Source organism: Penicillium psychrofluorescens, assembly GCF_964197705.1.
Source record: "Penicillium psychrofluorescens genome assembly, chromosome: 6".
In the NCBI taxonomy this organism is placed as follows: Eukaryota; Fungi; Ascomycota; class Eurotiomycetes; order Eurotiales; family Aspergillaceae; genus Penicillium; species Penicillium psychrofluorescens.
In genome coordinates, this window is record NC_133444.1 from 742,905 (window position 1) to 1,810,833 (window position 1,067,929).

At 52.5% G+C, this 1,067,929-nt stretch overlaps 371 protein-coding genes and 6 non-coding genes across 377 annotated transcripts in view; 169 read left to right on the plus strand and 208 right to left on the minus strand.

The window, feature by feature from the left end:
• Positions 1–431: 431 nt before the first annotated feature.
• On the minus strand, positions 432–2,679 carry PFLUO_LOCUS8794 (Putative flavin carrier protein 3; the record flags this gene model as incomplete). Its single annotated transcript, XM_073786559.1, has 2 exons — positions 432–2,245; positions 2,307–2,679. 2 exons carry the CDS (start codon positions 2,677–2,679, stop codon positions 432–434), a joined length of 2,187 nt encoding a protein of 728 aa, XP_073642802.1.
• A 2,971-nt stretch (positions 2,680–5,650) lies between these two features.
• PFLUO_LOCUS8795 (ATP-dependent RNA helicase) lies at positions 5,651–7,571 on the plus strand (the record flags this gene model as incomplete). The annotated part of the gene is made up of 3 exons (XM_073786560.1): positions 5,651–6,946; positions 7,005–7,265; positions 7,320–7,571. The coding sequence occupies 3 exons, from the start codon at positions 5,651–5,653 to the stop codon at positions 7,569–7,571; spliced, it is 1,809 nt and encodes a 602-aa protein (XP_073642803.1).
• A 1,005-nt stretch (positions 7,572–8,576) lies between these two features.
• On the plus strand, positions 8,577–13,549 carry PFLUO_LOCUS8796 (uncharacterized protein; the record flags this gene model as incomplete). The annotated part of the gene is made up of 3 exons (XM_073786561.1): positions 8,577–11,837; positions 11,894–13,315; positions 13,388–13,549. The coding sequence occupies 3 exons, from the start codon at positions 8,577–8,579 to the stop codon at positions 13,547–13,549; spliced, it is 4,845 nt and encodes a 1,614-aa protein (XP_073642804.1).
• A 590-nt stretch (positions 13,550–14,139) lies between these two features.
• PFLUO_LOCUS8797 (uncharacterized protein) lies at positions 14,140–15,117 on the minus strand (the record flags this gene model as incomplete). Its single annotated transcript, XM_073786562.1, has 1 exon — positions 14,140–15,117. One exon carries the CDS (start codon positions 15,115–15,117, stop codon positions 14,140–14,142), a length of 978 nt encoding a protein of 325 aa, XP_073642805.1.
• A 576-nt stretch (positions 15,118–15,693) lies between these two features.
• PFLUO_LOCUS8798 (uncharacterized protein) lies at positions 15,694–16,550 on the plus strand (the record flags this gene model as incomplete). The annotated part of the gene is made up of 4 exons (XM_073786563.1): positions 15,694–15,710; positions 15,804–16,013; positions 16,073–16,235; positions 16,320–16,550. The coding sequence occupies 4 exons, from the start codon at positions 15,694–15,696 to the stop codon at positions 16,548–16,550; spliced, it is 621 nt and encodes a 206-aa protein (XP_073642806.1).
• Positions 16,551–17,497: 947 nt separating this feature from the next.
• Positions 17,498–18,493, minus strand: PFLUO_LOCUS8799 (uncharacterized protein; the record flags this gene model as incomplete). Its single annotated transcript, XM_073786564.1, has 1 exon — positions 17,498–18,493. One exon carries the CDS (start codon positions 18,491–18,493, stop codon positions 17,498–17,500), a length of 996 nt encoding a protein of 331 aa, XP_073642807.1.
• A 651-nt stretch (positions 18,494–19,144) lies between these two features.
• On the plus strand, positions 19,145–19,843 carry PFLUO_LOCUS8800 (sphingolipid homeostasis protein orm1; the record flags this gene model as incomplete). The annotated part of the gene is made up of 3 exons (XM_073786565.1): positions 19,145–19,277; positions 19,374–19,732; positions 19,793–19,843. 3 exons carry the CDS (start codon positions 19,145–19,147, stop codon positions 19,841–19,843), a joined length of 543 nt encoding a protein of 180 aa, XP_073642808.1.
• A 1,658-nt stretch (positions 19,844–21,501) lies between these two features.
• PFLUO_LOCUS8801 (uncharacterized protein) lies at positions 21,502–22,671 on the minus strand (the record flags this gene model as incomplete). The annotated part of the gene is made up of 5 exons (XM_073786567.1): positions 21,502–21,672; positions 21,720–22,031; positions 22,084–22,134; positions 22,184–22,541; positions 22,586–22,671. The coding sequence occupies 5 exons, from the start codon at positions 22,669–22,671 to the stop codon at positions 21,502–21,504; spliced, it is 978 nt and encodes a 325-aa protein (XP_073642809.1).
• A 369-nt stretch (positions 22,672–23,040) lies between these two features.
• On the plus strand, positions 23,041–24,878 carry PFLUO_LOCUS8802 (uncharacterized protein; the record flags this gene model as incomplete). Its single annotated transcript, XM_073786568.1, has 2 exons — positions 23,041–23,134; positions 23,407–24,878. The coding sequence occupies 2 exons, from the start codon at positions 23,041–23,043 to the stop codon at positions 24,876–24,878; spliced, it is 1,566 nt and encodes a 521-aa protein (XP_073642810.1).
• A 140-nt stretch (positions 24,879–25,018) lies between these two features.
• PFLUO_LOCUS8803 (uncharacterized protein) lies at positions 25,019–27,481 on the minus strand (the record flags this gene model as incomplete). Its single annotated transcript, XM_073786569.1, has 1 exon — positions 25,019–27,481. The coding sequence occupies one exon, from the start codon at positions 27,479–27,481 to the stop codon at positions 25,019–25,021; it is 2,463 nt and encodes an 820-aa protein (XP_073642811.1).
• A 685-nt stretch (positions 27,482–28,166) lies between these two features.
• Positions 28,167–28,880, minus strand: PFLUO_LOCUS8804 (uncharacterized protein; the record flags this gene model as incomplete). The annotated part of the gene is made up of 3 exons (XM_073786570.1): positions 28,167–28,448; positions 28,514–28,633; positions 28,701–28,880. 3 exons carry the CDS (start codon positions 28,878–28,880, stop codon positions 28,167–28,169), a joined length of 582 nt encoding a protein of 193 aa, XP_073642812.1.
• A 1,130-nt stretch (positions 28,881–30,010) lies between these two features.
• On the plus strand, positions 30,011–30,313 carry PFLUO_LOCUS8805 (uncharacterized protein; the record flags this gene model as incomplete). The annotated part of the gene is made up of 1 exon (XM_073786571.1): positions 30,011–30,313. One exon carries the CDS (start codon positions 30,011–30,013, stop codon positions 30,311–30,313), a length of 303 nt encoding a protein of 100 aa, XP_073642813.1.
• Positions 30,314–33,127: 2,814 nt separating this feature from the next.
• PFLUO_LOCUS8806 (uncharacterized protein) lies at positions 33,128–33,751 on the plus strand (the record flags this gene model as incomplete). The annotated part of the gene is made up of 2 exons (XM_073786572.1): positions 33,128–33,293; positions 33,357–33,751. 2 exons carry the CDS (start codon positions 33,128–33,130, stop codon positions 33,749–33,751), a joined length of 561 nt encoding a protein of 186 aa, XP_073642814.1.
• A 369-nt stretch (positions 33,752–34,120) lies between these two features.
• Positions 34,121–36,156, minus strand: PFLUO_LOCUS8807 (calponin; the record flags this gene model as incomplete). The annotated part of the gene is made up of 2 exons (XM_073786573.1): positions 34,121–35,921; positions 35,990–36,156. The coding sequence occupies 2 exons, from the start codon at positions 36,154–36,156 to the stop codon at positions 34,121–34,123; spliced, it is 1,968 nt and encodes a 655-aa protein (XP_073642815.1).
• Positions 36,157–36,506: 350 nt separating this feature from the next.
• PFLUO_LOCUS8808 (uncharacterized protein) lies at positions 36,507–37,234 on the plus strand (the record flags this gene model as incomplete). Its single annotated transcript, XM_073786574.1, has 3 exons — positions 36,507–36,573; positions 36,633–36,749; positions 36,807–37,234. 3 exons carry the CDS (start codon positions 36,507–36,509, stop codon positions 37,232–37,234), a joined length of 612 nt encoding a protein of 203 aa, XP_073642816.1.
• Positions 37,235–37,912: 678 nt separating this feature from the next.
• Positions 37,913–40,847, minus strand: PFLUO_LOCUS8809 (uncharacterized protein; the record flags this gene model as incomplete). Its single annotated transcript, XM_073786575.1, has 3 exons — positions 37,913–39,612; positions 39,671–40,713; positions 40,768–40,847. The coding sequence occupies 3 exons, from the start codon at positions 40,845–40,847 to the stop codon at positions 37,913–37,915; spliced, it is 2,823 nt and encodes a 940-aa protein (XP_073642817.1).
• Positions 40,848–43,493: 2,646 nt separating this feature from the next.
• Positions 43,494–45,071, minus strand: PFLUO_LOCUS8810 (uncharacterized protein; the record flags this gene model as incomplete). The annotated part of the gene is made up of 1 exon (XM_073786576.1): positions 43,494–45,071. One exon carries the CDS (start codon positions 45,069–45,071, stop codon positions 43,494–43,496), a length of 1,578 nt encoding a protein of 525 aa, XP_073642818.1.
• A 2,262-nt stretch (positions 45,072–47,333) lies between these two features.
• On the plus strand, positions 47,334–48,428 carry PFLUO_LOCUS8811 (uncharacterized protein; the record flags this gene model as incomplete). Its single annotated transcript, XM_073786578.1, has 1 exon — positions 47,334–48,428. The coding sequence occupies one exon, from the start codon at positions 47,334–47,336 to the stop codon at positions 48,426–48,428; it is 1,095 nt and encodes a 364-aa protein (XP_073642819.1).
• A 547-nt stretch (positions 48,429–48,975) lies between these two features.
• Positions 48,976–50,230, minus strand: PFLUO_LOCUS8812 (GDP-mannose transporter into the lumen of the Golgi; the record flags this gene model as incomplete). Its single annotated transcript, XM_073786579.1, has 4 exons — positions 48,976–49,334; positions 49,394–49,780; positions 49,848–49,938; positions 49,994–50,230. The coding sequence occupies 4 exons, from the start codon at positions 50,228–50,230 to the stop codon at positions 48,976–48,978; spliced, it is 1,074 nt and encodes a 357-aa protein (XP_073642820.1).
• A 5,675-nt stretch (positions 50,231–55,905) lies between these two features.
• On the plus strand, positions 55,906–59,574 carry PFLUO_LOCUS8813 (uncharacterized protein; the record flags this gene model as incomplete). Its single annotated transcript, XM_073786580.1, has 1 exon — positions 55,906–59,574. The coding sequence occupies one exon, from the start codon at positions 55,906–55,908 to the stop codon at positions 59,572–59,574; it is 3,669 nt and encodes a 1,222-aa protein (XP_073642821.1).
• Positions 59,575–60,296: 722 nt separating this feature from the next.
• On the plus strand, positions 60,297–61,215 carry PFLUO_LOCUS8814 (vesicle coat component; the record flags this gene model as incomplete). The annotated part of the gene is made up of 4 exons (XM_073786581.1): positions 60,297–60,512; positions 60,633–60,759; positions 60,819–61,119; positions 61,197–61,215. The coding sequence occupies 4 exons, from the start codon at positions 60,297–60,299 to the stop codon at positions 61,213–61,215; spliced, it is 663 nt and encodes a 220-aa protein (XP_073642822.1).
• Positions 61,216–61,694: 479 nt separating this feature from the next.
• PFLUO_LOCUS8815 (Succinate dehydrogenase assembly factor 2 mitochondrial) lies at positions 61,695–62,695 on the plus strand (the record flags this gene model as incomplete). Its single annotated transcript, XM_073786582.1, has 2 exons — positions 61,695–62,154; positions 62,244–62,695. 2 exons carry the CDS (start codon positions 61,695–61,697, stop codon positions 62,693–62,695), a joined length of 912 nt encoding a protein of 303 aa, XP_073642823.1.
• Positions 62,696–62,935: 240 nt separating this feature from the next.
• PFLUO_LOCUS8816 (cross-pathway control WD-repeat protein cpc2) lies at positions 62,936–64,270 on the plus strand (the record flags this gene model as incomplete). Its single annotated transcript, XM_073786583.1, has 4 exons — positions 62,936–63,015; positions 63,075–63,201; positions 63,300–63,617; positions 63,845–64,270. The coding sequence occupies 4 exons, from the start codon at positions 62,936–62,938 to the stop codon at positions 64,268–64,270; spliced, it is 951 nt and encodes a 316-aa protein (XP_073642824.1).
• A 472-nt stretch (positions 64,271–64,742) lies between these two features.
• PFLUO_LOCUS8817 (uncharacterized protein) lies at positions 64,743–66,206 on the minus strand (the record flags this gene model as incomplete). Its single annotated transcript, XM_073786584.1, has 1 exon — positions 64,743–66,206. The coding sequence occupies one exon, from the start codon at positions 66,204–66,206 to the stop codon at positions 64,743–64,745; it is 1,464 nt and encodes a 487-aa protein (XP_073642825.1).
• A 166-nt stretch (positions 66,207–66,372) lies between these two features.
• PFLUO_LOCUS8818 (uncharacterized protein) lies at positions 66,373–67,603 on the plus strand (the record flags this gene model as incomplete). The annotated part of the gene is made up of 3 exons (XM_073786585.1): positions 66,373–66,399; positions 66,453–66,957; positions 67,014–67,603. 3 exons carry the CDS (start codon positions 66,373–66,375, stop codon positions 67,601–67,603), a joined length of 1,122 nt encoding a protein of 373 aa, XP_073642826.1.
• Positions 67,604–67,690: 87 nt separating this feature from the next.
• Positions 67,691–68,586, minus strand: PFLUO_LOCUS8819 (uncharacterized protein; the record flags this gene model as incomplete). The annotated part of the gene is made up of 5 exons (XM_073786586.1): positions 67,691–67,757; positions 67,807–67,837; positions 67,886–67,965; positions 68,018–68,430; positions 68,491–68,586. The coding sequence occupies 5 exons, from the start codon at positions 68,584–68,586 to the stop codon at positions 67,691–67,693; spliced, it is 687 nt and encodes a 228-aa protein (XP_073642827.1).
• A 363-nt stretch (positions 68,587–68,949) lies between these two features.
• Positions 68,950–71,242, plus strand: PFLUO_LOCUS8820 (uncharacterized protein; the record flags this gene model as incomplete). Its single annotated transcript, XM_073786587.1, has 2 exons — positions 68,950–70,548; positions 70,601–71,242. The coding sequence occupies 2 exons, from the start codon at positions 68,950–68,952 to the stop codon at positions 71,240–71,242; spliced, it is 2,241 nt and encodes a 746-aa protein (XP_073642828.1).
• Positions 71,243–71,458: 216 nt separating this feature from the next.
• On the minus strand, positions 71,459–71,730 carry PFLUO_LOCUS8821 (uncharacterized protein; the record flags this gene model as incomplete). The annotated part of the gene is made up of 2 exons (XM_073786589.1): positions 71,459–71,651; positions 71,717–71,730. 2 exons carry the CDS (start codon positions 71,728–71,730, stop codon positions 71,459–71,461), a joined length of 207 nt encoding a protein of 68 aa, XP_073642829.1.
• A 6,074-nt stretch (positions 71,731–77,804) lies between these two features.
• On the plus strand, positions 77,805–79,220 carry PFLUO_LOCUS8822 (glutamate--ammonia ligase; the record flags this gene model as incomplete). The annotated part of the gene is made up of 5 exons (XM_073786590.1): positions 77,805–77,807; positions 77,900–77,935; positions 78,028–78,120; positions 78,223–78,727; positions 78,781–79,220. The coding sequence occupies 5 exons, from the start codon at positions 77,805–77,807 to the stop codon at positions 79,218–79,220; spliced, it is 1,077 nt and encodes a 358-aa protein (XP_073642830.1).
• Positions 79,221–79,614: 394 nt separating this feature from the next.
• On the minus strand, positions 79,615–81,417 carry PFLUO_LOCUS8823 (uncharacterized protein; the record flags this gene model as incomplete). The annotated part of the gene is made up of 4 exons (XM_073786591.1): positions 79,615–80,172; positions 80,236–80,830; positions 80,880–81,191; positions 81,260–81,417. 4 exons carry the CDS (start codon positions 81,415–81,417, stop codon positions 79,615–79,617), a joined length of 1,623 nt encoding a protein of 540 aa, XP_073642831.1.
• A 1,607-nt stretch (positions 81,418–83,024) lies between these two features.
• PFLUO_LOCUS8824 (uncharacterized protein) lies at positions 83,025–84,970 on the minus strand (the record flags this gene model as incomplete). The annotated part of the gene is made up of 6 exons (XM_073786592.1): positions 83,025–83,337; positions 83,397–84,298; positions 84,358–84,587; positions 84,637–84,761; positions 84,815–84,832; positions 84,897–84,970. The coding sequence occupies 6 exons, from the start codon at positions 84,968–84,970 to the stop codon at positions 83,025–83,027; spliced, it is 1,662 nt and encodes a 553-aa protein (XP_073642832.1).
• A 2,885-nt stretch (positions 84,971–87,855) lies between these two features.
• On the minus strand, positions 87,856–90,212 carry PFLUO_LOCUS8825 (uncharacterized protein; the record flags this gene model as incomplete). The annotated part of the gene is made up of 15 exons (XM_073786593.1): positions 87,856–87,995; positions 88,050–88,121; positions 88,183–88,259; positions 88,309–88,366; positions 88,422–88,489; positions 88,541–88,688; positions 88,742–88,949; positions 89,007–89,105; positions 89,164–89,294; positions 89,358–89,488; positions 89,542–89,607; positions 89,662–89,727; positions 89,784–89,855; positions 89,922–90,048; positions 90,104–90,212. 15 exons carry the CDS (start codon positions 90,210–90,212, stop codon positions 87,856–87,858), a joined length of 1,572 nt encoding a protein of 523 aa, XP_073642833.1.
• A 787-nt stretch (positions 90,213–90,999) lies between these two features.
• Positions 91,000–91,729, minus strand: PFLUO_LOCUS8826 (Golgi apparatus membrane protein tvp23; the record flags this gene model as incomplete). The annotated part of the gene is made up of 4 exons (XM_073786594.1): positions 91,000–91,148; positions 91,205–91,491; positions 91,549–91,594; positions 91,645–91,729. The coding sequence occupies 4 exons, from the start codon at positions 91,727–91,729 to the stop codon at positions 91,000–91,002; spliced, it is 567 nt and encodes a 188-aa protein (XP_073642834.1).
• A 2,782-nt stretch (positions 91,730–94,511) lies between these two features.
• Positions 94,512–95,440, plus strand: PFLUO_LOCUS8827 (uncharacterized protein; the record flags this gene model as incomplete). Its single annotated transcript, XM_073786595.1, has 3 exons — positions 94,512–94,900; positions 94,956–95,200; positions 95,253–95,440. The coding sequence occupies 3 exons, from the start codon at positions 94,512–94,514 to the stop codon at positions 95,438–95,440; spliced, it is 822 nt and encodes a 273-aa protein (XP_073642835.1).
• Positions 95,441–96,124: 684 nt separating this feature from the next.
• Positions 96,125–97,061, plus strand: PFLUO_LOCUS8828 (uncharacterized protein; the record flags this gene model as incomplete). The annotated part of the gene is made up of 2 exons (XM_073786596.1): positions 96,125–96,188; positions 96,238–97,061. 2 exons carry the CDS (start codon positions 96,125–96,127, stop codon positions 97,059–97,061), a joined length of 888 nt encoding a protein of 295 aa, XP_073642836.1.
• Positions 97,062–97,458: 397 nt separating this feature from the next.
• On the plus strand, positions 97,459–98,073 carry PFLUO_LOCUS8829 (uncharacterized protein; the record flags this gene model as incomplete). The annotated part of the gene is made up of 1 exon (XM_073786597.1): positions 97,459–98,073. The coding sequence occupies one exon, from the start codon at positions 97,459–97,461 to the stop codon at positions 98,071–98,073; it is 615 nt and encodes a 204-aa protein (XP_073642837.1).
• Positions 98,074–102,312: 4,239 nt separating this feature from the next.
• On the plus strand, positions 102,313–104,561 carry PFLUO_LOCUS8830 (uncharacterized protein; the record flags this gene model as incomplete). Its single annotated transcript, XM_073786598.1, has 4 exons — positions 102,313–103,026; positions 103,075–103,155; positions 103,209–103,777; positions 103,832–104,561. The coding sequence occupies 4 exons, from the start codon at positions 102,313–102,315 to the stop codon at positions 104,559–104,561; spliced, it is 2,094 nt and encodes a 697-aa protein (XP_073642838.1).
• Positions 104,562–104,656: 95 nt separating this feature from the next.
• On the minus strand, positions 104,657–106,104 carry PFLUO_LOCUS8831 (L-galactonate dehydratase; the record flags this gene model as incomplete). The annotated part of the gene is made up of 2 exons (XM_073786600.1): positions 104,657–105,957; positions 106,008–106,104. The coding sequence occupies 2 exons, from the start codon at positions 106,102–106,104 to the stop codon at positions 104,657–104,659; spliced, it is 1,398 nt and encodes a 465-aa protein (XP_073642839.1).
• Positions 106,105–106,539: 435 nt separating this feature from the next.
• On the plus strand, positions 106,540–108,810 carry PFLUO_LOCUS8832 (high affinity glucose transporter; the record flags this gene model as incomplete). The annotated part of the gene is made up of 12 exons (XM_073786601.1): positions 106,540–106,551; positions 106,606–106,659; positions 106,718–106,733; positions 106,792–107,069; positions 107,123–107,157; positions 107,208–107,343; positions 107,402–107,659; positions 107,711–107,742; positions 107,791–108,008; positions 108,078–108,289; positions 108,345–108,391; positions 108,459–108,810. The coding sequence occupies 12 exons, from the start codon at positions 106,540–106,542 to the stop codon at positions 108,808–108,810; spliced, it is 1,650 nt and encodes a 549-aa protein (XP_073642840.1).
• A 1,296-nt stretch (positions 108,811–110,106) lies between these two features.
• On the plus strand, positions 110,107–111,429 carry PFLUO_LOCUS8833 (uncharacterized protein; the record flags this gene model as incomplete). The annotated part of the gene is made up of 5 exons (XM_073786602.1): positions 110,107–110,291; positions 110,342–110,657; positions 110,712–111,142; positions 111,196–111,331; positions 111,385–111,429. 5 exons carry the CDS (start codon positions 110,107–110,109, stop codon positions 111,427–111,429), a joined length of 1,113 nt encoding a protein of 370 aa, XP_073642841.1.
• A 228-nt stretch (positions 111,430–111,657) lies between these two features.
• On the plus strand, positions 111,658–112,783 carry PFLUO_LOCUS8834 (uncharacterized protein; the record flags this gene model as incomplete). The annotated part of the gene is made up of 3 exons (XM_073786603.1): positions 111,658–111,697; positions 111,796–112,016; positions 112,076–112,783. The coding sequence occupies 3 exons, from the start codon at positions 111,658–111,660 to the stop codon at positions 112,781–112,783; spliced, it is 969 nt and encodes a 322-aa protein (XP_073642842.1).
• Positions 112,784–113,018: 235 nt separating this feature from the next.
• On the minus strand, positions 113,019–115,349 carry PFLUO_LOCUS8835 (uncharacterized protein; the record flags this gene model as incomplete). The annotated part of the gene is made up of 3 exons (XM_073786604.1): positions 113,019–113,574; positions 113,631–114,365; positions 114,421–115,349. 3 exons carry the CDS (start codon positions 115,347–115,349, stop codon positions 113,019–113,021), a joined length of 2,220 nt encoding a protein of 739 aa, XP_073642843.1.
• A 1,006-nt stretch (positions 115,350–116,355) lies between these two features.
• Positions 116,356–117,676, plus strand: PFLUO_LOCUS8836 (Tlg2-vesicle protein; the record flags this gene model as incomplete). Its single annotated transcript, XM_073786605.1, has 3 exons — positions 116,356–116,795; positions 116,849–117,250; positions 117,325–117,676. 3 exons carry the CDS (start codon positions 116,356–116,358, stop codon positions 117,674–117,676), a joined length of 1,194 nt encoding a protein of 397 aa, XP_073642844.1.
• Positions 117,677–118,339: 663 nt separating this feature from the next.
• On the plus strand, positions 118,340–121,540 carry PFLUO_LOCUS8837 (uncharacterized protein; the record flags this gene model as incomplete). The annotated part of the gene is made up of 1 exon (XM_073786606.1): positions 118,340–121,540. The coding sequence occupies one exon, from the start codon at positions 118,340–118,342 to the stop codon at positions 121,538–121,540; it is 3,201 nt and encodes a 1,066-aa protein (XP_073642845.1).
• Positions 121,541–124,702: 3,162 nt separating this feature from the next.
• On the plus strand, positions 124,703–126,742 carry PFLUO_LOCUS8838 (uncharacterized protein; the record flags this gene model as incomplete). Its single annotated transcript, XM_073786607.1, has 8 exons — positions 124,703–124,790; positions 124,856–125,485; positions 125,546–125,800; positions 125,863–126,008; positions 126,074–126,213; positions 126,272–126,402; positions 126,469–126,623; positions 126,689–126,742. 8 exons carry the CDS (start codon positions 124,703–124,705, stop codon positions 126,740–126,742), a joined length of 1,599 nt encoding a protein of 532 aa, XP_073642846.1.
• A 3,619-nt stretch (positions 126,743–130,361) lies between these two features.
• On the minus strand, positions 130,362–131,584 carry PFLUO_LOCUS8839 (thioredoxin-disulfide reductase; the record flags this gene model as incomplete). Its single annotated transcript, XM_073786608.1, has 3 exons — positions 130,362–130,549; positions 130,606–131,505; positions 131,563–131,584. The coding sequence occupies 3 exons, from the start codon at positions 131,582–131,584 to the stop codon at positions 130,362–130,364; spliced, it is 1,110 nt and encodes a 369-aa protein (XP_073642847.1).
• An 822-nt stretch (positions 131,585–132,406) lies between these two features.
• On the minus strand, positions 132,407–136,368 carry PFLUO_LOCUS8840 (uncharacterized protein; the record flags this gene model as incomplete). Its single annotated transcript, XM_073786609.1, has 5 exons — positions 132,407–133,361; positions 133,416–133,618; positions 133,670–133,795; positions 133,848–135,124; positions 135,177–136,368. 5 exons carry the CDS (start codon positions 136,366–136,368, stop codon positions 132,407–132,409), a joined length of 3,753 nt encoding a protein of 1,250 aa, XP_073642848.1.
• Positions 136,369–137,283: 915 nt separating this feature from the next.
• Positions 137,284–138,867, minus strand: PFLUO_LOCUS8841 (Putative ubiquinone biosynthesis monooxygenase; the record flags this gene model as incomplete). The annotated part of the gene is made up of 2 exons (XM_073786611.1): positions 137,284–138,644; positions 138,672–138,867. The coding sequence occupies 2 exons, from the start codon at positions 138,865–138,867 to the stop codon at positions 137,284–137,286; spliced, it is 1,557 nt and encodes a 518-aa protein (XP_073642849.1).
• Positions 138,868–139,226: 359 nt separating this feature from the next.
• On the minus strand, positions 139,227–140,929 carry PFLUO_LOCUS8842 (uncharacterized protein; the record flags this gene model as incomplete). The annotated part of the gene is made up of 4 exons (XM_073786612.1): positions 139,227–139,776; positions 139,840–140,209; positions 140,275–140,781; positions 140,848–140,929. The coding sequence occupies 4 exons, from the start codon at positions 140,927–140,929 to the stop codon at positions 139,227–139,229; spliced, it is 1,509 nt and encodes a 502-aa protein (XP_073642850.1).
• A 408-nt stretch (positions 140,930–141,337) lies between these two features.
• On the minus strand, positions 141,338–142,884 carry PFLUO_LOCUS8843 (intercellular trafficking and secretion; the record flags this gene model as incomplete). Its single annotated transcript, XM_073786613.1, has 2 exons — positions 141,338–142,513; positions 142,618–142,884. 2 exons carry the CDS (start codon positions 142,882–142,884, stop codon positions 141,338–141,340), a joined length of 1,443 nt encoding a protein of 480 aa, XP_073642851.1.
• A 435-nt stretch (positions 142,885–143,319) lies between these two features.
• PFLUO_LOCUS8844 (pheromone processing endoprotease) lies at positions 143,320–145,886 on the minus strand (the record flags this gene model as incomplete). The annotated part of the gene is made up of 2 exons (XM_073786614.1): positions 143,320–144,091; positions 144,142–145,886. 2 exons carry the CDS (start codon positions 145,884–145,886, stop codon positions 143,320–143,322), a joined length of 2,517 nt encoding a protein of 838 aa, XP_073642852.1.
• Positions 145,887–147,049: 1,163 nt separating this feature from the next.
• On the minus strand, positions 147,050–147,373 carry PFLUO_LOCUS8845 (uncharacterized protein; the record flags this gene model as incomplete). The annotated part of the gene is made up of 1 exon (XM_073786615.1): positions 147,050–147,373. The coding sequence occupies one exon, from the start codon at positions 147,371–147,373 to the stop codon at positions 147,050–147,052; it is 324 nt and encodes a 107-aa protein (XP_073642853.1).
• A 561-nt stretch (positions 147,374–147,934) lies between these two features.
• PFLUO_LOCUS8846 (Cytoplasmic and mitochondrial histidine tRNA synthetase) lies at positions 147,935–149,584 on the minus strand (the record flags this gene model as incomplete). The annotated part of the gene is made up of 2 exons (XM_073786616.1): positions 147,935–148,246; positions 148,304–149,584. The coding sequence occupies 2 exons, from the start codon at positions 149,582–149,584 to the stop codon at positions 147,935–147,937; spliced, it is 1,593 nt and encodes a 530-aa protein (XP_073642854.1).
• A 1,846-nt stretch (positions 149,585–151,430) lies between these two features.
• PFLUO_LOCUS8847 (uncharacterized protein) lies at positions 151,431–153,899 on the plus strand (the record flags this gene model as incomplete). The annotated part of the gene is made up of 3 exons (XM_073786617.1): positions 151,431–151,463; positions 151,593–151,733; positions 151,791–153,899. 3 exons carry the CDS (start codon positions 151,431–151,433, stop codon positions 153,897–153,899), a joined length of 2,283 nt encoding a protein of 760 aa, XP_073642855.1.
• Positions 153,900–155,255: 1,356 nt separating this feature from the next.
• Positions 155,256–155,831, minus strand: PFLUO_LOCUS8848 (uncharacterized protein; the record flags this gene model as incomplete). Its single annotated transcript, XM_073786618.1, has 4 exons — positions 155,256–155,311; positions 155,467–155,580; positions 155,689–155,748; positions 155,798–155,831. The coding sequence occupies 4 exons, from the start codon at positions 155,829–155,831 to the stop codon at positions 155,256–155,258; spliced, it is 264 nt and encodes an 87-aa protein (XP_073642856.1).
• Positions 155,832–155,950: 119 nt separating this feature from the next.
• PFLUO_LOCUS8849 (6- mannosyltransferase) lies at positions 155,951–157,749 on the plus strand (the record flags this gene model as incomplete). The annotated part of the gene is made up of 3 exons (XM_073786619.1): positions 155,951–155,960; positions 156,023–156,319; positions 156,374–157,749. 3 exons carry the CDS (start codon positions 155,951–155,953, stop codon positions 157,747–157,749), a joined length of 1,683 nt encoding a protein of 560 aa, XP_073642857.1.
• A 1,464-nt stretch (positions 157,750–159,213) lies between these two features.
• Positions 159,214–160,848, minus strand: PFLUO_LOCUS8850 (uncharacterized protein; the record flags this gene model as incomplete). Its single annotated transcript, XM_073786620.1, has 3 exons — positions 159,214–160,626; positions 160,683–160,748; positions 160,810–160,848. The coding sequence occupies 3 exons, from the start codon at positions 160,846–160,848 to the stop codon at positions 159,214–159,216; spliced, it is 1,518 nt and encodes a 505-aa protein (XP_073642858.1).
• Positions 160,849–161,169: 321 nt separating this feature from the next.
• PFLUO_LOCUS8851 (uncharacterized protein) lies at positions 161,170–162,004 on the plus strand (the record flags this gene model as incomplete). The annotated part of the gene is made up of 3 exons (XM_073786622.1): positions 161,170–161,223; positions 161,274–161,315; positions 161,372–162,004. The coding sequence occupies 3 exons, from the start codon at positions 161,170–161,172 to the stop codon at positions 162,002–162,004; spliced, it is 729 nt and encodes a 242-aa protein (XP_073642859.1).
• Positions 162,005–162,287: 283 nt separating this feature from the next.
• On the minus strand, positions 162,288–164,112 carry PFLUO_LOCUS8852 (aldehyde dehydrogenase (NADP(+)) ald6; the record flags this gene model as incomplete). Its single annotated transcript, XM_073786623.1, has 2 exons — positions 162,288–163,342; positions 163,401–164,112. 2 exons carry the CDS (start codon positions 164,110–164,112, stop codon positions 162,288–162,290), a joined length of 1,767 nt encoding a protein of 588 aa, XP_073642860.1.
• A 611-nt stretch (positions 164,113–164,723) lies between these two features.
• Positions 164,724–166,537, minus strand: PFLUO_LOCUS8853 (uncharacterized protein; the record flags this gene model as incomplete). The annotated part of the gene is made up of 3 exons (XM_073786624.1): positions 164,724–165,997; positions 166,065–166,347; positions 166,412–166,537. The coding sequence occupies 3 exons, from the start codon at positions 166,535–166,537 to the stop codon at positions 164,724–164,726; spliced, it is 1,683 nt and encodes a 560-aa protein (XP_073642861.1).
• Positions 166,538–166,980: 443 nt separating this feature from the next.
• Positions 166,981–167,828, plus strand: PFLUO_LOCUS8854 (Methylthioribulose-1-phosphate dehydratase; the record flags this gene model as incomplete). Its single annotated transcript, XM_073786625.1, has 3 exons — positions 166,981–167,106; positions 167,187–167,662; positions 167,717–167,828. 3 exons carry the CDS (start codon positions 166,981–166,983, stop codon positions 167,826–167,828), a joined length of 714 nt encoding a protein of 237 aa, XP_073642862.1.
• Positions 167,829–168,316: 488 nt separating this feature from the next.
• PFLUO_LOCUS8855 (Vacuolar protein sorting-associated protein vps5) lies at positions 168,317–170,323 on the plus strand (the record flags this gene model as incomplete). Its single annotated transcript, XM_073786626.1, has 6 exons — positions 168,317–168,350; positions 168,403–168,462; positions 168,532–169,013; positions 169,075–169,455; positions 169,505–170,107; positions 170,162–170,323. 6 exons carry the CDS (start codon positions 168,317–168,319, stop codon positions 170,321–170,323), a joined length of 1,722 nt encoding a protein of 573 aa, XP_073642863.1.
• Positions 170,324–170,647: 324 nt separating this feature from the next.
• Positions 170,648–171,238, minus strand: PFLUO_LOCUS8856 (uncharacterized protein; the record flags this gene model as incomplete). Its single annotated transcript, XM_073786627.1, has 1 exon — positions 170,648–171,238. One exon carries the CDS (start codon positions 171,236–171,238, stop codon positions 170,648–170,650), a length of 591 nt encoding a protein of 196 aa, XP_073642864.1.
• Positions 171,239–171,568: 330 nt separating this feature from the next.
• Positions 171,569–172,493, plus strand: PFLUO_LOCUS8857 (uncharacterized protein; the record flags this gene model as incomplete). Its single annotated transcript, XM_073786628.1, has 2 exons — positions 171,569–171,602; positions 171,658–172,493. 2 exons carry the CDS (start codon positions 171,569–171,571, stop codon positions 172,491–172,493), a joined length of 870 nt encoding a protein of 289 aa, XP_073642865.1.
• Positions 172,494–172,659: 166 nt separating this feature from the next.
• On the plus strand, positions 172,660–173,908 carry PFLUO_LOCUS8858 (uncharacterized protein; the record flags this gene model as incomplete). Its single annotated transcript, XM_073786629.1, has 4 exons — positions 172,660–172,906; positions 172,960–173,234; positions 173,293–173,860; positions 173,886–173,908. 4 exons carry the CDS (start codon positions 172,660–172,662, stop codon positions 173,906–173,908), a joined length of 1,113 nt encoding a protein of 370 aa, XP_073642866.1.
• A 232-nt stretch (positions 173,909–174,140) lies between these two features.
• PFLUO_LOCUS8859 (uncharacterized protein) lies at positions 174,141–175,067 on the minus strand (the record flags this gene model as incomplete). The annotated part of the gene is made up of 2 exons (XM_073786630.1): positions 174,141–174,628; positions 174,770–175,067. The coding sequence occupies 2 exons, from the start codon at positions 175,065–175,067 to the stop codon at positions 174,141–174,143; spliced, it is 786 nt and encodes a 261-aa protein (XP_073642867.1).
• An 878-nt stretch (positions 175,068–175,945) lies between these two features.
• On the minus strand, positions 175,946–179,004 carry PFLUO_LOCUS8860 (uncharacterized protein; the record flags this gene model as incomplete). The annotated part of the gene is made up of 2 exons (XM_073786631.1): positions 175,946–177,237; positions 177,294–179,004. The coding sequence occupies 2 exons, from the start codon at positions 179,002–179,004 to the stop codon at positions 175,946–175,948; spliced, it is 3,003 nt and encodes a 1,000-aa protein (XP_073642868.1).
• Positions 179,005–181,697: 2,693 nt separating this feature from the next.
• On the minus strand, positions 181,698–182,837 carry PFLUO_LOCUS8861 (uncharacterized protein; the record flags this gene model as incomplete). The annotated part of the gene is made up of 5 exons (XM_073786633.1): positions 181,698–182,192; positions 182,262–182,495; positions 182,578–182,635; positions 182,695–182,705; positions 182,769–182,837. 5 exons carry the CDS (start codon positions 182,835–182,837, stop codon positions 181,698–181,700), a joined length of 867 nt encoding a protein of 288 aa, XP_073642869.1.
• Positions 182,838–184,376: 1,539 nt separating this feature from the next.
• PFLUO_LOCUS8862 (uncharacterized protein) lies at positions 184,377–185,018 on the minus strand (the record flags this gene model as incomplete). Its single annotated transcript, XM_073786634.1, has 1 exon — positions 184,377–185,018. The coding sequence occupies one exon, from the start codon at positions 185,016–185,018 to the stop codon at positions 184,377–184,379; it is 642 nt and encodes a 213-aa protein (XP_073642870.1).
• Positions 185,019–185,258: 240 nt separating this feature from the next.
• PFLUO_LOCUS8863 (uncharacterized protein) lies at positions 185,259–186,410 on the minus strand (the record flags this gene model as incomplete). The annotated part of the gene is made up of 5 exons (XM_073786635.1): positions 185,259–185,615; positions 185,672–185,841; positions 185,896–185,905; positions 185,957–185,965; positions 186,051–186,410. The coding sequence occupies 5 exons, from the start codon at positions 186,408–186,410 to the stop codon at positions 185,259–185,261; spliced, it is 906 nt and encodes a 301-aa protein (XP_073642871.1).
• Positions 186,411–187,634: 1,224 nt separating this feature from the next.
• PFLUO_LOCUS8864 (uncharacterized protein) lies at positions 187,635–188,840 on the minus strand (the record flags this gene model as incomplete). Its single annotated transcript, XM_073786636.1, has 1 exon — positions 187,635–188,840. The coding sequence occupies one exon, from the start codon at positions 188,838–188,840 to the stop codon at positions 187,635–187,637; it is 1,206 nt and encodes a 401-aa protein (XP_073642872.1).
• A 1,081-nt stretch (positions 188,841–189,921) lies between these two features.
• On the minus strand, positions 189,922–190,911 carry PFLUO_LOCUS8865 (uncharacterized protein; the record flags this gene model as incomplete). Its single annotated transcript, XM_073786637.1, has 1 exon — positions 189,922–190,911. One exon carries the CDS (start codon positions 190,909–190,911, stop codon positions 189,922–189,924), a length of 990 nt encoding a protein of 329 aa, XP_073642873.1.
• A 1,441-nt stretch (positions 190,912–192,352) lies between these two features.
• On the minus strand, positions 192,353–194,644 carry PFLUO_LOCUS8866 (Glucose-repressible alcohol dehydrogenase transcriptional effector; the record flags this gene model as incomplete). Its single annotated transcript, XM_073786638.1, has 2 exons — positions 192,353–193,539; positions 193,597–194,644. The coding sequence occupies 2 exons, from the start codon at positions 194,642–194,644 to the stop codon at positions 192,353–192,355; spliced, it is 2,235 nt and encodes a 744-aa protein (XP_073642874.1).
• Positions 194,645–195,373: 729 nt separating this feature from the next.
• PFLUO_LOCUS8867 (uncharacterized protein) lies at positions 195,374–196,772 on the minus strand (the record flags this gene model as incomplete). The annotated part of the gene is made up of 3 exons (XM_073786639.1): positions 195,374–196,360; positions 196,414–196,484; positions 196,532–196,772. The coding sequence occupies 3 exons, from the start codon at positions 196,770–196,772 to the stop codon at positions 195,374–195,376; spliced, it is 1,299 nt and encodes a 432-aa protein (XP_073642875.1).
• A 205-nt stretch (positions 196,773–196,977) lies between these two features.
• On the plus strand, positions 196,978–197,972 carry PFLUO_LOCUS8868 (uncharacterized protein; the record flags this gene model as incomplete). Its single annotated transcript, XM_073786640.1, has 5 exons — positions 196,978–197,065; positions 197,115–197,128; positions 197,187–197,263; positions 197,326–197,777; positions 197,833–197,972. 5 exons carry the CDS (start codon positions 196,978–196,980, stop codon positions 197,970–197,972), a joined length of 771 nt encoding a protein of 256 aa, XP_073642876.1.
• A 422-nt stretch (positions 197,973–198,394) lies between these two features.
• Positions 198,395–200,196, plus strand: PFLUO_LOCUS8869 (Phosphatase dcr2; the record flags this gene model as incomplete). The annotated part of the gene is made up of 3 exons (XM_073786641.1): positions 198,395–198,409; positions 198,466–199,841; positions 199,902–200,196. 3 exons carry the CDS (start codon positions 198,395–198,397, stop codon positions 200,194–200,196), a joined length of 1,686 nt encoding a protein of 561 aa, XP_073642877.1.
• A 628-nt stretch (positions 200,197–200,824) lies between these two features.
• On the plus strand, positions 200,825–200,918 carry PFLUO_LOCUS8870. Its single transcript has one exon. It is a non-coding gene; the product is annotated as a tRNA-Thr (tRNA).
• Positions 200,919–201,068: 150 nt separating this feature from the next.
• Positions 201,069–202,073, minus strand: PFLUO_LOCUS8871 (uncharacterized protein; the record flags this gene model as incomplete). Its single annotated transcript, XM_073786642.1, has 1 exon — positions 201,069–202,073. The coding sequence occupies one exon, from the start codon at positions 202,071–202,073 to the stop codon at positions 201,069–201,071; it is 1,005 nt and encodes a 334-aa protein (XP_073642878.1).
• Positions 202,074–202,557: 484 nt separating this feature from the next.
• PFLUO_LOCUS8872 (uncharacterized protein) lies at positions 202,558–203,815 on the minus strand (the record flags this gene model as incomplete). Its single annotated transcript, XM_073786644.1, has 3 exons — positions 202,558–203,447; positions 203,498–203,653; positions 203,707–203,815. The coding sequence occupies 3 exons, from the start codon at positions 203,813–203,815 to the stop codon at positions 202,558–202,560; spliced, it is 1,155 nt and encodes a 384-aa protein (XP_073642879.1).
• Positions 203,816–204,478: 663 nt separating this feature from the next.
• Positions 204,479–206,531, minus strand: PFLUO_LOCUS8873 (uncharacterized protein; the record flags this gene model as incomplete). The annotated part of the gene is made up of 7 exons (XM_073786645.1): positions 204,479–205,060; positions 205,142–205,527; positions 205,590–205,611; positions 205,675–205,749; positions 205,912–206,250; positions 206,360–206,444; positions 206,527–206,531. 7 exons carry the CDS (start codon positions 206,529–206,531, stop codon positions 204,479–204,481), a joined length of 1,494 nt encoding a protein of 497 aa, XP_073642880.1.
• Positions 206,532–207,987: 1,456 nt separating this feature from the next.
• On the minus strand, positions 207,988–208,698 carry PFLUO_LOCUS8874 (uncharacterized protein; the record flags this gene model as incomplete). The annotated part of the gene is made up of 2 exons (XM_073786646.1): positions 207,988–208,371; positions 208,498–208,698. The coding sequence occupies 2 exons, from the start codon at positions 208,696–208,698 to the stop codon at positions 207,988–207,990; spliced, it is 585 nt and encodes a 194-aa protein (XP_073642881.1).
• A 627-nt stretch (positions 208,699–209,325) lies between these two features.
• On the plus strand, positions 209,326–210,477 carry PFLUO_LOCUS8875 (uncharacterized protein; the record flags this gene model as incomplete). Its single annotated transcript, XM_073786647.1, has 3 exons — positions 209,326–209,564; positions 209,618–209,917; positions 209,994–210,477. 3 exons carry the CDS (start codon positions 209,326–209,328, stop codon positions 210,475–210,477), a joined length of 1,023 nt encoding a protein of 340 aa, XP_073642882.1.
• A 628-nt stretch (positions 210,478–211,105) lies between these two features.
• On the minus strand, positions 211,106–212,303 carry PFLUO_LOCUS8876 (white collar 2 type of transcription factor; the record flags this gene model as incomplete). The annotated part of the gene is made up of 2 exons (XM_073786648.1): positions 211,106–211,149; positions 211,211–212,303. 2 exons carry the CDS (start codon positions 212,301–212,303, stop codon positions 211,106–211,108), a joined length of 1,137 nt encoding a protein of 378 aa, XP_073642883.1.
• A 282-nt stretch (positions 212,304–212,585) lies between these two features.
• PFLUO_LOCUS8877 (DNA repair protein rad50) lies at positions 212,586–216,865 on the plus strand (the record flags this gene model as incomplete). The annotated part of the gene is made up of 5 exons (XM_073786649.1): positions 212,586–212,685; positions 212,744–212,828; positions 212,890–212,980; positions 213,036–216,809; positions 216,857–216,865. 5 exons carry the CDS (start codon positions 212,586–212,588, stop codon positions 216,863–216,865), a joined length of 4,059 nt encoding a protein of 1,352 aa, XP_073642884.1.
• Positions 216,866–217,106: 241 nt separating this feature from the next.
• Positions 217,107–218,309, minus strand: PFLUO_LOCUS8878 (checkpoint clamp complex protein Rad1; the record flags this gene model as incomplete). The annotated part of the gene is made up of 1 exon (XM_073786650.1): positions 217,107–218,309. One exon carries the CDS (start codon positions 218,307–218,309, stop codon positions 217,107–217,109), a length of 1,203 nt encoding a protein of 400 aa, XP_073642885.1.
• A 761-nt stretch (positions 218,310–219,070) lies between these two features.
• On the plus strand, positions 219,071–220,618 carry PFLUO_LOCUS8879 (histone acetyltransferase; the record flags this gene model as incomplete). Its single annotated transcript, XM_073786651.1, has 7 exons — positions 219,071–219,092; positions 219,157–219,248; positions 219,301–219,354; positions 219,404–219,612; positions 219,694–219,781; positions 219,838–220,545; positions 220,598–220,618. The coding sequence occupies 7 exons, from the start codon at positions 219,071–219,073 to the stop codon at positions 220,616–220,618; spliced, it is 1,194 nt and encodes a 397-aa protein (XP_073642886.1).
• A 671-nt stretch (positions 220,619–221,289) lies between these two features.
• PFLUO_LOCUS8880 (Revert to axial protein 1) lies at positions 221,290–222,520 on the plus strand (the record flags this gene model as incomplete). The annotated part of the gene is made up of 3 exons (XM_073786652.1): positions 221,290–221,444; positions 221,494–222,229; positions 222,284–222,520. The coding sequence occupies 3 exons, from the start codon at positions 221,290–221,292 to the stop codon at positions 222,518–222,520; spliced, it is 1,128 nt and encodes a 375-aa protein (XP_073642887.1).
• Positions 222,521–223,175: 655 nt separating this feature from the next.
• PFLUO_LOCUS8881 (uncharacterized protein) lies at positions 223,176–224,182 on the minus strand (the record flags this gene model as incomplete). The annotated part of the gene is made up of 2 exons (XM_073786653.1): positions 223,176–223,858; positions 223,924–224,182. The coding sequence occupies 2 exons, from the start codon at positions 224,180–224,182 to the stop codon at positions 223,176–223,178; spliced, it is 942 nt and encodes a 313-aa protein (XP_073642888.1).
• Positions 224,183–224,648: 466 nt separating this feature from the next.
• Positions 224,649–225,359, minus strand: PFLUO_LOCUS8882 (uncharacterized protein; the record flags this gene model as incomplete). The annotated part of the gene is made up of 1 exon (XM_073786655.1): positions 224,649–225,359. One exon carries the CDS (start codon positions 225,357–225,359, stop codon positions 224,649–224,651), a length of 711 nt encoding a protein of 236 aa, XP_073642889.1.
• Positions 225,360–227,565: 2,206 nt separating this feature from the next.
• Positions 227,566–231,165, plus strand: PFLUO_LOCUS8883 (Cu(2+)-transporting P-type ATPase; the record flags this gene model as incomplete). Its single annotated transcript, XM_073786656.1, has 1 exon — positions 227,566–231,165. One exon carries the CDS (start codon positions 227,566–227,568, stop codon positions 231,163–231,165), a length of 3,600 nt encoding a protein of 1,199 aa, XP_073642890.1.
• A 434-nt stretch (positions 231,166–231,599) lies between these two features.
• PFLUO_LOCUS8884 (uncharacterized protein) lies at positions 231,600–232,421 on the minus strand (the record flags this gene model as incomplete). Its single annotated transcript, XM_073786657.1, has 2 exons — positions 231,600–232,030; positions 232,121–232,421. 2 exons carry the CDS (start codon positions 232,419–232,421, stop codon positions 231,600–231,602), a joined length of 732 nt encoding a protein of 243 aa, XP_073642891.1.
• An 835-nt stretch (positions 232,422–233,256) lies between these two features.
• PFLUO_LOCUS8885 (uncharacterized protein) lies at positions 233,257–235,143 on the plus strand (the record flags this gene model as incomplete). The annotated part of the gene is made up of 4 exons (XM_073786658.1): positions 233,257–233,722; positions 233,779–233,876; positions 233,928–234,885; positions 234,947–235,143. 4 exons carry the CDS (start codon positions 233,257–233,259, stop codon positions 235,141–235,143), a joined length of 1,719 nt encoding a protein of 572 aa, XP_073642892.1.
• A 1,372-nt stretch (positions 235,144–236,515) lies between these two features.
• PFLUO_LOCUS8886 (uncharacterized protein) lies at positions 236,516–238,013 on the minus strand (the record flags this gene model as incomplete). Its single annotated transcript, XM_073786659.1, has 3 exons — positions 236,516–236,599; positions 236,656–237,302; positions 237,410–238,013. The coding sequence occupies 3 exons, from the start codon at positions 238,011–238,013 to the stop codon at positions 236,516–236,518; spliced, it is 1,335 nt and encodes a 444-aa protein (XP_073642893.1).
• A 643-nt stretch (positions 238,014–238,656) lies between these two features.
• On the minus strand, positions 238,657–241,235 carry PFLUO_LOCUS8887 (uncharacterized protein; the record flags this gene model as incomplete). Its single annotated transcript, XM_073786660.1, has 3 exons — positions 238,657–239,731; positions 239,794–241,130; positions 241,206–241,235. The coding sequence occupies 3 exons, from the start codon at positions 241,233–241,235 to the stop codon at positions 238,657–238,659; spliced, it is 2,442 nt and encodes an 813-aa protein (XP_073642894.1).
• A 1,049-nt stretch (positions 241,236–242,284) lies between these two features.
• On the plus strand, positions 242,285–244,277 carry PFLUO_LOCUS8888 (uncharacterized protein; the record flags this gene model as incomplete). Its single annotated transcript, XM_073786661.1, has 3 exons — positions 242,285–242,691; positions 242,749–243,357; positions 243,410–244,277. 3 exons carry the CDS (start codon positions 242,285–242,287, stop codon positions 244,275–244,277), a joined length of 1,884 nt encoding a protein of 627 aa, XP_073642895.1.
• Positions 244,278–246,914: 2,637 nt separating this feature from the next.
• PFLUO_LOCUS8889 (uncharacterized protein) lies at positions 246,915–247,904 on the plus strand (the record flags this gene model as incomplete). The annotated part of the gene is made up of 1 exon (XM_073786662.1): positions 246,915–247,904. The coding sequence occupies one exon, from the start codon at positions 246,915–246,917 to the stop codon at positions 247,902–247,904; it is 990 nt and encodes a 329-aa protein (XP_073642896.1).
• Positions 247,905–248,613: 709 nt separating this feature from the next.
• On the plus strand, positions 248,614–249,600 carry PFLUO_LOCUS8890 (uncharacterized protein; the record flags this gene model as incomplete). The annotated part of the gene is made up of 1 exon (XM_073786663.1): positions 248,614–249,600. One exon carries the CDS (start codon positions 248,614–248,616, stop codon positions 249,598–249,600), a length of 987 nt encoding a protein of 328 aa, XP_073642897.1.
• A 1,583-nt stretch (positions 249,601–251,183) lies between these two features.
• Positions 251,184–254,156, plus strand: PFLUO_LOCUS8891 (uncharacterized protein; the record flags this gene model as incomplete). The annotated part of the gene is made up of 8 exons (XM_073786664.1): positions 251,184–251,234; positions 251,306–251,345; positions 251,403–251,428; positions 251,492–251,816; positions 251,866–252,050; positions 252,122–252,454; positions 252,517–252,647; positions 252,698–254,156. The coding sequence occupies 8 exons, from the start codon at positions 251,184–251,186 to the stop codon at positions 254,154–254,156; spliced, it is 2,550 nt and encodes an 849-aa protein (XP_073642898.1).
• Positions 254,157–254,482: 326 nt separating this feature from the next.
• Positions 254,483–256,233, minus strand: PFLUO_LOCUS8892 (uncharacterized protein; the record flags this gene model as incomplete). The annotated part of the gene is made up of 2 exons (XM_073786667.1): positions 254,483–256,033; positions 256,108–256,233. 2 exons carry the CDS (start codon positions 256,231–256,233, stop codon positions 254,483–254,485), a joined length of 1,677 nt encoding a protein of 558 aa, XP_073642899.1.
• Positions 256,234–257,707: 1,474 nt separating this feature from the next.
• On the plus strand, positions 257,708–258,301 carry PFLUO_LOCUS8893 (uncharacterized protein; the record flags this gene model as incomplete). The annotated part of the gene is made up of 1 exon (XM_073786668.1): positions 257,708–258,301. One exon carries the CDS (start codon positions 257,708–257,710, stop codon positions 258,299–258,301), a length of 594 nt encoding a protein of 197 aa, XP_073642900.1.
• A 178-nt stretch (positions 258,302–258,479) lies between these two features.
• Positions 258,480–259,518, minus strand: PFLUO_LOCUS8894 (Protein ccc1; the record flags this gene model as incomplete). The annotated part of the gene is made up of 3 exons (XM_073786669.1): positions 258,480–258,990; positions 259,052–259,397; positions 259,458–259,518. 3 exons carry the CDS (start codon positions 259,516–259,518, stop codon positions 258,480–258,482), a joined length of 918 nt encoding a protein of 305 aa, XP_073642901.1.
• A 610-nt stretch (positions 259,519–260,128) lies between these two features.
• Positions 260,129–260,635, minus strand: PFLUO_LOCUS8895 (uncharacterized protein; the record flags this gene model as incomplete). The annotated part of the gene is made up of 1 exon (XM_073786670.1): positions 260,129–260,635. The coding sequence occupies one exon, from the start codon at positions 260,633–260,635 to the stop codon at positions 260,129–260,131; it is 507 nt and encodes a 168-aa protein (XP_073642902.1).
• An 816-nt stretch (positions 260,636–261,451) lies between these two features.
• On the minus strand, positions 261,452–262,102 carry PFLUO_LOCUS8896 (uncharacterized protein; the record flags this gene model as incomplete). The annotated part of the gene is made up of 1 exon (XM_073786671.1): positions 261,452–262,102. The coding sequence occupies one exon, from the start codon at positions 262,100–262,102 to the stop codon at positions 261,452–261,454; it is 651 nt and encodes a 216-aa protein (XP_073642903.1).
• An 800-nt stretch (positions 262,103–262,902) lies between these two features.
• On the minus strand, positions 262,903–265,224 carry PFLUO_LOCUS8897 (uncharacterized protein; the record flags this gene model as incomplete). Its single annotated transcript, XM_073786672.1, has 1 exon — positions 262,903–265,224. The coding sequence occupies one exon, from the start codon at positions 265,222–265,224 to the stop codon at positions 262,903–262,905; it is 2,322 nt and encodes a 773-aa protein (XP_073642904.1).
• A 233-nt stretch (positions 265,225–265,457) lies between these two features.
• On the plus strand, positions 265,458–266,315 carry PFLUO_LOCUS8898 (mitochondrial; the record flags this gene model as incomplete). The annotated part of the gene is made up of 4 exons (XM_073786673.1): positions 265,458–265,584; positions 265,651–266,057; positions 266,110–266,177; positions 266,228–266,315. 4 exons carry the CDS (start codon positions 265,458–265,460, stop codon positions 266,313–266,315), a joined length of 690 nt encoding a protein of 229 aa, XP_073642905.1.
• Positions 266,316–266,522: 207 nt separating this feature from the next.
• On the minus strand, positions 266,523–267,871 carry PFLUO_LOCUS8899 (uncharacterized protein; the record flags this gene model as incomplete). The annotated part of the gene is made up of 5 exons (XM_073786674.1): positions 266,523–266,631; positions 266,687–266,949; positions 267,000–267,028; positions 267,101–267,637; positions 267,733–267,871. The coding sequence occupies 5 exons, from the start codon at positions 267,869–267,871 to the stop codon at positions 266,523–266,525; spliced, it is 1,077 nt and encodes a 358-aa protein (XP_073642906.1).
• Positions 267,872–269,021: 1,150 nt separating this feature from the next.
• On the plus strand, positions 269,022–270,211 carry PFLUO_LOCUS8900 (uncharacterized protein; the record flags this gene model as incomplete). Its single annotated transcript, XM_073786675.1, has 3 exons — positions 269,022–269,174; positions 269,228–269,371; positions 269,420–270,211. 3 exons carry the CDS (start codon positions 269,022–269,024, stop codon positions 270,209–270,211), a joined length of 1,089 nt encoding a protein of 362 aa, XP_073642907.1.
• Positions 270,212–270,379: 168 nt separating this feature from the next.
• PFLUO_LOCUS8901 (uncharacterized protein) lies at positions 270,380–271,834 on the plus strand (the record flags this gene model as incomplete). The annotated part of the gene is made up of 1 exon (XM_073786676.1): positions 270,380–271,834. The coding sequence occupies one exon, from the start codon at positions 270,380–270,382 to the stop codon at positions 271,832–271,834; it is 1,455 nt and encodes a 484-aa protein (XP_073642908.1).
• A 412-nt stretch (positions 271,835–272,246) lies between these two features.
• On the minus strand, positions 272,247–274,522 carry PFLUO_LOCUS8902 (mitochondrial precursor; the record flags this gene model as incomplete). Its single annotated transcript, XM_073786678.1, has 9 exons — positions 272,247–272,378; positions 272,435–272,619; positions 272,675–272,800; positions 272,859–273,144; positions 273,209–273,269; positions 273,320–273,935; positions 273,991–274,034; positions 274,092–274,345; positions 274,400–274,522. 9 exons carry the CDS (start codon positions 274,520–274,522, stop codon positions 272,247–272,249), a joined length of 1,827 nt encoding a protein of 608 aa, XP_073642909.1.
• Positions 274,523–276,929: 2,407 nt separating this feature from the next.
• On the minus strand, positions 276,930–279,769 carry PFLUO_LOCUS8903 (uncharacterized protein; the record flags this gene model as incomplete). The annotated part of the gene is made up of 3 exons (XM_073786679.1): positions 276,930–279,314; positions 279,365–279,621; positions 279,679–279,769. 3 exons carry the CDS (start codon positions 279,767–279,769, stop codon positions 276,930–276,932), a joined length of 2,733 nt encoding a protein of 910 aa, XP_073642910.1.
• Positions 279,770–280,751: 982 nt separating this feature from the next.
• On the minus strand, positions 280,752–281,552 carry PFLUO_LOCUS8904 (DNA replication protein; the record flags this gene model as incomplete). The annotated part of the gene is made up of 6 exons (XM_073786680.1): positions 280,752–280,819; positions 280,877–280,985; positions 281,042–281,231; positions 281,287–281,345; positions 281,390–281,458; positions 281,511–281,552. 6 exons carry the CDS (start codon positions 281,550–281,552, stop codon positions 280,752–280,754), a joined length of 537 nt encoding a protein of 178 aa, XP_073642911.1.
• A 202-nt stretch (positions 281,553–281,754) lies between these two features.
• On the plus strand, positions 281,755–283,416 carry PFLUO_LOCUS8905 (uncharacterized protein; the record flags this gene model as incomplete). Its single annotated transcript, XM_073786681.1, has 1 exon — positions 281,755–283,416. The coding sequence occupies one exon, from the start codon at positions 281,755–281,757 to the stop codon at positions 283,414–283,416; it is 1,662 nt and encodes a 553-aa protein (XP_073642912.1).
• Positions 283,417–283,910: 494 nt separating this feature from the next.
• On the plus strand, positions 283,911–286,469 carry PFLUO_LOCUS8906 (uncharacterized protein; the record flags this gene model as incomplete). The annotated part of the gene is made up of 1 exon (XM_073786682.1): positions 283,911–286,469. One exon carries the CDS (start codon positions 283,911–283,913, stop codon positions 286,467–286,469), a length of 2,559 nt encoding a protein of 852 aa, XP_073642913.1.
• Positions 286,470–286,739: 270 nt separating this feature from the next.
• Positions 286,740–288,336, plus strand: PFLUO_LOCUS8907 (uncharacterized protein; the record flags this gene model as incomplete). Its single annotated transcript, XM_073786683.1, has 2 exons — positions 286,740–287,414; positions 287,470–288,336. 2 exons carry the CDS (start codon positions 286,740–286,742, stop codon positions 288,334–288,336), a joined length of 1,542 nt encoding a protein of 513 aa, XP_073642914.1.
• Positions 288,337–288,836: 500 nt separating this feature from the next.
• On the plus strand, positions 288,837–291,848 carry PFLUO_LOCUS8908 (uncharacterized protein; the record flags this gene model as incomplete). The annotated part of the gene is made up of 1 exon (XM_073786684.1): positions 288,837–291,848. One exon carries the CDS (start codon positions 288,837–288,839, stop codon positions 291,846–291,848), a length of 3,012 nt encoding a protein of 1,003 aa, XP_073642915.1.
• Positions 291,849–292,746: 898 nt separating this feature from the next.
• Positions 292,747–296,075, plus strand: PFLUO_LOCUS8909 (2-oxoglutarate dehydrogenase E1 component; the record flags this gene model as incomplete). The annotated part of the gene is made up of 3 exons (XM_073786685.1): positions 292,747–292,968; positions 293,068–295,480; positions 295,537–296,075. 3 exons carry the CDS (start codon positions 292,747–292,749, stop codon positions 296,073–296,075), a joined length of 3,174 nt encoding a protein of 1,057 aa, XP_073642916.1.
• Positions 296,076–300,062: 3,987 nt separating this feature from the next.
• PFLUO_LOCUS8910 (uncharacterized protein) lies at positions 300,063–301,181 on the minus strand (the record flags this gene model as incomplete). The annotated part of the gene is made up of 1 exon (XM_073786686.1): positions 300,063–301,181. The coding sequence occupies one exon, from the start codon at positions 301,179–301,181 to the stop codon at positions 300,063–300,065; it is 1,119 nt and encodes a 372-aa protein (XP_073642917.1).
• A 442-nt stretch (positions 301,182–301,623) lies between these two features.
• On the minus strand, positions 301,624–303,591 carry PFLUO_LOCUS8911 (RNA polymerase II transcription factor B subunit 1; the record flags this gene model as incomplete). The annotated part of the gene is made up of 1 exon (XM_073786687.1): positions 301,624–303,591. The coding sequence occupies one exon, from the start codon at positions 303,589–303,591 to the stop codon at positions 301,624–301,626; it is 1,968 nt and encodes a 655-aa protein (XP_073642918.1).
• Positions 303,592–304,215: 624 nt separating this feature from the next.
• Positions 304,216–306,261, minus strand: PFLUO_LOCUS8912 (uncharacterized protein; the record flags this gene model as incomplete). Its single annotated transcript, XM_073786689.1, has 3 exons — positions 304,216–305,609; positions 305,665–306,003; positions 306,069–306,261. 3 exons carry the CDS (start codon positions 306,259–306,261, stop codon positions 304,216–304,218), a joined length of 1,926 nt encoding a protein of 641 aa, XP_073642919.1.
• Positions 306,262–308,831: 2,570 nt separating this feature from the next.
• Positions 308,832–310,289, minus strand: PFLUO_LOCUS8913 (uncharacterized protein; the record flags this gene model as incomplete). The annotated part of the gene is made up of 1 exon (XM_073786690.1): positions 308,832–310,289. One exon carries the CDS (start codon positions 310,287–310,289, stop codon positions 308,832–308,834), a length of 1,458 nt encoding a protein of 485 aa, XP_073642920.1.
• A 1,073-nt stretch (positions 310,290–311,362) lies between these two features.
• Positions 311,363–312,391, plus strand: PFLUO_LOCUS8914 (Glycerol 2-dehydrogenase (NADP(+)); the record flags this gene model as incomplete). Its single annotated transcript, XM_073786691.1, has 2 exons — positions 311,363–311,770; positions 311,822–312,391. The coding sequence occupies 2 exons, from the start codon at positions 311,363–311,365 to the stop codon at positions 312,389–312,391; spliced, it is 978 nt and encodes a 325-aa protein (XP_073642921.1).
• Positions 312,392–314,876: 2,485 nt separating this feature from the next.
• On the minus strand, positions 314,877–315,890 carry PFLUO_LOCUS8915 (uncharacterized protein; the record flags this gene model as incomplete). The annotated part of the gene is made up of 2 exons (XM_073786692.1): positions 314,877–315,681; positions 315,732–315,890. Coding segments are annotated over 2 exons (964 nt in total), but the record flags the coding sequence as incomplete, so codon positions are not given.
• Positions 315,891–318,799: 2,909 nt separating this feature from the next.
• Positions 318,800–321,133, minus strand: PFLUO_LOCUS8916 (uncharacterized protein; the record flags this gene model as incomplete). The annotated part of the gene is made up of 3 exons (XM_073786693.1): positions 318,800–320,463; positions 320,533–320,879; positions 321,102–321,133. The coding sequence occupies 3 exons, from the start codon at positions 321,131–321,133 to the stop codon at positions 318,800–318,802; spliced, it is 2,043 nt and encodes a 680-aa protein (XP_073642923.1).
• A 630-nt stretch (positions 321,134–321,763) lies between these two features.
• Positions 321,764–322,424, minus strand: PFLUO_LOCUS8917 (uncharacterized protein; the record flags this gene model as incomplete). The annotated part of the gene is made up of 3 exons (XM_073786694.1): positions 321,764–321,816; positions 321,918–322,259; positions 322,415–322,424. The coding sequence occupies 3 exons, from the start codon at positions 322,422–322,424 to the stop codon at positions 321,764–321,766; spliced, it is 405 nt and encodes a 134-aa protein (XP_073642924.1).
• A 256-nt stretch (positions 322,425–322,680) lies between these two features.
• On the plus strand, positions 322,681–323,725 carry PFLUO_LOCUS8918 (uncharacterized protein; the record flags this gene model as incomplete). Its single annotated transcript, XM_073786695.1, has 3 exons — positions 322,681–322,743; positions 322,813–322,925; positions 323,026–323,725. The coding sequence occupies 3 exons, from the start codon at positions 322,681–322,683 to the stop codon at positions 323,723–323,725; spliced, it is 876 nt and encodes a 291-aa protein (XP_073642925.1).
• Positions 323,726–323,797: 72 nt separating this feature from the next.
• PFLUO_LOCUS8919 (uncharacterized protein) lies at positions 323,798–326,042 on the minus strand (the record flags this gene model as incomplete). Its single annotated transcript, XM_073786696.1, has 7 exons — positions 323,798–323,859; positions 323,913–324,258; positions 324,314–324,394; positions 324,447–324,624; positions 324,677–324,816; positions 324,907–325,459; positions 325,522–326,042. The coding sequence occupies 7 exons, from the start codon at positions 326,040–326,042 to the stop codon at positions 323,798–323,800; spliced, it is 1,881 nt and encodes a 626-aa protein (XP_073642926.1).
• Positions 326,043–326,185: 143 nt separating this feature from the next.
• On the minus strand, positions 326,186–326,822 carry PFLUO_LOCUS8920 (uncharacterized protein; the record flags this gene model as incomplete). Its single annotated transcript, XM_073786697.1, has 3 exons — positions 326,186–326,595; positions 326,652–326,769; positions 326,817–326,822. The coding sequence occupies 3 exons, from the start codon at positions 326,820–326,822 to the stop codon at positions 326,186–326,188; spliced, it is 534 nt and encodes a 177-aa protein (XP_073642927.1).
• Positions 326,823–327,152: 330 nt separating this feature from the next.
• On the minus strand, positions 327,153–328,418 carry PFLUO_LOCUS8921 (uncharacterized protein; the record flags this gene model as incomplete). Its single annotated transcript, XM_073786698.1, has 2 exons — positions 327,153–328,318; positions 328,376–328,418. 2 exons carry the CDS (start codon positions 328,416–328,418, stop codon positions 327,153–327,155), a joined length of 1,209 nt encoding a protein of 402 aa, XP_073642928.1.
• A 150-nt stretch (positions 328,419–328,568) lies between these two features.
• On the plus strand, positions 328,569–332,558 carry PFLUO_LOCUS8922 (Pre-mRNA-splicing factor cwf19; the record flags this gene model as incomplete). The annotated part of the gene is made up of 6 exons (XM_073786700.1): positions 328,569–329,840; positions 329,891–330,708; positions 331,370–331,402; positions 331,463–331,677; positions 331,752–332,161; positions 332,220–332,558. The coding sequence occupies 6 exons, from the start codon at positions 328,569–328,571 to the stop codon at positions 332,556–332,558; spliced, it is 3,087 nt and encodes a 1,028-aa protein (XP_073642929.1).
• Positions 332,559–332,712: 154 nt separating this feature from the next.
• On the plus strand, positions 332,713–333,613 carry PFLUO_LOCUS8923 (uncharacterized protein; the record flags this gene model as incomplete). Its single annotated transcript, XM_073786701.1, has 2 exons — positions 332,713–332,736; positions 332,792–333,613. The coding sequence occupies 2 exons, from the start codon at positions 332,713–332,715 to the stop codon at positions 333,611–333,613; spliced, it is 846 nt and encodes a 281-aa protein (XP_073642930.1).
• Positions 333,614–334,892: 1,279 nt separating this feature from the next.
• Positions 334,893–337,222, plus strand: PFLUO_LOCUS8924 (uncharacterized protein; the record flags this gene model as incomplete). The annotated part of the gene is made up of 3 exons (XM_073786702.1): positions 334,893–335,768; positions 335,891–336,278; positions 336,360–337,222. The coding sequence occupies 3 exons, from the start codon at positions 334,893–334,895 to the stop codon at positions 337,220–337,222; spliced, it is 2,127 nt and encodes a 708-aa protein (XP_073642931.1).
• Positions 337,223–337,762: 540 nt separating this feature from the next.
• Positions 337,763–339,824, minus strand: PFLUO_LOCUS8925 (uncharacterized protein; the record flags this gene model as incomplete). The annotated part of the gene is made up of 4 exons (XM_073786703.1): positions 337,763–338,941; positions 338,993–339,083; positions 339,139–339,601; positions 339,665–339,824. 4 exons carry the CDS (start codon positions 339,822–339,824, stop codon positions 337,763–337,765), a joined length of 1,893 nt encoding a protein of 630 aa, XP_073642932.1.
• A 145-nt stretch (positions 339,825–339,969) lies between these two features.
• PFLUO_LOCUS8926 (CWF complex protein sap62) lies at positions 339,970–340,745 on the plus strand (the record flags this gene model as incomplete). The annotated part of the gene is made up of 2 exons (XM_073786704.1): positions 339,970–339,981; positions 340,050–340,745. The coding sequence occupies 2 exons, from the start codon at positions 339,970–339,972 to the stop codon at positions 340,743–340,745; spliced, it is 708 nt and encodes a 235-aa protein (XP_073642933.1).
• A 498-nt stretch (positions 340,746–341,243) lies between these two features.
• Positions 341,244–343,352, minus strand: PFLUO_LOCUS8927 (Serine/threonine-protein kinase; the record flags this gene model as incomplete). The annotated part of the gene is made up of 4 exons (XM_073786705.1): positions 341,244–341,556; positions 341,609–342,085; positions 342,135–342,638; positions 342,697–343,352. The coding sequence occupies 4 exons, from the start codon at positions 343,350–343,352 to the stop codon at positions 341,244–341,246; spliced, it is 1,950 nt and encodes a 649-aa protein (XP_073642934.1).
• Positions 343,353–344,072: 720 nt separating this feature from the next.
• PFLUO_LOCUS8928 (mitochondrial import inner membrane translocase subunit tim54) lies at positions 344,073–345,594 on the plus strand (the record flags this gene model as incomplete). The annotated part of the gene is made up of 2 exons (XM_073786706.1): positions 344,073–344,157; positions 344,222–345,594. 2 exons carry the CDS (start codon positions 344,073–344,075, stop codon positions 345,592–345,594), a joined length of 1,458 nt encoding a protein of 485 aa, XP_073642935.1.
• A 542-nt stretch (positions 345,595–346,136) lies between these two features.
• PFLUO_LOCUS8929 (uncharacterized protein) lies at positions 346,137–348,761 on the minus strand (the record flags this gene model as incomplete). Its single annotated transcript, XM_073786707.1, has 3 exons — positions 346,137–346,591; positions 346,644–348,614; positions 348,680–348,761. 3 exons carry the CDS (start codon positions 348,759–348,761, stop codon positions 346,137–346,139), a joined length of 2,508 nt encoding a protein of 835 aa, XP_073642936.1.
• A 535-nt stretch (positions 348,762–349,296) lies between these two features.
• PFLUO_LOCUS8930 (uncharacterized protein) lies at positions 349,297–350,280 on the minus strand (the record flags this gene model as incomplete). The annotated part of the gene is made up of 1 exon (XM_073786708.1): positions 349,297–350,280. The coding sequence occupies one exon, from the start codon at positions 350,278–350,280 to the stop codon at positions 349,297–349,299; it is 984 nt and encodes a 327-aa protein (XP_073642937.1).
• A 605-nt stretch (positions 350,281–350,885) lies between these two features.
• Positions 350,886–352,055, minus strand: PFLUO_LOCUS8931 (uncharacterized protein; the record flags this gene model as incomplete). Its single annotated transcript, XM_073786709.1, has 5 exons — positions 350,886–351,226; positions 351,289–351,435; positions 351,485–351,586; positions 351,640–351,702; positions 351,767–352,055. The coding sequence occupies 5 exons, from the start codon at positions 352,053–352,055 to the stop codon at positions 350,886–350,888; spliced, it is 942 nt and encodes a 313-aa protein (XP_073642938.1).
• Positions 352,056–352,671: 616 nt separating this feature from the next.
• On the plus strand, positions 352,672–353,942 carry PFLUO_LOCUS8932 (uncharacterized protein; the record flags this gene model as incomplete). Its single annotated transcript, XM_073786711.1, has 3 exons — positions 352,672–352,787; positions 352,870–353,182; positions 353,265–353,942. 3 exons carry the CDS (start codon positions 352,672–352,674, stop codon positions 353,940–353,942), a joined length of 1,107 nt encoding a protein of 368 aa, XP_073642939.1.
• An 822-nt stretch (positions 353,943–354,764) lies between these two features.
• On the minus strand, positions 354,765–357,685 carry PFLUO_LOCUS8933 (uncharacterized protein; the record flags this gene model as incomplete). The annotated part of the gene is made up of 6 exons (XM_073786712.1): positions 354,765–355,508; positions 355,569–355,820; positions 355,876–356,367; positions 356,430–356,949; positions 357,004–357,307; positions 357,373–357,685. 6 exons carry the CDS (start codon positions 357,683–357,685, stop codon positions 354,765–354,767), a joined length of 2,625 nt encoding a protein of 874 aa, XP_073642940.1.
• Positions 357,686–358,249: 564 nt separating this feature from the next.
• Positions 358,250–359,508, minus strand: PFLUO_LOCUS8934 (mitochondrial 54S ribosomal protein rml2; the record flags this gene model as incomplete). The annotated part of the gene is made up of 2 exons (XM_073786713.1): positions 358,250–358,351; positions 358,405–359,508. 2 exons carry the CDS (start codon positions 359,506–359,508, stop codon positions 358,250–358,252), a joined length of 1,206 nt encoding a protein of 401 aa, XP_073642941.1.
• A 975-nt stretch (positions 359,509–360,483) lies between these two features.
• PFLUO_LOCUS8935 (G2/mitotic-specific cyclin) lies at positions 360,484–362,091 on the plus strand (the record flags this gene model as incomplete). The annotated part of the gene is made up of 3 exons (XM_073786714.1): positions 360,484–360,492; positions 360,621–361,941; positions 361,991–362,091. 3 exons carry the CDS (start codon positions 360,484–360,486, stop codon positions 362,089–362,091), a joined length of 1,431 nt encoding a protein of 476 aa, XP_073642942.1.
• Positions 362,092–363,203: 1,112 nt separating this feature from the next.
• Positions 363,204–363,933, plus strand: PFLUO_LOCUS8936 (uncharacterized protein; the record flags this gene model as incomplete). Its single annotated transcript, XM_073786715.1, has 3 exons — positions 363,204–363,290; positions 363,422–363,515; positions 363,677–363,933. 3 exons carry the CDS (start codon positions 363,204–363,206, stop codon positions 363,931–363,933), a joined length of 438 nt encoding a protein of 145 aa, XP_073642943.1.
• A 258-nt stretch (positions 363,934–364,191) lies between these two features.
• On the minus strand, positions 364,192–365,775 carry PFLUO_LOCUS8937 (uncharacterized protein; the record flags this gene model as incomplete). Its single annotated transcript, XM_073786716.1, has 4 exons — positions 364,192–364,328; positions 364,383–364,588; positions 364,656–365,530; positions 365,662–365,775. 4 exons carry the CDS (start codon positions 365,773–365,775, stop codon positions 364,192–364,194), a joined length of 1,332 nt encoding a protein of 443 aa, XP_073642944.1.
• A 513-nt stretch (positions 365,776–366,288) lies between these two features.
• PFLUO_LOCUS8938 (NAD-dependent histone deacetylase sir2) lies at positions 366,289–367,945 on the minus strand (the record flags this gene model as incomplete). The annotated part of the gene is made up of 4 exons (XM_073786717.1): positions 366,289–366,471; positions 366,527–366,706; positions 366,768–367,630; positions 367,723–367,945. The coding sequence occupies 4 exons, from the start codon at positions 367,943–367,945 to the stop codon at positions 366,289–366,291; spliced, it is 1,449 nt and encodes a 482-aa protein (XP_073642945.1).
• A 207-nt stretch (positions 367,946–368,152) lies between these two features.
• On the minus strand, positions 368,153–369,404 carry PFLUO_LOCUS8939 (uncharacterized protein; the record flags this gene model as incomplete). The annotated part of the gene is made up of 2 exons (XM_073786718.1): positions 368,153–368,786; positions 368,842–369,404. The coding sequence occupies 2 exons, from the start codon at positions 369,402–369,404 to the stop codon at positions 368,153–368,155; spliced, it is 1,197 nt and encodes a 398-aa protein (XP_073642946.1).
• A 209-nt stretch (positions 369,405–369,613) lies between these two features.
• On the plus strand, positions 369,614–370,379 carry PFLUO_LOCUS8940 (Protein gir2; the record flags this gene model as incomplete). The annotated part of the gene is made up of 2 exons (XM_073786719.1): positions 369,614–369,680; positions 369,745–370,379. The coding sequence occupies 2 exons, from the start codon at positions 369,614–369,616 to the stop codon at positions 370,377–370,379; spliced, it is 702 nt and encodes a 233-aa protein (XP_073642947.1).
• A 716-nt stretch (positions 370,380–371,095) lies between these two features.
• On the minus strand, positions 371,096–372,085 carry PFLUO_LOCUS8941 (uncharacterized protein; the record flags this gene model as incomplete). The annotated part of the gene is made up of 3 exons (XM_073786720.1): positions 371,096–371,725; positions 371,781–371,941; positions 372,001–372,085. 3 exons carry the CDS (start codon positions 372,083–372,085, stop codon positions 371,096–371,098), a joined length of 876 nt encoding a protein of 291 aa, XP_073642948.1.
• Positions 372,086–372,385: 300 nt separating this feature from the next.
• On the minus strand, positions 372,386–373,038 carry PFLUO_LOCUS8942 (E2 ubiquitin-conjugating protein mms2; the record flags this gene model as incomplete). The annotated part of the gene is made up of 5 exons (XM_073786722.1): positions 372,386–372,446; positions 372,497–372,576; positions 372,637–372,762; positions 372,824–372,903; positions 372,966–373,038. 5 exons carry the CDS (start codon positions 373,036–373,038, stop codon positions 372,386–372,388), a joined length of 420 nt encoding a protein of 139 aa, XP_073642949.1.
• A 182-nt stretch (positions 373,039–373,220) lies between these two features.
• PFLUO_LOCUS8943 (Endocytosis and vacuole integrity protein) lies at positions 373,221–378,561 on the plus strand (the record flags this gene model as incomplete). Its single annotated transcript, XM_073786723.1, has 4 exons — positions 373,221–373,298; positions 373,355–373,421; positions 373,475–373,648; positions 373,703–378,561. 4 exons carry the CDS (start codon positions 373,221–373,223, stop codon positions 378,559–378,561), a joined length of 5,178 nt encoding a protein of 1,725 aa, XP_073642950.1.
• Positions 378,562–378,955: 394 nt separating this feature from the next.
• Positions 378,956–380,285, minus strand: PFLUO_LOCUS8944 (Vacuolar protein sorting-associated protein 26; the record flags this gene model as incomplete). The annotated part of the gene is made up of 4 exons (XM_073786724.1): positions 378,956–379,197; positions 379,266–379,382; positions 379,445–379,469; positions 379,533–380,285. 4 exons carry the CDS (start codon positions 380,283–380,285, stop codon positions 378,956–378,958), a joined length of 1,137 nt encoding a protein of 378 aa, XP_073642951.1.
• Positions 380,286–380,412: 127 nt separating this feature from the next.
• PFLUO_LOCUS8945 lies at positions 380,413–380,499 on the plus strand. Its single transcript has one exon. It is a non-coding gene; the product is annotated as a tRNA-Tyr (tRNA).
• Positions 380,500–381,053: 554 nt separating this feature from the next.
• On the plus strand, positions 381,054–381,140 carry PFLUO_LOCUS8946. The gene has a single exon. It is a non-coding gene; the product is annotated as a tRNA-Tyr (tRNA).
• A 470-nt stretch (positions 381,141–381,610) lies between these two features.
• PFLUO_LOCUS8947 (uncharacterized protein) lies at positions 381,611–382,658 on the plus strand (the record flags this gene model as incomplete). The annotated part of the gene is made up of 2 exons (XM_073786725.1): positions 381,611–381,784; positions 381,837–382,658. The coding sequence occupies 2 exons, from the start codon at positions 381,611–381,613 to the stop codon at positions 382,656–382,658; spliced, it is 996 nt and encodes a 331-aa protein (XP_073642952.1).
• A 265-nt stretch (positions 382,659–382,923) lies between these two features.
• On the plus strand, positions 382,924–384,363 carry PFLUO_LOCUS8948 (uncharacterized protein; the record flags this gene model as incomplete). Its single annotated transcript, XM_073786726.1, has 1 exon — positions 382,924–384,363. The coding sequence occupies one exon, from the start codon at positions 382,924–382,926 to the stop codon at positions 384,361–384,363; it is 1,440 nt and encodes a 479-aa protein (XP_073642953.1).
• A 153-nt stretch (positions 384,364–384,516) lies between these two features.
• PFLUO_LOCUS8949 (uncharacterized protein) lies at positions 384,517–385,584 on the minus strand (the record flags this gene model as incomplete). Its single annotated transcript, XM_073786727.1, has 1 exon — positions 384,517–385,584. One exon carries the CDS (start codon positions 385,582–385,584, stop codon positions 384,517–384,519), a length of 1,068 nt encoding a protein of 355 aa, XP_073642954.1.
• A 212-nt stretch (positions 385,585–385,796) lies between these two features.
• Positions 385,797–387,145, plus strand: PFLUO_LOCUS8950 (anthranilate phosphoribosyltransferase; the record flags this gene model as incomplete). Its single annotated transcript, XM_073786728.1, has 2 exons — positions 385,797–386,123; positions 386,177–387,145. The coding sequence occupies 2 exons, from the start codon at positions 385,797–385,799 to the stop codon at positions 387,143–387,145; spliced, it is 1,296 nt and encodes a 431-aa protein (XP_073642955.1).
• Positions 387,146–387,622: 477 nt separating this feature from the next.
• PFLUO_LOCUS8951 (DNA-directed RNA polymerase core subunit rpc10) lies at positions 387,623–387,929 on the minus strand (the record flags this gene model as incomplete). The annotated part of the gene is made up of 2 exons (XM_073786729.1): positions 387,623–387,647; positions 387,715–387,929. 2 exons carry the CDS (start codon positions 387,927–387,929, stop codon positions 387,623–387,625), a joined length of 240 nt encoding a protein of 79 aa, XP_073642956.1.
• Positions 387,930–388,319: 390 nt separating this feature from the next.
• On the minus strand, positions 388,320–390,114 carry PFLUO_LOCUS8952 (Cytosolic Fe-S cluster assembly factor nar1; the record flags this gene model as incomplete). The annotated part of the gene is made up of 2 exons (XM_073786730.1): positions 388,320–389,954; positions 390,007–390,114. 2 exons carry the CDS (start codon positions 390,112–390,114, stop codon positions 388,320–388,322), a joined length of 1,743 nt encoding a protein of 580 aa, XP_073642957.1.
• A 433-nt stretch (positions 390,115–390,547) lies between these two features.
• PFLUO_LOCUS8953 (uncharacterized protein) lies at positions 390,548–391,507 on the plus strand (the record flags this gene model as incomplete). Its single annotated transcript, XM_073786731.1, has 1 exon — positions 390,548–391,507. One exon carries the CDS (start codon positions 390,548–390,550, stop codon positions 391,505–391,507), a length of 960 nt encoding a protein of 319 aa, XP_073642958.1.
• Positions 391,508–391,659: 152 nt separating this feature from the next.
• PFLUO_LOCUS8954 (uncharacterized protein) lies at positions 391,660–392,827 on the minus strand (the record flags this gene model as incomplete). Its single annotated transcript, XM_073786733.1, has 2 exons — positions 391,660–392,182; positions 392,235–392,827. The coding sequence occupies 2 exons, from the start codon at positions 392,825–392,827 to the stop codon at positions 391,660–391,662; spliced, it is 1,116 nt and encodes a 371-aa protein (XP_073642959.1).
• Positions 392,828–394,214: 1,387 nt separating this feature from the next.
• PFLUO_LOCUS8955 (DNA replication endonuclease-helicase Dna2) lies at positions 394,215–399,440 on the minus strand (the record flags this gene model as incomplete). Its single annotated transcript, XM_073786734.1, has 5 exons — positions 394,215–396,733; positions 396,786–397,047; positions 397,099–397,593; positions 397,651–397,746; positions 397,803–399,440. 5 exons carry the CDS (start codon positions 399,438–399,440, stop codon positions 394,215–394,217), a joined length of 5,010 nt encoding a protein of 1,669 aa, XP_073642960.1.
• Positions 399,441–400,009: 569 nt separating this feature from the next.
• On the plus strand, positions 400,010–400,450 carry PFLUO_LOCUS8956 (uncharacterized protein; the record flags this gene model as incomplete). The annotated part of the gene is made up of 2 exons (XM_073786735.1): positions 400,010–400,269; positions 400,366–400,450. The coding sequence occupies 2 exons, from the start codon at positions 400,010–400,012 to the stop codon at positions 400,448–400,450; spliced, it is 345 nt and encodes a 114-aa protein (XP_073642961.1).
• Positions 400,451–400,756: 306 nt separating this feature from the next.
• On the minus strand, positions 400,757–401,704 carry PFLUO_LOCUS8957 (Carbon-nitrogen hydrolase; the record flags this gene model as incomplete). The annotated part of the gene is made up of 4 exons (XM_073786736.1): positions 400,757–401,113; positions 401,173–401,251; positions 401,309–401,592; positions 401,642–401,704. 4 exons carry the CDS (start codon positions 401,702–401,704, stop codon positions 400,757–400,759), a joined length of 783 nt encoding a protein of 260 aa, XP_073642962.1.
• A 286-nt stretch (positions 401,705–401,990) lies between these two features.
• PFLUO_LOCUS8958 (exosome catalytic subunit dis3) lies at positions 401,991–405,141 on the plus strand (the record flags this gene model as incomplete). The annotated part of the gene is made up of 2 exons (XM_073786737.1): positions 401,991–402,186; positions 402,239–405,141. 2 exons carry the CDS (start codon positions 401,991–401,993, stop codon positions 405,139–405,141), a joined length of 3,099 nt encoding a protein of 1,032 aa, XP_073642963.1.
• Positions 405,142–405,412: 271 nt separating this feature from the next.
• On the minus strand, positions 405,413–405,484 carry PFLUO_LOCUS8959. The gene has a single exon. It is a non-coding gene; the product is annotated as a tRNA-Gln (tRNA).
• Positions 405,485–406,771: 1,287 nt separating this feature from the next.
• PFLUO_LOCUS8960 (uncharacterized protein) lies at positions 406,772–408,025 on the plus strand (the record flags this gene model as incomplete). The annotated part of the gene is made up of 1 exon (XM_073786738.1): positions 406,772–408,025. One exon carries the CDS (start codon positions 406,772–406,774, stop codon positions 408,023–408,025), a length of 1,254 nt encoding a protein of 417 aa, XP_073642964.1.
• A 458-nt stretch (positions 408,026–408,483) lies between these two features.
• On the minus strand, positions 408,484–408,555 carry PFLUO_LOCUS8961. Its single transcript has one exon. It is a non-coding gene; the product is annotated as a tRNA-Gln (tRNA).
• Positions 408,556–408,850: 295 nt separating this feature from the next.
• PFLUO_LOCUS8962 (uncharacterized protein) lies at positions 408,851–410,450 on the minus strand (the record flags this gene model as incomplete). Its single annotated transcript, XM_073786739.1, has 2 exons — positions 408,851–410,152; positions 410,217–410,450. 2 exons carry the CDS (start codon positions 410,448–410,450, stop codon positions 408,851–408,853), a joined length of 1,536 nt encoding a protein of 511 aa, XP_073642965.1.
• A 1,778-nt stretch (positions 410,451–412,228) lies between these two features.
• PFLUO_LOCUS8963 (uncharacterized protein) lies at positions 412,229–414,340 on the plus strand (the record flags this gene model as incomplete). Its single annotated transcript, XM_073786740.1, has 1 exon — positions 412,229–414,340. One exon carries the CDS (start codon positions 412,229–412,231, stop codon positions 414,338–414,340), a length of 2,112 nt encoding a protein of 703 aa, XP_073642966.1.
• A 216-nt stretch (positions 414,341–414,556) lies between these two features.
• PFLUO_LOCUS8964 (tRNA (guanine-N(7)-)-methyltransferase (tRNA(m7G46)-methyltransferase)) lies at positions 414,557–415,690 on the minus strand (the record flags this gene model as incomplete). Its single annotated transcript, XM_073786741.1, has 3 exons — positions 414,557–415,206; positions 415,276–415,463; positions 415,530–415,690. The coding sequence occupies 3 exons, from the start codon at positions 415,688–415,690 to the stop codon at positions 414,557–414,559; spliced, it is 999 nt and encodes a 332-aa protein (XP_073642967.1).
• A 170-nt stretch (positions 415,691–415,860) lies between these two features.
• PFLUO_LOCUS8965 (uncharacterized protein) lies at positions 415,861–416,506 on the plus strand (the record flags this gene model as incomplete). The annotated part of the gene is made up of 2 exons (XM_073786742.1): positions 415,861–416,323; positions 416,394–416,506. The coding sequence occupies 2 exons, from the start codon at positions 415,861–415,863 to the stop codon at positions 416,504–416,506; spliced, it is 576 nt and encodes a 191-aa protein (XP_073642968.1).
• Positions 416,507–416,688: 182 nt separating this feature from the next.
• Positions 416,689–419,424, minus strand: PFLUO_LOCUS8966 (regulator of Ty1 Transposition; the record flags this gene model as incomplete). The annotated part of the gene is made up of 4 exons (XM_073786744.1): positions 416,689–417,366; positions 417,421–418,780; positions 418,836–419,272; positions 419,332–419,424. 4 exons carry the CDS (start codon positions 419,422–419,424, stop codon positions 416,689–416,691), a joined length of 2,568 nt encoding a protein of 855 aa, XP_073642969.1.
• Positions 419,425–419,984: 560 nt separating this feature from the next.
• On the plus strand, positions 419,985–421,495 carry PFLUO_LOCUS8967 (uncharacterized protein; the record flags this gene model as incomplete). Its single annotated transcript, XM_073786745.1, has 4 exons — positions 419,985–420,173; positions 420,230–420,368; positions 420,424–420,532; positions 420,595–421,495. 4 exons carry the CDS (start codon positions 419,985–419,987, stop codon positions 421,493–421,495), a joined length of 1,338 nt encoding a protein of 445 aa, XP_073642970.1.
• A 477-nt stretch (positions 421,496–421,972) lies between these two features.
• Positions 421,973–423,119, minus strand: PFLUO_LOCUS8968 (alkaline ceramidase ydc1; the record flags this gene model as incomplete). The annotated part of the gene is made up of 3 exons (XM_073786746.1): positions 421,973–422,159; positions 422,218–422,734; positions 422,795–423,119. The coding sequence occupies 3 exons, from the start codon at positions 423,117–423,119 to the stop codon at positions 421,973–421,975; spliced, it is 1,029 nt and encodes a 342-aa protein (XP_073642971.1).
• Positions 423,120–423,702: 583 nt separating this feature from the next.
• Positions 423,703–424,793, plus strand: PFLUO_LOCUS8969 (uncharacterized protein; the record flags this gene model as incomplete). Its single annotated transcript, XM_073786747.1, has 2 exons — positions 423,703–423,757; positions 423,829–424,793. The coding sequence occupies 2 exons, from the start codon at positions 423,703–423,705 to the stop codon at positions 424,791–424,793; spliced, it is 1,020 nt and encodes a 339-aa protein (XP_073642972.1).
• A 366-nt stretch (positions 424,794–425,159) lies between these two features.
• On the minus strand, positions 425,160–426,583 carry PFLUO_LOCUS8970 (uncharacterized protein; the record flags this gene model as incomplete). Its single annotated transcript, XM_073786748.1, has 3 exons — positions 425,160–425,369; positions 425,422–425,487; positions 425,543–426,583. The coding sequence occupies 3 exons, from the start codon at positions 426,581–426,583 to the stop codon at positions 425,160–425,162; spliced, it is 1,317 nt and encodes a 438-aa protein (XP_073642973.1).
• A 507-nt stretch (positions 426,584–427,090) lies between these two features.
• On the minus strand, positions 427,091–428,527 carry PFLUO_LOCUS8971 (Beta-mannosyltransferase 1; the record flags this gene model as incomplete). The annotated part of the gene is made up of 1 exon (XM_073786749.1): positions 427,091–428,527. The coding sequence occupies one exon, from the start codon at positions 428,525–428,527 to the stop codon at positions 427,091–427,093; it is 1,437 nt and encodes a 478-aa protein (XP_073642974.1).
• An 854-nt stretch (positions 428,528–429,381) lies between these two features.
• PFLUO_LOCUS8972 (uncharacterized protein) lies at positions 429,382–429,952 on the minus strand (the record flags this gene model as incomplete). Its single annotated transcript, XM_073786750.1, has 3 exons — positions 429,382–429,550; positions 429,642–429,808; positions 429,923–429,952. 3 exons carry the CDS (start codon positions 429,950–429,952, stop codon positions 429,382–429,384), a joined length of 366 nt encoding a protein of 121 aa, XP_073642975.1.
• A 910-nt stretch (positions 429,953–430,862) lies between these two features.
• PFLUO_LOCUS8973 (uncharacterized protein) lies at positions 430,863–432,564 on the minus strand (the record flags this gene model as incomplete). Its single annotated transcript, XM_073786751.1, has 3 exons — positions 430,863–432,209; positions 432,261–432,329; positions 432,385–432,564. 3 exons carry the CDS (start codon positions 432,562–432,564, stop codon positions 430,863–430,865), a joined length of 1,596 nt encoding a protein of 531 aa, XP_073642976.1.
• Positions 432,565–439,726: 7,162 nt separating this feature from the next.
• PFLUO_LOCUS8974 (uncharacterized protein) lies at positions 439,727–442,511 on the minus strand (the record flags this gene model as incomplete). The annotated part of the gene is made up of 4 exons (XM_073786752.1): positions 439,727–441,790; positions 441,849–442,068; positions 442,134–442,231; positions 442,329–442,511. 4 exons carry the CDS (start codon positions 442,509–442,511, stop codon positions 439,727–439,729), a joined length of 2,565 nt encoding a protein of 854 aa, XP_073642977.1.
• Positions 442,512–443,574: 1,063 nt separating this feature from the next.
• PFLUO_LOCUS8975 (CCR4-NOT complex subunit Rcd1) lies at positions 443,575–444,926 on the minus strand (the record flags this gene model as incomplete). The annotated part of the gene is made up of 4 exons (XM_073786753.1): positions 443,575–443,749; positions 443,802–444,177; positions 444,245–444,400; positions 444,464–444,926. 4 exons carry the CDS (start codon positions 444,924–444,926, stop codon positions 443,575–443,577), a joined length of 1,170 nt encoding a protein of 389 aa, XP_073642978.1.
• A 621-nt stretch (positions 444,927–445,547) lies between these two features.
• On the minus strand, positions 445,548–446,743 carry PFLUO_LOCUS8976 (uncharacterized protein; the record flags this gene model as incomplete). Its single annotated transcript, XM_073786755.1, has 2 exons — positions 445,548–445,630; positions 445,696–446,743. 2 exons carry the CDS (start codon positions 446,741–446,743, stop codon positions 445,548–445,550), a joined length of 1,131 nt encoding a protein of 376 aa, XP_073642979.1.
• A 2,114-nt stretch (positions 446,744–448,857) lies between these two features.
• Positions 448,858–449,764, plus strand: PFLUO_LOCUS8977 (uncharacterized protein; the record flags this gene model as incomplete). Its single annotated transcript, XM_073786756.1, has 5 exons — positions 448,858–449,155; positions 449,217–449,231; positions 449,284–449,408; positions 449,468–449,585; positions 449,634–449,764. 5 exons carry the CDS (start codon positions 448,858–448,860, stop codon positions 449,762–449,764), a joined length of 687 nt encoding a protein of 228 aa, XP_073642980.1.
• A 1,776-nt stretch (positions 449,765–451,540) lies between these two features.
• Positions 451,541–452,335, minus strand: PFLUO_LOCUS8978 (uncharacterized protein; the record flags this gene model as incomplete). The annotated part of the gene is made up of 1 exon (XM_073786757.1): positions 451,541–452,335. One exon carries the CDS (start codon positions 452,333–452,335, stop codon positions 451,541–451,543), a length of 795 nt encoding a protein of 264 aa, XP_073642981.1.
• A 368-nt stretch (positions 452,336–452,703) lies between these two features.
• PFLUO_LOCUS8979 (uncharacterized protein) lies at positions 452,704–453,874 on the plus strand (the record flags this gene model as incomplete). The annotated part of the gene is made up of 3 exons (XM_073786758.1): positions 452,704–453,045; positions 453,154–453,592; positions 453,693–453,874. The coding sequence occupies 3 exons, from the start codon at positions 452,704–452,706 to the stop codon at positions 453,872–453,874; spliced, it is 963 nt and encodes a 320-aa protein (XP_073642982.1).
• A 161-nt stretch (positions 453,875–454,035) lies between these two features.
• PFLUO_LOCUS8980 (DNA replication protein psf1) lies at positions 454,036–454,790 on the plus strand (the record flags this gene model as incomplete). The annotated part of the gene is made up of 3 exons (XM_073786759.1): positions 454,036–454,062; positions 454,114–454,643; positions 454,697–454,790. 3 exons carry the CDS (start codon positions 454,036–454,038, stop codon positions 454,788–454,790), a joined length of 651 nt encoding a protein of 216 aa, XP_073642983.1.
• A 279-nt stretch (positions 454,791–455,069) lies between these two features.
• Positions 455,070–456,961, minus strand: PFLUO_LOCUS8981 (uncharacterized protein; the record flags this gene model as incomplete). Its single annotated transcript, XM_073786760.1, has 4 exons — positions 455,070–455,213; positions 455,277–456,107; positions 456,221–456,583; positions 456,650–456,961. The coding sequence occupies 4 exons, from the start codon at positions 456,959–456,961 to the stop codon at positions 455,070–455,072; spliced, it is 1,650 nt and encodes a 549-aa protein (XP_073642984.1).
• Positions 456,962–457,996: 1,035 nt separating this feature from the next.
• PFLUO_LOCUS8982 (uncharacterized protein) lies at positions 457,997–458,626 on the minus strand (the record flags this gene model as incomplete). The annotated part of the gene is made up of 2 exons (XM_073786761.1): positions 457,997–458,468; positions 458,520–458,626. 2 exons carry the CDS (start codon positions 458,624–458,626, stop codon positions 457,997–457,999), a joined length of 579 nt encoding a protein of 192 aa, XP_073642985.1.
• Positions 458,627–459,623: 997 nt separating this feature from the next.
• On the plus strand, positions 459,624–463,171 carry PFLUO_LOCUS8983 (uncharacterized protein; the record flags this gene model as incomplete). The annotated part of the gene is made up of 6 exons (XM_073786762.1): positions 459,624–459,867; positions 459,943–461,286; positions 461,337–461,536; positions 461,583–461,816; positions 461,869–463,079; positions 463,147–463,171. 6 exons carry the CDS (start codon positions 459,624–459,626, stop codon positions 463,169–463,171), a joined length of 3,258 nt encoding a protein of 1,085 aa, XP_073642986.1.
• A 1,376-nt stretch (positions 463,172–464,547) lies between these two features.
• PFLUO_LOCUS8984 (uncharacterized protein) lies at positions 464,548–465,216 on the plus strand (the record flags this gene model as incomplete). The annotated part of the gene is made up of 1 exon (XM_073786763.1): positions 464,548–465,216. The coding sequence occupies one exon, from the start codon at positions 464,548–464,550 to the stop codon at positions 465,214–465,216; it is 669 nt and encodes a 222-aa protein (XP_073642987.1).
• A 384-nt stretch (positions 465,217–465,600) lies between these two features.
• PFLUO_LOCUS8985 (uncharacterized protein) lies at positions 465,601–466,616 on the plus strand (the record flags this gene model as incomplete). The annotated part of the gene is made up of 2 exons (XM_073786764.1): positions 465,601–465,675; positions 465,723–466,616. 2 exons carry the CDS (start codon positions 465,601–465,603, stop codon positions 466,614–466,616), a joined length of 969 nt encoding a protein of 322 aa, XP_073642988.1.
• Positions 466,617–472,746: 6,130 nt separating this feature from the next.
• PFLUO_LOCUS8986 (uncharacterized protein) lies at positions 472,747–473,679 on the minus strand (the record flags this gene model as incomplete). The annotated part of the gene is made up of 4 exons (XM_073786766.1): positions 472,747–473,131; positions 473,198–473,337; positions 473,402–473,426; positions 473,477–473,679. 4 exons carry the CDS (start codon positions 473,677–473,679, stop codon positions 472,747–472,749), a joined length of 753 nt encoding a protein of 250 aa, XP_073642989.1.
• Positions 473,680–475,203: 1,524 nt separating this feature from the next.
• Positions 475,204–475,911, plus strand: PFLUO_LOCUS8987 (uncharacterized protein; the record flags this gene model as incomplete). Its single annotated transcript, XM_073786767.1, has 1 exon — positions 475,204–475,911. One exon carries the CDS (start codon positions 475,204–475,206, stop codon positions 475,909–475,911), a length of 708 nt encoding a protein of 235 aa, XP_073642990.1.
• Positions 475,912–477,704: 1,793 nt separating this feature from the next.
• PFLUO_LOCUS8988 (uncharacterized protein) lies at positions 477,705–478,712 on the minus strand (the record flags this gene model as incomplete). The annotated part of the gene is made up of 1 exon (XM_073786768.1): positions 477,705–478,712. One exon carries the CDS (start codon positions 478,710–478,712, stop codon positions 477,705–477,707), a length of 1,008 nt encoding a protein of 335 aa, XP_073642991.1.
• A 1,285-nt stretch (positions 478,713–479,997) lies between these two features.
• PFLUO_LOCUS8989 (uncharacterized protein) lies at positions 479,998–481,026 on the plus strand (the record flags this gene model as incomplete). The annotated part of the gene is made up of 3 exons (XM_073786769.1): positions 479,998–480,354; positions 480,408–480,633; positions 480,692–481,026. 3 exons carry the CDS (start codon positions 479,998–480,000, stop codon positions 481,024–481,026), a joined length of 918 nt encoding a protein of 305 aa, XP_073642992.1.
• Positions 481,027–483,849: 2,823 nt separating this feature from the next.
• On the plus strand, positions 483,850–484,905 carry PFLUO_LOCUS8990 (uncharacterized protein; the record flags this gene model as incomplete). The annotated part of the gene is made up of 2 exons (XM_073786770.1): positions 483,850–483,925; positions 483,983–484,905. 2 exons carry the CDS (start codon positions 483,850–483,852, stop codon positions 484,903–484,905), a joined length of 999 nt encoding a protein of 332 aa, XP_073642993.1.
• A 1,007-nt stretch (positions 484,906–485,912) lies between these two features.
• On the minus strand, positions 485,913–487,716 carry PFLUO_LOCUS8991 (uncharacterized protein; the record flags this gene model as incomplete). Its single annotated transcript, XM_073786771.1, has 5 exons — positions 485,913–486,107; positions 486,179–486,272; positions 486,541–487,280; positions 487,344–487,429; positions 487,488–487,716. The coding sequence occupies 5 exons, from the start codon at positions 487,714–487,716 to the stop codon at positions 485,913–485,915; spliced, it is 1,344 nt and encodes a 447-aa protein (XP_073642994.1).
• A 4,735-nt stretch (positions 487,717–492,451) lies between these two features.
• Positions 492,452–493,794, plus strand: PFLUO_LOCUS8992 (uncharacterized protein; the record flags this gene model as incomplete). The annotated part of the gene is made up of 2 exons (XM_073786772.1): positions 492,452–493,037; positions 493,196–493,794. The coding sequence occupies 2 exons, from the start codon at positions 492,452–492,454 to the stop codon at positions 493,792–493,794; spliced, it is 1,185 nt and encodes a 394-aa protein (XP_073642995.1).
• A 5,787-nt stretch (positions 493,795–499,581) lies between these two features.
• Positions 499,582–500,598, plus strand: PFLUO_LOCUS8993 (uncharacterized protein; the record flags this gene model as incomplete). The annotated part of the gene is made up of 3 exons (XM_073786773.1): positions 499,582–499,816; positions 499,871–500,217; positions 500,275–500,598. 3 exons carry the CDS (start codon positions 499,582–499,584, stop codon positions 500,596–500,598), a joined length of 906 nt encoding a protein of 301 aa, XP_073642996.1.
• Positions 500,599–501,364: 766 nt separating this feature from the next.
• PFLUO_LOCUS8994 (uncharacterized protein) lies at positions 501,365–503,876 on the minus strand (the record flags this gene model as incomplete). The annotated part of the gene is made up of 4 exons (XM_073786774.1): positions 501,365–501,410; positions 501,468–502,150; positions 502,205–502,458; positions 502,511–503,876. The coding sequence occupies 4 exons, from the start codon at positions 503,874–503,876 to the stop codon at positions 501,365–501,367; spliced, it is 2,349 nt and encodes a 782-aa protein (XP_073642997.1).
• Positions 503,877–504,164: 288 nt separating this feature from the next.
• PFLUO_LOCUS8995 (uncharacterized protein) lies at positions 504,165–506,009 on the plus strand (the record flags this gene model as incomplete). Its single annotated transcript, XM_073786775.1, has 2 exons — positions 504,165–504,851; positions 504,903–506,009. 2 exons carry the CDS (start codon positions 504,165–504,167, stop codon positions 506,007–506,009), a joined length of 1,794 nt encoding a protein of 597 aa, XP_073642998.1.
• A 1,292-nt stretch (positions 506,010–507,301) lies between these two features.
• PFLUO_LOCUS8996 (uncharacterized protein) lies at positions 507,302–508,245 on the plus strand (the record flags this gene model as incomplete). The annotated part of the gene is made up of 2 exons (XM_073786778.1): positions 507,302–507,310; positions 507,361–508,245. The coding sequence occupies 2 exons, from the start codon at positions 507,302–507,304 to the stop codon at positions 508,243–508,245; spliced, it is 894 nt and encodes a 297-aa protein (XP_073642999.1).
• A 744-nt stretch (positions 508,246–508,989) lies between these two features.
• PFLUO_LOCUS8997 (General control protein) lies at positions 508,990–510,618 on the minus strand (the record flags this gene model as incomplete). Its single annotated transcript, XM_073786779.1, has 2 exons — positions 508,990–510,380; positions 510,612–510,618. 2 exons carry the CDS (start codon positions 510,616–510,618, stop codon positions 508,990–508,992), a joined length of 1,398 nt encoding a protein of 465 aa, XP_073643000.1.
• A 5,674-nt stretch (positions 510,619–516,292) lies between these two features.
• Positions 516,293–517,382, minus strand: PFLUO_LOCUS8998 (uncharacterized protein; the record flags this gene model as incomplete). Its single annotated transcript, XM_073786780.1, has 5 exons — positions 516,293–516,353; positions 516,443–516,751; positions 516,797–516,856; positions 516,922–517,293; positions 517,363–517,382. The coding sequence occupies 5 exons, from the start codon at positions 517,380–517,382 to the stop codon at positions 516,293–516,295; spliced, it is 822 nt and encodes a 273-aa protein (XP_073643001.1).
• A 3,202-nt stretch (positions 517,383–520,584) lies between these two features.
• PFLUO_LOCUS8999 (uncharacterized protein) lies at positions 520,585–522,458 on the minus strand (the record flags this gene model as incomplete). Its single annotated transcript, XM_073786781.1, has 4 exons — positions 520,585–521,264; positions 521,321–521,882; positions 521,938–522,136; positions 522,211–522,458. 4 exons carry the CDS (start codon positions 522,456–522,458, stop codon positions 520,585–520,587), a joined length of 1,689 nt encoding a protein of 562 aa, XP_073643002.1.
• Positions 522,459–525,581: 3,123 nt separating this feature from the next.
• PFLUO_LOCUS9000 (uncharacterized protein) lies at positions 525,582–525,869 on the plus strand (the record flags this gene model as incomplete). The annotated part of the gene is made up of 1 exon (XM_073786782.1): positions 525,582–525,869. One exon carries the CDS (start codon positions 525,582–525,584, stop codon positions 525,867–525,869), a length of 288 nt encoding a protein of 95 aa, XP_073643003.1.
• Positions 525,870–526,438: 569 nt separating this feature from the next.
• Positions 526,439–527,159, plus strand: PFLUO_LOCUS9001 (uncharacterized protein; the record flags this gene model as incomplete). Its single annotated transcript, XM_073786783.1, has 2 exons — positions 526,439–526,590; positions 526,676–527,159. 2 exons carry the CDS (start codon positions 526,439–526,441, stop codon positions 527,157–527,159), a joined length of 636 nt encoding a protein of 211 aa, XP_073643004.1.
• Positions 527,160–527,428: 269 nt separating this feature from the next.
• On the plus strand, positions 527,429–528,922 carry PFLUO_LOCUS9002 (uncharacterized protein; the record flags this gene model as incomplete). Its single annotated transcript, XM_073786784.1, has 1 exon — positions 527,429–528,922. One exon carries the CDS (start codon positions 527,429–527,431, stop codon positions 528,920–528,922), a length of 1,494 nt encoding a protein of 497 aa, XP_073643005.1.
• An 812-nt stretch (positions 528,923–529,734) lies between these two features.
• PFLUO_LOCUS9003 (uncharacterized protein) lies at positions 529,735–533,088 on the plus strand (the record flags this gene model as incomplete). Its single annotated transcript, XM_073786785.1, has 1 exon — positions 529,735–533,088. One exon carries the CDS (start codon positions 529,735–529,737, stop codon positions 533,086–533,088), a length of 3,354 nt encoding a protein of 1,117 aa, XP_073643006.1.
• Positions 533,089–533,552: 464 nt separating this feature from the next.
• Positions 533,553–534,854, minus strand: PFLUO_LOCUS9004 (uncharacterized protein; the record flags this gene model as incomplete). Its single annotated transcript, XM_073786786.1, has 1 exon — positions 533,553–534,854. One exon carries the CDS (start codon positions 534,852–534,854, stop codon positions 533,553–533,555), a length of 1,302 nt encoding a protein of 433 aa, XP_073643007.1.
• Positions 534,855–536,736: 1,882 nt separating this feature from the next.
• Positions 536,737–539,483, plus strand: PFLUO_LOCUS9005 (H(+)-transporting V0 sector ATPase subunit a; the record flags this gene model as incomplete). Its single annotated transcript, XM_073786787.1, has 4 exons — positions 536,737–536,862; positions 536,935–537,013; positions 537,070–538,532; positions 538,590–539,483. 4 exons carry the CDS (start codon positions 536,737–536,739, stop codon positions 539,481–539,483), a joined length of 2,562 nt encoding a protein of 853 aa, XP_073643008.1.
• Positions 539,484–539,936: 453 nt separating this feature from the next.
• PFLUO_LOCUS9006 (6-bisphosphatase) lies at positions 539,937–541,064 on the minus strand (the record flags this gene model as incomplete). The annotated part of the gene is made up of 2 exons (XM_073786789.1): positions 539,937–540,879; positions 540,940–541,064. 2 exons carry the CDS (start codon positions 541,062–541,064, stop codon positions 539,937–539,939), a joined length of 1,068 nt encoding a protein of 355 aa, XP_073643009.1.
• Positions 541,065–545,203: 4,139 nt separating this feature from the next.
• On the plus strand, positions 545,204–547,996 carry PFLUO_LOCUS9007 (uncharacterized protein; the record flags this gene model as incomplete). Its single annotated transcript, XM_073786790.1, has 1 exon — positions 545,204–547,996. The coding sequence occupies one exon, from the start codon at positions 545,204–545,206 to the stop codon at positions 547,994–547,996; it is 2,793 nt and encodes a 930-aa protein (XP_073643010.1).
• A 910-nt stretch (positions 547,997–548,906) lies between these two features.
• On the plus strand, positions 548,907–550,166 carry PFLUO_LOCUS9008 (Co-chaperone; the record flags this gene model as incomplete). The annotated part of the gene is made up of 4 exons (XM_073786791.1): positions 548,907–549,129; positions 549,208–549,290; positions 549,346–550,004; positions 550,148–550,166. The coding sequence occupies 4 exons, from the start codon at positions 548,907–548,909 to the stop codon at positions 550,164–550,166; spliced, it is 984 nt and encodes a 327-aa protein (XP_073643011.1).
• Positions 550,167–550,725: 559 nt separating this feature from the next.
• Positions 550,726–552,133, minus strand: PFLUO_LOCUS9009 (the record flags this gene model as incomplete). Its single annotated transcript, XM_073786792.1, has 2 exons — positions 550,726–552,026; positions 552,085–552,133. 2 exons carry the CDS (start codon positions 552,131–552,133, stop codon positions 550,726–550,728), a joined length of 1,350 nt encoding a protein of 449 aa, XP_073643012.1.
• Positions 552,134–552,418: 285 nt separating this feature from the next.
• Positions 552,419–553,745, minus strand: PFLUO_LOCUS9010 (cis-prenyltransferase; the record flags this gene model as incomplete). The annotated part of the gene is made up of 2 exons (XM_073786793.1): positions 552,419–553,441; positions 553,521–553,745. The coding sequence occupies 2 exons, from the start codon at positions 553,743–553,745 to the stop codon at positions 552,419–552,421; spliced, it is 1,248 nt and encodes a 415-aa protein (XP_073643013.1).
• Positions 553,746–554,347: 602 nt separating this feature from the next.
• On the minus strand, positions 554,348–556,729 carry PFLUO_LOCUS9011 (Glycerol-3-phosphate/dihydroxyacetone phosphate acyltransferase; the record flags this gene model as incomplete). Its single annotated transcript, XM_073786794.1, has 4 exons — positions 554,348–555,532; positions 555,581–555,849; positions 555,905–556,502; positions 556,556–556,729. 4 exons carry the CDS (start codon positions 556,727–556,729, stop codon positions 554,348–554,350), a joined length of 2,226 nt encoding a protein of 741 aa, XP_073643014.1.
• A 600-nt stretch (positions 556,730–557,329) lies between these two features.
• On the plus strand, positions 557,330–558,160 carry PFLUO_LOCUS9012 (uncharacterized protein; the record flags this gene model as incomplete). The annotated part of the gene is made up of 3 exons (XM_073786795.1): positions 557,330–557,340; positions 557,399–557,570; positions 557,627–558,160. 3 exons carry the CDS (start codon positions 557,330–557,332, stop codon positions 558,158–558,160), a joined length of 717 nt encoding a protein of 238 aa, XP_073643015.1.
• Positions 558,161–558,567: 407 nt separating this feature from the next.
• Positions 558,568–559,362, plus strand: PFLUO_LOCUS9013 (ubiquinol--cytochrome-c reductase subunit 6; the record flags this gene model as incomplete). The annotated part of the gene is made up of 3 exons (XM_073786796.1): positions 558,568–558,886; positions 559,102–559,224; positions 559,298–559,362. 3 exons carry the CDS (start codon positions 558,568–558,570, stop codon positions 559,360–559,362), a joined length of 507 nt encoding a protein of 168 aa, XP_073643016.1.
• Positions 559,363–560,147: 785 nt separating this feature from the next.
• PFLUO_LOCUS9014 (uncharacterized protein) lies at positions 560,148–561,828 on the minus strand (the record flags this gene model as incomplete). The annotated part of the gene is made up of 4 exons (XM_073786797.1): positions 560,148–561,005; positions 561,067–561,415; positions 561,542–561,654; positions 561,706–561,828. 4 exons carry the CDS (start codon positions 561,826–561,828, stop codon positions 560,148–560,150), a joined length of 1,443 nt encoding a protein of 480 aa, XP_073643017.1.
• A 784-nt stretch (positions 561,829–562,612) lies between these two features.
• Positions 562,613–563,952, minus strand: PFLUO_LOCUS9015 (3-keto-steroid reductase; the record flags this gene model as incomplete). The annotated part of the gene is made up of 2 exons (XM_073786798.1): positions 562,613–563,849; positions 563,900–563,952. 2 exons carry the CDS (start codon positions 563,950–563,952, stop codon positions 562,613–562,615), a joined length of 1,290 nt encoding a protein of 429 aa, XP_073643018.1.
• A 4,196-nt stretch (positions 563,953–568,148) lies between these two features.
• On the plus strand, positions 568,149–569,302 carry PFLUO_LOCUS9016 (uncharacterized protein; the record flags this gene model as incomplete). Its single annotated transcript, XM_073786800.1, has 4 exons — positions 568,149–568,202; positions 568,276–568,467; positions 568,522–568,601; positions 568,660–569,302. The coding sequence occupies 4 exons, from the start codon at positions 568,149–568,151 to the stop codon at positions 569,300–569,302; spliced, it is 969 nt and encodes a 322-aa protein (XP_073643019.1).
• Positions 569,303–573,319: 4,017 nt separating this feature from the next.
• PFLUO_LOCUS9017 (uncharacterized protein) lies at positions 573,320–574,427 on the minus strand (the record flags this gene model as incomplete). The annotated part of the gene is made up of 2 exons (XM_073786801.1): positions 573,320–573,979; positions 574,038–574,427. 2 exons carry the CDS (start codon positions 574,425–574,427, stop codon positions 573,320–573,322), a joined length of 1,050 nt encoding a protein of 349 aa, XP_073643020.1.
• Positions 574,428–574,647: 220 nt separating this feature from the next.
• On the minus strand, positions 574,648–575,892 carry PFLUO_LOCUS9018 (uncharacterized protein; the record flags this gene model as incomplete). The annotated part of the gene is made up of 1 exon (XM_073786802.1): positions 574,648–575,892. The coding sequence occupies one exon, from the start codon at positions 575,890–575,892 to the stop codon at positions 574,648–574,650; it is 1,245 nt and encodes a 414-aa protein (XP_073643021.1).
• A 190-nt stretch (positions 575,893–576,082) lies between these two features.
• On the minus strand, positions 576,083–577,018 carry PFLUO_LOCUS9019 (uncharacterized protein; the record flags this gene model as incomplete). The annotated part of the gene is made up of 1 exon (XM_073786803.1): positions 576,083–577,018. One exon carries the CDS (start codon positions 577,016–577,018, stop codon positions 576,083–576,085), a length of 936 nt encoding a protein of 311 aa, XP_073643022.1.
• Positions 577,019–577,085: 67 nt separating this feature from the next.
• Positions 577,086–577,745, minus strand: PFLUO_LOCUS9020 (uncharacterized protein; the record flags this gene model as incomplete). Its single annotated transcript, XM_073786804.1, has 2 exons — positions 577,086–577,576; positions 577,661–577,745. The coding sequence occupies 2 exons, from the start codon at positions 577,743–577,745 to the stop codon at positions 577,086–577,088; spliced, it is 576 nt and encodes a 191-aa protein (XP_073643023.1).
• A 486-nt stretch (positions 577,746–578,231) lies between these two features.
• PFLUO_LOCUS9021 (Guanine nucleotide exchange factor for Cdc42p) lies at positions 578,232–581,103 on the minus strand (the record flags this gene model as incomplete). The annotated part of the gene is made up of 3 exons (XM_073786805.1): positions 578,232–579,758; positions 579,809–580,057; positions 580,126–581,103. The coding sequence occupies 3 exons, from the start codon at positions 581,101–581,103 to the stop codon at positions 578,232–578,234; spliced, it is 2,754 nt and encodes a 917-aa protein (XP_073643024.1).
• Positions 581,104–582,298: 1,195 nt separating this feature from the next.
• On the plus strand, positions 582,299–584,949 carry PFLUO_LOCUS9022 (uncharacterized protein; the record flags this gene model as incomplete). The annotated part of the gene is made up of 2 exons (XM_073786806.1): positions 582,299–582,500; positions 582,626–584,949. The coding sequence occupies 2 exons, from the start codon at positions 582,299–582,301 to the stop codon at positions 584,947–584,949; spliced, it is 2,526 nt and encodes an 841-aa protein (XP_073643025.1).
• Positions 584,950–585,581: 632 nt separating this feature from the next.
• On the minus strand, positions 585,582–587,189 carry PFLUO_LOCUS9023 (uncharacterized protein; the record flags this gene model as incomplete). Its single annotated transcript, XM_073786807.1, has 1 exon — positions 585,582–587,189. One exon carries the CDS (start codon positions 587,187–587,189, stop codon positions 585,582–585,584), a length of 1,608 nt encoding a protein of 535 aa, XP_073643026.1.
• A 185-nt stretch (positions 587,190–587,374) lies between these two features.
• PFLUO_LOCUS9024 (uncharacterized protein) lies at positions 587,375–589,737 on the minus strand (the record flags this gene model as incomplete). The annotated part of the gene is made up of 3 exons (XM_073786808.1): positions 587,375–587,482; positions 587,541–589,508; positions 589,570–589,737. 3 exons carry the CDS (start codon positions 589,735–589,737, stop codon positions 587,375–587,377), a joined length of 2,244 nt encoding a protein of 747 aa, XP_073643027.1.
• A 3,935-nt stretch (positions 589,738–593,672) lies between these two features.
• Positions 593,673–594,479, plus strand: PFLUO_LOCUS9025 (uncharacterized protein; the record flags this gene model as incomplete). The annotated part of the gene is made up of 2 exons (XM_073786809.1): positions 593,673–594,026; positions 594,087–594,479. The coding sequence occupies 2 exons, from the start codon at positions 593,673–593,675 to the stop codon at positions 594,477–594,479; spliced, it is 747 nt and encodes a 248-aa protein (XP_073643028.1).
• Positions 594,480–595,846: 1,367 nt separating this feature from the next.
• Positions 595,847–599,075, plus strand: PFLUO_LOCUS9026 (uncharacterized protein; the record flags this gene model as incomplete). The annotated part of the gene is made up of 10 exons (XM_073786811.1): positions 595,847–595,937; positions 596,001–596,422; positions 596,473–596,565; positions 596,624–596,819; positions 596,876–596,959; positions 597,013–597,416; positions 597,475–597,921; positions 597,978–598,188; positions 598,248–598,479; positions 598,610–599,075. The coding sequence occupies 10 exons, from the start codon at positions 595,847–595,849 to the stop codon at positions 599,073–599,075; spliced, it is 2,646 nt and encodes an 881-aa protein (XP_073643029.1).
• A 1,108-nt stretch (positions 599,076–600,183) lies between these two features.
• PFLUO_LOCUS9027 (mannose-1-phosphate guanyltransferase) lies at positions 600,184–601,443 on the minus strand (the record flags this gene model as incomplete). Its single annotated transcript, XM_073786812.1, has 4 exons — positions 600,184–600,203; positions 600,259–601,282; positions 601,344–601,387; positions 601,437–601,443. 4 exons carry the CDS (start codon positions 601,441–601,443, stop codon positions 600,184–600,186), a joined length of 1,095 nt encoding a protein of 364 aa, XP_073643030.1.
• Positions 601,444–601,797: 354 nt separating this feature from the next.
• On the minus strand, positions 601,798–602,850 carry PFLUO_LOCUS9028 (uncharacterized protein; the record flags this gene model as incomplete). Its single annotated transcript, XM_073786813.1, has 1 exon — positions 601,798–602,850. One exon carries the CDS (start codon positions 602,848–602,850, stop codon positions 601,798–601,800), a length of 1,053 nt encoding a protein of 350 aa, XP_073643031.1.
• A 755-nt stretch (positions 602,851–603,605) lies between these two features.
• On the plus strand, positions 603,606–606,132 carry PFLUO_LOCUS9029 (i-AAA protease yme1; the record flags this gene model as incomplete). Its single annotated transcript, XM_073786814.1, has 4 exons — positions 603,606–603,734; positions 603,786–603,897; positions 603,960–605,677; positions 605,734–606,132. The coding sequence occupies 4 exons, from the start codon at positions 603,606–603,608 to the stop codon at positions 606,130–606,132; spliced, it is 2,358 nt and encodes a 785-aa protein (XP_073643032.1).
• Positions 606,133–609,492: 3,360 nt separating this feature from the next.
• PFLUO_LOCUS9030 (uncharacterized protein) lies at positions 609,493–612,039 on the plus strand (the record flags this gene model as incomplete). Its single annotated transcript, XM_073786815.1, has 7 exons — positions 609,493–609,565; positions 609,637–610,007; positions 610,075–610,450; positions 610,531–610,687; positions 610,754–610,887; positions 611,173–611,283; positions 611,354–612,039. 7 exons carry the CDS (start codon positions 609,493–609,495, stop codon positions 612,037–612,039), a joined length of 1,908 nt encoding a protein of 635 aa, XP_073643033.1.
• A 2,720-nt stretch (positions 612,040–614,759) lies between these two features.
• On the minus strand, positions 614,760–616,658 carry PFLUO_LOCUS9031 (Glycerol kinase; the record flags this gene model as incomplete). Its single annotated transcript, XM_073786816.1, has 4 exons — positions 614,760–615,038; positions 615,103–615,269; positions 615,330–616,324; positions 616,390–616,658. 4 exons carry the CDS (start codon positions 616,656–616,658, stop codon positions 614,760–614,762), a joined length of 1,710 nt encoding a protein of 569 aa, XP_073643034.1.
• A 909-nt stretch (positions 616,659–617,567) lies between these two features.
• PFLUO_LOCUS9032 (uncharacterized protein) lies at positions 617,568–618,680 on the minus strand (the record flags this gene model as incomplete). Its single annotated transcript, XM_073786817.1, has 4 exons — positions 617,568–617,999; positions 618,061–618,285; positions 618,359–618,403; positions 618,468–618,680. The coding sequence occupies 4 exons, from the start codon at positions 618,678–618,680 to the stop codon at positions 617,568–617,570; spliced, it is 915 nt and encodes a 304-aa protein (XP_073643035.1).
• A 1,009-nt stretch (positions 618,681–619,689) lies between these two features.
• PFLUO_LOCUS9033 (Vacuolar protein sorting-associated protein 13) lies at positions 619,690–629,361 on the plus strand (the record flags this gene model as incomplete). The annotated part of the gene is made up of 4 exons (XM_073786818.1): positions 619,690–627,078; positions 627,140–628,766; positions 628,831–629,247; positions 629,318–629,361. 4 exons carry the CDS (start codon positions 619,690–619,692, stop codon positions 629,359–629,361), a joined length of 9,477 nt encoding a protein of 3,158 aa, XP_073643036.1.
• Positions 629,362–630,343: 982 nt separating this feature from the next.
• Positions 630,344–636,365, minus strand: PFLUO_LOCUS9034 (Proteasome activator BLM10; the record flags this gene model as incomplete). Its single annotated transcript, XM_073786819.1, has 3 exons — positions 630,344–630,406; positions 630,475–635,881; positions 635,935–636,365. The coding sequence occupies 3 exons, from the start codon at positions 636,363–636,365 to the stop codon at positions 630,344–630,346; spliced, it is 5,901 nt and encodes a 1,966-aa protein (XP_073643037.1).
• A 681-nt stretch (positions 636,366–637,046) lies between these two features.
• On the minus strand, positions 637,047–638,503 carry PFLUO_LOCUS9035 (ER membrane glycoprotein subunit of the GPI transamidase complex-like protein; the record flags this gene model as incomplete). The annotated part of the gene is made up of 3 exons (XM_073786820.1): positions 637,047–637,440; positions 637,492–638,116; positions 638,170–638,503. The coding sequence occupies 3 exons, from the start codon at positions 638,501–638,503 to the stop codon at positions 637,047–637,049; spliced, it is 1,353 nt and encodes a 450-aa protein (XP_073643038.1).
• Positions 638,504–639,368: 865 nt separating this feature from the next.
• Positions 639,369–641,114, plus strand: PFLUO_LOCUS9036 (uncharacterized protein; the record flags this gene model as incomplete). The annotated part of the gene is made up of 1 exon (XM_073786822.1): positions 639,369–641,114. One exon carries the CDS (start codon positions 639,369–639,371, stop codon positions 641,112–641,114), a length of 1,746 nt encoding a protein of 581 aa, XP_073643039.1.
• A 913-nt stretch (positions 641,115–642,027) lies between these two features.
• Positions 642,028–644,138, minus strand: PFLUO_LOCUS9037 (uncharacterized protein; the record flags this gene model as incomplete). Its single annotated transcript, XM_073786823.1, has 4 exons — positions 642,028–642,680; positions 642,735–643,033; positions 643,132–643,965; positions 644,026–644,138. The coding sequence occupies 4 exons, from the start codon at positions 644,136–644,138 to the stop codon at positions 642,028–642,030; spliced, it is 1,899 nt and encodes a 632-aa protein (XP_073643040.1).
• A 274-nt stretch (positions 644,139–644,412) lies between these two features.
• PFLUO_LOCUS9038 (uncharacterized protein) lies at positions 644,413–645,451 on the minus strand (the record flags this gene model as incomplete). Its single annotated transcript, XM_073786824.1, has 2 exons — positions 644,413–645,047; positions 645,097–645,451. 2 exons carry the CDS (start codon positions 645,449–645,451, stop codon positions 644,413–644,415), a joined length of 990 nt encoding a protein of 329 aa, XP_073643041.1.
• Positions 645,452–645,728: 277 nt separating this feature from the next.
• Positions 645,729–646,976, minus strand: PFLUO_LOCUS9039 (CSG1/SUR1-like protein; the record flags this gene model as incomplete). The annotated part of the gene is made up of 4 exons (XM_073786825.1): positions 645,729–646,229; positions 646,310–646,666; positions 646,726–646,876; positions 646,948–646,976. 4 exons carry the CDS (start codon positions 646,974–646,976, stop codon positions 645,729–645,731), a joined length of 1,038 nt encoding a protein of 345 aa, XP_073643042.1.
• Positions 646,977–650,992: 4,016 nt separating this feature from the next.
• On the minus strand, positions 650,993–652,823 carry PFLUO_LOCUS9040 (uncharacterized protein; the record flags this gene model as incomplete). The annotated part of the gene is made up of 5 exons (XM_073786826.1): positions 650,993–651,696; positions 651,748–651,928; positions 651,979–652,314; positions 652,368–652,649; positions 652,725–652,823. The coding sequence occupies 5 exons, from the start codon at positions 652,821–652,823 to the stop codon at positions 650,993–650,995; spliced, it is 1,602 nt and encodes a 533-aa protein (XP_073643043.1).
• Positions 652,824–654,014: 1,191 nt separating this feature from the next.
• Positions 654,015–655,444, plus strand: PFLUO_LOCUS9041 (uncharacterized protein; the record flags this gene model as incomplete). Its single annotated transcript, XM_073786827.1, has 3 exons — positions 654,015–654,020; positions 654,069–655,206; positions 655,260–655,444. The coding sequence occupies 3 exons, from the start codon at positions 654,015–654,017 to the stop codon at positions 655,442–655,444; spliced, it is 1,329 nt and encodes a 442-aa protein (XP_073643044.1).
• Positions 655,445–655,842: 398 nt separating this feature from the next.
• PFLUO_LOCUS9042 (uncharacterized protein) lies at positions 655,843–656,839 on the minus strand (the record flags this gene model as incomplete). Its single annotated transcript, XM_073786828.1, has 3 exons — positions 655,843–655,877; positions 655,934–656,047; positions 656,158–656,839. 3 exons carry the CDS (start codon positions 656,837–656,839, stop codon positions 655,843–655,845), a joined length of 831 nt encoding a protein of 276 aa, XP_073643045.1.
• Positions 656,840–658,437: 1,598 nt separating this feature from the next.
• On the minus strand, positions 658,438–660,052 carry PFLUO_LOCUS9043 (uncharacterized protein; the record flags this gene model as incomplete). Its single annotated transcript, XM_073786829.1, has 2 exons — positions 658,438–659,874; positions 659,927–660,052. The coding sequence occupies 2 exons, from the start codon at positions 660,050–660,052 to the stop codon at positions 658,438–658,440; spliced, it is 1,563 nt and encodes a 520-aa protein (XP_073643046.1).
• Positions 660,053–660,575: 523 nt separating this feature from the next.
• On the minus strand, positions 660,576–662,090 carry PFLUO_LOCUS9044 (uncharacterized protein; the record flags this gene model as incomplete). Its single annotated transcript, XM_073786830.1, has 2 exons — positions 660,576–661,780; positions 661,832–662,090. The coding sequence occupies 2 exons, from the start codon at positions 662,088–662,090 to the stop codon at positions 660,576–660,578; spliced, it is 1,464 nt and encodes a 487-aa protein (XP_073643047.1).
• Positions 662,091–667,383: 5,293 nt separating this feature from the next.
• PFLUO_LOCUS9045 (uncharacterized protein) lies at positions 667,384–667,795 on the plus strand (the record flags this gene model as incomplete). The annotated part of the gene is made up of 1 exon (XM_073786831.1): positions 667,384–667,795. A coding segment is annotated over one exon (412 nt), but the record flags the coding sequence as incomplete, so codon positions are not given.
• Positions 667,796–668,413: 618 nt separating this feature from the next.
• PFLUO_LOCUS9046 (uncharacterized protein) lies at positions 668,414–669,354 on the plus strand (the record flags this gene model as incomplete). The annotated part of the gene is made up of 3 exons (XM_073786833.1): positions 668,414–668,571; positions 668,909–669,060; positions 669,128–669,354. The coding sequence occupies 3 exons, from the start codon at positions 668,414–668,416 to the stop codon at positions 669,352–669,354; spliced, it is 537 nt and encodes a 178-aa protein (XP_073643049.1).
• Positions 669,355–669,627: 273 nt separating this feature from the next.
• PFLUO_LOCUS9047 (putative secondary metabolism biosynthetic enzyme) lies at positions 669,628–670,671 on the minus strand (the record flags this gene model as incomplete). Its single annotated transcript, XM_073786834.1, has 1 exon — positions 669,628–670,671. One exon carries the CDS (start codon positions 670,669–670,671, stop codon positions 669,628–669,630), a length of 1,044 nt encoding a protein of 347 aa, XP_073643050.1.
• A 910-nt stretch (positions 670,672–671,581) lies between these two features.
• On the minus strand, positions 671,582–672,430 carry PFLUO_LOCUS9048 (uncharacterized protein; the record flags this gene model as incomplete). Its single annotated transcript, XM_073786835.1, has 1 exon — positions 671,582–672,430. One exon carries the CDS (start codon positions 672,428–672,430, stop codon positions 671,582–671,584), a length of 849 nt encoding a protein of 282 aa, XP_073643051.1.
• Positions 672,431–672,984: 554 nt separating this feature from the next.
• PFLUO_LOCUS9049 (putative NRPS-like protein biosynthetic cluster) lies at positions 672,985–677,412 on the minus strand (the record flags this gene model as incomplete). The annotated part of the gene is made up of 4 exons (XM_073786836.1): positions 672,985–673,282; positions 673,336–675,447; positions 675,523–676,991; positions 677,044–677,412. 4 exons carry the CDS (start codon positions 677,410–677,412, stop codon positions 672,985–672,987), a joined length of 4,248 nt encoding a protein of 1,415 aa, XP_073643052.1.
• A 417-nt stretch (positions 677,413–677,829) lies between these two features.
• Positions 677,830–679,700, plus strand: PFLUO_LOCUS9050 (uncharacterized protein; the record flags this gene model as incomplete). Its single annotated transcript, XM_073786837.1, has 2 exons — positions 677,830–679,583; positions 679,640–679,700. 2 exons carry the CDS (start codon positions 677,830–677,832, stop codon positions 679,698–679,700), a joined length of 1,815 nt encoding a protein of 604 aa, XP_073643053.1.
• Positions 679,701–680,065: 365 nt separating this feature from the next.
• On the plus strand, positions 680,066–681,647 carry PFLUO_LOCUS9051 (uncharacterized protein; the record flags this gene model as incomplete). The annotated part of the gene is made up of 3 exons (XM_073786838.1): positions 680,066–680,299; positions 680,367–680,570; positions 680,640–681,647. The coding sequence occupies 3 exons, from the start codon at positions 680,066–680,068 to the stop codon at positions 681,645–681,647; spliced, it is 1,446 nt and encodes a 481-aa protein (XP_073643054.1).
• A 16-nt stretch (positions 681,648–681,663) lies between these two features.
• On the plus strand, positions 681,664–684,326 carry PFLUO_LOCUS9052 (uncharacterized protein; the record flags this gene model as incomplete). Its single annotated transcript, XM_073786839.1, has 2 exons — positions 681,664–682,589; positions 682,643–684,326. The coding sequence occupies 2 exons, from the start codon at positions 681,664–681,666 to the stop codon at positions 684,324–684,326; spliced, it is 2,610 nt and encodes an 869-aa protein (XP_073643055.1).
• Positions 684,327–684,722: 396 nt separating this feature from the next.
• Positions 684,723–686,354, minus strand: PFLUO_LOCUS9053 (uncharacterized protein; the record flags this gene model as incomplete). The annotated part of the gene is made up of 5 exons (XM_073786840.1): positions 684,723–684,821; positions 684,889–685,081; positions 685,137–685,328; positions 685,429–685,624; positions 685,679–686,354. 5 exons carry the CDS (start codon positions 686,352–686,354, stop codon positions 684,723–684,725), a joined length of 1,356 nt encoding a protein of 451 aa, XP_073643056.1.
• Positions 686,355–688,530: 2,176 nt separating this feature from the next.
• PFLUO_LOCUS9054 (uncharacterized protein) lies at positions 688,531–689,145 on the minus strand (the record flags this gene model as incomplete). The annotated part of the gene is made up of 1 exon (XM_073786841.1): positions 688,531–689,145. One exon carries the CDS (start codon positions 689,143–689,145, stop codon positions 688,531–688,533), a length of 615 nt encoding a protein of 204 aa, XP_073643057.1.
• A 5,720-nt stretch (positions 689,146–694,865) lies between these two features.
• PFLUO_LOCUS9055 (uncharacterized protein) lies at positions 694,866–696,741 on the minus strand (the record flags this gene model as incomplete). Its single annotated transcript, XM_073786842.1, has 2 exons — positions 694,866–695,624; positions 696,316–696,741. The coding sequence occupies 2 exons, from the start codon at positions 696,739–696,741 to the stop codon at positions 694,866–694,868; spliced, it is 1,185 nt and encodes a 394-aa protein (XP_073643058.1).
• A 395-nt stretch (positions 696,742–697,136) lies between these two features.
• On the minus strand, positions 697,137–699,326 carry PFLUO_LOCUS9056 (plasma membrane fusion protein prm1; the record flags this gene model as incomplete). The annotated part of the gene is made up of 1 exon (XM_073786844.1): positions 697,137–699,326. One exon carries the CDS (start codon positions 699,324–699,326, stop codon positions 697,137–697,139), a length of 2,190 nt encoding a protein of 729 aa, XP_073643059.1.
• A 2,153-nt stretch (positions 699,327–701,479) lies between these two features.
• PFLUO_LOCUS9057 (uncharacterized protein) lies at positions 701,480–704,761 on the plus strand (the record flags this gene model as incomplete). The annotated part of the gene is made up of 3 exons (XM_073786845.1): positions 701,480–702,097; positions 702,163–702,712; positions 702,774–704,761. 3 exons carry the CDS (start codon positions 701,480–701,482, stop codon positions 704,759–704,761), a joined length of 3,156 nt encoding a protein of 1,051 aa, XP_073643060.1.
• Positions 704,762–705,114: 353 nt separating this feature from the next.
• Positions 705,115–706,839, minus strand: PFLUO_LOCUS9058 (putative secondary metabolism biosynthetic enzyme; the record flags this gene model as incomplete). The annotated part of the gene is made up of 9 exons (XM_073786846.1): positions 705,115–705,402; positions 705,456–705,879; positions 705,930–705,943; positions 705,995–706,148; positions 706,200–706,272; positions 706,331–706,436; positions 706,492–706,576; positions 706,637–706,705; positions 706,766–706,839. The coding sequence occupies 9 exons, from the start codon at positions 706,837–706,839 to the stop codon at positions 705,115–705,117; spliced, it is 1,287 nt and encodes a 428-aa protein (XP_073643061.1).
• Positions 706,840–707,302: 463 nt separating this feature from the next.
• On the plus strand, positions 707,303–708,904 carry PFLUO_LOCUS9059 (DNA-dependent ATPase mgs1; the record flags this gene model as incomplete). The annotated part of the gene is made up of 1 exon (XM_073786847.1): positions 707,303–708,904. One exon carries the CDS (start codon positions 707,303–707,305, stop codon positions 708,902–708,904), a length of 1,602 nt encoding a protein of 533 aa, XP_073643062.1.
• Positions 708,905–709,520: 616 nt separating this feature from the next.
• Positions 709,521–711,642, plus strand: PFLUO_LOCUS9060 (uncharacterized protein; the record flags this gene model as incomplete). The annotated part of the gene is made up of 4 exons (XM_073786848.1): positions 709,521–709,628; positions 709,717–709,914; positions 709,983–710,066; positions 710,128–711,642. The coding sequence occupies 4 exons, from the start codon at positions 709,521–709,523 to the stop codon at positions 711,640–711,642; spliced, it is 1,905 nt and encodes a 634-aa protein (XP_073643063.1).
• Positions 711,643–712,069: 427 nt separating this feature from the next.
• PFLUO_LOCUS9061 (Calcium-binding component of the spindle pole body (SPB) half-bridge) lies at positions 712,070–713,041 on the plus strand (the record flags this gene model as incomplete). Its single annotated transcript, XM_073786849.1, has 2 exons — positions 712,070–712,396; positions 712,511–713,041. 2 exons carry the CDS (start codon positions 712,070–712,072, stop codon positions 713,039–713,041), a joined length of 858 nt encoding a protein of 285 aa, XP_073643064.1.
• Positions 713,042–713,647: 606 nt separating this feature from the next.
• On the minus strand, positions 713,648–716,144 carry PFLUO_LOCUS9062 (uncharacterized protein; the record flags this gene model as incomplete). Its single annotated transcript, XM_073786850.1, has 2 exons — positions 713,648–716,019; positions 716,078–716,144. 2 exons carry the CDS (start codon positions 716,142–716,144, stop codon positions 713,648–713,650), a joined length of 2,439 nt encoding a protein of 812 aa, XP_073643065.1.
• Positions 716,145–716,524: 380 nt separating this feature from the next.
• Positions 716,525–718,332, minus strand: PFLUO_LOCUS9063 (uncharacterized protein; the record flags this gene model as incomplete). The annotated part of the gene is made up of 3 exons (XM_073786851.1): positions 716,525–717,865; positions 717,948–718,235; positions 718,285–718,332. 3 exons carry the CDS (start codon positions 718,330–718,332, stop codon positions 716,525–716,527), a joined length of 1,677 nt encoding a protein of 558 aa, XP_073643066.1.
• A 991-nt stretch (positions 718,333–719,323) lies between these two features.
• PFLUO_LOCUS9064 (uncharacterized protein) lies at positions 719,324–720,436 on the plus strand (the record flags this gene model as incomplete). Its single annotated transcript, XM_073786852.1, has 1 exon — positions 719,324–720,436. The coding sequence occupies one exon, from the start codon at positions 719,324–719,326 to the stop codon at positions 720,434–720,436; it is 1,113 nt and encodes a 370-aa protein (XP_073643067.1).
• A 392-nt stretch (positions 720,437–720,828) lies between these two features.
• On the plus strand, positions 720,829–720,914 carry PFLUO_LOCUS9065. Its single transcript has one exon. It is a non-coding gene; the product is annotated as a tRNA-Pro (tRNA).
• A 307-nt stretch (positions 720,915–721,221) lies between these two features.
• Positions 721,222–725,063, minus strand: PFLUO_LOCUS9066 (uncharacterized protein; the record flags this gene model as incomplete). The annotated part of the gene is made up of 3 exons (XM_073786853.1): positions 721,222–722,700; positions 722,761–724,248; positions 724,299–725,063. 3 exons carry the CDS (start codon positions 725,061–725,063, stop codon positions 721,222–721,224), a joined length of 3,732 nt encoding a protein of 1,243 aa, XP_073643068.1.
• An 828-nt stretch (positions 725,064–725,891) lies between these two features.
• Positions 725,892–726,865, plus strand: PFLUO_LOCUS9067 (uncharacterized protein; the record flags this gene model as incomplete). The annotated part of the gene is made up of 2 exons (XM_073786855.1): positions 725,892–726,024; positions 726,123–726,865. 2 exons carry the CDS (start codon positions 725,892–725,894, stop codon positions 726,863–726,865), a joined length of 876 nt encoding a protein of 291 aa, XP_073643069.1.
• Positions 726,866–726,981: 116 nt separating this feature from the next.
• Positions 726,982–728,804, minus strand: PFLUO_LOCUS9068 (uncharacterized protein; the record flags this gene model as incomplete). The annotated part of the gene is made up of 3 exons (XM_073786856.1): positions 726,982–728,220; positions 728,274–728,365; positions 728,702–728,804. The coding sequence occupies 3 exons, from the start codon at positions 728,802–728,804 to the stop codon at positions 726,982–726,984; spliced, it is 1,434 nt and encodes a 477-aa protein (XP_073643070.1).
• A 596-nt stretch (positions 728,805–729,400) lies between these two features.
• On the minus strand, positions 729,401–731,299 carry PFLUO_LOCUS9069 (uncharacterized protein; the record flags this gene model as incomplete). Its single annotated transcript, XM_073786857.1, has 1 exon — positions 729,401–731,299. One exon carries the CDS (start codon positions 731,297–731,299, stop codon positions 729,401–729,403), a length of 1,899 nt encoding a protein of 632 aa, XP_073643071.1.
• A 705-nt stretch (positions 731,300–732,004) lies between these two features.
• PFLUO_LOCUS9070 (uncharacterized protein) lies at positions 732,005–733,492 on the plus strand (the record flags this gene model as incomplete). The annotated part of the gene is made up of 1 exon (XM_073786858.1): positions 732,005–733,492. The coding sequence occupies one exon, from the start codon at positions 732,005–732,007 to the stop codon at positions 733,490–733,492; it is 1,488 nt and encodes a 495-aa protein (XP_073643072.1).
• A 79-nt stretch (positions 733,493–733,571) lies between these two features.
• On the minus strand, positions 733,572–734,453 carry PFLUO_LOCUS9071 (uncharacterized protein; the record flags this gene model as incomplete). Its single annotated transcript, XM_073786859.1, has 1 exon — positions 733,572–734,453. The coding sequence occupies one exon, from the start codon at positions 734,451–734,453 to the stop codon at positions 733,572–733,574; it is 882 nt and encodes a 293-aa protein (XP_073643073.1).
• A 1,015-nt stretch (positions 734,454–735,468) lies between these two features.
• PFLUO_LOCUS9072 (uncharacterized protein) lies at positions 735,469–736,801 on the minus strand (the record flags this gene model as incomplete). Its single annotated transcript, XM_073786860.1, has 4 exons — positions 735,469–736,216; positions 736,282–736,352; positions 736,404–736,547; positions 736,613–736,801. The coding sequence occupies 4 exons, from the start codon at positions 736,799–736,801 to the stop codon at positions 735,469–735,471; spliced, it is 1,152 nt and encodes a 383-aa protein (XP_073643074.1).
• Positions 736,802–737,805: 1,004 nt separating this feature from the next.
• Positions 737,806–738,969, plus strand: PFLUO_LOCUS9073 (uncharacterized protein; the record flags this gene model as incomplete). The annotated part of the gene is made up of 1 exon (XM_073786861.1): positions 737,806–738,969. The coding sequence occupies one exon, from the start codon at positions 737,806–737,808 to the stop codon at positions 738,967–738,969; it is 1,164 nt and encodes a 387-aa protein (XP_073643075.1).
• A 785-nt stretch (positions 738,970–739,754) lies between these two features.
• PFLUO_LOCUS9074 (uncharacterized protein) lies at positions 739,755–740,623 on the plus strand (the record flags this gene model as incomplete). The annotated part of the gene is made up of 2 exons (XM_073786862.1): positions 739,755–739,987; positions 740,041–740,623. The coding sequence occupies 2 exons, from the start codon at positions 739,755–739,757 to the stop codon at positions 740,621–740,623; spliced, it is 816 nt and encodes a 271-aa protein (XP_073643076.1).
• A 1,970-nt stretch (positions 740,624–742,593) lies between these two features.
• PFLUO_LOCUS9075 (uncharacterized protein) lies at positions 742,594–742,971 on the plus strand (the record flags this gene model as incomplete). Its single annotated transcript, XM_073786863.1, has 1 exon — positions 742,594–742,971. The coding sequence occupies one exon, from the start codon at positions 742,594–742,596 to the stop codon at positions 742,969–742,971; it is 378 nt and encodes a 125-aa protein (XP_073643077.1).
• Positions 742,972–743,781: 810 nt separating this feature from the next.
• On the plus strand, positions 743,782–744,701 carry PFLUO_LOCUS9076 (uncharacterized protein; the record flags this gene model as incomplete). Its single annotated transcript, XM_073786864.1, has 4 exons — positions 743,782–743,889; positions 743,966–744,296; positions 744,408–744,469; positions 744,585–744,701. 4 exons carry the CDS (start codon positions 743,782–743,784, stop codon positions 744,699–744,701), a joined length of 618 nt encoding a protein of 205 aa, XP_073643078.1.
• Positions 744,702–745,313: 612 nt separating this feature from the next.
• PFLUO_LOCUS9077 (uncharacterized protein) lies at positions 745,314–747,975 on the minus strand (the record flags this gene model as incomplete). Its single annotated transcript, XM_073786866.1, has 3 exons — positions 745,314–746,286; positions 746,342–746,919; positions 746,977–747,975. The coding sequence occupies 3 exons, from the start codon at positions 747,973–747,975 to the stop codon at positions 745,314–745,316; spliced, it is 2,550 nt and encodes an 849-aa protein (XP_073643079.1).
• A 1,280-nt stretch (positions 747,976–749,255) lies between these two features.
• PFLUO_LOCUS9078 (NRAMP-like transporter smf-3) lies at positions 749,256–751,107 on the plus strand (the record flags this gene model as incomplete). Its single annotated transcript, XM_073786867.1, has 3 exons — positions 749,256–749,906; positions 749,965–750,236; positions 750,291–751,107. 3 exons carry the CDS (start codon positions 749,256–749,258, stop codon positions 751,105–751,107), a joined length of 1,740 nt encoding a protein of 579 aa, XP_073643080.1.
• Positions 751,108–751,289: 182 nt separating this feature from the next.
• On the minus strand, positions 751,290–752,001 carry PFLUO_LOCUS9079 (Vacuolar protein-sorting-associated protein 60; the record flags this gene model as incomplete). The annotated part of the gene is made up of 2 exons (XM_073786868.1): positions 751,290–751,874; positions 751,936–752,001. 2 exons carry the CDS (start codon positions 751,999–752,001, stop codon positions 751,290–751,292), a joined length of 651 nt encoding a protein of 216 aa, XP_073643081.1.
• Positions 752,002–753,222: 1,221 nt separating this feature from the next.
• On the plus strand, positions 753,223–757,021 carry PFLUO_LOCUS9080 (sporulation-induced protein; the record flags this gene model as incomplete). The annotated part of the gene is made up of 3 exons (XM_073786869.1): positions 753,223–755,238; positions 755,297–755,974; positions 756,326–757,021. The coding sequence occupies 3 exons, from the start codon at positions 753,223–753,225 to the stop codon at positions 757,019–757,021; spliced, it is 3,390 nt and encodes a 1,129-aa protein (XP_073643082.1).
• A 991-nt stretch (positions 757,022–758,012) lies between these two features.
• On the plus strand, positions 758,013–760,215 carry PFLUO_LOCUS9081 (uncharacterized protein; the record flags this gene model as incomplete). The annotated part of the gene is made up of 4 exons (XM_073786870.1): positions 758,013–758,035; positions 758,091–758,651; positions 758,711–758,973; positions 759,023–760,215. 4 exons carry the CDS (start codon positions 758,013–758,015, stop codon positions 760,213–760,215), a joined length of 2,040 nt encoding a protein of 679 aa, XP_073643083.1.
• A 203-nt stretch (positions 760,216–760,418) lies between these two features.
• On the plus strand, positions 760,419–762,058 carry PFLUO_LOCUS9082 (mitochondrial; the record flags this gene model as incomplete). The annotated part of the gene is made up of 3 exons (XM_073786871.1): positions 760,419–760,676; positions 760,755–760,826; positions 760,901–762,058. The coding sequence occupies 3 exons, from the start codon at positions 760,419–760,421 to the stop codon at positions 762,056–762,058; spliced, it is 1,488 nt and encodes a 495-aa protein (XP_073643084.1).
• Positions 762,059–762,430: 372 nt separating this feature from the next.
• On the minus strand, positions 762,431–764,248 carry PFLUO_LOCUS9083 (uncharacterized protein; the record flags this gene model as incomplete). The annotated part of the gene is made up of 2 exons (XM_073786872.1): positions 762,431–763,004; positions 763,068–764,248. The coding sequence occupies 2 exons, from the start codon at positions 764,246–764,248 to the stop codon at positions 762,431–762,433; spliced, it is 1,755 nt and encodes a 584-aa protein (XP_073643085.1).
• A 4,180-nt stretch (positions 764,249–768,428) lies between these two features.
• Positions 768,429–770,349, plus strand: PFLUO_LOCUS9084 (uncharacterized protein; the record flags this gene model as incomplete). The annotated part of the gene is made up of 3 exons (XM_073786873.1): positions 768,429–768,907; positions 768,964–769,799; positions 769,859–770,349. 3 exons carry the CDS (start codon positions 768,429–768,431, stop codon positions 770,347–770,349), a joined length of 1,806 nt encoding a protein of 601 aa, XP_073643086.1.
• A 1,280-nt stretch (positions 770,350–771,629) lies between these two features.
• On the plus strand, positions 771,630–772,676 carry PFLUO_LOCUS9085 (uncharacterized protein; the record flags this gene model as incomplete). The annotated part of the gene is made up of 1 exon (XM_073786874.1): positions 771,630–772,676. One exon carries the CDS (start codon positions 771,630–771,632, stop codon positions 772,674–772,676), a length of 1,047 nt encoding a protein of 348 aa, XP_073643087.1.
• A 462-nt stretch (positions 772,677–773,138) lies between these two features.
• On the minus strand, positions 773,139–774,320 carry PFLUO_LOCUS9086 (uncharacterized protein; the record flags this gene model as incomplete). The annotated part of the gene is made up of 1 exon (XM_073786875.1): positions 773,139–774,320. One exon carries the CDS (start codon positions 774,318–774,320, stop codon positions 773,139–773,141), a length of 1,182 nt encoding a protein of 393 aa, XP_073643088.1.
• An 834-nt stretch (positions 774,321–775,154) lies between these two features.
• On the minus strand, positions 775,155–782,129 carry PFLUO_LOCUS9087 (uncharacterized protein; the record flags this gene model as incomplete). The annotated part of the gene is made up of 5 exons (XM_073786877.1): positions 775,155–776,936; positions 777,002–777,238; positions 777,441–781,255; positions 781,564–781,653; positions 782,024–782,129. The coding sequence occupies 5 exons, from the start codon at positions 782,127–782,129 to the stop codon at positions 775,155–775,157; spliced, it is 6,030 nt and encodes a 2,009-aa protein (XP_073643089.1).
• Positions 782,130–782,668: 539 nt separating this feature from the next.
• PFLUO_LOCUS9088 (acetyl-coenzyme A synthetase 2) lies at positions 782,669–784,851 on the minus strand (the record flags this gene model as incomplete). The annotated part of the gene is made up of 3 exons (XM_073786878.1): positions 782,669–782,734; positions 782,790–783,455; positions 783,514–784,851. The coding sequence occupies 3 exons, from the start codon at positions 784,849–784,851 to the stop codon at positions 782,669–782,671; spliced, it is 2,070 nt and encodes a 689-aa protein (XP_073643090.1).
• Positions 784,852–786,933: 2,082 nt separating this feature from the next.
• PFLUO_LOCUS9089 (uncharacterized protein) lies at positions 786,934–788,505 on the minus strand (the record flags this gene model as incomplete). The annotated part of the gene is made up of 4 exons (XM_073786879.1): positions 786,934–787,018; positions 787,089–787,916; positions 787,973–788,290; positions 788,342–788,505. 4 exons carry the CDS (start codon positions 788,503–788,505, stop codon positions 786,934–786,936), a joined length of 1,395 nt encoding a protein of 464 aa, XP_073643091.1.
• Positions 788,506–791,686: 3,181 nt separating this feature from the next.
• PFLUO_LOCUS9090 (uncharacterized protein) lies at positions 791,687–793,457 on the minus strand (the record flags this gene model as incomplete). Its single annotated transcript, XM_073786880.1, has 4 exons — positions 791,687–791,722; positions 791,795–793,043; positions 793,101–793,251; positions 793,301–793,457. 4 exons carry the CDS (start codon positions 793,455–793,457, stop codon positions 791,687–791,689), a joined length of 1,593 nt encoding a protein of 530 aa, XP_073643092.1.
• A 4,543-nt stretch (positions 793,458–798,000) lies between these two features.
• PFLUO_LOCUS9091 (uncharacterized protein) lies at positions 798,001–799,529 on the minus strand (the record flags this gene model as incomplete). The annotated part of the gene is made up of 3 exons (XM_073786881.1): positions 798,001–799,255; positions 799,305–799,464; positions 799,520–799,529. The coding sequence occupies 3 exons, from the start codon at positions 799,527–799,529 to the stop codon at positions 798,001–798,003; spliced, it is 1,425 nt and encodes a 474-aa protein (XP_073643093.1).
• A 3,714-nt stretch (positions 799,530–803,243) lies between these two features.
• PFLUO_LOCUS9092 (uncharacterized protein) lies at positions 803,244–805,146 on the minus strand (the record flags this gene model as incomplete). Its single annotated transcript, XM_073786882.1, has 2 exons — positions 803,244–803,389; positions 803,454–805,146. The coding sequence occupies 2 exons, from the start codon at positions 805,144–805,146 to the stop codon at positions 803,244–803,246; spliced, it is 1,839 nt and encodes a 612-aa protein (XP_073643094.1).
• A 1,863-nt stretch (positions 805,147–807,009) lies between these two features.
• PFLUO_LOCUS9093 (uncharacterized protein) lies at positions 807,010–807,508 on the plus strand (the record flags this gene model as incomplete). Its single annotated transcript, XM_073786883.1, has 2 exons — positions 807,010–807,205; positions 807,264–807,508. 2 exons carry the CDS (start codon positions 807,010–807,012, stop codon positions 807,506–807,508), a joined length of 441 nt encoding a protein of 146 aa, XP_073643095.1.
• A 1,396-nt stretch (positions 807,509–808,904) lies between these two features.
• PFLUO_LOCUS9094 (pre-mRNA cleavage and polyadenylation factor (CPF) complex subunit) lies at positions 808,905–810,879 on the minus strand (the record flags this gene model as incomplete). Its single annotated transcript, XM_073786884.1, has 4 exons — positions 808,905–810,311; positions 810,364–810,564; positions 810,619–810,734; positions 810,792–810,879. The coding sequence occupies 4 exons, from the start codon at positions 810,877–810,879 to the stop codon at positions 808,905–808,907; spliced, it is 1,812 nt and encodes a 603-aa protein (XP_073643096.1).
• A 341-nt stretch (positions 810,880–811,220) lies between these two features.
• Positions 811,221–812,846, plus strand: PFLUO_LOCUS9095 (uncharacterized protein; the record flags this gene model as incomplete). Its single annotated transcript, XM_073786885.1, has 4 exons — positions 811,221–811,446; positions 811,494–811,534; positions 811,583–812,579; positions 812,641–812,846. 4 exons carry the CDS (start codon positions 811,221–811,223, stop codon positions 812,844–812,846), a joined length of 1,470 nt encoding a protein of 489 aa, XP_073643097.1.
• A 364-nt stretch (positions 812,847–813,210) lies between these two features.
• PFLUO_LOCUS9096 (uncharacterized protein) lies at positions 813,211–813,766 on the plus strand (the record flags this gene model as incomplete). Its single annotated transcript, XM_073786886.1, has 3 exons — positions 813,211–813,242; positions 813,293–813,428; positions 813,485–813,766. The coding sequence occupies 3 exons, from the start codon at positions 813,211–813,213 to the stop codon at positions 813,764–813,766; spliced, it is 450 nt and encodes a 149-aa protein (XP_073643098.1).
• A 179-nt stretch (positions 813,767–813,945) lies between these two features.
• On the plus strand, positions 813,946–814,843 carry PFLUO_LOCUS9097 (orotidine 5'-phosphate decarboxylase; the record flags this gene model as incomplete). Its single annotated transcript, XM_073786890.1, has 2 exons — positions 813,946–814,102; positions 814,173–814,843. The coding sequence occupies 2 exons, from the start codon at positions 813,946–813,948 to the stop codon at positions 814,841–814,843; spliced, it is 828 nt and encodes a 275-aa protein (XP_073643099.1).
• Positions 814,844–815,213: 370 nt separating this feature from the next.
• PFLUO_LOCUS9098 (Allantoate permease) lies at positions 815,214–817,194 on the plus strand (the record flags this gene model as incomplete). The annotated part of the gene is made up of 6 exons (XM_073786891.1): positions 815,214–815,445; positions 815,671–815,876; positions 815,942–816,361; positions 816,417–816,765; positions 816,907–817,087; positions 817,143–817,194. 6 exons carry the CDS (start codon positions 815,214–815,216, stop codon positions 817,192–817,194), a joined length of 1,440 nt encoding a protein of 479 aa, XP_073643100.1.
• Positions 817,195–817,632: 438 nt separating this feature from the next.
• Positions 817,633–818,766, plus strand: PFLUO_LOCUS9099 (uncharacterized protein; the record flags this gene model as incomplete). Its single annotated transcript, XM_073786892.1, has 1 exon — positions 817,633–818,766. The coding sequence occupies one exon, from the start codon at positions 817,633–817,635 to the stop codon at positions 818,764–818,766; it is 1,134 nt and encodes a 377-aa protein (XP_073643101.1).
• An 816-nt stretch (positions 818,767–819,582) lies between these two features.
• Positions 819,583–820,362, minus strand: PFLUO_LOCUS9100 (U3 small nucleolar ribonucleoprotein imp3; the record flags this gene model as incomplete). The annotated part of the gene is made up of 3 exons (XM_073786893.1): positions 819,583–819,756; positions 819,854–820,214; positions 820,331–820,362. 3 exons carry the CDS (start codon positions 820,360–820,362, stop codon positions 819,583–819,585), a joined length of 567 nt encoding a protein of 188 aa, XP_073643102.1.
• A 413-nt stretch (positions 820,363–820,775) lies between these two features.
• PFLUO_LOCUS9101 (DnaJ- protein scj1) lies at positions 820,776–822,113 on the plus strand (the record flags this gene model as incomplete). The annotated part of the gene is made up of 2 exons (XM_073786894.1): positions 820,776–820,945; positions 821,015–822,113. The coding sequence occupies 2 exons, from the start codon at positions 820,776–820,778 to the stop codon at positions 822,111–822,113; spliced, it is 1,269 nt and encodes a 422-aa protein (XP_073643103.1).
• Positions 822,114–824,651: 2,538 nt separating this feature from the next.
• PFLUO_LOCUS9102 (Type I Iterative PKS) lies at positions 824,652–832,764 on the plus strand (the record flags this gene model as incomplete). Its single annotated transcript, XM_073786895.1, has 6 exons — positions 824,652–824,837; positions 824,890–825,303; positions 825,364–826,708; positions 826,761–827,905; positions 827,955–831,833; positions 831,898–832,764. The coding sequence occupies 6 exons, from the start codon at positions 824,652–824,654 to the stop codon at positions 832,762–832,764; spliced, it is 7,836 nt and encodes a 2,611-aa protein (XP_073643104.1).
• Positions 832,765–833,066: 302 nt separating this feature from the next.
• Positions 833,067–835,339, minus strand: PFLUO_LOCUS9103 (uncharacterized protein; the record flags this gene model as incomplete). The annotated part of the gene is made up of 2 exons (XM_073786896.1): positions 833,067–834,883; positions 834,946–835,339. The coding sequence occupies 2 exons, from the start codon at positions 835,337–835,339 to the stop codon at positions 833,067–833,069; spliced, it is 2,211 nt and encodes a 736-aa protein (XP_073643105.1).
• A 2,153-nt stretch (positions 835,340–837,492) lies between these two features.
• PFLUO_LOCUS9104 (uncharacterized protein) lies at positions 837,493–839,557 on the plus strand (the record flags this gene model as incomplete). The annotated part of the gene is made up of 5 exons (XM_073786897.1): positions 837,493–837,569; positions 837,649–837,871; positions 837,933–838,011; positions 838,071–838,419; positions 838,486–839,557. The coding sequence occupies 5 exons, from the start codon at positions 837,493–837,495 to the stop codon at positions 839,555–839,557; spliced, it is 1,800 nt and encodes a 599-aa protein (XP_073643106.1).
• Positions 839,558–840,480: 923 nt separating this feature from the next.
• Positions 840,481–842,126, plus strand: PFLUO_LOCUS9105 (uncharacterized protein; the record flags this gene model as incomplete). The annotated part of the gene is made up of 8 exons (XM_073786898.1): positions 840,481–840,549; positions 840,601–840,703; positions 840,754–841,167; positions 841,223–841,242; positions 841,297–841,533; positions 841,581–841,934; positions 841,989–842,031; positions 842,119–842,126. 8 exons carry the CDS (start codon positions 840,481–840,483, stop codon positions 842,124–842,126), a joined length of 1,248 nt encoding a protein of 415 aa, XP_073643107.1.
• A 196-nt stretch (positions 842,127–842,322) lies between these two features.
• Positions 842,323–844,615, plus strand: PFLUO_LOCUS9106 (uncharacterized protein; the record flags this gene model as incomplete). Its single annotated transcript, XM_073786899.1, has 4 exons — positions 842,323–842,442; positions 842,491–842,588; positions 842,637–843,288; positions 843,338–844,615. The coding sequence occupies 4 exons, from the start codon at positions 842,323–842,325 to the stop codon at positions 844,613–844,615; spliced, it is 2,148 nt and encodes a 715-aa protein (XP_073643108.1).
• A 144-nt stretch (positions 844,616–844,759) lies between these two features.
• On the minus strand, positions 844,760–846,636 carry PFLUO_LOCUS9107 (uncharacterized protein; the record flags this gene model as incomplete). Its single annotated transcript, XM_073786901.1, has 3 exons — positions 844,760–845,438; positions 845,500–845,755; positions 845,808–846,636. 3 exons carry the CDS (start codon positions 846,634–846,636, stop codon positions 844,760–844,762), a joined length of 1,764 nt encoding a protein of 587 aa, XP_073643109.1.
• Positions 846,637–847,259: 623 nt separating this feature from the next.
• PFLUO_LOCUS9108 (uncharacterized protein) lies at positions 847,260–848,468 on the minus strand (the record flags this gene model as incomplete). Its single annotated transcript, XM_073786902.1, has 4 exons — positions 847,260–847,396; positions 847,463–847,597; positions 847,662–848,321; positions 848,381–848,468. The coding sequence occupies 4 exons, from the start codon at positions 848,466–848,468 to the stop codon at positions 847,260–847,262; spliced, it is 1,020 nt and encodes a 339-aa protein (XP_073643110.1).
• A 529-nt stretch (positions 848,469–848,997) lies between these two features.
• On the plus strand, positions 848,998–850,535 carry PFLUO_LOCUS9109 (uncharacterized protein; the record flags this gene model as incomplete). The annotated part of the gene is made up of 6 exons (XM_073786903.1): positions 848,998–849,070; positions 849,117–849,191; positions 849,251–849,597; positions 849,648–849,760; positions 849,810–849,960; positions 850,014–850,535. The coding sequence occupies 6 exons, from the start codon at positions 848,998–849,000 to the stop codon at positions 850,533–850,535; spliced, it is 1,281 nt and encodes a 426-aa protein (XP_073643111.1).
• Positions 850,536–850,787: 252 nt separating this feature from the next.
• On the minus strand, positions 850,788–852,187 carry PFLUO_LOCUS9110 (uncharacterized protein; the record flags this gene model as incomplete). The annotated part of the gene is made up of 6 exons (XM_073786904.1): positions 850,788–850,955; positions 851,008–851,116; positions 851,178–851,233; positions 851,291–851,395; positions 851,448–851,716; positions 851,773–852,187. 6 exons carry the CDS (start codon positions 852,185–852,187, stop codon positions 850,788–850,790), a joined length of 1,122 nt encoding a protein of 373 aa, XP_073643112.1.
• Positions 852,188–853,564: 1,377 nt separating this feature from the next.
• On the minus strand, positions 853,565–854,752 carry PFLUO_LOCUS9111 (uncharacterized protein; the record flags this gene model as incomplete). Its single annotated transcript, XM_073786905.1, has 1 exon — positions 853,565–854,752. The coding sequence occupies one exon, from the start codon at positions 854,750–854,752 to the stop codon at positions 853,565–853,567; it is 1,188 nt and encodes a 395-aa protein (XP_073643113.1).
• Positions 854,753–855,090: 338 nt separating this feature from the next.
• On the plus strand, positions 855,091–856,165 carry PFLUO_LOCUS9112 (uncharacterized protein; the record flags this gene model as incomplete). The annotated part of the gene is made up of 2 exons (XM_073786906.1): positions 855,091–855,127; positions 855,189–856,165. 2 exons carry the CDS (start codon positions 855,091–855,093, stop codon positions 856,163–856,165), a joined length of 1,014 nt encoding a protein of 337 aa, XP_073643114.1.
• A 90-nt stretch (positions 856,166–856,255) lies between these two features.
• PFLUO_LOCUS9113 (uncharacterized protein) lies at positions 856,256–856,755 on the minus strand (the record flags this gene model as incomplete). The annotated part of the gene is made up of 3 exons (XM_073786907.1): positions 856,256–856,357; positions 856,421–856,507; positions 856,588–856,755. 3 exons carry the CDS (start codon positions 856,753–856,755, stop codon positions 856,256–856,258), a joined length of 357 nt encoding a protein of 118 aa, XP_073643115.1.
• A 562-nt stretch (positions 856,756–857,317) lies between these two features.
• Positions 857,318–858,585, plus strand: PFLUO_LOCUS9114 (uncharacterized protein; the record flags this gene model as incomplete). Its single annotated transcript, XM_073786908.1, has 3 exons — positions 857,318–857,375; positions 857,436–857,512; positions 857,593–858,585. 3 exons carry the CDS (start codon positions 857,318–857,320, stop codon positions 858,583–858,585), a joined length of 1,128 nt encoding a protein of 375 aa, XP_073643116.1.
• Positions 858,586–860,260: 1,675 nt separating this feature from the next.
• On the plus strand, positions 860,261–861,246 carry PFLUO_LOCUS9115 (uncharacterized protein; the record flags this gene model as incomplete). Its single annotated transcript, XM_073786909.1, has 3 exons — positions 860,261–860,323; positions 860,372–860,618; positions 860,669–861,246. 3 exons carry the CDS (start codon positions 860,261–860,263, stop codon positions 861,244–861,246), a joined length of 888 nt encoding a protein of 295 aa, XP_073643117.1.
• Positions 861,247–861,702: 456 nt separating this feature from the next.
• Positions 861,703–862,390, plus strand: PFLUO_LOCUS9116 (40s ribosomal protein L44e; the record flags this gene model as incomplete). The annotated part of the gene is made up of 4 exons (XM_073786910.1): positions 861,703–861,708; positions 861,946–862,038; positions 862,106–862,290; positions 862,351–862,390. The coding sequence occupies 4 exons, from the start codon at positions 861,703–861,705 to the stop codon at positions 862,388–862,390; spliced, it is 324 nt and encodes a 107-aa protein (XP_073643118.1).
• Positions 862,391–863,099: 709 nt separating this feature from the next.
• PFLUO_LOCUS9117 (uncharacterized protein) lies at positions 863,100–865,214 on the plus strand (the record flags this gene model as incomplete). Its single annotated transcript, XM_073786912.1, has 12 exons — positions 863,100–863,159; positions 863,230–863,257; positions 863,310–863,371; positions 863,420–863,610; positions 863,664–864,092; positions 864,152–864,203; positions 864,255–864,264; positions 864,318–864,447; positions 864,515–864,654; positions 864,714–864,827; positions 864,895–865,000; positions 865,064–865,214. 12 exons carry the CDS (start codon positions 863,100–863,102, stop codon positions 865,212–865,214), a joined length of 1,473 nt encoding a protein of 490 aa, XP_073643119.1.
• Positions 865,215–867,264: 2,050 nt separating this feature from the next.
• Positions 867,265–869,571, plus strand: PFLUO_LOCUS9118 (uncharacterized protein; the record flags this gene model as incomplete). Its single annotated transcript, XM_073786913.1, has 3 exons — positions 867,265–867,906; positions 867,956–869,151; positions 869,202–869,571. 3 exons carry the CDS (start codon positions 867,265–867,267, stop codon positions 869,569–869,571), a joined length of 2,208 nt encoding a protein of 735 aa, XP_073643120.1.
• A 597-nt stretch (positions 869,572–870,168) lies between these two features.
• Positions 870,169–872,002, plus strand: PFLUO_LOCUS9119 (uncharacterized protein; the record flags this gene model as incomplete). Its single annotated transcript, XM_073786914.1, has 3 exons — positions 870,169–870,320; positions 870,376–871,126; positions 871,178–872,002. The coding sequence occupies 3 exons, from the start codon at positions 870,169–870,171 to the stop codon at positions 872,000–872,002; spliced, it is 1,728 nt and encodes a 575-aa protein (XP_073643121.1).
• Positions 872,003–872,797: 795 nt separating this feature from the next.
• Positions 872,798–875,488, plus strand: PFLUO_LOCUS9120 (uncharacterized protein; the record flags this gene model as incomplete). Its single annotated transcript, XM_073786915.1, has 4 exons — positions 872,798–874,535; positions 874,590–874,952; positions 875,007–875,153; positions 875,355–875,488. 4 exons carry the CDS (start codon positions 872,798–872,800, stop codon positions 875,486–875,488), a joined length of 2,382 nt encoding a protein of 793 aa, XP_073643122.1.
• Positions 875,489–876,353: 865 nt separating this feature from the next.
• On the plus strand, positions 876,354–878,122 carry PFLUO_LOCUS9121 (uncharacterized protein; the record flags this gene model as incomplete). The annotated part of the gene is made up of 5 exons (XM_073786916.1): positions 876,354–876,432; positions 876,503–877,079; positions 877,154–877,415; positions 877,552–877,856; positions 877,924–878,122. The coding sequence occupies 5 exons, from the start codon at positions 876,354–876,356 to the stop codon at positions 878,120–878,122; spliced, it is 1,422 nt and encodes a 473-aa protein (XP_073643123.1).
• A 213-nt stretch (positions 878,123–878,335) lies between these two features.
• Positions 878,336–878,827, minus strand: PFLUO_LOCUS9122 (uncharacterized protein; the record flags this gene model as incomplete). Its single annotated transcript, XM_073786917.1, has 1 exon — positions 878,336–878,827. The coding sequence occupies one exon, from the start codon at positions 878,825–878,827 to the stop codon at positions 878,336–878,338; it is 492 nt and encodes a 163-aa protein (XP_073643124.1).
• Positions 878,828–879,483: 656 nt separating this feature from the next.
• Positions 879,484–880,399, minus strand: PFLUO_LOCUS9123 (uncharacterized protein; the record flags this gene model as incomplete). Its single annotated transcript, XM_073786918.1, has 4 exons — positions 879,484–879,802; positions 879,865–880,007; positions 880,061–880,177; positions 880,241–880,399. 4 exons carry the CDS (start codon positions 880,397–880,399, stop codon positions 879,484–879,486), a joined length of 738 nt encoding a protein of 245 aa, XP_073643125.1.
• A 1,528-nt stretch (positions 880,400–881,927) lies between these two features.
• PFLUO_LOCUS9124 (uncharacterized protein) lies at positions 881,928–882,994 on the plus strand (the record flags this gene model as incomplete). Its single annotated transcript, XM_073786919.1, has 3 exons — positions 881,928–882,106; positions 882,187–882,781; positions 882,836–882,994. The coding sequence occupies 3 exons, from the start codon at positions 881,928–881,930 to the stop codon at positions 882,992–882,994; spliced, it is 933 nt and encodes a 310-aa protein (XP_073643126.1).
• A 9,447-nt stretch (positions 882,995–892,441) lies between these two features.
• Positions 892,442–894,166, minus strand: PFLUO_LOCUS9125 (uncharacterized protein; the record flags this gene model as incomplete). The annotated part of the gene is made up of 3 exons (XM_073786920.1): positions 892,442–893,163; positions 893,225–893,809; positions 894,160–894,166. 3 exons carry the CDS (start codon positions 894,164–894,166, stop codon positions 892,442–892,444), a joined length of 1,314 nt encoding a protein of 437 aa, XP_073643127.1.
• A 2,200-nt stretch (positions 894,167–896,366) lies between these two features.
• PFLUO_LOCUS9126 (uncharacterized protein) lies at positions 896,367–897,847 on the minus strand (the record flags this gene model as incomplete). The annotated part of the gene is made up of 2 exons (XM_073786921.1): positions 896,367–897,401; positions 897,479–897,847. The coding sequence occupies 2 exons, from the start codon at positions 897,845–897,847 to the stop codon at positions 896,367–896,369; spliced, it is 1,404 nt and encodes a 467-aa protein (XP_073643128.1).
• Positions 897,848–898,263: 416 nt separating this feature from the next.
• PFLUO_LOCUS9127 (uncharacterized protein) lies at positions 898,264–899,426 on the plus strand (the record flags this gene model as incomplete). Its single annotated transcript, XM_073786923.1, has 2 exons — positions 898,264–898,736; positions 898,805–899,426. 2 exons carry the CDS (start codon positions 898,264–898,266, stop codon positions 899,424–899,426), a joined length of 1,095 nt encoding a protein of 364 aa, XP_073643129.1.
• Positions 899,427–904,532: 5,106 nt separating this feature from the next.
• PFLUO_LOCUS9128 (uncharacterized protein) lies at positions 904,533–905,504 on the plus strand (the record flags this gene model as incomplete). The annotated part of the gene is made up of 2 exons (XM_073786924.1): positions 904,533–904,560; positions 904,615–905,504. The coding sequence occupies 2 exons, from the start codon at positions 904,533–904,535 to the stop codon at positions 905,502–905,504; spliced, it is 918 nt and encodes a 305-aa protein (XP_073643130.1).
• A 175-nt stretch (positions 905,505–905,679) lies between these two features.
• PFLUO_LOCUS9129 (uncharacterized protein) lies at positions 905,680–908,094 on the minus strand (the record flags this gene model as incomplete). Its single annotated transcript, XM_073786925.1, has 1 exon — positions 905,680–908,094. The coding sequence occupies one exon, from the start codon at positions 908,092–908,094 to the stop codon at positions 905,680–905,682; it is 2,415 nt and encodes an 804-aa protein (XP_073643131.1).
• A 630-nt stretch (positions 908,095–908,724) lies between these two features.
• PFLUO_LOCUS9130 (uncharacterized protein) lies at positions 908,725–910,541 on the plus strand (the record flags this gene model as incomplete). The annotated part of the gene is made up of 4 exons (XM_073786926.1): positions 908,725–908,935; positions 908,994–909,401; positions 909,456–910,298; positions 910,357–910,541. The coding sequence occupies 4 exons, from the start codon at positions 908,725–908,727 to the stop codon at positions 910,539–910,541; spliced, it is 1,647 nt and encodes a 548-aa protein (XP_073643132.1).
• Positions 910,542–910,690: 149 nt separating this feature from the next.
• On the minus strand, positions 910,691–911,308 carry PFLUO_LOCUS9131 (uncharacterized protein; the record flags this gene model as incomplete). Its single annotated transcript, XM_073786927.1, has 1 exon — positions 910,691–911,308. The coding sequence occupies one exon, from the start codon at positions 911,306–911,308 to the stop codon at positions 910,691–910,693; it is 618 nt and encodes a 205-aa protein (XP_073643133.1).
• A 1,149-nt stretch (positions 911,309–912,457) lies between these two features.
• On the minus strand, positions 912,458–915,163 carry PFLUO_LOCUS9132 (Vacuolar inheritance and morphology protein; the record flags this gene model as incomplete). Its single annotated transcript, XM_073786928.1, has 1 exon — positions 912,458–915,163. One exon carries the CDS (start codon positions 915,161–915,163, stop codon positions 912,458–912,460), a length of 2,706 nt encoding a protein of 901 aa, XP_073643134.1.
• A 1,727-nt stretch (positions 915,164–916,890) lies between these two features.
• On the minus strand, positions 916,891–919,729 carry PFLUO_LOCUS9133 (CorA metal ion transporter; the record flags this gene model as incomplete). The annotated part of the gene is made up of 4 exons (XM_073786929.1): positions 916,891–916,961; positions 917,050–917,252; positions 917,309–919,297; positions 919,386–919,729. 4 exons carry the CDS (start codon positions 919,727–919,729, stop codon positions 916,891–916,893), a joined length of 2,607 nt encoding a protein of 868 aa, XP_073643135.1.
• A 756-nt stretch (positions 919,730–920,485) lies between these two features.
• On the minus strand, positions 920,486–936,968 carry PFLUO_LOCUS9134 (uncharacterized protein; the record flags this gene model as incomplete). Its single annotated transcript, XM_073786930.1, has 4 exons — positions 920,486–922,012; positions 922,082–928,300; positions 928,348–932,067; positions 932,241–936,968. The coding sequence occupies 4 exons, from the start codon at positions 936,966–936,968 to the stop codon at positions 920,486–920,488; spliced, it is 16,194 nt and encodes a 5,397-aa protein (XP_073643136.1).
• An 800-nt stretch (positions 936,969–937,768) lies between these two features.
• Positions 937,769–939,482, plus strand: PFLUO_LOCUS9135 (uncharacterized protein; the record flags this gene model as incomplete). Its single annotated transcript, XM_073786931.1, has 2 exons — positions 937,769–937,881; positions 937,931–939,482. 2 exons carry the CDS (start codon positions 937,769–937,771, stop codon positions 939,480–939,482), a joined length of 1,665 nt encoding a protein of 554 aa, XP_073643137.1.
• Positions 939,483–939,615: 133 nt separating this feature from the next.
• PFLUO_LOCUS9136 (uncharacterized protein) lies at positions 939,616–940,712 on the minus strand (the record flags this gene model as incomplete). Its single annotated transcript, XM_073786932.1, has 2 exons — positions 939,616–940,619; positions 940,676–940,712. The coding sequence occupies 2 exons, from the start codon at positions 940,710–940,712 to the stop codon at positions 939,616–939,618; spliced, it is 1,041 nt and encodes a 346-aa protein (XP_073643138.1).
• Positions 940,713–942,274: 1,562 nt separating this feature from the next.
• Positions 942,275–945,590, minus strand: PFLUO_LOCUS9137 (uncharacterized protein; the record flags this gene model as incomplete). Its single annotated transcript, XM_073786934.1, has 6 exons — positions 942,275–942,500; positions 942,561–943,277; positions 943,334–943,414; positions 943,471–944,838; positions 944,898–945,010; positions 945,069–945,590. The coding sequence occupies 6 exons, from the start codon at positions 945,588–945,590 to the stop codon at positions 942,275–942,277; spliced, it is 3,027 nt and encodes a 1,008-aa protein (XP_073643139.1).
• A 6,951-nt stretch (positions 945,591–952,541) lies between these two features.
• PFLUO_LOCUS9138 (uncharacterized protein) lies at positions 952,542–952,984 on the minus strand (the record flags this gene model as incomplete). Its single annotated transcript, XM_073786935.1, has 2 exons — positions 952,542–952,750; positions 952,798–952,984. 2 exons carry the CDS (start codon positions 952,982–952,984, stop codon positions 952,542–952,544), a joined length of 396 nt encoding a protein of 131 aa, XP_073643140.1.
• Positions 952,985–954,181: 1,197 nt separating this feature from the next.
• On the minus strand, positions 954,182–955,860 carry PFLUO_LOCUS9139 (uncharacterized protein; the record flags this gene model as incomplete). Its single annotated transcript, XM_073786936.1, has 3 exons — positions 954,182–954,453; positions 954,506–955,487; positions 955,543–955,860. 3 exons carry the CDS (start codon positions 955,858–955,860, stop codon positions 954,182–954,184), a joined length of 1,572 nt encoding a protein of 523 aa, XP_073643141.1.
• A 1,347-nt stretch (positions 955,861–957,207) lies between these two features.
• On the minus strand, positions 957,208–959,010 carry PFLUO_LOCUS9140 (uncharacterized protein; the record flags this gene model as incomplete). Its single annotated transcript, XM_073786937.1, has 3 exons — positions 957,208–957,453; positions 957,516–958,912; positions 958,986–959,010. The coding sequence occupies 3 exons, from the start codon at positions 959,008–959,010 to the stop codon at positions 957,208–957,210; spliced, it is 1,668 nt and encodes a 555-aa protein (XP_073643142.1).
• A 1,437-nt stretch (positions 959,011–960,447) lies between these two features.
• PFLUO_LOCUS9141 (uncharacterized protein) lies at positions 960,448–962,037 on the plus strand (the record flags this gene model as incomplete). The annotated part of the gene is made up of 1 exon (XM_073786938.1): positions 960,448–962,037. One exon carries the CDS (start codon positions 960,448–960,450, stop codon positions 962,035–962,037), a length of 1,590 nt encoding a protein of 529 aa, XP_073643143.1.
• Positions 962,038–963,644: 1,607 nt separating this feature from the next.
• PFLUO_LOCUS9142 (60S ribosomal protein L19B) lies at positions 963,645–964,491 on the minus strand (the record flags this gene model as incomplete). Its single annotated transcript, XM_073786939.1, has 4 exons — positions 963,645–963,788; positions 963,851–964,001; positions 964,100–964,369; positions 964,433–964,491. The coding sequence occupies 4 exons, from the start codon at positions 964,489–964,491 to the stop codon at positions 963,645–963,647; spliced, it is 624 nt and encodes a 207-aa protein (XP_073643144.1).
• Positions 964,492–965,063: 572 nt separating this feature from the next.
• On the minus strand, positions 965,064–973,372 carry PFLUO_LOCUS9143 (translational activator of GCN4; the record flags this gene model as incomplete). The annotated part of the gene is made up of 6 exons (XM_073786940.1): positions 965,064–965,621; positions 965,680–965,821; positions 965,880–965,961; positions 966,016–966,171; positions 966,225–973,187; positions 973,252–973,372. 6 exons carry the CDS (start codon positions 973,370–973,372, stop codon positions 965,064–965,066), a joined length of 8,022 nt encoding a protein of 2,673 aa, XP_073643145.1.
• Positions 973,373–973,628: 256 nt separating this feature from the next.
• PFLUO_LOCUS9144 (uncharacterized protein) lies at positions 973,629–978,432 on the plus strand (the record flags this gene model as incomplete). Its single annotated transcript, XM_073786941.1, has 9 exons — positions 973,629–974,394; positions 974,447–976,004; positions 976,057–976,775; positions 976,830–976,887; positions 976,935–977,076; positions 977,128–977,512; positions 977,562–977,775; positions 977,828–978,158; positions 978,223–978,432. The coding sequence occupies 9 exons, from the start codon at positions 973,629–973,631 to the stop codon at positions 978,430–978,432; spliced, it is 4,383 nt and encodes a 1,460-aa protein (XP_073643146.1).
• A 1,069-nt stretch (positions 978,433–979,501) lies between these two features.
• On the minus strand, positions 979,502–981,575 carry PFLUO_LOCUS9145 (uncharacterized protein; the record flags this gene model as incomplete). Its single annotated transcript, XM_073786942.1, has 4 exons — positions 979,502–980,804; positions 980,861–980,993; positions 981,050–981,253; positions 981,305–981,575. 4 exons carry the CDS (start codon positions 981,573–981,575, stop codon positions 979,502–979,504), a joined length of 1,911 nt encoding a protein of 636 aa, XP_073643147.1.
• A 5,971-nt stretch (positions 981,576–987,546) lies between these two features.
• On the plus strand, positions 987,547–988,581 carry PFLUO_LOCUS9146 (uncharacterized protein; the record flags this gene model as incomplete). The annotated part of the gene is made up of 2 exons (XM_073786943.1): positions 987,547–988,379; positions 988,473–988,581. 2 exons carry the CDS (start codon positions 987,547–987,549, stop codon positions 988,579–988,581), a joined length of 942 nt encoding a protein of 313 aa, XP_073643148.1.
• Positions 988,582–988,934: 353 nt separating this feature from the next.
• On the minus strand, positions 988,935–991,353 carry PFLUO_LOCUS9147 (uncharacterized protein; the record flags this gene model as incomplete). Its single annotated transcript, XM_073786945.1, has 2 exons — positions 988,935–990,536; positions 990,601–991,353. The coding sequence occupies 2 exons, from the start codon at positions 991,351–991,353 to the stop codon at positions 988,935–988,937; spliced, it is 2,355 nt and encodes a 784-aa protein (XP_073643149.1).
• Positions 991,354–992,341: 988 nt separating this feature from the next.
• PFLUO_LOCUS9148 (uncharacterized protein) lies at positions 992,342–994,344 on the minus strand (the record flags this gene model as incomplete). The annotated part of the gene is made up of 3 exons (XM_073786946.1): positions 992,342–993,599; positions 993,650–994,220; positions 994,278–994,344. The coding sequence occupies 3 exons, from the start codon at positions 994,342–994,344 to the stop codon at positions 992,342–992,344; spliced, it is 1,896 nt and encodes a 631-aa protein (XP_073643150.1).
• Positions 994,345–994,889: 545 nt separating this feature from the next.
• Positions 994,890–996,174, minus strand: PFLUO_LOCUS9149 (uncharacterized protein; the record flags this gene model as incomplete). The annotated part of the gene is made up of 3 exons (XM_073786947.1): positions 994,890–994,912; positions 994,962–996,099; positions 996,160–996,174. 3 exons carry the CDS (start codon positions 996,172–996,174, stop codon positions 994,890–994,892), a joined length of 1,176 nt encoding a protein of 391 aa, XP_073643151.1.
• A 612-nt stretch (positions 996,175–996,786) lies between these two features.
• On the plus strand, positions 996,787–997,838 carry PFLUO_LOCUS9150 (uncharacterized protein; the record flags this gene model as incomplete). Its single annotated transcript, XM_073786948.1, has 2 exons — positions 996,787–996,839; positions 996,893–997,838. 2 exons carry the CDS (start codon positions 996,787–996,789, stop codon positions 997,836–997,838), a joined length of 999 nt encoding a protein of 332 aa, XP_073643152.1.
• Positions 997,839–997,935: 97 nt separating this feature from the next.
• PFLUO_LOCUS9151 (Cytochrome B translational activator protein cbs2) lies at positions 997,936–999,734 on the minus strand (the record flags this gene model as incomplete). Its single annotated transcript, XM_073786949.1, has 5 exons — positions 997,936–999,077; positions 999,130–999,267; positions 999,323–999,416; positions 999,473–999,529; positions 999,615–999,734. The coding sequence occupies 5 exons, from the start codon at positions 999,732–999,734 to the stop codon at positions 997,936–997,938; spliced, it is 1,551 nt and encodes a 516-aa protein (XP_073643153.1).
• Positions 999,735–1,001,133: 1,399 nt separating this feature from the next.
• Positions 1,001,134–1,001,619, plus strand: PFLUO_LOCUS9152 (uncharacterized protein; the record flags this gene model as incomplete). Its single annotated transcript, XM_073786950.1, has 2 exons — positions 1,001,134–1,001,280; positions 1,001,341–1,001,619. The coding sequence occupies 2 exons, from the start codon at positions 1,001,134–1,001,136 to the stop codon at positions 1,001,617–1,001,619; spliced, it is 426 nt and encodes a 141-aa protein (XP_073643154.1).
• Positions 1,001,620–1,002,203: 584 nt separating this feature from the next.
• PFLUO_LOCUS9153 (uncharacterized protein) lies at positions 1,002,204–1,004,456 on the minus strand (the record flags this gene model as incomplete). Its single annotated transcript, XM_073786951.1, has 4 exons — positions 1,002,204–1,002,640; positions 1,002,691–1,003,566; positions 1,003,619–1,004,014; positions 1,004,063–1,004,456. The coding sequence occupies 4 exons, from the start codon at positions 1,004,454–1,004,456 to the stop codon at positions 1,002,204–1,002,206; spliced, it is 2,103 nt and encodes a 700-aa protein (XP_073643155.1).
• Positions 1,004,457–1,005,154: 698 nt separating this feature from the next.
• Positions 1,005,155–1,005,934, minus strand: PFLUO_LOCUS9154 (RAS2 protein; the record flags this gene model as incomplete). Its single annotated transcript, XM_073786952.1, has 2 exons — positions 1,005,155–1,005,805; positions 1,005,857–1,005,934. 2 exons carry the CDS (start codon positions 1,005,932–1,005,934, stop codon positions 1,005,155–1,005,157), a joined length of 729 nt encoding a protein of 242 aa, XP_073643156.1.
• Positions 1,005,935–1,009,081: 3,147 nt separating this feature from the next.
• PFLUO_LOCUS9155 (uncharacterized protein) lies at positions 1,009,082–1,010,197 on the minus strand (the record flags this gene model as incomplete). The annotated part of the gene is made up of 2 exons (XM_073786953.1): positions 1,009,082–1,010,080; positions 1,010,138–1,010,197. The coding sequence occupies 2 exons, from the start codon at positions 1,010,195–1,010,197 to the stop codon at positions 1,009,082–1,009,084; spliced, it is 1,059 nt and encodes a 352-aa protein (XP_073643157.1).
• Positions 1,010,198–1,010,433: 236 nt separating this feature from the next.
• PFLUO_LOCUS9156 (uncharacterized protein) lies at positions 1,010,434–1,012,476 on the minus strand (the record flags this gene model as incomplete). The annotated part of the gene is made up of 1 exon (XM_073786954.1): positions 1,010,434–1,012,476. One exon carries the CDS (start codon positions 1,012,474–1,012,476, stop codon positions 1,010,434–1,010,436), a length of 2,043 nt encoding a protein of 680 aa, XP_073643158.1.
• A 1,950-nt stretch (positions 1,012,477–1,014,426) lies between these two features.
• On the plus strand, positions 1,014,427–1,016,246 carry PFLUO_LOCUS9157 (uncharacterized protein; the record flags this gene model as incomplete). The annotated part of the gene is made up of 3 exons (XM_073786956.1): positions 1,014,427–1,014,551; positions 1,014,660–1,015,249; positions 1,015,315–1,016,246. 3 exons carry the CDS (start codon positions 1,014,427–1,014,429, stop codon positions 1,016,244–1,016,246), a joined length of 1,647 nt encoding a protein of 548 aa, XP_073643159.1.
• Positions 1,016,247–1,016,369: 123 nt separating this feature from the next.
• PFLUO_LOCUS9158 (uncharacterized protein) lies at positions 1,016,370–1,018,573 on the minus strand (the record flags this gene model as incomplete). The annotated part of the gene is made up of 4 exons (XM_073786957.1): positions 1,016,370–1,016,477; positions 1,016,529–1,017,410; positions 1,017,456–1,017,475; positions 1,017,793–1,018,573. 4 exons carry the CDS (start codon positions 1,018,571–1,018,573, stop codon positions 1,016,370–1,016,372), a joined length of 1,791 nt encoding a protein of 596 aa, XP_073643160.1.
• A 2,742-nt stretch (positions 1,018,574–1,021,315) lies between these two features.
• On the plus strand, positions 1,021,316–1,025,288 carry PFLUO_LOCUS9159 (uncharacterized protein; the record flags this gene model as incomplete). Its single annotated transcript, XM_073786958.1, has 2 exons — positions 1,021,316–1,024,325; positions 1,024,381–1,025,288. The coding sequence occupies 2 exons, from the start codon at positions 1,021,316–1,021,318 to the stop codon at positions 1,025,286–1,025,288; spliced, it is 3,918 nt and encodes a 1,305-aa protein (XP_073643161.1).
• Positions 1,025,289–1,025,877: 589 nt separating this feature from the next.
• Positions 1,025,878–1,026,203, minus strand: PFLUO_LOCUS9160 (uncharacterized protein; the record flags this gene model as incomplete). The annotated part of the gene is made up of 2 exons (XM_073786959.1): positions 1,025,878–1,025,955; positions 1,026,027–1,026,203. The coding sequence occupies 2 exons, from the start codon at positions 1,026,201–1,026,203 to the stop codon at positions 1,025,878–1,025,880; spliced, it is 255 nt and encodes an 84-aa protein (XP_073643162.1).
• A 297-nt stretch (positions 1,026,204–1,026,500) lies between these two features.
• PFLUO_LOCUS9161 (Cyclin-dependent kinase catalytic subunit) lies at positions 1,026,501–1,029,851 on the minus strand (the record flags this gene model as incomplete). Its single annotated transcript, XM_073786960.1, has 1 exon — positions 1,026,501–1,029,851. One exon carries the CDS (start codon positions 1,029,849–1,029,851, stop codon positions 1,026,501–1,026,503), a length of 3,351 nt encoding a protein of 1,116 aa, XP_073643163.1.
• A 992-nt stretch (positions 1,029,852–1,030,843) lies between these two features.
• Positions 1,030,844–1,034,097, minus strand: PFLUO_LOCUS9162 (mitosis inhibitor protein kinase swe1; the record flags this gene model as incomplete). Its single annotated transcript, XM_073786961.1, has 2 exons — positions 1,030,844–1,031,575; positions 1,031,629–1,034,097. 2 exons carry the CDS (start codon positions 1,034,095–1,034,097, stop codon positions 1,030,844–1,030,846), a joined length of 3,201 nt encoding a protein of 1,066 aa, XP_073643164.1.
• A 2,619-nt stretch (positions 1,034,098–1,036,716) lies between these two features.
• PFLUO_LOCUS9163 (putative NRPS-like protein biosynthetic cluster) lies at positions 1,036,717–1,042,596 on the minus strand (the record flags this gene model as incomplete). Its single annotated transcript, XM_073786962.1, has 4 exons — positions 1,036,717–1,036,902; positions 1,037,068–1,039,280; positions 1,039,617–1,041,659; positions 1,042,113–1,042,596. 4 exons carry the CDS (start codon positions 1,042,594–1,042,596, stop codon positions 1,036,717–1,036,719), a joined length of 4,926 nt encoding a protein of 1,641 aa, XP_073643165.1.
• A 5,448-nt stretch (positions 1,042,597–1,048,044) lies between these two features.
• On the minus strand, positions 1,048,045–1,052,376 carry PFLUO_LOCUS9164 (NRPS; the record flags this gene model as incomplete). The annotated part of the gene is made up of 1 exon (XM_073786963.1): positions 1,048,045–1,052,376. One exon carries the CDS (start codon positions 1,052,374–1,052,376, stop codon positions 1,048,045–1,048,047), a length of 4,332 nt encoding a protein of 1,443 aa, XP_073643166.1.
• A 1,316-nt stretch (positions 1,052,377–1,053,692) lies between these two features.
• Positions 1,053,693–1,055,190, plus strand: PFLUO_LOCUS9165 (uncharacterized protein; the record flags this gene model as incomplete). The annotated part of the gene is made up of 2 exons (XM_073786964.1): positions 1,053,693–1,054,513; positions 1,054,563–1,055,190. The coding sequence occupies 2 exons, from the start codon at positions 1,053,693–1,053,695 to the stop codon at positions 1,055,188–1,055,190; spliced, it is 1,449 nt and encodes a 482-aa protein (XP_073643167.1).
• Positions 1,055,191–1,056,355: 1,165 nt separating this feature from the next.
• On the minus strand, positions 1,056,356–1,058,869 carry PFLUO_LOCUS9166 (palmitoyltransferase akr1; the record flags this gene model as incomplete). Its single annotated transcript, XM_073786965.1, has 6 exons — positions 1,056,356–1,057,041; positions 1,057,094–1,057,206; positions 1,057,261–1,057,525; positions 1,057,583–1,057,655; positions 1,057,714–1,058,517; positions 1,058,594–1,058,869. 6 exons carry the CDS (start codon positions 1,058,867–1,058,869, stop codon positions 1,056,356–1,056,358), a joined length of 2,217 nt encoding a protein of 738 aa, XP_073643168.1.
• Positions 1,058,870–1,059,351: 482 nt separating this feature from the next.
• On the minus strand, positions 1,059,352–1,060,116 carry PFLUO_LOCUS9167 (uncharacterized protein; the record flags this gene model as incomplete). The annotated part of the gene is made up of 1 exon (XM_073786967.1): positions 1,059,352–1,060,116. One exon carries the CDS (start codon positions 1,060,114–1,060,116, stop codon positions 1,059,352–1,059,354), a length of 765 nt encoding a protein of 254 aa, XP_073643169.1.
• A 2,702-nt stretch (positions 1,060,117–1,062,818) lies between these two features.
• On the minus strand, positions 1,062,819–1,064,525 carry PFLUO_LOCUS9168 (uncharacterized protein; the record flags this gene model as incomplete). Its single annotated transcript, XM_073786968.1, has 4 exons — positions 1,062,819–1,063,436; positions 1,063,496–1,063,975; positions 1,064,029–1,064,308; positions 1,064,380–1,064,525. 4 exons carry the CDS (start codon positions 1,064,523–1,064,525, stop codon positions 1,062,819–1,062,821), a joined length of 1,524 nt encoding a protein of 507 aa, XP_073643170.1.
• A 336-nt stretch (positions 1,064,526–1,064,861) lies between these two features.
• Positions 1,064,862–1,066,232, minus strand: PFLUO_LOCUS9169 (uncharacterized protein; the record flags this gene model as incomplete). The annotated part of the gene is made up of 1 exon (XM_073786969.1): positions 1,064,862–1,066,232. One exon carries the CDS (start codon positions 1,066,230–1,066,232, stop codon positions 1,064,862–1,064,864), a length of 1,371 nt encoding a protein of 456 aa, XP_073643171.1.
• A 403-nt stretch (positions 1,066,233–1,066,635) lies between these two features.
• The window catches only part of PFLUO_LOCUS9170 (uncharacterized protein), a gene marked incomplete at both ends in the record, with an annotated part of 1,902 nt that continues 608 nt past the window's right edge, over positions 1,066,636–1,067,929 (plus strand). The window contains one exon of the mRNA XM_073786970.1: positions 1,066,636–1,067,929. This exon is cut by the window's right edge and continues 608 nt beyond it. Coding sequence (XP_073643172.1) covers positions 1,066,636–1,067,929 — 1,294 coding nt within the window.

The following is a 1,067,929-nucleotide window of genomic DNA, read 5'->3' on the forward strand; positions in this document are numbered from 1 at the left end:
AAGGCCGATCTCCACATCCCAAAATGCAACAGGAACGCCGAGCGGTAGGTAGTAAAGAGACAAGGAGAAGTACAGGGGCCCACGAGGGCCGCACGAGCGTGGAACAAAGTCAAGACAGGACAACGAAAAGAAAAAACACAAGGAGGGTCAGGCGTTTAAAAAAAGGGTTTGTAAAAGATATGGCGCACACCAGAAATGGCGGGCCAGGTAGAAAGGAAAGCGGAAAGTGAATTCAACCGAGTCGAAAGCGGTTGGCCCAAGAACACGACATAAAGGAGAGAAAAGAAGAACGACAGTACCGGACCCAGAAGAGAGGACGGCAAATGAGAAGATCCATAGACCACCGCAGTCTCGCGCTAAAAACAACACATATCTTCATCTCAGAGGATTTTGGGGAACACCACAAAACAAGAAGACCGGAGACCACAGGTTTAGTGGTCGTACCCAGCTCCTCGTTGCCATGGGCTTGAGTTGTTTTGAGTCCTGTAGGTTGTCGTCAATGCCGAGGCGCCCACGGGGCCATCGTAGCGAGGCGAGGGCGAAGCGGCCCGGTACTGATCGTAGCCGGGAGGAGGACCGCGGCTGCTGGGGAAGAGCGGCACCGATGGGTCCACGGGCGACGCAGGAGGCTGGCGAGCATCGTGGGGGTGAACGCTGGCGCCATTTCCACTGGAGATGGATGTCTGGTCATCCTCAAACGGGTTGTGCTGGTATCCTCCCTTGGGCTCGTTGCGGGCGGTCGCACCTAAGGCATCCAACTCGGTATTCAATTGAGTCTGCGACTTGATGAACGAGCCACGGTCATCGCGCATCGGCTGGTACCGCGTATCCGGGTCTTTCGAGAAGACGGCATAACCCGCAGAGATCAGAACAAGGACTAGTAGGACTAGAGCAAAGACTGCGTTGTAGACGAAGAAGATGACACCCATAACACCGGACACCATGCCTGGCGGGTTAAACACATCCGAGAAGACGAGAAGGAAGATCGCGTTGAGGAAATTGACCGCGGCAATGGAGATGTTGAACACATTGGTCTTCTTGTCCATCCATGGGCGGAGAACGGAGACACCGACTAGCATACCTGCCTCAAGAATGACTAGAGCCACGGTCTGAACGACGGGAGCGGGCTGGCTCAGACCAATAAACATTCCCTTAACGAGGATGTAAAATAGAACTGGCACAACAAAGTAGTATGCCGTCGCACGGTACTGCACGTAGAGGAAACCCCACTTGTTGAGGGAGGTAGGATCCGAGTATAGGATGTAGGCCGGGTTCTTGTGAAGCATTACCGATCGTTTAGCCAAGCGAATGACCTTTTGTGCCGCCCAGCCGAGTACGATCAGTAGGGATAGGAATATCACTACCGCTAAGACGACCTCAGCGGGCGAATCCCGTTGGGTGAACTCCCACATGCAAAGAACAACCATTTGGGGGAACCCAATGAGCGCCATCCGGAACAGAATGCCACGAAGGACGACCTTCCAACCATGCCGGAAGTCTTGGAACTTGTCACTCTGCATCTTACCGTGCTTAGCAAGCAATTCGCAGATCCCCTTGAAGGCTGTAACGATAATCGTGACAAAGACCACGAAGACCACGAAGAAGATGAGACCAGTCAGGAAGACATTGGTTTCCTCAATGTCCGCCTTGAATCCAACACGACTAATACCCCGTACAATGACGAGCTGTTGGGTGCCCGAGTTGTCCCTTTTCATGAGATAAGAGGCCCCTCTCTTAACGAACGACACCATAGTGTCCATCATTGGATCAATCACGTCGCGCTTCCGACGTTTGAGAACCTCGACCGAGGTAGTTGAAAGTTTGGATAGTAGAGTCGTAGGAGTTCCACCGGTGGATCGTTGATACCAGGTGCAAATCGTTTGGAGAAAGTTCACATGGATGATTCCCATACTCCACTGGAAGTTCTGGGTCCATGCTTCCACAATCGGGGGCATGTGAACCGAAGTCATGCCCATCATCGCCTGGCCCTGCATGAATCCGAAGAGAGAGAGGGCATTAGCCGCGACGTGGGCCGCCGTATTGGAATGTCCAAGCCCAGAAGTGATAGCGGAGGCTGCCAAGCCTAGACCTGAGATAATGGCAGTAACCCAAGCAACTGCTTCTTGGTACACAGTTTTGCTGTTGGAAAGCTGGGCTTGTACACAGGCAATCTTCTCCTTCGTGTCCAGGCTCAGAAGCTCGACCTTGACGCTCGCATCGAGATCGGGAACGGTGTATGCAATGCCTTGCAGGTGTCATTTTGTCAGCATATTGGGATTTTTCAGGAGCAAAACTGCATGACTTACTAGGAATGCCTTGGATTGTCGACTCCGGAATCGGGATATGAATAGCGGGAGGATCGATGGCGCCTGCGGGCATCGGACACAATTGCACACCCTGGTTCTGGAAGGAGCAAGGATCGATGGTCTTCTGCAATATGGTGTAGCCATAGGCAGTGAGGGACACGTCAGCCAGGATCTTACCCTTGACTGCTGACACGCCCTTGAACTCCAGCTCCAAGGTTTTGTTTCCGGGATAGAACATAACGTGGAAGTAGGTTGCCGTAAAGTTGCTGCTCTCCATGCACACACTGAGCGCATCGGATTCGATGTAGTCGACCGCTGACACCAGCGGCGCCACGAAGGCGACGAAGTAGGTGAGAAGCGATATTAACCGCATGATGGCGGATTGTGATTAAGAGTTGATGGGAGGGACGAGGAGGAGGGGGGAAAGGGTGAGCGAAGAATATGACAGCCGGTGCCGGGCACTCCTGAGTACCACGTTGCGAACGGCCGGATGCGGAAGTCTCAGGAAATGATGGGCTCTGCCAGTGCGGCGGGCCAGACCCGATGCGAACTATATCCGGGTTGATCACACCACGAATCTGGAGTGTTTTTTGCTTTCCCTTCCAAGTCGATGATTATCGCGGGGTGTAGTGGTCACTCTTCACGGCGTCATCGAACGGCCGAGTCGAACAAAGATCGGAGTCCCGGGATGGCCAACGGGCGCAAAGTATAGAACGAGAGTAGTCGGGCGCTAGAGGTCCCAGGATGAGGGAGGGAGGGAGGTTGCGGGTCTTTCTCGAAGCCGGTAGTGAAAGCGAGTGAATGGCGACGGACCGTCCGGGAAGGGATGGAGGGTCGCAAGAGCGGCAGATGACCCAGGGGCGAGGGAGATGGGAGGTTCGGGAAAGTTGACCACGACGATTATTCCCCAGGGGTGTCGATCAGGAGGAGAAAAGAAAGCGCGAAAGTCGAGCGAGGGGATAGATAGAAGAAGAAGGGGCGATGTTTAGATTTTTGTTTTGGGGCAAAAGTGAGGGAGCGAGCGAGAGCGAGAGTCGGATTGCGAAGATTGTCTGTCAGGGACAGGAATGTGTATTGCTGACCCGTATTTTTACCGAGGCGCCCGTCACACATCCAATCAGCGTGGAGCCTCGCCGTATTGGACATGCTGCACGCGTCAGCCACTTTAGACCGGGTTCTTTCTCATCCTTGTATGTTTGTTTCGGTCTCAAGGGTGAGCTCCTCTATCTCACGGAATTCTAACTCTGCTAGAAATGGCCGACTACTGCACTCCTGTGTGGCATACGCGCGTCCAGGACTGACCCCGGAAGCGGACGATGGAGCGTGGCGGGCTCCAGCGGGTCTGTGACGCCTTCAGATTTGCAGACTGGGGATTATCTCAGCGGTGTACCAGAGGAACTGTGGCGAGTGGGCCGGTACCATCAAGTACCGTTCGCGGTCCTTTTGCTGACAGTCTCCACCCCTGTATCTCTTCTGCCTGGTCTCCCGCGCAGTGGGCATAGCTACATAATTACTACGGAGAGCCGTGGATCCTTCACCTCGTCGCACGAAAGGGTGTGCTTGAGTCGTGAACTATGCATTCGTCTTCGAAGCGTATCGAGCCCGACCGACTACGACTAGCACAGAGGCTAGTCGTTAGGCTACCCGGGGGGCATGGAGTCTAGATCGTCATATTGGGGAATAGATCAAAATGTTCTTTGAGAGCACATCTCTTGATGTAACTACAGTAACTGCATAGATACTGAAGATGCCTGACAAAATATTAGTGCTCACAACTGCTAGGCCACCTGCAGTAGTGGACCTGGTGGTGCAGGGGAGGCGCAATCCAATTTACCGAGTATTTGCACAGCCTCCTTGGCGTGGTTTAGGCCTACTGCCGAGAACTCCAGGCTGCGATGATACTCTAGGCGTTCTTCAGGGGAACGCCTGTGTGAGACGAAATGTCTCAGCCATCTAACCTGGCGTTCTTTTCTAGAGACACGATTATACATCCGTTGAGAACACCGAATACAGTCCAAATTTACGAGGAGCGCTGATCCGCGGCGGAGAGTGCGCGTCATGACGTCGGGCTCGGTGGTCGGACAGCAACGCCATCCATGTAGGGGGTCTTCACACCAAGAAAATGATCGCTTGGTGTCTTCGGAATAGCAGTCACCAGGTGGTCGCATGATCGGAGCATGGATCAGGGGACTGACCTCAGCATCTGACCCATGGGTGCGCACCGAGTTATTTTTGGCTCTGAAAATTCGGTGTCGCTGACTGTACCCCTGGCTCGGCCCGGATCAACTTTGGCCACCACCGTGCAGAATCAATCACTCGATGCTCCTAGATGAGCATCTGTGGCTTAGCAAAATAAATTTCTGCCAAGGGCTTGCCTAACTTGGCATTACTGTCTTGGTGAGAATCGCTCTCTGGTGGATAACCAAGACCAGGATTCCGATACTATTCCTGGATAAGATCCGATGGCGAAATGATTCTATCGTTCCAGCGAGTTCCTTATCACTAAATCCCCCACCGAAGAAGCGAGTTCATAGTCCATGATTGCGTTTTCGGGGTAGTCATTGCCCCACTTCATAGAGTAACCGGGCCTTACATAGTAGTGTCGACAGCATGAAGCTTTTCTCACTACTATCTCTTTTGACCTGCTTTTCCCATGTTGGAATATAGGACTTTCTTAATGAGGTTCAATTTGGAAATCAATGACTTATCTCCTTCGTGTCTTATGCAAGCTGGTTGATATATATTGCAACATGAAAGGAGTCTTGTAAGTGGTGGCCTGCAAATTGGTACATGCCCATATTGCTAAGATATATATATCGTGGCGACCCATAACCGCATGTTTGAACCCGCCGAGTATAACCCATTTCACAATTTATACATAGACACCTTAAGTGATAGTTTTCAAGTTTAATATCTTCAACACCGATGCTATGGACTTCTTCATCCAACGCTCTATTGAATAGGGAGGATTAGCCAAATGGATTCTTTTATGTTGGAAACAATTTACTACAGAATCGGACGTACTAGTGTAATACATGGCCCTAGAAATTCAAAAATCACCGAATCTTCGTGTTAGTTTCGATCATAATCTGATGTATGGCCTAATTCCTAATTGGCTTCATTGTAAAGTCACGGATTGGACACCCCCAAAATCAGGCACCATAGACAATCGTCCTATCAGCACGTGATGTGGAGTTTTGCCAGCGAAAAAAAAAAAGTTGTTCCGCCTGGACTTTCGACTCGCGATCGACTCGAGCGAGGCAATTTCCTCCACACATCCGACTTTTTGCATTATCACCTGGTTCGCTCAACCATACTACCCCATTGCCGGACTTACCCCCACAATGGCCGGCTCTGTCGACGCAAAGTCGATCTCCAAGAAGCGGAAGAGAAAGCACGCCGCAAAACCTGCGACAGACAATGTCCCGAAGCCGGCAACCGAGACCGATGAAAGCTCACCCGCGACCGCGAAGAAAAATACTGCGTCTGTCACAAAGGCTGCGGTTGACAAATCGACCAAGAAGCGCAAAGTGAGCCAATCGCCGAGTGACGACGAAAGCGATGATAACGAGCACGCCGATGAGCAGTCAGAGGCCAGCGACGACGACGAGGAGGAGGAGGTTTCAACGAACGGAAATGGTGCTGCTACGGATCTACCTACCATGGACGACGTTACCCTCCCTCAGACAGGCGCTGAGCTGCAAAAGTTCACGGAGCTGAATCTCTCGGAGAAGACCATGCAGGCGATCAACGATATGGGATTCGAGACGATGACCGAGATCCAGCAGCGCACTATTCCTCCACTGCTGGCAGGCCGGGATGTTCTTGGTGCTGCCAAGACGGGCTCCGGAAAGACTCTGTCGTTCCTGATCCCTGCCGTGGAAATGCTGAGCGCACTACGATTCAAGCCTCGGAATGGTACTGGTGTCATTGTCGTGTCTCCTACCCGTGAACTGGCGCTGCAAATTTTTGGAGTCGCCCGAGAACTCATGGCGCACCACTCGCAAACGTATGGCATTGTCATCGGAGGTGCCAACCGACGGGCTGAGGCGGACAAGTTGGTCAAGGGTGTCAACCTTATCATTGCCACTCCCGGCCGTCTTCTTGACCACCTGCAAAACACACAGGGATTCGTGTTCAAGAACCTCAAGACCCTGGTCATCGATGAGGCGGATCGGATTCTGGAGGTCGGATTCGAGGATGAGATGCGACAGATCGTGAAGATTCTACCGTCGGAGGAACGCCAGACCATGCTGTTCTCTGCCACTCAGACCACCAAGGTTGAGGATCTGGCACGGATATCCCTGCGACCCGGTCCGCTATACATCAATGTCGACCACCGCAAGGAACACAGCACCGTGGAAGGCTTGGAGCAAGGCTACGTGGTCTGCGAGGCCGACAAGCGCTTTTTGCTCCTGTTTTCGTTCCTCAAGCGTAACTTGAAGAAGAAGATCATTGTCTTCTTCTCGAGCTGCAACTGTGTCAAGTACCACGCCGAGCTCCTGAACTACATCGACCTGCCCGTTCTGGAGTTGCACGGGAAACAGAAGCAGCAGAAGCGCACCAACACCTTTTTTGAGTTCTGCAACGCCAAGCAAGGCACTCTGATTTGTACCGACGTCGCCGCTCGTGGCTTGGATGTTCGTTTCCCGCTTCCCCCTTTCTGTTTCTGAACTCCTGCTCATTTCTTGATGATAGATCCCCGCCGTCGACTGGATCATCCAGTTCGACCCCCCCGATGATCCCCGTGATTATATCCACCGTGTCGGACGAACCGCTCGCGGTGCCGACGGCAAGGGTCGCAGCCTGATGTTCCTGCAGCCGTCGGAGGTTGGGTTCCTGAAGCATCTGAAGGAAGCCCGCGTGCCTGTCGTCGAGTTTGAGTTCCCCGCGTCGAAGATTGTCAACGTGCAGTCTCAACTGGAGAAGCTGATCGGACAGAACTACTATCTCAACAAGGTACGTTTTGATTTGTCTTAAGCCATTCTACATACTAATTCTCATTTCGTCTAGTCGGCCAAGGAAGGATACCGGTCGTACCTCCAGGCGTACGCCTCGCACTCGCTGCGGTCGGTGTTTGATGTGCACAAGCTGGACTTGGTCAAGGTGGCCAAGGGCTTTGGATTCTCTACGCCGCCGCGGATCGACATCCAGCTGGGCGCTAGCCTGAGCCGGGAGAAGAAGCAGCAGCAGCAGGGCCGGCGCACGTATGGCAGCCAGCCGAACAACAAGGGGCTGAAGTTCAAGCGGAAGCATGATGATTGAGTCCCCAAAAGCATTTTCTTTGCGGCGTTTCATGGATATCTGAATATAATGGAAGTCTGTACAGCCTATGTCCTGATCCGTGCGCGATGGATACCTACATTCCTGCACCGCTGGTACATACTTCGTAGAATAAAGCCATGTGGGCACGATGATATCTCCCACGTGACACGTTCCGGCCCCAAATCCTCAATGTGATGAGTTGGCAGGCGCTAGGGCCAATGATGGATCTCGGCGTCGTCAGGGCGACCATGACGAACCGGTTCTTGGTTGGTGCGGGTCGGACGGGGAGATGCAGTGTGATGGGCTGTGTCTGTGTCGGTCTTCGGTATTCAGTTGTACTATAGACAGGAGGAAGAGCCAAGTCGTACGGCGAGTGGAAGACCTGACCTACGGCCAGCGAACCACGGAACCGCAGCAGATCCCGTTTGTTTACTATCGCAAGTACTGTCCCGGTACCCTTTGTATGGTGGGTCCCCGCCCCAGTGACTTGCCCGCTACCTCGGGTGCCAGCGCATCCAGCCATCTTCTTTTCCCTGCCTGGAGAGGCTGGGCACGTTGGACCGTCAAGCTTTCATGCATTCATCCATCCCTCCTTCTCTCTCTGTCTTTATCCCTCGCGTCTCTTTTCTTTCTTTCTTCCCTCCTTCCCTCCCCCAGCCCCAGCCCAATCGTCTGGTCTCATTGGATGTGAGGGATCGGCGCACCTGCTCGTTCGTTCCCCCCCAGACCGACATTGCTTTTTCCTCTCGCCTCTCCCCTATCTGCCATTTTCATCTCTTCTCTACACCATTCAGGTGCTCGCGCTGGTACGCCTCAACTCCTGTCAAATACCAATCTTCCCCGGGAATCCTCTCAACCCGTCCCTTTCCCTCCCTCTACCCCCCGCACACCGCAGTGTGCCTCGTGTCGACCAGCCCGGGACCAGCCCTCCTGCATCCCCCTCCCCCCCCCTCTATCGGCTGCAACAGAGCATGCGACTGTAGGCCTGAAGACGCCGTCTCCATCATGGGGGTCGACACTCGCAGACCGATCCTACCCGCTCCCACGGAGTCCATTATCGATACCGTCGACAGCGCTGAGGGCACAGATCTAGCAACTGACCTTTCTCGCCGCACAGACAAGACGTCGTACTCTATCCCAGACGACGGTAGCCCGGTTACAGTCTCCACTGGTCGCCATCGAGATCGCGACGACTCCAAGCTGTCGCGCTCGCACCGGGACTCGCAGACCTCTCTGCTGATCGAGTACTTCGAGGGCGGCAAAGGATCAGGCGCTGTGGTCTCCCGTCCCAGTGTGCGAGTGCGGGTCACACCCTCATCCGCTAGAAAGTCCAAGGACCGCCGGGAGCACATCCAGATCACCGAGTCCGGCTCCAGTCGCAAACCGTCATACACCCGGCGCATCTCGCTGACGCCATCGTCCAAGCAGAACAAGCTGTACGACGCGGAGGAGCAGAGCGTCAGCTCCTCCAATTCTGCTGTGGAAGAGGGCGATCAGTCCTCCTCTCGACGTCCGCCAGTCGAGATCGAATTTGTCAACAACCGAGACCAGGGAAGCGAGCTTTCCACTGTCTCGCGAGACACCAGATACATGCCTGTCACATCTGACGTCTCGACCATGCCTCCAGACAGCATGGTGGAAGGCGCCTCGTCGGCCGGCCCGCGGCGGAAACGCAGCCAGAGCCTCGAGCGAGGTTCACCCGGCGAAGACAAGGGATTTCTCAAGACGCCATCACGACAAAGAAGCCGCAGCCTGAGCACGGAGCGAATTGCGCACCTCGCAGCGGAAAAGCTCGGTGGATCGCCTCAAGAAGCCTCCAGCGGCAAGCAGCGAACCAAGGGCGCCAGCAAGGATTACTTGGAAGCCGATTTAAAGCCTTCCCGTCGACGACGCCGTGCATACAAGGAAGAAGACGTCGTCCCCAGTGCCGAGTCGAGTCTTTTGAGCACATCTGCAGTTTCCTCAAACCGCAGATCCGACCAGTACTCGATTCGATCCGGTGCCTCCAAATCCTCCATCAACAACCCGAAGCTGCTCGAAACGGTCGAGGATGCCATCCGAAGATTGATCCTGCCCGAGCTCAAGGAGCTCAAAAAGGATCAGAAGGTCATGTCAAACAAGTCCAAGTTCGACCGCGACATGACAACATCCTATTCGTCTACCAGTTCCAGAGATGAGTTTGGCCGACGCCTCTCGAAACATGCGAGCGCACCGGATGTCATGAAACCCAAGGTTGTCTTGAACAGGGACAGCAAAGACGAAGGCATCATCCTTGCGGGCGACTCCACCCGAAGCAAGGAGCGCAAGTCGAGCAAAAGCAGCGAGACTTCTGATCCGGCATATCTGAAGGTGGCCAATCGGCCTGAGCTCACCGAGAGTGACAAAGTTCGACGACAGCGGAGCAAAGGTCTTCGCGATGCTCATGCTGCTGGGCTCGTGGGTACGGCCCTGACGGCAGCTGCACTAAACCATCACGACTCCAAATCCAGTCTCGACAAGAAGGAACGCCGGAGGAAGAAGAGTGGTTCTCGGAAGAGCAGTGGAAGCTTCAACGATACCGAGCTGGTCTTCCAGAAACACAAAGTGCCTCCCATGCCCATGCGCAGCGAGATCGATTCGGAATTGACCCGCGACTCTCTCCTCTCCCAGCGTACCGAGAGCCCTACTCCTCGCAAGAAGAAGTCACAGGTGGAGGAGGTCCTTCGAGGTTCGCCAAGACAACTTTCAGTGTCTCCCAAATCCCGCACTCCTACGCGGGCACCTCTCAATAGTCTGGGCATGCGCCTCAACAACCAGTCGTCTCACAACATCTCGACACACAGTGGCTCAGACCGTGACTTACGTGCGAAGAGCGGGTCACCCGGCACTGACGCTGATGACTGGGCCATTGCTGCAGCCGCGGCAGCCAACCTCCTCGATGCTGCCCAGCCGGGCCATCTCACGCCAGAGGGCAAACATTTTGACGAGGGCCCTGGTCGAGCCTTGAGCCCAATCCAGAGCGTTGCTAGCGACCAGACCGAGACGCATGAAACGCACCATCAAGCCCAATACGGGAAGCAGGCTGGCTATGAAGGCCAGCGAGATATTGAGCCCCGACTTTCCATCGGCTCCCTTTCTTCGGCACCCAGCACCAACCTCGCGCGTTCCACGCGGAAAGATGGCCAGGCGGGCCCTGCATTCCCTTTTGAACGATCACGCCGAGCCTCGGAGGAAGGCATGTACGGGCCTGACGACGACGCCAGACACTCGATACTCACCGACGCCGACAGCGACGTTCACTACCTTGACAAGATCAAAGAGGGCCAACATGTTGCTGATGGTGCTGCAGCCAACCCTGAGTTTGTTCACCCGGCGGATATCGAATCAGCCGTTGCGTCCCTGATGGACCCTTCTGTCCTGGACTCGCAATCGACCCAATCTGGCAATCGCTCGCAGAGTGACCTGGTAGAACGAGGAGTCAGTCGCAGTCCGGAGAAGCCAGCTAGCGAGGGGTATCGTAGCAGTCCTCTGAAGCAACGCCACAATGCTTCCAGTCCTGATGATACTTCCTTCCCACGACGTATCGGGGCCACCTCGCCCCCGCAGAGTGTTACCCAATCTATCGAAGAACTTGATGAGGCAGCTCTCCTTGGTGCCGGTGCGGCCGGTGCAGCTCTTGCTGCCCGTGGAATGGAGACTCCAGTTGGAGATGGAGCTCGCAGCCTAGACTCCGAGTCTGAGATCAACACCAACCCCTCAATCATCCAGGGTCCCATTGGCGGCGCCACCCAGGGAAACAGAGACCATTGGGCATACGACTCTCGGTCCCCCGATCGGGTTCCCTACTACGAATCTGCTGCAGCTCAGGCCACTGGACTCAAGAACCTGAGCTCCGAACAGCAGCGAGGACTCGATGCTGAATACTACCAGACCGCCAAGGACATTTTTGGTGACGATGATGTTTATGGGGCAGACGACCATGCTGCAGCTCGACAATTGTTTGGTACGCCACCGGGGGCTAAGGATGAGGGCTATGTGTCGGCTGCCAATCCCATGTCTCCAAGCATCGGCACTCCCAAGCAAGGCACTCGAGGCGTTGGCGGCTTGGATGCTGCGGGTGTGGATGCATTCGACAGCCCTGCTTCAGCAGATGATCCTTTTGTGCCCGGTCACCAGAGACACCTGAGCGGTTTCTCCCATGGTGTTGGCTTGCCTCTTTATGATAGCGCAACCGGCAGAGGCATCGAGAGAATCCAGTCCCAGGACATCGTTGCTCTTATGGATCATGTATGTTGACTTCCCCAGTTTCATTGTTCTGAAAATTGCTAACACAACTCTTCCAGCTCACCGTTCGTGATGCGCAGCGCAATGCCAGAGACACCGAAATGCTTGTCACTCTCGTCCGAAGTGCAGCGGAGATGCGCACGTCCTTTGAGCAGATGAAGAAATTCATTGCTCAGCAAGATGATCTAATCATGGAATCCAGCGACAAGCAACACGAACGCACACAAAAGGCACTCGGTGGACCTCGGCCTTTGCCTCCCAGTGGGTCCAGGTCCCGTGGGCTGAACATGGAAGATGGCGAAGATGCGCAGTCGAAGCGCAAGAATGTCTTCAAGCGTGCACTCAAAGGACTAAGTCTCAAGTCGGGCAATGACTTGACCAAGATTGAGGGCATGCTGGAACAGCTCTTGGAGGAGGTCGAGATGCTGCGGACAGAGCAAGGCCTCAGCCCTCGCAATGGTGCTGCGGGCCTGGCAGGTTTTGACCGGGACGACTATGAGCCAACCGGTCCTGGCGCGACAACTCCGACAAAAAGCCCCGCTGCCTATTTGTCCAATACCCCTAGACCAACCAATGGACAGCGCAGAGATTCGGACCGGGTTAGTCCCGTACACCAGGCGGACGACGAGGATATTGAACTCGATGATGACGACGTCTACATGACTGAGCATCTTCCTGTACAGGAACCAGCTCGCCATGAGAGAGCTGGATCTTTGCCCCTGCCTCTTTCCACGCCTTCTCGGAAGCCAGTGGCTTCGGGTGCTCGAAGCACTGAGACGACTCCCCAGACAGCCGACAAGGCACGGAAGCACAAGTCGAACAGTTCGTCTATCTTGCCCAAGATCTCTCGCTGGTCCAAGACCACTGCTTCAACCTTCAGCGACAACTTCCGGAGCAGCATGCAGCCTGGCCGAAAGGAGCGCCCCTACTCGGAGGTGTCTCGCTCTGGGTCTGATCTCGCCGACGATGCCTACAGGGCCGACCACTACGATCCTCGCGGCGACGACCGCATCCGGTCCACATACACTTTGGAGGACAACCAGCAGCAGGAGAACCGTCCCCCATCGCCGTTGGTGCCATCTCAAGTCTCCGAGGCTCCCAAATATCGTGCGCATCGAGGAAGCCTTGATCTCCTGCATCCTCAACCGCGACAGGGCCCCACCGGCCGATTCCAGACGCACCTGGAGTCGCAGGCTCAAACGTACGGATCTCCCGTGTCCCCGACCTCCGAACAGTGGGCAGGTTCAAACCCCATCCTGGCCGCAGTGCACCCCAATCAGAACCGCTACAGCGGTGTCAGCGGCGGCAGTCGACTCTCCCCTATTTCGGACACGGGCTATTCCGAGACGAGCTCCCGCGCCACAGGCCCGCCTCGACCCCCAAAGGTCAAAGATGAAGGACCTCTCATCCCCGAACGACCTCCCAAGATCCAAGAGGATAAGACAGATGCTTATGGAGGAGGAGACCGTATTACTTCACGGGTATGTATTCCTTGTCATGCCACTTCATTCATCCACATTCGCGGCTTTCAAGACTAATATTCACGCCATTAGAGCTCCGCCATGCGCCCCGCGTCCAAGCAAACAACAACCCCAACCCGCAAACCAACGGGTCCTCGCCCCCTAAACTCCAGCGGCACGTACAGCCCAAGCAATATCAAGCGCACGCGCTACCGAGGCAGTCCGACGCAGATCGACTATGAGGACGACTATTGAAAACACACCGCGTTGTGATCGAAAATAACCTGGAGTGGTTTATCTTCTCTCTCTTTCTTTCTACCTTTCTAGCGAATTTTTGTTTCTTACGACAGTGATGACCCTACATCTTCGTGTTTTAGCCCTTGCCTTGCCGTCTTGCCGTCCCTTTTTCTGAGTGCAATAATTTTCTGTGAATAGGCATGGGGATGAGCGGGTGATCTATGTTATGTATCTTGTCTGGTGTCTATCTTTTTTCGTCGGTGACATATTTGAGAAGTCTCTTGATGGTACTTCTTCGGTGCAGACTTTGTTGTGTAGATAGAGACCTCAAGAAGTTGTTGATAGTGGGCTCCCCGACGCAAACCATTTAGCTCTGATCTATGCAGCACCATTTACTCTACCTGGTCAATGCATCTAAACTATGTCTTTAAAAGAGTGTATCCACAATTCCCATCATGAGTAAAGCATAGCTCTTCAACGCCAACGCCTAGTCTACAAAGTGACACTCTTCCTCCTCCACCAATGATCCGCAGAACTACAAAACTCCACAAAACCACCCCGAATAACCATACCATCCTGCTAATCCCCTCCCAAAGAGCCACCTCACGTTACATATCAGAAAACGGCCGCACAGAAGTAACCCCCTTCCCACGAACAGAATACGGCACCGCAAAATCCCCCGTCTCACTAACAGGGAACTTGCCCGGATAGCTATCCACCGAGCGATACTTAGACGAGCGCTTCACCTGCAACATCGACGAATCGTCACTCGCACTAACCCACGACGACATGGACGGACGGCCGGGGTCACTGTGGAACGTGCGCAGTGACGAGCCGGGGGACTCGCGCGGCGGCGGTGTTTCCGGGTCGTGGTCTGAGAAGAGATGGAAGACGGGTCCGCATTCGCAGTTGCCGCCTTCGGCTTGTTGCAGGATTGAGGCCATGCTTGGGGGTGGCGGCAGTGGAGTTGGCCAATGTATATCCTCTTCTTTCTGCTGATGAGGCGCCGGAGTGACCACGACTGAAGGTCTGGACAGGCGAGGCGAAGACATGTATTTCCGGACAGTGGCGTAGAAAGAACCATTCTTTGGTTGTTCTCCTTCTCCCGGAGATGGAGGAGTACTGGCATCGAGGCGGAAAGTGTGATTGTTCTCTGTTAAAACGGAACGCTCCGCCGCTGCCTCGGGATAGCACTGCGGCAGACGAGTACTGCTGTGCGAGACGCTGGACAGAGCGCTGGACGGGGTTTGTAGGAATATGGTATTATTGCTGGGAAAGCGGCCTCCATGGCTGACTGGGATTACTGGACCGGGGTAATCCTCGTGCAGTTGGCCTGTTGCCACGAGGACGGCGCGGCAGGCTGACGCTGGGACGATGTCTAGACAGAGTTTAATGATATTGTTCTCTGTGTGGACAATGGATCGTTTGAGCGGCTGTCCTGACTGAGTGTAGTCGCCGATATGCTGGGCGAGGTATGAGAGGCCGCGCAGGAGATGGAGGTATAGAAGGGTGCCGATGAGGGAGACGGATTCGGAGAAGGTTACCGTGACCGAGTCGGGAAGAAAATGGAAGGGCCGGTCTGTCATGTTGGCGTGTGAGCGAGAGAGAGAGACAAAGAGACAAAGAGGTGTTGTCGAGTGGAAGTAGATCGACCAACACTAAACCAATTGCCCAAACGAGGAAGGCGCGAACTCCACTTGACTTACTTTACCTCAACTTCATCCGCACTTCCTCCACGCAGTACGACTAAGGGTCGACCACAACCCCCCGTCTATCTATCTATATATTCCTCTAGGTATATTCATTCATGCGGCCATCTCTTTCACCCCTAAGATCCATCCCCTCGTCTATCATGGCCTCGGCAGCGGAATGCTCCCATCTCCGCCCGCGGAGGTTCGCGCCCCTCGATCCCGCGCGCGCATCCGATGCGCCGCCGCTGAAGGGGATTGTGTTTGATGTAGATGGTACTCTGTGGTAAGTCTTTCTCTTTGGGGATTGTTTGGTATCGTCGCGCTCGGAATCAGATGCTGGGTTCACCATCGGTGGTCAACCAGCTGCCACCTCTTACTTTGGTAGTGGTTATGCGCTATATCTATCTTTCTCTCTATATACCACTCCAAGAACCCTGGACTAACATAAATAAAAGCCTTCCCCAAAATCATATGTTCGCTGAAATGAGGTAAGTCTATACAATTCCTCCGCTTCCATGACATGGGTCTGAATGATCCCCGAATGGAAACACTCAAAAAATATCTTATTAACCCTCTTCTAGATCCGCCCTGGGCATTGACCGCTCAATCGACATCCTCCAACACATCCGCGACATTCCAACCACAGAAGAGCGCGCCGCAGCCGTCGCAAAAATCCAAGCCGTCGAGCGGCGCGCCATGCTAGAGCAGCAGCCTCAGCCCGGTCTTGTGCGGCTAATGGAATATCTACAGTCGCGTGGACTGAAGCGGGCACTGTGCACCCGGAATTTCGAGTATGCATTCATTCAGCATATGAGACTGTCGGCGAATATCAATTGACATTTAACCTTAGAGCACCTGTGATGCATTTAATCCAAAGCCAACTCCCGAGTCATACCTTCCTCCCGATCATCACTCGCGACACGCCTGACATTATCCCCAAGCCTGATCCTGCGGGTATTCTGCACATCGCGCAGGGATGGGGTCTTTCAAATCGAGCCGAGAATTTGATTATGGTGAGTATTTCGTTTTCTATCACTTCCTCCCAATTCCTGTCAGGATAGACGCAGCTGACTGACTACGTGCTTCCTGGTATGTAGGTTGGAGACAGCATCGATGATATGACGGCCGGTCACACTGCCGGCGCGGCAACGGTGTTGCTGTTAAATGAACACAACGTGCACCTGCAAGAGCATGCGCATACCGATCTCTGTATCAGTCGCCTGGATGATTTGGTTGATATCCTTGAACGCGGATTTGTGGGCGTGAGGGGAGAGATGTGCCTGGAGGGCAATAAAATCGATGTCACTAAGATTGGATCGCGTGTATAGAATTGAACGGAATTGCATGTCACTGCATTTATTAGATGAATGAAATTGACCATGAGTTTATTTTTGCTCTAGACTTAATCAGTGGTGTATTGCAAGTCTTTTTCTTTTTGGGGATCATGGAATCATGGAATCATGGAAGAGGTATTGTACAGTAGCGTAGACACGCACGTTAGAGCCCCAATAATAATCTACAATTGGTAATTCAAGAGGTCTTGTCTTGTCAATGCACCAACGTCAAAGGAATCTATCAGCACCATCATTTTCCTCTCCGTCCTCTGCCACCACCACCACCTCCCCGTGGAGGCCCACGACCACGACCTCCCCCTCTGGGTGGTGGAGGACCACCGCCGCCAAAGTTGCGATTATTGAAACCAACGTTTCCAATACGAATGTTCCCACGGCCTCTTCCGCGCGGCCCAGTAGGCGGCGGGCGTCGATCTGAGCGGAACATGTCTTCGTCGCTGTCTGGTGACAGAGAGCGTGGACGGCCACCGCCGCCGCGTCCACGGGGCCCCATGCCGCGCGGACCCCTGCCGATAGGACCACCTCGCTGGGGGACAGGGTGGGAGTTAAGATTGGTGATTGAGTTGGGGTCGATGCCCGCGAGGGTAAATGAGGATGTCGAGATTGGTCGGGAGAGAGATGGGCAGTCGCCAATGAGGTGTTTCGAGCTGGCGCAGTGGGCGCAGGAGAGGGAGACCGAGACGGTGTTGGAGGAGAGGTCGAGGGAGGGGAACTTCCATAGGTAATCACACTGCAGTTCCAGGTGGGTAGACGAGCCACACAGGTCACAGGGGATCTCTGCGGCGGAGCTTTTCAGGGCTGACGAGCACTGATTTTCGTCGTGGCCGCGTTCGCGACACCGTTGGCATCTGCGCCATGTGGGACATGATGAGCTTTGGTGCTGGTTCCAGAGACCACAATGGACACACTTATCGCTTGTTAGTCTATCGTCCTTGCGCATATGGGGACAGAATAATCCCTACCTCTTTGGTGGGACACACTTCGGCCAGATGGCCCTCTCGCAGACATTCGATACAGGTGATGGGCAGGTTCAAATCGATATCGTGGATGTCCCGATCGAAAAACAGATACTTGGCGTGGAGCTCCAGGTCTGCCTTGTCCAAGTCCATCAGAGTACTTGGCACAGTAGTATACTTGCGCGAAAGGAGCTGGAACGCTTCTTCCTTTGACCGAGGTGTTGCGTCCGTAGAATCAATACCCAGCGCCGGCGCAGAGGGCTTCCCATTGGGATGTCCTCGACCGAGAACTAGAGGTTGGAGGGAATCCATGGCCCCGTCTGTGGAATCTAGTGGCTCGGTATTCAGCATGATGGAATCATCAGCTTCCGGGTCCGAGGAGACTGAGTCGGAAGAATCGCTATCAGGGTCGATCTCGCCATCTTCCAACTCGCCATTTTTTTGGGGTTGGTCTTTCATCTCTGTGTCTTTCCCTGCTGACGAAACAGAGGTACTGCGAGTGCCCCAGTACGCGCCATTCACTGTATTGAATTGATCCGTCGATCCACTCTTGTCATTGTCCGGCTGAGCCTTCCGCTTGCCCAGACTTGTCCGCACGGCACTTTTTCTCCCCTGGTTCCAGCTAATAGCCGGAGCGGTATTTCCAGCATGGGGGTTTTCAGGTGTTTGGGCATCGTCGTCTTCATCGTCGTCGTCATCGCTCGAATCCGAGCTAGATCCGGAGCTGGAGGTGATATCGGGATCGATCGCCAGGGAATTGGCACTGAATGCCGCACCCCGAGGAACAAAGTCGGCTACCTCGCGGTCTCCCTCGCGGCCATTTCTGCGCTGCTTCTTGGCGGGACGGAGGCTGTCGTGCGATCCATGGCGCGATGAGACCGCAGACTGGGGGTTCGAGCGGGCACGCTGTACACCTACCGCGGCTGTTCGCGAGTCAGCGTCTTCGTCGGACAGGTCGGGCATCGGCGGTGGTGGTGGGGAGCGTAATGGGAAAAATGAAGAACCGCCGAGATTCCTCAGCGATAACCAAAATTTACGGGGCGGCACGCCGGCCACAACGGCAGAAGTGCTGGAAATACTACCTAGGGTCGCAATTCTGCGAAATCAATAAATATTGAAATACAAAACACTAAAGAAGAACATTGGAAACTACCTAGAGAATCCTATAGAATAGAAATGTCACTATAACGCTATCCATCGTGTGGAATCAGACACTGTCCGATTCCTAGAGCACGTGCTTTGGGGCCTCATTCATCCTCATTCTTCATCATTTTCATCTTCTTTTCTCCTGTATCGTGTCCAGGAGATAAACAATCTTCTTCTTTCCTCTCCCGGTTCTAATAATATCTTCTTTGTTGGGCTCTCTCCCGGCCAGACCCTACCGTGACCGCCCCGGCTCTCGGCCTCCTCTCCAGTCAGCCAACCTCATCGTCCTAGCGCTCCTTTCCTCTCCTTCCCCCCGACCTTTTCCTCCCCCCAATACCCCTCCTCTCAAAATCAGTCACGCTGGCTTCCGAAAATTCCACCAAGGTGTCTTCCCTGCTGGTACCCCGTGCCATCTCCTTCCCACCGGAGGTTGGCACTGGCCAGCAGCGGTTGAGCCCGAACTCCAACATGTCCCAATCCAAGCAGGGCCGGCGGCGACGCTCCAGCAGCATCATTTACCAGGAACCTCCCGAGTCCATCGAACACACCAGCGACCAGGCCGCCTTGCCCAATCTGAATGCGAATTGGGTGAATGCCAAGGGTGAGTGATGCGCCGCATCGGTTGAGCTGGATGACCTGGCCATCCGGCGAAGCACCACGGAAAAACGACCGAATGCTAACCCGGACTTTCGTACAGGGGCCTGGACCATCCATTTCGTTCTCATCGCCGCCCTCAAGATCTTTTACGATATCATGCCAGGTGTCTCCCAGGAGACCTCGTGGACCCTCACCAACATCAGCTACATGTTCGGCTCATTTCTCATGTTCCACTGGGTGCGGGGCATTCCCTTCGAATTCAACGCCGGCGCCTACGATAATCTCAATATGTGGGAGCAGATCGATAATGGCGACCAGTACACGCCCGCCAAGAAGTTCTTGCTCTGCGTGCCCATCGTCCTCTTCCTCCTCAGCACCCACTACACCCACTACGACCTGACCTACTTCACCATCAACTTCCTAGCCACGCTGGGGGTTGTGATCCCGAAACTACCTTTCGTGCGTGCTCTTTCTTTTCTGTCCGAATGGCGTACAATTTGCTAACATGCTGGCTTGCAGTCCCATCGGTTGCGAATAGGTTTATTTTCCGACATACCGGAGGAGTCATAGTTGTTGTTGTAACCTTCTTTGTGTCAATTGTTTCTTTCTTTTTTGTCTGGCCCTCCACGTTGGTGTCTCTCGGTTTTTTTGTTCCTTGAGCGCGCTCGGCTTTCCTTCTATCCTTGTCTCCGCAAGACCGAGGGAACCAAAAAAAACCCCCCTTGCATTGTGAAACCGGTGGAGTCGCAGCAATAATGGATGCGTGATGGCACTGATACGCCTCTCCAAAGAACCGGTCCTTTAAGCTCTGTCCATCCGCTCCCTGTCTAGATCTCTCAATATTCAAGCCTTGCATTTGTTATTCTTCTCTTCGCTCTTTCGGGGGCTTTACCCAGTATCTGCCCTTTTACTCTGTAGCTTCCAAGAACTATGGCTGGTACCGTCAGCTCTGTATTATTTGGCTGCCGCGTGTCTTTTGTTTTGGGGTTTGGCTTCCTTACCGAGCGGGTCCCATTGCATCATCGCGCGAGATCGAACGTTACCATCTCGTCTTGGCCCTTATGCATCTATTGAGACGAAGCATGTACATAGTGAATAGGGCTGAACTGCTAGCAAATCTCGACCTGCTTCTAGAATAAAGTGCTTTTGCTGGATGTTACTGAGTATATAGTCGACGTATACATAACTACTTCGGACCACGAACACCCGAAGCTAAAAATAGAGATGAAAGAGTCTACGACACCTGTCTCAGTATATATCCAGCTTACAGAAAATATGAAAATTTGCGACATGCCTGAGTAATGTACAGCACGTGCTCCGGCCATGGACTTCTGCGAACCGCTATATCAACTGTTGTCGTGACACCGTCAACTTAATAGACGGATCAGCTCCTTGTCGGTCGGTACCTTATAGCAACTCAAGATACTTGGCAATTGACACTTGAGTTGTATCCAGATAGTGCAGCTTGCCTAATGGCCAAGGGCAGACACTGAAGCTCTTCTAGCAACTGAGATGTCCCCGATTTGTCGCAAAGCTGGTCTTTCTGATTCAGCCACATTTCAAAGACTTCAGTTTCCTCTTTCGAGTTCATTTCGTTCACCTCAATCATATTGCCATCTGCGATTGGACCCGCGACATCCCGGGAACGGGTGGTAAACAGAGTCACGCCATTCTCGCTTGCTGGGAAAAACTGGCTAAGGCCGTCTGGAAAAGCTGAAGTTCCAAAAAGCAGACCCGCATCGTCCGCATTGTCCACAATAAGAAGCCACGGCGCGGTCGAATCCGAGCTGAGATGTCGCTGAACTGACTCTACGGGACTCTCCTCATTTGAGCTTTTGTGGATACCGAGCTTCTTAGCGATTTCGGTGCATCCTTGTTCAAACCTTCCGTAACTGAGCGCCGACACCCAAAATAAGGAACGGCACGGTTGGTGCTTTTTCACCCAGCATGCAAGCTGAAGAGCAATCTGGGTTCTGCCAACACCCCCCAGTTCAAAAATCGCTACTTTTTGGCTCTCTTTCTGCGTAAAGAGCTTTTGTTTAAGCTTTCTGAGTGTCTCTTTCCGCCCGGCAAAGCGATTATTCTGAATATAGGGAATGACCTGCCACGTTGGTTGATGAGCATGTTCTTTGGGTTCTGCTTGATTGAGTGCCTGTGCTGTATTTATGTGCAAGTTAGTGCAACTGCATTGCATGGAACGGAATAAGAAAGATAGAAGGAAGGCCCTGCTAACCTGTTTCGGATTTCTGAGAGTCTTTCACGAGTTCTTCCTCGAGTGCTGTGAGAACATCCGAAATATCCTTCACTCCCAGCTTCTTGACCATTTCTCGATGATCCGCGTCTATGGTCTCCAGTGTCTCTCTGGGCCAGCCGAGCTTGGAGGAGAAGTCATCGACAACCTACCTAGTCAGGACGTTTCAATACACTAATGCAACGAAATTCTCACCTTATTGTGCAATCCTTTCACGCCGGTCAAGCCTCTACCCTCTTGGAATGAATGAATGCGTATAGGCCTTTCGTATAAAAGCTTCATAAAGTCTTCCTGGATGAGATCTAGGATCTTGGAATCAACTCGAAGATCCGAAAGCAGTTTTGAATGCGTGTCCATGAAAGCCATGGCAACTAAATTGATAACTAAACCGACCCGAGCTGCGGTGTCACTGCCCCTGTGCGGAGTGCCACAGAAGACCACTGCCTGGATTCGGTGAAGGAGCTGCTTATACCGAGGGTTGAGGTCCGATTGCATCCGCTTCATTGACTAGGAAACTTAGAATATGACGGGTCGTTAACCATGACGAAAGAGCACATACTCTTTTAACAACCAAGCCGCCAAGACCGTGTGCAACGAAGATAATAGGCAGCTGCATCGATGTCAGACTAGATACTGTCGAGGATAGTATCAAAACTCACATCATTCTTTAAACCGCGCTCTACCTTCACCATAAAGTCATTCCCATGCTGCAGAATGCCATTTTTGTTGATGTTTTGAAAGGATCCGCCAACAACATTGGCATTGTACCCGTACGTCCATATTTTGGCCATTGGCACCGCAGACGGAAGCAAATCCGCCGACCAGTATATGGCTTTACTGCCACTCGCAGAACCAGATGTATTCGGAGACTTGTTTTTTAGCCTGGCGCGCCAACTCTTCTTTTTTCCGGGCTCAGAGTCGGCTGTGATATCCTGCTGTACGGTATCAAAGTACTTCCACGTTTTTTGTGGCCCACCGCCAAGACCATGAATGAAGATTATGCTTTCACGGAAGACTCTGTTAGAATGCGAAGGCGTTAGAAATAATGGGCGACAACTCACTTGACTGTTGATGGGGACTCAGTCTCGGTCTCTTCGGGAAGCGGATAGAGCAGAGTCAGTCCCTGACCAATACTCTGAGCTGCCATGATTGGTTATCTATGATTGACAATGTCTTTCACCAGTCTTTCTGATGAAAGGCATCATTATAAACCATGGACTCAGCTGAGCGCAACAATACCCCGCATGAACAGTTAGCGTGTGATAGGTTGCATATCCTGCATATTACAATCATGCAAGCGCCAACAACACGGAAGGCGGTAATATGGCCGGATTTTCCATCAAAAAGGTAATTGACAACATTCTATCCCACTCGAAGTGTAGTTAGGCTTGGGGCGTTCTCGTTATTTGTTTGTATACGTCACGTGTCTCTATACATCCGCACTCTTATCGATAAGGGTTTCCATCATCCAGTCCAGCGTCTTCCACCACTTCCACTTCTCTCCCCCGAGCCGGCCATGGGCACCGCGGACGAGAGCTCGTATCGCGCGCTCGAGCCACTCCCGTTTGAATTGGTTCAGCATACCGGCATTTTCTTTGAGGAGAAACTCTGTCCGTGTACCCTACCCCGCGGGATCAAAGTCGCGTTGCTAACGTCTTCCAATCGCCAACGCCAGACACTCAAGCACTCAACCTCCTGCTAACCACTCTCGCTTCTGGAACTGTTACCTCGGGAAAAGTGATATCTCCATGCCCGCAACATCTCGCAGTCGCTGTCACCTTCCTCGTTCACCCATCGACCACGACGCGCGCCAGATCCGCGGAAGAAAAAGAGGCTGCGAATGTAGCGTTGCGCCTCCTACGCCTCACAAACACCCTAATAGGGCCTCGGGAGGCTAAACTTGGCATTGCCTTCTCCTTCACACATTTTGAAACCTCGCGTCATGGCGGCCGGCGACGTGCCGCGGACGATACTCATACTTCCTCCGAGCTGGCAAGCGATGATACCAAGCCTTTGAATCTCGATTTGAGTCAGTCTGCATCCTTGTGGTCTCGTGCTACAGATTTCTGGCATGCGGTCGGCTGGGCCTTTAATTGTTCCGTGCTGCACCCTGAGAGATGGGAAAGGTGGCAGGTCTGGCTGCAGTACATGTGTGAGGTGATCAATGATGACTGGGACGAGCGAATGAAGATATTTACGGAGCAACAAATTGAAAAGGAGAAGTCCCAGCATGATGTTACCCCAGGCCAGATCGGAGGGAAGGGAAAAAGAGGCGCGAAGATGGAAGACGGTCGTGCCGTTCTACGGGAGAGCCTCATTTTCCAGTACATCGTGACAAGCACCGCGGGATTTGGGCGAAATCGTCGTATCCTAAGATCTATCTTTGCGGATGGCGGCCCAACTTCTGCGAGCGAATTCCGGGAAGTGTTTAGCAAGGAGCTAAAGCCGCTCAAGCGCGACAAGGCCGCGAAGAATACCAAGAAAAGGGAGGTCGAGGTCAACATTGATAAAGACGAATATGGGGATTACTTGTCGCGCGGTGACGCCACGGACGAAGAGAACACTGCCACAGATACGAACAAAGACCCTTCTCGGCCCGCGTCGCCCTCCTCCAAAACGCGGCGGTTGAAGCGCACTAGACGAGGGACCAGGAATGCAGCGGATCCATCTGGTGATCTGGATGCCGCAGAGAGCACTGGAGATGCACAACAAATCGCTCTTAATCAACACGTCAGCGTGTCTAATCTAGGGGGACACAACTCGCTTGCTCTGCGCCAGCGGCTCCTTAATATCTTATCATTTGTATCTGACCAACTTCCAAATGATTTCATTTCTCTTAACGACCTCTACCACCTGTTCGTGGAGAATATTCGCCCTCTTCCGCTCCCGATATTCCAAGCCATCGTGAGCCCCTATGTTCTTCCGGGATTTTGTCCAGCAACGCAAAGTACTCTCTGCGAAAAGCTCATGTGGGAAATGCTCGAGAGCGCTGCTCCAGGTTCTGAGGAGCTGTATCTAACCCAGGCCAAACTTGAGCAATGCTTTCTACCGTTCGGAGCCGCCACAGCCAGTGCCGCTGACAATGCCAAGATATCCATTTTGCTTGAGTCAATGATCATTCTACTAGCTAACGACAACTCACTGTCGTTGAGTCCGTCTCTCAGAGAAGCATTGATGCAGGGGATCCAGGCCCGGGCGGATAAGGCGCAGGAAGAGATTCGGCGCAACCAAAATAGCCGCAGTATGGAGCCTCTGGAGTGGTCATGGCTGCTAGAAAGCGGGGAGAGGCTGATACTTTTGCTTGAAGAGGTGTTGCCTTTGGACCGAAACTCGCATGATGGCGATTTTTCATGATAACATTTATGTATGACTACGACCATGACAAGTTGATGATTTTCATTAATGCATTTTTGCGACAGTATATTCCATTTCTCCTTCCATAACGTCGAAAGCTCTTGCGATCTGCATTGGAGGCCCTAATAGGTGTTGATACCCTATCCCAGCGGCCAGTTATCCTTCTGTTTGTCTTCCAGTGCGGCCGGGCAGCCGTCATCCAGCAACGAGGCGATATATGGACCCGTAAGCAATTTTGCTACGTCGTCAAGCCTTTTTTCAAGAGCCACCTTGATGTCATCTTCAATCACTCTCGCCCCGTGATCCACTAGCAAGCGAACAATCTCCTTGTATCCACGACGCACAGCTACATTCAATGCTGTACCAGATCTCGGGTTCAGGGAAACATTGGGTGTCAACCCCTTCTCCAAGAGCACGCGGACTATCTCCACATAGCCCTCTCTGCACGCACTCCAGAGCGCCTCAATCCCATAGATTCGGAAATGGATCCCATGGCCCAACAGCATCTGCACAATGTCATAATGCCCATTACCAGCCGCCAGACCCAAGGGATTTCCCGCGACTTTCAGGCCGATGTGGAGTTTTGCGCCTCGGTCTAGGAGAATCCGCACGATCTCGCGATGTCCTTTCAAACAAGCTCCGTCCAAAGGAGTGGTCGCGCAGTTGGTCGGGCCATTTACATCCCACCCGTGGTCAAGCAACATGTTCACAGCCTCTGCATTACCACCGCAAGCTGCCCAGTAAAGCGAATTCTCACAGCAGGTACTGGCATGCATTGTCCACCCCCGGTCGATAAGGAGCCGCGCTATCTCAGTATAACCATTACTTATGGCTATATCCAGCGCACAACGACTTGATCCTGGAACATTGGGCAAATTATGCAAAGAGTCGTGGTGTTCGCTGCTATCCTGCGGCTGTTCCAGCATCTCTCGAGCCAGGGGGAGAGCACCTACCCACAGCGCAGTGATGACACCTGGTTGGAGATAGCGAGGAGCTTTGTGGAAGTACTTCCAGCTGTTTATCTCGGGCCCGTCGTTGCAGCAGAGAATCCGGGCTGACTCGATGGTTGTTTTGGCGACTGGCTCGGGTTGTGAATTATAGTGATGCGGCCATTGAGTGGCTGAGTATATCAGGAATATCATCTTTTTCTTGATTAAGTTCATTCTTGCGACGTTTTCGTTGTTTGTGATCCATTCCCCCGGCAGGTCTGAGGGGGGCATCTTCAGTGTTAGGAGGAAGGATAAGGTGATACGAGAGAGCGTTGCGTGTGCGTCGCGGATGTCCACACGGCCTTTCCAAGATGATCCCGTTGATGCCGAGTTATTTGCTGATTTGATCAGGTATTGCCTGGCGGACTGGTTTACGAAATCCGACAGCATGGGCCTCATATCAAGTATGATTCCATCCAGGTCATCGACCATGCTGGTCCATTTCGGACAGGTCTCCGTGAGTTCGTCATAAGTGTGTTCTGTCGACGAGGAACCTGCCATGACGGGGTCCGACTCTGCAAGTTCCAAAGCCAGCAGCACCTCCTGGTACGAAAGAGGCCGGCTAGCAGCAAGTATGATATGCAGCAGATACTCGACACGCTTGGCACCATATATAGCGGATGTAACATTGAGAGCTTTGTCATAAACGCCCTCGACATCCCACGGCATGTTTTCGAATTCACTCGAGGGGAGTGAGAGCCCGTCCCAGTCTGTATTCGAAAATTTAAAAAGCAAATTTGCCGCCGTATGAGTCCATAGCCAACAGCGGTTGGGATTCTCATTCAAGACCCTGATGACGAGCGGTTGCTGATCTTCAGGAAATGACTTAGCTGCTTTCTCGATATAGGGCCCCATTTCATTTGCAATTTCTCCAGCTTTCTCGTCGGCATCAAACAAGACCGTCTCATCTGCCCCTGCAGCAGCACGCAGCCTCTCAAAATCCTCCATTATCTCGCCTTGCAACGGGCCACTGGTAACAAGAACCTTGAACTTGGATCGGGGCTCCTCTTGCGGACGACGAGACAGCGCGCGATAAACACGACAGACCTCGCCAAGCAAGTCCCTCCGCTCTTCGGGCTCCATTTCGTCCACCCCATCCAAGAGACACACCCATTGCCCAACATGACTATCAGCAGCGCATTCTTCAAAGAGATCCCAGGGATCACAGATAGTCTGCGCCCACCACCGTGGCGAAGCCTTGTAAATTACCTCAGATGGCGTGTAGCCAAACAGCTGATGCAGCAGCGCTGCGCACGCAGGATATTTGGTCATTCGGCGCGGATCTCCAGCCCGGAAGAAACAGTAGCAGACTGTCGTGTGCGGAGCAACTGGGCTTTCGATCTCCTGCCACCAGGCTCCGCCACGCTTGACCAGGGATTTGGTGAGTTGGGATTTGCCCCGACCGTGCTGGCCTGCTAGCCAGATGATGCTGGAATCGGCGCTGTCGCGCCATTGGCGTACTCGTGGATCGTCGAAGAACCATCTCCCTGTGTTCCGTTGGGGGTTTCGGTGCGCGTGCCTGTTTATGTCGTATCCTTCTCGTAGGGTTTCCATTACCCGCGCCTCACGGTACCAGGTGTAATTTCTCATTGGTTGTATTGGTTGGGATGGCATGGTGGACCTGGGATTGAAGATAATGACTTTCTTTTGCTGGTCTGGTCTCTTTGTGGAATTTTGGTGGATTTATTATTCTTCGGTTTAGAGATCACCGGATCCTTTGTACAGGAGGAAATCTGGCATTGCCTTCTATCATCGAGTTGTTGAGTGATGAGTGCAAGTTTTAGAAGGGGTCGATCTTGGCCCCGCTTTATCATAGTCGAGGCTGCCTGGACGATGGGGCTAAGAAGGATTTGCTTTGGTAAGAGCCTCATTACTTCAATTCGTACTTGCCTAAAATGGGGCTGATATGCCTTTATCAGTTTCAATACAGTGACTTACTCTTGTTATAATACGTCTCTCTGTCTTGTAACCGAGTTGGCGATCCGAGGCAACTAGAATTTTCCTCCTACCTCAGTGGCCCTCCATGTAAGAGATTGAAGATGATATCAGGAATGGCTCTATGTTTGTAAACTATGTACACCTTCACATGTTGTTAGAAGCGTGGGGGAATATTTATCTCATTTGTTCCGCCGCTGTATGCTGCGGTGCACAGCCATTATACCCGCGAGAGCTTCGGGTTGCTTAGAAGGTCGCATTGGCGGGGTTTAGGGTAGTCGGGCATACACAAAGATCATGTAAATAATAGAGAGAGAATGGAATTCAGATACATCACATGGCCTATTAATGACGATTTCAGAGACTACATAAGTTGTTGTGTCCCTTGCAAAAGCCGTTGTGTCCCTGGCAATTCCAAGTACATGACCGAAACAGCCTCGCGAATGGAGCTATAGATGAACACATTGTCGTTATGGACAGTCTCATAGCAGTAAGGCAAGGCCTTGCGGGCAACCGTAGTAGAGAAGCGGCCAGTCTCTGTGTAGACCTTGTTTAAGATAGACTCCAGGCCTAGGCGCTGAGTCGTCCTGAGGATGTTGAGGTGCTTGACAAAGGCGTAGTTGAGCTCGATACCGCTCAGAGCAAGCTAACCTTTTGATTAGATTGGTATTTCTTGTTTCCCCTTCAGTGCTCGGAAAGAAAGGGACCTACCGAGTGGTATGCCTGGCAAAGCACGAGCTGGGTGGTGTCAGGCAGAGCCTGAGTAGGCTGGTGCTTGTCCAGGTAGCTGCCTTGGGCCGCCACAGTCCTGTTGTACATAGAGATCACGTCCTATCAGAAGAATGCTTTCAGTATTATGGTAGCTGCTAGGTTTGCATGTATTCTAAGGAAGTCTTACGTCAAATTTCACGCCAGGGCGGCCGCTGACCACGCGTTCCAGGTTAAGGAAGGTATTTTTGTACCTGAGGTCGATCTCGGCAAGAAGGGTTTGGAGCTTGGGTGCGATGTCGGTGGTGTTGGAACCGGCGATGGCGGGGAGAGCCATATAGGCAGCCACGAGGAAGTTCTTCAATCGCATGGTGAAAAGATTGGAAGTGTTAATAAAAGAGTGACGAAACGAGTGAGGAATGGGACAGATTTCGGGCTTAAGATCACTAAGGATCTACAAGTTACGGGCCTCTGCAACAGCCAACTATTTGAGGGGCTGTTCAACTAACGATAGGCCACCGAAACCCAACTAATCCTGGGGGCTATGGATTAGCTCGAAGGGACGTGCGATATCCAACACCAGGCAGCACTGTGGGGACCAACCCGTTCGTATGAAGCCTCTCCTTTTATCCCGTCCAGATTCATCCACATAGACAAGGTGGTAAGACTGGAAGTCCGCCGAACATCCGTATATCAATCAACCCACCGCGGGCCCATCGACTTATTCAAACCAACAACCACGAGACCAAAGAATACTCTCGAGTAATATAAGACCCCCAAAATGCAAGAGCAAGAGCAACCCCAAACCAAGGTCCTCACCACCCCTGAACTCCTCCAGATCATTCTCCTTCACCTAGACACCCGCACATTCCTCGTCTCGGCCCAGCGGGTATGCCAAACCTGGACGGTCCTAATCCAGAGATCGCCCGCAATCCAACAAGCGCTCTTCTTCCAACCGTTCACTCCAAACCCCAAAGAGGGCAAATGGCACGCAAAATCAATCTGGAACTCTGTCCTTCCATCACCCTTAAAAAAAGACACAAAACGCCCCATCTACAATCCGCTCTTAGTACAAGCCTTCCGACCCTTCTTCCCATCCGTCCATGAATACCCCCTTATCCACGACAACGAGGAAAAGGCAACTGAAACTGAACATGAAGGGAAAGAGCAAGAGAAGGAGAACCCTTTCTCCTTCCAATCCCTCGATATGCTCTCATCCCCTCGAAAGAAATCTGCCTACAAGAGAAAAGAAGCCAGCTGGCGAAAGATGCTCCTCCGCCAGCCGCCCGTATACGGAGGTGTCACCATTTTCAAAATGTACCATGGGAGGGGCGGGGACTCGCATGAATGTTATGAGGTTCGTCCGTCTATTCTCCCTTCCCCCCGCCTATCTCATCATCATCATCATCAAAGGAGAAACACGAAAGAAAGGATACACATAAATAACAGAAACAGCACCCCCCCAAATCCCTTAAGACCGACCAAAACGAAACTCTAAAAATGGGCCACTTATTCACAACCCTAACACAAAATCCCGACCTCCACTTCGGCCGCTTCGGTCACACGCGCGTCTACTGGTCCGCTTACGTCCCGCCCTGCGAGCCTAGCCCCGACGGCCGGGGTAATGACAGCTACCCCCCGCAAGATGGGTCGTACGACCCGAGGGTGAAAAAGGCATTTACGAAGGCGATCGAGAAGTCTGAAGTTGTCGTATTCTCGAAGGAGGTGATTCAGTGCCGTTCTGAGGAGGAGTGGGAGTTAACCAAGGAGGAGAATTTGCGAGAGGAGATTGCTGAGGCTTAGGCTTGGAGCAATGGTTCCGTGCCTAACGGAGACTAGCATATTTGTCTAATCCCAGTTCGTTTATCACATCCAGACTATCCACATAGACCAAGTGATACGAGTAAAAGTCCGACAGGTAATGCATGTAGAAATATCGCAAATCCGCATTCTGTTCCTACGCCCTCTGTCGAGCCACCTTCCTCAGTATGGCGAGCCTCGCTGCGACGTATGAGATGCTTAGCAGGGCTTACTTCAAATGTATCTTAACAGCGTCATAATGCCTTCAGGATCCTATTTTTGCGACAAACTCGAATATGAGTTTACAGGAGAGCCTCAGGGTGTGGTAAGAAGATTGGTCACCTACTTACCCGCACAAGTACTATGTCAAATCCTTTACTGTAATAAGAAAAGATTTCATGCAGGTCCGTGGACCATGTAACATTAACCCTCAAAGCCCAAGTTTCTCATTCGAAGTACATAATAGTTTGCGCATAAATACATTTAAACCGCTTAGAACAGAGCGGCGGGAGCGAGGGCGGCAGCAGCGCCTAGCGGAGCAGCGCCTAGCGGAGCAGCAGTGATCAGTGGACGGAGGGGGACAGCAGCGGCATCGGGGGTCTCCGTCGCCTGAGGGGAGTTGAACATAGAAAGACCACCAGTAACAGTGAGCGGCCAGTAGGAGACCTGGTTAGTAGCGACGGAGGTGGTGATGGTGGTTGCTGAAGATGAGCCGTCGTAGCTGGCAGTGGCCTTTAACGAGCGATCGGAATTGGGTTCTCGCGCGCTGGCGGTGGATAATCCCTCGAGCAAAAAATATTTCTAGGTGGACACGTGCATTGACCGCCGAATTGAAAGGACAAGCAAGTTATAAAAGCCCTAACCGCGCAGCCCCAATCGTCTCACTAAACCATCCACCTTAATGGCCCCCCGCATATTCTCTAAACTATTCAACAGAAAATATGAGCCCCCTCCTTACTATCCCCGACGTATGCAGCCAGAGGCAATAGGAATCTCTGATTCCACCTGCGAGGTCAACGGGGACCCCTTCAATAAGTGGAAGCTACCCATTCCGCCGCCAGAACAACGCGAGGTCAAGATCAGCGGTCACCCATGCAATCCTCAACAACAAAGCCTCTTCTTCAAGCTACCGCCCGAGGTCAGGAACTTGATCTACCTAGAACTGCTTGGTGGACGCCGTGTGCATATCGACTATACTTTTCAGTGGCCATCGCCATTTCGACCGCAGCCGCCAGCGAAGAAGCGCAAGCGTTACTGGCATTGGTGGCATCTCCTGTGCCACGAAAGTGACTCTTTTCCAGAAGACCAGTTTTTTGATCGGTGTGCCATACATGCAGACGAAGTCAATGATGCAAAGAGCCATAGCTGGACAGCAGCCGCCGAGGGGACGAAGATTCGGGGCATTGAGTTGTTGAGGTCATGCCAGATGGCGTTAGTCACTCCATCGTATCCCCTCCTATAGTCTAGATATTAACACAAAGGCAGATATCAAGAAGCGCTGCCTATCCTTTATGGCACTAATGTTTTTAGCATGGAAAATGTGGTAGACACTCCATTCCACATGTCTAGGCTTCTTCCGCCGGAATACACTTCCCGCATCACAGCCATGGACATCTCTATCCAAATTGGTAAATCACACTGCGAGCCCCCCGAAATCACCGGGACTTGGGCGGAGATCTATCCGGCTTGTTATGACCTCTTCCATCATACTTTCTGGAACGTGCGACGGCTGCGCGTGACTATGCGCCTGAAGCCCTGCGACGTTCCTCCCATAACCATGAATGATCAGAATCTGGATGCATTCATTGCACCCTTGGAGAAATTGGCAAAGAGTCGAGAGTGGATCTATTTGGATCTCTGTGTTCAAGAGGATTGGTATCCTTGGCTGAAGAAGAAAGTCGATGCGCAGAATACGTGGTCGCTAAGTAAAACTCATTGGTTTGAAAGTGGCCCAATTTATTTTCGACACTAATAAGAATGGGTGGGCTAATGAACATTGGTGCAAGAGGATTAACATTAAGCAGTGTCGTCAATGAGCGAGCCTAGGGCCTGTGAGATGCCATGTTCTCTGTAAGAGTATTACGAGTAAATTATAAAACCTTCTATCACGTGTCACAGACTTTCAAAACGATTCAATATTTGTAACCGAGCTAACTCTGCCCTGGATTAGCGTAATAGGGTTCGGGAAAGATTCTACGAAAGCAAAGTGGTGAAACTAAGTTTGATCCTTTCTGTACAGTCAGTGGGCCGAAAAAGACCACTTCCAGGTTCAAGCCTTGCCTGTGTTTTAGTGAACGAGTAACACCCATAGCTGCATGTTCGTTTGGGTGTTTACGGCAGCAGCCTCGTACATCGTGACGAATCCCATGCTCGATGTCCTGCAATTGGACTAGCCCTATAAACAAAATGAAACAAGCTCAATCGTGGCCTGCAGGCCCTAGAAAGCACCAACCAATGATACAAACGGTATCACTTTGCACTGCGCCTACTGGCTGACGAACGGTATCGCGACCAACGCGTCACTCGGGTGGTCCCGCTAAGGCTAACGTCTAAATTAGGGTTTGCCGTTTACTATTGCGTGTATAGAGGCAAGATTTCTTATTTTTGGGACCAGAATAGACACGCAATGAATTAATATACTGAATCTGAATTTGTTCGGTAATGCTTAGAGATTCATCTCCCGGCACCTGCGGAATGTTTCTTTTTAATTACCTCCGTTTAGTTCAAAGGCCATATCTTAGATCTTGGTCCATATTTCCACCATCCACGCCTGTTATTCTTCATCCATATCAGTTCCTATCAAAAATTCAATCCAATATGCATGTAACCAGTTTCCTCAGCCTATTCGCCCTTCAAGCCTGTATCGGCTGGGCCATCAACATCCAAGTTGACCTCATCAAGCGCAGCGTCGAACAAAATGCCACCCTATACGCATACGGCGGTACATACTCCGCTTGGTCAATTGCCTTCGGTCGAGATGACGGTATATACACCATGACACAGTATCTATCACTATTGATTTTACATGCTAACACTTTATAAAAAGGCCTACTATACATCACCGAAAACCCAACCTCGCACCCCGCCAATCTCATACCCGTAACCTGGGACCTCGCCGCAATCACAGACGAGTGCTGGATCGCCAACGCAACATTCGCAAATGGCACACGCGCAGGTTCAATGTTCATCGAATCCCAGGTTGGTAACGCCGTCGGCGTGTTCAACTTCACGCGCGTCGCAGACTTCAATGGCACGGTCACGGGCTTTGGGCTTTTTGCTTCGCAACTTGTGTATAATAATAACACGAAGCTGCAGGCGCAATTCTGGGCGAAGCCTACGAGCGTCGTGGATACTTATGCACTGATGTGGAATTATGATGGGGTGGTGGAGGATGGGAGCTTTCCTGTTGTTGTCAAGGCGGCGGAGACGAATTATTCATGATGTGTTCGGTTTGGTAGATAACTACTTCATCTGGGAGTTACTCTGATGGTGGAGGCCAGGAAAGGGATATTTCGAGAGCTTCATCGGAGTTGATATGATTAGGCTTGCTTAGTACATATACCAATTGCTATCTACAGGAAATAAAGCTGCCGCCTGGTAACAGTGAAAAGAAAAACAGCAGATGAAGGACGGCTGAGTATATCAGCGAGAATCGTAAAGGAATCATGAAAGATAAAAGGAAAGCGACACATAAACTGGTAATTCATTCACCGAGTTGCTGAGAGGAAACGCCCAAAACCAGTCATCTCCGCAGGCCGAGACATAAAGCATAAAGGGAGGGCAAAGTTAGACACCAGTGCGATGCACCATTTACGGTGGTGGACGAGGTCCAATGATCTGGCGCCTGGCACCACCCACACCGAGACCCGTGCCGCCGCGGTTCTGGTTGTCACCGCCCAGGTAGCCATACTGATGGACATCCCAGGACTGGCCCGGTCCGGAGCCAGAGGTTGGATCACGCGGGCCGCGCTGGGCAGCAGCGCTGGTCTGTTTTTGGTTATCCTCCCACTCGCGCTGCCGTTCGCGCTCGCGCTCCATCTCACGCTCCAGTAGGGATTTGGAGGCCCATCCGCCGGCGCGCGTGTTCTCTTGGGCAGCTTTGCGGCGACTGTTCTCAGCGTCGACCTCAGATGTGGTGCTGTAGTCTTGAGCGCGGTGTGAAGCCGGTGTGGGGACTATTGGAGCTGGATTCGAAGCTAGGAAGCGGTCGGTACGGTTATCACGGCCACGGTTGGCAGTATATGCGACTGGGTCGGGCAGTGGGCGCTCTGGAAGTGGGCGTGGAGACGTTGCGGGCTCCCTTGGGGGTGCTTCTGGCGCGTGCACAGTCGACGACGGGACAGGCTGTGGTAGAGGCCGGGGAGGTCGAGTGGGCGCCTGCTCCTCTTCGGCGTTATCGGGTTCCTCAGAAGTCGACGGCATATCTTGATTCTGCTGCCATTCCGTCCGTAGGAGCCGTCGTTCCTGCTCAAGGGAAGAAAGGTCGTAGCTTGGCTTGGCAGGTACTGGACGAGGTTTGCTACGGCTGCGGGACTGAGACTCGCCCGTTTTGCGAGCCTGGATGTCCTGGCGTTCAGTTTGATACTGCTGTTCCCGCTCCTTGGCCAACTGCAGCTCACGCTCGAGCTCCTTGATGCGCTGACTTTCCGGGGTTTCCTCGGGGGCTGCAGCCGCGGGCTCACCGGTGTGGCCGGATTGGTACTGACTTAAGAATTGACCATTCAGACGGGCATCACTGTGTCCTCGTCGGCGTTGCCGTTCCTGCTCCAATCGTTGCTCGGCATCATTCTCTTCCGTGGCACGTTTCTGTTCCTCCAGCTCCCACTGGCGCTTTTCTTCGTCCCAGCGCCTGCGCTCTTCTTCCATCTGAAGGCGCTCTTTCTCCCTTAGAAGAGCAGTCTCTTCCTCCCACCGACGCTGCTCCTCGGCTCTTGCGTGGGCCTCCTGCGCCTCAAGCTCCCGCTGGCGTTGTTGTACCGCTTCTTCCCTATCGGCCTGCTCCTGGCGCAATCTCTCCTCATCCTCGCGTCGGCGTTTCTCCTTTTCCGCAATGTTCGGGACAGCGGGTCCGGGGGTGGTGATCTGTCGTCGGGCACCAAAAGCAATGCCCTGGTTGCCCTGGCTAGCCCCGCCCAGGTAGCCGTATTGATGAATGTTCCAGGCCGGGGAAGTGGTGTTCTCGTCGCCCTTCTTAGACCAAGAGCTGAGCGAACCAGACTTGGAAGGACTACTTCTACCACCGGAGATGGGAGAATTCGCGTCGCTGACATTGCTGGTGGCACGGGTTGTCCGCGTAGGGTACGAGCCCGGGCTAGATGAACCAGTTGCATCGGGGCTGATAACACCCCGTTTGCTCTGGGAGCCAACGGGCTGACGGAATTTACTGGGCTGGAGAGCATTGGCTCGTCGGCTGAACGCTGCCAGACATTGGAGGACCTGCGCCGGGTCCTTGGCCTCGTAGAGGTCGACCGTGAGGAAAACGTCGTGTGGAGGAAGACTTAGGGGCGCCATTTGGCATGCGCGTAGAAAATGGGAGATATTTTCCATCTGCACGAAGGGCATTGGTGATTGTTTATACTTGACGCCCGGCGACACGGCGAGGTTCACGAGCCTGGTTCGCCGCGTGGTTAGTCCTGGGTTCTAGTCGCATCAATCGCGGTGTTAATTGCCGAAACTTACTTGCAAAGCGCGACACCGTCCTTGAGGCCCTCGAGCAGGTCCTGGGAAGGCAGTTTCTCGCGCAACACGTCCTCGATCCAGTCGCGAATCTCGGCCGCGGCCTGCGGGGTATAGCGGGACAGGCGCATGTTGCGCAGGTCCTTATCTAGCGAGGAAACTGAAGCCATCGTGAGGACTCAATCAATCATGTAGCATATAATGGGAGATATGGCCGAGTGCTGGGACTGTTTGGGCTATCCCGCGTCTGCCTGATCGGCGCCAACGGTGGGGGACAGGTAGTTGGGAGATCAGGGATGGAATCCGGGGAGAGTAGGACGCTGAGGCAGAGAGAGAAAACCCAGATAAGTAAGAGTCACGCGTGAGGAATTGAAAAGAAGAGGGAGAGTGTCCGAGCGACAAGGGAGAAGAGTGAGAGAGGAAGGAAGTGCCAGTGTGGCTGATGAGGCGGAATGGAATGTTCGGGTTCGCGCCCGATGACGTTTTTCTCCTCCACTTCCTCTCCTTCACGCCTCACACGATGGTCAACAGTCTGTGGTTCAAGTGGAAGGGACTACGCCTGCCATGGCGCAAGTCCTTTCTCGTCGGTTGGTCTCTCTAGATTGCGCTCGTGGCTCAACTGAATTGCGCTGACCCAACGTGACAGGCTCGGACATCGCGGGGAACACCTTCTGGGAATTTAAGGACGTCGCCAACGCCAGCAAATTCCGCCGGATCGTTAAATTCGATCCCAAAACACACTTTGGGGATGTTCAAGTGTCGCGTGAGTCAATCTGACCAAATAAAACATGCTTTGGCTAATATGCTTCTTTCATGGCAGCGCAATGGCACCAATGGCTCCGACACGTCCGAGAACACGCACCCAGCATAGAAGAGCAGCAGCAAGACCTCGTCCGCCAAGCCGAAATCAAGCAGCTCGCCCGCCTGGCCGACGAACGCTGGGCCAGCAAGCCCTCGTTTCTCGATAAACCTCAGGCGCAGCAACCGAGTCCCGCCACCAACGCAACGGATGCCACGCTAAATCGCCCAGCTGATGAGGCTGCAAAAGGGCCCGATTCTACACAGACTGCATCCGCATCTGCAACCGCTGCTGAACTGGACACTGCACCAAAGACAGGCGAGATGGGATCGGAGACAAAACCCGCGTCCACAGAAGAGACTGCTACAAAAGAAGATCCATGGGCAAAAGCTAGCAACCCAGGCGACAACTGGCAACCTGAAACATGGAAGCCTACCTCGCAGCGGTGAATAGCCTCGATTTAGATATATTCCTGTTTTTGGAGAGCGACTATCAAAGAGGCCTACGCAAAGCCCATAAATCGGGCTATCCACGTCGATGCCTGATTATCCTGTTGTTGGTAGACCTTTTAACCTCCCACCAACGGAAAAGTCTGGGCTTTATGCAGTAGATGGTACGCGCACCTTGTCTTTGCCACAGGAGCAAGAACATGAGCTCGACTCGTCTGTGTACATTATTACATACTTAATAACAAGGCTACGCCCTATGTACTCTACTCAATCTACTATTGCCCCATAACTTCATCCTTTACGATTTGAATGCACCTTCACTCCAAATGCCCATAAGCTATGAGCGAAAGGTATAGTCTACGAGCAGAAGAGAAGTGTTGGGGGACCCTAATGGTCTTTTCTTTTGTATTTCCCCTTCCTAACTAACCAACATACATCGTCCCCTTTTTTTGGTGTGTTTCACCTTATTTCCCGTCACGCACTCTGTGAATCAAAGAGAATAAGCCAATAAAGAAAAGAAACAGAGCATATCAGAAGCACGATGTAAACAAAAATGAGAAGAAGAAGCAGAAGAAGAAGCAGAAGAAGAAGCAAAAAAAGAAGCAGAAGAAGAAGCAGCAAAAGAAGAAGCAAATCTGGATGTCATCCAAAGCGAATGCAAAGTCTATGTTTTCACCTTCAGATGTAAACCATGCTTTCCCGAGCCGCACTTGCAAGCCGCACCTCAGAATCACCAGGAGGAGGAACAGAGAACCTGTCTTGGCCAGTGCTGATCTCCTTGTCAGTGTAGTACGCCCGCACATATTTCCGGGCTCGATCGCAGAACTTGTCTGCTAGGAAGGCAGGGGTGCTGTAGCTGATAGACCGAGTGCAACGGCCCATCATGTAGCAGATATTGTGCGTGAGAGACTCAAGTGAATCCGCAGGTCGAAGTTCCTTCGAAACATCCCGGTTTGTGAAGATTTCGTCGTGAATGACGAAGTAATGTGCTGGGCGAGCAGAGCCCTGCAGCGGCGCCTGGGCCTGCAAGTAAAAGTCCCAGTCTCGAGGGCGTGTAACGCCTCGATCAACCACTGTGCCATTGATGGCATTCTGGGTTCGATCTTGATCGGTTTCCGTGGTTGGGTAAAAGCGCACGTTGTGGCGCTTTCCGACAACGACGATTGTGATGTTTGGCTGCTCATCAGGCTTGTACATCGACTGAGCAGCATGTTTCACCATCGGGAGTTCTTCCGTGAGCACCATAGCGTATTGCCCTTCACTGACACCATCTCGATAGATGATGATGTTCTTTGGCAGCTGGCCGTTGTTTGACTTCTGCCACATCTCCAAGCGAGATATCACCATGTCCTTCAAGAACTGAAGATTCTCTCGGCGGCGCTCTTGAATGCGCACCTCGCCTGGCCACTGGCCCAACCAGCTGTCCGTGCTTGCAACGATAGCTGCAATGCTAGGGAATGATTCAGGATCTGTCGTGGAAGGATGGGTAACATCCAGTCCCACGATCATGGTCTTTCCACTCGCTATCAGAGGCGACTGGCTCGAAAAATCCAGTGCTTGGTTGACTCCTCCAAGTTTGAGATTGACTTTCATAGCATTGTTTGCCAGGTATTGGTCATTTGACTTCGCAAACTTGTCAGCCATGACACAGTGGGTCAACAATCCTGCCCTAGTCTCGCCGATCCATTTAATGTAATCGAAGATGCGATCTTCGGATACGGGTAGGAGAACTACCACAAAATGATAGTTTTGCGTCAACAAGGCTCGGAACACCTTCTGGGTTTGCTCCATGAAGTCTTTCATATTGATCGACTTATCTTCCTCGTTGACCTTGATGGTGATAGTTGGGCCAGGAACCACTGGTGGGCCCACTCGCATGCCCAGCTCATTCATCTTGCGCTGGAAGGCATTCAAGGCATTTGAAGGATTGCCTGGTTGGAAAGCATCTCTGCTCCCCTCCTTTTTCACCCAGATGCAAGTCCAATCTTTGAGAGAGACACCCTGGCAGAATTTCTTGCCCACGAGATTCCATGAGCCATTCCGTGGAGGAACTTTGGATGCTCCGTACTTCAGACTGGGAGGATTGAGGATTCGTCCGTAGACCGTGATCATCTCTTTGTGGAATTTCATTCCCACTTGCATGGTCCCATTGTTGATACCCATCATGTCTAAGCCATCAGTCATGATTGACTGGTAGTTCTGCGGGGGTCGCCGGCAGCTGAATTGAATCATGTTCTGTCGCTGCACCGTGACATAGTCCCCATGGTAGGGCTGTCCGGGCACAATGACACACACCTCGGCGGGCAGGTAGATCGGCCGTTCCTTGCTACCAACATTGACCACTGGTCTGTCGGCATATTTCAGGACGATGTTGTAGGCTAAGTCCAGTATTAGCAAATCCTACCTCAATTGCTGGATGTCAAATAAAGCACTTACTTCGTTTGAAATAGTCCGCGACGCTGATGTACTGCTCGTGAGTGTCATCATAGAACTTCACGTTGTTTGCGCAGGAACCAAGCCGGGGAACCTGTGGAGGATGTAAAAGCCGGCGACCGTCTTTATCTTTGGCGTCTCTGGCATCAGTTGGGGATGCGAGTGCCCTGATGGACTTGTATCGGGGCTTATTCTTGCCCGATTTCATAGGAGTGCGCTGGAGGTGGGTGGTGCTCACTCGAAGACCCCGGACATAGCGATTGAACATACTCCGGTCACGACCAAAAGTGCTCTCAAACTCCAGGATGAAATTGATGAGAGGCATTGCTTTGTAGAAAGCGCCATGGTTGACATTGAGGTTCAAGAGAGCTCGTCCTCCTGCGAGTCGCATGCTAGAAAAGTAACCCCGAACAACCTGGAGACCCCCTCGAAGATCGGCAGCAGTCATTCGACTGTCAATCCAGAACCACCTCGTCGTACCACGACCTGTGGTGGCAACTCCATGATCCTGGGACGGATGCCGACCCATGAGCAGGTTCAACGAGCGCACTGCAATCAATTCCATTGCATAATTCATCCGAGGATCTGTCTGACGAAGACTGCTGAGCAGCTCCGAAGGCTGCACGACGCCATTTTCCCTCAATGTGACCGTAAACACTTTTTGGGGTCTAGTGGGGTCGCCACCGACTTTGATGTCAACAGGGACAGTAGGCAATTTCCCACAGGCGACAATCTCCGAGGCGCTGTCACTTGCAGCGGTGCAGGAAAGGACAGGGGGAAGCTGCATGAGCTTCTCAAAGATCTCCCGAATCTGACCTCGGGGAGCTCCCTCAGGGCGGATGGAGACAGAGTAGAAGAAATACTCCACGTTGGGCTTGAACTCGACTTCGAAGAAGTTGGCCCGCAGCACGATGGAACGGCCTTGAGTGCCGTAGCCGGGTCGATACGCAAGACCTTTTGACTCCAGGGCCTGCATCTGCTTCACGGTCTGGTCCTCCAACTGAGTGACCTTGGGGTCCGGCTTCTTCACCTCTCCGGTGGTCGAACTATGTATGCCCATGTTAGGAATGTATTTGGTGGTTAAGAGTATACACACTTACCCTGAGGCGCGCTGGCCTCCATCATGGCCGCCTCTAATCGGAAGGTTCGCTTGTGCGCCTCCCCGTGGAGCGGACGACATCGTCAAATCGCTTTCTGCAAAGCTGGCGGATAGAAAAGAAGAATTTCGGCGTTGTCACAAGATATTCTGCGGACAGTTAGTATCCAAGCAAGACTGATGGGCAGAGCGAGGTGCGGAGGCGGGACAATACGCACGAGACAGGGGGACCGACGTTGACTTTTCACTTGTAGAGGGAGCTTGAGATATGCGGAAGTGTGAAGGAAGCAGCAAAGGAGAAAAATGACAGAAGGTGAATATGGATGCGTGAGCGAGCAGTTTTGTAGGTAACTTGGAATCAAAATGGCAAAATGCGTGAAAGAGTAGTAACAGCAGCTAGGTAGTGCAGAGAGAAGTTGAGTTGGGAGGGAGAGAAATGCAGGTGAAGATGCGAGAAGAATAATGAATCAGGTGAGGCGTATAAAATGGAAGAAAGTGATGATTGCGAGCAAAATGGTGAGGTGAAGGTCAAAAGTAGAATAAAACGATACTGACCGGTGATGATGGGTGAGATGTAGATGAGAAAGAGGGAGAGATCAAGAGGTAAATGATAGTGCGAGGATCAGATGTAGGGCCAAAAGCTCAGAATAAGTGATGGATAAATTGAGATGATGCGAGAGAAAACAGAGATTGAAGCAAATAATGGAGTAAATAAGCTGGTGATGAGTAGGGGAATGAGGGCAAAGCGATGATCTGGATGACATACCTGGATATGGTGTTGGTTGGAGTGGATTGAACAGCGATGGGTAAAGATGGGTATATGAAAGGGGCAGATGTAGAGGTAATAGGAGAAGTCGAGACGCACCTCAAGAGCGGACGTTACAAGGAAAGATAGAGAAGAAGAAGAATGAGAAGAACCAAGAAACAATTTCCAGTTGAATTGCAGTAGCGGAATTAAAGAGGCAGTGAAAAAGTTGTAGATGTAGAAGGGGAAGTATAAAAGTGTCTGGCGAGAAGGAGAAAATTGGCAATGAAGGACATGAATAGCACCGATATACCGGAGCGGGTCCCAATGACATGGGAGAACAAAAGGTCGAAAGTCACTAAGCGGTGGTAAAGATCGACAGCAGCGATGTGCCTCGCAAGCTGCAGAAGAACAGCCAGACCAACACTAGCAGTTTTATTAGAATCCCAGAACAGGATTTCCTGCAATAGAAAGTCCGCCTGTGTCTCTAATATTAAAACACCCCAAAAATTGTGAAGATATATACCTGAAGTCTGGCTATAAAAGTTGACCCGTAAACAGAGTTCTGCATGTTCCTATGACAGCATGGTAGCGGTTCTTGTCTGTATATATTGGGGTCAACAATGAACACCTCTGTTGAAACCCATGAGAAATCACTTTGCCCACCCCAAAATTTTCCGGCACCTGCTATGTGGGTTTGGATATATTTATCTATCGATTCGCGTCCATTGGACTCAGCCCCGTGAATGGGATCTGCTACTTCAAACGAGGGACCTAGGCATGTGATGCCTCAGGTGTCCAGAGGGACAGGCTCATGAATAACGCGAACAATGCTTTTGTTTGATTACCGTGCAAGAGAGCAAGTACAACCAGATTTGCAAATTCCACCACCTTTCAGCATAACTGGATGGTTCATCGATCAGCTCATATGAAAAAATAATAATCTTATGAAATACGGGACAAACCAATTGGACTACTTCTAATAAACAAACGCAAATCTTTTCTAGAGGAACTGTTTCTGATATGCCATCAGCCCAGAAGCTTCATGATTTGAGACAAATGTACGATTTGAGTCTATTCCGTCAACGTGATCTCCGTCGCAGCGATCTTGTAGAAATGTAAGAACGACGCACTCCCTCACACTACAACACATGCCTATAAAAGAGTTTTGGCTGTCTCTCTTGACGCTTGAAATCAGCCACTGAGTCTCGACGTTACGAAATCGGTCCTCAAACGACCGCAGTAAAGTACCGCCTCCGCATCCATCATTGGCGATAACGATTTCTCCATGGCTCATCGTGACGTGTCAGTTCGAGTCATAGGTCATGAAATGGTGCCCTGAGACGAGGCGGTGGGCTTGTTCGGAAGAAGGATGGAAGAAGAGGACGGTAGATGTTGATATGGGGAAGAAAAGAGCGAGCGCTATCCCTAGCAGGCAAGCAATCAATCACTGTTTGCTGTGTAATTTCCTTGTTTACTTTCTTACGAACTCCAGAGGCATTGGCGATGATGATATTCATCACATTTTCTTTCTTGCGAAATGATCATATAGAACACACATGTAAACCTATGTAGCTAGAACATAAAGTGAGAAAAAAAGAAAGTCCTAAATGAATTAAACTTTTGAACCGCAACTTAAGGCTCTCCATTTCTGTCCGTTGTTGAAGAGAAAACTTTAGAATAGGGCCATGACTTTGCAACCCCCCTTCTCAATGGGAGCAGACCAGGACTGATGAAATACGGTTATCGTCAACATTTATTAGACAAGGGCAGCTGGATAAAGTCAACTCTAGAGTCACGAGAAAGTCTCATGCTTAGACAATCATATATATGTGTCTATATTAGAACATATCTAACATTTTGAGGAGGGATATAGCCCAGGAAAAACAAAAACAAAACCGAAACACCAAAGATCGCTGAAAATGACCAAAAAAGACAATAAAAAACTCCAAAGAAAGCAGCAAAGTAAAAAACAGGCACAGAAATTAACAAAAGACAGCCTCCAGAGCCTCGACGTCACCGCCAGCATTGCGCACGGCCTTCAGCGCGGCCTCGCTGAGCTTACGGCGGCGATCACGGGCTTCCTGTTCCCGTCGGGCTTTGGTCTTGGAGCTACCTGAGGGCGCTACACCAGTCAAGATCTTCTTGCTGTCGTGGGAGGTGAAGTTCACGAACGAGACACTGACGGACTTGTTCGCGCCCCGGGGGCTTCCCGAGGATTTGACGGGCTTAGGGCCACTCATGCCCTGGGTGGAGAGCTTGCGGCTGTGGTTGCGGCGGTGGCTGGCCTTCATCCGGGTGTCTTTCGGAGAGGAGCCAGCCTTGGGGGAGAGAGATGGTGAGCGGGATGTGTGGACCTGGGTGGTGAAGGGGGTGACGAAGCTGTGGTTTGTAGAGACGTTGTACTGGCTCTCTTGGTTGCTGGGGATGGAATGTACGTTGGTGGATGAGAAGGAAGAGTCCGCGGTGGAGGGCATTTCGAAGGACGGGTCGAACTGGATCATCAGGCCGCCTTGCATCATGTCATGTTGGCTCCCGACGCTTCCCATGGCGCGTTGAGGGGCCGAAGATGCAAACTGTGGCTGTGCGACTCCGGAAGACATTGGCGACCACCATGCCTGTGCGTCGTGGCTTTGGAGATCCGGGGTGAATGTGAGAGAAGGTGTGCCAAGGGCGTCAGAATGCCACGAGGACAGGGAGTGGGGATCGGAGGAATGCGATGAAGAGAAGATGTCATCTGTGGAAGGCGAGCTGGAGTTCGTCAAGTTTGCGGAGTTGGTATGGTTCTGGAGGTATTGTTGGCGAGCGAGGGCTCGAGCGGAAGGTGATGACATCGAGACGGCTTGCGACTGGTGGAAGAGCCTCACATCATACTGAGGAGGCATTTCGGCGGAATCTTGTGGTTGGTTTACGGTAGTGTGATCGGCGGGAATGTTCTCTTGCTGCACGAGAACATCCGAGGGTGGGGGAGACAATGGTAGACGGTCGTCCGAGTTGTGGAGGTTGAAGTTCTGGATGCGCTGGGCCCAAGCCTCGGGATATGCCATTCTCCCTTTCTGGAGGTTGGCCGAGCGCATCAAACTTGGGGAGAAGCTTTGCTTGCGCAGAGGAGCGCGACGATCAGTCGGATCGCGATGACGGATAGATTTGGGGGTGAGGAGAGCACTTTTGGTAGCTTGCCGTCTCGGGGTAGCTGGGGGCGTAGACGGGGAAGTAGAAGAGACTCCGTTGGAGCCTAGCGGGCGAGAAGATGATTCAAAGTTGAGATCTGAGATGGCGGAGGGATGAACAGTGTCATGGACGGCAAAGCCGTGATCGGCAGACCCGTCGCCCTGCAGAGACCAATCGTGACTCCAGGGTTGCGGTGACTGACGATGGCGTTTAGAAGTGGAGATGGGGGGAGAAAGATCGCCACTTTCACTCGACAAGGAGTCTAGGGGGAAAATTGGGTCCAAGTCACTGGACAAGGTAGAGTCTTTGTTGCCATCGGCTCCAGAGGTCTCCATGTTGACGTATTGGTTGAATAAGTCATTGAAGGAATGATCGAATGGTTGGGCGAACATCTTGCTTTGTTTTCCGTTTGCGGCGATGGCAAAGTAGGCGGGCAAGACTGGGTAGCGAGTACTCAAAGGGTCCCGAGGTCGACTGTGATTGGCAACCAAAGATCGGGGATAGATCTAGCGTTCGGGGAGAATGTGCCGGGAGATCGACGGGAAAGAGAGAGAGAGAGTATGGGATGTTTGACTGGTTGTCAATCAAGCAAAACACTGCAGAGGATGCAAAGAAAGCAAAGCAAACAAACAGCAGATCGGTGGCGCTATTTGAATGGTGGTGAGGCCTACCAGCCTCGGGATTTTTACTACACATTCCAGAGGGCCTTCGATATGAGGAAGGAATGCGAGCTGAGGAGCCTGGTTGGCTATCGACCTGGCCCACTGTCTCCGTCAGGAATGAATCAAGCACTCGTCAGGGCTCCCAGGCCAATGACAAGCCCGGAAAGCATGTGTGGCGCCCAGGGCTGCCACTGTTCATCCACCACCCCCCAGAGAGGCTCCGCTTCGGATAGCCACCCGCGAGAATGCAACCCTCCCTCGCTAGACCCGAAGCAGCAGAATCAAACAGCCTCAAATGAATGAGTGTGGCGGGGAGTGGGAAATCAGGTATGCGTAGCCAATACCCTCCCACGGAGATCGGGAACACGCCAGGGAAAGAAAGAGCCCAACACAAGTGCTGGTCATGGATCGGAGCGTTTGCCGACCCATCAACGGCTGGGGAACGGACGCAGGACACGTGATTCTGACCGGCCCAAGAGGATTCTTGGATCACAGGACAAAGAGTGTATACGTCATGACACGATAGAAAGAGCTTAACTCGGGGAGACTGTAGGATCTGCAGATCTGCAGCAGCGCCTGTTCTTTTTTTGATTCACTGTTCCATTAGTCAATGCCTTCTCAACCACAGTGGGGACGACGGTGGTCGAGGGTCCAATGCCATGAAGCTGATAAGCTCTTTGGAATGTGGGCCGGAATGTTGAGGCTGGGCGGAATGTCACGCCCGCTCCAGCAATGCGCCGAGAAGCCGCTGGTATCCAAGGAACAAGGGGATGGCCAATCGAAACAAAGTGCCCGAAGAACAAAGCCTGACCGGCAGGAGATCGTCGGTGGTTTGAACTGTTTAGTCTCGCGGTGTTCTATATTTGTCGACAAAGTCAGATATCCAAGATAGAGCCGCGATCGCATGCAGTAAACCACGAGCCTGGGAGAAACTCAATTCCTGAGGTGCCCCGGGGAATCTGGGGTTAGCTAGCGGCCCGGGAGGTGGGCTCTCTCGAGGGCCATTAGCCATTTCCGTCAGTGGACTCAGCATGGTAGGTAGTAGTGTGGCCCGTCGGTTGTTCCTTTCGTCGACAGGACCATTAGCCAGTTCCGTCAGTGGACTCGGCATGGCAGGTAGTAGTGTGGCCCGTCGGTTGTTCCTTTCTTTGTCCGCAGAGATGGGTTAGTCTGCGCAAGGTGCAGGGCTATGAGACCGCCATTTCGTCTCCAAAATAATTGTCCAAGCAACGGGGTGCGAACTAGACAGGGATTGTCCGTAGTCCTCGATAGTACTGTTGTTACACCAGTCCACTTGTAACTCCCACAAAGCAAAGGTGCGGGACGTGGATTGTCAATGCCCCCGGAGCAGAGCCCAAAGACCGAGGGATCGACTGTCCGATGGGCTGACACTCAGATCAGTATAATTTTGGTCAGTGATTCGAGTAATAATGAATCCCGTTGCGCATCGTCGGTGTTTGTCAGACGGACAGAAAAAGCAACCAGCGTGGGTGGCTGACTCTCGCTGAGTCAGAAATGACGGCCCTGCAGCAGAAGAGAGACAAAGGCGATCATCTTTCTCGCCTCGCTTCTCGTCTCTTCGATCTGCTCTCCCGTCGGTCGAGTGTCGTGCTACGATTGTCTATTGTCGCGTCGATTATTCTCGTCATTGTGCGCTCTCATCCGGACTTCCCCCACATCCTCCCCTCTTTCCCTGCCTACCGTCCCCGGTGACTCAACTCTGCCCCTCCACAACCTGCCTCCCCCCACGCGCGGAACCTGAACGTCCGATCTTCTCCACGCCTTCGCTCGTCTTCTTCTCCTCTCTCTCCTCTTCTACGGCAGCTCTCCTCTACAACTCTCCTCTCCCGCGACAGAGGCGACATTCCACGCCGTTTTCATCGCGTCGCGCCAGCATCCCTTCTTCCCCTCCTCTCCGGCTTTCTGCCCGAACCCCCAACTGCATGCACCTCCCATTAAGCCCGCTCGAGACGCGGGCAACCAACCCTTATAATGGGTGATCCCCGCGATTCATGGGATTCTCTCACCTCTGCCCTCTCCACCCTTGATGTCTCGTTTTCGCAAGATAGCTGCTATGCTTCGGATGAATACTCAATCACGTCAAACCCTTCCGGTCCGCTCCAGTCGAGTGTGTCGAGCGTGTCAACTTGTCTCGCGACACGGGAGCCGGACCTGCACAAGTTTTTGAAGCCGATCTTGAAGAACTCTACCAGTTATGTGGAGCTTGATGCGCATTCTGAATCGGGTTATGGATCGGACAAGATCGACTCCGATTACGACGAGCTGTCTGACCAGAACGAGGACGACGAAGAGGATGACGATGACGACAATTCTTCCGACTTCTCGGTCTGGGACGAGACTTCTGGGGACGTTCCTGAGACCCAGGAGGACCACACCGAGTCCTTTGACGATTCCTTCATCACGTTCGAGAGCGCTGGCGTTCACTTTGACACCGAGGTGCATTACATCGACACGCCTGAACTCTCCGAGGACGACGACGACGACGACGAAACCTCCGGGTCCCAGATGACAGTCCATGAGATGATGCTCGCGCACAAATCCGGCTCTCTGAGTGTGGCGAATTACCTCAAGGGCGTTGACACTTGCGAGGATGAAGACGGCCACCCCGAGTCTGTCCGTCACAACGCAAACCAACCCGAAGAATTCAGCCGCGATGCAGTCGATCTGGACCAGCGCCTCTTTGTCGCTTACATGAATGGCATCCACGGAATTGCCGACAACAAATATAAAACCTACCTCCGCGCCCAAGTGGACAACATCCGGGTGGGCCTGGAGAGCGACTCCTTCGACTCGGACGACTCGGCCTGCATGTACCTCGATCTGATTTCAAACCACGTCAACAGTATTTTTCGCAATTTGCTGGCTGATGACGAAGTCAACGAACTCGTCTCCCTGTACGAAGAAGAACAAACGACCACCCTTACCCCAGTCCATCACATTGCCTTGCTCGACAAAATTGAGCATCTGTTGCTTGATCGCCTGGCAAATGGACGCGTAGAAGTCCGCCCGGACGAACTGAGCTTCTTCGCCGGTGGTGTGGTGCACGCCATCGGCCGCTGGCAGTGAGATCATGCAAGCCAGTCAGTCCATTCAAGTGGGCAGATACGACCTTACGATAACGAAATAACAAAACGGCGCTTTTTCGGGGCTAGCAGTGAGATTTGATAGCATTGATAGCATTGACTCTGCAGCTTCAACAAAACATAGCAATCAATCTCGTGTTTCTATTCAAACCTCCATTCGTAGGACAAGTAGTACAGTGATATTCGAAATCACATATATTCGCCATCAAATGTATCCGTGTCACTTCCGACTCTTAGAGAGAAGACGCAAGTGAGGAAGAAGTATCTCGCAATCTCAGCTTCGTGATAAAGAAAAAGAATAAGTAGGTGAGTTTGATATATATCTATTCTATTTCCAAGATGTTGCAATCAACTAGATCATCTATGCTCTGCTTTTTGTTCTCTGAGGGGGACTGCAGCCGGCTGTGAATACTGGATAGGTAAGTGCCAACCATCTTGGCCATACAGCCTTTCCTATCGTACATTCCACGCATGTCATGCATCGCTTAATAGTTCGCAGTCGGAGCCCGTAGGGCACGAGTTATTGGCCTCTATGCACCGGTGCTCTCCGTCCTCGTGAAGACAAGGCCGCTGATGAACCCAAGCACAATGGCAGATACGCTCCCGAACGTGACGGGAGCCGCGAAGAAGACGATGCCTGCGACAGCCAGAGGCAGCTTGTTCAGAGCGCCCACCATGGCGTAGGTGGTAGACGAGGTGGCTCGAATGCACCAGGCCGTGCAGTACGAGATGAAGATGGCGGCCATGCCAGAGTAGAGGATTCCGACGAACAAGCTTTGTCGCGACTCGATAGGGAAGTTCCGCCGCAGATTCTCGGAAGACCAGTCTTCAGCGAGCACGGAGGCAAGAAGCAGAATGGGGGTGGTAAGCAGATTTTTGTAGAACATGACTTGAAATCAGCGCGTCGTCAGTGAAGATGTTTCTGCCTCCTAGACTCAATTCACGCACCGTGCCAGTTGTCAAAGTTCGTCTTCTTGATCACCCTCCGCATGCCTAGGGAATACGAGGCAGAGAAGGCCACGTTCATCCCAATCCAAGCATAGCTGACGTTGAGAGCCGATAGAGCCGCGGTGGTCGAGTCAGGGCCGGCTCCTACCGTAGCGGTTTTCGCGTGCTGGATGTCAACCCAGGCTGCCACGACGGAACTGAGCCCCATCAAGACGAAAGACAGCAGGGCGAGAGGCTTCACGCTGCCACCGACCAGGAAGACTTCGCCGTACGCAATTACGATAATTGTCAAGTTCTTGAAGATAGTATAAACGGGAACGGAGAGGAATTGCAGCGCTTTGTTGCCAGTATAGATCATTCCGACCAGCAGCAAAGAAACCGGCAGCCCTGCAATTAGAGGTCAGTTATTTAGTGTTTGCATGCGATGAGATCTAGACAAGCAGGGGTCTTCTACACGTTTGAGCCTTCTTCAAGTCAAAAAGGGCGAGGTTCTGGATGAGTCCGGTCTTCTTGCATGCCAATATCGCCACGGTACCGATGAAAGACTTGTCAAGTTTGGATCCATCTTGCTCAAAAGTGCCGACAAAAGAATAGACACACCTGCATGGCGAGATAGAGGAAGCTCAAATTCCAGCTGGCGCCGGAAACGACGTATTTGTTCACCAGGGTCATGCTGATGGAGGACATGCAGTAGGCGAGCACAGCAGCAGTGGCATTATTATGGATAGTCGAAGCAAAGCTGATCGCAAATCCAGAGATGTCGCCATTACGTTGCGAACGACGCTCGTAGGTGGGAAGCAATTCGTCCTTGGTGACGCCGTTCCGCGCACCTGCCATGGTTTTGTAAGAGAGGACCGAGTCGCCAGACAATCGCAAGATCACAGAAAAAGGAGGTAACGAGGAGGGGGTGAATGAAAACCATTAAATGATGGAATTTAGACGAAGGAAAATGCAAAAGTGAAGTGAAACTGGCAAGGCTCTGAGCTGCAATCTACACAATTCATCCAGCTACGCGTTTACGCCACACTGATTGGACACCACACATCCACGTAGTCAACAGATACGTACTCCCGAGTACCCAGGAATTGGATAGAAAGTAAAAGGGACCCCTCGCGTCTTTTTCGCATAGGTATGCGCTTGATCCACTGCCTATCTATGTGCTTGGAATGGCCATTCGGTCTTGCAGGCTTAGAGAGACCCCGGACCCACTTGCCATGAGCGACGCAATTCCTCCAATCAAAGTGGAGCTGCCTGATTTCGGGCTTTAGGGCTTTCGGACTCTTCTTCTTCCCGCTACACCCATGTGTGTCGAGAAATAGCAGTCTCGCTAGAAAATGAGTGCAGGGCGTGCATTACAGAATATCTCGGTGAGATGCCTATGCTTGCGTTGAGGCCTGACTTGACCAATTCCTGACTTGAAACCTTAATAGTGCGCTCGCTGCCAGTCCAAGAAGGTAACCCGATATAATCTTGGCAATCCCTGCGGGACAGATCAGCCAGAATAACAAACTCCTAGGTTCGCTGCAATCGAGTCGTTCCGCGATGTGACAAATGTGAAGCCGCGAGAGCTGAGTGTGTCTACTCGCCTCGGAAGCCCCGATCCAAGAAACAAGGGTACTATCTACCTACAAGGCGGCTCGACTCCACTAGGTAACTGACGAGATATGATAGAAACGCGCCATCCGATAAGCGTCTGCTTCTGGAGGTTCTTGAGCGTCTTAATCGTCTCGAAGAACAATGCTGCCCGGAGATTGCTCCAGAAACCGAAGATCATGGAGAACATTCTACGTCGGATTCTTCCGTCAGTTCAGGCGCCGCTCGGGCAACACCCCTAGACAAAGATCCGGCTCAAGTAGTTCCATCTGTGATTCGAGATCTTGTCAGCCGTATTAAAGATGAAGGTAGTCGATCTAGGCTTCTCTCCAACGTCTTCTGTCACCTACGGCAGGTTGACTCCTGCTTTTTCGAAAACAATCGATGTATCCGAGCAATCACCTCCGCCATATCGGAGATTGAATCTATGAAGAGCACGCAGAGCATCGAGCTGCTGGAGGACCCGGTTATCCCAAAAGACCTGGCAAAGAAGTTGATCGAAAGCAAGCGTCTCCCCTAATCACAGCTATCGAATGATCTAACGTCCTTTCCAGACTACTATGGCTGTTACCAGTTCGAAGGCTTAAAATACCCCCTCGAGAAATCTTTCTTAGCTTCAATCCCCGACTTGATCGGAATCCCTCACGTCCAACTGGACTGTACATCTCTTATTATCTATTATTCCGTTCTCCTTCGGGGCATTGTTTTAGATCCCGAAGCCCATCCGAGAAGGGGCAGCATTATTCAAAACCTTTATCTAAAATGCGTTGCATTAAGCGACGAATGGATGAAGAACATCCAAGATACCCCCACCGACCTCTTGGCCGCATCGCTCATGGCAAGCGCATCCCATATGTCAAGCCTAGGCGTCCAACCCACACGGCTAACAAACCAACAGATGTCAATAGCTCTCGAAGGCTGCAACATAGATCTATCCTGGAAAGCTTTCAGTCACTCATGCAGAATCTCAAAAGCCCTAGGCTATTTCTCCGTCGACGAAACACCAAGTGAAAGGGACAACCAACTCTCCGCACCAACCGGCACACCGCCGCACGAAGCCGAAGTCGAGCGGAACCGCAAACGCTTCGGATTCTGGCACATCCTTCGCACAGACTGTCTCTTCCGAATGTCGTTCGGCAAACCAACCCTCATCCCCGCAGGGTCGTGGAAAGTCAATTTTCCCGATCCAACGATCAATGGCGTGGACGATGAATCATCGCGCTTTATACAGATTCATTTCCTTGCTTCGATGCGGCTTGCTATTATTGTGATGAAATATCTCGATTGGATTGATGGGGGTTCGAATCCGGATCCGGTTTCGCATGATGCCATGATTGATGGTTATATCGATGAGGTGCAGTCTATATTGTCGGATTGGGATGCAGTGCGTTGTACCCTTCCCTGGTAGCACGAAAGAAAGAGGAATGCTGTACTAATAGCAAAAAAGGCGAGCCTTTTTCAAATAGCGACAAATCACATCGATATATGGCTCTGCGTTGACGTGCTGCTCAACAGCTATAAGATGCTTATCACGCTGTATCAGTCGAAGAGATGCAGCCAGGGCCATCTCCTACCATATCAAGCCGTTGATCTGGCCAGGAAGGCTGTGAAAACCTTCCAGTCGCTCCTAGGTTCCTCGTCGCATGCGTTCTGGGGAATCAGGTATGGAAAGCCTCACATCCCATCCATGTCTTCATTGTGCACATTATTAACCGCACATACAGTCTTATCTCACTTCACCAGATCCTCCCCTTTTTTACCCTTTGCCTAGACATCATTGGGAATCCTAACCATGAAAACCTCGATGAAGATCTCGTGTCTGTGACCTGGATATGCGACTATGTCGAAATGATTGTTGAGGAACGGTTCGAGCTGAAGCCGGTCATTATTATCATGAAGGCGATGGTGACTGCTTGTCAACAGACGAAAATGGACCGTCTTGCACAGTCAGTTGCTACGGGTGAAAATACCGAGACCGTCGATGCCTGTGCACCTTCCAGAATTTTCAATTGAGTCCAAAATAGGAGATGAACCGCCATTGGGAGATGCAATCGTACACAGGAAAAACCAAGTCCTGCAAGAAGATGCGGAAAAGCCATATACCACAAGAGTACACCAATGGCACCCAGACACAATCAAAGGATACTCGCAAGCCACTCATTCCAAGCTAAGGGAATTCATCTTATGCATAGAACAGAGTAATTTGACGGTCATGAGCCTGGGTGCCAGAAGGACTTTAAGCATAAAGAGCATCTAAATTGCCGTATGGACAGGGATTTGAAATAAGAACAATGCCTTTGTTGAGGCGGAAGGGATCGAAATCGCCGTCACCAGCCTCGATGAAGCTAGCCCGCACCACAATCCGGTTTATCGTGTTTGGCACGCGTCGGTGGAAAAAGCACCCGACTCCTGCGGTGGCAGCCTTCTTGTAATCCCAAAGAAAAAAAAGTTCACTAACCTCTAGCCTAGACTCAGGCCGCGCGGAACGCATCCTTCAGCCCATCGAACAAACGCAACACCGGCCCCTTTCTGAACCATCGCAGACCAAGATCGTGACGCCCAGCAACGCCTTCAGAGCAGATCACCTCGAAGACCTGCCAAGAAAAGATGGGAGGGACTACACTCATTCGCTTAGCCTATTTTATTCCCCGATGATTCAACCGGGGTCTACGACAACAACAAACATGAATAATGAGGTACCAGCGTAGTTTGTTTCAGGTTGCGGTTTCTCCACTCCTGAACCCCTGAGTCTGAGCACGTCTTAAGTCTTAGTTGGTCTCAGGAGCGGGAACTAAGATACGTCCGTTGAGTCTAACACCAAACCAGGAAATTGAAACCTTCCTGGCAGACGCCACCAGCTCCAAACAAGGCATGGGATTCGTGCCACTGTGGAGAAACGCCGTTGAGACGTTTAAACCCACCGGGGGGCACGGGAAAAAAAGCAATTGGTCCTTCGTCTCTCTTGGCGTGGACATCTTGCCTCATCGAGTAGGGGTGGCCCCTTCCGTGAAGTATGAGACAGGATTTTTTAAGCTAATTGCCGGTGGGGGGAGGTGGCTGTCAGTGCTTTGATTGGGACCGGCACTGGTTGCGCTTCGGCTAGGAGAATTATCCACTGCGGGAGAGGCGTTGGCATGTGGTCCTGGTCCAGAAGGACACGGGGTATCTATGGATGGTTTGCTGCAGCCAGTTTAATGTTGAAACAGGATGCTAGCCCCCACTCTTTGGGGGGTGAGTATAAAAGTGGAATAAGGCTGCCCCAAAGCACACCATTTCATCGACAGATTGAAAGACTAGGCAACATGTCTCTTCAATAATCTACGTAGCAGTCCCTGATCTAGCCTCGCCGTTAGTTTTGTCCCTAGTTCATTTCCCTACGTAATAGGGAGACCCCCTCCCCAACCTGAAACGAAGCTACAGAGTCTTGACCACGCCAACTTTAATTTCGGTTGATGCCGTTCTGGCCCATTCATCCACATGACGGTAGCCGCACCCTGTGGAGACTGGTCACTTCGAGGTCCTTCCCGAATGGGATTGTATACAATGCATGCCGCGAGGGCCTGATTCAGGTCTGCATAATCGGTGTATCATATCGGGCCTGTACCTGGCCCTGAGGCGTCAAGCCTGTCGTCGATCACACGAGACCTGGATATTCTACAGCGCACATGCATGCGGCCACCACGGTGCCGGCACATCTGTCTCCATCAATGGACATCTCTCACCGTCCGTTGGCCAATTATGCACATCATAAATACATCCTGTAGGGGTCTGGACGATTTCAAATACTTCTAGCGAATCACGGCGGCGATCTCTCAAGTCCTTCAGTAGTCTTGGCTCTACCGGTCTGGTGGAGTCGCTCTGACAGCCAGGGGAGGTGGAGAGGATCGTCAACCAGAACAAGGAACCCTGGGAGGTGATCATTTCCACATGCGCAACGACTCGGCACGATGGTGCGACCGGATCGCAGCGCCGCTGGTGCGCTGACTGGTCAGATATCAGCCGACAGGACGGTGACCCCGGCGATAGGCAGTCCAGGATATCGGCATTAGGGCGATGGGAGAGCCATACAGCCTCCCCATAGAGGAAGATGGAAGATGGCTGGAAATATTCTCGGAATGGCGCCGAACCGAGCCATTCTGCAACCTGGCCTTCCCGGTCGGGAGGATAGTCAATCGGCAGTGGTCGCGTTCGGGCTGCCGGCAGTGATTGGGCGCCAGAGTTGGGGACATCTGGGTCCGATCAGAGTCGGTCAGCCAGATCTCACACTGCGATCGCATTCTCCATCCTCAGTGGCCAATCTGGTTCCCGGAGAAGATTGGTTCAGCCCCTATTCATCCGGGCTGCCCTGGCGCCACACTCCAATAGTCGCAGTTCCAGAAGGACCACTTTACCCAGTCCGCGTGGTTCTTGGGTGTGTCGATCAGCCACTAGTTGAATCTTCCCCCACCTCGTGCCCCCCGAAAGGAACGGGGCAGTCGAACAGGGGCCGAAGGACGGGAATGATGCTATCTATTCACGGTCGACGCTTTTTCTGTTCCCTTCCCTTCTTCTCTCTCCTTCTCTACACACCTCCAAACACTCCCGCCCACACCCTCTCGGACACCCAGACATGCTGTGAGAGTCCATCCATCATTTCGGGTACGTTGGAAATCCACCGACTGGTCTTGCCCTCGTGCTACTCCAGGGGCGAAAGAAAATGCCCCCAACTCCCTCTGTCCACCACCATCAGGCTGACCATGTCCCAGGATGATTTAGGATTACGTTCTCACCCAGCGTCCTTTTTCTCTTTCCTGGCCCCGTTTGGATCCAAGACTGCCCTGGGCGCTAGATTCGCTACCGAGACTTTTTTTTTTTTTTTCCGTTTTCTTCCCCTGGTCGGACTAGATATAGACCCGCCAGCCGAACCAGGGTCGCCCAGCATGCGTCCCTTTAAAGCCTCCGACCTCCTGGACGCGGGGACCCGTACGCGCAGCACCTCCGTCTCCAGCGACACGCCGCTCACTCGAGTCAACCTGATGTCGCCGCCGTTCGTGACGCCGCCGCCGGGTTTTATCTCATCCTCTGCCGCCTCCGAGATCATCACCGCCGACCAGGAGTTCAACACGGCCGATTTTGTTGCCGACGACGACGAGGGCGCCGGCATCGGCGCGACGGCCGTGGTCACGCCCGCGGCGCTGTCGCTCCTGAACGGCTTTCTCGACAACATCCTCTTCAATATTCTCGGAGTCTCCAAATCCACCCAATTGACATGCATCCGGCCCGCCGTCACGGACGTGCTGAAGCCCCGACTCGCGGCAGAAGTCGTCACGGCCGCCGATGATGAATTGAGCGAATACATGGGCGGGGCGGACGACGAGGAACATGAATTTCGGGGTGGCCAGGAACCCGGTGGAGATTTTGACCTGATCCGGTCATGGAAACTCACCCGACTCCGCTGTATGGTCTACACCCGCCTCGGCGACATGGAAGAGGACGACGAAGACGAATTCATCGCCCAGGACAGCTTGGGCGACTCGCACGGGGCACCGCGCCGGTTTTCCAGCCATGTCGACAATATCACCCCAGCCGCCGCCATTTTCTTGACTTCGATCATTGAATATATTGGCGAGCGCGCCCTGGTCATTGCCGGAGAAACAGCGCGGTCTCGGTTGTCAGCCAAGCTGAACGACAATGGCAGCGAAGACGCAGATCGAACCAGTATCGATCGGCTCGTGGTGGAGGACCTGGATATGGAAAAGCTGGCGCTCAATGCAACCCTGGGCCGCCTATGGCGCACATGGCGAAAACGCAGACGCGGAGCCGCCTTGTCTCGCACCTTGTCGCGCGACTCCTTCCACCGCCGGCGCTACACCACGATGGGCGCCAGTCGCAAGAGTAGCATTTCCACCATCGAGGAACCAGTCACACCCAGAGAGATCCCGGCCCAGGAGTCGGATCCAGCTTCGATTCCGCTGCCCATGAACGAGTACGATATTCAAGAAATTGAGATTCCGGGTTACAAATCGGATCCCGTCGTTGAGATCCAAACCATGAAAGCCATCGTGGCTCACAAAGTGCGCCCGCGAAGTCTGATGGTTATTCCCTCGCCGCTGCCACTCAACTCGCCGCTGGCCTCCAAGGAGTCGCCATCCAGTAACGCATCTCCCGTGGACCCCGCCCGACCCGATCAACCCAAGGTGATCCGTCACGTTCGCTCAAGGTCGTTGCCAAGCTCCACTTCCAGCCCGGTGGTGCAAGTCGCGTCAGGCATAGAAGTGCTGCGATCGCCCACTTCCGACAAGAATCAGGAGGCTGTGGAAGATGACGACGAATCCGCGGAGTTCGTAGACGCGGCTGAGTCTGCCCCTGGATTGGCTATTACCACGTCTCCCACAACTGCCGAGCTTTCGCCCGCCGAGAGGCAGAGGATGTCTGTGGTGCCCGAAGAGGAAGAAGAAGCAGTTCCGCACCCGGATAACTTGCATGTGAGCGACATGGTAGCATCCCTGCGATCCAGGGATACAGGCGAACCCTTGAGTGAGGTCTCATCCCTGAATGAGCGCGATCTGCGGACCAGCGATCAGGCGTCGATCTCCTCTATGAGTGAACGCGGCAATGACAACGCAGAGATCATCGAAGGTCGGGGCACGTACGAGAAACCGAAGCAGACCGCTACGGTTCAACGCCCGAAACGCAAATCCAGCAGGGGTATCACGCAGCCACCGCCGATCACTGCAGAGGCTATTTTACCGCCGACGCAAGGGGCAGAAACCACGCCTATCCTTGCGAACGAGGCTATCAAGTCCTCTACCGAGTATGATGACATGGACGGCGATGAACATAAATCTCCCATGATGGCTGCCCTGGGACACGGCCAACAGCCAGAGGAACCTCGACCGGATTCGACGTCGAGCAATTATTCACAGCGATCGCAGAGCTCGCGTCGTCACAAGCCTGCTCCGTTAATAGTTGCGGCTAGCAACCGGACTAGTTCGCGCCGAACAGACTCCAGCAGCTCGACGGCGACCGAACGAGCCGCTGTTCAGCGAATGCCTCGAGCATCGACATCCGTGACTACCGCTCCTGTGCCAGTTCGGCCGGCTCGCTCCGAGAGCCTCGGCCAGCGCCCGATGACCGCGAACTCGACGACCTCTCAGGTGTCCACCAAACTGAAAGGGTTTATCAGCCGTCAGCCAGGCGACTCTCCCTCTCTTCGTCTTCGAAGCTCGTCTGACACGAGTCGGGCTTCTGGGGATACCGGGGACTCTCCCGCGGAAGATGGCACGGACTTGGACAAGTTGATCAACAGTGACGAGACTATCCATTACACGCTGACTCCTCGGAGCGTACGCGAAATGGGCTTCCCTGACGTGCCGCCCAAGCCGATTCCTCGGTCTGACATGGCGGGTACTTCAGACCTGGCAAATTTCCTGAAGAACACCGCTCCTCCAGGAGACGACATGCCCGCATCACGGCCCTCTGTCTCTTCCAAGACGAACCGCGATTCGGCCAAGTACGTTCCCATTGCATCACGTATGAGCACATCGTCGGCACGGGCGAAGGTACCGGTCCAAGCACGAGACGCTCGATTGGGCGGTGATTCGACTCGGGACCTGGCCGAATTCATGAAAGCAACCGGTCCCATCAACGGACCGACCAGTGCCCCCTTGAAGCCCAACATGCCCAAAGCTTCGCCTACCTCGCCTAAGTCCAACCGACCTCGTTTACAGGCTCGCGGCGCAGACACCGCGGCGGGATCGCAGACTTCAGATCTCATTGATTTCATCCGGGAAGGGCCACCTCAGCCGGGGGGTGCCCACCGCATTCCTCGGACGGTTGCACCCTTTCGGAACACCGTTGATTCGGACGACCTCCAGCTGGATCAGGCCACGCGCAACTCCCTTGCGAGCACACAGGATAGCTCTGCACCCTCTTCCGGCTCGCGGACAGCACTCCTCGACTCGGCAAGTCGCCTGAAGGGCCGGATGGAGTATGCTGCTGCCAGTAAAGCAGCGACCCAAGATTCCCCTGCACCTGTCCGCCGGAATCGATTCCAGGGCGCGCCAGACCCATATGCCATTGACGATGACGAAGATGACGACCTACTCGAAGAGCTGCTAGAAGCAGAACCAGTCAAACCCAAGCGACAGGAGGAAAGCCTAATGGATTTCCTGCGCGACGCTCCCCCTCCGCCACCTAGCGAACCTGAACCTCTGTCAATCAACATCCCTCAGAACAATAACTCCTCTTCCCACGGATTCGCAAGTGACATGAAGGCCCGGCTGCTTCGTTCCGCCGGAGGAGATCGGACGGACAGGTCGCCGTCCACAAAATTATCCAGGACATCTCTTCGCTCGCAAACGAGTAACTACGCTGCCCCGCCCTCGAACTACACGGCCAAGGTTGGCATGGAGCGAAACGCCGGCACCACGCGTACCATGCCCAACACGTCTAACCGTACAACGGAGACAGGCGCACTGGCCGACTTCCTTCGCAACACTGGACCCCCGGAGCCGGTTTCGCCGCGGCAGTCGTCGAGCTCGATGGGGAATAACATGAACAACACATTCTCGCGCCTGTTCGTGCGTCGGAGGAAGGTTGAAGCTTAATTTTCCGTTTCCTTTCTTGCTTCGTTGAGCGATTTGAGCCGTTTTGACGACCGCCATCCATCCATCCACTCTGATCATGCCCATCATTTTTGGTATCTTTTTTCCTTTACTCCGACGATCTGTCAACCCTTCTTGTGTACAAATTCTCATGTCCTCCCCCCGACTGCTTACTATCTTTTGATCTTCTTCGTGGGCGAAGCCCAGTAGCACTTTTTTTTCTCTGTCTCCAATCTGCACCACTTCTGGTTATTTTTCCCCCATTTCTTTCCTTTGCTTTTTTCCCTTTGCCACGCACATGCAACGTTCTTTCTGGGATGAAAACGACTATCTAATATACTCGTGTCCGTTCTCTCTGTCTGCGCTTTGACTGGGATGTCCTTGGATTGCTTTGTGATATTGCGCTAGATACCAATTTTTTTTTTCTCTCTTGTTACTGTGTCTATTATTTGAGCCTGACGCCAAGAAAGCACCTATTCGATCTGTTTTATGACCCTCAATTTACTGTACTTTCAAAGTCAAAGAGTTACATTGTTGCCCATTAGTATTGCAAAGGAATCCGTAGAAAGAAAAACATAGTCCATAGTACTGCTTTCTCAAAAGGGAAGGCGGAACCCCTGTCCTGTGATCCCGTGACCGTCCCCTTAGGTGGCATCAACAAGCAGCACAACACCAACTGCTTTGTATCCGGCACGCCATTCCACTCCACACACTCACAGCCAGCCATGGGCTCCTCCCGGTTCAACATGGGGTCCTTCCTCAGTCTATTCCTTCTCATCGTCCAAATTGCCTCGGCCCTGAAGTTCGATCTTCCCGCCTCCGCGGGCTACGGCAGTGCTCACGAGCGATGCATCCGTAACTTCGTCGCCAAGGACCAGCTCGTCGTTGTTACCGCGATTGTAAGCGGCCAGAAGGGGGATGGACAGAAGGTCAACTTGCATGTAAGTGGATTGCTCATTGCGGGACTGCTCGAGTTTCTTGTTTTTGTCTCCCTTTTGTTTTTTTGGGTACCCTACACGCAACGCAACTGCAACGACTAATAAATATTCCCCGAAATACAGATTCGGGATGCTATGGGCAATGACCACGGCAAAGCGAAGGATATTGCAGGCGAGACTCGCCAGGCGTTCACTTCACCGGGCGACACTGCCTTTGACGTGTGTTTCGAGAACCAGCTTGTTGGACGCAGTAAGATTCCCCGCCATCCCCACAGATCCCCCTTTGTTTCTGACATCAACTATCAATAGGCGGCGTCCAAAACCCCTCCCGCGCCATCGAACTCGACGTCGACATCGGCGCCGACGCCCGCGACTGGTCCAGCATCGCGATCACGGAGAAGCTGCAGCCCATCGAGGCTGACCTCCGCCGCATGGAAGAGACGGTCGCGGAAATTGTGACGGAGATGGAGTACCTGCGTTCGCGTGAGCAGAAGCTGCGTGATACCAATGAGAGCACTAATGAGCGGGTGAAGTGGTTTGCGTTTGGGACGATGGGTATGCTCGTTGGGCTGGGGGCTTGGCAGGTTGTTTACCTGAGGGCTTACTTCCGGTACGTACACCTTCCTATCCTGCTATTGGACGCGAGTCCGTGCTGGGGACATTATTGGCTAACATTGTTGCTTCTAGATCCAAGCATCTCATCTAGACAATTACATTTGTTTTGTGACGGTTTTTTGGGGCAAGGGGTTTCACTGCAGCGCATGATGGGGAGTAGTATCTAATGTCTCGTGGCATTCTGTTCCAACACTCGTGATGATCTCAATGGTATAAAATATTCGCTGTCCTGTCTGGCCTGGCTGCAGGCCGGTGGTCATAATTCAGATGTGCTATAACGTTCGAACTGCTCGCCACGCCACCAGTAGTGTATGTAGCCGAGTTTCTGCTGGTTAGACTTGTAGTACCATAACAATTTCTAGTCTTTTAATATTCATTGTATTCTAAAACCATACCCTTCCTGGTCCATCGACGTAATCACCCTGAGCTGCCTGTTTACACCACTGCAAACAGTGCAAACATCGGAGAAACGCGCCCATGACTCGGGGATGATGTCAAGCTCCAACCGAGCGACTCGCCATTCTTCCTCTGGCCAACTACTGCACTCACTGAGACCAGCGACCTGTGACAATGTCCATCTCACGAGTTATCCCACGGAGCCTCCTACGGCCATCACCATTCGCCCCCAGCGGCCTCCCAGCATCCAGCCGGGCATTCGGCACGACGGCTCTACGCCTGAAAAATGACAATGTCAACGACCGCGCCCCTTCCACGGCGCCAGCACACCGCGAGAACCAGACCAAGAAGCAGCCCAATCAGTACGTGCCGAACACAACCTCCACCATGACCAAGGATTTCCCCAATATCGGGGAGAAGCCGTCGCCGCCGGAGATGCTGAACTCCGTGGATCCGAACTACCGTCCGGCGGATCCCTACCCCGGCCGAATCGAGCATTTTACAGGTGGACGGCAACAGAGCGGCGCGCAGAAGCCTGAGCTTGGGGTTGGAGAGATGGAGGGGATTACCTTCAAAGTTGAGCCGCTGAAGAGGGCCGGGGAGGATGCTGCGACTATGCGGGCTCGGTTACTATGTTTGTTCGCCCTCTTCTGCGTACAGATCGGTCTTTATAGAAAGATGCCGTGTCGCAAGCAAAGACGAAAGCTAAGAAATAATATCCAGACCAAAGCCGGAAACGCGGCATCCTGGAATCCGACCTGCTGCTCTCCACCTTCGCAGACGTCTACCTCGCGAAAATGAGCCCGGCCCAACTCCAGGAATACGACCGCTTCCTCGACGAGAACGATTGGGACATCTACTACTGGGCCACGCAGGACCCGCCGTCGACTGCAGACGCGCAAGAAACAGCCGCCTCTGCTGAAAAGCCCCAGGACACCGTGACGGAAACCTGGAAGCGCACTGGCGCCAAGAGCGGCGAGTGGGCGCAGACGATCGGTGCCTTCAAGGCTGCGTACCGGCCCGTGCCGACGCGATGGGCTGAGTCGGAGGTCTTGCGGCTTCTGCGGCAGCATGTGAGTGATAAGAGCGCGACTGGGTTTGAGTCGGCGAAGAAGAAGAAGACTGGGGGTGGGGGCTTGGGGCGCATGCCTAATGTGCAGGTGTTCAACTCGTGAGCATGTGCGAGCGTATTATTATTTATATAGTTGTAGAACAGAATGCCATCTTGTAACCGTCGTTTCCTCTGTAAGTCTATACTTGGGCTTGGCGCACCATCACGTGATCGAACTCGCTTGTTAGGGCTGCCCACAGAAAAGTTGGCTTAGGGTTATCCGCTGTCTGCGATTTTCTCCAACGACATCTCGTCAACCCCATCACTCTTCCCTTCCCCCCCTCCATCCGTCTCAATCCTCATCATGGCTGAGCAGCTGGTTCTTCGCGGCACCCTCGATGGCCACAATGGCTGGGTTACCTCTCTGGCTACCTCTCTGGAGAAGTAAGGCGCATCCAAAATTACGGATTGAGTGCATTGAAGACTAACTCGGATGCCAATAGCCCCAACATGCTGCTGTCCGGCTCCCGCGACAAGACCCTGATCATCTGGAACCTCACCCGCGACGAGCAGGCTTACGGCTACCCCAAGCGCAGCCTGGAGGGTCACTCCCACATCGTCTCTGACTGTGTATGTTCTCGTCCCCAATTGCAAAAAATAAAGAATCCAAACGACAAGGAATGGAAGCGGTTTTCTGGAACTGGGCTGATGATTGGTCTGCGCTATAGGTGATCTCCTCCGACGGTGCCTACGCTCTGTCCTCCTCGTGGGACAAGTCGCTCCGTCTCTGGGAGCTGTCCACCGGCAACACCACCCGCACTTTCGTCGGCCACACCAACGATGTCCTTTCCGTTTCGTTCTCCGCCGACAACCGTCAGATCGTCTCCGGTTCGCGTGACCGCACCATCAAGCTGTGGAACACCCTGGGTGACTGCAAGTTCACCATCACCGAGAAGGGCCACACCGAGTGGGTGTCGTGCGTTCGCTTCAGCCCCAACCCCCAGAACCCCGTCATTGTCTCGGCTGGCTGGGACAAGCTCGTCAAGGTACGCTATCTCTCTTTCTCTTCCCACCCGAACCCGTTGCAGCAGCAACCCGGACCACATGATGTTTGCATATTCTACGTATTTGCTACTTCAGAGCCCCATTGGGGGCGATGAGACAATTTTTCACCATAATGCCTGATGGAAAACAAGAGGAGGAAATTTTTCCCTTTACAAGGATTCACTCATGTTGTTTGAAATCTTTTGCTGACAAGTGATTTCACAATCAGGTGTGGGAGCTCGCTTCCTGCCGTCTCCAGACCGACCACATCGGTCACACTGGCTACATCAACACTGTCACCATCTCGCCCGACGGCTCGCTCTGCGCCTCCGGTGGCAAGGACGGCACCACCATGCTCTGGGACCTGAACGAGTCCAAGCACCTCTACTCCCTCCACGCCGGTGACGAGATCCACGCGCTCGTCTTCTCCCCCAACCGCTACTGGCTGTGCGCTGCCACCAGCAGCAGCATCACCATCTTCGACCTCGAGAAGAAGAGCAAGGTCGACGAGCTGAAGCCCGAGTACGTCGAGAAGGGCAAGAAGTCCCGCGACCCCGAGTGTATCTCCCTGGCCTGGTCCGCCGACGGCCAGACCCTGTTCGCCGGTTACACCGACAACAAGATCCGTGCCTGGGGCGTTATGTCGCGGGCATAGATGGAGTCTTGTGTGTATGTGGTGGATCGATGGACGATGGGTTGACTGGTCAAGCGCTGTATGGAGGGAGCCTCTATTCTTTTCTTTTTTGATCTATCGACCTTGAATGAAGAGGGCAATTTAAAAAAAGTTCAAAAAATTACCCGCACAAGAAGAGGAAAAATTTGGGCATATAGGTTGTTTTTGGGATGTATGAGCCACGAGCAATGAAGCAAGCACTCTGGGTCCAATGGGCCCGGTGGGCTTCTTGACATATCTAGCTTGCTTCGATCCGTCATGATAAAATCGAAATTTCTAGATTCTTGTGACATATCGCATAGAGATACCGTAGGTTCGGTGTGTATAGTCCGTCGATGGATCATGTACCCCGTAGGAAAATTATGTAGAAGCCGTATTCGGTCGAAGAGAGAAGTTTCCATTTTTTTTGGATGTCTATATCATCTTATCTCCATATTGTACACATTGGCTAACACTATTTCTTCGAAACTCTTTTCAGTGCCGCGTCCGTCATGGCAATTCCTTCCTCATGCTCGAGACCCTTTGCCAGCGAGTTGGCCTCAATGTAAAGCTGGCGTGCGACGTCCGGCTTGTTCTGCAACTCAGCCAATTCACCGAGATTGTAGGTAGCCACGACGCAGGTGATGTCGCACTCTTCGTCGCGCACAGGCGGCTGAATACGCGCCGCCACATCCAGAGCTTTCTGTGCCCACTGTCGGGCTGCTTCGACGATCTGTTCCCGAGGGACCGGTTGCTGCTGCTGCTGTTTTTGCTGCCGGCTAGGGGACGACGCCGTCGGCCGCTGTGCCTGCCCGGCCATGGCGCTAGCCACGTCGTTCAAAAGAACAACCTGCTTGCAGCTTGGCGAGTCGCCCTCTGTGACGCGGACCATCTCCAATGCGCGAATGTACAGCGGCATGGCTAGCTCGTGCCGCTCCTTGGCAGAGTAGGTGGTTGCGAGCTCTGTAAGCGCTGTGGCAATTTCCGGCAGGCTCAGCCATGTATCGCCGTCGGATCCATCACCACCGCTGCTGCTGCCACCACCGCCCACAGGGAGACCAAGCTTCTGGCGACGGTGCATCTCTTTCAGACACATTTCCACAGCGGCGACCTGCGCAGCCTCGGCTTTTTGGTCCTCCTGGATATGGTCGCTTGAATACAGCTCTGCCAATTTCATCTCTATGCCAATGACCTTCTGGAGCGTTTTGGTGCGCTGACGAGCTTCAAACTCCCGAGTCTCCTTCAAGTCCTTCTCTGCGTCCTGCAGCGCCGCATCGTCAATTTGAACATTGGATGGCGTGGACTTGTCCTCCTTCTTCAATGGGTCCGGCGCAGCCGTTTCCCTCTCGAGTCCCTCAACCCATTCCAAGGCCTCGGTCTTTGTCCGCTCCAGCACCTCAATAGCCGGCTTCATCAAACCAGCCTTCTCCAGCATCATCGCCACCTGCAGCTTGATCCCCATAACCTCGTCCGAGAACGGGTGCATGCCCATCTCCAGCGCCATCCGCAGAGCTGCTTTGTATGCCTTCAGCGCCTTGGGCGCGTTGAGGTTGATCTCGGTGTAATACACCCCCGTGCGCAGTGCGTCTGCTACGGGCGGCGGGAATTTGGTGTACTGGGGAGCCACCTGTGTCAGTTCCACGTAGGAGATGTAGGCGAATGTGGCGACGCCGCCCACGACGGAGAAGATGGCTAGCGGGAGGAGAATTGGGTTCTTGCGCCAGATGCCTTTTGAAGCTTCGCGGAAGCTGCGTCGGACACGTTGCGCGAGCGAGAAGTGCCGCGGTCGTGGGAGGCGCGGTGCGAGTAGTGTGTTGGCATTATTGGTGGGTCGCGAGAGCAGCGTTGGTCGCGCATTGTTGGTGCAGATTGACCGTGTTGTGGATTGAAATAGGCTGGAGGCAGAGGCGCCGGTGCGCCTTGATGCTATTCGGAACATTGGGGATTGTGTGGTGGTGTGGTGAGAGAGAAAGGATCTGGGAGAGTGAAGAAGAAGACGTGATTTTGTAAGCTCAACTGACTGACTTCCCGCCATGACGTCGCGACCTCAGGAAGCTGAGTTAATCACCACACCAAAGCAAATGAACTAATACATACCACCAGACATGTGTGGCCGCTATGCCTTGGGCGTTGTAGGTTTTTGTTCTATCTCTCGCACCTACACAATTGAACTAACCATCACCAGCGCCTGGCATACATCCGGCAGCGCCTCCAGGACAACGGCATGCAAGTGGATGAAGCGCCCGACGACGACGAGGTCAGAGAGACATACAACTTTGCGCCAGGCAATTTTGGTGCTGTCTATCGTGCGGACATGCCAGAGCACGGACATCAGCAGGGGGACAAGGGAAACGAAGAGTCAACTGAGGCGCAGAACGAGGATCTCCCAAAAGACATCAAGTACAAGCTCCAGAGCATGAAATGGGGTCTCGTCCCATTCTGGACAAAGAGAAAGCCGGATTACGGCTCTTTGATGCGCACGATCAACTGTCGCGATGATTCACTGGTCGAGGACCGTGGCATGTGGATGACAATGAAGCGGCGCAAAAGATGCATCGTGGTCTGTCAGGGATTCTACGAGTGGCTGAAGAAGGATCCCGGGGGCAAAGTGAAGATTCCACACTTTGTGAAGCGAAAAGATGGGGATCTGATGTGTTTCGCCGGTCTCTGGGATTGCGTATCATACGAAGGTGAGAATGCCCTTCCGACTATGGTCTTCCAATCTGACCCTTGCTTAACGGAAAAGGCTCCGATGAGAAGCTTTACACTTACACGGTCATCACGACCTCCTCAAACCCATACCTGAAGTTCCTTCATGACCGCATGCCCGTCATTCTGGATCCCGGCAGCGATGCCATGAAGACGTGGCTCGACCCTAGTCGCACCACCTGGTCAAAGGAACTGCAGTCTATTCTCAAGCCGTACGAGGGCGAACTAGAATGTTACCCTGTCCCGAATGAGGTTGGCAAGGTGGGGAACAATTCGCCAGATTTTATTGTGCCTGTGAACAGCAAAGAGAACAAGAACAATATCGCCAATTTCTTTGCGAATGCCCAGAAGAAGCAAGACTCATCCCTGGAAAAGAAAATCCCGGAGACGAAGATTTTCAAGCACGAGAAATCCAGTGATCCAGTGCCAGGTTTCAAGAGAGAACATACACCAGACACCCCAGTTGAATCCAAGAAACCAAAGGTCCATCCGACTACCCCAACACCTTCACCACAGAAGACGGCCAAGAAGATGCGTAGTGCAACTCATAATACTCCTATGAAGAAACCCGTTGGGAAGAAACCAACGGACGGGTCACAGCAGATTACCAATTTTTTCAAGAAATGATAACAGCTTATGAATAGTGATCGATAGGTGATGATACATAGTCCATGTTGTCCGCAGGAAATATAATACAAGTTGTTCCTTCACGTCCTATTTCTTCTCAAGTTCGCGCAATCGTTGCACCAGCTTTTCTCGAAGGAAAGGGCTCAGTCCCAAACTAAATGTTCATTAGCCGTATTCTTCTTTGAGAGGAAAGGAGGACTCACATCCCATCCCGAGTCACAATCCTGTAAGTGCCTATATCGGATTAGCATGGTTCGAACACCGCTTCCAAAGAAAGCATACCACTCGATTGATAGTTTCCATCGCCACCAGCAAACTGACCATTCCCCTCCACCTCCAGGCTTCCAAATATATCTTCCGGCCTGTAAAGCGGTCAACCACTATGTACTCCCCAGACTAGGCGGTGCATCTTACCAAGCAATTCTTCCAAATTCAGGGGGCCGTCTGCTATCGGATATATGGATCCAGCCGCCTCTGGCCCCTGATCCCGCGCCGCCTTGACCACTAGCTCCGCCACTGGAGTCGCCCGTTTCTGCGCGGCGTCTCCTGCCTCGCTGACCGGTCAGGAGTACGCCCCCGGAGCTCAGGTTTGCTCCGGCCGTTGATGCCATAACCTGCGCTTGCGATTTGGCATCCGGATCCTCGTGCGCATGTTTAGATACCACTTCTTGGAGCGTCCCGAGGAACTTGGGATTCTCTGTGAAGGAATCTGTGGTGGGTGGCAGTTTGGTCGAGACTCCGATAGCTAGCTCGGGGTTGACAGGTTCGGATGGAAGCAAAGAGAGAATGTGGCTTCCATTTGTGGCGTCCTTGTTGGAGAAGACGTACTGTTCGAGGTATCGGCGTCAACTGAAGCTTCCCCGGATTATTACTTGGGGGCATCTTACTATGTATGGGTTGCCCTCCAAAGACGATACCCAGCGAGCCTGAGATCGTTTAGATAAAGAGAAGGCCTGGCGACCAATTGATCTTGTGGAGAACATCTTCAAAGACCTGTAACGAGTTGGAGAGAGACAGAAAGCGGAAAGTGTTGTTGTCGAAAAGAGGCAGAATACAGGCGGTATGGAAAACGGTGAACCCATCAACCATTCACCGACCGCTATTGCTGCTCCATTGATGACTTCCATCTTCACTTGCGCCGACAGTCCTGGTCAATTGCAATGGGGGAGTTCCAGGCTGCAGGATATATGAATTGCGCTTCTCCGTCGTGATCTCTCTTTTTACACCTCTCGATCGACTCACCCTTGGGCCATCAAGTTGTTGCGCTTCGAGACAGCTGCTCCAGTCTCACCTTCATTCATGATATTCATTTGATCGCCTCGGTTTCCACCTGTCTGTCTATGACCATGGCAACTCCATCGGCGAAACCAGTTGCGACACCCACCCACCTTACGTCCTCCCCACACCCGTCGGCGCCCGTCCCTCGATCCTTCGCGCATAAATCACCCTTGACAAGAACGCCATCAGCCTCGGGACCTGCTCAGTTACACCAGATCAGCACTTCTCTTCAATATGCCACGCCTCTCGCCGTGACAAGTGGCGTGGACGATACCGTAAGCTTCAGCTCGCCCTCTGCACTTTTGGCTCTTGGCGGCTATAGCGGGATCAGCCCCTCGCCCGCCGTCAATGATGGTCTTGTCGGCGCTGGAATGCATGAGAATGACATCCAGAACCTGGGGATGGGATTCAAGCTCCGTGTTCCCCGAGACAATGACGCAGTGCAAAAACGCCGGATTGAAGAGGTCGTCCAGTGTCTACGTGCGCGCGTTGCGGGGCGAGGCGTATCGCGGGAAGGAATCGAACGACTCAGCCGGCTAGAAGGATTTGAGTCAATCTGGCAAGAAGACAATATCAACATTGCGGGGAATTTCGTCGACCTCGAAATCGAATTTCACCCTGGTCATAATGCTGTGAAGGACGTGAGCTTGCGATATGCCACGCCAGAATACACAGAAGGCGAACGGCGTGATGAAGCCACTGCGGTGTTGAAACGCAACCTCGTTCAGTCCCCGCTTGACGCTGAATGTGGAAATTGGAAGCCACCTCAGGGGTTTTACGAGAACTTGCAATGGCTTGCGAAACATGATAAACTCAGCCAGGAGATCAATTGCTTTGAAGCATTGGAGGGACTGGAAGAGAACTTCAGACGGATATGGGGAGAAGAGGGCAAGACAGCAAAATATGACGGAGATCATGAGCATCTCTGTACGGGGGTTATTGGTCGCCCAAGCATGCACAAGGGAGCTCGAATCGGACTCGGCTTGGAGTACTGGGTTGAGCAGGCCAAGGTTCTGGATGCAAAAGAAAAATCCACATCCCCAGACGCCATGGTGATTGACCGACCAGAACACCAGGATCTGGAGGACCAGCCCCGGATATGGAGTATTATGCTTGAGTGCGAAGAGGGATATCCCTCACTACGCATCTCGAAAGAATGGGTGGGCAGCGAGGTCTTCACAGTGGGCGAGAGAAACGACTCCCTGCCTTCAAATGGAGCCGCGGGGTCTGTTAATTGGCTTGATCCTCCACAAACGATGCGTCTGTTGCATGGAAATCACCCTGATCCCATGGCGCTTGATTCGAGCATGCTGGAATCGTCCGCTCCAAACCGCCGATTTGTCGCTAAGCTTGATCCTGCTCTTGATGTCCCCATACTCGCAGCCTCAGATATTTACCGACATCTGGGTATGCAGCTACCCCAGGAATTCAAAATATTCACCTATGACGGCTTGCTCGTACCGGAGTGGTCGCCACTGTCATCAACAGACCCCTCCCCTCAGTCAGGCCGGAGAAGACAGACGAAGTCAGTGCACACTTTTGGCTCGAGGGGCGAGCCGTACAAAAAACAACACAGCTACTATTTCCAGGCATTTGAATCTGTTGCTGGTCGCACAATCCGTGATCTCCCATTCTCGCATCCTAGGCAGCTCGCAGATATCCTTCCGGTATGTATTTTGTCCCGCTTCAAGTCGTTGATCTACACTGACTGTGGGCCAGGTTCTTCGTCAATATGCCTTGTTGGCCAGTTTGATCCGAACCACCTTTCACTCTATAAAGAAAACCGACGAAAAAGAAAAGTCTTATGAGAAGCAACCAAAGAGTCCCTCATCTGCCCTGGAACCAAGTATTTTCAAGGGCACTAACGGGCTCATCAACTTGAGCAACGACGACCCCAGCGAAAGCAGACTAGACTCATTGCTTGGCAAAAATGATGATGACTCTGAAGACGAGTCAATCAAACGCAAGAACACAACTGGTATTTCCAAGGACGACGTGAAAGTGGACGTGACTTTACGCACACAACTTGGACACGCTCCAGCGCTGATGTTGCTTCTCACAATACCCGGGGGAAACGATCCAACTTCCTCTGAATCTAGTCAGCCTATGCCGGAATCTCGACAGGTTTCGATCTGCCTTGAGGTCGGGTTAAATGGTCGGATTTCGACGGTGGACCTTGCTGGGCTTCTGGACGAGGAACCTACGGATGATGGAGACGCTGAGATGCAAGGGGCGGACGGGGCCGGCTCTAGCGCGCAGGAGATGCGCAAGAAGATTGCCAGAGTCCTCGAGATCTCGCAGGATCTGGGTATTTTGGTGGAGTGGGTTCTCCGCTGGCTGCGAGAGCGGGCTGGCGCATAAGATTGATGCATGTCTTTTGTCGGATACCATTGCTTGACAGGCATTTCGATCAGATTCTCTCATTCAAATATAGATAATAAGACTCTTGTACCATAGAGATCGCTGAATGATCAAATTCTACCTCAATTACAGCTATTTTAGCGGGCATCATATCTATTGCTTCTGAAACCAAAGTTTGTCGCTTACTCCATGCCATGCTCCATGAACAAATGCTCTTTACTTTTGGAAGACTCCTCCCTCTCCCGAGTCTTGAGGCTCAGTGGGCGTTTGACTGGCTTCACTCTCACTCTTCGAAACTGCAGACTTGGTTTTCTTGCTTCGATCCAGCACGCGGATGCCTCGGTGTTTTGCAGCCCATTGTTTACCTTCTTCCTGCAGCCTTGCATCGTCATCGCGCTTGAGACTGTGACTGCGGACAAAGAATACAGTTATGAAGAAAGATGCACAGCAGCATGCGATCATGAAATAATATACGTTTTGGATCCCATGGGCTACTGGTAGTCAGTACGAGAAAGAAGGTTCCAGCATATGAGACCTACTATAAGCTTGGATGGCAGCTGATCTCTGAGACTCCGTGAGACCTAGCAGGCGAGAGTTTATTCGCGTGGGGTCTGAGAGAAGATCTGAGAGGGTATCGGGTGAGATCAAAGACGAAAGCTCAGTCCTGCAGAAGTTTTTAAAATCAGCCACTTAAATACTCGAATGTATGTCTGCTCAAAACTAACCGGGCTGTATTGTTCAATATTGCCGCACAGGCCGCTAGGGCCACCGTTCCACCCAACATGCGCAGGAAATTCCGAGTTGAAGTGGCAACGGCCATATCACTTCTCTTGACACAAGCCTGTATAGCCACCAGATTTGTCTGCAGAGTCTGGCCAGATCCAACCCCACTGAGAATTTGATATCCGACCAGCTTTGCAATGGAAGTAGTTGGGGAGATGGTGGAGAGGAGTCCGCATGCAATAGCCCAAATGGCAAACCCGGCCCAGATGTTGATTGTATAGTTGCCTGTTTTGGAGACTATAAAGCCGGATATAAAAGAGACGATGCATTGGGTAACAACTAGAGGGAGGAGAAAGATGCCGGATCTGAGGGGGGAGGCGTTGTAGACGACTTGGTAGAATTGAGGTAGCTGTAGGTCATCAGTGTTGTGAATTTGGAGATCGAGATAGGAAGAGGGTCTCACATAGTACAGATTGCAGTAGAACATAAAGCCTGTGAAGAATGCTCCACCCAAGGCACCCGAGACGGTTGAGTTTTTGAAGATGTGCACTGCCACATGGAATCAGCGCTATGAAAAGAAGAATGACTACTAAGGGAAGAATACATACTGGGAATGAGAGGCAATGCGGCCAGTTTGAGTTCAATCAGGACGAATAGCCCGAAAAACACGATACCGAGGACTAGAGGAGCAATGACACCGGCTGAGCTCCAGGCATATTTAGTTCCACCCCTGTTAGAATGATATCAATATCGTTCATGTTTTAGGCATGAGAATTCCACGAACCAAGAGATTGGAAGTAAGATAAGGATGGCGGAGATCAACATGGTTGCACACCCCAAATAGTCAATCTTCTTGAGCTTTCCCTTGACATCTCCCTTGACTCGTTTCAGAGGGAGAACAAATGCAACAACAAGAATGGATATGCTTGTTAAGGGGATGTTGATATACTGTCATTCTCATCAGCGAGGAGAAAAACACGCAGAGCCAAAGATACTGGAACTTACAAAACACCACCGCCACGAGACCTTCTCCGTAAATAGTCCACCTATCAGAGGACCCAGCGAATTGGACAGCGCAACAACTACCCCAAGAACGCCCTGATAAGTACCACGTTTTTCGAGAGAAACCACATCGGAAACGACAATCATGACAGAAGTCAAGATGCCTCCTCCACCAATTCCCGAGATTGCCCCTGCAGGCCAATGGCATCAGATGGAATCGTGAAAGGATAAAACGACTGGATAGTGTGACCTACTGAAGACTATAAGCATGATCATGCTACGTGACACTGCACACAAAATTGACCCGATCAAAAAGAATCCCATGCTGGTAAGAAGAATGATTTTGCGGCCAAAAATGTCCGATAAACGGCCATAGATCGGTTGGCAGGAGGTTGAGGTAAGGAGGTATGCGGTTCCGACCCATGACTCGATCGAGGCATCGTTGAATACGCGGCCGAGAGTCGGCAGGGCAGTTGACACACTATTCATATAGGCTTAGTATTACTCGATAGGATTTGAGAGAGCCAGATATTATCGTACATCGTTTGGTCAAGAAGCGAACCTGGGATTTAAAGTATAAGATAAGCAATTTATTGCTACAAATCCCCTTTAAAGACAGACTCACAAAATAGGGCACAGCTCAAGCCAGTAAAAACAACAAGAACTTGTTTAATCGGCAGCAGATTCGTCTGGTCTTGGAGCTTCGTCTTTTCATTGACACTAGGCGCCGATGGAGGGGTTTGGGCCTCGACCTGGCCCGGCTGATCCTGTTTTCCGACTTCATTCTTTTCGGAATCGGTCTCTTCCGTAGCGGCTGGAGACCGAGGCGGTGGTTGAGATGAATGCTCATCCATCATGAAGTATACAATAGAACATCTAACTTTGAAACAATACTTGGTTGGGAATAATGTACTAGTTATTTGAACATGGATGACAAAAGAGAGTAAAAAAACAAGACTTGGCCGGAGACTTATCCGAGTCTCGAAGTTCATTGGTGTTCCTGCCACTATTTATCACCCGACCGAAAGCCCACTACGCAGATAGTGAATGAGAAGTGCTCGGCTACGGCACATTTTCCCGCTCACCTCGGAGTTTCTCGCTCCCGCAAGCGAACCTCCGGTTCCATTCAATAGCCCTCTTCGATGGACCCACGGTCTCCCCCGCATTTCATTTGCTCCCCATAGAGACTTAAGTTCGGGTATTTCGACTTAAGAGTCTCTGAGTGGTGGGCAATAACGATACTTTCCATGAGCTATCTTAAATAAGTGACACCTTAATCCTACAAGTATGGAGGAGAAAACCGTCGTGCTGTTTCTCCGTCTTCACCGGTCCAACCTTTCATCGGTTGGATCAAGATGTCGTCTCTCAAGGACAAAGACGCCGAAGGACCGGTGTTTGTATATACAAGAAATTTGGCCAAGATACTGCATGGTCTGAAGAACGATTTGGGGGATAACGGGTTGATGATACTTGATCCAAGCTTGGCTATACTATGCTATGCCTCCATGAAGATTCAGTTGTTATAGGCTGCATTGCAGGATCCTTTGGGTCTAAAGGGAAACTTGAGAGCGGCAGGAGCCATTGATGGGTTTCAGGTCCTGCTGATGTTTGTAAAATGACTGTCTAAGTATTTTAAACATAGTATATTGCTGGCAAGTATTCGATACCTGTCCCTTTTCCTGTTCAGATTGGCTGAGGTGAAGGCTTTCTCTTCTCTTTTTTATAGATAAAGAGGAGCATATTTTAACTAAAATGTGTGAAATCTCCATACAATCTATATGTGACTTAAGCGCTGTTTCTTTTCAATCCTAAGCGGGTTCCTTTGCTGCCCAACTCTGGACCGTGCATACCGGGTGGTCTCTATGTGTGTTGTCGACTCCCCAGAGAATAAATATCTCAACCGCATGTTGTGACGGTACTGGGACACCTCGAGCCCATTCAGTTTGGACCTTGTCGGTTCCGTGGTTCGGCAAGGCACGTTTATGCAGCACGTAGACCACCTAGATTGGATAAATACTCAATTTCCTTCAGTATCATGAAGAAGAACCCAAAACAGATGACGATACCTACATCGCATGGCATATGCCTATCCTCTCCGGCAAAACCCTACGCCTACAGCAGCACGGCGAGGACAGAGCCCCGTCTTTTCAGTCATGACGATCCTGTCGACCTGTGGCAGCTGCATCTAGCATTTATCGAGACGAGTAAGGAATACTGCAAAGCCACCTCTGGAGCGATCTATAGCGAATGTGTTTGCTGGTACTGCGCAGCCATTATCCAGAACGACCTATATGAGAGCTTCATGCCCAGCGCCTCAAAAGGGCGCGCCGGAAAAGCAGCTGACACGTTGTATGAATTGCGGAGATGACAAAGAGAGTTAGATGGAGCAGTCTAGAGTATAGACTGCTCCTATTATAGATCGATCAATAATCATACATTTCGGCCCAAGGCCAGGTATCAAACAATGTTTACTGTAGGTTCCAATATACTTCCAACCACTCAGATCATACAGGCTCTAGAGCATATGATGTGCACTGGAAATTGTGGTACTGGTAGTTACCGTGAGGGATATACCTTCGTCGGTATCATGATCTATTTAACTGGCCAGTCATGTCTGCCCAGCGGTCTATGAGGCACTATCGCAGCCAAATCAACCGTGCTCCACTGCGCCTTTTCTGAGACGAAGTGTTGCCCCTCTCTAAAAGATAGTGCTGTATAGTATCTCTGCTTCAGAATAGTCGACGCCTCAATCTCTGTTTCGGCATTCCGGTAAGGCATTTTCTCCCATAATTGCTTTTGAAAGGATCGGGCAGGATGTACACAGTACATGGCCGGTGACCCCTGTGGCCAGTCTCTTGTACCTGCCCGAGACAAGAAGGTGTTTGTTACAGCCGCTACAGCCTCTAAAATGTCCCTCCAATCAGTCAACCCAGTTAGTCACTCACTAGCCGACCAACCAATCAGAGACAGAAGATAAGAGCCTTGACCATGATATACGCCGACGCTGGTCTGATCTTACTCTCACAAGATGTTACAGTACTGAGAAAGAATAAGGAGAAGCAAGAAAAAAGTTGCTAATTTTGTCGTGTTGTGCGACTGTCTCACTGCTATTCTTATCCGAACACAAAAATACAGTCAAGCACGTGAGCATGTCTCGATCCGGCGGGGCATAGGTAGGGCTCAGCCACCCAGTGACTGTCCCGATTCCTGAATCTCCCGACCTTGAGCCGGCTGCCAGTTACTGGAACGGAAAAAAGGGTCGATCGAGTTCGCCACCTTTTTTTGACTCCCGGACCTCATTATTAGTTCGCTAGTTAGCTCCCGGTTATACCCCAATAATAACGATTCTTTCCCTAAGGCCAAAGGGAGGGGAAAAGAAAGGGTGCTCCGATTCGGGCGAGAATCGTGTCTATGGCCGGTGTCGGGGCTACTATGGTCGTGTGATTGGCGGGATTTTTGGGTTTGTTTCCAGAACGTCTTTGCCACGCTCCACACTTCCGATCTGATGGTATTAGGTTTACATCGGATTACCCTTTTTTATAGTAGTCAGGACTAACTCGAGCCGAGCATGCGCTGGGATCTAACAGAGGGGAAGTGATAACGAATCGTACCATCGCAATTAGTAGGCAACATCCTTCAGGGCATGTCGGTGGAGTAGCTAGCCGTCTCGTGACGATCACGTCGCACACAGATCGTGGAGACGGTTGAGGCAGAGAGAAATATCTCAATAAAGAACAATGATCGCGAGAAACACGCGAGCATGAGAATAGTGTCGTTGCTTTTTTTCCCTTCCTTTCTTCCGGTGTGATTTAACAGTATCTAGACCGGGCCTTGCAGCTGATATGCACCGGTGCAGGGATCCTGACAGTCCCGTTGCTAAAACGAATTAGCAACTCTTACGAGACTATCAGAGGAGATTTTAAAGTCTGTCTGTATGTACATCGTGTGGTTGGATCCCCAGACAGGGATAACTGGAGGGGGGCGAACATCCCCCGGGAAAGGGCCTTGCCCAAGTCAGTCGCGGGGTGTTCCTGGGGGACGAAATGGCCAGGAACGAACGAGGAGGGCGTTGTTCTATCTATCGCACGCCAGCGTTATCGGCCCAACGAATCCCGATTGATCATATTACTGGGACCTATGACAAGGGCTGAATGCTGATTGGGCCCGACCCAGTTATCGTCTTTTGGGCAACTCGGGCCTGGGTCGGGTGGCGGGATGTGGTATTGCTATTACCGCGCACACGACTGGCGCGAGGTGCGCGTGAAGTCTGGAGTAGCCATGTCAAGGGGAACGGGGGATCGGCCGTGGTCGTTAACTCGGTGGAAGCGGCGATCGTGACGGTGTTCTCGGCGACAACCGGCTGAGCAGCGTGATGGATGATGCGACGATGATGACAGACACGCAGGTTTAAGTTGGCGGCCGGGAAGAGAGATCCCTTTTAGAGATGTTCATGGAAATGTTGTGTTGGAGATGTTGAGTCAAGACTCCGCGAGTAGTTAGCTGATTAGAAGGAGAGAAGACGAAGATGAGGCATTAACGAGTTCCCCCAACGACCAGGAATGGAATGGGAAACCGAAATCGACAGACGGTAAATTACGTCGGGTACGTACGGTATGGTCAAGGGCTGTGTGGCGCATTGGAAAAAGACTCGCTCTAAATTTAAATCTTTATCTCTTTCTTCCGTCTTCTCTTTCCTTTCCTTTCACTCATCCCCACCACCTTCTTATCCTTCTCTTCTGGAGATTCAATCCTCATCTCTCCCTTCCTCAGTTTTGCTTGAGACCTTTGATCTCTTTTACAAGTGACCCGTCACACACACATCCCATAATCCTTCATTATGGTACGTTGACCCTGTGGTCCCCCGCTGATGAACCCTGTGGACTGGGTTCTTTTGTTCTGCTGAGCTCGTGTGCTGACCTTCCTTCGCTCCAGGCCGCCGAATCAACTGTCATCTCCAACACGGAGAATGTGCGTTCGATCTCGCCTTTTGAGTTTCCGCATTGGCCGTTGAGCCAGAGGGAAATACATAATACTGACTTGATCCTCTCTCGGGTACACAGCTCATGAAGTACATGTCCCTTGACCAGCGTGGTCGGGTTCAGGCAGAATACATCTGGATCGACTCGATCGGTGGCACCCGCTCCAAGACAAAGGTATGCATGACTCCTCCCTGCTTGCCCCGCTATCGGTCGCCCCCAAAGGGCATCCGATAAGCCCTACGCACGTGAAGAGGTTCTAACCGAAAATTTTACCAGACCCTCTCCAAGCCCGTCAAGAGCGTCGACGAGCTCCCCGAATGGAACTTTGACGGTTCCTCGACCTCCCAGGCCCCCGGTGACAACTCCGATGTCTACCTCCGCCCCGTCGCATTCTACCCCGACCCCTTCCGCCAGGGTGACAACATCCTCGTTCTCTGCGAGACCTGGGATTCCGATGGCAGCCCCAACAAGTACAACTTCCGCCATGACTCCAACCGTCAGATGGAGACCCACGCCAAGGAGGGCTTCTGGTTCGGCCTGGAACAAGAGTACACCCTCCTCGGCACCAATGGCTGGCCCTACGGCTGGCCCCGTGGCGGTTTCCCCGGTGCCCAGGGTCCGTACTACTGCGGTGTCGGTACCGGCAAGGTTTACTGCCGTGACATCGTCGAGGCCCACTACCGTGCCTGCCTGTACGCCGGCATCAACATCTCCGGTATCAACGCTGAGGTCATGCCCTCCCAGTGGGAGTACCAGGTTGGCCCTTGCCCCGGTATTGACAGTATGTGCCCTTTGAAGACAACTTTTGGCGGTAAAATTCTAATTGTTTTGCAGTGGGTGACCAGCTGTGGATGTCCCGTTTCCTCCTTCACCGCGTCGCCGAAGAGTTCGGCGTTCGGATTTCTTTCGAGCCCAAGCCCGTCAAGGGTGACTGGAACGGTGCCGGTCTGCACACCAACGTCTCCACCGATGCCACTCGTGCCGACGGCGGCATGAAGGTGATTGAGGCCGCGATGAAGAAGCTCGAGGCCCGTCACCTTGAGCACATTGCCGTGTACGGCGAAGGCAACGAGGAGCGTCTCACCGGTCGTCATGAGACCGGCAACATCGACAAGTTCTCCTACGGTGTCGCCGACCGCGGTGGCAGCATTCGGATTCCCCGCCAGGTCGCCAAGGATGGCAAGGGCTACTTCGAGGACCGTCGCCCGGCCTCGAATGCTGACCCCTACCAGATCACCGGTATCATCGTCGAAACTATGTGTGGTGGCCTCTAAATTCTCAAATTATTTGGTTTTAGCGCTCCGATACCCTTTATCGGCGTGAAACCAGGAGAGTTGGGATCGGGGGAACTGGCCTGGCTTGCGTGAGGGGTTGAAAAGCCCCCCATAGATTTTTGTTACTTTTTTTCTATCTGCTCTTGGTTCCTGTTGACCTCATTTCTTGCCTGCAATCGCCAGTGCCGGCCTCTGGATTCCCATCCGTTGACTCTTGTTGCATTCCGCCGAACTCCTTTTGTTTTCTTCAGTACCAATTATGTGTGAACGTACAATAGCATAGAATTACACGGATTGATATCCGCCTTATAACTGCATCTCATCATTTCCAATAATATAAGGGTCTTTCCGACTTAGTTGCTTTCCACCTTTGCACTCCGCCTCCACCTTCCCGTCACCCAGACAGCAAGCCATGCAATCCACGCTGTTTTACCTCCCGCCTCCCCGCCTCATCAACAGCAGCATCAGCCTGCCTCTCAACATGCCGATACCTACCGTCAACAAAGCGCAACAGAATCTCCATCAGCGCCGCAGAGAGAATGCTCGCAATGAGTATCCCAATCATAACGAGGTTACTCTTGCGGTACTTCTGGCGCCCCGGAGCCTCATAGTCGCTTTTCCAGCCCGAGTACAGCGCGTATGTAGTAAGGATACTACCGAGGTTACCCAGGCCCGAGACGACGGCTGATGCCGCAGCTACACCGACCTCGCCGTGCCGCGGCTGGAAGATCTCCGTCGTCCAGGTCATGGTGATGGGCACTGTAGGGCCGAGGCCGAAGCCTACGATCAGTAGACCGCCATAACGGGGCCACGGGTTGTCGTCTGTCCCCGCGTAGCTTGTTAAGAGGAGACCTAGGATCTGGAGGGTCGTTGGGATTGAGAAAAAGATTGCGCGGTGGCGGTGGAAGCGGTCTGATAGGGGGGTTACGAGGAGGATGGCAATGAGGTCCATCTGTGTGTAGGGTTAGCGGTGTGGATATGAGAAAGAAAGAGAGGGAGCAGGAAAGACACATACAATCCAGATTGGCGCACTCAACAGACTCAGATCAACGGCACTCAAGGACGGGTTGATCGCCTGGATAATGACGGTGGCATACAACTGCGTACCGATACCGACACCCACGACACCAAAGTACATAACCAACAGGGGCCACAGACGCCAGTCCATGAAGACATGTAGCAAGTCCCGCAGCGTCCACGCAGGGGCATGGTACACGCGCTTCAGATCATGGTAGTGCACCTCAGCGTCGTGGCCCGTCAGCGCCGGAGAACTGCGCGGCAGCCAGCGCATGAACCAGCGACGCTCAGGACGGAGCTCACCGGGCGGCGTGGGACGGTCTGGCAGCCACCAGAGCAGGGCAATGCCAACGGCGATGGTCACGACGCCGTAGACGAGGAACATCCACTGGAATCCCACGTAGCCGCGAGCGCCGTCCATCTCTTGGAAGCCGGCGGAGACGAGCCCGACTACCGCAGCGGAGACCTGGGCTGCAGTGAAGTACTGGCCGATGCGCTTGCCTGTACGCGAAGGCGGATAGAAGAGGGTTAGGTAGTAAGCCATTCCGGGCCACATGCCGGCCGTGACGATTCCCAGGAGGAGACGGAGGAGACTGGTGTCTTTGTTAGATATTGGAATAAGCAAGAGAAAAGTGGACATACTAGAAACTCCAGGCAGCTTTCATAGCCGTCATACAAGTCCCGATCAACCCTACACTGATCACGATCCGACTCATCCATACGTGGGGACTGAGCCGAGTCATGACCAGGTTAGACGGCAGATCAAATACCACATAGCAGACGTAGAAAAGCGCTAGGCCCGTCGAGATCTGATGCTTGTTTAGGTGAAGCACAGAAGCAAGATCATGTCCGGAGCCCTCGTTCATCGTCTGTGCCAGCCCGACATTGGACCGGATGGCTGAGCAGAGGAAGTAGAGGACCCAGAAAGCAGGGATGATGCGACGGTCAAGTTTTCTGGAGGGTGGAATTGTTTTAGCTATGGATAAAACCTCATTGACACGAGTCGAAAGGAGAATACGCACCTGTAGATCCGCTCGATGTCCGCGACTCTGACCTCGTCGCCGGACTCGACGTCCACGGCCGTGGAGCCTTTTGTCGCCGGATTCTGTTCGTGAACGTCTTCCGAGACGGGCTGTTTAGTCCCACTCATAGCGGGGAGTTGTTGCTCGTCGGCCGACATTATGATTTATATATTAATATCTCTCGTCTTGCTTTTCGGCCGTGGGGAGTGGCCGTGAAGATCTCAACCAGATGCACACCCTGCGTCGTCAAATACTGAGCATTGGCTTTTCAGAGATATTCCCGGACGAGAATTTTTCCACTATGTCTTCGTTAGCATTGCCGGTGCCTTGGAATAGACAGCATCTATGATGAATGGTGATGGTGCATTCAACCGAGGTCCAACAATATCCGAGGGAAAAGAAAAAGACCCACGGGGAGAGAAAAGGAGTAAACTGACATACCTCTAGCGTATATAAACGCGAAAACCTTCTCAAACGCCCGTCTTCGACATAAGTCGGTCACTCGAGCAGAAAGAAAGAAGAAAGATAGACGGAGAAAACCTCCTCCCGTTTGCAGATCTGATAAAGCAACAGCGGGGTCTTGGCAGAACAAAAAAAAACCAAGCACCGTCCAAATGACAGTCGAAGACGAAAAAAAAAATTCGCGGAAAAATTGTGTAGAAAGAACGCGCAATTCTCGGAAGGAACAATAGCCGGCTCAGTCCATCCAGAATAGCAGAGCTGTTGAGAATGTTGAGGTTGACCGCGAGAAAAAAAAAGTTAATTGGAAAATCCTTCCGATCCTCGGCGCGGTGGGTGGGCGGGCGCCCAAAGACGTGCGCGGGAAACCCCAACAAGAAATAGGCTTCTTGCTTCACCGAGGGAAATTCAGGATACATCTGTGACTCATTTTTTGGTGTCATGCGATTGTAAACTTTGGGGAAGGTGCCTGGTTTAGAGAGGAAATATGCTTATTTTACATGCCATCCTTCGGGCGATTGCAGCACTCCGCATGTACCCCGGGTCTTGAGCCACGCGAGAGAACAATTCCGGCGATATCGGGAAAGGAAATTTAAAATTACGAATTGACATATCTATATACACAGAGATGTTTTCTGGATGGAAATAATAGAAATAACCAACTGTTCTCCGTGATGGAGACTTGATCAATCGCCGGTTCCGGTCGTATATCGTGAATGATATGGTTGATGAGCAAGTGGAGGTGGATGTGCTTTCGCAGCCATTGTGGTCGTACAGTCAGGCAGAGAACGAGCTCGCTGTTTACATGGAGATTGAATTCATCTCAGAAATGACGGACGTTGGCCTGGCTTATTTCTTGACGGAGGTCACGGGTACCAGAAGCCCTAACAAATTTAGTTCCCCGTTCTATTCATCTACGTTGACACCATCAGTAGAAATGTCATAGCCTTAAATTCATCATAATCACTTTAAAGTTCAATACACAATGTCAGCCTCAACCAGTTCGACTGCAGTCGAAGCCCCGTCTAGGCCAAGCCTTCAAGGCCGGCCATCATCATCTATGCAGGGTGGACAGGTGGGTAAAAAAAAGAAAGTAAAGGAAAAGCAAGGACTGCATCAGCACACCGGGGTGAGCAGCCATCTATCCTGACGAAGTTTGTTCAAATCCGCGCGCAGAACGACTTGAACGATCAGCAACGCAGAGAAATATGTATATCACGAAGCCATTTGTCCGAGCAGTCCGAAAACTGCTGGATTGCACAAAAAAAGTCATATAGCAAAAGCTCAATGCAGTCGCCCCCGAAAGCTAACTGCTTTGAGACACATCATCCTTGTGGTCTTCAACATGAGTGCCCTTTCCATTCTCCAGATCAGGATTTTGGCTGGCACGACGGGCAGCCTTTTCGGAGGCGTAACTGGCGCGGCGCAGGTGCTCTTCGGTATCCTCGTAGTTGATGAGCAGCTCACCATGCTTGCCGTAGCGGTGAGGCTCATTTCGGGCGACGGAAACAACGTTGAAGACGCTTGTGGTCTTGTGGAAGATGGAGTCCATCTCCTCCAGAGATCGGTAGGCCGTCTCGGGGTAGAAGAAGTAGACAACTGGGAAGATGAAGGCGTTACTGTTGTAATAGTGGTTAGCAATTGAAATCTCACAATCACCAGAGAAGACAAAACTCACATCACAGCAAATATAATATAGGTCTGGTATCCGATAGAGTCAAATGCCACCGGAGTGATCATCACCACCATGAAGTTGAAAATCCAGTTACCCGAAGTTGACAGAGCGTTGGCAGGAGCTCGAATCCGGAGCGGGACAATCTCGGCGGGATATAGCCAGGTCATTCCCAGCCAGCCCCAGGCAAAGAACGTATTGAAGACAAACAGGAACACGGCAGCTGCAATACCGGGCCCAGTCTGGTGCTTGAAGCTGGTGGTGACGGCGAGGACGATCATAGAGACGGACATGCCAGCAGCGCCAACCAACATAAGTTGCCGGCGGCCCACTTTCTCAATGATGAAAATGGGGATTAATGAGGCAAGGAAATACTCCGTTCCATTGCAGGCCGCCAGAATTCGGGACATCAGACCGCTCATGCCGATGGACTTCTCGTAGATGGTGGCGGCATAGTATGTGATGAGGTTGATACCAGAGATCTGCTGGAACATCTGGTTCACATAGGCCAGAACAACACGGTGGAAATGGCGGTTCTCGTCCATGGTGAAAAGATCACGGAAGCTAACTTCCGAGGCGATCAGGACAGCATCTTTGATCGCGGCGAATTCCGAGTGCACATAGGGATCAGTGTCGGGTAGATCCAAGATGGCTGACAGCACGCCCATTGCCCTGTCCTCACGGCCCTTCAAGATCAACCATCTGGGAGATTCGGGCAGAGGCAGGACGAATATCATAATGATCAACGCAAAGAAGACCTGAAATGCGATCGGGAACCGCCACGAGACAGAGCTAGGATCGAGGAAGGAGAACCCGAGATCCAACCAGTAACTGATGGTAATACCACCTGCGATCAAGGCACCTTCCACCATTACCAGTCTTCCACGATGATGTGACTTGGAGCATTCCTAGATAGGTGGATGTCAGAGCTTTGCTTCGAGTGTCATTAGTACTGCGTATGACTTACCGATTGCCATGTCGGGACAGTGGAAGTGTTCATGCCATTTCCGATACCAGTCACGATACGGCCAACAATCAGATGGGGGAGAGAAAAAGCAGTGCATTGCAGCGTGGCACCGACGACCATGATAATCGAGCCGGTGAAGATGGTCTTGCGTCGGCCCAAGTAGTTGCCAACCCAGATACAGAAGATTGCTCCACAGAAACAGCCCAAGTTGTAGCAGGCAATTGTGATTCCTGATAAAAGTGAGTATAGAACATAAGTTTGCCAGGATAGCCGGCGTACCTTGAACGGTAGACCGGCGCGACGTTTGCGCCGGACTCAGACCCTTCTCGCCAGCCGCGGTGGTGTCGATTTCAGGGAATGTGGTAACGAATGAGTTCAATGTGAGCAGGCCGCCCATAACACCCCTAGTTAAATCAACGTTAGAATTATGACCTTGGACACTCCTTCGCTCACGTACTGATCATATCCAAACAGCCTGTAGAGAGAGCATAGTCAGCATTCTTTTTCTTTTACAATCCACAGGAGCTATTCCGACATACAGGAAATCAAGACCGGCGACAAGGCTAATGACAATATTGAGCCGTGTGCCCCGCAGCCCGAAATATGGCTTCATGATGGCGGGTTATTCTTGAACGACGGCAAGGACACTCAAGGGAACCGTTGCCGGGATGGTACCAGGAACCCGCAAAGAAGTACAAAGACACCCAATCTGGGCAAACAGAAACAAAAATCCGACAACCAGGCCGGACGGAATGGGATTGGAATGGTGGCTTGAAGAGTGTTAAAAAGAGGCGTCACAGCAGGTCTGGGGACTCTGGGGAAGCAGCTGGGGTTTATGAACCCCCGGCGAAACGGGGGCAGACCCAAATGACATGTTGGAGGGACGGGTTCCACCGCTGGAATAATCAAGATTGGAAGGTCATTCGGGATCGAAAACAGAAGCGGAATGAATTAGCGTACCAACAAGAAAACGTTGTATTATTGTTACGTGAGATGGAGTCGCCGGATTAGGAAATAGAGGCACATGTCGGCCCATTCTTATTAGACCTCATTATTCTACTCCGTTCTGGTGGCTAGCGAGAACATCACTGACATATGTATTTACTTTTTCTAATTAATTTATTGGATACACTGGACGATCCCGATGTGAAGCAGAGCAGAGGTTGGAAGTTGGGATTGTAAATTACGCGATCCACGTAACGTGCCCTATTGACGACGAACCGCTTTCGGCGCACGATGACCCTATGAATGATGCAGGTCTCACATGGTACGCATGGTCAGTTAAATGCTGAGTCGGTGAGCTTCCAGAAATATACTGAAATCCCCAATCCCTTGCCTATCTTTGCATACTTCGCTTCGGGAAATCAGTAGAGATAATGATTTTAATTAGGAGTAATACCCGGGGAATATACACACAGTATTGGCCCTCATAAATATTTCTCGCTCTCCATTTGGCCGTGGTCTCGGGCATCGGCGCAATTCGTATCGGCGTCGGCGTCTGACAGGGATCGGCACTTCGATAGACAACTACGTCGTCGGATGTAAACCTTTTTCTATTCTGCCGCTGGTTTGCACACACGACGTATCCCGGTTGATCTCGGCCATGAACTATCCACCTGTCCATCGCAAGGAACAGACTCCTGTTCCTGGACCGGTGTCCACGAGAGGATAATGGACGCCTCCAATCCGAAGTAACATTATTGTTCTGTACTGTTACAAAAATCGAAAGCAATGACATCATCAGGTACGTCCGGGCCACGGGTGACGGATACACGGGAACCCGATCGGTGGTAGGGTCTAACCGCGCGAATACTTGCCGGTTCAGTGTCCCAGTTACGGGGCCGAAACTCGGTGTTCCCCGTGGATGCAGTGTTTCTCGTCGGAATACCTCTTTCGGTAGACACGTTTTGTCAAGTATAAGAGTGCGACTCTGACCCGGTAAGAATACTACCATAAGATGACTATGGATACCTCTTAGATTTTACGCTGGCGACGTGGAAATTCCCACATACTGTGTACATATTCACACCATAGCCGCGCGAATGGTTGCCTGATCGGAACAGGTTGAGTTGCGTCCCATCGTCATAAATTTGTGGAGCCTCAATCAGCTCATGATCAGAAAACCGGTGGTCTGATTTCCGCAAAAACCCCATCCCCCCTTCCCCCCGGATAATCGCGGCATAGACCCGACTGGTCTCTCTGTTCTTAACCGGGTTGTGGATGTAAAGCTACGGCTGTCCGTTCCTAGGTTTACTCTCCACCCCAATCATTCGATCAAGAATGCCCAGTCGCACGTTACCGGCCGAAAAGACACCGATGGATTTCACTTCCCTGGGGACTTGTAGTTAGTACTCAACACGCGGAATAGAAATCTGGCAGGGGTTGCAAGTCTAGTCTAACTATCGATAACTGACTACAAAAATCGGAGCCTATTAGAATCCCGATGCGCCCTACCTTCTAAACCAAAGGAAACATTAGCCCAGGCGTATTATTTCATGCAGGTTATACATAATCAGAAAGAAAAGCGAAGCAAGCAAGCGCCGTAGCTGAGATAATGCGCGATTGCGTCAGGATATGCATACATAGGCTGAAGGAATCCAACAAAAAACCGGCTCGGGCACGCCCAAGCCCACGCTTAGACCCCAATCGGCAAGGCTAAGAATTGATCGACCAATGCCGAAAAGTCGGCAATGCCGTGTCGGGATTTTGATCGTTGTGACGGCATCCCGTGTCTTGGTGTCCGAATATCGATCGCCAGCCAACAACAGGTGCATTCTACAAATGGTCGGAAAAGTGAAGATGCTCGGGCTATGCTGTCATCGGTTCTCTACACAATGCATCCCGCGTGCCCCGTGCCCCACTCACTGGCTGCCCCGTGGGTATCGGTAGCGTAGGTCCACAGTGCGCTGGTCTGGCGGGGGGGAGGGCCGTATTACCCTAAGTTCGGGACATATGTAGAGTCAAGGAATTTCAAATTGCACTGCAAAGAATAGAAAAGGGGGAAAAGAAAAACAAAAGATAGCAGCTTCCGCTAGGATCAAAAGTCTCGGTCATAACTGGTCAGCATCTGTCCCATAACCAAGGATATTCGTCTCCTATTTCCAGTAGAAAAAGGAATCAAATTTCCCGAGTTTGGTATCAATCGCCAGGCCAGTAACCAAAACAAAGGTCCAAATGGAACGCGCAAGTGGGCAAAAGCAGCAGAAAAAAAGAAGGGGAAATCGCGGGTGTTGAGAAAATCAAAAGAAAAGGGCAGATCAGAAGAAGACTGAACAGAGCGCGAGAGACACCACTATATGGCTGCGGCGATTGCGCAAGACACAAGACCTGCGCGGTGCCAAATCAACCATAATTTAATGCAGCCAGTCGTCGATCGCTAACTCCAGACAGGTCTCGGCTTCCCACCGTCCATGAGCCATCACTCCGTATCCTTGTCACTCCACATCTTCATCACTTCGTATCTCCATCAATCCATGTCATCGTATTCTCGTGTGTCAATCACCAATCTCCACCATCGTCCGCCGCGGGCTCAGTCGGGAAGGCTGAACCAGTGTTCCAGTCGTCATCGCCAGCGCCAACGGAGAGGCTAGTCTGCTGCTGCTCAGGAGCCTGAGGGCAGCGTCGAATAGTGTGTCCCACTGAGTTATGGTTAGCGGACCACAGGGGCTGTCAAACTGGGGGTGTCAATTTACTTTCACCGCACTGGTTGCACTTGACTCGCGACCAATCCTTCTTCTTGGTACAATCACGAGACATATGGCCGACTGTAGACGAAATGTGTTAATCGCCATCATACGATCATAAAAGGAATCCAGGAGAGCTTACCTTCATCGCAGTTGCGGCAAGTCATTGTGGAGGGATCGCGAGGCTTGTCACATTCACGAGCAGTGTGATCCTCCGAGCTGCCATCTTGTTAGAGTAACATGGCTTTTGTGTTTTGGGTATAATTACCCGCAGTTACGGCAAGTGCGAGCCTCCTTGGTGGGACAATCCTTTGCAAAATGTCCGACTAAACAATAACCGTCAGCATAGGAGGTTTCCACCAGGTATAAATAACAGCATACCTTCGTTGCAACGACGGCACTCCACCGTGTTGGGTTCCGGGCAGTTATCGGCATCGTGAAGCTCCGATCTTGATCGAGGTCAGCATAATGATACATCTTAGATGCCACGAAAGACTTACCCGCAGTTGCGGCAACCAAACTTGCTGCGGCGCTTCTCAGTGCAGTCGCGCACACGGTGTCCAATGGTATTGCAGTTTGCACACTTGATCTCGACATGCTCAACCACAGCACGCTCCTCCTTGCACCATTTAGAAATGTGGCCCATTTCTAGCTTTGTTGTTAGCAACTTGTCTCATCGATCGTCGGGGATTCCTTCTTACCTCCGCAGTTGAGGCACTTGGGCACCATGCGATCAAATGGAAGACCAGCGTCTGCAAGATGCTCTAGGTTGACTTCCTCGTCATCAGGCCAGCGCCCGCGGAGAGTAGCGCGCTGCGGCTTCGGGCCGTAGAAGAACCCGACGGAGTAGGTGCAGCCCAGTTTGCCCTGGAGGTTGATCAAGCTGATGACATCACCCACGTCCTTTTGCTGCAACCGAAATGTGTTACTGGATGGTCTCGAGAGAAAAAGGCACAGGCCACTTACCAGAGCAATGAAATAGATGTTGAAATTCTCATCACGCATCTTCTTTTCGATGTCCACAAAAGTGGCGGCAGGAACGGCCTTCGAGTAGATAGACAGAGCCTATTTACGCAAGTCAGTAGAGGTTGGTTTCACAAAGGGTGCGCACAGGAATTGTTACCGTGCGGAAGTCCTCGAGGTCTCGCTCATCGCTCGCCTGCTTCATCATGGCCCACGCCTCCATCGGAACCTTGTCAGCGACTAGGTTGAGGTCGAATTTGCGGGGGTTGGTGCAATCCTGCGCCTTGTGGCCTGTTGACGGGCCAAACCAGGTCAGATACCTTCAAGCCAAATTCAGCGATCAATTTTCCTTACCTTCAGTCTGGCAGTTCTTGCAAACAGTGGGAGGCTTCTCCGGGCAAAGAGCAGCAGGGTGTCCCTCCTGCTTGCAAATATTGCAAGTGCCCTGGAAGACGCGTGGATTCGGACAGTCGGCCTTGGCGTGGCTGTGTGTGCACGCATTAGAAGATCATAGTTGTCGCAGCAAGTAATGACTTACCCTTCCTGGCCACAGTTAAAGCAGGCCATGGATTTGGGAGGCTCAGGGCAATCTGCCTTGGAGTGGCTGGTTCGTATACTGTTAGTATACAGTCTGTTGCAGTCTGGTTCGTTCACATACCCTTCCATGCCGCAGTTGAAGCAAGCCATGGACTTTTGAGGCTGGGTGCAGTCCGCCTTCTCGTGGCTGTAGCGACCGTATGTCAGCAAAACACTCGAATATCTTGCAATGGATCGACTCACCCAGGCTCGTTGCAGTTGAAGCACCTCATGGGGTTGTTGCAGTTACGAGCAAAATGGCCAGGCTCGTCGCAACTGTAATTCTGTCAGAAATCGTCCGCTGTACCTTGCACGCCGAAGAGAAGAGCTTACTAGCGGCACCTGATCTCCATGTCAGGCGCCTTCCCGTCGCCGGCGTGTATGCCAGCAGGGCGCTGGGCAGGAGACACATGGCCAGGTTCGCCTCGGCCAGGAGAAATGTAGGCACCGGGCATGGCATTCTCACGGCCTTTGTGTGTCCTGTGAGCTTGAAATTGGGGCTAGAGATAATGTATCGAACTTACCATTCGCGCTCGGGCGCCAGCCAACAGTCTCAACACTCTGGGGCTTGTTGTCCTCGCCCCAGCTGTCGAAGCCCTTCTTGGTGGACTCTTGGCCCCAGTCATTAGACATCGTGGAATGAGCAATGTTTGTAAAAAGGAAAAGTGGGTGGTTCTGCGGGCATCAGCATCTTGCCAATTGGGCTTGCATTTCAAGTGTAAGTCAAGACTCCATCCTGCATGTACCTCGACTAGGGAAGCAAGGCACACGTGGTGTGGAGGGGGAAGGGGAAAAAGAAGGAAACGACAGATTGGGCAGGATATAAACGGAGGGGGGTCATATAGCCCAAGAAAGCAGAGGTGAAGGCATCTGGATTTAGGGCACTTACCAGCACGTGCTCTTGAATCTGCAAAACGCCAGAAAAGAAGATGGAAGACCGAAAGAGAAGATCGAGGTTGAAGGAAAAAGAGGGGGAGGAAGAGGAAGAAGAGAAGAGGGAAGCAGGGAAGGAGACAGGAAGAGTTGGGAGGTGCCCTTCCCCTAAGGGATACTTTCTGTGGGCGGGCAAGCACCTGCTAGGCAGCGGTATCACAGCGCTGACTACGATACAAGACATCATTGGTCGTGAACAAACAGTTATATAGATGCTGTGAATGTTTGGAACACTAAGACATCTAGATCAGCACAGAGCACAAATAAGAAAGATAATTCACTCACCGTCAATTCCATAGATCAAAATGCGTGGTCTCTAAAAGAAAAGTTCCAAAGTGGCTTAAATACAGTATAATTCTGAACATCGGAAGACTGCACAGCAGCATAATCATCACACAAAAGCACACACGCACACACCTCAATCTGGTAGAAATACACACTTCAAAGGAAGAAATTCCCCAGAGGGTCATCTCATGCAACAGGCCGATCACCTGAAGAGCCTGCCCAGCAGACCACCAGCCAAGTTGTTGACAATTCCACCACCCAGTGCCCGGTTGGCATACGTCGAGGCCTGGCTGAACTTATCACAGCGAGAGAAGGCCATGGTGTTGGTGACAGTCAAGATGAGGGCAATAGCTAGGTCATGTTAGTCTTCGAGAGATAGATACCAAAGGGAGGAACGGATAGCTCACCAATGAGACTCAGCCAGATGACTCCCACCAATCTGACAATGGCCAGGACGGCCAGTCCAACCCACAGGGCTGGGGTGGTATACATGCTGAGCCAGAAGAAGCGCTTATCGGTGGTATTGATGGTGCGGACGTTAGGGTCGGAAGACTCGAAGACCCAGTGCGAGTCGCCGGTGGATGAGTTGACCTCATTCCACCAGCGTAGACCAACAAGTCGGCGGCCGGCAATGTTCTTCAGGTAGTAAAAATCGGCAGAGAGGAGCAGGAGGGTCAGGATGAAGACGAGGATGCTGGGACAGATGTGTTAGTTGAAAGTGGAGCTGTCAGACGGGGAGGACGATGCGTACAAGTTGTCAATAAAGAGAACACCAAAGAGATACATCAACAGAGCACCTGATTTAAATTAGTCCATCATTGACCCTCTGGTAGCACTGGGGACGAACCGATGCGGAAGCCCAAGAAGACAAGTAGCGTGATCGGGTGTGCGCTGAGGCGCCAGTTCAACTCGCCGGATTGCGTTTGGTCCATGGTGAACAAAACAGAGGACCAATGGGCATGGGATGTCGGCGACGAGAACCACGTTAGTCGATCGAAGCTCCAACAGAGATCTGTCCGTTGTTGATGGGTGCTAATCCCAGCGGCGCGGGAAATGGGGCGGCGCGAGGGCGGTGGGGGACGGCAGATTTAAGACTGACGCAGGAATCAATCCATCCGGGGAGGAAAGTAAACATTGAAACGATATTGTATATGATTAGCCACACAGTAAAAGAGGCGACGGTAAGGCTTCAATAACTCTTGAACTAGCTGAGAGATGAACAGTGCCTCATTTCTACATTCTATTCTTCACAAGTCATGACCGTTGTTTTGCTCGGCGCCTTGAAGCCGATCTTTGCGCGAAAGCGTACGAAGCTGTCTCCACCTCGTGCCTTCTTCCGTCGTCGTATCAGTGGGCGTTTACGGGTCCGCTGGCCGGCCTAGATTCAGGATGGATCTCTCTCAAGGACTTTACTCATGTCTCTTACAGCGGCTATTATCTCGTGTATGCGTCAGACGTCAACACTGGAGGGTCCTATGGCTCGATGAACTTTGGCCTGTTCTCGGACTGGTCTGAGATGATCTGAGCGAGCCAGAACGGGATGAGTTCGGGCGCCGTTGCGCCCACACTCTTCTACTTCGCCCCTAAGAGCATCTGGGTGTCTGCCTATCAATGGTGCCCTTCAGTGAACACCTGTAGCGGATAAAGTTGACATTGCACACTATTGAGGGCAGCTGACTTGTGGTGGGCTCAACATAAGAACAACACCGCCATGCGAAGAGATAGTTCGATGTTTAAGGTAGCAATAAAAATTTACATTTAGAATGTCTTTTGCATTCGACTCGAGAAAACCGTGGATGCAAAACGGCCGAAGAAACGTAGAAGTGACAAGCTCACCAAGTTTCGTGAGCCCCTATGTTCTAACAAAGTGAGAGTTCCCAGTTCTCGCTTTCCTAGGGGCTGAATGGGAAGTGCTAGTGCCCTGCATGGTAGTGAGTACGACTCTGAGCGGGGCTCCATATGTCGCTAAGTCTGACGCCTTCGCATAGATGGATCATAATTTCAGGGAGCCATGTCAATCTACATCATCGACAGCAGAACATCGTGATACTGAAGAAGTTTTTTCTTTAAAAGGACAGGAGCTGGGCATCAGTTTGATTGTCACACGAAGAGGCTATTGGATCTGTACACGGCTTCGGTGAATCCATCAGGAGTTATGAGGAGCGAAAAGACCTACGATGCAAGTATCTGCTCTCATGACAGGATAGATGAATGCAGAAAGGTTTTTCTTGCACGCTGGCAGGGTGTAGGGCCCAAATGGTAACTAAGTGGGGCTCGGATGGCCGGGCCGACCCTGCAGGTGTCCCGTTAGCCGCCAGTAATGTACAAATAAGCGCCCGCCCGAAAAGGCTCTTGGATAAGGATATTGGTGAGGCCATATTCGAGCTTGCTTGGGAAGGTACAGATGGTGAGTTGTATTAGTAGAGTATGGGAGACTAGTCAGGATATGGTCGATCCGACGGCTAAGGCGCTATCTCTGACATTAAAAGTCTCTGTACATATTCCGTTCTTAACCTGTATCCTATCAAATTGAGTTAATTGAGCGATATATTCCCTTTATGCAGCTTAAAGGCAATTAGACCCAGAGTCAAGCTGGCTGCCACGAAACCACACCCAAGTGTGCCTCTAAAAAAACAGCATAATGAACCCATGCAGTCAATCTTGGCAAGGAGTTTACAGGAACAACAATAGTCCAAGGGTGCATCCAAGCATGTTTGATTTCAACGCTTGATAAAGAAACCAGAACGGAGAGGTCGCGAGGAGTTGTAAGCCCAATCAATTGCCAGCACGTTAATGGGCTCGGCTTAAAAGAGGGTTTGGGTTTGGGTTTGACTTCCACACTGACTGCGTTACTTGAGCCCCAGCCTGGGACTCAGACAGGTAGCATGCAAAGGCCTTCTCCCCATGAAAAGATAGGGATACACAAATAACAGCTAAAAGATAGAAGGGTTGGATGCATAATTCTGCCGGATTATTCAGCTGCTCCAACGCTCAATCAACCATCTGCTCCCCCCTCCGCTAAAGCTCAGGAGACGAGCGGGTTACGGCGGGAAAATAGACATCCGACAGTCTATGGGAATTTTTTTTTAATTCTGGCCCGTAGAAGGATTAGATTGAATTACCAACATTGAATAAACCAGGATTTTTGTTAGCGCTATGATCAGCCTGAGACGGTGATTCCCTGCGTGCCCCACTTTTTGGTTGACGCCACTCTTGCGTCTTTAGATGAGAATGCAAGTTGTGGATAATTTGCGACTGTGAATTACATAGCCAAGAGAACAAGATACTGGATCAGGTTTTTGGGAGAGAAAGCATAGGTGTACAAGTAAATTGGGTGGGCTCTAGACCTTGCCCGGATTCCTAACATGAATAGACGTCATTCTGACGAGATCAATGGTTCTTACCAAAAATCAACAATCTCTAAAAAGCTCAGCAGCCATTGTGACTTTGCAAACTTTTCATATTCGATTTGATCGATTACCTCTCTCTACTTCTTGTCATTAGTATATTATCTCCATTGCGGCTCCAGGCAACAGTCTGAACAAAAAATCGTGAACATGCAACAGGAAGTGGAAAAGCCCTCTCGGGGACCTCAATCCCAATTTCAACAGGGTAAGCTATTTTATCATTCAAATTAATTTTCTCTTTTTGATAAGCAGTGCAGGCCATCAAGTCCCTGTTGAGCACCACAAAAAGCCCGGTTTACAGGCCGAGATGGAAGGTCCAAAGCCAACCTCAGAAAATCTCCCCACCGATGATAATGGGTACCAAACATACAAAGCGGCCGGCAAGCTTTCAGGAAAGAAGGCCATAATCACTGGTGGCGACTCAGGAATCGGTCGCGCAGTTGCCATTCTATTTGCCATGGAAGGGGCGTCTAGCCTGATCACGTATCTGCCAGAGGAGGAAAAGGATGCGCAGGAGACAAAGAAGCGAGTGGAAGAAATCGGACAGAGCTGTCATTGTTTCGCAACCGATCTTCGTGATAAAAATAACTGCCAAAAGGTGGTCGACACAGCCCTGAAAAGCTTGGGTGGCATTGACATCCTAGTCAACAATGCTGGGACTCAAACGATGATTGAGGATATCAAAGATTTGGAAGAGTATGTTACCATCTTTTCTGCTGATATTGAGAATCTTATATTAACCTATCTATAGGTCCCAATGGGAAAGTACATTCGACACTAACATCCATTCGATCTTCTATCTCTCAAAGTACACGCTTCCCCACCTCAAGAACGGGTCGACGATCATCAATTGCGCTTCCGTCAACCACTATATCGGTCGCCCTGATCTACTTGACTACACGTCAACAAAGGGAGCAATCGTTGCGTTTACCAGGGCGTTGTCCAACCAGCAAGTCAAGAATGGAATCCGGGTGAATTGCGTGTGTCCTGGACCAGGTAAGTGTAGAGATTCACAGACAAGATTGTGTAAATGCTAATAATAACATAGTCTGGACCCCTCTGATTCCGGCAACCATGAATACCTCCGCTCAGGAGCAGTTCAGCGGCACACCAATGGGTCGCCCGGGACAGCCCAGTGAGGTTGCAACATGTTTCGTCTTCCTTGCAAGCCAGGACAGTAGCTTTATCTCGGGCCAAAGTCTGCATCCTAACGGGGGAGTTGTGGTCAATGGATAGGCAGTAGATATAAATTGAAATGATGTACTTCGTGAAAACGAATCTAGAGCCCCATCAAGCCTACCATGGCCTAATTGCTTCGTACATACCAGGCCACAGTCAGCGGCTGAACAGAGGGGAATGTGATAAAAAGTGTGATACAGACAAATCCTCATCAAATGGAGAGACTGCGGGATGGTGTGAGCTAGTTCCACGACTTTGCGCCCATGACTCGGTTTACATTTGGCTTTTCCCCACCTAGCCGGTTTTGATTTGCCGACACATCATTTCTTGTTATGCAGTATGACAGCATCACGGATAAAGGGTGAATGGAGATCTTGCGACCGTCAGCATGATACAATATTCTTGTTCCGTGGGCCCAGAAGATGCATACTGAATTAAAGAAACAGGGAAACCATGCCCCGCATGCGGTATTGTGCCCGCTCACGCAGGTACAAGGGTCTAGAAAAGATCGGGGGCTGTTGTAGTCATGACTTCACATCTTAACCGGCAAACCCTGTTACCTCATATTCGCCCCATTCTTTAAGGTAAGGTTCACTCCGTGGAAATTTCCATCTAACTGACGTAGAGTACATATTTTAGGTCTATAAAAGCTTTGGCGCCCGCAACCCAACGATGGCTTATCGATCTGTTTTGGGACGCACTTTCAGGAACTTTTCAACCAACATCGGACCAGCACTCAGAATGTCTGCTCAAGACACCAACCAGAAATTCAAGCTCGAGAATGTCTTCAATGTTAAGGATAGAGGTGAGTGGGCTATATATCTGAATGCGGGTGGTGCCAGCTAACGAATTAGTCGCTCTTGTCACTGGCGGCGGGTCGGGAATTGGTTTGATGGCCACTCAATCGCTCGCTGTCAACGGTGCGAAGGTATACATCACCGGTCGCACGGGCGAGAAACTGGAGCGGGTAGCAGAGCTGTACGGAAAGAATATACCCGGCCAGATCATCCCTATCACCGCCGATATTACCTCCAAGGAGTCGATTAAGAAGCTAGCCGACGAGATTTCAAGTAAAGAGTCCAAGTTGCACATCTTAATCAACAACGCTGGCATCAGCTCTGCGCATCATACGACGGAGTATGAGGATCCGAAAGAACTTCAAGAAGAGCTTTTCCATAACACCACTACGTTCGAAGAATGGGAAAATGTGATGCGCACCAACGTAACGCAGCTATTTTTTACAACCACGGCCTTCCTACCATTGCTCAACAAGGGTACGGAGGAAGAGCGAGGGTGGTCCAGTACCGTGGTTAACATCTCCTCTATCTCGGGTATCATCAAGTCAGCTCAACACCACTTCGCCTACAACGCTAGTAAAGCGGCTGCTATTCATTTGACTAAGATGCTAGCACACGAAATCACCTCCTCGAAACTCAAACTCCGGGTGAACAACATCGCGCCCGGGGTTTTCCCGTCGGAAATGACGGCTAATGACAGCGATGAGAAGCAAAAGAGTACGATTCCTAAGGAGAACTTTGAAGGAAAGGTCCCTGCCGACCGCCCAGGCAAGGATGAGGATATGGCAGGCGCCGTGCTTTTCACTGTTTCGAACCAATATCTCAACGGACAGACTATCGTTGTTGATGGTGGGTACGTGCTGGCAACTGGAACTGTTTGAAAGGCTATTTAGTATTACTGCATCCTTGCATAGTCAACCTTGTCCGGAGAAGATCAAATTTCGAAAGTGGTACTGTATGATACGCCAAATGCATTTGACAAACAGTTTTTGTCGCATGACCATCGCTCGTAGACCGGTAATACAAGACTTCTGCCTCGCGTATGGTACACGGACTAAAATCCCAAGCCATATTTCTACTCGGATCATGGTTAATATTGACTCGGAGCAGGCCTGGCTTCTCCTGATGTGCTCCCAGGGTGCTACTGTGCAAAAGAGAGGCTATTCAGATTGACTATCTAACACAGCCGGTCACGTGCCAGGAGACACGAGATCCTCGACATTAGTTTGTTTTTCTTTTTCCACCGTCAGCTTAGAGTCAACTACCATCATTCCAACAATGCCGGCTACAGTTGCGCAGATTCTCGCGCCTTACGAGTACAAACCGGAGCTCGTGGAGCGTATAGCCTTCCGAACGACAACCCCTCCCATTACCATACTTAAGCCCAACCCAGAATGGCCGCAACGGTTCGAAGAAGTCAAAGAGCGGATCGAAAAAGCCCTTGGGGCCTTGGTCTTGGACGTCGCTCATTCCGGCTCCACCAGTGTTCCTGGCCTACCAGCTAAAGACATTATTGACGTTGATCTGACACTGAAAGATGCCATGGATGAAGCATCCTATGTGAAGCCTCTGGAAGAGGCAGGATTTCGATTCCTCTTGCGCGAGCCGCGATGGCACCAGCACCGGTTTTTTGTGGAGGACTGGCCTAAAGCCTACCACGTCAATGTTCATGTGTGGGGTCCCGACTCGCCCGAAGTTGTTCGACATCGTATCTTTCGTGACTGGTTACTCAAAACGCCAGCGGATCTAGAACTGTATGCCAAAGTGAAACGCGAGGCGGCTGCTCAGGCGGCTCTTGTTGGAGATTCGATGATGGACTATACCCAACGGAAAGACAAAACGATCCATGAGATCCTAGAAAGAGCATTCCGTGATTTGGGCTATATTGAATGAGACACTTGAGAGCTGATTTAATTGGTGCTATCGGAATTGAAGATGAGTATTGAAACTTTCGAGTCATTAACCGGTGTCCGCTTAACTTGGCCCTCTATTGCCTTTGTTTTGCCCTTGCCCCACTCCTCGATATTTCTAAAACAAAACAAACAGTAGAGCAATTGTTTGAAGGGGCATATCGACGTCAGGATTCTCTGATCTGGCCTCGGACCACTCCAGCGGGTAGCCAAAGACTATAACGAATGTTATGAAAATGAGATGCTGTCACGTAAATGATTCGATTGGTTGGTTGAAAAAGTGAGAAGGTTAACAACTCCAGTAGAAGTGCTCGCATCCTATAGTGATAATACTAGAGATACGAGGAAAAGACCATGAATGGATGTTGAAACCCACATTTTTGCTTTTCAAGAATCAAATTCGAAGTACTTTTCAGCCGGATAATCCTTTTCAACGAACCATCGTCTCCAGTCCTCCTCCAGCTTTCAGAGACGGTGCAGGATAATGGCCTTTACAATTCAAAGTTTGGATTGTACACCATATGGACCAACTGCAATCGACGAGAGACCGACTAACAACATTTATATTGTCTCAATTATGACATGAGGAGCCCATGAATTGATGTGAGACTCGCTTTTAGATAGTTCTTGGTGCTGGCAGCAAGAATATACAATTGCAATTTTGCTTTTTATGACATACTCGCCCGCAAGTCGGACACTCCAACCGCTATGCGGTTAACAATTTACTCCTTAAACTCAACTTCCTTTCCGCTTTGCATGCCTATGACAGCATAACTAACAGGATCTACAGCACCAGTCAATAATGGTTCATATGTGCCCATTCTGGGGTGCTTACCCAGCTGCTGTAAAATAACTTGTTCTCCAGGCTCAAAGTCAACATCTTGCGTACACTTGAGCTCAACGGAAGACTTTGGAGTATGATAAATAGTGATATGATCAACCTCTCCAGTAAATAGTTCCTCTTCATCAGGCTGAATCATCCTGCCACCAATTTGAGCACCGATGTGTGTTCCCTCTTGTAGGGTGATAGGATCGCGGTGGAACAGTGCTTTAGGCATGATGAAGATTCGTGGTTCATTCAAAGATGGAGGTCTTCAATAAAAAAATGGATATTAGTGATTTGGAGTAAATATCCTCTTGAGTTTCTTACGCAAATATATCTTTGGCTCTCTATATAGTGGCTGCTAATATACCGTAGAATAATTAGTGCCAGACCACGTTCGTCATTATGATGTCTTCGATTCTGTATGCTACTATGTAGGATTAAATAAAAGACGTAATATAAAATCATCACGTAATTCTAGATTACGTCTAATTATTACGATCAATTATTAGTAACGAAGGTTCAAATTAGGTTAACGTTAACGTTCATTAGTTAGTTGGTTTAGTTAACTAAGTCAATCAACGTGATCGGTAAGCGACGCGCCTACCCAACCAGCCACTACTATTTTAAATCAATTTATTAGACCACAGCAGATAGGTTTAGAAGGGAAACTTGAAACCAAATTGGGCTGCATCGTCAACGTTAAGACATTTAGTAGAGCAGGGGATAGAATCGAGGGGTTTGTTCTGATTAGAATGCTGCCTTGAATGTGGATAACCTTCACTGATTCTTGGAGATAGGGAGGTACCTAAGCTACTATGTGATTCTAATGTGTATAATGCGATATAGATAGTGTCGCGCGTATACGTAGTCCCTTTATTTATTTTGCTGCTAGCCATATCATTATCTTTTTACACGATCCGTCTCACCCAGACCATTAAATGAATATTGGATCCCGTTTTCCTCCTTTCTCTCGTTTCTACTGTCATTTTATTTAAAAATTTACTTTTCTTCGTGGTCTAATATGTATGTATCCCGCTTTCCTCCCTGCATTTCCCATAAACTATCGATTCTGGCCTATGTATTTGTCTCCTTTTTTCTTAGTGAACGTAAAGAATGTGTCGATAAATTATTGCCACCAATAGAGTTCTAATACATTTTGCCTCGTGTCAAGAATGCGACACGTATAATCCCCGCAATTGACATGTCATTTTTGACATTTTGGCTCTTCAATCCCCTGTCCTCTTCTTGATGACTATATTCCCCCTGGTCAACTATTCGTTCAAATATGCTCCCTTCATAGAAAAAAATGTAACACAGGTTTTGAACGTGGTCCAAACTGGCATGTTGGTTAAATCAAGTCACTAGTCCCAAATTCTGCAGCATAAGGTGTGTTGAGTGAGTACTATCCATTGACCCAAAATGATGTTCAAACGAGGGTATGGCTTAGATCACTGATCTAAGGAGACTTCTCATCACCACCTATATCCATTTGGACCTATATGTCGATAGAATGCTTCATTTTGAGATTTTAACGTTCGGTCAAACGTGACTTCTGCGCAATTAATTAAGAATGGAGGCAATTCAAAATGATGGTATATCAAAGCATTTGCCGAATCCGTGTACCTAAAATCTCCATTTAACCCTTCAAATATGTGTAACTATATGATCACGCTAGTAGAAGTAGTCCGTGTTAAAAAATTAACTAATACATTCTACAACCTAGAGCGTTTCAGCCACATATTTTCGTTAAACGAAGACCTAGACAGACTACTATCCTTTTCGGGACACTCATAGTGCCATAAAATACCTTCGCAAACGAGGCATTAATGATACTTCACTACTTTCGAAGCTTACACAAGCTAGATCACATTCCTATGTAATTTTTGTAGAATCGCCTGACTTATAGGAATGATAATGTTATAGGAGGCTATAGGTATTAGTGAGCTTCCCTAGGAGGTGGCTTCATAGCGTGTAGTTTCCACCAGTCGGAACAAAGAGGCTGACGACGACTGAGACATGATAGTAGTTTCGACTTCATGTTTTTCGAGCAAGGCAGGAGACATATAAAGGCGTCTCGAAGCCGCGCTTAAGATACGTTCAGATCTAACAAGCTTCTCAAGGAAATTCAACACTAAAACCACAAAGTTTCTAGTCTGTGCATTTTCACAAAGATGAAGTACTCTATTATTCTCTCGACTTGGATGATCGTGGGCCTCGTGGGCGCTGCCCCAATTACCCAGCCTAGTATGTAATCTTTTCTATTATAACTTTGGGTACACTTATGCTGACTATGATTGTAGCCTCGAGCGGAATTGAGGAGCTCGCATCTATGCCTCCTCATCGACCTTCTTACTACGAGGACCATGACGGCCGTCATCACGATCACCATGAGGGACACCTGAAGCGTGGAGACGATGATCGCCACCACGACCACCACGACGACCACCGTCACGACCACCACGAAGACCACCGTCACGATCGGCATGATGGACCATTGAAGCGTGAGGTTGATAATCGCCACCACGATCATGACGGTGATCATCATCACAACAAGGACCATGATGGACATTTCAAGCGTGAAATTATTGACCACCACGATGGCCACCACGACGGCTACCACGACGGCCACCACGACGGCCACCACGATGAACACCATCACGATCACCATGATGGACATCTGAAGCGTGAGGTCGATGATCACCACCGCGACGGCCACCACGATGAACACCATCACGATCACCATGATGGACATCTGAAGCGTGAGGTCGATGATCACCACCGCGACGGCCACCACGACGAACACCATCACGATCACCATGATGGACATCTAAAGCGCGGAGACGATGATCGCCACCACGATCACCACGACGACCACCGCCACGATCGTCATGATGGACATTCTCACTAAGCTTTGACACTGCAACACCACTCTTACCGTCTATATGTAGAGACCAACGGAGACTAGTATTAGTTAGTTTAAAGGCATTAAATTCTATGTTTTTATGTCTTTCTTTAATTTACTGAAACTTTTTCCAACCAGTTCAATCCAAAGTCATTTCGTTTACAAAAAAAATAAAAAAAAGAAGCTTCCGGTGCGCCTCTTGTAAGAGAAAGACTAACGGGGTTAGTTTCTAAGTCGACCGTAGACGACAGCTGCAAGTATGGCGGCCAGGATAAACGCAGTAGAAAAAGGACCGAGCTCGATTCATAGGCGTCAATGATTTCGACGAGGAACTTAGGGTTCATACAGAAAACTGTGTACAACAAATCCGGCTGAACTGCCGGATCTATATGGTGGGGACGGGGGCCAATCAGGATGGTGATGGGGTAACAAGTTGGGGTAGGCTCGCACTCTAACCTCACCTCATTTTATGGTTAACGTTCATAAATACCGACATGTCTAAGTCCCTCGACCAGTCTCCATCTCCTGGCGGCCCCTCAGCCAATTCCGCCAAGCAACCCTGCAACGATAAGAATCGTCGCGCCTCCAAAGCATGTTCCGGCTGCCGCACCCGCAAGGTCCGCTGCGACGTCTTGAAGACCGGCCGCCCCTGTACCAAGTGCCGCCTCGATGGCTTCGAGTGCGTCCTGGAGCAGCGCAAGAAGCGGCGCAGGCGCATAGTTCACTCCGCGCAGAACGCCTCCTCGGAAATAACAGCCGATAAGCCGGCCAGGTTGGACCTCGCGGCTTCGGCGCGCTCCTCGTCCGCGCGGTCGCTTTCCCAGCACGCGATGCTATACCAGGTGCCGCACTATCCATTTTTCCGCGAATTCGCGCCCCGTGGCCAGCAGCTGCTGCTGTCGGCGCAGAAAGAGGAGGAGAAGGAGGAGGGAGCACAGAGGACGCCTGGGGAGAGCGGCGGCGAGGGCGAGAGGCTGGCGGACGATGATCTGCAGTATTTGAGGCAGAAGGGGGCATTTGAGCTGCCGGCGAAGAGGGCGATGGACGAATTAGTCGCCAACTACTTTCAAGTATTCCATCCGTTCTTCCCCGTGGTGGATAAATATGCGTTTTTGGAGAGTTACTACAAGACAGGTTATGAGGGGATTTTGACTCGGAAGGGGCCGAGCTTGCTGCTGCTGCAGGCTGTTCTCTTTACTGCGAGTGCGGTAAGTTGTAGCCAAACGTCGGTACAGATCAGTGCTAATGGCTTGCAGACCATACCTGTGAGCATCTTGCGGGATTGTGGCTTCTTGTCTAGGAAGCATGCGAGAAGTCTGCTTCATCGAAGAGCTCGGGTGCGCCTTAATCGCCATGATCTTTGAATGATGATTGCTAACGTCCTTTACAGTATTTATATGACTTTGACTTTGAGGGTGACGATGTCACAACCATTCAGGCCCTCTTGTTGATGAGCCATTACTACCCATCCATGGTTGAACAGAAACACACCTGGTTCTGGGTCCACCAAGCCATCTCCCTTGCCCAAAGCGCCGGCCTCCACCGCGACGCCCGCCAAGCCCCCCAGCGCAAGCTCTGGGCTCGCATTTGGTGGGCGTGTCTCGTGCGCGACCGGCTCGTCACGCTCGGCACGGGCCGCCCTATGCAGATTAATAGCCTAGACTGCAGCGTTCCGATGCTGACGCCGGCAGATCTAGAGGAGGAGGGCGATGGCGAGGACGATCGCGCGGTCAAGACTGTGTTCGTGGAGTTTGTGCGCCTGTGCCAGTACATGGAGGGCGTGTTGTCCTTGCCACATAGCGTGGCGGCGTCTGAGGAGTCGATACTGCAACAGATTGGGCTGTGTGAGATGACATTGGCGCATTGGAAGGAGAATTTGGCGCCGGTGGCTCGGAGGAGTGAAGAGAGGAAACGAGATGTGTGCACTTTATACAGGAATGTCCTGCATTTGATCTACAAGTGAGTTCCATCCCTGTATGCACTGATTTGAGCTGGGGGCTGAGATTCAGGAAGTATTGTTATCATTGCCCTTTACCAGTATCACCGTGTCCTAGAGTACGGTGGTGCACAGCTACCATCGCCAAAAGTTCAAGTAACGGCCAAAGACTCTACTCATCTAGCTGTCGAGCTGATCGAGCTTGATCTCGTCAAGCTCTGCCCGACAATATGGTTGGTCGAGTCCTTCACCCACCTAGTCACATCATACTCTGAACTGACCCAGTACAGTGTCACCGCCATCTTACCACCACTGATTGCCCATCTCCTCATGATGCGCGCCTCTCGAGACAGCCCCGGCAAGTCAGAAGACTTCAACAAGTGCATAGTCTTTCTGAAGCAGCTTGGCGAGATATACTGGCACGCAAGTTTCTACAATGAGTTTTTTGAGCTCGCCGCTTCCCAGAACACCACAGAGACGCCTAAGGGTGAGCGGGACCCCCTGGTCACGTTCCTAAACGACCGCATGCCGGGAAGGCAGCAGTTTTGTAAAGTGTTGGAACCACAGAACCAGTGCAGTACTCGAAGGCGGACGCTGGTGGATAATGACGAAAATGGGCAACCCAATATGTTAGCCTCAAATGAAGCTGGCCCGCCTGCGCTGTCTATACCATCGATCATGGCCGACATGCCTAACTCGGAGAGCCTTGATACTGAAGATGGGACGTTGCTGGACCCTGGTGCCCAGCTATTTGAGGACTGGTTGGTTGATCTTGGCTCTTTCCACAACATATTTCCATCTGCCTAGCCGGCTTAACTATCGCTCATGTATAAAAGTTTCTTGTACAAACATGCCACATCTATTCTGTCAAGATCTATCTACATTATTCGTAGAACATTGGCTTACAACTTGGGCCCGTTGATGATTGCCTGCCCCTGTTCACTTGTCCAGAACGTACCAGATGGATACTCGTACTTTGCGATAGCTTCGGGTTTGTACTCGACGCTGTAGCCCGCTTCGTACGGTGTGACAAAGTGCCCGTCCTTTGTCTGCACGGGGTGGGTCAGGACCTCCCGGAACGAATTGATGTGCTCGAGGAGGCTCTTCTCTCCCGACACGCACAGGTAATTGATTAGCGCCAGATGCTGCGTGTACTCATTGAGGCCGACGCCACCACTATGGGGCACGACCGGAACATTGAACTTCTTGGCCAGCAGCAGGACGGCCAGAACTTCATTCACGCCACCCAATCTACAGGCGTCGACTTGGCAGTAGTCGATCGAGCCGGCTTGGAGGAGCTGCTTGAACATGATTCTGTTCTGGCAATGCTCGCCGGTGGCGACGCCGATGCCATGGGGCTTTAGGGCCTTGCGGATCGCGGCGTGCCCTAGGATGTCATCGGGCGAGGTAGGCTCCTCGATGAATACAGGTTTATACTCGACCAGCTCGAGCATATAATCGATAGCCTCGGGCACGCTCCAAACCTGATTAGCGTCTACCATAAGCATCCGATCATAGCCAATGATGTCGCGCGCCAGCTTCAGCCTCCGCCTGTCGTCCGCAAGACTGCTGCCGACCTTGAACTTGAATTTGTCCATCCCCACCGCCAGGTTCGATTTCATCAGCTGCACCATCTTCTCGTCCGTGAACCCCAGCCAGCCCGCCTGCGTCGTATATGCCGGCACTGCCTTACTCACTTTCGCATCCTCAAGCCTGGCGGACTTGGATCCCTCCTGCTCCTTCAACAGCGCCAACGCCTCCTCCGGCGTAATCGCATCGACAATGTACCGGAAGTCGATGCAATCGACAAACTCCTCGGGAGTCATGTCTGCGACAAGGCGCCACACGGGCTTGTCGACGTACCTGCCCCACAGATCCCACAGGGCATTAACCACCGCGCTAAGGCCCAGGTGAACAACGCCCTTCTCGGGGCCGACCCAGCGCAGCTGCGAGTCTGAGACAAGGTGCCTCCACGTGGCGCCCATGCTAGAGATGAGGGAGGCGAGGGAGCGGCCGACGAGTCGCTCGGCGATCATCTCGGCAGCAGTGGTGCATAGGTTGTTGCCGCGGCCGATAGTGAAGGCGAATCCGTGGCCAGAGAGATCGGTGTTGGTCTTGAGGACGAGGTAGGCGGCACTGTAGTTGGGGCCTGGGTTCATAGCATCGGAGCCGGAGAGGTCTACGCTGGTTGGGAATCTGAGGTCTGGATTGCGGTTAGCTTGATCACGCTGTTGGTAGGCAAAATGTCCTGACCATGAGCTTCGAAGCCAGTGATGGTGATGTCGGCGGCAGGTACCGATGAGCCTGCAAAGGTGCCGTTGACACGGTCCTGGGTAGCTGATGGCGCCATAATGAGAGGGCAGTGCCGTGTGACTATGTTAAACCCCTCGAATTGGACCGAAACAATGGCTTCTTATAAATTCTATCTTCGCCCGTGATTGTCCCGGCTCGCGGTTTCTTCCCTTCGGGCACTTCAGCCCCGTCGGAGAAGACCTCACAAGATCCATCCAATCGCAGCCAAGCGTCCGGCTGTTCGGCTGGAACGCGTGAAGTTATCCAGTCGCTGGAATCTAAAAAAAATCCGGGGTCTGCGGGGAAGAGGACCGACCAATTCCCCCAGGTTAGCTCCGACCAATCACGGCCGGAGCATCGGCTCTTCGGCTCTCTACTTTTTCTCTCATTATCACCTTCGGATATATAAACAATGCAGCTGCTGGTGATCCACAGTGACTGAAACGGTATTGATGGGAAGAAGTCACAGGATCTTGTCAGAACAACAGTCAACATGGTGAGGAAGGTAAGTTGCTGCCACTTCAATCCTGCTCGACCAATTTTAACAACCATCGAATAGGAAGTCTACCTCTACGGCATTGCGCCTTGCACCGCCGGCTTAGCTTTTGGATATGTCAGTCAACACGGAATAGCCCTATGTAATTGCTAGAATCTAACCCATTCGTGAATAGGACACCGGGTCGATGAGTGAGTGGTCTCACCAAGAAATTCCCAGTGACAAGGAATGACATGTTCGGGCCTCTAGGCGGCATCCTCGCCATGCCCCAGTTCCTTATCTACTTCAACCATCCAAGCAATTTCCTGCAGGGCGGTATCACCGCATCAATCCTCGCGGGCGCTTTTGTCGGCTCACTTTGCACCGGTGCGTTCCTAGCAGATCGGCTCGGCCGCCGGAAGACGATCCTCCTGGGCTCTGCCATCTTCACGATCGGTATTGCGATCTCGACGGCTGCGAATTGCGTGGCAGCCCTTGTCGCCGGACGAGTAATCAACGGGCTAGGCAACGGCTGTTTGACCATGACGGTAGGATAACACAAATTGAGGATGGTGCAATAGGGGCTGACTGCTTATTCGAGACCACTATGTACCAAAGCGAAATCGCCCCACGGGAGTATGTGCCTAAGAAACTCCACACAAGACGTATGTGCTCATATGTTACAGGATCCGAGGTCGTATCATTAGCATCTTCCAGTGCTGCGTCAATTTCGGGATCCTCGTCGCGTTCTGGATCCAATATGGCACCAGCCACATCCAGTCTGAAGCAAGCTGGAGAACCGCCATGGGTCTTCAGATGATCGTATGTCAAACCACCGAACGGACAAAGCAGGACCATGAGCAGGCTGACCACGCTATAGGCAACTGTCACCCTACATATCACTATGTGGTTCATGCCAGAGTCGCCCCGCTGGCTCGTCCAGAAAGATAGACAGGAAGAGGCTCTGCAGGTACTGGCCAGAGTCCACTCTGGAGGCGATGTCAACGACCCGTATGTCCAGGCCGAGATGGCCGAGATTGTGGCCAAGATTACTTTCGAGAAGACCCACCCGCCGCCTAGTTACTTTGATCTGCTGCTCGGGACACACAAGCGGCGAATGTGGCTTGGAATTGGAGTGGTGAGCCTTATTCTATGAACAGTCGTGGAGGAGCGTACTAATCTGGTACAGCAATTCTGGCAATCGATGACTGGAATCAATGTGTAAGTATCACGAACCCCCTTGTACGTTGGTAATCTAACAGATGATAGAATCATGTACTATGCCGTTTTCCTATTCGAGCAGGCCGGCCTCGGCAAGACCTCATCGTCCCTTCTTGCGAACGGTCTCCAAGGCGTCGTGCTTAACCTCTTCACTTACCCGAATATGTACTATATGGACACATGGGGCCGACGGTGGCCCATGGTAATCGGTGGAATTGGCATGGGCATCGCCATGATGGTTATTGGCGTCCTCATGAAGACAACCGGTATGTCACTCAATTTTCAGTCTAGATTAACCGCTGTTGTTAGTACCGAGACTGACGAGCTCTTCATAGGAAATCCTGTGTATGACCCGTTAACGCAGAAGACGAACTTCAATTTCTCCACCCCGGCCGCTTCGCACACAGTCATCGCCTTTGTGTACATCTATGTTGCCGTGTTTGCCATCACCTGGGCATGTGTCGCCTGGGTGTACCCGCCCGAGATCTTTAGCATGAGCATGCGCAGCAGGGCAACATCCATGACCACCGCCACGAATTGGTTTGTTGTGAGTATTACCCGCCATCAGACTCCGGTCATACCCATTCTCTAACAAGATATAGAACTTCTGGTTCGGCCTATATATCCCCACTGCTATGAAAGAGATCAGGTAACTAAGCATCGCGAGTCCCGTTTCATAATTCCTGAGATCGTCCACTGACTCTGTTCTTTTTCAGCTGGAAGCTCTACATGATTTTCATGAGCCTCTGCTACCTCATGTCCATTGTCATCTTCCTCTTTTACCCCGAATCCGCCGGCAAAACCCTCGAGGAGATGGATTTCCTTTTCACCAAGGGCCGCTCGATCTGGACGTTCCTCGACCGCGAGGCTACTAAGATCGGCGCTCTTTTCGAGCGCGACCTGGCGCATGGCGAGGCCCTGACCGTGTTTGACGAGGATGGTATGATCCTCAAGGCTAAGACTGGGAATATTGTGGAGGGGACCGACAGTGCGATTGAGGCGGAGTATGTCGAGGTGGTGGCCGGGACAAATCAAGAGACAACGACCTCTGCCCCGGCCAAGGCTTAAAGTGTAATTGAGAAGATAAATTTGCGTAAAAGCCTGCTGAAGCTATATGCGAGTGTATTCATAACCTTGGTATATTGCAAATAGCCCCCAAATTAACTATTTAATGCGCATCCAAGTGAAAACTAATTCTAATAAAGTAATGGTTGGTGTCGGATGATTCTGCAGATGCCAGGTTCTGTGCTTTGGGCTCTAATAGTAATCCTTGATTGATTATCATGACTATCTATTTGACCATGGACACTATTAAAGAAAGTTTTCACGTAGAAGATAGACCAAGCTGTGCCAAAGCTCCTCAGCAAGCTTGACTCCAAGCGTTCCGCCCAGTTAAGGTGACCCCACCGGGCGGAGAATATCACTACGTAGGGGCGCCGATCTCGATGTAAATAAAGCCAAGGGCTTCAATAATAATGAAGACCATTTGCACTTTTGAACATTCGTCCGAAACAGCCTAAATCGGCAAGTCTCCGACAGAAATCCCTGTATTCAATTACTACATGCCGGAAACTAACCAAGTGGATCCGGGATTCTGTCAAAGACGCGATCGCTGCAGTGATGTCGTGATCAGAACCAGGCCATTGATCAACGAAATATGCCCTGTGCGTTCTATCTCACTTGCCAGGCACTTTCTGCATAGGGATAGACTCGGCACTTGTGTGGGGTTTTCGTTTAGCTCGTATCGTGCCATTCTCCACGTGGATAGCGACTGAGTGAGATGATGGATAATAAAAGGGAAAGCGCCTGCGCTCGGTACTTGTTGCTGTTATCGCTAGATATTTTAAAAACTCCCATTATTTAGGGACACTCAAGATGGATGTGTCACCGAAAGAGATCGAGGCCTCGCCCTCAACATCTACCGGGTCATCTGCCCGGGACGATAATTACGATCTCTATAAGCAGAACCAAGATCTCGAATACTCACGCGCTGAAGAAAAAAAAGTAATCCGCAAAATTGACCTCCAATTAATACCGCTGTTATTCGTGATATACATGTTGCAGGTGAGTAAACGTCATTCCGCGCGCTGTTATCTACTCACTCCTCGCAGTATCTAGACAAAAACAGCATCAACTTTGCATCTGTATATGGTCTCAAGAAAGGAACAGGACTAGTGGGACAGGACTACTCATGGCTTGGTGAGTGGTTTTTCTCGGCTGCTCATAAAACGCCAGCTAACCTGACAAGGCTCCATCTTCTACTTCGGATACCTGATCGCCCAGTGGCCCGCAGGAATAGCATTGCAGAAGCTCCCGATTGGCAAATTTCTGGGAACTACCAGTATAGTATGGGGAGCTTTGCTTATGACCACGCCGGCCTGCCACAATTTCGCTGGCATTGCCGCCAACCGCTTTGTCCTAGGTCTGGTTGAGGCCGTGGTCAACCCTGGGTTTGTACTGTTGATGAGTATGTGGTATACCTCTACGGAGCAGCCTCTCCGCTTGGAAGCGTACTATTGCACAAACGGCATTGCCACCATGTTTGGAGGGTGAGTTCTACCTACTCAATTTCCTTGAGACACCGAAATAACCTGAACAGGTTGATTGGGTACGCCGTCGGCCATATCACCACCGGTCTTCCCCGGTGGATGTACGTCTTTCTCATCTTCGGAGCCATCTCCATCGCAGTTGGGGTTCTGGCTCTCGTGTTCCTCCCAGACTTGCCTTCGACAGCCAAGTTTCTCAGCGAGCGCGAGAGAGCCATCGCGGTCGAACGAGTCGCGGTTAATAACCAAGGCGTGAAGAATCATCATTTCAAGTGGGAGCAGGTGTGGCAGGCAGCACGGGATCCCAAGACATGGCTCTTGTTTATCATGGCTATTGGCGCCCAGGTGCCCAACTCAGCGTTGACGAGTGTATGCTCCTCCACTTCTCTTGTCTGAGAGCCATGACACTAACAAAAGCAAAAGTTCACATCCATCATCGTCGAATCCTTCGGCTTCGATACACTCGGGACACAATATCTTCAGATCCCCGGCGGTGCCGTCCAATTCCTCACTCTCCTGATCGGCGGTTTCATCGCGACCAAGTATAGCGGGAGATTTCACTCGCGGAGTGCTTGCATGATCGTCGCCAACGCAACTTGCATCATTGGATCCGGACTACTGGTTGGACTCCCGGATACGAATAAATGGGGCCGTCTAGTCGCACTCTGGCTATGCTATTTCCAAGGTCTGGGGTTCAGCATGAGTCTGACTATCATCAGCTCCAATATCGCCGGATACACCAAGAAACAAGTGACGGGTGCGGTGCTGTTTACGGGGTACTGCATTGGCAATATAATAGGACCGCAGACCTTCATTTCGAGCGAGGCTCCTGGTTATCACAGCGCCTATATTGCGTATGTTGCTCTTTGGGCGTGGGATTTGGATTCATGGACTGACAGATTTATAGAATGCTGGTTGGATACTCGGTGAAACTGGCTGCGGTTCTTTCCTTGTACATGTACATGTACCGGGAGAATAAGCGACGAGACCGCAATGCACTCAATGGCGAAATTGTGGAAGATGGAGTTGAGAATGGAATGCTGGTAAGTGGATGTTAATTATCTTGGCTGCACATGCTGGCTAACCCATGATCTAGGATCAAACGGAGCTCGACAACCAGGCATTTCGATATGTGCTATAGTATAATTATGTACTTGAATACAAAATTAGCCCGAGATGGTAGAGAATATTGCCATAGTAATCGTAGTAGTAGTGGTCATCAAATAGCCGGAGTCGGCTTCTTCGCCGATCAGTGGAATTGCCGACCCCAACCTAGTTCTTCAACTCCCCTACTTCTGTCTCTCACCATCATTCCTCCCGGAGGACCGAAGATAATTACTACCCATTGACAAGTGTACCAACCTCAGTCATGGCCGCACGCAACACTCTCCGCCGGTCCATGCTCTACGGTACGTCCACTCAGCCCGCTCCAGCTAGCAATCATTGCTCTTCCCCGCATTTCATCACCATCTCCGACACCATCTCTAACTTACTGCACGGCATACAGTCCCCGGTTCCTCACAGCGCTTCCTCGACAAATCCCGCGCCCTCACCGCCGACTGCGTCGCCTATGACCTCGAAGACAGCGTCACTCCGCACATGAAAGCGGAGGCCCGCTCGCTGGTGCGGAGAGCCATCGACCAGCCCTCGCCGTTGGGCATCCGGGAGCGAGCAGTGCGCATCAACTCCGTAGACAGCGGGCTGGCGCTGGGTGATCTAACCGAAGTGGTGAGCGAGCAAATAACTTCACCCGTCTCTTTTAGCTTTCCTTCTAACTAATTTCCTAGCTCCAATCGCCGAACCTATCCACAATCTTGATCCCCAAAGTGAATTCCGCCTCGGACCTAACCTTCGTCACAGACGTGGTGAACCACGTCCTCTCCCAGCAATCCGCCACCTCCGCAGCCCCAAGGCCCCCAATCTCCCTGCTCGCACTCATCGAATCCGCCAAATCAATCACAAACCTATCTGAAATCTGCGCCGCAACCCCCCTCCTCCAAGGGCTCGGCTTCGCCGCCGAAGACTTCGCCCTAGATCTAAGCATAACGCGCACGCCTTCGCTAACAGAATTCTTATTCGCGCGCTCCGCGATCGCAACGGCCGCCCGCGCCGCGAACCTCCCCTCAACAATCGACCTAGTCTGTACGGCGTACAAGTCCGATAAAAGCGATGGATCGCCGCCCGCCGCGCTGGAGGAGGAATGTCGCAATGGACGGAGGTTGGGGTTCAATGGGAAGCAGTGTATTCATCCGTCGCAGGTGAGCACAGTGAATGAGATCTTTGGGCCGGAGGCTGAGGAGACGGTTTGGGCGATGCGTATTGTTATTGCGGATGAGAAGGCGGCCAGAAGTGGGCGTGGAGCGTGGACGCTTGATGGGAAGATGATTGATGTGCCTGTTGCACATAAGGCAAGGGCGATTGTTACCAAGGCGGAGGCTTGTGGGGTTGATATATCTGCGCTGAGGGAGGAGTGGATGCATCAGGAGCCTGAGTAGCTGGAGGGTAAATATCTACGGGTGAAGAAGGGAGAAGAAGAAGAGAGAGATGGAATGAATAATAAGTAGTTCTGGGATGTTTCTTTCTTTTCCTCTTCTATCTGACTATGCGGAGAGCCCGAAGGATATATAGGTGGGTGGACACCTCGATGCTGTGTTGAAAACAGTCGAGGGTAATGGGGCAAAGCCCAAGGATGGTAACTATAATGGGTATCATTGCACAATCGGTGCGTTGTCATTGATCCTTCGTCTCCAGATCCTCACGCTTCAACAGCTGAACCTTGCCCATTGTCAGAGTAGGCTCGCTGGCATCTCCCTCCGTCGCATTCCCAATACTGCGAGCAAGAGACTTGTCATAACTGGTCGGGTCGATCCCAAGGATCCCGCCAACGTAGCCACCGCGCTCGCCCGGCACGCTGAACTCGCGGAATAGGTACCGCCATTCGTTGAGCCAAGCTTTGACGGCCTTGCCGATCTTGTCCTTGCCATTTTTCGAGTGATGTCCTGTGCCCGTGATAGCGTAGACTACGCGCAACCCTTCTCGCGCGTGCTTCAGAAGGATTTTTTCTAGGTATTCAATGGCCTCCTCGGGATGGAGACCGTGCAGATCAACGTAGAGTTCTTCTAATGAATCATCGAGGCCCGCATGGTGCAAATGCTGGTTGCGTTCCTCGTACAGTTGGCGCGCTGCTTCGCGATGGCATCTGCGCATCGCGTCGTTCTCGGCCTGGCCACGGAGTGACAGGGCTTTGGCGGCGCGAGCGTCGTTTCGGTTCCAAGCTTGGGCGGCACTGACAAACATGGTTAGCAAATTGTTGTTCTTCTCAGACACTGGAGGAGGCAATACCTCTGCAGAAATTTGTTCCGCACGGTACCGTGTCGGATTGCCTCGGTGCGGTACTTGATATATTGCTGGTTGGCTCTTCCGCCAGTCTCGAGCCAGGGGATATTTTGCGGCGGCTGGATTGACAGAGCCGCTGCACTGTTTTCACGGCCCTTGGGTTCTTTGTTGTTCTTAAATTTGCCCTTTCCAGGAGCTGGCGAAGGGGTCATGCGAACGACGTCCGCCAATGATGAGGGTGGAATGTTCTCTCTGCTCAGATTGCCCTCACGGTTATTATGCCCGCCTCGTTTCCCGTGATGTTTTTTCCCGGCATTCTTTGCGCTAACTGCGGCGAGAGTAGGAAACGCATCTTGGTCGTCGAGAGACGGAGCAGTGGGGTTGAGTTCTCGATTCTGATGGCGGCTGGCAGGACGGGACTGAGGGCGCGTAAGATGCGTCAGACTTCCATTGCGTTTTCCCATTCCCGGATAAAGCCCAGGAGGGATAGGCTTGTTGCCCTGTAAAAGGTGAGGGGATGGATATCGGCCAATATATTGTCCAGCCCAGGGGTCTTCAGCTCCTGCTGACGACTGTAATGGCGGGAACGCGTCAGAGCCACTATCTCCCTGAAACGGAGAGCCGGTCGGTGGCGAGGTTGGTCGACTGCCATCCGTGACACTGAGATTGGATATAAGTGCAGACGGATCATGAGAGAACGGGCAGCCCTGGCCGGCCAGACAGTTGCCCATCACCCAGTATCTATTGCCAATTGTGTCAGCATCAAAGGCGAAACTTCATCGAAAAAGGCACTTACTTGCACACATGACTTGTCAGATCATGGCTGAAGCGGCAGTCCGCGCGCAGACATTGGCCAGTGGACAACCAGTACTTGCACACTATCGGGCTCCGATTTTGACCCGAGGGCGTGATCGGGCGTGATTGATCCATCGCCATAGACTTGCCCACTACCACACGACCGTCGTCGTGCTGTTTCGGAAACACATCCACCTCTTGATCCTGAGTCAGTGATGCGATGGTAGCGCCAAGATCATAGCTGTGTGCTTCTAGAGCCGCTTCGATTTCATCATTTGAACGTCTATCCCCTAGCACGGTGCGCAAGATGTCGTGCGGGCTCATATCAGGCACAAATTCAGCCGCGGTAGCACTCAGCCCCGCCGCGCTGAGTCCGCCTAGTGACGAGGTCGTGCTGTTAGCATCGTCTGCGACAAGCCATTCGACGTTGCTATCGCTGCCAAAGTCCCCATAGTAGTCGGACAACTGGCTTTGATCTGAAAATTCATACGCGTTCAGATTCGGGGAGTGGGGAATAGGTTGCGCAAGTGCGAGTCGGGGTGAAGGGCGTGGAGAAGTAAACGGGGAGACGGTTGAGGATAGTGGAGGCCGGGAAAATGCCCCGCGGGAGCTCTGTACCCACGAGGTACTCCCGGGACTGGTCCCCAGGTTGGAATGGGGCGATAAAGGCGTGGACGAACGAGCCATCTGCCATGGTGCAGGCGAAGCACGGCGAATCACAGTATGACGGCTAGGCGGGGGGGATGAGTCTGGTAGGCTGCGGTTTCGATGCCGCCAGAGGATATCCAGCACCGCGTTCTCCAAGGACGACCCGGACAAGGTGGTGTTGGCGTGCAAAAACTCTTCCACTTTTTCCACCTGCTCCTCCTCGTCCAAGGTCTGATCCTGCAAGATGTGCAGGCATCTCTCGAGCAGCTCCTCCGAAACCATTGCGTATGCGCGGTGTCGCGCGTCGGAAAAGGGGATGGCGTAGTCAGGACGAACGAGGGGTGAGAACAGGGACTGAGCGCCGCGGAGATAAGCAGCGGGGACGTGAGAGGGATGACAGTATAATGCTCAGGGAGTCAGGCAGCGAGTCAGAAGGTCCGGGCCATGATCCCGCGATGATAAGCCGAAGAGGTCCAGGGATGTCGGGAGAGATCGGTCGATGAGGGCTACCAGCAGTTGAAGCGAAGGGACAGATCGCGGAGGCAGATTACATCGCATCGGCCCTTGAGTGCGCTGATCGGGTGAGGGAGAGGCAGTCGAAGTGGGTGGGAAGGGGGGAATAAACAGACGGAAGAGAGAGAGGAAGAAGAAGTGCAAACAAAGAGGGGAGTGGGTGGAGCAGGGATCAACACTATACCGGCAGTACCTAGTCCTCAGTATACAACAGGCTCATTCTCATAGTCCTCTGCCTCTGATATACGAGCAACAGGTACGCTTACTGTATTTTCACTCAATTGACATTACCACAAAATCCCAACTCAGCCGGGGTGATCGAATGGGAGATGCTGCTCACTTTAGTATGGCCATCATCGACCGCACTTAATGACCTCTATCTATCAGTGAGTGAAGAGTGGCTGCAATAATATCTTGGTTGGATTGTTTACTCACTGCCTCTCAAGGTACCTACCAAGTACCTAGCGTACCTCAGTAGGCCACCGGATATACTCCCGCCACGTTCGCCAGGAAACCTGCTCCGCCCCCGGGAAGCTACCGCTGACTGTTCAATCGATCAATCATCCGTCCAGTATCCTCTCTTTCTCTTCCTCTTCTACTTCTTCATTCTCATGTCCGACCCGATGACCTGGGCTTTCGCATGCCCTGACGGTATTTTTTGAATGATCTAGCTGTCCACTGGCCTTATTCTGTCGATCGCTGCCTGCTGAATCTGAGGTGACCCAGCTCCCTCCCCGGATCCGATCTCTCCCCGTTCCTTGATCAACCACCCACCATGCCGGCGGACTACCAGTCCACCGCCCAGGCATTGGCTCTCCCGATATCCTCGGATTCTCCTCCTCCTGACGATGATGCGCAACCCCCTTGGACCCGTTCGCGCTGGTCCAGCGAACGAGCAGCCACCTTCCGCGACCAGCTGGTCAACCGAGGCACGGAGCTGTCCAATCGCATATACGACCTGTGGATGGGAATGAGTCTGCTGCAGAAATTAGGCACCGTCACGGCGGTGGTCGCGATGCTTACCTTGGCCATTGTGGTCATGGTCTTCACCGGCAAGCTGTTTATCTGGCTCGGTCCGGTCGCAGAGAAGTGGGAGAAGTCCGCGCTGGTTGGCTTCATCCTATGGCTGTGTGTTTTTTTCGTCTCATTCCCACCTCTCGTCGGGTGGTCCACGTTTGGAACCGTGTTGGGGTTCATCTTTGGAACGTGGAAGGGGTAAGCCACCCCCAAGCGCAGACATCAGCAAAGCTAACCTGCAATTCTGACAGGTGGCTGATTTACGCGACCGCGTCCGTTCTTGGGTCGACCTGCTCATTCATCGTGTCGCGGACAGTCCTGTCCAAGTTTGTGAATCGTATGATGAAACAAGACACACGGTTTGCCGCGTTGGCTCTGACACTGAAATACGATGGGCTCAAGCTTCTCTGCATGATCCGCCTGTGCCCGCTGCCCTATTCAATTTGTAACGGGGCGGTCTCTACATTTCCGACGGTGCAACCTCTAATGTATGGGCTAGCCACCGCCATCATCACGCCCAAGCTGCTGGTCCCCACCTTCATAGGCAGTCGGGTTCGGCTCCTCTCGGATAAGAACGAGGAGATGAGTGCAGGCTCAAAGGCCATAAACATCTGCAGCATTCTTGTCACAGTCTCCATCGGGATCTTTACAGGGTGGTATATATATCAAAGGTGCCATCTCCTGCCTCGACTACTCTACCTGGTCGCTAACTTTTTGTTTGCGATAGAACACTCGCCCGCGCCAAAGAACTCGAAGCCAAAGAACGTGCCGATATCCGAGAGTCTCTCGAAGAGGATCATGCCGCGCACCGGCCGCATGGCTCGTTTTCGGACGACTCGGATGTCAACACTGCCGCCAAAACACTTGCTCGGGATGAGGAGGAACGCATCGGGTTTGAAGACTTGGATGATGACCACGTTGATCTGGAGCTGGGTGATGATAGCGATAGCGACCGCTCGTCTAGGCAATGGAAGACGAACCGGCGGTCGTACCATGACGAGTTTACGGATAATGACTCGGATGGATATGAAGGGACGTCGGGCGAGGCGTATGGCCTGCACCGACATATTTCCGACTAGAATCATGACGATTGTGACGAACAATAATAATCCCACTCTATTCTACAGTCTCCATAGAACAGTCCAACAATAGACTCAATAACGGAGTAGGCAAATATCTGGAAGGGGGCGGACTGACAAATACGCCCACGGAATGCGGTAACTTCGCCGTCCGTCGAATTCTCTCTCGCTTTTCATCCATATGTTCGTTCTGGCCAGGCAACTTGGCTGTTTCGCTCGGTTCCGACAAGTGCTGCACCGCTGACTGCATGTAAGTTCCCGTGTGGCTTTCAGCCCTGGTCTCCTCCGACGGAATGGCGGACTATGCATTATTTCCTATCGGCCCCAAATCTCCCCTCTCATGTCTATCTACCCTTGTCGATCCTATCGCCCTGGACATCTACCAATGACGATTGACATTCTGACTTCCTTTCAGATCATCTCTGGTCTCGGTCTTACCGGAATCCCTCGATCTGCGCATGTCGACTAGCGATGTGGACTCGATGGTTGCGAAGCCTTGACCCTTGATATCCACGCATTCGTCTGAGATATGGAGGCCTATCAATGATTCAAAAGGGATTTCATTGCTGGAGAACACTGGGTTTATCTTCTATGGTTCACTTGTCTGAAGGCGTGTGAGAAGAACGAATTCCGATCAGTTTCTCGGCATCCACGACATCCCAGATGGTGCCATACATCGATCAATTTGCCGTAAATGGCAATATCACGGCCGATATACAAGGGTCATTGTTGTCATACCAATCTCCTGAACAGCTAGAGCCGCCTGTCAAACGAGCGCGGACCTCGAACAGCCCTCTTCTACACCAAGTCCCTACCTCGGCGTCCATTGACCATCCAAAATTGCCGGGAGATGCCAATGCTACATCCCATCAGTTTATAACCAACAACGGTGTTCAAGGCATCCAGGGATCGATTCGAGATTCATATGCCAGCGGGGGCAGCAGCATGCCCCAGGAGTCGACCACGTCCACTTCATTTAGATCCTCCTTGGACTCGAAAATATCTACATCTCCTCCAACCACACCCGCAAAATCGCATTCGACACCTCCCTTCCCCTCGGGCTTGAGCCTGACGGACGGTGGTAAAGTTGATTTTTCCAAATGCCGGCCCCGGTCGTCCATCCCTTCAAGGCTTTCACCTGCTGTCTACGGCCAACAATGCGTTGCGGCCGGGTATGCGTCTCGACTGGATCCATATACGCTTCATCGCAAGGAGCAGGATGCACTTCAAGACCACCTTTGCCATTTGCAAGTAACGCTCTACCTCAACATCCGAAATGGAATTCTGCGGCTTTGGACCCGGAATCCTATGGTCAGCGTCACCAGAGAGGAAGCTTTGGGCTGTGCCAAGGACTACAGATGGATGAACCTGGCGTCCTTTGCCTATGACTGGCTGGTCCGGAACGGCTACATTAATTTTGGGTGTGTTGAGGCTCCGATACCGCAGGTGCCACCAAAGCGCGGTAGACGAAAAGAGGGTCCTGTTATTGTCGTGGTTGGCGCTGGAGTGGCTGGTCTGGGCTGCGCACGGCAGTTGGAAAGTCTTTTCCGCCACTATCGTGATGCAGATACCGCGCCTCGTGTCGTCCTCCTGGAGGGTCGTCGCAGAATCGGTGGTCGTATCTACTCACACCCTCTCCACAGTCTCCAGTCAGCAGATCTCCCTCCTGGGCTCGTTCCCAAGGCGGAAATGGGTGCGCAGATTATCGTGGGTTTCGATCAAGGCAACCCTCTGGACCAGATCGTGCGTGGCCAACTGGCTCTTTCTTATCACTTGCTCCGTGATCTCTCGACGATTTATGACGTAGATGGATCGCCCGTGGACGAAGTTCGGGATTCCATGGACGAAAAGCTCTACAATGATGTGCTTGATCGCTCTGGTGTTTACCGCCATAACGCAGTTATCGTTCCCACTGCTGAAGGTGACCGCGATATGATTGATACGGGACGGGAGTCGACGGTGAATGATGGCCTGACAGTACGACAGTACGAAGATGCCAGAGCCGCCGGGACGATCGATTTGCTAGTCCCCAAGAAACGAGTTCGTCGCGGAGTCGGACACAAGACTGCGGATATCAAGCCGTCTGGGGATACAGATCTTGTCGGGCCATCCGAGGAGCATCCGGCAGCATTGGCCTGCCAGGCTATGGGCTGGAAGCTGAATCCAGGTTACACTGTGGATAAAACTCTTGAACTCGACTCTCTTGCCAGGAAAACTCCGGGACAAACCCTCGGCGCGATCATGGACGAGGGGGTCAAGCAATATCAGCACATGCTGCCGTTAACACCAAGGGATATGCGACTGTTGAACTGGCATTTCGCAAATCTCGAATACGCCAACGCCACGAACGTCGACCGACTCAGTTTGACCGGCTGGGATCAAGATATTGGCAATGAATTCGAGGGAGAACATTCGCAGGTGGTGGGCGGTTATTCGCAACTACCGTATGGGCTGTATTCTCTTCCTACACAGCTTGATGTGCGCACCGGCAAGATTGTTTCCAACATCTCTTACAATGCACCTGGGACTGGAAACCGGAAAGCGATGATCCAATGTGAAGACGGCGAGAAGTTTATGGCCGACCACGTCGTGTTCACCGGGTCTCTTGGCGTCCTGAAACAGCAATCGATCACATTCAACCCTCCTCTTCCGGACTGGAAGAGCGGTGCAATTGACCGACTAGGATTCGGAGTCATGAATAAGGTGATCTTGGTGTTTGACCGGCCATTCTGGGACACGGAGCGGGATATGTTCGGTCTTCTACGCGAGCCGGAGAACCAGAACAGCATGGTGCAGGAGGAGTATGCGGCAAATCGCGGCCGATTCTATCTGTTCTGGAACTGTGTGCCAACCACGGGTCTTCCGGTCCTCATCGCTCTCATGGCTGGCGACGCAGCTCACCAGGCGGAGCGCACTTCAGATGCCGAAATCATTGGCGAAGTCACCAGCCAACTCCGGAACGTCTTCAAGCATGCCACTGTCCCCGATCCGCTTGAGACCATCATCACCCGCTGGGGCAGTGACCCATTCACCCACGGAAGCTACTCCTACGTGGCGGCCGCCGCTCTTCCGGAAGACTACGACCTAATGGCCCGGCAGATTGGCAACCTGCACTTTGCAGGCGAAGCCACCTGTGGTACTCACCCAGCCACTGTCCACGGCGCATACCTTTCCGGACTGCGCGCCGCATCCGAGGTAATCGAGTCCGCCATAGGCCCCATCGAGATCCCCAACCCTCTGGTCCCCGAGAAAGTCAACAGCAGCGTATCGACAACACCCAACGGCACCACCACGCCGGCATTCCAAAAGAGAAGGGCATCAAATACCACCTCCTCCACAACACCAACAACCTCAACGGCCCCTGCCCGACAACACAACCCAAAATCCACCGAAAAATCCAAAGAAGAAGCCTACACCCAAGCCTTCTGGACCGAAATCTACGCCGAGCTCGGCCCCGCTCCTCCCCGCCCCGCAAAAGCAGGCCTAAATCCCTTCCTTCTCTACCAAAAGGACTACTGGACCACCTGCCGCGAGCAATGCGACGAAGCCCGCCGCGCAACAACCAAGAACGTGAACGCGCGCGCCGCTCGCGACGAGATCCGGCATGCGCTCGGCCAGATGTGGCGCAATGCCCCGGCGGAAATTAAGGCGCCATATCTTGCGCAGACGGAGGCGAATCGCAAGGCCAATGCTGAGGCTTGGGAGAAGTGGAAGGTTGAGGTTACCGAGTGGGAGAGGTTGACTTATGTCGTTAAAGATCGGTGGTGTGCTGCTAATCCGTTCGAGAGCTGGCAGGTTGGTACCGGTGTGTCTGGAGATGCTGCTGTCGGGATTCAGAGTAATGGGGTATCTCATACTTCCTGAATGTGAGGTGGAAGAGTCACTGGCTGGTCCAATGTTTTTGTTTTTTCCACACTTACCTCCACTTACCTCCTAGCCATGTATGAATGAATGCAGTTTAACGAGACAAACAACACCAACCATTGCGCCATTAATTGTGCCTATTCTCCTCTAGCAGTCTAGAAAGAAGGCAAGCAGTTCTCGGCGTAAGTTTACCCGAGCGAAGCTCCTTTCCCCCGCGTTTCAGGATGTCTAAGCTTTTCACATGGCCTCGTAGGACGTAGACTTCTCATGCAAGTCCTCATGTCGACCGGATACTAACGGTCACTTTCTCGGGATCTTGACAGCCGATGTGGAGTCCGTCACCCCGGAATTTTGCCCGCAGGATTCACGCGCCAACCCAGTGGTCATTTTCAGAAAGCACCAACCAATTGTGATTCAATTTTTTCGAATATCAAATGGGCTTGTGTTGTTTTAGTATGATACCGGTCCGTTATAAACTTTTTAGTATCGATTGGAACCGAGAAATGGCCTGGCTCCGATTATTGCGGGGATCCCCGTCATAAAAAGGAGCTTCTTCCCAAGTGGAATAGTTCCAACATAGCGACATAACAGGCATTGAAACTATGGGCCATACTATTACATCTGAACATGTTGAAGAGAGTCAAGACAAAGCCAGCCCTGGTGGCCTACTGCAGGATCCACTCTACCAGGCATATGCTTCGAAGAGCCCAGAATGGCATCAAGAGATGAACCATACCCTTCTTCGCAAGGTGGACCTCCATTTACTACCATTTCTAGTTCTGATGTATTTTCTGAACTTTTTGGACCGCAAGTATGACAAATTCGTTATCGCTTGTTTCTTTGTCACTGTGTTAATAATTGGCCCAGCAACCTATCCCAAGCACGACTTGGTTCATTGGAGAAAGACTTAGGCATGGTAGACACCGATTTCAACCTTGCAACAAGCATTCTCTTCGTTGGATACATCCTCATGCAGCTGCCATCTAACCTTCTTATCACTCGTGTTCCGCCTGCCCGTTTTCTGGGCATAGCCATGGCATTATGGCAAGTCTGTCCGTAATTCCATGTGTGGGATTTAAGGCTCATACTCTCACAGGGGGACTATTTCCGCTTGTCAGGCGGCCGCTCAATCCTTTACTGGAATTGTTGTCGCGCGGTTCTTCCTGGGCTTCGTGGAGGCTCCTTTTTTCCCTGGCGCACTTATGCTAATGTGAGTGCCAACTGGAGTAATAACCAACTGATCATCACTGACGGTTTTCTAGGTCGAGCTGGTATACCAGGCAAGAGGTAGGTGTCTCGGTCTATATTTTAATCTATGCGTATCTGACTGAGTTAGCTGGTCCACCGTGTTGCGTGGTTCTACTCTGGTAGCTCCCTGGCCAATGCCTTCGGAGGCCTGATAGGTGCTGGAGTCCTTGCAACCCTTGATGGTGCATTGGGAATCGCAGCATGGAGATGGCTCTTTATTATTGAAGGTTGCATCACAGTTGCTGTGTCTCTCACGGCGGCGTAAGTTTCTCCCTGTTATTCCCCTCCACTCTTAAGCTGACCATATTAGCATTTTCCTCCCAAACTACCCGGCATCAACTTCCTGGCTGAATGATGAGGAAAAGGCTTATGCTCAATGGCGCCTCATGCATGACGCCAAAGAAGCAGACGACGCTAATTCTATCAGTATTATGGAAGGATTGAAACTAGTCTTCACCGATAAGAGAGTGTATCTCTTTATACTTCTTCTGCACACTTCGCTTCTGTCCCAGACCTTCCAGTACTTCTTCCCGACTATTGTGCAGACACTTGGTTATGGCAATATTGAGACACTATTGATTACTGCGCCGGTCTGGATCCTAACATTCCTAGTCTCACTCCTGGTAACCTGGACATCTGGCAAGACGAACGATCGAAGTCTCCACATCGTTGGCTTGATGGTTATCAGTATCATCGGGACCGTTATTGCTACTGCAACAACAAATACCGGCGCTCGAATGTTTGCTATGTTTCTGTGAGTCTTTTTTCTCCCTGATTGTTGGGATTGAGACTAATCTTCTCAGAATGCCTATGGGCGCCGTTTCGGCCTGTACGATCATTCTCGCCTGGGAAGCCAACTCGTTCCCTCGACCGCTAGTCAAACGATCGGCTGCACTTGCTCTAATCAACCTGACGGGTAACGCTTCTTCAATCTATGGCAGCTACATGTGGCCGTCCTCTACAGGCCCGCGGTACATTCCTGGAGGTAGTGCGACTGCAGCTATCTTACTTATAGTGGCGGGCCTGGCATTGACAATCCGTCTTTTGCATACCAGAATGAATAAAAGATTGGAAGAAGCTGAGGCCTCACAAGATGTTCGATCTACAGAGATGGACAAGCCCGACTCTCCACCATTTGGGTTCCGCTATACATTGTGAGGTCAATTACGGTCTACAAACTTTTCTGGCTTTCAGATTGGCTGTCAAGCATGGGCGATCAAGATTAGCAATAAAGGAAATATCAATATATGCGTTTTCCTGTGCCTTGTATTCAAAGTAAAAATAAATTCAGATTTAGATCGCGAACAATATACCTAGCTAAGTATTCTCTGGTCGAATGATACAAGACTGGTCACTTGGATTCGGTCAAAGGTCTCGGTGGTACCTTTACCGATATCTATCAAGGTTTCCTATTGGTGTTAAATTCCCTGATGAGCTTACAGCAATTGCCGACGGATTGTCCCATTATTTGGGCTACTTCACTTCGTCTTTGCGGGGGCACCCCACAGGGATGTGAACCGACCCCCACACCGTCAAATAAACCACTAGTTTGACGTCACATTACCGGTCAATTTCCAGACAGAAAATGCCCGATAGTATCCGGCCAAGATTGAAAGAACATGTACGATAATGAGAATAATGTTAGATATGGAAGGGCCGTGCAAGAGGAGAGATCTGGTCCGGGCATCCATTCCTAGGCCCCATTTTTACCCGGGTATTTGCGGACTTCATGTTGGGCTTTCAATGTAACTAGGACTCGCACCTTTTGTCATCACTAATGCGCCGTTATCCACCCCGCCTCTCAAGCCTTGGGATATAAAGGTAACTGCCCTTGGTAACACTAGATAGATGAACTTTAAAGGTCGAATCATTGCACTCTGAGTCATCAATATTGATTGATGTGAACCAAGCAAGATGGACGCTCTGCTCAAGCACCCTCCACATCTCTCAGTGGTCACACTAGTTCAATATGCTGGGCTGCTGCTCTTTTTTACGGTGACTGGTAAGTCATATTTGCAGTTATCAGGAGCAAAACAAACGATTTAAAGTGTTGACTCGATGCCACAGGTATCTGCTGGACTTATCGCAACAGGGGCTTCTGGACTTCATCCTCCGCCAACTTGAAATGGATCCCCGGGCCACAGGGGAAGGCTTTCAAAGGAAATTCTCAGGAGCTCCAAACCAATGGTGCCGCTAGCTGTACAGCCTGGTTCTCTCTTTACAAGCGGTATGGGCCTGCCTACGAGATGACAATCCCTTTCTTTCGCATGCATATAATCAACCACCCCATTTACCTCGAACACATTCAGAAGCACAACAGCAAGAACTATGTACGCGGAAGCTTTATCCGGAATGCTTTTGGACCACTCCATAGGACCGGGATTTTCATTGTCGATGGGAAAGAATGGCAATTCCAGCGCAAGTCGGCGACGCGAGCGTTCAGCAAGCGGAACTTTGAAACCCACATTACGAAGTCCCTTCACCAGTCGCTCGATATCCTTACTGGCCTTCTGACCAATCTGGCCAAGGACGAAACGGAATTTGACTTTCAGGAACTGATGGGACGCTTCATGTTCTGTCTCTTCCTTCGAGTCGCTTTCCATGAGGATAAGCTCGCCCGCGAGATTTTGTCAGAGGATCCCGAGAGCCTCAAATCAGTGCCTGATTACATTGCAGCGTTTGACCAGGCCGCTCTCTGTGCGTCATATCCCTCCCCTCTTCAAATATATCATTGTGTCTGATGAAGTGATTTTGTAGACTTTGACCGACGAAGACGTGACCCTCTGTGGAGAATCACCGAAAAGCTCTCCGGCGAGGACAAAATCACCAAACGAGCTACGAATCTCTTCTACTCAAAGATTGATGATATTATCAAGAAGCGCCTTGATGCTATGCGGAATGGCTATACACCTGATCCAGATGCTGGAGTTGATCTCTTAGATCTCTTTGCCCAGTCCACAACCGATCCATACAAATTGGGTGGAATGGTCTTCTCATTTCTATCTGCTGGCCGTGAGTTGTTGCCGCCCACCTTCCCCAAATTGGGCAACCTGCTGATGGCCTCGCGCACATAGGCGACACAACGGCATTCAGTCTTACATGGCTTATGAAAGAGATTTATCACAAAGAGAATCAGCATCTTGACGCCGCGAATAAGATCCGGGCCGAGGCAAGGGAACTTGGCTTCCCCAATGGCTACCTGAATTACGGAGATGCGCCGGTATGTCAAAATTCTAGAGCTTTTTCAGTTGTTATCTTTCAGAGTTTTGATCCAATTTCTTGAAGAAATTGCGCTTTGCAAATGCCATGTGGGACGAGACAGCCCGCCTTGACACGGTCTCTCCTGCTGGCCAAATGGAGGCAGCAGAAAACGACATTCTTCCCGCAGTGCCCGAACTCAAAATTCCCCCTCGTCATGTTAAAAAGTATGTTCATTGTCCCCTCGTGGCTCCAATTGAGCTAATCGTAATGGTCCTTAAACAGAGGTGATGTCGTCAGCTACCAGAATTATGTCTTGTCACGGATGCCTGAAGTCTGGGGAGAGGACGCTTCCGTCTTCAATCCCTACCGATGGTTCAAAGAAAACGGAGAAAACGTCTCCTACAGTCCATTCAGTAAGACACAATACATATTTGAAGTAGCAATATTGGTTTCTAGCTTACTGATGCCATGGCATGTAGAATACCACTCTTGGAATGCCGGGCCGCGCAGCTGTCTCGGACGCGCACTCGCAACGTACGAGGGTATTGCAGTCAGCACTGCAATTATCCAACGTTTTGATGTCATCCTAACAGACGATTCCAAGACTTATGAGCCGCTTGCTGCCCTGAACATGGTATGCTTTTCCTTCTCCCGTTGGCGATTAGATGAAATGCTCATGAAATACTTCTCACTCGGCAGGGAATCAGAGGCGGTCTTCCAATGAAGTTGAAAAAGAGAACTTCCAAGGCCTAAATGATAATCATGGAAGCCGGGTTTATTACGATCTATGGGTGTCGTTTTTCTTCCCTAGTAAAGCGCCCTTTCCAACAGCATATGTTGACGCATCGTGGGGGTTTAGACGCAAATTGAATAAACAAATTAGGACTCAATCCGCAGTAGAAGAATAATGACCAGATGGTCACAAGACGGGGTAGTCAATGTACGCTCCACACTCTGGCTCGTTCGACCGGGTAATTACGGCCATTTTACCCAATTCGGCGATCAACCATAGTTAAGAGCGGAGTTTTATCATCTCAACCATCACGGGATCTCGAAACATCGCGCTTTCATTCTCTTTTTCCACGATCCTAATTTGCGGAGATGCCGTAGTATTGATCTCCTAACTCGGAGCTATTAGAAACGGTCATCATGGCTGATACGATGTCTTCGGGGACTGTTTCGGTTTCAGAAAAGCCTGCCTCAAGCCAAGCTTCCGGCTTCAGGAGAGTCTACCAGGCATGCGAAAACTGCCGACGTAAGAAACAGAAGTGTGCATTGGGAGACCCATCCAACCCCAAACTACCTTGTCAAACCTGTCGTAGGGCCAACGTACGATGTGGTGAGTTGCATTTGTTTTTGTTTTTGCCTACAGGCGTGTTAGCTCACATTAGTTACAGTCCTTCCTGAGAGAAAACGAAAGGGCCGCCCACCCAAAAGAGCAAGGGAAGAGCATGACAACCGACCTGATGCGGTCACAACTGGCCCACGCAATGATGGATTTCACTCGTCTAGCCCTGCCAATAGCGCAAATCAAGTGTTTCAATCGGCGTGGCAACCATTCATGGGCTCCTCTGAACCCGTCGTGGAGGCTGCGGATAATACCCCGATCAGCACATCTAACTCTGCCAGAAATCTCAATCAAAGGGATTCTAAGAGCTATGATCAACAAATCGCCAGTCATACATTGGCAACATTCCCCTTGAGAAACACGTCTGACGCCATAAGACTACTGGACCAAGCGGAGGTCAATTCGGATAATCGAATGCAGCACATGCTAGACGCGCAGCAGAATCTAACCTTAGCCGGGACGAAAATATATAGCGAGCCATCATCCAGTACAGAGTTTTTCCTACTTCACGAAGGGCTTATCGATAAGACTACCATCTTTAAACTTTTTAGTTTTTATATGCGCTCGGTGCACCCCATCATGCCCTTGATCCCACATGAGAGGATGCAGATCACCCCGGAACACGTTTTGACCATGGCGAATCGGGAACCCCACTTAATGGCCGCTATCCTCGTGGTAACAGCCTCTTTGGCAGGGGATCAAACCCTACATGACCTTTTATGGCAGAGAGTGCGGATTCTTTTTGCGGAGGTCGCCATCGAAGGAGAAAACGCATCTACGGAGGTTGTTGAGGCTTTCCTGCTCCTTTCGGGTACGACAACAATACTTCATGCAAGTGGTTGATATTGATGTCGACTGTAGAATATCCCCCAAACATGGGCCATGGCACAGAACGAGGCGTCGGAAATCAAATGAGCTGGATGAATGTCGGCACGGTGGGTCTGATGGTATCTCTTAATCAATTCCAGTCGAAACTGATTCTTTCTAGGCTGTGCGGCTGGCTTACTTCCTAGGTCTCGAGAGGCTAAACATGCAAGCCGAAGATGTGGATGAAAAGCTTGATCATAATCGGCATAGGGGGAAAGTGGCTTTGAGCTGTGAGAGAAATATGTCATCAGCATGCTGGAGGCGCGCTAATATGTTATTCCAGACTGCTACTGTCTTGACCGGCAAATTTCTATTCGAGTTGGAAAGGTGTTCTGGCATCGGAGTGAGTGTCAATCTACATATTTCAAGGCAGCCTTGAGCAACTTTGACAACCGTCACGGTGCCAATGGAAACAAGGTCTTTTCTTGAGCTTCGGATTTTAAGGACTAACTTTACCACATAAGGTCCTGGAATGACTCACCAGCATCAAAACGTTGATCCCGCAGTGGATTTTCCCGAGATGCGTTATATCCCGGGCATTCAGGAAGATCATGCCGCCTATTTGCAGTGTCTTGTTCAAATGACACAGGTATTGGGCAATGCTCACGACCTCTTGTACCCCTCGAAAAGCCGTTCAGTCGCTCTGGCGAAGGCTGAACAATATTACCAACACATTGACGACTTTGCAGAGAGTGAGACCATACCGTCAGCGAAATTTTCTCCATTATTGTTTGTTAATCTAGCTTTCAGCTTTGTCGGCTTTCCGCAGCCGTTGGCAAAACAAACCGTGGCGAACGTATCCCATCAATGAGTGTGTCTGGGTATCATTTGTAAGAAATGGCCTCTGAGATTAGCCTGCTTCAACTGACAAACTTATCGTTACAGCATCATCTCCGATTGTATATCTATTCTTTCTCCTTGCAGGCATACATGCAGCGGGTAGTAAGTGCCAACGATGGAAATCGCCCTTCAAATTATTTTCCAACAGGTTTAATGGGCACATCTGATGGACGATTTATCGTTGAAGCTATCAATGCAGCGGTACGGTGACCTCTAAACGGTTTGGTATCTTCTGCTGACCCTTCCTCCGTATTAGGCCGATGTCCTTCGATTGGTCATTGGCAGGCTACAACCTGCAAGGGTCCGTCTAACCGTTCATGTTTAATTCTCGAGAAATGTTCAGTCTAACCCTTCTCGCAGGCATTATCGTACCTTCCTTTGCGCTTTTTCCTCTTCTTCAGCCACGCAGGTGTCTTTCTTCTCAAAATAGTCGTCATTATTCCATTACCGCCATCCCAGAAAAGAGCGATCCTTCGCCTGCTCCGAGCTCTCACGCAATGCCTGTCGACAGCCTCCTCAAACCCTAAGCATCCTGCCCTCCGCTATGCATCCGCATTTGATAGTCTTTTGGGACGTATTTATCGGGATCAAGACTTTCAGACGCCAGGTCCTAGTCCGGCACCCTCGCGCCGAATGAGTTCTGACGCCAGTGCGAGTTGCCCTGGATCCCCTGTCGTCAATTCATTTCCCGGCGAAAACGACCTGCAGACCCTACTTGGAAGCAGGGAATCTTTCGTTGCAGAAAGGCCATTCCAGGACCTTGCCGCTGACATCGAAGCTCTCTATGGCCTCGAATCCACTGCGGATCATCTGCAACCGGTCGTTGAAAGCAATGATTTGTCTTCTCATTTACCCTCTTCTGGTCCATTTGCCGCACTATTCAGTGCTGACGACAGGGAATTTTGGGACCTATTCACGTCTGCGAATTTCGATTGGAATACTATATAAACGGATGATTGAAATCCGCCATTAAGTATTGCGTATTTAAATATCAATTAGTTCATCGGTGCTGTAATAAGAGACCATGTTTCCCTCACTTGCCTGTTGCATTTTATCACAACAGGGTATTTAAAATTCGGTGCGAATTTAGGGGAGGAAAGATCACCGTCTGAGCTAGCAATATCATTTCATCCATCTATCTATCTCATGACAAAACACTATCTATGCACGGGGAATTCGAAAAAGAGCATGAGCAAGAAGAACAGGTCTATAAGCGCACGCGAGTATGGCTGAAACAAAAATCCACTCACACGCCAAGGGAAAATCGCCAGACATATATAAAAGGGCGGGGAAAGATGAAGGGAGAAATGCACTGATTTACAGCAGCGGGTTGGACTTGTACTCGGCAGTAGCACCCTTGGGGTCCTTCTTGACCTCGCCGTTAACTTCCTGCGCGGCGGGCTCGACGACAGAGTGCTCCACTGAGGCGTTAGGCTTCTGCTCATCCGGGGAGTCGCCTTCCGAGATGAACTTCTCGGCTTCCAGGGCGGCGATGCAGCCAGAGCCTAGGTGATTAGGTTAGTAAATTGCATTGAAATATAAAGAAGCTCAAAACACATACCAGCACTGGTGATGGCCTGGCGATACCGCTTGTCCTGCACGTCACCGCAGGCAAAGACGCCCTCGACGCTGGTGTAGCTGGTGCCGGGCTGAGTGATAATATAACCGTCCTCGTCCAGCTTGACCTGGCCCTTGACCAGAGCGTTGGCCGGGTCGTGACCGACAGCATAGAACAGACCGTTAGCATCAACGATTTCTTCCTGGCCGGAGACCCTATTCTGGATGCGGAGGTGGGTCATCAGACCGTTAGGCTTGTTCTCGCCAATAACCTCGGTGGCAACGGTGTTGAAGCGCACGTCGCACTTGGGGTGCGCGAGCAACCGATTGGCCATAGCCTTGCTGGCACGCAGCTTGTCGCGACGCACCAGCACGGTAACGCGGCTTCCGTACTTGGCCAGGAACATGGCCTCCTCAGCAGCGGAGTCGCCGCCACCAATCACGTACAGAGGCTTGTTCCGGAAGATGGGCACGGCGCCGTCGCAGACCGCGCAGGCACTGATGCCGTTCTGCCAGTAGGTTTCCTCGCCAGGCAGGTTCAGACGGCGAGCATTGGCGCCTGTGGCGATGATGACGGCGTCGGCGGTGTGCGCGGGCGCGTTATCCGGGCCATCGTTCCACTCGGTCCACATCTTGAATGGCCGCGACGACAGGTCCAGCTTCGAGATCGTCTCCGTGATGATCTCCGTGCCGAATCGCTCGGACTGCTTGCGCATGCTCTCCATCAGCGCCTGGCCGCCCACACCGTCTGGGAATCCCGGGAAATTCTCCACGTCGGTGGTGGTTGTGAGCTGGCCGCCGGCGGCGGTGCCGTTGGCGAGCATGCCCTCATACAGAACGGGCTTGAGCTCGGCGCGCGACAGGTAGATGGCGGCTGTGTGGGCGCCAGGGCCGGAGCCGATAACTAGGAAAAGGGTGTTAGTGTTTTGTGGGATGGTTCTACGAGTGTGGGCTAACTCACTAACGACTTTGGAGTGAGCCATTCGGGTGGAGGTGGTGCTATTCAAGCGCAATGGCGTCGACAAAGGCTGCGAAATGGCCGAGGCGGAGGGGGGCGATTGTTGATGAAGAGTGGCGGAGGCTGCGGCGGCAGTGAACCCGAGGGACCGGAGGGTGAAAGGGAAACGGCGGAAGGTTGAAGAAAACAGCTTGGCGGGTGAAAAGGAAGGGCTTCGGGGGAAAACGAGGGTTATAAGCAAGGATACTGATTTTCTGTCGGTGGTGGGGAGGATTAGGTCACCGGCAGTGGACTGATTGATAACCGGCGGATGGCGTGTCCGGCTCGGCCCCTGGGATCGGCCTGATGTACCGCTCTGGGCAATAATAATAGTTATCCTAGGCAATTATCCTACAATCATCACCATAGTTAATCGACCTGAATTAATCAGTCGCAGCTTCGAGAACATGTCACGTGCCCAGGGGATTAGCAAGCGCGACAAGTCTCGACCGCTGACTAATGACAACAATCAATCAACCAATTGAACCAACCAGACCACTGGATCGAACACCCAAGCCCTTTAGGTTCTTTGCCCTTTCCATTAACTATCAAAAGAAAGTTCCTTGATTTCATGTGGTTTCTACTATCGATTAGACGTATCTAAACTAGAGCCCGTACTGAAATTAGGCACATTCTAACGTAGTTGATCACTGAATTTGTGGGATGGCAGTGAGTAGCGGTAGATAAAAGTCTTAGATTAAAGCTAGCAACAATGTCCCGGTACTAAAGTCCTCTTTCTCTTAAGTTACACCGCCACAAAAGCACTAGACACCGTATTCTCGCAGTCCTCCGGCGTTGTAGTCATGCCTCACCTTCCTTCCCATCCTTCTCCAACATGGCCGGCCGCATTGGCGCGCGTGTTATTGATCAAGTCATCGTCGTCATCATCAAATTCGTCCTCGCTGGCATAATCCTCGGTCTCGTTGTTCCGCCGCACCTTCAACCATTTCTTCCATCCCTTGGCCACCGGTGTCGGGGGCGGATCATATTCATTGCCCTGGTAGCGCAGCACCGGCACGAGCAGTTTGTATGGCACCGTGATCCCAGACGGGTCCATCGGGCTGACCTCCAGGTTCAGCGTGATAGCCAATCCTCCTTCAAGGTCGATGAAGGCGCCCGCGCCATCATCCTCGATCTTGTTCTTCTTCTTTGCTGCCTTTTTACCGAGGTTGCTTGGCCGGCGGTGGAATGGGCCCGGGCGAGGAGGGGGCTGGTCTCCGCTGGGGAAGTAGCTGTCGCCATTTTCCCTTGGCGGTAGTGGGCCGTCGGCGCCAAAACTGAAGGATCTCGACGGTGGTCCCCCTCCCGCACGATTAGACAGTCGTCGTAGAAGACCGCTGCCTGGTCTGTTGCCAGAGGGTTTGTCTCTGTCTCCCCCACGACCCAATGACAAGGTCCGCTGGAGCATGCCGGGGCGAGGCCCTGTTGGTGGTGTCTCGGGCTCAGGCGTCGCTGGCGGTGTGAAACCAGGATGATATTCTCGGATTGAGCACCAGTTTCGCCGAGGAAGTAATCGTTTGTTGTTTCGAGGCTTGCCATTCACATCTTGGGTGAAGATGGGGATGATCTCCTCGTCCGTGTTCGAGTCCATATGGTGCACCGTACTGCGTCTGCTGAGCATATCCGAAAGGAGTTCCGTCTCGGGGATATCAGCGATGGCTGAAGAAATCACGTTGGGCATGTATCGATAGTCGCGGTCCTTGGCGACTCCCAGTTTGGAGCTCGAGTAGAACTGCCCGATGGCGGCCAGGTGAACATCACCACTGGAGGAACAGCAAGTTAGCAAGTATTAGTTTCTAATGGCAAAATTCTCTCACCTCAAGATTGTGACCCGCACGGACTTTTCTGCTGCGAGGTCCTGAAGATCTTCAACCAGCCATGTTCGTTCGGACTTGAGATACTTTGCAGTCCAATGGTCATCAAACACCTCTACATTGCCGCCAGATCTGTTGATAAGTCCACCCAGCATTCCAGATTTGCCCAGCGACTTGCGGCTGTTCATAAAGTTTTTGAGCAATGCCTGCAGTTGATGTTAGAAATGAAAAGACTTAAACTGACAACAGGTACATACCATTCGGGGGTAAGCAACTGGAACACTCGAAAGTACAATCAGATGTTTGGTCTCTCCTTTCATGATCTCTCGGTGGCATCGATCCCACACCCGATCACACGTCGACTCGTTAAGAACTTCATTATTCTATGAATCATTGTCAGCACAATCTTCCCAAAGTTTTACTGGGGAGACCTACCATGCGTTCGGTGCGGCAATCCAGACCGAGGAACGTAACCCCGTGGCCAAAAGACATAAACAAGTTTCGGCTTTGCTGCTCAATGTAAGGACCGGGTTGAGCACCCAGAAGCCAACTGGGTTCGTCCGTCTCAGTCTCTTCTGGGACGCTGTGGTGTTGGAACAGCATATAATACTTGAAGGCGATCTTGCCCAGCCCCGAAATAACAAAGCTTTGCATAAAATCGTGGTGGTAGGACCCAAATCCTTCAAAGATCTCGTGGTCATTCCATATATTAACCATGGGAATCTGGGAGTTGGCCAACGAGAAAAGACCTTGTGAGAACCATCGAGAATAGTTGTCTAGATAGAATTCTTCCAGCTCAGAGCGGAAGTCAGAATTGAGAGGAGTGTCGTTCCTCTCGGTGGCGTTCTTAATTTGCAACCATTCCTGGAAATGCGGCGAATCTGTGATAATCGAATCGTTGAATATTTGGTCGCCTCCTCCAACCATCACATGGAATGGTCGAGTCTGGTGCTCATTGAGGACATCTCGCCAGAGTGGATCAGGGCCACAGAGTTGATTCGAATCGACAAAGGGCCCAAATCCATTGCCACTGTGGAACATAATATTCATGGACTGGCCTGCAGCGGGAACCCAGAATCCCAGGGCAGGTCCCTGGTTGATTCGGTATGCAATTCGCTGTTGCGTTGGGTTCAGTTCGACTTCGAGGGAAAATCTCCAGAACGTCACATCTCTCGCGGCATCGGCGTACAAACGAACTCCTGAGATATCTCGGTAAACCTCCGCCGTTTCTCCGTCAACCGAGTGCATTCGGTTGGAGGATATTGGCTGCTTTGGAGCCTCGCTGTTGTAATCGACCATGCTGGGCGTCATTTCGTAGATGCCATCATCGTTTTCGACGAATGACAGATCAACTTCCTCCTCGAGATGATCCACCGGTTTGACGTAGAGCGGCCGCCCATCCCGGCCAACCTTCATAAGACCAGCTGTCGGGTCAACATATTCGGGCGCCAATTGGACGCCGTCTTCGCCGCTGATCTCTACAGGCGGGGGAGGCAGGAGATCCATGGGCTGGGAAAATAGGCGTAATGTAGGTGGAGTATTGTAATAAGAGCGGGAATCTTTCGTGACAATCATGACAGTGCCTCGCCATATCTCCTTGTCAACAGGCCCATGCGCTCCATCGACCTTGGTCTGCTTCATGCCCGTGTATCGAAGCAATGGCCCGCATTTCAAGAACAGCGGGGGCTGGAAAACTTTGTGCTCGTTTGCTCCTGAGTCATGTTAGTCACATCAGCTTGCAAGTATCGTGGGAGAGGGCCTTACCTGAGACCTTTTGCGCTGGCGTCTGGTAGTTCTTAGGCAGAGCTCTGCTCTTTCTGCGGTCGGTCGTTCCGCCGCCCTCCCACCATGCCTTGCCGCGCTCGGCATCAAGATGTTGGAAATCAAAATCCGAGACCCCGAGACGAGCAACCTGTGGGTTTTTCCACTCGAAGACTGGGGGTGGTGTAGGAGGCGGCACATCAAAGGACACGGTCTGCTGCTTTTTCGGCCTGGGTTGCGACTCCACGCTGTCCTGGAAAGTTTGTGTTGGTGATTGATTTTCATCCATCCTTTCCTCGCTGAGCATGGGGGCAACTGCTCTGGGGTCCGACTGAGCAATCGAGCGAGTGTTTTCGTCAGCCTTCGCCACTGGCACGCCCATTGCGACCAATTTTCTGGAAACGCCGCCTGTCCTTGCGACTGGCGGTATGGTATCCTCCTCCGTACGTGCATATTGTGGATCCTCAGCACGGCGAACAGCGGGATACTGGGGGTTCATGGACAATGCTCTGCTGTGGCGCACGGCTGTGCCTCCAGAGCGCGGTTCAGGAATTATTTCCTTCATCTCTGGAGCTGCGATAGCGGTCTTCCGCATGTTCTGCTCTGCCTGAGCCGCCGCGGCCATTCTTTCCGCTTTCTCCTGCTCGGCTTTCTGGCGTGCCAGACGCTCTCGAGCTTTCATTTCTGCTTCCTGAACCCGTGCACGCTTCTCCTCCTTGGTAATCCCAGTCAAAGTAACCTCCAGTTTTTGTAATGGAGATCGATCAGACGCCCAACCACGCCGTTTCTCGGTTGTGGAAGCCGTGGTATTCGACCGACGCGGCGCAGCCGGTGCCGGGGATGGGGGCGTTGGCGCTTCAATCTCCTCCGCGGGCCGGTCAAACCCTGGAGGAAGAGGTGCTGGTGGCATACCTCGGGGTGTGTTTGATTCCTCTGGTGACACGGGAGCAGCCTGAGAGACTGGCTTGCGAGTTGTATAGTTCATGCTTTCGGGAGGTAGATCCCGAGCCCTGGCCGAGAAGGACCGTCCTGCCTGCTGCCCCGACGTCCGGGCAGCTAGAGGACCCCTGGAAGATACGGAGCGTGTCCGTGGGACTTGTGGTGGCATCGCAGGACCATAGTTGTTCATGCCATATCTATGGTCATCGGAAGGAGGGATCGAGCTGCCATTGGCGGCCTCGGGGGATCGACGCATTGTGGCCATTGCCATTAATTTGGTCTGAATATCTATCGGGGTTAAGTATCCTGGTTTGCGATGGGCGTTGCAGTGCGTAACTGCTTTGCGACACAACCGTCGGCGCAACTAGAATCGAGCTGGTCAACCTCGGTCCCACGCTATTGTTGGCAGGCAACAGAGAAGGAGAAATTGAGGAACGCATACATCAGATGTGGTCGCTCTGAGTAGCGCCTCGATTTAACGGTGCCCAGTGATCACCATTTCATTCTGGCCCAACCGGAATCATGTAGCTCCCAAGCGGGGGTGGCGAGCGGTGGCGGTCGAAGAACGAGGGTTTCACAGTTGCGGGAACAATTGAGAGAAACGGAATGAGGTCAAAAATGCAATAAGGGGAAGAGTCAGAGAGAAAGATAGAGGATGGGGTGAACCGAAAACAAGAAAGAAAGAAGTGCTAAGGTTTAGGAGGCTGGTCCCCAGCCACCGTTTTACTGGTTGGACAGCACTAAAAGTTAGGAGCAGCGTGCGTCAGCAGTCAGTTTTTGACTATCTACGGAGTACCGAGGGCTAATACTATTAGCGGATCTATTGTTACTATCACTGTTGTTTGTTCCATTTTTCATACTTCTATTCTTGCTCCGGTGGACCCATGGAACGGGTCGGCGGCCATCTGCAGACGGTCACGTGATGTTGTATACACCATCCAGAATTAGCACCATCGACGGGAAATATGAACTGGATTGAGCGTCCGTCCCCATATTTGCGATGTATAACTTTCGTGCCATGGGAGAAATTTTTGACAGTATTTTCTTATCTATACTGATGTAGTAGGCCTCTACTACCTATACAATAGTTCCCGTATAGTATCCGGCGTAAAGAAAGAACCATAGATGCAATAACAACTACATGAGAAAACAACTGTTGTACACAAACAAGCTAACCCTCCGCGTTCTTCATCAAGAACGACTTGACAAAAGGCAGCCTGTTAATAACATCCAGCCCCAAGCTGCGCGCCCAAGTGACGGGCCCGTTTCCAGGGACATTGTACATCTTATGAAGCAGATCACAAGTGCCACCAATTTTAGCATTGGGGAGGTACCGTTCCGAGGCGTAGTGATCGAGGGTGAGCAAATCCCCGATATCCATGCCGTGGGAGACGGCATACTGGATTGTGCGAGAGAGGGAAGCGACGTCGGCGAGACCGAGGTTGAGGCCTTGGCCGGCGAGCGGGTGGATAACGTGCGCGGCGTCGCCAACGAGAGCAATACGGGGGGAGACATATTGGGCTGCGTGGCGGAAGCGAAGGGGGAAGGAGGCAACTGTGCCCTGTTGCAGGCCGATGGCCGTGGGTGGGATTTGAGAAGGGAGTGGTGTGTGCTGGAGGCGCCAGGACAGCTCGTCTTCGTGGGGTGAGGTCTGCTCCGCGGATGTTGCACGATCTATGCCCATCATATATTTCAAGTCTGTCATAGAGAGACGGAACGCTGCATTGACCATAGCTAAGAAGGCAGGTGCCGACAGCGATTTCAGGTACGCTGCGTGCTCTGGTGTTGTTGACCAGACGAGGGTGGCGTGGTTGTTTGGCAGCGGGAGCAGGGCGATCGGTCCGCCCAGCGCAGGTAGGAACCGTTGATAGGCTGTGCGCATGGATGCAGGGAATGGCGGGACATCTGGTTCTGCAAGTGCCAGGGTCGCAACCACACCGTGGCGATTGTAGTCCCAGCCGTGGGTGGGGATATCGGCGAACGAACGGACAGGACTATTGATACCGTCTGCGCCGACCAGCAGTCTCGCAGCGATGCGGGATGCCGGCTTGGTACTCGCTGCGGATCCTGTCGGTGCGACAGAGAGAACAGGCCAGGCCGACAGATCGGGTCCGTCGGGAAGGTGGTCGGAGCCATTCTCAATGGATGCAACGGTCATGTTCTCAAAAACAGACAGGTTCTCATCACCCGAAGCAGCAATACGCGCCAACAATCCACGAACAAGATTCGCGTTCTCGGTCATGGTAGCGACACTCGGTTTGTCCTCGAACGGAGACGTCTCCATAGACCAGTCAAAGGATATGCGCGACCCGCTCACGCCATCCCACACCTGCATCTCTTGATAATTCTGCACGCGGTCGGTGTCCAAGTGTTCCCATGCTCCGATACTGCGCAAGAACGACACAGAAGAGGGCGTCAGGCTGCTAACCCGGTTGGAGAACTTCGTCGGCTCCAGGCCCCACGACCGAGCTTTTTGGAGGTCCTGGCTTTCGACAAGGGCGATCCTGAGGTTCGATGTAATGGGCGATGCTCCTGTGCAACTCTATTATTAGCAATCACTCCCCAGCTTGAATGTCTTTTGGTGGACGTTACGGAGTGCAGCCACTAGACCTAGGCCTGCTGGCCCGCCGCCGACACAGACCACGTCGTAGATGTCAGGCGATTGAGCAAGCTGGGACTTGAATCGTCGACTGCCAGCGCCATGTCGGCATGACGGGCAGATATATGGCCGGAGGGCCCTTGAGGCTAGACGCATTGTGGTGAGCAATTCTGGTTCGAGGAGTCGGAGCTTCGGGAGTCGAGAAAGACGGTTGGCGAGTGCAAACAAGACAAACACGTCTATACAACAAACGCAACTACAGCCAGCAAATAAAAATGGAGAAATAATCTAGACCAGTAAAGCAAAGCTCTCTATGTTCTGCCAAGGTTATATGTCCAGGAAACTGAAGATAGCCAACATAACATAGGCGAGTATGCTGGGAATGGTAGGCTGGCTGACGTTAATACTCTGTTTACAATGAGACAACTCCATTCACTTCTAAAAGCAACCTTCCAAACCCCAATCCCATCTCCTAGGTACAAAGTCTTCCAACTCATGACATAGAAATATACTCATCAAGCCTCAACATGCTCCTCCACAGGTTTCTCCAGTGCCTGAGCATCGCGCGTACGAGCGACGGGAGACTCATCGACATCCTTCCGTTGGCTCAGCTTAACCACCTGCCTAAAGCTAGTGTGGTTCGCGAACAAGAAATCAATGCTCTCCAGAGTCCGTCCCGCCGTCTCCGGGTAGAGGAAGTACACAATGGGCATAGTCGCCCAGTTGAGAATGCAGAAGACAACGTAGAGCTTCCAGCCGATATTCTGGATCCCCACGGGCGTGATCTCAACCACCAGGAAGGTGATGAGCCACTGCCAGATCACCGAGAGGGCCGCGCCGCGCTGGCGAGTGCGCAGTGGCAGGATTTCGGCCGGGTAGCACCACATGTTTGACATCCAGCCCCAGGTGAAGAAGCCCTGGAATAGGTAGAGCATTGTTATGGCAGCAATGCCGTTCGCCTTGCCGCCGGCCATGATGCAGAGGCCTGCGATTAGTTGGCAGGCGCCCATGCCGAAACTGCCGAACATGAATAGTTTGCGCCGGCCGACTTTGTCGATGATGAACCTGGTAGGTATTGTCAGATGTGCTCTGTTTACTCATATTCAGTAACAATGCAATGGCTCTTACCATGGAATGAAAGAGGCAACCAGGAAGAAAAGCTGGAGGCCGCCGGATAGAAGCAGTGCTTGACGAGAGTCGAGCCCAACGCTGTGCACCATGACATAAGGTGCATAGTACGTGATGATGTTTGTCCCGGTAAATTCTTGCAAAGCCTGAGCACTGCACGCAATGGCAACACGCTGCCAGCCCATAATGCCGCCGTCCGTGAAACAGTCTTTCCAGCTACCGGACTCCTCGGCCTCGAGCTCAATAGCCTCCTTGATCTCGGTATACTCAAATAGAATATTCTCATCCTGGGGCTGGCCATCACGCAGCTGACAGAGAACTTCCAGCGCCTCCTCGGGTCTGCCCTGGCTCGCCAGCCAACGGGGACTTTCTGTGACCGGCATCAGCATCACAAATCCTTCAACGCAGTACCAAGACAAAACAAGACCAACTTACCAGGCAGGAAAAAGCACATCAGAATCAAAAGCAGTGCAAAGACAATCTGGAAGGCAATCGGAAAGCGCCACTGGAACCCACTCGTGTACCCACTGCACCCATAATCAATCCAGTACGCAACAACAATACCAACAATCAGGGCCGATAGCTCCATAGCAATAGTGCGTCCCCGAATCGGCGCGGGCGTGCACTCGCACTGCCAGACAGGAACCGCACTGGTAATCCCACCCATTCCGAGGCCCGTCACGATACGGCCAACGATCATCTGGGCCCGGCCGTAGGATGTGCACTGGATGACGGTGCCGATGACCAGCCAGACGCTGCCGACAACGATCAGCATGCGACGACCGAGTCTCTCGCCCCATACGGCGGAGGCTAGAGCGCCGACTAGACAGCCCAGCTCGTAGACGGCTACGATAAAGCCTAGGAGACTGGCGTTGGGGTTGCCCATTGTCTCGAGGAAGATTGGGTCGGTGGTTAGGCCTGAGAACACGCCGTTGTCATAGCCTGGACCATTTTAGTAATTGACTTAGAGCCTGAAAGAAAGAAAGAAAGAAAGAGGGGAGAACTCACCGAAAAGAAGGAAACCCGTGGAGCAGGCCAAGGTGACGGCCATCACCAAGGGCATTCCGCGCAGACCCAGGTACGAAGCCATAATGATGGAAATGATAAGAAGGAAAGAAGAACGGTATGAGAAATAATGGGTCTCGGGGAGGCTAGCTATTTAATTGAACGCTGACTCGGCCCCTAAGCCGAGCCATATGTTGTTCTATCTCCGCATTCGCACCCCGGAGGTTCCCCGACTTGGGGAGAGTGGGGGAAGAAGCCGAATCTGGGCCGCATAGCGTGGGGGTTCCAAAACTTATCCCGGTTCTGTTTCCGTGGACGACGTATGACCGTCGAGAAATTGTTCGGCTATCATGGCTACCGGCATTATGGAGTGCGTAGTACTGTGGGTAGTATTGACTGCGAATAATATGAAACAAGCTAGCTTCCAGTCATGATAAAAAGAAAGAAAGAAAACAGCCATTTGGTCCAAACCCTCCCCCAAAATTGGATTAATTCATTGGTTCGACTCTTCCAGCCCCATGTCGGGCTCGCTCTCCATCTCCGCGATAAACCGCTCCCATGTAGACAGCACACCCTGGTAGAACTCGATGTGCGACGCGGCGAAGCTGCCAAGGGAATCCCGGAACTCGACCGCCTTGATGCGCTCGAAATCATCAACTTCGCGGACAACTTCCTCGTCGAACATCTCCGAGGTGGTTTTGGCAGATTCGACCTCGCGGGTAAGTTCGTCGATACGCAGCTCGAGCTTACGCACCCGCTCACGGCGGGATTGCTCGTGATCCACGCCGCGCATGTCCTCCATCTTGGAGCGGATGAAAGATGCCGGGGAGGAAGTCAGTGGGTTGGTGGCATAATACGCAGCCGGGTTGGATGCGAGCGTGTCACGCTCCGCAACGGCCTTGTTGCGGTACTCGACCAGGGCTTCAAAATCCAGTTGCTTCTGATCCCGGGTTTTCAAGAGGTTCTTCAGCGACATGATGTAGGCCTCCATGTCCCGCAACGAGCCCAGGTAGTTCTGGTCCGTGTGATTCTTCAGTTCGGTGATCCCACGCGCCGTCTCCTCCACCGACGCGGAAAACACATGCAGTGGCATCTCCACGGCCGGCTCCAGCGGGACGAGCTTCCGGAACTGCGTGGCCAGCTCTGTGTAGTCTGTCTCCAAGTCGGCCTCGCGCCGAGCGACCCGTGCCACAGTCTTCTCCACATGCGATAGATCCTCATCCAACTTGTCTGCCTTTTCCCGCACCTCGATGAACCGGCGATCCGGCTTGTGCACCTTGGTAAACGCGTTGACGAATGTGTCCGTAAAGTTATCGAATATCCCCGCATTCCCGCTGTCGGAACCCGTACTCGTCGATGTCCGCGTCGAGTGCAGTCGCATATGCGCGTTCCAGTCCTGCGACTCCAGGAAGATAGTGAGTAGGGTTGCGCGCCGGAGCACCGGATGCAGGGTCAGACGCTTCAGAAACCGGTGCAGCGACCACGCCCGTCTCGATGTAAACTCCGGGCCGAACCGGTCCCCGCGCACGTACTCCATCTTGTGCTTGTCTGGCAGCGGAGGCACCGCGCATGCCGGGTATTCGCGATACAGCGTCTTGTACAGGAAGTAGAAATCCGTAAATCGCCGACGTACTTGGACCTCGGGCTTCTGAAATGATTTGAAATCGGTCTGTAGGGAGAACCGGATCCCGTTAGCTTCGCTGTGTTCTTTCCAAAGGATGCCCGAGCGGGACCAGGCAGCAGTGGCGGCGCCGCAGAGAGATCGCTACTCACATGTGTTGTAACCAGATATGAAATATATGCATCTTTCCCTGAGCCCTCCTTGTGCGGCGACGACACGTCGCACTCAAGCTCCCCCACGTCGACTGGGTCAGCCTGCGCCCCGGCCGGCGCTTCGTAATTGGAGCTCATTCTCCGCTTGCCATTGACATCGTGATCAAATGTATGCTGGTCTTCCGCATCGGTGCCTGAGGTTGTAGGGCGTGACTGGTCGCTGTCAGGGTGCTTCCAGCTGACGGAATCGAAGTCATCTTGTTCCATCGTGGGGAGGGGGGGAGGTGTTGGTCGACCGTGGTTCAGCCGACGGACGTCTGATTATCGATCTCCAGCAGAGGTGAATGTGTCAGGTGAAGAAGAGAGACCGGAAGAGATGAAATGTGGGATGTATGGAGCTGGGGTGGACTGAGGCTGGGGAGAAGAGAGAGGTGGACTGGCCGAGGGCTGAGATAGGACGATCGTCCGTCCCAAGGCGGCAACGTCATCTGCCCCGAACCACCATACTCTAATGAACCATTCGATCAGAACAACATTCGATCCATCATTCCCATATGGAAGAGAATCACAAATCCTTTCTGTCATTCATGCAGCAAAAATTGGATATACACAGATCCAGCCCCTCTAGACCGGATTTACTCGATCGATGCTTCATACACTCAACTCCAATCAACCAACAAAATGCAACTAGATAACCAGATCCTAACGCTTTTCCGACAACAACCCAGTACCCGGCGAAGCTTTTTCGGCTGCGTCTTCATCTTCTTCCTGGACGTTGGCTAACCGATCGCGGTACGGCCCATCGTCGTCGGCATCACTAAACACCTCGTCGTCGCTTTCCCCGGCGAACGCATTGTACAGCTCGCCGCCGCGACGCGTCCGGGAGCCGCCAGTCATTGGCTGGAGCTCATCTTCATCTTCAATCATCTCAAACTCGTAGTCGTCGTGCGGGTTGGTACGACGGCGCTTGAGTCGCGAGATCTGGAAGTAAATGCCCAGACCTATACAGAAAATGATAATCATGCCCAGAGACGCGTAGATCCAGACTTGCGTCATCTTCGAGGCCCCGAAGGATGGGAGATACGGGGAGAGTTTAGATTCGTCGGTGCTGGTCGGGGAAGCCGTTGCATTGGTCGCATTGGTCGCAGGGCTTGGCATGACAACATCCTCAACCGGGCTGGGGTCTGTTGGTTTCGGTGGTGGAGGCTTCTTCATGGGCCGGTCGATGTGGTCTTCGGGGCCGGCGGGAGGATTGGTCTGTACTGGGCCCGGCTCGATGCTAGTCGTGGCGACATGGGCTGCTTCGAAGGGATGGTCGTCATCATGTTCGGTGGGGAGCGGGAGCAGAGGCTGGTTGTCCCCATCAATGGCCTCGCCCCAAAGGTTTAGCCTCCAGTCAGTGAAGACACCGGAGAAATCGTTGACTTCGGTGTCCTTGACGATCACGGTCCACACACCCACAGCAGACTCGCCCCTAGGAACCCTGTTAGCCAGAGAAAGAAAATAAGAGAGAACAATACATACCAGTGAGCAACGGACATGAACGTCCAGTCGACATAGCCGACTGGCTCCTCGTCTCGGTCGCGAGTAACACTGAGATGGCTAACAACTCCCCCCGGGCTGCGCAGCTCGACGCTGAGGTCGCCGCGCCGAGTATGATTGACATTCATGGTCACAGTTACATGCTCCAGTCGCTCAAAGTTGGCTTCCTTCAGCTGGTCAGCAGTCACAGTATACCGACTGATCAGTCCCTTCTGGCCCTGGGGGATTTCGTGGTGCACCCGCTGCCACGGCGAGTGAAACCATGCCTGTGGCTTCACGAGCTCCCACTCACGGGCGCGTTGAACCACCGCATACGCGTCAACCTTGCCAAACCCCCAGGTGTGACTGAATTTGCGTCCAGACGAGGTGGTCTGCCAGCTGCCATCCTTCTCGTTGACAGGCACAGCTGTCTCCACGAACAGGTACTGAACATCACGCCAGGTCAAATCCGGCCGCACACTCAGAACCAGCGCCGACGTGCCTGCGACCAGAGGTCCCGCTGCCGATGTTCCGCCGTGCAGGGGAGTGCACTGATTAGCACCAACATCGGTGGTATGGATGGCCTCGCCAGAACCAGTGCTGTAGGTGACCACCAGCTGAGCCGAGCAAGCCTCTGAGTAAACCCCATGCTTCCCCCTCCAGTCGATGGCCCCTACAGTGATACTGTAGATGCTGTTGGTGTATCCGTCGAAATTGCAGTTGTCACCGTAAGGGGCACCGTTGCCGGCTGCAAAAACGAAGACCGAGCCTTTACCCTTGCGACCTTTTTGCACGCCATTGACCATCGCTCTGCGGATGAGAACGCCCGGGCCTTCCATAGTCTGGCCGTCGTCCATCGGTCCCCATGAGCAAGAGTAGATATCATTATGTTGGAAGGCATAGTTGAGGGATTCGGCTTCGTCGTGATCATCGATCGGTGCAGACAGGATCCGAATTCCAGCAATCTTGCTGTCATATGCAACACCAACTCCACAGATATTGTTCTTCGACGCCGCGACCTCACCGGCACATCTAGTGCCATGTCTGTCGTCGACGAGTTGGGGAAGGGGCTCCGGGGAATGGGCATTGTAATCCCACGAGCCCTCGGGGTAATAGTTGGGACTGAGGTCCTTGCTGTGCAAGTCCAGCCCGTCATCGATAATGGCGGTAACCACCCCATGGCCCGTCACCCCTTCCAACCACAGTCCGGTCACATTGAGAGAGTGCTCCGGACGAACAGTATTGTACAGATGCCACTGCTCTTTGAAGATTGGATCGCGGATATCCAGGGTCGACATGATATCTTTTTGGGCAGCAACCGCAGCTTGTTCTGGCTTCTTGTCGGCTCGCGGTGTCAGGTCCACCGATGGCAGGTGCGGAGGAAGTCGCTTATGTAGTCGTTGTCTGGGAGCATCGAGCCGATGCGACCACAGGATCCCGTCTAGCGCATCTTCGTGGATCGCAGATTCGCTTTCCGACCGTCGCTTCAGCTTTCGTTTCTGCTTCAAGTCGGCCAACACGGAATCCAGGTTCTGGTCCCGGGGCAAGGAAAATGTATGGTGGCCAACGAGTTCGCCGATCGGACCTTCATGGCGTGCGCCCAAGAGTTGTGCAACATGGGAGGGGGAGGTGGCGTCGTCGAGGTGGAGGGCAAAGAAGTCGCGGGTGTCGGAGGAACGGGGATGCAAGCTGGCCGTAGCCGCGCCCAGGAAGCCCAGGGCCACAGCGATGCTGCCGGCGATGCGCATGATCAACGCGACGAGTGTGTGGAGGTGGTGCGAGGCGAGTCGGCAGAACTCGCTCTCACTGTGAAGGTGGTAGTGGACGGGAGGTGGTGGCCATGAACGGGTGCCTCAGCTTTGTGATTCAATGGCAAACGGAGGAACGGAAGACGTCAAGGTGGCAGCATCAAAGAATAATGTATGAAATGGGATTGCCACCGGAAGAAATATGGACGATAGAGAAAAAGGGGGCTGAAAAAAGAAAAGATATTCAGGGAGGATGAAGGGAAGGAATCAGGAGAGAGAGAGAGTGGGTGATGTGATCGTGTCGATCTGCCCGTCCGCTATTGAGTCCTGATTTGAGTCCTTCGAGCCACCTCGCCAGCCACTGTTGGTATTTTCTTTGTTGGTTTCACTTTGTCTGCCTGTCTTGCTCGAAGGCCGATGCTGCTCGAAAGACCACGTTTGCCGCCGTGGTGGCTGACGTGGTGGAGGCTGCGATCGGACTGGGTACAGTGGTACTTGCTGGGAAGTACCGGTTCGGTGGTGATGCCTTGCATGGGTACCAGCCACGCAGGTCACTCGGGCCCTGCAGGGCGCCCGACTTTATGACGGTCACGTAAAACATCCATGCGAAGGCTGGGCTTTCCTTGCATTCGACATAATAATGAGACAACCTAGTAGAAAATAGACAAATGTGGAACATACACACTTCCCTCGTCTAGATATATATTTCTTGAGTAGTCAACCAGTTCCATCACCAGAATAACCTCAAATGAGCTTAAATAGCTAGTCCCAACGTTAATCCATCCAACACAGCCAACCTGAACCTGCAGTTATAAGAGCAAGTATTATTTATTCTTTGCAATAGCAAAAAGACCAATGAATATTTAATGTGAATAGTGTTCGAAGCGTAGAAAAGAACCGGGGACAAATGCAACCACCCAAACTAGAGAACGAAACCAGGAAAATGCAATCGCAAAAGGTGAACCCCAAGATGATGCCGTATCTAATGCAAAAAACCGGAAGGCAGGAAAGAACGCAACCCAGCACCAGAAGTCGCCAAGAAGAGACGACCATAGTTCGTCGACGGAGACTCGGGAGCGTGCTCGATCGGTGCTCAAGATCTACCAAAGAATGAAAAGTCAGTCCTACCAAATAAACAGCAGTAGACACAGCAGCATACAGACCTAAGCCGTCCTTTGTGCCGGATCCTTAGCGGACTCGTCCTGGAGCAGAGCATCAAAGTACTCGAGCGGCATGGTGGGCACAAGCAGCTCCAGCGCAGCGGTGATTCGCTCGTGCTTTTCCTCAAAGCCCGCCAGCCGCTTGTGGATATTGTAAAGTTGGATATTTGTTTGTTGGAGCAAGTGATTCGTGACATCCATGCGCTGGATGAGCTCTGCAGCCCACCTGGGAAGAGGAGGGACTGTTGGCTGCTGCGGGCTGTTCGAGCCGCTGTTCATAGTGGAGATACCGCCATAACCTGGGATGGTTGAAGTCGACGGAGGCATTGTCGTTGCGTGAGGGATTGAAGATGTGACAGTGTGAATGGAGAGCAGGACGGTGTTTGCGTTTATAGCGTATAAACTCGGGGACTGAGCTGATATCTCTCAGTCATTAGGCAGGGACCGGGAAATTTGCTGGAGTTACCTCTGTGGGCTTACTGCAGGAGGTAGAAAGCTTTGGGAATGCAAGACAGTGACTTTGCAGGGGTTTCCTACCTGTATCTGAGTGGGTATGGATGTTGAGAGAGAAATGAGAGTGCCGGTGTTGGAGGTGAGAAGAAGAGGGGGCCAGTATACAACCCGGAAAACAACTTCTACTCTCCGGTGTGTTTACAAGAGGAAAGAATCTATGTGAGACACGATATAGGTTATCAGATGCAATGAATTGGGTATTCGCGGGCTCCGCTACAGTCCATCTTTTCCACGTTTATACCAACTTCCCACTTTCTCTCGTTTTTATTTCCCGATATTTCCCATCTCGCTCGCCGTTTTTATTGACGGGCCGAAATCCACGCTCGAACCATGCAGACAAAAGAAATCTATATTTTCAAACCCCGGCCGCGAAAATCAAACGCCCGCGTCTTCGGTCTTCGGCGTCTCGCCGTCGACCTGCACATCCTGCAGCTGCTGCGCCAGATCCGAGACAGAGCCAGACTGTTTCCGCGCGAGACGGGCTTGCAGCTCGGGGATGAGCGAGCCGAGCGGGACTTCCACGCCTTCCTTCTCCGGGTGGCCCTTGGGCAGGCCCATCTCCTTGATGCGGATCTTGCCGGCGGCCAGTTCATCCTCGCCTAGGATAATGCCGAAGGGGATGTCGCCGTCCTCGACGGTCTTGAATTGCTGCTGCGGTCTTGGCTTCAGCTTGTAGGAGAATTCGGCCTGACTGATGCGTTAGCGTGCTGCTTCGATATTAAAATGGAAGTTGCTCATGCTCACCCTGATACCCGCGTTCCACAATTGCTTGCAGATATCCATCCGCTCCTTCAGCATGCCAGTGAAGCCCTTGCCGCCAAAGGCCATGACGAAGACATCCACCTCGCTTTTGCGGAGACCCTGGGTGCTCTGCTCGCGCTCCAGACGAGCCTTGGTGATGGAGAAGATACGGTCGACACCGAACGAGATACCGACGCAGGGGATCTGTGCCTTGGGCTGGAACATGCCGACCAGATTGTCGTACCGCCCACCGGCGGCGATGCTACCCACGCCCAGAGTAGGGTCGTTGGACCGGTCGTCGTCCTCGAGATTCTTGGCCTTGTCCTTCTTGCCAGACTTTTGCACTTTCTTTGCCTCCTCGGAGGCATCCGTCTGCGCCGCAGGAGCAGAGCCTTCGGTGACAACCTCGTAGATGACACCGGTATAATAATCCAACCCGCGGGCTAGGGACATGTCGAAAGAGATCTTGTCTAGCACGCCGAATGCGTCCAGATAATCCATCATCAAAGCCATGTCCTCCAGACCCGCCTTGGCAGACTCATTGGCGAGAAGAGCTTCGTCCTTGAGGAGCGAGTCAAGTAGTTCGCGGCCACCCTTGTGCATGACATACTTCTCGATGCGGTCCGCCACCTCACCGTCCAAACCCTTGTCGTCCACCATTTCCTTGCGCACATCGGCCCACGGCATCTTGTCCAACTTATCAACGGCACTCGAGATCGGCCGGATCAGGTTATCTGGCACACCGCAGACGGCAAACACTCCGTCAAGGATCTTGCGGTGGTTGAGCTTGATGGTATACTTGCCCGTCCAGCCTAGCTCCTCAAAAACCTCGCTCACAATGCGCAGGATCTCAGCATCGGGCACCATGGGGTCAAAGGTACCGGCAATGTCAAAGTCGCACTGGTAGAACTCACGCATGCGACCTTTGCTGACGGCGGGCTGATCCCGGCGGTACACCTTGGCGATGTGGTAGCGTTTGATGCTGCGGACATCCGCATTCATGGCGAGCCAGCGCGCAAAGGGGACCGTCAGGTCGTAACGGAGGGAGCAGATCTCGCCGCCCTGGTCTTGCAGATCGTAGATGAGCTTCGAGTCCTCGCCATACTTGCCGGCCAGAATCTCGCGCAGCTCAAAGACGGGGGTGTCGAGGGCGGTGCCGCCGTGGCGCTTGAAGACGTCGGTGATGGTGGTGAAGATGCGGTCCCGCAAGAGGGCGTCGGACCCGGCCCAGTCCTTGGTGCCCTTGGGGGTCTTGAGATTGAAGGTGTTCTTGTCCTTGGGCATTGTGTCGGCGGCGGAGGGAGTGAGGGAAGAAAAATGGCAGCGGGGATGGTTTTGCTGGTGGGGGGTGGTGGTGGGGGCACGGAGATTCTTTTGATTCGAGACCGGCTGCAGTCGATATTGGCTGGGAACTAGTCGGATGATCGGGCGAGAGACGCCAATGGAGTCAATGGCTCGTCGTACAGCACGGGATGACGGGAGAGACGGCATAAACAAAAAGAAGGACTGAGAGAGAGCGAGAGAGGGAGAGACAGTCGGGACTGAGTCAGAAGGTGCTGCTTCAAACAACAATTTTAGATGGCCTGAGGCTTGCATCGGCGGAGCCAGTTAATCCGGAACCCGAAGAAAGAGACACCTGGAACGTCAGGCTCCTAATCTTACCCTAAACAGTTGCAGGAGGAAGATGACAGGCATCGTTTCCCCCACCCCCTTGAATCCCAGCAGAAAACGCCATCCGCGCGTCATGGAATCAATATATTTTTGACTCGCTTTTGTTGTTCCAGTGCTCTCCGGTCGACCCGCCGTTTACTCCGCTGCCTACGACCGTTATGATGTCAGTTTTCGGTGGGGACCGAGTGAGATTTCGATACATTCTAGTCTCTCTCTCTCGGACTGGATGGATAAGGTACTATCCATGTCCCTGGTCTGAATGAACCATGACTCGGTTGGGACTACTGCATCTCTAAGCGCCTTGACTCCGGCAAGGGGGGGCAATGCATCGCCATCCCCGAGTATCACAGCAGCCACCCACTGCGCCGGGACACCATCAGCAGACAGGAGATACCTCCTCCTCGCCCCCGCTATCTCCCCGCCTCATATCCAGACGTACACATACATCCGATCTTGCATGCCCCGAAGTAATTCATCCCTCCTGGATCCGGCCAGACTCCACCGCCACCTTCCCCACGCTCTCGGCAGTCATTGGCCGTTAGGCCACGCCATTCGAGGGGCGGACACATGGCCCGAGCGAGCGCGGACTCCGGCCAATAACGGGGTTGCTACCGCATGGTGGTCTGTCCGCACTCGAGAGGTTGAGGGAGTGCGTCAAACGCTGATCTGGAGGGGAATGGCAGATGGCAGCCAGCGAGAGCGTGGCAGGAAAATCGGCGATTGGCCCAGTACCTGCCTTAGGCAGCTCCACCGGGACTAGACTGGATGGGGAGTGCGGAGGTTAGGGACGTTCTGGATGTTTCGGTACATACGAGAGCGTCCAAGAGTCCAAAGAAGAAAAATAATAGCGAGCGAGAAAGATTAATCAAGAGAGAAAATAAGCAGACCTATAGGACTAGAGGACTGGCCCTGCTATCTATCATAGTGCCCTGGCATCCTCCGCTCACGCCCCACGTCCACCTCCGCTCCCAAGGCTCCTTTGGCCGGGTCATCCATCTCATCGTCTTTCTTCCTCCTTCCTCTCTCTCTCTCCCTCCCTCTCTCTCTCTTTTTGTCTTCTCTTCCCACCCTCCTCTTCCTTCCCTTCCTTTTTCACTCCCTCTACTCTGCCTGCTCGCCAAACCCCAGTACTCTGCCCCTTGTCTCACTCCCTTTCCGCCACCCACGGACCATCGCCCGGAACGAACCCTAACGGCGACCCCGTTCGTTTCAGACGTCTCTTGCCCGCTCAACCCCCACGCCTTCCCCAGACACTCTCGCGACTCTCATTGTGGTCCCTTGGCGTTTCCTCCCCGGCCCCTTGACTATCCGCCCCCCGATCGGCCCTGTCACACCTCTTCCTCCCGTCACATGTCTCTCGCTCGAACCAGAGCGTAATCGTCCGCGACTGATTTGGTCTCTGGCGAGTTATCACCCAATGCAGCGGAGTGCGACCAGCAAGAAACACTGAGTGATCATAATGGGGATCTTCAATAAGCCTCGGAACAATGTGGTAAGCAATCGCCACCGTCCATTGGCAGCCCCCCTGCTGTCGCACAGCAGGTCCCCGAGACGTCTCCTGAGGCTTCCGCCCCGTGGGATCATTCTGATCAGGACCGCTGCTGACGGCTCACTTGTCTAGGCTTCGCAGACTCCCGCGAACACGGCAACGCCCGTCAAGAAGGACCCGCAGGCGCCGCAGATGACTCCGCTGGAGAAGCGGTTGCTGGATATGGGTGCGATTCGTGAAGATGGCAGCGACAAGTTCTTTGGCATGGAAAACGTGGGTGATGGGTTCTGACCGAGAGATAAGAATGCTGCTGACCTGAAGTGCGCCCAGTACGGAAACACATGCTACTGCAACTCGATCCTACAATGTCTCTTCTATTCCGTTCCTTTCCGCGAGGCCGTGATCAACTACCCGCGTCGCACCCCAGTGGAGAGCCTCGAGGCGGCCCTGGCGAGCAATTTGCGCTACCAGAACCCTAACGCACACCTGGAAGCAGAGGCACAGGCCGCGAAGCAGAAGAACGCCACCCCATCGCCGTCCGCCCGCCAGGCCGGCGTGACTCCCAGCCAACCACAAAAACCCGAAGACAAGGATTCACCAGAGTATAAGAAGAAGGTGGCACTACAGACGCTCCCGCTCCTAGAAACCAAGAACAACGCGACTAGCTACGGCATGTCGGAATCTCTCTTCACCTCACTCAAAGATATCTTCGAGTCGGTGGTGGGCAGCCAGTCGCGCATCGGAGTAATTCGACCACAGCAGTTTCTGGATGTACTGCGGCGCGAGCACGAAATGTTCCGGACTGCAATGCATCAGGATGCACATGAGTTTTTGAATTTGTTGCTGAACGAGGTGGTATCGAATGTCGAAACGGAGGCGACGAAGCAGACATCCCTGCCACCCACGGACAGTACGGATTCCACCGAGCTGACGACGGGTAGCACGGGCTCGAAGTCTCCCAACACGACGAGATGGGTGCATGAGCTGTTTGAGGGCACGTTGACCTCGGAGACGAAATGTCTGACGTGTGAGAAGGTCTCGCAACGAGACGAAGTGTTTTTGGATCTCTCGGTCGATCTCGAACAACACTCCTCTGTCACCTCTTGTCTACGCAAATTTTCAGCAGAGGAGATGTTGTGTGAACGGAACAAGTTCCATTGCGATAATTGTGGCGGCCTCCAAGAGGCGGAAAAGCGCATGAAGATCAAACGCCTGCCGCGAGTGTTGGCTCTGCACCTCAAGCGTTTCAAATACACCGAGGATTTGCAGCGACTACAAAAACTGTTCCACCGAGTGGTGTATCCTTACCATCTTCGCTTGTTCAACACGACAGACGATGCCGAAGACCCGGACCGGCTTTACGAACTTTATGCGGTGGTCGTTCACATCGGCGGAGGTCCGTATCATGGCCATTATGTGGCCATCATCAAGACCGAGGATCGTGGGTGGCTGTTGTTTGATGATGAGCTGGTCGAACCCGTGGACAAGAACTACGTGCGGAACTTTTTCGGTGACCGGCCTGGTCTGGCGTGTGCCTATGTCTTGTTCTATCAGGAGACGACGCTGGAAGCCGTTCTGCGGGAGCAGGCCCAAGAAGACCAGGCTGCTGCTGCCGCCGCGGCCGCCTCGGAAACTGGCGATGCTACAGCGAAGCCAAACGGTATCCCAGTGACCCAAGTGCAGAGTGCATCTCAGGTGCCAACCGATGATCCCAACCGGGTCCCTCCTCTCAGCAAGATATTGACCGCGCCCAACATGCCAACACACACCGAAGTCCCAGAACCTACCGTGTCTTCGCCAGGACCCGCTCAGGTGCCGCTGCCACCGGTCCCCGATTCACCAGCTCCTGTTCTGAGCCCAAAGAAAAGTGACGTCCAGGCACGGAAGGAGAGAGCACGCGAAGAGAAACGCGAGGAGAAGGCTCGCAAGGCTGAAGAGAAGGAGAAAGGAAAGGAGAAAGAGCGGAATGAGAAGCTCCGCCGCAAAGAATGGGAGATGCAGCAGCGGCGTGAAGCGTCAGAACTCAAGTTAGCTCTCGAGCTGAGCAAAGCCGACGCATCGGAGATGAGTGCAGAGAACGGATCGCCGAGGAAATCATCCAGCTTTGGCTTCCTCAAACGCAGCAGTCGCAGTTTCAGTCACCGGCTGGCAAAGGATAAAGAACCACGCACGTCCACCACAGAAGTGAGAAGTTCTCCGGTCCAGGAAGCCGCACCAGTGAAAGAAGAGCTTGAGCCGATTCCTGACCAGCCGCCTGTGCTCCCACCACCTCCTGTGCCTCCCAAGGATAACCTGCCACCCCTCTCCATCCCCAAGAATGGCTCTCGACCGGAACCCATCATGACCAAAGAAGTCCACAACAGTAATAATGGTAGCCACCACCCCAGCCATGAGAAGCACACCCCGCGCTGGAGGTCATTCAGTTTCAAGAAATCTTGAAAGCCACAATCTACCTCCTATCTGGAAGCATTTTCTTTCTGTCTGTTTTGCTAGCTTCCCCATTTCTCAAAGATACCCCTGTCGGAACGAACCCTGCACATACTATGCGCAACTTTGCTTCTTGCACATATCTACGTCCGTGTGGATGTACCATCATGCCCTATCTGTTTTGATCTGATCTGATGTACCGGCCCCATCAATCATCCCGTTCCATTCTCCTAAGCGAGTGGGAAACCTTGCTGTTCCCCTCGCAGACATGTCTTGTTAGACTATATTGGATTCTCCCCCTGAGTCTGTTTCTGTTCTCCTTGCTGAAACTTTTTGTCTTCATCACATCTCCACTACTCTATTGCTTGCCATATCTACAGCGAGGTGACGTGATTGATGACCAGCGTCTTGAGATGATATGAAAAGGAAGGGAATTGTCTCTCCTGTCCGGCGCAAAACGAGGCGTTTTCTGGGATTGATTGCAATTCCTCCATCTATTCACTATCTATGTCGGCTTTCGGAAATGGAGCCACTCAGGTGTGCATTGGGATTTTTTTTTTATCATTCTGCGTTCTATCAGCGAAACATTATTGTCCACGCATTGCACCTTTGTACTTTCCTGGCGTGTATTCTTTCTGGAGAATTAGCTTGGGCTTGGACAAATATCGATCTCCGAGTTTGTTCTCCTTCTTACTGTCAGGTTCCTGTCTACAATAGTAGCCGTACGATGCGATGTATGATATGTCTACACAGCTAGTGAACTGCGTTCTACGATCTCTTGCTTTGTATTGAATCACTTCGTCTTTCACTACAATGCGTTTCTCTCTTTCTGTGGGTATATATACAATGGAAAAGAAACGGCCAGACTCAAAACAGGCCATCGAGAAAACACGATACCAGGATAGGATAGCCAGCCACTTTCCACACACAAGATCCAATAAATTGACAACTAGTAAACACATCCAGACAAACATCATTCCGTAGAATAAACTTGAACTTGAACTGGTCTGTCTCTATAGTTTTGAATCGCTCCCGGTATGCTCCTTTCTCATTTACATCATTACCGCGTGTCGTGTGATAGAATAGAGGGGTTGGTTGTAGGTGTATGTGTGGAGAGATCGAGTCTGACTGTCTGCACACATGGACGGAAAAGGTAGAGGCAGCCGCTGAAGCGAAGAGGTAGCAAAGACAGCAATGGCTGACGTGGGAAACGCGACAGTTGAAGGTTCCTTGTATGAAAGCGAGTAAATTTTGGTGGTGTTTCTGTTTGTGGTTGTGGTTCTGTTCGATGGGACAGAAGGATTCGGATAGGTGCGTAGATAGGGCTGAAGATGAAGATGAAGATAAAGAGAAGAGGATAGGCGAGATTTATCCCAGGATCAGCTCGTATGCGATTACCACGGTGTTGATGACGATAAGGGGTACTGGACGATAAATAAATGTGGTTAGCAGGCTGTTTTGGGGAAGAGGATCTTGCTTGCTGCCTGGTTGTTTCTGCCCGGGAGGGAGACTTAGGGTCTGCGTGCTTGCCGCCGGCTTGGAGGGATTGAAGAGCAAAGAAAAAGGAAGAGAGACTCACTTCGCATCACTGTGCGCACACTGGCGATCAGATTGACGGACTTGGCCTTGACGCTCGTGTTGTCGTAGGTCGCGCCGAAGCCCGGCTCAGCAGCCTGTGTGCGGCCCCATCCGACTGCAAGTGTGGGTGTTAGACATGCATTCTTGAATCATTACTCTTCCAAGGAGCAGAGGGGTTTGCTGGCAGGAAAGGCAGTGGGTGAAGGGGAGAAGGTGGACGTACTGCGGGCAAGAAAGCGGTCCTCGGAGAGGACGGCGATGGCGTTGATGATGAGGATAATCACTAGGATCAAGTTAGCGAAGAGCAGAGAGCAGGTAGAAGGAATACACACCGTAGACAAGCTTGCCCAGCCCGAAGAGAAACATGGTTGGTGGTTGGAGGGGAGTAGTGAAGGGACGAAGGAGGTTGTTGGTCAGTGGACGGAGGTGAAGAGGCGGAAGCCACCTCGCCCGCAACCACTACATACAAACAACTACAAACATCAATGGCAGCCAGTCAGTCCACCCCCATCTACATGATATATCCCCAACAGAACAAATACTAAATTACTGAGTAGTCAAGGCATTTGTCGTGTTTTCAACACTCATATCGCTTCATCTCCTAGTGGCTCCTTACACCAAGGTCGAGGAGAGCTTCCATATCCAGGCTGTGCATGACATCTTTACCAACGGCCTACCTAGCTTCCCAGGCTTCGGCGGTAAGAACAGCACTCACATCGCCACTGATGCCTATGATCATTTTCAATTCCCCGGCGCCGTGCCCCGAACAGCCATTGGCGCTGCGGGGCTCGCCAAGCTGCTCAGCGTCCTGCCCGAGAGCTGGGTGGTGAACGGGGCGGACCAGCAATTCCTGGGTATGTATTTCCGAAACGAAACATTTCAGATAAATTCTAACAAACACGCCACAGCTCGATTGATCCTGGGCTTATTCAATGCCTTGACCCTGGCCGTGTATACCCACGGCCTTCGGCGCAGCTACGGCCGCGTCGTCGCGACCTGGTACACGGTTCTACAGGCCAGCCAGTTCCACCTCATCTTTTACGCCTCACGGCCCTTGTCGAACACATTCGCCTTTGGATTGACCACGCTAGCCATGCGCTTCCTCCTCCCCAGCGCAGGAGGCTCTGCGCCCCCGCCCCGCTCCTCGTCCCGTCTGGCGCTGTTCCTGCTCACCGTCGCAGGCGTGATCTTCCGCTCTGAACTAGCTCTCCTCGTCGCCACGCAAACAGTCTTCATGCTCTTGACGCACCAGATCAGTCTCGTCCCTGACGCTATCCCCGCCGGCCTAGCCGGGTTACTTGTCGGCGTGGGCGCATCCGTGGCCGTCGACTCAGCATTCTGGCAACGTCTCGTCTGGCCGGAACTCAATGCGTTCTTGTTCAATGTTGTCTCAGGCCAGTCGTCAAAATGGGGCACGCAGCCATTCTACTTCTATTCCTTCTCGCTCATGCGCCTGCTCCTCAACCCGCTGACCTACCTAATCGCCATCCCCGTCTCCCTACGCCAGCCTGCAACTAAGCCTTCCGCAAAGGCCCTTCTCGTGCCTTCACTCGTCTTTGTCGCGCTATACAGCGCCCAGCCGCACAAGGAGTGGCGCTTTATCGTCTACGCTGTGCCTCCGCTAACGGCCTCCGCGGCCCTGGGCGCTGCATATCTGTGGAATCATCAGGCGCGCTCGTGGTTCAATCGCATTGCTGCGTGGGCCATGGTAGCTGCTACGGTAGTGTCATTCTGCACTTCAACGTTCATACTCCTCCCCGCCTCCGCGGTGAACTATCCAGGCGGGTATGCGTTGCGCCTCCTCCATGAATCGCAGGAGAACTCTACTTCACCCAAACCCGCAACCGTCTACCTAGGCAACCTCGCCTGCCAAACAGGCGCAACGCGCTTCCTCCAGCGCCCCGATTGGATTTATGACAAAACAGAAGACTCCTCTGCCAAGTCCACCCCCGCCTTTTGGGAGACCTTCGACTACATCCTCGTCGAAGCAAGCAGCGACGAATCCTACCGCGACGCAGACGAGACGCTCCTACGGGCTGTGCTCCCGTCTGCGCAGTGGGACACTGTCGCTGTTGCGGAGGGGTTCGCTGGCGTTAAGCTTCTCAGGCCGGAGGATCTTGCTGAGGGCGCCGTGGAGGGGAGAGTGCTTCGTGATCTGTTGGGGGAGTCGGCTGTTGCGGTTTACGAGATTCTGCGGGAGATGGCTAGGACGATGGCGTTGTGGGGGTGGTGGGTTGAGTTGACGGTTAGGCCGAGGATTAAGGTGTTGATGCGGGTGAGATAGATTTGGATATCGGTTGGGAATGGGAGTAGTGTAACTATATATTCATTCAATGCGATCTTTGAGCTCTTTTCTTATTCCCGGAATCCTTATGCTTGTAAAGTACTTCCTGCATAGTTAACTGATCCTCAATCCTGATTACTCACCCATAGATTGGACTCGCTCAGTGCTCAAGGCATCGACAAGTTTGGGCCCGCAAGCGTTTTGTGCTGACTTTCGGAGGCACGTTCATCATCTTGACACAGGATTACACAAGGAATCTTTTTGCGCGTTGAAGACTTACAAGATTTTAACGTCATTAACCATGAACGCTCCGCCTCCGCTACATCCAAGTAACCCTATCCCCCCACCTCGGACGCCAGTTCAACTTCTCGCGGAAATACGTTCAATGTACGCTACAAGCACCTGTCAATCATGGCTAGAATTTGACCTCTCCCACCCTTACGAGCCATCCGCCCGCATACGTGATTTCCATTCGATGATAATCGAAGCAATCAAGCGGGACGATACTGAGCTTATAACGGAGCTTCTAGGTTATGGTTTGCCGATTTCTCGTCTCTATCTAGAGGAAGCAATTAAATCGAAGGCGAAGAATACCCTTGAAGTTTTCTTTATAAATGGATGGGATATTAACCAGCCGACCGGTGATCTGTCACCCCCGATTCTCGTGTAAGTTCGAAGAAGCTGAGCTCCGGAAGTCAGAAATTTGATAATGATCTGGCCTAGTCATGCGGTTCAGGACGAAGAGATGACGGCCTGGCTCCTCAATCATGGAGCAGATTCGAATGGACAGTGTAAAATCGACGACACTCCGCTATCCTATGCTGTCCACTCGGGCCCTGTTTCGATTATCAAACTGATGTTTGATCGTGGAGGCGACATCCACAGAGGCCAGCTTCTTCACCGTGCAGTTTATCGAGAACACGATGTTATTGAGGTTTTGACTCTGCTCCTCGAGAAAGGTGCTCCCTTGAATGCAATCATGTACCAGGACCATGAGTTTTCTCGGGTGATACTCGATTACCTAGGCCCGGGAACCGCTTTACATAGAGCTGCAGAGTTGGGAAAGGTGGATGTTGTTCGTTACTTGCTTAGCCGCGGAGCAGACGCTACTATTCTCAATACAAAGGGTCGTACTGCTCTGGAGTGTGCAGAAAGCCAGAATCAGGCGGAAGTTGTCGAGATGCTGAAAGGTGCAGCAAACTAACATGTTATGTTCAATGAATTGATTACATTCGACGGCCTCCAGCATGGCGTAAGTGAAGGCTGAGCCCAGGGTGGCCATTTTCGGCGCCGGATATTTACCCTCAGCTAGCGTTGTAATATACTCTTTGCACAATGAACTGCATACTCAAGCACATCAACCCGAGAAATAATGACAGACACGCAAACAGGGTATTGAATTATGTATCATAGAGAGAAAATAAAAAAATATGTCCAGACAAACCATGTAGAACCAACCCAAATCTACATCCCACCCAACATCGCAAGCCGTTTCTCTAGATCCCTCACCCAAGGCTCAACCGTCTCAACATTCTCCTTTAGGGCCACCTCACCCAGCCCCATCTTCTCTTCAACAGCAATCAGTCCCTCACGCCACTGCCTAATCTCCTCGTCCATCTCAGCCTGTCGCTTCTCCAGCGCATCCAGCTCACCAGCCGCCTGCGCCGCGCCGGCATGGCACGCGCGCAGAGAGCGCAGACGCTCCAGTACACTGGGGAGCAAAGGGTGCAGAGACTGAATGGTTGGGAGGGTAGCGTAGAGCGCGTGGATCTTGGCTGCGTGCTCGTCGTCGACGGGGGCAGAGGCAGAGGCAGAGGAAGGGTCGGGATCGTCTTCCGAGGTGGACGAGGCGATCCGCGCGGCTTGGGCTGCTTTTGCGGCGTCGATAGCGCGGCGGCGCGCGGAGGCGAGCGCCTCTGCGTCTGTTGTTAGTTTGCGGACTCGGGTTGAGAGGGCTTCGAGGTGTGGTGTTGTGAGACCCGGTACGGCGGAGGCGCCTGAGCCCGGTGGTGCTGTGCTGAGGGCTGTGGTGGAGGCTGCGTTTGTGCCGACTAGGAGGCCTGTTAGGGCCGAGAGGCGCGAGGAGAGATGCTCGAGTGCTGGCAGGACGGGTTGCAGGGCTGGCGAGGAGGTCCCGTCTATGATGAACGGGTTCGAGGAGCTGGAGATTCCCATTGAGGATTCTATGAGGGCTAGGCGGGTGTCGAAGGCTGCGGCGTGGGAGATTATCCCCGCGGAGGGGGGTGCGGGCGCTGGAGATGATGTGGCTGCATCCGCTGGTTTTGTGGGTTGTTTTGGTTGTTGTTGTTGCGATTGCGAGTCGGATGCAGATGCAGAAACAGCGGGATGGGCATCGGAGGCTAGCTTTTGAGAGAGCAGCGCGGCAGCCGAATGTGACGAGGCAAGGTCACCCCGCGAAGAGGCATAAAGATGGTCGAGGGCGCGGCTCAGTTCCGCGACGCCATCCCCAAGCTTCTCCTTCTCCTCTCCGGACTTGCCACCAGCAGCAACAGCAGAAGCTCCCCCTTCTTTCTTCTCCGCAGCAGCATCAGGCTGATTCTCCATCTCGATCTTAAGATCCTCAACCTCCCTCCTCAACCTAGCCAATCTCCTCTCCACGCCCTCCTCCTCACTGTCACTCAGATCCCCAACTTCCTCGGTGCCATCCTCGCGTCTCCGTCTCTGACGATGACGACGACTGTGGCTCTTACTCCGGTACGCGGACCGCTTCTCGGCAATGCTATCTGAGAAATTGGCCTTGCGGGCGTCCACGGCCGCGCCCTCGAAGTGCAGACGCGCTTGGTCGGCGTTGACGCCTTCGCGGTCGATGTCAGAGACTGCGTCGTCGTGATCGGAGTCTGTGCGGATTGTAGTTGTCTTTTTTACTGTCAGTTTCTGTTTTGGAACGGGGGTGCATTGATAGTTAAACTCACGGGGACGGTAGATGCTCCGTCCGTTAGGTCGGGGGGATCGGTTTCGTAGATATCTGGGGCGGAGTCCTGGGTGGGAATGAATTAGGAGGGAGTGGTTGAAGAATTATCGAGTGTAGTGTTCGCTCACCAGATCCGGAAGCCCGGCGTATTTCTTGTTGAAGGCCATGGTGCTGTCGTTGTTATTGGAGTTTCCAGATTCAGGGTTGTTGATGGATGCATGTCAGGTGACTGTGAGAGTGATTGCCTCAGGCAGCCAAGACAGACGCCCTTCCCGCAATCACAAGCATTCACTTGCCTCGGGAGGAAAGAACCCACGGGAAGAATGACGCACTATTTAACTCTTCCCCTGTCCATCTTTTAAAAGACTCCCCCTCTTCGTCCTCTGCAATTGCCTCTACTCGCTGCCTCTCTCCATTTGCACCCCTGCACTCTTCTCTGAACGAACTCCCCACCACCCCCGCATTCTACATACTCCCCACAACCAACAATGGCCGCTCCCGCCGATATCACAATCAAGAACCTCAATGGCGAGTGGGTGATGGTACGTCTACCTCCTCCCAGTGTCTGAACTGCGCACTAACTGTGTAACAGGACGCAACCCTGTCCGACCCTGCGGACCCAATCCTCGCTCTGGTATGTCCATATCTGTCACTACTCTCCATAAACCCCAATACTAACACCCCTCCTAGCAAGGAATGAGCTGGTTCCTCCGCAAAGCTCTCCCCTACGCAACTGTGACCCTACACGTACACTCGTACGCCGACCCAGACCCCGCCAAGAAAGGCGTGTACCACATCGACATCGACCAAGTGATCACGGGCGGAATCACGGGCAGTTCCGAGCACCGCGTGCTAGACTGGGAAGATCGCGAGCACGTAGACAACATCTTCGGAACGCTGAGCGGGCGATCGCGAATGCTGCGCGGTACTGAGGTTGAGGGCACTGTGCGGCCAGCCATTGAATTCCAGACGAATGTCGGGGATCCGGAGGCGGATGCGCGCGTGCAGAAGTTTTTGAGGGGAGAGACGCTACTGGATGGATCCAAGGCGGAGGGGTTTCTCGTTGATGATAATGACGAGGGAGCTGAGTTTGGGGAAGGCAAGGGGCTTTGGGCGCAGAGCTTTGTCGTTAATGAGGAGTATAAGTGGACGGCGGAGCAGATTTGGGGGTTTGAGATTGTTAATGGCGAGAGGAGGCATACGAGGCGGGTAGCTGTTGCTAAGGAGGGTCAGGTCGAGCTTGCGCGGTTGGTGTATACTTTCAATGCGAGAAGGGGGGAAGGGGAGGAGAAGGGTGAGGACGACCTCGAGGTTGAGTACTGAGATGGTAGAGAGAGGATGAATGATTGTTGCTAGCTTTCGATAGCTGCTTGTGGTCTTGCTCAATGATGAGATAATGGATACCATTTGTGCCGCGGTGCATAGGATATGCTGATGTAGTTACCAAATGTAGCGACTAGACTATAGAATCAAGTGTGGACGGATCTCGGAAAGCATATATACACAGCGCAAACGGACATCTCGGTCCAGGCCAAGGAAAATGCATTCTTTTGGATAATAGATTCAGAACAAGACAAAACATCATAAACAAACACTGCTTCCCACCCTACGAGTGAGTCGGCATGATCACGCTCGCCTTGCTGCTCGTCGCATCCTCACTGCGCCAGTGGCTCGTCACCGTCTTCTGCTGGGTAAAGAACTGCAGACCAGGCTTGCCGTAGAAGGTATTCGCACCACCACCGGCAATACTCTTCTTGTTACCAGTGAAGGAAAACATCGGCAGCGGCACAGGGATGGGCACGTTAATACCCAGCTGGCCAGCCTCGATATCCTTCTGGAAGCGCGAAGCAGTCGGGCCCGAGCGCGTGAAGATCGCGGCGCCATTGCCGTACTCGTTCGCGTTGATCAGGTTGATGGCGTCGTCGAGGGTGGGCGTGTTGACACAGACGAGGACGGGGCCGAAGATCTCTTCGCGGTAGCACTTCATGTCGGGTGTGACGTTGGTGATGATTGTGGGACCGATGAAGTTGCCGTTGGGGTAGTCCTTCGGCTTGCAGCCACGGCCATCGAGGAGGATGGTGGCGCCCTCCGCCTCGGCGCTAGCAATCAGATCCTCGATGCGCTTCTTGCTCTCCGGGCTGATGACAGGACCCAGGTCTGCGCCTTCTTCGAAACCACCGTTCACGTTCAGGGCCTTAGCCCGCTCGGCGATGTCAGTTAGCCACTCCTTCGTCTCGCCGACCATGACCACCGTGCTGAGAGCCATGCAGCGCTGGCCGGCAGCACCGAATGCAGCACCGACAATGGCGTTGAGCGCATGGTTCTTGTTGCAGTCCGGCAGGACGGCGGCGTGGTTCTTAGCGCCCAGGTTGGCCTGCACGCGCTTGCCGTTCGCAGAGCCACGGGTGTAGATGTACTCGCCGGCCCGGTTGCTGCCAACAAAGCTGATAGCCTTGATGGCGGGTTCGTCGAGAATGAAGTCCACGGTCTTCGCGGACCCGTGGATGATATTGATGACACCCGCCGGGAATCCGGCTTCCTTGGCCAATTCGGCTAGGATCATTGCCGCGCCAGGGTCCCGCTCCGATGGCTTGAGGACTAGGCAGTTACCAGTCACCGTGGCGATGGGGATGCACCACAGGGGAATCATGGCAGGGAAGTCTGAATCGTCAATCAGTACTTTTCTCGTTCTCGTACAAGATATTCGCGGGCAACTTACTGAACGGGCAGATGGCCGCCACAACACCGAGCGGCTCTCGGTAGCTGCGCGTCTCCATATCCTTAGCCACCTCCAGCACCTCACCGGTCATCTGAGTAGGGATACCGCAAGCAGTCTCGGCAACCTGCAGACCACGCAGGACATCGCCCTTGGCATCGGCAAAAGTCTTGCCCTGCTCGAGGGTAATAGAGGCAGCGAGACGGTCCCAATTGGCCCGGATCAAGCCCACGAACTTGAACATGATCTGCTGCCTGGCCATGATGGAAGTAGCCCGCCAGGCGGGGAAGGCCTTTACGGCCGAGCGGACGGCCGCCTGCAGTTCCTCATCGGTGCTCTGGGGCACACGGGTGACGAGGTTGTTGGTGGCTGGGTCGTGGAGGTCAATCCAGGTCGACGCCTTGGAGGGCACGAACTCGTTGTCGAGGAAGTTGGCTGTGTCAAGGGGGTTGGCGATTCGCTGGTGGTCCGTGGGGTATTCGGTTGCGGTTGTGGCAGCCGAAGTGGTTCCGCCGTTGAGCTGCCGGGCTGTGGCGTGGAGTCGGCGGGTAGCCGACAGCGTGGCCGGAGAGGAACCGGTGCGTGTAGTCATGCTTGCGATGGCTGGAGTGGTAGACTTGGTGGTGGTGGTGAGAGAACGGCCAGAGACGGAGGTGCGGGGAGTGGCGGCGCGGAGGGCGGGGAGGGAACGAGCCAGGGACCGACGGGCGGCCATTATGGATAGAGAGGGGAAGGAAGAAACAGTCAGGGAGGACGAGATAGAAAGGGGGGGAGGAGAGAAGAGGATGTGGCGAAGGGAGAGGAGAGAGAGAATATAAAGCTGTAGTGGAACACCCTTAGAACGGAATTTACCCCAGGGCCGACAATGGCCCTCGGCGAGCTGGGAGCCAGCCGACAATAGCCACCGGCTGCCAAGGTTCCCCAGGATTACATAACTATCGGGGTTGTTCGATAAGAACTCGGCGGGAACAGCCAATCAGTGAACACGCAGTGGCCGAGGCAGGAACATTTTCGAACTAAAGAAAGCATGTCAATATAGAGGCAGGCAGGACTTTCCGAATGGATTGCGGTATATTTAGCTCGGTTTGTACGGCTGGGGACCATTCATGGTTATTCTACAAATGGTAGGAGTGGCCGACCCACATCGGACAGGTGGCCGAGAATGGTGGGTGTATACAAGGAATGCACTTCAATTCACGTCTGGAACTAGATACTACTACACCCCGAAAGAAACATCGTCAACATGGAAACAGCAATCGCTGTGTGCGGTTTTATTGGGTAATTCTTCTTTTTCCCCCAACGCTCTCCTTAGAATCAAACAACCCTTTACTCGGCAGACGACCGCGTGGAGCGCTTGGTCGCACCGCTCTTGCCAGTGTCGGCGGAGGAGCTGGTGGCATCCGCCTTCTCCTTGCCGCCGGCCTGCTTGTCCTTCTTGGCCGGGGCCGGAGCCGGGCTGCTGGCGCCAATGGCGCTCACGATGATGAAGACCATGGTCGCCAGGATGGCAATCAGGCCACCGGCCACCTCGGGCACGGCCTTGACGGCCTCGACGGGGTTCTCCTTGGCCAGAGCCACGAACTGGTCGACCTTCTGGAGGACGAAGTTGACGGGGTCCTCCTTGAAGCTGACGCTGGGGCCCTCAGCCTCGGGGGTCTCGGGCTTGGGCCGGGTGGCCTCCTCCTCAGCCTCCTCGATGGGGAACTTGACGTCGAAGGTCTCCTTGCGGAGCTTCTCGGCATCCTCGACGGAGTGGCCCACGTAGATGTTGTCGAACAGGATGTCGTTCTGCATGGTCCAGATCTCGAAGCCAATGGCGCCCATGGGCTCGAAGTTGGCCGGGGCCTTGTCCTCAAAGTAGCCGGGGTTGGCGATCTTGCGCGGCGCCCAGACGCCCTTGTAGGCCGGGTTCTCGATCAGAGGCGCGGCCCACTTGCCCTTGTACTCGGGGTTCTTGATCATGGGGGCAGTCCACACGCCGCAGCCAGAGTTCTCGCTGCACTTGGGGTTGGGGACGGTGGGTGGGATCCAGTCGCCATCCTCCTCCTCATCCCAGTCCTCGGGCTTCTCGGCCTCGGGGTCGGGGATGCTGGAGGGCTCGTCCACCAGCCAGTCCTCGGGCATGGTGGCCTCCTCGTCGACAATCTCGAAGGGAGCCTCCTCATCCCAGTCCTCGGGCTTGGTCGCCTCCGGGTCCGGGATCTGGGCCTCGTCAACCCAGTCGGCGGGCTTCTTGTCCTTGGGGTCATCAATCTCCTTCTCCGGGTTGACGGACGGGGTGAAGTGCTCGAGGAGGTTACCCTCGGAGACGGACTCGCCGTTGACCAGGATCTCAAAGGTCTGGTCGGGCTTGACGATCAGAGTGTACAGGGAGGTGACCTTGGAGGTACGGGCGACGGGAGGGGTCTTCAGGTGCTTCTCCTCGTACTCGCCGGTCTTGGGGTTCTTGTGACGGAAGATGAAGTGGACCTTGTTGGTGGCACCGCACTTGTCGGGACCGAACATGATCACGTAGGGAGTACCGTTGGAGAACTCCTCCTGGTGGAGCTTCTTGTTCTCCTGAAGGAGCTTCAGGTAGGCGCCACCGCAGACCAGAGAGTCTGTGAAGCACCGGTTAACCGATGGACCAATTGAGTGTGTAAGGGGGGAGGGATGTGTGCGACTTACTCTGCGGCTTCACCTCGTACTGAACCACGAGGGTCTTTCCCTTGTTGTCAATCTTCTTGGGGAACTTGGCGGAGATGGCGTGGTGGGCAGCGGCGTTCTTGACGACCAGGCCCTTGTCACCCTCCATTCCCTTCAGGACGGTCGGCTCCTCGACGGCCCACTCGCCGACGTAGGCCCAGTCCTCATCCGACTTGGGGTCATCCTTCTTGGCGTTGGAGGCCTTCCACCGGGACTCCCAGCCCTCGGTGAATTGCTCGAGGAAGGGGGCCTTGAGGGTAGTCGGCTGGGGGGAGAGTGAGTGGATGACTCGTGGGGGATGCCATTGGAGGTCGGGGGGAGTCACTTACGGTGAAGGTGGGCTTGTCAATAATATCCTGGGTGGCATCTGGGGCAGCCTCCTCCTCGGCACAGGCATAGCCCAAGAGGGTAGCCGAGGAGACCAGCGCGGACGTGAGCGCGGTGGAGAAGCGCATAGTGGAAATGAATGAAGAATGAAGAAACCGGGGAAGAGTTGGGAAGCGCACAGCACCTGGGAGAGAGACGAAGTGACAGCGTGAAGGAAAGCGGAGAAGCGGAGGTTATATACTCGCGCGAACAGTGAGGTGGCCTCTTTGGCTGCACGCCCAATCCGGTTAGCCCGGCCCTGGCGTCCTTCGATCTACTTCTATCTTAGGGAAGAGTTACACCCCCGACGCTCCGGGGGGTGGCCGGATAGTGATTATCGTCAGAAGATCAATCAATTGCGCGTAGTTGTTCATCTGGTCGTGATCATCAGTAATGGCAATGCCCATCCCCATGATGCGCCGCTCTGCTGGCTCGGCGGACCACTGATCCCGCTCGGCGGTCACACAGCACCTTCCTCGTCGCAACACCTCCCACCAGCGGGTCTGGTTAGATTCCCATCTCCCATCGCACCATGTCCGACACCACCCACAACGACCATCTGGTCCAGTCCACGGATCCGGACCACCCGGCCAACCTAATCCCCGACCTCTGTCGCAAGTTCTACAATTGGGGTTGGGTCACCGGCACTGGTGGGGGCGTAAGTAGTACCTTTTTTCCAGAGCCCAACGCCAACCAAGGGGAGCCGTGATCGCTAATCATGGCCATCACGAACATTAGACCTCCATCCGCCAGGGCGACCACATCTTCATCGCCCCCTCCGGGGTCCAGAAGGAACTGATCCAGCCGCACAACATCTTCGTCATCCAATGGCCCACCAAGAAGTACCCAGCCACCGAGCGCAACTACATTCGCAAACCGCTCAAGCTCAACCCCTCAGCCTGCACGCCGTTGTTCCTCACCGCTTTTGAACAGGGCGCCGGCTGCTGCATCCACACCCACTCGCAATGGGCCGTCCTGGTGACGCTGCTGGTGGAGCGGGAGAAGGGTCCCGATGCCTGCTTTGAGATTAGCAACATCGAGCAGATCAAGGGGATTCCGCGCGGCAAGGGCAAGGGCATGCTGGGCTTCTTCGATACGCTGCGCATTCCCATTATCGAGAACACGGCCTTCGAGGAGGACCTGACCGCTGGTCTGGAGGCCGCCATGAACCAGTACCCGGATACCTACGCGGTGCTGGTTCGTCGACATGGAATGTAAGTGCTGGCGTGTGGCGTATGTGTTCTGTTCCCTCTAATTGTGTTTTACAGCTACGTCTGGGGAGACGATGTGGCCAAGGCCAAGACTCAGTGTGAGAGTCTGGACTATCTGTTCCAGCTGGCGGTGGAAATGCACAAGCTGGGCCTTCCCTGGGTGAAATAGATATGATATCCGGCATCTCCGATGAGTATTGATGTGTAGATGAATCCGAAAGAGTTCCGTATACCGTATAAACCGACTGCGGGTAAAGTTGGCATCCGGTCCCAATTTGGCTGCTTCCATACTCCGCAAGTCATCCACATGGAACACTACGACTTGTATGTAGCGGTCGTTGGGGTCAATGCGTCTAGAGAAAGTGGCAGACATCTGCACCAATGTTGCTCCCGAAGCTCGCATAAACATCTGGCGCTCGTCTTCTTCCTAAGTCCATCGGCCGGCCTGTTAATATAGTTCCCCAAACAAACGGCCTGGGCGGTCGGCATTTCTGCCGTCCCCATTCCCATCCACCGCCCACTCCGCTTGACCTTCCCAGCTCTACGTAACCAACTCCCTCCCTCCCCGTCCAGCTCTTGATCTGTTCATATCATTCTCTTAATTCCCATTGACACCCATTCTCTGTCTCTCTATCCTGCCTGCTTCCGGCAGACGCCATGGATCTCGATTCTGGTGATTCCCCTTGGGGCGGTAGGCAGTCATGATACCACCTCTCTGCTCCCCAAGCTGACTCGCGTTCCAGATGAGCCCTCTCACTTCAAAAGCGACCAGGTCCGATCGAAACCAATGACTGAGGAGGAGGGTACGTGGTTTCCTGTCATTCCATTCAGCCTATCAACGCCCTCACTAACAGCTCCCTCTTACCCTGCAGCGGCCGCCGAACTCCAGGCCGACAGCGGGCCCGCGGTCCGTTCGCCGCCCACCAGACGAGCCCCGCGAGGCACACGCAAGATCAGTGCCCAGGCCACACGACTAGAAGCCGTCGATAATACCGTTGATCCGCTCGGCCCGCTGGGAGAACCTCCCTCCGAGACTACTCCAACTACCGACGAAGCCCCAGCACCGCCTCAGAAGGAACCTTTCGCTGCACGCGGCGCGCGTCCACTGTCGTCGCCCTCTCAAGCTTCCAGTGGGGGAATGGGAGACTCGGTCAATCCAGACGAGGATGTTGGAGGATTCCGAGGCCCCCCACCCGTGCAACTGCCGGTGGATGCCGAGGGCACAAAGCGACAATCACAGCCCAGTGTCAGCGTGGAACAAGCCGCGAAGCCGACATTTGACATCAATGTGGGAGATCCGCACAAAGTGGGAGATCTCACGAGCAGTCACATCGTCTATCAAGTCCGGACAAAGGTATTGTGCATTTCTTCCGTGGGGGGATGGTCAATGGCTGACAGTTTCGGGGTATATCTAGACCACATCCAAGGCATACCGCGTGCCTGAATTCGCCGTCAGCCGGCGATACCGTGACTTCCTTTGGCTTTATAACTCTCTACACACCAGTAACCCGGGAGTGGTTGTTGCGCCTCCGCCCGAGAAGCAGGCCGTTGGCCGGTTCGACACGAACTTCGTCGAGTCCCGCAGAGCTGCACTTGAACGGATGCTGAACAAGATTGCGGCTCATCCGATCCTTCAACATGACGCGGATTTGAAAATCTTCCTGGAGAGTGAGGCGTTCACCGTTGATGTCAAGAACAAAGAGAACCGGGAGCCCGATATTGGCCAGAGCAAGGGCATGCTGAGCTCGTTTGGCATCTCCGTCGGAGGAGGAGGCAAGTTCGTGGAGCACGACGATGTGAGCACACTTCACCCGATCCCAACTGCCATTACTGATACCTGAATAGTGGTTCCACGATCGCAAAATCTATCTTGATGCTTTGGAGAACCAATTGAAAGGGCTCCTAAAAGCTATTGATACGGTAGTTGCGCAGCGCAAGGGTCTTGCTGAAGCAGCGGGCGACTTTTCGGGCTCCCTTCACGCCTTGGCCGAGGTCGAGCTGTCTCCCGCGCTGTCGACCCCGCTGGAAGGGTTGTCAGAACTGCAGCTGCGCATTCGCGAGTTATACGAGCGTCAGGCGCAGCAGGACGTTCTGACGCTCGGGATCACGATCGACGAATACATCCGCCTGATTGGCAGCGTCAAGATGGCATTTTCACAGCGGCAAAAGGCCTTCCACAGCTGGCATGGCGCCGAGTCAGATTTGCAAAAACGCAAGCACACGCAAGACAAGTTGTTGCGCCAAGGCAAGACTCAGCAAGACCGACTGAACCAGGTCAATGCCGATGTGGCCGATGCAGAGCGCAAGGTCCACCAGACACGGCTTTTGTTTGAGGATATGGGTCGGTTGATGCGGAATGAGTTACAGAGGTTCGAGAAGGAGAAGGTGGAGGATTTTAAGTCTGGCGTGGAGACATTTTTGGAGAGTGCCGTCGAGGGTCAGAAGGAGGTAGGTCATTCTGCTCATGTCGAAGTTTCCCTTGGCTAACAACATACACTGCAGTTAATTGAGCTCTGGGAGACATTCCTATTGCAACTGGACGCCGGCGAAGAAGGCCTTCCCTACTACGTCCCTCCGTCGACGGCTGGCGAGAGCGTCGAGGGATCTGCCCCGGCGTCTGCTACCGGCGAACCAGCCGCCGTGGCCGCGGAAGATGAGTCGTGATCTCCGGTTGCCCAGCGGTTTCGGATCTTTTGTACAAAATACGAAGCTGGCTCCTGTTTTAGTCTGCGATGGGTCCTTCCTTTCAACTATCTCTATGTCACGGTATAACTTGATGAGTGTCGAAGCGAGTTGTTGCGCCTTTGTCTGTTCCCCTTGATAATCTTCATTCAAATACCACTGTTGCGATTGTGTCAAAAAAAAATAAAGACTCTTGCGACGTAGGATACGTAACGAATATACAAATGATGAGCATTGATTTAATGAGACAGTATCAACCCAATTGATATAGTACAGCCAGGAACAAAAGAAAAACAAACAGACACCTTATTTCTTCTTCCCAGACCCCGACCCAGGCCCATGCTGAGGCTCGTCCTGCCCAAACGAACTAATCAAGTCCAACAAATTATCCTCCTCCTCCTGCTCGGCCTGCGCCTGCGCCCTAGCTGCCCTCGCAGCTTCTTCATCCGCCTTAACATCGGCGGCCGTCTTCTCCCCCTTTGCACCAGGAGCAGCAGAGATAGAGCTAGGTTCTGCAGCCGGCGAATTAGCATCCCAACTGCGACCAAAGCGCGCACGGAACGCAGCCAGTCGGCCGGCCTCATCCTCTTCCACATTCATCAGCTTGCTGCTGGACGGGTTCCACAGGAGCGAGTTGCGCGTGTCGCGCGTGGAGCGGTAGACGGGTGCTGGCGAGGTGGTGCGGTGCGTGAATGTGCTACCGTCCGAGAGAGTAATTAATTGCGTGAAGGTGTAGGGACGCTTCGGGCGCCGGAGGAGCGTTGCGTGGCGGCATTGAGAGCAGATGAAGGTTGTTGCGGCGCCGGTGGTGGATGATGATGAGGATCCCGGGAGGAGTGGTGTTGTTGTCGTGGTGAGTGTGGCCGCCGTGCGGCGGAGGGAGATGTGCATTGACATTGCGGTCTGGATGGTGTCCACCAGGTGAAGAGAGGGATTATTGGGGGTTGGCAATGCAACTATTTTGCGCGGCGGAAGAGAAGACGGACTTGTTCGGGTTGAAGTTTTGAGCCGCTGGCCAGAAAAATTATGTAAGCCGGCCAGTTTTGAACTTCTTGCGGGATGCAAGCTCCGACTCTTCGCTGGATCCTAACTGACAGAGTCTGCGATATGGATTGGCGGTGTCTGGACAGTGCTTGGATTTTTGATCTGACTGTGTCTCTCTGCGCTATCCCCTGAGCCATCCCCTGAGCGTTTCTGGAGCGCTCTGCCCGCTTGATCCTCGGCGGGATGAAGCTCCTACTTCCGCGAAGCGCGGTCTGGAGTGAGTTTCACAGTTCATTCGCACCGTTGGAGTTTGCACTAATTGTCTGCTCTAGGGATACCAAATCTGAACTCGTGGGCTCCTACGTACCTGCGGTCTTCCATCTCCCTCCAAGCCGGTGTTGATAGCCGCCAACCATGGCGCTCCCGCCGGTACACCAGCGACGCCGCAGCGTCTTTACAAGAAACTAGAGCTGCGCAAGAAACAAAACCTCCAACTACGACCACTCCAGGTACTACAAGTACCACCGCCTCCTCATTATCATTACCCGATCAAGTCCGTCTGCTCATGCGCCGAGTCCCATACCCCGTCGCTATCATCACGGCCACCGACCCCTCCGGCCCGCCCGACACAAGCGCATTCCGCGGAATGACCGTCTCATCCTTCAATACTATCAGTCTCTCTCCACAGCCTGTGATCTCATTCAACGTGCGGCGACCCTCAGAGACATTAAACGCCTTGCTCGCCTCGGGACGGTTCTTGGTGCATCTGCTCTCCCCGGGCCCCGCGACGGCGACACTAGCCCGGGACTTTTCAAAGGGGAATACCACTCTCGCGTCCATGCTGGGCGGTCACGAAGACTTTGAGTTTGATGGGTTAGCGGCTGATGCCGAGACGGGGAGTGAATCGGAACGACCGCTGCCCATTCTTCGGCGAAGAAATGCTATAACCCCAAGTGTTGACTTCCCCTTCGTATTTGAGTGTGCCCTCCACCCGCACCAGATCGATATCCATGATCATTCGATTATTCTAGGAACTGTTATCCGCACGATCCAGAGCGTCGATACCGCACTGGCATCCACCGAGGAGGGCGATTCGGAAGACCTGCCAGACCAGCTGTGTTTGACATATGCGAACACGCGGTTCTGGAAGATGGGCCGTCAGCTCTGAATACTCTCTCTCTGGCACTGTACATAGATTTATTTTTGCACGAGGCTGTACCATATATATACGATTTCATCCACGGCGCTATGCCGAACCGCTCTTAGCGCCGATTCCCCGATTCCATTTCATCTGCAAATTCGCAACTTGCTCCGACCAACCACGAATAAGAACCATGGAGCCCGATAACGGTCTTGTCTTCGTGAATGTGGCCCATCCCGATGAAATCCATGCCAAGGACACGCAGCGAACCATCCGGAAGCGCGTCATGCGCGACATTGGTCGCTCGCGACGAAGGCAGAAGCGCATCCCAGCCCTGACCTTCGCCTGGCAACCGACCAGTATCTCTCCTACTGTATCTCTAGAATCAAGTCCGTTGCCAGTGGAGCTCGATCCGCGAGCTCGCGAACTGATTCATTTCAGTATGACCGTCTCCGACCCTCGCTTCTTTTATTCAGAACTAATCGATATGCAGTGCACGCCGAAGCCGACTATCAATATCGCCCATTCCGAACAGTCTGGTTCACCATGTCTCTGCTCGACCATAGCGCCTTCAAGCTGGCCATGGCCAACGCGGCTATGTTTCTGGATGAGAAGCACAACCCCCGCACCTTCCGCTACGAGCACTGCCATGAAGCGCTGCAGTACTATGGCCAGTGTGTTCGCCAGATCACCGACCGGCTTGCAGATCCAACAGACTGCACCAGCGAGGGCGTTGTCGCCACAATTCTCGGACTGATCTGCCACGATGTTTGTTTTCCGCGGGCGCTTTAGCTATCGGTCTGTACACGCTGATATTTTGGAACAGTCATACGTGGGCACATGGGATCGCTGGGCGTATCATATTCGTGGCCTGGAGCGAATATTCCGGATCCGAGGCGGGCTTCACGGTCTGAATGGGGATCTTCTTCTCTTCGCTTACTGGTTCGATGTTATGGGCTCGGTTGTTCAGGACAGTCCGCCGCGTCTATCTGGATATCCTTCTCCTTCTTGCATTCCAAATGCACGGCGGGACGCACCCTTCAAACGCATACTCAGTGAAGTATACGTGCACTCTGAGGACCTCGCGCTCGCCATCAACCGACTCGCTGCGGTGTCTGATTTTGTGAATGCCTATTACCATCGGCCCCGGTTCTGGAAACAGGAAGATGATCTCAGTTCTCTCAGCATGCTGGGTCCGGCTACTCATATATTACTGTCCTTGCCACGATTTGATGCCTCCGACAACTCAAACTGTTTTGAATTTGTTCATGAAATGACCCGTCTTGCTTTGCTGATCTTGCTGGCGGGATTGAAAAGAGCTTATGCGTTGGCAGCAGCGGAGATGGGATTGCTGCAGAGCAAATTGTCTCGTCTGCTTCGTGGAGACGTGGCCGGTATTTCTTCATTTATATTGCCCAGTCTGCAAGTCTGGACTCTTGTGACTGCGGCATTGTTTCAAACTCCCGGCCCAGAAAGAACTCTCTACGTCCAGGAGATCTCTCGACGGATGTCCGCACTTCACCTCACCGACGGCTCAGCTACAATCGACCTTTCTCGCCAGATAGTCTGGATCGAGGTTCTTGCACAACCAGACACGGTGAAGGCTTTAATATCCGACATTGATACTACTCACTCCACAGGAACCAAAAACAAACCCCCATGACCAACTCCACCTTAACCACCCGTGATACCACCACTAACCGAAACAACCTGCCCCGTAATCCAGCGACTCTTCTCTGACACCAAAAGCAGCACCGCATCCGCAATATCAGCGGTGGTCCCAACCCGCATCTCCGCCCTCGTCATAGGGACGAGCATACTATCAATCTTCTCCGCTTGCTCTTTCGGCAAAGCACCCGTGGCAACAGGGCCCGGTGCGACAGTGTTGACAGTCACGCCATGCTGGCGACCCAGTTCCATGGCCATTGAATACGTCAGCGCGTCGAGGGCTGCCTTGGCGGACCCGTACACGGCCACGGGCGCCATGCCCAGCTTGGAGGCAATGGAGCCGATGTTGATCACCCGCCCGCCGCGGGGCATGTGTGGGATAGCAGCTTGCAATACGAACAACGGCGCATATACTATCGAGGAGAATATGGCGTCGAGGGATGTCCTCGTTGCTTGCAGGGCGCTGTGGGGTGTGCCGGCTGCAGCGTTGTTGACTGCCAGAGATGTACGGGTCAGTTCGAACTTCAATATACAAACAAACATCTCTTCTGAAAGCCAGAGTGACCTTAGGAAAAATGGACATCCAAGAGCCCCAAGAAGAAAAATAAAACAGAGAATTTATGGCTTTCACTCACCAACAATATCAACATGATCCACCCCAAACGCAGCAAGAGTCCCATCCACCAACTTCCGCGCCCCCTCAACCGTCGTCACATCCGCTTGAATGACAGCCGCATCACCGCCCTCGTCAAGAATCTGCTGCGCAACGCCCGCTGCGCGCGAGGCGCTAGCATCCGCGACGTGGTTAATAGTCACACGGGCGCCATTACGAGCCAGCGCGAAGGCGATCCCGGCGCCGATGCCAGTTTCCCGGCTAGAGCCTGTGATGATAGCGACTTTGCCAGCTAGAGAGAGGGTGTCTGGGAAAGCCATTGCAACGGAGAGGGAGGGAGAGATGCTTCGATGTATGAGATGAGTTTGTAAGAGTTTAGACCAGGGATCAGAAGCATAGAATGGAGAAATAGAAGTGAACTGCAAAATAAAAAGGGAAAAGCGAGCATGATGACCCTCCCTATTTATGTCTTTTTTTTTTCCTTGAGCTTCTCGAGCTGGAAGAGTCGTTTAGGCGACAACTGCCCGTCGTCTTGTCGGGAGACTGGCTATAGATGGGCTGGGGCGCGCTAATCCCGATTAGAATAACGGTGGTGTCTTAGGCGCAGCTGCTAGTCGCAAGCGGCTAGTTTGCCTGCCAAAAAAGGAAATTCGTGTCACTTTCCAATATTATTGGGGGCGAAACTGAGCACTTGTTATGAAATTCGGTACGCTTTGCGAAATCTGGCCAGAGTTAGATCTTCTTGATTTTTGGTGTTAGGATGTTAGGATGCGGCAAATCTGAATACTTGCTGAACTAGCTAGATGACGTGGGTCAAGTCCAACCCTAAATAGAGTAAGCTTTCTACGGGGGGCAAGAATGTATATAAAAACAGAGTCTTCTTTTGTATCTAGAACATAACTGCCATTCATCTCGCTTAAAGCTGATCTATCAGAAAGATGTCCCATCGCGAGGTACCCGTGTCGTCACCCCGGGTAGAAGACGGCCAAATTCGTGGCCAACCCCATTTCCAGAGTGGCGCGACAAGACATGACCAGAAGAACATGGACAAGGCGAACAACGACGGGCCGAGCAGACAAAACCAACAACAAGGTGAACGATGGAGCGGGAGCACAAGAGACTGAGAGGTCGACCGTTGATGTAGCCAGACACGAGACTAGGGAAATCAGGAGTCTCGCGCAAACGTCACAGAGACCAGTTAATGGTGTGCCGGACTCGAATGGCCGCTTCCGCTCCCGCTACCGCCGCTGCCACTAGCGGTTCCACTTCCCCGGCTTGCTGCACGCTGGAATGGGCTCAGGACAGGGCGACTGATATGGCTGAGAGACCCGTTTCCATCGGACCCAGAGCTCTTGCCCTGTTCGGCGAGTAGCTCGGAGAGATCAACCTGATGAGAAGGAAGCCGGTTGCTGGCGTCGAAAAACTCGGACTCGTTCTGACTGCTGCGAGCGGAGCGATTGGAAAACGATCGATCACGGTTGTTGACATCCGACCCGAAGTATGAGTTGCCGAACGGAGACACCGGAAGCTGCGGCGGGAACGATGTTTGAGCTGGACTCGCTGGTTGCGACGACGTAGCGTCAACGAGGGAAGACACATTTTGCAGAGGACTCGACCTTGCCGGCGGGAAGCTCAGAGCCAGCAGGGACCGGCCAGTGAGGGCAGTCGTTGTGGACGACTCGCTGGTTTCCAGGGGTGGGTTGGTGCCGGGCAAGTTACCCTCGGGCGTAAGGGGTCCTGTGTCCAAGAGCATCTGCTGCTGGTGCTGCTGGATGGACTGCTCAATGCTAGACGCCTGCTGCCAGAGATGACTGATCCGCATCTGGTGATCCTGCACGGAGTGGGTGATGCTGTTGAACTGCTCTTGGAAAGTGGCTTCCAGCTTGGCATGGTCCTGCTCTCTTGCAAACTGCTCTGCCGCACGGCGTTCTCTTTCGTTCAACCCTTGCGCGTTGGCCGAGATGATACGCTCATACTGCTCGTTCAGTCGTGTGCGGCGGCTTTGAAGGCGCTCCCGCTTTTGGACCGTCAGGTTCAACTCTGACTGCAACGATTGCACTTCCTGGTTGGCCTCAGAGCGCGCGGAAGCTAGTTCTTCCTTGGCTGAATTGAGGAGTTCGAGCTCGCGCTCAAATTCGGCCTTTTGGGCAGACCACTGCGCCATCTCTTCCTCCGGCACCGTTTCCAAGGTATCGAGTTGAACCTCCAGCACCGCAGTAGCTTCCTCCGTCTGTCGAATGTTCCGCTCCAATTGGAGCGACCGCTGCTTTTGTCGGTTCTCATCTGTACCACTTTGGAGACGATGGTTGTAATTCTCCAGCTCCTTCCGGATCTTTGAAATCACGACTTTGTGATCGCTCTTTGCCTTTTTGAGTCGAGAGCGCTTCTCATTGAGTTTGGCCTCTGCGTTGACAATGGAGTTCCTCAGCGTTGTCGTAGGAGAAGAGGGTCGGTAGGGAGGCTGTAGGGGAGTTGGGATCGCAGATACAACTATTCGAGACTGTGAGACACAATGGAAAAGTAGACGTGGAAGTTGTGAAGCTTACCTTGCTCTGTGTCAGCTGGCGCAGGAGTCTTGACACTCATGACACAGATTTCCTCGTTCGTATCGCTGCGGATAAATGAGCAGGTGTAGGCACAGTTGGGGGCAAGTCCGGAGATCTCGCCCCGCCACTGGACCACTCCCGCTCCCTTGGTAGTATCCGAGACCCTGCATAGCGTTGCCGTGGCCCACAAAGCCCCATTGACGCAGACGTAAAACGGTTCCATTTCGCCTTCCAGATGGCCGGTCTCGCAGGTACCGGAGACGGTTGGATCATCGATGGCAAGATCGCCCGCGGCAAACTTGATAGAAGAACTGTCCACATCCGTAATCCATACCAAGCCATCGTCGAGAGAGATACCCTGAAGGTCCTCCTCAGTCATCGTATTACCACGAGTTGTCTTGGATAATGTCCGTGAATGTTCGTATTCTCGCATGACCGTGACTTTGGTGCTGGCGAGGGCGGCCCAAAACGGTTGACGGCTTCGGACCTGGTTGGCTTGTCGTCTGCGTTTCTTGGCAGAGGTCAAACGATCCTTGCCCTCCTTGCTGATCATGAACTGGCCATCGGGCCCGACGAAAGAAGATGAAACACTGGCAGCAGATTCGAGGGCCGAGTCGGCCTGGTTTTGCGAACCAGCCGACGCTTCGGGGTCCCCGCGCTTGCCGGCCCGCGGTGGTGCCGGCGACCGATTCTTCGCCATCGACCGTCTTGCCATCGCAGTGCCCGCTTGTGCCAGGATGTGAACCGCAAGAAGACTCCGAATCCAACTGGGCGATGCCTGTCCTTCGGAGCGTCGGAACTCGGCGGGTAACAAGTGTGAGTATTGAGACAATAGATCCGGGCTGAAGAGTTTGGCAGACACAAGATGCCCGGTCACAAAATCTTGGATGCCTTTGCTGCGAATAATATGAAGAAGCAGAACAATCCCGACACAGAGGGCATTGCCCCCACCGTTCTTTCCGGACCCTCCGCCACCGAGCGTAATCGCGACCTGGACATGCGCAAGATCGATGGCAAAGTTTTGCGCCCACGTCCACATGAATAGGCCCCAGAATAGGAGGCAGAACCCATCCATCGCGATCATCGTGCCCAGAGAGGGCGTGCCGGCCGGACCCTGGAAAATATCGAAATTGGACGACAAGGAACCGGCGGCGGCGCCACTCGGGGGCAGGAAGGTCAGGGAAGCGAACAAGAACTGAACGAGGGTCAGGACCATTGGCGGAAGCTGTAGAAGAAAAATCAAGATGGCGATCGTGTCGTACATGGGGCACGACTTGAGGATGGTCGAAGCGAGCTGCAGCGGGTTGATGGACGCGTTCGAGCCCGACCGTTTCGAGACTCCATTGCGAGAGGCGTGGCCGGCGATGCTGCCATTCTGCAGCATCGCACCGTTTCCGTTGGCTTGTCCACACGCCATGTCCGCGGCCTTGCCGTGCCCATTTACCGGCCCGCGCACACTGTCATCCGCCCTGGTCCCGTCCGCGCCTTTGCTTGCCGCAACTGCCGGAAGCGTTACCACCGGGTCGCTGGTGGAACGAGACGACGACAGATCGTGGTGAGCGGACGCGCCCGGGCTTGCAGAACCGCTGCCAGGGCTGCCGTTCAGCTGGCTGCTTGACTTTTGCTTGGTTACTTTCTTCCCGGGACCGACGAGGCCATTGTCGTGCCGATTGTTCTGATTCTTCCTAGCCGCAGCAGATGAGCGTGGCATGGACGAGGGAGCCCGAAACCCAGGTCCGAGTCAGCTTGGCGGGAGGAAGCCAAGGACTTGGACCAGGCAGGAAAAGAGGGCCGAGGAGGGGGGGCGGAAAGAGAAGGAAGGTGGGAGAGGCGGGGAGATCTTCGGGAGAAGCAGATCGATGAACGGATGGACGAATGAGGGCAGAGAATGGGAGGGGGTGGGAGGAGAGAGAAAAGATGAAAGTCGGAAGGAGAGGAAAGAAGAAGGTGGAAGCCATTGATTGAAGCGAAGAGAACGGATTGGTTACGGTACGGTAACGGGGCTTGCAGATCACGCTAATTTCCCGTACGGCGTTACTCCAGTATAGACTCACTTTTGCCCTTTTGATTCTTTCATCGGTGCTTGCACCTGGACCCTTTGTCCTGATTGGCACATTGTCTATCTTCGGCGCTCTCTTCCTCCCTCCAGGGCATCCCCATGGCGCGGTCCTGCAGGGTTTGTCGATCAGGAATGCTCCAGGCAAGGCCGATACGACGTGATCAGAAAGCCAGGCTGCTTTGCTGCCGGACAGCTCAGCAGTAGGACTCGTCACCGAGACGATTCATGACAACTGGCTACAAGGCCGCCCGGCCATGCAACGCGGGTAGCTACACATCGGCCAATCCCTGTCGGGGCCCCCAAATAACATCGCCTATTCGGTGGCTGGTCCAAAAAAAGACTCTTAGGCGAGCTAGATGTGAATTCAATCTCCGGCGTTCCGGCTGCTCGGCTCCAACAGTTTAAGATGCGCGAGGCTGAAATTTGGCGAGATATTTTGAAACGGTGACCCCGTCTGTTCCAGACCCTTTTTTTATTCTTTCCTGTTTCTTCAACCATCGCACGGTCATATCAGACCGACTCGACGATCTACCGTTCCGTCACCCGTATGCTGCGGGGTTATCCTTGCCTGGGATGTGCAAGCCGATCCATGGGCTACGTATACTTCCCGATGCGTACGGCACGATTCGTGGAATATCTCATTGGCAGACTCACTACCCTCCAGAACCCCATGACTCCAGGCTAGAATTGGCCCCAGACCGGGGGATCTTCACATGCTCGGCCACTGAACGATCTCGCCGACCTGGACGTCTGCAACGGGCGGTCCACTGGCGTTTCTGCGCGATATCGGCTTGTGGACTATGAAACGTCCAAGAGACATCTATCCGAACGCCTTCTGTCCGGTCATACCCCGTACTGAGAAGCGGGTGGGAGGCCTTATACATGGGGTAGACGGTATCACCGTGTATTCAGTGCGTTTCAGACCCGCCATCTATAAGCAGTACGGGACTCTGCGAGTGATCTGGTTCAACCAACCCCTCCTAGGCAGGATTCCGTACCGGACCGAATTCTCTTCCAATTGCGCCAACCCGCCCTGGCTTGGCAGAAGGGTCTCCGTGCCGATCCCCCTGGGTTGGGCAGGGATCGGCATCCCCCCCGGGCATGATCGTTTCCCGTTTCGTCCATGCCTTCGAAATCACGGGTGGTGTCTGGTCGATCCAGCACGCCATTGGGATCCAGAAACCACGGTGGTCGTCAATCCAAGGTCACGAGCAACCCCACGTCTGGTCAACCACTACCAAGCCTCGGACCGCGTCCGATAAATGGTGCAGCGAAGAAGGTTTGCGCCGGTCGATCATCTTGCTCTTCCTACTTGTTCCGGACCCTCCTCGATCCAGTACTTTTGCCTGTGCATCGGCACGATCACCGACAAGGAGGGATCTCGATGATAACGAATGCACCTCTCCTTGCTGCACTTTCCAAGGTGATGGCGACAGTGACAAACGGTGACGGTCCCTTCCTTTCGCCCTTTTGCGTTAGTGTATGCACCCCGAGCCCCCACTTGGCGGATCAACGTATCTGTGAGATGCCAGGGTATGTGATTTTCACTTGGGCAACGTGACGGAAATCTTTCGGAGTCCACTAGGATCTCCCACGGACAACGTGCCCGATGGGCTGCAGAATCCAAGGTGGACCACATCGGCCACCGGCTCAGACCGGGCCAAGACCGAGGTCGACCCATCCAGACCCGAGGAACCGGCTCTTCTATATTTAGAGAGAAAAATACACAATATAATCAAGAGAAAGGCGTCAATGATCCTTGTAGGCTATCCAGCAGCTGTCGTAAGTTCAGCATAGAACGAGCGATGATGAAACCCTTCAGATGTGACACAGAGCCTGCTCCACTCCCGTCTCAGACCGTGGACTTTTCCTGGACATACTTGCTGCCTGCACGGTTAAGTTTTGTGTCATATCTTGTTTCCAATTGACATATCATTGCATCCTCGCCAGTGTAGAAGAGTCACATCAATATAATGTTGCGCATATGAATAATTAGTTCATCAACCATCTACCAGCACCCTTGAGCGGGAAATTCAAGACATACAAGATGATCCCTACACAATCATCTCAAGCGGATACTGTGAGGACCATATTAGCCAATTGTTTCGTTAGCAGAACCGGAAATAGCAATCCTCGGCTCATCATAGCAATTGACCGCACAGTCTACGATTCCTCTCGGTGGCCAATGCTCCTTCAAACTATCAAAATAACAAACGGGGAGGCTGATATAGAGATTCTTTAGCGGGTGTGATCGAGGAATACATTCCAATTTAACTAGTCTCTCTCCGTCTTTCAAAGTCCTATGTGATGCCTCTGAAATACCCAGGTGTATTGCGCCCCTTTGTCTAGTCTTCCAGCTTCGATACCGTTGGATCCCACGCAACAGGGCTGTACTCGCTGGTCTCCAGCTCTTGGACCTCCTCGGGCGTCAACGTGAAGTCAAAGACATCCGCATTGGAGGCGATGCGCGACGGCTGTACGCTCTTGGGCAGCGGCACGAGGCCTTTATCCAGACTCCAGCGAATGAGCACCTGGGCCGGCGTTTTGGAATACTTCTCCGCCAGTTTCTGCACTGCCGGCTCGTCGAAGCGTTCGCCACGCACAATAGGGCAGTAGGCCTCCACCACAACGCCGCGCTGGGTGCACCAGTCAAAGATATCCTTACGCGGCACCCATGGATGCAACTCCACCTGGTTGACGCTCAAGATGCCGCCTTTGCCTTTGCCCCCGCGTTCGGCCTCGAGCTCGGCTATGTGTTGCTCCAGCTCGTCGAGGTGGTGTACACCATAGTTGCTGACGCCGATGGATTGCACCTTACCAGCTTCGACAGCCTCAACCAGCTACGAATATGTCCTGGGTCAGCATGAAAAAAAAAAAGAAGAATGCCCGCGGGAGAGAAAAACACATACCGCCTTCCACGCACCCTTGCGGTTCTCGGAGCCTCCCCAGGGCTTGTGTAATAGCATCAGGTCAATGTAACTGAGCTGCGACTCAGCAAGGGTTTTGTCGACTGTCGCCTTGGCTGAATCATAGTTGATGTCAAAGACCTTGGACGTGAAGAAGATCTGACCCCGTGGGATCGAGGATGCACGAATGGCCTTGCCGCAGCCGGCCTCATTCTTGTATCCCGCCGCGGAGTCAATCTACATTGGCGACAAAGGCACAGACGAATATGTCAGCGATGCATATCTTTTTTGCTCAGCTGCGCGCGGGCTGGGAACTCACATGGCGGTACCCCACTTTGAGCGCCTCGACACAGCATTCTTCTGTCTGATCGGGAGGGCTGTGACGAATGTCAGTCAATACTAGTAGAATCGAATCTGAAAGAAAAAGAAAGCGTACGTCTTGTAGACCTGTGTTTAGAGGGCATCGTCTGTCAGCCAAATGACGCAAGCATCAGGAATCTTGGTCCGTACCCCGAATCCCAAGCGGGGCATTCCATGGCCGCTCGGCAGCTTGATCTTGGAGCTAAGTGTATGGGCCATCTTCAGTGTGAGAGGTTAATTTGAATCGCCGAAGTAATACGTCGCAGTCTGGGGACTTTATGGTAATAAGATGTCGTCGGGTCTGGGTTCGGTGTTAATTGTTAATCATCCGTTTTAACCCCATTAGTTAGTCCATTACTGGTTTTGGACTTTTATCTCCTACGTCCGCCATTGGTCACAAGCGGGCCCCAAAAGCTTGAACAATGTGAGATCATAGATGTTCGGTAATGCAAAAACCTCCTTCAATATTCTCAGGGTCTCATTTATGGAAGGCCCATCATAGTTTCAAAACAACCCTTTGTGCCTACTATGAATTATCCTCGAAGAACCAAAATCCTCGCAAGATATTACGTACGGCCGCAAATTATATATTCTAGTATGTAATTGTTGATTAAAATAGCTGGATTTTGGAATAGACAGCAGGTTATGGTGAGGACATACGATTCATAACCATCGAGAAATAAGCTTGTCCTAGTTGAGATGCTGGGAAAGGAAGCCCGAAACGCTAATAAATAGTCTGCGGGGGACCCTCGTTTTCGCTCGCGTGTTCAGGTCGTCGACTACCCCTAGTCTCTGGATTGACTCCCAACGCTGAAGCTGAGCCTCGAAACTCTCGACAGACTCACTGTCAGGTATGCTCTCCTCTCTTGAAATAGCAGCGTGGAAAAATCCCGCAACGGATAAACGGCACACTAATCTGTAGTCAGATGAAGCAGATTGCGATCTACGAAGCAGAAGCTTGTCTTTATATCCTCTCCTCGTTGTCATTATTGACCTCACTTTCTCCTGTCAGCCGCTTGGGTGTTTCGCTCGCTCAGTGAATGGTCTATCGGTACTCACAACCCCACGAAGCACGCGTCTATCATAAGCCGGCACCTAATAGAAGAGCGGAACATAGCTAAACAACACTTGCTATTTAGCGCTTCGACAATGGCGAACCCAGCGAAAAAGCAGAGGGAAGTCCCCGCCTGCTTTACCGATACCCACGGTGTGGTGACAACCACCATGAATGACCTGCCTGGCTACAAAGTCAAGAATGTCCTGGGTACAATTTACGGGATTACGGTTCGCACCCGAAATTGGGGGGCGGATCTGAGCGCGGTGGTCCGGTCAGCTGTCGGCGGCGAGCTTCGATTTTTCACTAGTCTGATGTATACCTCTCGCGAAGAAGCTATGGAGCGTTTGGTGGGAGAGTGTATGAGCCGAGGTGGCAATGCGATCATTGCGGTGAGATTTGATGTTGCGAGTTTCGGGGCCTGTTCGCAGATATGTGCGTATGGCACGGCTTGTCTAGTTGAGAAAATTGAGGAGGAGCAGCAACAGGTCTAGGTGTGGTGTGAAGACCCTCTGTAGTGTTGGGCAGTATCTAGTTTTCAATTTGATGGTCTATATCATGGTCGGCTGAGAAGGGTCCCCAAATACATATCACAACAACTCCTTTGAATGATAACATACACGGCCTCGCTAAAAGCATTATGGCAACAAAATGACTTCCCTTGAGAGATTCTGGACAATGTCCCAGTGCGAGTCCAATATTTCTCACTTTGATGGGAAAAAGCGAAAAGCCACAAGCTTGTCATCCGCTTCAGTAAACTCTCGAAACGGCTCAAAGCCCGATCTCAACAGAACTTTCTGGCTTGCGCCGTTGCTAGGTTCTATAATGGCAATGAGCTGCTCGGGCACCCGACCCTCATCCGTAACCATGGCCTTCTGTACCCTAATCTCCCGCTCTGTCCGGGGCAATCTTCCCCAGAACTGCAGCCAGGCACCCAGAAACTCCGTGGCAAGACCTTGGCCCCAGAATTCCTCTCGAAGCATGTATCCCACCTCGGGCCAGCCGTGCTTGGCCCGGTAGAGGTGGCAGCCGCCCTGGCCGATAAGCTCGCCCGTGCTCTTGAGACAGATGGCGTAGTTGAGGGTAGCGGTGTCGTTTGGCGGGAGAAATCGGTTCAGAACTTCTCTGGTCTTCTCGATATCTTTGTCTATGCAGCCGGCGGAGGTCCATTTCATTACTTCTGGTCGTGTTCGTAGGACGTAGATTGCTTCCAGGTCGGTCGGTTGGAGAGGCCGGATGAGCAAGCGCGTTGTTGTCAGTGTGGGTCGCTCGCTGTTGCTGGGAAGAGGCAATGTGGGCAGTGAAGACCGAACGGTCGCGAAACCGTCTGTTTCGCTGTTATCCATCGTGTTGCTGATACACCTGTCCGGGAGAGGTCCAAATATGATGGGCGGGGCGCCGAGTATGTAGTGCGGGTTGACAAGCGAGCCACGGTTCAATCCCAAGACTGATATATTTGGAGTCAAAATTTGCTCTACTCAACCGGATAATGTATAGCACACGGCTCAAATATATACAGGTCACAAGTCAACACAACAGACTCGAAACAACTCCCCCCCCTTCTATCGCCAAAGCCACGGCCACTGTCACGACGCAGATCCTGTATCCTCGACGGCATCTGCACGATCCCAGCTCTCAACCTCCAAAGATCTAACGCGACTCTCAATCTCCATAATCCGTTGCTGCCACTCCACCTTGGCCTTCTCCTGCAGCTCCCACATCTTTACAAACTGCTTCAAAATAAACGGCGGCATCTCTGGCGTCTTGCTGTTCCTCTGATAGTCATAGGTCACGTTTTCTTCGTGGCAGCGCGCCGCAGGGCGCTGGCGAGCCTCGGACAGGATCATGACCTGTAGCTGGAATGCGGACCCGGATGACAGTGATGAGGAAGGATTCTGGACTAGTTTCTGGTAGACGGTGATTTTATCCGGGGAAGTCATGGGCTGTAGTTATTAGAATAGACAGAATCAGTAAGCAGATTGTGGGAAAGACATCTCACAAATTTATAGTCAACCTTGATGCTTCGGAGGATCAGTCCGATCCCCGTGGAATTGACCAAATTCGCCCATTCCTTCCTGTGCGCTGGGTCGATGTGGATGCCAATATTGCGTGTCCAATTCACGCGCGCGGACTCGGCGTATCGAACGTAAGTGACATTATTCACATGCCCTGGAGTGTGGCCAAATCAGAAACCTCGAGGTCTATTAAACGGGAAGAGAAAACAGCGCATACCCTAGTTTGATCAGTCAGTATTCACCTAATAGTAGCGCAAAGAGGTGCTTACCATTGTATCCTAATAATCCACCAAACACCAGTAATATGTCAGTAGCTAACTCTCAACGAACGTCAAATAAGAAAAAGGAAAACGCAGATCATACCATCTCCCCCCACACAACATTATGCCGAAACAGACTGCACCGCTTCTCATCGGTCAAGAACCCTTCGCTCCCGGCAATTAATCCGCGCCAATCCCTCGCCAGCTGCTGCAAGATCGAGCCTGCCTCGTGGACCCGCGCAGGATTCAGTCCAAACATCATGCACCGTCCTATGCGCCGCTTCATCATCGTGAGCCATCGTGGATCGATCGTATGAGGTCTTGCCGGCGAGTCCGCCGAGCCGGTCGTCGGCGGCGCACGGGCATTCTGCGCAGCGGATGTGGTCGAGAGGATGCGGCGGGTGCTAATTGGGCTGATAATGGACCGAGAGAGGTGTCGTGGGAGGGTTGACCGGGGTATCATTGTCGCTAGGGGTGTGTTGAAAGGAAAAGAGAGGGAGTGTGAGCTCGTTCGGCGGATTCGAGTAGACGGAGCTCGGGCCATCGGATAGAACCCCGCGTGAAGAGAGCAGGCCTGAATATGACGCAGTAATTAATGTTCTACTCTAAAATAATACTGATAGAATGCTATATAATAAAATTACTATATAAATATTGTGCATGTAACTATCACTGCCGAGGGTTGTGTTGTGCCCCGTTCTCCGCACTCCGTCATCTCGCCGACGATTGCCGCCTCCAACTTCTCCTCACTTCCTTCCCACAACCTCCGCGGATGGACTAGCGATGACCAACCCAGAACTTCGGCGGCAGGTGATCAACATCTACAAAGGTATGTCGGTAGTCATGGCCGAAGACTGGACCAATACACTCGATAGGGTAGGTTCGTGATGGGATGCGCTGACAATCCGCCCGGTGGACATACAGAGCTCCTCTTTCTAGGTCGCGAATACCCCCAGGGATACCAGTGGTTCCGGACCCGGCTCCATCGCGCGTTTGCAAGCCAGACCTCGCTACGCGATGATGAGGAGATCCGGAAGGGGATCAGTAGGGCGGAGTTTGTGAAGAAAGGTTCGTTGGCTATGCCTGCCATCCACATCTACAGTGATCGGGTTACTAAATCGTTTCAATGTCAATATCCAGAAATTGAAACGATGTAAGTTTAAGACTTTTTTTCTTTCTTTTACTCGGTCTCGATGCAACTCAAATCATTCGTCCATGTCATTCTCTCTATACAATTGTTACCTCGTTCTCTGTGAGATGTTTCTGGGGTCGATATCTCGGCGACAAACACACCACCGCCACCATTCATCATAGATCATGGCATCGTTTTTTTGCCCCTTCCTCTTCCTCTTCTGCGTTGAGTATGCAATGGACACTGACAAGATGATAATCAAAATCCAGGTATTACCTGAAGCGGTACCGGGCGCTGAAACAGCGCTATGAGGATCCTTGAAGAGATATTACCACCACTACCTGGGACGCGTTTAGTTAAAACCTTCCTCATCCATTGAGATCGGGTTGAGGTCATGCATGTTATTTCCAAAAAACCCAGAATGACAGGAATATACACATAGTAAAAAAAAGATTGGGGTATCACCAATATGAAACACACAATGGCCAGCTGTTTTTGCTTTCGTCCGCCGGAACACCGATATAAAGAGACTGTAGATTTTTTTCCTTCGGGGTTTCATTTCTTGCGTCCCCACCAGGCACTCACTTCGAGGCACTCGCCGCTTGCAAGGCCGCCTTTCTGGAGGAGGTCGGTGTTCATCGAGGCCCACCATCGATCCCACTCGTCACGGCCCTTGCCGCTCGCTTCCATGAGCATGGGTTCGAGGCCCTCGATCATTTGGATAACCGTCAGAAGGGCAGTTCGTCGAATGGACAGCTGCTCCGCGGTCAGAGTCTTGCGGCCGCGGCCCTTGGAGTCCTTGCCCTGGCCGTCGCGCTCCCAGCGTACTTCGCCGAGTGGAATAGCAATGCGACGACTGTCGACCTTTTCCAATACATCCACCTCGGAGTTGAAGGAGAGGCCGATAGTGGCGCAGGGCAGGGCACTTAGTCGGCGGCGGTCGAACGAGTTCTCGATCCAGGAGTTGTAGTCGATCAGGTATTGGTTCTGGGCGCGGGTGAACGGCGTGGCGGGGGAGAAAGTGTAGGTGGCCGTGGCATCGGCGATGTCCTGGTCCTTCGAGGCGAGCTTGCGGGCTGGTGCGGGGTTGGGGAGCAGCGAGCGAAACACCCAGTCGGAATCCCACACCTCCAAGACGCCGCCGGATTTGAGCACTCGTAACGGTTCGCCCAGGCCCGAGGCCATCTGCGCGGGGCTGGACGCGCACATGCCGGTATCTTTGATGAAGACAAAGTCAAAGTAGTCGTCGGGAAACGGGAGGCGGGGCCGTCGAAGGTCATGGCGCTTGAATTGCCAATTCATGCCCTGTTTGCGCAGGTCGGGGGCAATGGGGATAAGATCAATGCCAACAAAGCCGACGTTGGGCTGGCCGCGCCGGGCAAAGTACTCGTGACACAACCCCGACCAGACGCCCGAGCTGCAGGCGATCTCCAGGACGCGCTTCGGCGGGTGGCTGGCCAGGTAGGGATTGCAAAACGGGCCGCCAAAGACGCGCAGCAGCATCGCTGTGCGCAGGGTCTGGCGGTGGACCTCGGGCAGGTCGCATGGTAGTGGATAGGAGTTGTCGGGGTCCCGGAAATAGGTGCGGTCACCCTGGCGGGCGAGTGGGTAGGACGTGTAGTCTGTGAGGGAGCTCAGGGAGGACGAAGAGGTCGCCGCCAGAGCGGTCCCCGCCGAGCTAAAGTTGGAGTGCACGTCCGAGCCGGACGGCGTGGCGGTGCTGAAAGTGCTGCCCGTCCCTACCGCCATCGTGGCTTCCATAACCGTTCATCGATCGGTGAGGCTCAGTGTGGTTTGCGGATCGGGTGCATTATTCTTGGGGGAAGTAATTGGACTGCCTCATGAGCAGGGAGTCATGGCCGAGGGAGACAGGATTTTTGTTTGGGGACGGGAGCTAAAGTCGAGTCGGGCGCAAGAAGTGCAGGGAAGAAACTTCTTTCGGTTGTTTCAGGCTCTAGAACGTTGAAAACTCCTGGGAACCATGCAAAGGAAGAAGGCGAATGCAGAGACCAGACACACCGTCGAGGGGGAGGAAGAGGGGGAGTTTTTTTCGCAGGTTATTATTCTTGACTGGACTAAGTAACTAGTCAACTTAGTAGTCGGGCGAGTTAGTCAAGTACTCGACGGGCCCCTGGATCAGACGGGGATCCACTTTGGGCCAGACGGGGAGGGACAACTAGACACCGAAGACAGAATTCGACGTATATCGAGTTCACTACCGATTGCACACGATGAGAGACAGAGGACGAGGGCTGAATGTTGACCCTTCACATAGCTAACATGCACGGCTGGCCCGATTCTGCTAGCCACAGGGGGGTGGCAGACTACGGATCCTTCGCGGGATGGTTGACATCATCACTCGGGCCTTGGACTGGAACATTGGCCGGAAATGGACTACTCGGACTGCAGTGGCCAATGCCTTACTATGGACTACTCCAATTCACTTGCAATAGTTAACGACAGAGATGAGAGAGACACGCCCACCCATCTGACAAGAATTGCATATAGCCGGAGGAGATCCGTCTGGGGCTAACCGGTCTGACGGGCCAGGCACGCGGTCTGGACTTTTGTTCCTAGCCCTCGTACTTAGGTCCCAACAGGGGCTCGGTTAATCCGTTGTCGCAATACAATTTGTATCTTTGCTTTTCCTACACGTTCCTTCGGGGACCGTTTCATTGCTTCCCCGTCTTAGCCGCCAATAGGGCGTTGAAACTAAACCCGGATTGTCCACCACTGCCGGTCCACTAGAAATTTGAATTGACAGGTCTTTGTCCACAAATGGATTTCTATATTTGCTCTATCAAGATACCCAAACCAATACTTCCCCGCATTTCATGCTCAATTACCCGCCAACAAGATCCGCCACAATGGCATCAATATGCTCCGCCGCCATACTCAAATGGCCGGCCTTTTCAAAAAAGTGCGTCTTCGCACCAGGCATCAGCCTCGCCGCCTTCTCCGCCATCTCAAACGGCGCATTCTGATCCAACATCCCATGCCACAGCCTCAACCCATTCCCATCTACATCCTCCACTCGAAAGCCCCAGTCATTACTACTAAGCAGACGCAACTCCGTGGCGACAGGCATACCACCCTGCCGAAAGGCGCCGCGTAGTGACCCCACCCCCGTAGCCCTAACCCTTGCATCGTCCCACGCCTGACGCTCCGCCTCAGGCCGTTTGGCCATCGCCCCGTCCATCGACTTCTCGAGCACCGCGCGGTCTTTCGCTCGCGCTTTCCGCCCAATCAACCGGTCCAGGACAGCCGCCGTAATGAATCGCGGCACCCACCGCCCAACAGCGAGCACGACCTTCAACTCGGTGAGCATCCCCTTCAGACCAAGACTGGTTGGGTACATCGCGCACACGAGGGCCACGCCGCGCAGTCGGCCCCGCCCCCGCTGCACGGTGACGTCTGGCGAGCTGGTGTCGACGCGCGGGATGGCGTGTGCGCAGGCGAGGGCGTACGGCCCCCCGCCTGAGGCGCCGATGATGGAGAACTGAGGAATGCCAAGATGGTCTGCTATCGCGAGTACGTCGGCGGGCCAGTCGAGGAGGCGGCGCTCTGGGTCGTGCGTTGACTGGTCCATGCCGGGTCGGTCGATGGCGATGCACCGCGCATTGTGCCGCTGGAGGAGCGCGGTGCTGAGGAAATTGGCTTCGAGGGAGCAGCCGGGGAAGCCATGGAAGTAGAAGATGATCGCGGGCGGTTTGGCGTCTGCGTCAGTTGTAATAGCGTTCTTCAGGGGCCCGCCGTGGATGGTCCATGCTAATATACGGCCTGATGGGAGGGTGAGGGTGTGTTTGTTCTCGGGGTGGTTGTGGTTCTCCATCGCGAGAATCGGGATTCCCGTTTGCTGGGGATTTATCGGATTTCACGTACTGAGTAGCGGATTCTTCATTTGCGTCGCCGACTGAATCTCGCCTACCCATGCACCGTATATACTCGCCCCGAATCGCTGGGGCCTGAAAGCAAAAAGCAAACCCCCCCCCCGTCCGGCCCCCCTAACTTCTATGTAGTCGTGTCCGCCAACCCACCTTTCGAAGAATGTTTTGCTACGTAGTTACGTGGCAGATACAAACAAGGCAGCCATGGCAATGTGACGTTGCTGGAGAGAGCAGACATAGTAGACGATATCATACTGGAGCAGGAGACATTCCACGTCATGGAAGTATGGAAAGCACCATTGTTTTGGTAGATAAACATAAGAAACGGATCTATACGACTCACGTCATTTGCTTTTGCAGCTTGAACCGTCCCTCACCTGATACTAAACATTTGATGGAGAATAAGACTCATGAGAAGGAAAGAGATAGACGTGGTCCGTAACTGCCGGATCAGAATTAAGATATGATGGTTAAATCTGTAACTCGCAGCTATGGGGAGTAGAGATAATCCTCCTGTGTAAACCATGACGCATGCGACAGATACTCGAGACATCTTACCTAGCCTAGGCCCGTGGACATCGAATACAGAACTACAGTACAGCTACAATGCACCCAAATGAACAAGCCACACTCTATTCTCAACAGAAATTGCAGATAAGGAGGACGGCGACAAGAAGATAGAGACAAAAAAAAACCAGCATACTAGGAACAGAACAGACACAACTCCCTTCGCCGGCAGAAACAAAAAATCAACAGAAAAGCAAGTTCGTCGCGGGCAAGAAAACAGCGCCCTGCGGCCTGGCCACCTGTTCCACCCAGCACAACACCAGCCCATAAGCGTCATGAATCCGTCACAGATGCCGTGAGAGATTAGGGGAGATGAAACCGAGATCTCGAGACAAAGGCAAAAAGACAAAGGAACAACCCCAACAAGAGACAAGAGGGAGGGAGGAAAGAGTCAGATGGTGGGATAGGGGAGGTAGAGGAGAGGCAAGATCCAAGGATGAAAGGGGAGAAGAGCGAGAATGCCACGCCGACTTTGACTACTTCCAACAAACCCAAAGGAGAGGGGAACACAAGAGCCAGTCCGACGAGGCAACGGGCACAATGCTCCGATAGCAAAAACCCGAGGGCCACAGCACAAGGAGACATAAGAAAGCCAGGAGATAAGATAAAAAGACATCATAATCAGGGAAGTAAACGACAAAAAAAGAAGAGGAAGATGGACAAAAGAGAAAATAATAAACACCGCAGGGCAGAAGCAAGGCCAGAAGGCAAACCCGCCAGCCCGAAGATTCCGAGATAAACAAAAGTTCAAAAAACACACGCAGAAGCACACAAAACACCCCGTCTTCCGAAGATTCGAGAAATGCTCCAGGGTCCGCTTTAGTGCCGTTGCGGCCCAAAATCTGCCTCCACAACCTTGCCCTTTTTCCCCTTGACAGTAAACTCCGCGAACAATGCGACATGATCACTAGGAAAATGAAAATTGGGGAATCCCGGTACGCGTCGAAGATAGTCCTTGTCCACTTCGCCGAGAAGTGCGGACACGTGCAGCGTGGTGGATGAGAACCACACGTAGTCGAGGATGTCCTTGAAGTCCGGCGTGTAGTTGGTGAAGCTAAGCTCCCCGATGGAACCATACGCCGACCTCAGCTTGAAAGGATGCGTCATACCGACCTTGCTGAGGTTGCCGTACAGTCGATTCTCGAGATCAGGATGATCCTCTGTCAACCGTCCGTTGGCGATCAGGTTGTATGCAGCGGACCCAGGCGACGAGTTGAAGTCACCGCACATGAGCAGCGGGATTTGTTCGCCACTGGCATATTCCATTGACGGGGCCGGCTCCACCTGAGGCTGATTCTCTGCACTCTCCGCCTCGGAGAAACGGAACGCGGTCTTGTCCGTACAGGCGGGCCACTTGGCGTAGTTATCCGAAAGCTTCGTAATCTCCTCCATCAAAATGGCCGTCTGGATCAGCTTGACATCCTTGAAAGCGGGATCCCAGTACAGATGGGCATTCACAACAATGAAGCGTGCGCCAGTCTGCCGGTTCTCCAAGAAGATCACCACGGCGATATGGTCCTTCTGCCACAGTCGGTTGTAGATGTCGTCCTGACCCTTGGCGTCGGGTCGTCGCACAGCTGTTTGACCAAAGTTGATCAGGTGTTTATCCAGCAGAATGTACTTGCTTCCCTTGAAGAAGGTAGCGCAACCATCCACGGTCCTAGCGTCTTCCTCTTGCATGCCCATGGCACGTCCACGCGGCCAGTACACGCCCTTGTAGTCATTGTATGCTAGCTGCTCCCGGAAGAAGTTGTTGTAGCTGCCTTGATCCACCTCTTGGAGACAGACGATATCGGAGCTGTGGGACCGCAATTCGCTGAGGATCAGCTCTCGGCGGAACTCCCAGGAGAGAGCACGTGAGGGGGTGTAGCCGTAGTGAGATTGTGTAGCGGAAGAATCGCACAGGGTGTTGTAGGACAGGACGGTAATCTTCTCCGCAGGGCTGTTGTTCGAACTCGCAGTCTCATCCAGGATGACCCAGTCTCGATCGGGGGGCGGTAGGTGAACTAAATCAATCCAGAGTTAGCAATAAAGAAAAGCAAAGAGAAACAATAGCCACCCACCTGACATTTCCTCCCGCAGATATTTGATCAGAGCCTTGGTTCCATCCTTCATGATCTGAGACTTGAGGATGTCGTTGAGCGGATTGCCCTCGATACCCAGAGTCTCCAGTCGGTAGAGATAGCCCATTTCGTAGGGAAGGGTGCGGATGTTGTTATCGAAGAGGAGAAGCTTCTTCAGGCACGAGAGCATGCCGATCTCCTCCGGGAGCTCGGTGAGTTCATTGCCGGAAAGGTCCAGGTGATTCAATTTCCGGAGCTGACCAACGGCAGCGGGGAGTGATTTCAGCTTGTTGTGGTTCAGGTAGAGCCGTTCCAAGAAAATGTAGTTGAACAGGGAGGTGGACATGGCACGCAGACCCTGTCCGCCAAAGTCGAGCGCATTCCAGCCTTGCCGGGATGCCGACTTGGCCGAGACGATGCCATTGCGTCCATCCACCCCATTCTCCTGCACCTCGGTCTGGCTCGGTATGATCTGGATGCCTTTCGACTGCTGTGCCATGACACGAGCATAGTAGTGAGGGGAGCTGGCCTGTCGGGACTCTGCTGCCAGCTGGAGCTGTTGCTGCCAGTGTTCGTTCATGGATTCATCCATGTCCTCGTCGCCCGTGCCGGGCGCGCCATTCTGCAGGTGGGAGGGGGTAAAGTGTGGCGTAGTGGAGGCCAAGGCTCCGCCAGTGAAGCTGTGTTGGTGTGCGAGGTTGTGGGCCGCCTGGGTATGGTGGCTGTGGTGGTGAGGTTGTTGGGCATGGTGTGGGTGATGAGCTTGCGACTGAAACTTGGGCATCTGCATGCCAAATCGCTGATGGCCCTGGCCACCATTCATCATGACATGCTGGCCCTGGTGGCCCTGGCCGTACATGGCGAAAGCGGACTGTGGGGGTGTTCGCGAGGGAGAGGGAGTGTCCGGGTTGAATTTCAGTCGCCCCGTCGGGGAATTGGTCCCGTTTCGAAGGAGGTGTCGTTGCTGCTGCGAAGGCTGCTGCGCTTGTGTTTGGAAGAAGAACTGCCCGGCCCCAGGCTGCTGGAACCTGTAGGTACCATCTGCCATTTAACGTGGCAGACGTGACCGTGGCTGGTTTGCTTGAGGTGGAACCTCAGGGCAGACGAGCTGTACTAGACTCGGAGCCGTGGAAGAGATGAGGAGAGGCGTAGCGGATGGGACACGGTCTCTTCTCTTCTTCCACATAGAGTCCTGAGGCAGCAAGACCCTTGGAGAGTCACTTCTGAGCACAACTGGGAGCAGGTGGCCACAGTAGAGCTGGGAATCCGACTTTCACAGCTAGTGAGTCGATGGGGGTTCGGTTGGGATGGTGGGAGGTTGGGAAGGGCGGAAAGCGGGACAGAGTGGGCAGTGAAAGACTGGGAGCCTGAGATGAGGCACAGTGGTAGTCTGATATATAAGGTTAGAATCACTGACCCGGCGAAGCACACATAGGGGGGAGACAAGCCGGCACAGGTGAGAAGTGATTGATCTGGTTTGCGCTGGGCGAGTTGAAGGCGGGAGTTGGCACGTGACGGGGGCGGTGTGATTGGGTCGCTGACTGTGCCAAGGCTTGGTCCGGCCCTGTGACGCTTTCATTCCAGCCGAGCAGGAGTATAGAGTCTGGCATGCTACGACCGGACGATAGGTAGAATTAGTGATGTGACAGACTCAGTCGAGATGTCTAGAGTCCGTGGTGACAATATGTGGAGATGTCTAGCTATGATACAGTGCCCCATATGGTCTCCCCATGAGGCTAGAGGTCAGGATTATAGTACAAAGGAAGACAAAAGACCACTATCTCCGGTCTTCAATCCGCCGCCACACGCCAACAAATCCTCCACCAAAGGTACGCACCCCGACCTTGGGCCGGCAGACCAAGACAGCATCTTCTGCCATGGACGGGGTCTCAGGGCCATCCACTGCGCCGTCCATGGCGGTCGGCTGTTCTTCCTCCGGCTCAGCAGTAGCAGCACCATCCTCCGCCTCAGATGGAACGCCCCATGACGCCGGGTCAGCCCCGGATTTCTTGACGGCAAACCGGACGTCCCACAACCGGCCACTGGTGAGCCCGGCCCCGAGCTCGACCACCCTCTGTTGAACAAAAGGCAGCCGCTGTTTGCGGATCAACTCGGTGCACTCGCCAATCTGAGTGATACTGGGCATGAAGACGACCAGAAGGCCATTTTGCTTCAGGACCGGGGCGACGTAGGGGATGCGCAGATGCGCTGACGGCATGTCAAGGATGGCGTACGACAGGAACGGATCAACCGCGGTCGCGCCGGTCAATGAATTCAGGATCCCGGTCTTGGTTCGCTGCTTGGTCTGCTGCGCGATCCAGTTCTCGACGTGGCCCACGTAGAAATCCACATTGCCCGCGTAGATGCCGCGGCGGAAGCCCTGGACGTTCTTTTCGGCCAGGGCCGAGAACTTGGCCGACACGTCCACCGTGTGGATGATAGCATTGCGCTGGGTCCGCCAGGTATCCCACTGCTGTTGGACTGGGCTGATGGCGGCCGACTCCGTGTCGGCTGCTTTTGGGTCCGAAGCTTCCTCGCCGGGCCGTCGGGGCCGATCCTCCAGGAATTGTATTTGGGATCGTGTCGGTCGCGGCGGGGGAATGGAATTGGCGGCTTGGATGGCTCGCGCCAGGTGTAAAGTCAAGGACCCATGGCCGGTTCCAGCCTCGAGGATCTCCAAGGGCGGTTGGGTCGCGCGGTCCGCGGGGGAATCGACGTGGATATCAAGAAGCGACACGATCAGACTGGCGTCCTGCGCATAGATCTACTGGCCCGGCATGAGTCTTCTTTCATCTGTTTGGGGAGGGATGCGCCTACCGGGGTGACCAGGCGCGGTGTCAGGGCGACGTATTCCTCCAACGTCGGGAGACTGAGTCGAGTCTCCGGGCCTGGACCAGTCAGCCTTCACTCCATTGATCCCCAACCACGAACATACCTCGGTGAGCCTGTACCGTGCCCCAGACCCGGTTCCCAATGACGCGATCGTGGTCCAGGTGTCCGCGTCGCAGCTGGGTCTTGTCGCCCTGGCGCAAGGGCTTGGTCAACTGCGGGTTCTTGGAATGCACCAGCACCCGGTCTCCTTCGCGAAAGACGGCGAAGTTGGAATCGATGGACCTCGCCCGTACCGATGGCGCCGTCAGACCCAAGACGCGCCGCAGGGAGTGCAGCAGGGCCATGGCGAGTGTCGAACGACCAGAAACGAAAATCACCCACGAACGAAATCCACTCCTTTGACCCACATGCCAATCAATCGCCCCCGGTTTCGCTCGCTCACCGGGGCCCCTCCATTCTGATCGCGCAGTCTGCGCTCAATTCTTTTCTGACTCTTCGTGGATTGGATTCTTCATTGACCCTCTCGCTTTTTCGCCATTTACCGCCACAATGGGGTCGACCGCGCTCCCGTACATGCAGACAGCGCCCAAGCTGATCTTTTTCACCGATTTCGACGGCACCATCACCGTCGAGGACAGTCAGTGCGGCTCCAATGATCCCCTCAGAGCCCATACTGACCATCGCAGGCAATGACCACATGGTATCTTCATCGGGCTGCGCCGATCTCGCCTGGCACGCCATGCTGACCCTCATTCCAGATCGACAATCTCGGTTTCGGCCGGGAGAGCCGCCTCGTGCTGAATGACCAGGTGCTGGACGAGACGCTGAGCTTTCGGTAAGCAGACCCTGAACCTCCAAAACTCCCCAATCTGATCATCCGGGTCTCTCTTCTGCTAGGGATGCCTTCCGCGAAATGCTCGAGAGCATCAAGACCCCGTACGACGAGTGCATTGCCACCCTCCTGAAGAAGATGAAACTGGATCCCTACTTCGCCGAATTCTACTACTGGGCCAAGGACAACAACGTGCCCATCGTCATCCTGTCCTCCGGCATGCGGCCGATCATCAGCGCCCTGCTGGAGCACTTCCTGGGCCACAAGCCGGCTAGCCACCTCACCATTATCTCTAACGAGGTGGTGAGCCGCGATGGCAAGGACATTAACAGTGCGGGTGGTTGGCAGATCCAGTACCACGACGATAGCCATTTCGGCCATGACAAGTCCCTCGAGATTAAGCCGTACGCTGCATTGCCCGAAGGCGAGCGCCCGGTGCTACTGTATGCTGGTGACGGCGTCTCGGACCTGTCTGCGGCTGCGGAGACAGACCTTTTGTTTGCGAAGAAGGGTAAAGGTAGGGCAAATCTCTTGGTTGAGCATGGGGATCTGTATCACTGACACTGTCCTAGATCTGGTGGTGTACTGCGAACGCCGCGGAATGCCCTATACGACCTTTGAGAACTGGTCGACCATCCTCTCGACCACGAAGGATATCCTGGCGGGCAAAGTGTCGGCCCAGGAGGTGGCCCAGGCGCATAAGAGCCAGTAGAGTAGCATCCGCCAGCCGTACAGTAGGGGGAATAGTTCGGGGGGGGGGCACTCGGCCATGATTTTGGTAATTATTCAGATAGAGCTATAGACGAAATCGCACTTGCAAAGATTCATTGATTCATGTATTCATTTCCTGATACTGATCGATCCGCCTTTTGAATGCCTGTGTTCCTCTGTCGATGGACCCTTCTTTTAGCGTTCCCTTGTTCCAGTAGTCCAGACCGCCTTGGCCCAGGGACCCATCCCTCGCCCAAGACAATCCCCCCAAAACAAGTCAACTCCCCCCTTCACCCTGAGTAGACCTGCGCTCGGTCTTCTCTTTTGCTGCATTTTCTGATGGCTGGGTGGCCTGCACCATGCGACTGTGTCCACCCGCCAATAAGTTTGTCCTAAATTCCCTACCAGGGTGATCTGCTCATCATGGCTCGCCGGCTCGTATGGCGCTCCCCTTCTGGTTGTCATCTCGAGCCAAAGCTGACCATCGTATCTAGGTCCGAACGGGCGTACAGCTTGGTTTGCTCACCATCTTCGCCATCTGTCTGATAGTCTTCCTCGATAATCGATTTCGAGTTCTCCCTGCCTCCATCCATCACCACCTCCCGACACACTTCTCCGGCTACGTGATCACCGACGTGACCGTGACCACCTGTTCAACCCTCAACCCCTTCTCGAACTGCAGACTCGACCCCGATGTCTGGTATCGCATCGAAAAAGACCTCTACCTCCGCACGGGCTGGACTTCGAGCGCTTACATTCACTTTCAGCGGAAAAAAGAGGAGGAATTGGCCTCTTCGGACAAAGTCGTGGTCGATTTGAAAATCAGCCGTCTCACCCCGCAGTCCGAATACAATAGCAAAAGCGAGATTGTTAACTGGGAGCAGCGGCCCGGGGGCATTTGGCTCAAACGCACCGCCGCCCGCCATGCTAGCGACTCGCAAAACACCGTCACCTATGTCGATGTCCTTTTCGGCGCAGACGCTGTCGATCCGCGCCTTGGGTGGGAAGTGAAAGATACTCCTCTGCTGCTGGACAGTGTGACGGAGCAGCTGGAAACTCGCCTCAGCATACGCAGAGGCAACCCGGTCAAGGCGAAAATGCCTACTCCGCGGATCAATGAAAACGGCAAGTTCAAAGTGATGCAGTTGGCCGATATGCATCTGAGCACTGGCCTGGGCGCCTGTCGGGACCCTGTCCCTGCCGAAGCCGTGACGGGCCAAGGATGTGAAGCCGATCCGCGCACGCTGGATTTTGTCGGAAGGCTTCTCGATGAGGAGAAGCCGGATATGGTCATCTTGACCGGTGACCAGGTCAACGGAGAGACGGCTCCTGATGCACAAAGCGCCCTGTTCAAATCGGTGAAGCTTTTAGTCGATCGCAAGATCCCCTACGCGGCCATTTTCGGCAACCATGACGACGAAGGCGATCTCAACCGCGAACATCTCATGACTATTTACGAAGACCTTCCCTTCTCCATGTCGGCCGCCGGTCCCGAAGATATCGACGGCGTCGGAAACTATTTCGTTGAAGTCCTCGACCGGGGCAAGAGCACGCACTCGGCCCTGACCTTCTACCTCCTCGACACCCACTCCTACTCCCCCGACGAGCGCCAGTTCCGAGGCTATGACTGGATCAAGCCGAGTCAGATTCGCTGGTTCAAGAACACGGCTCAGAGCCTGAAACGAAAGCACAAAGAATATTCCCACATCCACATGAACATGGCATTCATCCATATACCGCTACCCGAGTACCGCAACTCGGACCTTTCCTTCAAGGGTTCCTGGGCGGAGGCCTCCACGGCCCCCGGATTTAACTCTGGCTTCAAAGAAGCGCTCGAGGAAGAAGGGGTGTTGTTTGTGAGCTGTGGACAGTACGTACCCTTGACTTTTTTTTTTTGGTTTCTATGCAACACCAGCTAACTCCCACGCAGCGACCACGTCAACGACTACTGCATGCTCGACCATGATCAGTCCAAAAAACCCTCCCTCTGGATGTGCTACGGCGGCGGAGTCGGCCTGGGCGGTTACGGCGGCTATAACGACTACGTGCGCCGCGTGCGCTTCTTCGACTTCGACATGGGCCCCGGCCGAGTGACGACCTATAAACGCCTCGAATGGGGCGAAACTGAAGCCAAAATCGATGAAATGATGATCGTCGATGCCGGCACCGTCAAGGGTCCTGGCGATAGTCACACTGGTCACGCTAGCTCTGGATCTGCGAATTGAGCCCCTCTCTCCTTTAGTCTTCTTGTTTCTCTTTCTCTTTTTCTATCCGCGTGTCCACTGCGAGTGGTGTGCTGCTTGCATTTGTTCCTCGCACTTCCTGTCGTTTATCCCGCCCAGCATCTCCCAGATACACCGGCTGACGTTTTCCCCCTCCGCCTTGCCCTCCCTCTCCCACTTTCTTCTTCCACTCGCACCGTGTACATACATACAACTGCCCCTCTCCCACAAAAGGTCGGCGTCTCTGGGGTGCCCCTTCTCTCTATGTCTTTCCCGGAATCTTCCACCATTTTTCCAACTCTCGCCATTATACTTTGATCATCAGCGTCTGCAATTCGAGTCTGTCTTGTCAGCATGTATGTCCGTGTATGCCGTACTATAACGTCTGGTATTGCCACGGGACTACATCGCGTTGTCATTTGTAGTAGATGAGTAGCAAGTAAGTAAACGGAGAATACTATCTACGACCGAGTGTCAATCCCCTAGAACCAACGGGGTGCCATAACATCCCATTTGTGATTCCTCGTAAACCCAAAACTACTACAACAAGAAATGTGGGTGACTCTAGAAATTCGTATTTTTCTCTGTTCAGCACATAGTAGCTATTATCTGGCAAATAGTCTTTGAGACTGCTTCGGTGGCGCAGTGGTAACGCGTTGCACTTGTACTAACTCCTGGAGTTGACGGCATGCAAAGATTCCGCGGTTCAAATCCGCGTCGAAGCAAGTTTTTTTTTTCCCCCCTCTCTATGAATAAACAAATGGTGAGAAAGAAGAAAGAAGAAATATTGGATTTATTTTCATCTGCGTACTTTGTTTCTAGTATGATTTAGTAGATGTATGTAGTCTGAAAATTATTGTCAATTCTATCACGCCCTATTTTCCAGCGACAAGAACGCCGCGGTATCGCATCTTGCCCTCCTCCAACGTCTTTAGACTCTCCTTCACTCCTTCCAACGTCATCGGGAAAGTCATCTTAATCGGCTTGATGTTATGAACGGCCGCAAACTCGAGCATGTCACGATGCACCTGTCGCGCGGACACCACTCCGCCTTGCACTCGGAGTCCTTGCACGAGCAAAGGCATGTACGGAATCTGGAAGTCATTCGAATCAATCGAGAGCGGCGAGATAACGCCGCCGGGAGCCATGACGTTAAGGTACATTTGCCAGTCCGGCTGGCTGCTGGTGGTCACGAGCAGATTGTCGATCGGTTTCTCGAGCTTCAACTCTTTGATGCCCTTGGTGGCATGGAATTCGGTGGCACCGAGCTTCATGGCTTCGTCCTTCTTGTTATCGGTTCCGGAAAACACGACGACCTGGCAACCCATATTGGCAGCGAACTGGATGGCCAGATGGCCTAAGCCGCCGACGCCGACGATGCCGACACGCGCGGTCGGACGCACTTGAGCGACGTGCAGGGCGTTGAACACGGTCGATCCACCGCACATCAGCGGGCCGGCATCCTCGTTGCTCATGCTGTCGGGGATCTTGAAGAGAAACGCTTCCCGCCACACCGCGTGGGAGCCGAAGGATCCCTGATCGAAATCCGCCAGGCCATAGAACTTGCGTTCGGGACACAGGGTTTCCCAGCCCGTCAGACACTGGCGGCAGTGGCCGCAGCAGTCGTGCTCGTATCCCCAGCCCACGCGATCACCTTTCTTCAAGACCTTGGCCTCCGGGCCGGTGGCTTCCACCACGCCTGTTCCTTCGTGGCCGAGGCCCATGTCGGTAGTCCGGTAGTGGACATCGGTGAAGCAAACGCCGGAGTGGGTGACACGGATGAGCACATCGTCGTGCTTCAGGTTGGTATCCCGCTTCACAACTTCTTTCCGAATCGTTCCGTCCTTGGAACCTTTGAACAGAGTGACTTCGATGGGCATGTTGGGGCAATATCGGGAATTGAAACTGTACTGGAGGTTTCCTGTTTCCAACAATCACGAAGGCCCAACCGCCTTATATCCTCCTCTAGCCTTCTACGTCATTATTCATCCTGACCGGCAGATACACATTTGTAATCCTTCCTCTGCAGCTCTCGGCCGCAAACAGGTGGAGAACAATAGTGATGCAATCGGGTGGGACCACTCGATTTGCCATTCAAGTGCCTCGGTCGCTGATATCATCACCCTGCGAGCTTGGCCGAGAACTGGCCGAGAACTTGGTTACGAAGATCGAGTGCTCCACTTGCCGTCCGGTGGAGTCCTGTTTTTTAAACTTAAAGCGAGTCTTTCCTAAACCAGATTCAATTTGAAGGTAGCAAAATAGCTAATGCCGCGCAAGACGATCGATCAGACGATCTACATCTATCCAGATATAGTTTTCTTCAGGGTCTTCACCGCCGACCTACCCGCTCAACTCCGAAGATGTTTAGGTGGACTGCTTGGTGACAGTAAAGTTGTACGACGGCTTCATGTCATGGCTGACCGGGTAGAGGTCGCTGCCAAGCATACGCATGTCCCGAGCGTAGTACTCAAAGTTGAGGGCGTCGGCGCTGATGTCCAGGGTGACGAAGCCGTTGGCGGCCTGCTCAGAATCGGCACCGAGCCACTGGGCGTAGGGGCCGAGCTTCTCGCCATAGTTACAGTCACCTGCCTGGGCGTAGCCCGCGGCACCGGTGAGCACGAAGTTGGTGTCCTGGTAGTAGTAGTGGGCCATGCAGTGGTCGTGGCCGTTGAAGACGACGCCGTTGTGTTTCTGGACGATGTCCATCAGCGGGGCCAGCTCGGTGTAGTTGCTGGACGACGACATGTAGCCGTGGTGGATATGCAGGAACTTCCAGTCGGCGTCGGACTCGGCGAACGACTTCTTGAGGAAGTTGACCTGCTGCTGCGTTTTCTTGTGGCAGGCCTTCAGGTACGGGGTCAGGTAGACCGAGCTCGACTCCTGGTACTTGTTGATGAAGCAATCCGACTCGATCACGACAAAGGTCGCGGTCCAGTTGGAGCCGACCAGGTCGTAGGTGTAGTAAGGCAAGCCGTCGTGGCCGAAGTACCAGCGGTCATCCATGAGGGGGGCAATATGGGTCTGGAAGTCGACGGCGGGCTGGCCCTGGACAATGTCGTGGTTGCCCAAGCACTGGTACCACGGCTTGCCGGCAAAGGCCGTGCTGTTGTACACGCTAGCCCAGGAATCATAGAAACGCAGGATGCCCGCAGTATCGAAGGAGATCCCGCTGTCGTAGAAATTGTCGCCGACGGAGAGGAAGGCAGAGCAGTTCTTCTTCAGACACACATCCTCAATGTACCGGGCGGTGTGTTCTATTATGATATGTTACTCCATGATCGCAGAAGGTGCAAGAAAGGCTTACTCTGCTCAATCGTGGCATTGCGGATATCGGACCGGTCACCTGGGTCGCAGTCATTCTGGATTTCGGTAGAAATGTCGACGCCATCCGCGATCAGCTTCGGCAGGGCCTCGTTGCAGAACGCCAGCGGCAGGGGCTCCCAGCCAGTCCAGCCAAAGTCTAGGGATGATTGATAAGTGTGTCTTCCGTCTGTTGCAGAGAAGAATACTCACCACCCAGGAGAGCCACGGTGAGGACATCAGCACCCTCCGGCGCAATGATAGAGTTCTTGGCGGCCAAGGCGCTGACGGCCAGAGTTAGAGTGAGGACGGTACGAGACATGGTAAACACGTTGGCTTTATAGTCTTACTTGCGTCTTGGTATCTAGACATCCCTGGGCGGCTCGCCCTTATTTATTAAATAGAAGCGATGGGTGAGAAATTCCTGCCCGGAGATTAGGGATTAGGGCATGATCTCGTTTGTTCCTGGATCTGGTTCCTTGTATACCACAAAAGCTTAATTCCCCCCAAGCATTGATCTTGGCTAACGGGAAGCTGCCATCCGCCCTCGTGGCTCGGAAAATGTGGATTCTGGTTGCGCTCGGACATGCTAGTCGCGACAGACCACGGGTCTAGCTTACCACGGGTATCTATTTAGCTTGCAAAGAGGGAGACTCTAGAAGGTCCCTTAATTTCCGGCTAAGCGAACATCGTCGAAGGGTATTACTGGCGGATTATCTATCCCAGCCACGGCCCAAGCTCAATCAGCGCTGGGAAGTAATTGAGGTATGGTGAGATGTCTGCCGCGTAACATCTCCGGATTATCTTTCCTATCTCTATCTACCGATTCAGGCGTAGCAAGCCCTAGGAAGTGATTTCTGCGAGATCCGCGCGGCAGCGCTCTGCACAATAGTTTCTGTGGAAATCAACGATCTATTCGCTACAGAGCCTCAATGCCACGATGTGACTCTTCCACCAACATAGCCTCTTCCCAGCCGTGCTTCATTCAGTACGACCAGATCCTCGTCTCTCCTCTTACATCCTTGATCGCCTTCTTATTCATCCTGCCATACCAAAGGCGCAACCCTGCTGCCAGAATGGCGACAAAGTATGCGCATCCCGCGCACGTAAAGTTTCCCGTCGGGTAGCCTTGAGCAGCCTCTCCCGGCTTCCAGATCCACTGCGCAATGATTTGCCCAATGCCCGCAGACGAATTGTGCAGTGCGAGGGCGAAGGGGATCGTCAGCAGGCTGGGAGTGTTGCAAGCCACCCAGTTGGTCATCGACGGCGCGCAAGGGAATGCTCCAGCCGCTGCCAGACACAGGCATCCGTATCGTTTAGTATATGCATCGGGAGGCAGCAACCCTGCGACCAGCCATCCTGTCCCTCCTGCCAGCGATGCGCCCGTAATGTGCCAGCCTCGCATGTTGAGACGGTCCGCAGAATACGACAGCGTGATGGCCACCACGAACCCCACAACCCATGGTGGCACGGTCATAAGTTGAGCCTCGATGGACTGGTATCCCAGGCCAGTGACGATAGTCGGGGTAAAGAAGGTAAATGATCCTTGTTGCACCACGTTGGCAACCTGATGAAGGCTTTGGGTCAACACCACGCACGCCTCAAAAAAAGAATTTAGGTAATAGGCAAGAGAAATAAATATACTCACGTATGCAATGTAATGGGTCATCATTCGTGGACTGAAGAAAGTAGCCAGGATCTCCTTGCGACTCGCATGGTTTGAAAGGTAGCCACCGCCTCGCTCCTTGAGTCGATCCTCAGCGAAGCGCTTCTCCGAGGTACTGAGCCACTTTGCCCGAGCAGGATAGTCCGGGAGGAAGACGAGGACCGGCAGCGCTGAAACAACGGTAATAATGCCCTCAATGATAAACAGCCAGCGGAATCCTTGCAGTCCAGATGCGCCGTTGACCCGCCCGATGCCGAACGCTATCGCTCCTCCAAACGCGCCGGCCAGATTGCAGAAGGCTACAACGAGAGCGATTCGGACAGATCGTTCGTTGTGACGATACCAGATTGTGATGAGATAGCAAATACCTAATACCAGACGGATCGTGGTCAGCCGTGCGTTGAACAGAGAATCATTTTGCAGGTCTCACCAGGAAAGAAACCGGCTTCACACTGTAGTAAAAATCAGCACTCAAGACACGAAAATCAAAGTACTGCTGGATGTGGAACGCTTACAACTCCAATCAGCAACCGCAGAGCGAGGACGGTGCCATAATTCTTGACACCAGCGAATCCAAGCGTCAAGATACCCTGTAGCACAAAGTTAATGAGAAACGAGGAAATCCAGTCTAGCAGTTTGATCTCTTTCGGAACCACATATTTTAGGGCGGCAGAGAACCTCTTCTCCGAACGGCAGCCAGATTGATTTTTCCTGAAGGAATTTGGGGATGGGAGGGGGCTCAATCAACGTACCCAGCAAGCAAGTAGGGTGCCTAACCAGATCGATGGGCGCACATAATGCTTCATGATCCAGTTGGAAGGCACTTCAAACACAGCATATGCTAAGGAGAAGAGCGTCAGGGTGATGGAGTAATCCATGGCGGTCATCCCCGTCCGCTGCAGCATATCATCGCCGGTTTCTTCATTGAGGACCTTTGCATTGCCGATGTTGCCTCGATCAAGAAAGTTTAAGAGGTATATCCAGCAGCATAATGGCAGGATTCTGATGTCGAGAAGTCGGTTCAGGCGCCGATTTTCCTTATCGTCGAGTAAATCCAACGACGAGTCGTCTGAGGCAGACACGCCCTGATTCTGCACGAACAATTGGGTTAGCCAAGAATGTGAAATATGATACTTCAGCTGAATATAATGCAGTGGCCAATTTGCACGCTGAGGAGTTACAAAAGAGACGGATTTTCACCTCGAGACAATTATTCTCTACATGCTGGGCTTGCTTTTCTTTCTCCATGTTTTCGGCGGCGAGGTAGTTCCCGTTTGATGTGCTCCTTGAAAGTACAGGATCTTGACGGATGATGGAAGAAGAATGGGGTCGGATCAGAAAGAGGGGGGAGAGGAGGACAACCGAACACCATCATGAATCCGGTCATCGTGTGGACCCCGTGAGCAGGATTATCTGTGATTCGATGCGGTTATTGCACGGAGCTACACCTCCCGGAGCATTGTTAGTATACAACAAACCTTCGATATACCCGGACTATCTCCATGTTCTCCGCATTTACTCCCCGGGAGTGGGGTGGCCAGCAACCCTATTATTGTCCTTCCTCCCCCGCCTTCTGGGGTAATTGTGTTGGAGATCCGGTATTGACGGGACGGATGGATGGATGGATGATATCATTTACCCGGAGCGTTCGTAATTAGGCGACTACCCCTATTGTTACAAATATGATTTCTGCGTTCTACTGTGATATCAAGCTTGCTTCTCGGTGAAATTTGAGGCTTAAGGTCTGTCATAGTCTCCACTGTCACCTGTGCAAGAAACAAGCCCACAGTCCCTCTACTTAAAGTCGACCGCAGCAGATACATGGGATTCAATGGCCGACCAAGCATAACCTTCTTCCATGGACGGCTGGGAGCGAATTTGGCAGGGATCCACGAGGAGGCTGAGTCGTTCGTCTGCGGTCTACTGTCATCTGATAGTTGTGAGAATGGGGAGTAACCAAGTCGTAGGGCAAAATACAAATATGTGCTGCCAAAGCTTGTCAACAGTGCTGTCTCATCAGATCGATTGGCAATTTTACCCGTCGAATAAATCCATAAAGCAGACTCTATATGAACTATTCCCATAACTCGCCTATGTTCTGACTTGGAAACTCTCATCTAATCCAAGATGAAGAGGCTGTGTCTTCGTTGTAACCGATATTCGCACTACTACTTTTTGGCACAGTACTGCCGGGCATCATAAATCGTGGATACAATGGCACTAATTCCCTTCACGATTCCCTTCACGATTCGGGGACTTGCGACTGTGCCCTGTCGAGCTGTATAATCACCACCACTTTTCAAAAAGCACCCTCTTCTCCGCTCCCTCCCCAAGGAACGGCCCTAGCAACTGAACCATCTGATCCGTCATCTGCGGCGGTCCACAAACATAGCACACCGTCTCACGAGGATCAAGTTTCCCATCGCCACCTACAACGGCAGAGCGCAGATCATGCTCACTAATTCTCCTGGAATGAATCGTCAGATCCGCCAAGTGACCCGCAGACGAAGTCAGTAGCGGGGACGACGACGCCAGGTCCGTCAGGAAAAGATCTAGGGAGATCCGTAGGCGGTGGGAGTGTAATTGGGAACGAATTATCTGGCGCAGACGGGGCAGGAATAGGATCTGATTTAGGGTCTCCTCGGATGAGGATGTCTCTGATGGACCGGGTGGCAGTCGGCTGGAGTATAGGAAGTGGATGTTTGTTGGGTGATGTGGTGTTTGAAATGAGTTGTTACTTAGGTGTGAGAGGATCGAGATGAGAGGACTGTGTTTCGGGTTAGTCTCGTTGAGATGAAACAGATCTGAAGCAGGCGTCCGGCCAGCACTTACTTGATGCCGACGCCACCGGCGACAAAGACTACGTTCTTGACAGTCTCCACATCTGCACCGGCAGGCGGCCACACGAAGCTTCCGCCCACGCGAATATTTAGCTCCTTGCCTATGATTTCCTCCTTCGGTCGCCAGAGCCATGCGGCGGAGGGATTAGCGGGGGAGTCCTGGACGGCCAATTCCACGTAGGGATCCCGTCCCTGCGGTTCTGTGGATGAGGGCGTCGTCTCTCCGTCCGGCGGGGCATCGGGGGACGGCAGTGCCTGTGCATCTGCCGGGGTCGAGGTGATGGTGAAGCCTCCCGCCTGGGCAATCGATGGGATGTGAACATCTAGCCATTGGCCGGGCAGGAAGGTCAATGGCTGTTGTTGTTGGTCATTCTGCAGAGGGGTTAGTTCGTTCGCCGATGCGGCTAGCGTGGAGGTGAAACAGGCAAGACAGCGGCTATCGAGAAAATCGGTGCTTCGGAGAATCATGCTAATCCATGTCATGGAAAAAAAACATACATTATGATTAATGGCTAGCTGCAGCAGTCGCACCGACTGGTTGACCTGCTCCACATGCGACAGATGCACCGGGTACCGCCTGTTCTGGCGGGGCTCTGCCGCTGTACGCAGCTCGTGGGGGATGGAGTCTTCGCGCGACGACATCATGGCGCGCGACAGGGACCGGGGGTGAAGACGGGCCAGTCGGAAGAATGGCTTCATGGGCGATCGGGGCGTGTCTAGGTGAAAGGGGGAAGTGGGAGGATCAGGCACATGACGGACAGCCGACCCAACATTCTGATTCTCTTTCACTTGCACCCTCTACTCTACCGTAGTGCAGTAGTACGACCGACTGAATCCTACTCACCTAATGAGCGAGTCGCTGTGTGATGTAGCCCCGGCTCGTGCAGATCAGCCCATCCATCACACCGGCTAGTGTGTGACGGCCACCGGCCGATGCTGCTCGTCCCACCTCTCATTGGCAGTCCCCCCCCGGTCGCTGGCGGGCACTGGCGCTTTGCCGCCGTCAAGTATTGGCCAGATGCACCTCGAGGAAACTCTGCGCCCATGCTGATTCGTGCCCCTCGTCTGCATCGGAGCCATGCCCAGCATGCATGCCCACGATGGGCTCTCCGGCTCTACCATATCTAAACGCCCGTCCACCCCGAAACACTTTTCTCCCCCTTCTCTGCCTTGCTGTCGATAGCTAAGAGCTTGGTGTTGACCTGAATGTCCTCGCCAGCCGGTCTGGCCACTTCGTTGTGTTGTACATCATTCGACGGTCACCTCGCCCTTCAGCTGAACGGTCATCATCTTTGAAGACGACACCACCGCCCGTCCATCGTCACCATGCCGTTCTACTTCCCCAAGAAGCACCGGTATCATAAGTTGACGCTGTATTTCATGCTCGCTGAGCTGCCGGTCACAGTCGTCATCTTGACCTTGACGGGGATTGCATCGCACAATCTGTACCGCTCATTACTATGGCAGGATGGCGCGGATAATGGTTTCAACAGCGCTCCCAACGAGGCGCTGTATGCTGCCGCCAACTATCGTCCATATACGGCTCCCATGGTGTGGTCATCATTGTGCGTCGTCCTCGATGAAATCTAACATAGATCCGTGCTAATCCAAGAGGCAGCCTCACCAATTACAACCTCGTTATAGGAGTCCTGAGCACATTCATGCTGATCGTCAAGTTCCCCGTCCATCTGATGCGTTTGTTCTATCCTCCTCTGGCGGCTTTCATCCATTGCTCCTTGATCATCCTCTATGTGGTCTCGGCACGGTTCCAAGCCGGCAGCGACATGTCCGACCCAAAACACCCCCAGCCAGGCCCGCCATGGTACATCACAAAGTCATGCAGCGTGGCCGCTCACAAGTCGGACATCGGCTACTGTGAACAAGCCAAATCACTCTTCGGCGTCACCTTTGTAATCATGTATGTTGTTGTTGCAAAAAGCACAATCTCCCCCTTCCTTTTCAAAAAGGAACCCCAGCTAACCCACCGTTCCCAGAACCCTCTACCTAGTCGAGCTAGGCTTCAACATCCACTCCTGCTTCGTAACCAAAGACGAACGCACGCGGATCGACGAGAAGAGAGAGGAGAAGAAGATTGAAAAGGAATTTGAAGAAGCCATCCTCAACTCCCCCGGCTTCGTTCCCATGAATCAACAAATGATCCCTCGCACACCGGGCATGGTCCCAGGGCAGCACTACCCCCCTACCCCAGGATACCCCTTCAGCCCAGGGTTCTCCTCCTGCAGCCCCGGAATCCCGCCCATGGCCGCCGGCGGAGCCATCTCGCCGTACACCCCGCGTACACTGGCTTTCAACCGCCTCGGCGGCGGCAGCACATCTTCCGATCTGCCGCTGCGACAACACGCACAGTCCTCACCGAACGGCCAACAGTCCTCGTCGGAGGCGGCGACTCCTCAAACCTCGCAGGAGTCGCAGATGTACTTCCCACCGCCGCCGAAGCAGGCAGTTACCAGGAGATAAATGTGCTTGGTGTGCGAATGTTTACTTTTTTTTGTGTTGTTGTTCTCGCAAGTGATACCATCAGTGCCTCTTTCATACATAGCACTACTCTCCTTTTTTATACCTTTATATTCTGCACCGGGATGGAGGATGGTGTTCTATCCCTTTTAATTCTCTGTGACGCTTCTGCGTCTGTCTGTCTGGACTTGGATTGGGGTCTTCCAAACATGAAAAACGCACACAACACAACCCAACTGCTTATACTATCACCGTCATAATGGGCGTTTTTTAGGCCATTTGGATCTAAGTATCTCAATCTATACAAATTGAGCATCACATCTACGCTATTTTCTTCATGATCCTATAGTTAAGGGGAAATTGGTACTAGTTACTTCTCGGCCCCAGGTCCATCATATATATTTCATTCATTTCAATAGGGTACTATCTGTCCTTGTACCGAGCTTCATTCCAAACACGACAACTATAAACACAAGTCATTAAGTCATCAACCAGGCTGCGATGTATATAGCATGGAATCAATTGCAACCGCCACAAAAACAATATCTGCTCCATTCCTACGGAATCCCGTGAGGGTATCTTGCTGCAAAATTTCACGCCAACGTGAGAAGAAGAAACATAACCCATGGAATTAGGCTACTTCCTGACGCTTCTTTTCCTTCTTGGACCAGCGCACTAAAACATGAGACTGTTAGTTCTGAACACCCACATATCCTCACGAACGAGAATCACTTACAGCCGCAAGCATTGCACAAGGTCTTCGGTCCATTCGGACCCTTCCTCCATTCTGGCGAATCGGCAGTGCCACAATCACTGCAGACATGCTGGCCCTTCAGTCTCTTGCGTCGATCGCCTTCCTGCGCAGTGCGGGCTTGGTCGGCGGCCGTCGTAATGTCGATATCACAGTGAATCAGACGGCCGCGACGGACACCGGTACTGAGACCCTGCGATCTCTCGCCTTCTCCGTAGTGAAGACCCGTCATGACTTCGATGCCGTCGATATGCGCCAGACTCTCCAGATGGTGGAACGCATCCGACGAGAAATACTCGATTGGGTTGGTATCTGAATCATCCGAATTATTGATCAAGGTCTCGGTCGAGTCATGGTCGCTGGAGACTCCCGCCTGTGCCGCCGCCGAGTCATTCTGAGCGTCGACCAGCGGTACTCGCTTAACATCGGGCTTCTGATATGCCACGCGGGCTGGGATGGCTTCTTCTTCCTCTTCCTCTTTTTTCAGCTTGGCAATCTGCTGCACTAGCCGTGCATTCTCGATCTTATGTTCCAGGAAGGAATCAAGTAGCTGGGAGACCTTGGATGGATAGGGTCGGCACACGAGGAAAAACCCGGTGCAGCGGCTCGAACCATTCCCAGTACCACGGGACTGGTCGTGTTCGTTTGCAAGATGCGGATGCCCATAGGCCTCGAGGAGATTGTACGAACCGTTTGACTTCTGGAAGCGCAGATGGGTCCGGAAAGGTGTGTTGCTCGCCACGGCATCGTCCAGGTCCTGTTGGAAAATGGCCCTGTCGTCTTCGTGGAGGTACTGAGCAAGGACGCTGCCCTCGAGCTGTTTTGCCACGCGGCTGGTAATTTGTTTCGAGGACGGCGACGCATAGGTGATCCGTCCCTCGGCATTTAAAAGGAGCACCAGGTCTTTCATCTCGCCCAGGACCCGCTGCGTCCACCCTTGATCGCTTGGTGCGTTCTGGTACCCGCCGACCCGGGAGTCCTGCACCCCATACGGTCCGGTATATGAGCCCGCCACGATCTGCCGGTCCGTCGATGCGGGCATTGGCATGCCGTATGGCTGTTGGCTATGCATGGCCATTGCCGATAACTCAGCGTGGAGGTGATTTGTCAAATTGGTGTGTCTGGATAGTTCGGTGTCCCCTCGATGTCAGCGTCCGGGAGAGATCAAAGCGGGCAGCATCCGGGATCGACAGAAAACGAATACAGGCTGGCTTTGGCACTAGGGCGATGGCAAGCAAGACCCGACTCCGGAATCTAGAGTTGAGATAAGCAGTAGAATCAAATTGTCTAGATCAAAAGAAGTGCAACTGGGACTGGAAGGAGAATCAGGCTGGACCTGGCGGCGATAATTGGTCACGTGATGTCGCGTCATGCGGAGAAGTTGATGGATCACAAAAGCAAAAGTACGCGTGCTTCATCCGGGACCGAAGACTGCCGTGCTGGTTATCATCCAACACAATGTGAGTGCGGTTTATCTCTGGGTCTAGACCATGATTGCTAACTGCTCGCAGGTGTAAGTGCAATCACCAGCGGCTCTAGGCGCAAGCAGTGCTGATAGACAGGTCGCCCGCGCAGCGAAGATCGACAAGCTCTCGATCTTGGGGTACGGAGGCTCTTTTTTTCGGTGCTTGACTCAAGCTTTGCTGATGATCACACTTTTGTAGAGTCCGCTCCTTCGACAACACGCGCAGCGAAACCATACAGTTCCATACACCCCTCACGTTGATTGTTGGATACAATGGTTCGGGGAAGACGGTGCGTAAGACATGGCGGGAGATTGTACACACCACGGAAATCTAACACGACCTAGACGATTATCGAGTGTCTCAAATATGCCACGACGGGCGACCTTCCCCCCAACAGCAAAGGTGGAGCCTTCATACATGACCCCAAGCTATGCGGCGAGAAAGAGGTGCTGGCACAAGTGAAGCTGTCGTTCAAGGGCACGTCTGGCGCGAAGATGGTGGCCACGCGCAGCCTACAGCTTACAGTCAAGAAGACCACCCGGCAACAAAAGACCCTGGAAGGACAGTTGCTGATGGTCAAGAATGGCGAGCGCACGGCGATCTCGTCGCGAGTGGCGGAACTGGACCAGATCATGCCACAATACCTGGGCGTGTCCAAAGCGGTTCTCGACTCGGTCATCTTTTGTCATCAGGACGAGAGTCTGTGGCCGATGAGCGAGCCCTCGGTACTGAAGAAGAAGTTTGACGAGATCTTTGAAGCGATGAAGTACACGAAAGCCATCGACAACATCAAAGCACTGCGCAAGAAGCAAAATGAGGAACTCGCCAAGTTCAAGATCATGGAGCAGCATGCCAAAGAGGACAAGGATAAAGCGGATCGCGCCGAGAAACGCTCGATCAAGCTGCAAGCGGAGATCGAGGCTTTGCGCGAGGAAACGCACCAAATGTCGCTGGAAATGCGACGCGTCGCAGAGCTCGCCGACAAAGCCTGGAAGGAATCCGAGAGCTATGCCCAGATCCTGGGAGCCCTGGAAGGGAAGCGCATCGAGGCCAAAAGCATTGAGACCACCATCGAAAACCTGAAGAAACACCTGGTTGAGCTGGACGACTCGGACGAATGGCTGGAATCGACTTTGGAACAGTTCGAGTCTCGGCAGATTCAATATCAGCAGCAGGAAGAGGCTCAAAAGGAGAATTACATGGGGATCAAGGAGAAGATCGAACAGTCTCGGCATCGCTTGGGCTTAAAGCAGGCCGAAAATGGGAAGTACGAAAATGACAAGGCCAATTTTGAGCGCCAAATCTCAAGACGACAGGCTACGGTCAATGAGATGGCTCGCGACAACAATATCCGTGGCGTTGATGATAACATGGATCAGGCTGATATCGATGCGTTCATGCAGAAGATTCGACGTTTCCTAAGAGAGCAGAACCAGGCTCTGGACCGTGTGAAGCGAGAAGCCCAGAAAGAGCTACGTGAGGTTCAGGATATTCTCAACGAAATTGGACAAAAGAAGTCTGCGTTGCAAGAGAGCAAGAACTATGCGAAGCGACAAATCGCGTCTAACGACAAGGAGGCAGCGACATACCAAGCTAAACTGGACGAAATCGAAATCGACGAGGGCGTCCAAGCTGGCCTGGAGTCCAAGGTTGAGGATGTTTCTTCCAATCTCGAGCATGCAAAGGAACGAGCCAAATCTGCCTCCTGGGACCAAGATATCCAAGATACCAATGCAGAGATCCGTCGCCTGGAGGATGAGAGTTCGAGGTTGAATGCTGAATTGATCGAATCCACCAAGAAGGCCGGCGATCTCGCACGTCTGGACCACCTCAAAAAGGAGGCCAAAGACCGAGAACGCAGCTCGCAGACCATGAAAGGAGCCCACGGTGATCGACTTGCGAAAGTCGTCGGCGCGGACTGGCAACCGGACACTGTAGAACGAGACTTCCAGCGGGCACTCGATACCGAATCCAAACAGGTGGCCGATGCAGAGCGCGATCGTGATGGCGTGAGCAGAGAAATGGAACATGTCGAGTTCAAGCTCAAGACGGCCAAGAAAAACCTGAAGCAACGACAAAAGGATCTCGATGACTATGCCAAGGAGATTCGTGAGGCTGTTGACACGGAGCCCTCCGAGTTCCCTGACATGCTCAAGGAACGACAGGCGCAATTCGATCTTGCTCGCAAAGACGCCGACCAATACGCCGGAATGGGTGAGTATCTCAGCAAGTGTCTTGAAGCGGCAAAACGAACAAAGCTGTGCCGAACATGCCAGCGATCTTTCAAGAACGAGGCAGAGCTTCAAACCTTCCAGAAGAAACTGGAGAATCTTGTCAAGAAGGCCACGGAGGAAGCTGAAGATGATTCTCTGAAAGGCATTGAGCAAGATCTCGAAGCTGCCCGCGGTGCAAGCGCTGCCTATGATGCATGGGTTCGCTTGTCTGAGACAGATATCCCCGAATTGGAGCAGGAGGAACAGGAGTGCGAATCGCAACGTGATGAGCTCTTGGGAAGGTTGGAAGGGCATGACCGTACCGTCAGTGAAAAGTCTGACAGCAAGCGAGAAGTCGAAGCGCTCTCCAAAACGGTCAGCACCATTGCTCGGTACGATGTTGAAATCAAGTCGATCAACTCGCAGATCCAGGAGCTCTCTGGCAAACAGCAAAGTGCCTCCGCCCAGCGGACCTTGGAGGATATTCAGGAAGAGATTGCCGCAACTGGCGAGAAAATCCGAGCTTTGAAGAAGACTCTCACCAAATCCACCAATGACAAAGACCAAACCCGTACCGAGATCAATAGTCTCGAATTGCAGCTGAGAGATGTGAGGAGCAATCTCGACAATGCCAGATTCCAGCTAGAGAAGAAGAGCGACTTGCTTGTCAGACTGGCGGAGTACAAGGAGCTCAACACGCAGCAGCGAGAAGCAATCGAAAAGGCTGACCGAGATATTGAGAGTCTTACACCGGAGTTGCTTCAGGCGCAAGCTCGGTATGATGATATCAGCCAACGGACCGAGACCCGCGAACGAGAGCTGCAACAGGAGATTGGCCGGCTGTCGGAGAGCATACATCAGCTGGATCTGGCAAATGAGGATATCAATTCGTACAACGAGCGAGGAGGTCCAAGTCAGCTCGAGCGCAGCAAGCGGGAGCTTCAAGGCATTGAAGACGAGATCAACAAGCTTGAAGCTGAGCAAGCCGAGATCACGCGAGAAATCAACAAGATCTCAGTCCAACTCAAGGACAGCGAGAACACGAAACGGCAATACTCGGACAACCTCACATATCGCCAAGCGAGCCGTTCCCTGGGCAAAGTGATAGAGGAGATCGAGGAATTGGAATCGCAGAACGCGGAGGTCGACCGCAGTCGTTTCAAGCAGGAGTCCGAACGCCGAACGCGCGAGCACAACGCCCTTGCCGCCAAACAAGCCAGCAAGATGGGCGAAATGAAGTCAAAAGACGACCAGCTGATGCAGCTTCTGGCTGACTGGAACACGGACTACAAGGACGCAGCGTCCAAATTCAAGGAAGCCAACATCAAGGTGGAAACGACCAAAGCCGCCGTGGACGATCTCGCCCGCTACGGCGGCGCCCTCGACAAGGCCATCATGCGCTACCACGGGCTGAAAATGGAAGAAATCAACGCCATCATCGGCGAGCTGTGGCAGAAGACCTACCGCGGCACCGACGTGGACACGATCCTCATCCGCTCGGACAACGAGAACGCCAAGGGCAACCGGTCCTACAATTACCGCGTGTGCATGGTCAAACAGGGCGCCGAGATGGACATGCGCGGCCGCTGCAGTGCGGGACAGAAAGTCCTGGCTAGTATCATTATCCGTCTTGCGCTGGCAGAATGCTTCGGCGTTAACTGTGGTCTTATTGCTCTGGATGAACCGACTACGAACCTTGACCGTGACAATATCCGCTCGCTCGCTGAGTCTTTGCATGATATCATCCGTACTCGTCAACAGCAGGCGAACTTCCAGCTCATTGTCATTACCCACGACGAGGAGTTCTTGCGTCATATGCAGTGTGGTGACTTTACTGATTACTACTACCGTGTCTCGCGCAATGAGAGGCAGAAGTCGATTATTGAGAGGCAGTCTATTGCTGAGGTATGTTGTATAGATGTCGGTCTATTCCTTTGCTAATCTCGTTGCAGGTCATGTAATGCCGCATTATCATTTCTTCATTTCATCTCACCGGAGTCGAGCGTTTTGATCACTTGATTCTTATTCCCCGACCAAGTCGAATGGAGCATATCTCGGCGTTGACTGGGCATCGTGTTCAATGATTGTGCGCTAGCTTTTACTATTTGATACCGTTGCATCATGAAAGCGGTTCTTTTCATTGCATCAATAAGACAGTCCAATAGATGTAACATTCGTATCATCAACAGCCCTAGCCACTAACTACTCCCCAGCCATCAGCACATCTTCCTCGGCATCCTCCTCGTCCAATAACGGCACAAACCGAAAATCCACAAAACACACCGTCCCAACAGCAGCCGTCTTAACCCCAGCCCCAACAGACCTCCCCACAGCAACACCCTGCTCATCGAGTTCAATCATAAACTGCAGACTCAGCACGCCCTGCCGATCACCCCGAATACTGACTTTATTCGCAACAGCCATCGCGCGCGCAGCTTTGCGCACCAGCGCAAACCGATAGCTTTGCTGAATGCGCTCGCCCATAGCTGACGGCGGAGAAACCAGGAACGTCTCGGTGACAGTGGGAGCGAGCTTGGCTCGCGTTGCGCGCGGACGGGACGAGCCGTCGTCTGTGAGGATCTTGTGATGTGCTTGTGTCTGCGACTGCTGCTGGCCGCCCTGGCTTTGACCTGTTGCTCCACCGGTGACTTCATTATGTGTGTCGATGGAGAATTCCACCGTGGATTCACTGAATGGACCGCCCGCCCCCGAGAGCGCAAAATACGGCTCACGCGTGGCGCACGCAGAGAGCTTGAGAATGGTTGGGGTGCTGGAGTCGAGCTCGGCGATGGCGTTATGCAGCCAGGTCGAGCGCATGATGATTTTCATGATGATGGCCTCGCGCTGGAGCGGGATGTCGGCGTAGTCTTCTTCGGGCTCGTAGGTGTTGAGCTCGCAGGTTGTTACTACGCCGGCTTCGGTGAGGGTTATGCTCAGCGGGGCGCCGTGCTGCGCGTATTGCAGGGTGCAGGTGCGGTCTAGGAGTAGGGCCGGGGTGTTGAATGCGCTTGAGGAAGCGGTGTTGTTCTGTTGGGGGCGTGTGTTTCCAGAGGGATCGGACTCGGAGAGCTCGTTTAGGCCGAAGATTTTGAGGGTTTCGAGGATGGCGGAGAGGGAGACGACGAAGTGTGGCCAGTTAGAGTTGTCGGAGGAGTTGTTGTCGTCGTCGTCATCACCATTCTGGTCGGGGTGCGTGTTTTCTGTCGGTGGGTTGTTGAATGTGTAGCTGGTGAAAAGGGACTTGTCGAGGAATGCGAGGCCCTGCATGACACGGGCTTCTTCCGCAGAGAACCGGAGTCCGCCGGGGGTGATCTGGACGGTGGCTTTGGAGGCAAAGCCAATGCAGGAGAGCAGAGTGTAGAGATGGTGGGCATTGTTGGAGACACCGGCGAAAAGGGGCTCCATGGTGATTGTGTTGTGTTTGAAGGTCCGGCTATGCCCAGTGGGATTGGGAAAGGACAGAATTCAATGAAATGATGGCTTGGGTATAGTTTCTAGCAGTACAGGCCCCAGTGCACCCTCCGCTTATGGTACATGGAGGGAAGTGGGCTAGACGTAGACTCCGACAGCGCAGATGGTGGCCACAGCACCGAAACTATTCCCGATTCCAGACATTAGTGTTTCCGTTGTAACTGTGTATCGCTGATGTGGTGACTAACCCCAATGATAGTGCTGCTGGCACGCCGAGAGTCGCAAGGCTGGTAAAAGACCGGTCTGTTTGGAGAAGAGCTATGAGAATCCCAATCGGCCAATGAGTGTGAATACGAAGTGGACTCACTCAGACCAAACATGCACGTAGCGACCAGCGCTATGGAAGCAATGTCAGTGGAGATCTTGGCTTATGGGGGAAGCTCTAGTACCAATGAGCAGACAGTTGAAGCCAAAGGTGGCCTGGCTGGACTTGGGGATGAGAGGGTGGAAAGGGGATGCAGAGGCTGCTTCCCAGACTTCGTTCAGCGACATAATAATCGTGTCAATGGCAATTGAATAGAGTGTTCGAGAGAGAGACAGAGACAGAGAGAGGAACAGCTGTAGATGCTCCAGCAGCTGATCTGGCCGGTTCCGCCCGGTCAAATGGTTATTCCGCCTCCGCACCCCAGGTGATCACCGCCATGCCATCGGCAAGCAAGTGCACGTCTTCAACTCTTGCTTTGTGCTCGGCCATCATGGCGGTTGACTCTCCCAGAAGTGTGTCCCATCTCAATCGTTTTTCAATTCTGTTCGCCTCAACTGACCCGTCTTTTCCCACCAGGCTCCAAGCGAAAGGCCTCAGAGGAGGCCGCTTCCCCGGACTCTCAGCAGCAACACAGCAAGAAAGCGCGAACAGATTCCCCCGAAAAGGAGGTTGGTGTCGCAATACAGAGGGAGATGGGGTGTTTGTCTGACAACCGTGTAGGAAGATGGCCATCTGCGAAAACAACCACTACGGATCGTCCCTTTCCCCGAGAAGGTGAGTCTCACTCATCAGTTCCGCGCATCACCAGGTTAACATCAAACAGCCCGCCGTCCTCGAGGAACGCCGGGGGGACATCGAGTTTCGAGTCGTCAATAACGATGGATCACACGACAGCTTCATTGTCCTGACGGGACTGAAGTGTATCTTCCAGAAACAACTCCCGAAAATGCCCAAGGATTACATTGCCCGACTCGTCTACGACCGATCACATCTATCGATTGCAATCATCAAACACCCACTAGAAGTTGTTGGGTATGTACAAGAATGTTCAAAATCGCGGGGCAGGCGCTGACACCGCGACTGCAGAGGGATCACTTATCGACCATTCAATAGCCGCAAGTTTGCGGAAATCGTGTTCTGTGCTATTTCATCCGATCAGCAGGTCAAGGGCTATGGGGCACACTTGATGTCCCACTTGAAGGTAAGACTTGGGATGCAATGCCATGAATGAGGACAAGCTGACCGAATGTGCCACAGGACTACGTGAAGGCCACGTCACCGATCATGCACTTCCTGACCTACGCAGACAATTACGCCATTGGATATTTCCAAAAGCAAGGATTCACCAAACAGATCAATCTGGACCGGTCGATCTGGATGGGATATATTAAAGATTACGAGGGCGGCACCATCATGCAGTGCACCATGCTCCCCAAGATCCGGTACCTCGAAGTGGGTCGTATGCTACTCAAGCAAAAGGAGACCGTGCGGGCCAAGATCCGCGCATTCAGCCGATCCCATATCGTCCACCCGCCGCCCAAGGAGTGGAAGGGCGGAGTGGTCCAGATCGATCCACTGAGCATTGCCGCGATCAAGGAGTCCGGATGGTCGCCAGATATGGATGAATTGGCGCGCCAGCCCCGCCATGGGCCGAACTTTAACCAGCTCTTGCATCTGTTGAACGACATGCAGAACCACAGCGCCGCCTGGCCGTTTACGCAGCCGGTCAACCGCGACGAAGTGCCGGATTACTACGAGGTGATCCTGGAGCCGATGGATCTGTCAACGATGGAGGAGAAACACGAGAAAGACATGTATCCGACGCCGCAGGATTTCCTCAGAGATGCCTCGTTGATCTTTGACAACTGTCGGCGGTATAACAACGAGACTACGCCGTATGCGAAGAGCGCCAACAAGCTGGAGAAGTTTCTGTACCAGCAAATTCGCAATATTCCCGAGTGGTCGGTAAGTAGACAGGATTCCTCTTGTTGAGTTTTGCTGATCTGTGTCTGTGTAGCATCTGGCGGACGGGCATTGATTTGATTTTGGAGGATGGCGTTGGGGATCATGGCCCATAAATACCCTGTGGATAGCCGGCGTACTAGATGTGATTGTTCACTACACTTTATTAAATCTATTGAATCTACTCCGGTAATATTCTTCGTGTGATGCTCCTCCGAACTCTGATATACTTCCTTGCTTTGACATCATGTGGCTGGTAGATCCTCATATCGGACCAACGTTGATCCGTCGTTTCATCGCCAGGAGTTGGTTGAGTTACAGCGCAGCTCTTGTTCAGCCTCTCTCCTTCTTTATTACTCACGCCCGGTGTCTTCATTCTTTTACCTAGCCCATCCACTGGAGGGCCTTAATTTTGCTTCTCTTCCCGTTCGCTTGCTGTTGAGCGGCTGCCAGCCCGGTTTCGAAATCTGGTCGCGGTCAAGGGGCTCCCCTATTTCTTGTCGGCCACACCGCGACAGACTTGGGATCCAATAGTTTTCACCCGCTCCTTTTCTTCCTACTCAGTGCCATTCTTTCGCTCAGTACAGCCTCCTGTCTGCTGTTACTACCGCTGCTTTACGCTCGCTCTTCCACTCGAACGCGCCCTGTTTCGCCCGTCACCCCTTTTTGCGCCCCTCCTTTTGACATCCACCTCTCGGAGCTGGAGCCCCCCCGACTTGTGCCCACTACATTCCACCCGCTGCCAAAATGGCGACCGACTCCTTCTCCGATGTGCAGCAGCGCAATCGCCTCCCGACGCTCTTTGAAGTCCTCAGCCGTCGGACACTTGCTCCGGTGGATCTCTTTTCCTTCTACATTTATATGCGCGATCAGCAACGCTCCGTGGATTATCTGGATTTTTGGTGAGCTCAATCTCTCTTGTTGTGGTGGTACATCTCTAATTCTGTATAGGCTCGATGTCTCACAACACATGTCCCTGTGCCGTCACTATGTCCGTGAATTGCGCCGCTCCGTCTTGGTTGCAACTCCCGATATGGAGAATAACGGCAGCAAACGATCATCCGCGATGCTAGAGAATTTGGAGAACCTGGGGGATATTCCGTTGGCGGAGGCCGGACCTTCTCGTCTGCGGGACGGATTCCAAGAAGACGAGAAGGAAAGGGATGCCACCCACCGGCTATCCGCGTTCTTGCGTTCAGAAGGCCACGGTTCGTCTCACTCGCCGCAGAACAGTCTGGGATCTACGTCGGCGTACCGTACCCCATCCAACGACCCGCAGGCACGTCCCAGCACGGGCACTCGCAACAACGACCACTCCAACTCTCCTGGACACACAGTCGACCGTCAGGATATCCGGGCCAGTGCCGAGAAGATTCTGTACACCTATCTGCTCCCTGGCGCCGAGCGAGAAATTGTCCTGCCGGAGACCATGGTCTCAACCGTCATTAATCTAATCGAGGACGACGGCCGTGACGACCCCGAGGTTTTCGATCCAGCCAAGGACTATGTGTTCCAGGCCATGGAACGCGATGCCTTCCCAGGATTCTTGCAGGCCAAGGCTTTGGGGAACATCGTGCCCTTGAGTATCCTTATACGCTTGATCTTTGCTCTGGTTGCCTTCTTTGGTGGGTTCTGGGGTGCCTTTTACGTGGTACTGCGAAACAAGCCCCGCGATGTTCGTTGCTGGGTACGTCTACTTTTTTTCAAAGACTCCATTATTCAACTGCTAACGTCGAGATAGGTGATCCTCCCCTTTGCTGTTGCGGCATATTTCATTGTTTCATACCAATACAAGATCGACCCTGCTATGGCATTCCTGGGCTATAGCGAATACACGTTTATGAACTGGGCGCCAATTCGCGAGCCCTTTGTCCGCCGTCTCCTGAACAAGCGTGCTCTGATGACTATGTTGGTTGTTTTCATCACCGCCGCGATTCTGAGCATTCTATTTATCTTCGTGCCCGGTACCCTGCTGTGAGCATTGTCCATTTTCGACCCTCCTCGGGGGTCGATGGTGAATTCCTTCCCGGCGTCATTGGAATAAAACCAGCTCCGACGCCAGCGATACCAAAATCTTGCACAGCTACAGTCCGTCGACGGCGTTTTCAGATGGATACATAATGAGGTCTTTGTTTGCTTCTGCGATGCATTCTTTTTCAGAAACTTGTCTACTCTGAAGGAAGGATATCGCGCAGCTCATAATCTGCAGAGCTGCGGCTGATCCAGAGAGTAGTTGAGTATTCTTGTCCTCCCGTCCCCCGCTGGTAGGCGGTCATCTCATTGTCTTTTTTCTCTTTCCGTGCTGTCAATATTGCCTTGTCTGTGGTCATATTATCTCCCCCCCTGCTGTTTAATTCTCTTCGACCAATACCCCCTTTCTTCTTTCGGTTTTTCTTGCCTTGTACCTATGTTTGCAAAGAGCGCTGTTACTAGATAGGGCTTTTACGATTGCCGTCTTCCAGGCATGTTACAATTGATGTTATTCGGGTTTCATTCATCTCTTCAAAAAGAAGGAGGGCAATGCCCTTGTAGATTTCATGTGTAATAATCGCTGGTTCTTCAAATCTCATGAGCCAACTAAATCAAATAAAGAGTCGTAGAAAGTGCTGTGCCGTCATCATCATGTCAATCACTCAGGATTTCTTTCCGAGTATGCGCTTGGAATGCCTGCTTCCAGCGGCCCTCGACGACGACCCAGCACCTTCATCAATGTCCATGCCATCCGTATTAATATCCCAGAACCCATCATCCTCATCCACATCATCAGCACTAAACTCCCTCTTGTTGCGACCCGTCCCTGCCGCCGCCGCCGCCGCGCCCAGCCGTCCAAACACACCTTTCTTCCCACCCCGCCCCGATCCGGCGCCACTATTCCCCGCATTCTCGGCGCGCTGCTTAACTGCCTCCTCCAAGAGCGTCTGGTATTCTTGCTCCTTGACTCGCCGTTTCGCGGCATTGTTCTTCACTCGCGCTATCTCAGCCTCGAGGTCGGAGACCACGTCGCCGCACCGCGTCTCCCACTCTGTTAGCAGGGTGATCATCTTCGGCAGAGACTGCGGCTGCACGTCGCGGAGGGGCGCGACCGCTGTCACCTTCACGGTGGGCGGATCAGATGCGGGGCTGAGGCGGGCTGTTATAAGGGAGGCGTAGATGGCGGTTGTGACGAGGGATTCGAGGTCGGATGTTGTGGGGAGGGAGAGCGCGGTCATGAGCGCGGAGTAGGTGAGTGGTTTTGTGGTTGTGGAGAGGGTGAGGAGGGAGAGGAGACGCAGCTTAAGTGTCTGCTCGCTACTGAGTTTGGGGAGGTTGGGCGTTGCTGTTTGGAGATGTTAGATTGGATGGCCATCCGCAGGAGAAGGAGAGCTATGGTTCCGGACGCACCTTGGTACTCTTGCCAGGTACCCCAGGCAAAGATCTCAAGCAGCTTCAGGTACCCGTGGTATTCGGCCGGCGTGTCGGGGGATCCCAGGGCCTGGATGGTCGGGGTTTCGAGCAGCTCGGCGAACACGTAGGTGTGCGGGCTGGAGGTGGCATTGGTGACGATATTGGCGATGAAGCGGGGCGAGGTGGCGCTGTTGGAGTTGGCTAGGTGGACGAAGGGCTGGAGAGCCTCCAGGGCTCGGGTGTGTGTTTGGTCCATGGCTGATGAGGGGAGAGTAGGTAGGAAGGGTGTCTGCGGATGAAGTGATTCTTGATGCTGGGGTGGTGCTTGTTTGCATTGTCTGCAAACACCGGATTTACTCTATTAGACTGCTGGACTTTCCAATCACTGGGCATAGACTGCAGAGTATCATGTTTCGGTATTCTGCCTGGAAAAGTGTCAGAGTTTGACTTCTCAGTTCAACGCCTTACTTTTCTCTCCATACAGTGGCGATCGTTATCGGCTTCCATGTTGGAGACATAGCGACGCTCTTTCAAACCCTCATCACATGGTACACTAAAACTAATACGAATTGCGTGTAAATAACCAGGTTTGTACGTACTCTGCAATAATATCAGAACTTATATGATACCAGTGTGTAAGATACAAAATGCCAGAAATATGGTGACTAGAAGAAAGAATGCACCGAATAATAGGATGTAATATAAGACTCTTCTAGAACAAGTCACCCCACGTACGCCTTCTGAATTGAACCTTGCTCCATGTAAATTTCGTCTGGAACAACCCACGGCCTCGCAACGTCATCCCACGTGGCATGCACAGACTCCCGTCTAAGAATTTGCTTCACGTTTAGCATGGTGCTGTATAGCACTCCCCAGCTCGCAAATCCCACGGTCTCCCCGCTCTCGTCGTGGATATCAGAAACCTTTTCCGCAGCGCCGGCAGAGTGGTAAGTCCCAGTCAAGGCGGGATAAGGAGCAAAACACCGCAAATATCCATTCCCGCACATGCGGCCGAGAGACACGTCGAATTGCTCGCCAATATCGATCTCCTCAGCAAGGCCGGACGGATTCACCGACAATGCAGCGAGAACTCGTTGTGCACCGCCATAACTCACGGCGTAAAGACTTGAGCAAACACCATCGTTGATAGTACAAACGAGTCTGGAGTGGTCCGGCCGATCTATTGGGGGTGGGTCCCGCGCGTAAGGAAGGAAATGACGGGGCTCGGGGATAGTAGGATCATTAGGAGTTTGGTAGAAAGGAAGGCTGGTTTTGCATTCAATGCCACAGTGTCCAAGCCAAAGGATGTCCCACTCGTCGCCATACGGGGAGGAAGTTGATGTTTCGGTTGTGCCTTGGAGGGCGCCAAGTGCGAGAGCAAAGCTTTGGAGTTGTACCTTGATATTGACGTCCCAGTCAGCGTCATCTTCCATAATTATTGCGCTGCCCAGTCTGTCATTGACAATGCTTTTAGATTGTTAGACTATGAAAGCTCGGTTCAGGCGTGATATCTGGAGCAGACCGTTGCATCCCATTCACATGTGCCCGACGGGCGGCGTACTCAGTCGGTTTGTTGTCGTGATTCCAGTTCTAGAGAACTATTAGCAGACGCATAATAGGGAGACGGGATTAATCAAGACTAACGTAAGGGTAAGACTTGGAGCTTAGCTCTTGTGGAAGCACACCGTCTATCCAGTCGACTAGGAAGTCACAGACCGAAGAGGCTAGCACAATATTGTCCCGCTTATCCGACCGGTTGGATAAATTTATAGCAAAAACTTTCTCGAACTGCATCGTCGTGAGACGAAGCTGCTAATAAAGAGTAGGTGAGCACTCACTCCTAATGTTTGATTTCCGACGGCTACTAGGTTGGCCGAGGCCTGCTGGGGATGGGCAACGGAGATACGCTTGCGCGCGACTGGCCATGAGATATAAATGAATATTGAAACCCCGAACGCAACGAGTAGTAGCCGTCCCCAGTGTAGCTGGGTTATAGATAAAGCCATGCTCCACTGTCTAAGTATCAGAGGCAGCAAGACGCACGGACCATATCGAGGGCGTATTGGCAGCCGAATTCAAGGCTCGAGACCCTACTAGAAAATGGGAAAGGGACGAGGTGGTGCGATTCGCGGGAAGCTAAAGGAGAAGAGAGGTTCCGAACAGTTCGTTGACTTGAGACATGCTAAATTAACTAACTTAGTCTGTACATGTGTTAGTCATATAGTAGTTAGCTCCCCCGCTTCTAAGAATAAACGCGAATAAGCGTTGTATTTTACATCACGGTGGCAGAACCTGGTCCAAAAGGGCATCCAACATCCCAGGCGTGATTCTTGATGGTCGGACAGCAGGGATTGGGGGAGACCTGGCACTGCCGAATAATCGCATGTTCTTGCGTATATCAGTGACAGAACGCATACTAGACTTCGACATTTTGGTCATTTTGGAGGTGATGAGTTTGTTCCCGCTTAGTATCATACGGGGAATGGTCTTCTGCTGCCAGAGATTGATGTTTCGTGGCATTTTGCAATGAGTTGGGATGCTTGTGTTTGGGCGGCGTCATGGTGGGCGTGGTCTATGGTACCAGTGCTTGGATATTCATCCCCCAAACAGAACGTAGATCACGTGATGTTGGTCTCCATGTCACATGACTCTCAGACCTCGCCAGCCCGGCTCCCATAATGAAGCTGGCTCCGGTACAAAAACGACTCCCCCAACGCAGAAATGGTCAATTTAGATGTGGAAAAAGAGATAAATCCCATCATCCAGATTCAGCCATTATACGCAGGAAAGAAAATTGCCAAAATGAGGCCTATTGGGGGAGTATTGGTGGGGAAAACACAGGCTCCCATAGTTAAGGCGCCTCAAATCCAAGAGGACAAAGGAGCTGCAGCTCGTCGCAGCTCGCGGCGACCTGATAAGCACTATCTTATCGTAGATAAGGACCAAACTTAGTGCCTCAGGCAGGAATTCCTCACGCTCCAAGATGTTTGGGAATTTCGGTGTGCTCGTTATTCGTCTTAGTGACAGACATTCCATTCAGATCTCTCTTTCTCTCACTCTCTCTCTGTCTCTCTCTTGAATAGTTCATCTTGCATCTCTTGAATGGTGGCTATACATCTGCTGACCGCACCAGTTTCAGCTGGTTCAGTAATAAATCTCTCATAGGTAACTCAGTTAACTATTGTACGTTATTATTATTAATCCAGATTACTATTCCCCTACATTTTCACTGCGCTTACTTGGATTTCCAACCGGCCCATCACATCAGCCTGCGTAGCGCCCTCCATATTGAACGGGTGCCTACATTCTTCAGCGTGGCACGCTAGAAATGAACACGATCCACTGCATGGCGTAATCACATCCACCCTGCCGGCCTGGACAATTATTCTGTCCTTTTATTTCTCTTCTACTCTGTGCTCTCTTGTCTGGTCACCTCTTGTCTCTGTCAAGTCGGGCGTATTCATTTGCGGTGGTGGCCCCTTTGTTCCCTTAATTGGGAATTGATCTGTCGGCGTGTGAGCCATCCGAGCCATCCGCCCTTTATTTGAATGCAACTCCACCCGATCTGATAAATCAACACACCCATGCGATAGCACATCCTCACTCCTCCCCCCGAAGAGCGCCTTGCCTCCTGTCGACATGTCTTCAGAATCCACAGGCGCCGCAGACGGAGGCCCTGTGCTGTGGCGACCACCCGCCATGGCCACGACGACCCTCAAAGTCGACGGGATGACCTGCGGCGCATGCACCTCGGCCGTCGAGGGCGCTTTCAAAGACGTCGCCGGCGCAGGCGACGTCTCTGTCAGTCTGATCATGGGCCGAGCCGCCGTCCAACACGACCCCTCCATCCTACCCGCGGAGAAAGTCGCGGAGATGATCGAAGACTGCGGGTTCGACGCGGCGGTCTTGTCGACCGAGGAGCAGACAAATAAAGGCAGTGCATTCGATGGCCAAACAGCGCAGGTCTCAGTGACCAACTTGGCGGTCGAGGGAATGACCTGCGGCGCATGCACTTCTGCCGTCGAGAGCGGGCTCAAAGACGTACCGGGCGTCAAGTCGGTCAACGTATCGTTACTGTCAGAGCGCGCAGTGGTGGAACACGATGCGGATACAATCACACCAGACCAAATCGCAGAGATCATTGAAGACCGCGGGTTCGGGGCACGGGTATTGGACACGGTGTCGGCCACGAACGGGTACGAGGATTCAAATGCGCTCGATGTAGCCGACGGCAACCCTGGGCTGTTAGTGACCACCGTCGCCGTCGGAGGTATGACATGTGGTGCTTGTACGTCCAGCGTCCAGAATGCCTTGACAGATGTGGATGGAGTCATCCAGTTCAACATTAGCCTTCTGGCCGAACGTGCTGTGGTTGTGCACGACTCAAATGTTTTATCAGCTGAGCAGATTGCGAGTCTGATCGAAGATGTTGGCTTTGATGCGTCCGTCGTGTCATCTGAGGCGCAAATGGCTGTGTCGAGGAAGACGCAACAAGTGAACCTGAGCCTTCATGGCCTGCCAGACGCCGCCTCTGCATCTGCGCTTGAGAGTGATCTATTACAACGTCCTGGAATCAGGTCAGCATCGATTAGCATGGCGACTTCTCGAATAGTCATCTCCTTTGATCCTTCAATAATCGGCATTCGGACAGTGGTGGAAGCGATCGAAGCCGCTGGTTACAACGCGCTCATGGTGGACTCAGATGACACAAACGCGCAGCTGGAGTCTCTGTCAAAGACGAAGGAGATTCAAGAATGGAGACGTGCATTCATCACATCAATATCCTTTGCGATCCCCGTCACTGCTATCAACAAGCTTCTACCGATGTGTCTGCCAGCACTCGACTTCGGCAAAGTTGAAGTTCTACCGGGCCTCTTCTTGGGCGACATCGCCTGTCTTGCTCTCACTGCTCCTGTACAATTCGGCATAGGGAAACGGTTCTATATCACCAGCTACAAATCTCTCAAGCATCGCAGTCCAACCATGGATGTTTTAGTGATGCTGGGCACTTCGGCTGCGTTCTTCTACAGCTGTTTTACCATGCTCATGTCCCTGTTCAACGGACAACACAAACGTCCAAGCACCGTGTTCGATACGAGTACGATGCTCATCACTTTCATCACCTTGGGACGGTGGCTTGAAAATCGGGCAAAGGGGCAAACTTCCGCTGCGCTCTCCCGCCTGATGTCCTTGGCACCATCCATGACAACCATCTATGAGGACCCGATTGCAGCCGAGAAGCTGGCCGAGGGCTGGGCAGCCCTCAAGGATGTCACGTCAGACGGGCCCGAGCCGGCATTGGGAGAGGATAGGTCGGTCAATCACAAATTCATCCCTACCGAGTTGATCCAGGTTGGCGATATTGTCATCCTTCATCCTGGTGACAAGGTCTCCGCGGACGGAGTGGTTATCCGGGGCGAAAGCTACGTTGACGAAAGTATGATCACTGGGGAGGCACTGCCAATCCACAAGAAAAAAGGTGGTCATGTCATTGCGGGCACGGTCAACGGCACTAGCTCGATTGACTTCAAAGTCATTCGAGCTGGCAAAGACACACAACTCAGCCAGATTGTCAAGCTGGTCCAAGATGCGCAAACCAGCCGGGCACCTATTCAGCGCATGGCGGATATTGTTGCGGGCTACTTCGTCCCCATGATCATTGGGCTTGGCCTGGTCACTTTCTTTGGCTGGATGTTCCTGAGCCACATCCTGCCGAACCCACCTATGATCTTCCAGTCGGAAGACGGTGGCGGGACGGTCATGGTCTGTCTGAAGCTCTGCATCTCCGTCATTGTCTTTGCTTGCCCTTGTGCCTTGGGTCTCAGTACACCAACTGCTGTCATGGTTGGCACTGGCGTTGGTGCGGCGCATGGTATTCTTGTCAAAGGCGGTGCTGTTCTCGAGGCTGCTACCAAAGTTACTCATGTTGTCTTTGACAAAACCGGCACATTGACTTCGGGCCGGATGAGTGTTGCCCAATCCCACATCGAGCCACAGTGGACGGCGAGCGAGCAGCGTCGACAACTCTGGTGGCTCATTGTTGGCTTGGCAGAGATGGGCAGTGAACACCCAATTGGACGGGCCATTCTCTCTGAAGCTAAGCTCAAATCGGGCCACCCAGGCGAAGACGGGCTGCCAGGGAGCCTGGGCGATTTCGACGCAAGTGTAGGCCAGGGCATTTCCGCACTTGTTGAACCAACCTCCACCGCCGAGCGCACTCGGTACCAAGTCCTTCTCGGCAACGCCGACTTTCTACGATCAAAAGACGTCTCTGTGCCAGCATCGGCAGACCCCGACACTCAAAGAGAGCCGGAGACTGCTATCCCTAAGACTGGAAGCACGGTTTCTGGAATTACGCGTATCCATGCCGCAATTGACAACCAGTACGCAGGGACAGTATCCTTGAAGGACAGCGTCAAGGACACGGCGGTAGCAGCGGTGGCGGCACTCCACCGCATGGGCATCTCGACCTCAATGGTGACGGGTGACACATCCTCCACAGCTCTGTCCATCGCTTCAGCGGTGGGAATCCCCGCAGAAGCAGTGCACGCCTCAGTCTCCCCATCTCAAAAACGCGAAATCATTTCCTCCCTCCAATCCACCGGTGACCGCGTTGCCATGGTAGGCGATGGGATCAACGACTCACCGGCTCTCGCCACCGCATCCGTCGGAATCGCACTCGCCTCCGGCACAGATGTGGCAATGGAAGCCGCTGACATCGTCCTCATGCGCCCAGAGGACCTCCTCACCGTTCCCGCCAGCCTCGCCCTCTCGCGCTCCGTCTTCACCCGCATCAAGATGAACCTCATGTGGGCCTGTCTGTACAACATCATCGGTCTCCCCTTCGCCATGGGCCTCTTCCTCCCCTTTACAGGCTTCATGCTGCCCCCAATGGCCGCCGGTGCCGCCATGGCGGCTTCCAGCGTCTCTGTGGTGGTCAGCAGCTTACTCCTGAAATTCTGGCGCCGACCTTCATGGATGGAAATCGATCGGCTTGAGAAGGAGCTCCACGACGGCACCATCCCACCCTCTGGCCCTCGGGCCCGCTTTCATTCCCGCAAGTCTAGCTGGTGGGCGCCTGCTACCATGCTCTCTTCTGATAGCCCCCGATCCCTGCGAAGCCGTGCTCGGTACTACGCGTCTGCGACTTGGTCGTTCGTTACTGGGAAGGGTCTCGGGACCACCGTGCGAGATGACGAGGGCTACGTCCCGCTGCAGATGGTCGAGCCGTCTGCTTGATCTTTTTGTTTTCTTGGCATTGGGTATGGGTGTTGCATTCTGGTTATATTGTTCTCGATATGGTGTAAGACTGGGGTTTAGACTTTGCTGATGGCGTTATCTTACGAATGGTCGATACCTCTATTGTTTATATAATCCTTTCTTATATTTTATCTCGCAAGTAACTTGACAGTAAGTGACACTTCAATTGTCACGTACAAATCTTCGATGTCGCTATGGAGTCAAACCTATGTGTTGGGGCCAGTGGAGGGGCGCTACTTCCATGGGTAAGGATCAAGTGTAGAAAAGTGTCAATTTCTCATAGTCTAGTACCGCGGACACTAGAGATCGCTAGATTCTTGATAGGTCGTCACTCATGATGCCAGAAAAAAAGCCAGCAGAAACCAAAGAAACACAAGACCATATATCAAATGAAAGATCACTGTGCGCCTCACTTAATCCTTCTTTTCAGTCTCCGCTGACTCGGTCTTCTTCTCCTCGGGCTTTGAACCCTCTGTCTTGGATTCTTCTCCCTCTTTCGGTTTACTGTCGTCAAGAACAATGTCGCCGTCCTTATCAGCGGTGGCTGAATCGCTAGTGGTTTGGGCTTCGGTCGCGCTCAAAGCAGAGTCGTTGGCGCCGTCGGTGCCCTGAGAATCCTCTGACGCTCCTTGATCGCCCAGGTTCATTTCCACTCCCTTTCCGTCTTGCAGACCCATGTCCTCGATGCCGAGGATCTGAGGACCACGGGCGTGTGGAACTTCATCAGATTGGTCTGGTGGCGGGGAGGAAACGACAGCAGCAGCTGAATCGTCGTGCTCTGCGGCACCTGTCGTGCCGACAATATCGGCATCTGGAGGCTGGGCAGTTATTGCCTCTCCGGCGGCTGAATAAGTGGTATTCCAGTTAGCAAAGCCAGGCATATAAATATCAAAAAGTTGCACCCAAAACGGTACAGGGAGAAGAAAAAACATACCATCCTCCAGTGCACTACCATCCTCGCTCTCAAAGGATGCATTCGTCAACCAAGGAATAGGGGTCAGTAGCGCACCACCCAGAGAGTCATCACCTCCAAAAGCATCAGTGGGCAAATAGGTGCCTGCAGCGCCTGAAGGCACAATGCCATTCGGCTGGCCAGCCGTGCTCGTCTGCGTCTGGAAGGGAAACACGTCTGCGCTGCTGGTCACAGAAACAACCCTGTCCAGAGCACGAAGATATGCCGGCAAGGTTCTGTAGTGCGCCGTCGGCCGCAGGATCAGCTCCGCGAGTCTCTGCATTGTATGCGGGGGCTTTTCTGTGAAAAAGGAATTGATTGAGGACCGAATGGTAGTCAACAGAAATGCGAGAGGTGGTGGAAGCGTGTTGTTTGCTTGGTCGTTAGATGACTGAGGCTGTGAGTCGGGCACTCGCTCGCTCAAGGGAGGAGGGGTGCCCGTTTGAGGGACTCGAGATGCCTGAGGACTGACAGGCGATGCATTTTCTTTGTTGCTGCTTGCGAGCGGGAAGGAATTCGAGGCAACACTCTGAGAGGACTGTTGTGGGATATACTGCGGGCCAAAAGAAGCTGTTGGAGAGACCCGCGGCATGGGAAACACGTTGTGAACAATCTAGAGCAGCTTGGTCAGAAGTCTTCGAAGGCGCGCCTGGGACGATTGAAGCGCACGTAATCTAGTCGCTCGAGCAGCGACGCGACCATGCCAGCCCATTTCTCCCTGTCACAGTATATCAGCATCGAATCTTTCTCCCAGCCACGGTGTGGAATCGCAGAGTCGCATGACATACACATCCATCGAGCCGCCATTGGCGACTGTCTCGAGGGCTTCCTCATCTGCCATAACGAAGCGAGTCAGTACGCACTCTCCCGATGGCTGCAGCTTTGCAACTGTCATAAGAATCTAGCCGGGGACACACTCACCCAGCGACATGGTTCGTGCAGCGGAAAGCAGGCGACGGTGGCTGCGACTGCAAAAGCTGGGGCTATCAGGCGGTGAAATCCCCAAAGCTTATTGATTGGCTGGTGCTTATCAGATAGGAGCACGTGATAGTCGCGAATTTTCCGGCGACGGAGGGGCATGATGCAGCCACTTCCTTTCTCAACTCACTCCAGTCACCATGTGGAACGCCCCCAAGGTTGGAATCCTCGGCGGCGGCCAGCTGGGCCGCATGCTCGTCGAGTCTGCCAACCGATTGAACATCCAGGCCAACGTGCTGGACGCAGACAACTCCCCGGCCAAGCAGATCAGCTTCCACGATGGCCATGTGACGGGCTCGTTCAAGGAGCGTGAGGCAGTACGCCAGCTCGCAAAATCCTGCGATGTTATTACGGCCGAGATCGAGCACGTGGACACCTATGCGCTCGAGGAGGTGGCGTCGCAGGTCCGCGTGGAGCCCAGCTGGCAAGCCATTCGGACGATCCAGAACAAATTCGACCAGAAGGAACACCTGCGGAAATATGGGATCCCCATGGCGGACCATCGAGAACTGGTCAAGAATACACCGGAGGAATTGGCTGAGATCGGGGAGCAATTGGGCTTCCCCATGATGCTCAAATCGAAGACAATGGCATATGATGGTCGTGGTGGGTAGCATCCGTATTTGTGCACTTTGGTGGCACACCGCTGATGGATTTCCCAGGCAACTACCGTGTCAACTCAAAGGCGGACATCCCCGCAGCCCTGGAGGCTCTGAAGGATCGGCCGCTCTATTCGGAGAAATGGGCGTATTTCAAGATGGTTGGTCACCTGCCTATGCCCCAGGGCTGGCTTTGTTCTAACATTGTCTAGGAACTCGCTGTAATGGTCATCAAGACCAAGGACGATGTCCTCTCATATCCCACCGTGGAGACTGTCCAAGAGGACTCAGTATGCAAGTTGGTGTACGCACCAGCACGAAACGTGTCCGACACCATCAACGAGAAGGCCCAGGCGCTCGCCCGGAAAGCCGTGTCGGCATTCGAGGGCAAAGGTGCATTCGGCGTGGAGATGTTCCTCCTGGAAGACGACAGCCTGATGCTGTGTGAGATCGCCAGCCGAATCCACAACTCGGGTCACTACACCATTGAAGGCTGCGGGCTATCACAGTTCGACAGTCACCTGCGCGCGATCCTGGACCTCCCGATCCCAGCCAAGAGCTTGGAGATCCGCCAGCCGTCGATCATGCTCAACCTTATCGGCGGCTCGACAACAGACTCACACCTCCAGGCCGCAGAGCACGCGCTCTCTATCCCCAACGCCAGCATCCACCTGTACAGCAAGGGCGCCGCGAAGCCCGGTCGCAAGATGGGTCATGTCACCGTCACGGCGCCGACAATGCACGAGGCTGAGACCATAATCCAGCCGCTGGTAGAGGTTGTCGATAACATCCGCGCTCAACGCAGCGATGTCAAGACCCCCGCCGCGAAATCTGGGCCATCGCCGCCCCCACCCCAGGTGGCTGTCATCATGGGCTCCGACAGCGACCTCAAGACCCTGGTGCCGGGTCTCAAGCTGCTGCGCGACTACTTCGGCGTCGAGCCCGCCGTCGAAATAACCTCCGCCCACCGCACGCCGAACTACATGGCCGACTATTCTGCGCAGGCTGCCTCGCGCGGTATCAAGGTCATCATTGCCGCTGCCGGTGGCGCCGCTCATCTCCCCGGCATGGCTGCCGCGCACACCGCGCTCCCTGTCATCGGCGTGCCAGTCAAGGGCAGCTCGCTCGACGGCGTTGACAGCCTATATAGCATTGTGCAAATGCCACGAGGTAAGTTTGAAACCACATGGACTTTATGTTTTCCTCGGTAAAGCTAACAGTTGAACTGCAGGCGTCCCCGTCGCGACAGTTGGCATCAACAACAGCATCAACGCGGCCCTCCTGGCTGCTCGGGTACTGGGCTCCTTCGACCCAGCCATCCAGCGCAAGGTTGAGGCCTATGCTGAGGACGCACGTGCCGAGAATATGGAGAAAAAGGGGACCAAGCTGCGCGAGCTGGGGTGGGAGAAGTACTTTGAGCAGATGTAAGCTCTTTTGTTCTTTTGAAGATTTCATCTTTCAAAATGGGTTCATGGAGAAAAACCGGCTCTTTCATTGCAATCATAGCAGGTAAATAGATGGGATCAGGCATACAATCATACAATTCGCAGCCACAGGTCATGCATGGCACGCAGGAGCGATACCGCTGCCCTCACATTAGGCTAGATCCTCCCTACCTATAGCGGTAGTTCCTACGCCGCGCTCGCGCTCTTAAGAGTCGCGAACTAATATATCCCTCTCTAGACTTCGCTGAAGTTGTCTACGCCACGTTATTTGGTGAAGGGTATAAATATTCGTATAGCTTGTGTAGATAGTGTTGACGGGTTACTCGGAAGTTCGGAGATATATATCCTTCGATCCAGGCCCGAGATCCGAGCAACCCTAACTCAAAATGACAATCACGTCTAGACTGCTCTACACACATGGAGACATATTTGTATCTATTTCAATCAATTCCTTAGGTCTTTAGACCAATATCAGCAGCGCGATCACGAAGTACATTATTTGATCCCCTTCGCACCGACGAGGCCAATCCTTCAAAAGCACTGGAACAATCCAAAGGCATCCCATTCCGTCATGTCTTGGGTTGTGAAGGGGCTTTTGTGAATATGCTCATCAAGCGCTAGGCCTCTTCCCAGAAATAGGGGTCATTGGCGCTGCAACGGACTGTCGGGTAAGAAAGAGGGCTTTCTTTCCCTTCCACTGCACTAACGCGAGATAATGGTAAAAGAGCACGACCGGATCCATTCCAGCGGGATACCAGAATGTGAAAGAAAAAAACCTCGAGCACAAAAACGGACTGCAGTGCAGCTTTGGCAGAAAGAAAGAAAACTAACCAACCAGTACAGATAAAGCGGGAAAAGGTCGCAGGAAAGATTGAAGAACAGTCGCAAGCAGAAAGCAGAAAGAAAAGGGCATGGCAGAAAGCAAAGAACAAAAAAAGGAAAATGCAACGGTATTCACGTTGGAATACTTGCTTTCCCGCCCAGCCGAAAACGCCGTCCAATAGATGAAGCCGGGTATATCCAGCACCGTGATGCAACATGTACGAAGAAAATGCAGAGAAGACCGCAGGTTAAAGGCAGTGCTTTGCCCTGGGCCACGCAGGAAAAAGAGAATAAGAAATAACAAGAACAACTTTTGAGGTAGCTCAAGTTCGCGGTAGACACGGTGGAATGACCAGTAGCCCTCTTGTAAAGGTCCCATAGACCTCGGTTCGAGAGTATTGATCCAAACTCCGCTTTGTCAAATGCGGGCGGGGACTCGCAACCAGTGTCGGAGGAGTCTCGCTCAGACTCAGGCTCATGTGGCTGCTATGGGGGCTTGATGGAGACAAAGAAAGAAAGGAGGTCTGGGATCTTCATCTGGCTCCAATGCCAAACATGCCGACTCCGTAGCTCCCGCCTCGTTCGGAGAGAGGTGTCGACACTTTGGAGACGTGGTCCTAGTTCCCAGGCTATTAGTCACCTGGAACTCAATGTCGGGATCCTTTCTACTTACCTTCTTTCGTTTCTTCTTCCCCGTTCCCTCGCCATTTGAGTAGAATCCAGCATCGGTATCGTCATCAGCGTAACCCTCGCCGTATCCGACGAAACTGTTGTCGTCATAATGTCTCTTGCGACCTCGAGTCGGCCGGGGTCGCTCTGTCTCTGTCTCTAGATGAGACCGGGGCGTTCCGAACGACTGATTGACTGACTGGCCTGCAGCTGGAGTAGGGGCAGTCTTCTTTCCGGTGTCACCAGATACCTGTGGTTTAGCAGGCTTCTCATGACCCAAGACATCCTCCCAGAAATCGTTGTTGGGGACCGCGCCAGGCTCCATTTGCATAGCTCTGGTCTGGAGCTTTTGCAGTTCCGAGTCCATATCTGCGACCTTTATCGCCTTCCCAAAAACCTTTTGATTCTGCCACTCCTCCTCGGGCCATAAGGTCAAGTGTCTCAAACTGCCAGGAGCGCCGGGCTCCTGTTTCACTGGTTTGTTTCGACCCGCAAGCCCCAAGCCCTTGAGCTTTCCTTCGTAAGACTTCCGCAGCCGGTTAATCTTATCTCCAGTTGTGGAGTCCACCCTTGCTACCGATTGCGCGACCGGGCCTAACCCGTAGAGGGAGATCAAATCCAATGAAGGATCTGGACCAGTGACAGTAGGCGCTATCAAGGAACGAAGAAGACAGTGTTAACAAAGCTTTGATTCCCAAAAGATGCAGCAGGAATCACCCTGCAGGGGAAAATCATGGTCAATTTCAGGGAGTCCTTACAGCTTTTGCAAAGATGGAAAGCCGAGGTGAAGTTCTTCTGAAGAAAATCCAAGCCAGGGATGACGGGACGGTGAAGAGATTCCTTATCCACGTCCATGGCATCCACATCTGCTGCGCCCTGGTTGGGTTCAGTGGCAAAATTGTGAATGCCAGTCGCTGGATTCATTGCTTCGGGTTGCCGATCGTGGTCGGTCCGCCTATGTTCAGTTGCTTGTTGATTTGAATTCCCTGTCGAGTCCTGCATCGTCTCCTCGGTGGACATCACATTCGCTGGGTGACCACTCACGCTGCTGGCGGGAGTGGGAAATGAGTTCGTCGTGCTCATAGCCGGCTGCTGAGAGACCTGGGTAGACATCGGTGTGGAGGATGGAGGGGAAGATACGTTCGGATGTTGGGCGGTCGTCTGATTTGGTGATGTCTGCGAGGATGCGAAGTTGGAGACATGACTTTGATCGCTGACCGACATCAACGGAGGAGATGTCGGGGTCTGGGGAACGTGATCCGAAGCAACAGGATGCCGTTGGCTCTCTTTCAGAGCACCAGAAGCGGGTGATGAGGGTGAAAGAGGTCCTGCTCGGAAGGTCGACGAGGTGCGATCAGACATGAGCGTCCAGGGGGCAGGTTAGCATGCACAGATATTCAGAGCCAAGGCAGCCCTTGTTCCACCGTCGACAACAGCGAGTCCGAATTGTCAAGGTTGATACGAGCGCTGGGCCTGGAGAGAGGAGGGGGGGACCCGGTCAACGGGCGCTCAGGCGGGCGAGCAAGTCGTTCCACGGCCGGCTTAGATCGTATGCATTCCAGGGCGACGAAAGAGATCCCAGGAGATGGAGAACGGGATGGGCGGATGGGTGGGATAGGCGGGTGAGGTTGAAGACGGGGATGGGCAAGCCCAGTGAGGCGCTGAGGATGAGCAAAGAGGGTTGGCACGTGACGCGGAACCACACTTACGGACCGCCAAACTCGGCGAGTTACTACTGTGTAGATAGGAATAAATAGGTGTAGGTATGGAACTATACACCAGAACTAAACAACGTAAATCTCTTGATTGATCATGAAAACATGGTTCGTCAATCATGTCCAACTCATACAAAGTGGGCTGAGGCCAGCCTGGTTGGCAACGCGACTATGGCGAGGAGGTACAGTATCTGTAGCAGAATCTTCCAGATAATAGACATCCTGTAAATACTACTTAAAAAAAAGCTCATCTTCGGATACACCTGACTTATAGCGCCATTCAAGTCTGCTCATGACTGATAGAATGCATTGGACTCGTTCACCAACTGAGCAGATACATCGGGAATATTCTGCTCGAGCGACGCCATGAGCTCGATCTGTTCCTGCTGGCTGAGCGTACGCTCCCGCCAGGGAGGCACGGGGAATGGCTCATTGAAATATTGAGAGTACTGATCGCCGATAGAGGCCGTCCAATTCATGGGATCACAGGTGGCGTCAATGTACGCCAGATGGCTCGCGGTCGTCGAGGCCAGCGAGAAATGAGGATCCCAGCCTTGAAGACCCGGGACAACCGAAGGCATCGTGTTATAAGGGGTATTGGGATCGATGGAGGATTCCGGATACACGGCGGCCGGCGCACTGTATGTTTGGGGCGGATACTGAGTTGCTAGGCCTTGAGCTGTAGGCGAGGCTTGCATTCCGAACAGAGGAGCCACTGGCGAAACTTGCGTAGATTTGAAATGATCATGAGCCATGATCGGAGGCGTGGTCTCTTGAGTAAAAGGGGCTGGATCGGCGGATGGGCCCCTTGAAAAGACACCGATCGAGGAATTATCACCCGTAGACGGGTTGGCCCGATGGGTTTTTGAATAATGAGAGGCAGTCGTGGAACTTGAAGGGCTTGACATTGGTGGTGGGGTCGTGAGGCCCAGTGATGAAGTCGGGGTCGGATGGTTGGAAGGCGAGTGCACAACAAACGACTCTTCGGTGTTGTAGGCCTTGAGACAAGCAATGATAAGACGTTTGTAGAGAAGCAAGGCCGACTCGACGCCTGGCCACCTCTCGGCCGCAAAGACGATCACCTCAAGCGCGGTGTCCAGATGACCTTGGACTTCCTCCATCGGGTGCTCCTTTCGGATTTCAGGATATGAAAGGGTCCACAAGACGGTATTCAAAGCCATGAAAAGGGATTGGGTGAAGATCCAGGTCATGTCAACAGAGCTGGTGACCATCTGTTCCCGGTGCATGGCAACATTGAAGACGGCCGCATCATAGCATATTTTTGCAGCGTTGACGGATGGCTCAGGCACCTGGGGGGATGGCCGATACATGAGAATCACAATTGTGTTTCTCCTGCCTTGAAACCTATTTGCCGCGAATGAGTCAACCACAGAAAATATTGTGTAGAGTCTACTTGGAATCCATACCATTGCGCGTTCAGCCCGCTGCCATCATCATGTTTGGGGCACGATGCCACCCAGTGGTCGATTTTAGCCAACATTCGGGCGAACCACGGATCTTGATCATCGGCCGGGGTGTCGCGCTTGTTGAGGTAAAGCATCCGCCGAACCTCCATCTGCAGCAGTCGCATCTTGAAAAAGTGGATTGCGATACACTTGGGCAGGACGGGCTTGGCTCCTGGGACAATTCCCTCGGATGTGATATGGCGGTCGTCCACCAACTCGAAGAATTTCACGTTGATATGATCGTGGCTGACACTGTTGCAGTTTGGGCGACCAAGGCTGTGGGAGAGCCCCAATTCCATTGACGATACGATCCAAAATAACCTTCGGCGCATGTCAATCTCCAGGGGATTCAAAGGTTTCCCACTTCTGGATTTGGTGATGGTAGCCTCTTCGGTAAAGCCCAATTCCTGGCACAGTTTCACGGCCATTCCTGTGACCCAATACGATGCTGTCCGGGTGGGTGTCAGTATGGAATATTGTGCAATCAGCGCAAGGCATTGTAAGGCTTTCAGGTCCATTAATTTCAAGGTCGGCTCCAGGAAAGGCAAGGCAGCCAGATAGTAACTGTCGGCTAAGCCGGCATATTGTGGGCTAAGCTTTTGCATACTGATGGCAATGACCATCCGCAGTTGAAAATTCTGGCAGGGATCATTGGATCCGTTGAAGACATCTTCCACATCTTGCCGAAATGTGGGCTCGTGTAGAGTTGGAAGCAAGGCTTGTGCTGTATAGAGCCAATCAGTCTCAAGCACTTGCACAAGAGACCGGTTGGATCCCAGGTCCTGGAAGACCCACGTACCTTTCGCGATGAACAAATCGATCAACTTGCACGTCAAATTCTGCGGAGGCAGATTGGCTTGAGGGATCGAGCTGATCATAGGGTATACCTTCGAGGTTGGCTTCGAATCTTCCTGTGCAAAGGCCGCCTTTATCTCTTGGGCCGTGAAGTCGGGCACCACGTCTTTGATACTCTTCGAATCAGTGTTCTGTTTGGCCATTTCCATGACCAACCGGGTGATGGCAATCCCGCTGGAGGCCCCAAGATATCGCGGTTCGTCATTCTCTTGGAATCGGATGCGACCTGCGCCCCGGACCATCAATTCGGCATCGGCAGAATGCTGAATCTGTTTCTCCGCCGTTGCAAGTTCCCTCTCTAATTTCCGCGCCTTCTCTCGGAGGGACACAATATAGGTCCGCGGGATGGTGGTGTCTCGAGTGGAATCATAGTATACGCACTTGGCATCGCTTCGCACGCAGGGCGCACATCGAGGGATTCCCGGGTCGCATTTGGATTTGCGCTGGAAAAAGTACGAGTCAGTTGATGGGGTTACGAGTGGTGTGGTGGCTCCACGATACCTGTCTACACCTCGTACAGGCCGTGAGGGTGTGCGCGATGCGACCATCTGGCAGTTCGAGGGTGTACGATTCGCCTGGAGATTGCTGCCCGGCGAATCCACCGGAGGTGCCCGGTCGTGACTGGATCATTGCTCGAGTGCTCGCCAGATCCAGCGACGTTGCGCACCAAAACCCAGTCGCATGGGCCGGGTAAATACTTCTTTAAAGGGTCTGAAAGACACGCGATCGAGTATAGCGGGGGCCGTCGACATGATCCTTCATGCTCGGTTGGGGCCAGGCGTGTGCCGAAGCGGCGGTCGGATAAAGGGACGGCAAGCGAGACAGCGGTGCAAGGGGTAAGGGTACGGATGCTGTGGAGGGATGCCTCAAAAGGACTCTCGAGCTTCGGGAGCCGACAGTGTACAGTCGGAAACCAGAAAGTTGGGCTCCAGCCAGCCAGCCCTGCCTCGGTCCAGATCTGGATCGATGGAGAATGGGGCTTTGGAAGCGATGGCCCACGGTTGGGTCGAGCGGGTAAGATAAAGGTGAGAAGGCAGCTGAGAGGAAGTGAAAATGGTTGAAATTAGGCGAAAAGGGAAGAACCGAAGAAGGAGAGAAGGAAGACTAGGAATATGCAATGGCTACATCCGAGGCCAGCAAACGGCAATGACGGAGGGGTGAAAGTGCCTGACGCCCCTCAGGTCGATCGCGGCACATCATTCATTCCTCCACTTACTCACATCCACATTCTCTCCCGCCATAACACCAGCCTCCCTACCGCCCGACACAGACACACGACAATCCTCATCCTCATCGGACCTTCTACAACTACCTCTCTCGGGTAAAGGCTGAGCCTCTCTTTATATTCTCATGCAATCGCTAAAACGCCCCCAGGTTCATGTAGGTCCTCCTTTGGCGCCGACGAAGGATCAATCAGGGACTTTATAAATATATCAACATACATCTTCCGTACGTGGATGCTGTGCAGCCCTCGGGTGTGCCTACCCGGCCAGAATTGCTATGCCGCCCGGCTGCCTTCATGGCTAGTCCCCGTGCTGGGGATTTTCCCATCAAAGCGAACCCTCGCTGACACTATCAGTGTAGAGAATGAGCAGCCATGCCCGCAACTGCCACGACCTTCCTGGACAACCCGCTGCTCAAAGTCAGCCGCCCGGTCGCCGCCTGCTCGCGATGTCGCACGGCGAAGATCAAATGTGACGGCAAGCTCCCCGCCTGCTCGGCCTGCGAACGCGTCGGGAAAGCCAGCAGCTGCTCTGGGGCCAGTGATGAGTTCGCCAAAGGCAAAGAGAGGAGCTATGTGGCCTCGCTGGAGGGCTACTGTGAGAAATTGGAGAAGAAGGTCGCCCGACTCCGGGCCCGCCAGGACTTGCTCTCGGCAGAAGGCAGCAACACCATTGCGCGGGAGGTGTCCATTACCTCCACTGCATCGGCTGGTCCGCCGGGCCCAGCCCATCGCAGAGAGGCCTCAGATATTGATGATCTAGTGGGAGATTTTGGCTTCCTGTTGGTACACACCTCGGGGGTCTCATAGAAAATGGTCTAATATATACATGTCCTCAGATCAGTCAATGCGACCTCACGCGACTTTCACGGCATCACCTCGAGCACCTCCTTCGCCAACCTGCTCCTCTCGGTCGCTATCGTGGAGCTGCCGCCGCCACCACCCCCGTCACACTCGCTTCCTGCGCGGCATGAAGCCATGCCCCTGCTCCAGCACTACTTTGACAATATCTTCATCCAGCTGCCTTTCTTCGTCGAGACAAACTTCTGGACGTCGGTGGATGCAGTGTATCAGTCGCAAGGCCGCTTCGCCAAACCATTTGACCAATGGATGCTGCGCATGGTTCTCGCCATTGCGTCGGCCTCGGTGTCATATCACAATAATGATGAATGCCACAAACGAGCGTTAGCTTTAGTGTCAGAGGCTCTAAAATACTCCGAAGACGTTCTTCGCCCGGGCTCTATTTCGGGGATACAGTCCATCCTGCTTCTCGCTCAGTACTCCCTGGTTGACCCAGGGCGCTTTCGGAGCTGGTATCTCGTTGGAATGGCTGTGAGGGTCATGGTGGACTTGGGTCTGCATCAGGATCCTCCCGCCGAGGTGCTATCCAACGCAGACCGGCTGGACATTCGCCGCCGCGTGTTCCATTGTATATATAGTCTCGACAGGTCGGTTTCATTTTTGACCTCTTTACGATGCAGATACTGACTCTGATTTTAGAGGAATGAGTACCGCCCTGGGACGAACCTTTTCGTTCTCGGATGCCTCCGTGAATGTCGAGTTGCTGACTGACAGCACGTCCGGTCGCTCCACAGCCGACGAAAGCCCTTTCTTCTTGCGAAGCCCAGTGCCGGCATTACACATTGTGAAAATCAGACAAATTCTGTCGAATGGATACCAGGAAATGTATTGCAGTGGGCGCGATCCGTCCCCACAGTCCTTGTTGATGACATGGACTCTGTGCTCTCGGGTGAGAGACTGGTACCACCAGCGGCCCAAGAACGCACCCAGCCACTTTTCCCTCCTGTATAGACTCGAACTGCTATACACCATGATCATCCTGTTGTCGCCTTCTCATCGATACCCTATCCTGTGCGATTACAACAAGGCTCTCCTATTCGACCGATCCATGGATTACATCAGTCAGATCCACCAGGTACTGGAAAACCCCAGCATTCTACCATTCGTGACCTTCCTCGACATCCAACGCGTATACCAGGTAGGCCAAAAGTTCGTCGAGGTCCTGTCTGAAAACTTCGATCTCTTGCTGAGCCCGGTGGTGCCCCTTCCTCCGCCGGTGCCAGCCGGCACGCCTGACCCGCCGATGTTGGGCGAGGAGGACCGTATCAACTGCCGTCCTCGCGCGATCCGCTGTCTGGCGTACGTGCGCGACCTGATGAAATACAGCACCCGGAAGTGGGACCTGTCATATCTGCTGGAGAAGTTTGAGCAGTCGTCTGCGCCGTTGGAGGAGCGGTTGGTCCAAAGTTCCGTAGGGTATTTGCCCAGCCAGGGGATCTACACGCAGGCGCCGTCGTCGGGGTTGCCGCTGGCCGGCAATGGGTACTCGGCGTATCACCTGGGATAGCTGGGAGGGAGAAGATAATAAAAGCTGTGGGTTTGTTAGTTTTTTGTTACGACCGATATGCCTCTGCCAAATACCCCGGTTTGTTGAATATGAGGAGTCAATCACTTTTCTACGGTTCTGTAACGCATTAGTCTGTTACAAGTGATCGATCCATTTCCCCGAAAAGTGAGGGACTGGACTCGTGCCGAGGATCGCCCGTTGCGAACAGCAACGTTTCGATCAATAAACTCTCCAATAATAATAACAACGTCACTATCACTTGGGGCCACAAAATAATTGCAGCAGGGAGTTAAAAGGCAATGCAGTAGTGCAGAGATATACATCTCGGTAGCCCCCCCGTGTGTGTCGATCAACAAACTATGGGCTCTCAAGCCTTTCAAGGGGCTGGCAGTAGTATTTATCTGGAAACGGACCGGAATTGAACCCTGGAACCAAGCCTGGGGCATCAGTATGCGACACGCCCTCGTGGCCAGAACCCATTGCCAGGCGCACGCAACCTTATTATCATCCAGAACCAAGAGCCATAGTTTACCCTTTTCCCTTCTCAGCGGATTTCCGGTCCGAACGAGTTCCGTCGGGCTTTCCTCGCAAGCTAGTGAACCTTGGGCCATACGGGAATGCAACTCATAAAGGCAATATGCATGTCTGATGAACTATGGGACAGCATAAAGGGGTCTATGTACTATTCGTCCCGTCCCTGACGAGAAAAGATACCATTAGTACAAGCGCGACAGGGGTAACGCCAGGTACGCCATTCACAGCGCCAATTCCCGGGGGGTCGGCATTCAGTCAGGCGAACTAAATCCTGCCGGGTCGGTGGCAACGATGGGGACACAGCTGAGAAAGTAAAAAAGCTCCGGGCTGTCTGGGGACCGACCCATCGATGGGGGCCTTATCAGGGTCCCAATTGTGCTGAATACGAGCGCGGACGACGGGACACGGCTCCTGAACCCTTTTTTGATGGGGATGGTCCGTCCGCCCTGTTATTGCCGAGAGGGTCCATTTCAGTATTGGTACTTCTGCCGGTAGTTAACATGTATTTAACTACCAAAACTGGGGGGAAGGGTCTAAAGGGGCGCCACGATCTTGCGCTAGCCTCGTGGGTGCCGATACACGGCCCGGAAGACAGGTACGCATACGGTGAGAGGGAACAGGAGGAGCGACCTTTCTTTTATGTTCAAGATGTGTCTGTTGTGAGTTTACGGATCGAGCCGAGTTCCTGAGTTTGTGATCTCGCTGGCCTACCCACAATAAATCTCGCAAGGTCGTGCGGATCAGGGCCGACCCTCCTTTCCAGAGCCAGGGCCAGATGAATCGGCCGGACATGATGCAGTGGCGCCTAAGCTTTGCGGTGGATAATCAAGATCGGAGAGGATCTTCATAACCACCGTACCGGTAGGTATGGAGTGAAGTGGCTTGAGCAGGGCAGCTGAAGTACGTAGGTATCCATAAAAGGGGACCAACTTGCCAAAGGGACCCGATCCACTCGGAGCCACTCGGAGATTTATGTGTGGCCGGTTTTTTCTTAGGACGCTCCCCCCGTGGAGCGAAGTGGAATCGCGGCAACAAAGCCCTGGCAGATCTAACCATGCCGGGCATATGGGAAGGGTAGCTCCGGGCTGATTGGCGGTAATGTTCCTTGGTTCGAGCTTGTACTATTTGGCGTCGAACCTAAGGAGATGAACGCTTCGGCATTCCAAATAATGAGCACATCGATCTTGATGCTGCGATCTTGGCCCCAATTTTGGTTATTATTCCACCTCAGGAGTCAATCTTGTGCGGAATAATTACAAGAGACTATGTATTGCATGTAAACATAATACATGCTGGAGGGTGAAGGATCCCGTTCTCCGCTCCGCCCCTGCTTACCGGTTTTTCCTCCGCGACCCTTTTTGTTTGTTTGTTTTTTTTTTTCCTACTGTGCCATGACGATCAGAGTGATCTGCTTGCGCCCGATATGGCACCCTATCGAGCCCACACGGATGTGTTCGGGACAAGCTCTGGCTAACCAGAAGACAGCTTCGACGATAGTCATGAACTCTCGTCCCCATAGTTGAATCTGTATGTAGATCATAATTTGCAGGTGAACCCATCACAGTGAAGACCGCTAGCACGGTTATCTCCGGATAAACAAACAATTCCCCATCGAATGAGCGCGCCAGATTGAGCCGGTATTGACTTTCCTGATGGGTTTTGGTGATGTTGTGGTTCTTGCGTAGTATAGCCCCTAAACAACCATCATCCAACACGTACTTCGAGCAACGGGACGCAGGAATACGCCACAGATGCAGCACCGTTTGTCCTGTGGCCTTTCGTTTTTTTCGTCATGCGTGATTATTAGGCGTGACAGGATGGAGATAGTCCCACTCCTCACTGGGCCCTGAGAGCATTGGTCAATAGTTGGTGACGATACGGGATTGACCCGCCCTGCTAGTAACCCGATGGACAAAACTTTGCAGGTGGACAAGATTAAATGGAGTCTACTGCTCCGTCAGCCCTTGGCAGGCTGTCCGTATAAAACCTATTCCCTCGCTCGTGTTCCCTTTTTCTTTCTTTTCTGCCATCTACCCACACAAGTCATTCTTTTGATCAAACTCTTGTCACTCTTTTAGACCCCTCTATATCACCCTATTCACAATGAAGGCCTCTTTCTTCGCCGCCATGGCCGCCATGGCTACTTCGGCCATTGCCGCCCCTGCCTCCAGCCTGCCCGGCCTGGGCTCCATCACCAAGAGCCTGAACCTGAACAGCATCACCAAGGACCTGAAGATCGGTGACATCACCCAGGAGCTCAACCTGAACAAGCTGCCCGTCATCAGCAGCCTCCAGGACCTGACCGATGCTGCCGAGCAGAAGAAGGCCGGCCGCGTGCCCACCGGTTCCACCGGCCACCTCCTCCAGGACCTGGGCCCTGAGCTCGACAACATCCTGGTGGTGACCGGCCCCAAGGTTGGCTCTCTCCTGATCCAGCTCAGCCCCGAGGTGACTGCTCTCGTCAGCAGCCTGGGTCTGCCCGGCCTCGGTGCCCCTCTGGGTGCCGTTGTTGCCTCTGCCAGCTCTCTGGGCGGTGTTGTCACCGGCCTGGGCCCCCACGTCGACGGCCTGGTGACCGTCCTCGGTACTGATGTCGGTGCTCTGCTGGTCGGTCTGTCCCCCGAGCTTGCCGGACTCCTCTCTGGCCTTGGTCTCCCCGGCGTCGGTGTTCCCGTCGGCTCGGTCGTTGCTACTCTCGGCACCAACCTGAAGCGTGACGTTGCCAGCAACGGCCGGATCATCGGTGGCCTCGCCCCACAGGTCAAGGACACCCTCCTGATTGTCGGCCCTGACGCCAAGCACCTCCTCGTCCAGCTCTCCCCCGAGGTCGCTGCCCTGGTCTCCGGTCTTGGCCTGGCCTCCGTCGGTGTTCCCCTCGGCTCCGTTGTTGCCACCGCTGGCAACGGCGTCGGCAAGCTCGTCGATGACCTGGCCACCCCCGTGGAGCAGCTCCTCGAGGTCACCGACACCGACAGCAGCCAGCTCCTCGTCAAGCTGTCCCCCGAGGTCGCTGCCCTGGTTGCTGGCCTTGGCCTCCCGGCCCCCGGCGTCTCGGTTGGCGCTGTCGTCGCCACCGTTGGCGCGAACCTGTAAAGGGTGAGTTTGAAATGATCGGTTGATCACGCTCTACCCTTGCTGATTCGGGTTCGGATAGATCAAACTCCATGATGATACTGCGGCCCACCGACTTCAGGTCGAGCCATCGCGATGACTCGACCCCCTAAACCCACTGCTCCATTGGATTTCCGGTGCAGCGGTGGGACAGCGGGCCGATGGGCTATTTGGATACCATGTTACATTATTATGGAGGCGTTTTTTTTTTCTCTACATTCTTGGACATTTATCATTAACTTCTTCCTTGATGGATCGATGTCACGACCAGCATAATGTAATCATCTTCTATGCCCTCCCAGCCTGCTGTCTCCCCAATTTCCTCATTCGTAGATGGCGCATTAGGGTTTTGGCAGACTAAGGGCCACTCCACTTTTTCGCCCGGCACTGAGCACCAATCACTGTCCCGCCCTGCCCGTTATCTCTGGTATCCGCCACCCCTTGTGCCTTGGGCGGGCCATTTTTGACTCGCACCGGTTCCCTTCATCCGCCAGAACCAATTCTTTCGTCTCCTTTCTCTCTTTCTTTTCTCTCCTCTTACAAATCCTTTTGCCTCTCTCCCTCTCTCCTCTCTCCTCTCTCCGATGTGTACTCCGTGAGCTCTGTCCCTCGTCCTCGCTTTCGAGTTTTGCGTGTTCGATTCTTCGTTTCCCGTCTTCCCCCACCCCTTCGCGGCAGGAACTATGCCCTCATGTCCCCCGGCGACACATTCGACAGTCCCTTTAGCCTGTCACGACGTTCCACGATTGGGAAGTTCACCGAACACACGATCACGGCGTGTTTCATCGCCATCGCGTGGTACAATGCCCTGGAACTTATCGTCCTCTGCTTTACGACGTTCAAGCGGTATGGCGGGTGCTACTTCTGGTGCCTGCTCATCGCCTCGATCAGCATCATTCCCTTTGCGCTGGGATACCTCTTGATCATCTATAATATCTACGACAACCTCTTCCCCGTGGCGATGGAGTTGATCGCGTGGTGCGGGATGGTCACAGGCCAGTCCCTTGTCCTGTGGTCGCGATTGCATCTCGTCGTGCACAACCCAGCCATCCTCCGATACACTCTGGCCATGATCATCACCTGCGCCATCATCTTCCACATCCCGGCCTCGGTCCTGGAGCTCGGCTCCCACTCCAATGAATCCGATCTGTTCAGCAAAGGATTCAGTGTCTTCGAGCGCATCCAGCTTGTGGGGTTTTCTCTGCAAGAAGTCATTCTGTCCGCCATCTACTCCTGGGAGGCAGTCCGTCTGCTCAACCTCCGCCCGCGCGGCGACTACAAGGGCATTTTGATCCAGCTGCTCGTGGTCAACATGATCATGGTCTGCATGGACGCCGCCATCATCGGCGTGCAGTACTCCGGCCTTTTCGATATCCATGTCACCCTCAAGGCCATGTGCTATAGTATCAAACTCAAACTCGAATATGCCGTTCTGGGCAAGTTGGTCGTCTTCGCGGAGATGTCAGGCAGCAATTCGGCGCCCACCGACCTGTCGGATTTCGTGGACCTGTCCTACCACCATAACAACCCACTCGCTCAGGAGGACGATGAGAGTCGCACGAGAAGTGCTGGCGAGAGCCCCGATCGCCGTGTGCAGATCTCCTCGAAGGGTTCCTCCTCTGTCCCGCTGCGGTTTAGCTCTTGTCTGGAGGCGGAGACCAGACGGCACGAGATGTAATTACTCTCCGAATATGTAATGAATTATGCAGATAGACGTCTATAGACACGCCCAGAATGAACCCATCTACACTAATGATCTACTCGAATGAGGGTGGTTTCCCGTCCTTCTCCTCCTGCCCCGGCGGATCCCGCTGTGATCGAACATCCGTCCAAACGAAACATTCATATAAGATAAGCACTCTGCGCTCCAAATGCCCGAAACTTTTCAAGGCAGCCGGAGGTCAAGGTTGTTGGGCGGGCGGGGGAGTGAACACGAGGAGGGTGTGGTGGAGATATATATCCGTGGAGGCGTGTCTCCGGGTTGCGGGTGTGGATAGCTCCGGTGGGTAAGTCCCGGTCTGCTGGAGCTGCTGCAGTCCGGTGGGACTACTATAAATGAGCCTAACACATCATCAGGATATGTTGATTCCTCTCCCCAGCCCAGAGACTCGTGGGAATCAGCTATTAGAGTCTGTAGCATAAATCATGCTCATCAGGTTCAATTGAACAAGAGATCATAGTGGAACTGCATAGTCACACACCATATAGCCACTAGTCGACCGACCCAGAGTTAACCGGAAATCAGGGACTCGGGCCAAGAATCGTCCGCACCACCTACACCCGCACCGATCCAGAGCTCCCTTCTCACCTCAGGGGGGTCCTTTTCTCGGATATCCTCCGGAACCCGGTTTTCCTCGTCCGCACGGCGTCGCCACACGCTGATGGTCCAGCCAGAGCTTTCCCCGTGGCTATGCAAGTCAGGTGACCGGGACCGACCCGCTGCGTGGATCGACTCGTTCACCACCGCCGTGGCCCACCGCACTATTGCCCGACCAGCGTACCAGTGATTCCGGGCGCTGCTTCGACGCCTGGTCTAGAATGGACGGCAGTAGGGCTGTGTGTTTCATTGACGTCAATCTGATGCAGCCAGCGGGGAGGATAGACAAGGCCCCACAAGATGATGATGGGGCGCGTGTGCCAAGATCGATCTGGGAAGCTCTGTCGATCGGCCCTGATCTGATGCTGGTTCTCGGTCGTCGCCGTTCGACTGGTTCGTTGCACGCGACGTTGCTCGACATTCCTGCTGTTTCTCGAACCATTGAGACCCGCCCAGCTGGCGGCCATGGAATTGCTGCCAATGGTGTCCGTTCCTTTTTTTTCCTCGTCGGCAGGAGCAGAGATCCAGGTCCAGGACCAAACCAGGTCTCCGGCGCCACGACACCATGACGTCAGGCGATCAGCCATCTGGGCAGCGCTGGCTGTTGCAACTCTCGCCAGGTCCTGACTAAGAGTGCAGAGTAACACGCCCTTCGGGAAGGGATCACTGACTGACCATGGTGCTCGTCATCCCTTTCCTGGTCGTTTATTATGGCCCTGTCCCCCTTCGGTCTCCCCTTCCCCCTTTCTCCAGATTTTCCCTCTTGACATACCTTCCTTCATTCCAGTGATACCCCCTTCCCGTATTTCAAACCCCTAATTCCAATTCCCCTGTTCGTATACTCCCCCATCTCATCGCTGGGCCTGTGCTAATCCTGCCCAGTTCTGCTCTTTTTTTGTAACCTCCATTTTCCATCTTTGGCTCCTACAGGATTCATCGCCATCATGTCTTCCAAGGCTGTGAACCGTCCCACGGACACCAAGCAGAAGGAGAAGGTCGGTGGAGCCCGTGTAACCGCTGCTGTTCCCGCGATGGCGCTGACTTTGTTTTTGTTTTTCTCGCGCAGGATATCAACCAGAAGCTGCAATGGTTTGGCATGTACCATGGTAAGCATCCTACCCGGGAACCCAATCGACCATTTCACTCACATGTTGCTTTTGTAGCCTTCAAAAACAGCAAGCTGCCGTCGGTAGGTTGCGATGAGAAACCCCTCTGAACTCTGGAATTGACTTAACTCGTCTCCCGGGAACAGAACAAACAATGCGATATCGCCCTGAACAGTGCCCTGACATCCAAGGTTCTTACCTCCCCGCCGGCCGAGCTGTCCGCCGAGGGTAAGGTTCTCGTCAGGGATCTGCGCAATGTCATCGAGCAGGCCAAGAAGCTGCTCCTATCGAAGAACGAGGGTGAACTGCTGCAGGAGTTCATCTGGCAGTCCCAGCAGATCTCCGCCGGAAACTTGAACACATCTGTTCCCGTCGACAAGGAGACCGGCAAGCAGGATGGCCAGAAGACGGTCGAGGGTCTCAAGACCCTGGGAACGCTTCTGATCACCAATGGCGAATTCCGCAAAATCCGTATGCTTGATCCTCCCTTGGCGCGGATCTGAATACTGATAGTTTCCAGTGAGCGACGCCACCGTCCTCATCAAGGACATCGCCGCCGACGCGTCGCAGAAGGCTGCCGACCAGGTCCGTCCGTCGGAAGACCAGCTCGCGCAGATTGACGAGCCTGCGGAGGCGAACGTCTGGCACGAGAAGCCCAATATCTCCAAGGAGGACATGAAGTCCAAGTTCCAGAGAAAGAAGGGAGTACGTGATGCTTGCCCCCCCCCCCCCCCCCCCCCCAACTAGCGGCTTGTTTGGACTAACCCGGATCCAAGGACAAGTCGAGCATTGCTTCCAACAATGACGATGCCTCGGTAGCCCAATCCGACATGAGCAAGGATAGCCGGGCTCGTGAATACGCCGAGAAGACCAAGAACTACTTGTCCGACAAGGTTCCCAAGGAGCGTCGCGAGCAGATCATCTGGCGTCTGAAGAAGATGGTCATTGAGGTCCAGGGCCATGCTGACTACCAGCAAGCCATTGAAACCCTGCTGAGCATTGCGGAGAAGTATGCTGGCCACACCAAGTCCGTTGGTCAGCAGAGCTCTGGCAACCTGAAAGACTTCCGCGGCACCGACAGTGTGCAGGCCGCTGAGAATTGCCTACGGGTGAGTATTTTGCATCACGCGATACTATTCAAGGAGTAAATGCTGACTGCCATTGTCCATAGACTCTCATCGAGCGCTTCGCCAACAACACCTCTTTGAGCGATTTCTTCGACTCCTTGAACAAGATCTACACTGATGCCGACAAGGATCCCGAGCTGCGGGGATGGTTCAAGAACGTGGACACCTACATCAGGTATGTGCCATCCAATCCGCTGGTCAACTGGAGTAACTTACATGAGATAGGAAATGTCTGCGTGAGCAAGGGTTCATCATGGAGGACGAGGCCAACCGCCAATGGAATGAGCTGTATGACAAGGGCCGCTATCTGCTGCGTGAGCGTTACAGGGACCACACCAACCGCATTGGGGATGAGATCAAGTTCTTGGCGGATCAGTTCGACAAGGACGCGCAAAACAAGGCCCTCGCCGAGTCGATCCAGCAGCTCTTCAAGGACCTGGGCCGGAACACGGGCGGCGAAGTGGTGTTCAAGCAGGACTTGCTCAAGGACGTGGGCAATATCATTTTGCCAGGCATTTTCGAGAATGTCCGCTACGTCCCAATCCCGCGTATCGAGGTGTCCGATCCCATGGTCGACGTCGTGGTCGAGAACCTGGTCATTGAAAGCGACAACCTGATGCCCAACGTTGTCGAGTTCGGCAGTGACAACTACTTCCGCTGGGGCCGCAAGAAGATCAGCAACAAGCGGGACAACAAGATCATGATCTCTGGGTCTGGCGTTCAAGCCGATCTGCGTGATGTCAGCTACTACATCAAGAAGAAGGAGGGCTTCCCCTCGATCACCGACCGGGGTGTCATGGACATCTTCCTCGGTGGCGAAGGCATCAGCTTCAAGATTGCTGCTTCCAACGCTCAGAAGAAGGACAATGAGCACTTCGTCAAGCTGGACACCGTGTCCGTGAGCATCAAGAACATGGACATCAAGCTGAAGAAGTCCAACCACAAGATGCTCTTCAAGACGTTCAAGCCCATTCTCTTCCGCGTGGTCCGTCCCGCTCTGCAGAAGGTCCTGGAGGAGCAGATCCGCAAGGCCTTCAATGACGCCGACGCCTTCGCCCACGATATTAACACCGAGGCCAAGCGTGCTCAGAAGGCCGCCCGTGAGGATCCCGACAACGCGCCGGGCATCTTCGCCCGCTACGCCGACGCCGTCCGGGCTCGCACGCAAGCCAAGGCCAAGAAGGCTGAGGAGATCGTCAAGCGTGACACCAAGGTCCAGACCGTCATGACTCTCCACGACTCCATCTTCCCGTCCATCGAGCTGCCCGGCGGCGTTTCCAGCAAGGCCACCGAGTATGCCGACCTCGCTACCAAGGGCGAGCGCTGGGAGTCGCCCATCTTCAGCATTGGCAACGCCAAGGAGTCTACCGACATCCCCACCCAGGAAGCTATTACCCGCAAGCCCCATGAAACCACCAGCACCCCTGACGCTCCTGGCGCCCCTGGTGCTTCTGGTGCCGCTGGTGCCGCTGGCCTCGCAACCACGGTCCCCACGAACGGCACGTCCAAGGTGACTGGGAACTCCACTCGTGGCTTCTCGGATGAAGTTGACCAGGCCTTTATCAAGACTACCAACGGCACCACGGTCACCGCTCCCACCATCACCAACCCCCCGGGCACCGCGGTCACTAACCCTACGATCATCAACCCCACGGGCACCAACGGGTCAACCGTGATCAACTAAGCTGGGGCTATTACATACACCGCAACGTCTCTCGATGTGACTTTTCCCTCTCCTTATGAGTACCCTAATTCGTTTTCTGCTGTGAATTTCGTGTCTGTTTCTCTTTTTTCTGGCAATTTGTATGATTTCCCCCCACCGAGCAACAACGTGTGGATTGTGTACTAGTACTTTTTGTCTTTTGAAAAAATTTTCCGGTAGCCTAATGCATACATAATGCCGCCGCTGTTCTGCGCCTAGTCTATCTATCTGACACGAGGGAGGTTAAATGTTAAGTTTTTAGGATTCGCAATTGAAATAGGACTGACTCGTCAAGCCTCGAATGACTACTAACGTGGATGAAGATGTTGGCGAACATTCATATCAGCCTCCGTTATCCCTATTAAGCCCTTGAAATCTTCAGTAGAACTGGTAGACTCCTCATCCGACGCCTGAGAGCCGGCCCTCAAGCCCTGACTAGACGAAAAGTTCCGGTTCATGGAGTATGACTTTGAGAAAAGACTAGTCAGGAAGCCCAGAGCGGCCACAGTGCACATAACAATCCAGACAATCGATAGCGAGTCCGCGTACAGCGACTCAATCAAGTGACGCTGCGGACTGTCCGAGGCCAGAGCCTTGATATACTCCACCAGACTCGACGCATCGCTTGCATACTGATCCGCAGACCGGCCCAGAGACGGGTGATTGTTGAAGTTATGCTTGATGCGGTTCTGAAACACCACCCCGCCGATAGCCACGCCGACCGCCTGGCCCAGCACCCGGAAGAAGGTCGTCATCGTCACGGTGATGGACTGGTATGCCGGGTCGGCGGCGACTTGCACTGCGAGCATGACGGTTGGGTAGAGCATGCCCAGACCGATGCCGGCGACGAGGTTCAGACAGACCCATTTCGCGGTTGGGGTGTTGGCGTCGAGGAGATACAGCAGGCCCAGCCCCAGCGAGGAGAGCGGCCAGCCGGCCCAGAGGGCCCAGCGGTACCGGCCGACTTTCGCGGCGACGATGCCCGTGATCACGGAAATGGGGGCCACGGTGAATGTCTCTGGGAACACGGCGACGCCGGACATCACGGGGCTGAAGCCCAGCACGCCCTCGTAGTAGAGCGGGAGATAGTAGACGAGTGCCCAGAGGATGACGCCGTGCAGGAAGCTGCCCAGGAGGTTGAGCGAGACCGTGCGGTTGTTGAAGATCACCGGCGGGATGAGCGGGCGAGACGGGACGAGACACTCGTACGCGGCGAAGGCGAGTAGCCCGGCCGCACCGAGGATCAGAGGGAGGAGCGTGTGCCACGAGCTCCAGGCGTACATGACGCCGCCCCAGGTGAGCGGGATGAGGAAGGCCGTGAGGGAAGCGACGAACAAGACGGAGCCGAGATAGTCCACGGTGGCGAGCTTGTCTCGCAGCGAGACTTTGTCATGGTGCAGTTTCAGGAAGATGGGAATCAGAATCAGGCCCAGGCCACAGAAGGGCAGGTTGATCCAGAAGATCCAGCGCCAGCCTGCAGACGACTGCGTGAACCCGCCGCCGATGAGCGGGCCGACGACGGTGCCCAGCGCCCAGGTGCCGGAGCGGATGCTCATCCACTTGCCGCGCTCGCGCAGCGGGATGAGGTCTGCGATGAGGATCTCGGTGAGGGCCATGATCCCGCCGCCGCCGATGCCTTGAATGGAGCGGCCGGTGAGGAGGAGGGCGAAGTTTTGGGAGACGGCTGAGAGGATGGAGCCGAGGGTGAAGGATACCACGGCTGCGAGGAGGACGGCTTTGCGGCCGAAGATGTCGGATGATAGGGAGAAGACCGGTTGGAAGACGCATGACGCTACCAGGAAGGATGTGCCTGTCCAGAAGGCTTCTGTTGCTGTTCCGCCAAGGTCATTGGAGATGGTCTATATCAGATGTCAACGGTCAGTATTGAAGGCATATACTGCTTATGGATGTATTAGATCAACAGGGATCTTACCGGCAGCGAGACTGATACAGAGGTTGCGTCGAGTGCAGCCACAAAGTTGAGCAGCCCTACCACGGCGAAGATAGATTTGAGCTGCCAGGTAGGACGAAACGAAGTATCCTGAGGAACAGCCGCCATTGTTTCTCTGGATATGATAAAAGAAGCGGGAAAAATGAGTTTTCTACAATCTGTTCTAGAAAGAAGAAGCACAAGAGTGGAAAGAGTCGCTGTCTTTAAATTCCCCCAGGGAAGAGCCAAGGATCAATAACAACAATGCCTTGAAATGATATCCCAAACCCCCCATATCCCAAAATAGCCGACGAGAGTGTGGATGGGGCCAGCTGAGATTCCATTTACCCTATCTGGAAAAGACGAAATCTGATTTAGTTGAAAGTGCCATCATCTGGGGTCTAAAATAACGACTGCGGCAAGGCATGCGAATGGCTAGATCAACACGACGGTCAGCCTCCAGGAGCACCAGGATGCACACGTTCGTGGCTCAGTAGAACTAGATCTATTCCACGGCAGCCGATTAAGCACTATCATGGTGTTCTTGTTCGGCGCATCCTTTAGCCCTGATTGGCGCTTCGGGGCGGTGTCTAAGTACAATCGGCTGCGAACTCCCTGCCAGCCTTACCATGCCGTTGAAGTGATCGGCATCGCCGTAGGCACGCAGATATGGCGCTGTCGCAGACTAAAAACAAGGAAATACTGAAGACGCAACAGCTGGGCTCGCATTGCTTGTTCGCCTGAGACTGGGGGTAAAATTGCCGGCTAGTGTTGCGATCTGGGGCCAATTCTTGATTCATTCATGATTGACATCATCTCACTGGTTAGGGCAAGAAAGGCTTGTGTCTGGCTTGTTTAGCACTTTCGGGTGTTGGAGTGGAGAGACCTGGAGATTGGGCCTTCACATCAGATAGTCCGTCTTCGGGCTGTCTTTATTCTTTGATCTCGATCTGATACGTCCAGAGAGTACTTGCGACTCATTTATGAGGTTATTTTTTTGGGCCAGAGATGGCTAATCAATATAATTACAGTGTATCATTAGAAAGCAAAATTGTCGCTGCGCTCTTATCCTGGAACATGCTGCTGTCTGTCCAAGAGGGCTGGCTATCCAGACTATACCGGACAACACCGATGGCTATCAGCGACGCCATCAACATGGCGTTTTGCCGGCCAGCTCAGTTCTTCACGGAATTGCCGTGAAAAGGAAAACAGGCTCCTCAAGCCGACACGACAACTAGGTGATCAGGGCCGAGCGGCGGTTTCTAGCCCGGGCGCTACACTAGTCCGGAAAGGGTTACTAGATACGCCACGATTGATCAGTTCGTGGCTCCCTTGACGACAATTTCGGGCTGAAAGAACAATCTGCAGAAAATGATATCTTATCCAGACGTCTAATTGGTAACAACACGGCCATGGCCGTCATGAGAAGTCTTGCGCAAGCCGTTATTGAGTTAGGGCTACGGGGAACTCCAGTGAGTGGTTTTTAGACTGGATCAACCAATCAAAACATCTACAAAAGAGCAGTTATCTAGACTGCACCCGACGCAATAATTTATCGATTCCCCAATGGTTGAACCTCCGAATACGCACGCCCCCAATCAACATGTCCAGATACGAAACAGCCCTCCGTCGCATCGACGAAGCACATGCCTGCGACCCACGGCAAACACAGGATCCGTCATCGCAGGGCCAGATTCCATATGAGCTACACTATGCCAACAAAATGACCTCATACCTCACCCTCGTGGAACCTTCGGCCTCAGAATTGCTCCAGCTCGCCATTCGCGCCCAACACCTGCGCCGATGGGAACTCGCGCGCAGCGAGTTCCCAGCCACGAAGATTGGGTACCACTCCTGGCGCGCGGAGCTGCAGTGGCGGCAGGCCACGCTGGCGGAGCAGATTTGTACGGAGAGCGGGTATAGCGCGGAGGAGGCGGCGCGGGTAGGCGCACTGATACGCAAGGCGGATCTGAAGAAGGGGGACCCCGAGACGCAGACACTGGAGGATGTGGCGTGTCTGGTGTTTTTGGACGATCAGTTTGACAAGTTTGAGAGGGAGCTCGGGGATGAGGAGAAGATTGTGGATATTCTGCGCAAGACTTGGGGGAAGATGTCGGAGAAGGGGAGGGAACAGGCGTTGAAGATTGACTTGTCGGAGCGGGGGCAGACTTTGGTCGAGAAGGCGTTACAAGGATGATATCGCTTTGATACAATACAATAATGAAGGCGAGGCACTCAGTTCGCCATTTGGGAAGATTATAAATACCCCAGTGGTGGTCATATCATGTCATGTCATTAATCTGCAACGCCAATCGCTAATGATGAGAGAAGATGTAACTGGCTACAAAACCGCATAACCCTCGACTCTATGCAAATCAATGCGCTCCACCGGTATCAATCAGACGAACCAGTCCAATCGCCGCACCAGCGGCAACACCACCAACGAAACACATCTGCACACCCCCCCACACACCAGCCAGAACATTATCGCGACCAGTCCAGCCGCGCACGATGCAGGTCTTCGCATATCCAAACGCCAGCAGAGTCACGGCCATGACCCCAATACTCCAGTACAGCGCGACGATGACGCGCTCGGCGATGAAGTACGGGATGAGCGGGATGAAACCGCCCACGAAATAGCCAATTGCCAGCGTCACGGCCGAGACCCAGGCTTGGTTGCAGGCTGGCGCGGACTGGCAGTGGTAGAAGGTCAGTAAGAAGTTGCGCAGCCGCTCGCTCGAGGCGTGCAGGTCGGATGTGATGTCGGTGATGGCGGCGGCGGAGAGGCCGTAGGGCGCGAAGGTCTCGTGCACCATGGCGCGGGTTTGGTTCGGATCGTTGTCAATTAATTCTTGTGTCTCGCGGACTGTGGCGTCGTAGGATTCGCTAGACAGAGGTCAGAGCAAGATCTAACCATGTCAAATAGAGAAGTAGGAAAAAGACTTACGCTTCACTCTTGGCTCCCACATACCCGCCCAGCCCCATCGAGATCGCACCGGCTGCCAGCTCGGCCAGGCCACCCAGGACAACGACCTTGGTGTTACCCAGCGCGGACAGACCTGCGCTCAAGGCAAAGGGCACCGTCAGGCCATCCGACAGCCCGAGAATAGCATCCGACACGATGCGCGGGTTGATGCGCGCCCGCCCGCTGACGCTGCTGCCACCGGTGCTGCTGGAGTCGTCGTGGCTGGTGGACCGTCCGAAAGTCGCGTAGTTGCGCCCCGACTCAATGTCCTGATCCGAGTCGCCGCGGAGTGTATCATCGTCGTCGATGCGGGCGAGGAGTGGTTTCCCTGGTTTCTATTAATGATCTGATCTGTATGGCGCGCCACACCACGGATGGATCGACTGACCGGAGACCTGGGTTGACTGCTGCTGGGGGAAGAGTTTCTGTTTGAGGAAGAGGAATGCCATGTTGGGGGTAGCGCTGGCTACGATGGGCAGCCGTGCGAGCTTTAGAAGCTATGCTAGGAAGCTGTGGCGGTGGCTGACGTCAAAGGCGAGGCCCAGCAAGGTTGACAAGAAGGAATACACAAATGGAAAGAAGAGAGAAAACGATCTAAGGCATCACCCGTCCAGAAGTAAATAGTACAGAAAAGAAGAGGGCCCGTCCCCTATTTATTCCTCCATCCGTCTTTTCTCTGCCCGATGCCTGCAGAGCAAAGACTGCACAACGGGACGATGTTTTCATCCACGCAGGAGGCCGACACCAATCAGGGCGACAGGAAAGGTCAGCGCTGAATAACGAGCAAAGAGAAATCCGAGGATGGTGATTGGAGTGATGACGACCATGACCATTAGCGCGAAGGTTATTGGGCGCCGCGGTGGATCCGGGAATCTTGAAGGGATGAGGTAAGGCACTCGGCCTGGACTGCTTCTTCCATAACCTACTATCTCCGAGCCCGAGCCCTAATCGAGAACAGAGTCGCGCAGTGGATGACTCCGAATGAGACCCCCGTTCACGAAATCAAAGTTCGCAGAGTCGGTTGCTGGTCAAGTCAAAGCCTTTGATTAACGCTAAGCCTTAGGACATTACAAACGGCATAATATAATCCACCTTGCCTAGAGGCACGCCTTCCTTGCGCAAGATGCCATAGGCAGTAGATACATGAAAGAAAATATTGGCCTGCATAAAGCACGCGAATGTAACCCCAGACATGGGTTGTATATTAGGCCCTATAGGCGTGGGCTTGACAGCCTCACAATGTTCGAGGATGAGGTCTTTGTCAACCGTCTCGAGGGCCTGGAGCACCTTGTCGATGCGAGCGTACATTTCCGCATATGTGTAGACAACGTCCTTGCTCGTGTCTTCTGTTGGCAGTGGTTCGTCGGTCAGCTTAGCCAGAGCTAGCAATGTCTGCGTGCTTGCCGCGAACACTTGAAAGCTAAGTGATTTCATGTCATCGTGGAGTCGACAGGACGGAAGACTGGAAGCGTTGGGCCCCTCCTCGGCTTTGTGAAGGATTTGCGAAAGTGCCGTCAAGGCCCGCTTTGCTTGGAGAACAAAGCCCTCATAAATTGTGTACACCATTGTCGTGATCGGATGTGGGGGTATGAATTGAAGTTTGTGGCTAGGAAAATATTTTACCTCAGACCTGGGAGGGGTTATGTAGCTTACGCTCGTCACCAAGAACGTGGGATACGCAGCGCCTTGGCCAGCACGATAGTACTCCTGTAAGCACTAGCCGGTGAGGCTAGACTAATCTAGGTTCACGGGCCTCAGCTGAGTCCAGTGATCGAGGTCGAGCGCCGTCAAGGATGAAACATGAAAAGATTTACAAGAAAATGATACCGATTTCCTAGAAGTCTGTATCCCGATGGATGTCCTTGAATAGTGAATATTCTTCTGTCGATGTAGACGACTCCTCTTACTGTACGAAAATTCCGAGGATATGTGGGTCAGGTTACTACATAGCGGCTCGACTCGAGCCCACTAGATTGCAGATTGCAAGGCCTAGTTAGGGGCTGGCACAGTAGCAACAGATTTAGAGAGTTGTGTTTCCATGATTCATGTTCTACAGTATGAGATATGACATCGATGCCATGCTGGCTCACCAGAAATCAATCATTTGGAAAGTGGCTATCAGCTAACGAAGTATGCATCCAGAATTGCAACACTGGAACATCTACATGTTCAATTTTAAGAAACGTATTCACAAATCCGTCGTCATTGAGTATGTTCTCATAAACGGTATTCTTCGTGACCAAAACATTTTGTGGCGTAGACAGGGGGGAATTATAAGATTCTAATTACATAGCAGACCAACTCCAGCGGCTCAAAACGACACTAATCAAGACAAGCGGAAAAACACGATTCCCTCATAAATCGTGGCAGATTGCACCATTCTCACAGCGCAAGCATGAATCCCAACAGACCGACCGCGCCGGCGAAGCTGGCGGCGACGTTGGCACTGGGAACAGTAGCGCCGTTGGTCGTTGTGGGCTTACTGCCCGAGGCCGCGGTCTTACTGCCCGACGTCACGATCTCGGTCGAGGTCGAAGTCGAGCCCGAGCCGGAACCCGATCCAGAGCCAGAACCCGATCTAGAGCCAGAACCCGATCCAGAACCCGATCCAGAACCGGAGCCACCGGTAGCAGTCGCCGTGGAGAGACTGGTAGAGGAACCGGGAGTGTGAGAGACGGAAGAGCTCCCGGGGATGGCAATGCTAGTGGCGGACGCCGATGCGAAGAGCTCAGAGGAGAATATAGCCAAGTCGCTAGCGGGCACACGATCCCGCCAGGCACTGTTGTAAAGTAACTCGCTCACGATGTAGGTTTCAATGCTCTCGATCTTCTGAAAGTTGCTATGAACATAGGCTTGTTCTAGCTGCTCCTCGATCGTAATCGGAATCGCGCTGGCCACGGCCCTCTCCGCCGACACAACGGCGGGAGGCGGGGTCATGACGGAGATGCCCAAGTCTGAGGGCTCCTCGGTGACAGCGGGAGCAGCCATGGCTAGGCTGGAGAGGAAGAGGGCGGCTGCGACCTTGGAGTGCATGTTGGCGGTTTGTGATGAAAGAGGTAAGCGATGAGAGAGATATTGGATAGGTGGGGTTGGGCTTGGGGTCGGGAGAAGTAAAATGAACGTAGGGCAGCGATCCTCTTAAATATCTTTCCCGGGGGTCTATAATTAGCCTGCTTTCTACCCTTTTGAGGCTCTGTTAAGCCCCATAATAATGATGGCGGGGCTGGACAAGGGTACCGGTATCCTTACTAGTGCTACGGCGACGCCAAAATTGATCGCAACCAACACGTTTTTGGCCCCATCTCCACTTGGCGGATACACGGCCGGCCCTACTCCGTACAAAAGGTTCAGGTCGGGGGCTTGGCCGGGAGGACTGTGCGTTCAGTGTCTACCGGTACATGGGTATGTCCACAGCGTCGGTGTGGCCCCAAGGGTGTTGGGGCCATAACCTGGGGTCGCCGCCCCTCGTCCGCTTAGGGTTGTGCAGATGCCGTGGAAAGCATTCAGACCACCACTTCGAACAAAGTGACAATATGTCCTGTAGGCCGGCAAGGGCGCCAAGCCAACCGGGAGAACTGCCCTGTCCATAAAGAGAAAGCAAAGGGAATATCTTCCAACGGGACCAACGAGAGGTTTGCCGCTAAGCTCAGCCTCGCGCTATGTTCCCTCACTGCCAAGAAACTTCCCTGGTCGGCCTTACGCAATGCTTCTTTCTGTCGGTGTCATGGATCTAATAATATATGTATTGTTTTTTTGTTTTTTGGATTCAAGCAGCGTGGGATCGAGTTTGCGGGGATGGAATTATTTAAAACGACATAGCCATTCAACACCGCCTATCGGCCCTCCGCACGCTCCACCAGGCGATCCTCCAATCCCATCGGCTCCCAGATATCTTTGGCCTTCTTGTTTTGCACCCAGACCACGTCGCCCTGCAGGAAGGCCACGACTCCACCCTTGCCCGTCGCACTGGCAGTGATGCGGAATAGAGGCTGTCCGTTTTGCGGGTGTGCCTCACGCAGAGGCAGCATAATAAGCCCTTGCTCGGAGCACCAACCTTCCAAAATGTCCTTGAAAGCAATCTCTTCGGTGACTGGGGCCTTTGGCCGCGGTGCCGGCGCGCTGGCAGCTGCCGCAGCTTCGGCAACGGCTTCGTCCCGGGTCGGGAGAGATGGCTGTGTGGTGGTGGTCGGCGGTGGCAGTTCGGTCGCGGCGCGATCTCCAAGTTGCAAGGCGAGATTCATTGTCTGTAAGCCTTTCTCCCACTCGTCGTTGATGAGCGTAAGCTCTTTGATATTCTCCGGAATCTGGGTTTGCCACCAAGAAAACCACGTGCCGACCTCTTCGTAGTTGGGATCGTTGGTGAGCCAGATGTATAGAATCTCATGCCACTTGGGGAAGAACTCAGAGACCAGTAGCAGGCCCATCACGTTGGGCTGGAAGAAGTCTCTCCAGTGGAGAACGTCTTCCAAGGCAGTCAGATCTTGATCCTGCGGGTTCACGACGAAGTCTTCGCGGAGGTGACGGGCCAGACGTGGGAGCAGGTGGTTGCGCAGACACCCGTCAAACTCCGGGCCCAGTGCATCCCGCCAGAGCTCGATGCCGTTGATCAGACCCTTGCGTAGGCTCCACGAGTCCAACATCAGGCGGAACTTTCTCCTTGCATCCGACATAAGACCAGTCGGCTGCTTGGGATTGGTATGTCGTTCATCCAGGTATTGCAGCCACGTAAACAGCCACCATGGGAACTGCCCATCGTGCTCGGATGGGTGCCGGCGACTGATCCGCGGTTTCCAGTTCTTGAGCGCTCCACTGAGCTTAGGAACGACCAGTTGATCCAGAACATTGGCATAAACAAAAGGTGGGACAATTGGCTTCCACGCTAGCACTAGAGATGTCGCAACGGACGGGTCGTAGACATCCCAGTCATTCAAGAGCGCAGATCGCATCCGTGGGAGCCAGAGCGTGTAGATCATTGTTTCGTATGGGGATGTGGAATGCCGCTGCTGGGACTCTTCACCATCGGTCCTGCGAGAGAGAAGAGGCTGAAGTCGGGTGAGGTTGGACACGAGGAATGTCGGATCTTGGAGAGGCTCCCACTCTTCCATTGCTTGTCGGAACAATGGATGCATGGCAGCGACCGCCATCTCTGGCAGCCGGTATGCATCAACGGCGTCTTGATATGTAGAGTACACGGCCTCCAGTTTACCCGTCATCTCGTCGAATTTCGCTGTGATGCTTTCGTCATGTTCGAAAATGTCCAGCTCTTCCACCGCAGCGATCAATCCCGTCAGATGGTTGACCCGGGACTGGTATGCATCCAATTCCTCCACCACCTGGGCCTCTTCGAGTTCGATGAATTTCTTGCGTTCGGTCAAGCCTTTCCACTCGTCTGCAAAGGCCTCCAGGTCGTGCCGGGCTCGTCGAGCAATCTTCACTGCTTCGCCTTCATCCTGTCTGACGAAATCTTGTGGCGTCATCAATCCAGCTGTCGAGGTCAGGACGCGCTGTTCCTTGCCCGTAGCGTCGATCAACGATTTGAGCACGTTCGGAACCTCAAGACCCTCCATATCTGCCTCCATCTCGCGGGCGGTACGGAACTGGGGTTTTGTGCGCGCGACCGGCGTGCCCGTCCCGCTGCGACTGCCCGTCTTGCCCTCCTCCTTCTTCTTCCGCCGCCGCCGCCGTTCCTCGTCTGAGCTGTCTTCGAGCACTTCGCCTCGGTGCCGGGCCGCCCGTTTCTCCTCCTCGCGAGCTTGCTTGGTCTTCTCGCGTACTGCACCAAGACCAGCCCCCTGCGGTCGCGCCTGCGCTTCGATCGGATTGACGATACCCTGGCCACTGGATCCGAGACCTTGGCCTTCCTGGTAGCCCATCTTGGCCATCATGCGCGCGGCGAACGAGTTTCCTCCTCCCGCGCCGTTTCCACCTCGAGCGGATCGGCCGCCTCGGGGTGGTGCTGCGGCGTTTGTGTTGGCCATGCTGCCCCGGGGATTGCGAGCTGTACTGCCCAAACCACCCATGGAGGGAGGTGACTCGGAACGGCGCGACGCTCTCGCAAAGCCTTGAAAGCCCGGACGGGCCTCCTCATCGTCGCTGGAGCTCATATCAGCAGCCTTGCGCTTCTGGCCCGCGAAGCCAGACAAAGGCGACTCCATGCCGGTGGTGTGGCTGGGAAAGTGAGTGACAACTTCGAACTAAACGACTATCGATAACTGAAATTCACGTGGAGCTCCGGCACCCGGATGAACCCTAGTCCGGGCGAAAACAAGATGACGTTACTCGTTACTTCATACCTTCCCTTTTGTCCTGTTCGACTTCTCCTTCTCCTGAACACTCCTTTCCTTTGGATTTTACTCCTTCCTTCCAGACCCGACTTTGCTTATTCACAATGGCTGCTCTGCTCTCCAACTCGGCCCGCGTGGCCCTCCGCTCGGGAGCTTCGGCTACTCCTAAAGCTGCTGGCGTTGCCGGCTTGACCTTTGCCCGCGGCAAGGCCACCCTGCCGGACCTGTCCTGTACGTTGAAGATTGTGTAGTTTGGCCTTGTACATGCCAAATTGCCCTGTAGCTGACCAAATACAGACGACTATGGCGCCCTGGAGCCGTCCATTAGCGGCAAGATCATGGAGCTGCACCACAAGAACCACCACAACACTTATGTGACCAGCTACAACAATGCTATGGAGCAGCTCCAGGAGGCCCAGGCCAAGAACGACATCTCGGCTCAGATTGCCCTCAAGCCCGCCGTCAACTTCCACGGCGGAGGCCACCTGAACCACTCCTTGTTCTGGGAGAACCTAGCCCCGAAGAACGCTGGTGGTGGTGAGCCTCCTTCTGGAGCTCTATTCAAGGCCATTGACAGCACCTACGGCAGCCTGGACGAGTTCCAGAACAAGATGAATACCGCCCTGGCCGGCATCCAGGGGAGCGGCTGGGCGTGGCTGGTCAAGGACAAGCAGACCGGCCAGATTGGTATCCGCACCTATGCTGTAAGTGATGCTGAATCCGTAGCCACCATTCGTTTACTAACTCCAGCGACAGAACCAGGACCCCGTCGTCGGTCAGTTCGTCCCTCTGCTCGGCATTGACGCTTGGGAGCACGCCTACTAGTAAGAACCTTGTGATGTTTTCTCCCGGAATATACTAACCATCACCTCAGCTTGCAGTACCAGAACCGCAAGGCCGAGTACTTCAAGGCCATCTGGGAGGTCATCAACTGGAAGGCGGTGGAGAAGCGCTTCTCATAGATCATTCCGTTGGTGTGAATTGCCTCGGACTGTAACATCTTCCATATCCATTCAATCTAGCCTCGGCAATCGTTTCTCAATCATTTTACGCACTTCTAGTTGTTTGTAAAGGAGAACATGTAAATTCCCTATTCTGGGATTTATGATGCGGTGCAGTGTTATTCTTATTTCCTTGAGAGGCTCGATTATAGAAGCATACGCTGCTACTTAAATCAGCTCCGTGATCTTTTGAACAGCCAACTTCACCTGCTGCTGAATATCTTTGATCAACTGGTCTGTAGATACCACTGCGTCGATAACTCCAACGCTCGCACCGCTAGAACAACTTGTCAGTGGGTACAGCGTATCAAATCGAGCACAATTGGACTCACGCCCAAATCGTTCGCCTCTGAACATCTCCTTGCTTGGCAGCATCGTTATAACGCTGAATGACTTCCTCATTGCTGACGCCACTTTGGGAATCGTTCCAACTGAGGCTAATTACAGCCCTGCCGTCGTATTGCCTAGGGAAAACATCGGTAGATTGGAAGACATCATGCCGGACCGACTTGATGGTCGAGATGGCGCCGTCGCTGGCCGAGAGAATTGATTGCTTGATAAACGAGGGAGCTGAACACTCCGTGGTTGCAATAAACTTAAGTCCGATCAGCAAACCTACTGGTGAAAACGCTTAGATATTCTTACTCTTGTGCCCATGACAATCCCATCGGCACCTGCTCGAAGTAATCAGTACACCATCACCAGTCACATTTTGAAAAAGAAAAAAAAAATACTAGACCACTTACCAAGACCCAAAGCAGCAACACATCCTCTCCCGTCTACAATCCCACCAGCAGCCACGATCGCAACGTCCTTTTTGTTTGAATCCCCAGCCACCGCATCTCGCACCTCAGGTAGAAGCGACATGAGACTAGCTCCTTGAGCCCATTGATGACCTCCAGCATCGGTACCCTGCACGACAACAGCATCTGCACCCTGTTCAACAGCACTCCTGGCTGCTTGCACGGTCCCAACCTGCACAAGGATTTTGACGACCCAATCACCCTTCGCCTGGATTTTGCTAATGGCTTCTATGAGAGGCAGGTGATCTGCATCCGACTCGGGGAAAGAAAGCCATACCGCGGCAACCCGATGCTTCTCGAGAATGGGGATCGCATTCATTTCGAACCCTGCCGGTTTGAATGTGATAAAACCCACGCCAATAGGCAGAGCCCCCGTCGATGAAACGATCCCGAGTTCGGCGCGAGTTTCTGCCAGTTGAGTATCTAGTCTGGCCAGCTGGGCCGATTCTGGTCCGAAATCGAAGCCCCCGCCAATGAAACCTGTGGTACACGAGTCAATGGGGGGATATTGCGACATAACCCCTAACCGGACAGCATGGGCCTGTGTGTGGCTATGGCAAATATAATCAACGTACCCAACCCCCCAGATCTTGTCACTGCGGCTGCCAAGCGGGAATCTGCGAAACCGAACATCGGCGCATTGGCAATGAATGGCGTGGTCGTATGGGGAAACCACCGCTTGAGGACCCTTTCTTGGATCTCGGGAGATCCCATGTTTGCGAGTTTGGTGTCTTTCTCTAATACAAAGTGCTTTTGAAGGATGTGGTCAAGTCTAAACGCAAGTGATGGGGTTGGGTGTGTATATGAATCCAGTGTTACCCCACCTCCCGAAATCTACATAAGCACGCATTTCCCTCGTGTTAGTCATGTCTATCTACCTGAGCAACTCCGATCCGTCCCTTCTAGGTGACCCTCCTATCCAGAACTTATATTATTCGTGCCAACACGTGGGGGCTGAGAACTTTCGCCCCAACGGCCTGATACCGAGCATACTAGATAGGCGTACATTGGCTGAAGAAATCCGGCACGATGATTTAGTTGACGCATGATGATCTCCAATAGTGCTAACTATCAACCAATTCCATTGAATACGATGGTATGACGGATCGACAACCCTCAATACGCCCCCAATACGGTACGCAGACCAATGGGTTCTACTAACCAGGGTTAGTCCGTAAGTCTCTCCAATAATCATGCCGGATTTTCTTCGCCCTATGCGGTCCCGCAATAGTTCTCAGCCCTGCCCGCCTAATACCAGAGTATCAGACTAGTATTGCAACGCTCTCAGCTCTATGGGGTTTCCGTCCCTTCTGTTCATTTCAGTTCTACCGGCTCCCGCCCACGCGCTTCCATACTCTTCAACTATTCCAAACTGAGATACCCTGCCCTATGGTATTTAGAGGACAACCCAGCCTAAACTGCGCCTTATGTCGGGCTAGGCGCCTCAAGGTATGGAGACTACCGCGCTCGGATAGGCCGCTAATTCGCGTAGTGCGACCAGCAACGGCCGTCGTGCTCGCAGTGCATCCGAGTAAAACGGGAATGCCCTGGTTATCGAGAGACAGCGGCCCTTCGATTCTATGACCAAAGCGAGGAAGTGATCAAGAAGGCCCAGAAACAGCATGCCCCTCGGAAACCGTCAAAACCCTCAAAATGCTCGAAAGTATGTCCTATAGACGAGCCGACCTCAGTGGTGCCGACGCCTATTTCGGATCCGATAGATGTTTGTGCGACGTCATTTACGTTGAAGCACTATGTTGGCAACGCACAAATGGGGGGCATGTTGCCGTACATACCGCATCTTTTAGGCACTGACCCTAGCCCCGCACTACAAGCTGCAATCAAGGCCATCGGGCTGGCAAGCATGTCCAACACACGCAGCTCGCCGGACTTGATGCGCGCTGCACGACAAGAATATAGCACGGCTTTACTAGCCACTCACAGTGCGCTACAAGATCGGGTCCAATGTAAATCAGACTCCACTTTGGCCGCTGTGATGCTACTGAGTATGTACGAGGTAAGACAATCTTGTCTCAAGCCAAATTGAACTCCATCTGATGGACCAACTAGACAATTACTTGTCGCAGCCCGGATCTAATGGGTCGATGGATCAATCATGTACAAGGGGCGACGAAACTCATTGAGATGCGGGATGTTCAGCAACTGCAGACTCCAACTGGCCTCCAGTTATTCTCCCAGATCCGCATACAGATTGTAAGACATATTTGTTGAATTCTTTACCGATTCTAACCTACTATCTAGGCTCTGGGTCACATATTCTATAAAAAGCACGCACCGCCTGTCGTCGTCCAGTTATCAAAAGTGGCGGCTGCCCACCGCGACGGCGGATCCGAAAAAACTGAAGATTTCTTTAACATCCTCGTGCAAGTCAGCAACCTCTCCGCAGAAATCCGCGCGAACGCCAACAGCGAATCGTCATTCCGCAGCCCGGCACCCTTCATTCAAAAGGCATTCCAGCTAGACATAGATCTAGTATCATGGGTCATGTCCATCCATCCTGCCTCTCGATACACTATCGCGAGTGTCTACTGTAACGAAAACAAAAAAGACGACTCTGAGTACCGCTCGGTGTACGGCGAAAGCCACCATGTGTATCCAAACGTCGAGATCGCATCTATGTGGAACAATTACCGCCTTACCCGCATCATTATCCACGAGATTATAGGCAACATCTACGTCAGACTACTGAAACCGGGTGGCCCATCAGAGGACCGCCTGATGGCATTGCGGAGTATAGCGATCAGTAGGCAGATGGCAGAGGATATATGCGCCAGCGTGCCTTATCATTTCAACTCCGAGGATGTGGCCACAGGGAGCGTGTTCCGGCTTATCTGGCCGTTGTATATTGCGTCAGATTGTGTGGGGTCCTCGCCCCCGTTGAAGCAGTGGATTGCGCAGACTCTAGAGAAAATTGGACATACGATGGGCATCCAGCAGGCTCTCACTATGTCGCAGCTTGTGAAGGAAGAGACTGGGCTGTCATGGCTTTCTAGGGAGCTGGATACAATTGAGGGGAATATGGAATCCATTTAGCGATAGATACCTTAAAATTCTTGATGTTTGATAGCGGTCTACTTGGAAACAATAATTATGCGTTCATACATAGCAACTTGTGGCAGCTTCAGCCACAGTGGCGCAGGCCCCGGCCCGAAAACGTCAGTGTAGCAACACTTCTGGTTGTCTTAACATCCACCGCACACCATGTCCGCTGAGAGCCCAGGGCAGAAGCAGGGTGTCAAAGCCTTCTTTGCCAGTGCCCTGCGTCCGAAGAAATCCCGCCAGACCCTGCGCAAGAATGCCTCTACCACCGACCTGCGGCTGGCCGCTCGTCCCAGCGCCAACGAACCACCTCCGCCAATGCCGGCGCTCGCGCCCTTGGCGGCGCACCAGCTCAAGTACAAGCAAACGCATGCGCAGATAGATACGCAACTCGGCGAGCGCCGTGATTATACAACCATGATCCATACACTGGGTCTGCTGGAGCCCATGGACACCTACGGCCCCAATATGATCGATGACGACAACCGGCCGCCCGGGGAAGGCGATATTGCCAGTCTGACATCTGAACTCTGGAATAACATAGCTCAATACCTGTCTCCTGCAGAAGCGGCCAGTCTCGCATTCGCCAATATCACGCTCTACCGCCGTCTGGGACCACAATTCTTCACGGCGCTGCACCACCCACGAAACTACAACTACAGGATCGAGTTCCTGGCCGGACTCGACCGCTCGCTTCCACACTCTCTCCTATGTTTCCCATGCGCCAAATTCCACCGACGCACACAAGAAGGAAGCGAGCGCCTCAAGCCCACGCACGTGGTGAACCCGCTCTTCGAGTGTCCCAATGCGCTGAACGCGCTCAATCCGCCTCCACGCACGCCCATCACACACGGACGCATGATGCCCTTCTTGTTTGTCCAGTTAGTAATGCGTGCGCACCGCTTCGGGCCCAGCTACGGCCTCACCGCGGAGTCGCTCGGCCGCCGCTGGATGCGAGATGGCTGGTCATTCCACTCGCGCTTCCATGTCCACGAGGGCCGACTTCTGATGCGTGTGAAGAGTCAGACCTTCGCACCCCCGGTCCTGACACCGTCACAGCAGCGACTTCTATTGTATTCCCGCGAGGACTACTGCCCGTATTTCTCATCATGCCCGCACTGGCGCGACGGCGAGCTGATGCCCGCCTGCAAGTGTGCATTAGACCACATCCCCAAACCACGCCAGACAGGCGGGCTGCAGGGCATCGAGCACAAAGTCAAAGACCGATGGGCGGGACGGGTGCACGACCCGAACTCGCTGGTCACCCTCTGTGGCTTCTGTCGGCCTATGCGGCGGTGTCCCGAGTGTCCGACGGAGTATCTGTTAGAGATCAAACTCGCAGAAGACCACAGCGATGCACGGGGCGTCCAGTTCAAGCAGGCGCTCGTCGTCACGCGGTGGAGCGATCTGGGCGATGGTACCACGCCTGCGGGCAAGGAGTGGGGTGCTATCTCCGGTACGCGAGACGATTATGACTCCTTCAAGCATTATGAGAAGCGCGGCATTGCGAGTATCTTTGAAGCGGCATTTACCGCTGATACGCTGCCCGGCCAGCGTGTCATCTCTATGAATCCTAAGAAGAAGAAGCTGGGTGAGAACGGTCATGACTGGTACTAAAGTTCTTTTCATGTGTACTCTATTTTCGCCTGTGTGTTACTTGAACCCTTTCAGCTGCGGTGCTTTTTTAAGGTAGAGGCGTTTGTTTTTTTTTTTTTTTTTTTTTTGGAGTATGGTGTTTCAGGAGAATGGGATTGTGGGAGACTATAAAAGGAGTTCATGTTTGAATTACAACTAGACTGCGGGGACCTATGAAATTGACGCCGAAAATGGCCGGTTCCAAAGCGAGAAACGGCCGCTTTTCCGCTCGTAACTTGTAACACCCAAAGCGAGTCGCCGCTTGATCGCCTATCACCCCGTGTGGGAACTACAGTCTGCATGAACTTTGATAGGAACAATTCTTGTCTTCATTCTGGTGTTGTGCTAGATTATCAAAAGAAAACTCAGAAACGCAAATCCTTAACATTGTCGATTAAAGCCGCGCGAGATTGATAACTTCCCCGGGGGCATGATACGTCGGCACATCCATCTTCAAAGCTTCTCCTGAATAGCCGAGATCCTCCGCAGTCAAAACAGCACATTTCTCACCGATAAGAAGAGCCGTCTGCAAATTAGTATATTAGCCTTGCGGTCTTGTAATAAGAATGAACAAGTACTTACGCTGAAAGTATTGCAGCCCACATTGTCGGGGCAAATGGACAGGTCGCAGACCTTCAGTCCTTTCACTCCGTGGACGTTCAGACGTTCGTCTAAAACACCTCCATGGGGCGCAATGGAGCTTCCCTCCCGTGGGGCCATGCTACATGTTCCCAAAGAATGCCATGTTGTCTCAACATGACGTTGAACTGCACAGGGTTAGCTGTTGATTGTCAAAGACAGACGACGTTATCCGAGGCTTACCCCATTTCTCGATATGCTCAATATCTTCCTTGGTGTATTCAAGGGGACTGTGGGTTTCATGCCTGTTAGAGCTAAGGATAGAGGGTGCTGGCCGCTTCCCAGGTTCCAAGGGTTGCGACCACGATCCTATGATAGTATAAGCCTTTTGCTGCTGAATGACTTCACGGCCAGGATAAGCTCTTACCGTGTTGGATGCCTGCAGAAATATGATTTGGGCCAGCGTAGGCCTTCGTCGTTGCCAGATCAATATCCCGCGCACTAGCGGGTGAATTATAGGCAAATTGAGGGTGCATTCCTGTCACTTCTCCGGCGTATGCGCTCATTCGTCGAGCTGTCTCACGGGATTTTATATAGCTCCAGACCATGGGTGCCATGTCGCGTTTGTCATTCATAAAGCCCGCATCGAAGTCAGGTACCTCATATGGGTCAGGCGATTGGATGTGGGTCGAGCCACGGGAAAACGGGTACTCCTTTAGTGGTTGTTAGAGAAGACTTGGAGTCAACAAGACCCTTTGGACAGTTGAAGTCACTCACCAGGAAATGGAACATAGTAAAGAACTTGCCCGGGGGCATGAGCATGTGGTCTCCGAACCAGCTGAATATGGGTTAGATATATTTCCATGCGGATGAACATAATCCACTTACCCCGATATGACCGAATAGTGCATCACTGGCTTATCTGGTTTGTCCTTGAAGTACGAATCCCACCCACTACTAAACTCCGGGGTTGGCCACTTCTTCATATCCTCAAGTTCCTCTTCCGTGGGTCGAATCTTGACTCCAGCATCAATGCCGTTGGTTGCCAATGGACCGGTGCCCTTGATATTCCATTCTTGGAACACCTTTTCTTGGACTTTCGGATCTCCTCGAACGAAATCATCGAAGGTCTCCACCTCTGGCTTTGCTCTGTAAGCCGAGAAGGTGAGATAGTGATCCTGGAAGTTACGCCCTACGCCCGGCAAGTCCACCAAGGGCTCAACGCCTGCGGCGCGCAGCTTTTCTGGGTCGCCCACTCCCGACCGCTGCAAAATCAGTGGGGAGCTGAGTGTACCACCACTAACGATGATTTGCTTGCGTGCTCGGAATATCCTGCGAACTGGCTCCTCGCCATTAAGAGGTTTTGTGGGGACTGTCACGACCCCAACTGCACGACCATCCTCGATGATCACCTTGTCCACTTTGGTATTGCATTGCAAGTGGAGGTTAGAGTGCTTGGACCTAGTACTATGCACATACGCATGCGCGGTATCGCTCCGTCTTCCTATTGCGAGAAGTTAGAAGCCATCGGTAACCAAAAGGGCACATGATCAGCTTACCAGTGTCGCGATTGATCCACTTGAGCCAGTGCTCAGCTCCATGACTACCGTGCAATAAATTTCAGTAGAGTCCCAGCTATGTCGGTATAGGTGCTTCTTACCCGGTTGTTAAATCTTGAAGGTCGTCGGTAGTGGGAATTCCTTGGGATTCAGCGGCACGGAGAAAGTCCTGCGCGATAGGATAGGTATGGTTGCCGAAAGACACCTTGATAGGGCCTTCAAATCCATGCAAGTCGGGATTGTTGCATGCACGCTGGTAGGTCTCATGCTTTTGCATTAGAGGAATCAGCTCTTTTGTCGTCCAACCTTCGGCTTGAAAGTCATCATAGTCCGAGGCAGATGCTCTCGTATACATCTATGTCAAATTCAGCGCTGAGCTCCACTATTCTTTTCAGGCATATTGACCTACCATAAAGTTGATTGAGCTCCCTCCCCCGAGAATATTGGCACAAGGGACAATGGCCTGTCGCCCATCCAGATGCTCTGAGGCGCGAGAGTGATAGAAAGATGCAGTTTTCGAATCAAGTTTCATGTTAACGGGGTAGATACCAGGACGATAGACCCTAGATCTATGTGAGTACAGAGCCCAAGGCTTTAGATGCGATAAAAAACTCAGTACCATGGATTATTAAGATTATCCTCGCCCGCCTCGATCAGTAAAACAGAGAGATTATGATCAAGATTGGCCAGGCGGCCTGCGGGGACACATCCTGAGCTACCACCTCCACAAATGATGATGTCAACTTCTTCCGGGATAGTCATAGCTATGGATATTTTTGCAAGTTGTCTTTGAGTTTGATATTTTGAATGGAAGGCAATCCTACCAGGATTCAAGTCTCGAGGTCAGGTTGCTCGCGCCTTTATATGGCTCGCATTGCCTCTACTTGAAGCCCCTCACACGAACACAGTTAGGTATTGGATTGTATCCCGCTAAAGCTGCACCGCTTGCAGGGTTTAACCCCGCGTGTGGAGGTTGGGCCAATCTGGTAGTGAGATCAGAAATGCAATATGTTCCCAGGGCCTTACCCTGGTTGCCTGACTCCCACATCCCCGAGCCCCACGAATTTATCTTGAATATTGTGAGCACTGCGTGGTAGCGCTCACTTGGAGCATGTCATATGGCTGTATCCGGGTATATTGAATCAATCGGTATTACTTTTATTCCAAGGTTGATCAACTGGCCTCTCAAACCACGAGAACATATGAGATTGGGTAGCTTAATAAACTACAACTTCCACAGGCCACAGAAACCTAAGTCTGTGAACATATGACCAGAAGTGATTGATTCCAGCTCCCTTTCAACCATCCATCTAATACTGGTACATCTTGCGGCGGATTCCGTTATGATGTGAAGTATATAGTACCTATACATCAGCCCCACTTCGCCAAGAGCAATATGGCAAGGTTTGCCGGAGAGCGCGGATATAGGAAACTCTGACACCCCCCACAGCAGTACCCAGTGAAAGCTTCCCCGCTTTCTTTCTACTAGTAAATCCCCGCTTTCTTTCTACTAGTAAATCGTAATATTACCATTGAATCCAACGCAGTCATTCAGTCATGAGCTAGGAAGGTGAAACTCGGCTCGTTTTCCCTGGAGAGCCTTTTTCGGCTGTTTACTTCTGGAAGCGGGATGCCGAGCGTTAGCGGATTTACAAAGAAAGCTAAAAACCGACCGCATCGCTGGTCTCTAGATACAATAATTGGAGGGGAAATACGCTACATGAGCAAGTTCTGGATGACACTTGTACGTGGCGATGGATTGTTGGTCTGGAATATGCAGATCCCCCAGACTGTGTGGGGAAGTACGCGAATCTCCAGTGCGGGGATGTCTTAGTCTGGGCCATCTCTGGTCTTCCAAGTAGCAGATACAAAGAAATCAAGTTCAACTGAAGGTCAAGAAAGTGATAAAATACTGCGGGAAGTTGACAGTGGAGCTGGAGGCCGGGTTTGATTGGACCCGCCTAGTGGTTTTGGTCGTGCTGAGCTGGGGGTCCGTCCATCTGGACTGGCAATAGTTGCCGGTAAGAGTCGCTACAAGATTGAGCAGGGTCCCCAGGCAGCTCGCCAGCTCGTCACGATATATGCAGATCCGGTTGGACCAGGAGCAAGTCGTTACCGTACACGGCAATGGCTTCTGTGCCGTCCAGCCGAACGACGCGCAACGAGGCACCGATTCGACGGAACTTCTTCTCCAACAAGTCCAAGGGGGGGAGGTTCGTTCTGATTCACAATGAGCACGTACTCATCGATGACGACATCTTGAATGGGCCGACTATACTGTACTTGGACGGCGCCGAGAGTGATCTTTGGTCGGATCAGAGCACCATGGTAGGAGAATATTAAATTTAATACTATTATAAATATAAGAAATACATTTTGATATATGAATTGACTATAAGTTAACGGCTCATTGGTTCGTCTACAGCAACAGCCACGAACTACTTGCTCGTAACTTGCTCGCCGCGAAAAAAAAAAGTCCGAATCCGGAATATAAAATGTTAGCTTATCACAGAAGGGTATTATGATGTCTCGACTAAAGCAAAAGCAATGACTAGAAAATAATAAATTCATCTTACTCGAAGAGATATCACGCATGAAGATGAACCGAAGGAATAACACATGGTTAAACGAAGGTATCAAAAACTAACCAAATCTCCCAGAGAATAAGAACTATAAGAGAAAACCTCGCCTGAGCCAGCAGGAAGGACTTCCCTAGTCGAAAAACAGTCATTTCTCCAAAAACGCCTTTTCCCAAATATAAAATGCGAATATCACTATCCGTATCATACAAGCCGAAGACACCCTCCAAAATGCAGAAAAAAGGTCGAACTACTCTTTAGGAGTAGGAGAGGTAAAGAGAACTTGTGTGGGGTATCATATAACACAGAGAGAAAGAAGATGAAGAAAAGGCCAAACTGAGAAACTGGTGTAAATAAGGATCACCCCCTTCTGGCCCTCCGACCCATATACCTTGGCTTCCGAGCCTGCTCCTCAAACTGACCTGCAGCCGCAGATCCAGGTCTCGACCTGACCACAGGGGCATCTATGTTCTGTCCACTAACCGTGCGCACAAGCGGCGAAGCCGGAGTTGAAGGAGAAGGAGAAGACGGATGGTCACTATTCTCATACGCCGAAAGACGCGACAGCGTACGCGGTTCTCTTATATCCGCCGCGGTTACGGGGGTTGCGGGCTCCGAGCGTTTCCCGCTGACGCCTTTCATCCAGCCGAAGATGCCGAAAGAGCTGGTACGACGCTTGTAGTCCATGCTGTGGGAGGTTGAAGGGCGGCTCGAGGCTGAGGTCGATGCATGTAAGGAAGCCATGGCCATATTGTTTGATTCGGTGAAGGAGCGGGGGAGAGTTTTGGAGCCGAGTTGGTAGAATCCTTCTTCGGCGGTGGGGATGCTGGAGGAGTAGGTATATGATTGTTGGTCTCCGTCGGGGTTCATTAGGAGGTGGGATGTAGGACGGCGGGATGCACTGGGTGGATTTCTCGTTTTGGGGATGTTGGGCGACGGGGCGCCGTCTTCAGGGTCGTCATCCATGAGTTCGGGACCCATGGGCGAGGATTGGAGACGGCGAGGTCCGCCGCCAGTAGAGCGGTTGAAGAAGCGAGGACGGAAACTGAGGCGTCGGCGGGGAGCTGGGTCTCGCTCGGTCTGTGGCTCCATCATAGGAGCAGGGACGGAGACAGGGACTGGTTGTTGCAGCAGATCGAGGCCGTGGATATCCAGCGTTGGGATGATTGAGGCCTCGGACTCGGATGGGTACGAAGCGATGCTGCGAGCATCGTGGAACGCAGCTCGGCTGAGGATGCGCGCGGGTTCAGCCTGTGTCTCTTGGGGCTGGCTTTCGTGAGTCCGCTCTTTCCGAGACTGGGGACTTTGCGATGCGGCTGCTAGCCAGTCTTGAGGTGTCAGAGGAGGTGACGGGTCGTGCTGCGCTGGACGTCGTTCTGGAGTAGCAACTTTGGGCGGGTTGGGGTTTCGTTTCTTGAGAGTAGCACGAGCCGGCGGTGCCTCCTCCTTGGAAGAACCCTTGGATTCTTGGCGATGGTGCAGCGATTCAGCAAATGTTTGGACGTTGTTAGGGCTTCCGGGTCCAAGAAGCACGCTAGCTTTGGCGGCGACGGTGTTGAAGGTGAAGATAGTGGGAGACTCAGCAATGGTCATTCCCAGACGAGGTGTATCACTGCAGTTTGTCTGCATGCTGTCTGTGATCTCACTGTTGAAGCTATGCTTGGTCGTGAGCTCGTCTGCAGATCGAGGCCGATCCAGCCGCGGCCCGCTCAACAATGCGGTCGTCTCCGGCTGGGGACTTCTGTCGACTGCAACACTCCCATTCGAGCCATTGTGCACGCCGGCGTAGGCTGTGCTCATAGTGTCAGGCGTGGGAGGCAGTCGCGCACCCCCAAAAGCCGTGTCCAGTGGCGGGCGTCGGCTGGACTTGAAGACACTCTCAAAGCTGGGACTGTCTTTCTTCGGTGTTCGGTTCTTCCGTCTGGCGATGATGGTTTGGGACATGTCGGGCCGTGACGCCATCCAGCGATCGATCTGTTCTTCTTTGCTTTCCTCTCGGCGCATCGGAAGTACGTTGCTGTCCAGGCTTGCAGTGCTTGATAAGGCTGCTTCTTGCCGGACCGGGATTTCGAGTTGGTCGAAGTCATCCCACTTCGACGGGGTATCGAACAGATTCAATTCACTGCATTCACTGAGAATGCTCAATCGGGGCGACCCGGGTTCTGCTGTATCGTTTATTGTCTGGAAGCTCTCTGATTTAGTAAGTTGGCTCAGAGTCGAGCCGTTGGTCTCTGGAGCATACAGACTGCGCAGGGTGGCCGTGCTTTTGTGGTCGTCCCGTAGGAATGAAGGGGCCTTGGTTAGCTGGCGAGGTTCAGAGGATTGCTGCTTCTTCTGGCCTCGCTTGGACGAAGTCCTCTCCGGAATATCGACTGCAAAATCCTGAGCTTTCGGCGTCATCAAGTCCATATCATCCCCGGCAGACATCCGAGAGGATCGTCCACTGGTCTCGAGCTCTTCGATCTTGGTTTCCAGGTGGCAGATCAATTCCACAGCCTCAGTAACTGCCTGGTCTCGCTTGTCAAGCTCCCGGTGCAGTTGCTCGTTCGAGACACGAAGTTCTTTATTATCTTTTTTGGCGGCCCGAAGCTCCTCCACCTCTTCTTCCAACCCGTGCATCCGCTCGAGCTCCTCTTCCATCTCTTGCATGCGCACCAGTTTCTTCTCCATAACACCCATCTGCTGCGCGCGATGGAAAATATCGAGCTTCAAATCAAAGTTGAGCTTGTTGATTTTGGAAATATACTGTTATGGGATGTTAGACAAGCTATGGAATGCTTTTTGGGCTGACCTACCTGGTCCATTTCACGCATTCCCATTTCTCGCGGCTGTCTCAGACCAGCTGAGAGAGCATCGCTGATTTTCCGTGCCTTCTCGGAAGCACTGTCGTCCTGCACCCCGGCGCTCTTGGGGGTCCGCGGACCACTATCATCCTCCCAGTTCACAGACGCAGGCCCTCGGGAGCCTCGATGCGCGCGCTGTTCATGCAGTAGATCTTGTAAGAGAGCCGATGCTGGGTTCACCAATGTCGGGGTGCCATTCTCGGGGGTTTCTATATAGGCAGCACCATCAGCATCCACGGACTGCTGATATGGGTAGAGAGACCTACTGCACTGCGGAGGGGTCCTTGTGCCGGAACCGATCGGCGACTGGTCATTCAGCCAAGAAATCTCGGTACTCATTCGCGGCGGCGTATACATATTGCTCCGACCCTTGACGCGGGAAAGCGATGGATGTTGAGGACGGTCCGGTTGGTCTAGAGTTCATGTTCAGGTCAGTCCGCGAACGGAAAAAGAAGAGGGGGGAAGGGAAAGAAGACAGAGCGGACTCACGACTGGAATGACACTTGCTCGACACGCTGCGAGTCTGCGGCGCGGGCGGAGGATGATATATGGGGACCCTGGCGGGAGGAGGAGCAGGCTGGTGCAAGGCACCAGAGCTCCGCCTGTGGGAGTTTCGGTCCATGGTAATCGGTGCATCTAATCAATGCGCAGACATGAATAATTCCCCGGCTGGATCGATCCCTGGGGAGAGGCAATCAGAGACTTGGCATCTGGATTATTGGATTGATGGATGGATAGACTGCAAGAAGTGAGGGATGCAGAAAATCTAGCAATCAGACAGAGCTCGGGCGAACTGTGGGGGCAATCCAAGGTTTGCGCGACGCTAGCTAGTGGAATTGCCAGATGATGAGTCGGAAGGATGAGAAAAGGGAATTGATCAGGCCCCACCGGCCTGGTCCTTGTTGTTGTGGTGGTAGTTCGTGGTCGCGTGGGAGACGGGAAGGAATGGAGATAAATCAAGGGAGAACAAGAAGAAGAATGGACCGAAAGCCTCTTAATCCAACGGCCATGTCCAATTTTGGGGCCCAGCCTCTCCCTTCGGTACTTTCTCTCCCCTGGCAGAAAGAGGGTTTGGTGGACCGGGCTAACGGCCTCACTAACACCATCATCGCCAATCGGAAGAGGCCCGTGGAGCAAGACCCGTCTCAGATTCCCTTGCCGGGATTTTAGTTCGTGGAATTAGGGGTAGACAAACTCAGCGATGTGATGTCTCGACTGTTTGATCATTGTTGTTTTATCATATACTATGGACAGTTAAGCTTCGTCTCCACATCATTACTGAGACACGTCCAGCGACACCAGTCAAGTCGGAATCCCAATCCACGTCAGAATGAAGGAATTACTTTCGCTTTGCTTCTCCCGACCAGATCCGCATCTCCTTGGCCCGGTCATGAGCCGACCGGAATACTGCCAGGATTCATGTCAGTAAGATCCAAATAAAGAAGGAAAAAAACTATGACCCACATTGCCGCTCCGTCTCATCCAGACCGCGTAGGAAATCCACGCCATCGCCCACCGCTCCCCGCGGGTTATGGGCGTGGTCTGCAATCTCCGCCGCCCGTTTCTTGAAGGTCTAGAACGCATCGAATCAGCGGATAGGACTGACAAGTAAGTAGGCAACGCGCATACATCACTCAAGACATCGACCATCTCCTCCTCTTCAAAGATCTCGAGGATGCGCTCGCTCAGGCTGTAGAAATGCGGGGCCAGCGCGCGCAAGTCCACAGTGCGAGGATCGGCCTTTAACGCATTCATCACTCGCTCAGACAGGGCGTCGGGCATGTCCAGCGTGACGAGACGGGAGGTGCCCAGACGGGCTCTGGTGGTTGAGTTAGCTTACTTGCTGGTGGGCATGGCTCGGAGGAGGTCCCTACCCGATCGAGAGCATTTCACCCAACCATAATGGGAGATCCATGCGGGTTCCGGCTTTGATCTGGATGGGGTCAGCATGGTTCAATTGATGTCGTAAAGACAGACATCTTCTCCCGGGTTGCCTTCGAGGATGCCCAGGCCGGGCACCTCCAACTCAAAGGTACAGGGCAGTTTCTGGACTGGAGGTTAGCCAATGTTCAATCAATGTAAGAGTCATAATACATACCTGGGCGTCTGTCAGGATGGAGTCGACATCATAGTACGACATGATGTGGTCGAGCATCAACGGGAGAAAGAACCACGCGTGCCTGGCGTAAAGGGTGGACGCGTCTTATGTCAGCGAGTCACGTCTGCGAAGTATACGACCATCTGGAGCACCTACCACTCCGCCTCACTCGTGGACCTGGGCAGAAGGGCAAATCCTGCCAAGTAACCCCCCGACCGGTTCCACTCATTGAGTCTGGTCCGCCATGTTGCCGCTCCTTGATTTTTCCGAGGATATACTGCGCCTGGTCGTGTCGCACGTGGATTCACAACGCGATTTCGCGGCCCTGGCGAGGTCATGCAAAGCCCTGCACCGCCTGTGCGACATGAACGCTCGCCGGCGATACCGTCGTATTCGTCTTTGCTCGAGCGCCGATCTTGAAAGGGCCCTGTACATTCTCTTGTCCATTCTGCGCAAACCCCAGCTGAGAGACTATGTTCGTCATATCGAACTCGACAGCAATACTCTCTGGAATGACACTCTGGCCAGGGATCACCAGCGGCATAAGAAGCCCTTGACAGACGAGGATAAGCGATTGCTTCAACGTGCCACCGAAGCAGCCCGGTTTCCTAAAGTTATGGAAGAGCATGTGTTCTATTTACTGAAAGTGGTTGCCGAGGGCAGCAAGGCTAGCCCACTACCTCCCTCGCACAAAGATCGCGACGATGTAGATAGAAATATCGGCGATGCACTGTGCGCCGTTCTGATCACGGTGTGTCCCAGACTGCAGTCCATGGCCACGACGTGTCTGATGTGCACTCCGTCTATCTCGGACCGAAAAGAGGACAGCGGCGAAGACTTTATGCACTCCAGGATGCCGACTGAGCTGATCTTGCGCCGCTCCGGGGCTAGGCCGAGCGAATACCCGTTTGCGAGGAATCTCCGAGACATCACAATCATCCCTCACGGTCGCGGTTGGGCTAGTACTCATGGTTATCCCAAGGTTGACATCTGGTCAAGCCTAAGACCCATCATGGGCCTGCCGGCCATCGACTCGGTCACTATGAATGCTGCCAAATGCCCGGAATGGATGACCACCATCGAGCCGGCCGATCAATCCTCCAACATTCGTCGACTCCGGCTTCCAAACGCGAATCTCGATTTTCGGATTCTGAATCGGGCGATCAAGTCGTGCAAGGTCTTGACCGAGTTTATCTTGACAGCTGGGGGTGGTGAAAGGTGGAACAGACCCAGCTTCGCGCCATTGCCCATGACACATGCGCTCCTGAAGCATGTCCGCACGCTCGAGGTTCTCCACCTTGACATCGACGCCTATGTTCCATCGAACTGGTACTGGCAAGAGTCCGACGATTATCGATTGTGCGATGATGTCGGCTGGGATGATGAACTCGAGCAGGAGATTTGGGACAACAGCCACGAAGCGGAGGAGTCCCTCGCCGAGGACGGCGATCATATCGCTGGAGAACCATGGCCTCTCAACTTGCGGGATGCTGGTGTGCAGTCCTGGTCGCCTGGACTGGCCGATTTTACGAAACTCACCCACCTGCGAATCGGCATCGACGCCTTTTTCTTTCTGGCCCGGGGGGTAGCCTGGTCCACCAAGCCGAAATACAAACAAATCTACGACTACGATGGGGACTTCATACAAAGCAAGCGCCTACCGATCCCGGCGGACTCATGGACCCTCGTCGGGAGTATCCCGCAGAGCCTGCAGTCGTTGCAGATTACGGGGTACCAAAAGGGGCAGCGCTCAGAGTACGACGAGCATGTCAGGGCACTGTTAGCGGAGCGAGAGAGCCAGCTGCCCAACTTGAAGGAGATTGAGGGTCTGGATCAGCCGATGCCGGCGGCCACGAAGGTAGTGTCCAATCCGGCGCCCGAGGTGTGGTCGGAGTATGAGGATTGACGACTGTAAATAAACAATAAATCAACAATCCAGAAGGAACATTGGCAGGAAATGTCCAGAATGGGACGCTCAGCTCTGCCACTCTTTATTTCCTATTTGGGGCTAGTTTTTGTTCGTTATTTGGCCGCCTAAATCGTGGGGCATCGCCAGGTTGATTTTCGTCCGAAATGGATTGATTCGTGTGTTGCCCTGCCCTAACGGGCAATCGTGCTGTCGATTTTGGAGCGTCAATCTTGAAGGAACAGCCCAGTCGGTTAGAGCAGGGATCGACAATCTAGAACAGTCGGCCAGGACACTCCGTCACAGTGGCTTGGCTCCCTAACTAACTGCGCAATGCCCGGTTTTTTTCTTCCTTCTTCATGGCTGACCCAGATCTAGCCGCGGGTGACACGCGTGCGGCCACTAGCCGTTCCTGACCGGTCTTTTTTCTGTCTCTTCCATCCTCCCTCCTCCTAACCCCAACCCAACCCACGGCTCCGGTGAATGGGCATATCATGGTGTACAGCGCCGTCGACCAGGTCGACTACGACCTGGCCTCCAACGCTTCGTCCGGCGCCTCACGCGACCCCTCGCCTGCTCCCGGTCACGCGTCACCTCCCCGTCTCGGCCATTTCATCCACTCCATGACCTCCACCGACTACGAAATCGTGGAGGACGATGACTACGCCGCCGCCGATCCCATCTCCGGACGCGGACCCCGCCACATTCCTCCGCTCAATACGACGGTCGACCGACATTCCTCGTCCGACCCGCCCTTGCGAAGCGCCTCCGGCGACATCCCCGTCCCCCTCAGCCATCCAACGCCCGACCTGCAGTCGCTGCAGGGCGCCTACCTGGGGAATGTAGAGAGACTGGAGCAGAGCGCGGAGCAGCTGAGCTCTAGCTCGGTCGATATTGAGAGTGAGATCCGGAGAATAGACCAGGAACAAAAGAGACGATCCTGCAGCTCGGCGTCCAACTCGATGATTCTCCGGAATGGCACATTCTCGCCCGCTGCTGCTTCTTCATCCTCCCGTCATGGCTCGGTTCTTTCGGCCCCGCGTCAGCGCTCTGCATCCGGATCGTACCTGGCTCATGTTTCGGAGTCGATCCACGACGAGGACGGCGACTTTCCCCACCCGATCCCCCTTCCTGTGCTGCCGCCGCCGCCGCCGACGTCTGCTTACACCTCGAACGACTTGCTCTACCAGAACCACTATGATGTCGCTGTGGCGGAAATCGAGCGCCCACCGACGGCTGCGTCGATTGATACCAATCAGGAAGCCCGAACCCTCTTTACTGATTTCGATGGCGTGCATTTCGCACCGTTGGATCGAGCCAACTCTCTCGCGCGCCGGGTCTCCCTGACCAGACCGCCTCTGGCCAGCAAGCCGGAAGCGTACAAGGAGCCGCAGACGGGAGAGCACATGGTATATTACCCGGCACCCGTGCCGCGCATGCTCAACCTACCCCCGAAACTATCCCGCAAACCAGTGACAGACCGCGAGAAGCGCCGGACACAGCTCCTGGGCTCCGTTCCTGCCGAAAATAGAAAGTCGACCGCATGGCTGCCTGGATCTGACCAGCCACCCAACGACGACCACCAGAACAGACACCGACAGTCGACGCCTCTGCCGCAACTACGTGCAAGTGTTTTTCTTGAACAACAACAGCCGAGTCCTTCGCTGGATGTCGACGTCAAGCAGGACTCCGCCGTTGCGACTTTGGACAGCATCCTTGACGCCTCGGCCCGCGCACCAGTCTCAGCGTTCACCGATCATCCTATTGCTGGCCACGTCGGGTCATATGTTTATGCGAAAGTACGAGGGAAAGAAACCAAGAATAAATGGCACACGATGGGGCAACGTCAGAGCACCAACAATGGGAACGAGCATGAGGACTCAGGGGATGAGGGACGCCCAAATGATGATTTGAATGAGATGCACGAGGACTCTGATGAGCACTCAGAAGATGGGGCACACACCACCGACCAAGACGAGGAAGAGCAAGCAGAGTTCTCTGACTATGTCGGACCGCCAAATACCCTGCTAGCGGAGCTGGAGCTACGGAAGCACGAGATGCAACAGCGGCGGCGGACGGCACTGCCTAGGCCCACGCATGGGATGCAGGCCACACTGCTGGAGCTGGACGCTATGGCTCAAAAACAGCATGCCAAAAGACGGCGGCGACCAGTCACTCTGGCGTGGGACAGTCGCGATACTGCAGATGACGACGACGTACCGCTGGCCATGCTCTACCCGGACAAGACCGAAGCCGAAGTCGAGGACGAGGAACGTCCGGCGGGACTGATGGAGAAGCGGCAGATGGAAGAGAATGAGCCGCTGAGCACACGTCGTGCCCGGCTACGGGGTGAACCCATTCCTCAACCAGACCACCCCGCCACAGCGGTGTATCAGAGTGAGATCCCCGGGCCGGAGGCAGACAACGACGAAGAGGGGGAAACACTGGCCGAACGCTTGCGACGACTTCGAGGACAGAACCCGGCCGACACCGAATTCGCCAGTGGACTTCTAGCGGAATTCGACACCCGGCTTGGAGTTGCTCCCAAAGACGACACCGAGCCCGAAAAGGAAAAGGAAGCCAATAAGAATGACAACGACAACGAAACCCTCGCCCAGCGCCGAAGTCGACTCCAAAAGGAGAGCAGCGGCCCCCCGCGCGGGAATATCAATCCCAACCGGGCACCCCGAGCCCATCGCAGCATGGCCGCCCTACCGCAGACACGTTCGTCCCATGTTCCTGTTGCCCGCAAATCCTCGCACGATCTCCTCCAGCACACAACAACAAACCCATATGCAAAGTCCCACATGTCCATGCCCGTGCAGCAATTCCCACCTGGAATGGCAATGGGGTATCCGATGCCGCCCATGGGCTATCCCATGATGCCCCAGCAGGCCCAGGGAATGATGTATCCGAACGCCTATCCCTACAACCAGCTGATGATGGGCATGAACGCGATGTATGCCAATGGCTGTGGGCCAAACATGGCGAGACCGCCTACTGATCCCACGCAACGTGATGTGATTGATCGCTGGCGGCAGAGCATCCGCTAGGAGTTTTTGTTGATTTCATCATTGTGGGGTGTTTTTGGCTTCCTTCTTTTACTACGATATCCATGTAGAGTACGACGGGAATAGACCAGCGAGCTATTTGTGTTTATTTATTCGGAGTAGATCTGAAATTCAGGCATTGGTTCAACCCTCTCAATACTTTCATACTAAGTAACACACTACACTAGAGACGCTAAAATATACCATTGCACTCCATGTGGGGAAACACAACCGGATCTGGGAAACAACACTTCTTCCTCTTATAGCTACACCATGGCTCTGCCACGAACCCTAGTGCAAGCCAGAGCGCTTCCGCGGCCACTTGTTGCCAGCCCTCGCCGCGCAAAGCGGGCCATGGCCTCAATGGCCGACCTCAGCGGTAACCAGCAAGCCCACAACCGCGACGAGGGATCCATCGCCAATGCATTCACCTCAATGTCCAAGCAATCCCAGGACCTACCCACACGATTCCTAACCCTCAAACGAGAGCTCTCCCACAATAACGGCCGCGCCATTCTCGACGGATGGAAGAGACTCCTCGACACCCTCGCAGCAGACAGACTAGCTGACTGGAATCCGCAAATGATCCCCGAGATCCCTTTCTCCGCGATCCAGACCAACAATGGGCAGCTACCTGCCGAGGCTCAGCGCGCGCTGAAAAAACGGGGCACTATCATTATTCGTGGAGTGGTTTCGGTGGAGCAGGCGCTTGATTGGAAGAGGCGGGTTCGGGATTATATACATCTCAATCCGTCCACGAAGGGCTTTCCCGCGGATAATCCGCAGGTCTATGAGATCTACTGGTCGAAGACGCAGCTCGAGGCGAGAGCTCATGCGCATATGCTCACTGCCCAGGCAGCGCTTAACCAGGTGTGGTCTGCTGCGCTGGGGGATCCTGTTGATACCAGTGTCCCGGTGACGTACTGCGATCGGTTGCGCATCCGCACGGTAGGTATGTAGGTTATTTGGCTGGTTGTTCCATTGCTAAAACACAGGTTGGCAGCCCGGTGATACGTCGTTCAATCTTGGGCCTCATTTGGATGGGGGCTCGCTGGAGCGATGGGAGGACCCCGAGTACCGCAAGTGCTACGAGGAGATATTGACTGGCCAGTGGGAGGACCATGATCCCTTTGCTATCACGCATCGGCTCAATGCGACGGTTGATATGTATCATGGGCCAGGCGGATGCTCTGCTTTTCGCTCCTACCAGGTGAATCCTCCCCAGGGCCTCGAGGAATTCAAATCCAATAACTGGACTGACCAAGACTCACAGGGCTGGCTCTCCCTCTCAGACTGCAGCCCCGGAGCAGGCACCTTACGAGTAATGCCGCACCTCCTCTCATCCAGCGCATACACCCTCCTCCGCCCTTTCGTCCACCAGGACCCCCAAACCGACAGATGGACCCTCGACGACAAAACAAGCACCTTTCACGGCGCAGCGATGGGCGCAGGCCAAGAACTACTAGCCACAGAGCACCCGCACATCTACAGCAACGGATTCGTCTCCATCCCGCGCGTCCAGCCCGGCGACGCCGTCTTCTGGCACTGCGACGTCGCGCACATGGTGGAGAACCAGCACCGGGGAACTGAAGATTCAAGCGTGCTGTATATCCCTGCAGCGCCACTGTGCGAGGTTAATGCTCGCTATTTGAAGAGTCAGAGGGAGTCGTTCTTGGAGGGGAGACCGCCGCCGGACTTTCCGGGGGGAATTGGGGAGAGAAATTTTGAAGAGCGGGGGATGGTGGATGGGTTGTCTGATCAGGGAAAGCGGGCAATGGGGTGTTTGGGGATTGAAGTGAGTGAGAAGGCGGAGGATGGACGGAGAGAGGCGGCGAGGAGGGCTAATGAGATCTTGGGGTTTGATGGTTGAGCTGGGAGCTTCTCCCTCCTAGAAGCATTCCTGAGAAGGTAACAGATATATCTCTGTACATACCTAGGTAGGGCACCCAAACACATAGTCCAGCTTGGCAGGATCTACCTCAATGGGGTTGATACCCTCTATCTTACTCTTGTGAGGTGGTCCCAAACACACTTCCAGATGTGGTGATCAACACGAGGGGATGCAACCTGATCTGCCGCGCACGTTTTCCACTGTTATCTGTGCTTTTTCGGTCGCTCTCGACTCAACCTCTCATTTTCCCCTACGGCTTAACACGCGTCGCCGAATCGCTTCCTTTCTCCCCGTCTGGCTTCTCTGGTATGTGTGAGGCTGAATGCGCGGGCTCTTGTTTGGTTCTCTTTCTCTTTCTCCACCGTGAGCCTGCCATCCCCTCAGCATAGCGATTGATTGCCATGGACGACTCCCACTGCTGAGAACATCGAGTCGGCTCCTATGCCCACTGTGGGAGACCCTCAGTCGCCCCGGCCACCATGCCCACTTTCGCTTACTGGCGCCGCGACCAACGCCGTTCTGCGCTCCCACCGGCACCCCCTCCGCCCGTCCCGGCGCCAACATCCTCGAAAGGAGGAAACGAGAGCCCTATCGGCATTCCTTCACACCTCCCGGCGCTCCCAGATACCCCTATACTCACCAAGACGCCAGACGATGCTCCCTTCATTGATGTCCCCCCACCTCCAACGAGCGATTCGCCGCTCGAGACCGACACTGCCAAGCTAGACATCACCACATCCACAGCAGCACTCTCCTCGTCATTCAGTCTTGCTGCTCCGTCTCCCTTCACAGAGGCAGAATATCGTCCCCATTCGAGTCCCAGCCCCGGGGAGCGCGATCGAGAACCGGCCCTGATCTCACCGTCCCAACTGTCCATCCCGAGCCCAAGTCCACAGCAAGACCAGGCCAGCGAGGGAGAGCCGAATTCCAAGCCCACCTCGCCTTTTCGTCGGTCTTTCGTTGGCGGGATGGGATTTCGTACGCTGCAGGCTCAGCCTGTGGACGCACAAAAACGGTCGCCCACGGCAGCAGCGGGCAATCCGGGTCACTCTCGTTTCAGGGCTTCACCCGACGAGTCGTCCCCAGATAAACAAAACATGCAAAGAGAATTTAGAGCAGAGGGGGCTGGTGCAGTGGCACGCCGGGCTGGGGATCGTGATCTTTCGGCGGACCACACATCTCACAAGTCCGGCAAGGCAATGCTTCATCTGTTGAACCCCATGTCTCTTCTTGCTCGGCGGAGATCTTCTCAGGTGCCTGGCTCGCGGACCGACGAGGCCAACATCGGGGCACAGAATTTGGTTCCTGCGATTCCGGACGACTATGATCCGCGGATTCGAGGGAATATCGTACATGACTTCTCTGCTCCTCGCCCGCGACGGAATCTATCAGGTCCAGAGGCAAACCCTCAGAGTGCCCATGACCCATCTCCGTCGCAGTCGGGGGGACCAGATTCAAATTCTCCATGGAGTGATCATCAAAAGAGACTGAGTGATCACTCCCCAGTGTTCAAAGAACATTTTGAAGATGACCAGAAGATGCTACAAGTCGAGAACAAGGGCTATCTTCAGTCTTCGTTATTGACGAACCAATCTCAGCCTGGCTACGAGAAGTCGATACCTGTTTTTGCAAGGAAGCTTCCGTCTCGACTCCCAGACCAAAACCAAGATCCTGCCAACCACCCTGATTCAGAGCCTGCCCCGGATCCACCGGAGAAAACAAGCCCTCCTCCGGCGGATCCTCAGGATCAAGATCAAGACACCATCCCGCATGTCCCTCCACAGCTCTCAGGTTTGCCAAAACATTTCATGAGCAATGCCTCTCGCTTCAGTTTCGACATGAACGGCGTGGAGTCTTCTGTACAGGAAAAGCTTCTGGAAGAAAAACATAAGGAGAAAGCGGCCGCGCGCAGATTGGAACAGAGCTTTTTTGATGACTTTGATGACGAATTCGACAACGAAATCTTGGATGATGTCGACGGTCTCGAGGAGAAGATTCCCGGTGTCAATGCGGATGCCGATGATGACGATGATGATTACAATTCCCTGTCGGTTTCTCGTGATGTCAATGGTGAGGTCAAGTCCTGGGCTATACCCGGATTGTCACCTGTTGCGGCTAGCCCGATCACTCCTGCTGCTCCCCAGCCTAGCCAATTCGCGACCTACCAATATGAGGATTCCCCTTTTGGAGGGAATGCGGCACAACAGTCTCAGCAAGTGCCTACCGATTCTTCAGAGACTAAACGTCAGGGACACTTCTCCATGAGCAGTAATCCACCCCAGACCTCGACCTTGCAGGACGACGACGACGACGACGATCTCTATTTTGACGATGGTGATTTTGGGGACCTCACGCTCACGGGAGATGATGAAAACAAGGTGGATGAATCCATGTTCGACGACGAATCCGGCCACCTATTTGCTCCGAACCCTGCTGGCGAGCATGTCGTTCCCATTCCTTCTACGGATGACGAAAAACTCCGCCGCAATGACTCAGTCGCGAAAGAGAGCGTCCTGGAAGAGGATGGCAACCCGGGCCTCAAGCATATGCCTAGTGTGGCCAGTGACTACCGAGTTACCACTTCGATCAAGCGCGGGCCCTTGGGCGAGCCGATCCCCAACATGGGTCCTACGCGAGGTCGCGGCGGCGTGTTGACAGAACAGAACCTCGAAGTGCTACATCATGCGCTGGCGTTCGCAGCCAATGAAGCAGCCTCTAAAAGCCGGTTCGAGCGCACCTTTAGCGTCAGCGAGAAGTCTATTGGACGAGACAGCGTTTCTGGCGCCTCGCAAACAGGCGAGCCGGGTCTAGTGTCAGACGACAGCCGCCTGAGCCAGGCAGCCGATATCATGACATACGAAGACGCCTTCGAGGATTCGATCTACGACGACGATGCGCTGTACGATGACCCAATCGTCGCGGCTGCCAACGCCGAAGCACTGGAAAACGACGACGAGGGGTTCTACGGCCAGGAATTCGGGTTCTACGCCCAAGCGCACGGCACCTGTGAGTCGGAGTCAGAGCTCACCAACGGCGGATACTTTGGCCCGCGTGGCGTGGACGGCATCTCGCGCAGCCACAGCGGCCGCGGCAAGTTCCAAGAACCCAGTCTGACGCCTATCACGGAGCGCAGCGAATGGAGCACGCGCAACTCGATGATCTCGCTGAAAGCCCACGGCGCGGGGCACTCCAACGCCTCTCTGGCCAGTCCTGGCTTGGCGCAGCTCGTGGACATGGGCAATCTCGACGACGAGATGTCGCTGAGCGCCCTCATGAAACTGCGCCGCGGCGCCTGGGGTGGCAGCAATGGTAGTCTGCGCAGCAGTGCCGGCAGTCCGCCGCCGCACACCCTGACTTCCTCGAATCGGGGCAGCTTCACTGCAGCTTCTGAAGCCAGTCCGACGGTCTCGGACGTGCGGCCATTTAGTACAGACGATGGTCTGTCTGCTGGTGGTCACACTGGCGAGAGACCATCAACAGAGGCCTTTTGAGGCGCACGCCTAGTCCAGGCCTGATCTGCCGATCCTCGGAGTGCGGAATCGACAGCGCCTCCATCCGCGATTTTTGGGACGAATGGCCGATCAGCGGAAACTAATCACTCATCATCTGGGCCACGCCATCGATCTCATTTTGCATATACATATATCATTACAACAGTTTGGTTTTATTTTGGCGACGCCACTTCTGTCGTCGTTGTTGTTTTTTATTTTCACGATCTTACGAATATGTCCCTCATACTATCTATCTCCTGCCTGAGTGGCAGCTAATACACGTGTATTTTTTTTTTAACTCTCTCTTTCTTTCTTTTGCGTCTATGATTCTGTAAAGAACACGAGTAGTTGAATCTCATTCTGGATAGAGCATCCTCACAACCAGAATCATAATAATTGAACTCGTCCGAAATACGCCGTTAAAGATCCGCAGTCGGGAGTCTTCATAGCCGGCACACATCCCGACGGGGCTGAGTCAGCGCACCAGCCACATCCGCCCGGCCCGTCAGTCTCGGCAACGATTCACCTCACTGGCTTCTTGTTCTTTCGCCCTTTCTCCCCTGCGCCCTGTGCACTTCCTCTCCTCTCCTTTCCACCCCCACCCCCTTGTTTTTGTTTGTTCAAAAAGAGGTTCGGCTCTTTGATGAGTTCCGTGTGTATACAGGTGCTACGGCAATAGTCGACACCTGTCTTTATTTTGATTCGATTTGTATGTTTGCCTCTTCTCTCCTTCTTGCTTGGGCAGAACGCCTTCGCCTCGTATGTGTTGGTCGGCTGACTCGTCCCCTGACAAACAGTACAGAATCTCGATTCTTCATTACGAGTGATCTTTTCCCCCTTCGATTGAGTTACGTCACATCTCTTCGTTTCGCCTGAAAGAAAGAAAAAAAATCCCGCAATGTTCAGAAACACTGCTTTGAAGGCCACCCGCAGCGGTATGCTGCGCGGTGCTGCCTGCTCTTCATGCCGGAGAACCGTTCATCTGGCTTCGAATGTTCGCGGCGCCTCCAAGTCCTCCGGCTTCGGTTTGACGGCCCGCCGTCCTCTGGCGGTTGTCGACCGCGCTTTCAACGGCGCACGATACTATGCGGTATCTGCGGAGGAGACGAGCAAGGGAGTGGTAAGCTACAATAGCCTTCGGTGATCGGCCGTGATCCATGAATATCTGCGCCGAACGACGAGAATTCAATGGACTAACGCCTTTGTTTTTGGAATACAGGATCCGAACGATTCCTTCCTCCAGGGAAACACCGCCAACTACATCGATGAGATGTATCTGGCGTGGAAGAACGACCCGTCTTCCGTCCACATCTCGTGGCAAACTTACTTTAAGAACATGGAAGAGGGTAACATGCCCATGTCCCAGGCCTTCACGCCTCCTCCCACCCTTGTCCCCACTCCTACCGGTGGCGTTCCCCAGACTATGCCCGGCACCGGTCTCGCCGCCGGCGCTGATGTCGCGAACCACTTGAAGGTCCAGCTTCTGGTGCGTGCTTACCAGGCCCGTGGCCACCACAAGGCCAAGATTGACCCTCTCGGTATCCGTGGTGAGGCCGAGGCCTTCGGCTATGACAAGCCCAAGGAGCTCGAGCTGGACCACTACGGGTTCACCGAGCGCGATCTGGACGAGGAGTTTGCCCTGGGACCCGGTATTCTACCTCGTTTCCTCTCCGAGAGCCGCAAGAAGATGACCCTTCGCGAGATCATTGGCGCCTGCGAGAAGATCTACTGCGGCTCGTACGGTGTGGAATACATCCACATTCCTGACCGCAAGCCCTGCGACTGGATCCGTGACCGCTTCGAGATCCCCGAGCCCTACCAGTACTCCGTCGACGAGAAGCGCCGTATCCTCGACCGTCTGATCTGGAGTTCCAGCTTCGAGTCCTTCCTAGCCACCAAGTTCCCCAACGACAAGCGTTTCGGTCTGGAGGGCTGTGAGACTCTTGTCCCCGGTATGAAGGCCTTGATTGACCGCAGCGTCGACTACGGCATCAAGGACATTGTCATTGGTATGCCTCACCGTGGTCGTCTCAACGTGCTGTCCAACGTTGTCCGGAAACCGAACGAGTCCATCTTCAGCGAGTTTGCTGGTTCGACCGAGCCGTCCGACGAGGGCTCCGGTGATGTCAAGTATCACTTGGGCATGAACTTCGAGCGCCCGACCCCCTCGGGTAAGCGCGTGCAGCTGTCTCTGGTGGCCAACCCGTCCCATCTGGAGGCCGAGGACCCCGTTGTCCTGGGCAAGACCCGTTCTATCCAGCACTACAACAACGATGAGACCAACTACGACTCGGCCATGGGTGTCCTGCTTCACGGTGACGCTGCTTTTGCCGCCCAGGGCATTGTCTATGAGACCATGGGTTTCCACTCCCTTCCGGCTTACTCGACCGGTGGTACCATCCACATCGTTGTGAACAACCAGATCGGTTTCACCACCGACCCTCGCTTTGCCCGGTCCACTCCGTACTGCTCGGACATTGCCAAGTCCATTGATGCCCCCGTCTTCCACGTGAATGCCGACGATGTCGAGGCCGTCAACTACGTCTGCCAGGTCGCCGCCGACTGGCGCGCCGAGTTCAAGCGCGACGTTGTCGTTGACATCGTCTGCTACCGTAAACAGGGCCACAACGAGACCGACCAGCCTTCCTTCACCCAGCCCCTGATGTACAAGCGCGTTGCTGCCCAAAAGGCTCAGCTCGACACCTACATCGAGAAGCTGATCAACGAAGGTACCTTCACCAAGGAGGACATCGATGAGCACAAGAAGTGGGTCTGGGGCATGCTGAACGACAGCTTCGACCGCAGCCGCGACTACCAGCCCACCAGCAAGGAATGGCTGACCTCCGCCTGGAACAACTTCAAGACTCCCAAGGAGCTGGCCACCGAGGTGCTTCCTCACTTGCCCACCGCCGTGGAGCCCACCATGTTGCGCCATATCGCCGACAAGATCGGCGGTGCTCCCAAGGACTTCACTCTTCACCGCAACCTCAAGCGTATTTTGAGCGGCCGCAAGAAGGCTGTCGATGAGGGCAAGAACATCGACTGGGCCACCGCCGAGGCTCTTGCTTTCGGTTCGCTCGTCGATGAGGGCTACCATGTCCGTGTCTCTGGACAGGATGTCGAGCGTGGTACCTTCTCCCAGCGTCACGCTGTCCTGCACGACCAGGAGAATGAGGCCACCTACACTCCCCTGCAGCACATCAGCGAGAAGCAGGGCAGCTTCGTGATTACCAACTCGTCCCTGAGCGAGTTTGGTTGCCTTGGCTTCGAATACGGTTACTCGCTAACCTCGCCCAACGCTATGGTCATGTGGGAGGCTCAGTTTGGTGACTTTGCCAACAACGCTCAGTGTATCATTGATCAGTTCATCGCCTCCGGTGAGACCAAGTGGCTGCAGCGTTCCGGTCTGGTCGTTTCCCTGCCCCACGGTTACGATGGCCAGGGTCCCGAGCACTCGTCCGGTCGCATGGAGCGCTGGCTGCAGCTGTGCAACGAGGAGCCTCGCGTGTTCCCGTCGCCAGAGAGACTGGACCGCCAGCACCAGGACTGCAATATGCAGATTGCCTGCATGACCGAGCCTTCTAACCTGTTCCATCTGCTGCGTCGCCAGATGCACCGCCAGTTCCGCAAGCGTACGTATCTTTTCTCTTCCCATGTTGAAATCACTAAGCTAACTTAATCGGTACAGCTCTGATCATCTTCTTCTCGAAGTCGCTGCTGCGTCACCCGATTGCCCGCTCTGACATCGAGGCTTTCAGCGACGACTCGCACTTCCAGTGGATCATCCGCGACCCGGCCCACGGCAACACCATCGACGCACCGGAGAAGATCGAGCGCGTGGTTATCTGCTCTGGCCAGGTGTACGCCGCGCTCGTCAAGCACCGCGAGGCCAACGGCATTCGCAACACGGCCATCACCCGTGTCGAGCAGCTGCACCCCTTCCCGTGGGACCAGCTGCGCGAGAACCTGGACAGCTACCCCAACGCCCGCAACATCGTGTGGTGCCAGGAGGAGCCTCTGAACGCCGGTGCCTGGTCCTTCGTCCAGCCGCGCATCGAGACCCTGCTCAACGCAACCGAGCACCACAACCGCCGCCACATCATGTACGCTGGCCGTTCGCCCAGCGCCTCGGTCGCGACCGGTCTCAAGGCCGTCCACCTCAAGGAGGAGCAGGAATTCCTGGAGGATGCTTTCTCCGTTCACCAGGAGCGTCTGAAGGGCGAGTAAACGTGCTTTGCTCTCATACATCGTTGAGTTGAGCTGATTTTCTTATGTTCCGTCGGTTGTGTGGTGGGAGCTAGCGTCAAATATCTTCCTTTTGTACCACCCTTTGTGTATGATTTTTTATCTCTTTGTTGCTGTTGTTGACCCCGAAGTGCGTGTTGGGTGTCTGCCCTCTTCTTGACACCTGATACTCAGCCCCGTCTATAACCTACGGTAGCATCCGGTGTTTTGTAAAATACAGGCATTTTGGCTTTGCATGGATTGGATTTGCTTGACTGGCTCCTCTATAACCCGTAAAATCAGTTGGTCACACTACGTACGCAGTTCATGTTCCTGGCATAACCATCGTCCGAAGAGAAAACATATCACGTGACTTTCAACCTCAGTCCATATAGGGGAAACATCGAGCCCTTCTACGACGGAAAAGGTCAATATTTATGTGGAAAAGGAGACAGGCTCTTTCCATCTGGATTGAACCATTGTGCGCAGAAAAGGCGCCCCAACTCGGGAGGCCAAGGAGCTGCGGCTCGTCGCAACCCTCTCGAAACTGATAAGCCCTATATTATCGTAACGCTGACGGAAAATTACACCCTGCGTGGAAAACGTCGGTGGAACTCCATGGCATCGTATAGCGGGTCTGCAAATCATGTGGGGAGGACTGCCTAGCCTGGATTCGACAAAGATTACTCGGGGGCGCGTCCGCTGTAGTTGAAGAGAAGACTTTGGAAGTGGAGTTCTCGGCTTGTGTAAATAGTAGATATAGGAATATATGAAAGAGAAGAGAAGTGTTGAACTGATTTCGTATGGCTTGTCAAGCGGTGGACTTGACGGCATTTATAACAAATGTATAACGTCAGGCGGCCAGCTTAGAAAATTTTCCCATAGGACTTTATTGAATTTAACCGAAAGGCCAATATTGCCCTTAGATGTTACATCCAGCTGAATCTTATATTAGGCCACCCACCCAAAGGTATATCAAATCCGGGCTTTAAGCTCCCAGTCGCTGTATGCTAGCGTGCCAGGTTACCAAAAATAGAAATTGACATGCTCAATGATATTGTCATTCAAAAAACATGAAGATACCCTATACCTTAGTAGCGAATCCGCCCATCTTACCTTTTTTCGTTTAGCATCATTACTCCGCTTTATACCTTGGGACCCGTAGGGCCACTCGAGAGATTAGACGAAAAAAGTAAGAAGCTAGGACATTTCGGGAAGCATTGCTCCTATCAGCCCACAATCTAGGTCTGGCAATCCCCTGTCTCATCCGCCTCATGCGAATCTAGTGAGCATGAGCAATGGATATAATTGAATGGTGAAAAGGTTCTCTGGCTTCCTATCGAGTCTCGGTCCAGCTGTTACAAGATCGATGGTAATACACTTGCCCTAGGACACGCATCAGGGCAGATTTCCTTTGTCGGATTTTGTATGTAGATGTAAATAATTTTACTTTCCGCTCTTTCGTCTATTTTCTAATCTCACTATAGAACAAGGACCTAGGAGAAGAGGAGCTGCTTATGGAGTATTCCATAACGTTCCAGTCATCTGGCAGATCGTCCAGGAACTACGCTCCACGCCCTCTCCGGACGATTCGCAGCGATAAGTTTACTTCCTGCCTCAGGCAGTAATATGGTACCTGGATGACATCACACTCACTTCCAGGGTCCTGACTCAGCTCTTTATGCCTGAGCCAGCAGGTGTCAACTCACCTGATCTTCTCCGCACTCAAACTTCCTATCGTCCGTCCGCTTGCACTCAACGCCCTCTGCCCATCTACGCGTTATTCCATGTTGTACGCGGTGTCAGACCATTCCTGACCCCCGTTTGTTTCTCTGGATCTTCCCTCTTTTCACAGAACAGGGTCAGGTCGCCCCCTCCGCCTTCTTCCCTCCCAGCCTGACCTACCCTGCTCTTGACCACCATGTCCGCCGTCCCCTCGTCGGCTCTCAACCAGCCCCCGGGCCAGGGAATCCGGCAATCATCCCGCCAGACCCGCACGAACCCCTCGCGCACCTCCAAGACCATCGGCCGGTCGTCCTTCGCCTTCGGTCGCGGCTCTACCGCCGAGATTCCCACCATGCCCCCTGTTCCGCACGGGTTCTACCCTGCGCTGACACATTTCACGGATGCTATCACCGCCCTACCCAGGGAATTCCGCCGCCACAGCTCCCTGTTGAAGGAGGTTGACGCGAAGGCGTGGGCGCTCGAGGAGAATCTGCTGCAGCTGCTCCAGTACTCTTCGGAGTCGCAGCCCGTGCCGCATCCTCCCCATCCGGCGCCTATTGTGGGTGGTGTGGTTCGTGAGGACTTTTTGCCCAAGGTACGTGTTGACTTTGTAGGTTTTGGGCGTATCTCTAACTGGTTTTTTTTTTCCTGTCTGCAGGACCTCGCGCAGCCCCCCGAAACCACCGAGAGCAAAAATCGTCGCCTGCTCCTCGACCGTGTGCGGCAGAACCTTTCCGATCTCATGATGACGGCCGACGAGAAAAATCATGTCATCTCCAATGCCAACGAGGAACTGGATCGCCAGATCGTGCGATTGGATACCGTGTTCCCCTACATTGCGGGTGAAATCAGCGAGGAGGCTCGTCTGGGCAGTCTGGACCATTGGGCCTACTCGAACAAGAGCACCGCGAAGACAACCACCACCGAGCGCCCACGTCGCGAAGCAGTCTCTCAACGACGGGTCTTGACGCATGCGTTCCACGAAGCCGATGCTTCTACTCGCAGCGAGGCGCGTCGGGAAGCTGTCTTGGCGCGGAAGCAGCGTCGCGCGCAAGTTGATATGGATTATGAGGACACACGGCCCGGTGCTCGCAAGACCGCCGGCGCGAGGGCCCGTGGTGATACCGAGGGCCCGAAACGTCGGAAGGTGGAACGGCCCATAGCTGCGGACTCTGCAACACCGATGGAGCGGTCTGCCAGCAGCACAAACAACCGCGGTGGTGTCAATTCCAAGGACGCAGCCGAGAAGAAACGGTCTCGCGCACCTAATCCGAATACGGCCGCGGCGCGCAAGAAGCCCATTCCCACCTCCAACGCTGGGTCGCCTGTCATGGCCCCCTCGCCCCTGGTTGGAACTTTCAATGCCCCGGGAACCGTGGCCAACCCAGGACCCAATGCGACGGCACGACCACAGGGTTCGCGCACACAGCAAAACGCCGGACAGACCAGTAACGCACGGGCGCGGCCAATGTCGTCGGCGTCCAACCGACAATCTAACAATAAACCCACCGACTCCAAATCCATGGCCCGAGAAGGAGGCGTCAAGAATGAATTGGCTGGCACTGATGCCCAACGTGGCGGTTACGACGGTGACGCTCTTGTCGCAGCGGGCAGACGCGAAGATCTGGACACCAAGTCCGCCGGCTCCGTCGAGCCCGAAGCCAAGGGCCGCTCCTCCAAAACCTCAACGCCCGTCATGGGCACTTTTGCCGAGTCCATCAACAACAACCAGTCACGCTCCCGCCCCACTCGCAGCACGGATCCCGCGCCAGCCAAACGCACCCAGAAGAAGACTGCCCTCGCCGCTCAGCCGGAGATTCTGTCTGAAGAGGAATCGCTGCATGAGGGCGACGACGAGGACGAAGAAGGCGAGCCGCGATACTGCTACTGCAACGAAGTCAGTTTCGGGGAGATGGTCGCTTGTGATAATGACGCTTGTCCGCGCGAGTGGTTCCATTTGTCGTGTGTAGGGTTGACCAAGCCGCCGGGGAAGAATGGTGAGTTCTATATCGTGTACAAGGTCAGGGATACATGCTAATTGGGTTCGTTCTCTAGTCAAGTGGTACTGCAATGAGTGCAAGGAGAATATGAGACGGAGTCGCAATGGGCGGTAGGTAGATAGATGGATTTCTTGTGGTTCTCGCTGGATAGTACAGGTACTTGGGTTTCGGTGTTTGGGTACTTGGGTAAAGTAATCTTCTAGAGCATTGCATTGAAGACGTGTCAATCATTATCATTCAATCCCGCTTCACTATTGTATATGAATCAAAAAGCACTTCTCAGTCTCTCCACCAACCCCCCACCAGCACTCCTTCTCTGCACACTCTCCTCACCCTCCAACCCGGAAGCCGAGGCACTAGCCGCCTCCCCCTCCAACCTCCTCCTCAAATCCTCATAGCGCTCCCTCTCCGCCGCGCCAGCACCAGCATTCCCCGAAGCGACATTCCGCCTCTCGCGCTCGCCGACTATCCACGCCGGAACGCGGAACCCATAGCTAGAAGGCGAGAGACCCGGGAGCAGCTCCGCGCGCCACGCCACGCCAACGACCCACCCGACCAGCGCGGGCAGCAGCGTGCACGGGAACTGGGAGAGGGCGAGCTGGGCGGCAACGAGGTAGGTGGGGGATTTGTCGGAGAGGAGGAGGGTTAAGGTGGGCCTTGGAGATTTGCTTGATTGCTGTTGTTGTTGTTGTGTTGTTGTTGTTGTTTCGGATTGAGTTGTCCTCGTAGGGCTTGTTGTATTTGTGCTGTTGTTTGTGGATGTGGTGGTATCATTGGCGGTAGTGGTGGTGCTGCGAGACGCAGTCGTCCCGATCCGATACCGATACACATGCGGGATCACGGCATGGTACTGGGCCAGCAGAGCAAAGATAGCAGCTGTCGGACCAGAAGGCAAGTAATTGAGCGTGTTTAGCGAGAGCGGGCGCACGACCAGCGCGAGCAGTATAGGCGGGAGGAGAGTCGTGTATGGGAGCGTCGTAAGAAGGAAAGTCTGCAAGAATCGAAGAACACCAATTAGCCAATTCCCTTGTTCGGAACCATGCCCTTCCTCTCCGATGTTCATATTCGTCCCCCTACATCGTCTCTCGCAGAGGAAGTTTGGTTTGGTAAGACTAACCGCCATCTTCCGCTTCCCCCACGCCCTCTCTACAACCCGGAGATGATAGACCAGCATCGCGGCAAAAAGCGCCTCAGTGGAATTCGTAAACCCGGCAACCTGCCAGACGGCCGCACGCCAGAACTGCGCGTAGGGCCAGAAGTGCGGCGAGACGTGGATGGCGGCCATGTGTTTCAGGTCGAAGAGGGTGAGCGCGATCGAGGAGGCGATCGTGTAGATCAGGAGGCTTTTCGTGAGGGGCGCATTTGTAAGGCCGGAGGTGAGCATTTTGGAGGCTTTATTGTAAGCATGCGCCGCTGGTTTGGGGGGTGGATGGTGTATGTAGAGAAAAGGAGTGAGTTGAGGTTGAGGTGAGGTGGAAGTGGAGGGGACAGATGGCGTCTGGGGAAAGGTCCTGGCCCTAAGTATAACTACTACCTCTTATTTTTTTCACCACCGGATTCTGTCCTTTCCTTTTATTTCTCTATTCCTGCCTAGCAACTGCTTGGCTATTATGAAACCAACGACAACTCCCGAGAACCACCTAGAAATACAAAAAGTCGGATCTTGGTCGGTGATTTCACATCAACGTCGTTATTGCGAGGATGATACCAACACAACAACTATTCTCTGTTAGCCGAGGGAAATGCCATTAGCTAGCAAGTATGAGATAGTAAAAACTTTTTGTATGAATGTAGGGTATACGTTAAATTGACAAACGCCATTTCCCCTATAATGCCATTTCTTTTTCCTTGGCCTCCGCCAACGCCATCTGATACTCCTGCCCGGCGTGCTTGAGCGCCTCCAACGTCGGTTTCAGCAAGTGCGCGACGACCTTCCCGCCGCCGGGCACAGCATTTATCCTAGCATTCAGATCCTTCTGATTCGGTTTCCTGCCTGTGCTCTGCACCACCTGCAGCACCTTCTGCTTGATCTGCTCACACTGGACCTGGCGCTCGGCCTCGGCGTCGCGTTCCACGGCATGGATGCGCTCTTGTGCGCGCTGGAGGGATTCTGCTAGCGAGGTGACTTCGCCCGCACGGTCGGGGTTGCCTGACAGAAAGGCCTGCCAGAATTGGTGCAGGAACTCAGTGGAGGTTGCGTGTGTTAATGTTAGCCGATCGTACAGCGCCTGTGATAGTCCGTACGTCTCGGACGTGGAGACCTCTGATGTCTGGGTGCGTCGCTCGCGGACTGCTTCTAGGATCTGGGCGAATGCTTCCTGTGTGGATTTTCTGCTAGCGGACACTTCTTCCATCTCCTCGTCTTCGTCGTCGCCGTCGACGAGCTTGCGAAGTTGGGTTGTGCCGCCCACGGGCAGACTATGCTCGATATCCGTGCGGAGAGCCTGCAGGATCTGGGTTGGGTCCTTCTGCTCGAACTGTCCGTCCTGTTCTTCCTCTTGGGCCTGTGAGAAAAACTGGCTCTGGTCGCGAATATTCAAGGTAACCCGGTTCTGTTCTTCGTCGCCTCGCAAATCCTGCAATTGCAGATTATTCCACGTCTCCTCATCCAAGCCCGCCGGCGCATTCGGGTCTCCATCCGCCGGCGCGACATTCGCCATGATGCTCTCACTGAGATTGTTCAGCGTGCGGATAATGGGCACTTTATCAACGCCGGAAGGCCGCATGTCCAGATCGGGCCGATTTCCGCGACGCTGGCTGTTGTTGACCTCATTTCCAGCCAGATTCAAAAAGCCATGAACATTCGCCTCGCGCTCTGGCTCTGCCTCCTCGTCCGCACGAAGATATTTATCCAGCACGAGATCGGTAGCATCCGCCTCAGAGATGCGCTCGCCACGCAGCTTCTTAAACAGCCGACTCTGAAAGAACCGCGACCAAAATTGCTGCTCGGTCAGCTTGGGGACATTGTCATCGTAGACCCGCTTGACGAGCGGGTGTTGCGTGAAGATCAACTGAATCTGCTCCTTGCTGATATTCAAGCGAGTCACATTGTCCTCCACGCGCGGCTTCAGCGTCGAGAGTACATTGTACGAGCCGCGAGTCTGGCCGCGCTCGATGGCATGCGCGCGCAGGAGATGTAGTCGCGTCGACCAGAACTGTGACATGAATTGTGCGGCGCTCAGGGTATCCGGTTTCGTGGCCAGTGACTCCATGAACATGCTCTTGAGCGTCGGGTCGGTCTTCAGCAGAGATTGCTGCAGCTCCACGTCCGCCCGCAGCCGGTTGTCATCGTCCCATGGGTTTTTGGATGCCCCTGCCGAGGAAACAGCGTTTGCAATAGCCATCGCTGCTGACATGCCTCCTCCTACTCCTCCTCCGCCGGGGACTGGTGTCTGCGAAGGAGTCCCAGCCTTCCCCGCGTTGATCCGGGTGCTAAGCGCATCTTTGATCGCATCAGCTTGCAGACGCGCGTTTTCTCCGGCCGTAAATTGGAAAATATAGGTCTCGGTGGTGTTGGGTGGCGCGTTGGCTGGCTGGACAAAGATCTTCAGCATCACCTTTTTAGCACTAGCCGGAGTCTGCTGTAGGTCTTTTCGTCGACGCGAGGAAATTAGCCATGCATCATCGAGGATGGAAAATAAAAGACACGTACTGGTGATGTTTGCCACGGAGATGGTTACCGTACCCGTGGCACCTCCTGCTGCAGGAATCCAGGAGATGGATTGCTCATCCTGGGCCACGGTCAGGGTGCCATCTCTCTTATTGTACAAGGCCGCTCCGGTTGGAGGTGCCATCGCGGCGTGGATAGTCGACAGCTTCCACTGTCCTGGGCAACAGAAATGACACCGCCCATCGGGATGATAAAATGCCCCACAGGTGCTGCTGAGGCGACGAAGGTCCAGGAGCCTTGGAGCGAGTGCGGGCGATGAAGTCGGAGGCGAGGAACGAGTAATTGATATCCACGGTCACATGATCATGAACAGTCAGCTGTCGCTCCAGACCCGAGTCAACAAAATAGAACTAAATAACTCTCATTTACGGCTACTGTACAAATTATGTAGTTACCACCCAGCAGACGGAGATGAGGAAGAAATGGAGAATATATGAGATTGACCAAAACTATGATGAACAACGCCATGCAGCAGTCAACTATCAACACGCAAAAAGAAACGCTGAAGAGATCCCGAATGCTATACAAACTCAAAGACAAGACGCGACCAAGAGCACGAACCCGAAGCCAGAAGCAAGAATGCCGTAATTCGTCAGCTAATTTGCGCGCCGCCATGCATAGATAGTCCGGATAATCATCAGTCATGATAGTCAAAACAAAGGCAGAGATATCAAGGGTATAAACAAAAAAAGAAAAGAAAAAACTCAGAAAGCGCTTTTTCTTGACCAGGAAAAAGGGAAGAAAAAAATCATTTTTTGAACATGTAATGTCCGTAGATGCCGCCCACATCGCCCACAGCCATGGGGATCTTGCGCATGCCCCACCACCGAGCACCCACCTTCCAGGAGCGGAAGCCATCGTCCGCGGGCTGGTTGGGCATGGATGCTGGGTCGCGGACGTACCAGCCTCGTCGGCCCAGGTCCCGCACCGTCCAGCCAACGGAGACACGCTGGGTCTTGGACCGCTCACGTAGGGGGGTGATGATCTTGTCACTGAATTCGATGACCTGCAGCGGGTAGCTCTCTTCCGTCAGTAAGGCACACGTTCCAGTGTTGAAGATGGCACCGAGTGTCAGCTGCGGCACTTTGGCAAGATCAAGATAGCACAGCGTGCTGGGAGCGTGGGTCTTCAGTGCCCCAGAGCCCTGTTCCTGGGGCTTGAAGAACGTATTGACGTCCTTGACGGAAAGGTCGGCAGAGCTCAGGCCCAGCTCCTCCAAGTGCTTCGTCAGAGGCATCAGTAGCGACGCATGCTCCGAGGTCACCTTTGCGCCGCCCAGGTTGAGGGAGCGAAGGGTATCGGGAAGCTTGGGCAGCAGTGCTGTGACATCTTCCTCTTCCAGCAGACGGAAACGGGTTGGATCCGTCAGGAGGTTCAGGTACACCAGAGACTCATTGACGGCCGGGTGGGTGGTCAAAAACTCCACCACCGCGGAGCTGTCAAGGCGCATACAACGAGACAGGCTCAGATGCGTGATGCGGGCCGTTTCCGGAATGGCGAAAAGAGCCGAGTGATTGACTTGTGTGTGGGTGAGATCCAAGTGCGTGACATTGATCAGCCGGGGTAACAAGAGATCAAAAATTCCAGCCGGAAGGGTGCTGCATTCGTGCAACGAAACGCATTTCAGATTGGGCAGGCTCATTGGCAACACAGGGCCAGCGGTCAAAGCTTCCTTGAAGAAATTGGAGAACGATTGGGTTGAGCAACCGCAGAAATCCACGGCACGGAGATTGGGCAGGCCCATGAACAATTTGCGCACTATATCCACACTGATATCACCTTCCAGATGTTCCTGCAACAGACATTCTTTCAGGTTGGGCAGAAGATCAAGGCACTTCAGCAGCGTCTTCGAGGTCAGGTTCTGAATCTCGGCGTTCATCTGCTTGGTACGACCCAGACCAACAGAGGTGAAGTGCGAGAAGTCTAGGCGGCGCACGAGGGTGCCCAGGGCCGGGTACTGCGAAATATGATTGAGTGCTTTGGAGAAGATGATAGAGTGCGGGAAGGTCATGTTCCTGTACAACACGCTCAGAGTGGCGGCGTGCAACGTGCGCGACGTAAGCAGACACGAGACGAGGTCGACATTCCGGGGCGTGTAGCCATTGGGGGGCACATCCAGCGCGAGGTGGGAAATGATTTGATCTGATATCTGGGATTAGCACATGGCATTTTTTCAGTTCGGTCGCTCCAAACCTACCCAAAACCTCCGGCGGGACCTTCTCCAGCGGAGAAGTCCCGGGTGGCGGCAGTACCTGTTTCACCTCGACCTCGGGGGCCTTGGTCGGCCGCAGCTCTCTGCCGGCATCATTCGTCTCCCACGCCCAGCCACGGCCTTGCTTGTTGCCGAGGTTGCGGAGATCGCTATAGCTGCGGCTCAGGCTCTTGCCTCCCAGACGAATCTGTTTCCACCCCAGGAAGCCGCCGCAGGGGCAGCAGAAATCTGGACTCGGCTGCATGTCGCGGGCGGGAACATCGGCCTTGGACGAATCCTTGGGGGAATCACACTGGTGGCTGTCGACGAACGACTGCGCAATACCTGATCGCATGCATTAACATCAGCAGCCATCAGAGAGGGAAGGGGAGGGGGGGGGGGTAACATACCGTCGGTGTCTTCTTTGATAGAGCCAAACGATGGGCGGCGGCGGCTGCTAGACCGCGAGCCGTCCGGGGTGTCGCAGGAGGAAGGAGACGAGTCGCGCGAGGCGATGGGGATATCACCAGTGGGCGCGGTGGTGAAGCGAGGGATGGCGGGTTTGGCGGGAGCAGGAGCAGGAGCAGGAGTAACAGAAGCCATCTTGGGAGCAAGTGAGAGGAACGGCCCTCTATAAGGGCCCCAGCAACAGGCGACTAGTAACTAGGGTGGTAGCGTGTGGAAGGACGGGGGAAGGAAAGGGACCAAAAATTTTTCTCAGCAACTTCCCCGGATTCCACAGAGGCTTTTCCGGTTTTTCGCACGGGTCGTGGTAAAGCTTACACCGGTGGGCGAGGGGTAGGCTGCACAGTCGTGGTGGGAAAGAGTGGAAAGGGAAGAAAAATGCGAAGCTGTTAGTCACGGAAACCCGAGTCGCAGGCGGTTGGCTTCGGCCCACCGATCAGATTCGGGTCAGGGCCACTTTTTTGTAGACGAGCAGGGCGGCGAAGGGGGAGGCAAAAAACCACGGGTCGCGGCCACACGGGGCGAACAAAGAGAGCAGCCATGGTTGTGGCGGACCGTCATCAAGTGCGGTGGTCTCTAGTGCTCGGTCGTCACTATACAGGTAGCTACCCCTGCATAGTCCAGAGTCTGCCGCATGGCGTTGGAGAATGTTGATTTCCGTGACTAACGTGAACGGTTCCCCAGAGAGTGGTTGGATTCCCGTTATGTAACAACTACCACGCCATCCGTGTTCCACCATCACCTGACTGGGTCACCTGCTCACCCCGTTTCGCCCACCATTCTCGATGGCATTCTGGCCGACAGCGGCCTGACACGGCATGCGATAGCCGCGTGGGCAAAGGCTTGATCACGCCTGTCATTCAGACTGGTCCCAGTCGACCACTCCCACGCAAATGACTGCCAAATGGAGGACGGAGATGACGGATTGTTCTCCTCCAGTTTCGAAATCATGATTTGCTCCTCTCGGGCCTGTCCACTAAACTAATATTCCGGGGAGGTCATTGCTTGCACAACTAGAAATCCTATTCTATCAATTCTAACTTTTCTATTCTTTCTGATGATCACCAACGACTCCCCTGTCGATTGGAGCAATTGAAGAACCCGAAGAACACTTCACCTGTCAAGTCTGTCTATAGCCGACCCCTTTATTATTTCCTAAAATCACCAGATATCAAAACACCGGCAATAGTCCCGGCTCTCAAGACACACTGTCTTGAACAACAGCTTCTAGAACTCCATCTGTCTCTCACTTGAAACACATTCTATCGAACCTTCTTCTTCTTCTTCTTCTTCTTCTTCTTCTTCTTCTTCTTCTTCTTCTTCTTCTTCTTCTTCTTCTTCTTCTTCTTCTTCTTCTTCTTCTTCTTCTTCTTCTTCTTCTTCTTCTTCTTCTTCTTCTTCTTCTTCTTCTTCTTCTTCTTCTTCTTCTTCTTCTTCTTCTTCTTCTTCTTCTTCTTCTTCTTCTTCTTCTTCTTCTTCTTCTTCTTCTTCTTCTTCTTCTTCTTCTTCTTCTTCTTCTTCTTCTTCTTCTTCTTCTTCTTCTTCTTCTTCTTCTTCTTCTTCTTCTTCTTCTTCTTCTTCTTCTTCTTCTTCTTCTTCTTCTTCTTCTTCTTCTTCTTCTTCTTCTTCTTCCTCGTCTTCCTCTTCTTCTCCTTTCGATCTTTCTTTTTGTCTTTTCCGTCTATCCTTCTTTTCCTCCCACGTGGTTAGGAAGTTAGTACAACTGTCAGCAGAGTACATATCCATGTATCCGCATCCGCCACTATGGGGTCGTGCGTCATTGCCACTCATCAGCTTCTAGAACGAGCTAGAGCTTAGTTAGTAACTAGACTAGCCTCAGCTGGAATTTTTTTCTATGAACTTCCCTGCCCCTGCAAATGTGCTCCCGAAACATCCCTAATGTACCGGCCCGGTGATCTACGAACTGTAACCCCTTTACGCGCGGGTGGAGTGAGACAAGAATAGAACCCACGGGAAACGACAAGGATCAGATTTTTCTAGATCTTTTTTTTTGTTTTTGTTTTTTTTTTTTGACTTCTTTTGTGGCAACAGAGTAATACGGATTGCAAAATCGGTACTGCCATCCATTGGAAAAGTACGCACACGATAAGATAAGATAAAATAAAATAATTAAGATAAGATTCTGTCTCGTGACTATTTTGATAGTGATCATGATGTCGTCAACGATTTGGTTACTTCTTTGCTCGCAATTCGTATTTTTTGTGTTTCTCAAATTCAACAGAAGCCACTAAAGACTAATAGAGAATTACAGCGAGAAGGGAAATGGTCAACGACATCATCGATGGAATGTTCGGATCTGGTATTGGTATGGGGTAAACCCACTGCTTGCGGACAAGCTAAGCTTGTTCGCGTCATGACACATGAATGAAAAAAAAAAGATATCGTAAGAATCCCAGTCTATGTAATTAAAAAAAAAGGGAAAAAAAGAACAATGGAAGATCTGCGTTTCTCTGCAGTCGATCAAAATCCAAAGGATATCAGTAGTCCCGAAGCCCAGAACCTGCCCCAAATTTCAATGAGAAAAAGTTAAGGGGACATGCAAAATAGATAAAAGAAAAAAGGTCTAGTGGTAAATGACGTGACGACAGGAAAGAGAAAAAACACAAACGCCACCTGAAGAAAAAGCCTCGTAAATTTTGGTTCCCAAGGTTGATGCGTGCCGCGTGACCGGAAAGGCTCGTCCTTTTTTACTCGACAGCGGAGGTGCCCTCGCCGTGGGTGACGGGGTTGATTTTGGGGTTCCACTTGAGCTTGAACTCATGCCCGAGTTCCTTGCGGACGGCGGCCTTGACGGCCTCGAGGACGTTGTTGAACACACCAAAGTTGGCCGGGTTGTTGGGATCGTTCTCGCCCTCCTTGCCCTGGAAGACACCGGTACGGACCAGGCAGGTGTTCCAGCCGTACATGTTTCCACCGATGATGTCGGACTGCGGGTTGTCACCGACCATGTAGATATTTTGGGGCAGGCGGTTCTCGTTGTGGATCTGCTCCATCCAGGACCGGAGCACCTCATCGGCGTAGGTGTAGGTGGCGCGCTCGGGCTTGCCGTAGACAACACGCTCAAGGTCAACGCCGGTAAGGGCCTTGTACTGGGCTTCGATGCCGATGCGGAAGGCACCCTGGGTCAGACGGGGAGGACCCTTGTGGTCGGTGGGGAAGACCAGGTCACCCTGAGAGAAGTAGACGGGGATGCGCTTGGAGACGGGGTCCGAGGCGCGGGTCAGGAGCTTGCCGTCGTCGGCCAGCAGAAGATCCATGATGAGCTGCATGTCGGTGGCATAGTCGCGAGAGTCGGCAAATACCAGGATGGCGTCGAACTTCATCTTGGAGAAGTCGCGGGGCTTGGCCCCAGCCCGGTCCTCGGGCGTGAATGCGCGCCACGGGGAGATGGTAGGGTCCCACGCCAGGATATCCTTGGGGTGCACGACGTTCTTGAATCCGTAGCTCTCCGCCACCTCGCGGACCATGTAGCCCTCACCACCACACACAAGCACCGTCTCGTAGTACTCGGCCAGAGCCTGCATGGGAGTGTGCGACTGAATGAACTGGTCCGTAGAGATGGGGTGCTCCAGAACCTCCGAGAGTTGCTCGCAACGGGCGACTTCCGTCTTACCACCACCGTTGGTCAACAGAATGTAAGGGATCTTGATGCCCAACTCGTTGTCACCGTTGAGCATCCGGAGGGCCTCCTTGGCCTCCTCAATGGGCTCATTGCCGTGAGCCAGCACACCGTCAATGTCGAAAGCAAATGCCATGTTCTTAGCAGCGTCCACTTTCTCCTTGGACATGTCCTGCACCTGCGAGGCCAGGATGTCCCGCGAGACCGAGGGGGCCCCGGGCCGCTGGACAGTCGACAGCCGCGAGTGACGCGGTGAGCGCGGGATTGGTAGCGAAGTACCAAATGAGTTGCGGGAGCCACGGCGGTCCTTCATAGAGGGTGACAGGCTCAGGTTGTGCATAAATTGGGCAGCATCACTGATGGAGCTGCGAGTCGCGGGGACCTCAATCGTGTTGCCGCCCTCCGAGGGGATGGCCAGGCCGCCGCCGCGCAGGTCGAGGGGCGAACGAGCGTCCATCGCATCGGCGGGTTGGGGATCCCGGGGAGAGGCCTCCACTCCAAAGTCGGCGTCATCGAAGCGAGGCATGATGGATGAGGTGAGAAGGGTGAGGGGAAAAAAAGATGGATGGAAGAGAGAAGTAGTAGGAAGTAATTGATCTACTTCGTGGGAGAGAAGTCACTGGAAGATAAACCAATGACCCGAATGCGGAAGAGGGAGGAATGCGTCAGAAGAAGATAGCCACCGTCAACCCAGGGAAAGCAGCAGAGTATATATACAGGGCAGATTTCGCGCAAACTGATACGGGCCTGGGGCTCATAGGTCATTAGCGGTGACAAACGAGTGTATTGAGACAAGGGGCTCCACCCACCGGGTATCGTCATTCCTAGGAATTATCGTCATCATTTGGCAAATGGAAGAAAACATTATTGTTGCAGCGGGATGGGCGCTCGGGGTGGACCATGGGCAATGCTCGGTGTCGGGAGCGGTACCCAGTACATGGCTTTGACGTAGTGAGCATACTGTCTTGCCTGGTACCCGGTACGCGGACAGCCCTGCTCCGGCGGGCCGCCTTGGCGCTCATTGGTTGCGCTGGAGCAGCGGACAGGGCCGGCGTGAAGCAGTACAGTACACCGAGTGGGTAGGAAACCGTCCCTCTAGGCCGGCCGCGCGCGTCGGATTGGATGGGAGCCAGTGTTCGCCCGTGGGCCGTCCATCAGATCGATGGAGCCGATGACGATCGGGCGGGTCAAACGCTCATGCCGTTTCGGCGACAGTGATGTCATTGCGGGTTTTTGAAAAATACCGGAGGGTCGCAGTAGCCCCAAAAAAAATACAACCGAAAGAGGAAGGATCAAAAGGACAAGAGAGGGGGAAGGGAGCTGGAAGCGAAAGACATGAGGCGAAACCAGTGGCTAGGGACGGGAGCTAAGAAGGGATGCAGCCGAGACAGGCCAGGAAAGCGAGAGAAGGTGCTCGGTCACGGGATGGAGGGGATGGAGGGGATGGAGGGGATGGAGGGGATGAATGCAAACATACAAACAACCATCATAAATAATTCGAGACAGCGTCATCGTTTCTATACCCCACCATTCTCCTTTCTCCTCCAACGTCTCCTTTTCCCTATCACTCCTCCGTCAATTGATCCATCCCCTACCATCATGTCCAACGGAAAGACCTTCACGCTGAGCAATGGGGTGAAAATCCCCGCCGTCGGTTTCGGAACCTTCGCCAGTGAGGGTGCCAAGGGCGAGACCTATGCCGCGGTCACTTGTGCCCTCCGGACGGGCTACCGGCACCTGGACTGTGCCTGGTTCTACCTCAACGAGGATGAGGTCGGCGATGGCATCCGTGATTTCCTCAAGGAAAACCCCTCCGTCAAGCGGGAGGATATCTTCGTGACGACCAAGGTGTGGAACCACCTGCACCGGTACGAGGATGTGCTGTGGTCCGTGGAGGACTCACTCAAGCGCCTGAAGCTTGACTACGTCGACCTGTTCCTGATCCACTGGCCCATTGCCGCCGAGAAGGACGGCCAAGAGAAGCCGAAGATCGGAGCGGACGGCAAGGTAAGGGCATTGTGTCTCTAGGGGAAGAATTGGGAAGCTAACTAGGTGCAGTACGTGATCCTCAAAGACCTGACCGAAAACCCCGAGCCCACCTGGCGCGCCATGGAGAAGCTGTACGCGGACGGCAAGGCCAAGGCCATCGGTGTGTCCAACTGGACCATCCCGCAGCTGGAGCAGATGCTCTCGTTCGCCAAGGTAGCGCCGCAGGTCAACCAGGTCGAGATCCATCCGTTCCTGCCGAACAAGGAGCTGGTGCAGTACTGCTTCTCCAAGAACATCATGCCCGAGGCCTACTCGCCGCTGGGCTCGCAGAACCAGGTGCCGACGACCGGCGAGCGCGTCAGCGACAACAAGACCCTGAACGACATTGCCCAGAAGGGCGGTAACACCCTGGCCCAGGTACTGATTGCCTGGGGTCTTCGTCGCGGCTACGTCGTGCTCCCCAAGAGCTCCAACGCCAAGCGCATCGAGTCCAATTTCCAGAGCATCACCCTCAGCGAAGCCGACTTCGAGGCCGTCAACCAGGTCGCTGATAACCGCCACTTCCGCTTCGTCAACATGAAGGACACTTTCGGCTACGATGTGTGGCCCGAGGAGACGGCCAAGAACCTGTCTGCATAGACAGTCCAAAATAAAAACAGATGATACCTCTGCATGGGTTGCGAGTGCTGAGAGAGCGAGGTTAGATGTGTAACGACCAACTATGAGATAACTAGATGAATGGATATATCGTGACATAATGGAGGTCTATAGTATCCACATGCAGTTATCTAGTCTCTGCGACGGTATTCCGGTCGAATCCACTTTGCTGCCTTCATCTCATGCACCATGTCTATAGAAGCCGATAATCCTTTCAAAAATATTTTAGCTTGTATCATGCTTGTAATTTAAATTTGAGCTCCAGACCCGGGATGCAACAGGGCGAGGAAAAGAGATTTCGGCCAATGACCGGGAACATAATCAAAGATTACATACACTCCGTGCCTGAACCAGTTATCGCACTCGCCCTACAATAAAAACAGTAAACATCAACAAACGCCGTCTATTTCTTAAGGCTTTACTAGACAATACCACTACAGCTCTGTATCGCTACCCAATTGATACTGAATCTATTCCTACCGTAGAACCCCTCCTTCAGCCTTACAATCGAATAAACAACGCCCCGGAAAAATAATCCAGGAGCACACTGCTCCGAACGATGTCATCCCGCTTCCCAGATCCACACCCCCTGCGCCAGTTTTTTTGGTCGAGATCTCCAGACCCTACCCAATACTAGTCTATAACAACTGTAACAGCATTCGGGAGAATCCGGAGGCGCAACTGCGCTGCAACACCGAAACGCCGACAGGCGGACCGAACGAACCATAATTTATGTACTAGGCTTTGTTACTAGAGTATTGACATGTGTCTGTGGTTTTGGTACTTGCGCTTGTACTAGCACTGTACATGATGTACATTGATGTTCGTTGGATTTACATACTCGGCTCTGCCGATTGGGTGGTGGCTAATTCCCTCTTCCCACCCTCCCTCGGGCCTATCTTGCCCACAACTGAAAACTTTGATGCGGTCCGTGTTTGATGCTGATTTTTTGGGTTCCCGGTGTGTGGACGTGGCGTCCGGGTCGGGCTAGATTTCATTTGATTATGTTTTTTTTTGTTTATCGGATGCCGAGAGCATTCCGAGAAAAAAAGAAAAGTGGCGGTTTATTTGCCAGCGAGCTATTCATAGTAAAGTGACGGATGTATACGGTGTTTATACAGTGGTTATGAACTGTCTAGAAGCACCACCAGCGCCCTATCTGATAGAATGGTCCGAGCGCGCCGAGGGGAAGTTGGGGCCATGCAGCTACCGCAGCCCAGACGGGTTCGATGCTTGACTAGGGCTGACGCTGTAGCCGGAGATGGCAGATCTTCTTCATTTCTGCCGGGTAGACGTCATGGTACAGATGCCAACTCAGGGTACAAGACAACACTACAGTACTTCCTCGCTTTACCGAACTAAATTTTGGAAGATCGTGACATTCGTTAGTGTGTACAGTAATGAAAATATATATTTCTTGCTATCTAAACCGGCTCCGTATATCGCTCTGGTGCCGAGAACTAATTGATCTTCATCAAGGCTAGCTAATCCCTGAATCTGATAGAGAACTAGGTCATCAGTAGTGCTAGAATCGTCCTGTCCTATCTCCCCATCAGCGATTCTAGTACTATTGATGACCTAAGATCGTTCCTGTAGTTGTTGGATGCCCTCTCCTAGGTGGTGATTGATACTCGAGATCTCTAGATCCCATCGATAATGCTCTGGAGAAGCAGTTGACGATTGTCTTCTCTGATATATCGAAATTCCATGCTCGTACAGTCCAACGAATTGCATAGATGAGATTGATCGTTGATAGTGTATCTCTTCCAGCGTCATATTTGGCTATCATATAACGTACCCAGTCCCTCCGCCAGTAGGTCTTCTACGTCCTCATCATTCCCTGATCAAGTGGCTAGTATCTACTTGTAGAATTTGGGGGAGCCAGATAACAAAGGTAGTTTGGAGGATATCCTGATTCTTGGATTAGTTAACTACATCACAACGCTAACTATTGGTAAACCAGTTGTGGGAATAGTATCCAAGGGATGTAGAAGGCTTTACTAGTCATGTTTTGGAGGATTATATTATTTAATAGTGTGAACCCAGCGGATCTGACATTAAGTAAATGTGGCAGAGAGTTAAGCACGTCTCTTTCAGGTAAAGCATAGTTGTCTCTCAATTGTGGGGGTGGTAAGGCCAACACTATTTACAATCAAGAAAGAAGAAAAGGAGGCCTTGGTCTGGATCATTTAGCTCAAAACTTCGATATCGGCCAGCGATCGCTCGATCGGTTCATCACGAAACAATATCTTGGCCCTTGCATGCGACGGCCACATCTTAAGTCTATAGTACCGCCACTTTGTCTCTAGATCTTCGAGGCCCTTCGCGGACCGCAGTCCTAACATCACATCACGTTCCACACATGATAATGGAAAACATGTGTCGATATCTGACCATAGAGTTGAAAAATCAGCAATCCCATATGGTGAATCAAAGAGCCCTAGGCGACGCAGAAAGCGGGACGGACCAATCTGCCAGTGGCTATGAGGAGCCCACATCCAGAGAAGAAGTTCTATAATATTAGGTGGTCGCAGGAGCTCGGAAATTTCTCGAATGAAATGAAGCCAGTTAGAGGCCTCAGTATCATTTTTGTCCCAGAATAGGTCCTCGTTTTCGCCCGCTATCCAGCTTGGGACGCTCGAGACGTGAAAAGGCTTGCGTCCGAGGAATCCCCAGACAAAATCGACTACTTCAACAATGTCAACCTTTTCTTTGAGTGGCCGAGCTGGGTTGTCTGTCCACAGAGACCCAACAAGATCGTAGGCTTTGTCCCACTCCTCTGCTGTTCCATAATCCTGAACTCTCGCGAGCCACAGCGCCTCAAATGCGACCCAATGAGCGGTAAGGGCTTTGTAAAATCGTTGGTAGGACCGCTGCTTCTGCTCTGCATCCAAGGCATAGAAGTCTAGACTGCAAGACCGGGACGGAGGTAGAAGGGCTTCCTCACGACCCATGGCTTGCCGGTCTTCCCACACAGCTCTATGTCCCGTGTAGGGGTATATCGAGGTGGAATACGACCTCTGCACAGAAGAGTCGCAATAAAGGTTGAAAAGAAGCCGCATCGCATGCCACCGGCAGACCACGGCCCAGACAGTCTCAGCCGGTAACTCTCTGCTCGACTTCCCTAGATCCAGGTTGTCGGCGAAAAACTGTTTGCGGCCTTCGGTGTCTTCGTGAACCGCATCCTTTGAATAAAATATTTCCGAGAAATCCCCGTAGAACCTGATGCGATCGCAGAGTTCGAGATCATGCGCATGCTGAGGGGCATGTTGCTTTGAAACTGGTCAGCATCGTGAAATGTCCCAAGGCATGCGAGACGTACAATGATCGTTGAGAATATCCTCAAGCGCGTGTGCAACGGGTTGAACACGTAATTCAGGTATTTGCAGCTCCGCGCGAGATGAACAACATCATCAATATCATCGAGAGACTCATATACATAGACGAGAATCTCGACGGGGAGGTTTTGAATGTGACCCATGTTGTTGCGCTGTTGTGTGGTTGCGTTTGCGTAGCTGCGTATTTGCGGAAGGAGAGTTTGTTCGCACGCGACGCCATCGGTTCTAACGTAGTATTTCTTTGTCTTCCACCTACTGCGCCAACTCGGTGCTCCGAGTTGGCGCAGCGTACTATTTTAGGCGGTTAGAGCCAAACCAATTAGGCTTCAGTACTAATGCCATTTTAACATACGGCCCCTCGTTTGTAGGGGCGGTGCTTTGTCACTAGCAAAGAGCACATAATTCAACAGAGTCATGGTTTTTTGTATTGGTAAAGGGCTCACTACTAGAGAAGTGACGGTGTGCACCTAGACATTGTACTTGTCACTCTCTCAGAAGCGACAGAGAATCCAAGGATTCCAAATTCCCATGTCATCATACTTTTTGAAGGATAACTATCGCCTAGGGGCCGAGAAGGCGTAGTGAAGTTTCATTGTGAGGAGTACACTCACGCACGTACTACCTGACTGAGCGAAAGACCATTATGATGAACCTAGACAGGCTCATGATGCGTGGGCCCACTATATAGTATGTAGCCCCATGTGGATCCGTTAGCCGCACTCCCAACTTTAATACATGGATGTACATCCCACTTGCCTCATCGTCATATCCAAAGCATCAACAGTCGAATCTCGACAAGGCAATCAAGCAACTGTGAATAACAGAGGTTGACAAAACGACGTTCTTGCTGCTATGTATTAAAGGTTGATAGGTTGATTATCCTCTGGAGATCCCTGAACTCCCTCCCCCAATGACATATAAGCATGACAGGAAGATACAACGCCAAAACAAGGGAAAAAAGAAGAAATTATATACATTGTGCCGATCATGCCATTTCAGGCAAAGGAACTCGCTCCGTCGAAGTTAGCTCAGAGGGTTCGCTAGGGGGAAGCTCCGAGACCGCCGACGGACGACCGCGCTGATAAAAGTTCGGGTGAGGCTGAAACTCCGAGACCAACGGATGACCGCGCTGGGAAGTTCTCTTGCGATTTTTCCCGAGGACGAAGAAATATATCAAGGCTCCTATCGCAATAACCGCCACCGGAACGCCGATTCCAATCCCGATCTTGGCTCCTTCTGATAGACCACCACCGCTACTAACAACGTTTTTGTGCGTTGATACTTCTCCTGAATTGAGTGCTGAGGATGGCTTGGATATCGATGAGGATGTAGAGGATGTCGAGGATGTCGAGGATGTAGAGGATGTCGATGATGTTGAGGATGTCGAGGATGTCGAGGATGGCGATGTGGTCGAGGATGAGTCTGTGGTTGTTGCGATGGCTGTTTTAGGAAGGTCGGACCTTTCCCATAGCAAAGGGATCCCGTCTGCGTACACGGTTACTGAGGTTGTCAGGGCGCTGGCGATGACGACGCCAGAGGAGTAGGCTGTCACGGTGTCTTTTGGTAAGAGGGTTTCGCTGCACTGATGACCATTGCCACCATAGCTCATGCCCCTTGATAGTACCGTAGTGTCAGTCGTGTTTTCCTTTTCTATTTCGACCTCTTAGGGCAAATCGAACAGGACTATACTCACGAGGGACAACAAATAGCACCACTCGTGCTACCCGTGACATCTATCCCATCCCACGTTCCATCCATTACTGCCGCAGTGGCCCATCCGACTGGACAGTAGATCCCCGGCGAATCTGCCACGAATAAGCGCCTGATGATAATAGTATTCCGAGACTTGACTTACACCAATACGTGCCCCAGTATGAATCGTCTTTAAGCAGATTTGCAGGCACCGTCCCCGTCGGTAAGCATTCGATGCCGGTAGTCCACCAGTGGCCATAGAAGGTGGTTGTAACCGGATCGTTATTCACATAATAGATCGCTGTGGATATGGTCTGCAGGCATGATGTTGGCGGGGTGAAGGTGGTTGTCAGTGGACCCCGGTTGAAGTACTCCGTGATATCAGGGGTGGACATGGCAGCGATCCTCCAAAGGGAGTATTTACAAAGGTGGGATCACGATGTTCATGAAAGGGAGAGAAGAGACGCGGACCAGTTCCCCCTTTATGTTGGAGTAAAAAGCCATGCTACAGAGCTGAGCAATGGGATACATCCGTGCTGAGACCCACCCAAGCCGGTATTATTATGGTAGGCCTTATTTTTGAAAATGCATTACTCGTATTATTTGAATATCATCGACTGCAACTAAAACGCATGGTTAACTATTAGGGAATAGGTAATTATCAATCTCGCGATGACGGTACCGCATCGCGTACAAGCAGTCATTGATGCAAATGAATGGTACACGAACTACTAAGTAGACTTGTATGTAATCGCATGCCATTTTTGAATTGTCATTAATTTGCATTTTACACTAGTGCGCCAAGCCATGCTAGCGCTGGTTCATCCCAGGGACCCTGCTGTAGTATGACAGGCTGTGGTCGATTCACGACAGCTTAGCGCGCACGAATCTCGTGTTTATTTGACCGCTAAACAATTTGGGAAAAGATGTGCTGTGGATAGTATCGCTTAAAAAATGTAAATCGTTAACGAAGTGTCTAGACCATACTCGAGCGCAAACAAGCAATGGCACTTGCTTGCAATACAACCCACATGTTAGCCCTGCAAACACTGTTGATAACCATAGACCTACCTAGGTAGCTCAGGCTCTCTTTTGCTGTATGGGGATAGGCTATCCAAGACAAATCCTCCGCTGTACAAAGAAATGTACACTCTGCTAAACGTTTTACATCGAAGGTTTGAGCACATCTGAAGACGACGAACGGATAAGAATTCAATTCCCAAGGCTATACAACAAACTCATCATCAACGACTCCAAAGACAAAAAAGCAATTGGTATCTACAGCAGCAGGAAAAATCTCCTAGCGACGAATAATTTCAAAGAAGAAACGGGTGTACACCCAAGTACTTAAGGACTGCAATCATGTCCTTGGTCGCACCCGGCGAGGCATGGGTGTCGATCCCGCGCTCATCTGGCGCTTCGTGCTCTCGGCCGGGGCAGCGGGCGCGGAGCTCTTGGTGCTTGTGCTGCGTGGGATGCCACTGACAAATGAATGCTCCGAGGTAGTAGTGGTGCCGCTGGTACTCTTGGAAGGTGGAGCGGGAAGCAGAGATGAGCGGGGGGACTTGGGCGTGAGCTTGCGGCGGCCTTTGCTTGGTGTGGATGGGGACCCTGAAGGAGCAGCTGCGGAAGAGGAAGAGGAGGCGGCGGCGGCGGCGGTGGTGGTGGGAAGCTTGCTTGTGCTGGTCGTACTGCGATTGCCAGTCTTCACTGGGGTGCCGGATCCCATCGAGCCCGAGTCTAGGCGTCGCACGCGTCGTGACCGCGGCGTTGTGCTAGCAGCAGCGGTAGGCGGCGGCGCGGGGACGCTGTCAGCACCTTGACTGATTTCTGCATTTTTTGGAGCCTGGCTACGACTGCGGCGCTCTCCAGTAGACGCCGCACGTTTGTCGGGCCGTTTCGTGCCAGAACGCAGTCGAGACGCACCGTCGACGTCAGGCCTGGAATTGTCACCCTCCTCTTCTTCCTCGGCATCGTCCACGGGATCGTCCTCATACTCGGCCAGCCGCTCATCATTCCAGGCAACGCTCTTACGACGCTTAGCCGGGAGTTGGCTGCGAGAACCCTTGCAATCCGAGCGGCTAGAAGAGGAGTCGTTGCTGTCTGTCTCGTCGTTCTGCTGTTGTTGGGCGAGGGCCGCAAGCGCGTACTTGGGCATCACAGAGCTGCCCTTGTTGTGTCGAGTATTCCGCTTTGTAGCCAAGGCCAGCTCCTGTGCCTCAGTCCGCTGTAGAAATACAAACTCGGTTCCCTTGGCCCGGCGCAGAGCGATAGTGTTGCGCGCAGTCGGGCCGTTCGCGGCCGGGGTCTTTGCGCGTGTGCTTCGTCGGGGTACAGGGCTGGCAGGAGCTGGCTCCTCGTTGACCGGGGCTTCTTTTTGGCCCTCTTGCATCTCCACAGCAGGTGGAGGAGAGCCATCTTTGTTGAGTGATAGCTGCTTTTTGATCGGAGAGGGCGAATTGGTGTCCAACGCCTCTAATGCGCGGCGTGAGCGCGGTGTCGAGCATTCCGTTTCGGGAGATTCTTCCGGGCTTGACGACTTGTCCACGGCCTCCATACCTTGGTTATTCATCAATGCCGCCTTCGCCGCCCGCTTGGCCTTGGCTCTGGACAAGAAATCATTGAGAAGCTCTGCATCCTCCCCGTCAAGACTGCTCCGCAGTGCAGAACGCACGAGAGTGCCCTCCTGTTCTTGCGTCAAGTCCTGTACGGCTGTAGTTTCGTTTGCTCGTGCATTTCTAATCGGCGTGTACTGCTCTGTGTCAAATGGTCCAGACTGTAGGTCTTCCGTGGGGTTTGCCTCGGAGACTATCGGATCCAGATTCTCAACATCCATGGCCTTATCGTAGATCGAATGTTTCGGAAATCCATCCAGAACACTGAAGAGTCGAGGGGAGGCGTTCATAGCCGCTCCAACCTGGACCTCGCGGAGGCCCTTCTTGACATCGTCACCACTCACGTCATCAAGGTCCGGCTGAGCTGCATGGTCCTCATGTATAGCAAGCGGTCCATCTGGGAGTTTACCTTGAGACAGATGTTAGCGGCGTGTGTTCCCCAGTAAGTAACGACATGACATGTAAACAAAGCACTTACGTCTCTTTCGCATCACCTCCGACTCCCATTTCGTTTCCAGAAACGACCTCCCCCGCTGTTCAATCGCACTATCGGTGTCATCCCCCGCGCCATCGGGACCAATACATAAGCGCTTCACGCCCCGCGGATAGCTCGCGTCTGTTGTGATCTGCGTATTATGGTCTTCGGCCGCGACGAGGTTTTTCATGCTGGTGAATGACGAGCGAAAGCGCTTCCACAACTTGCGCGTCTTCTTGGGCCCGGCCAAGGGGGTGGAAGGCTTGCGGTCCCACAGATGGGGCACTGCGCGTATGGCCTTGACGGGGGAGAAACTGAACGTGCTGCCGGGGTCGGAGTCGTCTGGCTGGCTATCGAGATTATTGGCGTTAGTGGGCTGCGAGACAAATTTTCATCGAGTCCGGACGAGACATGTATGTAGGGGATTGTGTGTGCACGGCAACACGCCTTGGAAACAACAGGGAGGCCAGGGCGCGTCTGCCAGGGATGACAATCAGGGCAGAAATGGTCTAAAGAACTAAAGACATTCGGAGAAAAAAAATAGCCAGCAAGAATCCGGAAAGTTGACCCACCATGGTTGTTGCGTCTGCTCGCTGTTGGCCATGTTGACGCGTGTGGAATGTGTCAAAAATTGACTGGAATGCGCCCAGGAGACTGAATGTCACAGGGCGAGGGTGAGGCTGTGAGAGATAATCAAATCATGTAGAGGAAGCGAGGTAAACAGTATAATGGCTAAGCGATGCTGGTCATGACAGTGATAATTGATGGTGATGGAGCGCGGGTGGTGTTTGGTGCCCGTTGCTGGTTGCCCTGCCAACACTTAACCCTATTCGTGGTACTGGGTGCAATTGACGGTCAGAACTACACAGTTATTGGATTCAAAAACTACAGGTAGTTAATTGATAGAAATCAGCATGGTCGTCACAGCTTTATTTCACTCTCACTCAAAGAGCTCTCTATTCAATCCACCGAAATAGACCATCGCGTGTCTCCGGCAGAGATAGCACGTTATGGATATCTTGGTCCTCAGATACAACCGCAGGTTCACTATCCTGCTATGTGAGAAGGCCATGGTCCTCGCCATAGATGCGTCCTGAGGAGGGGTCGACGATCGATGCACCAAACTAGGCCGTCGCGTGGAGAAATCGTGTCTCATAACATCATATCGAAGGGCTAGCTGATACTACCAGATGGCCCTCGAGCCACTCTAGCAAAAGCAAAGCAAAATCCTGAATCACAGCAACTTCTGTTCCAAGTCCCGCTCATCGAACGGATCCCCGAATTCATCTAAACGGAAACACCAGTCAGCTCGTTATCCAGGAACCATCACGCTCAATCCCACCACCCAATAACAGATCAGCGAATGAGTAAATGAAGAGCAAACATACTCAGGTTAAACTCCTTATCAACCACATACTCCATCGCGCGCTGATAGTCCTCCTGCGCCCGACGACTCTTCCACGCCGCGACAGGCGGCTCGGAGCCCTTGCCCGCCGCGGCACCAGCACCGGCACCTATCGTCTCCGGAGCGGCCTCAAAATCGCAGACGGGGAACTGCGACATGTGCTGTGGCTGTGAGCCCGGCGGGGAGAGCTCTGATGCGCCCGCCGCAGGGGAGAAAAGGGTGTGGCCGGTGGGTGTGCGGGCGCCAACGTGGGGAGCATCGGAGTCGTCGTGGATGGAGTCGACGGAGGAGGCCATTTCGGAGTCGCCGTCTGGGTCTTTGGGGTCTTTTTGGGGGTGGTTAGTTGAGGTGTAGCTGGGTGTAACTGGGAGTGGGGGTATAGAGGAGAGCGTGGATAGATGATGATGATGATGATGGTAATGGTGCCGGGGGAGATCTGGGAGGTGGGATGAACTGGGAAGAGAGATAGATCAGACATACCAATTGCCATGCTGCACTGAATGATCGGGTACAGAGTGGAGTGGATGAGAAGAAGAAGCAGAGAGGCGTTGTTACAGTAGAAGTGAGCAACTGACGATCTCCCCGTCCGGGCGGTGGCCGGCCGAATTCTCTTTTTCTGAACACTTCTCATTCTTTATAAACCACCTACTAACTACATGTTGCATTGATCCTTACTGGGAGTTACTGTCATTTGCCCCATTGCATTTTTTCCCAACCATCGCATTCACTCACTTCCTCCGTTTGCCATGAACGCCAACTCCGCCGCCCCCGATGCGTGGGACGATGAGGACTGGGAAAGCCAGGCTGATGTTGGTCTCCCGCTGCCCTTCTTTACCTTACCACCGGCGTAATATATCTTCTAACTCTTTTTATCACAGAAGCTAGATACTCAGCCTACACAGTCAGCCGAGAAGAAGGTCTCGTCGAAGGTCACTAAGGCGCAGCGCAGGGCGCAACAGGCCGAGTTCAACCGGCAACTATGGGCTGAAGCGTATGTATATCTAAAACCTGCAACACAAACACATACACATACACACACCACAGAGAGAGGAAGAACCCCCAAAAGACTGACTGGATTTTCAACTATCTAGCGAGTCCCCACAACAGACATTCCACTACCTCGAGGCACGCTCAGATGTGCCACTGAAGCAGGACTTTAAGCCGACAGTAACGCTACTCAGCCGCAAGCCGCAAATAGCAACCCGGCAGACGCCGTCATCGTCTGCCTCCGCCGCAGCCGCGGGGATCGCGCAGATGGGGCTATACGGCGAGGACGACGATTCCGACGACGAGGGTAGTAAACGGGCCGAGCCCACGGCCGAGGAGCGGCAGGCTATGGCGCTCAAGAACCGGGAGGAGAAGCAACGAAAATACGAAGAGGCGCGGGAGCGGCTGTTTGGAAGTCCCTCAGCTACTACATCCGGTACATCTTCGCCGGGGAGCACGACGCCGCCGCTGCGCCCGCATGAAGGGAGAGGAGGGAAAGGCAAGGGGCGGGGTGGTGGTGGTGGTGGTGGTGGTGGTGGTGGTGGGAGTGGGCGAGAGCGGGAGAAGAGGGATTCGTCTACGGCGTCGAGCAAGTCGAGACACCATCTCTACGATCCTGTTGGCGCGGTGAAGCCGAATGCCGGGTTTGCGCAGAGACCGCTACATCGGCAGCAATCGAATAACAGTGACTCGGACAAAAATGCCCCGGCCCCGCAGCAGCCGATACGCAACCCGCGCGGGCCAGATGCGAGTGGGAGAGGTGGTTTCAGCAGATTCGCAAATCGGGGTGGTCGAGGCAGCTAATATACATGGCGCGCCAACACGAACTTTCTCGTATCTGTTTCCTCCGCTGCAATGCCCGCACACCAAGAAGACTCATGGCAGACCGCGCCCTGAATTAATTGCATTGGCCACTTGGGATGTGTTTGGACGATTCTCTGTGACAACCACATCAGCGCACGGAATTCTGGTGGGGGAGGCAACAACTCACCGGCATATCGCTTATAGCTGTCGAGGTATAGCTCGTCCGTGCTTGTTGTCGCTTGGACATGCTCGTTCGTCTCGAGTGCATTCACCCACGAGGCCCACCGAGTTCCTTCCTCAGCGTCTGGCCACCCTCGGTACGGCTTCAATACTCGCGACAGCCGAAGAATCCACGGCGCAGCCTGGACATCCACGAACGAGAGCTCCTGGCCCAAGAAAAAGGGCCCACGCGGGTGCGCCACCTCGATCAATTTATGGATCGCGTCGTGGAGCTCCTTTACATGAGCAATCTGCTTCTCCTGGTCCTGTTCTTGAAGGACGCGGTAGAAGGTCGGTACAATGTGCCGGTTGATCTAGGGCCGTTGTCAGCAAGGGCGGTGGACATGAAAAACAAAATCAAAACCCTACATGGTCTGTCCATAACCGACAATGGGCGCGCAACTTTGCATCCGATGGCAGAAGCGCCGTGCCTTCGTTGCAGTCTTCGAGCTGCAGCCATTTGATCAGCGAGAGACCCTTGGATCTGTTCCTGCGACCTTACATATTCTAGCAGCACCGTGCTCTCATAGCATCCCCAGTCATTGTGCCGCAGTGCGGGAACAAGTCCCCGAGGATTCACCTCCAGCAGGGACTTGGGCTTCTCGTACGGGTCCACTTCGATATATTGGTATGGGATACCTTTAAGCTCGAGAGCTATCCATACGCGCTGCACAAAGGGACTTGACATGTCCCAGTCAGTCAATGTCCCCGATATCTGGTGCAGGGGCTTACCAGAAGCAGCTTCCGTATAGCTGGAGTTCGGTTTCGGCGGCATGTCTGGCCGCCGTTTCAGCCGCGAGACCAGTCGCTTTTGTATGGTACGCTTTGTTTGTGGTGGACATGATTTGACCCTGTTGTACAGAGGATGTTGACTAGATATGATTGAAAATGAATCAGCCAAGATGGACGATGGTGAAGACAGTGACGTAACCGAGGGTCATTCTGCGGGGACTCGAACGTACCTTTTTCCTCCCTTTGCCCTGCTTCTTCAGCAGATATCTGTGCACGCTATCCTTCTTCACCCGATCACTCTCCTCCAGCGTATGCGTATGCCCGCCGGGAACTCCATCATCCTTCCCATTAAGCCCGTTCCCATTGACCCGCTGGATGGTAAAATACCTCCTCCCCTCGGAGCCGGGGTGACCCTCTGGGAGCTTGGGGCTCGAGGCAAACACTTCATGGGGCATACGTAACTGGAGTGGATTGCCGGGGTTGCTGAAGAAGGTCTGCATTCCGGGGAACGGGGGAGGAGATGGCTCGGTCTCGCGCGGGCTTGGGCTCTCGGGCTGCCGGCCGGGCAAATGCTCCGTGATTTTGATCACGACTTTGCAGAGATCGCGCGGTCGTTCCGTGCGCTTGCGTTTCTTGACAGTTGGGTCGTCGGATTTGGGCGTGCCTCCGGGTCGGCCCTTTAGTCGACATCCCCAGTAGTGAGAGACCATGGGCCACCGTTTGTACTGCTGGGTGGAGCGGTGGGAGTAGACGTTGTCGATGTGTGGGAAGTAGGTCTGGAACCTGTAGAAATGGTCTGTATCAGCATGAAAGATCCGCCGGGGCGACGAGGAGGGCATGTATACTCTTGCTCGCTCACGGTGATCACCTCCTCGTCAACATTGAATAGTCTGTCCCGCCAATATTCCAGGTCCGGCGGGTCAGCGATCAATTTCATGCCACAGAGCTGGCCTGCATAATCCACCGAGTCCAGAGACTCCAAATTCCGGAGTTCTGGACGGTCTGGTGGTGGCATGGCATTCGCGTGGTTGTTTTGCGCCGCGCGCGCATTGTTTCCCACCGCTGCCCCGCCCTGCCCGAGATCGTCGGACTCACCCGTCTGTGTGCCTGTCGTCGCATACTGTCTGGGAGGTGGCTGGACGTAGGCGTGAGGCGGCGGGGGGTGAAACTGTGGAGGTACGAAGGTATTCATGGGCTCTCCCGGTCTGAGCGGGCGGACGAAGCCAGGGATGGTGAAGACAGGTACTACATCCTGTAGCGATTGGACCTGTCTGGGTCTTGCAAGTGGCTGCGGGGGAATTGGCTGCTGGCGAATCGGCTGCTGGGCCTGGAGATTGGGAACTGGAGGGCGCTGGAGAGAGTCCATTGGGATGGGTAAAGCGGAGAGAGTTGTTGATCGCCGGAAGATCAGTAGATGTTATACAGACGGTGGGAGTAACTACGACATTCTTGATCAACGACTACTTGAAGTATTCAATTAACACTGTTTATCGAATACAATCATCCACCCTACAGCCCCTTGCCCGCCTTCTTCTTCGCCGCCTCAGAGTTCGCAAACGGAAACCCCGTCGTCCTCTTATCCGCTCCGGTCCTACGACTGATCTTACCATCCCCACTAGCAAAGAGCACACACCACAGTCCAACCGACGCCAGAAGGGCGTGTCCCGCAACCCCAACAGCGAACGTACCCTGTCCACCAGTGGCGTACCAGGTATACGCATAGAAAGCAGCGACAGCGTGGAACGCCGAGGTTACCATCAATGTGGGCAAGGCATAGGGGGCCTTGGGATCAGAGTTCTCGGTTGTGACGGGCGAGGAGATCGAGGAGGTGAGCGGGATGGTGCCCGTGAGCATCACGGTGAGTGCGGCGACGGTGAGTAGGCTGATGCCGAGGCTGCGGGCGAAGTAGATTTCCATTGCTGGGGAGGGGCATTAGTTGGTACGTTAGATCAATGACTACCTCAAAGGCACATACCAGAAGCAGGACGTGATTCATCTAGCAGCATGGCGATGATCATGCTGGGGCCGGCTATCAAGGGTACGCTCTGCAGCGAGAGCCATCCGGCAGTCGAGTAGGTGTAGGCGTGGAAGACCTGCAGCTGGTCAGCACGAAACAAGAGGCCGGGGGAGAAAAACTAACATCCATGATGACAATTTTGGTGGCAGGGAGAGAGAGAAATAAAGAGAGAAACAGAGAGGGAAAGAGAGAGGGAAAGAGAGAGGGAAAGAGAGAGGGAAAGAGAGAGAGTGAGAGAAAGAAAAGAGGGATGAATTGCCAGCTGCCGAAGGGCCAAAGACATACATTCCGATTGACGTCATCACGGTTTGCCTTGTTTGTACTGGTCCAAATGGCAGAAGTATAGAACGACAAGGGAGTTGTGATTGTAAGGTATTTTGTATTCTTTTGTCTGAAGCCAACCCAAGATGTATAACTAGCGCCTCTCGTGAACCCCCCAACACCGTGAAATCATCATCATCATCCTTGGTTGATATGGCTCGCCCGCAGATACCGCGTGAAGCTGTTGTCCGCATCTGATGGCGTATTTTGACTGCCCGACAGAGCTTGCTGGTACCGCTGCGAGAGCGCATCATCGTTGCCAGCCCCAGGATCCTCATAATCCTCGTCGCTGTCGTCCTCCCCATCCGCCAGCCCCTGCTTGATAATCTCATCTTCTTCCTCGGCCTCACTCACAGTCTCCGGCTCCGGCGCGGGCTCCCGGCGTGGTCGGCGGCCGGAGCCAGAGACATTCATATCCTGCATCAGCTTGCCCAGTTCCAGTTCCCGCTGCGAGGCCTTGCTTTCTTCCCGCTCCTTCTTCTTGCGCTCCAGTTCCGGCTTGTAGTCGCGCTCGAATTCTTGGCGTTTTTCTTCCACGGCCTCAAAGAACTCATCCACCCCGTCGCCGGTCATGGAGCTCACCCCTACCACACTCAGGTGTCGGTAGAACTCTTCGAGCATGAGGCTCATGCTGTTCAGAAGCGAGCCCATGTATCCACTTCCCGCGCCGAAACCGCCAGCTCCGCCCTCCGTGCCAAAGGATCCCGATTCCTCCTCCTCGCGCAGAGCCTGCTGGAAGGCATCAAAGTCGGCCATCCATTCCTTTGCGAACTCGGCATCTTTGACGTCTGTCTTGTTGAACACTAAAATCATCGGGAGCTTGGTCTTGTAGAGAATACTGCAGGCGTACAGCATGTTGCTCATGAATGTACTGGTAGAACTGGCGCGCGGAGTGTCGATGATGTATGCGATGACCGTGGGGAAAGAGGAAGCAAGGGTCTCGAGCAGAATGCTCCCCGAGGCGCTCCAGACGAACACTTCGATCTGGCCCGGGGTGTCGACGAGGATATGCTCAATAGGTTTTGCAGATGGCTTGCTGGGATTTGGTGCCGTGCGCTTCTCCAGCAGGGAGATGATCTGGTCGACTTTGGTGGCGAAGAGGTTGAGCGATGTGAGGATCCCACCGTTGGGACCCAGGTTGTACTGCTTCATCACTTCCTTGTAGTTGATCGAATCGCGGATATCGATATTGCTATCAAAAGGCACCGAGTGCACCGCGGGATCCAGGTTCATCACATACGGCACTGTGTTCTTCGAGTGCAAGTGGGAATTGATCCGTTGCATGAAGGTGGTCTTGCCGGAGCCTGAGGGGAGGAGTTAGCAGGACCATTCGAATAAGCCAAAGACAAAGATAATCCTACCGGCCATGCCCACACAGACCACGGACACTGCCGGGGACGCCATGGTGGTTGTTTGAAGGGAAGGCAGTAATTGTTGGAGTGACAAGCAAAAAAAAAGAATGCTGCGGGGAGAAAAAGAAAGCCGTCGATCTAATCACCGCCTGCAAACGTCACTCCCGCCTCACCTTTTCTTCTTCACCACACCTCGCTCATAATGACCCTCGAAGATTTTGAGAAAAACCTGGCGGAGGACAAGGAGAAGCAACACGAGAAGAGCGACCGGGAACGACACCATCGAGATCGCGACCGCAGCAGAGATCGCTCACGACACCACCGTCACCACCGCTCCAGCAATCACCACGAGTCCCGACACAGAGACCGGGAGAGCGAGCGCGAATCCCGGCACAAAGATGACAGTGGACATCGGCATAAGCGATCGCGTCACTCCGGGGCAGAGGAGCATGACCATGCGCATAAACGCCGACATCGATCCAGCAAAGACGACGGCAAGGATGATGCTCCCAAGACAGTGGTCCAGGAGGAGCTCAGCCAGCTGAAGCGGGATGCCTGGATGGAAGCGCCCTCCGCCCTAGAAGTCGACTACGTGCATCGTCCGGACACGACGCGCCTCGAAGAGGAGTCGAACAAACCCAAAATGCTCCAGGCCGATTATGAGCTCAAGATCCACGACCGCGAGCTCAACAAACATCTGCGAGACCTTAACGAGGGCAAAGCGCTCGAGGATGTCGAAGAGGAGCCTGCGCAGCATGAGGTGGATTACACATTTGGAGATTCCGGGTCGCAATGGCGAATGACGAAGCTCAAAGGCGTCTACAGAGAAGCCGAAGCTAGCGGCAAACCGGTGGAGGAGATCGCCGAGGAACGATTTGGAGATCTCCGTTCATTTGATGATGCTCGGGAAGAGGAAACCGAGCTGGATCGTCGCAAGATGTACGGTCAATCCTACGTGGGCAAGGAGAAGCCCAGTGGCGAGCTGTTCCAGGAGAGGAAGCTCCAGAACAACGTGCGGAGGGGACCACTGGAACATGTTCACGACCCTGAGCTGGAGCTTCAGGCCGAGGGCCAGGGTAAGCAGATGGACGTGGAGCAACCCTCGCACACAACCCAGCATCTCGATCTCACGGCATTGAACCGCCTGAAAGCTCAAATGATGAAAGCGAAGCTCAGGAAAGCTCCCGATGCCGCCGAGCTGGAAGACAAGTATAACGCGGCGGCCGCGGCCATGGCCAATCGCAAGGAATCCGACGTCGTGGTTCTCGGTGTGATGGAGAATCGGATGCTGGCTGGCTCCAGGAATGAAGTCAAGCCTATCGAAACGAAAAGGGGAATCGAGCGCGGCCAGGTGCAAGAAAACGAGGACATGAGCATTGAAGACATGGTCCGCGAGGAACGCAGGAACCGCGGCCAGATCGGCGGCGAAGGACAGCGGCTAGCCGAGCGGATCTCGCGCGATTCCAAGTTCGAGGTGAGTCTTTTTGGTCTGATGGTTTTGTTTTGGTTCTAATATTCCCCTAGAATGAGCTAGAGTACATGGACGACAATGCTTCCAAGCTGGCTCGACGGGTGCATCGGTCTGAAATCGACATCAAGAACTCGACCGTCAATGATTTCCGCAAGATGAATCAGATCTTGGACAACTGCCCGCTGTGCCATCACGAAGACACCAACACGCCGCCGATCGCACCGGTAGTATCGCTCGCAACCAGAGTCTTCCTGACACTCCCCACCGAGCCCGAAATCAGCGAAGGCGGCGCTACCATCGTACCCATCCAACACCGACGGAACCTGATGGAATGCGACGACGATGAATGGGAGGAGATCCGAAACTTCATGAAGAGCCTGACCCGCATGTACCACGACCAAGGCCGAGATGTAATCTTCTACGAGAACGCAGCGCAGCCCCAGCGCAAACGACACGCGTCTATGGAGGTGGTACCATTACCATACAGCCTGGGAGAGACCTCGCCGGCCTTCTTCAAGGAAGCCATTCTCAGCTCCGACTCGGAATGGTCGCAGCACCGCAAACTCATCGATACCCTCGCCAAGTCCAAGCAAGGGCTCGGACGGTCCGCATTCCGCCGCACGCTGGTCAAGGAGATGCCCTACTTCCACGTTTGGTTCGAGCTTGACGGCGGGCTGGGCCATGTTGTCGAGGACGAACACCGCTGGCCTCGAGGGGACCTGTTCGCGCGAGAGGTCATTGGGGGTATGCTGGATGTTGCGCCGGATGTGATCAAGCGGCAGGGACGCTGGCAGAGGGGTGCCGATCGACGGACGGATGGGTTCAGGAAGCGATGGAGGAAGTTTGACTGGACTCGTGTGCTCGTCGAGGGGTAGGATGGTAGATAATAGCCCTAGATTGGGTTTGTATGAACTAAATCGAAGCGGAAAAATCCTGAATATTGCCTTCTCAAGACTTTGCTCTGTTCCTATCCTTCTCCGGGCTCAATTGATGTTTCCCGATTCTGTCCTTCTTTTCCGGCGAGACTATACTGGCTCCGGCATGAAGCTATCCCCAATGTATCTGTCTACACTCTGACACTCACATTTCCCTAATTCCACAGGTCGCTCAACTACAGCCAGCCAATTCACACGCCCCAGTGCTGTCTTGCAGTATCCTATCTTTTATCTGTCGCAATTACTCCGAATTATTAATGCGGGGAGCTGCCCGATCTCGCGTGGAGCATTCTTCCACTGGTCTCGGCCATCTTCTTCTCTTTCGCTCTCTCTGTTCTTCTTTGACGTTTTCTCTCTTCTCGCTCATCCTGTTCTAGTATTACTCCCTCCGATTCCTTCGTGCATACCTCGTTGCGTCGGACATTGCCGCCACATCTCCCCTCCCCACCTTTCTTATCGGTGCGTCTCCGACGCCGTCCCGCAACATGTCTTTCTTGCGCAGGCGAGAGATATACATCCCAGCATTGTCGCGCAGGTTCAAATAACTGATTGATCTAGACATTCCTACGCAAGCATGACTTCCAATGACACTACTAGGCCCAAGATTCTGCTCCTGGGCAATATCGACCAGTGCGTTGATCTACCAATAATCGTCTGCGTGACTCGATGCTAATCTCGACAAACATAAAGCGCTCTCCCCTCCTGGAATGCATTGAGCGACCTCGGCGAGCTTGTGCGACCAACCGCGACCAACCGCACCGAGTTCCTCGAGGAATGCCGCGCCGGCAAACTCGACGGCGTGGTCGCCGCCTACCGGACCTTCTTCTCCACCAGTATCACAGGGCTAGTCGATGAGGAAGTGGTGAATGCATTGCCGAGTTCATTGAAGTATCTCGCCCACTGCGGTAGGTCTCAGTCATCCCCAAGTCAATATTCAAACATTTAACATCCCAACTAACCGAATCTTTATGACTATCAGGGGCCGGATACGACCAAGTCGACGTACACGCCTGCAGCGCGCGCAGCCCTCCCATCCGAGTCTCCAACGTGCCCACAGCAGTTGACGACGCAACCGCGGACGTAACCATGTTCCTAATCATCGGCGCACTGCGCAATTTCAACACGGGCATGCACGCCCTGCGCGAAGGCAAATGGCGCGGCCAGCCTGCGCCGCCGCTCGGCCATGACCCGCAGGGCAAGGTGCTGGGTATTCTGGGGATGGGCGGGATTGGTCGCAACTTGAAAAATAAGGCCGAGGCGTTTGGGATGACGGTTGTTTATCATAACCGTCGGAAGCTGAGCGAGGAGCTTGCTGCTGGGGCAAAGTATGTTTCTTTTGAGGAATTGTTGGAGGGTAGTGATGTGATTAGTTTGAATCTGCCGTTGAACGTGAGTGTTCCCTTTTCTCTTCGTCTGATTTGCTTTGAAGATGTATTGACAGAAGCAGAAACACACCCGCCACATCATCGGCAAGGCCGAATTCGCTAAAATGAAAGATGGCGTGGTGGTCGTGAACACCGCGCGCGGGGCAGTCATTGATGAAGCGGCGCTGGTCGATGCCCTGGATAGCGGCAAGGTGTTCTCGGCTGGGCTAGATGTCTTCGAGGATGAGCCCAAAGTTCATCCGGGCCTGGTGAGCAACCGAAATGTCATCCTGGTGCCGCATATGGGCACCTGGACGAAAGAGACCCTGACGGCGATGGAGAAGTGGGCGATTGAGAATATCCGCCAGGCGCTGGAGACGGGGACGATGAAGAGCCCTGTACCTGAGCAGGCGGATCTGTAGGGAAATAGTAATAGTGTATAGAGGCTAGATCAAATGGCTAGATGCAAACATAGTGTTCGTCGTACTTACTACCTAATCAGACCCGCTACGTCAGATTAATCTTATCGTCGTCCTCAACCTCCAACCTGCACCTCGACACTCCCTCCCTGACAACATGGCCGAATACTGGAAGTCCGCAGTCAGTCGCTCATTAACCTCCCTTTGACCTGAAACCCTTGCTAACATCAACCTAGCCCCGGCACTGGTGCAAGCAGTGCAAGATCTTCATCCGCGACACACCCTTCGAAAAGACGCAACACGAAGCAAGCGGCAAGCACCAATCGGCCCTCAAGCGCTTCCTCCGCGAAATTCACAAGGACAATGAGATTAAGACGCGCGAGTCGCAGCGCGCGAAAAGCGAGGTCGAGCGGCTGCGCCAGTCCGTGGCGGGGAGTGGTGGGGACTCCAAGGGCGTTGCGTCGTCGCGGAGCGCAGTTCCAACACCACCGGCAACCCGGAAACAGCCCGATCGCCCCGTTAGCATAGACGAGAGGAAAAAGCAGATGGCGCAGCTGGCTGATATGGGGATTGCCGTTCCGCAGGAGTACAGGGCTGATATGGCCGTGGCGGGCGAGTGGCAGACCATGTCCGAGACCAAGATTGACGACGAGTCGGCCAAGTTGTCGGTCGGTGTGCGTAAGCGCAAGCTGGAGGGGGAGGAGGAAGAGGACGAGCATGCGCCGGAACCGTTTGTGAGCAAGGCCTGGGGCTCGCGGATGAGAGTGTACCCCGGTGCTCAGGAGGAAACCGACGAGGGCTTGGATGCTCTTCTGGCTTCAACGAAGGATATCAAGAAGACGAAGACTGCGCCGGAGACAGAGAAACAGGCGGATGAGGCTGCTGGCCAAGACACGAAAGATGATGGAGAAGCGCACGCGGATGCGCAGGTCCTGGTCCAGGCTAAGACCGCGGGTGGATCGGAGATCGTGGAGCCGAAGACTGAAGAGGAGGAGGTGAAGGGGGAAGAGGCTGCGCCGGTGTTCAAGAAGCGCAAACCCAAGGTCATGAGGAGATAGCTGGACTGCTGGACGTTTCTGCAACATGATTGCGACGTCCATTGTCCCTGGACCTAACAGTCTTCATTGCTCCTGACCAGCAAGAGCTTGGTCTGGCGAACACCGACTGCAATGCTCACTTGCATTGCGACACCACCCTTCACGCTGGGACACGTCCCTCGAATGAGACCCGCCGTCTGGTAGCTATCTATCTTGGAGCCTCTTGAATGGGTGCAATGAGGATGTCTTTAACAAGGCAATCGCTAGTTAACCACTCTGTATCTAGATCCGCTCTAGGACCGTATATAGTATAACTATAATAAACCCTGGGTCAATCCCAGTCAAGATGTAAAGATAAATAGCTCCAATGCATCCGTGGTGGCTGTATAGTCCGGGTGGCCACTCCCATACTCGCTGTACTACAATTTTTTTCCAAAGCGGAGACTGGACGGGAACAGAAAGAGAACAGCCGCATCTCTTCAACTTCGCATCTTCACCTTTTCCGCCCTCTTCATTCCACCACCACACCATCTGCCCTCCACCCTCCCTTTCCGATTGTTCCTCTCATTCTGAGTAAGTCTCTCTGCCTCTAAAAACCCATGCGATTTCCCCCTATCACCGGAGTGAACCCACCTCGATCGCGCGCCGTTCGGTCTGCCCGCGCCTCCCCCGACAATCTTCTCCCCGCTCCCTGCCCGCCCGTGTTGGTGTGATCCAGTACTCTTGGACGCGTCAAAGATTTCTTCCCTCTGGTGCGATTGTGTTACTGGTCTTGTGGGTGGTTGTGAGCACGGGTGGTGGCTGTTGCGGTTACCCTGGCAGAAAGAAACCATTTGCGACAGCAACTCTCACAACCCCGGCACACGGGGGGATTCAGTCATGAACATGCCCCAAGTGGATCTGGGAGTTGCACTCAAGACTATCACGGGCAGAATCATGGCCGCTTCCTAGATCTCTTGACCCTGCAGTCCACCACTGTTGCGACACTGAGGCATCGCATTCATCTGAGCCCCTACACTGCACCGCTTACACTCCCTTCTCATTCTCCAAAGCATTTGTTACGCACTGCTTGGAATGTGTCTTTCTTATAGCCCGACGCTAACATCTCTAAAAGTTTGACAGACCTAAGGAATAAATGATTTATCAGCTCCACCCCGATCGATCTGGCGTGCTGTCTATGTCCAGCGATAAGCCACACCTCCTTTGATCCTGAACCCCGACCGGCGCAACCCATTGACCCTGATCGGGAAACCTCAATTGAACGTCCTACACCATTTGGGAGGAGGCTGAGAGATCAGAAATGGTGGACCTGACAGACTCCAGCGCCCCTCCCGGCAAATCGACTCCCTCGCCGGAGACAGCCAATGCGCCCGTGGCAGAGACTAGCCAGCCTCCAGTGCAATCTGTGGAGGAGACCTCGGGGGAGAATGAGCTCCCAACGGAAACCCAGCAGTCCCCCACGGTGACTGAGCAGCCGGTCACAAACCAGCAACCCGCAGATGGAGACAATTCGATGCAAGAGACTAGCGAGTCTACGCCGGTGACAGATGCCAAACCCTCTGGTGGCGCGTCCGGAGCGACGGCCGAGTCAACTCTCCCGGCGTTTGATACTTCACTCCCATCGGTGGGCTCAACGGCAGCGGAAGACCTGTCCCTTCCTGCCACTGACACAAATTTGCCGAGCCTGGACTCCTCTCTGCCGGCCATTGGAACAGACATTCCTACGATGGATGGATTTCACCATGACGGCCAGGCCAGCCAGCATGCGAACCCTGGACACGACCAGTCCGGGCACTCCAATGGTCCCGGCTCGTATCAGCAACCATCCAATGGCACATATCAGTATTCGCAGAGCCCTTCGACACCGCAAAATGGGGGGCAGCAGGCTTCGCAGCAGCATCAGTTCCAGCAGCAGCCTTACCAGCAACAGAGCCCGGAGATGTACCACAACCCCGGGGGCTTCACTCCCGCCAACGCGAGCCAGGGCAATACGCCATCGACCATGTCTCCGATGGCCTCCATGGGCCAATACATGGCTGGGTACCCGTCGGATGCCGATGCGCAGATGCGGTACCAACTGCCCGATGACCCGAGCAAGATGAGCAGCCGACACAAGAAAGAAGTTAAACGACGGACCAAGACTGGGTGTTTAACGTGTCGAAAACGCCGAATTAAGGTATGTGATTTCCTCCTTAACTATTGGTGCTGGCGGCGGATCCTCGCTTGTGCTGGGAACCCCGCCAATCGTTTATCTCCCGCATCCACCCACTTGTGAAAAACAATGCTAACGCCAACCAGTGCGACGAAGGTCACCCGGTCTGCCGAAATTGTGTCAAGAGCAAACGTGAATGCTTAGGCTACGACCCCGTGTTTCGCCCTCAGGCATCCACCCCGTCGGCCATCCAGCCTGCTGCGCCTAATCCCCCGCCGTCGCTGGTCGTCAACCCTCAAGGCCCTCCCTCTTCCTCTGCACCCGCCTATCCCTCTGCGCCTCCAGGGTACGTGCCCGCGACCTCCCAGCCATACGCGCCCGCTCTCCAGTCCCTGTCGCCGAGCACCTCCGCCGACCAGTACGACCCTGGGACCACCATTGACCCTTCACTGGGCGCAAATCACCCAACCAACACCGCAGACATGCAAAATTCAAACAATCCGCGGCCTCAGGGCATGGACCCTGTTTACAAATGTGAGTGCTGGATGGGAAAGATTTTTGGGCGCAGAATGAAAAACTCTTCGAACCGCCAACTAACCTATGGAATCTTACTAGCCAAAAACCTTCTCATGACCGACCTGATCGCTCTCCGAGGCATTGCGCCTCCTGCTCCCCACCCCATTGGCACCCTCCCCCCCGGTCGTTTGGAGGAAATCCAGGCCGTCTTCTTGGCAACATACGCCCCCGCGATCGACAAGTTTCTCGAAGTGAAATGGTACTCCGAAAAAGCGCTGTCGACTCTTATGGCAGACCAGCAACTCATGGCGGACTATTCGGCGTTGATCGAAGCATTCAACGGGTGGGACCTCAACGAACACGAAAGTATCGCTCGCCTGGAGAGCTTTGAGGCCTCGGTGATCTGGCGGAGTATGATCCTATGTCGCCAAATACCAGACGCAGTGAACGGGCAGTTCGGCACAGACTGGAACCTGCTGGTGGCATGTGCGCGCCTCAACGTGATCGAAGCTCTCCTGACATGGAACCACCTGGATCCCAATCCCTTGTCCCGGGACATGTTCAGGGATGCGGCCAGGCCGCCCAGCCCACCAGACCAGTTCATGCACCGCCAACTGGATTTCTGGGACGAGGTTGGCGAGTTCCTGACGCTGCATGACAACGAAGCCAGCTCGGCCAAGGAGATCGATGACACGCTCTCCCGCTGCCGAGCCCTGCTGGACACGTACGAGAACCGCGATATCATCTACTCAATCGCCATCGCGCGTCATCTGGGTCAGCGCTGGGCGGACTTTCCAAACACCTTGCCCAAGGTCGGCTCCACGACCGAAAAAGAAGCGGGCACCAAGCTTTACGTCGCGCAGAAGTTCCTGGAAGATGAAGCCGAAGGCAAAGGCACCACCCAGATCTACAAACGCATCTGCTGCATGGCCGTCCGCTCTTGGTGGTGTGCTCGCGAGTAATTGTTCTTCTTCTCATTTTTGATACCTCAACATACCGGGTGTAGGGCACCCGGATGTACACACACCATCTGATTTTGATATCAGAAGTGGTCTCTCGCGTTCCGCGTGGATGAATTATGCGGGACAGAACAAAAGACAGCATCATCCTCATCATGGTCTAGGCGTTGCGTTTCGACGATTTCATATTCTACCGGGGGTTTTACCAGGGGCTGGGCAGCGACAACGTGAGCGATTACGAATGGCGTTTTCGGCCTTCTTTCCCTTCTACCCTGCTCTTCTTGTCTGTACATTTTCTTTTCTTCGTTTTCTCTTCTGGATGGGATCTCATACCCGCTTCGGCCTGCCTGCAGGGAATCTAGCGGGTTTTATTTCTTGCACTAGTTAGCTGGATAGACGATATCAAAGTGCAAAAAAAAAACAGTTCAGATACTTTGATTTCCTACTTTATTCGTAGGGTTGATTCAGTCCATATATAATACGTTAGCTATAGACACAGCACACATGAACGATTAACTATAGACTGTCGAGTTAGTCACATCGTTACACCTCGACCCGGATCTTGATCTCCCCCAGACCCATTCCCACATCCCCCTGGACCAAGAATCCGATATCCCGCGTGGTGTCCACGAGTTCAACCTCCCGTCTAACGACTCGGCCTGTGTCCCGAGGCGTTTTCCCAGTATCGACTCCGTCGTCGCTGCTCTCGTCCCAGTCTCCAGTGTCGCTGTCCCCACCATCCCCATCCCCATTGACGGGATCCCATTCGTCCGTCTCCCAGACCAGTCGAAAGCTATACGGCCGTAGTCCGAAGAGTCGGGAGACGAGGGCTTTGATCTGGTAGGTATCAAACGAGGAGGGGATCTCCTTGATGCGGATATCTGGGAGGATTGACGGGGTATTCTTGGATATGTTATCGTCACCTGTCTTCTCTGTCGAAGACGTAGCAGCAGTAGTAGAAGAAGAAGATGATGATGATGACGAGGGCAGATAAAAAGCCATCTTAACAAGTCTAGCAGCAACAGACCGCGGATGAACAACCCTCCCACTCGAAGAATCAGAAACCGTCGCGCGCAGGACGCGCGGTTCGCCATATTGATCACAGAGAACTGCGTAGCGAGGATGCGCCGCGAGAACTGCCCGTTCCTCGTCTGCGGGGGTAGCGGAGAGTTCCTTGGCAATGAGAGAGAGGTAGTACATCTCCGCGTTTGCGCGGTCGTTCGGTTTGATGGGGCTGTAGTTTAGGGTGGTCAGGCATGGCGGGAGGCGGGACAGTGTTAGCATGAATGCCTCGTCGACGGTCATTGGTTTTGTCAAAGACGGGGCTAGCGAGGGTGGGAGGGGTGGTTGGTCGTAGAGTGGGTTGCCTGAGAGGCGGAGGGTTGTTAGGCCCGGAAAGAGGGCTGGGAGGGCGTTGATGAATGTCCATGCTGGGATGTTGTTGCGGGAGAGGTCGAGGGAGCGGAGGGTTGGTGGGAAGTGGAAGGAGGGAGATTGCGGTGTGTCCTGGATGGCGCTGATGTTGTTTCCGCGGAGGGAGAGGTGTTGGAGATTAGAGAGGGAGGTTAGATGGTGCAGGGTAGACAGCGAGGTGAGGTCGTTGTGTTCTAGTGTCAGGGTGGTGATGGTGCTGCAGGGAAGAGGTCGAGTTATTTCGACCAGCTCGTTGGCTGATACCGTGAGTGACTTGAGTGCCGGGAATCGAGATGACAGTTCCGCAATCTATGTTGACTTGGTCAGAAAGATCGTATATATTCGGGGTTGACCACCGACCTCATCCCACGTCAGGAGCGTGTCCTCCAGGTGCAGCTCGGTGATTTCCTCAAAGATGAGCCCTTTTTCTAGCGGTTCAAATCGATTTCCACTGTGTTTTTACATCAGTTTGACTTCCAATATACATATATACCTGGAGAACATACCTCAATCTCAACCTCTTCAACTGTTTCAACGAATCGCAGATCTGCCACACATCGCGCCACCGACTCAGCAAACTCCGACTAAGATCCAACTCGATGATCTTCGGACACGTCTGCATGATCTCCTGACAAGCCTTCTCAACCAGTGACTGATCAGGCTCGTAGGAAGGAAGCACCCCGACCACGCACATGCCATCCAGCAAGACGATGCGCAGCTCCGCCAGCTCAGCGAGCTGTTTCCGGATCTTGTCGAAGCCGACCTCTTCCACGACCTTGCCGCTAATTTCAATGGCATTCTTCTGCCCCGCGTCGCCGTCAACCTTACCCTCTGCTGATGCGTGACGAGCAAGTTCCTGCTCGAACTCGGACGCATACTTGTCTCGCAGAGCCTCGACGAAGCCCCGCGGCGGGTCTGATGGCCTGGACGGGCGCACAAAGGACCCGGCTGTGGAGTGGCGGCTCTTGCCTGGAAGCGAAGCTTATCAGAAAGAGGTTCGGTTCCTAGATTATGTAGTTGTTCGACTCTTACAGGTAAAATAACGGGTGCCCTTGTGCTCGCCTGCATGCTTGCCCCGGGAGGAATCGTCCCATTCAACACCTAGCCAGTCGCCGGTGGTACCTTCGACAGTGCCGACGTAGCGAATGGTGCAGCGATGGCCATCAAATGACCTGCGCTGACCGACCGACATGTTGACGAGCTGTTTTGTCGACATATAGAGTTGACTCGCGCATCGAATTCATGGTTGAGCGCAGAAATCCTTACATAAGCCACTCCGACCACTTCTTCAACGGCGACTTTCTTTTCTCTGCTTCTCTTCAGCCAGCAACAACAAGATGGATTACCAGGTATGTCCATATTCCGTTGTTTCAAATATCTCATTTCCTCTGTATAACCCCACTAACCAACTCTCCAGAACCGCGCAGGCTCCAAATTTGGCGGCGGCGGCGTCGCCTCCCAATCCGCCTCGAACGCCGACCGACGCGAGCGACTACGCAAGCTCGCCCTGGAATCAATCGACCTAGACAAAGACCCATACTTCTTCAAAAACCACGTCGGAAGCTTCGAGTGCCGACTATGTCTAACAGTGCATCAAAACGACGGGTCCTACCTGGCGCACACGCAGGGCCGGAAGCACCAAACGAACCTGGCCCGTCGCGCAGCGCGAGAGCAGCGCGAAGGAAAAGGGCAAGACCCCTCGTCTGTCCCCGGCGCGATGGGTGTGCAGGTCAGGAAGCAGATGATCAAGATCGGGCGGCCGGGGTACAAGATCACCAAGATCCGGGATCCGTTGACGCGGCAGATGGGTCTGCTCTTCCAGCTACAGTATCAGGAGATCACGCCAGGTGTGCAGCCACGTGTGCGGTTTATGTCGGCGTTTGAGCAGAAGGTCGAGGATCCGGATAAGAACTATCAGTATCTCGTCGTCGCGGCGGAGCCGTATCAGACTTGTGGGTTTAAGTTGCAGGCGAGGGAGATTGATCGTCGCGAGGGGAGGTATTGGACCTGGTTCGATGAGGATAGCAAGGAGTTTTGGGTGCAGATTATGTTCAAGACCGAGCGCGAGGAGCGGTTTAGTGGTGTGCCTGGTCTGGCGCCGATGCGCTCTTGATCTTTGCTTTGCTTGCTTTCGACATGGGAAACTGGGAACCGGCGCTTTCTTGTGGTCTTCTTGTTTATACAATACCTAGCGATGGGCTTTTATCCAAATCGAGGAGAGTTTACAACACTCATCTTTAGTGCTGTAGTGCTGTGGGTGGTACGGTCTACCGACTACAAGATTTCTACATGACAGGAAGAGTCTGTCCCCGGACGCTTTTATTGTTTTCGAAGATCCCGCGGTAACGATGCAGACTCAAAATGGGATGCAACGAGGGCCAAATCCCTCTTAGGGCATGACAAGAGGTGACGTGAATGAAAGATCGTCTCACGCGAAAGATGCAGGACGTTAAATATCAAAAAAGTGAAAACCAAAGACGGCGCTTCGGAGGTCATGGTCAGTGAAAACAACATCGCGCTTGGAATGCTGGAAGACAATTCGTAGAGAGATATGATGATAAAAAAAGGGGCGAGCCCTGCCCACCCTTTCTGTCCAAGTTGACGCATGCATTTAGCTCCCCTGGAACGCATTGAACGCCTTGTACGTGTACCCAATGAATGGCAGACTCATCTCGGCCTCCTGCGCATCCGGCATGGCGCGCGCCTGGGCGCGGTGGATGGCGCTGGTGTCCTCCTGGGGAATCTCGTCGATGGGGAAGTATGACACATCGATGTTGGAGCTGAGGCGCGGCTCGAAAGGCGCGCGGATTTTCCGCAGCTGGTCCCACACGACACCCCGGAAGAAGGGGTGGTTCTTGATCTGCGACGCACCGCCATGCTGGCCACCTTCGCTGCCGATACGGTGCTCGGGATCGCACAAGAAACTAGACCCAGTCAGTTTTGTTCACAATATTTTAGAAGGTGAGGGTTCCCTACCTCCGGATCAACGACTCCGATTCACGAGACAGGACGAGTTCCTCAGGGAAGTAAAGGCATTCCCTCCAGTTGACGATCTTGCGGTAGGTGTCGGTGGTGTCCTCGGCACAGAACGGCGGCCAGCCCACCAGACACTCGAACATGATGGCACCCACAGACCACCAATCGCACAGGTAGGTGTAACCCTGACCGTTGAAGATCTCCGGCGCAATGTAGTCGGGGGTTCCGACAGTCGAGTACGCCATGGCACGGCGTGATTTCCGCCAGGTGTTGATCTGTCCACGGTTCGACACGGTCAGGTTAATGGCATCGTTGAAGTAGCCCGAGTTCCGGTTCCGGTCCTTTGATGTCGAGTTCTTAAGCAGGTTCTGGTAGTATGCGTTATCATGAGTCTTCTTGCCTCCCGTCGAGAGACCAAAGTCGGTGAGCTTGACGTGTCCGCCACGGTCAAGGAGAATGTTGTCGGGTTTAATGTCACTGGGAAAGTTATCAGTTTTGAGCCGAGATAATGCAGAACGGTACTAACCGATGAAGGAAGCCAAGCTTGTGGACAGCTTCTATTGCCATCACCACCTCAGCCATGTAAAAGCGCGTGATATCCTCAGAGAAGATCTCATACTTGATGAGCATGGTCATCAAATCACCACCAGGCAAGAACTCCATCAGCAGGTAGAGGTAGGCAGTGTCCTGGAACGAGGCATGCAGCTTCACCAGCCATGGGTTGTCCTTGGAGTCGGCAAGAATATCACGCTCGGCACGGACGTGGGCCAGCTGGTCCTTCTTAAACATCTCTGTCTTGATGAGAGACTTGAGGGCATAGATCTTTCCATCGGTCTTGCGCTGCACCAGCTTGACCTCACCGAAAGCACCCTTGCCAATGATTTTGATGGTTTGGAAGTTTTGCGGGGTCTCCTTGGTCCGCAGGAACCGCAGGAAGTCTGATTCCCGCTTGGCAATTGTATCAGCATCCTGGCCCTTCTTCTCGACAGGCACGTGGGGTTCGCGAAGAGTCTTATCGAGATCCACAGACCTAGAAACGACCAAAACTTGTCAGACACTAGTCAAACATTGAAAGGAATGACACTTACCGCATGTTGCGATCACGGGCACGCTCGATGTTCTCATGAAAGAATACTGTCACTAGTTCCTTTGCAGCTTTGCCCCGCTTGTGAACATTCTCCGAGTATCGTTCCGGCAAACGCTGCAAGTCCTCGTTCTCAGCTGGCGGCCGGGGGCTGCGAGGAACCGGCGGGATAAGGTGTGCGGGCAGCTGGCCCTGGGCCTGGCCAGGAGAGCCGGCAGTGCGAGGGCGGGCAGGCGAGCCCGCCCGGTTGAAGAAGCCACCCCGGTTGGCGTTGAGGTCTTGGTTGGAAAATTGCTGGACCAGGCCATTGGTGGCATCATTGGGGTTCGTGTAGCCCATGCGGGATTGGTAGGCGGGTTGGGGCGATTGCAGTTGCTGGGCATGCTGCTGCTGCTGCTGGGCATACTGCTGCTGTTGGGCGAACTGCTGCTGCTGCTGGGGAGGGTAGGGGTTGGTCATGAAGTAGCCTGGAGCATAGGCAGGGTTGGAGGGGTCGACATAGTCCTGGGCCCCCTGAGTCTGGTAGATAGGCTGGGGAAAGGCGGACGGGGTGGTGGGATAGGCGCGGCTGTTGGGCCCCGCGTAGTTGTTGCGGTCGTAGCCAAAGTTGAGGTTCAGCCGGTTGTTGTTTTGATTGTTGTTGGGGTTGTTGGGATCCATGATGGAAGCCAGAGTAGAGAGGAAAGGGAAGAGGGGAGGGGAGAGGGGAGAAGGAAGAAGAAAAAGAAGCGACGATTGACTCCTGAGCCACCGCTCCTTTTGCTCCCCGCCCTCCCGCCCGAGACAAACTACAGCAAACAACGGGAGTAAGTATATGATGGCCACCATAGACTCTATCCTATTACTGTCGATAGTCCTCATGTATAGTCCCCAATAAATTAAGAGTACCTTTTTATCTCGTCTGCCATTCACTCTAGCCCTCCTGTTTCCCTTTCGACTCACCCCTCCTCAAGGGGACAACATTCTGACACCAGGCAATCCAGGGGGAGGGGCATGAAACTTGAGGCTGACCAACAGGTATGCTAGTCACATTGCGAAACAGACTGCGTAGCTACAGCACAGTCCGTGTTGTTCTCTGTAGTCACTTTATTTACCATGTCTGGCACGCACCACTCAGTTATACGATGAAGCTATCAATCAAGACCACACAATAGTAGACTATCACAGATACCTAAACCTGCACAGATTTTATCTCTCATATCATACTGAATCAAAAATAAATATCAACTTCTGCTGGTGCATCCATCCATCCATGATCATAATCCTTTTCTGTTGCTTGATATCACATGACCTGCGGATCAATTTGCTCCCGTTGGCTTCCTGAACTTTTTCCCTTCCAGCTGCTCGGCACAAGTACACTCACCAGCTCAAACACCCAGGATGGCAGAATCCTCCAGTTCTGCAGCTGGCCCCAGCCAGCCAGCAGCACCCCCAAAGCCGGGCAATCCAGCTTTCAGGATGATGGGTACGTTGCGAACCAAATATCACTAAAAAAAAGAAAAACCGCTAATCGAGATGAATCTCTACAGGAATGCCCAATTTCCGCTTCCGCCTCCCCTCCCGCAATTGGATGATCTTCTTCACTATCACGGGCTCCTTCGCAGGCACCCTGATGTACGACCGTCGGGAGAAGCGCCGTGCGCAGCAGAAATGGTGCGAGCTCGTGGCCCATCTCGCCAAGGAGCCTTTACCCGTTGAGCAGATGCGCCGCAAGCTGACGGTGTACCTGGCTGCACCGCCCGGGGACGGTCTGCGGATCGCGCGGGACCATTTCAAGGAATATGTCAAGCCTGTTCTTGTGGCTGCGGCGTTAGACTATACCGTTGTCGAGGGAAGACGGGAGGGTGATGTGCGAGCTTCGACCGCGAAGAACATCAGGAAGCTGCGGCGCAAGAATGGAGAGTCGAGTTCGGTTGTCGAGGAGGTTGGCGCTGAGCAGGTTGTTGCTGAGACGAGGAAGAACATCGGCATTGAGGATGAGCCGGGTCCCAAGGGAGATCTGGTTATCGGGCGACATACCTGGAAGGAATATGTTCGGGGACTTCATGAGGGCTGGCTAGGCCCGTTGGATCCTCTGCCATCCCCGACAGCCCCAGAAGAGGTCCCGACTCCGGACGCTTATGCGTTGGAGGGCGCAGATGGCACCAGCGCGGACAGTGAACCCCCAACAACCGAGCAAGAAAAGCCAGACACCGAAAAAGAGGAGAAACCCTCAAAGGCCGCCGGTCCCACAGCCGCATACATCTCACCCGCCGACTACTCAACCGCCAGCCTCCCGCCAACCCTCCCCCAGTCCTTCGACAGCTCCATCCCCGTGCCATTCCCCCACATCCTCGGCTTCCTCAACACTCCCAAGCGGATGTACCGCTACCTGACACAACGCTACCTCGCCGAGGACGTCGGCCGCGAAGTAGCCGGGATCGTGCTCGCGACAAGCGCACGCCCCTACCATGACGATGCATCCAACGCAGACTCCAGCTGGAGCGATAGCGCCAGCATCGACCCGACATCTTCTTCCGACAGCAACAATCAAAACAGTAGCACATTCACCGACCTCGCGCCCCGCACAGCCGAGCAGCAAACTACTCTCGAGGCAGCCGAGAAGGAATGGCACAAGTCCGTGCACAAGGAGAGTTCATTCGAACAGTCGGAGCGCGAATGGCTCGACGACGTCGTTCTAGACCCTCGAATTGCCTCGCGCATGCAGCGTGCCGTACTCTCTGTTGATGACGAGGCTCGCTCGCGACGTATCGCGAGCCGTGAGGAGTATATCCTTGGTGAGGAACGGCCTGTTCCTGTGCCCTTCTGGCAGCGCATGTGGATCAAGTACGGGTATGGGGAGGATGAGGAGACGCTTAGACGGAAGCCGATCTGGGGTAAAATTGATGGAGAGGATGTGTAAAAGCATTCGGCCCTTTTGTGACAATATATAGACGGTGTACAGACGGGTTGTTTTCCCCTTTGGCATACTCGGGTGTTCCTCTCTCTCTCTGTCTACCTCTCTACTCGATTGTGTATATTATTTTCTCTGATATTAGAGGCGCTTTTAATTGGAATGTATATGACAGAGTCTCTGCATTGAATCTTGCGTTGATACTATACTGCAGTAGCTACTGAGTGCATTTCTCTACAGCAACAAGATCCAACTGAACCCATAAATACTGGTACATTTCGTGTCTGTTCTTTCTTACTAAGTACTTCCACAGAGACAAAGCCATATAGCCAGATATGATCTTCCCCATCGCTCGTTTTCCACGTAATTTTTCTTTCTTTCTCGCTTGACACCTTTCCTCTACTTCGGTACTCACTCTGCCACCTACTAAACCAACGCCAGCACGGGAAAACCTCCGCCAGACATGCATGGCTGGCTATATATGGTTTGCCGAGCGGCAGGTAATCGTATGCGAATAATGTGGCCAAGCCACATTAAAACCGGAGACTGGTTTATTCCAGCTGGAAGACAGAAGACTCCGGCCACTTCTTGCTCGCCTTCTGCGCATACGCCGCCTTATCGCCGTCCCACTTATCCAGCAGATCCAGTGCAGCAGCTGCTTCATCAATAGAGATGCCCGGCAGGTCGAGGGTAGAGAGCAGGTCTTTCTCGCATTGGCCCTTGGATGCCGGGTTGAGGATCTGGCGGCCGTCCAGAGCGGCTTGCACGTGCGCAGCGCTGCCCTTGTTGGAGGAAAGGAAGGATTCGTTCCATTGCTCGAGCTTCTGGGACTTCGGGAGCAGTTTGTCGAACTCGGCGTTGACGACCTCGGCGACCTGCGAAGGGAGAGGTTCCGAGAGGCTGTCCAGGGCCTTGCGGAAACGCAGAATTTGGAGGTGAAGGGTCGGGTTGGAGGGGTCGATGGCGTGCGCGGCTGAGAGGCATTTCACCGCAAGAAGATGCTTGTCTAGAGACGGTGTGTTAGCTCAGGTCAACCAGGGCTCTCGCTCAGAACTTACTTCTCCGGAGGTGAACCTCGAAACCGAGGCCCTGTGCCTCGATATTCTGGGAGCTCAGCTCTAGCAATGGGGTCAGGAACTTCAGAACATCCTTCAGCGGCTCCTGGGTCTGGACCAGAGTGTTGCCGAGCGGGTCCTGGTCCTCTTTCTTCACCTCGCCGTCAGCACCCTTAGCAGTAGCTGAGGCGGCTTTCCGGGCCTCGCGCTTGTCAGCCTCGATCTTCTCTAGGCGCTGTTGCTCCTTCTTGGCTTTCTTGAGGGCCTTCTTCCGTTCCGATTCATCGCTAGCATCAAGCCCATTGGATCCGCTCGGGATGGGCCCGTGAGCAAGATCCGGCTGGTCGTGGAGGAGCAGATACGCCTTGACGGCAGACACGGCCATCCTTACGTAAAATGGGTGCTCACGCAGACGATCTTCCCAGCGCACCATGTCCACGTAGGCCCGGATCATACCCTTGCGCAGAGAAAAGCTGTGGAAGTCGAACTGGTCTTCTTGCCATGTCTCGAAGATGTTGTAGACCGAGTGGAACCGCTTGAGCGCGAGGCCCAGTTTTTTCTGTCGCAGGAACGCCTCTCCGTCCTCGGTCAGGAACCACACACACTGCATTTCGTGAAGATCGCCCAGCGCGCCCCCGACGGTCTCGTTGCGCGTGAACTTGCTCATGTTGTCCAGTCCCTTGTCGTTTTCGTTGTTGCGGAGCTGGTACTTGGCTGCCTTGGAGTTGATATACCGGTCCCTGTCGTCCAACAGCCTGGCCTTCTCCATTTCCTCTGCTGCCTTCTCTGGATTACCATAGTGTTTCCAGATGCGCGCCTTGGTCATTTGATATTCCACAGCCTTTGGCGAGAGTTCAATGGCCTTGTCGACGTACTCCGTTGCCTTGGGCAGATCGCGACTGAGGTGGTAGTTGTAGTGTTGAGCCAGAAAATAATAGCTTGAGGAAATAAACTCGTTGCTGTCTCCATTCGCTTTTGCGGTCCCATTGGACTGGGGGGCCTTGCCGGAGATATATCCCTCCACCAGCGTCGGCACCACGTCGCGCTTAGTAGGGTTGGCGTAGAGGTGCTTGATGTTTGCGAAGAGCGATGGCACGCCTTTCTTGAGCATGCGCTGCATGTATGTATCGGCTGCCTGCTTGAACTCCTCGCCTTGCAAGAAGTCCAGAGGAATGCGCCGAGCAGCGTCGCCGCGAGGGTACTTCTCTACCCACTCGTCGTAGAGGGCCTTTAATGCCTTGTGGTCGTCCTCCGAGATCCCCTTGGCCTTGATCAGGCCATTGTAATAGATGGAGTTCTCCGCATTCCGTTCCAGAAGAGCAGTGTATGCCGCCTCCGCCTCCGCCTTGCGGTCTAACCGCAGGAGGTAGTCCGCCTTCATCTCCATGACCGCAAGCACATCGGTACACCGGTAGCCGACCTCCTCAAGGTGTTCCAGAGCCTTCTCGAGGTTCCCAGACTCAGCAATAATTGTGTTCTTGTACAGGATCGCCTCGGAGTTCTCCATATCGGCGACCGGCTGCGTGTCCTTGAGGGTGTCCTCGTACGTCGTCAAAACCTTCTGGGCCTCCTCCAGGTCTCCAGCCAGGTGATGCGCAATGGCCAACGCGGTCCAATTCTGGCGGAAGCCCGGGCGAGCCTGCAGCATGGTGCTGCGGCTCTGGATGTATCCCTGGTAGTCGCGCATCTGCATCTGGAGAAGGGCCAGGTCGCGCTGGATGGGCTGGGACTCGGGTTCGAGGCGCAGGGCAAATCGGTAGGCCTTGATGGCCTCCTCGTAGTTCTTCTCGGCGCGGTATAGCAAGCCGTAGACGTGCCAGGTGATATGCGACTTCATGTCGTTGCGCAGGGCCTCCTTGGCCAGGGCGAAGGCCTCCTCCGGCTGGCCCAGATGGCTCATAATCAGGGCCTTCATTGCCTGCGTGTCGCCATGTTTGGGGTTCTTCTTCAGAACCTGCTCGGCCGCTTTTATGCCTGTTTTGCAAAGGACGGGGGTGTGAGTGATCCGGGGCGGGGAGCAGCGGGAGGGAGCGACGTACCTTTCTTGTACTGCTTCATCTCGAAGTTGCGGACCACCTGCCGAAACAGGGACGCATCCTTGGAGTTCAATGGTTGCGGCATGGTGGGCGATGGGCGGGAGGTGAGTTGTGCGAGGAAGAAGACGAGGTTGGCTGTGTGGGGGGGGGAAGAAGGACTTCTGCCGCTTGGCGCCGATAAGATAGGTGGACTCGACTATAGGGACTGTTGTACTACTATGTCCGCAGGAACTCGAGGTGGTGGATACCATCGGAAAAACATTGTAATAAAATGATTGATTGCTTTATCTGAAATAGATATAGTGGAATTGGAGATGTTGAGCCCATCAAGAAGGAAGATTTCCTAGGTGTCTACCAAAGTTAGGGCTACAGTGTATGAGCCACAGGGTATAGATTCAGGCAGTCAAGTCATTCCCATTCATCTAATAATACAATCTGGGAAGAACAATTGAATACAACGAACGAAAAGAAAGAAGACCTTCGTTATCCCAAACCCCAAACAAATCAAACGACAATACACAGGGACTGCCTGAAAATACAAGAACAACAAAAATCCAGAGCCAGTACAAGAACAAGAAAGAGTGAGCAAGTGTAACAGCAAAAATCATCCGATCAGTTCATCACTTCTGCTTCGGCTGCTTATTCTTCGGGCGATTCAAGTAAGTCCGGTTGCCGGCTGCATCGTACGACCATCGGCCATGGTTGTTCGGGTTGGCGACAAACCCTTTGGGGACGCTAGGTTCCAGAAACTGGAGAGTCACCTGCTGTACATTTGTAGGCTTCTGTACAGACATTTGAACAGGCTTCTGAGCGGGCACCTGAGCGGGCACCTGAGCGGGCACCTGAGCGGGCACCTGAGCAGGCATCTGAGCAGGCATCTGAGCAGGCATCTGAACAGGCATCTGAGGGGCCGTCGGAGGTCCTGTCCATGCCCAGCACAAGGGGTAGGGCAGGGGATAATAGGGAGATCCCAGGTTCAACGGTTCAATGTCATGGTCCGGACTCGTATTGACCGGAGCCAGAACAGGGGTTGGAGGAATCGAAGGATTCGGGGACTGGACGGCAGGGTTGCTCATCTGGCGCTTCTTGGGGCGGCGCTCCTCAGGATTCTCGTCGGCCGCCCGTTTTTTGCCCTTTTCATTGTCGTTGCCGTTGCGCACAGCAGTGATGCTGTTGGGAGAAGAGGGGATGGTATTCCCCGAGTGGCAGAGGCTGGGGGGTGTGCTAGGTTTCTTGGCCGGCACAGATCCATTTCCTAAAGTCGAAGCCTGTCCAAAACTCGTGGGTATGCAGGTCGGGAGTTGTTGCACACCATAGTCTCCAAGATCGCCAACCTGAAAAGTGCGCGATCGCGGAAGACCATCTTCATCGAACAAAATCGGATCGATATCGTGCAGAATATTGGAGCCCACAGTTGAAGGTCCACCGTTCTCCCAGGTTTTGGGGTTATAATAGTCGAGAAGATGGGCGCCAGACAGAAAAGTGCCATCATCGGCCTCGAGCCAGTTGTCGTTGTCGATGAACTTGTCGAAGTCCTCCAAATATGCCGACTCGAACGATCCCATCTCGGCAGGAGAAGTGAGGTTCATGCTGAGGGTATCCATGACGGTTGGATGCATATTTGAATCGTTGAGGAGCATGAATGTCGTGGAAATGATGGAAAAGAAGGTATATACCAGAAAGAGTGATAATTAATCCAAATGCGGACGTTTTCCTGGATAGACTTCCTGGAGGGCGAAATGAGAGTTTCGAAAATGAGAATGCACCAGAAAGCAAAGAGCGAGATGAGAGGATATAAAGCGTGGATAAAGTCTGATGATGAGCAGAACGAGGGTGATGAAGGAGAGAAGAGGAAGGGCGAGTGCACTCTGGGGTCGACCCGAATTTACACTGTCGATAAATTGGCTCTCATCACATTATGATGTCGATGTCGGGACTGAATTTGGAGGAAAGTGCAGTTGAATACTGGGGATTTCAACCGTCAACCACGGAAGCACCGACAAACTCCCAACAGACCGACTGACGATTCCCCTGTTCCGACTGGAGAGCCAAAACGGACCAACCGTCTCTTCCTTCCACAGCGGCCTTACCTGGCGTCCACGCAGAAAGAACGACCCAGGATGCAGTAGTACCAGACTTCGTAGCATGCCTGCCGAAACCCAATCCAGGCATTGAGTCAGTCCAAACCCCCCATGAAGCTTGGAACAACTTACAGTAGAGTATGGAACAGTTGTATGGCCCAGTTGCTCGATATCAAGCCATGCCATTTTAGGCAAACCAGATCCGACGGCTGTGCGGGTTCATGGTCTGGCACGCTGTATCGGCAGAGGTAAGGGTCCACTTCATCATCCGCAGAGACTCGAGGGGATTGGAGTTGAACCATGGCAATCCACTCCGCCAGAGAACCGCATTTCTCCTGAATCTCGTCCTCGGCCGTGCTGTCTGACAATACGTTGCCCTGTAATTGTGGCGTGAGAACACGCCGCCGCTCAATGCGGAATGGTGCGCAGTCCAGCCATTGAGGCTGCAACTTGTGGATGGGCTTTTTATCTGCTTAATAGTGTCAGCCGAAACCCTGGGGAAATAAATTCACGCCAGCAGGTATATCGCACCCTTTTTCTGGTTCGGCGTCGATTCTTCTAAATCACAAAAGAGCCAGGCCAGGGACTGATTCAGGACGTTCTTGAATGCCCACACTATCCTTTCAAAGCCCTGCTTGCCATGGAGCATGGAGGGTAACCGCAGGTTCAGCTCCACCACTACTCAAATTAGTTGTAGTCTGTGATACGACGTGTTGTTGGAACATACAGTATCTCTCTTTTCCATGCTTCCTGCCACCGCTGCGACAGGGCTTGCCTGACAGCCCTGTCCGCTCGAAAACCTCTCTACCAAGCTCGATTTGGAGAGTGCCTGGTTTGGATTAGTCGCGATGGTACATTCCATAGAATCAAATGCGCACACACCATTTTTTAACATAAACACGGTGTCTGATCCGGACCGGCCTTCGGAGATCATGAGAATATTTCCTGGACAGAATGTTAGAATCGGTGTTCTGTAGGTGGCCGTCTTTGGCCTGGTATCCACACATACCGGCTTTGATATAGGCGTTGAAGAACTCGTGCTCCAGCAGGGCCGATGGCGCCATAAACACCCGTGCATACTCGGGATTTGCAATGCGGGCATCCAGCGCCGCCTGTACACTCTCATATGCTTCTGCTGGAAGGATGGCCTCCACCGTATGCGCGAAGGAATGGTTTCGAATGGTCGAGAAGGGGGATCTCGTGCTGGGGATCTGCTTGGAATCGACCCAGGCCGGGAGTTGAGCGACAGTGGTGAAGCACTTTTCGCGCCGTGACGCGTCGTCTTCGATATCGAACATGGCGTGCAGGAGGGACGGATGGTCCTGTGTATGCTTGGTGGTGGCCTAGGGAGGAATATTTTTCTTCAATTGACGTGCGATTAAGCTCGGCCGCTTATCAGCGCGATGATCTCAAGATCTCAACCAGACCCTTCGGTCGCGCCAGATCGATGACTAGTTGTGATGCAAGTCAGACCCCAAGTTCACTGTCAAGCCGAGACATCTATTTTGTGGCCTTGGTGAGTGGGCAAGGATTGTGGACGGACAGTGGGTGTAGAGACGAAGTAAGTTGCTCGGATGTGTTTACGCTCTGCTGATGACTGTCAGTATAACACCAACAGGATACAAAGATATGTAAGTCAAGTCCTCTATCTAACTAACTAAATAACACACATCGCAGTTTTATTTCTATGAAAAAAATCCTCATCTCCCAAATACTGTGTTTCTGCCTCAGGCACCTCAAATCTTCTTCTCTCCGCTCTCACCTCCGCCAATTGTCTCTTCTCCAAACTACCACGCCAGCAAGCTCCTAGAGCTCGACTACCTCCATCTCAGGGACCCTTTTCCCAAGAGCATGCTGATGCGCTTGCCCTGCCACCAATTGCCTTAGTAGCGACACCTCCAGCAGAAGACGGTGATGGCGCCCGCCCCGCGCCGCGACCTCCTCCCCAAGGAGCACTTCGCTTTTGCCTTCGGCAAGCTCAAGACCCAGAACTACCATGATCCGGCAGCGCGCGCTCCAGGAAGTCACACGTAAGCCTTTCAAGCTACCTGTCTAACCCCCGCTTTCCCAAATCAAGCTTGCTTGCTTACTGACCGATCGTTCTTCGGATAGCATCCGCACCCTCGCATGGAATCCCACCGGCCAATTAATCGCCGCAGGCTCCGTGGACCGCACCTTGCGGATCTGGAACCCGGAGCGGCCTAATGTGCGCTACTCGACTGACCTGCGCGGCCACACGGCCGGCGTCGAGAAGGTCGTCTTCAATCCCGTGCGAGACGCAGAGCTGGCGAGCTGCTCGACAGATGGGACGGTGCGGTTCTGGGACGTACGCTCTAAGACGTGCGTGAGCCGGCTGGATATCGGCGGCGAACCGTTTACGCTTTCGTGGTCGCCCGATGGGAGTACTATTATCGCCGGGAGGAAGGTGGGTGACTGGCCGTTTTGATTCTTGTCCGACCCAACGACAGAATAACTAGGAACGGACGGCTAACTGTTGACTTCTCCAGGATGATATCCTCGTCCCCATATCCGTCACATCACCCTCCACACCCAACATCCTCTCCAATGGCATCTCCGCCTCTCCCACACCCTCCAAACCCAACGCATCAACCTACACAGCCCTCGAACCGCACCCACAAAACGTTCAAACGAACGCCACGACATTCTCACACAAAATCAGCACCCCCTCCTCCCCGGACCTGCACTTCTTCGCCACAACGGGCGACGGCACGGTCAAGATAATCTCCTACCCATCCTTCAACATACAACACACCCTAAACGCACACACCTCCGCCTGCTCAGCCGTCGCCCTCTCCCCGCTGGGCCGCTACCTCGCCATAGGAGGCAGCGACGCACTGATCTCGCTCTGGGACACGACGGACTGGATCTGTCGGCGGACATTGTCTAGCGAGAACGGCGGCGCGATCCGGAATGTCAGCTGGAGCTTCGATGGACGGTTTATCTGTGGCGCGTGGGATGAGCCTGGGTGCGGTGGGCATGGGCTGGAGATCTTCCATGCTGAGTCTGGGGATAGTGTCTATACTGTTCCCACTTCGGGGAATATCAATGCAGGCATCCCTGCTGTGGCGTGGCATCCGTCGCGCTACTGGTTGGCATATTCGACTACGGGGGATGGGCCGGGGAGTGGGTTGAAGATTGTTGGTGCGGCCGGGGGTGGGCTTTGAACTGATGGATTGGTTGGACTGAGTTATGCGTTCTTCTGAAGTGATTATACAGTGTAATGATAGATGCCAATTGTTTCTAACGGATGATATTTTATCGATGGTTCATCAGGAGAGAGAAGAAGGCAGTTGTTTCATTGCATTTTCATGATTATGTAGATGTAGTAAGTAATTAACCAGCATATCAACAGAGATGCCATCCATTCCTCGCCGCCGGGACGAGAAGGAATGAGCATAAAATCACCAAAAAGGAAAAACACGATTCCAGTCATGTATCATCACCCATCATTTTGCGCCGTGCCAAGAACCTAACCTCACTGCGCCAATTCCGCAGGAGTTGAGTGGAGATATTTTGTTTCTAAACGAGCGCCATTGTTTCCGAATTAGTGTAGTATCGACAGAGTATCATTGCCCGGAACAACAACAGGTCGGGAAATGAAGGAGAAGAGACGGAAAGGGAGGGAGGACGAGAGGAGAATAGAAGGAGAGAACAGAGGGAGAGGGGAATGTCTGCCCGGGATCACTCGGCATCCGAAGATGGGATATGTGACGGGGCTGTAGGGCTGTGGTGACAGCTTCAGGCGTAGACCAATCTCGGCCAGCGGATTCGGTGGGCATCAACTGATTTCTGGACCATCCAGAGCAGAGCTGGTACTTGCAGCCATACGGGAACTCGGTGGCGGGGTCGGTTGTATTCACAATGGTTGTTCGTGTTCAGAGAGACGAGACGGGACGAGCCCCCCAATTTCGGTGCGATTGGTCGACGTCCAGAAAAGACAGCTTTGTTCAACCTTGATTAGGTCATGACCATCCATCTGGCCAGACTCAGGTCGACCGCCAATTTTCCCAACCGGTGGAATGGTCAGGTCCAGTTCCATTGAGGATATTCGCCCACTGGGCCTCGGTCAGAACTGTGCCAAAGTCCAGGTTATTGTCTCCGTCTGCGTCGGGATTCGGGGGAATGTCCCATCCAGAGGGCATGCTAAATGCATGAGCCATCCCCGAGGAACCCATTGAGCTTTCCGTGGTGCCTGGATACATTTGGCCAGCCAACGGATTCAGATTATTGGGAGCCTGGGAAGAAGGCTCAGTGCCTGTCGGCGAGATATGTACGGAGTTCGACGTGTCTGAGGACGTAGTAGTGGGGCCTTGGCTGCCGTAGGTTGAATTCAACTTTTGTTGCTTCTTGCCTGGGGAGTTGTTTTCCGCGCCGTTCATTGAGTAGGAGGTGTTGGAGGACGAGTTCAATGTCGACGGCGTGGGATGGTCGGATGGAGGGTTGTTCTTATCGCTCGAGCCAAAGTCTGGCGAAAGATCAACGTCCATGTCCAAAATCATTCCAGTCGCGAAATCTGGGGCTAGTTGACTGTTCTGAGGGAACAGCCGATTTGGCTCTCGTGTACGTTCCTCCGGAAATGAGGACATGGAATCTTTGTGTCGGCTGGGAAGCGAAGTTGTCATGCCATTCTGTGCAGGATACTGGTTGGCGGTGGGAAAGCTAGGTTGTGTGTGCTGGGATGGGATGAATGTGGCAGGGTAGTGGCTGGAAGCGTCACTACAAAAAGATTGCTAAACGGGAGGAAAGTCAGCTTCCTTTAGTATTTGGACAGAAATCCCCAGCAGGCTTACCATAATTTGCGCAGTTTGTTTGGCGCTGTCCGCGAACGAAGCATTCACGGCTCGGATCCCCGTTCCTTCGAGATCAACATCCAGCTGAACAAGGAAGGACTCGGTCAAAGGATTCTTCGACTTCATTGCGTTGAGTGCACCAATCACAAATTGTAGCGAGGACTGGACCGTCGAATCATCTGGCCGGGATTTGAGATACTGCACGAAAACGCGCGCCGAGATGTATAGACAAAACGACATGAATGGATTCAACTGGCAATTATCAGCGTGAGTTATTTCTTGTGTGCGAGGCGAAAGTAAAACCTACACTCGTCAAGTCCATGTGGCTGATCATCTTCATGGTACTCGAGATCTGATTGGCAGCCACAAGACACCTGCGCTTACTTTCGGTGACAATCTGGTTGGGCATCTTATTCTTCTCGGCCTTGAAGATCGCCGCCTGATGAAGACAGATGGTCGAAGTGTGAATGCTCATGTTGGCAAAAATGACATTGACATCCTCCACACCAGTCGGGAGTCGAAGATGATCGGGCAGGGACAATGCGATATGAAGGAGAATATTATCATGGCTGCGATGGCGCTTCCAAAACTCTCCATTCAGATCATGATCGTTGTCTTGTGGGCTGGGACGATGGATATGGAGGAAGTTCTTCCCAAAGAGAGAGGCCAAGACAACCACGCATCCGAATGGTGACAAAGTGGTGACACCCTCGCCTGCCAGGATATCGGCAAGGCGGAGAGTTCGCTGGGGTTTGCTCTTGATAAAGGACTCCTCCGAGGCAGGCAAGTTTGTGTTGATCTGCCATTTGCTGTCAGCCATCACCCCAAAAAAGAAAAAAACACACCAGACCAAACACTCACGTCTTGCTCATCGATGAGCATGGGCCAGCCGGTACCAATACTCGCATAGCGGTCAATGCAAAAGCCCATCCAGAAGGTTCTTCTGCGTTCTTCGCGATCTGTCCAGTCTCGGGGTGGCAGTATAGTCTGTTTGACATCGAGCATTTCGCCATCCAACCGGTGCAATCCCATCATGAGCGCTAGCCGCGAGGCCTTGCCGACACTCAGCCATGCTCGCGGGAAGTAAATCATGCGGAATTCATATGTGCCGATGAGGATCCACGTTTGACAGTGCCTCATACTGACCACGCTCTCCCCGAAGCCCTTCATCTCATCTAAATCGGCATACTTGCGCGCTCGGTTGTAGAAGTGGACGTGCAGGGAATAATATTTGTCAGTGACAGATGCCGCATGACACCACATAATGTATCGCAGACAGATCGGTGGCCGCATATGCGGTGCGAGGTTTAATGCCGCATAGTATCGAGGCCGGTGGATGATCGGCAGTATCGGGTGAATTTTCTCAAAGTAGATATGGTCCCTGCAAAGACATTAGATCGGCTGTTTCGCGGAGTCTGGAGGTCAGGTCACAAACAATTCGTCAATCACGTCCTGCGTGGGAAGCGGCTCTTCCAGACCCAAGCTGATCAGGTCCCACGAAGGGTCATTGGGTGTGCTCTGTTGTGAACAGGGAAAAAATATCTGGCCCGACTGGGATGTGGGGGCCGCATTCGCGGTGGGCATCGGTCCATCCATTTCCTCTGCCAGTCCCGAGATATCAGGCAAGGACAGTATAGACTCTTCAGTGAGGGTCGCAGAGAATGCATTGTCATGGGACTGCGGCAGGGCTCGCTGGGTGGTGTCGGGATCCTGGCCTTTCAGGAGGGTCTCAACCTGAGCTGTAGAGATGACGGTCAGGATTAGAAATGGCTTGTCTGACAAGCTGTCGCCCGGAATTTCGTACCTAATCGTGCCTCCAGCTGCTTGACATACCCTCGCTTCGGACCGCTCTTTTTGCGCGCTTCGTCGTAGGCGCACTCATGGCCCAGTCGAGAGCAGGTCCCGCAGCTCGGTCGCTTACCATCGCATCGCAGTTTTCTTCTGCGGCAGACGACACAGGCGATGCGCTTGGAGCGGGGGCCGGTGTTGCTCTCGCTGTGGTTGGCGGCGTCCGCGGGGGGGCCGTAATCGGCCATCGACGCGGACTGGGAGAAGTCGGCAGATGAATACTGGGAAGGGTCCAGGGCGAACAGGGAGGAAGGCGTTGGATCTGCCATGGCGGGCAGAAGGGGGCAAAGCAGCGGGCGCTGGCCGCAGTGAGGAGGTCGATGACGGCGGGCTTATCGGTGCGGGAGGAACCAGGAAGAAGACCAGCGAAGTTCATGGATCCTGGTCCATCCAAAGGGGAGGAAGGGCGATGGGGATGGCAGTAGAATCCGAATCAACAATATTACGAGCGGTGGTGTAGTGAATAAAAGAGGAGATAAGAAACCACGACGGAGTCAGCCAGTCAATCAATGTTCAGGTAAGGCTGAATGGTTCCGCCTTTGCTGGTGGTACAACAGGGTCCATCCCCGACCCCCTATTAAATGAGGATGAGTCTTCTGGCCAGGTTGCAATCAGGGGAGAAACTTCCATCGTGTTCTTGCGGAAGCATTAATTAGTACGAACACGCACGACGCCGTTGCCTGGAGGCTTGGCAGATCGACACGATCGATCTAGCCGAGTTCAGTATGCACCGACGCTACGGCGGTGAACTATACCAGCGGGAAGTATACCAATACAGGACCACAAGAGAAAAGAGAGAGAGAGAGAAAGGTAGCACAGTATAATACAGATATCTAGTTGTATCCACGACGGCGTCTGCCCTGGTTGCGAGGCCGGGCATGCACCACCGCCTTGTTGATCTTCCACTTCGGACGAGTCTTGTAGCCGGATTTGGTCTACCAACAGTCAGTCCAAGAATCAAATTACATACAGTGGGGAAAACACATACCGGAATACCCCAAGGGCTCTTAGGGTCCACGTTACCCTTGGACTTGCCACGACCACCACCGTGAGGGTGGTCCATCGCGTTCATGGCCAGACCACGAACGGTGGGACGGATGTTGAGCCAGCGCGACCGGCCTGCCTTGCCAATCTGATTGTAGTGGTAGTTTGGATTGCTGGCAACGCCAATGGTGGCACAGCAGTCCTTGTGGATGAGCCGCGACTCGCCGCTCTGGAGGCGGATGGTGATGTGAGTGGCCAGGCGCTCCTGTCGTTGCCGTTCTCGCTGCGACAGGGGTTTCTTCTCCGTCTCATCCTCCTCGAGTGCCATCGCCCGGTTCTGCTGCTGCTGTTGGGATTGATCGCCCTTGGCGACGACGGTGGCATGGGTCCCCGCGCTCCGACATAGCTGGCCCCCTTTCCCGGGCCGCAGGCCGACATTGAAAATCAAAGTGCCCACGGGAATCATATGCAAGGGGAGACAATTGCCTCTCCAGGCGGTCCGGGCTGCCAGCACACCAGGATCCACGGTGCCGCCCATGCTCTTCCAGAGATCTTCCGGGATACCGGACATGTAGCTCTGCACCACGTCCCCCGCGCGCATTCCGTCTGCGGCGATGATGTAGCTCACTTGCTCGGTCTTTTGATTCCGGACCAGGGCGATATGCGCCGTCCGGCCAGGATCATACTCAATGCGCTCCACGAGGTGAGGCCCCGGTGCCATGCGCAAGAAGTCAATCGTTCGTATCCGACGTTTGTGACCACCACCCCGATGGCGCACGGTGATTCTGCCCGAGTTGTTCCGGCCACCTTTGGCGTGGCCGCGCTTGGGGAAGGTCAGCTTGTGGTGAGGGCGGCCTTTCCACAGGTGATCATTGATCGGTCGCCGCAGATGTCGCACACCGGGTGTGCGAGGGGTATATTTGCGAATCAGAACGCCCGAGTCACTGCGGGTTGGTGGAGGAGCGAATGCGGCCGATTGATCGAAGCTCGGGGTGGACGGGATGGTCTCTTTTTGCTCGACGACGTGGGCGTAGCCACGAGCGGGAATGGAGGGTAGACTCCTGAACGGCAGCCGAAGACTCCGGAGAGCCAGTCGGGGCTGCAACATGGTGGTGTAGGTCCGGGTGTGAAGTGCAATTGACGAAAGCACCCGTCGGTGTTGACCCTGATGATGAACGGCAAGCAAAAAGTTCAGGACTGCGCCACAGTCACGTGTATCAGCCACCTCGGACTGTGGCTGCTGTTTGGGTCACATGACCCTGTGCCTTGTTGCCCGGCAACGCCATTGTTGATCGGGTGCACGATCGCGCTGCGCGTATCCATTACGGCACAGAACCTCATACCGCACGTAAGGGTCACTACCACGCCAGGCACGATTATGGCTGGCAGCACGACGATAGATTCATCTCGGTCAAGGAGTACAATAACCATAAAATAAAGGCAAAATTAATCGTACACACTGCCAGTGCCCCCAAATTCATGATTCGGTCTGGTTGTACGCGAGTCTGTACTGGGTGGGCCTCTGTTCTGTTTTCCACGCTAAGCCCAGTCTCTCCGCCCAAACACCCTCTCTCTCTCGCCTTCTCGCTTCCCTCCCCATCAACATCGTTTCCAAGCTTCCCTTCCTCTCTCCTTCCCTCCCACTTCTTCTTATCTCGTGTGGTCTCTGTTGCTCCGGACTCGACGCGTGTCTCTCTTACTCTTCTCTCCCACAAAAACCCGCTTCTCACGCGCCTTTCGCCCTACCAGATCGGGCTCTTCGCGGGTCTCGTCATCATCGTCAACATCACCGTGTATGTGTTGTTGGCCTTAGCCAGTCATACCATCCTCGACCACTCCAAACAAACTGCATCGACACCCTACATTGTAGTTCCTTCGGATTGAGCATTTTCACGCGTGGTACGTGCACCTCGACCTACTCGTCTCTGTGGTGGTCTCTGTGGTATTTGGTCCCCACCGGCCCGTCGACCGGAATGCTGATGAGACTCTCTCCCCCGTAGGACAAGAATCATTATATTCCTGTCCCTTTCCTTCTTCCCCCTACGCGTCCTCGTCTCTTCTTTTCTCCTCGGAGTCCAACGCAATGCCCCAGGTAAGTCACCCCTCTCTGTCTCATTTGGGGCAACCCACTTTTCACCCAATGCAATTTTTTCCTCATCTTCCTCTCCCTGCATAACACAACACCCACGATTATATTCCCCCAAACTAACCCCAATCTAGGCCCGTAGCCTCCGCACCCGAGGCACGATGAATGAGAACGATGAAAACGGGCCTTCGACGCGTCTGACGCGGGCCAAGTCGGCTGCTCTCACCGACAATGGCGCCACCAAGAAGCCCCTGCAGACCAAGCGGGCGGCCACAACCAACGCCAATGGGCCCCCACGTCGGGCGATGGCTCTCAAGGATGTGAGCAATGTCAACAAGGGTGATGATGCTGAGACCAAGGTTGGAAAGAAAGGCGCTGTCAAGCCTGGCTTGACCTCCAAGGCGACCACCCAGACTGGAGCTGTTCAGAAGCTCAGCCGTACCAACTCGTCACGAGCGGGGCCTCGAGACAACGTTGCCAAGAAGCCTTCCTCATCGGACATCAAGCGTTCAGGGAGCGGACCCGGTGCCATCGGCAGCACAAAGAAGCGGCCCTCGAGCCAAAAGTCGATCCGGGAGGAACCTGCGCTGGCTGACGAGCCCCCCCGCAAGAAGATTGATAGCAAGGTCCCCCGCACCCGGGATGAAGAGGTTGTTGTTACAGAGAATGTCGCGCTGGCCCCTGGCGTGATCGATCTGGATACTGAGGACCTAGACGACCCCTTGATGGTTGCTGAATACGTGGTTGAGATCTTTGATTACCTGAGGGACCTCGAGCTGCGGACACTGCCCAATCCCGACTACATCGAGCACCAACCTGACCTGGAATGGAAGATGCGTGGCATCCTGGTCGACTGGCTGATTGAGGTCCACACGCGTTTCCGTCTGCTCCCCGAAACTCTGTTCCTGGCTGTCAACATCATCGACCGTTTCCTGTCGGCTGAGGTGGTGGCTCTGGACCGCCTGCAGCTCGTCGGCGTAACGGCCATGTTCATTGCCTCCAAGTACGAGGAGGTCCTTTCTCCCCACGTGGCCAACTTCAGCCACGTTGCCGATGAGACTTTCTCGGACAAGGAGATCCTAGATGCGGAGCGTCACATCCTGGCAACCCTGCAGTACAACATGAGCTTCCCCAACCCCATGAACTTCCTGCGTCGGATTTCCAAGGCCGACAACTACGACATTCAGACTCGGACTCTGGGCAAGTACCTCATGGAGATCAGCCTTCTCGACCACCGTTTCATGGCCTATCCGCAAAGCCAGATCTCTGGCGCCGCCATGTACCTGGCGCGTCTTATTCTGGAGCGGGGTTCCTGGGACGAAACGTTGGCCCACTACTCCGGGTACACAGAGGAGGAGATCGACCCCGTCTTCCGCCTGATGGTCGACTATCTCCACCGCCCTGTCTGCCACGAGGCCTTCTTCAAGAAGTATGCCAGCAAGAAATTCTTGAAGGGTAAGTCTCCTCCTGTCCCGTCTGTGATCTTAACTAACGCGTCTCGCAGCTTCGATCCTCACGCGTCAATGGGCCAAAAAGTACCACCACTTGTACATTGACAGCTCCCTCTCCGAACCGTACAATTCCATCAAGGACAGCGAACAGTAGCGATGCCATTTACGAATGTGATGCTAGCCCTGTCTCTCCGCGATGCTGTCTTTTCACGATATCACTACCCGGCGCTCGCGACATAATTGAGCGGGGAGCCCGTGTTCCTACATATTGTTGGCATTTCATTGTTGCTGGTATCCAGTACCTTCTGCATATTCTTACGATGACTTGATTGAATTTGTGCGCGGTCGCATTTTTTCTTCTTCTTTCCAAGGGGGGTGTTCGGCGCTCAGCCCTACGTGAACGGGGTTTTCTTTTCTGCTTTTCTTGTCTTGTGTCTGCATGGGGCGTCTGTCTCTCGCCAGCCCTGATACCTTTTTTTTTTTTCTATTAACTTTTCAATTCGTCATTCCTGTTGCGTATGACAGGCGTCGGACTATTGTTTTCTGTTTCGTTTCGTGGTTTTCAGATCGGAATCTTATCTTGTTGCCGCCGTCGAACGTGTGTCCTACACGCCTCCCTTTTGGCAATTTTGGCTCCGGGTTGGAGCATCCCAGGGCTTTTATGTGTTTGGATTCTTGGAGGAAAGAAAGGAGGAACAAAACTGTTGGGTCAAGAGTTGGATGTTTCATCTTTTCGGGCTCTCCTTGTGTGGTGTCTCTGGAGGAACGGGCAGGGGCCGGCAGTAATCAGTGTTGGGCAGATTCAGTCTTTTGTTTTGGGGTTTTCTATTTCTTTCATAGTCGGCTGCGCTGGATTTGAGTTTGGCGTAGCTTTGGATACAATTGGGTCTTCACTTCTATCTGTCTGGTCTTGAGTGCATAGTATACTCGTCTGTAGTTTGCAGTTGGTAGATAGAGGTGTAGTGACTTAGCCGAGGTTTACCCCATCACCTCCAACAACCACCGAACTGCAACATACTCGGCCTGTCATAGAATAAATCCACCCCCCGACAACGCCTATCTATACATTAACTATCTGTATAATACTCACTCACCATGACATCCCCATCATGTCCCTTCTGCACAATCGCATCCGCCACCCCGCCCATTGCTCCGACCACCGCAGCAGCAGCAGAACCAACACAGCCGAGCGCAGCCAGTCCAGACACCGCAGTAACAGCCCACCTGATTCTCTCCACAGACCATGTCCTCGCCTTTCTGGACATCATGCCGTTGACGCGCGGCCACCTGCTCGTCACCCCGAGACGACACTATGAGATGCTAGGCGATGTGGGCGTTGCTGTTGGGCAGGAGGTATGTATCGCTACCTACTCTCATCGATGATCCTGATTTGATTTATCTTTTTGGGATGGTTGTTGTTATTTTTTGCTGTGCTGTCAGATGAAAGAAGAACGCAATTGCTGACCTGGTCTTGTATGGTCTAGATGGGGAAATGGCTTCCTATCCTGTCGAGGGTCGTCACTCGGACTGTATTGGGAGAAGATGCAGAGAAGCATTGGAACGTTGTTCAGAATAACGGTACGTTGTTTTTTTTTTTTTTTTTTATCATATCATATCAGCTGGAGTATATATGAGATACATCCCCTTTTATCTCCGCGCAACTCCGACCACTTTGTATTATGGAAGAGATACAGCACACTCCTTAATAAGACTAACACACAATTAATCAATCCAACTAGGCGCCCGCGCAGCCCAACAAGTCCCGCACGTGCATTTCCACATCATCCCCCGTCCCGCCGCGGAGGGTGCTTGGAATCCACGGTTGAAACCGAGTTACGCCATGTTTGGCCGCGGCCAGAGAGATGAGCTCGATGATGATGAGGGGGCCAGTCTGGCGAATGAGATGAGAGCTGAGCTGGCGCGGGAAGTGCAGAGGGTTTTTGAGGAAGAGGGGGTAGATTTAGAGCTGGATATGAAGCAGAGAGGGAAGTTGTGAGTTTTGTCTTTCTTCCTGTGGTTGCAGCCATTGTTATATGCGTTTTGGTGAATCTTGGGTGGTCTGTTGGCCGAAGAACCTCATCTTCACTTCATTTGGTGCGTGTCTATAACCCCTGCTGTGGATGGCGAGGAGAGGTCAAGTGGCTGGATCCAATTGACTCTGCGGTTGTTGGTGGTGGTGGTCTCTCTCATGGCATTGTTTTCTGCCGAAAAACTATACCAAAGAGTTAGCTGGTCTGCCAAATCGCAATACAATTCAAGTCTTTACCTTCCGGCGGAATGCATTGAGATCATCGGCACTCATGCCCAGGTCATCAGCTTTGCTTCGAGCCAATGACACATCCGACACTTCTCCCTCCGGAAGACGACGGTAGGTTATGAGTCGGCGGGACCCTAGAAACAAAATTAGCTTAGCGCTGTAGAAGACCAGAAGATGTCGGAGCATACAGTTATTAAACGGCTGAACAGAAACACTCAGCACCTGCAAATTGGGATGCATGGGAATCGGGAACTCGACGTCCTCGTCGCTGGCAGTTGGCATCCACATCGACAGACGGCCATCGCTGACTAGAGTCTGCGCAGCAAAGTCCAAGATATCATTCTGCAGTGCCTCGAACCCGTACGGCTTTTTGGGAGCGATGTATCCCGGACGACTGTTGCAACACCATTCGTCAGCTTCGCTGTACCAGAAAAGGAGATCCAGAAGAAAAGAAAACATACTAGTGAGCAGGAACACCATCAATATAAACGGGTTGCTTGCCGCGCCCATCTTTCATCCCCAAAACCCTCAGCCCTTCACGAACGCCATACGGCGGATCGCAGACAATCCCATCGAGGAACTGTGCCCTACGCAGCGGGCTATTCGTAAGATCCGACACGAACGCCTCGACAAACTGGCTCATATGTCCATATTGCCGATAATTCTGCAGCAGACACATTCCATCCTTGCGCCCGTCCGCCGACCCGCGGAACGCACGACCATCGATATCCGACCCCAGCGTCAGAGCCCCGAAATGCGCAGCAGAGACTATAAAGCTGCCGGTTCCGACGAACGGATCGAAAAAGAGCTTCCCCGGCGCGGCGTGCGCCATGTTCGCCGTGACGAGACTCAGCTCGGCGTCCATGGAGGTCGTGCTGATGTATTTTCGTTTCTTCAAGTCATACTTGTCAACGGCGCTGCGGTTCCCCTCCGCGATCTTGCGGCCGAGATATATCTTCCTCGGCTCGGCAGACTGCGGCATGCCCTCCGGTGTGGCGGCTTCCACGTCAGACACGTACTCCTCCATCACCCACCACTGCTGATCGGGATTCTTGAGCCGGATCGGGCCCGTGAAGCCGACATAGGAGAACGACTGGATGATTTCCATCTTGGTGGAATGGCTCCGTTTGCCGGCGAAACACTCGACGTGGAATGCAAAGGGAGTCTTCTGGTACTGGGCCCACAGATGCGGCGTCCGGCGGCGCACGTCGGCGTGCACTTCGTCATAGGTGCTGCCTTGCCCCCAGAGCTCGTATATGTCTTTGGAGAGAATGCTGCGCCGGATTAAGGCCCGCGCAGCTGCTTCGTCTTTCAGTTTGACGATGCAGTATGGTGCCTGTGTGGTTTGTATTAGCGCGGTTCCGGTTCAGGAAATATATAACCAAGGCGCAAAGGGGCAGAAACGGAGCATCAATGTTTGAATCCAGGTAGTCGACAGGAAATATCGATGAGACTTATCACACGTACATAGTCGTTGTAGGAGATGATCTCCAGATCGATGCCGGCGAGAGTGGCCAGGGCCTCGATTTCTGGTAGTCGGAAGGACTCGTGCTGCTGCGCAAACCGGATCAGATACTCCATCCTGGCTGCAGACTCTTGTCCGGTAGGTATGTCTCTTGTGTTTGGTGGGTCTGTGTTGCTTCAGATACCCGGATCAAGCATTGCTGGCGGGGTGTGGTGAGGTTCAGGTTTTTTGATTTTATTTTTCGATGTTCGGATCAGACAGATTCTGGCAGCGCTCCCTTGGTTGACACGGCGGAGACTACTTTATTTCCTTTAATTCAATGACCTCTAACCTGATAAGTTGAACAATAATATTTACGCTCACCGGATTGATCAGACTTTGTATTTATTGGCAATCTACTGAGCCTGTCGAAAAGACTACCTCTACAACTACGAAGAACAGCACCAGACCAGTAATCAAGACCTTGACTCAACAGCCAAATCTATAAATATTCGTATCCAGAAACTTCCCAATCCAAGAAGAATATCCACCTCAGTGTTCCATAAACCTATAACAGAAACCAGACGCCATCCCAGACACAAGGGGAAAAAATAAGCGTGGGTGATCCAGAGAAAAAGAAAACTCCAGCGCTATGCGCCAATTACCCGAAACATATGTCGTGACTCGTATCCCTCAACGGGAGTGACTTCTACTTTCTCATCAGCGGGTATCATATGGTGCTGCAAATCCCAGCCGGCTCGGCGGCAGAGCTCCGATACGACTACGTCGCAGTCGCCCAGGAGGTCAATGTCGAAGCCGGTATGCGACACAGGCTGGAGAGCGAATTAGTCTATGCTCACAGTTGAGAGAGAGAATGAATGGGCGTACCGTGCGCGATATATAGATCTGGGGAACATTGCGCGGCAGGATCCCCGGCACTTCTGCAACGGGGGCTACCTTTAACGAAGTGCCGATTACAATGACCAAATCGGCGAGTTCGCGATCGTGGTGCACGAGACGACGACCGAACTCGTCGGGAAGATCTTCGCCAAAGAACGTGATATCGGGCTGCAGCGGAGGATAAAGTAAGCATGAGATACAAATCTCAGAAGAGGTAGTTCTCGCTAACCTTCATCACCCCCGGAGTCGGGATGTCATAATCCTCATCATCTGAGCTGTCATCGGAGTCCTTGCGGCTCTTCTGCTGCCCATTGGCACTCCGCTTGCGCTTCAACCCCTGAGGCTTCAATGCATCCTCCGCGATGCTCTTTTGACAGGCGGTGCATTCCGGGATAGTACCGTCCTTGATATCACTAAAGATGGCATCGCCCGAGACCTTGAACTTGCATTTCATACATGTTGCCGTCGCAAAGGACCCGTGACACTGTACCATCTTCTCGGGCAGAACCCCCGCGTTGGCCTCGATATTGTCGATGTTCTGGGTATAGTTGGTCAACAACTTGCCCTTATCCTGCAGCAGCCGAATAAAACCATGGGTAGGCGAGTATTTCTTTTCCGTGGGCAGGATCTCCTTGGCGATCGAGAAGAAGATACTGGGATCTTCACGGAAGATGTGGATATCAAAAACCTCTTGCGGGTCGCTCAGGCCCAGATGTTCGAGCCGCGAGTAGAGACCCGTATCCTTGGAACGAAAGTCTGGGATCCCCAGGCTCGTGGAGATGCCCGCGCCGGTTAACACAATGACATTCTTGGACTCCCGGAGCAGCTTCACGGCATCGTCGATTGTATTATACTGGGGCAGCTTCGGCCGCCGGGAAAATTCCCGGGAGATGGCAATCGCCAGAAGAGGGTGGAAGGCCTCGTCTGGCGCTCCGTCTAGGAAGGCCGGCGGTGCAATGCCAAATGCCGTGCACAGTTTCTTGGCCGTCACGGTTTCTCGGGCGATGGTCTCCTCCACAAAGGCCGCCTTGCCGATCGCATGCAGGCGCTGGCGATACGCCGTTGCTTCGTCGAGGGTACATGCACCGGGCACTGATATCAACGAACCAGACGGTCAGCTTGGGAGAGTGTCTCCGCCAAAGCGGGGGTGAAAGGAAAGGATGGAAACGAGACACAGGACATACCGAGCCCATCACGAAGCTGGTCATCGCGCAGCAGCTGGATCGCGTCGTCGGCGTCGGACAGCGTCTCCCAGGCATCGGAGTCGTCGCTGTCCGTGTCCAACTCAGACGAGACCTCCGGGTCTGGGGCCGCAACGGCATCGGCGACCATGTCGACGGTCTCGATCTCGACGACCGGGGACTTGAGCGCCTCGCTGGGCTCAGTGGGCGCCGGTAACAAGTCCATTGCTGAGGAAGTCGAGAGGGTTCAGGGTCTTTGTTGCCCATAAATTTGTATGGGATTCGGGAGTGCATTAATCCGGGCCGAGGTAAGTGGCGACTCCGAAGTATACGGGGAGTATACAGGGAGTATACAAGGGGGCAGGGACTGCTGGTATACAATATTGCAATAAGAGTAGAAGGGGGAGAATAGTATGTCTATGGTATCCTTATTTTATGAATCCGCCATCTCGTGGTCCTCCTCCGACTCAACATCCTCATCATCCCATTCCTCATCTTCTCCCTCGTCCTCGCCCTCACTATCATCCATGTCCTCCCCAAGCTCCTTATTCATCTCCTGCACCAGCTCCATCGCATGATCCCGCAGCGGCTCATCCTCGTACTCCAATAGCCCGTAAAGCTTCAGACTCTGCATGAGCCACTCGCGACTCGCAACCAGCGACGCATGCCGCGGGTTCTCTGCGTCTTCAGCATCGGCGTCCTTGGGAGCCTGTTGCTTCTCCGCCAGCAGATATAGGCACCAGCCGCCCAGATACCATGCCTCCACGCTCTGGTCATCCTCCAGAATCAGCCGCTCAACGACCTCCAGGGCCTCCATCTCCAGCGTCACCTCCATCAGCAGCCGGGCCAAACTAATGCGCACGGCAAAGTCGGGCACGCTGGAGTCTTCTGGGGGTAGGTCTTTCCATAGATCAATACTCCGTGTGAGCGCTGCTTGTGCGTCTTCGGTTCGTAGCTGTGATATCCGGATCGAGGCGAGGGTCTGCAGCACTTCTGGGGCGTCGGGCGTTACGAGGAGAGCCTCAGTGATGAGGGAATCGCAGCGCGACTCTGCATCTTCTTCCCATCTGAAACAAATGTTAGCGTGATAAAAAAAAAAAAAAGCATGAGAGAAGCACATACGAAAGATCAGTCATGTAGATCTCCGACACAGCACAGAGGGCATTCGCCAGCTTTGTCTTCTTTTCTTGAGCGTCCAGGACATCTTTTGGTGTTGTTTTCCCTTCTTCTAAGGACTGCAGGGTCTGTCGGAGGGACGACACGCCCTTCTCAAACCACTGCACGCTATCCTTCCCGCCCTCCTCGCTCAGTTGAGCCAGCCAGAGAAATTTCTCTGCTCCTCCGCCCTCCGCCTCGGATATTGAGCCATTGGGATCCAATTCGACCGCGCGTAGAAAGTGTTGGCGCGCTGTATCGATCTCGCCCAGCTCCACATTGATCTCCCCCAGTAGGTTGATGGCCAGTCGCTGCGCTGCACTATTCGCCGGCGCCAAATCCAGCGCCTGCTGTGCGACTTCAACTGCTGCATCGGCCTGACCGGTTTGCAGCAGCACGTTGGCCTGGTCGAGTAATGTGGAGGGGTCGGAGGTGTTCATGGCGTTCTTGGAGATGGAGCCACCGGGGCCGAGGACGGATTGTGGGCGGGACGACTTGTTCTTCTTCTTCTGAGGCTTGGGTTTTCCCATTGCCGAGGATCTGAGAATTGTGTAGAGAGGGAGCGGAGGAGGAAGAAGAGGATGAAACGATAAGAAAAAAGTTGAAGCTGGCGATTGGTCTGTTTGACTGGTTTGCATGTGGGACCCTCTTCCTATCGATCCAGGAATTAACTACATGTTTGTCTCTCTCCGTCCTTTGCCCTTTCCCTCCTCCCAGTCAGGCGCATACTCAAAAAATCATGGGCCGTGAGGACCAGGCCGAGGAGCGCGAGGTCCTCGACTCGATCTTCCCCGACGAGATCACAGGTGAGTTCTGTCCCGGGTCTGGTGAATTTGGTTTCGCTCGCGCTGACCGAGAACCCGCGGGCAGATGTGAACGAGCATGCATACAGAGTATCGATCAGCCTCGACCCGCCCGAGTTCGATGGCGAGGAGGCCGAACGGCCTGTGATATACCTGGAGGTATCCTACCCAGAAGACTACCCGGACACCGCACCAGACCTCAACATCTCCGCGCCACCCAATGCCCCCAAGAACGACCGGCTAGACGTCCAGGAAGACCGCGAGCGGCTCCTAGAGGCATTACAAGAAACCGTTGAAGAGAACATGGGCATGGCGATGGTGTTTACGCTTGTGAGCGCTCTGAAAGAGAGCGCCGAGCTCCTCATGGCCGAACGGGCGAACGCCGTCCAGGCATTGCAGCAGGTTGCTGCTGCGAAGGCAGAAGAGGAAGAGAACCGCAAGTTCCAGGGGACGCCGGTGAACCGGGAGACATTTTTGGAGTGGCTTGCACGGTTTAAGCAGGAGACGGATGATGAGGAGCAGCGGAAGCGCGAGGAGAAGGAGGCTGAGGATAAAAAAAAGAAGGCGTCGGCGAGAGACGAGAAGAAGTTGACGGGCCGGCAGTTGTGGGAGCGTGGGTTGGCTGGGAAGGCTGATTATGATGAGGACGACGACGAGGAGACGGTGTCGGCTGGTGTTGACAAGCTTCAAGTGGTTTCGTGAAAGACCATCCATAGACATGTTTATACGACCCATTCCATTACTCGCTATGAAGATATTCTTTTCTTGATGTATTTGTACAGCTAGGTAGAATACTGGATATTGTACATCGACCAGGGGAGGGCAGGCGAGGTCAGGTCGAGGAGTCCTTGGGGCATTTAACCGGCTGATTATGAAAGTTGCCCGTACGATGGCATGATGGTGGTACTGAGCATGATCGAGCGGCTCATCATGGTCTTTGGTGTACGTTGCGACTGTTCTTCAATCATGAACTGAGCAGTCAGCTCAGCGCTGTCAAAGACAGACGAGGATAAACAACTTGTCGACAAAGTCTTCCCCATTCCTTTGTTTTGTTGAGGCAAGCGTGCTCGTAGTTGCCCGGACGCTAGGGTGAGCTTGATCATCGCAATGCGCCCACTCCGCAGCTTGACCGTGTGCGGCCCATGGGTCCGAAAGTCTGTATCGGTGCGTGCTTTGCCATATGTAAAGCCCAGGTGCTTTGCTTTCCTCAATTAAGTCCACTGTGACTTGAATGTCGAAGTTACCCATCTTGGATCTGGCCGTTGAATCACATTGCCCTGATGCACCCGTTGCATGTTGACAAGACATGAATGACTCGTAGCGCTATCGAAGGCCCCGGTAAAGTCTCAACGTGGAAGCAGGCGGCGCTGGCATAGCAGTCCGCGGCGAGTTGGCGTATCTCTCAAAGGCCGGCGAGACTACGTCTCGGACTGTCGTTCTCTCTCCTCTTTCTCCGCCAACTCCCGCTCTGCCAACACAATCTGCCACATCTTCTCCGCCATCTCCTTGTTCTTCATATCCTCATTCTTGGTCTTCTCCTTAACATCCTTAAATGCCGTGTAAAGCTCCTCAGTCCACTGGACCGAGTCTTCCATATTGGTAATATCATCCCAAGCGTCTTCATCCCCAGCGAACAGGAGCTCCACCTGTAATCGGTCCCGCCGATCGATCCACTTCTGACGCCGGTCGAGCTTGTTCCGAATCACCCCGCTAAGATTCCTCGGCTGCGGTTTCTTGAAGCGCAGGAACGGGACCCCGCGTGCACTGACGAGAACGGGGACTCGGCGCTTCCCGCTCACGACCGTTCGAGGGCGCAAGAAAATCGATTCGGCATCTGGATGCCGACGGGTGGTTTCATTTTGCTTGCGGATCCGCTCTTGCTTCTGGACCTGTTTCGAGCCGAGCTGTTTCGGCGGCCGTGAGTCTGCTAGCTCTCTCTGCCTCGCGACGTATTCGGCTCGGAAGGTCTTATGTTTTGCGAGAATAGTGGTAACCCGGTCTTCGTCGGGCTTGTTTCCTTTGCATGCGGAGTGGAGGAGGTCCAGCGTCTGACAAGGAACATGTTAGCCATACGGCGTGGAATCATCACTCGGAGGGGCGTACTGAGTAGCCTGTCTTCAGAGCGTTTTTTGTCTGGGAAGGACTATCAAGGCTCTTGTATTGCCGGAACTTCTGCCGCATCAGGGACTTGGCTTCCCCCAGCCATGGCGCGTTGCCGACGGAGGGCGAGCATTGTCGCAAAAGTGCTCGATATAGAGCCCGGCCTGACAGGACAAGGTGGTCAGCTCAATTCCAACTAACGTCACAGTAAAGGAAGACATACAAGCAAAGCGATGAACCCCCGACCGCTTCGGGACCAACACCTTATGCATCCCGCGGTGTTGCAGAGTCGAAGAGAAGCAGGCCATGTGATCGGCAGAGAAAGAGGAGTGGTCACGTGATTTTATGTATACTTCACTGCAGAATGAAAATGAAGATACGCCTGTGGCATGGAAGTAGTTAATGTTACATAGGATAGCAAGAAATGAATTAGTCAACTGGAATTGGGGCTTTCAGGAGAACCCGCGCCGACGCTTGCTGTCATGCAGGACTGTACACGCTCTAGTAGAATCATGGGAAAGGGGACAAGCAAAGAGAACGCAAAACAAAGCCGACCATCATACTCCGAAACCTTTCCCTGGATTGGTTGTATATAGGAAATTCAAGGCTCAAAAGTTCGAGCCTTCCGGAGGCTGCTGCAGCTTCTTGTTGTTGCCCATGGCCATGTACCTATCGAACCATTAGTCTTGGGAGGAGACTTCGGAGCTTGTGGCATGTACCGTCGGAGCTCAATCAGAACAATCTCCATGTTGTAGTCACGCTTCCATTGAGCGAGGCAGGGAAGTTTTGCGGGATCGACCTAGGGAAACAAATCCTCAGTAATGATCTTCTTGTGTGTCTGCTAACATCTTGCTCGTACCTTGCCACCCTGGGGATCCACGCAGGGCAGATTGACGCGAGAAACAAATTGGATGGTCGGAGGTTGGTCGGGGTAGTCGGGTCCGCAGTGGATGTTGACACTATATATCCGGTTCTCGTGCACGCTCTAAGCCGGGGGACATCGGGTCAGTTTGAGGGTCAGAGAATAGTTGCCAGAAGAGACTAACGTGAGGCGGGCCGAGGATAGTTCCATTCCAGTTGCTCATCATCATGTCCTCTCCATCCGCAAGACCGTAAGAGCACGCCTCTAGAATCCAAAGTTAGCGGACGCTGCCGAATTCCCCGCGGGTTCCTGCTGGACGGCCGAACCTGCACCCAATCCTTTCTCGCCCTTCTCCAGCTCCTCCAGGAGTCTAAAATTTCTGGGAATCTTGGCCGACATGTTGTGAGCACCGAAGTGAGTAGTTTGCGTCGAGTAGCAGGAAGGAAGGAAGAAAGAAAGCATGAAGGAGGGGCTGAGAGCCGTTAGTCACCCGGGTCACGTGCGATAAGTGCGCGCTTATCGAGAAGCCACTGGATCATTTGTTGTTGATGGACACGGAGACTCTCCAGCATGCAGTGGCCATGTCCTCCCAATTCTTGCAGACGGAGCTGGCAAACCTCGTCCAGGAGTCCAAGAGAAAGAATGCCGACCTGCGCAGTGTTGGTAATCCCATACCCGCCACAATGGACTGCACACTAACCCCAGAGGAACCCAGGCTGCTGAGCAGTCGCTCAATGAGCTAAAGGCACTGCCTTCCACCTCGGAGGCTCAGATATCCGCAGGTGTGTGCATTCATGTCTGTTCGCAAGGTATTCGGCAGCTAACAAGCAGCTAGATCTGGCCCGCCGGCCAACCTTCGTCGACCCGTTCATCATTGCCTGTCATACGCGCCATGCGAAGCTTGCGGGTATTGGCGTCATCTGTCTGCAGCGACTGATCGCATCTCGATCGTTGCCGTCGGCCCGTTTGAAAGATGTCCTTGAAGGACTCAAGGATACGACGAATTTGAGTAAGTGTGCTTGAATGTGGCCGACCTCAGTGATAGCTTCTAACGCCGCCTCAGGCCTCGACATCCAGTTGAAGATTCTACAATCCTTGCCGTCAATCTTGCAGTTTTACTCCAGAGACCTCAGTGGGGAGCTTCTCGCCAGCACATTGGAAATATGTGCGACTTTACAAGCCAGCAAACCCCTTTCCGTCTCCAGCACGGCGGCTGCCACGCTCCAGCAGCTGGTGGTGTCAATATTCGAACGAGTTTCAACCGAAGACAACATTTCCGATGATTCAAAATCCACCACAACCGTCAAAGTCAACGGCAACTCGATCGAGGTGGCACAATTTGCGTTTGATGCGTTACAGGTTCTAGACGACCTGTGTCGCCTTATCGATGGGGACCAATTACGGTTTCTGCGCATCAAAAGCTTGTCGCCAGCTTTTGTACTCGAGTTGATTGAGAGCATTATCACCAATAGCGGACGCCTGTTTGTCGGTCACCCTGAGCTGTCACAAGTCCTGCGTGTTCGGTTTATTCCGCTGGCTATCCGATACCTCTCCGAGAGACATCCCTTTGCTCAGACTATTCGAGTCGCCCGGATTCTCCTTGTGCTCCTCAAGCGCCACATGTCTCTTCTGACAGCGGAGTGCGAGATGGTGCTGGGCCTGATGATACATCTCCTCGAGCCCGATGGGACGACTCCTTGGAAACGAGTGCTGTGCATGGAAGTCTTCCGAGGGCTGTACGCAGAGCCGGGAGTCGTGCGACAGATTTACTCGTTGTATGATGGTGTCGAAGGCCGAAAGAATGTCCTTCGTGATCACATGGCTTCGCTTGTTAAGCTGGCTTCAGAGAAGCCCTCCTTGATCGGTGTCAGCAATCAGTCAACGGTTCCTACACGTGCCGACCATTCAAGATCTGCCACCGAGGATCAGATTACCCTTGAGACAGGTGGCGTTACCGGTGTCATCGGGGCAACAGCGCCAGCGACTGAGACAAGCGTGTCCGGTATCAGCACCCAATGGAGTGTGCCTCGCACTGCATATATAGAGTTTCTCGACAAAACGGAGCCACCGCTGCCTCCGGATACCTATGTCTATAGCCTTGTCCTAAACTGTATCAGCAGTTTTGCGGAAGGACTTGCCAAGTTTATACTGCCCGTGACGGTTCCGGATGCAAAGCAAAAGCGCAAAACCCGATTCCTGAATCCTGACCAAAGACATGATTCTGCCAGACCATCGCAGGAGCTTTCCAGGGCTGATTCTTGGAGAATGCAGTCCAACACACGGTCTAAAAAGCCACCTGTCCCAGTCAATCCTCTGGATTTGCAGTCGCACACTCAATATTCTGCCATCAAGACCTGCGCCTCAACAATTGATCATTGCTGGCCTGCGGTGCTCGCGGCTTGTTCCACATTTTTACATGCGTCATTGGATGATGAGTACTACCATAACCTCGTCCGCGCCTTCCAGAAGCTGGCACATGTCGCCGGTCTGCTTAGACTTTCTGTGCCCCGGGACGCTTTTCTAACAACTCTTGGGAAAGCGGCCATGCCCGCGAGTGTCGGCGGTCCAAAGTCACAAGCTCCTGGGACTCCCACCCCTTCTGGCTCGCAGCAAAGCGATAGCCCTCATAGGAGACGAAAGAGTTCAGATCTGTCGCGCACCAACCCGATAACAGCAGACTCTTCGGGAGCCTCATCTGTGGAAGGGCCCTCGGTGACCTTGAGTACAAGGAATCTTCTTTGCCTTCGGGCTTTACTCAATCTGGGGATCGCCTTGGGTCCAACTTTAGACCAGCCGGCCTGGTCAATCCTCCTCGAGACATTACAGTATAGTGGACTGGTGATTGGCATGTCCACAAGTGCAATGGTCAAATCGGCCAGCGGCTCTGGGGAATCTGCCCCAGTTCCTGGGAACGATGTGCCCACAGCTAATCTCGGGGCAGAGGTCATTGCAGTTCAGGCAGCATCTGCAAAGATGTTCGAGAGCACCGGCGACTATCCTAGTGCCTCCTTCAAGGAGATTTTGCTTGCCCTGTTGAAATTCTCTGCATTCACTGAACAAGACGAACCGCAGGAAACGACAAAGAAGGTATCGGACTCTCCCGGGTCGCCTCAGTCCGCTCGGAAAGCCGGTCGCTTGCATCAAAATGCCCGACGTGTATCACACACTGTAGGCAGATCAAGGATGCAAGATGAGGAGCTAAAGTTCGTCCTGGAGAAAGGAAATGAGCTGGCCAAAGCAAATCTTGAAAGGCTATCCTCGCTTGACGAAGAGGATAGTGCAGCGTGGCAACTTTTGACCCAAAGCCTCATTTCCATCTCGCCAAATACAGCAATTAGCCCCAACCTCCGCCTGCAGGCCAGTGGGATCTTGAACTCGCTCGTGTTCTTGACCATGAAACCAGGGGACGGAGCGGACCCGACGGTCCAGAACAAGATTCAAATGAGAAACTTGCAGACGCTCAAGGATCAAGTTGCTTCGCTTTATACATCACATTCGTCTTCGGCCAAATCTCTTCCAGCCACCGTTATCGAGATCCACGAACATAGCCTGGAAGTGCTGGGGAGTGTTCTGGAACAATATGCAGAGACCCTGGTGGACGGTTGGAGTCTTATCTTCGACCTGATCTCTGGTGTCTTCCACGCTGATCCGGAGACTGATCAATCAACTACGGCTACGGCACGCAGAGCATCCGCTCTTCCGGCCGGCCCTCGTCTGGTCCGAGCTGCCTACAAATCACTACAGCTGGTAGCCTCTGACTTCCTTTCTCTACTTCCGGCGCCTTGCCTCCTCAGTCTCGTGAACTCCTTCTCTAGCTTCGCATCCCAAACCCAAGATTTCAATATCTCTCTTACAACCACCTCTTTCTTCTGGAATGTATCCGATTTTCTCCAGGGGCAAATTGAGCGATTCTCCATCGAGAGCCATGTTGATGCCTCTGTCAGTGAAGAAGAGCTATCCAATTTGGCAGGGGGCGATGATCCTTCCGTTTCACGAAATTCACTCTGGCTGCTGTTGCTGCTGCGTATCGTTGATATTACAACAGATAGCAGGCCAGAGATCCGAAACAGCGCGATTCATACATTGCTAAGGATCTTCGATGCTTATGGACAGCAGCTTTCCCCGAAGGCGTGGCGTCTGTGTCTCAACAGAGTGCTTTTCCGGATGGTTGAGGAAGTCGAAAATATGCTCTTCCAGTTCAAGGACAACCAAGACGGCATGAAAGGCGAAGACCTCAAGTCGTGGGTGGAAACTACTGTCGTGATGATCAAGGGGGTTTCGAGTCTGATGACGAATTTCTTTGAAGCGATCGTTCGCGACGACAAGTTCGATCAATCCTGGAACCGTCTTCTGAAATACCTCCAGGCATTAGTCGATCTGCATCTGCTAGAATTCAGCGAAGCAACGTTCTCCAGTCTCTCGGAGATTCTTCTCAGGGTGCAAGACTCGATCAGCAAAGATGCACTTCGATGTGCGTGGCGCCTCTGGGCGGATGGCCATCCAGCCGAAGACCAGGCCATGCTGGAGCTCGACCGACCCAACCAAGATGCCGCAATGGCCTATTTGCGTACTTTTCAGCAGATCTACCGTCTTTACAAATTCCATCTAGATGCGGAGCACATCGAGAAGGTGCTTCAGCATCTGCGTCTGCTCATCTGGAACTCTGTTTGCCCGCGCTACTCTCCAGACGTCGATCGCCCCTCGGCCGTGCAAGGGCTGGTGATGGAATGCATCAAAACCCTCTGTCGAGAAAAACATGACTCACAGCCAGCAATCCTGTTGTGTCTGGCCGATCTGTCCGATTCGGCGCTCTCGAAATGGAGCCTCGGTGCAGACAGCAGGAGGCCGGCTTTTGTGGCATTCTCCAAAAACGCCATCGATCTCACCAGCTGGTACATCACCGAGTTTGGCATCAAGAAGGACATCTTCTCCAATGGCGCGCTTGCAACGGCTCTCGAACGCCTCAGTGCCCCGATCATGCAGAAGTACATGTGGCAAGGAAAAGACCGCGAACCCTTCCTCTGGCAAAAGGCCACAACCACATCTTTGAATGTCCTGCAGGTGGCAGTCCCCTACGTGGAAAAGCAGTACACCGAAGCCAACCAACCCGAGACTTCCCGGTTCTGGCAATGTGTCGTCGATATCACCCATGGCATCGTGTCAGCCCGCGGCTTCCAGACGCAGCGATTGTCGAACGCGCGCATTCTGGCCGATGAGTCCTTCGACATCTCCGCCTTCATTCGGCTGAAGACACTCATTCTCCCATCGCTAGGCGCCGCCGCCATCCCAGACTCGATCCGCCGCGACTTTGCCTGCGCACTTTTCCACTCCTCCTTCATCTACACCCCGCAACGCTTCGATCTCCCCGCCGCCCGCATCGAGGAAGCGCCTCTAAAGGACTTCTACACTATCCGGCCAGGACGCACCTTCGATCCGCCTCCAACGCTGCGCCCGAAAATCGCTTACGTCCTCATCGATACCCTGTTCGAACTCGCCTCCAGCCCCCATGACAAGAACCCCAACGAACCATCCCCGCACACTCTCCTCGCCCGCTCCATCTCGCCCTACCTCCTCCTCCGCTGCGCCGTCTCGCTCAAGTCATACATCGCAGACCAGCCGCTCCGCGGTCTAATGCCGCAGCCCACGCCAGCCCGCAAGGCTCTCTTACACCTCTTGCTTCATTTGGTCCAGTTAAAGAGCGAGCCGTCTGCTATCCCGGACCCGCCTGCCATTCAGACCGTCTCGGCGGTAGCGTCAAGCGCCAATACGAAGGGTTCTACTTCTGCGCAGCATTCCCATCGACACCTTGAATGGCTGTATCCCCTTGTCGTCGGAGCGGTGCAGGTCGCTGGCAAGGAGCGTGATGATGGGCAGGTCCTTCAAGCTTTGGGGAAGGTGTTGCAGGAACTTGGCCTAGTCTGAGGACGAAGATGTGTAGTGACGGTCAAGCAAGCTGGAGCTGGTTTCATTGTTTCAACGATAAATAGCCTGGAGTTGGATTTTCTCTCTTTCTGTCTCTTCTCTACATTTTCAAGATAGATGTATCTATTTATGTGTGCACTAGCAGTGAAGAATTGTTTGTATGATGATTGAAAAGTATTGGCAAGAGTGAAAGAGCTATTTCGACGCGCAAGTAAACACAAAACAAGGACAGTAGGTTGGTAGACTACAGAGTGATATCATGACATGACCGTGACAAGAAGGGGAGGGGCCTTGTTTCAAGGCAGGGGCGATTGATGGTTATTGAACAGAGCAAACCAATTCCAAGGCGATGAAGGCCTGGTGTACATCCATGCACTGCATTGCGCTGGGCAAACTATGCCGCCGGCGTGGAGACAGTCTGGTTTGCACTTGGCTGCGGCGTAGCAACTGGGACTGATGGTTCTCGGCCCGGCCCTGCAGTGGCAGAGCCCGGAGGCAGAGCCTGTTGCTGCTGCGCTTGCTCGAGCAGGATTTGTTGTTGGATCTGTTGCTGCTGGGCGATCTGGGGTGTGGCCGCAATCTCGGGCGCTTGGCGGTAGAGCGCGATTTCGGATTGTTTGAAGTATCGGCGAGCGTCTATAGAAGTGTTGGAATCATGTCAGTCATTATCACATGAGAATAGTGTGAATAAGGCGCTGTCGTACCTTCGTCAATCAGCACCAGGCTAAGGTAGTATCTCGTTGAGTACTTCTTGTTCACATCGCGGAATGTCGGGGTCAGGTCGAACCCGCCGAGGAACAGGCGGATAGGAATGGTTTCGCCTGCGAATGGTCAGCCCCGCTAATCCAGAAGAACTATTTGGAGATGTTAGTTTGACACCCACCTCGTGAAGGCGACCCGTCCATAATCTGCAGATATCCGTATCAGCAACCGCCAGCAACAGTAGACAACCAAGCCCCCAATTCACATACCTCAAAACGCACCAACGTCTCACTCTCATTATATTGATTCGGCGGCGACCCCGTGGTCTCGCGTCGAATAATGGACAGCTCCATGTGCTTGATCTTCAGACGCACGAGCAGGAAATAGATGCGGCCGACGATGACGTCCTTGAGATGGTACTTGGACTTGGAGTATTCAAACTCAATGTGCAGACAATCCTCGATGCCGACATCCATCTTGATCGGGCTGTTGGTCTCGGGCGGCATGCGGTACGAATACACCCATAGGTCCTTCTCGCGGATGACGTCCTGCATTCGCCGGGACACGGTCACCCGCACGAAGTAGCGCAGCTTGACATTGATGCCATTGTAGGACTCGTACTGCTTCTCGACGTTCTTGAAGTTGAAGGGGAAGTTTTGCGGGTGGAGGAGTTCGCCGGGCGCGGCGAGCTCTTGGACGAGCGAGAGGAATTCGTAGTGGTTGCCGCGGTCGTAGAACATCTCTGTGTGAATAGAATCGATTAGTTTCACGCCATACACTCCTAGATACGGGTGGGAGATACCGATCGTGCCGATGAACTGCACCTTGATGCCAGTGTGCTCCAATCGCTTGCCATCCTTGGGTCTGATGGTCACGGCGCCCTTGACGGACTCGCCGTCCATGTACAGCGGGACACGCTCGCGGCGGTCCTTGTCGAGCTTGACATCGACGGATTGGCGCTCATCGAGATCTTCAAGAACAACGTCGATATCGACCGGGGTGGAGAAGAAGAGGGACGCCATGGTGCGAGCCCGAGGGTTGATGAGTGGGCATGTAGCTAGCTCGGAGTGACGCCTGGTGATTGGGGTAAAGGTGAAGGCGGGCAGAGTGGGAGATAATGGTTCATGGCGGTGAGAAAAGCAACAACAACCGGTTGTAGTTCAGTTGGTTTAGAGCGTCAGACTGTAATGGAAACATAATATCTGAAAGTCGGCGGTTCAACTCCGCCCAACCGGAAATTTTTTTTTCTTTATATTAATTTTTCTGGTTCACTAGATGTTAATGAAGACAAGAATTGGATTTAGATGTCTTTCCATCTGTAATTGATGCCAGAGTGTCGCTGGTCATGAAAACAAGTGTTACACATCATTTGCGTGATTTGGATATACATTTCTGGACTCACTGATCATTTGTGTCAGTTGCTTTCAAGATCTCTCCCTATTTTATACTACGATTCAAATCACAATATGTATACACATCTTTTTTAATACTTTCACTACATGGCGCACCCATCTTCTTTACAATAGCCACCATCTAAATCCTTACTCGAGTGCGAGAAACTTGACTTGCTATGTACTGAAATCTTTAACTTTTTTTTCTTTTTTTTCCTTTTGTAACAGAGATAGGAATGCTCGAAACTCTCACATATGCCGGTCAGGTTATTGAAGTTGCAGATGCTGAGAGGTTCTCAGTAGTAGTAGTTGAGACGAAAGCGCATTGATTTGTGTGACGATCTAGTCAAATTCCGATTGAGTCTCATTTCCATCGAGTCTCCAATGTCATCAAGAAAACCGGTTGTAGTTCAGTTGGTTTAGAGCGTCAGACTGTAATTGAAACATGGTATCTGAAAGTCGGCGGTTCGACTCCGCCCAACCGGATTTTTTTTATTGTTCATTCGGCCGTAATCTCGGCCCAGTAATACCAATCAATTATTTTTTCTCTTACAAGACTTTTTTTGGAATACGACGAATCACGCAGTCCGGACGGACCCCTGCTAATGGTGGTGACAAGAAATAACGAGCCGTCAATTATTGGCCCCATGTCAATTAACTTTGACTACTGTAGCAAAAGAAACAAACACTTAAAACTACATAGAACCACCAATGGAAGGTCCAGAACTTGTTTATCGAATTGCTAAACAAGTCATATCGGTCTCTTAGTGCTTACGATGCAATCAACGACCAATTGAAGGAACGAGGGTATGTGGTTTGCCAATTTGCCAAATAAGTTAATTAACAAAATACAAACTATTGCAAACACAATGCGAGCTATATATAATGGCTCCCATCTCTCGTCGAGGGCTAACTTACAGATCAACCATTGTTGAACCAGAAGAGATCCACGCAAAATGTCAATCAAGTCAGGCTCAACTTTTGGCGACAAGTTCGCCAACTTTAATATCTTCCAAGCCACCTACAAACAAGTAGGTGGCCACCATATTCGCGCCGACCTGATCATCCCCAAAACATTATCGGCCAATGGACCACGTCCGGTGATTGCCCGCTTCCACGGCGGAGGTTTGGTGAGTACGGAATAGACAAGAGAGGCACACAAAGCTAACAAGTAATTTCCAGACCCGAGGCGATTCCATCTACGCCGACTGGTTCCCATTGTGGGTATTAGAGCTTGCGCAGACACACGGCGCTATCATTGCGTCGGCCAACTACCGGTTCATGCCCGAGGCAACGGGTGTTCAAATCCTAGAGGATGTCGACGACTTTTGGTCATGGCTACATTCTAACAGCTTGAAGGAGGAATTGGCCTCTCAGCCAACCCCCATTGAGCTCGACCTCGACCGGGTCATTGCAGCGGGCGACTCGGCAGGCGGCCTGCTCAGCATCTACCTCGCCCTCACCTACCCCGACCAGCTCCGTGCTGGCACAGCGCAGTATCCTCAGCTCGCTTATGACAAGCCGAACATCTACCCTCCAACACGGAGTTCCTTGGATCGCGAAGTGCCGGAGTCATACATTGACGAATATGTCGCGACTCTCCAGCCGGGAGCCTGCGAGTCCTCTGATCTGGAGTGTAAACGGGCGGATCTGTCATTTGCAATTTCCCGGTATCGCCGAGGTCGTGGATTCTACGTCCATGACTCGGAATCATCGCCGCGTCGGGATCGGCTTTTCCAGCTCCCACGGCTTGATCTGCCCGATGCACGATTGCCGCGGGGTGGCCTGGTGATTATTCACGGCATAGATGACGATGCTGTTATGCCAGCGGCGAGTGAGCGGTTTGTGAACAGGGCTAAAGTGGCCTTGAAAGGGCGCCCCGGCGGTGACAAGGTAGTTTTGTGTCTGCGTCCAGGAGGGCATGGGTTCGATGTGAATGCGTCAGTGCAGGAGAAATGGCTGGAAGAGGCGCTGGAGAAGGCATTAGAGGCGTGGCTGGAGTAGATAGAGTATTTAGTGTGTGCGAAATAGAATTGATGTATCAGAAAAACATACCGGAGTTAGGGCTAAGATGTAGATCTATGATGCCAGCCAAGAACGCGAGATGTGGGGATTGCCTGCAGATCGAAGCATGGAGGGGTAAAGGAGAAAAGAAAGAATCCACAGCTGAGCTCCTTCTTACTTGTGTAACTATCTCATCTTTCGAAGGGAATTGAATGATTTGAACATTGACCTGACTGAATCCCGGAACCACCCCCCGTCCTCCACCATGGTAGCCGAAACCCTGACCATCCGCAACAACTCCAACACCCCGATCACCCTGAAGCGCGTCCAGCGCTTCACGGCTGCCCAGAAAAACGGCGATGAGTTCACCTCGCTCGCCAGGAACTTCAGCCGCCTGATGACCAACACCACCAGCAATGCCGCGCCCACCGTCATCCCAGGCGACACCAAGCCCTTCGCGGAGAAGGAGGTCGACGTGCACATCGAGCCCTTTAGCACCAAGAAGACCGAGCTGCGCGCCTTCATCGACTCCGACAAGGAGCGCATGCGTCTGACCTTCGAGGCCGATGGCCAACGGTACCAGATCCAGACGCCCGTGCCGACCAAGGAGTCGGCCACCATGAAGGCCCTGGCCGAGAACCCCAAGCATCGCTTCACGGGCGTGTACGCGAAGCCTTCCTCCCTGCTGGCGGTCTTCTCATCGGCCAACTCGAACGCATGGATGCACGAGCTGCGCGACGATACCCTCCTATCGGCCCTCTCCATCCCCGGCACCCACAACTCGCCCACCTGCCACACGGCGCCGCCCTCCGTGCGCTGCCAGGCCGTCAGCCCGCGCGAGCAGCTAGAGAACGGCGTGCGCTTCTTTGACATCCGCGTGCAGCCCGAGGCCCCCGAGGACCCGTCCAAGGACGGCCTGATCCTCGTGCACAGCGTGTTCCCCATCTCGCTGACGGGCAACAAGTACTTCCGCGACCTGATGAAGGAGGTCAACGGGTTCTTGGAGCGCAACCCGTCCGAGACGCTGCTCATCTCCGTCAAGCGTGAGGGCCAGGGCAAGGCTACCGACCAGCAGCTGTGCCGCATCCTGCACGACCACTACGCCCGCCCGGATAGTCGGTGGTACACGAAGCCCAAGATCCCGACGCTGGGCGAGGTCCGCGGCAAGGTCGTGCTGATTCGCCGCTTTGGTCTGCAGGACGCACTGAAGAGCGAGAACGATGGCCACGGATGGGGGATTGATGCTGGCGGCTGGGCGGACAATACCCCCCACGCCATGACTCCTAGCGGCCAGCTCTGCATCCAGGACTTCTACGAGGTGTCCGACACCCAGAACATTGACAAGAAGATCAACTTCGTCAATGCGCAGATCGACCGAGCCAGCGCCTGCTGCTACCCCTTAGGTGTCCTGCAGGGCCCCGGCGCGACCAAGGCGCACCCCTTCTATGTCAACTTCCTCAGCGCGAGCAACTTCTGGAAGACCGATACTTGGCCGGAGAAGATTGCTGCGAAGCTCAACCCGGCCATCACGAATTACATTTGTAGTCGCCACGACGAGAAGGACCGTGATTGCTCGACGGGCATTCTGGTTACGGATTGGTGCGGCCTGGACGGAGACTGGGATCTGGTGCGCGCCATCGTTGGCATGAATGCTAAGCTGCGTTTGCGACAGCAGCAGCAGGGCAAGCAGCAGCACCACCAGTAGACATAGATATACCCATGGGGGTTCTCTCTGGAATTAGAAGATATTTAGGATATAGTCAGTGACATCAAATGGGTTCCTTTGGTATGGACATTTCTAGACACCAGATGCAAAATAAGAGAAACGGATATTATACAAAGATGGACCGTACACGCTTTAAGACGAACCATTCTTCTTCTCACCTTCCTCTGGACCCTTCTGCTCGTCCTCCAGCACGCTCCTCCGGCTCTCCATGGTAAGGTAGAGGCTCTTCCCAGCACCCTCCAACGTATTCGTAACGCTAGATCCCATGCTCTGCAAGGCCATGACCAGCTGTGAGCGGAGACCATCCATGCCCCCCTCAATGCTACCGATCCACTTCGTCTCATCGAGATCAAAGAGCTTGCCATCCACACGCGCAGCCAACAAGTTGAGCTTCTGAAGACCATTCTGCACGATGGGTTCGTGGTAGGCCGGGTTTGCCTTTCTGGTGGGACCGGGGAACCCGGACTCCTTGGGCACAAGAATTGATAATGCCGCTTTCATGTGTTCCGGCGAGACGGTGGGGATCGAAAGAGCAGCGATAGGACCAACAAGGATGGTCGACAGTTCGTGTTTGCCCTTCATATGCTTGATCGCGGCATGGGCGGTGCGAGACAAGTCGTGCGTCAGGGCTGGGTCATCTCTCGAGCCAGAGAGGGCAGGGATTTCGGCAGAGGTCTGCGTCGCCGGGTTAACAGCGCTAGGCGGCTGTCCCAGCCCCAGCGAGGCCGCGCTCGGCCGGAAATACTCCACAATGCGCAGGGCCACCTCGAAGATGCTGGTCTGCACGGTTTGCAGCTTGATGTGTGGTGCCAGGGGCGCAGAGGTCCGGCCCTCCGATGCGATCTTCTCGTCCACTTTCTGTAGGGCAATGGTGAGTTCGCGGCGGATAGATGCCCATTCCATGGATTTGAGGTTGTTGTGCTGGAACAGCACCAGGAGAGGGGAGGTCCGCAGTAAGGACGTGTATTGCCGCAGAAGCTGTGACCGGCGGTACTCTGGGTTGCGATGCGAGGGCGGCTGGGTAGGAGGAGTTCGGGAGATTGGGGCTGGCGAACGGGTCATTTGTTCGATGGGCGCGGCCGGGGTGACCGGTGTGGTGGCCGCGGCGCTGCTGGCGCACCGGATAAGTTGGAGCTCATTATGTTGGCATTGAAGAACTTGTCGACGCAGCGACGGCGAGATGCGTAACCGGGGAGGCATTGTGGTGGGACGGGGTGAGAAGGGAAGTACACAGCGCGCCGGAGGAAAAGGGAACGCAGTGGATTCTCGATATTTTTGGCCGCAGGGAGAGTCGGGCGGTGAGGATATTCTGCCCACGGGTCTGTCCCGCGTTGGAAAGGTGGGCTGTCTTTGACTCATGGTTGTTCTGTACTGTACAACAATCAGGGCGAGTGCCATTTATTCTTGCGATCATGCTGTCTCCCCAATCAGAGAAGCCCGAGCCGGTCTCGATCTCCCCCCTGCTCCAGCGCCTGGCCTATCCTGGCACAGCGGAGATCCGAGTCAGCGCTGAGGATATTGCCTCTGCCTTCGCTTTGATCTTCGAGGATCGCCTGTCGATGATCCAGACCGCAGCGCTATTGACTCTATTACACTCCACACGCAAGGACAAGGAGGCCGAAGTCATTGCAAAATGCTCGCACCGCATGCGAGAAGCTGCATGCCAGGTGGAGAAGGACTCGTTGAAGAAAGTGGTCAAAGCCCGTGGCAAACAAGAGGGCAACTACAATGGCGGATTGGTATGTCAATACAATTATGAAGATGCGCCAGTAAATTGACCATGTCTTCTCAGTGCGATATCGTCGGCACCGGCGGTGACTCACATTCGACCTTCAACATCTCTACGACGGCCTCAATCGTGGCCTCCCCGCTCCTGATGACCGCCAAACACGGCAATCGCGCTCAGACTTCGTTCTCAGGGTCTGCCGACGTCCTCAATGCCATCCAGCCCGTGCCTCCCAAGCTGACGGCTGTCACTGCCGAGAGTATGGTGAAAGTGTACGAGGAGACAAACTATGCGTTCTTGTTTGCGCCCAATTTCCACCCGGGAATGATGTACGCCGACCCCGTGCGCCGCTCCCTCGGTCTTCGAACCATTTTCAACCTGATGGGCCCGCTCGCAAACCCAGTCGATTGGGCACTGGAAGCGCGCGTTGTTGGCGTGGCGTACCAGGCACTGGGGCCAGTTTTCATCGAGGCTCTGAGGCAAAGTGGAGCCAAGAAAGCGCTGGTGGTCTGCGGTCAAGAGGATATGGATGAGATCAGCTGCGCGGGCAAGACAAATTGCTGGAGACTCTCCGAGTACCCCAACCCGGCGTACAACAAGTCGTCGGCTGGCGAGCAAGACTGCTCGAGTGACGACGAGGAGGAGGTATCTCGCACCTTGGTCAAGCTGGAGACTTTCCAGCTGCATCCGTCGGACTTTGGTCTGCCCGTCCATCCTCTCACGTCTGTGTACGGACGCAAGATGCCAAAGGAGAACGCCGCGAAGCTGATGGCCATTCTCCGCAATGAGCTGCCGCGTGAAGATCCGATCTTGGAGTTCGTGCTCATGAATGTGGCTGCTCTGCTGGTCACCTCTGGCATATGTGAGGCAGAGACCAGCAACATGGGCCCCGGGGATGACGGCAAGGTCATCACGGAGCGTGGGCCTGGTGGCGGTCGCTGGAAAGAAGGTGTGCGACGGGCACGCTGGGCCATCGAGAGCGGCTCCTCTCTTAAGTGCCTGGAGCAGTTCATCGAAGTCACCAACCGACTATGATCGATGAAAGGTTTTTTTGGTTTCTCTTCAAATATATAGACTTGTTGACTCATGCCCGTCTTTGATTTACGAGGCATTTGGAAATCTTCTTCTTGGATATGTTTTTCTCTTCTTTTTTTTGCCTTCTTGTGTAACTATCTATATTAGTGGACCTCTTCCGCGGGTCTTTCCAACTGGATATTTTCTGGCTATGCGTGTGGAACGGGCGAGTTTTAGAAAGTAAAGTGAATTGGTTATATTGCAAATAGACATGAACAAGTGTTTCCAGCAAGAACATGAGGACACGGACAATCTAACCACTCTGTCCGAGCATGGCCAGCCTTTTATTCCATCCATGCATTCGTGCCCCATATCTCGACTCCCAAGCGCCTTGAATGCATCATTCGTTATGAAAGCAAGCCAGAAAAGAGGGCGAGATCTCCCCTCTTTCTAAGCTGCCTCTCTCTCTCTCTCTCTCATAAAAGATCAAAAACCCTTTCACCGAGCCTCGAACTGGACCATTCTACCCAGAACAAAAAAAAGTTAGTCCATGTCCATCTCAAACCAACCTCCCAAAAAAAAAAACTCACCGCTTCGTCCGCTCCTTGTACAGCACACGATGCCCACAATCCTTGCACCGAATCTGGTCGCCGCGCTTCAGTGGCACGCGCGCAGAGCATTCGCCACAGAGATAGACCACGGAGGGAGTGTCGACCGCCATGGCGCCTCCGAAGCCGCCGGTCTCCGTGCCGAAGGTGTTTTGTTGGGCGCCCATCGAGGGGACTTGGTAGGCTTCGCGAGACATGTTGAGGAGGTGGTGGTTTATCGGCGAGAAGAAGACAGAGGATGGAGGCGAGCCGGGGAGTGAGTGTGGTGAGCGTAAGGTGAGATGGTTGCGCCGAGTTCTTTTTCTTTCCAGAAAAGCTGGAGAAATGCGCTTAGTCATCTCAATGAGTCAGCTGGGTTCCAAGTGCTGGCCTACGATAAGAAAGACAATTATTGATCTGAATTGAATCTGTCGTATTTCAAGAAACCATGAGCTATAGTATGGCCCTCCCATCTAAATCTGGTATCTCTCGGAAGCTATGCAATCATAAACAAAAAGACAGCATCCCAACGCCATGCAAATGAACAAACCAAAAAGAAGAGCAAAATCTCTCCAAGAAACCTCCGAGATGTACAAGGCGGCAATTAATTACCAACCGCCACCGATCTTCCCAGCCAGCTCTGCAACCCGAGTAGTATCGTCCGTGTTCTTATCTTTACCGACTTCGCTTTCGACCTTGCGGTATGTAGTGTAGACAAGCTTCTCGAGTGGGATATCCATGAATCGTGACCACTGACTTAGACCTTCATGGATCTGGGCTTCCTTGTCTGCTGCAGAGACAGGTTGAGGAGGTTCTTCATTCTCCGAGTCTGACTCCATGGAGAAGTACGCTTCATCGACGCGAGCAAGCCATGCACGCTGCTCATGAGGGGACGGTTTGGATGTGGCAACAGAGTCCGTTGTGTCCATCGCCCCAGTCGCTTCTCTGGCATCTTCCACGCGCATCTGACCACCGCCGTTCGTGCAGCCGCCGGGGCATGCCATGACTTCCACGTAGGCGTAATCCGACCCACCGCCAGCCGTGGCGTTGCGCGACATTGCCTGTCGTCGTGCAGCGCCGGGGAGTCTCGATGCGCGAGCAGGCTTGAGTTTCCGCACCAAGTTCTGGATGTTCCGGAAGCCGTAGTAGCGGGCTGCTTTCATGATGGGCTGGCCGTCTTTGGAATTTAGGATGTATTCGACAACATCGGCGTTGCGCCCGCGATGGGTGACGAGCTCGCTCTCAGGGTTTCGGGCTTGGAAGGCCTTCAGCACGTGGTGGAGGTAGCCTCCCGATGTGCCGGCTTCAAGAGTCTGTTCTGTTCGAGAGCGTGTGGAGGATATAAAGAAATCAAGCGCTTTCTCGGGGAATGGCGGGGTGAAGGTCGGGGGTAGAGGCTGCAACGGCAGGTTCGGCAATGAAAAGCCCCGAGACGAGGCTAGGGAGAGGAGCTCGCGCGTGGTAATAACACAATCAACATCGCGGACAGGCTGGTGTTGCTCGTTTGCCCCAGTCTGCCATGACATATCGGTAAGTTCTTCGCGACTAGCCTCCAACTTCTTGTCGAAACAGGGCATGAGCGCCAGGTGCCATATCTGCGAGGGTGGGACCCCGAGAGCCTTGCTCAAAACGGTCTTGAAAAATGTCCCAGACAGTGCTTGGGGAGATTTCAGCCGAGAGAGATGCGGCAGGATAAATGGATGCGTCTTCTCAGCATAGCAGATCCACCCTGGACAAGCCGAAGACAGGACTGGTCGTTGGGGAAGCGGACTGTCTGAATTTTCGGAGCTGAGAGACTCCGACACCTCATCTGCTGTGAGTACCAGCACAGCCTCCCGCATGATGTTTGTGTCCACCACCCAAGTAAAGCCGCTGCCGTGCTTCCCACCGGCCCGTAGACCTTGCGGGCCGCGTAGGAACTGGTCGATCATGTACCCCGCTTCCTTCTCGGAGATACCATACGTAGCTGCCAGACCGGCGCGGACCTGAGGGCTGACACTGGCGACGAATATCCTGCCTTCATCTGCTGCCCCGGCATTTGCAATCGTCGCGCCCGGCGTCAGAGGTAGTTCTGGGAAAGAGTCCAGCGTATTGAGGACCTCCGTGTGAGACTGAAGGGAGATGAGAACCGCTTCGGCAGAAGTGACACAGCCCGAACAAGCCAAGCAGTCCGTCAAAGAGATCTGGGCGGGTGGAAGAGTCTCCGGCTGGACTTTGTCTTCGGTGGTGACTTCGTAGGCATTCTATGAATAGCATCAGTACTTGCTCTCGACCAAACTGAGAACAACAACCAACCTCCTGGGTCTTTGTGTCTTTTGGTGGGAGTGTTTCAACTGGCTTAATGCAGGCAACCCCCGGCGAAATGAAATCGTTCAAGTCGTCCGCAGACAGGATCGCGCTCATTGTGGCGTGAGGCCGCTCTGGGCGCTGATCCCGCTAAACGATCACGGAAAGAGAGAGCGATGTCGGTATTTCTTTGTCTCCCAAGAGTCAAAGGAAGATGAAACAGAGATGGAAGAAGAAAACAAAAAGAAAATGACTGATATTAAGAAAGAAAGAAAGAACGAGAGTTTGTCATCCTTGTGGCGATATCGGGGTCGATAAGCCCACCGCCTTTGTTTCTGCCGGACTGCTTATCATCGGCGCGCTCATTGGCTGTCGGTGAACTATGGATCAGTAATTCGCAAAGACAGAGCGAAATAGTCGAAAGACAAAGAAACATAGTGAGGTTATTATAGACAATTCAGGTATAAGTAAGTCTGAACACATGTCTACCAGTGAGCCATCTTATTTCTCTTTGAAACTCCAGACTGAAAACATCCAAGCTTCATTCAACATGGTTACTAGGACCAGAAATCAGCCAAAAGACGATCAACTAAACATTAAACAACTCCAAAACAAACGAGTCCAAAAGCCTCAGCCGAGATTGACAGACAGTGAAGTCAGGAAAAAGCGACGCGACGTGGCGAAGAAGACCCGCGACTTGATCCGGCCAATCTCAAAAGCCTTACACCTCACGACGCCTCCAAGCGGATACAAAGCCACCTTTAAAAATACGGAGCCGCTGAAACCAACAGGAAAATCTTTTCCAGGTCTTTCCCCGCTCACTGTCAAAGTTGTGCGAGGTGACACCTTTGAGACGGCAGTCACCCTCGACAATGCCCGTGAGCTGATGGGGTGTCAGGATACGCAGACAATCTGCGTTCTCAACTTTGCAAACGCTAGAAGTATGGGCGGTGGATGGCTTAATGGGGCAATGGCTCAAGAAGAAGAGCTGTGCTATCGTAGTACCCTCAGCGCCACCCTCAAGCCTCGTTTCTATCCCCTCGGGGAGCTGGAAGCAGTGTACTCGCCCAACGTCGTCATCTTCCGCGAGAACTATGCCAAGAATCACAGCTTGATGTGGCACGAGACCCCGGAGTTGCTCCCGGTTGTCAGTATTATCAGCATCGCCGCGCCTGACAGACCGGCGACCACGGTGGCCGATGATGGCCAGGAAAAGTACCTGAACCCCCTTGATCGGGACATGATGAAGGACAAAATGCGCCTGATTCTGCGCGTGGCAGGGCATAGCGGGCATCGCAGGCTGGTCCTTGGGGCATTTGGATGCGGTGTCTTCAGAAATCCCAAGCACGACGTGGCGCATTGCTGGGCTGAGGTCTTGAAAGAGAATGAGTTCAAGGGATGGTGGGAGATGATCGTGTTCGCTATATTGGAGAAAAACGCGGATTCTGTCGATGGTGCGGGTTTGACGTTGCGAATCTTGAGGAGTATATTGGGCAATCTTCAGGTCTGATCAGGACTGGTTCGGCGTTTGCTTTACTTTTTTGGGATTTGCAGTGCGCACTGTTCATGTTTTGTATGGCATTTCTCTGGTTCCGTTGTACTTGACATTGTGACAATGATTTCAATAGACTCCTATGGACAGTACGTGATGTAATGCTCCCCCTATGTCCTTGTCCGTGTAGAGCGTCGTCTACCAAGACTCGCATCATTTGGCTTCTTCTCTTCTTCCAAGTCTTCACTCTTTACAGCCGTTCGCTTCTTCTTGCTCTGTGATTTCGAAGACTTCGGCTTGACCGCTTCCTCAGCTTCTGAATCGCTCTCCTTTTTCACCGATGCTCTCTTGCGTTTCGAGTTTGCCGGCGTACCATTGGCACTCTCATCGAAATCCTTGGCCACAGCCCCGGTCTTTTTCTGGACAGACGGAACGACTGCACTGGTCCGGCCGCCAACGGTGAGAAATGTGATCTTGTCGCCATTGGGAAGAACCGCGGGCTGATTCTTCTTCCCCTTGCCCCACCGATGTTTGAAAAGCCAGTGCTCAGGGAATTTCTCTGAATCAGCCAATACGTCGAGGGAGGTAGAGCAGACATAATGTATCGCGGTATGCAGTTCCTTGATCTGCTCGTCGGACAAGGTGTTGCTGTATTGTTCTGGGTGTATTTTGGCGTGGTAAAGAATCTCATCCCTAGGGTTATAGTCAACACCTGAACTTCGAACTGGAGACGTGGTATACTTACCCCATCCAATTCCCAATTCCGCTGATGTTAGCTTGGTCGAGCAAAAGCGCTTTGATGGGCACTTTCTTGCTCCGCAGTTTGTTCATCAACCACTCCGCCGTCACGGTTTCCTTATCAGCGACTGGATCTGGCCCGTTCTCTTTGAGGGGCGTGTGGTTGCGAATATCATCGGCCGGGCAATCAACCAGCCTGATCCGGCTGAGACGACGGAAATCCACAAATGCCGCCTCCGTCTTGACCTCATCGCTGGTCTCCATCAAAAATTTCCAATATTTCGGCGGCCACTCCTTATCTGCCGGCTTGTCGGATCGGTAGTAGTATGTGTCGGCATCCTTGATCTTCAGCCAGCCGGCCATCCCAAAGTGCATCACTGCATGCGGTGGCGACGACATGGTGATCCAGAAATATTTGCCTTGTTGTCCAGCGCCTACGATCTTCTTGCCCTGCATCGCTTTCTGGAACTCGGCCGCGCTGGTCCCCACTTTCCCGTACACAATATCATCATGCTGCGCCTGGACCTTGGACAGGGTCTTGCCGACCAAGTGTTGGCGGATAAAATGCACAATCCTTGCAACCTCTGCTAGTTCCGGCATTGTTGATGGAATCAAGAGGGTGGATGCATCGAACAAGGAGAGAATGAGCTCGACACGAGAACAGTCAGACGCGACACGCGGTCACATGACCACTTAACATTAGTCATCGTTATCGGCGATGATGTCGATAGCGAAGACTACGTCTTTCGACACATCTGGTTATATTGGAAACCCTTCTCCACCTTGTCCTTGTTTCTGCTGTTACTTCTTTCTATCCATCCAAACTGGAGTGGTTCTGGGCTACCAAGTTCAAACCAGGTCGAGACTCGGGGGAGGCAGCTAGTGGCAAGATGGCACAAGCTTCGTCGACGGAGGCTCCAGCGCTAACTCCTCAGTTCTGTTTCGACGAGCGGCTGCTTCGAGGTTTGTCAGAAAGCAAGCCACATACTTCTTGTGTGACCTACTGACGCCCTTTTTTCTTTCCCGCTCAGATTTCCTTCGTCTCTCCAGATCGACCATAGATGATTCAATATCGCAGAACCTAAACGCCCTGGTCACTCCTGCCCAAGCAGGCTTTGACCCGTCCTCCACCGCTTCACGGCAAACGGGCTCTCGGACCAAGAAAGTAATAGATCCCACCGCATGCCAGTCCCTCAAAAACAATGTTCTGTTCCCGTCATGGCAGACCCGATCCGACGTTCTCAATTACTGTGCTGGAGTCGCTACGAGTCCCGATCCAGATGATCCGGATTTGATCCTTCGACAGATTGAATCTGCCAAGGACCGTGAGCGAGTCGTGGACGAACGGCTGGATCCATACTCGGCTCGGTTCTTTCCTCGGGAGGCCAGGACAGAGTCTCTGGCGAACCTGGTGCGCAACCAGCGCACGGTTGAGGAAATCATTCGAGCAAGAACATGGGGGTTGGTGACTGAGCGATGCAGTGGCACTTCTGTGACGTGGCAGGAAGCTTTTGATACCTGGCGCAAGAATCACCGGCGATGAAGTGATGATGACCGACAACTCTCCATTCCTTGGCTTGTACTACTCCCTTCGATCAAGTGGATCTCATGGGACACCATATATTACAATGTACACTACTGCATATGTCCAAAGGCCTTTTGTATAGCACTTCCTATTTGCCTTGATATTAAGCTTCATATATGAGAAGAACCGGGAAACATGATCACAAACAGTCGAACGCCGATGTTGCCATTGTGAAAATCGGTCTTTCCCTTCGTAAATGGCGTGTACCCATCTGAGTTTGGAAGGGAAGGGAAGATCTCCATCGTGCTAAGCCACTATCTCTCTATTCAAATCTAGAGATTTGCTGTATCTGATTTGATTCAATCGAGAAAGATAATTAATTAAGTAGGCGGAGCCACTCAGAATGGAAAGCTATTGACTACATCTGTATCAATCCCCACCATTGCAATCGTATACAGACACTCAGCCCATAATATCATTCACGATGTCCTGAAGAACAGGTTTGTTCCCCAATACGGTATTGCCAATCAAAAATTTGGCGCCTTTCTTCGCCGGCTTCCGAAGACTGTTGCTACTAGCAGGCTGTCGAGGACCCAGCGGACTCAGAGGATCCCGCGAGGCTGGAGACTTCTTCCTTTTCGAGCTGGGACTGTGCTTATTACTCTTCGCAGAGTCAGGAGTTTGCCCCTGCGTAGCATCGGTTGCTGCAGACTGGAAGACGTGGCTGTCCGCCGCGCCAGGGGGCAGATTATAGACCCAGCCATTTCCTTCGACCAGACGGACATATTTGTACAGTAGCTCGTTACCGTCGCGCAGGGTGGATCTACTGCCGATGACGAGGAGCTTTGTGCGCGCGCGGGTGAACGCGACGTTGACGCGGCGCCAGTCGCGGAGGAGCTCGCCGACGTGGTTATCGGAGTTGCTGCGGACGCAGCTCAGGATCACGATTTCCTTGTCCCGGCCTTGGAATTTGTCGGTCGTGTGCATCTCCAGCTCGGGCGTGTAGCGGCGGAGACGCTGGCGGAGAAGAGAGAGCTGGCTGCGATAGAAGGTGATGACGCCGATGTTGCGAGCGGGAATCCCGCAGGCGAGGAAGGCCTCGACGAGTTGCGCGCAGAGGATTGTCTCCATGTGGTTCACCATGCGCTGGCCCTGCACAGATTCGAGGGCTGCGGTGCCGAGCGGATCTGTGTTCACAAGTCGGGTTTTGGCAGATGGCTCGACCAGGTCTCGGAGCCAGCAGCTTCCCTGCGCCGTGCCCAAACAGATTTGTCTTTGAGAGGCATTAAAATCGTCGGCATGGAACTGCTTAAGGGCCTTGATATCCGGCACCTCCAGTGATCGCGCTGCAACCTCGGGCGTTCCGCATTTCAGCCGACCCGAGTAGATCAGGGTGTTGGAAAGTAGCATAACCTCCTCGCACATGCGGTATTGGTGTTCCAAGTTGACCACTGAGCTCGGTTGTGCGTCAGAGAGCAGCTTAAAAAGACTGACATCAAGCCCTCCTTCTTGGGCTGCTTTGTTTTGCACAAGTGGAGGTAGTTGGTAGTGGTCGCCGACGAGAATGAACGTCCTTGCCATGCGGATCGGGCCCACGCAGACCGGAAGTGTGATCTGCGAGGCTTCGTCGACGATGCAATAGTCAAAGATGCGCTGATTGAAGATGTTTTTGTTAACGCCAAGGCATGTAGTGGCAACCACCTGCGGCTTCTCATACGAATCCTTGAGCTCTTCGATGGTCGTTTTCGGAATCGCTTCCAGATCAGCAAACTGTTGCACGTCTGGATGGATTTTAGCGGGAGCACCAAGACGCAGAATGCGGATGTTGTCGTCTCGAATCTTTAGCAAAATGTTGTCGACTGCAGTGTGAGTATAAGACGTGAGGAGAACACTCTTTCCTTGGGCCACTAGCGCGCGAATTATATGAGAGATGGTAGTTGTCTTGCCAGTCCCAGGCATACCCAGAACCAAGGCATAATCCTTGGCGCTCATAACTTTCTCGATCGCCTGCTTCTGATCGACATTTAGACTGTCGGGTCCAGAGATGGTGTATTGCGTGGAAGAGGTCTTGAAGACAGGCGCTTGACCCTCGATGATGAGCCGCCTCAGCTGTCTTGACTGAAACAAGTTGTTGTCCATCATACAGATGAGATTGTTGCGGACAGTGGCCATGCCGTTGCTGAACTCATCCTTGTCGATTCGGTAAATCACCTGTTCCTCAGGGACCTCCAAGGCAGGATCATTAGGGTCTCCGCCAACTTCCATGATGCCCTTGAATGACTGATTTATGACGGGGTCGAAGCCAGCTGCTCGTGTTCTCGCATTGTGCAACTTTCTGTCCACAGCGACAGTGATATGCGTCCGGCTCACATGCACCACATAGCCATTTGCGAGCGCAAAATGACCTTTCTCATCAGACACGACGATGGGCTCACCGACAGAAATCTGTGATTCCGTAAAAGTGAAGTTGAGAGATGCCTGTCGTTTGAGGAATGTGTAGCGGTAGCGGTTAATTTTGGTGGCATTGTTATCTTCGCATGCAGACCTCGGATCAATCACAAGATCTCCAAAGCACCGACCTAGAGCCTCCCGCTCGTTGCTCAACAACGTCCACAGCTCTCGCCGGGCCTTGATCAAGTTGCCTTCCTCCTTGGTTAGAAGCTCATCCCATTTACGGAAGAAATCGCTGTCACTTTGGTTGAGATGGCCAACAGCGGCATCAAAGTCGTCACCTAGAGCGCTCGTTTCACCATTGCCATCCTCGCTTAGCTTGTGATAGATGAGGCACGGTGTCTTCGCATAGCAGTTATTGCACATGCGAGCTTTCTTGAGCATGGGTGGAAGCTGGAAGCGCTCGCGGACATACCCAGCGAGCCGATTTCGCTGCTGGATCATTTGGAGGAGCTCGTGCCGAATACCACGAATGCTGAGAGTCCTGGACACTTCAAGATAGTACAGAATCCCAAAGGTGACCTCAACGTCTAGGCAGTGTTAGCAAGTAACCTAGGTTCCGGAAAACGATTTGGAACGCACCATAACGGTCAGAAAGAAGTAAGGTGTATAGGGCCGTTTGTGCTCTATGGGCCTGGTTCGTATCTCTCTTGCCTGTTTTGAGCTCGAGCGGAACAACGAGGTTTTTTTCTGTGTCCTTCTCGCGACAGGCAATCTGCACTGTGGCATCGATATTGCCCTTAAGTCCATACATCGGAGACCAGATGTGCTCCTCAACTTCAAGCAATTTGGTGATACTCAGATTCAGCTTTGTGCTATTGCGGTCCTCAACCATCGAGTTGGCCTATTGACACTGGTCAGTAGGCATCCAATCATTTATTGGGTGAAAGTGTACCTGTGGCTTGGTCTGAACAAAGACATCTGCCCACGCTTGGATAGTGGGTATCTTGCCCATGATCTCCTCAACAACTTGAGGTATACTCATCTGAATGGCGTACAGGTCCTCGACATGCCTCTGCATAACGGTTTCAACCAGCGATCGTAGGGCTTCCGTATTCCATTGATTAGCTTTCAGGGCTTCTTGGAAGATTTCATGCAAAAACATTCCGAAAGCCTGTGGTTTCTCGAGAGCACCAAAGGCTTTGACACGGTCTTGGAGTACAGCGCGGCGCTGGCAGTCTATCGAGTCTGCCACAACGGTGGCGGAGATGAGGTGATCAGGATGCAGGATGACCATGTTGTGGGAGTTGTCCACAATGCACTGGCCGGTTACATCGAAGTCGCCGACCAGGTGAATGTACGAGTCTTTACTGCAGGGCGTGTCGAACCAGGATTCGCGTAGCACAATGACCTTGCGGCCTCTAGTCTTCTCGTCCTCGACGAGCAGTACCTGCTCCCAGCGTCAGTTGCTGATATAGCTTCTGGGCGGATACAGGAGAGTGCAGACCTGCTCTGGTTGAGTACGTCCTTTCGGAGTAACATACGCGTTCTCCACAATGTCAACGATTTGATGACGTTTGATAGCTTGTCGGCCTTTCATGTTCTATGTATAATTGTCTTAGCATATATTTAGAGTTAAACCCACTAAGAGTGACACACATAGGCCTGCCCATTTTCACCCGTCTGCTTCATGGTCTGTTCAATTGCCTCCAGATCAAAATCATCGTCGTCAAACTCATCGCCAGAGGATTCCGGATCAGGTTTCACAGATGTCTTCTGTGGTATCTCGCCTGACACGTCAGCGCCTGCGCCAACAGTGACCGAGCCAGAACTCTTGAAAGGTGGTTTTTCTTTGGTAGTTGGTTTCGTCGTATGGATCGAGCTGGACTTTGCATCGCATGCTGCAAGAACATCCTGCAGGCTGTCAGGAAAGTCCCCATATTCGTCATCGTCAAAGTCGTCTGAATCATCATGTTTTGGTTCGCCACTAGTAGCTTTTTCCTCAGATATAACGGGCACCTTCGGCCGCCACGACTGGGATTGTTGATTTGCAACAGCTGACCAGCCTGAGGATCCGAAAGAGTCGAATTCTTGACGATCAGATGCAGGCGCCAGCGCCGGCGCTATGAATGGATCAGCGGAGGCTTCGGCCAAGTCGAGGAACTCCTGATCCAGGTCATCATCCCCAAACTCGGACGAAGAGTCTTGGAAGGCAGCCTTCTGATCGACATTCATATCATCGCCCGGGACATGGGGTGGAAGGCAATCATCGGCTGCCACAAAATCTCCAGCGTGCTTCCTGTCCACTGTCGGAGACGACGAGCGACATCGCCGGGTATCCATTCGTTGGCGCAGGGGCGACGAATTGGGCGGAGCCATTTCAGCAGACGGAGCAGGTCGCAGACTCTGTTCAATCTGCTCAAGCAATATATTGATTCTGGACGACTTTGCTTTACCCGAGTCAAGGACATTGCTGTTTGCACGCGCGAAGATGCCACGGTTGGAACCAGGCTCTTGTTTGTTGACGCGTCTTCTCTTCGCCCGGGAGGTGGGCCATTCAGCTGCACAACTTATGGATCGCCTCAAGCCCGAAGAATCTCGGCTAGTTCTGCCTGATGCCGGTGTTTGAGGTGACGATGAGAGAAGGTTTCCGAGGCGGGGTGGTGGAAGTTGCTCGGAGCCCTCGACCATGTTCTTGTCCATATAGTTATTCCACAACTCGGCAGCCAGATCATGCTGGGGTGTCTTAAATAATGCCTGTATCGACTGGAGGTCCAATGGCTCTTTTTGCGCCTTTTTCGAGTTGCCGTCGGAAGGAGAGCTCGGAGACGAGGAGCTATGGCGCCGCTTTCTGCGACGACGCGCCGGGGTCTGTGAGGAAGTATCCGGGTTCGAACTGACAGGGACATGTTGCCAGATGACATGGTCGACTGGCGTCATTTCCGGGCCTGGAGCGGGATCAAAAGCGTCCTCGGCGTTGCTGATCAGGTCGGCGAGGGGAATTCGGTTCCCGGGAGTCTGTGGGCACTCTTTGATGGGCTTCGAGTCCTTTTCGGGAACTGCTGAAGCGGGAGCCGGCGCGGCAGCAGGAGCTTCAGTGCTGGTCTTGTCGGGTGATGTCTGCATCGGGTCCACCACTCCATTTAGCCACGAGCTTTGGTTCTCCTTGTTGCCGTGGGCTGGTTTAACCCCATCCTTCAAAGTCGCAGTGGCGTCTTGCTCATCGGTGAAGCGGAAGGCGTTTAAAGCTCTGCGGGAGTTGGAAGATATGGGAAAAGAGCTGTCGGTCCCGGCCATGGCTCTATCTGGTCCAATCGCGAGAGAGTTCAAAATGGGTAAGGATACATTCTCGTGGCGAGCTTGAGTGGGTCCCAGTCAGCAATGGAAAAGAGTGGCCAAATGGGAGGGAAGGGTTCTGCATACCGGTTGTTTGCGAATGCGATGTTTAGCTATGTACTGGGCCCGGGTTGTTGTTCAAGTGGGGATGACTTGGCCGGGAAAGAGGAAGACGCGACGCGTATCAAATTGATGCCTGAGCATCGAGGCCGTAATACTGGCCTGAAATACAAGGCCAGAAAAGCGGCCAGCAAAAATCGCCCCAACGGGACTAGCGGCAGACCAGGTCTCCATCGGCTTGCACGGCTTCAATCGAACATCAACTCCAACCCCTCCACCTCCTTGCCGCTCCCAACCGCAGCGTCAAGGTCTACAACCGTCAATTGGGATACTGAGCGCCTCGTCAATCGACTGGGCGACTTGTTTCCGTCCTTCGCGTCCTCGATCTCGGAGCTCCCCTACCCCCCGGTTCTTCCCGCCGATCTTCGTGTCCGCTTTCTCAACGGCCACACTCCTCTACAACCCTCAAAATGGTGGCTCGACCAGTATCGCAAATGCTCCGCTCTCGGTGCCTGCTCCGAAGGCCCCAGAACGTCCAGGCCTTCTCGACCCGGAGCAACCTGCGCTCCGCGGACCACGGTGACCACTACGACCCCCCAACCGGCTGGCTGTTCGGTGTCAAGCCCGGCCAGAAGTACGAGAAGGAGGGCTGGGAGGGCGTTTGGTACTGGGGATTCATTGGCAGCATGGTTGTTGCTGGCGTCGCATACGTGTTCAAGCCGGACACCTCGTATGTCCTCCCTGTTCCCTTGATTGCTGTGCCCATCACTTTCGGGAATCCACAGCGAGACCTCAAAAGACTCATGCTGACTGATTGTTGTAATAGGATACAAACGTGGGCTCTGGAAGAAGCTCGCCGGCGGCTGGAGGCCGAAGGCATTCTGGAGGATCCGGCCAAGGTCCAGAAATAAGCGCGTGGAATGATGGGTTTTAATCTGTACACTGTACATAGAGAGTGGAAAGGGACTATTTTCGGTTGATGCCTCTGCTAAGTTGCGGATCTTATCCTTCGGTTCTTTTCTTAGACTCGCTTGTTGCATGTTTTCTTTCTTTTGTCCGCTATCTCCCATTTTCGTTGAATCCTACTGTACGACTCTATATTCATTGAAACCGGCTTCCGTGCAGTAGTTTCTTTTCTCCTCAGTATGTCCCCTCGCTTTGAATTCGATACTCTCATACTACATATCGACGTATCGACGACTCACTTGCCATGTTACTTACACCACCGGGTATACATCTGTCCTCCTGAGCAAGGGCATCTCCCGCTTAATCTTCGCCACAAGATCGAGATCTATGTCGGCAACAGCAATCTGTGGCTCTTGGTATTCTTCTCCCAGATTTGCAACGATTTCACCCCATGGGCTGACAATCATCGAATGTCCATAGCTGCGCCGCTTTTCGTGATGAGGGCCTGACTGCGCGGCCGCTATCACGTAGGACTGCGTCTCAATAGCTCTTGCTCGAAGGAGAGGCTCCCAGTGAGCCTTGCCGGTAGGCATTGTGAATGCCGATGGATACGTAATAACCTGAGCATTTTGACGCTTCAGCGCAAGGCTGATTTCGGGGAACCGTAACTAAGGAGAGAAAGTTGAGCATCGTCCCGTCGGGGAATAAGGTCACGACACTAGCTTACATCAAAGCATATCATCAGTCCTACACGCCCCACGGGCGTTTCAAAGGGACTCAATATTTCCGATCCTTTCTCCACACTCCTGGATGCCATCTCATATGTTAATAAGTTCCTCATAAATGAAGAGTCGGTCACTCACGAGCTCTCTTTCAGGACTGGGCCATCTTTAATATCCACGTCAAATAAGTGAACTTTCTGGTAGCGTTGGGTGATTGCTCCCTTATCATCAATCCAGATGAGCGTGTTTTTGACTTTGCCTCCCGAGGCCGGTTCATGAATTCCAACATTGATGTGGAGGTTCTTTAGCTGGGCTTCTTTTTGCAAGCCGAGGACGAATTCACTGTCTTCCACGGAGCGAGCCAGTGAAACCGTTTCTGCTGCCGATGAGCCTATATAGTCCGAGGCCTCGGGCAGGAACAGTGCCTCGCGCGGCGTCAGCAAATTGCTATAGTTTAGAAGCCGTCAAAAGTACCTTGGCACCGGCTGCAACGGCTTTCCTGACCAGAGTCTGGCATTGGGCCAGGTTGGCAGACATGCTCGCTGTCGAACAGAGCTGGCCCACAGCCTACCTCGTTGAGACGGAAGAGTGAGTAAAACGGCCAATAGATTCAAGGGACAAAACATACTGCGACTACCATCTTGATTTATTTAATAATTGTGTATCGCCAACAATAAATTCGAAGGAGAGTTCGTCACTATTCCAGGGCATGCGGTGATATGGCTGAGTCAGCTATCGCTCGACTCTCTCGTTCCCGCTCCATCCAATTTTGTCGCTCACACTTCTTGAGCACTCACTCACCTTACGAGAGTTCACTGTCGCCATGAAGAGCCTTCGGAGAGATTTCTCCTCAAACCCGCAGGCTGCAAATGTCTCCAGCAAAGTCTTCGTGAGGTCGACCAAAAGTGGAAAGGTGCAAAAGATTGTCCGCGAGCTCTACTTGCGACAGGATATTCCATGCTCTTCAAAGCTGTGCACGATATGCCCGTCAATAGCGCCGGCCGACGCCAATGGAAACAGTAAGCACGCAAGTATCTTTCATGTTGTTACTCAGTGCTAAAGCTTCGCTAGTTGCGCCGTTCGTCCTCTCCGATCGCCCCGCCGGCACCAAGGCCTTTCCACGCGGCCACTACCTCGTTCCCGATACGAATGCGCTATTGAATGGAATGGATCTTTTCGAGCATACGGGGGCATTTTATGATGTGGTCATTCTTCAGACCGTCCTCGAGGAGCTCCGGAATCAGTCGCTGCCGCTCTACAATCGCCTTCTTGCTTTGATCAAGACCGACGAAAAACGGTTCTACCTTTTCTTCAACGAGTTTCGCCTGGAAACCCATATTCGGAGAGAGCCAGATGAGTCGATCAACGACCGTAATGATCGTGCCGTGCGCATGGTGGCCAGTTGGTACGGAGAACATCTTCGCGCGTCATCGACAAAGGCGAAGAAAGAAAAGGCGGTGCCTGCAATTGTGGTCATCACCGATGACAAGGACAATCTCCGCAAAGCCGCGAATGAAGGTGTAACAGCCTTGTCCTTGTCTGACTATGTTGCCGGATTGGAGGACTCGGAGAAGCTGTTGGATATGATCAGTGAAGCTAGGGAAGCGCGGGATGCCAAGGGATCCGCTCGTGGGCAAATGTTCTATCCCGAATACTATTCAATGTCGAAACTCACGACTGAATTGCGAGCCGGGACTCTCCACCAGGGTGTCTACAACGTTTCACCTTACAACTACTTGGAGGGCTCGGTCAATGTTGCAGCTTTCGATAAACCGCTTCTCATTCTGGGCCGTGACAACAGCAACCGTGCGATCGCCGGTGATGTCGTTGTGATTGAAGTCCTTCCTCAAGACCAATGGAAGTCCCCCTCAACAAAGATCATGGACGAGGAAGCGGTGACCCGAAACGACAATCCAGAAACCGAGGAGACCGAGGCTGTGGTCACGGAAAAAGAGCGCAAAACTCTTCAGGAGGAGGTAAAGAAGGCCCACGGCAAGAATTTCGAGGGCAAGCCGCAACCAACTGCCAAAGTCGTTGGTGTCATCAAGCGCAGCTGGCGTCAATATGTGGGACATGTGGATTCGAACTCAACCGGGGCCCAGGCCGCTTCGGGTCGACGGCAACAAACCATCTTTGTGCTACCTATGGACAAGCGGGTGCCTAAGATCCGGGTGCGCACTAGGCAAGCCGGTGATCTACTCGGCCAGCGCATTCTCGTTACCATTGATTCTTGGAGCCGCGATTCTCGTTATCCGAGCGGTCACTTCATCCGTTCTCTGGGAGAGTTGGAGACGAAAGGTGCCGAAACGGAGGCTCTACTCCTAGAACATGACGTTCAGTACAAGCCATTTGCCAAATCCATTCTGGATTGTCTGCCTGTGGAGGGACACGATTGGAAGGTGCCTGCATCCAAGGAGGATAAAGGCTGGAAAGGGAGGCGAGATCTCCGAGACCTTCTTATCTGCAGTATCGATCCGCCGGGCTGTCAGGATATCGATGATGCCTTGCACGCACGGCCGCTCCCCAACGGAAACTTCGAAGTTGGTGTTCATATTGCAGACGTGTCGCACTTTGTTAAGCCGAACAACCCAATGGACCTTGAGGCGAGTGTTCGCGGAACCACGGTCTATCTCGTCGACAAACGTATCGACATGCTTCCGTCGCTACTGGGCACAGACTTGTGTTCCCTCAAGCCCTATGTGGAGCGCTATGCTTTCTCGGTTCTCTGGGAGGTGACACCAGATGCGGAGATTGTGTCTTCAGACTTCACCAAATCGGTCATCCGTTCACGCGATGCCTTCAGCTACGAACAGGCACAGCTGCGCGTCGACGACTCATCACAGAATGATGAGCTGACCCAAAGCATGCGCAATCTTCTGAAGTTTTCCAAGATCCTCCGTCAGAAGCGTATGGATGCGGGCGCTTTGAATCTTGCGTCTCCGGAGGTCCGCATCGAGACAGATAATGATGAAGTTGGTGATCCTCTGGCAGATGTCAAAACCAAAGCCATGCTCGAGACAAACAGTCTGGTCGAGGAGTTCATGCTTCTCGCCAACATCACTGTTGCGTCTAAGATCTACGACTCTTATTCGCAGACAGCCTTACTCCGTCGCCACGCTACTCCCCCACCACAGAATTTCGAAGACCTCATCAACCAATTGTCGAAGAAGCGGAACATGGAGCTCGATGTTTCTAGTTCCAGGGCCCTTGCCGACTCTCTCGACCGCTGCGTTGATCCTAAGAATCCTTTTTTCAACACTCTCGTCCGTATCCTCGCAACCCGATGCATGACCTCTGCCGAATACTTCTGCGCTGGGGCGCACGCCGAGCCTGAATTCCGTCACTATGGTCTGGCATCGCCTATCTATACCCACTTCACCTCGCCGATCCGGCGATATGCCGACCTGCTCGTCCACCGACAACTCGCCTCTGCTATTGGCTATGAGGGCGAAGACGGACGTGCCGTCATCGAAGGAACCAGCACGCGCAGCAAGCTTGAAGACATCTGCCGCAACATCAACTATCGACACCGCAATGCACAGTTTGCCGGCCGTGCCAGTATCGAATACTACGTGGGTCAGGCGCTCAAGAAGCGCGGTGAGAATTTGGCTACCAAGGGCGGCGACACGGGCACTGACGAAGAAGGGTATGTGATGCGCGTGTTCGAGAACGGTGTCGTTGTCTTCGTTCCGCGTTTCGGTATTGAGGGCGTGGTTCGTCTCGAGGACTTTGTGCTTCCCGGTGAATCTGGCGTCCGATCCATTGCGGAAAGACGCGAGCTGGCTGTGCATCGCACGACAGACTTTGATAATGAGGAGTACACCCTCCGAGTCCAAGAGAAGGGTCACTCGGAGAAAGAGCGAAGCGTGCTCGTGGAACTCTTCCAAAAGGTTCAAGTCAATGTCAACTCGGTCAAGGAAGAAGGCCGTGGGGCTGGCAAGAGACGGGTGCGGATCTTGATCACTAAAGCATGAACAGTTTATGTATTTCTAGAAAGAAGGAACTAACGCTCAAAACTACCAATTTTATGAATTTTTACCGTGAATCTACACATAGAATGTGAGGGCCTGTGAAAAAAAGATAGAGGAAGGGAGAGGTAGAACAAAATTAGGTATGTAAGGCTCTACAGACACGAGCGAAAGGGCTCATGACTTCTAGGAGGTAGTCTTCGATATCCGGGCGTCCACGTCCATCCCCCCTAGGTTTTGCAGATAGATTCTCCAGGCTGCATTCTAAAAAATCCGAAGGTCGTGCCCGGGATCGAACCGGGACTACCAGAATCAGAATCTGGGGTCCTAACCATTAGACTACACAACCCGAATTGGTTAGCTCATATTCTGTGGTAATACCTATCCCTTTTACATCTTTAATCATCATAAGGTCACTTGGCAGGCAACATGAACGGTTTGAATGGCACCATCATTACAGCCCTGCTTTGTTATACAAAGCGCCTGCACACCATGGAGATTGTATAGACGAACGAGTCATTCAGGAGAATAGAGGGCAAGTTCAAATTTTCTTATGTTAAGTACATTGTACGACAAAATGGCATCTTGTTTACTAGCAAATGAGAAAATCGATTCGAGGAACCTAACACCCTAGGACAACTTGGATATGTTCAGAAAATTTAAACTGACGACAGGGGCCCAGTGGCGAGACCAACCTAGTCGGCCTGGTTAGGAGCTTACATGAAAACGCCAAACCTCTTCGGATACATTGATAGGGATGACCTTGAGACACAAAGCCGTGAGGTCGACAAGTGTGAAGTTCTCTAAAAAAAATCCGCACCCAAATATCGCGGTCTACTATGGCTGCTAAGTAACTAATGGTCGAGTCTCTGTTCTTTCCTTAAGTAGACCTTAACATTGCTTGAAAAGGTCAATCCCCGACATCTGAACAAGAATGAATTCCGTTCTAGTGGGCGAGAACTAGTCAACAAATGCCATCAAACCGAGCCTAAACGGGATTTGGGAGGGCATTATGCACCTTCACTCGGCCTCGTACACAACGATATCAATCCTGCCAAGGTTATGTTCGGCGAGTATGATACGCCTGTTCTCATTGATTTCGATAGCTGCCGGTGGGTCGAAGAGTCACTATGCGACCCCAAAACCACAGGTTCAAGAAATGCACATGTCCGGTTCGTCGATCACACTCCTCGCCATTTTGTCTGCCCCGACCGCCTGCGCAGCTTTGCGGGGACGAAATTTGGCCCGCGTCAGCCCTCTACATTTAATGCCCCGCCTCGGGAAGCGAGCGACAGGTCCACGTCTCTTCTTGATCGAGTTGGCTTAGATGTCTGCTCAGTCTAGATATCACATGGCCAACGCCGCATCGGGAACAGAAAATCAGTCTCTCGACCGCAATGTTGCCTCCCGATCAGCATCAAGTGTCACCGAATCGACGTGTCTGCTGAGGTCTGACGGTCCTAAATATGGCGATGCGCATGGCGCGGGCTCACCACACGGCTCGTCGTCGCCGGATTGTGGCACTTCCAACGAGGTTGAGGAAAAACCTCTTCCCACGCGCCAAATTTTACTGCTATGCTATGTACGAGTGGTGGAGCCGTTAGCCTTTTTCTCCATCTTTCCCTACATAAGCCAGATGGTGCAAGAAAATGGAAACGTTCCAGACTCGGACATTGGCTTCTACAGCGGACTGATCGAGTCGATGTTCTCTCTTACACAGGCCATCGTCATGATCTTCTGGGGCCGAGCGGCCGATCTCATCGGACGAAAGCCTGTTCTGGTGTCTTCCTTGTTCGGCGTGACATTTGCGACTGCTCTATTTGGAATGGCGAAGAGCATCCCGCAGATGATTCTATTTAGATGCATTGCCGGCGTTTTTGCGGGGACTATCGTCACCATCCGTACCATGATAGCCGAACACAGCACGCCCAAGACCCAGGCTCGCGCATTTAGCTGGTTTGCATTCACTGGAAACCTAGGCATTTTCCTGGGTCCTCTACTGGGTGGTGCCCTTGCTAATCCCACGCGCCAGTACCCGGGCGCTTTTGGGTCTATCGAGTTCTTCAAAAAGTACCCCTACTCCCTTTCAAGTCTGATAATAGCCCTCATCGGGGCGACCGCTGCTGTATGTAGTCTCTTGTTCATTGAAGAGACTCTGAAAAAAGGACCAAATTCTGTGAGCCGCGACAGCGAAGTTGCGTTGGATGCGCCGGTCCAAAGTGACCTCTCAACCGTGCAGCTTCTCAAAGCACCTGGTGTATGCAAAGTACTCTACGTCTTCGCGCATATCACGATCCTTGCATTCGCATATACTGCAATTATTCCCGTCTTCTGGTATACTCCTGTGCACCTCGGAGGCTTTAGTTTCACGCCCTTTCAGATCTCCCTGATGATGGGACTGAATGGCGCTGCGCAAGCTGCATGGCTGCTACTGGTATTTCCTCCACTACACCACAGAATCGGATCGAACGGGGTTATCCGACTCTGCGCGCTTGCCTACCCTTTATTTTTCCTGTGCTGTCCTCTCGGAAATGTGCTCCTGCGGATGGATACTGAGGGCTCGCTTAAGATATTTTGGGTGTTCATGCCGGTGACGCTGGTCCTTGGAAGTGGTTTTGCGATGAGTTTCACAGCAATTCAGCTTGCCATCAACGATATCGCACCCTCGCCCAAGTTCCTAGGCACTCTCAATGCCCTGGCATTAACTGGTTCCAGTGGACTGAGGGCTTTCTGCCCGGCATTGTTCACCAGTCTCTTTGCATTAGGTACGAGGACACAGCTGGCTGGAGGCTATGCCATTTGGATTATCATGTTTCTCCTTGGTGCCGCCTTGTTGATTTCAGCAAAATATCTCCCAGAACCCGAGGCCCACAAAGAGCAAGACGATTAAAGAAAGATGATTTTGGGACTGTACGCAGCATAATACATTATAAACCATGAATTACTGGCATTTTGCGTTCATCTTGCACGTGGCCATTGAGAGTATCAATTCACACCATGTAGGGGTAATATAACCTGCCAACTCGAGATTCCTTTGCTGTCCAATGCGGTCTTTTGGATTGCCATTGGAACGTGAAGCATAATATAGCGTTATTTTTTTGCTTCTATTCTTGGTAGTCGTAGGTTAGCAGCCACTATAATGAATTCATCATCACCGTGAGTCCGACCAGACAGTCAATAGAAATTGAAGTCTCTAAGGAAGTTTGGCTTCAGGGCTACCTATGATACCGGCCCCTACGGAAGATTTGACGAAAATATCGTTTCTAGTAGTAGCCGTTTCATTACATAGGGCACTCAATGTCACTGGGATGGAGGTGTTAAAAAAAAAAAAAAGTTTGGAAAAAATAAAGGTCGTGCCCGGGATCGAACCGGGACTACCAGAATCAGAATCTGGGGTCCTAACCATTAGACTACACAACCTGAACTGCAAGATGGCCATACTAGTGAATTCTCATGTACTACTAAATCTCTCACTAATCCGCGTTATCCCAAGCATGACCTTTATTTTGTCTTTAAATACTTGATACTCGCTAAAAAGCCATTTTAGTATTTAGCAGATACTCTATATCAGTTGAGTTTGGACTTCCAGCAAGTCCAGGTTCAACCGGAGTGCGGTCGCGGCAATAATACGTTTGAACCCAAGCATATAGAAAACCGGTTGTGTTTTTCGCATTCTATATACCTATTCTCCTTTCTAGGAGTCTTAAAAATATGTTCAAACGCGCTTCATAGCAACCATTCTGCGTACCAGACCGAATGGAGCCCACAATTGCGCATTAGTAGTGGCGGCGGAAGTCGAAGTAGACAGGATAGTGGCAGGACGGTCTCGTTTTTCATTCCCAGCAACCTCTTCCGTCAGAGGCCCACCCTGGGTGGCCTCTTCACGTCGCCGCTCTTCACGCTCCTGCTCGCCGACCTTCCAGCCACGGACAAGCCACAGGAATAAGGAGGCGGCAACATATGCAAACCCCGTGAAGATTTGGAGATGTTGATAGGATGTTCCACCGCCGGGGAGGTGAGTGCGAAGTTCCAAGGCAATAGGCTCGGCAACGGTGCAGGGTGCGACGAGGCATAGCCAAGCAATGCTGAGACCGGAGGGTAGGTCTTTCAGGCCGATGATTTCAGCCAGCACAGGTGAGACAGTTGCCCAATATGTACCGGAGACGGTGCCAACCAAGACTGCAAAGAAGCAGGCGACGCCCATACTGTCCGCGAAGATCCATATAATTAGACAGAAGAAGCCGCAGCAGAAAGAAAGCAGCGTGGCGATATTGATGCGGCCTAGCCGGTCGCTGAACATGCCCACGAATGGACGACCCAGGCCCTGTCCCAGATTCAGGAGGGCTGAAACAATACTCGCCTGGTGCGAGGAGAGGCCGATTGATAGTGCGAAATCGGCCATGCTAAACAGCAGCGATACGTAGCCCAGCATACTGAAAAATCCCCAGCAGAGAAAGAATAGAAACTCCGGCCGGCGTAGGAGTGGGAAGTGAAATGCCGTCAGACGGCTGCCGATGACTTTATTGCGGTCTCGAAGCAGGTTCGCACTGACTAGATTCACGGCGCACGAGACGATTCCTAGCACACGGAATGTCCAGGCCAAACCTATCCGCGGGATCATTGCACCGACCGCGAGCGACCAGATCAAACCACCAAGTCCCGACCCTGCGGCCGTGATGCCCATGGCAACACTTCGGCGCTTCAGGAACCACTGCGGAGCAATGCTGACGCTACCCACGAACAGAAATCCCATCCCGAGGCCAAAGCAAACACCCTGGCTCAGGAAAATCTGCCATTTTTTGGAAGCAAACGAGGCCCCAATGAAAGACAGTGTCTCGAAGAAGACGCCGAGATTCACGACAATGCGTGTGCCGTACAGATGGATCAGGTATGTAGAGAGCGGGGCAATGAGTAAAGCGCAAGAGATGCTGAGACCGCCTGTGAAGGCGTATGCGAGGACCGAGGTATCGGGGAATACATCATGGGAGAGATAGTAAGAGAGAAAGACGCCATAGCTCTGCACATCGGAGTTGGTTAGCTTCGCGAAAATCTCACAACGGGTTTCTGGTACTGATACTGACGCTATTGATTCCCCAGGTGTGCGCATTGATCCAGAAGACGGACGCGACACAGACCCAGCCATATCCTCCGTCTGGAGGCAATGCACGGTTGTCTTTCTCGTCTTCGTCGCCGTCAGGCTGTGGCTCCGTCTGTGGCTGCGCATTGTGGTCTTGCCCATGTCGCGAGGCGTGTTCAAAATTTGAGTCGTTACTGTCGTGCGAACGAATAATATCAATCGGAGTATTGTCCGCCATCGCGGAGTCGAGTAATTGTCGATTTGTTGGTCCCCGCGACTCTCACTGGTAGTTTGACTGGACCCGAAACCGGTATGCCGTTTGCGTCACAACATGGAGGCGTGTGTGGGATAAAGAAGAACAAGAGAAAAAGAAAGATCCAAGCAGGTGATTCATTATCTGGACAATCTTTCGGGCCCGAGGCCGAGTGCCCTTTTTTATGACATGAAAAAAGTCCGGTGCTCGTGGGGGGGTTTGCCGTAGTTTCGGCGCCCGCAGGCCAATGACAGGCCCCAGTGGCTCCTTCAACAAGCGGGACCACTTTCCCTATGCTTAGTTGGTTGTCAGTCTTCGGCGGGCGCGGGCCCGGGGGCAGGTGTGCTCTTGCTTTTCTCCACCAGGTGCTGTGCCGAGTGCCGGTGCGGGGAGCTTAGGGGTCCTTGGGGGCGGGCCCGCCTTGACCACAGACATAGAAGGAATGGTAGAAGTCGACAAAGTAATTGGAAAAACATCTTGCTTGGTACTAGTTTTTGCCAGATAATGATCATGGAGAACTATTTCTGTACGCTATAGGTGTAATTACGTATGGCAGGGGTCGTTGGGTAGACCGGAAACATTTTAGCATCAATTTCTATACGGATTATGCGCGCTCATGTAGTCAGTTGTATTAATTTCCCGAGAACAGGATATCCATGCCCATATTGAGAATGTGTCATTGTCGTGGGGTACGAATTGGCCGTTACTTGTCAACCAATGGCGCGGTGAGCTAGGGGGACTCTCCGTGCCTTTGCTCTGACTGTCCCGCGCGAAATATTAGCTGTCTTCCGTCTCACATTACAGATGCGTACTAGAAATATTTGGACACGATTCCGCAGCGTGATAGCCATCTGATCTGCTGACTTGTTGCCTATAAGGTCTCATGACTTGTAACGGCATCTCAGTTGGGGATTGCAAGGCGCTGGTACTCCTATAAGTTCGCACATTACCAAAAGGGCTGGACTGATTCTAGGTTCAATTTTGGGTCATACCGGCCTTTATTAACCTAGATAATAGTTGTGAATGTTGTCAGTTGGGCGTGTCTTCCGTGCGACAAGTGCCCTTGCCCGTCTTTCGCCGGCGAGTATACAATATCAATATGCACTGAATCTTTCCGACGATATACTATTTTAGTGTTGGTGGGTTGCTATTGGAAACGCTATTTGAGCACTAATCATGGTTTCTAAATATATTTGTAGAATAATCAAACTGTCCCCGTCTCTATATCCGACTCGGTAGCAATAGCAGTCTCAGATATATATCGCGACGTTCGCCGAACACGCCAACGCCGATGCTCGGAACTTGAAAATTGCATTGGGTATTTTAGAGAAGATGTGACAATATTGCTATCACTGACAACGAAGTGCAGCTCTTTGTAAACATAATAAAGGACGTTTCCCTCGGCCAACTTTCTTATAGTTCTCCGCGTCATCACGTGCAGCGTTGCCGCGCCAGTTGTTTGTTGTGGCCCCACCGACGCCTTATCTTGTTGATATTGGACTCATCCATTCCCCATCCCTTGATTGACGCCAAACAGCAGCAGCCATGATGCACAAATCCAGGAAAGTGTCGCCGCCCGGGCCGACGTACATGTCCAGTGACCAGATCGGTTAGATCCCCTGAGATCTGCTTAGATCCCCCCGTCTTGTGGAATGTTTCTCCCGCTAAGCCCCCCCGGAATCACAGCAAGCTACCTGAAAGATCTCAGAATGAATCGACCAGCTCGTCCGACCGGATCGCGCCCATTCCCAGGGAGAACATCCATGTCAGATCTCGAGGATAACCTTCCTCCACGCGCGGCCTCCGCGTTCTCCATGTATCGGCAAACCGACGCGGGCGAGGACGAGCCTCGCTCCAGCAGCTCCCTGGCTTCTCGCCGCACCTCGACCAACCGCCCCAACTCGATTGCTTTTGATCCACCACGCTCAGTCTCTGGGCGCAGCAAGATATTCCCTGCCGAGGTGTTTTCTCGTACGCTCCCGGACTCCTCGATCCCGCATTACCAGGAAAACCAGCAGCGACGCCAGGAGAGAGAAGAGGCACGGTCCCTTCGGGATGCCCTGCAGCAAGTAGACTTGCAGGATGAGGGAAGTCTGTACCAAGCGGCGCAGGATGAAGCTGCGGAACTGGTGTGGGCGCACCAGAACCCCGGCGTGCCATACAAAGACCCCCATGGCCCTTACCGCAACCCGGATAACACCAAGCGATATTCGGGTCGGGTTTCGAGTACAAAAGGCCCGCGAAGCTTCACCTCTTCCACTCGGATTCCAAGTGGATCATCTGGTGGCAGCTCTTCCAGTCCTGACAGCCAGAAAGTCTCGAGCTCCTGGCGTTCGTCTCTCTCCAAGGATAAGAGCTACGGGCCTTTGAAGAAGAATTCTAAAGTGAACTTTGCATTGCCTGCAGAGGATACCGACGCATCGAAAACAAGAAATATCAGCAGTGGTTCTTCCAAGGGAATCTTCAGAAATCCCAATGATCAAATCTATGAGGAGCCTCGTGATCCTGGCAACCCGGAACAAGATGGCCAAGCCGGCTTGTCCAGGTCCGACTCGTCCGCTCTGAAGTCAAAGTCGCGCAATTCTTTCCAGAGAATGGGCAAACCTCTTCCTTGGCTGCGCGGTAGAAGCTCCGACAATGACCGTCCCATATTAGACAAGATCGCCCGGTTTGACATCCACAAGAACCCTCCCAGCCAGACCCAGAACCCCGACTATACGAAAAACGATGCCCTGACCAAACAGCCTCCCAGCAACCAGGAGGAGACCGCGCCTACAAAGGGAGGAATGGAGATCCGCAGTGATGACATCCGCGCAGCCACCAGTAAGAAGTTGAAAGACCGAAGTGACAACTTGCCCAAGCCTTCCGCGGTCAGTGATCGAGCCGGCCGGCCCATTGTCAGCTTTGATCCCAAATGGCAGCCAACTGAGCAGTCGCGGCCTAGTCGTCAGGTTTGCGAGTCGACCTCCCGAGCCCCTCCTCCAGTCCCGGCGGCACCAACGATCCAAGTATCCGAGGCCCCTCCAATCCCAGTGATCAATGTCCCGGACATCCAAGAACCGACAATCTCCGAGATTTCAGAGCCCTCTCGCCAAGAGAATCAGCCCGCAACTAGGAGTAGCCAGAGCCAACAGCCAGTCCCAAAGAAGCAATCCTCCAACTCGCGCGGCCAATGGTACTCACCATACACGCGGAGCGGTGTCCCAACGGCGTGCTGCGAGTCCTGTTCACTTGGGATCTCTGGAAGGATTGTAACCGCTGGAGGCTCACGGTTCCATCCAGAATGCTTCACCTGTTTCCACTGCCAGACGGCGCTCGAATGCGTGGCTTTCTACGAGGAACCCGAGTCCAGTCGTGCGGAACGACTGGCAAATGCATCACCCCATGACGGAGAAGCCCACGTCTCCCGGTTCTATTGCCACCTGGACTTCCATGAACTCTTCAGCCCCCGCTGTAAGAGCTGCAAGACCCCGATTGAAGGCGAGGTGGTGGTTGCCTGTGGTGCCGAATGGCATGTCGGCCATTTCTTCTGCGCCGAGTGTGGTGATCCCTTCAACCCACAGACCCCGTTTGTGGAGAAGGACGGTTTTGCATGGTGTCTCAACTGCCATTCCCGCCGCACAGCGCCGCGCTGCCAGGGCTGTAAACAGAATGTGCTGGACGAGGTCGTCATTTCTGCCATTGGCGGACAGTGGCACGAACGCTGTTTCGTCTGCCATGAATGTGGCGATGGGTTTGGATCTGAGGGACGCTTCTTCGTTCGCGAGGGCGAGCCCAGGCGGACGGCAAAGGGGCGCATTATCGGTGGCCCAGTGCAATTGGCCATCTGTGAGAAGTGCGAAGGCATCCGTCTCAAATCTCCTGGGATGTGTTAGGGGTTGCATGTGTGGCTAATGAGTTATTGATTTTATGATATTTAATAGTTCTGTGCTTTTGGACGGTGGTCGTTTGGGATCTTTATTTATTGGTATTTGGGTTCTGCATTTGTTTTTATTCATCAAGCTTCTTTTGGAATCTACTGTTCTTTTTCGCGGTGCTTCCCATCCATGGATGTCAAGCAGAGATTTCTTGCATTCCTTTCTATGTCCTTCCTAGGCAGGCCACTCCGGATCGGCCTTGCGTCTGTAAACAGCCACGTACTTATTGCCCTTATTCCGGGTGACCTTCTTCGACTCCTCCGTTTCAAACTTCATAACTCGAAGACAAGGATCCTGCTCCAGCTCACTCTCCGGCACACGCTCCCAAAGATCTTTGATTCCACCAGAGGCGGCTTGCGTCTCCGGGTCGTGCTGAAAATGTCGCAGAATCCAATGGTGGTACTCCTCCACGTCAGTAATCGTATACAACAGTCCCCCAGGGCGTAGCACGTAGGCGTACTCGGCATTCAATGACTCGGAGATGATGCGTGCCTTGTGCTTGCGCGCCTTGAAGTGCGGGTCGGGGAAGCAGATGAAGATCTTGGACAGCTGGTGGTGGCCGAAGAAATTGGGGAGAAACTTCATTGTGTTGGCTCGGATTGCGGATATGTTCTCATAGTTGCCGGGGACGACGGCCGTCGTCGTGCCGGCTTCGTCGGCGGGCTTGTCGGATGTTTTTTGGACGGGCTCCTCCTCCGTAGCGGCGGGGGCAGGAGACTCTGAAGATGTGGCGGCAGCTTTGTTCTTGAGGTGCTGCTGCTGCGCGCGGAGAAAGCAGATGCGAGAGTTCAGATATTCGAGGACCTGGGTTCGGATCTCCATGCCTGCTTTCTGTGATTAGTGTATGTCTTGTCTTGTCGTCCACCCTCCCACATTTCATATATCCCACTCACCAACCATCAGCGTCTCCGGCAATAACGGCGCCAGCGCAACCGTCAACCCGCCAAATCCGCACCCAATATCCACAATCTCAACATCCTTCACCAGTTTCCGTGCACCGTCGGGAGTCGTCTTCGAGGCATCCGGATCCACGAACGCAGGGTAATACGACGACCAGTCCATGTGCGCTGGACTCAGCGGACTATTCACAGATTAGCATTATTTTTTCCCTTTTCAAATATATAGATCTCGTATGTTAGTAGCGTACTAATCCAGGTGGTGATCCGAGAAGGGATTCGCATGCGCGCGCTGCCGGAAGAATCGCTTTTGCGGCGCCTTGACGCTCGCTGCGTCGTCGGTGGTGGCATTGGTTAGTTGCCGGCGGTATTCCTCGCGCTTTTGGCGCTTGTACGGGGGCGGGGTGGCCATGGTGCCCTCTGTGTGTTTGTGTATGTGGTCAATGGGAGGGAATGAGAAGAGAAAGAAAGAAAGAGTGAAGGTCAAAAGATCACGGCAGAATAATTTGCGGGATGCCCCACTCGGATCTACACTTCCCTTTCCACCTCTTCTGCTTCTTCCTCCTCATTCAACCAACAACAATGGCCACTACCACCACCACATCCACGCCCTTCCCCTTCCCACCAACCTACAACTTCCCTCCCTTCTTCACCCCCCAACCAAACACCACAACCCGCCACTCACAGCTCCACAAATGGTCCCTCCTGATCCAAGCCTGGTGCCGGCACCACCGCCAATACCGACTGAATCTCATCGAAGCGGTTGACACGCCGCTCTTCCACAACGCGGCGCTGCGCAAACGTCTGGATCTGCGCGAGGCGCGCGCGGTGGTCGATTGGATGTGTAAGTCGGAGGAGGAGGGCGGCGGGGGGAGGCGCGCTGAGTGGATCGATGCCGATGGTCAAAAGTCGGTTGCTTGGGTTTGGTGGCGGAGGCCGGAGGAGTGGGCGGATGTTGTGAGCGAGTGGGTTGAGGGGACCGGGCAGAAGGGGAGTGTGTTGACCGTTTATGAGATTGTGCAAGGGGAGGGGTCTGCGTCGCAAGGTATTTTGCTCTTCTTTTCCTGGGGGGATGGGGTTAGAAGCTAACTTGTTTCTTTTTTCTTCCGCTGCAGAGTTCCATGGGATGGATTTTGAGCTCATGCTCAAATCGCTGCAGGTTCTGGTCAAGCGCGGCAAGGCACAGGTCTTCGGCAGCGAGGGCCAGGAGGGCGTCAAGTTCTTCTAAGGCTCTTGCATGCATGCATTGCAATGATCATGGATATTCGTTTCGTGACAGACCAACAAACGCTCCGATCAATGATAAAGGACGCCAGAAACAACAACAACAACAACAACAACAACGAGCTGCTAATGCTAGATACAACATATCCCAAGAAAGCCAACATGGAAAGGTTATCCGAACCAAGCTTAATCAATGGCCATCTCATCCGCCTTCCCCGCCATCTCCGCCATCTCCTCCGTCAGCTCATAGTCGTCTGCGGCTCGTGTCTCCTGCGACATGGCCATGTCCAGCAGCCAGTCCACGCGCACGATGCGCGGCGTCTTGTTGATATCACGCGACACCTGCCGGAACCGCGGCCACAGGCGCGTATGCTCGGGCGCCAGGCTGCTGAGCAGGAAAACCTCGTCCTTGACAGGCTCGTCCTCCATCTCGCTGTCTTCGTCATCGCTTTCCTCCCGCCGGGAGCGCTTGGCTAGCTGGAGACGACCGCGGAAGAGCGAGCATTCTCCGCCGTTCGCCTGCGCAATGGACTGGAAAGCTTCGAGTCCGCCACGGATGCTCTCGACGCAGTAAATGCGATAACCCTGCAGGAGTTTGTTTTTGTTCTTCTTTGCCCGCTTCGCGGCATGGGCAAGGGAGAACCCAAACTTGGTTTCGGCCTCTTGGTCCTTGAGCGGGAAGTCTGCGGGGTTCAAGAGCTCGTTCTTCTTGAGACAGCTGGTGATGAATTCGATGTTGACGATTGCCGGTGCATACGCGAGGGCGTTGACGAATTTGGGGGTTCGCAGGATCGACGGCGCTGCGAGATGGGTACACCTGCGAGCGTCTTGGACAACCATGACTCCAAGGTCTCGGAGGTGTCGCTGCTGTGTTGTTAGAGGGACTGCAATAGAGATCTAGAGACCGAACAAACCAACCTTGTCTGCATCTTCCTTCTTCATATTCCCCACCCATTTCTGGTAGCCGGTAATCAAGAGATGCATCGAAATTGGCGGCCGCGACTTCTTCTGGCGCTTGGAATCTGTCTGCTCCCCGTCACTCTCATCCTGAGCTTCCACAGATCGCCGCTTCTTGTTTTCTGACACCCGGTCCTCGTCCGACTTGCGTCGCCCACCGTAGACGACCCCTCCCACGCGCTTCTTCTCTTTCTCGTACAGGGCGATGTCTGGAGCGATATCGTGGAGTCGGGCTGTAGCTGCATCTTTGGACCTGCGGCTACTGGTCGATGACGGGGTATCGTTCTCCTTACCCTCAGGGATGAGCCGGGACCGCGCAGGTGTCTTTTTGGCATCTGAAAGCCGGCGGGACTTTCCAATTGTCTGTGGAGTACCGTGCGTGGTGTCTGCAATGTCTTCGTCCCCACTCTGTCCTTTCGGGGGAGGCTGTATTGATGTTGTATTCTGGTCCTTGTTCCGCATCACAGGGCGCCCGGGACTCGGAAGAATAGTGTCTTCAGATGGGAAAAACACTTGCTCGAGGACATCACGGTTTAGAGGCGTCTGGCCAGCCACTTCTCCGAGATTTGTTCGGAGAGGGAAATGGCTATAGCGCGGATCAGAGGTCGGTAGCATCTTCCACTTCGCGTAGCTCTCCTCAAGCCAGAGGTGGTTGACCACCTCCAAGCCCCATTCCCGAGCTGCACTGCATTTCTCGCTATTTCCATGAGCTGTGATAAGGTGGGTGTTATCTTGTTTGAGTGTTTTGGTGCACTCAGCCCCGGCCGCTGCGATCAGGTTTTCCAAGTAAATCCTCGCCTCACCGACGTAGTTTGAAAGACTAATCTTCAGTCCCTTGAATTCAGGGATTCCAGAGCGATCAACGGGGTAGTGAAGAAGCCGTCGCAATGGCGATGTATACGTATTGAAGGTCATAAGACGATAAAGCCAGGCTAGGTTGCCAACATCTTTATGCAGTCTGGATGCTGTCCGATACGCCACCCCTTCACGAAAGCGGCAAATCAGAATATCCGTATCGTAGACATTCGACGTGACTGTACCGCCTCCGCGTTCGATGACCGCTTCAATGCTTTCTTCTAGACGTTGGCCAATGCCGAGATCTGAGGACAGCTTGACACGCTTTCCTTCGAAAACGCTCCGGTGGTTCTCACGAGATGATGAGGTGGGCAGCTCGGGCGGGTCTGGTGTAGATGCACCGACCAGATCTTTGTTCTCATGCCACTGAATGGGCACATTGGGGCCAGCGCGTAGAATTTCCGGGTCGGGGAGCAGGTAAGGCGTCTCAATAATGCGTCGACCGAGTTTCAAGCAATCATCAAACCTAATAAAGATCCAATCAGGAAGTGTTTTTTCTTGACCTCCGTACCAAGACCTACCAGTGTGGCAGCACAATCTTGATGTTCAACTTCTTTGCTTTCACAAGACGCGCCTTATCCGAATCGGCACTTAGATCCACGAGATGCGTGACCATCAGAGTAACGCGAGGGCTGTAGATCCCGCCTTTAGCCAACACTCCGCCGATAATAGCATCTTTGTCTCCCTCTGGAATATCACCGCAGGCGACCACCACATCGTTCAAAAAGAGGCGAGGGTCAGGACTGTACTGGCGCGGGTTGGCCAGCTTATTTTTTGCGAGCGATGTCTGCACCCACTGCGGTTTCATGACGGGGATCAGCGCGTCGCAAGCCGTCTCGTAGGCTTTGAAGTCGATGGTGTTGGAAATAAAATGGGTGAATTGGGCAATATTCTCAAATTCCACGTGTTCTTCGACAATGAAGGTCTCGCCGCTGTTCTGGCTGACGGTTGTCGCGAGCTGAAGGTGGACTGTTAACTAGGCAGGCTCGAGTCAGCGGGGAAGAGCAAGGTGCGCACCTGCTGTGCTGTCTCCGAAGACAGATTCTTGGAGCAGACGATGCAGACATTGCACTGATCGAAGAGCTGGAGGTCCTCGTCGTCGTGCGCCATGGTTGGGAGAGTGAGGGTTGAGTGGCTCGAGACTAACGAGAGAGAAACAGATGGACGCGCCCAAAACGCGCGAAGCCAACGCCTGCTCACGTGATGGTCAATATACAACCCAGAATCTTACAGTAGATCGGAGAAGGTGGCTTATGGATGGAACAATCATAACTAGATCGTTAACTACCTACATTTAGATTGGTGATTGGATATAGGAATTAGTTAGAAATGGGAAAATTCCGAGCGTAGGTGCGAGTGTAGATGCGTACGCACCTACACTTCTACGATAATTCATCCTCCCAGTAGTGAATAACTATACGACTAAAACAGTGACTACCTAATTAAGCCGACAAAATAATGATAGCAATCAAAAAGAAAAAAGAGAGCGATTCGTCGTGTATAGTCGCAAACAGCAGCAAGGCACCGCCAGTCGGCAGTTGACACCACCGACGATGCGACATCCTCGGCTCGGCACCCGGAATTATTGGCTCTGCCTTAATTCCCGGGGCCCCATATAATTATCTCATTATCGCGTCGCATCCTCAACATCTTCACATATTATCAATATCATGGCATCGCCCTTCCGCATCGTCGAGCATGTGGTACCCTGCCAGCACATCCGCGAGTATCCTGCTGCCACCGCGGGCGTGGACGACACGCTACACCTGGCCGTGAAGCAGTACATCCCGCTCGACAACCCCAACCCGCAGCCCGGCGACGTAACGATTCTCGCGGCGCATGCGAATGGGTTTCCCAAGGTATTCAATTATGAGATGTACACAATTTACGATACTTTCTAACATACTGTCTCTAGGAACTCTACGAGCCGCTGTGGGAGGAAATCCATGCTCGGTCCAAGGCCAGCGGCTTTCGCATTCGTAGTATCTGGATGACCGACGTTGCGCAGGAGGGCCAGAGCAGTGTGATTAATGAAGATGTGCTGGGAAATGACCGTATGTCTTGATTCTCTATTTAATGGTCACATACTGACATCCCTCCCCGCTCCAGCCAGCTGGTTTGACCATCCGCGAGATCTCCTGCACTTGGTCAACGTCAAGCGAGCGGAAATGCCCCGGCCCATCGTCGGCGTTGGCCATAGCATGGGCGGCGCACATCTGTCAGAGCCTTCCTTCTTTTACTCTCGTTATTCATGAATTGCGACTAACTGTTTCCCTCCAGTGCCCAATTGTGCTTAATGCACCCGCGCTTGATCCACACACTGGTCCTTCTGGACCCAGTACTCCAGCGCCAGACAACCCAACTCGACGGACTCAGTCTGCAAAACGAGAACAAGCGTGTCATCGCCAAAACCACCCAACTCTCCACCTACCGGCGCGACCTCTGGCCCTCCCGCCAGGCCGCCGCAGACGGATTCAAGCGCAGCCCATTCTACCAGGCTTGGGATCCGCGCGTGCTGGCTCGCTGGGTCGAGCACGGGCTCCGCGACCTGCCAACGGCCATCCACCCGCTCAACGAGAAGACCGTGACCGAGAAGGGCTCGACGCCCGTGACGCTGCGCACGCCTCTCCACCAGGAAGTCTTCACCTTCTCCCGGCCAAATTACCACAACAACCCGAGTGACGACAAGCCCGTCAACCGAGTCACACACCCAGACCTGGATCCCACACTTCTAGGCACATTCCCATTCTACCGCCCGGAGTCAGGGCGGATCTTCACCCAGCTTCCGCACCTGCGCCCCAGCGTGCTGTACATCTTCGCCGGCAAATCGGACATGTGTCTGCCCGCGATGCGCGCGGATAAGCTGTCCAACACGGGCACCGGCGTCGGCGGGAGCGGCGGCGTGGCTGCGGGCCGCGTGCGCGAGGTGTTTCTCGAGGATTTCGGGCATTTGCTCGCGCAGGAGGCTGTGAATGAGTGTGCGGATGCGGCGGCTTCTTGGCTTGCGCCTGAGCTCAGGCGCTGGAGGGATGAGGAAGACAATTTCCGCGCGGAGTGGAGGAAGAAGTCGCGTGTTGAGCAGATGACTATTGATGCGGAGTGGTTGAGCAATGTCCCTGCGCCGCCGCGGAGGCCTAATAAGAAGAAGCAGGCTGAGCCGGGCGGGGAGTCGAAGTTGTGAGTGAGTGCGGATAACTAACTAACTGCACAAGAGGGATAGATAGATGCCTTTTGTATATACAAGCAACACCCAGCATATAGGAGCCCCGCCCACGGGTCTGGGGGTTTTGGTGAACTAGAATACAGTCATGAAGAATTTCATTGTTTTCTACCGGCTATCTGTATTCCTGTTGAAGAGAGTAAGTCCAGACAGAAGATCAGTGAGAGTAAACTTGGTTCAGCGATCGTCAATCAATCATCCATTCCCATCTATAGCAAAAAAACCTCTGCTCCTCTGCTCATATCTATGATTTTCAGCGCAAGCTGTTTCCCATCAGCAACGCCAAACAGAACGAATCGCAAACTGTCAGACAACATAAGACTCAAAGCGCGAAAGACAAGGGAATATCGGTGTCTATTTTCGTGGTTGGTTATAAGTGCACTTGGAAAACAGCAATTGACGTATCCAGTTGCGGGGCATGACAGAAAGAAAATAAGCTTAGGTCGACTTCTTGTCTCTGGTCACGCCGTTCTCGCCTACGGGGGGCGAGGTGCGAACGACCTCGGGGATATGCCAGGCCCGCGCCCAGCGCAGATGGTATTCCTCCTGGCGCTGGTTCAGACAATGGCGGAGCCAGATGCCCCAGATGATGTAGAGGTATGCGCCGATGCCGGTCATGATGTGCCTTTGGAAGAGTAATTAGTCTCTGAGCCCTGTTCGGAGGACAATGGAACAAAACATACCACCAGCCATGCCCCTCCAGAAAAATCCCCCAGGGCAACCCGATGGTCCGACGCCACCGGCGGATCTGCGTGCAGAACTGATTATCTAGATTCCAGATAAAGAAGCCACCCAGGAACATGCTCAGGCCGTAGCCAACCATGAACCACATCGTCTTGATGGTCTTCGTATCGCGCACGTTCTCGTAGTGCTGGTGCTCCTTAGTCGGGACCGGGAGACCCTTCTTCTCGCGGGCGAGACGGTCCTCCTCGCGCGTCTTCCGAAATCTCGGCCGTAGCGTTTTCTCCATGGTATACACGCTCCGGAAAACGACGACCGCGGTCAGCAGCGCGTAGGCGTTCTGGTGGAAGACTGGGTCCTGGAGGTAATGGTAGTACAGGGTGATGAAGACGGCGAGACTGAGGAGGGAGATGGCGAGGATGATGCGCACGCGCGTGGAGCGCGAGTAGGAGAATGAAGCGTAGGCCATTAGGCAGGTGGTGTAGATCATGGAGAGCTCGTCGACTAGCTGCATGGGGTCTGGTTCCGTTGCGCACCGGTTAGCTATGGATCAGATCGATTGAGCAGCTGAACGCGTACATTTCAGCGTCGAGTGGAACAGGAAGCTTCCCGTGCCCACGAGCAGATATCCGAGGTAAGCAACCAGGAAGATCTGGTCATGCTGATTGCGGCGACAGCTGATGATGCCCTTGATGCCCAGCCACATGAACAGCACGTTCGTCAGGGTATTGACAATCTCGGCGGCGTAGACAGTGGCATAGTAGTCCTGGATGAACGTCAGCTCCCAGCTCTTTTGCCAAGCCATAACAACATTGCGTACCTCCTCGCACCAGTTCAGCGTCGAGGTGACGGGGCTCCAGTAGCCCGTCTTGGCCGACGGGTATGGGATGAAAGGAAAGGGCATGTTTGGGATGGGATTGCAGACTGCTGGAGGAAGAAGAAGTGAGAGGCAACAGCAAACAGAAAGAAGAGACGGTGACGTCGATTACCAACACACCCGTTCATTGGCCGCGCGGCTGTCCGCGGCATCCGGGCTGAATGCGGCTAGTTATGCAAACAGTCAACGTTATGCGGATAATGAGAGGAATGGACTATGGGGGAATCCTAAGAATAACGTAGAGTGGCATTTGGGTCTGTTATTTATTATTGTTGACACCATGAATTGGGTTCGTGCCGAGGGGACTATACCTGGTGCGTATCAGAGCGCCAAACCGCCGATCCGATGACTTCACCATCGACACTTTCACTTCGCGGTTGTTGATCCTTCTCGCGAACCCCATCATACTGACAGCCATGCGTCTCTGATCCCTCTCTCTCTCCCCCGCTACAATCATCTGGGGGCTCTTGCCTTCCGCCTCGTCCACGGGGCTCTCTCTCACCGCTAAAAACTCAACGCCGACCCCGATGCCACCCGATGCAGCCTCGACTCTAATTCTCTCATCCCCTGTCTCTCTCTCCCTCGCCGCGGTCATCGCAGACCAGGCGCGATGTCCAATAACGGGACCTATGTCGCGCAGCCGGTGAAGACCAGCGCCTCGACCCGTACGGCCTCTAAAACACCCTCCCTTGCGCGCTGTTGGACTTTGTGCTAAACTTCATTGCTGGGTATATAGCATCCAAAACTTCCTTCCACTTCGCCGCGGGCCTCTGCTCAGGCCTCACCTCGTCCATCCTCCTCCAACCCGCCGACCTCCTCAAAACCCGCGTCCAGCAGTCCCACAAAACCGCCACCCTCCTCCCCACCCTCAAAGCCATCCTCTCCTCCCCGAATCCAGTGCGCGGACTATGGCGCGGCACGCTGCCCTCAGCACTCCGCACGGGCTTCGGGTCCGCTCTCTACTTCACCAGTCTGAATTCCTTGCGCCAAACAATCGCCCAAACCAATGCGCCCTTCGCCCTTGCTAGCCCACCATCCGGCGGTAGCGCCGCCAAACAGACTTCTTCTTCTTCCTCGGTGCTCCCGAAACTATCTAATACGGCGAACTTGGCGACGGGGGCTGTTGCGCGCGTCTCGGCGGGGTTTATCATGATGCCTGTCACCGTTCTGAAGGTGCGATACGAGTCTGACTATTACGCCTATCGGAGTTTATTGGGTGCGGGTCGGGATATCGTGCGTACGGAGGGGCTGCGCGGTCTATTCGCAGGATTCGGCGCTACGGCTGCTCGCGATGCACCGTATGCCGGGTTGTATGTGCTGTTCTACGAGCAGCTGAAGCGGCAATTTGCTTCGATGGCGCCAACACGGTCTCCTACTAGTGATGGGACACCTCCGGCCGGCATGTCTTCGTCGTCGATCCACTTTGTCTCGGGTGCTGCCGCTGCGGGCCTGGCGACGGCAATTACGAATCCGTTTGATGCGGTCAAGACCCGGCTGCAGCTCATGCCTGCCAAGTACGGGAACATGATGCGTGCGGTGAGGTTGATGATTCACGAGGATGGGGTGCGGAGTCTCTTTGGCGGACTGGGGATTCGCATGGCCCGCAAGGCGCTCAGCTCGGCGCTTGCTTGGACTGTCTACGAGGAGCTCATTCTCCGTGCGGAGAAGCGGTGGGCGGCAGATCAGCAGATGAGCCTATGACCGGACTATTTGCGGTCATGCCTCAAGCTTTATATCGAGACCCAACCGTCTCTTACCGATTGTCGACTCTACGCAATAATTGCCACCATTTGATTTGTGGCGTTCGCCGCGGCATTTACCAAAAGCCGTATATTCGGCAAGGAAAAAGATGGTTGAATATATAGAAAGAAGCAGTGTTTGATGCAAGGAGCACAACAGAAAGCAAACAAACGAAGAAAGGTCATCATCTCATGTCAATTGTTGCTGAAACCACCACCATCACCAACCCAATGTCTCAACTCAAGAAATAAAAGAAAAGAAAAGAACAAAAATTCAAAACATCCAAGTCCGGGTCTCATCGTAGAACGCAAAAAAAGCAAACCACCATTAGGTCAAGAGCCACGACTTGCGGCTCGGGCTCTTCTTCCGCACGAGGAACATCTTGTCCTTGTTGCGGTCGTTGACGCGGAGCTCGGTCGTGGAGCTGGAGGTCTGCGTGAGCACTTTGCCCTCGCGGATCCGCCTGGTGTGCGAGAAGAGCTTGTCCTGGAAGTCCTGGTCGACCCATTTCTTGATGACGATGTAGTTCTGGTCGCGCTATTGAACAGGTCAGCCAACAAGCCAGAAATTCGTTGCGAAGGCACCTTACCACATCCCATTCCCAGGGGAGCTCGTAGGCTATCAAGGTCTCGGGCATCAGATGTTTGCGATGGACCTGGGAGCGTTGTCAGCCTCTGCAATTAGATCAAATAGAGGAGGATGGGGCATACCCTGATCCATTTCTCCTCTCTCTCCTCTTTCTCCTCGGGCCTCTTGTTCTTGTTCAGCATATCCTCAATCTGCTCATCCGTATAGCCAAGTTCCTTGAGTCTCTCACGAAACTCCCTGTCGCGCTTGTCGGCCTCTTCTTTCTCCTTGAGCTTCTTCCGCTCCTGATCCAGCTTCCACTCCTCCACCGCAGCCTTCTTCATCTCAAGTTCCTTCTTCTTCCTCTCGGCCTCCTTGAGCGCCTGACGAGCCTCTTCATCCTTCAGCTCCTTCTTCACCCTCTCCCTCTCCTCTTCCTCCTCCCTCATCTTCGCAATCTCTTTCAGCTTCGCCTCCCTAATCTTGGCCTTGATCTCGCTCTCCTGCGCCGCCTCCCGCTCCTGCTCCTCGAGCCTTCTGATTTTCCACTCCCGCTCCATTTCCCGGCGCTGTTGCTCCGACCCACTCTTCCGCTCCAGCCGCTGCAGTCGACGCAGCCGCTCACTGATCTCATCCTCAAACTCCTCTTCCTCACGGAGCAGTCGTATTTCGCGCGGAGCGTGCTGACCCTCCTGGAGCTCGCGCTCCAATCTCTCAATCTCCTGCTGCTGCTTCCAGATCTCCCAGTCCTGGCGCATATCGTTGCGGTCGAGCATGCGCTGGCCGACGACGAGATCATAGTCCCGCTGCAGCGGGGACGGATCCCGCGACACGCCGCTGGTCGCACGGCCCCGGCGCGGCGACCGGCTAAAGTCCTCGAAGAGCTCCTCGTCGTTGATCCGCTGCTGCACCCGCCGCGGCTTGTTGGTCTGCTGGTTGTCTTGGAGCATCTCGTTGACGACCATCACGGTCGGCTGCTCCCGCCCGCGTCGGCCGCCTGTCGACGAGGAGCGATGCACGCGGGTCGACATGGGCGGGGCTAGGAGGGTCTCTGCGTCGCGGCGTCGTGAGATCGAGCGGCGTCGGACAGAGGCTCGGAGGCCTCGCCCGCCGCGCATGGAGATGTCGGTTTCGGAGAAGTCATCGCTGTCCTCGTCGTCGATGACCCGGACCCGTTGAGGCATGGTGGTGGTGGTGAGAATGGTTTAATATGTATAAATGGATGAAAGGAATAAATGGGATGGGAAGAAGAGACGAAAGTGCGTGACGAAGAGAAAACGAGAGAAAAGAGGGGCAGCTGAAACGGAGGGGTGCGTATACGAGCGCTTATCGAGGGCTGGCAGTAGGTGTACTCGGTATAGCACCGGGTGTCCTTCAGGACAAATAAGTATAGTTACCGAGTAACTATACTCGCACACGATTCCCTGGGAAGTGGGTAAGAAGAGAAAAAGAGAAAAGCCGAGACCGCGGCGTATTTAATGTCAGCTGAAACCGCCAGTTAGGCTGAACCTCCAGTCAGGCTCATCTCGTCATCCCAGCCACCGCTACTCCACTCTGTCCGCTTGGTAACAGCCGGTTATGTAGTGACTACCCAAGCAGGAGGATCCCTTGTCCTGTTGGACACTACGATTTGAGATGTTGACTTTCAAAGTTCGAGGACCACGGTTCGGTCAGGCTGAGCCATGGATCCCCTAGGGAACTACACTCTCCTTAACCGCCGCCTGCACCGCACACTCCACCACTTGCCGCCCCCCAGCCGCCCAGGACCCTCCCCGAAACAAATCCGGCAGCGACCGAACAATAAGCCCTAATACCCCGCGAATGCGGACCACCTGGGTCGTCTTATCGGCGACGCTAACCACCAACTGCATCAGATCATGCTGCACCCGCCGATCCCAGTGGATGATCCCGTGGGGATTCAAGATCCGCGCCTCGTCTTCACAGGGCGAGTGTTGCCCGTCTAGCACGGCGGTCCCGAAATCAATCACGTCACTGGCATATACGACGTGGAACGCCTGTCCCACGCTGGCAAGCACCACGAGCTCCGGACGGTAGGTGACGTTGGGACTGCACCCGCCGAGGAGACGGATGCGCGGGAACCCTGCGTATAGATGCACGTCGTTGTTTTCTGCAGAGGGAATCGGAACCCGCAGGAAATTCGTGCCCCCTCGCATGCTCCCCTGGCTGTCCGGGTCGTCTTCGATCCGCTGCCGCGGCGTCTCTGGGTCCTCGGACTGGAATGCCCAGTCGCAGAACCCGTCCGACAGTGAGCAGCGGAGGATCTGGAGCGGCTGCAGCGTGTACACGAAGTGCAAGTGGTGGCTCGGAATTTGGAGTTGGGATTCATTGCCATGGAAGAAGGGTGCCCAATTTTTCTCGACCAACCGCGGCTCCTCGTTGCGGATCGTGAGTGCAGTGCTGAAGTTTGAAAAGGGACGGTGAATCCACATGGCCTGTCTCCAGTTTCCTTCGGGCTGTTGCGTCGCGGCCATGTTGAAGACAATCACCGGCTCCGCGCCGGGCATGTTCTCCTGCAGGACGACGCGCGGGTCTGCGGGACCGAGAAACGTCGTGTTCTCCTCCCAGTCCACGGGCACGTCGAAAAACCGCGGAAAGGTAACCTGCTCACCGTTCCATTCGATCGTATAGCTCGGCAGGTGCTTCCAGTGCCTGTCGAAGACCCGCCCGTGCAGGAAACCGATTGTCGGCACCGCCCCGTTCCCCGATGGATAGTAGATCACCTGGTTGACGGTCAGGTATACATGCTGCTGGGGCAGCCAGACGCCCGACCCAGCCAGCTCGGCCCAGGATGCATCGACAAAGTCAGGAAACGGCAGGCTCTGATTACGGAAGTCCCGTTCGATCTGTGGATACTTCCGCAGCTCCTGGACCGCCAGCGTAAGATTTTCCCGTAAATCGACACTCCTCCGCACACCGATCGCCCCAACCTGTTTCCGACTGTCGCAGGATTTGTCCCGTTCACCGGTATTCTGAAACCCGGCCAGAGACAGCGTCTCCCATCCTCCTCTCGCTCTATCGCGGGCATTACCGGCGAGGTAATGTTCCACGGACTGTGGAGACCGACGGGGCGATTGCCTGTTAGCTTGGTGCCACGCGCCACACGTCATTTTTAATATCGAGGTCACTCACCGCTCGCACGGGCGTCAGGCGTAGGCGTGGACTCAGGAGCCATATCACGAGGATGACGCCAATGGCGCCTAGGGCTATTCGCCAGGGCCGGATGGTGTGGTTGGTGGTGTAGATCATTCTTGCATCTTGTTTTGGTAGGCGACTGACTAGGGACATGTAGTTACGATCTGGCAGGTCTTATATGAACTATCGATTCTACGTGCTGCCGTTCCTGGAACCTCGCCCGGTTAGGGCAGGGCCCGGACTACCGTCGCAGTGCAAGGTAGGTTACAGATGTCGTCCGCATTCTTGCGAGGATCTCTTGATTCTCCACGCTGCATTCCACACGTGCCGATGCCGTTGCAGAGATAAGCTCATGGCCCCACCGCCGCTTTGGGCATGCCGGCTGTCGATGCGCCCTCATGGTGGGATAATTATTCTACATGTCGACCGACGCCTCTGACAATCGTATTGTTCAATCGTGTTGTTTATTTGTAGCACCATGGGCTATTTCGGGAACATAGTTATTGAGGCCGGCACGCTTTGTCCACACGTGTCTCAATCACGTTAAGACGCGGTGTGTGTATCGGCTGCTCATCTTTTCCTTTCAAATCCGCATAAAACTCCAGCCGGGTATCCATGTAGTCAATACTTAGCCCGTAGTATAGGACTAGAACGAATCGTTTCGTTCAGTGCGAGTGCACCGTCCTGCTTCTTCCACCATGAAGCCATCCCCTTCGCTTCCGAATGCTGGGTCCGGTACGACCCTAGCACTCGACCCCAGGTCTCCACCAGACAAAGCAGGCCATTGTGCTGCCAGGATACGTCGTAATTCCTTCACACGCTAATCACTTCAAGCCCTCCCTCCCGACTTGAGAATCTGCTCCAAATTCTCCCGACTATTCTTATGCGTCGTCTCATGGTAATGGAGCTTCTTCTCGAGATTGGTGATATCCGCCGTAGCCTCGGAGCTCTCGCGCGCAAGACGCTTGTTCACTGCGTCGATGGGGACGTTGACGAACCTGTTTTTTTCGACCGTTAGTCTGTATTTATAGCTGAAGGTCATACCTCTTTCTACAAAAGAAGGAGGGGAAAAGAAAGGGAGATGCTCACATCTTGCCCACACCCTCATAAACACCCGTCTCCGCCGGCAGCTCGGACAGCTCCTTCGATGTCAGCTGGAGCATGCGCACGTCGCGCTGCTTGGCTGTCATTTGGGACTTGGTGAGACTGATTTGTTGCTGCGAGGCTATGGCGCGGGCCTCGATCTCTTGGAGGAGCTGGAAACGGCGCGTTAGCACATGGGAGGGATTTATAGAGCGTAGGGTACACTTGGCTCGCGCAAGGTCTGGGTGTTTGGACCCCGGGCAATGGGGCTGGGTATTGCTACTCACTTTTTGGAGGGCTTCGTTGGGGATCGACATTTTGTTTGGATTATTATGGAGTGGAATGGATTGGTGGTGTGCTTGTTGTTTGGTCGTTTCTGAGGAGGGGCAAATTGAGGGGCGGCGAGAGGAGAGTAGTGGGGAAGATCGCTCGGGGCTCGTTGGATGTATATGGGGGGGGTGATGAGAGGACGAAAGGACGGCCCGGTAGGACGTCTTATGGAACGATTGGTCGCTTCGAAGGGTGTGGATGTGGATAGTCGAAGTTGAACACGGAGAGCTACAAGTTGTCGTGGGCGGTGTATGGTGTCCCGGGCGGTGAGATTGTTGTGCCAGACTTAGGGCTAGGTCAGAGATGATGAGTACAAAATAACTGGGAAAAGATACGATTATGCGTGATCTTTGCGCAAATAGATCATAGTTTTCTTGGTTCGTCGAAGAATGTTTGAAGAGAATGTGGAGAGAGAGAGATAGCCAACATACAATGGAGCAAGATGCGGTTCTGTTCAAAGTCAAATACAAGCACTGACAGTATGTAGGAGAATAGTTCATTCAGAACAAGTAAAATAAAGAGCAGAAGACCGCCCGCCTTCTAATCCAACTAAAGTCACAGAAATCAAAATCCCGTCCAGCACCCAGAACCAGTGAGATAATCGGAAGAAATACAGACACAAGGGAATAGAGAAACATGAGAACAATAAAATCAAAACATAGATCCCAAAGAGATAGAGAAATAGATAAGGAAGAAACTAAAGGGAAAGAAAACGGGTTCTCTCGTACGCCTGACGCCATCCAGTATTGTTTCATGCTTTTAGGGGATTTCCCATAAAAGAAACCCCTTCAGCATGACCGAGTTCCCGGTACTCAAGGAGCCCAGTCAGCCAGCAGATATCGGGCCTCGCCAACTTGGTATCATGATCATCGTAGGAAGATATCACACGAAGACCACTCAATAGCTTGACTGTTGTTCGAACCAGGGCTCAAACTCAGCGCTGCTGGCTCCATGGTGGTGCATACCCCATGACGGGTCCCGACCATCAGCCATATGCATGCCCTGGTGGTGGTGATACACAGATGCGACCTGTGTGGGGTAATACGAAGCCGGGCTTGGGGGCACCGAGGATGCCGAGGTGGTCAGGTAGGTGCTGCCGGCAGCGTCGTTGTTCCACACAGAGTAAGACGGCGGCGCAGGAAAGGCCGCACCACTCCCGGCCGGAGGAGGGCCGCTCTCGTAGGAAAGGAGCTTGGGGTCCATGTGGCCGGTCTCTGTCAGGCAGGTGGCGACCGGATACATGGGTTGAGGCTGGAGCAGCTCGTGGTGTGTGGCACCGGGTAGAGCGGCCAGGGTACTGCTCGGCGAGCCGTATTGCGCATCCTGGGGAGGAGGGCTAGGACGGCGGTAGTGCATGTCCATTTGCAGAGCGCTGGGGTGCACCACTGTTGGCAGACCGTGTGCAACCTCCATGCGGCCGGGATAGCTCATGCTCCAGGAGCTGGGCATTGGCACGGAGTCTGCGTCAAAGGGAGTGGAAGTGCGACTGATGTTGCGCACGCGGTTGACGTCGAAGCTTTGCCAGCGGTTGTGCAGGAGGAATGATGAGCCCGGAGTGCTGTGGTAGTCGACATCATCCCAGTCGCTGGGGGTAGCGGGATCGCAGGTTGAGGATGGGGTGTTGACCGCTTCGTCTGCACTGTTTCGTTTCCGAGCTGGAGGGGTCTTGCTGTCCTTGGATGGCGAGAACTTATAGTCCGGATGTGCTCTGGCGTGCTCGTCGCGCTCTATGCAAGCATATCGCTCGTATTTCTCCCGGATGTACTTCGGCTCCAATTTCCAACCGAGCCCACAGGCGCGCGAAACGGCCTGGTTGTTGGTCTGGTTCAGATATCGCTTGATGCGATCCGTATATGCCGATCTGTAGAGCATGAACGAGTTCATCGGCCGGGTGATCCTCCCTTTCTGCTTGACCTCTTCCCACCGCTCCTCGAATGATCTGTTCACGAAGCCTTCAATGTCTTTGATGGGGACATCTGTCATGTGTTTGGTCAGCTCGCTCAATGGCAGCGGAATGTACAGCTCCTTTGAGGACGACGAATCGAACGAGGTCTCAGGCGTATCTGCCTCTCTGCGCTCGCGAGTTCGCCGTGCTTTAGGCGACCGACTGAGCTTGGCTTTAGGCGTTGGCGCTCGCCGGCGCGGCGGCGAGCTTTTTGGTGGCGGCGTTGCAACTGGACAAGGAACAAGTTCCTCATCTGAGGTTGGAGGAGGCGTGCTGGTATGGGGGCCTGGCACAACCATCTAAGTAATCCTGTCAGCTTGGTTGTCTTTCATAAGAATGATGGTACTTACCTGGGCCTGGAGTGGCATCGGGGGATACTGCAAGGCGCGCTGGAAATATGGCGAGGGAGAGGCATAGAGCTGCGGATTGTTCAGAGCAGGTCGACAAGAGTAAATATCAAAAGGAGAGACTTACCGTTGACACTGACTGCGGCACAAAGCCTGAATGGATCTCGTCGCCTTCCATCTTGATCGGATCGGCCATGTTGTAGACAGGCGGATATGGCCCAGACTGTTGATAGCTCTCTTCCGGCGTCGGATCTCCGTCTGTAGACCGGGGAGGCGAAGGAGGAGTGGGAATGATTCTGAGAGTCATGTTGGGGAGGTTGTTTCTGCGACCAGGAAGAAATAGAGCGGGTCGGGTCAGGGACAACCCGAATCGCAGGCTATTCCGGAAGGGTGTCGGGGAGCAGAGAGAAAGAAAGAAGATGGGGATATTGACTTCTAGAAAGGGAAAAGAAGGGGAAGAAGAGGAGGAAGGGAACGCCCGTCTGTTGTATCACGCCGGGAAGGGCCGTCCTGCATCTGAAAGCAAGACGGATTCTTAGACACTGGCCACACAGAGGGCCGACGGCAGGTGAAACAAACAGGCACACAATTCAATTGGGTTTGTCTTTGGGACAGCCAATGCAGGTGTCCTCTTTTTCCATGGAAAGACAAACGAAGAAGATAGAAGTGGTAAATGGGTCAAGAAGATGTCTGGAAGAGGTAAATGGGACTGATATGTAGGGGAAGACGTGTGCTTAGAGTCTAATCGATTGATCCGCCAGGAGGCAATGAAGAATAAATAAGGAATCGACCGGGGACGGTCGCAAAGAGACCGCGACGAACCGTTGCAAACACCCCAATCTAGAGCCGGGGTTCACCCTTGACTCAAGCAGCGAGACGCGGCGGCGCAGAAGATTGGAATTAACAATACGATGGCGTGGATCTATGTCCCTTGGTCACGATTAGTGCTGTATTATCATTATTATTATTATTGTATTATTTTTTGGATTTTTCCTATTATTTTATTTTGGCTAATCCTTGTCTTCTGGCCCGTCTTTGTCCTAGTCTGGTCGATTGGCGCAATGACAGCCCTGCCATGATCTTATTCGCTCGAGCTTCTTATTTTTCCTTTTTTCCTTCCTTTTTTTTTCCTTTCTTTAATAATTTTATTTTATTTGGGAGGGCGTGCATTGCGTGCGCATTATGATTGCATCCCGGACGGATCTGCCTCTTATCCCCTATCCCGTACCCTCTAAGCCCCAAACCCTTGTTACGTCTTTGTGCCAAATATGGAGGCGAAAGGGGGTGGGCGTGGTGGGATATACCGCCGGTCTTGACGTCTAGATAGGATAATTAATTAATTCAACTGATTAGGTCGGGGAAACAGCCCGCGTGGCATGCTTTGCTCTGGACCATTTACCCAATTTATTCAACCACGGACCACTTCCTCTTCCCGCCTCGCTGCACGGCATCCGGGGATGGAACAAGACGGATGCAAATGAAAAAAGAGAGATGTACCGGGGTATGGACCACCCAGATTGGCGCTCCCCGAGAGACCCAGAAGTTTCGGCCGATTTGGTCAGCTCCGTGGCATGTATGAGGGGAGGGAAAACAGCTGCGCCGCCGGAACAAAAAAGCAATAATGCCAACTGCATGCCCCCCGTTGGTCAATACGCGAGTCTCCCCATGAGGGCGGCTCTTTCTGCATACCCTATCTTGCTGGTGGCAATTTTGCCTCTGATCCTACGTCTACACCGTGATAAAAGGCAGAGCTCGAAACTCTCCAGTTCCTACCTCCCTCTCTGCCAAAAGAGGGGGTGATTTTCAAATAGGGGATGGACGACTGCCGAGCTAAGCCTGCAGAACATCAACGCGTTAACTGTCATTTTTTACGCTAAGGGATAAATTACTAGCGGCTCGTTCCAGGGCATTGCGATCGCGGATCTGCCCCTCCCCAGCCTCACATAGGCGTACCATCATAGTGTGAGACTCGATATATACTTAGATTTGGATCCTAGGCTGCTCTCGGGTTTGTATGCTGTTAGAACCATGGATGACATCTGGGTTAGGCCAGAGAAGGCAACAGTCTGAACGCCACGTGAAGGGCGATCGATATTAGTAAAGCGAACGGGCTGCTACGAATGGGCGAACTATGGATTTGGGACTAACGGGAGGGAGGCTAGACTCGCGAGATCGGGTGACAAGGTGGGTCTCCCCTAGTCAAATTCACAGTTATACAGTAGTACGGATTGAGTTAGAGCCAGAGTGGAAATCTACCGATCGACGTAGACGCTGACAGGTGGAGTCGGCTACAGCCGAGATACTCCTCTTATTGGTCTGCTCCGAGTGGTTGATGCTTCCGGACAGTCCAACGGAAGTTGATTGGAGTGAACTTGCCCGCGATCCCACTGGCCGCTAGACCGTATTAAGGCCTCTCTCAGAAGGGTCCCAGATCAGAGCCGGCGAGGTAGCCACGACCGTTCCGTGGATGAAAATGTGATGGAGCCCAGATTCACCTCCATCTGCCGACTTTTGCATCTCATCACATTGGGGCTGTTGTCGTCACGTGGCAGTACAGCCACCGAAACTGATCTACACCTGGACTTCCTCTCTTCCCGGTCAAAGCCCCCCCCTTCTACTATTATTATGATTGCCAGCATGGTCATTATTACTGCACGCTAAAAAGTCCCTGTCGAGTCCCAGTCTGCGACAGGGCTAGACGCATCGCGCCTGGCGCTTATTGGCTGCTGTCTGCCTCGACTCGCCGGAAATGGTCTAGTCGGACCGGGGCTGTTTCTTTGATATTATCGACAGCGGTGAGGGATGAGCTTGACTGAGGCTTCCTGGCGTCCGCAGGAACGCCCGACCACGTTTTCTCAACGCCTTTCAGGCCCGTCTCTCTTTGTTGAACATGCATTCAGCCCGGGGAGACCCTGCGCCTCTTCCATGTGGTTTACAATCTTAGTGACAAACTCTCCGTCGAGGGCTGATACCCGAAGCGTGCACCTGCATAGCCATGTGGTTGCTGACGGGGGAGATGTGGTCCCCGAGCTTATCTCCAGATAGTCCAATCTGCACCGGCTTTGCATCTGGGCCGGATGATCGTGGAGGCAGCAACTCTAAATTTCCTAAAGTCGCGTCCAGAGAATCATACATATGATATGTGCAACCCAGTTTAAGCATATTAGACAGTGGCATGTACTAGTTACTAGCTGCCACGCGAATTCCAAATTCCTGCAGACACAGACCAGTGAAACGCCATCGGGGAGACGCACGAACCAGTGCTCAGGCCTTCCAAACCAGTCGGTCCCGCACTGCAGTTCTTGACCGATTGACAGCAAGGGTTCCCCACTCGGAGCCACTCATAGCCTTCCAAGACCTTCTGGAAGGTTGAGAAGGGCTGGTGATAAGCCACTTCAGTCGGCTGACCTGCGCCCTTTTGGACAGGGGGCTTACTCCGCGGTCTCACTCTCTGACCGTTGTTGCGTTTCATGGGAGCCTCCTGGTTGTTCCTATTCCGGCGCTGTATCTAAAGATAGAGGAGCCTCGTTTCATGCGGCTCATGGGGAGGGTTATTATTATCTTCAACCACTCGGGGAGATCCTTTTAGGAATAGATCCTCTTCTGGGGCCACAAGTTGATCGCATCAAGGTCACTTTTTAGCCTGAGGCAATCATCTCCATTGCGCCCCGGCTCTGCCTCTTCTGCAGGGGTGTTTAGTTGGGCGAGTGCGGCCTAAACCTTGGTGATCCCCCCGTCGCGCCATCCCAACAGGAGGAGGAGACTGCTGCCCGTGCGTAGATCAGTGGGCGGTGATTGCCTGCCGTCGCCAACAACTCGGCTGGCCGACCCTAACCTGGAAGGAGGCTTGGCTTGGTTTAGGACAAGGGCAAGCCTATCTGTTGAGCCCCTCAGGTTGCCACATCCAGGGCAGGGTAGGAGAGAGGGAAGGGGGGGGTGGCAGGCCGGAAGCGCCATGGAAAATCACGCAAATGGAAGGCTGCTATTCGACATCGCCGGGGTGTCCTCAACTTGGGGCGCCTGGGCTGTATTTGTTTGCCACGCGAGTGGCTGCCACATTGCGAACAAGGTCGTTCGAGGAAGGAGGGGTTGCAGACAGAAAAGACGGACTCGTGCGGGATGTGACCATTAGGACCAAGCTTGTCTATCACCAACAATCTGACGGCTACCGGGATTGGCGGAGAAGAGTCGATGGTTCTCTGCCTGCATGCAACCGGCGAGGCCTTTGCCGTGTTTGCCTCGTTGGGCCGAGACTGTCCTGCGAATAGCGTTGCTGGCCGGTGTCGATCATCCAAAGGAATAGACGCCCACTGGGGCGCGATGGGTGTGCAGTCCTCGAATTTGGGCGAACCTCCATCGTATTATGCTCCCAACAACCACGTGTGGAATGCGTGGCCGCCCATCTGCATGTCTCTGGCAGCTCCCGTATCAGGAAGCCCTTGCTTGACTGCGCCATTTTGACTGCGCCGCATGAGAGTTGTCCATACCAGTACATTGGAGCCGAACCTCGACCCATTGGGTCACTCTGAAGAAACGACCTGTCTAGACTGACCAGGGCGGAACATGCTACCGACTTCGTCGGTGCTTGAATAAGAAAGTGATATTTAGAAGACGGCGTCATGATAGTCACTCCAGGGACAAGAGCTCTCGCACGGCGGATCCAAAGAGACAGTCCGTAACCGGCAACAGCCAATGAACCCTGGTCAGACCTCGGTGTCCCCGTTAGTTCCGCAGACGATTGCGGTCACCTGCTTTGGATCGTCAAGACTCGATCCACCGGTACCTTCTACCTTTGGTTCCCTGGCCCGGGCCCAAAATTTGGCGGTACAGGGTACCTGTGGATTGCGTCGACTGGGGTAAGATCGCGTGATTGGCCCCCGTCACACTCTATCTGCCGTGTCTACGCGAGCCAGCCATGGGAGATCCTCATCATCACACGCTAATTTAGGCTAAGCGGCTAACGGAAGTTGCCCGTTCGAGTATAGAACGGGGATCTGACAAGTGGAGTCTTGTCTTCAGACAGCAGCTGTTTCTTGGGCATCTGCAGGTTGGTTGAATAGTTTATATAGCACAAGAAAAGAAACAGAAATGCAGACCCAAGAGCGAGATGCCAGAGACTTTTCCGGTCAAAAGCTCACTGCGTGAGACCTAACTCTCGTACTAGCGCAGGTGCAACCGCACGCCGATCCAATAGCTCTGAGACTAAGATCTCCCCAAACCCCCGCCGATGCCCAACGGCTGCCATGACAAATTAGAGCGAAGAGCCATGATTCGCCCCCCCGCGCCAATCCATAAAAAGTACAAGTCCAGTATGTATGGACGCAGAAGCGAGATTGTAAGTTCCCGAGGGCGGGGGATTCTCTCATCTCTGAACTTTCGGCATCTCCGATGAGTGACGGGTCAACGGAAAGCTTGTGGCAGAAGAGCGAGAGAGAGTAAGATGGTCTTCTTCTTCACTGGGAAGCAAGCTCAGATAGAACCGTGGATGGGATACCTTCACGGAATGGCTCCAGCGAGAAGAAGACCGCGACATTTCCCCGGGGAACAGAAGAAGAGGAGGAGTGACTGCGCCAGGACAAGCTCCGCATTCCTTCTGTCACATCTGTTTGGCTGTCTACCACTAACTAAGTTTGCGACCGTGTGTCAGCCGGAGTCCGAACGCCAAAGGAGTCTCAACTGCGGCTCCCTCGTACATCGTATTACGAGCGCCATTGAGACCCGACACTACGACGAATCAGCATAAGTGCCGGGAGGGATGGGATCCGTTTTATTTCTTCCCGCGTCGGCACTGGCGATCTAGATCTGGGGGTTCGTTGCGCGTGTTCCGGGAGGTGGAGGAGGATTATCCCTCTTCCCTCCCTCCCCCTCTCCATTGAAGAATTAGGTCTCTGGTTAGTTACCGAGAGACACATACCCATGACATCGATATACAGAGGCGAAACTCTTTGGGTTGGTGGTTCGTCGGACAGTCCGGAATGGATAGGTCAACTGTTATCGCCACGAAATTAAATTGAAGGTCTCGCTAAGCTGCTTCGGTGGCTGCAGTTGCTGCATCCAGACTGTCGAGAGTTGCACGCCTACTAAATTGCGTGGGAAAGGCTACTGCAACTAATCTGGACCACCATTGCATTAGCACCTACCGATATCGTGGCGAGTTAGTTACTAGGCCGTACATAACAGGACAGTAACAATCCTGGCGCGTCTTCTAGCTACTCAGATCGCTGGCTGATAAATTATAACCAAGTTCTCATCATTAGGAGCATGTCATCGTTCGGAAATTCCGTGCTGGACCCTTGGCCAGGAAGTTAATTATGGGACGGTTGACGACGATTAGGTAGCTCATCCAGCCCGTTCTTGGAAGTGACTCGTCTCGAACATTGTTTGCCACGTAATAAGGGGGGAGAAAGGCCAAAGCCCAAGGCAAGAGACCGGGGCTACCATGCTCTGAGCCACAGATTGTATGCGCGCTCTGTCTATTATGCTATCTGTTGTATGTACCATCTGTCTTTTGCTGCTAATCGGTAATAGTCCTAGCCAGGCATGCATGCGGATGTAGCATTCCGGGCTGTGGAGGCATTGCGAACTGGGCTAGGGATGAGTATACAATACTGTTGTCTTTAGCTGGATGGGCTAGCGAGATAAGTGACTTGCTAGTAGCTTGAATGATGTGCTTAGTCGAGGGAAACTAGGGTTTGTATAGAAATGTTGATGATACAAATAAGGTCCATGTTCTCTCTTCTACTACGCAGCCACGACATACATGCAATTCAACAGAAAACACACTAGCGCCCAAGGCAGTATCAGTACAGTACAGATTCCTAGAAATGAAATTGTCTATTTCTCCAATTCCCAGTTCCCACTTCCCATAACAGACACAAAAGAACTCCCTCCCGATCGATCTGAACAAACGCCCCTCAAGTCTCAAGCCCCCGACCATCTTGATGCAAACACAGGGAGGGAAAAAGACAAACGCCGATCGACAAAAATCCCCCAATAATGCCCACAGGGCCGAACAATTTTCAGGCAAGACGTGCAAGTGCTTAAATTGGCAGTCTGGAGTTGGGACATGTTGAAACAGGTCAGGTCAACCACCCGTTGTATCTTTGCACCAGACAAAAACCAAACACTAGCAAATCAATGAAACAGACCTGTTAGTTCAAGAAACAAATAGAAAAAAGAACCACCCGTGTATCCTCAAATCTTCCAAAAAACGCTCGGGCGATCAATCAGATGTAGTCTCCGGGAACTATCTCCGGGTAGTCACCATTCGCCCACGCTTCACGTCAGGAACTCACCCACCTCCAGCCCGGAAAGTCAAAACGAACGTCAAGAAAAACAACCAAGGGATCTAGAATTGTACCGTCTGCATTTGGTGCAGCGCAATTCAGCTTGCCGATTCAATTGCACTTTTTGGGTCGATTTCGAGCAGATAGTCCCGGATGTAGAAGTAGACCACCAGCTAGAAAATTTTATTGTCCAGGAACATGGCCACCTCGTTGAGGCGACTGAGACGGATCATGATGTTGGTACGGAGGAGCTGCGGTGCCCAGTGGAGGGATGCGGTTCAGCGACGGCGAAGACATCGGGTGTGGCTGGCCGTTGGGTGGGTAGCCATAGCCTTGGTACCGCATCGCATTTTCTCGTTGGCGACGCTCTTCCTGCTCTGGGGTCATGCATTTGACCGGTGGCGGAATTGGTGCATCCGGTGATCTGCGGCCCATGAGCTTCGGGCTCGGTTCGAGTTTGCGGATGGGTGGCAGCACTGGGGCGCCTGCCATGCTGCCGGAAGTCGTGGGACGGGGAGACTGCTTGATTGGGCTGATTCCGGACATGCCCAAGCCATGAGAGCTGTGCGGAGGCGAGGAATGGTGGTTACCGTTAGGAGTCGCACTGGAAAAGGATGAGTATTGGCCAGAAATAGACGGCGGGGCTCCATGGCTGGATGGAGGGCGTGGGGTCGCATAATTGCTCCATGCAGGCGATCCGTTGGGTGGGCCAGGGTGCGGGAAGCCTGCGAGAGGGCCGACGTCGCGGTTGCCTTGTGTAGGCGACATGGATGGTTGGTTGTAGATTGGACCGTGTCCAGAATGAGAAGATGAGGGTCGAGGGGCATTGAAAGAAGAGATTGGCGGCAAATGTGGAGCTTGCTGGACAGCGGGCAGAGTCCGGTAGTCGGGACTCGGCTTGTACTGCTGGCCCATTGACGACTGCATCGTGCCATTCAAACCCGTTGAAGGAGAGAAAGGTGCGCGGGAAGGGCTAGAGGACGGCAGTGGTGTCTGGCTCGTCGGCTGAGCACGTCGTTCGGGAGATGGAGGAAGTTGAAACATGCCATACGCACCAACAGGTTGCGGAGGCAGAGTCGGTTGCGCGCCAGGATACGGCGGTTGAGAACGAGGTCCATCCGGCACGTTGGCCAAAGCAGCATGTGACTTTTTGACGGGCGACAGCGGAGCGTGATCGTCTTCATCTAACTTGCGCTTCTTTTCAGCAGGAGGAACAGACGACGGAGACGCCGATGCGCTGAGTCGGAACTTCAGGGGCGGGATTTTAGGGAGGCTGAGTTCCTGTTCCTTCCGCTTGCAGTCGCGGCAAACGAATTGGAAATCGTCTTGCTCGGCCTCTTCTTGCGAAATGCCAAGGCATTTGCTGTGCTGCCAGACGTTGCACTTTTCGCAGGCAACACTATGTGTTCCATCGTCCAGGTTCTCGCCGTACACTCCACAGCCGGAGCAGTCGAAAATCCATTCATCCTCTTGCGACGTAATATCAGCCAAATTCTTCTGCTGCTTCTCCAATTCCACCTTGAGGTTCCGCGCAGAAACACGGCCTTCGCCATTTTCGAGCTTCTGCTGCTCCTCGGCAATTCTCTCCAGCTCGGCCTCGTGAAGAATCCGCTTCTGTTCCCGGTCTTTGATGCGTTGCTCGCGCGTCATCATCCGTGACTGTCTCTCGTTCTCGCGCTCGTGTTGCCTCTCTTGCTCTCTGCGAGCCTCGGCCAAATCATGTTCGTGCTTCCGAGCCGCCTCGGCAGCATCCCGTTCAGTACGCTCTTTTTCTTCCTTGGCAGCAAGTCGGCTCGAGCGTTTGGCCCCAGCAAGGAGCTGCATGTTGAAAAGCTCCTTCTCGCGTCTCTGTTGCTTGCGCAGCTGGGCCTCCTCGGCCTTCTCCAACACAGGCAGGACATACTCCTCGATTCTGCCTCGCAGGTACTTCTCATCTGCGTCTTTGGTCTTCCGAATTGATTCGAGGAAGTCCTGATAATCTGCAAGAGTGACAGCCACACACTCCCATTTGGCCTCGGCAACGGCACCGTTGGTCTCCTTGTTCTCGTCGTCGGGGTCTTCTTCCACTTCCGCCGCAGCTGACTTGCGCTTCGATGCTCGCGAGCCTCGAGATGCTCGACTCTTTGGTTTCTTCTTGGGCCGCTGGGGCGCGGGAGGAATGGGAGGATCGGTGCGGCGGTACATGCGGTTGTCGTCCAGAACGAAGTAGGTCCGACCCTCGCCATCGTAGCCAAAGTCTTCAACGCGCTGCTCATGGTCAGCGCAGTCCATTTAAAAGCCAGTTAAAAAGAAAGGAGCGACTTACCCATTGTAGCTGCTCGCTCTCCTTCTTCTCAGGCATTTTGTCGCGAATGCGGTCCGCGTTCCAGAAGGTCCACACCGACAGCTGGTGGAGGACGCGAAGCTTCAAAAAGACATCGAAATCCAAAAATTTCAAGGGCTCTTCTTCGTATCCAAAGGGGTTCGGGTGGTGAGGCGCTTTAGCATTGTACTGACGGCGGGTGTACTCGTCGAAATTGTCGAACCTGCGAACCGAACCAGGGGTAATTAGTGACGACTTCCATCAAAAGACACAGCAGCGGAAACATACCCAAGACCACGATGCGACGAGATCCATTTGAGGAGGCACAGTCCAATCTCCAATAACTTGTGAGAGGGCTCGGGTTTCATGCATTCTTCTTCCAGGTCCTGTTGAATTGAAAAAATGAACGTCAGCCAGGTCAGACCGGGTGGTGAGCAGAGTGGCGACACAAGTTCCAGTCTCCGAAACAGCGAGCGATCCTACCTCGATGTCAAACTCCTCGTCAATCTTCATCACGTTCCCGAAGGTGACAATGTACTGCATGAGACTGGCAAACTCCCAGCTGTTCCTGATGCGCTGGAGCAGTCCAGGTGCCTCAGGAGACTGCTGCTTCTGTTTCTCGGGAAGAGCGACCCCCTCGGAGCGGCTGCGCTTTCGCCATCCCATCGCGGCGGGACAAGGCCGGGGTGGGCCGGTGGTCTCAGGGTGAATTCGCCGCGCTCGAGGTTTTGGAAAGGATTTGAGATGACCCTATAAGCTGCAAAGTAGGCGACTCCAGGAAAGATGAGAGGGACAATAAAAGCAAGAATGGGGATGGGAGTTGGGGTGGTGAATCGGGGCTTTTTTTTTCGTGTCGTGAAGGCAAATGGCGACGAGCGCAGAAGGCGCGCGTCAGCGGTCACGTGAGGGAGAGGAAATGGGAAATGGAAATGCGAAGCATGAAGTAACGTTGGTTATCACTACTACAGAAAGTCACTGCGAGGGGGTATATGAAGAGGTCTATTCCTATTGATGGCGATTGATTGATTCAGTCCCAAATTCACTTCTAGGCATCCATTCACTACAAAAATCAATAATAGATAACAATGTACATCGCAGACAACACTCAGAGAAGAACAGGACAATGGTACAAGAAAAAGACGCGTGGTATCTCTCGCTCAAAGGTCTATCTCACATGGAGCCACAGGGGTGTCATCGAGGGGGTGAATGAAATAGAAAAAAAGAAAAGAAAAAAACCGCGCCGACCAGAAGAAACCCGCGCCATCCGACTACCAGCACCGCAAAAAGTCAAGAACAAGGGGGAAAGGAAAACGCAGCAGAAAGTGAAGCATGAGCATAGTATCCCCCAAATGATAAAAATGCAACAGAGACAGAAGGAAAAAGAAGATTAGTTTTTTGATCCTCCCATCCTTCTTTCACGCAGATGTCATGCCAGGCACACTCTCCGACCTAATTGATCCCAATATAGAGTGAAAAAGAATAAATGTCACAGACGGAACAAAAGAAGAAGAAAAAAAAAAGACAAATCCTGGGGGTTTTTGGGAGCCGAGAGCCCTGGACTAGACACGGCACTCTTTTTTTTGTTTCTCGCGGGCAAGATTTGTCGAGCATGGATTTCCACAACTTTTGCGCCTTTGCTGACCGATAATCGCCTGAAGCCTGTCCCATGCATGTCATAAAGTGTTTGTAATATCCCGAGATGAAAGAAACAGATGCAGTGTTGAATATTTTACATGGCCGGCGGCGCGCCGTCCGAGACGTTATCGGAGAGGTTGATGAGGAGCTGAGCGAGGCAGCGTTTGGTGGCGGCGTCATCGCGGAGCACGGAGGAGAAGGTGGCATCCCGAAGGGGTTCGGGCAGGCACTGCCGCAATGCCTCCCGGGCTCTGCTGTTGTCGCTGAGACTATATCGAGTGTGTTAGAACGGCACCGCAACCATCCAGAAATAAGACTTACCGAAGGAAGCAGCGCACGACGTGCTTGAGAAGCCGGACTGTCTGCTGCTCCACCAGCTGCGTGACCATATTGCTGAGAACGGTGCCCACCGCGTAGAACCGCTCGTAGGTCGCACAGATATACGCCAAGCCAATGTCGTCTAGCAGGATTTTCTGCACAATGAAGATCGCGACGGTCTTGCTGAGCTCAGATCCCGTCTCCATGATGCGAAGACAGAGGGGAATAATCTCCGTAGTGAGGAGGAAATTGATAACGTCGGAAGAGTCATTCTTCACCAGCGCACCGATGACGCCCAGCGAGGTGAGGCGGAGGTACTCGAAAGGACGCGACTTGGATGTCGTGTTCAGAAACGGGTAGAGGAAGAGCGGGATGTGAGCTGGGAAAAAGAAAGAGGAAAATGTCAGTATTCATCTCACCTCCGTCAGAGATTGTGGGGCGCATACCGTTCAAGAAAAGAGTGCGGGTCTCGTTGTGGGAGGCGACACACTGCAGGAGCGCCAGCGCATTGCAGACCCGATTTGACGCCGCGGCGGTCAACTGGGAGGGGTTGAGGAGTGGGTAGACCGAGATGATTTCCTGAAGCAGCGCGGTCATGACGCCTGTGCATTGCCGACCGTTAGCTTTTCCACTCGTTGCGATTCTCACCAAGAAAAAAGTCTTACCAAAAGAGTGCCAGATTACCAGCGCAAGTTCTGGAACCTGTTCCCGTTTCTTGCTGAGTTCCATCAAGGCTGCCTCTCTACGAGCCGGGTCCAGCAGCTCTGCGACCCAGATGAACACTTTGCGGTTCTCCTCGCTGATCCCGCCATCCATGACGGAGACGTTGGACAGACCGGCCTCACCCATCCCGCCAGCGCCGCCCTGCGCAGGATTGCCAACGCCATTACCAGTCATGGCAAGGCGACCATAGTGTTGTTGTTGCTGCTGCGCGGCAGCGGCGGCAGCCTGGACCTGCTGAGCATGCTGTTGGGCGACCAGGGAGGCGTGCTGCTGCTGGTGCTGCGGCTGGTGCGGGTGCTGGGCCTGATGTTGCTGCTGCTGTTGCTGGTGTTGCAGCCACGAGGGATCCGCCTGGGGGTATTGATGTTGATGGGAGAAGACGTGCTGGCTCTGCGCTTGGAGCATGGCGGCCGATGAGTGATTCGTAAGACGCTCCGGAGGGTCGGTGATCGCAGGGATGGGCAGACAAGGGTCGAATGAGTGTCGTGCAGACACAATGTAAGGTAGACAGAGCAGGTCAGGCAGGTGGTCTCGAACGAACAGTCATTGGGTTGGAAGTCAAGGGGGGGGATGGAAGTTGGGAGCCTGGGAAGGGAGGAAGAGAAGAAGAACGGGCCGGGCGGAAAGGCGGGGAGTTCGGTTTGTGTGGCCTGCGGGTCTGGCCACTATTCTATTCTATAGTAGTTAACGACAACTTTTCGTAGGACAGGAATTCTTTTTTGTTATGTAGTTAATTATCATTATTATTATTGATTACGGTCGCAATTATATGATCTACTCGGTCGGCTCGGCTGTCTGCATTGCAGATGCGTGCGTTACATACTTGCTGCCCAATATATTTGCATGGTCTGCTTCATTATTTCATGTGTGCTATTTACATCGTATCGCGCCCTCAATTGCAGAGTCTGTCCAAGTAGAAAAAAAGAAAAATCCATATCCACATCAAAGAAGAGAAATATCATCACAAAACATTGCTCGGTCATAGGAACCATGGTCATACAGTAACGCCGTCAAGATGCATAAACTTCAGTTCAACTCATTATCGTCAACGCCGTGAGCGGGTGCGCGATCGTCCTGATCGTCGTGTATCCCGAGTTCGTCGGTCCGAACTGTTGGTACCTAGGAAAGGGAAGTCAGCAATGGGCTCAATCAGAACGCTTGGGACCAAACATACTTGAATTGGTGTAATACTCCGAGTAGTAGTCGGAGTAGTAATCGCTCGGGTAGGTGTGATCGGATTTGTCGTCGTCGTGTTCGCGGTCTCGGTGCCTCTTCAATCCCAGACAGAGTGCAAGCGCACCCAGGATGAGTGCAATGGTAGCCCAGCTACCCCATTTGGATTTCTTCTCGCTGACTTCACTTTCTGTCGCGGCGGCCGGGCGAGTGCCAAACCATGTCCGGCGCCTTGGTGGTCGACTGCCGGAGTGGTGCGAATAGCGCTCTTCGACAACGGTCTCTCGTCGGCGGCGGTTGCGGAAACCCAGGGCGGCCAGCAATCCATCCACGGCGCCCTTAAAGCACATGCAGGCGCAGAGAAGCAGCAACAGGATAATACCGAAGATCACGCCGATGACAATGCCCGCGATTGCACCACCGCTCAATCCACCACCGCCAACCGTGGCTTTGGCCCCAATCAACTCGGATCCGTCCGTGCTGACGGGCGCAATGAACCCCTCTGTGGCGGTGGGAGCTTCGGTCTGCGTGACGGTCGACATGCCATTGCTAGTGCCGCGTACCGGAGGCGTCGCTTGTGCTCCTGCTCCAGTGGAGGCGAAGGAGGAGCTGCCGACAACACATTCTCCCTTGACGCAAACCGAGTCCTTGTCGCAGCATTTAGTGCCGCACTTGCTCTCGCCATATTCATATTTGCAGGTACCACCACCGGAGGTTGGCGCCGGCGTCATGAGGTGACTGCTCCAGACAGATGTGACGGTCGACACCTCGGCCTCGGTGACCACGTAGGTGCTGGTGAAATACTCCCAGCTGCCGCCGCCGCCATTCACACAAAGCGCCTCGTTGGCGGCGTTGGTCTGACAGGCTTGATTGGGGCCGCAGCAGTACTTGTCATGCCAGCCACAGGGATTTTCGCATCGTTTCTCGAGGTTGAGGACTTGGTCGCCCACGAAGACCGGGGTTGCGACCGGATTTGCGACCGTCGATGGGGAGAAGCTCAGCAGGAGGGTGAGTGTCGAGAGCACTGAGATCGTAGAGAAGGCCCGCATGGCGGCTAGAGAGCGACGCAGCGCCCACGGATCTCTGGTATGCGCACGTTGCGATCGGAATGGTGGGCTGACAGGCGGGTTGTATACACAGGTCCACCCACGTCGATCTGCGCTTTCAAGAGATAGAGAGAGGAACAATAGATGACAGTAAATTCCTCAGAGGAAATATGGAATGCGGAAGAGAGATATGAGAGAAGGGAAAAAAGAGAAAGAAAGGTTGGAGGGAAGATAACCTATTGCTCTTGTGTTTCCCAGCCACCCTTCGTATACCCAACCACCCGGATTTCTGCCAATGACACTGCTTGATTATTCCGGCACTGGCCATCAATTAATCTGGACAATTTGACTGACTATTAAAGGCTGAATATTTACCTCTGATACATATTCGCAACTCAAATTATGACTACATATATGCACCGAAGAGGCTGACAGCTACCCCCTCCTGGCTGCCCCTCCTGCGGTCGGCTGATCGGATCGGTCTGGGCTCACGCTAAAAGTACGACACCCGGGTATCGGACATGGAGTGATGACTATGTTAAGGATTTCAAGCTCTCTCTGTTCTATGGAATCCACCAAGAAACGGGCGCAATGATAATCGAGATCTTCGTCAAAAGAGCCCCGGTAAGCCTGCCAGTTAGGGCTAGAAATAGTGCTTCAACCACAACTCACCAATTACTCCGACCTTCGTGAATCACATACCCCGGAATGACCATGGCAACAAAAAGTGTAGTGATAGCAAATGCATCAAATTGCAGGATCATATCCTCAACTCCCATAATCCAGGCCAGCAGCACGGTCAACGGGTGTCCCCGCTCCCCTGTCCCGATGAATGGCAAGTGCTGGCTCGAGATTCTCCAATGTAGATTTTCCCGGCAATATCTTCTTTATAGGAGGGAACTCCCAAGTACGTATATGATTCAGTGCTTTATCATCCGGGGAGGCCGTTTATCCCGAGTAGCCTTTTTCATGTATCTCAAACACTCTCTTCCGTCTGCACTTAGAACCAACGAAGAGGATTAGGACGTAGTAAGTCGTCGTGATCCGTGAAAAACATGATCAGGCCCAATGTAAACGGCCGGGATGGATAGTTGGACCTGATCAGTCTTACTGGCCTCATTATTATCGCTAAGCCCGACATGGCCTGATATTCAATGCTGAATTTTCAGCTGCTTTTCCGTAACCCATTCCATTGTTAGCATCCCTCCACCTTTTATCAAAAATCAGCATTTCCAAGGACATATTCGCCTCCCCCGCCTTTTGTACAATATTCATCGACGATTCACTGCTGCTAGGCGAAGGTCCTACCACGGGCGTTTGTGTTGATTGGTCAACGATGACCGCTTTGGCCTTGGCATGGGCGTATTCCTGCGTATTCGGTGGAGAACAGAACCCTTCCTATTTCGGACTCTGGTCGATTTATCTACTCCGAACTTGCAGATTGGTTTCTCTAGGTCTCGGGATAAGCGGATCTCTACATCCTAGATGCTATCTCTTTTTACGCGATTCATAACTCCCAGAAACAAGTGGCAGATAGTCGCGACATACCAGCGACTGTTTTGCGCTCCCATGTGAAGTGGGGCCTGCGATCGACAATTCGCTCCGATGGGGAATAGCGAGCAGGAGGAAGAAACCGCGGCCCATTTTAGAACTGCTTTCTTCTGTTGACACTATCCTTGATCTTACTGCCGCACACGCTTGACCGTCGCGCGCTTTAAGATGTGAAGCGGTCGCTTTGCTGTCTTGCATCATCCTTGAGTCCACAATGTCAAAACCTGACCTTGAACAGAGCTCAGACAGCGATACAAATGCTGGGAGAGCCGCGCCAGGGGCTACTACGAAGCCGACGAGATGGCAACGGTTTAAAACGCACATGAAGAAATGGTGGTGGGCATATTTGCTCGGGTTTTGCTGTATTTTTCTCGTGGTGTTTCTTCCCATGTAAGTCTCTCTTCCATGGGTGGTTGGACACATTGCTAATTTTCGCTAGTATCTACGTGGGAATTCCTCACTTCGCAGACTCGTACATTGACAGCCTCCAATTTGATGATACTGGTTTTGTGATCACTGACCCTCGACCAAACGCGTTCCATGTCAGCGTAAAGAAATCATTCCCCATGGGTGGTGGGTTCAGTGGCAGCGGTTCTCTGTCACCGTTCAATGCAACCATTCGTGTTCCCGACAGCGGCGAGGAAATTGCGGTCTTCCCTTTCCCCGCGACCCAATTTGATGGCGACATCACTGTTGATATCGACCACGATCTGGACTTATCCTGCGTCGAGTGTCTGTCGCAGTTGGCCATTTTGGCGGCGACAAACAAGAGCGTCGCGGTGTTGGTGACGGCGCAACCTTATTTGAAGCTCGACGCTCTGCCAACTGCTCATTTGAACATTCAAAAAACTTTACATATGAATGGTAGGCCGTGATTCTCCTATGCTGCAGAGTTGACTGATGCTAATGATGTTTTGACTTGTAGGATACAATATTGATGGTACGCGCTGATCTTTTCTACTGCCATCAAAACGTCCTAACTTTTCACTCAGAGTTCCTCAATAACCCGGATACATACAATATCACGAGTGTAGACATATTCAATGAGCCTGTGAACGGCTTCAACTTTAATGCCACCATCTCTGTCCAGAATCCGACTCCTTTTACTGTGACAATGGTAACTATTTATTCGGCACAGATATCATCGGATGTACAAAATTGGCTAACATATGTCAGGGTCATGTCACATTTAACCTCAGCATGGCCGGCGAGTCACTTGGATACATGGACATCCCTAACCTGATGCTTGGGCAACCTACCAGCAGCAACGTTGTTCTTGGACAGATCGACACGGGTATGCTCATTAATCAAGCTATAGACAACAGTGGCGATGGTTTTACAGTCACTATCGATGTCCAGGGGAACAGCTGCGACTATAATGGGCTGGAAATTCCATATTTCGCCGCAGCCATCAAGGCCATTCGTGCGTCAACTACGATCGATCTGACTCAATTTGCATCAAGTCTATTTTGACAGAAGCTTCGAGTACATAGTTCACATCTGGCTACGGGGCAGGTTAAGAATATGCTATTCCGGGTAATGAAACATGTCAAACTTGGGACAGCAAGTCTTCTTGTAGGAGTACCATTCGCCATTATTAGACATTAAGAGTCACTCTGCACAAACGAGAAGGATGCAAAACTTTTGTCACCTGACCGGGCGTTGCGGGGGGTTCAGATAGATGGGGGCCAAGATGATTTCATGATATCATTGTTTCCAAGCCATCTCATCTCAATCGCGCTCAATATGACAGAAGAAAAGATGATGGAACTACCAGAGAAAGATGCAGCGGCTCTCGCCACGCTCACCGATCTATGCGCAGAACAAGGCCTCTTGAAACGTGTTGGTTTGAAACACGGAGATCGACCTGATGGGGTAACTGATAAAACCGCCCTGCTGTGAGTAGCCTCGGGATTGTTGTCGTATAGGCATTGAACGGAATAGGCGTTTTTTGCAGGCAAATAAATCGGTCCCTTCTAACGCTCTTTTGCAATTCCAAGAGGCAACCAAGTTCCAAACGGCCAACAGCGTGCTTCGCCTATACAACCTGATTAACATTGATGAATTTGAGGACACCAGAGGGATGGTAGGATATAGAATATGTCTTCTTATACCCGTGGTGCTAACTCATTCCTCAAAGTATCCTCATTGGACCGGCCGTCGTGATAATCTAGGATGGCCTATCGTCATGCTCGATTTGGCCTATCTGAATCAAACTACAATAGCACACTGGCGCAAGACTCGCGACATACCATCCGGCTGCTGTGATTGCGACGATGCCAAAGATGTCACAGCTAATATGGCACAACGGGCTTGCGTAGTTCACGATTACTTGACCCGGTTTGTCTTTCCCCTTTGTTCGGCAATGCCTGATCGACCCAATCCATCAAGCCCAATCAGCAAATCCATCTATATTCTGGACGCCTCTCCGCTCTCTCTGGGTCAGGTCTGGAATTTGAGAGACTTTGCGCAAGAGATTAGCTGGATTCTATCCACCTGCTATCCCGAGACAATTGAGCGAATCTTTGTGAGTAGAAAAATATTAGATTAACAGCGATTCTCAAATGACTGACTACGCTCCGCAGATGTGTAATGCGCCATCATACTTTGCTCAGCTTTGGGCAATTGCAAAACGCTTTGTCCATCCTGTCACCGCTGATAAAATTCAAGTTTTGAGAGAGGGAGAGGTATACGACACCTTGAGCACGCGCATCAGCCATGAGAACATTCCAGCTCAATTTGGGGGCAACTTCAAGTTCACGAACGGCATGATCCCCGATTTGGAACCCGCAATTTGCCAAACCCTTCGTTGGTCCGCCTCAAACACAAACTTGCCGTCAGGGCCGATCAAGTGGACAGAGGACAGTCCAGGGCAGATGAAAGCTGTAGCTACCGGAACAGCGAATGGAAAGCAAAGGATGGAGGAGGTTGCTGTACTGGAGCAAATAGCTCCAGCTGACGAGTCCTAGTTTCCTGATAAAGTTGCTTGGGATATGGAGCTATGCATGTCTTTTCATAGGCTCTGTGCAACATTCCCCGAATCTGCATGGCTTGAACTTCCTTATCGCAAGCACATTTGAAGTCGCAGTATACAAAGACGAAAGTTACAAGACTTCGATCAAGAAGACCTATACCATTCCATTTCAAAATCATAAACAAAACTCCATATGGGCAGTTAATGTGACAAGAAGCAAGCATATACAAAAGAAGGATCAAAATACATCCATCCATCCATCCAGATACATCACATCATATGAACATCCCAGCAACCCCGACCATTATTCCTAGCGCAAGGTCGTGTAGACTCGTTGTCCGGCCCGGCGTCGCAGCATTATTGCCATTGCCATTGGCCTGCGCCCCCCCAGACGGTAGTGCCCCACAATACCCAAGCTCCAAACCATGACAGGCACTCGCACTCAAGCTGGAGCAAACCGAGGTGGCTTGCGCCGCGTCCGTTATTGACTCGACCGTCACGCCAGCACCGCCTGCACCCCCGACGGTGACGCCGTAGCGACCCATCAACGCGCCCGTGCACTGCGAGTACTCCGACTGACAGATATGGTAGTAGGACGAGCAGGTCTGAGGGCTGTCAAAGGTCGTCGGCACATAAATAAACGGATATGCCCCCGTGAGGGTCGACCCTGTGATCTGCGCCCCGGCAGCGCTGCTGCTAGTCGTCGTCGTCGCGGTCGCAGCGTGGGGGAACCTAAAGCTGCTCCCATCTGTGGCGGAGGGCTCGGCCGTTAGACTGCCCGTGCAGCTGACGCCGGTCGGGCAGCAGGCGATGTTGTTAGCGGAGTCACGCGAACAGATCGTGCCATCTTGACAGCAGGCGTCGGCATTTCCGAGCTTCGAGCATGGATTGTAACCGCCGGGGCAGTTGTTCTCGGTTCGCTTGAGGAGTTGGAGCACGTCGAAGGCTCGTTGGTTGTTGGTCTCGGCGTTGGCGGGGGCGACAAAGGGGCTGTTTGTCTCGCTTTCGCTCGATCGCGCGGCGGAGGCGAGGTATGCGGTCGACAGCCAGATCCACCGCATGGCCCGCATTCTGATGCGGTGGTAGAATTCCGACGAGTTTGTGTCTTTTGTTCTCTTTGGATTGGTTAAGACGGGAAGTTTGGCATATCGGCGTAGAAGGCGTGGTAGTGGGGGGGATCAACAAACTACCTGAAGAGGCAAGTGAGTGTCAGTCCGTCGACAGGAGGAGTTAATTGATTGCCGGAGACAATGGAGAATAGGTAAATACTGACCAGTTTGGTTTGTCGAAGAGAGATACGAGGAGAGTTACAAGGCAGAGTGAGCACTGACGAAACGAGGCTAGTTCATCTCTGCCACGGCAACCAGAACGGCCCAATCCACTTCCTTCATCCATGTCACTACTTACCGACTACACAACCAAGACATTTCTAGTAACGATGGCCCAAACCATCATCCCTGTTGTGGACTTTGCCAGCTGGTCTTCTGACCAGTCCCAGCGTCAGCGCGTGGCACAGGACATCGTCGCCGCGTGCAAGCAGGTCGGGTTCGTGTACATCGTCAACCACTCACTGCCCGAGACCCTACTGGAGGACGCATTCTGCTGGTCGAGACAATTTTTTGACCTTCCCGAAACCGAAAAGCGTAAGGCACCTCATCCGGAGGGATGGGCGGTCCATCGTGGCTATTCCTGGCCGGGGCTGGAGAAAGTGTCACAGGCGATGAGCGAGCAGAACGACCAGGAACGGGTTGGGCAGCTGAGAGAAATTCCCGATGTCAAGGTGAACATCCCTTTTCACACGGGTGTTTCGCATGCGATCTTTTGAAGCAACAGTTTCAAGGATGTTTGTTGGGTCAGTCTGCGACACCTTCTGATGGTCAGTACATAGGAAAGCTACGACATTGGCAGCGATGAGAACCCCAGTCAGCCCAACCAGTGGATTCCCAAGGATGCACTGCCGGGGTTTCAGTCCTTCATGACCCGATTCTACGGGGAGTGTTTCCGTGTGGGAGGCGAGATCCTGCAGGCACTCGCCGTCGGACTAGACTTGGAGGATGAGAACTATCTACTGAAAAAGCATTCGGGCCATAACAATCAACTCCGTCTTCTGCATTATCCGCCCATTCCAGCCGAGGCCCTGGAGACTGAACAAATGGCTCGCTGTCCCGCTCATACGGACTGGAGCTCCATTACGCTGCTCTTCCAGGATGATTGCGGTGGGCTCGAGGTCGAGGATGTTGCCTGTCCGGGGAGATTCATCCCCGCCACGCCGGTGAAGAATGCAATTGTGATGAATGTAGGAGATCTTTTACAGAGGTGGAGCAACGGTGCGTGTCTCATCTTGTGATATGGTGTGTGTATATGCCCTAATGTGTGCAGACCAATTGAGGTCAACCAGTCACCGAGTCACTCTTCCACCCCTGGCAGACCGGTTTGCAGGAGAGCAACGGATGACCCGTCGACGCTTTTCTATCCCGTACTTCCTGGCGCCGGACCCGGACTCGGTGATCGAGTGTATTCCGTCGTGTCGGACGGCCACCGACCCGGCCAAGTACGAGCCCATTACGCAAAGCGATTACAATCAGGTGCGAGCGTCAATGCAGTATTAAGTACTAACAGTATGAATTCAATTTTAAGATTATCTATTACAATTCAATGGTTCTAAAATGTCGTTCATGCTTCACATGTTCCATCTCCCAATCCCTGACTAATCACCTCCCCCCACCCAGCCCAAACGCGTCTTATCTCTTCCTCCTTCGACGCGGCCACCATGTACGGCGAGCTGGGCAACAAGCTCGTACGTTCTTCCATCCGGTGTCACAACTACCACTAATCGTGCCTCAATCAGGTCCAACACGCCAAACGCACCCAAACCCTCGCCCACCTCCCCCCCTACCAGACCGAGATCGTCCGCGCCGTGACCCGCGAAGTCCGCGACCTCGAACGCGATGTCGCCCGCCTCCTAGACCCCTTCCACGGCGAATTCAACCCCTCCGCCGACCCCGCTGTGGCCTGCGCGCTGCTAGTCGACCACCTATGCATGCGCCGCAACAAGCGCTGTCTCTTGGCGTACCACCGCGTGCGCACCGAGAAGCTGGAGGAGTTGTGCTGGACGGGCGTTGATGTGCTGGAGCAGCAGCAGCCCAGCGACACAGCTGAGGAGCGCTCTACTGCTGCTGCTGCGCTGTCTTCCGGGACGGGACACAGCTCGCTCAGCCCCGAGGAGGAAGAGTATTTTCGGCTGTATGGCGATATGCTCGCGGCTTATAAGGGCCAATTCACGGACATTGATCTGACGGGCTCGTTGGAGCCGCCGAGGGATTTGTTCATTGATGTGCGGGTGTTGAAGGATGCGGGTGAAATTCAGACGGAATATGGGTATGTCTTGGGCGCCTTTCATTGTGTTCCTTACTAACGGTGATGATTGCTAGGGTGATCAACTTGACGAAAAACAGCCAGCTATATGTGCGGCAGGGAGATGTGGAACGGCTGATTGCGCAGGGATTTTTGGAGCGACTGAGCTAGATTTACTATAAGATACCCTACGAAGTTTTTGGACTGCGGTCCTTTTGAAAATTATAACCTGAAGAGAACAGTCACTATTTCTAGAAAACACCATCCATGCCACGGTGCATGGCACTTCGACGAGCCATAGAAATGGCCAATTCAAGCACCATTGATGCCCCGGAATCATCTCCCGGTGTCAATATGGCTTCTGGTCAAGGGGAAAGCAGGTCAATAAACATTCATTTGCAGTTGCAGGGGATTTTAATGTCTGCTACATAGTAACAAGCATCGATCCCTTCAACACGATGTAGAATCAACTTCTCCCGTTTTGTCCTGGGGCTTGACAATATCTCGCAGCTTGAAGGACGTGGTAAAATTCCTCTGCTTAACAAACCATGCATTGACCAGCTCCCATTCCTGTCTGGGATCTTTGAATTCGATCTGTGATTTGTACAGACACGTCAGTTGTATCAGGGGATGCCGAAAACCAGAATAGTCACACACCTCAAATCTTCGTAACATGCTGGGCACGAGTTTGTAGATCTCGAGAAGGCTTATGTTCTTTCCAATGCAGGTCCGACTACCCATTCCAAACTGGAACATTGTCCCATTCATCTCCTTAATACGACGATCCTCAGCATCCCCGCCATCCGTCTTCATCAGATCTTCATTGTGGAGCCATCGTTCAGGCCGATACAGCTCCGCATCTTCTCCGAAAATGCTCTTGTCTAGATGAATGAGCCAGGCCGAGCAGCCAACAACAGTTCCACCTGGGATGAATCGACCCAGGATTTCCGCACCACCAGGTGGCACAACCCGCTCCAGTGGTAGACCCGCGGCTGGATGCAAACGAAAAGCCTCTTTGATGCATGCATCCAGGTAAGGGAGGCGCTGGCTCTCATGCCAAGTAACGAGACCTGTATCGGTGTCTGCAAAGGCTCCGGCGCGGGCCGCGTTGTCGATCTCGGCTCGGAGACGTGCTAGGGCGGTAGGATGTTTGAGCAAGTAGTAAAATACAGCCGACAGACTGATGGCCGTGGTCTCCGAGCCAGCAAATGCCATGCTAACAGCCATGGTCTGAACCAAAGTTTCGGTCATAAACTCGGGGTGTGCCTGATGCGCCGATAGGAACTTTGAAAGCAGGTCTGGTGATTTCACAATAGAGCCTGATTCAACTGGGCCCTGCTCCAGCTTCAAGTCCGGCGATCTTTCAGCCATTCTGTTGTTAGCAAATCGCGCCACAGGAAAAGTGGCATCGATGAAGCCCCATTGAGAGAGCTTGAGGTAGATAGGGTTCTTGAGCAGAAGGCGGTCGAGGAATGGGATTTGCCCAATCTAGTTAAGATATCAGCTTGCATAAAAACTTAAAAACGAAGGAATTCCGGAAGAAAGTTGAACATTTGATGCGCAGGTTCATCGCTAGGGAGAAAATGGATGGAGTAACATACCGGGGCAACGTAGAGGAACAACCACGACAAATATGCCACGATTCCATCAATATCTTTGTTGTTCTCCACGAATCCGTGTCTCTTGCCGTAGGTAATTTCCCCAATAACATCAAAAGCATAGAACTGTAGCCACTGTGTGAAGTCGCATCCCTCGGTATTGTCGACATATATGTTTTTTGTCTGTTCTAGGAACAGTTTTGTCGTGTTATCCACGAATGGCTCGTACTGTACCAAAGCTGACATAGCAAATGCCGAATTTACGCATCGGCGGAATCTAGCATGGAAATCATTGTCCGTTGAGCTAAACAGAGATTGCAGGCGGTGACCTCTAGCGATGGATTGTTGAACGATGTAGAATTCAGACTAGCCAGATGATTAGTGAATGACACTATTTTAGGGTCAAAACGGCATGTATATATCTGATATTACCTTGGTGAACCCCTTATTTAAGCCATAAATTGCCTTCAAAGCCTTCGGGTTCGAGAAGGAGAGGGTATTTGGTCCGAGACGGACAACTTCGCCATACTTCTTATGGAGTGCTCGATGCGTGGTCTCGGGTCTCCGGCTTAACACGTCGAAGAAGCGCCACCAGTCCGTGATAGAGGCCACGAATGGACCTGGGTACTTGTTCAGTCCATTGTGATATCGGTTCTTGATCAGCCACACGAGCAGAGCCGTTAGAAACAAAGATAGCCAATATTGGGAGAGACCCTTCAGGACCAGATCAGTTATTCCATGCATGCTGATGAGCTTGTTTTGAAGATGGATGTGAGTTTGGAGATTGGAAAGACGACAGTGTAAGAGGAAGGCAGTCCGGGGAAGCTAAAATATATAGCATACGAAGACGGACCATTTCCTCGCTCCTTTCACTACCAATCGGGCTATGCCTAAGGGGCTTTGACGATGTGGGCGTTGCCACTATGTCTTCGCCAGCAAAGCGAATCATAGAAAAGCCCCATCATAGAGCCTACGCTAATAGGCACAGCTGTGGGATAAATGTGTTCCAATTGGTTTACGCCTGTACTTCTTCCCACTTGGCTGGGCGGCTTGATCTCTCATGGATACGGTCCAGAGTTTCATCGTTCTTTTCCCTTTCTGGTTCATGACCAACTCAGACAAGTCCCCTGACACTTCATGGAGTATGTTAGCCTCGGGTTTACTCGGTGCATACCATACTTCTGGAGATGCGGAGGAGATATTTCTAGAGCGTGGGGCGACGTGGGGCTGTAATTTGGCGCAGATCTATAATGTCGACGGGATTTCGAATGACTTGGAACTGCCGATTTCCTTGTCGCCCGTGATTTTAGAGTTTGGGGATCTAAACGAGGTCAACAAAGCAAGATACTGTGACAAATCCTCGGGACTTTCTCCCATCTACGGGACTCTCGACCTCCGGTGGACTTTTCGCTTAAATAAATAATGATAATAAAAAACAATTGCTCGCATATTGGAGCGTTACTGTTAACTCGTGGAATGGTTTTAGCGTGGTACAGTATTCTTCCAGAAAATATCCAACACCACGTTTCCAACCGCTGAGTAGGCTCCCGGCCCTTAATGTCGGGCTCGCCGATATACTTTACATCAGGAGAAGTGTGTCACCGGCCTTTCCTGTTTGACCCCATCCACCCACACGTCCACCTTTTCATCATAGAATGCCACATACCCTGCGATCGCGGCACTCTCCGCAGTCGGCGTTTTATACCACCAAATCAGCCCATCTTTCTCCCCAGAGGGAAGTCGGACTTTATAGTAATTTGAATCCCCCTACACAGATGGTCAACCATCTCCTCTAAATGCAGGGATCTGGAAGAGACATACCTTGTACGGACACGAGGTCGTCAAATCGGACGGTCTCAGCAACTCCAAGCGTATATCTGGGTGCGGGATATATGTCCGCACCGGCAGCCCCGTCTCATACAGCAGTTTGGGACGGGTCGTATTGGCAACCTCGACCCCGTCGATCTCCACGCGAACATGTTTGTCGGACTCCAGGATGTGGATGCGTTTATACGGATCCTTGGGATGCGTGTAGATGCGTTCGGATTCTTCAAACCAGGCGTCGGCGGCCGAGAGAGTGATGCGCACCAGGCCATCGAAGCGACCCGAAGGGAAAGTGGTCGCGCCGCCAGGAGCGGTGCGGTCGTGGACGGTGATGTCATGGGTGCCATCGGCCTTACCGTTTACCAGATATTTCATTTGAACATCTTTCTGGTGGAAATAGTACTGGGGATAGTATGGATGTTCCCATCTAGTCGATTATCAGACACATGGTACAGTCAATCCGGGAGAGAAAACATACACCATTTTAGGAACGGAAGCGTCCACAATATATTCTCCATTGAACAGGACGCGCACGCGTCGGACAATATCCTCCGAGTATCCTTGGTGGGGGAATGGAAGTGACATTTTGTTTCCTCAATATTTTGAAGTGATACCACAACTACGATGGAGAAAGTTACAATATTGGGAGGCGGGTCTCTTTATGTGGATGCGGGGTGTGGCGTCAGGAAGATTTATCAGCATCCTCCGGCAGTTAAATAGTGAAGTATGTAAGAATGATAATAAATAACTCATTATATCATATGGTAGGATCGAATCAAATTTAACGTCCGTATCCAGCCTTGCGGCTATGACAGACCCATATTCTAGGTACACGTCTCGCAACAGCCAAGGGTAACACAGGCAGTGCTCGATGTAGTCTTCATTTTCCTACACCGAAACCTAGTGCCCGCATGCTTGGAGATGGTTATTTGCCGTCTTCACATAAGGCTTGCGAAGCTATTAAAGATGAGCCCCGCTACTCGTGCGGTTTAGCCATTCAGATTCTTGCAAACGCGCGTGTGGAATCACGCCCACTATTTAAATTACCGACTGCTCACTCATGTGAGAATCAACCCGACGCCAAACCTTAATTGGCATCCTCCCTGGCACTTGCTGAAAGTGCGCAACTCGCTTCAGCTCCCACTTTAGTGAGGGCAAAGCCATGCAGGATCGGTGTACAACAGACGATTTGTTCCAAATAGCTAATGGTGCGGCCAATGCAGCCCCGAGCACCAGCGCTAAATGTCACAAAGTACGGCTGGAGCTGTTTCCCCTCCTCACCCCACCACCTCTCGGGCTTGAAGTAGATCGGTGGTGGAGCCGGGCAAAAGTACACCGTTGGCCGATCACTATAAGCTACAAGCCGAATTCCCATGATTAGTGCGTATTATTATAAACCAGAATGGCAATAATAGTAATCGGGATCTTTTATCTACCCGCTAAGCTCACTCCGGCGATAAGACCCGTTAGTCAACCGTGCGCTATCTAAGTGGAGTGAGAGAGTTAGCTAGTTACAACCTTGCCCGTTTCTTGATAAGACACCACCATCTGCTCCAGGCATGTCCTTCATTGCCATCGCCTCATGCCCGTGCTCCAACCTCGCGGCCGCAGCGACTCGCGCGCATCAGCCCTGTCCCGCCGAGGCCCCATGAACTCCGACATTCCGGTCGCAGCAGAGGACCTGCTCGACCAGTCGCCCCGTACGGCGCTGGACAGCAGCTCCCCAGGACGCACGGGAGCCGAAGCCTCCTCCAGCTACACGAATAATTCGAGCCTGCGCACTCCCGGCCGATCATTCCACCACCGCACCTATCACCCAACCCTCGGTGAGTATCACCTACCTGCCTAGGTACTTCCCCATCGAGAGCGAATTTTATTGACCACCCAACTATCCTCGCCAGACTCAGCCCATTATGCCTCCACCGGCCTCCGCGAACAGACCGCCGAGCTAGCGACATACGGTCTTTCGCTGAATAAAGGCTCTCTCGGCAGACGAGATCGCACGAGCTTACCCCCGAGTCTAGATATATTTCAAACCCGGGAGGGTCTCATGCGTGACTCTTCCAGTGGCTCGTACCCCGCTGTTGATGAGGAGGAAGAATCCCTCGATGCTGGATCTGCTTCTGTGGGCAGGGGCTCGACTTCGTCCGCATTGACGGAGATGATACGTCGCCCTTCGACCGGTGCGAGTGACGATGGGGCTGTGATCGAGGATAATTCGTTTCCTCCACTGCCTACCATTCTGGATGAGGATGAGCCGGAGCCTCTGAGTCTGAGCAACGAGCGTACTTCACTGCTGTCCAAAACGAGGACTAAGTCTTCGGGCAATTATGGCCTGGTGAATGACGTGGAGAGCCAGGGTGGTTCTACCCCTCCGTCGTCGAACGCATTTATTAAAGGCGTGTCAAAAATCGCAAAGCCCATTCGAATACTCTCCAACCCGAAGGCATGGAATAGGCGCACAATGTGGAGAGAGGGCGTGGTGTATCCGATCAGTCTGCTTCCGGCGGTACTGCTTGGCCTTTTACTCAACATCCTGGACGCTCTATCCTACGGCATGATCTTGTTCCCGCTAGGGGAACCGCTCTTTGCCGACCTGGGCTCAGACGGCATCTCCATGTTTTACGTCAGCACCATCATCGCCCAGGTAGTCTTTTCCTCCGGCGGCTCCATCTTCAAAGGAGGAATCGGCAGCGAGATGATCGAGGTCGTTCCATTCTTCCATTCAATGGCGTTTACCATCATGAACAGAATCGGCAAGGATAACCCCCAATCAGTCCTTGCAACCACCATCCTAGCCTTCTCCGTCAGCTCCGTCATAACCGGTCTGGTCTTCTTCCTGATGGGAATATCCGGGCTGGGCTCGCTGATCGGATTCTTCCCGCGACATATCCTCATCGGTTGCATTGGCGGTGTCGGCTACTTCTTGCTTCAAACTGGAGTCGAGGTCTCGGCGCGACTGCCTGGCTCGCTCGAGTACAATCTCCAGACCTTACAGAAACTCTTTCATCTTGATACTTTCCCTCTTTGGATGATACCCTTGTTCCTTGCGCTCGGTCTTCTTGTTCTGAAGCGATTCGTTCGGTCGAATTTCCTTGTCGGTGCATATTTCATTGCGGTCGCGGCTGTGTTTTACATTGCTATTGTCAGTGCCAGGGTGTCTATGGATGCTCTGCGCCAGAATGGATGGGTGTTCGATGCGCCTTCCTCCAATAACCCTTGGTACCACTTTTATACCCTTTATGGTGAGTTTTATTCCTCTTCAGAGACAAGTACTTTGCTCATCTCGAGCCAGATTTCTCTGCGGTGGATTGGGCCGCCTTTGCAGACACCATTCCCGCAATGTTTGCCCTGACCTTCTTCGGCGTGCTTCACGTCCCAATCAATGTGCCCGCTCTAGGTATCTCTACCGGAGAGGACAATCTCAACGTGGACAGAGAGCTCATGGCCCACGGTGTGACGAATGCACTATCAGGATTTGCAGGTAGCATTCAGGTATGTCTTCAAATATCATGAAAGGGGTATGCGCTAATCCCAGCAGAACTACCTGGTGTATACCAACAGTCTTCTTTTCATTGCTAGCGGCGGGGAGTCTCGGCTCGCCGGTCTGATGCTTGCTGCGGCAACTGCGGGGGTTCTTGTCGTTGGTCCCGTCATCATTGGCTTTATTCCGGTGATGGTTGTAGGCGCCCTGATCTTCTTATTGGGTATCGAGCTGCTACAGGAAGCTCTCGTGGACACATGGGGTAAATTAACTCGACTTGAATATCTGACAGTATGTAATGATCCTTGGAGGCCATTGTTGGATCTGCTAACTCACGTTCCAGGTGGTTATCATTGTAGTCACAATGGGCGCTTGGGATTTCGTTAGCGGAATCCTAGTCGGTATCGTTCTGGCATGCGTGAACTTTGTGGTCCAAACATCTCGCAAATCCGCCATCCGAGCCACGTACTCGGGGGAAGTCGCAGGGTCCACCGTGCGCCGGCCACCTATTCAGCAGCAATTCCTCCACGAAGCTGGACAGCAGACCCTCGTCATGAAGCTGGGCGGCTATTTGTTCTTCGGGACAATAGTAAACGTCGAGAGTACTATGCGCGGACTGATCGAAGAGGAAGCATTCAAGCAGCGACCCATCCGCTTCCTGATCCTGGACTTTTCCCGAGTCTACGGACTTGATTTCTCAGCCGCCGAAGCTTTCACCCGCATCAATCGGATCCTGCTCAAGCGCAGTGTCCAGACTGCTATCTCCGGACTGAACGTGGAAGGAGACGTGGGCAAGAGTCTGCAGAATGTAGGTCTCTTCGATCCCGAGACTGGTGTGCCTATTTTTGAGGACCTCAACTCCGCCCTCGAGTTCTGCGAGAATGATTACCTCAAAGTCCTCTACAATCGTCAAGAAGCTCTCCTCTCCAAATCTGACAGCACCACAACCCTCCTCCAAGTCCCTGTCCCCGTCCCGCCAGCGTCACAACACCAACAACAAACCACCAACCCAAGCCTATCAGATACCATCGTCAGTTCCCCACGCGGGCAATACCTGCAGCGCGTCGCAACAACCACAATCCGTGAACACGAAACAACAGCAATGATGGCTGCACCCGCCTGGTCCGCCATGCGCCAACCACTCCCCCTCCTTCTTCAAACCTTCCAAGGCCTCTCCTCCCAAACAGAAGACTTCTGGTTCCCCATCTGCCCCTACTTCTCCCGCGAATCCTTCCCGGCCTCGACAGTCCTCTACCACGAAGGCGATGTCCCGCACTCCTTCTACCTACTAGAGTCCGGCATGCTGCGCGCCGAGTACGATCTTCCGCAGGGCCGGTACTTTGAGCTCGTAGTTGCGGGCCGGCCGTGCGGCGAACTGCCGTTTTTCAGTGATACTCGTCGCACGGCGACCGTTAAGGCGGAATGCGATTGTGTGGCGTGGTGCCTTTCTGCGGAGAAGTGGAGGGAACTCCAAGAGAAAGAGCCCAGAGCTGCAAGGGAGTTACTTACCATTTGTTTGAAGTTGACTACGGAGCGCATGGATAGTATTACCTCGTAAGTTGACAGTCTCGCTGGATGGAATTCGCATCGTGGAATGTGGCTCGCTAACTTGTGTTTCTAGATACGTTCTGACCATGGCGGCTTGATCTCTTTTGCGGGCGTTGCTGCTGCTGTTCGCTTTGTATCGTTCATTGGGTGGCATGCTGAGCGAATTTTTCTCTTTTTCCTTGTGGATATTGTTATCATGTGTATATCTTCCGCACACATAGCAGTCATATTGGAATGACTCTGCATTTGTAAAGCATCCTTTGCATAGACATACAGTTGGAGATAGAACATGAGTCTCTACTACTAAATTCCCGCTAGAAGAACATGGTATACAAGCAACTGCGTAAATGCTACTTAGTCAGGCGACAATAGCTATCTCTCATCCCGGGAGTCAGAATGTCTCCTGTAATCAGACAGGTCAGCTCTCGAAAGATCCAAAACTCTTTCCTGGGAGAGATGGTGGTCCCTGGGAATAAAGCAGGGTCCCTTGGGAACACGCTATGCGATTCTAGGAGCAAGCGATGGTTCCTGGGAACGCACGGCAGTGGCTTGGTAGTACCTCCATCCCGTTCACGTACCACGTAAGTTATTCTGCCGGCACCTACTAACATATTTAGGGTTAGTCTACGCTGCCGAGTTTAAGAAGAGCGAACAAGAACAGGAAAACGTGGATTAATTAGACCGAAACCCTGACTCTCATGCAAATTTCCCCGCAATTTCTCCACGTATCTGCTAATTTGACTGAGAGGACATTCGGGATCGGGAGAATGATCAGCGAAGCAATTGCCGGCCCAAGGTCAGCCGGTGTCATGTTGCTACAACCTTTTTTGAGTAGACAAACCAGTCCGAGAGCCATTGCCGAGGCTGTCCATTCCAGAATAGAAGATAGTTTGATACCATGTCAGGGATCTTGCTCGAGGAACCAAATCTTGAATAGTCTGCGTGTGGAGAAGCTGGGGAAGTAGTGAGAAATTGAGGCGGGGTAAATCGAACTCTCGCGCCATTATCCACTATTTCTTTCCGTTCCCAATTCGGGAATTATGTGCCTGCTAAACGCTTGGAACTGCAGCAGGATATTATGCCTTCGATTTGCATAACGGTTGTTTAAGCATGTCTATCAGCACACCACACCTCTAGCCACATAGCCGGGAGAGGTTTTAATCATCAAAGCATTGTCAAAGCGTCAGCTGTAATAAATAGTGTTCACTTTTTCCTGTTTCGGCTCGTAAAGGCGGAAACACAGTCCAATAGAAAATATTATGACACCGCCAAGGGACTTGATGCTCGGTGTATATCATCCCGATTCGTTATGAGAGCTGTGGAGCTGCGAAAGTATTTGTGCTATAAAGCGGCTTCAGGTACCATCGAAGTATCAGCACAAACACCTTATAGCATACTGCGGTTCTCCTACAACATCATGCGTGGAATAATAATCCGCCACCTCGCAGCGTCCCTGCTCTGGTATGATTGGGCCATGGCAACCAAGTTCAAAGAATACATTTTTGCCCCAGAAGACCGCACCGTGAAGTGTGCTTCTTTGTATGCCACTAACGGCGACGTCAAGAACCCCGATACACTCTGTACCAACAACCACAATTCCAAGAGTGTAGTCTTGGGTCAAAACTCCTCCATCACCCTTGATTTTGGCAAGAATATAGCTGGTACTGTCGACTTCGATATCCGCTCCGTCTCCGGTTCGGATGAATACATTGGGTTCAGTTTCACCGAAAGCTCCATGTGGATTAGCCCCTACCACTGCGACGCAGCGGCAAGTGCTACATACGACAGCCCACTGTGGTTCAAGATTCCTCAGAAAGGCCGATATCATGCTGATAAATATCATCAACGCGGTGGTTTTCGATATATGAGCATCTGGCACAATTCTACCGGATCTGTTTCCTTGGGCGATTTGTCAGTGAACTTTACTGCATCGCCAGAGATGGAGAGCCTGAGAGACTACCAAGGCTACTTCAATAGCGACAGCGAAAAGTTGAACCGTGTCTGGTACGCGGGTGCGTACACCAATCAGCTGTGCACTGCCGACCCAACTACAGGAAATGCCCTGGGTGTATCAGGCACTGATTGGTACTTCAATGCCACCATTGCTAGTGAGACCTTCCTTGTCTATTTCTTTTCCACCTAGTCTTCTTGCTCAACTCTCTAATACCAAAACATAGATGGTACCTCAGTCCTCATGGACGGGGCGAAGAGAGACAGACTAGTTTGGCCTGGCGACGTGGTTATTTCCGCTCCATCTGTGTTCGTTTCTACCAACAGATTAGACGCTATCAAAAACGCAATCGATTCTTTGTTCATCCTCCAGCAGCCTGATGGACAATTACCTTGGGTCGGATCCCCATCCACGAGCCCCGGTAACTTTCCCTTCAGCTTTACCTACCATCTCTACACGCTACAAGACCTCCACCTTTACTATCTATACACGGGAGATGTCGATTACTTAACCCATTATTGGGATCAATACAAGCTGGCCATTTCTTGGAGCGTAGGGACAATTGACGACTCTGGCATGGCAAACGTCACGAGTTCCAATGACTGGTTGCGATCCGGCATGGGAGGCCACAACGTCGAGGCAAGTAACCAAGTCCCGGTACTGCTACGTACATGAACCCTAATTCGGGAGAATTTCAGGCCAATGCAATCCTATACCATACTCTGGACATCAGCCTACAGCTTGGAGAAGCGCTTGGTGACCATAGCCTGGACAATGTCTGGAGATCAGCCATGCATGGAATCAAAGCTGCCGTGAACGGACAACTCTGGGATCCTACCCATAACCTTTTCTTCGACAACGATGCGAATCAAACCGCGGCTGCCGTCCACCCGCAAGATGGTAACTCATGGGCCATCATGGCCGGTCTTGTCGATGCCAAGCGGGCTGCCGACATCAGCGCGGCCCTTCAAAACCGATGGGTCAGGCCCTACGGTGCTCCGGCGCCAGAGGCCGGCGCGACCGTCTCCCCGTTCGCGAGTGGTTTCGAATTACAGGCGCACTTCCTGGCCGGATTCCCAGAGCGCTCTATTGATCTTATTGAGTTCATGTGGGCCGACTTCATGCTCGACGATCCGCGTATGACCAACAGTAGCCTGATCGAGGGTTACTCTACGAACGGAGATTTGCACTATGCGCCGTATAGTAATGACGATCGAATCAGTCACGCCCATGGCTGGGCCACTAGCCCGACATCAAGTCTGACTTTCTACGCGGCCGGTTTGCAGATCATGTCCGCGGCAGGAAAGAAATGGAAAATGCAGCCTCAACTTGGAGGTTTGAAACGAGTCGAAAGTGGTTACCAGACCCCACTAGGACAGTTTTCTGCCCTCTGGAAGACCGATGATAGCAGTGGCGCCGTGACTGGAACTTTCAAGACGCCCAGTGCGACATCAGGGACATTGATCTTGTCTTGCAAGCCGGCAACCGTGGTTGTGCGGGGACCCAATGGTATTGTTAAACCCACTTCATCTACAGACGGGTTGAGGTTCGAGGACCTGCCAGGAGGCCACTATAGCGTTCGCCTGAAGTAGCATGATGAGACTCCTCTAGTTATTATTAGGTTTGGGCTTTTCCCAATTAAAGCAAACCTAATAGACAAGCGAACTTCCCGCCTATCTGCTCTCAAACGTCTCAGACTCGCGTATTTTAAGGAATGACGATGAGGCAATGCCAAGACGATCCGCAATGTGCCTACTACAGAATATGAGCAAGGGCTGGCGACAATTAGGATATGAGTCTCACAAACTGCAAATCTAATACATGCGACCACAGGGTGTGGAGAACAGGGCTTCCCGTCCGCTCAGCCGTACTTAAGCCACACGCCGGTCAGTTAGTAGTTGGGTGGGTGACCACCAGCGAATCCTGACTGTTGCATGTATACTTTTGTTTTTTTGTTTGCAAAAGTTAGAAGGGCACAGGACCTACGCGCCCAGAGCGGACCAACCAGCACTAATGTACACACCCATATTCGACATATATAAGAAGTACCTACTAGAACGCGCCTATCTTAGAGACCCCTTATTTATAGAAACAACTTTAGATAGCGATATTAGCTAACAGTGCCTATAGGATATAGTTTCGCTCTTTAGTAGCCGTCGTCTATCTATGCATATGCTACTAAGAGAACTGTTTCGAGGAAATTTTAACTTTGTTAAGCCTTCTAAAACCGAGCTTTTCACTAGATTGGTCTCCAACAACGACTAATTGTGGCAAGTTGATGTATTCTCCAATATTGCAGGCAAATAGTTTATTAATCTTTTCTAACAAGGCTAGGTTAGCGAACGCCAAACCCTTCTTTTGACTGATGTCTTTCTTAATTGCTATGTTTGGTGTCTGTCGAATGCTCACTCCTAAGGTCATCATCTGTAGGTTATATAGTCCTAAGTATGATATGACATACTAGACTTACATCAGTTAACAGCGATCCTACCTAGCCCCCCCAAGCCCCTTACCTTTTCCTGCAGAATTCGTAATGTTTTACATCCGCCCTTGCCTGCAAATTACCACAAGTCCATTAACATTCCTATGCCTATTAAACAATAAACGACTGAAAAGTGGGACATTGTATATGATAAGGAATATCATCATCCGGACTAAAGATTCGATAATAATTCTATTCCTAGACCACTTGCGTACCGCGTCGCTAGGACAGGTTAATCGCAGGAAGTTGACCATACTCTCATAAAGGGTGTTATAATAGAATGGCTAATTGCTTGTAGTGTATCCGTCTGAACCCAATCCTTTTGTCACACCTAGTCTCACCAACGTGAACTAGATGATACGACAGAGAATGTAACAAACTATGAAAATATAGTAATATTCTCGCAAATGGGCATTTTGCTCCCTAGCTCGTTGGAGAGTGGTATTTTTGGACCATCATTCAGCTATAAGGGCCCGTCTGACGTTGGATGTCGTTACCAAGACCTGGACCTCATCCCAGAAGAAAAGAGCTATGATGTCTTTCGGACTCCTAGAAACGAGGAACATCTATGTGGGGTGCTAAGAATCCAAAACCTGGGTGATAGATGTCCGTATGGCGGTTTTGAGTCAAAGTGCTCTTGATTTGAGAGTTATCCGTATTCCAGTTCATCCACAAGATGCCGTATGAAAGATGGAAAGCGAGCGGCCGTTGCGAGCGGAGGTGATGAAAGAAAGAACTGGTGAAGGATCCGATAGCAAACAGCGTCCACATGAGAAAGAGACACATCAATAACAACCACGGATTTACGACTATGAAATATCATCGGGTTACACGCACGGCCCGGTCTACAAAAGTACAGCAGGCACATCCGGTCCTCATTTTGATGCGGTTTGCTCAATATTTTATCCGCGCTAAAGCCTTGGCGACGGGGATAGGGAAGAATAACTCAATGTGTATCAGTCAAGCCGATTTCGAGAATGGCTGTAGTATGGTTCAGTCTTACTTTCTATAAGTAGCATCGAACCAATTTCCTGCCCTTTTAGCTCATTCGAACCCTCTATCTCACTATAATAGTGCCCAAGACCTCTCACGAAAGATAAAAAGCTTCTAGTATGACGAAATTACTTCGTCAGAAAAGAGACAGGCGCAAAATGGACCTCGAAAATAAGTCGCAAGAGTAGCGAGATAGGCGGGGCGGACGTTTTAGGTATACGGATTCGAGAGTCAGGATAAGTAACGTAATTCCCGGCCGACCACCACTAACTAATCGGCCCACTAGTTGACCAATTATGGACAGTCATCTCGGGTTGTCGGAAGGAACCAATCAGGACTGTAAGAAAGTGGGGACGAGTTGCCAGCTTAGGAGGTCTTTCCGACCGCTTTCCAAGCTTTCCAAGAAACCGCTTCTCCACAGAGCCTCGGTTTCATCGACTGACTACATAAGATCACCAGCGCCAACCATATAGTATAACGGTGGGTGGAGTGGCATCTGAGACATGTCTGAATCTGTCCAGCAGCGCTCGTCCAAGCGTCAGCGTCCTAAAGTTCCTTTGGATCAACGCAAACGAACCGTCAAAGCCTGCACCTCTTGCCGCCTACGCAAGCGGCGATGCATACTGGGATCTTTAGACAGATGTCGGAATTGTAGAAACAGCAACCTGACTTGCATCTTTGAGGCGGATGAGGATAGATCATCTTCATCCGCATCTCGGTAAGTATAGGAAAACTACCCTTCCCCTCTTTGTGATACGATCTAACTCTTCGCAGCCAAACTAGCATTGACCATAAGGATGTTGTGGCACAGTTTAACAAGTCATATCCAGAGATTGGTCTGAAAGAACACCATTCTTCTTTTCTCCTGAAGATACTTACAGACTGGGGCCGAAATTCTGGGGACGAGGGGTCTTCAAAGAAGGGCTGTGCGTTTTGCCATACTGCCAGACACTCATGGCCTCATGGATCTACATCCACCTCTGAAAACTTTCACCCCAAAGAGGAAGCCCGAAACCCTAGTATGGCAAGAATTGGCTCAAAATTTGTACTCTCTCTGACCGACAATCTAGCTGGAGGTGATGATATGTTGGCGCATAGAGATTTTCTTGCGATTGCCACTGCGGCTGTATCCCAATCTAAGAAACCGGAATTCACAGAAGATGCTGTATGTTATATGGCAATTGATCTCGTTCTGGAGGCCCTTTCTGACCGCTGACTCTTTCTCTCAACCAGACCTCTTTTTACCCGACAGATGAACCATATTACGGAGATGAGGACGTCCTCATAGGTCGGATGTTCGAAGATTTTCCTTCTCATCCCGACGCCGAAGCTCTTGTTTCAGCTTTCTTTTCTTACGCTGAGGCGAACTGGTACTATTTCGACGAACCCTCATTTAGAGACCAGTTATTCGGATTATATGATAGCGGGCTCTCACCGACTTTGACAAGCCCCAAGTTCATCTGTTTGGCCTTGGCAGTCTTCGCCATGGGAAGCCAGTTTGTTCATCTCGACCAGGCTGATCATCTGGATGATTCAGAAACCATGACTACAGCCCAGGCAGGAATTCCGGGGACGAGGTATTTCCAGCATGCGCAGAAACTTGTGCCTCACATTATAGCCTCTCCGTCCTTAGAAGGCCTACTGAGCTGTCTATTACTCGCCTTGTATGTTCTGCCAATTCACAACACCAACACCTGCTACACATATCTCGGTCTTTCATTACGCATCGCGATCTGCCTCGGCCTTCACCGAAAGTCGGCACGCTCAGATCTATCCCCGACACTTTCAGAAGTCAGTAATCGTATTTTCTGGACTACATACAGCATTGAAAGGTATGATCCTTTGTCTAGTCCTTGACTCTAAATAATCCCTTATTGACATTCTAGACGGGTTGCTCTCTCTCTTGGCTACCCCGAGACACTTCAGAGCAAGGATATCGACTGCCCTTTCCCCCAGAGACGGCCTGACCTGGATACTCTATTTTCATACAGAGCCGAAAGACTGCTAGCATATACAAAATTAACTCTATTACTTAACCAGACAATATGCTCAAGATTAGAAGCGAATCGTGATTTCGATGAAGGCAGCACACCCCCATGTAAGTGACATGCTAACTTTTTTACAGGACCTTAGACAAGTGTTCGAGAGAAGATATCCGAAGTCAACTTTTGTCTTGGAAGGCGACCCTACCAGCTCAATTGACAACACTGAATGGTACCTCTTTGCGATTAAATGTACATTTGCAGCTTCACTACTCTATGGTATGGATCTATATCGGTCGCGCTGCCTTGATCGATAGGGTACGAAGATTTCTTAGCAAGACAGAGTCCAGCAAAAGTGACTATGGGATCAACGAGGAATATCATAAATTATCAGAATCTTGCGTCGAACATGCTATGCGGATAATTGACCTTATTGATCTTCTCAGAACTCGCGGGCAACTGGGTCGTTTTTCTCACACTGATTTCCATACCTGCAGTTCCGCAGCCGTTGTCGTTCTCCTGGAAAGTATCCTGTACCCACGTCTCACATCATACTCGAAAGTCAAAAAGGCAATGGATGCTTTGCGATATATGGCCACTGGTAGCGACTTTGCGAAAACTACCCTTAAGTATGTCAACGACTTTCAGGTGGTTGTCAACAAGGCTTTGGCATCAATGTACCGCCGAGACCATGGAACATCCTGCTCTACGCGAGTCTCAGACTCTCTGGGGTTTGGAGACACGCCAAAAAACCGAGACACTTCCATGCAATCATCAATGAAGCCTTCCCATCCGCCCGATTCTATCTCCGTGGCTTCACATTCAGGGGCTGACACTGAAGACGTGGACCTCTCGCCTCGCCGATGTGACGAAGAAGTGCCCAGTATGGCCCTCTTTGATGACATAGAGACTGCCCTTGAGAATTGTTCATTTACAGAATTGCACCTACTTGGGCTCGACAGTCTTTACTCGAGCCAGGTATTAGATTGGGACAACGTGGGTGCATAGTGAGCAGCCAGCACAGCGAATGCGTCACCTTCTACCACCCCGTTTTCATTTTTTTTTTTTTTTTAATTTCTCTAGCAATGAAAATAGAGTACTTTGTGAGATTCAGGCTCTTGAAAGAGCAACAATCTAAGCATCCGACCAATAACCCAGATCTACAATGTTAAGTCGTACCACGCCAGAGTCAAATCAACGGTCGAAAGTCTCGACGCAGCCGCGCTGCGGTATATGCGGCAAGTCTGTGTGGACAATGCATTTGGCTGTCATCAATATCAAGAGATGCCTGATATATAAAGTTTTGAGCAGATTCAGTCCATTATACGTTTTATGTTTAGATTGTGATTGTGAATATCTGTACGCTGGTAGTTAGACGGCCTGCTCGCTAAGCTGGCCAGATCGGTACGCGCAAGTGTTATCTGTTTCTCAACAGAAGTACATACAGGTCAGTTTGAGAAACGTCTTCTTGATGATCTCCGTAAACTAAACTGATTGATCTTGTCTCCACATTTAATAATTCACATCCACTCGATACTTCGAACATGCTCAACGGGCAGCGAAATAGATCAAAGGGTGTATCGGAAATGCTTGTCTTGTTTGTCGGTCAAATCCTTTCCAGCTATATCAGCCACATATTCGCCGATGCCCCCCTCGACTATATATCGACGCTTGTTCTCGTAAACACACGAAAATCAATATACCGACACGGTCGGAATGAACACAATCCAACTAACAAGAGCCAAAACGAGGCCATTGCGATACCTGGGTGCATATTCGGTGTTCCAGAGCAGTGGTCCACAAATGGCACCAACGGCGTAGCCAGCGAAAAATAGAGCATTAACAATCGATTTTTTCGTGTTTCCACGAGTATTGGAGGCGTTTAAGCTGAGCAAAATTGAGAAAATATTTGAGATTACAGAGGCCTATGGAAGGGAAAATGGAGTTAGCCAACCCTAGCAGGAAGCTTCAGATCCTGTCATTTACATACCAACCATGATGCAACAATCATACCCCACCCTGCTGACAAGGGAAGCACAAAGAGCAGAATAATTCCAGTGAGTGGGACTATTGTGAGCCCAATCGTAATGGCACACCGACGATTCGGCCATAGGTAGCAGAGAAAAATACCGACCCATATGAATACAATCTGCACCGCACCCGTGGGTGAAGTGTACAGCATGGTTTCGAAATTAGAGTATCCTAGATAGTATATAATGAGTGAAGCAAACTTCCATCCAAATGCTGTCAGCAACTGCATACGATCTAGATCCATTTAAGAAACTGCAGACTTACCGCAATAACTGGCGCAGGTAGTGTCATGAGAACACCAAACAGGAAGCTCAGATAGGCCCGGATATCCGTCATCGCTTCTTTCAACTGTGGAATAGAGAAATCTGTCTGGTCGCCCCCTTCAGTTTCTGTTTGCATACGCTGCGTTGCTATCAGTCGCTCCTGAGGGTTGAGAAACCAAGCTGTTTCGGGACCAGCTGGCATCAAGAAGAAAAAAAGAATGCCAAGAAAGGCCGTAAGAGCACCACAGATGATGAACATAGCTTTCCATTGGGCAATGGCCATTTTCTTGTGACCGAGACCATACATCATCAAAGCGCCGACGATTTGAGCCAGTCCATTGCAGCTGATCCATAAACTGGATTTCCATAACTGTTAGTCAGATAAGGGAAGGTCAAGATTGGTTTCATGTGAGATATCCTACCCAATGCGCAATGGGTGCTCCTTCTTCTTATACCAAATACTGGTGAGAGTCACAAAGGCAGGCGAGACGGCACCTTCAGCCAATCCTAGGGCAAATCGAGCACCCATAAACGAACGGAAAGTCGTTGCAGCTGCCAGACACTTTTGATTCAAATTCAGTTAGTTCTAGAGCGCATGTAGATTTGGGTCTACGTAGGGAACCCACCATGCAGATGGCACCCCATAGAATTCTTGACTCAGTCAGCTTTTGACGATGTTTGTATGGAATCTTCAAGCTTACACTATGACAGCAACAAATTTCGCAAGAGGCAAGCGGCTCATCAGGTACATGGCCGGAAACTCTGCCACCAATTGCCCAACGTAAAAAATAGACCCCAACCAGGAGAACTGAGTTCCGTGAAGTTGTAAATCTTCCATCATACCAAATACACCAGCATAACTGAGGCTCTGCTTGTCGAGGTCTAAAATGCGGGACATCAGCATGTTTTCACCGGGGAGGCAGTTTCAGTTATTAATCTTGTAAATTTAGACACCAAGGTATAACGACCTACATTGAGAAAAGAAGACCAAACACATCTTAGTATATCAATGTTAGCGTCGCCTTACTTATAACACAATGTAGAAGGCATAGTCGTTTACCAATGGCAGAACCACACAGTCAATCTTCCTTCTCACACGTCTTTCACTATCAAGATCAATCAATGTTGTGAGCGTCTCCGACTGAGGAGCAGTCTTTGACTCCTCTTCCTTCGGTGTCATATCTGTGGTTTCGCTTTTTGATTGGTTCTGCATGCTTGATTGACAAGCTCAATGATATTTTAAATACACAACATTCGAGGTATCAACAAGGCAAAGGGGCATGGGTATGCTCAGCAGCTTTTATACCTATACCTAACAAAACTAGCGTGTCTCCCGGACCCCGCGTTCGGTAAGACCCAAACTGTAAAGACCCGGCCCGGTGACTGCGTGGGGTGCCAGTTCTCCATATCCATGGAAACACCTTATCTGGGCCAATGGTTATTAAAATAATAGAACACTACAGGCTCGGTTTCCCGATGACCAATTAAAATGGATAGAATAGGCTCTATGCTAGATTGCGTGGCATGAGGCTGCGGGTACGAGTACCCGCAGCCTCGAGTCAGTTGCCGCCGGGGCGATGTTGATATGCGGGAACTGTTCCCGCGGCTCCACCATTTGCTGAAACGGCGACCCTTGGCACAGATAATGTTTTCACTTAGGCTAGTAATTGTCTCTTGCTTAAATTGCTATAGAGTAGCTGCCCAATCCCCAGTACTTCATGTTTGATTTGCGCTCACCTTATTGAAGATTACCTTTCCTACAATTCCTTTTCTTATCACATTCGCAAGCATGTCAGTTGCTCAATTCGACCTTCAACATATTGTGAAGCCATGGCTTCCAGGTCCCCAGCGGACGTACATCTTTACATCTGTCAACCTAATCGACCCTGTCTCCGGGAAAGTCATTGAAAACGCCGCCATAACACTTTCCAATGGCCTTGTATCGTCGATTGATACAACGGGGGGAGAGGTTGCTGACAATGTTGACTCCAATGCTGTGCAGATCGATATGAAGGGTAAATACATCAGCCCGGGCCTGATTGACTGCCACGTCCACATCTCTGCAGTCCCTGGATCTTTAAACCTTCGGGAAATGAAGGAATTGAGTAACAATCAAAGTGTTCTACGGCAACCGAGCGTTTGCAAGTCCATGCTGGACCGTGGTTTTACGACTGTGAGAGACTGCGGAGGGGCGTCTCTTGCACTGAAAGAATCAATCCAAGAAGGTGTCATCTCTGGCCCGAGGCTGTTCATTGCTGGACATGCCCTCTCTCAGACAGGGGGCCATGGAGATCGTCGGCAGCAACACGATCCTAACGAATGTTGTGCGGGGCATGTAAACGGAATTGGCCGCATAGTGGATGGGGTTGATCAGTGTCTGAAATACACTCGTGAGGAGCTGAGACAAGGCTCCGATTTTATCAAAATCATGGGAGGTGGTGGGGTTGCTAGTCCAACGGACCAGGTACAACACCTTCAGTTCTCCGATGAGGAAATAAAGGCAATTGTCACAGTGGCCAATAATGCGGGGACATACGTTACCAGCCACGCGTATACGCCGCAGGCGATCCAGCAGGCCATTAGGCAGGGAGTCAAAGGGATCGAACACGGCAATCTCCTCGATGAAAAAACGGCAATGATGATGAAGGACTACGGCGTCTTTCTTACTCCCACTTTAGTGACTTATGCGACCATGGCTGCTCCAGAGTTCAGCGGATTCCTTCCCCCAGTCTCTGCAAAAAAGAACCGCGAAGTCTTGGACAAAGGCTTACATGCTCTGGGGCTCGCCAGTAAGATTGGGGTGGATATCTGCTTTGGTACGGATCTACTAGGGCCCTTGCATTACGCCCAGAGTAAGGAGTTCGCCATTCGGAGTACTGTACAGTCAACGTTGGAAATTCTTCGAAGCGCTACCACCACTCCTGCCCGGATGATGGGAAAGGATAGCTTCCTCGGTCAGGTTGCGCCTGGGTTTGCCGCTGACTTGCTCATTTTGAACGCAAACCCTCTGGACGATATCTCTGTGTTTGATCGGCCTGATGACCATTTGCTGGCAATTCTCAAGGAAGGCCGTGTCGTGACTTCACGTTGGAATGTATTGGAGGTCGAAGCAGGCCCACTGTCAAAAATTGAATAAATTAAATGGATGGGGCAAATCAAGTCAATAGAAAGTAGAAATGAAATCTTTGATTGTAAAAATCTAGCATTTAGTCAGAAGATGAGCAGTAAGCGATGACGAGAGCTGATATTGGTCTCAGGACCGATCTCGGCCCTTCCTTTTTTCATCTATGAATTATTATAAAAAGCTCTGGAGTTCTTGCACAATCATCTCCCAAGTCCGTCGGAAGGATTGTTGCTCCGTGGTTAGTCTCTTCTAAACCACTAGTACCGTCCCTGCATCTAGAGCCTCCCTGCCTTCCGCACAGTTTCCGCAGTCCACATTCGATTCAAACATATCCTGGTTACTACTTTCTTTTTCCTTTTGGGTCTTTCTACCCCACTCATTTCCTTATAAATGGAATTTAAATTTTGTTCAGAAATTCATCAACTTACTCAAATCAGTCCGAATAAATAATATACATGAATACTTATATATACCTATAGTGTTCGAATCTATAGAGGGCGAGTAGTCAACATATAGGGAGGAAATGAATTATTTCTAACTTATTAGATTGTCTAGGCGTCGCCTTAAGTAGTTGACTCGCTTATACGAATTTTGTTCTAGATACTAAATCGACTATACATAGGGTATACGGTAAGGTTAGTACTACTATACTATATTCTCTTGCTACGCTTTATGGCTTGATTCACTAGATTATTTTATCAATCTCATCTCCTATAATATCTCTAGTTCTACTCGTATATTCCGTCTCTATAGGGACTTAGAACTACCCCAGATCTTCTTCACCAAAAATGAAGAATCCTAATATTGCAATGATAGTACTTCCGCCGTCGGGTCTATGTTACATGATGTTATCTTCAACAGAACAGGATTTAGTACTCTTACTTGATCTGTTGCGCACTCACCTTTCCTTTCTGGGCTAGAATTATAGCTTGCCAAAATCCAAATGGTGATGATAGATAAGCACATGCGACCACAGGGTGTGGAGAACAGGGCTTCCCGTCCGCTCAGCCGTACTTAAGCCACACGCCGGTCAGTCAGTAGTTGGGTGGGTGACCACCAGCGAATCCTGACTGTTGCATGTACTTTTCTTTTTGTTCACAACAGTTAGAAGGGCAGGACCTACGCGCCCAGAGCGGACCAATGAGCACTAATGTATACACCTATATTCGACATATAAGAATACCTACTAGAACGCGCCTATCCTAGAGACCCCTTATAGAAACAACTTTAGATAGCGATATTAGCTAACAGTGCCTATAGGATATAGTTTCGCTCTTTAGTAGCCGTCGTCTATCTATGCCTATGCTACTAAGAGAAAGAGTGTAAAAACGTGGCTCGTCCCTGAAAACGGGGCACATTGCATTCTGTGAAGCTGCTCGACATATTCGGGTGTCCGGGCTATGATGTGAACTAGGAGCTGTGGGATTGGAAAATGGAGGTTTAAACTCTCTCGTGCGATGAAATCAAGGGAAGTCTTAAGGAAATACGAAGATAAAATGCAGCAGGTGCTCACGAGAATGCTGGGGGGTCAGTTGATACGAGCGGCTAGGCCTTGGTGGGCAGAACGCTTTTTTTAACCAACCTTTCCCACCTTCAATTCACAACGCAAAACCGAAATCTTCCTTTGAGCCTAGTTGGAAAGTTTATCTGATATCCGCCTCCTAAGGCTTACAGTGTGCTATTAGGACTTGTGCATTTTGGATTTATTTTCCGGGAATCGAGTCGGAAGAGTGTCAAGGTACTGTAGAAGTGAATTCGAAAACTACTGTGATGCATTACAGTACATCCCCAATCAATACATTATCTCATAACTCGGTCTTCCCATTATGTGAAACCAGCATCATTGACATGAACATATCCCCATCGGGGCCCATTGGGATTACTGGACGGTTTGTACTAAACTCATGCCAGGAGACTAGTTTTGTTTGCACGTCCTGACCGCGCTTTTCACCTGCTGACGCAATCCAGGCTTGCGGTGTTTCAGCTAACCACAGCCCAAAACGTCCATCGAAGGGAAGAGCTTCCATCCAAACCTTCTTGTCAGATAGCTCGTACTGGTGTCTATTAAAGACACAGATAAAGATATGTGCCGCGAGAATAGTGCGTCGAGTGCTTTCGCCGAAGAGCCATCCTTGCCATGGAGTCAAACCTTGAGTGGTGATATCATGCGCGCGCATCTCAAGAGTGTCGATCCAATTCGACAAGCGGCAGAAATATGGTTTCGTCGCATTCTGAGTGGCTGTGTCGCCGCTAAACATGAACGCCACCATGTATAGCATCAACGCCTGCACCGCAGTCAAGGCGTCATCCAAAGGACCATTCGTTGGGTCGATACGAAGCAAGTGCTGAAAAGATTCATTTGACGGACCCAAGTTTGGTTTTCGGCGGAGGTTATCCACGGCAGTGACAAGAGGGTTCTCCCCAAGTGACAAACGTCGCTTGGGGTGTATGAATACCGATGGAACATTCGTCACCACGAGATTTGGAATAATGGACAAAATCCAGACGACATACTCTATGCCCTCTCTGTCTTCGTGCATGCGCACAATGGCTGGCGGTGGATTATCTCCCTGCGACGACAGCCGCTGAAGCAAGCAATGCACAGGTCCTTCGCTGCCCGCTCTGGTCCGTTTCCACATCGGTGGCTGTCTCTCCCTTGATTCTGACGGTAACGGCTCCAGGTCATAGCTGCAATCGAGGCTTTTCGCAGAGCACCGCGCGCAGCGAGGAAGTTTCACAATGCATCGCCGTTTGGCAATGGTGCAATTCTGGCAGGCTTTGCGCAGAGGCGCTGGTCCTCCGCCGGGTTCCATGGGGGGTCATGATTGAGCGGGTGCCGTGTTCGAGGTTTTGCAGAGGCTGGCACTGGGACTCATGACAATGAGTGAAGCTGACGTCATCCCGAGACCTGATAGCCATATCTTCCATGGTCACTCTGCTTCACTCCGCGAACGCCGCGGATCTTTGCTACAAAAGGTTTAGTTCCCACTGGGTTAAGCAGCCAGAGGCCGACATCCGCCCAGGTGGATTGTCCCAATTGAGTTTAGATCCCGCAGGTTTCTCCCTTCTTATCGTCAATCAAATGGGCGAATTTCGTATTCCAATGTTGAAAGTATTCATTAGATTACATTCGCGGACTTAAGATCATGGAATTCTCGGGGTTACTTCCGGATTTAGGGCCAGACCTTAGACGTTGGCCACCTCGTATAGCCTTAATTTCCGGAGCGCGTATAGAGATCGCTGCATATAAAACCTCAGACGACCACGACCAAGGACCGGCAAACTCATATTGACGCAAAGAGACTTGAGCGCACTGAGTAGGCCAACCATGGAATACATGTTCAGGCATTCTTCTGCTGGTACTCTCTTCCAGCTTGCCTTTCAAGGGGCAATATCATTCAGCCGGAATAACTCAAAGGACATTGAAAACTCGGCACCCGACACAGTGATTCCAACATTGCAGAAAGCAGACCGAGCAGGATCAGACGAGAGAGCCAAAGAAAGAGACTCCTCCTATAAGCTGGTTCAATGGAGTGGTGACAGTGGGTTATGCCCCCTGCTCTAGAAGACAATTTTACTCACCAACACCACCAGATGATCCCGATAATCCTCAGAACTGGTCGTTTAGTCAAAAATTGTGGATTTCGACCATAATCAAGTAAGAAACGTTTCCTTTCGCCAACTTTGAACACCTGCTTATTTCGCAGCCTCTATACGTTTACGGTCTATGTTGGATCATCTCTTTACACCTCCAGTGAGCAAGGTATCATGGATGAGTTTGATGTCGGCCTGACCGAGGCAACACTTGGGTTAGCGCTGTACGTACTGGGGTACGGTACGGGATGCCTTCTGCTCTCGCCACTCACGGAAATTCCATCTGTCGGTCGAAACCCACCTTATGCCATCTCGGGCTTGCTGTTTCTCTTGCTCTGCATCCCCGGAGCCTTGGTTCAAAACTATGCAGGGCTTATGGTGCTACGCTTTCTCATCGGGCTCATGGCGTCTCCTCCTCTATCCACGTCAGGGGCCTCTTTGGGAGATATCTGGCGCCCGAGCAGTTTCCCATTTGCAATCGGCATCTGGGCAGCTACAACAGCCATGGGACCAGCTTTGGGGCCATCCCTATCATCATTTGCTGTCAGGGCGCTCGGTTGGAGATTTGCAAGCTGGGAGCTGCTGATCTTCGCTGGACCTACCTACCTCCTGCTCCTCGCCACAGTGCCAGAGACATCGGGTCTCACCATCCTCTACTATCGCGCCAAGCGTTTGGCGGAGCAGAGGGGAGATCCAACAATCAAGTCCGAAGCCCAAATAAAGAAAGAGCATCTTAACTTCAATGCTCTCCTGTGGGATGCGCTCATCAAGCCATGGGAAATTAACATCAAAGATCCAGCTCTGTTATTTACTACCCTATATTTTGCGTTGATCTATGGTATATACTATACATTCTTTGAGGTATGTTATTGCCATTCTGATATCTTGAGCCCATGTCTCTGATGACAGCGCAGTCTTTCCCCCTCGTATTTCCGGTCGCCTACGACTTCTCGCCGGAGACCACCGCTCTTATATACCTTGGTGCCGTTCCAGCGGGGGTTCTTGCGGTGGGCCTGCACTCTATCTATATCAAACGTGTGCTCCCCAGACTGCAAGATCGCACGGTTGGAGATTTGGAGAACCACCTTGTTCTCGGCATGATTTTTAGCTGGCTGATCCCGGGCGGCCTCTTCTTGTACGGTCAGTGGGAAGACCTCTGGCACCCGAGCGACTGTTCTTTTGCTGACTCTCCGCTTAGCCTGGTCTGCTCGCCCGTCTGTACACTGGATTGCTCCAACGCTAGGCTTCGCAATCCTGATGTTCGCGATGTACTTCGTCACGCAAAGCATCTTCTCATACATCCCGATGATCTACCCGCGATATGCCGCTAGCATACTTGCGGCCAGTAGCTTTGCCCGCAGTGTGTTCGCCTTTGCAGCGATTCTGTTTGCTAAGCCCATGTTCAATGCGCTAGGAGTGGATGGTGGAGTCAGTCTTCTTGCAGGGTTGACAGTTTTGTGCGCCGTGGGGCTAGTGTTTCTGTGGAAGTTCGGGAAGAGGCTTAGAGAGCGCAGTCGGTTTGCTGTTGGCTAAGCTCGTTCCCCTATAAGCATTGAACGCGATGGAAAGCCTTTGGCGCGGCTATCTAGGGGTATCATCGCTCTGCTAAAAGGTTGCTCTGGCAGTTTTTGTGGGCCGGGCCCGGGCTTTCCCTTCTGGACGAGGTCTCAAGTCTTCTATATGTCAAATGGTATAGAATCTCGCAAAGTGGTTGTCTAGACTGTATACCTGATGGGGCTTCATCCCCTGGAGGTCCAATAATCGCGCAACCCAATAACCACCAAGAAAAGGAAAATTCTCATCGCCGTCACGATCAACAACTTCATTAACCTTTGAGTTTGGGGTGGAAGACCCAACTTCATTCCCAACCCGCTCAAAACATGCCCCCTAAGACTAAGTTTGAGTGTCATTTTAGTTTCTTTGCTTGAATGACAGGCTGCTTCAAATTTACTCGACTGTCGTGTGAACCGACAGTCGACTTTCTTTTCTTACAAAAAGACCCAATTCGGTCTCTCGTCCCTCCATCCTTCTTGCAAGGCTTTCAGCCGTGTAATATAATAACTAGTTGTCCACCCCAGATCTCTTTCAATCTCCTCTAGTAGCTGCAAAACCACTTCCACGTCATGCCACTTCTCGAATACCTGTCCGGCTACGGAAAGAGGTTGCACCGAGTGTACGCGCACTGGGCTCGGAGGGTTAGATAGGGCAATGCCACATATCTCTCGCGCGTGGAGAAGTGCCTCACGCTCTCCACGCCGGTAGGCATGTAAGCGGGCAGAGACAGTGTTCCGAACGGCCGTTGATTCCTGTGGCTGATTGACGAGTAGCAGTATAGCAGCCATGTGATAGCTCTGCATTGCTCCAGCGCAAATGGGAGCTTCATACCAGATCTGCTCGAATTTCGCTACCGGACTAGATATCGCAGAGCCATCGCATCTTGTCACGCTAGTCCGAGCGCTTGGAGTAAAACTGGACGGTAGACTCTCACGCCACCTCTGAAGCTCTGCCACAAGCAAGGCCCACCGGTCCAATAGTTGCTCTTGTGTAACACCAATGAGGGGTCTCTGCTGGCGCGACAGAGCATAGTTCTCTGGGTACAATGCATCCCCTGACGTGACGTAATTGACAATTTTCCCAAGGAGCCAGTGTATCTCATTGCTCCTTGTATCTTCGACAACCTCAGCGGCGGTTAGGATCTCTTCTGTGCCACTAGTATTCAACGATATGAGTAGGCCATTGGCATCGGTCGCGAGACCTGCATTCTTCCATAGCTGAACATCATTCACGTCGAGCCTGGTCGGTGTTTCGCTGACAACTAGCAGATATCAGCTCGGCTGATCAACTGGTGACCGGGACAAAACTTAGGAGGCACACACAAGCACAAAGAAGGTCCTGTCGAGCGAGACTCCAGAACACTGGCCCTGATATAGATGCACGATGGAGGGTAGATGATGAAGGCGATGGCGAATCCGACTCAGGTGGGGGGACAAAGAGAGGAAGTGCACTAAGATGGGCTCTCCAAGCTTTCCCAGGAGATTCCATCAAGTCATACGTGCACAGTATTGCTATGGCTGCGAATAGTTCCTCCCTGTCTGGGCCATCGGTCGCAAAACGATGCAGTTGCACAGCAGACTTCAATCGACTAATGGTGTCATGGTAGTATTTGGCAGACAGGAAATGCCAGTCGGTATTTTCGTCGAAAGCCAATAATACGGCAGAGTTCTGATAGCCTAAATCCGGCATCCCATTACTGAGGATGCGTTGCAAATGTCTGAGGTGCCTCGCGGCGAGGGCGCAGGCGGCAGATTTCAGGACCGGCTTCGTGACGGCCATGAGCGGAACTTTTTTGGAGAAGTAGGCGTTGGTATCGAAAACATCCATCCTGTGATGAAGTGAGAAAGTTGCTCTACGCGATATGAGTCTCGGAATATGAACCATTGACCAGGGCCTTCCCCGAAGTGTCGTAGTAATCGCAGGGCGATGATGTTTTCTCTTTCCAGGAACTCAGAGTTGATGAGAGAGGTCGTGTCAGCTTGAGCCGCAGGCGTAGGGAGCGAAAGGATTTGGCGTTGAGAGTTGTTGCCTTCAAGATATGTCTCTAGATGCTGATCACTGAATGTTGTCGTGTAGGTCTCTCGACTTGATGTGGCGAAAGATGCCGGATAATCGAAGGTGTAAGGATCGTCGACCAGGATGAAGGTTACTGTGAACATAACATCAGCCACCGTATCCCCGGTAGTAGAGATGCAATCGGACCGACAGTCTTTGGGTACGTCAAGCCAGACCTGATCATCTCCGTTCTGTTTCCTGCAACCGGACAGCGACCGGATCTCGACGTTACGAAATACAACCCTTTCCTTGAAGACACATACACGCGAACTCTTTGAGCAATTTCCACATCGGGGCTTCGACTCATCACACTTCAGCTTTCGAATACGGCAGGTGAGGCTGTGCTCCGTTTCAGCTCCATGACTTGGCCCTCTTGAGGCGATACGAACCATCCAGAGTAGGACCGCATAGTCCAGTTATTTGCAACACCAAAAGAATTCACAAGCGTGCCGAGCTGCGACTTCATACAAGGATTATTCGAGTGAATACAACGGCAAGATGGCCGAGGATGATGCCAAAAGCAAGGAACGTGTGGGGTGAGGGAGCCGAGCCCTGAGTGCCCGGTGCGGCCAATAGAGAACAATAAAAGACCGGGAGCCGAGCCCGATGTACAAGGGTGGGCCTCGTTCGATCATTTTGGAAAGGGAGCCGACCTCGAAATCCGTTTAAAAGAAGCATGTACCTTTCGTTATTCATACATAGCGAACATTTTTGTACGTAGCTTCATCTCGGCCACAACGTTTGAACATGACCTGCTCTACCACCTCAGAAGGACCGTTCTTAGTTTCCGGCAGAACAGCCATTGTCACCGGCGCCGGATCTGGTAAGTATACATTTGGGAGGATAAAGACGCAGTTCGATCACTAAGACAAGTCTCCAGGTATCAACCTCGCCTTCACGAGACTACTTCTGTCTCGAGGGTGCAATGTCGTTCTGGCGGACCTGTCTCTGCGGCCGGAAGCGAAAGACCTTCTCACTCGTTACCATTCCAAAGATGCGTCGCCTCGCGCTGTTTTCATCGAAACCGATGTGACTTCTTGGCCGGCTCTCGTCCGCATGTTTGACACTGCACTTGCTGAGTTTGGCGATTTCGACATGGTCTGTCCTGGAGCCGGCATATACGAGCCGCACTGGTCTAGCTTTTGGCTACCCCCTGAATCCACAGAGAGCAAAGACGATCCTAATTCTGGACACTATGCTCTGCTAGACATTAACTTGACACATCCCGTCAGGACAACCCAGATCGCCATTTCACACTGGTTGCATCCTCGGCCGATTCAAGGACAGAAGCTCCCAACGGCGGCGTCATCCCGCAACCCCAAGCGTATCATCCATATTGCATCTGTGGCCTCTCAAGTGCCCGTCTTTAGGGCTCCACTTTACGGAGCATCCAAGTTCGCCATTCAAGGTTTCGTACGGTGTCTTTCGCAGCTTGAACCGTTGTTTGGGATCCGCGTCAACGCAGTCGCCCCTGGATTGGTCCAGACGCCTATCTGGACCGAGCATCCAGAAAAATTGATCAACTTGGATTCTTCTCGGGATGCCTGGATTACCCCTCTGGAAGTTGCAGAGGCCATGTTGAATTGTGTTGAGAGTGAATCGAGGGTTGGCGGTACAGTGGTCGAGGTCGGCGCAAGGCGCACGCGAGAAATTGCTGTTTTCAACGATCCAGGGCCCGACCCACGTCCAGAAGCAGGAATGATGTCAAGTAACGGAGCTGCTGGAAATGAGGAGGTGAAGAAATGGTTGCAGGATGAGACAGTTTGGGGCTGGCCGATGACAGAGAAGGCCGCGATAAGCTAGAAGAATAGTACGAGAATTGTCAATTAGGAAAGTGTTATTATAAATCGCGAGGCCATATTTTATCATACGCTTATCGTAAGAACGGTGTGACTCTTGGCCTAGATAATCTGATCCAACGTGGTTCATTACTAAAGAATATTCCTTATGGCGACATCGTTGAGCGCGCAGCTCGTTCGAACGATTACAACGTACGGTTAAGCTAGTAAACCCATCAAGGTGCTTCTTGTCGAGAGGTCCGAGGTAGGGTCAATAGGCTCTATCGCGAATCTTACGACAGAAGCGAATTTGAAAAATTCAAGTGGTTGTTCTAGAATGGAGCCTCTTTGGATATCTTTGCCGAAACTGTCTCCAACGTTCCTAGCCGACGTGGTCTAAGGATAGTCTATGCTCTACGTTATCACCGCGAGCGTTTGATGACGGTCCTTAGGGCGGGAGACATCCCCTACACTTCTAACAAATTTTCTTAGAGCGTTATAGCCGAGTACAACAATATTAGATATGGTACTACAAGCTTTTTAATTTGATTAAGCAATGTTTTGGAACTATCATACAATCCATGTATAAGACACGAGTCTAGGCAGGTTCATACTACATCGATACCGAGGAAAATCAAGCTAGCAGAGGGTTCTTTAGAAAGTTCTTATATTAGGAAGTAACCATATCTGGAATAATGTACTATGCAATTAGGGTTTGAAAGAGCACCTCTAAGTTACCAACATGGAATGCGAACCTGAGCGGGACTGTACAGCAACGTACTATACATAATTCGCAATAGGAGATTCGATAATCAATGAGCACTCAGATAGCTGGATTTATATGTATTCATACATTAAGTAGGTAGGTATCTTGGCTTAACCCGGCGCCTCGCCGAAGTTTATTATATATCTCTATCTACTACACCATAATGCTAGGTGACGGTAAATCGGGCGCCGAAATGGCTACAAATAATAATGAGCGAGACGTAAAAACCAAGCTTTTTGAATCGATAGTAAAAATCCTCCCGAGAATCAACCCGCAATGGAGCGACGCCGAATCTTGCAGGGCCATCCCCACGGCGAGATCGAGAAATGATTCGTCCACTCCCACTCTTTCTTCGGATCCACTTGCTCAAATTCAAAGTCCCGAATCAGGGTGGCAGCAAGCTTGCTGATTTGGAAGTGAGCGAGATTGCGCCCAGTGCACTGTCTGTATCCAGCTCCCCACTATATCAGGAGCACATGACCATTAGTTGACGCTGTTGAATTGGAAAGCGGTACTGAACATAGTCACTTACGTGAATCAGGAATGAGTCCATTCTTTGCGTATTACCCTGAAGCCAGCGGTCTGGGTTGAAGGTGTTGCAGTCTTCGCCGAACAGCGTGGGGTTTCTGTGAAAAACCCAGGGATTGATGCTCAGAATAACCTAAAGTTGCCAGAGTTATGATCTGGTTCATCTAAGGAATGAGGGGATCTTACGCCCTCGGGGAAATATCTGCCACCTATAGTGATTCCACTTTTTGGTACCACACGAGGGAGGGGACTAGGAACAACAGAGTGAAATCGGTAAGTCTCTTTCATCTATACATCAGTGTTAGCATAAGAGTATGACGAGGAAAGACAGAACGGGCACTTGCACAAGCTTGAAGGAATGGCAACTTCTTCGCCTCATTGTATTGAATAACAGGCGAAAGTTCCCCGCGAGCCTGGGCAGTGTCAAGCTCCTCACGTAGTCGACGAAGGTGCTTAGGGTAATGAAGTAGCCAGTAGAAAAGACATTGCGTCGTGGCACCGACGGTGTCTGCTCCTGCAGCGACATTAACGGCAGCAGCAGCGAATATCTCGTTCTCAGCCATGCGGTCGGGATACTTGGCACGGGTGTCGAGCCATTGTTGCATCATATCTTTTCGCACCTTGGGGTTCTCTTTTCGCATTTTAACCGCAGCAAGAGAGGTATCAAAGATATGCGAGGAAGGCTGGATTCCCAGCCGGCTAAGGAGCGGGTTACCCAGTGTCAGGTTATGGAACCAGGTATAGTGACCCATGACTGAGACATATAAAGCCAAGGCTCTAGTGTTTGCGATGGCATTTCCAACGTCCGTGCCAGTTTGAACAAAGCCAAAAGATTTCGAAAAGGTGACCTCGCCCACGACGTCAAATGCAAAATAGGTAAACCAATGGTTTAATTCAATCGGGGTGCCGGAATTGCAGTGCTCGTCCACGTGCTTAATGAAGAGCTCTAAGACTGCATCGACATATGGCTCGGATTGGATGATGTTGGAAAGAGTGTAGCCCGAGGCAACGTTGCGGCTTTTCTCTAGGTGTCGTTGAGGATCCAGTTCTGCCATCTGGTTGACATAGTGGTAGTCTGGAAAACTGAAAATGGCATACCAAGGGCCCTGAAGTATAGAATCTTGAAATCAGGGACACGTCAGGTCATGTTCCAAGAAAGTATCATTTACCTTCGCAATGTTGGCATGGAGAAGTTGTCTCACTGCATCCGGATGAGAGACGCTGACTTCATTATCCCGAATGCGAACGAAATATCCTGTTACACACCGTCAAAAGATCAAACCTCGTATTTTTGAGGATTTCGGATTTCATACCATGCTTCTTGTGGAGATTGATGGTCTCTGCTTCGATGTGGCCTTTCCATAGCTGATACACCACCCACAGACTAGAGAAAGACCCCCAAAATGGGCCGGGGATATCCTTGATTGACGTTGCGTATCGTCGAAAAAGGACACGGGCAACAACGAAGCTGACGAGGATCGAAGCACAAACAAGGCGTAGATTCAGCGACGCAATCATTTCAGGTACCAAGAAAAGGACCATGTTGAACTGAACACGTTCGCCCTGGAAACCAGAAGGCCACAGTTGGAAGGTGAAGGACGGGGGAGGGGGCCTTTAATGTTCTGGTAAGCGTGTCAATGAGGGGTTGCAATTATATGCCGCTTATCACGCTAATGAGGATATCGCTGGTCGCTTAGAAGATTGGGCACAACATAGGGGCATTGCCACACCATTGAGGTTCTATTCGTCAATTCCCCCGGGTAATGAGTCCTCCATTTGTGACGGCTACTCCCTGCTGCGCAAGAGTGCTCGTGTCTAATCAATGCAGCATCGGCTCCTTCTTGACCTTCTTCCTTAGCCGTTCCGACCGGGCGCGTTTGACAGCGATGGCATGATCCAACTATGATAAATTGTGCGCCAATGCGAGTCTCCAACTTCCCTAGATTGCCAAGCGGGAAATGTGTTGACTGGTGCGATTAGGGTATCACTACCAACAGTGAGAAGCATGGCCGGCACATATTCCACCCATACCGTGGTTAGTCGATGACTGCTTTAATCCTTGTAAATTTCGGGGCTGAGGATTCGACCCAAATTTGCCATTTAGGCCACCGTCGGCAGTAACGGCAGCTCACCGCACGGGTTTAACGCCCGCTCCCACCTCGACCCGGGACGTACGGTGTGGCCATATCCGGGTTAGCGTGCTACGCTATACATAAATACCTCGCTGGTACTTGAGTTTTAGGGGCTAGCTATTATGTGGAAAAGCAAAAAAAGCGTATTCGCTAGTAATTATGTGTATGTGATTTGTTTGTAGATCTTCCGGATGATAAGAATTCCGCTAGAGAGGTGCCTTGTAAGGTCGAGACATCTGTAGTAGTAGAGGACCGTGACGACGATTCTACTGTCTATGGACCTGATTCTCCTCTTCGCGACTTACTTCGTAAGCGCAAGGGAGATTTTATTTTCAGAAGCTTTAGACTCATAGCTTGATCTTGGTCTAATTTTTCGTCGCGAATGACCGCTAAACATGCATTTACCCACCCCCTCGATACTATCATCTAGTTGTCTCCTTACACGAAGAATTCCAACAACGTATCACTTTGTGGCTGTGTGTAGATTTTAACTATATATTATAGAATAACCATTTCAAGGTTTAGTATTTAAATTTCGAACTTGAAATTGAGAGAACGAAGATTCGACGACAAAAGAACAAGGTTGAGCATGGTCAACCTAAGCGTAGAGTTAGAGGAAAGAAAGGATAGGAGAGACGAAACTAACGAGATTTGTATGAAGAATTGATATACTTTTGTTCAGGTTGTGTGATTTTACTATAATAAGCTAGTCTTGAATTTGCCTTAGATACGTTTCCCTTTCGGTTGCGCGCAATTATTATTTTTGGACTTGTCACAGAATGGCATTTGTTGTCTTTGCCTTGAATCCTACGATGGCCAACCCCTTTTCAGCCTACGCCATGTCTGCTCTGTTTGGCTCCGCCGTCGTTCTTTGCTGGATTTTATTTTGGACCCCACGAGATTCATCCCCCATGTTTTCGGTTCCTGACACATCAAAGTATCATCTCAGCCAATAAAGGTAAATAAACCTACGCTAAGGGATTTAAACAAGAAAAACTTTATGTACTTAGCCTCTAATTTAAGTGAAGATCGTCGTCGAGGTGTGATTTGATACCGTAATACAGAGGCGTACCTGATTGAGCTAAAAACAAGCACAAGCATTGCCCTGTGAGACCGCTGGGTGAAGATCGCACCATATTGGTTTACGAGAACTCAACCTGCCAAGAGATTAGCCAAGAGACTACGTCTGCAACCATCACCATGCCATTGGTTAAGCGCCGACTAGTTCCGTTGGGATGCAGCTGCGGTCTCTGCACTATTTCTGAACCAGCCAAATTTTGCCATACAATCTTACGTTCACAATACGATTTAGCTATTATGGGACTATCCCAAGATAAAGATGATGTGGTAGGCGCGAGGATATGCCAGAGAGACCACTTCTAATGCCAATGGATTGGGAGACCTGGATTGAGCATGGTTGCTGAAGAAAGCCTCAAAAAACTGATTGAGGTATCGCGGTCGTTGGCAAATCATAATAATATATTAGTCCAGATGAATTCGGGGACTGGGATCGGCATACGTCGGTCAGGCACGCGACACTACTACAGCCAAGCATTTTCGCGACGACATAGCCAATCTGTGAGGGTCAAGTTGAATTAGACTATGTGCACTTCACAGCCTCCAGGGGGCCCTATTCCTGGATACTGTAACCCCAAATGTGTCCCAGCTCTCCGCTAGGCGAAGGCTGACGCAGGACTCCTTTGACCATAGGGGCCCATTTCTAAACTTCTATAAAATGGGCTTTATTCCTGCACCAGGGAAAAAGCGTCTACATTTTCGTACTTTGAACGTACTTTTCTTTAGTCCCAAGAATTCATTATTCGCTCGTCTTCTATTTCAATAACACTTTCCCTGTCGACCTGGAACTATCCTTGGCATTTAAATCATGCAATACGCAGGGCTAGTGTCTTTGCTAGGTGTGTCTTACCATTCGATTATCCAGATGTTTGGGTCTTTTTTAAATGATTCTAACATCTATTCTCAGCTTTCGGGGCTGCAGCCCTTCCCGGTCACCATGTACCGCGGTCTATTACCGGGGTCTCAGCTGCAGAACCCCCAACCGCCACGGAAATACCACAGCACATTGCTGAAGTTGCGTTAGAGACCCCCACCGCCACGACTTCGACGACATCAGTGACCACACTTGCACTGTCGGAGCTCATCGCTGAGGCAACGAAGCTCTGTGATCCCATGCAGATGAACAAGGACAAATGGAACTATTTCCAAATGGACTATTGGCTTGGATTCTTGTAAGTACTGCTGTTAATACATTTGGAGAATCATGGGACGTCGAGATCATGTTCCTCGACAATCTCTCTACCTTTGTCGGGCAACTCAATGGTTGGCCCTATGATAGCCACATGGGGCCCATAGACTCAACTTAGCCCTTTCTATACTTGTTGATAATTAGAAACCCAATCTTAGCTATATTCTTCGCATCGAATGGTTTAGTTAAAGAGTATGTTCCTTAGCTTTTTAGAGCCTTTCATTGCCCTATGAATAGTAATAGAAAAACGTACTATTGTTCGTAATCGAAGAACATTACCGAAATGGTTATTAGGTTTCTCTCCAGCTATTACTAACTAGAATCTAAGAGCGCTAATAAAGCACGGAACTAGCGTAGCGAAGGTTTGCGCTGTCGGCAGCCAACTGGATGAGCATATTCAACAGAGTAGTGTATAGCTGCTATGTACTGTAGCGTGCTGCATAAGATCGATAGTTCAATGACAGGAGGAAAGACAGGTGCAAGGCATTGTTGATGGTGAGACACAAAATTGATGGTCGCTAGCAATCAACCACGAGACAAAACAAACACTGACGTTATAGGGAAGAGAGGGAAGCAGTGGAAAATTAACTGCCATTTCATCTAGAAAATCTGAGGTCAAAAATAGAGGGTAGGTAGAAGAGAGGGTCAAAAAGAAGCAGATTCTCCCCCCTTGTTGTTGGGCCCTCTCTTTTTGACTCTCTGTTTTCTAGTTGCTTGTCTATAGGCCTCCATTTCCCCTCACCTCCCTTTCCTGCTGCTGCTGTTAATCAGAGTGACTTTTTTTCCATTATCAGTTGCTCTTTCGCCGGCCAACACTTCCTCCCTCTCACTGACCCCCCCCCCCCCCCCCCCCCACACCCCCACACCCTCACCCCGCCATCGATTTCGTACTTGTCCATCCACAATGTCTGGCACTCTCTCACTAGTTGATCAACTATTTTCAGGACGAAAGGTCGAACGCAGCGCTTCAGCAACTGATAACCTGTGTTGAATAGCCGGTCGGATTCCAGTAGCACGAACCTCGTCAGCGTTGTTGATTCCCCGTCTCCTTCAATCGCCCATGTTTGTTGATGACTACGAATGCGATGACTACTTTGACAAGCTTGGTTGAGTATGTCACACTCTGGGGCTGTCTACACTACAGTCCGTCTCTGGTTTATCTTGCACGAAATGAGCCCCTCTACTGAGGGGTGAATCACGCTGCTTCCATCATGACGTGTTGGTCAGTTGGCCGTGTGCAAGGAAACAGGAAGTGTACCTAGTTGGTCCGTCTTCCGCATCCTGATCACCTGATCTCCAATCATGGAAACTAGGCGTCCAGGGCAATTTCCATATTGCAGAGTTTTCCCGCTTCTCTGCCCCTATAAATACTAGACAGGATAGATAGCCAGAATACCATCGCTCTCATCATTGTCAGACCTGACTACCAGGTAGTTTTACCAGTGGATGCGCCTATTATTCACTCCAAGAGGTTGTCCAAGCCAAGCGGCCCGTGTATGATCAGTACGAGCTAAATGTACAGGGAAAGACAAATACGACCCTGCCCTTACGGGTGTTGCATCAACCCAGCAGCCACTTTCCGTATTTTCTTCCCCTCACCAAAGCCGCCTGAAGGAAAAACCCGCTCCTCCTAGTCCTTAGTTGTAAGAGGAGTTGAAAGCCATGCGTATTTTAGGCATTTTGACCGGCCTGCTGGCTGGGATGAGGCTCCTGACCCCCGCACTGGCCATCGAGTTGGACATCACGAATGAGGGTAAGCGCGATCCCGGAACTCATCTCTCCTCCCTCCTTCCTCCCCCGTCTCTTTTTTGGCTAAGCACTCCAGCGATCGATGATAGATTCGGTCAAGAATGCAGCGAGTATAGCAACATGGGGCGCAATGTCATATTACGTCGGCAACGAAACGGGTCAGACCCCCGGCGTCATCCCTAATAAATGGTACGAAGGCTCGGTGCTGTTCTTGTGTGCCCTCTACTACTGGCATTTCACAGGCGACGCTACCTACAACGAGGAAGTCCGCGTCGGACTCGAGTGGCAATCCGGGGATAGCGACTTCCTGTCTAGCAACTGGTCGCAGTACATGGGCAATGACGACCAGTCATTTTGGGGGGTTGCCGCAATGACGGCCGCCGAGCTGAACCTCACAGAATACGGCCAGTACTCGTGGCTATCGCTTGCGCAGGGCGTGTTCAACACCCAGACCCAGGACCCAAGCAACTCGGGCTGGGATGACACGTCGTGCGGCGGCGGCGTACGCTGGCAGCAGTACAACTATATGAAAGGGTATACCATGAAGAATGCCATTTCGAATGGTCTATTGTTCCAGATCTCGGCTCGTCTCTACCGCTACACCAATGATCCAGACTATGCCACTTGGGCGGCGAAAATCTGGGACTGGTCGAATGAGTACTTGATCAACAACCAAACCTGGGAAATCGCCGATTCGGTTAATACTACCCAGGATTGTAAGGTGAAGGGCATAGGTGAAAATTCATACAACTATTCCTCATTTCTCATGGGGTTGGCCTATATGTATAACCATGTGCATTTATCCCTATCTACCTTACTCGCTTTTTGATTGACGATTAGATGGCCTAAACTAATGCACTACATTAGACTACAGGCGCTGCCCAGGCGAAATGGGAGGCAGCCATCTACGGGCTTGCCAACAAGACGCTAAATGAATTCTTCCCTACAAAGTATGGCGATATTGAATACGAGCCGACCTGCGATCCGTTCCCCACACAATGCTACGACGCAAACAACCTCGTGTTCAAGGGGCACACCTCTTCCTGGCTCGGCTTCACTGCGCTGCTAGTCCCTCAGATATATAAGGATATTATGAACCGGCTCCAAACGACCGCTAAAGCCGCTGCTGCTGCCTGCACCGGCCCCGGGCAAGACGGCAATCAGTGCGGGAGTGCTTGGTACCAGAGCAAGTATGACGGCCGCACTGGCATGGAGGAGCAGATCTCGGCTGCCGATCTCTTTTCCGTCAATATGATTCCTTTCATCCATAGCAGACCCCAGAAACACTTAGCGCCGTTGACCTCGACGACTGGTGGCTCGAGTACTAGTAACCCGAACGCGGGGATGAATGATAATACGCATAAAAAGCAGTTCGCGCCTGTAACTACGGGAGATCGAGTCGGCGCAGGCATTCTCACTGCTACTTTTGTGGTCGGTTTGATTGGCGGCGTGTCTTGGCTATTCACGGAATAGTGAAATTGTTTGGCGCAAGGGATTTCTTTTTTCATTGTCATGTATTCAATATTATGGATGCTACATAGTTGATCTATTATTTACTGATTGATTCACTTCTTTCTTTCATCTTCCTTACTTTCTTTTCTCCCATTTAGCTCAGACGTCGAGCTTTGGGATTTAAGAACGATGGCCTGGGTCTAGATCATACAGGACAGGTTTTTATATTCTTTCTCTCAGTAGCATAGGTGTAGGTAGACGACGGCTACTAAAGAGTCTAAGCAGTTGAGATGTTTGTCGATATAATTAAAAAGAATTATTTTAACTAGCTATTACTTGAAACGCTCGTCTAGTCTTTTCTCTTTATCGCTTAAGCAGAATACGTAGAATCTACTAGCAGCAAGGATATAACGGAATGTCAAGATACCACATCGAGGGCGAACGTTATCGAGGTAGCTTTAGTAATGACTTATCTAGTCTTCTTCCGTATAATATACTTTAGTATAGAGATAGTAGAATTAAATAAAGTTACGTTAAACGCGTTGATAGGCGCGCGTTCTAGTAGGCATTTCTTATATATGTCGAATATATGTGTATAAATTAGTCCTCATTAGTCCGCTCTAGGCGCGTATGTCTTGCCCTTCTAAGTGTTATAAGCAAAAAGAAAAGTAAACATGTAATAGTCAGGATTCCCTAGTAGTCACCTACCCAACTACTAACTAACCGGCGTATGGCTTGTCTACGGCTAGTAGTCGGGTAGGTATCGCCTAGGTGAGTTTAGGGTGAGAAGTAGGTAAGCGTCGCGCGACTAGGGGTAAGAAGGGTAAGTACGTAATAGATAAGGTGAGAATAGGGTAAGAAATCACCCTTAGTTATACGACTATAGTACTAACCCTCCTAGCTAAGCTTAAGTATAAGTTTATTAGTCTACCTATCTCTTCCTAAAATACTCGCTCTCTTAGTATCTATATATAGCTACTTAATAGAATAGGCTTTAGGCTAAACATCTTAAGTTCCCTTATTCTTAATTATTTAGCTAAACTACTAGATATTCGTAGTTCTAATACTAAGATTCTACTAGGATGCTTATTACTAAATATACTATAGTCTCTTTCTCTATCATTTAGCTTAAATAGACTAATATATTTCTAGACCCTAACCATCCCCCTAATAAAGACTACTATTTAAATGAATAAGACATAGGAATAAGTGTGATATAAGGGTTACGCTTAGCGTATACGATAAGAGTGACTTTATATAATTAATATAGCGTAGAACGTATATAGCGTAATACAAGCACAATATAAGCGCGCAATGGCTAACGAAAATTCCACGTATAGACGAGAATTAATGATCTTTACTCGTCTATCTCTTAGCTCTTTACTACTATAACAAATCTCTAGCTAAAACATTAGGAAGGAGTAGCTAGAAAATTGACTATAGTACATTATTTAGCGCTAACGATTTAGAAACGCCTCTAGTAGGTCATTAACTTTCTAAACAATAGTATATTTAATACGTTCTACTATAATCTATAGGAAAGCTATATAGATAATATAGTCTTAGCTATTAGAAACTATATATATAATAGACGTTAAACATAGTAATCTCATTAGGTTATGCCTTAGTATACTATAAAGGCTTAGACCGTTAGGGAAGAGTAATATTAGGGCTTCTTCGTATTAGTAGGCATAGAGATAATATAATAAATTAAGTAATAGAAAAATAAGCTAAGTTAGCAAAGTAATTATATATTCTCTATAGCGGGTATTAAGCCTAAATAATTAGTATAATATATACCCCCTTCTTATATGACTAAGTTACGTAATACTATACTAGTTTATAGATCTAAGTTCTAGGCCTTTATCTATTTCTTATTTATAGGTATCTACCTATAAGCTATATAGTAAGCTAACAAATAAGGTATTAGTAGGCTATAATAAACTAATAGGTAAGTAGTAAAATAAATATATATAGTTTCTAGTTAGGTATAGGTTTCTCTAGCAAAATCGTAGATAAGATATAATAATTAAATATAAGTCTATAGTACTAAAGATAGATTAGATCATATAGCTAAGTATACGTCTAGTTAAGTAGTAACGCTAGAGCTAATCATATATTCTACTAGACCTATATAAAGCGATCCTAGAAGGAAGAGCTAGGGATAGTCGATAAATCTCTCTAGTATATCTTTAGGTATCTTAAGCTTTTCTTTATAATATATACTTATTACTATAATTCTCTATATTCTATAGCTATAGACCTTACTAAGAGTAAGTTAGTACTCTAAAAGCTTTCTACTACCTATAAGGAAGTAGAGAGATATTAGTTAAGCGAGATTAATAGGTTCCTCTTAGACTTATATATAGGTTTATAGGCTGATTAATAATTAATCTCGTTGCTAACGTACGCTAAGGTTATTAAATACTTAAAAAGTTTATAGACTTAACTCCCTACTATAACTAGATAAGAGATAATTAGGAAAAAAGAAAAGGGGGCTATAAGACTATATAAAAGGCGTTATAAGATAACTACTATGAAGATTGTCCTTCCTTTATCTATAAGAGAGAATCTATGCCGTTAGAAGGTAGATCTATTAAGGTTCCTTATAGAGTTAAGTAAGGTAGACCTTAGCGATACCTATCCTCTTATATAGTTATATAAATTAATAGTATATTTAAGTAATTATAGGGAGATTGACTTAATACATTTATAGTTTTTTAGCGTTATATTCTACAACCTAAAAGAATACCTTAGTAAAGAACGTTTATATATAAGTAATTTAGACTCTATTACTAATATAATATTAACTTCTAGGTTAACTAATAGCCTTAAGACAATTAGGGCTAGAATTACCTCTAGTATATAGTATAGAAAGAAAGTAAATTTACTATATAGAGATCTTAGTAGCTATAAAGATAGATCTAAGCATCTTAGTATATTATTTTATCTACCTAAAGATTTTTATAATAAGTAGTAAGTCTAGATTACTCAATATTTTAATAATCTCTAATACTTCTAAGTTTTAGACGCCTTCCTCTATCTAGGATAATAAGAGATAAAGAGATCGTAGCTATTTATAAACGTAGTATCTTATATATAGAAAGTAGAGAGGAGTTAGATACCCTAGCCTAAAATATTTATAATAACCTATAGAAACGTATTAAGCTCTAAGTATCTAAAATAATATATACGTCTTTTAAAGCTACCTTAGATAGTAACTAATAGTAACCATCTTATTAGCTTTCTAATAATAATATAGCCTACTATCGAATAAATAGAATCTAAGGAATATTAACTTAGTTAATATAGATATATAGCTTCTTAAGGAAGCTAATAAAGCTACTCCTATAGTATAAGGCAATTTATCTATAGCCCCCCCTATTAAGGTTATTTATAATATATAGTATATTAGTAAAATACCTAGTATACTAGAATATAGTATAAACTAAGTATTACTACTAGGTTGTTCTTATATGCCTATTAGTACTAATTAAATAGGCTAGTATTATAACTAATAAGGATCGCTAGCTTAGGTCTCTACTAGATTTATAGATAGATTTAATCCTTACTAGTATATTAACTAGTTACCTAATATAGAGATACTAGAGGCGTTTAACCCCTACTAGCATATTTATTAACTCTTAGATACTAAGGTACTTAATACGTTTAATCCCTACTAATATATTTACTAGTTACCTAATAGTAAGATACTAGACGCGTTTAATCTATACTAATATATTTACTAGTTACCTAATAGTAAGGTACTAGATATACTTAATCCCTACTAGCATATCTAATACTAAAGACATACGACTAGATCATTTAATATCTACTATTAGGGAATAAGCTAAATTATATTAATTAATAGAGTATCCTATATATAAGAAGGATTTATTAAAGAGAAAAGGAGTAAATAAGGGGGAAAACATAATAAGGGGAAAACATAGTAGAATAGAAAGGTAGTTAATATATAAGGCTTTATAAAGCTTTAGCTAAGTATAACTATAATAGGACTTTATATAAAGGTCCTATAACATATTCCTACTAATTCTAGTACTCTTATATAAATCTATATAACGTAATGTATATAATATACTCTTTAAGAGCTTTCTAGATTTTTAATTTAGTAGATATCATGCTTATAGGATTAGTAGAGTAATACTAAAGAGGATAAAAGGCCCTAGGTCCTAAATTTATCTTTTTTATAGTAGCCTAGGGGAAGAGGGGATTAGCCCTTCTTACTATTATGGGACCTTTGTATAAAGTCCTATTATGGTTATACTTAGCTAAAGCTTTATAAAGCCTTATATATTAACTACCTTCTATTCTACTATATTTTCCCCTTATTATGTTTTCCCCCTTATTTACTCCTTTTCTCTTTAACGAATCCTTCTTATATATAGGACACTCTATTAATTAATATAATTTGGCTTGTTCCCTAATACTTACCTATTAGGGTAATAATTCTTACCCTATTCTCACCTCTATTACCTTAGTCTCTAAATTTCTTACCTATATTACCTATACTTACCCTAGGACACTTTCTATCGCCCTTTTAAAATAATAGGGGTATTAAGGGCATATTAAGAATTAGCCTTATACAATATGTGGCTTAAGTACGGCTGAGCGGACGGGAAGCCCTATTCTCCACACCCTATGGTCGCATGTATCAGATTCGCATTCAATGATAACCTTATTTTAATTATTGCTGTATTTGTAACCGTTGCTAGCCCTTGCTCATGTTCAACAGCAGGCACGTTGCAGATCATCTTGGCATTGCCTCATCGTCATTCCTTAAATACGTCGAGTCTGAGAACTTTTAAGAGTAAATAGGCGGGAAGTTCCCTTTATTTAGGAAAAGCCTAAACCTAAATAATAACTGGAGTAAACCGCAATATTCACTATCATTTAATACTAGCCTTCCCTAAGTAGTTAGCTATTAAGAAAATAAATAAATTCAATAAAGAACTATTGAACAAGAACTATAATATAGCTAGACAACATCCTTAAGGAAACAAAATTTAGCTTTTTCTATATTAGGGTTTAGGAGATAATTAATGAGAACATAGGTTATGTCCTTATTTTGAATATTATTGTAGTTTTGAGGCATACTAATTTCAACTCATGTTTTTATCTATGTTTACCTAGACAAAGGAGTATTTTCTTCCTAGTCTCTATTCTTTTACTTGCCTCTACAATTGTCGACGTTTTCTTCTAATCAAAATTTCCTCTCTTGTTTCCCCTCTAATATCTTAGGTGAGAGGCTATTCATCTACTACTTTAGCCAACTATATCTGTTATAAAAGCCTTGGGAGCAAAGGGTGAGGCAGACTTGTGTGTCCTAAGGAACAAGTGGACAGCGGCTTTAATTTACATTATCGTAATCTAACAGCTCAGCACTTTTTCCGGAGAACGTTGGTCTCAAATTTACACGCTGTTTTTTTTTTTTTTTTTGAATCTAGTAGCATGACCGACAACCTGCCGACAACTGCCTGCCATACGCACATTCAACTGGCTGCCGCCAGAGAGTTGCCGAAATGGTCCCTAACGCCTCCTGAACATGAGCCACCAAAACAAACCAAAGTCCGTCTCTTTCATTCACTGCACTTCATTATCACGTCACTCTCTCCTCTTACCCACCCAAGACTTACTTCTGTCGCTCAAATTCCATTTCCTGGCATCATATCATGGATAATCGACCCTTCAACTACAATCTTTCTCACTACAAGCAGTCGCTGTAACGGAACTGCTGCCGAGTCCTGTGTGATGTCCGGACGCGATTGAGCTTATCGTCTCCCCACCACGATGTCTCGCTCACAGATGCGAAATGTGAATTTCTTCGATGGCCCAACAGGTGCTCACCTCGGCGGTGTCCGACAAAATGGGTCGATCACAAACGGCAACTTTTTTCACATGCTCATGGATGTTTTACTTGTGGTCGAAGCAATGATTAACATTAAGTCAAGAGCCACCGGGCAGCCGATCCCATTGAACACCGATCCCTTGGATGTGGGTGACTATGACATTTTTTGTCCTCGTGGTAATTTACATGAGAATTCTAACGAAAATGACAAACTCGGCTAACTTTGATCAGGCGATATCAAGCTTACTGACGATGTTTGCGTGCGACGCATATTCTCCCATAGCCAGAGTGGTCGAGAGGACGCCTTCCGGCAAGACGTACGCGCACGCGATGGAAAATGTGTCTTGACTGGTGTAGTCAACGTTGCTGCTAGTTGGAATGGGTGGACTGGATTCGAAGCTGCCCATGTCTTTCCTCTGGAGAAGGAGACACTTTGGAACCAGTACAATTTCAGCCGCTGGATCACGAATACCACAGGACGTCATAGTGCAACCATCAATTCGGTTCAAAATGGTATGTTGATGGCTTCAACGTTGCATACTGCATTCGATAGCTTCTTGGTCGCTGTGAACCCCGATGTAAGTTATTTACTCGGCCTTTGGTAACCTTTTGATCTGTTGCTTACATAGCTTTAGGATGGTTACAAAATCACTTACTTTGGTGGCGATACCTGGGGTGTTGATGGTCGAATCTTGGATCCTGTATGCCGAGATCCGAACGATCCCAGACACGTCGCAGATGGCTTGCTCCGTTGGCACTTCCGCCAGTGCGTGCTAGCTAATATGAAGGGAGCTGGTGAACCCGTCTTTGAACACGACTTCCCCCCCGGCACAGATATGATGAAAGAGATACTCCAGGGGCCGTGTCCAGGCGATCGGATGGAACTTGAGCTGTCTTCTCGGCTGCGGGGGTTTGTCTCTAATGGGCACGAAGGGCAGTACACAGAGCAGAAGGGGTAGTTGAGTTCGACAGAACTTGGATTTTAACTCTGCTTAAGATCATAGTGTGTGGTGAGCATGTTCACTCAGCGCATATGTGTGTTCAATGAAGGGGGCCATGGAGGTCCGTTTGATTAAGCGGTTACTTTGCCCCAATTCTGAGCCATAGTTCATACTAAATCCCGCCCCAGGACATGGGAATAAACAGCGCCCGACTGTGGCCCCTTGTTGGCACCGCCGGATAAAGATGCGAGGCGGGCTGCTTATTGGTTGTTCTCTGTCTCTGAACTCATGTCAATCAAATATACGGCGGTGAAGTTCCACTCCCAATAACAACATAACCTGTAATAGATATCCCATAGTGTACCTCTATTGGCTTCGATGAAATGCCATATCTTTACCGCGGCCTAAGTCTAATACGTGCTGGTGCATACTTACAGGGGAGCCAAAGAAAGACTGAAGAGGCTCTAGATCCTCATCACTGCAAGGTATAGGCACTCAATATGCAAAAATGTATTGGATACGCAGAGAGCCATGCCACGAACTATAGCAGGCACAAGTCTGCTTGCTTGCTCTTAAAAGGGGAAGGGGCGACAAGATAGAAAACATAGCCCCGCATCATCATTCGCTTCGGTGTGGCACAGCAAAGAGACCTCGCTAATTTCGTCCAGAACAGAGAAGAGGAAAAGCAAATAATGAAAGAACCCCCAATGATGTGGCACTGTAGTTCATCTATAGCTCCCGAGGTCGCTCACATGGAAAAAGGGGAAATGGGGAAAGGTATATACTACTCTGCGCTGAGAGCGAGACATGCGTCGACGGCAAGACCGACTCTGTTATGAAAATCATCAGTATAAGACAAGCAATCAGCGTGAGGATGAAGTACTCACCTTCCCTCCTTCATCTTGACCACGTCGTCAATTACATCGCGGTCCAGGTTGGGAAACATGTTCGAGAGGGTCTCGACGACAGTGTCATGTTCGGCACGTTGGATGCGGCGCGCTTCAGCGTCCTCGGCACTGGCCTGGCGGGCCGCTGCATCTTGCGCGTCAAACGAAGGTGCCAAGTTCTGACGAACTTTCCCCTCGTTGCCTTCTCGCTCTTGGCGGGAGCGCTCGTTGTCCACACGTCGACTGCCATCGTTGCTTGTGCGCGGCGGTTGGTAGACATTAGGGGTCAGGCGGGGCGGTTGAGGTGTTGTGGCGGGATGAAGCGGGTGCTCCTGCTGCGAGGTGGAAGTTCCGGGATCTTGCTCGTCTGAGAACATGCGGCCAATGGTGGAGAGAGGTTTCTGAATTGTTCGCAGGAGGCCGGCAACTGGGGCGGAGGATTCCTCGTCGGTTGACTGCGATGCTTCTTTGCGGCTTGCTCCAGCTCCAGCTCCGGCTGGTGGTTGCGAAGACACTCTGGCAGGAGTGGATGGCTGGTTGGTAGGCTTATCTTCCAGGGACTCGGTTGCGCGGTTCTGTTGGGCGATTGCCGAGACGGCAGCTTCCACATTGCGTTCAAAATCTTCGTCACTGACCGTTAGGCTGGTGCGGTCGAGCGTCTCGATGAATTGAATAGCTCCGGACTGCGACGGATGTTAGTTCCATGGCTGAGGCAAACAGGAAAAACAAGCACATACCAGTGAAGATAAGTAGTATCCTGCCTCCCCGCCAAGCTTCTCTTGGTTACGGAATCGTAGAATGTACTGAATGTTGGAGATAAGATGATCCGGGTTGGCATGTAGCACCACATAGATTAAGAGGGGAACAAATGCATCGGCGGAGGTGTCGGCCTTTCTAGAGTTCTTCAACAGGCCAAAGATCACCTTGCAGCAATTCAAAATACAAATAACCTTATCTCGAGGTGCTCGATAGCCATTGATTTTCAAGATCTCTGTTGATCAGGTTAGAAGATCGCTTCATTGAGTCAAAATTGAAGGACATACCCTGCTGTGCCAGGTTCAAAAACCGGCGCCCGCCACCGCTCACTGGGGCGATATCCAGATGCTCCTCACTGATCCAACTGTAGATGCGTATTTTCTGTGCAAGAATATCATCTCGCTCAATGTCCTCCTGGTGTTGACCGCGCCGCCAGGGGCCATGGAGTCTCTCTATCTCTTTTCTCCGACTTCGGCTAGCACTCCGGGGAATGGTTGGAGGCGCTGGGATAGCCGGTGAAAAAGTCTGCGAATACAGTCGGTTCATGACCAGTTTCTCCATTCCTTCCTTGGCGTTATCGAATTCACTATCCGACACGTCCCGCCAGACCTCGCAGATGGCCATCTTATTGGTTATGAATGCCAGGAAATCGCTGATAATCTTGACCTGCTCGTGGACCATCCATTGCCGCTTGCCAAACTCCAGGAGGAATGAGCGTAGGAATTTAGCCACGGGGTCGGCGGTGCGGTGACGCAGCTGCTCCAGGAACCGGTGGAAGTCAAAGGGTTGGTCTGGTTCGGGCTCCGGTAGCGGTGGAGCAGTTGAGGTCGATGATCGTCGAGTGAGCATTGGCTCTTCGTGACCTGCTTGATTCTGAGGGTGCCTCGGGTCATTCGGGATGGACTGGTTGTCTGGCGGTACAGTAGAAGAAGCTCCCGGTTCGACGGTTTTCATGTGATCCAAACTGGACTTTCGCGGTGGAAAGTAGGTCTGGGCGCCACGAAGCTGCTCCGCCAACTCCATCCGGGGAGACATGATCTCGTCCTGGCCGGTACTCCGCGCAGGGTCCTGGAATTGTCCCAGGATGCTTTGGATCTCCGGCTGCGAATCATTGTCTTCCCGAGCTCCTTCGCCTTGGTCGCCTCGTTTCAACTCATAATTGTTGTCTAGAGGCACATCCGGTAGCTCTTTCTCGGAGCTGGGCGCGGAGTTTGGGTCGCCAGTCGAATGCGGTGCGGACGTAGGAGCCGCAGACGCCGTTTTGAGGTATGCATCGTCTTTCTCTGGCGGGGGGGGTGGGATGGTGCTCGTGCTAGATGACAGTGGGGATTCCGAAGTTGTGTTGGCAGGAATCGACAGTCCCTCCATTTGTTCGATGGGCGGCTCGGGCTGAGGCGGGATGGAGGTTAAGGGTTGCGTGGCGATTGGAGGGTCTGGCGCTGTCGCTCCCGTTTCCGAGGACTGGAATCCCTGAGCTGCTTCAGCATTCATGTCGCTTGGTGTCAGGTCCTCGTGCTGCTTCGAGGCATCGTTTTGCGTTGCTTGGGGCGCAAGTTCAAGCGGTACGGATGGCCCGGACCTCTCTGATGCTTCCCCGTGGGGGATATGACCGTCCCCCTTTCCCAGAGGGGATGAGGCTTCGGTAGTCGACATCAGCTGGGCTATGCATGCGCGCGCCAATGTTGAAAAGGTGGGGGACCGCTGAGCTCGGAAGCAACGTGGGGGGGAAGCTATTATGATGATTATCAGTTGAGCCATAGTGTTGACCCGCGAGTGGATCATCGTTCGACCGAGGCCCGCTTACCTCTTTTTTTCGCGTCGGAGGCTGGATCTGAGTAAATGTCCCCCAGTCGAATGAAATGATGAACTTTGCAAGAGTGACAAGAACACCAATTGTCCATTGAGTGGGTGGTCACGTGGATTGCTATTTCCCTTCACATCATGTGCGGCATCTTCTGCTCACTTGGTTCTGCACCCATACACCCAACCCCAGAAACACAGCATCTGCTGGTATCCCGAGGACCAGACAGTGTCTGCACTCACACATTTCACATCAATGGGGTGCAGTCCAGGTATCTCACCTTCATCTCAACCGTACTGTCACTGAGAGGCGATCATGTCTACGCCCAGCCTCTCGTAGACCCTGCCACGCAGTCTGTGCTGTGCTGGAATGGTGAGGCCTGGAAGATCGCCGGTGAGCGAGTCCAGGGCAATGATACAGAGCACATTTTCAATCTGTTTCTACGAGCTGTGACGCTAGCTGATGATGACGGTGATTGTAAGCACGCTCTTCACAAGTTGGCCAGTGCAATTGCGAGCATCTCTGGGCCCTTCTCCTTTGTGTTCTTTGACGCGCGCAACTCAAGACTCTTCTTTAGCAGGGATTGCCTCGGCAGAAGATCTCTCCTGCAAGGGCTTGACGAGAATGGCAGCTTGAAAATCGTCAGTGTTTGTGATGGGTCTTCCTCGTCACTGGCATTTGAGGAGGTCGGCACTGATGGCATTCATATGATTGATCTGAACCCTTGTTCGGATCTGCCACTGTCAGGAAGAACGTCTGTCACGGAGATGTACAAGATTGAGACTTTGCCATGGAGCTCTGATCCACAACCTCCAGCTGGGTATTTGGTTAGTTCTATCATATCAATCTGGAGGGCACCACAATTGACAGCGCTACAGAAATCTCCACTCCCACCCATGAACATGTCAATTCCAATGGAGCAACCCCCTCCACTAACGGCAGACTCTCAATTTGTTCAAGACCTCGAGGCACGACTCCGTGAATCACTGAAGCTAAGAATCCAAAATGTTCCCGAGCCTCCCGGATATGTTCAAGGCCACAGCGCCAAAATTGCTGTACTTTTCTCCGGTGGTCTAGACTGTACGCTGCTGGCCCGACTTTCACACGATCTTCTTCCTCTGGATGAGCCCATCGACCTGCTCAATGTGGCTTTTGAAAATCCACGGGTAGCAGCAGCAGAAAACTTCAATCGTCAAAAATCTTCTACTCCTTCTTCTTCACCACCACCCTCACTCCTCTCCATCTATGAAGCCTGCCCCGATCGAATAACGGGTCGTTCCGCACACAAGGAACTGCAAACCTCCTGCCCCGGCCGTATCTGGCGATTCATCGCCATTAACATCCCGTACGAGGAAACGTTAGTGCACCGGGACCAAATCAAGCGCCTAATGAGACCCCACAACACAGAAATGGACCTATCGATCGCATGTGCGCTCTACTTCGCAGCCCGCGGCAAAGGCACAACCCAAGCCCAAACCACCTCCGCCTCCTCCGAGGAGGACTACTACACCACTTGCGCGCGAATCCTTCTCTCAGGGCTAGGCGCCGACGAGCTCTTCGCCGGCTACGGCCGACACGGGGTCGCATTCACAAAACACGGTTTCGAGGGCCTTGTGTCAGAGATCCATCTCGACGTCAGCCGGCTCGGACAGCGTAACCTCGGCCGCGACGACCGCGTCCTCTCACACTGGAGCCGTGAGACAAGATTTCCCTACCTGGACGAGGAATTCGTCGCGTGGGTGCTCCGCGCTCCGGTGTGGGAGAAGTGCGGGTTCGGTCTACCTTTACCAGTCCCTCTAGAAGAGCAGCAGCTCGTCGACGACGGTAGCCGCAGGCCAGATGCTGAGAAACTGGCTCTTCGGCTTGTTGCTTTGCGGTTGGGGCTGCGGTCTGTTTCGCTGGAGAAGAAGCGCGCTATCCAGTTTGGGGCAAGGACGGCGAAGATGGAGACGGGAAGATCGAGGGGGACTGATACCCTGGACTGATGTTGACTCTTCGTCACTTTCCTCACTTCACCTCATACCCCAATCATACACACATTCTCAACACAGCATCCCCCGCTACCATCCCTCACCAGCCAACAAAAAAGCCTCCAGCAATGATGACAAAACCAAGAATCAGATACTTCCGAAGCCACATCCACCCCTTTCTTCTCTCCCTCTCGTCTGTGTTCTTTCTTCTACTTCCTTCCTTCCGTCCTACACACTCTTCATCCCTACACCCTATCCTATCCGTATACGTCCATCCATCCCGGACGGACGAATACATTTTATTTCCTTTCCTTTCTTTCGCTAGGACTGGACTAAATAGACGGCCTGCCTGCTTTCCTTTATCTTCTTCAGAGCAACAGCAGTTCCCGGACGGCGAGGGGCTCATTGAAGTTAGAGAAGCGCTGGGCAGGATTTGTTTATTTATCTGGGCTTGGGGGAAGGAAGGAAGGGTTAGGGTAGGGTGGAAGAGGGTGGGACTGGGAAAGGAAGAAGGAGTATAATGCAGGCTTGAGGGAAATGTGGATGCGGGAGATGAATGTGGTTGATGAGGGGTTGAAAGGCAAGTCTGAGCTGGATTATAATACAAATCCTGTGTGTGAAACAACTTCGGTCGACATCAATAATCTAGAGAATAGGGAAAGTGATAGAGAATAACTAGTACTACGTGGACTAGGTACACACCATTAACAAATCTACAGTCTACGACAAGCTCATACAATTCCAGATGCTTGCAACCAACCATCTCTAGCTAGCATTAGGAGAGCGCTCGTATCCAAAGGCCGGGTCCATAAAGACTGCCCTACAAAGTGCAACATATCAGATTATTCTAGGCTCTTCCTACAATCCCCCACATCCATGAACAATATTTGCCGCAAAGAAGCGATATCACAGTTGATTTTATTTGCAGGAAGAAGAAAAAGGAAAAGCTATACAGTTCGTCCCGAAACTGGTGCGACTACCTACACTCTTCGATTGACTGTCCAGCCACAATGCCAAGCCACACTAGTCTATATTCCAATGCAACTGGGGATGAGACGGGGGTACCCGACGCTACGACCTTGTCCTGTTCTTTTCGCCAATTCCCCGCTCTTCCCTCTTCTTCCATTTCCCTCCCATCATCCATTGAATCGAGATCGGGAGCTAACGTCTCTAGCTCCACCATGTCGTCTGTCCACGGAACCTATGTGAATCACATGGGCGAGTCCTCTAATGTCCAGTCAAGCCGACTATCCACCTTTCTGATCGATATGTCCACTATCGCTATATCCATAACTTTAGCCCTACTCATGTACGCGGTATGTAAGTCCACTGCTTCTTTGAGACGCGACACTAATCTTTCCAATAGTCTACCTATGTTTTCGAAGTAGTCGCCACCACCCTGGCTGCAGTCGAAGATACCAATCCTGATATATCCAAGCGTTTCAACACTGGTGTTGATCCTAACAAGCCCATCACCCATCCTCAGTCCGGAAACGCCATTCCCGCGAGATATCAGCCTGTTACTAGGAAATTACGAACGACTATCAGGCACTTGCGTACCCAAGCTGGGTCCTGGTCGCCATTCCGAGGTCTCGGCATATTCTGCATCTACTCGTTCACCCGGAGCCTTCTCGGTTGGTTGATTGGTGGATCTAGCGGATCTTCCCAAGTTGAAATTCTTGCCCAACCTCTCACTGGCATACTCCTGGCCCCCTTGGAGGTATCGCTGGTTCATATAATCACATCTGAGCCGTCCTCTAAGCGCTTCTATCAGCGGATCCCTGGCTACCGGACCTGGATCAAGATTGCCCCTGCGGTGGCCTTGCGAGAGATTGTCCATTTGGCAGATGCTTTGTTTGAGAATTCTCATGAGCCGGCTAGCTGGCTCAATTTGGATGACCCCCTTAACACTACGATGGAAACATGGTGTAGCTTGGCTATTCTTGTTCCTATACTCCAAGCAGTGGGTTTCGTCCTGGTTTATAACTTGGCGAACGCAATGTTCATCCGCGTCGCTGCCTCGATGCTGCCAGAGGACGACAAGCCTATTGTGCCGTTTGACCGTTCCTTTGGTGGCAAAGCGAACAGCAATGGCTGTCTTACCCTCGGCGATGCTTGGGCAACCTTTGACTGGCCGGCTCGAATCCGTTTTGCTAAAATCGTCATTAAATCAAAGGCGGTTTCAGTGGTGTTAGGGATGGTGGCCATGCTTGTTTGTTCGTCTAGTGATGTTTGCATGGCATGGCTCTGAATGTAGTCAGGGCACAATGGGCTGCCCCTCACGAAGGTCTCGATTATACTCTCGGGCTTGAAGAGAAAATTCGTCCCAGAAACATTGCCATCTTGTCGAGGTACAAGATGGGTGTTTCGAGTAGGTGATCGCGCGAGTTTCGGGACGAACTGTATCAGAGATTTAGAGTTCAGCACAGTAGTATATAGCCTTCGTCATATATAAGAGGTAAATGAAGATGAAGAAAGGGAGTGGGCGTGGATCAAGCCAGATCGCTACATCTCTTTACCCCCTTCTAGATCCCTCCCTACTACTGTGGCTCAGCAGGGTCTGTTTTGGAGCAAGCTCATACAGATTAGCCTGGTTTCGAGCAAGGCAATCTATTCTACTTTTACAAGAAATGTTGAGTATAGCGAGTGAAAGTGATAAAATTATCAAGTAAACAAAAAACAAATCAATATAGCCACGAGTCAATCCCATCTAATGGGAGACAGTCAGAACCGGCCAAACCAAAAACATAACAAAGAATATCAAAAAAGTAATAATAATAAGACGAAAGACGTCCAGATGTGCGAACACATGAAACTTTTGTGGAGGGTTCAGGCCAACAAAGACCTTAAAACACCTCCTGTGGACGTCAAGTGAAATGAAAATGACTCGACCCACGCCCACGACAATCCCTGTAACCAGGACAATGACAGAAGAACATCAAACAGTAATGCAGACGCATATCACATAAACAAACAACATCGAAAGAACAAACGACTACTGGTAGCTTTCCTGAGCCTGCAGCTTAGACTTGAGGTACTCGATCTCCTGCTCCCGTTCAGCGAGCAGATCCTCGAGCTCGGCGATGCGACGCTCCGAGCCGGCCTGGCGCTCCATCTTGCGGGCACGCGATTTGCGAGCTGCTTCGGTGTTGCGAGCGCGCTTGGCGGCGATGGGGTCGCTCTCGTCGAAGGTGACGGGGCTGAGAGGCTTGCGCGAGCGAGCATTGACACCGGCGACAGACGAAGGCCGGGTTGCGGGGGACTGCTTGGTGGCAGCAGAGGCAGTCCGCTTCATGGGAGCCGGCGACAGAGGAGCCACGGGGGCTGCCGTCTGCGCGTACTTGGGCTCGGCCAGGGCCGCATCAAAGGCGTTCACAGCGTCGCTGTCGTGGAAGAGAGGGGACCAGGCCTCGTGGCCGGAAACCAGGTCGACGTCCGCGAACATCGGCGAGGGGTTCTGGCTGAAGTTGCCCGGCGAGTCGAAGGACGGGGTGCTGAGATCCGTGAACGAAGTCGACGGAGGCACCGAGGAGTCCATCATCAGATCCTTGGGCGAGATGGTGCCCGTCGGAGCGTCGGTGACAAGCTCGACCCCAGCCTCAGCGCCCAGCGGGAGCTGGTCAAAGGCGAAAGGGTGAGGAGACTTGGCACCCTCCATGAAGTCGGTCGAGGACAAACCCAGGAGGGAGTCGTAGTCAAAGTCGTAGTCTGTGGGAGCGGGGTTAGCCATGTGGCTCTGGAAGCAGTCGTCGGAGACGAAAATACCTTGTTGGATGTTGGGGGTAGACATGATGCGAGGATATGCGCGCGAGTAATGATTCTGTTGTTGGTTCACGGCGAAGCCCGTGTTTAGATAAGGGACGGAAGGGCGGTTGGGGTGTGGAGAGTTTGAAGGCACCGAAGCTCGGTGACGCTTCAAAGCGTTGGGAGACCGGTAAGAGGAAGACGGAGTCGACTGCTGCGAAGCAAGTCTGGCCAATCGAGGGTCTTGCACGGGCGATCCGGACAACTGTTGCTGCTGGAGATGACGCTGCAGCTGCAGAGTGAAGGAGTGTCGACGAGCTTGATTCTGGGCCAGGAACGGCTGCAGGGCAGACGGTCTATGGGTTGTATTCACGAGTGCTGGCGCACGCGAGTCTCTGGGACGAGGCTGCGGACGGGCGGGCGTGGAGGGATAGAGCACAAAGTCCTCGGAGGGGCTGTTGCTGTCTTCGTGATTCTTGTTGATCGAATTGTGAGCCAATGGCGTCGGGGGCGGGGGCGTGGGGAGCCATGATTGCTGGTGGTGATCCGTGGTGAACGACGTGACGTCGAACGGGGAAATGTTGGAGGGGAGAGAACTTGAGCTACGCGAAGCGATGCTGAAGTTCAGAGGTCCTAAGACTTCTGAAGAGTGGAGAGGAGAAGAGAGATGGTGGGGATCTATCGTGTCGTTCTCGGTGGAGAAAGACGGGCGCTGAGGCGACGAGGAGCTTATTAAGCCTCCATAATGGATATCGTGGACAGGAAACGTGTGGTGGTCAGAAGGAGGAATGGTGGGTTAACGATGGGTTGGATGATGGGTGTGGTTGTGTGGGAAAAGATAAGCGGGATGGGAAGGAAAGAGAAAAAAAGAACCAGGCATCGACGGGGGACTCAGGCACTTCTTATTCTCGCTTGGCCAGGGAACCCGGGTCACGGGGTGTGAGTCACATCAATCGGGCCCGGATGATTGGGTAAGCCCCAGGCAGCCAGGCCCACTGCAGGTACATTGGCCAGGGTTGGCCCGATCGAGAGGATTGTAGCAACCCCGAACGGACCAATAATTATTCGGGGATTGTCTCGTCGCGGACGACTAACTACTACACTATTACTTCTCCATGATCCCCCTCCATCCCAATCCAGTCCCCGCCGCAGGGGCTGAGCCTCGTATTACTACTGTCGCAAATGACCAACGGACATGTTTGGGTCGGCTCCACCGATCCTTTCCCCTTTGCCTCCCCGCCGCGGGCTGAGTCCGTGGGCGGTAATGCCCCCTACAATGCCCGTTTTGATCTTAGTCCTGCCGAAGGGCGTGAAAATTGACTTTGCACCCACCCCCCTCCTCGGACATGGATTTGTGAGAAACTCCGACGCAATTCCTTGCTGCTGCTGACCGAGCACGCCCGCTCTCATTGGAGCCTCGATTTTGGGGCTCGAACTAGATTTCTTGGCCCGTCTGACCACTGCTGACCGGCCTCGTGGCCGGTGGGATGCCATGACGCGGAGATAGCGACCGATGGCCTCGACTTATAAAGAGGACAACTGTCACTATTATTTGTTCGGATCTGCGGGTCTAGCCAGCCTATAGATCGATCGCCTGGGTGCCTGCGGGCGTGAAGTGGTCCAGACTACCGTACCCTACGGCCCGTAGGCAACACTACCTGGTAGGCAGACATGTCCATACCGACAAAGAGAGGCCATGTCTCAGGATGTCGGCTAAGCGTGCGACATACATTGGTCTTGATTGGCCTATTCGTAATGATTATATCAAGAGAGCGTACACTCCCAGTGAGGCTGGGTCTGATAGCACCATACAAAGAGCGAAGGTGCTACTTAACTGTCCAGATAGCCGAGAGTGTGTCAGCGCCCTTGACATCACTTGACAACCTTCGTGATTTGACTAATAGCCTTGACGATGTCGCATATCAACTAGAGAAGAGTTGCCAGTCCGCTACTCTTAGAAAGAATACCGTCCTATTGACCATTAGTGCATTGAAATCTGCTGGTAAGGGCTTTTGTAGCCTACCAGAACCGAAGAAGGTATCAGAATTGATGCGAAGCGAGTAACAGAGGCTGAACCGCCTCTCCAAACTTTGCCACTGGTGCCCCGGATGACATTGCTATAGGATGGATCGAAATCAGTTTCACCACTTGCACACGGAGATTCTTTCGCGAACCCTCATTTGAAACACACTATACCGATTAAGGTTACTCTACCCCTGAACCCATTTCTTGGTAGTATTCTAGTACAATTGTAAATGATAGCGTAAAAACAGCATCAATTAAATGGCGCGTGACGTAAAGTTAGTAGGATATCGAGTAGATTTGTCCGTTAAATATATGTTATACGACAATCTACCGTTCTAGAATCTAACGACTAATTATCTTCAGCGTTAACGCCAGCATGTCTAGAATGACCTAAGGCACTTCGCTTTCGGGACCCAACAATTTCAATACACCACTCGAGGAAAGTTTGAAATCCTTGTTCTGGCTCCTCTACTTAGTGAGTAGGTGAAAAGATTTTAGGCGAAAGGTCTGGGGCATGCTAGGTATTAGGAAATACATGTGATTTAGTAACCTCGTAGTTCCTAGGAGTGTAGTGGCCATCTCAAAGCTGCGGACCTCAAAAAATGAAGGCGCGTTGACTAAACCATCATGTAGTAGCTTGCCTATAGCACAATTTTGTCCTCTTACTGCCTATACTATACGTCTGGTACCTATTAGTAGTAGTGTCAGAATATGACTGTTAGGGCGTGCTTTCAGCTATAGGGAGCTGGCTGGGTATCGCGTGCTATGCGTCACCTGTGTGTTCTGGCTCGGGTCGATCCGATTCCCTAGAAGGTGCCGATCCCACCCCACAGGGCCTACCAATCTTAGTTTGATCCCGTGTCTTAGCACCGTACGGTCACCTGATCATAAAGCTCGGGATGTACCCCTCAGCTCGGAGGTGAGACCACGGCCCTTCGAATGAAATTCATACGACGCAAATTTACTTGATCATGGCATCGATAGCATTCCGTGGCAATAACCATGGGGTCCAGATCGGAGATAACCATGGCTCCATCAACGCAGAATTCCACCAGCCCTATTGTCAAATTGCCCACTCGGTGTTGGTTTGGGCCCTGGATGCTTGAGAGATGAGCAATTACTACTGTACCGCGTCCCTCATAATCAGTCCTGCAACATGTGCCCGAAAATGAAACTATATGTCAAGATATATTCACTTGTGCCTCGATGCTCCATGGATCCATAGTAATGCTCCCTGGCCTGCAGCTCGCACTACCGACATAGTATACCTTCGCAGAATCGGCATGGCGTACCGTAGCCGTGGCGTGGCGCGAGTGCAATTCAACCCCTTGAAACAGTCACGTCATCAAGTTCCTGTCTGAACCTGAAAAAATACAACTACTCTGATCTAAGATCATAGTTACTCGTAAGCGCCGACTGCTGCAGGCGCTAGGAGAGGCAAGGACCGTGCACCCGACAGTGCATGGCAGCGGCTACCGGGCGGGGCTATTTCTACTCCTCGCGCTCTATGACAGACGAGGCAAAGACCGACGCTGGAAGGAATATAATAATTGGAGGGCATGTTGCTTTCATTCTCCACCGAGTACAAAAGAATAGAGAGCGCCCTCGAACTCAGCTGATTGATTCTTTGTACCAACTAAGAGCAGCTTTTTCGCAGCCAGGATAGCAACGATGAATCCCAATAACGAGATTGTTGTTAGAGTGAGAGTCGTTGTCCACACTATGGGTCTGGCTGGCTGGGACAAAAGCAGAAACCACTGGTTGATATACCTGATTCTGCGAGGTGAGGCGACATCTGTCCGCTTCAACATGTCCCTTGCGAGCGGTAGTCATGAGAATGGCACATTTCACTATGACATCACATCCCTATACCGAATCGAACTCTAGCCTTCAATATTTTAACTATAACTCCTGCGCAGGCCTCACAGTAGGCCACTGCCTCTATCTGATCCATAATAAACGGAGGGATAGATACCGAATGACAGGCTCGGGAAACGGTTGTCGTTACTAGGTGTGAGTCTTAAATTCAGATAGGGCATACCACCTATGACCCATTCTCATACATTTCGCAGTTGGATGATCTTCGACGACTTCGCAGCCCAGCAATATATTCTCGTGTCAAACCATCAACGTATGGAATTCGGACAATTCATTCAGAGAAGATACCATAGAAATTCACAGGGACAGATCGTCTCGATGCAAGACCCAATGGAGATTGGTGACTTCATCTGAGCACTCAGGGAATATTATGTTGTACCCTAATTCATAGTGATCATGATGGGATAAGGACTCCGAAATTCTCTACGGCTTTCCAGTCGATGTCTTGTGATTCAACGCTGTTCGCAGTTAGTGTCTGTTTCTCCACTGTTATCAAATTCATCGGCTAGTGACGCACAAGTTATACCTCTCATTATTGCGGTAGATGAGATTCAGAAATCCAATCATCCGTTCGTCGTTAGCTTCGAAGCCTGCTGTTTCATAGAGGTGGTCAAGAGCCTTCGAAAGGTCGGCCGCGAACTGGTAGTCCTCTTTTTGCCCAATAAAAAGGATAGAATATTTCTCAAATATGCTTGGATAGAAACCCGCAAACTCCCAATCCAATAGATAAAAGTGATGGTCCTGCACGATGACATTTCGCCGGCTCAGGTCCATATGGCAAAACACGCAATCGGTGAGTTGGAAGTTGAAACTTATTTCGGGATTCGAGAGCTGCACTCGTTCATTCAGCCACGAATTAAGCCTTTCAATCGAATTTAGGGGTCTGCCGGCTCCATCCTCAGAAAACAGATAGCCTTTTGGGATGCCACAATTTCGTGGACCTGGAAAATCAGCCGGTCTTTTTGTAGAGAACATGAATATTTCTTTAGCTAGATTTTCAATCAGGTTAGGATGACCTTGAGGTGAAATTGTGTCCATGGGATCACCGTGGACGAACTCCATCACTATGAAACCTAGACCCGACCACGCGAAATATCGATGGACTTTCGGAACCATGATTTTGGTCTCCCTGCAAAGGATGCGGGCGTATTTTTGGTTCTTCGCTTCATCCTCAGTCACGCTCCATCCAAATTTGACTATCACATCATCGGAGATTCGTTGAAAACATCGCCCGTACTGAATAGGATTTGAATGTGGATTGACCCCACATAGACGAACAATCTCTTCATCTGGAGCATCGGCAGTTGTGGAATCCTAAATCCATCAGCATCAACTTTTACATTCAATGCATTGTAAACTAACGATTTTCGAAGCAGGTGTTAAACATATGTCCACCGCTTCAGTATCCCTCGTTCGGCATGTCCGACCTTGCAAAGTCTTGAATATCGAACCAAATATAGTCCTGAAAGGGTACCATATTGCTCGAAAAGAGGATACTGTGAAAGAAAAAATTCGAAGTAATGAATTCATCGTGTCAAAGCGAAAAAGTCTTCGATGGCTAGATAGCTTTTTGGAGGGTGGCCAGTTATCTAGGGGTAGATAAAAGAGTTGCTGATGTGCAAACTATGCAAACTTAACTCGGAAGCATGTTAATCCGTCGACAGACATTTGAACTTGGCTTTGGATCATATGATCGTCGTTCGTACTTTTGCCAAAGCTGGGTAAGATTTCCAATGGCGTCTTAGTAGATTCGTGCGTAGCGGTGGCTAGGTCAATCACACATCAATAATTCCCAAAGTTGAAGACGGATCTCGGGAATGACTCACGCCCGCCTCTCCTAACGGGACCCTCGAAACTAAGCTCGAACCTACGAAGAGGCAACTAATCCCTCTACTGTCTCCTCTTGAACCTAGTCTATGCTCACTATGTCTATCAAATAGTCATCTGTCGGTTGCTATAATTTGAACTAAGCCCGTTCTATCGGATAGCGGCGAAGGCCTATACCGAAAACTTCGTACGGAAGGAAAGAATGAATATTTGCACGACTCGGATCGCGGCTACACGAGAGAATCTTATATGTTCAACGGCTTCGACCATCTCAGACAGAGTCAGTAAATCGGTAAGTATCATATTACAGATTTTATCACGGCTTAAAAGAGAGAGTCTTCGTAGTGTATGCAGGCGAGAGGTAGGGGCATCAATATGCCGATGACACAAACTGCTTACGGGAGCAGACGGCGAATTGAGGTTGTGGGTATAGATTGTATTGCTATTTCATCTAAGTTACGCAGTAGCCTATTATGTGAGATTTCATTATAGTACACTTCGAAAACTTGAAACACGCCAGAGCAAATAGAGCCTAATGTGTTTCGAAACAGGGTTCGAGAGTGGTGAAACTGATTTCGATCGATCCTGTAACTACTCCCTCTGCGAACTCTTCTGCCTTCATTCGTTTCACACCGTCCCTCCCGGAAACCATTTCGCCAATCTCTTTGCTTGCTTTGAAGTACGGAAGCGATTCTTTCAGAGTCAGAGTTGGTCAAACCGGTGGAGAGCCTTTCGAGGAGAGAAGCCTATATTCAATCACTAGTATGAACAAAACCAGGTATATCCGGCTTTATACCCCCACGGATGACATCGTTTAAGGTTGATTAATGGAGAATATCGCCCAGGAGCCCTTCAAAAATATCCTCTTCGATTAGTGCGCCGAACCTGCTCGCGTTAGAGATAGAGTACCAATGGAAGATTCGAAGCTTGAACTATGAAGCAGAAAAATAGAGCACAGCGAGGACAGCACTCACCCATAGCATTTGATGTGCGGGATCATGGCAGATCTCAACATGTCCAGTTTCCCATTTGGTATTGCATTAATGATAAACCGGTCCGTAATCCTATTCCATGTTTGAACAGGCGTGATATACCCGTCCAGGCCAAGAGAGCCAGAGAGTTCAAAAAGCTTGTCTAGCTGCTGGGCAGGAATCTCCCAAGATGCTTTATCATGCAGCACGGACGGAGCTTCTGAGAGTAAGAGCCCTTGCATGGACAAAGCATGCCCGGATGGCTCTTCTGTACCTAAATGCCGGGTGTGGATAAGACAAGGCCGTTCCAAGCTGCAAGGTTAGACGATAGAATGAATTCACAGACAGTGGACTTACGAGAGCACAAAGTCAATGCCCATTTGAGCAAATTCTCGGTTGTCGGGGTGGTGTGAGAGTCTGGTAAGTCTGGTTAGATCTGCAACCTTGAAATTCTTCATTATCTGCATGAGTAGCCGACAGACCTTCTTTGCGAGTATTCAGGCGTCTCATCAAGTGGAAATTGGTAGTCCTGGACGGTGTCTTCTTCTGCGTTTGGAGAACAACGCTGAGTGGCGGGTTGGTAAGGCTGATATTCATATTCTGGCATTTTCACTTGTAGCTGTTGATGTGAGCCACTCTCCCCTAGTATGGTGACCTCAGCTAATGCAGGTTTGGGTTTGCGTGGTAAAGGATCAGGTGGAAGGGTAATTGAGTGGTGGGCCATTATGTCCTTGAGGATTTCGTTCTCGAATTGAAGACTTCGCAACTCTTCCGCCTTCGTGAGTCGCGCATAGAGTTTGTAAAGTTCATCTTCGAGCATGCGACAGCGCTTTTCCTTCTGGTCGCGATGTTTCCTGAAAAGAGGTTAGTCAGAATCGTTAACACGCATATGTCGGCCAGCCTGACTTCTGTGCTCGTCGTACTTGCTCGCGCCGTCGATCATAATTGGCTCCCGAGTGATCCACAGTTTTTCGACCTACTGAAGGCCCTAGAAAACGGCGTCTCTATTAGACAGATGATTCCAAAGCTTCTGTGCTAGGGACCTAAGTCTCCATGGAGTCGAGTGTACCTATGAGAGCAGGGTCTTCTTTGCCCATTCCTATGGAATGAACTCTGTCAGACAGAGGCTATATCGTACCAGCAAGCGACTTTCGGGATCGCGATTGACGGATGAACTAGAGGCGATAGGAGGATTCGTCGGAGTTTTGAGCGAGCTTGGGAAGTCGTGAAGGGGTAGGAGAGAACCGGAATGCTGCACGGAATCCGCTGCCGTCGACCACCCTTGGACCCGGGCTTTGATCCACGTCCCAAAGCTAACACGACTTGATCTGGACGCTGTTCGATTACGTAATAAGGCTCTCGCCCCACCAACACCGAAGCCAGAATGTCAATTGGTTACTTTGAGAATCTTGCGGGAAACTTGGCGGGATTTGAACCAATGAACCCATTCATCTGCTTAGAGGTGGAGCACGGGACAAATGATTCCAAAGCGATCTGATTCCAAACAATGATTCCAAACAACTCGCAAATGGGATTCCATTTTGATGTCATGAGCTCGTGGGGGCTTTATATAGATAGCTCCTACTTGACAACTCTATCAGAAACTACGGAGGCATTTCGTATCTCTTCTCCTCACGCAGACTGCCGTCAGTATCAACCATTTTTTCTTATACCTCTTCACTATAGCCCGTCGTACTCCAGCCTCATTTGCAAGAACGTCTTCGAGGGCACCACAAAGATCCAGTCAAAATGCCTACAAGCACAATCCTGGATACGATTGGAAATACTGCTTTGTTAGAATTGCAGCACGTGAGGCCAACCAACGGATCTCGGGTTTTCGTGAAATTAGAAAGCCAAAATCCGACAGGGAGCATGAAAGATCGAATGGCATTGGCAATGATCTCAGCTGCGGAAGCTGACGGGCGATTGAAACCTGGCGGTGCGGTGGTAGAATACACTGGTGGCAGTACGGGCGTGTCGTTGGCACTGATCTGCACTGCAAAGAAACACCCTCTTCACCTCGTTACGTCCGACGCCTTCTCCAAAGAAAAGCTTGACCACATGAGGCTCCTGGGGGCCCATTTGACGATCTTGCCCAGCGAGAATGGTAAACAAACGGAGAAGCTCACAAAAGACATGATTCGCGAAGCGCATGCTATTGCTGAGAAGACTGGCGCGTATATCACTGCGCAAATGGACAACACTGACCAGCTTCATGCATACGTGAAGCTTGCTGACGAGATTTGGGAGCAGACGAGATTTGGGAGCAGACGAGCGGCAATATTGATGGATTTGTGCAGAGTGTGGGATCGTCTGCCTCGTTTCGCGGGACTTCTGAGATTCTTCGTCAGAGGAACGATCATATCACTTGCATTGCTGTGGAGCCCTCCGAGTCGGCCGTTCTCTCTGGGTTTCCATCTGGATCACACAATATTGATGGCACCGGAGCCGGCTACGTCGTGCCCCTGTGGTACGATGGTGTGGCTGATGAAATCGACCGCGTATCAACACATGATGCGAGGGCAATGGCATTCCGCCTGGCAAGGGAAGAAGGTCTTTTCTGTGGTACTTCTTCCGGGGCCAATGTGATAGCAGCCCTGCACTTAGCAGAGCGTCTTGGGCCCAACTCAACTATTGTTACTATCATGTGTGACACGGGCATGAAGTACTTGAAGTCGTTCTCTCAGGAGCTTGACCTGGCTGTCTAGAATTGGACTGGAGGGAGCTATGTGTCATCAGGCTACCCAGGCGGGAGAGAGCCAAATTTTCAGAGATCCACTGCATCACACAGAACCGATGTACCCCGACATCATAGTGCCTCAAAGCGGGCCCAGGCGGGGGCCCAGGTAGCATGCAGTTGCATCTCATCTCATCAAGTCATAGATGTGGCGCCAAATCGGTTGCTATCCGCATGAATGTTCGTCATCATCTAGCTGTGCGTCTCGATCATCGAGCATCCTTCTGCAAATGATTTGCCTCTCTTCTTCCCTTTTCGACCAGCGGATGTAAAGGTGCATTCCTCTACGTAGTTACAGCACACCCGGGGCATGAGCCACGAAATGATCATCATCAACTTGCCTTGATAGCGAGCAGCTCCATGTTGCGTTCATTGACTGCCGATGTTCGTTTCAATCACAGGCGAAGGGATCCAATCCTATTTTGTTGAAGCCGGAATGGTTTCTGGGACTAAACGTTTCACCCTTGCCTGGGTGGAGGCGAGTCAGAAACAAAGGATATTCATTTGATGAACGGATTGACTGGGATTGAGACCCCTGGCTCGAAACCGAGTTTGCCCATACGGCTGCAAGCATCACGCCCGACATGCGGGAAAAAGGGCCACGGACCCCACGACGACGCATAAACGATACGGGACAGGCATAGTACATCCAGAGACTTTGAACCAGTCTAGGGTACTTACAACTTAGGCTAACTAACTACGGCTACAATAGAAAACAGTATTAATCGAAAACGGAGATTCTATTAAGTATTACCTATCGCGGTGTAAGCCACACTTACGGGGCCACCCAGACAAGAAAAAAGCAACCACGCGCAAGACAGGCAGGCACAACGGGGTAGACAACATTTAAGAGGGCCAATTTGAGTTGAGCGGAACGACCTCCTAAGAAGAACAGAACCAAGCAACAAGCAAACTGCACAACCTTCCTCCCTGCAGGGTATCGAACAGGAAAAGCAGCAAGAACAAGAACAAAAAAGCAGTGGTATCAATCTAGTCAGGCGACAGACGCACGTAACGCATAACCACGTCGCGCTCGAGTCACGATTGCAGACGCAGATCGTCAATAATAAAAGGAATGGAAGCAGCTGAGGAAGAACTGCTGACGAGACAATAAGGACAGTTTTTTGGAGGGTTTTGAGGTTTTAGATTGATGCAAAAAGCAAAAGCGAAGCGGGTATCTCTGTGCCAATATGCGCTCAGACTCGCAGAGGACTGAGAGAAAGCGGCCGTGACGAGGCAAAGCAAACAAGCAACCAAAGCGAACGGGTGTATATTCGTTTTCTTTTTTTTACACCATTGCGACTCAGGTCGAGGAACCGAGCCCATCTAGACTACCGCGAGTTGGCGACTGGTAGGACAAATCCCACCATCGTTCAAACTCGACGACACGTCTCCGCGGTGTTGCATTTCAAGCAGCAGCCTGGACCGGGGTCGAGGTAGGAATGTTGACGTTGTTAGCCTCCTCGGCAGTGGTGGTCTCAACGACCTTGGGGGTCTCCTCGGTGGTGGCGACGGGGGCCTCCTCGGTGGCAGCAGGCTCGGCAGCGGTCTCGGTGGTCTCAGCGGCCTTGGCCTCGGTCTCGGTAGGAGCGGTCTCGCCCTTCTCGAGCTTCACGGCCTTGCTAGGCTTGCGGAACATACCACCCAGCTTGGAGGACTTGCCCTTCTCCTTGGTCTCGCCGTCAGTGGTGGCCTCGTTATCGGAGGTGTCAGCCTTCTTCTCCTTCTTGACACCCAGAGAGCCGAAGAACGAGGTGCGACGCTTCTCCTTGGTAGCGGGAGAGACGGGAGTCTCGGTGGTCTCAGCCGGAGTAGTGGCATCCTTGGCGACCTCAGCGTCGGCCGGGGCAATCACGCTCTCAGGCTCGATGGGAGTGCCAGCAGCGCCCTCGACGGGGTGCTCGAGCTGGGGAGCAGTGCTGGAAACAGCGTTCTCCTCAGCGGGGGCAGTGGCCTCCTTCTCGGACTTCTCATGCGAGGGGCTGGTGACCTTCTGGAAGAAGTTGCCGAAGATGGAAGCGCGCTTGGCCTTCTTCTCCTCCTTCTTCTCCTCGTCCTTCTTCTCCTCCTTGGGAGCCTCGGTAGCAGCTGGGGGGGAAATGTCAGCGTCTGTTTCTGCGTATCAATTCGCATCATGAACATACCTTCGGTGGGCTCAGCGGCGACAACGGGCGCGACGACAGCGGGCTCCGCGACGGGCTCAGCGGTGGGCTCAGCAGCGACCACGGGCTCGGTGGCAGGCTCGGTGACAGCGGCGGCGGTAGCGGCCTCCTCACCCTCGGGCTTGTCGTCCTTCTTCTCCTCCTCCTCCTTCTTCTCCTCAGCGGTCTCGTCCTTCTTGCCGAGCAGGGAGCCGAAAATGCTGGCGCGCTTACGCGACTGCGAGCGGCTCTTGGCAGTGTCCTTCTTCTCCTCCTTCTTCTCTTCCTTCTTGTCCTCGGAAGCAGCCTCCTCCTTGGTCTCGGCGGGCTTCTTGACAGCAACGGCAGCCAGGCTAGGCTTGGTCAGCTTCTCGAGCTCAGCCTTGTAGCCCTCGCTGGAGGTGATGTTCTCCTTCTCGGCCTTGGCCTCGGTAGCCTTGGCCTCGAGGGCAGCAATCCAGCTGTCACGCTCGGCGCCACTGGCGGCCTGGAAGGTGTACTTCTGGCCGTTGACCTTGAACAGGAACTCGTTGACGCCATCCTTGCTGATGTCGGTGACATCGGACTAAAAAATTCCGTTAGATCGCAATCAAACGCGCTCAGACCAATCCCAATCTTACCAGGTTGAAGATGCCGGCGGGGGTGGCCTTGTCTTCCGCGCGCTTGGTGAAGAACAGCAGACCCTTGCCGGTCTGGGCGGCCCAGGCAGCGATGGGGTTGGCGGTTGCAGGCTTCTCGTTCTGGTGGAAGCTCGCCAGGTTCTTGCTCTCAACAGCCTCGTCGCTGAAGTAGAAGAAGCGCTTGGAGAAGCGGAGGCCCCTATTGAAAAATCATCGCATTAGTTATTGACCTCGCTGGCGCAATTTTCGCAAAGAAAAAAAAATTTCACTTACTTGACCAGACCGGGAGCCTTGAAGCCCAGGGTGCCCTCGCTGGCGGGAGTCACTTCCTTGGCCTCCTCCTTGGCGGGCTCAGCAGCAGCCTCGGTGCTCTCAACCGCGGGGGTCGCGGTGGTCTCCTCAGCGGGCTGCTCGACGGTCTCCTTGGGAGCCACAGCGGTAGTCTCCGCGGGGATCACAACGGGAGTCTCAGCAGCAGGAGCGACCTCAGGGGTCACCTCAATAGGCTTGATGTCAGACATGATGATATTAAAGGTGATTAGACCGAAAGACGGTGTATTAGGGTATCAAGAAAGCGGGTTTTGGTGGGTATCTTGGGGTATCTCAAAGAAAAGCAAAGGAAAAGGAGCTTCAAGCACTAGGCAAGAGGAGCTCGGGGTATCACAACGAAGTTAGGAAAGGGGACGGGGAGGGGGTATAATTTTTCTTTGCAGGTGGGATGGAGAGGGGGAAGAGAAAGAGAAAAAGGGAAAAGGGAGAGCGGAAGGGAAAAGAAGGAAAGAAAAAGTCCAGCGCTTGTTGATGGCGCCCGAAGGGGTAAAGAGCTGCAGGGAGCCTGGTGGGTCGGCTTAGCTAATGCCTTCAGGGGTTTTGGGTCTGTTCATGTATACATGTACCACCCGTCTAGACCTTGGAGTCCATTCTGTGAAACCAGTACTAACTACGACCTGCCATGCTCGTTGGACAAAGATGAAACACTTTGACGCCCTCTCCCTGGAATACTTAATTATGGACAAACCCCCCAACCCGTCACTGGCGTGGCCCGAACAATCCAATCCCAGCAGGATTCACCCGGTTCCTCCCACCATGCTCCTGTGATCGGCGATGCAGCTGGGATCGCCAGTAATTTGCGGCAGCTCGGATCCCCTTGCCGGTTTGACAGCAGCAAATTAACGACAGTTCTTGATAAGTACTGCCTGTATCACTGGCGGTGACACTTGTCTCAGAGAGTCCAGAGAGAACCCCTATGCGGAGAACAGAAGCCCGTCCTGTCCGGCAAACTTTTTCGGCCCCCTCCTCACGGCAATAGTCGATCCCTTGGGAAATAATAGTAACCCTGCTCTCCTCAACAGACCCCTGCTGAACCACCTCATCGACCCCATGACCATCACCTATCTGATATCATGATCGAGTGGCGTCCACATACAAACCCTGTGTGCTCGCCACTGATTGTCGCAACCCCTCTTTTCGCTGTTCGCAACGATAGGCACGCAATGCTGTGCGATCTGGACGTATCACCGCTCCTTTCCACGGTTGGATCCCCCCGCCCACGATCGTAGACCGCCAGGATGCTCGTATCGATGACTCAAAGTTTTGCCATTTCCACACTTCAACGTACGTTTGCAACCCGAGATTCCCTCTTTTTCCGCTTGTATCCGTTTCAGTATCCCGACTCGGCCGTTCAAAACACGCTAGAGCGACTCTAAATTTCCCCTAATTAAGGCCCCTTTTTACCTGAGTCTACGCGGCTCCTTGTCTAGAACTGAAAAACCACCTTGGCCGCGACCCACTTGCAAATAACTAGTTCTGCGGTCCCGTGTCGGAGAGTTACAAGTGGCTAGCCCTAACTACCTTTTACGCTGCGCTGCTACGTGCCAGGGTTGTAGCTCCTTAGTCCGTACCACGGTCCCTAGCCGTTCTGCACTGCTCCTATGGTTCAAGCTAGAGCTCAGCTCTACACCATCAACAGTAGTCTATAAACAAGCCCAGAAAAAAAAATCCAGCAGCGATAAAAGAATAACGAATAAGGCGACCCTCGGAACATTTTCAGTAATGATAGGCCAACCGGCCGATCCACACGCGGCCGGCAACCAATTGAACCCTATCACAACCCCCTTTCCTGGATTCCCCTTTTTCACCCGTTGGGGCCAGCTTCGTGACTTGCAACAAATGAGCCAATGCCAGCGTCGATCGACCCTCGATGATCTTTGCTCAGCTCGATGGCGTGACGGTAGTTACTTGGTTAGCGCTGCAATTGCCATGCGGCCGGGACGGTCACGAGTACATATTCTACCGACAAGGAAGGAAGCGATCCTTTCTAAATTATGACAGGCAGGTTTTGCATATCTTCACTCAGGGGGGTAGGTGTCAACCGAGTACAGTAGTAGTGGAGTGTACCGTGACCGGCGCAGGGGAAATATTCATGTCCTTCGATGTACCCCTGTCTGTACCTACATCGTCCTTCCTTCCCCTGTCTAGGTCTCCCGAAGTGGGTTCCATCGTTCTAGCGGCACTAGCCTTGCCATCTAGACCTTTGTTAACCATGGCACGCTCTCGTGAGGATGGGGCCCTCTTGCCGCACCGTAGCGCTAGTTATCCGACACTTGTCTCTTCGAGGCATACGACCGGCGGTCCTCTGCCGACTCACTCCTTGTGCAACTGTCGAATTGAAACGAAAAAAAAAAAAGAGCAAAAAGGGGGAAGGCTCCACGCAAGTTCGCGCCGGGCCTGTTTGGTGGCTGGCCAGGAGAGCCAATCGAGGGCGCCACACAGCCATCGAACGGCTTGGGAATCTTTGACTAGCGAATAACTAATCCAGACTTTTTTTTTTGGTCTCAAAAGGTAAACATTCCATCCCTGGTCGGCTGACTCATCCCCAGCTCACATGACCCATCCAGGTCTCGCTTACGCTAGCGCCCTCTCCGACCCCTATAAAAGGGCTTCCCGCCCAACTTATTTTCCTCTTTTTTCTTTTCTTCTTCATACTTACCTTGTTTGGGTGGCTGCGATCATGAAGGCGGTCCACCACAGATTGGTCCCTGCATTGCACAGCGCGGCGGAACAGTTTGTTCAACGGCCTTCGGGTCATTGACAGGCGTATTCTTTGGCACTCTCTTTCCACTTTGTGGACCTTTCTTTTCATCAATGTTGGGGCCAGTGGCTCGATGTTGGAGAAGAGACAGTATGTAGTTGAGCACTAGTGTGTAACCTGTGTAGAATTAAGGGTTTTGCTCTCAGTTGTGGACGTGTCAGGTAGCTGGGTTGGGTGCAGAGCTGTCAGCTTGCCCTGGAGCTGCGTGCTCATCCCTTGTTGATGATATTCCCAAGTGTCCACCGGTCTGCCCCAACGATAACATTACGACTGCCCTCCAGTCCAACAGATTCGATTCAGTGCAACTGACGACTCTCCATGCCTACTGACAATTAGCGTGGCAATCAAACCTGCCTGTGTTGGCATGACGTGTGACTCAATAAACCAGTCGCCACACACCTGTGGCGACGACTCCAGCTCAACAACCTCCTTCTAACTCCACCACTTCCCAGTTCACAACACATACACACACGACTACTACATTTAAATCTACAGCTCATCCCAGCAACATCAGTCGCTCCTCTTCCTTGACGATCCCTCTTCATATCTCGAAATGCCCGTCCCAACAGCCTCCCTCTTCGACAAAGAGACCCAAAACAACCCAACAACGCGCACGACCGGCTCAGCAGGCAGCGCCTCTCTCGACACGCTCTCCGCGAGCGGAGACAACAACAGCAGCGGTCGCCAGCTCGGTACTGGGACAGGCGGCACCGTCAGCGCCCCGGGGTCCGATTCATCGCAGAATGCGGAAAGCGAGCGCGCCGTGAGCAAGGAGGAGGCTGATCGGCTTTATGAGGAGAGGATGGAGGATGAGTATGCTAAGAGGGAGGGGGGTGCGTGATTTGTCTGGTTGGTGAGTACCGTCGAGGGTGGATATACTGTGGTCGGCGCGTGTGTACTCCTTTCAATTGTGATGCTGGAAGGGCGAGCGGTTTACGCAGTGGCTCTGGTTTTGGTGTATGATATGATATGATATGATACGGGTTGGGATACCAGGTAACTACTTTGGTAGAATGGACTGTTATTATAGCACTTGGTTGCAATCTGCTTCCGCATGAATCTGGGGCTGATCCCCATTACGAGCGAAAATATAAATCTAGAAACTGTTTTCCAAAAATCTATTCGTGGACACTCTTATCACTCGGTTCCTATCACTCGGTTCAGGCACGTCTTTTGTTACCTTGGTTTTCCCCTATCACAGCCGTGCCAGTCAAGTCCCCCGGGTATGGGGCCTAGGCCTATGAGTCAACGAGGGTGAGATTGAGAAGATCCCTTTGCAACTCTGTCTTGCACAACACCAAATACAATAAATGGGACGACTTCTCAGACCAAGGCATATCAGCCAGGGTGTCTTAACTCGCATCCTCACCTAGAAATAATACCCACCCCTCCATCCCACAACTCTTTCCAATGAGTTTCTATCCCGCTCAGCCCGTGCAGGTGGTAATCCCCGCCGAGATCACCCCAATCCGCACAAAACGCCTGATTCTACGACTCGCACAGAAAAGCGATGCGCCTGCAATTTTCGAATATCGACGCCGTCAGGAAGTGGCTAACTTTCTGTAAGCGCACGGAGCCTTCCGTGGGTTTGCAACCGTATAACCCGGCGGATACTAATGATCTATACCTATACACTTGCTAATACAGAAGCAACGCGCAACACAGATGGCCCAAAGTCCCTCACACGGAAATTAAACAAACCGAAGATTTTATCGCCAGCAAAGTCTTCACAGACCCAGAAGCCTCGGGCGCCACGGGCCGACGGTTCCTCTTCGCGTGCATTCGAGCCGATGACCCCGACCAGAAGGTCATCGGCACGGTGGGCATTAATTCTCTGCACCCGAGTCCGTCGGTGGGATTCGGGATGAATCCGGATTTCTGGCGGATGGGATATGCCAGTGAGGCTGTCGGGGGACTTGTGGAAGCGTGGTCGAATCTTGAGAGAGTGGTACCTCCGGACACTACTACTACTGGTGCTGGCGCTGCGGGGGAGAAGCTATTCGCTGCTTGTAATAAAGAGAATTTGGGGAGTATGAAGGTGTTGCTGAATAATGGATTTCGTATTTACGATGAGGTAGAGGCGGAGGGGGATACGGTAGCGCTTTTCGATATGGATATGCCGCGAAAATAGAATACATAGCATTTCTTAAGGTTCTGAGAACTTTACAGATTTTCAAGCTGCATCTAACTAGTGGGTGCCTGGGAAGTACTTTGGTCGTGGTCGGCGGTTGGTTAGTTGGCTAGCGGCTTAGCCTTGTGCTCATCTTCAATATATATCTCCACGACAACCCCACCTTGATGTGTTGACAGCACACAAACCTCAATCGAAAACGAACCACTCCACTCAACCTACCAGATTGACATCTCTCCCGCCTCGGGAGGATTTATTGTCTGCATACTATGGCTCGAACTACACCATTGACCCCGAGCAATCTGCCACCCGAGTGCGTGGAAGACATCATGAGACATCTCGATCTCGCCAGCCTCAAAGCCTTGCGTCTGAGCAGCCGCAAACTCTGTGCGAGATGCACCGGACCCCGGTTCAAAACCTTTATCAGTCATCAAAAAATTGAGCTGAGCAAGTCTGGTCTTCAATCCTTTCGACAGCTGGCCGTGCACCCTGAACTAGGACCCGCTGCCAAAAACCTGGTAATTATGGCCACGATATACGATCAGACCCGACAGCGGAAAGTGATCAATAGATGGGGCCACAATTTACCCGATGGCAATCCAACTCCCTCGGGTCGCAGCCATGAAGTGCTCGCTGAAGCCGATAGCAACTTGGCTTGGCTAAACGCCCAGCAACAACGCCAAGATGAATTGTCATATGATGACATAGTCAAATCTCTGGCCATCAGCCTCAAACATATCGGCCAGCTTGATCGTATCGACCTTGATGCTGTCCTAGTCCAGGGCCGTGACGAGACAAGGACCACCGATAATTCCCGGGCCAAATGGTACCCGGTCTGGATGCGGGCTGCGCGCGTCTACTGCATCACCATAGAAGCTATTGCCCAGAGTGGCGTAGCACCGAAGGCTCTAACCGTATACCAAAAGACACCGCGCTGCAGTGTCCCACTATACGACATTGCCACCAACCGTGCAATGCGTGATCTGCCCGGGTTCAAGGACGCAGGCAAATCCATCGAGGATCTTGCCCTTAGTATCTCGACCAAGGTCCCAACCGGAGCAACGGAGCGTCCACCCCGCATCCCCGTGGCATGCCATGAGGTTTCATCGGCCGTGGCGTCCATCGCAGGGCTCGGCGAAGACCAAGTCCTCAAGGTGGAGGACTTTGGCGGCCTGGCGCGGTTTCTGAGCTTCACGCCGAACCTCAAAGCACTCGAGATCCACCTTTACAACACGCTTTTTAACCCCGTCATTCTCTACCAAGGGATGTTCAAATCCATCGCAACGGAAACCCGACTCCCCCTACTTCGAAAATGCAGTCTACGAGGCATCACCGCCAACGGAGACTGGCTACTCCAGTTCCTGACAAACCACCCGCAAATCACCGACCTCACCCTAAACCAAATATCCCTCACATCCGGAAAGACATGGCAGCAAATCTTCGAGCACCTGGTCAGCCGCAAGACTCCGCCGCTCGAACGCCTCCATCTCTCGACCCTGAAATCCTCACAACAAATGATCAACCTGCATCCGACGTGGGAAGAACACTCCAAAGAACTCGAGGAAAACTCCCTGTCGCAGATTTTCTTCGTCCATACCAAGGAGTTCCGTGCTGATGAGATCCAGCGCGGGCTGGAGTTCCGGCCCATGCCTGTTGACTTGATGCAGGGGTCCTCAGGGTCGTACATGTGGATGCATTCTTTGAATAAGGAGTATGGTCCGCCGTGGGAGAGTGACTGGGTGGGCGGAGGGAATGGGGATTGATTTTTCCCCGTTCTTTCGGACATTGGGTTTAAGCGAAGGCTCCCCGAGGGCGGAAAGCGCTCGATCTTCACAAGGGCCGCCACCAAGATGTTGCAGGACGGAAGAATGGATCTCGATGTCACTATATGCAATGAGCAGATGGAGCTACTCTGCATAGCGCACCAGCTCATCCTGGTCCTCGAAGCGCACAGGAAATTCGGCAGCAGAAAAGCAAAGCCGGCGCTCTAGATGGGCAAAGTAGGTTTGGTACTATAGATTTTTGTTAAATCGTCCTTACAAGTAATATGTTTATTTCATGTTCATACCATTATTCATGCCTGTGAAGGCTACGGCGGGCCTTCTTTTCAGGTACATCATGGCTAAGCCCTACACTTGTCAAATGTCACTCACAATTGGGGCAAAATAACCGCTAGACCAAAAACGCGCCATGGGCGAAAAAAAACAAAAACAAACCCATTCTTACTCTATACTTTCATTTCCCACCTCGACATCATAACGTGCTGGGCCGATTATGGTAACCGACTGCTTCGATGCAGCTCGGGTGACTTCCAAGTTGACTCACTAAACCATTCTAAGTTTGCACTTGTATGACTGCGCCACAAGATGAATGCAATGGCCTTAAGACAACTCGTACGAAACACTAGTCTTTAGCCGCAATACTTGACGTGTGATAGATTACAAGAGATACGCGAAGCTACGGTGAGTCAACATTTTGCTACGGGCCAGTCCCTATTGGTACAAAAGGAAGGTTAACTGCCTCCAGGTTCAAAGAAATGAAATCCAAGTGTCAAGCCTGAAGCAAACAGCAGAAAATGGCAGCCCCGGACCTGATTATCGCGGACGCGACCGCGTCCATGTCCAACTATCTCAACTCGCTCAACACCTCGCTTCCTCAGATCATCTCAGTGTCGGCGCTCACAGAATGTTTTTCACGTATTGGCCTTCTTGCATATCGCGATTATGGAGACAGCAATTTACTAGAATGGTCTGGGTGGCTGCATCAGAATGCAACAGAAGCCACAGACCAGGAACCCGATCTTGTCAGCCTCGCAAGAGGCCTCGATGCTGAAGGTGGGGGAGACTATCCGGAGGCTGTCAAGACTGCCCTCGCCAAGGCACATGAAGTGATGCGATCCGATGCTACGACTATGATTTTGCTTTATACCGATGCGCCTCCGCACATGGATGACCCCGCTGCGACTCCCAGCAAGAATGCGGAATCAGAAAGACAGTCTTTATCTCAAAAAGAATCTTATTCCGGCAGCGGATCTACCTTTTTGAATTGGATCGCTGGATGTAATGCTCTACGCAGTGGACCGAAACACGCCCAGGTCTTCACGATTCTCCAGTCAGGCATGCGGCAATACTGTGCCGCGTACTATAACTTCCTGGCCACTTTAACGGGCGGTGCTTGTGTTCACCTCAACGACAATCGTCCTGCAAGTATCTCAAAGGTGACTGTCGACATTGTTTTGAACTGGATGGGCGTGGAGAAAGCGCCTGTCTCAGGGGTCAGCAAAGAGTTGGGCTCGGAGACGGTCTCTGCGGAGTTGTCGCGCTACATCTCTATCAACGGTATCAAGCAAATTAGCTGCGAGTACGAAAATGCTGCAAAACGTTTTTTGGCACCTTCTCCGTGTAAGACATTGTCCGAGAACCTCACCAGCACTGGAATGACTGTCGAGGTCATGAAAAAGTACCTTCCAAAGAAGGATACTCCTGTCATGGATCTTGCAGAGCGGTGGAAGACAGATGCACAATACAAGGAGCGAGCGGTTAAGCAGCTGATGAGCATAATTCAAGAAGATGTCCGAGCTATAGCACTCAATCCTGTGTTCGGAACTATGTGGAGAGCATTGTGCAGCGATAGAACCTACCCTCGACGCGATGAAATTGTCCTTGCATTCAGCCAAAATGTCGACAAGGTTCAAAACCCAGAGGAACGGGCTCACATGAATGCGTGGCTCGAGAACTCCTACGATTACACGGAAGAAGTTGTAGCTATCATCAGCGCTGTTCATGAAACGGAACAGTTTCCTTGCGTGTTTCTGGATCCTACGCTACGGTTCTCCAGCACTAGTGAAGACGGAGATGAACCAATCTCAGCATTGACAAGAGGTGACCTGCTCGAAATTGGTCGATCCTGCAACGCTCCCATTCTGCGGCGTGTTGGCCGCATTCTTACCCAACTGACATTTGTTGGATCCGCGAGCGAGATGCCGGAACATATTGCAGCTGCATCCACTGATCAGGTGCCAAGAATTCCCCTGGCTCTAGCTTCGGAGAGATATGGTCGTCAGTTTTGGAAGGTGCTTTTCCACCTCATTGTCCCGGGTACAAGGCTATCGGGTCGTCCGGCTGCGCTCGTCGCCGCCCTAAGTATACGGATGGGGATCACTCACTTCACTGACATTGCTGTAAGCGAGATGCTTCTGTTCAAGGACAGGTGGAACGACATCTCTGTGCCCGAGAACTGGAACGTGGGCTGTTTGACCCTCCTCGTGGATGCCGACGAAGGATACCAGACATGCCAAGCGGACTCAGCGGCAATGCTGCAAGACCAGGAGGTGATTAAGAAACCTGTCCGGCTTTTGAACGAAACCGATCGTAAGCTTTTTGAGCAGCTGGTTGCGTTCAAGATCTTGGAACTTAATCTCGACACTCCCCTGACGGCCCGTGTTCCATGGACTCCACAGAAGTCAAGTGCGCCCATCGGACCTTTGGCTACATGTCGATCTTGCCAATACATTCGATCTGTCACGGTTATGGGAAATAATAGCAAATGCGGTATGTGTCTGGCTACAGACTATGCTACCCAGAAAGACAAGGAGAATTACATATCCACTGGAGCCTCCCGAGATGTCGACTGCGTCTCTGAAGCAACATGGGTCGAATGTGCTATTGTCTCTTGCAGGGCACAGTACATTGTTTATAATGTCGATGCACTAAATGTCCGAACAAAGTGCCACTACTGCAGGAAGCAACAAGGCACCGCACCTGTCGTCGAGTGCAAGAACTGCTCTAACCGAATGATTTGGCCTAAAGCATACAGACCGTCTTCGTTTCACGAATCAGAGTTCACCTGCCCTCCCTGTACATCAGGCCAAAACACAATTTCAGGCCTGGAAATGACTGCACGGGAAATATCTAAGGAAAACACTTTCTCCTGGCTTGTTCACGACACACAAAATGCTGCCGCAGAGCTGTTCAAGAACCATTCGCTATTCTCCACGGCCTCTAATGTAGGAACTACAGGCTTCCTTTCTCGGATAACGCTCTTCCCATCCGGCAAGGCCACACTCACTCACCGGGAAAAGCGCATCCATAATGCAGATGAGTTGGCATCAACTATATATGAGATGGTTATTGGGCGCAAGACAAGCCAGATTGACTGTTCGCTATGTTTCTCAGCATTTCAGCCCGGTACACTGAACCTAGCTTGTGGCCGGCGCGGGTGCCTTCAGCGAATTTGCATCACCTGCTTAGCAGGATGGTATGGCCAGAACGCACCTGGTTCTGTTATCAACACCTCCGCTCTTGCATGTCCGTTCTGCCGCCGATACCCCACGCCTCGCACGCTCGCCAAGTATGGAATGGGCATCCAGGGGGTCAGGGCGCTGGCTGATGCAGTACGCGACAAGGGCACTTCGATTTATGCCTGGTGTCGGGAATGTGCCTCCGCTAAGGAGTATATGCAGCGGACCTGCGCGAGAGGAACGCCCCAGCTAGCCAACTGGTCATGTTACGAATGTGTACAGGAGCTCGAACGACAGCGACTAGAGGAAGAGCGACAGACAGCAGAGGCATTATTCGCCATCGCTCAATTGGAGAGGAACACACGTCTTGCCGAAGCAGCAGAGCGTCAGCGAGACTTGGCCCGCCAGAAGGAAGAGGAGCGCAGTATGCGGAATCTCGCGCCATGTCCGCGCTGCAAAGTCATTACTGAGAAGATTTCTGGATGTGGCCATATGACTTGTCCCGTGTGCCGCGCGCAGTGGTGCTTTTTCTGTGCCAAAATTATTCCTGGCGACATATATGATCATATGACCAAGAAGCATGGGGGCATATTTCAAGACGGCTTTGAGAGGAAAGTTGTGCCGCAGATTGTCCAGAGGATGATGGAAGATGACGGTCAGAAGAAAACGAATGACGAAGAGACTGGTTAATGCATGTCTGAAGTTTAGCATATACAGTACTACCATGTTATGCTGCATGCAAGTTGAACGATGAAGAATAATACAAATGCAGCCTTTTCGCTCTAATCACAATTGTCCGAAAGTACAGATTACCACTACTTTGTCTGAGTAATAAGATTTGACTCGATTTCACGAATATTTTCGTTCGGGATGAGAGCAGCTTCCCCAACCGAATAAAGAGTTGCCAAAGAGGATCTGTACAATATGACACCGAGACTGTGCCCCTCAAAGCTACACTTCATTCGTGATATGATATATTGTCAGTCCCTAACCACGTCTCAAGGGCACGCGACTAAATGCAGCGAACGTACGATCCAACATCTCCGCAAACTATAGCAGGAATCTCTGCCGTGGTGGTTAGCTAGCTATTGCTAATTCTTGACCAGCAGCGAATATATGTGCAGTCTGTCCTAAATAAAACTCATTCCTTCAGCTTAGAATTGCAGTTGGGTGTAGCGTCCGTAGGACTTGACTCTCCCTGCTAGAAGTTCCTGGGAGAGATTGCATGGTGATACATGGCTCCGCCTAGCTGCCACTCTTTGCTTGAGTCGGACAGACTGATCGGTTTGACTGATTTTCAGTGATCCAAAAACGTCGGCTTCCTCGAAATTTGGCGCATCTGGGCGTCCCAGCCACACGTTCAGCTTTACCCCAGCGGATTCAGCTTCACGCGCGAGCGAAGAGGGCAACGTCCAGAGTCCAGCGGGTAAATCCTCCTCTGTTTCAGGATCATAGACTGCTTCGAACGAGAAGATGGTCACCGTGCGTAAATATGGGAGATGCGACCTCTTATGTCTAATCAAATCAAGAACAAAAGTATCGTATTGCTCATCGTTGGTTTCGCACAAAAATTGAGTCAGATCTGTATCGTCGTAAAAGACCTCCAACACCTCCAGACTCTGAGGTAAGCCTTTCCAAATCCCGTACGGATCATCCCACCCGCAGAGAAAGACGTGGTAAATGCGTATAGTTTTAAGGGACGTGAACTCGCTCAGATCAATGCGAGGTCCATTGCCCAGTCCTTCATGGTCAAGCCACGGCCGTGTCATTGTAAGTTCTGCCAACGTTCTCTTTTGTGGTCGCAGTGCACGCACAAAAGCAGCACATGTCCAGCTTTTGGCTGGCTCATCTCCATAATGGCCCTCCCACTCGCCTTGCTCAGCATCGTAGTGAAGTATTTTTAAAGCTGCTGGCCAGCTTAGCACAGCGGCCAACGCCTCCTCATGCGCCCCACAATTAATCAACCTTAGACATTCCACGGGTGAAGTGCCAATATGTGAGTTGTTTTCAAATTGCATGGGCTCCCAATCCTTAAACTCGTGAATAGTAAGGGTCTGGATGTTGGTGAACCAAAAAAATTGAAAATTATCACGAATAGAGCGGTCACGCCAGGAGCTCCCGCATGGAATGATTGCCGAAAAGATGTGTTGTTGGAGACTTGGGTTCTTCTCAAGACTCCACTTCAGCTGCTGCACCGGAACCTTCTCGCCCACGCGACAATATTCGCGGACAAATATGTCACCATAGAATATTGGCTGTAGAAGACTATTCAGGCGATGGGAGGTGAGTAGGAAAGAATGAAGATATTTAACTCTCAGTGGATGATTATGGTGGATCGCGTAGCGGTAGGCATCTCCAAGTTCATAGAATGACAGTTCTACCTGCTTCGTGTCCATTTGTAGGTAGTCCACGATGGCTAGAATCACTTCGTTGGGAAGATCCAACAGACGTGCCATGATTCTTACTCTCGAAGAGAAATGGCTCTCTTGGATATGGATCAATCCAACGGATTGGATAATTGTGTGGACGAAGGATGCGGAGGAAAGATGTAGAGGAAGGAAGAAAAACAATAGTTTGGCTGCCCGGCAAGACGTACCGAATCATTTTTCGGCCCCAAAACACCACCTCGTACTTTTGTTCACCGCCTCCCTGTTGTCGCCAAGTCATGGTGTCCCAAAGAAGACCAAGAAGGGCGTGGAAGATACAGTAATGCCAAATCTTTATGCGTTTAGTAATTTCGATGGGCCATCTTGAAGACAGCTGACCACCGTACAGGAACATGGTCAGTACCGTACTTCACATGATGAATGCCCGCCTACAGCGATTAGATAATATCCTTCTAGAACATTTGCAAAAAGACAGAACGTAGGTCAGCGTACCCCGGCAGAAACCTCAGCGTACCCCCGATGGGGCGCCAAGAAATATCATGTGACCATTGGGGTACGCTGAAGTTCCTACCGGGGTACGCTGACCTGTAGTCACCGCAAAAAGAAAAGGTTGGACAGGGAAGTTGATGCTACGAAAAGGGAACATACTAAAAATCAGTTCTTCGGGAGCGTCAATAGCCATTCGGTCGACCGCGGCTGGGAAAGAAAATGTTAGTAGCCATGCAAGAATGGGCATGAGGAAGGGTCATCTCACAATTAGCCCCGATGAGACACCGAAAAATTGCCAGATTAATATGTGAGAAGAGACTAGTAACGAGGAAGTAAAATGCCATCCACTGTTGAGGTTCCTCACATTGAGTTCATGATGAAAAAAAAAAGAATTCCAAACAGTACCCATCTCCGATTCGAACAGCCGCCACCTTCGCCTCTTCCTTATAATGAAAAAGCGACGATGACACTCTACCTCAAATATTATCGTGTAAAGAAAAAAAAAACTGGTAGCTTCTCTTTGATTGAGCGTGTCATCCTTAGTGCAGGGGCCATGCTAATCTTCTCTGTATATTTTCATTTGACCAAATGTCCCGAAGGACACAGGAGTCTCCTGAAACTGAATTATATCCCCTTCCCGCTGGCAGAATTCGACCGCCTTCTACCACATGGCTTAGTCACGATATGGTGTGGGCCAGGAGACTGGGGTCAATCATGGCTCTATGGTAGGGGAAAATTCTTCTCAAAAAATAACAGCAAGAGGAAGGAACAAAGAGAATTAATAACAAGGGGATTAATGGAGGGAAACCAGATAAAGGAAGAAGAGAAATGTGGCCGCAAGGCGGGGGTACTGACTATTATTCGACCCGCCCAGGGCAGAAAGGACTTTGCCCTAACGCCCGTTCCGGCTGGTCGACTTAGTAGTAGTACTACTCAGCAAGGGTATGAGCCTATCTCTTTTCTGCTCAATTATTGGGTAAACCATCGGTTTTGCAGACATGTTTTGTGTGTAAATTCAAATGCAGATCACACTACAATTCTTTTGCATATGTTAAGGAGACCAGTAGCATTTTTTCTCTCAAAAAGGCACGTCTTGTCCTGATTTTCTGACCAGTGTAGATAACCAACTTAAGACTGTGCAGTCCATACACTTTTCCCCATTGGAAATCATTTGTCACAACGTCCACTGATATTAGTATTGCTGCACAGTATGCCTGTCGAGATCAACGTCACATAGCACGTGACCACACGTGACCAGCCATGCGGCCAGGTCAACCAGACCCGAGACAGACCACGGAGTAACCTTTTTGGCGGGATCTCTTCACAACAGAGGCGTTCAGTCGTCTGTGTCCCTTCTTTACCGAGCATCAACTCTCAAGTCGTTCCTTTCTCTTTCTTGCTCCTTTATCTCCCCCTCTCCCTGGTGGAAGGACACGGCTACAAGCAGCCTCCCTAAACCACCATGGCGAAGCGTGATACCTTCTTCCGCTCGTCGGACATGAGCTTGACCCAGCTCTATATTTCCAACGAGATCGGAAGAGAGGTCGTCAGCGCCCTGGGTGAAGTTGGCCAAGTCCAGTTCAGAGATGTGAGTCCATGGTTTTCCCTTCATCACCGTTGACGGACCTCGCCCCCCACTGACTTGCCATACTTTTGCCAGCTTAACCCGGACACCAACGCTTTCCAGAGAACTTTCACCAAGGAGATTCGTCGTTTGGACAATGTCGAGAGGCAGCTGCGTATGATATAACCCCATCTCTGCTTGCTGGAGGACCGCTTGTTGACCTTCTTTCAGGCTATTTCCACACTCAGATGGACAAGGCTGCCATTCCTATGAGATCTTCCACGGAATTTTCGGATACCCTGGCGGCTCCCCTTGCCTCTGAAATCGACGAGTTGGCCGAACGCAGCGAGAGCCTGGAACAGCGAATCGCCTCCCTCAATGACAGCTACGAGACGTTGAAGAAGCGTGAAGTCGAGCTTACAGAGTGGCGCTGGGTGCTGAGAGAGGCCGGTGGTTTCTTTGATCGGGCACATACCCACACCGAGGACATCCGCCAATCTTTTGACAACGATGAGGCTCCTTTACTGCGGGATGTTGAAGGCGGTCGCGGTGCCAACGGCGATACCCAGGGCCAGCAGAGTTTCTCCGAGATGAACATTGGGTTTGTTGCTGGTGTCATTCCTCGCGACCGGATTGGTGCCTTTGAACGCATTCTCTGGCGTACCCTGCGCGGCAATCTCTACATGAACCAGTCGGAGATTCCAGAGCCTATTATCGACCCGACGACCAACGAGGAAATCCACAAGAGCGTTTTCGTCATCTTTGCCCACGGCAAGAACATCCTTGCTAAGATTCGCAAGATCTCCGAGTCCCTCGGCGCTTCCCTGTACGGTGTCGACGAGAACAGCGAGCTCCGACGCGATCAGATTCACGAAGTGAACACCCGCCTGGGCGACGTGGGCAATGTGCTGCGGAACACCAAGAGCACTCTTGATGCAGAACTCGCCCAGATTGCGCGTTCCCTCGCGGCCTGGATGATTGTCGTTAAGAAGGAGAAGGCCGTTTACGACACGTTGAACAAATTCTCCTACGACCAGGCCCGAAAGACGCTGATCGCCGAGGCATGGTGCCCGACAAATTCACTTGCCTTGATCAAGTCCACCCTCCAGGATGTCAACGACCGGGCTGGCCTTACTGTCCCGACCATTGTCAACCAGATCCGCACGAACAAGACACCTCCCACCTTTGTCAGAACGAACAAGTTCACCGAAGCATTCCAGACCATTGTCAACGCTTACGGTGTCCCGAAATACTCTGAAGCCAACCCCGGCTTGTACACTGTCGTCACCTTCCCTTTCCTGTTTGCCATCATGTTTGGTGATTTCGGTCATGGGTTTTTGATGACATTGACTGCTGTCGCCCTGATTTTCTGGGAGAAGAAGTTGGCGCGGACCAAGCTTGACGAGATATCGTACATGGCATTCTATGGGCGGTACATCATGTTGATGATGGGCCTGTTCGCGATGTATACTGGCTTCATCTACAACGATATCTTCTCCAAGCCTTTCACCTTCTTCTCCAGTCAGTGGGAATGGCCCCAGGATATTAAGGAAGGTCAACTGGTCGAAGCATCGCTGAAAGGTAATTACCGCTTCCCGATTGGTCTGGACTGGAATTGGCACGAGGCCGAGAATGGGCTGCTGTTTTCGAACAGTATGAAGATGAAGATGAGTATCGTGCTTGGCTGGTCTCACGTATGTAAACCTCTTTCTTTTTCCTGGGTACACTCTTTGACTAATCGATGGGTGCAGATGACATATGCTCTTTGCTATCAATATATCAATGCCCGGCATTTCAAGTCCAAGGTTGACATTATCGGCAACTTTATCCCCGGAATGCTCTTCTTCCAGTCCATCTTCGGCTACCTCGTCATGACCATCCTCTACAAATGGTTCGTGGACTGGCCGGGTAGAGGCGAGAATCCGCCCGGTCTGCTCAACATGCTTATCTTCATGTTTTTGCGCCCTGGTTCGGTCGACGAAGAACTCTACTCAGGCCAGGCCGTAGTTCAAACCCTTTTACTCCTCCTGGCCGTTGTCCAGGTCCCGATCATGCTCTTCTACAAGCCATTCTATCTCCGCTGGGAGCACAACCGTGCTCGTGCCCTAGGGTACCGAGGACTTGGAGAACAAGCTCGAGTCAGCGCACTGGAAGATGAGGGCGACATGGACGGCGGTTTCCGTGACAGCATGGCCAGTGACGGAGAAGGCGTGGCGATGCTTGCCCAAGACATTAACGAAGGCGAAGAACATGAGGAGTTCGATTTTGCCGACGTCATGATTCACCAGGTCATTCACACCATAGAATTCTGTCTCAACTGCATTTCCCACACTGCCTCCTACCTCCGTCTCTGGGCCTTGTCTCTCGCGCACCAGCAGCTGTCCATTGTGCTCTGGACCATGACTATCGGCGGCGCCTTCGAACAGGAAAACCCCACCGTGCGAGTCATCATGATCGTCGTCACTTTCTACTTGTGGTTCGTGCTCTCAGTGCTCGTTCTCATAGTCATGGAGGGTGTGAGTGCAATGCTCCACTCTCTTCGTCTTCACTGGGTCGAGGCCATGTCGAAACATTTCATGGGCGAGGGTATTCCCTTCATGCCGTTCAGTTTCAAGACGTTATTGGAGGAAGACCCTGTCGATTAGATAGGGTTTTCTGTGCTTTTGATGTCTCTATTCATCTATTGCTCTTGGGCATCCCGGCGGGATTCCTTCCTTGTTCGCCCGGGTTTTTTCTTTTCTTTTTCTGTGTGTACTGTAAGAAAGTCTAGAATAAACATATTGTTTCTATTGCTTCCGACGTAGGATTTCTAGTGGGTCTCCAAAAAGGGACGATAGCTTTCCTATTACGATCAGGCAACAGCAGGTATATTAAAGATTTTTTTCATTGCATTTTTATTTTTATTTTCATTTCCATGAGATGAGATACCGATCATACTCCGCAGCTCTCGTTCCACACTTTTCCACCGAAAGGACATGCAGAAAAAGACCGCGAGTTGAAGAGCTTGTCGTGGAATCATCAAGCAGGAGACCAGAGCTCGATCTCCGTCCAGCAGTTATAACTCATTCAAGCAAACAGAAACTCGCGATGGCAAGCGCTTATTTGTTGTACTTGTTGTACATATCGATAACCTTCTGGACCTCATCCTTGGATCCAAGGAAGACACCGCTCCGATCGTGGATGTGCTCCGGAACAACCTCCATCAAGCGCTCCATGCGCGAGTTGACCGCCAACCCGCCAGCGTTCTCGAACAACATAGCCATAGGCGCACACTCGTACAGAATGCGCAGCTTGCCCTTGGGGCTCTTCGAATCGGCCGGGTAGGCGAAGATACCACCGTACAGCAGAGTCCGATAGGCATCCGCCACCATGCTGCCAATATACCTCGCGCTGTACGGCTTCTCGCCCTCGACAGCGGGGTATTTGAGGCTGTGTAGGTACTGCTTGCACCACTCGTCCCAGTACATGCTGTTCCCCTCGTTGACGGAGTAGATGGCGCGCTTGGCGGGGAGCTGCATGTTAGGGTGGGTGAGGATGAACTCGCCCAGCGAGTTCTCGAGCGTGAAGCCGTTGACGCCGCCGCCGCGCATAGTGATCACCAGCTGCGCCGAGGCGCCGTACATGGTGAATCCCGAGGCGACGAGCTCGGTGCCCGGGCTGAGCAGCACCTCCGGGCCAATGGTCTTGCCGGCACCCAGCGCTGAGTCTGGGAGCTGGAAGACACCGAAGATGGTGCCCACCGACACACCGGCGTCGAGGTTGGACGACCCGTCGATCGGGTCGCAGACGACGGCGTAGCGCGCGTTCGGATGCTCGTCGAACCGGATCACATCCTCTTCTTCTTCCGAAACCAGGATGCGGCATTTACCGGAGCCGCGCATGGCCGAGATGAAAATGTCATTGCCGATCACATCTAGCTTCTTCTGGTCGTCGCCTGTGGTGTTGGACGAGCCGGCGAGACCGGTCAGGTTGATCAGCGACGCGCGCCGGATGTAGTAGGCGATCGACTTGAAGGAGAACTGCAGGGCGTGGCACAGGAGTCTATTGATCGATTCGTTAGTTCTAGTTTGCTGGGGTCAGGGAGCGGGTGCTGGTACATACGTGAAATCACCCGAGGCCGCGGGGTACTTGGTCTGCTCTTCTGTGAGGAAGCGAGTGAGTGTGACGATGTCGGTGTTGATGTTCTCTTGGCCTACAGGAGGCGCTCCGTTGTCATTGCCGGCCATTTTGGAATTAAGAGGGAATTGATGAGGTTGAGGAGGGGGGAAGCGATAGTTGGAGGAAGAAGGGAAGAAGTTTTGTCTCGGCTCAGGGCGCCGGGAAAGAATGGATCTATATGGAACTGCTCGTGGTTGTCGTGGACCTCTAAACGTCACGGGGCGACCAACAAACTACTTGGAAACAGGTCACTCGCTATAGCCGGGCGGCGGGGCAGTGACCTCAGGCTGGGTATCAGTGGTTTTCGTCATGCCCCGCCTGACCCTCGGCCGGTTTTTCTTCTTCCCGGTGGACCGGGAATGCCCGTGGGTCGCTCTGGATAGAATGTGGTGAGAGAGAGAATCAGGATAGAGAGTCGGGTAGGTCGTCTGAATTACTACAGATTTCAATATTGGCAGACCGGTCTCATATCAACAGCTGCTGATATTTTTCCCCCCCAATTTCTACTACTCGGAAGATCCCGATCCTTCTTCTCGTACTCTTCCCGAATGTCGGGATCGACGGCGGAAGGGTCATGTGAGCCTCTCTATATTAGGTAATGTTTGCCTAACTCATGAGGTGTCAACGCTAGGCACTGTTGGGCTAGTATCGGTAAAACGTAGTTCCGGGGCGGGAGCTTGAAAAGTTGATTTTTCTTGTTCTCGCTTCTCTTCCACTCAACATGACAACTCTCATCATTTCTTGATTCTGGTAAGTTGAAGCTGCTTTTCCTTCATCTATCTCCTCCCCAGCAACATGATGATACCCATAACCATTTCAAACTAGAGTCTTTGACCCTCCGGGGAATGAAACTTCTGTTATTTGCACGTCAGGCTGAGCTTGTCACTCTCGCACTTTCTCCTTGGAAAACCCACACATTGTCTCTCAATGCTCGGAGCTAACTCGCTCTTCTAGAACTAACCTAATCTTCCCATGCTGTTATAATGCATCCAGGCAATTTTGTAAATCGTGAGTTGACCACCTCCCCATCATCCCCAATATCCCCAATATCTCCCATTTTACATGATGAACGCTTTCGTATTATATACGCTGGAAATTACCGTCCAAGGCCTTCGGGCCGCTGACGATAACCAATGGCTTTACTGATCTCTCTACCTCAACACCAATCTTGTCACACAATCTCTTGTTGTCGCACTGTATGCTAACAGTTGCGAAGATTTTCATTAGGAACTTGAGGCTTTTGAGTGGTAAGCCAAACCGCACATCTCATCATCGCATCCCCACCCTGTCCAAAGATGAAGCGGCACTGGGCTCCGACGGACAACGTCCGGTCATGATGGAGATGCCCTTTTGTGGCAGGCCTAGAAAACCTCGCCCACTGAGACAACCCCAAGATATTCATGGTCTTGAGAGAGGAATGGTTATGTGACTAGTCACTGACCCTTCCGATTGGCAGTATGTTGGCTCATCTCAACCCAGATATAGTAGATCCCTCGAGGAAAAGGTATGCAGTTTTTTTTTTTTTATTGTTTTGTTTTTTCCATTCGCCTTCTATGATGATCACCCTAGATGACGAGTCTTATCCGAGTTTTCGATGCAGACAACCTTCTTTTTAATACCATTCATGCTTTCCTGAATCATTTATTATTTTTTGAAAATTTCTCATCATTGCGATTGTCATGACATGTGCTGATAATCTGCTACAGATATGCCATAAAGTAGATGTACGTTGGACCTCGTCCTTTCTTCCCTTTGGCTCCATCTTTCCGTGATGATTCGACACAACAAAAAGACAAGCATATGTCCTAGCCGGCGTCAGTCGGCGAAGACGATACATGTCATGACTGATCAGTCCCGAGTCTCGTGCCTGTGTCTGCAACGTCCAGTCAGTTCTCGATGCTGACCGATTATGAATAGAGATCTTTGAACCGAGGCTTATATACTTTGGTTTTTTTTACTAATGTGAGTTTATGATTTTTTTCCCCTTCTGCTGGTTTTGCTTTCCCCCCTCATTTCATGATGAATTACATTCAATATTATCACGACGGTCAACATAAGGAATTTTTAATTGATGACCACCGCCTGTGACAAGGCATTTATCTGACACCCCTCATTCTACTGCTTTATGCCGATCGCATTTGTGAGTGTGTCGATTGCTGACATTTTTGCCAAAGTGTCTAGGTTACAACTCGTATTTCGGCAGGCTTTGATCCTGATGAGCCGAGTTGCAAGTCTATTGTAGGTGGAGAGTATGATTATCACTTCTAAAACAATACAATTTCCCTCATCCCGATTCGTTCCTGGCATTTGAAGCCCAAGAAACTGTAGACTGGCCGCTCACACCGAGTCCCTGGCCCGACAGTCAGGGTGGGCGTGGTTTAGTGCCAATTACCCCCTGGTCTGTCGAGCAATTCATTATCCCTGCTAAATCCGGCCCCGATGCTGATCGCTATTCGATGTGCTTGGATGCGGGGACACCAGCATTGGACCTCTCAGCGTAGACGATAGGCGCCGGACCCGGCTCGGCCGTGTGATGAGAATCCCCAGGTTGCATATCACGGCTCCCGACCCTCCACCTGGCCGCGCCTGAGGACTATTGAGAAAGTTTTGTTGTTCCAAATATAGCTGCGCAGAACCCCTCAAATGGACATGTGGTTGTATTCCTATCTCCATTTGAGCCCCCCACTAACTCGCCCTACACCCCGTTCGGGTTAACTTCCCTTTTCCAAGTACAGGCTTGCTCTCCGCGCGCCGCGTGCGCCAAGAGCTGATGCGAAGAATAGAAACCCGTGCCGTGTCTCTCGTATTATTCGGAGATTACCAATAGCTCTTTTTTCCCTTTCTTTCTCTGCGCTGCTTTTTGCTGTCGGGATTCTTCTTTTTTGGCTTCCCCAGCGGCAACCATGGCCTCGGCTTGCACGGCCTCCTGAGGGATGCACTCAACATGAATAGGTGTGCTGACCCATTCTTCTGGACTCACAATCTAACCGTACTGATGGCCTACCTATTACTGTATCTAGCTGGCTGGCTTCAAATCATGCAGGCGACGAGCAGCCGTTGAACTCCCAACACTCCCACGGCTGGTCGTTGACAGCTGCCGGCCCTAGTACGCAGCCGTCGCCGAATCGTCGAGAATACGCTGTCCAGCCACCTTTATTGACGACGGCATTGAGTGGCTCTCAATTCCAGGGCCAAAGTGCCCTCCCGACCCCCTCGTCGTCGACCTCTCTCTCCAGCCCTTTCACGCTCATGCAAGGCCAGTCGCCCAGCGTTTCATCGCCCGCAAACGTTAGGTCCCCATCATCGTCTTCAATGTCTTCCCGACACGCGGCGGGATACAATGTTCCCTATAATCCTCGGGACTGGGGGCCTGTGGGTAGTAATTCGGCACAGGGTGCATATCCCCCCATGAACAACATGGTGCGCATAGTGCCACAGCAGCATACTCACACAGGTCCGTCTTTCCCACGCTCGCATACATACAATAAACCTGGAGTCTAATAGAATCACCATAGAGATGTCATTATCGCCCCCTCCTCCGCCGTACTCACCCCCAGGCAACCGAAACCGAATGTCACAGGATTCCTACGGGCAACCCAGCTTCACAACATCCTCTCCGGCAGCACCGCCGGCGCAGAATCAATTGAGAGAATCCAATTTCGAGTTGTCGCCGGACTATCCACGGCGTTCCGCTCCCCGGCCTCGTCCACTGTCAATGGTTCAAATGAACGATGTCGACTCCCATCGTCAATCATTGCCTCCGCCACCTCCGCAAGGAAGTAATAGATCAATCTCTCATAGTCGGCTCGAAGCGTATCAGGGTGTGCCCTACAATTTTGCTGCACCCAGTCACATGTCTCGACAGCCAATCTCAACTGCTCAGGATGAACAGGCTCAACATTCACCATCATTAAGGATCCATGCTCCAACGGGACCAGTGAGCCAACAAGACCCAGCAATACGCCCCCCTGCGTCTCGAAGAGCTGCCTCTGCTGGTGCGGTAGTGAGCAGTGCGGATTCTTCGCGATCCGTAAGCCAGACCAGAAACGGGTCTCCGTCGAACAGTGGTTGGGGGCTTGGGATGCCACTGCCGCCACCACCCCCAGGACCACCGCCGACGACGAGGTCGGTCAGCGTAAGCGGCTCCTCAGAGTCATCTGCTAGAACCCCACAGCCTTCTGGGAGGGCCAGGGCTCGAGCACCGCCGATGTTAGGAATGGGATTGGGAAGTATCCCGCCAACGCCGGCCGACTGGGTGGATGAGGAGTATCTCAACAGTCGACCAGAAAGGGACAAGGAGCCCTTGTATATTGACACCTCAAGAGCTGTTAAGCTGCCAGAGCAGACAGACCACCCAGACTCGAGCGAGTCGGCACACCAGTCTCAACGGACACCTGGTAGTGGTGGTCTTTTCCGCAGCCCGGCAATCCGCGACTCGAGCGTCAAGGGTATTCGTGAACGACGCGTTGAGCGGCGCCACCGACAAACCCAAAGCATTGACGTATCAAGCGCCGTATCCCCCAGCGGCAATCCGTGGTCGGAAAATCTCGATCAGATAAGACCGTGTGATCTCGTTCTCCCGGAGCCGAGTGGAAGCCCTGATCAGACTCGGCATCCGAAATCATCGTCCAAATTCACGCCGCTAAGCACTCGCAGCCTCGGGTCGGAAGGGCAGCACACTGAATCGCGGTCTCGAGCATCCTCCACAGGCCTGTTCTCTGATCAGTCGTCCCACTCTACTCCCAAAGGGCAACCGAGGTCAGCAGGACCGACTGCTGCATTTGCGCATACACCTCCCTTTTCACCAGGCGGCGAAGGTTCATCGTCGTCTTACCAGAAGGCAGCGCCTCAGGCACTACCTCCAAAAGCCCTACCAACGCCTCCTCTCAATTCCGCCAAAGAGGCACAACCGCGTCTCCGTGCGCCATCTCGAGGAGCCGAAGATCGCCCCGTTTCTCACATTCTGCATTTGCCCAATGATGCTGTCTCGATGATGATGCCCCTTTCGCCTCGTCGACCTATCACTCAACAATCACCGCACCAAACCTCATCATTAGAATCCATTATTATGCAAGACACTAGCTTTGTGAGCGATGCGTTGGAACGATACAAGGCCGCCGTCGAGAAAGAGGTCAATGCCTCAGACGAAGCGACGGCTCTAAAAATCTTCACCGAATTCATTCTTGTGGAGTCCCAGATTCGACGCCAGCGGTATGCCAGAGCTTGGGAATCCGAGCCGGTGAATACCGACGAGGTGCGGAGAAAGCTCTTCGAAGTACCATCGCCTGCGCACCAGCCTCCCAAGCCAACGCCCGTATTGGACATCCCGCCCAACCGAGCTGGTCGGCCTGAATCAGCGTGGTGGAATAACTACCAGCCGTGCTTGTCTCCAATTGTCAGTATGAGCAACGACGAGATGAGCTCCAGGGGCCGCGCGCCTAGTCGCTGGTGGGAATCAAAGACTGGTTCTAGCAGCAACGAAGGAAACGAGAGAAAAATGCAGAGATCCAAACGTGAATCCAAGTACATGGGCTTGCCTCTCGAGGCTATGCAGTGGGACTCGGAATTGACTCCCTCGAAACCAGATGATGGAAGGGGAAATTACACGGGCCACGACAATGCTGCTTATGGGCCTGACGAATATCCTCCTGAAAAAGTTGGCTGGCATGAACAGCAGCCCGGGAATTATAGTGGACGACCGATTGGAAGCCAGAGGCTTGACATCTCGCGCCTGGTTACTCTCCCTCCGCCATATCCACGCCATCATCCCGCCGTGAACAACAGCCACCCAGATCTTGTCAGTTATCGAAGCACAGTGCGCTCGATCACCGATCTCTCGGAAATCAAGTCCACCAGACAGCGATACCAGGTCGACGTCGAGAAAATGGTCCAGGAACATCAGGATCAAGTCAAGGATGGCCATCGCCAGTTCAAGTCAAACATACAGGGTCAGATCCAGGCGGGCAGCCTCACATTTGCAGAGGCTGCAGAGGCTGAGGCGGCCATGATTGCCGAGGACCACAAGCGCGAACGCGAACTGGAGAAGCGCCAGCTGGATATGTATCAAGATGTTGTGCTCAACCCTATGCACACGATCCTCACGGACCGTATCGCCCGAGCGACAGCCCGCATTAACGAGCTCAGCAGCAAGCTATTCGATGATGCGCAGCACGCGACCCCGGACCAGACGCAAGGAGAAGGCGACGAAAAGCCCGAGCTCCTGGAGAAACTGACGCAGCTGAAATGGCTGTTCGAAGCCCGGGAACAACTCCACCGCGAGGCATTTGACCTGGTCAGCGACCGCGACGAGAAGTACAAGGCCGTTGCGCTACTCCCGTACAAGCAAAACAACAACGAAGACAAAATGCGTGAGACGCAGGCGTTTTTCTCTCGAGACACTCTCAACCGAAAAGTCGAGTACGAGACCGCGGCCGTTGACCGCTTCGAGTACTTCCTGGATACAATCGAACAGAACGTCGTGCGCGGCGTGGAAGTACAGCTTTCTGCATTCTGGGACATTGCTCCGTCCCTTGTTGCCCTGGTGCAGCAGGTGCCAGAGCGCCTGGGAGGCTTGCAGGTTCAAATCCCCACGACCGAGTACGCGGAGAACCCGAGCTACCATGCCCATCCGCTACAATACCTCTACTCGCTGCTGTCCCATGCAGAGAAATCAAGCTACCAATACATCGAGTCGCAGACGAATCTACTGTGTCTCCTGCATGAAGTGCGCTCGGCTGTCATGCGAGCGAATCGCAATCTCGTGGAAGCAGAGCGCAATCAGCATGGCGAGTCGGCTGAGGATGTCCAGCGGGAGATGCAAGAGACTAGTTCGGAGGAAGAACTGACACTCACTACCGACCTCAAGGATAAAGTTGCTACTGTGGAGGGACAGTGGGCGGAGGCGCTGGGCAGCCAGATCCAAGGGCTGCGAGAGCGCGTCCGGGAACAACTGGTGGTGGAGGATGGATGGGAGGATATGGAGCAGTTGGAGCAGGAGTAGCTGCGATTGTTATGCCGACATGCCTTTAATTTGTTTCCTTTTGACGCTATGATATCCCACCACGTTCGTTTCCTTCTTTAGGGTTTCCCAGATCAATCACAGGTGTTGGAACGCGAATGGTGGATGGCAAAAACCTTCACCGACTCCCCTTCATCATGGATGCCGGTTGAGTGTGGAGTTAGTTTTATCATCATCCTCTTTATGAAACCAACTTGATCAACATCCACGACGGTCTAAATAGTATCACTGATTCTGTATCGGCCAACCCATAGTCAGACTGGTCCGCACATGGCTGCAAGCTGTGAAATCCCGTTGCTGTCTAGTTCGAGCCCTAATCGGACCCCTGCCGGAATCCCCAGTATTCGTCAGCCAATCCGCCGCCATCCCGGTTGTACCTAAGGAGAGCATAGGTCATGGCACGTGACCGTCTTTCTAGAGTCTTCCGTGGCGGATCACCTTCTCTTTCTTTCTCTCTGTCTCTCTCTTCTCCCCTCCAGGGCATTCTCCCCCCCCCTTTCCTTCCAATTGACCCGACTTTCTTTCTTCAACTAACTTGAATTTTGTAAGTACTCTCAGTTTGGTTCTTTGCTCTCCCTCCCCTACACGCACAATCCCTCCCGGCAATCCTCCGTCGATTGCCTGCCCCAGATGATGAAATACCAGCTGGCACCAGTCTGAGAATGATGGATTCGCTCCGTCTTCACTGCTGAATAGTTTACGTCCGGAAATACGCTTCTGGTCCTGATCCTGGTGGCATTCGCTTGAATTCCACTTTAATTTTTTTGGTTGCCGAGAAAACATCCAAAAAAAAAACACCATCGCTAACCCGTGATTTGTGTGATTTATAGAAATTTAGCTGGGCACCCGGCCGAATTAGCCAACGGAGGACAAACTTCCCCATCATATCATCATGGTTCTTCACAACCCCAACAACTGGCACTGGGTGAACAAGGATGCCTCGGGCTGGGCCAAGAACTACCTGCAGCAGAACCTGTGCTGCATCACAGCCGAGGAGGGAGGCGTGACGGCCAAAGTAGAGCGTGTGGTGTCGATGGATGGCGACGTAGATGTCAGCCAGCGCAAGGGCAAGGTCATCACCCTGTTCGACGTCAAGTTGCAACTAGAATATTCAGGTTTGTAGATTCAAATTTCAATGTTGTTTTTTTTTATGTGGTCTCTTTCAAGGCAGCTAAAATAAGGTATTCCAATAGGCAAGACCACCGATGCCGAAGAGGTGACCGGCTCGATTAGCATCCCCGAGGTAGCCCACGACACCGAGGAAGATGAGTTTGTCGTATGTTTCCCCCCCTAACATCCTCTCGCCGGATTATTTTTGACGTGAAGATAAGTTCGAGATCGAGAACCACGCCGACGCCGCCTCCAAGCAGCCAGTCAAGGACCTGGTGCGCTCCGCAATCCTGCCCCAGCTGCGCCAGGCGCTGGCCAAATTCGGCCCAGCCCTGATCACCGAGCACGGCAAGGACCTGCAGCACGCTCCCGGCGTCAACCCATCCAGCGGGTTCGCCCCGGCAAAGGTCCACCCGCAGACCACCAAGGAGTCCGCTGGCAGCACGGGCCAGACAACCACCTCGACCACGGGCAAAGCCGTCGTCAACACCACCACCGTGACGGCGTCCGACGAGTTCCGCACCACCGCCGAGGAGCTGTACAACACTTTCACGGACCCGCAGCGCATTGCCGCGTTCACGCGGAGCCCGCCGCGCCAGTTCGAGGGCGCCAAGGCCGGCGGCAAGTTCGCGATCTTTGACGGAAACGTCACCGGCGAGTTCGTCAAGCTGGAGCCCCCCAAGCACCTGGTGCAGAAGTGGCGTCTGGCGCAGTGGCCTGCCGACCACTTCAGTACCTTGGAGATTCACTTTGATCAAAACGATGTCGATGGCGTCACCCAGATGCGCGTCACTTGGTCTGGCGTCCCCGTGGGCCAGGAGGATGTCACGAAGCAGAACTGGGACATGTACTATGTCCGCAGCATGAAGCAGACCTTTGGGTACGTCTCCCTTCCCTCCCCTGCATATGTTCCATCCGGCTCTTTGCCAATACGAGCCTTATCTTCTTCCAGATCCACTTCATCATCAAGTTTCTCTTCTTGGTCCTCGTTGCTAACGTTTGTCGTTCTCTTCCTTGGTATAGGTTTGGCACTATTCTCTGATCGACTCCGCGCGCTTTTCCTGGCTGCATGACTTGGTGTCTTTTCTTTCACTTCATAAGAGTATTTAGACCGACTCCGCTACACACATTCCCTCCCCTCACCCATATGTCGAAGAGATCGACATCCTCCCCATCTTGCTGTCACTTTCCCTGGGAGGAAAGAAAGACTTATAGCAACCACGCACACGTACCCTCATGCACATACTCCGGCTCTTTGCCTGGTTTCTGGCCGGAGTTCTATTTTTTTTTTTTTTGTTTTCCTATGCAATTGTTGGTTGGCCTGTTTGCAATAACAATAACCTTCATTGGACCGAGTCACGGGTCCAGTGCTGCTACGATAGAGGAAAGTGATTTATGATAATGAAGACAAGAAGAAAGAATGTTTCAAGAAGTATAGTTAGATACCTATCTTCCACACGTAGCGATGCCGCTTGGTGGCCTTGCCCAGCCCGGTCTGCGTAATATACAAGGTGGTCTACAGGTAAAAGTGATCTTTGTGACTCAATTTCTCTTTTGTATATCACTATTTCCTATTCTATGGATGCTTTTTTTTTTGACACTTACAGAGTGCGCTCAATCAGCTCAATGCCATACTCCTCCTTCAGAGTCTTGATGAGAGGAGCACAGATGTCCATAGTCATAGGCGCAAGGACACCCTTCTTGGAGATAGTCCCATCCAGAACCTGCTGCACAGCCACACCGCAAGGAATACCAACAAGACGAGCCATCGCCGAGTACCCAGCCGGGTTACCGTAGTCGCAGAGGGTCGAAGTGCGAGTCTCCTTCGAGCCATCCTTGTGCTCGATCTCGAACTTGTGCTGCAGCATGACGAGATCGCGCTCCTCGGGACCGTACTGCATCTTCTTCTCGAGGGTAGCGCAGAGGGTGTCGAGCGGGTTGCCGCGCGGGTTGATCGGCTCGTCGGAGAAGAGGCCGATCCAGCGCAGACCGGCGAGGAGGCGGTTGCGCTCGTCGTTGCCGGGGAAGGCCGTCTTGGAGGCCACGGCCCACTGCAGATCTTGCTCGCTGGCGGAGGTGGCGCCGAGGAGGGCCTTGGTCGCCTCCTTCCAGGCGATGGGCTTGTCGAAGACGGGGTTGGCTTCGTCGCTGAGGAAGCCAGTGTCGACGAGCACCTTGATCATCTCGGGGAAACCCTGGTAGCGCAGCGTGCCGCGGATGACAGTCTGAGCCTCGGGGATATCGTACTTCTCCCGGAAGGGAGTCGAGTCGCGGTTCGGGTACCCGACGAAGGCGAATCCGGGATAGATGAAGTATGGCTTGGCGGTCGCCATGAGATCCGGACCGTCGATGCTGACGAGCTTGCCGTCCTGGTAGATCTTCGCGGCGTTGCGCAGGGCAAGGAGCACGCCGCGGCTGGACCACGAGAATTTGTAGCCGAGCGGGTTGTCCGAGCACTCGGGGGCAGGGAGACCACCGCAGTAGGACACGAAGCCCGTGATCTTGCCGCCGGCGGCGTGAACCTCCGAGATGGTCTTGACGGCGTACAGGTGGTCGAGGCCAGGGTCCAGACCAATCTCGTTCATCACCGTAATGCCGGCCTTCTTACACTCCTCGTCCAATTCCATCATCGCCGGGCTGGCATATGAGGTTGTGACCACATGCTTCTTAGTACGAATGGCCGACTTGATGACCAAAGCGTGGAAGGTGTAGGGGATCAAGGAAATCGCCAGATCATTCTGGGACAAGGCCGCGTCGAGAGCGGCGTCGTCGGAAACATCCAGGGAAATGGCCTTGGTGTTCTTGAAGCCCTCGCACAGCTTCTGGGCGCTCTCGAGGGTTCGGCAGGCCACGGTAACCTGGACGTCGGACTTGCTCAGAACCTCGACGGTGGGCTTGGTGACTGCGAGCAGTTAGTATATACCGATGTGGACCAGTCAATTGGGGCAGTCAGAGCATACCGAAACCCGAGCCCAGCAGCAGAACCTTGGAACCAGCAATCGGAGCCATTGTGAATAACGATTGAAGATAATAATGGAAGAAGATGTTCTGTCCAGTTCAGTTCATCCCGCATTCTTTTCTGCCCCGCCGTGTGCGGTGGGTGAGTGAGTCATCACGGCCGGTATCGGGGTTCAAACCGTATGTAATCCGATCTACAATAGCTATTATTGAACGCTTGGGATATCGTCGGAGGATAGAATCAGTCGAGGGCTATAACTAGCCTCGAACACCACAAAAACTCCACTGAATGCTAATGATAACAAAGATAGATAGACATGGTACAGAGAGACGCGACTAAACTGCCTTGACCTTCGCCTGCCGCAACAGAACTGCATCCGCATCCTCCTCACTCGTCGACTCTGGACTATCGCCGGCAAAGTTGCCCTCGGCGTCCGGGTTCTTACGAGACTTGGCAATGCGCCGTTGCCAGGCCAGCATGACGGGCAGGAAATGCCATAGGTCGAACTCGGGCCACATTACCTCCAGAAACACGATCTCCGTGTTGTCGTGGCATTGCCAGAGCATAAAGTCGCTGAGTCGCTCCACGCCCGATGTGCGAATCAGCATGTCCAGTGGTGGAGTGCCCTTGGTCAGCATGTGGTCGGAGAGGGTTTGGCGTGTGATGGTCTCGGGGGACAGATAGACGGGGTTTTCTGCTTCGGAGGAGGAATAGTTGGCTTGTGATGTGTTTTTGTTGGATTGTTGTTGATGCTGGCCCTCTTGCTGGCCCCCTAAGTGCAGGGTTGTAGAGGACGAAAAGGAGGACTCGGACTCGTAGACCCGTTGGGAATGGTCATTTCGCAGGATCGGATCCTCCTCCTGGGTCGAAGACTCTGAGGTCGACCCGGTGTCACTATGCGAATCATGGGTCTTGCCCGACCCCGTTGTCTGCGCGCGGATATTTAACGCAATATGCGATTCCGAGAAAAGCGCGCGCGCCGCAACGCCAGCCGGTTTCGCAGACCACAGCGGCGTGCTGTAATCCTCCACCGTATCGCGAATGGCACCGGTGATCTCGTCGCGGGAGGTATAGGGGAAGCAGATATTGAGGACGCGGTCACCGTTGCGACTAGTCATCTCGACGGCCTTGTTGACAGCCGCCAGGACATCAGGCTTGAGCAGCTCGAGCCGGCCCAGAACGCGGATCCTCGCACCGTACCGATCGAGCAGATCGCCATGCTGGGCCATCTCCGACAGCTTCACCTTGGCCATCTCCATCAGCGCATCAACCTCGAACTTGGACCGCTTGAAATTCTCGATGCTGAACGCGTAGATCGTCACGACTTTGACTCCGCTCTTGTAGCAGACTTCGAGGATCTGTGGTCATCAGAGAGTAATGTCAGTCACCAACGCAAGCCACACAACCGGGGATAGCAAAGCTTTTCCGGGACCATACCCTTGCCAGCGCCTCAAATCCCAGATTATGACCCTCCACCGTCTCGATTCCGTGCGATCGCGCAAACCGTCGATTCCCGTCCATGACAAAGGCCACATGTTTCGGGATGGGACCCTGGCGCAGGGCGCCGATGAGCAGCGCTTTGAGGTTGGAGATGGCGAACTCGATGGGCGGCGAGGCGAGGAACCAGTTCCGGAGTCGTGACAGGTGCATTGAGCCCGCCATGGTGAGCGTGGAGGTGTTGGATGTGTGCAGACAAGCGGCTCGCCCCTCGGAGGGTGGATGGGCTGAGAGAGAACGAGCGATGGGAAGAGAGAGGGAGAGAGAGACGAAAGGCGGAAGCTTGTTGTGTCTCGTGCGGGTGTACGACGACAACGGGCTGACGTGGTCAGTTTGGAGACAACCACCAGAAATCCAAGGCTGAACTTTTCTGACTGGCAAGTGTCCTTTTTTTTTTTTTTATGTTTACGCCTTCTAGCCCCTGCATGTCCAACGGTCTGAGCACAACCCCGGAAGTGGCAAATGCGGGATCATCAGCCGCAAAGAACAACCCATAGTCATGCCGACCTCGGTTACTCCAGAGAACATTTTGGGACACGCTTATGATAATTTTAGCGCTCGACTTGAATAGTAAGTAACAAACTTCATGTACATAAAACGTGTTGTATAGACGGGAAAAGACAAGACAGGGAAACGGTGTAACGGTGATAACCAAAAAGGAAAACATGGGATATCTCTCATTACAGCTATGTGAGCAAAGGGGACAAAAAACACAGCAATAACTACATACAAGAAGCACCAGCACCACAGTATAGGCCAACTATAGTCTATAGATCCTTCCGCTCGCCTTCACTCTCCGGCGTCCCCGGCCCTGAGCTCGCCATATCCCAAGAGCCATCCTCTGATCGGCGACGGCGCTGGCCACGCTCACGCATAGCGTCGCGAATGCGTGAATTGACATGCTCCAGGGGATCCTTGGGCCCATCCTTGGGCGTGAGGGGACTGAGCGGTTTCAACTGATGCCGCGAGCCTGGTCTGGGCCCTGCGGAACTGCTGCGGCTACGGTCTCGGCTCGGAGGTCTTGTGGAGAAGAAGCCGATGTTGGCGAGGTTGTAGAAGGATTCGTTGCGGGGGAGGGGTTCTTGGGACCGGAACGGCACGGTGTCGTTCTCGTCGTACTCGCCGCGGGCGTGGATGGCGGGGATTTCGCTGTCTTCTCGGTTGACTTTCGAGAATGGGTCGGAGACGATTCGCGCGGCGTCGAAGTCTGGGAAGAGTTCTGGGCCCATCGTGTTGATGGCTTCCGTTACGAGCTGGGTTAGGGCTACCCGTCTCGCGCGGAGCTTCACCAGGGTATTGGCAGATGAGGGGTTCAAGCAGAGGAGGAGTGGGCGTAGGGATTTGATAATGTCCATGCCCACCTCGCCGATCCGGAGGGCGGCAAACGTGATTGTGGGGAATAGGGCCATGCCGATCAACACTACCAACCAGAGTGGTACCCATTCTGGAATCAAGCCTCGGATGCGGTTGTAGTACGTCCAGTAGGTGAAGGCTGCGGTGTAGGATGCGTACACGGCCGGTGCGAAGGCCAGGGCAATCAATAGCTTCCATGTGGCCATCACATCCCGGCCTTGTAGTTTGACTGTGGAGGCAGCTAGCGCTTCCTTGGACTTTTTGATCGACAGGTATTTGGTGGCGATGAAGACAGGGGTGAAGAGGAGCAGACCGGGCAGAGTTCCAATGGTGAGAAGAGCCAGCTGGCCCAAGCGGTAGATCAACATGGCAATGACATGGATGATCGAGAACTTGGCGTAGGCAACTTGATGATCCCGGATTCCGAGGATGCGGAGCTGCTTGTTGTACTCCACAATAGATCTTCGGAGGTGCACAATCCGCGGATCCTCCTTGTAGTGCTCATAGCCCCTGACGAGTCGGCGGTTCAGTTCGACCACCATTGGAAGAGGAAGCTTCTTCCCTTTGGTGTTGTACATCCGACGGGCCGCTTGGATGACCTACCCAGAGGTTAGCTGCAGCATTGGACAAGAAATGCAAGGTCTTACCATGAGCGTTTCATAGTCGGGACTGGTGACGGTGACGGCAACCAGACTTTGATAGATGATATCTAGCAGCTTGCCCACCGACTCTCGCCGCTCACCCTCCTTGAACTGCTTCACCAGCTCTTTGGGCACCTCGAGAGGGGTGCCAAACTCAATCACCGCCCTCGATCGGAATTTGTGTGCATGGAAATAGTTCATGCCGCAGGGCACGATCTTCAGGCCACAATCCGGATTATCTGCCAGTGTTCCCAGGGCCATCAAGGCCACACCCGCTAGATTTTATATTAGTATTGGTTATTCACCACATTTTAGAAACAGTTCGCTCACCTTTGAGCGGCAGCAGAGATGTGCGGTCATGACTACCACCTTCGGGAAAGATGCCCACACAGCCCCCGGCATTCAGTCTCGCAAAGACCGCCTTATAGACCGCCGTTTGATCCACATGCGGCGCAACCTTGAACTTGGAGCCCTTGAACGCCGAGCGGTCCTGCTCCGATCCATCCCCAGTGAACTTCCCGTCGTCGTCAATGTCCTCCCGCCCCGTCAACTGGAACAACGCATCCCGGTGCTTAAAGGGTTTCTTGAGCACCAGTTCCTCGGGCCCCCGAATCTCCGCGATTGCCGTACTGTGCGACGTCCCATTGATCGTCGGCAGCGCAATCGTCCCTTCCACTTCAAACCCCGGTCCTTCGAAATTGGTGCCGACTCCGCGCAGCAGAGTGGGCTCGTTGACCGGATCGGGCAGATAGACCGTGCCGGCCCCAGGTTTCAGATTGTCCATTGCTCTCGCCACGGGTAGCGTCCCAATCATTCTCGCCAGGAACCCGATAAACTTGCGTCGGAAGGATTTTTCGGCGATCAGCCATGATATGCGGCGGTGGGCTTCGCTGCGGATGACGCGCATCAAAACGAGCGAGTCGACGAACTGGAGAGCGATGCTGTTAGTGAGAGTTTCAGGACCAGAGTAATGTCACGCACCTGGTTTGCATGAGGGGCAGCGACCAGGATGATTGGGCCGCGTCGCGGAATCTTCCAGGACCCGCGTGGATGGACCTCGCGGAAGAAGAGATCAATGAGCACGGAGAAGGTCCAGAGCACCAGATCGTACAGCCACCCGACGAGGGGCGGGATGTATGGGCCTTTCGTGCCCATGGCGCCGTTGGATGGGGAGGGGGAGGAAAGCTATGGGGCGCGTGTAGTGGGTGCGGAGGAGCTCGACATGGGCAGTGTCTGCAGGGAGGGAGGGAGTCAGCAGGTGTAGAATAAAATCGAATAAAAGGACTATGAGCTCACCTGTGGGAGTTCAGTGTCACGCGACCATGGGGGAGAGAGAGGAGTAGGGAGGAAAAGTGAAAGAGTGTAGAAAGTTGAGGGGAACTGAATCCGTCGAATCCGGCAGGGCACAGACCGTGGACCTAGCTACTTAGGAACTCCCGCCGCTTCTAGGTAACGAATTACAGGTAATGTTTTTCAATACTTTCATATAGACCCTCCATAATAAATAAGGTTGTAAAAAAAAACCATCCCAACATTCCCCGACTTCTTGCTTTTGTTTTGTTGGGATGATCGACAGCGGAGTAATGATCACTGCAGAGTTGAGGCTGATCGGGCGAGGGTCCAAGGTACATGAAAATACGAGGGAATGATAACTGCACCGAAGTACTACTTATCTCCGGCTGCCCCGCAACTTGTCTAGACCTCTCTTCCTCCAAGCTCTCTCTCACTTATACTTTCTGCTTCTATCATCTCACCATGTCTATCAAGTACGTACGCCCTTCCCATCTGCTGCTTCTGCTTTCCCCTCCTTACTAACCCCGTTAGCTGGGTGATGCTCCATGACAGCGAAGGTTTCGTCCGCCTGCCCAACGAACGCCTGGTCTACTCTTCCCCCCCGCGCACCAGCCTGGCTCTATCCCCGCCCAGCGCCTACAAAGGCAAAGAAACCCTTTCCGTCCAAAGCAGCGCCGGCTGTATCCACCTCACCAACCAAAGAGTCCGTTCCTATCCCACCCCCGCCACTCCCTAACTAACAACCCCAACCCAATCCAGGTCGTCTACCTCCCCGCTCAACCAACCAAAGACTTCCAGTCCTTCTCCTCCCCTCTGCTCAACGTCCGCGACTCGCACGTCTCCGCGCCCTTCTTCGGTCCCAACGTATGGACAGCCCTGGTGCAGCCCGTATCGGGCGGAGGCATCTCGCCGAACCTGCCAGCCGTGCAGCTGAAAGTGACCTACAAAGAAGGGGGCGCCTTTGACTTCCATACCAACTTTGAGCGCATCAAGGAGCGTCTTGCGCAGGCCGTTGAGAACACCGATGACGGGGCCCGCGGTGTCCGCGGCGTGGATCTGACGGCTGTTCACTTGGACGAGCTGCCGGCTTACGATGCTCCGCAACATACCAGGAACCACTACTCGGCTCCGCGTGAGCCGCCGCCTCCGCCTCCGCCGGCAGAGTCGCAGAGTGCTGGACGCAGACCGTCGGAAGTGTCGCCTGAACCCTCCGAGCCCCCGCCATGCTACGAGGAAGTGCAGTCGCAGAGCGTAGCTCATGAGCTGGAGGAGCGGCTACGACGCAGTGGTTGAATGGCTGGTCTACACCTTTTGTTCTGGTCTCTATGTACAGTATCATCTATCTCCATTTTTAGCTAGCGATCCGGAAGCGGTTACCATGGCATTAGTATTATTTAGAAGCAACCCCAGGAGTTCGTGTCTCTTTCCCGTGAGTTCTGGAAAGTCTAGAAAAAAACTATTTCTTTTTTTTTCTATTCTATTTCTATCATAATAATATTTCCTCAGTAAATAGAACGAGTAAAAAACATCTGCGTCCACTTCCAGTGCCCGTTGTAGCAGCCAGCCAATCACGTGCGCCACAATTAGCAACGCCGACTCGTCCCGATTTTGCAACCACTTCAATCCTCACTCTCAACCCCTACCCTCCCACCTCCATTCCCACGCACCACACCACCCAATTGACACCCGCATTTACCGCAATGGGTCTCGCCGACTTTTTCTCTGACGTCGTCTCCACCCTGGGCTTCGCCGAGGCCCAGGCTGAGGCACCGGCTCAGGACACCGAATCCAGCTCCGACGAAGCCGCGTCTTCCGACAAGAGCGACGACGCTTCTGCTGCTGCTGACGACAGCTCCGAGCAGGCGGAGGATACCCCCGAGGAGTCCTCTGAGGAGTCTGAGGAGTCCGAGGAGACTGAGGGCGGTGATGATGAGGCCGAGGAGGAGGGTGAGGAGGAGGAGGAAGAGGAGGAAGAGGAGGAAGAGGAGCCGGAGGACATCAAGCCTAAGCTTGAAGAGGGTAAGTTTCCTCCATATTGTCAATTGGATTATCCTCGGGATGCTATTGTCGCTCCTGTGGTGTGGGATGGGTTGCAGGAATTGGGATGGCGTCAGCTCAATCTCAATCTCCTGCATCCGCACCACCATGACCCAACGCTCGCGCCAATGGCATACCTACTCCTACCCATCGATCAGACATGACCCAGTTGCTGACTTGACTCGTTCCTTGTACAGACTGCGCTCACTCCGCTCAGTGCGCCCCGTACAAGCACCACTTCGACGAGTGCGTCGAGCGCGTCACCCGCCAGGAGGAGGACGAGGACCAGAAGGGTCCCAAGGAGGACTGTGTTGAGGAGTGTATGTCCACCGGAAACTCCCTCACCCAATCCACCCGGACCCAAATGCTAATATGACTTGACTTGATTGATAGTCTTCCACCTCACCCACTGCGCGACCGCCTGTGCCGCCCCCAAGCTCTGGCGCGAGCTCAAGTAAACGACTTGCTCCGCGTTTACTTTCTTCGGGGAACGCCCGAATCCCCCACTTATCTGATGGCTGTCTGTCTGTCCGACAGCACAGCCTGCCGCCGTCATCATCATCAAAGTCCTGGGTTGACACATTGGTCTTGTGTGGTCACTCCTCGTGTGTGTTTTGCATATTGTGTTTTGTTTTCAAGACAGACCGGGAGATGGGAGATGGGAGAGAGAGAAAGAAAAATGATATAATAGACCGCCTGTCTGCTGCCCTCCCGCTTTCTCCGGTCTGTCTTGCTTGTACAGATAGCTGGTCTTTATTTAGTGTTACTACCAAGTGTTGTCTTTTTTGACAGCGAATGTCATCTGTTTAGACCATGTGGTTTATCTATAGAGTAATTGGAGGTGGATACTGCTGATGGGACAGAATTGCCTAATACGTCTGGATGTGTAGCTTTATCAACATGTCCAATGGCCCCATGTACAACAAACATATCATCGTAAGTATGTCCAGATAGATGACCAAATATACACAATCAAACAATATGAACAGACATAGACACCTGAAACAAGTGCCTGAGGTCACAAAAAAAGCAAGCAAACAAGTGGGGGGTATTGATACGAAAACAGGGGGACGTAGAGTGAGCTGAGCTGAGCAGAGTGTCCAACACAGGGGAAAAGTTGCCGACAACATATAGAATTGCCATCAGCCCGGCATGGCCTATAAAGCAGGCATCATCCTCTGGTCGAACGGGCGGTATGTTCAAATGCCCCGAACAGGTCGTGCGGAAAGGAATGGACTGCTCGTCACAGAGCAGTCTCTGTCTGTGAGGGAGACGAATGAACCACGCCAATCTCCTCTGAGGCGGCTTTGTCAGCGCCTCTATCTCGCCCGGGACCGTCCGCATCCACGGTGTCCGGATCCCGCGCCTCGACACCACGATCGATATCCCACCGGCGGCGCGTCACCACACGCCCAAACAATCCAATCACCATGGGTGGCGGCGCAGCAACAACAGCGACAACGGCGGAGAAAATGAGCGCATTGCGCATATTGAACGGAGGATGCGCAAAGGCATCCGCCTTGAGCGCGTCCTGGATCAGAATAAAGCACGCGCCGAGCAACTGCCCGCCGGTCCAGCAGATGGTGCTCCCGATCTCCGGTGAGAAGGGGTATGTGATCTCCACGAGATACTCCAGCACAACGGGCAACAGGGCAAACGAGGACGCTCCCATGATCGCCATCACGACGTACGACGGCGCAATGCCCGCGGAGCTGCCGGGGGCAAAGACCAGCCCGATATACGAGGCCGCGACGATGGGGACCAGCACGCGGGTGGTGCCGAGGTAGTGTTTGTACCGGTCTGTTAGCGGCGAGACGATCGCTGCCACTACCAGGCCGACTACGATCAGGATCCCGCCTGCGATCCCGGCTTCAGTCTCGCTGAACCCGTGCGGGCTGAGGATTTGGTTCAGAAGCGAGGATACGCTGTTGAAGAATCCCACGTAGACGGAGAAGGCGATTAGGATGAGCCAGAACTCGAGCGTGCCGAGAAGTTGGCGCACTGCGGGGATGAGCGGCGAGCGTGGGATGGCGGAGGCGGCGCTGGGGGGTGTGGGTGGTGCGGCGGGGAGGAAGAAGGATGGGATCGATGCGACGCTTGACTGTGGAGAGGGTCAGTACTGATGATCAATTGTTGCTGCGCAGGGAGGAGATATCACTGACAATGACAGAGATATACAACACCATGTTCGGGATCTCAGACGGTTTCGTCGCCCACGCCGAATCAATCAACTGCCCCAGCGCTGCGCCCAAGGGATTCGCCAGACTAGCCAGCGCCGTTGCGCTGGTGCGGCCCCGATCCGAGAACCACAGGTCGCTGTATCGCGTCGGCGCGCAGAGACAGAACGGCTGCGCCAGGCCGATGAGGATCTGCCCGAACATGGCGAGGCCGAAGATGCCGCCGTTGGCTCTGGTGCCGGCATAGCGCAGCCAGTTGCCGACCAGCAGGAGCGTGGCGGTGGTGATGATGGCGGGTTTGGGGCCGCCTTTGTTGAGGATCCAGATGACGAATCTATGGAGGATTGAGCTCTGTATCAGCGCAGTCGAGGACAGTCGAATCGATCGCGATTGGATCAGATTAGGGCATGGCAGAAGTGATCTGCGCACTGCTCTAGGACGCGATGCGATAGGTACTTACGGGCTGGCGGCGCAGAAGGCGAACAGGAAGCCCGTGCTCATCCAGTTGATGGCGCTCTCGGAGACATCGAAGTACTGCGCGGCGGTGGTGGAGATGGAGGAGAAGGTGAGCCACTGTTTGGCGGATGTCAGAATGCGCAGTTACCGTGGGAGGAGCTGTCTTACATCCCAACTGACGACGATATTCAGCAGCACCAGCTGAGCTAGCCCCCAGAAGCGACGTTTGTAGACCCTGTAGACAGGTCGCGTGCCGGCCGACTCGGACTCGGGGGAAATAGATGGGTTCATGGTAGAGTGTCTACCATGCTCCCAGCACCGTAGTAGTATTAGGGGGGAGAGGAAGAGGAAAAAAGGAGAACGCCGTGAATCTATTAGTTGTGACTTAGCTCGGCCATCATAAGCGACCCTGAGGACGTGATTCCGAGGCTGTGGCGTGGTGCGGTGACCAGTACATTGGGGTACATCGGGCCCCACCGCGGAATGGTTGCATTGACAGGTACGCGCGGGTATCGTTTGCGGGGGTGTCTGGAAGGGACGGACTCATTTATAGTCCGACCGTTAGCACTAGTTACTGATTATCCGACTGTTAGCATTGAGTTAATTTTTGATTTCTATAGTGCCGTCCGGATCTGACATTCCTCGACCTGTCATGCAGGCCTGGGACAAGGGAGAGCATGGCGAATGGGGAAAGCGGTGAGAAGGGACTTTAGACCGTTCCTACACCTAACTTCCTTCATCTAATCGTGCTCATCTATCATTAATCTCCTGAGTCAGTGCAATGAAACTTGCTATATCTTCTGGTTTAGATATTGAATATTGTGCTGAAATCGATCACGTGTGACTCGTGGTTGGCTTCGAAAAATGAAGCAATCTGTGGATACTTCGTCATCCACTTAGCCAGGAATTCGAAGTTTGGGTAGAGAGACCTTCCTAGGATGATGGATTGGGTATTGTATAGAAGTCTGTCTGCATGGCTTTAGCTCGACAGGATCGGCGTATGTGATTAATGATATATGTATTGATGAAGACAGAAACATGGAGAGGCCAGCAGTGTAAATGGATAGACCATCTCTCATACTTGACGCCGCGCCTCGGCGCGATCCAAGATGGACTCCCACTTCACCCGCAACTCCTCCATCTGCTTCCAACACTGACGCCCAAGCTCCTCAAACTTCTCCCGCTCTTCGCGAGTAAGGTCCACGGCGCCTCGTTTTCTCCTCCGCAGCCGATCAGCCTCGACGACAGCTCCGCCCACAACACCGCCATACCCCCAACCATCAATTTCGGTGCAGACGACGCTGCCACGACCAAGTCGAGAAGCTGACGAGCCCCATTTGGGTCTCCCGCCGCCAGCTTGGTGATAGGGCGCGTCGGCAGCATCGATGGCATCCTGCGGCGACAGCGCGAGGAAAACCGGCGAAGCGGCGCCGGTGTAGGTGGACAGCGTGTGCCAGGGAGAGCCTAGCATGCGTGCGAGCCAGAAGGCGGCTACCATAGCATACACCAGGGGCAGCGCGAGGGGAACGATTGCGGTTGCGCAGATCCCCGGGTGGGAGACATACATGTTCGGGGTGACATCGGGGACGCCAGGGTCCGACTGGAGGAAACTGTCCACGGCCCAGGGTGCCGTGCTAGGTAGATTGGAGGTCAGGGCCAGGATATCCGTAAGGGCCTTGGAGGACTCGTATGGCGTTGCATTCCGTAGACCCTGGATATCTTCGACGTCGAACGCTTTGGTGGTTGCCTCAATGCTAGATACCCACACAATTCGGCCGGGCCCATTGGACCCCCGTTTCAGCAGCGATGCGACATTGTGCGCGAGCATGTAGTGCCCGAACACATTAGCGCAAAAGGTCGCGCCGAGCGGCGGCTCGTCCTCCTTCTCGTCTGTTTGCTTGTCGGTCACCACGCCGACGGGAGAAATCTTGAACGTGGGCCAGGTCACCTGCTGCATGAGATCGGTGCACACGCCCCATATAGCACGTGGCCAGTCAATCCCGGACCAGCCGCCTATGCCGGCATTGAGGACAATCGCGTCGAGTTTGGACAGAGTGCGCACCAGCCGCCGAGAAAGGTCCCGCACGGAGACCAGGTCGCCCAGGTCGACATTCTCAGGGACGAATTGGACGCGCGCAGCGGCGGATAGGGACGGTGCTGCCGCGCGGAGGTGCGCTTCCAGCCGTTTTTGGGTATCTTGAGCTTTACGTGCGCTCCGCGTAGTGAAGATCACGGTGAGGGTGTGCAAAGGGTCGGGGTGTGAGGAGAGGAATTCATCGGCGAGTCGGCAGCATATTGAGAACCCGAGGCCGCTGGGAAATTGTTTAGTTTGAGACTGTGCGGAAGGAATTGAGGAATGTACCTGTTCGCACCGGTGACGAGGATGCAGATGTTGTCCTGCCCGTCGCGACTCATCGTGCCTGGATTTCCTGTCGAGGGGCGTGCGACGATTGGGTGTGGTGGAGATCATGTGACAGGGGAAGTATGTACAACATCTAGGACAAGGAGAGACTAGCAACCATGGCGTACAGATTGATTAATTGTTCTAATATTGACCTACTTAGTTGAGGTGTCCGATATCTTCTTTTTGGATAATAATATTCGGGTGTAGTTTTGTCGGTATACAGTTGCCTATATCGAACTTAGGGCAAGAACACAAATGTAGCATAGCGATACAAGTGCAGGCACCTCGAGCAAAAACGGAACAATTGCCCATCATGGCCGTCGCCACTTGCAACTCCGTCAGGGTCTGGTTACTTCTTCTTCCTCCTCTACTGATAAGGCTGATCAAATGACTGCCCAGGCATGCAGGGCAGTAAGACAACAACAGCAAGCCCATCAGCCGCCTCCCTCCATCAATTCGCCTCCAACACTCACCTCGATGTCACCCGGCAAGACTGGCTGCAGGAGCAATCACCTACTTGGTGGCGCATGTTTGTCTTTGTCCAACATGACTTTGAACTAAAGCGAAACCTAACCTACCCACGCCTGCTTATCGGAAAAGTGTCATCATCTCAACCGGCGCAGTTGTCCGTAACGGCATCACTCGCCGCTAGAGCCTGCAAGGAAGCGAGATTCAGGCAGGCCGGTGGCGTTGTTGCTGATGATTAGAATTTCAGGCGATAACCTCACAGCCTTGGAGGTGGGGGGCAACATTTTCTAAAATCCTTCACTCCACCCTCCGCTTTCCCAAAGAGATTACTGCAAGGGGCCAGTGGCTGGTCTTCTGTCAGTATCACTTAGAGTTTCCGTCTCACGCCGCACACCAGTCCAAGCAGCGGGAATCAACCCACGGCTGAGGTGAGAAATGAGAAAGCGAGTCGAATTGGTATGGGAGGATAAATACTCCTGCTGCGCGGCGAAGAGACGCGCCCACTCACATCTTTACCCAACCGAGCGGGTCCGGTGTGGTGGAGGGGATGGCGACAGGCGGCGTTGCAGCCAGTCAGATACAACATGATCTGATGTCGGCTGCTGTGGCGTTGGCCGCTAGCGGTGTTGCTGCGGACTTGGCTATTAATAATAATCATGCGAGTCGGGGATTTTAGCGCCTCGCCAGGCTGGTGCAGGACGTATCGCAGAATGATACTCGATATGCCGCTGATCCTCGCTACCATGGAGCATGAGGTTTTCGGCATTTTCACAGGGTTTTACGACTATGGACAGTCACGAAGCACTTCACATGGATCCCTACCTCGGGAGAGATTAAGCATCGCGGGGATCCTGAGCACGGCCATGGAGCTGGGAAGTTTAACTTTCCACTGACCATGGCGGGCCACAGGGTCTACGTAGTTGGTCTGTGTGTGAGTGAGTGAATTCTTGATGGGACTACCAACCTAGTCACCACCCCGACACAACATGTACACCCAGCTGCATGCGCCTCCAAGTGAACCAACGCTCAGCCATCCGCGTCATTTAGGACATGATAATGCGGGGTATCGCAGCGGTTCGTATGTTCTTCGTTGGTTCGTTCGTTGTCCGATAGCCGACGGCGCCTTTCTTTACTTGCTCACTTCCCAAGAAACTCTATGCTCTTTTCCCGCCTTGTCATGCACTCCCTATCACGACGATCCGCCGGCCCCGGTGACCGACCAAAAGGAATCCTGCCTCTAGCCAACTAGATTGGGCCTCCCATCCCTAAGTGGGGGAGGAAACTAGATCCACTCCCAATGACGCTCCAGCATCATTATCAACCAACCTCTGGTCCCCGAGCATCGTCCCCGAAGCCGAGATCCCATTGTATATTTCCCGCTAATCATCTCTCCCATCCAGCCACCACATTATTATTATATTGATTATATTATTATTATTATTATTATGCAGGGCTAAATGCTTAGGGCTTACCTTACCCTCCCGATGACCAGGTAATCGGGAGCGGAGGGAGAGAGAGAGAGAGAGTAAAATAATGCCAGCTCACCGATCTTTTCGCGGCAAACCAACCAGATCAGACGGGTTTCATAGTCGCAGGGAATTTCCATGTTGAGTCTGGGCCGGATCGGCGTTGCCATACTAATCTTTCTTGACGGATGTTCTTCCCATCCTTTTTTTTTTCCTTGGCCTTTTCCCTCGCGGAGTGCGAGTCTGGACCCTGAAATCGTCCCATTCGTGATGATGATTATTTTCGGCGTTGCCAGATTAATACACCGACGGCTGTGCTGGGGAAGATGTCGATTATTGCCGGTTCTGGAGGGGTCGATAACCCAGCCCATGGTCATCCACCGATGCCCCAACTCCCCCATGATAGTGGTGATGGTCTTGCGTGTTCCCTGACTTCTTGCCTCGTCCACTAATAAGGTTGTCCGATCAACGATCGCCACTGTTTAAAAGTGTGCTTTGCGCAGTGGATCCCCACGTTTTTTGTAGTTTCCGGATTGATTTAGTCCAAGAGTGGCAGATGAGCCGAGGTTACCCGGGCCTGTGATGAATGGATTAATATTGCACAAGAGGATTGTTCAACAGAGTTTGGGCTGGCGGCGGGAAGGAATGGCTGGGGGGCGTCGGGGTCCACCAACAGCGATATGAGATGCAAGTCGACGGTGAAGACGGCCGCTCGTCCAACGCGCCTTGTCCGCGGTGTTATTTTGCGCGATAGCGAGGTGGGAGATGGGGGATCGATCCTTCTCCTTCGCGATGAGTTACGGAGTCAGTGATCATGATCTTATTTCCGTTGCCAAAGACTTGACTACAACATATTATTCAAGATCTAGAATGGGAAGTAGCTGAATAATAACGACCTGCCTGTTTGGCGAGAGAGTCCCTAAAAGTGGAGGCGGCGCCCCTCCACAACGAACAGACCCAACCTTAAGGAGATTTGGCCACGACCGGAGCTGTGGGTCAACGAGGAGAAAGAACAAGTATTATGGTGTACAGCCCAGGAAATGCACTGCCGCGTCATTGTTCGCACCCCTTGCTGAACCAGATTTTGCCACACCCATCGCGCGTGTAATCCTGAGCGAAGAAGGGGGGGGAACTGCGGAGTATTAACGGGATCCTGTATCTGGACCCCATCCCAGGATCTGGAGAAAGATCGTCGCTAGCGTATGAGTGAGAGAAAGAGAGAGAGAGAGAGCGACGGAGGAGCTCGGGCGCGGCTCCAGGTGAGTGGGTGCGTTTCCGAGCTGGAGGCGGACACTGATATCATTTTCCCTGTCGTTTCTCGTGCCCTGGCCACCAGAACTGAAGGGCCAAAACCAACCTAGGCTCTCGAGAAGGATGCGCGCCCTGGCTGGAGTAGGTCAATCTCAACCTTGCCGGGCACGAGAGTAGCATACTTCACTCCATTCAACCCCCAAGAAAGAAATAATAATTATTATTATAATAATAATAATAATAGGGGGCCCGGTTGGGGTTTCAGATCCCCCCAAAGGCTAACCTTAAAAACCGAATCCAAGGTCGTTACCGTCAGGAATTACTCCTCGTACCCTCTGCACACGCCATTCCGTGTCCAGTCTAGCACCATGTCTTGTCACTAGGGTTGGCCAGGGTGGGTCTGGAGTCTTGCACCAAGTTGGGTTAGCGGTAAATACTCTGGGAGGCAATCGCAATTTCGCCTGAAATCGCGTTCCTGATAGACCGAGGAATTGGGAGGCGTGAGGGACATCGGGCGGGTGGGAGTATTATCGTAGATGAGAAAAGGACCGCCGAAGGGTTTGCAGAACAAGAATTCATTCGACGGGCATCTGGAGAGAATAACCATGCCCCGTAAGACCAGAACAGACCCCTCCCCTTCTTCATCTGGGGATGGCGGAGAAATACCCGTACACCCGTATTACCAGTGACAAGAATAGGTTGGTTCCATCCGCGCCCGTTTTTGCCCTCGCTGGAGGTTGTCAACAATAATACTACGGACTCCATAAAACTTGCGGCTCCCCTCTTATCGTATATCACTTCCCCTCTTTCTTTCTTTCTCTCTTTCTTCTTCCTTCCTTCGTCTCTCTCGCTCCCCACCCCCCTGTCTCTCGCTGATGAACGAGATCGCAATCCTGACTGTCTGCATGTAACGCTTTGTTGACTGGACCGGTCTCCCCCGACTCTTATCTCCTGGACCCGCCGCCACTCTCACCACTTGATCTTTGCCCTAGACTTCGTGGGCCAGCGGCCAGAGAGAAAAGATGGCTCCCGGCACCGGACGCGATTTCAACTGCTCGTGGGAGCATTGTGGCAAGGTAGGAAGCATATCCTGGCGATGCCCCATGGTTCGTGCGTTGAGACTGACGGTGGATATGTTCCGGGGAATAGTCGTTTAATCGCAAGTCGGATCTCTGCCGCCATTATCGCATCCACACCAACGAGCGGCCCTATAATTGCGACGTAGAGGGCTGTAACAAGAGTTTCATCCAGCGCAGTGCCCTGACCGTCCACTCGCGAACCCACACGGGCGAAAAGCCGCATGTCTGCGACCAGGAAGGCTGCCAGAAGGCCTTCTCCGATGTAAGCATCTGTGCTGACGAGGAGACGGCGCAACTGACCACCTTCTGTCTCTAGTCATCCAGTCTAGCTCGCCACCGGCGCATTCATACGGGCAAGCGCCCCTACATCTGCCAGGAGCCGAGTTGTGAACGAAGGTGGGTGATGTCCATCAGTCATCGCGAACTCCCCCCCCAATCTAACCAACAAATGTAGTTTCTGTCGCAAGACCACCCTCACCAAACACCAGCATCGCTCGCACCCACCCGGGTCGCAGAGTCGACCATCCTCCGAAGAAACCGCTTCGCCGCACTCGTACACGCATCATCCCCCGGGAACGCTGTCCATGCCACCCAACGAACAGTACATGCTCGCGCAGCAGCCCTATTACCCGCAGGCGACGCCGACTCCCGCGCACGAGTTCTACTCCCCGCCGCAGAGCGTTCCCATGAACTCGGTGCCGATGCACGACAACGCGCCGATCGTCTCGCAGAACATCCCCGTCTCGTCGCCGATGAGCATCTCGCCGCATGCGCCGCCGCCGCAGCAACAACATCCGCAGCCCGCGCACCCGCAACCACATCCGCAACACCACCAACAGTATCTCCACATGATGCAACACCAGCAGCAGCAACAACACCAGCAACAACAACAACACCAGCAGCAGCGCTACGACCCGACCCCCCGTACGGCCTACCTGCCGCCGGAATACCAGCAGTCTACGTTCCCTGCTCACCACCATATGCCTGAGGGCCAGTCTATGATGGTGTCCTACCATCCTAATTTCCAGTATAAACCCCCTGCCCGGATCTTGAATCAACCGGAGGGGACTGACTGGGGTTTTCTGGGGGTAGGCTGAGAGACTTCTCATAGAGGATTCCCCCCGTGTGAACCTGCTATGCCCGTCACGACTCTAGTTTTCTGATTCCTCCCTCTCTCCGCTCTTCTCCCGAGACGTGGGGGCAGCGTGTCTTATCGGCTCGCGCGCAGATGGGGGTGTGTTATTTGTGTCTCACCGTCTTTTCATGTATTCACACTCTTTGGTTTGGATTCTGGATTCTTCGGCGCTCTGATTTTTTACTTTCTATTTTCCCCTCTGATTCCCCTGCCACTGTCTGTTTTGGTACGTCGCATTGATTTTTTACGTGTTTCCGTGGGCTGTCATTTAAAAGGGACAAGGGCAAAGGCGTTCCTTTTGTTATCATCTTACTCTTTTTTCTTTCCTCCTTGATACCTGGTCTCCGAACATGTGTTTGTTGGTGTCGGTTATGTTTTTTTCCTCCAATGCCAGTGTGAACACCATCGATCTTCTAATTGGCTGATCACATTACATCCCCTACTTTTTTCGTTGTAATCAAATCCTGTTCTGTTGTCAATAAGCGTAGACAAATTATTATTGGCAACTGTCGCACATATCATCCTTCCAGTCCTGGTTTTTTCCTCCCTGTCACGCATGACTCGTTCGTGCCATTTACCAACTCTCTCCTCCTTGGCCGACTCTGATTCACCTATATCTCGACTGGGGTCAAAACCTGCTGGCCCACGCCATCGCCATCGTATTCGCTTACTTCGCTTACTGATTATCACAGAATTAGCCTAATGAAATTCTGGAAGGGCGACGGATCTCGGTACGCCAAGGCGGCAGTTTCCAATCTCCATTCACGGTGGCGGGCAGGATTGATTCATGTCGACGCTGAGGTGATTTTTTACTGAAAGAGGCAGGTTCGTTCGTGTCAGGGTTCGTCGTAATGCAACATCCATTTCTCTATACGAAGAGGCCATTGTCATCATCATCATCGGTGTAATTACTGCGACGGTTGCATACCAAGAACGACAGACTCGCCACCCTCTCATTGTGATTCGTGCATGATCTACTACTACTAAACTTTGCGGCTGGCTAAGAGCTCGGCGATCCAGATGGGCTATTATTATTATTATTATTATTATTATTATTATTATTATTATTATTATTATTATTATGCGTTGGTGAACACTGCCTGCTGCGCCGTCACCGCAATACTGTAATTAGTAATAATAGTCTCGCTATCGTAACTAACCAACAAACTAATCGCTATTATTATTATCGAATAATCACTCAGATATGCAGCCGAACCGGTTTTTCTCGTGGATATGCGTCGAATCATGCGAGCAGCGGAGATGGCTTCCGCCTTTCGCCTAGTGATGATTTTTCATTATTCCTCTTTCGGCGCAGATTCCTATGTACTGGGGTTAGTCGAGGAGAAGCGAAGTCACCAGACCGCACGATGGGAATGTAGATCGGGCCAGCTGTTGGCTGCTAACTCGCAGGCTCTCGAACTGCCTGTTGGGGGCCAGGGAAGGAGGCATCCCTGAAATTGTTCGCTGCCTAAGGCCCCCGCGGGCGAGGACGCGTATGTACTTCAGTGGACACATGGCATGGGACGCGGGAATTTTATTTGGTTTGTTTTTTTTTCTTTTTCTATCTCTCGGTAGTAGATCGGCTGCTGCTTAGCTTAAGCTGGTGGATCGTTCGTTGATCAGGCAGAAAAAGCGATATCCCCGCATTGGAAGATCTGATCTGTACATTTCAGGGGACACCAGGAGTTCGTGAGGGAGTGTAGGTAACTACAGCAAGGCAGTTTTACTGTTGTTTTGAGTCATTGGTTGTTACTCAATCCCTCAAGGCACAGTGGCGATGGCCAGGCGGAATCGGAGCTGATAGAAATATATATCTGAACACCCAATGACGACTCGAGATCATTGAATATATTCCAACGAAAAACGGGCGCCACCCATTAACGATACAGCCAATCCACCTCCGGCGCCCTAACGTACCTCTGCTGCATCCTATGACCCATTAAGCCTCACCATCACGTCACTTTTACAGATGAAACATTGGCGCCGCAGGATGGGGGAAAAGGATCCGTGGATGGACAGGGACAGTCCTGCTAGTATTCCTAGCACATACTAAAGGTCGCAATGGGCGCATACTCGGTAGATCATACTGCCCAATGCTAGGCAGTTTTGATCGGGGATCGCCATTTCTGCACTAGCAGCGGGGCGTGGGAAACATTAATAAAATCGAAGCGGAGTGTCTCTCGCACTAGCTCTGTCTGTCAGTTCAAGCTGAACAACCTGTCAGGCTTGGCTTTTTTTTTTTTTTTTTTTTCTCACCCAACTTAACCTGGACCGCAAATTGCCAAGACCGCCGCGATCTCGGACGATCGAAGACCGGTAAGCGATCGAAGGTGATTCGCCCCCAAGCTAAGTCGTTTAGTTAATTAGTCGTGTGTACCAAAACCCTGTTAACCGCCCAATGGAGCAGCATGTAATTCAATGAATCAACAGGAAGTGATTACAGTGGTAGTGTACAGCGATACTACTATCTATAACATGATACCGCAGAATGGTTCCGTTTAAGCCCCCAAAAGACGATATTGCAAAAAGAAAAAGAGGAGCAGCAGGGATGCTCCCTGAAGTGTAACACTCTAGGCCCCCCTAGTGAGAGTGACACTCCTACCTACTAGGGACTAAGCCTGCGCAGCCGAGGAAATGACGACACAGGGAGTGGATGGGAAGAGCTCGGTTGGGAGCGTTGGCGCGCTGGTGGATCCCACTGGGCGCTTGCGAGTGGATTCGCGGGGGGCCTAGTGCTGTGCCGCAGGACATGGTGCTATATTTTAGTCATAGGATAAGACCGGGGAAGGGAACACGGAGGAGCCATTCAGGTCTTCCCGTGTATTTATCCTCTCGGGAATACTTTACTTGACTAACGACACGTACGACCAGTCTTCGAGCGTACATAGTACATAGTGTTGTTGTAAAACAGTCGAGTCGCACGACGGCTTTGACCGTCCCGGCCGGCCGGCGTCTATGGGCGATCGGAGGTGCACGGGGAACCATGCCATCCAATGCGCAGCTCTGGATTTTCAAACACAAGGAGCTTGGGCCGCCTTTGCTTTACTTTACTTTACTTCAGCACTTGACTTTGACTCTCTTGCCCCGTCCGTACTGTAATCTACCTGTACATCAGAAACGAAACCCACCAGCGGGTCATGGACTGGGGCGCGCTAGAAAGCGGGGGGTTGGTGTTAAGGGGCAAAGAGGATCCCGGTGTGTGGAAGTGGACGATAACGCATCCCAAGACGATTTGCTACTTTCGGATTAACCGATGACAAGCTTTGTGCAATGGGGCTAGCGCAGTGCAGGAGGGTCGCCCCTGTACGTACAGTAGTAGTGCATGGGGGCGGGATACGAGCGCTTCCACTCTGTATGTATGGTACGCTCACTCTGGTCGGGTCCGCAATTGGTGTAAACCAGGGGCGACGAATGGGTTGCCTAATATGGACAAGGGATTTCTGGGCAGGAACTTGGCATGGCGAGAGACGAGGACCACGGAGCCGAGAATTATAGCTAACATAAACGAGGAGATACGAGGAGAAGGGGATAGGGTAGGTTCCATTGAATGTAGCGGTACCCTGGCCGGAACCGTGGTTTACATTGCGTACCAGGTACCAGTACCTGGCCTGTAACATACCAAACCCTAACCAGTAACTTTAGACGAAATCGACGGTGACTGGTTGGGGCGGTAAGCGACTTAGCTGCAAATCACCCGAGACTCGTGGAAGGATGGGAGATAGCTGTGATGTAGATGAAGCAAGCTAGGGGCAGATTGAAACAGCGATAATCAGAAATAAATGAGTTCCTGGCTTCGCGAGACAATGGCCTAGTCCTGTGCTCGTATGTAGCGCCTGCTAGGCGTTCTGCATGCATTGACTAGTGATTGACTAGCGATTGTCAGGAATAAGCAAGTATGAATGCCTGGTATGGGCATGTAGGCACAGAATCCACTGCCCGGTGTATACATTTATCGGATGAACACATCTAACTATCTAATCTACCAACTCACGACGCCGCGTGCCCGATCGAATCCCCCCCGCAGCTGCGTCCCAGGCTTAACCACCTTGCCCTGCAAGACGGTAAACCGAATGATATTCTCACAGTCCTCCGGCCGCACGCGTGCGAGCCAAATACCCTGCGCCGCGCCCTCGGACTCATCGGCGCCCTCGCGGCGACGATAGACAAACATGTTGGCCGAGTACTTGTGTCCGCCGACGTGGCTGATGAAATAAATGCCTACGCCGCCGGGCCGCGTGTCGTCCATGTCGCGGTACAGACCCAGTGGTCGCAGATGGCGCTCGAGCTCGCGCTTCAGCAGCGGCGCGGACTGGCCGCAGCGGGCGTCGCGCGTGCGCTGCGAGCAGAGAAGGATGACGGCGGAATGGGGACAAGGGTGCGAGCGGAGAGGTGTGGAGAGAGTGGTGCTTGTTGCTGGAGGTTGTGGTTCCGGCGATGACTCGTCGTCGGGCTTAAGGGGTGTGGTCGTTGTCAGTGACGGATTGATAAAGTGCTCGATCAGATCCGGGGCCAACTGCGGCGTGACGTGCTCGACGACAGTGAAACTGGGGAGGAGGAGCACATTCGTCGGCTGCTTCCCTGCCTCGTACATGTGATATTCGTCCGGCACGGACATATTCGAAGCGGATAGCTTGAGTCGCTGGATGTGAAGGTCAATACAGGTCTCTCCCAAACATCAAAAGATCCCGGCCACGCACTCCATTGGTCGGTTCTATTCCGCCCTTTTCAATTGCCTCCATGACACTTCCCTGCTCATCGGCCACGTCACGCACCCAATCCGACTTGCCCGTGGCGACGAGCAGGTGCGTCGCCCACCCTTGTACCTGGCCATACAACTCGTCTTCTTGATCGACTTCGAATTTCGCGGGATATTTGACTGTGCACGTCGCACAGTCGTGTAGGCACTCCTCTCCATCAACGGCGGGGTCGACTTTGGTGAACAAGTTGTCATGCGCGGGGACGGACCGAAACCCCTCAGCGGCGAGGGCGTTGTCGCCAACGGCGTTTGTTTCGTCGTCTGTGCGCGAGGCGAGGGAGACGTTGGAGGAGCTAAAGAGCGAGCTTGTGCCTCTTTTGAATAACTCCATGGTTCCAACAATACCTCAAATAACCGCGTCCCACGAACAAAACGCTTGATGGTAGAATGAGGACAAAAAGGTGTCCTTTCGGCCGCGGATCGGACGGATCTTATCAATCGCCAGGTTTGCAGTCGCCAAGGAAGTCGGAATCAGTTTGCCGCATGAGTCAGCCCCCCCCCCCACTGCGACCCGATTGGTGGTTTTGCAGAGTATTGTGATTGTGTTACCCTCATCCATTTCGGCGGAAGTCAATGGTATATGGCAGATCAGCTGAGTCTCGTGGTTGAGCGAGTCGAACCACGCTACCTCCCGAGCTGCCCGACCGGTTCGACGCGACCCGACGAAGCGAGCGCGGCGACGGCGTGAGAGGAAGAGTCGGAGGCCTGAATGAGCCTCTCGACGGCGATGCAACCGACGCAGGCGTGTTGACCGCCGCGGCGGTTTCATATTTAGAGATTGACTGGGTCTCCCAAGTAGAAGCATTGGACGGCCGGAGACTGTCACTTCGCATAGACTCATAGGCGCCATCGTACCCATTATGATTAACAGTATCCGTATATCCTTCCTCGTCCGACGGTCCAATCACAGACTCGCTCCCGGCGTGTCCATAGCTGACGCTATCACGAATTTCGTCCAGCACAGGCGGCTCCAGAGGCGTCATGCCCCTCAAGAGCTCGGCGAAGGTATGCATCAGGTCGCGGAACTCGCTCTCGTGCACATCGCGCGACGAGAAGCGCGCGCGCTCGTAAAGACTCAGAAACTCTGCGCCCAGATCCGGTTGAATTATTTGCAGAGCCGTCAGGCGGCGGATATATTCGCGCAGACCCAACGAAGCAGGCCGTTGCAGCGCCTCGACCACGCGCGTGTCTGGGACCGACTGGTTGCCAATGGATGAGGACGGGTCGAAGAGCTCAGAGTCGGGGTAGACCGTATCGGCCGGGGCAAGCGAGACGGCTTTGGCTTCGATTAAGTTGGGCAGTTCCCGGATGACGGTGTTGTAGGGCAGGTCCGGCAAGTCCGGCGATGCAGGCGACGACCAGCCCGGATGCTCGATGGCGCCCCACGGCGGGCGGTTGGAGTCGATAATGAGCGTTTTGTAATTGGGAAAGCCGTTCTCGTCGCTTGAGGTGTCGCGCGGACGGGCCTGGTAGGAGATGACGGAGCTGCGCGCCAGGCCCTCCATGACCAGCCGGCGCACGCTCTTGCTCACATCTTCTTTCTCCACCGGGATCCAGGCTCTGGGGATGCCGGTGAGCGTGTTACGGTTGGTATAGATCCGTGTCGCGTAGATTAACAGCGCTAGGGCGAAGGTGATGACATATGCGCCCGTGATGAAGAAGATGTCGGTCAAGCGCTGGGTCACATAGCATTGGTAGATGGCATCGGCTGGGGTGAGCAGGATGAGGCAGAACACGATCACGGCGATGAAGATGAAGGCACTCGAGTTGAGAAACCGTTCCAGTCCGACGGCCATGGCCCTAGCATTGCTGTTGTTGTTGTTGACTGGAGCAAGTGGAAGGAGCTGCACTCGCCGATTTGAAGTGGTCACATGATGGGGTACTATAGAAAAAGCATCTACTGTACAACCATAACTAACATATCTCTATTGCGCTACATGTCAATGCTGCTCAACGCTGAAGACATCGTCCGGCACAGCCAGAAATCTAATCATCCGAAATAGCAACCTCGTCCTCCCAGCTTTGCTTGCCACCGGTCTGGCGCGCCCGGTTAATCACCCGTTCAATACCATCGAGACCCATCTTCAGAACATCCATCTTAGGTCCATAGCTCAGACGCACAAAGTGGTGGCAAGGACTATCAAAGAGATCTCTGCGCTTGGCCGGGTTCAGATCAAAGAAGATACCAGGCACCACGATAACCTTCTCGGTCAACAGGGCATTAAAGAAGTTCAGTCCGTCAGAGATGTTGGCCTCCTTAGGCAGCGGCGGGTCGAGGGAGGTCAGGTCTAGCCAGATGTAGAAAGTGGCCTGGGGCACATCCTGCATGCGGAATCCAATCTCGGCGAGTCGCTTTAGCACGAAGTCGCGCTTCTCACGAAAGTGCACCTGCAGCGCCTTCATCTCCTCGCGCACTAGCGACGGCTCGAGCATTGGGATCGCGGCCTCTTGAAAGGGCACGTTAGCACCGCCGTCGAGGTACGAGCCTGCGGAGCCTAGCGCTTCGACGAATTCCTTTGGTCCGACTACCCATGCGATACGCCAACCCGGCAGGCGGAAGCGCTTGGTAAGACCATCTATCAGGAGGACATCTAGAGATATACGAGTTAGCAAAGGTAGAACATGGAGGGGAGTGTGACTATAGAACGAACCGTCCTCGTCTACATCGACCACATGCTCAGCACCGCTGATCGTGGAACCGTCGCAATCGGTGGTATAGTTGTAGCCACCATAGAACTCGTCGAGGATGAGCGTCGCGCGGTCGCGGCAAATGTCCTGGATCTCGGCCAGCTCGTCATGCGGCACGACGTGGCCCGTCGGGTTGCGAGGGTTAGAGGTCAGCAGCACCTGTGTGCCACGGGCGATTTCCTCAGCGATCTTGTTGGGGTGGATGTGGTAGTGGTCGCTCTGAGCCAGAGGCATAGGGATGGGAGCGATCTATATCAATCAAAAGGTATCAGTCTCACGTTGCGTCCCCACAAGATAGATATTACAACCAACTTACATTCTTGAAAAGCGTCAACATCTCCGAATACGCCGAGTAATCCGGGATAGGGAAAGAGAGGTACGAATTGCCCAGAATGGCCGCAATGCGAATCAGACCGGCGCGGCCACCGGGGACAATGCAGACATTCTCCCAGGTATACTGGCTCTCCTTGCCCTGACGATAATGCTCATTGTACAGGCGCGCCACGGCAGCACGTAGCGGCTTGATACCGGCCGTTGGACCGTACTCCCGAGCGGCGGAGGTAATGGGGATGGAAGTCGGGCGCGGGAAGCTACCCTCGATCCCGTCGTCGGCTTCGGGGGCGCCTTGGCCTAGGTTGGCCCATGCGGACGGGTCTTCGGCGTATCCATGCTCGGTCGCTCGCTCTGTGCACCAGACGACGCCTGTGGAGGCTCGCGAGGCGTCGAGGCCGGCATGCGGTCGGTGGCCCTCGTGGGCGGTGCGGAATTGGCGATGGGTTTCGGAGCGTTGCTCTAGGGCAGTTGGGTCAGTGATGATGGTCAATCAGAGAGAAGTATGTATGTATAGATCAAGGTTGCCGTAGGGGAATGCAGTACCGTTCTCGGACAGCCCCTTGCTGGTGGAGAAGCGGCGGTCGGAGGAGGGGCGCAGGATGCTCACTCGGCGGCCGGAGAAGGACATCTTGGCTTGGCTAGAAGTGGGTGGACGTGTATAGTTCAAGGAGACAAAAAGAAGAAGAAAATGGGACAAGCACCAGTCTGAAAATCAAGCCTGGGAGAATCAAGAACCGAACCTGAACAGCTCACCGGTTTTTAACCACCCACACTTACCCAGACTGCGCAATCCGGCCCCTCCATATCATTCGATGGAATCACCGACAAGAAGGCCCCATCAGGCTTTGGGGCGTCACGTCGGGCACGTTAATGCCGCAGGGCGCCCTGGGCGGATTTACTGATGTTGTAGATGTCGTAGATGTCGACGTTGAATTGTGACTAGTATACTACTCGCGGTCTACCGGGGTAGTGGTGAAAGGTGAAACCAAAATATAGTCAGTATTCCCGGCCCCAAATCACGTCCACAATAATCAACAACAACAAATGTATGCATACATCATGAGTTCATTCGTTCGTGCACAAGAAAAAGAATCAAACAGGAATATGTAAACTATTATTCAACGACCTGGCAGTAGAGTTGGATCTCGCCCACAAGGCCCTTGGCCAGCATGTCCCGATGCTGTTCGCGCCACTCCATAAAGGCCAGCTGAACTGCTTCGTCACTGTCGATCGTGACAAAGTCCCCATCCTCATCGCGGTAGCGAAGTCGGACTGTCTTGTTGCCGATCGACCGGCTAGTGAACCGCGCCAGCTTCGCGTCCACGCGGTCGGTTAACGATCGGAAGAGAATGTTGGTCGCAATCACCAGTGTGACGTAGTTGTCATCAAAGTTCACCTTCGCCTTGAGCTGCGTGGGCATGAACTCCTCCTCCTCCTCCTCGGTCTCGGGTTCTTGAGTCAAGGGAGACGCTCCCAGTTCCATAGACTGGCTCATGGCGCTATATTCGGGCTCATTGAATTGATTCGGGGGCAGAGGTTGCGTCTGACTGCGGATGGGGAGCTGGCTGTTGGTGGGCGAGTTGTTCTGGCTTCGGTTGACCGGAGCCTTCATGTTGGCCATGTGTGCAGGGATCGGTGGCACGGGAACGTTGTCCACCGTTTGCATCGTATGCACTCCCATATACCGGCGAGACTCAGGGTTCTGGTTATGCTGGTGAATGTCCGGACTGCTGGCCGACCGCATCCGTTGAGTGCCGTTCGTAGGCTGTCCCTGAGGCCCAGAGAGAGGAGGCAGAGATGGACGTTGCGCAGCCCGGCCATTGGTCGGGGGGAAATAGCCGGTCGCGTTCGAGCCATCTCGTGATGCCCCGCGAGACAAGGCAGGGGCAGTGTATCGATTTGACTCTTCATTCCACCCGTTCGAGATGGTCGTAGAACTGGTATTTTGGCGGCCGAATGAGAACCCTGATTGGGAACTTGACCGTGTGGATGGTGTCTCGGCAGGGGAAAAGTACGAGCTGCTGACATTGCGGTCACTGGGAGACATATTCCCATTGTACGGGGTGTGCAAAGAGAGGGTAGGATCCTGGGGGGTATAGCGCGCACGGCCATTCGACTGAACGACAGAGCTTGTACTGCCCCCGGTAGCGGACCGGGTCCTCAGGCTAGTGCTGGAGGCATTCCGGCTCATGGGGAACTCGGAGTTGTATGGGGTCTCATCGGCGTCATATTCCTGCTGGTACGGGTTCGGCATGTTGGCCATGTTCTTCATGTACGTAAATTCGCTGTCGGAGGTGCCGGTGTGGCGAGCATTGCGCTGCTCCGCCTGAATCAGCCGTTGATTGTCAATGTCTCTGTACCAATTGCGCATCGTGTCCTCGTTCTGGTAGCGAATGATGAAATTGTCGACAACCCCGGGATCTCCTTTCCAGAAGATTTGGATGCGATAGAGGCCTGGCTTTTGGAGACAGACAATATCTGTGACATTCGCCATGTAGATTCGACCTTTCAACTGCAGACGGGCCTTGCTTCTGTTAGCAAGATTTGGTTTATCCTTGTTCAGAGTGAGCTTCGTCTTTTGCTTGTTGGGGTTAATATCTTTGCAGCAAAGGAGGATGCGTTCGAAAAGGTAGATGTGGTACTAGTATCAGGTCAGCAAGGAAGAGAAGAATCCGGCGAGTAAAACCGTACCTCTCGTTCATTATCCTTGCCACTATCTCCTTTGACCACGGAAAATGTGCCAAAGCTAAGGAGATCTCCAAAGGATTCCATTTTCAGCGTCTTCCAATCATCCACGCGCTCTGACAATTCCACTACTGCCGCAGCTAGATGTTCCTTGTGGATTGCGTCGTTGGCTGAGTCCAGAACGTCCTGTATGGTATCGATGGCTTGTGTGATATCTGACTGGAGCTGGGGGTCCTCGGCCTGCTTGCGGAGTTCCTGCGGGGAAAGAAAAAAGAGCATGTTAGTCCGGGTGAAGGTCGATAAAAATGAACGGCTTTGCTTACCAAAAGCATCAGTGGGTATCTGGTCAGACGCTGAAAGGGCTTGACGAAAAATCCGTTCAATGTCTTTGGCTGTGCAACCATCTGCATAAGATCTATATGGCGTGGCGCGGATCTGATTTTGTCCCATTCCTTCATGCAGACTTGGTCGCAGCGCATCTGGTTGGCGATGAACGGCACATACTGTCGGAAAGCTTCCTCGTGCGTGGAGAAGAGCCGACCCCAATTTTGTGTCTCCTCCGGCAAGGCATAATGTTGCTCCATGCGAATGAGAAATCGTTGGGCAAAGTCGAGAAGGTTGTTGAGATTGAGGAAGATCTGATGGCTCCCATCGCCCGTCAGAGCACCGGTCTCTTCCAGCTCCTTTTTGAGAGCCTGGAGGTTCTGCAGATGGTGAACATAATCGCGCTCTGTTTCCAACAACTCCTTCAAGATATGTTCCCGCTTCGTGAGCTTCACCGTTCCTTTCTCGGCGGAGGGAGAGGCAGCCGTTTCGGATGAACGCTTCAATGAACCTTGCATCTCCAGGATGTCCACTACCCGATTGACCATCTTGATCACTTTGATGAAGCCTGTCGTGCTCTCGCCATAGAGGTCGGTGATGAGGAAGCAGTCTTGTTGGGGGAAAGCCAGGTCCTGCAGACATGCTTGCAAGAACTTGAACGTTGCCGCTTTTGGGCGCTTGGCCTCGGGCACCTTGACAGGGTCGATCTCCAGTTGCTCATCGGGGCCGGATGCATTATAGATGCTCAATAGCGGATAGCCTTCCCGGAGACAGTTCCACAACGAAGCGACAGGATCGGTGTTCCCCCTGGTGCGGTCCTCTTCCTCCATCTCCTGCAGGTGGGACTCAAAGGTAGGAACCTCGGACAGCCTCCTCTTCAGATTGACGCAGCTCTGATAGATCGACTCCCCGCCGCGCCGATTGATGATATTGTCCTCGGCAACCGGGATGCCGCTCATCGCGGCGGTCTCGAACATGGTGATTCCTCAGGGACCAAAGATGAGTTAGACCAGCCAGGCTCGGTTGAAATCCGCGCAGCAGATCCGGGATAGAATGATGGGGCGAAGCGACGAGCGTCGGACGGTACAGAGGTCGATCATGGGTTTTTTTTCTCCGATGCGATGGGGGCTGTTCGATTAAGGTGTGCTGCAGGAGAGGAATGCCCAGTGGGGTGGCGATCGAAGTCTGCGATATCGGAACAGCTGGTTACAGCTCGGTCGCAAATTCGCCAGCAAGAATCTAGGAACCCAGCAAGAAATAATTTCCACAAGCCCGGGATCGAAAATCACGCGTCGCCCGGTTCTGGGCTGGGAAGGGGGAGGGGGGGGGGGGGGGGGGGGGTGGTTGGGCGTGCGGCCGGCCCCAATCGATAGGGCGAGTAATTTCAGGAGGTGTCGGGGTTGCCGCTGCAGCCGGGCAGGCGTACCGAATGACCAAAGGAGAGACCGATGGAAGCAGATCGAAGGAGGCGACTAAGTCACTACTCAAAGCCCGAGAAGGGATGAGCAGGGCAAAGGGAAGGGATTCGGTCGCAGGGGTTGGGCGAGTGAGTGGGATGCGATCGGGGGTTGACCGGGAGGCGGGAGGCGCCAGTTGCGATCAGGGGATCGAGATGAGCTACTTGGCTCGACTTGCACCTTGCTGATCTTGGGGGAGGGATAGGGGGATAGGGCTGAAGAACCGGATCGGAGCAAACGAGCAGCACAAGATGAAAGAGAAGAAGAGAACAGAAGCAGAGTTGCCCAGGTGGGTTAGTGCCGGGCGGTGGGATAGTTGTGGAGAGGGGCACGTTTCATGCTTGTTGCGACTTGTCTATAAGGAAGAATCATCTGATCAGTCGATCTCGGGATGAGGCGATGATCGTCCTGTTCTCTTGTGATGGTTCTGATGCTGATTATGTGTATCTCGTGGTTCTAGCTCGAATCGGTCTACAGGTAGGCATCGATCCATACTGTAGCCAGCCGAACCTAGAATCCTGAATAAGCAGGTTGAGCATCTCTGGTGGAGCCCTCGCAGCGTGACGTGCTTTGTTATCCTGCCTCTCTCTCCCTCCCTCTCTCTCTCTGTCTTTCCCTCATCTCCCCTATTCCACCTACGGAGGACATGATCTCGATTCCCAGTCCCTCTTCTGCCTTCACTTGCTGAGCTGTATCACATTCTTTGCATTGGGTCATGGAGGGTGAGGCAGATCGCGTCTCCTCGGCCATGCGGCTGCAGACCTCTTTCCCCTACCCCATCTCGCTATCCTCCTCCTTCAAGCTGGACGAAGGCTACTCCGATGAAACTCGAAGCCAGACAGACAAAGAATCAGCATCAGATCAAGTGATGGTGCTGCCTGACTGGCTTCTTGCTCAGACCGAAGCTGAGAGAGCAGGTGAGTCTGGCACGCTTAAAGCCCCCCCCCCAGTTCCCAACACGAACACCAGGCCCCCACCGTGCCCGGTCTACCGCCGCCCTCCGGCTACCTGCAGACTATCGTGCTTACTGTCATTGTTCTAGAATTTGCCTACAGTGTCCTGCGATCGCTCCGTATATCCACCATTGCCGGCGTGGTCGAACGTTTTAACCCCCTTCTCCATATGGACCCGGTCATAAAGCTGCCCCCCGAACTCACCCTGGAGGTCTTCTCTTACCTTGAACCTCGTGTCCTCCTGAAAGCGTGTTTGTCCTCGCGCTCGTGGCGCAGTCGGATTCTTGATTCTGGTCTCTGGAGATTGTTGTACATCAACGAGGGTTGGCGCGTGGACCTGGGCGCGATTCGCAGGTGTGAGCATGCCTTCTCGGAACCGCTCTCTCCTCAGGCGCGCAAATCCCGCCCGCCGTACTTGGAGATCGACCTCGAGGAGCCCAAGCAAAAGAAGCGCGTGCCCCCGAGCTGGCTGGATTCGCGAAGCGCTGAGCTCCATCAGCTGCCGGATGGCGATGCCGAAATCGAGGCCGATGATGATAATTCGGACGTCGAGGGCGATCACGACATGATCGATGCCACTGATCGAGACTCATCATCTTCATCGAGAGACCGTCCGAGACCTGCTCAAAACTTTGTGTCCCCACTTCGTTCGCCCCTCGATCCACCCCTGAACTCGTCTCTCTTCACGCGCTCCGCAAACGGATCCGCCAAGCTCAATTGGGCGCATCTCTACAAGCAGCGCCGGCGACTTGAAGCCAATTGGCAGCATGGCCGATACACCAACTTTCAACTTCCCGACCCATCGCGTCCCGAAGAAGCTCATCGCGAATACGTGTATGCCATTCAGTTTTCCGGCAAATGGCTCGTCAGTGGAAGCCGCGATCGGACTGTTCGCGTCTGGGATCTTGAGACCAAGCGCTTGCATCACGCTCCATTGATTGGACACGTAAAATCGGTGTTGTGTCTTCAATTCGATGCCAGTCCCGAAGAGGATATCATCATCTCTGGTAGCAGCGACCAATCCGTCATTATCTGGAAGTTTTCCACTGGGCAGAAGATCCACCAGATCAAAAACGCGCACGCGGACTCGGTGCTGAACCTGAAATTCGACCATCGGTACCTGGTCACTTGTTCCAAGGACCGAACACTCAAGGTGTGGAATCGACGAGATTTGTTGGCGACCGATGACGACTACCCTCGCATTTGTCACGGTGCAGGAGCGACCTATCCTTCGTACATCGTGGATCTTTCCGATATTCCGCCCAATATGCTCGAAGCCCGCATGGCTAATGAACAGATTAAGCCCGTGCCGGCTTACTCCCGCCTCATGAGCATGGAAGGACACGGTGCCGCTGTCAATGCCATGCAGCTCCACGGTGACGAGATTGTCACCGCGTCTGGTGATCGCATGATCAAGGTTTGGAACATCCGCACTGGCGCCTGTGTGAAGACCCTGATGGGTCATGAGAAGGGCATTGCCTGCGTTCAGTTTGATGGCCGCCGCATTATCAGCGGTAGCAACGACAACACCATCCGCATCTATGACCACATCTCAGGAGCCGAAGTTGCCTGTTTGCGTGGCCACAGCAACCTGGTGCGCACCGTTCAAGCTGGGTTCGGTGACCCCCCAGGAGCTGACGAGGCTCTGCGCCTTGAAGCGCTGGCAGTCGAGAACGAGTTCTGGAATGCTCGACGGGCTGGCCTGCCTGTTGACCTTGGCCCTCGAGCTCAGCGCCGGGCTGGTCGCCTTACCAACACTTCCGGCTCTCGCGATCCCAATGATATCCCAGCACTTGGGGCAAAAATCCCCCCCGGAGGAGGTGGCAGCGAGTGGGCTCGTATCGTTTCGGGGTCATACGATGAGTCGATTCTGATCTGGCACAAGGACCGTGAAGGTTCATGGTCAATTGCCCACAGACTGTGCCAGGCAGAGGCCTTATCCAATGCCACCCAAGCCCACATCGAGGCCAACCCAGCAGCTGCTTCTGCACAGCCACTCCAACTGTTGATTCCAGTTCCAAATGCACCCGCCCCGATTCCTGTCGCTCCACAAAACACCAACAATAATAATGCCCCCAACCCCCAGCAGCAAGGCACTGCTGCTGCGGCGGCCCACAACCAGAACCACGCAGCCGTGGCACAAGGCGCCCATCACCTCGTCCACCCCCTCCCCCAAGCCCTTCTCGCCACCGGCGGCGCCATGATCAACCCCGTCATGGCGAACCATCATCATCACCACCACGCCCACGCCCACGGCCGTCGCGGCTCTCCCCCAACTTCCCGGGTATTCAAAGTCCAATTCGACTCACGCAAGATCGTGTGTGCTAGCCACGACCCCCGCATCGTGGGCTGGGACTTTGCATGCGACGACCCAGAGATCATTGAAGCATGTCCGTTCTTCGGCAGCCTGTGATTTCCTTTTTTTTTTGTCTACTAATCCATCATGACTTTTACGGTTGTTTCCCCCCTCATGACGGAGTTTTGTCTTCTTATTCCCATTTTCAATCTCACATTTCTGGGACAGTTTCTGTGCACATGGCGCTGGGTGTTCTGGTCACAACAGCATTCTACCTATCCATGTCGGTGTTCTTTATCAGCTTGTTTTTTCCCCATTTTGTATGATATGAATAATGGTCAAGAGATAATTTCCTGCGCATACTACCTATTATTCCATATAAGTGACAGGAGAGTAGAAGTTGGTGTAGCTCTACACTAGAATCACTATTCATGCTCACCAGATTCGTGCCAAGAGGATAGAACGATAGGTACTATACAGACAATACTCATGCAACAGTAAATATATACCTCTAACCATAAACTCCCCATGCAGAATCATAGAGTCATCTAGTTACTCACAAAGAGCATCCAGCTCAACAGCGAAGAACCATACAAGGTAACGATAATAACCTCCCTTCTCATTTCCGTCGCACATATACAAAAAGCCCTCTTGCAAAGATACCTACCCATCCCATCCCTAAGAAATGTATAACAGGGATGGTGCCTCTTGTGTATATAGACATGCCGACCAACCAAAAAAGAGAATCTTCACGATCTACGACCCAGTCGAGCAGTTAACACCCGCTGATACACATCCGAGATCCAAGGCGGCACTTGCAATCCCTGCCTTCCGGGACGCTGTTCCGGACCATTTCTGGCACCGCGAGACAGATGGCTCTGTGCTGTAGCGTACGTATCCCTCGAACTCATCTGCTCAAGCGGTTGATGCTCACGTTGGTGTTCATGTTCATCGTGTGTATCATGTCCAGGGCAGACGCCCATGCAGCAGCAGAGATAGAGCTGTGCTACTATCCAAGCCCCAACGTTCATCGGTGCAGGTATTTCGGAGTCGGTGCTTTCAGGTATTGCAATGGTGGTGATGGCTGTTGGGATTGAGCGCGTCTGTGCATGTGAAGAAAAAGAAGGATTGGCGGGTTGGTTGCTGGAGACTCCGACGCCTTGAGTGAGGGATACCACTGGATTGGCAGTTGGTGCTGCGCTTGTCATTTCATTCAGTCGGGATAGCCTCCGGGGAAGTCTGAACGGCGATGCAAAGCCTGATTTGCAGGGGTTGGCGATGACAGCTGGTTCGGGGATAGCAGGCGAAACAGCACTGGCGGCGAGGAAATGGTGTCTCGAAGTGCGTTCGTCCCTGCGTCCCCAAGCAGGAGACGGAGCTGGAGTTGGAGCTTGAATATCTTTTGCATCTCTATCCTCGGGGCCACCTTCAGTGCCGCCATTCGCCGCGGGAAGGTTTCCCCGATGGAATGGGTGATCGTGTAGCTGACCGGCTTGGTTCATCCCATGTCCGCTCTGCCGGTAAGGAAACCGACCCTGTACGATCGTTCCATCTTCGGCGCGCCCGATACCAGCCACAGAATGCACGTTGCTAGGACGTGGGTGTTGTGATGATGCAGAGGACAAGGGCGACAAGCCGAAGAACTGTCTCAAGGTGTCGCCGTATGACTGCGTTCGCTGACCATCAACACCACGCCCGCTTGGAGATGCAGAAGCCTCGGCGCCTGTACCACGTTGTCGAGTCAAAAACTGCGCAGAGGTGCGAACTGCTTCCGGAGAACCAAACGAAGGGAGTCCTGGAGGCGTGGGCGCCCTCACAGGCGGCGGATAGCGAGGCTCGGCCGGCGTCACAGCCGGACCCAAATTGTTGCTAGGCCTTCTGGCAGCGGAATGACGTCCGTCAGAGACAGCTTTGCGATGCGCCAGAGGATCCGGCTTGCGAATTTCGTTTGAAACAGATTGGATCGCGTGATGAGGATATGGATCAGACAACATCTGGGACCGCCAGTAGATTATCGGTCTGCGTGTTTGGATACCTTCATAGGGAGAATCCGTCGACGAGAGGCCCTGAGAGTAATCTGTCGGAACGAACATCGCCAGGTTGGCTGCCAGCCCTTGCTCGAAGGCGGAGATTCTAGGGACAGCTTCGCAAGATCGGGCTTCCTCGGTCGACGTGCTGGCTCGGATGGCGTTATATATGTACCGTTCGTCGCTGGGATTGGAGTCGGAGGACTCGGGGATAGCATAGCGTGGTGCTGGGAACGTCGCGCCGGGGACGTTGCTCTCGCGGCGAGTGCTAGATGCGTCCATGAAGGACTCAGGTCGCCGGGGTGTGCTCGCCCGGCGAAGGCGATCCATACTGAGAGAAGAATAAAGTTGAGCACGGAGAAAGAAACAAGTACAAGAAACGAAAGAGAGGAAAGTCGAGGGGTGTCCGGCAGGTTGATTGCTCTTGCCGTGGGAGAAACCAATATTATACAACAACCAGTCAAGTCAAGTCTATATGTACATTCTTGCGCATCAAAAGGGGGAATATCTCATAATCATAAGGGGGTGCCAGGACTGGGCATCGGCTTGCCTGTCGCTTGCGCGTGTTCTTTGCGCAGCGACCGCAGCAGTCCTTCGATTCTCCGGCGCTCTTCTTGCTCCGCCTATATTGAGGGTCAGTGAGAGGTGTAGATAGAAGTGGACCGGAAAGATATCTCTCACCTTTAAGATCTTCATATTCTCGTTGCGTGTGTCACGCATCATCTTCTTGAACTCGTTCTTCAGCACCATGGTCGAGGTTGTCTCCGAAGTGCCCTCGCGGCCCATGGATCCGGGGCTGCTCAGGTTCATATGGTTGATGCGTTCTTCGTTGAGCTGCATCTCCAGTAACTCGGTTCGCTCGCGCAGATTGTCGATAACGCCCTCAAACCGCTCGCGCTCTTTCTCGAACTCGATGCTGGCTTTGGTCATCGCCTCGTAGTCATCCAAGGTCTCCCGTAGCTCCTTCTCCAGGGTATTTGCCCGCTGCTGGAGATCGCCGCCGCCTTGCTGGCCCTTGAGTGTGGCAAGCTCCTCGGTGAGCTCAATATTCCGGGTGCTCAGAGCATCGATCTGGTTCTGGATTTCGGAGTCGACGGCGGCCTCGGTGGCCCGTTCCGCACGCGAACCATAGGCACCATCCAGCTCGGCCTTGACCATTGTCAGTTCGGTAGTCACCCGCGCGAGCTCGCTTTCGAGATCAGTCGTATCGCCCTGTACGCGATTGGCCTCTTCCTCGGCACTAGCGCGAGCCTCGTTGGCTTGCTGTAGTTCTTCTTCGAGTTGCGCTCGCTGGTCTAGCGCTTCCTTGACGCGCTCATCGGATTCGGCGCGGAGCTGCTGCATGGCAGTCTCCAGCTCTCCGATCTCTTGCTCGGCGCGTTCACGAGCTTCTCGAAGCTCTTCGGCAGCCGCAGCTTTGTCTTCAGGTGCTCCGTCTGCGCGTATTAATTCCATCTCAGCTCGGGAGGTCTCCAGATCCCTCTGTACCTGCGTGAGCTGCTCGTTGAGGTCGTTGATATGGGCATCTCGTTCCGCATCCGACTTGGAGTTGAGTTCGCGCTGTTGCTGAATCTGAGTGGTCAGAATACCCTTTTGCTCGAGAAGCCCGTTCACGCGGCTCTCCAGGCCATCCACGCCAGCCTGTAGGTACGACAGGAGCTCCTGTAGCCCATCCCCCTCGGATGCCTCCGGCGGCGGAGGAAGTGTTGGAGAGCGCGTCAAGCCAAACCGGTCAACAATGACCTGTAACTGTTTGTTGACCTCCGCAATTTGGTGTCTCCACGAACCCTCGGTCTCCGGAGCTGGAGCAGCCACGCCGGCCCCCGAGCTGAGGGCGTCAAGACCATTTTCGATGTAGATCAAGTGTGCCTCAACCGTTGCCATCGGATTCACTGGACCACCATCACCCGATAGTTGTGGAGGCGAATCAAAGTCTCCATCGGGGTTGGATCGTAAAACCATATTGCGCATACGCTCACTGAGCTCCTCCAACCTCCTCTCCGTGCTCTGCATGGCAGCCATGCTCATTGGCGCCGAGCCGTTGGCATCTTTCCCATACCAGCCCATCCCATCCAGGTGCTCCGGTGTTCGGTACAGACTACGATCGTCGAATTCATGGCCGTCGTAAACGCTCTCCGAGGTTCGGTCCTTTGGAGGCTTCTTCAACCCCTTATGGGTCATCTGCAAGACACCCGCCGTATGCTCCAACAGCCGCTGATGAATCTGCTGAGCCCTCCGTTCCAATTTCCACAGTTCTTGCGCTAACTCTTCACACTTGCGCTGGGCGACCGCTAGTTCCGAGTCGCTTTTGCTCGACGCACCGGTCGCCCCATTGCGTCCAAAAAAACTTCGGCTTCTCCGGTGGCCGTTGGCACCATTCTCCTCGCTGGTCCGCGGGCTTTCGGGGTTGTAGAGTCGGCCAAGAGATTGGGCTGCATCGCGAAGCTTGATCTCCAGGGCCAACTTCCGCTTCGTGCCTTCGATGCGGTTGGACAGTAGCTTGTTTTCCTTTTTGAGGTCTTCCGCTTCCTCATAGGACAGAACCTCGTAGCTCATGCTGTCCCCCATGGCCGTCTCGGTGAGTAAATACATGGTGATCGGGTCGTTAGCGTTCAGGAGGGCGGAGCTGCGCGGATGGACCGAATTCAGCTGCAAGACAGAAGATAACTTGGTCAGCCAGATCAGTGTTTTGTCTTTGAAATAAACATACCGGGTTGTACCGCGAGCGGTCTCCGTTTTGCGGGCTGAGGGCATCGCGATAGCCGTCGACCAGGGCTTTCGCGAGCGGTGGTGGCTGGCCGTCGGAGGCGGTTACGGTCGAGAGGTATCGCGGGTCCCCGTAGGAGGACTTGCTGGATCGAAGGCTATTGATATTCATAATGACCTTGGACAAAATCAAGGACAGGCGGGCATTATGGGTGAGTTGTTGGATCGGAGTCGATAAAAAAAGACACTTGGAGATCAGACGGCGGGGAGAAAAGAAAGGGAGGATCGGCGCGGCTGACCCGGGTCGAGCCCAGCCATCAGTGCTGGGGATCTTGTTCTTGTTTAGTCTGGTTGGTTCCTGACTATCAACATCAGTATCGGTGGAGTCGGCTTTGCTATTGTGATTAATAGGTGATGATGATTAGTTATTGAATACATTCATTGTCATTTCCTTCCACTTCCCTCAGTACTACAGAATAGGCAAGCACGTGAGCACTACACGGCACTATTTCACACCTGCCAAGGAAACCCTAACTAAGCCAACGCACATGGCGCCTATGATCATAGAAAAAGCCGTTTGAACACGCCTCTAGACAGTGGTCTCGATCCGCCCCTGTTTTTTTGGGCATTAGACCTTCGTGTGCTCGGTCATTTCTGGAAGTAGAACATAATAGTGCACATGTTAAGGCTTTCACACAGGGAAATCAATCTCAAGCAAAGGCCAACAATGCCAATGGAGCTTTTACAAAGGATGTCCCAAAGAACAAACCCCGCTCTTGGAAGCCACGATGCGCCTCGTGCGGCTCTTAGACTCGAGTCAAATGTTGAGGAGCGCTTGTCATACTGTGGCACACCGATCTTCATCTGGGAAACATTTTCGTTGCCCCCAACGAGTGTTCAAGAAAAGTAGCCCTCATCAACTTTCAGTCAACGATGATACCTCCCGCATTTCTCCAGGCCAAGTGTTGGATTTCCCGGCAAGTGCCTTTATTCGTTCAATCCGCCCAAGTACGGCAAAACCCGCGCGGCTGACTCGCGGACGGACCCTCGACAGCGAAACCCCCACCCAAACCCGCGTTCGGTGAAGTGTAGTCCCTACTGATTTACCCCTATCGTGCCTCACTACCTGCTCCAACGTTATCCAGGAACGGCATCAACTTTGTCACTTTGTTGGACGGATTCTTCACCTCGTCGATTTTGATACCCAATCTCAAGCCACTTTCTGTGGCGTAGGGCTGTCATGGATCAACTCTCTAAAACGTTCAGCCCCTCCCACTCCTGTGCGCCTAATGCCTGCGCCTCTTGTCGAAGTCAAAAGCGAAAGTGTGATAAGCAGGTGCCAAAATGTAGTCGATGTGTAAAGTATCATCGCCCGTTTCCTTGTTTCCCCTTCAGTATCTTTCCCTACTCTCGGGTTGATCTTGTTAACGGAGCAAAAGGATGAGCCTAAGTTGCAACTATAATTGGTATGAGGCGGAACAACACTTCAACACACATCACTCTCAGTCAGAATTTCTCCTCTTCCATGTACCAGTGTTTCAGGGTCATCAATGGCTTCATGGCGCCTTTCAGTCCCTGCAACCTTACTGGCAGAACATGCCGGCGTGGAGCACGGATATCCATCGACTCTTCGTGAGATTGGACACAACCTCACTGGCTGAAGAAACTTCATCTCCAGGCGAAACTCTGCGGGCTTACTTTGCAAACATTCATCGGTGGTTCCCGGTCATCCAGGAGCGCATATTTCGAAGGCAACTTTCACAGCTGCAACATTCTCCTCGAGCAGAAACTGCACTTCTCTTCCTGACAGTGTCCCTCATAATGACGGGAGGAACGGCAAGTAACGGACGCGATGATTGCCAGAGCCAGCTTTACTATCTCTGTAGATACCTGTTCTCTTTTTTCCAGTCTGTTCTCCCACCTTCTTTGGAATTGGTGCAGGTCGGACTCTTGCTCGTGCTGTATGAACTAGGATCTGCCCGTTTTCAGGCAGCGTCTCTGAATATTGGAACTTGTGCAAGGCTAGGGTACGTGCTGAAGTTAAACGTTGATCTTCATGAGGACCAGGACTATTCATCATGGGCTGAGACCGAAGAACGGAGGAGGGTCTGGTTGGGAACATATATGCTGGACTGGTAAGCATAAAGTCCCGCTAACTTGGACTCTCAGGGCTAAGGAAGCGGACTTATCACATGTAGTCTTATCCACCAGGCTGCGACGGATTTCCAAGCGCCACATGCGGTGAACAGGCCCGCCAGCCACTTCCGACTCCCGGTAGACGACGGGGAATGGGAAAGTGTCCCAGAAGGGCCCTTTCAGCGGTTTTTTCAGCCGTCCTTTTCCACACCATTGGACACCCCACTATCCTACTTCGCCCGCGAGATTCAAGGCGTCCACATTCTCGGTCAAGTGCAGGCACTGCAGAGCATGGTAGATTCCGACTGCTTTATGCGTAAGTTTGGGGTACTCGATAGCACTTTGATTCTATTTATGGAAAAGCTATTTGAGCAAACACCCGGTAGTTGGGAGAACTTGTGTGGGGCCAACGCAATTGCCTTGATGTAACTAACCTCCTTCCGTCCTGAGACTTGAAACTTACACTTGAACAGTTGTGCTCTCAGCCTTCATCGGATTCGAATGGGATTTGGAAATAGTGACCAGGAGGTCATATATCGTTCAGAAGCGTTCCGCGCAGAAACCATGTCTAATGTCGCGCTCTCCTCCATCATCAACATGGTATGGGATATTTGTTCAAAATTCAATGCGCTCCCGCTGGGTGACAAAATCAGCCCGGTGCCGTTGCCGGCAGTTATATGTGCAGGAGAAACTGCTCTCACAGCGGGTTGGCTGAATCGGCTTGATACTAAGCCATGTCGCCTGGATTATGAACCTCTCCGACAACTCCTTGCGTATGCTACAGAAACCTGGGATCTTGCAGGTATGGCATACACCCAACCTCGCCTGGGTTGTTGAAATGGAACAGTCGCCGAAGCTGACTATATTTCCAGAGAACTACCTCCAGCGAATTGGATGAAGTTTTATCATCCAATATAGGTCAACCGCCTTGAACCGAGTTGCAATTTCTGTGTTCATCTTTCATCTAAAGACCAGATTTTGAATATATTTTCACAGACCTGGTAGTGAAATTCCAACCCCTCAGCAAGAGCCCAAGATGTAGGAAGCCCGTTTCAAGCAAATGGTAGGGGCTGTTCACACGGCCAACGTTGGCTGCTCTTTCGTAGTTTATGCTACAAGAACCGGATAGTGGGAATTGCCGGCATTTATGTTTCAAATCAGATGGCACATTGAAGACGAACTAGCGCCCGGGAAGTTTCCACCGCCATGTTGATTCCGTGGCTCACTCAATATAACACTAACCACAACGCGGCCGCTAGTTGGATATTTAAGGTTTGCCCTACCAGCTACGGCTCGGTACTTGGCCGTTTGAGACACAATGGAAAAGATGACATACTGGGTTGTGGTTTACAAAGAAGCTTTCATTGACTATTACAAATTCCGAAGCTTGTTTTCCATGGCTGATACCCTTCCGCCATGAACATGCCGAATATCGTCAAGGAGGCGGGCGCTTCAACCGCATAAAACTCTTTTACCAGAATGGCCGCTTCAATTAAGCTGGTACTGCTACCGCCGACTGTGACTGGTACTTAGACTTTGATGAGGCCGGCCTTGACTGCAGCCAGCCACTCGTGTTGACAGGGGGCGGCCGCTAGTGCTGGGGCTCAATAATAATCCCGATGGTACGGTATAATCCATCCAGTGGATTTTGAAAAAGCATACTACTGATCCGTGTACATTGCATTCCACCCTGTACGATGTCCGTGGAAGAACAGGCGCAGAGCTGAAAATCCGTTCACCGATAATTTGGGCGTCATGTTTCGGCTTGCACTGAGCTAGCCACCATCGGCCGCTAGCGTACATGTTGAGGACGGCCAACCTTCTATGGTATCTCATAATCATTTATAAAGCATGAACAAGCCGTTGATTCCTTCTCATTACATTCATATATCACTAGCAGAAGATTCTTTCTGCATCACATTTGGAACAATCCGCTTATATTCGCGCAACTTTGTTTTCAACTAAGATTCCATGGAGTCTGCATCTGCTCGCATGATGCTGCTGATTGGCTCCGGCCCTGGAGTTGGTGTGGCCGTTGCATCGCAATTTGCTCAGCAGCATTTCGACCGAGTTGCTTTATTCGCGCGGAATCCCCAGCAGCTGCAGAAGGACCGAGAGGCGGTGCTCGCATCGGCAGCGAGCGTCAACAGGGTGGTGGTCGTTCGGACGTGGCAGGTGGACATCAGTGATTCGAGTCGGCTACAGCAAGCCTTGTCCGAAGTCGAACAGTTTGGCACTTTGGAATGTGTTTATTTCAATGCTGCACGGGTGGACAGCAGTCTGCTCTTCCAGTTCCCGCTAGAGAGCATCGAGGAAGATTTTCGAGTATTTGATACCTTCTCCACTTAACGGGCTTCTCTAATATATACTAAATGGAAACTATAGGTCTCGGCCTCAGCTCTGTATGTGACATCGCGCTGGGCGGTACCCCTTCTGCTTCAGAAGGCGCAATCCGATTCTGAGGCAGACTGGAAACCATCACTGTTGGTGACCAGCAGTTTGCTACCTAAAGATCCAATCCCCGAGCTATTTGCTCTGTCCATGGTCAAAGCTGCACAGGCAAATCTGGTCAAATCGCTGGTCAAAACATTCACCCCACAGGGTGTGCATGTCAGCCTTGTAGTGATCGGGGGGCAAGTCGCGCGGGATGCCTTGGCTTTAAACCCGACTAAGATTGCGGAACTGGCATGGAAACTGTTTGACCAAGAGCGCAAGGACTGGACTGCACAGGTGACGCTTCACGAAGACGGCACTGTCGATTGGAGTCCATCAATATGAGCAAGTCAATTAGTAGAACGTGTATGGCCAAATGGCTGGTTGAGACGTGGTCAACGAGAAGTCAAATTTAACCACCCGACTATTCTTGTTGAAATAGAAGGTGGAGACCCTCTTAATTGTATCCAAATGTCTGGCACTGTCGCTGAGAGAAAGCTCAAAAATTGAAATCCTCTTTACTCATTTGAATGTTCGTCATCGGTTGTATGTCCCTTTAATGGAGCCTCTGGCTTAATCTAGTCTGATAAACACGTGTTCAGCCTTGCCGAGGCACACAGAACATCAGCTTTCTTGACTATGAAGACTTGAATTATTGACTGGTAGTGGATAAGATGATAAGTTCAATTCAAACAAAAAGAAAAACAGCTAGGGATCACAGGGAAATCATCATCTAAAAATATAGCGAACAAAACAAAGCCATACTTTTGGTTTCATACAAATTGGTGGAAGCTCAACCCCTGTCAGCATGGAACAAGAAAACTTACCGGGAGATATATTGGGACATGCAGGATAGAAGCGCGCGCCTTTGTTGAGTCCGAAACTCAATGCGTCCAAGCCTCATAGGTATAACCTTAGTGTGAAGAAAAAAGGCTAGCGTAAAAAGTGGAGTTCTTCACTTAAAAATGATCAGGTACTGTACCTTGTTCAACTCAGGTTCACGGAGTGGGAGGCAATAGATATCCTGATCCTTCGTGGTATTATGCGCAGAGAATTGATCTAACAGTCTGTAGGCATATCTCAATTATTAATGTTGTCGCTCAAATGTAGAAGCGGACGCGCGCGCGAATAAAAGAGACCGATGTAACCCCTTTTGCGTAAAAATACGCAGCGCTAGTGTTTCGGGTCCAGTTTTTTTTTACATTTGGGGTTAGCAGTAAGCCTATTTTGAGTACGACGGCTGAGCGTAGGCTGAGCCGCAGGGTCCAATTTCTCCACGAGGCTGTGTCCTTGTTGATCCGAAATGGTTGTTTTGCACAACCCGGCGCAAAATATCCCAAATCTGTTGTAAAGATGACATTCCTTGTTCACGCAAGTCTAAGTAGGCTGGCGCACATGTATCTAATGGTCAACTAACACAAGTATGATTAGAATCTTGGTAGCTGAACGCGACCTTTTAAAATGATAATGTGCCGCTCGTAATTTGCTTACTTGATGCCCTACAATGGGACTATCTCTAGTTCATTAGGCTTTTTCAGTGGAGCAAGACCTATATAGTGGCCTCCACAGCGGTTAAAATAGTACATTTGCTGCGTCTACTCTCCAAGCCCCCTAAAATGAGTATATAAGACCATTCCGTGCCCAAGAAGAATAACTTATAGGAACATACAAACTGTATCTCCTCTTTTACCACAACCTCATATCTGCCAAAAATGAAGGGGTTCAGAAGTTTGCTGGTGCAAACACTAGCCTTGGCTTCCTACGCGAATGCTTGGGCCCTTGACCAACGTTGTACTGATCTTGGTACGCATATGCTCGGCTCACCTATGATCCTTCCTTGGAATATCATGACTGATAAAAGTTTAGGGCATAATAAACTCGTCACAAAGGCCATGGATGATGCCTTCGAGCTTGCCCAGTCAGGTTTGGATGTGTGGAATGCCCTCAACGGGGGCACCTATAACCAGGCTGAAATTGATCTCCTGGAAAATATGTTCGCATGGGCTGTCACAAACGACAATGGTCAAAAAAATGTGAACACTGGCCATGAACAGTGGACTTATATTCAGGATATATTCCAAGGAGTCCTAGACTTCAAAGCTCCTTCCAAAAGTCCGCCCAGAGCGACAGATCTGATTGTCTACTGCGATTTTTCTCGCTACATTGAGAACGAGGACTGCAAACACAACAAAAAGCCCGGATATGCCTGCGATACCGCATCGAACCAGGAGGTAAAAATGGACACCTCTTGGAAGGGTTGCAAGTCCGTCAAACCATTCCCCATCATGGTAGGTGTTTTTATTCCTGGTAAATCAGATGTTAGCTGACCACTAATAAGGCTATGACGGATTTGAACAATTTCTTCGCCGCTCAAATCGATATATGTAGCTGGTACCTGGATTTCTTCACTGAATCAAAAGAACAGTTCTCGGTATGGACGACCTATTCCTTACGATTTATCAATATGAAAGGTTGCTAATTCATCAAAGAACTCGATTCACGGATGGGGAAGGGTCGTAAAGCCCTTCCAGGATCTATTCAGCAAGATTACTCTCCGAACTCAGGTCGATTTTATCGCCCTGTTCGACCATACGATGCTTCATGAAATGACTCATGCGGTGAAAAAATATCCCGGAGACCATGATACCCAGACGGATGATAGTGGAGGAGATCTTGGCAGTTATGGTAAGGCTAAATTCTCCCCTCGATCAATACAAAGCACGCCGTCTGATCCGCTTAAGGTTGGAGCAACTGTGTGAAGCTTGGCAAATCGTCCAAATCAAATGCATACAAAAATGCAGACAGCTTTGCCTACTTTGGACTTGGTAAGTTGTCTCCCTATTTCTCTGTGCTTATCATCCGTTAACGCCATGGCTAGTTGCAAGATTGATCAACCCTCCGAGTGGCCAGGGTGGTGTTACCGCGACCACCAAGGGAGAAGTTGTCAAGCTCACTTCGGAGCAAACGCAACGAAACCAGGGAAATAGCCTCAAGGCCCGCCACGAACGCAACGTTCTTCCTCTTCCCGGTGCCTCTTCGAGCAGCAAACCGCATCACAGCGCCACTGTGAGCAGCAGTTACAAACCATCTTCCGGATTTTCCTCCGCATCGAAGATTCATTCAGGAACCTCAGCGAATCCAACCAGTGAGCACCATACTGGACAAGGATCTTCAGGCGTTGGCGGTCCAACTGGATCCTCTCCAACTGGACCCTCGACCACTCCGAGCATTACGTCCGCACCCACAACGCCTTCCTCTTCTGGTGCTGCAATTCCCTCAACCGTGAGTTTATTCACAATGTACTTTTATCAAGGAATTGTTCTGATCGTTTATATTTCAGGTTATCCCCATTACCAGTGGAGACTCCACTACGCAGGTCACCTACGTCTCGACACGCACCAGCTCTGAGGGCGGGCAGCCCACTGGGGTATGGAAATGCACCGGGCCCCTCTGTGATCTCGGCAGCAAATGTATTATCCCTATCTTCTGTGCTGACCAAGTTGGGAGCGGAACATCCTGGGGCCTTTGTTGCAACTGGCAACCGCACATACCCTCTCTTGGAGGTGGTGGCCCGCCCGCAGGGGGACCTGAACCAGGCCCACCGGAGGGAGATGACAACAATCACTCATCGGACTCTTCCAATTCCGACTCGTCTACCTCTACAGATAGGAGCAGTACAAGTGGCAGTAGCAGCTCATGTTCGGCAACCACTGCAAGCACTTGCGACGTGACTATCAGCAGCTATACGCCGTATAGGGCGAGCACTATTACCACTACTACGATCACGGTATGTTTTTTTTTCAGCTTCCATAATCAAGAAAGGGAACTGACAACCTGGAACAGGGAACTTGCTCCACAACCACTGGGTGTTCTGTTACTGATTACACATCCACCGTGTCTGCTTCGGGCAGCTCTACTAGTTCTGCATCAGTTGCGGTGGAAACCCCAATTTATGACAGATGGGATTGGGATGGTGATAGCAACTGGCTTCAGGAACAGCAATCCCTGCTGGTGGCGCTAGCATCTATGGCCAGTACCATCTCTTCTCCAGGGAGTTCGTCTAAGAGCAGTGTGCCACTGAGCACTCACTCTCACACTTCAACTACTTCAAAGAGTGGTTCAAGCTCATCCTCGACAATACCACTCAACTCACCAAGTTCCAAGACTCAATCACCGGGACCGTCAACTCCTTCATCTCGACCAGCATCTCCATCCTCGACAATTCCACCCAACTCACCAACTTCCAAGAGTCAACCACTGGGGCCGTCAACTACTTCCTCTCGGCCAGTTCCTCCATCGTCGAATCGACCAGGTCCTTCGTCCGCAACAGGACCGGCGGCTTCGGGTAGTGGTTCCAAGTCTTGGACCACCAAGCCTAAACAGTCGACTATTCCTCAACCCTCAGCCTCGAAGCCTGGTAGTGGGAATGCGTCTTCTCATAGGCCTCATCCCTCACCCCCTCACTCCATCCACAGTCCCACATCCTCGCGCAGACCTACCCGCACTCGTACGGTTCCACCAGCGGCTAGCTCAAATCCAGGTCGTCCGCCGACTGTCACCTACACTCCTGGTACTAGTTCCAGCACACCTAGCTCAGCACCCTCACCACAAGCGAGCTGCGCCATGTGGAGCGAGATTGCGGCGTACATGTTCGTTGTTTACGACATCCAGAATTGGAATGTCAATTTCGCCGACATTGAAAGCAGTCTCAAAAAGCAAGAGGGAGGCTGTGGTGACATGACTGCTTGGGACTTCAGCAACTCGACCACTTATGGCGTTGCTGCCAAGTTTAATCTCCCTACATTGATCGCGGCAGGGTGTGTTGAGCGTGCAATTGAGTCTGCCGGCGGCCCCAGCTCTTCGGACGTCAGTTGCCAAGGCCATGGCACCCATGTCTTCGATGGAGGTGACTCGGTGCAAGATATTTTGAACGATCTTTAGTCATTTATGAGCAATTTTGGCGTTGGGGCATGGTAGATGGTCATATATTTCTTGAGCTTTTCTAGGTATTACTATATTACGGATATATTGCAATGTACAACCTGATTTTTATAAATCCTAAATTGCCCTCTCTGTCTAATGAACCGTCCAATTGACGAGTAATAAGTCTTCAGGGCTACCTGCTAACATATCCATACCATGTACTGTAATAGCAGAATGATCGCCTAAACCTTCAGAAAGTGACATTAGTGAGCTCTGGTTGCAATTTCGTACCTCATCGCCCCTGATACATAGCCGAGAAGCCACATGGAGGCATCATGATCCAAGCTGATCATTGATCGTGTAGCGTCGTATGAGTGGTCAATCATTGGCCCCATTCCGATTCCATTGACATTGTACTTGAAGATCTTTTGTCCCCAAGGCTGAAAGTGTTTCTGTAGAACATTTGCATATGTGGACAGCTGCAAGGTTCGGTAGCCTAGGCCGGATTCTAGATTAGTACGAGTGCTGCGACATAACTATGTCTTTATGTAAAACTTTGTCGTGCTCCTTCGTACTCCTTCAAGATCATGTGTAGTTTGTAAACTGAATTTGAATTTTGGCTGAATTTTTGTCTCCCATTATTTACACCGAACACGCTAACCATATCATTAGAAGATAGATATAGAATGATTGCCTCTCGCCCGCTCGTGCCCAGATCGATAAGTCGAAGAAGGAAAATGGAAAAGGCGCGGAATAGAAAGGATAAAGTAAGGAAAAGAGACTAATTGTTTTAATTCTTGCGAACAGGAAAAACTGCACACCTCCATACCATCTAGGCTTTCTTTGCGAGGAAGGTATTGAATCCACTGAAAAACACGGAATTAAATGAGTACTGAGGATACGGCGTGTGGTGAAGGGGATGGGGGCGATGAACGGAAACAGGACCGAAGCGTGGAAATCGACGGCAGAAGAGGAAGATCACGCAGAAAACGACTCCGGTTGTAATGCTTGATATCAAGGTCGGGAAGAGGGAAGGAAGGTATCGGACGATAGAATAGTAACTAGGGCAAAATATTTCAAGGGGCGTATCGACGTGAGGGGAGAAGAGAGAAAAGAGTGCGCGAGATTACATGATGATCGCCGGAACTGGACGTGGAATGTTAGTACACAAGAAAACGGGTAGGGAAGGGGCTGAACCTACCATCAATGTTCTGCTTGATGCTCTTGTGAGGCAGAATCGAGCCGCCATTGACGTACACCTCGTCGGCGATGGTCACGTCGTCGCCCAGGACGGTGACGTTCTCCAGTCGTGCCCAGCGGCCGACTGAGCTATTCCACCCGACGATGGTGGACTTGATCCAGGCATGGTCCTTGACCTTGCAGTTCTCCATGACAACGCAGCGCTGCAGACGAACGCCATCGCCAATCACCACGTTGGGCCCGATGACGACGTTGGGACCAATGCGGCAGTTCTTGCCAATCTTGGCCGAGGGGTCGACCATGACGTTCCCGCCGTGCACATACGGTTCGGAGGTGGCGGCCAGCTTCTTGGGGTTGCGCTTAGCCAGCGAGGTAAGGTACAGGCAGGTGCCCGTCAGGAAATCCTTGGGTTGGCCGACATCCATCCAGAAGCCGTCCAGGTCAAAGGAGTGCAGCTGGCCGTCCTTGCAGATGGAGGGGAAGGTCTCCTGCTCGATGGAGGTGGGGCGCAGCTCAATGCGCTTGAGGACGCTGGGGTTCAGGATGTAGATACCGGCGTTGATGCGGTTGCCGACGAACTCGACGGGTTTCTCGACGAAGCGGTCGATGCGCGAGGCGTGATTGGGCTTGTGCACGACGACACCGTACTTGGAGGGCTCGTCCACCTTGGTGACGACGATGGTGCCCTCTTCGCCGTGGCTGCGGTGGAATGCGGCCAGCTCCTGGAACGGATAGTTGCAGATGATGTCGGAGTTCAGCACGAAGAAGGGCGAGTCGTCCTTTCCGAGGATCTTCTCGGCCAGCTTGAGCGGGCCAGCCGTGCCCAGCGGTTCCGACTCGACGGAGAATTCAATCCGTACGTTGTACTGCTCCTCGTACTTCTTGAGGGCTGCGACCATGACATCTGGGCGATAGTTGACCGCCAGTACGATATCGGTGACCCCAGCGGCGGCCAGGCTCTCGACCTGGTGCAGGATCATGGGCCGGTTGCCAAATTCCACGAGTGGCTTGGGAAGAGTGAGAGTCTAGACAGGAGGAATATGGTCAGTCAATTCTCCGAGTTGCGATCTGCAGCCAGTCACTCACCAGAGGACGCAGACGGGTCCCAAACCCTCCGACAAGAATGAGAGCTGGCGGTTGTTAGTATTTTTGTTGGATCAATTGGGGCAGAGTACATACCCTTCATGGTGAATTATTAAAATGGTAGAGAACAAAGTAGAGAAAGGGGTGATTAGGAGTAGTACGGGCACAGCAAGCAACAATATACCAGAGAAAGAAGGGAACAGCTGGCCCCGATGTATTTTTATCCGGGCGGCACGTGATGGGGGGAGGGGCACGTTTGCAGATAAATAAAGGGGTGCGGTGGGCCAGACTTCATTCTACTCCTGTCAGTGTCTCAGATGTCAACTCTCCGACTGACCGGACAGGGCATGCATCTAGCTCCCCCGGAATAAAAAAAGGCGACTATGCTGAATTCGGCTGGCTGCAAAATAGGGGCTCATACATCCCCGATCCCCGTCTGCGGCACATCTCTCCCCCCTTACTGCGTGTCCGGGGGCAGCCGCCCACGTTGTTGCACACCCGGCATTCCTAGCCCATCACCGCCTGCTCCATCCGTCGCACCCACAAAGTGCAACACCCATTCGCGGACTCGGCCTACTTTCTGCAGTGACAGGTCAATCGCAGCATTGCGGTCACGAGGGTCTATGGGTGCATTGTAAAATCCGCCTGCATCCGTCACCCCCACTAAATTGCGATGCAACAGATCGAGCGTTGTCATGCCTCGACGCAGGCTCTGTCCATAAACGCGATCCCGGAATGAACTCAGCCCTACGTTGCGCAGGAGGACAATGTCCCGAGGGCGGAGAGTAGCCAATGATCGACTCAGCCGATCCTCCTCCTCGTTCACCGGTTTTTCGGGTGGCAGCCAGAAACTGACCGTAAACCCAGCCCGTGTTTCGTCCCCGACGACCAGCTCGACAATGTCCATTTCGCGTTTCCACTGCCGCGTCACCACATGCCGCCGGGGGTGCACGGCCAGCACCCCGACGATGAGATTGACTGTCATGGTCTGTGGGGCGATCGAATCGAGATATCTTGTAGAGGGGAGATCCTGCAGATCTGCAAGCGGGCCCAGAATCCTGGGCAGACGGGGAGGATCGAGCGTCTCTGCCTCGCCACCGGATGGAATGCTGCCCGAAGTCTCCAGGCTGATGGTGCATAGCCCACTCTCCTGCGTGGAGTCCTCGGTGCGCATCCCGGAGATAGATAATTCAGAGGTCTCATGGACTGCAACGGAATGCTCGTAAAAGTCGGACAGCACAGAGTCTTCCTGGTCAGCTCTGGAAGCATTGTTGTGGATAGCATCTAGATGATCTGTGTTCAGGAACAGCGGGACCTCTGGACCCTTCTCCCCGTAGGCCGCCAATGGTTGTAGAACTCTCCATCTGACAGGTGTATGGCCCGAGGACTGTTGTTGGTTCGCATGCGAGTCTTCAAATGGAGGCATGGGAATATTCAGAAGCCCATCCTCGTCCCAGTCCAGATGGTTGGACAGGGGTGCTCCCATGAGAAAGATGGTCTTGCGAGGCATATTGTATTTCAGGTGCAAGCCTTGTCGAATTCGAGCTTATTGAAAACTACTTCACCTTTCTGCCTTAAGCTCATCCTTTTTGAACAGTGGCTTCACAATGGCTTCACACGGAATCACGTTGAGGGTGAAACAGCAAGGTAGGTGTCACGATATTTGGTGACCCATCATCACGGTGGTCTGGATGCTGCGCAGACGTGGTTGCCGGTTGGGCTGAACCATGGGACGCCGGGTTAGGGCAATCTATACATTTTCGTTGGGAAATGCGTAGACTGGACACAATTAGTTGGTGCTCTTTGTTGTTTGGCCCACAACAGTGGGGAGTGAGAGAGATGTCGCTAAGATCTGGACATAGTAGTTCTTAGGCAGCGACAAGAAATTGATGCCTTTAGGGTATATAAATCACGTGACGCTCTCAATACGGCCGGTCGGACAGGCCTAAGTGGCAACTGACTTTCGCCGCATCAAAGCGGACCGAGAGTCATCCGCCATCCTTGCCTCTTCTTCACATCACTCCCTGTTGCCGATGGCAACCCTTTTGATTCAGACCTGAACTGATTTTCATTTTCCTTTGCCTGTACATTCCCTCCATCCCAGGCGCCGATATCACCACTCCAACGCGGCCAAGTGCCGCCGGATAACGGACAACCATGGCCTTTCAAGTCCCGTTCCCTCGGCCGGTGAGGATAGCCCGTCGTCGACTCTTGAGTCACATTTCATCGCTAAATTTCACATCGTGCCAACAGAATGTCGCTGCCATGACGTCCGATCTCTGGCCTACGATGTCGAGCCTCTTGGCCGCGCCCTGGAAGCAGGCCGGTCGAATCTCCGCGGCCAACGCAAGCGAGACTGCCGAACGGAAACCCAATCGGAAAGAGAATGCTACGGTACGTGTTAACCAACGACGGTCAATACTTTATCTTTGCTGACCATAATAGGTATCTTCCCGCGCGTCGTTGCCCGACTGCCTCGACACTGTCTCCCTTGAAGCTTTGGAAGCGAAGGTTCTCGAGCGGCCCGCGCAATACGGATGGTCATCGTCAAGAGGAGGTAAGTGTACTTCAACAAAGTTCTCGATCAATATATTAGGTCTGACATAATGATTTTGATAGGCAACACGCTTTGGATTTCCCCGACGTTCGCACACGCCCATGGGCCTTCCCTTCCGAATGCTCGTTCCTTCTCAACTCTCACACCATTCCGTCTCCACTCCATACGACCGGCTCCGAAGTCCAGGGACCTCTCGAAGGTCCAGCAACAACGATTCCTGTTTGGAGGAGTGTCGCAGAACATTCTGGCCCAGAAGGAGAAGACCGCGAACAACAACCCGAACAGCGCAACCGCTCAGAATGCATTCTACCAGGCACTTCTTCGCGCCAACATGCCTGCGATCGTGGTCGAGAGATACCGAAGCGGCCAGTTTGCCAGCAACCCGTCGTCCGAAGCAAGCTACTTCAAGGCCCTGCAGCGTGTGGGTGGCGCAGACTCGGCGGCCGTGGCAGGTCAGAACCAAAACCTCGGTCCTGACCAGCTCCAGGCCGTTGGACAGGCAGTTGCAGCACGGAACTATGGCGGTCAGATTGGGATGGCCACTAAGCAAAACGGCACAGGTGCCAAGGAGGCGCCTCTCTACGTTGTGGTGGAGGAGTCTCTGGGTAGCACGGTGTTCCGATGGGTCAAGTTCTTGCTCTATTTTGGCTTTTTTACCTACATGTCGCTCGTCATGGTCACTATTCTGGTCGAAACCACCGGTGTGATGAAGAACATCCGAGGCACACAGAACAACGAGGCACAGCCCCAGCAGCAAACGGTCCGGTTCACCGATGTGCACGGTTGCGATGAGGCCAAAGATGAACTTCAGGAGCTGGTCGAGTTCCTTCTTAACCCCGAACGTTTCTCGTCCCTCGGTGGCAAATTGCCCAAGGGCGTTCTCCTGGTCGGCCCTCCCGGTACGGGTAAGACTCTGCTCGCGCGTGCCGTGGCTGGAGAAGCTGGCGTTCCGTTCTTCTACATGTCCGGATCCGAGTTTGACGAGGTTTACGTGGGTGTTGGTGCCAAACGAGTGCGCGAACTTTTCAACCAAGCCCGTGGCAAAGCTCCGGCGATCATCTTCATCGACGAGCTGGACGCGATTGGTGCGAAGCGAAACGAGCGCGATGCTGCATACGTGAAGCAGACTCTCAACCAGCTGCTGACCGAACTCGACGGATTCTCTCAAACCAACGGAGTCATCATCATCGGTGCCACCAACTATCCCCAGTTGCTGGACAAGGCGCTGACCCGACCTGGTCGATTCGACCGCAGGGTCGTTGTCGGCCTGCCGGACGTTCGGGGCCGCATGGACATTTTGAGGCACCACATGAAAGAGGTTCAGATCAGCACCGATGTTGACGTCGCCGTTATTGCGCGCGGCACGCCTGGCTTCTCCGGTGCCGATTTGGAGAACCTGGTCAACCAAGCTGCAATCCGCGCCAGCCGTGACCGCAAGCCCAAGGTCGGCCCGCTGGACTTCGACTGGGCCAAGGACAAGATCATGATGGGTGCCGAGGCTCGCAGCCGCATCATCCAGGACAAGGACAAGCTCTTGACTGCGTACCACGAGGCTGGCCATGCGCTGGTTGCTTACTTCTCGCCTTCCGCGACGCCGCTGTACAAGATCACTATCGTGCCTCGCGGCATGGCCCTGGGTGTGACCCACTTCCTTCCGGAAATGGACATGGTCTCGAGGAACTACACGGAGTATCTGTCGGACATTGATGTTTCAATGGGCGGCAAGGCAGCCGAGGAACTGATCTTCGGACCGGACAACGTCACCAGTGGCATTTCAGCGGTATGTCATTTTCCTATCTCATCTGGCATATTCAATAACTAACATGTTTATTCTAGGACATCCAACAAGCAACCGAAACGGCATTCACACTGATCACCCGCTTCGGCTACTCCAAGAAATTGGGCAACGTTGATCTCTCAAGCAACTACGAACGCCTCTCATCTGAGACCAAGCAGGAGATCGAAGGCGAAGTGCGCCGCCTCGTCGAGGAAGCCCGCGCCCGCGCCGAAAAGATCCTGACCGAGAAGCGCAACGAACTAGAGCTCCTCACCAGGGCGTTGATCGAGTACGAGACCCTTACGAAGGAGGAGATGGAGAAAGTCCTGAAGGGTGAGAAAATTGAGAAACTCAAATCAAACCCCAAGGCTCCGCTGAAGCTGCCCGATGCCCTGCTCGATGCGAATCTGGGGCCTTCCTCCGCCGGTGCTGGTGGTCCGCCACCCGCAGCGGAGTAAAAGCAAAGCTTCATGTCATTCTCAATGCCTTTCTTTCTCTATTTTTTCTTGTCCATTGTCTCCTCTCTTTCTCCCCTTATTTCTCTTTTATCTTCTTTCTTCCTGTATTGTCACATTTACCACCCTGCATCTGTGTTTCTTGCCTCACCTCACCAAACCCAACCTCTTGCTGTGCATCCCCCGGATCGTTCGGGCGTCTCTATTATTGAAAATACCAAGCTTTTTTCCTTTTCCTTTCACCTTCTGCGAAAAGCGAGCCAAAGTGGAAAAAATTATCTTATTATGTGTCTTGTGTGCTTGTACATATCTCTCTCCCTCTGTATGTGTATGTCTACGGCTGTTCTCTACTGCTATTCCACAGCCTGTTTGTGTGGTGGTCGGTATGAAAAGGGTGAACCACCAGAGTTCTTATCTATTTGGCTTTGTGAAGACAAGATTTCAAGAAGTTCGCTTTCCGGTAGCCATGTACTCAGTCGGCTACAAGCAGACTCGTGGGCATTATTACATTTCTCAACCCAATCAACAGGTCTCGTGTCTGATTTGCTTGGCCATCTGTGGCCGCGGGGGCTCGATGATTTCAGTAGGACGCCAAAGAGGAATTGAAACTCAACTTCCCATTTGCATAACTACAAACGATTATGAAAAATTCTAGACCTTTGATATTTGATATCATTTCGGTGGGTTGAAGAAAACCAGATCTGATGATCAGAACTTCAAGAATTGTTTCCTTCTGTCGACATTCACGATACGGCCATCTGATTCCACCAATTTGATTGGTCTACTCTATACATCCAGCAATATGGCCGTTCTTAGTAAATTAGTTTCTTCATAACTTAAATAAGTAAGGGGTAGGTTTAGCCTTCGGAATATCCAGTCAGAAATTCTAGTCATCAATTACAGGCATTGTTGATGGAGTGCTTTACAAGCGTATACTATCTGCACGGTAGCAATTTTTTATGGTCAAACATGACGCATTTGGTATAAAATTTCTCGCGTTATATTGAAATTAAGTGCAAATCGACAATTACCATAGCTCCCAATTTGATATTGTTCATTAAGCGGTTATTTCCCCCAATCTCAATCTATGGAAGAGGTTGTTGAGGATAAACCATCCCCGCGGTGGGCTGGTATGCAGGCTGGGAAGCAGGGCGCGTCCGGAGCTCGGCTTCCTTTTCTTCTTGGATAATCGCGCAGCAGGAGCAGCAGAAGACAGTACAGCAATCTCCGCAGCAATTGCCCTTGATTCCAAATTGTCGACGCATCTCGCCACGGCGAACCGTCTGCAAGATCCAGTGTGACCACGCGAACCCGAGGCAGGCAAAGAGGCCGCACTATAATATCTCCGATTAGCGTGAGAACTGACTGGTGTATAATTGGAATTTGGGGCTTTGAACAAGCCGCGGGTGATAGGGAATACACACGTCGGCGTTGCAGTAGCTGAAACCAGAAAGAGTTGGGTTCTTCACTCGTGCGTGGGCCTTTCCGAAAGCCAAACAAGGAAGGCAACAACCGGTCAAACCTATGCCCAGGAAATGCTTACAATCAGTTTCGCAGTCCCAATGCAAAGCGATGTTGGAGAAGGTATGGAGGGCACTCACAAACAGATCCGGGGGTGCAGCATGCGAAAAGGGAATGGTTCCAGTCAGAGTTTTGCGCAAGATCCTGTCTTTGGCCCTGAGGATAAGAGGAAGGAGCAGTCGGCCAGGCCTGATATTCTTTTTTGTCCGCCATGGTAAAGGTATTTATTGGTGGATAGAGACAAGATCAATGGATCAGAATGGTCGCACAGACAGGAGAAAGGTCAACTGATCACACGAAAAGTAACGGGAAAGAGGCAGTCGGATGTTTATATGACCTGGGAGTTCTTAATAGGCATATACACATGTAAATCTACCAGGTAGTAAGATGTAACAATGAACAAAAATGATGGGATTCCGTCTAGCTATCGTGTCTGTATTTGTAGAGGTGGGGAAGTGGAAGAACTCAGCAATCCAGGCATCCCAGGACGCCTAATTTCCACAATGGCTGATCGGGTGAACCAACTAGTAAATTACTAGTGGGACATGTACCCTGACATACAGTGGTGTTGCTAAAGTCGGAGACCCTCCAAAGTACCTTTCCTTACCCCCTCCTTTAAAGGGACATATCGCCTAGTTAGTAATTTTTGATCGATGCAGACGCTAATTGCCGATAGAGTATCAGCGCGGTACTGGGGAGAGTCTCAGGGCTTAGCTTTAGCACTGCCACTGTATGAACTAACCTAATAGGGGCTAGTGTGCCCTGAATAAGGTCGGCCTTATTGTTTCAGCCTTATTTCTCCAGCCGCAATGTAATAATAGATCTCAAAGAAACTGGACAGGGTACATTATAAGCAATATGGATGAACGGCTCCGCTTATTTTGCCAAGGGTTATGCTACTTGCACGGCCCCGATGATTTGTTCTTTTGCTCGGCACCCTACCCTATATCCCACGTTAGTCCCAATTTGTATAGTTACTATGTGCAAGTAGTCCAGGGGGTGTGCAAGTATATGTGGGGCTGTGCAAGTAGCACGGCCCTTTTTTCAGCTGCAATAACAACAAATCTCCAAGGAACTGAACATACGGCGCTTGTCCTGCCTGGTTCAAAGCCAAAAGAGCCGACAGAATGGGCTGGGGCTAGATTAGAACTTGTCGCTAGATAAGAAAACAAAAGGGCTCGTGCCTCGATCTCAATTCGCTAGGTATCTATGTCAGCGTCAGGGTGTCTACGTAGTCGCAAATCATTCCTAAACTCTTGTTAACGCATCAGTCGAAGTAAGGCGAAGGAACGCAATTTCTGCACTAACTAATATACACCCCGTAGAGGCTTCAAAGGCACATCTACTGGCGAAGCGAATTTAGAATGAAAGATAATAACAATCGAGCGCTACTACGCTCTAGAAGAGAAGGCTATAAGCAGATCCACCATACCAGGGCTATGCAATGCAACCTCAGATAGAGCGAGATTAAGCGAGGCGTGCGGAGTTTGAGATTGCTAGCAATTATGCGTCTAAGTATACTCGTGTTATGTCGACTAGAGTAAGAGGGCGGCTCTATAGAGGGAAAGTGAAATGCTTAAGTAGCGATATCTTACGTTGGCATGCTAAGAATTCATGAGGTCCCACACTGAGTCCTTCAACCTTAATTAGGAAGCTTAAACACATTCACTGCGGGGTTCCATGCGGAGCCGGGATAACTACCGGAGACGGGATATCTGCCGGAGTCTGGCCTGGGGAAGTACACTACTAACTTCCAACTTTAATACTGCTGGGATTACATGCGAATATGGAGTCATTATTTTGGCGCTCTAGTGCAAGATTGATGGTTGTTTAAGATTCATCATGAAGTTGAATGTGTGTGCGACCCTATTGCTCTCGGGGCTTGCGGCATCACTTTCTGTGAATTCGGCTCAAGGTACTTTTTTACATTTCAAAGTTGACTCCGAAATAATACCATAGTGCCTTGGATTGACTGAATTAAAGCAGGACTCGAGCCGTTCAAATTCGACTCGTTTCCTCCGGGATCAATCAGGGCCTCGGGCTGGTTAGGTGACCAGCTCGCCCTCGAGGCGGACGGTCTTGCGGGACACCTGTTTGACTTCTACCGTTACGTGAAAGAATCCATATGGCTCGGCGGGACTTACACCTACAGCGAGCTGCATGAGGACGCGCCGTACTGGTTCAACTACATAGTGCCGCTGGCGTGGTCGCTCGACGATGCCAGGCTCAAGAAAGATGCCAAGACGTTTCTGGACTACACTCTCGACCACCAAGCTGAGGACGGCTGGCTGGGTCCCGAGAAAACTAGGCAAACTCGAGGTCTCTGGGCGAGAAGCTTGCTTTGCTTCGGCCTCGTGGTAAGACAGGATACCAGTGCTCCCATGGTAAAGAAAAGTTGTCTAACGTCCAACCACTTTTTCACAGCAATACGCAGAAGCAGACCCAACAGAAACAGAGCGCATAGTCGACTCAATGCATAAATTTGTCACACTTGCCCACACCATGCTGCAGGCGAATTTCACCGGCCTCATTGAGGACAAGGCCGAGGGCGACGACTTTGACCCTTACGGGTTTGGGCTCATGCGGACCCACGAGCTGCCCATCTCTTTCATGTGGCTGTTGGATAATCACCCGCGGGACAACTCGAAGGTCATTCGGGAGGCCATCGAGTTGATGTTTGCGGGTGGTCGACAAGGAAACGGAGACTGGACGACGTTCTTCGTCGAGGGGGTCTTCCCCACGCAAGGCACTCCTTATATCGAAACGCCTGGCTTCGCGCATGGCGTCAACCTAGCAGAAGGTGAATCAATCCGTTTATGGATCTGTGGCCATGCCGTGCGTGAGGTGATTGATAGTGACACTTTGGCTAACTGCATCCAGGCCTGCGATACCCGACTGTACTATACAGGATTTCGAAGAATGAGAGTCTCGTTCCCCAGACCTACATGGCAGTCAACTTGACTACCACTTACCAGACCGCGCTGTCTGGGACAATCATTGCCGACGAGTTTCTCGGGAGCTTGAATCCACAGCGAGGGTGAGGCAGGCTTCCAACAACCTACATGAAGTCAACTAGTGACAGGGACTGACGCGGGAAGCAAAGGTCCGAAACTTGCACGACGGTCGAGTCCATGTTCTCGTACGCGTATCTCTACCGGTTCTACGGGTACAACGACTTCGCCGACCGAGCCGAGCTTGCTGCTTTCAATGCGCTCCCCGCCGCTCTGACCGCTGACTGTATGACTCCGAACTCTCTCTCCCTTCAAGTCTTGCCTTTTGCTCTCCTCCAAGCTGACCAAGCGGCTAGGGTGGGCGCATCAATACGTCGAACAGACAAACCAGCCGTGGGCGAGGAACCTAACAGCGCAGCCTTACTATAATGTCGTGTCGTACGGCAATACGTATGGACTCGAGCCCAACTTTGTGAGTCAAGATGCTTCACCACCTTCGAAGTCCCATTCCCGGCTTAACTGACTAAACTGCTCGGTCTGAAGCCTTGCTGCACTGTCAACCACGGTCAAGGTTATCCCAAATTCGTCGTGTCCGCCTATGTCAAGCAGAAAGATACCGTCGTTCACATGCTTCTCAGCCCGACATCCGTCTCCGGGAAGCTGCAAGGCAGTTCATTCAGTGGTAGGGAGTTTACCGCTCAGCCTCAACCTAGAGGGTAATTAGTGTCACTATATGCTAACCACGGGCACAGTGGACTGCGAGACCAATTACCCCTTCTCCGGCGAACTGAACTACAAAATTGAAGCGGAGAGGGACTTCCAATTCGCCATCCGAGTCCCGGGTTGGGTCACGGATCTCAAGAAGACGTCCATCTCCATCAACGGTGTAAAGCCGACTCAGCTCAACCCAGACGCCTCCGGGCTGCAGTACGTCCCGATCCGCCGGGGCAAGACAATGATAACCGTCGATCTCCCCCTGGAGATCCGTACCGTCGAGCGCAACGGCTCCGTCGGCATCTACCGCGGCCCCCTTCTATACGCGGCCGATATCACCATCAACGAGACCTCCCACCAGCCTCTCAACTGGACTGATCGTCTGCCTCTGCCGGCCTCACAGGTCGACCCGCGCTCGCGCGACTACGTCATGAACCCGAGCTCGCCGTGGCAGTTTGCCATTGACCCTTCCACCCTGGCCGTCCAGCAGGAGCACCGCGTGGACTCACGGCTGCCGAACCCGGTCTGGACGTCCGGCGGGCCTCCCACAGCGCTGTCCGTCGACGCGTACCCCATTGACTGGCCACTGGACCTCGGGACTGCGGCGCCGCCGCCGATCAATCCGGTCGTGGACGCCAGGACGAAGACGTCGCTGAGATTGGTACCGTTTGGCGCGGCCAAGTTGCACATTGCTCAGTTTCCAGTTGCGAATATCACGTCTTGATGGTCCTGCAAGACTGCAGCAAAGCTCTAAGCCGGCGGTCAAGAAATGTAGATAGAAACTCTGATCAATGTATAATTCAATGTCCCGTCTGTGGTGGTGAGTACCCCGGCCTATTTGACACCGAAGAAACCTACTATGTATCCAAGAAAACGAGGATTATTGGCAGATAGGGCTTAGCAGAAAACGTCGCAAAAGAAGCCACAGCGGATTTCGCTCTTGCAGTTCGATAATAGTATCATTCTAGTAGCTCTAGATCGGCTACAATACAGTACATTCATCCATAACATGCATGTTCATCTCCTGCCGGAAATGGACAGTGCTGCGGCTAACAGCAGCGAAATAACGCAAAAAAGGGCATCACTCAACTTACTGGCGGAACGATTACGCTGAACCGCCTAGCCAGAGCCTGCGAGAGCCCCGTGGAGACGCTGCGGGCGGCATACGCACTGGTACCGACCCAGGTGCCGAGCCGCTAGCTCCGCTTGTAGTACCACGGAGCAGGCGGCTGGTCTGCTTGAAGGAGTTACTTCTGGATTACAGAGGGCGGGCCCATGGTTATTACTGTGACGCAGAGCGATACAGGGGCTTATGAAAGTCGTGGTCAATCTAAAGCTGCGAAGACAGCTTCGGTGAGGAGGTGGAGGCGAAGAGGAGTCCTCAATTGACGATCAAATGGAGAACGGAATTGGAGTTGGAGATGCGAGCGAGGATTAGCCCGGGAGGTATTTCGAGCGGGGATGTCTGACCTGCTACCGCGTCCACATACTGGAACCCCGCATCGGGGACCGATTCGTCGAGCGTTCCTGGCGACTATTCCAGCAGGTGGGGCGAGGACGCGGGACGTTGGTGGCTTCAGGTCTGGTGGCGAAGGAAAAAGCGGAGGAAAGAGGGCCTATCGGCTGCGAAGCCATGTTGCTTGGCTGCAAAGTTGGTGGTGCGTTGATTGGGGCGTGAATGAATGAGTCCCGGAAGGCTTCCGGTAACTAATGGCACGGGTCTTCCAAGGCCGGAGGTGCTCCTGGGAATCCTCCGGTCGCGAGGTAGGTCGAAGAAAGATAGTGAACATTAGCCGAGCCTTTTTATGTCATAGCAAAAAGACATCGATTACCATTCTTGGCCTGAAAATCAACAAGCGATGCAAGTGCTTCATACAAATAGTTGCTTTATAAATATCTTTAAGGTCTGCTTGGCATGCTGATGTGGTAATGATTAGACGTTTCTATCATATGAGCTAGTTAATACATGTACCACTGAGTCAGGCTGCAGACGCTAGCGCCATGTCATAACTACAGTATGCAGTTCTCTATAGCATTACTATTGCCAGGACGGTGGGAAATAGCTTCCAATATTTGCGTTCACTCCGATCCTTCTGTGTGTTGAACGGACACATGGTAAAGACAAGCTATGCATATGTTCGAGTAAATAGTCACATCAGGTACTGTTCTCTCGCCTCTAGTTGACCTCCCCATCCTTCCACACAAAAGTCTAGAGCATATTACTCCCGCACATTGAACGGCTGAACTAAATACCCTTCGCTATCTTCACGAGTATCATCCAAATCGCAGCCAAATTGCTTAGGCACTGTCAACGTCGCAAAGATTGTAACTGGGTGGAGCTTTATACCGTTGTGGGGTGCATTAGGCGAGAAAGGACAGTTGAAGGACGCAGAGGAGAACTCGGCGTACGTATGTCTACCCACGCTGCGGGTATGATCTACAAATCAAAATCAAGTTTGCATTTAGGCAGACAAGGCAGCTCTGATAAACTTCACGATGTGCTCATAGGAAATGCAAGTCCGGTTCAGTAGATCCTGCCCTGTCTGCTCCGACTCCACATCCAACTTCTTAATAATTCTAATTCTATCTCCGATGATGTCATCTCAACAAGGCAGCCCCAGTGTCACTGAGGCTATCTCTGGTCCTGTCCTTTGATTGGCGGGAAGTCAGACAGAAACTGTTGCATTTCCTTTTAGGGAATACTTCAAGGTAGAATTCTCTATGTACAGGAATGTGGGTGATAGAGCGCGAGCAGAAGTATATATTCACTGAACTTGAGACAGAAGTACAGTTACTTACCTCTCCAGGGTGCATACTCGCTACATAGAATAAAAATCTATATAATCTCTGATAATTTTGGAAATTTCGGATATACATTCAGCTATATACAAAAAAAAAAAAAAAAAAAAAAAGATAACAAGTCCACACACACAGATCAAACAGACATACACATCATCGCCGCTCGCCTCGGAAATAAATCAATCGAGCATCAAGTGAAAAAAGAACAGAAAAGAAAAATCCCATCATAACGGTCATGAGTATGGATGGGGGCCTATGATGGCGGATAGACACGTCGCTTATATAGAACAGACAGACTCTTTCTATCCCGAGCGCCGCGGTCTAATCGTGTATGCTTAGTGGTGGCTGGTGGGTGGGGGTGGGAATGTGATGTATGTATGCGTGCCGAATAGTGCCCGTGTGAAATCGACAATCGAAAGATAAAAGAAAAAGAGGAAGGGTCGATATTCGAATCCTTGTTTGTGGAAAACCAGAGGATTGACTCTGGGTACATTCCCTTTCTTTGCAGGTATGTATGTGGATGGGCAGTTGTTGGTAGTGGGTAGGTGGAAGAGACGCCAAAAGTCGGGTTGGAGGGAACAGGCGCTTGGATGGTGATATGTCGAAAAGGAAAAAGGAAACGAAAGTTATAAAAGGGATGCACGCTTATGCTGATTCATCGTCGTCATCATCGTCATGAGACTCCGGGTCCTTCCAACCGCGCGACATCTCCACAGCCTTAGACCAGGTCTTGTACAGGCGCGCGCTGGCCTTTTTAGAGATTTTCGGTTTGAAGGTAGCGGTGTTCGCACGGTTCATGTGCTTGAGATCCGAGAAGTCCTTCCAGACGTCGATGGCGAAGCCGGCGGCGATGGCGGCGCCTAGCGCGGTTGTCTCGTGCATGGCCGGGCGGTCGACGGGGATTTGGATGATATCGGCTTGGGTCTGGAGGGGCGCGGAAGATTAGTATCGAATCAGACGAAGAGCAAAAAAGGGAGGTGGTAGTTACCTGCATGCAGATGTCGGAATTGCTCATGCCGCCGTCCACGGCTAATTCCGTTAGCTTCTTGCCGCTGTCCATCTCCATGGCATCGAGAATGGCTTTTGTTTGGAAGCATGCCGCGTCCATGGTTGCGCGCGCGATATGTCCTCGCTGGGTGTGCTGGGTGATACCGACTGCGATGATATTAGTGTCCAGTACAATCACTGGTTAAAGAACAATAAAGAAAAACATACAGATGGTTCCCTGGGCATCGTCAATCCAGTAAGGTGCGAAAAGACCACTAAATGCGGTCACAAACACGCAACCACCGCTGTCTGGCACAGTGGCAGCCAAGTCGCTGACCTTGCGGGAATCCCGGAAGAAGCCCAGATTGTTCATCAGGAATGACACGCCGCTGCCAGCTACGGCAACGCTGCCCTCCAGGGCGTAGACGGGCTTGCGGTCTCGGCCGAGCTGGAATCCCACTGTGCCTAGCAGGCCGTGTTTGGAGATGACGGGCTTCTCGCCCACGTTATAGAGAAGGAAGCAACCCGTTCCATAGGTGTTTTTGGCCATTCCAGGAGTGAAGGCGCAGTGACCGACCAGTGCGGACGCCTGATCCCCTAGACAACTGGTGATGCGAACACCCTCCAAAGGCCCCTCAGCGACTTCACCGAATCCCTCCCGGTCAGAGGAGGGCAGGATATCCGGCAGCCGAATCTTATTGCGGTCGATATCAAAGAATTTCAACAACCGGTCGTCATACTGCAGAGTCTCGAGGTTCATAAACATCGTGCGGGATGCGTTGGTCACATCCGTGACTAGACGCTTGTTTCGTGGCCCACCATTTAGATTGTAGATGAGCCAGGTGTCGACGGTCCCAAAAGCAGCGCGGCCCTCGTCATACGCGGACCGAACGTCGGGGAGGTTATCGAGCATCCAGCGCAAGGTGACCGAGGAAGGATATGTCGAGAGAGGCAGACCACAGATATTCACGAGGTCGTCTGCACCCGCCTTGTTCTTGAGCTCGCGCACCAGCTCCACGGTCCGGGTGTCGGTCCAGGTAATGGCATTGTGCAGGGGCTCGCCGGTCTCCCAGTCCCAGATGATGATGGTTTCTCGTTGACTGGTGATGCCAATGGCCTCGATATCGAACTTGGCGTGGCCCAGGGCAAGGAATGATTTCATCGCCTCTTCAATACAAATGTAGACCGACTCGACCAGCTCGTAGGGGTCGTGTTCGTGCCATCTTGAGAGGAAAAAGCCATTAGTGACGACCCCAGCAATCGGGATGAAATAAAACCGATCACTTACCCTGGATGCTCGTGGATTTGACGGAACTCAGTCTGGTACGTGGCGACGGGGACGCCCGTGCAGTCGAAGACGATGAAGCGAGTGCTGGTGGTACCCTGATCGATGGTACCGATAAACCGCTCCTTCAGATCGTCCGTCCGGCGCTCTTCATCTTGCAACAGAGACCGGTTCCCGTCGTTCGTCTCCTCGGGTTGAATCACAATCGCCTCGTCGGCGGGCTCAGAGTCTCCGTCGACACTGGCAAAGTCCAGTTCGAAAGGGTTTCGCATCTTCTGGGGGGGGGGAGGGGATGTGTGCGATAAAGAGGGAGACGGTGGTGCGCGGCCGAGGAGAGTGCGCAGGGCGGGGGTGGTTGGTTGGTGGGTGGTGGTGGTGGTGGTGGTGGTGTTGGTGGGAGATTTACGCCTTAGAAAAGAGGATGACGAGGGCTACACGGTGGCGGTAGTCCGATAGGGAAGGTGGAGCGTGACGTTGAAGTGGCCAACGGGAGACCGACCGAGGTGGTGGGGAGAGACAGCGAGGTAAAAACCCGAAGAGAGAGAGAATTGGCGACGAAGACGAAGAAAGAAGAGGTGAAGAAGAGTTGGAAGAAGAAGCAGAAGAGAAGAAAGAAAAAGAGAAGGGCCAGACAGACAGACAAGACCGAACAAGCAGTGGGTGGGTTGGTCCCCCACTTGCCAAACCTGCTATGTCCAGGTGATCACGACTCATCTCCACTTTCAACACGCCGTCCCTTTTTTTCTCGCACCTTCGAGTTTTATTCTAGACCGGGACACACGGGATGGGCGTGATCCCGAGACTCCTATTTGAGGAGTGCACCGGAGGAATTGGCCTGCAGTCCAGGAACCACACTTAAACTACACAGTAGCTGGAGATCGGCTAGGGGCAGCAAGAAGGGCCGATCCATCCACCTCGCCCAACCTTCCCTGATTACCGCGGCTGGTTCGGACCAGTTCTTGCAGGACAGACATCATCTGACCCCCATCTGGGGCATCCTCTGCACAGATGTATGCAAGATAATGATTTTTTTTCCCCTTGTCAGCCTACGATTTCTATGATGAAAAAAAATTCCAACACACTCGAAACAAAAGAAATAATTCAGTGTCCGCCCGAAGCGGGTGCTGCGGATATTCTACAGGAATTCACAGGAATGCAAGAAGATCAAAAAATCCCCTTTTTTACTCGGACTCCTCCTCCTGGCCCAGCTCAGCCCGGCGGCGGGAATCGGCCTCCTCCTTCTCCTTCTTCTGCAGGAAGATCAGGGCGTTGATCTTGTCCTTGATCGTGTGCTCCGAGCTGACGGTCTGCTGGATCTGCTCGCGCCCGATCAGGGTGGCCACGATGCTGGCACCCACCACAAAGGTCAGCACGAAGCGGTACATGCCGTACCAGTGCGGCGCACGGCCGGCGGCGGCGGCGCGGGCGTCATTGTAGTACAGGAAGGTGAAGGCGAGGAACTGGCTGATCAGCGCGTACTCGACGGGGAGCAGCAGCGTCGGCCAGGCCACAGCGGGAGCCAGGACACCGGCGGCGTAGCGGCGGTACCCATACTTGCCGCCGTAGCCGGCCCATTCCAGACCCCAGTGGATGGCACCGAGGAAGGAGAGGATCTGACAGACAATGAATCAGTAATGCATAGAGCAGGAAGGGGGCACGGTATTAGGCACTCACCACAGCGCCGTAGCCGACCTGGATGGGCTCCAGCATGTGCAGCATCAGCTCTGCGGTCTGGCCGGAGAAGAGCAGACCGTCACCAGCGACCGCAGCGCGGTTGATCTCGTAGGAGAGATAGACGGTCTCCATGGAAGTGACCAGGTAAGGGACGACACCGGCCATACCGATGAAGAGAGCCTCCTTGGGGACCTCCGCCAGGCTGAAAGTATCCTTGATGACTTTCTATACTCGCAATTGCAATCAGTAATGCTCTTCTAGAGCTCATTGATAGCTTAGGTGCCGGGGAAAACCTTACCGCCTCGGACTTCATGCCCGCCATCATGTCGACTTCATCGTCATCCTATAAGTCCATCGGTCAGCCATTGGACATGCTCCTCACCCTAACGGGTCTTGTAATCATATACCTTAGCAGAGGAGGACGCATAGCGCACCAGGGCGGTGGTAACAGGCTTGTGCGCGGCGAGCGCGAATCTGGGCTTCCCGGTCGGGCGGATGGCGCGAGCGGACGAGGTCAGTTGGGCCTTGAACATCTGGTTGCCCAGAGCCGAGCGAGCCACAGAGGCATTGGAGCTTGAGACGGCACGGAAGACCGAGCGGGCGGCGGTGTTGCGGTACATGGCGGGGAGAAATAGCTTTTTCGTGAAGGTCCGGGTTAGCAACGTGCAAAGCCTCGGGTCTGGGAGAAGTAGAGTCCACGTACCCAATTGAGCTGGCAAATATAAGCTGGGGCTGAGAGTGTAGAGTGGAGAGGAGGGGGTGTGAAACCCGGACACAGAAGCTGGAGATGGCAGTCGGGGAGGCCGTGGAGTTCCGGGGGGAGAGAGCAGTCGAGATGAAGTTGTGGTGACCACGAGCATCCGGCGGACCGGAGCGACCCGAGTTGCATATTGTGCCTCAGGCTGCACGTTCCGGACAGAGCACGTGACTACAGGGGCGCAGCCCTAGCTTACGTAATGCAATTCTGGGGAGGTGACGTATTTAGGCAGTGAAAGGCACCGGAGTAAACAAGCGTGTCCTCCAGCATGGGCAGACACCGTCAGCAGTAGCATTGGCAGGAATTATTGCTAGCCTTGGAAATGAATGAAACCGTATCGCAGGGGTCCACCAGGGGCCATTGCACGGAAAAGGTACTGGAGAGTACTTGCGTTTGTAGCGTAGATTGGGCGGCGAGGTCAGTACCCTGCCCGTACCGCCCGACGAACCACCGCCCTTAAACCTGCTGTTCCACCTCAGTCACGGGCTTGGAGACCCTCAACCCAGCTTTGATCCATTCCCTCCCTCACCTTACCTCGCCTCACATCCTCTCCCTTTCGAACACACAATTCCTTTCTTTCTCCCTCGCCTTCCCTAAACCCCGTTCCCTCCAAAAGCTGGGTATCCTGCTACGGTATCGCGTGCAGTCTACCTGCTCTCACTGGATGGCTTGAATTGCCCCCAATTGCGACAGTTCCTGAGGCTGAATCCACTTCCACGTGAGTGTCTCTGCTATCAACATCCAGTTATGACGGTCGCTGACCATCTCCAGATCTGGAATTAGACCATCACCGACTACAACCCTCCCCCTCCTCTCTCCCCCGGCCATAGACCCATCCCCCCGGGCCCGGTCAACGGCCGTCCCCTGCAACCATGTTGGAAGGCCTGGTTGCTAATCTGCTCAACCGATTTCTCGGAATCTACGTCAAGAATTTCGATGCGAAGCAGCTGAACATCGGAATCTGGTCGGGCGATGTCAAACTGCGGAACCTTGAGCTGCGCCGGGAAGCGCTCGACCAGCTCCGTCTTCCATTAAACGTTGTCGAGGGCCATCTCGGCGAGCTCACCTTATCGATTCCATGGTCCAACTTAAGAGGAAAGCCAGTCAAGGTCGAGATCGAGGATGTGTTTTTGCTCGCGGCGCCGAAGGAAGATGCAGATTACAATACCGAGGAGGAGGAACGGAGACAGCATGTGCTGAAGATGGAAAAGATCGAGAGTGCGGAGATGCTACGCGAACAAAATCCGGACGGCATGAGCCAGGAAGAACAGCTACGGAACCAAAGCTTCACGGAGAGCATGGTCACGGCCGTGGTCGACAACCTGCAGATCTCCATTAAGAACGTGCATTTTCGCTACGAAGACTCGATTGCCTCGCCTGGCCACCCCTTCGCCGTGGGCTTGACCCTGAAAGAGCTCAGCGCCGTCAGCACAGATTCGGAATGGGTCCCCACTTTCATCCAATCCACCTCCGGAACAACGCACAAGTTGGCAGTTCTCGGTGCCCTCTCTGTCTACTGGAATACAGATGCTACGCTGCTGGGAACCGGCAGAGGCTCTGATATCGGCGCCGAGGCTCAGGGAATCAGCCACGAAGAGTTGATGGAGAAAATGCGGACCGCAATTGACAGCGACGAAGGCAACCAGTTCATGCTTCGTCCCGTGAGTGGACGTGCAGGTCTTGAATTGAACAAAACAGGGAAACACGACCGACCGGCAATCAAAGCGCGTCTCCTGTTCGATGAGCTCGGTTTCGTCTTGGATGACAATCAATACCGCGATGCACTGATGCTAGTTGATCTTTTCCATTACTTTATCCGTCACCAGGAGTACAAAAAGCTCCAGCCCAAGTCCTCTCCGAAAGAAGATCCTCGTGCCTGGATGAAGTTCGCTGGAGATGCGATTCTCAGCAAGATTCACGATCGCAATAGACGCTGGACCTGGGACTACATCAAGGAGCGCAGAGACGACCGTATAGCCTACATAAACCTGTTCAAGAAGAAGAAACGAGAAGAGGCTCTATCCCCGGAAGAAACCAAAAACTTGGAAACGCTGGAATGGAAACTCAGCTACGAGGATATTAGGTTCTGGCGATCGCTCGCAAGAAACCAGCTGCGCAAGGAAAATGTCGGAGTCAAGAAACCCGCTCGCCAACAGACATGGGGCGAGTGGGTCTGGGGCGCCAAAAAGGAAGAGGACGAAGAAACCACTATGACCGAGGAGCAGCGGCAAGAGCTCTACAACGCGATTGATTGGGACGAAAAGAAGGCCATCTCGGAGAGCGTCGATGTTCCGCGGGAATGGGTCAAGTTGCAGGTCAACTGGAGTCTCCGCGCCGGCAGCTTCACCTTGAAACAGGACCCCCACGGCGCTGCGAATGAAGTCATGAAGCTGGTGTTTGACAATTTCCGTGCAAAAGCGCTTCAGCGGCCAGATTCGTATCTCCTTGATCTGGACCTCGGTGGCTTGAAGATGTACGACGGCACCACTCCCGGCAGCCTCTACCCCCAAATCGTCAAAGTGAAGGATTCCCTTCCCGAGCCTTCCAAAACCGTGAAACAAAGTGGTGAGGATGATGACCTTGCCTCGGAGGCGAGTGCAGATGTCCTTGAGGATGAAGACAGTCTGTTCCATCTACAGCTTGAGAAGAATCCATTAGACAGCGATGCAGACTCGGCCGTCAAGGTTAAACTGAAGAGTATTGAGGTCATCTACAACCCTCGATTCTTGGTGGGGATTGTGAAATTTTTCGAACCACCCGAGCGACATATGGAGTCTATTGGAGCGCTTCTGGATACTGCAGGGGCGACTGTCGAAGGACTCAGACAGCAAACCCGAGCAGGTCTGGAGTTTGCCCTGCAGGAACACAAGAAGGTTGACGCGCAGTTCGATGTTCGCGCGCCTTTGATCATTGTTCCGGAAAGCATTACGCAGGAATCTTCGCTGTGCTTGATCCTTGATGCCGGTCATGCGAGTGTCAACAGTGAACTGGTCGACCGCCAGGCCATGCGAGACCTTCAATCCAAGCAGAAGCGAGTATACGAAGCAGAGGACTACAAGCAGTTAGAGCACTTGCTCTACGATCGCTTCCTCATCAAGCTGGATTCCACGCAGCTCCTGATTGGACCCGGCGTGGATGCAACAAAAGCGCAGCTCAGTTCAGGTGTCGAGTCCAAGAACTTCCATATCATTGACCGCATCAATGTGGACTTTGTGCTAGAGATGTGTATTGTACCGAAACAGACCCAGCTCACGCGCACGCGCATCTCGGGTCATTTGCCAGAACTCCATGCCTCCATGTCGGACACCAAGTATAAGGGATTGATGAAGCTGATCGACATTGCTATTCCGCACTTCGATGATGATAAACCAGCGTCTGACTCCGCATCACTTGCGGCCAAGAAAGAGGAAACGGCGCTGGCCACGAGAGCCAGATCTGCCTCTTTCCAACCCCCTGCCCAACGAGACCTCCCTGTCGTCGACGAAGACTTCGAGGCAGATTCAGACAGTGAACAGGCCAAGAAGAGTCTGGATACACCGACCAACATTCACCGCCGAGATTTCGAATTCAAATTCACCGTTGGCCGCCTTCGCGGGTCCTTGTTCCGGTCCGAATCGCATGGTATGCAATGTGATCGTTTACTGGTTGAATTGGTCGCCGAAGGGTTCGAGCTGGACTACTATATGCGCCCTTACGACATGGTTGCTGAAGTGGTCCTGAAATCCTTGAGCGTGGACGACTACATCGAGGAGAACCCGGTTCCTGAATTCAAGAGAATTATCTCTTCGAAAGGGTTCAACGCCGACGAAGATAAAGATCTCTTCCATTTGAAGATGGTGCGGGTCAAACCCGAGTCTCCAGAGCTTGAGTCGACCTACGAAGGAGTGGCAATGAACCTCGATATATCGGTCTCGACAATTAATCTCGTAGTGACACGGAAGACGCTCCTCACGCTCCTGGACTTCATTCTTCTCACCTTCACAAACCCTCAACAGGCACCTGCCCAAGACGAGCAACCTGACAAGGCTATACAGCAATCGAACAATGCCGATGAGCAGCCCCAGCAGGCTGGAAAACTGCGCATCAAGACCAACCTGCAGAGTATTGCGCTGATCTTGAACAACGATGGCGTCCGCTTGGCAACTCTGAGTCTCAACACTGCGGATGTCGGCATTTTCCTCGTCGGTCGCGCCATGACCATCCAGTCTCGGATAGGAAGCTTGACCTTGGTCGACGATGTCAACCTCGGTGCATCGGAGAAGTCAGACATTCGACGACTCATGACCATCGAAGGCGACAACTTTGCAGACTTCAAGTACGAAACCTTTGATCCTGAAAGCGATACATATCCCGGTTATGACTCCGAGGTCTATTTACGATCTGGCTCCATCAAGATCAATTTCTTAGAAGAACCTTACCGAAAGATCATCAACTTCCTGGTCAAGTTTGGCAAAATGCAAGCTATTTTCAATGCAGCCCGCCAGGCTGCGGCGAACCAGGCGAGTCAGCTGCAGGAGAACGCTTCGCGAATGCGGCTTGATATCGTGGTCAAGACTCCGATCGTCGTGTTCCCACGGGTGATGTCAGATGACCGGCCGCGCGATACGATCACGGCACACCTCGGTGAAATCTATGCCAAGAACGAATTCGTGCCCATGGACGACTCCAAGGATAGTCCCGCAGTCAATGTGATCTCAACTGGCGTTCGCAACATCCGCCTTACCTCCAATTTGCATTTCGATGGTGGTGTCTCTGAAGAACTGGAAATGATCCAGAAAGTCAATCTCGAATTCAGTATCTGCTACCTCGAGCATCAGACCGACAACTCGCGACCGGATATGGAGGTCGAAGGTTCTTTATCTCCTATCAACCTGCGCATCTCGCAAAGTCAACTCAAGTTTTTGTTGGCCCTTTCCAAGTCAATCCCGGCTGCATTTGCGACTGATGCCGAGCAACAGGAGATTGAGGCTATGGAGTCTCTGCCGTCGTCAGTTACTGAACCCACACGCGAGGCCACCTCAAAAGCTGTACAGTCCCCCAGTGAGGGCGAAAAACAAGAAGTATGGGTACGACTTGATATGATCTTCAAAGTGGACAGTGTTGGCCTGGAGCTTATTCTCGGGTCCGACAACCAGCCCGTTGGCAGCTTGGAAGATTCCAGTCTTTCCAAATTTTCTCTCAACGACACCAGAGTCAAGCTGCGCATGTTGACGGATGGATCATTGGATTCGGAGCTTTTGATTCACTCGTTCTCAATCCGAGATAGTCGTCGTCAGGATACGAACAAGTTTAGGAACATCATGTCACTCATCAACAACGATGTTAAGCAGCAGTTCATGGCTAGCCTTTCCATGTCCCCCGGTCCCGAAAAACATCTCATTGCGATGTTGACTATCGACAGCCCTCGCATCATGTTCGCCTTGGACTATCTCTCCGCTCTGCAGTCCTTTACACATTCGGCATTTGCATCGGACGAACCAGAGGCAATTGTCGAGGAAGAATCTGAATCCCCTGAAGAATCGGACCTCGGATCCGTTGCTGCGAGTGTTGACCAAGCTACGACAGACACGTCAACTGGAGACAACCAGGCTGAAAACATGACCGTGTCATTTCGGGTGAATCTGGTCGATGCTCAGGTTATTATGGTTGCCAACCCTGCCATCCCTCATTCCGAAGCCATTGTTCTTGGAACGAAGGAGGTCCTCATCTCACACCAGAATGTCTCGACGCTGCAGATTCAGAAGGTGGGTATGTTCTTGTGCCGCATGGACAAGTTTGAAACAAGCCGACTTCGGATTCTGGACGATTTCACCGTGGAACTGTCTGTTGATAGCCGACCGCAAGAAAAGGGATCTGCTTTGACTTCCATTGAGGGTCATGTAGAGCCCCTTGTTCTCAGGCTGTCGCTGCGTGATATCTTGATGGCAATTCAGATTGTCAACAAGGCGTCTGAGATGAGGGCTCGCAATGCTCAGCAGGTCGAGGGCAGTGATGCGAAGAAGATTGCGGATGGAAAAGGCACGAGGGCACGATCGGCGAGCAAGACATCCTCCACTATAGCAACCCGCACCCGGCGTCGCGTGAGCCAGACGGTCGAGACCATTGACAAGAGCGTTGTACCGCAGACCTCCGCAGTCCTGAAGCGCGAAGAATTATCGGCCAAGGTTGATGGCCTCCGTGTGATTCTTATTGGAGACCTGCACGACTTGCCTCTGCTCGACTGGAGTGTCAAGGGATTCACCGTGAACGTACGGGACTGGTCCTCTACTCTGAATGCAGACACGCATTTCGATACCTATCTGAATGTTTACAACTTCTCGAAGTCGGCTTGGGAGCCATTGATCGAGCCATGGCAACTGGGGTTCCATATGGCCAAGGAGATCAACCCAGATGTTCTTTCCATTGATGCTTACTCGCACAAGAATATGGAGCTCACAGTCACTTCTGCCACGATTGCTCTCGCATCCAAATCCTTCCAGTTTCTCTCTACGGACGAAGATGTCCTCTCTAAGCCAAGAGGTGCTGATGCTCCCTATCGGATTCGCAATTACACTGGGTTCGATCTTAGAGTTTGGGCCGATGTCAGCGCTGGGGAGGACGGGCCTGCCGCGAAGCTCAGTGATGGAGAAGAAGCGCCCTGGCGTTTTGAGGATTCCACCGCTGTTCGAGAGACACTCACACCCGAAGGCCATGGTGGTGTGGTGGGCGTGAAGCTAGAAGGAAGCGGATTTGACAGCATCGCCCGAATTCCTGTGGTGCGAGAAGGAGAGGTCATATACGGGTTGAAACCTAAGCAAGATGGCATCCTGCACCGGTTGCTTGTGGAGGTCACACTGGGAGCCAACAACGTCAAGTATATCACCTTCCGGTCCCCGTTCCTCATTGAAAACAACACACAAATCCCCGTTGAACTGGGGGTCGTCAGCCCTAGTGAAGGCAACTTGTTGAAGATCGAGAAGATTCTCCCAGGCGATGCTCGACCCTCACCCGTTGGATCGGCATTTCTCCATTCGGTTGTTATCCGACCTGATCAAGGCTTCGGGTATGACTGGTCAAACGAGCAGCTGTTCTGGAAAGAGCTTTTGCGTCGACCAACGCGAACGGTCAAGTGTGTCAGCGAGAATGGACAGCAGTCGCCTCCTTTCTATTTCCAGGTCAACGCAACCTACGACTCGAAGGACTCGCTCACGAGCACGTACCCCTACATGCGTGTCCGCATTTTTGCGCCCGTGGAAATCGAGAACCTGCTGCCTTTTGACTTCAAGTACCGCATCTATGACAAAAACACCAAGAAGGACTGGACCAACTTCTTGCGAAAGGGAGGTGTGAGCCCCGTTCATGTCGTGGAGCTGTCTCACTTGCTCCTGCTGAGCATCGACCTGGAGGACACGGTCTTCCGCCAAAGCGAGTTTGGCATCATCAACGGGAATGCTCAGGACTACCGCAGAGAGCACACCCTTTCTCTGAAGGATGAACGCGGTCTGCAGCTGAAGTTGAACATGCACTATTTCAACATTCCCAATAGCGGAGGCGCCTTCAAGGTCTCTGTCTACAGCCCGTACCTCGTTCTCAACAAGACCGGTCTCCCCATGGACATTCAAAGCAAGGGCTTCCTGCAGTCCGCGCGAAATGCTGCTGGCCAGGGACTCAGGGTCGACCCGAGAGACGGAGGCCGTGCGCTGCCATACATGTACTCTTACGCTGCGGATGACCAGCGGAACCGATCTATCCTGAAGGTCGGTGACTCTGCATGGAGTAAGCCCCAGAGTTTCGAAGCCATCGGCAGCACCTTTGAAGTGGTCTTCCCCGACCGGACGGGCAAATCTGAATTTCACTCCGGAGTTTCCGTTATCAAGGGTGAAGGCAAATACAAGCTGACAAAGGTGGTGACCATCGCGCCGCGGTTCATCTTGAAGAACAAGCTTAGCGAAGATCTTCAGGTGCGCGAGCCAGGTTCGTCGAATGTTGTCCAGATCAAGAGCGGTGACTTGGTCCCGCTGCACTTCTTGCGACAAGTTGCGGAGAAACAGCTCTGCCTTTGTTTCCCCGGTGTTAATAACCAGTGGTCCTCGCCGTTCAATATTGCGGATGTCGGAACCGTGCATGTGAAGCTGGCTAAGGCGAACCAGCGACAACGGTTGATCAAGGTGGATATCATCATGGAGGACGCGACACTCTTCCTGCACTTTAGTCTCGAGACACGGAACTGGCCGTACTCGATGCGTAATGAAAGTGACATGGAGTTCCTCTTCTATCAAGCCGTGAGTGGACCATTTATGAAAGAGCGCTACTTTTTCAAAGCTAATTTGATTTGCCTTTTAGAATCCAAATGTCGAAGATGATGAAGATGACCGAACAAGCGGCTGGCGGCCGATCCGGTATCGTTTGCCGCCGCGGAGTATCATGCCTTATTCTTGGGACTATCCCGCAACCAAGAACAAGTCTCTTGTCTTGGTCTGCAATGGGAAAGAGCGCCATATCAGGCTTACTGAGATTGGTAATTTGATTCCGATGCGCGTTCCACCTTCACAGCAAGGTGGATACCAGAAGATCATCGACATCAGCATCGTGGCCGATGGGCCCACTCAGACTCTCATGTTGTCGAACTTCAAGCCTTCCAAGAGTATCTACAAGCAGCAGAAGGCCCAGTCGTCACAGGCCAGCTCGAGCACTACTGGGTTTGAAGTCAAAGAAATGAGTTCGGAAGTGAACTTCAAGGCCCAACTTCGTCTGGGCGGCATTGGTATTTCCTTGATCAACCAGAACCTACGCGAGCTGGTTTACCTCACTTTCCGAGAAATTGAGATCAAATACAGGGAGTCGAGGTTGTACCAGACTCTGAACACGACGATCAAGTGGATCCAGATCGACAATCAGTTGTATGGCGGCATTTTCCCAATCCTGCTGTACCCCAGTGTTGTTCCCAAGACCGGAAAGGAGATGGAAGCGCATCCGATCTTCCACACGATGGTGACTAGGGTCAAAGACGACTCCTATGGTGTGCTTTACATCAAGTATGCCACACTGCTTCTGCAGCAGATGACCCTTGAGCTGGACGAGGACTTTGTCATGGCCATGCTGGACTTCGTCAAGATCCCTGGTGCTTCATGGACCGAGGAGCAGGAGGAGGGCGAACTGTGTGAAGAAGATCTGAATATTCCGGAACCGCAGCAGGAAGACGCCGGTCAGGATGTCTACTTTGAGCTTCTTCACTTGCAACCCATGCAGTTAGATATTTCTTTCATGCGGACTGAGCGTGTCAACGTGGAAGATACGCTCCAGCCGTCCAACCCGCTGATGTTCTTCATCAATATCATGACCATGTCGATGGGCAATGTCAACGACGCGCCTATCCGACTCAATGCTCTGATGCTGGAAAATGCTCGCGTTTCCTTTGGGCGCTTGGTCGGCAACGTCCGCGAGCACTACACGCAGGAGTTCTTGCGTCAAGTCCATATCATCGTTGGCTCGGCTGATTTCCTGGGTAATCCCGTCGGTCTGTTCAACAACGTCAGCTCCGGTGTGGCCGCCATTTTCTACGAGCCGTACCAAGGTATGGTCATGACCGACCGGCCCCAAGAGCTCGGTTACGGCATTGCCAAAGGAGCCACCTTTTTCGTCAAGAAGTCTGTCTTTGGATTCTCGGACAGTATGGCAAAGCTTACTGGAAGTATGTCCAAGGGCCTTGCGGCCGCAACTCTGGACAAAGAATTCCAAAACCAGCGACGGATGTCCAAGTCCCGCAATCGCCCCAAGCACGCATTGTATGGCATCACGGCTGGTGGTAATGCCTTTGCGACCAGCTTAGCTAGTGGAATTGGTGGGTTGGCCCGCCATCCCTTGCAAGGTGCAGAGAAGGAAGGTGCCCTGGGATTTTTCAAGGGTGTTGGAAAGGGTGTTTTGGGGCTGGCTACCAAGCCAGCCATTGGTGCCTTTGATCTAGCCTCCAGTAAGTTTCTTTTTATCCAACCCCTTCACTCACATCTACTAACACAATTTTCCCCCTATCACAGATCTTGCAGAAGGCGTCCGAAACACCACCACCGTCTTCGACGCAGAGGGCCTCGATCGCGTCCGACTGACCCGCTTCATCGGCATGGACGGCACCGTCCGCCCGTACTCCCAGCGCGAAGCCCTCGGCCAGTTCTGGCTCAAGACCACAGACGACGGCAAGTACTTCAACGAGGATTACATCGCCCACCTGGAACTACCCGGTCGCGATATGCTGGTTCTGTTGACGTACGCGCGCATCATGCTCGTGCGCGCAAAGAGGCTCGACACGGAGTGGGACATCCGGCTTACGGATATCCAAACTATCTCCAAGGAACGCACCGGCATGAGTATCACACTCAAGGGTGGTGCGAATGGGCCCTTCATTCCTGTTCAGGAGGAGAGTGCCCGAAACTGGCTGTATAAGCAGATTGCTGTTGGTGAGTGCTGCCTTTCTTTTCTTTTTGTTATTGATGACGATGAAGAAGAAGCTAATCAGTTGGTTTATAGCGGTCAATGCCTTCAATGAGAAATATAATTCCAATCGAGGATAGAGGAGGATTCTGGGAGTCGTTCACGATTTCACGAAAACGCAAGCGATAATACCGATTGGGTCTTCCCTTTTTGCCTTGTTCAAGTACATACGTTTTTCTGTCTCCTTACATTGTTTTTGAGCATTGGTCTGGTTTTTCCTTTTTTTTGTTTCTTGTTCATTCATGTACACAGCGATTAGTATTAATGTCAAGATGGTATTTATACTCAAAGACAAAAGCCTGTAAAATGGATTTCCCCAGTAGTCACTTCGAACTGGCAGAAGAGATTCTGGGACTCTTGCCCTGACAATTAGCATCATGATACCCAGTGCCTGCTATTATTATTAGTGGTCTTTTAAAGGTTAGTGACCAGTTACATCTTTCGCTCTGGCATACACGGATATCTGTGTCGTGACCCAATGCTCTGCTATCTCTAATCAGGCAATGTGGATATATATCGTGCTCTGTAACTTGGAGCTGAACATCATATCCTACGACCGACACAAATCACATAGCTTAGTTGGCACCTAAGCAAGAAACCCGGGGGAATAAACACAGTCCATCCCCATCCATCTACTTCAACACCCAAGAACCAACCCCACTACGCCCGACCCTTCCCAATTGAACCCGACCCAAAACCTCAGACATCAGGAAATCCACGCGACACAAAACGATAAGATAATGCTATTTTTTTTGGAACAGCTAACCTCCGGGTAGTTTATGTACAACACAAACATGCAAGACAAAAAGAAAATGAAAGGAGAGAAGAGACAGACAAACAGATAGTGATGTTGTGTCAGGTACTTCGACCTATACTAATAGACTCACTGAATCAAACCAAGTCCACGGATGAGCGCACACATCATACACATCGACGGAAGCCACCATTACCCAGCAGCCATCACCTAGATATGCACTCTCCTAAGAATACATTGCATTGCATCGTAGCTTGGATAACAAAACAAAACACCGGACGTGTAGGTAGAGAGAGGTAAGTCTCTCTCTAAGCGAAGTAGCTCTTCCAGAGAACACCCGAGAGATCTTCCAGTTGATCAGATGTGAATGCCTAATTGTAGCGCGCTCGTTAGAATATGATTTGTTCTCACCAGAGTAGAAATGAATGGGAGTGCTTACCTTGCAATCAATGTGCCAAGTATCCTGCCTCGTCTTCTTGAACTCACTGATAATCGACTTGACACTGGACCCCACAACACCGGGATCATTTGCTGCGCGAATACTCAGCGTCGTCAGAGCCTCGGGCATCCACTGTGGCGGCGGGCTGTTATAGGGAAACGCTTGAATCAAAGCGCCCAGACCAAGCACCGCGCCGTGGCGAGCGATAATCAAACGATTGTGCTCTGGCGTCGGGGTCCCAGCGCCGGACGAGGCAGCAGACGAAATACCGGAGCGGAAGTTCTTGGGTTTCTTGGGAAGAGGGTTATCCGCCAGCACCTTTGTGAAGCGTTCTTGGAAGCGGCGGACGTTGGTGTCGCGCAGGAACACGGGCGAGCAGCGAACCATGCCGGAGAGGGTGGCTGAGGCGCCAGCGCGGACTTCGTGCTGGGGATCCTCGAGCATGGAGGCGATGCAATCGAAGAGCTTGTCGCGGTCACCAGAGTCTAGGAGGAAGAGCCGGCGGAAGTAGATGATTTGGATGTTGATCATGACGCGCAGGCGCTGGTGCCACGACGGAGAGGTTTGGCCGATGTGGATGAGAGTCTGGATAAATTGAGATTCCTTTTCGGCGGGGTAGGGGATGTTGGGGAGGTGACGGAAGACGTGGTATGCGAGGGACTGAAGCTCGGGGTCTTCCTTCACGTCCATCATGTGCAGGAGCTGCGCAGTGAAGACCTCGGGGAAGAACGGCACGAGCTGCGAGCATTCGTGAGAGGATAGAGTTGAATCTAGCCAGAGAAGAACGGTTTTGCTGCCGGAAGTGTAGGAGGACGGTGTCTGGAGACCGGGGGTCCGAGATTGCCGCCACTTCTCGATCCGATCGAAGACACCACGGATCATCTGCGAGAACTCGCTAGACGGAGAGTAAGGGAACACGCCGACCGACGAAGACGACTTTTGGGCATCGATGAGATGCTGCAAGTCAGGGTACGATTCGTGATATCTAGTGCGGTAGATAGTCGCCAGAGTCTGACCCATCGCCTCCCGCACTCCCTTGTAGGGGTGATCCAGATGCGCCAGGAAGTCATCCACAATCGGCTTCTCCAGTTGGAAATGCCAGCCAGCATCGATGATGCACTGATGAAGCAGGTTGATCTTCGAGCTCTCCTTGAAAGCTGCATTGGTCGTCATATCTAGGCGGAAGCTGGCCAGCCAGTCCACCAAGGGCCAAGCACGTCGCGGATCGCGGCACTGCAAGATCATGTGGAGGAAAGTTGTCCAGTAGCCGGAGTTTTCCGGAGTGAGACCATCGCTGAAGACCTTTCTGACAATGGGGAACGCATACTCCCACACCATGGTCCGCTTCTCCACGTTCGTGTCTGTCACAGAGCTGATCAAGGCACCAAGAATCTCGGATGCGGCGCGATGCTGGTGTTTGTCGCTTCCATCTTCATAGACATTTTGGATCTCTTCCTGAATGTCCTTGAACGAAGCGGCCGTGAGTCCATCACGCAGCATAAGCTCAAAAGCGTAGAGAAGCATCATGGCGCAAGACATGCGGAACTTGTCAGCGGAGGGATCACGCGGCTCTTGCTTCAGATACATGAAGAACTTGGAGAACCAGTCCCGGGTGAACAGTTTGCCCATCTGGACGCGCACATTCCACTCCACATCATCATACTCGATGTCGCGCTCCACGTTGGACTTGTAAGCAGGCATTGTCTTACCCCACACGAGCCAGCCCGGGAAATCGTGGTCGATATAGTACTCGGCTTCGGGTTTGGCAAAGCTGGCCAGGTACTCCTGAGTCCACCCCTTCTCAAATGCCTTGGTTGCCACCTTGATCTTGGATGGGAACCGCTGGTGGCCGAGGATGTAATTCTTGTACTCGTGGGTGCAGATGGCGCGGACATCGATCATCGTGAACAGGGCAATCAGAGCCTGGGAGTACATGCCACGCAGGCCCGGGTGGTCATCAATGGACCCCAGAGTCACCAGCTCGATGAGGTTGGCACTGGCAACGTAATCGAACCGAAGACCCATAGTGATCACAATTGTTGCGGCGCGACTGGCAATCTTCCAATGCGACACCCGAGCCAAGTTCACCAAATCCTCGGCCAGATCAGCTTTCTTTTTCTCAATCGCAACGCGCTTCTTGTTGATGGCAGTCTTTTTCTTCTCGATCTGCTCGCTGACGTCTTCACTGGGCGCAATCGCCTCCACGATGCCCTGGTCCAAGATGGCCATCCGTTCCATGGCGCGGCCATAGTCCATCACCTGGAAGACGGCGCCCGAACAAATCTTTTGAACGGAAGGCTTGTCGACAGCGCTGGCATCGATGAAAGTCTTGATAAGCGTCGGAGTAAACTTCCAATGCCGCCCAACAGTCTTTGCAACGCTGCTCAAAAGAAGCGAGAACAGTGCGCCCTTGATCCGGGCATGATCATTCTCTTTGACACCCTTCTGCAGCGCTCGCATAAGAGGCGGGATGATGAGAAGTCGCGAGCCCCAGATCGCCTTGAGCGCGGACTCGCCGGCGTTTTGAGCGTTCCGGCGGGTCTCGGTGTAGAGAGAGACGCAGGACTCGGCAAGATCAAGAAGGAGGATCTCGTCGAGCTTGGACCGAGGTCGCGGCGCGGCATTGTGTCGAAGACGTTGCAGATGGTACACGTTGGCTCGGCGCACCAGTAACGCTCGAGGGTAATCCTTACGGATGCCGCTCATCTTGTATGGGTGAATATCGGCAGCCAAAAGCCGCGTGACTCTGTCCAAAACATGGGCAGACCTTTCGATTCCCACATCGACGAACCAAGAACGGAAGGCAGAGTACAAAGCCCCAAAGCAGGTCACGTCATCTTCTTGCTTGTCTGCCAAAAAGCGGTGGACGTCATGCAGAATCGAGCCGGCTCGCTCCCGAATTTCATGGATGGTCGTGTACAGCGGATCTCCTGCCTGCAGGGAATATCCGGTTGGATAGGTGAATGTCTCTCTGATCGTTGACTCATCCGAGGTGTCAAGAGTGCTATCCGGATCGTCATCGCCAACACCATTAGAGAGAGCTGGATCATCCACCATCTCAAATTCACTGGATACGGTCGAGGCACCATTGGAGATCTCCTTGGTTGTAGTTGACGCGGCTTTGGGGTCGAACAGGACCGAGACGCCAGACAGCAGAAGCCGCAGAAGGACGAGATTTCTGGTGACTTCATCCGACCAGTCCTTGCCGCTACCATCGCGTTTGACACTGGAGGTTTCATTGGTCAAAGCCGATAGCTGCGACAGAGCTGTCTCGGCCTGGCTCTTGAAGACATCGACTGCAAACTCCAATTCCTCACGCTTCGGTAGATGCCACTTGATATGCAAATTGCGCACGTCCGGCCGGTAGCTCCAGTGCTCAGGTCCAATACCATTCGCGATGACTTCAGGCTCGTAGAGAGCGTAGTCATTGGTGTACGTTCCCGTAAGATTGAGAAGGAGGTGGTGAATGAAGTTGGAGATGTGAACAGTCGGGATGCCACGGCATTTCTGCTGCATGTAGATGGCAATGTCGAAGAGCTCCTGTCGATGAGCAAGCACAGCGTCGCCAACGTGCACAACACACATGCTCAGCATGCTGACGTTCCAGACCAAACCACGATCTCGGGGCAAAACATCCGTTCCCGTCGTTCTGGTCGACCCAGCCCCATTGTCTTCAATTTCGGTGCGGATGGCTTGGGTCAGGACTGGAATGAAACGCTTGAGAGCCTGTTCGGGATTGACCTTGCACAATGCATTGCAGATAAAGGCCATGGCATCGCGAGCTTGGTGGATGACGTGATTGGAAACAAAGTCGACGATCTTTGACAGGGCAATGTCGTAGTACTCTTGCGAGAGAGAAGAAAGCAGGGGCATGAAGGTCGCGGGCAGAGTGTTCACGATATTCTCCTCGGGAGACCCGTTGCGCACTCTGGTGACATCAGGCAGGTTCTCCAAAAGGGTAAAGACACGGCCGAGAAAGGAGATGGTGAAGTCTCCGAAGCCACAGGTCGAGGAGCGTAGGATCATCTCTTCTGTTTCGTCATCCAGCTCCGTGTCATAATTTAGCTCAATGGCAGCTCCCTGCTCTTCCATTCTCTCCATTTCGCCCGAGATCCATTGCAGAGCTAGCATGTTACAGTTGATGTCATCTCTTCCTTTCGTCATATCCACCATGGGGATGTTGTAGCAGGCGGACTGGATAAATGACAAAGCGTGTAAGGATTTATCCAGATCATTGGCATCGATTCCTGGCAGTGCAAGACCGAGCAGAGTGGTCATATGGCATCGATAGCCCTTCGTTCGGGTAATGACACGGGACAGCACTTGCATGGCTCGAAGAGATGAGGCGGTGCGGTGAACTTCCACCAGACCCTGCAGAGCAGGATAAATCCTCTGCAGTGCTCCGGGTAGGATAAGATGGGGCTCCAGGTAAGCCAGACCCTGCAAGGTTGATAGAGAGAAGGTCATGGCAGTGCTACTCTTGGAGTAGATACCCATAAAGATGACATCCCGCAGACAAAGCACGAAGCGACGCTTCAGAGGCTCGTTCAATCTTCGCTCGGGCGGGACTTCCATCTCTCCGCTCTGCTCACGGTTCCAACGCATGACGAAGAAGTCGGTCAGATAATACGCCAATTGCGACAGGGTCTTCGTCCAGCTTCCGGAGTTGGATGGGTGAAAGAATGTCTCGACAGCCTGGATCAAGCCCTCGAGATGCACCAGAATGGAGTCACTTGATTCCACGCAGGCAGGAGAGAGCGACATCACTATCCATCGCGCAATGTGGTGAGCAACGGGGTGTTTCCGTGAATCACGGTCCAGCATAACTCCCAGACCCGAAGAAATATCCACCAGGGCGCTATACGGCGAAGTCGACTGCCCCACAGGAATCTCCAGAAGCCGCAGAATGGCAGTGAAGATGAGAGACGACTGCTCCTTCGAGAAAATGCCGTGTTCAGAGAACGGGATGTGCCCTGCCGTCAGGGAATCCCGAGCGAGTCGAGAGAAGTAGTCGAGGTATGTCGTGTCAAGGGTCTTGGAACGGCCAACTAAAGACCACAAGTGGAAGTGTGTAGGCAGGTAGTGATGCGGGAGGAGGTCTTCTCGCCCCGGAGCCGGTGGCGAGGTCGGAAGCATCAAGTTAATCAAGCCCACGACAACAAAAGCACCTTCAGAAAAGGACGTTGTGTAGTGCGGCAGGAACTCCTCTAGCATATCCGGAAGCTCACACGGGTCAATGAACAATTGAGCAAACGCGCACAGCTTCGTCAGGGTCTTGACATTCCGTTTTAGGTTGGTCGAATGGACCAGGCCGGACTCGGTCGGAAGAACAAACGCCTTCAACTCTTTGTAGAGAGGCCGCCAATCCAGCACCAGGTCCTTGATGGGTTTTAGGTAGTGCTTGCGCCTGTACCACGGTTAGCATCCAACGTCATACCTGCGACGACCGATTTGACTGACTTGGTGAGCAGCATGAACATGCTCGCGAATCGCTCGGCAACACTAGGATCAATCCCGGGAGCGAGAGACAGCTCGTAGTAGAGCTTCACGAGGTGAATGCGCTCCCTGCGAGTGGGATCGAACTTGAGGGAGAGCCATCCTCGCAGCTCACGTGTCCAGTGTACGGCCCCAGGGCTGAAGTCCCCGGCCTCAACGGCAATGTAGAGCTGATTCAGGATCTCCCGGAGATTCCGTTGGCGTGCTGTCTCGTCTTCGAGCTGATATGGGAGGTATTGGAAGTAAGGGTAGGTACGCGGTCGCACGCGGGCCTTGGGCTCGCCCTCGCCGTTGATCCCCATGGGCTCACCACCTGGCGACGTGGCCCGCGAAATCTCTTGCCCATGATGAAAATTATCGGAGGTGAGAATAGCCTTGGGTGCTGACGCGTCCATAATCGAGCGTGGGAGGTGGGAAGGGAGAGAGATCGTCAAGCGACACGAGGCAGGATGGGGCGGAAGGAGGAGTAGCCGCAGACGTCAGACGAGCTCTGAGGATCGCGGTGTCAGCCACTGGGATAAAATATCCACACACGCAATGTGTCTGGAGGCGAGACGCTGGCAGTCACCGAGTTCCAGGGAAGGCGTACGGTCAGTCACGAAACTCAGAAGGGCCTTAGCTAGTGAAGCGCGCGGAGGTCGTTGCGGCCGGAGGGTGTGCAGCCTCTCGCACGGGGGCGCTGGCGCAGTCGTCAGATCAGGAGGAACGACAGCAAAATAAAGCTGCACCGAATCAGACAGGGTGAGAGTCAGCGGGGATATAAGGTGAGGATTTGGCTGCTGAATTCGGTTGGGTAGGAAAGAAGCTCAGGTTCGACCGGGCGCAGCTGGAGTGGATGACATAATTTCCACGGAACCACCGCCCAGAATAGTTATACGAGGGAAACACGTCCACCAGATACGAGGTGGTTTAGGAGTCAAGAAAATAGCAATAGACCGAGCATAGTCGGCTCCTTTTATAACGGTAGGTGGCACAGTTACATAGACGGCCCAGTGGCCGTTCTCAGCCACGGCGCAGACAGGCAGACACAGCCCTTACGCAAGCCAGCCTGCCTAATCGCAGTCTTATACACGCGGTCATGCTGGAGGGAGAAAGGACCCATACAGCACACCTTGGATCAACGCATACCCCACCATGGCTTGAACCGCGGTGGTGAGAACGCGATGGTTTGCCTTTGGACTCGATAGGCTGTCCACGGCACCCGACGCCAGATACCAATACCACAAGGGATACCCGGACGAGATCCGGTTGATGATCTGCACATGATAGCTCGTCAGCGCCATCACCGCCAGTAGCCCCTGTGGGATGCCCAGCCGAACAAGCATGGATCCAGGGTGGTCCGGAGCGTGGGCGTGCTCGGATGCACTCATTGCCCATAACGAAGACCGGCAGAGGAGGGCGATTAGCGGCGCTGCCAGCAGGAACAGCGGTACGTTCGAAACCGTCCAATATCTCAAAAATCCGACATTCCTAGTCCAGAGATCAGTCATGCCCAAGGCATACGAGAGAGACGTCACTTACCAGTAATGATCCTGGACCCAGGTGTAGATGCTCGGCACGGTCCACTCGCACCAAGGTCGAGGATCAGTGGCAGACGCACAGTACATTCGCCAAGCCACAAATTGCGGAAAAACCATACCCACAGCAACGATGCAGCCGCCGAGGACAATAATTCCGAGGCGAATCGTGTTGTGTAGCGACGGACCCCGAGTAAAAGTCCGCCAGACTAGCACGGCAGCATCGTACGCAAACAGGAAACCACTGAGAATCCCGTTACTGCGAACCGTGGTTGCCACCGCGAAGAGGGCGGCGGAGGTTAGTAATAGAGAATCCCGCGACAGGGTCTTCCCGTTATACCCCGCGATGAGAGAACATGAGTAGAGGTAGTAGCCGGTGATGTTGAGAAAGGAGAAGATCGACTCCGGAGCTGGAGCGGAGAGAAATGCCCCGGCTGGGCAGATGATGTGCAGAGCCGCAGACAAGAAGCAAATCAGCTTTTGCGAGATGGTCGTGCACCCGAAAACATTGGCGGTCAGACCGTAGACGGCGAGCACGGAAAGATAATGGGCAACATGGGAGAGGGCCACTCCTGCCAAGGCGATGTTGACTGGTCCGCCGACGCCACCTGATCGTTCCACCCCTGTCTCTGTGAGATTTTGCACGATATGATATGCCGAGGTCAACAACCCAAGTCCGTACCTGAGATAAAAAGCTCGAGAATCTTGGTGTAGCCGTAGCCAAAGGCCCATTCCTGTTCAAAGACGTAACCCGTCTCGGCGGTATGCAGGAAATAGATAGAGTCCCAGCGTGCAAACTTCAATGGCACTGACAGTGAGCCGATCATGCCGGTAGGCGCACCCGGTTCGTCGGAGATGAGAGAGGTGGAGGTATCATAACCCCGACCCGGGCAGGCCGCAATGACGACCACCAACAAGGCTTTCCAGAGCCAGAATGCGACCGTCAGGCAGTGGATGGGATTGTCTAGTCGCAGCAGCCTTGCCGAGATGGCGACCGGGCGTTGGATGGAGGCCATTAATGAATTGCTCAATCAAAATTGTCCTCCCTCGAGTTATGGCTGCAGTGGAGCTGGTTGTGTTGCCCGTGTTGGATGAGCCCGACGGTGCATAATTAGTCAGCGGATATTATGCAGTTTCATTGGGTTATGCAGATTCTACGTGAACGATGAAATGCCGTGGATCCAGGATGCGTTCAGTGGCTGCTGCTAGACCAGCCCCGTTCAGCCTTATCCACACGACCTCTGTCCCGGACAGCGATGGGGACATTGATAGGGAGAATCCCTATCACTTCGTGCACATTAACTCGGGATAAATCTCGTAGAGTTTGCAGTGGGGCCTCGGCTGGTCTATCCGTCCGATTCCATAGCTCGCAACCATGTCTCGATCAGTATACTTGGTTGAATCAGAATCCCATAAGCTGACCGGAGAGCAAGAAAAATCCCTGCAACGGAACGTGACATTCCCCACTCTCTCTTGGCCTCCACCGGTCCGTCCCTGTACACAGGATGTGCTGAACCAGCCCAGATTAATAATGGACATGACGATCCTTCCACGGGATCGATTGACTGATCGACCGGAAGCCGGAGTGACCGATGACCGACAGTATACTCTTGTTTGTACCTCTCTCTTCTCCTTCCTGAAAACCTTGCCGACCGCCCACTACGATCCTGTTTTTCCCCTGCACCCCTTGCGTGGCGCTGACTTGCCGAGAGCCTCATCATAATCTTTCTTCTATCCAGCACTTGGTCAACTACAACTCCCCGTCACGAATGACACCCCTCCCCGTCACAACTGACGACAGCTCTGGATGCCCGTACCCTGCTTGATCGGTCTGCTGGACTCTGGGACGGCGGTTCAGCTGGCTCTGCGCGAGTCCGAGAAATGCTCTTGAACCTTGGACTCACCGCGGATGCCGCAGCTGCCCATCTGGACGAGCTGATCAGCAGTCCGCCTGAACCGTCCGCCTTCTCGCTCTCCGCCCTGCCCTTCCTAAGCGCCTTCTCTGCTCGCGGGAAACCCTCCGATGATCAACTGTCCTCGACATCCAACATGGCAATGAGTCCCATTGAATCGGTGCCGAGTGAGGAAGAGCGGGAAAACCCAACACCGCTACCTCCGCTCGCTCGGCCTCGGACCAGTCATCCCTCCGCTCCGCGCAAATCATTAACGCGGCCCAAAACATTCTACCAGCTCGCCCACCCCGCGGCCCATGCACGCCACAAGCGGCTGAAGATTCGGCCGAAGCTGTTGCTGCAGCTACAACAGGTGTCACAGACTCCCCGGCCATTGCCCATCTTGGACATATTGCCCTCGACCGTCTATCGACCACGTCTAGCTCGCAAATTCCCGGCCATGTTCCGTGGCAAGAATGGTCTGGGCCCGAACGACTTGATTATCGTCCGGAGCGAACTATATGAGCAGACAATGTCGGGCATCCCCGAGAAACACGCGAGCTCGGAAGACGAAGGTGAAGATCACCGGGATGTGGTGGCCACGATCTGCCAGTTACTCCAGGAAGACGCGCGATCTAAAGGCAAGGCAGAGATGTGTCTGACATTTGGACCCGTTTGGGAGGCCACACCGTTGGCCAGTGGGTCATACGAGTTCGTTGCGCAGACTGAGGCCGGGCTGCAAGTCATGCGCTGGGCCTTGCGCGGTAATAAGAACCGTCGAGTGTCGGCGCCTGCGGGATCGCAGTCTCGCGAAGATACCAAACGCTTCACATTCAGTGTCATCGACCCGGCTACTCGCCGCCATCCCGTCATTGCCTCCATGACCAAAAACCAGCTGGAGGTGTTTGATGAATATTCCAAGACAGTGCGCTCCAGCCCCGGCCTAACAACGCCCAGCTCAGGCATGTCAGTGGCCAGTGACGTGTCTGACGTAGACGCACCGTTCGATGAGGAAGTGGTCACGCTCGACAATGGCCTGCGGACTCTGATTATCGTCACCGGGATCTGGGTAGCTTTTCGAGAAGGCTGGTCGCATAGCTTCAGCTACAGTGACCCGGTCTCTAGTCCAAAGGCACTTGCGTCCCCAACGAACTCAAAACACCACCCCTCAACAACGGTGAAGACTGAGCACCATTTTTCCCCGGACAAGGTGAGGACCAGTTTAGACAGAGAATCGATTCATGCCAGCAAACGCTGTATGTCCGTATCAAGCATCCGTCGCTCCAGCACACCACCTGCGGAGCAGACCAACCAGAATGGCGGTTTATCCCGACGATCCAACTCAACTGGCGCTGCATTTATGGAACGAGCCAAGCGACGTGCAGCGTCGGGGTTGAACACCCGACTGAATCGGCACAGCATGATTCCAGGTTCAACGGGGCACAGTCCCAATACCGTTGTCTCCCGGTCCAGCTCTCTACGGCATAATTCAATTAGCTCCGTTGATCCGGCTCCTTGTTCTGGTCGACCGGAGACAGGAGCAGCAATCAACAGCACAGCTCCCAAGGCCGTGAGAACACCTGATGAAGAGCTACCGAAACCATACACAAGTCGCCAGCATGAGCAACCTGCCGAACCAACCAACTCAGACGTCAATGGAGGCGCGACCCAGTCTAAACGGCGCCACCGTCTCAGCTCTTTATTCACCGTCTTCAACCGAAAACCGGACCATTAAATGGTTCCATCCCTCTGATTCATCTTCACCTTCCGTCGCGCATTATACCCACAGTATCTCAAACCGCGGCCAGATCACCTGTATTCTATTTCTTTCTTTCGATCGGCATTTTTAGAGACTTCACTCGCATTGGAGAAGCGTCTGGATTTGATTTAGTTTGGTTTGGGGGCATGGCAGGCAGTTTGTTAGGCACGCAGTGTTTTCTTCAAATTCTCTCCCTCTTCCTCTCTTCTCTACTTATCGGGTTTTCTATCATCTCATCTCACTCCCCACCAAGCCAAACGTTCCTTCTTTTTCTTTATCTTGCATCTTGCATATCTGTATGAGTTCACTGGCACGCATGGGAGCATACATGTGGTGTTTTCATGTACATGGGCAATCAATCTATCCCAGGATGTTACAGACTCATAGTCAAAAAGCATATTAACTAACGTTAACTAGTTAACGGACTCGGGAGATTAGTAAACAGCCCTATACTCCAAGCATAACGTGGCCTAAAAGATCTTCATAGCTAAGTTAGAGGGGAAAATTTGTTATTGCTAGACCGGAATACTAGAATATACAGATCGAGCCAGAAGGCCCTAATTCCGAAATAAATCGACGATCAAAAATTGTAGTGTAAAGGAACTTGCACCCAGTTGTATTTCCTTTTAAACGTTCTAAACAACGCTGCTCGGACCCATTATTTAGCCCCAAACAGTCGCATTTCTGGGCTGGGCGAAAGAAGGATTCTCTGCCCTATTTGAAGATTAGCGAGGACCCATGATTCAATTAATTGGTGCGAAGGTTGTTTTGGCCCCCATCACTACGTAATCGGAACTGAATATATTTAACTGGGAATTTATGTTGATGATATTGCGAAGCCAAGGATGACCTTGTCCGTCCGACCTATTGGGGCCCACCTGGGCTAGAATCAAAGCGCTGTCGGAGACCAGCCTAGAACCTCCTCAAGCCATGTGCCGTCCCCAGATTCCAGAGCATTCATCCATTCCATCCCAGTCAGATCCATCAAGTCATCTTCAGCAGGGGCTAAGGCAGGTCTATCACTATCGAGCGAGGTAGAATCTTCTGCTGCCTGGGCTGCGGCCCTCTGTTTCGCAATCACCCACCTCTGAGACAGACGCAACATCTTACTGACACGTTGAAACAGATCGTCGTCAGATCGTTCGCCCGCCTCCCGACTCGCCAGCTCGGCTTTCTCAGCCATCCATTCCATTAATGTGAGCATGTCAACCGTATTTCGCACGGCCTGACAATCCCATGCCGGATCATCGAACGTCGATAGATGTTTCAGGATCACGATGCACCGTACGAGCTGGAACCAGAAGAAAAACGGAAACCCCACGTACGCGGCGGGCGGGATCGTGTAGAAGGCATCCAGCCAGGATTTGACGGCATATAGGGAACGCCATAGGCACTCGAGCTGTTCGAATCCAGGCATAGAGCTACTTGGCCCGTCACCAAATCCTGGTCCTGGTGTGGGGAGGAGCGGGTCTTCCGAACTGGCTAGGCGGGTTACCTCATTTATACAGAGCTCGACGTAGTGAGCATATGCAGTGAGCATATCTGCGGTCCCTCGTTTGCATGTTAACAATCACAGATCAAGGCATGGTTACTCACCTCGGCGCTGGAGATGTGGCGAGAACGAGGCTCTGAGCTCCTTAAGCTGCCCCTGTAACACCTTGAGGTACATAGAAGTTGCGAAAGACGTGGTCGGCGCCGTCCCTGTTGCGATGGCGTGATCTGCCTCTTGCGGTTCTCGAATGTGTAGTGCCTTCTGTGCGATCACCTGCAGGCGTACTTGAATTGCGAAACTTTCATCCGATGGGCATCCCTTGTTCATCTCGATAACAGTAACTGCTTCTTCCATCTGCGAATTCCACCGTAGGGGAACTATGCGTCCAAAGAAGGACGAGATACTTGGGGCACATACATATCAGCCTGAAGGCAAACTTCCAATAGAACATAATAGGGCAGTGGCAAGACTGAGTCAAACCAAGGGCAGAGCAATACCTACATTGAGCTGAGGACAAAGCATGCCAAGACCGCTCGTTGCTGCTCTAGGATACTATGAGCCGAACTGTTGCCTGAGTTTTGCTCAGGGCTCCCAAGCCCGGGGGTCATCGTCGCTATTACGGACGAGTCTGGCGGTGGCGGTGGGTGTGATTTGCCCAGCTGTAGATCATAGACTAGGGACATGGCCAGCATTATCATGCGAGACAAGTTGCTTGCCCGTTGGAGGAAAGGATCAGTGCTCCATGCAATGTAAGTTAGTATGCCCAGCAGCATGTCAATGCTTGACTGATTTTCAAGCACAACCGAACTAGTCAAATGACATTTAAGTCTTTCGGCGCGAGCCAGCTTCTCTTGTGTCGAGGGTGTAGCTACCGCGATGATCGCCTCGGCGAGAAAAGGCCGGTCTTGGCACAGTTTTTGAGCAGTGGTGCCGGGAGAGATGCAGATGAAAGGAAAGCAGGGCAACATATGATTCATGAAGCGGTCTAGATACCACGCAGCCTCGTCCAGTGCCAACTCGTACAGCGGTGGAGATGTGTTGCTCGAGTCACTGGTCCGAGACGGACTAGACTGCGACGGTGCGTCAGTCGAGGAGGGCGGCACCACTTCGTTATCAGAGCTGGTGACGTCCCCGCTCGTACTGGTACCGACGTTGATTAGGGTCCCATTTGGGCTAGGTTGTACTCCGGTGACATTGGCAATGGATTGAAGCATCGTTGTGAGGGTATCGATCCTTCCCTCGAGTTTCGCAATACGGGCGCCCGATTCGAGGTTCCGACGGGTTCGCCTGCGAATCGAGTCTGACGGCTCGCACTGTTTCTTGAGACGCAAACACCTGGGAGCCGATCAACCCGGTGCTCGAAGTTTGGCAAATGGGCCAAATGCCACCACTCACCTTTCGCAACCGGCACTGTCGAGTCGAGCGACGCATCGGCACTTCGCCTTAAAACATTGCACACAGGCCTTGCCGTACGAGCCGGAGCCCGGAGTTGGGCCTCGTTTTTCCATTCCTAGCTAGAGCTTTTGTATCATTTATTGTACGAGCGAGGGCATAGATTGCGGCGAGAACGAAGACACGCGGCGAACGGTCTTAAGTCCGTCGCTAGGACCGGACTTCATTTTGGTCACGGAATTGACTGGCCGAAGTCCGTCGGTATTCCCTCAATCTAAAACTCAATCTAGGTCGCCACACTGCCTCTTTTGCAGCTTCAATGAACAAAGATGAATCCAGCTAGATTTAAGTACTGTAAAGAGCTGCAGAATCCTCATCCTAGAATGGTCTCTAAGAATATGGCCCGATCGTCTCTACCAATTTGCGCCAGACAATTTCTCCTGCATCCTTCGCCTTGAGCTGCATCATAACCTTCTCCTGGTCCAACTCTTTGAGCTTATCATTAATAAGAAACAGCGAGCCTGCCTGCTTTGTCTTTTCCATGGTCAGCCCCGGGCTCTGGCCCGCAGCCAATGGAACACCCTTCCCGCCATACTTGGCGCTGGTGATCATATACAGAACCTTCTCTGCAGCATCCTCCGGCGAAGTACCGAACGTAGAGAGCATTGAGCTGAACAGCAGCCAGTACCACTTGTCGCCCCAGGCCTTCTTAAAGAGGCCCGTGTCGACACCGCCGGGATAGTGGTGAATGAAAATGACGCGCGGGTTTTCTTTCGCAAGTCTCGACATGGACAGCGTAGTGTATGTCGATGCCGATTTGGAAAGAGAAGACAGCCCGAAATGGTCAGGTTTCTTAAGGTCAAGATCGTCGAGGTAGATAGAGGAAGTCTCGTTTCCCGCTGCGAGAACACTGACAATGCGCGGGCTATTCGGCGACGCGTTGAGCAAGGGCAGGAGTTGGGTCATCATCAACATTCGACTGTAATAAGTCAGAGACTGGGAGAGTCCGTTACCCTCGGATGTTTCTAATAGTAGTGAGTCGCTGTCAACACTAGACCTGTGGCTAGTACGTACCAACCCGCTCTCCGGATGGCATGAATCCCGCGCTCATGTACAAGGAGTCAATGTGTGTCTCGCGTGCCTTGATTTCGCCACAAAGCCTCTTGGTCTCGGCGAGAAGCGAGAGTTGACCTTCGAGCCAGATGATATGTGCCTGTTTGTTGGATTCCCGAAGCTTATCCAGGAATGCTTTATGCTTCTCGCTATTACGGCCGATGACATAGACCCTGACCGGCACTTTTGTAGAAATCAGGCGAGTGAGAGTCGCTTTTCCTATTCCATCAGTAGCTCCGGTAAACACTGCTGTCTGGGGAGCCGTATCTTCTGCGATGCGGGCGTTAGATGCCCTGACTTCTGAGATGGGAACCATTGCTCAAGTATTGAGAAAGACTGCGACGACAAATGATGAGAACAGATAAAGGCAAGGTTATTTCAAATGGAAGGAAGACTATGATTTATGGAACCATGCAGACATTTATAACTTTGTTGGGTTCGCATCTTACACTGGTGGCAGGAGAGGAGCGGACTCGAAGTCCGTTTCTAACGGCGATTGCGCTGTTCAGGGGGAGAAATTGGATCTTCTTATTGATCATTCACATTGCTAGGATGCCAGAATTTTTGCTAAACGAAAGGGTGATTCTCTGCAACTACCAACCAGCAACGCTCTTGGGCACATACGCCTCCCCTAAGTACCGAATTTCCTCATCGGTCAATTTAACCTTGACACTCTTCACGGCCTCATCAATACGAGCCGTGCTACTCAGCCCAAGAATAGGACACATGTTGCGGTGGCTCAAAGACCACGCCGTAGCAACCTGCGCCATGCTAAGCCCTTTCTTCGACGCCACCTCCTCAACGCGGTTGACGATGATCTTATCAGCCTCGGACTCGCGGCTGCGGACAAGCCGTTTGATAGCTCCGTCTGAGTTTTCGCGGAGGGTCGACCGCTCGCCCCAGGGCCGGGCAAGAGCGCCCCGAGCCATCGGCGACCAGGGAATCAGTCCGACGCCGCTGTCTAGGCAGTAGGGGATCATCTCACGCTCCTCTTCGCGGGCGATGAGATTGTGATAGTTCTGCATCGAGATAAACTTGTGCCAGCCGTGCCGGTCAGCGATATTTTGGAGAGTTTGGAACTCCCACGCGGCCATCTAGAAAGAAGTAAGCACTGCCAATCCAAAAGACCATATATACTACATAGTGAATAGTTTCCTTTCTGGGGAGTCCATACCGAGCTGGCACCAATGTACCGCGCCTTTCCGCTCTCAACAACATCATTGAGCGCCTTCATGATCTCCTCGCGGGGTGTGTCTCGATCCAGACGATGAATCTGCAGCACATCGATATACGTGCCGAGTCGCTGCACGCTCGCATCAACCGCATCGAGGATATGCTTCCTCGAGAGACCAGTGCGATTGACGAATTCACCGTCGTTTGTCGCAGACGCCGAAATGGGTGGAAATTTGCCCTCGTCATCAACGCCGAAGTAGCATTTGGACAGAATGACCACGCGGTTGCGCGGGATGTTGAACTGCTTCAGGGCCTTGCCGACGATTTCCTCGGACCTACCGTGGGAGTAGACGTCCGCCTGATTAATAGAAAAAAAGTTAACGGATTGTCTCTACATCATGCGTCTTCAAATCCTACCGTGTCCCAGGTGTTGATGCCCTGTTTATAGGCGTGCTCGATTAGCGGCAGCGCCTTGTCCTCGTCCAGCACCCAATCTTGCCACTGACTGCTTCCGTAAGACATAGTGCCCAAAATGATCTTGGAGATCTTCAGGCCGGAGTTGCCCAGGCTATTTTGTTTGTCACACTCTTGTCAGTATATCGATATGGTCGCGGGCGGGGCGCGGGGCTGTTTGTTTACCGAGTGTATTCCATTGTCTTCTCGGACATGATGCAAATTGGGGGTCACTAGGTCTGTGGTATTACTGGAAAGAAGAAAATCGTCAGTTTAGAGCTCTTCCTGCCACTTTATTGGTCCTGATGTACTGGATGAGGGACAGATTATGAGGTCAAAGCTGCCAGTGGAGGACGATGGATAGAGCACCATTCACTCACTCACCAAGTTCAATAGATAAGTAGCACTGAAAGACTTTGTAAACTTCTTTGAGGATTTGTTGGAAATGAGTGAAAAGAGATGAAGAGGTCGGTCAAGAGCTTATTAATACTAATACCTAGCCCCCCCCACTGCCGATTGCGTTTCCGATGCCGACCAGTACCCGACAAGCTTTGGATGTGCCCGCAAATATCGGATTTAAGCACATGAGGGGTTAATCTCCGGCTCACAGGCAATGCCACAAGTCTCCGTGTTGTACAGTACGCCTCGAAACTGGTGTCGTCACCTACACTCTTTGATTGTTTCTCGAACCCTAATGCCAAGAACCACTAATCTATATTCGAGGTAGCTTTGGAATAGCTATATTCCTGTATCGTTATTTGTATTAAGCTTGTCAGCCACAGCTTTCTCTTACTGAACGATTTGTGTCACCCTCCTGTTGTGAGCTAACACGCGATGATGTTACTATTAGGCTCCTCAGTGGCGTCTACTACCGTGAGGGGATGAATTACACTGCTCTTGACGACGATGATACCTACCGACCTGAACTGCCTAATCTGTGGGAACGGACTCCCTCGTATGCCCCCAACCCTGGTTACTTTGGCCGTGAATGCACGCCATCTGTAATCTGGTCTTCACCCGACCCCGAGGAAATAGTTGATGAACGTTCATCTCCTTCCTATGAATCGCAGTTCAACCAACTGGGGTTTATGCCAGTGACTGAACGGGAAGATAGAAGAATACCTAATGGACAACCACCAAACTGTATCAACTACCTGATTGAGTGGAAGGTAATTCTGAACAACCGGCTTGTGGCGAAGTACACAGAGCAAGATCTGGCTCTGCCACCTAGTTCCTACTAGGCAGCAGATAAAAGAGACCGCTAAAAGTGTTCTACGTCGGAAGATAGCCCGCAACCGACGGGTGAGGCCAGACGATACTACAATTGTAGTATCTGTCCATGAACATACCTAAAAAGATCTTACCAAGCGTTTTGAGAGCACTACTATTGATTAGACAGTAGTCGAAAAGCAGTTGCTGATGTGGGCCAATCTCTACCGTCTTAGCAAGAAACCCCGGCTCCACATATCCATTAACTATATAGAGGACAGTGAATCTCCTTCGTCCAGAGGTGATAAACGAGGATAGTCATCCGTTAACAAAAGGAGACTCGCTGGACGAGACGCTCAGATTGACGCCGAGGAGGCCTCCGGTCAATATTCAGTCTGGAGGGATGAGTATCGAGTCATGCGATGTCCAGGACCCCCATGTCGCCACGAAGGGTAGTACTGCTGGCAAGTCCCGGAGGGAAAGAAACACTACAAATTGAAAACGCATCACATGAGGGCCCTCATCAAATACGTGGAGCAAGGAGGAGTCCTCGAGACCCATGATGACATTTCTGACAGCCTTCGTAAGCAGCTTTATGCTGAGGATAACCAGCGACTTGAAATGAAGAAAAGCCCAGATAATTCTTTAACTGGTTCAGTGTGTCCTCCGATCAATATCATTGTACTCCCTGCTCCAGTGTCTCAATCATCTATGCCTACGCCGTCTGCTACTAGAGGTACACCGCCTAAGTCCGATCATGTTGATCCAATAAAAGTTCATGGGCTACTTGATATAGCCGTGGAGGAATATACCGACTGGCAGCAGTCACGGGTAAGCAGTGAGACTTTCAGGGATAATATCAAGAATGCCCGCGATGTGGCTCTTGAAAATTGTTTCGACCTGATGCAGATTTATGAGGATCAAGATCCTGGTTTCTTTGTCGAACATGGCGTGAAAGTAGGTGTTGCCCGACGGTTCGTTCGCGACATAGGTCTTTGGGTGAAGGGACGTGGAGAAATCAATGTTCTTAAAGGTAATAATGATTTTTCCTAGGCATTATACAGTCAATAGAAAGGCCGCCACCGGCATACTTGTTTTATTTGCTCAGTGTCGCGGAGCTAGTCGGGACCTTTCAAGTCATCATGCGGGCTTTTCTGACCGCAGAATGTGAATTGAAGCGGGGTTAGATAACGTCTGAGCATTGAGTCATAACAACCCTAGCCACGTGAACTGGGCGGGGTAAGAAAGAGCACAGGTAGTTTGCCTACTCCAGAGTCACAATAAGAAATCTACTGGTTCGAAGCTCCTAACAAAGGTGGCACTCAACCATACCTGCTAACACTGACATAGGGCATTCGAAATCACAGTAGTAATGATGGGTCGCGTGGATTAAGATATACCGGTGGTCCAGACGTATAATCTGTAACGAAGGGTGGGAGGCTATTTATACCATTGTCGTTGTGAGCTCGGGCAATATCATTGTTCACCTTGTTTTGTGTTGGAATGTTTGCCAGGTAAGCTTGCACTTTTTGACCTAGCCGAACAATTGAAACGGGAAGCTTGTTTTGTTCCGGTAAATGTCCCAGTTCAGGATCATAGGAAGTGTTTGAAATGTCAAATACAAGGAACACGCGAGTTGCCCACTTCTGCTTTGCCAGCAGCCTTAGTTGTGGTCGGCGGTCGTAGGTGGTGTGCTTTAGTAAAAGATTGTCTTTGAGGACCTCGAAAGCCACTGGGAGTAAGTCCTCCGAAGCAGACCAAGACTGCTCCCAATATTCATTCAGGTTCGAGATAATGACGAGAACTCGAAGAGACTTTTGTTCCGCCATTTAGACGTCTATGTTTGTCAGTTCTATTATCTGTAGCATCAAGCTCTAGGTAACTCACTGCGCACAGTCTGAAAATAATATTGTATAGTGTTTCAGGTCAATAAAGCTATGCTGCGGTGGTCACCTTTCCCTAGAGAAGAAAGATGGCGAAGATTCGGATTCGGACTTATCAATATTCCGTCCTATTAGGTAAAATCTTCAGGAACAAAGTTACTCCGGACCCTTCCGTTCGGGAAACGAGAGTCGAGACTCGAGACCCCTTTCTGAATCCCATCCATAATTCCTATTTAGGCATAAAATTAGTATAGAAAAGTTAAAATAAATAGGATTCGAAAAGGGCGAGGAAAACAATCAATCCTCAGACATACAGTAATTTGACTGCCAGCTCGCTTGCATTTCATCGCCCTCAAATAACTAGCGACGATCATCGCCAGATTCGCTACTAAAGAAAAGTCGTATTGGCAGAAACTGATTCGCATTCCTTTCGACATCATGTTGAGCTTTTATTTTCGTTTGCTGTAGTTACTCTACTGTAATCGATGTCAACGGGTTTGGGGACATCTCTACCTATAATGGCAGTCCTTGGAAGGCTCATGTGGACTTCAGTAGAGATCGACGGTCGCTGGTAACGAATGAACATTGCAATAGGGAACAGTAATCATGGAAACAAAGCATATTTCCTACCAAGGTTAGTCCTCTACAGCACTAGCAGGGCCTTCTTAGACTTCGCCATAACCCGCATTTTGAACCCATTTGCGGGTTGAAACCACACTTTTCAACCCGCACTTTTACATGGTGTCGCCTAAGTAGGAAGGAGACCATCCTATCAAGGTTTAGATCTATGAAATTTATACAAGTTATGCAAAATTGCGGGTTGAAAAGTGTGGTTTCAACCCGCAAATGGGTTCAAAATGCGGGTTATGGCGAAGTCTAAGCCTTCTATTGTATATAGAACGAGCCTGGAGGAAGGCCGCGTGCGAGGAGGAGGATGGAATGGTAGGCGATCTGACAAAATCGCCCAGGACTTACAGTGGTGTTCCCAAAGTCCGAAACCCTTCGAAGTACCACGCTAATTATTCTGCCGATATCTAGCGGATAGAGCACTCAAACCCTGCCAATAATGGGCGGTAAATCCAATATTAGTAGGAGCTCCTACCATGCCCAGAAAACGTTATGGAGACGGAGTTTGCCTTTCAATCTTCCGTGGGGGGTTGGTTACCCGGATTCTTGCCTTCCTCAACATTTTTCTCGCCCTCATTATCCTCCTTTTGCTTCTTGACATTCCGCCATTCCATACAAAGACCGCCAAGTATAGAGAGGCAGACCATTATGAGCGCAACTTGGAAGCACACGCAGAGCGAGTCATTATAAGCTTCCAAAACCCTGGGATGGTACTGAGACGGCATAACCTTAAACAGACCCGTGACGCCAGCGGCTTCGATTTGCTGTGGTGTGATGCCTGAGATATCAGCAAGACGATTGGCGAGTTGCCCATCGAGGACATTCTGGCCGACTGAGACGAAGATAGAGCCAAAAAGTGTCTGAGCGAAAAGCATGAGAGATGCACCGATCGATACTTCATTGCGTGGTAGTACTGTCTGTGCAGCCATGTTGGATGCCTGGAAGCAAGCACCTAAACCAAACCCATATAGAATCTGATACCCGATCCATTGGCCCGTGGATGAGTTGACGTGAAGAGTCGTAAGCACACCGGCGCCGACTGCTGAGAGACAAATGCCGGAGAGCAAGAAGGGCATATAATAGCCAACCCGGGTTGTAAGCACTCCGCTGAGAATGGACGAAACAACCAACGAAAGGACCATGGGGAAGAGGTGGATGCCGCTCTCGACGGCTGAGTCGCTTTTGATGGTTTGGAACCAAATAGGAAGAAAATAAACTGTCGTCTCCATATTAGCCTACTCTTTCACGTACTCTTGGGCAGACTCACTTAATAGTGTTTGGTGCGCGCCAATGCAGCAGCTCACCCAGAACCCGCCAGCAATACTGCGCTGCATGAAGATGTGTGGAGGCACCGTGGCTTGATCCGACTTCCAAATCTGGACCAAGACAAAGGCGATCAAAAGTACAAAAGCGACCACAAGTAGCGCGATAATGTGTCCGTCACTCCACTAAACATGGTTAGCTTACTTGGCTCCAGATAAAACTTATAGAAACTTACACTATACGTGAAGCCACCCCATTGCAGGGCCAAGCACAGACATATCACCCCAGGAAACAGAGCAACCAGGCCCTCGATATTGAGATGCTGCAACCTTTCTTTCCAAGTGTTGGTGGTGGAGGAATTGCTTGGAACACGAAGGAAGAAAAGGACAAATACCAGGACCATACCTCCCAAGGGCAGATTGATATAAAAGCACCATCTCCAAGTGACATTTGTGGTAAAAGCACCCCCAACGAGTGGGCCGATCACCGATGCAATCCCGTACACGGCACCAAAGAGGCCCTGGTATTGGGGTCGTTTCTGCAACGGAACGGCGTAGACAATAATGGCAAGCTAAAAACCATAGCGTGAGAGACGGCCCATAGAAGAGAAGGAGAAATACATACGACGCCAGATTGAATACCTCCGGCTCCTAAACCAGCAATCGCCCTGCCGATGATGAATGCAATTGAATTCGGTGCCGCCCCACAGATCGCGGAGCCGACCTCGAACAGGACAACGGCTGAGACGAAGGTAAACTTGACGTTCAGGAAAGTATATAGCTTCCCGAATACCAGAAGAAACGTGCAGTTAGTGAGTAAATAAGCGGTGCCATACCACCCAACATCATCCGCGGCGTGGAACTCATTGGTGATTGCGGGTGTGGCCGTTGAGATGATAAGTTTATCCTACAAAGGAAGTTCATCAGTGAGCATGTGTATGCATTGACAGGACAGAAGATCACCCTGGGTCATATAACATACCAGAGCCACTAGGAACATGCCAATGAATATGGATATCATCAGCAACGCGAACTTGAATCCCGAAGGATAGGCGAAGTCGACTTTCTCGGAGGTTGTCATTTTTTCGTCAGCCTAGAAAGATCTGCATTTACTAGTTTAATGATTTCTCAAGACAGATGGTCCCCTTTTTAAAGCCCAGCGATTTTCACGGACGGTGAATCCATAGTATCCCACGGACCAATCAACACTTACATTGCTCGCGACTGTCCGACCGTCCGCAGCCTTGGCGGGTTGGTGGCCTGAGGCTGTCATTGACATCACACCGTGCCTCTTCTCACAATCGTTACTTGCCGGACTTGTTCGATCGAATAATGCAAATCCTGTAATAATGTCCCAATCAACGCCCGATAGGAGAAGGCGCGACAAGACGGTCCTGAGCTGCACTTTTTGCCGAGGGCGCAAGTGAGTCCGTCCATCTTACGTGCAAGGTGTGATGGCGCGTGTTAAAGTAGATCTTTTTGCAGAATTCGTTGCGACAGACAGTCTCCCTGCAACGCTTGCCTACGGCACGGAAAGCCTGAAGGGTGCAGCTATCCCTCCTCCGAGCAGCAGCGAAAAGATGCCATTGACTACAGACCTCATGTCAGAAGCCGAGCAGCTCGCCAAAGAATTGCTCGTCTGGAAAAGCTCGTCACTGAGATGAGAGACATGATGCAGAGCTCTGGTGAGCAGATAAAGGGTTCAGATGGGGACCTTATTGGCTCCGTACCATCATTTCCTCCTTCCGATGCCCAAACGACAGATAACATGGGCAAGTTAAGTCTCACAGATGGCCATGCAGTCTATATGGGCAGCTCTCATTGGGCCACGATTTTGGAAGATGTGAGAGCTCTTCAACTCTATAGAAATTATTCTAATGCTTTCCAGATCCAACAACTCAAAGACGAGTTGCCCGACGACGACTCGGACAGCGTCGTGACTCGAGAGTCGACACCCTTCCATGGATCATTGGGCACTAAAATCTCTCTTTTAACTGGTGTCAGCTGTCTTTCGCGAGAACAGATCATGGCCATGATACCCGCACGAAAAGTGGTCGACAGACATATTTCCCAGTTCTTCAATACCTTCGATCTCGCCCCTGGTAAGTCTCAACGACGATTTCATGGATTCCGCACTGACAGGACAACAGTAATTTTGCATCGGAAAAAGTTCCTTTCAGAGGTCAGAATCCAATGAGGCAAGACGTAATTCGCTTATTGATTCTCTGTATAGTACGCAAACTTTTGGAAAAATCCTTCAGCCGCTCCCATCATGTGGGTGGGACTCTTGTTTAGTATGATGAGTACATCTGCATTCCTTCAGCAGCAAGAAGTTGAGGCTCTCGGATTATCCATTGTGGATTCCCAAACCACACTTGACACATACCGAACTCTCACCATCCACTGCTTAGTCGCTGGAGATTACCTCCGACCGAGCCGGTATACCATCGAAACACTGACATTACATTTTGCTGTGGACCAAAACGTGAACATGGATGCAGACATCGGAAACTGGGTCCTGATTGGTGTCGTGATCCGGCTCGCATTGCGCATGGGATTGCACCGCGATCCATCCCACTGGCCGACTATCCGACCATTGCAGGCAGAACTTCGACGGCGGATCTGGATTGCCCTGTACCAAATGGACTATTTCACCAGTACACAAATTGGACTTCCACGCATAATTAAGGATTCTCAATGCGATACACGCCCGCCCGCGCACTTGTTTGACGACGATATTGGCTTCGAGCACGATGAGATTCCACCTGAGCGACCACTGACAGATCATAGTCCGCTCTTATACATGATCCAGAGAAATTCCATCATCAAAGTCTCAGCAGAGATCTACGATGCTGCTGAAGCAGCGCCGCCAACATCCGCTACTATTGCTGTACTAAGTGCTAAGCTCCAAAAGGCCATCGATGCCCTTCCCGAATGGCTCAAATACAAGCCTCTGGAAACCGCAATCGTAGAAACCCCTGTCACCCTCCTAAACCGCATGTTCATCGACATCCTCATCCAGAAGGCCATTTATCTCCTCCATCGACACAGCTTCACCAAAGGGTCCACGGGCGAAGAAAGCACAAGATCCAATGACATATGCATCCAATCTGCCCTAGCAATCCTGGAGCATCAGAGAAGAATGACCGAAGAGACTCAACCCGGGGGTCTTATGTTCAGCATTCGTTGGAAGATAGCTTCATCGCTTAACCATGAGTTCCTTCAAGCTACGATGATGCTATGCTTTGCTCTGAGCAGAATCAATGACGGAGATGCTGAGATGTCAAATTCCTGCCCTCTGCATAGGCGAGATGACATCGTGGAAGCCTTGACTAGTGCGAAGGGCCTATGGGAAAAGAATGCCGATCGGTCTATTGAGGCACAAAAAGCAGCCAAAGCCATCACGAAAGTGCTGAAACAAGACATGGGCGAATCGAGCATGCCTCCTTGGACACCTTCAGATGGTAAGGAAACCTATACTATTCTAGTGCTGGGTCTAATTTTGGTCTCTCCATAGGACTTTTTGGTCAGGCACCGGGGATAGCTCCGCAGAGCTATCTTGGCAATTTCGATTATGGGCAAGATGTGGCTTTAGACCTATCCTTATTTACGGTCAACGATGAGGTAGAGCCATTCAGAGACATGTTGGACGATTTCGTCAGTATAGAGGGAGGCTGGCCTAAAGACATTTCGCTGGAATGAATTCGATTCACCATCAAGCGCTGTAGAGGACGCAGGGTGGATAAAAACAGCTTCATAGAAAGAGCAAATAATGACGGAGTTGAACCGAAGCGAAACCAATCTATCACTAGTACTGACCAAAGGATATAAGAGCAGGGAAAATACTCCTTGAAAATGCAGCAAGACGCTATCTCATCGAGGGATTCATGTCAAACAACCCCGAATTATGCCACAGCCCATCCAAACCACTGTCAAATCCCGTTGACCACGAGGCATCAATAAACGGCCACTGGAACATATCGGTTTCGAAATCGTGATGAATACCAAGGGAAGCACTCTCTCTTGATAAGAATTGATCCTCGCTTCTGAGCTCAGGCGGCGAGGATGTTCTTCCATGAGTGTGATGCGGATGCCTTGAATCATGGGATACAGCGGCGTTTCTCCGGGAAGATTGCTGTTGCTGTTCGCCATGTGGACGAGAGCGGATATCACCATACTCGTCTAATGTACCTGCCAGTGCTAGACGGCGCGGACTATGCATGCCAGACTCGGGATGTGTTTGGTTACTTTTCACTGCTTCGTAGAAGCGATTTGCATCTTGGACGGTGCGCCACTTTAGGTTGTCTGTTAGTTATCACAGTGATTCGATCGGAAGAAGATACCTGACAAGGAAAAGAAAAGAACGGAAAGGAAATTAAAACGTACCCAGCTCCGACCAACAGGCCAGAACGTACTCAGTCGCTCAAGATACTGGAGGTTCTTGCTCTTCTCTTCCTCGGCTCGTTCGAATCCGCCGGGGTACCGATGTGGTGCGATAGTCCCGTACATGTTTATGTGCGCGGCGACGAAGACGCTGAAGCCTGAATAAGGCGTTATGACGGGGGCTTCCGAGGCTTCGAGAGCGGACAAGACTCCGCCGATTTGTTGGGCTGCTTCAAAAAGTTGTTTGATGGTGCCCGGTTCGCCTGGTATGTCATCACTGGTGTCGTGAAAGACGTCAGAGTGGGGTTTCAGGTTAGATAGGAATCGATCTCGGTGGAGGAAAAGTATGCTGTTGCCAGTTAGTTGGGTATCTGCATGTTGTTTCGGAGATATGGCATGCCTCATGAAATAGACCAGATTGATATACGCGAATAGCTCACCGTACCCAAGAGCAACATGTGCCTGGGCACTGGTGGCAGGGTATCTGACCGTCGCGTCTTGCAGAGATCTCCACTCATCCAGCTCTCCCTTAAGTTGTTGCCAGGTCAGATGTAGAGGTGATCCAACGGATTCATCTGACGACAAGGAAGCCAAATCCCGTCTGTGTTCATTGGCAAACCGTAAAATGCGTACGAAAATGTCAAAGCCGCGAGTGACAATCGTAAGCCCATGCTCAATGGTCAAATTCTTTGCAAGAAGACATTTCCGATTCATATCCACAGGCATCAACCTCCTGGTTGGGGAATAATTGAATGTGAAGTCCCGGTCACTGATAGGAAGCGGTACTGAGATCTGGGAGAAGGATAATGCGAAGTGCTGTCGGGCTCCGGAACTAAGCTCGCAATCCTGTGCAAAACAGCACCAATATGTACGAACAAGCTGTTCATACTGTGTCTGTGAGGCATGAAACTCTTGGGGATTATGTTCCATGCTATCATCTGACATTTTCAAGAGCGATTGGATCATGTAAGTAGCCATGCCTAGTACGATTAGCACTTATCCAGTGTCTCATTTCCTGCCATGCCTACCGCTGTACATCCAAGCTTGATATGGTCGCCCAGAACCCCATTCATAAAATGAGAACATGACCAATGACTGAGCAAGGAAAAGCGAGGGTGCCTCGAGCACACGATGCGCCAGCTGCTTCCTGGCATAGTCTGCATACGTCTCCTCGTCGTCCAGTTCATGGCTGGGCATAAACCGCACACAGAGGGAAAGCAGCGACGCAACAAAGACTGGATCTACCGACAGAGGGTTGGCAGATACATCTGAGATGAGAGAGGGGTAGTGCAGGAAATTCGCGACCGGGAACTTTTTCCTGTAAGTCTCGACGGCGCTGATTACTGTGGCTGGGGAGAGAGCCGAAATGGGATTATCGGATGCATCTTGGCTCCCAGGAACAACCTGGGGAGAGCTCCGATGTGGAGTCTGACCTCTGCCGATTGCTGGAGATGCTGTGGAAACGGCCTTTCGCTTCTTCGGGGTCCTTGAAGGGATGCTCTTTTTCCCCGAGTTGGGCTTCGATGCACGCGGGTCCGTCAAAACGCAGCCTGGCTTTTTTGTCCTTTGGCACCGCTGACATGGCGGGATCCCTTCATGCACACATCTGACCTTTGCTTGACTGTGGATGGTGTCAATCCCGCAGATACAGCTTTCGAGGGTAACCTACCGACAGCCTCCGCATGATATTGAGAGTCGCATTGAGCCTTGAGCGAGCTAAGACTTGGCGGCGAGCTCGGCTCCGATTCAACAAGCAATTGGACTCGACACCATTATTGTTTCACGGAGAAGACCACAGATGACCAGGTTGTGCTGAGAAGATGAAAGAGAAGAGAAAAGACAAACTCCCTGGAAACACCAAGCCAATCAGGTGATTTCGTTTTTGACACCTTAGCACCCAGGCATCAATAATGGACGCACTGAAGGAGAGCAACCCTTCCAATTCACGTAATACTCCAGTCGTCCCTTCCCACGACGGTTTTTAGTGATTCATGTGAGCAAAGTATTTTATATCGTCCCTTCTCTTCCTCGTGTGTTATCCTTCTTCAGCCTGACTCATGGGTGGGTATAGGCAAAGCCCTTAATGGTAACGCTACGCCCTTGTAGATATTTTCTTTAAAGATGCTTTGTGTATTAGACAGTATATGCCAGTAGAAGGATTTGGCATTCTTTTACCTCCCCTAAAAGAGTCTACTTTCTACAGTACTCTATGGTGTTACACTTGCTCTAAATACTAGAGACTGTCATTCAAGCTTTGCAAATCATCCTTTTCATTAGTGAGCATTGCTCCTGGTTCTTTTCTTTTCTTCTTATTACACCCTTTCAAGCCAGATATTCCCCTCCATCTCCTTCTCCCATCCAATTCCCATCGCAACGACTGTGCCTGCCGCACCAATCCGAAACTCAACCGGATATACAGATGGATACAACGCGCCGTTGTCGCCGTCATGTTCAGACTCGGCGATGAAGAAGTCTCCGCTTGCGTGTTTGAAGCGCAGGATCTCGGGCCAGATGGTCTGGTTGCGGTCCGCGCGGAGTATCTCCGACGGCCCGGAAGATGATCTTCTATGGTCGAGGTAGATGGTTACAGAGCCGTAGCCCGGATGGAAGTATGCGCCTGCATATAGTGACAAGGGTAAGGTGGTTGGTAACGGCGGAGAAGGGAGAGACGGATAGAAGCGAGAAACCGCGGTGGCGACGTCGTGTCTCTCCTTTTCGATAGTGGCGAGGTTCTTCGCGTCCCAGTCAAATCGTGGCTGATCAGGTCCAACGCCTAGCTTTTCGTCGATCAGGTGGAAGACAAGCGTCTGCTCTGCGCAGTTGGACGTCCCTGCCGTGTTGGCCAGAGCGACGACCGCATACTGCAGCTCTGGGATGAGGATCAGTTCCGCGCCAAAAGCGTTCATCCCGCCCTGGTGCTCGAAGAACTCTACCCCGCGGTACACGCCCGTCTGCCAGCCGAGGGCATAGGCGCCAGGCCCCGTGAAGGCCGACCCGTATCGTTCAATAGGTAGATTGGTTCGGGGCCGCCAGAGTTGCTCGCGGATCGTGTTTGGTGAGGCGAACAACGCCGGCGAACCCGTCATCAGGGCTCGCGCCCATTTCGCGTAGTCTTTCACCGAGCTGATCACCGACCCCGCTCCAGAGGTGCCAGCCAGAGACATCCACTCGATGGTGCGGTACGTCCCGTCGTCGTCGGCATAGTTGTAGGCGTATCCATGGGCGAGAGGGTTCTCGTCGTTGGTTCCGCGAGCCTCCTCAAGACTGAAATACGTCTCCGTCATCCCGAGAGGGCCCCAGATCCGCCGCGCCAGTAGCTTGCCCAGCGGCTCGCCCGTCACTGTCTCGATCACATGCGCGGCAACAATGAACATGGCATTGTTGTACTGAAACTTGGTTCGCAGCTCCGCTGTTAACGGCAGATGGCGCAGCTGGCGGACAATGTCCCGCACGGCGGTCGTGTCGCTGCCAACGGTGCTGCCCAGGGCTAGGTCATGGCGCGGTAGCCCCGTCCGATGCGATAGCGCATCCTCCACTGTGACTTTCTGCGTGACATCCTCGCTTGCCAGCACGAAGTCGTCGCGGATTAGCTGGCTGATGGGTGTCTCCCATTGCACCTGCGGGTACGTGTCGTTATCCTCAACCAGCATCGCCATAAGAGCTGCCGTGAAAGCCTTGGTGGTACTTCCGGCGTAGAAAAGTGTCGACGGAGTGACAGGAGTAGAGGGCAAGGTTGCCACGCCGTAGCCCTGATCATATGGTGAGCTTCATTGTCATCATTGATATTTTTTTTAGTCCAACCTTGGCCCAAGTCTGATCGCCATCCACCACGGCAACAGACAACCCAGGGACATGCCATCGATTTAGCTGTTCGTGAACCAGCTGGCCGAATTCGTCGTTCAAGGGGTTGCTTTGATTATTCATCATAAATGATTGAGAGCTGGATATACCTGAACAGTGATAGTACTGAGCCGAGTCTAAAGGAGCGGAAGATATGACTGGTTAAATGTGTGATGAAGAGGAGAAATTGGCTGCAGGCATCCAGATTTCTTCCCTATCTCGATGATGTTCCTAGCGTTGTTGGAAATGGGTGAGGGGAAACAAACAAAAAATAAGCCACCAGATCGGTGGCGCAATCGCGCATACGATACAACCCATACATAGGGCGATAGTGCTTATATATATACATCGATATATACATGCAATGAATGATAGGTTCACAGGATTATGCGGGAACGCTGCCAGGTCTGCCTGACTTAACCTCACACCATCCAGAAAAAAATGTTTAATTGAATGAGCTAGATACAAGAGACGTACAATACGAACGCTACGGACTTGTATGGAGCCGAAAAAAGCCGGAATTTCCTAAAAATTATCAGTCTAGTAAATTCCTGAGCAGCATTAACCTACGGTGTAGATACAGTTAAATCAACTAAACATCCATGACGGATCACTCCACCTCGACCTCCTTTTCGGTGTTATGAACTCTGAAATAAATCAGCGGCAACAGTAGGAACACGCCACCCAAGATGATGCCCCAGTACGACCCGAACATAGTCGAGTACGGCAGTAGATGAATGTCCTGGCCGAAGGCCACTGCACTGCCCGTAGCCCCAAAAACCTTGAAAAAGCCCGTGAGCGTGGCCACCATACGTGGATCGTTGGAAAAACAGCCAATAAGCCAGTAAGCAAGCGCATTATCCAAACCATCCTGGAAGCCATAGAAAAACTCGAGCGCAATCAGTTCAGACGCTAGGCCTCCCTCTTGCACGTCAAGAGCGTCTATCACCTTGTCACGGTTGGATAGTTTCATGGCGAAATAGCCGCACGTATTAATGGCCACTATAAATACAGTCAGAATAGCCCAGCCAATGAAGGCCCGTTGGCGCCGGCGCCAGATCCTTAGATCCAAAAAGCAGCCGAAGATGATGGATGACGACACTTGAGCGAGACCGATTAAGAAGCCGTCTAATGCCCGCGTGCGGACATCAAAGAAGTACACCTCAAAGTCACTGCCCTGATAGGCTCCATAGTAGAGCGATCCAAATGAGAACGGCATGAACATAAGGATCCAAGGATCCCTTTTGAGGGTGAACCAGATGTTTTTGAACTCGTCAAAAATCGGTCGGCCCTCGAGCTCGAGCTTGACCTTGGTCCCGTCCGTTCGAACCATGTGTTGTGGGTCAATGACAAGAAGTCCCGGGACGACTGAAAGCGCCATCAGTATCGTCAGCTCCGCATATGTGCCGTTGCTGATGCTGCCTCTCTGAGCATTATGAAAGTTCAGCCCTAACGGAATACATCCACCCACCGCGACGCCCATGTAGAAAATGGCAAACAGAATCGAAATGAATCGGCCTTTCTGTTCCTCGGTCGAGTATGTAAGCATCACTACCGAGCACGAAGTCCACAGCAGCGCTGCTCCAACACCGCAGGCCGCACCACCGAACAAGACGAAGCCCTTGTTGGGGGTGTTGTTATAGCACCAGAACGACGCCCCGTACAGTGCATAGCCAATCCCCCCGAGAGAAATACACTTTTTAGGCCCAAAGTACGTAATGATTGGACCCGAAAGCAGAGCAACGCCTGCAAACATGCTGTATAGGATGATGTTCGCATCATCCGCGATAATTGGATTCACTTGACCAGCGCCGCCTAGTCAAACGTCAGCATGTGCTGTGTCCTACCACTTATGCTGCTACTCACCAAGTCCGGCGAGTACACCAAAAAATCCAACCGCCAAAAACGTGGTCAATCCTGCGAGGCAGACCTGCGTATATGGGCTCCGGTAGTTGGGGATTGACAGCGGCCCTAGCTTGTACGGCTGTGGCACTGGAAACCGTTCCTGCATTTGGCCTCTCGCTTCTGAGTCGAGATCATTCTCATCGTCCTTGACTCGTACTATCTCCAAAGTCCTGTCTGTGTCTAGAGCCTCTGTGCCTGGCTCGGCAGTCGTCGTCGTCATTGCGACCTTTGTGCTTCTGTTATATCGCGTTAATCCCGTGCTTGGCTGTTACCGCAGTGATTCCAGATTTAACCTCCGCCCGTCGTATTGCTCGCTTATGATGAATTTATATCATTTGACCGCTACAATTTTCCAAAAAATCCTAATCATGAGACTTGACGCTGCTATCTAAGGCTAGACGTCTTGCGTGGGATTGAGTGGGATTATCTGCTAATTTCGCGGGGTAAAATCCGGGGAGGGCTTGTCGTAACCACGCTAATAAAGTCTAACTACGCAGCTCTATCTCCATCCCACCTACCGTATCGTGGATACGCCGAGATGCCCATTTCGTGAATTGTTCTAAGCATACAAGTTTCGGCCGAGTGAACAAGACACTATCTTCCCGAGCTCAGTATCAGCGAATTCCTAGATATAAATTGGGAAAACAACATTTTCTTGTTCATCGACCGCTGTTTTCCTCTACCTCTGATCTTGATTCAGAGTGTGCAGTGATGGTGTTGGTGGTGGTACTTGGCCAACTGGTTCGCTCCAAGTCACAATTTAGAGGGCAATTGGCGAAACAGCAGATCTGCCCCTCTGTGTTTGACCCTCTAACTTTGACCTCAGCTCAATAATTTTGTTCAATACCGTCCTGGACAGACATCAAAGTCTCTTGTCGTTTAGGATGTTATGTCCTAATGCAACCCGGGATTGGCCACCAAGCTCTTCTGTAACCTCCAATATAACAGTCAACCGCACTAGATCATTTCTATATGCGAGCTGATCCAGTCTGACAAGTACCTAAGGAACAGAACATCTGACTTGCAAGAAATATATATCCCTACCCCATCTCCCTGGTTCTAAGCCAATCCTGTCACTCCGGCTCCCCACCGTTGCATTTCAGCAGGCGTGAAGGGATATGATGTATTATAATCTGGTAACGAACCAAAAGTGGCCCTGATAAGAAGACAATAACCAAACGCAGCCGCACCTAAGGATCCCAGTATCCAATCACGTGTGGTGAGTAAGTTATTCTCCCGCTTATGACGGATATATCTGAGGCCGATAGGGACGAACCCTAGGAGTACCGTCGTCAGACCTGGGTTATAGACAGTACCGAGCTTCATGTTGATCACAATTCCATGTATCCAGACCTGGGCAAACCCAAAAAGGACAGAAGCCAGGCTAAGGAAGACAACTTGTGGGAAGAAGATCACTGGAAGATAAAGCCCATAGGTTGCCACCACATTTGTAATCATCGCAGACTGAGCGTTGAGAGGATATCGGTCCGGGATATCGCTGGACTGCACAGCTACATTCATTATAGCCGGAAACCCACCCGGGAATCGATATTCTTCAAATTGATGGGCGACCAGCGCGAGGAAGTTTGCAATCAGAAGTTTCTGGGGTACATTGAGCATCTGCCGATTGGCACGGTAGTACTGAACCATAAGTATGCCAGATACTACACCGAGATCATACCAATGATAGCAAAGCAGGTCCATCATTGTAGCGGAAGAGACTATATTCCAGCTACCTATAACCATATTTAATAAAAATATCCACATTCGATGGGGAGTGTTCTTACCGAAGAATGCCTTGGAGAGGATACGCTTAGATTTGTGATAGGCACTTGAGCTATAAAGAATGGGGAGGTAGAACTCGGCATCTGTAGGCAAGAGATGTCTTGTCTTTTACATCACCTTGGAGCGCTAACCGGGGGTAACGGCAGTTGTTAACTCCGTGACCCATAACTCTAGTTAGGCATAACTCTACCCCACTCTATTTTATGGCAGGGTTGGCAGGTTCGGGAAAGCCGGCTCTCTATCAAACAGTTTGCTGTATATATCATTTGAGATTTCATTCAACCCATTTTATAAGCAATTAATGACACGATGCTTAGCATTGTGTAATACTGCTTCTTACCGTGACCTGTCCGCAAACCAGCTGCGGGAAGCTTTCCCCCAAGATCGGCGAGCCGGCCTTCCTAGCTACCGACCACCCCACACAAGACGATGTAAACTCCTGAAGGAAGATCTCGGAAGAGAGACTTAACTATTCGGTGATTCTGTCGCTCTGTTACTCTTCGTGAGCACTATTATTACTTGCTCCTGCGTATTGTCTGTGGGCCTGCGTTATTTCCCATCATGGTTCAGGCATCTCTTCCGAGTCACACAACTCGCCTGTGGTTCGAACCGTCACATATACAGAAGATTATGAAAGTAATATCCCTCACCATATATGCATCTGTGTGAAATCGTACTACTCAAGCCTCTTCTTTCCCTTGTTCCTGTGCCTTTGACTTCTTCCGAATATCCTTCCACCCCATTCCCCACGCAAATAGGAAACCGACACTGGAGCAGCCAATTGCAAGATAGAATACGCGATCAATACTCTTGCTGTATGCAGTCAACACTCCAGCCAAGATTTTTGGATCAGTGACAATCGCTCTGAGTTTAGTCGCTCCCGCATCGACAATCGCCCCTGGGTTAACACCCTTAGCGTAGATGGGAATGGTGTTTCGCAAGCTGTTGGTGAAAATAGTCTCGCCAAAGGTCAGCATTACTGCTCCCCCCAGCGTCTGCGTAAATGTCAACAAGGACATGGAGATCGAGACCATTGCTGGAGGCAGCGTGTTTTGGATCGCTACAAATGGCATTTGCAAGCCGAGGCCGCGGCCAAATCCAACAATGATCTGGTATCCAATCCATATGCCGGTGGAGCTGGATGGAGAGAGCGTGGAAAGCAGGCCGTGACCGACGGAGGCGAATATGCTGGCGGCCACACAAAAGGGAAGGTAATAACCCAGTTTCGTCACTTCGGTCCCCTGCGTTAGTAGGATTCGTATCCATTAGATAGGGAAACTAACCTGCTATGCCTGATAACAATGTGCCGATTAATTGACTGAGGATGTTAGGCAGCAAGTCAACACCACTCATCATGGGTGACGCCCCTTTGATGGCTTGAAAGTAAATCGGCAGATAGTAAATGACGAGCTGCAGCGTAGCAAAAAAGAAAAAAGCATACAAACAGCTTGACCATACTCCTCTCTGTTTCAACATTGACAGTGGAAGCATCGCGTCATCGCCTTTGAAGTATTCCCAAATAAGAAACACAATAAAGGTTCCTCCGGCACCACAGAAAAGTCCAATTACGGTCGCACTGTTCCAGGCATATTTATTGCCACCATAATCCAGTGCTAGGAGTAGCTGAATTGTTGATGGAGCAAACAGAGCAAACCCGATTAGATCAAGTTTGGTCCAGATCGTTTGCAGGACAGATAATTCGCGACTTTTGTCGGTATCTGGGATACGCGTAAAAACGAGAAGAATCGCCACCACGCCGCCGATAGGCAGGTTGATGTAGAAGCCTATCATCTGTCAACTGAGATCTTTTAATAGCTGGAATGACCTACACCATCGCCAGGTTGTGTACTCAGTGAAAGCACCGCCGATGAGAGGTCCAATCACCACACCCATTTGCCCAACTGCGATGTACATAAGTAATTAACTCAGCTTGGCCGGAATCGCTTACTTACTACCCATCAAAGCTCCAAAGTAGGCTGTACGAAGATTAGCTGTCAATCACATCAATTAGGTATGCTATTCAACATACCAGGCCGTTTGTGCAGCGGTACACTGCATGAAATTATTGTCAAAGCACCATTCACCAACCCTGAACCGCCCATCCCAGCGATAGCTCGTGCGACGACCAACATCTTGGACGATGTTGACACACCGCATAGCAGCGACCCCAATTCAAAGATAGCGAAGAATGCCAGAAATTTGCGCTACATTCGGTTAGGGCCAGTGAGTTCATCAGGCCAGTCGAGTAGGAACCCACCTTAGAGCCAAAGTGGGTATACAACTTCCCGGCTAGAGGTTGGAGTGCGCAATTGGATAGCAGGTACGCGCTACCATACCAACCAACATCGGTGAGCGAGTGAAAATCACTAGTAATTCTAGGAATGGCCTGCATTATGATATTGAATTGTTAGGTCATGTGCTGTACTATATAACAGGGGTTCGATTAGAAATTTTACCGTCGCAACTATCGATATGTCTAGGAGCATCAGGAATGCGACAAGAGACAGTGGCATCCAAACTAGGATGAGCCTTATCCCAGATATGTAGGTGTCCTGTCCTGTTGTCGTTCTGGATATAACTTCGCCCGGATTGGCATTGTCGGGGGGCTCATGAGCCAGACCATCTTCGCCATCCTGACAGTCATCCTGTGCAGCTTTTTTTGATAAAGATGGTTGGTCGCCAGCAGGCTCATGAGGCTCACGATATATAGTTGTGTCTGCCTCACTCTCGGGAGTCTGGCCGAGTTGTTCCTTGCCCATCGTTACCTTTTTCCCGACGCCCGTGCTGCTTGAATCAGGTTGGATCGAAAGCGTCTTGAGTACATCAACAATGTCAAATCATTAGTACTGATAGGAAAGGGCTAACAAAATCTGGAACACAACTGTTAGGAATGATGGTCACTCCCTACTCTGCGATAATCCAAGCAGCAAGAAAGGGGGGTGTTTAACATATGACTACATCGGAAGTCGGAATCCACGAACCCCGACTCACCGACATTTATATTTGTGGAGCGCTGTGGAGACCAAGCTTAGACCCCGCTAGGTTAAGTGCGCTGCAGGATTTGTAGTAACTCCATTCGGCGACATCATTTTAACGTAGGTAACTACATCTTAGGCTTATAAAGCGATCCTCCACCACCCCGTAGAACCCATTATATTGCGCCTTCCCATACATTGTTGTTTCTTGAAGCCAGTCATCACTATGCCGATTGATTTCGAAAATGACGTGGTCCTTCTTACTGCTGCCAGCGGCAGACAATGTTCACAATTGATCCCACTTCTCCGCGGTAAATGCAAACAGCTACGACTCCTCGTAAACAGTGCATCCTCGGAGGAACGCCTTAGAGCACAATACCCTGATGCTACCGTTGTTCGAGCTGATATGTCCCGCGCTGAAGATGCTCGGCGTATCTTGTCTGGAGTATCGACCGTTCTTTATATTTGCCCGTCTATTCACCCACATGTCAACGCCCATGAGACTGCAATCGGATACACTATGATCGATGCAGCATGCAACGAATCCCAAAACGGGCGCCTCAAGCATTTCATTTACTCCTCAGTTTTGCATCCACGGCTGCGGAAGTTGATGAACCATGACTCTAAGCGCTATGTGGAGGAGTATTTAATTGAGTCTGGGCTCAATCATACCATCATTCAACCAAGCCATATACTGGATCTGTTCCCGGTCCAGAAATTGCTGCAATAGGATGCTCCCGTTTTCCCCGCGAGCTTCGATCCTAGCGTTACGTTCTCTTTTACGATCTTAAAAGACCTAGCGGATGCCTTTGCAAAGATTATCGAAGAAAGGGAGAAGCACTACTTGGCCGAATACACGGCCTGTTCCACCGGCCCGACATCGTATTCTGATGTGGTAACTGCACTGAGCAAGGAAATCGGCCGGCCTATTCAGATTGTGCAAAAGGATTACTTCAAATCGGTCGAAGTTTTCGAAGACCTTGTGTCCGGAGGCAGTGGGAGCCTTCCACGATACCCTCGTGATGCGCTTCAGCGACTGATTCTCTATTACAACTTTTATGGAATCAAAGGTAATACCAACGTGCTTGAGTGGTTGATTGGACGGAGGCCGACGACTGTTGAGGATTTTCTCCGCCAAAAGATTCTTGATGCACAGAGGTCTTAAATCGGCAAATTCTTTCCATCGTGGAAAGCTCAGGGCACCTGTAATTACCTTACGACTCTTGAAGGCCTTCATTCATTTCCCTATTTATTGGAAAAAGGAAGCGAAAATGAAAATTTTATATCTTCATGCGTTTGTAGCTATCTGCCATTGATTAGTTAGTTCCTGTGGCATCAAAGTTGTTACCAGTCAGCTAACTAAATTTGTTGAATGGAGAGGTCACCGTATGAGCTGGGGATAACTAGTCTCGAAATGGAGGAAAACACAATTGGCATTTAGAAAACCATGCCGAAAACTACGGAACGGTGCCAAGACTTCTCACAATTCTAGTGGTTCCCTCCCCACGGCTACCCCCTTACTTCTAATAACTGCCGATGCCTCCCCCGGACTTAATCGGACGGATTTAAAGAGACAGTACGTAGCACGTCTCCGCTCAAGCAAGTTCTGCATTCTGCAGAAGCCGTCTAACGAACTTTAATTTGAAGAGATGCATCCATATATAGGCTGGCGCACAATCTCACCACGGAACCATAATCTAAACTACTATTACGAGAGGTAGCCATGAATTTCCCCTACAAACATGTGCTGCTTATTGGAGCCACATCCGGCATCGGAGAGAGCATGGCGGATCGACTGGTTGAGGCAGGCATTCAGGTGACCGCTGTGGGCAGGCGCAAGGAACGCCTGGATGCGTGGGTGCTGAAGCATAAGGCTGAACGAGCCCATGGAGTGGCATTTGATATTAGCAAGCTTGATGCCATCCCTCAGTTCGTGAAGGAGTAAGCCCTGTCTTTCCACTCTACTATACATTCCACACTCATGAAGGCATTCACTGATCTGACAAATGAACGGCCGGTTTAGTATGACGAGTCAGTATCCCGATATAGACAGCGTCTTCATCAATGCCGGTGTTCAACAGTCAACCGACTTTACATCTCCCGAGAGCGTAGATCTGACAGCTTTTCATCAACAAATGCATGTCAATTATACGGCTGGTGTCTCACTTGTCCATGCATTCCTTCCTTTCCTATTGGAAAAGAAGACCCCGACAAGTCTTATCTTGTAAGGTGGAACTAAGCATATTTCATGGGTGAAGGCTGACCGGACGTCAACTAGCACCGAATCCAACATCTCGATCGTGCCAGCAGCGTCTTTGCCCGGTTATTCAGCCTCCAAGGCTGCTCTAAACGCGTTTGCAATGTGTTTACGATCCCAGTTGGCCCAGACCAACGTGAAGGTGACCGAGATCTTTCCACCAGCCGTCCAGAGTACGTCTAGTCCCTTATCAACTACCAAATTTCGACGACAAAAAGACGACAGTACTGACGAATCTAGCGGAACTACACGATTACATGGGAGCCAACGTCGGCCGCCAACTGGGAATGCCCCTGAAAGACTTCACAGACAAGGCGTGGGACGGATTACTGAAGGGTGAGGACGAGGTTTTTGTTGGGTCTATTGGGCCAGAGGACCGCTTTTTATCTATCGCTCACCAACGTCGCCAAACTTGTGAGGAATTTGCCCAGGCTGTCCTTAAAAGAAGCACAGGAAAGTCTTCCTAGAATCTTTACAGATCTCTAGGGATTCCTGAGGAAGGGGAGACAGAGGAGATATCACCTCAGGTCGAAGATCTAGACCCTATCAGTGATGTCGTGGAAGATGAGAAGGCCCTGAGGCAATCTGCGAGGGCTAGAAAACGATGAAAGAAAGTTGTGTCTGAAGATGATAAATAGGAACGCTTAACTGTTTCAAGTTATTCATGGTCATCTAAGTATACGCAGATATAGAAATCTAAAGGCCAACTCCAACCCATGCATGCAAAATAAAAAGACCAATTAAACCTCTATTTCCTTGCAGACCACCGTCCATTGTTGCACCCACGCATTAAACTTGTCCACCTGCATCTCATCTGTCGCCCACGACGTCACAATCCGAATCACCGCCAGGTCATCATCCAATTCCTCCCAAATATAGAACCGGAATCTGTCCTGCAGTCTCCGGATGAGTTGCTGGGGCAGAATGACAAACACCTGATTGGTCTCCGTCTCCGCCAACAGCTTATACCCCAGAAGCTCGAATCCCGCCGAGATCTTCTGCGCCATCCGATTCGCGTGTGTCGCCAGCTCGAAGAAGAGATCGGACCGGAAAAGCTCCAGGAACTGCACGCCCATGATCCGCCCCTTTGCGAGCAGAGCGCCATGCTGCTTCAGGTGGAAAACGAATCCTTCGGCGAGCGCTTTCTTAACGACAATTGCCTCGCCGAGCAATGCACCAGCCTTGGTACCTCCGATCCAGAAGATGTCCGTCAATTCGTGGACATCTCGCAGGGTCATATCGTTCTTGTTGGAGCATAGTGCCGTTCCCAACCGCGCGCCATCCATTAAAAGGAGCAGGTTGAGCTGCTTGCACAGCGCCGAGAGCTCGGTCAGCTCTCGCTTCGTGTACACCGTTCCCGTCTCAGAGGCATTGGACAGGTAAAGCAGTCTTGGCTTCGCCATGTGCGGATAGAACTGATTGCTACGAACCGCCTTCTGCAGAAGCTTAGGGGTCATCTTCCCATTGACCGCGGGAACAAGGATAAGCTTGTGGCCCGTGGCTTCAATGGCACCGGCCTCTTTGCATGCAATGTGGCCCGAGTCTAAGGTAATAACGGCTTCGTAGGGCCGGAGACAGCTAGCGATCGAGATCAGATTTGCTGATGTCCCGCTGGGCACGAAGAAAATGTCTGCTTCGTCATCGGTGCACCCGATCTTGTCGCGGATGAATTGCCGCGCAGCATCGCTGTACTCGTCGTTCCCATAGGCGACTTGTTGTGTGGAATTTGTCCGAAGCAGAGCCTCGAGGATCTGGGGGTGGGCGCCTTCGCTGTAGTCGTCCATTAGGCTGTATGGAGGACATGTTTCCTCTTGACAGAGGCTTGTTGAGGGCATTGTAATTGGGTATGACAAAAACAAAATCAACACGCCGGGCAATGATAAGCAATAGCTAAGAGGACTGAAAAAAATGAGTCGAGCGTGTGTTCCAGACCCTAAATAACTACGTTTCTGGGTCTCGGGAATGATTCCCGGTTTATTCCCGACCAGTATTCCCGAAGTATGAATTAGTAATGCTTTCTCCCCTTAGAAATCAATTGCTGACATTAAGGAATTAACAAGCAAGAATGATATAGAAATGGCCCAATTGCGAATAAGCGATTGCTTCTTCTTCCGATTGGAAGCTCACTATCCCCCCAAACCGGGATTTTGGGGGTGACATTCAAGATGGAAGGCAGTGTCACAACGTCGGTGGAAGCTGGGTATTTATTCCCGAGACATGGAAATGCGAATCCCTTATCTCCTATTGTTCAGTTGATCTTAGATAACAGATGGCTAGACGCGGGTGCAACGCGGCCCAGAACAGTGAAATTAATTGCCAAGTCAGATGAGACGCCTCGGGAGGACGTACCGACAGGGATAGTGCTGTCTAGATGGGTAGGTAGGGGTGGAAGGGCGATTTATCCCGTGTAGATGAGTGCAGATAGATCTGTAAACACAAGATATTGAACGCGCTATAGTCAGTGTGGAAGAAACGTGCTTACTCCACGGAGTTGCCCATCTGGGGTAGAGTTATAACAAGTCCAACGGAGGCTACCAAGTTCACGCCCAGGTGTAGGAAACTAGTTGCAAGCATTATACGACGGTCAGGTCGTGCCTATATCTCCTCTCCGATAGAGTCTTTCGTCGTCATGTTATCATTTCGCTGTCTAAAAAACTGCAATACATCCGCCACGTCATCTGCAACTATACATATCTAATTTTCCGTCATGAAAGCCGCCAGACGAGCCTTGATAGTCTCATCCGTGTCCTGGGAATCCAATTCGCTTAGGACGCCGGAGCCAACGTCATAGATCAGGCCATGAACCTGCAGTCCGCGCTCCTGCATAGCGGTCAAAACGACACTCTTCTGCTTGATGACAGTCAAGCCCTCGCGAACATTCAGCTCGACGAGCTTCTGCGCAGCCTCATCGGCAGGAAGAGACTGCAAGAGATCCAAGTTTCGCTCGCGCACCTGGCGCAGCGGCAGAAGCCACGGGTCTAGCACACCGAGCTGCTTATTCCCCAGCGCAGCCGCGACGCCGCCGCAGGACGTGTGGCCGCAGAGCACGACGTGCTGGACGCGCAGGTGGTGCACAGCGAACTCGATCACGGCGGCGGAGCTGAGGTCACCCGGGTGCAGGATGTTGGCGATGTTGCGGTGCACGAACACGTCGCCGGGCTGCAGGCCCAGCATGGTTGTCTCCGGGCAGCGCGAGTCGGAGCATCCGATCCATAGGATCTGGGGCGACTGGCCTTTTGCGAGCGTGGGGAAGAGGTCTGGGTGGTCGCGCGCGGTTTGCGCGGCCCAGTTTTTGTTCAGGTTGAGACCTGCGGCATACTTGTCTGTGGAGGCGGGAGAGTTATTATTAGGCTTGTTGTGGCTAGAGCAAGAGAGACGTGTGCTGGTCGAGAAAGGGGAGATGCGGTTCGTTGCGGCTTGGGGGTTCGTGGGGAGTGGAATGAGTCGCGCAGAAGAGGCCCGTGCGTATGAAGTATTGCGAATGACCCCTGCTGTGCGCGCGAGGGACTCCCGCCGCGGGAGCAGTCTGGACATGCTGCTCATGGGGAGAGGGAGAGAAAGGGATTGGGACGGGTGTGGCGGCGAAAAGACCCGACGACGGGAAGAGCTGCGGAGACCAGCGGTGAACGGAGAATGAAGGACGGATGCCACCGGCGAAGTCCGATTGTCTCCTCTCCAGCAGGCTCTATCCGGCGAAGGGGATGTCTTCTCGGGGGGGTTGACAGTGGTGTGTTGGGGAGAACAAGGATGGAGAAGTGGGAAAAAAAACAAAATGCCAAGGATAGCTGGAAAAGAGAGCGAATCCGCCTGCGCACGTACCTTCAGCCATTGGAGGAGTTGGAGTCGGAGTCGAAGATGAATTAAGAGATTTAGATATAGACGAGAGAGGAGACACAGGAAGATTAATGTAGAAAGGAAAAACAACTGTAGAGTTGAGTGTTGGGAGAATGGAGGGGCAGAAGAGGGCTGGCCGAGATCGGAGGGAAGCTTTTGATTGGTGGGCGGCTCTCTTTCTCGTCATGGCTTCATACAGAAGTTCAACGTTAAATACACACTTTTAAATCATCTATGCAAAACAAAGTCAACGAAACGCACTATCATGCAGCGCCTCCCCGGCCACCGACACTCAGCAGCGTCTTCTTTTGCTCCTCGCTGATACGCGCTGCTGGTAAGGGCCTCTCTCCGGTGACCGTGGGCGGAGGCAGGAACCCAGTCTCCACCAGGTAAGAGGCGTACAGACCGACCAACTCTTCCGTGACACCAGCACCGGCTGAAACATCAATGCCAGACCAGACGGCATCGGCCTTGAGAGCAGCGGCAGCGTTGGTGTCATCCAACTCCGGTGCCTTGGTGTTGGACGGGAGGTCGGCGGTGACGAAGTGGTAGAGAGGCATGCTGTTTGGGAGTTAGCTTTGGCCGAACAAGAGAAAAACAAAAAAGAGACTTACAGGGCATGCTGTGAATCCTTGTCATTGTGCTGGCCATCATTGACATACTGCTCGAGAGCCATCGACCAAGGTACGTAATCCACCTGCGGAACATCGTAGCCGTACAGCTGCAGCGCACCTAGGAACTGATTGAAGCGCAGTCGTGGGTGTCCAGTGACATGAGCTACACTGATCGGAGCCCGGGGCGGGTGGAAAGCACAAGCGATGATGATACGGGCCACATGATCGACGGGCACCATATTCACCGTATTGTGGATGTTGGGCCGGGACGCAAGTTGGACGCAACCCTTAAGCATACGGATGAGGAAGTCGTCCGTATTCGTAGTTCCAGTGGTAGAATCACCTAGCACATATCCAGAGCGGATGATGGTTCCCTTCAGACCACGGCGGCCAGCTTCGCGGACGAGATATTCTCCCGCCCACTTGCTCTGGCCATACCCGGTTCCAAGGCCGGCACTGCTGCCTTCGAGGTCATCTTCTTCGCTGACGCCATTGCCACCAGCAGCGATGATCCGCTCGGATTCTTCGACGTAGTGGTCCTTGTCCAGGGCACTAGTCGAGCTGACAAAGGCAAACTGCTTAGCTTTGCCGGTGGCGCAAAGCTTAAGCGCGTCGATCGTTCCCATAACATTGGCCGGCTTGAGAGTTGAATATGGATAGACCCAGTGGACGAGGGCTCCATTGTGAATAACTGCATCGACTCGGCTAGCCAGGTCATCCCACGCGGCCTGCGAGAGACCAAAGCGGGCGTCTCCAAGGTTACCGCAGACGCACTGTAGTCTAGTGGTCCATGCTTCGTCCCAGAAGCCGTAGGCACGGCAGGTAGCGCGAAGACGATCCAGAGCTTGCTCGTCACTCTTAGCGCGAATCAAAGCCACAACCTTAGCGGACGGGGCCTTGCGAGTGAGCAGGTCACGGAGAATGTGCGCGCCGAGGAAGCCGGTGGCACCGGTGAGGAAGATGGTCGGCTCGCTAGAGAGCATCGCATCAGTGCGTTCGGGGAACGTTTGTGGCAGCTCATTTACGAGCTGGCGGGCATCCTTCGAGTATTCATCGTCGGGCTCGTTGGCGGCCTGAGAGACCTGAGCGGCATTAGGGTCGTCGCTAGTCGCGAACGCTTCGAAATCCAGCAGCCGGTCAATTTCACTAGCAAAGCCCTTGAGCGTCGGGCTACGGAAGATAACGTTCATGGAAATATCGATACCGCGCCACTTGCGCCGTAGGTCAAAGAACATCTGCTGGGCCAGGATACTGTGGCCACCGAGATCAAAGAACGAATCGTCGGGACCAATCATACGAGCGGTGACATTAGGAATCAGCTTAGCCCAAATCTTAGCAAGAGCGTCCTCAGTCTCGGACAGTGCCTGCATGACGGACGAACGACGGCGTGGCGCCGCTGCGCTAAGTTCCTCCGTATCGGGGAAGGGGAGGGCTGGCTTGTCAATTTTGCCATTGGGGTTCAGCGGCATTCTCTTTAGGGGAATAATCACCGTAGGCACCGCATAAGCGGGAAGCTTGCTGCGAAGGTGCTCACGAGCATCATCCCTCAGAGGTCGGAAACGTCGAAGCAAGCCAACCATGCCATCGGCAGAATCATCATCCTCAAGACCTTTGCTCTGGAGCCAATTGGCCCACTTGTTCATATCGGGCACGAAGTAGCTCACAAGCGTAGGCTCCTCGAATTTGTCTCGACGCACTAGGGTGACATTCTCACGAACTAGCGGGTGCCGCGAAAGGTGCGTGTCGATCTCTCCAAGCTCGATTCGGAAACCGCGGATTTTCACCTGGTCATCGGCTCGACCAGAGCACTCGACATCTCCGGTTGGGGTGTATCGGCCCAAATCACCGCTGCGGTAGAGGCGATCACGGGGACCAACGTAGAACTCTCGCCAGGGCTCATTATTTGCGGACGCAGCTTTGTCCTTGTTGATCCAAACTTCAGGCTTAACGAACCAGTTCGTCAAGAACTTCTTCTGGTTCAACTCCGGGGACCCCAAGTAGCCCTCTGCGAGACCAGCAGCACGCACGTAAATCTCACCCACCTCACCAATCGCACAGATACGTGTAGGATCGAAATGGTTAACAACGAGCATTTGCACGTCCAACATTCCCCTGCACGAAAATATGTTAGCATCAATCATCATATACATTGCAATAGCAAGCTTAATGGAAGGCCAGAACACGAACCGGCCTGCGGCAATGACATCCTTGCACGTATCGAGGAATCCCTCCTGGCTGGAGTAACTAGGGATTTCGTAGTAGCTAACAGCCCGCTGGGTTTCCGTGGTCCCATACATATTAACGATAGAGACATTCGGGGCCAGTCCCTGGAGGGAACGACAGTCACGCTTGATCAGAATATCCCCAACGAAGAATGCGTGGTGAAGAGCGGGGAATTGTGCAGAAGCACCGCCCACAAGGATCTGGCCCATAGCAGGGGTCAGGTGGGTGACACTGGCTTCGTATTTCTGCATCCATTCGGCCAGCTTTTCGTTCTGGATATCTTCCCGGGCAGGCACTAGAAGCTGTGCGCCTAGGAACAATGGGGTAAAGATGTCTCTTTGGATGGGATCGTGGGCGATACCGCTCAGCATCGTGAACTTGTCGTTGGGGGTGAGTTTGAAGGTCTCCGACATCCAGGGGAAGTAATATGCGAGCGAAAAGTGACGGCCAAGAACGCCCTTCGGGCGGCCCTCGGAGCCAGACGTGAATGATAGTGTCGGGGTTGAATCGGGCCCCACAACCACACCAACAGATCTGGACTTTAGCTCAACCTGGTTCGCGAAGACATCCTTGCCGTTGATTAATCCGCCCTCGAGAGTGCCATCGTCCAGCAGAGCCAGAGCGGGAACTTCGGTCCGGAGCTGAAGATTGGCATTGATAAAGGATCGAACAGTGTCGGACAGTTCTCCAGCATCTCTTGTAGCCTTGGCAATATTCACTAGGGCACGAGGACGGGCCACATCCAAGTAGATATTTTGCCGCTCTGGCGGGTACGCCGGGTCGATAACGGAAAAAGTCGCACCGGCCTTCAAGATACCCATGACAGCCACGACGAGGTCTACACCACGGTAGGCATAGACCATCACAACCTCCCCTCTTTCGATACCCGATTGCACTAGGTGGTGCCCTAGGATATTTGACGCCTCGTTGATCTGTTTGTAGGTAAACTCGCGGTGAGGAGATGTGGCCGACTTGGTCTCAACAACGCATAGCTTGTCGGGGTGGCTCTCGGCATTAGCGGAGAAGATGTCGTGGATGGCGCCACGGAATTTAGACCAGTTTAGATCCGACGTAGGATCCGGCAAGATCGCACGCTGGTCCTCGGTCATCAAATCAATCCGACCAACTGCTTCCTCGGGATTGGCGACAGCATTGCCGGCAATCCGAGCTAGTTGCTTTAGGATAGTGGCAATCCGGGAGCTCGAGAAAAGACGCTGGTTATAGTATGCACCGGCGGCAGTCGAGCCCGGCGCAACATTGACCACTAAATCCGTGGTCTCGAAGGTATTGGCTGGGTATTCCTGGGAGGCAGCGGGGGCATCGTATGCAGCGAAACGGAAGAGGATCGGAGCGCGCTCGGATTTGGACTTGTCTTGCATGTACGAGCGCAGACTGCCCAACGGGACGATGTCGGAAGAGCCTTGGTTGAAGGCCTAGACGAGCCGAGTTAGCGTGATGGTTGTGGCAGAACCACATTTTTCATACCTTGTCTACTTTGGCATAGAGCTGGAGGAACGTCTCGGATACATCAATGGGCACCCGCAGCACAAATGGGCGGCCATCATCACCTAGGCTTGTTCCCACGGCGATATCCTCGTCGCCCGTTAGACGAGCCACGAGAATCACAAATGCTGTCAGGAAGACCGTGAAGTCAGACGAGGATGAGCCGGAGAGTTTCTTGAGCGCCAATTGGGTTTCCTTGGGCAGTTGAATCGACTCGAATGCCTCGATGGCTCTCGATTCGGCCTTATTGGAGTCCGGGTAGTCTCGAGTCAATGGAGAGACGATCAGATTGTTGAGCCTTTGAGCCCATCGCTCTAGGCGGTCCTGCAATGGACCTGATCCCACAGCCATGGTTGCAGAGGGGGAGAAGGAAGGAGGGGTGTGACTCAAATAAATCGAGAGTATGAGGGGCAGCAGAAAAAGAAGCGGCCGATCTCGCCTGGACGGTGATTGGAGACAGGCCCTCACCGCTGTTAGCTCAGCAGGGGATGCCTGAGGATCAGGATCAGTTGACATCATGAAACTGGCCCCATTGACGAGGATTGTTGTTTGGTGATCTCCCTTTCTCTAATCAACCCCCTTTCCAAACCCCCATCATCGGCCAACCCTGGCCCAATTGACCCCGTTCGGACCGATTCGAGGGTAGGCGGCTTTTTTGGTAGGAGACGAGCTTCACGGCTTTTGTTCTCCCGCGCCCGACAAAACCTCAACGCCGCGTCTCTCTCGAAGCACCCTGGCTGACCGGTCGTGCCGTCGAATGCGACGAAGATGATCCCCCATCGAAGTACGGCGCTGCTTTCGGTCATTGTCTTTGTCGCTCTGCTCCTATTCATCTTCTCCTCCTCCCCCATCCCTGTACCCGTCAGCGAAAAAGTCTCAGGGGCAGCCGAATATGTGCGACCAAAACTGGAGGCATTAAGCCTCGGCGACTTCCACCTGCCATCGTTCCGTCCTCCCGCCCACGAGGCGCCACCAGAGGAAAAGAACAGCACCAGGGGGGACTCGAAATGGTTCAGCGACTGGCAGTGGCTGAACCCATTCTCGTCATCCGTCACCTTGGATGAAGGTCGCTCTGTCCTCCCGCCTCTGGCCGACCGTCGAGCCGTCTACACATACTTTGACCCGAACTACAATCCCAGACAGCGTTCCGGACAGGACCGGGCAGAGGAAAAGAAAGCGAATGTCGAGCTGCTGCTGGCCTGGCGTCGGGCCTGGTATGCCCAAGGCTTCCGGCCAGTGATTCTGGGCCCTGGGGATGCCAAAATGAACCCATATTACGAGACGGTCCAAAGAATAAGGCTCAGTACCGAGGCTCAGAACGAGGTGTTTCGATGGCTGGCTTGGGGCCACATGGGATCGGGCTTGCTAGCCGATTTCCTTTGCTTCCCTATGGGCCGGTACGACGATCCCCTTCTGTCTTCTCTACGTCGTGGCAGCGAGCCCGAGCACATTACGCGCTTCGAAAACTTTAACGGTGGCCTCTATGCAGCGGAGAAGCATATGATCGACCAAGCCGTCGCGGAGGCCGCCCGGAAGCTAGACGATAAATCTACGTCCATGACGGACCTCATGCCTCCGGAGTATTTCCGGATTGAACCGCCTACCTCACTGGCCTTCTACCGATCTTCGACAATCACCTCCAAATACTCGACCCTTGGTGAGAAAATTAGCAAGGACCCGGCGGCCGGCCGAAAGGAGTTGGTGCAGCTAATCAATGCGCACCTCCACAACACATTTCAAAATGGCTTCCCGGCGGGACTGGCCGTGCTCAAACCTTTCCCCAAGTGCACCACTGCCCTGGTGGAGCCGGCTCTACGGCTAGCCAAGGCTCTTGTGCAGTGTCCGGATACCCCCATGGCGGACTCATGCCCGCCCAACCTCCCCGATTGCCGCCCCTGCGGCTCGGGCAAACAGACCATGCGGATCAGCCAACCCCCGAACTACAAGAACACTACATTCCTCTTTACGATCGGCACCCTGCCCCATCCGTACACCCTGATCAGCCTGCAGAAGAGCTCCGAAGAGATCACGACCCGGCACATTCGCCGCGACACGGACCGCGATCCCTGGTTGTTCGAGGTGACGCGAGACCACCTCGGGGACCAACTGGGTGGCTCGTCCCGCGGGAGCGTGTTCAAACAAGTTGTCGCAGGCGACCAAGCCATCGGCTCATCTCTGTGGATGACCGTCGAGTCTCTCCCCGGCGAGGCCGGCACCGGCCTGCCGTCCGACCTCCTGGATGAGTTCGAATGGCAGCTTGGCTTCCAGATCCCCCGTGGCGGCAAGGCTGACCCCAAGATCGAGGGTGGCAAAGGCAATCAGGATAAGCCACAGTACGCCGAAAAGGAGAGCTTCCAGTTTGCCAACCCGAGCGAGCAGGGGGTTTCGCGGGAGTACGAGTTGATCCAGAAGGCGCGGGAGGTGATCAAGAGCGAGGAGGGCAGCCGCATCAGCATCAAGGATGTCTCCGAAGCGTGGAACCTGGCGGACAGCGAGGTGTGGCGATTTGTGAAAGCCTATCGGTGAGTGATCTACTCCTTCCCTGTGGATGTGGACTAATACATGCATGTGTCTCCAGAGCACGCTTGGTGGTTGAGCGACACAGGTGGCAAGAGCAAGAGCAGAAGTTTGCGAACTGAGCGTGCGATGTTGCTATAACCTGTTTATTTGGTTTGGGTTTGTTCGTATATGGATCTATTGTCGTGAGTACTGGGGCGTTTGTATAGAATACTTGGTTAGTTATCTAGATCGGAGCCCGATAAGCGGCCGCGGTGAACCCGCGGTGGAACCGGAGGTCGCCACTCCCCGCAATCCAGGGCTTATCGCTTGATCTCGTCTCCCCCTCTTTGCCTGTACCACTTGGGAAGGTTCAACCTCTAGGCAAGTCGTCGCGGTAGTCTCTCGCCACACATTAAATAAATACATCATGGGCTGTCGCACCCGGCCCTTGTGAGACCCTCATTCTGTCATTTTGTTTTACCTACCCCCGTGAGAATCTATCAAAATGGCGCCCGGAATCGGCATTCACGAGGATTCCGCGGCCGCGGTCGAGAAGGTCACTTCGCTGGCCCAGCTGACCGAGGACTGGGACGACACCCTCCGCTTCTACGTGAATGGAACCAAGGTCACCGTCGACACGGTCAACCCGGAGGTGACGCTGCTCGAATACCTGCGCGGGATCGGCTTGACGGGGACCAAGCTAGGATGCGCTGAGGGTGGCTGCGGTGCCTGCACGGTGGTATGTACGGCGCGAAAGGAAGAAATCTATATGTGATTGAACTCTGCTCTAACCACCAACCGCATAGGTCGTGTCGCACATAAACCCGACCACGAAAAAGATCTACCACGCTTCCGTCAACGCCTGTCTGGCCCCGCTGGTCAGCGTCGATGGGAAACATGTCATCACCGTTGAAGGGATTGGGAATGTCAAAGACCCCCACCCGATCCAGGAGCGGATCGCGGTTGGCAATGGGAGCCAGTGTGGTTTCTGCACGCCGGGGATTATCATGGTACGCCCTGGCCTGTATTATCCCGGTTGACGAGACGGGAATCGTTCGACTAACTATATATCTTCAAAGAGTCTCTATGCCTTACTACGAAACGACCCGTCGCCCTCGGAGCATGATGTGGAGGAAGCGTTTGATGGAAACTTGTGCCGCTGTACTGGCTACAGACCCATTCTGGACGCCGCGCAGAGTTTTAACAAAAACAATAGCTGCGGCATGGCCTCGTCGAACGGAGGCTCGGGCTGCTGCATGGAGAAGAATGGCGGCGGCGGTTGCTGCAAAGGCTCGTCCGCGGGGAATCAAGACGAGAAGGTCGAAATCAAGTTCCCGCAGCCGGATTTCAAGCCCTACAATCCTGACACGCAGCTCATCTTCCCTGCAGCGCTGAGGAAGCACGAATTCCGCCCACTGGTCCTCGGCAACAAGCGGAAGAAGTGGTATCGGCCCGTGACCTTGGAGCAACTGCTGCAGATTAAGAGCATTCACCCCGAGGCCAAATTGATTGGCGGTAGCTCGGAGACGCAAATCGAGATCAAGTTCAAGGCGATGCGCTATGCTTGCTCTGTCTATCTGGGCGACATCCCTGAGCTGCGGCAGTTCGAGTTCCACGACGACTACTTGGAGGTCGGTGCCAACGTGTCTCTGACAGACTTGGAAAACATCTGTGCGCTAGCTGTCGAACGATATGGATCTGCCGCGGGTCAGCCCTTTGCAGCCATCAAGAAGCAGCTGCACTACTTTGCTGGAAGACAGATTCGAAATGTGGCCTCCCCTGCTGGTAATTTGGCTACTGCTTCTCCGATCTCCGATCTCAACCCGATCCTGGTGTCAACGAACACGACTCTCATTGCCAAGTCAGTCGGAGGGGACAAGCATATCCCCATGACTGAGTTCTTCCTGGGATACCGCAAGACCGCCCTCCCTCCGGATTCCATCATTGCCAGCCTTCGGATCCCGATTGCGCAGAAAGGCGAATATATGCGCGCCTACAAACAGGCCAAGCGCAAGGATGACGATATTGCCATTGTCAACGCCGCGCTGCGTGTCTCTCTCGGAGACCAACGACGTCCTCAGTTGTAATCTGGTCTTTGGCGGCATGGCGGCCCTGACCGTGTCTGCACAAAACGCAGAGGCCTTCTTGGTCGGCCAGAAATTCCCCAGCCCTGCAACACTTGAGGGCGTCATGAATGCACTGGAACAGGACTTCAATCTTCCTTTCGGTGTGCCGGGTGGTATGGCCACGTACCGCAAATCTCTGGCACTAGGCTTCTTCTATCGATTTTACCATGACGTGCTTTCTGGGCTGCAAGTCAAGTCATCCGACCTAGATCCCGATGTCATTGCAGAGATAGAAAGGGCCATCTCTTCGGGCAAGCAAGATAACGAGGCTTCGGTCGCCTACCAGCAGAAAATTCTCGGAAAAGCGTCCCCGCATGTGGCGGCGTTGAAGCAGGCCACCGGCCAGGCCCAGTACACCGACGACATCCCTGTACAACAGAACGAATTATTCGGATGCATGGTTCTCTCGACCAAAGCCCACGCCAAGATCCTCAGCGTCGATGTCTCTGCCGCACTGGATATCCCTGGCGTTGTGGACTACGTCGATCACAACGACCTGCCGAATGCTGCAGCCAATTGGTGGGGTGCACCCGTGTGCGATGAGAAGTTCTTCGCGGTTGACGAGGTCAACACCGCTGGACAGCCTATTGGCGTTATTTTGGGAATTACAGCGAAGCAAGCTGAAGAAGGCATGCGAGCCGTCAAGGTTGAATATGAAGACTTGCCGGTGATCCTCACTATGGAGGAAGCAATCGAAGCGGAGTCCTTCTTCGAGCACTATCGCTACATCGTCGACGGCGATACCGAGGCGGCTTTCAAAGAAGCCGATCACATTTTCACGGGCGTCTCGCGGATGGGTGGCCAAGAGCACTTTTACTTGGAGACACAAGCTTGTGTGGCCATCCCGAAGCCGGAAGACGGTGAGATGGAGGTTTGGAGTGGCACCCAGAATCCCACTGAGACGTATGTTCCGCCAACCAGCACCACTAACAATAAATACTGATTTCGAATTTTAGGCAAACCTATATCGCTAAAGTCACCGGTGCTGCTGCGAACAAGGTTGTCTCGAGAGTCAAGCGACTCGGCGGTGGCTTCGGTGGCAAAGAAACACGATCTGTCCAGTTGGCGGGCATCTGTGCTGCCGCTGCACACAAGACGAGGCGGCCTGTTCGCTGCATGCTCAACCGTGACGAGGATATTTTGACTTCTGGTCAACGTCACCCGTTCCTCGGCAAGTGGAAGGTCGGAGTCACCAAAGAAGGAAAGATTGTAGCGCTGGATGCTGATGTGTATGCCAACGGTGGCCACACGCAAGATCTTTCCGGCGCTGTCGTCGAGCGAAGCTTGTCTCACATTGATGGTGTTTACCACATCCCCAATGTCAACGTTCGCGGCCGGATCTGCAAGACCAATACGGTTTCCAACACTGCCTTCCGTGGCTTTGGTGGTCCGCAAGGTCTGTTCTTTGCCGAATGCTATATTTCCGAGATTGCGGACCATCTGAACATTCCTGCTGAAGAGATTCGCGCAATCAACATGTATCAGCCGGGTGACAAGACACACTTCAACCAGATTCTCAAGGACTGGTATGTGCCCTTGATGTACAAGCAGGTTCTGGAGGAGAGCAACTACATGGAACGTCGAAAGGCTGTGGAGGAGTACAACAAGCAACACAAATGGTCCAAGCGAGGCATGGCCATCGTACCGACCAAGTTCGGTATCTCCTTCACTGCGCTCTTCCTGAACCAGGCCGGTGCTCTTGTCCACATCTATCACGACGGCAGTGTTCTCGTCGCCCACGGCGGTGTCGAAATGGGCCAGGGTCTACACACGAAAATGACCATGATTGCCGCCGAAGCACTTCAAATCCCCCAAGAAGACGTCTACATCTCCGAGACCGCCACTAACACCGTCGCCAACACATCCTCGACCGCCGCATCGGCCAGTTCTGACTTGAACGGCTACGCCATCTTCAACGCCTGCGAACAAATCAACGAGCGCCTCAAGCCCTACCGCGAGAAATTCCCCGGCGCGCCCATGTCCAAACTCGCACACGCAGCCTACTTCGACCGTGTCAACCTCTCCGCGAACGGCTACTACCGCACCCCAGACATCGGATACGTATGGGGCGAGAACTCGGGCCAAATGTTCTTCTACTTCACACAGGGAGTGACCGCCTCGGAAGTGCAAATCGACACGCTGACCGGCGACTGGACGCCGCTGCGCAGCGACATCAAAATGGACGTCGGCCGCACCATCAACCCATCCATCGACTACGGCCAGATCGAAGGCGCCTACGTGCAGGGCCAGGGACTATTCACGACTGAAGAAAGCCTGTGGCACCGCGCCTCGGGCCAGATCTTCACCCGCGGGCCGGGCAACTACAAGATCCCGGGCTTCCGCGATATCCCGCAGATCTTCAACGTCAGTCTGCTCAAGGATGTCGAGTGGGAGAACCTGCGCACCATCCAGCGCTCCCGTGGTATCGGCGAACCGCCCCTGTTCATGGGTAGTGCGGTTTTCTTCGCGATTCGCGATGCGCTCAAGCATGCGCGCAAGGAGTGGGGTGTTACTGACGTTCTGTCGCTTGTGAGTCCTGCTACTCCTGAGCGTATTCGTGTTAGTTGTGCAGACCCGATTGTCGAGCGCGCGAGGGTGCAACCTAAAGAAGGGGAGAAGAGCTTCTTCGTGGCCATTTAGATGGGTGGGGTGGAACGATAGTCACGACTTGCTTATGACCATAGTTGGATTTGTACATTTGTTTTGTTTGTAAAGACCAGATTGAATTTACGTTGTTAAAGACGCTTTTCCTTCGTGAGGGCGCAGAATCTACGCTTCTGCGGCAGCAGTCCGTGAAGTAGTTCATTCGTAGGTTATATAGAGGCCTATTTTGCACCGCTTCCGCTTCTATTGACTCAAATGCGGAAGACATTAACTAACAGGTATTGACTAAATGTACATATAAAGCGTTCTAGAACGAGAGTATCATGACTGTATCCCTAAGAAGGCCACCATATTACCATCTTCCAGGGCGCCAAAAAATTCTGGAACCTGTGTTCAGAGACTCTTCCTGCCCTGGAGGATTTGATTTGCACATCAATTGCCCAGTACTTTATACATAAGCGACACCAGCGGAACCAAGATTTTCCCAAGCAGCCAAACGACATGCCCTAAAATGCCATCCAAGTTGATCGTCTATGAAAATTGGTCAGCTCCACAAATATTCTCATGGCGTTTCCAAAGAGGAAGTGTCTGCTCTTACCAAGACTGAGTGGCCGCCACTCTTCTTCACCCAAGCAAAAGCCCTTTCGATCATCCCCTGCTCGTAGCTGGTGCACGCGGATTCAACTTGCTGCGTAGACGGCAGTTTCCCAGACTTGGCGATATTGTTCAACTCAAGGAGATGCGGCAAAATCTCAGCGCAGTCATGCATAGCCTGGTTACCACCCATGCCCCTTTTATTGCATAGTTAGTCTTTCGTCTAGGCGAATGGTGTAGAGAGATTCTTACCTATTGGGCTGCATTGCATGAATGGCATCGCCGAGAAGCCAAACTCGAGGATGACCCTTTTCCTGATTACCGGGCTGATTCTGTTGTATTTCTCTCCGCCAGGTATTTGAGGGTTTCTTACTAGCTCGCAGAGGCGCTACGTACACTTCTGGCGAGTCAACGTCCTCAGACCCAGTAGATAACATGGTGTGGCTGTGGTTAACAGATGGTCAATATGTATATTTCAGTCTAGTAGCCAATCACGAGGTAGTGCAATAGAGCGGTACTTTTTCGAGAGGATGGTATCACTCACAATTCTGGCGCCCAGTCTTTGATGTAGTCTAGGCAGAACTGGCGGCGATCTTCAATCTCAGAATAGTTCTCGTATTTAGTGACCGAAGCTCGAGGAATGTTCAATCCCCAATAGAAAGATGCCTCAGACTCGTCGTACGCTAGGCTAGAGGCACTATCCGCATCCATACCCTGCTTCGCTGGAAGATATACTTTAACTAGAATTAGTAAAGTGGCCCTCGAACTTCAACATTAGATGATATGATACGTACAAGCATAGAAAAGAGAAGCGCCCTTAGAAAAGACGATAATCGGTCCTTTCCAGAGTTGGGCTGGTAGTTTTTGGAGGCGGTGGTAGCCCAGGCTCCCTTTACCCAGGAAAGACCAATGAGTATTTAGTGGAACAATATTCCTTAGGCCAACGTTCTCGTTGACTTTCGAACCACTGCCATCGGCCCCGACCAAAATATCGCCATCATCTGATGATCCATCGGCAAAGTGCGCCCTTACCCGCTCGCATTCACCTTCTTTGATTACCTCGTAATAGGTGAAGTTCGCACCATATTGAACATGGCCTGCAGCATCAATAGGTCTAACCAAAAGAGATCGAAGAACTTCCCGATTGATTGCAGATGATTTCGAGTAAGTCGGTAGATTAGTAAGGTCTAAAATCTTTTTGAATTGGGAGGTGAAAAGGCTCGGTGCTGTGGAAGATGCGGAAGACGACTGTCCAAACTTGCGCAGAATTGCACGGTGCTGCTCGTCCTCGAGACATGCGCTAAAACCCTTGATAGCCGAATCTCCAAGGCGGATTTGATAGCCTTCCCGCTTTGAGTCTCTCGTATCTCGTTCGTATAAACGAAAATTCACGCCGTTGTTGAGAAGGCCATTTGCCAGCAAAGACCCAGCCAATCCACCCCCGATGATGATGACCTTGAAATCACCCATCTGGGCTCGGGCGCAATTCACGGGACAGGGAGCTTGGTTGTTGACTGACTTTGCAAGTGTGCAATTTGACCTTTGAATTCGTATTTTGAATCGTGTTGAGAGCTGGTGAACGAGCAAGGGGAAAATGATAAATGGTCATCTGTACATCAGTTTTCGACGCCTGTAACCTTGTTTTATTTACCCCTGCCGAACGATCCGTATGAAGATTAACGGGGGTTCCGGTACGAGACCCACATAAGTATCCGACGGGGGCGGGTACCGATTATGCTGGTGCCCGCGGGGAAAAGCGCTCAGCGAATGTGAATTTACCAATCCAGACCTAGGCTTCTGTCAATTCAATTTTTGCTCCGCGGGCTTGACAGTAAATTGACGCATGATGATATTCACTACTGATCGTAATCACCTCGGAGCGGCATAGAAATTTGGGAGAGGTGTCGCGCGAGCACGCGGGGCCTCACGCGGGGCATTCCAATTGTAAGTAGTGCAGAAGGCCAGCATTTCCATAGTATGATTGGTGCAAAGGGGATCGCCGCAGGGCTATGTGTAGACCTAAACGAAATCGAGAAAGTGGCGTTGAGAAAGGCGGGGGACCAGCTCGGCCCCGCAATCTCGCATGCATATTTATATTCGAATCCATTTGCGGAGCCGACGGTGTTTCAATGGACATTGTGAAGTACAATACCAAGCACTTTCCTCCGAACAACGACGGAACAGCGACGCTGAATGTGCTAGTTCAACAAACTACAAGGCTAAGTGGAATATTCGACGAACCTCCAGACAATGGCTACTGTTGAGTGGTTTGGTAAGGCTTTGGATAACCTGTTTAGGTTCAGTCTCCCATATTGTTATGAATGAAACCGCTTATATGGTCTCATCCTTAGGAGCGACCACCTACCGGCTGAAGGCTTGCGGTCTTACTATTTTCCTTGATACTTGGCTGGATAGGCCGAGCTGCCTGGATCAATACTTGTCTATTGAGGATGTCACAGAGGCGGACTACATCTTTATCTCCCATGCCCACTTTGACCAGTAAGGCTACCCTCTATCCAACACACAAAGGATAACAGTTGACCACTCGCAATAGTCTTGCTGGCGCTGACCGACTAGCCAAGAAAACTAATGCCATAATAATTGGGAATGGTGAGGCAATCACTGTTATGCGGCAGGCAGGTGTGCCAGAAGAAAACCTGATGCCTGTGTCCGGGGGCGAGCGTGTGCCGCTTTTCACGCGCAGTACCAGAGATGACGCTCGGAAGGAAGCTTGTCTCCTCGCCGACCATAGTCCACCCACAGCACCAAAAATCCCCCATCCGTCTTTAGCTGTGATGACGGTCGATGTTTGGCCATCTTTGCACGCTTTAATGCCGACCATGGACCATTCAAAGATACCTCAAATCATGAACTCTGGCGAAAAATACCTCGGGAGCGCGAGCCATGCCTGCAGCCTGGACATCACCCGGGGAATGACCCATGGACTGCTGAAGCTGCCTGACCTACCTCAGACGGTGCTTTCCAGCATGGATGCAGATTTACACTCATTCATTGACTGGCTCCAAGAAAAAGGCAAACACCAATATTCGGGATTTGACGGTGGTCAGCTTATGTATCACTTTCAAATTGGGCCTTCACAAACCCTCCTCGTCAACTCACATCTTGGGGGTTATGAAGGGATTTTAAAAACCCTTCCAGTACGGCCAACAGTCGCTATTCTAGGAATGGCGGGAAGGGCAAACCTTAATGGGCGACCATTTGATGGGTCTGCGGCCGAATTTGCTCTGAAAGAAACACGTTGGATAGGGGAGCCAGACAAGGTCATTTGGTGTCTTCATGATCGTTCGCCATTGAATCCCAAGTTCATGGATACTACGTCTGTTGATGCCTTGATTGAGAAGGAAACAAAGACTAAAATCTGGTCACTAGAGCCTGCGAAGACCTATGACTTATTTGGCGCATAGGCTGAATCCGTGGATAAGGATATATCTCCTCTTCTGCAGAGAGTTCAACGCCTGAGTGCTGCGGAGGATGGCAAATCCAGTGATGCTGTTTGCGCCCAAGAGGTATATCCTCAATTCATCGAAGAGAGCCGACTGTTTACATATTTGCGACCAAATAGGCATCTTGAGATCAAGCCAATAAAGTTTGCTTAAATTAATTTCAAAGAGAGATATATCCAATTTTAAACCTGAACGAACGGGATCTCCAACCTGCTCTCATATTCTCCTCCGAAGTGCAAAATCTGCCGCCCCTTGTTTCCTGTAATAAAGCCGCCTCTCAGAGGTTCAAATTCAGCTAATACCATGGGGTGTCCAGAAACCTTCAGAACTAACTGCTCGCCAGGTTCGAACTGAATAGCAGCTGGCCACAGGCCGATTTCCAATTTGACAATGCTCCCCGGCGAGATCAAGTCACATTTGGTGTGATCATGCGCCGGCCAATGAGGCTTGCTTAACTTAGGGTCAAAAGCTCTATGGCTAGCTCTCAGGATGCCAGTGGGTCCAAGGTATTTGAGTGTATTGACTGTTTGGACTTCCGCTTCCGAGTGCACACCAAGCTCTTCCAAGGGGATGTTGACGTTGCGAAGGATATTACCAGTCTGGTCAGCCTTTCGGATTTGAACAAACACATCGAAGTCGTTGTGGTCCGGACAACTCAGCCAGAGAATGGCTTTGGACGCCCCAATAAGTCTGGCTCTTGTTTCGAATGTGTGGCGGAATAAGACTTCCTCGGAGTCATCATCAGTTTGCTGACCAACGATATCTCCCTGATACGATGTGGTTTCATGTGTAGTCATCGCTTGGTCCTTGGTCAGGAGATTATCTGCCGATAGATAGAGTGGTTGATATTGTGCCTCCTGGACGGGCCACTGGGAATAGGGCAGGTTTATCAGCGGAGGCTAGTGGAGTGGCGGGTCAGCTAGATCCTGATTAAAGTTGATAGAAAGTGACTCGCCTGATTAAATCGCAGAACGGAGATACGGGCACGTGGTGTTTCCTCCCAGCCGTTAGGAATGCTTTTCATGTAGAAGTCGAGGAATTTCTTGGTGTCTGCAATGGTATCTTTTTGGTAAAGATCGTGCCACTCCTGAGTGGGATGGATTCGCAGCCTGCAGAGAGGCTCGAGATGTCAGTGACTTCTTGTAATCTTGGCTGGGGACTTGGTCGGAGAATTCAGCAATACCATTTCTTTTCATGGGGAATGTCCTCAAAGGATCGAATTGATCCAACAGTATGCAGTGCACTTGACATGCTTGCTAGCACATAAGCAGGGGCTTTGATCAGGTGAGATTTTCCTCTCTTGTCTTCCCAGTATTCGTTCATCAAGGGATAACGATCAATCATGGCAATAACATCTTCTTGGTTGTTGTCCCCTGCGCGATCGCTTGTTAGAAAAGTGAGTAATCAGAATAGTAAAGCTTAATTACCAAAGAGACTCCTCATCAAGAACGACCAGAATGGCTTATTCGGTACTCCTCCTCGACACAGAGACTCTCTGTACACGTCACTCAGCCCTCGAGCGGCAGTATACAACTCAAGTGTGGGGGGTTTTCGCCGGCTATAAACCATTGAGATGAGCCAAGCCATGAATTTCCCATCAGCGCGACACGTCCATTTGTCCATGGAAGGGATGCGATGAACTCGATTGCATCGTAGCCGTCTTCGCCTTCCGATGTTCCATGCCATCTAGGAATTGTGAGAAACAATTCTCCAATCCAACAGAGGCAATTACCTACTGGTGATCGCCATCAGAGCCCAATATCCCTCTTGCATTTACATTCGCAATTGCATATCCATGAGGCACCCATTCTGCGGGGTCTGGGGCTTCAAAACTTTCAAAACCAGAGAGCCACTCTTTTGGGATTCCCACCCGGCCCTTGGTCAGGTCAAGCGACAGGGTTCCTTGGACGTCAAACTTATGAGCTTGAATAGTGAGAACTCCAGCTAGAAGACTTTACCGGTGCCTGACTTTCCATATGGTGACCATTCAAGTATAACTGGCACATTCTCTTCGCCAACCGGGCGGAACACATCAGCGAGCAGGTTAGATCCATCTCGCAGTGGGACTCTTATATCGCTTTCCCAGATAGTGGGTGTCTCGAAAGCACGACAATGTTCGTATCTTCGAAAACCTGGCTCCAAGACCGTGGTCTTGGGGTCTCCACCCGTCGATGGAGAGTTCGCTGCTGGGTCATCGCTGCTAGCAATTTTTCGTTGCAGAATCTCAATCGAGCCGAATTTAGAGGACATCTTGAATGAGAAGACTATTTGATTTCCAGGAGGCTGTCGCTCGCAAGTTCTCTTTTCTTTTCTTCCTCTTTCTTTTAGCTGGATGGATTGTGATAACACGTGGGTGGTGGAGTCTTACAGTACGCACAAGGTACTATTTATACCCAACTTAAAGCATATTCTATTCACCCCCTCAAAAGAAAGCTGTATGATGGTCAGTGGGGTTCCGATGCGGTTCCGATACGGCCCACGCAAGTCTCCGACGGTGGTGGAGAAGTGGTGGAGAAGTACTGATGAATGTCCTCTAAGCTGCAAATCGACAATTTCACTGCTAGCTGTCGATTCAACATGGTTCAATGGTATAAAGCCTCTAATGTTGAGGCGTCTTACGAGATTATTGAATGAATTTGGAGGGATGATTGCCGCACCTACTGGAGTATGGGCCAGACTGGGTTTCCAGCCACAAACTCGAGCTACCTCTTTGTCAATTATCGAATAAGCATATCTCCTAGGCGACCGTGATGGACTCGGAACCTCTTTGCTTCGTCGTCTTCATCTAATTAATGCATTTGCAAGTTATATCTCGTACTTCTTATATTTGTTCCTCTTAAGTCCACACACGGAACCCGGAGATATGGAATATCCGCATCTTCCCCTTATTTTACCCCAATCTTGCGACAGTGGACGCACGTGCTGTCATCGACCCTGTAATAGCATCTTCAGGTTCTCGGATCAATGGGCACCGTTTTCTTTTATTGAAATGGAGTCTTCCCCAGGAAAACATGAATGTGAAATTTGCTCGGCAGCATTCCAGCGCCGTGAACACCTTGAACGACACCGCTTACGCCACTCCAAGGCAAAGTCTTTCAAGTGTCATGTTTGTGAAAAAAGTTTTTCAAGGAGGTATGATGGATAAGAACCATACCTTTTTCACCTTTTTCTTCATTCCAAACAACATGGCTGATTTCATCATTACACGAGTATCAGAGACACTTTATCAAGACACTTGGCAACCCATGGAGAAGTACCCTCAAAGCTCCACAAAGCTTCCCACAGGGCAGCACAGGCATGTATAAATTGCGTCAAGTCTAAACAACGCTGCACTGAATCCTTGCCGTGTGATCGTTGTAGTCGGAGGAGCTTGCATTGCCAATTCCCAGGAAGCCATGGGAGCTTACCGGCTCGAGCTGCAGGACCCGCCCCGGTCCCAGTCGGTGGTAACATCTACACAAATCGCGGCGAAAATGCCCTGAGTGTATCGGAGCGGTCCCATGCATCCGGAATATCTCTTGTGGATGCCTCTCATCCAACATTGACTCCAATTGCCGATGGATGCAATCCTTTGGATTCATTCTGCGGACCTCTGGGGTTCCCATGTGAGAACGAGACTACAGATCTGGAAAGTGGATCTTGTTCAATGTTCGAACCGCTTCTCCTGTGGCCACTAGATGACGCTGAGATGAGCCGCTACGGCTCAATACCTTCATTCTTAGAGACATCTTTGGAAGGCCTCGACTCAACTCTGAGCATGTCAAATAACTTTCAGGCGCGAACTCCGACCGACAATTACGCTCTATCACCAATCAGTCCTGTCGCCGAAGACAGCGCTTCAAGGCATGGACGGATATTAGCCGGGCTCCCGGAAACTAGAGAAAGTTCCCCGGGCACTCAGCCCCCATTTTTGGCAAATCAATGCCATCTAAATGAGTTCAGTGACGGAACTGAGCTCACAGAAATTGAACGAGATATACTTATCTCAGAGGATTATGGTCATGTTCCAAACATTTCTGCTTCACTGTATCAAAATCTCCAGGGACTTTATGCGCATTTGTTTCAGGGTTCTTTAGACACCCCGAGGCCACGAATTCCTAGGCTGGAGGTTCTCAATGCATTTGTTCAAGCATACTTTGAGCATTTTCACAAAGGATTCCCGCTTGTGCACCAAGGTACATTTCAACCCCGCAAAGAGTCATTGGTCTTAGTTCTTGCTATTGCTGCGCTAGGAAGCCAATACTCTCGTTTTCCAAGACGGGAAGTCTTCAGAACAGCACTATTAAAGATAATTCGGCACGCATTTCAGTTTGTGGTAAATTCTCCCGTGAGCTTTCTGTATCTGTGTGTTCAACCGGTTAATGTGCAAATCAGCTTGCATCAGCTCCCTCGTTCAAACCCGATTTACAGCTTGCGCAAGCGATGCTACTCTTCAATTTTGCTATTATCTTTGATGGAAAGCGTGAAGGTATCATATACGTCCAATATACCCGGAACTTGCTGGTCACTCTCTGTCGTCCTTTACTTGTCCCCAGTCCTCTTTTCAAGCGGAGCAGCTTGATCTACAATTCCAGTGCAATTATGGAGGACTGGGATCATTGGGTCGAGGTTGAATCCTGGGCAAGGGTCGTATACTTTACTTGGTGTCAGTTTCAGGCTCTCTTATGCCCACAATCTCTTTCATTTGGGCTTCGAAAACGAAGAAGTGGAAACTAACTTGTTACTTCAGTGTGGGAATGTCTTCAACTAGTGATCTTTGACCTTCCGCCTCTCATCTCAGTGGCTGACCTGCATCTCGGTATGCCCTGCAGTGAGACGCTCTGGCAATGCACAACGCCCACCGATTGGCAATCCAAGTCGGGAGCACTAGGGGGTAATTATAGATGCCCTTCATATCATCCTTCATATCACAATGATTGTTGACGTACCGCTATTAGGTGCGCGGAGGAATCCTAGTATTGTCGAGATGCTGCGAGACAATTTTATCGATTCGGATAATCTAGAATTGTGTGGACGACCTGCACTACTGATAGTGCTTATGGCAACGTATGCACAAGAAAGATTGGTTTCGCAGCAGCTGGTTCTTCGCCCTCGTCAGTCGAACTCCGACACCTTACAAGACTCCTATTCGCAGATATCGGCGTGCAGTTCCACTTGGTCTTATGAAGCGTGTGGGAAGGCCATTGAATCTATCCTTGACTCCTATCGACACATGCATGATATCAGCAATCAAAGCTTCACGATTCTTGGCTCCGCCACTAAGCTCTCCCATGTGCTTAGTATAATACGTTTTCTGCCTTATCGATTGATGCATATTGCCAGTGGATGGATGGTTCAAAATAACGAAGCTGAGGTCGCAGCGCAGAAAGTTGCGGAAATCTTCGAAACAAGCCCGGAAACGACGCATCGAACTTTTACCCATGCCGCTCGAGTATTCCGCCACATACGGGTTCAGCACCAATTTGATCCATTTGACCCCTTCATATTCCTCATGGCAGTTTTGTTTATCTGGTTTTATGACAGATTCGTGGTTGCTCGCCGATTCCAGGGAGCTGGTTGGACTACGTCCTCGCGGACTCTACGAGTTGACCAAGAATTCAACGTCACTGATAGAGAAAAGCTAATCGAAGAGATGCACCAGGCCCATAACCAAATCCATGTCAGTGGTATTGGCACCTTGAACGGGAATGACAGTGTTCCTCGGATCCTTCGGGAATCTGTGAGGATCTTGAATCACGACAAAGCTTGGTCACAACAGTCTGCTGCTATGGCGCAAGCGCTTCAGCAAATTCTCTCGGGCCAGAACCCTTCATTTTCCCGGTCAGACGAGTGATCACCTCGGTTGTATTGATTCATTTGGAAGCGATTTATATAATGTGACGAATATAGGCTGTATGATCGGCCACTTATCACCCAATTTACTGTCGAAGAAAGTGGTCAAAATTATAAGATCTACGATGTCTGATATTCAGAGTATAACCTAGTTATCTCTTTTATAATGCATGCAAAATCCATAATAAGCTAAATAAGCACATGATAGCAAAATGTCAAAATCAAAAGCAGTTTAGTGCTGTTCAACACCATGCCGGCATCCGGACAAATACCATTAGTTTTTCTATTTCTATCAATTCCGAGGTGGGACTTTCGTTGGTGACCATACTACCATTTCCATTTCTTGGTATCCTGGTTCCATCCCTCCTTGAGCCATGCACGCGAGTTCGGTATGGCGAGCCCGAAATGCGCTATCCATTTAACGTCAGGAACCGTGCCTTTGGGTGGGCCCGTGGCCACATGACGATGGCGAAATCCGATGAAGTAACTATAGATCATCTATTAGTACTTACTCGCACGTCTTAAAGTCAAGACTGTGTGCTTGTATATACAGGGTTTTTGACTCCTTGTGCCAGACCAGGCTTGTAAGCGCGGTCGTGTCAGGAAAATACCCAATTTCTTGCATCGCGCTAGTGTGAATGTTAGTTATTATTAATTACAAGAGTTATATAGAGGTAGCGAATTACTAGAAACTCTTCAAGAAGGATATACGGATTTCTTCTCTTTCGGTATCATCCAGAGCCCAGAACGCATCTGGTCCATGCCTGCTACCGAGGCGTAGCCCTGGCAGCATCTCCCATACCAGCCAGACCACGAAGCCGCCCGGGACTGGCCCCGACTTATCCTGTATAGTGGTTTTGTGTCCTAAGAGTTTCGGAGTAATGCTTGACTTCCGAGTAAGTTCTTCATAAGCGATTAACTCTTGGGGGATGATTTTCGTGGCCTGAGTAGCTCTCGTATCTGGATCCTCTATCTCAGTCCCACGATAAGGGACTTGGAGGTAGATTCGCATGAAGGCATGCTTTTTGTGATCTTCAGGATCATGACAGAGAAGTTTGGTGATGGCGACGGATAAGCGGTGACCATGGCGATACTCGTCTTCGGTAAGCTGGAAATCATCCTCATTTAGTTTCTTCACGATCTGCCATTGCGAAGGACCCGGCTGATCGAAGCTGATAACAGTGCCAGGGTCGATGCCTTTCCGAAACCAGGTAGGCATGCTAGACGCGAGCGGGTAAGCGTTGGTGATGAGCTTGGTAGTTTTGGGGAAAGTAGGGGGATGCAAGGGAGAGTGGAAGCTCGGGAGCATAGGAACGTCGAAGACTAGCCAAAGGTAGACACATGCAGAGGTTGGATAGTTGAGGCTGACGTCACCTAACTCAGTCTTCAGATCGTCCGAATCATTTTTAGCCTCAACATAATCCTTGTCATAAGGATACAGCCGCTAGAACTGTTCCACCATATGTGTAGAGCAGGAGCCACGGAAAACCTTGATCGTATATCAATTGACTCTCCCAAGCTCCTGAATAAGTTCAATTTAAAACAGCTCGAACTCCTCTAGCAACACGTGTACTTCATCCTTAATCTCACTAACTTCCGCTTTGCCTAAATGCAAGATAGTATCTGCTTCCTAGATCCCGACTTTTCCGATAGCATTTCTGTCTGAGATCGAGAGCGTGGCGATGAACCGAATTTAGCGTTCCCGAGGGACATTTTTGGGTAGATTAAGTCAAAGAGGAGATCAGGATAGTAGAATTAGTTCTAGAATCTTTTTTATATCGAGATCTTCCCTCTCACCTCGTCCGTAGATACCTCCGGGCTTTCTGTACCTGTGGCATCAACCACTTCTCAACACGCCAATCACCACTCCCGTACAAACCTTTACTAACCCCAATTGGGCCCATCTGTCGAATCTAGACGGTGTAATGATTGGTCACTTCTGGGGATAATCTGGCTATCTCTCTTATTGTACCAAATGTATGCTAAGCGAAATCAGCGTACACCACCAAGAATGTCAAAATCAAAAGCAGTTTAGCGCGACAAAGAAGGCCAAGACCTGCATGATTATCAGGTATTTTTGAATGCTCTTCTAAACGCATGAAACGAATAACCCTCCCTAACTAACCACTCTTCACCTTTGACCCTCCTCTCGCCTCTCCCGCTGCAGCCTTCTTCTCAACCCAAACCCCAACTCCAAGCACCAAAAGCGTAACCCCAGATATATAAGCCTGCGGCATGCCCTGCCCAAACTCGGGGTCCATCGCCAAAGAGCCGGGATAGAAAAACGCGCTCAGCTGCGTAATCCAATAAAGACTACCCACCCAGGCGGCCGTGTTCAGGTGTAGATTCCTGATCTCGGGCGTAGAAGCCGGCCGGAAGAGATAGTATAGTGTTGTTAGGCCGAGGACCATCCCCATTGACATCGTCTGTCCGTTGTGGAATTTCGCGTGTGGGGGCCATCGCGCGTTGTATATGTGGGTTTCGTTCCAGTCGGCTATGTAGCAGCCCAGGGAGGTTGTTAGCGCGGCCAGGGTGATCAGGGCTTTGCCGAGGGGGGCCATTTTTCGTTTGGGTTGAATTTGATTGAAGGAATTTGAAGAAATGAGAGAGAAATTGGAGTATGGTATGTACTAGCTGTCCGGGGTTGGCCAACTTGGAGAAAGGAAGGGGGAGTGGATGAAGAGAGAGAATGAATGGATAAGGGATTGGCGGATAGGAGCGGAATGCGGCGACCCCGCAATAAATAATAACCTTTCTCGGACAAAGAATAACTACTCGATGGTGCTTAGAAACTAAACAATGGTTTGGTAGCTTAGATTGAAACCAGTAGATTATCAAAAACAACATAATACGCCTAGACTAATCAGCAACCCCAGCAAAAGACAAATGACCCGTCCGCTCCAGTAAATGCTGAGACATAATGCAGACATCACCGCTAGAAACCCAACGCTTCGCGTCATATTCCACGCTTCGCATCATATTCCACATAAGTACTCCCCCTCATAGCCGGCGCAGAGTCAACCTTTAAAGCCGTGTTATACGCCCTGTGCCCCGCAAACCCATACTTCTCATCATCAATCGACACCGGCCCGCCCCGAGTAGGCACGGCGAGCCCCATAGCCACTCTATCGAACGAATCATGCTGATTCTTGGAAGCAGCCGTCAGCGGCACCTCCATGAAGCCATTGGTGGGACCGGGAGCCCTAGGAACCGGATCAATCGCATGGCCGCCACCCTCGCCGCGGTTCCTGTCGCGACCCCAGAAGAGGATCATCGCGCGGGTGGCGCCGATGAGGGCAACGAGTACCCAGATGGCGAACACGGCAGTAGCGATGATGGCTTCTTGGCGGACGCCCTCTTCTAGCTTGTTGACCACGCCGACGACGACTTGGCTAATTTTGTTGGATGTGTCGGAGCCTGCGTCGGCAAGGAAACTGTCTGATGGATTGGAGGAAGAGTTTGAGATGCTGGCTGCGGCACCCGCGGAGAAAACGGTGGAGGGTAGGAGAGGGAAGTCGACGTGTGCGTTATCCGAGACCCAAGTTAGGCCCTTTTCGATGCCGGCGATTTTCAGACCGATCAGACACTCGAAGACCTCTGTGATTGGGTCGTACAGGATTGTGTTTTGGAAGGTCTCGTTCAGCACACCCATGGTCTTGTCGACGAAGGTATTGAGCGTGTCGTTCACTGCGTGGGTACTCTTGTTGACCCAGCCGAAGACGTTGTCGTTGATGTCGTTGTTCATGTTTGTGATCGCCTGGTTGGCCCCATTTGCCCACGACACGGACGCGTTCTCCAGGGAGCCAACTACTTTGTCTGCATAAGCGGTCACCTCGCTGCTCAGTTCGGGCACTGTCTTCTGCACGGCGCGCAGGAGAAGCCACTGGCAAAGACACCCGAGGAGGCCTGCGATACCGAGTGCAAGTACGAACAGGGCTGGCATCGTAGTAGCGTAGGCAATGGCCCAGCGCACGAGGATCTGGCGACGACTGTTGCTGAACCGGCTTGCGGCTTTAATTCCCGCTGCCGCTGTGTACGGACGGGAGACAATATAAACCACATCCATAGGGTCGTGTGCCTCCTTGCGGACGAGTTGGGATCGTTCCTTCATTGATCGCCAACGCCGGATCTCCTTCCAGGCCATGGGGACGCAGGCCAGCACGGCCGCGAGAAGCATGACTATAATAAAGATTTTGCGGGCCATGACGGCGATATCCTCGACTCCGTTGAAGAACTTGTTGATCCCATCGTTGTCGCCGCAGAATGTCAATTGTTGCTTTTGCGGGACTGGAAGCACAGAGCGGTCAAAGGAATAGGTTCCCAGAGACTGATTGATCAGGCCGTTGATTTCCTGGAACGGCACGCGGATAAGACCCTGCACATAGCTGTCCACCTCGCTGAATGTGGGGATGGAGCTGTTCAGAGTGTTGAGTTTCGCATCGATCGATTGAGGAAGATGGATGTTCTCGAGCGCATCCACAGAGGTGTTGAGGTTCAGTGAAGGAAGGTGGGCACCGAGATCGCTGGCGGCTGTGTTCACCAGATTTGCAAAGTCCTCAAGGCCGGTTTCGAAGGTACTGACTGTGGCGTCAATATCGTGGCCAATGGTCGACAGCGTGGAGTTCAAAAAGTCCAACGCATCTTCTATCAACGCGATTCCAGCAGACACAGTGCCCCGCACGGCCATGGTAATGAGGCAGAGGTAAGTCTGGTACATGATTTTGATGATAAAGACAATTATTTCTTCAATGCCAGTGATGGTAAGCAGGAGCATAGACTTGAGACCATTCACGGCTTTATCAAATCCAGTCGCCGTCAGATCGTTGACACCCTGGGAGAGGTAGTGCGGCATCGAAGCCATGGCGCTGCCCATGGATTCCACAGAGGTACATGAGGACAGAGCTTCGCGTTTAGCCGTGGCCATGTCGTTTTGGAGACTGCCGATGGCTATCAAGACTCTTACAAGTACCAGCAAGAGAAGAATCGTCCAGCGATTGATCCATACCTGCGACAACCGAGCTCGCAGGCCCAAGTAAGGTGTGAGGTCGTCTGGGTGCAATGTGGTGATCCGCTCTCCGTTGGGATCGTGCGCTCCGTATGGTGGCAGAAGGGGGAAGATCGATCGCCGGGATCGCGAGAATATCATTTTGAAGTTTTTTTTATCGAGCGCACCAGGCGCCGAGTGTGGTAGATGTTGAAAAAGGTGTCGTTGGGAGCAGATTTGGGCAAACGCTCAGCAGCAGAAATCGAATCCACGAGTAGAGGAGCAAAAAGTCGTCAAGGAGAGAGATGGAGCAGGGAGAGAAATGATATGTCCCTGGAAATCAGTGTGGTCTATTGAGAGCGCATAGTGTATATATTAATAGCAGTGAATGAAAGGGACTCAATGAGGGCGTGCCGGGGGAACAATAGGATCTAGAAAAATGAGAGCGCTCGACGGAGCGATGAAAGGGACAATAAAAGAAAGCAAAAACATGGCGGCAGGTGCCTCGTAGTTTCTTTTATTAGGCACCAGCGCGCCAGTCGTAGAGCAGATCGCACCGATCGCGTTATAAAGAAGCTGGTTTGGCCGGGTCGCAACCCCGTGTCGATGAAACGGCCACCTCAGGGTGGATCAGGCGGTCCATGTCGAAACAAAGAGGCTGCTTAAAATAAAGTCATCAGGGTAAAGATGTTTGGTGCGAGACACTGTTTCATCTTGCATCCCGGCGCGTAAGTGGCTCTGGTTGTAGTGGGAAAGCGCTGGGCGGGCAACAGGAGTGACCGCGGGCGCTTAGCGGGCATCGTTGCTGGCCAATGATTTGGAGTCGATAGACGAAACTCGGACAGCGCGCGCTGAGCCCGATGATAACTCTTTGGTCTCAGCTGATTAGGCAGCAAGGGAGTCTTTGTCCGGAATCCTATTTCTGGGGCGCTCTTTGTTCCATTTCCAGGTGGTAGACTGACCGCGGGTACCGCGGGCAGATGTCCGCGGGCAGATGTAGGGCTACAGAGGGACTTAGCAACGCACTCGATAATGTATCGATGCAGGAGAAATCCACCAACATCATGGGAATTTTATTGGTGTTATTATTCACTCTATCTTTTTTTTTAAAAGGCAAAAAGCTACACTTTATCGTCGCTGGCGATGATTAGAGACATCCACGTGACCCGTTTCAGCACGTGAGCATCTGCACCCTAACTTGACAACATCACTCGATCGCAGTAATCATCAGAATCAATCAAACTGAATGGGAGCGTGTTTTTCTCTTGTCCATACTAATATATCACAAATTTTTGTTCGACATCTTCTAATTCTGTTCCATTCTACTGGTCCAGATTCGGAAATTTAGTGGTCAACAGTAGATATACTTCGAATATATATTGCCTATCTGGCGAGATACGTTGGATCCTATGACTGCCATCAATAACTATTGATCAAACCTGGCTAACCCAATTTCTTGGGAAATATAGTATTCTGAATTTCTAATTGTACAGCTACCTTGTGTGGCTTTTGCTCGAGGATCAGTTGGTTGAGGGTTGCTATAAGCCAAATTTCTTGCATACAAGCCTTTACTTTCAGCTAGAGAACAAGAAGTTTTACTAGAGTTTCAAAAACACTTTCCCGGACTGAAGATGTCCTGTCATAGGTATCTAAGCAGATAGAATGGCTTGGATAATTCACCTCTGCCCATCTCATAGCTTTAGAGTGGATGTTCCCTATTAGTTAACGATATAAAAACAACATGCTTATATCTAGGGCCTTCTCAGACCTATCTGGCTTTTGACCACATGGGAAAGTCATAAAGGCAGTAGTGTGTCTAGACGAGATCCCATTTCGGCGAAGCGTGTGATTGCTAGCGATTGTAGTTGTTGTGAATGATAAAGCATAGCGGACCTTGTCTGCCTGTGGTCCGCTAAGCGAGACCATTTCGGTGACTGACGGGTTGTTTGTTTAGGTGGCGCACCTTGATATCTTGCATCCGTTAACCTCTTTCACTGTCAAGACTCTCCCTCCGCCACAACATTCCGTTCACGTCTCTATTACCACACGTTAGTACATATTTCTGAGAAACAACCCAACCCTGCTCGACGGCGAAAGAGGACTCTGTGAGTATCTCCTAGCAAGAAAGATCCTCCTCCAGTTCAAGCAGACAGACCAGGCTGACATCCGCTTGACGCATTGCAAGGTCATCACCGGTCGCAGCAAGCAACACTCTGGCCCTGGCCGACGGTGAAGAAGACTTTGTAAGTCAGTATCCTCCAGTAAGAATGATCATATCCTCCTAACACGTTGCAAGGTCAGCAACTCTCGCAGCCATGGGTACCAAAGGGAGCTCCGTTTCCCAGAAGCCGCCCGATAACCAGCACCTTCTACCTGAGGCAGAAGGATACAGTCTGGTTCTTGATGCCGAGAAGAACCTCGTGGAGACTCGTGGCGACAAGGCCGAAGAGAGCCAGTCTGCCGACCGTGTCTTACGCCTGGAAATCCATGGCATGGGCAGCGCTCCAGTGCTGCATCTGAAGATTGCAGAGCATAAGCCTGCCAAGGACAAAAACGTGTACGAAAATGGCATGGACGGGGCAGCTGGAATAGTCTTCTTCCTCTTCCAGCTCCCCGAAACCTACCCTGGAGGCAGGACAGGCCTGCTTCGCATTGTTCGGGACCTGTGTGACGAGACTCCTACTCTTGGGGTCACAAAGATTGTTCCAGGACGAACGGAAGTCAAGAGGTTTTTCAAGAGACACCGAAAGCACCCCCAAACGTGGGAAGATACTATCTTCGTGAACGGCATCAAAGTCGATTGGAAACGAAAACGTCCGAGTTCCAAAAGACTCTACATGCGTGTCGTGTTCCCAGGAGCTCAGGAGGGAACTAACTTGATTGTGCTTGACGAGAGCTCAGAACAGCTAAAATCCGTCACTTCTGGCGATCTAGTGAGCCCTGACCTTTTCCAGTGCATGTGCACCATATGTGTTGGAAGCTAACGCACAGACGATAGTCCAAATTCATTGATGCATTCATCCTTCCCCTTCGCATCTATCTTCGAAGATGTGTTCTCAGGAAACGGTATCATGAGGAACTGAGCCGTCTCCAGAACCGAACCCCTGCGACTCAGGAAGGGACCTCACAAGATGGCGAGGATGCAGAGTTGAAGAGCATTGGGTCTGCTGACCATGCCTCTGATTTGGAAGTGACGATGTCAGCGCCGAGACATGGTAACTGCGCTGCCTCCGCTACTTCCTATCATACTGCCCACAGCGTTCTTTCTCCCTCAACAACCTCTCCCACCTCTTCTGCTTTCCACACTCCTGTTATGCATTCGCAGACCCCTTCCATCCTCGATATCTCTGAAGATCCTGAGTCAAGCAGCATGCTTGAGAAGCCTACCTCAACCGAAAACACTCACACCTCTCTTTCTCAGGGCAAGAGTCCCAAAGGTAAACAAGATCCACGAAAGACCCAACCTGCTGAAACAACCTTGGCTAACAACCATACCGACCACGACATCCACACCCACACATCTCCTTTTCAGGGCAAGAGTCCCGAAGGTAAACAAGACCCACAACAGGTTCAACTTGCTGAAGCACCCTTGGCTAACAACCATTCCAGGTACCGACCACGGCGCCTCCATTATGGAAGCCACATCTTACACTCCTGAAACCATCCACAAGAGTCACAATATCCATCCTCCTGCAGGCGAAAGCCTCGGAGACCAGATTGGTCCACATCCGTCTGGAGATATCTACAACAATAACCCTTATCCACCTCCATTTAAGCGCCTTGAAGAACAGGCTGCTTCACGTACTTCTGGAGAGAAACAACAGCACGATCGTACCAGCATACCAGGTAAGTACAACATCTTCCCATGCAACACGTGTACCACGGAGCGATCGCTAACTCGAGAACAAGATCTTGTCGAAGAAGGGAGCAACATCCAAGCAGAGCAGACTGAGACGAGCACAAACCTGAAGCCGTCCAAACAGTTCACAGACTCTCACAAGGCATCGCAGGCTGAACCGACTACACAACCAGCTGACAGCAACCTCGAGCTCGAACAGAGCAATACCAACGATGAGGAAAGCAAGTCGGACGGCGAAGTTTCAATCAATACTGCGATACAAGCCGGCAAAGAGCCCAGCACGATGCCTGAAACAAAGCCCCTTTCGAAGAAGGCGAAGATAAAGAGAATGAAGAAAGCGCGAAAGAGGAGATTTCGAGGCAAGAAGCATCATGCTTCAACCACCTCGCAAGACACTGCTTCCCAGTCTGATACAGAGACAGACTCAGACAGTGAAGACGGCGAGGCACGGGCTTCCCAAGTCCAGTTTGAGACCAGCCATCTAGCCTCAACGTTTGAAGCATCTCCTGAGCCATCAAATGCCATCAAGGAAAGCCAAGGCAGGCAGCGCCCTTCGAACATTCTTATCCAACAAGGACAAGATCTGGTCCGTGAGGACCCCGAGACGACGACGACACCCACACTGACGGCGTCACCAGAAGACGTGCCATCGTCAACCACCACAGTGCTGGCCACTCACGGTGATGACGCCCTGACATGCAGTTCATCCAGGGGCATGGGACTTAGCCCAGACAAACCCAACCCAGCAAGCGGCGACCTGATAATCCAAACGCCGCCGGGGTTTGTCTGGGAGCTGACGAAAGTCAGCTTCCCATGCGCCAAAATGGACTGCCGTCGGGCGTGCAACCCGTGGGATGGCCAGTCGGTGATTTGCCCGAAGTGTGGGCCGTACTCCCTGATCCGCTACTGCGGAAGGGATCACCTCCGAGAGGACGTGTCGCAGCACTGGAACCACTGCGACAAATACTCGTTCCAGCATCCCTGCGTGCCGGGGTCTGTTCCACCGGAAGTTTTGAGCGGACCACCTCAGCTTCCATGCCGCCACCGGTGGGACAGCCCTGAGCGACATCGCCAAGCGATGTTGTTTAGCACGGCACGCAGGGACGACGGCGACTACGTCCTCTTTGCGGAGTGGCCTCTCGCCACCGCCGCCGGAGGTGATCCTGGGGAGTTCGGGCGCCGTTGTTCGCATCGGGTGTTCCTCGCGGTTCGGTGGGACGATCCCGTGGCGAGGGATCGGTTCCGCCGAGTGTTGGCGATCTGCCTTTTCTCGGCTCTCGAGGTGCAACCCCTCGTTGGCTTCATGTTCCGTCTTGTGCGCGACTGCCTCCGCCTTCGGGGCCTCTGGTCTGTGGAGGTTGACCACATGCTGCGATCCCAGATTCGTCTGGAGCATGGCGTCAACCTCCAGCCGCCCATCAAGGGACAGTACCATGCCTATGAGGCGGAGTGGGTTGGTCTCGACACTCGTTCCCGTCAAGACCCAACCTACGTGAGCGACGTCCCGCTCTTGGGCAACTTGGGGGGTGGGTTCCGGCGCCTGTGTGACCTGATGGAGTCCAAATTTTGGATTCTGCGGGCGAGCCGGACCACCCATCCTTTTGTCCAGAGCGTGGATGCTCGGACGCGTGGGGAGGGTTTCGCGGGGGTCCGGGGGGAGGAGCGACGGACCTTCCGACGGGGCGAGGGTTGGGATGGTGCCGGGACAGGACCTCTGGAGCTCGAGGGGGAGCCCTAGTGGGCCGAGAAAATGGCCGGAGGAGTCCTGGGGAGGGCGAACGGGGGGCCCCATCCGGGGGGGCATATCTGCGATAAGTCTGGAGTTGGGGGGAGGTGGGGACGGGAGGGGGTTGTTCTTTTGTTTTTCTTTTGTTTTGCCTCCCTGGGGGCACCCAGGGAGATGATGATAATGATATCAAGGGCTGAGGGGAGCAATCTTCCAACCTTGTAGATTCCAGTAATAAGTAGATCATCGTACCTCGCTACATCCATAAGTGAGTTGACATGATTCGTATCAAACCCTTCTATATTCTTCAATCCCTGGTCTAATGTCTCATATAAGCCGACACATAATTACGAGACGCCCCATTTTCACTGGATATACTTCTTCAAGCCCCTCAGCCTCTCCTTGGCTGTCTCAAGCACATCGTCGTTCTTGCAGACCGCAAAGCGCAGATAATCCTCGGCAATGTGCGAGTTGGCATCGGTGTAGAACTCCGTGGGCGGGATAGCGGCCACACCAACCTCCTGAATCAGGAACCAACAGAGCTTGAAGTCTCGGGGCCGGTTTGCCACATGCGGGGGGAACGGATAGTCGGCCGGCAGCTTGACCGCGGCCATGTTGGCGAGAACGAAGTATCCGCCCTCAGGATCGGAGTACTGTACCACCATTAGTCGATGCCAGGTGTTATCAACCGGAAGAAAAGACATACCGGAATGCCAAGCTCATCAAACACTGCACAGAAACGTTTCATCTTCTGCTGCATATCATTCCGGCTTTCATCCCAGAATCCTTCCTTGTCGGCCTGCTCGAATGCGACGGCGGCTGCTTCTTGCAGAGGAGACACACTGCTGTAGCAGATGCGGGTATGGGCACCCGCGACGTATTTGATGAGATGCTCAGGACCAATGAGGTACCCAACTCGCCAGCCAGTGGCGTAGAAAGCCTTGCCGGCGGAACCCACAGTGAGCGTACGATCGTACAGTTCCGGAGACAGGGTGCCAATTCGGGTGAACGGCACGTAGAAAAGGCGATCGTACACTTCATCGGACAGAATAATCAGATTGTGCTTTACGCAGAGATCGCCAATGCGCTGGAGCTCCTCGCGTGAGAAGACCTTGCCTACGGGATTGTGGCTGAGAGATGTTAGTTGCCCGTCCGAGAGTATGAGAGCATCGATGCTTACGGAGAGTTTAACACCTATTTCTGTTAGCCTTCAAACGCAGAATCCGTGGAGATGGTTTTGCTTACGATCATTTTTGTCTTGGAATTGATAGTTTTCTCGAATTCGTCAAAATCAATAGTCCACTCTGAAGCAGGAGAGGTCCTTGTAGCACCGTCCTTGGGTGGGTGAAGCGGGACATAACGAATTGTGCCACCGGGCATCTCGATATTGCTGATGTATCTTTTCGGAGGTTAGATGGCAGCGTACCTTCTTGGGCTTTCGACTACTCACTGATCAAAGAACGGTTCGAAGATAATGACCTCATCGCCGGGTTCAATAAAACCCATAAATGCGCTCAGCATACCTGGTATTTGGGGGATATGGTTAGTATACACATTTGTACGGAGCAAGTCCAATCTCACCCTCATTCGCGCCCGTGGTGATGGAGACCTCTGTCTCCGGATTCAAGGTCCTGCCGAAGAAAGGCGAGTATGCATCCGCGATGGCCTTCTTGAGACGAGGGCGGCCCTATTCGGTGTGAGAACACTGCCTACAATGTTCAATAGCCGTGGGTGATCTCTACCTTTGTCGGGGAATACTGGTTGCATTCCACCCGATCCAGCGCATCCTTGGCCGCATCAATGGCGAACTTGGGGGGATTATAACCACTGATCCAGCCTTCTAGTCAGCCTTCCGCCACTTTTTTCTCATGTATTGGCCACACCCACAAGAATCCTTGGCCCATATTCACAATCGGCTGAACGGGCGAGGCGGCCGCAGCTTCATTAACGATAGACCTAGTTCTCTAGTCAGACGAAATCACCGAGTATCTCCGTTAATTGAGCTGTGATACGCACCAGACATCCTGTCGCTGTCCGGCCACTCTTTTCGCCGGTTTAAAAGGGTCGGGTCGCGCAGCTGTTGCGGACATTGCTCTTACGCCGAATGCGGGGAGGCGGGGTAAGGCCGGGCTGAAGGAGATGGGGATTGAGGCCGCGCGGTGGGCAGTAGTCGATTTAAAGATGGAGACGAGTCGAGTGTTGCGACCCAGAATCATGAGTGTGAGGGACGGAGAGAGAGACAGAGGAGAGGTGAGAAGGAGAGGTGGGAGTCGGAAGAGAATCGGAACGAACTGCGTCCATTAATGGCGTGCTCCGAGAGAGTCACGGGCACCGCCAACTAACTTGTGTACGACGGAGGCAATTTGAATAACCACTGTTCCACTAACTCCGTACTTCGATTTGCTTCTTCATACTACTTACACTCCTCAAATTGTCACGGCTTTTTATTCAGGCATCAAGGCAGACACATTACTTAATCGCATCTACAGCGCGTCGCACGCGTCAGTCAATCGACCATCAGTTGATGAACCGCGAGAACTCCCGTCTGCAGTCATGGTCTCCTGTCCTATCTGTGCGAATTCGGTTCCGCAGCTGAAGATCAACGACCACATTGACTCCGACTGCCAGAAGTTTATCGAAGACCCGGCCTCGTCCCCGACTGACCAGCCCGCTTCCCAAAAACAAGTGGCCAGCATTTTCCAGCCGCCGTCCGCACGCAAAGCCTCATCCCAACCTAGCGTGACCAAAGAATCACCGTCACGTCCCCAAGCATCGACTCCGCGCTTGAATGGCAAAAGATCCTTTGTGCAGGAATCGGATACACCGCAAGACCGAGATGGACCAAGCCAACCGAATGGCGCATCTGCGGAGCCTCCGGCGAAACGCCCCAAAGTCAGTGCCTTGCAGAAAGCGGCTCCGCTGGCAGAGCGTATGCGACCCAAGACGTTAGATGACGTTTGCGGTCAGGAGCTGGTTGGTTCGAACGGAGTGCTGCGCGGACTTATCGAGCAGGACCGAGTTCCGAGCATGATACTGTGGGGTAGTGCGGGAACAGGAAAGACGACCATTGCACGAGTCATTGCATCGATGGTTGGCAGCCGGTTTGTGGAAATCAACAGCACAAGTTCTGGTGTTGCGGAATGCAAGAAGATCTTCTCCGAGGCTCGGAGTGAACTCGGTCTGACCGGCAGGAAGACGATCATCTTCTGTGATGAGATTCATCGGTTTTCAAAATCCCAACAGGACGTCTTTTTGGGACCGGTCGAGAGTGGACAGGTTACGCTCATCGGCGCCACAACCGAGAATCCATCGTTCAAGGTCCAGAATGCTCTTCTCTCACGCTGCCGGACCTTTACCCTGGCCAAGCTCACGGATGAAGATGTCATTGCTATTCTCAATCGCGCACTGAGGGTCGAGGGTCCAAATTACTCGCCCTCGGCACTGGTCGACGATGAACTGGTGCAGTATCTAGCCAAATTTGCCGACGGGGACGCCCGAACCTCTCTCAATCTCCTCGAGCTGGCCATGGACCTGTCCAAACGCCGGGAGATGACGAAGGAGGAGTTGAAACGATCTCTAACCAAAACTCTCGTCTATGACCGCGCTGGGGATCAGCATTATGACACCATTTCAGCCTTCCACAAGTCTATCCGCGGGAGTAACCCGGATGCAGCGTTGTATTACCTTGCTCGCATGATTCAATCCGGGGAAGACCCACTGTACATCGCCCGGCGGCTGATCGTTGTTGCCTCGGAGGATATTGGGCTCGCCGATAACACCATGCTCACTCTGGCCATCTCCACTCATTCTGCTGTTGAGAAAATCGGCCTGCCCGAGGCACGAATAAATTTGGCGCATGCCACTGTCGCGATGGCTATGTCGAAGAAAAGCACTCGATCATATCGGGCTTTGAACAATGCGTTTGCGGCACTGAACGAGCCAGGTGTTGCGGGACTGCCGATTCCCATTCATCTGCGGAATGCACCCACGAAGCTCATGAAGGAGCTTGGGTACGGCAAGGAGTATAAATACAACCCGAACTATAAGAATGGCGAAGTGGTGCAGGAGTATCTACCCGAGCAACTCCAGGACCGGACGTTCTTGGAGAATATTGACCTGGGGACGATGAGAGATCCTGATCTGGGCAGGTTCTGAACTACACAATACCTATCCATACCTGACCGAGGAAGTCGACCAAACTTGGGATTGGCTGGGTCTACCAACAGCGGGTGCGCGACTCGGCCATAACCACACACACTACAAAAACATGTTGTGCTTCTCTTAACAAGAATCGGGATCCAAGCACGGTTAATGCGATGAATCATTGAAAGGCATATGAAGGAGCCGCCATTTTGATCTGCTTATACTGTTATGAGCCAGCCGAGTCCTAAGAGGGAAAGCACTATGCCGGATTGGGTGACGACGAAGAAGCGAGGAAGGGCAGTCGCGATGACATCGACAGTCGTCGTGCCTGACAGGATGACATTGGGTTTCCTTCATTCGCTCGATCTTTTGCTCATCCTCTCACCGCAACCTGTTCTATCACCGAAGGGTTGTCATCGGCCCATGGTCCCAAATTCGACCGTCCGCGACTATCCTTAGGCCAATCTGGGCTCTCCAACTGTCGTATACGGTCTGCATTCGCCGCTTGACTGTTGCCGTTTCCTGGGTACTCCAGATCGTTGAACGACATCAGTGGTTTCCAAGTTCCTCGATCCTCCACAATATCTCCACATTCTATATCTGTTCCTGCACCCATACCTCAAGAACCATGGCCCACGAATCTATAGTCCCAGGTGACTTGCCTGGTCCTCGGTACGACCTGTTCGCGCTGTCCCCCGAACCGGCCCCGGCCCAGTCGGACAGTTCGGTGTACTTGGTAAGTTCGTTCTGCTTGATCTTCATGTTCGTGATTGTGTAGCGGTTTTGGCTGTTCTGAAGGGTAAAGCTGACTCTTTGCTCTGTAGGCTACTGTGTCATCACCAAGCCAGACGACAACCAGTGGCCACATGCAACAAGTTGTGGAGGACCCTTCATCAAGCCTGTCACTTGGACCTGTATCCGAAGACCAGAATGAGTCTCCCACTTATATTGAACCCACGCATAATGAAACTACCCCTTTCCAAGGTTTCCCATATTACTCTGAACCCAGCCTGGTCGATCTGGTACAGGGTGATCCTTTGCAAATGTATGGACTGTCCGAATCGCAGCAAGGCACTATCTCTCGCCACAGCCAAACTTCATCAAGTCTGCCAAGCCTACATGCACCGACAATTCAAGACATGGCGACCTCTCTGATGACGCCGTGTTCACCCAGGTTAGCGGTATCTATACCCGATCCCATACACCGACCGTATACTTGGCCCATGAGCTCCCAGGATACTTGGAACTGCACCGTCGCTGATTACAACTTTGCCCAACATGCGTTCAGGAGTAGCACAGAAGAAACGCAGGAGCCTCCGCTTCCCGCCGGCTCTAGTTTGCATGTCATCATCGAGGATCCGCGAGAGAACCCCCGCGGCCATCGTGAAAGGCGAATCCGATCCGAGGTTGATTTAGAGAAGCAGAAAGAGAACACTCGCTTGCTCAAAATGTTTGGTGGTGCCTGTCTCTGGTGTTATCGGAGTAAGAAGAGATGCGAGCCTGCCAATACCTGCCGCTCGTGCGCGTTGAACCGGCGCAAGTGTATTCGAGAGTCTTCGCAGCTGTCCCTGTTTGGTCCTACCGTGGAGCTTTCTGCGGACGATGATCTCGCCGCTTTCTTGCTAAGCCCGCCTTCTCGTGAAGCGCTCACCACGTTGCGGGCGCTGGCCAACAAAATACTCAAACAAGAGCCAGGACTGCGAGTGGTGATCAACCTCCGCCAAACCGGTGATGGGCATATTCAAACGTGGGCGATCGACCTGCGCGAAGCCCAGACGGCTGTCTCCAGTGCGTGGGGGCATCCCGTTGCTACGTTTATTGCCGATGCACACAAGTATGTCTGGTGTACCGAGCTGGTCGAGCTCGAAAAGGCCTACCACTTGCACCCGCTCGTGCAATCCGCCATCGCCATGGCGAGAATGTTCATGACGCTTCGTTGTCTCGGGCAAACCAAGATCCATGTCAGCCAGTTTGATGTTGACATTGCACGTCTGACCCTGTTTTATATCCTGGTTGTCTGCTCTCGTGACCTGGCAGAGCAGTCCGAGCGCTTCGCCGGGATTCTCTGCGAGACATTGCGTCGAAAGGACCAGCATCATGTCCCTGGTAATGGAAATGATGAAGAGACAACCCCTGTGAGCCCGATCTGGGCCGCCACCGCACTCTACTATCGGGTTGTCAGCGGGCTGCTGGACCTTCACACCTGCTTGTCCATCGCACCGATCTTCAATTCCTTCGCCTCGCACCTGGATGGTGTTCACAGTAGCCTGTGGAGCATTCTGAAATGGATTTCACCCTCTCAAGAACCCTGCAGCAAGGACTCCTTGACTGCTGCGCTTAACGATGAGATTCCCGTCCTGCCGTCTCGGGAATACTTCGACGTCGCTCTCTGGCTGGGACCTTCCAGTCTCGAGCCGTTCGAGCCCGTGGTCTTTAGACGACACGCAGATCCTTTCTCGGAGACATCCTACGCCATGGAGTCCTTCCTGGAAGGAGCATTCACCCGTCCCGGTAAACCGGAATCTCCGTGCGCAGCAAAGACCACGGAGACAACCATACCCGACGATGATTCGGCGGACAAACGCCTGAGGATGATCTCCCCAGTGCGCAGCGAAGATTTCGACCCGATGAACCCAGACACTTGGCCCAGTCATGAGGGGTCGATGGCCCTGATTGACGAATTCTTCAATGCCACCACCCCGGAGCCGGAAATTAGCAGCGCGGACGATTCCAACCAAAACGATATTTAGATGAGTACAAAGACTAGCACACATCCGGTCTGAAGATTCGGAGGAGGACAGCATTGCTTATTGTTGGTTGTTATTGTTATCATTTCCTTACTTACTGACTGTCTTTCCTGGCTGTGATTTTCTGATTACCGGCGTGTACAATAACGGTTGAACAGGCGATGACAACAAAAGAAAGGGACTGTAGAGGCGTTATGGATTATTGGCTGGACTGTGTCTGTGGCTGTACAATTACGAATATCCAATAGCTCATTATTATTACTTGTACAGGTACGGCCTACTGCCTCGATTAATCTGATGGTCCTTGACTGATTCCCCAAAACCGTATGTAGTTATTTGTAGTCCAAAGTGGATCCATTCCACCGCGTCGCGTCAAGAATCTCCCTCTTTACCGCCAACACCAACCTCCTCAATCCCACCACCGCTCACCATGGCCTCCTCATCCGGCGGCCAACCCTTCGCCTCGCGCTCCTACGCCGGCTCAAAAATACCCGACCGCTCTATGCCGGCCAATGCCATGCCCTTCAGCGCCTCCTCGTTCTCGCGACACCGCGGCGGCCTAGGCGCCACGGCGCCCGCTGATTTCGGGGCTGACCCTTCCAAGCAGCCCGCGCAGCAGGGTGGTAATGTTGTTGCTGCTGGAACGCCCGGGTCGGCTGCGCAGCTCCAGGCGCAGAGCCTTGGTGCGCATGGGCAACAGGATGCTAACCCGCTGAATCGGTTGACGGAGGAGCAGAGGGAGGAGATTAATGAGGCTGTGAGTGATGCATCTATCTCCCTGATACACAATGCACGGAGAGAGAGAAAACGAGAGAGAGAGAGAAACAAAAAGAAGACGAGAAGGCTAATACAACCACCACCACTACTACAGTTCACACTCTTCGACCTCGACCGCGACCGCCACCTCGACTACCACGAGCTACGCGTCGCCTTCCGCGCCCTAGGCTTCACGCTCTCGAAACAAGAGCTGATCTCCCTCCTCACCACATACGGGATCCCGCGGCCACAAGTGCAGCAACAAGCGCCGCACCAGAACCAAGCCCAAAACCCAACCCAACAACAACAAGCCCAAAACCAAAACCAAGCGCAACCCGCATCATCAGCCAAAGGCTCCAGCCCCCAACACCCCTCCAACCTCCTCATGCCCCTCTCCTCGTTCCAAGCGGTCACGGCGCTCAAGATCCTCGAGCGCGATCCGCGCGACGAGATCCTGCGCGCGTTCGAGCTCTTCGATGATGGCCAGAAGGGGTTTATCGATCTGGAAGATCTGAGGCGTGTGGCGCGGGAGCTGGGCGAGACGGGCCTTGAGGAGGAGGAGCTGAGGGCTATGATTGAGGAGTTTGATCTGGAGGGCGTGGGGGGTGTTACGAGGGAGGCTTTTGTGGGGATTTGTTGGCAGTGATTTTATCACCTTGTTGTTCTTGTTGTTACTATGATGGATGGATGGGTTGGAGAAGGGGGAGTGCGGATTATATCTTACTGTTGGGACGGACTGCGTGTCGGAGGTCCGAGAAGTGTTAGGCGGTTGACTTTGTTGATTCGATGCATGGGTTTCTTGGGTGTTGGTTCTTTTGGTTCTAGTTTATCTTCTTGTGAGTCTGTCTGTTGTTTTCGGGAGTTCGTCTCGTCTGGTCTCTTGCCTTGATCTTGGTCTTGCGAGGTGCCAAACCAAAGCAGTGGTTGTGCCAATGGATATATTCTACTCTTGTCTTGTGTTTTGGATTCTACTTTTTCCATGGAAATAACAAGTACAAGGCCAAATCTTCTAACTTGAGATGCAATGTATATGTATTTAATGTGAAACTGGCCTAGCCTGACTCAACTCTCTTCTTCTCCATTCCGGTAAAGAAGCCGGACAAAAACAAAAAACCACAAGCCGCAAGGGAAATCAAAAAGCCTACTCCCTAAAACCAAGACAGCAAAGAAAACGATGTATCGCGCTGACAGATATCCTAACCCCGAGTCCCGAGTGCAAGTGACAAACAGAATAATAAACAAATCATCACAATCAAGAATAATGCACCGGTGGTGGACCGCGCGGCATATACGGCGGGGGCACGTTGTGATACCCGGCATTAGGAAAGCTGTCCCACTGGGACATCGGCTGTTCCGTCTGGGGGGGTTGGAACGATGGTCGCGGGGCGCGAGCAGGGTAGCGACCACCGGAGGGAGCGAAGGAGCCCGTTGGCGGAGCACGATTACGCATCTTCCTGCGAGCGCGCGCGGTTCTGCAGCGCGAAATGATGCACGAAATGATAGCCAGTAGGATCAGGCCGCCGACGCCGCAGCAGATCCCAATAACCAGGCTCTTGTGGTCGTTGACCCACCCCAGCGCCGAGGAGCCCTGGCACTGCCCGTTGCTGCAGCGGCCGCCGGAGTCGCATGGCGTGCCGTCGAGGTAGTTCTGGTTCAGCGACATGCACGTGCTGTAGCCGTACCGCGCGGCGATTTCGGGCGCGCCGCAGACCAGCTGGCAGCTGGGAGTGTTGGTGTTATCGCAGGCCCAGGTGTCGTTGCTGTTTAGCATACTGCCTAGCACGGAGCGGCACTGGTAGTTCCGGCTGGTGCATTGGCCGCTGGCGCACTCGAGTCCGGCGCCCGAGGCGCCGCAGTCCGTGCCGTCTTTCTTGAACGCGTCGTCTGGGCAGGCGCCTGTGCTGCCCGTGCAGTACTCGGAGATGTCGCAGGGGCCGGTGCTGGGGCGGCAGACTGTGTTGGCGGGGGTATACTGGCAGCTCGTGCAGCAGCTGTCGTTGGAGTCGTCGCAGACGGCGCCGTCCTTGAACTTGCATGTCGTGGCGTCGCAGCAGGGATCGTCGCCGCAGTTCTCCTCGCCGCCACAGTCGCATTGCTCGCCTGCCTCGACGATGCCGTTGCCGCACACGCTGCCCGTGATGGTGACGATGCCACGGTTGTTGGTCAGACAGGAGGACTTCACGCTGCCGGTGCCAATGGCGGAGCAGACGTTGCCGACGGTGCATTCAGAAAACGCCGAGACACCGGGTTCCGTCGCTGGGTTCATGATGTACTGGCCGCTGGCGCTGCAGGTCGTGGTACTCAGCGGACAGCACTCGTTTTTGGATTCGTACCCGGCGGCGCAGGTCTGGCTATCACAATCATGAACCGCGCCAAAGGTGTGTCCGGTCTCATGGGCGAAGATCTGCCAGCTAGACCCGGCCGTTTTCACCACCACATTAGCGCCCGCGACCGACTGGCCGCCGTCGCTGACGAGCTGATCGTTGCACAGCTGGCCCATCCATGAGACGCCGACTTCGTCCTGGGTTTTGCAGTCGGTCATGAGAGTCCAGTAGGCGTTGCCATCCTTGTTTTCGGACCGCCACTTGGAGAATTCGTTCAGACGCCAGGTGATATTGCCGGTGTTACAGTCCATATTCCACGGGGTGGCCGCGGCGGCTGTCGTCGGGCAGGTCATGGAGTTGATGGTGAGATTCTTCAGGGCGAGTGAGACATTGAAGGAGTCTTCGTAGACATTGGATGCCGTGTTCACAGTACTGATAATCCAATCCCTCGCTGCTTGTTTCGGGGTTGCCGTCGTGTTGTCACTGAACGTTTGGGTAAATGCACAGTCGGTGGCCACACCGATCAGCGCAACCTTCTTCGTCTTGGGGCATCCCGCCGAGTTGCCAATGCTCGACTTCAAATTCACGTTGCCCGTGTTCCCCGATACGCCGCCAACATCCGATTGTCGCTTGCTCAGGCCGAACAGGGAATTCAACGAGGTGACGCCAAAGCGACCATTGCCGGTCTGGTCAAGCCCGCCGCGGAAAATGGATTTTTTGAGGTCGGCATTGAAGTCCAGCTCGTGCGCCTTGCAGCTTTCCTCGGACGAGGACAAAGACCGTTTGAGTTCTTGATGCGTGGCCTTGATCATGTCCGAGTCACGGAAGACCACCATGTACTCGCCCTCCCGATGCTCGATATTCGCATCGATCGGACGCTTCTTCTGTAGATACGTCGACGCCAACTCGATGTGGTGTTTGTTGTGTCCGACGCTAAAGGCCCCGTCAAACAACGGGTCCGCGCCATCCCTTCGCACCGTGATCCTGGCCCATCCCACGGGATTCCACCTCCCCTTGCCCGACCCTTCCAGCGCGCGGCCCATAAACACCTTGAATTCATGGCGCTGCAGCGGCTCCCCATAATCTATCGTACCATCGGGATTGAGGTACTGTACGTAAGCATCCTCCGCGATGATCTCGTGATTCGGCTCGAGCTCCAGCTTTATTCGCTGCGTGCCGTCGTGCAGGTCAAAGGTGAGATCGAATTCGGATAGGGAGTCGATGTGATGGGAGGAGGTGCCGATCACTGGGCTCTCAATGGGCGCGACATGGCGAATGGCCTCGAAGGCCTTGGAGTGTGCTGCAGGAGGGTGTCAGTCGGCGTAAGCGCCGGGGGAAGTTGGGGGAATGCGCGTTACCGTCAGCCTGCGTCCAAAGAAGGGAGACTGCGCTGGCGAGAGGCAGCAGTCTCTCCAGAAGCCTCATGGCCAAAAGAGACGGTCAGTCAGAGTCGACCCCGGGGTTTGTTGTCGGTGGTAACGAATGATCTCTCTCTTCAGGTAACAACGTTTAGGGCGCGACCGAGACCATTGGGGGGAAAAGGTAGTCTAGGGGTTGAGGGGGGCCACCCGTGATTAACACAAGGGCAAAAGGAGAGACAGAGACGGAGAGACAAGGTGATGAATCAAGCGAAAGAAATTCGAGAAAAAGAGCAAGGGAAAGTGAAAGAGAGAGGGTCAGACAGAGAGAGAGAGAGAAAGAGGTGACCGGCCTAAATGCCAAGGGTCGCCAGATTCCTTAGTATCCGCCACGCTCCGCGCTTGTTACTATATTTGTCCGGGGCCTGTGGCAACCATCTACATGAATTAATCTACACTCGAATGGTACATCTCGTGTGCCTGCCATGCAAAGTCGGGAATCCGGGCCTCACACCGTGGACACATTCTCCCGGGCAAAGGCTCGTCAGTCTCCTCCCAGGCGTCCCAGGCGTCTAGAAGGTCATTTGCGGCGCCCCGCGGATCCACCAGAACCGGTGGAGTACGAGATCCGGGAACAGCACGACTCTCCTGCTGTCGAAACATCTTTCCAATGTCACGTCCGCTACTTTGTTTCTGGTCCCCAGCACTTTCCACTAGATTAGTCACGGCGATGTTCATGAGGCTGAGAGCCCAGCCAGCCTTGTCCGGGTGAAGCTTTCGGAACACCGGCAGCACAGCCTCCTGCACTAGTCGCTCAGCCAAGCCATCAATGTTTTCGTCCAGCGCAAAGACAAATGGTGGGAGCGGTGTTGAACGTGAGATACGACTGGCGCTGTAGGTGCGCCCGGTATCGCTGTCTGGCGGGAGGCGAGGCCTCGTAGAGAGTCGTAGGGTGCGAGGATGAGCGAGCCATCGTCCCAACGGGGTCGTGGGATCGGTTTTGTCGAGCAGATCTGTCCTCATCCGTCGAATGAGACTCTTTGCTAGGATTGCCAGCTCTCGCCGCACGCTGTCAAGGCTGTCTAGCCGACCGTACGAGTCCTCGATGCTAATCTGGGTCGGCAGATCGCGGGCTTCGAGGACTTCGGCACTGTCGACTCCGTGAAGGATATTCCACATACGCATCCCGATGCCCCTGGGGGCCCCTGGCCCCCGAAGGATCTTTTCCAGTAACACCGGACCCATTCCGGGGAACAGACGCACATCCTTCACGGTGACTTTGTCGTCCGTTGCATCATCGCCCGCAACATGATCCTTCAACTTCTGCGCCAATCGCGAGCCAATCCCAGGAATCTTGCGGATCTCATGCGCATCTAGAAATTGAATGACATTGCCCTGCGAGTTATTCTCCGTAGCCTCGTAGGGCGGTAAGAGCGTCGTCTGGCTGTTCGGCTTGTGGAGATTGCCCACCAGCTTAGCCAACAATTTCGACGTGGATATCCCCCCTGTAGCAGTGTAGCCCTTTACATGCTCTAGCTGAGCTCGGAGATACCCAGCTAAATGGGAGGCAATCCGCAGCCTCACCTCCAATGACGACAGCCCCAATGAGGATGCGCTTCCACAGCCCTCAGGGGACGGTGGATCCGTTTGGCCCTCAAATCGGGCGGCATCGTAAGCAAAACCCACTGTTGGGTCTGTGCGATCCAGATGGAAGAAGGAAGAGGGCAAATCATGAGGATTCAGCACCCCGACGTTGTAATCGATCATCTCCGTCACATCGAGGGAGAGCTACATACGCATGCGACAATCAACATCCCAAATCGGTCACAAGAGACAGGTCCATACACTACGATGTACAAGAGTTACATACCTCATCAAAGCCCAATTTCTCGACCCGACCGCCCCAGACAAAGTCCTTGACAAAGAGATACAAGTCCTTGGAGGCATTGCGGAATTTCGTCAGGTCTTCGCCGAGCACAATGACCACGTCGGGACAGATCCGCTTTGCGTCGCGGATCAGCTGCAGCTTATGCAACCCTCGTCGGCGAGCTTCGTAGTTGCACGTCACGACGATCTGCTTCTGCTGCACGGCGAGCGGTAGAGTTTTGAGGATCGGCTGCTCGACCTCGAAGACGGAGGCGTAGAAACAGTCGTAATCCTGGATGATCAGCGGAGGTGCCGCGAGGCGGGTGAGCGGTGGCAGTTACCAAATGCAGGACTATCCGGCTGTCATTGCGCACTGGATATGATGCCATGAGACAACGTGGGCTGGTGGCTCATACGCCGATGACGCGGATGGCTTGTGGTCATGATCGACCGCGAACAGAGGAAGTCTACAGAGTGTCACGTGAGGGTCTCTATCCTCCTCGTGAAGACCAAAAGAAGATTCAGTTAGGCATCGATCTGTGCTATATATATGATCTGGACTATTCCTAGATCTGGTCTTGTCCGTAGGCTGCCGGTAACCATATTTCTGTCGCCGTCAGCTTTTCGGGAGGTGGTTGCTAAAAATAGATAGCGTAGCATGCAGCGAGTGCGTGACTGCCAGATGGTAATGGCCTTCAGCAGTCCACCATGGCAACCGAGAGGAGATCAAATCCAGGGTAGAAGGGTGATTCTATACTCCGTAGACGACGCCTAGGTGACTAGTCCTGCCTCCAAAATCTCTGGTGCTGGCTAGTCCGGTGCCGCGACCGAAATGGGCTGTTTCCAAATATAGAAGTGGGTCGATGCCCGGTCTGGAGGCAATTAATCACTAATCCACCCTCGATCGACTGATCCCCACGGGCGTTACACTCTGGCCTTTGACCTGCTAGCTCTTAATTAAAGATCGATAGGCCATGATTATTGAATGACTTACTACTACACACCCATCCAATTATTGCATCAGGCACCCCGGTCCGTGACTTAGTCGCCACAAACGCCTCTTTTTGTTTTCCTTGGTGTTCTACTTTCTATTCTTAGTCCCAACCAACCAACTTTCGCCGTTGAGTGATTGACTCGGAAGCGCCGACCTTATTCACCCCCTCCCTCTGCCCGGCTCACGGCAGGGGGCAAATCCTTTCAGCTTTCTTTTCTTGGATCTAGTCTATCGAGGGCGGCCTCAATAATAATGACATGACACCACCGCCGCATCCTCTTTACTCGTCACCTACCTCCTCGCCCTCTCAGTCTCACTCTCACTCTCACCCATCGACATTATCCTCCATAACCACGATCCCCAGCACCGCAAGCACTGCAGCAGCCATGGCCTGCAGTCTCTCAGCCCCGCCAAAGTCAACCGCCATCGCATCACGGCCGAAACTCACCCTCCAAACATCTTCCCTGCCACGCACCTGCGGCAGCTCCTCCACGGGCCTCTCCTTCTCCTTCGCCGCGGGATCCGGCGCATCACCGACTGTCCGTAATACATTCCGAAATGCCTACGATGTAGCCAGTCCATCGTCGGCAACGGCTTCTCCCTCCAAAGCAGTACCCACACCAGCAGCAGGACCGGGGTCAGGACTGGGGCTGCGATTCAGCACCTCGAAATCACCCTCCCCATATGCTGTCGCCAACAACAGCAATAACAACAATAATAATCCGTTCGCCTATAACTACCGCAGTTCCTATCCATACCAACAACCACTGGGCGTGCGAAGCATCCTGCGAAATTCCCCACTCGAGCCCGCAGCCCGCCGACGCTCAGGGTCTATCTCCGCAACAAGCGTGAACGGCTCTGTCGGCGGCGCCGGTACGCGGCGGGTATTCTTCCCTGCGAAGAAGCAGGTTAGCTATCGCTATCAGCTGGAAGAGATCATCCGCACGGAGCGATACACGACGTCGCATTTCGACCTTGTACTTCAGGAGGAGGAAGAAGAAGAAGAAGAGAAGGGAGAAGGGCATGCAAAGCCTGAAACCGAGCACTCAACACCGGAACAGGAAGAGGACGACTCGGATTACTCCAATCAGTCCCTATCAGAGACCAGCGAGTCAAGTGAGGAATTCAGTCCCGACGACGGACAACATCATACTTTATCTACACTGTCCAAGACAGAGCGCAAGAAACGGCGTACACTGCGCACAGAACGCCAGGTCCGGGCCGTTGCGCTGCTGGATGGTCTCAAGGCGGATGATGCCTACGCGGCCTCGACGCCACAGACACCTCGCCCACGACGGGTGAAGCGGCGGCGCGAGTGGGAGTGGACGCTGGGGCCGATGGATTCGAATAATCCACCTACCGCTCAGAATAATGTTGCTTCTTCATCAGAGGTGGCGCAGCAGAATTATGCACCAGTGACTACTGCCTTGCCATTTGACTTTCCACGGTTGTCTCAAAAGGGCCTTGTCGAACACAACGAGCTAGAGACACGGTGTTGATGGCTTCTCTTGCATTTTATGAATCATGTTCCATGTCATATAGAAAGCGCAGGTTTGCTTTTTTGTACATATTTTACTACTTACTCTCTGGTCTGTTGATGATACCTGTCATGCTTGTCATCACGATCATAATAAATACATCCATTTCACTGAAAACATTCAATTTGCAGATTAGTAAAATCAGGTGGGGAAAAAAAAGTAAGATTAGAAGACACGATACATGACCTATGGTATGCAACCATGCCTCATGTGAGGGATTATGACCTTGTCGTAGTCTGCCAGTGTTATGCGGCCAACTATAGATGCAACGGGTATAGTTTCAAAGACGATTAAAAAGGGGGAATATACGCTATGTTCAAGAGTCATTATAGGCTAAATTCTATTTCAGTCCAGGCTCAGTGGTCTAGTGGTATGATTCCTGCTTTGGGAGTTCGACCTAAAATGCAGGAGGCCCCGGATTCGATCTCCGGCTGAGCCCGAGTTTTTTTGTCTGTCTTCTTTATAAAAAGAACACTTTTCTTTTTTGTTTCTCTATAAGTATTATGTATGCCCAATGAACATGCCCCTAGGACGGAAGTTCCATAAGGTTTCATTCAAGCGTTGTTCAAACCAATGGGTGTCATAGACCAGGACCGTCTATCTGTTTAGGTATACAACTACTGAATAACTACTACCCATGTTGATGATAATTATTTTGATTGCCATCACTAACTATCTTAACATAACCTGGATACCCTTGATAAACCTATTCATTTTGTTTCGCATTTGCATTTACTCACATGCAACTAAGTCTCCGTCTCGACATCCGGCTCCCTCCCCGTCAAACCACCCGCGCCAACCTTCTTCTTCAGCTTTGCCAGCGCGAACTTGGCCTCATCCTTCGCGAAGAGCGCATTCCTAGCCGGTTTCCACTGCATCAGCCCACGCTGCTGTCTCTGCTCGCTGCGCTTATTCACCTTGTTGACGTCAGTCGGGCTTCTCGCGCTGGCAGAGGACGACGCCGTCGCACCACCGATGCTCTTCGTACTGATAGTTGACGGACCGTTATCGTTGCTATAGTCCGATGACAGAGACTTCCGCTCGGCTTCCTCCGACTCGCCGACAGAGGTGTCATCCCCGTTTTCCGGCGCGCGGTCCCCGTCCTTCCCGTTCTCCATCTGCGAGGGCTGGCCCTTCAGCGGGGGCGGGGTGATCGGGTCGTGTCGCGGAGCGTCCTTGCCTGGTTCGGCGACTTTGCGGCCCGCGGAGTCCGTGTACGCGCGCGGGTCTTCGCCGAACGCGCCACTCCAATCATGGCCTTCGCGGTCGATCCAGCGGCGGCGCTCGCCGGAATCGGCGCGCTTCAGCACGTCGCGGTTGTCGATCAGGGACTGGTCGTGCTTCTCTTGCACTTCTGGTGGAACTTCGATGGAGACGCTGCGCGATCGCACGCCCTGCGACATGCATGCTTCCCAGGTCTCGAAGGTCTCGCGCGAGTCGTTGTCGACGACGAAGCGTTCGTGCGACTCGTCAATGCCTGGCGAGAAGCGGCACTTGAACTGCAGACGCCCGACTTCGGTGAGGTCTTCTAGGCCGGGTGCTTCCTTGGCGCGCCAGTTTGCTTCCGTCACGTAGTTCTGCGTCAGGCGGGCGCCCTTCTTGGTGGTCCAGATCGGGAGGTCGATGTCGGTGTCTTCGTTGTCGACTAGGTGCTGCAGCCACAGGACGGCATAGGCTGCCGCGCCGCGTTTTCCGGCAAGATGGATCTCGAAGACCACCGGGGAACGGTATCGGTGCTTGACAGGCATACGCAGCGAGTCGCGGTAGCTCACGTCCGAGGTATCGTAGGTCGCATCGTTGCCGTCCATGTGGCAGACGTGCCGGGCGATCTTGCCGACACTGCCGCCAGTACGCATCTTGATCTTGGCCATGTGGCCGTAGTCCTTCGCGACGATCTTGTCGGACGAAAACTCGAACGTCCCGACTTCCCAACCCAGCATTTGGGGGGGCAGTTTGGTCTCGACGTGACGGAAGAGAAGCGAGATGCGGATGCGACCGAATCCAATGCCTCCGTCGAGGGGATACCACCGCGTCTTTTGCGAGCTGGTCTGGAAGACATCGGACAACTTCAGTGGGACCACGCCGAGGATGGGGTCGTGCTCGCGATAGCGGTGGTCACGCACGGTGACCGTGACGACGGCTGACCTCCAGTCACGGACGAACCGCTCGGTTCCTGCATTAAAGATCGGCTTGGAGCTCACTGCTTTAGCGCGGGTACGGTAGACCTGGAGTTTCACGATCAGTATTTAAAAGGAAAGCTAGAGAAAAGTTTCGAAAGCGCTCACCAATTCATCATTCACCATTATCTTGCAGTAACTCGTTGGGAGGTTCCCGCCCTGTTCCTCAGTATTCTCGCCAAACGGTTTAGCGGGCTCGTACTCCTTGCCCTTGCGGTTTCCATCGCTGCCACTGATATTTGCCAGTTGGAGATTGACGATCTGATGCACCACGACGTGGAGAATACCGCTGGGCCAGATGGGATCCGGGGGGGTGTGCATGACGGCGTCCTCTTCGTCGTTGGTGATCGTCCCCTTCTCATCCTCAAAGGTAGGATCGCCCTTCATATTCTCAGGCAGATCCTTGTTCTTCCCATCGGTCCGCAGCTCCGGACGAATCTTCGGTTTGCCGAAATATCCAACCTCCCAGTGGAGCTGGCCCGGCATCTCGCTACCTTGATCCATGCCCTGCAGCTTAGACACCTGGGGAAACATCCGACTCGGGTGCTGGAGCATTTCCCGGATTGGCAGCTCGACTTTGCCAACAATGTCGTCGGCAGAGTTCCGGTCCGAGTCCCACAGCTCGACGCTGAGGTTCTCGTTTGCCTTGATCAACTCCGGCGTCACGAGTAGCGCGGCCGTTTCCTCCCACATCGGGTTCAGGTCGTCGGTGATCACGCGTGTGCAGTACATGGGCTTCCCGTACTTCGAGAAGGACAGGTTGATGTATGGGTCACTGCCGCCACCATCACTACCACGGGCGTCCTGCTTGCTCAAGCCGACTGCACGGTGGATGCGAACCCACATGACACCCAGCGCCAGAGTGTCCTTGCTAATGTCGTCGCCCTTGAGCATCATAGAAAGATCCATCGTCATGGACTTGGGGGCTGCAAACATAGCACTGGCCGCGGCGATGGAATAGTTGACGAAATTGGAGATCAATGGCAGATTGAGGATATTGACTCCCTTTCGAAGCATAGGCATACAGCCGGCACGCACATGTGGGACCCCAACCAAGCTGAAAGTAACCTCTTTCATAAACGGGGGCTCGGGCATCAGCTGAAATCGCAGGCGAACGGTACCGACCAACTCGATCAGCTCGACGAACACAGGGAACGGCACGCCGAACAGTCCTCGGATACCCAGGTAGAAAACCAGCTGCATGTGCATATTGCGTGCCTTGGACGAGGCAGACTGGCCCGTAGGCATCGCATGGTAGGCGAATGCGGCTTCCATGTTGTAATAGTCACCACCTTCCTCGGCGGCGGCAGCTTCCTGGGGATCTTTGTTCTTCAGGTTCTGGTCGCGGATATTATCCTTCATGTGGTCTACATGGTTGTCCGGAAGAGAACGCATGCTGAGAATCCGGATTGGGTTGCTCCCTTGGTCAATTTCAGCAATGCGAACATTCTCCACCACACCGGGTGCCGAGGCCTGCATGATATCTTCGATGGTGTCCGCGACGGGACTCAGCATATCCGGATTGACCAGGCCCCAGACGACGCCAAGGAAACTGTTCATCCACTCCACGGATTCAGGCAGGAGATTGGCAGTGGCCTTTTGATATGGTCAGCTTCATTCACCGTCCTTTTCAGACCCGAACTTACCGTCTGCCCACGAAGCTTCTCGCTGCTCCACTCCATTTCTCGACCACTCCGGATGACCTCCTGCACCCACATCCACACGCCCGTTGCAATGCATGCGGCCAGTGGGATCAGACCCCAGAGGGAGCCGCCGAAGACCCGCCCAAGCACGATGATCGCAAATGGAATGGCAATGCACAGAGCCATGGCGCGCTTTTCCAATTGTTCAAACATTGGTTTGAACGAGATGGTCGGCGTGGGGTGGAAGAGGATATTCGTCTTCTCGCCGCGAATGGGGACATCAGACGTGGTGCCCTCTGCTATGGGATCCGGCGGCGCCGTGATATCTTGCTCTTCTCTATACTTGTCCAGATCCTGATCGGGGCTCGTTTGATGATCGGTCGGTCGCCCCAGATTGGCATTGGGGACTGTCAGCCTGGGATCCTTGACCGGTTCCATGGCGCTCCTGTCCAGATCCTGGACGCCGATGTCTTTGCCGGTAGTTGGATCTGTGACGGTGCGCGTCTCGGATTTGGGAGCTTGGCGCGGCTGATGCTCCATCACATCGCCCGATTGCTGCTGGCCGCCATTTTTGCCCTGTTTTTTGTTCTGCTTGGCTTGCTGTTCCCTCGCGCGGTTGTCCGCGTCAATCTTCTGGTCTCGGTCTTTTTTGTTGGCGTCGAGATGCTCGACGAACTTTTGCACCGTCGGAATGGGGTTGCCCGCGCTCCAATGCTCGCCGACATGGTGCGGCTGCGGTGCGCTGGTTTCCGGGGGAGTGGAGGGCATGCTGGCAGTAGATTGCGGTGGTTGGTCAAAGATGGCCGGTAGTGAAGTATGTGGCCGGTAAGCACCAGCAGATTCAAAGCATCTCCCCGTGGTCACGAATAATGACTCGAAGGAATTGCAATCCAGGAGAACAGGCAGACGACCAGCCCTAAAAGTGGTCCAGGCCAGCTCCCAGTGGACCTACGTCATCGGTGGGCACTGGGCACGACGGGGATGACGATATGAAGTGCGCGATCAGTGGCAATCAATTTGCAGATTAATTGCTGATCCATCCCTCCCCACAACTCGATCGTTTTATTCCCTTGCACTGGCGGGATTCTGTCTTGGCGATGCGCTCATCCCAGGCCGGTGGTAATCAAGGCATTGGGAGTCCCGCCTTGCAGTCGGGGATCGCTTGCTCCCGTCTTTCTCGTAGCTTTCTCCACGCCCTGGGCTCCCTTGTGCACGCGACATGATGTCACCAGGGATGTCCATGACCCCAATACGGCGACCGAAGCGGTCGCAACAACCGTGGATGGCCCCAATGGACGATCCCGGTTCGTCTCGTTGGTGCGCATTCTTGTGTGGGACAGGCACCTTCGCGTGTCGAATAAAGTCGCGTATCCGGCCGTCGATCAAGTGTGAACTAGCGATCATGGTAGGTGATCGGTTGACCGATCACAATTAGGAGCTCGAATAGTCCATGTAGCTGTGGGTCGTACGAAGTGTATGAAGTGTATGGATGCATCGTGGTGTTGGCCGTGTCCTTATCGCCACGGGATCAGCGATTGTTCTTCCTCTTTTCACTTCTTCCACTTCAACCACGACCACGACATCTTCTGCCCCAAAATGTCAACCCCGGAGGAATCTCCCGCCCAACGAGCTGCGCGCCTGCGCCGAGAGCGCCGCGAGACCAAGATCAGGGATGGAGGAGCACAGCGTCTGGACAAAATCACCAGCATCGGCGGACGGGTACCCCAGCGTATGCCACACCTCCCTTCCCTTCCCTTCCCTTCATGCCCAACCAAAAACCCATAGACTCTGCATCTCACAAGAACTAACACAATCGTCTGCCAACAGCCCATGATGAATCCTCTCCAACGCCCCGGTCTACTGCCGCCAGCGCATCCCCATCTCCCGCGCCTCCATCCCAACCTTCGCCCTCCCCCCAACCAGACATGCAGTCTGCAGAGAGCCTCCGCGCCCAGCAGGAAGCCTTCCGCGCCTTGCTCCGCCAATCTGCCCCCGAGCCAGGCCAGGGCCAGGGCCAGCAACAGCCGGACAACATGCAAGAAGACCCTACCTTGAAACTCCTCAATTCCCTCCTCGGCGCCATGCCCGGCGATCCCAACGCCGCCGCTCCTCCCGGCGCACCTCCCCCACCCCCCGGGCAACAACCACCAGGCCTCTCACCGGCCGACATCGCCTCCGCGCTCGGAGTCCCGCCCTACCTGGCCAGTATGCTAGGCGGCAAGCAGCCGCCGACGGAGCAGGAGCAGAAGCGACAGCAGGTGCTCAAGGCGCTGCATGTTCTCTTCTCGGTCGTGGTGTCGGTGTACATGCTCGTCGTGATTGGGACGTCGGTTGCTACCTTTGGATATCCGCCGCCGAAGCCCGCGACGGCTCAGAATCCCTGGACCATGTTTCTTACGGGGGAATTGCTGCTCTCCGGTGGGAGGGTCTTGCTTGCTGGGAAACAGGGCGGTCTCGGTATGGCGGTGCAGCTGGCTCGGGATGTTATCCGCGATGGAAGTCTGGTTCTGTTTGTGCTTGGCATGGGCACTTGGTATCATAGTGAGTGGCAGACTGCTGCTGTGTCCTAGTTGAGATGAGACCGATAGCTTGAAATGGAGGTTTGCCTACATTCACGATTCCAGTTGGCATGCTATATACCAATCATAATCCGTACCAATATCGGCATTTATATTCCTGCTATATATCAAGCAGAGGAATCAGCCTGTCCCCTCTGAGCAGGCAAAACCACATTCATCAAAACACCCATCGCCATCGCATCCAGTCCCCAATCACCCACCCACTGCTCCATCCTCGCCCCATTCCTAAAATGCTCCGACAAATGTTCAGCCCTCGCCCGCCAACTCGGCAACGCACAGTCACAAAACCCACACCGACTGCGGACAATACCACCGCTACTGCGCCACACATCCAGATCAGGAACGGGCGGCATCGTACACCCGTGGAACTTGCGCAGATGTTGCCACAGGTAGTCCTTCCGGCTGAACGAGCGCTCTGCGATGGGTTTCTCCGCGCACACGGCGAACTCATGTTCTTCCAAATGGGCAGGGGTGGGGGATGGGAGTGCGCAGAACGGGCACGAGCTTGGTTGTGATTGGGATTCGGTTTCCGTTTCCAGGCGCCGGTGTATCTCGTCGAGAGAGGGCGTGCAGATCCAGAAGTCGAGTGGGAGGTGCACGCTTTTCTCGTGCCGGGTCCAGTCGTGGCGCTTGCGGAAGGATTGTGTGCAGAATGTGCATTGATATTGGTGCCCATTGTTGGATGCCGATGCTCGGTGGGTATGTCGTTGCCGGCGTGTTGTGTTTCTCTTCGGGATGAGTGGGAACGGTAGTAAGCCCCCTTCTCCTCCAGAGGAGTGATAGCTCCATGCTGACGAGACACTGTCCGATGCTGATGTCTCGGACGCCCTACTCCCAAAGCTGGAGGCCGAGGAGGGTAAATGAGAAGACGAATCCTCGAAATGGAACAGATCCATTGCAGACTCATCGATAGAGAACGGGTCCAGCATGTCCAGCGGAGCCTCCATCGACTCCGAAGCAATAGCATCCTGGATAACAGACTTGGAAACCGGCTCATCCTCCGGCGGAGACGCCTGCCAGCGTTCCATCGGAGTCAACATAGAAGCCAATGTACTCGTGACCATGGGAGAGCCGGCTCGAAAATGCGAGTCTGCGTGGACGGTCGACGTCTGCAGTTTCTGCTTCTGTCGCCGGCGCGCATTGGCGAACCACGTTGAGATGCGTTTCGCGGAGAATCCCGTTTCATAAGACAGTTGTGTCTTTTCGGCTTCGCTGGGATACGGGTGCGTTTGGTTCTGGAAGAACCATTCCCGTAGCACGCGCGCGCCTTTTCGGACAAACTGCTTCGATTCTTTGCGTTCTGCGAGGGGCTCTGTCTGGTTGATGCATTGTTCTTGTCCAATACCCTGGAATGAAAATTATTAGACATGATTATCGTAGTATTGATACAAATACTCACTCCATCTTCTGTGTGCTCGGGCACGCCGTGCAGATGGCCTAGCACGGGGGAGAAGGTTTCGAAGCCAGATGGAAGACGCTTTTCTCCTTTGGCTAAACTGCATTCTCGAAACAGGGCCACGCAACTGGAACAAGATTTGATGGGATTTGGATTGGCTGGCGCAGTGCGAATGATCAGACACTGTAACCTGTGTCGGCGGCAATGACTGCAAGGAACAGAGGGACGATATGCCCCGTCAAGCCAGTGCGAGACATTTCCCAGAGCCCGCGTGTTAATTGGTTCCACTAAAAGAGGCGAGGAAGCGGTATTTTGAAGTTGTTGGGTTTGTACATCCATCTGATTCGGTTGAGTCATGGTTGAAGAAGGCATTGGGAGCAGCGTGGGATCCTCCCACTGCGGCCATTCTGTATCTGCCGGACTCGACGAACAGAAGTAAAAGTCGTTCAGAGAGCTCCAGTTTAGACTGGACTGCTCGTCCAACCAATTGTCGGACGCATCGATGTCCAATATGCTTTCTCCAGGGTCGGGCATGGACAGTGGCAATTGACTGGGCTGAGCCGGGACTTGGGGAGGTTGCTGATCCATGGAGTGCTGTGCTGTGCTATCTTTTATATCGAAGACAATTCACGCAGCCACTTGGAGCCAGCGAGAGATTCGGAACAAGGAACAGTAGTTAGTGGTTTATGGTCGATCGACTCACGTTGTCCGATCTAGCCTTTTCTGGTCTGGATTTCGCCGCCTTCCAACTACATCGATGACTAATCTATATCTATAACACGGCGGAGACAAGAGCAATTTTGCAAATTCCCTGCAGCTCGGCATTTGTTTGAATAACATGAGTTTCCGGCAGTCGACTGCATTCTGGATGGCAGAAAGACGATATGACACGGTGTTCAAGAACTCAGTCCTTTGGGTTCAGTGGAAGTCCTCTTCCGCGTAAGAACCGACAATGCAACATTTGGACCCGCTGAGCGTTATTCAGCAATCTGCGGTTTGATTGATGGCATTAGTCTGACTGACTCAACCTATCAACTATAACAAACTAGATGCATTACGCCACTATGGATTAGTGGAATATTTTAGGCTGTTCATAACAAAGGTAGTTCAAACCAGGTAATCCAGTAGCATCAATAGCAAAACTGTCGCACTACTTCCAAGTACACCCTCTCCATCTGCCGCAGGCTATCAACTTCAACCCATTCTTCCTTGCTATGCAACCCTGCTCCTGTCGGCCCATATACAATTGACGGAATGCCTGCCTGGCTGAGCAAGGCTGCATCACACCAGAACGACACACTTTGAATGGCGGGCCTAGTGCCCAAAATAGTAGATGCACAGGCAGCTGTTTTCTCGACGAGAGGATGGTCCGTCGCCAGTTTCTGTGTTGGACGAGACAGCGTGACACGAGGTTCTGCGTATCGGAACCGAGCATCCTCTTTGGAAATATCACTCAGCAATACATTCATGTCTCTTAGGATCAATTCCTCCGTTTGACATGGTATAGTGCGAAACTCGACCGTGATGCTGCATTTTCCAGGATAAGAAGATGGCTCATCGCCACCCCGAATCAAACCACAGTGTAGGGATGCCTGTCCCAGAGTATCGTCTACAGGCAAATTGCGCTGGTATTGCTCCAGCGCACGAAGGAACCAACCTGAGTGGAGAATAGCGTCTTCTCCCTCATGGGGCTTTGATCCATGTGCTGCAATTCCCAAAATATCGACTTCCACCCACAAGAAACCTTTGTGGGCAGTTGCAATTGCTCCCATGGTCGGCTCAGCAACAATCGCCGCATCGGCACGCCAGCCAGCAGCTAGCACATCTTGGGTTCCCTGCGAGGCATCTTCTTCATCAGCGACAGCAGCCACAATCACATCTCCGCGAGACACACGGCCGCTGGCTTTGATTGCCGACATGGCTGCCAGTGCCGCCGCAAGTCCACCCTTCATGTCCAGGCTACCTCGTCCGAAGACAACCTCTTTCTCTTCTTTCATCCCAATCGATCCGGACAGAGGGTCCTTTTCGTAGCTGGAAAGACTGACAGTATCAACATGGCCATTAAACATCAGAGACTTGCCCCCTCCGCTGCCCCGTATGATTCCCACGATTGATGGCCGTCCAGCCACGGATTCGATTTTGTGATATTCGATATCTCGATGCGCAAACCATGAGGCAAGATAGTTCACGATCTGAGTTTCTCCGGCCCCATCAGCTACTGATAATGTTGGATTCGATGAATCGATGCAGGTGAGCGTTTTAGTTAGAGAAACAGCGTCATCAATAGAAACATCCCGAGGGATCTGATAATCTCGTGTGCCTTCCGTGCCGAGAAGAACAACAACTGAGTCTTTGTTCAGAAAAGACGGATCTTTTTCCGATGAAGCCAGGCGTCGTATTGCTGCTAACGATGCCCCTCCGCAAGGCCCTACTGGAATCGAGTACAAGGAAAGATACTGTAGTGCGCGATGTGTCTCGTAGCATGATACCGTCACGCAAGAATCCACAAGCTGCTGCAAATCAGGCCATGCCGTGGCTGACAACGTGCCACAATTCATTCCGTCCATGATAGTTGCGCCTGTCTGCACTGTGACTGATTGCCCGGCACTTAGATTAGCTGACAAGCACGGAGCAGAATCGGGCTCGACAGCGACAACTGCCAAAGGGTTTTCTCTGGACTTGCAGTGTCTGGCAACGGCGTGAGCAAGACTCCCAACGCCCACTGGAGTAACCATAACGCTTCCGATAAGGCCAAGTTGGGCCAGCTGGTCATCAATCTCGGTCATCATCGTCGAATAGCCTTCCACAATCCAGGCAGGAATGTCTTCGTATCCCTCAAAAGCCGTGTCTTGGATCAAGAGCGCCTCGGCCACTTGTTTCGATGCTTCCGTACCCTGCTTCACAGCCTCATCGTAATCGCCGGGGACAACAATCACATCGGCGCCCTCTTTCGCAATAAGATTGCGTGTGGCGTAATCCATATGCTGAGGAACGAATATTTGGGCTTTGATGTCCAAAAGCCGGGCCATGAACGCAACAGCTCGTCCATGATTCCCTTCTGTCGCCGCTATCAGGGCAATTGATTTTTTCTGTGCTTTTGTCGAAAGTTCATCCAGGCGCACGGTGGAAGGAAGACCGAGATATGCTGCAATAGCACGATAACATCCCCAGGACGCCCCGAGGACTTTGAAAGACGGTAGACCGAATCGATCGCTCTCATCCTTCACGAACAGAGCATGGAAACCCAACTGAGTTGCGACGTCAGGGAGTGATACCAGTGGGGTTGGAGCATAGCCAGGAAGCGATTGATGGAATTGCTCAAGACCGTCGATGCAAACGTGGTCCCGCTGCTGGCCTGCTGCCGAGGAATTCACAAAGATTGGCCGGCGTGACATGCTATGTATTTTCTGTCGTAGACCTTTCTTTTTAGAAGATGGACATGGGTTGTGTCGTCTCTTTAACTTTGATTGTTGTCTCCGTCATTCACTTGGTGGGTCAGGCCTTCCGAAGACAACTAAAACGCCTTCTGGTAACATCGGCTCGAATGAGTGGGACAACACCAGAAAGAATCAAAATGAGAACAAAGTTTTGGGGAATTTTGTAAACACGAGGATGTTTTTACCCCGAATTAAAACCCGGTTCGTGATAAGTCGGCTAGACACTGTCCCGAGTCTTGGGTTAGCATGCGGAGAAGTCGGCCTTGGCTGCACCACACTCACACCAACTCGCGCACAATGTCTCGGATGCGCACGAGGAACGGCTGCTGGACCTGCAGGGATGCCGGCTATAAATGCGACGAACAGAAGCCTCGTTGCGGTCGCTGCACCAGACTGGGGATTGACTGCCAGGGATATGGAATACGGTGTCGATGGCGCCAAGTCCAACCATCGGTCTCCCCTAAACGCAGGAAACGATCATCTCGATCACCGTCCTCTTCGTCTGTAGGGAGTGCTGCTTTCCGCAACACTGCTATTGATTCTTCAGCCGCCACGCAGAAAAATGAGGTGGTATGCACTACAAATCAGGCAAGCAGCAGTCCCGTCTTCCTCGGCCTTCACTCAGATATCAGTCCCTACCACCGCCGACTGCTACACCACTGGACCGAGTGTCTATCAGGCTTTATTACTGTGTCTTCGTGGCGTGGAGATGTAAATCCTCTTCAGATCCACCTCGGCGGCACGGTGTTTGTCCCTGGCACTTTGCAGTCTATCGTACTCTCGATGTCCGCTCGCCACTTGGCTCTGCTGACAGCTGACGGTTCCCATGATCTGATAGCCTACCGATATCAACAAAATGCTATCAGTCAATTACAACAGCTTATCCAACATCCTGTCTACTGCTATTCAGAAACGACCCTCACCGCTGTCATGATGATGTTGGTATATTCCCGTCTCTTCGCAGAGGCCGAGGGCGTGTCTTCTGCTCATAATCATCTTCTCGGAGCTAAAGCAATTATCTCACGAGGCTCAGAATCAGGGTCTCCGTCATACTCGTCTACTAAGCGGTTCCTACTAAGTCTATTTGCGTACCATGATATTCTCTCCTCTATATCACGCCGTGCGAAGCCTTTTATGGAGTATGCACCAGACGTATCTACTATGGAAGACGCAGCATCTCTCCACCGAATTTCGATGGTGCTCCATCTTGTAGCACGCATCACCCAAGTACATGATATGGAGATGGCCAAAGAGATCGCACGTTCCAGAGATTTTGGTCCCGGTGATGAGCCTGATTTTCTTGCTGCCGCGATCGAGAGAGGCCTTCTAGATCTGGAAAGCCCTATCGAAGGCCATTCTGATCGAATACTTCATATTGAATACACCGCGCAAGCTTACCGCCACGCAGCCTTGGTGTATCTCTATCGCGTTTGGCACAATGTCGGCGCGCCACATCCGACTACATTAGACCACGTCCACCAGTGTCTCAGTTTCTTATCCCGGGTCCCGACAGAATCCCCGCTTGTCTCTATCCACACCTGGCCACTATTCACTGCTGGATGTGAGTCAATTTTACCAGCTCAGAGGCAATTTGTTCGGTCTCGGCTAGATGACATGTTCGTCGCCCGTCGATTTCCCTCTTTGAAGAACCTGAAGAGCGACATTGAGAATGTTTGGAGAAGGAAAGATGCGGCTCATGAGATGTCAGGGCTGGCCGGCATGTCGCGGGTGGATTGCATCCAGGTTCTTCTGCACGGCCACGGGAGAGAGGCCAATCTAGCATAGCTATCCTGCTAACGCCAATGAATACATCTCATAAACACCCTACTATTAGTAATATTAGAAAAATCACTTTCTCATACACTTAAGGTTTTAATGAAAAGTCGTGATCGTGAGCTCCCTTCAAGTAATCATAGCCATCGTCCACCCACTCCACGCAAGGTACCAGCCGGCCCCAGTTGATCTTGCCATCCAGACTCTTAGGAAGCACAAACTTTTGATCGCTACGATACCAGTTTGCAAATTGTATCGACACCAGCATGACCCGGGGGTCATCAGTCCGGTTCGGGATTCCCGCGTGCCAGAGGCGGACATCCCGAATGATCAACGATCCCTTTGGTAGGCCAGGCTGGACACCCGGGCTGACCTGCTGTCTGCTTTCAAGCAGAGACTTTTTCACCCTCTTGTCCTTGAAGCTGCGGTCAAACACGGACTGGTCTGTGTCGATATGGCTGCCCAGCCACACCTCCGTGGCGCCGTTCTCAGCTGATGTGTCCACGAGATTGATGTTGACAAAGTATGCAAAGGGCATTCGGGGCATGTCGAAGTCGATATCAATATGCACAGGCTGGCGGTCTGTGGCTTTGAAAGCGGTGTTGGCGCTGTAGAAGCGCATCGTCGGATGCGGGCCGATCATGCACTCGATTACAGACGTCGCGAAGGGATTGGCAATCACGTCTTCGAAAATATACTTTGACTCGCAGACTGGTTCTTGCTGGATATTGCCGGTCTTCTCGCCAAAGTTCCGGTGCGTCTCTGCGCGTGCATACAGCTTCTCGGCTTCCGGCACCATGCGTGCATTGAGCGTGTCGAGATGCGAGGGGTCGACTGCGTTTTGGAGGACCACAATGCCGTCCCGGTGCAGGGCTTCGATCGCCTTTTGCAGGTTATGCGAGCCTATCTGCTCTGAAGATAGTTCTTCCGATGTGAGCTCGATGAGCGTGATCTGTGGGTTGGGAGCGGTCATAGTTCTGGCCTTTTTCCGTTGCGGGGTTGTTGCGAGAGGATGCAGTTAACCGCCTTAATGTCCAGTGCGAGGTTTATATAATCGCGATGGTTTCAAACTAGTGGGCACGATCCGTTCAAGGCTGCAGAAGGATACGACGTCGTTTTCCAGAATCATGGCCCGCCTATCTGACCCCTCTCGATGCGATCCTTGGCTTCCGTCCCGACTGTTAAAACTGCCTGTTTAGGACGAGGTGGGGCTGTTCGGCGGTATTTTCATTGGCGACCGCACTACCCTAGGGAGGTACATCGTGGGCGGACTCGATAATGGCAGTTCCAATAATGGGCTATGCCTATGAAGATGCTGCTGGCTTCTGAGATTTGGAATTCGGATACCCCCAGGTTACTGGTTGGTTACAGGTCTAGTGGACGCTTTGTGTATATAGTCCTAGTGAAGTGCCTGTTGTCATGCCATTTACTAGCATTGTTGTCTAAAAGTCTATGATCAATCATGGAATCCGCCAACAAGAACAACACTGTTATGGAAACAGCTCCTTCTTCCCTTGCAGCGGAAGCAGAAAAATCTGCCCAGTTTACGGAATATGAAAATTCACTCGGTTTCTGGGAGGCAGTGAAGCTGCACTGGCCAGCTGTTGCGTGGGCCGTCTTCATTAACTTAGTGAGATACATTGATTCAATCAAGCGATGCATAGTATGCTGACCCACGACTGCATAGGCTACGATTCTCAAAGGGCTGGTTTCTTTTGTCTGCCCAAGACCAAAGATCGAACTTTTGAGGAATTGGATATCCTGTTTGAGCGGAAGGTTCCCACCTGTGAATTCAAGGATTGCGATATTCGCTTGGTTGCTGGTGTAGAGGATGGTCAGAAGTCAAGTTCATCATACCCACTGTCTGTTGAATTTTTGTGGCAAAATAAATGCTTGTTCTTAAAGATCGAAATGCATTGTGGGTATAGTAACTGAAAGAAGAGCTGGATATCTAGAACCTGTTTCACGCTCTCGGCGTACTGAGTATTTCAGGCTGTGAGCTCACCGAGTGTGAGCTCGTATGTTTCGAGCTTTCCACGTGGGATCTCAAGCTTTTCGAACTCGATCCATTGCGGTGAGACTTCCGGATATTGTGCTTGCACAGTTTTCCCACCCCCGATCAAGTTCCAGACATTCAGCATAGTGCTGTAAGTAATTCCCTTGGACCATTTCTCATGCCAGACATCCTCCCAGTCATCATGAATATCTGAATCATGGGCATTGGTCCCTTCCTTTCGCCAAGTGTTAAAAAGCACTGGATATGACCCCAGACATCGCAAGTCTTTGTTCATGCATAAGTGATTCATGCTGACATCAAATGCCATGTTGGTTGGCTGCAGAGATAGACTTGCGAGAATTGACCGTGCTGATTCGTACGTCACCGCATACGCCAATGTGCATAATGCCTCCACCCTCTCTAATACAAACCGGGTCTTATGCATCTCCGACGGTTTAACGAACGGCGGATAAATCATCTCCCCACGATGCTTAAATGGTGGTACCGTCGGATCGTCCGGGATCTGGTACACATAGCTTGCATCCCTGGTGCGCATTGCGCAGGCTCCTAGCCACAAAACTTCCCAGTCGTCGCCGTAGGGAGAATGGGGCGAGGACGAGTTCGTATTTTGAAGCGCGCGTGCTCCGCGGGAAAATTCTATCAATTGTGCTCTGATTGTTACGTCCCAGTCGATGTCGTCTTCGAAGATAAGAGCTGTACTAATACCGTCGGCCACGATCCTATGGATTTGAAGTAAAATTAGCTTAATGAAAGTTACTGTGAATAGTTCAGAAAAGGGATATACTTTTGTAGTACGTTGAGATGTGCGCGCCAGGCGCCAAGCTCTGCTGGATTATTTCGACGTTTGTCCCATCCCTGACGTTATGAGAAACCAACGATTAATCGGGTCAGAAAATATCCACATACTGCCGGATACGCTTTTTCATTTATGTCCTTCCACCGGACACCCTCGATCCACTCCAGTTTCATGCCCGATAACGACGCGCCGATGGTCATGGCATCGCGCTTGTCCATGCGGTCCTCAAAGCCAATGGCGAATACTCGCTCGAACTGTTGAAACCGGCAGTGTTCAGTATATCTTTCTCCATGTGCTGGTGCAAGGGTGCAGCGCCTACACCAAGAGTCGCATTCGAAATTTCGCCAAGTGACTTCTCAATCTCCCATTCCGACTCATCATCAGCAATTGTCGTGGCACTGGTTGACGTCATTCCACCATCTATCGCGTCGCTGAAGTCGAGGACGCGCCATAATATCAGGCCGGCTAGAAATGTGAGGATTATGACGGAGGTTTGTCGACTCCGCATACCGATGTAAAGACTCTTGAGTTCTGTTCCCGAGGAAAGGGGCGAACATGTTAAGTTTTGAAGGTGAAGCCGACGTATGGGGCTGGAAATAGCGCGTCCAGAAATAGATTGGCGGCAGAGGGGCGGGAAAATTGGCCGGCAATGAACTCTAACCACGCGTCTACAGTATCTCTGAAGGACATCCGGGAGAGCATTTTAAAACTACGAGAGAGGTATATTAACTAGCAAAATAAGTTCTCCATTGATCTGGTGACCTACAATTATCTTTAATGTACTCGAAGTTGCAGGATTCGAGATTGCCCCTGAGTCGAACGACGGAGCTGGCGAGGACGGCCATACGGCATCTCATGCACCCTGTGTAGTAAGTCAAGCTTAGCAAGGAACATAAATATGAGCAAACAGAGAATATACTGCTGATTTAGACACAAATACTAATCACTCTAGCATGGATCTTCAAGACCAACAAACTAGCCAAGGTGTTAAGCTAAACACTGGGTCATAGGTGAGCCTGTATCAGGATTAACCTCATCCTTTGTTATGAATGGTGCCCTCGACAAAGGCTGTATAACAGTAAAATCCTAGAGACGTTCGTCCAATTGCAGTTTGTCCGAGCAGTCTAAGGCGATTGACTACCCTAAGCATATTCACTAGTAAAGTCTATCCAGTAGTCAGAACTGACAACGATGTAAACGATGGTATTCAGTCTAGTTATCATGCTTGAATTTATAAGAGACAGAAAGCGGAAAAAGACTAATAGAATGTGGAAATTGCACTAGACGCCTAAATTAGGTGATCAGGATGCGGTAGATAGATCCTAGTAAATTACTACTGTAGTGGAAATTCCACCCTGACATGAACCAAAAAACAAAAGGAGATGCGTCGTATACGCGCTAAAATTGGGGCGGTTTCGCTAGACTAATCCTACAGACTGGTATTTTTCCCCCTCCTCCCCCCCCCCTCTCTTGATCAACATCAATTACACACCCAAGGCAGCTATCACAATTATGGCTGAGGTCCACGGTTCTTGCGATACAGCCTTCGACTCAGTGCGCGATCTTTTCCAACAACGGATTGTCGATGGTCCTGAGGTTGGCGCTTCCCTGTGCGTCAATATTGATGGGAAAAGTGTCCTGGACCTTTGGGGTGGTTACGCAGATGCCGAAAAGACCAAACCATGGGATAAAAACACGATTACTGGAATATGGTCATGTACCAAGATTCCCACCTCTCTGGCGGCATATCTCCTCATTGACCGCGGCCTTTTGGATGTGAATGAGAAAGTAGCAGGCTATTGGCCTGAATTTGCGGCCAATGGTAAAGAGAATGTTACAGTCTCCCAGCTTCTCAGCCACAGCTCTGGAGTTTTTGCCTTTGATACACCAACTACTCTCGAGGAAATGCAAGATGTTGAGAAGTCAACTCAGCGGTTGGCACAACAAGCTCCTTGGATTGCCCCGGGCTCCCAAAGCGCATACCAACTTACCTGCCATGGTCATCTAGTAGGCGCGCTTGTACAACGAATCACTGGGAAGCCGTTGGCTCAGTTTATTGCTGATGAGATTGCCAAGCCTTTAGGGGCTGACTTTCAGATCGGTTTGCCTGAGAAAGATTGGTCCCGAACGGCTGATGTGATTTCATTCCCACCGGAAGCTGCGGCTGGCCTTCGCAATCTTGATCCTACTAGTCTTGCAGCTCGTGGTTTTGCAGGGTCTTTGATGATTCCGACTATTCATAACGAGCCTGTTTTCAGAAAGTCTGAGAACGGAGCCATAGGCGGATTCTCAAATGCTCGTGCCCTAGTACGTATTGGAGATATCGTCTCACTGGATGGTTCTGTTGATGGGAAGCAATATCTTCGTCCTCAGACCCTCGATGAGGTGACGAGGGAGCGAGTGAGAGGGCCCGATCCATGTCTCATGGGTAATGTACGCTTCGCTCTCGGATTTGGCCTGCCATGGACCGACAGCATACTACCCATTGTTCCAGAAGAAGATGGCGTTTCGTTTTGGTCGGGCTGGGGAGGATCTTTGGTGATAATGGACCGTCGTCGACGGATCACGATCTCATATGTCATGAACCAAATGGAGCTCAGTGTGACCAGCAACTCGAACTTCAACTTGTATCTGCCTGAGATCTACAAAGCCATCGAGCGATATACGAAGCAGTGAGGCTTCGGTATGAGGAAAGGGCTTCCACAAATTTGACATCAAAATATTGTCACATGCATATCAATGTCGATAAACATTGCAATATCAATTGATTGAATGGCTATGGTACTTAAGACATGAGCTACGTTTTCGAGACTAGAGCAACATCGCAACATTCTGGATTGTTATCCTGTACTTATAACATACCAAATGAAGAATAGAACCCGAAACGAAACCGAGATGATGCAAATGCATCACGGATGAAGACGGACCCGCCAGGCAGAAGTCTTGGCTGTTGGCGCTGTCATTTTTTTCCCAGTGGAAAACCAGTTAAGGAAGTAAGGGTTCGTCCGCCACGCGTCTCCACCAGAATCACCATCACGGCCTTGTTTTGCGCCATGGGGCGAATCCTCGAATACTTCTTGGTATTTTTCTTTTTATTTTGCGGCATAACAATTATACGAACAGTCCCCATTCTATACCAATATCAAACTCGTTCGAATGTGAAGAAGCAAACTGCTTCTTTTTTTCAGGTTCGGCAGTAGATAGGTCAGTTATATCCCGCCAATCAAGTCAAGTCCGACGATTTTTTCGGCCCAGCCAAAGGCTGAGCGAACCCGAAATTTATCTGACCTGGAAACCCCTGTAGTGCTTGCTGACATATCATTACGCTGTCAATTCTCACCATGGATATTATCTCTCCTTCTGAACTCCCCTTTCATCTTGCAGAGAGATGATTGCTATGCGCTATGCGCATACCACAGCTACTCCGATGGCTTACGCCGAGAAGAATATTCTTCTTGTGTATGGCCTTGGCATTTGCTAAGCTTATGCACTTGTTCGTTCAAGAAAATGCGCCGAGAATTGCAGAGCGCGCGGATGGCACTGTTGAACATCGTCGCCAGACGGTTGAGGGGCTGGTCAGTCTAACTAACGATTACGTGTCGAAAACAAAAACCGCGACTTCCAGCGTCGGCGTGGTCCTCGCGTCCATCCATACCGACAACTTGGAATGGCTGCTCGACTACTGTAAGGAAACGTGAGTCGCCCTCTTGACCTCAACGATGTGGAATCTTCTAACAGCGATCGCAGTGGCAGCACACCTTTTCTGTACTCCGGCGAACGACTCCCCGAAGCTGGCCTCCTTGTTCCTCCCACTCTCCGCGGTCGCGAATCGCCCGCCTATCTCTCCTACATCGTTGACTTTTACGACCATCTTCCCGACTACTCCCTTTTCGTCCACGCCTCCCCGGACCAGTGGCATAATGACCTGTTCGGACCCCTCACCTCAAATACCCTGAAAGTCCTCCGGTTTGAAACTGTCGATGTGCGCGGCTACGTCAACCTTCGCTGCGAACACAATCCAGGCTGTCCGACAGGTGTATTCCCTCTTTCTCCATCTGACGCCGATATCGAAAAGGGCGACATTCGCGCATATTTTGCCCTGGCCTATGAACAAATCTTCAACGTGACCCGTGAGCAAGTTCCAGGCGAGCTTGGAAATGTCTGCTGCGGTCAGTTTGCCGTGACTCGCGAACGGATCCAGGCACGGCCCAAGGAGGACTATGAAAGGATATTGAAGTGGGCGGCCACGACAGAATTGACAGATGATTTCGGGGTGGGATGGGTGCTTGAAAAACTCTGGCATATCCTTTTTGGCATGGACCCTGTGTAGTAAGTTTTGCTTTTCCTCCCCCAAGCACGTTGAGACCCCTTTCCTAACGGTTTCCCTTCAGCTGTCCTCGCTATGAACAATGCCGCTGTGATAATTATGGGTGGTGCGGGCCATTGTCGACAGGAGAGACATTGAAGGCTGTGACGAAGCAAAGCCGTTAGAAGCATTGGAACTTGATACAGATACCTAGAAATGAAAAGAGCATATATGGGCACAAATGATCTTGCTAACGACTCCAAGTGTCTCGAGTCTCGCTGACAGCCACGTAAACAGCTTTTTTTCAACTTTTTTACCATGCACCTAAGAATTGAATACCGTCTCAGCGGCAGCACTGACTGTTTCATTCGATACTTCCCATTTTGATCGGTTAGTTTTCGTTTCATTACCAGCAGCTGTCTTCGTCCACCAGTTACATGGGCCCTGGTGGCTGGCCCCTGTGGCTGGTATCGCGTACATGCTTCGTCTCTCTGAACCGGCCTGGACATTGCGCTTACATCTGATAGTAACTCCTCTCCGCTCGACAGACATACTGGGTCTAGAACACTTCAGCCGGAACATAGGCCTGGAAATATGCCAAGACTGTCAAGAATCTTTGAGCAAATGACCTGCCAGAAAGTCCCCACTGACGGTAACTCTACGCACGCGAGTTGCCGCAGGCATGTTCTATCAAGGGGTCCGGAATGTGGCATCGCAATCAGCACCCAATCTAGGGATGTCGGGCATTAAGTTCAAATCTTCTTCGCGCCAATGGCAATTTCAAAGGAACGGAGGTGGAACTACATGTATGATAGCATAGACGTTTCTATTTCTTGGGGCAGAGAAGTCTGGGGAAATTTATAAATAGTGATAATTTTCGCATTGCCCAGTCAAACCACCAACACAGCGGCAAGGCGTGTCCAAGGTATCAGTTCAAAACATCGAACTGAAGGAAGCTCACAATAATAGTTCCACCGCAGAAATTCCTCTGACTCAATCAATATAGACGCAATAAAATACAACCTTCCAACTTTGAAGACCAGCTCTGACTTCGGCCCGTGGATAATGTGTATGATCAAATATTTATGTCATCCTAATCTGGAAACAGATGGACAGATTCAAACCTCTGGCAAGAATGTTCGGATACTTGGCATTGGAATGACAGCCGCTCATTGCCTTATTAGGCCAGCCATCGAATCTTCCCAGACACAATTGCCTGCCTCTGATTCGTCGAGCTGCAGTGCGTAGTGCATATCATTCCTTCCAGCCGTAAGTCGGCATCTAGACTTTGCCGATTGCAGTCCCTCTTCAGCGGATAGTGACTGCGTTGTATAGAGGCATATGGATGCCAAAGCTGTAGTGATGACCTTTGGATTAATGTACTGGATCATGGTGGTCGCCACCAATTCTTGAGGTAAGCTAATCATATTTCGAGTTTTGATATACAATAAAGAAAAATTAGCAACATGAAACTGGATATCATTCCCAAACTTGGTATCCCGCTAATCCAATCAAGAAAGCAGACACTTGACACATCAAAGATGGCTTCTGCTCCGAGAGGCATCACGAATATCAAGCTCTTTGCGCAATACAAAGGCACCGAGTTCAGCAATCATATCAACCGAAAAACTTGTTCTCATGACCTTCAAGTATGCCGTGGCTTTGATTATTTTTAGTTCTCTCCTGTTCACTGTATACTCTGCCGGATGCGGCAAACAGGAAAGTCTAGCTCCCCCGTTGCCCAGGGCAATCCACGTCCAGGGATTCGACGAAGACGGAAAGTCATATTGCTTTCAGCTAACATCCTAGTATAGTAGAATGTGTAGACTTATTTAAGTGTCTTAGTTTCCCATCCCCAATTCTCAAATAAGAAACAACTCTTATCCATATTTTTTCTTCCTGAACAGAAGAACCATCCCCGAAAGGGATCAACACAAGGTCATACACAATCACAACTTCTACCGGACAAATCGTCGGTCACCATCCCTTCCAAAATGCAGTTCTCCAACACCGCCGCGCTGGCCGTCGCCTTCCTCGCCACCTCCGGCCTCGCCGCTCCTTTCTTCACCCCGACGAGTGTCACCGTCCAGCTTGCCAACGACCAGTCCGGCGCCAATGCCGACATCGCCGTCCCCGCTGATGGTCGGGCCTACTTCATTGAACAGCTCTACGGCAGTACCGCTGTTGCTGAGGACGGCCTTATCATTGCCTCGAGCGCCCAGGTTGTCTCATTCCAGGAGGGAACTTCCTGCACGATTACCGGGCTGTCTAGCCCCAGCGTGACTCTGGACTCCCGGAAGACCTGGGAGTCGTTTGGTGGCGTCGTGGACTTGTGCTCCGCCACTATTACTTGTGTTTGCGAGGGCATGTAATGGAGTATGATGGGGTATAGTTAGGTTGGAGAATAATGGTTTTGTTTGGAGGGTTTTCTTTGTTTGCATTCTTGGTTTGGACTACTTGTTTATAGCATAATACATTAGATAATTACATGATAACCTGTGTTTGGTTTTATTTTTCCGTTTCCGGCTCTATGTTTCCCCCCTTTTACGCATTTGGCTGTCACCTCAATCAAGGGACCATGCACGAAAAGATCCAGTTGTGGATAGTATTCAAGTTTTATTTCAACACTAGAAGTATACAGCACCGTTAGATGTGCATATACAGCTGGCTGCGTCGATCTAATATCTGTTTCGTTCACCCTTTTGGCTATCTCGTGTCCAAAGCCTACAGTATGTGCCATCGGCCGTGAATCATGGATAGCAATGAGATCCTGATCACTCTCACCGAATTATCACGATCCTCGTCGCATTTCCTACTTTGTAATAGTCGATTATTAGTTGGTTCCGCCTCCTGAATTGTTGGGCATTCCTCGATTTACTCTAATCAAAGATTTACTCGTTCCTGGTTAGCACTGCCATTTTGGGAAATCGTGAACTCCTCAAGAAAGGCATTTATCCGCAGATCATTATTCGGTAGCGTGGGAGATGAAGAAGTCAAAAAGGAAGAGAGCGTTGAAGAAGAGGAAGCAGAAGAAGAGTGTGATTCCAGTACAAACGGTGTACAGTTGTGGTGCCTGAGGCGCCCAAGCGGCAGGCTGATTGTCGATCACCGGATGTTCCCCGTCTCTTCTTTTCAACACCCTCTACTTCCTTCCTTCGAGCGTCTCATCCTCAACCACGCCAATGCTCAGAGCTTTGACAGCTGCCGCTCCGTCGGCGCGGCTCCTCCCTGGGCCTGCGGCCTCAATAACAGCTGCTTCAAGGTTCGCTTTCAGCGCAGCACATGTCCCAGTACGACATTCACCATTCATTCCCACCACGACCTCATATCGCCAGTGCCCAGACCAAGCTGACAATTCCCCTTTAGAACAACACAGCAACCTTCCTAATCCGCCCCGCTACAATCCCCCAATTGTCGCGCGCCTTCACATCCACTTCACCGACACGCTCCTCATCACCCTTCCGCCTCGCCTCAAACAAGAAACCCACTCCCACTTCCTCAGCCGAAACCGAACCCTTCACAGAAGACATCTACAGCGCCTACAAACCAAAGCGCCAATGGCCCCCAGACATGTCGAAGCTCTCCCAGAAACACCAGTTCCGGCTCGAACGCAAGTACCGCCGGCGCGCGGCGCTGAAGTACGCGCGGCCGAAGTTCATCAAGGGCGTCACCCTGGCGCAGTGGGTGATTATTGGATGTAAGTCTATTTGCTTTACATTGTATAACTCGATTGCTGCCAGGCTGTCAGGTGTTACATTTACAATGCATGAGAATGAGAATTGAGGCTGACAAGGATGTTCCGTCTTAGTTGTCGCTATCTATGCGATCCTGTTCATGGATTGGGATACGAGGGAGACGCCATTTGACGGGGTGAGTTTTTCCCTTTTTTTTGTCTTCATTTCATTCCATTCCATTCCATTTCCCCTCTCTGGGAACTACATTACGTTATGTGCGAGGTCTAATCCGTTTTTTTTTTCTTTTCCAGCTTCGAGAGCGCGTCTTCTCCAGTTTCGGGTCTGTGTTTTCCAGTCCAGCACCCCCTAGCCCGGTGCGCAAGACCGTTGAAAATAATAGCTCGGCCTCGCGGAGTGAGTCGGAGTAAAGTGATACCATCGTGTATATCATGGACTATACCATAACCAATCCTGAGTGGTTACTATATATCCTCAGGACCGTTTTGTACAATACTACTGAGATTCCCAACTTGCATGGACATTGGAACGAAGGAAAAAGGACTTCAATAACGAAATTCCGTACGATTCATTCAGCCTTCATCTCTGTCATCGGTCATGAGCAAGTCCAGTTGTGGGATACAGGTGTGCCTGTCAGTGTAGCGCTGACATCAAAGGAGGTCCATATAGATCACTCTCCTCCGTGCAGGTCACCCATTGTTGTATCCCCAAATCTGACTTCGTCATATCATATCTGTCTGCCAGGATTTCCCTGGACAAAACATTAAAAAGAAAATGCAATCCAACGCCAAAAATGCCAACGCCAGTCCAAAAGAAAAGAAACTCCCTCCAAAAGAGGTCGTAGCAAAAACAGATCGAGGGAATGGAAGAATCCCTTCCCTCGAAGCATCAAATCGTGACGCAAAGTCATGTCAAAATACAACAAGAAGAGAACTTTAAAAAAAAAAAAAAAAAAGAAAAGAAACCTAGGAAGAAGAGAGGAAATTCGTCAAATAATAGAGCGGGAGAGATATTCCCTGTGCTCAAAGCCAGCTGCGCAGGTCGCTTGACGGGGTCGTCGGGCTTTTGGCAGGGCTGTTGTTGGAAACATCAAGAACCAGCTCCAGCTTGGGCGGCATCTCATCTAGGAAACCCTTCTTGGGACTGCCGGGAGCAGGCTTTTTGGGAGACTTGGTCGGCGAGCCTGGAGCACTGCTGCGAGGCGGGCCCTCGCGAACGAGCGTGTATGGCCAGCCATCGTCTGCAGCGGCAGCCACCCAGGTGCGGAGACAGTCGTGCACAGCAGAATAGAATTTCTCCTTGCAGGTGCGCAGGCTGCAGCCCATGACCTTCTCGAATCCCGAAGCGCGCAGCTCGTCGCGCAGCTGATTGCGCTCATCGACAGTAGGCAGCGAGGCGATCATCCCGTTCAGAAGATCCAGGTGTGCAGCGAGATAATTGGTAGCATCCCACTCAACACCGCCGACATACGGTGCCGCTGGCACAGGAGGGCGAGGAGGGGGAAAGTGTTGCTCGCGGAAGGGGCGTGTGTCCGTTGATGGTTTCTCGGTGAAGGGGTCATTATTGGACTTCTTAGCCAGCGGGATCACGTTCAAGTGGTGCAGGAAGATCCAAAAGACTTCTTTGGTCACGTTGGTGACTTCCTTGCACCACACGCGGTAAGGCCGCGACTGGTAGATGTTGGCGATGAAGGCCACTGGCTGGTTTTCCTCTGTCGGTGAGGGATCGCGCAGGTAGGAGAGGAGCTGCTTTGCCTTATTGGCAGCCGCCTCGCCGGACGGTGCCACAGAGAGCTGGGTGAATAAAAGGTTGATAATGATACTCCGGGTGGTGAACTCGCTGGGGCCCTTCTTTTCCTCGTCGAAGAGCATCTTCAGCAACGCAGGGAAGAGCTCGCTTTCGATCTCTGTCAGACGCGCCAAAGCCACAGACGTGGTGCAAAGGCCCTTCAGGCAGAGCAGTGCCTCGTGAAGGAGCGTGTCCTCATGGTCCGCTCTAGCGAAAAAGAATTAGCCACAGCCATAATACTAAAGGTAAAGGGCTCAAATACCGCCATTCCACTTTCATAATGCGGTAGAGAAGCTGTACGATCTCATGCATTCCTCCATCTGCAATAAAGCTGTCGACCCAGCTGACAGTCTCGTTGCGCAGAAGGAGACGTAGTTTATGAATCTTTCCTATTTCAATCATTTCCGGCTTCTGAATCTCTCGTAGATAGTGCACAAAGTCGGACGGGTCTGCTGCAGTGTCCACCGCTGCGACCTGAGAGAGAGAAGTGGTCGATGCAGCGGGCGTCAGAGTCGTATAGACGCCCACGGGCTGAGAGAAATCTACAGATTTGGGACGGTGATGGAAACTTGCGCTCTCTGGTCGAGGCTTCTTGGTAGGCGATGAAGAGCCTTTGCCAAAGTTGAAGCCGCGGCTTCTGGATCGTGAGCGTGAGCTTTTGCGATCCTGAGATCCCTTCTCCTTAGACTCGTTTCCCCGGCCTCGGCGGCTATCCGCCGCGCCGCCGGCGCTGTGAGGCGTAACATTTTCTGTGCGATCCTTTTGGATGAAGTCGGCCTTGATATTCGTATCAAGAGACCGCATCTTGTCTCTCATGTTGTGAGGGATATTCCTCGCATCCTAACTAGAAGTTAGCACAAGTATAACAGAGCTTACCGTGCGCGAAGGTCGACAAACCAGTAGTTTCTCAAACTCGCTCTCAAGATCCTTTGACTGAAGGTGGTTGTGCGCATCAGTATCCTTCTCCTTCGCATTGAATGCGGATATAGCAGCTTGAACACGAGAAAGGCGCTTGGGATTAGAGTCCTCTCTCGCAGTGGCCTTGTCAGAACCATGTCCCTTCGAGCTGTTCGAGGCATCGCTCTCGCCCGAGGGACCACGCTGTAGAGTTCCGAGAAAGTCCTTGATCTTAAGGTTCCCCGACAAATTGTCCGACTTTGGTCTAGGCTTTGCATCAGGCACCCTGGTAAGGGACGGCTGGTGGTAGTCGTAAAAGTTCCGCTGCTGGGCAGGACTATAGCCCTTGGGCGTATAGAGAGACATCTCCTCAGCCACACTGCGTCGCATGTGCACCGCCGGCTGTTGGGACGACGACCGGCTGGCCGGCGTGGATTCCTGTGCCCAGATCGGGGAGGGCATGTTATCGATCAAATCGGTTGGGCTCCGATTCTCCTTGTCACGGCTCTGCTTCGAGTCGTCCGGCTTGCGTCCACGCTGGGACCGCTTCAGCATGGCGGAAAGACTGGTGGACGATTTGGTCTTCTTAGGCTTGTGCTCTTTCGATCCCTCGTTGCCCGGTTCCTCCGATTTGCTGTCTTTCCTCTCCATGTAGTTTCTGAGAGATTTCAAGGAAACGGCACTCTTTGTCTTCTTGTGTCCAGGGCCCACGGCCTCTTTGCTTGACTTGGGGGTTGGCAAGGCACTGACGCCCGCATCGCGGTTGGGAGCTATCTCACCCAGTGGCAGCTGGTCCGGGGGGAGAGTGACCTCTTCTCCGAAGGGCATGGGGATCGTGTCCGAGGGCTTGCTACGGGGCAGCGGGCGTGAGGTAATCGCGTCATCCGCGGACTGGTTCCTCTTGTGTGGTTTCATGATGGCCCGAAACATGGACGACTTATTGGGCGCACGACTGGCATCGTCGAAGATCTGGGGACCGCTGTTGTCACTGGGGGCCATTGCTATCCACCGCTGACCAGCACCTGGGGGTAGGGTCAGTTGTTGTTGTGGTTGTAGTTGTTGTCAGACCTGACAAGCACGGTGTTGTTGAACTCACGGGAGTTGTAGCAAACAAAAGCAACAAGCAAGAAAAAGACAAGGTACCTTGCGAAGGCAACTTGTCGAGGGCAGCTGCGAAGGGAAGAAAAGAAAAGTGAGAAAACACGACAATGCTGGAACCGAAAGCCAAAAATGCAGAGTGGAGAGAAAAACAGAACAACAGAATAATGGCGGATGGACCGGAGATATGTATGAAGAGGAGTACTACTAAGTGCTGCCAACAGCAACCGTCATCTCGGAGATCCACCCGGGCAGACTAGCGATCCTTGGGGTTGGTTGGTGATCTAAACACCGTGAGGCGGCGGTTGCGACGGCAACGGGCGATGGCGGTGAGTGTAGTGTATGAAGTCCAGGACACTATTCATTTAATCTATTTCTAGTCTGACTGGATGGGAAATATTGTTGTTATTGTGATGCTCTGTAGTCCTTTCCCGATGGTTTGCTGGTGGTAGTCCGTGGTTGTTACTTTGTTGGGCTGGTCGATTTGGTCCGCATCTGTATACTTACAGAAATATATCTCAACAAGACACCCACTCAGCACCATCCTCTCCACAGTTTAATTCAATAGTTCAATATACAATGACAATCACTCCTAGAGACTATTGCACATGATGATTCTGCAGTGGGTACAACAATAGTCAGGAGACAACCCTAACAAACTACCTCATTGTTGTGATTCCGATCGCTGTCTCACCTACAGTACTACGCCCTGCATCCCTCCGAAATACACCTTGTGTCCCCGTTTCAACCCCAAACCATTTCCCCGAGCTAGATCTCCTGATCTGCCCGCGTGAGTGCACAGCGCGTGTGCGACTTCAAATGCTCCGGATCCAATGGGGCCACGATCCCGGTGGACGTTTGCGACCTCAGCATTCCAGAGGCAGCAACACCCGTTCAGGGACCATTCATGTACAACAACAAGTCAAGAAAGTACCCCGACAACATATGTGTTGAGCAAGTTTGGCTTCTGACTACGGGACCGGTGTACGTCAGTTGCTCGAGCGGTCTGGAGCAGACCCGCCTTGGTTCAGCATCATCGCATTGTTCGGGCAGAATCGGATTCCCTCAGTCGCCAACAGGGTCCTTGTGTTCTGATGAACCGATCATAGCCTGATAGCCAGAAACTTTATTACCACCCGGATCCCCGTTTCTGAGAAAAGAAAGTCCCTCCCACGCCCGTCATGAACTGCCCCTCGCGGACCGACGAGACCCTCGACCATCCCGGCTGGAACCAGAACCCGCCCTCCCTAAGCCCGGACACCACCACGCGCCAGGACTTTAATGGCATCGCCAATTCCCGGGTCCACCGCAAGCATGCAGCGAGCACCGACAGCACATCGGGCGAGGACACAATGGCGATAGATCCACGGCCGCACATGCAGGATGAAGACCCCGCCATCGAGAAGGACCGCGACGGCGAAGTGGTCGCTGCTGTTGCCTCGGGGTGTCAACGACCACCCTCGAGGCCCAGCGGGTCACCACCTCGCCGTCCCTTTGGAACCTTTCTCTCGGATTCTGCGCTGCACTGCGCCCGCAGTGTGGCCAAGTTCGGTCGCTTCCTCGGGCCCGGGTTTTTGATTGCTGTTGCCTATATCGATCCCGGAAACTATGCCACGGATGTTGCGGCCGGCGCAGACTTCAAATATGCGTTGCTGTTTATTGTGCTCTTGTCCAATCTCTTCGCTATCCTTCTTCAGTCCCTGTGCATCAAACTGGGCTCCGTCACCGGCCTCAACTTGGCGGAGAACTGTCGGCAGCATCTCCCGCGATGGCTGACGATCACCTTGTATATCTTTTCAGAGGCGGCAATTGTGGCTACTGATATTGCGGAGGTTTGTCTCTCTCGGTTTTGTATTCTGTGGAATTCTCGATAACTAACGCCCTTGGCAGGTGGTTGGATCGGCAATCGCGCTGAACCTGCTCTTGAAAATTCCGCTAGTGGCCGGATGCGCCATTACCCTGGCGGATGTTCTATTTCTGCTAATCTTCTATCGACCCAATGGACCGATGTGGGGGCTCCGTTTGTTCGAGTTCTTTGTTATGGCTCTTGTGATTGGGGTTGTCATATGCTTTTGTCTTCAACTATCCCTGATCAAGGACCAGTCCGTGGGGGAAGTCTTCCGGGGCTATCTACCATCACCTGTCATCGTACAGTCAAACGGGTAAGTTCTGATCTCTAGACCCGGGTGAAACCTCACTGACGTGATACCTGCTAGCTTATACCAAAGCTGCGGCATTCTTGGTGCCACCGTGATGCCGCACTCTCTATTCTTGGGAAGTGGCGTGGTCCAGTCACGCCTAAAAGACTTCGATGTCACTGCAGGATATGTCGAGGCCACGGTGCCGCTAGGAAGTACCGGCGGCGAAGTGGAGTATCGGCCAACGATCCATGCAATCCGTAGCTGCATGAAATACTCGATCATCGAACTGACCTTGTCACTATTTACCTTTGCGCTGTTTGTCAACAGCGCTATCCTCATTGTCGCGGGCGCTTCGCTACATGATGTAGCTGACAGCGGCAACGCCGACCTCTTTGGAATACACAAACTTCTCTCACATTCGGTTGCCCCGGCCGCCGGCCTCATATTTGCCTTGGCCCTCCTCCTCTCCGGAATCTCTGCGGGCATTGTCTGCACCATGGCGGGACAGATGGTCAGCGAGGGAATGCTGAACTGGAGCATTAAACCCTGGATGCGAAGGCTCATCACCCGGTCTATCAGCATTGTCCCTAGCATTATCATCGCTGGCGCTGTTGGCAAAGACGGGTTGGACAAAACTCTGACGGCTAGTCAGGTTGTCCTGAGTATCATCTTGCCATTTGTCTCGGCGCCGCTCATCTATTTTACTTGTCTCAATCGGTACATGACGGTGCCTGCCGAACAAACCGTTGACAGTGAGGGCGAGATGCACGTGGAACAAATCCCCATGCGGAACAGCCTGGTCCTCTCCGTGATCGCCGTACTGGTATGGCTGCTCATTGTCATTATGAATATTGCATTGCTGGTGCTACTGGGAATGGGCAAGACATCTTAAACATAGGAGCCACAGGCTCCTTCATTGCATAAGAAACGATAGATCATGAAATGAACGCTGCATTATTTTACCACATCCCTCATGGTATATGAAAACGACTCAGCCTAAAAGGGCATATCCACGAATAGTAAACCCATAATCTCCCCAACTCCAAACACAAAAGCAGACAGCAAAAATCACTATCACGCCGCACCTCCCGCGGGCTCCTTCAGCTGCGCCTGCTCCGGTGGCTCATCAATGAACTGCGGCGGCGCAACCTCATCCTGTAAAAAGCTCGGCATCGCACTCTCCGCCATACTACTCTCAAACATCGACTCCTCGCCCAGAGCCTCCAGCTCAGCATCCAACTCCGCTTCATCCACATCCTCCGGCACATCATATGCGCGCGAGATACTCTCCTGGATCTCATTGCCGACCTCCATCAGATCGGCCATCTCATCCTGCATGCGCTCGATCTTATCGATATCAACCTTGCCATACTGCTTCTTCAACTCCTTGGTCGTCGTCTTCATCGCGTCCACGGTCGTCATCACGTTTTTCAGATTGTCCTGCATCATCCCAGCCTGCTCCATGTTCCATGATTGCTGCGAGAGCTGGTCCCGCTGTGCCTCGTACTGTTTGCGGCGCTGTAGCACCTTTAGTGCTTTTTGTCGCAGGGCGTTCTTGCCGGGCCCGTCACGCATCTTGGCGATTTTGGCTTGGTAGGTAGTCAGCTCGGAGTTCAGCGCCGCGAGCTTGACGTCGATGCTGGAGACGCGGGTGTCCACCTTTCCATTGCAGAGGTTAGTGCATGTTGCGCCTTCCTCACAGGTCCGGCTGGGGGCTTACATTGGAGATGGCGCCATCCAGAGTGGGCTTGGGAGCCGCACTCTTGGTGCCGAATAGTCGGTTCATGGTGGTTGCGGAGGTCAAGAGGCAGCAGCAACAACACAGTTGGAAGGCGACGTCACGAGGCCTGAGGCGTCCACGCCACGTGATCAAGTACGAAGTCGGTGGTTATGATTGAGAGTTGCGGTAGAGACGAAGAGACACAGAAATTGACAGTAACTAATAAGCTCCAAAAGGATACTCTCATGACAGGCCCTGTGCATGGTCCCGCTGACCAACCACCACAAGTACTAGGGACTGGTCGGGCCCCCTGCACCACACGGGAAAGCCAAGTACCGAGTACATGCTGTGTTCCCCTCGTGGGCAGGTGACTAACTTGCCGAGTGAGATCCAACCGTAGCTTCACTGTGTTGTCCTTACCCTCTTATACTCTTCCTCCCTCACCACCTACCTGTTCGATCGCCCATCGGTCCAGGTCGATCCCCGCTGATTCCGCCGTTCCCGCCCCTGCCCGCCTAGACTCTTCCTTCTTCATCCCAGGGGCCAGACCGATCAGCACTGTCTTCCCCCCCCCACGACGGGCTCTATCTCTCTTGCTCTCGCTTCGTCATCTTCACCTCCTGCATGGTCCGTTGACTCGGTCCAGCATTCCACGACTCTCCCGGCTACTCTCCACCGAGTTTTGTCTGTCTAGCCCAGCCCGACCCTCATCCATCCACATCCCACAAGGACAGGACCGAGCCCCGAATTTCTCGCTCTCTATTTCTTCGTCACTCACTTGCATCTCGGATACGGTACGTTGCACTCCGCCCCCATCATCTCTGCTTATCTTTATTTCCTTGACTTGTCCACTTCCCTCCCTCTTGTCTGCTCCGCATCACGCGAGACCAGCTGGAAGACACCATCCGCGTCGTGATTGATGTCACCAACCAACCCCACTGACACCGTCCCTTTTCGCCAAGCACAGCGCTAGCTAGCTTCGATTCATATTGATTCCATTCTACCGATCTCCCACCCCCTTTTGATGCCGATTCGCGTCTTCGCACAACACGCCCTGAAGACCCCGAGCTCCACCGCACCTGGCCCTGAGTGATCGGTCTCTGTGTGTGCTCACTCCAGACGGTGCGCATTCGCCCTGCCGCGCAAGGCCCTGCAGACCATTCCCCTTCGCTTTTCTGCCAACAATACCCCGTGTATGATAGGCCGCTCCGTTACGACACATCTCGGAGACGAACGAACCCGACGACTCCCTCCCATGAATCATTCTTCCCGGCTATATAATCCACCATGTTCTGGCGTTTTGGGGGATATGCAAGTATCTCCACTGTCGATACCCTGCTCGAGAAACCAGAGGTCACCCTCGAAGAATTACTGGATGAGCCGGAGATCATCCAGGAACTGAAGCAGCATAATTCGAAACTCATAGAATATTTACGCGAGGACCATGTCTTGAAACGGCTTATGGACTATGTCACGGCACCGAGCCTTGTGAACGATGACGACGACGAAGGAAATGACATCGACGACGATTCGCGCGAGAAGGATGTGCCCGAGAAGGAAAAATCCGATGTCGCCTTATCGCCGGCTGAACAGGAAACCAAAGAGACTGATTCGTTGAAGGATGTCCTGGACCCAGATGATTTGGACAAGGTCGAGAAGACCCGTCTGAAGCATGCTTATATTGCGTGCGAGATTCTCTCCTCCGAAGCATGGACCATCCTGGAATCCATAATGGAGAACCAATCACACCTGCGCGACTTCTGGGGATTCCTCCGACGACCCCCGCCCCTGGACTCGCTGCAGGCGAGCTACTTCACGAAAGTCAACGAAACCCTGTTCGATAAGAAGACGGAGGAGATGTTGGACTTCCTGAAGACCTTGGATGGAATTATCCCCGCCCTGTTGCAGCATATTGACAATCCCATGGTCATGGATCTGCTGCTGAAGATTATCAGCTTGGAGAAGGCCGAGGGTGGCCAGGGCACCGTGGACTGGCTCAAAACTCAAGAACTGGTGCCCACGTTGCTTGCCTTCCTCACGCCCGAATACCCTGGTTCGGTGCAAACATCGGCGGGCGACTTTCTCAAAGCCATCATCACCATCTCCGCAAACGCAAACCCGAACGACCAGTCGTGTATTGGCCCGAACAGCCTGACCCGCGAGCTGGTTTCTGAGAAGTGTATCCAGCAGTTGATCAACTCAATGCTCGGTGGCGGCAACCCGCTCACAGTGGGCGTGGGCATTGTCATCGAGGTGATTCGCAAGAACAACTCTGACTATGACCCTGATAATATCGGCGGGCCTGAAGCGATGCCTACACCATACGATCCGATCTATCTCGGCGACTTACTCCGTCTATTTGCTCAGCATATCCCCAATTTTATGACCTTGATCCGAAGCAGCAAGCACACGGTGTCTGACGGTTTCAATGTGAAGACCGTCGACCGGGAACGATTGAACTCCGCGTGGGGTGCGAAAATCGAACCGCTTGGATTTGACCGCTTCAAGACCTGCGAGCTGATGGCGGAATTACTCCACTGCAGTAACATGGGTCTTTTGAACGAACCTGGAAGCGATGAGTATGTTCTCCAGCGGGACGCTGAACGCGAAAAGTTGATTCGTGAGGGTGCTTTTGATCCCCACCGCGACGATGGTTCGGGTATGGATTACAATGACAACACGGCCGATTTCACCAATGGATCGGCACCGGATTCGGGCTCGCCAGAAGATTTGAGAAGCTCGGAAGTTCATCACGTGGGCGAAGAGGACGGATTTGAGGATGTTGGTTTATCTGGTGTTCTGGTCGATCACGATAAGACCGAGACAGAGAAGAGTGCCGATGCACCAACAGAGCCACAGCAGACCTCTCAGCCGGAGACCGAGTCCTCTTCTAAGTCTGAGCCTGAGCAGACTGCGGAAAGCGCTGCCAACCCCCAATCGTCTGATCGCGCTTCACCCACCGCTGATCTCGCTGATCAGATCGGTGGGATCAAGCTTGAAAATGAACCATCAAACGAGATCCAAGTCTCTACGCAAACTGTACAGGAGACCTCCCCTGTGACTGCCCTCCCAGAAGACGTACCGCCCCCTCTGTCTGTAACGAAGGAAGAAGCAGCCGAGTCAACCTCGGCGCCTACCGACCAGCCCCAGGAGGGTGAACCCGTTCAAGAAGCTGAACTTGCAGATCATTCCCACGAAGAGTCCGCAGATGAATACATCCAATTGGACACCGATGGCCGCCCTGTCGTGGGTGATTATTTGAAGATCATGTTTGTGGAGAACAAAGTGGTGCCTACGATACTGGTAAGATTGACCTTGGGAGGAGTTGAGACGACGCTTCTGTTCTGACTGCGAATTTTAGGGATTCTTTTACCGCTTCCCTTGGAACAACTTTCTCCACAATGTTGTCTACGATGTCGTGCAACAAGTCTTCAATGGCCCCATGGAGCGTGGCTACAATAGGGCCCTTGCCATCGATGTTTTTGACACAGGTCGGATCACGACCGAGATCGTTGACGGCCAAAAGCGTAGCGATGAGGCCCAGCGCACCAAGCAGATCCGACTCGGCTACATGGGCCATCTCACGCTGATCGCGGAGGAAGTGGTTAAGTTCAGCGAGCGCCACCCGCCAGAGTTGCTCTCACGATCTGTTATGGACAGTGTGCTGAACCCGGAGTGGATCGACTATGTCGAGCAAACCCTCTCCGAAACCCGGGAACGAGACAATGCCATTCTGGGCGGTGTTCGCCCAGACATGTCCGTTGGACCTCGCCAGACCGTCCTGAACAATGTCGGTTCCAGCCAAAGCTTTGGAACCTCTTCAGCTCTGGCGGATGCGGGTCTGAATGGCGGAATTGGCGGTTCCGGGTTCCAAGGATTTGACATCAACCAAGGAGGGGTATCTGGTGGAGCATTCGGTGCAGGTGGTGGTACCTCGCTGCTCAGTGGCTTTGCGAGCTCCAGCGACGACGAGGAAGAAGATATGGAGGACCAGGACGACAGGGACTCTGGCAATGCCGAACTAGGCGATTCCGACAATGTGGGTGATATTCTTCCGACAGATATCGAGATGCGCGTGTTATGACTTTAATGCGAGTTCGCCATGCCTCCCTCGACCTTGCCCTCCCTTTGCCTTTACTCATGTAGTCCCGGTGTTTCGCACCGGGGCATTGGTCTCTCCGCCTCGCGCGTCATGCCCACGGACCGAGCTCTCATTGCACTTTGAGAAACAGCATCGAGCGCCATTGACCACCCCTATGTTCTGTGTTATTTTCGTCTGAAGTGTTTTTGAGGCCATGATCTCATTCATGATCACCTGCTGTTTTCTCACAGAGTCCATTCACCCAGCCACTTCATGCATTGACATCGACGCTAACATGACTCTGACTAGGTATCCACAAATTCCACCAGCCAGCCTATCCCGATCCTGCCGCCACCTCCTGCTCCATTAAGCCTTGGTCCCTCGCGTGCGCGTCGCCAGCTCGCTGCGCGCCTCGCGGCGCAGAAGCAGCAAGTAGCAGAGAATGCCGATGCCGAAGGCGAGGAAAGAAAGGCAGAAGGCGAAGAGAACCGAGAATCGCCCTGGCCCTCCAGGAACCCATTTGTGATTGCCGGTGTCGATGACGACGCCGAGGGCGGCAGCATGTTCCCCAACACGGACTTCGCCTCCAGGGAAGCTGACCAGACTTTCTCGCCGACTTTCCCGGAACCGGGCTTCAGCCCCCCAGACTCGCTATCAACGGGCTCATCAGAAGACGACGCCGATGGCCACGCCGAGGCCGTGCGCCGTCGCGTCCGCGTGCCCTTGGAAGTTGAGGATGACGATGACGACGACGAAATGGGTGAGATGGTCGGGCCCAGCGGGACGGGATTGGTGGACACTGACGATGAGGATGAGGCCATCATCAATGAATCTCTCGGGTACTCGAACTTGACTGGCCCAGCGCGGTACAGCAATCTACGCCGCTCGCGCGCCGCGGGATCGCACTTTGAAGATGATGATGAACAGAACGATTCTAGTGATGGAGAGGATGATGGACTGGTGGAGATCATGGTTCCTGGTCGGAAATCCTCCACATCAAATTAATTCTCTTCGTCATGGGTGTTTGAACATTTCATCTGCATGCATTTTTCTTCGCATTTCTTGTTTTCGCGTTCCGGTTCCGTTTTTCTTGTTCCACAGTGCTGCCCGCAATGGAAAGGATACCTACGACTGATGAATTGGCGGGGGGTTTGCTTCTCTACTTCGCTACGGATCTGAATTTTTCGTCCTATCCGCCCATCATCACCATGTGCCCTGGCGTCTGTATATACTTCCTTCTATCTTGGAGCCCCTCCTGCATTCCGACGATTCCGAGTGTTGTTTCCCCTACAAGTTTTCTGCGCGCTTTTTCTCTTGTTTCCCCTGTGCGTGCATCACACACCCTCTGCGGAGTGTTTGACGAGTTTTATGCTACTTTTTTTGTCCGTTTCTGATAGTATAGCTCGTGGGTTGGTTGGTTGGTTGGTTGGTTGGGCGAGAACACGTTGTGACATGTACGATAGTTAGTGTTGGCTAGAGATGAGAGCGAATTGACGTTTTGATCATTGATTGATTTAAGTAGGAAGTACCGCTGTAGCCGGATCTTCATTTTGCTTGCGGACGTGAGGTGTTCCTCAGTCACAACCACAGGTAGTATGCTGCGAGGTATCAGGCATTGGAGTGGTTTGTTGATTGTGGCGATGGCTGCAGCGCAACAAGATCTCTCCTTTCAAGGTTCTGATGGGGATTCGAACTTGACCTTGCGAAGCTCGTCCAATACCTATACGTGTTCTAAGAGAATCGTTCTGAAAGACTGATTTAGTAGCCTTATATCTTTGGATCGTATACTCGCACTACCTACCGCATTACGTCGTCAAAAAAGTGGGACCGATCGCCCGCAACCCGCAACTCAACTTTTCCATCGAAGCTTCCACATCCCTTCTTCGCCATTGTACTAATGTGCGGGCTCGCATGAGAAAAATATATTTCTGTTCTCTATCGCATATTATTTTTCAGTGGACATCTAGATTTGACTCCACTGTCTCAGACTAGAAGAATGTCAACGTCTGCGTCGGCGGGGTGAGCTCCTATATCAGAAACTGGAACAGACCACACATCTAACATCCGCGTCCAGCTCCTCGCCCGCCCTAGAAGCCCACAACAAGCTCATAGACTGGGTCCGCAGCCACGGCGGTTCCATATCCGACAGCGTACAGGTCTCCCAAGACTCCACGCGAGGCGTGCATCTCCAAGTGAAAGCCGACTGGCCTGACTCAATACCCAAAGAAACACGGGTGATAAGCACACCGGTGGGGATAACGCTATCCTATTTTAATGCCATAGACCACCACCACCACCAATCCTCCTCCAATGGAGTATCGTTTCCCAGCCACGGCGTGGTCTTCCCGCGTGCATTCATCGACGCCGTCGGGCCCGAGGAAACCATGACCTTTTTCCTGATGGGCCAGTTCCTGTGCGGCGAAAGCAGTTTCTGGTTTCCGTATCTGCGAACGCTTCCTCAGCCGGGCCAATTGACTACGCCGTTGTTTTTTGGGGAGGAGGATGTAGATTGGATTCAGGGCACAGGGATCCCGGATGCGAGTGTGCAGCGGTTTCGGCTTTGGGAGGGGCGGTTTGATGAGTCTATTGCGAAGCTTGAGGAAGTCGAGTTTGAAAATGTCGATTCTTATACTTGGTGAGAATACCCCGGTTTGGTTTGCATTTGGGAAAGAAGTCTGACTGGTGCGTATATAGGGAGCTCTATCTCTGGGCTTCGACAATTATTTCCTCTCGGGCTTTCTCGTCGAAGGTTCTGGCTGGTGCCGTTCCGGATGAGGATCTCTCTGATGGGGATGGGGTGTCTGTCCTGCTGCCTCTGGTTGATCTGCCGAATCATCGGCCACTGGCCAAGGTTGAGTGGCGGGCCGGCGAGGAAGACGTTGGGCTATTGGTTCTGGAAGAGATTGCCCCGGGACAGGAAATTTCCAACAACTACGGGCCCCGGAATAATGAGCAACGTAGGTTGGTGGCCGCGGTTGTTCAGACACTAAACTAATATATTGGCAGTGCTAATGAACTATGGGTTCTGCCTCGCCAATAACCCGACCGACTACCGGATCGTCAAACTGGGAGTGCTGGCCAACAGCCCGCTCATGGAAGCCAAAGACCGACAGCGGCAGTTGTACCCCGAGCTGGCCACACCAAACGAGGACACGTACTACATCTTCAGCATTCTCTACCCGCTCCTAGCACGCGATACGCCGATGGAGCACACGATCGTCTCCCCAGCCTTGTTCAACGCACTCACCGTGATGGAGGGTAATCAGCGCGAGCGCGATATGATCGAAATCACCGAGTCCGGGATCCGCATCCCACCCGCTTACGGAACTGGACACAGCACTCTTGCAGCCTTGAGTCAGATCAGCTTCGAGCTGATTGCGCATATTGCATTGCTGAAGGACAGCGCGGAAGGACTCCCAGCGCAACCGGCCAATCTGAATCAGATGCATACGCATATCTACCGCAATGGTCAGATTGCACTTGATCAAGCCGCCCTCATCATCACCTCGTGGAGTCTCACCCGAGCAAGGGAGCAGCAGCGAGGCGAGACCGGGGACGATATCAAGACCCTGCTGAACGATCACATGGCTCGCATACCCGCCGACCTCCTGTCCGAGGAAATCCTATCGCGCATCCGGGTCCGCATCCTCGAGCGCGAGTCCGTCGTGCCCAAGAACGGGATTCTCTTCCGACTCACCGAGCTGTTCACTCTCCTCCCGACGGAGATGCAAGGTCCCAGCCAAAAGCACTTTAACCATGTCTTCGACCGCGCAGCACAGGTCATTCCTGTTGTGCGCAGTGTGCCGAACTTGCTTTTCGGGACGCTGCTTTGCTTGCTGGCTGCGACATACCGCTCACAGGCCCCACTGCCAGCGCGTCTGACGCGATGGTTGGAGTTTCTTTTCGAGGCATATCCCCCGCCATCCGTGGCTGGTTCTAGTCTTGCTGTGGATAATGAGATAGATACACTTCTTGCTGCGTTTGATGAGTTTGTGACAGTGGAAGACGCCACACGATGGGCTGCTGATGATGGAGTTACTTGGTTGGTCAATGATAGTGGGTGGTTGGATATGAACTGGCTGCGCTGGGCGTGGGGGGTTGTTGAAGCAGAGACAGTGCTGGTGCCGCCTGAGCCATTGCAAATACTGGGTGGTGGACCAGTGCAGATGTTGCGACAGGCGTGCTTGTATGTGCCATAGATGTGTATTATGTCATCGCCAGAACTCCTTCCATCGGTGGAATGAGAAGACCCTGACTCAGCAACGTCACATGACCTCACCGGCCAATCACAGCCCGCGTAATCCGCAACAGGAATTGCCCAGCAGCCCATCGTCCTTTCCCTCTCCGTGACCCCGTTGAATCCACACGCATTGCCCTCCCCCTTCCCCGTCAACCCGTCATCATGATATCTCGAGCGGCGGCTCCCTCCCCTTCCTCCCTCTCCCACCTTACTTCCCGCTCCCTCCGCGCCCAGGGGGCGGCCGCCCGCTCTTTCGCGTCCGTGCAAGAGGCACCTCCCGTGCGGCACCATGGCGGGCTCCAGGACAAGGATCGGATCTTCACAAACCTCTACAATCACCATGGGGCGGACCTCAAGTCGGCAATGAAGTTTGGTGATTGGCACCGGACCAAGGATATGATTCTCAAGGGCGATGATTGGGTGAGTGTCTCTCTCCCATTGTGGCAGGATGCGGAAGGGAAAGAAAAAGGTCGCAATTGCTAAATTGACGGTGAATAGCTCATCTCCGAACTGAAGGCTTCAGGTCTCCGTGGCCGTGGTGGTGCTGGTTTCCCTTCGGGATTGAAATACGTAAGTGGGATGGGAGAAAGTTGGACAACGATACGCGGATGGAGCTGACCAATGGTTTCTTCGCACCCAATTAGTCGTTCATGAACTTCAAGGATTGGCAAAAGGACCCCCGACCTCGGTATCTGGTTGTCAATGCGGACGAGGGTGAGCCGGGAACCTGCAAGGACCGAGAGATCATGCGCAAGGACCCCCAGAAGCTGATCGAGGGCTGTCTGGTTGTGGGCCGGGCCATGAACGCCAACGCCGCCTACATCTACATCCGTGGCGAGTTCTACCACGAGGCCACCGTCCTCCAGCAAGCCATCAACGAGGCGTACCAGGCCGGGTACATCGGCAAGAACGCTTGCGGCACCGGATACGATTTCGACGTCTACATCCACCGGGGAATGGGCGCATACGTCTGCGGCGAGGAGACATCATTGATTGAGTCGCTCGAGGGCAAGGCCGGCAAGCCGCGCCTGAAGCCGCCCTTCCCCGCTGCGGTTGGTCTGTTCGGCTGCCCCAGCACCGTGACCAACGTCGAGACCGTGGCCGTGGTGCCCACCATCATGCGCCGCGGTGCCAACTGGTTCTCGTCCTTTGGCCGCGAGCGTAACGCCGGCACCAAGCTGTTCTGTATCTCGGGCCACGTCAACAACCCCGTCACCGTGGAGGAGGAGATGTCCATTTCGCTGCGCGAGCTGATCGAGAAGCACTGTGGAGGTGTGCGTGGCGGTTGGGACAATTTGTACGCCGTTATTCCTGGTGGCTCGTCCACGCCTGTGATCCCCAAGTCCGTGGCCGACGAGCAACTCATGGACTTTGACGCCCTCAAAGACTCACAGTCCGGTCTGGGCACTGCCGCCGTCATCGTCATGGACAAGTCCACCGATATCATCCGCGCCATTTCCCGTCTGTCCACCTTCTACAAGCACGAGAGTTGCGGCCAGTGCACCCCCTGCCGCGAGGGCAGCAGTTGGACCATGCAGATGATGAAGCGTATGGAGACGGGTAACGCCCGCGAGCGTGAGATTGATATGCTGCAGGAGCTCACCAAGCAGGTCGAGGGCCACACCATCTGCGCTCTCGGCGAGGCCTTTGCCTGGCCCATCCAGGGTCTGATCCGTCACTTCCGGCCGGAGATGGAGGCCCGCATCCGCGAGTACCAGGAGGAGCTCGGCGGTACTCCCTACAACGGTGGCTGGAACCCGGAGAGCCGTGCAGAGGGCAAGCTGATCTCCCCCGGCATGTAAACCCTTGCAAACAGTGTTTAAAAGCGAACCGAAACGGGTCATCTCAGAAGTCGACAGACACCCTTTATATCTTGTCTCGGGGGTTTACCTGTTCTTATATCTCCTTGTTTCTTCTCCTCCTCTTGACCCTAACCCCTCCTGTTTCCTATGTCTCTTCTAAATTTCCTTGTCTACATGTACAGTTGTTGGTAGCAAATTTCATGCAATTCAATGTTTTCGCCGTGGTCTAATCATACGGTAGTGTCTTTCCGGCTGGATTCAATAAACATTGACCTTCATGCTCGGGTTCCATGAAATCAAGCGCGAGAAAAGCCTTGACACTTCTTCTCATCACACTGATCCTCCACCGTGCGCTCTTCCCCCATCTACTTCCTACACTTGCACAATCCGATCCTTCTGGTTCTTCTTCACCTCAATTTTAGCCAGCCTCTGCTCCCGCCACTGCATCCCACGCTCATTCTCCAACCAAAGCAACACCAAAGCCGTTGCCATCAACAGCCCCAAAAACCCAAAACACCACCCCCAGCCCATCCCCACCAACATCTGATCAATCACCGCCGCACCGACAGCTCCAAGCCAGCACCGCACCAGATTGCATGCGGCCGCCGCTGTGGACGCCCTGTCTGGAAAGAGATCCACCAGCAACGTGTTGAGCGTATTCAGCGCAGAAATGAAACACAATCCAATGATGAACTGCAGAACCAGCGGTGCCGCTAGCGGAGCTCGCTGCTCCAGCACCCAGCCGTATGGCAGGAAGGCCACAATCCCGAGCGCCATCAGCGGGAAGACGGTTTGCAGCCGCGTGCGCTCGATCGGGAATGCGCGTAGGTCGTCGCCTTTTTTCCGGTCTACTGAGAAGTTGAGCTTGCGCGCTACCCGGCGGTAGTTGTAGTCGACTAGCTTGCCGTTCAGCATGGCACCGATGCAGGCGCTGACACCTAGAGGACTGGTGGGTTTGCAAGTTTGTTAAAGGTCTTGTCGTGGGTTGGTGAGAATGGAGAGTACTTACATGAAGCATAGGCCGATCTGCAGCTCGTTGAATCCATATAATCCGCCGAACAAGTTCGGTACAGATGTCAACAGTGCAATGTTGGAGAACATAACTAGCCCAACGTACGAGATGATGATGATGGCATCTTTCTCCAGCAGAATGGCGAATGAGTCCAGTGGGTTCGGGAATGAGATTCGCGTGGACCGGTGATGCTGCTGCGCGTCGGAGCCATCATCTTCAAGTCTGTCCTCATTGCCCTTGTCATCACGGTTTCTGCTTTGTCGTCGCGAAGCCCAGTACTGAAGCAACGACATGCGCCACCACTCTCGCGGCGGAACGCTGCCATTTCCAACAATCTTGCGCGCTGTCTCTGGCATGGTCGCCGTAAAGAGAACCAGATACCCTCCGCTGATGATCACCAGGAACCAGAAGACACTGCGCCACCCCAAAAACTTCGCCAGCAGCCCACCGATCACAGGTCCCAGCGCAGGAGCAATCATCACCCCCACCGCCATGGGACCAATGTACGTGCCGCGCTCAGCAGGAGTGGCAATGTCAGCGATAACGCCATACCCAAAGGCCACAGTCCCACTACTGCCGGCGCTCTGCACACAGCGCAGCACCAGCAGCGCCGCGAAGCTATTCTGCAGCGCGAGCCCGATATTCGCCGCTGTGTACACCGTGAATGCGAGGATGTATGCCGGGCGTCGCCCGCCGGAGTCGGCCAATGTGCCCATGAAACTAGGTGCTAGGCCCTGCAGGATCATGTACGTCGTGATGGTGAGGTTGACCAGCGCGGTCGTAAGGTGGTAGTTCTCTACCAGCGTCGGCATCACTGGGTAGTAGATCTGTCCTGATAGCGGGGAGAAAAATGAGGCCAGTGTTACCATCACCACTATGAAGCGCTTTTCGTGCTTGCTGAAGGCCGAGTGTGGCTCTTCCTCTTGCTGTCTTGCTGCTGTTGGGGTGGTCTCCTTTTGTGCTTCTTGTGCTGACGGGTCTGAGTCTCCGCATGCCGCTGCGGCTGCTGCTTCCGTGAGTTGGTCCATCATGGTAACGGGGTTGTCGTTGATATGGGTGATTGTATCTGTCGTCTCGGTGCTTTGTTGCTTCTTGTCGGCATGCGCGTCCTCTCTGCGTCGTGTTACACTCTCCATAACGCCATCCGGCTTGACTGCCGGGTCTTGTGTGTGGTTCATCTTGTTTGGATTAGAGCAACAGACAGACAGGACAGATGATGATATCGAGTTGAGAATCAGATCACTCTTGCTCAGAGAGATTGGACCGAGGCAGCAGTCGACCTGGGGACTGTAATTTGCAGTGCCAACGATTAATACGACCGAACGTTACAAGCAAGCGCCGTCTTGCCGCTGAGGAATCAGGCACAGACAAAAGAAGAAGAGACCCGTCAACCAAGCTTGATACAAACCAGAAATCTTCCCTCTCGTCCGGCCTTTGGGACTGCCGCTAATCGAACGAAAAGTCCGTGTAGGTATGCTGTGCGTGCGTGCGCAGATTGCTGCGTGCGTCAAACTCGAGTGCTTATCCACACTCTCTATCTTTCGGACAGATGGATTAGACGAGTCTGTGAAACCACGGCTTGATCTGGGTCTCCGAGAACGAACGAACCCCTGGGAGAAGAGAAATGCTGGGCATAGAAAAAAACCTGGCAAGTCTGTGCACCAGGTTGGACGACACGGGATGATGATGGTTCTTCGTGTGTTCTAACTTCTGTTCCAGTCGGGCGAACCATGGGCGAGATACAACGCTATTTACCTGGTCTGAAGTAAAACTCGTCGAGTACAAAGATAAGAACTTTCTCTTGAGATTGTTGACATCAATGAACAAGAAAGCAATGCTTTCGTTGGTGTGAAGTTGATTGAGCCGCCGCGCTTTGCTTGATGCTCGAGCCAATCATCGCATCCAGCTAAGCTTAAAGAACGTCTGAATAGATAGACTATATTAGAAGCTTAGACACGCTATCAATTGATACAGTTTAGTCTGATCCCTAACATAAGCGTACCCGCTTCTAAGTAACGAAGCTAATGTTACATAGCAAGCTCTCTGTGCTAGACATCAACCCGTCTTTATCTCCGCAAACCCAATTTGATGGTGAGGATAAGGTGGGGTACCACAAAAGGTAGAATACTAATTGGCCTAGTACACGGACGTTCAGCTGCGTACTTATGAAGCCTGACTTTGATATTAAACTCACCCTCAGAGTTTCTTGCAAACCCTGGTATACTTGTCAATGTATCTCGGAATTACTGTTTCCCACAAATAGGGCTTTTCAAGAATTGCCTTCTCTTTTTGGCACATCGGTTCTGCGACAAAGGGCATCAATTGCCCAATATGGTTCATAACAACAGGCATAAGATTCGTTTTGAGGCAATCTCCGAAGGCTTTCGGTGTTTTGGGGGTTTCACAAATTTGATGTTTTCCCAGCGTCGAAGCGCACTTCTTTTTGATCACGGTGATTGATTCTTTTGCTAGATTCTCAATGGTCTTTCTCTGGGGAGGTGTCGCTCCAAGTGCTTTCGTCATTTGACCAATGATAGGCAACGCAGCCTCTTTGTATGCCCACTTATCGATATGGTCAATGACTGGTTTACAGCCACTATTGCATGCCTTCTCCTGAAACAGGGCTAATATCTCATCAGGTTTGTTGTCAAGATAGTCTTTAATTTTTGTGCAGGTTGGCCCCACAAATGCGAAAGTAGAGTTGGTAAAGACGACAAAGAAGAGAAAAAGCAGGACTCGGGAACGCATGATGGAAGATGTAGTTGCTGAAACTTCATGAAATATAGCCAGACCCCTTGATTTGGATCAGAGATAGTATTGGGCTCAAGGAGCGTTTAAATAGCGAAAGCTTTCTTAACTGCACCGGATACGTTGATTAGAATGATTGTGTGATCAGCGGTACCACGCAAGGGAATTTGGAACGAAGGGGAATTGTTGGTTGCGCATAAGGTCTACGACACGCCAATCATTGCCTCTAGTTGCTTGGATTCCATAGTATACGACTCATTCTACTTTAGGAAGTCAGGCGCTAGAAGGAAAAGCCATGTAGTACCGAATCCTAGTGTAGATTGCCATTCATCCTCGCGACGCAAATACGTCATCACCCCTTCGCGTAGTTCGAAATAGGGCTTTGAGGCCCTTCATCTACACTGCTACTCAGTGCCAGTAGAATATGGGGCTAGATCTTCGTAGCCAACATTCTTGCACCTACTGAACAAGCTACGGGAATAGAGAAACACCTTTACCTTGCCCTATGCGTCCTGCTCAGGAGTGGTTATCAGTAGTATTCCAGGAGCCCCAAGGGATCCCAGGTCAACATCGCGCAGGCCCAGGCATGCTAATGGAGCTAACACCCCTATAATCATGACATCTGAATGATCGTGAAGGCGACTATGCCTCAGTGCCGAGCGATTTTCAACTCTGAATCAGTGGAGTACGCGTCATAATCAGTCATGTAGAGAAATGTAGTACACGCGCAATATTCTGGGATGTCAATAACCAGTGACATCACATACATAGTACAATTAACTACAGGCAAAGGCCAATTTCCATTATACCTCAACTAATGGAAATATCATGCATCTGAATGACCCTCAGTGGAGCCAGCTGCATGTGGGGGACATATTAAGAAGATATCGCTATTGAAATATGTCTATTCAGAACGGTTGAGAATCTATTCAATGGCCAGGCTCAGGCGCATGTCTGAGTTCTTCATAGTCGCTATATCGATCATGTCGCGTAAAAAGCGACGGGTAGTTCCAATTTGGATCTTTCGCTGAACGGAGAAGCCAGTGTTGCGGTCCTCGAGTTCTGAGTTCAAGATCTCTTGAAATGAATTCAAGGCGTTTTATCCACTGCGGATATGAGAGAGGATATGAAACTAATGCCCATCAAAAGTGTTGCTAACCCGGTTGGGCTACTCAGACTAAACGGAAACTGATCATTTCTTACGACTTCGATGAGCGTTGCGTAAACAGAAAACAATTCAATTGTCACAAACCCTGCGACAGCCAACTACCTAAGGCTGTTTAAACAACGATGGGCCACTGGAACAACTGTGCCAGCCCCCACGTCATGTGCAAAGACGGCACCAACACAGAACAAGTACTAGACAAACCTAGCGGTTGATCACCAATTTAGCAGGAAATGAAAGATAGTGAAACTGATGTATTTGAAGCCCTACAGGGCTGCTCGAAATCGGCTTCGCCTATTTCTGTCTCTTCAATATGTTTTTAAACTCTATCCTGCGACCCAGCAGCAGTCAGTATGATCGCGACGTCCGTCTTGGCTTCCCCGAAACGGTGGCAAGCCCGGGTTTGTGGCCGCCACCGCATTATATGAAGATGCATGTTCAGTTATTGATGATGTAAAATTGTATGAAAAAGTAATAGAAAGCAGAAATAATTAGAATGACACTGAGGGAGGGACCGAAGGGGAAGTTTGCAATATGACGGTACACTGCCAAGGATGATCTTCGTGCCGAAGAAAAGGTACCATCTGGGCTGTTCATACTATGCAAAGCAAAAGAAAGCGCAGGGGACCTGGCGACTTAGAGACACATGCTTGATTATATGAACCTTAGATGGCTTCTATAATTGGCCAGCGAGGCACAGATCATTTCCAGATCTCGAAAGAGCATCTGCACATGGTGCCCGTCTGACGTTGCAAGCATCGAATCCTGGCAATGGCAATCCCCCGCATAGTCAAAGAACGATGTCATCGCGATTTTCATGCCAACGTCATGTATTAATTGGGCATTGTAGTTCACAAGCGATAAACAGTCAAATATTCGAAAGCGATCCCGTTATTAGGTTCATTCGAGAAGAACGGCAGAATTTCAAATGATCTCCGACCGGTCATAGTCAAAGCTCGCTTTCTGGAGCCAGAACAAGGCTCGCATTCTGGGGCCAAAATTATGGTGTGCTGTTGTTTTTCTTCTTATTCATGGTTATTGGTAGATAACTTGTGCCCTTTGTTGGATGTCTGGGGCCAATACTAGATGAATGCAACATAACATGGCTAGTAGTTACTCCGCACCACCTGCACCGCAAGCTGAAAGGCGGCTCCACCGGGCTCAGCCCAATGACGACTGGGGCCGTGATAGCAAGCTTTATGGCTGGGTGCTTAATAACGTTAGCTCTTTTGGGCAACCCCACCAGGCTGGGACCCTTGGATGCATTCGGTGTCCCGGCGGTGTTTGGTTGGATCCGCGCATATCCGAGTGAATGACTTGCTTGATAGATAAAGGTAAAAGGCTACGGGGCGCCCGCAAAAAAAAATTCTCTTTCATCGCTGCTGCTGACCATCTACTACATACGCCTCTACCTTTGCCCTTTCTTGCTATTTGAACACCTTAAAATGGCCAAGGTCGGCAATTTGGCCCTCGATGGGCAGGACCCCCGTCTCCCCCACGAAAAGGAGCACGAGCCGAACACGATCGACGTCCCTCCCGAGTACAGCGCAGGCGCGATTCGCCCGCAACATCGCAAACTGCATGATACCAGCGTGACATTCGAAGAATATGTCTACTATGCTAAACGAACCCGTGTCGAGGAGGATAACTTACCCAAGCCGGAGAGGGAATCTGGGATCTTGTCGATCATCTTTCCTTCTAAATCGGACGGAGGCGTGAAGCAAGAAACGGAGAATGTGTCGCGAGATGCCAGTGCCATGAATACTAGTGATCCGGCGAATCGCGCCACTATCACTGACGAGGAGTGGACGAACGCATCCCGGGCGCTTCGCACCGCCAGCCGAGGTGCCATTTTCTATCTGATCACTACCGATATTCTGGGACCGTTCGGCTTGCCTTATGCGTTTGCTACCATGGGCTGGGGGTAAGTCTGCGTCACTTTAGGATGCTGAAAAATAGGTACTAATTCAAGCTGTTAAGCCCCGGCGTGGCTCTGTACACGGTTTTCGCTGGCCTCGCTGGTTACTCCGGATGGCTCCTCTGGGAGACCTTCCTCGGGCTGGACTCTTACCAATTCCCGCTGCGCAGTTTCGGAGACCTTGCTTTCCGTTTGTACGGACGTCCGCTACGATATCTGTTCAACGTCCTACAGAGCATCCAGCTGATCCTGAACGTCGGTTTGATTGTCATTTCCAACGGAGAAGCTCTGTCCCAAGCGACGCAATTCAAGCTCTGCTTTATCATCTGCTGTCTGATCTGGGCCCTGGTGGGATTCTTCCTCGGCCAGATCCGTACTCTCCAAAAATTCGGATGGCTGGCTAACGCAGCTGTCTGGTTCAACCTGATTTGCATGTTCATCACGATGGGCGGTGCCGCTCACAGTCCCCCAAACTATGCTGGCGTCTCACAGGCTGCCGGCGCTACTATCGGTGACGGCTCCTCTGTTCAAAAAGTCAACGGTGTTTACCCGCCTGTGATGACCACTGGCGGTCTTCCCGATCCCAGTGATTTTGCTGCCAGTGTTAGTGGTGCCATGCAGGCCATTTTTGCCTATGGTGGTGCCATGGTTTTCCCCGAGTTTATGGCCGAGATGAAGCGCCCTAAGGATTTCTTGACTGGCATGTGGGCGGCACAAGCCTTCATTTACTTCTGCTACATGCTCTACGGCCTGTTCATCTATGGGTATCAGGGTCAGTACACGATCAACCCGACCTACCTGGGAATTAGCAAATATAGCATCCAGACGGCTGGCAATGTCTTCGCAATGCTTAGCGCATTGATTGCAGCGGGTCTGTACGGCAACATTGGTCTGAAAGGTAAGCTCGCCATGGAAAAATATTTTTAAAGGCTTGAACTAACTAAAAGTTCTTCTCAGTCCTCTATAACAACGTCATGGTCGAAATCTTCCGTTGCCCTCCCCTCACAACCAGGGCTGGCAAGTGGATGTGGTTCTCATTGATTCCAGTCTACTGGGCCATTGCCTTCATCATCGCTGCCGGCATTCCCAACTTCTCCGGATTAACCTCCGTGGTTTCCGCGTTCTGCATCCTGCATTTCACCTACACGTTCCCACCTTTGCTCGCGACTATGTTCTGGATCAAGGAAGCCGCAATGGGAGATGGAGAAGGGTTTGATCCTGTGACAGGCAACACGGTGCGGCATGACAGCGGCGTCAGACGTTTCATCCGTGGCTTCTTGGCCCAGAGCCCCAAGCGGATGATCTTCAGCGTCTGCAACGTGCTATACTTCTTTGGTGCCTTGGCTCTCGCAGGTCTTGGTGCCTATTCCGCCATCACGAGTCTGATGTCGGCGTACAAAACGAGTACGACGACCTCATTCACGTGCACCAGCCCATTGGATGGGTGAGTGATTTTGGTTGAAAATATATACTGTATATTCAGGAAGCTTTGTTTTATGTGATTATGAGGCGGTTCAATCTCGTGCATGTGCATTTGATGAGTGATCACGTTGTATTTAGTTCTAGGTAGCTGTAACAAAAGCCATCGTGCTAGAATGTACAAATTCACGATTCTCTTTGACTTCGGCAGATCTATTAATCATATAGAGTATGTCTCCCTCGATCCAATCCACCCCCCTTTTGGCGGATCACACTAGACCTGTCGACCAGGGTGAGGACGTGCCCAGAGCCCTTTGGCGGAAGAGAATGTTTCGCTGAAACCTTCCATCTGCCAGAAGTAGGCGAAGTAGATGAAGTCGGTGAGTCTCCAGGCGCCAGGTATCCCAAGCAGCTCTGCACTGTTCGTCTGTCCGTCCTACATCCCTACATCCATGATATCTTGTCCGTTTTTAGCGCAAACAACCGACCGGCTTGCATATAACAAGGCTTCTGCCGGCAACGCCCACTGGGTGATCTTCATCCTGATGTTCATCCTGATCTTCATCCTGATCTTCTCAAGCACCACGAGCCTCTTTAACCTGCTACGAGAACTTTACGGACAATCTTAATATTAGCCACTTATGTTTCCCCATTATACCTAGCTCGTATTAGCTCGTATATTCTCATTCGCTACCAAGCTGTCCTTAGCGAGACAGACTAAATTAGCCGCCCCCGCCTGGCGCGAATAGGCTGGCCCATAATACACTAATCACACACCCGTGGCCTAAAATTATTCCAATTCAGTCTATTCCTTCTAAATTGAAGGCAAAGACCCTGAATAATAGTAATAATGGGTCATTTTAGGGACACACCCCGGCGAAGATGACATGCGTACCTGCCTAAGCCAGGTGCGTATCTCGATTTATCCGTAAGGATTGGTTAATGGGGTCGCCTAGAGGTTCGCCCAACGCTTTCGGGTAAGGTTAGGCTTTTACGGCTGCCTTTATCGGTCCGATGCCAGGTCTATGGCCCCGGTTGGCCCCCAATTCAGCGTGCGCGCTGCACCTCTTTGGGCACGACCAATTTTAGCTACTATGGCAAATAAGGGCCAAAACTAAAATACTTCTGTGTTTATAAAGAAAAGACCCTCTCGAAATGCGCGTCCAAAAAATTTTAAGCGGTAAATTAAGCGCCCGCCATGAATCTCCTCAATGGCAGGTTTCTGCAAACGAGATGGCCATTTGCCTTGATGATTAGTTTTACCTTGTGTATCGCACTATTCAGCTTTTCTCGGCACTCTTCGGCCTTAATGATTTACCGAGGGCACGAGAGTTATACTCATCCTCAAGACCACGCCCAGCCTACCTCGAGTCCGAATTCGAGTGTTACTCCGTCTGCCACTCCAACTCCCCATGCTACAAAGCAACCCCTGAGGACCCGCTACGCTGTCGCCATATTTATTGGCACAGAAATTGAGGCCAAGGAGGATGCTACGGACGACGAGCATATGTACTATGTGGGAGCTCGGACGTTGGTTTATCAGCTGCTCCATGCCGAGCGTACAAAATTCAGCAGTCCAGTTTCTGTTGTGATTATGGTCACCAAGGGGGTGCGCGAAAGCAAGCGTCAGCGACTACGGGATGACGGTGCGATCGTAGTTGAGGTTGAGGATGTGGAACACTCCGTCGAAATTGTCGTCGGCCGTTATGCCGAAGTGTTCAACAAGTTACGAGTCTTCGATCCTCACGTCATGCCGTTTGAAAAGGTGGCTTTACTCGATGCAGATATGGTCATCACTCGCCCTCTCGACGCAATTTTCGAAGACCCTGCTGCGCAGCGCCTCCTAGTCAACAGGAATGCGACAAGTCCACTTGCCCCCGGCTTGCCCCCGATTCCTAATAGCTATGTTCTAGCTTCGACGCCCGACATTGCTTATAGGCCCTTTGGCTTTCCTCCTAACCTAGCCGCTGAGGATAAGCGCGACTATTTTAACGCCGGTGTGATCGTACTCTCTCCTTCGACAGAACTTTTCAAATATTACATTGCCGTCCTCGGCCGCACAGAGCTATTCGATGGCTTTTGGCCTGAGCAAAATCTCCTGAACTACGTCCACCGCCGGGATGGGCCGATGCCCTGGGGAAGCCTTGATTTGTTATGGCATCTACCAGGCCCCACTGCAGCTGATTTCGAGGCTGGTATGGCTATCCTTCACTGCAAGTTTTGGAATCCAAACTCGGATCCGTGTCAGCAGAGTGCGGTTTCTCGACGGTGGGAGATGCAGGGATACTGGACTGGTAGGGAAGAAAGATTGAAGGAAAGACCGGAGGAAAGATTGGAAGACTTGAAGAGAGTCTAATGCTGGCCAGAAGACCCCTTTCTTGTACATAATTGTGTCCGTAGCTCCCGAGGCATCAGCATATAACGCAACGCCCTTTTTCATGAAACGGAGTTATGAAGCAGATCCTGATAATATTACACTTTAATTACCAAAAAAGCTTTTTAGAATCCCAGTGTTTTCGTAATATCGGACAAATTCCTCCCTCCCTTCGTGTTTTCCGTACCTGTGCTCAACGAATATATTCTTTTTTGGTCTCTAAATGATCATATATTAAAAGCTGTCACAATATCACATTTTTATAGATCAACTAGCTCGTCAATGCTACAATGAGAAATCAAAGTGAGCTCTCTTGCCTGACACATTTTACTTTCCACGATGGCGTCAATATTAAGCCGCTCTTCTGTACTGAGCAGACCAAGTCGATCCTCTATCGTTGTAAATGGACCATAAAATCTTGAATCAATGAAACTCCAATAGATCTCATCGAACATAGAGCTGTGACGTGAAGCGAGACAAATCCAAAATAGTCCGGTCTCCAGCGACTTCTCCATAGCAGTTGATAGCCGCTGAGATTCGGATAAAGAGCCTTCTTGGATTTTTTTTGGCCTCACAGTCATTAAGGACTTCAAGGAAAGTGCGCAGCCTCGGCATAAATCGCAACAAGAACTGATCGAGATCAGGTTCCCAGTCCTCTGGACTTTCCAGCAATAGCCACCAAGGAGCAGCAAGTGTAAATTCAACAGGAGCAGCATAGGCAAACTCCCAGTCAACCACACCAGTGACAGCAAGGCTCGATGCCTCAACAAGGACATTTCCCGGACGCAAATCATCGCAGTAAAGGCGAAAAGGGCCTCTGCAGTGTTCTTTGGATATCTCACGTGCCAGTTTGCGGAAAAGGCAGCGCGCAATATACTTCTTTCGGCAATCAAGCTCATCCGTAACTGCATCATTTCGTTGTAGCTCAAGATGGTAAAAATGATGACGAGCAAGCTCCTCGAAATAGTCTGCTGCGTTGCTGAAACGTCCTCGTTCGAAGACTTTGAGAGGTATATTGGAGAATTGAGCGAGCCGATTCATGTTGAAAGTGAGCGGTCGCTTCTGCACGGTCCATTCGCCTGACTCGTCCTGTTTGACGGCCCCAATGTAGGGGAACTCGGGCTTAGATAGCTCCAATAGGATTTTCGCCATGTCGGAATAAGCTCTTCTCAAGACAGGCATGGAAATATCTGGGCTAAGCGTGGCTGTCGGCTGGGACGCATCTGTAAGGTATCCGCTCAGCGGTTTTCCTTCCACAAAATCCATCACAATATACGGGCCAACAGCACACTTTCCCGATCCCAAGACCTTAGGTATTGGAATTGCTGTGTGCTGGGCGAGGTATTGCATGAGAGCAACCTCATCTTCAACTTTTTCATTGCGAGCAACGACTCGACCAAGGCCAACAAAGCGAACCACAACCCGATGGTCATTTTCAAAAGTAACTCGGTAACAAATATTGAAGGCGCCATTAGGGAGCCGCGAAGCCGTAACAGGTGTGCTGCCAGGGCAATGCCGGGAAGCAAGTTTGCCTGCCAGGGTCTCCGGGGAATTTCCAAGCAGGTTCTGTATCCACACCTGAAAGATCCGATCTGACTGTTGCTTCGCAAGACCATCGAAGTCCATTTTGCAGACGTTGGAAGGATGACAAACGTAAACAAGAGGTAGAAGGGAAGAAGCACCTCTTCAGGAGAGAGCCCTCACCGCTGCGGCTGGGTATTGGCCCGTAGCCAAGCCCCCTTGTCATATGATGTTGGCCGAGGCTGGAATGCGTAAATGGGTGATGGTTTAGAATACTTCAATATAGCGAACCTGCTTATTAACGATTTCCTCGCTAGTTAAGGAAGAGCTTCCTAGCTAATCCTACCCCTGATCTATCCAAAGTCTAGCGCCGTTTAGAAGCAATTTACAAGGGAAACATTGCCTAAGTGGAATTAGCTACTTAGACCTCCGTAGACCTATCGCGCATCCTTACTAACTAGGAAGCTACTTAATGCCCCTAAACCGCGCAGCGTTGGGGCCCTGACTTTAGGTGGCGATTACTACTACATTTAGAAGGACAACTCAAGTAGAATATATTTTTAAGCTACATAAGTCACTATTACCGCTGCCACTGATACTACTTTACTACCTAGGTACCGTTGACAACGGAACTTCAAGACAAACCTATAACAAAGAAACATGAGATTCGCAGTAGATCAGCTAGAGTACAAGAGAACAATCATGGGGAATGATGAAACAAAGGAAAGAAGAAAGAAGAAAAGAGCAGGAAAAAAGCCATCCATCATCAGGCTCATCCTCCACGCCAACTAATCACAACACTCGACATGCCCAGACAAGAAGCATGTGCCGCAGACAAAAGCAAGCAACGCTGCAAATTGCTCCACCAATACTAGCAGCTCGATGAACATCACCACCGCATCACCCCCATCCATTCATTTGAAGCATTCAACATTCGACCTAATGGCCACCCGCCATAATAACACCATAGTACCGCCGACTCATCTCAGCGGTCTGAATAATCCTCGCATCACCCGTGAGAGGCAGACCTAGGACAGCAGAAGACTGGACAGACTGCACATCCTCATGGGCAATCCAGCCGGCAACGGCCCGGCTCATCTCTTTAAAGGCAACTCGCTCCTCCAATCCCTCGACACCAGAACCCTTAACACGATCACCCATAGCGACGAGGGCGTTCACCAGACGACTGATACGCGTAGCGTCGCGACGGCCACTTCGCGAGGTGGCGAGGCGGAGAAAGTCTTCGTACACGCCTCCGCCGGCAGCCCAGCCACGCATCTTGCGCTCAGGTCCGTCACCGAAGCCCGAGACCAATGTGTCGAGGGTTGCGTAGTCGCGCTCGATGATAGCTGTTGGGCCGACGATACGGCAGAATGTGGCGTGGGCGTCGTTCCAGTGTCTACCGCGGATCAAGCAGTCGACTTCGCGGGCGGCGTTGCCGATATCCCGCGCGTAAAGGGCCTTCGCGACCCATATCCAGGGCTCGGGGAGTTGGAGGGTCGTTGTCAGGAGGTGCCAAGTGGGATCGGGGGAGCCGTCAGCAGAGAGGGGGTCGGGGAGGTGTGCGGCGAAGCGGGCGAGGGTTTCTTGGACGGCGCGCTTGCGGTCGGTGGACTGGGAGAGGTGTAGAAGGACGAAGAGTGCCGACACCAGTTCACCGCCTGCGCTCAGCTCCGATGCATAGTCCCACACGAGGTGGTCCGTTTGGGTTTGATCGATGTTGATCGCAGGGTGGTGTCCCACCACGGCGGTGAGGATATGGTGCAGCTGGAAGGACAGCCGGTTGGTCAGTCGGTCGCCCGACATCGACTCCGGAAGGAGGGCGGCGGGGAGCTGGATAGGGTCAATGTGTGGGCGGGTTGCGTTGGATGCCGAGTAGGTTTTGAGGAGCACCCAGAGCGGTGATTCGCGGCCAAGAGTATCAGAACCAGGCTGCAACATGACACGAGCACCGGCCCCATGGGACGGATAAGGGAAGGAAGATTCCTGTCCAGTGGCCAGGTCGGCAAGATACTTGGAGACTGCGGCCTCAATTGGCTCATCCTCCGTGATGCCATACCATAGACGAAGACCGAAGGCCTGGAACCAATCCAACTCGAAGCGCTCAGTGAAAGTGAAGGACGACGCTCGGTCCTCTAGCGCACCACCGGACTTGCCCTCGCTGCGAAGCGCATTGCCCGCGACCAATTCATACAGAGCACGAAGCGGCTCGTTCATCTCCGAGGAAACATTGCTCTGGTGCCACACTTCGATCTGGTTCGCCATGTCGGCCCGCGTAGTAGCATCCCGGCCAATCTGGGCGACCACAGTAGCCAGGTGCAAGTTCTGGCTCTCCACGAGGGTCTTGCAAGCTTCTTCGACTCGGTGGGAGCAGAGCAGGTGAACGGCGCGTTCTTCCGGGGAGCGGATGGACTCCAGGTCATGAGCGTGTTTTCCGCGAATGATCTCCTCCCACAGACGAGTCAATCGATCCTTTCTAATGCGGTGTGCGAACTTCGTTCGGAGCTGTGGTGGCACGCCGGCGGAGATGTCGTCTTCGATGTCATCATTGAAGAGGATGTTGGCAAGCTGCCAGATCAAACGCTCGTCGTCGGACTGAGCACGGCTCGAGGGGGACTGAGTGAACTGGTGAAGGTCGACATTGGCCAAACGAACCAGGGGCGTCCCGTCAATGCGATGAGTATGAGATTGCTGTTGTTGCACCTCAAGCATTTCCATCGACTGTGCCGGTTACTCGTTAGTACTCCATCCACCAAAAAATGTACAGTGGTAAAAGGAAAACTTACATTGCCTTCTTTGTTGTGCGACATGACCGCAACATCCCTTCCCTCGCTGACAATAGACAGGCGCTGAGTCCAGCGATCTTCCGCGCCGGACAGTACTTCCGAGAGGTCGCTCTTGGCGCAAACGAACGAGTCCATCGGGCCCCAGCGCGGCTTGAACGAGTCATGGAAGGCCGCGTCGGACTGGCTCATTTGCTTCGTGTCGCCTGCAAATGTCTTGGGTTGTTTGTTGTAAGGCCACTGTAAGGAAAGAAAAAGACGTTTTAGCTCAAATCTCAAATTGGGAAGCTATCTGTGTAGGGCGTGAAAAGGCTGGATGTGATAGATACATGAGAAGGGCAAGACAGGATATGACCAAAGCAATGTGCATAAGTTGGATGTAAAAGCAGTATCAATGTGCAGGAATCGTAAAAATAGCAAGAAAGCAACAGGGAGCTCAAACCTCAATGCCTTTGGACTGCCGCCCAGAAGCCTTCACTGTGGACGCAGCATGCTGCTTGCGCGGCTGCTGAAAAAGCGAATTCATCAAGTCAATACTGTTTGAGAAGCCTTTCTTCGGCGAATCAGCCGGCTTGGCGGCATCAGGCGACGCATCGTGAAGCAGAGTACGATCAGTAAACGCATTTGCCTGGATCTCACGAAGGGCGTCGCGGTTCTGCTTTCGGGGACTGATAGTGCGCTGCAACTGGTCGGCCCAATCGCCACTGAGGTCGAGCCGGGGCTTGCCCGGGGTGCCAAAGGGCTTTGAAAGGGGCTGGGTGGTTTCCATGTCACCATCGGTGCTCTGGGAGTCATCCCGCTCCACGGTACGATGAGGGTTGGGAAAGGAACCCGCCATGTCCATTTCCTCATCCTCATCAGATCCAACTACCGAATCGCCAGACTGCTGGCTTTCGGTGACGACGTCATCGTCGTGCTCAGTAGTTGAACCCGTGGAGCCGTCGTCTAAAAAAGACTCGGACTCGGCTTCGGAACCCATCTCCTGGTCCTCGGCTTCCATTGCCTGGCTTCCGAACGAACCGGGGACGATCTTGCGCTTCTTAAAGTCAAAAGTGTCGTCGTCGACACCGGCCATCGAACCGACGAACGACTCGTCGAGGGAGGAGAAGGTCGTTGAGTGGTCAAAGTTCGTGGAAGGACGGGCCTTTGGGGTGCCAGTGTCAGGAGGGCCAGCATTCAAGGTGCTCTGGTTCAGGCTCTGACCTTCTTCTTCCTCGTCGTAATCAAGCCCATAGGTGGTAAAGTGAGGCACCGTGAAGACCCAGGTGCCGGTCTGCATCTCATAGGCGACGAACCCGGTATCGGTCACCTTGCGCAGGCGGTCGATGTGTTTGTCAAAGAGCGGGCCACTGGTGAGAGGCGAAGGTGACTTCCTGTCGCGGCCACGCGGCCAGGAGTTCTCGATCCGGAGGGTGGACGGCACATTGAGTGCCTTGCCCATGGGAGGCTTGTTTCCGTCCTCGGGATAAACAGTGATCTTGCGAACGCCAATGTCGACAGTCTTTCCGAAGATATTGTCCAGATCGACAATGGTCAGGTCGACAGGTTCATTGAAGGTGACCTGGCCGCAATTCTGACGACCGACGGTGAAGTCAACGACGCGCTTGAGCTGATCGCGGCTCATCTTGTTGAGCTCGGCACGCGAAGGCTTCATCCAGTACTCGCCGGGTTTCGGGTCGCCACCAGGAGTAAAGGACAAGCGCTTGATAGTAGCATCGGTGGCGGGAGTGGTAGGCTCACCATTCTCTGGAACCACGGCAAGATCACGGCGAACGGATTCCATTTCGGGGCGGTCGCCATGCGCAGCACCGTCAACGCCATTGAGGCTGCTGTTCTTACGGATTGAACGAAGGAAACCAAGTTCCTCAGGGGTGGGTTCGGGGGTCGTGGACTGCACGTGGACAATCTCACCACCGGCAACGCCGGGAGAGGACGAGTCGAAGCTGACCTTCTTCTTCAGCTTGTCGGGCTGGGAGGCATCGTCTCCGTTGGTAATCGGAGCAGGCGACATGCTGGCGGGACGGGTGAACAGATCGCTGCGCAGACTGCGGTCAATGGTGAGCCGCTTGAGGCTGCCGCTGTTGCCGCGGCCGCTGCCGCCAGCCTGGAGGGCACCGGGGGACAGAACACTGTCGGAATCCGGATCGAAGGTCTTGCGAAGGTTGCTGGTGGAGTAGCTCTTGCTGAAGCTTCGGCCAAAGCTGCCGTTGACACTACCGCGCATGCTGCTGCTACCGCCAAGGAGACTGCTGCTGAGTCCCGATGGGGTGCTGGTGGAGCTGGAAGGAGAGCCATAGGTCGAGTAAGAGAATCCGTATCCCTGACGCTTGGGCGGCGTGATCAGACGGTTGGCAGCATTGGGGGTGATCTTGTAGACAGGCAGTGGAGTTCGCTGCTTCTGCTTGATGCTGGAAGAGAGGGGCGTGGCCAGGGGACCGGGAGAGGGCGCACTCGGGGTCGGGAGACCAGAGAAGATAGACTGGCTGCCATAGGGATTGCCATCCAGAAGTGATGCCTGCAAGCTTCCAGGGGTTGGTTGCTGCTGTTGCGATTGCTGGGAAGCGCCGAACATACTACCTCCACCAACCCCACCGGCCTGCTGTTGCTGGGCCTGGTTGCCACCGAAGAGGGAGGAGCCTGCACCCTGGGAGGCAGTATTCTGGCCCCCAAAAAGGCCGCCGCCGGCGCTACCAGTCGATCCTCCGAAGAGGCCACCGGGCTTCTGCTGCTGTTGATTCTGAGAACCGCCAAAGAGGCCGCCACCGGTCTGCTGGGCCTGAGAATTGCCGAAGGCCCCGAAGGCACCACCGCCAGTGGAACCGGTCGATCCCCCGAAGAGTCCGCCGGGCTTCTGTTGCTGCTGGTTTTGGGAAGTGCCGAATAGACCACCGCCAGTGCCAGTTTGTTGGGGTTGGGCACCACCACCAAAGAGTGATCCGGACCCCTGCTGTGGTTGCTGCTGAGTCTGGCTCCCTCCGAAAAGAGAAGACCCAGTCGCTGGCGCACCGGCACCCGCGCCAAAGAGGCCCCCACTGCCCTGTTGTTGCTGGTTGCTTGCACCGAATCCACCCCCACCGAACAGGCCCTTGTTCTGGGTCTGGGCTTGATTTTGCTGATTCTGACCAAACCCGCCGAATGCGCCGGCTCCAGTCTGCTGCTGCTGACCGCCGCCGAAGGCAGATGCCGTGGCAGGGGTTCCTCCGAACGGGTTCGCAGCGCTGGTGGTCTGCGTTCCGAATGCACCACCACCCCCAAAGCCAGTTCCTCCGCTACCGCCAAAGGCCGGCTTGTTTTGCTGTTGGTTGCCGCCGAAAAGTCCGCCGGTGGTACCACCAGTGCCGCCAGTGCCACCGAAACCTGACGCAGCTCCGGGAGTGGTGCCAAAGCCGCCAGCGCCAGCGGTGTTGGTCGTGCTGCCAAAAAGGCTGGGTTGAGATGTCGCATTTGTAGTTCCCGCACCACCGAAAAGGGAGCCCTGGGGTTTGGCCCCTCCGAACAATGGATTGGAAGCGTTCGCGCCGAATCCACCGGCGGTCTGGGTCTGGCTACCGAAGGCAGATGGGGCGCTGGTAGCTGCTGCACCAAATGGCGTGGCGCTAGCGCCAAAGCCGGTCGTGGGTTGTTGTTGTTGCTGTTGAGTACCAAAGCCGCCAGAGCCGCCGAAGGCAGAGGAGCCAAAGGCGCCAGCTTGGCCGCTGCCGTTACCGTAGCGCCGACCCTGCTGGTAGTCCGCCAGGCGTAGTTCCTCGAACGAGAACTTGTTGTAAGGCTGCATGAAACTGATGCTCTGGTAGTTATTCATCGTGTTGGAGCTGGTGTCCTTCTCCGAAAACGGATTGAACGGAGTCCCGCCGGTGCCCTCACATGTCGGCGGAGCACCTTGGAAGGCAGTTCCTGTTCCTGTGCCAGCGCCGAAACCAGTGCCAGTCGTACCGGTGTTGGCCCCGAAGCCGCCGCCAGTGCCAAATCCTCCACCGGTACTGGGAGTGGTGGTAGCGCCAAAGCCCCCCGTCTTGTTGCCAAACATGCCTCCAGCTCCTCCCGTGTTAGTAGTTCCGCCGAAACCGCCGGTGTTGCCAGTGGAGCCGAAACCACCACCAGCACCGAAGCCGGTGTTTCCAGCCGTTTGATTTTGAGCGCCGCCAAAGAGGCTGCCGCCGCCCGTGTTCGTGGTATTCGTGGCGCCGAAACCGCCAGGACGGGTGTTCTGGCTGCCGAAAAGAGAATTAGACTGATTTTGGGTGTTGGTTCCGAATCCTAGACGAAGAGTAATGTTAGCAAATTTCAGGGGAAAAAAACATCAAGAAGAAGTTGCACAAAAGTCAAACAGCGCAAGAAAAACAGGCAAGGTTCCTCGGGTGCAGATTGCTCAAGCTCCAAGAATTATCGCAGGAGTGGTCCCAATGACTGTAATCCATCGTTCCCAGAGGGCGCAGAGACTGCGATACGCAAAGGATCCAGACACGGGCGTGTAGAGAGCGAAGTCGATGTGGCACATTCAAGAGGACAACCCGCAGACGGTTGAAAAGAGAGGGATCGCGGAGCTCCTTAACTGAAGCACGTACCTCCGCCGGAGCCAAAGCCACTGGAAGTATTGCCAAAAGCACTGCCACCAGAGGTGCCACCACCAAAGGGGGAGGATGTCGATCCAAAGCCTAGAAGACAGGGGTATCGGTGTCAGAGAGAACTGGTTTTTCTTCTGGTAGCTCAAGCAGGCCCATGCTCTTTTTTTGTTCCCTCTCTTGTCGCGGTGTTGTCGCTGAGCGTCGAGGAGACCCGCAGATTGCGATTGGTGAGGACGGCGTCGCGCGCGAAGGGGTGTTGTTGAAGTCGAGAATTTGCGGGTTTTCTTTTTGCCTCTTGCGCGTGCGGTCTTCGCCATCGTCGCGGGTCGACATCAGGAGCACCGGGTTTTTCTTGTCTCGAGTCCGATAGGGGAGCAAGAACAAAGAAAATGCAAACAAAAAGACAATTCGAAACACAAAGGGGGCCACGCAGGAGAAACGAGTCACGGGATAGACCTACCTCCTCCGGTGTTGGTGCCTCCGAAGCCACCACCAGCACCAGTGGTCCCGAAGCCGGAACCCTGCTGCTGGTTGTTCTGACCGAATCCTCCAAAGCCGAAAGACATGTTGTCTGGGGTGGGTTGGAGTTGTCGAAGCTCACGACTTCATAGGTCGAGGGGTTGCGCGCAGGATTTGAGGATGGACGAGGGAGAGAGGGGTGGCGTGGACGAAAGAGGGCGCGTGGAGGAGGAAGAGGAGGAAGGAGAGAGAGACGCGACACAGAAAAGGGTAAGGCTTGTTGGCCAGCGAAGCGGGTTATGTCAGCCACGGACTATTGTGGTCCCTGTCACGTGAATGGATGCTGCCTAACGTGAGACCCAGTCGTTCTTATTGTCGAGGACTCGAGTATTCATTACGACTTATCCACTGAATACACTATACAGAAAAATATACTATTCACACCGCTGATGAAATAGACAGACAAGGGAATCTCAGGTACAAGTATGTAGAACAACACAACACGCAAGAAACTAATTCAAACACCGTGCCATACACGGGAGTGGCAGGCCTATCATGTGTGATAGCAACATGATTTCCCCAACAGGGTTTTTACAGACAATCCACATCCGAGGTCTTCATAATCATCAAATTCATCATGAACCGTTTACGCCTGGCCGCGGTCGGCGTGCACGGTGGCGATGATCGTGTCGACCACCGAGGGGTCAGAGAGCTGATATGACATGTCAGTATTGCATACACCACACGAGGGAAAAGATAGAACTTACCGTCGAGGTATCACCCAAGCTATCCTCCTCACCACTCAGAATCTTCCGCAGGATGCGACGCATGATCTTGCCACTGCGAGTCTTGGGAAGGTCGTCGACGACGAAAACGGCCTTGGGCGCCGCGAAGGGCCCAATCGACTTGCGCACTTGCATCATCAGGTCTTTGCGCACTTGGTCTGTGGTCTCGTTACCCTCCTTCAGAGCAACAAAGGCATTGACCGCTTGGCCAGTGAGCTCGTCGTTGATCCCGACCACGGCAGCCTCAGCAACCATGTTGTGCTCGAGCAGAGCAGCCTCGATCTCGGCAGTGGACAGGCGGTGGCCAGACACGTTAACCACGTCGTCGACACGACCACGGATCCAGTAGTAGCCGTCGTGATCGCGACCCGCACCATCACCGGTGAAGTAGTATCCCTTGTACACGTTAAGGTAGGTGTCCATGTAGCGCCTGTGGGCAGCCCAGACGGTCCGAGCCATGCTGGGCCAGGGCTGCTTGAAGGCAAGGACACCTTCCACATCGTTGCCGGTGATCTCCTCGCCGGAGACAGGGTCGATGATGGCGGGCTCAATGCCGAAGAAGGGCAGGGAGGCGCTGCCGGGCTTGGTGGGGGTCACACCGCCGAGAGGGGTAATGACATGGGAGCCGGTCTCGGTTTGCCAGTAGGTCTGCAGATTCAAAAGGTTAGATACTAAAACAAGTGTGGGGAAGAGAGAGAGAACGAACATCGCAAATGTGGGCTTTCTCTTTGCCGACCGCCTCAAAGTACCACTTCCAGACCTCGGCGGCAATGGGTTCACCGACGGAGCCAAGAATACGCAGGTGCTTCATCTCGTGGTGAATGTGCTCGTTGCCAGCACGCTTGAGCAGACGCAGAGCAGTAGGGGCGACGTAGAACTGTGTGACATCGTACTGATCGATGACATCCCAGTAACGAGAGCAGGTAGGGTAGGCGGGGGTACTCTCGAACACGACAGTGGCGCATCCCAGCAGCAGAGGAGCGTAGACAACATAGGTGTGGCCGGTAATCCAGCCGACATCGCCACCACAGAAGAAGCGGTCATCGTCGTGGATGTCGAAGACGTACTTGCCCGTCATGGCAGCGCCGAGCAGGTAGCCGGCGGTGGTGTGCATGACACCCTTGGGCTTGCCGGTCGAGCCGGATGTGTAGAGCAGGAAGAGCGGATCCTCCGAGTTCATAGACTCCGGAGCCAGGTAGTTGGGGTACTTCTCGACCTCCTCGTGCCACCAGAGATCCCGACCCTCGGTCCAGGGTACCTCGGCGCCGGTGCGCTTGTAGACCAGCACGTTCCGAACATCTGGGCACTGCTTGAGTGCCTCATCGACAATGCGCTTGGTGCCAATCACCTTGCCACCGCGCTTGCCCTCGTCGGTGGTAATCACCACCTTAGACTGGGCATCCAGAACACGATCCCGCAGCGAATCCGACGAGAAACCAGCGAAGACGACCGAGTGCACTGCACCGATACGGGCACACGCCAAGAAGGAAATGACTGCCTCGGGGATCATGGGCAGGTAGATGGCAACGGTGTCACCCTTTTGCACACCGGCGCGCTTCAGAGTCCAAGCCACCCGCGACACCTCGCGGAGCAGCTCGCCGTACGTAATCTTGCGGCCCTCGTTGGGCTCATCGGCCTCGTAGATAATGGCGACCTTGTTGGGGTCCTTGAGCGCGTGGCGGTCCACGCAGTTGTATGCCGCGTTTAGCCGGCCCTCGACGAACCAGGCATTGTCGCCGTTCTCAAAGGAGCCGAAGTGGGTGGTCTGGAAGTCTTTGTCAAAGGAGAGGAGATCGCGGGCCATGCGAGCCCAGAAGGTGTCGGGACTGCGGATGGACTCCTCGTAGAGCTTCTTGTACTCGTCGACATCTTTTACATGGGTGCCGGTCGGGTGCTTTTCGTGGAATGCCTTGGGAACGTGATATGTGTCGACCTCGTGGGCTTCCAGCACCTGCGGAGGGGAGGTTAGATAGATCGGCTCAGCAGAGAAATAAGTCAGCTCACTTACCACATTGGGCTTGGCTTTGGGGTCGGCTTGCGACATGGTTGGAAAAAATCCGGGCGCAACTGCAGTGGGTGTGGAATGGAAAGTTCTCTGGAGGATCAGGTCGCATTAGCGGGGTGAACGAGCGGTAGGTAGCGTGCACATAGTCGATAGAGCGGGATCATTAAGCTCGTGCGAGTGGGGTGGAAGGACAGGACACTCACCGAGTTCGTGAAGTATGTGTGTTGTGTGTGCGTGGATAAGAGGAGAGCTGTAGAGGTTGTGTTTGGAGGGAATACGGATGGAAAATAAAAAGAGCAAAGGAAGAAAGAAGAAGAGGACGGATGAAGGACACCTTAATATGGTCAGTGACCCCGATGCGGCCGTGCTCGTATTTACCGTACCCGGCCTGTTACCTCTGTCGATCGCTGCGACCAGCACGAGAGTATGGAGGGACTGTATGGAGGGACTTATGGATTCTGATCTATCCAGCCAATTATAGATGCTCTTCGGATTTGATTCTCCTCTTTTTGGGTCCCGTTAACTAATAGGAAGACTAATGATAATAATAATAATAATAATAAAAAACAAGTGCTGTGGTTCTGTGGGGAGGCCAGTCTGTTCCGTTGCTCCGGGGAAAGATGGAGTATACCCAATTCCCTGAACCGTTTGGCCTAGAACTGGCGAACCATCCGTCCGAAATCGCAGACCGTATTCTTGTCGCTTCTGCATTGCCGAGCTGCGCAGGGGACCAAACTGACCTACGGCTGAATAGACTTCCTCGGTGGAGCGCCCAGGCCGTGGAACACACTCACTAATGGCTTTCCTAGACCGAAAACCAAAATCCGGCCGCCGTGCCGTGTCTGGCAGCTGTCCGCCGAAAGAGAAACATGTCTCCTCTGTCTATGTATCGCAGTGGTAATTGTGCCCCGGATTGTATGGCATGCTCGCCACCCCCATGTCATAAGTCGATCCGATGATGTAAAGGGAGCGCAGCGCGAACCCTAACCGCTTTCTAGTAGAATCCTTCGCGCGCATCACACGGCCATCACTCGGCTCCAACAACGTCTGTTACTGACTCTGTAGAGTGTCAGTGCGCATCGACCAACTTGTTAGGCTTGGGCCCTGTTCGCCCGCACTGGGTCCAAGGTAGTCAGCATCCAGTTCGTCGACCCTTTCCCCTTTTGGGCGGTCGGTGATGATCACGATTCGGATTGATGCCAACCACCCCCGTCTATCGGTCTATCCCTGATATCATGATGATGGACAGTCGATGTATGTCAAGTCGCCACGAGAGGCTTGAGCATCCTTTATACCAGGTCCGCCGCCGCATCAATCCCTATCCGCGCAGTGGGAGGAGCTGAATCCACGTGTGGAGAGGGCGTCGGAAAATTGTGGGACGCTGAAGGACGTAAGGATGTCAATAATCACTTGCACTAGCTAGCCCCTCCCTCGAGTTAACCGTGTCATCTAGTCTGATTGCGATCTCCTTAATCCCACACCACAATAATAATCAACAATACAACCTCAAGACACACCCCGATGGGCACCTCGTGTACTCCGCACACCCATACATACCACAGTAGTACGCCAGGCTCAGCTCCACCGTCACATTTTGCGTTGCCAACTCTCTGCAAAACAAAAACCCGCCCAGCGCTCTATCGGGACTAGCCCGATGGCTGCCTAGGCTAATTACACCCGCCCGCCCGTCCGCCCCGAGAAAAGACCGTGTGCGAGAAAAGACCGTTTGGCGAGAAAACGCCGTGCTAAACCAACCCCCCGCCGCACGAATCGGGACATCCCTCGGTGTCTCACGGAGTGGGGTCAGATCCAGTAAAAACTGCAATCAGATGTCACCTTATTGGTAGATGGTGCAATCTAAAGCCCGTTTCATTGATCGGAAAATATTCACTTGGGGCAGGTACTATGTCACACGACGATAGAAGTTGCCTCGGGTTTGCCGGGTAGCGACTTGTTGAATCCTGCGAGAGAGCATTTGCACACTTGCTCTGCTCCTCACGGAGTATAAATAGATTACTAAATGTTGGGAGAAAAGACTCATCTGCTCCACTACAGTGAAACAGGGCCGAGCCCCTGGACTGGGTGAATACCGCCGCGGTATTCAATCAGGCTGGATATGAACTATTCCGATCCTGCCGCTGCACTCTCCCACTGCACCTGGTCGTAGTGCACCACCGCCTCGAGCAGAGCTTGCGTGCCAAGAGCACTGAAACTGTCAGGATCAAGGGATCGTCCAGGACATCAAATCAGGGAAGGGGGAAGGAAGGGAAACTAACCAATCGTCTGCGGAACAGTACTCCGTCGGGTGATGGCTGATACCATCATGACATGGCACAAAGATCATCGCCGTTGGGCAGTGCTTGCTGGTATACACGCTGTCATGGCCGGCGCCGCTAGTCATGAGCATCGACTTGTCCGGCCCGACGAGCTCATTGGCCACGACTTGGATGGATGCGACGCACCCTGGATCGAACTCCACGGCCGGTGAGTCGGTATCTAGTGTCCAGTCAACGGCCACGCCCTTGCCGTTCTGAGAAGCAATCTGTGCAAACGACTGCAGACATTCTTCTTGCACGGCATGCACGACGCGATCCTGGGGGTGCCGGATATCAAGTGTGAAGGTCACTTTCGAAGCAACGGTGTTAGTAGATGCATTGGACGGCACCTTGATGATACCCGTTGAAGCGAGCGCACCATGGCGCTTGGCAATATCATTTGAGGCTGCGATCATTCTAGACGCAGCAAGCACCGGATCCTGTCGCGCACTTAGAGGCGTCGTGCCCGTGTGTGCATCTTTGCCGTGGATGGTAAATGTCAGCCATCGGTAGCCTTGTGCGCCTTGGACGATCCCGATCGACCGGTTGTTCTCCGGTAGAATAGGCCCCTGTTCAATGTGCAGCTCGAAATGTGCACCGAGTGGGAACCCGGTGCGTGCATCGCTCGAACAGGGTATGTCGCCTAGATATCCATGTCTTTCAAGCTCGGACCGAAGCGTTACATTAGGATCATGGATATCGCGGAGATCCCATGCCTTCTGGATCGGGATGGCGCCAGCCCAGACGCCGGAGGAGCACATGGACTTGGGGAACCGGGCTCCCTCCTCACTTTGAGATGTAAAACCAGATTAGGACTGAGCTAATAGAAGGCCAGAGAGACTTACTTTGTCCAGTTGACAACCCCAATATCATAGTTCGTCTGAAATCCATTTTCGTTCATTGTGCGCAATACCTCCAGCGCGGCCATGACGCCGAGAATCCCATCAAACCGACCCCCGCGAGGCTGCGTGTCGAGATGACTACCCATAGCAATCATCGGCGCGGCCGACTTTTTGCTACCGGTCCGGCGCGCAAACATGTTACCCATCTGGTCGACTGAGAGAGTGCATCCCAGTTTCTGGATCTCGGCAGCAAGCCACCTTCTGACATGAGCGTCGTCATCCGTCAGAGTGAGACGGGCCATGCCGGTATCAATTGGGTTTCTAATGGTGAATCAGAGGGGATTTAGCAATGGATTAAAATACTTTGCTTACTCGCCATATCTGTGGGCGCTGCCCCAATTGCATGTCTCGTGTAATGTTTGCCAGAGTCGATCGGAGTTGATCTTGAGACCAGATAGTGCTTGGAGTCGAGTGGTCGTAGAGAATTGTCGGATGGGATTGGAAAGGGCCCGGATTGGAACCCTTGTGCTGTACATTTTGGGGATGAGAGGCAAGTGAATGAGCAGAGAAATGCAGTGAAATGAATTTGGCTGAATTTGGCTTAATTTGGCTCAGTTAGAGTCGCGGTATCCTGACTCTCGTGCAACGCACGCCTTGCCGATATATACACCCGGCACGCCTTCTTTGAACAACGGGTGGAGTAGGCAGCAGAAACAAGACGTTTAGACTGCAATAAGCAGACAGAAAATGATAGGCCCAATAAGAAAGTTGTGGTGGAAGCGGACTATGATCCAGGGCAATCCGCCGAGAATTTCGGGGCGCCGTCCGACAACATGGAATGGCGGAAACAGCCTAAATTCTACAACAGAAAAAAATATACATAAAGTTCGATGATGATGATATGTCATTCCAGATGACACTTGATTCCAATTGTAAGTTTCCATGAAACCGAAACAAAAAAACATAGCTTCCAAGTGCACGTGCGTCAATCCATCCAGACCGGACAAAAGTCACATCCTCTTAGTCCATCTGAAGAATAGCCACAGAAACACAAAGTCCCAATTCATCATGATCTATCCCATCCATATGTTCCCTTGGGTTCCTCCTACCGAGGATACCCATTCCCCCGACAGCAGCTGCCAAAACACTGATCGCCTGAGAGCGGTTAATACTTTCGAGCGGCACACGCGTAGGTTCAGGAATACCGTTGTAACTTGGTGCTGATCCGTAGGTCCCCCTGTAGTCCTGATACCTTTCATCGCTGCTGGTCTGTTAGAGGCATTTGCCTGCATGTTTAGAGAACACCTTACGCAGGGTATGTTCTCGAAGAATCACTGTCTGAGGCTCTCGATCTGGCATCGCTGCTGGAGAGTATGGAGCGGACTTTGGACCTGAGTCCGTTGCTTTCCTTTCCAGTCATATTGAGAGTTTTTGTGTGTGTCCTTTTCTCTTATTTTGAGAAACTATAGTTGTTGTTGGTTGATAGCGTTGGGTCAAATTTCAAAGATGTTCTTGGAATCTGCCCTGCAGTTTCAAATCGTGAGAAATTACATGGAGGGAGGAAACATGGGACCCTTAATATATCCATAGCCTCAGATACTTTTGCTGGTCTCCCAAATTCTGATCTTCATTTCACAATGACGTCCCGTGGGGTACAAAGATGGCCCCAGGTGGAGCCCATATCGGGGAGCGCCGATGTCCATCGATAGCCCTGGCGGGTTTGAGATTAACGAACACTACAACATCACAATTGATGCCATCATTCTGGATCAGCGGCGGCAATAGAAACGATGGACTTTATTTCCTGCGCAAACAGACTGAAGCTCAATCATACCGGCCTCATGATTGGCGCTAGCCGCCTCTAGGATCTGCTCACGGTCTCAACCTTCCTCACTCGATCAAGATCTCGTCAGCGAAGCCAAGAAGCTGTTACCTAATTTTGTCCCACTCGTCGGCTTGGGGCGGTTCCTATGAATTGATTATGAGCTGGTGGCGGACGGATTAATAGTGACTAGTTTGTGCTGTGAAGGTGGTATATCTAGAGATGAAGCTACAGCTTTGCCGCATATGAGCAACGACACACCATTTGGACAAAATTAAACGAAATAATTGATGCTAGATACGACATCTCAATGATGACTAGGCCCCGGACTTAATGCCCACTGCTAGATACACCGTCGCATTTGGAATCCCAATATGAGCTTCGAAGGTGACGATCGTGAAGGTGCCCTATGTCATGATGCTCGGTGGCGCACGCCTGCGAAATGGAAGCGGAGTGAAAATAAAGTCCTTTACGCCGCGAAGACAGAAAGGTCGGTGTAGTTAACTGGGGCAGCCAAGTGACATTGCACCATACCCCGAAGGAAGCAGACCTGTGAGCAAGGGCACCATAGAGTCCGATGAAATGTTTCAAAAAGAATTCAGAATACCATATAGGTGGCATAACAACAGCAACTACTCCCGTCAAAGCCTTGGGAGAGAGATTCCTGCGTGGCTATGATCCAACTTGATGTCGCTCAAAAAGAGAAAAAGGGCAAATAAGACTGTTTGCATGGGACCGTATTAAGGCGTGCATGAAAGATGTCGGCAGTAAATTTAAAATCAGCCTAGGTCCAACGGCGAACAAGAAGCGTAGGCATACAAATGTTGGACAACTAAGCTAGATCGTATGAATCCATGAAATACCAAAGCTGAGATGATTTCGGCTGGACAGGTTGGTATCTGTGTATACTTCGGTAGGCTTTAGCATCTTTTTGTATCCAAAAATCAAGTCTCAAAATACTATGCTGCATATGGTTCTGGCAGAATCAAAAGACCAGGTAACTCAAGGACTTAATTCCGAATGATCCTGATGCATTAAAGTCACCTTACCAACTTGTTTGCTTCAAATCTCCCTGCATGCATCGAGATAATGCATACCCTGTGCTTTTGGCTATTTAAGAGCCCTGGGTGTCTACCTTAAAAGACTATCATCAATTATTCCACTCTCTTCTCCAGCTATCCACACAACAAACTTCCAACATGAAACTTTCAATTCTTGCCCCGCTAACCGCCATAGTGTCCTTTGCAGTAGCAGAAGATGCCTTTCTTTTCCCACCCATTACCTCTTGCTTGGTAAGTCTTTTGGATATAAAGTTAAAATTGCGGGTTTGCAACAGAGTATACGCTAACTAGATTCGCGTAATAGCATCAGTGCAACGAGCAGGCCGCCACAGTAGTAGGATGTAACTCCTACCTTGATACTGGATGCACTTGTCCGAGTGAACATTTTGTGAAAGCCCTTGCTGGCTGCATGGGAGCTGCATGCACCGCATCTGAGGTGATATGTATGGTTTCATTTTGATGGCCTTCTTTAAAATTCGGCTTTTGCGACACTACTAACATCATTTGCACAGCATCCTTTGACTTGCATGTTAGAGCTTGCAATGGAGCGGTTGCATGGGCATGGTCTGAATAAAAGAGCTACCTACGCAATTCTATATTCCAAGCATATCATCCTCTTGTAAATTGGACTTGGTATTTAGATTCTAACTTGATCCATTAAACCGCGCGTACGGCGTATCTGTAACCTATTTTGTGTTTCACACAATTAGGGCCATTCCCTAATCAAATCCTGTATGTTCTTTGACAAAGGTTCAATTATGTCTCTAGAATGTTAAGAAACAAAGAACTAGAGCCGCGAAACCCGTTGTTTTATTAAACTCCTCTGCCGTGCGACTAAGAGCTTTTTTTGAAAACCAATTGACAGCCATCCTATGTTGCGAAATTAGAACATGCCACGTGCGGAAGCAAAAAGCAGAAGACCAGCGAGTAGTATGGACTTACCATCGGAAAAAGGGTGGCAAATACGCTAATCTTCTCCGATCTCTCTGTAGCATGATGATCCCATTCTAAGTCCAGCGCCGCTTTGCCAATCATACCTGCCATCGATAGTGGCACATACCTCCTTGCGAGACAGTCATGCGGTCCGGCTCCAAAAACCAACCAGTTCTTAGTCTTGGACTCGGCATCTCCAGATATCCAGCGGTCAGGATTAAAAACATCGGGATTGGAGTAAGCAGCTGGGTCATGTAGAGCTGGGTAGCAGGACGGGATCACCATAGAGCCCTTGGGGACGGTGTAGTTGGGAGTAACGGGGAAGTTCTTTGTTGCAAGGTAGGGAACGAAGATAACGGGTGGCCTGTGGCGGAGGAGCTCCTTGATCACTGCGTTGGTGTAGGTGAGTGATTCCAACATCGGGAGGTCAAAAAGTTTGTGTCTATCACCGCCACGTGCAGCTAGGTTTTCTTCTCTCAGTCGATCGAGTACATCGGGCCTTTGGGCGAGGACTTGAAATAGCCAAGTTGTGGCACTGCTGGATGCATCCTGAGACGCAAAGAGGAAGGTGAACAGCGTCTCTCCAATTTCTTCGTCTGTGAATTCGCGGATGAGATTCGTTGGTTTCTCCGCCTCGGCCTCACCCGCCTCAACTCTCTCGCGATATCGCTCGGACTCCATCATATGGAGCACCCAATGATCCACGATGCATGTGGGCGTTGCGCCAGTCGCCATATTTGCTTTGCATGCAGCAGCACATTTTGCGAACTCGACATGGATAGCATCGGCCGCCCGCTTCCCTAACCAGGGCTTGGTGAACGGGATATACATGGACAGAGGGATGTTAACTAGCTCAAGAGCAGCAGTAGCAAGGTAAAAATCATCGGTGATTTTCTTGACCGCGTCCTGGGATATGTAGTCACCGAAGAAGGTTCGACACGAAAGTGCACAGTTGATCTCGCGGAACATGGCCATGAACGCCATGGGCCGCTCATGATTTGCCTTGCTGGCGGAAACAAATTTGTCAAAGTAGTCCGTGAACACTTTCTCTTGTACCGGAAGATAACTGGCCAGGGCCTTATTGGTGAACAGAGGAGCTAATCCCCTTCGGTACTCGGTGTGGGCTTTACCTTGAAGGAAAACCCATGCTCTGTGACCTAGGATGTCTTTTGCGATTGGAACTATGCATGGCTCGGCATATGAGGGCGATTTGAAAACCTTATGGGCTAGGTCTCGGTCGGAGGCAAGAACGACAAATCTGCATAATACGTGAGCAGTTGATCCAATATTTGCAAGTTCCAGAGACGTGACTTACTTGTGGAAGACAGACACACAGCTTAGAGGGCCACTCGCCCACTGGGCAAGATACGCTTCGAACTTTGGATGAATTGCCTGAATGAACGGGCCCACGAGTGGAATCTTGAATCGAGGGCCAGCAATGGCACCCTTTCGCTTGATATATATTACTAAAGACTGTGTCAGCTTGGCTAAAAACCTTCCATTGACTTTGAATACTTTGGTCATAGATTACCACGGCAAGTACAAAAGCAACAACATATTGCCAGGTAGACCATCCCACAAAAAGATCAAACATGGTGCATTTTAACCGGGCATTCATAGAATCCCAAATCTCTGGCTGAGAATTGGAGGTGTTGTAGATCTCGGTAGCCATATCGATGACAGATGGGAAATTTCCCACAGTCAGGGGCGAATGGTTCTTTTATACTGAATAGCTCTTACAGACTCCGTGGTTTCTCTTCAATTCATAATTTCGATAGCATATATATGTTACCCAATTGGGACTAGACTCCGAGAGAGGCCGAGATAGGCACCGGGATCTAGTGCTTTTTCGGCCAGGCACAAGGACCCCACACTCTACTAAGCAGAATTTCTCATCCGCAGATTGTTTTTCTCCTTTGGTTGCTCAATTTCTCGAACTGTTCTTCTGGAACAATGCGCCAAACTCTTCGTCGGTCCTGTGCTGCATGTGCTAGATCCAAATGCAGTTGCGACCTCCGCAAACCGCGTTGCTCTCGCTGCGTTAAGCGTCAGCTTCAGTGCCTTTATGCAAACGAACCATCAACGGCCCCGCCAGCAGCTTTTGGGCGGGGGGATAATGAATCGATTAAAACACTTGATGAATCCAACACTTTAACTAGCTATAGATTCAAGGGTCTTGATCCTTTCGACTCGTATCCACAGACAAGACTTCCCCGGGAACACGCCCAACGCCTTATCCATAGCTGTAAGTGTCGATCAACGTTGTCGATCAAGGCGTAACTCACAAATGCAGTTCTTCACAAGATTGCTTTTCAGTACTATCCTCTCGATCTAAACCCAGTCTCAAATCCGTTTCTTATCTCTTGGTGGCCACTTGCTCTGGGCGACCCAGCATTATTTCACGTATCACTCCAAACAGCATGCCTTGATGAGGAATTGCTAGCCCAGAGGGGTTTTCGAATCTCAGAGATTCTCATGGCCGACTCTGTGACTTTGCTCCGGCGAAAAGTCGAAAACACGACGCTGGCCGTACAAGACGGGACTTTAAATTCCGTCATTACTTTGGCAACAATTGAGGTGAGACACTCCCCAGGGCCTCTTTGAATGGATATCTTTTTTAGATATAAACTCGATCGCTAACTCTGCGTAATCATCAGTTTGGAAAGGGCAATATTAATGTTAGCGAAATGCATGTGGAGGGAGTGAAAAAACTAGTTCACATGAGAGGTGGCATCAATGCTGTAAGGCAGACCAACCCGCTTACCGCAAGGATGGTCAGCTGGTAAGTACGCTCTTGACTAACAATAAGGCTAGCCAATAACATAATCTAAAGGGTATCGATGCTCATTATGGGCCATCCTCAATTCGAGACTCAGGATGACCTCGGCATTGGAGATGGCATACCTCCTGTTCCAGAATGGCAGTTAGACTCGACCACCATTGAAAATAATTCACCCGAACTTATCAGTGTTGTTACCGACCATGCAGTCAGGAATGTCTTCGTTCGTCTCCGTATCCTATTCCAGCGGGCACAGCGGATACCCTTCACACCCTCCCAGCTTCATGACCTCACCTGTTTTGTCGTACACCGACTATTACTCTCAGCTCCCGACACGGGAAAATCTCTGCCATCACCGATCACAGAATGCATTCGTCATGCGATCGTACTTTACATGTTTATTACCCAAGGACCGACTTATTACTCTCATGGAGTCATATTGAATACGCTTGTCACTCAGTTTATAGGGCATCTCAAGCAGCTGGAATTGACACGTCGTGTACGTGATTCCCTTGATATTTGGCTCCTTGCAGTTGGAATGGTGGCCTCGTTTGATACTACTCACTATGATGCGCTGGTAGAGAGAGCTCGAGATGTAGCAGCTGATCTACCGCTGGATAACTGGAACGACGCGCTCATCTATATCAAGAGCGTCTTGTGGTTGGAGACTGAGGGAGGCGAAGATATATTTCAGCCACATTGGAACTCTATTCTTGGTGCTGCAAATGCAGAGCCGCCGGATTTCACGTTCTGTGTTTCCAGCAAGACAGACTTGTCTTCCGTCGCATCGGAGATAATGCTGAAAGAGGACTAGAAATATTGGAAAATCGCCCATTGCAATACCCAGCTTTTACACTAGTGACAACACTGCTCTCTTTTTTGTGTCTGATCAACTAGCCTATAACTAGCTACTATGGAGCCCTTGCTCGTTGTATATCATCACACAAGTTTAGAAGAGGTCTTGCTATTTCAGGGTAGTTCTGTCTGATCGATGCAGCCAGAACCGGAAGGTTACGTTGTTTTGTTAGGGTATTCATCAATGACTCCTGTTGGCTCAACACACAAGTTGTCGCACCTAGTAGAGGCATTTACCCAAACGGTTAACACACGTGACACCTCGACGAACCTAGAGAAACCGCAAGTAAGCGTTGGATACCAAAAAAACTTTAGTCGCATAGCAAAATAAGCTGCGGGGTGAATTTGATAGTTCAGTCTTAGTGCTTCAGAATAAGGTTTGCCATTACGTCGTTCACTCAAACCTTATGGTCCGGAATTAGTATCCCAATTTAAGATTCCCATTTTAGTTCTGAGCAACCCTGGCTCAACGCAAGATGCTAGTTTAACAAAGTGATTATGCCATGGTTGCGGGTTCTTTGATGAATGGCTCTTTCCGACCAGAGAGGAAGGTGGGTGTTACGCTTGGGGGCGGTTAGCTAGAGTATCCACCAAAAGAGTTTTATAAACGTGTTGGCAGCATTCTAGAAGACTTCTACATTCATTGCAATTTTTTTTTTGCTGCATAATGAGAGATGTTAGCTCTGCGTTTGCAGTATGGGTCAACTTCTCAACACGCTACTAGTTCTGTCGGCGTTTCTGCTTCACGTGGCCGCTTTATTTCCAAATTTCCATCATAATTCCACCAGAAGACTACCAGAATGCCCTGTGAGTACCCCTCTCATGATTCTCTGTCTGCATCTGACCCTTTAAGCTACAATGTGTGGAGCAAAGCACTTCAGTTTCTCACTGCGCGATCACAGATATTGCGTGCCAGTGCGACAACTATGAATCAAAATCATACGTAACAAGCTGTGTGAAGAATAACTGCACTCTTCCAGATGCCTTTGGTAGGTTCCTCAATTAAAAAAATTCTCATCGTCCAAGAATAATAAAACTGAGACATGTTATCCAGAACTGGCGTATGTCTGGGAACAAGAGTGTCACCTACCTCATAACAACGACCAGGGTCCTATGAGAGCGGCTGCAATCGCAAGCGGTGTGACTGCCTTTATCATGGTAGGAAGTCGCATAATAGCAAGATGGTACACTGTCCGCCTTTTTTGGTGGGATGATTGGTGCCACATTATCGCCGGGGTAGGCCGCTAGGATACCATAAATTTGGATTGAACGAAGACTTACAGAAACGTTTAGCTATTTACTGTGATACTCGTCACTTTCAGCAATCTTAGTACGTGGATCCTTTTTTGGGGCGATGAAGTTTGGCTATTAATAAAGAAGCAATAGGTGTTACTGATGGCTTGGGACACCATCTTTATGATCTTAGATTCACATCACTTTCACAAGCGCAGATGCCGTTCATCTGGTGTGAGTATCTGAGTGAAAACTTGAATCCATCGAAGGCTAATTCTAGCTTGTTTCAGATTATCTTTGCGAGATTTTCTACTGTGTTGTGATTTACTTCATCAAACTGTCCATCCTCTGGCTTTACCTCCGCATTTTTCCGAAGGGGGTATTCCACAGATGGGTCATTGCCACAATGGTCTTCATCACACTATCCGTGGTCATCCTGATTCCAATGGTAATCTGGCAATGTGTCCCGATCAGCGCAACCTGGGATCTAAACCGCAATAACGCCCAGTGCCTTAGTATCTCAGGAGTCGCTTACGCAAATGCAGGTGTCAATGTTGCCACTGAGATTGCGATATTGATTCTTCCTATACCTCTTGTTTACAAGATCCGTGTCTCAAGATCCACAAAATTCGCTCTATATGCACTTTTCAGTGCTGGGGTTTTGTAAGATACAGCACCTTTCACCTCCGCGGGACATACGATAGAAGCTAACATTTCTTCAAAGTGTCATCGCTACTGCATGTGCACGGATTCCAAGCCTGGCACATGTCGACGCAGTAAGGGACCCAACATATTTGGTCCGCGGTCCCTTCTATTGGACATGCGCAGAAACATTAGTGGCCCACATATGTGCAACAGCGCCGACTTTTCGGCCATTGTGTTTAAAATGGCGGGCTATGTTTCGGCAAAAGAAAGATCAAGCAGCGGGGTCCGATTGTTCCAGAGATGGTCCAACTTTGAATCCATGCAAGGAGGCCCAAGAAGACTCGGAACAATGGGGAAAGTATAACGAAAGTGACAGACGAGTCATGACCTCTGCTGTTTAAAAGTGGTGCTATAGTATATAGGCCTGAAGCTGCGAAGCATTTAGAACATTAGTACAAAATTATAGACGGTATATCAAACTCATCATCAGTAGTCCAAGCGATGCTTAGTGCACACTCTCAAAGAGCCTCCTAGCGAATCTGATAAGAAGTCTACTCTGTACTCGAGCCCGGGAAAGAGTCTAGTCTTGCTTTGGAATTTCTGAAGAGTTATTTGATTTATGCTGTCAGACAAACGGAGCAACTTAACAATAAGCTAACAAACGTCCGATTGCTCCTATTCCACACAAAGACCCCATTTCATCTCAATTTTCAATATACTTCATCACCGTCTGAGGGCCTTCATGTTCGATTAAATACCCCAATTTGCATGCAGAAAACGCTACCTTGGGTTGAGACTCGTAGAATCGATCATAATTTGGATTCAGTGCATCTTGGAGAGTCTCAACATTACCCTGAGGGTGAATTTGAAGCCACGGACGGGTGCATTCGATGCCAACGCAGGTCTTTAAAACCATCATAAGAGCATCAAGTCTAGTAACAACTTGTCTCAAGGACCAGCCGAGCAGGATCTTGTCTTCTGGGACATTAAGAATATCCCATGTGTCGGCAAGAAGATTCTCCATTTGGTACTCATCCGTCAACATGTCGTATAGCTCATGCTCGTTTGTGCACCAGACGGAATAGTAGATGCTGTACTCATCTGCAACGATACGTAGTCCCTTATATGTATTGTCGTGCTTCCCTTTTACTCCCCAACCGATCTTCCTGTAAGGCAGCGTACCCTCGTACGGGGCCGCGTTGCCCCAGAGCTCAACGTTGACGTGTTCGCCACTCTTTTGGGATGGCTGATTCAAAATGATTGGAATAGCTTGGCCATCTAATTTGGTCCTCAGGGGTAGCCCAAATAGCGTCAACCAGGTAGGCGCAAGATCAGTGTGTGTCGACACTGCGTTGGTCACTTTCCCAGCTGGCACCCCAGGGCCGCGCCACACTAATGGGATGTTGATATCTGTCTCATAGCCAGTCTTCTTGCCGGGTCCCATGCGATGCTGGCCTATGTGATATCCATTATCGGTCGTATAGATAACATGGGTATTATCCAGAATCCCATGCTTCTCTAGCGCGGCGATAAGCTCGCCAACCATATCATCCAGACCGGCGACACAACGTATGCGACGACGATACATTTCGTCTAGCCCATCCACGACAGACGTGTTTTGATGAGGCAAGTTCAAGAGCCAGGATGCACCACTAGCTTCTGTTGGGTTCCAATTCGGAGTTCGCGGGACTTTTTCGTTCGTGAACGCATTTTCCCATTTTGTCTGGGGAATGGGAAAGAAGGTCTCTTGAGTAGTAGAATTAATTCCCATATGGGGCACTGCCGGGGCAACGGTCAAGAAAAAAGGCTTCCCATCCTCGACGGCAATGTCAAGCATTTCCAAGGCGTTTTTGGTCGTGATATCAATAGCATGTTCACCGGGATGTGCCGTCCACGGCCCGTGGTTCTTCGCCCAGAATGTGTTCAGATAGTCGTAGACCCCTGGCTGCAATAAAAAGCTGACGAGATTAGTAAATATAAAAAAGGGACACCACATCTCGACCATACTTGCTACTAGTCCACCCTGGGGCCATGGGATCTCGGTAGTTGTGAGTGCTGTGGGCGTTGAGAAATTTGCCCACATAGTAAGTATTGACGCCTCCTTCCTGTAGCCACAGAGGAAGATAGTCGTTATTGAGGCCTTGCGTGATAAATTTCGGGTAGCCACCTATACAATGCTCAGCACATTCTAACAATATCATTGATAGCAATAATGATCATACCCCACGGCATTTTTACGTCTGTGACATTGGTATTGCTGTTGTAATTAGCCAGTGCTTTATCTCATGCTGTTCTAGGCCTTACTGGACGCATTTACCAGTAAATAAACTGGCCCGAGATGGGCAACAGAATGCGCTGGTGCAGTAATGCTTTTCAAATGTGACTCCATTGCGTCCAAGCTTATCCTTGACTGTGGGCATGAAATCCATAGAATTCATGAGCAAATCTAACCAAAATAATTAGAATGCTACTTGATAATAATCGCGTTCTAGTTTAAATACCTTGGTCATCCGTGATGATGAAGAGAATATTTGGCTTCTTTGGCGTAGCTGCATGGTTGATGTAATCCAACACACCATCTACTGGCTGGAACGTCAGACCCGGGTCGCGGCTGTATGCATATTTACCATACAATAGCACTGCCAGCACTGCTGACACGCAAGCCAAGTTGATAGATGCTCGCATGTTGAATATTCAACTCCCACTTTCAAGAAAGCAGGACCAACGGAGTGGGAAACAGGGAGTCCCCGCACGAGAGGATCAACCTTAGACGCCATCACATGATCGAGGGCCAAATGTCATGTTGTGGGGAATATTTATGTTTCCACTTCTTCTCCAAGAACAATGAGCCCGCTGCCTTGTATTGTGGTATGTGGTCATAATCCACCTCACCCCCACTCTTTCTAAAAATGGGGTTTGGGGGCGAATCTCTGAGTGGTGATCAATGCGTGTAAAAATGCTGAAGTGGTTCTTCAATACCATCTTTAATTTGCCTCATCTTATTCTAATCGCTTCTCGCCCATATTGATTGAAGAGGTAAAAAAAAAGATAGGTTCAATATGCATGAGAAGCCTAATTGTGTTCTGATATCTCATGTCGAAACTATTCACCAGCAAGCAAATGGAAAACATACTCTTTTCGCCCCATACGTCACCTCGTCGAGGGTGAGACGAGGCATATCTCAAAGGAAGATCTGGGCCCACAAGCTTGGACAAACAGCCTCTCGATAACCTTTATTTCTTGCGCAAGTCTCCAGATAAGGAGCTGGTGGCAGGTAGATCTGGGGCCGGACCATCCTTTATTACTTCAGCGTAGCAGTCCAATATGTTTCATCAGTGGGTTTGCCATGGTCTCTAGGAGAAGGAGGCAATTTTAGCGGAGAATGGTACGTCTGCCCCCCAGCTCGTAAAACTATAAAGGTGTCTCCTCAATTCGAAAGTTGACGGCATTAACCACAACAACCCTCAAATTTGTTTACCTATCTTGAACACAACTACCAAACATGCAATTCGGAACTATCTTCTCAACTACGCTCGGCTTAGGCCTCATTCTTTCCACAGCTGCCGTCCCACACAGCAAGCGCAGCGACACCTGCACCATTGGTCTCGAACTCCACAGCGAAGACATCCCCGGAGGTGACCCTGCGTCGGGCGCAGGAGCCAACACGGCAATATTCGACCACTATGGTCTCTTCACATATCCGAATGGTTCTCAGTTCTCGTTTCAGGCCTATCAAAAGAACCAGCAGGACTACTGGATTTTCTCTAACGGCACGTATACCAATAGCACTGGTTGGTCCGTTGGCTCGGGAGACTACTCGCTATCAAATTGTGTTGCTCAACTCGGAAGCACATTCTACAATAGTGAAGATGTTAGCGACTCTACGTGTAAGACGTACAGTGGCGGTGGGCCTTTTTATGCTAATCAAGGCTGTGAGTGCTATTTCGATTGTTAAGTACGAACGACTATTTGTATATTAGTGCTACACTATTTGATATCCTGCATCAATAAATGCTGCCCCGACAGACCTCGGGCTTGAAGAATGTTAAACCAGTTGGGTGTTCTATGGTGTAGAAATAGAAATTTAGAGGAGTGTTTGTCCGGCGTCTCCATAAGATACTCGACGTTCTATCGTGAGTGATATATCCTTTACAACCCGATTGGGATTCTTCTTAGCCATCTCCGACGTCTTTCCTTTTTCGGAAAATCCCGAGCTCGGGAAATTGTGTCGGCCCTTAACGAGACCGATCAACCGAACTTCGCTTCGTACCTTATAAAGCCACCCTTTCTAGCTCTAGCTTTTCAAAAATAGATCTTCCTTTTCTTGTTCAAAATGATACACCAAAGCTCGCCGGTTCTAATATGTGGCGCAGGAATCTCTGGCCTTGTCCTTGCACAAGCTCTGTCAAAGCGAGAGATCCCCTTTCGTGTCTTTGAACGAGATCCATCTCTCAGTTTTCGCACCCAAGGTTACCGGGTTCGAATCAATGGCGATGGCATTGCGGCGCTTACTGATGCCCTTCCTCCAAAATTGTTCTCCCTTTTGGTTTCCAGTTGCGCCTATTGCTCTGCTGGCATTAGACCGAATACGCATCTGAACGCTTTTAACGGCCAAGATGTTGAAATGAAAATTGGACCTCCACCGACTAGCGAGATTCAACCCCTTAATGCCGACCGCAACGTGCTCAGGCAAGTTCTGATGCACGGTATTGAGGATTTTGTGCAATTCGGGAAAGAGTTCTCGTCATATAGCGCATCTGATAGAGGTGTCAAAGTACGCTTTATGGATGGTTCTGAGCAAGAAGGCTCTTTCCTTGTGGGAGCAGATGGCACTTTTTCGCGGATCAGACAACAATTCCTTCCAGACTTTCAAATCTTTGATACGGAAGCACGATGGATATTCGGAAAAACCATGATTACGAAAGCTCTCCTCGATCAATTCCACGTGAGAGCTCTCAATGGCCTGACTCTTGTACAGGATCGCTCGGGGCCGATTCCCTTGAGTCTACTGCTGGAGCCAATGCGATTCAAGCGTGACGAGCCAAATACCCACATACCAGAGGACTACATATATTGGGTGCTGGTTTCACGAAAAGATATGTTCGACATGGCAGACGACAAACTATTAAAGCTTCCAACCGAGGAGGTAGCTGATCTGGCCAAGAAGATGACAGCAGAATGGGATTCGTCTTTTCACGCTTTATTCGCCTTTCAAGAGGCAAGCAAAACTTCTATTCTACGTGTTGCGACTGTACAGCCAGATATACCGCTGTGGGAGACATCAAGCCGTGTCACTCTCATTGGGGATGCAATTCATGCCATGTCACCCACCTCTGCTGCTGGAGCTACGACAGCCCTCAGGGATGCCGCGTTTTTGGCGCAAACCTTGAGTGAGACAGGATTGAATAGTACCAGCATCTCCAAGTATGAAGACGCGATGAGAGCGTATGCGGGCGCAGTGATTCAATGGAGTGCCACTGGTGGAAAGTGGCTTTTTGGAATGCGATCGTTTGAAGAGCTGTCCCCAATTACGACATGATCAAACTGACACATTTTCTGTCATTCATTTTCTAGCTCAGTCATTCCTTCCGGGATGCCGAAGATGGCCTCTTAGCTCACTCCTCCCATGTAACAATGACACACTTCTCTCTCATATCAATCATATCAACACATGTCACTTGAGACAAAAGTCTAATCATTGGTCTCGAATCTTCACTGGCTCTAGACAAGTCTTACGCAGGTGATTTCTGTAATTTCCGCAATATTGTTGATTTGGAAGGTCAGTACTTGATTTGGGCGGTAGAGTACGAGGTGCACGGAGGTAGCAGCTATCCGACTATGAAATGTAACAACAAGATTTTTTTATTTTAGTTACCCTGTCGCAATTCGAAGAGGCAGTGTTACCATCACCAATATCACGTCGTCAGTAAAAGCGACTATATACATTTAGATTTTTCCACGAGCCAGAAACTGGTCAGGAATTGGGATATGTTTTGCACGAAGATATTCTGCAACGTTTTTGCCCAACGCATCATATGTTGAAGTTGAGGCGACACCACGATCGAGGTGGTCTTTCAACAGAAAATGCACCGCTGCGGAGAGCAATGTAGATCAGATATACGGCACTAACGGTACTTGGGTTTTGTCAAAACATACCTTGAATGTTTGGAAGCTCGAATCTCTCAATTCGCTTCCCATTATAATCATTTTGAAGAAGTTCCTTAACTCGCTGGATAGTCAGTAAGGAGCGTAGCCATAACCACTCATCCTTGTTCCGGGCATAAAACCCAACATTACAATCGGATCCCTTATCTCCAGAACGAGCATGAACGATATAACCAAGTGGAGCTATAGTAGTTGGTCCGAAATCACGCAACACATCCACCTCTATAGGACCCTCCTGAATATCTTGCTCGAACTGATAGGGAACCGTATCTTCGGGGGCAGCTATTGGCTTCGACCAGTTGCGCGAAGGGATGTGGGCAACATGATTAACCTCGGATTGTGGAAATATCGTGACAAAATATTCAAAATAGGGCTTTGGCAATGCTTGCCGATTGTCGATGGCAAAGGTTGCTCCAGGGTAAGTTGACATGATGATATTCAAGCAGGGTCGGAGGAAATTCTTGGGTGTGAATGTATCTTCCGATTCAGCTTGGGCAAAAATGCGAATATCAACAGTAGCTTCATCTTGGGAGGCTGGATTTGGCTGAGCACAGCCAGAGGTCGTGACTTTGAGCAGTGAAAATTGGCCACGATCTAGGTACGACCGAAGCTGCTTCTCCAACAGGGATGATTTTTCGGGGATATCAAGACCAACTGCAAAGTAATGAACCTCCGCTTGGAATCCTCCTTTGGCTGTAAGGCCAACCTTGGTTGTTGGAGGCGGCTTTTCCCATTTTATGTTGTTCACAAAGACGGAGTTGGGACCGTCAGGTTCCATCTTGATCTGATCAACAATTGCGACAACATCAGAGTTGTAGTAGCGCTTCCCCTGAAGCTCGTAGAGAAGTTGTGAACGACAGGTGTCAAAGGAAACTTGGCCGCCGCGCTCTGGAGTCTCGTGCATACCAATCGAAAAAGTACCATCACTCCGTATAGTTGCAATAGGCAAGTTGAGAAACGGGCTACCACATTGTGGCAGAGATTTAAATCCCGTGAAATTACCACCAGTTACGTAGGTAGAACACTCAATCAAATGCCCAGCAATGAGTGAATGGGCTAGTTCCTCGTAAGAGGAGTTTGACCAGCCATGCCAAAAGGCCGCCGCTGCCATTATAGGTGCAGCATCTGCTACACGACCACAAATAACAATATCGGCGCCATTTCTAAATGACTCAGTAATGCCCCATGAACCAAGGTAGCACTGCGCATAGATCGGCTCGTATTTCCAGTCGTCGAGATACTGTCCGGTGGTAATATTGCGAAATTTATTTCCTTGCTTTCGATGCCGCTGAATTATATCAAAGACTTCATCGCCTTCCACCCAGGCCACGGTCAGGCTCAGGTCTTTCTCTTTCACGAGTTTCTCCACAGATTGACAAAGCCTGAGCGTATCCGAGGACCCCGCGTTCACGGCAAGTTTTATGTCGCGTGTTGCAAGTGATTCGAGAGCCGGTTCAAGTGCTTCCAAAAATGTATGTTCAAATGCAGCTTCTGCTTGCGCGTTATCGACGTTTGCAATCTTGCTGCTACCCCGTATGGTCATGTTATACTCGGACATCCAGTCCCCGACAATGAAGTCGACATTTGCGTGACTCGCTGCCTCAACCAGGTTTTCGGGTAGATCAGTAACTGCTCCGGAAACGGAGATTACTCGCACGGGTTGACGAGCTGCTATAGACCCCATCGTTCTGGTATTCCGGTGGAGATACAAAAGACGGATAGAGAAGATCTTGGTGTGTTCAATTCAGTATCGAGGGACGAAATGATGCTTATTTAAACTTCAATATGCGTGATAAATAAATCACTAAGGAAGTTATCGTCACAGATTTATAAAACAACACCTTGTTCCATGTCTCGACCTCGGCAATAGCAATCAACTTCCCCTCAACACTGAACCGGGCTAACCCCCACTTGGGTGGGGGTCTCCGCTCAAAAGCCGGAACTCTAATGGAGACAAGAGGCCAACCCTCATGATCACAACACGCACATTCTATTTTGCCCCGGATTGCGGGGATAATTAATCTAACCCTGGTTTTTCACAGAGCATTGACTGGACAATCTCATGCAGGTGCCTCTCCTACACTGCCTTTCCACCTGTATTGCTGAACTGCCAAGCGCACAGATCATCCCATACTTCAGTCATGTCTACCCCTGAAGGAAATCGATACAACTATCTGGTGGTGTTCTTCGCGACCCTGGGCTCCATTACTTATGGATTCAACAATTCAATCATGGGAACGGTCCTGGATTTGGATTCTTTTTTCAATTATTTTGATCTCCCGGAGACTGGCCCCAAGGCTGATCACACCCAAGTTATCATCGGAAGTAAGTTGGACAATATGAAATAGACTCTCTCGAAATGATAATAACGTTGAGGCAGCAACTCAAGGAATTTTCTATGCCGGTGGCATTATTGGGTGTGGTATAGCTGGCTGGATGGCGAATCGGCTGGGCCGGCAGCGGGCAGTGCAGGTGATATGCACGCTTTGTGTGATCTCCGCCATTTTGCAAGCAGCTGCGGTACACATTGCAATGTTACTGGTAGGAAGGCTTTTGAACGGTGCCGGGTGAGTTTGGCCACGGCGTATTGTGGAAATTAAGGTCGAATTGATGCTGATGACCAGTATAGGTCGGCAATGATCAATGTGGTCGTTCCCTTGTATCAGTCCGAGATTTCCCCTCCTGTTCACCGAGGAAGAATGGTCGGGTCTCATGGAGCTCTGGTAGTAGTTGGATATGTGAGTTCTTCTCGAAACCTTCTTTGAAATATATCTGACAGCATGACAGGCTTTTGCCGCCTGGACTGGACTCGGGTGCTATTTTGAACAAAACCCCCAAATACAATGGCGCTTGTGTCTTGCACTTCAATGTGGGTTTCAGCTCCCAAGCTACCTCTTTGGAAGTTAACCAGTTTTTTTTTTTCAGGCGTCGCACCATTGGTATTACTAGCCGGCTCTGCTTGGTTACCAGAGTCTCCTCGCTGGCTGATAGCTAACGGCAAACTTGAAAGTGCCCGACAAATTTTGAATCGACTACACAGTGATGGAAACAACACAAACAATAGCATGAGTCCGGCGGAGCTTGAGTTTCGTCAGATTGAGAGTCAGCTTGAAATCGATTCTCGGAGCTCCGCCGGGTTGATTACTATTCTCAAATCCTCGTCGCATAGGAGAAGATTCCTTATCGGCTTGTTTGTCCAGTAAGGATTTCCCTTCCCGTTTCCTTAAAAGCGGAGAAGAAACTCACCATTACCATTTAATAGATGTCTCGCTCAGTCTACCGGAGTGCTGGTGATCAACAACTATCAAGTCACTTTATATGCTGGACTTGGGCTTTCGGGCTGGATGCCATTGATGCTCTATGGTGTCTATACTACTTGGGCGGCGATTCTTAACTATTGCGGTGCCATGATAGTCGATCGTATTGGACGTGTACGAATGCTGTCCATTGGAATGGTTCGCATCTTTCTCTTCGAGGTGAATCTTATTATCCTGACGCTAACTGTAATTAGGTTGGGTGTGCCTCCATGGTAGCATGTGAAGCTGCTATGGTTGCTCAATATGGTAACGGTCCCAACAAAGTTGGAAACGGATTTGGAGTCTTGTTTCTCTTCCTGTTTGTCACTTTTTACGGGGGCTGTGTCGACGCAATCAGCTATGTCTACTGCTCGGAGCTGTTCCCGACAAACTTACGCGCACAGGGTATGGGATTCTCCGTCATGGGTCTATTTGCTATGACGTTACGTAAGTTGCTTTCCTCTAATCATAGCCTAGAAAGTGAACCAGTACTGACTGTTTTTAGTGTATACCCAGACAGCGCCGGTAGCCTTCGATTCTGTTGGCTGGAGATTCTACCTTGTATTTATCATTGTGCCATTCGTAGGTGTCCCATTTTTGTGGTTTGGCTGTCCTGAGACCAAGGGAATGACCCTGGAGGAGATTGGCGCTCTCTTTGGTGATACGGTTGCTACGGATGTTGTGGCCGGCGATGAGAAGACAGATGACTCTCAGAGTCACTGGTCTGAGCACAAAAATGGCAATGCTTGAGGTTTTTTACCGCATTGGATCTCTATGAAGTTTCTGAATAAATAGAAGCTGAGAAAACCAATTAATGAAATCCCCATCTTGTGATCGACTCGTGGCAGTCGGACTTGTTGAACACGGATGGTGAGAGCGCGGTTTGGACCCGAACTGTAGGCTACTATCAAGGCTATTGGACATACCAAAACAATAGGACTAACAGCGAAACCCAGCCCTCGATTATGTACAATCTATCACTAAACTGTTACTTTAAGACTACCTTACAATACAACCGACTTCGACTCTGTGTTAGCGCGGCGATTCGAAAGAAAAAGAGAAAGAGGACGTTCTGACAGGCAGCAAATATACCTCGTGCCTGATTAGGCTTAGTAGAACCATGTTGAGCAAACACTGCAAACAGCTGCCCGGCTCTTACCTGCACAGCTCCAACACCAGAGCTCGACAACAACAACAATAACATATTTACACACATACTCATCCATACCCACACTCAGATCATGATCTAACTCCTCCCACCAGCTGCCCGAGACATCCTCGGCAGCCCCAGCAAGTACCAGCAACACCCATGACATGGCCGACAACCGCGTTCCGATCAACTACGAGACCCCCAACTTCCCTTCGCTCTACTATCCACTCCCAGCCCATTTCCACCGCGCATACTACCTCTACTACACGGCCGACATATGGCGCTTCACACTCTACTGGACGCTGATCTTCTACGCCGCGACGCACCTCACCGTCGCCGGGTACGCGGTGCTGGTGCATTGTCGCAATTGGAGCGTTATCTGGGTCGTCCCCCTCGTTTATAGTATCATTGCCGGCGTGGAGGGATTGTTGGCGGGGAGTATCGTGGGACTTATGTGAGTATTTATTTTCGTTTCCGTTCTCTTTCCCTTCTACTCCAAGGACAATGGAGATACTGTACAAGAAAGAGGATATTGGAAGATGGATGTGCTAAATCGAAATTGATGGAATAGTATTGGTGCCGTTTATGAAGCGGGAAACTTTAGAATGTCGACTTGGTTGCCCATGATTTGGGGCGCTGTCAATGTCATGGTTCTCATATTGACCAGCTTCCCGATGCAAGGTGGTCTTTGAGGAGGACACTTTCGCTCCGGGTCACATTGGTGGTGACCATCTCCTCCACCTACACTGAAGATTATACGGAACACCTCCTACACACGGAAAGGGCAAACCAAGACAGCGTGCCCGGCTTGTTCAAATGAATGGTTATGGTCCTGAGCTACACCTTACTCAGAAACGAAGGCGACCAAAAAGAACAGTCGCATTCACGAGTATAATGCTTATGAGACATTCAAACGCCTTCCTATTATACATCCGGATATCGCATAGCCCGAACAGCCATACCCATGCTGTGTCCGTACGCCTATTTTGCAGACAATTATCTTCTGTTGCTGTCTGGTGTCCCGCTTCCATGCAAACCAGGTAGCCCGCCGGCACCAAATGCACCGGGAGGTCCAGACATTTGCGGCATCGGGAAGCCCTGCGCAAGCAGCTGTTTCTGCAGCTGTGCCATGTCGACATTCATTGGCGGAGCACCCGGTGGTGGTGGTGGACCTCCCATTCCCGGCATCATTGGGAACCCCGGTATTCCTTGTGGCGGAGTATTGCTATGCAACTGCGGGGGTTGCTGGGCAGACAACAGAGCAGCCAAGCGACCTGGGTCCATGCCCGGAATGGCACCAGGCATGCCTGGCAGTGAGGGTGGCGGTGGAGGCTGCGCAGCGCCAATACCCGGCAACAGTCCCGGTACATCAGGCTGAGCGCTTTGGATACCCGGCAGAGAAGGCGCGCCGGGCCGTCGCTGGTCCACCAGGCTGTCTGCTTCGTCCTCCATTTCTTGTTCCTCTTCCTCGCGCATCTGTTTCCGGCCAAAGCCGCGACTCCATGTCCCTTGGGCCTCGGCGGCCTCTTCGCCGATGTGGAACCGGTCTTTCAGGTAGCTTGTCTCTCCCGGACGGTTGCGGGACCAGAATCGAGTAAAGTTGTCTTTAGATCCGGATGCTAGGATATGGCCCAGCGGGTGCCAGTCCAATGACCAGATCGTGGCCCCGTGCGCGTATTGGATACGATGCGCTGGGTAGATCACCTGCGCTGGGGTGTTGGCGGGGTCTGGGCTGTCGTACGGAGCCACCGTGGGCATCTGGCCGCTGGGCAGATTTGGTTCATCCAGTAAATAATGGTGCAAAGATCCGTCCTCGCTGCCGGTGGAAATCAAGTTGCTGTGAATCGGATGCCACGTCAATGACGAGAGCGGTTTCTCATGCCCGCGTAGAATGCAAATATCCCGCATCATGCGTAAATCAAAGACCCTTGCAGTCTGATCTCGCGATGATGTCGCGAGCAGATTGCTATTCACCCGGGAGAAGCGCGTGGTATTGACGATGTTCTTGTGGCTGTGGAGGGTCGTCAGACACCGCGTCGTGCGAGGATCCCAGAACTTGACCTGGTGATCTTTCGACCCAGACACCAACAGACCCTTTGTCGGATGCCAATCACAGGATTTGACATCCCAGTTGTGTCCAGACAGCACGGCATCGCAGGTTCGAGAAGTGAAATCGAAGATCTTGAGTGTCGTGTCGTCTGACGCGGACAGGAACTTGGTATCGCCGGGCGCCCACGCCAGGTCACGAACTGCATCGTGGTGCGCGTCATCGATCGTCTCGACGTTGTTAAAATTCGGCCGCCAGTATTTGATGTCGCCTCTTTGGCCGCCAGAAATCAGCCAGTCCTGGCTATGAGAGAACGCGATCGAGGTGACACCCGCTTGGATTTGATCGTAGTGTGCCTGCCAGGAATTAGTACATCGCAAGATAAAAAAAGACACAGGGAATACGCACATCCATGACCGTCTCAAAATTAAAGGCCGTTCCGTTCCAGAGCATAAACTCCCCCGTATGTCCACCGGTCAACAAGCGTCTCCCTTCGGGCGTCCATCGCACCACGGTAATGGGCTTCTTCGACTTTCCAATCGACTGATGTAAGTGTCGCACGGGGATGCTATCGGCGGGGGAATAAGGTCGGGCCATGGGTGGAAGCATCTAGCACAAATCAATCAGACTGGTTGTAACCGTGAAGGCTCCGAGCACACCTACATCCAACATGAAACTCGCACTCGGTCGCTCAGTCTCCATGCGGTGACCTCCTCTATACTGCGGGCGCCGCGTGCGCATCCATTGCACCATCGACGAGCCGTAATCCGTGACGAGTCCTGGTTGTTGTTAGTCGAGCGCGCGCTGGGAATCGCAACCTCCACAGCATCACATACGTGGTCGCCGGGGTCCCATCGGACCGCTGTCATAGTTCTTCGTGAACCGGCCCCCGGCCTGGTCCCCATGGTCGTCGTAGTAGGCCATACCTGGTTGTGGTATGTGTGTGCACCTCGCAGACTTGGAGTAGGTGAGAGGTGATCGCGGAAGTCTCCTAGCAGGGCACGTGCTGATACCGGCTTATCTCTGTTGTTGCGCTATGATGCTCTTTCCCCCGCCGATGTCGAGTGCTGGATTCTTATTTGCGTGTTTAGCAGGCTTCTTCTTCTTCCTCTTCCTCCTGCCATGCGAGGGCATTCTGCATTCCTGCCATTCACCTGTGTCGCTCGTGGTGTTTGATTCGTCTGCGGGCTTCCTAGCACGGTGGATAACTACGATCTGACCTCTGCTCAGCTTGGCTCGGCTCAGCTCCCCCAGACCCAGGCAATATGACGCAGACCGAAGCCACGAAGACGGCGTCGTCTCAATCGACGCATGCAGCAGCCGAGACAATTGTAAACGCTGCGCTGAGCTCATCGCAGTCCAAGCCCCGGCGTAGCAAGTATCGACATGTGGCTGCCTATCACTTGAAGCAGAGACATTCCAGTCTCAGTCGCGATGCGAATGTGACGCCCAGTTTTCTGGGGTTTAGGAATCTGATGGTGCTGGTCCTCGGTAAGGGGTTTGGATCATGCTAAATGGACATCTGTTGATGCGAATAGTGGCGATGAATCTGCGATTGATCATTGAGAACTTCATGAAGGTATGTGCTTGCAACCACGAATCCCGAGCAAGCTGACAGCCACCGCAGTATGGAGTTCTAATCTGCATCAAATGCCACGACTACCGCAGACAAGACCTGATCCTAGGCTCGATTCTCTTCGCATTGGTGCCGTGCCATTTATTCGTGGCCTATCTGATCGAGTCGGCCGCCGCAGGAGCAGCCAAAAAGACCATTGGCCTGCAGAAAAAGACCGCCGAAGAAAAGGAATACGACCAAAAGGTGTTCCAATCCACCTGGCCCTATACGGCCTTTCTGCATACAGCGAATGCCACCCTGTGTCTGGCCGTCACCAGCTTCGTGGTCTATTTCTATATCCACCACCCAGGCATCGGGACCATTTGCGAGTTGCACGCCATCATTGTCTGGCTAAAGAACTGCTCCTTTGCGTTCACCAATCGGGACCTGCGTCTCGCGCTACTCAATCCCTCTGCCGACCCGGGTCTGCCGGAGATTTACTCATCGTGTCCATACCCGCGCAACATCACCATTAGCAACCTGAGCTACTTCTGGCTCGCGCCGACCCTGGTCTACCAGCCCGTCTACCCGCGCACCTCATCCATCCGCTGGTCCTTTGTTGCGAAGCGCCTGGCAGAATTCGCAGGTCTCTCGGTATTCATTTGGCTCCTCTCGGCGCAATACGCGGCCCCCGTCCTGCGCAACTCGATCGAAAAGATCGCCGTTATGGACATCGCCTCCATTCTGGAGCGTGTGATGAAATTGTCCACAATTTCGCTGGTCATTTGGCTCGCCGGGTTCTTTGCCCTGTTCCAGGCCCTCATGAACGCACTGGCCGAGGTGATGCGGTTTGGAGACCGCGAGTTTTACACGGATTGGTGGAACAGCTCGAGTCTGGGTATGTATTGGAGGTCATGGAATCGACCGGTATACCTCTTCATGAAGCGACATGTCTATTCGCCGCTCGTCGGCCGGGGCTGGAGTCCGCTGGCGGCGAGCGGGGTGGTGTTTGCGCTGTCGGCCATTCTGCACGAGATGCTGGTGGGCATTCCCACGCATAATTTCATTGGTATATATTCTCTTTCTTTTCTTTGGATCTACTATGCCGGTACTGATGTCAGTCCATTCAGGAGTCGCATTCGCGGGGATGATGTTCCAGCTACCCCTGATCGTCCTCACCGCGCCTTTGGAGAAAAAGCGCGATCCGCTGGGCAAGACGATCGGGAACTGTATTTTCTGGGTGAGCTTCTGTCTTGTGGGCCAGCCCCTCGGGGCGCTCTTGTACTTTTTCGCGTGGCAGGCCAAGTACGGCAGCGTGAGCAAGATGCGGCCGTAATATTTGAAAGGATCTGTTGACGACTGCATACACGATTTAGCATTTTGATCTGATAATTGGTGAATTATTTCAATCACGCCGGGACCCATATGATGACTGGCACAAGCACAATGGCATTGTTGTTGGCAGAAGCCAAAATATATTTCCTACGACTGTCATCACATTCAGGCTATCGAATAATAGTGAATAGTAATCATCATCATGGCATCGAACGGACACCTATTTCAAAACCCCGAGTCGGATAGATTGAAGGCCCGAGCCCTGTTCGGCGAAGCCAAGGTCCGGCTCCCGTCAGGAACTTAAAAAGCTTCTCCGCGTGCCCCTGGACTCGACTCAGTTCGTCCAGTTATTCAAGACAGTCAAAATGGTCTCCATCACAGTCCCCAACAACTACGGGTGCGTTCATTCCTTCTATCTCTCTATCTCTCGCCAACTAACCCCACTAGTGCCGTCATCGCGGTCGGCCTCGGCGCCATCCCCGTCCTGAGCTTCATCCACGGTGGAATCACTGGTAGCTGCCGTAAGAAGGCCCAAGTGCCCTACCCGCACAGCTACGCCACCGTTGAGCAGTGCAAGGCGAATGTCAGTCTCCCTCCCTCCCTTTCTATCTAACTTATTAACGATGAATGTCCGTCCAGCCCTCGGCCGAGCAGTTCAACTGCGCCCAGCGCGCCCACGCCAACTTCCTCGAGAACGCCCCGCAGACTATGCTCTTTACCCTCGTCGCTGGCCTGAAGTACCCCGAGTATGCGACGGCCATTGGCGCTACGTGGGTGGCCATGCGCTGTCTGTTCCTGTATGGCTATGTCTACTCGGGCAAGCCGCAGGGCAAGGGACGCATGATGGGTGGGTTTTTCTGGTTGGCGCAGGGTGCGCTGTGGGGATTGAGTGTGTTTGGCGTTGGACGCGACTTGCTGTAATACCATCACCTTGCGATTAGATCCTCAAGGCATTGAATTGAATCCTTCCCGGTTGCTTGCTTGTAAGGAGAGTGGATCTGCGGATGTGTAAAGCGGTGAAGTAAGTGAGTGGTGTAGGGGAAAAAAAAAGACTTCCCGCAATGCTTTGTGATTCATGGGTTGCTTCATCTCGTTCCAACATGTCCTCCAAATCGCACTTGACATACGGCGCTCGCGCCCGGACACACCCCAATCCACTGGCTCGCCGACTCTTCGAGGTCGCCGAAGCCAAGCAGAGCAATGTGACGGTGTCGGCCGACGTGACCACCACCCAGGAACTGCTTGACCTAGCCGACCGTACGAACACCCATTCTTCTCGGCCAGCTCTTCCTTCGCAGTTGCTAACAGCAAGGTGATACCATTCCAGGCCTCGGCCCCTACATCGCCGTGATCAAAACCCACATCGACATCCTCTCCGACTTTAGCAGCGAAACAATCACGGGCCTCCAAGCCCTCGCGTCGAAACACAACTTCCTCATCTTCGAAGACCGCAAGTTCATCGACATCGGCAACACCGTCCAAAAACAATATCACGGCGGCGCCCTCCGCATCTCCGAATGGGCGCACATCATCAACTGCGCCGTTCTCCCCGGCGAAGGCATCGTGCAGGCCCTCGCGCAAACCGCCCAGGCCCCGGACTTCCCGCACGGCCCGGAGCGCGGCCTCCTCATCCTGGCGGAGATGACTTCGAAGGGATCGCTCGCGACGGGCGCGTACACGGCTGCCTCGGTGGATTACGCGCGCAACTACCCGTCGTTTGTGCTGGGGTTTGTTTCGACTCGGTCACTGGGTGAGGCTGAGGGTACTACGGTTGCGCCATCGGAGGAGGAGGACTTTGTCGTCTTCACGACCGGGGTTAATCTCTCTTCCAAGGGCGATAAGCTCGGCCAGCAGTATCAGACGCCGCAGTCGGCCATTGGGCGCGGTGCGGACTTTATCATTGCTGGGCGGGGCATCTATGCAGCGCCGGATGCCGTTGACGCGGCGAGGCAGTATCAGCAACAAGGCTGGGCGGCGTATCTGGCGCGTGTTCAATAATCCAAACTATAGACATCATATACCATTTAGCTATAACTATACCACCGCCGGATAGAGGCAACTCCCCTATCTCGTCATTTTGCCGGTTCCAGCCCGTGTGGGCGCCGATCATCGAAGCTTCTCCTCACTCCCCTCTCGCGGGCTCCAATCAGACAGCCTCGACGGCGAGTTGGGTTGTTATCACCGACCCACCGGCCAACGAGCACAAAGAGCTCTCGGATAACGCCACTGGAAACTGACCAGAAACCGGCAGAGGGAGCGGAGGAGGATATGTACTATGCCGGCCCCTTCTCCTGCCAAGGTTCTTCACATACCAACGTCGCCCTTCCACTTTATTAGTCTATAATTATACACCCTAAGCACCAGCGCGATGGCCGACGAAGACAAAGCAGAGGGCCATTCGTCCGCTGTGGATGTGGAGAAAACCACCAATCGGCTGGAGAAGCACTCGCATGATGCCGACGAGGCGCTCAAGGCCTTTGAGGGCATCCAGGGGGATGCGCTCGAGCTGGACGAGGCGACGAATCGGCGACTGTTGAGGACTATCGATTGGCATATTATGCCGATTATGTGTGTGATCTATGGGATGAATTATCTGGACAGTATGTGATATACGTGAACTACCGAACTTGTGAAAGAAAAGGTCACTGCTGATTGGGTCTTCTCTTCTGTCAGAGACTACACTCTCCTATGCAAGTGTGATGGGTATCAAAGAGGACTTGAGTCTGAAAGGAGATCAGTATCAATGGCTGGGGAGTTTGTTCTACTTTGGTATCTCAGATTCCTGTTCCATGGCAATGCAGACGGTCACTCACGATGTATGCTAGGATATCTCGCCTGGGAGTATCCGACCAGCCGCCTCCTCCAGCGCCTCCCCCTGGGCAAATACTCCGCCGCCTGCATCCTGATCTGGGGTCTGATTCTGAGCTGCTTCGCCGCCGTGCAAAGCTACGCGGGCGCCATCGCCATCCGCTTCTTCCTCGGCGTGTTCGAAGCGGCCGTGACGCCGGGGTTTGCGCTGTTGACTTCGCAGGTCCGTGACAAGCAAAGCACCCCTAGCCTTAGATATATAATAGCCAAGTCACTAACCGGATACAGTGGTACACCAAACGAGAACAAGGTAGCCGGGTCAACATCTGGTTCAGCTTCAATGGCTTCGGACAGATCCTCGGCGGGCTCGTGGCCTACGGGATCGCCGTCGGTACCGAGAAGCACGGCGCCGCGATCGAGTCCTGGAAGATCGTGTACCTAGTCATGGGTCTGCTGACCATCGTGCTGGGTCTGGTGTTTCTGTGGATTATCCCGGATAACCAGCTGAATGCGCGGTGGCTGAGCAAGGAAGACCGCGTGCTGGCTGTGGCCAGGGTGCGCATCAACCAGCAGGGTATCGGCAATAAGCATTTCAAGATGTATCAGATGAAAGAGGCTCTCTTGGATCCCATGTCGTGGGCTTTCTTTTTCTATGCCCTGTTGGCGGATATTCCGAATGGCGGGATCAGTAATTTCTTCAGCCAGCTGGTGAGTTTGTGTGTGATGTTTCTTCCCATCCAACCACTGACCCGATTGCCATCAGATCACCAGCTTCGGATATACGGAAGAACAGAGCCTTCTATATGGCACGCCGGGCGGCGCGGTCGAAGTGGTTTCGCTGCTCATGAACGGGTACATCGGGCACATCACCGGGCAGCGGATCCTCGCCAGTCTCGGCGGGCTGGTCACGTCCATCGTGGGGATGGTTCTGATCGTCGCGCTCCCGCTCACGAACAAAGTCGGCCGTCTGATCGGGTACTACATGACGCAGGCGAGCCCGACGCCGTTCGTGGCACTGCTGTCCCTGGTCTCGTCGAATGTGGCTGGGTATACGAAGAAGACGACTGTGGCAGCCATGTATCTGATCGGATACTGCGCGGGGAATATCATCGGTGAGTCGGAACTGTCTCTACGCCCGCTTTGTGACCTTTGTTTGTTGGATCCGTCGTTAGTGGTTGGGGAAGCCTAGCTCGGGTTGGTTTAGTTAGCAAGCAGGTACTCGTTACTAACCGCCCACTCTCTCAACGAACTAGGACCCCAAACCTTCCGCCCCACGGATGCCCCGCGCTACGTCCCCGCCGAGATCACAATTATCATCTGCTGGGGCGTGTGTCTGGTTCTATTGGTCGGCGTGTGGTACTGGTATAAGCGGGAGAATCGACTCAAGGCAGAGGTTCGGGCCCAGCCGGGCTATCTGCGCTTGGAGAATCAGGAGTCAGTTATTTTTTGTTGTGTGTTGTCGCCATGGCCACCGCTAACAGTCGTCTAGATGGCTCGATTTGACGGACCGGGAGAACCCTGAATTTGTATATTCGCTGTAGTCATGTGTCAGGGAGTGAGTTAGGGCTAGTTGCTAGGTACATACTCTACCACGCTACATTTGTACATACATGGAGTCAATCCTTGAGGATGATTGCCAATGGCGAATGGTCCTGCCAGCACACGGACAACCATAATCGAACCCCCCACTATCTGCATTCCCCTTGGGGCAACGATGGACCCCTGCCGGTTTTTGACGCCCGGAACGAAAAAACAAAAAACAAACCAAGGGCCCACCAGCTAGTATCGTCTCAGGCACGGCGTCTAGCGGTGTAAAACCCCTCGTTTCATCGTCTTCTTTTATTGTTTCCGCTCTGCTTCCGCATTTCTGTTTCTCTCGTTCTGATTTTCTTCCACTTCCGCTCCCCGAGGGAAAAGCACAGTCCGCCACCATGATCTATACCTAATCTGATCGCGGATCGACAATACATTCATTCACCATGTCCATCACATGCACCCTGCACATGGACGCAGAAACCTTGTCTGCTTCCCTGCAACCGAAGACAGCCAAACCCTCTGCTGCCGTCGCCGTGTCCGAGATCATACCATGCTCTCCCACGGACTGCTCCTCCCCCAAGATGATGAAAAGGCTTGATCCACCACCACACCTGGAATCAGCGCCAGCCTCAGCAAACCACTCGCGCTCAGGCTCCCGGAGCGCCGTCCGCTCTCGGCCAACCAGCCGGCGCAGCTCGCTGCATTCTGCACGGCGGACGGTCCCGAATGCCACCATCGTCCACGTTGCGAGTCCCTCGCGCACCTCGCCGCAGGACCGCCGCGAGTCGTTGCTTGCGCTGCATCGCGAGTCGGTCAGGCTGTTCCAGGAGCATGAAGCCCATCCGCGATCGTCGGAGGATGTAGTCAGACCGCCCTCGTCGTCGAGGAGGGTCTCGTCGAGTTACAGACACAAGCCTGAGCCGCGGACGTCGTCCGATGCGAGCTCAGGCTCGGCGCCGCCCTCACCTATTGCTTCGTCCTACTCCAGCCGTGCCACAGACCAGCAGTACCACTATCATCGCCGCTCTGGGAGCTCTGCCGCGCCTTCTCGTCCCTCGCGAGAGAGATCATATTCATATACCCTCCCGGGCCCGGCACAAGACCATGCACACGGACAAGAACAAATCCACAGCCCATCCGCCTCGTCAGTCCATGTCCCCGCCACAGTAATGGAATGGACATCGCCCACGACCCGCCGGCGCGAGTACGAGAAGATCGACCGTGCCAGCCGCGGCGTGCGCGGGCTGTGGCGCCGGGTTGCACCGCGCTGGTTCCGGCCCGATGATTCGCGTACTCCCTTCTTCGAGGAGGGGCGGTCGACTCGGAGCCGCGAGGGCAGCGTGCGCAGGTTTCGGATGGATCTGCCTGATGACCATGATTATGATCTGACTGGCTCGACGGCGAGGCATGAGGATGACGAGGACTGTGGGCTGGATGGGGAGGAGGGTGGTGGCTGCCATAATGGCAAACGGCATATTCAGACCGTGGATTATCCAGCTCGGAACCTTTCGTCCCATGCCAATGCGAATGAGGGTCGTCGACCGTGGACTCCTCTGCGCGCGAGGACTACGGTTTGAATTGGGCTGATGCTCTTTTTCCTTTCCGAATACGCTCTCATATCTTTTCTGCTTTGCTATACGCGGCACCGGTGCTGCGTAGAGCACCTTGCCCTAACTATTCTTTTGACGATACCATGATTTTTGACCAAAACGCCTGCATGATCATTGCCCCCATCCCATTCCTATTCCCATTGCTGTTCCCGTTGCATCCATCGCCTACATCCTTTGCAGATACCCTTTGCATCGCATCGCATTACATCAGATTGCATAACATCCGTTGACATCGCATCGCATCGCATTGCATCATATCATACCCCCAACGTGGACTGCCTGTTCCTCGTGTGGTGACTAATGAACTGTCTCTTTTTCTCTTCTTTTTCTGTTTCCTTTTCTCTCTTTTGTTGGTAACATTGCCGAATCCACACCAAGACCAACAGCAAGACCGAGACCAAGATTGAGATACCCTTCTGGTTACTACTGTATCATTCTTAATGGAGAGATACCAGCCTCTGATATACAGATGAGGTCGTTTATGCTTATGCTCGTGTTTATTTTTCTCCATATTGTAGTGTTCTCAGTGGATGAGATCTTAGACCGGGGTAGTATATATAGTACCGTATGGAAAGAACCGACAGCAAGAGCCTCCGATTTACTATCATAAGAAGGTATGGAAAAACATCATATATTCCAAACAAAAAGTAGCACAGTACACAACTCAAATCCAAACTTGAAACGCCATTTCCCATCCCTGGTGTACAAGGATCTATGCACGGGGTATATATCTCATAAAACCACTTCTGCTTCAACCCTCCGCTGTATGTGTATGTATGTGCATCACAGCAGATCAAAGTCATCCAGCTTCTCGCGATACCGCATGATGTTTCGTTTGATCTTGCTCGAATCCACCCAGGTGACAAAGTCCTCCATGTTGCGGGTGACCAGGAAGGCCGGGTCGGTGACGACTTCAGTCCCAACCCGGACGTGGCCTTGTTCGATGAATGTAGTTGCCTTTTGAATTATGTTAGTACTTTCGCGCACTCTTATATATACCCCATTTTTGTATCTTTATACCAAAGAGAGCAAGAGGAAGAGAAAGAAAACTCACAGCCTTAATAGTCTCAACCATCCCACTCCTCACCATCAGCACCGCCAATCTTCGTCGACAAAACGCAGAAACGGTAACCTCCCGCTCCACTCTCGAAAGGCCCGCCCCCTGCTCGCGGGATTGTTTCAGAATTCCCATCCGCCACAGCTTCTCCAGCAGTTCGGACTCGACCTTCTTGCGGGTGGCGTCGCCGTCGGGATCGAGCGCAGAGAGCTTGTGTGCGAGTTGGCGGAGAGAGCCGCAGAGCGCATTGTATTTCTTGTAGTCCATCGGGTCTTGCAGCATGTATCGCTGCCGAATTTGGTGCTCGCGATGCGCGCCGTCGGATTTGTAGGTGTGGAAGTCTACTTTCCGGAGGAGTCTGCCGTTCTGTTAGGATTTGAAGACCTGGTGCAGAGGGTTTGGGTTGAGGGGATGTATTGGGAGGAGTGGGAGGACTAGAGAGGAACGTCGAGGGAGTGAGGGGGAAACACATACTTCTGCTCATGGTGCTTAAGTTGACGAACCATCTTGGCGGTTCTTTCGTGTCACTGGGACTTGAGAGCAAGGTGGTTGTCTGTCTAGAAGTTTTGCGATAAAAAAATGAGGCGGTGATGTTCTGCCACTGCTATGCAGCACGTGACCATCGGCCCAACGTTCTTCCTGCGGCCACCTAATGTGCTCGATCCGAGCGTATTTACTTCGAGAAGTGTCAGGATTGTTCTTCATTACCACACGCAATTCCCTTCAAAGTCATCGGGCATACCCAGGTTGTCCAACAATAACTCCATGACTATCGCTTAATCCTCGATCGCGCACACTCGCTCCTGCAGCAAGCTCCGACACCAAGGCTTCCTGGAGGTCATATCTGGGCTGAAGCTTCTGCCCTCGCGATTAAATATTCTCCGAATTATATGAGTCGCGCCGGCAGCTCTTACACACAATGCAGTGGTACCGGTTTCTTTTCGCGGTAGCGGTGGTGTTGTTTTCGGTGGTTGTGCTCGCGGCGGAGGACTACTACAAGATCCTGGGACTGGACAAGTCTGCGTCGGAGAGGGATATCAAGCGGGCGTATCGAACGCTCAGCAAGAAATACCACCCTGATAAGAATCCGTGAGTTGCTCACCATTCACTCGATGATCACATCTTTATCCTGACCCGTATTTCTTTGCTTTGCTACAGCGGAGATGACTCGGCACGCGACAAGTTCGTCGAAATCGCAGATGCATACGACGTGCTCTCAACATCGTCACTACGGAAAGTCTACGACCAATACGGCCACGCGGGCGTCGAGCAGCAACGGAAAGGCGGTGCCGCGGGCGGGCAGCCGCATGATCCCTTTGATCTATTCTCGCGCTTTTTTGGAGGAGGTGGTCATTTTGGACATGCGCCGGGACAGCGCCGTGGGCCGGATATGGAGATGCGGGCGACACTGCCTCTCCGTGATTTCTACACGGGGAATGAGATTCGATTCGTAATCGAGAAACAGCAGATCTGTGATACGTGCGAGGGCACTGGGTCCAAAGACCACCAGGTGGAGACCTGTGATCTGTGCAGCGGACGCGGGGTGGTGATTAAGAAGCACATGCTCGCGCCGGGTATGTTCCAGCAGGTACAAATGCAATGCGACAGGTGCGGTGGACAAGGCAAAAAGATCAAGAACCCCTGTTCCGTATGCCATGGCAACCGAGTGGTGAGAAACCAGGTGGAGATGGCCGCGGACATCGAGCCCGGAATGGACATGGGCCAGCGACTGGTATTTGAGAACGAGGCGGACGAGAGCCCGGACTGGGTTGCCGGCGACCTGATTCTGGTTCTGGACGAGAAGGAGCCAGAGCTGGGATCGTCGGACGAAGAACGCACGGACGGCACGTTCTTCCGCCGCAAGGGCAAGGATCTGTTCTGGAAGGAGACGCTGTCGCTGAGGGAGGCGTGGATGGGCGAGTGGTCCCGCAATTTGACCCATCTAGATGGCCATGTGGTTCGCCTTGGACGCAAGCGCGGTGAGGTTGTGCAGCCGTTATCTGTGGAGACGGTTGATGGCGAGGGAATGCCGCATTATTCGGAAGGCCATTTGCAAGACCTGGAGGCAGAAGACGATTCCCCGGGCAAGCTCTATGTGGAGTACACGGTTGTGCTGCCGGATGAGATGGAGAGCGGCATGGAGAAAGAATTCTTTGCTCTGTGGGAGAAATGGCGCAAGAAGATTGGTGTCGATCTGGCCAAGGATAGCGGCCGGCCGACGCCTCCGCCGGCGGAGGAGGGCAAGGATGAGCTGTGAAGAGGTATTGAATTCATCATTGTACATTGTAACCGCTGCCTTGGTTTTTTTTTTTTTTTTTTTCCTGTCTCTCCTTCTCACGGCCTGTTTTCGAATTTGGCTGGGCTAGATTAGATTTTGGTCTTTTTGCTTCTCGCTTTGGGGGGCCTGTCAGAATATGAGCATATATACAATAGAACTGATGTCTGGTTCTGCTACACTACACATCTGGAGTCGAAGTATCATTTTTTCTTCCATTGATATCATCAAGATGATTTTTCTCTTCCAGTCGGTGCTTGTATATATCCACGTGCCCCAGCATAGAAGACATCATAACTGCACACTGAACACGAGCCCATGAAGATAATTCGCCGACTGACCAATAACTGCAAGAAAGAGTTTCACTTCGCTTCGAAGCACCGCTGACATCCTAGGGCAAAATTTGGAATGTTTTAACTTCAACGGCGGTTAGACCGTTAGGCCCACAAAGTTTGTTGGCCACCTGGCAATTGCCATCACAAAACGGCTTGAACTTAAAAAGAATATTAGTGGCTGTTGAATTAGAAATAAAATAAACCCTGTTATCAACGCTTTGATGTTCTCGGTAAATAATCCCGATTATACCTAGTCTGCAGCGGGAAGGGACCCGGTGAGAACCTGGTCAAGAACAATGCCATTGATGAGCCAGGAACAAACTCTGAATGGCTAGAGGTCCCTTTGACGTCCTCTTTGTAACATATCATAGATAGACTGTTTAACATAATATTCCGCATCTCTTTCTCACAGAACAAGACTGCTACGTAGGCCAGTTCGTGCTCCCCGAAACCCCGCCCTGGCACGAGCCAAGAGAATCCACAGTTTTTCGCTAGCGGTCACGCATTAGGGCAAGATGCAAGCGAAATGCGAACTCACTTCGATCCCCACACCTCTGGGCCACCGTTCGCCCGGTGCCCTTAGCTCATAGCGGATGATACGGCAATTCCAAATTGAACAATACACTGCCGATACTCCACTGTGAGCAGGGAGACTAGAGCCTGCGCAATGACGCCTGAATCCACCCGACGATCTGCAGTTCTCATGAACGGCACGAGGGTTCTCCCACGAGTGTGCTGCCCACGAGGATGCACAGGGAAGGATTCTCTGCATCGTGAGCTCAGACCCCATCTTGTCCGCCACATGTTCGTATGCACAAGAATATTCCCCATTTCTCGAACTGCAAAGGTAAAACTAAGAAAAGAGTTCTTGGAGCCGGAACTGGCCAATGCACGATGTCCACGTTATTTGATGACCCCCCCATGGTGCAGGAAGGCAAGGAGCCTTGACCTCTTGAGGCGATTACGCACCCGTTGCCTGAACGGTGAGACCCGATCTGGTGGTCCAGTCTAGATCCCAGCGGAGAGGCACCGAGGGGAACGCTCATGACAAAAGAACGAAGTACAACCTGACAGTTTCCACATTGGTGAGCTTGCATGGGTGGCAAGGTCGGTCCAACGGCCGCCAGGTGCCTTCCATGACAGCTGTGGGTCCTACATGAATCATGTTTCCCCGAACGGGCCATTCGGATGTCAACAGACGGTGTAGACAGGATAATATGCTGGTCTGATAGAAAACAGAATAGCGTAGTAGCAATCGCCAATTGCTCCTGTTCGCAGTTAGGACGCGAAGGATCACCTCGGGGTTCTCATAATTCACGTCGGGGATCATCGGGGCCGATCTTCTGCAGGGTAATCGAAATCCCATTGCCGGGACGATTTCCGTGCGACCCTGGATGAAAAAAGGCAACTTCGGGCCCAGCAGTTGCAGAACTGCGACCAGGGTCCAGAAGGGCCGCCGCTGGCGCTGACAGCGATCGACATAGACTAAAGCACATGTGCAGGATGCCGACGCATCTTGTCATGGCATCCGGCAGGGTGGTCTCGGGAGATTGTGGCTTTTGTTTTGTTATTTTGTTTCCAACGGGGTGGGTCAATGGAGTGCCCCCGTTTGCATGGAATTCTTTTGGGAAAAAAAAGTAAGACTGTACTTAGTACTATTGTGCGACTGAGGGTTTGTCTGTGCGATGGAGAACGGATCCACCGGTTTCTCTTGTTGACCGAACAAAATTACAACAACGAAAATTGGAGAAATGGAAAGCTTTGACCGCTAGAGAGTCCACGTCAACCAGTCCATTGTGTCTAGACGCGGGAACCTACTGACGGCCAGATGAAGATCAATTCAAATGAGAGAGAAAAAAATAAAAGAAGGAAATAAGCCAGGACCCCGTGGGCCCAGACGCAACTATCAACCTCGGGAGTTCCACGCCGCCGGATAGCCCTGTTTTAGCGCGTTCCCAACTCCCCTCTTGGCACCTAAGCTTCAAATCTTGCTCGACTCCCGATTAGAAATATGGACCATTCGCATGTTTCTGTCGTGGGTCCGTTACTTGCTGGTTCTTGAGCCGTTGCGCAAATTTCTCTTCTGGTGAGCGTGAGACATGCGACACGAAGGGAAGAGACAAAAAAAGCCAAGAAGAAGATGCGTCCCTTATCGTTGGACAATGGCGTCACTGGCAATGGAGACATGACCGCTGATACCCTGGAGCCTATTGCTATCGTGGGTCTTGCCACGCGGCTTCCCCAGGATGCGACGACGACGGAGAATCTGTGGGAGCTGCTGTTGCAAGCACGGACTACATGGACCCCTATTCCGCGCGAACGTTTCAGCGCGGATGCGTTCTATCACCCTGATCCAGAGCATGGAGGGACTGTGAGTATTTCCAGGAAATCGTTCGGGATATTGTTGACCATTGGTTATCCAGTTCCATGTTCAAGGAGGGCATTTTCTTACCGAAGACCCGGCGTATTTCGACGCGTCCTTCTTCAACATCGCCAAGAATGAACTCTTGACTCTTGATCCACAGCAGCGGCTGGTATTGGAGAATGTCTACCATGCTTTGGAGAACGCCGGTATTCCATTAACCAATGCTGTTGGCTCGAACACATCCGTGTTCGTAAGCGGATTCAATCATGACCACCTCGGAATCCTCAACTCTGACCCCGAGACGAACTTGAAATACAAACCAACGGGGGTCACTAATGCCATCCTTTCAAACCGGGTTAGCTGGTTCTTTGACTTCAAGGGGCCTAGTATGACCATCGACACTGCCTGTTCCAGCAGTTTAGTAGCCCTTCACCTTGCTGTGCAGAGTTTACGGGCTCGAGAGACTCACATGGTAAGCTTCGGCACGTTTTTTACATGTGAAGAAAAAATGTTGCTAACAGTTCCATGCCAGGCTATTGTCAGCGGAGTGAGCATCTTGGAGAACCCTGTAGAAACTATTGGTATGAGCCACCATGGTTTGCTCGGATCCAATGGTCGATCATTTAGTTTCGATTCCCGCGCCGAGGGCTACGCCCGAGGAGAGGGTGTGGGCACCATTGTGATGAAGCCCTTGCAGAGTGCCTTAAGAGACGGAGACACCATTCGATCTGTGATTCGCGGCACCGGTGTCAACCAGGACGGTCGAACCTCTGGTATCACGGTTCCCAGTCCTGATGCACAGGAGAGACTAATCCGAGAGGTATATTGGAAAGCCGGGTTGGATATTGAACGCACACGGTTTGTAGAAGCTCATGGCACAGGCACCAGTACTGGTGACCCTATCGAAGCCGGAGCTTTGGCACGAGCATTTAAATGCCGACGTGATACTCCGCTGTATGTCGGAGCCATCAAATCCACAATTGGACATTTGGAAGGCGGATCGGGGGTCGCCAGCATCATCAAGTCTATCCTCATATTGGAATCTGGTATTATTCCTCCAAACTTCGACATCCAGGAAATAAATCCCAACATCCCTTCGACAGAGTGGGATATTACTTTCCCGACAGAAAGTATACCTTGGCCATCATCAGGCTTACGAAGGATATCGGTTAATTCATTCGGAATTGGAGGTACTAATGCACACTGTGTTCTCGATGATGCCTATCACTATCTCCACGACCGACAGATCCGCGCAATGCATTGCACCAACCCTCAAGTCCCAACAAAAGATAACATCAAAGGCCAGCTGCTGGCCATATCCGGCCTGGAGAACAAACGGCAAGCCATTTCCGATCCTGCTGACGAGAGTGACCACTCTGGAAATGGTTTCGTGTTTGTCGACACTCCTATAAGCGACGGATTCTGCGCCTCTCCGGTGATTCGCTCCATGGGAACATACACAAATCTCGCTGAGGTGCCGCGGGTCTTCCTCGTCACGGCATTTGACGAAACGGGCGTGAAGAGGACTGCAACCGAGTATGCTCACTATCTCAGTGGCAAGACAGCGCAACCTGGAATCCATGGCGATCTTCTTGACGATTTGTCCTTCACCATGTCGAAGAAGCGCACTCTATTTTCTTGGAGGAGCTTCGTCATGGCCTCCACGGTCAAGGAACTTGCATGGAATCTTTCTGAATCCAACTTCACCAAGCCTGTCCGAACTGCCAAGACACCGGAGATCAGCTTTGTCTTCACTGGTCAGGGCGCTCAATACCAGGCCATGGGGAGAGAGCTCATGGTATATCCGGTTTTTCAGGAGTCTTTAGAGGAAGCCTCAGAATATATTCGTCGACTTGGTAGTCCTTGGATACTGATTGGTGAATTGGCCTCTTTTCAATGTGTGCTTTCCATTTACTAACACATGTATAGATGAGCTCCTGACCGAAGGAAAATCTTCGCGAGTTAATCTCCCCGAGGTCGCCCAGCCCCTGTGCACGGCTTTGCAAATTGCCCTTGTCGACCTCTTGGCCAGCTGGGGAATCTATCCCACACGTGTAACTGGGCACTCATCTGGTGAGATCGCCGCTACATATTGCGCCGGCAAAATGTCACGAGAAGCAGCGTGGAAAGTCGCGTACTATCGCGGATACGTTTCGTCAAAACAACTAGCAGCCAAGGGAGCGATGATGGCCGTAGGTCTAAGCGCATCGCAACTCCAACAATATCTGGACTCTGTTCACAGTGATTGTATGGGAGAGCTCATCATCGCCTGTTACAATAGCCCCAAGAACAACACCGTCTCTGGGGATGAGGCCATGGTGGATAATCTGAAAAAGCTATTGGATGCAGATGGAGTCTTCGCCCGGAAACTTAATGTTACGAACGCTTATCATTCTTCCCATATGGAGGTCATTGCAGACGAATACTTGCGTCTGATGGGCACACTCCCGCACGGGAAACGACTAGCAGTGCCACATGTTGTACGCATGTTTTCAACTGTTTCTGGACAAGAGATCCGCGATGAACATCTGTCTGCCCAGTACTGGGTTGACAATATGGTTTCTCCCGTCCAGTTCACTAGTGGGTTGACTGCACTGTGCTCTAAATACAAGTCCGCTGGTGATGACGGCGTCGATGTTTTCCATCATATCGTGGAGATAGGCCCGCATACGACATTACAAAGCGCCATCAAAGAGACGATTGCAACCAACAGCCAACAGCCTCAGTTCAAGTACCTACCTGTTCTCAAGCGCAATGACCACAGTTTGAATGTTCTGCTTAGTACACTTGGCTTCTTGGTTGCCAGTGGATATCCGCTCGACTTGCACGCTATCAACCTGTCTTCGAGACCCGCAGGCAACAGGCGGGCTAGACTTTTAGTGGATCTGCCACCGTACAGCTTCAAGCATACAGAGAAGGTCCTATATGAAAGTCGCCTAAGCAAAAATGTTCGGTTTCGGAAATTCCCCCGTCATGATTTGTTTGGTGCTCCCGTGGCAGATTGGAATGTCCATGCCCCCAGATGGAGGCATTTTGTCCGGTTAAACGAGAATCCTTGGCTCAAGGACCATATGGTATGTTGATTCAGCCAAATTTCGTCGTCTATCTACTCACGGTATATAGGTTACTGGCAGCTATGTCTACCCCGGAGTTGGCTATCTCATAATGGCGATTGAAGCGTCGAGACAACTGGCCAGTGAGAAAAAAGTCACTGGATTTCAGCTTCGATGTGTTTTTATGAGAAGAGCCTTGATTATTCCCGACACCAAGGATGGCATCGAGGTCTCTGTATCCATGACACCTACAGAAGGGCCATCAGAATTAAAAACATGGCATCGCTTCCAAATCAGCTCCTACAATGCTTCGAGTGACGAGTGGACAGAACATTGCACTGGCAATATCAAAGTTGATTTCCAGTTGTCCCCTGATCCGGTTGATAATGGCCGCGAAGAAAAAGAGGAACGCATTGCCTGGAAAACTGATCTCAAGAGAGCGCAAGGGACATGTTCACGAGCCATGAACTTTCAAACAATATACAGCAACCTTCAAAAGTCTGGACTCGCCTTTGGTCCACTGTTCCAGAATCTCGGAGACGTTCAATCCAGTGGACAGAAGCAAGGCGCAGCCATTGGTTCAGTCACCGTCCCGGATATTGCGCAGTCGATGCCAAAGCACTACACGCACCCTCACCTCATCCACCCGGCCACAATGGATAGCATGATCCATATGATCATTGCGGCGGTGCTTGATTTCTCGGGAAAGCCGAATCTTGAAAAGATTAGGCTCCCTACTTTCATTCGTGATGTTTGGGTATCAGCAGAACTTACTTCTGCGCCGTCTCACAAGTACACGGGTCATGCATCAGTGTCCGTAGCAGCTTGTGACAAATTCGAAGGTCAACTTCGGATTCTGGATGAGAATTCACACGCGCCTTGCATCCGCATGGACGGAATCGAGCTCACACCCCTGGAACAGGGACTTGTGGAAAATAACAAACGTCGGTTGTGCAGCTCCATCAAATGGAGCTCGGATCTACATTTCCTCAATTCACAGACTGCTTGCAGGTTGACAGTCCCCAATGATATTGACAGTGAGAAGGCCCGAGATGCTATCAAAATCCTCCAGCTGGCTACGATGCTATATGTGATCGACGCCCTGGACGAGCTCGGGGAGCTCGACATGATGAAACTCGATTTGCATCTGCGCAGATTCTACGAGTGGATGCTCCATATGCGTGACCTGCTTGTCTCCAACGCGATCATTCATCTCCCATACAGTGAGTTCCAGGAGGCGGCCAGCAATAAAGCTCTCAAGCAAGCCGTTTGGGATAAAGTCGAAGTTGGAAGTGCGGAGGGTGCCATCACTTCCCGAATGGGATACAATATCGTTCGGATGATGCGGCAAGAAGTTGAACCCCTTGATCTCATGTTTGGAAAAGACTCCCTGATGGAGGAGGTTTACAAAGATAGTCTTCATCTGTATAACCTGCCGAAGCATCTACATTCTTATCTCTCCTTGCTCCGCCATCAACATTCTGCACTGAATGTACTTGAGGTTGGAGGTGGAACAGGCAGTTTTACGGCAGAGATTCTCAACGTGCTGTCCCCAGATCCCAAGAACAATACCGTAAACATTGCCAGCTATGGATTCACAGACATTTCCGCTGGGTTCTTCGAGAAAGCCAAGCAACGGTTTCAGCCGTGGGGAGATACCGTGTCATATCAAACCCTCAACATCGAAAGAAACCCGGTTGACCAGGGATTCAAACCGGGCACCTACGACTTGATCTTCGCGGGCAATGTCATCCACGCCACAGCCAGCCTGCACACGGCGCTGCGCAACTTGCGATTGCTGCTTCGCCCCGGCGGCAGACTGATCATGCAAGAGGGGACGCGGCAAGATTTCCTTTGGTATCCACTCATCTTCGGCCAGTTGCCTGGCTGGTGGCTGGCTAATGAGCCTATCCGGCAATGGTGTCCTTATATTCCTGGGTCGGAGTGGAACACGATCCTAAAGGAGTCTGGCTTCTCAGGTGTCGACATTGAATATCCTAGCTCGAATGAGGAAGACGTGTCGTGGCAGAGTATTCTGGTTGCTTCGGCTGTTGCCCCGATCAAGGGAAAGTTGCCGCAGAACGTCTTCATTCTTACTTCTGATGCATCAAGGACTACAAAAGTTGTCACGGTCCTCCAAGAGCGTTTGACAATGGAGTGTCCCAATGTGCAGGTTGTGGGACTTTCGGATCTCAACGAAGCCAACTTTCTGAACGCTCTCTGCATATCTTTGATCGACCTGGAACAGCCTCTTCTCGCGGAAATTGAGGAGAAAGAGTTTATATCATTGAGAAAAATGTTGACTGAGTGCCACGGTTTGCTATGGGTTACCCCAGAGGCGCGCAGCGCGCCTTTCTCCAGCATGAGCTTAGGTCTCCTTCGGACCGTTCGCTGGGAACGAGATACGGATGGTTGGAACTGTGTGACTCTGACTGTCAGTGACTCCGAGAATATGTCTCCACAAGATCTTGTCGTCAACATGCACAAAATTTTGGAGCGGCAATTCGTGGAGCAGCCTGAAAATGAGCGCCATGCAGAGTACCTCCTGCAGAACGATATCATCCACGTCGGTCGTCTGTGCGAACAGGATGAGGCAGACGATTTTTTGGCTACGCAGTCATCAAATGCTACCCCTCAGGTTCAGAGGCTTGTGGACGTTGATCGCCCCGTTGAGTTGAATACTTCTTCTGCAACAGATCAACTTCACTGGGTGACTGATTCTCGACATGTTACGCCACTGAATGACACAGAAGTTGAAATCAATGTTCATGCTGTTGGGCTTCCGTCAGATTCTGAAGGTTGCAGTCTTTTAAACGAGGCTGCCGGAACCATAACGAAAGCAGGGCCGGCAGTCGATGGCCTGGCTCTGGGAGATCGTGTTATTTACATGACAGTGAATGATCGAGCGGGCTGTATCCACACGGTGGACCGAGTCTCCCAGAATCTAGTCGTCAAAATCCCCGAGACAGTTCCCATCGATGTTGTCGCTAGTTTGCCTTCCACACACACTACAGCAATGTACGGACTCGGTGAGGTAGCGAGGCTATGCCTAGAGGATGCAATCCTCATCCACAGTGGCGCCTCTCCCGTCGGCCAAGCAGCCATTCAGTATGCCAAGCTCGTCGGAGCAGATATATACACCACTGTGTCGACAGCAGAAGACCGCGCGCTCCTGGTCTCGGAGTACGGCATAGCCGAGGACCACATCTTCTCAAACAGGGACCTCAGCTTCGCAAAGGGAGTCATGAGGTGCTCGCAAGGTGCGGGAGTCGATGTTATTTTCAATACTCTCTCCGGTGAAGCTCTTCGAGAGTCGTTGGCATGCATTGCTCCCTTTGGGCGCTTTGTCGAAGCTTCCAATAAAGATCTTCAGTCCAATGCAACGATTGAGCTTGCGTCTCTCCTTCGCAATGTGACTCTGACCACCATCGACATGGCCCTTCTCGTGCAGCATCGACCAAAACTTCTCTCTCGTTTGCTGCAGGAGACAGTGAAGCTATATGCCGAAGGAAAAATCCGCCAGATTAGAGGTGTGAAGGTCCTGAACTTTACCCAGATCGAGGAAGGACTGCAGGCTGCTCCGAACGAAAAGGTCGTTTTTGCTCCTAGTCCTTCTGATCTCATCCCAGTCGTGCCTGAACCGATGACACCCTACCAATTCGAATCAAACGCCTCTTATATTCTAGCCGGCGGCTTGGGTGGTCTAGGACGAAGTCTGGCACGATGGATGGTTTCGCGTGGCGCTAAGAACTTGATCTTGCTGTCTCGCAGTGGTCGTGTCACGAAGGCTGTGCAGGAAATGGTTGCAGATCTGAGGAATAGCGGGTGCAATTCTCACATATTCAGATGCGATGTCGCAGATGCAGGGCGGCTGAGGAACGTTTTCACGGAATGCTCGAAGACTTTGCCGCCTATCAGGGGATGTATCCAGTGCGCGATGGTGCTGCGGGTATGTTTTGTTGCCATTCCCACCAAATAAAAAAGGAAAGAAAGGAAACTAACAGGCGCAACAGGACGGCGCATTTGCTCGAATGTCCTTTGAAGACTGGCAAGCCGCCATAGCCCCTAAGGTCCAAGGCTCATGGAACCTGCACGAGACATTGCCCTCTGATATGGACTTCTTCGTTATGCTATCTTCTGTGGCCGGCATCTTCGGCAACAGGGGGCAATCCAATTACGCCGCCGGCAACACTTTCCAAGATGCACTGGCCGCCTACCGCACCGCAAAAGGCATGCAAGCATCAAGCATCAATCTGGGCAGTGTCTCGAATGCGGGCTGGGTAGCCGAGAATCGAGGCTCGATGCGCACGAACTCGGCACCGCTATTCGAGCTCCTGCGCGAAGACGAAGTCCACGCAGCCATAGAATATCTGATTGACTCGCGGCACAAGACACATACCACCCAGAACGATCTCCCGGAGTCGCAGCTTGTCCTGGGTCTTCCGAGCGCAGAACTATGTTCTCAGAACGGCATCCCCTCGCCTACATTCTTGGAGTATTCTTTTTTTACGCATTTCAGGGCTACGGCAGTTGCGAAACATAGCGAGACGCGTGAACAGAAGACTGTTAGCACTGCTGCGCTTTTGGCAGCAACAGTCAACTTCGAGGATGCGGTGATCGTGGTCTCGGACGGCATTGTCGAGAGACTCTCGTCATTACTGGCCATTCCAGCGTCTGAGTTCGATGTACAGCGATTCGGCTTTGAGGGCATTGACTCGTTAGTAGCGATGGAGTTTCGCTCATGGATTGTTAAAGAGTTGAAGGCGGAGGTGTCGTTATTGGATATTATGGGGGCACGGAATATCAGGGCGCTGAGTGAGAAGGTTGTGGGCAGTCGGTTTGGGGAGAGGAATGACGGCGACGGTGGTGGAAGTGGATGATGAATGAGGGGCCGTGACACGATGATATGATGCCGATTATGATCACGATGGTATGACTATGATGTTCACCATTTTTCTTTGTCTTGTCTAGTTATTTGAAGCGATGTTTATTCCTCTGCATTGCTGGCTGCGCTCTTTGTGTAGTTCTGAATATATATATATATATTTTTTTTTGAAAGCTTGTTAATATTGTTTCATATTTTGATCCCATAGTCATTACAATCCGCGTGTGCGTAGTGACTTTTAGCCTATTTGAATACATCGTAAAAATCATAAGAAACATCCGAGAATGCTGCAGGTCCCTACAAATTCGTTCCAGCAACATCAAAGATGTCATTCCTCCACGTCCGTCCCAGACCATGACTCTCATCCCCATCCTCGATAGCTTCTTGAGCCCGAGTGGCCTCCTCATGCCACGTCTTAACAATACTTCCAGGGGCATAAACACCCTTGAATACGCCAGTTTTCGGCGCATCAATCCCCACTCTGGCTTCCACATCCGGATTAGGCGCCGGCTTCAGTCGTGCTAGCACAGCTCTGATGAAAGTAGTTAGATCCTGCGGGTTTGCAATGCGGGCAGCGCGAAGACGCTCGCGAGCAAAAACCAGTTCTCGATTCAGTGCAAAGGCCGCAGCCACGATCTCCTCGGCGATCTTCTTCTCCAGAACGCGACGGACGAGGTGTTTCACGAATGGCTTGACTAGCCACAGGAGGAACCTCCACTTGCTACGCTGGACTGTGTAGTCAAGCTTGTGGATGCGGACCCGCACTCCGCGCAATGTGAAGATCTGCTCCAAGTTGCCACGGCCAACTTCTACGTCGAGGGAGATGTCGACACCGCGACGATCGAGGTAGAAGCTGGCAATACCTTCGTCTTTGAGGTGGAAGATTAAACCTGCGTGCGTGCGGAGCCAGTACCCGAAATCCTGAGCGCTGATGTTCAGACCTTGAACTGTTGCTGTGAATGCGGTTTTGATGCCTGTCTCTGTGCGCTTCGAATGTTTCTTGACAATTTCGATGTCGTTGCGAGTGCCGATGTGCATGCGGTAGGGAAGGAATGAAGAGTAGTTGACCGTGTGGCCCGGCTCCAGGATTATGTTCTCAACAAGTAGATCCAGCTCCGGCGCGGAAACCTCCAATCGCGGGATGGGGATATATTGGATGCTTCGCAAGAAAAGCGGGAAGAAAACATTGGCCAAGTCTGCTGGAAGGTCGGTTGTCTTGTCATTATAGACATCCCACGCATCTTTATAAAGCTTATTGGTTGCGTCAATGACCTTGGACACAGCTGAATCATCAGGAACCATACGCAAAGTCCGTTTGGTTTGCGCCAGCAACTCGTCTACATCTTTGCGTAGGTTCGTCTCCGAGCCCACCTTTTCAGACCGCTCTTTCAGCTCGTCGAGTTTCTGCGGCACATCGTCAAAAAATGCCGGGTCGGTAAGCATGTCTCGCAATGAGGCACCCGCTTCTTCCATCAGTTTTTCAAATTCAGGGTCCTTGTTGGCATGGCGCAGGACATTGTGGAACTTTTCTCGCAGTCGGTCCCATTCCTCTGCGCTTCCGAACAGCCTGAGAAGCTCCCAGAATTGATCCACGGCTTGCTTCAAGTCGGCATTGATATCGATGTCTTCCTGTGCAGCGCTCGCTGTCTCTTCAGCAGCAGTTGAATAGAGCTTGGCATAGCGCTGGACCAATTTTGAGATGGTTGAAACAGAGTCGGAGTAGTCGGATCTCTCGCGCAGTTTCAGGACTGCCTGTTTCAACCGGTAGAGCAATGTATCCCTCTCTTGGCCAGATAGATGCTCCTTTGCGCTCTCCGCTGCCTGGCGGCCGGTGCGAGAGACTCCTTCGCCGGCTACCTCCGCTATATGAGCAGCCTCCTCCTTGATCTCTTCCTTCGACACCGCACGATCCTGATCGGCCCCGGCACCTTGAACGGCTGCTTGTTCCTGCTCTGAAGGTTGAAGTTGTTCGGCGACTTGCTTGGATGATTCGGACAGGGACGTGGCAGTGTCAGCGAAGATCTGGCGGCCAACTGTGGCAATATCATCGACGAAAAGACGGAAATCGGAGTTGGTCAGCAGCAAAGATCCCACCGTGCGAAAGCTATCGTACGCTAGTAGTTGGACGCGTTAGTCTGTACTCGGGATGCCGAAGGGAGTAACTGTTAGGACCCACCAGCTTTGGTATCCGCGCGTGCCTTGATCTTGCCCGCCTGCTCGGACACGCGGGAGCTATCCAGCGAGGCTCTAGACCGGGAAAGATGCCATAGAAACTCCTGCAGCTGATCCTGACTGTTCTTGTCCCGCACAAACTCGATGAAGACCTGAATCCACAGGCGGCAGTCGCGCACCAGCTGTCGCCCCACACTGCCGATGTCCTGGTTACGGACACTGAGTACGTCGGATGCTAGCAGGGTGCGCAGATTGGCGATGGTCTGTTCGGTGGATGGCATGTACCCCTCGGACAGGGCGCGGATCATCTGGTAGGAGTGCAGCTTCTGGTGGAGCTGGCGCTGGCGGGAGGTGTCATCCTCATAGCGAGGGAGGAGAGGCTCTGTTTCGTCCGGCATGACGATGGACGTGGTGGTGGTGAAGCTCTCCTGGATGGGGTATGTTTATGGGGTGATGGGAGAAACAGGGAGACGCGTCCAGCTTGGTTGGGGTCATGATGACGTGGTGCAACTATATTTTGACTACACGCTAAACGATGACTACTGCTGCTAGTCAGCAGCCCCGTTTAACCAGACAAGATGCTCTATATGGATTGGCACCATTTGGAAGCCCGGATTGTGTCCGTGTACGCGCAGCTTGACTTCCCAGCAGGCGTCGATGGCGCGCCAGCAACCCGATTGCCATTTTTCCCTCGGACTGGCGCTTGGATGCTCACGGAGGCGCTCTGATATTTTAATTCCCTGCTCTCGGAGCTAGACACCCTCTCCAGCTCCGGCCTTTGACGGGAAGGAATAACAAGATCTCCCTCCTGCACTGAACGAGATTATGGGCATGCCGGAGACTCGAGACCTAGGCTGGATGACGCAGGCCGAACGAGCAGATAGCAATGGCGCGCTGGGCATCGACTTATTGCCATCAAACTGGGCCTCATTCCCTGGCGATTCCGTGTAAGTAGACGTATTTTTTTCCGCCGAGGAAACAAGTGCAATACGCTTAGCAGGACTGGCGCGAGGCCTGGCAGTAGCGACTATTATGCACACCTCGACAATTTTCGAGACCACACAAGGAACTTTCGAAGGATAATAATCCGACAATAATAAAAATACAAAAATACGTACAATCCACCCTAACGTTGATCGACGATCTCTGGGGAAGCTGAATTTAGCCAGCCATTCATAGACAGACCGCACGGAGAGCGTCCCACTGGATTCTTGTTCTTTATTTGGATTTGGATTATTATTTTCGTCCGATAGGGATTTCAATTTGTCCTAAAATTGTCATGTACCAGACGTCTTTGAAAGTTAAAAAGCTTCAATCCGGAGAAACGATCTAGTTCTGGACCCGACTGGAAATCATTCCACCCTGGTATGGGGACAAAAATCGCTCGTTTAGTGCAACCAGTGCTCGCAAGGGGGTCACAGCATTCCATTCCGCCTTGCCCGCTTCCCGATCCCTTTCCCGACAACTGAGGTCTACAGTGTACTCGTCAGCATGGACTGCAGAAAAAATTCCCTCAGGGGTTTTGTTGGGGCTGAAGGATATAATCCCCTTTCCCCTCGGCGAGAGAGGCCATTCAGAAGGCAGTATGACATCGCCAACGCGGCCAACGCGAAACCACCTAAGAAAAAACCGACGTGGGAACCGGCCGTAGCAATTTTCCCTATCTGGGGCGGCAGACTCCGCACGCCGAAATCCGTGACCCTCAGGCTTCCAGAACAGCGTCTGTCTTTGCTGACGGGTCCACTTCGGCACTACTCTGCGGCTCTGGGAGCTCCCTGCTGTGGAGACGGATGTGCGCCTGAAACCCAGTCGCCTTCTCCCCGGCCTAGATGGCCAGTCACAGTGCCCGCGCAGACTCCACGCGAGGGCGGGAACAAAAATTGCCCTGTCGGCGTTCGAGTTCGAGGTGTACCGTGTAGAATGCCTCCCTCTTGCCGCCAGGACGGACTGTACGGTGTATTTTCCAGATGGATCATCGCTGCAGCATGCACACCGTCTCTTTTGGGTTTGTCAATTGTCTTGTTTCTTGATGTAGAGTAGGATACCATGCCAGGATTGTAGACTGTGAGTAATTGAGGATTCTCCGCATTGGCGAGTCGGCGCCGCCCGTCTCCACCAGGACCTCCCCTTGCTGCTTGGATCTGATTCCCGAAAAAGAAAGAAGCTTCTAATGGATCCAGATTCCGCCAGCCCCAGTGGCGCCCGAGCCCAACGGTTCGCTGCCTGCACCGAATATCCACTGGGCCTGCCCCATCCCTTTGTACCATCCCCGACTCTTCCCGACTCACCGCGATGTCGAATTTTTGCTGGCTGAACGGCCCCTCGACACGCGGTCCCGGCTAATTATCTGGGTGCGAATCCTCTGCCAGTCGGAACGTCTTGGATGATGTGCGCTCGATCCCAGGGGATATTAACTAGCATGCTAGCTCCGCGCCGTGTACATAAAATCAGACTGGACACTGCTCCCCGATTTTTTCTCTCTTCTTTCTATCATCCCTGCCCTCCTTCCTGGTCGAAATCGAGTAAGCCGGTTCGTTCACAGTCTGACACAATGGCTCGATTTCCTTCTCAACAGCAAAGCCGGCCGGTGCATGCCACCACGTTCATGAACCAACCTGCCCCGTCGCCGTAAGTGGCCTGACTTTGCACTCGATTGAGTCAATGCGTGGAAGGAGAAAAAGGAAGAAGCTAACTGCGCTTACTGCAGTGACGCTGCCAACTATGACACTGCCAACCCTTCCTACATCCGCAAGTACCTGCGCACCTACGGCCTCACTCCTCCTCGCGCCGAGAGCTATGAGACCCAGAAGACACGATGCCTGGCCCAGCTGGGACTGAAGAACACCGAAATCGACAAGTTCCTCTACCTCAGCACTCTCCGCAAGAACAATGTGCACCTGTTCTACCGTCTGGTGACGGACCATCTCAGGGTATGCTCTCGCACGTGATTCTCGAATCAGCAACCATATACTAAAAAAAATATCCCTGCAGGAGCTCACCCCTCTGATCTACACCCCGGTTGTCGGCGAGGCCTGCCAACGGTGGTCGGAGATCTACCAGCAGCCTGAAGGTAAAATCAAGCCACCGATCTTCCCCGGGAGAGACCGGAACGCTAACGAGTTTCATCAGGCATGTACCTCAGCTGGGAAGACAAGGGCAATCTAGCTGCAGTGATCGCCAATTGGCCTCAGTCGCATGTGGAGATCACATGTATCACCGATGGCTCCCGAATCCTCGGACTGGGAGACCTGGGCATCAACGGCATGGGCATTCCCATTGGCAAGCTGGCTCTGTACACGGCCTGTGCGGGTATTCGTCCCGAGGCCACCCTGCCTCTGACGCTGGATCTGGGTACTAGCAACAAGACCCTCCGGGAAGACCCGCTGTACATGGGCAGCCGCCGCGACAAGCTCCGTCCCGAGGAGGAGCTGGAGTTTATGGACGAGCTGATGGCTGCTCTCACCGAGCGCTGGCCGGGGTAAGTGGTTTTGACTCATTTCAGACACACACGGGTGATCGACGGCGGCTAACGGGAGCTTATTAGTATCGTCATCCAATTCGAGGATTTCAAGAACCCCTTCCCCGCGCTCGAGCGGTATCAGGGTCTGTACACCTGCTTCAACGATGACATCCAGGGCACTGGCGCCGTCATCCTGGGTGGTGTTATCAACGCTGTCAAGCGTTCTGGTCTCCCCTGCAAGGACCACCGCGCTGTGTTCCTGGGTGCCGGCAGTGCTGGCGTTGGTGTCGCCAAGCAGATCGTTGAATTCTTCATGCGTGAGGGCATGACCGAGGATGAGGCCCGTAGCTGCTTCTATCTGGTCGACACCAAGGGTCTAGTGACCGCTGACCGCGGTGACAAGCTTGCCGACCACAAGGTGTACTTTGCCCGCGAGGACAACAAGGGCGAGCAGTTCAAGACCCTCGAGCAGGTCATTGACCATGTCCAGCCCACCATCCTGATGGGTCTGTCGACTCTGGGCGGTGTTTTCACTCCCGAGATCCTGCGCAAGATGGCCGACTGGAACAAGGCCCCGATCATCTTCCCTCTGTCCAACCCCTCGTCCAAGTCCGAGTGCGACTTTGAGGCTGCCGTCAAAAACACCGACGGCCGCTGCCTTTTCGCCTCTGGCTCGCCCTTCCCCACCATGTCCTTCACCAACTCCGCCGGCGAGACCTCTACCTACTATCCCGGCCAAGGCAACAACATGTACGTCTTCCCGGGTATCGGTCTGGGCAGCATCCTCTCCAAGGCCGTGCGCGTCACCGACAACATGATCTATGCCTCCGGCGAGGCCCTCTCCAAGGCCCTGACCGCCGAGGAGCTCGAGCGTGGTCTTCTGTACCCGGACGTCACCCGTATCCGCCAGGTTAGCATGGTCGTCACCCGCGAGGTGATGCGCGCCGCCCAGAATGATGGCGTCGACCGCGAGACCGCCCTGCGCAACATGAACGATACCGAATTGGACGCCTGGATCAAGGCCCGCATGTACGACCCGCACACTGAAGTCCGTGCCTTGGAGCGCGAGGTCGGCCACCTGCTCTCCAGCCTAGGCACGGTCTCCCCGCCGCTGAGCAACGGCTCCCCCGTTGACGAGAAGAATGCCAAGCTGTAAGATCTCGACCTTCATTACTTCTCTGCCTGTCGGCCTGCCTCGTTATGGGTTGGGTCTTTCATTTCCGGCGCTTCACCTTCTCGTCCTTAAATTTGTTCTAATCGCCGTCCCTGCTTAGGATCACCCCGTGATGATGGTCCATCTCATGTTTCCCTTCTTCCTCCCTCTGCCTCATTTGGAATTCGAGCGCTCTCATTTTCGGTTTTATGTTCTGCTGGATGGAATCCGGGCACTGGTTTTTGATTGAATACCCTTTTTTTCCCCACATGTCTTCGGTTTTTCGCATTTATGGGTCCCCTTTGGTATGGGATCTACTTTAGGATAGCATTCAATGACACCTGATCTAAATATATAACTTTTCTCTCCACTGCCCCTCTCTGATCGCGCGCCGTAGATCTGGGGTTAACCGCCATGTCGCTCCTCGGTCCGTTATCCTTGCGTCAACATCGAGCATATCCTTGCGTCTCGACGAATTTGTCATCTCCATCCATGCTTCCTGGTTTCTTCTCTGACCTTCTACTACCAAGCGCAACGATGCACTCAACCTAAACCAACGATCAATCTGCAAAGTAGCGCATGTAAAATTTTGTAGTCGTGAAGTAGGATTCTTCACATGTTGAAGTCGGACGAACTATCAACCTGGGTCGACGGAGAGATTAATCCCTCCGTGTGGGGCGATGACAAACGCTATGCCGAGGCTAATTTTTTTTTGAAGGTGAACCCTGCAGACCGTGAATAATTAATGGTGTTTGTCTTTTTCTTTTGGATCTCTTGCTATCGGTAGAGGAGTACAATTTCTCGGTAGGATCTGTTTTTGAGAGTGCTTTACATTTCAACTTACAAAAATTGCAGATTTTCCGTATCCAAATTTGCACATTGCGTATTTCAAGGTCTGCAAGCAGACAACAGTGATACCGCACAGCATGTCTTCCCCACTAGCAGATGCCGTTAAGCTTCCTTGCGGACTAGTCTTCCCCAACCGCCTAAGCAAGGTAGGTCTGATATCATCATAATGAAGCTACAGCCTTACTAACATCATGTAGGCCGCAATGGCCGAGCTCATGGCCAAAACTAACCACCCAAATCCCAAACTCCTAGACGCCTACGAGAGCTGGGCCGAAGGCGGCTGGGGCTGCATTCTGACAGGTCACCACTTCCATCCAAAGAGACGACGCGTCAAACTAACCTTGGCTTAGGAAATGTCCAAGTTGACGTCGATCACATGGGCAGCCCATTCGATCCGGCCTTGCATTCTGAGTACACCGGCAAGGACGAGGCTCTGCTCTCAGAGTGGAAGAAGTACGCCGACGCGTGCCAGAAGCACGGAACGCCAGCTATCGTACAGATTTGCCACCCCGGCCGTCAGTCGTTTCGTGTTGCCGGTCGTCGTGGCATCTTTGGATCGACACTGGCTCCTAGTGCTGTCCCTATGAACATAGGCAATGGCTGGCTGGAGAGCATTGTTGCGGCCATCACCTGGTCACAGCCGCGGGAGATGACTCGCGCCGATATCGAGAGGGTTATTCGGCAGTTCGTCGATACCGCTAGACTGGCGGCCGATGCTGGGTTTGCGGGCGTGGAGTTGCATGGAGCTCACGGGTACTTACTTGGTAGGTTCCCTATTGGATGGACTGAAGATGGTATACTGACTGTGATTACTCCCAGATCAATTCCTGAATGCCAAGGTGAGATAATGTATATTGAGATGCTGTGCAAGGAAGGAACTGATGAAAAAATAGACCAATATCCGCAGTGATGAATACGGCGGCACGCCCGCGAAACGCGCTCGCTTCGTACTGGAAATTTTGGCCGAGATCCGCAAAGTCGTCCCCGCAGATTTTTGCGTGGGTATCAAACTCAACTCCGCTGATCACAACTCTGCCACCTTTGAAGACACCATGGCACAGATCAAACTGCTCGTTGAGGCGGGTATTGACTTCATGGAGGTCAGCGGCGGATCCTATGAGGATACTCGGGTGAGTAGATGGCCATATTCAATCACGACAGACGCTAATTAATTTAGATGATGGGCTATACCTCTCAAACAACCCCTCAAGCACCCAAATCTGAACGCACTGCCGCTCGGGAAGCTTACTTCCTCGAATTTGCCAAGGGAGTGCGCCAGCGACACCCAAAGCTGATCCTTATGCTGACAGGCGGGTTCCGGAGTCGTGCTGGTGCCGAAGCTGCACTGAAAGACAATGCGTGTGATCTGATTGGAATTGCACGACCGGCTGCTGTGGACCCAAAGTGGCCGATGAAGCTTCTGGATGAGAGTATACCAGATGACAAAGTGCAGCTGCAACTGAACAAAGCGCCAGTACCTTTCTTTGCAAGGTGGCTGCCATTATATCTTGTGGGTGCTGGAGCTGAGAGTGTAAGTTTCTCATTATGTAACTGCATCTACGGTTTACTGATTTATTTGCGTTAGACATATTATGCGGACCAGATCCAGCGGTTTGCTAGGGGGCTTCGTACGTATGGCCCTTCTTTGTGAAGTAATCGGATGAGTTGTTTGGTATACTGTGAAAGGGTTCTTTTATTGGTATTCTTTGCTATAGATGATTAAATCGTTCTTTTTGGGTATAGAAGCTCCAGTATACCCTGATTGGTAAATGTCTTGGCATCTTTCGCTCCGGCTCAACTTCCCTCATCCGTCCTTCCCAACGTCACACTCCAGGCAACCTCTGTCCACCACGCCAGGGTATTGTAGCACATTAACACGTGAATAATGACTTTTACTACCTGAGACACGCATATCAACCATGTATCCGCTGGCGCATAGCCCGAAGTCGTCCAGACAGTCCAGTCCCCAAGTCACGGGCGACAACCCTCGCAAGCGGACACGGACGGCATGTACTCGCTGCAAAACGAGGAAGCAGAGAGTGAGTAAACTTATTCATCCATAGTCATTCTCTAATGGTTCCATCCAGTGCGACAACGCATATCCGACGTGCTCGAATTGCCAGAAGGCAGGGGTCACGTGCGACAAGTCCAGCGTGCGAGAAGAGAATGGACAGAAAAATGATGAGTATGTAAATTATCATCGTTTGGTATATACACTAATTGGCTCAAATAGCTATACTCGAGCTCTCGAAGAGCGAGTTGCATTCTTGGAGCAAAAGCTTGTCCGGTCAGAACCATCCGTTGCTCCTGGTGCGACGCCTCAAGGCAGCCAAGCAACGCCTCCGTCAGGGCTTGACAACAATCCCATTGGCGAGATTGTGGGCCTTCTTGCACTGAGCGCCTCCGAAGCTCCTGCGTACGTGGGTTCGAGCTCCGGTGTCTCCCTCGCCGCCAACTTGGGAGAGATGGTCCAGGCGAGCGTGTGGAATCAGTTCATTTCAAGAGCCCAAGTACAGAATCAATCAAATGCGCCTGGATCTGCGGCACCTCAAAATATACCAGGCCCCAACGCACCGCAGTCAGGTACCGGTGGCAACGCTCGAATTCGAGACCGACCTAGTCTGCCCTCTAACATAGAGCCTCCAAGTGATGAAGTTGGATACAAAATTCTCGAGACATATTTGAAACGGCTTCATTTACGCTACCCGTTCCTTGATCGGAAAGAACTGTGGCGTCTCCATGGGGAACGCTGGCGGTTGGCAAAAACTAAGCGCGAGGAGCTTTCGCAATCAGATCGATTTGCGATATTCAAGCTCAATCTAGTGTACGCTATTGGTGCGACGATGATTCAGATTAGCGACAAATATGCAGGAACACCTCCAGAGGTATATTCAACGACTGTCTCTTGATGATCAGCTGCTCACATGTTTCTAGCGATTCTACGCGGATGCTCTACAATATGTACCAACCATGTGTGAAACACGTTCTGTCCAAAATATTGAAGCAATGGTACTTCTTGTCGTTTACCATCTGCGTACAGCATCAAGCCATGGAATGTGGTACATGATCGGACTTGCTATGCGCACCGCTATCGATCTCGGCCTTCACCGAAAGGCAAACGAGATCAATATGCACCCGTTCACGGTTCAGATGCGAAGGCGATTGTTTTGGACGGTGTACTACCTTGAACGGGTCGTATGCATGTCTCTAGGGCGCCCATTCAGTATCTCCGATCGCCACATAGACCTCGATCTTCCCGTGGATGTGGACGACGATGTACAAGATCCAGCAGTGCTGACGGCCCCCCAAGATACGACCAGGAAAACAACATTGACATTCGCCATCTACCTTTTCAAACTGCGTCGCATCGATTCCCGCATCCAAAACAAAATCTACCGAGCTGATAGATCCCTGCCTTCTCTGCGGTCCAAAATGGATCCACTGTACCTCGAACTACAGGAATGGAAAAACGAAGCTTCTCTACGATTTGGTGAAAACGATCTGGAATACCCGATGCTTCATTACAACCGAGCAGTGCGATTATTGATCCAGCCGTTTCTACCCCTTCTCCCCATCTCTGATCCATATTATCACATTTGTCTTCGTTCGGCAGGAGAAATATGCCAATCCCACAAACGTCTCCACCAAACCCTGGAATATGGCCACTCCTTCCTTGCTGTGCAAACTGTTTTTATGGCAGGGATTACTCTTCTGTATGCACTGTGGACCCATACGGACGAAGTTTGGTCCGTACAAATGAGCAATGATATCCGCGCTTGCTCAACAGTGTTATTCGTGATGAGTGAGCGCGCGTCATGGGTGAAGAAGTACCGTGACGCATTTGAACTACTCGTTAATGCCTCCATGGAGAAGTTGCAGGGCAACGAAACTGCCCGAAATGCAGGCATGGCGGAGCTTATGACAGCCCAGCGCGGATGGACCAATTTGAATACGGCTATACCGGGCATGGATAGCGGCGAGAAATTCGCCCCTGCTAACCCCACAGGCTTGGCACCTGATACCGCAGCGGGGCCTGGAATTGGCTTAGACATAAACGATACAGATCATGCAGTTAGGATGGCCCTGCAGCTTGCCCCTTGGATTGATCAGGATGAAAGTGATCCGCTGTGGATTCCAGATTTTGAGACTTTGGAGAATGTGTCCGGGACTCTTTGGAGTCATGCTGACATGATTCCTTTCGATGCTCTTTAAGATACGTAATGTCATTATTATTCAAGACCTAAATCGTATTATTCTATGCATATGCAAGATATATATGTTTTGGTATCAAACACCACCCATGCGAAAGAAATGCCAGTAAAACAAGATCAGGACAAAACTCTATCAATGCTTCTTCTAGTGATGAGGATCAACAGTCAAAACTGGCTCCAGTTGAGACGGCGGCATAGATGATTCGGCAAGTGTCGACGACATGGAATGTCGTTTCTCGACTTCATCGGTGACATGATCGTTCTCAGAAGGCAGTCCCTCCTCCGAGACAGGTTCAGCAACAGGCTCGATAACACCGGCCTCAGGATCCCTGGCCGCCTCAGCAGCCTTGCGCTTCTCTTCTTCGATCTCTTGGGCATCCTTTGGTCTTTCAAGTCCGTGATCTCGAACCAAAACGCAGGCAAGGAAACACAGCGCGATGACAGGAAACATGAAGAGGAAAACCGAATGCGAAGCTTGGGCGTACGCATCGAGAATCTGTTCCCACTCGATCTCAGTAACAGCAGAGCGGTCTGGGAGCGAGTACGACGAGTGAGTCAGGTAGGCGAACTGCGTGGGCAGATTGGACCGCAAAGTGGCCTGCAGGATTGCGGCGGAGATGGCCAGGCCGCACGCACCGCCCAGGCAACGGAAGAAATTGCGGTCCGCGATGACGACGGCGCGTTGCGATTTTGTGCAATGGGCTTGCAGGGCAACCAGCGTAGGCTGGAAGGTAAATCCAATGCCCAAGCCGGTGATGGCGACGATGACACAGACAATTACAGCATGAGTATCACGTTTGAATAGAAGCATAAGGCCACAGCCCCTATAAAGGTGAGCAGATTAGCATGGAATGTGCATGAATTGCAAGGAAAATGGCAACTTACAAGGTCCAGAGGCCGAACCCGACCCAAATTACCTCGCCATATCGCTTGCGACGGGAGATGTACTGCCCAGAAGTGATAGAAGCGATAGATTGACAGATAACCATGGGGCATGTGAAGGCCGCAGACACGATTGGAGAAACACCACGAGCATTTTGGTAGTAGAGGGGCAGATAGTACAGCAATGACTGGTATGCGGCGCCTAAAAGAAAGCTCTGCAGGAAGAGCGCGGAAATAACTCTGTTCTTGAAGAAAACCACTTTTCTTGTTGTCAGCTTCACTTCCCAGTTCGTTAATAAGAGGACACATACTTGGCAGCATCGGCAGCGTCGCGACTTTCCACTCAATGATCACAAAGGCAACCATAGCGCAGCCACCGATGGTAAGCAAACTGATGACCAACGGAGAGTCCCAGCGGAAATAGGAGCCACCTCCGGAGACGGGGATCAGAACGAAGATAACGCCAATGGAGGACGCAAGAATGCCCCAACCATCAATGCGGCGCACGTTCTTCCTGAAGCTCTCCTTGCGGGCATTGTTGGGAATCAAGAATTGTCCCTGGACAGCAGAAAGAGCAGCCAAGGGCGATATCAACCAGAAGAAGCCGCGCCAGGTCAAGTTCATCGTGAACCCAGCAGCAAGGAACGGTCCGCAGACGTTTCCGACTCCCAGCGCAGCACCAAGAATTCCCTGGTACTTGCCTCGCTGTTCTAGAGTCACTACATCCGAGACGATGATCATAGTCAATGACTGGATACCACCGGTGGCCACACCGGCCAGACCACGAAAGACATAGAACATAGCCGGGGTCTGGGACAAGCCGCAAAGCAGATCGGCGATGCACATCACCACCAGCGCGGAAAGGTAGACAATCTTCCGGCCGAAGATGTCGGAAAATCGGCCGTAAAGTACGGTGAACATGGTATTGGCGATTAGCGACGACGTCCCTGCCCAGGAAATAGTGTCCTGGGCGTTGAGGTCGCGTGCGATCGTGGGGAGAGTGACACTGATACCATTCTGGTCGATATTTGTCATTAACAATGAGATGGCTAGACCCGTGAAGACGACTATCAACTGCTTGAAAGGGAGGATGTTCGTCTGGTCGTGCAGAGCCTCTTCAGCGGCCCGTTGCTTATTCATTGTTTGCTATTAACAAGGCTAAGGCCCATGTAGATGGATGGCTGGATGATGGAGCGAACCAAGAAAGGTCTGACGCGTAGAGGGAGGGCAAGAATGTGTCAATGTGGAGATCCCAAGCTTTTTAAATCAAAACAATTCTAATTGACGGTGGCAGCCACTACGCTCATATATGAGTAATATGAGCCAACAGAATCAATGGATAGTTAGTAAGACCGAGAAAAGTCTGCGATGCAAGCGTAGCAGTAGTAGCCACTTTTCGCTCCGTCGGCGATAGATGCTTGGTCTTGATTGGAAGGACATTAGGTGGATTTTTCATGCGTCGGACGCAGGTCCGACAGAGACACCAAAGACCTGATCGAGGCCTTCCTCTGTCCCAATCCTGTACCGGTGGACGTCGATCCGATAGCATTTCTCTTCTGGTTACTTCGGATCGCCGACAGCAAAATTAAGCGGGATCCACTTGTCGGCTTTGTTCCGCCAGTCTAGTTATTTTGCGGTGTACTCATCGGACCTCCGAAAAGCTGTGCCGAATATCCGGAATGGTTAGTCATGAAGAAGTATAGGTTACGAGTAGGGCCACTGGGCAGAATAAAAGATGCATTTGTCGAATATCTACTGTGTTGTTACAGTTGAAACTTTGTTCCAACCAGCTCCTCGCTCAACTTGATCAGTCTTTCGGCCACATTAACGTCTACCGCATGAGGCGCCGTTTTTGCAAACTGGCAGTCGCTGAGATACACAGCTGCCGGATCGGTGACAACTGCACAGATTCCCACATATTAGTGACATATCCCCATGGACACATCCAATTGCATATCGGGCATACCTGATAATGCCGGATCAAACGCAGCCACGAGCATAGTTGCGGCCCCTTGATCCAAGTTCTTCCACACCGCACTGGTCTTCATTATGGTCTCATTGCCAGCCTCGTCTAGGTTCCGACTCAGCCCCGTGACGATTGCTAGTCAATAGTTCATAAGCTTTGCTGTACATGCATAATTTGAAATGCGGCTGCAGAAACTTACAGCCGGGATGGACGCTATACGACACTATGCCGGCCGACTCTAGATGCCGCGTGAGGTATAGCGAGAAGAGGATGTTGGCCGTTTTGGACTGTCCGTAGGCCAACCACCCGTTATACCCATTTGACACGGGATCAAACATTGCTGGTAAGCCATCAGGTGGTCTTTCTTCGGGTGGGATCTCTTTCCCTTCGAAGTTATAGTCGTGGAACCTAATAGGTGACAGCCGGTGTCCGGCGCTTGTGACATTGATAATTCGCGTAGTGCCGCGGGTTGAAGCGCTAGCTGCGATTTTTAGATGTGGCATGAGTAGGTTTGTGAAGAGAAAGTGGCCAACATAGTTGGTTCCAAATTGCATCTCGATTCCATCCTCAGTGAGATGGTGATCTGGGACCATCACACCAGCATTGTTAATCAGTATGTCGATTCGATCGACCAGGCCTTGGATCTGGGATGCTGCGGCGCGGATCGACCTTTGGGATGCGAGATCTAAGACTACTGCGATGACGGATGTTGGTTTTGAGAGCTGTCGGACCTTATCGGCAACCTGCTGGACTTTGGACTCTGTACGTGATGCCAGAATCAACGAAGAGGGGCTCTGACTACCTATTGCCACAGCAAGGCCTTCTCCCAGGCTGTCAGGACCAACACCGGTGATAACCACTGTAGCAATGTGTTAGAGTTGCGGCTTGTTGTGCACCTCAGTATTCTGGTCATCTCACCATTCTTGCCCTTGATTTGATTGGCGAAGGCACTCGCAACTTCTGTGCCTGAAGTGTTACCATCGAACTCTGGATGAGAGTTAGACATTGTGTAATTTACTCCTTTGATTCTCTTAATTACACATATTTGTAACTCCATACATATATCCTCCAGATCCTCTGCTCTGGTACTTTCACGACCCCTCATAAATTTGATCGAGGTATTCTCTTTCCGTGCCCCACAATAAAGACCCCTTCCCCCAAGACAGTTACTGTAACTCATACTCCTCAAAACTAAACGTAAAAGCGGGGACGCGGGGCAAAGTAAACCGGGATCATCGACAAAATATGGAGACATCCGCAGCCCCGCAACATCGCTCTCCACCTTGCGGTTGTATGATTGAGTATAGCAATGCTCATTGGCGAGGATGTCCGGTAGAATTGCCCGAGCCCTAGACTGCAGACGGTTACAGTAAAGGCGATCGGCAGTTGAGGACTGGCACTTCCGAGGGGTTTTCAAGGCATGACTTCGAGGTAACTTAATATCTCCATATATTAGAGAAGGCGGATGTATTTTGTCTTCTTTCCATTTGAATCGCCGGCATATCTTGATCTACCACAACAATCAACGTTGCAGGATGACGATTCCGCAGTCTTCTAACGACGCACAGCCCAAGCCCTCTGGGATCAAGGTGGTTGTTGTTGGAGCAGGTACAGTAATTTGAGACGATGCCTTAGTCTTTTCTAACACAAGAAGGCTTCGGTGGACTGACGGCCGCGATTGAATGCCATCGACAAGGGCACAACGTCGAAATATACGAGTCGTTTCCTGGTATGCTCTCAAGTCACCCGCATGGTTCAGAATCACTGACAAATATGTGCATGTATCAGAGCTAAAGTCGCTGGGCGATATCATTTCATTCGGCCCCAATGCAGGCCGCATCTTCCGTCGCTGGTCAAACGGCGCTGTAGTGGATCGCATGACTCCACTCAGTATCAACCTAGAGAACCATGGCTTCAAGATTCACAAGTGGACAGGCGAGCTTGTCCATACACAGCTGGCTCATAAGCCAAATCCTGAGGCACCTGTATTTAATGGTCACCGGGGCGAGTTACACACGGTGGTTTTCAATCATGCCAAAGATGACCTGGGAATCCCTATTCATCTGGGTCAGAGGGTGACGAAGTATTTCGAAGACGAGACTCAAGCGGGAATAGTTTTTGAGAATGGTAACAAGGTAATGTTTCTCAAGTCCCTCGGTCAATGACTTGACTAACGTAGCTTCAGGTCACAGCAGACATCGTCATCGGCGCCGATGGAGTACGCTCTCAAGCGCGCGAGCTGGTGCTTGGATACTTCGATAAGCCGAAATCGAGTGGATATGCGGTCTTCCGTGCATGGTGAGAAAGAAATAGTCATTGAAGTAGACTGGATATTGATACATCACAGGTTTCCCAACACAGACATGATCAAGGATCCGCGTACGAAGCACTTCTGTGAGAATGGAGACACATTCAATGGTTGGATTGGACCAGACGTGCACTTTCTGTTTTCGACCATCAAGAATGGACAGGACTGCTGTTGGGTGTTGACGCATAAGGTTAGTTCCGTACTTTCTTAACATCAGAGACAGTTAAGTTAACTGTTCGACAGGACGAAGAGGACATCAAAGAATCTTGGTCGCTTCCCGGGAAACTAGAAGATGTATACAAGGTGATCGAAGGCTGGGATCCGCTCTGCAAAGCAATCGTCGAGAAGACGCCTTCGCTGGTAGACTGGAAACTGGTATACCGCGACCCGCTTCCCAAATGGGTGAGCGAGCATGGCCGTATTGCATTGCTGGGCGACTCGGCGCATCCGTTTCTGCCAACCTCAGCGCAAGGTGCTACGCAGGCGATGGAAGACGGGGTTGTGATGGCTATTTGTCTACGGCGTGCTGGGAAAGGTTCTGTGCCGGCAGCGGTGCGTGCATACGAGTATATCAGGTATGAGCGCGTGACAGCAGTTCAGAAGACTGGCGAGACGACGCGTGATATGTGGCATAAGGCGGATTGGGAGGCCGTTGCGAAGGATCCGGCTTCTATTCAGTTGCCACGAGAAGATTGGATTTTTGGGTTTGATGCGGAGAATAATGCGGAGGCGGTGTTTGATGAGGCTGTTAAGAAGTTTTTATAGAGCGTGGACGAGGGGTCTAGTGGGCTTATATTGGGATTCGAGGTAGTAGTGAATTTAGGAGGTGGCTGTCTTTCATATCGAGAAATGGACAATGTTCTCATTCTGGCTACACTTGATACTACAACGAGACGGTCTAGATTGTCAGTTTGTAATCCATATTTGAGGTCTGTTGTTGAATACAGGCCATCGAAAACGCAGGCAGTGAATAAATAGCTCGAAACTGATGACAGCGTGCTATGTTCCAGATCCTCTTCACGCTATATTCTCACGAAACTCAGTAGTCCCTTTCTCCGATTCCCCAGAAACGGTTCTATTAACGGTATCTTCAGTGTGAGTCCTCGGGGTCTGCATCTTCTCGAGTGCCTCTCGTCCAACACATTTGTAGGAAGCGAACTGTCGAGCAGGCAGCCGTTTCTCAAACTATTGCAAAGAAAAGTTAGTTTTCATGAAATTTCCAATAAAGATCACTAACCATTTCATCAATTTCTTCCAAAGTTCGACCTTTGACTTCTGGTAAATAGAAGAATACAAAAGCTGCTGCAATGAGGCAAGACGGAAACCAGATATAGCCGTATTTGGGGCTGATAATAATTATTGTTAGTCCATTGGTATCGAAAGGACTGATGCGTAGTTACTGCTTACCCCCAGTTTAGAGAATCGGGATTGATAAAATAAGGTGCGGTAAATGTAGTCAACCACTATTCAATCGGAAACTTGTCAGCGTGGCTATTATTTATTCCGTTAGATACACTCACCGCGCCAAGGAACCCAATGGCAGCCGCGAAGCCAAATGTATATGACCGCAGACGCTGAGACGGTAACTCGCCGCCAGAGACCCAGGCGTATGTGGAGATCATTCCCTGGGAGAACATTAGCCAGGCGAGATATAACCAACAAACATGCCTTCTTTACATTATATCCCAAGATAAAGATAACCGACAGCCCAACAATCGCCTTGCCCGTCGACTCGGTTCCCGGGTGGACCGTATAAATCGCAGCAACGATCAGCTGGCTGAACCCGCATATCAAGAGACCGGTCATCAGGAAGAATCGTCGACGTCCAAGACGAGTAATCACGGCAATATTGACCAGAATAGCAACCACGCCTAACGCCGTAAGGATACAGCTATTTTCGAAGGCGTTTCCAACATTTGCCATTTCGAAGAAGTATGTTCCATACGCTGTAGATCATTGTCAGGAAAGTTGTTCCAACATGACTTCAAATTTAAGGGCTCACCGATCATATACATCGCCCCCGAGGCAGCCTGCGTAGTCACGGCCGCAACAGACAGAATAGTCCGTCGCCTATCGACGGGGTTGGTAAACATATCCCAGACGGAGACGCCACTAGCCATATCTTGCTCTAGCTCAATTGCACTTTGGATATCTGCTATCTCCTGCTCAACGTTCTCCTGGTTGGGTCTAAGCCAGGTCAAGGCTTTGCGCGCATCTTCGAGTCTGTCTTGTTGGAGTAGCCAACGTGGTGATTCGGGAATTATGAGCATGCCACCGCATAGAAACGCGGGAATTATGTATATTAGTCCCAAGGGGATGACGTAGCTGTTCTTGCCGTCTATCTTTTGCGTGGCGTTGTCGATGACTGTGCCGATGAGGGACCCGAAGGATGTCCAAAAATTGAAGGCTCCTAGCATGAGGCCTCTGTATCTGGCTGGTGAGCATTCCTATACAAACGATAGTTAACCCGGAATATCCTGTGTGATGTTATGATGCTTCTATGTTTACCTGGATATAGAGTTGAGAGAATGTCATCAAAAATCCATTGCCCAACCCTATGATCAGACGACCAGCATAAAGACCTCCAATGGTGGAAGTAGTCATCATGACAATGTTGGAAATGTAGACTAGCGCACAAGCAATATAAAGACTTGTCTTGCGGCCAACGAATGTCGCGACAGGTCCTAGGTAATCAATCAATATGGCACTGTCAGGGCATCTTCAGAATGAACTACCTGCAGAACAGGAACCAACAAATGCACCGAGCGTCATGAGAGACGAAATCAGCTGTTGCCGCTCGTATGGAATATTCCACCCAATGGCTGTGTCCGCTGGCACACCAAAGACCTAAATCAAATAAGACCCGGTCAGTTCCATACATCTCCAAGAATGAAGCTAGCAAGCCAACCTTCAGGAACCCAATCATAGCTTGGAAGCCGCCTATGAGCGTGAAATCAACACCATATTGAAATGGCGACATAGAGATGAGCGAGCAAGCCGCCAACGACTTCCAATGCACCCGAATCCCGTTTTTCCTTGGTGTCTCTGCCATCTTCTTAGATGTTTGCAAACACTTAGTTAAATCGAGTGAGAAGAAGACAATAAGATCAAAGAGCTAGATAGGGGAGGAATATGCCGCTGCTTTGCCGGTAACTGCGGCTTTAGCAGGATTCCACTTCTAGCAATTGGCACTATGCACTGTCCCGCCCGGGCGATCAGACGACAGCTGCATTATTTTGCCCCTTTCCGGGGTCTCATCTTGTGGGGCTTTGCGGAGTATGTTGGTCTTTTTGTGAGCCTGCATCGGTCTAGTCTCGATTTAACCTGTGATCAACTACTTCTCAGACCAAAATGTGGGGAAGCGGGCAGTCCGGAAAATCCGGGGAAAGTGGAGGGCATAATTTACCCGAGATTATGAGTGGATGTGATGAGGTGTTTACTGGGGTTGAATCTATCGACCGGCTAGATTTCAATGTTGTGGTGTGATTGATATCGTAGACGTACAAACCAGTACTATAACGATCCAATTTGATACACATCTGTGCAGCTCACTGATATATAACAACGCAATAAATAAGTATATCAAATGGGTATTCAAGTAACAAAGATTTCCACTGCTCATGAGCCGTCGAAGCCGTCGATAGACAGAAACGGTGGTTGAAAACCAATATAACCAGTTTCATCAAAATATAGTTTCGTTCGGTCGCATTTCACACCATGTTATTTTCAACTGGCAGACGATCAGTAGAAGCATCGAATTGGAATTGCCATGGCCCCTCTGTCGACCCAGCTGACTATGTATGTGTTGGCCCAATAGATACGCCTAGTCCACCAGCAGCCCAAGCATCGTGCATAGTACGCGAGTGAGGAGGGTTCACATCGTATGCGCCGGCCTCGTCAACATCGTTGCCAGGAGGATTCGCTTCTAGTTGAGCATGTTCTCTGGAAACGTGGCTTTGGTTTGGAACAGGATGGTGAGGCATATAAGCCCCGCCTGTGACATTGCCCTGGTTCGGGACGAAGCTCTGGTTGAGAGCTCCACACGTCGTGCAGGTGAACTCAATCTTGAAATTTGTGAGAACCATTTGGGGCACGGGGGTATGGTCGTTTCGTTGAGGGTAACGTGAAGCTTTCTCGGGACCAGCAACCGGTAGCGGAGCAGAAGTCGGGAAGCCGACTCCCGGCTGCGAGGCATTCACTGATTGGGGGACGTTCATTGACTGCGGAGTAGTGTTTAGGGCAGACTGGTTGGATGCCTCAATTTGGGACTGATGTTGGGCCAGGGGTGGATGCTGCATCGCCTGAGAATTTGGCGGTGGTGGTGCTGCGGGTGGTAGTTGCCCATGGGAGCTCGGGCTGTCAGACTCAGGACTATCCTCTTCCTCAAGAAGTGGTCCTTGTAGATTCTCGGGAAGCCATCGAGTTTCCGGATATGCTGGTCCCCCATCACCCTGCGACTCTGGCTGGGAATGTCCAGGCGATGGTTGCTCGCCTGCACTCTGATCCAAATCCATCATATTCTCACTATCATTCTCACCATGTCGCGGCTGGAGCTTTGTCAAGGCCCGCTGAGCTTGTCGCATAGAGATATCATAACCGTGGTATCGTTTAACAGCATCCACAACATCCTGCCCTCGAATACGAGTCTTCATATCAAAAAGCTTCGGGATCTCACTCAGCAAAAAGCGTACATGCGACGCCTCGGAGCGAGCCGGCGTGAATGCAGGCGAGTCCGCGCTCCTACGACAACTATGGCTGTCCTGGAGACTGGTGATATACGTCGCATTTTTATTGCAGCGACAGACCACGCGAAAGAAGCAATTGGGTGACGAGCGACAGCCGATGACGACGCTCTTCTTGTTGCTGCGACTGACGCGCAATTCCCAATGCTGTCTGACGGAGATGCTCCTGGTTACGATCTTGAATTCCTCGAGGGACGAGAAGCGCTGGCCCACGTGGAGCCCCGAGTACATCTCCGTCATTTTGGTAAAGGGGGCAGCAACAAGGCGACGGGCGAGGAGGATGGCTGAGCCACTGGGACAGCAGTCGCAGGAGTTTGGGCGACAAGGTCCATCAGGGCGCTGGGTTGGGGGTAACGGGTCGCGATGCTATGTAAGCTGTGGAGGGATGCAGTAGTGATTAAATACGAAGAGCTGGTAGGTTCAGGGTGTTAAATAGTAGAAAAGCGAGGGCTAGACAGCTACTTAGCTAGCTCGCGGTGCTGATGAGGAAAGAAGTGGTGATCCGGGCGGGCACGAGGACGAGGCAGAACTTCTTTGTCACTCCCCAACTCCTTCTTCTCCTACACACCACCACAATAATGCCTTCCTATGGTTTGGTAGATCAGTCTGATGAAGGTCGGTTGAATCAAGACTCTGCCTGCTTTCATTTCATTTCATACTAACACATTAGCTCCAGATGCCCTGCACAAGTCACGCCTCCTCAACGTCGAAGAGAAGCCGTTCAAGCGCATCTCCAAACGCCTCTTAAACCCCGACGCCCTCACTGTATCCCCTTCCTCGCTTCCTACCACCCCTCCCCCAGACGCATCCGACGCCGACGCACTCGCCGCCGCCGAAGCCGGAAAGCAGAAGCGCCGGGAAGAATGGCGGCATTTCCGGGAAGACGTCCAACTCGACTTCGCCGCGTTCGAAGGCAGCATCGCGCGCGTTCAGTTTCTTCTGACGAGCAACGGACAAGAGCGCGAGCGGTATGCGACCGAGAAATTGCGGATTCTCTCCACGATGCAGTCTGTCCGCGAGAACACGATGGAACTGCGGAGCCAACTCGAAGAGGCGCAGCGACTTCTCTCGTTACGGAAGAGCTACGATGAATTGACGGAGAAGATCACGAATAACAGACTGCTCAAGCCGAGGGAGGACCAGCAGGCGAATCTGCAGAAGTTGCAACTGGAGATTACGGAGCTGGAAAAGGAAAGCAAGGATTACGCAACGACTTGGGCGGAGCGGCGCGATCAGTTTGGGCGCATCATGGAGGAGGGATTGCAGCTGCGCCGACAGATTCGCGACGAAAAGGAGGAGGTCGAGCGCCGAGAGGGCATGCAGGAAGACGAGGATGGAGATGAAGGCGAGGTTTCGGCCAAGGGCAGGACCAGCGGCGCGAATAGTCCCCGGCCGGAGAGCGATGGCATGACGCCGTCGCAGCAGGGCTTGGATGAGGGCGACCGGTTGCAGGTTGAAAAAGCGCCAGGGACGACGGGCGCTGCGTCGCCATTGCGACAGGTCATCAGTGCCGCGGGCGAAAAGGCGTCGAACGAGCAGGAAGATACGAATATGGTGGATGAGGGCGAGGTGACTGCGGGTGAGCAGTCCGATGAACTGGAAGAGGGAGAGGAAGCCGATGACCGGTTGCCCGAGACGATGGACACTTCGTGACGGATTGCGACCAGATCTAGCATTGTACATTACTGGGAACTGGGGCATTATTGGGCATTGGCGTTCTAAATTATATTCTTCTTCATTCGTTCACGAAATCTCCCTCTCGGCCGTCTTGGCCTGCGCAATCGCATCCTTGGCCGCCGTGATGTGCTCGACATTGCTCTCGGAGCCCTTCTTGCCCTCCTCGATCTGTTAATAATTAGTTAGTAGAACCAACCAATTGGTAAGAAAGAAAGAAAAAGAAGCGCATACAATCAGACCCTCCAGATTGGCAACGCTATCCATAAGCTTCTGCTTCAACGAAGGCAGAACATTCTTCGTCTCGTCCAGCGCGCGTTGCTGTCTTCAAGTCAGTCCCTATGTCCCATTTCGGCGCCTTGAAAAAAAAAAAAAAAAAGACTGAAAGGGGATCTACATACCTCTTGCTTCAGTGTGTACTCCCGATTTTCATCGTCGCCGCCGGTCTGTGCCTCCAGCTTCTGCACGCGCTCAGTTTGTTCCTTAAGTTCGCGATGGTAGGAGGCCTCCTCCTTCACGAGTCGGAGGACGGATCCCGTGTGGATCTCGAGTTGTGAGCGAGGGGCCATCTTCGGTGTCGGTGTCTGAGTAAAGGAGGATATTGTGGCAGTTCCCCTCATGATGCTATCACTGTTTGCCTTGTTTGTTCGAGGGGGATCATGTGATGAGGGTAGGTCAATCAGCGTCAGGCAGCAATCAGGCAGACAGAGCTCCCGTGAGAAACCCTACCGTTTCCACCTTCCACTATGCGATTTACGGGAGTAGAGGGGCTTTGGTCGTATTCGACCATCACCACATGGCCGACTAATCATTAGCTAAATCATGCAACTAGTTTATTTCCTATTCCCGGTCTCTCTCATGCCTAGGTAATAATAGTCATAGCCATAATCACACCATCATCATCGTCTCTATAGTCCATAGACAACATCTCGCCGCTCCAGCCAATGAGCGGTCATGTGCCGAATCTGTCATCCGCGCCTCGACCACATCGCTTGCTTGCAGCCCCTGCTTCGGTCCCTCTTTGTCGGTGCTATTATTCTTACATCTCCTGTCCTCGATTCATCATTCTCCTCTCATGTGCCAATCGCCGTGGGCTCGGACATCCCGCTCGAGTCCGCCTATTGACGCCTAATGTTGGTCCCATCGCTCCGACAGCTGGCGACGGCCACTGCGATCAGGAATGTTCGACGTAAGTGACATGAAACGAGGGGAATTTATTTCTATGCACTGACAATCTCTGCACGCTTAGTACTCCGCGATCTCGGCGATTTGCCATACCCGCTAGTTCGTCCCATCCTGCTCAAGGTCGACAACCCGGAGCAGCTGGTACGTCATACTCCCTCCGTCCCCCCTCCAAAACGTGTCCATTCATTCTGAACAGCGGACTGACTCGGCTCCCGACATAGCATTGCATCGAACAACAATCCCCCCAAGTCGCCAACGACACCGAAGAACTATGGCTCGAGTTCATCAAGCGCGACATCCCGCAATGGGAGACCTACGACCTCCCGCGGCACTCGGACCACTGGTATGAATTATACTGCGACCTCCGCGAACAAGCCCAACGGGCCGTCGACGAAGACGCCGAGAAAATGAAACTAGCGCTGGACGGGCTCAACTCCCAGAAAGCTCGGCTGACGCCCAAGATCGTCTCGGAGCGCTCTCGGCTGCCGGGCAAGCGGCCGACACAGCGACAGCGCTACGCCGCGTATGACAGGAAGATGGGCGGGCTGGCCCCGGTCTTTGGGAAGCCGACGGGTGCCTCGGAGTGGAGTTTCCAGGCGCCGTCTATGCCGCGCTCGGACTTTGGAGCTGGAACAAAGAAGAAGCAGACGATTTTCACACCCCAGAAGAGGAATATTGCCCTCGCTGTGCCGACCAAACATCTTCATACGAGGGCTAGTCAGATCAAGCAGGCTCCGCGCTCGCTGATTGAAGAGCATCGCCGGCCGTCGGAGCAGGTTGTCAGAGGCACGGATAGTACAGCGCCCAACGCCAGTGCTTCGGGACGATCTTCTGGGCCGCGGGCAGCTGCTGGAGGGAATTTCTCGCCCGCAAAAGGGAGTGCCCTGGCGGAAAAAGAAGCAAGGCTGCGGGCCTTGACTTCGGGCAAACCGGCGTCGTCCCATTCGCCAACGCCACCAATTTCTGGAGAGAAAGCGTCTTCTCCTTCTTCCAAAGCAACGTCACCGCCACTATTGAATACCAACCGCAAACGCCCAGCCGCCTCTCCTCCACCACAGATATCACCAATCTCATCTGACTCCTCGAATATCGCCGCCGCCGCCGCCACTACCACCGGTGATACACCCTCCACATCTCCAGCACGCCCACCCATGATCCTCAGACGAGCACCGCCTAGCATCTTCATTCAACCGAAGCGAAAACGGGTCACATAAAAAATCATCACGGCATATAGCTGTCTTTGTCTTGCCTTTTAATAAGTGTCCCATTTTCGGCGTTGTCGTGTTGATGTCTTGATTCGAATATACCGCATTTGTCTCGGTGTTCTGGAACATATCTGTTTGTCTGTTTCTTTCTTTGGGCTTGGGGGGCATCTTCATTTTTGGGAGCGAAGACAGGTGGTATTTGTCCATGTCATGTCATGTCGCGTTATTATATGCTCTTTCTGGTGTTTTTGCGTTGGAATAATATGGTGGCGACCACATAGTCCGCACAAGATAGATATCCCACAGGGGACTCTGCATAGGGGTTTATTTCCATTCCAAGCCCTTGCTTATTCGAGCCATTTATGCTCATCAGTAAAATCAACGCGTCTAGTCTGGTGAATAAAACAGTTCCTCATTCAATAATCCATTTCAGCCCTCGAAATATGATATGGTATCTAAAAACAGTGTAAAAAAGGCTTGAAGTGATATAGCTCCAGGATGTGTGTGGTTGGTGTGGTTGGTCGGTTACATCGCATCGCATCCACCACGCAGAGCCAGCACGAGGTGCAGCGTGGAGCCGCCTTCGAGGTTGTATTCCGCCGCTGTCTTGTCGTCCGCCCTGTCCGATAAATATTGTGTGAGCTATGGTTCTCTTTCTTTTCTAGTGACAAAACACATGCAGACACAGTATGTGGCGGTGAATCAGGACTGGGCTGAGCTTACATTTGCTTCCCGCCGAAGATGAGTCGCTGCTGCACGGGTGGAATGCCTTCCTTTTCTTCGACGCGCTCTTTTATCCGGGAGACCTGGACCCAACGTACAGATGTTCAGTAACGAGCTTATGAGCAAGCAGGAGCTAGCGGCGATGAGCAAACCTTGTAGTCGGACTCAATGTCCAACTCGATCTCCTTGCCGGTAAGCGTGCGTACTCTGTAACACGACCAGAAATATTAGTTCAATGTTGCTTCCAGATGTGGGAGTTGATTTTGGCTTTGGGGACGATTGTGATGGTCGATGATGCAATGGGGAGCGGGAACACGACGGACGTACTTGATCAACATCCTGGTGATGTGGACAGCTCGGTCAGGCTGCAGAGAGGGAAGAGAGTCGGTCGGTAGGAGTGGGTGACAGGGACTAAGAGTAAAAGAGCGCTGAAGATGGAGCTGGAAGATGAAGAAGAAGAGAGTGTGAGAGAAGGAAAGAAAGTGAAAGAGCCTCGCGGGGTTTTTGGTGGGGCAAGTGCCTTGTTGCCTGATAAGCCTGGGTGGCTGCAGCGGAGGGACTGGACGTGGCTAGGAGATATCAGGAATACTAGATAGCTAGGAATTATCTATTGATCGAAGAGTGTGTATTTTAGTTCGACGTTCTGTTTGACCAGTTCAGTCGGGTTGGTCTTTTTCCTTCCATGTCAATTTTTGACCTTGACAACCCGTACAAGACAAAATTTTTGAAAATGATTTGGGATGCGTCCGTTTTAATCTACAGATAAATATTCTATGATGTTCCTGTACCATTATCTACAAGAAACGTTGATGGTAGATGGTATTGGGTGCTCCATTCTATATTTATATATCGGCTACATCTTCCCGCTGCGGCCTCCTCATGATTTTCCGCCCTCCATCCAACCAACCTGCAACCCAACTACCATGATCGGCTCAATTCACGAGTAGACTCAATCTCTACCATGACCAAAGAAACCACCCAAACCCAGTTCCAGCAGGTGATCGCTTCCTGCGAGAACGACCCCGTAAGTCCCAGTGACTCTTTCGAGGCCACATACACTAAAAAATCACAGAAACGCATGCAAGATGTCTATGAGAAACATCGATCAACCAGAAATGCCTCATTTCAGACATTGATTCTGGGGCCCAGATTTCCGGGCTGGATAGTTGATGACACCCTGCAAAAGCTCCACGCCGCCGGCGAGGACGCCGACCCAGCCATCGATCCACGGCATAACATGGCTTTTTGGGCTCGTCCACCGCAGCATATCCGGGACATGGTGTCTGAGATCCAGTCGGAGATCCGAGCCATTGCTCCCAGTCAGTCACCCCAGAATCTGGCGGACGATAGCTGACATTTTCCTTTCTAGCGCTCTGGTTCATGCCTTCGGACCGGCTCCACATGACAACCATGGAGATCACATCTTGTCAGACCGAGTCAGAAATCAAAGACCTGGTCTCCTTTTTACATCAACATTCGCCGCTACAAGAGCTGGTGAATTACACTCTGACCCATCGTGCCCGGCTCGTCAAGCCAATGGTCAACTACGATTCTTCCGCGATAGCACTGAGCTTTGTGCCTGCCGCTGGAGAGGATGATCGATATACCTACCATCACCTGCGCAGCGATATCTACGACGGCATCACTCGCAGCGGCTGCCCGATTACGTCGAGGTACACGGTGCCATCAGCGCATGTCACGCTGGCGCGGTTTATCACGCAAGATGGATTTCTACTGGGAGATACGGAAAAGCTCAATCATGCACAGAACTCTTTGCTCGTTGACACTCTGGAAAAGATCAATGACAGACTCCGGGACACGTACTGGCAGAGTGATAACCCACAGGGTGAGTGGGTGGTCGGGCAGGAGAAGGGATTGGAGTTGGTGAAGGGGCGGTCGTGGTATGGGAAAGGGGACCGGGTGTTGCTCGGGGAGGGATTTCAATAAATAGATCACGAACGACCAAGTATCTACAGAAGCAGTATACAGTGGTGTGTTCCAATTGTTCCTTAAAGAGTCTCTTGGTATGTGAGCACGTGATTGCTGAATCAGCCCACCCAATGAGGATTAGCGCCTCTAAGCGAAACGAAATCCCACACACTCCGGGCCAACATTGAACCCTCGACTTGCCGCTCTTCTACGACAACCCATCACCACCTCGCCTTCCGCGTCAGTCAAAATGGTAGGCATTCCCCCTTTTTCTGTTGCAATGAGTCCTCGACCATCGAAAACAATTATTGCGCCGCGTGAATGTTGCGGATATTGTGCGATTCCCAACGATAAACTGTGTGGCCGAACCTCGAAATCGTGAATGACAGCCATCCAACCGAAAATTCCTCGACACTCGCCCCATGTCTTCGCCTTTTGCACAGGGGATACGATCTGCAGCTGTTGGGAGTGCCGATGATGGTCGCAGAATGGTGACGGAACATTCCTCCGTCTGGAATACAAGAGATGGATTATTGAAAACTCGAGCCCACCCCCCGACCGACCAGATTTTGTTTCCCACTGGCAAAATCCATAACCCTCGATCTACGCCGAGCATTCGCCGTCCGACATCCGCGCGCGCAATATTACGACGAGGACTTTAATTATTCCAGCACTTCGGTTTGGAATGAAGGCTTACAATTTATCTTTTGCGTACAGGTCAACATCCCGAAGACCCGCCGGACGTACTGCAAGTCCAAGGAGTGCCACAAGCACCAGCAGCACAAGGTCACCCAGTACAAGGCTGGCAAGGTGAGAAACCAAATCGGAAAAAACACGAAACCCAAGAGAAATCCCTAACACGATTTGTGTGTGATAGGCCTCCCTGTTCGCCCAGGGTAAGCGTCGTTACGACCGGAAGCAGAGTGGTTACGGTGGTCAGACCAAGCCCGTCTTCCACAAGAAGGCCAAGACCACCAAGAAGGTCGTCCTGCGCCTGGAGTGCACTGCCTGCAAGGCCAAGAAGCAGCTCGCCCTGAAGCGCTGCAAGCACTTCGAGTTGGGGTATGTGTTTCTGCAAGTTTTTTCTGAGGATATCATTTACTGACAATGTTGTGTGTACAGTGGTGACAAGAAGACCAAGGGTGCTGCTCTGGTTTTCTAAGCGTTCGATTTCCTTGTTCGGCTTCTGGGTTTCTTGCATTGCACAGGACTCTTCGCTGTGACGGAGGGCATATGACGTTCGCAATGGAAAATATGAAATAGGAATTGACCTTTTAACAACATTTCTGATCTTCTAGTAGAGCCCAGGTGGTGGGTGATGGCCAAGCTTATACCTAGTAGTACTCGATGTAAACGAATATCTCCATAACTCCTCGGGATTCCTCACTATGCACTAAACTACCTACAATAGGGGCTTATGATCAACCGACTTGTTCTTCACAACAAGCCACCACCCCTAACATCCCGTTCCGACGATCAATCCCCGCATCCCCCACGCTACCATCATCAACAGCCAAAACAGTTTAACCTCCCGACGCCAACAGCTTCTCTATTGGATCAACGCTTAGCAACGTCCTCGTATCCCCCACGTATTCTCCAGAACAAAAAACCCTATATGCAGCACGCTCGGTCGTCCTCCGAGTAACATGTCCCCAGCTCAACTCCGCACGGGGTCGCACCTCCCCCCTCTCGGCTTACCCATCGGCTGTAGTCCGTAGAATACTAAGATAAATGCCGGGGGTTTCTGCACAAACTGTTGCTCTTGTGCGGAGAAACTGTTCCTCTTTATTTCGGTATCTTCCCTCTTTCTATTTTGAGTAGCTTAGTCCAAACCAGACTCACGAGCGTGCTCGTACACACTTGTTGGCAAAATGGCGCTGTGGTATGCGCTAGGAGTTGCTTTCTTTGCCGCTATCGGCACGTTTCTGTTTGTATGTGATTCTCTATTTACTCTATGAAAAGGGTCAGAAAACTTGGAGGACTGAGTTGACGAGAGGTTAGGGCTTCGATACAGGTATCGCGACAACAAGTGAGTAGCTGAATATCCGACTTTCGTGGGCCGAGCTAACCCATCTCCGCAGCTATTGCTCACCAAAGCTGGATCGATTATATGGGCCATCCCTCGGAGGGACTAACGGGTGCTGTGAGTGTCCCTCCAAATCCTGTCCAGAAGCAAGCCTAAACAATGCAGGTTGTTTCTGTTTACATTGCCGGCGAGGCACTCGGCGCTCTCACCCAGACCTTCATCGGCGACAAGCTCGGACGAGTGCGATTTATGCAGCTGATGTGTGTGATCGTGACAATCGGCACTGTGATCCAGACCGCGGCAGTGAATATTGGAATGTTCCTCGCCGGCCGAGTGTTGGCTGGCTATTCTGTAGGGTGAGTTTTCCCCCAGGAACCAGGAACTGCCCTATTTTTTGACATCTGTGCAGTGGAATGGTCGCAACGGTCCCCATCTACCTCAGCGAAATCTCCGACCCCCGCTACCGCGGCCTGATCGGCGGTGTCTCGGGCTGCGGCATCGCCTTCGGGACCATGATGTCCAACTGGGTCGGATACGCCTGCAGCTATGCGCCCTACGGACCCGTACAGTGGCGGCTCCCACTGGGGATCCAGATTCCGTGGGGAATTATAATGTTTATTGGGCTGGCGACGTTCATGCCCAACTCGCCGCGCCAGTTGGTCCGTAGCGGCAAGATCGAGCTTGCGCGCAGCGAGTTTGCAAGGATTCGGCGCGGGATCGAGTCAAATGAACTCCAGGAAGAGTTTGCGCTCATGAAGGCGCAGATTGAGTATGAGATGGAGAGGGAGCTTACTTCTTATCGAGAGATTTTCCAGATGTATAGGCATCGGGTACTTGCGTGAGTTTTTGAGACGGTGGAAAGAATGTTGCGGGCAGATGATTAATGAATCTGCGCAGGTCGATTGCTGTACAGACCATGACGGCTTTAACGGGCGTCAATGTCATTCAGGTATGTGAACTCTATTCCTAGGGAACTGATGTATACTGACTATGTCTATAGTACTATCAAAGTGAGATCTACCCAGTATCAACACAAAGCAAACACTAATTCTATATTCCTCAGCTATACTATACGAATCACTCGGCATCGGCTCCCACAGCATCCTAGCTCTGGCAGCCGTCTACGGTACCATAGCTTTCGTCTTCAACTCCATCACCACGATGTTCCTAACTGATCAGTGGGGTCGTCGGAAGTACGTGGCCCAATCCTTTGCACCGTTTAACCATGGACTCCCCACTAATATGAGATGACCCACACAGAATGCTTATTTCCGGACTGGGCGCCATCGTACTCGTCGAGATCTACGCAGCCGTCATGCAGAAAGAGTTCCAATACACCAACAACCGAGTCGGAAAGGGATTCGCCATCTTGGGGATTTACTTGTTTGACGTTGCTTACTGTGCGTATCCTCAGCACCAGACCGTAAAGGTCGTGAGAGCTAACTTTCTATCTTTGTAGATGGCCTCCTCAACAGCACGACATGGTTATACGGCGCCGAGGTCTTGCCTATTGCATTGCGGAGCAAGGTGATGGGTCTGGCGGCTGCATCGCACTTTATCGTCAATGTCGCAAGTAAGACAGCACTGGCACTACCTTCAAGCAAGCATGCATGGTGCTCTAATGCTAACGCACATGATAGTCACCGAGGCCGATCCCAGCGCATTTGCCAATATCAAGGAAAACTACTACTACGTATTCGTGGCATGCACTGTCTTCTTTTTCGTCGTGGCATACTTGTGGTTCCCGTGAGTTGCATGCAAACAAAAACCCCAAAGTTAGCCATTGAGCCACTGACACCACTACAATAGGGAAACGAAGCATAAGAATCTCGAAGAAATTGCAGCCGCTTTTGGCGACAGGGTGGTTCTCGCGGATGATGTCTCGAAGGGGCCCATGGCTAAGGATGAAGCGGGTGCAGAACCATGTGGAAAGCTCAGAGCCTCAGGCGAACGATATTGATGCCTGAGAGTAGGAGTAGTAGTATTGTCATTTACCTGGATTCACTTTCATTGGTCTGTGCTATGGCATAGCGGTGTGTGCTGGGTTGTGAACACCATCCATGTACCTGTGCGCGGAGAACCCGAGGGCCTACACTTGATGTTGCCACGGTTATGCCACTCAGCCGTCAACGACAACACAGGGATGATCATTGGGACGTGTAGCATCCGGGCGAGAGACTGGATGTATAGAAATCTCATATCATTTTCATGTGAAGGTAATGAGGCGGTAAGATCTCGCGCAGTTTTCTCTGTTGGTATAAAACCGAGGCAATCATTAGGCAATTTCTCTAACTGAAATAAGAAGGTCAAAACTGTGTCATTTTTCTTGGCGTCCGTTTCAGCTCAGCTCTTCAATAGTTGCCGAAAATGAAATCCCATTTTTTCACCTGTTCACATGCTAACCTCAAAAGTGACAAGTCGGATCCGAGATCGTCGACCGTCATCTTTGTTTTCTCAATAATCCCTGAGACCCAATCACTCCGGCTTCTGATGAAACTACCCGTCCTTCGACAACTCAATTTTGTATTTATTACTGTCGGAAAAGGGGGATCTGCCGTCATCCGATCCCTACGGAGTAGTGGTTGGGGAAAAAAGATTTTGAGGACAGACTTTTGCCATCTACTGTGCGTTGCAGCCTGCAAATAATCCATCGAAGCCGATTCCTCTCGCGCTGTCGGCAATCTTCTCGGCTTCTCGGTGGAATGGTGGAACGAGGGGTCCGAGCTCTGAAAATTTACCCAAATGAAGGCAATAGTCTTAAATAGTGACAGCCGCACCGTCAGGACCAAGTGTCGTACCGGGTAAAAGGAACAGAGCAGACCGTTCGCCAAGTCGGGCGCATCCGAGGGGGCCTTCGGGTCCGGCTGAGAGTCTAGCGAAATCATCCATGGGTCCAAGATCCACCACGTCGCAGGATGTAAACAATGAGATAAAGTGACCTAGATATCTCCACGGGGACTTCGGGATGCAGAATTTTCGCCTGGCAGGATGCCGGGGAACTAGCATCGGATAGAAGGGGTCATCATCGTCATCGCGCAAGGATCGTGCCACAGGCCGACTGTGGCTAAACTGCGATGATTGGAGGCCAACGCCTCACCATGATCTCCTAGTCAGCCACTCACGCGCTTGACCTCGTTTTTTCCTTCTATGATCGGCGCAGTCCGGTTGCTTGGGCCTTCCCAGGGCATGTGGCAACGGCACTGGGCCCGCTCAGTCAAGATCGCATAAGCAGATCCAGTGCGATCTATGAAAAGCAGATCCTTGCAATCTCACGCACTGACAGCAATTTTCCCTTCCGACTGCAATGAAGTCTCCTCCTTCGGCATAACTTCGTGAAAATAAATCTTCTACCGCGCTGCCGAGCCGAAATCTGCCGGTTGTTTCACGCTGCTGCCCATGCATACAATCCGGGGACCTGGTCCAACAGCCCCCTGCAACGTTGTTCATACTCCATTCTGCCCAGTGTCAGTGGAAAAAGGACCCACGCTGCCATGGGTTCTATCCGATCATCCAGGCCGACGGGTTTTCTAGAAGCTCTCAGACCCTTCCTGCCCTCGGGAACGCCGGACTACTCCGAGTAGCCGGGATGCTGTCGTAACGGTTCCTGTCGACATTGACCAAACGGGGACCGAGCTGCACAGGTTCCCCGGTGAGTTTCCTCGGCAGGCACCGACGCGTGTTGCAGCCGAGGAGTTGCCTTATATAAACAATACTGCAGAGCCGGTGTAACAGGCACCTTCAGGTCCCAAGATCAAACCCACTTCCCTTCCTTACAAAAGTTAAAACGGCATTGCCACCCCACTGTCACGCCGTTGTGGGTTTTCTTGTTCACTCGAGTCAGCTTTGACAGGCTTCCATTGAACAGTGGCGGTCCACCAGGTTATATCATTGCGCATCCATCTTGTTCCATCGCCGATCCGCTTTCGATTCTCTATATGTCTGTCTGGCATAATTGGCCTTCTATCACTCCCACAAGCCTAATCTGAGCAGCTTTATAAGTTTCTGTCATCATGGCTTCAGCATCTCGCTCATCGGGGAAACGTCTTCCTATCAGCTGTCAGGCATGTCGTACGAGGAAAATCCGCTGCTCCCGAGACGGACGACCTTGCCAAACCTGTGTCCGCCGCGGCTTAGGCGCCGAGGACTGCATCTACCTCGGTCAGCCCCGTCTGTCAGGCGAGCAGACCTCGTCAGGAGACATGAGACACAATGAGCTCCTAGGGCGGATCCGCAATCTCGAAGGTCTACTGCAGAAACAGGTGGGCTCTCAAGCCGGTTCGCCTGCTGGTGCAGCGTCCCCATTAGGTGCTCTCAGTGCCTCAGGCAGCTTCTCCGACTCCGAAATGGGGCCTGGTTTCGAGCCATGGGATTCAAGCCCTTCAATGCTGGGAGGTGTGGGTAGCCTCCACACCTCGCCGTCGGGATATGTCCGCTATGTTCCACTACAATCTCAGTGGGAATCGGTGGTGGCCAAAGGACCCGCTGCGGAGTGTCTGCGCAACACCGATTCGGATGCCGTTGAGGACGACGATGATCTACAGATTCCGCTGGCTCGAAACGGAAGTGTCTCACATGCTGAACTGCTGTTGATTCTGCCCCCTGGCCAGTACTGTGACAGTCTCAGAGACGTATACTTTCGGGTTTTCTCCCCTGTAAGTAGAACAACCTGGATGAAGATCGACGTCTAATTAGACCTGTTAGGTGATTCATATTCTCCACGACTTGACTTTCGAGGCCGAGTATCAGCAGTTCTGCCATGATCCCAGCAGCGTGTCTCTCGCATGGTTAGCTTTGCTATTCGCGATTCTAGCCATTGCAGTGAGTGCGCTAGACGACGACGATCCTCTGCTCTCTGATCTAGGACGAGAGAGAACCGTCAGCCGGAACATTAAGGTGTTGTCTGCTCGTTATAGATCTGCGGCGTTACGGTGTTTAGCAGCCGACGGGATCATAGTCCGGCACTCGATCAACTCACTTCAGGCTCTAATCCTCATTAACTACGCGCGGATTCAACGGGGTCTTCCCATTTGGACTATGCTAGGGTTTACCCATCATGTCGCCATATCAATGGGGTGCCATCTCGATCCAGAGAGATTCCCACTTGGTGCTATTGAGCGCGAAGAGCGACGGCGTGTTTGGGCGGGATTGATGATGCTTTACACTATTCAGAACACATCATTTGGCAGTCTTGATCAACAAATCCTCTCCCAGGACGTGAAATTGCCTGCGGATGTCGACGATGTCGATCTTTTGACAGGCCCAACTGCTTCCATTACCTCCGACCCATCGTCGTCACCAACCCGCCCAACACAAATGACCTACCTCCTGATGACCTTCCGTCTATACAAGACATCTGCAAAGATATGCGAAACAATATTCAGCCATCCTCACGTCTCTCGATTCACCCCCTTGCAACTCGAAGCGGAAGTCCTGGCTGTGCGGGACATGTGCGACGCTCGCTACCAGCTCGATACGGCCAACGAATCTCTCCCCATCCACCACCGGGCCAATCTCAACATCCTATACAGCCACACTCACCAGCTCTTCCTTCTTCTCTTTCGCCCCGGTCTGTGTCAATACCTGCAAGGTGAGATCACGCCCGAGACCTGCACTGCACGAGCCAAGTGCATCGCATCCGCCAAATCTTCTCTCCAGATATTCCAGACCCTCTTCGCTTCCCCCCAATTCGCCCCATATAAATGGTACACCAGTGGCCTCGGTAGCTTCCACGCATTCCACGCTGCTGTGGTTCTAGCGGCTGCACTTCTCAGCCCGGAGAGTACAGCCGAGTACGACGAGATTAGGGAGCTGCTCGAAAGTGCTCTCGACATGTTTGCCTCGCTGTCTGTTCGCAGTATTTTCTGCAGCAAAGCAGTTCCGGTCATTCGACATATCCTGTAAGTGATATCTATTCCCCATACCGAGCAAGCCACCTAATTCCTGCCAGTGACGTCGCAAATACCTATTACCAAACACATCCGCCGCCACCTCTCGTATCTCAGTCTCGGATGCACACGCTCAATACGTCTGTGGGCCCTGCCATGCCTTCAAACATGGCCCCCAATCTGACACGCCCTCCACTTGCTCCCTCCATCAGCATCCCAGACGGCTACATTCTCTCTCAGCCTCAATCGCAGTCTCAATCCCCGGTTACTGTCGCGTCATCAGCGAGTGACCCCACCATGCAGTCCACTCTGGGTACACACCTCCACCCGCAGAACTGGCTGGGTCCCACATCCGTCCCCTGGGATACGCTTAGCTCGAGCATCAATCAGTTTGGATTCGATGGAGGTGTCTCCTACAGCGCAGCGGGCTAACCCATGTATTTGGGCTTTGGTGTTCGGGGGAGTTGTTTGATTTTTTATTCCCAAAAGTTGGTGTTGGTTGTGTGGCAGTACGAGCACTTTGTACTTGGTTTTGCCCATTTGTGTTTGTTTCTTATGAAAGTATGAGATATGAGCTATGACAAGTCAATGATTGAATCACTCTCTTCGGTAGACTGAAATATAGTGGTGGAGGATTCTATTTCCTTGAAGTTTTTGTCTCTAGACGTAATCTTGTCGTAGTTCGGCCTTGCTAAGGAGCCCAAATTGGCCAAGTTGGGTGGTTTGGGTATCTAAAATATATGCTATTCTGCGCAGCCTTTGGCATATTCCACCACAGGCAGCAGCCGTGTTAGGAAGATCTTGACTTTTCTATGGCGGTGCGAATTCCGACACCGACCGTCGCCCGATTCGACCAAAATCTGCAGACGACATAGATGTCTCCTCTTTGATTGGCGCTTCGTCCCATCTACTCCTCTCCCCAACAAGCTTATCGGAAGCCACTGCCAAAAAAAGAAACCAACAACTCGCACCCTCGCCAATGGCTGTGAAGTGCCTGGAAACAACGTTGCACCTGGCGTGGGGCTCAGGATGGGCGAGGCGGCCATCTCCGCAACCTGCGCCGATAAAGGGGTGCCTGTGCCTGCAGATCACATCCCCAAAATGAACCCGTCGTTGCAGTCGGAGTCGGAACTCTCCAATCGGATGTATTCAATATCGCCATTACCCAATTCCCCCGGTCTGTGCCTCTCCAGATCTCGACTGAGAGGGTGATCCACCTGAATATCACCCCCGCAGGCCTGTTGCAACAGAGGCAGGCTGTCGCGTGCGCGATCGACATGTGGAATGGATAAGGTGGGACGAAGCAGTGTTCCGTTGGCATGGCACGGTGGGTTCTCTGGATCGTTGGCTCGGGGTGCTGCTCTATAAAAAGTTCGTTGGGTCCCCTGGCACGCTGCAGACCAACCATCGCCGAACAATCCACCCGAAGATGCACTCCAGCACTCTCCTTGTCTCTCTGGCCTTGGCCGCCGCCGTTAGCGGTGCTCCTCCCAAGCGCCATGGCGCCCATACGCGCTCGTCGATCCTGAATCTGAAGAGCAAGATTAAGAATGTCGTCGTTCTGGAGATGGAGAACCGCGCCTTCGACAATATCCTTGGAGGCCAGACGCTCAAGGGTCTGGAGAACCCGCTTAGCAGCGGGCCCTTCTGCAACCCCTACAACGTGAGCAACCCGTCAGCGGGTAAGGCATGCGGCACCGCGAGAGACTACGACTCCGTGTCGGATGATCCGGACCACATGGTGACGGGCAACAACGCCGAGTTCTTTGGGACTTTCACCCCGAACAATGCCGCCATCGCGGCTGGCAAGCTCACGCCACAGCAGATGGGATTCGTCCAGGAGCAGATTCGCATGTACCCGGGTGTCAATAAGACGCAACTGGCCCAGCAGGTCCTCAACTACTACACCGAGGCGCAGGTGCCGGTCTTGACCTCGCTGGTGCAGAACTATCTGACCTTTAACCACTGGCACTCGGACCACCCTGGAGTAAGTTTTTCCCTCCTAGACCAATACTTCATACAGCTAACCCTATGCAAGCCTACAAACCCCAACCGCGCCTTCGTCCTGTCTGGAACCTCGGCCGGCCACGGCACCAACGACGCCGCGTTCGACGCCAATGTGCACGGCCTAAAACAGCGCTCGATCTTCCAGCAACTGGGCGAGACCAATCACACCTGGAAGAACTACTACACCTCCGACGATGAGGGCATGATCGACTCCTTCTTCTTCGACTGGACCTACACCAGCGGCAACACCGACAAGGCCCAGCCGCTGGCGAACTTCATGAAAGATGCCGCCGCGGGCAACCTGCCCGAGTTCAGCTTCATCGACCCGTCCTGCTGCGACGTGGGCACGAACTCCATGCACCCGTCCGGCCTCGTCTCCGACGGCGAAGCCCTCATCAAATCCGTCTACGACGCCGTCCGCGCCAGCCCCCAGTGGAACGAGACCTTGATGGTCCTGACCTTTGACGAGACGGGCGGCTTCCACGACCACGTGCCGCCGCCGCTGGCGGTGCGTCCGGATAACCTGACCTACACCGAGACAGCCCCGAACGGACAGAACTATACTTTCGAATTTAATCGGTTGGGCGGCCGTGTGCCGACACTGCTCATCTCGCCGTGGATCGCCAAGGCCCAGGTCGAGCAGAAGGGCACCAACTCGTACGGGGAGACGGTGTCGTACTCGGCGTCGTCGCTGCTCCGGACTCTAGGATACCTGTGGGACTTTGATCCGTTTACGCCACGTGTTGAGCACGCGGCGTCGTTTGAGCATCTCATTCAGAGCACCCAGCGCACGGATACGCCGGCGACGCTGCCGAGTCCGGTGGCTTTCAGCGACCACCGCCGCCGCCGTGTTTGAAGGGGTGTTGTCAGGGGGTGCTAGTGGATTTGCCGTGTTGGATTGATTGCCCTGTACATATGTGGGACCGGGTTCTGTCTCTGTAAGCGCTGTGTTGCGTGGAAGATGCAAGCCCCGACCGTCGGAAATATAGTTGGAGGGTTTCAACGGGTATGGGGGCGGCTAACCACCTACGAGAACTATCTGTATACCACCGAAAGACATCCTATCTTGTCGTATTAACGTGGTCACACCCGTGTCACGGAAGTCTGGGTGAACCCCGGATCCCGACGGGAAGTATCCATGGGTAGACTCGGCGGGCAAAGTACACACTCTATCTGTAAACACCGAACTCTCTTTGTCTAAGCCCCCGGCTGAGAACTCACCGTGTTTCGCCACACTCTGCCCGGGCAAACCAACACTTGCAGTGCGGCTGTAGTCGGTGACTCGCTTGGCGTGGCTGCCTTTTTATTCGGTCCTCGCTCTCTTCCTCTCTCTCATTCTCTCATCGCTCTCCTCTCTTCCGTTCCGCCCTTTCCATCCTCATCCTCTTCCGCATCCACCGACTTGACGTGAGTTACGAAGATCCGATCGGCCGGATCATCTGTTCCCTGTTCTTCCAGAAGTTGCATCATCCGCTAACGAAGGCGAATCACAGCCTCAGTGCCCAGACCTGCCACCCCACCTTTGCTCACTCCTCAGCCTCCGTCATTTTTCGTGCCCCTCAGTTTCTCCCTAATCTTCAGCCCCTCCATCTACCATCCTCATCTTCTTTCCTTCCCCTTGATTCCAGTTTTCGTATCGCATCAACCGTCCATGTCCTACGTTTACAGAGAACGGGATCGCGACCGTGATTGGGACGACTCTCGTCCTGTCACCATCAAGCGTTATGTCGTTCCCCCTGAAGATGATCGTGAGCGTTCCAGAGAGTTCGTGATGCGCCGCGATGATTCTCACACCGGCGACCGCGAGCTGGTCATCCGGCGCAAGACCGAGCGCGACGTCGACTATGATGACCGCCGCTACGACCGGGACTACGAAAGAGATTACTACGATCGTGAGTACTCCGAGCCCTCCGCCCAACGTCACTACTCCCGGTCCACGGACTACCTGGAGAGACTTCCTCCTCCTGCTCCTCCTTATGCACCCGTCGTCATTCGCGAGCAGCCAATAATTGTTCATGAAGCCCGAAACGTCTATGTGAATTCCCGCGAGACCGACTACGATCTGGTGCGCCGCTCCGATGCCGAGGATGAACCCTACTACTCCAGCCGCCGCCGTGACCGCGACTACGATGAACGTCGCTCCCGCCGTGAACTCAGTCCTGGTGACTCCATCTCGCAGGCTAGTCGCCGCCGCGGTGATCGGGACCAGGATTACAGCAGCGATGACAGCATGGTCTACATCCGCAAGGAAACTGAGGTCGAGCACCCCCATCACCGTCGCCACATGGCCGAGGGCGCTCTCGCTGCCGCCGGTGCCGCTGAGATGTTCCGCAGCCATCGCAAGAAATCCGGCGAAGATGTGAGTCATGGAGTCGGCCGCCTTGGTAAGACGGTGGGTGCGGGTGCTCTGGGAGCTGTCGCCGTCAACGCGGCATCGCATGCCCGCGATTACTACCGCAGCAAGAGCCGACAACGCTCTCGTTCAATTGATGATGACCGCTCCTCTCATCGCCACAGCCACCGCGACCGTGGCCGTCGCAGCCGCAGCCGCTCTCAGTCTCACTCGCATGCCCGGCACTTGATTGAACTTGGTCTCGGCGCCGCTGCCGTGGCTGGTGCCGTAGCCGTCATGAAGAACAAGAAGGACAAGGATGGGCGTCGCAGCCGCTCTCGAACTCGCTCCAAATCTCGTGGCCGTGCTTTGAGCACTACCCGGTCTGAGCCTGATGAGGCGCGCAGTGCCTCATCGCGTCGTAAGCACATGGCTGGAGCCGGTCTGGCCGGTGCTGCTGTCGCTGGCCTGGTTGAACGTCACCGAAGTCGCTCACGGGCCCGCAAGGGTGAAAAATCTCACAGCCGCATAAGACAGGCTCTTCCTGTTCTTGCAGCCGGCCTGGGAACCGCCGCTGCCACTGGCTTTTATGAGAAGAAGAAGGCAGAGAAAGACGCCGCCCAAGGAGGACTCGGCCGTGAAGGAGGTCGATCGCGCTCTCGCTCTCAGGGTGCTGTCCCTGCAGTGATGTACCCAGACCCTTCTCGCAACTCCGCTGGTCTGATCGAATACGGCACTGATCCAGTCACCGGTAGCATCCCCGCCGAGCACTACTATGGTCAGCCTGTCAGCCCCGGCGCTCCTTACTACTCGGACGGTGCAGAGTACGGTTCGCGGCGCCACAGCCGTACCCGCAGCCGCAGCCGCGGTGGTCGCTATAGTGGTAGCGATTCAGCCTCTGACGACGGGGGTCGACACAGACGCCGAAGCAAGCATCGAAAGCACCGTAGCCGCTCGCGGGAGGTGGCTGAGGCTGCCTTGGGTGCCACTGGACTGGGATACGCGGCGCACAAGTTGTCGCAGCGAAAGGACCGCAGGCAGGCCGAGAAGGAGGGCCGTAAGTACTCCTCTTTTTTTCTGCATCTCTTTTCACTCCGTTAACGCCTGATAGGGTACGCCGACGATGGCCATCGTGATCCCTACGAGGAGGCCTATGATCCTGAGCCGTACCCGCCTACTCCTCTGGCTGCGGGCGGCGTGTCCCCGGATCCTAACTTCTATCCCAACGGCACCTACTTCCCGCCGCCGCCGGGCTCGACCCCGAATCCTGGAGCCACGGCTGGACCTTACAACCCGCCGTACAACCAGCCGTACAACCCGCCCGACTACCCGCCCCCGCCTGGTGCGGCACCCCCGCCACAGCCCTACAGCTACGGCGCCGGGCAAGCACCTGAGCAGTACGCGCCGCGACCACGGAGGGCAGATGAGAATGTGAGCTTCACCCCATCCACTGATCAGAACACGGCTCGTGATGGTGGGTTCGCGGAACCACACCCGTCTTTATTCTCATGCTGACTATCTACTACAGGTCTAGACAGGAATGGGAAGCCGTCTCGCCGCCGGTCTCAATCCGTTAGCCAGCCCATGCAGTCGAAATCGGTCTCCTTTGATCTTGACCCCAAGGCAAATGGTAATAACGAGTACGAGACGGACGACAGCGACGCTACTATTGATGGTAACAACGATCATCATCGTCACAGCCATCCCCATCGCCGCCGTCGCCGTCATCGTCGTCGCCATTCATCCTCCGGTCCTCGCACCCCAATGCCCTATCCCAGTTCGTCTTCTTCTCACCACCATCACCACCACAATTCCTCCTCTTCGCGTCATTCTTCCAACCCCCAAAACCAATATGAAAACAATCCCTCTTCAGCAGACTCAGATTCGACCATTGATCTCCCCGACCGCTTCGACTCGCAGGGTCGTCCGCTTACCGAACGCGGCAGCCAGGACCCTGCTGCCGCGAAGATTGAGGAGATGATCAATAAGTTCAGCAAGATTCTGTTTTGATGGAGTTGAAGATGAGGGTTATGATTATGCCCTAGTTTCTTGGATCTTTTTTTTTTTCCCTTCTCTGCCTTCTGTGGGTGGCCCTTTGCTTCCTTCTGCCTTGTCTATTGAACCCCTTGATCCGTTCTTGTAACTCAGTTCTTCATGTCTATCTTGCCTCTGCTTTATTCTGTCTTGTATCTAATGGCCACACAATGATAATGATTTATGAATGATTATGTGTTACTTGTACAATCATCTAGGACACTAAGCTGCAATGTCGGTGCATAACTTATGATGGGGAGGGAAATCTGTTTGCTATGCCAACTTACTTGCCACCTCACGAACAGCACACCATCCCTGACAAACAGCACATAATCCCCTCATAAACAGCACATCGTCCTGTCTCATCCATCTGTGCCCCATCCCAGTTTATCGTCTTCCTCTTCTGAACACAACACATAGCTCGTGTCTATGACTGTATCTCGAGTGGATTGTATTGGCATTTCTCATTCGAGTCTAACCGAAATCGACGCGATATGACTGCTCTCGGGTTCATCTGCGCCAACTGGGGCCCTGAGCGCACGGATTGCCAGAAAGAGGGCAGATTCACCTGCAAAAATTGTCGTCTTATCCTTGTGGGTTCTTCCATAAGCATACATATTGTCATTGCACGGCAGATCTTTCCTAACAGATATGATCATAGTACTGCGGTTCTATATGTCAAAAGTCTCACTGGTCTCACCACAAGCCCGAATGTAGGTCGACTCTAGGTAAGGTAACATGGCAGCCCGACTGGGTTCTAGAAAGCCGAACTCCTGCATTCATTGGAGGGGATCTCATCGGACAACAGCCGTTCGGGCAGCAGAAGTACCTCTGGGGAAACATGCCTGCGATTGACATCCTTCAGCTTGGATCAAATGAAGGGGAAGATTACGCTGGAAACCTGCGTGTGTTGCTTGCAGGTGCGTGTTTATTTGGATTATTCAATTTAACTTTGTGGATTACCCGAGACTGACATACTTTTCCTAATAGCTTCAGGAGATCTTCGAAATGTTGTCCAGACGGTTGCCCGAGTTCCGAGCAACTACAACCACTCCCTCGAAATCACAATCAACGATAGGGACCTTGATATCGTGGCCCGCAATATTATTTTGCTTCTGATCGCATTGGTTGTTGAGGATACCAATGAGGCAATCGACTGCGTCATTCACATCTGGTACTCCGCTCTCGTGCGCGAGTCAGATATGGATATCCTTCAATCTCGCATTCGTCCTCTCATCGAAGATGTTTGCCAAAAGGTCAAGGACAAGGCATCTAAACGTCTCTTGGCGAAGACATGGACATTTGGACAGCGCTCTCTCAGAGTTGTGCTTGAGAAATCATCCTGGGATCGACTTTTATCTTTTGTCAACAATCCACCTGGCTTGACAGCCGAACAGGCACACAAGGTTCGCGCAGCCACCACTATGGCGGAGTCCAGGAGAGATTACCGCGATCGACAGACGTATTGTCTGTCGCCCCTCCGGCGAATCGCTTTGACCAAGTTCCGGCAAGATGGTCTCCTGCTTCCATTTGGTTTCCCACGCCATGAGTTCCAAATCCCAAATCCGTAAGTCTTCTGCGAAAAAGAATTCAAAATGGAGACCTTACACTCACCAAAAACCGAAAAAAAAAAAAAAACAGAACGTTCTTCCACACCGCTGATACCTGGCCTTTGAAAGACAATGCCGACCCTCTTGGGGGATGGTCTTCAGAGGACGTTGCTGCTACATCAAGTGGGCCTGCAACTGCCGACATCAACGGCAAGCTCTTCTACTATCTTCGCACACTTCTTCGATCTTTTCTTGATCGACTATCGAGTTTGAACGTTTCTTTCAAAATGTTCCAGGTTGACGCCTCCTCCCTTCCCGGTCATCTCGATAGTGATACCTTCAGCAGAATCGAGGTAAGTGATCGACGCTTTATCACTGCCTACTCCTACATCAATCTGCTTTTGAATGGCAACAAGCTTGTCTCATCAAAAGTGTCTCTCGTTTAAAGATTGACGTCAGATTATCAGACACACTAATAACCCTGCGTAGGTGTCAAACATTTCGGACGCTGGCTGGCTAGGAATACATCGCACGCTATATTACATGATGCCCTTGCTTCAGACCCCTCCGGAGAACCCACATGCAACTCTGATAACCCTCTTCATGAACGCTGTTGACGAGACATTGACCGAAGATGACATGCGACGTGATCTGACTGCAAATAGCCAAAACACGAAAAGGGTGTTCAAATATCTCCCTAAATCAGGAAACCCACGTTCTCCCTATGACCCCATCCTCATCAAATTCAATCTTGGCCGGGACCTTGTTAGAACCTATGATCACATCTTCGACCGGTAAGTCTGATATCAACGAAGCAGCGTGTTTCATATTTTAGAACTTTTGTGTTAACGCCAATAGTAGGTACTTCAAAAAGTTCAAGTTCCGTGAGGCTGCTGATTTTGCCGGCGCGGCAGTGAAGGAAAAGCATACTATCATCGACAAATGGCCCTACAGGTTGAAGCTCCGGCCTGGCCAGCCAGGAGCACAAGTTGAGTTTGACCGGCTCATGAGCGAGGGACTCTCGGGGAAAGAGCGCTACATGGAGTGGAAGAAGCTTTGAAGACAATGTGAGTTAGAGCATGTAAGTTGTGGCGTGTTGCGAAGTAAAGTCTGAGCAAAAATTGAAAAAGGATTAAGTGGTGAAACTGATTTCGATAATCTAAGTGCTTCAATTACTATTCCGGCATTCCTGTCTACCTAATTTCTGAAACATATCCATCCTCTTTGAATGTATATACAGCTCCTTTCTCTCGATGTATTCCCCCATCTTTCCTCACGACCTCGCCATGACAGACCGATCCCCCTGTGTCCAAATAGCATCAAGCACCCCCTTCTGAACCTTCCACAGTCCATCCGCCTTATCAAACACAAGATTTATCTCATACTCCCCCGCAACAAGGTACTTCGGCCCATCAGGCTCCTTCCCGCGTCCAGGCGGACAATGCTGCGCGAGGATATAACAAGTCATCGACGCAGTCTCTTCGCCTTCTTTATAGTTGACGCGGACATTGCTTGTCATGTGTGTCGTGTCCATTGGTCCCACGTGGTCTAGCAGAGCGGTCCGGATGGTATCGAGACCCTTGTACTCGCGCGGCTCTTCGCCCGGTGCGGTTCGGAATTCCAGGCTCACGTCGGGAGAAGTGGAGAATGCGCTGTTGAAAATTGAAATGTCATGTCGGTCGAAGCCGATGATGGCGCGGTTAAAAGCGTCCACTATCGCTTCCCGCGTCGTGAGGAAGGGGAGGTTATGCATATAGGTGGTCATTTTTGTTGGTTGGGTGGGTGGTTGGTTGAGTTGTCTTTGTGGTGGTGTGATAGTTATCTTAAGAAGAGAATGAATGGTTTGATGGATGATGCTATGCTGAACACCTTATATATCTCTGGAGCTTGACGCATAAGCCATCGGATTATGCTGGCTTGACCTATCAAAGGGCCGGGATTTCTGTCCGTCTCTATATCGCCGCAGGCACTAGAGGTTGGTAATCATCGGCGTTAAATGGATGTCGGGTTTAGCGGAGTTAGGGCATTTTCATTTCTTCGTGCTAGAATCTAACGATTGGCCTTTTTAACAATATTCAACGGAGCTTTATGAACCAGCACCACGGAAGATAGTCGCCAGCTCTTTCTATTCTTACGCTGCAATGGCCATTACCGAATCATACCATAAAACTTTTCTGGGCGAATGTTATCACTGTGTTCTACTCCATCTAATTCCCTTCTCTTAATCCTCTTCCTTTTGAGTCAGGCTTTGACGTAACCTTAACTAGAGATCTTGAGAAGCCTAGGAAACCTGCGGGCACCTGGATAGTGTGACAGAGCATCATGAGGGAGTTCAATAACATCAAAACTCATACTAAAATATCAAGACTATGAAGGATACTGGGAGTTACAGTCACAGAAAATCATTTTCCAGAATCCAGCCTACTGCTTGCCATTCATCTGTGCAACCCAATTCGTAACCAAATCTGCGTAGTCGGAGTCAGTTGTGCAGATGGAGTAGGGATCAGTTCCAGGGCAGTCAGTATCCACGACGAGAGAGCCCCATGTCATGTCCCCATTGATAGATTGAGAAGACATTTCATAAGCGTGCCATTGATCGTATGTAGATTGGCGGGGGTAGGTCGTGTCTGTTCTGATGATACCGTACTCCTCTAGCACGGCGGGTTTATTTGCAGCAACACTGGACGCTTCATGGTCGGCCAGCCATTGCATAGACCAAGCCACATTTTCATAACCGGATCTAATGACGAGAAAGAATTAGGGACGATTGACACCGGGCCTCACAATAGGTCGAATACTTACGTGCTGCCAATGTACAAGTGGATGGTGCCGAAGTCGATATTTGGAAGAGCAATCAAAGCATCGTAGTCCTGACCAGAGCCGCCATCGTATTCATATTCAGTGCTACCAGCTTCATTGAAAAAGCCTTCTCCGCCAAATGAGACCTTGAGAATGTCGTATTTAGTGATGATTCATTGATGCCAGAACTCAGACTCACCATATGGTTGGGGTCAATGGACTTGATATACGTCGACATGGTGTCCGCCCACGTGGTTATCACGTCCGGATTACAGGCGCTTGACTGCGGATTGGGCCCGGACCCGGAGCATCTGGCCTGGTAGGTTATTGGAAATTAGTGTCGCGTTTCCATTAGTTCGAAATAGACAGCTGGACATACTTCGTTGGCTAGCTCCCAGGCGAAGATGGACGGGCTCGTGCTGTACCGGGACACCACCGTATTGACATAGCTCTGGTAGTAGGTAGCGATTTGAGCGTTCGTATAAAACAAATCGTGAGGCTGGTCCGATCCGACAGTGTTGTTAACATAGACATCCATTCCTCCGTAGTCGCTCCAATTGCTACAGAATGTTAGCTCTGGATTGCAGAAGATCTAAAACAGACAAAATAGGAGGCAATTACTTGGTCAAAGTCAGGATCAATTTGATTCCAGCTGCCTCAGCTTGCTGCACCACTGCGTCCAAGAGCTCAAGGCCATTTGCTCCGGTGTTGATAGTTGGAACTCCGTTGGTCCAAGACTGGTAATACACTGATGGTATATATGCTGACGTTGTGTCATAATCATTAAACGCCCAGCATCTTGGAACACATCTTCGAGTCAATACACGGGCTCAAGCGGGTGTTCCATTTCCTTACCTGAGAACACGGTAACCGTCTGCTTTAACCGCTGAAATTACATCGGCGGCATACTGCGTAGTACTGTAGCCGGCTGAAATGATTTAGCTTGGGTTCACCTGTTTGATGGAGCTGATATTCACCATCGTAGATGTTAGTTCCAGCAAAACTGAACGGGGCTCCATCAACTTCGAAATTTACGCCGTTATGCGTCGCAAATTGGCCGCATACAGTTATGGCTGTAAAAGCCACGGCGCCGAAAAGCTTTAAGAATGCCATTGTAAACTTGAAACTCACTTCGCACGAAAGTGATTTTGGATTCATGGATGGCTTTTGATCAAATATATACATGTCCCCAGGATTATAGATGCCAACTATTCCTTTCAGCACTTTCAAATCTTGATGCTAGCATTTATGGCTCCTCCAACGGGGCTCAGAGTATAGAATCGGAACTTCTGCGGAACGAGGTAGGAACTGATTAGCAGGGGCCCAGAACTTTGCGGGGGTGGCGCTGTTGGCGCCGGAGTTCTGCATAGAGATCCGTTGCAACCCATGATTCCATACCAGACCCCGCTCTCCGTAGCGGATAGACTTTTCCACATCTTTTCATCTCCGTCTCGGTCGTTTCTGGCTTTGCGCTAGATTTTTCTAGCTTCGGTCAGGACGATGTAAATTACGCTGATCTTTTTTTCCTAGCAAATGTAACCTTCCGCTGCAGTTTCCGCAAACGCCACGGGCCGAGTGTCAGAAACCAATTTAGCAAGCCTGAGACTTGTGATAAGAGGAACGTGCATCGGGCCCTGGTGCATTTTCGGTTTGCGGGGGCTGGATGAGATTCTTGTTGAAGAGCTACTCGGTTGCCAAGTGAAACATGATTGTCGTCAGAGACGACGCAGGGTACTCGATATTAACTGGGGCCATACATCTGCGAGTGCCTCTCTTGGCCGCTTTATGTCCGACCAAGACCCGCTCATGCTGTTTTTCTCCTGGTGACAGAGTCCAAAAAGGCAAAGATTGTCGCAACGAGGAAGATGGAAGAACTACATAAGAAATGACACCGTCGAAAAATTTCCGAGGTCAACCAAGAATTGATTGGTTTTTGGAGCAGCTCTCAAGGCACCATGAGGTTTACAATGAACCCTCTATCATTGAGCGTCCTATCGTTCGTGACAGGTCTTGCTGTAGCTCAGACTTTCTCTGATCCGATTCGCAACCCTGGAGCAGATCCCCATATGGTCACTACGGGCGGATACTACTATCTGACAAACACTCAAGGAACCTTCATATCGGTGACACGCTCCACTACTCTGGGCGGGCTGATAAGCGGTGACACCAGAACTGTTTGGACGGACACAGACACAGACCGCAACCAGAACATGTGGGCACCGGAGATGCACCTGATTGATGGGATGTATGTTTTTGCCATCTTAGAAAACTTTCAATGTTTTTTGCCTCCTGGCCAGATTCATTAATTTGACGAAATTATATCAGTTGGTACATATTTTATTCGGCTGGCAATGGAGACATTGGAAATGGACAGCGCTCGTTTGTGATTCAGGGCTGCGACGCCAATCCTTATGACTGCGACTATACTTTTCTTGCCGAGTTGACTCCCGCCGCTGGAGGCCAAGGAGGTGCCGACTTGAATGACCCGTGGTCCATTGACGGCACCTATCTCACCATCGGAACGGCCCGCTACCACGTCGTCTCCGCCATCAACCCGCAGGGCACGCAGAGTATTCAAATTGCCTCCCTTGATACATCAGCCTGGAGTGTTGGCCCCTGGTCCGTCATCTCTTCACCAACGGAGCCTTGGGAAATGGCAGATGGAGTCTCCGGTGAACCTGTAGCAGTTAACGAAGGTCCAAACCCGCTTTATAACAACGGAAATACGTGGCTCTCTTTCTCCGCATCTTGGTGCGGTACTCCGGCGTACGCGCTTGGGCTTTTGCAATATGATGGAACTGGTGACCCTCTTCAGGCCTCGAGTTGGACCAAGACTGGACCGGTCTTCTCTTCTAATAATGGGAATTACGGTACTGGTCACAATGTATTCTTCTCTTCTCCCGACGGAACTCAAGTCTGGGTATGTGAAACAAATTCCCTTCAGACTGTTCAAAGCACCCTAACTCTATCACAGAATGCCTATCATGCTACTACCAACCCCGCGGGCAGCTGTGGTGGTGATAGGTATACCATGGCACAGATTGTCAATTTCGATGCATCGGGAAATCCAGACCTTGGAGTTCCGGTCCAGGGGGGCTCACCCATCGGAGTGCCATCTGGTGATGGTAGCTAGGGAAGGCCATTGTGCAAGTGTATCTAGTTTATGTAACAAGGACCTTTTTTGCTGCTTGCAGCTTCCCACACAACACGCAATACCTAATTTCGATGAGACTTTTGTACTCGCTATTACATATCTCTGATACTTGCATAATTCAGAGACGATTAGTTAACTAGAGCACTTTTAAAAGAGGATACAAATGTACTCTATTGTCTGGTTCATAGAAGATAGTATCACGTAGCCAAGCATCTGTACGTCAGCTTCTTGAAGATCATACAATATGGAAAGAGACAGGCAAAATCAATCAGGCGAAGCCTGGGTGAAGGTTGGTTTCCATTAAGCCGAGCGGCTTTTAAATTTCCATACCTTGAAGGTCTGTATTAGCCCTTAGCCGCAACTGTTGTCGTGCTGTTACTGTGTACATATAGTCGACTATGACGCCTTGCGATTCGCTGAAATTTTAACATCCATTTTTTTTTATTATTTCATAGTTCTGTGACTCACTTCCACATTTTCTTTTATGGTAAGAAAGGTAGCAGCTCATTTTCGGAAAAAGGGACAACGAAAAACCAAAAACGAAAAAAGGAGAGAAACCCTCGTAGGAGGTATTGTGCTTTGTTCTCTTCACTCTTTCAAATCGAACCTAACAGTTATAATCTCGAAAGGCACAAAAAGTAGCGAAACTGTTGTGGCATCCCCTGTTCGTGTTGGTGTGAGTGGCTTAACACGGTCCTCTAGGCCATTCGCTAGGCTAATAGCCACTGGGTTGAGTCCACTAGCAAATTCAGCTTAGTCCACTTGGTTCAAAAGTCAAAATCCATTCCAACTTACGTAGAGACTTCAACGGCCGCATGACCACCGCTAGATTCGTAGAGACGCGCAATTATGGATGTTCCATCCTCTGAGCGTTTTATGGTATCGATGATAATGGTATCAGATCCTGAAATGCAGATCAATTGCCTTGAAGCATCATTGAATCGGTCAATTGCATCATCGGTGGCGCTAAGCACTCTCATGGGATTGTTGAAGTTGTATGCTGCCCGTGTAATTGTTACACTGCTTGCCTGGAAGTTGCCACTATGAGGTAGAATGGCGTAGCGGAACTGGTGGCATCCTACGTTTATACCATCATTATATTAGCTCAACATCATTGGTATAGGCAGAATTAGTAAGTGGCTGACCCATATCTGCTGCTCCATCAGGTGCTTTCGTGGAGCGAAGTAGGCTGAGGCGCATTGTCGAGGCATGGGTTGAGAACCCATACTTGCAGTCATTCAGAATTGAAACTCCGTAGTCACTCTCGCTCAGGTCTGCGAACTTGTGGGTGCAAACCTCTGCCTGATTGTTAGCTGTTGATATTAAGACCGGATATAAGCCTGACCGAATTTTGCTGCATCCCAAGAGGTATTGAAATGGGTTGGGCGCTCAACAACTCCGAATTGCGTCTCATATGTTGCCTTGAAAGATTAGCGAAGGTCTCAGAAGCGGGACAGTCCGAATTACTCTAGTTGAATAACACCGAACGGGGAACTCTGCTTTGAGAAACTTTCTGTTCTCATGCCAGTCTACCTCACACTCAATCTCGACCAGGTTATTTTCGGGATAACTTGGGTTTGCACAGTTCAAGCTGATTGTGGACTTGATCCAGCTTGCCTCAGAAATTTTTGTTGAAACAGCAATCGAGGATCGGAAAGGACTATCAGTTATTACTTCTGCGGAACCATTTTCTAAAGGCTTGGGGCAATGAAGATGGTATGTTTCAACATCCCACGCATCACTTTCTCCGGTTAGCAAGTTCAAAGCTTATAGCGAAAAGAAATGACATGTACTTACGCCCCAGGTGGCCTGTCATCAAACAGAAGCAGACGATTCAAGGGCTTTCCTTCGGATACTAACTCTTTATTCGCAACTATATCGATAAAAGAGGTGATCATATGGCCGTCCACTGTGATACTGAGAAGGCTGTTTTTGAGTTCGAATGAATTGGGCCCTAGCTGCTTGACAATAACGACATCTGCTTCTGGGATCTTGTGACTTCTTAGTAGAGGACGGCCTATACCATAAGCGGGAACTTGTGCTATTCCTAGCTCGTGAGACGAGAAACATGAGTCTGCTGTAGGGCCTGTGGACAGAACTTCGTAACGATCCCACGGCATGGTGTTCAAGGCCGCCGAGGCTTCGCCCAATGAACAATCATTCTTGGCACACTGTATTGACATAGAGTAAAGTGTTTCATGAAGCATATCCTGAATTTCGTCAAGATTTAGCCGGTACATCTGTGCAGTGCGTCAGCTTTTAAGCTATAATCCTGTAAAGACAACTCACATCTCGAACATCATCATAGACCCTCTCAATGCTGGATCCAGGTAAGACATCATGGAATTGGTTTCTAAAATGGAAATTAGCAAGAATCAAAACTCGATGATAAACTAAGACATACAGGAGCACGTCGTGCCAGACTTTTGTCAGCCTCTCAGCAGGATATCTGATTTTGGATCCAGTCGTCGTGGCCAGTGTTGCCAGAAGCTCCAAATCGTGGAGACGACGCTCGCATATTCGATTATTTCTTTTCACCGATGCCTCCGTCGTATAAGTGCCCCTATGAAATTCGAGATACTAAAGGTACTGTCAGCGAAAGTTGAACGTGACGGATGTAAGCAAATGAGGACCAGTAACGAACCAATTCGCCATAGAACGAGTCGAGGCTTTCACCATTGTTTGTTTCGTTTCTTATCCCATCAAAGAAGTCATCGACACTAGGTCCAATGGTGTGCTTTGGTATGACCCCGGGGTTTCTGTTGGCCAGGCCTCTTAGCCGTCTGAACTTCTCTAGTTGGTGGGATGTTGGTCCGCCTCCTCCATCCCCGAAACCATATGGAATTAGCGCTGATTTGCTAAATCGAAGATCTTTGTGTTTCGTAACGCTGTTTAGGAGGTCTGTGAAGTCGGCTCGAGAGCAATAGTTTTCGCATGGTGCCATGTGGGTAAGGAGCTGGGAGCCGTCAAGTCCAACCCAGTTGAAAGTTGTCCGAGGAAACTGTTTCCGTGTATAAGTAAATGATAGAAATCTCAACGGCCTACCTCTCTTACAGTGTTCATGCTATTCCAGCTCAGCTTCTGGGTGAAGAAGTTATCGATACCACATGAACGAGCGATCTGAGGAATTTGTGGCGAATAGCCGAAGGTATCGGGTAGCCAAAAGGTCCGACTGCGAGAACAAAACTTATCCAAGAAGAATTGTTGACTGGTTAAGGAAACATGTCAGAGCGTCAAAGGTAATAAATATAATGGCGTGCAGTCTTGGTTATTTACATACCCATAGAGGAATTGCCGAATGAGTGACTCGCCAGAAGGGAGGTTAGTGTCCATTTCTGTCCAGCTCTGCGTAAAAAGAGGTCAAGGTTAGACTGTGGACTGAACAGGAACGACATTATACTCACGCCACCGATAGGTTGAAAAACACCTCTCTTAATATGCTGCTCAATGCGACACCACAAGGAAGGATAATCCTCCTGTAACCATTTGAACTGCTGTGCCTGACTGACACACATTCTATGCTCCGGGTACCGATCTAAAAGATCGCATTGCGCGGACCATGATCTTCCAATTTTGCGACGAGTCTCGCCATACGTCCAGAGCCAAGCAGTATCAATGTGACAATGGCCAATGCCAGTAACTGTATAGCTTGGATCGCTGTAGACTTTGACATCATCGATGTCATCACCCAGGAACCTGCGAGCGCAGGTTCTAGCTTTTGCTATTGAGTCATGGTCACCATCCGCGAAAGCATCCATAAGGTCGCTGGCCGCAGAAATTGCGTCTTGCCCAGCATAGCTATGTTCCGGTAGATTGTCAATGGCATCTTTGATAACTTGGACGTCCCACAGCAGCCGGCGTGCAGCCATGTTTGGGACAACCAAATCGGCCATTCGTAGCTAAATGAAACCCCGAATATGAGGTCGACTTCTTTGCATGGGGAACTTGTGAGACTAACCTCAAATTTCCTGTCCAGTTTGGGTGGTGCTGATGGCAAATCAAGACCATTACCGAACATACCGTTCATACCTACCTCGATGTAAAACTTGATAGTGCAGGTGCTACTTCGCCATTCTCTGGGGATGATAAACTCTATCCGTCGATCCACTGGACCTCCAGTAAGGCCTTGCAGGGGGGTTCCGGATTCATCATAAACGAAGCCTTCTCCTTCACAGTCAAAGTGAAATTCAACTACTTCTGAGCACTGTTGCTCCTCGGGAATTTGCAGTTCAACTCTGAACCAATGTGTTGACTGTCAATATTTCGAGTGTTAGCGGGCAAACCTGCTTTGTGGAGGGTCTATTACGGACCCACGACGGGCCAAAAACGTCTCCAACCGAAGCTGGTTTTAATTTTGCAGTTTTTGCAGCCGCAAAGTCTTTGCTTTCAGATTCATCTGGAGAGTAAACTCCTAGACAAACGACAGGTTTCAGTGAGCAACGATAAAGATCCTGTTTGGATAACAAATTGACATCAGAAATTTCGGATTCGTCAAAAAAAGATAATAGCCGTTTCTTCACAACGGCCAAGGCGATCGGGGGTCGTGGTCCCGACGTGTTCTTTCGAGGATAATCCATCTTCTAGATTCTCCGTTGTGACGATGATATTCAGCAGGAAACGTGGACGGTGGGTAAAACTTAGTTTGCGGCGTTTGAAACACTTCAGAATTATATACTTATCATCTCAACTTGCACGCCATTGCCATTTTTCGGTCCTTTAAGGGCCTCTGAAGCCTACTTGTATGAAGGACTGTACTACAGAGATATCTAACATGGCTTATTCTTCAATACCGACGGAAGTTAAGCGGAACCTTTAGTTACATGGGTACGAAAGAACTGTCGTAACGTTCAAGGGAGTTTTCTATAGAGTCTGGAGTGCCGGTCTTGACCTACTTAGCTGAGTTGTGTCCTAGATTTGGCTGTCAAGGTTTCATGAACAGTCCGGATGAGGAGATAGAACTGGGGCAATGGTCGTTGATACTTTGCTTAGTTCCGTCGGAACTTAAACGGGACATTTGAATTTAAAGGTACCGAGTCTAGTCTCAAGCTGTGTTTTAAAAGCATTTGTGACATCAGCCGTCATTATAGGCGCAGGCCAAGATCCTCGCTTCGCTCTACGATTTGAAAATGGCGGAACAGACCTCCTCATTCAGGATGCGGGAAACGAATAGGACTCACATAGTAGAGGGGCAAAAGCCCGAGTCAAGTGCCCAATTTTTGTCCGCTTTTCGGGTTAACCTGTAACCCACACGATTCTATGATAATACAACTCTCACACATGCTACAAGACATAATAACCTAAAACAGAAGCTAGGAAAGTAGATGGAAGGCTAAGATCAAAACTCTATGGGGGAGTAGCTTTCTCGAACATAATCTTCCCTTACGATGTCAATTCAAGGAGTGCCCGCTTTAATAATATAATAATATAGAAGAAAACTCCGAGCTATTACCATCGAGCAATAAAATTATTTTAAAATCTATTGCAAGGTATACCTATCACGGCAGAGCATAATTTCTCGTTCATATTTACACAGAGTCCGCCCTCGCTCCGATGGCGTTAAGATAGGACCGGCTAGCCAGATCCAACAAACACGGTGTAACTTGCAAGGGTGCTCAACTTCGGAACTAGTTGACTGAACTTTCGGCACGAAGAATCATGACTACATATCCTTCGACTTCTGCTCCTCATCTCGGAATAAAATTTGTATTATTCGTCCAGCAAATCAAAAATTTTCCAAATGCAGAAATCACCTTCATTTTCTCACGTGGATGACCAGACCGTTGCTTCAGGCAATGATGCTTGGGAAAAGCCAACCATCGAGAGGCCCCAGAACAATCTACCTCGCTATGAAGACACGATGCACAAAGAGGAAGCATACTCACCAGAGCTAGCCGATGCGCTAGCAAAGCAGAACAATAGCTTTTGGACGAAGAGTACTATGAAACTGGTACCTGTTCTCATAGTTGGATTCCTCAGTAGGTCTCATCAAACAGAACGCTTTATCCAGAGTTGCAAAATACTCACAAATTTACGTAGATTGTTGCATGAATGGGTTTGATGGGTCTATTATGGGAGGAATCAATGCCATGCCGCCATACCTACATCATTTTGGCTTGTCAAACACCAGTCCAGCTACTGGGCTCGTTTTTGCTATGTACTCAGCCGGCGGGTTGATTTCCGTCCCTTTCGCAGGTCCCATTAGCGATATACTAGGAAGACGGTATGGAATGCTTATAGGGTCAATTTTCATTGTCATCGGCACCGTCGTGGCAATTACCGCACCTCATAGTAAGTCAAAGCCACAAGGGACGGCAAGATCCGACTATGGTTGACCTTTATCACTTCAGCGAGCCAATTCATTGGCGGCAGATTCCTACTTGGATTTGGTGTCAACATAGCTACGAGTGCGGCTCCGGCATATGTTATTGAGATGGTCCCGCCACATTTCCGAGGAAGGCTGACTGGAATGGTAAGGCATCGAGCGTTCTCCAAAGCAGATCTTTTCTGACGAAATATTCCATATTAAGTATAATGTTTTCTACTTTGCTGGAGCTATATCCGCAACTTGGGTCATGTATGGGACGGGCTTTATGGACACAAACTGGTGCTGGAGAATCCCGCTTCTTCTGCAACTCGTGCCATCAAGTATAATTATTGTTTCTTGTCTGTTCGTTCCGGAGACCCCTCGTTGGCATCTAGCCCACGGAAATCATGACAAGGCCCGAGAGATTCTGATCAAGTATCACGGGAATGGAGACCCAGAATCTGCTCTTGTCGCACTCACAATGAAAGAAATGACCGAGGGCATTGATCTTCAAGGTTCTGACAAACGATGGTGGGATTACAGCGATCTCTATACTACTCGTTCTTCTCGCTACCGCCTATTTTGCATCTGGGTTATGAGCTTCCTGGCATCATTCATGGGCAATGGTGTCGCAAGCTATTTCTTGCCTGTGATGCTTCAGAAAGCCGGCATCACCTCCGAGAGTTACCAACTATTAATCAATGCTCTTAATGTGGTTTGCTCGGCCATCTGCGCCTTTGTCGGATGCCTCTTTGTTGATCGCGTGGGTCGTCGCAAGATGCTATTAGGAGGCACTGCGGGCCTGTGCATGTTCCTCTGCATTATCTGCGCCCTGACAGCAACATATCAGACTAGTTCAAAAGCAACGGCAAATTCCGCTAGAGCGTTGGTCGCTTCGATTATTTTGTTCGGCTGCTCATTCTCTGCCGGATGGACGCCGATGCAGGTCCTTTACCCTTTAGAATGCATGCACTTTTCCATGCGGGCTAAGGGAATGGTAAGTAAACAGACCCTTATTTTCGATTTTTAAATAACGAAGATATGTTAGTCTATATATGGTTTGTTTGTCGGTTTGTCCTCTTTCGTGAATCTCTACTCCAGTCCTCCTGGAATTGGACGGTTAGGGTGGAAGTTCTATGTCATCTTTATTGCCATTGACGTCATTGTCTTCCTGACAATTCTATTCGCATTTCCAGAAACAAAAGGTAGGACACTTGAGGAGCTGGACGAAATATTCAATGCGAAATGGCCTGTCAAGGCCAGCTTCAAAAAGGAAGAGATCATTGTACAAGACGGTATAGGGGTTACGGAGATTCTAGGACCTGAAAGAAAGCACAGCACTCACTGATGGGGTCAGATCAAAAGTTGAAGAGGATGCTCTCTGCTTCTAAAGAAGATTGATCTTTTGATGGAGATCTGTTCTTAGTATAGTTCCAAAGAATCATGGCCCGGTTGAGATAGGATTAGTTTGGTATCGTGAACTCTTCAGCCAGTTTCTCACATAGCATTTCAACTACCATCACTGTATAGACTTCCTAAAGTAGTACCTTAGTATTTCTCAGAGCTTCCAATTTGTGTAGGGCGCGGTGGCAGTGGGGCTAGTTTCATTTAGTAAGATTATAGCTGCTGCGCTCGCTCTAATAAGGGCCAAAACTCCGCCTTAGTTCCGACTCAGCTCAGTTTTATAAGTGCAAGTGCTCTGGCTATTAGCCTCTGGTTGTATAAATAGCCAGTGCATACTTGTTTATGGTCTTTATTCTTCTGCTACTCCACAGTGAAAATGTCTTCAATGTCCTCACATTACGTGGACTATGATAAGATCTACTTGTTTGGAGATAGTATCACGGAGTTTTCTTTCTCTCAAAAAGCCAATCAATTTGGGTTTGGTGCCGCTCTGGCTGATGGTAATGAAGCTACACTTAATCTATTGAATGCACGAAGACTAATTATGTGCACCAAGTCTATGCAAGAAAGCTAGATGTGATCAACCGAGGTTTTAGGTATGATGGCCCCCGTTTACCTGCGAAATCAATTTTGGCGTCCGGTCAACCAGACCTGAACGCTGGGGATATATAAATGATGGCTTTTTTTTTCTTCTATAAAGCTCACTGCAATAATTCAAAAGCGGCTCTAATACTATAGACGCTCTCTGGATTTTGCCTCAGATTGTCCCTCCAGATGAGCGGTCGTCAAAGATTAAGCTTTTAGTGGGTTCCCAATAACCGTCCAAGCTTTCACTTCTTTATGGCTAAAGATCACTATACTAGATTGTACATTTTGGTGCCAATGATTCTGTTCTACCTCACTGTCCTCAGCATGTGCCAATTGACACTTACATGAGGAATCTTCGAAATATTCTTACGCATCCCAGTCTAAAGCACCACGCGCCCAAGCTTCTCATTGTGACGCCACCCCCTGTGTGCGAGCACAAAATGGCTCTTTTCCCAGAAGTTGCTAGATTCCCTCGCCGAGCAGAGAATACCCGCCTTTACGCTTCTGCTGCAAAAAATGTTGCCAAAGAGTTAGAAATACCTGTGATTGATTTGTGGACTGCATTTATGAACTATGCAAGGTGGAGAGAACCCGACAAAAGAGCATTGGTAGGTGGAAGAGAAGCAGCAATGAGTGAGTTACTGGGGGAGCTTTTAGTGGATGGTATGCCCAGGTCTTTTAATTCCGTTGAAATATCATTGGCCCAGAATGCTAACATGGGGTATAATCTACTAGGGCTTCACTTGGATAGTAAGGGATATCAAATTCTATATCAAGAATATCAGAAGACGATCCTGGAATTTATGCCAGAAATCCTTGCGGAGAATCTCAGCCCAGTGATTGAAAAATACCCGGAGTGATAGTTGGCCTCCCCTTTCGTTGGTACACTTGAGACCGTCTGATTGTAGAGTCAAAGGCCGATTTATGACAGTTGTCGATGATTTTCACCATCTTCAAGAGGAACCATCGAGATTATGCTAGACTCGCATCTCAGAATTTTAGCATTGTTTAATAATAAGATCGTTCGCTCTGCTCAGTCAGTTCATTTCTCCGAGCTCTCCCTAATTGCTCCCATTAGATTCTTCACCAACTCATCAGCTACCCCAAAGATATTGGCTGTGTGTTGGACATTAAATCTCCCAGTTGTCCCACATGGACCGCACTCGAACACTCGCCTCCCACGCGCCATCAGTTGTATCTTTTAGCACAGTAAACTTGAAGTCGCGCGTCTCCCCCTTTGCTAGGAAAACGGCATTTTGATCAAAGTAGCCAGTCACTCCAATCGGATGGCTGAGCCACACATAGGCCGCGACTCCCCAGCTAGCCTCAACTCTCCAAGTTCGGCCTTCTACCTTACTCAGCTTGAGTCCGGGGTCCACCAACCTAGCATTGCTGAGATAATGAGGAACAAGAAAATTCTGATTCATAAAGGTCGAAACGTTCGAATGGGCTGTTAGGTTTAGGAGTAAGACTGCATCCGATGACTTGGCACTGTTCGGCAGTATCTGTGACCAGCCTGTTCGCTCATCTAAAGCAGTGCTGTTTAGTTCTGATAGAGTGAATGGGTACTCAGTAGTGTTGAGGATGTCGCCAGCCCACGTCATCCACGTTGCTGTCACCGTCCCGCTCACCGGCTCCCAGGAGTCAGAGACTACCCACAAGTTAAACGTGGTATTAGTTGGCTCAATCCAACTGCTAACTGCGACCCGATGGAAGACCTGTCCGGCAACGTATTGAAGGACCTTCCATCGCTCAGTGTATTCGATGGAGTTAAGACTCAGCGTTGTCCAGGGCGCGTTGAGTTGCCAGAACAGTTGACCAAGGTTGTTTTCAGGCAATCCAACAGATCTACCTAAAGAGTCTGTTAACAGATTTTGGGTAGATAACATCAGACCACCTTGTGCATAACTAACGGTAAGATTCGATCTGATTTTTAATATGCTCTGCTTGATATATTTGGGTTGTCCAAGACATTTGGTCGAACTGGACCAGAGGATCTGACCGATTTGGATAGGCGTAGTATGTTGCTACTGCGTTGTCGAGTATGTTCACAGTATTCGGCCCATCGTCGTAGCAACGTTGAATGATGATGGGATTCTTAGGGTGAATGTCCGCATCGGGTAAAATAGTCTGATACGACTCCAGTGAGTCGTAGCTCCATATGCCAAACTCAACCATAAAGCGAGAGGCAGGGAGCACTGAATGATTGAAGGCTTGGACAGTTTCGAGGTTGTACAGCTCGGCGGGTCCGAAGTAAGGACTTGGGTATTCAGTTGCCACATTGCCGTATCGATTCAGCCAGGTCCCTGTGTTCGGATTGTAGTAGCTGTAGCCGTGCGAGTCGCTGGATTGAATCCACGATAATGACCTTGTGTTTCCATAGACTTCTGGCCATACAGTCTCCATCTCCAACTTCGTAAAGTTCTTGAAGAAACTTTGGCCGTAGGTATCGTTGTAGGAGATCATGTCTAAATTATATCCTTCCAATTCGTTTCCTCCTGTCCATACAGACATTGAAGGATGGCGATTCAATCTCCTCACTTGATAGCGCACTTCCTGACGGACGTTTTCAAGAAATTCAGGCGTGGCTAGAAAATATGAGGATTTAACAGGCTGCAGAACGAACTTTCTGTCTTACCGGGATAGTAATTGTCACTAAACTGAAACTCGGACCAGAGAAAAATCCCCACTGTAGCATCAATTAGTACCGGCCTTGTTAAAGGGACTGTTTAGCTACGAACACTCATCTGCCATGTCGTAGAAGCTGTCTCGGTAATAGTTTCCGGACGACCATAGACGAATCATATTGAAGTTTGACGCAATAGAAGACTGTAATAGACGTTTATACCAGTCATCATCGACCCGAGTTTCAAAGGCGTCAACCGGCACCAAGTTACTCCCTGAGCAGAAGACTTTTTAATAAATGCACAATTCAGAAATACTGCGTCTTATGATATACCTTTGGCGTTGAATGGTTGCCCATTGACCTCAAAATGGAAATTAGAGCCGTAGCGGTCCGTGTAGGGCTCAAGATTCAGAACAATTGTCCTGAACCCAACTCGCTTGGTAAATTCGATCATTGGTGGATTTTGGGTCTTATCTCTTCCGGGTTGCACGTTGATATACAAATCATACAGCGCTGGTTTACCTATGTGATGCTTAGTTTTCCAGCTTCTCAAAATTTTACCGTGCCTCAAACCTAGCTCATGTGGCCACCACCTTTCGACCTGATCGTCGCTTATGTTGAACATGATGTTAGCTGTCTCAAAGCCAGGATCAAGCCTCGTCGCAACTGTAGCCTCGTGCTCATGTCCTGCCACCTTGGACTTGATAGTCACCTCAGAGAAGGATCCTGCAGAGAGATAATCCAAACTGATATTAACGTTCCAAGGTAAAGTTTGATCAGGTATAGTGTTGGGCCTCTGTCCATCTTTGTAGATGTCGACGAAGGTGTTGGTGACGAAAAGTCCATCATCCAATCCAACCAAGTGTACATCGCGGTATATGCCAGACGGACTGAAGTGGGGACCCCAGTCCCAGCCAAAGTCCGATTGAATCTATTTATAGTCTTTTAGCTTTCCGAGATTTTTCGGGGGGAAATGTGCACAGCGTCAGAGCGGTACCTTTCGAATATATTCTCGGCCTTCGGGATATTCCCAGAAGTAATTTGTAAAGACTGTATAAGGGGAGCCAATGGATTCAAAAACCCCAAGTGCGTATTTTATGGCACTCTCAAATTCGACCTCAAGACTCATTTCCTCTGCTGTCTTGTCCGTTACGTCGAAGATCCATTGGCGAAATTGGTTGTTTGCGAAGCCAACTTGCTTCCCATTGATTCGTACATGCGCCGCAGTGTCAAGACCCTCAAAAACTAGATAGACCTTCAAATAAGAGATCAGTATTCGAATACTCATTGATATACCTGAGTTACTACCTTTTTGAATTCATTCCATTTCTTGCCTTCTGACGACGATGGGAGTTTGCGCGAATATGTCCAGCTGTCGTCTGAAATCCATCGAGTGTAATTGACTATAAATCAGAATAAGTCGCTGTTATAACTGAGCATAGCACCAAGCAAATCGTACAGTTATTGGAATAGTATGGATCATTAATCACACCGGCACCGAAGAGATCCATCTGGATCATTCCTGGTACCGTGGCCGGAATGTGGATGGAGCCGTTTGAGTTTGTAGCCTTCCACTCTCCACCTCCAAGGTCGAGCACGGACCCTCCACTTGAAGATATGAGAAATGAGCCCAGGGTTGGAAAAGCCATGCCTAAAAGGCATTGCCATGGTGACAAGGGAAGCATTGTGTCAGGACCAAATGTCAAGCCTCACGAGATTGATTCGATAAAGCAGTTGGATTATGTCTCCACCTTGTTCTAAATTTTCCAAACGGAGGGGAAACTCATATTTAATAGAATAGTTATCAGCGGGCAACTTATGAAGGTAGAACTCCGCAAGTAGCTATGGATCTTAGATCCGCCTTAAGTCCAACTGCTGCAAATGCGGGGGGTTTGAGGGAAAACGATACGATTGACTTTGGTTATCATGCACGATGACACCGCGGCGTTGTATTTCAATTGCTGGACTTTATTCTATTGTAGTAACAAATTTTCATGTTCCAATTACCAAGTGATATGGACTACACCAATATTGTTTTACCCAAGCATTTGGGCATAAAATGTTGTGTCGTCGAGAAAATTGAGGTCCCGGTGGAGCCCTTCAAAACCTTAGAATAATACATATTTTTCTGGCTCTGAGACAAATTAATTACGCCCGTGGACCAAAGGTCATAGTATTAAATCACCAACAATGTAAGTTCATTGCAGGGCAATGGAAGATCGTCTTCCGAAACGAAAAAACAATTTAACGATTAGTTATCCCTGATAAAGAAGAAGATTTGCATCGCGTTCAACATGCGTATGCTCCGTGCTCATCCCAACGAAGAATCTCAGAACAGAGCGATTTTTTGCTGGCGGGATAATGAAATTTTTATTCTATTCTAAAATACAAAAATTTCAACATCGCTGCAGTATTGTGCTTTAGGCCCCTTAAGCACCCCGCTGCAAAGTTCGGTTGAGTGTCTTTCTCTGCACACAGTTCTCAAAGCTGAAACTAGCAGCCAACTCAGCCAACTCTTCTTTTGTCTTGCCAAAAAAAAGGTCCGCAAACTCCCTCGAAAGTGCCTTACTCAAAAGGCCCTCGTTAATGAGTCGAGTTACCTGGCGCCGTGTATCCCACACAGGCGGATACATTGTTTTGACACCGGGGGTGTACTTATCGAGCCAAGCAGCCAGCGGGTTGATCACAGCGTCCACCTCAGGGGAAGGAATCTTGCCCCAAGCGTCTGCCTGAGTCGCACGCTTCTTCTGCAGGAAAGGCTGGATCAATTTGTTCCACGGCGAATCAGGTGATGTGTGCACCATCCCCTGCAAACCGATGTCCTTATACAGCCAGATAGACCAATGGGTATCATATTTGGCATAAATTTGCAGCTGGGCGCCAAGAAGAGCGATGCGCTCTTCGTTAATCTCCGCTGCATTTGTGTCGTCGCGCGGATCTGCGTACACGGGGCCGAACTCGCCGTTCCAGATCGGACAGCAATTCTCGCGCATGAACTCGCACTTGCGTAAGAATTGCTGGTCCAGACGCGCGTGCTGCTCGTCAGTGCCCTTGAATCGATCACCAGTGGGGAAGCCCATAGTCGAGTAATCGTGGAGCGAGTACACGCAATTGGGAAGGATGTGAGTGAAACCGTTCCATTCCATTGCAAACGTGTTTCCGTCCAACCACAAGATATGATCAGCATCAATCTGTCGGATTTCTTTTTCGATTCTGTCATAAAATGCAGCGAGGCGGACATACTCTGGGTCGGCAGGCTCATTCAAAGGATTATAACCTGCAACCCAAGGTTGGCCCTTGTAATGATGAGCCAGTTCACGCCAGAGCCAGACTGTCCGATCCTGGAAATCCTTGTGATCCCAAAAGGCAGCGTGGTTGGTGGGGTTGTCGGAATGCCAGTCTGGGTTCTGACCTCCTGGAACGGCATGCATATCCAGAATAGTGTAAATGTTTTGTTTCGCACACTAAATTTTGTGTTAGTAATTCATTTTATTTTTCTATATCTTTTCATTTTCTTTTTGGTAGCCAAGGAGGAGTTTACCAGTTCAACAACACGATCGAGGTGTTTAAACCCGTCAGGCTTCAACACCCGGGGATTCATGTCGTCCTCAAAGTGTTGGTAGTTAAATGGAATCCGAATGCAGTTCAAACCAAGACTCGCGAAGTACTTGGCATCAGCCTCGGTGAAAAAGCACTCGAGCCACTGATCGAAGAAATAATCATATTTCTCTTTCCCCAGCGCTTTAAGCAAAGCAGCGCGATGCTCTCTTTCATGTCCTGCATATCCGGTGATAAAATTCTCCATATTCATCCATCCGCCAATTGCTGATCCCCGAAGAATGATCGGAGCATCGCTGTCGTCGATGTCAACGACCTTACCGCCTTTGACCTGGAGCCTTCCGAGAACCATAATGATAATGCAAAACAAAAATAGATTTTGATAATTCTATACAAGCTATGGATCTCTCTCAGCAAGGTTCCTTCTTATAAGCAAAGGTGGAGACACATGATTGTTATCCCCAGGCTACATGTCTAATATTTCACCTGGCGGAATTAATGCGGAACTTGACACCCTGCAAAATACAGCGTTCTCTCAGGTGTTTTTGAAACCTTAGATCCGACGGAACTTAAGCGGAATGTAATACAGAGACTGAGTCTTGATTAGAAGGGGACCAGAGTATGTAGCTTAGCGTCCCGCCCATCTTTAGATCATCGAAACCTCGGAAACTATAAAATGAGTGAGAATGCTGATAGATAAGGCAGTCAATAATCTTCTGATATCGTCAATTCACAACGAACTTCAGAGCCTTAGAGAAACTCAGCATAATGGCTTCCACCGAAATTCAAACCCAGTCCGATTCGTGGTCACTCAATCTGGCCAGTGCAGGATCTGCTCGTCCGCCACCGAAAACTCAAGAAAACGCATGCTTCACAAAGGGCCGGTATGAGGCAGTTCAGCTTAGTGTCACGGACTACCGCACTTTGCGGGAACAGGGGTTCGTCAAAATAGAAGGCTTGATTCCTGAGGATGATATTCGTGACATATCTGCGCACATGAATCGAGTCCTCGAGGGAAGCGAAACCGCGCCAGGGTTCCCGACAATCGATTTATCTATGTCCGAGGCAGAGCGAGTGGTGCGATTCTCTCGAATTCACAATGCTCACCGAGTGCACGCAATGCATGAGCGTTTTCTGCTTCATCCTCGCATTCTGAACGTGATCGAACAGCTGAACGGACCGGATGTACTCGCGTTGCAGAGCATGACATTCTTCAAGCAACCGGGGCAGCCAGGCCAGGGGTACGTGATACTACACGCATATCTTGTGGAGAGGACGAGATTCCATATTAACTAGAAATACATTACAGATATCACCAGGATTCCTATTATATCCCTACGTTGCCCAATACCCTGATCGCTGCTTGGGTGGCCATCTCAGAGGCAACAGAAGAGAATGGCTGCTTGTGGTTCCGCGTTGGCTCTCAAGTTGAGCCGCTGTATCCACAGACTGAGAACGAGTTTACTTACGAATCGCGCTCTCTGGAAGATGTCTTTGATAACAATACCGCGTCTGAAGACGATCCGAAGATCAATCAGCTGGCTGCGATCGCCGATCGATATCCAGAGGTCGCTTGTCCAGCCAAGCCGGGAGACGTGATTTTCTTCCATGGCAACATTCTGCATCGCTCTCACGCCAACTGCAGCAAGATCCCGCGCCGTGCGTTTGCGGGCCATTACTGCGATGCCAGAAGCTTTGTCCCATGGAACACTAATAATAGATGGGAGGGTATGGAGCAAGGAAAGGGCGCCAATCAGTATCATGTGCTGGCTCGGGGTGATAGTCATTTGCAGTTTGCAACTCCCTCCTTTGGAACGCCCTGTGCTGCACTGGAAGAGAGGCGCCCCAGAGTTGTTGGAGGCCAGATTGATATGCCCATGGCCGGTGACGGAAAAATGGATATGGGTCCAGTACAAGTGGCGCGTCAATAGGCGGATGAAAGCTCTCGTGTCGCGTTGTATCATATCCTGGAAGACTTTGGTAGATAGCCTGTTATTTTTGAATCTGCACTCTTCTCAAACCTCGCAGAGTCATGCTTCGCATGTCACGAAACATCCAGTAGATAGTAGCACCGGTGCTATCTGACTCTTCAAAAGGACTTCCATATAGACCCCCTCGTAGCATATCTTGTCGTGCTTCTAATCCCAAAGCAAATGGTAAGCCAATTGCAGACTCCACCTCGGACAATAACTGTTCTCCGAAAACAGCCGCACCGTCTACATCGAGACCGAGTAGAAAGAAGATCAAGACCCCTTTGTTATTTTGACAGTTGAACCTCTGCACCAAATAGCATGTTTGTTGCATCACAGTCGCAATGGACATCACAAAAATGTTACCCCACGTCTCTGTGAAGTTTCTACCATGTTGTTTCCAGGTCTTAACGCAGCTACATCCTAGCGTAGCCAGAAAGGATAGCATTGCCTCATTGGGTTCAAGCAGCCCTTTTGGATCCGGTAATCGGGATGTGTAGTGCCAGAATGCGACGGCATTATGAAGAACGTGCAAGAGGCAGCTTTCTGACGAGGACATGGCTCGGTTCACAAAGGAAAGACTTGGTGGCAATGTTGCCGGCCAAAGCAGTAGCTCGTTTTCGAACTCTAGGATGTCTTTGAAGTCTCCGCGTAGAAGGTGGTATAGAATCCTGGTGAGATGGAAGAACGCCTGCATTAAGGGGCTTCTGTGTGGAGAAGCCAGAGGCGGAATAGGGAGGCGTAAATTGAACAGACTGGGATCTTCGAATTGCTTCCACACCATGGTGATCGCTGCACAGGTGGACAATGAAGGAAGGCCGTCACTATCTCCAGGCTCAGACTCGATTGAGCTCTGGTCAATTTTCTGGAGACGGAGTTAAGACTTCTCTACCGCACTCCACCATGAGCACTCACATCCAAGAAAAGCGACGCATCATTTGACTCCCCGCTGACAGAAGGGGTTCGCAGACATAATATTAGCATGGCTCGAATTTCCTCTTCTGTCATAGCCGATGCGGGCACGTCGCGCAAAAATCGCAGAGCCATCTGACCACACAACCCCATGGGGAAAGCATTGGGCAGTTCACCGCCGCATGTTTGAACTGCACTCGCCAAAAAACACGTAGCAAGCTCACTCATCGGCGTCTCAGTGTCGAGAAATGGCGCATACGGCTCGATATTGTCCTTATACTTAGCTGCTATAGCCCGTGACCAGTCCGTCTGGGGGGCTAAACAGCAAATCGTTGAGGGCAGAGCAATTGAGGGAGTAGGCATCGTGCTCGGGGGCGTCGTCATTAGATCCAGAATAGCCTGAGTGCCGCCTTGCCCTATGCCATCAGAGATAGGAGACGGTCCAGCCCCATCGTCGACTGGCTCTTCCCCCAGTTTCGCGGGCCATGCCGTGAGCTGTTCTGTGGCTATAGCAGTGACCCGTTTCCGCTTCCGCCGAATGCCGCGTCCTAGACCCGGATGATCAAATGTACATTCTAGGCTAAAATCCACACAGTCGTCACAATGTGGACCAGACGAAGACGTTACACATCGTCTTTTCCTGGTCCGACAGCGGTCGCACGCATGGGAGTTTCTCGGGCCGGATCTGTGAGTGGTCATATCAGGCCTAGATAATGGAAGGATTGAATCGAGGATAAGATAGGAGAGGAAAGTAGTAGCTTGCGAATGGCCGGTCTATATTTCGAAGTTCCCGCCTTTTTGCACAGAATGCGGGGGAAACGGCCAATTTCCTACTCGGAGAACGGCACGCAAGAGGTTAGGGCCAAAACCCCCAGTACCGGGGCGCGGGTCCGAGGCGATATTAAATCCTCAATCCAGGTCAACTGACCCTAAGATAATTCGTCTCTTGCCCCGGGAACTTTGACCCTGCATGCCAGTCACCTGTTATGGGATGGAACATACAGTATCCTCGATGGATACTATGTCTGTGATGGGCATCGACTTGTAATATGGAGGACGCCATCGATTCGCCTTTGTGTTTTTATAATGCAATGTAAACACAATCTTGCTCTCATCGCCAGTTTTCACCCGTGGAGGTCTCAGAAGATTTGTTGATTGCCACATGGGAATCTCAGGACCCGAGGAATATAAAATTAAGGAAAGGGGGGAAGAATTACTGAGTGAGATGTATTTTGAAGTCAACGGAGATTGCGAATCGGGAAGAAAGATAGTATCCGATAGTTCACACACTCCCTAAATCAACAGAGTAGGAGGCAAAGCGCCGAGCAGGAACACGCTGATGAAACAGGATATCAAGTTCTTCAAACGTTCTTCCTTTGGATTCAGGGAGGCAATAATAGCTCCAAACAAAAGACAAGACGCCAAATCCTCCAAAGAAAAAGCCGGTCTTGCCTCGCCAATTTCCGTCATCAGGGTTGAGCATGTACGGAATAATTATATTGACAATCGTACTGAGCACATTAGTACAAGTGATTGTGAGACCGATAGTTCGGGATCGTAGGGCGGTGGAGGACACTTCGGCGAAGATGATGTACGCCATACCTCCAACCAGGAAAAAGTAGAAGAAGTTGTAAATGACCGTCAAAGTAGCCTGGCCCCATTGCTCACTGGACGAGTAGCCAGGAACAACATCTAGGATTCCGATAAGTAGTAAAATTATCGTGAGAATCCCTGTCCCAGTGACAAAGGTCTTGCGGCGGCCAATTCGGTTGCACACGAACCAAGACGCGATATTGCCGAGGATGCCAAGAACCGACACCCCCATACTTAGCTTGAAGGAGTCAGAAACTTGGATACCAGCCACTAGACACATACAGGATTAGAATCACTAGCACAATCAAAGAATGGCAGGATCTTTGGCCACCCTGCGCACGGCGCTTTTCTTGAAAGAAGTGTGGGGGTCTTACATTGGAAAAAATAGGATGAATAGCCTATTACGAAGGAGACTCCAATAATTTGAGTGACAGCGAAGGTGCCGATAGAGATAAGTGTCCTGCGAAGGTCGGTGCCCCGGAAACATTGGAGATAAGATGATTGCTTCATCACACGATCCTCGAGTTCGATTGTATCGGAGATGTTGCAGAGAGTATTTTCCAGGTCAGATTCGTCGGTTGTAAGTCGCTGCAGAACACGCCGGGCCTCTTCAACCTTCCCTTTCCGCATCTATACGACTGGTAAGCAAGGGGGCACATGTAGAGGTTAGATAAACTCACGAGATACCAAGGGGATTCAGGACACAGTGGAAGACCAATCAATAAGATCAGAGGAAACAGCCACTGCAATGCGAAAGGGGCACGATAAGCGTAATGATCCGAGCGAGCCCCGTACGCATTAATCATTCCATTAGCAAGCAGCTGGCCTAATGCAATAAATAAGTTGACGCCAGACGTGACGGCACCTCTGAGAACCACAGGCACAACCTCGGAGCAATAGCTAGCAGCTACCGTCTGGTAGAAGCCTAGACTGATACCATTGACAATCTTGCCGGCCAACAAGAGACCGTTCGTCCCTGCAAAGAACTGAATAAAAACGGCACCTGTTGAGATGACACATGCAAGACCCAGTGCTGCACGTCGTCCAATACGATCCGAAACCCATCCGCACGCGAGGCCACCGAAAAACCCACCGATGGCGGATGCCGAGTTGAATGCAGACTGCCAATTCGCAGGTAAGATAAACTGTCCGTCTGGAGCGACGTAGCCAAAGTCCTTGCGAAACTGTGGCGATCCGAGTAATCCGCCTCCTATCTGGGCATCGTAGCCCCTAGAAAAATCAGCCCACAGCCCATGAACCGAGGTCGCTGCAGCGGAGCTGGCAGCTTACCATCCAATGACAGAAAGTCCAAAGAAAAGCGCCCAGCTCACTGCCTTTTTGTAGGTTCGCAAAGCAGACCGTATACTGCGCTCGTGCTCAGTTTGAATGAAATTGGCCGACCGCACATGTTGCTCCGCGACCGGCTTCCCCTCGACGTGGTCGATTGCGCCGTCTGTCACTGAAATGTCACTATTCTGAGCCATTATAGAAGTTCAGGGACCATGGGGCCCAGAATTCGGAGGCCGATGATCATTTTATGTTTTGGTGATCCTCCGCACAATCCGGGGAGAGCTACTAGAGACTCCACACTTGCATCCGTCTTAGTTCCGCTTTACTTCCATCCCAGCGGAGATCTGGCTCCCCACTCCTCGATCGGGATGAAGTGTTAGCTTCGCCATACGAATTTCCACGGTAAAAAGAAATGAAATGTTCGAGATCTATTTATACCGGTCATAGAAAGTTTTCACAGACTGGCGAAACTCCGACATCGTTCGAAAAATATCAGGTCGAATCTAGCGAAAACAATGTCTACTTTCAAAGCCCTAGCAGGCTCTGGGAAGCGGAGATGCTCGATTTCCATTGATCCACAGCGAATCACAGGCGCAATTGACAAGCGGATATATTCTGGCTTTATTGAGTAAGCCACGGCTACGTTAAAACTTTGCCTACATGACGCTGAACAGGAAATCAGACATATGGGGAGAGGGATCTATGGGGGAATTTACAGCAAAGACTCCCCACTATCTGATGGCAATGGGTTCCGCCAGGATGTTCTCCAAGTTCTGAGAGATGAGCTCAAAATCCCCCTCGTCCGATACCCAGGGGGGAACTTCACTGCGACCTATCACTGGAAAGACGGAATTGGTCCTTGTGACAAAAGGCCCGCGCGGTATGGGGCCTTTTTCCATGTGCAAATAAATGTATTGACAAGTGATAGACTTAATATGGCTTGGGGCGGGGTGGAGAACAATGAATTTGGAACAGATGAGTTCATGCGATGGTGTGCTCAAGCTAAAGCAGAACCGTGTATCTGCTTGAATATGGGCACCGGTAATGACCTATCCCTTGACTATTGCTTTTTCAAACTAATTTCATTGGCTACAAGGATCTCTGGATGAAGCGATGGAATGGTTAGAGTATTGCAATTTGTCCAGTGACTCTTATTTCGCGCAGCTTCGCAGGGTAAATGGACGAGAAGAGCCGTACGGCGTGAAATACTGGGAGCTAGGGAATGAGACGTATGGAGACTGGCAAGTCGCTCAAAGCTCCCCAGCTGAGTATATGTCAAAGGCTGTCCAATGGGCAAAGGGTAAGTACGTTTATGCTTCGTTCTGGAACCTGGCTGATTAAAACTTTGATGCAGCTCTTAAGAGAATTGATCCTTCCATCCAACTGATCTTATGCTGCGCGAATGGATTCGGAGAATGGGAGCGAATTGTGATCAACGGTGCAGCGCACTACGTGGACTATGTATCGATCCATAACTTCACTTACTCTAAGGATCCGATGCAGAATTCAACAGCTCCATATGTGGCTGAGAAGGGTATTCAAATCACGACGGCGTTGATCGATCTAGCATTCATCGAGCACCACGAGCGCCTGCCCATTCCACCTCCCTCGAGGCCAAAGATCTGCTTCAACGAGTGGAATGTTTGGGATATGGAGGGTGCGCCAGGTGATTTGGGATCTGAACAGGTTTATACTTTATCAGATGCTCTTGGAGTGGCAAGCTGGTTGAACGTGTTCGTACGCAACGCGCAACATGTCGGTATTGCCAGCCCCGCGCAGAGTGTGAACGCTATTTCGCCGTTGCATGTGCATTCCGAGGGCGTGCTCAAACATGCCACCTACCCAGTCTTTTGGCTCTTCGCGAATTTCATGCAGGGGTCTTCTCTAAATATTCATGTCTGCAGCGAGAAGTACCAAGGGCCTACGACACCAACGTGGCTTCAGCATGCCCAGGCCATGCCGTTTTTGGACGTTGCAGGCACAATCGACCATACGACACAAGAACTCAATGTGGTAATTGTTAATCGGCACCTGGAGCCCAAGGATCTTGATTTGCAAGTCGTTGCCTCGAGTGCCCATTATGTCCCACTCCAGCGAATCGAGGTGGCCGGGGAGGATCTTTGTGCTTTCAATAGCATTGAAAGTCCCGATATTATACGGGCTGTAGACTGTGGACCATTTCCTTCGAGTTCTATCAGACTCCCAAAGCATTCTGTAACTCTGTTGAGATGGAAGATATCTTGAGCTCCCCTCAAGTAACCCACGATGTCGAGGACTTGGGTATTCTAGAAGTTTGATATGATTTTGTTCGTTCTTTTTTGTGTTGCTGATCTTACCTATTTCTCACACTCTCATTTCAACCGCTCTATATAATTGCCCGCGATTTCCAATGTCTTTTTCGTCCTGAGTATCTCCATATCTATTCAAACGCTTCGACCTGGACCGCCTCCCGCCCAATAACAGCATACCCACTCTCGCCGCGGGTCACATCAACAAAAGACCCCTGTCCGTCGCCACAAGACCAAGCACAGTCACGTTGGCCATAGATCTCAACTTTCTCAACGGTACCCACCTGGTTGAAGGTACGCTTGCGATCAGAAGCCCAGCACAGCATCGCGCCCGCCTTGACAAAGACGTAAATGCGGTCCAGAGGAGCCAAGTCAAAGTCGACCCACTCGCCGCGGCTGACGAGCTTCTTCTTATCCCAAAAGCCGTACCAGGTGCCGGCAGGAAGGTAAATAGCGTGCTTGCTGGCCTCGGCCTGAGGCTGCAGGGTCGGGGCGATCATCAAATCTGACCCGAACATGTACTGACCTTCAATGCCCCAGACGTTGCGGTCTTCTGGGTACTCGAGCACAAGACCGCGGACCACGGGCAGACCGGTCTTGGTGCTAAACTGGGCTTGCTCAATAATATAAGGCAGCATGCGGTATCGCTGGCGCATGAAGGTGCCCACGATCTCAACAGCCTGCTCGCCGAAGAACCAAGGCTCGCGGCCGTTCTCGTCACCAGCGCCGTGAGAGCGGACGTGACTGCTGAAGACAGCCAGTTGAGCCCAACGAATGTACAGCTCGGGAGTCGGCTTGCCTATGAAGCCGCCCAGGTCGTGGCTAAAGAAAGCAAAGCCACTCAGCCCGATCGACAGGGTCGCCCGCAGACTACCCTGCAGCGCGGACCAGGAGCACTGAGAGTCGCCGCCCCAATGAACAGGGTAACGCTGACTGCCTGCGGTGCCGCCCCGGGCCCACTGAGCAGTGTCGGTGCTGATCTTCATCACATGTTTGCGCACGGTGGCGTTGTAGACCAGACTATAGAGGTTGTTGAAGCGACGTCCATCAATGTTAAGGTAGGAAACTTCGGCGGGGATGCAGTCACCAAAATCAGTTTTGATGGCAGATGCGCCCTGCTCGATCAGATGCTCGATCTTCTTGCCGTACCAGTCGGCGGCTTCAGGATTGGTAAAATCGATGACCAGATCGTCGGTCTTCCAGCCGGTCGTATCATTGGGGTAGTAGTGGAAGTCCTTGCTGCGGGTTCCATCGGCCTTGATAGCATGTCCGAGGAAATCTCCCTCGCGAGCGTCTACAAAAAGCGAGTTGTCCTCTCGAGGAGGTACAAAGTTGTACTGCCACAGGGAGGTGCGAATTCCCTGCTCCTTCAGGATCGCCATGTGCTTCTCGGGCTCGGAGAAGCGGTCACCGAACTTGAGATCGGGGTTCCAGTCCTCCTGAAACCAGGCCGTGTCGAGGTGGATCACATCGAAAGGAAGATTAACCTCGTCGGCCTTCTTGACAATCTCGTGGACCACGTCCCAGGTTTGATAAGAGTTGCGGCTCATCCACAGACCGAAAGACCAAATAGGAGGCATGGGCGCAGTACCGGTGAGGTCGCTGGTGTACCTGCGCAAAATTTCCTTGGGAGAATGACCAGCCAGAATGAAGTAGTCCATATGCTTCTCCTCGGTGCAGAAGCCAATGCTACCAGCCTCGCTCATGCCTATATCCCATTCGCTCCGGGCTATTGAATTCAAGAAGCAGCCGTATCCGTTTGTACTCCAGAAGAAGGGAACATTGATGTATGTGCGAGTGTTGCTAGTGCCAATAGCGTCGTGGTTGACAAAGTCTACAGGGCGGCCGCGCCGCTCTACACTGTCGAAGCGCTCACCGAGACCGAAGACACGCTCCTGCGGATCAAGGGTGAATGATTCGAAGACAGCCTCGCGACCTTGGTGGGAGGCAATCGAGCAAGGAATAATATCGCTAGTGAACAGATCGCTGAGACGCTGCTTCCAAAAGGGGGTAGCTGCGCCTGGCAGGTATCCAAGCAGGCGGAATGGGCTCGACTGCACGATCACACGGACGCTGGATGTACATAGCTCGAGATTGCCGTTACTGGCGCTCAGGGAGAAAGTTGAAGGGACGATCTTGGGGATATTCGACAGCATGCGTGCCTCGGGAGGAGGGAAAGCCGGGTCATCGGTCAAGGTATCCAGAGTGCTCTGCTGGCCAGCATAGCGCACACGGAAAATGTGATCAGTTACAAAGAAAACCTCGTAGACGAGCTCGCCGAAGGAGTTTTCTTCCTTGATGAACTGGTGCATCACCGAGTCGTGGGTCTGAGCGGTGCGGTGCGTCTGGTGCACAGTGCGCACCTTCAGACGCAGCACGTTGTCCGAGAAGCTGTGCTCCAGGACTTTGTCGGCCCACATGAACTGGACATTCTCACCATCACGAAAGAAGTTTGGACCAGCTGCGCGCTGAGTGGCCTCCGTAGTCGGGTTGGGTTTGACGGTGCTGCCAGAGGCACGCTGGGGAAATGTGCGGTCGTCCTCCATGGCGTATGAGCTAGCTCGTGAGCCTTGAATGAGAGTAGTTTCACGCAGTTGCTCTGGTCAACAGAACATAGAAAGAATTGTTTTATAACCGGAGCTTTGAGCTCCCCTACAATTGCACATAGACTTTTGAAATTGACCCCATCGCCAAAGTCATCGATCGTCGGCGCTCTTCACTGCATTTGGAAGTCTAAATCCACGGCACACATCCAACGCGGAATGATAAAACCTTCCTGAAGCAGCATAAGAAAGCGAAAAGCAGACTAGTATGGGGCAAGCGCCGGAGAATGCGCATGGAGCCGATCGAAGCGATATTAACAGAGAAATCGGGGTAAACCCCACACCAAACCGAGCAATCGGACCGTCGGGTCAACGTTGGCGTCTAGCGGCTGGTCCCGCGCTTTCCATTTTGGATACGGAGCAACAGTTTAGCTCCTCACAGCCCCGGATTTTCTTCGGGACGTCTCAGCGTAGTCCGAGGGACCTTGACTGTGGCGTTAGTGAGTACCTTATTTGGTGTTGACTGGTAGCCGCCATTTCAACGTATATACTTAGGAAGCAGGCCAATGCGAATATTAACATGGAACTAATAATAACGCTACCCTCCCTGAGGTTTATCTAACACTGAATATCATGGAAACTGAGTGTAAGGCAGCGACTGCTGAGCAACACAATCCCGATACCCAGCATATCGAAGACCTCTTCCGCCCTCAAATCACCGAGGGCAACAAGGAGAAGCAGGTTGCCTCAGTCAGCTTCCAGAATGCACTAGCTCAGGAGCAGCTAAATCCGTGGTGTCGGAGCTCTTTTGCTCTCTACGGGGTCATTGTCGTCACTACGCTGAGTATGTGTTGCTTTCTGGTGTAGCGAAAAGAATGATACTGACGTCGTGATTCACTTAGACTGTTGCATGAATGGGTTCGACGGTACACTCATGAGCAGCATAAATGCCATGCCCTACTTCCACAGCCACTTCGGTACAGCCATGGAAGGTAGTGGCACGGGTCTGTTGTTCTCCATCTACTCCTTCGGAAACTTGGTCGGCGCAGCCTTTGCAGGCCCCCTTTCTGATCTTTTTGGGCGTCGCATCGGCATGTTCACTGGATCTCTTTTCATAGTTCTTGGTGCTATCCTTGAAGCAGTTGCCAGTGATGTAAAGCTTTTCATGGGTGGCCGGTTCTTGATCGGTCTGGGAGTCAGTCTAACCAATGCGGCGGCCCCTGTTTACCTGGTCGAAGTTGCCTTTCCGCAATGGCGTGGTCTCTTTGGTGGCCTGTATAATGTTTGTGGATATTACATTGGAGCTATTGGTGTCTCGAGTCCACCTTACAGTTGAAGTATCCTTAACTAATATGTGTCAATAGTGTGCACCTGGACGTCTTATGGAACTGGTTTCCTTGCGTCCAACTGGTCTTGGAGGGCTCCAGTCATCGTTCAGACTGTTCCGTCCTTGATCATTATCTCCACGGTTTTTTTACTCCCCGAGAGTCCTCGTTGGCTGTGGGCGGCAGGAAAGCAAGAACAGGCCCGCAAGATGCTCGTCAAGTACCACGGCAGTGGCAAGGAAGATTCGCCTCTTGTCAACTGGGAGTGTGCTCAAATTGAGGAGGACTACCACTTCGAAATTGAGACGGGTGGCCGCCGTTGGTGGGACTTCAAAGCGCTGTTCGACACGAAGGCCAACATTTATCGACTTTGGCTGATCTTCCTAGTCTCGGTCTTCTCCCAGTTCATCGGTGGCTCCGTTATTAGTTATTTCATGCCGGTCATGCTGGAGAACGCCGGAATCACCAGCCCAAGCCAGCAGCTGCTTATGAATGCCATCAACACGGTCCTATCTTTCATCAGTGGTCTCATTGGAACCCTCTTTGTTGACCGGTGGGGTCGTCGCCAGATGTTCCTGTGGGGAACGTTCATCACTGGCCTCATCTACATCCCCATAAATGTTCTTGCATCTTTCCCCTTGCCTGACATTACCCAGAGTATGGGATACGGCTTCATCGCCTGTCTCTTCCTCTACGGCATTGTCTTCGCCTTTACCTGGTCCACGCTGCAGGCCTTGTACCCCGCAGAGATCCTTCCCAACAACGTCCGTGCAAAGGGCATGGCTTTCCAGGGCGTCATCAGCGCTGCTGCTAACTTTGTGAATTTCTACGCGACGCCGACTGCCCTGAAGAGCATTGGTTGGAAGATGTACACAATTTTTTGTTAGTCTATGATATATCCTCTGACCGAGCTAATATTGTGACTGACTCTGCGTCACAGTGGTATTTCACTTCATCGAATTCACCCTCATGTTTTTCACCCTCCCCGAGACCAAGGGTCGCTCCATCGAAGAGATCACCCACATCTTTCACAGCTCCAACCCCGTTAAGGAATCACTACGAAAGACGACTATTACGGTATACGAGAAGGACGGTGTCAAGGAAGTTGCTGCCGATATGTCTTAACGTGCTTATGCTTTGTGCATGGGACAGAACGAGAAGAAAAACGTCGTTCGACATATATAAAGAGTTTGGACCCCCAGTCCGAAATTGAGAGCTCCACTACTTCTTAACACATCAATGTGGCACCGGTTTCCGGAAGTAGTACTATATAATCAAAGCCCCCGGCTTTTCGCTTCCGCCCACTCATGCTCCAAAATCCCCATGGAAATCCGATCCCACCACCGCCCCTCTTTCCACAAGGACTCTCTTTGTCTTCCCTCAGCCACAAAACCGAGCCTTTCGTATATCTTCCGCGCCCGCTCGTTCCATTCGAACACTCCCAGTTCAACACGATGTAGCCCGGCAGTCAAGAAACACCAATCCAGTAGCCATGAGACAGCCTCCGGCCCATATCCGTTTCCCTGGTGCTCCGGTACAATAGAAATTGCAAAATTGGTTGATCGATTTTGGATGAAAGAAGCCTTTGGAGCTCTGACCACTATCACCCCGATGGGCTTGGGTTCTTTCGGAGATGGGTCGTGGCCGGAGAGATCATCAGACTGAAACTCGGGAATTTTGCAGATAAAAACAGACAAAAGAGCTTGGGGCTTAATGTCTTTGAGAATCTGTTTCGTTTCCGCGGTGCTGAGAGGTCGTTGCAGAGAGGTTTCCGTCATGGAAGAAACTTGCGGGTCGTTATAGAGCTCGTGGAAGAAAGCTTCGTCTGCTGGGTTGTCCTCCTCTACAGCCCGGTAGAGAAGACGCTTGGAGCGAAAGGGTTCGTAATTCATTGATTTGCTGCTTGACACTATGTAGATGTGTCAGGTCCATGGGGGATCAAGGTTGAGACTTTGAGCTCCTTGATAGAACAGCAGTGCTTCTGCTTGAGTAGCGGCCCCCAGGCAGCTACTTAGCCCTACAAAGTTGCCTGTATAAGGAGATAAGGGCTGGAATTTCTTACTCCTTTCAAATCTAGTTAGAGCACTAATAACTGTGCTGCCTTCCGGGGAGGTAAAGAAGCTAGGCGCAGCCAAGCTTGGGGTGAAGATCAGAATGCGTTGCGAACGTGATGTTGTTATCCATATAATACCTTCGGCTCAACAACAATCCGTCAGTGATGAGGTAGGATGTGCACTATTGACAAAGTTGGCTAAGGTCAAGCCAATTAAATAGCCTTCAAAACGTGTCCGGATTTCCACACTAGGGCGGATATGAAGAGTCACGAGCCCATTTCGGGTATAGTGTGGCTCCGTAGCCGGCCAAATATCAATACTGTCAATAACCGGTGATCTTGCTGCACGCGACATTGCACGACTACCATGATTTTGATACAATTTCTAACTGAACACTCCCAGAGAAGCCGTGTCCAATTGTCATCTTCGCCTAGAACAGCTAGCTAATCATGGGATGGATGGAAGATTACCTCCGCTCAAGACGGTATACATAGAGGCACATAGAGACGGAGGCGAAGTAGGAGAGGTAAAAGAGACAGTATAGGTACAGGGTGGGTGACGCAATGCATCAGGAGAAAAGGAAAGCCAGTGAGACAGGCAGACACTGCCACCGTCAAAAACGAGCGGCGAGTTCATGAGGACCACCAAAGAAGGAAAAGGGTAAGGTTGGAGAAGAACCAACGTGGTTAAAAGATCAAAGGCCAAGAGACCCAAGGTAAACCAACAGATAATCAAAACACCAGAGAAGTTCGCAAATGGGTATACAGCGGATAAACCTTCGAGCCATGAGGTAAAGAGGAAAAGGAAAAGGAATCTCAGCGCCTACCCAACTGGGGAAGAGGCGCTAGAAAGGACTGTTGGTTTTGTGTGTTCGTCTCAGTACATTCAGAAAAATAGTGTAAGGAAAATAGAGGCTGTCGTGAGTCAATGAAGATGAAAAGAGAAATTCAATCTATCGCTAATGTGTTCAAGTTCGGGTGGAGGGTTTCATGCGGTGAATGGCCGTGAGGATACGCCGCCTTCCTTCCTTGGAATGAAACGGCCAGCATCCGAGGCCAAAAGGCGAACAGGCAGTAGGTTTCTGGGTGAGGAGATGCGCGCGGTGGAATTATCCGGGGTATCGTGGTCCTCGTCATCCGGGACAACTTTGACGCTACCACTGACGGATGCGGAATGGAAGCGAGAGCTGAGCGGGAGCTGGTACTTCACCACGCCGCGGACGATCAGCTCAAAGGGGTGTTGGAGGACGCGCTCCCAGCGCTCTGTGCCGCCTTCTTCGGTCTTGTTGCCGGGTCGGGCGAGACGGATTTGGCCCTTGGAATTGGAGACCAGGTGGTTCCAGGGGGATGCCTCGAAGGATAGGGGCGAGTCGAAGTGGAATACGCGGCCGAGCAACATTGTCTGTGGGTCCCCACTGGGATCGGCGATGGGATCGGTGCCTCTGTCAACGCCGCCGTCGGTATGTGATGCACCGGACATGGCGTCCTTCACACAGTCCATGTTACCCAGACAGCGCACCATCTGTGATAATTTCCAGCGGCGTCGACTTTGTTCCACGCGCGGGAAGTGGTCGAGTGCGCCATCTGAACCATGCTCCCGCCAGAGCTTGTCTGTCCCGACATATCGGCTCTTGGCAAAGATGTTAAAGTCGGTGTCGTCAATCGTCACAGGGAAAAGATTCGGATTCGCTGCTTGGACATTGAGGTCCAGCATGATCTCCTGTTCCGTGGCGAGCACGTTCTGGACGGCAATGATTTCAACATCAAGTAGGGACCTGGTGGCCGCAACAATGAATGAGGCAGCACCACCGGCGACAATCAACATCAACAAGATGATGATCACACATGAGCTATATCGTGACAGATATCCGTGTTGTCGCTGCGCCATGTACTCCATTTGGCGCGCACTGGCGCTATTCGGCCGTCGGCCACGGCTGCGAATGGCGCGTGGTGTGCCCACCAAGGGTGTGCGTTCATCGTCCGCCCCCTCTGCATCGAAGTCATATCCATAGATTTCGCCCGCCTTCTTGGAGCTATTGATGCTCTTGTAGTTGGGCGAAGCGCGATTATTGCTGTGCCTCGCGTGCCGGTATCCACCTCCAATAAAATGCCGCGGAGACTTGACATGAGACTGAGCCTGGGGGAAAGGCGAGTCGCCGTCAAAAAGGGACGGATGCACTGCATTGCGATTGTGACGGCCAATATTATGTCGCGGAGTGAGCGTCCCGCTTGCGTCAACCCTCGAGGGGTTTCGGTTTCCATCGGCCTCGGCAGCTTCACCATCCACGCTGCTGTTGTAGGTGTTGTTCGTGAATTTCATGCTACGCTTGCCTGTCACACTGTGGGCGCCATCGCGGATGGCCCCACGTGCACGACCAGCCAGTTGATCCACTTGACTCGCCATGGAGGTGGCGCTAGGCGTGCGGGAATGGTACCGGTTTTGTCGAGGGGGGTAGGGATCGGGTGGGTTAGATTCATAGACAAAGGTCTCGTCAGAGTCGGAGGCATCAGCCTCATCCACCGCACTGGCAACTTTGGCTTCGAAGACATCTGCCTTGCTTGACAGCGGGCCGCTCGTCAAGTTATTTTGTCGACGATTGTTCTTCTTTTTGTCTTTGCGAGGCCGGATCGTCTCAGTTGATGGTTTCATGCGCAGAGAACCTTGATCCGATCGACCGGCATTGCCTCGTTCACCGGACGGGACTCCCAAGGACACTTGAGGTATTGAGCTGACCGTCTCTGTTTCGACGATCATATTGCGGACCGAGCCATCAGCGGGCTTCCCACGAGCGCCAGCGCTAAGCGAGGTGGAAGACCGTTGCGGCATTATAGTCCCCGATGTTTTCGCGGGGCCTGAAGGACGACATTGTGGATCTTCCTCCTTTGTCCCCGAGCTGCGGTTGCCACCACTATCGCTGCCGCTTTCTGCGCCCTGCTTTGAGGCTCGCGGGGTCGCATCTTCATCGATCTTGTGCAACCGAGACTCTACCGGGGTTGCCGGCTTGACGGAGGTATCACTGGACGGAGTGGACGGATTACTCGTCATCTCCTGAACCGTTTCCAGGGAGGATCCTTGCCCACTGACGCCCCTTGTAACCGCCCGGGGTGTGCTGCGGTCCGTCTTGGAACCATGCTCCTCTGACGGCGGCAGCGTGGACCGTTTGTGTGAGGTATTCGGGAGATTGGGATCTTGATCCGGGCGACGGCTTCCAGCCCATGATGGCATGTTGGAATTTTCGGGAACATTGGCTGATGGTTCGGTAGTGGATGAGGGAGAAAGGACGGGGGTGTTGCCCAGCTGGGCCTGTGTCGGGGATGGTGTCGTTCGGCCTGATGTCTGACTAGTGGTCGACCGGGTGGGACTGCTGCGATCTTGACTCTGACTGCCTTTGCGTGTTTGAGAGGGCACTCGGCTGGCCGTGGGAGAATGTGCAGTACGAGATCGAACGGGTGAGTTTTCGCGTGAGGAAACGGCGGAGTTGGAGGCAGACGCCGGGTCAGAGGAGGTCCGCAAACTGGGTGTGAGTTTTGGCACTTGGGACATGGCCTGAGGCTGGGATTTAACAGCGGCCGGCCGCAGCGGTTCCTTCATGTCACCATCGGCGCTCGACCGGTGCGCCGGGTCCGACTCTTCATCCTTGTTCCCGTCGGAGGCGCCGTTCAGGTAGGGCGGCCTCTCAGACTCCGCAGCCATGGTCGCTATCGAGTCAGAATTGGCCTGACACGATGTGTACACAAGTCAGGGGACCCGAGAGGATGCCAGCAAGTTGGGCAGCGACGCGGGGCCTAAAAAGGGAGGATCCTGAAGATGCAAGGTGTCACACTAGGCAAGCAGATCCAACGATGTGTGAGATGTGTTGCTCTATATTGTGGTTATTGACAACGGAACGATTCGGGAGCGAATGGGATGTGTGTGTCAAGCGATCTGTCGCGCAGATACAAGTCGTTACACCAGTGACGATGCAAAGGAGCGAATAGCCGAAGACCACATGCTGTTGACGGAAAACGGGATCCTGTTCAGAGGCGGAACCGGCTGCAGGCAAGTGGGAACTGGGGTTAGGAGGGAGAGGTAGTTTTTGAGAAGTGGAGTTAATGTTGTTGTCTGTTTAGGCCGGTGGATGCCGAAGGGTCGCGCTGACGGCAGCCGTCACTTGAGCCGTTGCTTTATTTCCTGGGGGGGCCAGGTGCACCAACGTCGCCTAGAACCAGTCTCGGGGGCCGGGGGCTGATCTGGTTGGTAGATGGGGGGGGGACCGCCGATCTGGGTAAGCGTTTGGGCCAAACGATACGAAAACAAGGCCTTAGGGGAGGAAGTGTGGCGTATCTCCGCGAGAACCGAGAGAAGTCGGTGACCACAACCCTCGGTGAAAAGTGGCTGACGGTGTGGAGAGGGTCAGGGCCGGGACCGGGCGACAGCCAATGATCGGAACCCACGTCAGGATAGGGCTTAAACCTGCAGGGGAAGGGTGGAGGACGGTGGTCTAGAAGAGATATGCAAAATCTCGGTGGAGAAGAGGATTGCGAAAGGATGATCGATGATCGGATGGAAAAGAGTTGACGAAAAGAAGGGTGTGCGAGATGGAAGTCCACCAGAGCCAGATCGGTGACAAAGCCATGACGTAAGGGTGGTAATATTACCGGGCTCCGGCAAAGAAATGGACCGTTACGGCTGTCACGGCGTTACCAAGACAATGACCTCATCGGCTGATATTAATCTATTTAATCCAGTTTTGAGGCAGAGAGAGTGTGTTAGGTTGCATTGCTTGATGATTATTGCAAGCCTGTTTTCAGTTCTTTTCTGCCTTTTCGTGTGTTCCTCAATCGGTATGTCTTCACGTGATGATCGTCATGTGACTATTTAGGCCCGAGAACCGGGCATGAAGCCTAGCGCTAGCCCTTAAGTATCTGGGCATGGCAGAAGCTTCTTACAACCTGCAGGCTTTTGGTGGACTGGACGCGCGGCTCGTTAGCACCAGGACCGCTTCGGAAGATTACTATGAGCATTTAGTGCGGCGTCCACCAGAGGTGTGTACCGAGGTAGAGATATATATAGCCCAGAGTCTGCACCCTAATGTATTCTTCTCCTTTTTATTATCCTTTTCATTTTCTTCTAGACCTGATAAGCAGGAATACTATACAAGAGATACAAATTGACATATATGTACATCCAAGAAAATCCAAAGTAAAACCAACGAAGAAGAGCCGAGCCGGGGAAGGAGAACCCTAAAGAAAATAATGCATGGCTGGATATCGTCCAAAATATAACGTCCAACACCGGCAGACATGTATGTTCGAGAAATAACAAGGGCCACCAGCACCGACCGTATTGCTGTTCAAGCCGGGAGAAGCAAGCCACCAAGCAAAAGAAAAAAAAAAGGAAGATAATCACGGACAACCAAGGACCATCGAACCGGCGTCCATCTAGACGATTTTGTAGACGCGTTTGGCGACGAGAAATGAGACAAAGGCGAACACGACCAGGCCAGCGACGACTAGATAAGGTTACCAAGTTAGTATTCTGCTTCTTTTCGAGTATAGAATTTGCGTTTGTTGGGAGGCGTGGAAAAAGGGAAAACATACTACACCAGAACCAATTCAAATTGTCAATTTCCTGACCAGGAACCTTGACGTTCATCCCCCACATGCCACAGATGATATTCATAGGGAGGACAATCGTACCCAGCACAGTGAGCTTGCCCAATACGTCAGCAGTCTTCTCCTGACGCTCATTCATCAAGATATTGATCTGCGCCAGATAGTTCGAATGCGCACGGGAAAGGATCCTGGTAAACCACGGTGAGCTTGACAAATTATTCGAGGCGAGAAGAAGAAAACTTACGTTTCGTAGTGTGCCAGATTGCTTGTCATGGTCATTATATGGTCCTGGATATCGCCCAGGTACAGGCCGATTTCCGACTTGGGCGCCACCTCCCACTGCTCGTTGCAGCGCTTGGCAAACCCTTTGACGACGTCGGCTTTGTTGCTGAGCAGGCGGTACAGACCCATGACTTTCTTGCGACACTCGCCGTAACGGCGAAGCATTTCGCCCGGTTCCATTGGCGGCACCATCTGGTTCGATGAGGCTTCTTTGGTGGAGGGGTGCATCTGCATGATCGAGTCGTCTATCTCATCGACCTCGTCTTCGATGGCCTGGATGAGCGGGCCGAATACATCGGTGATATCGTCAATGAGAGCATAGGAGATCCAGTCAGAGCTCAGAATCAAGTAGTCCATCAGCTGGCGGATGCGTCGGCGCACGTTGGCTGGGTGTGGCGTCTGCGAGAAATGGAAGGAGAGAACACCCTCGCGGAAGACCACAACGTACATGTTGACGGGCTCCAGGTAGTTTTCGCTGTTTGTGTCTTGCTCAAATGTGCGGTAGTTAACAAAGTAGTAGCTGCGGAATAGCTCGACTTTCTCCCGGGCCTCTTGCATCATAATGTCTTCTGCTGTAAGGGCGTGAATGCCAAACGCCTTGGCGATCACGCGCATTTCGGCATCGGTGGGAGATAACACATCCAGCCAGAAGGTCGGTCGAGGGCCATAGCGTTTTGGCTTCGACGGCACTTCCGAGTGCGAAGGCGACACACCCGTGTGTTGCGGAACTCCTTCACTAATAACTGACAAGCGAGGGTTCCCTTTGCTGGCAGCCCCGGGACTGGTGTCCTGAGATGCTCTGTTAGGAGGTGCAACACCACCGTTTTGAGGGTTATCCGGACGATGCGACGCCAATCCTCGTCCGCCGCTGTCTGCGAAATGATTCGAAAGACCATCAGCAGCAGAATGAGAGCCATCCATATCCTCGTCATCAGACGATTCGTCAAGCTCTGGAGGATCGGGGATGAACAATTCCCGAAAACCGCCACCGGGCTGCACCAGTTCAGAGATAGTTTGAGCATGGATGGTGCTCTGAAACTCCTCGTTGAAGTACGTAAATCGATAGGGTGCCTCGTCTTCCTCCCGCCGCCATAACTGATACTGGGGCCGTAATCGGCCCTCGACCAACATTGGCTCACTGATCTTCTTGACACGGAGGTCACCGCCACGGTCTTCTTTCTCCTCGCGGCTCCACTCCTGAAGAACTGACAGGTCCGGCCATTGTCGGTGTCTTCTTCGTCGACGTTCCCCGGTCCCGTCCCGTTGCGTCCTCGGCCCTTCGTCCCCTAGCTCTGAGACTTCTTCATTGGGAAAGCAAACGTCTTCCTCCACAGGCAGTGCGACGGTCCGACGCCGCCGCAACTCCTGGGAAAGGCCCGGAGAACGAGGAGGGGAAGGTTCCGAATATTGTGACGGCGCGCGGCTGCCCTCGACATCGATCAGTGTATCACGTAACCGGCCGTACGAGTCCCTGCGGTTGTCCGATGAGAGGCCCAATGAAAAATCAAAGTCGAGGCCAGTCACCACGGCATCGTCGTAATTCAAATCCGCGCCTGCCTTCGGGGTCCCCGGTATGGACGGGGGGTTATTGACATCATAATCTCGTTCGGCATCCAGGGAAATATTCAAGGGGTTGTTGTCCCGAGGCGAACGATTTGACGATCCAGACTGAACGGACGGTCGTCGGGCACGTCCAGGGAATGGACTAGACCTAGAGTCTGTTCCATAGCGAGTATTAAACGTAGAGGTATGTCCAGACGATGCTCTTTGCATCAGCGGTGTCCGGTCGGTTGTCTCTTCCCCATCACTATCGCCATCCGCATTGCGTTGGTTCCGATCCCCGCCGGGGCTATTGCGATTACCAGATCGAAAGGCGTTCGATAGCAGAGTACCAGGGCGGAAAGATTGTGCGGCGCGACTATCTCGGCGCGGCCTCATCATAGGTTGGTCCCTATATACCCCCCGCGGGAGTTAGCAAATCCAGCAGCAACAGCACGCACGCGACAGCCATAGAGCTCGAGAAACTCGAAAAAACCTACCGATGGTCTAACAGCGCATCACTCTCCAAGCTCGTGGCGCTCAGATTGCTTCCAAATTTGTAGAATTGTGGATTCTCCCTCGAGGTTGGCCGATCGCTTTCCATCTGATTTCCATCGCCCGCACCGGAAGCAGTGCCAGGCCCGTCACGAGATTCTTCGTTGGCAGGAACCAGGAACGATTGCCTTCGATTGCGGCGCTTGCGCTGGCGATTTTTCTTGCGCTTGGAGGCTTTGGTTGATTTTCCTGTTTCGCCAACGGTCGTGGGGGCCTCCAAGCGGGTCTCGTGTGCTGGCTTCGTTTCGGAGGCACTTGCCGGCCCTGGCCGCTGGTCCCGCCCGGCCATTGGACCAGACCCTGTTTTGTTATCGGTGGAAGGTGGAGTGCAGCTGAGCAATGGGCGTTCGGGGGGACTGGTCGGTGAGGCGTGGTGGGAGGAACGAGCTGGTGGTTGTTGGGCCGAAGCTGCGCGGGAAGTTGACGTTGGAGGATCCATGGCCGTGCAGTCGCAGTAAGAGTCAATCAGGACCTAGCCGATCTCAGCATACTCAATCGCCTGAGGAACCAGGGACCCGGGTAGTGCAGAGGGTGATGGCCTATCGCTGAAGCTGGAGAAGCTTGCAGCGCGGGTCCTGGATGACGCGGGTGGCGAGACAAGGTGGAACATCAGGCAAGGCAGGAAGGAAAACTAAGTGGGAATAGTAAATGCCGGTCTTGGCGGAACAAAAGACTAATACTAGATAAACCAGCAACAACGACAAGGTCTAACGGGAGAATGAAAGAATGGAATGGGCGAAACTCGGCTGATCCGGACGTTCCAGCACAGTCCATTGCCCGAAACGGATGGCTGAGGTCAGCGACTAGGCCAACTACAGTGAAGATAGAAGTATAAAAAAGATATCTATTACATTGCTATGCCGGGATTACAGGTCATCACTCATCAGACATCAAGTAAATACAAAAACAACGAAACAACAGAAAAGAAAAAAATATCAAAACTCCCCCCAAAAAATTGAGACGCCGGCACGCCCTATCAGATCGCCATTTAACCAGAGAAACAAACGAGCACAGATGGGAGCAATCATGGTCCAAGTGTGACGCCTTAGATCATATTGCTCGTGTCCATAACCGACGGTGCGACGCTGTACACGGACTTGGAGGCATCCATGGACATGCGGTCTCCGCTGAACATGCGCGCCACCTTCTTGTCCTTGCCCGGGCGGGCCACCAGGACTTGGGCCGGACAGACGACGACCTCATCGTCGCCCTCACCGACGTCGTTGCCCTTCTTGACCACGAGAGGGAAAAGCACAATGCGCACGACAGCTTGCTGGCTTTCCAGATCTTCATTGGAGGTGGTCTGACCGCTGCGTTCGTTCATCAGCGACGCATTGAAATAAACCTGCCGTGCCAGATCCCCATTGGTATCGTACTCTGGCTGGAGCGGCGGCAGCATAATGAATTCCGCCAGCTGGGTGCGCATCTCCAGAGACAAGTTGACAGCGACCTGAAGCACCTTGCGAAGAGAGTCCAGCAGTTGCGGCTCGGCGTGTGACGGGGGTGGCAGGACACGCGCCAGTGTGCCAAAGATCTCGAGGACGACTGCCTCGGTGTCGTTTTCGCGCTGAGATTCAAAGGCCGGGCGTCGGGAGAGGAGCGTCAGAGTGGTGGCGCGCCAACGATGGACGGCACGACGCGGTCCAACTTCCACGAGTTGTTTTTCCAGCGACTTGAGCTTCTGACGCTGTTCCCGGTCCATGCCGAACAGGTACCGGGTAAAGACATACTCCCACACCATGGTCATGATCACCGACATGAAGATGTCGCGGCGACGAACGCGGTCCGACAGGTAGGCATCGGCGTCGGAGCCATCGAGAAGGGCGTTGTCAAACCGGTCGGCGATCTTCTCATCGTTTAATTCGGCGAGAGTGCGGCAGCGACGTTGATCGGAGTGCTTGGAAAAGCGCAGCACCCATTGTTGCACATGGCCACACAGCTTCTGGCACGCAGCGTCAAAGTAGTCCTCGTCACGGAAGACGAGGGCGTTGTCATGCAGCGACGCAGCGATCTGTTGCTGCAGTTCCTTCACCTTATCGCGAGCCTCTTCCAATTCTTCGTGCAGTCGTCGCAATTCGGTCTCCTTTTGCGCGAGGGCCGATTTGATCTCCTGCCGGACTCGGTCGTCCACCTGTGACGAGAGATCGTTGTGTTGTGATCGGAGATCGTCCAATTCGCGCGTCGACGACTCGCGAACCGTGTTGACTTCGGCCGCATGGGCGGCGGCGAGGGCGGCATTGGAGGCTGTCAAACCCTCATTCTCCTGGGTCAGGCGGGACATTTCCCTCTGTAGCCAGTCCACCGAGTTCTTGAGCTGCTCGACTTCGGCCTCTTTGTCCCGCAGGTCAGCACCGCGAGTGTTGAGAGCCTGGTCGCTCTTGCGCCGAGCGACGCTGGCATTGCGCAGCCGATCCTCGGCTTCATCGCGGGCGGCGATGAGCAGACGGTTCTCCGAGATGAGCTGGTCGAGGCGGGATTCGAGAGTTTGGAGTTGTTGCATGCTGCGGCGGCGGTGGACACTGGGCGGTCGGCTGGGCGACCGTGGGGAGCTGGGGGTTTCGCCCCATCCCTCCTAAGGCAAGTCAGTAAACAAACAAACAAATCACCTTAAAAGAAAAAACAAACGACAGTGACAACTTACATAGACATCGGTCATGGTGCGCAGGGGACGCTTGCCCTTGTCGTTGACGGGATCGTAAGAGGAAGAAGAAGGAAGGGCGTCAGGATCGAGATCGGGGGGAGGCTGGGAGTCTAGCGCCCGACTAGCGCCATTACTGCGGGAGTGACGCAGGCTCCTGTCACTGCTGCTGGGTCGCAGCTCCGGCGCATGCTGCAATTCGGGGCTCTTGTGCTTTTGCTTCTTCTCATGCTCCGGCGTCGGCCATCTCTCTCGGCCGTGCGCAGTGTCTGTAAATTGACGCACGGGAGTCTGTGGTCGCGGCAGGACATGTTCGGGCTTGATCTTCAGACGGGGCGTCCCGCGAGTGCCCGTGGTTGCGTGTCCGCCGTCCGCTGGGTCTTGTTCCGCAATGGGATCCAGCGGGGTCCGGGGCCGCTCACCGTCGATCGGGCCTCCAAAAAGAGACCGCGGCGGCGATGGGTTTCGCTCAGCTTGCAGCGCTGCCTCCTCCAGACCCCATGTCCGGGGAGTGTGCTGGTGCCGCCCATGGATGACAGATGGAGTTCGGCGGATTCCACCATGCGAATCGTTGGCCGCCAAATGTGCTTGAGATGGCAGGGAATGTCTGGGCGATGCCGAGTCGACCTCCGTCCGAGTAGAAGGGGAGGAGCTGAAAAGCAGCGACGATCGCTCCTTGGTGGCTGATTGAGGAGCCGGCGGCGGCGATGATGCAGCCAGAGATCTCGCAAAAGCCGGGAGATCTGGGTCAGTAGGCGAATCTTCCTCCGTAGCAGTCGTAGGTTGCTTCGTTGGGGTCGTAGACTCAGTAAACTCCAGCCCCCGTTCACCGCTGGATGAGAGTTCGTCGCTAGGGATGTCGATATTGTCTTTGGATTCAGAGGTCGCGATGGATGTTTCCAGTGTGGGCATCGATATGTCACGACTACATTCTAGGTCCGCTGCAGTCTCTCCCGGAGTATCATCTGTTGGCGATCCGGATTGGGTTCCCAGGAAAGGGCGTCGAAAGCCACCGCGCTCCAAGCCGAGGAAGAGGTTGGCAAGCTTGCTTCCCTTAGCAGCCGTCGATCTCGCAGGTGCTTCGAGTTCGATGTGCTTGGAGGTTGTCGGTTCTGAAGCAGGCTCCGGAATGAACTCGGCAACCGTTTGCTCGGGTTCTTCTTCAAAGGCTTCTTGCTGTTGTGACTTGCGTTTGCTCTTCTTCGCTTTCTTCTTGTCCTTCTTGCTCAGAGGCATCGACCAAGCCTCTGCCATAAAACCATCCTCTGGTGCTTCCTCGGTCTCTTTTACAGCTGTCGGGACCGCAGCTTCATCAAACTCTCCAATCATCTCCGTATCCCGCGCAAGAGTCACCGGCTCAGATTCAGGAGCCTGATCCGGTGATTGCGCTGACCTCTCAACATTGCCCTTCTCCCACTCAATCGTAGGCCAATCATCTTCATCCGCACGCGTTTCTTCCGCTGCTTCCATCTCTTGCGCAATCATAGTCTCTTCTTCGGCAGGCACGGTTGTTGTCGGCTCGCTCACTCCGGTATCGGCTGGCGGCTCCCATTCAAAGGCTTGGGCTGCTTTCTTGGCCTTTTTAGCCTGCTTCTTCGATGCTTTCCGGGAGACCGGTACCTCCCATTCGTCTTGAACAGGCTCAGTAAAAGTCGCTGTCGGCTCCGAATCAACCAAATTCATTGCAGATTCCGGTCGCGCTTGAGGCTGAGCATCATCTGTAGACTGTAGTTGCTCCGCTTGAGGTTCTGGCGACGGAATTGTTGTTTCAAGCTCTGCGGGTGCATCGGCTGGAGGCTCTTCGTACTCCTGAGCTGGCGTATCCTCCGTGACACCTTTCTTCTTCAGCTTCTTCTTCTCTTTTTTCGACAGTTTTCTCGAAGGGGCTGCGTGCACTTCTGGCTCACGAGGGCGGTCTTCGAACATGTCTTCAGCTACCTCCAAATCGGCTGCCTTCTCAAGGGCCTGTCTCTGTTGTCGAGCTTCAGCCTCTTCATCCTTCTCGTATTGTTGCTCGGGGGTAAATTGCAGGTCCTGGGTGTTTTCGATGGCGCCCTGCTCAGGAATATCAAAGGCGCGATCTTGATCTTCGGCCTGAGGAGAGGGAGGGGCGTCAAAGGGGTCCAGCGAGACAAAAGTTTGGTCTTCCTCAGTGTCTTGCTGTTGGGTCTCGTCTGGTATAACAGTAGACTCCTCGACTGTAGAAGCAGAATTATCTTCCAGGCGCTCAGGTTCAGGCTCAGGGATATCTTCTGTTGAAGTTTCCGTGGTAATACGCTCAACCCCAGGAGCTGGTTCTTGTGCAGGTTCTTCGATATATTCCGTAGGAGCAAAGGCTGTCTCTGAAGGTTCAGGCTCAGGAAGATCAGATGGATCCTCGGTGAAAGCAGTAAAATCTGTAGTCTTCCACTTTGCTTGTTTCTTGGCCTTTTGCTTCTCCTTCTTTGATAGCTTGCGGGTAGGCAGTTCCACGGGCACGGTGTCTTCCGAGGGCTCCTCTGGAGCTGGGTCCTGCTCTGGAACTTCTTGTTCGCGGGCCTCCAGATTGGTCGTGGCCTCCTCATGAGCTTCTCCGGGCGAGAGTGCTGCCAGGTCTTCAAGTTTCTTCGACACAGATTCCGGTTGAGGTTCTGCCGGGTCTTTGGAAAACTGTTCTTGCTCCAAGCCTGCGGGTGGTCCAGAAACAGTGGTTGGTTCCTCCGTTGACTCGACGGGCTTGTCATCTTGAGTAGCAAATTCGACGGCCATAGCAGTGGCGGCAGCTGCAGCTGCAGCGGCGGCGGCTTTCTTTTTATTTTTCTTGCTCTTCTTGCTGGTAAAGGCCGGCCACTCTTCTTCCGGCCACTCTTCCTCGGGCTCCACCACAGGCTCATTCGAGGTCTGCTCCATGGCGGCTGTTTCTGCAGGTGGAACATCCGCCGCGGTATTCGGGGTGATGAGGAAAGGAGATTCCTCTGCCTCATCTGCGTGGCGTTCTGCGAATGGTGTATCAACTGAACCGTCTAGCACAACGGCATTTTCTGCGGGCTCTTGCTCTACAATGTCTCCTAGCTGGTCATCAACATCTTTGAGGCCATCCTCAGCGGTCTCAGCGGTGACATCAGCAGGTCCAATAACAGGCTGGTCTTCCAATGTCTCGTCTGCAGTCGGTTGGCTCTCTGCAACTTCGGAATCGGGCACAGAAGCCTCAGGAGTCTCGGCTACTGGTTGCTCTTTGGTCTGGAGCTCGGTGTCTGCTTCCTGAGCAAGTAAAGCTTGAAGCTGCTTTTTCTTTTCCTTCTTGCTCATCTTTCTTGAAAGAGATGCCACTGTGAAGCCTTCGTTGTCGACTCCAGGAGTCTCAAATGTTGTCGTCTCTATGTTGGCTTCGGCCTCGGATAGTCGAGAAGCAGGTTCGTCGGTGAGGTCTTTGGTTTGCTCTGCTGGAGTCTCTTCGAGGGTCGGTTCACTCTCAGCTTCGGGAACAGTTTGCTCGGCTTCAGTGTCAGTGGAGGGCGGCATTTCAGACTGATCTTTGTCGCTGGTAGCAGAAATTTCGAGCTCAGGAGCCGGGGCTTCCTCTTCAATCTGGACTTGTTGCTTCTGCTTCTTCTTTTTCTCCTTCTTCTTTTGCTTCTTCGATGAAGTTGACTGCCACGCCTCTTCCTCTGCGGGCGAGGGAGCTTCTTTGACATTCACTTCAGCGAACTGTTCGTCAGTCGGCTGTGCAGACAGCTCGTCATTCTGTTCAATCGGATCATTTGCATCAATCGTCTCAACAGCGGCAGAAGGCTCAGCCATCCTAGTCTCAGTCTCTTTCTCCAATACAGGGTCCTGCACATCCTCCTTATCCTCAACGCCTTCTCTCTCGGTTTCGAAATCCTGGCTATTCTCCGTAGTCTTGGCTGACGCTTCCTGCTCCGGAACCAGTGATTCAACACCTTCTTCCTGAACAAAATCCTTCTCCGCTTCCCCTGATTCAACGCCACGCTCAAGCACGGACTGGGTATAATAATCTGAAGAAAGACCCTCCGGCTGTGGCCGCTCTTCCTGCGAAATCACGAACTCATCAGTCGAAGCCAAATCATTTGCCGGCGCGTCGTCCGTGTCGATGTCGCGGGACTGTTCTTTACCGTCGTCAGTTTCCGCTGGCATGGGTGCCGTCACGGGTGTAGAGGTTTCCATGGTGTCCGTTTCAGCGAGAGGAGAAATTTCTGTGGCGTCTTGGGTGACGTTGTCGGCAGGAATGCTTTCGGTCAGGAACTGTTCCTGGGTCGGTTCGTCTGTGGGAGCATTGGAAGCTGTGTCGTCGGCATCGAGAATCTTGGACCGACGCTTCTTGTCCTTCTTCTTTGCCTTGCGACGCTCTTTAGCTGACATTCCCACCTCTTCCTCGCGCTCCGTGGTGATCTGAGGAGCGGACTCCTCTACTTCATTCGAAGAAGATGGCTCCGGCTCGGCCACCGTCTCACCAGATGGCGGTCCAACGTCTGTTTCCGTGGTCTCGGACGTTTCTGGAGTTTCAACTGCTTCCGGCTCAGGTTGTGCAGTTTCATTATCTGCAACTCCATCGGTATCGATCTCCGTTGTCTCGAGCTGCTCGGGTTGAGTATCCTCTTGAACAACGGGTTGCTCATCGCCAATAGTTTTCTCAGCAAGAGCCTCCGCCTCCGCATCAGCCTCTATATCAAGAGCCTTCGCATTATCTGCTGCGGGTGCTTCGAGATCTGTTGCCTCAACGCTCTCAGGCTCCGCGGTTTTCAGCGAATCTTCCTGAGTCTCGAGAATCTCTTGTTCTTCCTGCGTCGGTTCCGGGTAAGCAGGTTCTTCAGCACTCAAGTCCACGGATTTTCCCTTCTTGCCCTTTTTCTTGAGCTTGCGGCGCTCCTTGGCAGATAAGGCGACTTCTTCTTTCGGTTCGATCGCTGAAGCAGCTTGGGACTCAGCCTCATCTGGAGTCTGTGATTTTTGATCAGGCGAAGTCAAGGAATCGAAAATATCTTCCGGCTGTTCATCGCTCTCAGTGGGGACTCTTGGTGCGTTTTCCACTTCAATTGCCTCCATTTCCTTTGAGGCGTCAGTGGATGCAGTGGTGTCAGGTTCGGTGGCTGGGCTGGTTGCAAGCTGAAGAGGCTCTTCGGAAGAAGTGACATCTCGGAGGATCTCAGCGGTTTCAGTTAACTCTGTGAACTTTTGAGGAGCTTCATCTGTCTCGTCTTCTTGTTCTTGTAGAGTAGGCTCAACCTCCTTGGCGACATCTTTGTCTGCGACCAGCTCGGTTGCCTCCGTACTCTCTGCTGATGTCGCCTCTGTCTGCTGATCAGAAAGTTCTTCGACAGCCTTTGCTTCCTCCGACTGGGCACTCTCGACAGCGGCGGAAGGATATTGTTCGGGTAGGGGCTGCTCAAACTGGGCAGCAATGGCCTCGTCGTCCCAAGCCACAGACTTGCGCTTCTTCTTGTCTTTCTTCCTCTGCTTCTTGGAGACTGCAGGCTGGAAGTCCACCTCCTCAAGTTCGGCTGCAGGTTCCTCGGGAGTGGTATCTTGCAGTGTGTCGGTCTCATTCGACGGCTCTTCCGGTTGCTGGGCTTCCTGAGGCGAAGTAACAATTTCTTCCTGGTGATTGGCATCTTCGGGTTCGGCAAGAGACTCATCTTTGTCTATGTACGAGGGCTCTTCAGTGATGATTTCGGAGGAAGCAGGCTCAGCGGGCTTTTCTTCCTCAACAGGAGCGGGGTGCGGCTCATCATCCAGAGAAAGTGATTGACGCTTCTTCTTATCCTTCTTCTTCTGCTTCTTGGATTTGGCAGATGAGACAGGTTGCGACTCTTCAATCTGTTCTGGGACTGCAATATCGGATGGCTCAGAGGGAGCAGTAGCCACCTCTTCTGCGGGTTGATCAGATATCGGCTTGTCATTCGGAGCCATGACCTCAGCTGACGACTCCAAGGTGGATTCCTTGGTCGTGGGTGTATCACCCGCAGGATCCTCATGGTCGGTTTCTGTTGAAGCAAGAGGATAATCTGCGACTGGTGTTAGGGGCTTGTCTCCGCTCGAATCCTGAGCATCGGTACCTTGTTCTGACGTTCCGGACAAATCAACTGCAGATTCTTCCACGGGGACCTCTGGAGTAGCTTCTTCGGCGGAGTTGATGATATCCTGTGACTGCTCGTTCAGGTCAAGTTCACGATCTGTCTCCACTGGTTTCGAGTCGGTTGTGGCCATCTCCTCCGTCGCCGTCGCCTCGTCCAATAGAGAAGTTGCGCCTCAGTGGATGCCGTTGGCTCCACCTCAGCATTATTGTCTTCAGTTGAAGAAGGTTCATGTTCGGGTGCGGCCTGCTCATCCAGCTCGGTTGACTGCCATTTTTGCTGCTGCTGCTTCTTCTTCTCTTTCTTGGCTTTCTTCTTCTGCGCGGCGGTCAAAGGCGCAGCTGGTTCTGGTGGCGGCGCCTCTGGTTCTTCCTGGACAGGTTCCGGTTCTGCTGGAGCGGTTGAAGCATCCGTGGTTGGAATTCCCGTATTAAGGGGCTCTTCGTCCTTTTGCTGATCGGCTTCAACAAATGGCTGGTCCTGTTCTTCTTCGGGTGATACCTCTGCTGAAATGGCTATCTCGTCGGACGTAGGTGCAACCACGGTCTCGGCAGCGCGCTCATCTGTTGTAGTCGGTGTCTCGATCTCAGTTGCAGGCGCAGCATCTTCACTGGTCTCAGGGTATTCGGCAAACTCCGGATCAGGGACCTCAGCTTCAGGATCAACGGTAGAAGGCAGCTTACTGATGTCTGTAGCTTCGGTATCAGGTCCGGAGACAGCTTCATCGGGCTTCTCATTGTCAGTGATTGAGCCAATACTTTGCTGTTGCTGTTGCTGCTTCTTTTTCGCCTTCTTGGCCTTTTTCTTCTGAGATGCTGTCATGAAAACTTCAGGCTCGGCAGGAGGATCCTCGTATTCTGCAGACGCTGTGGGGGGCTCTTGAGGTTGCTCGCTTGAAATCTCAGCCTCTGCCACCTCTCCTGCAAATTCCGGAATAATGCTGGACGGTGTATCATCTTCCTTCGGTTGCTCAGGTTCCAGAGACTCCTCGTTCTTGGCTTCTTCAAGAGGTGCTTCAACAGAGACATCCCCGGCCATTGAGGGGATATCCCTGGAGCTATCGGTAGGCTCAGCTTCAGCATCGGGTGCAGTAGAAGTAATATCCTCAGCAAGCTGCTCGGCGGGTTGGGTTTCAGCAGGCTTATCCTCGTCAGGAATAGAAGAGACACTTTGTTGGTTTTTCTTCTTCTGTTTCTCTTTCTTGGCCTTCTTCTTCTGTGCCGCGGTCATGGGTGCTGCGGCCACGACCTCAGCCTCAGCCTCCGCTTCAGGTTGCTCGTGAGCTGCAGGCTGCTCAAAACCGTCCCGAGAAGCTTCATCGCTGCGCTGTGCCGGCTCTGTGGAGGGCACCCCTTCTTCCACAACAGTGCGGTCTGCAGAGTCCGGTTCTGAGACGGCAGGAGGCTCATCCGCAGCAGTTTCAGATGTTGCCATAATATCCGTGACAGTTGGATCAATGTCAGCGAATACCTCATCACCCCCAGTTGAAGAAGGTTCTACAGGCTTGGCAGGACTCGATTTCTCAAGTTTCGGTTCCTTCATCGTTGACTCAGGTTCGGTTTCGGGAGCAAGCGTAGGCTCGGACGGGATATCTGTATCTTCGAAAGTGACAGATTTGCGCTTCTTCTTGTCCTTCCTGCCTTTCTTTTTGGGCTGTATCTCCCAGGCCTCCTCTGCCAGAGGTTCCTGTGGTTCGGTTGGAGTCTCCATGCTGGCATCGGTGGACGCTTCTGGTGCAAGCTCTCGTGTTTTCGCGATCGAGAAGGGTTGCTCCTCAAATGCTTCGTGGAAGTCATCCTCTTCGGTCTCGATGTCTCCTTTGTCAGTCGGAGCGGTGTTGTCGTCAAGAGAAGGTGCGAAGATTGTATCGTCCGGTTGCTGTTCAGGCTCCGGAGTGCTGTCAGCTTCCACAAAAGCGGCCCTAGCATAGTCGACCTCGCGTGGCTCGGGCATGACTGTCTCAAACATTGCAGGCTCGTCGGAAGGAATTGAATCCTGCGCTGCATGAGCAACAGGCTCAGAAACAATCTCATCGCGTGAACCTTCTGGAGAAATTTCCATGCCTTTCTCCTGTTGCAGCTCTTCGCCCTCCTGCGAAACAGGAGCATCTTCAGAATGCTCTGCAAGGGAAATACTCTTCCCCTTTTTCTTTTGTTTCTTCTTCTCCCGCTTGGCTTTCTTCGACAGACCAGCAGTATCCTCAGGCTGCTCCACCGGGTCAACCGGAGTAGTCAGTGAGGGCTCCGGTGCAGTCTCAAGTTCAGCGACAGGGAAAGGCTCCGCAGTTTCGGTGGGCACACTCTCAAGAGGAAAGTAATCAAGGTCTCTGGATGTATCGGTAGGCTCAGCTTCGGGTTGAAGAGCAAGAGTCTCCTCCTTGTCGTCAGCGAGTGCGGGCTGAGTCTCGACTTCCCAGGATTCGGGCACTGCCTCTTCCACAACAGGAGCCTGTTCCTCTGCCACGGGTACAGATTCCGAAGGGGTCCAATCAACGCTCTGGCTGGCTTGATTCTTCTTACCCTTCTTCTTCTTTTTCTTCTTGGAGGACTGCATCGTGGCAACTTCATCAGTGGCAGTTTCGGCAAACGCAGTTGGTGCATGTTCAAGCTCCCGTTCCGTGAGCATGGGCTCTTCAATCGCAGTCTCTGGCTCGTCTAGAAGTTCATCGGTAGGTTTTTGATCATGGCGAGCTGCCTTAGACATAACTGCGGCGTCGACGATATTACCAAAACCATGGATCTTGCGGGCTTGAGGAGAAGGCTCCTTGGGCAGTGCAGCAGACTCTGTAATCTCTTTGTCGTGGGAGGGAGAGACCGGCTTCTCGTGCCCCTTCACAGCAGCCAGAACAGCCGCGTCAACCAGGCCGCCAAATCCAGCTGCCTTGCCCAAATCAGTACCAGGAAGTGACTTGTGCCCGGCCCTGTTCTCTTCCGACTCAGCCAAATCTCTGGTATCATAACCAACCATTGACCCCTCAGCCGAAGGAAGGGCCTCCAGAGTAGGCGAGGGAGGCAATTCATCAACCACGCTTGGGTCCTGCAAAAGCTCAGACGGAGAATGAAACTCATACTTGGGCTTGTCCTTCTTCGCAGACAACGCAGCGGCAGCTTCTCCGAAACTCAGCGCCGTCGGTGTGGTCTGCTGCGAATCAAGCAGGTCGGGGTCGACTGCGTCAGGGGCCTGATTGGCTGTGTCAGTTGAGATGGCGAGGCCAGACAGGCGGCGGCGGTCCATAATCGATTGCCCCAGCTCAACGGGCTCCCAGCTTCTCACATAATCTTGTTCATTGAGAGACCGGAGGTCTTCAACTGATGGGGCGCGTGAAGAGCTTTTGCTTGATGGGAGGGAAGGTAGAGGCTCTTCCTGCTCAAGTTCTGCCTTTGCTGAGCCGTGGCGCTCGACGAGCCACAGGGGACGGTATTCACGTGAGTTGCGAAACTCTGTTGAGTTGAGTCGACGATGGCGTGGCTGGTTTGGGGAGCTGGGAGACACGGCAGTCGGCGAGTCGGTAGGAACAACGCGCTGCAGCTTCGGAGAACTGAGTGGTCGACGGAAGTGCAACGGCACAGCTGTTGGAGACTCGGTGCTCGATCGTGCCATGGATAGCCGGCGTGGCATTGGCGAGAAGTCTTGCTCCTGCGCCAACTCAGGCGTGGCCGGGCTGCTGTGTGACTGTGAGGCGAGATCGCGCGCCGCATTCTCTGCAGCAGGGGACACAGGACGGTCCTGAGGAAGATGTTTGAGGGCTGTTTCACCCAGCCCCAGACCTGCAGCGACCATGGCAGCCACCTCCATCGTTTCTTGGAGCCCCGAAGCACCACTCTCATCGCGCTCAGTCGCGGCTGGCATTTCGGGGCCTTGCCCTAAAAAAGGCTTCTTGTCGATGTCGGCGTCATTATAGTCGAATGATTTCTCGTCCTGCACATGGAGTAATACCAGAAGAAATGCTTAGTACAGATTCTTTTTGTTTGCGGGTGGACAAGTTTGAACGCAGGCCATCGCGGATGAAAAACTATGTGCCAAAATAACAGTGTACAAAAGGTTCAAAAGAAATCACAGAGAAACAAAAAAGGGAAATTCAAATGCTATACCTTCTCAAAGTCCTGTCGGTCTCCCGACTCCATCCCCTTCTCATATCCACGTCGTCGATCCTTCTCGCGCTGCCTTTCCGATCTGTAGTCATCCAGATCCACATCATCTTTAGTGCCCATGTCCTTGTCCGAATCATCATACAGACCGTCTCCATCACTTCTCCTTGAAGACCGCTTCTTACGATGACTCTTCTCGCCGGATTCCTCAATCCGGGCAGGTGAAGAAGCAATTGAAGTCGCGTCGTCGAGACCACTATCACGCTTAGAGCGCCGCTTCTTCTTCTTCTTCTTCTTATTCCCACCGTCATTTTCATCGACAGGAGGAGGCGAAGCAGTATCCCGAGTCAAGTCGGCGACTTCGCCGCTTCGCCGAGACTTCTTGGATTTCGTGGGAGTCTCGGGCTCTCCCGCGGGGGCGGAGTAGACAGATCGAGAGTCTTCGCGAGGGATGTCTTGGGAATCGTCCACATCAAATCCACCCGGCATAAAAAAGACATCGTCATCGCTCGACTTCGCATGTTTGCCATTTGGCTGCTCAATTTCCCTGCTCTCAGCTTGTTCAGGCTTGGACGTGGTAAATGCGCCTTCATCTTCAGATCCAGGAGGAGAAGTACGCGTGTGGTAGGTTGGGTTGTCAGTGACCATGGAAGGATCAAACCCAGCCGCTTCGGTTGCCGCAGCGACTGCCGCAGCAAACTCAATATCATCGCCATAGTCGGGTTTGGTGTTGACATCCTTGGACGTGCTCTTTGGCGAAGCGGCTTCCTGCTCAAGCGAATACTGTTCGGAGGACGAAGGAGTGTCGTACTCTTTAGTCTGGTGTTCGCGCTGCTTGTTGTCATAGGACTTGTCCACGGGCTCGACGGTTGGGGAAGACGCATCTCGAACAGAACCACTGACACTGTGGGGAGGAGTGGGCTCAATGATGTTCAGTCGAGGCACGGGCCAAGGGAGCTGGTCGCGGCCTTCGTAGGGTTCTCTTGAAGCCTCCAGGGCTTCGCGCTCGAATCGGTCGGCTGCGGGTTCGATCTCAACAATCATCGGCATCCCACCAGAGGAAGCATCGCGGGAGTTGTTGTCAGAACTGTGTCGCACCTCTTCAGGAGCAAAAAACTCCGCATAGTCCTCATGCACGGGGGCAGGGCGAGGGGACCGTTTTTTCCTTTCTTCCTTGTATTCAGACGTTGGCGAGGTCTCCTCGGAAACATCAGGCTTGGACACGACGGACACCTCGGGCTCACTATCGGAGACACGGCGTCGCTCAGCGCGGCGTTTCTCGCGGCGCTCATCGATTCGGCGCTGACTGGCTTCAGAAGCTTCGGCGTCATCAGTCTTGTGAGAGTAAATTGTGCTGGCAGCAACCGCGCCTGTGGCCACCACCGCAGCGGCTTCAATCCAGGATGAAGAATCGCTCTCTCGATCCTTTCGAGGATGGGATCGTCGGTCGGTTTCCCGGCGAGGCAGCTCGTTTCCCCGGTCAACCAATTCCTCCGATTCATCTTCGAGCTCATCTCTATTCTTCTTTCCCCGGCGACGACGTTCCTTTTCGACCTGCTCTTCAGTGAGGTCAAAAGAGACAGAAGCTTGGTCTCTAGTTGTTGACCGGCGCTTGAGCTTAGATGTAGAGCTTTGTTGCGTAGGAATGACAGGCGAAGAGTCACTTCTGCGCAGGGGACCGACTGGTTCACGTTCAATATAAGGGACGTCTGGTGGAATCTCGGCGTCATCCCGCGGATGCTGGAAGGTGGTGTCGTATCGATCGTCATCATTGGCAAAAATTGGAAAAACTGGAGGGGCACTGTATGCTGGAATCGTGCCGGGTAGGCTACCTTGGGTGGTGTATAAAGCCTGAGAAACCGGAGTCATGGGCTGTGGTTGCTGAAGCGGGATGGGCCCGGGGCGAACGAGGGGTGTCTGATCGCCGCCGGACATGACGGACGGAGACATCTTGGCGACATCAAAGCGAGAAGGGTCGGAAGTGGGCACCGGATAGACCTGTTGAAGGCTCCCGGTACTGCTAGAAGCCTTGCTGTCCTTCTTGCGAGCGACAGAAGCCAACGCAGCACTGCCCAGAGCACCGGCACCAATTGCGAGGGCAGCATCCGCGGCACTGGACTTACTTTCCTTCTTTTTCTTCTTGCTGCCCCATCTCCAACCCCATCCGCCGCTCGAATCAGAGCCAGATTCGGCACTACTTCCTCCAAATGCCAGGTTAGAGCTGACATCGGACGAAGACTGGTCCTCCGACTCGGCATCGATCCACTCGTCATCCTCAATTGTAGCAGAAGAAGCAGAATGGCGCGAACGATGCTCTTTAGCTGCAAGGATTTGACCAGTACTCTTACTACGGCCATGAGATGAGGCCGCCAGGGCGGTTGCCGTAGCACCCAGACCCAACAACGCAGCATCTACATCTTCGTTCTTCTTGCCTTTCTTCTTGGATTTCGGAGACTTGGACTTCTTTGCAAAGCCGGAACCGAAGGCGAGATCATCATCAAGCGAGGAGGACGATGAACCGTTGAAAGAAAAGAACCCCCTGCGCTTCTTGGTTCGTCGAGTCTTGCGGTTTTCAGATGACGCGGTGAAGAATGAGCCAATACCGCCACCAACGGACTTGCGTGAAACATCGAGAAAAGACGAGTCGGATGAGGACTCTTTCCGGCCGGAGGATCTGCCAGGAGATTGGCTGCGGTTTCGCTGGCGCGACTTAGCAACGGCCAATGCAGCCGACCCCACTGCCGCGCCCAAGGCAGCCTCCTTCACATACGAGTGGTGGCCAGATCGAGACGAGGACCTGGACCTCGATCTGGTTCGACGGGAACGCTCGGCGTAAGTTGTCCGTTTAATGTCGGAGTGATAATCCCTTGCCGGACTGCGAGCGGAACGACGAACAACTCCGCGCGATGTATAGCTGTCATTTGAATGGCGTTCGCCATGGTAGGAAGCCCGGCGATCGTCAGAGGCTCGATTGGGGCGAACGCTGTAAGAATCCTCAAAGTCCTTGCCCGTAAAAAGTGACTTGGCCGCATAACCAGCAAACATCTCTGGTAGCCATGAGGATGAAGATTTCTTGGACTTCTTGCGCCGGCGACTCTCGTCTTCAGAAGACTGGTAACGGCTGAGTTTGTTTACCCTTGAGGAGCTGCCGCTACTGTAGCGGTCGGCAGAATGGCGACGGTGGTGGTGATAGTGGTGCTTGCGAGGCGCATCAAGAGACGACGTGCCTGGGTCAAAGCAGTACTTGCAAACACCGATCGTCTGGGTATAATCCTCAAACCTTCCGACCCCATATGGGTCCCGCCAGAAATCCACAAGGCGCCCAAGAGGGCCACGCTGTCGTTGTTGAAATCCGAGTGAGCCGGCTCCGTAAGGATATCCGCCGCTGGGTCCGCTGGGTCCAGGGGGGCCATATGGTGTGCCACCTTGAGATGATCCCTCATAGTTCTGGTATGTGTACTGCGACGAGTGCGCCGGGCTTGACGAGTGATTGTGGTGACCCATCATGTAACCCGCGGCGGCACCAGCAGCTGCTAGGCCAATGCCAGGGCCAATGCCAGAGCCAATGCTTTGGGAGTGGCCATGGGGAGGCTTGCTCGTGCTTGTCATAGCCGGCTGCGAGTATGAGTGGGTTTGTTGTTGTTGCACAGATGTCATGGAGGAAGACCCTGTCTCATGCTGGGACAGCATCTCAGTCCCAACACCGTACGCTGCCACCCCGGCAGCTCCCGCAGCAATTGCGCTTGAGGACGACGGCTTGCTTGGTTTCGACGGTCTCGACGGTCTCGAAGGCTTTGAGGTCTTCGGGGGCTTGGAAGAAGAGGGAGTTGGTTGCGGCTGGGCTTGTGAGTCCGATCCATCAACTTCGGCGGAATAATATGCCGCAGCTGCACCCACTCCGCCGACGCTGCTCGGCTCGGGAGGGGGGTTCGCCGATGACGATGCAGACTGCAAATGCGCTTGGCTGTTAGGGATCACTGCAGGACGTGTTGGTCTGACACCCGGCTGCTCAGCGACCGACTGTCCTTGATCGCCATAGTAGTCTGCAGCAGCACCGGCAGGGTTGGAAAGATACGGCTCCGCGACCGTGCTGGGGAATTGGCCAGGGAACTGCTGCTGTACATGCGGATCGTATGGTGCCGGCGAGGAGCCATGGCCAGGACTCGAAGGCATGCCATTGTCGTATTGCATGGGGAATTGCGAGAATCCTGGCGCCGCGATGTCAGCGGCAAACTGGGCGCTGGGAGCGCTGGAGGGCATGGAGGTGGGCGGCCCATAGGAATCTCCAGACTTGGTGCGACGGCGCTCGCGACGGTCGCGCTTGTCATCCCGGTCATCGTCGTAATCTCCCTTGGCTGAATCTTCCGTTGCGCGCCGGCTCTTCCGTTTCTCTCTTTCGCGACTGGCGGATCGGTCACGCTCGCGCCGGTGGGAGCTCTTGCTGTCGCGATCACTGTCTCTGCGCTTGGGGGCTCGGTGGATGATAGTGGGATCGGAAGTGTCAATGGATTCGGGTTCTGCCGTCACGTATGTCGATGCAACAGAGTCGCCGGCGGCGCTGGGCTCGTAAGCCGACAGATCGCCCAAGCCGCGGTCACGGTCGTCACCCCGTGAGGATTTGCGGCTGGACTTTGAATCGGTCTTGCGACGGCTGCTGCCCTTGGAGGAGCCGGAGCTGCGAGCGTCCGAAGTGGACGCCGGCTTGCCCCCGCCCATCAGGGCTTTGAACATGGTGGTGGGCGATGGATTAAAAGAATGCCCTGACAGCACAGGCCACCATGTGGGAGGAGAGAGGGAGGAATGTGGTGATGAGTATCAACCGTGGTGGTCAATAATGGGGTAGAGGGTGAGGATATAGTTAGGAAATCTTCTGGTTGTTATTGTTGTTTTGGGGCTGGGGAAAGGTAAACAAGCTGAGCCGTGGATCCTCGTGGAGACGAACCGCTCTAGTCGGCACTAAGCGATTCGGTGATCGGGGCTTGGCGGGTGAGAAGGAAGAGATGGGACAAATGGGAAAAGGGAAACAAAATGAAAGAGCACTCCGTCGATGGTTTACTTGCCACAAGAGAAAAGAACCGAGCGAGATGGGCGAATCGAATCCACGTCAGTCGGTGAAGTGGCCAGGCCCACCCGAAAATCACGGGGCTGGGAAGAGGTTAGGTAGGTAAGAGTATACCTGATGGATTATTCTCCCTCTTAGTACTTCTGCATACTCCGAATAATCTACCTCTTATTGGAAGGACCACGTTCTTCAGGATTCAATCATCCCATGGCTCCTATACATTGTGCTTGGCTTATTATACAACGATCCCACAGCCATGTTTCTCTTTATGCCTCAGGCAACAACGTACTTCCAAAATAGGACGCTGGATCACATGATGTCCTCGAATAATCACATGATGCCTTGAGCCTTTCCAAGCCGCAGCCGTTGGAAGTTTCGCTTATCTCCTGCAATTCAACGGCTAGAGACCCTGGCTGGGCAGGAATATCGGTCGAAGCACTTCCGCCGATCATCACACAATGCGCCCTCCATGAACGCATTGGCTCCTAAGCCCTGGAATGCCGCCGACATGTCCCTATCAACGCTTTTGACGACTAGCTCACTCCGTCCTCCGAAATCAAAACTAGGATGCAAGACTTGCAAGTAGGTGTTTTTTTTTTATGTCAGAGAAACAAGCATTGATCTCGTTTAGGATTCGACGAGTCAAGTGCGGAGAAGAGAAGCCCAGCTGTCTTCGATGCAGCAACACAGGCCGCAAGTGCGACTACGAAGGCACGGCAATATCGTTCAAACCCGTCAGCCCGCTTTCATTGTCGCCAAACACAGTATGGCGAGAACGCCGCGCCTTTGCTTACTATTTTGAGGAGGCCGCACCGTCCGTGGGCGGCGAACTGGACGTTGATTTCTGGCGCACCATCGTCCCGCAGATTTGTCGGAGCGAACCCGCCGTGTGGGATGCCATCAACTCCATTTCTGCTCTATTTGAGAGTCCCGAGCCATTTCCTGATCTCGCCTTCGTGCGTCAGGGAGACTCCTGCACGCTCAATCAAAACCACCGAGACGCCATAAGCTGGTATTCGCGCTCGGTGTCTGCCGTTCGTCAGCGTATTGAGCGCGGTGACATCGACATCTTTGTTGGGCTGGTGAGCTGTGTGCTCTTCATTTGCATTGAAGCCCTCCAGGGAGGTATGGAGGAGGCGCTTCAGCTTTATAGTCAGGGCGTGCATCTCATTCACACTTTCCGCGCCCACGCAGCTACCGGCGTCGTGTCAGCGGCTCACGCTTTCTTGGTCGAGGATACAATTGTCCCGATCTTTATCCGTCTAGGAACAATCGCTCCCACGACTTCCAGCAATCCAGTGGGCACGTTACTGCTAGACGCTGAAGAGACATATGAGTTTGTCTCTCTCAAATCCGCTCGGGACGCCATGGCCCTCCTCGGCACAGAAGCCCAGCTCTTTCAACGCACTTGTGTCAACCATATACGAGAGTTCCGTGTCTCTCATGTACCCCCAGAATTGGAAGACCAACAAATAGCCCTGTCAACCAGGCTACGGAAATGGTACACTGCCTATACAGACTTGATGGAGTCTCTTGGCACGAAATACGTTTTATCGCCACAACAGATTCGCACCGGCGCCCTTCTTGTGGCTTATCACGAAACAATGATTGTCATACTCGCGACCTGCGTAACCTCGCGATCAGAGATCCTCACTGACGCCTATCTCCCCAACTTCCAAACTATCATTGATCAGTCCCGGATCGCTCTTGATGCTTCGGCGCGACCAGACGGCACACAACCACCATTTACATTTGATGCCAGCATCGCCGTCCCGCTTTGGTTCACCTGTCTCAGATGCCGCGATCCCAGCCTCCGACGCACGGCGCTAGCCCTGCTGCGTCGAACGCCGCAGGTGTACGGATTCTACAAGAACACGCATGCGACAACCTTTGTCGAAAAGATGGTGGTGGTAGAAACGATGTTGGCGGTGAACGCCGCTCAAGAAATGGCCAGTGCCACGACCCTGGAATCATCGAATACCTCTATCCCGGAAGAGGCACGCCTTGGGCCTGTCACTGTCTTTCGGGCCCGCGAGGGGTTTCCCCCCGGAACGACCGAGGAGGAGATTGCGAAGTGGAGCCACAACCCGGATCAGGCATTTTTGCGATTCTCGCGGAACAAGCACGAGCTAGCGAGCGATACTTGGCAGCTGGTCCATGAATACATTCCCATTGATCTTTAATCATAGCATAGAAAGGCGGGGGTATATATCCTACGGTATACATACTCCTTTATCGATGGCACGACGAAATAAATGAATATAATTACTATGACCAAACAAAGGTATCCTACCACGTAGGCTCCAAGCAGCACAATCAAGACGCCCGCATCAGCCTCTCCAACCGGCAGCGCAGCGAATGCTGCCACCAGAGCGGGTCCCCGCGCAGACGCTTCGACAGATACCCCCCGACAATAGGGACCGCCACATGGCCGCTCTCGCCCGTAAGCACCTGCTTGACCAGCTCATCGGCGACGGTCTGCGGGTGCAGCAGCGGGGACATCCAGGTATCCTCGGGCGTGAGGTCATTGATCAGGGGCGTTTTGACAAAGCCCTGCGTAAGAAGGACGGTGCGGACCCGAGGAGCCTGGTAGCGAGTCGCCAGCTCGGTGGCAAGGCCCTCATGGAATGCAACCGCGGCGGCCTTGGAGGCGGAGTAGTCGACCATGTTGGAGGTGACGGCGTACGCGGCCAGCGAGGCAACGGTCACCACCATGCCGTGGTTGTTGGCGATCATGTCCGGCAGGAACTCCTGCGTCAACCAGTAGTGCGAGAGGGTGTTGACGTCGAACATTTTGCGGGTGATGGCCTCGGTGGTGCCGAGGATGGTCTTGGCCGTGAGGATGCCGGCGTTGTTGATCAGGATGGTCGGCTTGCCGAACGAGCCGCGGATCGTATTGGCCACCTCGGCGATGCTGGTGGTGGATGTGATGTCGCATTCGTAGAAGCGCACGCTGTTGGGGAGGGTTTCGGTCGGCGGCGTGATGTCCAGGATGGCCACTTTGATGCCGCGCTCACCCAGCAGCTTCGCGATGCGGCATCCGATGCCGCCACTGCCGCCGGTCAGGACGACCACTTCGCGGTTCCAGTCGTAGTGGTCCTGGACCCCGTTGTTCACGGCGCGGCGGTCCATCCACGCCCCGAGCCGGCGGAGGACGGCTAGGAAGGCGAGCGTCTTGAGGGCCTTGAGAGCTTGCGGGCGCGACTCGAGGAGCTCGCGGCCCTTGGTCGTGTACTGGGCTAGTACCAGCAATGGAACCACCTTCCAGGGGCTGAGCAAGGTGCGGTTGATGAGTTTGACCACCACATCGGCGGTGAAGCCTGGAAAGCGTTCAGGGTGAGCGAAACTCGTAAACTAGGAGGGCAAGCAGCCATACCTTCCCTCGAGAACCATTTCTGTGCCTCTGGAGCCATATTCAGCAGCTAGAGAACTGTACGCTTGAAGATGTCGGCGGAGGAAGCGAGTTCCAACTTCATCAAATAACCAAACCCCTTGACGTCGACGACCGAACACGCATGAGCCCAATGCGGGGAAGCCGAGGTCCGCGCGGCGCCTTTAGTTCTACATTATTTCTTATGCTAAGCCGACCTCATTTGATTCGTTTAGAGGAGTTAGACAGATGGTATACGCTGAGAACACCAAACCAGGCCCTTAATTATGGAACGCATAAATCCGAATGACCGCAATAATCGTCCCAATAATGCCGCCTATGAGCAACCCAAGCGCAAAATACCCAACGTAATACTTCAACACCCTCGTCTTCGACCCGTGTTTCCACTCATGTATATTTGCCGCGACGGACCAGGCCATCTCTCGGTGGGTAGGCCGGATATATTGTCCCTCCTCCGCATCTTTCACGTTTGTATTGTAGCCCCCGGCAGTGGCACTGCTATCACGGTTCGAGGCAGGGACAGATCCATGGTCGTAGGGCTTTTGGGTTTGTGGTTCCATACTGTGTTGGTTGTGCGGAGGGATGGTTTGTTATTGGATTCGTGCTCGAAACGGCCGGAGGTGGTTGACTGGTGGCTTGTTGTTGAATGGTCTGGTCTGTAGGGCGGATGACAGGAGGATGGCAAATGTGTCGCTTTAGATCTTGCGACGCTCAAGCTGAAGGAACTGGTTTGTCCTCGACTGTTCTCGTCTATCCTTGCTATTGATGAGAAGCACTCCAGCGAGAATGACCTCTTTCTTATGTCCCCCTTGGCCCATATCTTTCTCAGGATAACTACCCCCCTGCACTGCATCGCCACGCAACAGAGCCGCTTCTAAATAAGGCGGAGCCCCGGTGGGTTTAGGGCTTGGGGGCGAAAAACACCCCAAGCGCCACAACCGGGGCGGTGATAGGTCGGTCCGTATAACGCAGATTGCACTCCATGCCCTACAACGGGGCAACTCCCACCGAAAGAAGTGGGTTGTGACACAGAAAGACCGGTTTGCGTCATTTAGCCAGGAATAATAGCGGCTTCGCGATTTGCCCTGGGCCACACCCCTCCACTCTCCTGTCTTGGAGAGGAGATTTTTGGCCCCTACTCGAACAGAAAGGAGTAATCCAGCGGAAAGTCTCCAGTTTCTCTACGGAGTACAATCAGCCTGATTAAAGAGAAAAGCAAAAGCACGTTCATTGAGGTATAGTTCAGAAAACACCATAGCCGGCCAACAAGACAGAAACCCAGAAGCCGATAAAGTATATGGGGTAGGTAGACAAATATGTTATGAAGATGCAAAGTATGCTGAGCACTTGGAACTCCCCATGGACAGACCACAAGAATCGCCGTTCTTGTCAGTCACATCCCGAATGTAGTGCCAAAAAAAAAAAAAAAAAATTCCAAACCACCCGGTCGCGCGGTCAGAGCACGCGACAACAACAAGGACCCAAAAGGCCGCCGCGCTGATAGAATACTCCAGGAGAAAAAATACAGTTAAAGAAGTAGAACGATCAAATACATGATGGGCGAGACGGGTCTCTTATCTCCCTTCAAGCCCCATACCCAATAGGGCCCAGCTGGGGCGGCTGGCCGAAAATCTTGTGGTAGATTTCCGTGAGAATGCGCGCATCGGCTCGTAGACTGGGCGAGATGTTCTCATTTGCCAGCAAAAACCGGATCGTCCGCTTGAGGAGCTGCTCAAACTTCTCCTTGGGGACCAGCTCCTGGAGGCAGGACATGTATGTAGCGGACAGAACCAACATATTGCCGAATTGTCTGAACGGAGGCCAATGGTCAACAGAAGTGTAGCGGAGTGGGGTAAAACGAACAACTTACGCATGAGCAGTCCCGAAGATGTTAGTCACTACCGGACGAGTTGGAAGGCCGTCAAAGGCTTCTGTGCTGTAGATTGCGGACTGGATGCAGGCCTTGCAGGCATTTCGCAGCTTATAGGGGAGATCACGCTGGTTGAACTGGGGCGGCATCCAAGTGCTGGCGAATCGTGACCCGGCGTCACTGGCCATCCGGGCCATATCCGGGGCGCGCTGGCCGTAGGTTACTGACGGAGACATTTGTTGCGCTTGCGGTATGGTGGGTGAGTCGATCGAGGTAGGGGCCGAGCCCAATCGCACATTGCTTGCGCCATAGTGGAGAGCATGATACAACAGAGGCCGGAAGATGATATACCGGGCACCGTAGTACTTGGCTCGCATGCGAGCATTGTTGATATCTGTGGCTGGCGGATCGCCATCGTTCCAACTGAGGGGTTTCGGAAGACTCCGCCGCCATTGATCGAGGTTCATGCTGAGAGCCCCTTGCACACTAGACGACCATCGGTTTTGGCCTGGCTTCTCCACCTTGTAGAGATCAGTATGAACTCGGTTCAGAACTTTCCGTAGATGGATCTGAGCGGAATAGAACATCATCATCTGGGAAGCGGGGCTATGGTAGTCGTTGGGTATGTCGAGTGTCCATTTGCCTTTCGGAATTGGAATTCGCGATTCAGACCGTGAGATGCCACTTGCCGGAACATCGAGTTCGGCCAAAAGATCGCTGGAACGAGAGTTAGCTTATTAAGCTTTGGGCCTTAGTATCGAAACGAAACACACCTCTCCAGCTGCAAACAAGTCCAGTATGCGAACTCGTACAGATCTTTCAATGGGCCTTCTTCCATCTTGTCGTACCGTTTTCTAAATGTAAATGATCAGTAACCATTGGTAGAATCTCATGGGAGAATGGTTCATACGGTCTGACAAGCACCTGACAAGCCCTTGAGGCCACATAGATCCATCCAAAGCTTTGGAAGGGATGTGCTAGTTGGCCCATGTAAAGGCCAGCGAGGATACAAGCATGGACATGAGGCAGCGAAGAGCTGCCTTGGACGGCACCCAGGATTACAGCGGCATATCCATAAAGTGCTAGGCCGGGAATGACTTGGTAGTTCCTCGTGTTCCCGGAGGAGTCGCGGGTGATCGACATAGACCGTCTTAAGCCGCTCTGTCGTCCGTCATTGATGGCCGAGGGAAAGGAGTGGCTGGTATTCTGCGGTCCCTGAGTATACATTGGTGCCGATGCCACGGGGGTCGAATCGGAATTTGTGGGCGACAGGATGCCGTTAGTGGTCGTATGTGTACCGCCAGATGGCGTCGGCGGGCCAGGGATGTGTTCCTTGCGATAATCAGGCTTTTCTTTCAAGATTGGCCCCCGAAGTGGGCCATCAGTCTCAGCAATGGCACCGATAGCAAGGACCAAAAGGAGGATGGCATTCTCGGTGTTCTTGCCGACTCGGGGCCGCCCAGAAGTAGTGTTGGTAGAAGTGTCGCCTCTCGCACCATGCATATTCTCATTCGAGCGTTTCCGCTTCGCTCCTCGCGGGCCGTCTCGTTGGTAATCGGAGCAGTGGCATCGAACGAAGGCTTCGAGAGTATGCGCGAGTGGTCCGATCTCAAGGAAGGGATGTAGGATATGCATGCGGGACATATAGCTCCAATAATACCGACGCACGGTCTCTGAGTCAAGATTCAAGTAGCCATTCTCGGTGATCTCCGCATCCATAGCTTCGTCTGATGGCCCCGAACCGGATTGAATATCGAAGTCGGAGGTTGTATGGCCTAGGGCAAGGTTTTTCAATGGTAAACTGTCGTCAGCGATGTCCAAGGCCTCCCCCTGGCCCCAGATGCTGATCAAGCCCCGTTCTTCCTCTAGCCTCATGACGTAGTCCTCGTCATATTGGTTGGGCCAGATGAGTTTCTTAATCCCTGGCCACATGAGAAGCTTGTGGGCCGCAGTGGTGTGTTCGACTGGAATCGAAAGCTCTCCATCGCCATCAATCTTTACCTCTTCTACCTGTCCTGTCATCGGATTTGTATGGAGGAACGCGTGGTCAACCATTTCTGCGGGGGGAACAACCGGCTTCATGGCTGGGTCCGTAACTGGAGTAGAGCGAAGAGTTCGGTCTTTGACAAGTCCTGGGAAAGGCGAATGCCCCATTATGAGTTGGGTGAGCAAGTTTGAATGGTCCCCGGTGATTGTATGTATCTGAGTCATGCGCTCCTCCATGCGATCCTCGAGCTGGAGGATTCGATCTAATAGTACTTGTGTCGTTTTCTCTTGTCTGCATTAAACATCGAAGATTAGCACTGCGTCATATGATGGGCAGTCGGAGTCACGGACTTGTGAGGTGGCACTTCTTTGTAGACGCAAATGAGGTTATTCTCCTTGCAATGACTGCATGCTGGCCGCCCTTCATCACATTTGGCTTTCCTCGATCGACATTGGTCGCATGCCTGGTGAACGAAAGAGTAAGCCCATGTTATGCTATAGCGTGCTCCCTAAAACAAATACCTGTGTAGCTCGAGCGGCCTTGCGCTGCCGTGCGCCGAAAGGAGTGGCGGCATAGTAATTCGGATCGTACGCTCCCGGCACGGAACCCGGGATCGAGGCCACTACCGGCCCATATTGCGAGTTCGAAGGAATGGCACCCGTGGCCGCGGCCGGGTCGCTGTTGCCGGCCTGGTCTGGCGCATATCCTCCCCGAGCCCGATAGTCTGGCGGAGCAGAATGAGGAGATGCTTCACTTGGCGTTGCACTCATCGATGGTCGGTAGTTCGCGTTCGGGTCCGGTTGTGAATAGCCTGGGGCGGGTATGCTGTTGGAACGACTATATGGACTCTCTGGCGGTAACTGCGGCAGTTCACGGTTGGGCATGACGGGATATCCTTGGGGTGGGAGCGGACCCTGGGAAGCGTTGGACGGACGGCGGGGGTCTGGATGGCTGTCGAACTGGGGAGGAAATGCGCGCCATGAGGGGTCCTGCATCGCATGCGCACTGGACGGCGCCGCATCAGGAGGGGGCATGCGATTCATGGGAGGCGGGCCCGAATATGTAAGAAGTCTTGAACTGTCATGCGCATGCGTAAAAAGACACTTAAATGGTCATGGCGAGCTGCGGCGGAAATGCGGAGAGTGGAGAGAGAGCGGTGGAGGTGGTGGTGGTGGTACTCGGAGGAAGCTTCACCGGAAGCTTAGTCGTAATTCTTTCTTCCCTGTCGCCTGGTTCTTGGAGGTCGCAGGGGGGGGGGGGGAAGGATGGATCAAGACAAGGCTCCGACAAGGAAGCGGAGAAGGAAGTTGGTGAGGCCCGGCCGAGGTGGAGCAGCTAAACAAAGAAACTAGTCAGTGGCGACGATGATCAGGTCCCAAATTTGAATGTGAAGACGAACGGGGCAAAGGGGTCGACGAGAGTTGGTTGTTGGGGTTGATTGAAGTTGCCGGGTCTTGATAGAGGGGAGAGATTGATGCCCAAGGGGGGGAGAGTACCTGATACTCTCGTGTGGTGTGGTGGACCAAGAGGAAGCACGTACTGTTACAAGTACCGTACTGTCGGTCGCGAGTGGCTGGGAGTCGCTAGCAAGTAAGGCCGGCTGTCGATCTTGGCGGTTGAAAGTGAACCCAGAGCCTTGGGTCAGGGAAGAGGAAGAAAGATATTGTAGATACCGTAGGAACTAATATGGCGCGCCTTGGGGGGGGTATACATACGTACATAATCAAGGGGATCGACGAGTCCTGCTTGGATTATTATGTACTTATTATGTATCCATCCCAGAGGTGACAGGTCTTCTTTTCCGTGACGGCCAGGATACCGTAATACCGCCCGCCACCAGGACACCGCTAGAAGGAACTATATTGGGTAGGCGTTCCGTGGACTAGTCCGTGACTATCTATAATATCTCCAGTCACCGACTCAGTTGCTCTCCGTAGTTACCTTATCATCGGAAGACATAACAATAATAATTTCTCCTCGCAAGGGGCGGCATCGGCCTAAACTGAAACTCTATTGACGTCCGATCTTCAAATCGGTGGGGACCGTACCGTAATCCCCAGATCGCCGAGGTCCAATACAGGATGCACCCATGGGTCATGGAACAGACATCCACGGTTGCCGGATCTATAAGTCAACCACAACAAACAAGTAGAAGATGTATGTGTCCTATCTCGATTCACTACTCCTCGGCAATCATTTTCAGCGAATGGGGTGTCCATGACCCAGAGGATCCATGCTGCGCTTTGCTCATGTACGGGAGGAAACGGACAGTGGCACAAACAGAAAAATGCCCGCGACCGATTCGTTTTTGCTTCTTCCTAACCGTTGCAGTCGCCCGGCTGTCATTTTCTTCGTTGGGGCCGACTCCATGAATAGTCATAGGTCATTACCGCCGGTGACCGTACAGTAGTCCATCCTTAAATCCAGCCCCAGGACATGGGACGAAAAGCGCTCGGGAGTGGCCCCTTGTTAACATCGCCGGATAAAGATGCGAGGCGTGCGGCTCATTGGGCAATCTTGAATTCCAAGGCCATGGCCGAGGACCACTCTAATCGGGAAGGGGCGGTACCAAGTTACACACATACTGGAGGATGTATGTAACACGGTCAATACTGTCAATACTGTCAATACTGCCCCGCCGAGCCCGTGTTGAATTCCAAATCATCGTTCATGATCGGCCGGTGCCCATGCTTCCCAAGGTGTCGGGTCCACGCATCCTGCCTTCTCCCTTCCACCGAGAACTTCGAAATCCTCCTGGATCTCTGGCCCCAATGTCATCCTCTGGAGAGCCCGCTCGGCCGACGCATGCCATTGCACTCCCCCCCTCTCCCCAGGACACACTGTATTCATTACGCGGTGTCAACAAGCAAGGGATGCACCGCTGAGTAGATGAGGCTTGCGGGACGAGCAAAACATCCCAGGTCCCTTTTCATCACACCGCCGATGGTGCATTACTCAGGTAGACAGCCTCCAGAGGTGAAGATATGCATGGAAGTGAGCGGTGTGTCCAATCAGCAGCAGATACGAGGCTCACGAGACTCGAGGAATGGCTCCTGCTGGAGAAGCAGATCCTCGCCCTGGTGGGAATCTCGGAAATCATCACCGGGAAACCCCCAGAGATCACCGCGGACCTGCGGCAGTTGCGGGTGCTTGAAGGTTCGATCACTTTGCCAATCATCATATGTAGCAGGCTTTCTGAAACCCGGTAGGATTCCTCTTAGTCGGTGACGCAAGAATAGCACTTCGCGGTGAACAATGACAAGTATCCCCGCCAATCGCCATGTCTCATCCCCAGAATCAAGGGGCCAGTCACGCGGTCTGAATCATCTCGTCGATCGTGTCCCAAGCAGGTTGCCTGGAATTCTTTGAAGAGAGCCCGACGAGGAGCAGCTGTTCCATGTGTAAACAAAATGCTGGGGGTGGGAAGCTAGCGAATTGTTACACGTTAATCATGATAAAGGGGTACAGAACATGTTCAGCCCTCACAGAGCATTCCCAATCGACCGATCCGCCCCGATCATTTGTATATGTTTATCAGATCGGTCGTGCACCTGAAACCAACCCAGACACACGCCCCCCATATCCGTACTTCTGTGTGCTACAATCGTCATTGGAGTCGGACTTTGACTGCATTCTTTTCAGCCCCCAGATTACGCGCGCGGGATCGCCCGCTGTCCGGATCCAGAGCAGTGGGAGAGTTCAGGGTCTTTCCAGCGAGCCGATTCTGACAGGGTTTTCGGAAAGGAAACTACTACCGGTACAGCAGTGTAGTAGATCTCAGACTTTGGCAGCATCTCATCGTGCTCTGCACTCCACACCAGAACTTCTCCGCATCTCCACAAGGCAAATGTGATGTATACACGTCGTACAGCGCAGGAACTCGTCACTGAAACTGATACATCGCGTAAAGAATACTGTACTGAACAGAAGTACCTTTTGATGTATCACACCACGTGGAACTAGCGAATCCATGTGTGAATTTTGTGACTTGCAGTCTGGAGGAACCGAGCGCACGACATGGGTCTTTTCCCTGTTCAGGTTTCTAGTACGGAGCTTGTAGTATCTCAATGTATTATTTCCTACCAGCTCCTCCAAGCTGCACCACCAATCAACTCGTTCTTCCCGAATCAGGCTTCGTGTGCAAAGCAGACAGAAGTCCTAACGCGACATGTTTGGGCCCCCTCCCCTTGACACACTTTCTATAGTAGCAAACATCAATCAATCGCCTACAGTTCGGCTCTGATTCGCAACCACTGCAAGGTAAATCAGGCCAGAAAACCGTTCGTGGGCGTCCTGCATGCCAGCACTTATCTAGTCCCCAATATTTCGATGGTAAAGGCTTGGTCGCATTCAAAAGCGGGCGAGCTTATCCGGGTCTTGGTGGTGTTTGTATAGCGCAGTCTACCGAGGTGATTGATGGATCTGGTCTGCTTCAAACATTGCACAACACACTGTTCGTGTGGCAGGACAGCTCCAACACGTAACCAACTATGCCGCCAAGGGAAGGATGTGCAAGGACAAGTGGTCACCCTTGGGTGTCATGCCAGAAATAGGACAATAGACCTCCAGAGGCAGGCTATACTGTGTAGTACTGAGTCTCACATGAAGGTAACCTCACTCAATAGACGTGGTTGGATATTAATATATTCTACGCAGCAACCCACTGTGCATGAACATGTTGCAAGCCATTGCCCCCCATATCTATATCGTCTGCAATCTCCCCGACCAAAGCTACTTGAGGTCGAAAAGTCGTTGACCATTTTTTAGGATTCTATTGCATCGTTCTCCGGACGATTACGTCTCTTTAACCGTAGTCCGCCGCAGAAACGGCCTCTTGTGCAGCAATTCCCTTTGGTTTTCGTCAAGGCAAGGCGTTGTTTTAATGCGGCCCAATCCAACCCCGGTGGCTGGCTGCAGGTGGTGAACCTCGTATTTAGATTGATTATCTTCCATGATTTTCGCCGGGGGAACCATTCGAATCGCATCGCTTGCAATTATGTATTTCATCTTCCTCATCCTAAGAAGCACTTCTTTCATGTCAATCGGTAAGACCAGCAGTCCATGGACCGGCCGGGGAGAATACAGTGATCTGGGCAGCCAAGTAGAAGGTATGGAAACCCGACAGAAACAGATGTTATGTACGTACCGGATTACCTTACGTATCCTGAATACCAAGCGAGGCGCCCAACTGAGGAACGCCCATCACGATAAGCGACCCCGTAACCTGGAAACTCACGGGGGGATAGGTTTGACTGATCCGAACTATCGCTGCAACGCGCCCCACATAGCGTGGGCAAGAGACATCTGGAATGGGGTTGGATGCTTTTTAGCGTCCCAGGCTAGTTCGCAGTTGTTGCTCTCGCTTACAGTTTCAGGCTTGCCGCTTGCCAAAGGAAAGCTGAAAGCTATCCGCAACGATCGATCGATCCGAAGGGGTTTGCAATCGAGTGGTTCAGAAGATACAGCACCGGAGATCATCATGCACACGCGGAGATGAAGGCAGACGAGGGCTAGGGCCTTCACTGGAAAAGCTAAGCGCCGCCCCAATTCCCCACTGACATGGAACAAAAGTACGGCGCCAAAAGTAAAAGCTCCGTCCGTGAATGCGTGGATGGCGAAAATCAATTGGATGCATCACATTTCCGCTGGCCTAGAAACCTCCTTCCCCCCACATCGTGAGATCAGCGGCGCCGGACATATTCGGGGATGGGGGGCAAGAAGATTCAAATAGGGTGTTGTATCACTCTGATTTTCCCGATTTGGATTGCTTGCTGGCTCCTGGTTCGCGCCCAAAGGCGCTGGAAACCCCTAGTAACATCATGAAAGGATGGAGAGACCGTGGTAATTGGGCCTTCAGGATGTTCCCAGGGAATTTATGATGTGCTGTTGCTTGCGGATGGTGTGAAGAGTCCCGATATGGATGGTGACCAGAGAAGGAATGGAGTCATTGCCTTACGACAGAGCTTGCCCTCGGTCACGATTAGAAACAGCAATTTGACCGTGTGAGAGGGATATTTCGCATCCTAGGTAGTGATCACTAGAAAGCAATTATCAGTCGAAGATTGGTGAGATAGAAACAGTATAGAAACGCAAGTGGTGATTTATAAGAAGCCATTTATTCCCTAACATCAGACTATTGAGGATTGCGATATTTCCCTCGGAGAGAACCATAGCCAGAGCTATAACAATCCTGTAGCATCACCATGACGTGTAATCCGTCGGTTTGCAGTGTCTGTAGATTGTTCCACACATGTTCACTTGCCCCGGAAAGGTGTACTGCTCAGTGAGGATGCCTTCACTTGCAGGTTCTCCAGACATATGACCGCAAGAAGTCAATGAGAACTTCAACAAACACGTACCTGTGCCGTCCATTCTCTCGAGGACTGCTGGCCACATTATTCGACCTGAGACTGGAAGAAGAGTGAGCTTCCCTGGCACATCACGGAATCAACCTTGTTCAGGGACGACGGAGAAGAAGGTCAGACCCATGAGATCTCTATAATTACAACGAGAATGTAGGGACCTGTGAAAACGACGCCGAAAATGACAACCTTTGGCGCTAGAAACGGCCTCCTTTCCACCCATAACTTCAGACGGCGAGTTGACCGTCCCCCGCCCTGCATCTATCTAATATTTAGTATACCAGCCATCCGCCTCTATAATTGCTTCACCCGGTGCGGCATAGTTCCATATAGACGCACCATGATATCTAGGGCTAAGTCATCCCACGCTTCCTGCGCTGCATCGATCAAAAGTGCATGTGTAGTATCGTTGTTTGGCATGTTTTTAAGCTCTGGGTGAAGCTTATAGATCTTACCCTTTAGCAGCGTCCATAGTTTTTCAATAGGATTTAAATCAGGCGATCACGCTGGCCATTCCATTACTGCAATACCCATCTCTTGTAGAGCCTCACGTACGATAAGTGCAGTATGCGTAGAAGCATTATCTTGTTGAAAGATGCCGTCTTGATTTGCGAGTAAGGTAGGTAGAATTCGGCGATATAAATCCCGACTAACAAATCGATCAATGCCCCCACGAGCTGATTCAGGGTTTCCAAAGAGAGGAACAAGGCCCGTACGCCGTGTAGAGCCAGAAAATGCAGCCCAAACCATCTGCTTCGTCTGTTTCCCCTGTGTTGGTAGACCACGTATATCACGCATGGGAATTTGATCTTTTCGAGACGAAAATGTAATTTCACGGCGCTCACCAATCCCACGCTCAACTGTACATTCGTCAGACCAAAAGACAAGGGCCCAATCACGAGAAGTATAGTGCTCATACATTCGAGCCCATCGAAGTCGTTGAGCGGCATGAAAAGGTGTTAAACCAGGTCAATCAAAAACAAGCCATTTTCGACGGCCTTCTTCAACTAATAGCCGACGAATCGACTCTTTTTTAACTTTATTATCAACATCCAAAAGTAGGTCATCGTAGGTAGTCCGAGGATTTTCATCGATAGCATTTAGAAGCTTTGCTTTACCATCGCCATCGAGTACCCGTGGTCGCCCAGGACGTGGTAAGAGCTCATTTTTAGCACGCTTATTAGCTAGATATACTGTCGGGTTAATCGTAGAGATTGGGATCGATGGGTATTTTGTCTGTATCTGCGAATAACTCCAACCAGCCACGTTTGCTGGCACATGACAACTTTTGTCACGGACAACAAGCACAAGAACCGAGGCATAACAATATTCTGAAGTCGAAACGCAAACTATGCCAACTAATACATGACATGTAGAGGGTTTAGTTTTCGAATGAAGTAGGGCGTGTGTGGTTAGACGAGTCAGCTCTCGATTTGGGTGAAAATTCATCACGACACAAGACAGATTACATGTTCTTATCCTCATATCGATCCAATAGTATCCAAATAGCAGAACCTATGAGAAGGCCCAATTCACATAGATTCTCTTGAGAACATATGGCTCACGTGAGCAATGACACACTCTTTCTTCCATCAAGATCTAGTCCCTCACAGATCATATAGAGAGATCCCATCAGCTAGTTCCACCATAGTAGCCAGACACAGGCGCCGCAATGCAATGGGCACCGGAGACCAGGTCATACAGGTCACAGCCCACGTTGGGGACATCAGGTGTTCCGAACTCAAAAAAGATGGCTTGAGTGCCATTGAATCTGAAATACGCATTGTCATATCCGTCGGTTGAGCCACAGAGGGAATAATCCAGGGTGGAAGGATAGATATCTGTTCCTGTTAGCATGAATCTAACGAGCAGCTTCCGATTTACTAACCTGAGCAGTCGCCGTCATTGTTAGGAGCAAATGGTTCACTAACACCATAGCAGCCGTAGATAGTGTCACCGGAGGAGGTGCCTGCTTGGAGGTAACATTGGTCGTCGGGCGCGATGACTTCAATCTGCTGCGAGACAGCGAGGGCCGCGAAGACAGCAGTAGTTAGAAGGGAAGTCTGGAAATGCATTTTTGTTTGAGACAGATTTATGTTGTTGGACAAAAAGCCTGCGATGCACGTCTTCATTAATATTCTGGGCATGTTCCTCATTTTCCTTCAACTTCCACTCTCCTTCACAAAACATCTTACATGGGGCCAGGGAAGGATCCCTAGGCAGATGAAACATAGGTCGCCTAACCCTAAGGATATCAAAATAGTCAAAATAGTCACATACGTAGGAGGCTTAGCTCCAGAGAATGTCGCCGACTTCCAGAACGCAGTGGGGCGGGAGCCAGTCCAGCGGGCAAAAATCAATGCCGATGATAATGATAGTCATCGGCATTGAAAATAAGGTGCCTAAAATAGTGCCGGGTACAAGGAACGGCTAAAGCGACCATGCCTTGCCACACAGCCTTGCCATGTAGCCCCCAAAACATGACTCGCACACCCTACCGTGTTCCCCAGTGGCATCTAGAATTGGCGTCCATTCCGGTTATCCGCCCGCTGGTTCGCCCGCCTGCCCCTAGCGTCCCGACGATATACGGAGTTGGAACAGGGGAGGTCCGGTCTCTTATATCGGGGCAACCAGAGCAGAGATTACATGACGGTGTATTGGGGCGCTAAACCGGAAAAGGCAAAAATAAACACATTCAGTAGTTCACAGGTCCCAATATTACATTTGCTAAACGGATTACTTGGACTCCTCGAGAGCAAGGCTGTCCTGTTGCTCGTATCTTTCAAGTGATGCCGATCTTGTACAGTTGGCTGGGGTCGGCAAAATGTCTCGAGCGTGTAATAGTAAATGCCGTAGGAAACAATCCGGAAACGGTTGGAACCACAGTGACATCGTGACTATTGTGAATTTCGCATTAAATTTTTGTTTCGCCCTGGTCAATATATTTGCCAGCCTTGGTGATGGCAGGATATAGTTACAATGATCGTGGGTCTTATACCTCCGAAATTCATTTGTGTTCCTAAATAGAAAAGCAGGTACCTTGCGGCCGGGCAGATGGTTCTTAGCAACTAGACAGAAAATAATGTTCAGACATTAATGGGCTTACAAGAGCCATGTTCTATTTTAAATATGTAATCAATAGAGGTATTCGTGCCACATCAGCCAAAAAGCAACAACGCCTTCAAAACCTGGACAAACCCATTGCACCCAAGATAGTGAAGATTCAGGAGATGAGAATGCAAAGCGGAAAACAGACAACAAAGTTGTTCCTTTCAGACCTGCGACACCGAAAGAAAATTGACTCTCTTAGCAATCACGTCCTCTTCTTGCTGTCGCCAAACCTCCTCCAGGCTTGTCGTGTCACCTCCACCCTCAGCATAATGCCCCTTATACTCATGAGATCTGAGTTCATGACTAGGAAGATTTTCAGCCTCCGGGCAAGAATCACTGTCATCGTTGTCTTCGTCCTCGTCTGGACCCTCCCCGACCCTGACGATTTTGTACGGTGCGGCGACCCGGACTTCGGAGTAGGACTCGGTGCCGACTAGAAAGATATCAGTATCAACGGACAAAATTAAGATAGATGGAACACCTACACATCGTCCAGTAGATGTATTTGCTGATGACAGGAGCCCAGAGGGTCAGAGCGAGGATTTGGCCGAAGGACCAACTCGTCCACTGAATCGTTCCCACGCTAGCGACCACGGCGTAGTACCAGACATAGATCAGAACAGAGATGAACATATACACCTCGAAAACTGTGATGATCACTTTAGGGATGTGCCTGTAGCGTTGGTGCGCGTACATTCGATGGACGAGTCGAGAAAGCCGACCCAGTGCAGGCCCCTTCGCGAAGAGATTGTTCAAGGCAGGCGACACTGGACGCAGCTCTTTAATCGTCCACTCGGCGAAGCAAACGATGTAGACCAAGAGGCAAACTGGGTTGATAGCGTACACAAACGTATCAATCGGGTGAATCGCGTCGTAAATCCACAAAAGATCTGCGCACCATATGAGCGGAGGGGGATGGCCTCCACAACTGGTTGGCCAGGTGTCGCCCTCCAAATCCACCAATTTGTTGGGTTGGGCAGCTTGGGAATAGCTCCAGAAGAGGGTGACCTGTGACATGATCAAAGTGACTGTGGAGAGGAATAGGATCCAGGCGGAGCTCATGTGCATCCTCTGCAGGCCCCATTGGCCGACGGTGATAGGCAAGATGCCCGCCGCACCGATCAGGCCCGTCAGAGCATGGTCCGCCCACAACTGCATCAGGGTCAAGGAGCCGAAGACGGTTCTGAACTTCATGGCGAACATGGTGCAAGCCTGACAAGCAATCATGAACCAACACTGTGCCTCTTGGAACTCGACCATGACGGATTTGAGCACGTATCCATGTTCCGCCAAGAAGTCCCTGGCCTTGTGTTCCCAGCCGAGGGCTTTGTGTCGAAGCTTGTCATTCTTCCGTTGACCGGCAATGATGGCAACCAGCTGGAAAAACCGAGGAGCGAGCCTGAACGACCGCAAAAGGATCCAGAGGTAGAAGACAATGAGTAATTGCATCAAGTACGAGACGAATACCTGAAAGCGTCAGTTAGACTGTTCTTCTGACTCTTCGAAATGGGATCAAATGTACCCCAGGGCCTCCAATATCGCTATTGACATGTGCGCTGATCCCACCACAGGCATTGCTGTAATAGAACGGGACCTCTTCGATGTCGGATACATTGAATTGCCAATTATACGAATAGGCGTTTGTATAGTCGCATCCTGCTAAATCGCCATTCGGGCTCGCACAGTAATCACTGACACACGTCGAGACGAGCTGCACCAGGCTATTGTTGTATGGGAGGTCGGTGCCGAGGTTGTTGGCATCATAGCAAGCCTTGAGATTGTCATAGGATTCGAAGACGAATTCGGCCTTGTCGCAAGACAATCCCGCAGCAGCTGCCATGGTGAAGACCTGCGCAACTCGCGAGGAGTTTCGGCAACGTGAAGAGTGAAAAGGAAATTTTAACGTTTGGGACTTTATTTATTAACTGACCAACTCCCTGTAGCTAACTATAATAAGAACGCCAATAGGGGTCCAAATAATCCCAGCTCGCGACAGACTAACACCCGCCGGGTCAAGATCGCCCGATCTAGCCCGCGCCCACCAAGGCAAGTCTCATTTCATGCTGTCTGAATAACGAGCACATCAACTTCAGGTTGTTCGTTCTATTCGTGCTGTTGGTAGATATCTCCAACACCCGATGACTTGCCGCCTTCATCGATCAAATCCCTGGAGCCGGATTCAAATCCCCGCGCCAAACGAAGAAGGAACAAGTGTTTCGGATCCCACACGAACTAAATAAGGCGTCCCCCGCTATGACAAGAAAGGGAAATTTATTCGCCAATCCTCGCAGACACGAGCACGCTAGCTTTGCCCTGCCCACGACGTGGCCAATCCCAGCCCTGCAACTATCGGCTTCCGTACACAGCGCCCTAGCACCACCACTACCATCACGTCCTCGCTGGCGTTTGGCTATATCAGCACGAAACCCCACCAACCCAGAAACATTCTTCCAGACTGGCACTGCAGCTGCGTTAATTGAGTTTACCGAGTGTCGCGTGAGCGATGGCGCTATCGTGGGCGCGGGTTAGAAAGATGGCGGCGTGATATCACAGTACTCGGAGGATTCAATCCACGCCGCGAGTAGTAGTCCGCCGTCGTGCTCGCGCCGTGCTTCCCTTCGCCGTCACCGAGAATTGTCTGCTCAAGCAGGTACATCGCACCGCCGACTTTCTGGGGCCGTCTGTTCTCGTTTGGGATACGCGACTGAATACCTGTCCTCCGGCAACGACACGCCATATCTTCTTGTGGATATTTACCGGTTAGCGCAGTCGCTTTCAGCAGTCACTGAATCTGAAAAGGGTTCTGAGTCTGTGTTCTGTAAAGTCGTTCTGGAACAAGGGCACGGTTTTGTTGCCCTTTGCCAGTTCCTGGATAAAGCGGCCTTCGATGCCATTTATACCTGAAGAGGTCAAGAAGGATCCTTCCATTGTGGCAGGCATGAGTGAATCATTATCAGTTGCTAAAACCATGCAAGATATGAATTGAGAAAGAGTATGTAATAGGAAATAACTGCTATATACAGCTCAAAAAAACCCCGTGTCTGCCCGAGACCAATAGGTATGATCAATGATATGTCCAAAGTGTTCAAGAAGGGAATAGGGCCATCTATAAACACAATACGCTGCATCTCGAACGACGCCTTCACTTCATGGAGTTCTTCAAGAAAGAATTGCAGGCCGAGCACGTCTATACCTTCCGCAGCTGGTAGTGGAACAGCCTCCACACGGCCTTCAGGCCCTCAACGCGATCGTTGCCATCAAGCAAATCAAACCACCGCGTGCGCTGGAGTTTCAGCACATGCCACGGTTGCTCGGAGCTATCGGTGTCTGGCGGGAAACTGCTGTCACCGTTGCCGAGAATTTCGAGATACCGCCGGTGGACGCGGAGGTGCAGAATCGAGATGTGGTGATTGATCGAGGAGACCATGTAGATCTTTTGTTGGAGCAAGTTAGTTATGAATCAATGATCAGACACGGGAGTGAGTTGCCACATACATCGTCAAATGGACTCTCCGGCACCTTGCCGATCTGCATGTACTTCATTCGCTTGTCCCAGAGGCTTGTGCCGGGCTGGAGGATCTTCCACTTTTCGCTATTAGAGAGCTTCCGCATCGCGCTTGGCCGGCGAGACAGTCCTGAGGCATAGTGCTCGAACTTGTGGCGTTTCCGTGCGCTTTCCGGCTCCGGTGCGGGCGAGGCGGGTTTACCTTCTTCCATCATCGAGTCTGGAAGAGACATCCCGTGGCTGTTATTGATGAGGTCTTCGAGGACCCCGTCATTGGGCGCGCCGCCGAACCGGGGCGTTGTGGTCCACCATTTACCCTCACCGGGCCGCAGCTCGATGCCACTATAGCGGGAACGTTCCTGCGCCGCTAAGAGCATGCCGCCGACCTCTCGGAAGATATCACAGACCTCACCGACCCCGGATCCGGGAGTTTCATCGGGAGTGCGGAAAGAGGTCTCTGGCCGACACTGTGCGATGAGGACGGGTCCTTCCAAGGTGCCGCTCCGGGCAACCTGACGATCGCGCGGAGACCGGCAGGCCTGGAAGGATTGTCTCACCGGGAAAAGGAGGCTCCTCACCATCAGCCGTGGAGGAAGCGGGGGCACCGTGACCTGGCATCCGAACGGCCAGGCGGCCAATTCCATGAAAGCCCGGACCACCTCGTCTCGAACCTCATCGGGCATCTCTGGACCGCAACCCATACGGCGTCCAGTGTACATAGCCACCGATGGGCGCGAGGCCACGTCCGGGGCTTGCGGCTCATCCACATCCATCGGGATTTGTGGCTTGTCCTGGTCCACCTGCATTCTATCCTCATCAGCCTGCTCTCCGTCAGCCGACGGCGTCGGTTCCGGTGTCGCAGGGCGCTCAAAGTAATGGTCCAGGCTTGTGTCCCAGTACTGCGATAAACGCTCCAATCCCACCCAAAACTTTCGCGACTGCGATACCCGCACCCGACTCCGACCCTCGCGGAGAGGAAGCCGAGTCACCTCTCGAAAAGCATCGTCATTGTCCAGGGATAGTTCGGTGTTGAGAATCTCGAATCGATCCTTGGGTGGGTATCGGACACCATTGTCCAACAGCGGTGGCTCGGCCGGATCCTCTGCCTCTTCCCATGGCACTGGAGGCAGTGACTGTGTTTGATCTTTGGGGAACATGTCTTGGACATCGACATCCGAGTCCATCTTGACGTTCAACGGTCGGAATCGGGCGATCGAGATATCCTCTGGCCGCTTGATGGCGGCCAGGAGGCCATGCATGCCTCGGATGGTCGAATCGGACCCGTTGGCGGCGACATCGGGGAGATTGTAGACGGGGAAGTCGAGTGGGGTCGGGCTGGAGGGAGGTTTTCGTTCCTTATCAGGATCTGAGCTGATGGGAGGCAAGGCTGGATGGAATGGAGTTCAGTGACAGTCGGAAACACGGGTATTCCTGGCATGGACGGAGGAGAGACGACTTACCCAGCCCAGAGCCCCAGCCAAACATGGTGGTGAAGCGTCACGTTCTGGCCGTCGGTTAAATAAGATTCTCGGCACCCGTCACATACTCCGACTAACGGCGGCCGGTCGGGAGGGTGTTAAAGAGAGACAAAGATGGAAACTCGAAAGGGAGATAAGAAGGAAAGACGAAAAAAATCAAAAGACGGGCCTCTAGAAAGACAGGGACTGTGGAACAACGAACGCGCCCAGAGAGAGAGTAATGAGTTGGCCGAAGTGGAGGGCGGAAAGGCGGTGGTGGTGTGTGGTGTGCTGTGGCTAGTGGAGCATCACTCAGTCGTCGGTTGAATAAGAATAATAATGGCATGGTTGTTACGTAGTTGGTTAGCGAATGTACTCACTACTCGTTAATTGCCTAGGGGTGATTTCGTCCATTAACTATCATACCAGTGACATGGTCTGCAGAAATGATAGCCATTCGAAGGTGTCGGGCACTTAGTCCGGAGCACTAACTTCCTACGTCCTGCCCATGATGTATTATTGGGCACGTCACTTGCAGAGGTCGATCTTTTTTTTTTTCCATCAAATACCCATGATTCAACCATGGATGAGCCAAGTTTCATCGTCAGGGGTGAGTGGCGGTTCTGTGCCACCGATCATCCAGGGTTCAACTGGGGCTTAAAAGCGAAACACCGGGGTCGCCGGCGACACTTCCTGTGGACTCCACCACAGGATTCAGAGCCGATACCATTCTCCCAAAAGGGCCTGCTTGACGAAGAAGAAGACCACGAAGATATGCCCGGCACTGAGTCCTAATCAAGTTCGATCATGCAGGCACAGAGAAGCGTTGCGACCCTGAAGATGATCGCCCGCACGGCCGCCACGGCGGAGGGCCAGAAGTGGCAAGCGGGATGCTGAGCACTCGTCGCCCCTCACAACTACTACAAGCGGCTGTTTTGTTCTTTGTTCAATCCGTTCAAGCGCGGGGTCGAAATGACGCCGTAGGCGAAAGGGACCCCGTTGGGGACAAAGGATCTCGTCGTTTTCTATCTTTAAATCGGGCCTTCCTTCCTGACGTGAGATCCCCGAATCTCTCGGTATAGTTTTGGCCCCCGTGTTGGGATCCTACAGCAGATCCCACCTTGAATCCTTTGTGGGACGCCGTAGGAACTCTGTGATTATTCTTGTACGATCATGTCCGCCCTGGACCCAGTGGCGGGATCCTGAGGGCTGCGAGGCAGAAAACGTGGGGTCTACGATTAAAGAACATGTTCATCATCGTTGCTGTCAGAGCTTCTTCCTTTCTTCTTATTCCTCGCTCCTCCTCCATTTCTGACTCGATCTACACACCCTGCATGTCACCCGGTCTAACGTAGTGACCACGACGTTTCATGTAACTCCCCGCACCGCTGGTCGTTCTTGAGATATCCCACTTTCTTTCTTCTTTTGATGTCCAGTCGGCCGGCCGACTAGACGAATTTCTCTTATGGACTTTGCCCTTCACCGCATGCAGGACATCAGCAACCTACGGAATTGGATAGGAGCACTGCATACGCCGCCGCCCGAATCGAAAACCACTGTATGGGTCACTGATTACTTCACTGAGGTTATCCATCCCACATACACCGAGATCGAAGGGCCGGGTTCTAGCTCATGGGACATTCCTCCATTTCCAACTTCCACGCCGGATCTAGATCCGTTTACTCCGCCGTGGTCATCTGGGGTTGCTGCAGGGCAGACTACTCTCGTCACCGACTCGTCCACTTCGTCCCAGCTCCCGAGGAGCCATACGAGTGCGTCGGAACCAGAGCAGCCTGCCGTGACAAGTCCGTCCAATACCATTGAATCTAGCACGACTAGCACTTCCAGCGAGGAGAGCAAGTCCACCACTACGTCGAAGACGCCAAATGCGTTTGATACGTCTACAACGTCCGCCACCACGAGCACATCCGACTCAACGACTACATCTGAAACATCTCGCACGTCTGACACGACCACTACGTTCGACACATCCATCACACCATCCACCACAGAATCTTCCCAGCCAACGCATCTGAGCATGCCGCCACTGGTTACACGGGCAACTGCGCCGCCATTACCTTCTCAATCAGCACCTGCCGGCGTCCTCCCAGCAGCAGCGGAATATGGATCCACAACGGGTGAAGATGTATCAGGCCACGCCGGGGTAATTGCCGGCAGCATTATAGGCGGCATAGCTTTCATCGCACTTACGCTCCTAGCCTGCTTTTACTGCTTTCGTCGCAAGCGACAAAGACCTCAGCGGCCAAACCGGCCAAGAAACATGCGCGAGGCCTCCTTCGGCTCATGGAATGCATCCAGTCAAATGGGCTCGATCCGGGTCCTTAAATACCGCCAGTTCTCGCAGCCCGACTGCGTCGATGCAGACACGCCTCCTGGATTGGGTCCTCATGCACAAAAATATGCAGATAACCAGACTACTGGAGGTCGTCCGGTGCCGTATCGGCAGAAATCGGGGATCCCAAGGCAGTACTCCAATCGACAGTACGAGAATCCATATGTCAACTACAGTCTCAATCCGGAAATGTCCGGCGCAAACAACGACATGTCATATAGTGACGGAAACCCGTACCCCAGCGGCACAAATCCCCACCGAGTATCCAGTCAAATCTCCAGTCGTTGGGCTCCATCGGTAGACTCGAACCCCTTTGCGGATAACGAAAGCCCCGTCTCTCCAATCATCGACCTGAACGCTCCCAGCCGCACGGTATCCTGCTACTCCCGAGCCTCGCACCAGGGCGGGCTCAACATCCTCGCGCATTACGATGGATCGGCACGCGACTCGCAGTGCGCGAGCACCTACTTTTATCCGGGCCAATTGACCGGAGATGATACAGATCATCTTCCCCCTGTTCCTCCTGTCCCAGATGGGATCAGCCGCACTGGCTCGATGTTGCGCGGGCGATCTCAGAACTTCTCTTCGCCGTTGGCTCAATTCGGCGGAGAACAGAGCGATTCATGGGATGTGCAGCAGCCTCTGCCTGCTGCGCTGCGCTCGGGGCCGCGCTGGTCGCCACCTCGTGGTGGTCTCTTCTAGACTGCATCTCTTGGGGCGTACTTGGTTACTCTCAGAGCTAGCTACTGTATATTGTCTTCCTTTTTTTTTTTTTTTTGCATACGCCGATTCCATCATCCCATTCGCTGAGCGAAATGAGGAACCGAACTTGACCACTTTACGCCCGTTTATGTTCATGTCAACATGACAGCCATTCTTTTTTTAGACGACCATTGATTCACTCATTTAACCTGTTATTGGCTCTGGAGATTCTCCCAGCTTGTGTGGTCTTTTTCGCCATCTCGATGGATCTGTCCGATGTATAAATGTGTTTGGCGTTCTCTGCGGATTGTTTTCGCGAGGTATTGATTACCTCTGCAGATGGAGTGGTGCTTAATCTAGAGTATCTAACACCTTAGTGGCATAGCTATTAGGAGTTGCATTTATTTTCTTTTCGCTATTTGCGCTTTTTTTTTGGCTACTTATTTTCTCTGTGCAGTTCGTTAGATCGTCTTGTCTATCAATTAGCACGATCTGAAGCTGATCCGGAACTTCCCATTTAGCCTCCCATAGCCTCGCAGGTAATCTTGACCCTTGTTCTATAATTGGTATGCCCAGGATAGTCACCCTAGATCCGAGTGTTTCAGAATTCGATGCGCTGGCCTCAGATTCCTGATCGCCATCGCCACTTAACAGCCATCTGACAGGGATCTCAATCACGTCAGCTAGTTTCGGATTTTCTCTTTTAAGGGGGAAAAGGGTCTGTTGGGGGATCATTGGGTGGCGGTTCTCGTGTTGGCTTGGGGGTTTACTGGTTTGGTTCCGCTGGCATGGTCATCTGCTTTCGAAGCAGAGTAGAGGAAAGAGGATATATATCTTTCCAGTTTGGGAAGGCCTGACACACCTAGTTCGGTTGAGTAATACATGTAGGTTCTGTTCTTTGATTAGAATCATACTGCTTTGAGGTTACGTATTATTTTTGTTGCTATCCACAAATCAGAATGGTGGTTGAGGGATGTTTTTGGACCCTGGCCCAGAAAGAGCGAGAGCTTCTACACACGCTACTACTGGAACGACAAAGAGGGTACTAGCCACGACTTGACAACCTGGATGATCTTTCATTGGAGCCAGAAGTATTAGGTTAACTTCTATTCCTAAAGAAAGATCGAGACCGGTTGTTGTACCATACACACCGGCACCAACTACGTCGGGCGGAGATTCCAGACCAGCACAGCGGCAACCACTACCATGCTACGATGTCACCGATCTTGTTTGTTTTGGAAAAAGAAAAATTTGTTTCCTTTCGCTTTCTCATTATGTATCAACAAGAAAACGTTGAGAGTATCACATCATCATCGCATCTTCCTATTTTGTTTCCCCCATTTCCCAGAGCGATCTCCAGTGAAGCCCCATTCCCCTAAAATAGGAGATAGAAGAGAGGGGTGTGGTGCTGACACATGAAAGACCGCAGAAAATGAGATCCGAATATAGGAAGAGCGCTACGGCCAGGACCGAAACATCCCAGCGCACATCACCCAAGACGTAAAAAAAACCTAACCTGCTTTATCCTCCGCACCGCCGGCTTGCGAGAAAAAACGTCAAACAACGGATGGGAATATGCTTTTCATTTTTGAGTTGGTTGGTCAGATTTACTCCTCGGCAATCAGAGCGTTGCGCTTGGCCTCAACCCGCTCCGCCCGACGCTCACGGAGAGCCTTGTTCTTGGCACGCTTAGCGTCCATCTCCTCCTTCAGGACACGCTCACGTTGGCGCTCGGCCTTGGCCTTCTGGATCTGTATTGGGAACCCCCAGTCAGTATGGTGTTATATTCAGATCTCAAATGGCCGTAACTTACGTGCTCAACGAGGGCACGCTTGTGCTTGAAGGTGTTACCCTTGCTCAGGTGGTACAGCTCGTGGTAGAGGTGCTTGTCGATCTTGCCGGCGGCACGGTAGCGGACGAGGAGACGGCGGAGAACACGCATGCGGCGCATCCAGAGGATTTGGCTGAAGTAGCAGTATGAGCATCGATTGTTTTTTTGCTTTTTCATAAGGGGACTCGATTGGCCGAGACAATAGGGGCCATCGGGGAAAGAGGTGCATACCTGGGCATACGGGCGTCCTTGGTACCCTTGCGCTTACCCAGACCGCGGTGACGACCGATCCGGCGGGCCTCGTTGAGCTCGCGGGCACGAGCGCGCGAGTGCATGGTGACGGGCTTGCGGATGATGAGGCCATCGCTGACGAGCTTGCGGATGGTCTGGCGGGAGTTGGCGTTGGAGATCTCGGTGGTCTCACTGGGGTCCAGCCAGATCTTGCGCTTGCCGCAGCCGGCCACGGAGGCGGCGAGGCGCTTCTGGGTGCGAAGGTTGACCCTGTTGGAAAGGAAAAAGACTCGGTCAGCACAATATTCCCACATTCACATTCCTCGACCACACAGGTCCTCCACGGGGGGTGTCCTGGTCGCTTTTCGCTGGGAAAAACACTCGTAACACATGGCAGGCCCTCTGGACAGTATGCAATCAACAGCTGGAGATGAACTCACATCTTGATGTCGGAGTGTCGACGGTCGTTGGCGGATGATGTTCGTTGCGGGAAATCCACACGGCGAAGAGGAGTTTGAGCCCGCCCGGATTAGCTAAGCCCTTTTCTGTGTCGCTTAAGCGAGTCAGCTGACATGCCCTAGCCCTGACCAGATGAGGAAACTGATGACAGCCAGTCTCTAGGAGCAGTCCTTTTTGTCTGTTGCTCATTTTTGATTAAGCCACTATCATTGTCTTCTTTCTCATTCCTATTCTTCGTTCTATCTGTGATGTGGTGTATGTTCACCCAGCATGGGAGACAATCAGGTGATTTAGAACATCACATGACCATGAAAGACCTAGAGAGGAGATAGCTATAAAGTGAAAAAGCGAGACAGATCTAGTAAATCACATTCAATTATGGACATGCAATACTACAACGGACTTTTGTACTGAAAAAAAGACACCAAGGGGATATCTGTAGAACAGGGATAAATGCACCTTGGACGCTGAAGCAATTCAAACAGAAAAACAAAAGATATCACCATCAATCATCCCCAAATGCATCTTCCCCCAAGTCCACCTTGCCAATACTCCACACTTCCTTCTCATCATCCACTTCATCATTCGACAGTCCCAATCCACCGTGGCCACCTTCAGCCTCGCGACGCTCCCGAGCCTGCGTCGCAAGACGGATAGCAACACGCTTGAAGTAGTCAGACATGCTGCGTTTCGGGCCAGGCGGGAGTGAAGCACCCGGACCGGCCATGTACTTGTCGAACACCTCGCTGTCAGATTCGACCACGGAGAAGATAGAGAGGAAGGCTGCTTCCGCGGCCAGTTTGACAGGAATGACGAGGTCGCGGACGCCGGCGAAGATGGGTGGGGCGAGGAGAGCCAGATGAGGACGGGCCATCTCTGGGTGCAAGCGGCTGACGGTCCGGAGAACAACTAGGGCCAACCGGCGGGTATCAACCGGACTGCCAGGCTGGATGGCGGGTGCCAGCGCTTCGAAGATGGCCTTGTTGGTCTCGAAGCCGTGGCTGCCCTCACTGGACAACAGGAACTTTCCGGCAGCGAGGACGCTGTTATCGGACACGAAGGGCTATTTGTGTGTGTAAGCAGAGATTCTTAGATAGACGGATATAAAAGATTCCACTTACGTCTTTGTGTGCGATGCCTTGACAGATGACCGAGGGCGTCTCAGAGGCAAAATGCTCCATCAGAGTGGCAGGAGATTCAACCAGGAGAGCATTGAGCCCGAGTATGGACGCATGAGTGAAGACCCCAGGAAGAGCATGGTTCCTAGAAATGCCAACATGTTAATATCTTCCTGAAATCAAGAATATCCAGGGATGCATACTTGATCAATGGAACTGCAGAGGCGGCCGGCAGGACCTTAACGAGCGCACCAAGTAAGCGGGCATTGGTAATGGCGACAGCATCTATAAGGAACGCGTTAGCCTGTTGCAAACCATGTCCAATATTAAAAAGCTTACCAGTTTGACCACTAGAGTCATCATCAATAAGAGCGAGAATGGAATTTCTGGATGCTTCGCTCATATTAGCGCCAGCCTTGCCAACAACTTCCTGAAGCGCCTTCATCATGGCATTCTTCACGCCGAAGTCTGTTGTCTTGGAACCAGCGATAAGTTCTGCAGACTAGTTAGCAACCGCGCACAACTATTCTGGCTTTCCAAAAACCTACCAGCAATGAGCGGATCCACTCTGGGCGTGAGCGTGATCAGAATCCCAAGACCCTTGGCAGCGCGGTTGCGCAGCGTCTCGCTCGATGAATCGGCCAGACCACGAGCGAAAGTGCGCTGGAGCTGAGGCAGGAAGGGCTTGACGGCCAACGGAATCTTCTCTAGCAGCTTGTTAAGTGTGAAGAAGATCGCACACTTGATGTCGACGGATCGCTCCGACACCACACGAATCAGCGGACCCGTGATCTGAGTGACAAAAGGCTTCAACGAGTCCGAGCCAGTGCGGTCGATGATGTCGGCAATTGCAAGAGCGGACTGGGTACGCTGCTCGACATTGCCGTTGAGAAGACCTTGCAAGAAGATGGGGAGAACGGCCATGATACCCTTGGGCAGGCTGAAGCCTGGCAGGTCCGCACCAGGCACACCGACCTGCCGCAGCATTTGTCGTGTGGGAATGGCTAAGACTTCCATCTCCTCCTTGCGCATGTGAGAGGTCAGCTCGCGCAGAGCGGTCCATGCTGCCTTGATGACATCCTTGTCATAGTCGGCGAAGGAAATCAACAGGACGCGAATCAGGTCCGGGTGGTACCGCGAGAAGTCGATATCGGCGTCCGTGAAGAACTTGGCAAGGTGGAGGGCTGCTTGAGCGCGGCGGTGGTGATCATCGTGCTTCAGAAGGGTGATCATCACGTTCATGGCAACGTTCAGGCCATCGTACTCATCCACAGACACCAGGACAGTATCGAAGGCGTTGTTGAGTTCCGAGCGAAGGTCCTCGTCGGTTGTGGAGATGATCCCGTCCATTAAAGAGTTGAGGATCGTCGACAACCTTCTCGTCATGGCACCACTGGCCACCTCGGCCAGGGATGCGAGGGCCCTGGCATTGAAAGCCGAAATAGGCGGCGTGAGCAGTGTGGGGATAAGGTTGGGAAGAATGATGTTCGCACGAGTTTGTTCCGTGAGGAGTGTGAGCAGGGCAGACAGGGCCTGTTCGGCATCCTGGTCGTTCCGCAGCAGGTGGAGAAGGTGAGGCAACACCTGGTCCACAGCCCTCTTGCCCAGGATCTGTTGCAGGGCGTCAAAGGCTTCGGCAGCTGCTTCACGAACATCCTCGTCGGTATCGACCAGGGCCACGCGCACAGTAGAGATAAGAATCTTCTCGTAATCCTCTAGAGCATCGGGAGACGCGGAGGTGATGAGCTCCCGCAGGGCAAGACAGATACCCTGCTTGACATCCACGTCAGGAGAGGACTGAAGACCCTCCTCAAGCAATGGCAGCAGCGTAGAAAGGACGGACTCTCCAGCCTTCTTGATGAGATCGCCAAGAGCATTGCTGGCAATAACCTTCTGCTCCATATTCGACGATCCCAGACGACGAATGACAAGCTGGGAAAGCGTGGGTACCATCTCCTTGAGTGTTCTCGGGGAGGCAACGAGCGCCTTCCAGACAGCCATTGCCGCACTCCTGACCAGACCCGAAGTATCGCAGCGGCAGATGAACAGGGCAGAGAGAACCTTGTCCCTGCGCTCTTCGCCGAGAACCTCGAGCAGAGACTGGCCAGCCTGTTGGGCTTCCTCTTCTTCCTCCTCTGCGTCCGTCTTGGCAGTGATACCGGTAAGACTGAAGAGGAGATCGCCAACCAGCTCGACGGAACTCAGACGGATACGGTAGCTGTCATCTGCAAGACCGCGCTCCAATTCGGGAAGCAGGAGGTCAATAGCCTTGGTAGCAAAATTCTTGACCAGCAGACGACCGGCCCGCAGGGCAGTCTCACGAATCGACTCGATATCATCCGCAAGGCCCGCAAGAATTGGCGGAATGATCTTGCTGAGGTAGTTGGCGAAGCTGTTACCAAAGCAAGCGGGCAAGAAGATGAAGAGAGTCATGAAACCTTCGCGAACAGCAGCCTTGGAGCTGGAAACGTTCTGGAGGATGGTAGGCAGCGTCTCCTCGAGTCTGGTGGTGCCCAAGCCTGCGAGCACTTCTGAAAGAGCCTGGGCAGATCCGAGTCGATCGCCGGCGCCAGTATCCGACTTGAGCGTCGACATGAGGTTGGGAATAAGATCTGGCAGAGCATCCTCTCCGAGTTTCTCGATGAGCGAACCCAGTGCTTTGGAAGCAGTGGCGCGAGTGGTGGGAACCGGATCAACGATAGCCAAGTTCAAACCAGCCACAATAATGGGCAGGTGCGCGATAAGATCCTTGCGTTCCGTAAGATGGGCTAAGCTGCCAATTATCTGGGCCGACTTGCGTTTGGTTGCTGAACGGTCACTAAGACCACGCTCGAGAATGCGGACAACAAGGGCAAGTGAGGGAGCATCGAGATAGTGGACGAAGGAGACCTTGATGAGACAATCCAATGCCTCGTCCGTGTATTTGGTAGGGTCGCTCAGAGCCTTTAGAAGCACGTTCACCAAGCTCTTGACCTCTGGGTTGCTGATAACTTCACCGAAGCGCTGGAGACTGCGGTTCGCCGCGTTGCGGACCTCCTTGTGAGTGTCGTTAAGAACGATAGTCAGAGGGGGGATAATATCCGGCAGACTGGCTGCAAGCTGCTGGGGGTCAAGGTAGGCCATGGCTCCAAGCAGGTCGCATGCCCCCTTCTGACTCCGCCACTGCGTATCATCCAAACCGTCGAGCAGCGTCGGGAGAATCTTCTTCACACCGTAAGAGCTGAGGTTCTGGAAGCAGGCCTTGGAAGCATCCAGACAAGCATCCCGGACATCGATACTGGGGTCACCGAAGCCCGCGAGGAGCTGAGGAACGATTTGAATCACATAGGGCTCAAAAGTCCGACCAAGCACTGTGGCCAAGAGTTCAAATGCCAACAGAGCACCCTGTCGCTGATGTGGCTCCTTCCTATTCTCAATGGCCTCCTTGAGAAGACTCATAATGCGGAACTCACGCAGAGTTGAGATACCCTTTCCACTCACAATGCCTGCCAGACCATACGCTGCGCCGCGCTGAGTGGCATAGTATTTAACGCCAAGAAGCTCATCTAGCATCTCTTGGACATAATCTGCTGTCTTAGGACCAGACAGCCTAATCAGCGGCGGCAGACATTCGGAGACTGCAGACTGCACTGTTTCAGAGGGCGTGGGTAATGTAGCGAGCAACTTCTTGACAACGGCCTGCAAGCGAGGATCTTCGGCCTTCAGATGCCTTGCCAAAGATCCATACAGCACAACAACAGCCTCGTTGAGCAGATCCGAGCTTTGGGTCGCCTTGTCAGAGGTTTCCAATGTCGTCTCCAGAAGCTTCATCAGCTCCTCAACCTTTTGCTGCCCTCGAAGGGCAATGACGGATTTTCCACTCTCGGCCATCTGGGCCCTTACGGAAGAATTCCTGTCGACCAGAGGACCTCTTTCAATCAGGAACTGCAGGAAAGAAGTGACCTGCTCGCCATCAAACAGGGTTGTCATGGCATTGAAAGCCAGAGCGATACCGCTGCGACTCTCCCAATGGTCGGCTGTGTTCATCTTTTTTGGCATCCCATAGGCGTCCTTCTCGGGAGCCATCGGCTTGACTTTCTCTGCGTATTTTGTCTGCAACTCCGACAAGATGCCGGCAAACTTGCTCTTGTCAAATTCAATTGCATGGGCCAAGGCACGAGCGGCAGATCCTCGCAGTTGGGAATCCGAAGAAGCCAGATATTTCATAATTTTAGCAAAGGAGGTTTCATCAACTTCCAAGGCGTTTTCTTCCCAGATGGCTTCCGCAATCTCGGCATTTTCTTCGACATGGTCGTGGCAGCCAAGCCAGATGTGTTCGGAGAAGTCGATATCGGTCAAATCGATCTCAGCCTCGATGACTTGGAGCGCAGACGTCCGGACGGAGGCATTGGAAACTATGGTGCCTTGCAGGAGAGTGTCGAGTTCTTCGTCCGTGATATTTGGCGACACGCACCTGGAGAAATCGAACAAGGTATCCTTGATCATCTTGTAGTGCTGGGTGTATCGTTGCATGGCCGAAATAAGCTGCCGAAGAGCCTCAACACGGGGAAGTCGGTCATCAGTGAAGGAGCCTGAGTGAAAGGACATGAATTCAATGGCAAGAAGGACTTGTTCTCCCTCTTCCTCCCCCTTGACCTCTTCGATACCATTCTGGCTAATGACGAGGAAGATCAACGGAAGGACGTAGGCCAGAGATGCAGTGTCAAGCGGGCGTTGTTCGGATGCAAAGCGCAATCGATACAAGATTCTTGTCACAAGCTCCCCAAGATTCTCTGACTCCATACCAGTGGGGAGGTTAGTTTTCCCGATTGCGCGCAAGGTTGCCACGCCCACGAAGGATCGAAGAGTCCCCAGGCGCGGTGTCAGACGATCGGCACAAACAATAAATGCTCGGGATACAACATCCCCAACAAAAAGACCTGCGCCAGCCCGGGCAAGGCCGAGGAGGCAAGTAACAGCAGCATTGATCCAGCCCTCGGCATCATTGGCAGGACCCGTTGCAAGACCTCGAATGAGGCCGGCTCCCCTTTCAATCCGTTTGACTTCTTGGAACACTTCTTGCCGGATCTTGGTCTCCTTGGCAAGTTGCGCATTAACCTTGGACTGTTCGTCTGCGGTGAGTTTCTTCTGCTTCTGTCCCTTCTTCTCGGCCAGCTGTGCTCTGAGCTCCTCCTCCCATTTGAGCGTGTCGTAGTCCTTGGTGTTCTTGTCAAAAGTAGGCTGTTTCGATTTTGAGCTTAGGACGTCGACAAAAGCAGTTCCTTCAGGCGTGCGGGCAATGGCGGCGTCGATGGCAGTGAACTTGGAGAGGCGAGTAGCGTCTAGGTCGTCTTTGATTTGATCAACGAGACGCGGGACCATCGTATCAGGGGCCACGAATGCCAAATCGGAAGCTGCACTCCAAACAGCCAGGTCGATTTGCGGGACTGTTGACTGAACGGGATCGGTGTTGACCCGAACCAATTGCTCGATGCATTCAGTGGGATGCAGGCGGACAAGGTTGCCAGGGTCCGTACCCGTGCGCAAGCACAGAGCAATCCAAGAGGTGTTAGGAATCAGCTCCGGTCGACTGAGAACGAGAATATCGAGAAGCTGGTTCTCGAGCTTAGAAGGTGCGGTTTCGGACCCGTCTCTGGCCGATGGGCAGATAGCCTTCAGGACTTGGTGGAGCATGTGTGCGCTTCCGGGACCAGCAGAAACAGCCGCAGACTCCTTCTCTGCAGTACGGGATGAAAGAATCCAAGCCCAGAGACCATCGATAATTACACTCCCAATAGACGCCACATCTTTTGAGTGAACTTCAGACAATGCTTCCACAGCCCGATTTCGGAAGCTCGTAGACATGGAGGGAGCAGTAATGGCGTAGATGAACGACTGAGCCCAAGCAACCTTGGCCGAATCTTCAGCACTTGAGAACTTAGACCCAGAAGTGACAGCAGCCAAAGTCCGGACAAACCACTCCACCTCTGCTTGAGATGTCAATTTACAGTAGGCTCTGGGGTTCAGAACGAAAGACGGCTTAGGACCCAGTGTCATTGCTTGAGAGACCTTTTCATTCCAAGCAGACTTCTCTGATCCTTCAATATCAGAAACACGCTGAAACAAGGCCAAGAAGATGTATGCCGATGACAACGCTCCGCTTTGCGCCGAGGGTAAGGGATTGGAAGCCACCTCGCCATGCAAATCCTTCATTTTTGAGAGAAACTTGGTGATCAGTGGCGCGACCTCCGAATTTTTCAAGTTGACAACATCGGTATTCCATAAAACATCTCCCAGACTGAGTTGCCAGATCTTTCGAAATGGGATTCGCTTGTCGGAAATACCTTTCACGACAGCACTAACGACGTCATCGCTGACCTTGACATTGAATTGGAGCAGAACGGCGAGATGCCTGCTGAAAGCCTTCATCTCTTCCTCGAGAGCAGATTCATTGGACTCGCGTGAAAAGACCAATACAAATCCCTGGACAATCTCTTTCGAGACATCCACAGACGGGGGAACAGCTGCAAGGGCTTGTGCATAACAGACACGGTGCTCAGGACTGGTGATTTTTTGTGTTTTTAGAGGACCAAGGATTTCACTGGTGATCTTTGGGAGCAAAGATTCGTCCCTGCTTCTGGAAAGTAACGACCCAAGCGAGTCAGCGGCTCCTTGTCGGATTGCTAGATTATTCGACTTCATGCTCGCCAGGAGAGGCTTCAAGAGATGAGAATGCAAAATCTCCGCAAGGTCCACTTCTTTCGGTAGCGAGGCACAAATGGGCGGGATCACGCCGGTCAATACGACCTCCGGCGCTCTTAGCATGCACTTTTCCATGGGAGGTACCAATTCCGTGGCCACGTCCTTGGATGTAACGAAAGATTCAAAGAAGTCCGGCATTCCATTGGCGACGTGTGCGGGAACCAACGATTTCGAGTTTAGGATCTCCTTGACGTAGAACGCCAGAATGGCCTTTTTGGATTCCTCCACAACTGGTTTCCTGGCCGGCAGCCGTGCACAAACCCCACAGATGACACCCAGCAGAGGTGCATTCTTGTATCCTGCTGTTGAGTCCGCAGTCAATCGGCTGACGGACTGCCGCACAGCATCGTCACCCCACGAGTCGGACGAGAAAACACCGCGCAGAGCACGTCGCGTGACCCGAAGCGCCGATACTTTCACTGCCAACTTGGGGATGTGGGCCAGACAATTCTCCAGAGCCTTGGCCTCCACCGCAACCAGGTCGAGGACAATGGCCAACGGCGTCTCTGGGGTCTTGGTGGCCTGCTGTAGGAGAATGCAACCCCATTCCAGCAGGACAAACGCCGAGGAAGCCGCCAGACCAGGCTTGACAGCCTCTGCTTGTAACGCCCGCGTGAGGAATTTTAGGTCTTCGCTTGTGTTCGGCGTTCGGAGGAGAGATTGAAGGCATTGTTGAACGGCCTGTCGAGAGGATCGGTCGACGTAGAGAGGGTAGGTTTGGAAGAGCAGCTCTAGGATCTCATGATGGGTCTCCGACGACAATTGGGAACCTGCGACCGGGAGAGTTAGCGAGCAGTCCAACGCTTCCAATGGGGCGGCCACACGGGTGCGTACCATTGCTGTCGCGAATTTCTTGCAGGGCGCGGAGCCTGCGCGAGGTCGAGCTGGAGAACAGCGCGACCTGCAGGGCACTCAGATCCCCGGCCTTGACCTGGTCCCATGGAGAGCCATCCATGATCGGGAGGTCAGTGGGGGGAGAGAATTTAAGGTGGGAGGACAAGGTGAAGGTAGAAGCGGAAGAGGAAAAGACAGTAGGTAAGTGGGCTGGCACCGCCCGATGTTGTCATGAACTAAGAGTTTTGTGTGGGGAGCAGAAAAGAGTCACCAAGAGTCATTTTGTTCACCACCCGACCCGGTAAGTGTTCTCTCTTCTACTGGACTGAACTCTTCTCTGACTCGCCTTGCCCTAGACTGGTGATTGCTGCCTCGTCATGCCGCCCAATAACCGCAAGAAGAAGAAGCCCGCCTCCAATCCCGCACGAGGCTTCGCGACGGTCTCGGTCCCCTCCAAACCCAAGCCAGAACCCACGGAGACACCTCCATCGCCGGCAGGAGACTCTAGAGCTACGCCGGACAACGAGCCCCAACCAGCCCGCGCAGAGGACCGTCCCGCGACTACTAGCGCGCCGGACCCGACAGCCTCATTACAGAACTACACCCCGGAAGAGCTCGAAAAGCACCTGGAGGAAGCAGAGTTCCAGATCCTGGTGGACAAATATGCAGCGAAATGCAAAGGCGACGCGATGCGACAGGCTGCCAAGCTGGAGACAGAACGGCGGGTCTTCCGGCAGCAAGCGGCGTCATTGAGTCTGCTCGAGTGGCTTCCGACGGAGATGCAGGAGAGGATTCTGGAATTGGCAGGGATTGAAGAGCATGACCAGCTGCTGTCGAATGGACGAATCGTCGGGACAAAACAAGCCGGCCTTTCAGAAGAGGAGCTATATACGAAGCTCTGGGTCTTGAAGGAGACACTACTGAACCTCGAGTTTCCGGAAAACCGAGTGGAGGAGGCTCTGAAACATATTCTGCTTTATTTCTCGGGCAACTTGCCCAGCGCAAGCCGGGACGTGGTCTGGAATCTGGACGAGTCGTTGGAGTGGCTCGCCATGCACAGTGACAAGGCGGAGCTGCCATCTTACACCCAGGTAAACGCTCGTCCACAGAAAGACGCGGACAGTGTTATGTCTTGGATGACTGGTAAATCGCCACTTTAAATTGGACACAAGGATGAGACGCTAACTCCCATCAGGATCAGAGCCGTCACAGTCTTCGACTCCTAACGCCTCGCAGAATGAGAGCAAACAAGGCAAACCAAAACCGGATTGGAAGGCATCGAAGGTTGCTCCTCCAATTGCCTATGACTCGGATAGCTCGGTTGATCCAGACAGCATGGTTCCTGAGTGGTTGGATCTCCAGACGCAGCTATATCAGCTTCAGCCCGATCTCTTTGATCGCCCTGGAAAGGGCAAGAAAGCTGGCCGCGGAACAACAGCCGGCCATTCAGACGACCCACAAGTGTCTAAAATTCTGCGGAAAATTGCAAGGATTGAGGGAGACGTGCTTTTTGAGCGTCGAGAGGCCGAGTATATTTGGAACGAAAAACTTGACGAGCTTCGAAAAGATGCAGCCTTTATGCGACGCCCCGTGGAGAAAAAGAAACCGAATCCCCCTTCGACGGAGGCAGCAGATCAATCAAAACCGGCGTCAACAAAAGAATCAGACGCTGATCTCTTGCCAATGGATGATGAATTGGATTCCGGTCTCCTGGGTGGCATGTTTGAAGCCGATGCTGATTCAGGATCTATCTTGGGTCTCCCTCCTCCTCAGACACAGGCTGCCATCACTCTTCGAGATTTTGGAAACTGGGCGGGCTTGAGTCCTCGCCGTGTTTTGGAAGAAACTTGCAAAGCCAGAGACTCATCAAGCAAGGTTGTTTATCAAGATATCTCGCCCTCTAGCCACACCAATAAGAAGGCCGTTGAGGTGCGATGGTCGAAACCCCAAGAGATTCCTTTTTCACTGGCAGTGGATCTGGTTACGCACAAGTCAAATGCTTTCGCTACGTTTGTGTCCATGGACGCCCTCGCAACGCCGAATGCACAACAGGCGGAAGGCTATGTATCGACCCTCGCACTGTTTATCCTCTTCCCGCAGACCTCTAAAGAGGGTAAGGCCTACCTGCGTCTCCCTGCAGTTTGGAGAGATCTGTGGACAGAGTTCTCAACTTTGAAAAAGTCGCAGGAAGACGAGCTTGACAAGAGCACTGTCAAGGACCTCAAGCGCCTAATCCAAGAAAATCAAGGCACGTTTGAGGATGATGTCGTGCTATCCGACAACTTCCGCAAGAGGAACGGAGTCGGAAGTAAACCAGGAAGTCCCATGAAAGGACTTGCTCGAGAGAGCTACAAAGCCTCGGAGGAGCAACTGAGAGAGGCATGGATGGCAAAGGCCTCAACACCATCCTTCCAGCGAATGATTGTGGGCCGTATGAACCTTCCGATCTGGAGCTTCAAAGAAGAGATCCTCAACACGCTAGATACCCACCAAGCCCTGATCATCTGCAGTGAGACGGGAAGCGGGAAAAGCACGCAAATCCCGTCTTTTATTCTGGAACATGAGATGCTTCATGGACGGCCGTGCAAGGTTTATGTGACCGAGCCGCGACGTATCTCTGCGATCTCGCTGGCTCGACGAGTTAGTGAAGAAATGGGTGAAAACAGGAATGACGTGGGCACGAACCGGTCTCTCATCGGCTTTGCGGTAAGATTGGAAAGCAAGATCAGCCAATCCACGCGATTGGTATATGCGTATGTCTTGTTTTTCTTGTCCGATGGAGAACATTTAACTGACTTGGATTAGAACCACCGGAGTCGTTGTCCGCATGCTGGAGCGGCCCGATGATTTCCACGATATCACTCACGTTGTTCTGGATGAAGTCCACGAGCGCACAATCGACAGCGATTTTCTTCTCATTGTTCTTCGGAGGCTCATGCAGAAGCGTCCTGATCTGAAGCTCATCCTGATGTCTGCCACCCTAGAGGCTCAGCGGTTCTCGACATATCTTGGCGGTGTGCCGGTTCTCAATATTCCTGGACGGACGTTCCCTGTGGAGATGAAATATCTAGAAGATGCCATCGAGTTGACAAAGTACCGTCTATCTGAGGATGATCCTAACACTGTCCTCGATGATGACATGGATGAAGTATCAGATGCCGTTGCTGGTGACAATGCGGGAGGGTTACAAGCTACACTCGACGGGTACTCCAAGCAGACCAGGGAGACAGTACTCAATATCGATGAATACAGGATGGACTACACACTGATCAAGAGACTGCTCTTAAAGATCGCAACTGACCCGGCTATGGCTGAGTACAGTAAAGCCATCCTGGTCTTCATGCCTGGACTGGCGGAGATTCGCCGCATGAATGACGAGATTCTCTCTGAGCCAGCCTTCCAAAAAGGATGGATTGTGCATGCGCTGCACTCTTCGATTGCGAGCGAAGATCAAGAGAAGGCGTTTGTTGTGCCTCCTGAGGGCACAAGGAAGATTGTCATTGCTACCAACATCGCAGAAACCGGTAGGCCATCAGCTTTCTTTCCGTTGAAAACATAAAAGTGCTCATTGCCATCAGGTATCACGATCCCGGATATTACTGCGGTTGTCGATGCAGGAAAAGAGAAGATGATGCGGTAAGCATCCGCCCGTATCTATTGAAGTATTCTGCTAACTTTCGCAGATTCGACGAAAGACGACAGCTCTCCAGGCTCGTTGAGTCATTCATCTCGCGCGCCAATGCGAAACAGCGCCGGGGACGAGCTGGTCGTGTCCAGAATGGCATCTGCTTCCACCTCTTCACTAAATTCCGGCATGATAAGTTGGTAAGTGGAGGTTTTTCTAAGAGTGTGGTGTGGCTACTAATGGTAATGTAGCTTGCAGAACAACAAACCCCAGAGATGCTGCGACTCTCGCTGCAGGATCTGGTGCTGCGAGTCAAGATTTGCAAGTTAGGTGAAGTGGAACAGACACTACTCGAAGCGCTGGACCCGCCACTTCCCAAGAACATTCGGCGTGCAATTGATGCTTTGAAGGAAGTGAAAGCTCTTACGAACAATGAGAGTCTAACTTCCCTTGGCATGCAGCTGGCCAAACTGCCGCTTGATGTTTTCTTGGGGAAACTGATCATCCACGGGGCATTTTTCCGATGCTTGGACGCGGCTGTCAGCATCGCTGCCATCCTTTCCTCCAAATCACCGTTTGTCAACACAATGGGTTCCAACTCGCAGCGGGATGCCGCTCGGGCGTCTTTCCACAAAGGTGATTGATGATCTGTTATTTTCGTCTGACGATGGCTGATATGTCTTAGGTGATTCGGATCTTCTAACTGTATACAACGCCTACTGTGTCTGGAAGCGGACGAGAAGCACACCCGGAATGAGCGAGTTCGCGTTCTGTCGAAAGAATTTCTTAAGTCCACAGACACTGTTGGGCATTGAGGATGTGAAGATGCAACTGGTGGTTTCTATCGCCGATGCTGGGCTGTTGACTCTAGATGCAACCCAGAAAGCGGCACTTAATCGGTAGGTGGTATGGAACATGCTGTGTTGACTGGTGGCTGATATTCTTGTCTAGGGCACGGTCCAGCAACAGACAGCGCCAATTCTTCGTCATTCCCGAAGAATACGACCTCAACAGCAGCAACGACGTGGTGGTCAACTCCGTTGTGGCATGGAGTTTCTACCCAAAGCTTCTGACCCGCGAGGGCAAAGGCTGGCGCAATGTCGCCAACAACCAGTCTGTCACATTGCACCCGACCTCGGTGAACAAGCGAGCAGACTCGGCCGTGAAGTGGCTATCATACTACCACATCATGCAAGCGCGCAACCGCAACCTGAACGCCCATGAAACCAGCGCTGTCGATGATTTTGCAATTGCCCTACTCTGTGGTGACGCTGAATTCAAGGTTCGTGCCTACTTCTTCTTTTCCTTCAGAGTTATGATGCTTATCTCATTGTTCCACCATACAGATGTACGCCGGCGTCATCTCCATCGACTCCAACCGAGTGCGGTTCTCCGTGCGAGACTGGAAATCGATGCTCGCCCTGAAAATCCTCAACGCCCGCCTCCGTGATATTCTATCCGGGACATTCCGCAACCCACACCGACCCTTGTCTTATAAACAGCAGCAGTGGCTGGAGATATGGCAGCAGATTTTTGCACAGGCAGGCAAGAGATAGGCCCTTTCTTTGGGTCATCTATGTATTTACGCATTTTGGTTCATTGGGTGTGATGGCTTATGATCATGATAGATACGGTGGGATTGGATTGGATTAGATTATAGATCAGGACTCTCTCTGCATATTGGAATAGACCATGTTGATGCCTATAGATCTCGTTCGCGCCGCGTCGCGTGGGCGACAGCCTGCCCGAGAAGAGACCGAAGTCACCTCGTCCTTGTACACACTGGTGACATCTCTCTTTCTTTGCCTTTCTCTTTCTCTTACTTTATAACCTCACCTACTGATTCACAGCATGCTCTTGACCATCGTTGACGCCAATCATGACAAAAAGGTACTGCAACCGCCAGGGCTTCTGGACATAAGGGGGTTTTTTCTATTGCCCACAGGGTTAGGCAGGGAATAACGCCTTGAGCTACAAAGTACGTTTGGAGCGGACTCAAGCAACACGGATTGATTGTATAGTCGCTATAGAAGCCATCATATCCAGAAAGTTCATGATCGTTCATTACCATCATATCGTCTCTCTCTTTCTCACGATTCTAAGGAAGGGGTGAGTGCGAGTGAGAAGAGAGAGGGTGTCCATGCGCAAGTGCCTTTTCAACCCAGTATAGAAAATAATAATGAAAATGAAACCACAAAACTCAAGAGAAGAAATTGCCGAATAAAAGCGAAAACACTCAACACAAACAAGGCATACAGAAAAAGACAGTGGCGCACATGTAATGGAGTTTCGCACACATAGAAAATTCGTCATAAAATATTTCGTCACATCATAGTCGTCAAGATTGCGAATGTCAGTCGAGGTATGTCAAGTCATGACTTCCACACCTCATACATTGCAGCATGCGGGGAAAAACAAACACGCAAAGAACATAAGCCCGCGCCCTTTCCAAAGAATGGGGGAACAAATAGAGACGTCGTTCCTCCCATGACATAAAGAAACAGTTGGGCGGCGGATTGCCGTGGTAAATTCACATCATGGCTCAAATCATAAGACGCCCCGCTGAGCACCATGCCCACTCCCGGTATGGTCAATCTATCATTAAACAAAAGAACACAAAAAGAATCACCGACGACGGGACATCACACTCTGAGGCGCCTTCATCGGTTGCAGCAGAGGTGCACCAACGGGACCGCCGGTGGTCGTATCCGTCAAGGTCTTACGGCGCTTGGTGTCGTACTCAGGTGGGGGCAGGTCGTCATCCTCGCGCATGCGCTTGCTGCCAGATCCCATAGATCCGCCGCTCGCGTTCATGGCCGTCTGGTACACTGGGGTCGAGGCGGAGGGCATCGAGTACGGATCATTTGAGGCCCCGTTGGCGGGCGTGCCGCGCGTGTCGCTCACGATGTTGTACAGGCTGCTCGCTGCCGATGGGCGCGGAGGCGTGTTGTACCCAGACGCCCAGTGCGGCGGGGCGCCACCACCTGTCCGTGGAGTCATGCGACCCGATCCGTTCTGCTGCGGAGAACCCGCCATCTCGGGAGTGAGTTGGGAATGCTCGCCGGTCAGAGAGCCGACAGAGGGGTTGGTCGTGTAGGTGTACGAGCCACGGTTGGCATTGTAGCCCGCTCCATCCTGCAGGTACTCGTGCTCTTGCTCCTGTACACCATCTGCCGGGGCGTTGCTCTGAGGGTAGCGATCTGCTTTCAGCTCCGAGTTTTCAGGCTCAGCGGTGCCCGAAGCCCTGGCTGTCGGAGGTGCCATTTCATTCTTCACATAGGAATTTCCCGGCATCGATTGCCCGTAGGCGGACATACCTGGCTGCGCCAAGGGAGTGTGCGGGGCATATTGCGAATGTGACTGTGGGGCCGCCGAGTAATAAGGCTTGCTGTCGTAGCCAGACTGGCCTTGGTACGAAGGCATGCCCTGCAGATTGTTGCCAGGAGGCGTGGTTGCCGGGGTGGTCGGCATCGAGCGCTGGTTGCTCAGCGCCGTGTCAATGGACAATGGCTGTGCGTGATGCACTCCAGAGCCCATGCCATGGCCGCCCCATTCGTACGAGTTGCCCTGGTTGGTCACCCCAATGAGGCTGGAGGCGCTGGCAGGGGGAGTAGGAAACGTATTAGCCCGTTCAAGTCCGGGACGGGGACCACCGGCCATTGATGGCGGCTGCGACATGTGAGAGGACATGGGAGTGTGCATGTGGTGGTGGTGAAGCCCTGGAGGCTGGTGCCCAGACGGGGTGCGCTGAAGGCCTTGAGGAGGGCCCTCCATCCGCCGCTGTTGCGACTCTTGCACCACCACGTTGGTGCGAGATTGATTGGCCGGGTGGTACAGCAGGCCACCGATATTGTTCACGAACAGCGGGTACAAGAGATCGGTGATCTTTTCCTTGTTCGCAAATTCCAAAGCACGTTCAAAAGGAATCCTTGAGGAGAGTCAGCAACCATGGAATAGAACAGAGAAGCAAAGGAAAGAACATACCAGACGCCCTTCAGATGCATAGGGCCAATTTTTACGACATGGCGGATCTTCTCGCTCTTGAGAATTCCGTCACGACGTCCACGGGTCATACCCGCCACATTCAGTAACTTGGTTCCATTAATCATGTGGTTGTCTGGAAAGACGGGTTAGTTCTGTTTTTTGATGCGCACCAAATTCGACACAACTCACCCTCTCTCCGGGCAACGCAGACTCCCTTGGCCTCCACCTGATAGCAGAGACTGCCTTCATCTTCCCACAGAGTGGCTGTCACCCGCGGCTTAGCGCCAGGCGGGGCCTGCTGGCCTTGGGTATCGTAGACATATCCTTGCAGCGGAGCTCCGGTGTTGTTTCCATAATTTCCATAACCAGGAGCTGCAACAGAGTGGTTGCTTACTGCAAAACGGTCAGTTCATGTATCTTATATTCGGATCTGACAAGACTTACCAGGCAACGGCAGCAATTGCGCGGGCATCTGTCCGCCGAGCGAGCTCGGGGGCGGATGATGCCCCGTCGGAGGAGATGTGACGGGATTGCCATAGCCATACTGCGGATACGATGCAGCTGGCGCATATGAAGAGGCAGGCTGCAAGACAGGCGGCTGATGGTGGTAAGGGTAATGCGACATGGCACCGGATGTGGCACCCTGCGAAGCGTAGGGTTGCGCGGACGATAGGTGCGAGGAATGTACGTCCATGTATGGGGCTGTTTGGTTCATGCTGCCCAAGGAGGTCGGGCTGGGATAGAACGCTTCGGCGGCAGACACAGACTGGAGAAAATCCGCCGGAAAGGGATCTAGAGAGAGCCGGCCCTGGGTTCCAGCGGTAAAGTCCGGCGGGGGGCTCCTGGGCTCGTTGGCCGCCGCTGCGGAAGCTCCAGATAAGCTCGTGCGAGCGCTCGAGCTGGCCGAACTGGACACGGAGGGGTCTTGGTAAGCGTGAGAGGTCTGACCTTGAACGGCAGTGGGTAAACTCAGGGCCGGGAGTTTGTCGCCCGATAACAAGGGACGTTCGGCGGCGTGATGGTTGTACCAGGGGATATCAGCAGGGCCGCGGGTGTGGACCTGCGAGATCGACGGCAGCTCCAGCTTTTCGGTTGTACGAGAAACGGCTTGGAAGAGGGAGCGCAAGCGCGAGATGAACGTCGGACGTGGAGGAGCGTCCGGCGTGCGAAAACAAGGTCAGGAGCCGGGTGAGGTTGCACGGCGTCCGGCGGAATGCAGAAACACAGACGTTGTCAAAGGGTCGAAGATGCAAGAAATGCAGGGGCGTGCAATCGTGGCGAGCTCGTAGTAAGTCGTAAACCGGATTAACAAAAAGAACTCGAAGGGGAAGCGTCGTTCAGAACAGGCGCTCGCGGGATAAGACAATTCGCTTCAGTAGAGGGGAAGCAGAGTCATCAGAATCATGAACAGTCGTGAAGGCGGGCCAGAAGCATCAGTCGCAGGCAGGTCGAGACCGAATCAGTCAGTAGCAGTCGTCAGAGGGTAGAGAACTAGAGATGCAGCAAGCAGTTAGGGCGTCAAGTCATCACAGTATGTCGGTATCATGTCAGGTCATTAATGGATGAGGTGGGTGGGATCAAAAACAGCGAGCGCATTGGACGGTCAAATAATAAAAATAAGGCCGCAGGCAGGATGACAAAGGTGGAAGGCAGGAAGAGCGAGAGGTGGGTTGGGAAATCTCAGACATTCCGAGGGATGTGGACGTACGGGAAAGGTGGGGGCTGGGTTGCAGCAAACGCATCTGCAGGAGAGATGCGTTTGTGCAGAGAGCAGCGGCGAACACAGGGGTGAATGGGTTGGTGTGGATGAGATGGTTGGTGGTGGGGGAAGGGAGAGAGAGAGAAAGGAAGAAAACGAAGGGAGAATGAAGAATCGAAGAAAGAGAGAGCGAGAGAGAGAGGGAGAGGGAGAGAGAAAGAAGAAGAGAGGGGAATATACGCTGAGGGAGATGACGCCGAGCCGCAGGAAAAGGCGGGAAAGTCGATCAGTGGAGGAAGAAGACGAAGAAGAAAAGAGAGAGAGAGGGAGGCTGGGAGGGAGAATAATAATCGTGACTTGGTCGATTATTATTCTTTCTACTAACATGGACGTAGCATCTTACTAACTACGAATGATTTCCGACTAACTAACTTATCATTATTTTTCCTACCAGGCCTGCCATTTCCTCTTCGCTCTCTCTCCACCAGTGGGTCAGATACAGAGCAAAGCCGGGCAGAACCGTGCGTTGGATCATCGAGTCTAGAGATCCATCACCGCCACCACGCAAGGACCATCCGGATCAGCGGCAGGAACCACATTGGTAAACAATATTGTATTTTCTCTCCAGGTCTGCAGGGACAGGCCATCGCCAACGCGACCGGGGACAGGGATGGGCCACCGGCCGATTGCTTTTTCTTGTGTTCCGCGGGCGAAACTACAACCCTAGCACCACGCACTAAAGAAGATCCTTGGCCAAGGACTGAGTAGTCATGAGGAGTTAGTGATTCCGGACCAACAACTAACTCAATGTCCGGACCATAGTTCATGGTCCCCACGAGCGCGGGTCCCACTCACCGAACCAGGGATGAGATAGATATCCGGAGTGAAGGAAAAGGGGGGAGAAAAGACAGCACAGAGAGTCGAGACTCTGATCGACGGCGATCTGCCCTCCTCGCCCACACCAATCGACGGCGCAAGACATCTGTCAGCGGCTGCACAGACTGGGAATCCTGAATGCGCGGCGGCTGCACCGTCGATTAGTTAGTCCAGAGCGGAGGAGGGGGGCTGGGCTAGGACCCTCTCTGGAAGGGGAGCAGAGTGAGGGATAGGACGCAAGGTGCTATGAAACGGTAGCTCAGCCCAGCCTCGGACCACTGGCTGGGTATTACTTCCTCTCACTACGGCTGTAGCCGACGCGAGTGGGACGATCCAGACGATGGCGTAATAGGGCCGGGGCGATCTGGAGGGCGTTAAGGGCGGGCCGTGAATAACAGTGGAGAGGGAGAGAGAAGAGGGCAAAGCACGTCACACTCACTGGAATTACTGGTGGACAGCGCACCACGACGGTGGTCCGGATTGAAACGAGGTATTTTTATTTATTATAATTTTTTATTATTATCTCTTGCTCTTTTCGGTCACCCGCAAGGGATGGAAATCGAAAACCAAAGAAGAAGAAAACGAGAGCGGCGGTGTACGGATGTTTTTTTTTACTGCTCCCTTGCATGCTTCTGGTCTCTCGCTCTCTCCACACCTGGTTGACAGATGTCATTTTCTGGAATGTTAGTTGACGTGTTGCTCAATGGATTGGTTCCCTTTTCCGCCTCAGAATAGTGACTCTGTAGGCGCTCTCTCCCGTGGCTCGAGTCGAGCCCGACACACGGACCCTCTGAGGCTGGTTTTGACTGGGGTCGGGTAGGAACGGGGTGGGAGGGGGTATTGTAGGCCGGAGATTTCCATTCTTCTTTAACTATCTGATCCGTTTGAACAAGCACGTACAGTCTTTGGATTTAGGATACCCCCAAAGCGGTAGCGATGGCATTGTCTACAAATAGCTCATGCAAACCTATGCGGAGTACATACAGACACAATAATCGAGCAGGTACAGAACCAACGGGGAGCTCTAGCCTTGGCCTTATGGATCCATCAGCAGGATGGATCCTGAACCGTCGCAGGTCGCTATCGACGGCCCGACACCCGCTGCGCATAACAGTCATCGTACAGGGGTACTTAGTCCAAGGAATGGCCATCCCACTGGCAAATCAAGCAACAGGACCGGCCGCTGGAAGTGGGCCAGGGGATTTTCGGAGGAATTGATCTCTTTTGACCCCAACTCAAACTAGCCCGGGCGCCGCCCGGCCCACCACCACCTTCCACAATTGGGGAATATGATGGATCGCGGGAACCGTTTCGAATTCGGTTCGCTGAAGAATGCAAGGAGAATTCTGCCCCCCCCTCTTTGTCCCCTAGTCGGCTCAATAGTGTTGGAGCAATACGGAAAAGAAAAGAGCGAAAAAAAGAACCTCCACTTTTTTCACTACGACCGTCAATCTCCCATCGATCGACCGGTTCGCCCGTACCTTGCAGTGGCTAGTTACCCTGCAGCGCATCTATCCGTGCAGATGAAGTTAAGAGGGAAAGGCCATGCTTGCCACGCCCTCAGGTCACGGGAGGGCCGCGTCGCGCCGGTCGTATGATATACCCGATGCCGTCTAGACGTTGATGCTAGCTAGATCCATGGTGAGACGACGGACTCGGGTAAGAGAGAAAGAGGGGGGGCGAGAATGAATTGTGCTGGCGGCTGGCTTGACCAGGGTTGGCCGAGTGTGTGTGACGGGCAGGGCTCACGAGCCCAGAAAAATCATCCAAGGAAAGGTCGGACAGGTCGGACAAGTCGGACAAGGGCCAAGTCGCACACGAATCGTAGCGCAACACGCCCGTCCGGAGGGGCCGTGCAACACGAATTAACCTCGCATTGCATTGTTTTTCCCGTCGTGGGCCCCTCTGCCCCGGAGATCGTCTGCACGTTCATCTTGGTTTTACTATTCCTTCTCCGGCGTGTCCTCCGGTCGAGTCAGCTCTAGCCCAGGCCAGCCCTAGAGTCTCCGAAGGGGAACCAGGATGGCTCGGGCCAAAGGTGCAACAGCCCCAGCGACAAATGATTGGATCAGAGTAACTGCAACCGCCCGCCGATCGTCGATCTGACCGAGCATGACTGGGACCACGTAAGTCGCGCTATCTTCACCGGCCAGACCGCTGTTCTGCTCTAGGCCCCCCCCTTGCGTGCAGACGTGGCACAGGGAACCATGGGAAATAATGAATAATTCCCATCTGGCATTCCTGCTGCAGCAACCCGCGATGCATATGCGAGGAAGAAGAAGAAGTGGAGGAGGCCCGTCAGTATACTAGTAGGCCTACGAGAGGGAGGGCATTATTAACTAGTGATGGAAAGGAACCTCGGCAAGCGAATTCGGCTAAGCGGAGGTCGAGGGTGTCACGACTACTACCCAGCTATGTACTTCCGTCCTCTACGCCCGTCGGCGATAGCCACTGGCCGACACTCACACACCCCCTCCTTCAGCCCGATCGTCGCTCTAGACATTCCTCGCATTGACTGCAGCAGCTGTGCGCATTATGCGAACACAATAATGTAAGCTAAGCGCAGGGTCTGTCAAATCCGGAGAACACGAGATGGGTTGAAAAAAAAATAAAAATAAAAAAACTCACCGTCTCTCCTGTGTTAACTGTCACTGGCTGCCATCCCGCGCCTCGAGGAATGCGCAGAATGCACTCTGTGCAGGTTTTTGCCCACGGGGCGTGCACATCCTTGCCTCTCTACCGCGGTGGCGCGTGGTCTGCACATTCTCGAAGCATGTCTGCCATTCAGATACCGCTGTCTTGTCTCGGTTTGTGTCTGGGATTTCTGGATGTGTTAGAAATGGCTGGGGGGGGCAAGACCTCTGGAGTACACCGCTGGTTTCGATCTCTGGCCGGTTTCTCTTTTGTGTTTCTTGTGCGTCAGCCTGATCAGAGGTGGCGGGATGTAGTTGTCTCTCCCTGGGGGTTGGTATATCCCTTGATTGAGTATTAGGGCTGGCATAGGGTGGACGTTGAGCCCCCGATCGACTGTAGTTTGCGGCCACGGTTGGGATTGAGAGTAATAGTCTATTTACATGTGGCTGGGCTGCGCCTGCGGATAGATGGCCAGATAATGCAATCTGTATGCGGAAGGGTAGGTACCGGGCATCGAGTACTACAGATCGTGTGCTCTCTGTGCGCTGTGTTCTGTGCGGCGGATTGCAGCAGCCTTCTAGAAGGACTGGTTGTTTCTATGTGATATAGAACATGTACATGGTGCCTGTCTATATCTCTTTATTGGTGCTATCACTGGATTATTTAACTCTATCAGAGTAAAGTTGCTCCTTCAAATATAAATAAATAAAACCTTGACAGGGAGGCTGTTGAGATGCTTAGATACTGGACGCCTTCTCCACATATACTCTGAAATGACAGACATTCATCAGCTCGACTAAACCGTTGATCAAGGTCAGGCATTCGGCACAGTAATAATAAACCATGTCAGATTCTTATTTTTTGTACCGTTCCTGCATTTCTATGTCCTGATATAATGTTGCAGTGTTCCCGTTGCATCGCAGCGCAGATGCATAGGCACACAGCATTCGCGGTGACAGCCAATCCTTGTGTATAGTCTCTGTAAATATCTAGTGCCAATTTTGAATTATTGATCATTTGTTTTATAGACTGTTTGTGCTTATGTAGGAGATATGTTGTTAAATGTAATGGATTAGCCATTTGCGCGGAGCATGGGCGAGTGAGATATATATCTTCACATACACAGACAATGGACACTGGAAAGGTGATGACTGCAATGAAGGTACCATGAAATGAGTCTTATACACACCGAAAATAATAAACGACCACGTTATTCTCTGTCTTTTGAATTCAACATGTACGTCCATACTCACCCACGGATACACGTGACCCTAAGCCCTATCCCGAAGCAGCAAAACCCAAACAAGTCAACCATGGATCCGCATTTCCAACTTCATCATTGCCAAGTCATCCTCAGAAAACCGCATCTTTCACTCATCCACCTCCGCCCAAAACATCGAAACTACGCATCGATGAAATTATCACCAAGAACTACCTTATTTCGCCCGGATCCCTAGCTAGGCACAGAACCAATACCATGCGAGATCCAGATCCAGATACAAAACCGAAGCCGAAGCCGTCCCCAAAGGGCCCAGTCGAACCTCAAAACCACCTAGTCTTCGATACTTGGAACTCCGCCTCAACAGGGCATCAACGTGCCGAGAACCCGTATTCAGGCACGACAGCCTGGCGGGAGACGCGCTCCCGCAAGCTTTCCTCCCAATTCCGGAGCGGGGACTGCTTGCCTAATAAATCGGAAACGCAGCAGTCGGGCAAGGGGGAATGGAGGTGGGTTTCTGATGAGGATGCCAGGCGGAGTCAGTTAGGAGTGAGAGATATCCGGAACTTTATGCGGGTGGGCAAGAGGAAGCTCGATACGGAAGCCGGAGAGAATCATAAGAAAGCAAAAGCGGATGATGGAAAGGAGAACTCGCTATCCACAATACCACCAGACTCTCAGCAGGATCCCACGGACTCGAAATTGAACATCTCTTTACATACACATAATACACCAAAACCATATACTCTCGATACCGAGTCTACCACGAATCCCACCTCATCTTCAACGTCAACACCTGGCTCATCAGACCAAACCCCGAAACAAAAATCAACCATCTTCACCGGAACAACAATCTACATAAACGGCTCGACCCTCCCTCAAATTTCAGACCACAAACTCAAACACCTCCTCGTCTCGCACGGCGCCAACATCTCCATTCACATGGCACGGAAGAGCGTGACTCATGTTATTGTTGGACAGCCGAACACAGGCGCTGGTCGAGGTGCAGGAGGTGGTCTTGCAGCGCGGAAACTTCAACAGGAGATTGCGAGGGGTGGGTGGAAGGGTGTTAAGGTTGTTAGTGTTGAGTGGTATGTCTCTTGCTCTCTTGTCTTTCTCTCTTCTCTTCTCTCCTTCCTTCTGATTTTTGATGTACCTGTGGAATGTTCTAACCGGTTTTCTAGGGTCCTGGAGAGCATCAAAGCCGAGCGCCGACTATCCGAATCAAGATTCGCTGTGGTGCATGTTGCGGCGAAGGGGCAAAGGAGTGTACGAGGAATGTTTGGGGGATAATGAGTTAAGGGATCACGATTTTTTTGTATTGCATATGGATACAGGGCAGGCGTTGCGAATGATGGAAATAGACAATGATACCCCCGATTTCTTTCCGATACTACAGTAGTTAGTTTATGAATGGGACTGATATGATCAGTTTCAGGATTATAGGATTGTATCATAATGCATTATTATCATCTAGTAATCATGATATCTCTCTCTTTCTCTCTATATATACATTCATACATCGGCACGTCATGTATGCTCATGCCAGAATCAAAGAGCTTTGCGCCGTATCCAATGCGAAACGATCGAGCAAAAGTAAACCGAAACCAGGCTCCATCTGGAGATTGCCCACACTCATTCATAGATCAGTGATAGTTCTCGCCTTCGCTACTTCCCCCTGACGTCTGGCGCCGCCACCCACTCTGTGGTCGAGAGGAATTATTGACTCCATCATGATTCCCGTCAGAGGGAGAAGAAGAAGAAGACGGCAGGGAAGTGACGCCCATATTTGATTCATCCGACGCAGACCTCACTCCCAACGCATCAGCTTCATTGCCACCAGTCTGAACATCCGGGAGCGGAGGAAGCGGATTGGGATGGCGATGTGTCGAGAAAGAACTCTGGGAAGGCGGCGGCGGAGCGCGACCGCGAGCGTGAGAACTGGAGTCCGTCCTAGTGCGAGACCGATACCCCGGCGAGGGGATATTCCAGCCCTCGTCTTCAGCGTCGTGTTCCGAGGAAGGCGAGCGTTGGCGTGTAGATGGACGAGAAGAGTAATGGTGGTGGTGGTCTTCATATGCTGGGAATGCGTGTGTCGAGTTTGTCGACACAGAGGATCCGTGTGGACGTCCATCGCCAGCGAACAAGGGTTGGAATTGGCCGGGGTTGGACTCGTTGCTGGACCAGCGATCCAGTTTCTCGTTGAGGGTTTCCTCGTCTGGTCCTGAGGTACGAGAGTCGCCCTGGACGAGACCGAGTCGCTCTTCTTCAGTGGCGGATTTGCGGAGGTCGCCGCCGGCTAGGTGTGTTCGGCGCAAGATACCACGAGGCGGGCTAGCGTGGCGTTTGGGTGAAGGTGGAGTTCCGCCGGGTCTGATACTTTTGAGTACTGAGTTGAACGAGAATTGGCGCAGCGCGTTGGGTCGAGGTTCAAGATGCTGTTGGTCGTCGGATTTCTCGTCAGCCCAGGCAATTGACCGTGGAGTGTCGCTGCGCTCTCGGCCGTAGACTGGTGGCTCTAGACCGGCGGCACCGTGATACTCGGTATCGTTTTGAGGGATCCGCTGCATTTCACTTTCATCTTGCTCATTAAGCGATCGCCACCGAGCCGGACGAAGAGCGCTCGAGGCTCGCGATCGAATGCCACCAATAAATGAGGGGTTGCTGCCTGGCCGCTCCTCCTCATCCTCAGGATCTGGAAATCGCGACATGCCCCATGGGGGATGTTGCTGCTTGAGAGAAGGCGTGCGAGGCGTATGCGGCCGAGACGACCTTGTGGGCCCCTCGCCGATAACGGTCTTGCGCCGGCGCAGACCATCCCACTCGATAATCTCATTTTCAGTCGGGGGTTTCAAGGTATCCTGCTGTTTCTCATGAAAGAAGCGACGCGCCTCTTCAGCCGCCATGGTTTGGCGAGCAGTCGAGATCCGGCGGATGATGGACGCCGCACCGCGGATGGAGTCTGCCTTGGGCTCGGATTCGGGGTCCTGTTGTGTAGCAATTTCACGGATTTGATCGAGGTCGCCTCTGAACACGGCGGCATCGGGGACATCTTTGGCCGATTTGGATACCTGCAGTAGAACCACACCAGCGCAGATCTGGAAGAATCCCATGATGACGGTAGCGATTTCGATTCCGGAGCCCTTGAACCCTTGAAAGAGGATGGCGGAAGTCACGATCGTGGCACTGGTGAAGAAGACATAGTAGGTTGGGGTGACGAGGGCGGCGTTGAAGAGATTCAATGCTTTCTGTAGAGCCAGAGTTAGCACACGGAGTCCACCTTCACCCCTTTTTGGTGTGTGGGCAACTTACATTCAGAAAGATGATCTCCGTCAGCAGCGTCGCAATGACAAACACAAACAAGACGTAGAGAAACCACTCTTTGAACTGCGACTCGCCCCGGGCCTGAGCGAGTATCGCAGATCCCAATCCCTGGGTCGCCACGACACTCAACCCACCGATCATACTGCAAATGCTGATATAAACAAACATGCTCTTTTTGCCCCAGCGCGGGCCTGCATAGAGCGCAGTGATAATCGATCCCACGATGATGATACCAGCATAGGTCAAGAACCCAGGCGTGATGACATATTGCTGCATTTCCTGGATATCACTGACCGACGACTGCTGAGGAGCATTCATAGCAATCACGATGGACCCAATAATGCATGAAAAACAGCCGACCTTGCCCACGAAACTGAGCCGTTCCTTGAGGAAGATAGCCGACAGAATGGTCGTGATCACGACCGATAGCGCACCTAGGGGCGTTACTAGGATAGCATCGACGAATGCATAGGCCACGAAGTTGCAGATTTCGCCGATAATCATCAGCGTCATCCCGCCCCACCACCACACGTTCTTCAAGTATCCATATCCTTCGCCTGCCTCTTCATTGTACTTGACGTTGGCCTTGAGCAGACCCGTTTTCTTCAACACGAACGATATCCCGATGAAGACACCCGACGCGACGGCGAGTGAGATACCGATGGCCTTGTAGATTGGCGGTCGGCCAGTGGACGAGGAGTCCGCTCGAGCGAGAAGAAGGGTAGCATCGTAAGGATCCATGGTTGTTGATGAGGATAGAATACCACCGACCGGTCGTGGGAGTTCGATACGGTCGGAGAGGGCGATTGCAGAACTCGGCGTCTACCTGAGACAAATCTGTCCCGCCGCGCGCTCACGGGCGCTTAACAAGTCGTCGATAAACTGAGCGTGATAGAATAATACTCCTGCTTCAGAATGCTTCGATAGAAGGAGTTTCTGCCACGAGGCAAAGATAGGAGAAATGCCTGATGCAAGGGGCGACTTTCTTATAACAGGATGGAAGGGATCGACGCCAGGAACGTCAGCGACCCGATGATCATTGATGACGGAGGTGGAAAATTAATATTGGAAAATGATAGATAACAAGTCGAGATGAAGATGATCGAAGAGGTGGTTGAGAATGAGAAGAGAAGCGAAGACGAGAAAGAAGAAGAAGCAGAAAGGAAGAAAGAAAAAAGATGCAATGAAGGCAGAAGGTCAGAAAATAGGGGAGACGCATAAACAGAGAGGCTGGGCCAGCCCGTGTGGGGGAGGGTTGAGAGGTACGGGCGGGTACCAGGTGGAGCTAGGAGTTTTGGCTGGTGGCCCAAGTACCTGGAAGTACCTTTGATTTCAACCGTGGTACTGCAGACAGGCACCATCGGTGGTTGGCTTCGGGAGTTTCTATAATTATGGATTCGGTGCAAGAAGTTTCACATTGATTGACAACATTGAACCCCCGGGAAGGTGTGACCGCCGCGCGTCAGACCTGGATGCGCCACAGCGTGTGGCTGGGTAGACCCTTCTAGGCAGATCTAACTATGGATATCACGATAGGACTCAACCACTTGTCAAGTATTGCCGAATCATTACTATACAGACTATGCACCCCCACCATCTGCGAATTATCATAATCATCGTCAGGCATCATCAGTCTCCGGTCTTCCGCCCGCCTGCTCTGCATGTAGGGTATCCAACAAAGATAAAACAAACAAGAACACAAAATGCGAAATGCCCTGCGCCACCCGAATCACCGTACGTGATAGATTGGTTTCCGCTGCCGGTTCACCGCGGGTGGTGGCTCATCCACCGGGTAGGGAGGTCGCACTTTACCCCCAGCAGGAGAAGATCCCTGGGAGAACAGCGGTGCTGGCATGGAGATCCCTCCGTCATCCTGGGCCGGATACGGGGCGGAGTGTTGGATCGGGGTCTTGGGCGGTATGGGAGGCGGCACTGGGGGCCCCATGCCGTCGTGAGGGGCGAGCTTCTCTCCACTTCGCCGGGGCGAGCCTTGTTGTTGCTGCTGCTGCGATGAGGGCCGACTGTGCTCGTGGCTGTGTCGGTAGCTGGAAACGTCGCTGGCGGAGTATCTGGAGGAGGAGGCGTAATTATCTTGTGGCGTTGGATGCGCTGGGAGCGAGTCGGCCGACATTGGCGCTGGTGTAGGCGCAGACACGGTGACGGGCGGTGCTGCTTGCACCGGTGAGTGAGGAGCGTACTCGACGGGTTCGGCGGGTAGTTCCACTGCGAATTGATGGGATGATGAAGGCAGCTCAGACACGTCGTAGTCAGAGACCGTCATTTCCTCCCGCTCCAGATCAAAGGATAAGTCGTCACGCTCCCCGCCGGCGGCATCGTGGTTGGCCAAGCGACGGTTCATACGTTCGATTTTGGAAAATTTGACACTCGCATCCAGGATCATCTTTTTCACGTCCGGTTTTGCCAGGTACCGACGGGTGTTGGTGCTGATATCGGCCAGCCGGTTCCACTCGTTCATACCGAATTCGCCAACTCCGACCTCGACATTGAGGCGGTAATAGTTATCCTTACTCACATGGCGCTGGGCGAGGTAGTCGCGCAGCATGTTCTGGTGGATATCTTCGCAGCCCTCGATCTTTGAGATCAGTCGCCTCCGAGCCTCGGCAAATGTACCTAGTGCATCACCAAAGAAACCCTCCCACCATTCATGCTGGCGACTATTTGTACCAGCCGGCCGCTTCCCGGTGCCAATGCTAACAAACACGCCGACGTCGCGACCAGGCCACTCGTTCATGACGGCCTCGTCGAGGATCTGTGGCGCCGGGTTATAGGTGCCAGCCCCTTCATCAATGAAGACGTGTTGCCCGATTTGAATTGGCTTGAAAGCCAGTCCCGTGGCCGAAGTTGCGCGACCCGCTTGCCAAATGGTACAGTTGAATTCCGGCGGTGGTTCCCGGCGCGAATCATAGGAGCGGAGGAGGACGGCAGGTGTGTTGCGCGGAGTGCCTTTGTAAAGAGCAGTGACGGCTCTAACATCAACAGTTAGCATGTGCAAGCATAGATCTTCGTGAATACTCACGTTTTGGTCCGGTTTTCCCGATTGTCGTAAAGCGAGGCATCCGGCTGACCCCAGCGCAGACCGTTGATGAACGCGGAGTTTCTCCGGTCGGAGGCGGTTGATGGAGGCGGCTGCATGCTAAAACTTCCCCGGCTAAGCGTCCGTTGGGGCACTGAGCCAGGGCCATAAGGCAGGCTGGCCATCGAGGCGCGTGGATTGGCATCGACCCTGTCGTTCCCCTCGGCCTCGTAAACCGTATGTTCCCGGACGCATTCGCGGATGGCTTCTTCGAGCTTGGAGGCCTTGAACAGGGTCGATCGGTAGGGGATACCCGCGATCGTCTTATCGGTCTCGAAAACTTTCCGGGTCATGCGCACGTAGACTTCTTTGGATGTCTCGAGATCTAGGCGCAGCCGGCCTAGCATGAGGGCGATCAAACCGCCGGTGCCGGTGCCGGCGATGAGATCGAAATGATCACATGGTTTGGGAATTTGATCGCGACGCGGGGGTTTTCCTTCACACTCGACGTAGGTGCGGTACATGAGTTCCTGGAGGATGATAAGCATGGAGTAGCCGCGAACGCCGCCTCCATCTTGGTTTGGTCAGCCCGAATTGGTGGGGGGATGGGACAACGAGGGGCAGAACGTACCAAGTGACAGAATCCTCAGCGGAGGACCCTTGGTGGTGTCTTTGCGCCGAAGCGATGCGGGATCCATGACGGCGGCAGAGTGTTGGGCGGGTGCAGAGGCGATGCGAACGCTCGCTTTTTTGAGTGGCAGTCCGCCGCGGGGCGATGCCTGATGTGGGATGGCGGGATGCCTGGTGCGTGCCTGATCGGCTGGGATGTGCAGAGAAGAGACCGGTGGCACCGAGCAGCAACAGCAGTCAGACGCAGATGAGTGGATGTGGCACAAACTGAGAAACGAGAGAGAGAGAGCGAGAACGATGTAATAGGGTGTGGGGGTTGACTCCAGGCAGCGGCGTATGGATGGGACGGAAGGCGAATAATCTGACAGGGCTGAGCAGCCACGATCGTCCTTTCCGGCTGAATGGAGAAAGAGAGAAGTGAGAGCAAATACTCTGTAGCAGACACAACAACAACAAGCTGGGAAATCCACGGCCGTTCGTTCCATGGATCCGAGCAGGTTGGGGTGTGGCGGTGCAGTGGCGGTGCGGCTACGTCATCAGACCGATACAGGGGAAGTATGGAACTACGATTGACAATGGACGGTGCGTGGTTTGCTTTACATACAGTACATCATCAGTTGGACAGCCCAGGCCAGTCTAGCACAGTCGTCAGTCAACAAACCAGAGCCATTGGAATCATACTTACCGAAAACGGTCCTCTCTGCACTCTTCTGCGACACGCCCACCTCATCTCCAACGCAGATCCGCGTGCCTGCGCCGGCAGGATCCAGGAAAGAGTAACGGCCAAAGACTGGACTATATTTGGCACCGCGGTCTACCCGCCGGTCCTTCATCAGTTTCTTGAGCACGTTGCCCGACTCGTCCGTGCCTATCTGGCCCGTCGTGAAATCCACATTCAGACTTTGGCATCGCACACAGTTGCCCCTCAAAAACAGACGGGTAAGATCTGGTCCCACAGTCAGTGTGGACCAAAACTCTTCCTCGAACGCATTCTCAGCGCCGGACACAACGATATTCGGCCGGAACTTGGTGCGATCCATCTCCTCTCCCTCTGGCAGCCGCGCCGAGACATTAGACACCGACGTCTCGGAGATGAGAAGGTACGGAGCACAGTCAGCAAAGGTAATGCGGTCCTCGGGCGAGTGAGTGGAGAGCAGGTAGGAAACTGTGACGGCAACCGGAGCCAACACCGCAAAGAGGAAGGCAGCATTTATTAGTGGCGGCTTTTCCTGGACAGCCTCTTGGATCATGCAGATGGCTTTGGCCGCTATTGCTGTAGCTAGCATCGGATTCAACCATTTTCCAATTCCCTCGGTTGACATCAATGTCCACCCCGGAAGAGGGAGGCTTTTCTTGCGCTTTCCCGGCGCCAGAGTCCCCAGCACTTCTCGGGAATGAGAGCCCAAATAAGCCAGCTTGACGGCATACCCAAAGCGCTCACTAAACCACTCATTATACTGCGCGCCCATGTCATACCCCGTAGTCGGGCTGCGATGCATGACGATCTGCAGGGGCTCGAGGCCCGCCACATCGGGCTGCAGGGGGACTTCTAGTTTCTGGGATTCTCGAGATCCCGGTGAGCGATGCGTAACAATGACTCTCCCGCAATCATTGTCTGTCTTGGGAAACTCGATATCCGTCTGGAAAAGGGACATCTCGGAGAAATGCGGGATGTGCATGTTCTTGAGGGTCGAGGGGGATCCATTCTCGCCGGCCTCGACTTTCAGCAGCATGAAACAGCGGTCATAGGGAAATCCCCGTGGCGTGAGAATGGCCTCCGACAGGGCGGTTGGTCGCAGGGACTTGATGGGGTAGACGTACAGCTTGCGGGAGGGGTGACAATGTCAGCTTGTCCCTCTGTTGTTATGCGGGGATTGCCCTACCTGGCTGACTTTCATGGTGAATGGATAGGATCGTATCTCAGCAGCAACAGCAATGATTCTCGCTGACAAACGCAGGAATTGCCCGACCCCTCTATTGATTTATCTATGCCTCTATCTTTGCCCGGGGTTTGTTCAAACCCCTCCGACTCCGGCCGTCAATCCGCAAATGGCCCCCGCTTATCGGTAAGCGATCGGAGTATACAGCGAGGTACGCGGGATGGGAATTGGGTATTTTCAGATAATCGTTTGTCTGACAAGGAAGGTCGGTCAAAAGAACACAGAATCAGAATCGCAAAAGGAGATTTCGTTTCATTATTAAAGCCCCATCCTCAACGTCATCGGGCCGCACATCCGCTACCATTCCTCGTTTGGATCATCGCCCCAACGCTGTGGGGAAGCCTTCTCCCCTCGATCCGCTGAAGACCACTACGAGTCATTGCTGCAACTGGAGGATGTTGGTTCTAACTGGCTGATGGTTCCACATCACAATGTCCATGTGGTGCAATCTGACTTGACGATTACTTGGCTAGTCTTATCGTTCAAACATAAACATAGCTACAAAACTCCCCCTCTCCACCTCGATCTGTCCTCAATTCAAACCATAGCCGTAGCCAAAACAGACCAATCATGGCTTCTGCCACTGTGACTTCCACTGTCGAGCTCAACAACAGCCCGATCAGGCACGTTTTCCACCTTTCATTCCTTGACTGCCCCGCTAAGAACTCGAGATCAGACTCACCGGCCCTTACGGCGACTGGCGGGACAACCTCGCATCCCAAGGATATGTGGTGATCAAAAACGCCATCCCACAAGGAAGGGCACAGCAGTACCAACAAAAGGCACTCGACTGGCTGAAATCCTTTAGCCCATCCCTAGACCTAGACGATCCATCCACCTGGCGTGAAGAGAATCTCCCCGCCACGCACAAGTTCAATCTATTCAAAGAGTACTCCGTCACGCACGAAAGATTCATGTGGGAAGCCCGGCAAGAACCCAAGGTCGTGGAAGCATTCGCCAAAATCTGGGGCACGGATGAGCTGCTGGTTTCGTTCGATGCATTAAACATCACTCTGCCAAACAGACAGGATAAACCGCCGAACAAGCCCTGGCCGCATGTGGACCAGTCGCCGCTGCGCCGCGGTCTGCACTGTGTCCAGGGAATTATCAATCTCAGCTCCGCAGGCCCGGAGGATGGATCCTTGATCCTTCTGCCGAGGTCAAACACCGTGACGGAGAAGTTCTTCGACGAGCAGACGGACCCGTCAACCTGGCTGAAAAAAGATTTTCGGACCATCAGCGAGACCGAAATGGATTGGTTCAAGGACAAGGGAATGAGCCCCATCAAGGTGCTTGCCGATCCAGGGGATTTGATTCTCTGGGATTCACGGACTGTCCACTGGGGAGGAGAGCCGACGGCACAGAGCGATACTATCCGCACCGTCATCTATGCCTCGTACTCGCCCGCAAGCATGGCGTCGAAGGAGACTTTGGAGGCAAAACAGACCGCTTTCCGCTCGTACGGGGCCACTACGCACTGGGCTCATGATAATATCGTTCTCCGGGACCCGCTGGTGTATCTGCCAGATGGGACTGTTGATCCGCGGAATCGAGCGAAGCCTCTGGAAGAGGCGGATCATACAGATCAGATGCTGAAATTGGCGGGAATGAAGCCTTACTAGTGTATACTCCCAAGACTAAAGTCCTATTTTAAAATCATATTTCGTATCGGAATCATGCAAGGAAAAATGTACATCTGAACCAAAAAGAAATCTACCCTTAGTCCTTCGCCCACGGCAGAGCAAAGGTACCAACCCAATCCTCGACCTCCTGTCTCAGCATCACAATCTCCGAGATCTCCTCGCCCTCGCCGAGATACTCAGCAAACGCCTTCAGAGTACCGGGGTTCTTGACACCACGCGACTGCGCCTGTTCCCGGGCCGCCTTATCCAGCTTCTGAGTGAGCGTGACCGCCCGATCCACAATATCCGCCACGCGACGGAAATCCTCGGGCTGGAAGCCGCGTGAGGTCATGGCGGGGGTGCCCAGGCGTAGACCGCCGGGCTTGAGCGCGGACTTGTCGCCTGGCACGGTGTTCTTGTTGGAGGCGACACCGCACAGCTCGAGGACGCGCTCGACGCGCGCGCCGTCCACGCCGCGGTTCTTGAGATCCACTAGGACGAGGTGGTTGTCTGTGCCGCCGGAGACGATGTTGTAGCCTAGTCCGCCGTTGCTGGAGGAGTTGCCTAGGCGGTCGGAGAGAGCGGTAGCATTGGCAAGCACGGTTTTCTGGTAGGTTTGGAACTCGGTGCTCTGGGCCTGCTTGAGTGCCACAGCGAGCGCCGTGATGGTGTGGTTGTGCGGACCGCCCTGGTGTCCGGGGAATACGGAGGCGTTGATGGGATTCTCCAGATCGTACATCTCCTGGTTGCCCTTCTTGTCGGTGCGGCGGACGCCCTTGCGATAGAAGATCATAGCACCGCGGGGTCCGCGGAGGGACTTGTGCGTGGTGGTCGTCACCACATCCGAGTACGGGAACGGCGAGGGCAGAACATCCGCGGCGACCAGACCCGAGATGTGCGCCATGTCCGACAGCAGGTAGGCGTTGACGGAGTCGGCAATAGCGCGCATGCGTGGGTAGTCGATCAGCCGGCTGTAGGCCGAGGTACCGGCGACAATCAGCTTGGGCCGGTACAGGTTGGCCGTCTTCTCTAGGGCGTCGTAGTCAATCAGGCCCGTCGACTCATCCAGCCGGTAGGGCAGGGTTTCGAAGTACTTGGAGATGGCGGAAATCTTCTTGGTTGGGGTCTGGTAGCCGTGCGACAGGTGGCCGCCGTGAGGCAGGTCCAGACCCATGAGGCGGTCGTGGGTGTTGAGCAGGGCGGAGTAGGCCATGAGGTTAGCGGGCGAGCCAGACAGAGCTGTGACATGCTTGGTTAGCTTTTAATTTTCATAGAGGAAGAACAAACATACGCTGGACGTTCACTCCCCACTCCTCTGGGTTGAGACGGAAAGCCTCCAGCGCACGCTGCTGGCACAATCGCTCAGACTCGTCGATGTGTTCGTTTCCGCCATAGTACCGAGCACCGGGATAGCCCTCGGAGTATTTATCTGCGCTGCAATTAGCAATTGGGGGTGACTGGATCGCATGCGGTGGAATGCCTACTCTGCATGACACTGCCCAGCGCATCGAGGACGGCCTGCGAGGTGAAGTTCTCTGACGGGATCAAGTTGATAAAGTGCTTCTGGCGGGTTTTTTCCTGAGAAACATTGTTAGATCGTCCATCTCCCTCGTGTGTCGCTTTCCGGGATTCACCTTCTGCAGGATATTGAATACGGTGGGGTCGGACTCCTCGAGGTTTGCGGAGAGCAGCTAGGGGAGTGTCAGCTGGGCTTGTCCGTCTCGGAAGAGCTCTGGAGCAGCTTCACTGCCTTTCTCCGGGTGATTACATGCATACCTTTTGCTGTTTGTCGCGACTGGACGATACTCCGCGCGACTGAGGGGTCCATCGGGCGGCCAAGGATGCAGGACGGGATAGGGCGAGCGGTCTGGCGCTGGCCAGGGGAAGGCAGCGCATGGCGTGCCTGCTACAGCGCGACAGAGACATGATGTGAGAAAGGACACGATAATGCGTGGTCCGGAGGATAGGAAAGCATGGGTCTTATATTGTAGGGCAATCGGATAATTGGAGAGTCACTTGCCCGTTGCCCGCGGAAAGCTGACTGTCGCGCTAAACCGGGAATGGAACTGGCCCGTGCTCGGTTGCCGGGCAGACTTTTCTCCCTGCCTGGCTCTCTTTCTACTTTCTCTTCATCACACAACTAAATCCAAGATGAAGAGATGGCGTTCTATCTGTGTCAGCACTCGTCGGGGAGCTCTCTGGGCAACCTGGACGGGCGCTGCTGATAGGTCCCGCGCCCCATAACCATCCATGAGGGACCAGTTACCATCTGATTGGAGTGGTGTGTGTGTGTGTTTTGTGTGTTGTGGGCGAGCCATGGTCGGGAGTGATGTCCTACGAGAGACTACCCACTATGTATACTCCAACCGTGATGCTTGGGTACTGAGGGTATGAGAGAATAGTCTAGCTACCTGCTGTAACTAACCATCGTCTGCGATGATATTATTATTATTGTTTCATGGGTTGGGTCGATCATTGGGTTGCCATGAGACAACATCCCTCGCGGGCAGTGAGGGTGTCTCTCTACAGACTACCTGCTATTCTCCCCACTGCATATAGATAATCTACGATTATTGAGTCGATCACCAATTATTCTTCTTCTCTTCTCGCATCTCTTCCGTCTTCATCGCACGCAAGGATCCTCCCACTCACACGTGATGAGCCGAGCCCCATGCCGTGTAATCAAAGCTGTGCCGATCGCACTCATTCGCTCCCGTCTAGACTTTGGGTCGAGCGAACGGGTTTGTCCGCTCGATGGGCGGGATACCCGAAGGAACAGAGATTGAGAGACTAAATCAGGTGGAAGATAGACTTCAAAGACCATTTCCAATGCCATTGTGCCTTTCCCTGCCCGTTGGAGACTCGAAATCTCCCAAAGCTACCGTGAAGGCCCGAGCCCCAAGCGGGTAAGGATCCGCCTAGCGCACACACGGTTCCTGAGGGCGTGTTCGGACCACGGCCACGGGCCACGGGTACTTCGTCCCCATAATGGATCTGCCTACTGGATGAAGTACCTCCGGCCCCCCCTGCTGGTCCTACTACTGCCACAGGGCCCCTTTTGCACGATTGGCCCGTGCCTGACAATCGTGCCCCGGCCCCTATAAACAGCGTTTCCCCCCAAACCCCTTTCCTCCTCTCCATCACAGTCTCTCACTCTTGACACATTCCACATTCCCCGGTTCTTCAACCGAGTACATTCTTTATCAACTCTATCAAACACTCTTTCGAGCATCCACCGCATCTATCTGCATCTTTTTATTCTTTAAATTATTTTACTTTCCCACATACAGCCAAAATGCGCTTCTCGATCGCCGCTCTTGTTACCCTGGCCATGGGTGTCGCTGCTACTGAGTACACCACCGAGGTCGTCACTCAGTACACCACCTACTGCCCGGAGGCCACCTCCATTGTGCACGGCAGCCACACCTACTCCGTGGAGACTGTATGTTTTGGTTTTGTTGCTCTCAAGTCGATTATGCCATGCTAACGGCCCATCTTCTAGCCCGGTGCCATCACCATGTCGCACGGTCCTTACACCGTCACTCGTCCTCTGATCACCCAGACCATCACCGAGTGCACCAAGTGTACCTCGACCGCCCCCGCCGTGCCCCCGGCCTCGACTCCCCTGGCCTCGACTCCCCTGGTCCCCAGCGGTGCCGGTGCTACCACCCCTGGCACCCCCGCCCCGACGCAGACCCCCTACAACGCCGCCTCGCGCGCCGCCACTGGCGCCGGTGCCGGCCTGGCTGCCGTCTTCGGTGCTGCCGCTCTCCTGCTTTAAGCTGGAGATGTGAGTCGTTAGGAGCTTGATGCTGTCCTGTGGGACGATTTGCGTCCTGCTGGCATGACTCGGCGCGCCTGGTTTTGTTTTCGTCATCCTCTCTTCTGGGTGTCTCTCATGTCTTGTCTATGATCTTTTTTATTCTAGATAATACATAATTGTACCCCATCTACCCTTTCTTGTTTTTTCTCTTGGAGGACATGGTTTTACGTGTGTCTGCTACTACTACCTCTTCATCTTCTCATGTTTTGCTTTATTCACCCTGGTTTCCTCAGTCGTGTTTTGTTTCTGCTGCGCAAGATTCTCCTGGACATAACGTTTCTTTGGTCTTTCGAACTTCTTGGATGATTTAGTTCTCTTTGTCTTCTTCCGGTAGTTCTTACTCCACGACGTTATAGTATCTGGGCTTTAGACTTGCATATATCACCCCCCTGAAGACGCTAGGCAGGTGTGTTGAATCTGCACGTAAGGTCTAACGCACGGCCTAATGCTTGTCATATCCCTTGTGCAGGGATGCTCGTTCAACCCCCGATCGGAAACCTCAGTGTCACAACTATAAACCAGTCTGGCCAATTATATACACGTCAAAGCTTCGCCTTGTCACCGGCCTTTTTCTTCGCCTCGAAGTACTCTCTCACTCTCGCGCGCGCAACCTCCACAACCTCTGCGTCCTCCACCGTCGGTGGCACATTCACAGGCGCATCATACTCTCCTTGCGCCGCCTGCTCAACCAACTCGCGCAACACGCGCCGCAGCGTCTTCCCACTGCGCGTCTTGGGAATCATCCCACGACCCTGGATCATTCCTCCCAAAGATGCAATGGCTCCGATCTGCTCACGGACTAGCGCGTTGACTTCGTTGAACAGTTCTGCCGTCGGCGTTGCCCGCAGTTCTTGACTCGTGCTGTCGGCTCGTGGCTGGACAAAGGCAAAAGGTAGATGCCCCTTGAGCGAGTCGGGGATTCCGACGACGCTGGCTTCGCTCAGGCCGGGGTGTGAGAGGACGGCTTGTTCGATTGCTCCTGTGGATTGTCAATTTCTGTATCACGAAGCGGAGAGAAGGAGGCATTACCCGTGCTAAATCGATGGGCTGCGACGTTGATAATGTCGTCCGATCGAGACATGATGTGCACATATTCATCCTCATCCACCATTCCCGCGTCGCCCGTGTCTATCCATCGCCCATCAAACCGCTTGAAATATCCGCGATAGAATCGCTCATCGTCATTAAATAAGGACGTGAACGCAGTCGGGGCCAGCGGTGACGCCAACACGATGTTGCCCATCGTACCGTGCGGGACTTCTTTGCCTTCATCATCGACGATTCGCACGTCAAAGCCAGGACATGGCATCCCCGCGGACCCTGGCCGAATGGCCAGCGGATGATCTGCTCCCGGAGGGAGCTTCTCTGAGACGGCCAGCGACCCATTCAGTGCCAGGCTGGTGATGGGAGACCCAGACTCCGAGGACCACCAATTATCAATTACCAGAGCGTCTTGTGCAGCGTACTTCCCTAGCAGCTCCTGATAAGCACTCACAATGCTGGGCTCACTGCGTTCGCCAGCCAAAAACAGCGCCTGCAGCGACTTTAGTCCCCCACGTCGGCCAATCTCATCGATGAGCCGGTTGTTCGGGTCGTCTTTGCGGATGGCCCGCATGGCAGTGGGTGCTGTGAACATTGTATTGACCTTGTGCGTCTCGATGATCCGCCAGAAGGTTCCTGCGTCGGGCGTTCCTACCGGCTTCCCCTCGAAGAGCACGGTCGTCGCGCCGACTAGCAGTGGTGCATATAGGATGTACGAGTGGCCCACAACCCAGCCAATATCAGATGCGCAGAACATCACATCTCCAGGACCCTTGATCCCAAATACGGACTGGATCGACAGCTCCAATCCGACTGCGTGACCTCCTGCCTCTCGAAGAACGCCCTTTGGAAGTCCCGTTGTCCCTACAACCGATCAGTACCTTGAAGGAGGCCAGTCAGAGGGGAAAACACTCACCGCTGGTATAGATGATATATAGAGCATCCGTACTCTTCACCGGCACCGGGTCAGCTCGGACACCGCGCATGCGCGCACTCTTGACCAACCGCTGCCAGTTGCGCTGGCCACCCAATTTATCTGGGTTGTTCCAGCGCAGCTGATCCCGCTGCCATACGATTACTTTGCTCGGTTTGAAGCTGCTCATCTCAACGGCACCCTCGACCAAGGGACGATAGGACATCGGTCCCTTGCCACCCTCGATCCCGCATGAGGCAGTCATGATGGCTCGTGGCCGACCTGCCTCGATGCGCTGCGCAAGGGACTGCGCCGCGAACCCTCCAAAGACGGCTGCGTGGATGGCACCCAGGCGCGCAATTGCCAGCGCGGCGATGAGTGCCGCGGGTATCATGGGCACTGTCGGGGGTCAGCCATGCTTGATGGGTCCTCGGCTGGGGAGCATACTGTAGATAATCACGACATCGCCCTTGCGCACACCCTCCTCCCGCAACACACCCGCCAGCACCTCCACCTCCTCGAGTAATTGTGTATAGGTGAATTTCTGGGTGGTGCGCGTCACGGGCGACTCCCAGATGATGGCGACCTGGTCGCCATGCCCGTTGTGGACGTGTCGGTCCACGCAGTTATATGTTGTGGAGATCTCGCCATCGGGGAACCAGGACCAGTGCTCATGCTGGACCCCGCTGGGCAGGGATTTGGTTTGTCGGGACAGCGCCCGCGAGGGCGGTCGATGCCAGTGGAGCCGAGCTGCATGGGCGGACCAGAAGGACTCTGGATCACGGAGGGAGTGTTCGAGTGCAGCTTCCTGGGGATGATTACGATGATGATGTGGCGGCATGGTTGGTTGGTGGAGTAGGGAAGGGATCAGGACCCTGGCTCGAGTATAAACGCCGGAGGAATGGAAGTTTGGGGAATTCCCCAAGTGCGGGGAACCGAGAGGTACTTCGCTGACTATGGGACGGCCCCTACATTCCCAGGTACCATCGTATGTCACTGTATGGATTGGATTGTCTATAGATCACAGAAATGGCGAGAAAGATAGAGAACATCATAAGAACAAATAAACACAAGCTCAGTCGTAGGGTATCATATCGAAATGCCTGCTAATGCGCGACTGCGATCTTCTGGCTTCGGAATCTTCCTCTTTTTTGGGGGGGGTTTGGTTAGTGGCCGGCGTGTTCCCGCAGGTCGTGCTGATCACTGGACGCAAGGATTCCAACCCATCGGTATAGAGGAGCCAATGGCCCCCAGAGCGGGGGGAGCTTGGCCCAAGCCAGCAATCGTCCGAAACCCAGTCTGCCACACCAGAGAAATCGTTTTGCCAGAAAATAAAAATGAGAACGCGGACAGAAATAAAAAAAAAAAACTCCCCGGCAAAGACACGAGTGGAACAGAAGGAAGCTGCCTCGAACCACTGGACGCCATAAACGTGGTTATAACCAAAAGACAGAATCACCCTCCAGATGCACCCGAGACCAAAATAAGCAGTAATATATAAGAAAAGATTTCAGACAGCCCGCCCCTTTCATCGACCGATCACAAGAGAACACACCGGATGCCTCCGCGATGTCGCTTATCGGTCCGGAAGGGCGGACGGTCAGACCCGGTATCGCGGTCACTACGGTGGCCAGAGAAGCCCGTTGACCGGTGATTTGGCCCGCGACCGCTGATCGACTGCTGGCGCTGCTGCCGTAGCATGCGGACCACATCATAGAAAGCTTTTTCGACATTGATGCAGTTCTTTGCGGAGGCTTCGACAAACTCACAGCCGAGCTCCTTGGCTAGCGCTTGGCCTTCTTGGGCGGAGACGGCCCGCTCGACCGCCTTGTCACTCTTGTTCCCGACAAGCATGACGGGCACGGGCAGTGGCGGGCCCGTGGAGGCGTGCATGGAAGTGGCCAAGTAGCTGGGTGCATTCGGCGATCCGGAGCCGGCCGACTCCTTGACCATCTTGATCTGATTGTAGAATTTGGTGATGCGCGAGAATGAGGCCCGCGAAGTGATACTGTACACCAGCACGAACCCTTCGCCGTCCCGGATCCACTGGTCGCGCAGCGCAGTGTATTCCTCCTGACCCGCCGTGTCTAGCACCTCGAGCATACACGACTGTTGGTCAATCACAACTTGTTTGCGGTATGAGTCCTCGATGGTCGGGTCGTATGTTTCGACGAAGTGATTCAAACAGAGCTAGACGGAAGTTAAGATCCGCGCGATCCGACCGGTAGAAAGGCAACGAACCTGGATGGTAAGGGCTGTTTTCCCTACGCCTCCATCGCCCAGCACCACCAGCTTGTACAACGTCATTTTTCCGGACATGGCGGCAAAGCTCTCGGGAGGGAGAGCGAAGGAAGATTAGAGGACGAGCTCTGGTCAAGATAGTTAGCGATGCGCAGAAGATAAGAGAAAAAATAGAGCCAGGGATGCCTAGCATACCTCAGGATTAATTCAGCACGGGGGATGGGAGCGAAAGTGTCGGAGGGAGGGGGAAAGGGATTTAGGCGGGGAGGGAACGCAAAAAAAAAAAAAAGCGGGAAGCTCCAGGACCACCTCAATTGTGTGGGCGACAGGAAGATAGCACCAACAATGACAGCCGGGAGATGATGGGTTGAGAGTATAGAGGGATGGGAAGGAGGAAAAGAGAGAGAGAGGAAGAGAAGGAAGGGAAGAGAGGAAGAGGGGAGTGAGGGAGGGAACTAGCAGAGTCTGGTACGGGGCTGGAGGGCTGGAACGAAGTGGAGAGCGAGGAAGGTTAGAGAGGGGTTACTGAGAGGTATTATTTTTGTAGGGGAGTATGGGACGGAGGACTACTGATAGAGGATTAGGAGAGTATTCGATTATTATTCTCATAGGAGGTATCGGTATTAATTCTCTCGACAGGGAGTACATCACTGAAATGTCTCGGGAGGCGAGTGGCCAGGATTAGGCTCTGCCCTCACTCTGCTCCCACACACACACACACACACACTCCCTCCCTCCCTCCCTCCCTCTCTCTCTCTACCACACCCACCCACCATCCAAGGCACACCGTCCAGGGCAAATGCCCCGTCAATTGAATACAAACAATTGGCCCGTTCAACAGTTGATCAGGCCAGCAACAGGACTTCAGACTCGCCCGCGATGGATTTCTAATGGGCTCTTATTTTTCGTGGTCGTCTCCACAACTGGCAGACAGCCACTCACCAGCGACAGCATCAGTTCCACTACTGTCTCCCTTTACTATGGCCCGACCCTCGACGCACAGGGCACAGTGGGTTCGTTCCGGGCCCAGCCCAAAGACCGCTTCCCGACGTTAAACCGCGATCGGAAGCTGCGAAGCTGCCTGCCCCTAGTGGAGACCTGTCTGAAAAGACAGAGAGCTTCAAAAACTTGACGGATCCGACGGCACAGACGCGAAACCCAGCGAAGCCACGTTCCTCTGTTAAGCGAGTTCGGCTTTTGGCGTCTGGCCCAAACCACCGGCCCGCGCTTTTTTTTTTCACACGTGGAAAAAGCTCTGTCTCTGACGGTGGCGCCCCCGGCTATCCCAGTTGGGCTCCACCATCGCGTGGTTTCATGTCCATTCAGACAATAATACCCCTGGCACTGCCGTTATTGAGGCGCCATGGTGCTGGGATGCGCTATGCATGGTAAATTATCCTTCGCACGCACGACGATGGAGCCCCAATCTATGAACCCTGCGAGATTTAAATGGATGGATTCTGGTTTTTGGCACCAGGATGCCTACCATTTGCGCCGTCTGGGATTTACCTCAGCATCGCGGAATGGCAAGCGTTCCCGATGATAGATCGTCCGGAGGCCTGCCTGTGAGGGTAGAGCAGGGGTGGAGAACTAACCTGCCTCGTGTTGGGCTGAGGTATCATCTCGTGCGGTTCTACGACTCTTGCGGGTCCCCTTTTATCCTGGCAACCGTGTCGTCCAATGCCATTCAGTCCCAGTGTTACACTTTCTTTTCTCTCCCGGCCCCCTGGTCGCGGGCCGCGGCGACATGGACTAGCGGACTTATGGGGAACAGTGAGGTTCTCCTCCGTGACTAGTCGTTTAGCCCAAATGATCTAACCAACAAAGCTTCCGGATGATACCCGCTCTCTCCGTGCTCCGTTTTCCCCGGCGGAAGGGGCACACTTATACGCACATAGGTTACCCGGACGGCCCCGATGCGGACAATACTCTGGCTGGGGCGTAAGCCATCCTTCGGGCATCCCGTCCGGCCTGAAAACCCCCGTGTGTATGCGTTCCTATTCCCTGCTCCCGTCACAGTTGTTTCATGTCGTAAAGGCTACTAAAGTAGTAAATAAGGCTGCGGCAAGACCCGCGGCGCCGCCCTTGAGGAATACAGTGCAGGGACAAGCATACGAGCCGACCCCAACCTCTAAATAACGGTACATACCATGCATGTACTGATATTACGCACGCTTAGGGGCCGGGGTTCGCGACGGATCGTCCCGTCCAGGGCCGTTAATGGAGACGTCGTCGCGCCGTCCACCGGCCCGCAACCAATAGTCTGGTCTGGTCTGTTCTTCATGAATTGCTATTGTTTTCCTAGGGCTTGACTGGTGCTAGAAATCCTTGCTGCTCTGATTATCTCGCCCCCATCTCAAAGAAAAAGACCATCGCCCCTGGTAAGTAACGTCGGAGATCGGCAGGGACAACAGTCCCAGTGGAGTGGTGCGCAGTATAACCAGTCGGGCAACGGGCGACTCTCAGCTCTACGGACTGGCGAGAGCAGCCTTGTGCCCGATTTTTTGCGGTGAGGTCATGACATCGATTAGTATTATCAATTAATCATTAAATACTACAGGCTAATTCTAACTAACGCGGACTTAGGGATTTGACTAGTCAAATCCCGGAGGATTATCATTGTGCTGACCTGTCATTTTGGAAATATTGGGGGATAGCGTGCCATTGTACTTTGGATACATAGACTACCGTCAACATTTTACACACGCGCCTCCTCGTGCAGGCCAAAGTCAATTCCGTGAAGAAGAAGCATCACATCACATCATCTCAAGCCACGAAGTATGGTCAGGGAGTAGCGTACTAGTGCCCACTCTTACAAAAGTACGTGGATACTAACTAACTCTCTCTTGAAACTATAAACCCCCTCAGTGACTATTCAGTTGAGCCATCTAATCCGAAGTTGTCTTCAAAGCAGTAACATTGTTTGATGTCCAGACCCTAATCGTCCACTACACACCAGATAGTGTGAGCATCCAGCTTCAAGCGCTCCCACAGTCCCACTCCCAGGCCGGGTCGAGCCCGCTGCATTAGAATTCAAGGCAGGACTTGAGCCAGTGGAACCTCCTGTTGTGGCTGTGACGCTTGTCGAAGTACTAGTCGTCGTTGTAGTGCCCGTTAGCCTGGGAGATTTGGAGTCCGGCGACGTAGAAGTAGTAGCTGGGGTGTACGAGGTGATAGTGAAAGGGCAGGACCGCGCGAGATTATTGGCATTAAGTAATATTTTATCTATTCTTGCTGGATGTCATTCAAAAACCCAGTCACCCTCTCTACCAAGATTCGCCGTGGCTCCGCCTGATCGGGGTCACTCAACGCATGCGAGGCACCGAGAATGATCATACTATGTGGACTCCAGAATTCCTGCTTGCCGGCATCAATCACTGCCTGCCAGCGACGCAGCAGGGCCTCCTTGTCCACCCACGGCGGCACCGACTGGTCGCGGCCCGAGTACAGCACCATGAGCTTCTGTTTTAATACGCCGCGCGACCCGACCGCTCCAAATGTGTGACCCAGTTGCTCATCACTGAGATCCGAACTGAATAGGTCGTCCTCTTCCGGTTTCTCGGGACTGTCGGGACTAGCCAGACTGAGAAATCGGCGACTGCTGACCGCTGCTGTGGGTGGATAGCCAATTCGTGCGGTCACCGACACTGGCACAATAGTGTCGACCGAGTCGTGGTCTTCGTAGGTAGCGTTGCGGGCGTCCTCAACCGCCTTGTCGTAGATCTGGCGCATTGTCTCGGGGCTATCGCGCTCCGTGCCGCAATGCAGCACCCAAAGAATCGCCTCACGATCCGATACGGGTGCCTGCATGATCGCACCATCAATATCCGGCCGTAAGATCGGGATCCACTCCCGATCGAACACCGGATGTCTCGGACGCGGGTTTGTGGCGGAAATGTATTGCATCACGTCCTGGCTTCCCGTCGAGTGGCCCATCACCACCACTTTTCCCTTCCCGAATTGCCGTGTCTTGTAGTCACGGATGTACTGCACGCACTGAGCGATCTCGTCGATATCCTTCCCTAGTCGGCCCATGCCCCATCCCCCGTAATATGATGAGAGCACTATCGCGAAGACGGTCCATTCTGTTGGATCCAGCGCCTGTACAAGATCGCTGATGTATTCGACGGAGCCTAGCCCGTCCCCGAGTCCGCCAATGAAGAGGAGGGTGTGTGGTTTACGGGTTGCGCCCCGTGTATACTCGAAGGCAACCAAATCAGGAGTCTGTGTGGAAAGTCGAATTAGCAGCGGTTTGCGAGCGGGTTTACTGGACAGGCTTACGCAATGATGGAGTATACCAGGTTGGCCTTTGGCGAGAGAGGAGAGAAATTTGATCGTCATTTTGATGGTTGGTAGAATGCAGAGATCAGATAACCACCATCAGATAACGCAAGCGGCCCAGCCACCGCCCTCGCCTAAGCAAGTGCAGTCGAATCCACTTTGGAAGTACGATGCAGGGAATAATAGTTATTATTATGATAGGAAACTAGGTACGTCGGACTCAAATAGCCTCTTATTTTTGGTTGTAGATCAGTGCATATACAATCCGGCCACCCTCACTCGCTCTTTATCCATTCTTAGTCTCTCGCATGATAGTAAAACGCAGTAGTCTCGTAGTTCGCATTGACATCATTGTTTTCAGGTCCGTGCTCGATATTGAACGAGATACCATCATCGAAATTCATGGAATCTGCCAGCATCAACCGGGATGCCTCGACACACTCCCCAATGCAATTCAGCTCCCGAAATTCGTGAGCCTCCATGCCAGTCAGAGGCATCGCAAAAGGAACGGCGGTCGAACCATATGTCCCATCTTGCGCGTCTGTAAAGTACCAACCAGACTCATAGAAGTCCTCCGTTCCGGTACCGAGCATAGTGGCCTGATCAAAGGGACCCGTCTTACCGCCACGGTTCGTCCACACCTTCAGATCACCCTCGAGGAAGTCCAGGGTGTTGTTCGGAGGTAGAATGGCACCTCGGAACGCTTGGGTTGCTCCACAGGCTACCCCCCGCCCCGTTTCGCTGAGGAAGTTCCATAGAACACCTGTTTTTGTTTCTGCGTGGTGGTGTTGTGTCGCAAAATACCCCCATGGTGCGGGCGGAGCAGACCATGGTGCCCATTTTATATCAATTGATCCCTGCACTGGCTCTCCAGCTTGATTCACGAGTTCCACGGCAACAGAATTATTAAATGGCATTGGCCACCAGGATGTAAATGCGCCGTTCTCACCCAGGGTATCAATAGAGAGCATCAATGACCGCACGGCGAATTTTCCAAGCGCCGATCCAAAAAATGATCCGATGGGGCCATCTACCGTTGTCTTGCCATCGAAGGTGAGTCTCAGGTAAAGGTCGCTAATGAGGTGAAGGGACCGGGTCGCTTGTTCCAGGCGCTTTCCTTCATATAAGTAATGCCGAACCCCACTCCAAGTTTGGCCACTGATTTCATATTCGTGTGTAGCTTCGTCGTGCGGATTGTTGGGTCCGACATTCAACAGGTCCATCAATTCCCAGTCGGAAGAGACATTCACTTTGCAGTGCAGAGCATAGAAGAACTCGTTCAAGTCAAGATCCGAAGCAACAAACGTGTTTTTGACGTTTATAGTTCTCTTGCCCGCCGTTAATTCCGGATTGAGCTCCAAGATCTGGTCCGCCCAGGTTGCATTGTTGCTGGGTCCACTGTCGGGCCATTCACCTGCATTTTTTCCATCAATACTGACTGCCGCACGCTGATGGCCAACAGTGCTATCTAATCGTCGGGTGAGTTGACACTGTGTGTTGCGGGGGTCTAGTTTAAATGTTGCTGAGCTCCACCCCCCTTGCCCGTACGCGCGACCATCGTCTTCCACATGTGGCGCACCCAGAATTTTGGGCACTCGTAACTGCAGCTGAGTGACAACGCCTGAGCCGGAGATTGTGGCTACTTGAGAGGAATGGCCTGAATCCACCGTAAACGTGTGGCTCTCACTGCGAGTGCCTCGCGACGAATACGGACATGAAGATACCCTCGAACGACACTTTGGATCAACGACACCAAAGCGACGAGCAGTATCTAAAGCATCCAATGCGCTGTCATCAGGGTCGAATATATTCACGTTTGCATCGGCAGGAAGTTCTCGGTACACAACGTGGTAATAATGAGGATTGTGGAGGGTGCTGATGATCATTGATTTTGTGTACGGGATGGGCACCTTAATCACATTGCCACCATTGGTATCATTGGTATTCCCTATCAATGGCCAGAGGAATGGAGCTCCTATGTCCCCATCCACGAGTCTCTGAAGATCGTGCTGCAGCACCAAATGCGAATCTAGCTCAATACGAATGTCGCCGATAGGCACGACACTGTCGTTATCGTACGTGAACCAAATCGATGCAATCTCACCCGGACCCTTGGCATCAGCAATAACACAGCGGCCGTCGGTACTATTGTAAAGACACGAATATGTTCCATAACCTCCGTCATTATTCCCATTTGTGCGATCATACGACGAGAATTGCTTGGTGATCTCCCCAGGCCGGAGGGTGAACATATCAAAGCGACGATAGGCGTCCCAGCCTAGCATCGGGTAGGACGCCACAGCCGAAGATATAAGAGCACATAGTGTCAACCATTGCATTTTGAACAAATGCGATAAGTAAAGGAAATAAAAGCTTGGTGGTTAGAATGCCGAGGAGGTTGCCCTGTTTAATATTTAACCTCAGCTCGGCAAGCATTGACAATTCCCCGAAAAGAATAGCACCGTAACATTGCCTTTAGTATTCCAGCTCCTCTTTGAGAACCAAAGAATGGACCCTTGCATCATCGAATCTATCTTAGCGTGCCGTCTAGTTTGCGGGGAAGAATCGATCGGCATTCCCTGATGATTTCATTGACCCGAAGGATTAACCCGATTAACCGAAAGCTAAAGACTGGAGAAGTAGATCGGTCCTTATTATCCGCATCTTGCTTTATTGAGGCAGAGCCTGTTGTCCATCACAGCATAGGCTTGCCAATGCAGGATTCGAAGATGCCCATCGGGGGCGACTTGCGGGGAGGCTCAGGGACTCGGGCAGTATGGAAATCGGTCTTCATACTTTCTATCAACCTTTGCATATTCTAGTCTCGGTTTGAGATTGCAACAGGCTAATATTATTGTTGAGCACCGATTTAATTATCATTAGCGATAATGCTGCGGTGTTAGACCTAAAATGTAGCTTCGGGGTCTAAGCTCGTGGATATTTCTAAAACGATGTAAGATCGGCAAGCCCTACTTCGAGAAACTATGCTTAGCTCTCTTCCTATCGGTAAGATAACTGAAAAGGAAGATCAAGTGTCAAATCCTGAGCCAAGTCTGCAAAGCAACAGCCCAGGTCGTTTGTCAAAACTCTGCCACATGGCCACTAGGCAGATGTATAGAACTAGAAACGTCAGGTCGTAGTGGGCCGCATTGTACACTAAGCAGATGCTCACTTGGCAAGCTCCACAGTGTGGTGAGTCCCCATAGACCTATGAGAGCAGACAAAGACAGTTACCCACCACAGGCAGGCGAGGTCCTATCCAGGACGATCATCCATTAGGTAACAGAAAAGAGCAGGTTTCTCGGCCCGAGACTTTTCTTACTCACAGTACCTTGGCCCTGCTCTTAAGTATTTTCGCTTGGCCCGTTCTCAAATTGTACACGGTAGGACTGACACTCATGTAAGGCGAGTCGAAGATATGCTCAACGACGGATTTACTTGTTTTTGTAACCGTGAATAGACCCTGCTAACTATGCTTTTGTATTATTAGTCTTACTCTCACTGAAAAAGCTAGTAGCCGCACAACTGCCAAGAAGATCAACATAGGGAGATTCGGAAAATGAACTGTCGAACTTTTTGGACAAGAGTTGCAACATAAACCTATTATTATCCCTGCTGGTGCGGAGCCTCCCTCTTATCTGATCGTCTGTGCGCGGAGGGAGCAAGGAATCACCAACACATAAGTGGGCCTAATTTCAGAGCATCCCCGTTGGAATGGAAGCTCTGGCCGAATCGTCGTCGCCATTTGATGTTTCATTTCAGCTTGGCCCTCTCTTTTCCTTTAGCCCTTGACGGTCTGCCCGCTACCGGCGGCATTGGCATCGTTTCAATGTCTGCGCCAAACAGGGTCCGCGTGCTGCGACATAGGGGGTCGTGGGTCTTTCCAATAGACTCGGAATGATGGTTGGTTGTGTTGAAGGTTTTCTTTTCTTGGCTGCCGGTTCCTCCGTGATCGGATCTTGGAAAACCAACACGATCACGTATTGGTTCAACGAATCGGCCGATCAAAAAGTGTGCGGCGAACCCTGTGGTGTGCATTGGGGCCCATCTGATAATTTTTGCCGCAATCAAAAGTCAGGGTTTATCTTGGTTTGTTCCGACGAACCTATTCACACGCCTCCCCTCGCATTTTTTTGGAGCCTGGAATTCGACTGTCTCCATTCGTTTGCCCAGCGTTGTCTTCTCGACTGTGGAAGAGAGAATTCTTTCTTACACAGGGATTCGGCCAACAACAAGCCACAGCCGACTATTGATATCTCTGCTCGGGATATCGAATCTTCCAGTTCATCATGGCTGAACATGTCGACGAAAAACCCGAGGTCCCTTACGTCGAGTCCCAGCAGCCTCAGGAGGAAGACATTCCCGACCAGACCGCGCAGGATGGTGTGAGAATAGCGGAGGCCATGACCATGTCGTGGAGCAGAACATCGCTGATCGTGGTCTACATTAGGCAAGTAATAACATGTAGGCATACTGAAAACTTGAACTGACGCTTTCCTAGTATGTGGTTACTTTACTTTAGCAATGCCTTTGAAGGCCAGCTAGAGACCAACCTGAATCCTTACGTTTCGAGCGCCTTCGAAGATCACTCCCTGATGCCAGTCATCAATGTGGTGTCGAGTACCCTTTCCGGTGTCACATATATGCCTGTTGCTAAGATTCTGAATTTGTGGGATCGCACCGTCGGATTTATATCGATGGTATCGATTGCAACTCTGGGCATGGTCCTCATGGCCAGCTGTAACAGTTTCCCACTATATGCGGCGGCCCAGGTCTTTTACTCGATTGGCTTCACTGGAATGATCTTCTGTGTGGACGTCGTCACCTCCGATACCTCTACAATGCAAAACCGTGGGCTTGCTTTCGCCTTTACCTCGTCTACCTACATCATCACCGCATTCGCGGGCCCGGCCGCAGCAGAGAAGATCTACGGCTTTAATTGGCGCTGGGGGTACGGTGCCTGGGCAATTGTCGTGCCCGCCGTGTCGCTGCCCATGGTTGCTGTGATGCAGCTCGGCAAGCGAAAGGCAACGAAGAACGGACTGATGGCACGTCCCCGCAGTAACCGTACCTGGTGCGAGATTATATGGTATTACATGATTGAATTTGACTGTAAGACACCCTTTTCTCTTTTCCTTGGTCATCTGGCCTGGCAGACCCTGACCAAAACTCATCAGTCATTGGCGTTCTCCTTGTCTGCGCGGGATTCGTCATCTTTTTGTTACCCTTTACCCTTGCTGGGTACTCCGAGGGCATCTGGAGTAGCGCTTACATCATTGCGATGATCGTCGTCGGGTTCGTTCTCCTGGTTGCCTTTGCCTTTTGGGAGAAATACGGCGCCCGCAAACCATTCGTTCCCTGGTACCTGCTCAAGTCGCGCACGGTCTTGGGTGCCTGTCTACTTGACTTCACGTACCAGGTTGCTTACTACTGCTGGTATCTGTACCTTACCTCGTACTTACAGGTCGTGTACAATACCTCAATTGAGTCCGCTGGGTATATCAGCAGCATCTTCGATGTTGTCTCGAGCGTGGAGCTTATAGCCGTGGGTTTCTTAATCCGATGGACTGGCCACTTCAAATGGATTCTCTTGTGCGGAGTGCCGCTGTATATGCTGGGAGAAGGCTTGATGATCTATTTCCGGAATCCCGGTTGGGGCATTGGATATATGGTCCTATGCCAGATCATTATTGCCTTGGGTGGAGGAGTGATTACCATCGGCGAGCAAGTTGCCGTTTTAGCTGCTTCTGACCACAATGATGTCGCAGCCGTTCTTGCTCTGCTGGGTCTTATCGGTTATATTGGTGGTTCCGTCGGTAGCAGTATTTCGGGCGCTATCTGGACCAATACCCTGCCCGGAGAGCTGAGAAAGATGCTATCAGAAAAAGACCAAGGAGAGATCGACAGCATTGTTGGTAGTCTTCCCAAGCAGCTGAGTTACCCTATGGGCTCTGAGATGCGAGAGGTTATTGGGTTGGCCTACGCGGCCACCCAGAAGCGCATGCTAATTGCCGGCACGGCAATTATGGCTCTTGGCCTAGGATTTACCTTGCTGATCAAGAACATCAACGTTAAGAAGGTTGATCAGGTCAAGGGTATGGTCTTCTAGACATGCCAGAAACAATGCTGGCTCTGGAACGTCATTTGGATGGGAATTCTTTTCGTAATGGATTAAACGGGCAGGTAAAAGTGCATTTAAATACATGGAATGTCAATAAATTGCATATCACCTCTACTCGTGCTTTTCGGGTGGCAATATATCCGGAATAGGACCAAGTGGAATCACAAGCTGTCTGCTGCCAGTCTCTTTCCCAATAGCTGCGCTGTATCCAAGTTTGTACTGAAGGGGTCAGTAAATGATTGAATTGTACAAGGCTTAGGCAGCACTTACAAGATCAAAGAAGGTTGTCTGCTTAAAAGCACCGCGGGTCCTCTCTGATTCGTCATAATATAGCCGGCGATACCAGCGATCGATGCGCGGGTAGTCATGTCTGATCATTTTCAAGTTACACTTGAAGATCACGTAGTATGCCACATCGAATCGTGCAATGGTCGTGTACAGGCGAATGTCAGCTTCGGTGATGTTTGCCCCAAAGAGAAATGGTTGATGCTCTGCTTGGTCAAGATGCACCTCAACGCGGTCAAGAGCCTCAAACAGGGGATAAATATTTGCCTTGTACGCTTCCTGAGTAGTAGCAAAGCCGGTCTTGTACACACCGTTGTTGATTTGCGGATACACCCAGGCATTCATCGTGTCAATCTCATTTCTCAGGTGCTCAGGATAAAAACCACCTCCAGGACGGTTGACTTCGCGCAAAGCCTCGGGCAGGAAATCGTCAAACTCGGTATAAAACATGCGAATGACCTCACTGCTTTCGTTGTTGACGATCGTCTCTTTCTTTTTGTCCCATAGCGTTGGCACTGTATATCGCCCTTCATACTGCGGATCTGCTTTCAAGTAGAGTTCTTTCAGAGTCTTAAAGCCATACAGAGGATCTTTCTCGGCAGAACCCCTGGCACCAGAGAAGAACCATCCATCCGGTCCGAGTTCTGGGTCTAGGATGACCATCTGGACAATGTCACCTAGCCCCTTGAGCGTCCACACTAGGTTGGCTCGATGCGCCCAAGGACATCCATAGTTGATGTACAGCACGTAGCGATCCTTCTCTGCAGGGAACTCGGCAGACGCACTCCGAGAAATGCTGGAACGGAAGGCCGATTCTTTGCGTCGAAAGTGACCATCCGAGTCGGCTTGTTTGTTAACCTTGGGTTCCTGACCAATTAATTACTTTTTCTCGACTCGACCCCTTATACGTACTCCAGTGCTCATGATCGCTTCTAAAAAAGTCGACGGGATGTTTCAAGCGGGAGATGGGACTGCTATTACGGATCAGAGGATACCAGACTCTTCGGCGGACAGGTGCGTGTCACTTTAGCTCAGAAACCGGCCCTCCTCGTGGCATTAAATAGGTGGTTACATGTGAGAGTGTACAGATCGGCTGCACCGGGGCTGACAAATCTGGCGTCATCGCGATCCGAGATTCCATAAGCAAAGAGGATATGTACTCTGTAACCAGAAATGCCCGGTTCATTATTCAGAAGATCATGATCTAGTATTTGATATCTGGTGTCAGGTTATGAATCCGACTCAATACCAAAACGCCGAGCCACTTCAAAGAAGCCCACTGTGTTCAGCCCGACCCACATGTCAACGTACCCTTCCTCATGGGCTTGCTCAACTTGATCCGGCGGCAAGGATTCCTCCAAGTCCCGCTCGACGTAAATCGTCTGAAATCCACAACTCTTGGCCGCCTTTAAATCAGAAAGATGTGCGGCTACTAGCGCGCACTGAGCCGGCTCCAGTCCGAACCTGTTGGCTGCCCCATGGTAAACCTTGGGCGAGGGTTTGTAGGCCCCAAAATGCTCCGCGCTGACGATATGGGTAAAGGGAAGGGGCCCATATCTGTTAAGGTCCTCAAGCAAGGATACATTGCCGTTGGACAAAGTGGCAGTTTCGAACTTGAGATTCAGCAATTCCAACCCCCGTGTGCTGTCTGGCCACGGATCAAGTCGGTGCCAGCAGAAAGCAAGCTCCCATAATTCACTATCGGTGAACAACTCGTGGATGCCCCGTTGCCGGAGTAGGTCTTGTAGGGCGTTATAGTGGTGCTGGTCTACCGACACGAACTCTTTGGAAGGATCGAAAGTTTGAGTAAACTTGCCATAGGACTTCCGCCATTCTACAGCGAGAGCCAGCCAGTCCTGTGAGCTCATTGTAGATGCATATTTCCGCACGTTGGCCGACAAGTTCTTTTTGGGGTCATTTAAGGCCTGCTGGGCAGCGGTCTGCAAGGCCGTGGTGACGCATGAACGCCATTCAACGACCGTACCAAAGACATCAAAAAACAGAGTCCGGGGTGGGTGTTCAGTCGACATGGCTGCTGCGTTGTTCAACAGAGAGGAACTCGCAAGATGGACACGCCGAGCACGAGCTGGTGACCTCGGCCATCTTCGAGCTTAGTCAGGATTCGTGATGATCAGCCTGATTGTTCTGCCAATAAGTAAGCGAGTTAGAGATCCATATCTTGAGATTCCTTTGGTCCAAATTAGACATATTGTTGCACCCTGGCTGCGTGTGATGTAAATCTTTCTAGCAAGACGGGAGAGTCACCCTCCATTTGAGGTGTATAGTCATGGCTTCGAGGCTGTTGACAATAACGGAGCCCCCGGTGATTTACAATGAGATCTGAAATGTCGAGGAAGACAGATCGGGTGGCGACCCAGAACCAACCAAGAGATCGCATCTAGGGCATCTCATGTGGCATTGAAATGACTCTCCATGTGGCGAATCGCGCACGGGACAGAAATAGACTCGTCCAAGGCACATGGCGATAGATCGTATACAAGATTATAGACAACGTACCATGCAATTATCGAGGATAGTTGAGGCGCATTCCAGTATGAATGTCAGGGGTTATGTGATTATCATCTTTCCTCGCGCATAGTGAATTTACGGTGTTCCCAGCCAAGAAAGAAGATCCCCAGCCTCTCACTAATGTAGGTGTATCACCCGCATAGCATTAGTGCTTCTGTCAGAAACAAAGAAACCCACGGACCCTGTAGATGTTAGCTCCAGCTGAGAGAACCAACTAAACTATGGAGTACGGAAACGGTCACGTCAACTTGACCTGTCATCCAACGGCCCGGCAGAAGTACGCGATCTGATCCCCCTGAAGCCGACGAAGTGGGTCTGAATGGTTCGAGTCTGGTTTGCAATCAGGCTCGGACGGTCGCAACGCGTGGAGTCCGTGGCCGGAAGAAGCCGGATGCTTACAGGCGAGAAATTGTGAACCTTTCGTAGTTGAGTGTACCCTATTCTGACAGGGGCGTTCAGGGACCACGAGGAGCCTAGATCCAACAAACGCGTACCGGATTTCATTTCGGCCAGAAAAACAAAGAGACCTCGAGTTTGGTGCTTAGTCCGGCCGAAGAAGTGGAGTGCCCCCCAGGACCTAATGGTGGAGACCTTGAATGGGTCTCGCAAATAATAACCACTTGTTTGTTTTTTTTTTTTGTCCTTTTCCTCCGGCTACCCCTAACATTTTGATTCTTCTGCTTTGTACGGAGCAACTATTCATTGAAGGAATAATAATCAATGTCCAAGGAATGACCCTGTGCCCATGCAGCTGAAACACGCTTGCAAAGCCAGACAGACCACAGGCTCTCGACTGAAATTGCCTACGACGATCAGACAACACGCTAAAGTGGACTGGCCAGCGCCAGCACAGGGGAAACGCGCTAGGAGCCCACTCCTTTTTTTTGGGAGTCCAATTTATTCGATTCGCTCGCTTTAGCTCTCGGGGGATCATTCCGCCTGGGTTAGATTACCCAGTGCAATGGGCTCCGTACGTAGGTCGAGAATCCTTTGAGATCGCAGGCAAAGAATCAGGAGAATCTCAAGAGGATCTTCTCCTTTCCCTAGAATTTGAGAGCGGCTCGGTCACAGTGGAGAAATCTTGATGCTTCCGTCACCGACGAACGAACACCTTCCCCATGCTGGGACTGGTTCGGCCCTGGAGTGGACTCGATGATCCTCAACCCAAACCGTGCTCGTAAACACTCCTTTTTCGAGCTGGACCGGGGGCTTGCTGTCTATGCTGGGTCTGTCGCACCGCGTACTCCGCCCTGATTATTTATTCCCTGTTCAGAACGTGGGCAATTGTCCAACCGTCAAGGTTTAGATGTATAAAACGGCTTTCCTGTGCCGTTGAGAACCTCTGGCCCCAAAGGCTTTGCTTCCCCCGTCAGCCAAGATCCAATCGGTAGTGTCTTGGGTGGCAGCTTGCAGTGGAGCATCGTCCGGCGCCAGAGCTAATCGGGTCTGTCTCTTGCTTTCCCCATGTGCCCCTAACGAACACCCCCTGGATGGTCGATTTCTCGTTCATTGGTAACTAATGCAATGAAGTACTCGACAGACTTGACTGGCCCTCACAGTCCGGCGCGCTTCCGACTCCCCTTTGCCGCAAGGCTGATCTAGAGTCCTTCAGCGCTCCATCCATCTATCGGCATTGTAACGCGACTCGGCACAGGCGCTTCTCGGATCATTGCCTCGTTTGTAACCCTCGACGATCTCGCTTTTGCCTTCTGCTTCAACCCCCTCCGCTCTTCGTCTGCGCCGCCGGAGCGATCACGCTCAAAATTGGTTTTCCTTCTCGAAGCTGGACTGATCCATTTCTGCCCCTCTCCTCTGGGGAGAATTTGACAGCCTACTCGTCACCTGCAGTCGACAAGACGAGTGTCTGTTATTTCCGAAGTCTCTGGTGTGTAAGTAGAGTTGAGGTGTCTCCATGAAGATCCCAGATTGCTCTCACCCCCGTGCAATCCGCATCGGCGCTGTGGCCCGTGGCTGACCGATTGTTTCACCAAGTCCTATCCAGTTCAATTGCACCTCTCCTGCCTCTTAAGAAATCGCCGACGAGAAACCGCCGAGAATCAATCTGCGGCAGGCGCGCATTGGGACGCCCAGCAGCAATCGGTCGCCGTCGAATGTCATCCTATTGATGGGAACTGGTCGTGCCGTGCTCTGGCTAGCACATGGAAACGGTGATGGTCTGAAGCCTTTTGTCTGGTAGATGTGCAACAGCGACGGCCATGGACCTACATTCCCCGGTTGCCTCCATGGCTCAACCATCCCCAGCACCATCCACCATATCGCGGGGTCCATCTACGGCTCGGTCGAGGTCTCGGCCTTCTATACGTCGACGAGAATCATCTCCCGGGCCGTCCTCGTCGACTCCCGGCCTGCCGACACCGGCACTTTCTCCGGACGGACAGAGTGACAGCGAGGAAGTCAATGAGGAAGATACATTATCACCATTCGATCCGCGAAGGATTACGCCCACGCTCCATGCCTCGCTCGTTTCCGAAATTCTCTCACTGCGCCGCGAAGTGGAGAGCAAGACCAAAACCATTGATGTATTGGAAAAGAGTCTGGATGAATCGACGACAGAAAATGAGACTCTGGGCTCCACTTTGTCCCAAGCCGCCCGCGAAGCCCGTTCTCTAAAACATCAGATCCAGCTTCTAGAGGGTGGCACTTCATCTGCGATGACCGAACTGGCCCGAGAGCGGGATGAAGCTGTTGAGAACATCACCGATGTCCGTAAGAAACTGGAGCAGGCACAGAAAAGGGTTCGGAGTCGAGAAGATGATACCGAGCGAATGCAGGCGCTATGGGATCGCGAGCGTGAATCCTGGACCAGCGAGCGCCGGAATTGGGAGCGCAAGGTTCATGTGGTGGAAGGCCGGTTAAAGACCGTGTTGAATGAAGTCGCAACCGCCCAGGAAAACGGCACGCTCACAAAGGAAATGTCCAAAGACAGAACCAAAGAGAGCGACACGGCAAGTGTGATTTCCAGCAGTCCAGGACACCGGCGCATGAGCGTTACGAGCATGACCTCAAACGAGGGCGATGACTCCAATGTCCACAATGTCCGGTATTCGGTGATCAGCATTGCCGCTGGTGCTAAGGGTGATTCGGGCCTGAATCTGGCGGAGGAGTTGGCCTTCGATGAAGAGGATGAGTTCGCAGACTCCGACGACGATGACGACGACGCACCTGACTCGCCCGAGGCTCTCCCCGAGGAACGACCGATTTCAAGTCAGTCGCATGCATCCCACACTGCTGTGGCTTCCAAGGCAAGGAAACTGCTGGGTCTTGCTATCCAAAACCCCGATTCGAATCATGCGACAGATTACCGTGCCCACGAGCCAAGCGGCCAAACAAAAGCTGCCCGGCTAGCAGTGGAATACTGCGATTCAGGTATTCAATACTCGCCTCCTTCATCTCCTAAGCTATCTGCGGTGATTGAAAGCCCGGTGGGCGAAATTGCCACTGTGTCTGTGGAAACGCAAACTGATCTGCCCCATGAAGATGACGGCAGAGGCGATGAGGCACCTCAAATGATAGACAATTCGACGCTAACCAACGCAACTGAGATGATCTCTGTGTCATGCCAGACAGTCGGAGACCTACCTAGCCCTCCATGGACACCCAAACTGATCGAGCCGCCATCCCAATCCGCGGAGGCTGCGTTAGAGTCAGCTCCAATGCTATCAGCCTCCACGCAGACTGATCCGACCCCGGCGGTGGAAGCCGACAATTTGGAGAAGAAGCGGTCTACTCTGTCTCCAAATGACATTCCATCGTCTAATATGGAGGTCCCCATGATTGCCATTCATCCTCCTGTCTCAGAACCGCCATCTCCTCGCAACAGCGTGGTTCTACCGCCGCAAACAAAAAGCATATCATGCCAAACCAACTTCCGGTCCATCGTTGATGGCCGCTCGATTGGTATCCAAACCGAGGAAATCCGCATTGATCAACGCTCCGTCAAACTTCCCGCCAGTCTGCTTCCCTCTGCCATTCCTGATGTACCGCCTCGTTCTGAACTACGGGATTCGGGCTTTCAGCCCTATCGAGCGCCTCCGCCCCGGCCAGCCAAGGGGCCACCGACTGAACGTCTCGCAAAACCATCTCGGGCACCTTCATCGGAGCATGTGCAAGCTTACCCAGGTAATAATGATAATGGGCCGCTCTCCGACGATGTGGTATCTGGACTTCGACGACCATTCCGGTCCAGCAGCCTCTTTGCTGGCTTTAGCGACGATGAAGTAGACCCGGAAGACCGCGATGTCTTTACCGATGATGACCTTCTCAATCGGCCGTTTGCTTCCTATACCCTCCGACGGGGCAAGCTGGCTTCAAAGTCAAGACCCAGTTTGGACGAGACGACTCTCCCTGAAATCGATGAGCAGCTGTCAGACCCTGAATCTAGACTATCGGATACCGTCCCCAACTCATCACGCGGCGCCCAACGACATGGAATGGCTGCACCTAACAGCCGGCAGTCCGGCATGCGGAGGATGGCCATAATCTCCAACGGCGCGGCCATACACCAAAAGTCCCGCACGCGCAGCCCTAGCTTGCCTAGTCTCGATAGCGGCAGCGCAGGCTCAAGCATCGCACCGCCCTTCCCAGTCCCTATCCGCCTCAGCTCGCGTAAGATTCCACTGAATGGCAGCGATGGGCCCCCGAGCCCGACTCGCTCGACTGGCCGACAATTCTCAGAGCGTGGCCATCCGTCACTCGTTCGACGACCTACTCTACGACGAGTCCGATCCGCGGCAGCCATGTCGCAGACCGACCCTACCGAGGTTCCAGAAACCATCTCTACATCTACACGATCAATGTCTCCTTTCACGCCAGATACCCCTACGTTCCAACCCCCGCCCTTGCCATCCGACGATATCACGATGCCCCGAGATCGACACATGGCACCCAAACGGGCATCGCACCGCCCAACCGCATCCCGCAACTGGAGTCAGGGTCATGAGCGACAAGATTCTATGGGAGGCGTGCAGCCCACCAGTGTCGTTGATGCAATCGCGCAGACCATGGTCGGCGAGTGGATGTTCAAGTACGTCCGGCGACGAAAGTCTTTCGGAATGGGCGAGGCCAAGGATAGCTGGGAAGGACGCAACCCGGATGAGGTCTCCGCCAACATCACCAACAGCGGCGTGCGGCATAAGCGCTGGGTATGGCTGGCTCCGTACGAGGGCTCAATTATGTGGAGCAGCAAGCAGCCAACGAGCGGGCCTGCCTTGTTGGGCAAGAGTGGTAGAAAATGTGAGGATCTCTATTTCATTATCATCTTACGTTGCTAACCTTTTCCCGTATTCAGTCACTATTCAATCAGTTCTCGATGTCAAAGACGACAACTTACTGCCCAAGGGCTCCAACCCACCAACCGCATTCAACCGCTCTATTCTGGTTCTAACGCCTCAGCGAGCCCTAAAGTTCACAGCACTCACTATGGAACGGCACTACGTCTGGTTGACGGCGCTTTCCTTCCTCAGCCATTCCACCATGGGCTTGCATGACCTGGCTGCTTTGCCACCGCTCCCTCAAGAAGAAGCCGGATCGCCCGTGCCGCCACAGGCCGCACTGCGACGCAACCCTATCCGCGACTCCATCCGCGTAGCAAAGGGTCGTCCACGCCCAATGCCCAAGGGCAAGCGATCCTTGGGTAGTGCAACAGCACCAGCACCCGACATGCCATCCAACGGCCTGGATACCATCAACTCGATGATTATGGCCGCCGACGCACCGCATGTGCCTCGTTTCTCGACACACAACAACCACACCCGCAAGCGCAGTAATACCGCGCCGCGTGCGCCGGCAATGCACGCTATCCGCAGCTTCTCTAGCAAAGACACGATGCCCTCCTACCACAGTGGAACCACTGCCAATTCATCCGAGGCTTATTTCCCGCCCATGCCACCCCCAAGTCTACCACCGGGTCTGGGCAGCGGCCGGAGCAGCTTCAGCCGCACCTCCGAAGCCAGCGGTCGTGCCTCAAGCACCAACACTGGCGCCACGTTTGATGTCGGCACCGTTCGCATGGAGGCATTCATCGATCGTCACGCGGAGCAGATCAATAAACCGCGTCCGGTGCCACAGAACCGGCCGCGGCATGTACGCAAATCTTCCAGTCAGTGGAGCGAGCAACGCCGGTATGAATTTGATCTGCCGGCGTTTGATGAGTCCGAGCTGGGGTTCCGATCAGAGGACCCGTTCCGAGGATTCTAATCTCTGTCGGCGTTTGATGAGTCCGAGCTGGGGTTCCGATCAGAGGACCCGTTCCGAGGATTCTAATCTCTGTCATTCCCTCTTCTACCTCACCTTCTCCTTCCACTTTCTCTCCTTCGACTTCTTCTCCTTTCACCCCTTCTCCTCTGTACAGTCCTTGTCTATATATTGCTTTCTCCTTGCCTTACCTATTCTCTACTTACATACGGTGCATATCTTTTTGATGTGATGCGGTGTGTGCGTCTTTGTGTTGATACCTTTGCTACTGGGAGGATCCTTGTCATTACCCCTCCGGTCGATACAAGGCGTTGCAGGAAAAGGGCCTGGAATGAGGTTGTTGATAGTGTATAATTTGTGATACTATGGTTATGGTCAATTGTTGTAGTGGTAGTCGAGCTCATTCAAGGCCCCAATTATACAGCTACATGGATGGTTCAAATATGCGAAAATATAAAGTATAGACGTATATCGATCCAGTACTCTGTATATACAGTGTCCCCACGGAGATTACCGTCCAAGAGTGGGCGGATGCAATGTCCGCTTCCCATCTCATTCATTCCCCTAATACACAAGAGATATTGGCACGGCCTCACAGCTTGGCCGCTTCCTTCACTTCCCCGATCTTCAACTTGGGCGCATACTTCTTCAGCACGGACTCGTTGTGGTACTACCACGATCATGACCATTAACATTCATTCGTGGACCGATCGCTCAGAGCGAAAAAGGGCTATCGCTCACCTTCCAAAACTGCTTCGAGGCATCCTTGCCCGCTACGCGCTTGAGGATCTTGGCACCGCCGGGGTGCTCGTTGATGAACTCGGTCACGTCGTAGACATTGCTGTCAACGATGATGTAGAGGCCATTGTCGGCGGTGTTGTGGGAGGCGACGTCGGCGGGGGTGAAGGACTTCGACATTGTGAGAGAATGATAGATGTGGTGGATAGGAGAACGACAGAGGGTAAGGGGTGTTGAGGTGAGAATTTAAGAGGACGAGGAAGAGAAGTAATGGATCAGAAGAATAATTCCGATCGGAAAACAAGAAGTCCGGGGGGTTCTGGGGCAGCCGAGGTTGAAATGGGGGACCGCGGGATTGCAATCGAGAGTTTGTGATTGGACCTCAGGCGGGTCTGGATGACTAACGGTCTAATTCGTACGTGAAGTTAATCGCTGTATAACTAGTTAAATATTCCAAGTTATGTACTTCAACAGAATCTACATTCGGCTCTTCTCTCCACTCGCCCCGGTCCCCTTGGGTGTCTTTCGGTCCAGACCTAGAGACTCCAGATCCTTCTTCTTGTAGTAATGCGGCGCCACTTCCACCAACCACTCGGCCTGCAGCGGCAGGTTGCTGCGCATGTACTCCTTGCTGGTGAGTACCAGCTCGAAGTAAATCACCCACCGCGGATTGACCTCGAACAACGTGCTAGACGGGTGCAAGTACACCGTCTGCCCGTTCTTGATCGTCCGGTAGCTGTCGCCTCCGCGTTGCAGTCGTCCCGCGTTGGGGAAGAACCCGGATGTGATGGCCTTTTGAATCGGGATCAGGTTGGTGGAACCGCAGCTGCTGACACTGACCTCCACTCGGTCGCACAGTTTGGCCAGCTGGTCGCGCACATCGCGTGCCCGTGTTAGGCTGCGCTGCTGGAGGAAATTCTCCCGCGCCCACACGAAGCTGAAGTCTGAATCCACCCATTGATTCCAGATATTGAGCAGCGTCAGGTGGTCGCCGCCGTCCTTGATGGTGAACCGGTTGCGCGCACTGTCTGCGTGGATCTTCTTGTCTTTGGGCCGGAAGAACAGCGCGCTAGCCTCTCCCAGCATCGACACGATCGACAGGACCTCTTCCACGCAGCCGTACTTGTCTGCCGCGAGGATCGCTTTGGCCAGCATCGGATCTGTCGGAAACTCTGCCATCTGCCGGCCGACCTTGGTCAGCTCGCCGCGGTCATTTAACGCCCCGAGAGCGTACAGCTGCTCCAGCGCCCGAATGATCGTCTCGGCCGGCGGCGGGTCCATGAAATCAAAGTCGAGCAACTGGTCGATGCCCAGGGATTTCAACATGAGAATAACACCGTTCAAGTTCGTGCGCTGGATTTCGGGGGTCGTGTTCTCCTCCAACTCGTTGTAGTACGCCCATTTGGTGTAGAGCCGGAAACATTTGCCCGGTCCAACTCGGCCGGCACGCCCAGCTCGCTGGTTGGCCGATGCTCGGGAACACGGAGTCACCACCAGGCTTTCCATGCCAGTGCGCGGATTAAACACATTCTCCTTGACAAACCCAGGGTCGATCACGTAGACAATGCCATCGATCGTCAAACTGGTCTCGGCGATGTTGGTAGCCAGCACCACCTTGCGTGCCTTGGGCGGCGTGGGTTCGAAAATCTTGGTCTGGAGCTCAGAAGGCAGATTGGCGTAGATGGGACAAATGATCATCTCTGGTATTTTGCTGCCCAGTTTCCGTGCCGTTTCCTGTAAGCTTTGTTCGGCCGCTTCAATCTCCTCTTGGCCAGTCAAGAACACCAGGATATCACCGGAGCCCTGCGTGACATGGATCTGGAACACCGTGGTGATCGCTGCCGCCAAGTAGTTGGCTTCCGGTTGAGAGGTGTAGTGCACATCAACGGGATATCGTCGACCGGGAATGTTGAAGATAGGCGCGTCGTCAAAATACTTTTGAAATTTCTGGGCATCCATAGTTGCCGATGAGATCAGCAACTTGAGGTCGGGTCGGGCCTTGGCGATATCCTTAAGGAGGCCACACGCAATGTCCGTGGGCACTGTCCGTTCATGGGCTTCGTCAATCATCAGAGCCGAGTACTGGCTTAGGTCCGGCTCCGTCAACAGCTCTCGCAGCAACATTCCATCCGTCATGTACTTCAGAATGGTCTTGTCGCTCGTGTTATCTTCGAATCGGATGGCATAGCCGACTTCATTGCCAATCTTAACGCCCATCTCCTCCGCCACACGCGCAGCGACACTCATGGCTGCCACTCGCCGCGGCTGTGTGCACCCAATCTTCAGGTTACCCTTAGTGTAGCCAGCTTCATGGAGGTACTGCGGGATCTGAGTCGTCTTTCCAGAGCCCGTTTCACCGACGATGATCAAAACTTGGTGATCGTGCACGGCCTGGATAATCTGATCGCGGAACTGGTAGATGGGAAGACTCTTACGTGTCTCTTCCATCGATGCGGCCTTCTTCTCCGCGGCATCCAGCTGCTCCTTGAGATTCCGCTGTTCCGCCGTCATCAGCTTCTGCGTGCCTTCAAGTTTGGTGTCCATGACAAAGTTGATCTTTTGCGAATCGTCGAAAACATATTCGTAGTCACCTTCGTCGACAAACTCGGCCTTCTTAATTTGGGCTTTGGCCTTGGCTGACTGCTCCAATTCCCACTCTTCGTGCTCAGTCACAAATCGCTCCTGGCCCATATCATCGCGATCCACGTAACGCTTGTAGAGAGCCTCTTCTTTCTTTTTCCGATCAATCTTGCCCTTCTCCGTGATGTAATCTTCCGGCATCATGTAGCCATCGCGGTGGTCATCGATCCGTAGTCGTTCTTCTGCAATGCGCAGGACTTCCCGGTTTCGGGCAAACTCCTCTTTTTCTCGGCGGGTCAGATTCGGATTTTCGCGCAGCTCAGCAGCTTCCTCCGCAACCTGCTGCCGAAGGAGTGCCAAGCGCTCAGTTTCTCGCTTCTTCAGATACTCCTGGCGAGATCGCAGTCGCAGATCAGGCATCATCTGCGCTCGAGCATCGGCGTCGTCGGCCAACGCGCGCCGTCGCGCAGCTTCTCCATCTCGTGTCCGGTCCTCGACGATTTTCTTCGATTTTTTGTCATCTTTGTTGGCCAATCGCTTCGCAAACTCGTCTCTCTCGCGGAGGTCGCGTTGGCGCTCCATTTCTTCCTTGGTCTGCGGATCGAGGTCTTCGGCCGGCGACGGGGACCGAGGGGAGGCGGATCCATTTTCGAGCCTTGTTCGTTTGGAGGGTGACTCTGCGAACTCGCCGGCGTCTTCCGAAATCTCTTCGTCGCCCCAGCGATCTTCAAAGTCGGAGTCCCTCTTTCGCAGTTTTTTGGTGCGCGGGCGATCCCGACTCTCGGCGTCGCGACTGCGGTCTCTCTTTCGGCGTTCGTCCTTCTCCGAGTGATTGTCATCACGCCTCCCGCTGGGCCGTTCTTTGTCACCATCTCTGCCTTTGTCCTTCCGCCTCCGTCTGTCTCGGTCTGCTTCGACGTTCATCGGCCCCAGGGAGGTGCCAGGGTCGGGCAAGTCGTCTCCCATTTCCACCAGGCGATATTTCTTCTTCGTGGATTCTGATTTTCCCGGTGCGTTTGGAGTGGCGGACGCACTGGGTTTTGCGCCCTTGCCCAGCCGCGCAAACAGCTCTCCGCTGAATGCGCCAATGTCGTCGGAGCTGCCATCGAGCAAGGACCCGAGTTCGGTGGTCAGGGATGAGGCAGACTTGGCAGAGTTGGCTTTGGCCAGGACGAAATCGATGATGATTGGATCCGACGCGCCGGTCAGGCGGATGAGGGAGTCGGACACGAAAGTCTTGTCGTCCATCTTGCGGGACTTTTTCGGCGGCGAACGGTTAAAGGGGGCTCAGAAAGAATGGCGCATGTTGTTCTATGGGTTTGAATTAATGTAAGGTAGTGTAGTGTAATAGCAGCGAGAATCTGGTAGAAATCGCCTTGGAGGGCAAAGAAGGAAGAGTGAGTGAGTGAAGAAACGGAGGTGCAAAATGCCAAGGCGGAGTGGCGATCCCCAACATTTGCATACTGTTAGGGCTACGTCGAATTCTAGCAATAGCTTTGCATTTTGGCTCTACGTCGACCATTACGCGCTATTAAATCTCTCCATTGAACATTGCGATACGCGTACATGGAATAAACGTGTTCACTCAACGGCGCCGAGGTCAAACAGGTCAATTTATCACAATCCAAGAAAGCCAGTACGAATGAGACGGCAAGTCCGATGCCAGGAACATAACGCCTTAGCTGCCGATGCTTAGGGATCGCCCTATATATGCTGACTACCAGGCACTCCGATGACCAATCTTCTCATCGACAGGAAGGAACATACAAGAGAAACCCCTGTGGCAGGGGCATGAGACCTTGTGGTCAGGGGACGTTGGTACATTGTATGACAGCTCTCATAATGCTAGACAATCGTACAAAGGAAAAAAAAAAATACACACTCCGACGAAAACGAATGGAGAACTCCATGTTCAACTCCAGGGGAAACGCTTGTTGCAGCCGGACAAACTCCACCGGGTCATGATGTGGACAGGCAAGGAAAGGAAAGCAAATCCAGCAGTAAACGTGAAAAAGGCCAAGAGACTGGCAACAACGATGGCAAAGGCCATCTCAGCTTCAACTCAAAGAAGCGTGTAGCAACAAAGGGGAATCGTGAGGCAAAAAAAAAGACATGGCGTGAGAGATAGGACAAAGCAGAAAGCCCGGAGTCTGATCAACGCCGGGAAAAATGACAAAGGGAAAGATACAACGCACAGAACACCCTCCATATGCACAACAAGTCAAAAAAGGGGAGATAAATTACACATCGATCATTTCGGCATCTTCGGCCAAGATCTCATCCGCGGGCCCCCAGTTGCCCTCAAAAACGGTGGCTCCAGCCCGGCGACGCTGATTCACAAACTGCAGTCCGTATGTTTCCAGGATCTGGTCGGCCGTCGGTCGATCCAGCGGCTCGGGGGAGATCATCCATCGGACAATCTTGTCCAACGCTTGCGCATGGTGAGAATCAACCATGAAGTCCGGAGGATTGATAAGCTCGCCGCTTCGAGCCAATCGAGGTTGTTTCGGTTCGGTTAATTTGCGACAGGTCAAATAGTCTTCACCAAAATCGTCTTCGCCCAAGTCCGATGCACACAGCTCTTCAAACGATGACTCTTCCGACACAGGGTTGCCCGAAGCGTCACGGAAAATGCTGGTTTCCGAGCTCCAAGTCAGGCTGGGCACGTCGCTCATGTCACCGTTCCGAAGCTTCTGCCAGGACAGACCGTTGTCCGGCAGTTCAACGTTCCCAGCAATCTCAAATATGATCAAACCGAGAGAGAAAATATCAGCCGGCTTGTCAAAACGGCCCATGAGAATCTCCGGCCCAATGTATTCTCGGTCGCCTTCGCCTTCAATACCATCTTCAGCAGGCCAGCGAGTGGCCATGCCGAAATCACCAATTTTCAAGACACCTTCAAAAGTAACAAGAATATTGGCTGGTTTGAGGTCCAGATGGATGAATCCTTGATCGTGAATGTGTTTCAGTCCCTGTGGAATGATTAGCATGGGTTATGCAACTATCAAAAAGGCAGATAACATACCAAGGTCAGCTCGAGCAAGATCTTCCAGATCCGGAAATCATCCAGTCGGGCCTTGAGGCCAATCTGGGCGAGGAAAACATCCAAGCTACCTTCCTCGCAAAACTCGGTTTGAATGTATAGGTGGCCACCGGCCTCCCAGCTGTCCATGAATGAGACAATGTGATCCGTGTGGATCAAGGTCTTCAACACATCCACTTCCCGAATGCGACGTTCGCGATCCTTCAGACCGGAATATGGCTGTTTGCTCTTTTTGACAGCCCAGACCTGATGCGGCAGAGCGGTAGGAGACTTGGGCTCGCTCGAAGGAAGAGAGAAGACAGACGGAAGGGTCTGGTTGTGTGATTGAGATACACGATAGACCTGAGAGAATTCTCCAGTTCCGATCAATTCAACCTTCTCAAACCGTGATGTTAAGCTCGGGTCCACATCGGGGATATGATAGCTGCTCATTTGAAGACTAGGAAGTTTGTTGGACGAAGAAAAGGAGTCGCGTGGTCCAGTCGGTGTGGCAGGAAAATTGGTGTTGTCGAAGTCAGCCTGCATGGAATGATGTTGCTCATTTGGAACCGAGATCGATAACCCACTTGGGTCGGGTGGAAAGAATTGATCACGAGGCGTCCGAGGTGACGCCTGCAGGAACTTGTCCCGCAACGGGCTCGCCTTCGTCTCCGATAGCCGTTCCAGAGACGCGATTTGAGAAGTTGGAGGGGGGTAGGTCCGGGAAGGTAGGAATGTCTGCTTCGTAGGAGTCGGGGGGAAATCGGTTTCAGTGAATGGCTGGTTGTCATTCCGGGAGGACGGAGACTGAGCTTGTGAAAGCTCGTCACCGTCAACGCTCACAAAACTGCTACGACGTGAAGCCTCAGGCCGACTGAAGGTGTTGCCAAAAATGCCCATACCTCGAGCGAAGGGCCCCGGCTTGGGACGTGCCGTGGTGGGAGGGTTGAATGGGGATGAGGGCTCAGCATCAGTTTGCCGAAGGAGCCGGGATTTGTCGAAGAGTCGCTCTGGTGGAGGGTTTGGTCCCGCAGCAAAGAGATTGACAGGCCGCTTGCAGGGAGTATCAGGCATGTTCTTATTGAAAACACCACCTTGAGGTTCTTCGGCATTGCGGTTCTTCTTTGAGATAAGCCCAGTCGACATGAATGCTGCCGGCAACGGCTTCACCAGCTTGTAGTTTTCTGGCGTCGCAAATGACTCTGCAGAGGTCGAGTCCTCCCGAGTCACTCGGCGGACAGGAGCAGGCCGAGTGGCACCAGCTGGGAGAGATTTGGAGAAATTGAAGATCTGTCGTGGGCGCTCGGGTTTGGGCATCGGTTCATGGGTAGGCGAGTCATCGAGGCTTGACCCCGAGGAGGACTGGGTGATTGTCCGGGAGAGAGGATGGGCGGCAGGGCGGGTGGGTTGCGGTGCCGGGGCAGTTGGATTGGCAGAAAACAGAGGGCTGGCTGGGACAGGCCGGGGTGAGAAGATGTTCTCTTGACCGGCCTGGAACAGGCTGCTGTCAAATGACATGCGCGGCCGGACTGTCAATGGAGTACCCGGTTGAGATGCTTCAGGAGAGTCTCCCGGCTGCTTGGGTCGACCAAAGAGTGACCGCTCACCCTGACGTTGCTGTAGAGTAGACCGCCGAAGAGATGAAGAACGCTTTGGAATGGTAGCAAACGGACTGAACGGTTGAACAGGAGTGGGGAAGGATGGGATATCATTTCCTGATGGAAATGTTCCCGAAACGTTTTCGTTATCATGGTCGAAAATATTAAAGTCCGTCGAGAAGTTGGGCATGTGTACGCTGCGCCGCTTCGCCGAAGGACTGCCCCGGGAAGCTTGGTCCAAGTTCATGATGCCGTCGCTGCGCTTCAAGGGACTACCGGTGGCATACGCTCCGAACGTCCCACTCCGTCGCTTTTCAATACGCGACATTGTTGATCGAGATGCAGATCCTGGCTCAAGTGGAAGAACAGATGGAGAGTTGTGCGCACAGGGGCTTTCGGGGGTGGTGCTTTCCGGCACAAGCAGGTCTTCGACAGACAAGACATTTTCCTCGCCCGGTAGTAATGAGACGGGCTGGCTCGGTGTCGCGTTGCCACCGTCTGTCGAGACATTGAGGGCGCGTCTGGCCGGACTCCGGGGTGATGTTCGTCGGCGCATCGTCGGCCTGGAGATCTTCGCGCTTGGGGGATAAGGCACGGCGAGAGGAGATTGATGAGTGGAGGTTGGAAATAGAACAAAGTTGTTCGGCGTGGACCGCCGCGAAGGCGACAGCGGTGATGAGATGTATGGTGCAGACTTGGAGGGAGACTGAGTGCGCGAATTGAGAAAGAAGTTGGAGCTCTTTGAAGGCGAGCGCGACAAGGAGCGCCGTAGCTGTCGGATGGCCGAGCTGGCGTCAACGTGATGGATGCCCGAGTGCGATGGCAGATGGAGCGTGCCGCCCGAGTCCCGGTGCGGCGAGAAGGTTGCAACCATGACCAGGGGAATGCGTCCACAATGTGCCGCGCAACACGACGAGAATGAGAGCTGATCGGGTGAAAACGAGGTTTCCACACGCCAGTTCAGCGTTCGAAGAGATGGTAGATGTAATGCGCTGGAAGGTCTGAGTATCTAGCAGACTCCGTTGGTGTTGGGACAAGAAGGCGCCTCAGCCACGATCACGGACTGACCGAGCGATTTTGACGCGCCGGTGTGATCAACAACGCGGCCTTTGGGGGAGGTGGCGTTTCACAGATGAGTCAAGAAGAATGCTGGATCGACCAGTCAGGGCAGGCACGCCGGAACCTCTGGAATGCTGAGGAAGGCGCAGCCGTGGTGGCGGTCGAGTCGGGAGGGGGGGGGGGGGGGGGGGGGTGAGGGAAGTATTGGGATCAAAGGCGGGCAGTCAACCATTCATTGCGCAGGCGAGGAATTCGTGATTGACGCCTCTCTCCATTCAATCACGCGGCAAACACTGCTCTACGTGCGCCTGCGACGAAGATGTTTTGGTTGCTTGCTACTTGGTCGAGGGCGCGCGCAGGTCCGGCGGGAATGTTTCAGATAAAACACACCGACATGCGGCAGGCGCGAGGCGGCGGACGATGATGTCGATAACAACCGGCAGGGGCGGAACACAGAATCGTTGGGGATGGATTCCTTTTCCCAGACTGTTTCAAGGAAGCACGGAAGCGTAAGGGGCGGATCCCCCTCCCACACAGGTGTTGAGGTTGGCCCACGAGGACGAGAGGGTGATTGAGGGGTGGGCTGAGGAATGTGGGCTATGCTGGGTGGGTGTCGCGGATTGTCAGAGTCGGGTGAGGTGATGGAGGGTGAATGAGGTATGTATGGAGGCGGATGATGATGGGGGGGTGGAGGAGGGGCGGGTAAAAAGAGTGAGGAAGGAAAGAATGGAGGAAAGAGATGAAAGTTGATAATATGATGGATCATGACGCGCCCCAGTCGCGTTGTGACTTGTCTGGATCGGGGTTAGTGTGGCGGCCCGACGCGTGACCATAAACAAATAGACGCTCTTATGTCAGCCGCATCTATAACTCGGTTAACTGAGGGATTGTGAGTATACACTACGGTTTACTCTGTTTGCGCATTCATCTGCAGATGATGCTCGCTACTTGCACAGAATACATTCTGCCCTGCTGGGGCTGAAGCAAAATTCGAGTACGTGAGCAGCTGGCCCCAGCGCAGCGACGTGGACGTCACCGGGCTGCCTACAAACAACAACAGGCCATCCCATTCGACAGAAAAATGCACCGAAGAGTATGCACAGATGCACCTGACCCTGGAGCCCACGGCCATTTGATCCCAAGCATTGTTTCGGAGTTCAATGGACCGGCCGCCACGCGAACTCCCCTTGCTTCGACGGCTGCCATCCATGAGTCTTCCCGCATAATCGCACTGCCACTAGATTCCTCGTCAATATGATGCGTCGTCATGCTAGTCTTGGACAGTTGGCAGAGAAAAAGGCCGCTGAGGGGCGAGTGGCAAGGGACCAGAGCACTCGGATTGCGTAGTTGGGCTGCCTAGGACAACAACAAACAATAGGAGACGTAGAGTACTAAAGATAATAAAATAAAACATGACTATATTAGATGTGATTTCCTCGTAAACGCAATAAATCTGACCCTGAGAACTATAAGGCTTTAGGTACAGTCTCATGGGTGATCGTCCCTTCCAAGGATGGCAGCCACCCCCTCCGCTTCTGACAAAAGAATTCCTGAAGAGGCCTCCACTCGCTTATGGAAGGCCCTAGATCCATTGTGCCCGAGGTGATGGTCACTGCATTTTCGCCTTCGGGGACTCCCTGACTCGTGGTGAACAAAGGTGAGCCACAGGTGGAACAAAACGACCTGGAGAGAACTCTGCCTGATTCCTGGTTTTTGTCCTCGTAGACTTTCAGTACATCTTTTCCAGTGATAATACGGAGTTGCTATAGACAAGTTAGTATGGATTTGTATCAATAGAGATGCTTAGAAGCTTACTTCTTTCAAGTAGAAACTGTTTGCCATGAAGCTAGACCCGGTGCATTTGCGGCAGTTATCGCAGTGACAGAGAAGAGTGGTGACCGGGTCCCCAGAAACTTCATATCGAATGTTCCCACAGAGGCAACTTCCAGTTATGGCAGATGGTGCCATGGCTTTATAATGAGATGGAAAAAGTGATAAATAGCGGTAGTCGAGAATTATGGTCAATTTTCGTTGTCTTTAAGAATGAATGAATTCGCAGGGATGCCAAGTCAGGCCTCCCACGGTGTGACTCAGCGGTACTCTAGAAACCTCGAGAAACTTCAGGATAATAATGACTATGCTTCCAAACCAACCTCTAGTTAACTATCAGTCCGGGAGTATAACACAAATTACGTAGCCTAATGTGCCGCACTATGGGTTGCTTATTATTGGGTGGCTTGAAGATCGTCCGGGATCTGCGAGTCATATCTCGCCACTACAAGTGATGTGTGAGAACAGAAAATGAACATGTCTATCTATTAAAACGCACAAGAAAACAATAAATGCAGGAGAAGATTCAGAGGCGCCTCACCTCATCTAGGTAGTATCCAAGAACAATGCCACCAAAACAAGCGCTCCCAAAGTACGCCACCGTCTAATGCTCTCTCTCGTCCCCTTCTATCTGCACGGCTGGGCCTGGTGTGTCCACCAATGCGCTGATCTCTTGTCGGACCTCCGCAATTATACGATCTGCTGTAGCGCTATCGAGTCGACTGTCAGGTCCAAAGAGACCAAAGTCTAGCCGACCATCTCGAACTGCGGCCTCCACGTCGAGAGTAGGCTGTTGAAATTGTGTTAGCATTTATTTAGTAACTTCAAGTCACATCAGATTACTCACTCTGTAAACATCTTGAATATCTGCCAAAGCGTTGGAATCAAGTCCACTTGTTGGGGTGGGTGGTGTTGGTGTTGCAATGTCATCATTAGTTTGGGCTTGGTGACAAACGTCGTGACTTGAGTCCCGCAGTCTCCCGAGTTCCTCCCGCGGAATAGCTTTGAAAACAACATTTTCGATCTTCTCGGTGTGGTTGCTGGTATCGTCCAACTCGGGTAATCGTAGGAAGTTGATGCAAGTGTCAATTCGGACGCCCGTCCACTCAGCAATTTCTCCAAGAGAGACAGCAGCATGATCAACCATGCTGATTTCATTAACATCATTCTGAATTCTCCCAGCTGCAGCAAAGAGGCACTCATCGTTATTGGTGATCCTGTCATCGAGCCGAAGTGGGACAATATTGACAGTAGGCGCAACAAGTTCAGACAATCCCTCAGCGGCGTAAGATCGATTGGCAAGATACAACCCAACAATCAAGCTCGGTCGGATTTTCTCATCATAAATGAAGATTCGAGTGTGGACACGAGCGTAGACGGCCAAAAAGATGGATTGTACACTGAGACCATGGCGCTTAGCGGCTATTTCAAGTCTAGTCATGTTTGAAACTAGCCCTGGGCGGTAATGCTGGCGGATGACGCCAAATTTAGACTTTTGTGGCACTGCGGTCTTGTCGGTGGAGGATTGGCCCAGGTATCTCTTCCAGAATTGCCGCCGAGTATCCACTGGTGAATGGATAAGCTGGAATGCCACAAATCGTGAGATGTCAACGAAACCAGGGTGTGGCTCCTGTTCCTCTCCTTGACTGTACAAGGTCGCAAGTCTATCAATCATAGACGGAAGACTGACAGCATCATACAGTGCATGGTGAATTTGCAGCACGAGTGCTGTGCCTTGGGATGTATGGCACGCACGTAATGCAACTGGTACCGAGCCCAGGCCTCGTTGTGTATTTCTCGAAATCATATGGCTATGGCATCTCTGGTGCCAGACAACGGGATTCTGTGCCGAGTTCAGCACAACTTGGACATATGGCAGTCGTGGATGGTCTTTCGTAGGAATGAAGACAGTCCGGAGGATGGGAATCTGATCTATGAGACTAGCCCACGCTCTTTCTAGCCGCTCTTCGCTCAGCTCTCTCGATGACAGGTAGTAAAATCCAGGATAGAATATTTCCTGGTTCAAGGCGTGCATTGACAGAAAGTAAGATTGTCCCGCGGTTGCGGGAAGACTGTTCTGAACCAAACACGGATCAATGCCATATGACTGCACTAGTGTCTTCACATCTATCTCACCGAGAGAGCTGCAGAGAGCGCCAGATATGTCTGCTGTCGTGAGCTCCGTCTGGACACCATTTGCTGCTCTGGCCATTCTCTCAATGGTTCCAGCTTTGATAATGTCACTGACAGCAAGCTTGATGGATTGTTTTTTCAGAAGGGCCACAACTTTGATAGCACTAATGCTGTCCAGTCCCAGTTGGAATATAGTTGCACTTTTGTCAATTGAGGCCTCTGGAACTCCAGCGACAGTTGAAAGGACATTGCGGATCTTGGATTCGAGGGGAGACCACTCAGATGAATGCGGTGCTTGAGACCATGGATCGACCACATTCGAAATTCCAGCTGAAGATTCCTGGAACACTGGGCCCCTACATATGCTCAAGCCCTCTCTTGTGAAATTGACGGTTTGTTGATCGGGGTCATCAACGATGGACAAAAGCGTATGTGCGATCTGGCCCACAAGCTTCAACGTATCCTTCTCCCCCAGAACAGTCTCCCGACAAGCCACTCGGCCCACAAGGGTTTCCCCAACACCTTCAACCTCAGCGCAGACGGGATACTCGACATCTGACGCACCTCCTGTCGAGGTGTACAATTTCGGTCCTTGAGTGGTACTCTCGATAGGTCTCTTCTGGTAGATAAATAGCGTGTCAAACAATTGGCGTGGTCCTATATCCGGTCTTGCGCGTCGAAGAGAAAAATGTTGGTGCTCTGACATATCCAGAAGGGCTTCTTGCACATATTTCACCAGTTCCAAGCGGGTACCATGGAGAACAACACGCATGGCTACTGTGTTCATTGTAGGAAACATCACATGCTCAGAACCGGCGACATTTCGGCCAGAAAGAACGAGACCGAAGACGACATCCAGCTTTTTGACATAGCCCGCGAGCACAAGGGACCAGCAACTGACCAAAAGTGCCTGCATAGTGATACCATGGCGCCTGCAGAAAGCCTCTGCCTTTCTGAGTGAGACGGAAAGGGGTCCCTCGGTACGGTGGACCACATCTTCACCCTTTCCTGCATTCTCGCTTGGTGGGAAGGCCACTGGACTGTAGTCAGACAGGGTTGCTCTCCAAAATCTGAAAGCACGATCACCAGATGAGGATAGAATCTGCTCAAGAATGCTATCGATTGATGGGCGGTTGCAACCCTCCCCTGTGTAACATCTGGCAACATCCTCATGGAGCAAGTTGATTGACCAGCCATCGTAGAGAGCATGTGCAATTGATAGAACAAAGTAACGTATATTCCCATCCACAGCCAATGTAACGGTCACGAGTGGGCGATGAGCCAGGTTTGCGGTAGCCCTTGAACGATGTGTTTCTATTATGGTATTCACAGACACTCCATGCAGGTGGACAGTCTGAAAGTCGAGATTACCCTCACTGTGGACGACCTGAGCAAAAGAAGTGGGTATCTCTGGATCCGAGATTTCGACGAATGAGGTACGAAGTATTGGGTGAGCTCTGACAACAGCTTTCCACGCTTCTTGAAGCCGTGAAAGATCCACATGGGGCTCAAGCTGGAGGATTTCGTGGTTGTAGTAATGTTTGTAGCCAGATGCAACCATTTCTGCCACCATGGCTTCTTGAATCGGGGTAGCAGGAAGAATTCGACAGAAATTCCGAGTTAGAAGCTCTTCTCTTTCCAGGAATCCTGTCAAAGATCTCTCCATCTGGCCCAGCAAAGAATATGTGCCGTTCTGCGCGCGGTGGTTTGGCTCTAACAACTGTCGGGCCATGGTCTTGACAGTTCGATGGCGCATGATGATGCTCACGGGAAGCTTGATTCCTGACTTGCTCAATACTGAAGACAATTTGATCGCATCGATGCTATCAAGTCCTACTTCAAAGATAGACATGTCCTCGGAGACAGATTGGGGCTCAACCCCGGCCAGAGTTGCAATGGCTTTGCGGATTGTGCAAGCTTGAGGTGTCCATTGGAATATTGGACCATCAACAACAACACGTTTCACGGCCGCACGCGGCTTCTTTGTTTCACTATTTTTTTGAGAGTGGCCCTCTTGATGCACCCCACTTATTTGAGGCAGTCGTCGGCTGGGATTGTTGGCGAAGTCTGACAGAAGTCGCTCGAAGCTGCTAAGTACCTGCTGCGCCGCATCTGGTGATAGGACATGCCTTTTTGCGGCAAGCGTTCCTGTCAGCAATTCATTTCCATGGCGCGTAATTTCGAAAGCCAGAGGGTACTCGTGCTGAGCCTCTGAGTCGAGTGGGCGCCATAAATGCTCTGTGATCGCTTGGTTATCCTTGGTTTCCCTCTGGAAGGCGAAAAGAGAATCGAAAAGCTTTTCATCCGAATTTTTTCCGAGCCACTTTGCGATATCCCGGAGTGGAGTGTGCTGGTACTGAAGTGTGGAAGCATGATAATCGTGGCACTTCAGAGCAACGTCGGACCAATATTCCAGACCATGCAATTGAATGTTGCTCGGGATAGTATTGAAGAAAGGCCCGACAACGTTTTCAATGCCTGCAACATCAATCACCCTTCCTGATACAATGATACCGAGTGGTGGTACAAAAGAGTAGTGTTGTTGAAGAGTGAGAAGCCAGCAGGCATGAAGAACAGCCTGCTCTGTGACGTTGAGCGATCGTCTGAGACGATCCACATGCTCAGTTGTGTTTATTCTCAACTTGTAAACTGTTGATGGGCTGTTTTCATCGTCTGACTCGGCCAGAACTCGATACTCGCATTCTGCAAGATGTCTTCTCCAGAATGTTTCTGCAGACGGGTCCCTGCACAAGGGGCCCAAGTGCAACATGTCAAGGAATTTCGGTGGCCGCTCCATAGAGTTGAACTGACCAAAGTAGTGACGAGAAACAAGGCTGAGGAGAAGACCCATACTGTTGCCATCGTACAAAGCATGGAAAATATTCAGACACATGACCCATTTGCCAGAGAAGCCAACAACGCCAACTTCCCAAAGATTTGTGGACAGACCATCGAGGCCCCATACCCACTGTTGATGTCTCTGTTTCAGAAATCTTTTTATATCCTCCTCTCGAGGCACGGTGGCATAAAACCAAGGGAGACTGTCCCTTTTCAGAATGGCCTGAGCATAGCCGTCTGGGGATGGCGAGAACCGAGCCCGAAGCATCTGAATCTCCTGCTGAGCCTGAGACCATGATGACTGCAGTTTCTGAAGATCAATCGAGTTTTCAAGCTCGAACGTAAAGGATGAGCAGTATAGAGACGTGCTGCTAGATAGGAAGTGGTATATGATGCCTTCTTGGAGCGGTGTACAGGGGGCAATTTTCTCAACTTCATTGTCAAGAACCCCGATATTCTCAAGGACCAGGTGTGCATGCTTGTGCACAAAAGCCTCAATGCCCTGTTTGGCACTCCTGTGGAGACTATCTGGCAAACCGGATGGTGCTGTTGACATCTGGAGAGCTGACGACATGCCTGCAATTGTCAGGTCTTGGTAATAGTTAGCAAAGGGGGCACAACTTTCTAATAGAAGTTTGAGCTTACGCTTCATGATCAAGGATGGCTGAGCTTGGGGAAATCCAGCCTCTCTCAGCTTCCTAGAAAATGCTATCACCGAGATCGAGTCAAGTCCCAACTCGTAAATACTCGACCACGGAGAAATTGTCACGTCAGAGGATCCGAGAAGTTCGGATAGGACAGACATTATTTTCTGCTGTTGTGAGTTACCCGTGTCTTGATCAGTACTCAATGCCGTTAGTCTCTGTATGTCGTCCAGAGATAGTTCCTGGTAGATGCTCTTCAGGACCTTCATATCTGCTTTGTTGTTTGCAGAAAGAGGAAAGCGAGTCATAAGAATAACATGTGTTGGCACCATGTACCCAGGAAGATGTGTGTGACACGCAGTCTTGATGATTGATAGCAACGTACAGTCAGCTTCGGAGGGACGAACTACCTCAGCGCGAGAGCTCTTCTTTTCTGTAGTTGTTTTTGTGACGAAGGAGATAAGCTGGTCCTTGGAATGCTTCGGATGTTTGATGACCAAGGTGGTCACTTCGTTCACATCGGGGGTCGATTGCTTGATCACTTCGTTGATCTCTCTGATTTCAAGGCGCTGCCCGCGGAGTTTGACTTGGTCATCGATGCGACCTAGAAACTGAAAGCTGCCATCATACAAGATTCTGACAAGATCGCCGGTGCGGTATATGCGATCTTGATGTTCATGCAGAACCTGAAACCGGTCCATAGTCAACTCTGCCCTGTTCAGGTAGCCTTTTCCGACCAAAGGTCCAGATACACAGAGTTCTCCAATACTCCCACGCAGAACGGGCGTTGTCGTGTCTGGACAGAAGACATATGATCCCACGTTGTCAAACTGTGGTCCGATGTTTGAAGCTTTGTCGTTGGCAGACATCCTGGGGAGCATGGTGCATCCTATGGTTACTTCTGTCGGCCCATAACCATTGTATATAACTCCGTATTTACCCCATGCATCGAGGATCTCTTGTTTCAGTTGCTCACCACCAGTGATGAATACTCCTCGACAAAGTGAAGGAACCTCGGCAGGATGAACCAACCTTGCTAGGCTGGGGGTGAGGTCGATGTGTGTGATTTGAAGCTTTTGTATTGTGCCCGGCAGGTCCTCGAACAGAAGATCCCGAGGACATGATATGACACAAATTCCAACACTCCAACTCCAATATTGCTCGAGGACACTGACGTCAAAGTGAAAAGACGCAAACTGCAGCCACCGAGAGTTATCATCCCAGTGTGGCGTGAACAGTCTTTGAAAAGCCAACATTGCCTGCACGGTGTTGTCATGGGTGATCTCACAGCCCTTGGGTGTTCCGGTCGTGCCAGACGTATACAGGCAATAGCATGTATCGCCAGGGTGAATTTCTCGAGACAAGAGAGGTTGTGCTGAAGGAATCCCCTCAAGTAGACCTGGTTCATCGAGGAACTGAATATCAACATCAAATAGACCTTCCAGTTCTGTCCGCTTAGATAAATTGCAAAGCAGAAGCGTCGAGCCCGAATCTTCCAGGATAAATTGCTTTCGAGAGGTTGGTGCTGTTGGATCAATAGCCACATAAGCGCAACCAGATTTCAAAATACCCAAGATTGCCATCGATGCCTCGGGGCACTTATCGAAGCATATTGCGACCATGCTGCCAGGAGTAGCTCCCTTCGCCTGAAGGAATCGAGCAACTCGATTGCCACTCTCATTGAATTCGCTGTAAGACCATGTTCTCCTTTGTAAGGAATCTCCCGCGAAACCCGATACAAATTCGAATGCAGCCCTCTCTGGAATTTTCTCGGCGTTCTCTTCAACGAATTGATGCAATAAAGCGACTGAGGATTTTATCCTCACTTCCTTCGCAGGCGTGATTGAAAGCAATCCGCGACCAATAGATGAGTAATTGCTACAACCAGAATCTGGCAAGAGGAGAGTGCTTTCCAGGAGTTTGTCGTACTGGTTCAGAATCATTTGTGCCTGCTCTGGAGGAACAATGTCGCTCCTGTAGCTTAAACGGATTTCAAGCTTGGTTGACTGTGGAATCAACTCGATGGAGACAGGAAACTAGAAAAAGACATTTAGAAGTGTCTCATAGAGTGGGAAATAGAGAATGCATACATCGATCTTTGTCGCTTCATCGACGACCTCCCATGCCTCGGATCGTTCTGTGACTGACGCAAACTTCTGGTAAACAAACAAGGTATCGAATAGAGGTTCATCACTTCCCAGCCATCGTTGAATATTTGATAATGGGGTAAATTGGCTCTTCACCAAGGATACATTCCTTTTTAGTGTCCGGTCCAGCAATTCACGATTAGTGCCTTCAACGCGTAAAGGCATTGGCACCGTCACCAGACATGGAAAAACGGCTTCCCAGGAAGCAGCTGACAAGTTTCGACCCGAGAGCACAGTTCCAAACACAACGTTTGACTCGACAGTATACGCAGCAAGAAGTCGGGCCCATGCGGCCTGTCCAGCTGCTTGTAGCGTGATCCCAAGCTTTCGACAGACATCATCGAGTGCCTTCTGAGGCAGTGAACATTGAATCGAGTTTTCGAGGATGTTCCTTTTCTCGACACGCGTTGGATGCAGGTCGGGAAATCTACAGGGCTGCATTTCTGAGGCCAAAGATTGCCAGAACTCTTGTGTAGTCTCGCTCTGCTTTCGGCTCTCGACCAAGATGGGACCAAGAGTCTCGGTGATGGAAATAGGTGCGGACAAATCATTTCCTTCGTACATTGTCGCAACATCTGCAAATATTGATGTCAAGGACTGTGCATCGTATATGGCATGGAGAGCAGAGAAATGCATGGTTGTAATTGTGTCAGAGCATTCGACGGCAATACTCCACGGTGGTTGGTGGAGATTCTTGAGAACCTTGTTCTCAGTCAAGTGCGCATCGCAGTGCAATATTTCATGCCATGGAATATCTATGCTCTGATGGTAGGTGATCATAGCAAACGGGTACTGTTGATCTCGCAGTTGAACAAAGCCAGTTCGGAGCATCTCGTGCCGAGCCATGGCCTGTGACCAAGCTTTCTTGAGTAATGCTCTATCAAGAGGCCGCGAAGATTGCAAGGTCATTCGATTGAAGTACATGAGCCCATTGGAATTGTTGAACATTGCCAACATGCCATTCTGCACTGGTGTACAGGGTCGCAGTGACTGTACCCTGTGTTGAGGAATATGAAGTTGCTCACAAACAATGTGCAGATATTGAATTTCGAAGCTTGTGAAATCGAATTCGTCGTCTTCAACACTCTTCTCAGTATAATTCAGCAACGAGGCGATGTGTTCAATGGAAGCACTCTATATATCTTCAGTTAGAAATTCCTTGTATGTCAATCTCTCGGCCACATACCTCTAGAAGCTCACCGGTGGAGATTCTATAACCCATGCTACGTAATATCGCAGTTATCTGAACAGCGTTGATGCTATCCAAGCCAAGCTGAAAGATGGTCGTTTCTTGCGTTATGTCATCATTGTCGAACTCAGAAAATTTGCAAAGGATGTCTCGAACCGCTTCCTCCCGGTAGGACCACTGGCGGGATACACGAGGTGTGGTTGAAGACAACTCGATGAACTTTTTTGACTGTGTTGTACTGTGTGCAAACAGCTGGGGAATTTCTGCGTTCAGGAATTGCATGTCTGAAACTTGAGCAGAAGGATACCGAATCGTGTGGTTAATGAGGGCCACAAAGTCCTCGGCAATTTGTGTTGCTGAGTCGTGTGAAATATGGGTAGTCTGGAAGTGAAGACAAATGCGAACGCTGTTGTCTACCTCATCGGGAACAATCTCACAAGTCAAAGGGAATCCCATGTTTCCCTCGTCACGAACCAGCTCCCAAACGTGCGAGTCCAGTCTGGTGCTCCCGTTTTGGAAAATGACCAAGGTATCAAACAGCGGGGTGCCGTTACTAAGAACTCGTCTTTGGATGCGACGCAAAGGACTCAGCTGATAGGGCAGGATGTCATTGTTGCTCTTCTGTGCCAACTTTATGATGTCTCCGTTTGTAGCTGTAGAAGGAACCTTAATCCGCACTGGTAGTGTATTGAAGCAAGGCCCGACAATTCGATCTGCGCCCTCTAAAGGAACAGTGCGGCAGCTAAACACATTTCCAAAGCAGACGTCGGGCGAGCCTGCGTACAATGACAGCAGTCTGGCCCATGCGCCATGAAACACATTTAAGGGTGAAACGGAGAGGTTCCTACACGATTGTTTGAGCGATTCGAGAGAGGTGCTCAAAGTCATGTGGATTTGCTGAGAGGCTGACTCCTCCCCCAAACCTTTGTCATTCCGACGAACAGACAGTAGTGTTGGAGACAAGCCGGATAGGTACTTTTCCCAGTACTCATCTGATACTCCAGAATCAACGGATATCATATACTCAACAAATTGGCGAAAGGGTGTTCGCGGCGATGGTTCTCGACCTGACAGTGAGAGCTCTAGCTCATGCAACAACTGCGTTATGCCTTCTCCGTCATATAGGGCATGGTGAATTGACAAGAGAAGGTATGTCTTTTGCGTGGTTGAATCAGTGAGTAAGGTCAAGGAGTAAGGCAACTCCCCACCGACAGGAGATCGGCTTTGGAAGTCTTCCTTTTGCTTCTCGATCTCTTGATTGAGATCATGAGATGAGGTCTCAACTTCGGACCATGGCAAATTTGCGCTGTCCAGCACAACTTGAATGTATGCAAATCGCTTACCATTTGTTGGCTTGAAGCAGGTCCGCAAGATATCATGTCTCTGCAGCATCTGGTCCCACGCTATTCTCAGTCGACGATTGTTTGTATGTACTCGAATTAAGAGATGGTTGAAGTAGGCTGAGCGATTGCCAGAAGATTCAGCTGCAAGCATAGCTTCCTGCAACGGTGTACAGGGGTAGACATGCTGTACAGATCTACCGAGAAAATCAAATTCAGTCTTTACTTGAATGATGAAATTCTCATCAAGAACCGTTGTCGACTCATGCAAGGAAGACTTGTGAGGCTGGTGCTCGTCCTGCATTTCAGAAATCACCGCCGCAAGCTGAGCAACGGAGTCGTGGCGCAGTATCGTTGAAACGGACAACCTACTGCAACCAGATTCCCAAAGTTTGCGTGAAAAAGATATGGCCGACAGTGATTCCAATCCCAGACTATAGAATGATGCGGTCCTGCGTATGCTTTGCAAATGAGTATCTGTGACTGCTGATAGCACTGTTGCAATTGTTTTTTCGAGATCAGTAAAGTCATCATCGTTCCCATCGACAACAGCAGCTGAAGAAAAGGACTGGAGATCTTCCGGCTTTGTCTTGACAATCTGCTGTTGCAACTTGACACGATCCGTCTTTCTGGAGTCAGTCATGGGTATCTCATCCACTGGAAAGAGAAGAGAAGGGACCATATGTGGTGGAAGCTTCATGTTGAGCTCCTTGAATAATCCGCTGATAATGGTTTCAAGTCGCTCTGTGTCATTTGATTCTTGGACACCTTGAGAAGGGATCCAAAAAGTGACCAGCTGCTCTTGGTCCGAATTTGGGCTTTTGAGAATCATGCTCAAGGAACTCTTAACTTTTTCCAAAGATAAAAGAGCATTGTCGATATCTCTTAGAGCAACTGGTTGACCATGATCCTGTCTAGAAGCGAGAACGAGGGACCCATCTGGGAGAAGCCTGCCAAAATCACCCGTCCTGTACACCTTGCCAAAGTCTGGGTGTTCAATGAATTGGCCCGCCTTGGCACTTTCTGAGTTGGAGAGGCGCTGGCCCTATACAATATATGAGACGTGACTCAACAGTTCTCAAAATTTTTATGACTAACAACTTGTTCACCACCAATGCACAACTCTCCAACCGCGCCACGAGGAAGTAGAATCAATGTTTCCCGGTCTGCTACAACCATGGCAGATGTGGTCTTGAGTGGCCGGCCAACATTCAAAGCCAAGGTCGACGGCTCAACTTTCGGGCAGATGGTGCAGGAGTAAGTCAGTTCGTGAGCGCTATAACCTAATTCGATAATAACCACTTAAATCCGGACTAGAGGGAACAAAGGTTTAGGGCAGGATCGATATCCTAATTTACCTTGACAAAGACCCCTTCCAGCCCAGTCCCGATGGACTTTCGCTGTCAACTCTTCACTCGAAGTGAACAAATACTGCACGCTGCGGACATCCTGTGGTCTTATACGGGAGGCCATTGCAGGAGTCAGATGGAGGTGCGTGATACTCAACTTCTCGATGGTTTGCTGTATGTTTCTCGTCATGAAATCGTCCGATGTTGAGCATAACGTTACTCCCATATGCCATGCAAAGAAGGTTTCGAAGATGGAGGCTGCTGGACTGTTAAACCTTTCGGGGAAAAGAAGTCATGCATAAGAACACTTACCACCGAATACAGGAGAAGAGGCTTGAAGCATTCTCGATCCCTGAAAACTGGGATACGAATCCTCAAATGCATAAAAGCTGCTTTGTAAATTACGATGAGAAATGGACAGAAGAGTCATTGGATCATCACTTGTAGACGTGGTCTCGATGTAGGCAACATTGAAGTCTTCGTTAATCGTGGGTGGGTTTCTGTCAGGGTAACCATCTAGAGGTTCGTCGGCTCGAACCATTTGTACAGAGCTCTGAGCGCCCCAATAATCTTGTTGATCTGTCTGAGAATCGACGATACAGAATCTGAAGTTTGTCGTTTCCAAAATGGTCTGGAGCGCCTGAGATGAAGCTCGAACGTCCAATGGCACAACGCCAGCTCCAATTTTGGCGACTGCCAGCAAGGATATGTACAGACTCGGACACTTTTCAAGAGAGATTGCAATCAAGTCAGTGTAGGTCGCTCCGAGTTGCAACAAATGGTGTGCGAGGCGATTTGCTTTTGTGTTCAGTTGACCGTAAGTGATGACTTGAACTTCGATGTCAACGGACTCCAGCTCTTTAGAAAGTAGATGCTCAACCGCCGGACGAGACGGGTCGACAGAGGAAATTTGTTCAACACCAGATGCAAGCCCTGGAAAATTGGCTTGTGTCTCAAAATCTGCATTGTGCATAGACAAAATTGATGGCGGGAAGTGGTAGCAAATATCAGAAATCGGGAGGTATGGAGAGTCGATAAGCACAGATGCCACACAATTGATCTGTTCCAATAGAATTTTCGCTTGTTCACGGGGCAAAATGGATCGTTGGTATGTTGCCTTTGCATAAATGTGATCTTCTCGGGGTTCGAATTCCAGAAGAAGGGCAAACTCTAAGAATTCCGCGGCGCCTACTTCTTGGAAGAAGGGGTTTTGATGTTTATCTGCCCAAATACTTTCTTGCCACACGAGAGCACTGTCAAAGAGGCTCCTGCTGGAGTTTATCCCTGAGGCCTTCTTGATGTCTTGGAGAGGGAGACTACCATGCTCAAGAGACTTGTGGTTCATATTCTGAATTGCCAACAGAAGATCGGTTATATTCTGCATTTTGTCAAGATTCATGCGTGTTGGCAGGGTCCGGATACAGGGTCCTAGGACTGCATCTATCCCTTTAATTGGCAATGTTCGTCCTGAGAAGACGGTGCCGAACGCAACATCACCGGTTCCTTGATAAGAGGAGAGTAGATAGCAGAACGCAGCTTGGAAGATAGTCTGTCTACTCACTCGAAGAAGCTGGGAGACTTTATTGAGTTTCGACACGGAGATATTTAGCACGCGTGTAGTTTCTTCCGTGCTGGGCAAGATTCCTTCTTTTCCGTGGAAGTTCGGGAAAGCTGCAGGAGCGAATCCCTGGAGTTGGTCTCGCCAGAAGAGTGAAGATTGTGTCGCGGATTCACGCATTTTGTATTCGACAAAATATTCCGTCACGATGTCATAGGCTGGTCGGGGGGGAAGCTCCTCTCCTTTTAGAATGCTTTGAAGATCTTTGAGCATCAACTGCCAAGACCATCCATCGTAAAGGGCATGGTGGATATGCACGAGCACCCTCAACCTGTCATTCTCTGTCTTGAACTGGACTTTGAACGGATGTAAAAGGTCATGTTCTGCGCCCAAACCCATGTCGAAATCTAGTTCGTCGCGCGTCTGGAAAAAGTGCTCATCAAGAGTTTTCCAAGTAAATCGGCCGTAGGAGTGATCTTTCAACCCAATTTCCACAAAACCAGCCTTCAGCATATCATTGTGTCGTGCAAGTTTGATAAATGCATTCTTGGCAGTATCTAGGCTGATTGAGGAGTCAAAGTCCAGCTCGACCCAATTGCAGTATGCTTTCGTGTTTCGAGCCGTTTCCAGCAACATGGCTTGCTGGATATGGCTACAGGCCTTGACTGCTGTAACATGCAGTGCCAGTCCCAGATTGTCCATTCTGGCAGCTCCGGCTTCTGCAACCAACTGATGTATTCTCTGGACACTGTCTTTCATGTCTTCGGGTGGTTGGGAAGTCTCCATTTCTTTGGCCAGCTGCCATATCCCATCCACAGAATCAGCCTTTAGCAGATTCCCCACATGCAGGCGAATTCCAACGCTCAATAGATGGGAGGCTAGACGGATAGCAATCAACGAGTCAAGACCCGCTGATACCAAACTCTCTGTTTGTGAGGGCCGTGTGCCCAATACATCAGTTATGGCGGTGACGATGGTCTCTTCGGTGGCATCTCTGAATGGTGGCTGGTCCACAGACTGAGTGGTTTTCCGGTGCTGGGCAAAATCCACCTCAAGCGCCTTGCGATCAATTTTGCCCGATGAAAGCTGCGGTAATTGATTGACAAGCACGAATTCTCCAGGGACCATAAATCGAGGAAGCCACTGACGACAGACATCTCGGAGCACACTATCAGCGGTGCTTTCGCCATTGACGAGCACGAATGCAATCAAGCTACCATTGCTCACTATGGCCACTGCTGCTCGAACGTTTGGCGCCCTACAGATGACATGCTCAATTTCCCCAAATTCAATCCGTTGGCCGCGTAGTTTTACTTGGCCGCTGGAAATTCGCCCAAAGCACTCGATGTCACCTGTGAGTAGCATCCGAGCTTTGTCCCCCGTTCGGTAGAGCCGACCATACAAGGGATGGTCTATGAATGATTTTGCATTTTCTTCAGGCCGATTCAGATACCCATCTGCCAACTGAAATCCGCCCACAACCAATTCTCCAATCTGTCCCCATGGAAGGGGCTGGAGCAGCTCTGGGAGTGGCTTGTCTTCAATGTCGAGGGACATGATATAAGCGGAAACAGTCTTGAACGGCTTCCCGATCAAATTGACGCGAGCGTTTGCTTGGAAATGGGTGGCTGCAGTACAATGAATGGCAGCTTCTGTTGGTCCATACATTCCATGTAGGATGCCAGGCGAGTTGGGAGAGTGGCCAAATTCATCCACCACATGTCTGGTGAGCATCTCACCGATAGTAAGCAGGACTTGGAGTGATGGCGCCGCCGCACGTGTGCGCAGCAGTTCGCCTGCAACCGTGGGAGTCAACTCTGCGGCATCGACTTTCATTTCTGTCATGACACGCGAGATATCAAGGAGCATATGCTCTCGTTCGGAGCCGATGAGAGTGGCTCCCCGCATCAGGGGAAAGAAAACTTCAAATACTGAGACATCGAACGTGGGAGATGCAAATTGCAAAAATCGTCTAAATGGAGGTATCAAATCATTGTGGGCAAGCAAAGATTGAGTGGCGGCAAGATGAGAAATCCCAACACCCTTGGGGCGGCCAGTTGATCCAGACGTATACATCACGTACGCTAGGTCGGAAGAGGAGACTTTCTTCCATGGCTCTATCGTGGTAATAGAATCTTTTTTCTCCAGGCCATCCACGGTAATCACGGTCAGATGCCTGTCTTGGGGTACTCTTGAAGCCAAGGCACCCTGAGTGACGACGACAGAGGCCGCTACATCCTGGACGATAAAATCAATCCGGTCCAGTGGTGCGTCAGTACTCAGCGGGCAAAATGCGGCGCCTGCTTTGAGGATTGCTAGCCAAGAAATATACAGCTCGACAGACTGGGGTAGCAGCACAGGCACTATCCGCTTTCTGGAGTCGTCTACCGAGGCTAGGCTTCCAGCGATTTCAGCTGCCAGCGTCGTCGAGAGGGCATCTAAGGCATGATATGGCAAGCTACGGATTTTTCCATCCGCGGCCAAAAAGTCAATGGCATTGTTGGGGCCGTGAGATCCCGTGAGTGCAACAAGCTGGTGCAGGAGCTGCGGCCCTGATAGAACAGAGAGAGATTGGTTCAAAATTGACATCTCTGGCAGCTCGGGGGCAGACAGTTTTACCTGAATACCCATCTGCGCGGCTTCATTTTGTACGAATTGCTTCAGCTGCCTGCCCAGCTGGTGTAAAAATGAATCACCCACAATCATCGAGTGCAACACTCCCGACTGCGTCGTTGGATCCAGGACCCATGTTAAGGCACCTCCTGCTGCTGGTGCCTGCGTGGATGACGGACCAGCCTCGATAATAACGGCCGTGTGCCTTTCAGAAGCATCAGGGGCTACATCCAGCACAGCCGGCTGGATAGTCCGAGTCGACAAGTCTACCTTGACTGGCTGTGTGTTTACCCAGAATACCGGATGCTCGTCCATCGTAAAGGCATGTAACAAGCGGGCCCATGACCGGACATACACATCTGATGGCAGAAATGGCGCATCCAGCTGCCATGGAACAACCGCGGGCACCACAGCCTCGCCGTCGCTGACCGAGAATTGCGTCTGTCGATCCATGACCAATCTAGTCACAACGGTGAGAGGGAGTTGCGGTTACTGCATGTTCCTGTCGGCGGCTGCTTAAATCTGTCGCTTATTAGAAGCAACGTGAGTGCTGCTCGAGTCGCAGGAGCTTCTGCAGGTGGCTCGCCGCTCTTGTCTGTTCTTCGTGGCAGGGCAAAGGCCCGTGGTATGGAGATGGAGGGTGGGCAGGATAAGCAACATCAAAGTCAAAAGCAAGCGGGCGGAAGAAAAAATAAACATGGGCAGGGTCTCCCGATCATCAACTTGGCTCGCCCTCCTTCGGATGATTTTCGTGCAGAAGCACCGAGACAAGCGCCGAAAAGCGTGGGCGGCAGTAGTCGGAGTGGATAGAGTTATGAATAAATGACCAGGAAGGGCATCAAGGGCCGAGGGCATTGGCGGGTCCGCTCGGTGTGCTTTGGGTGTATTCCTTTTTCTTTCTTGTTTCAATCCTGCTATTTCCGAGGCCGCTCTGTCCGACAGGATATGATTCTTCTCTTGGAACAGGAAAGATGTCTCGATGACGTACTCTTAACGCTCCCTCACGAACCAAGCTCCGATCGGATCGAACTGGGTTTAGCCACGTCTTGACCGCGAGGGCCCAAGCAAACACTCGTCTCCACTCGCCAAGGGGTGGTCGTAGAGATGGACAAACTCGTCCTTGCGTGCCCGACATCGGGCTCCAGTCGGGCCACTCTTCTTTTCACGTTCGACCGCAGCCATTACTAATATCCCTCGTGCTGTTGCCTGCCGGGGTGGGTGCTCGGGGCCTCTTCTCTACTGTAGCCGGCACGGCAGGGATGTCCTTCTGGGTTGCAGGCAGATCGCGGAGAACATGCGGTGGAGTGAAAGACATACTTCCAGCCATAAATATCGGACACCGAACAACTCTAGCGGATCTGTTGATTGATAAACCGACGAACCTGGGCAATTATCGCGCCCATTAATCCTTCGCGCGACTCGCCTGCTCCCGTTGGCCAATCCTCGGATCCACCCTTTTTATCTGATCCGCTCAATAATTACGGAATTACCGAATCTCGTACCACGACCATCTCCCACCCCCGGTCGCTTGCTTCCGACAGGCCTCGTGGGTCTGTGGTGGAGTGAACGTGAATTCGGCTGGTCGAAAAAGGCACTGGATTAATACCGGCAAGGTTTTTTTCCTGCAGCAATTGCTCTTCTTCAGACAATTAAATAAAGCCACCGCGGCCCGCCAGCTCCAGGAACTACATATCTCCCTCCCTCCATTTCTGCACTAGACAACCCTAGGGCCTATCCCCCGGAAGCTCGAGCGAAGCTTCCTGGACAACATGGAGCAGCCACGCGTGCAAGTTCCCTCCGGCCGGTCCCTGCTGGGCTCGACGCCCACGGACGAGATGCACGACCTGCTATGTGTGGGGTTCGGTCCTGCGTCCCTGGCTATCGGTATTGCGCTGCATGATGCCATGGATCCCGCGCTGAACTATCCGCTCGCCAATCCGAACTGGAGGCCCAAGATATGCTTCCTAGAGCGCCAGAAACAGTTCGCCTGGCACTCGGGCATGTTGGTTCCCGGCTCGCGCATGCAAATCTCCTTTATGAAGGACCTGGCGACCCTCCGCGATCCGCGTAGCAGCTTTACCTTCCTAAACTACCTCCACCACAAAGACCGCCTGGTCCATTTCACCAACCTCGGCACCTTCCTGCCAGCGCGAATGGAGTTTGAGGACTATATGCGCTGGTGCGCCCAGCGCTTTGAGGATGTCGTTGCCTACGGCGAGGAGGTCGTCGCGGTGGTACCCGGAAAGACCGATGCCCGCGGCGCTACGGAATCGTTTATCGTCCACTCGCGCAACGTTGGCACGGGCGAGATCACCTCGCGGCAGGCTCGCAAAGTGGTCATCGCCATCGGCGGCAAGGCCAAAATGCCCCAAGGTTTTCCGCAAGACCCGCGCATCATGCACTCGTCCAAGTACTGCACTGGGCTGCCCGCCGTGCTGAAGAGCGAATCCGCGGCGTACAATATTGCCGTGGTGGGCAGCGGCCAGAGCGCGGCCGAGATCTTCAACGACCTGCACCGCCGGTATCCGAACGCGCGTACGACACTGGTCCTGCGTGACTCGGCTCTCCGGCCTAGTGATGACTCTCCTTTGTGAGTCCTTCCTCCCAAATTTCAGAACTTTTGCTGATTTGCTGTCTAGTGTGAATGAAATCTTCAACCCTGAACGGGTGGACAAGTTCTTCCAGCTATCCGCCGAAGAGCGCAGTCGTGCCATTGCTACAGACAAGGCCACCAACTACAGCGTGGTCCGTCTGGAGCTGATCGAGCAGATTTACAACGACTTGTACCTGCAGCGGGTGCAGACCGCAGACGAAAAGCAGTGGCAGCACCGCATCCTGCCAGAACGGCAGATTGGCCGCATCGAGCACCACAACCCAGCGAATCGCATGCGCATCCACGTTCGGTCAACACGTCCTGATATTCCCGTGGGACACGATCGAGAGGTGCTGGAGGTGGACGCTCTGATGGTGGCGACGGGTTATCAGCGCGATGCGCACGAAGAGCTGCTGGACCAGGTGCGCGCTCTACGCCCCGCCGGCCAGACGGCATGGAATTCTGGCCGAGATTACCGTGTCGAGCTGGACCCGGGCAAGGTCAATCCCCAGGCCGGCATCTGGCTACAGGGTTGCAATGAAAAGACCCACGGCCTCTCCGACAGCCTTTTGTCGGTGTTGTCGGTCCGGGGCGGAGAGATGGTCAGTTCCCTGTTCGGAGGTCAGCTGTCGGGAGCCTTGATCCAAGATACCCGGTTGCGCGCCATGCTGTGAAGAAGACCGGTCCCTTCCGGTCCCGGTAGAACCAAAAAATTGGTGCAGAGTGTTTTCACCTGCTTGATGATGATTCCCCTAATTACACTTGTCTTGTGTTATTCTCCGCTTTTCTCCGCTATTTTCCTATACAAGTGTATATTGTATGCGATAGACTACTAGCCTCCTGTGTAACCTTTTTTTTTTTTTTTTTTTGGTGAACTTCAGACCACCCAGCAGGGCAACAATTCCCGAGACATTCGTGGCGTGATGCCGACCTGGAGTTGTCCGACGGAGACAGAGGAATCCAATAAAACACGGTATGTACACGGTAAATTATTACCGTCGGATACTAGTGTTCTTCTAGATCCATTCTACACTTCCCAAGCGAGAACTAAATCGCCCGAGGTGTCATGCCGACGCTTGGCAGATTGAATTACTGGCTGGAACGGCAGGATTCGGTCGTATGGATGTGGGTCGGTGGCGCATCAGATAACGCACAGCGCGCGAGAAGATTTTTATCTGATCGAAACCCCCTGGTACGTAACATGCTACCCAGTGTGGTCCGATTCCGGCCAGTTCAGTTCGAACAGGGCACTAATGTGTATGTTATGTGCTGTACAAGGCGGGCCATACATCTCGGTTCTTGCTCTAGAGCGTCGGTCATGTCAATCTCTTACCCAACAGCGTAGAAAGTGGACTGGACGGTCTCCTTCGCTGCTCGCTTCTCACTTCCGAGACCCGCAGAGTAATCGGAGTACGGCCGTAGGGGTGACGAAATCCACAATTCGACAAATCGCTTGGCAGCCGACTGGGTAATGGGGTGGCCGGCATTGAGATCGGCCGATGTGACAGTCGTGCATAGGTGGAGAAAAATCCATCTCCCGACTGCGTGATATACCGGAGGTTCCTGAGGACACCTCGGAGGTGTGTTTGGCCTGCATGCTGCCGGTGTCAGATGCAGCTGCTAGCAGGGAATGCACTGATCGTCTATGTCTGTGTAGATCTACGCCAAAGTTTCATATCCCCGTACATGGTCACAGCCCAAAAAGGAAATATCATTATTTACTAGCATCAACTGTACAAGTTCTCTAAATGCGTCGAGAAAAGGTGAGATCCATGTCGCGTGCCCCAGGCAAATGCTCCCATAAGAAGAAAGACGAAAGAGAAAAAATGGCACGCCTGCTCAGACCATATGCTCTGGGTCCTCGTCGGCCACGCTGCGGTATGCGGGCCCCTCGCGCGATCGACTGCCTCCGCTTCGCATGCGCATCGGGACTTCGTACATGTGGTGATAGTTCACCACCTCGCCTCCGAGCATGCCAGACCCAGACTCGCGTTTCCCGAAAAGAGGGGCCGAGTCGCACCAGAAGTCGCGGCAGTTACCCAGCACGCCACGCGAGAAAGGATTCTGCGGCCGTGACGACCCACGTCCCTCGCGCAGCCCGTCTCGAGCAGTATCCCGCGCCGTCGCAAAGAAAGTATCGATCCCCAGCAGAGATGACCACTGTTGGAGACAGCCGTGTCGCCGCCGGGGGGGATGAGGGTGTGCCAGAGCTGGGTTGGGGCCCTGGCCTGAAGCTGAAAGGCCAGCCGCGTCCAGTGAGGTGGTTCCCGCGGTCATGGCGGATGCAAAGGCCTGTGAACTCGGGTACGAACGATCAATCGAGTTGCCTCTCATGTTCTCGTAGGTCGTCTGGTTGCGAGAGATCTGGACCAGTTGGACCGCACAAAGCATTGTCACCCAGACGAGCTGCAGAGTAATCCAGAAGTTGAGCACCAGGGTAAAAGTGTCACGAGACACGTAGTCGCACAGCGTGTCATTGATGATGTTGCACTTGGCGTTCTTAGGGGCGGGGAGGGTATTGATATCTAGGTTGTTGTGTCAGCCAGTGAAATCAGAAGGGAAGAAGCTGATACTCACATGCAATAGTAAGCTGGACAAACAAGATGATGCCGATTTCAAGGCAGACAATGTATAGCGCAAAATGGCGGATGTTGTTGGCTCCCACACAATTGTCGATCCACGGGCAATGGCTACGTTGAAGGGTTAGTCGACTATCGGTAAAGAGACAAAAAGAAAATACGTACTGGTCATGCTTCGCAACGCAGCGTCCACAGCGCCGGCAGTGCTTGCTCCGCAGCGGCTTTCTTGCCATGCAAGGAACGCAAAAGTTCTCCTCGTCAAACTTCCACTGCTCGAAAAGCTGCTTGACAACCTCCCTCTGTTGGTTCCGACTGCTCAGTTTCGGCACATAGCCCGGGTCTTCGACCATCGAGATGAAGTAGAAATAAGCTGTCAAGCCAAAGAAGACCGCAAACAGAATATTCAAGATTGGAGACGAGGAATAAGTTGCTAGTTCATCTGTCAGCCTTGGTTCCTGTGGCCTTCGAGTCTTGACCAAGTACATACCGGGCAACACTTTGAACACATATCGGAAGCCCACCCAGAACAGTGAACCGGCAAACACACCGGCTAAATACGGCTGCAAGGATATCAGATTAGCCACAAATTCTTCGGCTCTGGGACGACTTGAGCCATACAGTCTTTTGAAGAACACGATACTCGGACGGCCCTTTGTTCGCAACTTGCTGCGCCATCCACTGCATCCCAAATACCACCAGCAGCATAAGCGGGACGCCAATGAAGATCACCATGTTGCTCAAAATCCAGATGGCAACCAAGACGGTGAAAAAGGGCCAGATGAAGAAAAACTTGCCCATGAGGCTCTTGTTGCGCACATAACTGGCCATTCCCAGCGGCATCTCCTTTTGAGTGCCGTCAGCGTCGAACCCGCGCTCATTAAGTGCGCGGTACCATGTCCGCAGCGTGTTCATCTCCTGAGCCACCGTTGTGGGGGACTTGCCATCTCTGGTCTTCGTAAACCGGTCCGCACCATATTCCAGCAACTTCAGGAGACAGGGCAACGAGCCCTTGACCAACGCCCAGTGGAGAGGACTCAGTCCGCCCTCATCCACCGCATTCGCATTGGCACCCCATCGCAGGAAGAGATCCACGCACGCCGGGTATCCCTTGTAGGCGGCCCACATCAGCCCGGTATGGCCTTGCTGGTCCACCACATCCACGGGAATATCCTGTTGTAGGAGCAGCACGAGCAGGAACGCGTTGCCGTCGATCGTCGCCAGGTGAAGGATGTTGTACCCTTGCACATCGGTCAGGAGCGGGTCCGCGCCGTGGTGGAGCAGTAGGTGGACGATATAGTAGTGACAGCGTTGGGCCGCCCACATGGCCGGCGTGGCTACGGATTCTCCTCCTTTGGCGTTTACGTCGGCGCCGTTGTCAAGCAGGAATCTGCACATCGCGTACTGGTTGTTGATGGCCGCCCACTTTTCAATACACACACTGTCAGCAAAAGATCCGGGCGCCTGGGGATCACCCACAGCAGGGAGGGGGGGAGCGCACATGTAGCGGAGTGATGCCTTCCTCATCGCGGTGGTTCGCCGTGGATTTCTTGGCCGTGAACAAGTTCTGCATGGCTCCAATCTCACCCATTCGCGCCAGCTGCATGATATCTTCTTCCACCGGGACGGAGCCTTTGGAGCCATCGGGTCGCATGTTCTTCATTTCAACTTCGGCGTTCGTCGGCGACGTTTCTTTCGAGGTCGAGGTGGACGCGGCGCCCGAGTTCCCACCGGCCGGACTGCTGCCCGGAGTGTCAGATGAGGAAAGCTTGGACATGGCGAGTCAAGTCGAACTCTCCGTCGTGGTCAAGCGCCGAGTAAGCCGGTGGTGATGGCAGGCGGGACAAGGAAAGCGAGGGCAGGAAACTGAGATGAGCCGGGGGGACTAAGCGAACATGGTGAACGCATGCGCAGTCGACAGAATAGATTCGCCCGGGGTGTCGTGGCTTGGGCGTGGCAGTGTAAGAAAGAAAAAAAAAGGGAAAGGGAAGGAGGTCGCGGGCGAGTCAAGGGAGAAAGAACAGCAACCAGTCACGCCAGCCCGAGATCGTCTGCCTAGGAATACTACACCGCGGTCTTGTGCCGTCTATCTAGTCCCTTTCCACCAAAAAACAATCATCCTATCATCCTCATCGTCTTCTATCCTTCTATCCCAACGGCTTCGGTTCGGGGTGGCCGCTGACTCAGCCAGGCAGCCGCGTTGGCCCTGTTGATCGGTGTGTTGATCCTGCCAAAGACGATGGCTATGATTCTTGTACATTAATTACTATTATGGTCCTTCACGTACATTGAGCTGTCCGGCTCAGAATCCACCGAGAGCGCTGTTCGGCTGTCCTGCGCGCGCACCTCCTCCATCAGCATCTCCGCATCCACGCGTAGTTCAAAGTCCGCCAGGAAACAAAAGTTGATCTCCAGCTTCGACAGCTCCTGGTTGCTGACGCCGCCCACTTTGGCGAACCGACTGTGCCGAAAACTCAGGTCCTCCAGGGCCTTGTTAGCTACCAGCAAGCCCGCGAGGACCAGCCGGTGCATGTTGCGGGGCGTGACGCGAAGCGCCTTCTCCACCAGGGTCATCTTGGTAATATAAACGCTCGTAGCGAGATAGACTGCGGTCGACATGGGACAGTAGCGGTGTAGGCGCAGGAGGTAGTCCTTGAGCGCGATCGGGGGCACTTTCTTCGACAGGAACCGCCGGGAGATGATTCCGAGCTGAAGAGCTTCTGCTCGTGAGTGGTCACCTCCGAAATTCACATGTGCGATGTGAACCGGCATAGCTTCTCCTTCTCCTGGGGTCTGACTTTCCCCCGGGGTAGAGCTGTCGGAGTCATCTTCGGACGTTTGCGCGAAGAATGTGTTCAGGTATTCAATTTTGTGGCACAGCAGGCTCAGCGCAGTTTCGGGAGTGATGTCGAAGGCACCCGTGGCGCTATTTAGCAACGGCTGCGCGTCCGTCTGTTCGATCTCATTCGAGTCCAGCTTCAGCAGTGCCCGCGGGGACTGTGTTTGTGTCATGACAGCGGCCATGTCGGGGGTGTTTATTGCCCTACGCAGAAGGGTGGCGAGTCGCCGGTTGTGAGAGGAAGAGGGCACCTGAAGCGACAGGAAGACAGTGGCTCCTCGGATAAATGGCTCATTTTATGGCACAGATTGCTTTGCTCGTCCGTGGTGTTGGGGGGAGGGAGGTTTTGAAGCGATCTCGGGTGGTGCTGTCGTTCAGACGGGAGGCGGGTAGGTCCAGCGCGTGCGATGTTAATGCCAGGGGTTTTCGAGGGATTCGAGGTGGTGATAATCGCGGGGAAGAGGAGACGCGATCTATAGTCGGTGGTGAAACGTCTAGGCCCTCACTGCCAAAGTTCACGTGCCCACAACCACCGTCGGGTAAACGGCTCACTTGGGATCCAATCCGGCCGACAGGGGACCCACGGGCGGACCAGCTCGAGACTGGGGAAGGACGAATGCGAGCAGGGGGATGAGGAACGAGGATGAGAGAAGGAGAGAAAGAGAGAAAGAAAGACAAGAAAGAGAAGAAAGGAGATAAGGAAGGACCCACCGTTGACCCAATGAGGGTCGATGACTACCTCGGTAGGTAACTGTGTATTATTAGCTTCCTCAGTAATGAATACTTGACTAGAACTATATCTTGGGGTTTCCAGAGCAAGGGGATTGATTCTTCATGAAGTATAGATATGCGATAATACTAGTAGGGTTGTACATACTATATATAAGGCTTTCGATAATGAAAGAGCATCTCTTAGTGCCCTGAAATGAACCCTGTCTATTGCTTTCTGGCTAGGCATAACCATGTTAATCCAAACACCAACTGTCTAGATACAGAACATGCATGCCATCATTCAGTCCCAAAAAAAGGGGTTGAGGCATGGCTTCTCATACAACTGGAACGCTGTCACCTCGCTGAGAAACGAACGCTTTGCCCATTCGAGCCTGGTTTCCTAGATGGCCTTGCAGTGGTATACTGACGGTTCTGACGCATTTGCGCGTCATGGAGAATCCTCTTGCTTGAAGTTTGCATTTGAATGTACCCTTCTCGAACCATATAGGGATACCTTGTTTCGATGAAGGGGTCAACCCCGAAACGAGAAGAGCTTGAATATCTAGGTGTTCGTTTCTCTTGATACGGTCGAGGATATCGATCCTCAATCGTGACTTTTGCTCGCTGGGAACTGCCGGAGGGCGTAGAGGTTCTCGGCCGTTTGGCCTCAAATGTTGGTCTGCTCGGCTCCACAGTGAGGGTGGAAAAGATCCTCTTTCCAGCTCGGGGGGGAACAGGTTCGAAGACGGGTGATGATGGCCGAGGGGCGCGAGAGGCACCAGATAATTGGGACTTTCTGGTTGACTGCGCAAGGGAAGGCAGAGGTGGTCCCCTAGCAGCCCGCGGCGCACGAATCGGTTGAACTTTAGGCTCAACCGTCAGAATCCGCACAGTGGGTTGTCGTTGCATGACTTCGGGCTGTGAAGGTATATATCGTACTGTAAACGGGCGAGGCGATCGCTCACGGATTGGGAAGATTCTCATTGGACGATGCTGGGCCGCTCGTCGATGGACATGGTCGTTGCCCTCCGCGTGCCAATGAGGTCGAGGTGATGGTGTGGATTTTTTATCGAAAAGGTGGGAATGGAACAAATGCGAAAACCAGGACTGAGAATGCATCTCTCTGGTTTTATTCTGCTGTTTGCGAGCCTGGGTTGGTCGGGCCGGCGCTGGGAAGTCTGACGGTGACCACACGGTCTCTCCACAGCGATATGTCTGGCGACGGGAATGGTTGTTGGAACGGGTAGACTTCGGAGCTCGAGTGTCATTCCGAAGCTTTCGAGAAAGATGGTCACCATAGACTTCAGTAATATATATCCGATGCACTCGGCGAAAGAATTGCATCTTTAAATGTCGATCACCAACAGATCAAGCTTCAAGACACAAGGCAGCGCCTTGAAGATGAAGATTTACTATCCTCTTTGCTGACACAAAGAAAAAAACAGATATAAAACAAAGTGACAATAGATGGATATATAAATAAAGACCCGGCTTTAGGGTAACTAGGTCTTTGAACGTTGAGACAAAGGTGAGAAGAGCGACAATGTCATGAACCAAAGGCAGACGGTGGCAGTCACGATATCGATACAAAGCAGGTGATTCCAAGATGTCGCAACGCTAGAGGCGTCGATTTTTTGTTCGTTGATTGCAGACAAAGCGAAGACCAAAATAGACGACGATTGCGCCGTTCGTCTCTGGATCTTTCGAACTCGACAGCAGAAATGTGCTCCATTTTATATTCGAGGTCTGCGATAAATGTAGATGTGATGAACGCAGGCAACAACAGGCCTTTGCGATGTTCGGGCGTGTGGCTGAAGGATCTCAAGTCTCGGGGGCTAGTGACTTGGGCTCGTGACAGGAGGCTCTTCAACCCGTGAGACTCCGAGTGAATTCTTGAAACTGTGTATTGACTCACTACCCAAGGCAGAATGCAGCTTCTCATATCTATAAGTAATCTGTGAAGAATCAAAGGGGGTGTTCAGTTCCGGTGTGCACCAGCCACAGCACCAGCCGCCGAATCAGCGGGCCGGGAGCATGTTGGTAGCGCGCTACTGAGACGAGCACAACAATCTACTGGCCCACAGCGCACGAAAAACGGATGCGCTGCCCTTATAATGACGTGCATCGAGTTGCGCGGGTCTCAAGCCAACTAGGCAGAACCTGCGCCGCATGCCCTTCAAGTCCATCGCTCGACGAATCGTTCGTAGTTCTTATCCCGCTGATGGAGTACATCCGAGTTAACCCGCTGGATTCCCTTCTGAAGCATTCCCAAGTCTGCCTCGATGCCCGAGAGCTCTCTTGCTTCATCGGGATCGGGCAGCGAAGTTTCGAAGTGGGAGTTGGAGTGCAAAGACGATACCAGTAATTGGGATGCCACGTCCCCAGCGCCCAGGTGAGCCACCAGTGGCGAGTCAACTGCAATGCCGATATTCCGGAGTGTCTCGGAGAGTGCGGCGCGCTTTTCGTGAAGCGCTTGAGTACCGCCTTCTTCGGCTCGTGGACGGAGCACGGATTCGGGCGACACGCCTATGCGCCGCAAAAGGCTTTGTAGGGCTGATTGTTCTAGCACGGGGCTAGAAGGATTCCGTGCATTCGAAAACAAGACACTTGGCTGCAAAGAACGACGTCTCAAAGAATCTCGCCGGGACGATGGTTGTGGCCCGGGTTGCTTAGATACTTCCGTGCGGTAGAGCGCGGCCAATTGCTCGAGAGTTTCACACGATGATTCATGCTCTCCAAGCCACACTGTCATTTCTTCGCTGGAAAGAGTCATCTCGATCAAGAGGTCAAGCGCCTACACGCGAATCAGTTGTGCGTTTCATGAAAAGCCTCAGTAAGCACCACAATACACACCTGTTCCAGTTTCTGTTGAGAGGCAGCGCGTATTTGGCTGTGCTCGTTTTGGATCTCTCGTAAAATGGGCTCAGTGAACTTTTGCTTCGTGGACATGTCCGCTAGGACCTCGATCTCGGGATACAGAGACTCCAGTTCTTCTTCCAGCGCTGCGACGGTCTCGTCATCGCCACCTGTGCCACATCCCAGCGCCGAATCACCTGCCAGTACCGTTTCAAGGAACATCCGGTCGAGACGGAAGTGGATTTCCTCTGCCACGTAGACCGCCAGCTGTGTCGTCAAACGGGAGGCTCGCTTGACGGTCGAAGCATTATTGCCATGAGACTTCACGCCGGAAATGAGCGCCTCCAGGCCTGCAAGCGTCTTGTCGTCTTGCTTCAGCCGGGTGGACAACGATGACAGTATCCTCTTGTTCTCGGCGCTGGCCCTGTCCATCGCGTCCGTAAAGCTGATCTCAAGCTCGCTATAGAGCTCACTGGCCTGCAAGATGTCAGTGGCACACTTTACGGTCTTGTGGCCCAAGGAAGAATTACCGCAGCTGTCGTGTTTTGCCTTCCTGCTTCATGCTTCTTGCGCAGTCTCGCAATATCCCGACTTCGGTTCTGGGCCAGATCGTTTTCGAGGCGGATTTGCTCGTTGAGTTGTTCGCATTGGGATGCCAGCGTCTGTGTCTGCCTTTGGATGGCTGCGGTCGACGCTTCAAGAGATTCGATCGCGCATCGGAGGTCGTCTTCCAGCACGGCCCGGGTCGCACCCAGCGCTGGGTCGTGGAGAACGGTCTGAAGGGAGCCTGACCTTTCCAATTTGGAGTAGCTAACAGACTCTGTTAGCTGGTCACCGATAGCTGAGTCGGTGAGACTTGCACTGTGAGCTCTTCTCGGGACAACAGGGTGTCGGGGCGGAGATGAGTGGACACCCATTCCGCTTGTTTGGGATTGTCCCGCAAGGCAGATTCGATCACATCAGGCTTGACGGACAGTCCACGTTCTTTGAACGCCGCAATCACCACATCGGTCGGAGAGTGGTTCATGCTGGCCGGTAGAGGTTTCGGAGAAGAACAGAAATGGCGTGAGTCCGGGAAAAGTTGCCCACGGCGTCCAATTGAACTGACTGCGTGGGGATGGATGACAGACAGCGTCAAGTATTGAGAAGGTGCATACAATGGGTGTCTTTCGGGTACTGACTGAAAGTAGCGAGGAGGGTCTATGACTACGAAGTGAACAACCAGCCTTTGCGGTGAGGCATCACGTGCATGTATATACAACTTTCCCGTTTGGGCAGAAGCAAGAAGCAGAGTAAACAACAAGAGGTATCAATAATAGTAAGCGCTAGCAGTGATAATTAAACATTCGGCCAACACACAAAACTAGTCGCCCATCTCCGACGCAGACACGTATTCAAACTCCAGTTTCCACTGGTCAATCTCCGCAAACTTCTTCGCGGCAGCTCGCAACTCCGCGCTTGTGAACCGAGGCGTCGCCCGCATTTCAGACTCAGCCTCGGTGTCTGAATCCGGAGGAGAGGATAAAGGTGAGGATCCCGGTGAGGAAAGAGCCAGCTGCTCGTTCTCTTTATCAATAGAACGCGAGTATGTAGCTGCTGATCGCGCGGCCCTAGGCTTCGCCTTGCTCTTACGCGTTTTTGGCCGATTGAGCTTGGACGATTGATCCTGAGTACTGGCCAGAGGCTTGCGTGGCCGGCGAGAGGGGAGGTAGCTCAATTCATCTTCGTCACCAGACGCGGCATCGTGCTCTTTATCGCTATCGCTTGGAACCTCAAGTTCATCGGCTGCTCGGTGCTTGCGCCGACGTTGACGACGGCGGGGTAGAAGCCGGTCCTGTAGCGCGGCGGTGGATAGATAAACTGGGTCTTTAGACTTGGACTTGGTGTTGGCATTTTCTTCAGTGGCCACTGGCGCAGTACTGGTTCGGGAACGGGCAGAAGGGCTCCACGGAGGACTGCTGCTGGCGGGTGGTGCGAGAGTTTGGCTGAAAACCTCTGGAAACTGCGAGGGCCGCAGTGTATCCTCCGACCCATGGGAGACCTGATCATCACCCTGATCGCGTTGTACAGGAGTAGCAGTCAGGGTGTCCGTTGCTGCGGATGGTGATTCTGACTCTGGCTCTCGTGCTTGTGCTGTTCGTGTCGTGCGTTTGCGCTTGCGCGAGCCACTGGATGACGGAGGTGATTGGGAGGGCGACTCAGCAGGCTTGTGGACCATCGATTTCCGGGCGAGATTCAACGGCGTAGACTCATCCTGAGGGCTCAGACCTCCGAGAAAGTCGCTGTCGTCCAAGTCAGACGAACCCTCCTCCGCCTGCATCATATGAAGGATACTTTGCTGGCGCGGTCGTCGCCGGAAGTTGCTGAGAACGGAGCTTTCAAAGGCCGGGGTGCCGGGGACTCGCGAGCTCATGTCACCTTTACGGCCTGCGAACGAAAGAGTAGATGAGTAGCCTCGAGATCGCGTCGGTGGTCGGCTGGCCGTGCCGGGTCGACTGCCGGTGCCCATTCGTTCGCCCATGGGTGACGACTCAATTGCATTATCGTAGCTCTTGGTCATGGGGGTCTGGCTGCGCAGTTGGTGCCGGGGGTCCAGCGTCGAGTCCCGTTCGGGGGAGTTGGGCGCATTCGTGGAGGCATTGTCGCGGGCTGTCTGTTCGGTCAAATCGGCGCTGGGAGCAGGAGGAGGGCCCTTGGTCAATGGCCGAGTTCGTTTGGGAGCTGGGCGCGGCATGGTGTTGGAGGGGGATTGTTTGTTGTGTTGTAGTGGGAAAGAAGCAGCAACAACAACGCGTGTTTTGGGGCAGACGCGTGCACGGGCCACTTGGTACTGTATACTCCGGATCTATATACTTCATTGTTTGTATTGTTGTTTATACCTATGTAGGTGGTCTTGATCAATCGAGTCTGATTTATGATCATCGGTATTATTCCACTCGGTCACTAACTGACTCACCTGACTCACTTGCCTGACCCGCCACGGAACTTGCTCCGCCTTCAGTTCAGTGATTCTTCTGGCCATATTATTATTCCCGATGACTTGTCCCACGGACTTCCCCATGATCCCAAATCTTGGAGGAAGAAATATATCAAGGTGCCAAGACGGGGTTGACCCCAGAACGAAAGATTAACAGCCTATGTCTCCGTCACCGGAGAAAGAGGACCTCTTGATGAGTTCCGCCAGCGAACTGTCCGGCGGGAAAAAAAAGCGCTCAAATTCAGAGGCAGCCGAATATCCCCGACGACGAGCAACCATTGCATGTCAAATATGTCGACTACGAAAGACACGATGCAACGGAGCCCGACCCAAGTGTCAGCTCTGCACCGACCTCGACTCCGACTGCGTCTATCGTGAGCCTGGGATCAAGCTCGATGCCGGAGACAAACTGATCCTCGAGCATTTAACCCGCATTGAAGGCCTGCTGCATTCCAGTCTAGCAGGACATGACCTTCCTCCTTCTCAGTTGGCGCTGGCGTCAACCTCTCCAACCACGAGTAATGACTCCAACATCGGTAGCGATGATCCGTTCGCCAGGCCATCCAGCGCAGTCCATGTATCTAGCAGAATTCCCGTCTCCGCGGGCCTTGGAGGCTGGGCGAACCCGCCTCCCCCCATGAGCATTTCGACGATGCCCAAGATGCACACCACCCCAGCCCTGAATCTGCTGCAGTGGCCCCTGATCCGGGATCTGGTTTCGGGGCCTTACGACCCGCAGAATCTACTGCAGTTGGAAATGGCTCGCGAGCCATTGCGAATGACCCCGAGCTCGGGGTTTGATCTGGCCAACGCAACTACCTATGTACATGCCTTCTTCACGCACGCGAATGTTTGGTATGCGTGTGTGAATCCATATACTTGGAACAGATGCTACCAGATGGCTCTCGCTCATGGATTCCAGGACGGCCCCGTAAGTTGTCTGGTACTTTTAATACTGGCCCTGGGAAGCGCTAGTCATCATGGGAGTATATCCTTTGTGGCACCAGACCGCGAACCGCCAGGACTTCCATATTTTGCAGCTGCCTGGAACCTCCTACCATCGGTCATGATGCGCAATACGGTGATTGCGGCGCAATGCATGGTCTTGGCCTCTGCCTACTTATTCTGTCTCGTTCGGCCGCTGGAGGCATGGATGTTGTTGTCGAATGTGAGCATGAAATTACAGCTATTGTTCGGCGACAGCCCGAACCGCGTGCCGGTGCACTGGCGAGAGCTCAGCGTGCGCGTGTATTGGAATGCATTACTCTTCGAGAGTGATCTACTCGCAGAGCTGGACCTGCCACACTCTGGTATAGTGCACTTTGAAGAGACGTTCGATCTTCCGGGTGGGTTCGAGGAGGAAGACGACGAGGACGAGGAAGAAAGAGGCCATGAGATTGTCGAGAAGCCCGCTGGTGGGGATGATCTCTGGTACTTTCTGGCTGAGATTGCAC